At 46.7% G+C, this 1,146,356-nt stretch overlaps 4 protein-coding genes and 1 long non-coding RNA gene across 10 annotated transcripts; 3 read left to right on the top strand and 2 right to left on the bottom strand.

The window, feature by feature from the left end:
* Window positions 1-20,654: 20,654 nt before the first annotated feature.
* Window positions 20,655-173,976, top strand: LOC146869502 (E3 ubiquitin-protein ligase TRIM39-like). The gene is made up of 6 exons (XM_085601337.1): window positions 20,655-21,654; window positions 30,355-30,450; window positions 70,117-70,347; window positions 100,473-100,495; window positions 111,587-111,636; window positions 171,130-173,976. The coding sequence occupies exons 1-6, from the start codon at window positions 21,238-21,240 to the stop codon at window positions 171,639-171,641; spliced, it is 1,329 nt and encodes a 442-aa protein (XP_085457463.1). The 5' UTR covers window positions 20,655-21,237; the 3' UTR covers window positions 171,642-173,976.
* Window positions 173,977-213,053: 39,077 nt separating this feature from the next.
* On the bottom strand, window positions 213,054-597,414 carry LOC146869501 (FACT complex subunit SPT16-like). Its single transcript, XM_085601124.1, has 17 exons — window positions 596,631-597,414; window positions 477,307-477,372; window positions 476,934-476,975; window positions 476,525-476,640; window positions 400,944-401,097; window positions 400,139-400,266; window positions 356,949-357,084; window positions 356,708-356,834; window positions 334,262-334,380; window positions 261,924-262,034; window positions 217,236-217,348; window positions 216,943-217,018; window positions 216,694-216,863; window positions 215,929-216,058; window positions 215,487-215,625; window positions 214,564-214,641; window positions 213,054-213,973 (listed from the first exon to the last, which is right to left on the bottom strand). Exons 1-16 carry the CDS (start codon window positions 597,048-597,050, stop codon window positions 214,601-214,603), a joined length of 2,088 nt encoding a protein of 695 aa, XP_085457250.1. The 5' UTR covers window positions 597,051-597,414; the 3' UTR covers window positions 213,054-213,973; window positions 214,564-214,600.
* LOC146869500 (uncharacterized) lies at window positions 596,944-703,294 on the top strand. Its single transcript, XR_014960587.1, has 2 exons — window positions 596,944-597,071; window positions 702,250-703,294. It is a non-coding gene; the product is annotated as an uncharacterized LOC146869500 (long non-coding RNA).
* A 190,223-nt stretch (window positions 703,295-893,517) lies between these two features.
* LOC146869499 (E3 ubiquitin-protein ligase TRIM39-like) lies at window positions 893,518-1,048,684 on the top strand. 3 transcript variants are annotated; one of them, XM_085600901.1, is made up of 9 exons: window positions 893,518-893,609; window positions 903,124-903,537; window positions 941,054-941,149; window positions 948,565-948,795; window positions 1,007,636-1,007,658; window positions 1,008,212-1,008,327; window positions 1,022,295-1,022,315; window positions 1,022,405-1,022,431; window positions 1,047,526-1,048,684. In XM_085600901.1, exons 2-9 carry the CDS (start codon window positions 903,127-903,129, stop codon window positions 1,048,035-1,048,037), a joined length of 1,437 nt encoding a protein of 478 aa, XP_085457027.1. In that variant the 5' UTR covers window positions 893,518-893,609; window positions 903,124-903,126; the 3' UTR covers window positions 1,048,038-1,048,684. The 3 variants fall into 3 exon arrangements, with proteins under 3 accessions (XP_085457027.1, XP_085456955.1, XP_085457118.1); XM_085600829.1 differs by lacking the exon at window positions 893,518-893,609 and adding an exon at window positions 893,771-893,825; XM_085600992.1 differs by lacking the exon at window positions 893,518-893,609 and adding an exon at window positions 893,823-893,933.
* Window positions 1,048,685-1,098,548: 49,864 nt separating this feature from the next.
* LOC146869498 (keratin, type I cytoskeletal 19-like) lies at window positions 1,098,549-1,136,765 on the bottom strand. Of its 4 annotated transcripts, XM_085600623.1 has the most exons (10): window positions 1,136,385-1,136,479; window positions 1,136,157-1,136,308; window positions 1,135,259-1,136,080; window positions 1,124,513-1,124,595; window positions 1,123,706-1,123,862; window positions 1,104,812-1,104,973; window positions 1,104,586-1,104,711; window positions 1,103,915-1,104,176; window positions 1,101,761-1,101,789; window positions 1,098,549-1,099,553 (listed from the first exon to the last, which is right to left on the bottom strand). In XM_085600623.1, exons 3-10 carry the CDS (start codon window positions 1,135,721-1,135,723, stop codon window positions 1,099,518-1,099,520), a joined length of 1,320 nt encoding a protein of 439 aa, XP_085456749.1. In that variant the 5' UTR covers window positions 1,135,724-1,136,080; window positions 1,136,157-1,136,308; window positions 1,136,385-1,136,479; the 3' UTR covers window positions 1,098,549-1,099,517. The 4 variants fall into 4 exon arrangements, with proteins under 4 accessions (XP_085456749.1, XP_085456662.1, XP_085456838.1 ...); XM_085600536.1 differs by having other exon boundaries at window positions 1,135,259-1,136,232; window positions 1,136,385-1,136,580; XM_085600712.1 differs by having other exon boundaries at window positions 1,103,956-1,104,176; window positions 1,135,259-1,136,765.
* Window positions 1,136,766-1,146,356: the final 9,591 nt, after the last annotated feature.

The raw sequence follows: 1,146,356 nt of genomic DNA, 5'->3' as shown, positions 1-1,146,356 counted from the left end.
AAATTCATGAATCCAAGACATTCTCCACGGGCAGGAGCGGTGGACCAGAGAGGAAACTACCCACTGTGTGAACTCATTGGATCAACAAAACGTCCAATAGCATGACTCTTTTCATCTGTACTTCCTGAAATGCCCTGCGATGTTGACCAAAGATGCGCCCTCATTGGACAAAAATACCATTGGCGTCAGTTCAGCTTCCTGTGACTCTGTGTAAACCACTTGTCCCCCCCCACACTCCCTGCCTACCAAAAAGGACGGTGTCCTTCTGTGACGTAACAGGTGCCCGTGTAAAGCGCTCTGATGCCTTCGGGTCGAGTTCACGCTATATAAAACTGCAAAAATGAAGGAACCGGAAAGCTTGTGCGTTCATGGCCGGAAAGTAAACTGCTAAACTCTTCTGCTCATTGGACCAGGGTAACGTCCAATGTCTGCCCTCGATACCTTCCATCCCACGTTCAACAAACCGATGAAGAGGACCGGAGAGGAGACCCATACACACTCGTTCTCATTGGTTTTATTTATTTATTTGTGCATTTTTATAAAGCGCGGACATTACCCGAAGGTGTCGGAGCGCTGTACAATAGAGCCAGTTACATTACAAAAGAACCGTGGAACACAATAAAACATTTGTGGTATCCTGGTTTGGGTGCTATGTATCTTCCTCACTTACCTGTCTTGCTGCTCAGCCAATGTGGATGAATAATAGAATGTTGGTGTGTGTGATGCAATGTGAGAATGTTGGGGATGCTTGTGGATGGATGTCAGTTGGGAGATTGGGCTGAGCAGCAAGGGAGCTGCTCCTGGTGGGGCTTTCATTATTATTATACTTAAGAGCTGATTCTTCTGTAAACCTGAACAAGAGATCTAATAAACCTACTTTAATCATCATACCTCGACTACATCCATGCTTATTACAACATTGCAAAGAAAAACAGTAGTGCTGTACAATAGAGCCAGTTACGTTACAAAAAAACAGTGGAACACAATAAAACATTACAAAGAAAAACAGGAGACTAAAAATGATGGTTACATAGACACAAATTCAGATAAAGCACGCAGGAGAGAGGAATGTACAGGAAAAAATACACAATTTTACAATGAGGAGCGAACTACCAAGAGGGGCCTGAGAATGAAAGTATTAGTTCTCAAAGTGTCTTTGGAAGAGGAGAGATTTGAGATCAGCTTTGAAGATCCGGGTAGAGGAGGTAGCACGGAGCAATGGGGGAAGTGAGTTCCATATTCTCACCGCATTGCCTGAGAAGGATTGCGCCATCGATCTTTCCCTTTTGAAGACGGGGGGGGGCTCAAGCAGAAGCTTTTCCGCATTGCGAGAGGGTCGAGAGCCTCCGGACAATTTCAATTTGTTTGCCAGGTAACGAGGGGAGGACGTGTGTAAGGTTTTATGTGTGATGCAAGCAGTTTTGTAAATGGATCTTGCCTCAATCGGAAGCCATCGAAGAGAGGACAGGATAGGGGTTTTTAAGGGGCATATTAACAAGGAACAGGGAAAATTAACGCTAAGGGCGCTTAGCGTTAATTTTTTTAACGCCCGCTATCGCTGGATAATATCGCCTGGTTATCGCATTATTAACAACGCTAATCGCCTAGGCGATAAAAAAATCCAGCGACAGCGGCATTTTGGGAGGTTATCGCTGGTAATGCAGCGATAAAACTACAAGTATAGGGATATCCTTGTTGATAGCCCATGGTGGACTTAGCCATGTAATCCACCTCCCATTGGATTACATAGCTAAGTCTGAAAATTAGCAGACGTAAAAAAGCAGCGTTAACCGTGGTTAGCGCTGCTTTTTTTTGTCTCTAACAGGGTTAGCGTGAAGCTTGATGATAGGAGAAATTTTGCTTAGCGACATTTCTCCTATTATTTTGCTCTGGAACGCCACTTTGCATCTCATTAGAGATGCAAAGGGAAGCGTAGTGAAAAAAGGTGCTAACATGCAATTTTGCATGTTAGCACCCTGTTGTTGCTAGCGCGATATTTTTATCTCCGCTTCTTTGGCTTTGGCCGGTAAGAGGGAGGCTGGTAGGTTCTGACAGAGGAGATAGTCTGAATAGTGAACTGCGTAGAATTCTTAGGAGAGGATGGTGGAGGGGGGGTGATGCTGGTGGACATGTAGCTGGCTAGTAAGTTGGAGATGCCTGTAGAGGACAGACTGTTGGCTTTATTGGGGTGCGGGAGCACGGAACTCCTCGGGAGGATATTAGGGAAGGGGGACATCTTGGCGCTTAAAAGTGAGATAGAAGCTACAAGCTGGGAGATAGAAGAGATGAGAGAATCAAGTTTATTTTCCAGGGAGAGGAGAGCAGAGCACGGAGTGTTGGGAGGCACGAAGGAAAAGGGTGGGAGTGCGGAGGGTGTGTGGGGACGGGGAGGGGTGGGGAGGAACAGGATAAGGGAGGTGGTGCAGAGGGTGATTGAGGGCGGGCGGGATGGAGGATCGGGAAACTGGAGGGAGAGCAGGGAGTGCGGGAGGACAGGGCAGGGTAGGGGAACGGGATAAGGGAGGAAGTGCAGAGGGTCGGAGGGGTAGGGGAATGGGTGGGGATTTGGGGAGCAAGGGTGGAAGGTGTGGGAAGGTGGTGGGCGATAGGAGTGTATGGAAACACAGTGGTGGGAAGAGAAAAATTATTACTGGTGTTGAACAGAGAGGAGGAGTGGAGATCAACAATAGGAGGAGAAGGTTGAGGAGTAGGAGGGGGGTCAAATGAAGGCCAAAGGAAAGGGGATAGGAGAGGAGAAGAGGCTGAGCAGGGAGGGGAGGCCAGGGGGTTAGATGAATGCCACAGGTTCGTGGAGAAGAGGGGAGAGGTGGCTGTACAGGGGGGGGAATGAGGGGGGTCCCAGGAAGGCCATGAGTATGGGGAGAAAAGAGAGGATGGTGCTGGACAGGAACTGTAGGTTATGAACGGTGGATGAAGGGGGACAGGTGCCAGGTGGAGTGGGGGGGATTGGGCTAGGTGGAAACTGAGGGAGAATGGGACTGCAAGGTCAGAGGGAGAGACGAGGAAGTAGTTGTCAAGGAGGGAGACATGGTTGGGAAGCAAAGGAAGAGGGAGGGGAGGTTGAAGAGAGAGGGGAGGTGGAAGAGAAGAATTTGGGGAGGGAGACATGGTTGGGAAGCAAAGGAAGAGGGAGGGGAGGTTGAAGAGAGAGGAGAGCGGGGAGGTGGAAGAGAAGAATTTGGGGTAAGGGGGATGGGGAAGAGAGGAAAGGTATAGGGTGAAAGGGGGAGGGAAAGGGGAAGGTAAGGAAAGTTGAACGGTAGAACTGGTTGTAAAACAGGTGGACTAAGAAGGGGGAAGGTTGGATGGATTAGAGGGGAGGCGAAAGCGTTATAGACTCGGGCAGGTGCAGGGTGGGGAGGGGAGTGGGTGCCGGAGGCAAGGCAGACGGGATAGGGGGAGGAACATATTGGGAAGTGGGAAGAGTGGGAGAGGAGGGCGCAGAAGAAGGGGGGAATAAAGGGTGGGCCTGTGACTCCCGGGAACGTGGCCTGATGGCCCATCGGGGAGTCAGGGGGGAGAAAGGAGAGGAGCTCAAGGAAGAATCTAGGGAGATCATAGTTGTATGGGTTGGACAAAGGGAGTGGAAAAGATGGTCAAAGAGAGAGAGACATGAGACTGTAGCTTGAATCATGACAGTGCCATTATTGTAAAGTGTAATGGTGAGAGAGCCACTAAAGCTGGCGGAAGGGGAAATATTTAGCTGCTGTCCATGCGGGATAGATGAGGAGGAGGAGACGTTAAAGGAATTGTAGTAGCTGGTGGACCAGGAAGGGATATCGTGAGTGAAAAAATCAGGTCATTTTTGAGCTTCTCTAGGCACCCATTGTGGAATTGATCAACAAAGAGGGAATCAGGAACTGTTCAATGGGGTTGTGCTTGAACCGTTTTGCTGCTGCTTTGAACAGATTAGGGGATAAATGACTTTGAAGCAGTTAACTCAGGACTTAATTCGAATGGAAGCCATGATAGGGAGGGAAGGGGCCACTAGGGTAGCGATAGCGCAGCGAATAAGAATAGGAGGGCGCATATTCCGGAGGTCGAGTGAGGATAATATAATAAGATTGTGGACAGGAGGCAACTAGAAGTGCAGGGCCAGGGATTCTGGTCTAACTCCCCTCTAAACCATCGTACCGGTGGCATAGAGGGCTAGTTTGTTTCCCGTGGCGGAACTAGAACGTACTTCAAGTAAGATTCCTTCTCTGAGCTATCCGCAGTTTCCGTTGGACCTAGAGCAACGCCTTGCTCTGTGGAAGATTCCATTGTGCGCGTTTGGCGCCTGCTTTCAAATGGGGTTATTTAGGGTCTAACTTGCCCAAGTTCCCGAAACAATGGTTTCTTTCTGCTCAGCTCCCCCCACAGACGTGTCTCACCATGCAGTTGTTTATGGCGTCGCAGACAACAAACTTCTGATGTTAACCTTGGCTTTGTGGGTGAATAACTAGTCCCGCAAAGGTCAGTGCAGTGGACTGGAACCCTCGAATTCCCTCTATTAAACTGACTGCGTAGCCACTAGCACGGTGTAGTAGCCACTGACTTCACGACAATCGCATCGGTTGACAGGGGACCAATGGCACAATGCTACCAAAGGCAAAGATCAGCTGTTGTAATATTGCGCAGGTGTACCACAGCACCGTCTCCACCAGAAAGCAGGGGGGGCACCACTAATAGGATACAGTTCTGTGGGCAACAACGGAGCTAGTTGCCGCCACAGAAAAGGCAGAGTCAGAGTCACATACAATGCGGAAGGCTCGCAGTGTTTAGGTGCACAACCACAGGGTCAGTAGCTAGCCTGTGGATTCCCAGAATACACAAAGAGGGCAACTCTGCCAACCAATGTGCATGAAGCGGATGGTGGGTATGTGAAGAGGAAACCATGCCCAGGTCGCGGAACGCAAGAAGGGTGACCCGGCGAGCCACCACAGTCCTCAAGCCACCCCCGCAGAATTTACAAGGGGGGAGGCCAGGGGCTGCCCGTGTCCAGTCGCAGCCAACACCCACAGCGCACCAGCTGGCCCAAGTCAGAGCGACTGTCAGATGGAGGGGGCAGGCAGGGGCACAAATAACAATCAAGGTGCAGCAGTCCCGCGTTAGCACACCCCGGGGCCACCAGACAAGAGAAATTAGACGGGCCCCGGTCGCGCAACGGGAGCACATCCAGTCCAAGGTCAGCTATTAGGCCAGCCCCACTCACCTCGTCGTCGCCTTATACCGCTGAGATGGCACCGGCAATCGTCGCCACCTCCGCACTCCAGCTCAGCCGCAGGCAGCAGTTGATCAAATTTCAAAGTCATTCCGCAGTCCCGCCAGGACGGCCCACGAGCCTCACCACCTGCACTCCGGTGCAGTGAGTTCTGTACCCGCCGGCCGGCTCCACTACACTGCGATGCATCAGCTGCTCGCTTCCCGCAGTGCGGAGCTCCCCACCGTGTCCCTGGAGTTCGCGCTGGGTCACGATCAAATGTAGAAAGACTTGCAGATGTCTTCGCACCGGAGAAAAAATGTCGGTAGCGGTGGTATTTATTGGTGCAGATCTTACTAGACAGTGGCAGTGGCAGCTGCAGTCGTCCCTTTTACTTTCCTTCTCTTAGCCTCGGTGACTTTGGTCAAGCTCATCCGCATTTATACGCAGTTCTTGTTGCGTCCCTGAGTCGTCTCTCACCGTGGAGTGGGGGCCGTACTCCCTCCCCGAGAATTTGGTTCTGGTCCTCCTGCCTGCTCTGCTGGTGCGGGGGTCGCCTCTTCCACCCTGGCACCCCCCTCTCCACTCAAACTCTGTTCATCTCTATCGGTCCGGTCCGGTCCCTCTCTTCACGCTGGCTTCTTGCCCCGTTGCCCGGCTGGAGATGGCTGTCTCTAGACTTCTAGGAGGGGGTGTCTCGGGAAGAGTTTTTTGGATGAGGGAGGGGGCAGGTGGTGTGAATGTAATTTTTAGGTCTCGCTGAGCCAGCGCATGTGCTGCTCTGCGAGAAATTTAGTGTACGGGTTTCCAAAGTGCTGCCACAGGCTTTTGGTGGCCTAGCGCTTGCGTTCACACGAGTGCGCACGCACGCAGCCGCCATCTGCCTCCCTTCCAGCACAATCACTTTCACATGCTGCTGCGCATCACCAGTGTGTCGTTTTGTATTTTTTTAACATTACTATAAGCTTCCCGCGTTGCGCGGCCAATGCTTGTTTTATCTAAGGCTCAAAGTTTCTTTTCTATTTGATGTTTAATGTTCTAGTTTTATCCTATACCCCAAACACTGTTACTCATTTGCCTCTGAGCGTGTGCTGGTATTTAAGGATATTACATTTTGTCGTATTGTCCGTCTGTGATTTTTTGGGTGTCAATATCTAATATTTGACCATTCTTGAGAGCTCGATCTGGTTTCGTCTGTGTCACACCCACCACGAGTTCCCACACTTGAATACAACACAGTGCCTGCAGAATTCCACGTGATTTACAATAAAGTGAGATTCCATGGTTCTCGTTTTTGCAATGCTTTTCTAAGGCGGTAATCTGCTGGCAATTGCGCACTGCATGTTTTTATCCTGTCGCACGTATTTTTGTTTCTGTTGCACCTCTGAGCAGGAGGGGGTGTGTGGTAAGTTTTGTTAAGAAACACAGGGGCCATGAATCGCAGCTTATTTATATGAAGGGTGTTAGACCTGTCAGCCCTTTGGGTGGTCCCTCCTCATCATTATTTATTTTGTCCCACTTTTGCCTCAAACCCTGTTTGAATTTTTCCTTTTTGGGAACCACCAGACTTTTTCGTGTTGCTGCAGATTCAGGGAGCCATTTTAGCTACCCCTGAAACTTCTGTCTGAGGGCCTGGAGCACAAAATGGTGGCCACCTGTGACATCACCAGCATCCACTGGAACCTGCTAGCACCTTCCAGAACATTCCAGAACCCTGTGACAGTTGGAGGCGGTTTAGAATGTTGGGAAGCTAAGACAGAGTGTTGGCAGTTGGAGCTGGCAGTTGGCACCTGACTGGTGAAGAGTGAGCAGCAGAAACCTGAAGGAGGAAGGAGTGAGAAAGCAGGGGTGGAAACTTGTGCCTGGAGTGGGGTCCATAAACCCACCCGTGATACTAGTCCCTACCGACTGAGCCCAGCCTGGAGCCCTGTGTGGGAAGAAGCCAGAAAAACCATCCTAAGGACCTGGACAGCAGGAACAGGCCTTAGAAACAGAGAACAGCAAGATCCTGACCTGGAAACTGGTTTCCCTGGAGTCCGACGTCGAGTAGCCTGAGACCTGGAGCCCGAGGTGGAGAAGCGGCGCTGACTGGAAAAGCAGACGTCGTACCCGGAGCCGCCAGAGGTCGAGAGAGGGCGCCGTCAGAGGTCGTGAGGAGTACCAGAGGTCGAGGAGGAAGTCACCCGAGGTCGAGTGAGCGGCGTCATCGGAGGAGTGAAGTCCGCCCTCCGGAGTCGCCGGAGACCGAGGTGAAGCGTGCCGGAGGTCGGGAGTGGAGATCGCACTCCGGAGTCGCCGGAACCTGAGAGAATCGTGCCGGAGGTCGGGAGTGGAGGTCGCACTCCGGAGTCGCCGGAAACCTAAGGAGAGGAGCACCGGAGGTCGGGAGTGAGGATCGCACTCCGGAGCCGCCGGAAGTCGACATCGAGTCAAGGCCGGCCGACGTCATCGAATCCGAGGTCGCCATCGGACCGGAGCCGCCCGAAGTCGACATCGAGTAAAGACTGCCCGACGCCATCGAATCGGAGGTCGAGATCGAACCGAGGCCGCCGACATCGGAACCGGAACCGCCTACCGGCGTCGACACGACTCCAGCGGCGTCGGAGCATCAGAAAAAGGGCAGTAAGTGGAGTAGAGGGCGCCTAAGGCCCTGTGGAGACCTGAGAGACTGCTCTAAGGGGCTAGGGAGGTGCTGGAACCAACCTGACTGTGCCAGGGGTGAACTGGGACTAATCTAGAGAGGTTGTGTGGAGAGAGAGAGCCAGGTCTCTGGTATTTCCCCCTTGATCTACCTCAGTTTAGGCCTCAGCCTTGTCCAAGCCAGGGAGTAGACACCCTCAAGCCTTCCACATCCCCACAAGCTGTGCCTGGGCCAAATCAGCCCTTAGGAATTCAAATATGATCTGATTCTATGAGTGTCACTGTCAGCTTTTAATTATTTATTAGGGGCACTGTATTTATTGTATTTAACCTATTTATTGCTTCACTGTATTTATTGGTCCACAGTATTTATTGATGCACAATATTTATTGGTTTACAGTATTTATTGCCTCAGAATATTTAATTGCCTGTATGTATTGCACTTATATATATGCCTTCATTATTTATGATCACCCCTATTTATTGAATCATTAAGCCAGTATTTATTTGACCTGCACTATTTAAAAAGTTTGTATATTGTGATTGTTATTTATTTATCTAATCAGCAACTAAGAGAAAAAGAAGATAAAGAAAGATATTTTCATAATTTTTACGGTGTAGAGTCGTTTTTGGAACGGATGCACGCATGGTTATTGTGTGGGTATGTCGTATGCTTAGCACGGAGCCTGATTCCTGACCACTCGAGCCAAGCTACCACACTGTATGTCCTGGAGAGACCCCGTTACCACCAACCTCTTCCGGTGTGGGAGTGGGGTATTTCCAACATTAATTGGTGTTCAGTGGTGGGATAGAGCTGTGCCTACGTATACTCAACAATAACTGTGGGTAGTCCATAGGCCTACACCGGGAGTTTTCTCAAAGCGGCCTTCCTAATTGTGGGTTTTTGTTTTTTCCAAATTTACTCTGGTGGTGGGAGGAGGTATTATTAAAGGTACCCCCCTGCATAGTTACTGCACAAAACCTGTCCTCTGACCTGAGTGGGCGAGATGGAGTTTGTACTAGAAAATCTAGAAACGTACACTGTGGCCCAACTCAGGGAGTTTTGCCAGCGGGAGGGGGTGTACTGTCCCCCAGGAGCAAAGAAGGGTGCACTCCAAACCAGCTTAAGGGCTTGGGGGGAGGCACGACGGGAAAGCAAGGCTGAGGAGGAAGACAGGGATGGAGAGCCTGACACCGAGGGGGCTGAGATGTACCAACCTGAGGTGGGGAACCTGTCAGCGGGGCCCAGGACACTCTCCAGGAAGGGCAGCAGTGCCTCTAGCGGTGGCTTGTCTGAAGTGGAGTTAACAGACCGGAGGGAGAAAAGACAGCTCACATGGGACTTAGCAAGGCTGGAGAAGGAGAAGGAGGAGCAGAGGATGGCCCATGAATTACGACTGAAAGAAATAGATCTTCAGATCCTGAGAATCGGGGCACAACCTGTTCCTAATGGTGGCAGCCAAACCCAAGAGATCACCAGGGAACCTAAACCATACCTGCCAAAGGACATAGTAGCTAGCTATGGAGTGGGCGACGATATCGCCAAGTGGCTAGCGGCCTATGAGGTCTCGTTGAGGGCCCATGGGGTTCCAGAGAAGTACTGGGGAGGGGGATTGTACAAGTACATGCCTCCAGCTGGTAGGGATGCTTTATTGGCCCTCGAGGAGGATGAGCAGACCCACTACCCCACCATGAAACTGGCACTCATCAGAAAGTTTGGACTAACACCTGAAAAGTACAGACAGAAGTTCAGGGGTAGTCACAAACTGGGCACACAGAATTGGGTGGACTTTCTGGACTATGCAAAGAAGGCACTGGAAGGTTGGATTCAGGGCAGTGAAGTGAGGAACTACGAGGGGTTGTTTGACCTAGTACTGAAGGAACACCTGCTCGAGAAATGTTTCCCTGAACTGCGGCAACACCTGGTGGATAGCAAGCTGACCAGTCCCCGGAAGCTTGCTGAGGAGGCGGACATTTGGGCTAGTACCCGGGTGTCCACAAGGGGGACTGGAGGGGATACTCAAAAGGCCGGACAGGGCGCCCCCCAGAAGAAAGAGGGAGGGGAAAAGAAAAAGGAGTTCTCCAAAGGCCCCCAAAATAACTTCCAAGGGAAGGGAACCGGATTCACCCCTAGGGCTAACCCACCCAGAAACCCTAATCCTGGCCAGAGTCAGCAGCCAAGGGTTGTCCATTGCTATGAGTGCGGTGGCGTTGGACACTATAAAGGAGATCCGAAGTGCTTGAAACGACCACCCCCTCCCACTGGAGGAAAGACCCCCGGAGTAGCTAGTGTAGTGCTCGGGGAGGAGATGCCCTTAACCAAGGGAAGGGAGTGGGCGGGTGTCACTTTAGTGTCCCTGGGAGAACGGGAGATGGTTCCTAAGATCCAGGTGCCCGCAAATACCGCAAAGTATGGGCAGTGGGTCACCATCAACGGCCAAAGAGGGGAGGCTCTGAGAGACACAGGAGCCAGTATGACTATGGTGCGTAGCCAACTGGTGTCTCCAGAGCAGGTAATTCCCGATGTACTCCACCCAGCCGCGATGGCTGACGGCAGAACAGGCCACTATCCCGTGGCCGAGGTTCCCTTTGAATGGGGGGGGGTTGCAGGTTCACTTCGAGTTGCCGTAAGCCCTGCCGTGCCAGTCGATTGTCTGCTGGGGAATGACATGGAGCACAACGCTTGGAAGGAGGTGGAATACCGGACTCACACCGAGATGCTGGGTACACCTGACTGGGCCTGTGTTAGCACAAGGTCCGCGACTACCCGAAGAGGGAGTTCATTTCGGCTGGAGCCTGGAACAAAGGCCCAGCCAGCTGCCAGTCAAGGGAAGAACCGAGGACAGGAGGAGCCTGCCTCGGCGTCCCCACCCCGTAGGACGGATAGGCCACCGGAGGTGGTGGACCAGGAGTCTGCGGTGGGGGACGTTACCAACCTGGAGGACCTACCCATCCCGGCCGAGTGGCATGTGGAGGGAGGCCCGTCCAGGGAGGAATTCTGCCAGGGCCAGAGGGAGTGCCCTACCCTTGAGGGGCTGAGGCGACAGGCCGAAGCCCAGGCAGCAGGGAACGTTGAAGGGAACTACAGTGTTTACTGGGAGGATGGCCTCCTCTACAGTGAACCCAAGGCACCCCTACATGGATCGTCACGAGCCTTGGTAGTTCCTCAACGTTATCGAGCCTTCCTTCTGGAGTTGGCTCACGAGATACCATTGGCAGGACACCTGGGGCAAGACAAGACCTTCGCCCGTCTTGTCCCACACTTTTATTGGCCTCAGATGAAAGTGTCGTCCGATACCTACTGCCGGACATGTGTGTCTTGCCAAGCCAGTGGGAAAACAGGGGTGAAGCTGAAAGCTCCCCTGGAACCACTTCCTGTCGTTAGCACCCCCTTTGAAAGGGTGGGCATCGACATTGTGGGTCCGTTAGATCCACCGACTACAGCTGGTCACAGGTTTATCCTGGTTCTGGTGGATCATGCCACACGGTACCCAGAGGCAATACCTCTGAGGACCATAACAGCACCTGTTGTGGCTAGGGCCCTGATGGGAATCTTTACCCGAGTGGGTTTTCCCAAGGAAGTTGTGTCCGACAGGGGGACCAACTTCATGTCAGCGTACATGCGGGCCATGTGGAAGGAGTGTGGAGTGACATACCGGTTCACCACTCCTTACCACCCCCAGACAAATGGTCTGGTGGAGAGGTTTAACAAAACCTTGAAGGGCATGATCAGAAGTCTGCCTGAAAGCCTGCGGAGGAAATGGGACGTCCTCCTACCCTGTTTACTTTTTTCCTACAGGGAAGTGCCACAGAAGGGAGTGGGCTTCAGCCCCTTCGAGCTTCTGTATGGGCACCCTGTACGTGGACCTCTCAACCTGGTGAGAGACGGATGGGAAAGAACTCCCAGAAAGCTTCCCCAGGATGTGGTGAGCTACATGCTGGCCTTCCGGAGCCAAATGGCTAAGTTGTGGAAGCAAGCTTCTGACAACTTGGAAGCCAGCCAAGCAGTGATGAAGGCGTGGTATGACCACAACGCTCACCCGGTGGAGTTGGAGCCTGGCCAGAAGGTGTGGGTGATCGAACCGGGAGAGCTTAGTGCCCTCCAGGATCGCTGGTCAGGACCCTTTGAGGTGTTGGAGAAGAAGGGTAAGGCTACCTACTTGGTGGACCTGAAGACCCCTCGTCAGCCCCTGCGGGTGCTGCATGCCAACCGCCTCAAACCCCACCACGAGAGGCCCGAAGTCATCTTGATGATGGTGACTGACGGAGGAGAGGACGTGGAAAGCGAGCCTCTCCCTGATCTGTTTGCGTCTCAAGAGAAGGATGGGTCGGTGGAGGGAGTGATTCTCTCCCCATCTCTAACTCCTGAACAGCAGGAGGACTGTCGCCAGGTCCTGGGGCAGTACTCCTCGTTGTTCTCCCTTGTCCCGGGTAGGACTCACCTGTGCGTCCATGACGTGGACACAGGAGACAGCCCACCTGTGAAGTCCAAGATCTACCGGATGTCAGACAAGGTGAAGGCCAGCATTCATAGTGAAGTCACTAAGATGCTGGAGCTAGGAGTGATCGAACCTTCTAGCAGCCCCTGGTCCAGTCCGGTGGTGTTAGTACCAAAAGCTGCACCACCGGGTGCCCAACCAGAACTGAGGTTCTGTGTGGACTATCGGGGACTGAATTCAGTGACCAAAACTGATGCTCATCCGATCCCTAGGGCGGATGAATTGATTGACCGGCTGGGAGCTGCCCAATATCTAAGTACCTTTGACCTTACTTCTGGGTACTGGCAGATCTCTTTGACTGATGGAGCAAGGGAAAGATCAGCCTTCTCCACGCCCAATGGCCACAACCAGTTCTGTGTGATGCCCTTTGGGCTCAAGAACGCACCTGCCACGTTTCAGCGCCTGGTAAACCAGATCCTCACCGGAATGGAGAGTTTCTCTGCTGCTTATCTGGATGACATAGCCGTCTTCAGTAACAGCTGGGAGGATCACTTGCGTCACCTGCAAGCTGTTCTCCAGGCCCTGAGACAAGCTGGATTGACGATCAAGGCCAGCAAGTGCCAGATCGGGCAGGGGTCGGTAGTGTACCTTGGACACTTGGTGGGTAGGGGAGCGGTGCAACCCCTCCAGGCGAAGATCGAGGCCATCATAGCCTGGGAACCCCCCAAGACACAGACTGAGGTCCGAGCATTTTTGGGCCTCACGGGATACTACCGCCGCTTCGTGAAGGGGTACGGTACCATCGTATCCCCCCTCACGGAGCTCACGTCCAAGAAACAACCTCGACGGGTAGTCTGGACGGAGGCTTGTCAGCAAGCCTTTGAGAGATTGAAGAAAGCCATGTGCGAGGCCCCGGTCTTAAGGGCCCCAGACTTTTCCAAGGAGTTCATTGTCCAGACAGATGCATCAGAACATGGCATTGGGGCAGTGTTATCGCAACTCAACGAAGAGGGTCTGGATCAACCCGTGGTCTTCCTATCCCGGAGACTACTTCCCAGGGAACAGAAGTGGAGTGCAATAGAGCGTGAAGCCTTCGCAGTGGTATGGGCTCTGAAGAAGTTGCGGCCATACCTGTTTGGCTCGCACTTCCTGGTTCAGACCGACCACAGACCCCTTCGTTGGCTGATGCAAATGAAGGGGGAGAATCCCAAGTTGTTGAGGTGGTCTATTTCCCTACAGGGAATGGACTTTCAGGTGGAACATCGGCCTGGAGTGGACCACACCAATGCAGACGGTCTCTCAAGGTATTTCCGCCTTAGTGATGAGAACTCCCAAGGGGTTGGGTAGCTCTCCCCACTTTCAGCTGGGGGGGACGCGTGTGAGACCTGTCAGCCCTTTGGGTGGTCCCTCCTCATCATTATTTATTTTGTCCCACTTTTGCCTCAAACCCTGTTTGAATTTTTCCTTTTTGGGAACCACCAGACTTTTTCGTGTTGCTGCAGATTCAGGGAGCCATTTTAGCTACCCCTGAAACTTCTGTCTGAGGGCCTGGAGCACAAAATGGTGGCCACCTGTGACATCACCAGCATCCACTGGAACCTGCTAGCACCTTCCAGAACATTCCAGAACCCTGTGACAGTTGGAGGCGGTTTAGAATGTTGGGAAGCTAAGACAGAGTGTTGGCAGTTGGAGCTGGCAGTTGGCACCTGACTGGTGAAGAGTGAGCAGCAGAAACCTGAAGGAGGAAGGAGTGAGGCAGCAGGGGTGGAAACTTGTGCCTGGAGTGGGGTCCATAAACCCACCCGTGATACTAGTCCCTACTGACTGAGCCCAGCCTGGAGCCCTGTGTGGGAAGAAGCCAGAAAAACCATCCTAAGGACCTGGACAGCAGGAACAGGCCTTAGAAACAGAGAACAGCAAGATCCTGACCTGGAAACTGGTTTCCCTGGAGTCCGACGTCGAGTAGCCTGAGACCTGGAGCCCGAGGTGGAGAAGCGGCGCTGACTGGAAAAGCAGACGTCGTACCCGGAGCCGCCAGAGGTCGAGAGAGGGTGCCGTCAGAGGTCGTGAGGAGTACCAGAGGTCGAGGAGGAAGTCACCCGAGGTCGAGTGAGCGGCGTCATCGGAGGAGTGAAGTCCGCCCTCCGGAGTCGCCGGAGACCGAGGTGAAGCGTGCCGGAGGTCGGGAGTGGAGATCGCACTCCGGAGTCGCCGGAACCTGAGAGAATCGTACCGGAGGTCGGGAGTGGAGGTCGCACTCCGGAGTCGCCGGAAACCTAAGGAGAGGAGCACCGGAGGTCGGGAGTGAGGATCGCACTCCGGAGCCGCCGGAAGTCGACATCGAGTCAAGGCCGGCCGACGTCATCGAATCCGAGGTCGCCATCGGACCGGAGCCGCCCGAAGTCGACATCGAGTAAAGACTGCCCGACGCCATCGAATCGGAGGTCGAGATCGAACCGAGGCCGCCGACATCGGAACCGGAACCGCCTACCGGCGTCGACACGACTCCAGCGGCGTCGGAGCATCAGAAAAAGGGCAGTAAGTGGAGTAGAGGGCGCCTAAGGCCCTGTGGAGACCTGAGAGACTGCTCTAAGGGGCTAGGGAGGTGCTGGAACCAACCTGACTGTGCCAGGGGTGAACTGGGACTAATCTAGAGAGGTTGTGTGGAGAGAGAGAGCCAGGTCTCTGGTATTCCCCCCTTGATCTACCTCAGTTTAGGCCTCAGCCTTGTCCAAGCCAGGGAGTAGACACCCTCAAGCCTTCCACATCCCCACAAGCTGTGCCTGGGCCAAATCAGCCCTTAGCAATTCAAATATGATCTGATTCTATGAGGGTCACTGTCAGCTTTTAATTATTTATTAGGGGCACTGTATTTATTGTATTTAACCTATTTATTGCTTCACTGTATTTATTGGTCCACAGTATTTATTGATGCACAATATTTATTGGTTTACAGTATTTATTGCCTCAGAATATTTAATTGCCTGCATGTATTGCACTTATATATATGCCTTCATTATTTATGATCACCCCTATTTATTGAATCATTAAGCCAGTATTTATTTGACCTGCACTATTTAAAAAGTTTGTATATTGTGATTGTTATTTATTTATCTAATCAGCAACTAAGAGAAAAAGAAGATAAAGAAAGATATTTTCATAATTTTTACGGTGTAGAGTCGTTTTTGGAACGGATGCACGCATGGTTATTGTGTGGGTATGTCGTATGCTTAGCACGGAGCCTGATTCCTGACCACTCGAGCCAAGCTACCACAGTGTGTCCGGAAGGCCACCACCACCCTTTCAGAGTGGGAGTGTGGTTTTCCAACAAAGGGTAATCACAATTGGCTTCTTTATATACAATGTATTCATCATGCAGCATGGCTCCTGCAGCCAGGCCTCGCCCCCTTGTTTCATGCCCTCAGAGGCCGCCTCATCCCCCCTCCCCTGCCGGACCCCATAGTTCAGTGGAAGAGATAAGGACATTCCTGACATAGCGATACCATGAGGCGCACTTTTAATAATCTGCCATCGCCCTTTCCTGCCCCCTCCACCTTCAGCAGGGCCTCCTGACATCCCACAGCCTCCCTTCCAGCAAAGCCAGGTGCCCAGCAAACCCCCAAGTGCCAATCAACACACACCCAGCTGTACATGGGCAGGCACTTTCAGCCACGGAGTACCTACACTCGCTGAATTTGAAATGGAGACAACCAGGATTTATCAGCAGTATGCAGTACTTTTACTGTGAAAGTACCAGCACTTACCAGTAGCAAACAGGTATTCCCCTTGATACCTTTCCAGGGACTGAGGACCGCCACTGAGCGGCGTTAGCCCTTCATGGAAGCAGGGCGTATTTTCCATTTCAACAAAGGGGTGCTAAAGTAGCCGGATATTTTATTTTGATATAGACTTCTTAAACTTTTCATCTTGCAAACGTTACCAAATTAAAAAAAAATATGAACATTCAAGCCATCAGACTTCACAACATCACACACACACACAGGCCTTTATCCACCATACCACTGATCCCCCATAATAATGTGATCTGGGGTTCCCAAGTGAGCACCACTCAGCATCACTCAGAAAAGGTCAAAATATAACCAGCCTGTTTAAGTCTTCCATGACCATTTCAGGACACAGAATACGAAATTGCATTTTGTTTTCAAGAATAGGTGAGTTGAATTCTCACCATCACTGGGCAATGACACTCGCACATTGAGCTCAAGGGGTATGATTGATTTTATTCTTCAAGAGTTAATGTCAGAGAGTACTGTCAATTGGTTACAGAGATTATATATATACACACACACACAAACACACACACATTCACATATATATGGGCGTGCGTGTCTAAGGGGAAAGATGGAGATCTATGTGTGCATGTTTGTGATGGATGGAGACAGGGGCGTAGGAGACACTAAATTTCTGGGGGGGGACAGGGACAACCTTGTGCACTTTCCAGTGACCCTATACAAATCACCACCCGTTAAACAAATACAATCGCATACTTTCGAAGTGAAATATTGAGAAAAACAGGCATGTAGTCACAGTTTGCATGTATGCTTTATTGTTATTTACATTCATATAGTAATGAGACCAAATGTTTAAAAAAACATATATATGAATCTTGCATCTTAATGCACAAAGCAAACAAAGGCCGCTGACTTAGGGTGGGGGCGTCGTGTTTGCAAGTGCATTAGGGTTTGAAAAGTACCTGCTGCTGCATTCCTGGTCTCCAGCAATTTTCAGGCAACAATAAAAATGTGAAGATAACTTTGGTGATTAATGTTCTTTTTTTGAGAGAGATCGAAGGCTTGTCTAGTGAAAGTTTTAATTCAATAGGTCAGTGAGTTACTGCTTTTGTCTGAGATATTCTTTTGGTATTTGAAGTTTATAAGTTAAAATCCTAACATTGAACAGTGAGCTATTAACCGTCATCAAAGAGCTGCATAAAAACTTCAATGTATAGATTAGAACGTTATGATTTTTCCCCAGTCTTTCCCTATCCTAATGTTGGAAAATAGGTTCATTAGGATAGAAATCAATTCTGATTATTGAAGAGAACCCCCCAACCATGGTGTTATGTTTTACATTCTGAGTTTGTGTTTCTCTAGTGTTGCAAAGCCGCCCTGGGCACTCCCCAACTTTTTGCTGGCTGGTACTGGTGGTACCTGACTGACTGACCCTGGCCTCTGCCTAAACAGCCAGTGCTATTCTGGCACTTAAAAATACAGTGAAAACACCTACATACACTAGGGTTCACTATGGGTTAGGGTACCCCTATGATTGGCATGACCTCTCCTATAAGGCCCTAGTACATTAATTTTATTATTATTATTATTACTGAGTTTTATATCGCGCCTAGTTACCCTTGGGCATCCCCGCGCTCTTCCAGAAAAAAGACACCATAACACAAGACAGCGGCATTAGGCATAGGGCAGGGGGATTAGAACTACTTTTAAGTCCCTAGAATATAATAAGGCATGGCAGTTTAGAGGCCAGCAGCCCTTTCTGCGCTTGCATGTGTGCACTGCTGAAGCCTGAGGTCAGTTTAAAAGTAGCCCTGTGTTATAGGGCTGCTTTTAAAATGCAAATTGTGCCCAAACTCGACTTTTGGGTTTGGGGAACTTACAAATTCATCAACTACAATGTTGGGGCAAAATTAAGTGGAAAAATAACTATGGCTGTATCATATTTGCCACATAATACATCATCTGCTGCATAATCTAACGATTTCCTCCAAAACAATTTTGTAGCTCAAACGGATCCCAAATTACTAAAAGAAATGTGACTTGTGTTGCTGTGAAGTTTGGGGCCCTTTGCAAAGGTTAGTAAAGAAAACAATTCCTAAGAAAACAATTGGTCCCAGACACTCCTAATGACACTCAAATTAATACCTGTAGGAGAGTGTAGTATGCAATCAATTCATACAACCGAAAATGTATAATGTAAAGGCACATTCAACAGGGAAATTCATAGATAAGAGGCCAACCAAAGTCAATTAAATTGCAAACATCAATTTATTTCCCGCTGAATCATATTCATAAAATGCAAACTTAGGGGCTGACTACGATGGCAGGTGGACTTCAGTACCACCGCCATCGAATCGGGGAATGGGACCGCTGGCCTTCAAGGTGGAGGCCCCACGATAGGCATTACAATGCGACTGCCACTACGGTGTTTGCAGTGCCTATCTTTTACATTGCAGCAGATGCTGCTGGCTGCATCATCCGCCGCAAAGTAAAAAAAAAAAGGAACATGTTAAATATATCGGTGCCTGTCACATGGTGCAGTGATATGTTGTGGGGCATCATAGATGCCCCCCAGGACCCATGTCTAAGGGCCAGGGGTAAAGGGGCCTGCTACGGGCCCCCAATGTCCCTTTCGCCAGCATTTCCATGGCAGGTGAACCGCCATTGATAAGCTGGCGGGTAAGGGACATCGTAATCCCTGCTGCGGTGCACGGTAGGCACCACCAGCATTGTAGGAACCACGAGCCCCTCCACCACACCGGAGGGCTCAAAAAGCCCGTCGGGTGCGTGGTGGTTGGTCTTTCCGACCGCCAGGTAACCACCCGCCATTGTAATATGGCGGGCTGTGATGCAGTCACCAATGGCGGTGGGACCGCCACCGACGGGGTGACGTGGCGGTCCCACTGCCATTATAATCACCCCCTAAGTTTGGTGTGCATGCAAATCCTACATTGCCAACCCCTGGCAAGTTGCACTGCTAGTGCTCGAAAAAGGCCAATGGAGGTACCAATGGTTGAGGTGGACTGGCCTCAAGGGTCTTGTGACCTCAGTGACAGATTCACTGTCGATCTAGAATGTGCTTCTTCATATGCCTGCCCGTAAGACTGGAAGTGAACTGCAGTATGGATTGTGGTGGACAGGTCCACCTGCGGGTGCTAAGACACCTGGGCTTCTAAGGTCTATCGGGCCTTCTAAGGTGTAGCTTCGGAATAAGCTCTGTCAGGAGTGTGGTGTGAACTGGTCATGAGGGTCTGAACATGGTTCTCCAGTTCCAAATTCAGCAGCTCTGGCCAGAGTGCCACATTCTCTCCCGCACTGAACACCATATTGCCCCACTGAGAGAAACTCGAACTGCCTTCAGCACAACTCAATTGTGCTGCGACTAAATTCAAATTCTGCACTAGACAACAGTAAAATGCTGCCTGAAAAAAATGAATAACACCCTGGAAAAAGCAAACACTCATAGGAAATGCAAGAATAAGCAAAGCATGTGAACTGTAATCAGAAAAAAACATGGTTACCTTAACGGTTTTAAACTCATTATTCAGAAATCAGTAAGTGATTTTGCCTGAAAAGTTCAAGACATGGCTACAGGACCAGGAAGGGACCCCTTTCAATGTCCATTGCTTATATCCTTTCAAAATGTATGCAGTTTGGTTTAAAAAAGACCACATCCCCAAACACAGAGCCGCATTTTATAAGCTAAAATAATTAAAAAGTTGAAAAGGATCATATTAAACGTTTCCACACTACCCATCAACCAGGTATTGCAGTCCCTTTAGGAATGGCGCACTTACCCTCCCTGGGAAAACTATGTTGTTCAAAGAAAGAAGATAAAAAGAAAGTAGCGCTTTCACTGGCAAACTCAGTAAAGTGGCGCTAATGTGTGTGGGTGTAAATAACAGTCTGGCCTGTCTGCTATCCACTCTGTATTGCTTTATTTAGGTATTTAACCATTTTTTCTCTCCATTCCGAGGTTTTTCTTTTCTATAGAAAACGGTCAGAAAATGAGGACATTTACAGCCAAAGTGTTCAGCCTTTTTTGGATCAATTTCCCAGGGGAACAAATAAAGAAAAGGAGAGGCAAGAGAGAGTACCTTAAGAGCTGCCTCTTGAAATCAGCACTAAGCAGGAGCGAGACAGAGACAGAAAGAGATGGAGGAATAAAGAGAGGAGGGCAGACGCCAGAGGCAGATCAGGAGTAGTGGACACGGTCCTAGCGTTTATTTTTTCTCCGTTCTCTGCCCTTCCCAGAACGGCTGAGCCTTCCTGCAGCATAACAAAAGGCAGAGGGCGGGTGGCCTCTGACTCCAGGCAGGTCAAGTGCAGGGCCATTAGGTAGCGCTTTCGCGTTCTAATGGCCCTGCGATAACAGAAGGGAGAGGGGAAATTCCTTTGTCCCCTCATCCCCCCCACCCTTGTCCCCAGTGTCCCCCCCACTCCAAAATCTGGGGGGATATATCCCCCGCGTCCCCCACACTTCCTACACCCATGGTCCTCGGTAGAGCTATGGGCGGGGCCTGGCACAGGAGAAGCAAGTGGGTGCTCAGCCAGGAGTGAGCGCCCTCTGTAGAGCTGTGGGCGGGGCCTCGTACAGGCCAGCACGGGTGCTCAGATCAAGAGGGAGGGTCCTCGGTAGAGCTGTGGGTGAAGCCTGGTACAGGAACAGCACAGAGCGCTCAGTCAGGATTGAAGGTCCTTGGTAGAGCCGGGGGTGGGGCCCTGAGGAGGACAGCATGGGGTACTCAGTCAGGAGTGAGGGTCCTCGGTAGAGCTGTGGGCGGGCCTGTGGTAGGGACAGCAGGGGGTACTCAGTCAGGAGTGAGGGTCCTCGGTGGAGCTGTGGGCGGGCCTGTGGTAGGGACAGCAGGGGGTACTCAGTCAGGGGTGAGGGTCTGTGGTAGAGCTGTGGGTGGGGCCTGGTACAGGAACAGCACGGGGTACTCAGTCAGGAGTGAGGGTCCTCGGTGGAGCTGTGGCAGATGTGAAGAGAATCTTAGAACATAACAAATTACCGGTGCGTTTAGCTGAGAAAGGGGTAAAGCACAGGAGACAGTAACAACAGAGGAGTCAGTCCTGTCCTGCGCCTGTAACATGAACCCGGAAGTCCCAGCGCAGCCAGAGAGGGGCAGACGCACAGACACACCCACTTCACACAGAGAGAGAAACTGAAACTCAAGTTTACTTCCTGCATTTCTGAATCATGGCGACAGCAGCTCAGCTCGGGAACCTAAAGGAAGAGGCCACTTGTTCCATCTGTTTGGAATATTTTACTGATCCGGTGATGATCATTGAGTGTGGACACAACTTCTGCCGCTCCTGCATCACTCAGAGCTGGGAGGGAAGAGGTGGAAACTTCCCCTGTCCACAGTGCAGGGAAATATCTTCTGGGAAAAACCTCCAACCAAACAGACAACTAAAGAACGTGGTGGAAATGTTAAAACAGTTTCATCTGCCCCCAGTGAAGCCCCCAGAGGAGAATCTGTGTGAGAAACATGAAGAGAAACTGAGGCTGTTCTGTGCAGAGGATCAGAGGATGATATGCTGGGTTTGCCGAGAATCCAAGGAACATAAAACTCACTCAGCAAGTCCTGTAGAGGAGGCTGCAGAGGAGCACAAGGTACGTCTGTGGGCATTCAGGGACCACAAACTCACACTATGAACCCTGTTCAGGAGCCTGCAAAGTGGTACATGTTGTGTGTGTGTGTGTTTGTTTGTGTTCTGGACGGACAACAGAAGAGCACAAGGTGTGTCAGTGGAAATTCAGAGATCAGAAAGTCACTTGATGAGCCACATCAAGGGGCAGCCTCAGAACCACAGCTGTGTGTACACATGTTCAGAGGTCACAAGTCACCCTGTGTGTCCCATTGAGGAGGCTGCAGAAAACAAGAAGGAACGTTTGTGGATTTCGAGGGATCGCCAGGCACCCCATGGCTCGATATAGGAGGCTGCTGAATGGTATTAGGCACGTGTGACACTGTTTACGCATCATATTGCACCATGTGGCCCCCAAAGTGAAGACTCAGCAAGGTCTGTGTGTGGATGTTCAGGGTTCATAGGTAAAGACATTGTAACTTCCACAGAGGATGAAGTTGCAGAGGAGCACAAGGTATGTCTGTGGGTGTTCAGGATTTACTAGTGAATACACTCCTTAAGTATTTATGAGGATACAAAGTACATTTTGGGGTGTTAAGGGATCAAAATTCACACTATGGATCCCATAGAGAAGGGTGCCTAAGAGTACATTGTGTGTATGTGGGTAGCCAGGATTTGCAAGTGAAGACACACTGTGAGTCCAAAAGAGCACTACAAGGAATATATGTAATCTTTCAGGGATCACAGGTTGTATACGTACTGTGTGCTCTTGGGCACCCTTCTCTTTAGGACCCTCAGGGTGAACTTTGATCCATTAACAACCCAAACATACTTTGTATCCTCTTAAAGATTTAATGAATAACTTGTGAATCCTGAGAATCCACAAATAGCCCCGTCTTCTTACTCTGTGGAACCCTGTTTGAGTCTGATCTCTAGTTGTCTGTTCTCTGTCGCAGACCCTATATGAGGCAGGTCTCTGTTTGTCTGTTCTCTGTTGCAGTCCCTGTATGAGGCTGGTCTCTGTTCGTCTGTTCTCTGTCGCAGACCCTATATGAAGCTGGTCTCTGTTTGTCTGTTCTCTGTTGCAGTCCCTGTATGAGGCTGGTCTCTGGTTGTCTGTTCTCTGTTGCAGTCCCTGTATGAGGCTGGTCTCTGGTCATCTGTTCTCTGTTGCAGACCCTGTATGAGGCTGGTCTCTGTTCGTCTGTTCTCTGTCGCAGACCCTGTATGAGGCTGGTCTCTGGTTGTCTGTACTCCGTTGCAGACCCTGTATGAGCTTGGTCTCTGGTCTTCTGTTCTCTGTTGCAGACGCTGTATGAGGCTGGTCTCTGGGTGTCTGTTCTCTGTTGCAGACCCTGTATGAGGCTGGTGTCTTGTTTTGTTCTCTGTTGCAGACCCTGTTTGAGGCTGGTCTCTGGTCATATGTTCTCTGATGCACACCCTGCATGAGGCTGGTCTCTGGGTGTCTGTTCTCTGTTGCAGACCCTGTATGAGGCTGGTCTCTGGTTGTCTGTTCTCTGTTTCACACCCTGTATGAGGCTGGTCTCTGGGGGTCGTCTGTTATCTGTTGCAGACTCTGTTTGAGGCTGGTGTCTGGTTGTCTGTTCTCTGTTGCAGACCCTGTATCAGGCTGGTCTCTGGGGGTTGTCTGTTCTTTGTTGCAGGCCCTGTATGAGGCTGGTCTCTGGTCGTCTGTTCTCTGTTGCAGACCCTGTATGAGGCTGGTCTCCGGACATCTGTTCTCTGTTGCAGACCCTGTATGAGGCTGGTCTCTAGTTGTCTGTTCTCCGTTGCAGACCCTGTATGAGGCTGGTCTCTGGTTGTCTGTTCTGTGTTGTAGACCCTGTACGAGACTGGTGTCTGGTTATCTGTTCTCTGTTACAGACCCTGTATGAGGCTGGTCTCCGGTCATCTGTTCTCTGTTGCAGACCCTGTATGAGGCTGGTCTCTGGTCGTCTGTTGCAGACCATGTATGAGGCTGGTCTCTGGTTGTCTGTTCTGTGTTTTAGACCTTGAATGAGGCTGGTCTCTGGTTGTCTGTTCTCTGTTACAGACCCTGTATGAGGTTGGTCTCTGGTTGTCTGTTCTCTGTTGCAGACCCTGTATGAACCTGGTTTCTGGCTCTGTTCTCTGTTGCAGACCCTGTATGAGACTGGTCTCTGGTTGTCTGTTCTCTGTTGCAGACCCTATATGAGGCTGGTCTCTGGTTTAGTTCTCAGGTACAGACCCTGTATGAGCCTGGTTTCTGGTTCTCTTCTCGGTTACAGACCCTGTTTGAGGCTGGTCTCTAGTTGTCTGTTATGTGTTGTAGACCCTGTATGAGGCTGGTGTCTGGTTGTCTGTTCTCTGTTACAGACCCTGTATGAGGCTGGTCTCCGGTCATCTGTTCTCTGTTGCAGACCCTGTATGAGGCTGGTCTCTGGTTGTCTGTTCTCTGTTTCTGACCCTGTATGAGGCTGGTCTCTGGTTGTCTGTTCTCTGTTGCAGACCCTGTATGAGCCTGGTTTCTGGTTCTGTTCTCTGTTGCAGACCCTGTATGAGGCTGGTCTCTGGTTGTCTGTTGTCTGTTTCAGACCCTACATGAGGCTGGTCTCTGGTTTAGTTCTCAGGTACAGACCCTGTATGATCCTGGTTTCTGGTTATGTTCTCTGTTACAGACCCTGTATGAGGCTGGTCTCCGGTCATCTGTTCTCTGTTGCAGACCCTGTATGAGGCTGGTCTCTGGTTGTCTGTTCTCCGTTTCTGACCCTGTATGAGGCTGGTCTCTGGTTGTCTGTTCTGTGTTGTAGACCCTGTATGAGGCTGGTCTCCGGTCATCTGTTCTCTGTTGCAGACCCTGTATGAGGCTGGTCTCTGGTTGTCTGTTGTCTGTTTCAGACCCTACATGAGGCTGGTCTCTGGTTTAGTTCTCAGGTACAGACCCTGTATGAGCCTGGTTTCTGGTTCTCTTCTCGGTTGCAGACCCTGTCTGAGGATGATCTCTAGTTGTCTGTTCTGTGTTGTAGACCCTGTATGAGGCTGGTGTCTGGTTGTCTGTTCTCTGTTACAGACCCTGTATGAGGCTGGTCTCCTGGTCATCTGTTCTCTGTTGCAGACCCTGTATGAGGCTGGTCTCTGGTTGCCTGTTCTCTGTTTCTGACCCTGTATGAGGCTGGTCTCTGGTTGTCTTTTCTGTGTTGTAGACCCTGTATGAGGCTGGTCTCTGGTTGTCTGTTCTCTGTTACAGACCCTGTATGATGCGGGTCTCTGGTTGTCTGTTCTCTGTTGCAGACCCTGTATGAGCCTGGTTTCTGGTTCTGTTCTCTGTTGCAGACCCTGTATGAGGCTGGTCTCTGGTTGTCTGTTCTCTGTTGCAGACCCTACATGAGGCTGGTCTCTGGTTTAGTTCTCAGGTACAGACCCTGTATGAGCCTGGTTTCTGGTTCTCTTCTCGGTTGCAGACCCTGTCTGAGGATGGTCTCTAGTTGTCTGTTCTGTGTTGTAGACCCTGTATGAGGCTGGTCTCTGGTTGTCTGTTCTCTGTTACAGACCCTGTATGAGGTTGGTCTCTGGTTGTCTGTTCTCTGTTGCAGACCCTGTATGAACCTGGTTTCTGGCTCTGTTCTCTGTTGCAGACCCTGAATGAGGCTGTTCTCTGGTCCTCTGTTAGAAATGAAAACTCAGTGCAAACTTGACATTGATTTATGGATGTAGAGCTTTGTGGTGTGAGTGAAGACTGTGGAGTGATTGTCTAAAGATAAACAGGGGTTTTCCCTATTTGCTTCCTCAAGGGGTGTATTTATTTTACTGTTAATACGCCACGTCTAAATGTTGCCATGCATTTAGGCGCAAAGTGCTGCGCAGTCTTTACCATTTAGCAATAAGTGCCGATGATGAAGCTACTTTACCTGGGATTCTGGACCTAGGCCCAAACAGGCCTAAAGTACTGACACCACTGTCTGTGTCCTTGCCCATGATACTTGAGACTGGTACCTACAATCTGGATATGTGTGGCCGGTACTTACATTCCTGATATGTATGACTGGTACTTACAATCAGTATAATATGCGCCCATACATACAATATTGTATTGTTGTGTTATGTGGATTTGTGGAGCGCGGCTCATCACCCGTGCTGGTATCCAGGCACTGAGTGGGGCAGGCCTGAGGGGGGACGAGGAGATCATGTCTGTTTCGTCTGGAGGAGCCATGTCTTGAGGTTCCTTCTGAAGTCCATGAGTGAGGGGGAGGTTGTGAGGTGTTGCAGGAGGTCATTCCACGTCTTGAGGTTCCTTCTGAAGTCCATGAGTGAGTGGGAGGTTGTGAGGTGTGGCAGGAGGTCATTCCACGTCTTGAGGTTCCTTCTGAAGTCCATGAGTGAGGGGAGGTTGTGAGGTGTTGCAGGAGGACATTCCACGTCTTGAGGTTCCTTCTGAAGTCCATGAGTGAGGGGGAGGTTGTGAGGTGTGGCAGGAGGTCATTCCACGTCTTGAGGTTCCTTCTGAAGTCCATGAGTGAGGGGGAGGTTGTGAGGTGTTGCAGGAGGTAGTTCCACGTCTTGAGGTTCCTTCTGAAGTCCATGAGGGAAGGGGAGGTTCTGAGGTGTTGCAGGAGGTCATTCCACGTCTTGAGGTTCCTTCTGAAGTCCATGAGGGAGGGGGAGGTTCTGAGGTGTTGCTGGAGGTCGTTCCATGTCATGGCTGCGAGGTATGAGAGGGAGCGTCCTCCGCTTCTGGCCTTCTTGATGAGAGGGAGGTGAGCTCTTGTCAGGGACACAGATCGAAGGTGTCTGGTGGGTTGGTAGAAGTTGAGGCGGTGCTTGAGGTAAGCTGGACCGATGCTGTTGCGCGCTTTATGGGCTTGGGTGAGTAGCTTGTACTTCCATCTTTCGTGGACTAGGAGCCAGTGGAGATTGTTGAGGTGCAGAGAGATGTTCAGAATGAGTCTGGCAGATGCTTTCTGCTTGGTTTGGAGTCGGCGTAGGACATGGGCTGGGATTCTGAAGTAGAGTGTATTTCCGTAGTCAAGTCTGCTTGTGATAAGTAGCTGGGTGACTGTGAGAAGTTGCCCTGGCATATGCTGTCCTCTACGGGACACCTTGCACCAGTCCAGTTCGACTCTTATGGTGATAGGTTAAAAGACAACCTTTAAAGAAAGCTATCCTAGTGGTAGCTGTGGAGAGCAGCCTTCAGGCTAAGTCTTGAAGGAGTGTTAAGCTTATTGTTTTACCATAGATAACTTCTTGAATGACCAAATGAAAGAGTAGTCCACACAGGTATATATTCAAAATATATGTATTTATTCTAAGAACAATCCCACTAGTCTCTTTATGAGGCTGGAGGTAAAGATACAATTCAATAAAGCATTTATAAACACAATAAATAGCACTGGAATCACAGGGCTCCAGGGGGGGACCAAACTATATATTAAAAAAGTGGTATAAGAACCACAACAGTTCTACAGACAGTGCCTAGGGCACTTAGGGTCGCTGGCCCCTTACAAAACCACCCAAGGTAGTGAGGAAGGGGACCCATGGGAGACGCGTGCAGTGGTGCAAACTACTGTCAGGATCTCTATTAAACCCTATGGGAAATGTCGCGGTTGGAAATTACAAGAATCTAAACACTTCTAGCAGGAGCTCAAGTTCAGGAGTTTAAAGTTAAGCTCTTGGAGGGCCCACACCCTGAAAGTACCGAGGTACCACTGTTACCTGCCCCAGGGAAGCCGGTTGCATAGGTCGGTTTCGGTGTCGGGTCGATGTCTCGCTTTCAATGGGAAAACGTGAAGAACTTTTGCTTGCGTGAAGCGTCGTCGATGTCGTGCAGATTGAAGATGTAGATCTTGAAGGGAAGGACCTGAAAGCAGAGGGGACAGAGTCTGGGTCACGGCACAGTGACCAGGCGGCTCAGGAGAAAGAGCCCTTCAATGTCGGGTGCTTCTAGGTTGAAGACGGGTAGCTTGGATCAGCAGCCACGGGCTCCAGGAGATGTCAAGGAAGGCCAGCTGCTGGAGGGTGACTGTCCCATGAAGGATGAGGGTCACTGCGGTGTTAGTGTCCGGATTGGATCCACTAAGTCTTGGCAACCACAACCCACGCAAGGATCAAGAAGCAGCTACGGTGCAGACCCACGAGATCTGAGCGAGGTCTCCAGCAAGGAGACTGAAGAGCAGGCCTGGAGCAATCAGGGGAACTCTTGAAAGTGAAGATTGACCTACGCCAGGGCCCACCAGTCGAGAGACAAGGGACCGCGGGAGGCAGCAATTTGGCGTGCGTAAAGATGCGCCCACGGGTCGCTGGAGCGGGCTAGGGCATCGATCTTTGGCACAGATGATGCTGAGAGGTTGGCTCAATAATGGGCCAAAGCACAACTTCCCCACTCGTCGGGTTTGTGTGCTGTGCAAGAGGTGGCTGGTGTCCTGGGGTATTGGGTATCTCGGCACCCACGGGGTCCACGGTGCTCAGCCTTGCTGTGCACACTCACTGGCCTCTGGGATGCTTGGGAACCCACCTCATGGTATGCAGAAATCTTCGTTGTTCGTAGGAGCAGTGGAGTTCCAACCGGGTCACTTGCAGTGTTACAGGTGCCTGCCAAGCAGGGGGTAACTCCTTTACCCCAAGGGAGATTTCTTCATTCAGCTGTGCGGCAGCTCGTAGAAGGTTCAAGTCTTTGAAGTCCAAGATTAATCTGAGGCTCTGGGGACCCTGCACCCACCTTTATCCAGAGATTAGGGGAGTGTCTGAATCAGAGCCCACCAATGAGAGTTCAGGCGGGATAAGGTGGCTACACCCTCTCCCCTTTGTGTGTTTTCCCGCCTGGGCAGGGGACAGGATGCCCCTGAGCCAGTTCGAGGCGGTGTATGCAGAATTAGGCACTGGAGAAGCCTACGTGCAAGTTTGAAAGACATCCTAAGGTGCACCCACCCAGTTCCAATCCATATAGTCTGTCTGGGGAGGTGGGAACACCTCCCTGAAACAAGATCCCTATTGTCCAGCTGCCGTGGCTGGAGTTCTGCCCAGCAACAGGCAGCCAGAGTCGTGTGGGTGGCGGGTAGCATCCATTTTGTACTACGTGTGCTCTTTTAAATTGGTGTCTAAATTCTGCCGCTTTTACCATATAACCCCTCTAGCAGGGGGGAATCATGCCCTCACTCCCATGGCTGGATTGGGGGTATGATTCCACGATGTTTGACACCAAACATGACATGGTTCTGTGCAGCCACTCTCAAGTTATCACGCTATCGCGATTACTTATAATGCGGTTAAGAGTATATGGTATGGCTGCACTACAAACAACCTCGCAGTAGTTTTAATGAAAGTTGCAGAGGGGCCCTACTCAGGTAGGGGTTCCCCCTCACACACATCTCAGCACCCTGCCTTGTAGGATTAGCAAGGCCTGCTTTAGGGGTGGCCTATGAGAATATATGTGTTGTAAATAGGTGGGATACAGGGTACCTATATCCCCGTAAGGGGTGCAAGCACCACCTTACCCAGATTACAGTAGTGGTCTGGTGGTGTCAGTTTGTATGGCTGTCCCAGGGTGGCACAATATGTGCTGCAGCCCCTGGTAGGCCTCTGAGGGACCCATGCCCTGGGTACCTAGGGTACTATCTACAAGGGGCTGATAGGGTGTCCTCAGTATCCAATTGGTATGTACCTAGGGTACTCACATCGGTTTAGAGAGGAAGCAGATAGGCTGGGGTCCTGGATAGCAGGGCCACAGCCTGGCTAGAGTAAAAAAACAGTCAAAACATCAGCAAAAAGTTGGGGGCAACTATGCAGTCGATGCCACTCTCCTACAGTGACTGTTTCTCTGGTGTTAAGTGGTGTCCACTTGAAAATCTTGTGCAGCGTTCACAGGATGAAGAAACATCATGAGGCGATGGCGTAGATCAGTCTGCTCATGGAGAGGTTGGTGTGCAGTATGACCCCGAGGTTCTTGCAATGGTACGTAAGGGTGGGTGGGGGCCAAGTTCGGAGGGCCACCAAGAGGCATCCCAGGAGGAGTGGTTGTTCACGATGATAAGGTCCAATGTTTTGTCTATGTTGAGCTGGAGGCAGTTGTTTTTCATCCAAGCAGCAACGTTGTGTCTGCAGTTTGCGAAGTTCGCTTTGGTGGTCCTGGTTGAGCCTGTAAGAATACTATGTTGATGCCATGGTCTGTGACGCTACCCGCGAGAGGCATCCTGTAGACCTTGTAGATTGTCAAGTAGGGCCTCGGGGGGGCACGGCTTCTGTCGGTGGGAAGATCAGTGAATGGGAAAAACCCGGGCGGGAATACCTGGTTGAGAAAAACCGGGAGCGAAAACCTGGGCAGCGGCGGTGTCACTTGGTCAAACGGCAGCAGCTGGATCAGGCTGGAACAAGCAGGAACTGGAGTCCACAGGCAAGTGGCGGGCTAGGCTTGATTGGTACTCACAAGTCTGGGGGCCTAATTTACAAAGGTAAACTTAGACCAAAAGTTTAAGTTTAGACCTGAAGTCTAAAGTTTGGACCTAAAGTTTAACTTTACTGGTAATAAAGTTAGACTTTTGGTCTAAGTTTTGACCAAAAGTCTAACTTAGACCAAAAGTCTAACTTAGACTATTAGTAAAGTTAGACTTTTGGTCTAAACATCAACTTGTGGTCTAAGTTTATCTTTGTTAATCGGGCCCAGGGCTTGTGCAGTTGCCCCTTTAGTGATTCTTTTCTGTAAGTGACACCACGCCCTATCTAACTTTACATATTTCTTGCACTCTCATCTCTGCAGGTAAAACTTCAGGAGTGGCGGCGTCTTCTGAAGAAAGAGGAGGAATATATTCTGGAGTCTAAAGTCAAGGAAGGGGAACAATATAAAACCATGAGGGTGAGTGCCAGCAGTGAGTCCTGTGCGCCTGTTCATGTCTGTGCATTTGTCTATGCGTGGACCTGTTAAGGTTACAAACATACAGAAACCGACGAGTCACCCAAAAGAATGGGTTATCATCCCCGCCAGGTAAAATCACTGACCGGAGTCACTGCCATGGTTATTGGGGCTCAATTTGCCAAGGATTTGTCCTAGAATAAGCACACTGTAGTCTGCTCAAATGCTTTTTTTACAACAGAACTTTTCCCTGTTCCTAAATGCTGTTGGCGGCCGACTGAAGATCGGACAGAAATGTCAATGTACTACGTTTCAACATAACAGTAAGTGTGCGCCTACATTGAACCTAGCCGCCGTGTAACTTATAATCTGTAAAATAGACAAAAACACTATTTACTCTGCTGACCGTAGGGTATTATTTAAATGGTGTGTATTAGTGTGTGTATATACAGTTGTGGCATTTTCAGCTGTGAGTATGTACTAGTTTGTCTGAGCATGTTCTCGCTTATGTGTGCATGTCTTAGGATGTATTCATATATGGATGGCCCATGAATTCTCTCTGGGAGCGCATTCCTGTCTGCTCATCGCTGTTTTTAAGGACATAGATAAGTGTGTGTGTGTGTGTGTGTGTGTGCATGCATGGATGTTGAGCCATGCAAATGCATGTGCGCATTTATGTGTATGTGTGTTAGGGGGTTTGTGTATGCTTTGGTCTGGATTTATCTTCTGTGAGTTTGTACTTGCATATAAGAATGCCTGTCTATAGGTTTGCATATTGCAAGGTCTGGTAGTGTTTGTGAGTATGTAAGTACATGTGTGCCTCTATGAGTGTGTGCTCTGTGAGTACGTGTATGCATGGGTGTGACTATGTGATAGTGGGCATTTGTTAGTTGTGTATGCACTGTTTAGAAATATTAATCTCTGAGTTTGTACAAGCATCTATGCATCTGTGAGAGCGCACACTAATGTGTGCATCTGTATGAGTGTGTGCCTCTGTGAGGTTATGTATGGATGGAGCGGAGATATCCATCTGTGAGTATGTGCATGCATCTATGCCTCTGTGAGTGCGCCCACTAATGAGCGCATCTGTGGGAATGTGTGCCTCTGTGAGGTTATGTATGCATGGAGCGGAGATATCTATCTGTGAGTATGAGCATGCATCTATGCCTCTGTGAGTGCGCACACTAATGTGCGCATCTGTGTGAATGTGTGCCTCTGTGAGGTTATGTATGCACGGAGCGGAGATATCTATCTGTGAGTATGAGCATGCATCTATGCCTCTGTGAGTGCGCCCACTAATGAGTGCATCTGTGTGAATGTGTGCCTCTGTGAGGTTATGTATGCACGGAGCGGAGATATCCATCTGTGAGTATGTGCATGCATCTATGCATCTGTAAGTGCACCCACTAATGTGTGCTTCTGTATGTGTGTGTGCCTCTGTGAGGTTATGTATGCACACAGCGGAGGTATCCATCTGTGAGTATGTGCATGCATCTATGCCTCTGTGAGTGCGCACACTAATGTGTGCTTCTGTATGAGTGTGTGCCTCTGTGAGGTTATGTATGCACACAGCGGAGGTATCCATCTGTGAGCATGTGCATGCATCTATGCCTCTGTGAGTTTGCACACTAATATGCGCATCTGTGTGAATGTGTGCCTCTGTGAGGTTATGTATGCACACAGCGGAGGTATCCATCTGTGAGTATGTGCATGCATCTATGCCTCTGTGAGTGCGCACACTAATGTGTGCTTCTGTATGAGTGTGTGCCTCTGTGAGGTTATGTATGCACACAGCGGAGGTATCCATCTGTGAGTATGTGCATGCATCTATGCCTCTGTGAGTGTGCACACTAATGTGCGCATATGTGTGCCTCTGTGAGGTTATGTATGCACACAGCGGAGGTATCCATCTGTGAGTATGTGCATGCATCTATGCCTCTGTGAGTGTGCACACTAATGTGCGCATCTGTGTGAATGTGTGCCTTTGTGAGGTTATGTATGCACACAGCGGAGGTATCCATCTGTGAGTATGTGCATGCATCTATGCCTCTGTGAGTGTGCACACTAATGTGTGCATCTGTGTGAATGTGTGCCTTTGTGAGGTTATGTATGCATGGAGCGGAGATATCCATCTGTGAGTATGTACATGCATCTATGCATCTGTGAGTGCGCACACTAATGTGCGCATCTGTGTGAATGTGTGCCTCTGTGAGGTTATGTATGCATGGAGCGGAGATATCTATCTGTGAGTATGAGCATGCATCTATGCCTCTGTGAGTGTGCACACTAATGTGCGCATCTGTGTGAATGTGTGCCTCTGTGAGGTTATGTATGCATGGAGCGGAGATATCTAACCGTGAGTATGAGCATGCATCTATGCATCTGTAAGTGCACCCACTAATGTGTGCTTCTGTATGAGTGTGTGCCTCTGTGAGGTTATGTATGCACACAGCGGAGGTATCCATCTGTGAGTATGTGCATGCATCTATGCCTCTGTGAGTGTGCACACTAATGTGCGCATCTGTGTGAATGTGTGCCTTTGTGAGGTTATGTATGCATGGAGCGGAGATATCCATCTGTGAGTATGTACATGCATCTATGCACCTGTAAGTGCACACACTAATGTGCGCATCTGTATGAGTGTGTGCCTCTGTGAGGTTATGTATGCACACAGCGGAGGTATCCATCTGTGAGCATGTGCATGCATGTATGCATCTGTGTGCAAGTGTGATCGTGCATTTGTGCATATGTATGAGTGCGTGCCTCTGTACGTTTGAATATGCATGTGTTAGAACACCGTTCTGAGAGCCACACAGTTACTGGGCCCAACCAAGGTGTCTGAGGCCTTTTACTCCTGATGTCCCGGGGCCCATAGTGTAGCTTAAGCAGTCAAGGCTCCTTTGGGGGAAGCTCAGATGCAGATCAGTGAACATGACTCATAGTTCATTGTGTGAGCAGTGCGAACAATAAATCAATGTCCTGTCAAATACTTGTTTTTATATAAAAAGAAGGTTTTTAATTCTAACTCTACTGAAACAAAGGTAAACAACATTCGAAAGCAACATCACAAAACCCTTGAGGTTGGGGCTCTAGTAGTTGTCAAGCCACTCCCTGTCTTCTCGCCTCTAGTGCAACGGGCTCAGTGTTATTCCCTGTTAGACCTGGTGCCACTTCCATTTTTTACCGATTGCCTACTCTGTTTTTGATCTATTTTGCTGGTTTAGATGCTTTGGGCACTGTGCCACTGCTATTCAGTACCACAGTGCGAGTTCTCGCTATGTTAAATTGATGTTTTGATTAGTGACTCCATGATTGACTTATTTGGTTTACTGGCAGACCCTCGTATCGTGCACTGCGTGTGCCCACGGTTTGTAAATCAAATGCTGCTGGTGGGTGTGAGAAGTTGGCCTGAAATATGCTGTCCACTAGTTCTAGTGGGCACCTTGTATCAGTCCAAACAACCCCTCATGGTGAGTCGGTTAAAGACAAACTTTACTGAAAGCTATCCTAGTGGTAGCTATGGAGAGCAGCCTTCAGGCTAAGTCTTGAAGGAATGTAAAGCAGCTTGTTTTACCAGTCTAAAATCTCTTGAATGATCAAATGAAAAGACAACCACACCAGGTATATATTTAAAATATATGTATTTAAGATAAAACACACCCCTCTAGTCTCTTTATGAGGCTGGAGTTCGAAGTTCTTAATTTACAAGTTAGCAATCAACAGTAATAGCACAAATACACGTTTGGGCCTTAGGGGCGTACCAAACCATATACCAATAAAGTGGTATAAGAACCATGACTGAACTAGACACAAGGCCTAGAGCCTGTAGAATCGCTGGGACCCCAAGGAACCACCCAAGGTAGTGACGCCTGGGGACCCACGGGGGCCGTGTGCAGTGTGTAAACACAACCGCGGGTTCCCGTTAGCTTCTATGGGCAATGTTGCGGTTGGAAATGTAAAGATAAGGACACTTAGCATCGAGTTAGGACCAAACCCTTTTGGACTTAAGAAGTTCTAGGGCTAGCACCCACGGGAGCACCCGAGTACTCGTGTTACCTCACCCAGGGAAGTCGGGTGCATAGGTGTCTTTTGGTGTCGGGTCGCGTCGTCGATTTCAATGGCAACTGGCGAAGAAGTGCTGCTGCCGTGAAGAGGAGAAGTGCCCGAAGAGATCCAAGCCTGGATCTAGGATGGAAGGAACCTGAAAGCAGAGGGGACAGAGTCAGAGTCACTTGCCAGTGGCCGAGGGCAGGATGGACCAATGGCCACAGATGTCGGGTGCTTCAGGTGAGTTGACGGGTGTCTTGACTCTTCATCCATGAGGTCCAGGTGGCGCCGATGACGACCAGGAGCTGGATTCGAGCTGTCCCACGAAGTCTGTCGAGTGCTGCGGTGTCGGCGAGCAGAATGGACCCAACAAGCCTTGGCAACAGCAAGTCTTGTGGAAAGAGAAGAAGGACGTCGGTGCAGACCAGCAAGGTCTGAGGGACTCACCCAGCGAGCGTAAGTCGGGGCACGTCTGGAGCAACCAGTAAAGCCCAAGCAGAAGAGGAGTTGCCTTCGTGGGGACTCACTAGCCAGCAGGCTAGCGATCGCGAAGGAACCTCGAGCGGTCGCACTGGATCCCAGCCCATCGGTCACTCGTGGAGTGGAGGCCGGAGATCTTCGGTGCAGTCAGTGCTCAAGGCTGGGGCTACTCTGAGCCCAAAGTAGAACTTCAAGGATAAACAGGAAGTCGATGTACCAGCAATAGTACGCGGTGCCCAGGGGTCACGGTTCCTCGTCACCCACGATAGCCACGGCCCTCAACTTTGCTGTGGACTCAGGGTAGCCTTGGGAATTCAGGAAATCCACCTCTGGTGATGCAGAGACTTTGGCGTCCAATGGGAGCTTTAGAATTGCAGACCAGACAGTTGCTTCTTTGGTGCCTGCCAAGCAGGGGAGTCACTCCTTGACCCCAAGGGAGATTTCTTCAGTCTTCTAGTCAGGATAGAACGTCGAAGGTCCAGGATATATGTCGCAGAGTTTCGTGCAGGGTAATCTAAAGTCGCAGGGACTGGGTTCCCATACTTATACAAAGTTTGGGGGTTGGACATACTCTAGGGACCCACCTATGGGAGGGTTTGGAAAGAGTGGTGGTTACACCCATTTCCTTTGTTCAGTTTCACACCAGAGCAGGGGCAGGTAGCCCCTGCAACCGGTTTGAACTGGACTATGCACAGGGACACCAAGTGTGCCCCCAGTGCAGGACTTCAAAGCACCAGAGAGTGCTCCCGCCCAGCCACAATACACATCTGCCTGTCTGGGGAGGTGGTTACACCTCCCTGGGACAGGAAACCTATTGTCCAGGCCTCCTCTGCTGGAGTTTCGGTCAGCAGCAGGAGGCCAGACCCGTGTCTGTGGCAGATGCATCCATTTTGTGATGCCAGGGCTGTAGAAAGTCCTACCGGGTTAGACCAGTGTGAACATGTCTCTCCCTCTAGAAGGGTGGAATGCTACCCCCGCCGCCAGAACTGGCGGGGGGTAGTATTCCAAAGCGCTTGACACCAAACACGACATGTTTCCGTGCAGCCATCCCAAAGTTAGCATTTACCGCAAGGTTATAATGCACTTAAGAGTATATGGTCAGGCTGCACCACAAACAGCATCAGAGGAGGTACTCCGAATGCTGCAGAGGGGCTCTGCTCATGCAGGGGCACCCTCTCACATAAAAACCAAGCAGTCTGCCTTCAGGATTGTCAAGGCCTGGCATAGGAGTGACTTAAAGGTTTTATATGTGTGTGCAATGGTGGTGATATAGGTAGCCTATACCAGTGTAAGGGGTGCAAGCACACCCTTACTCAGGCTGCTGGACCATTTTGGAGTGCATCCCAGGGGTGGCATATTACATGCTTCAGCCCCTGGTAGGCCGCTGAGGTACCTATGCTCTAGGTACATAGTATACCATATACTAGGGGCTTATAAGGCACTCCAGAATCCAATTAGATATGTACCTAATATACATGCAAACCATTTTAGAGAGGAAGCAGCTATGCTGGGGTCCTGATTAGCAGGGCCACAGCCAGACTAAGGTCGAAAAACAGTGAAACACCAGCAAAAAGTGGGGTACCCATGTTAAGCAGATCCTACACTCCTACACAACCCCCCTCCCCCAAACGCTGGGACATTAAACTAACCATGACCAGTTGAGTCTTCATGTTCTAAGTGGAAATACCTAGAGAGTCCATCTGCATTGGCATGGTTACTCCCAGGTCTATGTTCCACTGTAAAGTCCATCCCCTGTAGGGAAATGGACCACCTAAGCAGTTTGGGGTTTTCATCCTTCATTTGTTTTAGCCATAAGAGAGGCTTATGGTCTGTCTTGTCAAGGAAGTGAGTACCAAACAAGTATGGCCTCAACTTCTTCAGAGCCCAAACCACAGCAAAGGCCTCCCTCTCAATGGCTGACCAACGTTTCTCTCAAGGGGTCAGCCTTCTGCTTATGAAAGCTACTGGCTGATCCTGACCTTCATCATTCAATTGTGACAGCACAGCTCCAACCCCCAATTCAGATGCATCTGTTTGGAAAATGAACTTCTTGGAGTAGTCAGGACTCTGCAGAATGGGAGCAGTGCACATGGCCTGCTTCAGGTCATCAAATACCTTTTGACAGCTAGCTGTCCACTGAACCTTTTTGGGCATATTTTTAGAAGTTAAGTCATTCAGGGGTGTCACTATTGATCCATACCCCATGACAAATCTCCTGTAGTACCCAGTCAGGCCTAAGAAGGCTCTCACTTGAGTCTGGGTAGTTGGAGCAACCCAGTCCATGATGGTCTGGATTTTGCTCTGTAGTGGTTGAACGTGACCTCCACCTACAAGGTGGCTCAGGTACACAACCTGACTCTGTCCTATCTGGCACTTAGTAGCCTTGACTGTTAGGCCGGCTTTTTGCAGGGCCTCCAAAACATTCCTCAGGTAGACCAGGTGATCCCCCCAGGGGGAGCTAAAGACAGCAATATCATCTAGATATGTTATGTTATGTTATCTGGTGTTTTATTGAGCGCTCAGCTACTCAAGCAGAGTGTCCCGGCGCTGTGTACTGCTGGGGAACCCATCCTGGCTTTCCCTGTGAGATGGTCCCTTACTGGGCATCTCCAAGGTGAAGACCAAGCATCCCCGGCGCTGATGGGGCCGTTAGTGGAGATTAAGCAAGCTATTGCCCAGAGTTGCTGAGTGTGATCCATGATTAGAGTAGGCACCGACGCGAGAATTATCGAGTCCGCTGACCTTGGCCCAAGACCCTGCCGCGTCGGGAATCGAACCCTGGTCCCGGGCCGACCTCTGCTTCCGGGTCTGCCGCCTCTAACCAATGAGCCACACCACTCCACTGCTGCACTAAAGTCTTCCAGGCCTGTAAGTACTTGATTTACCAACCTTTGGAAAGTGGCAGGTGCATTCTTCAAACCAAAGGGCATTACCAAAAATTGATAATGCCCACTAGGGGTAGAAAATGCTGTCTTTGGCTTTGCATCATCAACTAGTCTGATCTGCCAGTAGCCAGCTGTCATGTCAAATGTGCTTAGAAACTTGACTGAGGCCAAAGTATCTATTAGCTCATCTGCTCTGGTGATGGGATGGGCATCAGTCCTAGTGACTGCATTGAGACCCCTGTAGTCTACACAAAACCTCATTTCTCTCTTGCCATCTGTGGTGTGAGGTTTAGGGACCAGGACTACTGGACTAGCCCAAGGGCTAACTGAGGGTTCAATCACACCCAAATCCAACATCTTTTGGACTTCTGTCCTTATACAGTCCCTGACATGGTCAGGTTGCCTGTAGATCTTATTCTTCACAGATAGACTGTCCCCAGTGTCCACTTCATGAGTGCACCAGGTGGTCTGACTTGGAGTCAGAGAAAACATATGTCTGAACTGGCTGAGAAGGTTTCTGCAGTCAGTTTGCTGCTGGGCAGTGAGGCTGCCTGCCAAGGCTACACTATCAACTGACCTATCATCAGGGTTCTGAGAAAGCAGGTCAGGGAGTAGGTCACTCTCTTCCTCCTGTCCTTCATCAGTAGCCATGAGCAAGCCCATGTCTGCCCTGTCAACATATGGTTTAAGTCTGTTGACATGAAGTACCCTGTGGGGACTCCTAAAGGTTCCAAGGTCTACCAAGTAGGTAACCTCCCCTTTCTGTTCAACAATTGTATGGGGGCCACTCCATTTGTCCTGGAGGGCTGCTGGGGCCCCAGTCTCCAACACCCACACTTTCTGTCCTGGCTGGTAAACAGTCAGTACAGCCTTTTATTCATGCCAGGCTTTTTGCAGTTTCTGGCTAGCCTCAAGGTTTTTGTTTGCCTTTTTCATGTACTCATCTTTCCCGGAGCGGAGACCAAGTACATAGTCCACTATGTCTTGCTTTGGGGGCTTGAGAGATAACTCCCATCCTTCCTTCACCAAACACAATAGACCCCTGACAGGGTGACCAAACAAAAGTTCAAAAGGGCTGTAACCAACCCCCTTTTGAGGCACCTCCCTGTATGCAAATAAAAGGCAGGGCAAGAGTAGGTCCCATTTTCGCCTAAGCTTCTCTGTGAGTCCTTTAATCATGCCCTTTAAGGTTTTGTTGAATCTCTCAACTAAACCATTGCATTGTGGGTGATAGGGTGTGGTAAACTTGTAGTTCACTCCACTCTCCTTCCACATAGCAGTTAAGTAACTAGACATGAAGTGTGCATCCCTGTCAGATACTACCTCCTTAGGAAAGCCTACTATAGAGAACACACTCAAGAGAGCTCTTGCCACCACAGGTGCTGCAGTGGTCCTTAGGGGAATTGCTTCTGGGTACCTGGTGGCATGATCCACCACACCAGTATAAATCTGTGCCCAGATGCAGTTTGGGGATCCATTGCACCAACAATGTCAATCCCTACCCTTTCAAAGGGCACCCCCACCACAGGTAGTGGTATCAGGGGGGCCTTTGTAGTGCCACCTGCCTTGCCTCTGGCTTGGCAGGTTACACAGGAGCGACAAAAATCCTTTGTCTCTTCAGACATGTGGCACCAGTGAAAGTGAGGGACAATTCCGTCCTAAGTCTTGTTCTGGCCCAGGTGTCCTGCTAGGGGAATATCATGGGCTAGTGTCATTAGGAAACCCCTAAACTTCAGAGGTATAACCAACCTTCTGGATGCAACAGGCTTGGGGTCTCTACTCTCTGAGTAAAGGAGTCCATCATCCCAATAAACGTTATGGGTGCCACTAGCATTCCCAGCAGCCTCATCAGCAGCTTGCTTTCTGAGGGGTTCAAGAGAGGGGCAGGTTTTCTACTCCTGGCTCAGATCAGACCTGGAAGGGCCCCCTGTCCCCAAGAACTCAACCTGGTCAGGTTCAAGCTCCTCTGAGACAGTTCCTTCTTCAGGCTCAAGAACATCTCCCTGAGGAGACTGATCACCATTGTGACACTTGCTCCTGTGTCCCTGAATGCCCAAGCTTCTACTCCATTTATCAAAGGCTGTTGTCTGTATTTGCCCAGATTACTGGGACTCACACAGGGGGGCATATCCATGCCACCATCACAGACAAGCACAGCCGGAGTTGGAACTCTGACTAGGCCAGAGTCCATCTCAGAACCCAGGGTCAATCCTACTACACCCTTATTCTGAACATTGCCACCACCTATTGTAGCTGTACTATGGGGAACAGTTGCCTTACGGGCAATGGTGGCTGGAGTAGATTCTTTGGACTTGGTGCAGTCACAGGTCCAGTGAGTTTTCTGTTTGCAGATTTTGCACCAAGGTTTCTTTTGGCCTTTTCCCTTATTTGACTGTGACTCCCCATTAGAAGAAGATTTTTGGGGCCCTTGAGAAGACTTCTGGTCTTTACCCTTGTCCCCACCCTTGTCAGAGTTCTTAGAATCTTGCTTCTTTGGGTCACCACGTTGGTTCTGTACCTTCTGCCTCACCCTTTTCTGACCCATTTGTCTGCCTTCTTTCCCAATTCTTAGGGAGAGGTCAGATCAGAGTCTACCAGGTACTGGTGTAACAGCTGATTTTGACAGTTATTAAGAATCTGCTCCCTCATTATCAGATTGTACAATCCTATGAAGTCACACACTTTACTGCCCAATAACTAACCTTCCAGAGCCTTAACAGCAGAGTCAACAAAGTCAACCCAGTCTTGATTGTGTGCTTTTTGGGTGTCTCTGAACTTTAACCTGTATTGTTCAGTGGTTAGGCCAAACCCATCTATCAGTGCACTTTTCAAGACTTTGTAATCATCAGCATCCTCTTCTCTTACAGTGAGGAGCTTATCTCTACCTTTGTCTGCAAAGGAGAGCCATAAGATTGCTGCCCACTGACCTTGAGGGAACTTCTGTACTTTACAGGCCCTCTCCAAGGCAGTTATCCATTTGTGGATGTCATCCCCACTCTGGTAGGGGGGGACAATCTTACTTCTTACATCTTACAATCCCTGCACTGGCTTCCGGTCCAGCAGAGGATAGAATTTAAGGCCCTCTGTCTGGTTCACCGGGCTTTTTTTGGGGGTGGTGCTAATGATGGAAGAGAGAGATTCAAACCCTATCTCCCGTCCCGTGCCCAGCGGTCTGCCAATCAGGGTCTTATCTGCATTTCCAGGTTTAAATTGGCTAGATGGGGTGGTCGCTCATTTGGTAGGCGTGCAGCCAGCCTGTGGAACCTTCAGCCTCTGGAATTACGGCTTCAACCTGATTATGTCCTCTTCAGAAAAATGCTAAAACATCACCTATTCAAAACCCAACCATAATCTTATCTGCTTTCCTGCCTCACTACACACACCACAGCGCCAAGACACCTCCGGTATTAGAGCGCTTTAGAAATTTCTTTATACTTATACTTATACTTATACTTAGGTTTCTATGGTCATAAGACCTCTCCCTATCTCTAGGGTAATTGCTGCCACCAAGGGATTCTAGTCCCTCCTTTTTACTGGCTCTGTAGAGCTCTAGGGCTTCCCTTTCTAAGGCCATCTGCTGCTTTCTGAGGTTGAACTTGTCTTGCTCATATGTCAAAAGTCTCTCTCTCCTCTCCTGGGAGGTTTCCCTCCCTCTGTGAGAAGAGACAGAGGTCCCTATAGAGGAGTTAGACTGGACAGATCCCCTTGAGAGAGATCTATCCCTTCTAGCCCTACTTTCAACTCTTCCTGGAGGAATAAAGGAAGGAGAATTATTATCATCCTCCTCATCCTCATCCAGGAGAGCTGGGTTCACCAGATTCTGATCATTGTCATCAGTCTGGTCAGCATTAGAGGTAGGGTCAGGGGAATTTGTACCCCAAGGCCCACCCTCACCTACTGCCCCACCCACACTGCCTACCCCATCAGGCCCACTAGGCCCTGAGATATCATCCAGCTTAAGTATCTTTATGAGCTGCTGGGTGGTTGGGCTTTTGCCTGTCTTCAGCTTCCTAATTGAACATAAGGCCCTAAGCTGTGCAAAGGAGAGATCCTCATATTTATAGGGGAGAAGTCCACTGGCTTCTGGCAGGGACCCACTGGTTCCTGGCTGATTAGGCATTACTAATGTGGTGTGGTGTATTGCACTACCTACACTAGTGTGGCCTACTAAACTCTCTTGAGTTGTAGAAAGGGTGTGCTATCCCTTAACACACAGCTCTAAGTTCAGTAGAACTTACTGTAGCTAAACTTGATATTATATGTACCTAAGGTACCCTTAGTGGTTTTCAGTTGATCAATTCTATTGAGATTATCTGGTAAAACAATAGCAAGCTGGAATCCCACCGCTGCACACCAATGTGAGAAGGTGGCCTGATATATGCTGTCCACTAGTTCTAGTGGGCACCTTGTATCAGTCCAAACAACCCCTTATGGTGAGTCGGTTAAAGAAAACCTTTTGTGAAAGCTATCCTAGTGGTAGCTATGGAGAGCAGCCTTCAGGCTAAGTCTTGAAGGAATGTAAAGAAGCTTGTTTTACAAGTCTATAATCTCTTGAATGATCAAATGAAAGGACAACCACACCAGGTATATATTTAAAATATATGTATTTAAGATAAAACACACCCCTCTAATCTCTTTATGAGGCTGGAGTTCGAAGTGCTTAATTTACAAGTTAGCAATCAACAGTAATAGCACAAATACACGTTTGGGCCCTAGGGGCGTACCAAACCATATACCAATAAAGTGGTATAAGAACCACGACTGAATTAGACACAAGGCCTAGAGCTTGTAAAATCGCTGGGACCCCAAGGAACCACCCAAGGTAGTGACGCAGGGGACCCACGGGGGCTGTGTGCAGTGTGTAAACACAACCGCGGGTTCCCGTTAGCTTCTATGGGCAATGTCGCGGTTGGAAATTTAAAGATTAGGGACACTTACGATCGAGTTAGGACCAAATCCTTTTGGACTTAAGAAGTTCTAGGGCTAACACCCACGGGAGCACCGGAGTACTCGTGTTACCTCACCCAGGGAAGTCAGGTGCATAGGTGTCTTTTGGTGTCGGGTCCCGTCGTCGATTTCAATGGCAGCTGGCGAAGAAATGCTGCTGCCGTGAAGAGGAGAAGTGTCCGAAGAGATCCAAGCCTGGATCTAGGATGGAAGGAACCTGAAAGCAGAGGGAACAGAGTCTGGGTCACTTGCCAGTGACCGAGGGCAGGATGGACCAATGCCCACAGGTGTTGGGTGCTTCAGGTGAGTTGACGGGTGTCTTGACTCTTCAGACACGAGGTCCAGGAGACGTCGATGATGATCAGGAGCTGGATTCGAGCTGTCCCACGAAGTTTGTCGAGTTCTGCGGTGTCGGCGACCAGAATGGACCCAACAAGCCTTGGCATCGGCAAGTCTCGTGTAAAGAGAAGAAGGATGTTGGTGCAGACCAGCAAGGTCTGAGGGACTCACCCAGCAAGGGTAATTCGGGGCACGTCTGGAGCAACCATGAAAGCCCAAGCAGAAGAGGAGTTGCCTACGGGGGACCCACTAGCCAACGGGCTAGCGATCGTGAAGGAGCCTCGTGCAGTCGCACTGGAACCCGGCCCACAGGTCACTCCTGGAGTGGAGGCCGGAGATCTTCGGTGCAGTCAGTGCTCAAGGCTGGGACTACTCGGAGCCCAAAGCAGAACTTCAAGGATAAACAGGAAGTTGATGTACCAGCAATAGTACGCGGTGCCCAGGGGTCACGGTTCGTCGTCACCCACGATAGCCACGGGCCTCAGATTTGCCGTGGACTCAGGGTAACCTCGGGGAAGTCAGGAAATCCACCTCTGGTGATGCAGAGACTTCGGCGTCCAACGGGAGCTTTGGAATTGCAGACCGGACAGGGGAGTCACTCCTTGACCCCAAGGGAGATTTCTTCAGTCTTCTAGTCAGGATAGAACGTCGAAGGTCAACGATATATGTTGCAGAGTTTCGTCCAGGGTAATCTAAAGTCGCAAGGACTGGGTTCCCATACTTATACAAAGTTTGGGGGTGGACATACTCTAGAGACCCATCTATGGGAGGGTTTGGAAAGAGGGGTGGTTACACCCATTTCCTTTGTCCAGTTTCACGCCAGAGCAGGGGCAGGTAGCCCCTGCAACTGGTTTGAACTGGACTATGCACAGTAACACCAAGTGTGCCCCGTGCCCCCAGTGCAGGACTTCAAAGCACCAGAGAGTGCTCCCGCCCAGCCCCAATGCACATCTGCCTGTATGCGGAGGCAAGGGCTGTAGAAAGTCCTACCGGGTTAGACCATTGTGAACATGTCTCTCCCTCTAAAAGGGTGGAATGCTACCCCCGCTGCCAGAAATGGCGGGGGGGGGGGTAGCATTTGACACCAAACACGACATGTTTCCGTGCAGCCATCCCAAAGTTAGCATTTACCGCGAGGTTATAATGCACTTAAGAGTATATGGTCAGGCTGCACCACAAACAGCATCAGAGGAGGTACTCCGAACGCTACAGAGGGGCTCTGCTCATGCAGGGGCACCCTCTCACATAAAAACCAAGCACTCTACCTTCAGGATTGTCAAGGCCTGCCATAGGAGTAACTTATATATGTTTTTTATGTGTGTGCAGTGGTACTGATATAGGCAGCCTATACCACTGTAAGGGGTGCAAGCACATCCTTACCCAGGCTGTTATAGCAGACCTGTGGTGCCATTTTGGAGTGCTTCCCAGGGGTGGCATAATACATGCTTCAGCCCCTGGTAGGCCTCTGAGGTACCTATGCCCTAGGTACATAGTATACCATATACTAGGGGCGTATAAGGCACTCCAGAATCCAATTATACCTAATATACATGCAAACCATTTTAGAGAGGAAGCAGCTAGGCTGGGGTCCTGATTAGCAGGGCCACAGCCAGACTAAGGTCGAAAAACAGTGAAACACCAGCAAAAAGTGGGGGTACCCATGTGAAGCAGATCCTAGTCTCCTACAGTGGGCTTGCTGCACCGATTGTGCCACCCACCGCAGCAGCCCGTAAAGTGTAACTCAGGCCTTGCATTGCAGAGCCCGTACGCAGTCTGAGACTGCTGGGTCTACTCGACGAGTGCACCCACTCGCCAGTCCTTCAACCTTCCCTTTTCTACATATCAGTCACCCCTATAGTAGGCCTACGGGCAGGGTGCATTGTATGTAAAAGGTAGGACATGCCCTGGTATGTGTGGCATGTCCTTATATTGAATTACAACTAATTTTGTTTTTCACTATTGCAAGGCTACCTGACCCCAAAGGCCAGAACGGGTGGTTTGATTATAACATCTTATAATCCTAACTGACCCAGGGGACGAGGTAGAGTTCAAGTTTAGTATGCCTGAACTCAGAATGGCAAGGCTGAATAGGCCGATCTACCTGAGGAGTGGTAGGAGGAGTAGCACCTGGACCTGAATAGGACTGTGCCTGCCTTCCACAATGCTGGCTCCACCTCCTGTGGTGCGTCTGATGACCCTGGCCTACTCTGACAAAGGAAGAAGTTGTGCACTGGCAGAATGCACCCAGAACTGGTTTAGAGTAGGTACAGGACCCTCTGCCTTCTGAGGACAAAGGATTTGCTAGTATAAATATGGGGACCCAGACCCAAAGAAGTTAGATCACTTCTGGGAACACAAGACAAATCTTTGCCGAGGAGAAGAACCGAAGGAAGCTGCAGAAGTTGTACTGTCCCACTGCCCGTGTGCTGTTGTTGGGTTGGCCTGCAGTGGTGTCTTCATTGCCGAGGAAAGGAGAAGGAACTTTTACAGAACTTTCATCATCTTGCAGAATATTTCGCCAAGGGCATGAATCAAGCTTGCCTTCTGTCCGAAGTCTCAGGGATACAAAATACTTCACCCCTCCTGTTTGCTTGCTTCTGGAACTTGCTGTTTCAGTTGCTACAGAAGGAATTTGCAACATGAACGCCAGTGAACGTCGCCGCGATCTGCATCGAAGCCGTGAGCGCTGCTCCGATTTGTACCCATGAACCGACGCCTGCTGCTCTACCGTATCGACTACGAAACCAACATCATCTCGGAGCCGATCCTCGACCAAGGTGGCCAAGAACTCATCGACATTGTGATATCGTAAGGAACCGTGGTGTCGGCACCATCGTAGCGTCACCTCCTCTCCGGTCAGGAACCGACGCCTTCCCTGCCTGCGCAAGCATCCAGGACACCGAGACATCATCTCCCCCGAAGCAAGGACCCGACGCTGCAAATGCGCCAACGACATCGCATCTCACCCACACGGTGAGCTGTCTGTTTTTGCTTTCCAAGGTACTGTTCTGTGGGGGTCTGTTTTGACTCTGGGCCCGACGCTGCGCACCTTGTGGTCGGCGCCGTACTTCGGGAACACTTTGACCTCGACATCACGATAACTCCCGTTGGAGTTATCTGTTGCTAAAGACTGCTTTAAGTGAAGAACCTATTTTTGAATTGCTTCTACCATCGTGAATTATTAATTGTGATTACAGTATTGTGGATTTTTGTCATTTGTGGTCTTGTGATAAGTCGTCTTGTGATAAGTCTATATAAAGAATACTTATTTTCATACAATCCGGTGTGGTGTCCGTCTGTAGTGTTTTCACTGTACTACTGTATGCGATCACAAATGCTTAACACACTGCCTCCGAGATAAGCCTGCCTGCTCGTGCCAAGCTACCAAGGGGGTGAGCAGGGGTTATCCAGTAGTGTAATCCCCTTTCCCTGACTTAGACGCACGGGTCCCTATTTGGACAACCATTGCCAACTAGAGACCCCGAGTTCTAACATTCCCCATTTACTGATGGCACATCCAGGGAATGAAAACTAGTAAACCGTACTTACCTCAGACTCTGTGAATAAGTTCAGTCACTAGAGTCTAGGGGTTTGCTGCAACAAAGGCAGCATGTCCCCCGGGGCCCCAAAGGCCCTGTTCTTGGCTTAACCATTCCAGTGGCAGGGAACCCCACAGTAATGCAGCGCGGTCCTGTTTTAGATCGGCTAAGTCGAGCTGAGGGTTAAATAGAGAATCATGCCTACTTCTGTTCTATGCTCTAGAACTGTCATGGTAATAAGGTTAAGAATGTTACCGAGATGAGACCTGCTGGGATACTGACAAGGAATGACGCTCGGCAGGGGGTGGAATAAACTTCTTTATACCACGCATATTTCGCATTCTAATTATTTACTAAAGGACACTACACCGGCCTTCACAGTGTCGTTTGTCTTTGACGGATGCGACCTCCCACAGCAGTTGCAACCAGGACTTCAGTGAATGACATGAACACGGAAGGTTAGCGCAAGGGTCTTGAGATCACATCAAACAGTACAGTAGACATCTGACACAGGAAAAAGGTCTGGTCATAACTAATTATCCACAGAATGTGGTACGCGGCCACCACCACCTTAGGTGGCTAACTCAGGACTTGGGAAGTAGTGTCATCTGGGTTATGAGAACACGCTTGGCGCGCCTCTCCACATCAGCGAACAGGTTATGAAACTCACAATACCAAGGATAGACCTAGGCCTCTTTGCACACGTTATATTAAGGGGATTCCGGGCCTCACCAAAAGTCAGGGTACTGGTTTCACAAGCAGTCAGGGACTCAGTGCAGGGGTACATGCCAGTTTACCATTCTGGAGGCAGTTCCTCTCCTAACCTGCCCTACTGTAGAGATCACTTAAAACCTTGTATGCAGCTACCCTGTCCAAGGACATTTCTAACCTAATCCTGCTGTGGGATGCAGAGGGTAGACGTTTCATTGTCAATTGGTTCCTGAAACTAGGAACCCTGTCCTGACGAAGACCCTATTTGACCACTAAGGGTAGAAACACATCACGTTGACAACATGGAGGAAGAGTATGAATTCAAAATTGAATATGAAAGGGGTTGTCTGTAAAACATTCCACTAAGGGAAGCATATATTTGATAACCCTAGGAGGCTTATGTTATGAAAAGCCACATTGATCAGCCCCGATCTCCCAAGAGTACATTCCTTTAACCTGGGTGGGCTACAAGTCCGTGCAGTATGTGAAAAATCAAAACTGGTAAATAGTGATGGTGATGATGAACTATATGTTTCTCGCTCTAATCAAAGTGCTATTCCAATTATATATGCAACAGATACACTAATGATATTACAAAGGTAGCTGCATATTAGATTTGTCTGGTGTGCACCTATAAATATTTCTAAAATAATTCAAATCAGCCACGAGACCGTGACTGATCCATATTCCTCTAGAAATTTCTTTAACACAAAAATATTGGAACTAGTGATCATCTCTCTTGCAAGTTCACTTTTGACCACTTCTGAACACAAGAGAATTCCCTCACTTGTTGTCATTGATGAAACAGCGGCAGACTTCCCCAGAGCATTTCACTCGATTGTGTGTTCACCGAGAGGATTCTGCCATGTGTTGCAAATAAACATTTACAAAATAATTAATTGGAAATAAACCTCAGTCCCACCTAGGTTTCAGGGAGCTATACCATTACAGTTTCACACAACACAGGAGCACTTTCTTTAATAGGACTTGTGACTCAACACAAGGACACAACCCAGTACCAGGAAGAAAGCTAATAAGTGCAACGCTCTGCCAGGACTTGTGACACAATACAAGAACTCAACACTACCAGTACTGGTTGCACATCACAGTAGCACAAACCTCTACCTGAATACTAGTGACACAACACAGATGCACAAACCTCTACCTGTATACTAGTGACACAGCACAGACACACAAACCTCTACCTGTATATTAGTGACACAGCACAGGAGTACAACCCCCTACCTGCGTGCTTGTGATGCTCCACAGGAGCACAACCATCTACTAGCATACTAGTGATACTGCCTACCAGTGATACATTACAGGAGCGCAACTCTCTACCTGTATACTAGTGGCACAGCACAGGAGCACAGCCCTCTACCTGTATACAAGTGACACAGCACAAGAGCAAAATCCCCTCTCTGTATACTAGTGATACATTACAGGAGTGCAACCCTCCACCTGTATACTAGTGACACATCACAAGAGCACAGCAATCTGTTAGGGTTTTTTGATCCCTCCATCAGGCAGGTCATCATTTAGGCGTCCATTCTATCTAGATTGGATTATGCTAGTTCACTCTATTCGGGGACCAATAAGACAGAGATTTTGAGACTGCAGAGGGTCCAGAATGCGGTGGCTAGAACTCTTCTTGGGCTTCCTAGAACATGTCCTACTGTCAGTGCTATTCGCAGACTGCATTGGTTGCCGGCGGCCAGACGTGTGGAGTTCAAGTCCCTATATATTGCTTTTAAAATTCTGAAGTCCTCCTCTCCTGGCATTCTGACTAATCTGCTCTCACCTTACACACCACTTGCCAACTCCGATCGATGGATCAGCATCTTGAGGTTGTTCATAGGGTGAGGAGGGTGGTTGCTGGTGGGCGCTCCTTTCGCACGTTGGCATCCAAACTTTGGAATGCTTTACCATTACATATTCATAGCATGAATATTTCATTTCATTATCTTTATTTCGACTTAAAAAGTCATAAAAGAAATGGCAAACATTACAAAACAAATCGTTACAGATTATAAAATTTACAATCACAGTTAAAAATCATAACAGTTTGTTCATTTATACATTAAAACAACAGGAATGCAACTCCTAATTTAAAAAGCCTCTTGCCCCATTCACTAAACATTGATGGAGGAAAACTCATTTTGCCACAAGGCATCTTCTGATGTTCCACATAGTAGCTAGGAATTTACTAGCAGCAAAAACAGTTAATGGGGATAGGTCCGTGTTTAGTATTCGGTATGAGAGTGAACAGTGCCTAATCCCCCAGTTTCTACATAAGGGAATGATCCACTTCTTCCTGGGCTTTAAATAGGAAGGACAATAAAACATAACATGGATCTCATTCTCAAACTCGTCAGAGCAAACTGGGCAGTTTTTGCTGGTAGATGGATACCATCTACTAGTAAGGGCTCTTATTGGTAAGGAATTATAACTCCATTGGAGAAAGAGTTTCCTTAAACCATTATGGCTAATGTTGTCCAAGACAGTCTCCAACTTATAATAATCTTTCGTTGTTATAAAGGTGCTGGACATTATCCCCATTTGATCATTCAGTAGGCTACTAGATAGATTATACTCATAATACCGATTAACCAGGTCCTTGCGCAATATATTTCTACTGGCCTCTTCCGGGTTAATCCACATCAAAGGGCAGCCCAACCTCTCAAATTCCTGCTTAATATATTTTAACCAGGGGAGTTCCCGTACAAGTGGGATTTGTAAAAGTTCCTTAAGCTCTTGCCTATAGCTAAATAGTTCGGGGGTTACCCATAAACGCCTCCAAAAAGTTAGAGGCTTCAGACCCAATTCCTCCTTTAATGGTCTTATTCCCAGATCAAGCCTGAGAGGAAGAATGGGTGAACTAATAGGTAAGGAAGCTAACTGCCTGAGGAACTTATTTTCCGTGACAGTAATTGCAGGGATACACTTATGTCCCCACAATTCGCCACCGTATATTATAGCACCACGGGCCTGCATTTTATAAATTTCAAGGGGGGGCCAATAGGTTTTATCGTCGACTTATTCCACAGCTTAATAATCCCCCAGCCTTTTGTATTAGCTTAAGCTGAGATTTAGTCTGGTGTTGAGCCCAGGTCATATTCTCGTTAAGAGTCAAGCCCAAAAACTCAAACGTTTGTACTCTTTCTAGGCTCACACCATTTATAACTGGATTTGGTCGGGTTGACTTAGGGGGGTTAAAAATCATAAATTTTGTCTTGGCCGTATTTATTTCCAGCCCCCTATCAGAGCAGAACGTAACGAAACCCTCTAAAACTCGCTGGATGCCCATAGGCGTTTTGGCGAGTAAGAGGGTATCGTCAGCGAACATAATAGCTGATATCCTTATGCCACCAAGCTTTGGTGCATCTCTGTTGGGGACCGCATTCAGGTGGGAGATAACACCGTTTACATAGAGGCAGAACAGGGTTGACGCCAAAACGCAACCCTGCCTAACCCCCCTGGCGACGGGAAAGCTAGATGACAAATTGCCTTCTCTCCCACACCTGACCTTTGCGAAATTATGAGTGTGGAGTCTTATAATAATATCCAGTAGAGGAGCAGGTATTCCTAGGTCCCGTAGGACATTCCATAATTTCCTACGTGGGACTAAATCAAAGGCCGCACGCAGGTCTACGAAGACAGTGTAGAGGGAGCCACCCTCGACCTTCGCCGTCTTCCAAAAAAGCATAGCCAATCTAAAAATCTGGTTGATGGTTGATACACTCTTTCTAAAACCTGCCTGATACTGGCTCAGAATCTCTGCATCCTCCATCCAATCCAAGAGGCGATCAAGGATCAGCCTTGCAAAAAGTTTTTGATCTACATCTATTAGGCTGATTGGCCTATAGTTGGCTGGGAGCAGAGGCGACCCCTTCTTAAAAATCGGGACTACCTCCGCTCCCAGCCAAGTATCAGGGACCGCCATACCACCAGAGATAGCATTAAAAATTGTCAACAAGTAGGGCGCCCAAACCTTAGGTTCCTGTTTGTAAAGATCTCCCGGAACCTTATTCAGCCCTGGTGCTTTACCCACAGGGAGTATAGATATCGCAAGGTCAACCTCGCTTAGGGTAAAAATAATCGCTTCTAAGCCGTCAGTACAACTCGGCAATCTATCATCCGAAGGGTCTTCTAAGCAGGGGTCATCCCCTTTGTACAGGGTACTAAAATGATCTTCCCATACCTCTGGAGCAATATTTGAAGTTACTGCAGGGTCGGGGTCAGATGAGCCTGTGGTCACAATCTGCCAGAATTTGCGTCCGTCCTTGACGGCTAGCGCTGTAGTTAACCTGGCCCAGTTCTCATTGCCCCACTCGAGTTTAGCATGGTGTATTAGGTGGCGATATACTTGCCTCCTTTGCTGGATAGTTTCCCTGCTTGCACTATTCTTTAATGCATCAAGGAGTTCGCTCTTTGCTAATCTGCATGTCCTATTATACCAGGATTGCTTCCTTCGTATCCTTTTCCCACCAGAACCTGGGGGATTTAGAATATCTGAGAGTCCTAAAAATAGTAATTTATTAAATTCTCCCAGTCTTTGAAAGAAATCAGACACAGGCTGTTCGATAAGGACAGCCACATATCCCAGTACTGAAGCAACCCTAGCATAAAGACCAGATAATTCCTCGGGGTTGTCAGCCAACTTATCCCATCTTACCCTACGTCTATTACTAGAAAGGGTAGCCCTACTAGATATACCAGAGAGCGATCGTAGTCTGCTCTTGCAGACATCTGGGACTAAAAAATCCAAAATCAAGGGATTATGGTCGCTCTCACCCCTAGGAACCACCCTAAAATCTGAGACTCTATTCCAGGCCCTGCACTAGACAAAAATGTAATCAAGACGTGCCTCCCTCCGCGCCTTATTAAATGTAGGCATGGAGGGGTTATCAGATTTTGCACGGTCGTTACAAGCCCTCATCGAGTGGGCAAAGGTCAAAGATGTAATTTGGACGGCAAGAGGAGTCCACATCCGTGCCACCGGGCCTACAACTGGTGGAATTTTCCAAAGATCATCCTCCTCCTGATTTATACCGTCCAGCAACCCTTCAAGCGGTTCGAAATGGGAGTTGAAATCACCTCCCACCACGAACATGATACCCTCTGGGATTCTGGACAGGACTGTGGACAGCTCTTCTATTGCCCCTGACTCAGCGGAAAGACTCACAGGTCTAGAATAGACATTGACCATAGCAAGTCTAAAGCCAGACCGCCACTCCAGAAACACACACTGAACATAATCAGTCTCAGTGTCCAGGACTGTGGGTCTGCAGCCCAAATGGGTTGCAACCCAGATTGTTAGGCCCCCTGACGGTCGGCCCTTTCCTCCCCACCTAGCAGGGACTGAAAAAGAAGCATATCCCAGACGGAATAGCTCTTCCCTTGCCCATGTTTCCTGGAAGAAACAGATATCATGGAGATCTATAAAAGATCCCCATTCAGGACAGGCCAGCTTGTTACCAAGGCCTGCTACGTTCAAGGAAAGAATTTTTAATACTGGTGGGCCTAGGGAGGTATCAAAAAGTTGGACGGGAGAAGGCTCATTTCCTGGATTCACCAATCGGAAAGGCGATTGACCTCGTGGTGAGTGCCCGATGCAAGGGGCAACAGCCATTGCCCCCGACTGCGCTAGATGGCAATTCCCTCCTTCAGTGCTCTTATTGCCGTCCTCACTAGAAAGTCAGTCAACCTGTTCAAGACAGCTATACCTATTAATGCATGAGTAATCACCTAAATTGGGAGTCTCATGCTGAATATAGCTAAATCTTCTGCCTAGAGGTCTAGGTCCCACCCTTGTCCATTCATCAGCAGTCCCTGAATGGTTGCGGAAATTACATGGGGGATAAAAAAAGGAGAGTGGAAAAGGTTGAATGGATGTACCTTCCTTACTACCCAGCCAATTACAAATGTGGGAAACAATTTGTGGATTTCTAAAATTTACCAGAATACAATCGCCCCTCAATTTCTTCTCAGTATGTCCTAGCCAAGTTACCCTCCTAACCATCAACAATTCACCTCTCATAGATAAGGGGAGGAGTCTATGAATGTTCAACCGACTGATGACCTTGTTTTTTAAAGACTCATAGGTTTCTAATACAGAATTTTTGAGCTCAGGAACACCAGTTAGGACAATTACACAAGGTGCGACCTCTGGAGGAAGGTTTACTACATTTTTCCCACTTAAGCTGGGTAGGTCTTGTGTATTACGGCCACCAGTGTCATTCGGGATCTTCCCTAGTTTGATCACATTTGAATTATCTACCGGGTTAGAATTCCTTGCAACGGAAAAGGGGCTGACCATGGGAGGGAAGTGGGGTTACAGATGTACCCGATAAAATAGAGTGCGATCCTATCGTAGGTTTTGTGAGGCCAATAGGATTAGGCAAGGAGGAATCAGCAATATTTGTTAACACCACACTTTGAGTGCTTCCCTTGGACCTCAGGCAGATCTCGATATCCCCTGTGACCAATTCTATTTTATTTAACCTGGCATCAATAGAATCAAATCTAGCCATCAGGGGGTAAGGAAATCTTTTAAGACATTAGTGATGACATTAATAAGGTACTCTCCACCCCCTCCAAGCCCCACTTCAGAAATACCCAAGAGAGGATGTGGTGAAGAGGATATTTGTACCGGATCAGGTGGGACTGGGGTAGGATTAGAATTTAAAATTACCAGACTATCCGCAGGAGGAATCGTAGTTGGTGGGTTGTAACAAGGGCAATCTATCTTAGCCCTTTTACCTCCTTTAAGCTTCCTCACTCCCTTCCTCTTTGGAACAGCACCCTCCCGAGACCCACATGCAGAAGATATCTTTAAGTCACTCCCGCCTTTATCAGTCAATACAACTTCAGAGGTAGAGGGAGGAAGACTCTCAGGGATGGGTTGGAGTGAATCTCGGCGGGAGGATGTGCTAGACCTGAGTTCTTGCAGGACAGAGTCTATTGTTTGGTCAATACTGTCCATGAGAGCAGTATGAGAGTCATCTAAATTTTCGAAGGTTCTGACAGTTGACATTAGACCCAGAGACGATCTTCTAGTACTTGCGATCCCATCTGACAACCGACTTTCCAGAAGATCCAATTCATTATTCACCACAGAGTGAGCCCTAATAAAAAAATTATCAAGGGTACCTGTAACCGTAGAAGCTACTGGCGTGGCTTTGCTTCTCATTTCCCTTGAGGACATAGCCTCGTTCTTCACCTAATGGTAGAGAGTACGGGTAAGAGGGGGGGCCCGGTCCGGTCTTGCCCGTGCTTGAACGGGCTTAAACGGGCCCGCCCATTGCCCGGGCTTCGCCCCGGTCTGCGCCCCGCACGCGTCCCGCTCACGCGAGACTGGGCGTGGCTAAAATAGTCGAGAGGAGGAGTCGGGAAGAGGACCCAGGTGCGATAACTGAAGAATGTGCAAGGCGCACTGGTCCTCGCAGTCCCAACAATAAAATGTTCCTTTTAAAAAGACTCGTTCGTGAACAGCAGCCGGTCAGCTCCTCCAGGGCAACCCCAGCGAGTGGAAGATTAAAGAGCAAGCAATGTCCCAGCCTACGAGCTGTTCCCGCGAAGCGGGGGCCGCGAGGCATTAAGTAGCTTGAGGGGGAGGAGTCGGGAAGAGGACCCAGGTGCGATAACTGAAGAATGTGCAAGGCGCACTGGTCCTCGCAGTCCCAACAATAAAATGTTCCTTTTAAAAAGACTCGTTCGTGAACAGCAGCCGGTCAGCTCCTCCAGGGCAACCCCAGCGAGTGGAAGATTAAAGAGCAAGCAATGTCCCAGCCTACGAGCGGCTCCCGCGAAGCGGGGGCCGCGAGGCGTTAAGTAGCTTGAGGGGGAGGAGTCGGGAAGAGGACCCTGGTGCGATAACTGAAGAATGTGCAAGGCGCACTGGTCCTCGCAGTCCCAACAATAAAATGTTCCTTTTAAAAAGACTCGTTCGTGAACAGCAGCCTGTCAGCTCCTCCAGGGCAACCCCAGCGAGTGGAAGATTAAAGAGCAAGCAATGTCCCAGCCTACGAGCGGCGCCCGCGAAGCGGGGGCCGCGAGGCGTTAAGTAGCTTGAGGGGGAGGAGTCGGGAAGAGGACCCAGGTGCGATAACTGAAGAATGTGCAAGGCGCACTGGTCCTCGCAGTCCCGACAATAAAATGTTCTTTTTAAAAAGACTCGTTCGTGAACAGCAGCCGGTCAGCTCCTCCAGGGCAACCCCAGCGAGTGGAAGATTAAAGAGCAAGCAATGTCCCAGCCTACGAGCGGCACCCGCGAAGCGGCGGCCGCGAGGCGTTAAGTAGCTTGAGGGGGAGGAGTCGGGAAGAGGACCCAGGTGCGATAACTGAAGAATGTGCAAGACGCACTGGTCCTCGCAGTCCCAACAATAAAATGTTCTTTTTAAAAAGACTCGTTCGTGAACAGCAGCCGGTCAGCTCCTCCAGGGCAACCCCAGCGAGTGGAAGATTAAACAGCAAGCAATGTCCCAGCCTACGAGCGGCACCCGCGAAGCGGCGGCCGCGAGGCGTTAAGTAGCTTGAGGGGGAGGAGTCGGGAAGAGGACCCAGGTGCGATAACTGAAGAATGTGCAAGGCGCACTGGTCCTCGCAGTCCCAACAATAAAATGTTCCTTTTAAAAAGACTCGTTCGTGAACAGCAGCCGGTCAGCTCCTCCAGGGCAACCCCAGCGAGTGGAAGATTAAAGAGCAAGCAATGTCCCAGCCTACGAGCATGAATAACTACCTGGTATTTCTAAGGCTATCAAGACACACCTCTTCCTTCTGCTTTAGGCCCGGTTGTCTCTCTTCAGTTTTCTCCTGATCTGCTGCTTTTAGAGCTGGGACGCCCCTTCGCTGGGGCAGCTGTGCGCTCTATAGAACAGTATAACATAACCTGTATACTAGTGACACAGCACAAGCGCACAACCCTCTACCTTTATATAAGTGACACAGCACAAGAGCACAGCCCTCTACTTGTATACTAGTGACACAGCACAGGAGCACAACCCTCGACCTATATATGACTGACACAGCACAAGAGCACAACCCTCTACCTGTATACTAGTGACACAGCACAGGAGCACAAACCTCGACCTGTATATGAGTGACACAGCACAGGAGCACAACCCTCGCCCTGTATATGAGTGACACAGCACAGGAGCACAACCTTCTGCCTGTATACTAGTGACACAGCACAAGAGCACAACCCTCGACCTGTATAAGAGTTACACAGCACAGGAGCACAACCCTCTGCCTGTATACTAGTGACACAGCACAAGAGCACAACCCTCGACCTGTATATGAGTGACACAGCACAAGAGCACAACCCTCTGCCTGTACACTAGTGACACAGCACAGGAGCACAACCCTCGACCTATATATGAGTGACACAGCACAGGAGCACAACCCTCTGCCTGTATACTAGTGACACAGCACAAGAGCACAACCCTCTACCTGTACACTAGTGACACAGCACAAGAGCACAACCCTCTGCCTGTATACTAGTGACACATCACATGAGCCCGACCCTCCATCATCTACTAGTGACACATCAGGGGAGCACAACCCCCTCTCTACCTGTACACTAGTGTCACATACAGGAGCACAGCCCTATAACTGTATACTACTGACAGAGCCGAGGAGCACAACCCTCTACCTGTACACTAGTGGCACATACAGAAGCACAGCCCTATAGATGTATATCACTGACAGAGCCGAGGAGCCCAACCCTCTGCCTGTATACTAGTGGCACATACAGGAGCACAACCCTCTACCTGTACACTAGTGGCACATACAGGAGCACAGCCCTATAGCTGTATACTACTGACAGAGCCGAGGAGCCCAACCCTCTGCCTGTATACTAGTGGCACATACAGGAGCACAGCCCTATAGCTGTATACTACTGACAGAGCCGAGGAGCACAACCCTCTACCTGTACACTAGTGGCACATACAGGAGCACAGCCCTATAGCTGTATACTACTGACAGAGCCGAGGAGCACAACCCTCTGCCTGTATACTAGTGTCACATTGTCACGTGGCTGTTGGGGACATTGTCGACAACACTAAGTTAGCATTTGCCCTGCCGCCATTATGCGGCTTTACACACGTTACTACATGGCTTAATTTTTGCAAAGGACTTTCTTCGTGCCTTTCACAGGAGAACTGTCTGCTGGGTTCGTTCTCTGCCTGTTCCTGGAGTTTAGTCTGAACATTGTGTGCAAGGTCGATAAACAATGCCCCTTGTTAGTCTGTGCTGGTTAGGACCTAGCTCCTAGACACAACAAACCGATGCAGCTGTTATTGGGGACAACGTACTTTGGTCTTAGGGAACTACACAAATAGGTAGCACCCACTTGAAGTGGGACCTTTCTAGAGAGAAGAGCGAGTATGGGGTCTGCTGATAAAGCCTAGAGATCTTCTAATAAATAATAATACTTCTTCTTTGCAAGGGGAGGGAGGTTTGGCTCTATAGTCTTTTCTCCGTTGTCTTTGTATGACGACATCTCCCATCATGATTTATGGACTAGCTGCTATGCTGACTGTATTTGTATCGTGCATTTTCCTGCTTGTTGTGGCACGTATACTGCATGTTAGGGCACGTTAGTTAAAATAAATATTTTAAACTGTTTCGTGTCTCTGTCAGATCTTACTGTGGACAAGTACAAGAGTGAGAGCGGAAGGGGCGTCTTGTAACCGCGATTCCTGAGAGATCTGGGAGTGTTGTGTTCTGGGGTGTCTAATCACTTGTTTCACTGTAAGTGAGTAGGAGAGCACGTGAGACACTATAGCTAGTCGGTCCTGGGCTTATGGGTACCCAGGTGGTAGGATGACTCAGTCCCTACTTACTAAGGTCCCATAATCCTACACATAGATCTGTTTTTGGGCAGAATCCCTGCAACAACATCACAGCAGCACAACCCTCTAAATGTATACTAGTGGTACTTCAAAGGAGCACAACCATCTACTTGTTTACTAGTTACTCATCACAGGAGCACAACCCTCTATCTTTATATTAGTGGCACAGCACAGGAGCACGTCCCTCTACCTGTGTACTAGTGACACAGCAGAGGAGTACACCCCGCTACCTATATACTAGGGACACAGCACAAGAGCACAACACTCCACCCATATACTAATGACACATACAGTAGCACAACCCTCTACTTGTATACTAGTGATGCATCACAAGAGTACAATGCTCCAGCTGTACACTAGGTTCAAAGCACAAGAGCACAACACTCCACCTGTATACTTGTGACACATACAGGAGCACAACCCTCTACTTGTATACTTGTGACAAAGCACAAGAGCACAGCCCTTCACCATATACTAGTGACACGTACAGGAGCACAACCCTCTACCTGTATACTAGTAACACATACAGGAGCACAACCCTCTACCTGTATATTAGTAACACAGTACAGGAGCACAACCTTCTACCTGTATACTAGTAACACATACAGGAGCACAACCCTCTACCTGTATACTAGTGGCTCAGCACAAGAGCACAACTCTTTACCTGTATATTAGTGACACATTACAAGAGGACAACCCTCCATCATATACTAGTGACACAGCAGAGGAAAACAACACTCCCCTCCACCTGTACACTAGGAACACTGCACAGGAGCTCTGCCCTCTGCCTGTATACGAGTGGCACATCACAGGAGCACAACCCTCTACTTGTACACTAGAGACACTTAACAGGAGCACCACCCTCTACCTGTATACTAGCGACACATACAGGAGCACAACCCCTACCTGTATACTAGCGACACATACAGGAGCACAACTCCTACATGTATACTAGTGACACAGCACAAGAGCACAACCCTCTACCTGTATACTAGTGACACTGCACAGGAGCACCGCCCTCTACCTGTATACTAGTGACACAGCACAAGAGCACCTCCCTCCACCTGTATACTAGTGACACTGCACAGGACCACCGCCCTCTACCTGTATACTAGTGACACTGCACAGGAGCACCGCCCTCTACCTGTATACTAGTGACACTGCCCTCTACCTGTATACTAGTGACACTGCACAGGAGCACTGCCCTCTACCTGTATACTAGTGACACTGCACAGGAGCACCGCCCTCTACCTGTATACTAGTGACCCATACATGAGCACAGGCCCCCACCAGGAGTGGACTAAGTAAACAAAAGAGGGTCCCTGGTATATGGATGTGAGAAGAGGAAGGCAGGGAAGAGAAACACAATTTAAACAAAGGCCTCTTCTCAACAACTAATTAAACTATGGGGAATATCTTCACAATCGATGCACAACAGCAACCATGTACCACAGAAATGGATTTATGATTCACAGTTTTATTAATCAAAATATATACATTATTTTTGTATTTATAATTTTCTCTTTAAGGACATACATTTGCAAATACAAATAATCATGTGTTAATTTGTTCAAATCAAAATCTAAATTTAAATGCGAGACACAAACAAAACATTGACAACAAAAACATAATTCATATTTTGTAACAAAACCACCAGACACTACATACACCCTATGCAACAAAAAATCACTTATAAAAACATGTAATAATACATTTCAGATATATATACATTAAAATAGAAATGTAGCCATAAAGGATAACAAACAGAAAAAAGAGAAGCGCCGACGCGCGTTTCGGAGTAGGATCAAAAGACCCACAGTTCCTTCGTCAGGGCACAACAATCCTTTAGTGGTTCGTGTCAATATAGTTCCCAACTTGTTCCATAGCCTTTTCTTACGGGAGGAATATTTAACAATTGCTTAGAGAATATGAATTTGTACTTGTTTAAACATTCTGTGGAAACAAGGAAGACAAAATATATAAGATAACCAAATAGATAAAACACAAAAAACTAGATGTAATCTATGGGGGAGCCTGCAACACAAGAAGGGAACCAATGAATCCCAAAAACGAGAAGTAGTGAAATAGGTAACACCACGTGAAGGATAAAATAAGTGCATCAGCCTTATATAGGTATGTACCGACAAAGCTACCACCAAGAATAAAAAGATTATGTGAAAAGAAGGGGGAATAGAAGAATGAAGAAAGAAAGAGAAATGAAGATGAAGAATCATAAAACGGAACCTACTTAGCAACAAGTATAATGAAAACACCGCTTCATATAGAAAATATGGCCAGCCAAATAATTTTTTTAGGGTCTTTCAAAACAGCTCCGGGCTAAAAAAAAGGACAAATACGATATCTACTTAACAGTCTCAATGGGTAAGACTATCAAACATGTAGAGGTCCAATAATAAGATTAAATGAATACAAACTAGGGATAATCAACATTGAGTCACTAAGGAAAAAAAGAGAGGTATTTTGGATGTTTACTCTCCAGACAGCAGTCTGTGGCCTTAATGAGCATATCCCTTGGGAAAATGCGCTTCTGTAAATCTGCTAAAATATTCTTCTTGTTAGTCTTCACCTGGCCGTCCCTTTACGACATTCGGCCACCTACTATTTTTGGCATCCGTTTTCTTGCCCCTTTGCTATTTTTGCCTTGTTTCATATATGCACCTATCAGTTTTCTGCTTCTCATCTCGTAAAGTACAGTAATCTTTTGTAAGAGCATACCTTATACGATACCTGTATTACTTCATGCTTTCATCATATTCTTTTTTATATTTTTTTCTTTGTTACTGCCTCCAACATGGCGGCCTTTCCTTGACGTTTAGGTTCTTCTTTCATCTTCACATCTTCTGGCCATTTTTCTATTTATGTTTTCTTGGATGCATCAATCATCTCATGCTCCCAGCAGCTTTGAGGTGAAACGGCCCAGCGCTGCCTCCAGAACCACGTGGTGTGAGACGACCGCAGTCGAGGTCCCCACCACACTTGCAGGAGCGTGGCAGAGTCACGGAGAGCCGCTAAGGGGGCGCAGCGGACGAAGAGGTGGTCCCAGCCCCGGCCTGGTCCAGTACGGCGTCGGGAGGTGGCCGAAGCCGCCCAGAAGAGCGAGGAGTAGCGCCACCGGTGCGCGTGTGGCCAGGCGACAACATACACCCTGGCAGGGGTTGCAGGAGGAACCGGAGGAAACGGACAGTCCGGCCAGGACGACGACCCAGGCGAGGGAAGCTCCAGAGGTACCAGAGCGTCGAGTGCTTCGGGCCCAGGTACGCGGCGAAGGGGGGCCGGAGGCAAGATGAGTGCCTTAACGTCCGCTTTGCCGAACCCAGTACCCTTCCTGATCAAAGTGGGGGTCCCGGAGATACCGTGGGAGGACTGGAAAAAGTATTTCTTGAACTACCTGTCTGCGCTGGAGGAAGAGGGTGAAGCGGAATTCACGAGCTCGCGCAGGAAGAAGATACTCCTACATCATCTGGGCCCAGCGGGACAGAGGGTATATGATGACCTGGTGAAGGAAGCGCGGCCCGCAGGGGACGATGATGTGTTCCAACACGCGTTAGACGATCTGGACGCCCACTACCGCCCAGCGGTGTGCACCGCCATCGACAGGTACAATTTCTATCACAGAGCGCAGCGCAAAGAGGAAACAGTCGACGAGTATGTGGCGGCGTTACAGAAGCTGGCTCTAACGTGCAAATTTGGGACCTTCCAGGAAGAGTTGATCAGGGACCAAATCATCATGCATACTGTGAACACTTCCATCCAGGAGAAGCTGTGGGCTAACGGAGACGCACCCCTTAAGACCGTGGTGGCCATGGTGAAGAAAGCAGAAATGTCTGAGAGGTGTGCAGAGGCGGCTAAGCGGGACCGCCTTCCAGAACAGGCGGTGTGCAGGATAGAGGAACGGAAGAGCCGCGAAGGACACGTGGCGGCAGAGCAACAAAACGCGCGGACATACAGGAAGTCCACTGCCCGGGGTGCGAAACAGCAGGCACAGGGACAAGGAAGCACAAACACATGCTACAGATGCGGCAGTAGTAGACATGCCGCCAATGACAAAGGATGCCCGGCGTTCAGAGCAAAATGTGCGTACTGTGGCCTGATGGGACACTACGAGAGGGTGTGCCGAAGGAAATCGCCGAGGCAACTAGTGAAGTACGTGGCACAGGAGACAGGCAAGGAAGAGGAGGCCGACACCCTGGAGGAAGACGAGGAGATCCTGATGATAGAGGATCAGATATTGGGGATAGACGGTGCGGTCGACAAGAAACCAAGATGCGACATGACCATTGGGGGAGTAGGAGTCACAATGGTCGCTGACTCAGGTTCTCCATACACGATCATCAGAAGGAAGATATGGGAGGAAGATTTTGCACCGGATACAACGTATCAGCTGCGCCCCACAGACATCCATCCAGTGACATTTACAGGGGAACCCATACCAATGGTAGGTTACTGCCCCCTGACCTTCGAGTTCAAGGGTAGGAAGTGCGACGGGAAATTATACGTGGCAGAAAAAGGGCCGTCAGTGTTAGGATGGAGAGACCAAGGAGAGCTGGGGATAAAATTGAACCCTGGAGGACGCGTACAAGTGTTCATGATGGAGGAGAATCCAGGAGTGGGAGCACAACAGTGGAAGGAGGAGTTCCCTGAAGTCTTCAGAGACAACATCGGGAAGTTAGCTAAATTTACGCACAAAATAAACCTGAAAGAGGGAGCCCGCCCGGTGTCCCACAGAGTGCGGAATATCCCGTTCCGCACCAGAGAGGCAGTACAAGAGGAACTGCAGAGGTTGGAGGACAACGGTATAATCGAAGCCATAGACAATGCGGAATGGTTGGCCCCCTTGGTCGTAGCGCAGAAGCCCAACGGGAAGGTGAGGTTGTGTGTGGACCTCAGAGAACTCAACAAGAACATCGTGGTGGACAAGTTCCCCCTTCCCCGCATCAACGAGATGCTGGCCAAGACCAAGGGTGCCAGGTGGTTCTCCACAGTAGACTTGACTTTGGCATACCACCAGATTGCACTCCACAAATCGTGCAACCACCTCACTTCATTCATAACCCCGTTCGGGTGCTACAAATTCTTGCGGATGCCGTTCGGGCTAGCCTCTGCCGCAGCCGTTTTTCAAAAGCTAATGTACCGGCTGTTCAACAAGATGGAGGGAGTCCAGTTCTTCCAGGACGACATCTTGGTGATGGGCACCTCCCGGGTGGATCACGACCAGAAGCTAGCAGACGTGCTGGCAGTACTCAAGCAGAACGGGCTCACAGCCCAGTGGGACAAGTGCAAGTTTGGCATGAAAACTGTCACGTATCTGGGGCACGAGATCAGCCAGGAAGGAATAAAACCCAAAACATCCAATGTGACAGCCATCAGAGACGCACCCACGCCGTCAAGCAAGGAAGAAGTCCGGACGTTCCTAGGGATGGCTGAATTCTACAGCAAGTTTGTGTCCCACTTTGCCTCGAAGACCCACCACCTGAGGGCGATCCTGAAGGACAAAACGGCGTTTGAGTGGAAGGAGGAGCAACAGCTGGAATTCGAGAGGATGAAAAGGGAGATATGCGAAGCGGTACCCATTCAAGGGTTCGACCCAATGGCACCCACGGTGCTAACCACGGACGCGAGCGACCGAGGTCTTGGGGCAGTACTAACTCAAAGGTCCGCAGAGGGGAAGACGTCCACAATCAGCTTCGCGTCCCGCACGCTGGCGGCCAACGAATGCAAATTCAGTGTAATTGAAAAAGAAATGCTGGCGGTGGTATGGGCCGTGGAAAGGTTCCGTCAATTCCTGTGGGGAGGCAGATTCCTATTACGAACAGACCACAAGCCACTCGTAAAGGTACTCACGTCCAGCGGCCACGAGCATGCAACACCGAGAATCACCAAGATGACGCTACGGCTCCTCGATTATGTGTACGATGTAGAGTACATACCCGGGTCTAGGAACAGAGTGGCAGACTATCTGAGCAGAGCAGCGGCAAAGGAATCTGCGGAGACGCAAGGCGCCGAAAATTGGGGAGAGTATGCGGTGGCGTTCATGGGCGACCACGAGAAGGCCATAAGCAGGCAGGAGTGGGAAGAAGAGTACGAGTCAGACGAGAAGGTGAAGGCGGTCAAGGCATACGTGACGCAAGGGTGGCCGGAGAAGAGGCTACTCGGAGAAGAGCTCAAACAGTACTGGGAGGTCAGGGAAGAACTATCGTTGGGTGACGACCCCTGTTTCTTGTTCCGAGGCAACAAAGTAGTGCCTCCGCAGGCGTTGAGATCAAGAGTCGTGGCCATTGCCCACGAAGGGCATTTGGGAATAGTCAAGACGAAAGGGAGAGTGAAGGAGGACTACTGGTGGCCTGGACTAGACCTTGTGGTGGAACGTCATGTCAGAGCATGCGAACAGTGCAGCAATGCAGACAAGACGCAGAGGATCCTGCGCCCACCACTGGGGCGTTTCGAATGTCCGGAAAATCCTTGGGAAGAAATCTCAGTAGATGTCCTGGGACCAATACAAGACGCCAGCGGAACCTAGAAGTACCTCACCGTGGTCATCGACAGGTACTCAAAGTGGCCAGAAGTCCACGTGGATGAGAACACGGAGACAGACACCATCCTAGGATTCCTCCCGTAAGAAAAGTTTTCATCAGAGAGGGCATCCCCAAAGGGATCCTAAGTGACAACGGCCCACAGTTCACGTCGACCAAATGGGAGGCCTTCATGGACAGGAATGGAATAAAGGTCAGGCGCACGCCGGTCTACCACCCAGCGGGGAACGGAGCGGTGGAGAGATTCAATAGAGTAATAATGGGATCGGTGCAAGCGGCAATCGGACAGGGCACAAGCTGGGAGAAGGAACACAAACGACTGCTATGGGCATACAGGATAACTCCCGCTTCCACAGGCTACAGCCCGTTCCGTATACTGAGAGGGAGAGAACCTTTCACTAGAGACAATGTGGCATGGAAGAAGCTCACAGTGCAGAGTTATTGGTCTCCAGCTGTCGTGCGCAAGAACTTGGAAAGGGCACAGGCCGTGTACACTGACTATTAAGACTCAAGGCACAACACCAAGGAAGTCGCGCTGGAGAGAGGGGAGTGGGTGAGAGTCAAATTGCCAACACCGGGGAAAAAAGGGGACAGCAAATTCACGCCCCCATTCCAAGTAATGGAACCATACTCCACATCGGCGTTACTAAGTGACGGGAAGATATGGGCCCAAGATCGGATGGCGAGGTGTGCCAAGGGCGATGAGACAGAACTGGGAAATGAACTGAACAACACAGAAAGGGCCAGATTAACACCAGTGACAGACTGTGATAGGAGGAGACCAGAAGGCGGAGTAGGAAGTTCCCCTCGGGGGCCCAGGAGCCCGGGAGAAGGGGGAGCCAGAACGCAAGGACAGGACGGCCAAGAGACTGTGGAGGAGACGGAGCTGGGTGGCCCGGAACTCCGAGAAGCGAGTGGGGCAGCGCTCCCGAGTGGGGTTGACACCACCCCGACCGCGAGCGCAGAAGGCAGGAGAACACGCTGCGGGAGGAGAATAATGCGGCCACGAAGGTTCGAAGAGTTCAGCCTGGACCACAAGTAAGACTGTTCACATTTGAAGAAGGGACTTGGTATGTAGTGTTTATAAAGGAGGGAGATGTGGTGTAGCGGTCTAGTCTGCGGCGCGTACTACGTGCGACGTCAGCGGACTTCCGGCGGCGGCCATTTTAGAATCGGCATTAGCGTGATCGGAGCTCCGAACCGGCGCTCCTGCATAACTGTAATTTCCTAATATTAAACCCTCTAAACATCAGACCGGTGCAGCGTCTTCATTGGGGGAGAAGCAATTGAGAGGAAAGGCACAACATTACACCTTATACTAAGATAGTTACCGATACGTTTTTTCAGCCTGGTTCATTTTTCATTTCTTTTTACCTTCTCCAACATGGCGGCCACCCTTTGACGCTGAGGTCTATATATTTTTTAACTTCGCGCTTTCCTTTGGCCTTACATCGCATTTCCCTTGGACTTATCAGCTGCACGTTGTTTACGCCCTCTATCTCCAGGCTAATTTTCCCGGGCTATTTCTCATATATATATCCTCAGTGCTGTCTATCCGTGTCGGAGGGTCCTTATACACGGACACCGCTTTCTTGGAACCTGTTATTTGTTTCATCTGTTCTTCTGTAGGTAAGAAGTATATTCGCGACGTCTACACGGCCGTTTTGGGTGTATATATATACTTTTCTGATTTTCAGTTACTTAGAGTTTTTCCTTTATTTTAGGGTAAATCCACATATTTCGCTGCACCTACTCTCCTGCCTGGAATGTGACCGTTTTGCATTTTCTCTGGCCATGCACTTCTAATACCAAGTGCTCTTTAGTAAGTAGGGGCTCTCTTATTCAGCGCTATTTTGTTAGTTATTATGGTTATCTACTCTCCCTAATCACCCTCGTTCCTTTTTAGTTCTTTCTGGCGTCCAACCAAGACGTTTCATTCCGCACTAGGATTGTAGTGCCACCTGAAGCTTTATCATCCTACTCATAGGTTAGTTGTCTTTGAGTCTTTTTCTTTTTGGCTTTTATCTTTTTATGTCCTTAATTTCTTGACTGTTACCTTTATTAGATATCCCTCTTTTACCCCATAGCTTGTACCGTATTCACCTTCTCCAATTTTTTCGTGCCAGCTTTGTTATTATCCCTAGTTTGTATTCATTTAATCTTATTATTGGACCTCTACATGTTTGATAGTCTTACCCATTGAGACTGTTGAGTAGATATCGTATTTGTCCTTTTTTTTAGCCCGGAGCTGTTTTGAAAGACCCTAAAAAATTTATTTGGCTGGCCATATTTTCTATATGAAGCGGTGTTTTCATTATACTTGTTGCTAAGTAGGTTCCGTTTTATGATTCTTCATCTTCATTTCTCTTTCTTTCTTCATTCTTCTATTCCCCCTTCTTTTCACATAATCTTTTTATTCTTGGTGGTAGCTTTGTCGGTACATACCTATATAAGGCTGATGCACTTATTTTATCCTTCACGTGGTGTTACCTATTTCACTACTTCTCGTTTTTGGGATTCATTGGTTCCCTTCTTGTGTTGCAGGCTCCCCCATAGATTACATCTAGTTTTTTGTGTTTTATCTATTTGGTTATCTTATATATTTTGTCTTCCTTGTTTCCACAGAATGTTTAAACAAGTACAAATTCATATTCTCTAAGCAATTGTTAAATATTCCTCCCGTAAGAAAAGGCTATGGGAACAAGTTGGGAACTATATTGACATGAACCACTAAAGGATTGTTGCGCCCTGACGAAGGAACTGTGGGTCTTTTGATCCTACTCCGAAACGCGCGTCGGCGCTTCTCTTTTTTCTGTTTGTTATCCTTCATGGCTACATTTCTATTTTAATGTATATATATCTCAAATGTATTATTACATGTTTTTATAAGTGATTTTTTGTTGCATAGGGTGTATGTAGTGTCTGGTGGTTTTGTTACAAAATATGAATTATGTTTTTGTTGTCAATGTTTTGTTTGTGTCTCACATTTAAATTTTGATTTTGATTTGAACAAATTAACACATGATTATTTGTATTTGCAAATGTATGTCCTTAAGGAGAAAATTATAAATACAAAAATAATGTATATATTTTGATTAATAAAACTGTGAATTATAAATCCATTTCTGTGGTACATGGTTGCTGTTGTGCATCGATTGTGGAGATATTCCCCATAGTATAATTAGTTGTTGAGAAGAGGCCTTTGTTTAAATTGTGCCCCACCAGGAGTGGAGACATATCTGACTCCACAGCATTCCTCAGTCCAGCTCTTCATGGCGACGCTTGAGAGACTCGCAGCTCTCATCAGCTGAAACCCTCCTATTCCAGGCTGGGGTGTGATATACTTCACCTGATGGCTCACACCCTGTTATTCGAAGCTACGGTGTGACATACCTTATCTGATTACTCAAAGCCTCCTATCCTAGCATAGGACAAGATGTCAAACCAATCTCCGCGCCCATCCTCTATAGGAATTTGTTGTGAATTACCTGAAGGAACTGGTGCTGTAACATTGATTTATCTGGGAATTCTTGATTTCTCGTTTTCATATCGCAAAACCCATAATCCTGATATAATTGTGAGTGTGAAATTACTACATTAGTCACTCCACATCACTCTCCATGGGGGTGATAGTAGGATACCCCCTCAGCATCTCCTGGGCGAACACAGCCAATGTCCTTTCAGCACAGGGGTAGCCCGCACTCCCTAATTGTCGTGTCTTTCATCCCAAGTGCTGGAACTTCCTGCCCCCCTTTTGTTACATCCTCTCGTATGAGTCACATTGACTCACGCTTGACTTCAGCCAGTCTTTCCACTCAGCCTGTCTCTGGGTCTTTGACTGTCTCTGCATGCAGTGGGTTCTCCTCCTTGCACTCGCTCCATGAATCAAGCGTCTCTGCCTGCAGTGGGTTGTCCTCCTTGCACTCGCTCCATGGATCGAGCGTCTCTGCCTGCAGTGGGTTTGCTTCCTTGCACTCGTCAATGGGTCAAGCGTCTCTGCCTGCAGTGAGTTCTCTTCCTTGCCCTCGCTCCATGGATCGAGCGTCTCTGCCTGCAGTGAGTTCTCTTCCTTGCACTCGCTCCATGGATCGAGCGTCTCTGCCTGCAGTAGGTTCTCCTCCTTGCACTCGCTCCATGGATCGAGCGTCTCTGCCTGCAGGGGGTTCTCTTCCTTGCACTCGCTCCATGAATCAAGCGTCTCTGCCTGCAGTGAGTTCTCTTCCTTGCACTCGCTCCATGGATCAAGCGTCTCTGCCTGCAGTGGGTTCTCCTCCTTGCACTCGCTCCATGAATCAAGCGTCTCTGCCTGCAGTGGGTTCTCCTCCTTGCACTCGCTCCATGGATCGAGCGTCTCTGCCTGCAGTGGGTTTGCTTCCTTGCACTCGCTCCATGGGTCAAGCGTCTCTGCCTGCAGTGAGGTCTCTTCCTTGCACTCGCTCCATGGATCGAGCGTCTCTGCCTGCAGTGAGTTCTCTTCCTTGCACTCGCTCCATGAATCAAGCGTCTCTGCCTGCAGTGGGTTCTCCTCCTTGCACTCGCTCCATGGATCGAGCGTCTCTGCCTGCAGTGGGTTTGCTTCCTCGCACGCGCTCCATGGCTCAAGCGTCTCTGCCTGCAGTGAGGTCTCTTCCTTGCACTTGCTCCATGGATCGAGCGTCTCTGCCTGCAGTGGGTTTGCTTCCTTGCACTTGCTCCATGGCTCAAGCGTCTCTGCCTGCAGTGAGTTCTCTTCCTTGCACTCGCTCCATGGATCGAGCGTCTCTGCCTGCAGTGAGGTCTCTTCCTTGCACTCGCTCCATGGATCGAGCGTCTCTGCCTACAGTGGGTTTTCTTCCTTGCACTGGCTCCATAGATCGAGCGTCTCTGCCTGCTGTGGGTTCTCTTCCTTGCACTCGCTCCATGGATCGAGCGTCTCTGCCTGTAGTGGGTTTTCTTCCTTGCAGTCGCTCCATAGATCGAGCGTCTCTGCCTGCTGTCGGTTCCCTTCCTTGCCCTCGTTCCATGGATCGAGCGTCCCTGCCTGCAGTGGGTTTGCTTCCTTGCCCTCGCTCCATGGATCGAGCGTCACTGCAGCTTCACAAATTCCGACCGCTCTACAGTTTGTGAGGTGTCGGAGGGAAGGAGAGGGCAGGAGTGTGAGAAGGACAGAAGACGGTAGAAGGGAAGCTAGTAAGAGGCTGCAGTTAAGAAATTAGGAAAAGCACGCTAGTGTTCTGCGGAAACTATCAACCTCCCCACCTCCCTCTGGACTCCCACTCTAAGGAAGGCTTGTAGAAAGCTTTTTAATATCTAACCATCTTTTCTTTGCTCCTCACAGGACAGGTTAAGAATTGAGAAGCAGAAAATTGAATCTCAGTTTGAAAAACTGCAGCAGCTCCTGAAAGAAAATAAACAAACACTGTATGGAAAACTGGAGGAGATGGAGAAGAAAATCACCATGGTAGACAATGCAAATATTACTAAACTGTCCAATCAAATCACCTCTCTCAAGGCCCTGATAACTGAGATAGAAAGGAAGTGTGAGGCGCCGGCGTGGGAACTCCTGAAGGTGAGATACAGTTTGGTAAATACAACAAAAGAAGGAAGTAAATTATCTATATTTTGTGTGCAGTGTTACATGTGTCGGCGGAACACACATGATCTCCTGTCAGGGTCAATGCCCAGTGACGCCATGCACTCCGACAGGCACACAGCATTCATACAGACATTTCTATACGGTCCCTTTTATGCTGGGAGGCCAATGCAAACATACACACAGTTGACTTTACATTAACGTCTTACAGTGTCACATACATGCCAGGAACCCATCTCAATATGAGGACGAGTTGTTTTATATTCATGTATTTTTTCTATGGGGTGGGGGGTGCCGCCCACCAACCAATCCCAGTGACAGTAATTAAGAAATGGAGACAGATGAGCAAAATGTAAAAAAGCAGGATGAAAATGTGCAGCAGGATGAGAAGTAAAATCTGTTAGAATTGGAAATAAACCAACTTTCTCAGAAGTGTGAAAAGACTTCTTTCTGTTCTACAGCGCTTACTTTACTCCTAATGAAGGACACCACATATTTTTACCTGCGCCAACCTCATGTTAGGGTGAACAGTGAGCTATAGAATGAGGCATTTAGAAATGGTACTGACAGCAGATCACAGATATATATCAATACGTATATCAGCACTTAAGTTCCCATTGGAAACAGTAGTATGACCCTATATCAGCAAGCAATGTAGAAGTGGAATTAGTGTACATGGAAACGTGTTGTTCCAATATTATAGCAAATGGAAGTAACAAAGTGGTTAAAGCTCCATCAGGGTGATGGCAAAAATATAAAATTAGGGTTATAATAACAAAAACTGCCAAAAACAGGTTTGGTCCCCGGGGGCGGCAACTGAAGCACAATAACATGATCACTGTAACAACAGGGGGTATGGCAGGAGCATCAGTGTGAGGGGGGATGGGAAGCGCAGTGCGCACACAGACCGGGTGTCCTGGGTCCCCCAACGAAGTGCACAGTCGAGGCCAGCATTGACGCCGAGCCATCTCAACCATCACACAGGGGTGTCTAATTTGTCAAGGAGTTTAAGCACTTGCATATCCCAGAGCCTGGCGGCAGCACCACCCCCTTGGTGCTGCTGGTCATGAGACATGGTGTCAGCCTCCGCTACTGCCGATTTATGTACCACTTGAGCCAACATTCCTCCGAGGGGGCTGCGCTGCCTTCCAGGACTTGGATCTCAGGCACTTAAGTAGAGCCGTGGCCAGGTCTACCAGTTTCATTCGGTGTTTGGTGTGCTCCGTCCGTTTAACAAACTCTTTCGAGCAGAGGATCAGGAGGTAAGTGCGCATCAATTACTGCCAAAATATGTTCCATCACCTGCACCGATACCTGTGCTAGTGTCGGTCAATCCCTCACCATGTGTGAAAAGTCGCTTCCGGGTGTCAACAGCGCGGGCACAGCGGGGCCACACCTGGGAACATCTTGTGGAGCCGCTGCGGTGTAAAGTAGGTTTGATGTAAAGAATGAGACTGCGTAAACCTCAGGCGGGCATTACATGAAACGCTCTTCACGGGTTCCAGTGTCATCCCCCACTGTTTAACTGACAATGCCCCCCAAAACACTCCTCCCATCGAGGCTTACTGTGTGCTGCATGGTCCACGTCAGCAGCCTGCAGAGATGTGTAGAGCACCGTGACTGCCCTTCTGCCCAATCCATATGTTAGGATACCCTGTATCCTATAGTTTGATGGCGGTTCCTCTTGTCCCACTGCCCAGGTGTTCCTGACTTACAAAATAAGCGCATTATAAGATCAGCCCCCAGTCTGTATGTGTCTTGCAGATCTTGAAAGGAGCTCAGGTGCATCGTTATATAAGTCGCCTATATGGGACACTCCCACTTCTTGCCACGGTGTCGAATCATGTGCCACCAGCAGGGCTCATCCCTGGTGTGCTTTACAGCAGTAACTGCGGGGCGTAGGGCATCCGCCTGTGTCTGGCTGGATATATCCATACCAGCAGAGTTTAGCAACCAGTTCCCCGGACAGGCCCCCAGGAGTCAGAAACCAGTACAATACTCCAACATCACCCAGCTCCTCCCGAATTGCTCTGCTCTCCTCCATTATGTGGCAGTTAAGGCATGGGCCACTATATCTGTGTGGCCTCAAATTATACCTTGAGGTCAGGTGCCCCCAGACCTCCCTCCAACAGTGGCCGCTGAAATGTCTAAATGGACACCACTTTCCGAGCGCCGCCCCATATCTGGTCAGAAATCACACCACGTAAATCTCCAAAGAGGTTGGTATCATCTGTGTTACCGCAAAAAAATATAGGAGCTGTGGGAGAACTGTCATCTTTGCTGTGGAAGCACGTCCCATAGGCAACTGGGGTAGGTGCGTCCAAGACCCCAGGGATTGGCACAGAGACGTCCAAGGCCTAGCATGATTACCGTCTAAGAGATCCTTGTCGTGTGGTAAACATTGACACCAAGGTATCGGAAGGCTCAAGGCACCAGGGCAAGCGTCCGGGCTCCAACCCCACCACATCTGCATGCACCATTGTATGTAAGGGAAAAATACAGAACTTCTCCCCAATTTACTCAGAGAACTGTCACATCGCCAAAATAATATAGCAGATCATACAATGCTGGCAGTTCTTGTTTGTGATCCTGTAGGTAAACCAGCATGTCGTCCGCATATAAGGAGACTGGGAGCAATCTGTTGCCACCGACACACCCCAATCTGGGCCCCTGGTTGTCAGCAACTTATCAAGTGGCTCCATAGCCAACGCACAAATTATGGGCGATAATGTTGCTTGGATATAAATTTACCTTAAATGAAAAGACAAGAGGCATTTGGCAAAACAGGAACAAGTTAGTTTAATTAAACGCAGCTGCTGGGAGAGCCCCAACAGAGTGCGACTGTTCAAAGTCTCTCAATGTACAATGTTTTGGCCGTTGTTATATACAGTTCATGAGGTACAATAAAACACTTTTCTACATCCCAAAAAAGCATCTCATTCATAAATCAACAAGTGCGGGACACAGCTGGCTCTTGACCTCTAGGAGCGCTCGGTTGGGCCAGTGTGTATTTGTCTAGATGTCCAGCATGAGGAGCGTGTGATCGCTACATGTGGTGTGCAAGTCGTGTCCTGTTTGGTTGAGTGTTTTTTATCTACATGTGGTATCCAGCTTTGTGGTATTTTTGGGGCACGTGAGCCGTTTGCCAAACGAGTTTTATTGGGGCTAATATCCTCGGACCTGTTGTGGTGCAACTATCTATCTGTGGGATCGACCAGGGTTTTCCCTGGGTGTGCGTTTGTGTTTAGGTTAAGAGAGATCCTACCTGCGGCCTTGTATTCGATAGGCGTGCGTGTGGGTGGTAGAACTTGTCTAACTACGTATCTCTGACTCGGGGTTGATGGGGAGGTCACCTTGGGTGAATTCGACAGCAATGATGTGAGTTCATTAGAACTCCTGGAAATAAAATGGCAGTCACTGGTCTCATTTTTATCGATATCCTTAACATTGTGCATGCAGTTGCCATGGCATAAATTGACATTGTTCTTACTGCTATTGAGACAGTTATGTTGGCTTAGGTCATACCGTACATCGACATTGTTCTTACTAGTAACTGTATCGTCATTTGTGCGTTGATTATGACATACATTGATATCATCATTGCCGGTGTTGGCACTATTGTGTGGGTACAGGTTATGACATACATTGATATTGCATTGACATGTATTGGCATGGTCACGGTCAGGTTATTGCATACGTTGATATTGCATTTATTGGTATTGCCGTTATCGGGCCTGCAAATATCATGGTTTTCATTGACACCGTATTCATACATTCCTGCATTCCCCCCTCTAGTTGATTCTTCTACTTCTCTATCCTCCTCACATGTCATGACAGTTATATTATTAGAAAGGGTGTGTGTGTGTTTGCGTAGTGTCTGTTACCTTTACCCTAGCTATGTGCATATTACCTAATTTTAGGGCAGCGTTTTTTACAGCAGGAAACCCCCACTTGTAGGAAACCACTTAACAGAAGTACAACAATGAGATTCAGCATTAGTGACATGAATAGTTGTGTCCTGCTCTGGGGCAGCTCCTTCCTTCTTCATTTCAGCTTGCAGATGATACAGTTCTTGGATGGCATGGGCTAATGTTCCATTGTCCATTAAATTTCGAGGAATAAAAGTCAACAGGAAGAACCAATCTTGACACACACCCACCCTCCATTGCACTCATCAAGTCCAACACGTACCGATGGTGCATCACCATGAGGTGGATGGCTCGCAGTTCCTCCTTGATAGCGTTTTTAGGCCGAGCTCAGTATTGGTTATCATTTTCATCATCTCCCATCTTGTTATTTGTAGGCAGCGGGTGATCGCTTTTGTTTGCATAGTGAAAAAGGGGTTTGACCCTCCTGTGTTTACTTGAGTCTCTGTGACCAGTCTGAATTCTTCTAGAATGTTCTTGCACTGAACACAGCCAAAATAATGAGAAGTTCTTCTTCAAGCCTGATGCAACAGAGATTTTTCTTGTGTAACATATGTTGGGATAAACCAGACAGATCTTTGCCAGGGATAACCAGGGTTGGGGTGTGTATGGTCACGAGAGTGCAGAGACCTCGCCATCCGGTGACGAGCTGGGAGTAGGCAAGTTCCCCACACTGCCAATAGTAATCTATCAACGTGGAGGTGCCCCATTGCAGGCCCGGTATGTGCATTACCATGTCGCATTTCTCATTGTTGTCCAATGGTATGGTTCCATTGCCTCTGAAACATAAAGAATACAATGTAAGTTTCCGTACAATTGCCACTTTCCCTCCGACCATGTGTACCTATCGATCTTGCTATCCAAGATTTCCATGCACGGGGTGACCCCCTCCCATGGAGCTCATTTCCCCCCGCGTGATTGAGATGAGCGGCTCGGCACTGGAATTCCCAGGCCCATTTGCCGTTCAAGAAGGTGGCCCCAAGATGTTAAGGGCCACAGACTGAGGCGAGAACTTCTTTCTATGAAGTCTCGGGGCCTAACAGTGCCCTCCCCATTGGTGCTCTCATACCTGGTGATGTTTACTAGTGTCGTACGGGGTTCTACTGTATTGGGTTGGATTTTTGCCCTGATTCTTCTTAGGTACAGATGGATGAGGCACTTTGCTTTTTCAAAGGCTATCTCCTGTGATAAGTAAAGCCTGTCTGCACCTACAGTGTGAGGTATCAGTGAACAAATATAACATGACCTGTTTGTACTTTGCATGCCCACGTCAGTCATGCGTTAATACCAGGCGTTGTGTAGAAGTGCGCTGTGTAGTGCATGCGTGAGAAAGGTCTCTGCGCTCGCATTGCAAGAATGTAGATGCGGAAGTCATGATATTAGGCATTCTTTTGACTTTGGGGGGCTCGAGAGCACCCCAGCTAGAGAGAGCATGTACACAAATATAAAAACACATAGCATTAGGAAGCATTTTGTAAGCTTTGGAGTTGTCTTGAAGGGAGATGCCTGTCGTCTGTTTCTTGTTGTTTGTTGACCGGCATCTGGGAACCCAGAGGTGTCTTGTCCTGGTGCGGTGCAGAAAAAATCTATTTTAAGACTAGGCTAGAAACGTAAGTTCGGAATTTGCGTTACTTGAGCGATTGGCCTTGTAAAAAAGTATTTGAAAGTTTTGATCGAGGAAATGGCGGACCTCAGCAGTGTTGGGGCCCTTGTGGTTCGATCACAGACCTGCAGTATAAGAGCTGCGGGTTGTAGGTTTGCTTGGAAGAAACACATTATAAGCCAGTTTTGGGACCTTCCTGCATTTATTTGTAAGTGGTACACTCTATGGTTTTACTGAAGGCAACATTTTCTTGAACTGGATGGAGCTAATCTAATTGTAGTGGAATGGTGGGGTTCTAACATAATTTTAGTAGGTGCTAGAATTATGAGAAAAATGGTGACTTATAAACATTTTAAGTCTATTCGAATTGTGGGTGTTCCCCCTCTCCTTGCCACAGAGGAGACAGTGCTCTTCCCTGGTGGCTGCTCTGCATAAATGTGTGATGTTTTAACCTGCACAGCGGTGTCTTTTTGGACATCATGTGCAGTGTGTAATTGTGAGGAGAAACTGATGTTTTAGGCTTATGTTTCTGTTGACACATGCCCACCCCTTCGGTCTTTGCACGGGGCTTGGGACAAGGTTTCTTTCTAATTGAGCTGAGTTACTGAGTTACTGAGTTGCCCTCTGCTTCTGTAAGGGTCGAGAATCTTTGGTCTGTTGTCAGGCTGTTTTGTGCAGGTCCCAGAGGGCGGTTATGTGTGTTTTTGGGTGTTGCTAACTTCAACAAGGGTTAATGGAGGTTGTGTTTGGACCCCATAGGAAAATAGGCTGGGACTATGTTGGTTTGTGGTGTATTCTCGGCAGGGATCTCATTGGAACTTTTATGTGTTCTGTCTGATGGAGGTGGTGCTACTGAATTCAATGGATTTTCCCTATGACCGTCGTGGCCATTGCTGGGCTATGGTCTCTGTGACTTGGATGTGGCCATGGCTGGGGTTGGATGATCATGAGGTCCTGGTAATGTCATTTTGACCTGGGCAAAGCCGATGAGCCGATCCCTGCACTCCAGGGGCGGGCTGCAAAAGTCATTTGTGGATCCCTTTTCCTCCCATCGCTCCCCTCTCCCTCAGACTCAGGATGTTTAGGTTTTACTGCACTTGGCGGTAAACAGAGGCTCCTACCCGGCCTATCCACTGGGCAGACATTGGATGTTTCTTGGAAGCTTTTAGGGGAGAGGAGGAAAAGGCTGAATGTTCTGCCCACGATGGGAATCAGGTGGCAGCTGGGGCTTGTCGTGTTGTGAGTAAGTGAACCAAACCGGCTACTCTCCTGGGTGAATTTTTCCCACTGACTTGGTGCCAGATTTGTGCATGGCTGATGGAGTTCTCTGGCCTTTCCAAAACCTCTTTCTTCAAACTGACGGAAGCCTGGCTTCCGCTACTGGAACAGCTGCCTCGTTTTGAAACTATAGGTGGGCCTCCATTTGGCAGTAAACAGTGAAGTGGTTGAGACTTGCATAGCGTGCCCAAAGCTGGACGTGAGTGAGTTGTCCTGGGTGCCTGTTTTTATGCACCAGTGGGGCCGGGATGGCGAACTCTAGTGTGGATTCTTGTTCGACATAGCATGGCTGTACTGAAGACCGGCTGTGGAGGCAGGAAGTGAGACTGGGAGTGATATATAGGATACGTCATTTTGGGCAAATGGTTTGGACTTATGATGCGTTTGTATCCTGTGATTGTGCTAGGGGCATTGCCACCCGAGACAGTCACCCACCTTGCCGTAACTAGGGACCCGGCAGTCACTCTTATCATTTGTATTGAAATGCTTAACATTGTGCATACAGTTGTCATAGCATACATTGACATTGTTCTCACTGGTATTGGCGCGGTTGTGTATGCTTAGGTCATAACGTACACCGACATTGTTGACATTTGTGTGTAGATTAGTACATACATTTATATCGTCATTGCTGGTGTCGACGCTATTGTGCGGGTACAGGTTATGACACACATTGATATTGCATTGACGGGTATTGGCATGGTCATGCGGGCACAGATTATGGCATACGTTGATATTGCATTTTTTGGTATTGCAGTTGTTGGGCCGGCACATATCATGGTATTCATTGACATCGTATTCACCCGTTCCAACAATAGGGAGCAGCCCTGGTGGATACCTGTTCTCAAACTGGTGCAATATCTGGTGTCCCATTCTAAGCCTGGCTCGCGGTGCCGTGTGGGTCAATCTGACCCAACCGAGGAACTCAGGTCCTATCCCCAAGGCCTCCAAAACCAATAGCAAATACAACACCCGTAAGGTGTTGAATGCCTTCTCAAAATCCAAGGAGACCACCATTGGAAGTTCCACGCTTCCCTCCACCTTTCCCATATTGTGACACAACCAACATGTATTATAGTAGTTTGCCCTTTGGGAGATAAACCCACATGGTCAGGGTGGACCAGTGACCAAAGCAGTGGAAGCAGCTAATTTGCAAGCACCTTGCTTTAACTTTTATAATAAATGTTGAGCATTGATTACGGGCGATAAGAGCCTGCCTCTAAGGGATCCCTGTCAATCGTGGGTAACACTGCTATGATGTCCTCTTGTAGGGAGTCAGGCAACATTCCCCGTTGATGTGCCTCCTGGTAAACTGCAAGTAACATGGGGGCAAGAGTTACTCTGAATGTAGCATAGTATCCCACAGGAAACCCGTCCATTCCAAGAACCTTGTTCCGGGCCATATGACATATCGCCGCCCCTATCTCCTCTATTTGTAGAGGTTGTTCCAACTCTTGGAACTGCAGAGGTACCCTGCATGGGAGGGTAACCCCATGGATATAGTCCAGAATGCGGTCTGGGAGAGAGCCCATGGGAGGGGAATACAGTACCTCATAATGCGGGACAAATACCTCATTTATGTCCGCATGTATGTTTACAATGTTGCCAGCATGAGTACGAATTGCCCCTATAAGAGTTCTAGGGACTGCCGATCGCAGCAGCCATGCTAGGGTATGCCCCAGCTTGCTAACATCTGCATTGTGCGAGCCCGAGAGGCCTTATAATCAATATTATTAAGATGGTGCAACTCTTCTGTATACTGAGCATAAAGATCAGTCAAAGGCGCCTGTGCCTCGACCACTTTTACTGCCTCCAGCTGGGCCACCCGCAGGCGAGGTTTGAACTCTAACATGCTGCAGAGGAAGGAGGACCTCGCCCCCATGAGTTTCTAATACAATGTCCCCTCATTACCAGCTTCATTGCATGCCATTCATTCCCTTGGACCCCATGTATCCCTTGTTCCCCTCAAGATAATGAAGCAAGTGTGTGCTAATGCTGTCTCTGCGGACCATGTCAAGAAGGGCCTCTGTTCACAGTCCCCAGTTGGTATCGGCGTCCTAACCCTTCACCCCGCCCCCAATCGGAGGGTAAACTTGAGAGGGCTGTTGTGATCTGACGTTGTCTGGCCCAAGTACTCAGAATTGAGCACCCTGGGCCAGAACTCTTCATTCCAGAGAATGTAGTCCAATCTGTACCTGGTGCCCCAGAGCATTATAAGAGTTTTCTGCAAAAAGGGGAACCAGGAGCTATTCAAGTCCAGCACACATGCTCCATGTAACAATAATCTTATTGGTAGAAGGGGTGTGCAGTTCCTTAAGGTAAGAAATGTGAGAAAGATTAGAGTTCCAGGGAGAGTTATGTGCTCCAATAGGATCACGGGCCCTCACACACCCGGATGGGTGATGTAGGGTGGAAATAAGGAGTAGGTTAAAATAGGTATGCTCATGATCACGGTCAGGCTATTTAACGATTGAACTCACCCTCCTAATTAAAAGTGCAGTGCTGATTAATGATATAATGGTCCTAGTTAGCTTGGTGAATAAATTGATCTAAAACATGGTCAACATGTTTCTCGCCTGGTATATGTTGTAAGTGATCATGTGGGGATTCTTCAGGACCTCAGAAAAAAACCTACACTACATCCTGACTGAATTCAATTTGTGTTATAATAATCAGTCATGCAACAGTGATTCTACAAACAATACTCGAGCCGCCCACATACCCCCACTTCACCAGATGGCTGAGAAAAAGATCTCTGTGGCAAAGAGTCTCCTAGTGGTTGCCCGTCGGGCATTGCAGCACCGGTCCGACGAGGAGCTAGACCAATGATGAAGCATAATACCCATCCGGGTGTGTGAGGGCCCGTGCTCCTATTGGAGTACATTCCTCTCCCTGGAACTCTAATCCCTCTCACGTTTCTTACCTTTGAGGTTCTTCCTACCCTTTCTACCAATAACCTAATACGAGTATTCCATATCCACGGGTAATTCGTCCACCAGACATCATATAACTGCGATGCAGTCGTCCATTGTTTAAAGTGTCTAGTCGCGTGGAGTCCTTGTGTCCCGGGGAGTAGAATAGGCAATGATAAATTCACCGGGGCTTTTGTGGCACCAGATTAAGTAGAGATTGCTGCATGAAAACAAAAGTTACATACATTTGAATAAAGATGTAGTTTGTACAATATGGGCCCAAAACATTAATGATACAGGAAGGTCCTGTAGCCTATGAATGACTTAATTTGAAGGACAGTGATAGTATTTTATTATGGGTGACCCTCAGTTATATTACAGAGTGTTAGATCTGTCAGCCTTAGGGTGGCCTCCCCCAAATGTTTTGCATGCTTTCTGGCCTTTTTGCTGATTCTTTTTGTTGACCGTAGGACTCTGCTGACCAATGCTAAAGTGCATGTACCTTTCCCCTAAACCTGGTTACATTTGGTATATCCACAATTAGGATATTTAATTTACCTGTAGGTCCCTATTAAAGTGCACTACCGGTGCCCAGGGCCTGTAAATTAAATGCTACTAGTGGGGCTGCAGTACAGATTGTGCTTCCCACATAAGTAGCCCTTTAAACATGTCTCGGGCCTGCCACTGCAAAGCCTGTGTGTGCAGTTTACTGCCACTTAGACTTGGCATTTAAAACCCTTTGCCAAGCCTTAAACTCCCCTTTTATTGCACATAAGTTACCGCTAAGGTGGGCCCTAGGTAGCCCGTAGGGCAGGGTGCTGTGTACATAAAAGGTAGTACATGTACTTTTAGGTTTGCATGTCCTGCAGCAAAAACATCTGAATTTGTTTTTCACTATTGTGAGGACTACTCCTCTCATAGGTCAACATTGGGAATTCTTTATTACACTTTTAAGTGGTAAAGTTGTATTTAACATTACTATTTCAAAATCCCACTTGTAGGAAGTGGACATTTTTCGGCTCTTAAAGCTCTGTGTGCCCACAGTCTGTCTCAAATACACGCCTGGAGTGGGTGACAGCTTGACTTTGTACATTCCCTCCAGACAGCCTCAAACACAGGAAGTTTAGGTGATGGCTCTTCCTGTGCAAGTTGGGAGGGAGGAGCTGACATGTACACCTAAATGAGCAGTGCCCTGTCCTCACACAACGGGTTGGTTGCCCCCTGTAGTGAGCCTGAGGCCAGGGCTGGAAAGAAAGGACCTCTGTGCACTTCAAAGACCCTTCTTTGAAGTAACCTCTACTTTAAAGGCACAACTGGGAATAAGTACTGGGTCTCTGACCCCACCAAATCAGGTACTTCTGGACCTGTAAAGAATCTCTGTCAGAAGAACTGCTGTGCTGCTTAAAGGACTGTCACACTGCCGGACGGGGGATCTGGAAGAACTGCTTTTCTGCTGTGCTGCCCTGCTGCCTGCTGCTCTCTGACCCTGCTGAGGGAGAGCTGGACTCTGCCTTGAACCCAAGGGCGTGTGGGCCTGCCTCCTGTTGCTTGAGACTCGGGTATATCAAAGTCTCTACTCCTGCTTTTGTGTCTGGTCCATTGGAAGTGGTCCCAAGTGTTTGCTCTGGTGTACTAGACACATCTCCAGTCGTTCTGTAGCAGAACTGGTGCATCAACCCTGTTGCAGGAGCAGAATCGATGCATCACGCTCTGAACCAGCGCATCGCCTCAAAGAACTGCTGCATCGCCACCGTTGCAGTGTGGAAAGATCGACACATTCCCATGACTGCATGGAGAATCCCGGATGCAGAACCAATGCCTCTCGCTCAGCATATTGTCTTCGGAACCACTGCATCGTCACCATTGCATGAAGGAAATCGATGCATCACCTCAACTGAGGGAACAACATTGATGCATTGCTCCTCTGCACGCCGCATCTTGCTGTTGTGACCAGGATCAAGGTATTGTGTTCAGCGGGCCTGTGTTGCTCCTGTTCCGGCCCGCTACAATGCGGTCGGCCCGAACTCCTGACTTTGCCCCTGTCCAGTGCAACCAGATAACTCCCATTGGCGCTTATTGCTTCTAATCACCACAGGCACGTTTATTCTTTAAAAATTCATAACTCAACTTCTACTTATTGAATTTTTGTTGTTTTTGTCTTGTTTTATTTCTAAAAATAATATCTATTGTTCAAACCTGATGTGGAGTCTTTTTTTGGTGCTTTCATTGTGTTACTGTGTGTGGTGTTGCACAAATACTTTACACTTTTCCTCCTAAGTTTGGCCTGCCTTATCAGTGCCAAACTACAAGAGGATGAGCTCAGGATAATTTATGGTGTGTGAATGACTTTTCCTGAGTAGGATTGTGGTCCCTACTTGGATAGTGCGCATACCTCGACTAAAGACCACATTTCTGACAGTCAATGTACTGTATGACTGTCTGCAAATTGCTGCCCGGCAGCAAGTAACTTTGATTTACAACTGAATTTTCTGGATACCATGAACTGTAATCAGATATGGCTTAGGATAGGAATAGGGGTACATACCCACTTCTTATGATGGGCATACGCTGTCCCTTTAAAACTGATGCTCTGTTCAAATAGGTTGATTAGTTCACAGCCGAGAAGCCTCCTGAGAAAGGAGTAAACAGGCGGAGGGCAGTTCTTTGTGAGTCTATGGGGGTGTCGACTGCCATGTATTTATTGTTGTTAACCAGCCGTGATGACATGCTCGGGTCTTTTAAAGCCTCGTGAATACAGTGAAATCAACAGGGTAGACAGGCTACAGGGAATTCTAATTGGGTTGGGAAAGGCTCGTTGCAAGAGGAGTCTGAAGGAGCACAGGTTCTGTGCAAATTGTCCATTTTAGGTAAGGCTTCAGAAGAGTAAGTGATTCTTGTGGTGTACCTCGGTTCTGATGTAAGGGAGGCAGGGGTTATGGCTCCTTGCGACGGTTGGGCACGAACGGGCGCAGATGAGTGTCTGCATTGTAAGCAGGATTGTTTTTGTGCAGGAAGGTGTAAACCTTCCTGCACAAAAACAATCCCCTGAGGCATTTTCCTCTTTCTATCTGTGCTGTACTCTACTCAGACATAGACAAAATGTATTTTGAAACCTAATGGTTAACAAATCTTGGAACCTCTTTCTATGACTAACCTCACATTTTCATGGAAAGGCCAAGCCTTGTGTGCACACGCCATATTAGTGTGTTACAAGGCCTCACAAAATGTCAAGAAATCAGTTTCACATGCATTCAGACCCCCAAGGCAGGGGTACATGCCCATACACCTTACAACATAGATATTCCTGTTCCATCATCTTATGAAGCAACAAAACTGTTGCTAGATGCAAGAGGCCTTGTTATGTGAGTCATGTCCATCATCTTACGAACTTACGAAGCAACAATACTGTAGCCGGATGCAAGAGGCCTTGTTATGTGAGTCATGTCCATCATCTTACGAAGCAACAAAACTGTAGCCGGAAGCAAGAGGCCTTGTTATGTGAGTCATGTCCATCATCATACGAAGCAACAATACTGTAGCCAGATGCAAGAGGCCTTGTTATGTGAGAAATGTCCATCATCTTATGAAGAAACAAAACTAGCCGGATGCAAGAGGCCTTGTTACGTGAGTCATGTCCATCATCTTACGAAGCAACAAAACTGTTGCCAGATGCAAGAGGCCTTGTAATGTGAGTAATGTCCATCAACTTATGAAGCAACAAAACTGTTGCTAGATGCAAGAGGCCTTGTTATGTGAGTCATGTCCATCATCTTCCGAAGCAACAAAACTGTAGCCGGAAGCAAGAGGCATTGTTATGTGAGAAATGTCCATCATCTTACGAAGCAACAAAACTGTAGCCGGAAGCAAGAGGCCTTGTTAGGTGAGTCATGTCCATCATCTTACGAAGCAACAATACTGTAGCCGGATGCAAGAGGCCTTGTTATGTGAGTCATGTCCATCATCTTACGAAGCAACAAAACTGTAGCCGGATGCAAGAGGCCTTGTTATGTGAGTCATGTCCATCATCTTACGAAGCAACAAAACTGTAGCCGGAAGCAAGAGGCCTTGTTATGTGAGAAATGTCCATCATCTTACGAAGCAACAAAACTGTAGCCGGAAGCAAGAGGCCTTGTTATGTGAATTTGAAACAGACACGTTGGACATAGAATCCTTACCTTAGAATATCCCCAGGCGTCAGACTGGATCCGGAAAGTTTTTCGTCAGCAGTACCCCTGCGCATCGGTAGGTGGCGTCGTGCGGCTCCGCCTCCTTTGCTGGCGTCGTATGCACCGAGATGACGTCACGGAGACTACTTAGGCGCCACCCATGCGCGCTAACGTCAGTTCTTTCTTTTTCCGTGCCAGCAAGCGCAGATCCAGTTAGAGCACGTACCCTAGTCACTTTTTGACTAACTTTTTTGAGACATTTGTCTCTACTTCTTTTGAGTCTTGGCTCCTGGTGCCGCGTAGGGATGCCTGGGTTTAAATCCTGCCGAGCCTGTCGCCGTACGATGAAGGTGGCCGACCCCCACGGCGTTTGTCTCTACTGTCTGGAGTGCGACCATGACTCCCGGTCATGTTCCAACTGTCTGCCCATGGCTCTGAAGGCTTTGCGGGAGCGGTCCCGAAAGCTGCTGGAGGCCCGGCAGTCGTCTTCGCGCCATTCGAGGTCCAGGGGTCCTCGAGGGACCGACCTCGGAGCCATCATCATCGCTTCTCAGGGTCGCAGTCTTCACCCTCGGAATCGAGTAAGAGACGTCACAAGGAAAAGTCAAAGAAGCGTTTACACTTTCCGACGTCCCCCCGTCGGTCTCCGGACGCTGACGAGGGGGCCAGGAGTTCTTCCCCAGCGGCTCCGCTGGAGCCTGAGAGTCCCACGGCCCACCCACCTTATCAGGGTCCGTCGGCGACTCCGGCCTAGGTGCAAGAACTTCTAGGCCTAGGGCTCTCGTCGGCGCGCCTTCGGGCCACGCGGTCCCAGTTGAGAGCCCTTGGTTGCCACCGGCAGCTCCGGCATGGGCGCCGCAATGTTCTCCGCTGGCGCCTCCGGCCCCGGTGGTGCAGGGTCCTCCGCCAGCGGCTCCGGCCCCGGCACCCCCTGCGGCTCCGTTCCTGGTGCCGCAATGGGTCCCGTTCGTCCCACCTCCACCCTTGCCCAGGTTTCCGGACAATTTGGCTCCGGCTTGGGACCCTAATTGGGACATGGAGCCGTTGGAGCATTTCTATTCCGCTGTCCCTCACCCACCGCAGCAGCCTGTGCCTCGGGCCGTGGAGGAGGGGGTTGACTGGGAGGGGTCTGAGGACCCTCTTGCATGGCAGTGCGAGTCCGAACAGGAGTAAGCAGAGGAATCGGAGGATGCAGGTGGTCTTGACCTCTCCTCTGAGCCTGGTTTTCTGTCTCCTCCCGCTGTCATGGAGGAGGGCGCCACATATACTGTGGGGCTCCGTAGAGCAGCTGAGGCTCTTGACCTTGATCTGCCTACTGTCACTCTCAAAACAAACCTCCTTACTGAAGTACTTCAGCCAGCGGCAAGTTCTATGGAACCTCTTCTTCCGTTCAATGAGGCCTTGACGGATGTTTTGATGGGCACCTGGTCTAGACCAGCCACATGGGTTCCTGTGGATAAGAACGTGGCCAGGCTTCATCGCACCGGGTGACCCTGCCTTTTTAATGAATCATCCGACTCCGGAGAGCCACTACTGCCTTGGGATGCGGCGTTCCCTTGCAGGACATTGGTCAGGCAGCTACGTGGGCCTCACTGCACACGTTCACTAAGCATTACTGCCTTGACAGTCAAGTCCGGAGAGATGGCTTCTTTGGCCGTTCTGTTCTCCATGAGTTTCTAGTGTAATCTTGTTCGCAGACCCACCACCTGGGTTGGTATTGCTGGGGTATCTATTCTAAGGTAAGGAATCTATCACTAACGTGTCTCTTTCAGATGCACAAGTTACTACTTGTGTAACAATATATCTGTAAGAGACATTAGTTAGTGATAAATTCCTTACCGCCCCACCCATCCTCCCCGTTCTGCGAACTGATTTCTAGAGTTAAGGTCATCCCTTTCAAGGCCCTAGTTTCATGGCACCAGTGGTAAGTTTCTTGCATGGCTCTGCGTTCCTGGCGCGGAAAGTCGTGTACAGAACTGACGTCAGCACGCACGGGTGGCACCTAAGTAGTCTCCATGACGTCATCTCGGCGCTTGCGACGGATGCGGAGCCGCACGACGCCACCTACCGACGCGCAGGGGTACTGCTGACGAAAACCTTTCCGGATCCAGTCTGACGCCTGGGGATATTCTAAGGTAAGGAATCTATCCCCAACTAATGTCTCTTACAGATATATCGTTACACAAGTAGTAACTTGTGCGTCATGTCCATCATCTTACAAAGCAACAAAACTGTAGCCGGAAGCAAGAGGTCTTGTTACGTGAGTCATGTCCATCATCTTATGAAGCAACAAAACTGTAGCCAGATGCAAGAGGCCTTGTTATGAGAGTCTTGTCCATCACCTTATGAAGCAACAAAACTGTAGCCAGATGCAAGAGGCTTTGTTATGGCAGTCTTGTTCCCTGAGCAACTCCCTCTTTGTTTACAAGGTTGCCTGGAAACCCTGCTTGACCCTCCACACATGTCACCTTCCCTCAGTGCCTTAACAAACATTAGACCCACATGGATGGTCTTTAAACAGGTGCCTGCTTCTCCTGTGCATCTGCCTTTTCCCTTCTGGGATACGTATTTGAGGGAACTTCTCCCTGACAAGGGCCGGTTTCGAACATTCGGCTGGTCCTGCCTGGGAGATTGGTGCAGGTGTTGTGGTCTCTGGCAGGAAATTAGCAAGACACTCAATCAGAGCCTCCAAAAGTCCAGAACTCCACCAGCGCTGCACCCATTTTAATGTGGGTTTGGAGCATCCAGCTGCACTGAGAAGCCCCTGCTTTAGAGGTGGGCACTGTTCTTAGTTCTCACCAGATAGCTGCAGTCTCCTTTCCTAGACAGATTCTTCCTGCAAGTTTCAGTTATCATACCCCTACCTGCAGGTATCTCGTCCTTCAGGGCACTCTTCAGGTGCCCCTCCCTGCTTGTACCTCCTCATGCAGGGTGCTCTTCTCGTACCCCATCTGCTTGTACCTCCTCATGCAGGGTGCTCTTCTCGTACCCCATCTGCTTGTACCTCCTCATGCAGGGTGCTCTTCTCGTACCCCATCTGCTTGTACCTCCTCATGCAGGGTGCTCTTCTCGTACCCCATCTGCTTGTATCACCTCATGCAGGGTGCTATTCTAGTGCCCCTCCCTGCTTGTACCTCCTCATGCAGGGTGCTGTTCTCGTAACCCATCTGCTTGTACCTCCTCATGCAGGGTGCTCTTCTCGTACCCCATCTGCTTGTACCTCCTCATGCAGGGTGCTCTTCTCGTACCCCATCTGCTTGTACCTCCTCATGCAGGGTGCTCTTTTCGTACCCCATCTGCTTGTACCTCCTCATGCAGGGTGCTCTTCTCGTACCCCATCTGCTTGTACCTCCTCATGCAGGGTGCTCTTCTCGTACCCCATCTGCTTGTACCTCCTCCTGCAGGGTGCTCTTCTCGTACCCCATCTGCTTGTACCTCCTCCTGCAGGGTGCTCTTCTCGTACCCCATCTGCTTGTACCTCCTCATGCAGGGTGCTCTTCTCGTACCCCATCTGCTTGTACCTCCTCATGCAGGGTGCTCTTCTCGTACCCCATCTGCTTGTACCTCCTCATGCAGTGTGCTCTTCTCGTACCCCATCTGCTTGTACCTCCTCATGCAGGGTGCTCTTCTCGTACCCCATCTGCTTGTACCTCCTCATGCAGGGTGCTCTTCTCGTACCCCATCTGCTTGTACCTCCTCCTGCAGGGTGCTCTTCTCGTACCCCATATGCTTGTACCTCCTCCTGCAGGGTGCTCTTCTCGTACCCCATCTGCTTGTACCTCTTCATGCAGGGTGCTCTTCTCGTACCCCATCTGCTTGTACCTCCTCATGCAGGCTGCTCTTCTCGTACCCCATCTGCTTGTACCTCCTCATGCAGGCTGCTCTTCTCGTACCCCATCTGCTTGTACCTCCTCATGCAGGCTGCTCTTCTCGTACCCCATCTGCTTGTACCTCCTCATGCAGGCTGCTCTTCTTGTAACCCATCTGCTTGTACCTCCTCATGCAGGGTGCTCTTCTCATTACCCATCTGCTTGTACCTCCTCATGCAGGGTGCTCTTCTCGTACCCCTTCTGCTTGTACCTCCTCATGCAGGGTGCTCTTCTCGTACCCCATCTGCTTGCACCTCCTCATGCAGGGTGCTCTTCTCGTACCCCATCTGCTTGTACCTCCTCATGCAGGGTGCTCTTCTCGTACCCCATCTGCTTGTACCTCCTCCTGCAGGGTGCTCTTCTCGTACCCCATCTGCTTGTACCTCCTCATGGAGGGTGCTCTTCTCGTACCCCATCTGCTTGCACCTCCTCATGCAGGGTGCTCTTCTCGTACCCCATCTGCTTGCACCTCCTCATGCAGGGTGCTCTTCTCGTACCCCATCTGCTTGCACCTCCTCATGCAGGGTGCTCTTCTCGTACCCCATCTGCTTGCACCTCCTCATGCAGGGTGCTCTTCTCGTACCCCATCTGTTTGCTCCTCCTCATGCAGGGTGTTCTTCTCGTACCCCATCTACTTGTACCACCTCATGCAGGGTGCTCTTCTCGTACCCCATCTGCTTGTACCTCCTCATGCAGGGTGCTCTTCTCGTACCCCATATGCTTGTACCTCCTCATGCAGGGTCCTCTTCTCGTACCCCATCTGCTTGTACCTCCTCATGCAGTGTGCTCTTCTCGTACCCCATCTGCTTGTACCTCCTCATGCAGGTTGCTCTTCTCGTACCCCATCTGCTTGTACCTCCTCATGCAGGGTGCTCTTCTCGTACCCCATCTGCTTGTACCTCCTCATGCAGGGTGCTCTTCTCGTACCCCATCTGCTTGTACCTCCTCATGCAGGCTGCTCTTCTCGTACCCCATCTGCTTGTACCTCCTCATGCAGGCTGCTCTTCTCGTACCCCATCTGCTTGTACCTCCTCATGCAGGGTGCTCTTCTCGTAACCCATCTGCTTGTACCTCCTCATGCAGGGTGCTCTTCTCATTACCCATCTGCTTGTACCTCCTCATGCAGGGTGCTCTTCTCGTACCCCTTCTGCTTGTACCTCCTCATGCAGGGTGCTCTTCTCATTACCCATCTGCTTGTACCTCATGCAGGGTGCTCTTCTCGTACCCCTTCTGCTTGTACCTCCTCATGCAGGGTGCTCTTCTCGTACCCCATCTGCTTGCACCTCCTCATGCAGGGTGCTCTTCTCGTACCCCATCTGCTTGCACCTCCTCATGCAGGGTGCTCTTCTCTTACCCCATCTGCTTGCACCTCCTCATGCAGGGTGCTCTTCTCATACCCCATCTGCTTGTACCTCCTCATGCAGGGTGCTCTTCTCGTACCCCATCTGCTTGCACCTCCTCATGCAGGGTGCTCTTCTCGTACCCCATCTGCTTGTACCTCCTCATGCAGGGTGCTCTTCTCGTACCCCATCTGCTTGTACCTCCTCCTGCAGGGTGCTTTTCTCGTACCCCATCTGCTTGTACCTCCTCATGCAGGGTGCTCTTCTCGTACCCCATCTGCTTGCACCTCCTCATGCAGGGTGCTCTTCTCGTACCCCATCTGCTTGCACCTCCTCATGCAGGGTGCTCTTCTCGTACCCCATCTGCTTGCACCTCCTCATGCAGGGTGCTCTTCTCGTACCCCATCTGCTTGCACCTCCTCATGCAGGGTGCTCTTCTCGTACCCCATCTGCTTGTACCTCCTCATGCAGGGTGCTCTTCTCGTACCCCATCTGCTTGTACCTCCTCATGCAGGGTGCTCTTCTCGTACCCCATCTGCTTGTACCTCCTCATGCAGGGTGCTCTTCTCGTACCCCATCTGCTTGTACCTCCTAATGCAGGGTACTCTTCTCGTACCCCATCTGCTTGTACCTCCTCATGCAGGGTGGTCTTCTTGTACCTCCTCATGCAGGGCGCTCTTCTCGTACCCCATCTGCTTGTACCTCCTCCTGCAGGGTGCTCTTCTCGTACCCCATCTGCTTGTACCTCCTTATGCAGGGTGCTCTTCTCGTACCCCATCTGCTTGTACCTCCTCATGCAGGGTGCTCTTCTCGTACCTCATCTGCTTGTACCTCCTCCTGCAGGGTGCTCTTCTCGTACCCCATCTGCTTGTACCTCCTCATGCAGGGTGCTCTTCTCGTACCCCATCTGCTTGTACCTCCTCATGCAGGGTGCTCTTCTCGTACCCCATCTGCTTGTACCTCCTCATGCAGGGTGCTCTTCTCGTACCCCATCTGCTTGTACCTCCTCATGCAGGGTGCTCTTCTCGTACCCCATCTGCTTGTACCTCCTCATGCAGGGTGCTCTTCTCGTACCCCATCTGCTTGTACCTCCTAATGCAGGGTACTCTTCTCGTACCCCATCTGCTTGTACCTCCTTATGCAGGGTACTCTTCTCGTACCCCATCTGCTTGTACCTCCTCATGCAGGGTGGTCTTCTTGTACCTCCTCATGCAGGGCGCTCTTCTCGTACCCCATCTGCTTGTACCTCCTCCTGCAGGGTGCTCTTCTCGTACCCCATCTGCTTGTACCTCCTCCTGCAGGGTGCTCTTCTCATACCCCATCTGCTTGTACCTCCTCATGCAGGGTGCTCTTCTCGTAAGCCATCTGCTTGTACCACCTCATGCAGGGTGCTTTTCTCGTAACCCATCTGCTTGTACCTCCTCATGCAGGGTGCTCTTCTCGTACCCCATCTGCTTGTACCTCCTCATGCAGGGTGCTCTTCTCGTACCCCATCTGCTTGTACCTCCTCATGCAGGGTGCTCTTCTCGTACCCCATCTGCTTGTACCTCCTCATGCAGGGTGCTCTTCTCGTACCCCATCTGCTTGTACCTCCTCATGCAGGGTGCTCTTCTCGTACCCCATCTGCTTGTATCACCTCATGCAGGGTGCTATTCTAGTGCCCCTCCCTGCTTGTACCTCCTCATGCAGGGTGCTCTTCTCGTAACCCATCTGCTTGTACCTCCTCATGCAGGGTGCTCTTCTCGTACCCCATCTGCTTGTACCTCCTCATGCAGGGTGCTCTTCTCGTACCCCATCTGCTTGTACCTCCTCATGCAGGGTGCTCTTTTCGTACCCCATCTGCTTGTACCTCCTCATGCAGGGTGCTCTTCTCGTACCCCATCTGCTTGTACCTCCTCATGCAGGGTGCTCTTCTCGTACCCCATCTGCTTGTACCTCCTCCTGCAGGGTGCTCTTCTCGTACCCCATCTGCTTGTACCTCCTCATGCAGGGTGCTCTTCTCGTACCCCATCTGCTTGTACCTCCTCATGCAGGGTGCTCTTCTCGTACCCCATCTGCTTGTACCTCCTCATGCAGTGTGCTCTTCTCGTACCCCATCTGCTTGTACCTCCTCATGCAGGGTGCTCTTCTCGTACCCCATCTGCTTGTACCTCCTCATGCAGGGTGCTCTTCTCGTACCCCATCTGCTTGTACCTCCTCCTGCAGGGTGCTCTTCTCGTACCCCATCTGCTTGTACCTCCTCCTGCAGGGTGCTCTTCTCGTACCCCATCTGCTTGTACCTCTTCATGCAGGGTGCTCTTCTCGTACCCCATCTGCTTGTACCTCCTCATGCAGGCTGCTCTTCTCGTACCCCATCTGCTTGTACCTCCTCATGCAGGCTGCTCTTCTCGTACCCCATCTGCTTGTACCTCCTCATGCAGGCTGCTCTTCTCGTACCCCATCTGCTTGTACCTCCTCATGCAGGCTGCTCTTCTTGTAACCCATCTGCTTGTACCTCCTCATGCAGGGTGCTCTTCTCATTACCCATCTGCTTGTACCTCCTCATGCAGGGTGCTCTTCTCGTACCCCTTCTGCTTGTACCTCCTCATGCAGGGTGCTCTTCTCGTACCCCATCTGCTTGCACCTCCTCATGCAGGGTGCTCTTCTCGTACCCCATCTGCTTGCACCTCCTCATGCAGGGTGCTCTTCTCGTACCCCATCTGCTTGTACCTCCTCATGCAGGGTGCTCTTCTCGTACCCCATCTGCTTGTACCTCCTCCTGCAGGGTGCTCTTCTCGTACCCCATCTGCTTGTACCTCCTCATGCAGGGTGCTCTTCTTGTACCCCATCTGCTTGCACCTCCTCATGCAGGGTGCTCTTCTCGTACCCCATCTGCTTGCACCTCCTCATGCAGGGTGCTCTTCTCGTACCCCATCTGCTTGCACCTCCTCATGCAGGGTGCTCTTCTCGTACCCCATCTGTTTGCTCCTCCTCATGCAGGGTGTTCTTCTCCTACCCCATCTACTTGTACCACCTCATGCAGGGTGCTCTTCTCGTACCCCATCTGCTTGTACCTCCTCATGCAGGGTGCTCTTCTCGTACCCCATCTGCTTGTACCTCCTCATGCAGGGTCCTCTTCTCGTACCCCATCTGCTTGTACCTCCTCATGCAGTGTGCTCTTCTCGTACCCCATCTGCTTGTACCTCCTCATGCAGGTTGCTCTTCTCGTACCCCATCTGCTTGTACCTCCTCATGCAGGGTGCTCTTCTCGTACCCCATCTGCTTGTACCTCCTCATGCAGGGTGCTCTTCTCGTACCCCATCTGCTTGTACCTCCTCATGCAGGGTGCTCTTCTTGTACCTCCTCATGCAGGGTGCTCTTCTCGTAACCCATCTGCTTGTACCTCCTCATGCAGGGTGCTCTTCTCATTACCCATCTGCTTGTACCTCCTCATGCAGGGTGCTCTTCTCGTACCCCTTCTGCTTGTACCTCCTCATGCAGGGTGCTCTTCTCATTACCCATCTGCTTGTACCTCATGCAGGGTGCTCTTCTCGTACCCCTTCTGCTTGTACCTCCTCATGCAGGGTGCTCTTCTCGTACCCCATCTGCTTGCACCTCCTCATGCAGGGTGCTCTTCTCGTACCCCATCTGCTTGCACCTCCTCATGCAGGGTGCTCTTCTCGTACCCCATCTGCTTGCACCTCCTCATGCAGGGTGCTCTTCTCGTACCCCATCTGCTTGTACCTCCTCATGCAGGGTGCTCTTCTCGTACCCCATCTGCTTGCACCTCCTCATGCAGGGTGCTCTTCTCGTACCCCATCTGCTTGTACCTCCTCATGCAGGGTGCTCTTCTCGTACCCCATCTGCTTGTACCTCCTCCTGCAGGGTGCTCTTCTCGTACCCCATCTGCTTGTACCTCCTCCTGCAGGGTGCTCTTCTCGTACCCCATCTGCTTGTACCTCCTCATGCAGGGTGCTTTTCTCGTACACCATCTGCTTGTACCTCCTCATGCAGGGTGCTCTTCTCGTACCCCATCTGCTTGCACCTCCTCATGCAGGGTGCTCTTCTCGTACCCCATCTGCTTGCACCTCCTCATGCAGGGTGCTCTTCTCGTACCCCATCTGCTTGCACCTCCTTATGCAGGGTGCTCTTCTCGTACCCCATCTGCTTGCACCTCCTCATGCAGGGTGCTCTTCTCGTACCCCATCTGCTTGTACCTCCTCATGCAGGGTGCTCTTCTCGTACCCCATCTGCTTGTACCTCCTCATGCAGGGTGCTCTTCTCGTACCCCATCTGCTTGTACCTCCTCATGCAGGGTGGTCTTCTTGTACCTCCTCATGCAGGGCGCTCTTCTCGTACCCCATCTGCTTGTACCTCCTCCTGCAGGGTGCTCTTCTCGTACCCCATCTGCTTGTACCTCCTTATGCAGGGTGCTCTTCTCGTACCCCATCTGCTTGTACCTCCTCATGCAGGGTGCTCTTCTCGTACCCCATCTGCTTGTACCTCCTCCTGCAGGGTGCTCTTCTCGTACCCCATCTGCTTGTACCTCCTCATGCAGGGTGCTCTTCTCGTACCCCATCTGCTTGTACCTCCTCATGCAGGGTGCTCTTCTCGTACCCCATCTGCTTGTACCTCCTCATGCAGGGTGCTCTTCTCGTACCCCATCTGCTTGTACCTCCTCATGCAGGGTGCTCTTCTCGTACGCCATCTGCTTGTACCTCCTCATGCAGGGTGCTCTTCTCGTACCCCATCTGCTTGTACCTCCTAATGCAGGGTACTCTTCTCGTACCCCATCTGCTTGTACCTCCTTATGCAGGGTACTCTTCTCGTACCCCATCTGCTTGTACCTCCTCATGCAGGGTGGTCTTCTTGTACCTCCTCATGCAGGGCGCTCTTCTCGTACCCCATCTGCTTGTACCTCCTCCTGCAGGGTGCTCTTCTCGTACCCCATCTGCTTGTACCTCCTTATGCAGGGTGCTCTTCTCGTACCCCATCTGCTTGTACCTCCTCCTGCAGGGTGCTCTTCTCGTACCCCATCTGCTTGTACCTCCTCCTGCAGGGTGCTCTTCTCATACCCCATCTGCTTGTACCTCCTCATGCAGGGTGCTCTTCTCGTAACCCATCTGCTTGTACCACCTCATGCAGGGTGCTTTTCTCGTAACCCATCTGCTTGTACCTCCTCATGCAGGGTGCTCTTCTCGTACCCCATCTGCTTGTACCTCCTCATGCAGGGTGCTCTTCTCGTACCCCATCTGCTTGTACCTCCTCATGCAGGGTGCTCTTCTCGTACCCCATCTGCTTGTACCTCCTCATGCAGGGTGCTCTTCTCGTACCCCATCTGCTTGTACCTCCTCATGCAGGGTGCTCTTTTCGTACCCCTTCTGCTTGTACCTCCTCATGCAGGGTGCTCTTCTCGTACCCCATCTGCTTGTACCTCCTCCTGCAGGGTGCTCTTCTCGTACCCCATCTGCTTGTACCTCCTCATGCGGGGTTCTCTTCTCGTACCCCATCTGCTTGTTCCTCCTCATGCAGGGTGCTCTTCTCATACCCCATCTGCTTGTACCTCCTCATGCGGGGTGCTCTTCTCGTATCCCATCTGCTTGTTCCTCCTCATGCAGGGTGTTCTTCTCGTACCCCATCTGCTTGTACCTCCTCATGCAGGGTGCTCTTCTCGTACCCTATCTGCTTGCACCTCCTCATGCAGGGTGCTCTTCTCGTAACCCATCTGCTTGTAGCTCCTCATGCGTGGTGCTCTTCTCGTACCCCATCTGCTTGTACCTCCTCCTGCAGGGTGCTCTTCTCGTACCCTATCTGCTTGCACCTCCTCATGCAGGGTGCTCTTCTCGTAACCCATCTGCTTGTACCTCCTCATGCAGGCTGCTCTTCTCGTACCCCATCTGCTTGTACCTCCTCATGCAGGGTGCTCTTCTTGTAACCCATCTGCCTGTACCTCCTCATGCAGGGTGCTCTTCTCGTACCCCATCTGCTTGTACCTCCTCATGCAGGGTGCTCTTCTCGTACCCCATCTGCTTGTACCTCCTCATGCAGGGTGCTCTTGTCGTACCCCATCTGCTTGTACCTCCTCATGCAGGGTGCTCTTCTTGTGCCCCATCTGCTTAGTGAGTTAGACTCTTCCCTCAAGGTAGCTGTAGCAGCTCCTTCGGGGTTAGGCCCCACGCGCCTTGCACAGCTCCTTAGTCACCAGACATTTCTGCTGTTAGATGACTTCACATTGCAGGTGTCTGTGGGAATGCGGTCCATTGACCCACTATGTCTAGCAGGTAGTTCCTGCTTTCTCTGGACAGTCTACAGCTCTCCTTGTAGGGCTCCCCCCAGGAAGTCAGCAATCAGGCTTCCTGGCTCTGAAGCTGCAGTATTGTGCACCTGCATTTCTTTATGGTCCTGACAATGGTCAAAGAGAATCCTGGTACTGATCTGGGTTTCCAACCAATATTTATCCAAATTTTGCAGACATAGATGCAAACTCCAGATGCCCATCTCAGGAGCTGGTTTCAGGCAGGTCCTCATAGGCTTTGTTCGCTCAAACGTGGCAGCAACTGGGAGTAGAGGTGGGTGTGCCTCGATGGAATCTGAAATGACGACACAAAAGAGGGGCAGCCCTTCTAACTCAACTGCCCTGTCCTCAGCAACCATTCTGGAGAAGAATGAAGCAGGAAGTGGTCCTGGCCTGTCACAGAACTTTTAAGTGACACCTGTCTCCCTCCTTCTCTTCAGAGGAGTCGCGTCAGCTTCAAAGGACTTTAATGTGTCCATAACTTACTTCCTTGTTTGGCACTCATGACACACAGTAGATACTAAATTCTGTCCTCAAAGGTTAACGCACAAGAGACACGTTCCACTCTCATCCTAATCCACATCCTTCAGACTTTTGGGCGCCATCTTTTGCAGCTAGCGCTCTAGTTGTTGGGCAGTCTGGGACATAAAACTACCGCATTCGCGAACGCGCAGCTGAGAAGCAGGCACACTATTTGCAGACACTTCCAGTATTGGTTTTAATCTCAAGCGTTTTTATATTCTGTCTTAATGTCTATAATCTGTCTCAATTGTATAAACTGTAAATATCTGGGGAGACTCACGACTGTGTAATTTTACCTTAGTCACTCGCTCAGCATAAGGCAACTCTTCGGTCCACCGCAATCGTTTGACGATTGATTGAGTGGAGAGAGGCTGCCTTTCAAGTTCCTTCAAACTTTTGGGTGCCATCATTAGCGGTTAGCGCTCTAGTTGTTGGGCAGTCTGGGGCATAAAACCGCCGCGTTCGCAAACGCGCAGTGGGCGTGCCGCTGGCGCGTCGAAGGCGCGCCTAAGGCAAGCCCTTCTGCGCCCGTCCGCGCCAGGACGCTGCCAGCTGCCGGAGATGCTGCCCGTTTTACCACAGGTATTCCCTTCACCCATGTTAGGCTGCCCCTGGGAGCTGTTGTTAGAGTTGGGAGCTCTGGCACCGAGTGCGGGTTGCAAAGATAATCCTCAAGTAGAGGACGCTATCCTTCTGGCAAAATGCCTACAATGTGGTTGGTCGGGGGCCGAACACCTTCAACCACCTGGCCCTATTCACCATTCCCCCATGACTAATTGGCCAGGTACGGAGCAGCCCGGTGGGTTAGACAAGCAGACTAAGGGAGGGCAAACAGCCTCACTTCAGGGGCTGTATCTGAATGCTAGATCCATCCCAAAGCATGTGGCAGAAATATGGGATCTGCTGGACGATCTAAAACCAGATATATGTCTCTTCACCGAGACCTGGTTGGACAATGAGGCAACACGGGCTCTGGCAATAGTATTCCCCCCGAATACTCTGTTGTACGTTTGGACATATCGGGCAAGAGGGGCGGAGGTCTAGCTATTGCCACGCGTCCACCTTATTACATCAAGATTTTGGATTTGGTCTCTTCTCCCAATATGGAGTTGTTGGTTTTCAGGGTGGAGCGGGCTCGGGCGACTTAGTTTATCACCCTCCGGGGGGAAGCGAAGAAGAGTTTTGTACTTCACTATTAGAAAGGTTGGCCCCTTACACACTACAAACTGAAAAGTTCCTATTAGTAGGGGACTTTAACCTCCATCTGGATGTCCTCTCCAATGCAGAGTCTGCCAGCTTAGTTGATGCTATGGAGTTGTTGGACCTTTCCTCCAGAGTGCGCAGTCCTACACATATTGCCGGGCTTCTGCTGGACACCATTTTCACTAACATCCCGGAATTAGTAGTATAGCCCCCCCTGACATTAGATTGGTCGGACCATTCAGCACTAAGCTTCTCTTGGGCACTCACGAAACCGGCCGACCACCCTCAAGTGCGTAGGGAACTCCGTAGATCTTGGAAAAAGGTGACATCTTCTGCCTTTAGTCAGGCCTACTCCCCCCCCCCCCCCTTCGTTTACCAACTGTGAAAACAGTGACACTCCTTTAGAAAGGTTTGAGGCTTCAGTATATGAAGCCCTAGACTCCATTGCACCGCTTAAGAGGGTAAAAATCAAGAATAGGGCAGCCCCTGCTCCATGATATTCAGAAACTCTCAAGAGAGACAAGGCTACATGTAGAATTAAGGAAAGAAAATGTAGGAAATCAAAACTAGCGATAGATAAAGGGCTTTATCGAGTGGCACACAGAGCCTACTTAAAGAGTTGCAACTCAGCTAGAAGAGCGCACCTAGGGGCACGAATCACGGAAGCCAAGAGTTCTTCCAAGGAGCTCTTTAAGATTCTTAAGGAGTTCACTAACCCGAAGGCCAATAACCCTTTACCTCCCCCCACACGAGCTATGTGAGAACCTAGCTAGCTATTTTATCCAAAAGATTGATAAGATTTACAGCTCCTTCTGTCCTGAAGAGGCGAACAATGAGGGAACCTCCCCCCTATAACCCTCCTCTTCCTAGCCTAGAATCTTTTCCTGTTATCACTGGTGAGCAAGTGGGATCCCTACTAGCCCAATCAAAATCTGGATCCCCACTAGACCCGGTTCCGCCTTTCATTCTGTCAGAACTGACCCCGGTCCTAGCCGAAGTGCTCGCTGAGGCCTGTAATATTTGGCTAGAAACAGCTATGTTTCCTCATAAGTGGAACCACGCACGCATCAAGCCATTGCTGAAAAAGGCGCTAGCAGACCCTGCTGATCTACAAAACTATAGGCCGATCTCTCTCCTCCCTTGTAGTTCAAAGACCCTGGAGACATTAATCAACGTCATCTCTCCGGTTATTTGGAACTGAACAGCCTATTGGACCCTTCCCAATCGGGATGCCGGGCGGGTTATAGCACGGAGTCCGCATTGTTGGAAGTCACCGACTCCATTAGGTTGTCACTGGACAGTGGGACCCCTTCGATGCTAGTTCTCCATGATCTGTCGGCAGCCTTTGACACCATCTCTCATCGCATCCTTCGAGATAAGCTACGAGAGATTGGTGTCAGAGGCCTAGCACTCAAATGGCTGCAAAGCTTTCTGACTGACAGAACACAATGTGTCCAGCTGGATTCTTCTGTGTCCCAGCCCACGCGGGTGGATAAGGGGGTCCCGCAGGGATCCATCTTAAGCCCCACCTTGTTTAATATATATGTGGCCCCGCTGGCGGCAATCATTGGAAGCTGCGGGTTCGAGACTATCTCGTACACTGATGACACGCAGGTAATAGTCCCCATAGAGTCAGACCCTGCAGTGACCAAAGCAAAGTTTAAAAACTGCATGTCAAATATAGCCATATGGATGAAGAACTTTCTTCAGCTCAATTCCATCAAAACAGAGATACTAGGGGAGGCCCCCGTACCCAAAAAATGGGCAAAGAATTTAGGCATCAGAATTGATAATAATCTCTCCATGGAGGAACATGTGAAGATGTTGTCAGGCACTTGCTTCGGATTAATGCGGATGTTATAAAAATCTTCCCTTGGATCCCTCTTATGGCAAGGAAATCTCTTATTCAGTTGCTGCTGGTCAGTAGACTAGACTATGGCAACTCTCTGCTAGTCGGAATTAGGGAAGATCTACTGTCAAAATTGCAGGTGGTGCAGAACACTGCAGCTCGCCTTGCCCTCAATAAACCGGTACGCACGCCATTACTACCCCTCCTACGTCAGCTGCACTGGCTTCCTATTAGAAAGCGAGCAGTCTTTAAGCTCCTATAAACTGTCTTTAAGTCTCTTTGGGGGACCGGCCCCACCTATCTCAAGAAGAAACTTAAGCTGCACCAACCTGCACGTCAACTGTGATCCAGCAATCGCAGCTTGCTCTGCACACGTAGAATCAGGGAAGCCAAAATGGGCGGGCGGGCCTTTTCTCATCTAGCCCCCGTCCATTGGAACCGTCTCCCTGATGAGATCCGGGCATGTGCCAATTGGTCTCAATTCAAGAAATGCTCAAGACCTGGCGGTTCTAGGTTTTGTCCCCTAATAGGTAACTGCTACTCCGGCGCCGAGAGATCACCCCGGGGATGATTCGCTGCACACTACAATTGAGTATAATAATAATAATTATAATAATAATAACATGCAACACTCATAGTGCACACATAGTCTTTATGCATGTCTTCTGTAACCTACCCTGAGCCCCTTACCCTAACTGTTCAAGCGTAGCTGGCCATATATTAAAAGGCAGGCTCTATAGGTTGCTGCTCATAATTCCATTTTAGCAGCAATTACAGTGGGTGAGACGTCTTTAGGAAGGCTTACATCACAGGAGATGTTAAGGACCAGTGGTTAAAAAGTGAACTCTTGGGGTTTTCAGGGGTAGAGACCCTTTTTAATTACTCAGAATATCAGTTTCTGCTGTGCCATGTGACCCCATTCAGAATATTACAGATTGTGCTGTGTCGTGGGATTTCCATTCAGGATATCACCGACTGTGCTGACAGAATATCAGACTTTGTACGAGGATGTGGGGGCAGCTCCCAATGTCTTTAAACTAGAAATCGAAGAGTTCAATGAACCTTAGATTTCCAAACACATGTCATTCCTAAAATAATACTAAATTTTAACATCTTCTGTGGAAACTGATTCCATTGTATTTTTTTCTCTGTTTTGCAGGATGTCAGAAGCACCCTAAGCAGGTAAGGCTGATTTATTACCCTCCTCTCAGTGTGTAAGGAGCATGTCTTGCTGCTACAGTGCGTAAAGGCCACTGCTGAGTTCACAAATACCCATCCTGCAAAAGAAATATCTCAAAGAACCTCATTAAAAAAAACCAAAAAAAACACCTATGGTTCCGTACTTTGAATGATCTAAACTGTACCCCACTATTCTCCATGGTCTCGGAATTTATTTATTTATTTATTTATTTATTTGAATTTATAACGCGCAACAGCTACCCACAGTGGGTTTCCCGGCGCAGAGGGATAGACTAAAAAAGAAAACGGACCATTGTTAGCAGCTCCCTGAGACAATTAAATACCCAAGCAAGTCAGCAGAATAAGAGCGTTTTTAGACGTTTCCTGAATGCAAGGAAATTAGTCTCATTTTTCAAGGAGGAAGGTAACGTATTCCAATATTTGGGGGCGCGATGGGCGAAAGCCCGCCCTCCCATTTTAACAAGTTTGAAACGAGGAATGACAAAATCACAATTAGCAGACGATCTTAGTGTTCGAATAGGTGTGTAAGGTTGAACGAGGTTGCGCAGATACCTTGGAGCCGAGCCTTGCTTGATTTTAAAAAGATAGCATAAGGCTTTAAAGTTAATGCGGCTGGGGATCCTAAGCCAATGTAATTCGCGAAGAGCCTGCCTAGCTGATTGTCTTCTCGGGATGTTACAGAGAAGACGGGCAGCAGAGTTCTGGACAACCTGAAGTTTGTTAACAGTGGCCGCATCGGCACCAAGGTAGAGGACATTTCCGTAGTCCAGGCGGGAAGTTACCAACGCCTGTACGACGGTTCTCCTAGTAGAAGGAGGCAGCATCCATAGAATTTTCTGGAGCCATCGTAGAGTAGTAAAACAGATGGCGGCCACCTGGGTGGCCTGCTGTCGCATAGAGAGCTTGTCGTCTACGAGGAAGCCAAGATTGCGGGCCACTGAAGAAGGCTGTGGGGGAGGTCCCATCTCAGTAGGCCAATGTTGGGGGCCCCATAGATCTTTCTTTTTCCCGAAAATGAGAATTTCGGTTTTGTCACCGTTTAGCTTAAGGAGATGCCTTTGCATCCACCCGGCTATACGGGACAATCCTAATTTCAAAACCGATATATCGTTGCTTTCACAGCTGGAGAGGGAAAAGACAATCTGGGTATCATCAGCATATGAAAAGATAGTCAGCCCAGCGTCTTCTGCTATGGAGGCAAGGGGTCTTATATAGATATTAAACAGCAGAGGGCTGAGTATAGACCCCTGAGGAACGCCATATGCTGATGTATAAGTGGAAGAGGAGGCTTTCGTAGAAAAGACCTGGAAGGTGCGCTCACTTAGAAAGGAGGCAATCCATGCTAAAGCTGGACCGTCGAGTCCCAGGGAACGGAGAGAACTAAGAAGAATGGAATGAGACACAGTGTCGAACGCCGCACTTAAATCCAAAAGGATGAGCGCCGATGTTTCACCGCGGTCGACACTGTGTCTTAAACTCTCCGTTACTCCAAGGAGGGCGGTCTCCGTGGAATAATTAGCACGAAAACCAGACTGAGATGGATGCAGAAAGTCTGACGATTCCACTAGACTGTATAGTTGGGTGTTAACATGCCTCTCCAGCACTTTAGAAAGTACAGGTAGCAACGATATCGGCCTGAAATTGGCGAGATTAGACGCATCTGCTCCAGCCTTTTTCAGAAGTGGGACAACCATAGCGTGTTTCCAGTCCTGCAATACCTGGGATTCACATAGTGAGGCATTTAGAAGTCTCATAAGAACCCTACGAGGTGTGAGATCTAATGATTTCAAGATTTTTGCAGGAACAGGATCACGAGGTGAGCCCGAGCGTATACTATTTAAACAGATGGAGAATGAAGTGTCGTCAAACAATTCCCAGTGTATCAGCTTTACCCTGGGAGAGGACAAATCAATATCTCCAGTCAGATCAGGACGCAATTCTTCTGAGTTCGAAGGGGGGCTCATAGAGTCGTAAATCCGTTCAACTTTGGCTATAAAGAATTGAGCAATAGAGTTACACTGAGCCTCGTCTAGTGCTGGAGGAGTTGGAATAGTATCAGCTCCTGTCAGTTTTTTAACGACGGTAAAAAGAGTGCGAGGACAATTCTGGGCTTGAGTAACAGTGTCCGCAACGTAAACCGCTTTGGCGGTTTTACATTTACGATGGTAATCTCTTAAAGCTTCTTTATAGACAAACTTCGAAGAAACTGAGTAAGATAGTCGCCATTTCCGCTCCAGGGCCTTACATTTAGTGCGCAGGGCTTTCAAATCAATAGAAAACCATGGCGCCGGAGGGCGGTGTGATCTGACATGAATAGCAGAAGGCGGAAGAAGAGTGGTCACAGCGTTTGTAAGCCAGTTAGAGACGGCTGTATTCATCTCACCAACTGAAACCATGCATTCATTGGGGCAAGTATTGGAAAGAAAATGGTTAAATCCGTTAATGTCAAGTTTCCCCCAACGATAAACAGGAACATCCTTGTCAGTGATTCTATTTATCTGGTGTTTAGGGTACACTAACGAAAAATGAACCGCAAAATGATCTGACCACTCCAAGGGGCGAGCGTTCAGAGAACAGTTAAAAGAGACATTTGAAAAAACAGGATCCAATAAATGTCCAGCAGAATGGGTTGGACCAGTATTCAACAGAGGCAAGTTGAGGGCCACCAGGTCAGACAGAAAACATTTACTATTTGCACACTGAGGGTCCTCCAGGTGTAAATTTAGATCACCAAGAATGGTGAAATTAGCTGCCCTGAGAAGCAGAGGCGTTATGGTGTCAGTGAAAGAGGAAATCCAAGAGGAGACATTCCCTGGAGGGCGATAAATCAGCAGGCCCGACAAGGTAAATTGCGGGTTAATCACTAATTTAAAGAATGCAGTTTCGCTTCCAGACATAGGAAAGGCTTCAAACTTGCATGAGTAGATTGCCTTGAAGATGATAGCAATTCCTCCCCCCTGTCCGGACTTCCTATCGAGCCTTACCATAGCATAGTTGTTAGGGACAGCTACGGCGACATCAGGACCGGAACAATCATGAAGCCATGTTTCGGTAAGGAACAGGGTGTCAGGCTGCTCTTCAATAATAAAGTCATATATGTGCTGACTATGTTTCGGAAGGGATCGGCAATTCATACTCCAGAACTGGAGTGGGGGATTAGAGGGATGTTGGGATCCTCTACGTCTTCTCCTACCCCGAGAATATGACTGATGTAAACCTTTGACTCGGGACCCCTTGCCAAGAGAATAGCCGCAGCTAGCACACATGAACCGAGTGGCCGGAGAGCAACAAACAGTGCATTGTGAGAGCTGAGTAGGGCGACAAGATATAAGATCCTCACCTGAGTAAGTAATACGGCCGTTCGCAGATGGAGTCATGGCCCCAAGCCCCGGTCTGGCACGGACGGGCACAGACGGGCACAGACGGGCACAGACGGGCACAGACGGGCACAGACGGGCACAGACGGGCTGAACTCAGGCGTAACTCCGGCGGAAGTCCGGCGGTCCGCTGCACGCGTCCGCTGCGCGGAGGGAGGGCCACCTTAAGTAGAGGTCTAGCGTCCTTATGACGTCTAGACCATCATACCCCGATGGCGCCGTCCGGCGTCCGCCCAACCCAAGATGGCCGCCACCAAACTAGATGACACAGCAGGGACCCGCCAAATGCGGTGGAATTAACTATTATGGTGCAGGTAAGGGAGAGTCCTAAAAACCAGGGCGAAAAACACAAAAAGAAATGTAAATCAGCCGGGTAACATTAAAAGAACACGCGCGAGCAGCGCTTAGCGCGAGAAGCGTTTTAAAAACAGAGGTACTCCGCAATGCACACAAGCAACCTAACGGAATCCACAATATATCCACAAGTTCCTTCAAACCCTTCATTTTATTTTAAGAAATCTTCGGATCCTCATAACACTGAATTGAGATCTCAGAAATCTCTGCTGAGTCCCCTGGAAACACCCTCAAGTCCTGAGAATACTCCCTCGCATCCTCTGGAAACTCGTTTGAGGGATGAAATAATTGAATTAGTCCTCCACAAATGAACGTCTATCTTCATAAAACTTCTTTAAATTTTGTTAACCCACCTCAAGACCTAGAAAAACCTAGAAAAAGTGCCATGAGCCACAGCAAACTTCATTGCATTCCCTGGAGAAACCCCTTAAGTTTTCTGTCATGTTTAGGGGTTGTGCACAGCTGATCTTCGATGCCAATCCCAAACTTCTCATCACATACGGCTCAAAAAGGCCTATGAAAAACAGTTTCCAAGGATAATCTCAAAAGGGGAAAGAGGGGATAGGGTGGAGGGATGAAGATCCGCACGGGACACAGTGGGTCTCAGAGGGTGAGTGTCACAAGCACTGAGTTCTGATGAATAGTTAAGGTACAGACTCATAGATCGGAAAGTAATCACACTGCAGACTGAGTACTGTGAAACATACCCCACCATAGGATTAACTCCAGATCAGCACCCTTCCCACTTCAATGCAGAAATGACCCAGGTTTGGGCCTTACCTCCTTATCCACCCTGTAGGTGATCTTGAGCCCAAGGGTTACAGGGATACAACCATCAAACCCTTTGCTGTTTAGAAAAGATGAAATGTGAACAACAGGTACAAAAGCCAAATAAACTAGAACGAAGGAATAGAAGTAAAAATTTAAACAAATGAGAGCACAGACAGGCACAAACTACTCTGGCATGCAAGAACCTCAGAACACTCCAAAGCTGCTCGGCAATTGTTTCTGAAAGTTGTTTCCAGCTGACTCAGCCTGAATAGCCCCAGAACCTTTCTAGCTCTACCTCTTCTCTGACCTGTGTCTCCTGAGCTCCATCCCTAATCTGTGCCTCAGGCTCCACCGGCCCGTTGTCCCGCGGTTCCAGTGACCCGCTGCGGCTCTAGTTTTACAGCCCGCGTCTTGCTGGTAATATTCTTCCCACTCTTGTGGCTGCAAATTTCAAATTCTGACTTGGCTGTGATTGTCCTTTTATTTGACACAATTCAAGATGTTCCAACAACTGGGTCAGAATTTCCTAATCATGATGACAATCCTCAAAACATCTGTTTTGTGCTTCCAAATATCATTCAAGAGATGACATGATGACATTACCTGCTGGTTTACTGACCAGTCTGGATGAATTATTATTAATAGAGCTTAATGAGACATGGTACTTCTCACGGATGTATTCTGTTGTGAAGATAACAACGCCATCTCCTCAAAGCCTTAACGGATGCGCGACCTCTGGATCACGTAACAAAATAATCCAAGATGGCGACAAACGACACAAAGCAATTGCACTTGTTTTGGGCTTGGATTCGAGAACTCTCTTTACTCCGATTATTGAAAAGAATATAAAGTATCGAGGTTGGTGGTCGGTTCCCAGCCACATGATGGTAAAACAAGGGGAAAAAAAGATGAACTACCACAGTCATCATGAACAAGTCTGATACAATGAAAGGAGGGAGAGAGAGAGACAGAGATAGACAGACGCAGAAGGGGAGTGAGAGACAGAGTGATAGAAGCACCAAAATACAGACCAAATGGAGACAGAGCGACTGTGATGGAGAGGAATACAGAAAGCAAGGATGGAGAGAGACAGAAATAGGCATAATGGGACAGAGAGAGACATAGAGAACGAGAGGAAGGGACAACAGAGTGGAAGAATAAGAGCGGGGATAGTGAGGGGGAGAAACAAACAGAGAGAACAGGAAAGAAAGAGAGATGGAGAGAAGTGCTGAGAGGGATACCTAAAAGACATGGCCAAAGAGAGAAGATGGAGACATTTGGGAGACAGAGTGAAGGGAGAAAGAGAGAGATGGAAAGGGTGAGGCAGAAGCAAAGGGAGAAGGTAATAGGGAGGGTGAGAGAGGGACAGAGATAAAGAGACAGGATAGGAGAATAGAGAGAGAGAAGGAAAGAGGGAGACAGAGAAAGAGAAGGAGATTGACCCAGGAGAGTGAGGAAGATACAGCAAGCGAGACAATGGTAGATGTAGAGCGATATCAAGAGTAAGATTTAGCGAGAGAGAGAGATACGGAGAAGGAGCAAATGAGATATATTCCCTCTTGTGTGGCGCTATCCTTGACTGTATATCTGCGCGTTGCTTGATAGTAAATCTGTAAGCAGTTGTGGCTCACAGCAGAGGTGTCACCTACTCAGGATTACACAGCAGAGAAATAAGGACGTAGAAATGCAGATATTTCAGTGAGCCCCACCTCATGGATTGCAGGTGCAGGACTTCAGATAATCTGTGTTACAGGACTTCAGAGATTCCAAGGTGCAGGAAAACACAGATTCCAAGGTTCAGAATGTCCAGGGTGCAGGACCCCAGAGTTTCCATTCTCTAGAACCCCAGAAATTCTAAGTTACAGAATATTAGAAATTGAAAGGCACAGGACCTCAGAGATTCAAAAGTGCAGAAATTGTGACAGGAGAAGGCACAGGCACTCAGAGATTCAAAAGTGCAGAAATTGTGACAGGAGAAGGCACAGGCACTCAGAGATTCAAAAGTGCAAGAGCTGAGACAGTAGAAGGCACAGGACCTCAGACATTCAAAAGTGCAGGAGCTGAGACAGTAGAAGGCACAGGACCTCTGAGATTCAAAAGTGCAGGAACTGAGAAAGTAGAAGGCACAGGACCTCAGACATTCAAAAGTGCAAGAGCTGAGACAGTAGAATGCACAGGACCTCAGACATTCAAAAGTGCAGGAGCTGAGACAGTAGAAGGCACAGGACCTCTGAGATTCAAAAGTGCAGGAACTGAGAAAGTAGAAGGCACAGGACCTCAGACATTCAAAAGTGCAAGGGCTGAGACAGTAGAAGGCACAGGACCTCAGACATTCAAAAGTGCAGAAATTGTGACAGGAGAAGGCACAGGCACTCAGACATTCAAAAGTGCAGGAGCTGAGAAAGTAGAGGGAACAGGACCTCAGACATTCAAAAGTGCAGAAATTGTGACAGGAGAAGGCACAGGCACTTAGACATTCAAACGTACAGGAGCTGAGAAAGTAGAAGGCACAGGACCTCAGACATTCAAAAGTGCAGGAGCTGAGACAGTAGAAGGCACAGGACCTCAGACATTCAAAAGTGTAGGAGCTGAGACAGTAGAAGGCACAGGACCTCTGAGATTCAAAAGTGCAGGAACTGAGAAAGTAGAAGGCACAGGACCTCAGACATTCAAAAGTGCAAGAGCTGAGACAGTAGAAGGCACAGGACCTCAGACATTCAAAAGTGCAGAAATTGTGACAGGAGAAGGCACAGGACCTCAGACTTTCAAAAGTGCAGGAGCTGAGACAGTAGAAGGCACAGGACCTCAGAGAATCAAAGGTGCAGGAACTGAGACACTATAAGGCACAGGACCTCAGAGATTCAAAAGTGCAGGAACTGAGACAGTTTAAGGGACAGGACCTCAGAGATTTAAAAGTGCAGGAACTGAGACAGTAGAAGGCACAGGACCTTAGAGAATCAAAGGTGCAGGAACTGAGACACTATAAGGCACAGGACCTCAGAGATTCAAAAGTGCAGGAGCTGTGACAGTAGACGGCACAGGACCTCTGAGATTCAAAAGTGCAGGAGCTGAGACAGTAGAAGGCACAGGACCTCTGAGATTCAAAGGTGCAGGAACTGAGACAGTATTGTATTGTATTGTATTGTATGGCATATTTGTATAGCGCATACTGTCACCCGAAGGGTATCCTGGCGCTTTAGACAATTATACCAACACCACACATAGCAATCAGGTGAAATTAAGCAGACCTAGGAAAGAGAAACGTTTTTAATTCTTTCTTAAAAGAGGGAAACTCCCCAGAGCTTCTCAACAGCAAAGGGAGAGAATTCCAATGTTTGGCCGCCACGAAACCAAAGGCTCGGCCGCCCATCCGAGCCCTCAATACCTTTGGGACTACCACAAGATGTGCTGACAGTGACCTAAGGGAGCGAGTGGGCACATACCACTGGAACAGCTCCTGCAATGGAGCAGGTCCTTGCCCATGAAGTCCCTTAAACACCAAACAAAGCGCCTTAAAGATGACTCGCTGTGAAACTGGTAGCCAGTGAAGATCGGCTAGTGCCATAGATGAAGAGTCAGATCGACGACGGGACAGGGCTAGCTTGGCTGCCATATTCTGCACGCGTTGTAGCTTGGCCAGCAATTTATTTGGAGCTCCCAGAAGTAGTGCGTTGCAGTAGTCTAACCTACTCAAAATGGTACCGCGAACCACTTCTGGGCGAACATGGGCCGGCAGCAGCGGAAGAATCTTCCACAGCATGCGTAACAGCATCATGCAGGTGGACACGGTTTTATTTACAAAAAGATCCAGTTGGAGATCAGGCCCAAACACAACGCCCAGGTTCCTGGCAGATACTGCTGCAGAAGGAACTTCCTGAAAGGAGGCAGGCCAAAAATCAGGAGGCAGTGGCCGAGGGATGTGGTCCAGCGAGCAGTGTAGAACCTCTGTTTTAGAGCTGTTAAACTGCAGAGAATTCTGCCTCAACCAGTCCGCAGTTGACGCCATACATTGATGGAAAGTCTCCAGCGACACCGCATCTTTGCCCTCGATGGAAAAGATGAGCTGCGTATCATCGGCATAGTTAATAACCGAGATGCCAAATGATTTAACCAAGCTCACCAGAGGGCGAAGATAAAGATTAAACAGTATAGGGCTGATGGCAGACCCTTGCGGTACGCCCTGCTCAACTGTTTTAATCTCTGACTGGAATGGTGGCAAGGCCACTACCTGGCGTCTGTCTCCCAAATAGGAAAACAGCCAATCGCGAGCCGAACCCTTCACCCCTGCATCCTCAAGTCTTCTGACCAAGATGTCATGGTTGACCGTGTCAAAAGCGGCCGACATGTCGAGCAGCACTAAAAAGGCCGCTCGCCCAATGTCGGCCCGCGAACGAAGATCGTCCAACACGGTCACCAGGGCCGATTCCGTGCCATGTGCTGGTCTGAAGCCAAATTGAGACGCGTCCAAGCAGCAGTTGGTCTCCAAGAAACTGGACAGATGTTTAGTAACCAGTTTCTCTAGGATCTTAATGGGAAAAGGAAGCAGCGATATAGGTCTATAATTCGCTGGACAGGTGGGATCCAAAGTTTCCTTCTTCAACAAAGGTGAGACCACTGCTAATTTCCAACACTTTGGAACACGTGCCAAAGAGAGAGACTGGCAACAGATAGCATACAGCGGAGGAAAAAGCTCTGTCTGGAATACTTTCCAATATTTGTGAGGCAATGGATCTAAAGGAGAACCAGAGGATATACTGTTAGCCACAGTAGAAGGCACAGGACCTCAGAGATTCAAAAGTGCAGAAACTGAGACAGTAGAAGGCACAGGACCTCGACCATTCCATGCCTCAGAGATTGCAAATTGTGAGGCTTCATAGATTCCAAGACACCGGACTTCAGAGCTTCCAAGGTGCAGGTTTCAGAGATTCCAAAGTGCAGTGCTGTGGAGATTCATAGTGCAGGGCTACAGAGACATGCAGCTTTGCTGAAATTCCAAGGTGCAGGACCTTGGAGATTGATTGGTGGCTATCTTCAGATGTTTAAGGAGGGAGAATGTCAGATACTCCGAAGTGCATGACTTCATGGGTTTCAAAGAGCAGGCTGGACTTCACAGACTCCAAGATGCAGGGCATCATATATTGACCAGTGCAGGATTTAGGAGAGTTCAAGGAATAGGTTCAGAACCTCCCAGGTTTGAGATGGCCATCTTCAGGTATACTAAAGTGCCTGAGCCTCTAATATTCCAAAGTGCAGGCCTGGGACAATTCTAAGTAGAAGAGTCTGAAAGATTCCGAGGTGGAGAGTTCAGAGATTCCATGTTGCTGGAATTTGTTGGTTCAAATAGTTCGGGATTCAGAGATTCAGAGATTGTGAGATGTAGGATTAGAGATGTTACAAGGGGCGGCCTCCAGAAACTCCATGGTGCATGTCCCTACACACTCAAAAGGAGCAGAAATCACAGGATTCAATGGTTCCCAGGTGACAGACCACAGAGATTGCAAGGTGCAGGACCACAGAGATTCCCAGGTCCAGGACTTGTAAGACTCCAAGGTGCAGGACCTCAGAGATTCCCAGGTCCAGGACTCGTAAGACTCCAAGGTGCAGGACCTCAGAGATTTCAAGGTGCATGGCTTGAAAGACTCCAAGGTGCAGGACCTCAGAGATTGCAAGGTGCAGGACTTGTAAGACTCCAAGGTGCAGGACCTCAGAGATTTCAAGGTGCATGGCTTGAAAGACTCCAAGGTGCAGGACCACAGAGATTCCCAGGTCCAGGACTTGTAAGACTCCAAGGTGCAGGACCTCAGAGATTTCAAGGTGCATGGTTTGAAAGATTCCAAAGTGCAGGATCGCAGAGATTCCCCAGTGTTGGAAACTAGAAATTAATTACAAGACACGCAATTAAAGCCATTTTAAAGTGCTGCTGGTATATTCCCCAGCGGAGTGACCTGTCTTTTCATCTTTCCTTTTCTTTCATCTGCCGTAAGCACTGGACATAGTTTCAGGAAGCCTTCTAGTGCACTGAGGCAGCCTTCTCTCACTCAGACTAGTATGTTTGTACTGAAGGACATTGCCACCTCATACTAAGAAAGTCAGCTCTGTTTTCATGCCATCTTGGGATTTTTAGAGAACTCCCTATATATGTCCTTATACAGGGCCGCGTAAGGGGCGTCAGACAGTTCATGTGACAATAATGGACTTGGACCAGTTGGAATCGAGCGTTGCCGAATAGTCTTTTTACCCATTGACAGGCTTTATTGGCTGCCAATCTATGTCCCTTCATCACTGCACGCCGCGTGGCCCTGGCGTGTTCGGTATTCTGTGCTTTGAGTGGGGTTTTCACCTGTTAGCCTCACCCAGCCACTGCACAGCAGGTTGTACCTGGGTTGCCATGTATCATTGGAGTTTTGATTGGTGTGTGTCAGTAGTAGCACATGCTGTGCTCTGGTCCACAGGAGCGCCTGTGGTTGCGGTATTAATATTTTATAATAACAGGATGTATGTAATGTTCCTTATGTTATCCTGTAAACTGTGCTTGCTCTGTAACACCAACATGAAGTATGTGCTGTTTCAGGTGTAATAATGTGATCCATCAGTGCCCAGAGATGTTGAAGATTTATAAAGGTAAATACAATTGGGTTTATTATGCATGTTTGATACTGTTTATGAAAATGATATAGTATTATATGCTTGATAAAGTGTTCACATCTGCCAAAACAGCAAACTATCTAACTATACACACAGCCCAAGAAAAACATGAATCTGTTCAATCCAAGACAGCAGAAGCAAATAACTTCGAAAGTATTTTTGTAATGACATGGGGCCAGATGTTCAACCGTTTTTTTACGGTTGCAAACGGGAAATCGGCCCGTTTGCGACCACAAAACAGGTCTACCCTATTTACAAACCCTATTTTACGAGTCGGTGACCTATTACCGACTCGCCAAATAGGGTTTGCGACTCGCTATTAAGAAGGGGCGTGCCAAGGGCATCCCTTCCTAATAGCGAGTTGCACTTCAAGGTAAGATTGTTTTGCGGTCGCAGTTGAGGGCGCAAAACACTTGCAATTTACCACCCATTCAAAAAGGGGGTAAGCCACTCACAAAAAGGAAGGGGTCCCCAAAGAGTGTCGCAAGTTGCGAGTCGCAAAATAACGCAATTTGCGACTCGCAAATTGGAAGTGTCGTACATCTGGCCCAGTATGTACTAGTTCTCAAATCAGAGTCCAATTTCTTGGTTTGTATCTCCACCTTTGAACTTTTCCAGAAGTTTTAAAGACTTTTTGGGATTGCATGCCTTTGAAATATAGTGCTTTTTTCAACATTGAACATCTCCACAGTTGATAGATCTACTGACCTGGTTCCCGTTTGATTCTTGCTTCACTCCTTGGATCATAAGTAATTCTACTGCGGTAATTTTGCTCTTGCAAATACTGATACTGCAGAGACTGGTAATTTCAGGCTACACAATTACTGCAGTATTCTGAGATGTTCCCCAAGAAGGAGAACTCTTTGTTTCTGAGGGTATTATCACAGACGCCTGATTGTTGTCAGGAAGCCACTATATTCAGGAGCAAGCTAGGCACAGCTTGGTTTTATTCCGCACGTACAAACATGTATATATGTATGTATATGGCATTTCTATATCGCAAACATAGCTAAAAGGCAGGGCAGCCTCATCCTTAGCGCCCTTCAGTCCGCCACCAGAAGGAGCCCTGAAATGTAACTCCCCCCCCCACACACAATCTATTGGTTGTCTGACCTGCCCATGCATCACCTTCTCAGCACCTCTGTCACCCTCTCTAAATAAAGTGCATTTTCCAGCAAAGGTGAATGGACATTATCATGTCTAAATAAGTGTGGGTACTCATAAACGATGGCTACATGCCTCACTAATGCTACCCCCTGCGCCTCACAAAGTCCTGACACCTCTCTGTTCACCTCCTGCCACACCATATTGATAGCTGCCGTTTTTATTGCCCCCGCCTAACTCTCTTGGGCAACAACTACATTCACATTACCAATGTCTTTTGTATGACTATTTCACTGTTTCAAAATCTATTTTTGCTATTTTAATCAATTCCAGCCTTGTGGACTGCACCAAATCATTTTCTGGTAAGTGCAGCATCAATGCAGTTCCCATGGAGACTGCATCAATTGACCCACCCGCATGCCGCCTAATCCATACCGGTGAACCACTCCGTCATCCCCACCCACATCCAGACTTCATTTTTCCCATTTTCACCTGTTCCCATCACCCCCGCCAATAAAAGAACTGTTTCAGTAATCTGGCCATTGTGGTTTTGCCTACCCCCACATACAGTCAATCATCCACCATCTCAAGTTTCTGATCTTATGTTCTAGTAAGCCCCTCTTAAACCCTCTTTGGCTGCCTCTAGCCTAAAGCAGTGTGTTCCGAATTCCTCATCATTTAATCCCACTGTTGGAAAACGGCCCTCTCTGAAGGGTCACCCCAAACGTTTTGCCTTCCTCCTCTTTCTCTGACCATCTTTTTGTTGGACTTAGGACTCTAAGCACCCAACCACTGCTGACCAGTGCTGAATCACATGTGCTCTTCCCCTAAACATGGTAACATTGGTGTATACACAATTGATATATTTAATTTAATTGTAAGTCTCTTGTAAAGTGGTAGACCATGTACCCAGGGCCTGTAAATTAAATGCTACTAATGGCCTGCAGCACTGATTGTGCCACCCACACAAGTAGGCTTCCAAACCTGTCTCAGTCCTGCCACTGCACGGTCTGTGTGTGCAGTTTATGAAAATGATATAGTATTATATGCTTGATAAAGTGTTCACATCTGCCAAAACAGCAAACTATCTAACTATACACACAGCCCAAGAAAAAACATGAATCTGTTCAATCCAAGACAGCAGAAGCAAATAACTTCGAAAGTATTTTTGTAATGACATGGGGCCAGATGTTCAACCGTTTTTTTACGGTTGCAAACGGGAAATCGGCCCGTTTGCGACCACAAAACAGGTCTACCCTATTTACAAACCCTATTTTACGAGTCGGTGACCTATTACCGACTCGCCAAATAGGGTTTGCGACTCGCTATTAAGAAGGGGCGTGCCAAGGGCATCCCTTCCTAATAGCGAGTTGCACTTCAAGGTAAGATTGTTTTGCGGTCGCAGTTGAGGGCGCAAAACACTTGCAATTTACCACCCATTCAAAAAGGGGGTAAGCCACTCACAAAAAGGAAGGGGTCCCCAAAGAGTGTCGCAAGTTGCGAGTCGCAAAATAACGCAATTTGCGACTCGCAAATTGGAAGTGTCGTACATCTGGCCCAGTATGTACTAGTTCTCAAATCAGAGTCCAATTTCTTGGTTTGTATCTCCACCTTTGAACTTTTCCAGAAGTTTTAAAGACTTTTTGGGATTGCATGCCTTTGAAATATAGTGCTTTTTTCAACATTGAACATCTCCACAGTTGATAGATCTACTGACCTGGTTCCCGTTTGATTCTTGCTTCACTCCTTGGATCATAAGTAATTCTACTGCGGTAATTTTGCTCTTGCAAATACTGATACTGCAGAGACTGGTAATTTCAGGCTACACAATTACTGCAGTATTCTGAGATGTTCCCCAAGAAGGAGAACTCTTTGTTTCTGAGGGTATTATCACAGACGCCTGATTGTTGTCAGGAAGCCACTATATTCAGGAGCAAGCTAGGCACAGCTTGGTTTTATTCCGCACGTACAAACATGTATATATGTATGTATATGGCATTTCTATATCGCAAACATAGCTAAAAGGCAGGGCAGCCTCATCCTTAGCGCCCTTCAGTCCGCCACCAGAAGGAGCCCTGAAATGTAACTCCCCCCCCCACACACAATCTATTGGTTGTCTGACCTGCCCATGCATCACCTTCTCAGCACCTCTGTCACCCTCTCTAAATAAAGTGCATTTTCCAGCAAAGGTGAATGGACATTATCATGTCTAAATAAGTGTGGGTACTCATAAACGATGGCTACATGCCTCACTAATGCTACCCCCTGCGCCTCACAAAGTCCTGACACCTCTCTGTTCACCTCCTGCCACACCATATTGATAGCTGCCGTTTTTATTGCCCCCGCCTAACTCTCTTGGGCAACAACTACATTCACATTACCAATGTCTTTTGTATGACTATTTCACTGTTTCAAAATCTATTTTTGCTATTTTAATCAATTCCAGCCTTGTGGACTGCACCAAATCATTTTCTGGTAAGTGCAGCATCAATGCAGTTCCCATGGAGACTGCATCAATTGACCCACCCGCATGCCGCCTAATCCATACCGGTGAACCACTCCGTCATCCCCACCCACATCCAGACTTCATTTTTCCCATTTTCACCTGTTCCCATCACCCCCGCCAATAAAAGAACTGTTTCAGTAATCTGGCCATTGTGGTTTTGCCTACCCCCACATACAGTCAATCATCCACCATCTCAAGTTTCTGATCTTATGTTCTAGTAAGCCCCTCTTAAACCCTCTTTGGCTGCCTCTAGCCTAAAGCAGTGTGTTCCGAATTCCTCATCATTTAATCCCACTGTTGGAAAACGGCCCTCTCTGAAGGGTCACCCCAAACGTTTTGCCTTCCTCCTCTTTCTCTGACCATCTTTTTGTTGGACTTAGGACTCTAAGCACCCAACCACTGCTGACCAGTGCTGAATCACATGTGCTCTTCCCCTAAACATGGTAACATTGGTGTATACACAATTGATATATTTAATTTAATTGTAAGTCTCTTGTAAAGTGGTAGACCATGTACCCAGGGCCTGTAAATTAAATGCTACTAATGGCCTGCAGCACTGATTGTGCCACCCACACAAGTAGGCTTCCAAACCTGTCTCAGTCCTGCCACTGCACGGTCTGTGTGTGCAGTTTACTGTCACTTTGAATTGCCATTTAAAACCCTTTGCCAAGCCATAAACTCCCCTTTTATTACATATAAGTCACCCCTAAGGTAGACCATAGGTAGCCCATGGGCCAGAGTGTTGTGTAAGTCAAAGGTAGGACATGTATGTTTGAATTTAGCATGCCCTGGTAGTGACAAATACCCAAATTCATTTTTCATTACTGTGAGGCCTACTCCTCTCATAGGTTAAAATTGGGGATTTCTTATTACACTTTTAAGCTGTAATTCCTTGTTGAGAAGGAGTAGTCATATCATGTTTTATTTATTTGGAATGGTAATGATAAATTCTCTTTACTTGTAAAGTCAGATTTATCATTACTGTTTTATAAATACCACTTTTAGAAAGTGGACATTTCTCTCCCCTTACAACTATGTATGCCTGCAGCCTGTCTCCAGTTCACGTGGGTGGGTGACAGCTTCACTTTGTGCATTCCCTCTAGACAGCCACACACAAAGGGAGGGTAGGTGTGTCTCTCTCAGTGCCCATCTGTATCCTAATGGCTCATCCTGGGCAGGATGGGAGGGAGGGAGGGAGGAGCTGACACTTACACCTGAAGAGGCAGTGTCCTGTCACCATACAAAGGGCTGATTACCCCCTACAGATAGTCTGGAGCCAGGGCTGAGAAAAAATGACTTTTGTGCACTTCAAAGACCCTTCTTTGAAGTCACCTCCTATTCAAAGGCACAACTGGGTACTAGGTCTCTGACCCCACCAAGTAGTACAGTCCTGGAACTGAAGCTACTGGACAAGAAGAAGGAATGCTGTGCTGAGGATTTTTGCTTGCCGAATTCTAGCTCTGGAAACTGCTACCTTGCTGTACTCCCTGCTGCCTGCTTGCTCTCTCTGACTGTCCCAGTGCATCTCCAAGGGCTAGCTGACTAGCCTCCTGTTCTTGAAAGAATCAAGGACATCAAAGTGTTTAACCCTGCTCCTGTGCCTGGTTCATTGGAAGTGACTCCAGGTGCTTGCTCTAGCACAATTGACACATCTTCTGCTGCGACTTACAGAATTGACGTATCCCATTGGGAACAGAATCGGTGCATCACACTTGGGGCCCGAGCTGGGACACCGGAACCACCGCATCGACCATCCCATTGCCACAACCACTGAAGGATGATCTACTCATCCCTTTGACAAGCGTGGAGAAACCTGGCACATTGGTTACAGACGCAGCACTGAGTCCACCGCATCGCTGCCACCACTGAGGGATGATCTACTCATCTCTTTGACAAGCTTGGAGAAACCTGGCACATTGGTTACAGACGCAGCACTGAGACCACCGCATCTCTGCCACCACTGAGGGATGATCGACACATCCATTTGACAAGTTTGGAGAAACCCAGCCCATCAGCTGTGTAAAGAACACATTGTGGAACTGAAGCTCGTCTTTGGAAACCAGCGCATCGCAATCAACGCTTGGAGAAAAACAACACATCTGTTCAACTGCGGGAGTGACATTGACACTTCGATCTACGCATCTCGCGCTTGTGACAAGGACTAAGGTGCTTTTGCTCAGCAGGCCCACCGTGGACAGCCTGAACTCTTGACTTTTTCCCAGTCCAGCTCAACCAGGGAACCTCTTGAAGCGCTATTTGATTCCAAGCGCAAGAACTGCATCTGCATTTAATCTTCTAAAATTCATATCTGGACTTCTTATTGGATTTTGGTTGTTATGATTTTGTTTTATTTATAAAATCATAATCTATTTTTCTATACCTGTGTGGAGTCTTTTTTTGGTGTTTTCATTGTGTTACTGTGTGTTGTGTTGCACAAATACTTTACCCATTGCCTCTTTACATAAGCCTGACTGCTCTGTGCCAAGCTACCAGAGGTTGAGCACAAGTTGCCTTTTAGTCTGTAGAGAGGAAGATGTCCCATGAGCTGAGCCTCCGAGAGCTGGACATAAGAGCACTACAGGTGGAGTCCAGCAGTAATGGTGGCAGCGTACCTGCAGTGTTCACTAACGAATCCAGAGAATGCAGAAGCCACATACCCAAAGACTTGGTGCCCACACATGTGGTGGGGGATGACAGACAAATGGTTTGCAGCCTATGAAGTGGCTCTAAGAGTGCACAAGATGCCAGAGGAGTCCAGGTGGGGAAGTTTGTGGAGGTACATGCCCACAGTGGGGAGGGACACTAGAGGTGGTGGGGGACCAGCCACACCACTGCAATGAAGGCCATCTTAGTCAACATGTTTGGACTGACACCTGAGAAATACAGATTGAGGGCCAGGCAGAAGATCTCATCACTAAGTGGGGTGGATTTCATAGATGATGCATTGTATCTCAGCCAGGCTACACTCCCTAAACCTATACTGGCCGACCTTATCACACATTTTGCAAACCACAAACTTGTTTCTGGTGTCTTCTTGCATAGTTGGTGAACACCTCTGCCCAGATATCTATATTTGCGAAACCCTCGGCCCCTTTGCTAATTCCCTCTCTTGCACCTCTGACCCTTCCTTGCATCTCGTCTACCTTTGTAAAAGCTTGAAGAGAACGCGGAAGCTGACGTACATGCGGCAGCAGGAGTTGTAAGAATACTGGCCCTGACAAGGGTCTCCGTTACATACAAGGTGAGAATATGCCTGTATGCTGATTTTGGGTGCCCATTACCTCCCTCTTGTCAATGGTAGATGTGTCACTCCCTTTCTCTCGCTGGGCCGGCCCATTAATGCATGCATAGTGAGCAGGGCAGGGGGCCTGAGCAGAAGTGGCCTCACTTGTTTTCAGGTGTGTAAACTAATCCGTGCGTTTAAAAAAAAAAACTCCCCACTTTTTAGGTCTCACCGGAGCCAGTGCATCCGCTGCTCTGACGAGACATTTAGTAACTGGGCATTAAAAAGTCCGACCACACGCGTTTGCTTGTGGCCTCAAGCTTGCAGTTACGCGCGCGCTTACACGCACAGTTGCCATCTGGCTTTACGTCACGGCCCATTAAGCCTTACAACCCTCGAATCACTTTCATGTTCATGCTCCTCCACCTCTTGCTCTCTGCTCTCACTACCCCCTCCCTTCTCCACCTCTCTCCTCGTCAGTCACCGTGTGGAAATATGGATTTTTCTGGTCAGTTATGTCCCCTATCTTGGACCCCAACGGTTCCATGTGCATGTCACAAGTACATGTATGTTCCCTCCGGTTCCAGTTATGAAGACGCAAATACATGTGCATCCACCGTCAACATGTCCTTTGACAGATCCGCCATGAATAGGCCGGATATTCCATTCCTAAATATGAAAGGCCACCGGCTTTATATGGTTCACTTATGCCACTTTACAGTCCAGGCAAGTAGGCCCTGATTCTGTCATCAAAACTCCTCTTGCCTTCTGCCTCTGAAAGCTCCAGTCCGAGCCTGCATCTGTGACCATGAACTTTGTCCCATTCTCTGCGCGGCTCACGAAGCCTGACATCAGCCTACTCTCTGCCAAGAACTGTATTTCACCTTCGAATTATCTGCCTCCCCCTCAGCCGATGCATTCCTGCCTAGTAGTTTAAGTAAACATTCTTCCAGTTACCAAGCAAAAAGGCCCATCTTCTCTGTCCTCATGCAAGTAATTCATAGCCCTGTTACCATGGAATATTCCTACCCCCTCGCATTCAGTGTAGACACTTAGACGCTTGTACACGCACGCACAGTCAGTATAGAATAGATTCTGTCCGAGAGTCCCTCTTTTATGGATAACATAGTTCTTTAAACATAGGATGTTAGATATGATTTGGGATTAGGTTGACTTGACCCCCCAGACTTCTCGTCTCCACATATAGAGCTAAATGTCAAGTCCCCGTCACCCCCTAGTTACACGTCAATTACACGTCATACTGCTGCGCGCGCATCTATGCCAAGTATTATCTTATAGATCCACCTATGTATTACATCATAACCAATCATGTTCCTTTTTACTCATTATTACACCCATTTTCGGTTACGCAGACCAAACGTCAATGTCCTTATCAATTGTTACGCCTACTGTATTCACTTCATTATAATGTATGTACTATAAAAGTTACTTCTTGTCAATAAAGTATGTACTTCACTTCCTGAACCCCCGTGGTGATGGAACTTGAAGCATCCGATTATAATCGATCACCGGAATAAAGCCCATTCCGAAACTCTAATATCACGGATTCTGCCTCTCATTTTTCTGAGCTATTTTATAATGTTTCTGTATCAAATTCAGTCCCGGTAAAGGAATTTTTATTTACCACATGATGGCGCCCGAATAGGGACACTTTCTCATCTCACGCGCCGGCGGTGAGTAGCAGGCCCGGTCTCCTGCCACAGCTGGACGGACAATAAACGCGTACCAACAGGATTTCCTGTATCTCCCTCCGGTCAAGCGGGGGCGACTGAGACTGCGATCAACACCCAGACGAGGCGGTGAGAAGTGCGAAGTATCCCGACCAGAGCCTAGCTGAGAGAGCAAGATCCGAGGTACACAGAGACCCACCAGTTCAAAGTCAAGCCCAGTTTCCGACGAGGCGAGTCGAGTCCAGTCCGGTTCAAGTTACCGAGGCCTTCCGTTTCCGAAGCTACCCGGTGAGTACCATTACTGGGGAGGCATTTCTGACGTGCACATAGGTTGTGCCGGTCAAGACGGGTTTGGGTACACAAATCCGGTCTGCACTGTTTTAGCAGTGTATCTGTACTGTTTAGCAGTATATCAAGTATTCCGAAGTATCTAGTAAGTGTCAAGAATTAAGCATGGTGATTTAGTTATGCAGACGATCATCATTGTTGTTTCAGTTAAAGGTTTAATGTTTTAATGTTTAATGTGTTAAACGTCCTGCATATTGTGGTATGAATGGTTGTCCATTATTGTGCTTTTGTATTTAGTGTGTTCAAGATTAAGTATCAGATCAGATTGTCAATATGCCGCTCTTCTCGAAATTAAGACAGATCACTACTAGAAAGGGGGTACTTGAAGAAGCCGTCCCTATTCCTCCTAGGGATACTCCAGGGCACTTCATGTATCACAAACATGGCTTAGACGCTATATTATTTCTTGATTTATGGGTAGACTACACCAAGGGATTACCAGAAAGTCAGAGATGGCCCGCAGCGGGAACCTGGGATGCAGAGTGCATCATGAAAGTCGAGGAAGAGTTATGGAAAAGGAAAGTCAGACAGTCACAGAAAGACGCCGTTGAGTTATGGCGTAAAGAATCTCATAGACGTACAGAAAAAGCACGTAGACAGGAAGAGAAGAGTAAAGAGAGTTCAAACAAAATTCAAGAAAATCTATTAATTGAGGAAGGTATCCGAGTGAAATCAGAACAAGTAGACAGACAAAGAAATGCCCTTATGAGTGGTATGTATCCCCTTCTGGCCGAAGGATTACCTAAGGCTACTCCAGAGATACCGAAAGACTTGCCACCCCCATTATTCCCAATCAAGGTACATCCTAAGGGGCATCCTAGAACCGCAGAGGATGTTTTTCTTTCCTCATATTTAGATGACGCAGCTCCCGAGTATGCTAATTCCGCCCCACGTAGACCGCATACCAGGGAGGTCCAACGCCAAGATCCAGCACCCGTATCCCTACAGCAACAAATCGAGTCACAAGTTCCGGCAAGCACATCTGTTTCTGCATCTGTTCCTACAGGTACTTCTATAGCTGAGTCCACGCCTATAGTTGCTGTGTCACGTTCGACGAATCCTTTCACACCCGACGCCCCAGACGGGGCCACGGGAGGTGCTACCAATATTTTTTCTACGCCACCTAGAATAAATAAACTTATTTTCCAAGAGTCAGCGCATTCACGTACACCCAAATTCGTAAGTGATCGTACGCTTAAGGAACTTCTTATAGATTGTAGATATGACCCGGTGCTCGGTAAAGAGGACGAAATGATCCTGGCATCATTACGTATCAGACGAGCCGCAGGGTATTTAGCGAAGCTACCAGGAATGACTGCGTATCTAGATAGAATATATCATTTTGTTCAAACAGGGCGAGATCCAGAATGTATTAACAGAGCTATGGAATACCAGAAAGTAGAGATACAGGGGGAACTGTTGCGTTTCCTCATAAACTGTGTGATCAGAAATCAAGACCGACCGGGGGTAGATCCGGAAGCAATGAAAATTCTTACAAAATGGAGCCAGAATATATCAGAAGGGAGACACGATAAGCAAAATTGTATAATAGCCATGTGCCGAAAGATCCGTAAAGAAATAGAACGCCTACACGAAGAGAGATTAGAGACAGACGAGTTCGAGCAAAGCGAGGAAGAAGGGTCAGGACTGCCCGCCGGACAGTCAGACACCATAGCCTATGTAGGTAGAGGAAGATCTTGTAATAGGAATCAGACTAGATGTCATACTGACCCAATACGTCCAATATGTCCAGATAATGACAGGAATTTCCAAATACCTATAATTAACATAAGGTCTAACGAGCATTCGTTCCAAACCGCCGACAAACTACTCCGAGAACGAAGGGGTTATCATTTTCTCGATTCTATGGATGAACAAGATTTAGCGAGGGCAGCTGTTCATTGGGTGGACAGTCCCGGAAAATATAGTGATGAGACAGTAGTACGCACATTTTTGAATCTCACCCCAGATGAGCAGAGGTTAGCTGGGATTTATATGATTCAACAACTCATTATACTATATCAGAGTCAGCATTCGGACCCTGGTCCCTTACCTGACATATTGACTGAATTGCTTATGAATAAATGGAGAGGTCCAGGTACCAAATTAATTAAAGAAATTCTAGTATCTAGAAAGCAGTATATTCTTTTTGTATGCTCAGAGCATGTCTCATTGCCTGTCAAGGAAAGAACCACGTATCACCTGGATAGACAGAATCCCTTACGAGAAGTACACCCAATAAAAGGCGAGGACAATCAGTTTCAACGTGTATTTGTATATACGCCTATATCGAAAATAGAATTGTTAGAAATGAAGAAAGTAGTACCCAGTCATGACAAGGACCCAGCGGGTTTTCACCGAGAAATTAAAGACATGTTACTCATGGGAGAGTATACCTACCCCGACATCATGACAATATTAAAGGTGTTGATGCCTGCTGGCATTTATGAAAAACTCAAGGAAAAAGAATGGGAGGTAGGTGATCAAAAGATAGAATGGTCAGCATTAGAAGCAGAAGAAAGGGCCCGAGGTCCAGGTTCGGGGCTTGGGGACAAAACTAAAGCACTACCAGGTCTACTAGTACAGGTACTGCCACGTTTATTAACTACGAAAAAGGAAGATTGGGGTACAATTTCAGCCTGTAAACAGAAGCAAGATGAAGACACTAGCGATTACTATGCCCGATTCGAGAAATGTTTTGGTATAAATAGTGGCATAAGAGCAAGTAGCGAATCATACCCGCATCTGTTTGTAACAAAATTAGTGGAAAATGCCCTGCCCCCAGTAAAGAATAGAGTATTAAAATTCGAGAGTACCTGGCAAGGTAACACTCCAACACAAATGTTACAAATGTTACAGTACCACCACAATAGAATTAAAGAGGAACAAGAACATGAACACAGACGCATGAAAGACACGAAAATGAAAATGCTAGTTTCCCAGACAGTTCCAGCTGAAGGACATAAAAAGGGTATGACACATTCCGATTCAGCAGGACCTGTAAAAGGGACATGCAATTATTGTAAAAAGCCAGGTCATTACGTACACGACTGTCCAGTTTTAAAACATAATATCGCCATAGGTAAAACACAAGAAAGATCACGGCAACTAAGACAAGATCAGAATGAACAAGGAGCTACGCAGCATGCCCAGGCCATGCCAGCCGCACAACAGCCAATACAGTTTGTGCCAGCTGCACCACCGTTGCCTGCTGCTGCCACACAGACAACAACACGACAAATGTATCAGACTGCACAGTATGAATATCCGGAGTATCAACGTTACGCATGAACTAGCCTAGAGAGGGAAGTTGACTTACCCCTTATCGAGATTCCTGTAGATCAAGAAGGACCTTATGTACATAGTGAATTATTAGGTCAAGATAGAAAATTTTTACTCGATACAGGGGCAAGTCGAACAACTATAAAACGTAGTGAAGTCCCAGGGGCACCCCTCTCAGGCTCACAGAATATTTCCCTTGGTTTTTCAGGAAAACCTATTGTTAATGAAGTGTCACAGCCTCTTCCACTTACGATAGGACCTCTGACCCGAACTACAGATTTATTGCTTACTAAATCATGTCCAGAAAACTTGTTAGGAATAAAAACGTTGAAAGCCCTAGGAGCCATAATATGTTGTTCTCCGGAAGGAGTAAGGTTGTTTTTACGTGATTTTAAAGGTCACTATGTATCTAGAGACATGGATCCCCGACTGCAGACTTTACCTACACATCTATGGGCACAAGGCCCTACTGATGTTGGTTGCATGAATATTACACCATATCGAGTCACACTAAAGGCAGGAGTGGTGCTACCACGAATACGACAATACAAGCTACCACCAGATGCTGTAACGGCTTTACTACAAATCATTGACGAGCTTATTGCCCAAGGAGTAGTTGTAGAAACAGACTCCAATGTATGTAATTCACCGATAATTCCGATTCTTAAACGAACAGATCCTACAGCGCCGCCAGTATATCGATTGGTTATTGATCTGCGCGAGTTAAACAAATGCATTGTGCCACAATTTCCTGTGGTCCCAGATATCTCGTCATTATTGACAGCTATTGATTCCGAAGCAACATTCTTTACTGTAATTGATCTCAAAAATGCCTTTTTCAGCGTCCCAATAGATCCGGAAAGCCAATATTTGTTCGGATTTAGTTTAAATGGGCGTAGCTTTAAATTCACCCGCGCACCTCAAGGATTTACAGAAAGCCCCAGCATCTATAGCCAAGCACTGAAACGAGAACTTGACAGTATCCACATGCCAGTTAACACTGCTCTGCTTCAATATGTCGATGATCTGCTGATCACCGCCCGAAGCGAACTCAAATGTGAAAAAGCATCACTGGCAGTTTTACAATTTCTAGCCGAAAAGGGGCACAAGGTGTCCCCTTCTAAGCTGCAATTCTGTGTCCAGCGAGTTGTTTATCTTGGACACTCGCTGTCCAAGGAGGGAAGGCAGCTTACACCCGACCGCATTCAGTTGATAGCTAACATGTCAATACCCAAGACACAAAAGGAGGTGCGGGCTTTCATAGGCCTCACTTCATATTGTAGACAGTGGATCCCTCAGTATGCATTTCTAGCAAAACCACTCATTCAATTGACAACACAGGAGGCAGCCACACCGACTGTTCTCCCTTGGACTCAGGAACACACACAAGCTTTTGAAAGCTTAAAGAAAGCTTTATGTCAAGCACCCGTTTTAGCAACGCCATGTTACAGAAAACAGTTTACACTCTTTGTTACAGAACGCGAAGGTACTGCCTTGTCAGTACTCACACAGGAACAAGCAGGAGCACACAAACCATGTGCTTATTTTTCTAGTACATTAGATCCCGTAGCTCAGGCTTTGCCTGCATGCCTAAAATCAGTAGCAGCAACAGCTTTAGCAATCAGACAAAGCGATGCCATAGTGTTAGGACATCCATTGACAGTTCAAGTACCACACGCAGTAGAGGTTCTTGTAAATAGAACGCAAACACAACACTTGACTATAGCGCGACTTACAGGATACGAGCTTACATTGTTTCAGCCACATATAGAAATCAGACGCTGTAACACATTGAATCCTGCCACACTTTTACCAGTAGTCGGAACAGACCCACTAGCCCACGACTGTATTGAAGTTATTACTATAACGACAAAACCCAGACAAGACTTGACAGATGTCCCATTGTCAGATCCAGACCTGACCTTGTATGTAGATGGTTCATGCATGAGAACAAGTACAGGAGAGTTAGTAGCCGCCTACGCAGTCACAACAGATACTGAGGTCATTGAAACTAACCGTATAAATACTTTGTCAGCTCAAGCCGCAGAACTTATCGCTCTGACACAAGCCTGTATTCAAGCCATGAATAAAAAAGTCAACATATACACTGATTCACGTTATGCATTCGGAGTTGTACATGACTTCGGCGTGCTGTGGCGAGAGAGAGGTTATTTAACTTCCCACGGTGCCCACATTCAGCACGGACCCCTCATTCATGCATTATTAGATGCAATACATCTACCCACTGAAATATCAATTATGAAATGTAAGGCCCATACAAAGGTTACTGATATCATTTCCCAAGGCAATGATCTAGCCGACAGAACAGCTAAACTGACTGCTCAAACTCAAACCCCCGATATGACAAAGACAATAGTCCCGACACCGACACATTGTATGACAGTTAAAGATCCTACTCTTGACGTAATTGACATACAGACACATGCTACACCAGACGAAATAAAGAAATGGACTGAATTAGGAGGGATCCAAACGGACCAAGGATGGATGATGAAGGAAAGGTCTGTATGGTTCCTTCCTGATTCAATGGTCCAAGTCATAATTAACACTATACATAGTCCAGCACATCTAGGAGAAAAAGCTATGCTAGACAGCATTCAACACATTTGGTTCAATAAACATTTGCGAGCAGCAGCCAAACAAAAGGTCCGTACCTGTATGATCTGTTGTCAGTTCAACCCAGGAAAAAGCGTTCCCGTAGAACAGGGTGGATTTCATACCCCTAATCATCCTTTTGAAGTACTCCAGATGGATTATATCCAGATGGAACGATGTCGAGGATTCAAATATGTTCTCGTAGTTGTTTGTGCTCTGTCCCGTTGGACGGAGGCATACCCGGTTTCAGATTACACTGCCCCGACTACTGCCAAACAGTTGGTTCGAGAATTCTTCCCACGATACGGTTTACCACGTGCTGTTTACTCAGATAACGGCCAGCCGTTCTCATCCGAATTAATGAAACACGTTTCACTTCTGTTAGGATATCAGTGGAAATTCCACTGTGTCCGACACCCCGAGGCAGCAGGTCTCGTAGAAAGACATAACCAGATACTGAAAATCAGAATGTCCAAAATATGCAGAGAGAAAGGTGTCGACTGGGTAGTAGCGTTACCAGTTGCACTCTTTTACATGAGAATGGTAGCACACTCTCGAACAGGGCTATCCCCGTATGAGGTGATCTTCGGCAGACCACCAAATATGTGGGGGACGCCTATACCACGCAAAATAACTGATGTTGACTGTAATATGCTGACAGATTACTTGGCTTCCTTGATGTCTGCACTACAATCTTGTCGTTCACAGGTAGCTGCAGCCTTTCCTGACAACACTGAGGTGAAACCCCATGACGTAGTTCCGGGGGATCTCGTCTTTGTGAGGAATTTCGACCGAAAGACTCAGCTGGAGCCCAGGTGGAAAGCACCCAAGTTGGTCCTGTTGACCACAAGAACAGCCGTGAAGATCGAGGGCCGCAAGGGCTGGATTCATTCAAGCCATATCAAGAAATTTCATGGACTATCCTCGGATATAGACATTGTGCCCTGCACTCCCTCACAGACTGATACAAAACTCCCTTTTGTTGAACCTAACAAATCTGAAAATTACAAACTAAAGCTTAGGCCCAACCAGTCGAGCAATTTGATTGTTTAAGTCCTCTCCAAGGTGAAGCGGTTGAATTGTCTCTGACATGTATCCCTTGGACCTGAGTAGAGAAAATACCCGAAAAATGTTGAAACGACAGGCGTATTATAAATCACTGCGTAGCCACTGCATAGTGACATTATTAATTTTGTTTTTATTGAGTCTTTTAATAATCATTACAAGTATGTTGTTGCACATATATTACCCTATTTCTAGACATGTTTATAATGTTGCTGCTGAACATTCTTTTAGTGATTTACCTCCGCATGAATTGTCTTATAGACTTGCGCTGCGCAATAACACTTTCATTAGTATGTTACATCATTCCCATCAGACTAGTAATGCCACCAATTGTTGGGTGTGTGGCCGACTCCCTCCCTATCAGAATTATGAAGGAGTCCTGCCTTTCTTTCCACATCCATTTACACATAATGGCTCCTGTGGAGCATGGTTTAGCTTAATTAATTCCATAGACTCAGACACAGCAGTTTACCAAGATCATTGGGTATGGGGAAATCTGAACCTAGCTTTACTCAAGGTCTGTTACCCTGACAAGGAGGGTCGCCCCAAAAGAACAGGAACTGATCTAGAAAATGAAGTATATGGATTAGGTAATTTTACACCTAATCTCATGATTCTAAATGTCGTATCTGAAATTGAACTAGTCTTACCCACCATGTCAGTATTCCCAGCGAAGGGTGAATTATGTGTAAGAAAGGTTGGTTCCATACATATGGGCCATAGTAAATGCACTACTATAGTAGAATTCAGTGATCAAGGAAAATCTTCATTTAGAGCTTCTCGCCACTCCTACTTTATATGTGGTCAGACTGCATATATGCGTCTACCTCTAGATTGGGATGGTACCTGCTACATTGCATTCCTTTTGCCACCTGTTTTCCTAGCTCCTCCTGATTATTACAGAAATATTCATTTAGTACACAACAGAGAACGGAGAGATCTCCCCATTGTCGATTACACTGAGACGGCATGGGACAAGTATGTAGATTTTAATAAAGGCATCTTTCCCTATATAGGTACTGTTACTAATAGTAAGCTGATACGTAGATTAACTAGAACCCTTGAAGCAGTAGTGAATGAGACTATTTCCGCCTTAGGCAATTTAACGGAAGAACAGTCTGCTATGCGGATTGTTGTGCTTCAAAATCGTCTTGTCCTTGACGTCCTCCTGGCTGATAGGGGCGGGGCTTGTAGGGTCATCGGATCAAGCTGCTGCGTATTCATACCAGAAAATTCGCCATCTGTATATAAAGCCATCACTCGCCTTCATAAGATTGTAAGCCAGATACACCAGAACCCAGGCACTTGGACTTGGTCCAGGTGGTTTTGGAATGCGGTATCAGCCTGGGGATGGAGAGTTTTATCCTTCCTAGGTATTGGCCTTCTCATACTATTCAGTTGCTGTCTATGTCTACAATGTGGACCAGCGATTTGTGGTCTGTGTGCCACATCGTGCATTCCACATCAAGATTTTCATTCAAGATCCCGGAAGAAGAAAGAAGAACAAATGATGCTATATGAACAGATCAATGGATTGATGAAGATTGATATCTCTTGAAGGGCAAGTAGGGGACAAGGAGGGAATGTGGAAATATGGATTTTTCTGGTCAGTTATGTCCCCTATCTTGGACCCCAACGGTTCCATGTGCATGTCACAAGTACATGTATGTTCCCTCCAGTTCCAGTTATGAAGACGCAAATACATGTGCATCCACCGTCAACATGTCCTTTGACAGATCCGCCATGAATAGGCCGGATATTCCATTCCTAAATATGAAAGGCCACCGGCTTTATATGGTTCACTTATGCCACTTTACAGTCCAGGCAAGTAGGCCCTGATTCTGTCATCAAAACTCCTCTTGCCTTCTGCCTCTGAAAGCTCCAGTCCGAGCCTGCATCTGTGACCATGAACTTTGTCCCATTCTCTGCGCGGCTCACGAAGCCTGACATCAGCCTACTCTCTGCCAAGAACTGTATTTCACCTTCGAATTATCTGCCTCCCCCTCAGCCGATGCATTCCTGCCTAGTAGTTTAAGTAAACATTCTTCCAGTTACCAAGCAAAAAGGCCCATCTTCTCTGTCCTCATGCAAGTAATTCATAGCCCTGTTACCATGGAATATTCCTACCCCCTCGCATTCAGTGTAGACACTTAGACGCTTGTACACGCACGCACAGTCAGTATAGAATAGATTCTGTCCGAGAGTCCCTCTTTTATGGATAACATAGTTCTTTAAACATAGGATGTTAGATATGATTTGGGATTAGGTTGACTTGACCCCCCAGACTTCTCGTCTCCACATATAGAGCTAAATGTCAAGTCCCCGTCACCCCCTAGTTACACGTCAATTACACGTCATACTGCTGCGCGCGCATCTATGCCAAGTATTATCTTATAGATCCACCTATGTATTACATCATAACCAATCATGTTCCTTTTTACTCATTATTACACCCATTTTCGGTTACGCAGACCAAACGTCAATGTCCTTATCAATTGTTACGCCTACTGTATTCACTTCATTATAATGTATGTACTATAAAAGTTACTTCTTGTCAATAAAGTATGTACTTCACTTCCTGAACCCCCGTGGTGATGGAACTTGAAGCATCCGATTATAATCGATCACCGGAATAAAGCCCATTCCGAAACTCTAATATCACGGATTCTGCCTCTCATTTTTCTGAGCTATTTTATAATGTTTCTGTATCAAATTCAGTCCCGGTAAAGGAATTTTTATTTACCACAACCGGGCGCCATCCAGCATTCCTATCTCGTCATGTGCACGTGCACACGCACGTACACCGCACTATCTGTCCGACTTAACCTGTGAGTAATTATATCTGCTTTGATTTTAGCTTGAAGTAGATCTTTGAACGTGGCTTTGCATCTGTTCTTATTTCCTGTTGTTCTTTAAAATGGGCAAAGGGAAGCATTGCACTATCTCTAACGGGAGTGCTGGGACTCTGGAACAATTCTTAACTGAGCCATTGGGGCGTTCTACAAAGAGATTTGCAACATAGGGGCAACTATCCAATCTGTCTCCTCGCTGGTCGACCCCCATCTCTTTGAACCCTGGTGATAATAGTCAGGGTCCTCTTAGTGACTCTTGGTGTGCAAATGTAAACAGCTGTTCTGTAGTTATTACTGAGTCAATCACTCCTATACCCTCCCCCCCCCCCCCAGCATGTTCCTGGTCATCCTCCTAAAAACGAATCAAAAGCCGGGGTGGCACAACCTCTAATTACTGAACAGCCAACATTTTTTCTCGGTAGTCTCAGCCATGAGTATCTGCCTAACCCGGAGCTCTAGACTCTTCAGGGCGTGGTTATCATTCAGTGCCTAACCCGGAACTCTAGATCCCTCCGGGCGTGGTTATGATTCAGTGCCAGGGCAACATTTCAACTCTAGAGCAGCGCATTGCATCTCAATTAACTACCATTTCCACAAGACTAATCTCGGCAGAAATCCGCTTAGAGGCGTGTGTGGGCTCCCTGTGATCTTCGACAAAGGCGCAGTCTCCTAAACCCTGCAAGTTCCCCACGTTTGTTTCTGACTGAACCGAAGAGTTTGTTCGCTCGGTGGTTAAATATGCTGACTTGTGAAACCCTCCATGCCGTGATGCCGTCTTCCTGCCCACTGAATACAGCTCTGCTAGCGGCGGAAGTCTCTGAGTCCTGGAGCCTTCATACTGCTCCGTCCAACACTTCCGTTCATTTGTCTGCGGTGTAAATGAGCAACTCATGGTTGGCTCTCATGGCCAGTCCAGTGCTGTCCCTCCTGGGACGCTTCCCCCCAGCATCACACTGTGCATCTGCTCTTTGTCTTCTGCATTAAATGTGGCCAACGTTGTGGATTGCTGTACAAACTGCGAGCTTAATCGAGGCCTTAAAATAACGGTTTCAAAAGTAACGAGCCTTGACAAAGCCGATAGGTCGCGCCATCGAGAACAATTGGGATAGTTTGTGCTTTTTGACGATGCTGAGCAGCAAAAAACATAAGCATTGGCAAAGCTTTGTGATAAATATTTTAGCAATGACATTAGTGTTCCATATACTGGGCTTGCTTACTAAGACGTCTTTGGTGAACCCGAAAACATTCAGCAAAACCATATTAAATCATTGTTACTGGTCCTGTGCATTTTCAAACCAAGCACTTTTTGCGAATTTTCTGTTTTCGTTTTTCTGCATTTGAGCTCCTAACGGGCAAATACCATTGTCTGCAAACACGATTTGATGTGATCATTGTTAATACCACGGTGAGCATCATCATGTCCGACCTGCACATTAGACTGGCTTTGAGATGCACAATTTGACAAGAAATTCTTCGCTGGACAGCCTCACTGCCCCCAGTAAACTTACTGTGAAATGAAATGCAGTGTTGACCATTGTCGTGAAAAAAGTGAAGAGATTTCGAATGAATCCTATGCCACATGATTCTAAAAAGAATGGTGCCCTTTAAAGCCCATCTAAACAGAATGTTGTAATTCATCATCATCATTTGACTTTATTTGGGTTCTAAAAACCCCCATAAAGTACACATAGCAGCATAAGTTTAAAGACAAAATGCAGCATAAACCTTTAAATTCAACAAACAACATTAAAAGTATACCCTATGTAATGAATTGTGTGAATGATGCTCCCAAAATTAACTAGCAAAGGCACTGTGTCACGGCAGCATCACTCAGCACCACTACAGCATCACTCAGCGCACTACAGCATCACTCAGCGCCACAACAGTATCACTCAGGGAAACCACAGCATCACTTAGGGTCACCACCGCATCACTCAGCGCACTACAGCATCACTCAGAGCACTACAGCATCACTCAGCGCCACAACAGTATCACTCAGCGCCACCACAGCATCACTCGGCCACCACAGCATCACTCAGCACCACCACAGCATCACTCAGCACCACCACAGCATCACTCAGCGCCACCTCAGCATCACTCAGCGCCACAACAGCATCACTCAGCGCACTACAGCATCACTCAGCGCACTACAGCATCACTCAGAGCACTACAGCATCACTCAGAGCACTACAGCAACACAGAGCACTACAGCATCACTCAGCACCACCACAGCATCACTCAGGAACACCACAGCATCACTCAGGAACACCACAGCATCACTCAGGAACACCACAGCATCACTCAGGAACACCACAGCATCACTCGGGGCCACCACAGCATCACACAGGGAAACCACAGCATCACTCAGGGTCAGGGCCACAACAGCATCACTCAGCACCACTACATCATCACTCAGAGCACTACAGCATCACTCAGCACCACCACAGCATCACACAGGGCCACCACAGCATCACTCAGTGTCAGGGCCACAACAGCATCACTCAGGGCCACCACAGAATCACTCAGCGCCACCACAGCATCACTCAGCGCCACCACAGCATCACTCCGCACCAGCACAGCATCACTCAGCACCACCACAGCATCACTCGGGGCCACCACAGAATCACTCAGCACCAGCACAGCATCACTCAGCACCACCACAGCATCACTCAGCACCACCACAGCATCACTCAGGAACACCACAGCATCACTCGGGCCACCACAGCATCACTCAGGGCCACCACAGCATCACTCGGGCCACCACAGCATCACTCAGGGCCACCACAGCATCACTCGGGGCTACCACAGCATCACTCAGCGCCAGCACAGCATCACTCAGCACCACCACAGCATCACTCGGGCCACCACAGCATCACTCAGCGCCACCACAGCATCACTCGGGCCACCACAGCATCACTCAGGGCCACCACAGCATCACTCGGGGCTACCACAGCATCACTCAGCGCCAGCACAGCATCACTCAGCACCACCACAGCATCACTCGGGCCACCACAGCATCACTCAGCGCCACCACAGCATCACTCAGCGCCACCACAGCATCACTCAGTGTCAGGGCCACAACAGCATCACTCAGGGCCACCACAGAATCACTCAGCGCCACCACAGCATCACTCAGCGCCACCACAGCATCACACAGGGCCACCACAGCATCACTCAGTGTCAGGGCCACAACAGCATCACTCAGGGCCACCACAGAATCACTCAGCGCCACCACAGCATCACTCAGCGCCACCACAGCATCACTCCGCACCAGCACAGCATCACTCAGCACCACCACAGCATCACTCGGGGCCACCACAGAATCACTCAGCACCAGCACAGCATCACTCAGCACCACCACAGCATCACTCAGCACCACCACAGCATCACTCAGGAACACCACAGCATCACTCGGGCCACCACAGCATCACTCAGGGCCACCACAGCATCACTCGGGCCACCACAGCATCACTCAGGGCCACCACAGCATCACTCGGGGCTACCACAGCATCACTCAGCGCCAGCACAGCATCACTCAGCACCACCACAGCATCACTCGGGCCACCACAGCATCACTCAGCGCCACCACAGCATCACTCAGCGCCACCACAGCATCACTCAGCACCAGCACAGCATCACTCAGCACCACCACAGCATCACTCGGGGCCACCACAGCAATCCCTCAGCACCGCCACAGCATCACCCAGCGCCACATCAGTATCACTCAGCATCGCCGTCGCACTAGTACACCACCACTTCATCATCACTCAGCAAGACCTGAGTATCATTCAGCATCACTGCAGCATTGTCTCCACGCCAGTCACCACCACCACCACCACCACTACCACCACTACACCTCAGCATCACTCAGCACCACCTCAGCTTGCTCTCGGAATCTGGCATCTGTTGGTTCTCCCCTAGCGTCTGGCCGCTGCTTGTGTTATAATACAGGTACTAGTTCCCAACCTTCACCCTCCGATTGTTTATCCCCCTCAAAAAAAAGCTTTAACAAACAACCATTGGAATAGGCAGAAACAAGTTGCCCGCATTGCAAGAACAAAAGAAAACTGAGGACATGTTTTATTGTAAATACTTTTTTGAATATGGTCGTTCAGTTGTACATAATGCCTTCTTGGGCATATATAAGGAAACAAAAATGCTTCGGCCATTTTTTTATTAAAACTTTTCAGCAAGCTGCACAGCAGCCACACTTCTCTACAGCACAGCTTAAAGACATTGGCAAAGTCAATAGCTCTGGCTAAACGCTTATAAGGCCCCAAAGGCGAGACCTATTGGCTATACCAATGCTTGTTTAATAACATTTCACAGAGGCAGTGGTTTGCGGAAAGGCAATATGCAAATGTGGGCCACTTTTGTTTAGCGTGCTCGGCCGATGTCCATGATCGGGAGGGCTTCTGAGAGGCAGCCCGATCGGCCTGTAGGCGGCGGCTTGCTGGTCCTCCCCCCCCCCCCCCCTGAGCTCATCACATAGGCTGGGGAATCGCGTGCCACAGGTGCATGCGAGCCTCACTTATGCTGTGCTGTAAATAATCGTGCTCGCGCTACATAATGTGAAAAGAAAGATAAGCAAAAATGTTATGCGCAGAAAGAAGCATGCCCGGCCGGTGTTCCATGAAAGCCGTCGTTGCGTAAAAGCTTTAAAGTGAGTGCGCTGGTGCGAGTGAAGACATGCTTTATTACTAGGCCTGGGCAGTAAGTTCCGTTGGCGGAATTTGGGTAATTTCGCGTTCCGCGGAGAACGCGAAATTGCCCAAAAATCTGCGTTCCGCGACTTCGCGAAATTTTTTGCTTGTTCGCGTTCTCAATATACGTGTTCGCGAGATATTTCACCCCGAGCACGCAAACAGAGATCGCGAACAGGAAAAAAGTATCGCGAACCCGCAATTCCGCGTGTTCGCGGAGATTTTTGCCGTTTCGCGGAGATTTGTGTAAACGCAATTCCGCAAATTCCGCCCACCCCTATTTATTACAGCGTTTCGTCAATGTCCACACTGGTGCCGTCCGACTGTCAGCGCGGCGCGGCCGGCAGCGGTGTCACTCAGTTAAGGGCCTGGTGTTCGTAGTGTCCCCGTGACGGCCGCCCTCGTCAGTAGGACATGGATACATGTGTTCGAAACATGGACTTTTATTGAGATGGCGCACAAGGGGCTTCTAAACGCGCACTCTGCCGTCCCTGCAGCCAGCGGTATATTGAGGGAGTCCGGCCTCAGGGGCGTAACCCAGCTCCAGCGGCCCCCTCAGCACAGCACTCTTGCTGCAGGGCTCCTGATTGAGCTCGGAGGGGGGGCCCCCAGGTGCCTTGCAGGGAGGCCCCCTCAAGATTCCTTACGCCTGTGTCCGGCCTGTGTTGTGTCCAGACAGGTCGGGGAAAGCTGTGGGCAGGAGACGCCCCAGTACAATCTCACATCTCACAGCACCGGGTGAGAGACCGGCTATGCCATGGGGTGGTCCTTAACTCAGAAAAATAAACATGCCAGCGTTTCTTGTAGAACCAGGAAACGATACATAAAGAATAGCTGGAAATTCAACCTCTTCCAAAACGACCAATTATTAATAATTGATATAGCTCTAAATGCTTTTCGCTGGTTTACATTTTGTATGTGTCGCTATTATCTTATATTTCAAAGCGGGGAAATCCCCATATTGATGATCCTAAAGTTTTATAATTTAAGTTTACCTCACTTGTTATAAAAATGTGAGACAGACCGGTGACTGCTAGTCATGTGTCAACCCTGATGATTGCACCAGTTCCCGCGCTTTCTCACTGGTAAGAGTCCACACCCTGCTCCCTTAAACTGGCATGGTGCCCCATGGCGCGTGACACAATATGGGCACCTTCGAACGCGAGGAGCTTTCGAGCTCTCAGAGGTCGTCATGTCATGTATAAACTTTTACGCGTGGGAGGGCAAAACAACAAACCTCACAGCACAGAATATATTCCCAGGCTCGCAACAGGTGCGGCTTATATTTGATATGTTGACCCACCCCTGTCAGACAGCTATACAATGCCACTCCCTTCATACTCTCTGCTCTGATCCAGCAAGCATCGGTGTCCACCATTTCCAAATAAAGATCGAATATCAGGCTTAGTGTTACTTCAGCTATTCCCCACCTCCTCCTCATGCCCCACATTTCCCTGCCGACCCTTCCTACAGTCCCTGCCCTTGTCTCTCACTTCGACCCTACCCCGCTATTCCCCACCTCCTCCTCATGCCCCACATTTCCCTGCCGACCCTTCCTACAGTCCCTGCCCTTGTCTCTCACTTCGACCCTACCCCGCTATTCCCCACCTCCTCCTCATGCCCCACATTTCCCTGCCGACCCGTACAACAGTCTCCGCCCTAGCCTCCCACTCTGACTTCTTTTTAGTAATAGTCAACTTTATTGTACGGTTAATTAAAACCTTAACAAACAGGCGTGACAGTTTCAAATTTTCAGCATGCAAAAATTTAAACTTAAAACAGCTAATTATACGGACAAGCAGAGCAATACTCAGCGCACGGAAATTAAGACAACCCATTGTTAGGAAAGACAGAACAAAAAAAAAGTACCAAGTGCAAAGCATCGTTTTTGATGAGTGCCACATGAATCAGGGCAGTCTTTATCTCACTCAGGAAAGCGACGTGCAAAGTGCGGTAATGGAATGCCCCGGGAATATACCATTTGCCATTTGAATTCAGAAACAACCGATTTTAAAACACACAGTACACCCAAACGAGCGAAGTGCAAAACAGGCTTCTCCAGCTCCCGGTCCAGCCCATTATAAAATAATATAAAATACCGAGTGGAAAGAAACATTTTTGATCTATGACACATTGTAAAAGGAGATTGCGCAATATAAAGTGCCAAATGCAAAGCAACATTTTTAATGAATGCCACATAGAACTGGACAATCTTTTTAGCCCGCTCAGTAGAGCAGTGTGCTATGTAAGATGCTGTGGAAGATAAGTTTATTGTCGGTCAGTTAAACCTTTACAATTTCTCATACAGGAAAAAAAGTTACAGCAGCAAAGTTCATGGTTTAAAACTAATAAATAAAAAAATAAAAGAGAAACATGCCAGTAACACATCCGTACATTGTGCTAACATCAAGGATGCAGTTATCGATAATGTTGTGTAATATAATACATTGATGGGGGTTTCACCTTTCACTGTGTTGACGGATTGCCACGTGATTTGCTAGCACTGCCCTTTTTCAGATCCTAATAATTTTTAGGAGGGAAGAAAAGATCTAGAAAATTTAAAATGTTGATAAAACAAATACTCGGTTCTCAGTGAAGGGGTAAATGTGCAACAAACAGTTTCTTTATGAACAGCGGCAGTAGTTGATAATTGCTATTGACTGGTTTTGCTGGACCATTTGACGCCCGGCTGCGGGGCAACCTAAATATGTGTTGTTTGCACTGAAGTGTCTCTTAAAAAGTCTCTTTGGTGCACTGATGAAACATACCGGTCGTTTGACGGGCGAGTTTCTACCCTGCCGCTTCCATACATTGCATGAAGCGGCACACTAGCTGACCGTTTCCTCCTCCGAGGCATGCCATCACAGCTTGTCTACAGGATCTTATCCCCTTGCTTACAAAGAAAGGCTTCAGTAATTGACGTTGTTCATATTGTAGTTCTCCGCAAATGCACAAAAGGTGTAATACACTTTCATTAGCTTCCTTGCATAAATGACTGGCTTAGGAGGGCTGGTGGTATGTTTTTTATCCATAAGCTTGTGCCAGAGTTTGCTCCTGTCGATTTTATCAAACGCTGACGAGTAGTCAATGAGGCACAAAAATAGAGGGTATTTTGATGATTTTCCCCCATCTACCAATAGGGACAGGGCAAGAATGTTTGTAGTTGTTCCCATGCCCTTGCAAAAGCCTGTTTGATTGATGGGTATGATTGATCTTTCGTCTGTCCAAGCAATGAGGTCATCCAAAAGTATGCCAGCGTAGTATTGCGCTTCGATATCAATTAAAGCCAAAAGCCTGTAGCTGTCTGCTACGTTCTTGTCCCCTGGGGATATGATTGACCCCCTTCAAGAGTCCGGGATGGTGTTTCCTCTTGCGATTTGTGCAAACAGCAGTAGCAGTTTAGAAGCCCAGTATTCCATGTCTTTTTTAATAAGCTTGGTGGAATCCCATTGGGACCCGGGGCGCCTTCTCGCTTGTCTTTAGCTATCCTGTTCTTGATCATTGTGTGTTCATAACAATAGTATCTTGTGTGCACTTGTCTCTTGTATATAAAGGATGAGCTTTGGGTTACTTGTAGCTTAGACCCCGAGCACCTTTTCCACCGAAGATTGCTGGACTACACTCCACAAGTGTTCCGTGAGCCGGCCCTTTGTGTTTTCGCTCGAGGTACCTTCGCGATCCCTGGTCCGTTGACTGGTGGGTCCCTGAGAAGGCAACTTTGACTTTCATGGTTGCTCCAGACTTGCCTTGACTCTCCACCACTTGGTGAGTCCCTTGGACCTTGCTGGTCCACACCAAAGCATTTCTCTTTCTGCGTGGGTTTCTGTTGCCAAGGCTTGTTGGGTCCAATACGGTCACCGGCGCCGCAGCACTCTACATCCTTCGTGGGATAGCTGGAATCCAGCTCCTGGTCGTCGTCGACGCCTCTTGGTCCTCGTGGCTGCAGAGTCGAGCTTCACCTCTTCAACCTGAAATCACCCAACATCGGTGGGCGTCTTTCATGCCCTTGGTCACTGCCACGTGGCCCAGACTCTGTCCCCTCTGCTTTCAGGTTCCTCTCATCTTCGATCCAGGCTTGGATCACACCGGACACTTTCCACTTCGACGGCAGTAGCACTTTGAAGCAGATCGCCATTGAAATCAACGTCGATATCCGACACCAAAAGACACCTATGCACCCGGCTTCCCTGGGTGAGGTAACTCGAGTACTCCGGTGCATCCGTGGGTGTTGGCCCTAGAACCCCTTAAGTCTAATGGGGTTTGCTCAAAGTCCTCTCCTAAGTGACCTTAATCTTTAAATTTCCAACCGCGACTTTCCCCATAGAAGCTAACGGCGTCTCGCGGCTGAGTTCTCACACTGCACGCATCCCCCGTGGGTCCCCTGTGTCACTACCTTGGGTGGTTCCTTGTGGTCCAAGTGATTCTACAGGCTCTAGGCCTTGTGTCTAGTCAAGTCGTGGTTCTTATACCACTTTCTTAATATATGGTTTGGTACCCCCCTCTGGCTCAACATATATTGTGCTAATTTACTGTGATATATTAAGTGTAACGTATGTGATTTGACCTCTAGCCTCATAAAGAGACTAGTAAGGAGTGTTTAGAATAAACATATTTATTGTATATATATACCTGGTGTGGTTCTCCTTTCATTTCGTCATTCAAGAGATTATAGACTGGTAAAACAAGCTGCTTTACATTCCTTCAAGACTTAGCCTGAAGACTGCTCTCCATAGCTACCACTAGGATAGCTTTCAAATAAGGTTGTCTTTAAACTATCACCTCTAAGGGGTTGTTTGGACTGGTGCAATTTGCCCACTATAACTAGTGGACAGCATGTGCCAGGCCAACTTCTCACATTGGTGGCAGCGGTGGGATTCAAGCTTGCCATTGTTTTACCAGAAAATCTCAAGTGAGTGACTAACTGAAAACTACTAAAGGTACCTGAGATACATATAATACAAGGTTAAACTACAGTAAATTCTACTGAACTTAGAGTTGTGAACGAGAGATGTTTGTTTCCTGGTTTCGAATTTGATTGGAAATGATTGACTCTGGGATATAGCGTGTGATCTGCCCCTGAACAGAATTGAAATGGTGAAGCAGATGAGAGGCCCAAGCTTCCTCTGTCAGGTGTGAATTGATTCTTTGAACATTCGCTTTAGCTAGGCTGTTTATTGTGTGCCAGAATCTTGCGCTGTTGTTTGATTTTGAGTCATGGAGCAGTCTAGCCCACAGATTTTCATCCGAGTCCCTTTTTCCCTGCCAGATTATTTTTTTCTTTTCCGCTTTGAGTTGTGCTAGCTCTCTTTGTAAAATCGGATCCTGCCCTGTTCGCCGAAGCCTGCGCAGTGTTTTGTTTATTGTTTTCTTGAGATTACTGAGATTTGGAGTTTTAGTAGTATGAAAGTGTTTGTCTTGACGATCTAAAGGCCTGTTTGTCTTTGAGGCAGGGAGAGCGTTTGGCGTGTGCGTTACTCCCAATGTTTTGATGAATTGTTCCCAGTGCGTTATCTCATTTTATGTCAGTCTTGTCCCTTTGTTCCCACAGTGACTTCGCTGAAGCCAGTAGTTCATCTGATTGGTGGGTTTTGGTTTGAAATTGTCCGTATGTATGGGCTCGGGGTCCTCAGCAGGCTGGTCTAGTGGTGATCCAGTTATTCTTGTGGAGATTTCCTGTGGCAGATGGTCCCTTTGATCTTGGGTCCCTACCTGGAAGCCTATAATCCTAATGAAAAATGATAAAGATACAAAGGTGTAGTCTATCAGCATGCTTGAGATTGTGCTGTGAAATGTTGCTGCCGGTGGCTGATATCCTGGGAAATGCCTGTTTAGCGCCACACAGCTTAGGTGTTCCAGATTTTTGACAAAATTCCTAGCGAGAACTGATTGTTGCTTCTTGGTACTCAGCTCCTGACAGGGAATATTCCAGGCAGTATGTTGTTCCTCGAGTAGCTCGTCCCTCGTCTGTGGCCCCATTAGGTACATATTGAAGTCACCTGCCAGCAGTAGATTTGAGGTTGGTTTTTCTGAGAGGAGCCTAAAAACTTCTGCCTCCACCATTTTGACTCCTTTAATTTTCTCCTGAGGATGTATATAGATGTTTAAAAGTAGTATTTGTTGTGTAGTATTTCCATCCCGTGTGCTCACTCTGAGTGATTTAATTGCATTGGTGGAAGATGTGAAGGTGTCAACATCTTCAGTCGCTGATTTTATTGATGTATAAATTGTTAGACCACCCTTTAGATGTCCGAATTTGAAACCTCTCACTGCTGAAGTATGGTGGGTTTTGAAACCAAATAAATGGAAGGGTTCTTCTAACCACGTTTCTTGTAGTAGGATGAGATCGAAGCCTTGAAAATAATCCAGAAGGTCTTTATCTATTGTTTTGTTGCCCATAATATTCCAGGAGCAGATTCGTAGGTGGGGATTGCTTGGAGGTGGTTGTTTAGTCCTTAGTCAAGTGCGCTCCTCTTGTTGGTTTATCGTCCTCTCTAGCCAGGGCCAATCTTCTGACCTGATTACTCGGTGTACTTATATCCGCCAAATTACTAATCGCTTGAATTAGATGTAGAATGTTCCATCTGTTCAGGATATCCCAACAACCTCTAGATTTGTATTCAGGGATAAACAGAATTGAGTTCGACCCTACTCTGCTATTCCCCATTTCCTTATCATGCCCCACCTTTCCCTACCTATCCAACAGATCCTGACCTTGTCTCCCACTCTCCCTTCGACCCTACCCCGATATATCCCATCTCCTTCTCTTGCCCCACATGTCCCTACCTAACCTTCCAACAGTCCCTGCCCTCGTCTCCCACTTCTACCCTTCTCTGCTATTCCCCACCTCCTTCTCATGCCCCACTTTTCCCTACCTACCCAAAAGTCCATGTCCTTGTCTCCCACTCTTACTTCGACCCTACGCCGCTATTCCCGATCTCCTTCTCATACCCCACATTTCCCTACCTACCCTTCCAACAGTCCCTGTCCTTATTATAACTGATAGTACTCTCATGTATGTCATTTTCATTAATGCTAAGGCGGTTTCCATGCCAACGTGCATTGTGTGTTCATAACAATAGTATCTTGTGTGCAGTTGTCTCTTGTTTATAAAGGATGAGCTTTGGGTTACTTGTAGCTCAGACCCCGAGCACCTTTTCCACCGAAGATTGCTGGACTACACTCCACTAGTGTTCCGTGAGCCGGCCCTTTGTGTTTTCGCTCGAGGTACCTTCGCGATCCCTGGTCCGTTGACTGGTGGGTTCATTGGGTTTTCATGGTTGCTCCAGACTTGCCTTGACTCTCCACCACTTGGTGAGTCCCTCGGACCTTGCTGGTCCACACCAAAGCATTTCTTCTCTTTCTGCGTGGGTTGCTGTTGCCAAGGCTTGTTGGGTCCAATACGGTCACCGGCGCCGCAGCACTCTACATCCTTCGTGGGATAGCTGGAATCCAGCTCCTGGTCGTCGTCGACGCCTCCTGGTCCTCGTGGCTGCAGAGTCAAGCTTCACCTCTTCAACCTGAAATCACCTAACATCGGTGGGCGTCTATCGTGCCCCTTGTCACTGCCACGTGGCCCAGACTCTGTCCCCTCTGCTTTCAGGTCCCTCTCATCTTCGATCCAGGCTTGGATCACACCGGACACTTTCCACTTCGACGGCAGTAGCACTTTGCAGCAGATCGCCATTGAAATCAACGTCGATATCCAACACCAAAAGACACCTATGCACCCGGCTTCCCTGGGTGAGGTAACTCGAGTATTCCGGTGCACCCGTGGGTGTTGGCCCTAGAACCCCTTAAGTCTAATTGGGTTTGCTCAAAGTCCTCTCTTAAGTGTCCTTAATCTTTAAATTTCCAACCGCGACTTTCCCCATAGAAGCTAACGGCGTCTCGCGGCTGAGTTCTCACACTGCACGCGTCCCCCGTGGGTCCCCTGTGTCACTACCTTGGGTGGTTCCTTGTGGTCCCAGCGATTCTACAGGCTCTAGGCCTTGTGTCTAGCCCCTTCTGTGCCCATGACGTGCTGGACTCGTCATGGAGCACAGTCGCGCTGTGCACCAGAGGGATTCCCTTTTACTGAAAATAGCCTCGGGAGCTGGGGAAGAGCTTCCCCAGCTCCCGAGGCCCCCCCCCCCCCTGCTTTCAGTACAATGATGCTCGGCGCGCACGTCGCTCCAACGTCATTACACTGAAAGTGAAACTGAAATGAGCCAAGAGGCTCATTTCAGTTTCACTTTCTACGTGCTCAGGGGGCTATCTCAGCCCCCTGAGCACGTAGAAAGACGGGAGAGGTATCGTTGGAAAGGGGAGAATCTCCCCGTTCCAATGGTACTCCTCACCAGTGGATCCCTGCTTGGGGATTGCCACAGGAGGGCGATCCCGAAGCAGGGATCCACCCACTAGACACCAGGGAGGGGGGAGCGGTCCCTTGGGCAAGGGCCTTTGCTCCCCCCAAATAATTTTGGCATAATTTAGTCTTTTTGCCCCCCCGGGGGGCAAAAAGCCAATGCCCCCACCCACCCACCACCATTACAGCCTTTTTGCCCCCCCGGGGGCATGGGGCATTGGCATTGGCCCCCAGTCTGCCCCCCCGGGGGGGCAAAAAGACCACTAGACACCAGGGAATTAAAAAATAATTAAATAGGGGTGGGGGCTGCCCAAAACAGACAGGCCCATGCCCCCACCCCCCAATTATCACAGTCTTTCTGCCCCCCCGGGGGGCAGATGGGGCATTGGCCCCTAATCTGCCCCTTCGGGGGGGCAAAAAGCCCACTATACACCAGGGATTTGTTTTCAGTGTTTTTTTAGGGTGGGGGCTGGCCGAAATGGGCACACCAATGCCCCCACCCACCGGCCACCATTACAGCCTTTCTGCCCCCCCTGGGGGGCAGATGGGGCATTGGCCCCCAATCTGCCCCCCCCGGGGGGGGCAAAAAGACCACTAGACACCAGGGAATAAAAAAAAAAAAAATAGGGGTGGGGGCTGCCCAAAACGGGCAGGCCCATGCCCCCACCCCCCAATTATCACAGTCTTTCTGCCCCCCCCCCGGGGGGCTGATGGGGCATTGGCCCCTAATCTGCCCCTTCGGGGGGGCAGAAAGCCCACTAAACACCAGGGATTTTTTTTGCGCAATTGTTTTTAGGGTGTGGGCTGCCCGAAAAGGGCACGCCAATGCCCCCACCCTCCCCCCCACAAAAATGACAGTCTTTCTGCCCCCCAGGAGGCAGATGGGAGCTGTAGCCCCCAATCTGGCCCCCCCTGGGGGCGCAGAATGCCCACTAGAAACCATGGATTTATTAGTGTAGGGGTAGGGGCTCCCCAAAATGGGCATGACAATACCCCACCCCACCCCCAGAGAAATTCCAGTCTTTCTGCCCCCCCGGGAGGGCAGATGGTGGCAGTGGCCCCTGATCTGCCCCCTGGGGGGCCAGAAAGCCCACTAGACGCCAGCGAGTACGCAGGCTTTTTTTATGCGTGGGGGTGGGGGCTGCAAAAATGGTCATACCAATGCCCCCACCCCCACAAAAAATAGCCCCAGTCTTTCTGCCCCTTTAGGGGCATATCGGGATGAAACCCACTTCCCCGATTCCCCCACAGGAGACCCGGGGGAACGCTGGGTGGTAGGAAATTTGTGCCACAACTTTCCCACACGAAAATGTGTGAAAAGGGGATTTTTCCAGCTAAATTTGAGGTTTGCAGGGCATTCTGGGTAAGGAAACGTTGGGGGATCTATGCAAGCCATACCTCCCTGGAATCCTCCGGGTGTCTAGTTTTCAGAAATGTGTGGGTTTGGTAGGTTCCCCTAGGTGGCCGCCGAGCACCGGGCCAAAAACCCAGGTGACCCCCCTTGCAAAACCAGGTCGTTTTGAGGTAGGCAATTTTCATGTCGCCTCAATACGTTTTGGGCCCTTGCCTGTCGCGGGTACTTGGGCCTCCCACACGAGTGAGGCACCGTTTTTATCGGGAGACCCGGGGGAGCGCTGGATGGTAGGAAATTTGTGTCAGCCCGGTGATGCCACAACTTTCCCACACAAAAATGTGTGAAAAAGGTGATTTTTTCAGCTAAATTTGAGGTTTGCAGGGCATTCTGGGTAAGGAAACGTTGGGGGATCTATGCAAGCCATACCTCCCTGGAATCCTCCGGGTGTCTAGTTTTCAGAAATGTGTGGGTTTGGTAGGTTCCCCTAGGTGGCCGCCGAGCACCGGGCCAAAAACCCAGGTGACCCCCCTTGCAAAACCAGGTCGTTTTGAGGTAGGCAATTTTCATGTCGCCTCAATACGTTTTGGGCCCTTGCCTGTCGCGGGTACTTGGGCCTCCCACACGAGTGAGGCACCGTTTTTATCGGGAGACCCGGGGGAGCGCTGGATGGTAGGAAATTTGTGTCAGCCCGGTGATGCCACAACTTTCCCACACAACAATGTGTGAAAAATGTGATTTTTTCAGCTAAATTTGAAGTTTGCAGGGCATTCTGGGTAAGGAAACGTTGGGGGATCCACGCAAGCCATACCTCCATGGAATCCCCCGGGTGTCTAGTTTTCAGAAATGTGTGGGTTTGGTAGGTTTCCATAGGTGGCCGCCGAGCACCGGGCCAAAAACCCAAGTGACCCCCCCTTGCAAAACCATGTCGTTTTGAGATAGTCAATTTTCATGTCGCCTCAATACGGTTTGGGCCCTTGCCTGTCGCGGGTACTTGGGCCTCCCACACGAGTGAGGCACCGTTTTTATCGGGAGACCCGGGGGAACGCTGGGTGGTAGGAAATTTGTGTCAGCCCAGTGATGCCACAACTTTCCCACACAAAAATGTGTGAAAAAGGTGATTTTTTTCAGCTAAATTTGAGGTTTGCAGGGCATGCTGGGTAAGGAAACATTGGGGGATCCACGCAAGCCATACCTCCCTGGAATCCTCCGGGTGTCTAGTTTTCAGAAATGTGTGGGTTTGGTAGGTTCCCCTAGGTGGCCGCCGAGCACCGGGCCAAAAACCCAGGTGACCCCCTTTGCAAAACCAGGTCGTTTTGAGGTAGGCAATTTTCATGTCACCTCAATACGTTTTGGGCCCTTGCCTGTCGCGGGTACTTGGGCCTCCCACACGAGTGAGGCACCGTTTTTATCGGGAGACCCGGGGGAACGCTGGGTGGTAGGAAATTTGTGTCAGCCCAGTGATGCCACAACTTTCCCACACAAAAATGTGTGAAAAAGGTGATTTTTTTCAGCTAAATTTGAAGTTTGCAGGGCATTCTGGGTAAGGGAACGTTGGGGGATCCACGCAAGCCATACCTCCATGGAGTCCCCCGGGTGTCTAGTTTTCAGAAATGTGTGGGTTTGGTAGGTTCCCCTAGGTGGCCGCCGAGCACCGGGCAAAAAACCCAGGTGAGCCCCCTTGCAAAACCAGGTCGTTTTGAGGTAGGCATTTTTCATGTTGCCTCAATACGTTTTGGGCCCTTGCCTGTCGCGGGTACTTGGGCCTCCCACACGAGTGAGGCACCGTTTTTATCGGGAGACCCGGGGGAACGCTGGGTGGTGGGAAATTTGTGTCAGCCCGGTGATGCCACAACTTTCCCACACAACAATGTGTGAAAAAGGTGATTTTTTCAGCTAAATTTGAAGTTTGCAGGGCATTCTGGGTAAGGGAACGTTGGGGGATCCACGCAAGCCATTCCTCCATGGAGTCCCCCGGGTGTCTAGTTTTCAGAAATGTGTGGGTTTGGTAGGTTTCCATAGGTGGCCGCCGAGCACCGGGCCAAAAACCCAAGTGACCCCCCCTTGCAAAACCATGTCGTTTTGAGATAGGCAATTTTCATGTCGCCTCACTACATTGTGGGCCCTTGCCTGTCGCGGGTACTTGGGCCTCCCACACAAGTGAGGCACCCTTTTTTATCGGGAGACCCTGGGGAACGCTGGGTGGTAGGAAATTTGTGTCAGCCCGGTGATGCCACAACTTTCCCACACAAAAATGTGTGAAAAAGGTGATTTTTTTCAGCTAAATTTGAGGTTTGCAGGGCATTCTGGGTAAGGAAGCGTTGGGGGATCCACGCAAGCCATACCTCCCTGGAATTCCCCGGGTGTCTAGTTTCCAGAAATGTGTGGGTTTGATAGGTTTCCCTAGGTTCCGGCAGAGCTAGGGTTCAAAAACTACAGCTAGGCACTTTGCCAAAAAAGGGTCATTGTTCACAGCGAAATTGAGGTGTGTCCACGTTGCGTTTTGGGCCGTTTCCTGTCGCGGGCACTAGGCCGACCCACACAAGTGAAGTACCATTTTTCTCGGAAGACTTTGGGGAACGCGGGGTGGGTGAAAATTTGTGGATCCACGCAGATTCCAGAACTTTCCACCAGAGAAATGTGGAGAAAATTAGTTTTTTTGGGCAATTTTTTAGGTTTACAAGGGATTCTGGATAACAGAACCTGGTGGGAGGCAGTCAAGTCACCCCATCCTGGATTCCCCTGGGTGTCTAGTTTTCAAAAATGTATAGGTTTCCCTAGGTGACGGCAGATCTATGGTTCAAAAACTACAGCTAGGCACTTTGGCAAAAAAGGGTCATTTTTCGCTGTGAAATTGAGGTGTGTCCAAGTTATGTTTTGCGCCGTTTCCTGTCACGGGCACTAGGCCGACCCACACAAGTGAGGTACCATTTTTCTCTGAAGACTTTGGGGAACGCGGGGAGGGTGGAAATTTGTGGATCCACGCAGATTCCAGGACTTTCCACCAGAGAAATGTGGGGAAAATGTGTTTTTTTTGGCAATTGTTTAGGTTTGCAAGGGTTTCTGGGTAACAGAACCTGGTGGGAGGCAGTCAAGTCACCCCATCCTGGATTCCCCTGGGTGTCTAGTTTTCAAAAATGTATAGATTTGCTAGGTTTCTCTAGGTGCCGGCAGAGCTATGGTTAAAAAACTACAGCTAGGCACTTTGCCAAAAAAGGGTCATTTTTCACTACAAAATTGAGGTGTGTCCACGTTGTGTTTTGCGCCATTTCCTGTCGCGGGCACTAGGCCGACCCACACAAGTGAGGTACTATTTTTCTCGGAAGACTTTGGAGGACACTGGGTGGGTGGAAATTTGTGGATCCAAGTAGATTCCAGAACTTTCCACCACAGAAATATGGGGAAAATGTGTTTTTTTTTTACAATGTTTTAGGTTTGCAAGGGATTCTGGGTAACAGACCCTGGTGGGAGGCAGTCAAGTCACCCCATCCTGGATTCCCCTGGGTGTCTAGTTTTCAAAAATGTATAGGTTTGCTAGGTTTCACTAGGTGCCGGCAGAGCTATGGTTAAAAAACTACAGCTAGGCACTTTGCCAAAAAAGCGTCATTTTTCGCTACGAAATTGAGGTGTGTCCACCTTACGTTTTGCGCCGTTTCCTGTCGCGGGCACTAGGCTGACCCACACAAGTGAGGTACCATTTTTCTCGGAAGACTTTGGGGAACGCGGGGTGGGTGGAAATTTGTGGATCCACGCTGATTCCAGAACTTTCCACCAGAGAATTGTGGGGAAAAAGGGTTTCTTTTGGCAATTTTTTAGGTTTGCAAGGGATTCTGGGTAACAGAACCTGGTGAGAGGCAGTCAAGTCACCCCATCCTGGATTCCCCTGGGAGTCTAGTTTTCAAAAATGCATAGGTTTGCTAGGTTTCCCTAGGTGCCGGCAGAGCTAGGGTTAAAAAACTACAGCTAGGCACTTTGCTAAAAAAGGGTAATTTCGCATTGTGAAAATGTGGTGTGTTCACTTTGGGTTTGGAGCCATTTCCTGTCGTGGGCACTATGCCTACCCCTACAAGTGAGGTACCATTTTTATCGGGAGACTTAGGGTAATTCAGATTTGTAAAGGAACTGTTATTACCTATTGACTTTCGATGCATTTCTGCCTTCCAAATGAAAGACATTGTGTAAAAAAGAAGTCATTCTAAAAAATGACTGATAATTTTCATGTTAGTATGAGTATTCCCAATTTCGGAAATGTGCAAATATCTACTGTTTCTAAACTCTATATTTTGTTCCCATTGCAGAAATACATAGGTGTCTTTCATACCGATTTTTCCATGTACACATTTTTACAGAATAATTACTATATACCCGGTACATAATGAAAAACCATTGCAAGTTGCTGCTCAGTTTTTGGCTCTGGGTTCGTCGGGTTCTTGGTGAACCTACAAGTCTTATATATCCCCACAACCAGTAATGTCCAGCGGATGTAACGGTATATTGCTTTCAAAGACAGATAGACCTCTTTGCAACCCACGAAAACGCAAAATTCCCAAGCTTCGCCGCCAGATACCCACACCCATTATCCAAAGGAAATGCGATATGGATGAACTGGTCAGGCAGATTTGTGTACGCTTTTCCGCCTCTCCCACTCATTCCACTAGTGGTGCGCAAACTACAGCAACACTCCCTCACACTAATCCTAGTAGCTCCAACGTGGGCCAGACAACCGTGGTACACCACACTGCTGGAACTATCTGTAGTACCGCACCAAAAATTACACCTCTCACCATGCCTCCTAACCCAGAACCATGGAGAGATCAGGCACCCGGACCCAGCTCAGCTCAACCTTGCGATCTGGCTCCTGAAATCCTAGAATTCGGGTACCTAAATCTTCCCCCTGACTGTATGAACGTCATCAGAGAAGCTAGACGACCTACCACTAGAGGGTGCTATGCCGCCAAGTGGAAACGATTTGTTGTCTATTGCCATAACAACACCATCAATCCCCTGGACGTGTCTATTCAACACATCATAGGCTACTTACTCCACCTACAGAGGTGTAAGCTAGCCTATACATCCATTCGACTACATCTCGCAGCCATTGCAGCTTACCTACAAAACAGGCAACATCTATCACTCTTTAGAGTACCTGCCATTAAAGCCTTCATGGAAGGCCTAAAAAGAATAATTCCCCCCAGACTACCACCCTCACCTGTGTGGAATTTAAACATCGTTCTCACAAGGCTAATGGGGCCTCCCTTCGAACCTTTACACAAATGCGAACTACAATTCCTAACGTGGAAAACAGCTTTCCTTGTAGCCATCACTTCCCTTAGAAGGGTCAGTGAGATACAAGCATTTACCATACAAGAACCTTTTCTTCAAATGCACCATAACAAGGTTGTTCTCCGTACCAACCCAAAATTCCTACCTAAAGTCATTTCCCCTTTTCACCTAAACCGATCAGTAGAACTACCAGTATTTTTCTCGCAACCACAAACCGTTGCAGAAAGGGCTCTGCACACACTAGATGTCAAACGAGCCTTACTCTACTACATAGAGAGAACACAACCTTTCCGTAAGACCAAACAACTGTTTGCCTCTTTCTCTCCACCACACAAGGGCAACCCCATCTCAAAATCAGGGATAGCTTGGTGGATTGTAAAATGCATTCAAATTTGCTACCACAAAGCAAAACGAACACTATCTGTTCCCCCTAAAGCCCATTCTACACGAAAGATAGGGGCTTCCATGGCATTCTTAGGGAACATTCCATTAGATGATATCTGCAAAGCAGCTAACACCGCACACTTTCACCAAACACTATTGTGTAGATGTGCAAACTAAGCAACAAGCTAGTGTGGGCCAGGCTGTACTAAAAACATTATTTCAAACCACTGCAACAGATACGGGTTGTCGCCGCTAAGGTTGGGAACTGCTATATAGTCTATGCAAAAGTGTGTAATCTGCAGCTCATATGCCTCGAACGGAATATGCTACTTACCAGTATACATCTGTTCTTGGCATGTAGAGCTGCAGATCTACACACGCCCACCCGCCTCCACGGCTGCCTGTATCTGTTCCAGTTTATCTTATTTAGATACCACACACATGGGTTTCTTCACTGTTACTACTACGCTCCATCTTTCCCTGCTGGCGAAAAACAATCTGAGGAGGAGCCGAAGCCCATGCGCAGTATGAACCAAAGGAGGAGTCACCGATCTCGTGACTTCCAAAGACTTTCCAAGAGGAAAAACAAACTGCAAACATCCGAGCCCAACACCAGATGGCGATCTATGCAAAAGTGTGTAGATCTGCAGCTCTACATGCGAAGAACAGATGCATACTGGTAAGTAGCATATTCCTTATCATAATATTGAAGTTAGTAATATCGACAGTCATAATATAGTTGTTAAAAATATCAAATTTTTCTATAGTGTTTTAAGTGTTAGTATATGTGTTAAAAGTATGTATTATTTTTGTAATGTATGTTTGAATTTTTTTAAAGTAATGAATTTTATGTTATTTAATTTTTGCGTAATTTAGATCCGTAGCGGGTTGTGGGTTTATAGGGGAATAGGGTGGGAAGTAATTTAATTATAGTAAATAAAATATTAATTTTTAGGAATTATTAATTATTTTTAATTTAATTTTGCGGTTTAGTTCTGTAGCGGGTTGTGGGTTTATTGGGGAATAGGGTGGGAAGTAATTTAAGTGTAATTAAGTAATTATTTATTTTTATTTATTAATATTGATAATTTATTAATAAACAATAATCACCAATTAATAATTAATTAATTGGTCATTAATTTTTATTAATTGATAATTGATCAAAAGGTGAATTCATTTCCACTGCGAAAGTGAGCCCCCAGGTGAATTCATTTCCACTGCGAAAGTGAGTTGCCGCGGGGACGCGTTTTCTAACCTGGTGCCACTTCCTTGAATAACGACGCCGCCGTGAGGGAAACGGCGTACTGGTGACATTTTGCCCTTAACTTTGTATTCTTGCCGTGAGGGGAACGGCCGTATCTGGACTTCACATCCCAGAATTCTTTGCTCTGGGCGCCTGCCGTAGTTGTCATCAGGCAGCGCCCGGGCTCTACATAAGGGCCGCCAATGAACCGCTGCGCGGGACGCGCTTTCTAACCTGGTGCCACTTCCTTGAATAACGACGCCGCCGTGAGGGAAACGGCGTACTGGTGACATTTTGCCCTGAACTTTGTATTCTTGCCGTGAGGGGAACGGCCGTATCTGGACTTCACATCCCAGAATTCTTTGCTCCGGGCGCCTGCCGTAGTTGTCATCAGGCAGCGCCCGGGCTCTACATAAGGGCCGCCAACAAACCGCTGCGCGGGACGCGCTTTCTAACCTGGTGCCACTTCCTTGAATAACGACGCCGCCGTGAGGGAAACGGCGTACTGGTGACATTTTGCCCTGAACTTTGTATTCTTGTCGTGAGGGGAACGGCCGTATCTGGACTTCACACCCCAGAATTCTTTGCTCCGGGCGCCTGCCGTAGTTGTCCTCAGGCAGCGCCCGGGCTCTACATAAGGGCCGCCAACGAACCGCTGTGGGCCCGTCCTAGCCCGTCAGTGCCAGGAAGAGGCAGGGCAGGGCCTATCCGCTAAGCTGTCGGGTGTGGCTGAGGGTTGTGATTAATGATAAGGTGGGCGGTGTAGCAAAGGCACCTTTGATGAGCTTGTTTATTACCTTTTATCGTAGTATTTGTTTGCTGTTCTTCGTTATAGGTTGCTGAGTTGGTATTTGGGGAAGGTGGGCTGCTTTTGTATGGGGTGGGCTTTAGATTTGCTATAACATGACTAAGAGGAGGGCTGTCGATAAGGTGGGGGGGACACTAGAGGATTATTTAATCAGGGCAGAGTCGGCACTGAATCTTGAGATTCAAGCTGTGGAACGTAGACTCTCTTTAGATCCCGCTTCTTCTTTACCCTGTGCCCAGATACAGGAAGACCCACTCCTTTCCAGCAATCCTTGTACTGTTGTTAGCACCACTACCCCCCCATGCTTATTTCTCCTATCTCGGAGACGTTGGTTACGCCCCAGGGGTGCGATAGTATCTTGCGCTCTCCCAGGGTTACAACAAGAGGGAGGTTGGCCCATAACGGGAAAAAGAAAGAGGCTCCCAGCAAAAAAAGGAAAGGCCAAGGTATTAGTAAGCAATCTGTCGTGCTGCTCCAACCTGAGCCTAGAGGGACATCCGCAAAAGGGAAGAGTCTTGATCCTAAGTCCAATTCTTTGACTCAGGTTACGATCCAGCCTTTCTTGGATTCCTTATTTGCTAGTCTTAAGGACCATTTAGCTGGCCTTTTAGAACCTTTCTTACATAGATTGGATATAGTGGTCGGAAGGTTGGATATGTTAGAAGCTAGACTTATTGGTGACAAGATTTCTGCCATAGGGCCTCCCTTACAGGCAAATGGGGTGATGTCCGTCGGTCTGACCAATGAGGTCTGTAATGTTAGACCGTCTAAGCCTTCGGGGGTCTTGCCAGTTATCCCTCCTATAGGGGAAGCGAAGGGCCATAACCCTGGTTCGGAAGTGGTTTCAGTTAGGGGTACCAATTATCGTGACGAGCAAAGTCGTCCCCTTATGGGTAATAGGGTTGGTAATGAGGAGGTGGGAGCTGGGGTTCTTAATACTCTTCCCAATTTATACCTCCCACCCCAAGCCACTCCCTACTCTATAGTCTTGGCTAACGTCCCACCTCTTATAGACCGTACCTACGAACATTGGTCAAACCTCAGGAACAAATCCCTGCATTATTTGGGTACTAAAGTAGGGAATAGCAAGGCCTTGTTCGATGATTTTAAAATGGTGAGGCGTATTAACTGGATTGGCCAGTCTTACAAGACCATGCCAGGTGACTGTGTGGTGTTGAGTTTTAGGTCCCCGTCATTGGTCGAATACATTTTAGATGTTGCCTCCCACCAACCTTCAGTATCCAACTCGATTAAAATTCTCCCACTAGGCTTCTTTTATAAGCCAGAGTGTATTCAATTTACGGGGGACAGTCGTGCTTTCTTGAGTTTCCCAGTAAGGTTTAACCAGCCCATTTTAACCTCTAATCGCTTTGATATCCTTTCAACATTGGAGGATAATGATTGACGTAGGGCTAGTTCTGCTTGTCATCTATCGATAGAACCTGGGGTCTTGGCTCCCTTGTGTCAACTGAGCCCGGATTTTGCCATGTTATCGCTTCCTAGAGTTACCTCTTGCATGCCTAACCCCTCTGTTTCCATACAGTCTTCTTTTGTTAGTTTGGATGACCCTTTGGTCATGCTAGGTCTGGTGGTGGAAACCGGCCCCGTAAGCCCGCCCTTGAAGTTTGGTTCATGGAATATGGCAGGCTTGGGATCCTGGCTAGACATTCCTGATTGGGCCACTTTTATTGACGACTTTGAGATATGGTCGTTTCAAGAGACCTGGGCAACGGTCACGTGGGTTCGTCAATGTGAGGGTGTTTCTGTGGTAGAGGTCCCAATCGATAGTCCAGACATTCTGATTATTAGGGTTCAATCTCTTAATGGCCTTAATCTCCTTATTATTAACATTTATGTGAGGGGCCTCCCAGGTGGTAAATGTTCACCCACTTGTCTCCTTTTGGAGAACTTCTTAGGGTGCGAATCGAAGTCCATTAATAAGATAGTGGCTGGAGACTTCAATATTTGTTTTGAGCCCTTGGGTGTTGACAGTGGGGACCTTACAGAGGTTGAGGATTCTCTCTGGGGTGTTCCCCAGCTGGAGTTGGATCCTGTAAGGAAATGGACACAAGCGGCCCTGTTCATGAAGGGTTTATGCTTGAATCAGGGAATGAGAGCTGTTAATGGGCGAACCAAATCCGATAGGTCAGGGAGGATGACCTTTGACAATGGTAGAACTGGGAGTCGAATTGACTATATTTTAGTCAATTTGGAGTTGTGGTCTCTTATTGATGACATGGTGGTAACAAGCAAAGTAGAGAGTGACCATAACCCACTTGTCCTCTCCATCAATGATAATAGTTTTACTGGCCCTTTTACTATTCATGATGCCCGTGCCTCTGTGGATGTTATTCTCACTAACGATCAAAGAAGGGTGAGATGGCCGAAAATCGCCACTTGCGAGGCTTCTCGGGTGGCCATCAGGAACCTTGTCAGTAATACCATGGTAACACTCAACCGGCTGAAGTCCCAAGACTTGATTAAGGATAATATGCGGGAAATTCATAATGTGCTCTTTACCAAACTTAAATCTTTTTTTGTAAGAACTTCACCTCTTATCGGTAATGGCAAAGAGTTGAGAACTTGTACATGGTTTAACAAGGACTGCATACTGGCCCAAAGTGCCCTGATACAGGCTATTAAATCTAGATTACCTACTACCATCCAAAAATGCAGGGCTGCATATAAATCCGCCCAACTAAAGGCTAAGCAAAACTGGGATGAGGACCACTGGAGGGAGCTGTATCAGGCTTGTCATGACCGTAATATGGTCCAATTTTGGCATCTTCTCAAATGGGGCAATTGCCCCTCAGATATTCGGTCCACTACCTATGTTGAGCCACAGCAGTGGGTTGCGTATTTTGAGGAGCAATTTATGGTTAGTGATAGGGCGGTTTTTAATATGCCTCTACCTGATCCTGAAACCCCCTTGAAATTCTCCCCCTGTGAGGTCAAGTCTGTTTTAAAAAGTATTAGGAGTGGCAAAGCCCCGGGTCCTGACTGTATCCCTACCAATTTATTCATCCAAGAGCAAGATGTATGGGTCCCATACCTGACCATGCTAGTAAATGGCCTTGCGGGTGGTGCTGCTGTCCCTGACTCGTGGCTTGGGGCAGAGATACTACTGATCTATGAGAAAGGCGATCGCTCTGCCCTGGCCAAAATTATCGACCGATTAGTCTTATTGACGCAGTACAAAAAATTATAGCCCGCCTTGTATTGGGAAGTATACAAAACTGGATGATTGATTCTAATGTGCTGACCCCTCTTGTGGTACTGTAAAATTCGGAACCACATCGGAGGCATGGCCCCACCACGCCGATTTTGGTATCAGCAAACCGCAAATGACTAAAGCGGTATGTATAAGTGTTTTCGTCATGTTTCATCGGCGGATTCACAGTGTATGCGATACTACACATTGGACCCTCGGCTTCCATTTTAGAACAGTAGCCATTTTATGGTTGCCCTCACATAGGCTGCGCTAAGGCCATGCCTAGGCCAAAAGGACACGTACACCTTCTGATGACTTCTCTGTGACCTGTGCAAACTCACTCCACTGCCCGGGGTCAATCCTGTCCGGCCAGTTCCTTTCCTCGCGGCCTAATGTGATTAGCATCAGGGCTCGACCCATCATAAAAACCTTGTTCACACACAATCTCTGACTTAGCTATTCTCACACCTGTTTCTGTTCCTACTTTATGGCTTGTTTTACGAGCAGGAGGTGCCCGTTTTATTGGGGTCCGCTGTTATCTGATGAGGGTTCTGAGACTTGCGGGGTGAAATGATTGTGTGCTTAACGAATTGAAATGTGGGGTTGTCATTATGGCTCTGCTGTTCCTTTGAAAACGAAAATATGTGAATGACCACTTGTAAAATAGGGGCGGTGTTGCCCAGAAGCGTAATATTTTGTATATAAGTAAAGACTGGTTTTGGTTCGGGAGCAGTCTCCTGAGAACATACATCGTGTTGTACTTCTCGGATACCTGTGATTGGTCTGCAGCCAATAAATACGATCTTTGACTTCATCTAGAAGACTCTGTGTTTCTGTGGGTCTGAAACAGGAAGAACTCGAAGTCTTCGGGTGTGTTCCCCTGCACCGCTGGGTTCTAAAAACCCGGTACTTCAGTTGGCGCCCAACTCGGGGCGATTTCAGCGGTACCGGTCCAAGCCAGAGGTTCGTGAGGAGCTTCGTGTGAAAATTCCGGAGGAGGGCCGCCACTTCATCGACCCCTGCATGTCGACGTGGTCCGAAACTCTTTTCTGCGAGGTTCTCCGCGTCCCGACGGCTACGAAGGACTGCTGCCCTGATTAATCACCCTGTTTTGGACCCTTGACGATTTGGTAGAGCGAAACAATTGAGAGAGTCTTCTGGTGACGTCATCGATCATCGATACCTCAGTTAAGTATAAGTGGAGCGTCTCCCAGTTTGTTTGGTATCCTTCGGGATTTTGGTATCCTTCGGGATCACTTTGATTTGGAACTTGCAAGTGCCAAAGCCAGAGGACTTGTGTGTTCACAAGACTATCGTATTCGATAATCCTTTGAAGTTTGAAACTAGACCAGTGAGCGAAGATGCATGGTTCTAGTATATTTGGAAATTTATTTTGTTTGGGTTGTAGAAAGGACTCCCGATTGGAGGATTCGTGTCCGGTTCCTCCAATTGGAACTCCAACTTATGAGCTTTATGTGAAACATGGCGTGGGCCCCATTACGTATAATGAAGTATGGGTCCGATACACCAGGAAGGATGGTGTCTTAAAATGGCCCCAAAATGGTAGTTTCGACACAGAAATCCTAGATAACTTAGAAGTTAAATTATTTAAGAAGAAAGCCCGGCCGGCGATGTTTGATTCTTTTCGCCTATGGCGAAAGGAAGCCAAACAGAAAGAAATTAAATTGGCAACGAAAAATAAAAGAGAGAGAGGTATGTCGATAATGCAAGCAGCTGTGCAGTTTAAAGATAATGAAGAGGACCAAATGAATGAGCAGTTGCACAGGCAACGCAAACTCGTTATTGATAAATATTACCCGGTTTTGCCACCCCTTCAGCAAGATGAGTCAAAAGAAAAAGAGAAAGACTCCCTAATGTCACACTTGCTAAGTTCGCCACCCCCGTATGCGCAAAATGCTACAGCACCTCCACAACCTCTAAATATACAGCCTCCAGTTAATTTGCCGCAAGCTTTCCCGCAGCCGCCAGCTCCTCCTCAGCCGGCTCCTATCCCTACAGCACAGCCCTCTCAAGGGCCGCCAATTTCGCTACCTGTCTCCTCTGCGCTTCCTGCAACTTTGCCTAGTACATCATCTGCCTCCCTTGGCGCTCTTCCTGATACTGCCCCTGTACCTGTATCTGCACCCGTTTTTCTTCCCTCTGTCTTTCCCCCCGTTTTCGCCTCAACTTCTCCTTCTACACGACAACAAATAGCTAGTGCGGTCACTAGCTTAATATCGCCTCTCTTTGGGTCATCCAGTATGACCCCTGGTTCACAACGTAAGCAGTTGCGTAGTCAGCTGCCTGATTCTGGAGAGAAAGCGATATTAAACCATATGGCACGTAGATGGATTGTTTTCCCTTCAAACTATGATGTAGAATCAGTTGTTAATGTTTTTCACCAATGGGAAGCCCCAAAACAGAGGTATGTGTTTGAGAAAATGTGTGAATTCCTCTGTGAGGAATTGGAAGATCATGGTTTAGACTCAAATCCACAGGAGTTGTGTCGAGTGCGATTTGATTTTGGAAAAGGTACAATTGTGGGTCCCGATGTAGATAAAGCAGTTGAGACTTTACTGTCCTTCAGGAATGATGATTGTCATCAGTCATTGTTCGAACAGGGATTCCCTGTGGGGAAAAAGGTAAAAGCGCGCCAATATCCGATGCGTGAGGTTTCTCCAGTTTGGAGGCCTGGTGATGCTAATGCTGTTCCACCTGTTCTGCCACATTTTCAGCGTGTTTGGGTACATGTCCCATGGAAGCGTTCTGAGGTTTTAGCGCTTAAGCAGACATTGCCTGACCCCCGTAAAAACCCTGCAGGATATTATAAGGAGTTATCACAGACTGCAGAATCGTGTGTCATGAATCTAGCTGACATAGATATGTTGTTCGGGAATGTTGTTCCACAGCCTTTATGGGGATCCATTCGTAATGTAGATCACGTTGCAGAATTAGGTAACACATGGGCTAATATCATTGCCGCAGACACTAGACAAGTTGGTGGTGCGAAACCTGAGCCCCTAGTAGCAGAACTCCCTGGTAGAATTATTACCTACATGAAAACTTTAATGCCCGCGATGCGTGTGAATTGGGATAAACTATCGGCATGCAAACAGAAGAAAGATGAAACGGTGTCTGATTTCTTCACCAGGTTTGAAGAAACATTTATCGACCACAGTGGTCAAGACATGAGTACTGAAGGTGGCCAACGGTTATTTGTTGATAAATTTGTGCATAATTTGCTTCCCGAGTTGTGTAAGAAATTAAAAGATTCAGAGAGTTCTTGGGCTGTTTCCTCTTCAGCGCAAATACTGGCTACTGCGCAGTATTACGAAAATAGGGATAAAGATGAGAAGGATAGAGCAGACAAGAAAACGAAAGAATTAAAGACGAAGGTTCTGTTACAGCAGGCCTACCCACTGCGTGGTAGTCAGAGTAACTGTCAGCAACCTCAACAGTTTCAGAGAAACATGCAGAGGTTCGAGTATTCCCAACCGCGTGTTCCTGTAGGTGCCAATCAATGTTCGTATTGTAAAGAAGAAGGTCATTTTAAGTATAGTTGTCCTAAATTGTTGCAGCGTAATAATAATGCTTATGGCGCAAGAGGTAGAGGTGGTCAGCAAGGTAGAGGGTGTGGGAATGTTCCCCAGAACGCGCGTCCTCTTCCGCCTCAAAATACGATAAATAGCTTTGATCAGCAAGCCAATGCAACTAGTAATACAGCTCAGTACTATAATAATAACTATTATGCAGAAGACGACAATGTAGAAGGTAATGATTACTAGGACAGCCATAGACAGAGAGAGGGAGTTGTTTCAGTGCCAGTGGATCAGAGTGGACCGTATGTTAAGGTGACTACAGCGGGTGTGTCAGAGCCCTTTCTGCTGGATACTGGTGCTGCAAAGAGTTCAATTATGCATTCAAAACTCCCTGGCGCGCCTTTGTCTGGCGAAATGAATGTTTCAGTAGGTTTTTCTGGTGCCCCGGTTAGGAACCCGATTTCTAGTCCTATGCCCCTTTCTGTTGGACCTTGTGAGCTAAAAGCACCCCTCATCCTAACGACAGGTTGTGGTGAAAACCTGTTAGGATTGGATTTGTTAAAAAGATTGCATGCGACACTATATTGTTCTCCCTCAGGAGTACAACTTACATTGGGTAAGGAAGTGATTTCCCCAATGTATTTGTCGAAGAATAAATTGCCAGCTGAATTGTCATCCCTTCCGGATGTCCTTTAGGCTACTGGTCCCAATGATGTGGGTCTCTTGGAAATACCGCCTTATATGGTCACTTTAAAAGCCAATGTCAGATTGCCACGCATTCCCCAGTACAAGATCTCCAATGAAGGTCAGAAAGCATTGTTAGCAATTATCAGTGATTTGATTAAAAAGGGTGTAATTGAAGAGACAAGAGGCAACGTTTGCAATAGTCCTGTTTTACCTGTTTTAAAACGTACGGACCCTTCTCAGCCACCTGTTTACAGGTTCGTGATTGATCTTAGAGAGGTCAATAAAATAGTTGTGCCACAGTTTCCAGTTGTCCCTGATATAACTGCCTTGTTAACTATGATTCCAGCTTCCGCTGCATGGTTCTCAGTGATCGATTTAAAGAATGCTTTCTTTAGCATTCCAATTGCAGAGGAGAGCAGGGACATTTTTGGCTTCAGTTTAGGAGGTCGAAGCTTCCGTTTTAAACGCGCTCCACAGGGCTACTGTGAAAGTCCATCAATATACAGTCAGGCTTTAAAAGCGCAGCTTGATGCACTTGTTTTACCTAGTGGTGCTACCCTTATTCAGTACGTTGACGATTTGCTAATCGCCGCGGATACTGAAAAGATTTGTAAAGAAGCTACATTATCATTGTTGCGTCATTTGTCTGCCTTTCATCACAAAGTGTCTCTCCCAAAACTGCAATATTGTCGACAAGAAGTGACCTACTTAGGTCATCTCTTATCGAAGGAGGGAAGGAAACTGACCCCAGAAAGAATTCAGGCCATTGCACAATTGAGCGTGCCAAGAACACAGAGAGAAGTGCGTGCTTTCTTGGGTATTACTTCATACTGTAGGCACTGGATCCCGAGTTTTTCTTTGCTGGCAAAACCTTTGTTAGCATTAACCTGTAAAAATACACAGAATCCTGTCCCATGGTCTGAAGAATGTCAGAAAAGTTTTTGGGAATTGCGTAATGCATTGTGTTCAGCTCCTGTGTTGGGTACCCCCGACTACAGCAAGCCTTTTACATTGTATGTTCATGAAAAGGAAGGTTGCGCATTATCAGTGTTAACACAGCCTTTTGGAGACAGACCGCGTCCATGCGCGTATTTTTCGTCAACTTTGGACCCGGTAGCGAGGGCATTGCCAAGTTGCTTGAGAGCTACAGCCGCAGCAGCTGTGTCTATTCGACAGTCTGCTGGACTAGTGATGAATAACACATTGATTGTAATGGTTCCACATGCTGTGGACACATTGTTAAACAGGACCAAGACACAGCACTTAACTAGTGCTCGATTGTCAGGGTATGAATTGACACTGTTGGCAAACCATATACACATAAAGAGGTGCAACACGTTGAATCCAGCTACATTATTGCCGATTCCAGCAGACATAGATGAGATTGAGCAGCATGATTGTCTGTTCAGAACAGATGAAGAGACAAAAGGGAGAGTGGATCTTAAAGATACTCCCCTAACTGAGTGTGATGGTACTTTATGGGTGGATGGTTCGTGCTTCAAGCTTCCGAATGGTGATACGACTGCTGCATATGCTATCACGACTTTGCACACAATTGTCGAAACTGCACGCATACCACATAATTCGGCTCAAGCAGCAGAATTAATTGCCCTTACAAGAGCATGCGTGTTGTCTGAAGGAATGAAAGTGAACATATATACTGACAGTCAGTACGCCTTTGGCGTGGCCCATAGTTTTGGGCGCTTGTGGAAAGAACGTGGGTTCCTGACTTCGCATGGAGCTAAAATTCAGAATGGTCAGTTGGTGAATGATCTCCTTGTGTCACTGACCTTACCGTTACAAGTTGCGATTATGAAATGCAGTGCACACAAGAAGGTCACCGATGATGTTGGTCGTGGTAATGCATTTGCTGACGAAATCACGAAAGAAACAGCAAAAGATGTAAAGACTCGAATGTATGTTGCAGGCCCAGCAAGATGGGTTGGTGATGTTGGAATGTGTGAAGACACGATAGAGAGTGTGAAGTCCCTTCAAGCTGAAGCCACAGAGAAAGAATTGAGTATGTGGAGAGAAAGTAAGGGTAAATTGGATGAGAATGGTTGTTGGGTTGATTTGTCAGAACATCGGCGATGGTTGTTACCTGATGCATATGTGCTTCCAGTGGTTACGATGGCACATGGAATGGCACATATCAGTGTGAAAGGAATTTGTAAGTTGTTGGTTCCAGTATGGCAGAATGCTGGAATTCCCAAGTGTGCAGAGAATGTGGTCAAAAATTGTATGATATGTTTGAAATACAATCCTGGTAGGGGAACCCCAACTCCAGCTGGTCATTTTGCGCCTCCATCACATCCATTTGAGGTTTTGCAGCTAGATTTCATCCACATGGAAAGGTGCAACAATTTGAAATATGTACTGGTTGTTGTTTGCGCTTTTTCAAGATGGATAGAAGCATATCCCCTAAAAGACAACACTGCTTTATCAACAGCCAAAGCCCTTGTGAAAGAATTTTTCCCTAGGTTTGGAATGCCAAGAATGGTATGGAGTGATAATGGGAGTGAATTTGTAGGTCGAGTGATGAAGAATGTGTGTGAGGGACTAGGCATTAAGCAGAAGTACCACGCTGCAAATCACCCCCAATCAGCTGGATTAGTAGAGTGCTACAATGGCACTCTGAAACTTAAGTTGGCCAAGATTCAGGCGAGTTCTGGTCTTAAATGGCCTGACGCTCTTCCCTTAGCACTCCTATCAACAAGAATGACTGTGCATTCACGAGTGGGACTTAGTCCATATGAAATTATATTTGGCCGCCCGGCCAATGTATGGGGTGTGCCAAGACCGACAAAATTCAGTGAAATCGAACATCCAGTACTGCTTGATTACCTGTATGAATTGACGGCTAAATTGCGTGTCTTACACCAACAGGTTCACGATACTCTGCCCCAGGCCTCTGAAGCTCCAGGACACCCTATCGACCCTGGCTCGTGGGTGCTTATTAAAAATTTTCAACGTACAAAAAATGATGAGCCCCGTTGGATCGGCCCTCACCTCGTACTTCTATCGACAAGATCAGCGGTTCGAGTGAAAGGGAAAAAGAATTGGATACACGGCGCTCACTGCAAAAGGATCCCTTTGCCTCTACCATATGACCGGTGGGTCCAGGAGGGTATCGCTGATTCTGAAACTGACACTGTCCCTCGTTTTGCGCCATTTAGTGATGCACACGTAAAAGGCACAACTTCAGAACGAGAAAACGACGATATTTTGCAGGAAGCTGTGCCACCGTCAATTCGATTGGACACCACAGAGCCTGAACTCTTGTTTCAAGACCAGACAGTACCTGGCAGAAACCACTATAACTTGAGACCAAGGCCTATGGACAAATAAAAATTCCCTTCCCTTGCTATTTTCTTTTTGATATTACAGCTCTCCCATCTGAAGGATTTTTTGATTTTTGTTTTTCGAACTACCATCCGGGTTCAGCTGCAGGGTCGCGGTGCCAAGACTTTGGGGTACAAGCCGAGGACGTTAGGTCAACGGTTCTGGTTGGTCTCGGGCGCTCCCTGAACTGACAGGTGTACTCCTTAGCAGAAGATACTCATCCGCCGCGAGCAGCCCGATTAGAGGATGCAGTTTTTCAAGATGGAGAGGCCCACCAAGGAAATAAATCTCAAAAGCAGAATATGTAAAATAATGAATAGAAAATGTTTTGTAATATTGTGTCTGTTTGTACTATTTAGCATAATGATATTTCCTGTAGGTTGTGTATTATTATCTTTCCAAGTGTCATTTGCACCCACTGTACAGCCCACACCTCCTCCTACTGTTTTCCCACACTCTTTTCACCCGCTGCCAGAACACGAACAAGCTAGACGTTCTGAGTTCGTGAACAATTCGTTCATCCAACTCCTGCACCAGCACCAACTAGTTATGAATACAACAAATTGCTGGGTGTGTGGTTTGATGCCGCATACCATTAATAAGGGTATCCCATATCTAGTACTGCCGTTTAGTTATAATGGGTCATCATGGGCATTCCAGACTATGTTTCTTTTTGCACTTGAAACCTACTCCCCGCGACCCCCGCGTTCCACTAGACCTAACTCGAACAATAAAGCCTTGATGAGAGGAGTTGCAGATATGAGCAGAGATATCGATGCATATACATCTATTCCCAAGGATGGGTTGCGAGCTTATGTAGGATGGAACGCGACGGGGTATAGCATTAGTTTGGGTGAGAAACAGCGTAAAAGTTCATCCCCGATTTGGGTCGTACCCCACACAGGTCGGTTCTGTCTACAAGGCAATGGTCAGAATCCAAGAGCTCAACTAGGGAAGAGTGACTGTATGGAAACATACACTTTTCCATCACAGTTTTCCCCTGCGTTTTTGGCTGCCAAGGGTACATACTTTGTTTGTAGTGATCGAGCATATACATGGTTGCACCCTGATTTCTCGGGCACGTGTTATATTGCAAATTTGCTACCGCCGACATTTACTGCCGCCTCTGATTATCACAAGACCAGAGTTGTGAGAGGCGTGGTTAGTGAGGAGGATACTGCCGGTCAGGAAGCAGGAGACTTTTTCTTGGGTTTCCTGCCGTTTTGGGGACCAATGGTCAATAGTAGGAACCTGAGACAACTGACCCGTGTAGTGAAAACCACTGTTAATGTAACGGCTGGTGCCCTTGGTAACTTGACAGCTGAGCTCCAAGCGGATCGCCTCATGACATTGCAGAACCGCATGGTTCTAGATGTTATACTCGCAGACCGTGGTGGGGTATGCAAGCTCATCCAATCGAGCTGTTGTATTTTCATACCAGATAACGCTCCAACAGTCTACCGGGCCATTTCCAAACTACATAAGATTTCCGAATCCATTCACGTGGATAAAGGAGATTGGTCAATGATGGGGTGGTTCTGGGGACTGATATCAGCCTGGGGATGGAAGATTCTGATAGTCGTTGGGATGATCTTAGCCATTCTTTTCACGTTTTGTCTATGTATACAGTGCGCTCCTGTAATGTGTAGCCTCTGTGTTACACCATGCGTAAGGAGGCCTGTATCAAGGGACGAGCTAAGCAACAGGATGATGCTACAGCAACATCTCCATGACTTCATGAATATAGATCTGGATTCAGATTAGTATAGTTCTTGCCTATGTAAGGGCAAAAGGAGGGTCTGTGGTACTGTAAAATTCGGAACCACATCGGAGGCATGGCCCCACCACGCCGATTTTGGTATCAGCAAACCGCAAATGACTAAAGCGGTATGTATAAGTGTTTTCGTCATGTTTCATCGGCGGATTCACAGTGTATGCGATACTACACATTGGACCCTCGGCTTCCATTTTAGAACAGTAGCCATTTTATGGTTGCCCTCACATAGGCTGCGCTAAGGCCATGCCTAGGCCAAAAGGACACGTACACCTTCTGATGACTTCTCTGTGACCTGTGCAAACTGACTCCACTGCCCGGGGTCAATCCTGTCCGGCCAGTTCCTTTCCTCGCGGCCTAATGTGATTAGCATCAGGGCTCGACCCATCATAAAAACATTGTTCACACACGATCTCTGACTTAGCTATTCTCACACCTGTTTCTGTTCCTACTTTATGGCTTGTTTTACGAGCAGGAGGTGCCCGTTTTATTGGGGTCCGCTGTTATCTGATGAGGGTTCTGAGACTTGCGGGGTGAAATGATTGTGTGCTTAACGAATTGAAATGTGGGATTGTCATTATGGCTCTGCTGTTCCTTTGAAAACAAAAATATGTGAATGACCACTTGTAAAATAGGGGCGGTGTTGCCCAGAAGTGTAATATTTTGTATATAAGTAAAGACTGGTTTTGGTTCGGGAGCAGTCTCCTGAGAACATACATCGTGTTGTACTTCTCGGATACCTGTGATTGGTCTGCAGCCAATAAATACGATCTTTGACTTCACCTAGAAGACTCTGTGTTTCTGTGGGTCTGAAACAGGAAGAGCTCGAAGTCTTCGGGTGTGTTCCCCTGCACCGCTGGGTTCTAAAAACCCGGTACTTCACTCTCCAGGCGGGGTTTCGTTCTCACATTGGGACCCTGGACCAAGCTTTTAGGGTTGTACTCCTATATTGGAAGGTGGTTTTTTTGGGGGGTGGTAAGCTCTATGCGGCCTTTGTGGACCTACGGTCCGCGTTTGACCTCGTGCCGAGGGCCAAGTTATGGGAAGCACTTCTGGAGATGGGCATGCCCAAAGAATTGGTGTCTTTCCTGGTTACTATTCACGATAATACTATGCCCGTGTTCGTTGGGGCTAACCAGGGGAGGTGACGGACAGATTTAAAGTATCCAAAGGTGTTCGTCAAGGGTGCGTGCTTGCCCCTACCCTGTTTTCACTATTTATTAACAGGGTCAGAAGTTATTTTTCCAACCACCCGACCGATGCACCCTCCCTGGCTGGAATGAAGATTCCCCTACTCATGTTCGCAGATGATACTCTTTTGATTTCTAAGACAAGACAGGGCTTGCAGCTAGCCCTGTCTCGTTTTAAGTTATTTTGTCGTGAACATGAGTTGGAAATAAACGTTGGAAAGACGAAGTTTATGGTTTTTCGAGGCCCTAGGCGCGTTAATGCGCGGGTATGTTTGGGTGGCGTGAGCTTGGATCAAACGGCTGTGTTTACTTATTTAGGGGTTACCTTTAGCGAGACCTGTAGCTGGTCACATCAGCTGGACCTTCTCGCTCTTAAACACGCCCAACTAGGTGGAGCTCTGTTGAAAGAGCATAATCATTCTTTAACAAAACCAATAGCTCCCCTAATGAAGATTTATGGCTCCAAGATCCTTCCTGCCATTTTATATGCGGCCGAAATTTGGGGCTTTAGTAATTTGTCCAAACTGATGACTGCCCAGAACAAATTTCTCAGGTCCGCAATGGGGCTTCCACAATCAACACCGCGCATCCCATTATTATATGACTTGGGAATCCAGCCTCTAGAGGATATGGCAGGGTTTAGACCCCTGGCGTTTTGGCGACGCCTGTGGACCACACCCGAATTATCTATTTATACTGAAGCCCTTTTGGAAGTTGAAGGGCTCGAGGGTTCACACAGAATATCATGGTTGTCTGGTGTTAAAGCCCTGCTGACTGATCTTGGGATGGGTGACCTCTGGGCCAATCCAGACACTGCTGTTTTCCCGACGAAAATTGTTCTAAGGGACGCCTATTGGTGTATGATTAAGAACAGGAGATTTGCCTCCCTCTCGGGTAGCTCCATGACAGCTACATTTTTTGCTCTTAAGGACGAGTCCGCTTGTGAAGGTTACTGGAACACCATTATGAAACATCTTGATCGTAAACTGTATCATCAGTTTAGAGTGGGCGCCCTACCACTCCGAGGGCTCACTAAAAGCTGGAGCCCTTTTGGTAGTGATAAGTGCCCCTTTTGTGTGGATAAGATCGAATCTATGGATCACTTTCTTTTTTGTTGTCCAATTTACCTTCTTCCATGCCGTATATGGCTTCGTCCCGTATGCAGATTGATGAGTACCCGCTCTGCACAGGTTGCCAGTAGAATTTTGAAAACGGGTACATCTAAACCTGTTGTAATAGGTGTTGCCAAATTTATCAGCTGGGCGTGGATTCTTAGGTTACGGAAACTCAATCCTTGATATGTGTCCCACTTGGATTTAGTTGTTTTAAATTAGTGTTATCACTATGGTTTTAGGATAGATTGGTGTGTGTTTTATAAATTTCTTTCATGTTTAGTCATCATGTTTTTAATAATTTGACTACTATGAAATATGCTACATGTTTTAATATATTTATCTTGTATTGTTATATGATATTGTACTCTATGAATTCTTTTAAATATGTATAGTAAGTATGTCTTTTATGATGCCAATCGAATAAAGACTTTTTTGACTGACTGACTGACTGACTGACTGATAATTATATTAATTGTATGAATTTATTATTTGGAGTGGGTTGTGGGTTTATAGGGGAATAGGGTGGGAAGTAATTATAATTAATATTTTATTGGTATTGATAATTAATGTATTTTTATTTAATTATTAAATCATTAAATTCCCTACTGTTGCACTCTCTGGAGTGGGAATTATCATTTTTACCCCTACGCTAGCCAACGCTTTCCCTACTGTTGCACTCTCTGGAGTGAGAATAGTAATTTTTACCCCTACGCTATCCAACGCTTTCCCTACTGTTGCACTCACTGGAGCGGCAATAGTAATTTTTACCCCTCCGCTATCCAACGACTTCACTACTGTTGCACTCACTGGAGTCGGAATAGTAATTTTTACCCCTACGCTAGCCAACGCTTTCCCTACTGTTGCACTCACTGGAGTGGGAATAGTAATTTTACCCCTACGCTATCCAACGCTTTCCCTACTGTTGCACTCACTGGAATGGGAATAGTAATTTTTACCCCTACACTATACAACGCTTTCCCTACTGTTGCACTCACTGGAGTGGGAATATTAATTTTTACCCCTACGCTATCCAACACTTTCCCTACTGTTGCACTCTCTGAAGTGGGAATAGTAATTTTTACCCCTACGCTATCCAACGCTTTCCCTACTGTTGCACTCACTGGAGTGGGAATAGTAATTTTTACCTCTACACTATCCAACCCTTTCCCTACTGTTGCACTCTCTGGAGTGGGTAATAGTATTTTTTACCCTCTCGCTATCCAACGCTTTCCCTACTGTTGCACTCACTGGAGAGGTAATTGTAATTTTTACACTCCCGCTATCCAATGCTTTCCATACTGTTTCACTCACTGGAGTGGGAATAGTTATTTTTACCTACTCGCTATCCAACGCTTTCCTTACTGTTACACTCACTGGAGTGGGAATAGTAATTTTTACCCTCTCGCTATCCAACGATTTCCCTACTGTTGCACTCACTGGAGTGGGAATAGTGATTTTTACCCTCCCGCTATCTAACGCTTTCCCTACTGTTGCTCTCATTGGAGTGGGAATAGTAAATGTTACTCTCCCGCTATCCAACGCTTTCCCTACTGTTGCACTCACTGGAGTGGGAATAGTCATTTTTACCTACCCGCTATCCAACGCTTTCCCTACTGTTGCACTCACTGGAGTGGGAATAGTAATTTTTAACCTCCTGCTATCCATTGCTTTCCCTACTGTTGCACTCACTGGACTGGGAATAGTAAATGTTACCCTCCCGCTATCCTACGCTAAAAATATTGAATATTATACATATTGTACTGTATTCCTTTGAGTAGCCTGTTAGTCTGTGCCATCTAATTTAGTGTACGGACTCTAGACCTTGGAGTAGGTATTTTACTCTGTACCATGTAAAACAGTGTAGAGTATAGCTTTCAGAAGCTCTATCACTCCATTCTATCTAATGCAGTGTACTGACTACTACAGTACACCTTCTAGTAGCTCTCTTACTGCGTACCATATAATGGGGTGTAATGACTAATACAATATACCTTCTAATAACTCTGTCACTCAGCACCATCTAATGCAATGTACTGAGTAGAACTGTATACCTTCTAGCAGCTCTATTACTTTGTACGATCTAATGCAGTGTACTGACTAGTACAGAATCCCTTGGAGTACCTCTGTGACTCTGTACCATCTACAGTAGTGTACTGACTAGTACAGTATACCTTCTGGTAGCTTTATCACTCTGTACGATCAAATGCAGTGTACTTACTAGTATAGTGTACCATCTGGTAGCCTTGTCCCTCTTTGCCTGCTAATGTAGTGTACTGACTAGTGCAGTATACTTTCTATTAGCTCCGTTACTCTGTACCATCTAATGTAGCTTACTGACTAGTATGGTAGACCTCCTAGTGGCCCTGTTACTCTGTACCATCTAATGCATTACACTGCATTGTACTGACTAGTACTGTTTACCTTGTAACTCTGTCCCAACTAATGCAGTGTACTGACTAGTACAGAATATCTTGGATTAGCTCTGTCCCTCTGTGACATCTAATTCATAGTACTGACTAGTACTGAATACAGTCTAGTAACTGCTACTCTGTACTATCTAATGCACTGTACTGACTAGTACAGTTTACCTTCTAGTAACTCTGTCACACTGTACCATCTAATGTAGTATACTGACTAGTACTGTATATCTTCTAGTGTTTCTCTTCCTCTTTAGTGTTTATTGCAGTATAGTGACTAGTACAGTATATCTTGGAGTAGCTATCTTACTCTGTACCATCTAATGCAGCGTACTGACTAGTACTGTATACCTTCGAGTAGCCTTGTCTCTCTGTTTCTTCTAATGGATGGTGCTGACTAGTACAGTATACCTTTGAGCAGCCCTATCACTCTGTACCATCTAATGCAGTGTACTCACTAGTATTGTATACCTTGTAGTAGGTATGTCACTCTGTTCCCACTAATGCAGTGTACTGACTAGTACTGAATACCTTCTAATAACTTACTCTGTACCATCTTATGTAGTGTACTGACTAGTACTGTATACCTTCTAGTAGCTCTCTTTCGCTGTACTATCTAATGTGGTGTACTGAATACCTGCTAGTAGCTGTGTCACTCTGTGCCATCTAATGCAGGGTACTGTCTAGCACTGTTTACCTTCTAGTAGCTCTGTTAATCTCTACCATCTAATGCAGTGTACTGACTGGTACAGTGCCCTATCTGCTGCAGTGTTCGGTGTAGTACAGTGTGCGGTCTAGCACTATGTGGTGTAATGTAGTATTTTGTGTGGTGCAGTGCAGTGTTTAGTAGAATGTGCTGTCTGTGTAGTGCAGTGGCGTATCTTCAGCAGTGTTTGGTGTGGTGTATTGTGCGCAGTATGTGTAGTATTCACTGTGGTGCAGTGTAGTGTGTAGTAGAATGTCCTATGCAGTACAGTGTGCTGTTTGGTGTAGTGTGTACTCTAGATAAATGCTCGCTTTAGTGTAGTGAGCACTCTAGTGCCGCGCGCTTTAGGGTAGTGAGCAGTCTAGTGCCGCACGCTTTAGTGTAGTGAGCAGTCTTGTGCCGCTCGCTTTAGTGTAGTGGTCAGTCTAGTGCAGCGCACTTTAGTTTAGTGAGCAGTCTAGTGCTGCTCGCTTTAGTGTAGTGAGCAGTCTAGTGCCGCTCGCTTTAGTGTAGTGAGCAGTCTAGTGCCGCTCGCTTTAGTGTAGTGAGCAGCCTAGTGTCACGCTCTCTAGCGCCGCGTGCTCCTTCCAGGTGTGGTGTACATTAATCATATGTAAAACAGAAGCAGTAATTACAGCCTTTCTTTGTGTCATTAAATCTCTAATTGTGAATCTCTTCTCTGCAGTGATGGTGACTCTGGATCCTGACACGGCTCATCCTCGGCTCCTCCTGTCTGAGGAGCAGAGACGTGTGAGACAGACGAACACAGCACAGACCCTGCCGGACACCCCCAAGAGATTCAACTACTACTACTGTGTGCTGGGGAGCGAAGGGTTCACCTCCGGCAGACATTACTGGGAGGTGCAGCTTCTGCAGGGGGGGGGAGAGTGGGATGTGGGGGTCGCAGCAGAGTCTGTGAAGAGGAAGGGGGGGATCACATGGTCACCTGAGGGGGGAGTCTGGGCTTTGCAGGGGCGGGGGGGTCAGTACAAGGCTCTCACCTCTCCTGCGACCCCTCTGTCCCCTCGTGAGAAGCCCCTGAAGCTGGGGGTGTATCTGGACTACGAGGGGGGGCGGCTGTCCCTGTACAATGCTGACTCCATGGAGCTTCTCTACACCTTCCCGCAGGCCCCTTTCACAGAGAGGCTCCTCCCGATCTTCCTTCTCTGGGGAGAAGCGGAGCTGAGGCTGGTGTGAGAGCTGCAGGAAGCTTTGGCCCCTCATCCTTCCCTCCCAATTGCTTAGGAAAGGTGTATCTTTTGTATGGTCAGAAGAGCATGACAATGCTTTTGTAAAAGTTAAAGAACTCATTTCTAGAGCTCCTGCTTTAAAAACGTTTGACCCCAATGGTGATTCTGTTGTAACTGTTGATGCTAGTTCTATTGGTTTAGGGGCTGTTTTTACCCAATTTGCGGATTGCAAAGAAAGAACCATTTCTTTTATTTCAGGAACTTTGAGAGGTTCTGAACTACATTACAGTACGATTGAAAGAGAGGCGTTTGCCTGTGTGTGGGCTGTGGAAAGGTTTAAAAACGTTTTATGGGGAAAATCTTTTAAGTTAGTTACGGATCATAAACCTTTAGTGTTTATTATGGATGGTGTGCGTTCTGGTAATGCTTCTACAAGACTTATTAGACTTATTGCCAGGTTGCAAGAATTTAATTTTAAAATTCAGCATATTTCTGGAGGGAAGAACATCACTGCAGATTGTTTGTCTAGATTGCCAGCTAATGATATCATTGAAGATTCCTATGTTGATCACCATGAATGTGTAGTTGCTTTGGTGGACGTGTTAAACGGTGGTGAGGGTAAGGTTTCTGAAGCAGATTGGATAACATTTTATGAAGATATTTTGCTTAACAAAGTCAAAATGTTTCTTGTTCAAGGATGGCCTCCTACCAGGAATCTTGAGGCAGGGTTACACAGTTTTGCACACATATCTAGTGAACTCAGTATTGAGAATGGCTTTCTGGTTAGACACAATGTGTTCCTCCTATGGGTCTCAGGTCTAAGCTATTTGAATTAGCTCATCGTGGTCATAATGGTGTTTCTGGGACTAAGAGATCTCTTAGACAACATTACTGGTGGCCTTGTATGGATGCTTCAGTTGACAAATATGTTGATGCTTGTGCTGTATGTGTGCGTTCAGATAAACATTGCAAAGTTTCATGTGAGCCTGTGGGTTTACAAGAAATTCCTAAAGGACCTTGGCAGAAGGTATCTATTGACTTTTCAGGTCCTTATGATATTTTAGGCAGACAACACAGATTTCTTATTGTTTTAATTGACAATTTTTCAAAATGGATTTATCACACTTTCGTTGAGAATCCTAACACTGATGAAGTGATCACATTTTTAGAAAAAGTTTTTCAGGTTGAAGGTTTTCCCAAGTTACTTATGTCAGACAATGGAGTTCAGTTCATTTAATCTAGAATGGTTTTTTTCTTTAAAAATGTGGCATTCAAGCTGAGAGAGCTCCTTTATATTGTCCTAAAGAAAATGGCCAAGTGGAGAGGGCTAACAGATTCATTAAAGATGGCATTCAGTGTGCTTTGGAGAGTAAGAATAATGTCTTTGATTTTCTTAATGAGAAGCTTTGGTCATATCATACCAGGCCGCACTCTGTGACTGGAGTCTCTCCTTATTATTTGATGAGAGGAAGAGGAAGTTGTACACTTGTTTCGCCTTCTTTAGAGTTGTCTGTTCATAGGAATTTTGAGAAAACTATAGATAAGGTGAAGGAAAATTTGGATGGAGATGGCTTAAAAAATAAAGCATACCATGATGACATACATAGAACCAAATACAAAAATATATGTGTTGGCAATTGGGTGCGCATCATTAAGCCTGGTTTGCCACGGAAAGGTATTTCTAAATTCTCTGCCCCAGTACAAGTCATTAACGTCTCTGAAACTGCTGTTCTTCTACACAAAAGAGATTGGTGGAATAAAAGTTCCATAGTTCTTCTTAAACCTGGGCAAGAAAAGTTGTTTAATGTATTTGATTCCAATAATTCCTTTTTGAATTTCGGAGTTTCCAATGAGAAAAGTGCATTTGTTCCTAATGTGAGAAATTCTAATGAGAGTACACACTTTGCTAATTTCTCATCTGACTGTGATTCTAATTCTTGTTCTGATTAATCTGCTCCTGTTGTGAATTCTCATACAGGTGTTGCCTCTGATTCTCACAATGTCTCTTCTTCTGAGGAGATTGTTTCTGGGAATGCTATATCTGATGTCTCTTTGAAAAGGGTGGTGAAATTACCCAAGAAATTTGAAGATTTTGTTTTGAAATGATTTATTTTATTTTATTTTGTTTTGTTTTCTTGTGTCTTATCCATTTTGTTAGTACTCTCCTTTATGGAATCCTTTGATGTCATTATTCTGATGTTGGTGCATTCTATGTTGCTAAGTTACATATCAGAATGTTGTTGGGCATTATGTGTTCTATGCTGACCGGTGCTGGAGGGGCTCTGTCATCCGCACTGGTGGGTTATTTATATGTTTATTTCTCAATAAACATCTTCCACTAATCACCGCCTGAGACCCATCTTTACAGGGAGGAGCGGAGCTGAGGCTGGTGTTAGAGCTGCAGGGAGCTTCAGCCCCTCATCCTTCCCTCCCACCCCCTTACAGGGGAGGAGCGGAGCTGAGGCTGGTGTGAGAGCTGCAGGGAGCTTCAGACCTTCATCCTTAGCTCCCACCCCCTCTGCAGTGATAACAATGCGACCAGGAGCACAAGCAGAGGCAGAGGTGCTCTTAAATAATAAAACGCTCCCTTTTGGGGATAAGTCTCTTGGGTCTGAGGGGGCAGTTATTCCAGTGACTGGGAAAGATGGTTTCTTTTATGTAGATTTATTAATGTATAGATGTCAGCTGACCCCGATGTATAAAGCCCCTCAACAGTCATCCACAGTTTAAACTCCAACATTCCAAAGAACCTTCTTCACAATGACCCTCTCACCTGTTTCCATGACAACCAGAAGCCTCACTGAAACTATGTATCTCTTTTCCATGTACAATTTTAACCCCTTCGCTTCCACGTCTTTCCCATGCCACCTTCTATTTGACTATTTGGGGTAGTTTGCACTTAGGCCACCTTAACTTTTTGTCCACATAAGGTATCCACGCCAAATTTGTGACCTTTTGTTCCAACATTTCTGATGATTCTAAAGGTACACAGGGCTTGTGGATTCCCCTGGTTGGGGGTGGGGGGGGCAAGAAATTGGGCAAAATACAGCAAATTTTTGTTTTTAGGAAAAATGGCAAAACAGTGCTGCAGAAGAAAGCGTCAGTTTTTTTTCCCTGCAAAATGTATCAACAAAGAGTTTGTGGTGCTAAAATCACCATCTTCCCAGCTTTCAGCAACAGGCAGACATTTGTCAGAAAACCAACATTTTCTACACAGTTTTGGTATTTTACTGGGACATACCCTATTTTAACTGTTTTTTGTGCTTTCAACCTCCTTCCAGTTTGTGGTGGAAATATGTGTGAAAGCAATAATGTATCCTGGAGAACTATACATTTCTAAGAAGTAGACAAAATTCTGAATTCTGTCTGGGATCACTGCACCAGCACCTAGTGTTCCCCTACAGTCTCTCGATAAAAATTAGACCTCAGTTGTTTGGGCATCCAATGCAGAATCGCCTAAAAACGTATATAAAAAATATATAGCGCTTAGAGCTCGCTGTGCTATCCCCTCAATATCTGTGTTTTTGGCCTTTCCCAGACGCAGGCCCTTGGCCCACCAACACAAGTGAGATGTTATTTTACTTGGGAGACCAAGGGGAACGATGGGTGGTAGGAGATTTGTGCTGGTGCGTGATCCCAGATAGAAATGTGATTAGCTAATTTTGAAGTTTGCAGGGGATTCTGGGTAAGAACACGATGGGGGATCCACACAAGCCACACCTCCCTGAACTCCCCCAGGTGTCTTCTTTTCAGAAATGTCTGGGTTTGGTAGGTTTCCCTAAATGGCCGCCTAACCAAGTCCACGCACACCACCAGACATGTTCCATCCACACAGACATCTAGCCAAGCGACAGTCCAACACACACCGCCAGCAAAATGCAGGTTCACACTCAGCCAGCCAAACGCCAGTAAACACAGACTGTGAGCCGAACTCCAGTTCACACATACACACAAAGAAACTTTTGCTAGTGTCTAGTGATTTCTGCCCACCCTTTGGGAGCAGGTGTGCCTAAAAATATCGCTGATCTGCCCAAGGTGTTCACAAAAACAGGGGAGCACCCCTTGCATGAGTGGCGCTCCTGGACATGCCTATAAACATATATCTGGAGCCTAGTGAGCTTGCTGCCCTCCCCCCAGGCTATTGCCCCATCAACACCCCGGGGGGGCAGAAAGAATGTGCCAATTTTTGGGAGGGGTGGGAACATTTTAATGGCCATTAAGGAAGCCCCCATTACCATGTTTTCACAAAATAAATCCCTGGTGTCTAGCGGGATTTCAACCCCCTTTTGTGTTGGGGTGGGGGCATAGGCATGTACACTGTGCAAAGCCCCCACCCCTCTTTAAAAAAAAAAAAAAATCATCCCTGGTGGCTAGTAGGCTTTCTGCCCCCGAGAGGGCAGGTCGGGGGCTATTGCCCCATCTGCGGAAAGACTGTTGCTAATATTTGAGATGGGTGGGGGTATTATAGTGCCCATTTAGGGCGGCCTCCACCCCTAAGCAATAAAACAAAAGAATCTCTGGTGTCTAGTGTGCTTTCTGCCCTCCCGGGAGGCAGATGGGGGCTAATGCCCCCATCTGCCCCCATGGGGGTGGGCAAAAAGACTCACTATGCCCATTTCAATATGGGGGAGCAAAGACCCTTGCCCAAGGGGCCGCTCCCCACTCCCTGGTGGCTAGTGTGTGGATCCCTTCTTGTGATCGCCCTCCTGTGGTGATCGCCAAGCAGGGACCCACTAGGGAGGGGTACCATTAAAAAGGGGAGATACTCCCCTTTCAAACAACACCTCTCCCTTGTGTTTCTGTGCTCGAGGGGGCTAAGATTGCCCCATGAGCACCAAAGCACTGGAACTGAAACTAATTTTCAGTTTCAATTTCAATGTAATGCCATGTGTGCGATCGTCAGTACACTGAAAAAAAATAAAAATACATTGGGAGGTTGAAGAAGCTCGTCCCCACCTCCTGAGGCAAAAAAAAACAAAACGGAAATCCCTCTGCTGTTTACGACAGAGGGATTAGGCGGTGGTGTGCCGAGGATGTAACGGTTATTCGGGCACTGCAGCTCATGTTTAAAAAAAATGTTAACGGCAAGCCAGTCTGAGCCTCAGGGGCCCTTATATGGCCCTATGTGGGGGCCTCCCCGCATTGCACAGCTACAGGGCCTGTTGTTACACCCCTGCTGCAAACCATTCAGAACTTGGCAGACAGATTCACTGTCAACCTCCCCCACCACACTCACATCACACCACTGACGCTCCATACACAAACAAACACAATGCAAACTCCTCACCCACACTTTCAAGGCCCTACATAACTCCGGTTCATCAGACCTCAACAATCGCATCTGCTTTACCAAACTTTACCGACACCTTCGTTCCTTTGGACTCTTCGGAATATAACTGTCCCTGTATTTGACCCCTAAACAGCCAAAGCCACTGTCCCCCCTCGGCCATCGATCAGCCCTGTATACCCCGTTGGACACACCCTCTCTTGTAGCTGGTGTACTGTGGAGAGGGTTGAGACTCACACCCCCTGAATCTCACTCACTAAGCACTGCCATTGCACCCCCACTGTCAGGCACCCTGTATTTGCACCCCTCTCAGTCCCCAGCATAATCCTAGTCTGTCACCCTCCCCAGCCCTTCACACTCCCAGCTCCTATCTCCCAGCCCATCCTTGGCATTCTCACATCATTACCACTCTTCCGATCCCTGTCAGGGGCCCAATTGATGTCACACTCCCGCTCCTATATCCCACCCCATCCTTGACATCCTCATATCAGTACCACCTTCCCCATCCGTGAGGTGCCCCTTTCATGTCAAAATCCTAGTTGCTATCTCTCATCCCATCCTTGACATCCTCACATCATTACCACCATCCTGATCCCTGTCAGGGGTCCCATTGATGTCACACTCCCCTCTCCTATCTCCCACCCCATCTTTGACATCTTCACATCAGTACCACCCTCTCCAACCCTGTCAGGTGCCCTGTTATGTCTCACTCCCCACTCCTATCTCCCACCCCATCCTTGTGTGTTAGACCTGGCATCTTTTGGCGTGTTTCCCCTGGCTTTTTGCTTTCTGGCCTCCTTGTTTTGTCTCTGTTTTTGATGGTTGTATGTCTCTCTGCACTTTCTCACTGCTGTCCAGTGTTAAAGTGAAAGTACTCCCGTTGTAAAATGGTGTTATGGATCGATGTTTCCATGATTGGTATATTTGATTTACTAGTAAGTCCCTAGTAAAGTGACCTGAGAGTGCCAGGGCCTGTAAATCAAATGCTGCTAGTGGGCCTGCAGCACTGGTTGTGCCACCCACACAAGCAGGCCTGAAAAGGGTTCTCAGACCTGCCACTACAGTGTGTGTGTGTGTGCAGTTTTAAACTGCTTTGTCGACCTGGTAAGTACACCCACTTGCCAGGCCCTAACCTTTCCTTTTCTTACATATAGGTCAACCCTCTGGTAAGCCCAAGGTACCCCTGTGGGGAGAGTGCTGTGTATGCTAAAGGTAGGACATGTATTAGAGTGACATGTGCTGGTGGTGAATTACAGTCTATTTCGTTTTTCACCACTGCAAGGCTATCTGTCCCATAGGATAGAATGGGAGTTGGCTTATAACATTTTATAAGCTTAACTACCCATTGGGGCAAGATGGAGGGATGGAGTTTGGTATGTCTGGACTCAGAATGCAAAGATGCATCTTTTAATAAAGATGATTTTTATGTTCTGTGTTTGAAAATACCACTTTTAGAAAGTTGGTATTTTCTTGCTCAGCCATCTCTGTGCCTCTGCTGGTTTGTGAATTGACTGTTTGGTTTTGGAGTGACAGAGACAGGGGATGCGAATTTTCTTCAGACAGCCACTGGGGGGGTTGAGTTGTGACCTGCTTTTCCTGGATGAGTCAGAGCTAGGCTGAATAGACCTGGGCTCCATTTAGAGTAGTGGGAGGAGTTTTCTCTGTACCTGAATGGGCCTGGTCTGCCCTTGACAATGATGTCTCCACCTCCTGTCAGGAAGCTGCACCAGTGATGACAGAACTGGTTTGGACTGGACTCAGAGCCCCTCTGCCACAAAAGAACAAAGGATTTTGTAGTATTAATATTGGAGCCCAAGCTCCAGAACTTTTGAACTCTTTTAGACCAAGAAGACTGCCAAGAAGAAGAGCTGTAGAAGCTGTGAGAAGGAACTACCACTTCACTGGGTGCTTTGCTGTGTTGGCCTGCAGTGGCTGCTTGTTCTGTCTTGGGCAGTGAAAGGACTGGACTGAACTTTCTGCAACGTGAGTTTCTCCAATGGCTTGAGGTAGAGCTTGCATCCTGTTCAAGAAGTCTCAGGAACAGCAAAGTCCTCAAGCTCATCTGCTATCAACACTGGGAACTGTGTGTTTTGTGCAGCAACAGAAGAAAAAGCAAGTTGACTCCGTCAACGACGCCGCGGCAGACTTTGTGTCGTGAAGGCCAACAGAGGGCACCATCACACTTTGCACCGTGACCCTGGTCTCACTGACGACACCCCCGACGCTGCCACCGAGCCGCTGCTTGCACCGCAACTTGTGGGCACCGCACTTTGTACCGCCTCGTGCCGCCGTCCTCTTGTCCCCGACATCGCCGTTCCACGCCGACATGGACACTGCTGCTTGCACCTTGGTTCAAGGGTGCCGCTCGTAAGTTACACGATGCACCATCCTCTTTCTGCACCGCAGCCTTGGCCTACCGATGCTGGCGCTATCGACTCCAGTTCATCAGCCAACAACAACGCTTCAGCAACAACAACAACGCTGCTTGCTCCGTGACCTGCCAGCACCGCGACGAGCACTGCAGCACTTTGCACCGCAGCCCTGGTCTCACCAATGCCGCTTGTCAACCGTCACCTAACAACTGCCTGCACCGCGACCTGAGGGCACCAGACGCCGCACCGCTGCATTTCACACCAAAGTCCGACGTTCACCGATGCCAGCACTCCTGACTTCAACTGCGAGGAGTTCGAATTGCAACGAGTGTGACTTCAAGGGCCTGACGACTCCTGCACGACTACCGGAACCGACACCTGCCGATGCCAGCTCTTCAGGGCTCAACGAGAGGTCGTTGACGACTTGCACTTCTAAAGGTACAGTTTTGCGGGTCTCCTCGACACCATAGCTGGGCCATGACATCACGGTCAGCCGGGACTGTTTGGATTTGTTGTTCACGACGCCGTGGTAGCCCCGGACGGAACTACAGACTTCAAGGAACCGTACCTTTCAAGTATTCTTGTAAAGTATATATTTTTAAGCACTGTATGTTGGATTTTTATCGTTTTGGTCTTGTTTAAGTATAGAAAATATTGGATATCTTTCGAAAACTGGTGTGTTGTCCTTTTGTAGTGTTTTCACTGTATTACTGTTGGTTATGTGCAAATGCTTTACACACTGCCTCTAAGATAAGCCTGACTGCTCGAACCAAGCTACCAAGGGGATGGGCAGGGGTTATTTTAGGAGTGTAACTCCCTTACCCTAAAGAGGAAGAAGGGTCCCTATTTGGAAAAAGGTACTTACCTCTGTCAACTAGAGACCCCCATTTCTAACAGTCACATTGTAGGCATGGAGAGATTGAGCGATTTGCCCAGATCAAAGGATGTTGAGCCAATGCTAAGACTTGAACCTGTTTCCCTGGTTCTCCAGTTCCAATGTCGGTAGCTCTGGCTGTAACACCACATCCTCTCTATGACTCCCATGTCTGGTGGAGTTGTTCTATGCCATGTTGCTGTAATGTCTTGCACAGCCACTATCATCCTGATGTGAGGAAATGCTTTGGTTGATCTATTTCAATGTCCAGTAGAATACTGAGCAAGCCACATTTGGGTGTGAGCTCAAGAGATCTCCCTAACCTTTAGAACGCTGTGTGAGCCACGCTATCCCAAAAGGGCTGTATCACAAGGCGTAGCCAGGTGGTGTGCAGGAAGTCCCACTTTGCACCATTATATCTTAAGCATTGAAGGTAGGAGTCACATCAAAAGCGCCAGAGCTCCTTGTGTGCCAAGTAGATGTAGTGAAGGTACTTAAAATGGATTCCTATAAACTGGGCTGAGATTTTCTCCTTTATTGGAGCCATCAAAGCTTCTCACAACTCCTCTTCATTGAGAAGGCCAATGTCGGCCTCCCTTACACAATATGGAAAAGTAATTGAGGGTGCTGATTACGAGTGATCAGTAGAGCCAAGATATTCTATGCCTGCCCATTGTATCCCTCAGTGGTTTGACTTCTAGTAGGTTACACTCTGGGAGGGCGATGATCGATTTCAGATATGAGGCAACGTCATGGAGCAGCTGTAAGTACATACTATTGTGACATCTTTTATAAACATAGAGTATAGCATAGACAAGAAATTCTAGGCCTGCCCATTGTACCCATCCATGGTATGACTTCTAGTAGGTTACACTCTGGGAAGACATTGGTCTGCAATTTCAGATATGAGGCAACGTCATGGAACAGCTGTAGGTACATACTGTTGAGACATATTTTATAAACATAGAGTATAGCATAGACAAGATATTCTATTCCTGCCCATTGCACCCCTCAGTGGTTTGACTTCTAGTAGGTTAAACTCTGGGAGGACGTTGACCATTTTCAATAATGCGGAGACATCATAGAAAATCTGTAAGTACACCAGAAATTGAGCTTTATGGCGCCCAAATTTAGATTCTCAGGTGGTAAATGAGCAGCTAGTATTCTTCATCATCACCTTTTTGATTTGGAGATTCCTCTGATATCCCATGCTCTAAAGTCTGAGAGGGAATTGACATCTTTATAATACTGTGCCCTGTATTAGTGGAGTTTCACCTCTGAGTGGTCTATGTATGGTCATAGTTCCATCATTTCACACTCAAATTGTCTTGTAGGCAGTGGCGAGAGTCTGGTGGTGGAGGGGCTGCGCTTGTATAAAAGATGCAGAGGGCGTGACTCATCCATGGACCACCACAGAGGAGCAGATACAGAGGGTGTGACTCATCCATGGACCACCACAGAGGAGCAGATGCAGAGGTTTTGATTCATCCACGGACCACCACAGAGGAGCAGATGCAGAGGGTGTGACTCATCCACAGACCACCACAGAGGAGCAGAGGACGTGACTCATCCATGGACCACCACAGAGGAGCAGATGGTGTGACTCATCCATGGACCACCACAGAGGAGCAGAGGGTGTGACTCATCCATGGACCACCACAGAGGGGCAGATGCAGAGGGTGGGACTCATCCATGGACCACCACAGAGGAGCAGAGGGTGTGACTCATCCATGGACCACCACAGAGGAGCAGATGCAGAGGGAGTGACTCATCCATGGACCACCACAGAGGAGCAGATGCAGAGGGTGTGACTCATCCACGGACCACCACAGAGGAGCAGATGCAGAGGGTGTGACTCATCCATGGACCACCACAGAGGAGCAGAGGGTGTGACTCATCCACGGACCACCACAGAGGGGCAGATGCAGAGGGTGTGGCTCATCCATGGACCACCACAGAATAGCAGATGCAGAGGGTGTGGCTCATCCATGGACCACCACAGAGGAGCAGAAGCAGAGCGTTTGATTCATCCATGGACCACCACAGAGGGGCAGATGCAGAGGGTGTGGCTCATCCATGGACCACCACAGAATAGCAGATGCAGAGGGTGTGGCTCATCAATAGACCACCACAAAGGAGCTTGTGCCGTTTTTTTCTCCAGTGGTAGTTGTGGTGGTGGGTAACCACCCAAGTCTCCCTGTCTTCGTTTAGATTAGTCTGCCATAGGAGACATCTGTTTGAGAGTAAATCCAGTATATGTGAAGTAGAAAGATATGTTTTGAGGCCTAGGACCCCTGCCTCCAGAAGGGCCCCAGTTTCCTGCCGGAATGGGTAGGGCGCTGCTTTGCTACTAATCACAGCACCTCTGAGCGTGGTTTTAAATGCTTCCCATATGGCCTGTGGGCAGGATAATGTTCCTACATTAATTTAAAAGTGTCAGGATCCGTCATAAACTGGGCCATCAGTTTAGCGTCAGTCAGCAACCAAACGCTAATTCTCCACCCGTCTGTTGCCATTGCCCACTGAGCACAATTTTTGAGTGTCATTGAGGAATGATCGGACAGGTTTCTCTCAGGAACATGTGTATTCATAACACGTCCATGGTTCAGGAGTGGCTTTAGACAGTAGGAAGCCTAGAAAAAGCTGTGTGAGCTCGAATTGTCATTAATTGGAGTGTGAAAGACTCCAAGGGTCAACCGGACCCATGTATACACAAAGCAAACCTATTTTAGTAGCCATTTTCCATTGCTGTTGCTGGCACTAAAGAGTGCAGACGTCAAACCTATTGGCTTTGCTAATGCTTGTTTATGTTTTATCATGCTGCAGTCTGGCATAGTACAAGACACTGAAGCTACTTCCAAAGACGAAGCCGCGTCTGTATCGGTAGAAGCAGGGGTAGAGCAAGTAGCATTGAGAGGAGTTTGGCTCAAAGCCTCCACTTGTGTCAGAAACAAACGTTACTGCTAAGTTCTTTTTCTCTCTCTCTCTGTCTCTCTTCAACTCCAATCCCTCAGTCAATTACTGCTTAATGTGCATGTTCGCTAGTTTTTTAGAGCCTTATTTATGAAGGTCTGTGTCACTTTTGCGCCACCGTTGCGTCACTTTCAGTGATGCAGCGGTGGCGTAAATATTGCACCATGTTGTGGCATTTTTACTAAGTGACACATCTAGGCAGAGGCGCCAGGTATAATGTATGCAGGGTGGGCGTTCCCCCGCAAGAAAGGGTCGTAGGAGTGGCGCAGCACAATCTATGAGATTTTGCTGCGTCACTTCTAGGACACCAGTGCGTCAAAACCAGGCGTAAGGGTGACGCAGGCTCTTTCACATGGGGCTTGCCCCATGTGTAAGGAACATTGCTGGAGTTGCGTCAGGCTTCCGAAACAACTCCAGCAATGCACCACTTTTTGCGCCGACAGATACGTCAGTAATACTGACGTATCTGTCATTCCCTGCGACATGAGGCGTCATACTGTAAATATGACGCATCATTGGTGTCGCCGGGAGGGCACAGTGAGAAGTGGCGCATCGCTGCTTTCACGCAGCAATGCAATGGTTCTCATAAATGAGGCCCTTAACCTTTAAATAAGTCTTGTGACATAAATATTTTCTCAATCGTGGTATGCATTATACAAACCGACGAAAATAAACCTGCTCTCTCTGGTACTTGTATCAGCCATGTGCTTACGTACTTTCATATTATTGCTTGAGCTATTCAGATGTGTTTGTAAAATTGACCCTGAGCCCTGAATTGTTTGTCCTGAATTTTGACCCTTTGTCCTGGTTTTGTACCCAGAATTTGCCTCCATTCCTGGTGGTCACCAAAGTGAGAAAAAAAGATGATGTGGATCGGAACTGTATAAAATAAACACAAGGAGCAGAGAAGGAAAGAGGAAAATGAACGCCAGGAGAGCAGAGCAAAAAAGAATGCCACAAGAGGGAAAAGCAGTTACATTATGTGGGGAAAAGTAAATACAAAGGAAACAAGCATTGGCATAGCCAAGCTGTCTCGCTTTTGGGACCTTATTAGTTTTGCAGCACAATATCCTTGGTGCAACAACATCAGCTGTTGCATGGCTAAACCTTGTACCTTATAAGTGCTTAGCTGTGCAACAGTTGATGTTGGTGCACCAAGGATATTGTGCTACATAAGTAAATACTTATAAGGTCCCAAAAGCCAGACCTATTGGCTATGCCTATGCTTGTTGTCAGTTGTTTCTGGTGTGGCAACTAAGTCAACAGACTATCTGCATTTACCACACATTACTTCTATACCTGGAGCAAACCATCTTTCGGTACTTTTTTTTAATCTCTTTTTGAGTCACATTATCGCTGGTATTCAGCAATTTGTTCAGATCCAGCCATTTTTTGGAAAATCCAGGAAAACCACCTCAGTCAGGGATTTTTTTTTTTAACACTTTTGAAAATTATTTGGTCTCTATTCATGTGGAAAAGTTCACACCAAGAAGGAACAAAGCTATTCTTTAAAGTAACTTGGGTATGGAAGGTCAGCAGATCTTTGACAATCTACCTGTTTCAGGTTCATCTGAAGACTGCGATGATCGGAATGAATGTATCAAGGCAATTACTAGATTAAAAAACAAATATATTGAACAACCTAGCTTCCTATTTAAAAGATCTAATTTTAACAAAAGTAAACCGTCTCAGAAAGAGTCCAATTAAGAGTAAGTTTCCACACTCAGACTTCTTGCTCGAAATGCATGTTTAGAACCTCTTTGAACACTGCAATACGGATCAATTCGTTTTTGGATGCAACTGTAGAAAAATACAGGAACGTTTACTTTCCTTTCGTGATCCCACCTTGGGGGAAGTTAGGGATCAGGCTAAAGTTATAGAACGTTCCATTATTTCGAGTAAATGTATCTCAGCTGACCTCAATCCACAACTTGTGAACACTGGTCAAGTTTCATATTCTATTAATGTTTTGTCTTACAGCGGTAAAACAACAGATTTCCACAGATATTGTTATAGATGAGAGTCGAATTCCCAACTTGGCTTCCATGCTTCCTGTCCGGCTGTTGGGGAAAGGAGCCCTAAATGTCACAAAATGGGATATATTCAAAGTCTCTTCAAGAGTGCAGGGGACTCATCTGGAATTTGTTCCGTACATATAGCGTCTGTTACAGAGGACTGTTCACGGGACTTGTCTAGAGCAGTTCTTACCCTTGCGGTGGAGACTCGATGCGAAGCCTGTGAAGGGTCCATTTTGGGATGTGCTAATTGGTGAAATTAAGCTTGATATGATGGCCGATTCGGGAGCTCCCCTCATGATTGTTTTTGATGCATTGTATGATCAAATCTGGGCTAGAAATAGACCATTGCACTCTCCTGATGTATTGCCAATAGCGTATGGTCAGCAGAACATAGGTATGGTTGCTTTCTTTATGGACAGTCTAAAATGCTTAGGCAGGGAGGCATATAAAAAAATATATGGAGCTAAAACCAACGCATTGTAGATTTGCAAGAGCTGGCAAGGTCAGGTCTTATACTTGTTTCTGGCTCACCTAATCCAGTCAGGGTGAATGATGTGCACATAGTATCAATTCACAACTATGATGACTGTATATTATCTGAAGTAATGCATAGTTTTCCAGAGGTTTTCGCCAAGAAAATTGGTACCATCCACACATTTGAACATAGAATTAAACTTGGCATGTAATCTGAATGGGTTTGGTACAGGGACCTATCCAAAAGCACACTGAACACACGAACTGCTTATTCAATAAAGACCAAAGCATGTTTACAGCAGCAAACGGAGATGCCCCCTCCTCACATGAAAGTCGTTCCTTGAAGGCCTTAAAGAGTGCCCCCTCCAAACTCACTCAGATCAGGACAGGAAATCTGTAATAACCCTAGCATCGCTTGTCCAAAGGACCGTCAGGTTTGCACAACAGGAGTTCCAAGTGATGCTCATACCAAAGCCTGACTGCGAGACAATGTGGTTCCCCAAAATGAGCAGCCTAGATGAAGAGGCTGCAATGAACTGTACCCTGTGGGAAGCCACTGGCATGGGCAATCCTAAAGACGGTGGCTCCCGTGGCACAGTCAGCAACAAGTGCTAGCGATGGGAGGCGGTTAGACCTGGTACCCAGTGCTCGGGATTGTGAGTACCGAAGTGTTTGTAAACTTTGATCCTAAGCTACAGAGATCAAGGGTGGCACTGGGGCTGCCACAAAAAGTGTAAACCAGTCATGGTATTGTTAATAAAAACATCAGGTTCTAAGGCCACGGCCATTTCATTTGTTTCTCTTGGCTTGTTTTCTGTGTGGAGAAATAATGAGGTAAGACAATTCTTGCAGGATGAGGTGGTGCTGCAGAGGTATTGAACACATGTCAGTCTGAAGATCATTCCAGTATATAGGACCCGGTCATTGAAAGGAGCAGTATCTCCCTGCTGCAAATGGGGTGGGAGGGTTCTGTTGACTGAGTGGAGCTGGTTGGCAAGTTACGCTTCAGGATTATAGATAAGTAGTTTGGGGAACATCCATGTGTACCTTTTAAACCTATTCAAACGTGATCAGTTGCTTGTATAAAGCGCTCTTTTTCCCCACAGATGCACAACTTTTTGGCAATAGTGTGAGATAAGAGTGTGACTAGGAAGATTAGGCAATGCCCGTGTAGTGAAATGTAGAACTTTATGGAAGTGGAACTGACAGTGGGAGATGCAGGAGTTAGATTTGTGAAGCAGATCTTAGGGAGATCTGTGTCTTCTCTGCACGGAAGGGAGCATGCCAGCATATCTCCCGGTATATTCAGTGACTGAAGCCTGGATGCCCTGGCTGTGCTCATGATAAGCGTTTCCATGTTTGCTGAAGAGCTGAAGTGTTCCCCTTGGTTTCGGGTTTCTTTTAGAAGATCTGGAGCTACAGGTCAGCAGTGGTAGGGCGGGGGTTTTAAAAACATGGAAACATAAAAATAAATACCTTGCTAGAGCAGTCTCTCCTCCGGCCTTCTTGCCATGAGGTAGAAACAGGAAGCACACTCCTCTGGCCAATCTTGACGCTGCTGATTGATTGGTCTGAGTGCCGTGGTTTGACGCTCAGATGGGAACATGGAGCCTGTGCATATGCCCCACTGGCTGTGCAATACGGCCTGGTGGGGAAGATGAAAAGTGTGCATGACTGCTTGGCTGGGTCAAGACGGCCGGCCAAACCATCATGTGCACTTGGGGAGTGCCTACCACTCCTCCCCTGCTCTTTGGGCAGCCCACCCCGCCCCGCTTCCCACCTGGAGATCTGCTAGGGAGAGTGTAATATGATAATAATCTGGTGGTATTATTATTTTATTTTTCTTGTGGGGCAACGCTCCTCCGCCTTAGCGGAGGAGCCGCCCCTGCTCCAAGCACTGCAGCCTGTGCTGTGACTGTAGGTTTGCCTCCATTCTCAGTTACAAAACTGGCAATCTTGTCATTTTCAGAGCTGTTTGAACGCATGCGCAACAGGAGCGTGAGCAGCTCGCCCATCCTTCACCCTCACATTCTCAGCTACTAGTGGTCATTAAAGTTAGAAAAAGTCTTGATTTTTCTATCTGTTTACTTTACCAAACATCTCTTGTCTCTGTTTACACTTCTCTCTCTACTTCAGGTCTCACCTATTTGTATCTTCTTCTATCTATGTTTTCAAACCTCACCACTCTTTACCTAGCCTCCCACGCTCTCTCCATCCCTTTATTTAACTCGTAACACATTATTTCAATTAGTTAAAATTGTTACCAAATGTCACTACATGTGGAAATGCAAATGAAACAACATTCATCAGCCATTAAAACAATAAAATAGTATACAATGTTACTTGTCAGCTCTGAATGGATGACAAGGAATAAAAAAATAGGTGTGCGTCTATTCGGCCCAATGGCGGTCTGTGCTTATCAATCTTTCCGTCAGCCAGGAGAGCGCACAGTCACTAGAGTGCAGGGTGCTGATGATAGTCCATGCTCTTCAGTTATCAATCAGCTGTTAGGGAACACAGGGGAGCTAAAGTGCTAGTGTGTCAAGAGTGACAGGCGCTGTCGAGAGTGCCAAAGGAGCCTATCGGAGGGACTTGTGCTTATCAATCTTTCCAGCGGCCAGGAGAGCGCACAGTCACTAGAGTGCAGGGTCCTGATGATAGTCCATGCTCTTCAGTTATCAATCAGCTGTTAGGGAACACAGGGGTGCTAAAGTGCTAGTGTGTCAAGAGTGACAGGCGCTGTCGAGAGTGCCAAAGGAGCCTATCGGAGGGACTTGTGCTTATCAATCTTTCCGTCAGCCAGGAGAGCGCACAGTCACTAGAGTGCAGGGTCCTGATGATAGTCCATGCTCTTCAGTTATCAATCAGCTGTTAGGGAACACAGGGGTGCTAAAGTGCTAGTGTGTCAAGAGTGACAGGCGCTGTCGAGAGTGCCAAAGGAGCCTATCGGAGGGACTTGTGCTTATCAATCTTTCCAGCGGCCAGGAGAGCGCACAGTCACTAGAGTGCAGGGTCCTGATGATAGTCCAGGCTCTTACATGATCAGACCGCTGACCGGGATCACAGGGGTGCTAAAGTGCTAGTGTGTCAAGAGTGACAGGCGGTGTCGAGAGTGCCAAAGGAGCCTATAAGAGGGACTTGTGCTTATCAATCTTTCCAGTGGCCAGGAGAGCGCACAGTCACTAGAGTGCAGGGTCCTGATGATAGTCCAGGCTCTTACATGATCAGACAGCTGACCGGGATCACAGGGGTGCTAAAGTGCTAGTGTGTCAAGAGTGACAGGCGGGTGAAGAATGTCAAAGGAGCCTGTCAGACTGGACCTGTGCCTATAAATCTTGGTCTGTGCATTTAGGTCTTACAAGTAAGCAGCACTGGGCCAATAAAGTGCAGATAACTAATTGTAAATATAGTCCCTGGTTCACCTTCAATTGCATAACCGAGACCTGAGTTCAGTTTCTGAGATCTAGGCCCTTCAGGGTTGCATCGTAGGTTAAAGTGCAAAGTGTTGTTTGTCCCTAGGAATGCCAGTTTTTAGGTCTCGCCTAACCCAGCGCATGCGCTGGTCTGGCGAGACTTTTTGTGAGGGGTCAAAAAAGTGCTACCATGGCCAGCCTAGAGCTACAGTGCATGTGCACGGGCGCGTCGCGCTTGATCGGGATCACTTTCACTTTTGCGGCCACACGGCGACTTTGATGTTTGATCGCGATCGCGATCACTTTAGTCTTCATGGTGGCTTTTACTCAGGCCAGCACTCAGCATGGGCCGAATTGATTAGCAGAGTAGCTCGCTGGTGCTGTTCGCACGCCATGTTAGCGCACTTTAGTTCAATGACTTGTTAGCATTTCTGGGTGCTCAAATGGGGATAATTTCTGATATTTGTGTATTCCTATATGTTTAATTGCTTAATTTTGCTCGTAAGAAACTGTCACTCGTAGTCTTTGAAATGTCACTCCTAATTACACTGACATTAAGAAAATGTCATACATAGCAATCAAACTTGGCAGCTATGAGCTGCGCAGTCTGGCACATCAACACCACGTCGGAGATGTCTTTTGCAGGCCATTGCCATTGTTTTTCTCTATCAAGGTTGCCCCCCCCTGTGATCACGGCTTGCAGGGGGTTGGCCTCCTAGGCGGCCATTCATTAGGCGGGCTGCAGTTGTGTTTGTCCTAGTACACGAGTCTCTGGCAGAGCAGCACCATTTCTCAACTTGAGAGCTAGGGTTGCACTCAGACTTGTGTTGGACAAGACTGTTGAGTAGGAGGCAGGTTTTAGTTCTAATTTCAGAGTCGTGTAGGGCCCACCCGCACTCGCAACATTCACCTGCCCAGACCTTCACATGTCGTGGCAGAGGGGCACATTTGTCCAGCCCCCGCTCGTTCATGAACTCGTTGCTGAGACGGCAGCCGGTCGGCGCTCGCTCCTGCCAGGTTAGTGCTACTGATATCCAGTCTGTTTCAGGCAGCCCGAGCGGGCGCAGACACTGTATCACAGCCCTGGTCTGCGTCCGCTCTGGCCGTCTCCCGCTAGCTTCCCGCAAAGTTTATGGTCATACGCAGTATTCAGAGCCTTGCCTGATTGGGACCCTGCACACGCAAGACGCGTCAATAGAGAGCAGCACGCATAGCCCAATTGGGCTAGTTTTGGGCTATGCGACACGTACATCATTTCTCTCTCCTCATTCTGCGTTCTTTAACGTGGAACACTTCACGGAGCGTGTATATCTCTCTGTGGACCTTACGCCTTCCGTGCCCAAGCCGAGTGCAGGCTGGTAAATCGAATAGTGCTTTCTTGATGCCCTTTGGGCTGCAACAATTACTTATACAGCGAGGCTGAGGAGCATAAGGTTTCTTTTGTGCACAAAGGGCTGCTCCTTGATAATTCTTTGAATTGACTTGGCTGACTTTGGCAATATCTAATTATCCCTAGGATGGAGGATTGGGCTACCTTTGAGGAGGACGAATATGGATGTTATAAGGAGCAGCAGGGCCCCTATTTGGAGGAAAAATTGGTTGATGCTTTGGATGCCTCGGTGCAATAGTCTGTGAATAGGGCTACAGAATCAGCAATTCCTCAGACTGTCAACCAGGCATTGGCGGCCGCCCTTAAGCCCATAACAGCGCAATTAGAAAGTTTTGAGAAGCGCCATGGTTCTGGATCGGTACCGGGTTCCTTAGAGGGAGCTCCTAAACCCAAAGCCACGTTATCTACACGGCCCCATTCACAGGCCGTAGCCAAACTTCCTTCAAGAGACCACCTTCTGGAATGACGCATGGTGGCCATCGAGCCTAGGAACGTTACCTGTTCCGGGTTCAGAAAGTAAGAAATCTAAGAGTAATTGTTGACTCAAAGTTATCCTTTTCTGAGCAAACAAATTCAATCACCTCTTCAGGTCTTTTGTGCTGAAGGTTCTGAAAAAAACTTTTCATTTATTTCCGTTGACCTTCAAAAAAAACAGTGATAACAGCACTTGTGTTCTCAAAGCTGGATTATTGCAATGCTGTATTTGGGTGCTCATAAATGTATGATAAAGAAATTGCAGGTATTACAAAATGCGGCGACGAGATTGCTACTCAAAATCCCTAAGTTTATTCCGTAGCTCAATCACTGCAGGATCTTCATTGGCTTCATGTGAAAAAAGGATTGCTTTCAAGGCTATGTGTATAGTCTATAAGACCCTACATCAGACTGGCCCTAAGTACTTTTAAGATAGGTTCTCCTGGTATAAGCCAAGCAGGAATCTCAGATCCAGCTCCTCACGATCTGTCATCATTCCCAGATCAAATAAAGCACGATGGGGAGGCAGGGCGTTTTCCATAGTGGCAGGAAAATGTTGGAACTCATTACCTCATTTGCTGCGTTGTCAACCTTCTCTGATGCAATTTAGGAAACAGCTGAAGATTTGGCTATTTACCGAAGCTGTTGATTCATTTCGCGGTTACAATCTAATGCGTTTCAGCATCGGACTGGTTCTGATGCTCTGCCTATAGCGCTAAGACACCGTAGGGTAATCGCGCGCTTTACAACATTTATTCATTAATTTAATTCATTCAGCTGCTCCAGGGGATCACGAATACTCCGCCCCTGCCACTCCAGCAGTTGCTGGCCCATCTAACAAGTGGGCCATTGATACAGACACAAACACCAATACTGACTCTTCGACTCACACTTCCCCTCCAAAGAAAAAGAAGGCGCACCTCAATCAGCATTCCCTATCTAATTATCAGGTCTCTAATCACTTTGACTTTAATCCTCAAGACATTGTGCATCCAAGGTCTCCAAACTGGGCCCCTCCCCCTGAGGTGGCAGATTATCTACACCAGAATTTGTGAAACCACTTTGATAAAGAGGTCTTGAATAGACTGCACTCTGAGTACCCATGCCCAGATATCATGGACAAGGTAGCGGAAACCCCGGACATTGTTCCGAACATGCTGCCATTCTTTAAATAGTTTGCCAAGGACCCTAAGAAGTGCATTGACCGCAGCTGGCGGAGCTGTCAAGACAAACTTCTAGACGTTACTGTCCCACAGGCAAAAAGTCTGGAAATGGCCATAGTGGCCAAAGGCACAGGCGCCCCGGTGGATCCCTATATCCTAGCCGGTTGGACTTAGCTCACCATTTGGTTTTTAGACAACGCCAACTGCGTCATATCAGTGGAGTGGCGCAAATCTCTCCCCATGCGGATGGACTCAAACCTCACTGAACTTGCTTCAGCCAAGGTGAGTCCCTTAACGGACGGTCTTCTTTGTCAAGGATGTGTCAAAGTATTGTAGGCACCAGCACCTTCCTCGACAAAGCCCAAACTAATATCAAGGGGGTGTTTCAACCTGGCCTTTTTAACAGGGCCGGGCGAGGCAGGGGCCACTCGCCAGGCTGACAATTCTACCAAGGCCCTCGTTGAGGAGACTGGCAAGATAACACTAGAGACGGCACCTTCTATCCAACAAGAATATTCTACCACCGTCGCTTCCATCAGGGCGGACAGAGGAGAATGGCAAGGTAACACTAGAGGCGGCACCTTCTATCCAACAAGAAGATTCTTCCTGCCGTTGCTTCCATTGGGCGGACAGAGAGCAGGTTTTCAACCCCAGATTACCTCAGAGTTCTAGATTCTTACCCCTTTCCTTTGGGGGGTCTTATTCGTCACTTCTTTCACAAATGGTCAAAGCTTACACAAGATGTATGGGATCTTCAAACCATTCAGGGTTTCCACATAGACTTTTATCAGACCTAGCCTCCCCTCCCCCCCAAATGTGTGTTTCCCAACAAGACAATGATTTTATTGATACAGAAATAGCAGATCTTCTCCAGAAACACGCAGTAGTTTTTTGCGACAACAGCCCCAAAGGTTTCTGTAGCAACGTTTTCCTGGTGCAAAAGAGAGGAAGTGGACACAGGTTGGTCCTCAGTCTGAAAGAATTCAACCAATTTGCCAGTTACAGGCATTTCAAGATGGAGGGCATCCATCTACTGACAGGTTTGTTGAAGAAACAGGACTGGATGGTCCATTTGGACATCAAGGACGCATACTTTACAGTGCCCATCTTTCCGCCCCACCGACGTTTCCTACAATTTTGGTGGAGGGACAAATTGCTGCAGTATTTGGTCCTTCCTTTCGGGCTTTCTTCAGCGCTTTGGTGCTTCACCAAACTGATGAAGCCAATAGTGGCTCTTCTCAGAGAGCAGGGGATATGTCTGATAATCTATCAAGACGACATCCTCATCATTGCCCCGTCATCCTCTATAGCGAATCTACACCTGCAGACAACAGTGTCCCTATTGCAGGGGTTTGTCATCTATACCTCCAAGTCAGTACTTCTCCCAACCCAGTCCATAGAATTCCTGGGATTTGTAATCAATTCCCAGACTGCACAATTTCAGTTGCCGAAATCGAAGCTAAGGGACTTGAAACAAGAACTAAAAGTTGTATTATCCAAGCAGGTCATGTCCTTGCGAGCGATAGCTCGCCTTGTAGGTCTCCTGGTCTCATCAATTCAAGCCATCTTCCCAGACCACCTACACTATTGGGTCCTTCAACGCCTCGAAATGCGTCCCCTCCAGAGGGGTTTGTCCTACTAGGATCAGGTTATTCTGACGGAGGAGGTAAGAGAGGAACTTCGGTGGTGGCTAGCCCATGTGGATGCCTGGAATGGCAGGGCGATATTCGGGTCTGTCCCAGAGACAGTGATAGAATCCGATGCCAGCCGGTCGGGTTTGGGAGCCTGTTGCGGCGAGATATCTACTGGGGCCAGATGGTCCCCCAGGAGTTACCCCTTCACATCAACTGCCTGGAGCTCCTGGCGGGATCATTTGTGATTCAGACTCTTTCCCCCAAATCAGTATCTTGTTGCATCCTTCTTCGTATGGACAATGTATTGGCGGTGCAGTACAGCAACAAATTGGGGGGTGCGAAATCTCCGATGTTGGTGGAGATAGGCAAGGATTTCTGGCATTACTGTTTAGCTCACCAGATTTCCGTAATAGCGGAGTACTTCCCCCATTCAATCCAACATTGTGGCGGACTGGAATTCCTGCCATCTGAAAGATTACAGTGGCTGGCAACTTCACCCATCCTTATTTCAGATGATTCACTCAATTTGGGGTCCCTGTACAATAGATCTATTTGCCTCCAGGCTCAATCGCCAACTAGAGATTTTCTTCGGTTGGAGGCCAGACCTTCTGGTGAAAGCCACAGATACTTTTTCTAAAGGACTGCTTGAAGACACTGAATTATGCGTTTCCTCCATTTGTCCTTATTCCCCGAGTGGCAAACCAAATATCCCGCCGGAAAACAGATATCTTGATGGTTACTCCCCCCTGGAAAACTCAACCCTGGTTCCCCATGCTCTTGGAGTTAGCATGTGACTGTTCTCTTCTCCTTCCCTGGTCTCCGATGACGCTCCAGGGCCCTCAGGGAGAGTTACACCATCTAGTATTAGCAAGGCAACTGTCCCTGATGGCCTGGAAGCTTTCAGGCAACAGTGGTCGTTGCCAGGAATTTCGCAGACAGCTTCGGACTTCATCCACCATGCTTGGGCTCCTTCCACTAGGAAGTGGTACTCCTCAGCTTGGCGTGGATGGTTGGGTTGGTGCTTGGAAAAGAACGTGGATCCCGTGGAGACAGAGCTACCTCAAGTGATCTATGTCCTCTCACACAAAGCTTCAAAAGGGTTTCGGCAGGCCACGCTAAAGTAGACATCAGGCCTGGGGATGCACTCGTTGATTTGTAAGTTGCTCAAAGGAATTCGGGTGGCAAACCCATCTAAGGCTAAGTATTCAGTGCTATGGAATATTACTAAAGTTCTACATTTGTTTGAGGAATGGCCAGGCAATCTTCAATTATCTAGGAAACAGTTATCAGTCAAGGTGGCCATGCTTCTTTGCCTCTCTGCTTGTCGTCGCATGTCTCAAGGCATGTGAAAATTGTACCCGTCCAATACGTCCGGAAGGTTGTACAAGAGTGTTAATCGCATTACAAAAACCTTTCAAAGCAGTTACACCTGCCACAATTGCTCAGTTGTTGAGATATGTTATGGCAGTGACTGGTATTGACACACAAGTGTTTGGTGCTCACTCTGTGAGCGGCGCTATGGCGTCAAGGTCGTATATGTTGGGTTCCAGTGTACAAGACATAATGAAATCAGCTAATTGGTCTTTTGATTCTACATTTAAACAGTTTTATTACAAACCTGTGGGCGATATTACATCTGTTGTTTTTCAGAAGTGTTAAACTAGCATTATCCGAAGCCTCCGGCCCTGTAATAGAATAAAACATTTGCTAGCATAAGGACAAGGTGACGTGGATTATGCTTTCTCTTTCTTTACTGTAAAATTTCAGCAGCCAATGAAAAACTCAATATACAAAAAAAAATGTATTTCCCATAATGCCATGGTGCATATCCACAAATCGCATTGTCTCTGTCCCTAAGGACCTTTTACCTGACTATATCCTCTTTCTTTGCCTTGAACGAGCAATGTCCTTAATATCTGCAACTATCCAACGACAACACCTTCCGGAAACCAAAATTGACTTCAACGGAAGTTCTCCGATGAACCAAGACATGAAGTGTCAACTGAGACTTCAAACGTGGCGGAACTTTACTCTCCTTTCTGTTCTGCACCTGCAATAGAAAAGCAATCCGTAATAACTGTGAAGATAACCCTATATCAGTGTGGGTAATAATTTACAACTGTAATAATAATTACTTGTTGGGTGGATAATCCTCGCCCAAGAGTTTGCCGGGCACGGTCAGGTAAATAAGCAATTTGGGAATTCTTTTTGATGACAAACAGCCTTTTGAAAGTGAGATTAATATGAGACCTCGTTATCCTTCTACACTTTGAAGATCATTAGGAAAGTGGTTCCTTTCAATCGCCATGATTTTCAGAAGACAGCGGCCAACACCCCTGTTCACCCTAAAATAGATTATTGATTTGATCATGGAGCAAAGACTCCTCAATAAACTACCGATTTTGCAAAACGCAGCAGCTCGCTTGCTGCTAGGGATTCCTAGGCGCCAGTTCACTTCACAGGCCTTAGTTAAGCTGCGATGTTGCCAATAAGAAACCACATTGAGTTCAAGGCCCTTTGCATTGCTTTTAAAGCTCTTCATGACTTTGGCCTAGACCACCTGGAGCCAATTTTACTTGGTACACTCCGTTCAGGTTGTTGGGTTCCTCCACTGCTAAAAATGTGGCCGTTCCCAAGTTCAGACGGTCCTCCTAGGGCGCCAGAATCTTTGTAACGTACACCGCCAAACTCTGGAATACTCCATCTAAATCTGAAAGGAATTACAAGTCATCTTCATTTTAGATAAGCTTTAAAAACCTGTCTGTTCCATTAGCAAGTCTGATCCTCTCTATCATAACTGTTGTGCAGTGGCAGCGCCAAGACGCCCCTGGGCACTCTAGCGTTTTATAAAAAATAAAGTTCATTTCATAGTATGCTTCATGTGTGGTAGTGTGATGTAGTCTAGTTTGTGTCATGTTTGGTAGTGTGGTGTAGTGTAGGATGCACCATGTGTCCTGTTTGGTTAATGAGTGGTGTGGTGTAGTATGCTTCATGTGTGGTAGTGTGGTGTAGTGTAATATTCTACGTAGTATAGTGTGTAGTAAAATGTCCTCTATGTAGTACAGTGTGCTGTTTGGTGTAGTGTGTGCTCTAGATGAATTGGCGCTTTAGCGAAGTGAGCAGTCTAGTGCACCGCGCTCTCTAGCACAGCGTGCACCTTCCAGGTGTGATTTAAATGAATCACATGTAAAATAGAAAGCAGTAATTACAGCCTTTATTTGTGAATCTCTTCTCTGAAGAGACGGTGACTCTGGATCCTGACACAGCTCATCCTCGGCTCCTCCTATCTGAGGCGCAGAGACATGTGAGATGGACAGACACAGCACAACCCTGCCGGACACCCCCAAGAGATTCACCCACTACCACTACTGTGTGCTGGGAAGCGAAGGGTTCACCTCTGGCAGACCTTACTGGGAGGTGCAGCTGCTGCAGGAGGGTGCAGGGTGGCATGTGGGGGTCGTTTCAGACTCTGTGAACAGGAAGCGAAGGATCACATGGTCAGCTGAGGGGGGTGTCTGGGCTGTGTGGGGGTGGGAGGGCCAGTACTCAGCTCTCACCTCCCCTCAAACCCCTCTGTCCCCACGTAAGAAGCCCCTGAAGCTGGGGGTGTATCTGGACTACGAGGGGGGGCGGCTGTCCCTGTACAATGCTGACTCCATGGAGCTTCTCTACTCCTTCCCGCAGGCCCCCTTCTCACAGAGGCTCTTCCCGTACCTCTGCATATGGCCATGTCTGAACTGGGGTGACAGAGTGGGCTAAAGAACGGTGATGGATCAAACCCAGATCTGTTGACTGGGTGTGAGTGTTTGATTGGTTCTGATGCTCCGTCCATCACCACCCCCTTTTGTACCGCTTTGTTCGCCATAAGTTGGCAGGGTATGCTCAGACGTGAGTCCCTTGCTCACTTTGCCACTGGATTCAAGCAAGCCTGGCTGAAGATGGCTGAAATGCCAGAAACCGGTCCTAGGAAGCTTGTTTCCGGTCCAGGGAAGGCATGGCTTGGAAGTTCGGGCTGGACTGGTCCCATGAGGCACAGGGTCAGACTGATTTGCATGTCGCCATGTCTGAACTGGGGTGGCAGAGTGGGCTAAAGAACGGTGATGGATCAAACCCAGATCTGTTGACTGGGTGTGAGTGTTTGATTGGTTCTGATGCTCCATCCATCACAACCCCCTTCAGTGACTTGAGCTGTACCAGAGCATGTTTGTTTCCAAACTATGTAGTGGATGCAGTTAGGTGTGGGCTGGGTATGACCATCCTACAGCCTGCCAGAGCACTGACCTTTCTATCCGCGTCACTGTTGTGGCTGAATTCAAGTGCAACCCTTACAGCCCAAGATCCAGGCCATCCTAGACTGGGTAGTTCCAACAACCCAGACCCACGTCAGGGCAGTCCTTGGCTTGACTGACACTACAGGAAGTTTGCGAAGGGATATGGGTCCATTGTGACTCCCCTCACAAAACTCACCTCCAAGAAGATGCCCAAATAGGTAAAATGGACAGTTAGTTGTCAAAAGGCTTTTGACACCCTGAAAGAGGCAATGTGCTCAGCACCAATTCTCAAGGCTCCAGACTATACCAATCAGTTCATTGTGCAGACTGATGCCTCTGAGCTAGGGTTAGGAGCGGTCCTATCCCAGACCAATGATGAAGGCCAAGGCCAACCTGTTGCTTTTATAAGTAGGAGGTTTCTCCCCAGGGAGCAGTGTTAGAGTGCCATTGAGAGGGAGGCCTTTGCTGTGGTTTGGTCACTGAAGAAACTGAGACCATACATGTTTGGTACTCACTTCCTAGTTCAAACTGACCACAGACCTCTCAAATGGCTAATGCAGATGAAAGGTGAAAATCTTGAACCTTTTAGGTGGTCCATCTTCCTACAGGGAATGGACTTTATAGTGGAACACAGACCTGGGACTGCCCATGCCAATGCAGATGGACTTTCCAGGTTCTTCCACTTAGACAATGAAGACACTCTAGGAAAAGGTTAGTCTCACCCTCTTTTGTTTGAGGGGAGGGTGAGCGGGGGTGGTGGTGTAATAAAGTGCCCTCTTTTTGCATGGTTGCCCCCACTTTTTGCCAAACTGATGTACTTTGAGTGTGCCCTAGATCCCTGCCAATCAGGTACCCAGGGCCTATGCTCTTTCCCTAAAACTGCATTAAGACAAAACCCAATTGGCACTCTTTGGCCACAGGTCAGTCCCTTGTAAATGGTGCCATAGGTACCAAGGGCACTGTGGCCAGGGAAGGCCTCCAGGGGCTGAAGCATTTATTGTGCCACCCTTAGAGGCCCTGTACCTTTACACACGCACACGCACACTGCAGGCTGTGTGTTTTGGTGCAGAACAAAGAGAAGAGTCGACATGGCATACATCCTTGTGTGCCATGCCTACAACCCACTGCCCTGGCATAGGTCTGCCACCCCTATAACTGGGTGCACTATACCAGTTGTGAGGGCACAGGTGCATGAACCCTGTACCCCTACAATGTCTAAACCAATTCTTAGATATTGTAAGTGAAGTAATGCCATTAAGAGTAAATTGTGCTGGGAGTTTGTCATTACAAACGCCACAGCACCATAATGGCTTTGCTGAAAACTGGGAAGCTTGTTATTAAACTTCTCAGCACATTAACCCCACACTGATGCTGAAACTAAGAAGAGGGCACAGACTGACTTGGCCCCAGCTATACCGACCTGTCCCCACCTCAATCCTGCTCCAGCGAAAATATATATATTTTTTAATCTACGCATTTCATACCCTACTAGGTATCTCTACCCCGTACTTTGTCAGCTGCAGCACAGACTAGACTTACTGTCTGTAACCACAGGCGCTCCAACCTACACCTACTCTGGTAAGCGCCACCTCATTAGACTAGCCCTTCCCCTTCTCTAAATTTTTGGGATTCGTGTGGCCACTAAATATACTTTTCTCATTTTTGCTGACACTTTTTCGTGGATCTTTTTTCTGACTTGTGAAACTTTTTAACCAACAAAACATAGCGAGCACTTGTTCTCTTAGTTTTCAACCACACTAAACTTCTTATCATGGGTCTTCCCCTCTTTCCCAAAGCCCGCTTTTTTCCTAAACCCCTTTTTGTAGATTCTTCTTTTATCATGCTACACCTCACTCTTTGTTAATATTTCGTTGGTTCTTCACCTCTCTTTTCTCTTAACAATCAATCCACTATGTTGCTGCACTGTATGAAAATTAACAACAACAAAAAAAGTGTATATTTAATTTAAATACTAAAAGGTTTTATCTATTGTATAATGTTACAGCCCTGTAGAAGCCCATTGCTTGGGCGAAACGCATTGGCTTTATTGAACCTCATCGACATCATGAATAAAATACAACTCTAGAAATACAAGCAATGACGTGGACTCACTTTTTACTTAATACTTGTTGTACATATCTAATTACGCTTTCAAGTATATTGCCTCTCATACCCTCGTGCCTAATTCTTTAATTTATGGGCATATAGCAGCTGGCCATCTGAGGCGGGCAATATCTAAATACTTTACTGTGACTTGTCTTGGCGGTGCGGTCTTCTGCAACCTGGCTGCTAGTTTCTCGTATTAGACTAAATCTCAGTGTGTCCTGCAGCCAGCAGCCTTTAGAACCCGAAGGACCTGCCCTGCCTTCCAAGCCCAAGACGATGTCTCCCGTGAGCTCTGGATTTGCTTACCCAAGAAAGTCTGGCGACGGCCAAATCCGCGTGTCTGCACCACTCTGCACCAGACGTCCACAGCCCGAGTGGCCCAGCACCACGAGGTCTCCCCAGCAATCCTGACCTGAGATCTGGTGATATCTGACCTGCCTCGAATCTCCAAACGACACCTGCAGCCCCTTTCTGGAGGATCCCCCCCCCCGACAGCGACCGAAGCTGGTAAGAAAAACCCAACGCCTAAAGACACCCCTGCACCAGACGTCCCACAGCCTTGGGTGGCCCAACCAGCGGTGTCCCAGCATCCTAACTTACTTCTCCAACCGGTGGTCACCTCCAGAAGATCTGCATCCCCGAACCTGCAGTCTTTGTTGCAACTGGAGAATCCCCATTGAAATCAAAGGTCACCTGACGCCAAAAGAGAACCCTGCACCCAGCTGTCCCTGCGGGTGTACTTTGGGTGCTAACTCGGATCCCTCTTTGCCCTGACCCTAACACCTGGCGCTTTGCTCCCACAACCTTGTGGCCTGCTCGTGAGCAGCCACCAACCGGAGGCCCCCTACCCCCCATTGGATAACATTGGTACTCAGCACCCGGCCACCCTAGTGCCGCTGAGGGTGTTCCGAGAGTGCATCCTTGACCCTGAGATACCCTGGTTCTAACAACAGACTACCAACTCCCACAAATAACTACTTACCTGTAAACCGATAACTCTATTTCCTACCATAGGATTACATTGACTGCTTTTCTTGAAAATTGCTCTAAGTGTGGAGTTGGTTTGTATGGAATATTGAAAAACAGGGCATTGGATTGGTAGCCCCCTAGAGATGACACTAAGCCCCGTATGGGGAGATCCCTTATGGGTATTCTACGGGGAATACAGTTGCGGGATGAGTGGAAGAGCGAGAAATCCAACTAAGAGGGAGTTCTCCTGTTTCACTCCGGCAGCCAGCACCTTTTCACGGATTGATCATTGTTGCATCACTGCTGGTCTCTCTGCTATGACAAGGGCCATTGCTCCGGAAGCTCCCACCTTTGGTAGCTATCTTCGGATTTTTATTTCTGTTGTCTTTGTTTATTCTCCTTCTGTCTCATCTTTCTGGCGGAGGAGGGTGGGTTCGCTAGTGAATCCAGAAAATTCTTCAAGCTGCAAAACTACACCGACAGATAAGCTGTAAGTTTTACAGCGTGACTTTTCTGGATTCACATGCTGTGCATAGACTTTGTAGCGGTTTGCTATTCTTGTGGTGGTTGGGTGGAAGATGAGCGCTGGTTTGTGAATATATGTTGTAAGACCTTTTGTCATACTTGTGTTTCTTTATTCATTTCAATGTCCACGCAGTAATGTTTTGTGAACGTGTGCACTGAAGACCATGTTGCTGCTTGGCAAATGTCTTGAATAGGAGTATTCGCTAGAAAAGCGACTGTTGCTCCTTTTTTTCATGTTGAGTGAGCCAGTGGGGCTCCTTGTAATATTTGACCTGCCTGTTTGTGGCATAGCTGTGTGGCTTGTGCAATCCATATTGCAATGGTATTTTTGGTTACTGGTCGTCCGAGAAAACTGTTGGCAAATAATAAAAAGATTTGCTTTGTTTTTTTGTATGCCTTGGTTCTTTCCATGTAATACATGACTGCCCTTCTGGCGTCCGGAGTGCGCAATGCCCTTTCTGCTTGTGATTTTGGCTTTTGAAAGAAGCTTGATATTTGTATTGTTTGGTTTATGTGGAACCTTGATACCACCTTTGGCATAAAGTGTGGATCTGTTCTCATGGCAATTCTTTATTTGGAAGTAGGGCTCTTGCAGTGTTAGCGCTTGCAATCCACTTACTCTACGGAGTGATGTAAGTGCCACTAAATACGCAGGGGCAGATTTATGTTGCCTGGCGCATCTCTGCAAATCAGCAGAGATGCGTCAGGAAAGATGGGGCACGCAAGTTTACCCTTGCGCCATCCATGATGCGCCGCATTGTAAATGCGGCGCATCATGGCGCAGGAATAAACAGATGCTTGTCACATCTGGGACGTAAAGTTGGCGCTGTGCTGAAGTTGTGTCGCGGACGCGACGCAACTCCAGCACTCTTCCAACTTGCCCTATCTATAACGTGGTGCGTCAAGCCTTACGCCTGCTTCAAGCAGGCGCAGGGTTTTGACGCATCAGCGTTGGAAAAGTGACTCAGTGAAATCTTGTAGAGTCACTTTTCAGGGGCGTTCCTGCGACGGAACGCCCCCACTGCATAGAAACGCCCACATGAAACCTGACGCAGGTTTCATGTCGCGCAGGGCTTTACACCGTGACGCATCTCCATAGATGCGTCACGATGTAAATAGGGCGCAATATGGCGCAGGGTTTACGCCGCTGCTGCGTCACAAAAGTGACGCAACGGCGGCGTAAAAGTGGCGCAAGTTGAACATAAATCTGCCCCGCAGTCTTTAGTGTGAGCATTTGCAGCGTTGCTTTGGAGTGGTTCGAAGAGTGCTTTCATCATTTGAGCAAGCACTACATGGAGGTTCTATGCAGGTGCTGGCATCCTCTTTGGGGGCGCTATCCTCTTTGCTCCTTCTAGAAATCTTTTGACCACATGGGATGTGAAAAACCTTTCCGTTTCGCCTCTTGTGTACGCAACAATTGCTGCTAAATGTACTTTTATAGAGGTGCAGCTTAGTTTATTCTGTAGTAAATACGTTAAGTATTTTAGAACTGTTGATTCATTTGTGATCTTCCTTGAACGTTGTTCCTTAAGGCACCATTGAGAGAATCTTTTCCATTTTGCTGTGTAACACTTCCTTGTTGAAGGTTTCCTGGGCTCTCGGAGCACTGCCATTGTGCTCTCTGGAAGTTTGAGGGGAGTGAATTCTAAGTCTTCAGGAGCCAAGCCGTCAGACTTAGGCTCTCTGTCTCTGGGTGTAGTACCCTTCAGAGGTCCTTTCTCTTTGGAAACTTGTGCATTGATCCTTGAGTTATCGCCATTATCTGTGAGAACCAAGTCTGTCTGGCCTAAGGGGTACTAGGAGTACTCATGTCATGTGACTGAGCCTGCATTTGTTGATCACCCTGTGTAGCAGTGGTATTGGGGGCAAATATCCCTGAGCAGTCTATCCATAGCGCATTCCCTAGGGACTGTTTGCACAGTTGTCTGGATGCAAAGTGTTGGCATTTTGCATTGTGGGGAGTTGAAAATAGGTTAATTTGCTGGCTCCCCACTTTTTGAATATCTTTTGCATCGCCGATTGATTAAATTCCCACTCGTGGGATGCTGATGTCTTTCTGCTCAGCCTGCCTGCTTCCACATTGCCCTTTCCTGGTAGATGTATTGCTAGTATGTCTATTCTCCTTGGGATCGCTCATCTCCATAGTTGTCGGGCTAGGGTTGAGAGTGTTAAAGACTGTGTCCCTCCTTGCTTATGTAAAACATGGTGGCTGTGTTGTCTATTTGTATTAACACCCTTTTCCTGTAGTGCTCTTTCTGAAAGGCTCTTAGGGCTAGGAACACTGTTTTTAACCCCAGTAAATTGATGTGTTTTACCGCATCCTGTTTTGTCCACAGTCCCCTTACTTCGAGGTTGTTCATGTGCGCTCCCCATCCTACCTGGGAAGCATCTGTTGTGAAGGTCACTGTTGGAGGTGGTTGTGTTAAAGGTCTGCCCTGTGCTATGTTTTTCCTGTTCCACCATGTCATCTCTTGATGAACTGTCTGTGTGACAACCACTAGATCCTCCCAACTCCCGGTTTGTGACCATTGTCTTGAAGCCATTCCTGGAATGGTCTTATGTGCAGTTGAATGTTTGGGACTAGATGAATGCATGAAGCCATCATTCCTAGTGGCCTCTCACCGTCCTCACTGTCAGAGCTTGCCCCTTGTGGTAGAGATGCGTCTCCTTCAGTAGTGCTAATGTTTTTTTCCTGCTTGGGAATGCCTTCCCCAGTATTGTGTTGATTTCAGCCCCCAAGAACATCTTTACTTGCTCTGGTGACGATTTGTCCCAGTGTATTGAGAAACCGAGATGGACCAGTGTCTGTATGACTTGCTGTATATGTTTGCAGAGATTGTAGGGAGCTTGCTCTTACTAACCAGTCATCCAGGTATGGGTAAACATGAATTCCTTGCCTTCTTAGGTGGGCAGCTACAGCAGCTAGGCATTTTGTGAAGACTGTAGCACCTTGAATTGGTAGTGTGTTTGTTGATCACACATCTTAATAGGCCTTTGTGTCTCCTGTTCATGGGAATGTCCAAGTACGCGTCCTTTAAGTCTATAGTTGCCATGTAGTCTCCTGTTTGTATCTTAGGTATTACCTCTTGCAAAGTTATCATTTAGAATTTTTGTGTTTTTATGAATTTGTTCAGGAACCTTAGGTCTAGTATTGGGCGTAAAGTTCTGTCTACTTTTGGAATGAGGAAGTACGTGGAGTAAATTCCCTTGCTCCTTTCCTTGTGTGATACTTTCTCTATTGCCTCCTTGTTCAGAAGATCTTGTGCTTCTTTGACCAATTGAGATAATTCTTTTGCTGAATGCACCTTGTTGCTTGGAGGTTGTTTTGCAAGCTCTATGCAGTAACCGTATTGTAATAGGTTTAATATCCATTTGTCTGAGGTGATTTCCTTCTACTCTTGGAGGAAGCGTGTTAACCTGCCTCCTACTGGTGTAACATGTTGGAGGAATTGTTTGCTTATAGGGCCATGATCTTGTTTTGTGCTTGTAGCAACCTTTGCGGCGTTGTTTGAGGGTAAGCAACTGTGAGAGATTGGCCTGGCATATGCTGGTCACTAGTTATAGTGGCCACCTTGCACCAGTCCAATTCGACTCTTATGATAGATAGGTTTAAGACAACCTTTTAAAGAAAGCTATCCTAGTGGTAGCTGTGGAGAGCAGCCTTCAGGCTAAGTCTCAGAGGAATGTAAAACAGCTTGTTTTACCTTATAATCTCTTGAATTACCAAATGAAAGGACACCAAACAGGTATATATATATATATCAAATATATATGTATTTATTTCTAAACACACTCTACTAATCTCTTAATGAGATTAGAAGTCAGGAACACATTCAAATATCAACGTTTCACAATAAATTAAGCACAAATATGGCTGAGGCCCTAGGGGCGTACCAGACCATATACTAAAAAAGAGGTTTAGGAAAGTCGACTTGCAAGGGGACAAGGCCTAGGGCCTGTAGAATCACTGGGGCTTCACTAATGCAGCAGAAGCAGGTAAGTAAAAGACCCACGGGAGACGCGTGCAGTGTGAGAACACAGCCACTGGTTCCCTGTTGATTTCAATGGAGCAAGCCGCGGTTGGAATTTTAAAGTTTTAGGGTACTTCAAGGAAGTCTACAAGCAAGCCACTTACAAAGTAAGTAATTCGACGGCCAACACACACTAGGGCAACGGAGTGCACGAGTTACCTCACCCAGGGAAGCCGGGTGCATAGGTGTCTTTTGGTGTTGGGTCGCGTCACTGTTTTCTATGGAAACCAAAGAAGATTTGCTGCTTGCGAAGACTGAAGAAGTGTCCGGTGGAATCCAGGGCTGCACTCGACAATAGTGCACGGTACCCGGGTATTGCTGTTCCTCGTCACTCGTGGGGTCCACTTGCCTCAGCTCTGCTGGGGACTCACAATGGCCGTCGAAGTTAGGAAATCCACTTTCGGGGCTGCAGGAACTTCAGACTCCGGCGGGAGCGGGAAAGTTTGCGACCGTTGATTAGAGTTGTTGGTGCCTGCCAGGCAGGGGAGTCACTCCTTGACTCCAAGGGAGATTCTTCTCTCTTCCAAAGGTAGTGGAACGTCGAAGGGCCAGGATTCTTCTTGTAAAGCATCGTCCAGGGATATCTACTTTGCAACGGCAAGGTTTCCCTATCTTATACTGAAGGTAGGGGAGGGACTAGCTCTATGACCACTCCTCTGGGAGGGTCAGGGTAGGGGGTGGTTACACCCACTTCCCTTTGTCCAGTTTCGTGCCAGAGAAGGGACAGGTAGCCCCTGAACCGGTTTGAGCTGGCATATGCACAGAGGAGCCTACTGCTCCCCCAGTGCAGGACTTCAAAGCACTCTAGAAGTGCACCCACCCAGCCCCAATACACTAAATCCTGTCTGGAAGGTGGTGACACCTCCTTGTGACAGGATGCCTATTGTTGGGCCTCCTCCACTGCAAGTTTGTCAGCAGCAGGAGGGTAGCCTTGTGTCTGTGCTGGTAGCATTCATTTTGTGATGCCAGGGCTCTTTCAGATTTCTACGGTGTTACCACAGTAGGTATATGTCGTCCCCTCTAGAAGGTGTGGGGGTATGATCCCAAGTTGTTTGACACCAAACACGACATGTTTTGATGCAGTCATTCCAAAGTTAGCATTTACCGGTAGGTTATAATGCACTTAAGAGTATATGGTTTAACCGCATCCTGCCCTCAGGATTGATAGGGCCTGCCATAGGGGTGGCTGATAGGTTTATATGTGTGTGTATGGTGAGATATAGGAACTAACACTACCTCACCCAGGCTGCAGTAGCAGGCCTGTGGTGCCAGATTGAGTCTGCTTCCCAAGGTGGCATAATACATGCTTCAGCCCCTGGTAGGCCTGTGAAGTACCTATGCCCTTGGTACCTAAGGTACTATATAGTAGGGGGCTCATAAGGTACCACAGTTTCCAATTACTAGTGCATCTAATATGCACACCAGTCATTTAAGGGAGTAAGCAGATAGGCTGGGGTCCTGGATAGCAGGATCCCAGCCAGACTAGTCAAACACCATTCAAACACCAGGAAAAAAGTGGGGGTAACCATGCAGTCAGATTCCACCTTCCTACAGCAGCCTTTGGAGTGAAGTCACTTGGAGGTGATTTGAGGTCCCCCTCTTTGCGGTTGGCCTCTCCCTAGAGGGCACCCTCGAAAGGATTGCTTCCCATGTTGGTATTGCCAATTTTGTTGTTCACCCTGTTGTTGTCCGTGGCTTACTCCTTGGTAACCTTGCTGAAAGGTTTGGTGCGAGGTTGCAGGTTTCCCCTGCCTGTTGGTCTCCATGAGGGTGTGCCTCTAGGCATGCCTCTGAATTGTAGTGCCCCCATAGACCTTGCTGTTTCATTGTCCTTTTTTAATTGGTTTAATTTCGCGTCCACAACACTTCAGAATAGCTGTTCACCATTGACGGAGAGTTTAGGATGTTGTTCTGTACCTCTGGCTTGAAACCTGAGATTTGCAGCCAGGCGTGTCTTCTCTCAGTAACCCCGATCATCATCCGGCTGCTAGATGTTTCTGCAGCATCTAGGGCTGATTTTAAATATGTTTGCGCCATGTTTTTTCCCTCTTCTACTAAGTGGTTTGCCCTTCTTTGGAACTGGTCTGGCAGGTGTTTTAGTAGCTCTGCTGATATGCATGTCTGTTGATCAATTCATTTGAATTTGCGATGCGCCACTGTATTGCTGCACTTCTTTCCACCTTTCTTCCCATGAGATCAATTCTCTTGCTCTCCTTGTCTGGTGGTGGGCCAACATTAGAGGGGACATTAGCTCTCTTCGAGCTGTAGAAGTAATAATTGAGTCAGCTGGTACCAACCCCCTGATGTACATAGGTGCCTTGGAGGAATGCGTGTACTACTTCTCCCCTCTTGGTGTGACTGCTTTGCATGTGGCCGGTTCTTTAGAGGCTTCCTTACCCTGGTCTAGTTCACTTGGCAGCATGGGAAGGAATTGACTCTTTGTCTGGATAGGCAGCAAGATTTCCAGTAGAAAACATGATTGGGGCTTTTCTTCCTCCAATTGCACTACATAAGTATCTGCTGCTTTCTTTATGACTTGGTTGTACATCCCAATGTCATCTGGTGGTGAAGGCCCGATGGATATGTATCCACCACCTTCTGGTGATTCGGCGTCAAGATCTTGCCACTGTAGGTCTTGAGCCTCAGAGGTCACCAAACCCTCTCAGGTTTGATCCTCTTCATCTCCTTCGGCTTCGAAAAAGTATTCTTCTTTGTCTTCTTCGACGGGTTCTGGAGTTGTTGGCAGCTCTAGTTCCTCAACCTCCTTCTCGTCGGTCGAACTTTTCAGTGGAATTTTGGATTCCTTCATTTTCTTGTCGAAATCTTTTTTGCATTGCAAGACACTCGCCATTTCGGCTTCGAGCCTCTTCTTTTTCTTTTCCATCCGGGACGCGAGTGTTTCAGCGTCGAGATTTTCTGCCTTTCTTTTCAAGCTGGACGTAGCTGTCGAAGCTTGTTTTACCCTCTTTTTTCAATGTTGAGTCCTTTTTGTAACTACCTTTCAACAAGTTAGTCCTTTCTAGGGTTTCGCCGTCTCGGAGTACTCGTCTATGGAACTAACGGACTGTTTGTCCTTGGACGCCCTTGCGGTCGTCGAATGCTTCAACGCCGAGGCTCTTTTAGAGGACTTAGAGTCACTCTTTCATGGGTCGCATATCTTCTTCAAGGTCAATGGTTGTCTTACCTCCTTCAGAGCTTTCTTTTTGACCTCTACGACTGGGACGTACACGTCCTCTTCCCCTTCAGGCCCTTCAGCGACGTTGTCCTCCTCTTCGCTGGAGAGGCCCAGGTTTCGTAGCGATGGTGGTGGGCCTTGACCGAGCATGTTGTAATTTGCTCTTCTCTGTCGCTCTCTTACCCTCAAAGTTTTTGGGGTGAAAGCCGAGCATGCGTTGCCGTCGCTTCGGTGGTCCAGCGGCAGGCAAAGGTTGCAGACCGGATGCTGATCCTTCTGTGCGTACCTGTGGTGACAATTTTCGCAGAACTTGAATGGTGTCTTGTATATTACCGCGCACAGGGAGCCCCCTGCATGCGCATTCTTCGTATGACGTTGAAGTCTTGTATTTTACTCTTCGCAGCGCCCCGGCTCCTAGACTCTAAGACTGGTAGGTCGAAGAACTTCTCCTGTTTTGTAGACTATTTTCATCGATTCATCTCTCCAATCTTCAGGAGCTCCTTCCATATCGATCCAGACCCAACGGCGGAAAAAAGAATCTGTAGATGGAGAGCAAAGGTGGGAGCTTCCGGAGGAAACACATCGACGTCACAGAAGGACACCAAACAGTGACATGTAGACACCCACCAACAACAACAACAAAAATAAAAATATACTACGATTCCAGACCCAACCAATAGATGGCGGAATAATGCACAGCATGTGAATCCAGAAAAGATTCACGCTGCAAAACTGTTTGTTGTTGGGGAAGTACGGGGAGTGGAACCTCTACCTCTTCTCTCGCCATTATTGCCTCGAAACCCACCTTGAAAGAAACCTCTTGAAGAGGGTGACTGACTTACCTCTGTATGATGTTGAGGTGTTGTCTGTGGATGTGTTTTTGGTGCCCCCCCCCCGTAGAAGGAGTGTCGAAAAGAGTTCCAATTTGATGAGGACTGCAGAGCTCCCATAGATTTAGCGACACCTGTGTCCTTTTTCATCTTCTCTAAGGAAGTGTCTACCACGGGACCATATAGATGCTCTTTGTCAAAGGGTAGATTTAAAGTAGAAGCCTGGACTTCGGGTTTGAACCCTGTAATTCTGAGCCAGGTGTATCTCATTAGCAAGACACTGGTGTTAACTGCGGAAGCGGCAGTGTCAGCTGCGTCTAAAGCGCATCTAATGGAGGTGTTAGAAATCAGTTTCCCTTCCTGAACTAGGTCGTGTGCCTTGGTATTATGTTCGTCAAGTAAAAATTGGAGCAGTTAGTCATAATACGCTCTATCATATCTGGCTAAAAGAGCCTTAGCATTGGCAATACGCCAGTGATTGGCTGCTTGCGCAGCTACTTCCCCCCCCCCCCCCCAGAGGCATCTATCAATTTAGATTCCTTGTCTGGGGGAGGGGCATCTCCTAACGTTTGTGAGTTTGCCTGTTTAAGGCGTTAGAAACTAGTAAGGAGTCTAGTAGTAATTAACCCTTGATTTAAACTGGATCTGTAGGTGCCAGTTTATATTTCTTGTATACCCTTGGTGTAAGAATTCTTGCATGTACAGGATCTTTAAAAATGTTGTCTACATGTTTAACCCCTTGAGTGCCCATGACGAGATGGTCTCGTCATGGGCCGCGGTTGCGCTGTGCCCATGACGAGACTACCTCGTCATGAGCCCCGCCCGCTAATGAAATGCCCGGCACAGGGCGTGGAAAGGGCGGGGCACTCAAGGGGTTAAGCATACCCTTAAGCATGGGCAGTCTATGAGTGGATTTTTGTGAAGAGCTTAAAGTTTAAAACAGAAAATCCTCCTCATGAGACTGTGAAGCTGAACTCCACGATATTCACCAGCTCTATTTAATAATTCTATGTACCCTACATTATCATCTGGTGGAGAGGATTTTGAAGGGTGTAAGTCTGGGTCATTGTCCGTTTTTGGATCCGTATTGTAATCATTCCAAGGAACAGGACTATTGTCATCTGCTCCATCCCCATCCTGGTTGTCAGGTGGTTGTGGTGAATGTGTGGGTGTTAAGCAAATTTGGGTTAGGTGGGGAGGAAGGTGATGGGAGAAGGGTTAGTACCAACACTTTTCCTTTTAAGAGGAATGTGATAAGTGTCCTCAGACTCTGGATTGAATTTAACTGGCAATTTTGCATGAATATGTCCAGTTTTAGAATTAATGACCAATTCTTTTTGTTTGGGGTCCGGGTTGGAAGGTGGGACGTCTAAAATATGTTCCTTGGTTGGAGAAGGAGCTGTTTTCTCTTTCGGTGCCAACATTTTTGGAGCCGGTGTTTTCGGTGCCGAAGTTTTTGGACCCGAAGAGGGTTCTGGCATCGAAAGGATTGTCGCTAGAATCTGTTTCGGTCCCGAATGTTGAGGCTCGGTGCACGATTGGGGCCGACTTAATCCCGAGCCGGAAGGCTTTGGTATTTGTTTCAGAGCCGAGCCGAAAGGCGTTGGAAACCTGTGCTCGGTGCAGACCTTGGCCCGAAGGCAGAGGAGGAACCGAAGCCTTTTTCTTGGGCTGCGTTTGGGGCAAGTGAGCATCAGTCTCATAGTACGCTGACCCTGCAGAATGTCTTCCTCCATGTCGTAGTCGACTTCTGACAGGGAAATGGGATGTCTTCTTCTTCGGCTCCTTGCGGGTCAAAGACATCGTGGTTGGAATCTTCTCTGGAGAGATCCGGAGCAGAGCCGCTATGTTGTTGATACATTTCGTAACGTCGAGCCAGACGGCCACAGAGAATTTTCTTGCATCGAAAGGATCAGCATGTGTCGCAGTCTTGTTCATCGTGTTCCAGAGACAGACACAAGTTGCAGACTTCGTGGAGTCGGTGCGCGGGTACTTGGTGCAGCACCCAGAACAGATTTTAAATAAAATCCATTCCAGCGACAATCCGCTTCAAGCGAGCTGACCCGTCGCGGCTAGGCCCAACTGCCTTCCACCAAGTTTCCGATATAAAGAAATTTTCTGAGTCGATATGATACGCGGATAATGGGAAACGGGATTGAATAACAATGCTATCGAGGGTAAGTGGATTGCGCACTGAGGGGAACGCGAGAAACGGTGTCAAACCAGAGCGCAGCAGTTCACGTCCGAACCAGATGGCGGAAAAAAACAGTTTTACAATGGAGTCGATGCCTATGCGCACTATCACCAAAAGGAAGAGTCACCTACCTTGTGACTGGAAATACGTCTTCGAAGAAAAACAAACTGCAAACATCCTGATCCAACACTATATGGTAGGAGTATGCAAAGCATGTAATCTACAGCTCAAATGCCTCGAACAAAAAATACCTAAATATTTTTGATACAAACAGATTGGTCTGAGTTCAGCCTTACTGCTCGCCCACACTACCACAAATAGAGAGTAAGGTGCTATTTACTTTTACCTCTACCTACCTTTAGGGTTTTACTGACTGGGCTCTGTCCACACTGTACCTCATTTTGTTATAGTATACACAGAGCCAGCTTCCTACAGCTGTTGACTGATTGGAAGCCAGGGAGTCCTTCCCGGTGTAGTAGTTGATCTTCCGATCTTCACTGTTTTCCCGTAGGCCATGTGGCATCGAATTCTGCAGAGCTTCGACACAGTTCGTTTGAGCCCAATGGCGGGAAAAAACTTTCTAAGGAACAAAGGGTTTGACATGCGCAATGACTCAAGGGGGTGGAGAAACAAGGTCATAAAACCTCCTGAAGGGACAAACATCTTGCAGAATCCAGGCCCAACACTATATGGCAGGAGTATGCATAGCATGTGTATCTGCAGCCAACACATGCTACTATGCTAATTTATAGCCTCTGTTGCAATTTTATATGCACGGAGTTACCCCTACACAAGCCCCAATCGAGGAGGCTCCTGTGGTTACACTACTACAACAGAAGATTGAATAGCGACACAATGACACAGCAGGTCAAAACATTATCGTCACAAGTATGGCATACCACCACAGGCAGATTACACACAACTTCAATATCTTAACAGACAACAGCTAAAAGAAAATTGAAAAAAGTAAACATACAAAAAAATATTTTGTCTTTTTGGTTTTCCAAAGTTCGTAAAGTCTGTTAATCACTGCTAAGAGAAAGACAAAAATAAATTTAAAGTCCAAGACCTTCCCCGACTACAAGAGAAACACCCAGACTACCCACTTTTACAAATAAAAACCCAATAGAGGTTCAAAACATACTTTCTGCTGGCCAAGACTATAGGTGGGGCACACAGCAGGGTGTGCATATGAAGGGAATATGAGAGCAGAGAAGGCATAAAGGAAAGGCTACATATCTTGAAGTAAAATAAAATAAACTCAAGTTATTTATTTTCAAGAACTTATAATAGGAAAACGTGGACCTGCTGATAAATATCACAAAAAAGGAATATTTTACATTTAAAAAACATCTAAATCGACAGGAAACCAAACTAGAGCTGTATGGGGAAGTTCACACCCTTCCCAGAGAATCACTTCATTAACTCAAGAAACTGAGACAGTAAGGTGGGGACCCACTCATACACAAACACAAGGCCTCCATGATGTAAGACCAATTGCTTCTAGTGCCCACAACAAAATCAGGGAGATACTGGATTTTAAGGCGTATGACAAACCAGGTGGAGGGAGGCGTAAGAAGTTTTTTATACAAGTGTTGAGGCCAGATGAGGCTGAAACATATCCCCTTGAACCAGTAGAAAGGATGTACACTCTTAACCTTTTTCCCAGTGATAAAAAGGTAGTGTCCTGTGCACAAGGATAGTGCTTCCCTTCCTTCAACTGGTCCTGCCCCCAGTTAAGAGCTCAGGTCCATCCTGGAAAGTTCTTGGCAGGAAACAGCAGCTTAAACTAGGTTCTCCAGGAGCAGCATCTGTAGTTTAAGAACATCCCGAAATGAGAGGCGTGTTAGTAGGTGGGCTGGGTGTCAAGACAGGGTAGGCTGGCTGTTGTTGAAGGTAAGAAAGATTGGTCCATGAACACATTGTGAGAAGGATGAAAAATGCCACAAAACAAGTTCAGCAAAATGTCTTTCCATGTAAGATGTTTGTTTGAGAAGAGGGTGCACAGATATTGTGGTACGCAAGAATGAGTAGGCAAAGAAAGGAGGAGACTTCACTTCTTCTTCTTCTTGGCCGGTGATACGCTGACAGGGCCTGAACTCTTCCTCTTCTTACTTTTCTGAGACATTTGCTCCTCTTCTTCCTCGTACCTGCTCTCGCGATCAGCTGATAAGCAAAGATGAAATGAGTCAATTCAAACTAAGACTGTACTCTATTGAGACTCACACACATTCTTCTGCCTCACCATAGGAAGCTCTCCACATATATGTGGAACACACAGCATTCCCTAGCTCTTTCCTATTCACATACATCTCCAGGATCCTTTCAGGATGACACTCTTAGTTTTATAGATGAATGGAATCAGCCAGACAGCACCTCAGAACCAATACAACCGACGCTGCAAAACAGCCTGTAGGACAAATGCTCAAACACTTCCAGTCTCACTTGATCTTTCGAGGTGCTCTATTAGTAAATGCCCAACAAGTAGTATGGTGGTGTACTGGTGGTTCGTAAACCCCCACTCAGTGCTGTGAGCTTGAGCTAGTATGTTTGGGAGGGCAAGAGGGTGCAGAGATCCGGAGGATGATGCTCCACTGGGTGACAAAGAACTTAATTACAGCTCTTTGGGAGAGAACGAGTGCAGTGAGAAATGATGCACCATGAACTGTGCTAGATGAGGGAGTGGTGGCGTAAAAACGTTCCTGGGTGTGGAGCTGGAAGACTTAAGACAGCCCACCATGTGGGTTAAAACTTACCTCTTCAGGCTTCCTCTTCCAGTTCATCCCAGTCTTTTCAGCTCTCTTCCTCACTGCCAATGGATTCTCTGCTGTAGACTGGATATGAGGTCAAAGAATGATTCCCCATCACCAATACATTCAAATCATCCCAGTCAAGCAATGCTGCATTTCCCCTACTAAACTGAAACTACACCCATCTAACGTAATCCACCATGCCCCCGCTCAAAGGAATGTCCCAGCCAAGCAATCCCATACCACAGCTTCCAAAAGTTCAAATTATCCAGACGGAAACGTGAATGCATGCCATGAGTGACAAACTCTTGCCCCCTGGACCTTCAGGGCAGTACCAAGTAAAAAGGCGGCATAGTTCCCTGGAACCTCACTGTATTTACAGGCAGCAGGAATCGAAGAGGAATGAGACTGGGCATTCAGACAAACCAACCAACCCTTCACTCTCCATCGGTTCAGTTCAGGTAGACAAAACACCACTCCTGTGTGTAGCGGTGTTATAGGAACATTGTGTCAGGGGAGAGGAGGGCGGCGCGCCTCTGTTTGGGAGGGCAAATTATTAGATTAGTTCACTACAGTTGGGGGAAGGCAAGAGCTTATTAAACAGAATCCTATGTAGAGATGTCCGGAGGTAAATTCTTTCACAGGAGAAAGTCACTACAGTTGGGGGAAGGCAAGAGCTTAATAAACAGAATCCTATGTAGAGATGTCCGGAGGGAAAGTCTTTCACAATCACTGCCCACAACTTCAAGCACCAGCTGCCCAGAAGCTGCCTAGAGATAGACAGATCTCACACAAGGATGCAGCCACTATAAAGGAGCACCCTGCTTAAAGACAACTAAAAGAACCTTGTATCAGCTGCTCAGAGAAACCTCTATTGGCAGGGCCTAGCCCCAACCATACAATTCAAGTGGTAAACATTGCACACATACCAGAGTCATCCTCTTCCTCATCTGAGTAATCCTCATCACTATCCTCCTCCTCTTCCTCATCATCATCATTATCTTCCTCAGGCTTGAATGTCTTGTCTTCCAGCACAGATCCTGAGCCATCTCCCTCAGCATCACATCCCTGTAGATCAAAGCATATGTCAGTGAATCGTTGGACACAATACAATTGCAATGATCAACCATCTTCTACATTACCTGACAGTGCAATTTGCAGCATTATCAAATCTGGAGGCTCAGGATTGGGTCTTTTCCTAAATCACAATTTTCTGCTACCCAGCATTCTGAACACATAGCTCAATTTCACTGTATGTACCACTCCCTTAACTTGCCTATCAGATCCACCCACCTTAATAAAAATTATCTCCAGAAAGGGACAGAATCTGTTTCCTTCTCAGATAGTCAAGAGTTCCCCCACTTAACTCACCTCGCCCACTGGCTCCAGAAAATCCCAGCCACCCGTCTCAAAGAAGCCCTCTAGATCATCGATGATGGTCTTCATGATTCTGGTCCAGTTAAGGGAGTGCACCCCTTCGGTGTACTTCAGATCGCAGGAGCTACAAATCATGAAAACAGACATGGGGAATGTGTGTTAAACAGTCTCCACTCCAAGGAAATCAGAGTTGAAAACACTGGAGGATAGCAGAAACTCGGTTACGTGTATATAGACTCAGCTACAATGGCAAACTACACTGAAAAGTTTAACCGTGCAGAATCAATGTGGACATGGTTTCAAGACCCCTAAGTGAGGTCAACTCTTCAAGCCATTGCCAAACAGCTGCAGCACAGATCAGAGTGTGTCTATTCCAATGTAATATTTTAGGTCCATCCCACCTTACAATACCAACAAACGTTTATAGACAACACCAAGAGGCAAGGGGCTTACGTTTCTGCCCTTCATCCCAGTACACTTTGTGGGACCGTTATCCAGCCTGCAACATGTTCGAGCTATGGCATTACTATTAGACCAAGAGGACATTTGAAACTGCGTTTGACTCAAGAGTTTCTAGGCTGTCGAGGCCAAAATATTACTAACAGGTGGAATGATGACGAGCTCAATTTGCATATGCATGTTCTCCCCTTATCTTGTTCTAGCTTTCAGAAGCCCGATGGGGACTTGAGGCTCCATTGAAACAATGCTGATGGAACTGGGCAACAAACACAGAGGAGAGGAAAAGGGACGAGCACTAACTTGAGCCATTCCTTGATGGGGTCGAGGGATGCAACAGGAATGGCATTGATCATGGTCACTTTCTTGCTGTAATTTTTGTAGACTATGACCATGTCGAAGTTCTTCAGGTGGGACTGAACTCGCTCAAAGTGCACAAGTTCCACCTCATCCAAGGTCACCACAAAAGGGGGCTGGGAAGAGAGAAAGAGACATATACAAGTAAGTACCTGCGCCACAGTATATATAAAGCCCTTGAGCACCCTCACTCACCCATTCTGTGGTGTTAACAAGGGCGCTGCTTGTAGGCTGGAGAAGACATCTACTCCTGTAGGGGGCGCCGTTGAACCTAGCACAGTAAAAGAAGGATAAGAAGCCAAGCCAAGGAAGGTGGGTTAGGACTGTGAAATGTATTTCGTAATAGTCCAAATTTCAAACCTTCCGTTCAGCCTTGCAACATGGAACCCAAAATGCACATTTTTAAGCAACAGGAGTTTAAAATCTATCACAGTACAAAAGTTCCAACACACTAGAGGGCACAGCGCAGGATTTGTGGACATTCTTACCCCAGTTCTCTGAAAGGGATTTCAAATTCCAGGTCCTCTTTATTCAGCGATTCCACCTTTTCTATGAAGTTCTTAAAAGCTGTTTTCAATTTGTGTCTCATCTCCCTTTCCATCTGCATTTAATAAACAGGCATAAAAAGAAAGTTAGAACCCATCCTAAGACAAAAGTTCCCATACACCGAGCAATGTTAAGAGACTGCCAACCTGTTTACAGGACAGATACATCTTCTGCCTGGGTGTATGAGAAATGGAGCCTACCCCAAACTTTTAACTACTTCAGAAGAATGGTAAGGTTGGTAGCAAGTGAGATACATTGAAAACAATCATGCTTCAGAACTATGAAGCGGGTACGAAAGGGGAAAGAAAACTTCAGGTATTACCTTGGCTTAGTACTGTACTTTTAATAATACAATTTAGGTTAGGTTTTTTTAGACAATTAATCAAGAGGTTACTGGGATGCATTAGCATGCAATACCCAGAACCCAACAATGAATCACTTCATAGTTCCAAACACTTATTTCTTGGGGGGTGGGATAAACACTGGGTAGAAATACATAGTTGTCTGAAGGAAGTAGAGAAGGCTGGGTCTCTTCTGAATCTACAATAAGGATAAGTTACTTACCTGTAACCCTAGTTCTCTTCCAGGGAAATGCTCAAAGTATTAAGCACTAAAATGTCCCACCCATGAGCAGGGACACCCGGAGCACGCAAATACAATAAAAAAAAAAAAAAGAGTATATATATATATATATTACCTACTGGCGGTCGCCAGTAGGTAGTTATAGTTAGGACCATGTTTCCATAGGAAATCCGCAACATTCTATTTGGAATAACTTTGGCGCCGGTCGACGAATCCTCGCGAAATTTTCAAAATAGGTGGGGCGCTACGCTCCGCTCCTACCCTGAAAGTCTCGGGGGGATTCGTCAAGCGGGGGCTGAGAAAAAAGGGGGGTCCGAAAACGCGTTTTTCCCATGCATTTTTCCATAGGACCTTTAGACACAGCTACAGCCCGAACGGCTGAACAGAGTTACTTGAAATTTGGCAGAGAGGTAGTCCTCAGGTCAAGGAAGTGCCTTTTGTAGGTCTGGTGTAAATCTGTTCAGTAGTTCCTGAGAAAATAGCATTTAAATCAATATATATATCTGAGCCAGCTTACGGTGCGCTTACCGTGCGCTTACGGTAAGCTTACCGTACGCGTACGGTGACGTGCGCGAGCGCGATTCTGATTGGCTGTTAGATCTTAGTAAACATTCGAATCGGTCGAAACCAGGAAGCGCCGTCCGCCATTTTCTCTCTCGCACTCTGCCTGGGAGAGGATAAACAAAGGGCAAAAACATATAAACGGACTGGTTAGACAGCTCCTAACCACCTGGCTTTGATGTATGTGTCCCCAAAGTACCCCCAAGGCCAAAAAATCATTTTTATTTTATTACGAAAAATCGCCGATTACGCTTACCATACGCGTATGGTAAAAATAAATTAATTTAAAAAAATTATCCACACTCTCCCCACCCCGTGTGCAAATGGTGCCCGCAGGGCACCATTTGTGCATTGCATATTAAATATTCTAAATGCACCGAGCGCCCACATTGCGCAGTCCATGCCGTGCGCGCCTCGCATTTTTTTTCGCAGTAACATTTGTTTTTTTCTCCCTTGTGGGTCCTTTAATTTATTTAATAAATGTGATTGTTACTTCTTTATTTTATTTTTTTATTTTTTTTTGCCGTGCGCGTACGGTAAGCTTACCGTACGCGTACCCCGCGATTTTTTTTTAAAATGTAAAATTTATTTTTCGTACTTTTGGGTCCTTCTTGGACCCCCTGACAAACACTAGGGGGTCTGCAACTCTCTTCGTTGCCCCCGTTTCACGTTCCCCACCTTTGTTTCTCAGTGCGAGAGACATAAAATGGCGGCCGACACTTCCTGATTTCGACCGATTTGAATGTTTACAGTCATGTAACCACCAATCAGAATTGAGCTCGCGCACGGCACCGTACGCGTACGGTAAGTTTACGGTAAGCGCACGGAGCGCGCTTACAGATATATATATTGATTTAAATGCTATTTTCTCAGGACCTACTGAACAGATTTACACCAGACCTACAAAAGGCACTTCCTTGACCTGAGGACTACCTCTCTGCCAAATTTCAAGTAATTCTGTTCAGCCGTTCGGGCTGTAGCTGTGTCTAAAGGTCCTATGGAAAAATGCATGGGGAAAACGTGTTTTGGGACCCCCCTTTTTTCTCAGCCCCCGCTTGACGAATCCCCCCGAGACTTTCAGGGTAGGAGCGGAGCGTAGCGCCCATTAGTTTTGAAAATTTTGCGAGCATTCGTCGACCGGCGCCAAAGTTATTCCAAATAGAATGTTGCGGATTTCCTATGGAAACAGGGTCCTAACTATAACTACCTACTGGCGACCGCCAGTAGGTAATATATACACACACACATATATATATACACACACATATACACACATACACGCTTGGGTAATAAAGGCTAAAAAAAAAACTAAATTACAGACTTTCATTCAAAATGAACCGGTCACATTGAACATTTCTGGAATACAGAAAATGAAATTTTAAAGCGCAAAACATGGCCTTTATTTGAAGGGAAAAAGGCAAGGGAATGAAAGGCATTGTTAGCCAATATGGCTGTATTGAAAACCGCAAAAGAGAAGAACGTATAGTTTCTTACCTGTCGGTGTAGTTTTGCAGTTTGAAGACTTTCTGGATTCACTATGCTGTGCATTATTCCGCCATCTAGTGGTTGGATACGGAACTGTTGTATGTTTTTTTTTTTTCGTGGCCCAGGTGCGCATCGACATACCACCATTTGGTGTCCTTCGTGACGTCGCAGTGCTTCATCCAGAAGCTCCCACCTTTGGTCGCCATCTTCGTATTTTTTTTTTCCCTTCTTTTTTAATAGTCTTCTTCCTGTTTTAATGGTCTTTCTCTTGTGTCATCTTTCTGGCAGAGGAGGGTGGGATCGCTAGTGAATCCAGAAAGTCTTCAAGCTGCAAAACTACAACGACAGGTAAGATACTATACGTTTTGCAGCGTGAATCTTTCTGGATTCACTATGCTGTGCGTTTGCTAGGTTTGTGATGGCTGGGTGGAAGACGAGCGCTGGTTACTGAATATGTGTTGTAAGACCTTCTGTCCCACTAGCGCTTCCTTGTTCATCTGAATATCTACGCAGTAGTGCTTAGTGAACGTGTGCACTGAGGACCATGTTGGTGCTTGGCAAATGTCTTGAATGGAATATGCTACTTACCAGTATGCATCTTTTCTTGGCATGTAGAGCTGCAGATCTACACACGTGTGAATAGATCGCCATCTGGTGTTGGGCCCGGATGTTTGCAGTTTGTTTTTCCTCTTGGAAAGTCTTTGGAAGTCACGAGGTCGGTGACTCCTCCTTTGGATCGTATTGCGCATGGGGTTCGGCTCCATCCTCAGATTGTTTTTCGCCAGCAGGGAAAGATGGAGCGTAGTAATAACAGTGAAGAAGCCCATGTGTGTAGTATCTAAATAAGATAAACTGGAACAGATACAGGCAGCCGGGGAGGCGGGTGGGCGTGTGTAGATCTGCAGCTCTACATGCCAAGAACAGATGCATACTGGTAAGTAGCATATTCCGTTCGAGGCATATGAGCTGCAGATTACACACTTGTGCATAGATTATACAGCAGTACCCAACCTTAGCGGCGACCACCCGTATCTGTTGCAGTGGTTTGAAATAATGTTTTGAGTACAGCCTGGCCCACACTAGCTTGTTGCTTAGTTTGCACATCTACATAATAGTGTTTAGTGAAAGTGTGCGGTGTTGACCATGTAGCTGCTTTGCAGATATCATCTAAGGGGATGTTCCCTAAGAATGCCATGGAAGCCCCTATTTTACGTGTAGAATGGGCTTTAGGGGGAACGGATAGCATTCGTTTTGCTTTGTGGTAGCAAATTTGAATGCATTTGACAATCCACCTAGCTATCCCTGATTTGGAGATGGGGTTGCCTTTGTGTGGTGGAGAGAAAGAGACAAACAGTTGTTCGGTCTTATGGAAAGGTTGTGTTCTCTCGATGTAGTAGAGTAAGGCTCGTTTGACATCTAGTGTGTGAAGAGCTCTTTCTGCAACGGTCTGTGGTTGCGAGAAGAATACTGGTAGTTCTACAGATTGGTTTAGGTGAAAGGGAGAAATGACTTTAGGGAGGAATTTTGGGTTGGTACGGAGAACAACCTTGTTATGGTGCATTTGTAGAAAAGGTTCTTGAATGGTAAGTGCTTGTATCTCACTGACCCTTCTGAGGGAAGTGATGGCTACAAGAAAAGCGGTTTTCCATGTTAGGAATTGAAGCTCACATTTGTGCAGAGGTTCGAAGGGAGGCCCCATTAGTCTTGTGAGAATGATATTTAGGTTCCACACAAGTGAGGGTAGCACTCTGGGGGGAATTATTCTTTTAAGGCCTTCTATGAAGGCTTTAATGGCAGGTACTCTAAAGAGTGATCGATGTTGCCTGTTTTGAAGGCAAGCTGCTACGGCTGCTAGGTGCAGTCGAATGGACGTGTAGGCTAGATTGCACCTTTGTAGGTGGAGTAAGTAGCCTATGATTTGTTGAATGGACACGTCCAGGGGATAGATGGTGTTGTTATGACAATAGACAACAAAGCGTTTCCACTTGGCGGCGTAGCACGCTCTAGTGGTAGGTCGTCTAGCTTCTCTGATGAGGTTCATACAGTCAGGTGGAAGATTTAGGTACCCGAATTCTAGGATTTCAGGAGCCAGACGCAAGGTTGAGCTGAGCTGGGTCCGGGTGTCTGATCTCTCCATGGTTCTGGGTTAAGAGGTGTGGAGAGAAGTGTAATTTTTGGTGTGGTACTACAGATAGTTCCAGCAGTGTGGTGTACCACGGTTGTCTGGCCCAAGTTGGAGCTACCAATATCAGTATGAGGGAGTGTTGTTGTAGCTTGCGCACCACTAGTGGAATCAGTGGGAGAGGCGGAAAAGCGTACGCAAATCTGCCTAACCAGTTCATCCATATCGCATTGCCTTTGGACAATGGGTGTGGGTATCTGGCGGCGAAGCTTGGGCATTTGGTGTTTTCGTGGGTGGCGAAGAGGTCTATCTGTGGATGCCCCCACATTTGAAAGTACGGGTGAAGAACTTGTGGGTGGAGCTCCCACTCGTGGATTTGTTGTGTCTGTCTGCTGAGCAGATCTGCCATAGTGTTTTGGACTCCTGGGACATGCTGAGCTAGGAGAAAGATTTTCTGGGGTATGGCCCATCTCCATATGCTCTGTGCTAGTTGAGAGAGCTGTGGTTAGTGTGTGCCGCCTTGTTTTTGAATATAATACATGGCTGTCATGTTGTCTGTGCAGATTAGGACTGCCTTGCCTGAAATCTGTGTTTGAAAAGATTTTAGGGCTAAGAAGATTGCTAGTAACTCCAGATGGTTGATATGGAGTAGCTTCTGTTGAGGCGTCCATTTGCCCTGCATGGTGAGATGTAATAGATGAGCTCCCCAGCCGGAGAGCGATGCGTCCGTTGTCAGTACTATCTGGGGAACCGGATCTAAGAACGGTCGACCTTTGGAAAGGTTTGTGGTGTTCCACCACTGCAGAAAGTGATGGGTGCGACCGTCTACCAACACCAGATCTGTTAATTGACCCTGGGCCTGGTTCCATTGGCGCGCTAAGCACTCTTGGAGAGGACGCATCTGGAGTCTTGTGTGAGGTACTATGAAGATGCAAGAGGCCATCATCCCTATTAGTTGCATGAACACTCGAGCTGGAAGGGAGTGTTGTGCCATGAATTTTGCGCGTAGAGCCTGAATGCTTGCAATCCTGGGGGGATTGGGGTAGGCTAGCGTTTTTGAGGTGTCTATGGTGGCACCGAGCTATTGTTTCACAAGGGATGGTTGTAGATGGGACTTTTCGTGGTTTACCGTGAAGCCAAGCTGGTGAAGTAGTTGGATAGTGGTGGACGTGTGTTGTACACACTGATTGTATGAGCTGGCTTTTATCAGCCAGTCGTCTAGGTATGAGAAGACATGAATGTGTTGTCTTCGCAGATGTGCTGCCACCACTGCTAGGCACTTGGTGAATACTCGTGGTGCTGTTTTGACTCCGAAGGGGAGCACTTTGAATTGGTAGTGTTGTCCGTCCACTACAAATCTGAGGTACTTCCTGTGAGCGTTGTGCACTGGAATGTGGAAATAAGCGTCTTTTAGGTCCAAAGTGGTGAGGAAGTCGTTTTGGGAGAGCAGCGGAAGTACCTGCTGAAGCATTACCATGTAGCCGCCTCTTTGGTAACCCCTTGTAAAGGTGGACTGAGTAGGGGATTTGTATGAAGTGGACGCGGTGTCTGAGGAGTAGCCTCTGGATGTGCTCCGAAAGGAAGAGCGGCGAAAGGAGCGTCTGGGAGGGTGTGATTGCAAGGCTCCCATAGATTTTGCCGTGTCAGTATCCTTTTTCATTTTTTCTAGGGCCTCATCCACTTTTGGGCCAAACAGATGTTCTTGGTCAAAGGGATGGTTGAGGACAAAGGCTTGTACCTCCGGTTTAAAACCTGAGATCCTTAGCCAGGCATGGCGACGGAGGAGGTCGCTAGTATTGATGGCCCTGGAGGCTGTGTCTGCTGCATCTAGGGCACAACGTATGGAGGTATTAGTAATGGTTTTGTCCTCCTGAATTAGTTAGTTGGCCCTAGCTTTATATTTATCAGGGAGATGGTGCATTATGGCTTCTAATTTGTCATAATGGGCCCTGTCATATCTGGCTAGTAGCGCTTGTGTATTGGCGATACGCCATATATTGGCAGCTTGGGATGCAGTACGCTTGCCTGATGCGTCCAATAGTTTAGATTCTTTGTCAGGTGGTGGTGCTTCGCCTGACGCCTGAGAGTTGGCCCTTTTACGTGCGGTGGATACTACCAGAGAATCTAGTGGCGCTGGCCCTCTGATGTAGAAGGGATCTGTAGCTGCAGATTTATATTTCTTCTCGATGCGCGGGTTGATGACCCTGGCTCTAACTGGGTCCTTAAAGACCTCTGGCGCATGCTTTACAACTCCTTTGAGCATAGGCAATATGGAGGTGGACCTATGTGTGGTGTCGAATGTATCAAGGAGGAAATCCTCCTCCACTGGGTCGGTATGTAAATCTACCCCGTGGTAGTGTGCCGCCCTTTGCAGTAGATGGTTGAACCCCAATGAGTCTACTGGTAGAGATGGTCTGGAAGGGTAAAGATCGTCCTGTGGGACGTTAGGGATATCAGGGATATTGTAATCGTCCCATGGGTCTGGGGATCCTGTGGGGGTGGGGTCCCCTGTAGGTAGGTCCTGGGGCACATCCCCTATGTCATCATATGGTCCCCCTGATCATCATCATCCGGAGACAAAGTCGGGGAACGATGAGGTTGGGGTGGAGAAGGCGAGGAGGTGGAGGAGGAGAAGTTGGAGGGGGTGGAGGTGGAGGGGAAGGTATTCTGAAAGGGGAGGTAGCAGAGTCCTTCCTCTTTGGAGATGGAGCCGGAGCAGGTCCCTCCAACTGTCTCTTTTTGATAGAGAGCATTAAATGTCCAGTTTTGGGATCCTTGGTTAGTGTTTTTTGCAAGGGATCCGGTGTAAAGAGTTCTGGTGAGGTTGGTTGGTCCGTCGGCGCCGAAGGCGTCCGGGCCGTTGGTTTCTTAGGTTTATCTGTGCCTGTTCGTTGTTTGGAACCATGCTTAGGAAGCTCCGGTTGTTTGGTAGGGGCCGAGATGGGTTTCGGCTTCGAAGTGTCAGTGCCGGTGGCCTTGTGTGCTTTGGTCGGTACCGAAGATGGTGTCGGTACCGAAGAGCTGGGTTTCGACCCCGAGTGTTTCGGAGCGGGGCTCGGTGTCGAGATGGAGGCTGGTTTCTTTTTCGGTGCCGAAGGATGTTTATCGGCACCGACGTTGGGCTGGCTCGAGCCTGAGCCGCCGGAAGGCTTAATTGGCTTCTTTACCGGGCCCGAAGGTGCGGTGTTGGAAGCAGTGTCTTTGGTCTTGCCTAAGCGCGGAGGCGAAGGTGTGACCAAAGCCTTTTTCGGTGCCGGCGAGGGTGTGGGGGGGGGGGGTGGATCAATACTCACGGCCCTCTGCGCCGGAGTGATGTCCTCCACATCTGAGTCGTCGGCTTCGGAGGCGCTGACGAGTCCCTCATCAGTGTGATGCTGTTCTGGAGCGTCGACGCCTTGATGTCGTCCGGAATCGCCGTCGAGGAGTGTGCCATGGTTCGTCTGGCTCTTCGGTCCCGAATAGTTTTCTTGGACCGGAAGGACCTGCACGCCGGACAGTCTCGAGCATCGTGTTCAGAGGAGAGGCAGAGATTGCATACCTCGTGGAGATCGGTGTGGTAGGAATTTGGACCCACATCGAGGGCACTTTTTAAATGGAGTCCTTTCCATTAGCCAGGACCGGAGCTTGGGTAGGTCCAAAGGCCGCCGTCGACGACTGGAACCGAAGGTCTGTGCCGATGAGAGAGGCGCGTCGAGTGGGGAGATTGCGATCAAAACAATACTGCGAATTGAGGTGAGGATTGCGCGTCGATCGTCGAACTGGAAGCTGTTCGGAGCCGGAGCGCGAAGATTACATCCGAGCCCGATGGCAGAAAAAAACAATCTGAGGATGGAGCCGAAGCCCATGCGCAATACGATCCAAAGGAGGAGTCACCGACCACGTGACTTCCAATGTCTTTCCAAAAGGAAAAACAAACTGCAAACATCCGGGCCCAACACCAGATTGCGATCGATGCACAAGTGTGTAATCTGCAGCTCATATGCCTCGAACAGGTGTATTTGCAAGAAACACAATTGTTCCTTTTTTCCTTGTTGAGTGAGCATGTGTCGCTCCTTGCAATTCTTGCCCTGCATGTTTGCGGCAGAATTGTATAGTCTGTGCAATCCATCATGCAATGGTATTTTTGGTAATTGGTCGTCCCAAAAAACTACTGGCAAAGGACACAAAGAATTGCTTTGTTTTCCTGCATTCTTTTGTCCTTTCTATATGTTATGTTATGTTACAGAAATTTATAGAGCGCACGTATACCCGGGGGTGTCTTGGCGCTAAACATAACCGAGATGCAAGACTACTTTGCCCCTAATGCTGGAAAAGCCAAGTTTTCAATTGTTTCCTGAAAATCGTCAGGGAGCTAGCATTTCTGAGGTAGAAGGGAAGAGTGTTCCACAATTTAGACGCTCCATAAAAGAAGCTGCGTCCACCCCAGTGGGCTTTGAAAATTCTGGGAACAGCAAGTAATCGAGCTCCAGTGGATCGCAGCTGTCTGGTGGGACAATACCAAGAAAAATGATCCTGCAAGAATGATGGACCGATACCATGCAAAGCCTTAAAGACAATACACAGGGCTTTAAAATCAATACGCTGAGGTATTGGAAGCCAGTGAAGATAACGGATTTCATTGGAAACAGAGTGATGTCTAGGAATATCCAGTATGAGGCAAGCTGCAGAATTCTGGATCATCTGTAGTTTGTGCAGATGTTGCTTCTGGGCATTCAGGAAAAGACCGTTGCAGTAGTCAAGCCTAGATGAGATAAGGCAGGAGACTACTGTTCTCTTGGTATGATTGGGGATGTAAGGAAAGATTTTCCTGATTTTTTTGATAAGAAAGTGTGATGCCGATACTACCGCATTAGTGTGTTGATGGAAAGTGAGTTTGGTGTCCATAAGCATGCCCAGGTTCTTTGCCTTAGCCACCGGGTTGGGCGGGGAGCCCAACTCGGCGGGCCACCACAGCTCATTCCAAGGGGGCTGAATGCTGCCGAAAATTAGGACTTCTGTTTTGCTGGAATTAAGTCTCAGGCAATGTGCTGTCATCCACTTATTAATTGCGCTCATGCAACTCCGAAACTGCGGAGCCGGAGACTGTTGGGATTTGGAAGCAGCCACCACAATCTGAGTGTCGTCGGCATAGGTGGTCAGGCTGAAACCAAAGTCCCGAATAAGGGGTGCTAGCTCAGAGACATATATGTTGAATAGTGTGGGGCTTAGAGAGCTCCCTTGTGGAACACCGCAGGGAAGTGTGTAACAATCTGAATTAAAACCGTCCATGGATACGGTGGAGGTTCGATCGGCTAGAAAGGAGGCTATAAGTGCTCGTGCTGAATCTCCCAATCCTAGCTTCTCCAAACATCTCTGCAGAAGGCGATGATCCACCGTATCAAATGCCGCAGAGAGGTCGAGGAGCACCAGAGCTGCTGCACCTCCGCCATCCATAACTGCCCTGATCTCCTCGGAGGCATTAATCAATGCCAATTCTGTGCTATGATCCTTACGGAAGCCAAATTGGGTGTGATCCAAGAGGCCATTGTCATTGATAAATAGGGACAATTGGTTATTCATTATTTTGTCCACTATCTTTGCTGGCAGCGGCAGTCTGGCAATGGGCCGGTAATTGGAGGGGTTAGTCGCATCCAGAGTGTTTTTTTTTAATAAAGGTAAGATGGAAGTCTGCTTCCAGCTAGTCGGAAAAGCACCAGAGGAGAACATAAGATTGTAGATATCGGTGAGTGGAGGACTCACTGAATGTACCAATTCTTGATAGACCCTTGGAGGGCAGGGGTCTAATGGTGAGCCGGACTTGGCTTGAAGGACAAGGTCTCTCACTATATCTATCGAAATTGCGGAGAACACAAATGGTGGGTGCTTGTTGGTGCTTGGGCTATTTAGGCATAAAACTGGGCTGGGATCAGTAACTTCCTTAAAAGCATTAAAAATATCTAAAACCTTAGATTTAAAAACCTCGGCCACCTTGTTGCAGAATTCCTGATTGATTCTCCTGCCTGAATTGATAGGTGTCGAGAGCTTATTGATCACTGCAAACAATTCTTTAGAGGAGTTAGCAGCAGACTCGATCTGGGAGGTAAAATATCTTTTTTTTTCGGATATGAGGAGTTTTTTGTAGTTGGATAATACAGTCTTTATGCTAATTTCTGTGGCTCATCATAGTTTAACCGCCATCGTCTTTCTAAGCGACGACAGTGCTGTTTTTCAAGACGAAGACAGTCGGTGAACCAGGGGGCGGAAGGTGTAGATCTATTGGCTAAGAGCGTTCTTCGGGGAACTGAAGCATTCGCTGCATCCTGTAACCATTTAGTGTAGCTGTCCACAGCCGGGTCTACCTGGTCCTGTATGGAAGGATAGGAGGATTCTAGCAGAGCATTAAAGGATGGTAAGTCTGCTTTGTTCCATGCTGGCCCAACAGAGGCAGAGTGTTTACTGGCAACCTCCTTGAGTTCACTGGGCATGGGAAGCGTGAATTTAATTAGGGAGTGGTCTGACCAAATTGAAGGAAGTATATCCTCGATCATAAGACCCGGGACTGAGGAGAACACACCATCTAGTGTGTGCCCAGCCGTATGTGTGGGGGATTGCACCAATTGTGAGAGACCAAAGGAACCAAAACTATCCAATAGCTCTGCTGTATCTTTGTTCCCTGCGTCCTCCAAATAGAAATTAAAATCCCCAAGGATAATAAAATCAGAATTTAAAATGGCTGATTCAAGTAGATTGCCCAAATTGGTTAAAAACATAGTGCGGGGGCCAGGTGGGCGGTAGAGAAGAATTCCCTTAAGCGTTAATTTGGGATGAAGTGTAAGCGAGAAATGGAGGCCTTCATAGAGGGAGGAGGAGATGGAATAATGAGCTGACAAAAACTGGTCCCTAAAGATAATAGCAACTCCACCCCCACGCTTAACAGGCCTATCTTCCCTAATCACTCTATAACCCGTAGGTATGGCCGTGATAAAGTCGGGGTCCGATGCTGCATCGGCCCAAGTTTCTGTAATGAATAGTATATCTAGAGCCAGGTGTTCTATCATATGAGCAATTTCGTACTTGTGTTTGCCCAAGGACCTTGCATTGATGAGTCCGCTTTTAAAAACAGGCTGGCCTTGTGACAGGGTCTCCTCTAACTGCTCATAGGCACGAAGTGCCCTCACTGGTAAGGGGGGAGGGAGAGCGAGTCCACAGGCGCATTTAGTTGCCCTTTCCCCGAGATGTAAGACACAGCAGGTCGACTCCCTAGGAAGTCGCAAGGCGTGTAAAGCACTGCTCGTATATTTCGCTGGTGAGGATGTAATATACGGGGCCCTGGGCACGGACTTGGCGCGGACGGGCGCAGACGGGCTTGCCTTAGGCGCGCCTTCGGCGCGCCAGCGGCGCGCCCGCTGCGCGCGTCCGCTGCGCGTCCGCCCCATAGGTGTTTATGAACCCTTCCGGTGAGCGCCAAAACGCGAGCCACCGGAAGCGGAAAGAGGGAGGCGGTATGGCTGAGTGTTGCAGGGTCCGCCCTCCGCTCAATCGGCACAACAGCCGTGACGGAACGGGGCGGCCCCAACACCAGCAACAGAAGCAGTCAACAGTGAGTACAGTGCTAGTTAAAACACATTAAAAACGTAATTTAAAATGTCATATATTTCAATAAAAGATGCTGTGCATGACTCCAATCAGACCCGACCCTCAAGTTCCCAAGCTTCTAACAAAGGTGCGAGGTGCCTACTAATGTGCAAAATAGCAATAGCAGCGTAATTTAGGAGGAGAAGTCGATAGCTTTATGCTATAGCTTTATAGTGCATTACTGCTCTCCAGTGTGTTTAACACCTTTTCTGTGCTAGTGGTTGGTTTTTGGAAAAAACTTGGTATTTGTATTGTCTGGTTTATGTGAAATCTTGACACCAACTTTGGCATAAAATGTGGGTCAGGTCTCATTACGATCCTGTCGTACATTTGTAGGTAGGGCTCTTTTAGTGTTAGCGCTTGTAATTCGCTTACTCTTCGTAGCAATGTGATAGCTACTATGAAGGCTGTCTTTAGCGTGTGCATATGCAGTGTTGCTTTATGAATAGGCTCAAATGGTGCCTTCATCAATTGAGTTAGCACTACGTTGAGGTTCCATGCTAGAGGTGGAATTCTGTTTGGCGGTGCGATTCTCTTTGCCCCTTCTAGAAGTACGAGTTACTTACCTTCGGTAACGATGTATCTGGTAGAGACGTCATCTAGCCGCAGATTCCTTAACTTAGTATATCCCCAGATGCCAGATGGATCCGGAATTGTTTTTGCAGCAGCACCACTGCGTGCCGGGGGACGGCGCCATAAGACCCCACCCTGACGTCGTCCACGTCCGTGACGTCAGAGAGGTCATATAAGTCCCTCCCGGCACGCTGATGTCAGTTTTCTTCGGAGAAACGTTTCCGCGGCACCGCGGAGCCACCAACAAAAAAACTGTGATAGTATGGGAACAGTGTGCGAGGGATGAAAATCCGTGAATAAATAAGGAGCATGGTGCAAGACACCATCATATAAGTGAAAGAACCCCGCAAACTAAGCGAAGACCCTTCCCAAGTGCAACAAGGGAAGAATATCTCAGACAGAAATAGAATGTCAATACCATGCAGAACAAGAGACAGAAAGAGACTGTCAGTACCATGTAGAACTGTGTCATCTAGCAAGAACGGAGCACAAAGAACAGTCCACCGCAGGAAGGTATGAAAACAGACTGGTACTGCTCCTTTAATGGAGGTCTGAAAAAGAGGTCAACAGATCCCCCAAAAAGACGACCGAAGAGGAGACCAGAACCCTGAGCCAATAGAGAAGGCGGGAGGGAAGGCAGCAGCAGAAGATAAGAAAATGAAGATGAATCTCCTGGCATCATTTTACAGGTAAGAAACCCTTGAGAGGGAGTCAGCTGTATTATGGTAACCAAAACCCCTGAGAGAGAGTCAGCTGTATTATGGCAAATCTCAAAGGGACGCAACAATGTGAGCACCCATGAGAGAAAAACCAATACCAACTGTAACAGGGGGCCAGCGGAGAACCCACTTGGCAAGGTCCTCGCAGAGTGGGGAGGCTGGGTGGGCGTTAAGGCATCTGCGGCTAGACAACATCTCAACCAGATATATTGTTACCGAAGGTAAGTAACTCGTACATCTGATAGAAACATCTAGCCGCAGATTCCTTAAATTAGAATAGATACCACAGCCATACCCCAAAAGGGAAGTGGGTCTGACACAGAACAACAGACAGCGTAAAGCATTTGAGCGGGCAACAGAGTGACAGACAATGGGGTAGGCTGTGGCAGAACAGCCAGACAGCAACCTTAATAGCTCGGAAGAGCAAAAGATAATGGGATGCCAGACATCCGAAAAATGCCATAATAGTGCTACACCATACTTGTATAAGCATGAGAGGTTGAAACGGCACAAGCCATGTAAGGAAGAAGGACCATTCTCAGCGTAATGGCGCAGTAGGTGAACACCGACCAAAGGTTGAGAAGAAACATGAAGAGATGCAACCAGAGCCTACCAGGCTAGCCCACGGAAGGAAGGCCGGAGAGGCTACAGCCGAGAACCAATGGTTTAGAGATAGAAATGAGCAATGTTTTTAGAATTGCAGGCGGAGACAAGAAACACGCCAAGTGCACACCCAGGCCCAAAAGGAGGAACAGGGGCGAACAGTAACAATCTTAAGCACGCTGATGTAGGCCACCACAGAAACATGCGCAGAGCAAACAGCTACAGAGACCATAAGGTGGTGTAGCTAAAATAAGCATAAAGCTGCCTGACCAGGCAGCGGTAAGACCAAGGTAAGAACCAACACACTAAATACAGATATGCAGGGTGGAGATCTAGGACGACTGACCTTAGAAGAGCCGTCCTGCATGCCCAGCTGATACAACATAGCACAGCAGAAGGAAGGGGCAGCAGAGGCGCCAAAGTACTAAGGTGTAGAAACTGAGGAATAATCGTAGAATTTTAGACCACACCCTCTGACTGGAAGGAAAGTAACCCTTGTCCTGAAGAGAGAATCGTTCAGTAACTGAACACGAAGAAGGGAGCAGTGTAAAACCTGGGAACCACCCCAGTAAGCGGAACGCAAAAAGGGGTCTTATTGGTAATGCTGCATGCATCACTGGAAAGATCCCTGAAACATGGAGACTCCGGACCAGACCTTGCAGCCTCGAAGAGAGGTGAAGAGGTAGGAAGAAGAGTACCCATGGAACTTGTATATATACATAAATACACTGTATATATAAAAACGGGTAATCTAGCCACGACTATGCAACATCGTTGTAGAGGAACACACCTGGTGCAGTAATGGGAGACGGAAGCTGCCTTTAAAGCGGATGAACACCCTGAAAACTTCCGAAGGAGGAGAATGAAGCAAATAAGCAAGATGACCAATAACGTCTAGAAGATGACGCCAAGGAACAACTTTGAGCAACCTATACCGGCAGATAAGACCACCAGAGGACGCCTAGAGGCCAAATGAACTATTAGGCCCGGTTGACATAAACCAAGCTATATAATAGCAAACATGTACCCCACACGGAATATGCACACCCCAACAACAGGGAACACGTTTATTAGGGCAAGCCACAGTCAGAGGAACAATCTGTGGAACACTGCCACAGAAGGTTAACCGACAGTTTAAAATGTATAATGCATCCAAACGATGGTAAATGAAAGGGTGATCCCATCTGACCATGCGAAAGGAAGACAGAAGGCTTACTATCAGCCTAAAAAACAACGCATCAAAAGGATGCTAAATGAAAAGGTACCGCCCCAGAACAAACACCTGAGGAACACAGGCCTAAGGAGGGGGGGGGGAGGGCAAAAGCCCACAAAGAGGCACTGAACAGCCGAGTCGGCGTGTGCATCAAACAATAAAACCCCAAAGGGTAAATCAACAAGACTCTCCCGGATATTTTCCGGGAAGACGCTATCCCGTAACCAAGCATGGTGCCGCAAGGCGACTGAACCAGACATAGCCGGGCCTAAGGAATCAGCAGTATCCAAGGCGGAGCGGATCGTAAACTTAGCAAGGTCACGGCCATCCCTGAGAAGATGAAGTAAGTCAACACGAGCGCCTTCAGTGCTGGTGGAGAGCAAAGACTCTGCAGAGTCCCACAGGGGAGAGGTAGCCCAAACCAGGACACACCGTATTTAGTGACCGTGGTGCAGCCCTAGTGGAGGCACAGATGTTCCAACCCCATGACTCAAGCCATCTGGACTCCCGGGAGGAAGGAAGCAATAGCCGGGGCGAGGAAGGGAAGGCAGTTTGCAAAACAAACCCCTGCACGTCGGGATGCACAAATAAGCAGACAGGATCATGTGGAGCCGGACGGTGGTGGTGCAAGACCGAACAAGCCACCGGGTCACCAGAAGCTGGCCGTACCCAGGTACCCAAAAGGACATCATAAAGAGAAGCTTCAAAGGGCAGAAGCGGCTCCACATTCCCTGACCCACGGTGAAGGACATAAAGTAAAGGGTCCACAGAAAAGGGCGCCGAAGGCGGTTGCATGTTTAAAATCCGAGTGGCCAAAGAGATGACTCTGAGAAAAGCTGCATCAGCCTCTGTAGCCCTCCGAGGTGGGGCTCATCAGTAGGTGAGGGCTGTAAGCTAACCCTCCCAAGACAGTGAGGGTGCGACCAATGTCCAACTGAGGGGAGTCCCATTGACGAATAGGGGTCCTGATGAGGCTCTTGAGGAGGCGAGGATCCTGCCTGGTGCGGGTGCTCTTGAGGAGGTGGGGATCCTGCCGGATCCACATACTCTAAGGGAGGCACAGGCAAGAATACATCTGGCATTGCCGAGCGTGAGGGTGACGCCAAACTCGCTCTGGACGGCTCCTGAGAAGAGTCAACAACCCTGCGTCGATGCAGCGCTAAAACTACTTTAGTAGGCGCCGATCGAGCTTTGTCCGGCGCCGACTCGACTCCATCTGGCATCGAGTCGGCTCCGTCCGGCGCCAAATCCACGATAAGCTCCCTTTCCGAAGGAGGCGAGGGCGCCGGAGCCGGGGATGCAAGCATCCGGCGCCGCACCGGCGTCAACTCAGCCTCAACCAGAGCCGGCTCTGACTCCGAAGGAAGAAGTGGAGGCAGAGCCGGGGTGGCGACAAGCCCTACTTCCGAAGGAGAAGGCGCCGGGGAGGCAAGCCTCCGGAGCTGCAGCAGCACCGCCCCAGCCTCAACCACAACAGGCTCCTATGGAGAAAGAAGCGGAGGCAGAGTCGGGGAGGTGAGTCTACGGCGCCGGAATGGCGCCAACCCTGGCTTCGGACAGGCGGCCACCTGCCCAGAAGGCCGAGGCGTGCACAAAGCAAGGCTTTGAGCACCAGCAACTACCTGCGACCCCACAGGGAGCCCCACGGGGACTATGCGGCGTGGCAGGGGTGCTATGGGTCGTAGAGGGGAACCCAGGCGGGCCGCACCCTCGACGTCGCCATATGGATTGTAGAGGGGAACCCAGGTGGGCCGCGCCCTGACGATATCACATCTCCGACATCCCTGGAGGCCAAGGGCTCATTTGATGCTGGTGGCGAACCCACTGGCGACCCCACAGCTTGCGGAGGCCCCGAGGATGCCCCAGGGACAGGAGGCCTGCAATGCCATGGCATAAGCCTTCATTTGGGCCGGAGTCGCCCCCGCACCTGAATAGGTTGGATAGAGGGGAGACGATTGTCGGGGGCACACGTCCGGAATGTTCCGGGAACCAGTGCCCCTGACAACAGATGAAAGTGAGGTCGAGGACCTCGGCGACAAGCGCCGCAACTTACCACGCAGTGGTGAACGACAGCCCTGGGCCACAGAGGGCGATCAACGGGGGAAATGCGTTGAAGAGGCAGTGGGACGAGACGACCGGGACAGCCGTGCCGAAAGAAGCTTCATCCGGCGCTCCCGCCGGGACTTTGGCTTGAGGTGTTGGCAGGCGTCGCGGTCCGTGGAGTCGTGGTGCTCGCCCAGACACCACATACAGAAAAGATGTGGGTACGTCGTGGACTTTTGCCCATGAACAGGAAGTACAATATTTAAAGCCTGAGGGCATCGCACACTGTTCCAGACGCAAAGCGTCAAAAAAGGGCCTGAGAACAGGCCAGAGGAACCGCTCACTCCGTATCCGTGTTGCACGTGGAAAAGGAGGAAACTGACGTCAGGAGGGACTTATATGATCTCGCTGACATCACGTATGTGGATGACGTCAGGGCGGGGTCGTGCGACGCCGTCACCTGGCGCGCAGAGGTGCTGCTGCAAAAAGAATTCCGGATCCAGTCTGGTGCCTGGGGATATTCTAAGTTAAGGAATCTGCGGCTAGATGTCTATCAGATATCTATTTACTACTTGGGAAGTGAAGAAACTCTTCCCTGTTTCTCCTCTTGTGTAAGCCACTATTGCCGCCAAGTGCACTCTTAGAGATGTGTAGCTTAGTTTATTTTGTAGTAGATGTGTTAAGTACTTTAGTACAGTTGATTCCTTGGTAATTCTTTGTATTTTCTACCTAATGCACCATTCGGAGAATCTTTTCCACTTTGCTACATAGCATTTCCTTGTAGTAGGCCTCCTTGCCTCTCTTAGCACCGCCATTGTGCTTGCTGGTAGTTTGAGGTGTGCAAACTCTAGGTCTTCAGAAACCATACTGCCAGGCTGAGGCTCTCTGGCTCTGGGTGTAGCACCCTTCCGTTTTGCATTGTTAACAGGTCCTTTCTTGTGGGAACCTGTGTGCAGGCGCTTGTGCCATCTCCATAATCTGTGAGAACCAGGTTTGGTTCTGAGGTGCTACCAGTATTAGCGTCATGTTGCTGAATCAACAGTTGTTTAGTACCCGGTGTAGCAGTGGTATCGGTGGCTAAGTGCAGGCAAATGTCCCTGACCAACTTATCCATAGCGCATTCCCTAGGGACCGTTTGCACAGTTGTCTGGATGCGAAGTTTTGGCATTTTGCATTTTGGCGTGTTGCAAATAGGTCTATTTGCTGAGTTCCCCATTTGTGGTATATTTTCTGGATTTCTTGTTGATTGACTTGCCATTTGTGGGATGCTGACATCTGTCTTCTGAGTCTGTCTGCTTTCACATTGTCCTTTTCTGGTAGATGCATTGGTATCAAGTCTATTTGTCCTGGAATTGCCCATCTCTATATTTCCTGTGCTAGCACCGATTTTGCCACGGATTGTGTTCCTCCTTGTTTGTTGATGTAGAACATGGGGGTTGTATTGTCTGTTTGGATTAGTACCCAGTGTCCGTACAGTTGTTTCTGAAAGGCTTTTAAGGCTAGGAACTGTTTTCAGTTCAAGGTAGTTCATGTGTTTTATCACATCCTGTTGTGACCACAATCCCCTTACCTTGAGGGTGTTTGTGTGCGCTCCCTACCACATCTGAAAGGCCTCTGTTGTGTTATGTTCTTTTTGTTCCACCACGCTATTTCGTGCTGTACTGTTTGCGTGACAACCACTAGATCTTCCCAACTCCCTGTTGCCTGTGACCATTGTAGTTGGATCCATTCTTGGAATGGTCTCATGTGGAGGTGGATATTTGGGACCAAATGTATGCATGACGCCATCATTCCCATCCGTTTGCCCACTGTCAGAGCTTGCCCCTTGTGGTAAAGACGTGTCTCCTTCAATATTGCCAAAGTTCTTTGTGCTTGGAAACACCTTGCACTGTATGGTGTTGATCTCCGCCCCTAAGAATATCTTCACTTGTTCTGGTTCTATTGATGACTTTCCCCAATGGATTGAAAACCCTAGTTGGACTAGTGTTTGTATGACCTCTTGCATGTGCCGCTTGCATTGGTTGTATGAGCTTGCTTTTACCAGCCAGCCGTCGAGGTGCGGGTATACATGTATTCCTTGCCTCCTTAAGTGTGCTGCTACTGCGGCCAGGCATTTTGTAAAAACCCCTGGTGCGGATTTGAGTCTGAATGCTAGCACAGTGAACTGGTAGTGAGACTTGTTGATCATAAAACTTAGTAGATGTTTGTGTTTGCTGTTGATGGGGATGTGTGAGTAAGCGTCCTTTAAGTGGATAGTTGCCATGTAAACCCCTTCCTGTAACTGGGGTATTATTTCTTGGAGAGAGGTCATTTTGAATCTTTGAGTTTTTATGAACTTGTTTAAGAACCTTCGATCCAGAATTGGCCGTAAGGTTTTTTCCACCTTTGGTATGAGGAAGAAGGTGGAGTAGACACCCTTGTTCCGTTGCTTGTATGGTACTATTTCCATGGCCTCTTTGTTTAGAAGTTCCTGTGCTTCTTGTAGCAAATGAGAACGCTCCTTTGCTCAGTGTACTCTGCTTTTTGTTTGTAGGTGTTTTTTCTAGCTCTACACAGTAACTGTATTGTATGAGGTTTAGTATTTGTCTGATGTGATCTTCCTCCACTCCTGGAAAAAGTGTTTTATCCTGCCTCCCACTGGTGTTGTGTGCTGGAGGAACTGTTTGTCTTGAGTTAGTTCTTGTCTTTGTGTTAACTTTTGCTGCACCCCTAGAGATGTTGACTGGGTGTGCGTTGGTCCTACAGCAGTCACTTGGATGTGGGTTGTCAACCCCCTCTCTGTCTGTTTCCTATTCCTCGTGCGTGCGCCCTCGAAAGGATTGTCCTTGGGGCTGGAACTGCCAGTTTTTCTGCTGCTGTCCTTGCTGTTGGCCTTGGTAAACTCCTTGATAACCCTGTTGGAAGGTTTGGTGTGGTGCCACAGGTTGGTGGCTCCCCCATCTCAATGGTCTCCTTGAAGGTGTTCCCCTTCTCATCCCTCTGAACTACAGAGCCACCATGGATCTAGCTGTCTCATAGTCCTTTTTGAGTTGATTTAGTTTCTCGTCAACTGGAGCGCCGAAAAGCTGTTCCCCGTCGAAGGGTGTGTGGAGTATGTTTAGTATTTCAGTCTTGAAGCCCAAAATCCTTAGACAGGCATGCCTCCTCTGTTAGTCCCAGCATCATCTGCCTGCTTGATGTCTCCACTGCGTCTAGGGCCGACTTCAGACATGTATTTGCCATGTTCTTTCCTCCTTCTACCAGGTGGCTCACCCTTCTCTGGTATTGCTCAGGTAGATGTTTTAGGAGTTCGCCCACTTCTTCCCAGTGCTGGTATGCGTGCCTGTTGATGAGCGCATTGGAATTGGCGACGCGCCATTGGATCGCCGCACTCCTTTCCATCTTCCTCCCCATTAGGTCCATTCTCCTGGTCTCCTTGTCTGGAGGTGGTTCTGTATTTGTGGGTATATTTGCCCTCTTCCTAGCTGTGAATGTTATAATTGAATCCGCTGGTACTGATCCCTTAATATACATAGGGTCTTTAGAAGAGTGTTTGCATTTTTTCTCCGTCCTCTGGGTTACTGTCTTACACATAGCAGGTTCCTTGAAGGCCTCCTTCCCCTGGTCCAGCACACTTGGGAGCATGGATAGAAACTGGCTTCTTGTCTGTGATGGCAACAATGTCTCCAAGAGGAAGCAAGATTGGGGTTTCTTCTCCTCTAGCTGCACTCCATATGTGTCTGCAGCCCTCTTGATAACTTGGTTATAGATCCCTATGTCGCCCGGTGGCAAAGGCTTCGAAGGATAGGATTCTACCCCTTCTTCCGGTGATTCGACGTCGAGATCCTGCCACTGCAAGTCCTGCACCTCTGAGGATGTCGAGCCCTGGTAAGTTTGCTAGTCTTCCTCACCTTCTGCATCGCCGAAATGCAGCTCTTCCTTCTCCAGTTCCTCGCCAGGTTCTGGTGTGGTCGGTGGTTGAATTTCCTCGACGCACCTTTCAGCTTCGGGTGTGGGTTTCGACGGAATAGTGAACTGTTTCATCTTCTCGTCGAAGTCACTCTTGCGTTGCAAGATGCTTGCAATTTCGGCCTCGAGCCTTTTCTTTTTCATCTCGGACGCATGCTCGGCTTTGGGGGTTTCGACTTTTCTCTTTGCGGTTGTCGACGTCGAAGTCATTGCTGCTTTCAGCCCTTCATTTTTCAACGAAGCGTCCCTTTCGGACTGCTCTTCTACGCCTTTACCTTATCTTGGGTTTTCGCTGTCTGGGAGTCCTTTTCAAAGGAATCGACGGGTTGTTTGTCCTTGGATGCAGTTGCGGACGTTGAGTGCTTGGACGGCATTGCTCCTTTCGTGGAGTTTGACTCACTTTTATGAGCATCAGTGGAGTGCCTGAGGTTCGACGAGACTCTTACCTCCTTCAGCGTTTTCTTTTCGACCTCGACTATGGCGTCCTCCGGTGATGATGTCCTCTTCTCCACTGGAGAGTCCCAAATCTCGGCGTGATGGAGGTGTCCCCTGCATGCTGTAGCTTGCTCTTCTTTGCCTCTTACTCTGAGGGTTTTCAGATTGAGTGCTGCGCAGGCGTTGCAGTCCTCGCTTCGATGGTAGGGCGGCAGGCAGAGATTGCAAACTGGGTATTAATCCTTCTCCGGGTACTTGTGGTGGCAGTTTGCGTAGAATTTGAAGGGAGTTGTGTCCATCACCGCTCCCAGGGAGCCCCCTGTGTGCGCATTCTCTGTAGAATGTCGAAGTTCTTGATGTTTTCCTCCTCTTTCGTCGTCCCTGTTACATGACTCGTATTCCAGTATGTTCTCAGGTGATATCTCGATTTTTCTGTTTTTCATGGATTCTTCTCTCCAAAGTTGTGGCGCTTCTTCACTTACGATCCAGACCCAACAGCGGAAAAAAAGAATCTGAAGATGGCGACCAAAGGTGGGAGCTTCCGGAGGAAGCACGTCGATGTCACGAAGGACACCAAATAGTATGTTGACACCTACCTGGGCCACAAAAAAAAGAAAAAGAAAAACAATTCCGGACCCAACCACTAGATGGTGGAATAATGCACAGGATAGTGAATCCAGAATGATTCACGCTGCAAAACTGGCACTGTGCCTCTAAAACCTTCAAAACCTCTTTTATCCCATCATGCCCCACAGGTTACAGTTAGTTCAGGTCTTTTTTTTTTTTTTTACAATCATAAGAAGTAGTCAGGGGATAACCTATATCACAGCTGCTGTGTTAAGTATCCGCCTGGGGAGGAGGGAAGGTTGTTTACGACTTTGAGAAGTATTCCCCTGGAGAGGACTAGGATTACAGGTAAGTAACTTGTCTTTATCTTCCAGGGGATATTTATCAATAGTCAAAAACACTGAATAGAATAGCTAATTCATCCAATACCCCAGTGGGCAAATTCAAGACAATTACTAGCAGCTAAGAAGAGATCTAACCAGAAAGGCTTATTTGTGAAGTCTGCCTTACTTGAACATCTGTCCGAGTTTCGGAGTCTAGACAACTATGGCGAGCAAAAGTATGTACCGATCGCCATGTTGTAGGCTACCAATTCTCTGTGATGGGTACATTTCTGAGTAGAGCAGCAGTGGTTGCCTTACCCCTTGTAGAATGAGCTCTAGGTCTTCAAGGAAGGCGCTTATTGGCTAACTGGTAAGCAAGAACTATGCAAGAGACTGTTCACCTAGAGATAGATTGTTTGGGAGAAGCTAAACCAGTAAGCATCGGACCATAGTTAATAAACAAGTGTCTGATATCCTTAGTTTTGTCAAGGTAAAACATTAAAACTTACTTAAGTGATTCTGGTGGTGTGGAAGGATTGGGGAAAAACTTTGGAAGAGTGATGGTCTGAATGATATGGAAACCTTTGGCAGGGTTGTCATGACCACCCTGTTTGGATGAAAAACCAGGTAAGGTTCTTTAGCACAAAGAGCCTGGATGTCGGGGACTCCGCGAAAGCAACTTGCAAAGAGGTCTTCCAAATAAGGTGTTGTAAAAAAGCTTTGTGTATGGGTTCAAAAGGGAGACCGATTAGTTTTGAGAGAACTACATTAAGGTCCCATGTGGGAGAAGGTGACTTAACAGGAGGGTAGACCTTTTTCAAACCTTCAGGAGTCCGACTACAGGCATTTGAAAAAAGGAAATCTGTGTGGGAGACTCTGTCGGCAGTAATGGCTGCAAGGTGTAGCTTCATCGGATTAAACTGTAGGCCAGACTACGCAAGGTGCAACAAGTAAGGTAAGAGCACATTTTATTGACCTAGGATCAGATGACTACCATTCTGGACACACCATAAATAGATTTTCTGCTAGGCCTTCTAGACTTTCAAGATGTCCACACAGTCTTGGGAAAGGCCTAAGTGTCCATATTGCAGGAATTCAGGAGCCATGCCATCAAGTTCAGAGAGGGAAGGTTGGGGTGGAAGATCTTCCCTCCTAGTTTGTAGAGGAGATCCGGTCTACATGGCAACTTCCTGTGTGGTGTTGACAGGTGAAGATCACCACCACTGGCGAGGCAACTCATGAGTGATCAGGACTGTCCTTGCTCTGTAAAATTGGTTGATGACCATGGGATGAGAGGTATGGGAGGAAAGGTGTATAGCAATGTCTGACCAGCTGATCAAAAGAGCATTCCCTTTGGATCCTGGTTAGAAGACCCCGGATGCAAAGATGTAGCATTTTGTGTTATTTCATCCACAAACAGGTCAATTTGTGGTGTTTCCCATTGTTGAAAATTGTCTTGATTGACTTTGTCGTTTAGTATCCAGTCGTGAGCTTCGGTGAAGTTGTGACAGTCTGCTTGAACGTTGAGTGGGCCTGGAAGGTGGATTGCTGAGATGGTCAGGTCTCTGGCAAGCAGCAACTTCCATATGGCTTGAACCTCCAGAGAAAGGGCGTGACCGGGTTCCTCCCTGCTTGTGCAAATCGTATTGTCCACTTGTACCAGAAGGGAGCATGTCTGAATGGGCGGGAAAAATGACTTGAATGTGATGAACTGCCCTCAGTTCCAGCATTTTGTTATGGTACAGTTTCTTTTCCGACTACCGACCTTGAACTTGTAGAGAACCCAGGTGGGCTCCCCAATCCTGGAGGGAAGCTTCTGTGTTAAGAGTCTGAGTGGGAACTTCGTGGTGAAAAGGAACTCCTATTTTTAGATGACGACTCTTCATCTACCATTGGAGCGATTCCCAGGTAATTTGTGAGAGGACCACTCGGTCTTCCCAGAGGTCCAAGAACTGAGACCACTAGTCTTCCAGTGTTTGCTAGAAAGGTCAAGTGTAGCCTGGCATTGGGAACAATGTAGATGCAAGATGCCATGGATGCCAGAGAGGCGCTACTTGCCTGGCCAATGGATTATGAGTGGGGAGGAGAGTGAAAGGAAAGGAATATGCTACTTACCAGTATGCATCTGTTCTTGGCATGTAGAGCTGCAGATCTACACACTTGTGCATAGATCGCCATCTGGTGTTGGGGCCTGATGGTTGCAGTTTGTTTTTCCTCTTGGAAAGTCTTTGGAAGTCACGAGGTCGGTGACTCCTCCTTTGGATCGTATTGCGCATGGGCTTCGGCTCCATCCTCAGATTGTTTTTCGCCAGCAGGGAAAGATGGAGCGTAGTAATAACAGTGAAGAGGCCCATGTGTTTAGTATCTAAATAAGATAAACTGGAACAGATATAGGCATCCGGGGAGGCGTGTGTAGATCTGCAGCTCTACATGCCAAGAACAGATGCATTCTGGTAAGTAGCATATTCCGTTCGAGGCATATGAGCTGCAGATTACACACTTGTGCATAGATTATATAGCAGTACCCAACCTTAGCGGCGACTACCCGTATCTGTTGCAGTGGTTTGAAATAATGTTTTGAGTACAGCCTGGCCCACACTAGCTTGTTGCTTAGTTTGCACATCTACACAATAGTGTTTAGTGAAAGTGTGCGGTGTTGACCATGTAGCTGCTTTGCAGATATCATCTAAGGGGATGTTCCCTAAGAATGCCATGGAAGCCCCTATTTTACGTGTAGAATGGGCTTTAGGGGGAACGGATAGCGTTCGTTTTGCTTTGTGGTAGCAAATTTGAATGCATTTGACAATCCACCTAGCTATCCCTGATTTGGAGATGGGGTTGCCTTTGTGTGGTGGAGAGAAAGAGACAAACAGTTGTTTGGTCTTACGGAAAGGTTGTGTTCTCTCGATGTAGTAGAGTAAAGCTTGTTTGACATCTAGTGTGTGAAGAGCTCTTTCTGCAACGGTCTGTGGTTGCGAGAAGAATACTGGTAGTTCTACAGATTGGTTTAGGTGAAAGGGAGAAATGACTTTAGGGAGGAATTTTGGGTTGGTACGGAGAACAACCTTGTTATGGTGCATTTGTAGAAAAGGTTCTTGAATGGTAAGTGCTTGTATCTCACTGACCCTTCTGAGGGAAGTGATGGCTACAAGAAAAGCGGTTTTCCATGTTAGGAATTGAAGCTCACATTTGTGCAGAGGTTCGAAGGGAGGCCCCATTAATCTTGTGAGAACGATATTTAGGTTCCACACAGGTGAGGGTGGCACTCTGGGGGGAATTATTCTTTTAAGACCTTCCATGAAGGCTTTAATGGCAGGTTCTCTAAAGAGTGATAGATGTTGCCTGTTTTGTAGGTAAGCTGCTATGGCTGCGAGGTGCAGTCAAATGGACGTATAGGCTAGATTGCACCTTTGTAGGTGGAGTAAGTAGCCTATGATGTGTTGAATGGACACGTCCAGGGGATTGATGGTGTTGTTATGACAATAGACAACAAAGCGTTTCCACTTGGCGGCGTAGCACGCTCTAGTGGTAGGCCGTCTAGCTTCTCTGATGACGTTCATACAATCAGGGGGAAGATTTAGGTACTCGAATTCTAGGATTTCAGGTCGCAAGGTTGAGCTGAGCTGGGTCCGGGTGTCTGATCTCTCCATGGTTCTGGGTTAAGAGGTGTGGAGAGAGGTGTCATTTTTGGTGCGGTACTACAGATAGTTCCAGCAGTGTGGTGTACCACGGTTGTCTGGCCCAAGTTGGAGCTACCAATATTAGTATGAGGGAGTGTTGTTGTAGTTTGCACACCACTAGTGGAATGAGTGGGAGAGGCAGAAAAGCGTACGCAAATCTGCCTGACCAGTTCATCCATATCGCATTGCCTTTGAACAATGGGGGTGGGTATCTGGCGGCGAAGCTTGGGCATTTGGTGTTTTCATGGGTGGCGAAGAGGTCTATCTGTGGATGCCCCCACATTTGAAAGTACGGGTGAAGAACTTGTGGGTGAAGCTCCCACTCGTGGATTTGTTGTGTCAGTCTGCTGAGCAGATCCGCCACAGTGTTTTGGAGTTCTGGGACATGCTGAGCCAGGAGAAAGATTTTCTGGGGTGTGGCCCATCTCCATATGCTCTGTGCTAGTTGAGAGAGCTGTGGAGAGTTTGTGCCGTCTTGTTTTTGAATATAATACATGGCTGTCATGTTTTCTGTACGGATTAGGACTGCCTTGCCAGAAATCTGTGTTTGAAAAGATTTTAGGGCTAAGAAGATTGCTAGTAACTCCAGATGGTGGATATGGAGTAACTTCTGTTGAGGTGTCCATGTGCCCTGCATGGTGAGATGTAATAGATGAGCTCCCCAGCCGGAGAGCGATGCGTCCGTTGTCAGTACTATCTAAGGAACCGGGTCTAGGAACGGTCGACCTTTGGAAAGGTTTGTGGTGTTCCACCACTGCAGAGAGTGATGGGTGCGACCGTCTACCAACACCAGATCTGTTAATTGACCCTGGGCCTGGTTCCACTGGCGCGCTAAGCATTCTTGGAGAGGACGCATCTGAAGTCTTGCGTGAGGTAGTATGAAGATGCAAGAGGCCATCATCCCTATTAGTTGCATGAACACTCAAGCTCGAAGGGAGTGTTGTGCCATGAATGTTGCGCGTGGAGCCTGAATGCTTGCAATCCTGGGGGGATTGGGGCAGGCTAGCGCTTTTGAGGTGTCTATGGTGGCACCAAGATATTGTTTCACATGGGATGGTTTTAGATGGGACTTTTCGTGGTTTACCGTGAAGCCTAGCTGGTGAAGTAGTTGGATAGTGGTGGACGTGTGTTGTACACACTGATTGTATGAGCTGGCTTTTATCAGCCAGTCGTCTAGGTATGGGAAGACATGAATGTGTTGTCTTCGCAGATGTGCTGCCACCACTGCTAGGCACTTGGTGAATACTCGTGGTGCTGTTGTGACTCCGAAGGGGAGCACTTTGAATTGGTAGTGTTGTCCGTCCACTACAAATCTGAGGTACTTCCTGTGAGCGTTGTGCACTGGAATGTGGAAATAAGCGTCTTTTAGGTCCAAAGTGGTGAGGAAGTCGTTTTGGGAGAGCAGCGGAAGTACCTGCTGAAGCGTTACCATGTGAAAATGATCTGAGTGTATGTATCTGTTTAGGGGTCTGAGATCTAGGATGGGTCGTAGAGTCTCGTCCCTTTTTGGTATGAGAAAATATAGGGAGTAGACCCCCATATTTTGTTGGTTGGTAAGAACGTGTTCTATTGCCTTTTTCTGTAGGAGGGAGATTACCTCCTCCTTTAGTAGCATTAGATGTTCTTGTGACATTGGGCGTTGTCTGGGTGGAATGTTTGGGGGGGTAGACATTAGTTCTAGGCAGTAGCCTGACCGAATTATTTGTGTTACCCATTTGTCTGAAGTGATGGTAGCCCAGACAGGAAGGAAATTTTGGAGTCTGCCCCCGACCGGGTGGGATGGTCTGGGGGAAGTCATTGGGTAGGCGGTGTGGCAGAGCGGGCGGCGCCTCTTTGGTAACCCCTTGTAAAGGTGGACTGAGTAGGGGATGTGTATGAAGTGGACGCGGTGTCTGAGGAGTAGCCTCTGGATGTGCTCCGAAAGGAAGAGCGGTGAAAGAGCGTCTGGGAGGGTGTGATTGCAAGGCTCCCATAGATTTTGCCGTGTCCGTATCCTTTTTCATTTTTTCTAGGGCCTCATTGACTTTTGTGCCAAACAGATGTTCTTGGTCAAAGGGATAGTTGAGGATAGAGGCCTGTACCTCCGGTTTAAAACCTGAGATCCTTAGCCAGGCATGGCGACGGAGGACGACGCTAGTTTTGATGGCCCTGGAGGCTGTGTCTGCTGCATCTAGGGCACAACGTATGGAGGTATTTGTAATGGTTTTGCCCTCCTGAATTAGTTTGTTGGCCCTAGCTTTATATTTATCAGGGAGATGGTGCATTATGGCTTGTAATTCGTCATAATGGGCCCTGTCATATCTGGCTAGTAGCGCCTGTGTATCGGCGATACGCCATATATTGGCAGCTTGGGATGCAGTACGCTTGCCTGATGCGTCCAATAGTTTAGATTCTTTGTCAGGTGGTGGTGCTTCGCCTAACGCCTGGGAGTTGGCCCTTTTACGTGCGGTGGATACTACCAGAGAATCTAGTGGCGCTGGCCCTCTGATGTAGGAGGGACCTGTAGGGGCGGATTTATATTTTTTCTCGATGCGCAGTTGATGACCCTGGCTCTAACTGGGTCCTTAACGACCTCTGGCGCATTCTTTACAGCTCCTTTGAGCATAGGTAATATGGAGGTGGACCTATGTGTGGTGTCGAATGTATCGAGGTGGAAATCTTCTTCTATGGGGTCGGTATGTAAATCTACCCTGTGATAGTGTGCCGCCCTTTGCAGTAGATGGTTGAACCCCAATGAGTCCCCTGGTGGAGATGGTCTGGAAGGGTAAAGATCATCCTGTGGGATATCAGGGATATTGTAATCGTCCCATGGGTCTGGGGATCCTGTGGGGGTGGGGTCCCCTGTAGGTAGGTCCTGGGGCACATCCCCTATGTCATCATATGGGTCCCCCTGATCATCATCATCCGGAGACGGGGTCGGGGAACGATGAGGTTGGAGGGGAGAAGGTTGAGGAGGTGGAGGAGGAGATGGTGGAGGGGGTGGAGGAGGTGGGAAAGGTATTCTGAAAGGGGAGGTAGCAGAGTCCTTCCTCTTTGGAGGTGGAGGCGGAGCAGGTTTCTCCAACTGTCTCTTTTTGATAGAGAGCATTAAATGTCCAGTTTTGGGATCCTTGGTTAGTGTTTTTTGCAAGCGATCCGGTGTACAGAGTTCTGGTGAGGTTGGTTGGTCCGTCGGCGCCGAAGGCGTCGGGCCGTTGGTTTCTTAGGTTTATCTGTACCGGTTCGTTGTTTAGAACCATGCTTAGGAAGCTCCGGTTGTTTGGTAGGCGCCGAGATGAGTGTCGGTACCGGTGGCCTTGTGTGCTTTGGTCGGTACCGAAGATGGTGTTGGTACCGAAGAGCTGGGTTTCAACCCCGAGTGTTTTGGAGCGGGGCTCGGTGTCGAGATGGAGGCCGGTTTCTTTTTCGGTGCCGAAGGATGTTTATCGGCACCGACGTTGGGCTGGCTCGAGCCCGAGCCGCCGGAAGGCTCAATTGGCTTCTTTACCAGGCCCGAAGGTGCGGTGTAGGAAGCAGTGTCTTTGGTCTTGCCTAGGCCCGGAGGCGAAGGTGTGACCGAAGCCTTTTTCGGTGCCGGCGAGGGTGTGGGGGGAGGGTGGATTAGTACTCACGACCCTCTGCGCCGGAGTGATGTCCTCCACATCTGAGTGGTCGGCTTCGGAGGCGCTGACGATTCCCTCATCAGTGTGATGCTGTTCTGGAGCGTCGACGCCTTCTCCGAAGATGTCGTCCGGAATCGTCGTCGAGGAGTGTGCCATGGTTCGTCTGGCTCTTCGGTCCCGAATAGTTTTCTTGGACCGGAAGGACTTGCACGCCGGACAGTCTCGAGCCTCGTGTTCAGGGGAGAGGCAGAGATAGCATACCTCGTGGAGATTGGTGTGGGGGAATTTGGACCCACATCGAGGGCACTTTTTAAATGGAGTCCTTTCCATTAGCCAGGACCAGAGCTTGGGTAGGCCCGAAGGCTGCCGTCGACGACTGGAACCGAAGGTGTGTGCCGATGAGAAGGCGCGTCGAGTGGGGAGATCGCGATCGAAACAATACCGCGAATTGGGGTGAGGATTGCGCGTCGATCGTCGAACTGGAAGCTGTTCGGAACCGGAGCGCGAAGATTACATCCGAGCCCGATGGCGGTAAAAAACAATCTGAGGATGGAGCCGAAGCCCATGCGCAATACGATCCAAAGGAGGAGTCACCGACCACGTGACTTCCAAAGACTTTCCAAGAGGAAAAACAAACTGCAAACATCCGGGCCCAACACCAGATGGCGATCTATGCACAAGTCTGTAATCTGCAGCTCATATGCCTCGAAGATGTTACTTACCAGTATGCATCTGTTCTTGGCATGTAGAGCTGCAGAGTTGTACACTGTGCATAGAGCGCCATCTGGTGTTGGGCTTGGATGCTTGTACTTTGTTGTTGTCTTGGAAGAGTCTTTTGTAGTCATGAGATAGGTGACTCCTCCCTTGGATAGTGCGCATGGGCATCGACTTCATCCTCAGATTGTTTTTCGCCATGATGGAGTCAGTAAGAGATAAGAGATGTCCATGTGAATGTACCTAATGAAGATAGTACTGGAACAGATACAGTTTTCGGGGAGGTGGGTGGGTGTGTACAACTCTGCAGCTCTACATGCCAAGAACAGATGCATACTGGTAAGTAGCATTTTCCGTTCAAGTCATACGAGCTGCAGATTGTACACTGTGCATAGACTGTACAGCAGTGTCTCCCCTAGCGGTGGTCACCTGCATCTGTTGTAGTGGTTTGAAAAAGTGTTTTAAGAACAGCTTGGCCTACGGAAGCCTGTTGCTTAACCCGTACGTCAACACAATAGTGTTTGGTGAAGGTGTGTGGTGTAGACCATGTTGCTGCTTAACAGATGTCATCTAAGAGAATGTTCCCTAAGAATGCCATGGAAGCCCCTAGTTTGTGTGTTGAGTGCGCTCTAGGGGGAATTGTTAATGTGCGTTTAGCCTTCTGGTAGCATATTTGAATGCATTTAAATATCCACCTAGCGATCCTAGCTTTGGAGATGAAGTTACCTTTATGAGGTGGTGAGAAGGCTACACGCAGTTGTTTTGTCTCTCTAAAGGGTTTAGTTCTGTCAATGTAATAAAGTAGAGCTCTTTTGACGTCAAGAGTGTGAAGAGCTCTCTCTGCTACAGAGTCTGAGTTTTGGAAAAACACCGGTAACTCAACTGATTAGTTAAGATGCAACGCAGAGATTACTTTGGGAAGCAATTGTGGATTTGTTCTAAGAACCACCTGGTTACGATGTATTTGTAAGAATGGTTCTTGAATGGTTAAAGCCTGGATCTCACTTATTCTCCTGAGAGAGGTAATTGCGACAAGGAAAGCTACTTTCCATGTGAGGAAGGAGTAGTTTCTTACCTGTAACTCCAGTTCTGTAGTAGGGGTATCTCTGTGATAGTCAAGCTTCCATCTACACGCATGTCCTATGCGCATAAGAGACGAGATTTTACATCTGGTGTGTTTTTAAGGACGTGGATCCTGCCTCCTGTAAGGAAGATGTCCTCCTTCCTTACTTACTGCTCTTGGCTCAATCTGGTTTTCATTGTCATTCCATAGTAGTTCATCTGGCAGTTTTGACTGCTTATTGGAAATGTCCTTAACAAAATTTTGTTTGAAAATCCCAGTCATCGGAGATTTTCTTGAAGGATTGACGGAAGTGTTTCCTCCCATTCGGCGCCCTCCGCCTTCCTGGGAATTGCATGTAGTCCTGTCACAACTGATGAAGGATCCCTCTGAACCCTTATGTAGGGTTTTTTCTTCAGCATCTGTCCTGGACAACGGCGTTCATTGCGGCCGTAACTTCTGCCCGCAGGGTCAGCGTGCTTCAGGCTTATGTTGTACAGAACCTTATACGGTTTTCATTCCTCTAGGGTAGTTATGAGGACTCACTCTTAGTTCCTTCCTAAAGTTGCGTCAGAGTTTTATGTAACAAGTGCTGTTACACTGCCTGTAATTGTCAGAATCCCTCTTCTCCTGCTGAGAGCGCTTGCTTCCCTGATGTTAGGAGGGTTTTGTAATTCTATTTTTGGACAAGAATTATGATATCCGTAATTCAGAACAGCTATCTGTAATCTATGGCTCGGTCTGAACTGGCATAGCTACCTCCGAACTATCTGTTTCTGGGTTGCTTGTTTTCCTGTATTCAGCTGTGTCATCAGAAAGCTGGCAAGCCTTTCCTCAGCGAGCCTAGGGCTCATTTTTCCTGAGGTAAAGCAGCTGCTGCGCCTTTACTTCGTAGCGTACCTATTTTGGAATGCTGTAAGGCTGCCACTTGGAAGTCAGTCCATACCTTTGCTAAACACTACTGCCTGGACTCTGATGCCAGGGCAGATGCTCAGGTTGGGCAGGCTTCGCTGCGGATTCTATTTGCACCTTAGTGGGTGTGTTTGTTTCTTCCACCGCTGGGGTTGTTTTTTGGGATATGCTTGCCATTCTGTTCACATGATTATGACTATCACAGAGATACCCCTACTACAGAAGGAGTAGATTCTTACCTGTAACTCCAGTTTTGTAGTAGGGGTATCTCCGTGATAGTCATAAGCAATCCGCCCTCCTCCCCAGTGGATGAAAAAGTGATCCTGATGCACCAGGCCTTTCTTTATACGCCTTCAAAAAGAACTGAAAGTAACTGCACTTGGCTGTGAATCATGGGATACCAAGGGTCTCTGGAAGGATCCTTAAAGGCACGGTATCCATTTGCAGACATATAATGGCAGCCTATGGGGCTTGTCTGTCTAACCCTTCATCTCGATCATGAAAAAAGGCATTTTTGTGAAGGGGAGTTTCTCTATGTGTGAAACTTAGTGAAATAGTTGAATTTGACCGTTACCTGGCTATTCTTTTCAATTCAGGATGAAGTAATGGCCAGTGTAGCCTGGTGTTTCCAGGCTGCATTATTATCTCTTAAGTGTCTATGCAGGACTGCAGTGGAAGACACCTTAAGAGACTATTGAAGTGCTCCGGGGTCCACGCACATGGGCGGGACTATTTACATGATTATGATCCCCTACTGCAGAACTGCAGTTCACATTTGTGTAGAGGTTCAAATGGGGGACCCATGAACCTGGTAAGAACAATGTTTAAATTCTACACCAGAGAGGGTGACAGTTGGGGGGGGGGGAGATTATCCTTTTAAGGCACTCCATAAATGCTTTAATTGCAGGTACTCTAAATAGTGACAAGTTGTGAGAAAGTGCCATCTTTCTTGCATGGTATGCCCCCACTTTTTGCTGAATTGCTGAATGTACTTTGACTGAGTGTGCCCTGGACTCCTGCCAATCAGGTGCCCAGGGCCTATGTTCCTTCCCTAAAAACACAAAACCCAAATTGGCAAACCCTGGCCACATGTCAGCTCCTGGTATATAGTACCCTCGGTACCCAGGGCCTTGTGACCAGGGAAGGCCTCCAAGGGCTGTAGCACTCATTGTGCCACCCTTAGAGGCCCAGTACCCTTACACACACACACTGCCCTTGCAAGCTGGGTGTCTGGGTGCAAGACAAAACAAAGAGTTGACATGGCACACATCCCTGTGTGCCATGCCCACCACCTACACTGCCATGGCATACATCAGCCACCCCTCTAGCTGGGTGCCCTATGCCATTGGTGTGGGCACAGGAGCAGGAGCCCTGTGCCCCTACAGTACCCAGGTCCATTCCTGGGCACTGTAAGTGCAGTGCTGCCATTTAAGAGTATATGGTGCTGAGAGCTCGTCAAACACGAACTCCACAGCACCATAATGGCAACACTGAAGACTGAGAAGTTTGGTATCAAACTTCTCAGCACATTAAACCCACACTGATGCCAGTGTGGGATTTAATGTACCAAGCACCCCAGAGGGCATCTTAGAGATACCCCCTAAAACCTAACCCACAATCCACGTTTGTTCTGAGGCTGCCTAGGCTGCCACACAGCAGAAATGTTGCTGGACCCCTGGGTAGGAGAGCCCCTGCTCTCCTGGGCCTGCAACAATGCACATCCTGGGCGAGGTGCTAGATCTCCTCCCCCAGGATGGGCAGGGGGAAGCTTCAAAGGCATGCCGCCTCTGTGAGCTGCCCCAGACCACTGCAACCCCCCACTCTGGCGGGAAGCTTGGCCGGAAAGAAAACAAGTTACTTACCTGTAACTTTGGTTCCCCAGTATTGGTAACTTTCATAGATTCTCATGCTTTGTATCATTCCCCGTCGTCGGAATGGGAGCCTCGGTAACAAAAATATATATATATATATACATATGTATCACCATAGAAACAAAAGAGAAAAATAGGCCTAGGCCTCATCTCATTTTGTAGTATATCACCCTCTTTGTGTAAAAGAGCCCAAACTTTTGCCAGGACCAATCAGCACAGCCTCACCCTCTGGAACCTTCCTGAGAGAGCTCAGAGCCTCAGATTTTCGTAGCCGTTGTGCCAACAGCCACTACCTTAGTAAACCGACAGAGCTTTCCCAGGGGAGGTGGGTGGGCGCATGAGAATCTATGAAAGTTACCAATACTGGGGAACCAAAGTTACAGGTAAGTAACTTGTTTTCTTACCCCAGTATTGGAACTTTCATAGATTCTCATGCTTTGTATCAGAATAGCAAGCAGTAGATCACGACAAGCACATTTCGGTAAATACATGGCTTTACAAAATCATCTCAGTGTACATGATAAAACAACCATTACTGAAAACAAATGTGCTTACCAGGATGGAGGGATTGTAGGGAAAGCTCACCTCTCATTGAAAAAGATTCCGGAGGACTGCTTGACCAACAGCAGCGTCAGCTCGTCCCACCGATTCCAGGCAGTAGTGCTTCGTGAAGGTGTGTACACTGCTCCACGTTGCTGCCCTGCAAATGTCCTTAATCGCCACTCCAGCAAAGAGAGCCACTGAAGACGCCATCGCTCTCGTAGAATGCGCCCGGGCCCTTTTATCCAAAGGTTTGCCCGCAGCCTGATGACAGTACTGAATTGCACTGGAGATCCAGCGGGAAATGCCACTCTTGGCGAGCGGCAACCCCTTCCGTGGTGCACTGTAGGCAATAAATAGTTGAGTAGACTTTCTGAAAGAGCGTGTGCGCTCCAGATAGAATTTCAGGCATCTTTGGACATCCAAAGAATGCAATGTTCGTTCCGCTTGAGTGGAAGGACGCGGAAAAAAGGAGTTCAAAATTAAGGGTTCATTCAAATGAAACTCCGAAGGCACCTTCGGGATGAATTTTGGGTTGGTTCTCAAAATCATGACATCCCTCTTGAACTGCAGAAAAGGCTCCACTATAGAGAGAGCCTGGAGTTCACTAACTCTCCTAGCCGAAGTCAATGCCAGGAGAAGGGCTAGTTTCCAAGATAGGAACTTCAAGTCCGCTTTGTGAATCGGCTCAAAGGGCGCTTTCATCAGTTGAGCCAGTACTAGGTTAAGCTGCCAGATAGGCGGAGGTGGCCGGACCGGAGGATACATCCGAAATAACCCCTTAAGGAACTGCTTAACAATCCTTGCGGACCATAGAGATGGCCCCGATGTCTTCCGTCGAAAGCGGGATATGGCAGCCAGATGTACCTTGATCGAAGAGTGCGCCAGACCTGATTTAGCCAGAGACAGGATGTAAGGCAAAATCTGATGTGGCAGGGATTTGTAAGGATGGAGTTTATTCCTCTGGCACCACAGGCAAAATCTCTTCCATTTTGCCCTGTAGGTCTTATTAGTGCTTGGTGCCCGCGCCTGAGATAGAACATCCCTGCACTCCTTAGACAGATTCAGATGGCGGAATTCTCTGTGCTCAGGAGCCACGCTGACAAGTGAAGTGACTCCGGATCCGGATGGAGCACTTGCCCCTGATTTCGCGATAACAGAGATGGAATCAGTGGCAAGCGAATAGGGTGATCCTGGGAGAGAAGCAGGAGTTCCGAGTACCAGAACTGCCGCGCCCATGCTGGAGCAATGAGGATCATCTTGCATGGTTCCGCCCTGACCTTCCTGAGAACTCGAGGAATGAGGGGAATCTGAGGAAAGGCGTAGCAAAATGCGCCGAACCAAGCAATCGAAAGGGCATTCCCCAGAGACCCTCGCTGGGGAACCTTGCTTGCGTAAAACCGGCACTTGGCGTTCTCCGGGGTCGCAAAGAGGTCTATGGTCGGAGTACCCCATCTCTTGAACACTGCCTCCAGCGTGGCCTGATCCAACTCCCACTCGTGTGTCCCCTTCGTCTGCCGACTTAGAGCATCCGCTGTGATGTTGAGACACCCCGCTAGGTGCTCGGCTCGCAGAGTGATCCTGTGAGAGATCGCAAAATCCCAGATCATCTGAGCTTCTTTGGACAGCGTCCGCGATCTTGTTCCCCCTTGCTTGTTGATATAGTGCATGGCCGTCGTGTTGTCTGTCCGGACCAGCACTGCACGGTTCTGAAGTCTGGGAAGGAACGCCAGCAAGGCTAAGTGAATGGCCCTCAGCTCCAAAAGATTGATGTGGTGTAGTCTGTCTGCTGGACTCCAGTGACCGCTGACCTGAAGCTCCTGGAGGACAGCTCCCCACCCTTCTAGGGAAGCATCCGTGGTCACCACCATAGGAGAAGGAGGGATTCGGAACGTTAATCCTCCTGCGATGTTCTCCTTCACCAGCCACCATTCGCAGGCTGTGCGCATGGCAGGCGTTATCCACACTCTGTCGTTGAACGATCCTTCTGCCTGGCGCCACTGTTTGTCCAACTCCTCCTGTAGAGGACGCATATGAAGCCTGCAATGCGGTATCAAAGGTATGCAGGATGAGATTGATCCGAGTAAGGACTTGTACTGTCGAACCGATACATGTTTCTTGTGCAGCATTTGACGAGCGGAAGTGGTCAGTTTGCCCTGACGCTCCTCTGACGGACGAGCCGTGCATCGTCTCGTGTCCAGAATAGCCCCAAGGAACTTCCGTGACCTGGAGGGTATCAGTTCCGACTTGGACACATTGAGCTGAAGACCCAAATGGGCGAACAATCTTATGCAAGTTGACACAGCCTGAGACGTTGCCCTGAACGACGGAGCCTTGATGAGCCAGTCGTCCAAGTACGGGAACACTTCCAAGGACTGCTTCCTTAGAAAAGCAGCGACTGGTGCCAGCATCTTCGTGAAAATGCGGGGTGCCGACCGAAGGCCAAACGGGAGCACCTTGAACTGGAAATGGCTCTTGCCTACTGTGAAGCGTAGATATTGCCTGTGAGCTGGGTGGATCGGAATATGAAAGTAAGCATCCTCTAAATCCAGGGATGCCAAAAAATCTCCCGGATTGAGTAGTCGTAGAATATCCTAGAGAGTGACCATCCTGAAAGAGAGCTTGATGAGATAGGTGTTGAGCTCCCTGAGGTCTAGTATAGGACGCCATGTATCCTCCGTCTTCCGAACCAGGAAGAACCTGGAATAAAACCCCTTGCCCCTTTGTGAAAGCGGCACGGGCTCTATCGCCCCCTTGATGAAAAGCTGGTGGGCTTCGAGATGTAATAGTCGGAGATGTTTCGCTGCACGGGCGTCTGGAGCTCTTGTTGGAGGAAGATCTTGGAACTCCAACGTATGGCCACTCTGAACTATATTCAAGACCCACCGGTCTGATGTTAAACGCACCCAGCTGTCCAGACAAAAACATATCCTGCCCCCGACCGGTGTTTGTGGTAGGGGAGGAACAGTAGCCAGAGCCAGGAGGCCGCTATTGCCTCTTGGCGTTGTCTCGTCCCTGACGATTCTGACGTCCTCTCTGGGACTGCCGAGAGAAAGACGCCGACTGTCCTTGGCGCTGGCTGGAATATTGACCTTTATAGGACTGTCCTGATTGTGTGGAATATTGTCGTTGGTTTCCTCTGTAGTTAGAAAACCCCCGACCACGTGCCCCTCTGAATGGCACTTTGCGATAGTTCAAAGATCCTAAGGACTTAGCTGTGTCGGTGTCCTTTTTAATGCTTTGGAGGGCGTCATCCACATGCTTACCAAAAAGCATCTCCCCGTCAAAGGGGAGGTCCAAGATCTTATTCTGGACCTCCTGGCGAAACCAGGTCGCTTTCAACTAGCCTTGACGGCGCAAGACGGCTGACCCTGCCAAAGCCCTGAAAGCAGTTGAAGCAATGTCCATCGCACAGTCGATGACTTCCGAAGAGCATCTTTCTCCCTTCATCAGCACCTGTCTGGCTTCCTCTTGACTAGAGTCTGGTAGCTGGTCCAGGAATGGCTCCATATCACACCACATCTGGCGGTCGTATCTGCCCAGAATAGCCAGAGAATTAGCCGCACGCACCAACAAGCTGGCCATGGTGGAGAATCTTTTACCCACATTGTCCAGTCTTCTGCCTTCTTTATCTGGAGGCGTGGTTAATGGAGTGGACGGATTTTTTGACTTACTTTGTGCGGCTTGTGAAATAACGGAATCCGGCTTAGGTTGACCTAGAAGACACGCAGGACTGCCTTCAGGTGCCTTGTATTTCTTCTCCAGCCGGGGAAGAACCGGAATGACTGTCGCTGGATTTTGCATTGTCTTAAGTCCCTCATCCCAGACATGTTCTATAATGGGAATTGATCTTACCGACTTCTTATACTGAGCTTTAAAGTCATATAGGAAGCAGTCGGACTGCTCCACCGTAAAGGGCAAACCAAACCTCTTGGATGCCCGTTCCATCAAATTATGGAAACCACCAATGTCTGCTGGAGGCAATATATTTGTCTCTCGGCCTACAGCATCTGGATCCTGCGTATCATCAGGGTCCCCATCCGGATCCCCTGGATCTGTAAGAGGGATCACCTGTCCCTCGTCGTCTTCGTCCGTATCTGCATCTTGTGCGTCTCCATCAGCAGGTTCCGTACCTGAAGGTTGGGGAACCACTAAGGGCACCACCGGTGAAATGGTACGAGGTATCTCCCTTGGTAGAGGTGGCAAGTCCATTGGCATGTCACGTGGCACTACCAATGTAGAAGGACGCACTGGAGTGCAATCCGGCAACGTCGGAAAACGAGATTTATAGTCTTGCAGCATCTGTTGCAAATCCGACACTAAAGCCACTGGCAAGGCAATCAAGTCCTGCCTCAGAGAGCGGGGGTGTAATCCCTGTGTCAAGCTTTGGTGCCCCTCCTGCACCTCTGGACCATAAAACTCCTCCGTATCTGTGTCCTGCTGTTTGACATTCAGGTCTGAAGGGCTGTATGCGTCCCCAAACTGCCCATCCTCTTCATCCTCCTCCGAGTCCTCGAGAAGCATGGATGGTGGCAAAGGCGTGACCCGCCTAGGGGAAGTCATGTCCGGTGTAATCATTAATCTTTGGGTGGCAAATTCCGAATTTTTCGTCGTCGGCGGTCCCGTCGGCGGTCCCGTCGACGGAGTCGATGGCAAAGGGATTACCAACGTCGACGAACTCGCCGACGACATCGTCGACTGAAGGGCAACTGTCGTCGACGGAGCTGAAATCGTCGTCGATGATGAGGCCGTCGACAGTCCTGTAATCGTCGTCGACGGAGCAGTCGTCGACGGAGCTTTCTTCTTCGTCGACGGAGTATGTTTCATCGTCGGCGGAGCACCCGTCGACGGTCTCGTCGACGAACTTGTAGTCATCAACATCGACGAACTCGTCGTCGTCGTCGTCATCGTCGACGTGGTCTTCGTCGTCGACACCGCCATCGAAGACGACGAAGTAGATATCGTCGACGGTCTCGTCGACGACCCCATGGAAACAGTCTTAACTGAGGAGATCGTCGTCGACGTACCTGCTTTCGCCTGCGTCGACGGACGCGGTTTCTTCACTGGAACTGACTGAGGAGTTTCTGCAGCATGTTTTTTACAGGTTTCTCCTTCTGGGACGGAGGGGATGATGTTGCAACCTCCTTCTTGTCCTTAGGGGCTATGTCCACAGCAGCCCGTCCCTGCCTCTCCTTTACTCTGTCGTGAGGAGATTTTTTGGGACCAGCCTCCTCAGACCTGTCAGAGATCCCGTGAGGGGCTTTGAGAGGGACCTTGAGAGGGGGTTCCACAGAAGTGGAGGGAGATGACCTACCCCTCTTCTTCGATCTCCTGGAGGAGGTGCCAGAGATAGATTCCTCCTCATCCGAAGAGATGACCTCCCTGGTCTTTAACTTCTGCAGCCACGTCAGCAAGCGCCCCTCTCTGTCTCTCAAGGTCTTGGTCGAGAAGGTCCGACAAATTTTACAGTCTGTGGCCTTGTGTTCCGGGTACAGGCAGTATATGCAGTTTTCATGTTTGTCTTCCACAAACAGTCTCTTCTTCCCACAAGAGGCACAAGCTCTAAATAAAGCTTTCTTCTCCTTTTCTGACATTCTGTCACAAAAGATGGCAATAAAGACATCCAAAAGTTAAATTCTGAGAAAAACTGAGCAGAGCTCAGTGGAGACTCCCTAGCACAACGTGCGGTAGAAAAATCTGAGGCTCTGAGCTCTCTCAGGAAGGTTCCAGAGGGTGAGGCTGTGCTGATTGGTCCTGGCAAAAGTTTGGGCTCTTTTACACAAAGAGGGTGATATACTACAAAATGAGATGAGGCCTAGGCCTATTTTTCTCTTTTGTTTCTATGGTGATACATAAGTATATATATATATATATTTTTGTTACCGAGGCTCCCATTCCGACGACGGGGAATGATACAAAGCATGAGAATCTATGAAAGTTCCAATACTGGGGTAACCCCAAATAAGGACAGGGGATGTGCCAGCCTGCCAACCCCACCCCTCAGGTGGGGGAGGCGAGGTGAAGCACATCTCTGGGCTCTCGCCATCTTGAAGATGGGAAGCCCTGCCCAATCAGGACTAGGCTACTGCCTTTCTCCCACAGGAGAGAGACAGGATAGAAGGTGTACCCACCCCAGGACAGGGACCCATTGGTCCCTGCCCTTCACCTACCTGTAACGCCCCTACATCTAGTATTTAGGGGCACCCTGAACATTCCTTCCCCAGATTCCAGATTCCAAAATCCGTAGAAGAGCTAGAAGAAAGAAGACCTGCCCTGCAGCTGCTAAGAAGAGGAAGACACCAACTGTTTGGCCCCAGCCCTACCGGCCTGTCGACCCTCAAACCTGCTCATGCTCCAACTCAGCATCTCTTGTGGCCAGCAACCTCACAAACCCTGGAGAACCTGGCTAGCTTTTGACTCTAAACCCCTGGGACTCCCAAGAGTAGAGGCTCTACTCAAAATCTACTTCTAATCTGTGGCAGCAGCACGGAACCGTGAACCCTTCACACTCTGCACCCGCCAAGCCTGGCCTGTGCCGGAGTGAACAAAGACCACGAGGACGACCCCACGGCGACTGTGACCCCGAGTCCGGCACCCAAGGACCTCCCTCGACGCTCCTGAAGAAGCCTGCAGCCTCAGGACCAGGTGCCCCCCAACCGCGATCAACAGAGGGTAAAATTTCCCGACACCAAAAGGCACCCCTTCACCCGGCGCCCCGCGGCCTCCTGTGCCCAATCCCGGGGTACCTACCTATCCTCCAACGACCCAACTTACCTCTCGAAGTGGTGGTGGCACCTGAAGAATCTTCGCCCAGAGCATGCAGTCTTTTTCTAAACCGGAGATTTCCCATTGAAATCAATTGAGCGCCCGAAGGCTCAAAAGCACCCTGCACCCAGCCCTGGCAGTGCAACCTCTACACCTATCTACTTCCCCACTTGCCCTGAGTAAGTGACCAGGAGCCCAGCTCCCACAGCCGCGTGGCCTGCTAGTCAGCAGCCACCAACCAAGGCCCCCCTACCTCTCATAGGATAACATTGGGCCTAACTCTCTCTGCACCCGGCCGCCCTTGTGCCGCTGAGGGTGAACCTACTCTACCTACCTGACCAGTCGAGTACTTACCTTTAAACCGATAACTCTATTTTCTTCATAGGGTAACATTGACTGGCTTTTCCTGAAATTTCTTCCAAGTGTGGACTTTTCAAATCTTAAAATATTCACCAAAAATCAGCTGAGTAACGACAATGAAAATACTCGCCTGCTCTTGGGTGAGCTCCCAGTGCTGGATCTCGGTGCCCAGTACTGACTCTGAAAAATACTTACAACTGTACTTATCAGTAACCCAATTTTCTCCCATAGGAAATCATTGACTGTTTTTCTGTGAAATTTCTTCTGTCAATTTCTGCAAACTTTAAATATTCTTTAAAAATCGTATAACTTCTGAAAACGTAATTGCTTACCTGTTTTGGATAAAGGTCCCAGTACTGAGTCTAGGTACCCAGTACTGGATTACAAAAGTAACGAGAACATACTATACCTGCAACTTGAATTTTCTTCCATAGGGAATCATTGACTGTTTTCTATGAAATATTTTCTAAGTGTCAACTTTTAAAATAGCTAAATATTATTTAAAAATCATCACAGTAATTAAGTCGACTTTCATCACTTGATTCTAAGTACTGACACAGGACTGAATCTAGGATCCAGTCCTGGAATTCCAAAAGTAATTCTAAAAGTAATCTGTTGCAAATAACTTGAAACTTCCATTGAGCTCAATGCATTATTGTGTTTAAAATTGTGTTGCCTATTGCAACCACTTGTAACTGTTTACAAAAGTCAATTGCGTATTGCAAAAGTATTTATATTAATCCTGGGCAAAGCACTACGCTACGCTCGCGTAGTTTGCGAAGTTTGCGCTATTTCGCACTACGCGAATTCCACGTAGCACAGTGCAAACACGCGTAGCGTAGTGTTGCGTAGTGCAGCGGTCATTTTTTGCTTGCTCGCGGTCCTCAATGTCAAGTTGGCGACCGCGAGCAAGCAAAATGACATCCCGGCAAGACTTTTTCCTTGTTCGCGATCAGCAACATCAAGTTGGCGATCGAGAGCATGGAAAATAAACCTCCCGGCGAGATTCCCAACGCGAGGAGGTCAGGTTTCTCATTGCGAGTGATCGCGTATGCTCGCGACCGCTCGCGATGAGAAACTACCAGTTCGCGTTGAGAAAGCTGCCGCTCGAGTAAAAATCTACTCGAGCAGCAGAAAACTACAGCTCGCACTGTGCAAGATGCCGTTTTCAATGATTGCACAGTGCCGGTTGCTTGTCCGCACTGTGCAATCATTGAAAACGACATCTTGCACAGTGCGAACAGGGTACTACGCAGTTCGCGAAGTGCTACGCGTAGCTCGCGTAGTGCAAAGTGCACTTTGCGTAGCTACGCGAAGCACTACTTCGCGAACTACGCCCAGGGTTAATTTATATAAAGCATCTCATTCTGAGAAAGTATATTTTAATACCGATTGTTGGTTCTAAAATAAAACAAGCATATTTTTTATACCTATAAACCATTGGCCTAGAGTTCAGTTATTGAGTGAGTGAGACCATTTGCTGGCTGAGTGTGTGCAACAAATGCTTTACACTGTCCTCTGATACTGCCTTACTGCTCGACCAAGCTACCACTTTAGAGAGTAAGGTTATATCTAACTTTAGCCTTTGCCAAGCCTCTGGGGACTGTGGACTCTGTACACCCTGTACCTATTTGGGAACAGTATATACAGAGCCACTTTCTCACAGTAACCTGGGACAAATGTTAGGGGCTTTTTTCAGGTGTGATTCAAACTGGACAGGCATGCGAGTTCAGTCATGAAAAGTGCTGCAAAATCAGCAAAGAGTCTGCTCCAAGAAGAACTACCATTCGTGATTTTAGGCTCTGACTATTATCGCAGTTTTCAGCACAGTCTTGTGACACAGGTATCCTTTCATCTTTGCTTTCCAGTTACAAGAGATGGAGTCTGTTGCACAGCATCGTAGGCTTCATGGTGATGCAGTTACTCCAGTTGGGTCTACAGGCCAAAACAATTTGGGAACAATAACTTGTAAAATTCCAGTCCTTACACTATATGGTAGGATTAGGCACACCAATGAAGTCTACAAAAGACACGATTAAACATCAATATATCAGTGCTGAAGGTCTGGGCTGCTATGGAAAAACCAACATGGAAACTAAACTGGTGAAGGGGAAAGCACTGAAGCAACAATGACTACCGAGGACTAAGGTGATGTTGGCATTCGGCTTCACTTGGTTCAATAAAGATTCACGCATCAGAAGCAGATGCTTCAAGGCAATATTTAGAGAACTATCGCCTTAATGTTGCAATTTGAGGGGAGCTTGTGCCCCTCCAGTGATTTTGGGGCACCTTCATTGTGGGAAGAACCTCTACTGATCACCTCCAGCCTTGATCTCACCTGCTCATAGAGGTCATCTCGGTCATGCATGTGCTGGTCGGTTGTGATCTCACCCACTTCGGTGTAGAACTGCACGTCGGTGTGACTCTTCTCACCGAACATGATGGCATTCTGCAGGAGAGAGAGAATAAGTATCAATAATCCTTCTCATAGAGCAGTCTATTCAAAGACAAATGATTGCTAGCAAACAATACTATATAGTGCAGTTGGAATTAGGCAGACAAGTGTCTTTACAGACTGGTTACTTTTATTCTGCATTACAACTACTGTCTTTATAGCTATGTGATCGTCATGTTTAAGTCAAGCCTACCATACCTATCAAAAGACCAATAGTCAGCAAACCACAATCTTACAGTGGGCTTAAAGCCCATTCTTTGCTGAACATTGCTTGCTGTTATCACTCCTCATTTGCTTGCTTCTCAATTGATGGCTTGCCTTGCTCGTCGTGTGTTTGTACCTCCCCTGAATCACAGCCTTTTTACTAGTCTCGTCCCACTGCTCACTTTTAAGGAACTACTTTTTTCTTTAAGCACTGTACAAGCGTGCATATGCTCTCCAGCTGTCTACTCCCTCCTGTGCATCTGCCCTCCCACTAACGGTTGTCCTCGCTCTCCTCTGCGAGATTCTCCATCCTCTCTCTTGCCATGTGTTTCTCCTCCCCATCCCACCTCAGTGTTGCTCTCTTGCCTGTGTGCCTTTCATGCGGTTCTCGCTTTCTAGTGCTTCCTCACCCCTCACACAGCCCTGCATGTGATGCTTTTCCCCTTTCCCACAACTCGCAATGGAATCAACAAGGCCACACACAAAACAGGAAAGAAGGGAGTTAAACAATTTCTACCATTGTGAGAAGTTGGCCTGGTATATGCTGTTCACTAGTTCTAGTGACCACCTTGTACCATGCCAAGCAACCCTTATGGTGTGGTTGTAAGTCAACCTTTTCGGACTAGCTGCCCTAGTGGTAGCGTAGGCTAAGCAGTCTTTGAGGCTAAACTCGTGAAGCGTGTTAAGCAGGCTGTTTTACCAATAGTAACCCCCTTTTATACCAATGAAAGGACACCACACAGATATATATTCAAAATATATATGTATTTATTTCTCAAAGTAACCCCTAGTCTCTTTATGAGCACAGGAGCACAAATCGTCAAACAAGATTATCACAGAATACATAGAAGTTGCACTTTATATGGATAGGCCCTGGTGGCCACTCAAACCATATACTAAAATAGTGGTATAAGTACCACGAACAGAAAAGGGAAAAGGCCTAGGGCCTCTAGAATCGCTGGGCCTACGAGGAGCTAACGTCAGTTAGTGACCAGGAGGTCCACGGGTGGCGTGTGCAGAGCAAATAGTCACACGCGTGCTCCCATAGGTTTCAATGGGTGCGTAAAAAGTACAAAGTTACTGCAAAAGGAATCTTCCGGATGACCTAGGAACTTAAGATTTGGAACACAGGCACTAGAGATGTATTACTACACATGGGCACCGGAGTACCAGCTTTACCTCACCCACAGGAAGCGGGTGCATAGGCCTCAAAGTGCGTCGGGTTTCTTCTATCTGTTCCGTTGAGCCTGGGACAAAGATGCTGCAGGCGGTCGGTCGGGAAGAGATGCAGTGGATCCAAGAGTGGATCGGAGATGTTGAAGACCTGTAAGCAGAGGGGACAGTGTTCACAGTCACTAGCCAGTGACCAGCGTGGCACCAGGTGGGTACCAGGCGATGTCGGGTGCAAACAGGTGATGAGGGGTAGCTTGTCTCCGCAGCCACGTGGTCCCTGAAGGTCGACGACGTCCAGGAGTCGGCTCACGAGCTGTCCCACGCAGGCTCTCGCTGTCGGCGGTGTCGGCGACTTGATCGAAGCAAACAAGCCTTGGCAAAAGCAATTGCAGGAGGATTCGGAAATCAGCTGTTGGTTCTGACCAGCAAGGTCAGAGGGATTGCTCCTTTGGAGGGGAGCAAGGGCCAGTCTGGAGCAACCAGACCAGCGGTGTTTGTCGTAGATTTCGTCGCCAAGATGGCCACTAGCCAGCGGGCCAGCAACCGGTTAGGCGCGTCGAGTGGCAAAATGCAGAAGGGCCCCACGCAGATCGTGGAGATGCTGGAGGGCTCACCTTTGGTGCAGATGCTGCTCGAGGGTTGGGCTTCTCAGGACCCAAAGCACAACTTGGAGGGAGCCTCGGTTGTTGCACTGGTCAGCTTGTCGTAGTCGTTCCAAGATGGCTGGCTCCACGTGTCTCGGTGCCTCCACGGGTCTCCTCTTTTCAGGGACTGTGGATCGGGCGGTGAGAGGTCTGGAGGTCCAGGTCTTGTCAGTCTCTGGGCTCGGGCTCCGGCGGGAGGCGGCGGCAAAGCAGACGGTGATTCGCTGGATGGTGCTTGCGTTAGCAAGGTGGTCACTCCCTGACCACAGGGGAGATTTTCTTCAGTCTTCTGTGCAGCAGAATGTCGAAGTTCCCGTCTTCTTCTTAGTTTCAAGTTGATTCCAGGATGTCTGAAGTCTTAGGACACAGCTCCTACCTTTAAGCGGATTCTAGGGGCCGGACTACCTGCTAGGTCCCTCCCTATGGGTGGGACCAGGAAGGGGGGTGGTTACACCCCCAATCCTTTGTCCAGCTCGCCCCAGGCCCGGGACTGGTGTGCCCCAGGACCGGTTTGAACTGGCATATGCACCGAGGCTCCTTGTGAGCCACAGGCATGTCTGGTTTCTTTCAAGCCCTACCTGACCAATACACAAAATCCTGTCTGGGGTGGTGCACGCACCTCCCCTGGCAGGAAACCCTTTGTCCACACCTCCCAAGCTGGAAGGACTCCCAGCAGCAGGAGGGCAGACTTGTGTCTGTGGTGGCAGCATCCATTTTGTGGAGCTGAGGCTATGTCTGATTTTACCCGGGTTTCAGGTACTGTACATGTCGTGTCCCTCTAGAAGGGTGGAATGCTAACCCCGTCGCCAGAATTGGCGAGGGGTTAGTATTCCAATTCGTATGACACCTTACTCGACATGTTTTGATAAAGCCAAACCAAAGATAGCATTTAACCGCAAGGTTCATAATGCACTTAAGAGTATATGGTATGACGATATCTGGAAACAGTAGAAGGAAGTTGTTCCGACCACTGCAGACAGGCTCAGCTCATGCCAGAGCACCATCTCACATGGAACCAAGCACTCTGCCTTCAGGATTGTTAAGGCCTGCCATAGGAGTGACTTATAGGTTACCAGGTGTCCCATTTAAGGTTAGGTATAGGTATACTACACCTAAGTAAGAGGTGATTACACCAACTTACCCCAGCTGAGTGATCAGCCAGTTGTGTCAAATTGTTAGGCCAAGCCTGGGGTGGCATAATACATGCTGCAGCCCTTGGCAGGCCTTGGGTACACCAATGCCCTGGGTACCTAGTGTACACTGGTACAGGGGCGGACAGGGTGATCCAACCAATTGGGTATGTACCTAGGGTACATGGAGTCCATTTTACAGAGAGAGCAGATAGCCTGAGAGCCTGAATGGCAGGATCTCAGGCCAACTAAGTCGAAAAACCAGCTAGACACTAGGCAAAAATTTGGGGGTAACCATAGTCAGATATCCACCTTCCTACACAACCCCCCCCCAAACGAAGGGAGATAAGGCTGACCTTGACCAGGTAAGCCTATATTGCCCAAGTGGCCATATAAGGAGGAACCAGCACTGGCATGGTTACCCCCTGTCTCATGGTCCACTAAGCAATCCCTCACCCTAAGGGTATCAGAGGGTCTCCACCATAGGGAATCTCTACCTGTGGTGTGTCTTGGCAAAGTAAAAGGCTGGTGTTGAGATGGAGTACTGAAGTGAGTGTCCTCAAAGTGAGGCCTCAGCTTCCTCCAATCATCCTCCACCATGGATGCCTTTCTTTCTTTAACTGAGTTGCACTGTGCTCTCAGGGTCAGCCTCTGGCTACCTAAAGCTGGAGGCTGGGTCCCTTTTGTGGGCTTACTGGAGGGACAGGTCAGGTTTGGGGCCCTAAGGTCCCATGTTTGCCTGTGCCCAACAGAATCCCCCTGGGGGAGGTCCCTAACTACCTGTAAAGGAGATCCCTCAGGAATGTTTTTACCCATCACCTGACTAGGGCTACTAGCCAGGCAATCCTCATTCTTTTGATGGGGGGGTTCTTGTGGACAGGGGCCCTCTGGGGGTCCACTGGCCTCCCTGACCTCTGCAGCCCTGGGCTGACTGAGGCAGGGTAGAGAGAGGCAGGCTACCTGCACCAGACTGGATCCCACCTTGGAAGGGGCCACTGACATCAGAGGCTCTGCCAGGCCAGGCCTGGCTACCTCTGGGGCAGTTCCTTCACAAGGGGTGAGGTCAGATCCCTGAGGAGGCTGACCTTTTCCTAATGTCTGGGGAGAGGGAGACTTTTCTTCCTCCCCACTACTCTCAGTTTGTGTGGAGTGATCCATTGTTTCAGGCTTCACTACACCTATGTCAGTCTGAGTATAGGCTGAGACCATTACAGCCTTGCCAACCTTTTCAGGGGGGCACTCAGTTTGTGTTTGAGCTGTGACTGTCACAGCTCTGCCAGTCCCTACAGGGAAGTCTGTCTGTGCCTGGGCTGTGGCTACCACTGCCCTTCCAACCTTTTCAGGGAGGAAATCTATTTGGACAGGGGTTGTGAATGGCACAACCCCCCTACCCTTTTGTGAAAGGCCTACCATTTTAGAATGGGTGTCTTGTTCAACTCCAGCCCAAGCTGAGAGTTCTAAGTCATTCCCCAGTAAGCAGTCTACAGGCAAGGTTGGGGACACTGCTACCCTTTTAGGGCCAGTGACCCCTCCCCAGCTGAGACATACCTCTGCCATGGGATGACTGTTCTGTTTGCCATCAATGTTAGTCACCTGGTAGGAGAAACCGGGCAAAAGCTGCTCAGAGGGAACTAGCCAATGGGCCACCATTGTGATGCTAGCCCCAGTGTCTCTGTAGGCCTCAGCTTTTGTACCATTGATGTAGGGCTCCTGTCTGTACCTACCCAAAGTGTTGGGACAGGCAGTGAAGTTGGCAAACCCCATGCCACCATCACAGACAAGAGTGGTTGCTGTAGGGGAATTGGCTAAGCCAGGGTCCCCCTGTGTTCCCCAAGTAAACCCACCCAGATTTCTGGGGGCACTCCCACCACCTGGGGGATTACTGCTGACAGTAATAGGTGGTGTGACAGGAGTAATTGGAGGAACAGTTTTGTTTTTAGCCCTTGGGCAACCGCTGTCAGTTTTCCAATGCCCAGGAGTTTTACACTCATGGCAGTAGGGCTTTTTAGCTGTGGTAGAGGAGGGAGCTTGGGACCCACCACCCTGTGTGGAGTTTTGGGGCCCTGAGGAAGGTTTCTCTTTTTCTTTATCCCCACCCTTCTCTTGAGGCTTGGTGGTATCTTTCTTTTGGTCACCACCCTGGTTTTTAGGCCTGATCCTGGTCCTGACCCATTTATCTGCCCTCTTTCCCAATTCTTGGGGAGAGGTCAAATCTGAGTCTACCAGGTGTTGATGGAGAAGCTGGTTTTGACAATTACTTAAAATCTGCTCTCTCATCATCAAATTGTACAATCCTGTATAATCAGACACCTTACTTCCCAGCAACCAACCCTCCAAAGCCTTAGTGGCACATTCCACATATTCAGACCAGTCCTGAGTCTGTGTCTTCTGGGTGTCTCTGAACATTAACCTGTACTGTTCAGTGGTTAAGCCTAACCCATCAACTAGGACACTCTTCAGGACTCTGTAATTTCTGACATCCTCTTCTCTAACAGTGAGGAGTCTATCTCTGCCTCTCCCCTCAAAGGAGAGCCATAAGATTGCTGCCCACTGGTCTTCAGGAACCTGCTGCACTTTGCAGGCTCTCTCAAGAGCAGTCATCCATTTGTGGATGTCATCCCCACTTTTGTAGGGGGGCACAATCTTGGACAGGTTCCTATTGTCAAAGACCCTATCTTTGTCCCTAGGGACATTGCTGCCACCAGTGGGTATAGACCCACTCTCTCTATGCTGCCTAGCCTTGCTCAGTTTTTCTTCCATCAGGGCTACTTCTAGCTCCTGCTTCCTGATCCTCAGCTGAGCCTCTTGCATCTTGGCCTCATGTTCCCTCCTCTGAGGGGTGGTCATCCTTCTCCTGGAGTGACCTTGAGAGCCTCTAGAGCCATGGGAAGCATGGGAGTCACCTGAGCGATTCCTTTGCCTTCCAAGCCCTGTGTTAAGTCCACTGGGGAGATCCAGTGGGTTGAACCCACTGTCAGTCCCCAATAGCCTTGGTTTAGCTGGGCCAAGTATAATACTTGGCACTGGGCTAGTTCTCCCTTCATCCTCACTACTGTCAGTATCCTTTTCACTCTCATCCTCTGTGGTAGGCATCCCATCTAAGGGGTGACTATTGGAACTGGGTACCTCTGTAGTATCTTCAGAAGGGGGGCCTCCTGTTCCTGACCCTAAGGGGGCTAACTGGGAAGCTTTCTTGAGTGCTCTCTGATTCTCATCATTCTGTAAGAGCTCTCTGAGCTCAGCAGAGTTTGGGTTCTTGGGCTGTTTAAGGCCTCTAAGAGTTGCCAAATGCCTGAGCTCATTCTGATTAAGGGTAGCAAAGCTGGATGGTGCCCTCTGGGGGTCACTCTCAACAGAGATGGGTACAGTGGACCCCTCTGCCCCGGCCATTGCTCTTAAGTGTGGGTGGATGTGTTGCAATCTACCTACACTTGGGTTTACCTACTAAACCTATCTAGTAGTTGTAGTCAGGGTGTGCTACTCCCTTTGCTCTACAACAACTAAGTTCAGTAGAACTTAAGTATATCTAATCTTGTTTTATATGTACCTACAGGTACCTATGTGATCTTTCAATTGGTAACCAAGAGATTACAATGGTAAAACACAGCAAGCTCAAATCCAACCGCTGCTCACCAATGTGAGAAGTTGGCCTGGTATATGCTGTTCACTAGTTCTAGTGACCACCTTGTACCATGCCAAGCAACCCTTATGGTGTGGTTGTAAGTCAACCTTTTCGGACTAGCTGCCCTAGTGGTAGCGTAGGCTAAGCAGTCTTTGAGGCTAAACTCGTGAAGCGTGTTAAGCAGGCTGTTTTACCAATAGTAACCCCCTTTTATACCAATGAAAGGACACCACACAGATATATATTCAAAATATATATGTATTTATTTCTCAAAGTAACCCCTAGTCTCTTTATGAGCACAGGAGCACAAATCGTCAAACAAGATTATCACAGAATACATAGAAGTTGCACTTTATATGGATAGGCCCTGGTGGCCACTCAAACCATATACTAAAATAGTGGTATAAGTACCACGAACAGAAAAGGGAAAAGGCCTAGGGCCTCTAGAATCGCTGGGCCTACGAGGAGCTAACGTCAGTTAGTGACCAGGAGGTCCACGGGTGGCGTGTGCAGAGCAAATAGTCACACGCGTGCTCCCATAGGTTTCAATGGGTGCGTAAAAAGTACAAAGTTACTGCAAAAGGAATCTTCCGGATGACCTAGGAACTTAAGATTTGGAACACAGGCACTAGAGATGTATTACTACACATGGGCACCGGAGTACCAGCTTTACCTCACCCACAGGAAGCGGGTGCATAGGCCTCAAAGTGCGTCGGGTTTCTTCTATCTGTTCCGTTGAGCCTGGGACAAAGATGCTGCAGGCGGTCGGTCGGGAAGAGATGCAGTGGATCCAAGAGTGGATCGGAGATGTTGAAGACCTGTAAGCAGAGGGGACAGTGTTCACAGTCACTAGCCAGTGACCAGCGTGGCACCAGGTGGGTACCAGGCGATGTCGGGTGCAAACAGGTGATGAGGGGTAGCTTGTCTCCGCAGCCACGTGGTCCCTGAAGGTCGACGACGTCCAGGAGTCGGCTCACGAGCTGTCCCACGCAGGCTCTCGCTGTCGGCGGTGTCGGCGACTTGATCGAAGCAAACAAGCCTTGGCAAAAGCAATTGCAGGAGGATTCGGAAATCAGCTGTTGGTTCTGACCAGCAAGGTCAGAGGGATTGCTCCTTTGGAGGGGAGCAAGGGCCAGTCTGGAGCAACCAGACCAGCGGTGTTTGTCGTAGATTTCGTCGCCAAGATGGCCACTAGCCAGCGGGCCAGCAACCGGTTAGGCGCGTCGAGTGGCAAAATGCAGAAGGGCCCCACGCAGATCGTGGAGATGCTGGAGGGCTCACCTTTGGTGCAGATGCTGCTCGAGGGTTGGGCTTCTCAGGACCCAAAGCACAACTTGGAGGGAGCCTCGGTTGTTGCACTGGTCAGCTTGTCGTAGTCGTTCCAAGATGGCTGGCTCCACGTGTCTCGGTGCCTCCACGGGTCTCCTCTTTTCAGGGACTGTGGATCGGGCGGTGAGAGGTCTGGAGGTCCAGGTCTTGTCAGTCTCTGGGCTCGGGCTCCGGCGGGAGGCGGCGGCAAAGCAGACGGTGATTCGCTGGATGGTGCTTGCGTTAGCAAGGTGGTCACTCCCTGACCACAGGGGAGATTTTCTTCAGTCTTCTGTGCAGCAGAATGTCGAAGTTCCCGTCTTCTTCTTAGTTTCAAGTTGATTCCAGGATGTCTGAAGTCTTAGGACACAGCTCCTACCTTTAAGCGGATTCTAGGGGCCGGACTACCTGCTAGGTCCCTCCCTATGGGTGGGACCAGGAAGGGGGGTGGTTACACCCCCAATCCTTTGTCCAGCTCGCCCCAGGCCCGGGACTGGTGTGCCCCAGGACCGGTTTGAACTGGCATATGCACCGAGGCTCCTTGTGAGCCACAGGCATGTCTGGTTTCTTTCAAGCCCTACCTGACCAATACACAAAATCCTGTCTGGGGTGGTGCACGCACCTCCCCTGGCAGGAAACCCTTTGTCCACACCTCCCAAGCTGGAAGGACTCCCAGCAGCAGGAGGGCAGACTTGTGTCTGTGGTGGCAGCATCCATTTTGTGGAGCTGAGGCTATGTCTGATTTTACCCGGGTTTCAGGTACTGTACATGTCGTGTCCCTCTAGAAGGGTGGAATGCTAACCCCGTCGCCAGAATTGGCGAGGGGTTAGTATTCCAATTCGTATGACACCTTACTCGACATGTTTTGATAAAGCCAAACCAAAGATAGCATTTAACCGCAAGGTTCATAATGCACTTAAGAGTATATGGTATGACGATATCTGGAAACAGTAGAAGGAAGTTGTTCCGACCACTGCAGACAGGCTCAGCTCATGCCAGAGCACCATCTCACATGGAACCAAGCACTCTGCCTTCAGGATTGTTAAGGCCTGCCATAGGAGTGACTTATAGGTTACCAGGTGTCCCATTTAAGGTTAGGTATAGGTATACTACACCTAAGTAAGAGGTGATTACACCAACTTACCCCAGCTGAGTGATCAGCCAGTTGTGTCAAATTGTTAGGCCAAGCCTGGGGTGGCATAATACATGCTGCAGCCCTTGGCAGGCCTTGGGTACACCAATGCCCTGGGTACCTAGTGTACACTGGTACAGGGGCGGACAGGGTGATCCAACCAATTGGGTATGTACCTAGGGTACATGGAGTCCATTTTACAGAGAGAGCAGATAGCCTGAGAGCCTGAATGGCAGGATCTCAGGCCAACTAAGTCGAAAAACCAGCTAGACACTAGGCAAAAATTTGGGGGTAACCATAGTCAGATATCCACCTTCCTACAACCATCATAACAGGGGCGGCCTTAGGCATGTGCAAGCTGTGCACCTGCACAGGGCCGCCAAACCCCAGGGGCCGCCACGAGGAATCGGATACAATACATATTCGTGGCGGCCCCTGGCCGGGATTTGGCGGCCCCCTTAAGAGAAGCTGTAGCACTAATACAACAGGCAGAAGACTTGTGGAACTCAGTGGCAGTTCCACTGCAGTGGCAGAGGACGTCACTCCACTGCATGGCGCAGAGCACGCAAACAAAAAATAAAACGACGCTCTAGCAAAGTTTTATTTTTCGTTTGCTGGCTGCACAGGGAGGGGCGGGGCATGGGGAGGAGTGCTTGTGCGCTCCTGTGGGAAGGTGGCCTGATATATGCTGTCCACTAGTTATAGTGGGCACCATGTACCAGTCCAAAACAACCCCTTATGGTGATAGGTTAAAGACAACCTTTATTGAAAGCTATCCCAGTGGTAGCTTTGGAGAGCAGCCTTCGGGCTAAGTCTTGAAGCAGTGTAAAGCAGCTTGTTTTGCCAGTCTATAATCTCTTGAATGACCAAATGAAAGGACAACCACACCAGGTATATATATAAAATATATATTTATCTTAAAACACACCCCCCTAGTCTCTTTATGAGGCTGGAGTTCGAAGTACTTAAGTTACAAGTCAGTACTCAACAGTAAAAGCACAGATACACGTTTGGGCCCTAGGGGCGTACCAAACCATATACCAATAAAGTGGTATAAGAACCACGACTGGACTAGACAAGGCCTAGAGCCTGTAGAAGTGCTTGGACCACAAGGAACCACCCAAGGTAGTGACACAGGGGACCCACGGAGGACAGTGGGAGAACACAGCCGCGACTCGCCGTTAACTTCTATGGGTTAAGTCGCGGTTGGAAATTAAGAGTTTAAGGACACTTAGAGGATGACTATGAGCAAACTCTATTGGACTTACAGGTGTCTAGGGCCAACACCCACGGGAGCACCGGAGTACTAGAGTTACCTCACCCAGGGAAGCCGGGTGCATAGGTGTCTTTTGGTGTCGGGTTGCGTCGCTGTTTTCAATGGAAGCCTGCAAAGAACTGCTGCTGCCGTGAAGAGGAGAAGTGTCCGGAGAGATCCAAGCCTGGATCTGGATCTAGGATGGAAGGAACCTGAAAGCAGAGGGGACAGAGTCTGGGTCACTTACCAGTGACACGATAGTCCAATGCCCACAGATGTCAGGTGCTTCAGGTGAGTTGACGGGTGTCTTGATTCTTCAGCCACGAGGTCCAGGAGGCATCAACGATGGCCAGGAGCTGGATTCGAGCTGTCCCACGAAGTCTGTCGAGTGCTGCGGCGTCGGCGACAGGATTGGACCCAACAAGCCTTGGCAACGGACAAGTCACGTGAAAATAGATAAGGGACGTCGGTGCAGACCAGCAAGGTCTGGGGAACACACGAAGCGAGGGTAAGTCGGGGCTCGTCTGGAGCAACCAGGAAAGCCCAATCAGAAGAGGAGTTGCCTTCGTGGGGACCCACTAGCCAACGGGCTAGCGATCGCGAAGGAGCCTCGAGCGGTCAAACTTGAAACTGGCCCACGGGTCACTCGTGGAGTGGCGGCCAGAGATCTTCGGTGCAGGAGGTGCTCAAGGCTTTGGCTACTCGGAGCTCAAAGCACAACTTCGAGGAAGTCCAGGAAGATGATGGATCGGCAAAAGATCACGGTGTCCAGGGGTCACGGTTCCACGTCACCCATGGGCCTCAGCTTTGCTGTGGACTCAGGGTAGCCTCGGGGAAGTCTGGAAATCCACCTCTGGTGATGCAAAGACTTCGGCATCAGGCGGGAGCTTCAGAGTTGCAGACCGGACAGTTGCTTCTTTGGTGCCTGCCAAGCAGGGGAGTCACTCCTTGACCCCAAGGGAGATTTATTCAGTCTTCTAGCGAAAATGGAAAGTCAAAGGTCCAGGATATATGTTACAGAGTTTCGTCCAGGGTAATCTAAAGTCTCAATGACTGGGCGCCAGAGCAGGGGCAGGTAGCCCGTGCAACCGGTTTGAACTGGACTATGCACAGAGACACCAAGTGTGCCCCCAGTGCAGGAATTCAAAGCACCAGAGTGCTCCCGCCCAGCCCCAATACACATCTGCCTGTCTGGGGAGGTGGTTACACCTCCCCTGCCGGAGTTTCGGTCAGCAGCAGGAGGCCAGACCCGTATCTGTGGCATCCTTTTTGTGATGCCAGGGCTTTAGAAAGTCTTTACCGGGTAGACCAGTGTGAACATGTCTCTCCCTCTAGAAGGGTGGAAGGCTACCCCCGCTGCCAGAACTGGCCGCGCGCGGGGGGGGGGGAGGGGAGGGAGGGAAAGAGTATTCCAAAGCATTTGAAACCAAACACAACATGTTTCCGTGCAGCCAGTCCAAAGTTAGCATTTACCGCGAGGTTATAATGCACTTAAGAGTATATAGTCAGGCTGCACCACAAACAGCATTAGAGGAGGTACTCCAAACGCTGCAGAGGGGCTCTGCTCATGAAGGGGCACACTCTCACATAAAAACCAAGCACTCTGCCTTCAGGATTGTTCGGGCCTGCCATAGGAGTGACTTATAGGTTTTATAGGTGTGCAATGGTAGTGATATAGGTAGCCTTATACCACAGTAAGGGGTGCAAGCACCACCTTACCCAGGCTGCAGTAGCAGGCCTGTGGTGTCATTTTGGAGTGCTTCCCAGGGGTGGTATAATACATGCTTCAGCCCCTGGTAGGCCTCTGAGGTACCTATGCCTTAGGTACATAGTATACTGTTAGAAATGGGGGTCTCTAGTTGGCAATGGCTGGCCACTGTCCAAGTAGGGACCCTTCTTCCTAAGTCAGAGTAAGCAGCCTATACCCTTTGACAACCCCTGCTCAACCCTGTGGTAACGTAGCACGAGCAGTTAGGCTTATCTCAGAGGCAGTGTGTGAAGCATTTATGACCATACACAGTAATATAATGAGGAACACTACAAATGGACACCACTCGAGTAGTTATGAAAAATAGGTATTTTTATATAGACTTAATCACAAGACCAATAATAGTAAAAATCCACAATACTATAAAAATATAATTACTTTAGAAATGCTGCAAGGAAAAATAGTTCAGGATGCACAAAATGATGTTTAGTTCAAGGCAGGGGTCTCTGCGACCCTTTTACTCACAAAGTATCTGGTATCTGGTTCCTGGAGCAAAGCAACAAAAATGTCGCTAAGGAGTTGTAGCGAGAAATTTCCTCACGCTAACCAGCGATGCGTTGAATCCTTACCGCAAGGGAGGATGATGCGCTGGGTTGCGGGCAGGACAAAGCGACAAACTTCTTCACGCTGAGCCGGTGATGCGATAAAATCCTTGCCGCGAAGGGAGGATGATGCACCGAGCCTGTTGCATGTGCGATCTTGCTGCGATGACAAAGATGGCGCTCCGCGAGGAAGCGACGATCCGGATGCGATGCGGGGAAAATGGCGAACGCTCTGCGTCCGCGCTGCGATGACCCTGTTGCGATGATTTCCAGATAGCAGGCGTTTTCAGGCCCGCAGACAGGTGCTGCGACGATCTTTGGATAGCGGGCGTTTTCAGGCCCGCAGACAGGTGCTGCGACGATCTTCGGGGTTAGCGAGCACTCGGCGACAGCAGAGCGGCGATTTTTCTCACGCTCACCAGCTGCAGCGGCTCGCTAACGGAGGTTAGCGACGATTTTCAGCGCTCTCTTCTCAGCAGTAGAACTAGAGGCCCTGGAACACACAGGAGCCTCACCTGCAGATAGTAATCCTCGCTGGGAGGAAACAGGAGGCTGATGGTGGAGTCTGATGTGCCTGAGACTCCAGCAGGAGGCTAGCTCTCTCTAGCCCTTGGGTAGTTGCTGTAGCAACAGAAATAAAAGTCCAATCAAAGTTCTTTTTCTCTTCTTGAAGTCCAGTAGTAACAGCTGCAGGCCAGTCTCAGAAACAGCACACAAGCACAAGGACAGTCCTTCTCCTGCAGATTCTTGTAGCCACACGGACAGAGGTTCTTCTTGTTATCCAGGAGCAATACAAATTGTAGGGGTTTGTGCACAAATATTTATACCCCCAAAGTCTTTGTTCTTAGGGGTCCCAAGTCTCTGAACCCAGCCAGAACCAGTTCTGCCCAGCCCTGGAGCACTTTGTTGATCAGGCTGCATCCTTCCTTTCATTAAGAGGGGGTCTGCCTCAGACGCACAGTGGGAGGTGGAGCCAGCATTCACCTTGCCAGGCACGGTCCTATTCAAGTGCAGGAGCTACCCCTCCCCTCACACCAAGGCAGGTCGCTCTATTCAACCCAGGTCTGACTCAGCCTGCCCTGTCCCTCCAAAACCAGACAGCCAATACACATCATAGCAGAGCAAACTGGAAGGCTTAGGCAAGAAAGTACCTATACTCTAAAAGTGGTAGTTTCAAACACAGAATATAAAAATAACCTTCACTAAAAGATGTATTTTAATATTCTGAGCTCAGGCATACTAGATTCGTTTTTCTACCATGTTCTGTGGGTCAGTTAGGACTATAGAATGTAATAGCCCAGACCTCCCATTCTGGCCTATGGAGAACAAGTAGCCTTACAGTAGTGAAAAACGAAATGGGGTGTAATTCACTACTAGGACATGCTACATACATCCGGGCATGTCCTACATTACACATACAATGCACCCTATCATAAGGGGGGCTTACAGGATGCCAAGGGAAGGTTTAGGGGCTGGGAAGTGGGTGCACTTCACAGCCAAGATGGCAGTTCTGGACTGCACGCAGACACTGCAGTGGCAGGTCTGAGACACACTTTACAAGCTGCTTCTGTGGGTGGCACAATCCCGTGCTGCAGGCCCACCAGCAGCATTCGGTTTACCAGCCCTGGGCCCACACAGGCCACGCTACTAGGGACTAACAGGTAAACCAAATAAGCCAATCATGGATGTACCAATTCATATGTCATCTTTACAAAGGGAGCATTCGCGCTGTGGCACTGAATGGCAGTGGCACAGCGCCCAGAGCATCTATAACCAGCAAAAACAGAGGAGACACAGCGGAAAAATGGAAGGGAGACTCACGCCAATGGTGCCAGGTCTAACACACGTCCCCTCCAGCTGAAATGTGGGGAGAACTACCCATCCCCTGGGAGGTTCTCATCACTAAGGCGAAAAAATCTGGACAGACCATCAGCATTGGCGTGTTCTGTACCAGGGCGGTGTTCCACCGTAAAGTCCATACCCTGTAGGGAAATGGACCACCTTAACAACTTGGGATTCTCACCCCTCATCTGCATTAACCACCTGAGGGGCCTGTGGTCGGTCTGAAACCGGAAGTGAGTCCCAAACAGGTATGGTCTCAGCTTCTTCAGCGCCCAGACCACAGCAAATGCCTCTCGCTCGATCGCACTCCACCTCTGTTCCCGTGGAAGTAACCTCCTACTGATGAAGGCTACAGGTTGGTCTAGTCCCTCCTCATTCATCTGTGACAGAACAGCCCCCACCCCATGCTCTGAAGCGTCTGTCTGGACAATAAATTCCTTAGCAAAGTTTGGCGCCTGGAGTACGGGTGCTGTACACATGGCAGTCTTGAGAGCATCAAAAGCTTTCTGACAGGTGTCAGTCCAGTTCACAATCTTGGGCTGCTTCTTGGAAGTCAGCTCAGTCAAGGGGGCAACAATGCTGCCATACCCCTTGACAAACCTCCTGTAATAACCTGTGAGTCCTAAGAAGGCCCTCACCTGGGTCTGGGTCCTTGGGGGCTCCCAAGCCAGGATTGTCTCAATCTTGGGCTGTAGAGGGGCCACCTGGCCACTTCCTACCTGGTGTCCTAAGTACACCACCGAACCCTGCCCAATCTGGCACTTACTGGCCTTGATTGTGAGGCCTGCTCTGCGCAGCGCCATCAACACTTCCCAGAGGTGGCGTAAGTGGTCCTCCCAGGAGGAACTAAATACGGCAATGTCGTCCAGGTAGGCGTCACTGAAATCCTCCAGCCCAGCCAACACCTGGTTGACCAACCTCTGAAAGGTGGCAGGGGCAATCTTCATCCCAAAGGGCATCACACGGAACTGGTAGTGCCCATCTGGGGTGGAGAATGCGGACCTCTCCTTTGCCCCATCAGTTAAGGCGATCTGCCAGTACCCAGACGTCAGATCAAACGTGCTGAGGTACCGGGCAGCCCCCAACCGATCTATGAGCTCATCAGCTCTGGGGATGGGGTGCGCGTCGGTCCTCGTGACCGAATTGAGACCTCGGTAGTCCACACAGAACCTAAGTTCTGGAGTGTCACTAGGCGCTGCAGCCTTTGGTACCAAGACCACGGGGCTGGACCAAGGGCTGCTAGAGGACTCAATCACCCCCAGGGCAAACATTTTGGAGACCTCCTCCTTAATGCAGGCCCTTACCCTGTTGGTCACCCTGTAAGCCTTGTGCTTGACAGGAGGACTGTCCCCGGTGTCTACCTCATGGACGCACCAGTCAGTGACACCAGGTACCAGGGAAAATAAATCTGGGAATTGCCCCAACAGCTGGTGGCAATCTCTCTGCTGTTCTGGGGTCAGTGTGGTGAAGAGGACCACACCCTCCACTGACCCATCCTTCTCTCCTGCACACAGGAGGTCAGGAAGAGGCTCACTCTCCTCCTCCATCCCTGCATCTGTGGCAAGGAGCATGCCCACTTCAGACCTCGCAAAGTGGGGCTTTAGGCGATTCACATGCAGGACCCGCAGGGGGTTCCTGGGAGATTTAAAGTCCACCAAATAGGTAACTTGACTTTTTCGCTCCACCACCTCAAATGGACCGGTCCACTTATCTTGGAGCGCACAGGGCTCCACTGGGGCCAGTACCCAAACCTTTTGACCAGGTTGAAACTCGACCAGAGTGGCATTCTGGTCGTGCCAACGTTTCATCTCCTCCTGGCTGGCTTCCAGATTTGCCTCAGCAATGTTTCTGAAACGCCGAGTTTGGTTCCTGAAGGCCAGGATGTAGCTAAACACATCCTGGGGAGGTTTCCTGGGAGATTGCTCCCAGCCTTCCTTGACCAAACTCAGAGGCCCTCTTACCGGATGGCCATAGAGCAGTTTGAAGGGGCTGAACCCTAAGGACTTATGTGGCACTTCACGGTATGCAAACAACAGGCATGGCAAGAGGACGTCCCACTTACGCCTCAGGGGCTCCTCTAGGCCCATGATCATGCGCTTCAAGGTCCGGTTGAATCTCTCAACCAGACCGTTACCCTGGGGGTGGTAAGGAGTGGTGAACTTGTAAGTCACCCCACAGAGACTTCATATACTGGGAGATGAAGTTGGTCCCCCTGTCGCTCACCACCTCTCTGGGGAACCCCACACGGGAGAAGATCCCCATCAGTGCACGTCCCACCACGGGGGCCGTCACTGTCCTGAGCGGGATGGCTTCAGGGTACCGGGTGGCATGGTCCACCAAGACCAGGATGTACCTGATGCCCATGGCTGTCTTGGGGTCCAGAGGCCCCACAATGTCAATGTCCACTCGCTCGAATGGGGTGCTAACAACTGGGAAGGGTTGGAGTGGGGCTTTGATCTTCCCCCCACTCTTCCCAGTTGCCTGGCAAGTCTCACAGGTCCTACAATACGTATCTGAACTCTTGCGCATCTGGGGCCAATAAAAGTGGGTGACCAGCCTTTCAAAGGTCTTGGTCTGCCCCAGATGTCCTGCCAATGGAATGTCATGAGCCAACCCCAGTAGGAAGGTTCTGAAGCACTCGGGTACCACCAGCACACGGGCTGACCCCGGCTCAGCAACCTTAGGCTCGCTATACAGGAGACTGTTCTCCCAATAAATCAGATGTGAACCGGACATATCACCTGCTGCCTGGGCTGCAGCCTGTTGCCGCATACCCTCAAGAGAGGGGCAAGTTCTCTGCTGTTCACAAAACTCCTCCCTGGTGGGCCCCCCTTCCTGCTGCCACTGGGTCAGCTCAGGCAGGTCCCCCAGGTCGGTACTCTGCTCCCCGGTAGGCTCCAGGGCATCCTCCTCAGGGTCTGCTCCCTCCTGGGCCGTGGGAACCAAGGGGGCCGGTTTCCCGCGCCCCCTGCCCCCTCCCTCTAAGGCAGGGACCTGGGCCATATTCTCAGGCTCCAGGTCTTTCTCAACACTCTCTTTGGCTGCCATGGACCGAGTGGTAGCACATGCCCACTCAGGCAGTCCCAACATTTGCAAGTGAGCTCTCCTCTCCACTGTAGCCCACGGTGAGTTCTCTAAATCATTGCCCAACAGACAGTCCACAGGCATGGCGGGCCTCACAGCCACCTGAAGAGTTCCTGAGACCCCCCCCCACTCAAAGGGAACCTGAGCCACCTCACATTGGCTCTCTGTGTTGTCTGCCGACACTACTGGGTAGAATGCATGGGGCACAACCTGCTCTTTGGACACCAACCGGGAGCTGACAGCAGTTACACTGGCTCCTGTGTCCCTCCGAGCCTCCACTCTATGGCCATTGATGGTTACCCACTGCCTGTATTTTTTAGTGTTATCAGGCAGTGCAGGCTTAGGAACCATTTCAAAGTCTCCTAGTGAGACAAGGGTCAACTCTACGGGGTCCCACCCACCTGGGGCACCCATCTCCTCCTCCCCCAGGGCTACACTAGCAAGCTGGCGGGGCGGTGCACGGGGTGGTGCAGGAGTATCCTTTTGGGGACAATGGGGGTCAAAGTATCTGTGGCCCACCTGGCCACACTTAAAACAAGTAGGGGGCCTCCTTGGAACAGGATTACCTGTTGGAGGCACTGGCTTCTTATCTGGGGGAGGCTGGGATACCACTGCCTGGTTCCCTTGGGAATTATCTTGGGGCCCTCGGTGGAACTCCCTTGGTTTACCTCTGTCCCCCCCACCTCTCTGCTGGGGACCCTGCCCACCTTTGGCGAAGTCTCCCACTGGACCCTTGCGAACCCGGGTGCTCACCCAGCGGTCCGCCTCCTCAGCAAGCTTCCTAGGGTTAGTCAGCTTGCAATCTATCAGATGCTGGCATAGCTCAGGAAAACAGTTACTAGAAAAATGCTCCCATGCAATCAAGTCATACAGTTGCTCAAAAGTTTCTACTTTGCTGCCTTTTACCCAGCGCTCCATTGCTCTGCCAAAAAAAGACACATATTCCACCCACGTGGTACCCTCTATCTTCTTGCAGGTTCTAAATCTCTGCCTGTACATTTCAGGGGTCAAACCATAGCGGGTAATCAAAGCTTCCTTCATGTGGGCATAAATCATCCTACTTTCTGGGGGTAGGTCCAACAAGGTATCCCTCCCCTCACTCACAAAGCGTCCCCACAACCCCGCTCCCCAATCCTTCTCAGGGACCCGGTGGGACACCATAGCTAATTCATAAGCGGCAAACCATTGCCCAATATCCTCACTTCTATGAAAATCCTTAATGACATCTTTAGGGATATATACTCTACTCTCAGTATGCACTACTGGTATGCTGCCACCAGAGGGGGAGATCTCCATACTCTTGGCCTTAATCTCCAATTCCCTCAAAATTCTCTCATGTTCAAATTTCATCTTCATTATCTCAACTTCCAACTTCTTATTCTCTAGGTCCTTCTGACCATCCAATTTAAGTTTGGCCATCTCCATATTATGCCGCCTATCTCTCTCCCTGTCCTCCATCTCTTCTGGAGTCAGGCCCCTTGAGGACCCACTAGTACCCGGGCTGGAAACTGCTTTATCCCCTACCAAATCTACAATTTCGTCCTGCTGCTCTCCTGCATTCTCTCCCCCCTCCACAGGCTCTTCCACATTCCTAGGGGCATCCCTGGCTTCTAACCAGGCCTTTAGCGCCTTGTAATACTCTTCCCTTCTAGTGAGACCTGTGATAGGGACTGTGAAGCGTTTGCAAAAATATTTGAGCTGCTTGGCATTGTAGGTGTCTAATTTCTCTTCTTCCCAGGAGAGATCCTCAGAGGCATTGGATCTGGGCTTGCCCATTGTGGCAATAACTGGCAATAACGATCAAAAATAGAATCAAAAAATCTCAACAACGTACGTGGTTATGTTATGGTCTGCACTCACTAGTAGTGTACACTATAATTACTGTATGCAATCATAAATGCAAGTCCAGATCCTCACCGCTGACCACCAATGTTAGAAATGGGGGTCTCTAGTTGGCAATGGCTGGCCACTGTCCAAGTAGGGACCCTTCTTCCTAAGTCAGAGTAAGCAGCCTATACCCTTTGACAACCCCTGCTCAACCCTGTGGTAACGTAGCACGAGCAGTTAGGCTTATCTCAGAGGCAGTGTGTGAAGCATTTATGACCATACACAGTAATATAATGAGGAACACTACAAATGGGCACCACTCGAGTAGTTATGAAAAATAGGTATTTTTATATAGACTTAATCACAAGACCAATAATAGTAAAAATCCACAATACTATAAAAATATAATTACTTTAGAAATGCTGCAAGGAAAAATAGTTCAGGATGCACAAAATGATGTTTAGTTCAAGGCAGGGGTCTCTGCGACCCTTTTACTCACAAAGTATCTGGTATCTGGTTCCTGGAGCAAAGCAACAAAAATGTCGCTAAGGAGTTGTAGCGAGAAATTTCCTCACGCTAACCAGCGATGCGTTAAATCCTTACCCCAAGGGAGGATGATGCGCTGGGTTGCGGGCAGGACAAAGCGACAAACTTCTTCACGCTGAGCCGGTGATGCGATAAAATCCTTGCCGCGAAGGGAGGATGATGCACCGAGCCTGTTGCGTGTGCGATCTTGCTGCGATGACAAAGATGGCGCTCCGCGAGGAAGCGACGATCCGGATGCGATGCGGGGAAATGGCGAACGCTCTGCGTCCGCGCTGCGATGACCCTGTTGCGATGATTTCCAGATAGCGGGCGTTTTCAGGCCCGCAGACAGGTGCTGCGACGATCTTTGGATAGCGGGCGTTTTCAGGCCCGCAGACAGGTGCTGCGACGATCTTCGGGGTTAGCGAGCACTCGGCGACAGCGGAGCGGCGATTTTCTCACGCTCACCAGCTGCAGCGGCTCGCTAACGCTGATAGCGATGATTTTCAGCGCTCTCTTCTCAGCAGTAGAACTAGAGGCCCTGGAACACACAGGAGCCTCACCTGCAGATAGTAATCCTCGCTGGGAGGAAACAGGAGGCTGATGGTGGAGTCTGATGTGCCTGAGACTCCAGCAGGAGGCTAGCTCTCTCCTAGCCCTTGGGTAGTTGCTGTAGCAAAAGAAATAAAAGTCCAATCAAAGTTCTTTTCCTCTTCTTGAAGTCCAGTAGTAACAGCTGCAGGCCAGTCCCAGAAACAGCACACAAGCACAAGGACAGTCCTTCTCCTGCAGATTCTTGTAGCCACACGGACAGAGGTTCTTCTTGTTATCCAGGAGCAATACAAATTGTAGGGGTTTGTGCACAAATATTTATACCCCCAAAGTCTTTGTTCTTAGGGGTCCCAAGTCTCTGAACCCAGCCAGAACCAGTTCTGCCCAGCCCTGGAGCACTTTGTTGATCAGGCTGCATCCTTCCTTTCAGAAAGAGGGGGTCTGCCTCAGACGCACAGTGGGAGGTGGAGCCAGCATTCACCTTGCCAGGCACAGTCCTATTCAAGTGCAGGAGCTACCCCTCCCCTCACACCAAGGCAGGTCGCTCTATTCAACCCAGGTCTGACTCAGCCTGCCCTGTCCCTCCAAAACCAGACAGCCAATACACATCATAGCAGAGCAAACTGGAAGGCTTAGGCAAGAAAGTACCTAAACTCTAAAAGTGGTAGTTTCAAACACAGAATATAAAAATAACCTTCACTAAAAGATGTATTTTAATATTCTGAGCTCAGGCATACTAGATTCGTTTTTCTACCATGTTCTGTGGTCAGTTAGGACTATAGAATGTAATAGCCCAGACCTCCCATTCTGGCCTATGGAGAACAGGTAGCCTTACAGTAGTGAAAAACGAAATGGGGTGTAATTCACTACTAGGACATGCTACATACATCCGGGCATGTCCTACCTTACACATACAATGCGCCCTATCATAAGGGGGGCTTACAGGATGCCAAGGGAAGGTTTAGGGGCTGGGAAGTGGGTGCACTTCACAGCCAAGATGGCAGTTCTGGACTGCACGCAGACACTGCAGTGGCAGGTCTGAGACACACTTTACAAGCTGCTTCTGTGGGTGGCACAATCCCGTGCTGCAGGCCCACCAGCAGCATTCGGTTTACCAGCCCTGGGCCCACACAGGCCACGCTACTAGGGACTAACAGGTAAACCAAATAAGCCAATCATGGATGTACCCATTCATATGTCATCTTTACAAAGGGAGCATTCGTGCTGTGGCACTGAATGGCAGTGGCACAGCGCCCAGAGCATCTATAACCAGCAAAAACAGAGGAAACACAGCGGAAAAATGAAAGGGAGACTCACGCCAATGGTGCCAGGTCTAACATATACCATATACTAGGGGCTTATAAGGCACTCCGGAATCCAATTAGAAATGTACCTAATGTACATGGAAACCATTTTAGAGAGGAAGCAGCTAGGCTGGGGTCCTGATTAGCAGGGCCACAGCCAGACTAAGGTCGAAAAACAGTGAAACGCCAGCAAAAAGTGGGGGTACCCATGTGAAGCAGATCCTACTCTCCTACAGCTCCCTAGGTACGCATGTGGGTTTGGCTGGACATCTTGGACAGAACAAAACACACATGTACACTTAGGGTTCTAACGCCTGGCTGCATTCAGCAGCCGGACAGGACCTGAGCGGAGCGCTTTTCCGGCCCACTCAGGCCACAGGGATTGGATGGGTGTGAGAAAGTGCCATTTTCTTGCATGGTATGCCCCCACTTTTTGCTGAATTGCTGAATGTACTTTGACTGAGTGTACCCTGGGCTCCTGCCAATCAGGTGCCCAGGGCCTATGTTCCGTCCCTAAAAACTATGCTGAAACCTAAAACCCAATTTGGCAAACCCTGGCCACATATCAGCCCCTGGTAAATGGGACCCTAGGTACCCAGGGCCTTGTGACCAGGGAAGGCCCCTAAGGGCCGCAGCACTTATTGTGCCACCCTTAGAGGCCCTGTACCCTGACACATACTGCCCTTGCAGGCTGAGTGTCTGGGTATAGAACAAAACAGAGTCGACATGGCACACATCCCTGTGCGCCATGCCCACAACCTACACTGCCCTGGCATACATCAGCCACCCCTCTAGCTGGGTGCCCTATGCCAGTGGTGTGGGTACAGGAGCATGAGCCCTGTGCCCCTACAGTACCCAGGTCTATTCCTGGGTACTGTAAGTGCAGTGCTGCCATTTAAGAGTATATGGTGCTGGGAGATCGTCAACATGAACTTCACAGCACCATGATGGCTCCACTGAAGACTGAGAAGTTTGGTATCAAACTTCTCAGCAAATTAAACCCGCACGGATGCCAGTGCAGGATTTAATGTACAATGCACGACAGAGGGCATCTTAGAGAAGCCCCTGAACCTAACCTACAATCCACGTCTGGTCGGAGGGGCTGCTTAGGCTGCCACACAGCAGACATGTTGCTGGACCCCTGGGTAGAGAGCCATCCGCTCTCCTGGGCCTGCAACAATGCACATCCTGGGCGAGGTGCTAGGTCTCCTCCCCCAGCATGGGCAGGGGAAGCTTCAAAGGCATGCCGCCTTTGTGAGCTTCTCCAGGCCACTTGCTGTACCCAGCAACTGGCCCCTACCAGTTGTAAACCCCCGCTCTGGTGGGGAGGCTGGCCGCAAATAGGGGGTGTGCCAGCCTCTGCCAACCCCACCTCTCAGATGGGGGAGGCAAGGTGAAGCACATCCCCGGACTCTCGCTATCTTGAAGATGGGGAGGCCTGCCCAATCAGGACTAGGCCACTGCCCCCCTCTCACAGGAGAGTGGCAGGATAGGGGGTATACCCACCCCAGGGCAGGGACCCAGTGGTCCCTGTCCTTTACCTACCTGTAACGCACCTAAAGTTAGTATTTAGGGGCACCCTGAACCTTCCTTCCTCACATTCCAGATTCCGAAACAGCAAAGAAGATCAAGAAGAAAGAAGACCTGCCGTGCAGCTGCTAACAAGAGGAAGACACCAACTGCTTTGGCCCCAGCCGTACCGGCCTGTCGACCCTCGAACCTGCTCCTGCTAAATCCCGGCATCTCCTGTGGCCAGCAACCTCACAAACCCCGGAGGCCCTGGCTCCCTTGTGACTCTGAGCATCTGGGACTCCCACAAGCAGTGGCACTGCTCAAAGCAAGTAACTGACCCCTGGCATCAGCCAGGAACCGCACACCCTGCACACTCTGCACCCGCCAAGCCTGGCCTGTGCTGGAGTGGACAAAGACCCCGAGGGCATCCCCCCTGGCGACTGTGACCCCGAACACGGCACCCAAGGACCCACCTCGACGCTCCTGACAATGCCTGCAGCCTCAGAACCAGGGACCCCCATAACCGCGATCAACAGAGGGTAAGATTTCCTGACATCAAAAGGCACCCCTGCACCCGGCGCCCTGCGGCCCCCTGTGCCGAACTCCTGGGTACCTACCAATCCTCCAACTACCCAACTTACCTCTCGAAGTGGTGGTCGCATCTGATGAATCTCGGTCCCCGAGCTTGCAACCTTCGTTCGTCCTTGAGCTTTACCATTGCAACCCATTGAGCGCCAGACGGCTCAAAAGCAGCCTGCACCCAGCTGCCAGAGTGGCCCTGGCAGTGCAACTTCTACTCCTACCTACTTCCCCATTTGCCCTGAGCAAGTGACCAGGAGGCCAGCTCCCACAGCCGCGTGGCCTGCCAGTCAGCAGCCACCAACCAATGGCCCCCTGCCTTCCATAGGATAACATTGGGCCTAACTCACTCTGCACCCGGCTGCCCCAGTGCTGCTGAGGCTGTAACAACTGTACTTACCTGACCCTGGGAGACCCGTGAGTCTATGCCCAGCACCTTAACTCTGCCAGTTGAGTACTTACCCAAAAGCCGATAACCCACTTTTCTTCCATAGGGTAACATTGGCTGGTTTCACTCGAGATTTCTTTTAAGTGGCGAGTTTCTAAACTTTAACCCCTTCGACGCTCATGACGGAGCGGTTCCGTCATGAGCGTCGGTTGCGCTATGCGCATGACGGAACCGCTCCATCATGGCCCCACCCGCGCACAGAACCTTCAGCACGGCGCGGAGATCCGCGCCGCGCTGAAGGGGATAAAATATTCACCTAAAATCAACAGAGTAACGAAATCGAAAATACTCACCTGCTATTAGAAGAGTTCCCAGTGTTGGATCTTGGTGCCCAGCACTGACCCTGAAAAGTAATTACAAGCATACTTACCGCTAACTCAATTTTCTCCCATAGGAAACCATTGACTGTTTTTCTGTGAAATTCCTTCTGTGTCGATTTTTGCAAACTACAAAAATCGTACCAACTGTGAAAATGTAATTATTTACCTGTTTTAGATAGATGTCCCAGTACTGAGCCTAGGAGCCCAGCACTGGATTACAAAAGTAATGAGAACATACTTTACCTGCAACTTGAATTTTCTTCCTGATAACATTGCCTAGTTTTTGCTGAAAAGGTTTCTAAGTGTCGATTTTGCAAACTTCTAAATATTCTTTAAAAATCGCCTGTATAACCTAAACGCACTCTCTCAACTGCCTAGAGGTGGAACACTAGTGCTGGATCCAGGATCCAACATTGAGCTAGAAAAAGTAACAATAACCCCAATTACCTGCTAAGTGAATTTCCTTCCATAGTTTAACATTGGTGATTTCAGTAGAAAAAGTTTGTCAACTTTTAAAATAGCAAAATATTGCTTAAAAATCACAACAGTAACTAAAACGTATTTACTCACTTGTTTCTAAGAACTGTCCCAGGCCTGAATCTAGGATCCAGTCCTGTAGTTAGAGAAGTAATCCTGAAAGTAATCAATTGCATATAACTTAAAATTCCCATTAAGCTCAATGTATTATTGTGTTTGAAATTGTGTTGCGTATTGCAACAAACTAACTATTGCATTCAAAAGTCAATTGCCTATTGCAAAGTATTTAACTAAAGCATCTCATTCTGAGAAAGTATATTTTGAAACCTATTGTTGGTTCTAAAATAAAACAAGCATATATTTTTTATATATAAACCATTGGCCTAGAGTTCAGTTATTGAGTGTGTGAGACCATTTGCTGACTGAGTTTGTGCAACAAATGCTTTACACTTTCCTCCGATACTGCCTTACTGCTAGACCAAGCTACCACTTTAGAGAGTAAGGTTATATCTAACTTTAGCCTCTGCCAAACCTTTGGGGATTGTGGACTCTGTACACACTGTACTTATTTGGGAACAGTATATACAGAGCCACTTTCCTACATTACACAATACGTTTTTGTGCGTCCCCAAGACAGGTTCCTCCGGTGAAATCCCGACAGCTACGCCTAGATCTCCTGTGTCAGGAAGTGTCGACCCTTCTCAGGAAACTGGCCACAGAAGAGGTCCCTCCTGCACTGAGAGGACAGGGGGTCTACTCAAGATACTTCCTTGTTCAGAAAAAAGACCAACCGAACAAGTTCAGACCAATTCTAGACCTACGTTCTCTGAACAAGTTCATCAAGAAGGAAATGTTTCGGGTTGTTGGCGCTCCATCAAATATTTCCACATCGGAGAAAAGGCGATTGGATATGTTCGGTCGATCTCCAAGATGCGGATTTTCACATCCCAATCACACCACGGCATCGCAAGTTCCTGCGGTTCATGGTGGGCACAAAACATTACCAGTTCAAAGTCTTACCCTTCGGTCTAAAATCTGCCCCGAGGGTTTTCACGAAATGCATGGCAGTGGTAGTGGTAGTGGCAGCATTACATCGCCAAGGTCTGTTCGTGTATCCATACCTGGACGAATGGCTGGTGAAGGGATCATCCCCCCACATGGTGCAGGAACACCTTCACATCTGCTTGGACCTCCTGCAACACTTAGGCCTTCATGTCAACGTGGAGAAATCGGTTCTTCATCCGACCCAATCGCTCCACTATCTGGGCGCCACCCTAAACTCAGACCTCAGAAAAGCTTTTCCTTCGGAGGAGAGGTTGTCATCAATGAGAGTCAAAAGCAACGTCATCCTCCAAACTCAGCCATCAGTAAGACAAGTGGATTTTCTCCTGGGGTCGATGGCTTCTTGTATTTTTCTCATACCCAACGCCAGATTGAGTATGAGACCGTTACAACAAGATCTGGAGTACAAGTGGGACCAATCCTCGGGTCAGTGGACCGACAGGATTCTCTTCTCGCCAGCAGCGAAGATGTCCATTCCCTGGTGGTTACAACCAAAGAATCTTCTGGTGGAATCCAATTCCATTAAACTCTGCCAACACAATCCCTGATCACGGATGCGTCTCTTCAGGGATGGAGAGCACATCTGGGTCATCTGCAAACTCAGGGCAGATGGACCAGCAGGGAACGGACCGATCATATCAACATGCTGGAACTGCGGGCGGTTCATTTAGCCCTCAAGGCTTTTCAACCGTCGATTCAGTCCAAATCGATCCTAATACAAACGGACTATACAACCACCATGTATTACTTGAACAAACACGGTGGAACACACTCTCGCCCTCTGTCTCCTGAATCCCAGGCGATCTGGCACTGGCTGCTAGCCAGAAACCTATCGATTGAAGGTTTATCCTCCTGTCAGACCTCCCTCTCCACCTTGGGAGTTGAATCTAGTCTTGTCCAAATTGATGGGACCTCCCTTCGAACCCATTCATAAGGTCACATTACAACACCTTACATGGAAAGTGCTTTTCTAGTGGCTATTACATCAGCACGCAGAGTGAGTGAAATTCAAGCACTGTTCTAAGGAACAGTATATGGTTTTCCATCATAATAGAGTGGTTATGCAAACTCACCCTTCCTTCCTGCCCAAAGTAGTGTCTGATTTCCAAGTAAATCAGACGATTTCTCTTCCCTCTTTCTTTCCCAATCTTGCTACACCAGCAGAAAGGTCTCTGCATTCATTAGACCTAAAGAGAGTTCTCAAATTCTACTTTGAGGGAATAAAGTCCATAAGAAAAGCTGAGCAATTGTTTGTAAACTACAACTCTGTTAGAACAGGCTTTCCAGCTTCTAAAAGATCCATTTCAAGATGGATAGTGTCTTGTAAAAGTTGGCCTACCAAATAGAGAACAAGCGTCTGTTAGCCTCCCCCAAAGCTCCTTCTACTAGGGGCAAGGCTGCTACGATTGCATTCTTACACAATGTACCGATGGCCGAGATTTGCAAGGCTGCAACTTGGAAATCGGTCCATACATTTACCAGGCATTACTGTCTAGATTCGGACTCCAGAGCGGATACCCAAGTAGGCCAGGCCTCCTTGAGGAATCTGTTCCAATGTTATCTGGTTTTGGAGTCTTTATATGCTTTCTTTTTACTATGTATCTTGATTGTACTATGGTTACTTGCCGGCAGGATGAGGAGATGGGCTTGCTATTCTATTCATGTGCTGATTACTATTGATGAGGATCCCCTGGAAGAGAAGGATAAGTTACTTACCTGTAATCCTAGTTCTCTTCCAGGGGTATCCTCAAAGTCATAAGCAACCCACCCGCCTCCCCGGGCAAGTGAGCAAGATACATATCACCTCTTTGTGCTATGGTCTGCAGATCTCCGCAAAGAACAAATGACTTAACTGTCACCCATGAGGCATGATGGGAAGCTAGGGGTCATGGCTGCCTTAAAGGCACGGTGCCAGTTTATCTATGGGTTTCTGTGGGTTAGCTTTTCAACTTTCTACAGTGAGGTTTTTTTATGCAATACAGCCTATGTGCTGACAATGTTTTCTCATTCTTCCCTTGTAAGATGGTGATTTCTGCTGTTTTATTATTTTCTCCCTGCTTTTATTGGAGTGTATTTATATACAGGGGAATTTCTTATGACATTGTTCAACATTGCTATGGAAGGCTGCATTAGATATATATATATATATATATATATTTCAACTCCACTGGTTCCTAGTTCCCGGGGATGTGCAGCGCTCTTCGCGGGTGCTTGTCCCTGCGGTTGAACCACACCGCTTCAAATCCTCACAAAATCCCTCCAGCCGGAAGGAAAGACGGGACGCACTCTTGGCAATCTTTTACGCTTGTTTTATTTTCTTAATATCTTAAATGCATAGGATGCAGGCATAAGCTGATCTACGCGTTTCGGTATCCCAGATACCTTGCTCACGATCAACTGTTTGTTTGGTCCCGCCACCTTTAAGTTCAACTTGATGTTACATAATTTCCTGGCGGTGTCCCAGTTACCCTTTGCATTATGGAGAATGTAGTTTTAACCAGAAGCGTTCTTTTTCTTTTCTTTTACTTAAATTTCTTTTGTAATTAATAAGGACAGTCAGATGTGTCTCAGTTCATGGTTATTTACAGGCAAAATTGCTTCAATTGTTACATGTTTGATATCAAGGTTCAATCCTTTTATGTAGAACTGATGCTGTTTATTGCCTTCTTGATTTTCTTCGTGTTTTTCTTTGTTGTTTTTGTTCCTCTGGTGGAGCTCGATCTTTTCAATGATTAATTCCCAGTTCTTTTGGGTCATTGATTTCCATCTTTTTCCACATCTCGTTCTTATCTTGCCCCTTTGAATTAATTTTCCATAATTTTTTCTTTGTTTTTTATGATCATCTCTTGTTTTTTATAGGTGTATATAGAGCTCTTCTGATTGGTTAAGGCCGTACGGTTGTAATGTTCTTAATTTCAAGATGTGACGTGACTCCTTCTGTCGCAATTGTCTTTCTCGATCTCCCCCACGTTCTTTTTTTGGGATGGTTTCAATTCCATAAAATTTCAGTTTTTTCCAATCTCCTTGATGAGCTTGTTCCATATGTTTTGCCACTGCATTTGATCTGTCTTTATGTATTGTTGCCCTTATATGTTCAAGTATTCTCTTTTTCAATTCGAAGATGGTACTTCCCACATATTTCAGGGGGCAGGGACATTCCAATACATAAATCACATATTGCGTCTTGCATGTTATCAATTGACGAATTTGCCAAATTTTGTTGTTTGCCATTTTAATTTCTTTTGTTTGTTGCGCAATTTGACAGGCTTTGCACATGTGACATTATATAAAACCTTTTGTCTTCAGCCAAGTGGTTTCTTTCTCTTTTCCTTTGAAATGACTGTGAATTAGAAGATCCTTTAGATTCTTTGCTCTCCTGTATGTCACAGTTGGATGCTTCCCGATTATTTCCTTCACAGTGGGATCCAGCTGTAGTATCTTCCAGTTTTTTCTTAAAATGCTCACAATTTGTTTGCTTTCCACTGAGTAATCCGTTATTAGGCGAATAGTCTCCAGTTCTGCTTTCTTTTGCTTTCGGGATAAACACTCTTCCCTTGTTTTGCTGTTCGTTCTTTCCCAGCATTTTTTAACTATGTTGGTGTTGTATTTTCTTTTCTTAAATCTTTCCATCGTGTTTGTTCCATGTATTCTCCATTCGTTTTCTTCACTGCAGATTCGCCGAATCCTCAAGAACTCCCCATAAGGGATGCTTGAAATTAGGGTTTTCTGCTGGAAGCTTGTTGCTTCCAAGGTGGCATTGGTTGCTGTACTTTTTCTATGTAGAGTTGTTTGTATATGGCCATGTTTGATATAAATTTCTGTGTCCAAGAATACTACTTTTTCTTTGCTGATTTCGTATGTAAACTTTATATTTGTTTTGCTGTTATTTAACACTTCAAAGTATTCTTGGAATTCCATTTCTGTTCCATCCCAGATGATGAATAGGTCGTCAATGAATCGTTTCCAACTCACGACCTTATTCACCATTCTGTCATTGCTTGCACACCATGCAACCTCCTTCTCCCAGTACCCCATCGCTAAACAGGCATAACTGGGACTAAAAGAAAATCCCATTGCAGTCCCGTTCCTCTGGCGATACACTTCATCTCCGAAAACAAAAATGTTCTTATTCAAACATATTGATACCATTTCAATGAGCATCTTATTATGTTCACAGTATTTTTTTTTATTTTTTTTTTATTTTTATAAAAACCTTTATTTAAAAATCAGGACACAGCTATTCAGCCGACAACCCGGAGGTTCGGCAGCATCGATAATTAGAAACAGTGATGCGTCCCCAGTACAGTACAAAGAGAAGTGCAAAGGTTCAATTTTAAGTAAACACAAAAACTCACAACAAACCCCAGCAAGGCAAGAACACTAAAAGCCCATGGTGGGAGCCCCCAGGGGAGGCCGGACCCCACTCATCTACCAGTTACAAGATAGTGTAAGGAGGAAGAAGGGGGACAGCAGAGGCCCAAATAGTTCATAAACCAGACTGTGCTGGAAAGAAGGTCAGGGGGAAAGCTGTTCCTCGGGAGGTTCCAGATCAGGGGCAAGACATATTCCCCCCCTGTATTGATTCCATCGCCCCCAGATGGCGTGCCACTTCCGGGGGCGGCCTCTAGAGCAATAGACCGTCTTCTCCCTAAACATGCTCCAGTCCATGTTTTCTTTCCACGCAGTCAGTGTGGGGGGCCCCGAGGAGCCCCACAATCGCGCGATATCCCTCTTAGCGACCATGTTACCCAGAGTCACCCATTGGGTCCGCGCCTCATCAAGGTCAGTGGGCCCCCAGACATTCAGGAGACAACACCGCGCCTCCGGCTGCACAGCAACGCCCGTCACCTCCCCCATAACTGCATGGACTCTCCTCCAGAATTCCACAATGACACCACACTCCCAAATGATGTGCAGGAAAGTACCCACCATACCACACCCCCTCCTGCACAGGCCGTCCTCCGAGAACCCCATGTGGACCAGCCTTGGCCCCGTCACATACACTCGGTGCAGTATTTTAAGCTGCACCAGCCTCAGACGCGACGGGATCGCAACCTCCTTAGGAGAAGAAACAGCTGACTGCCAGTCCTCATCATCCAACTCGAGGCCATCCCTAGTCCACTGGTCCCTCAGCCCCAGAAGCATGTCCGCCCGGACGTTTATCAGTTTCTTATATATGAGCGAGATCGTGCTCTCGGGCATATGGCCATCAAGGACCCGGTCCTCCAAAGGGGAGGACTCAGGCACCTTCTCACCCTCCACGAGGACTGATCGGAGGGCGTGGCGCATCTGAATATACCTGAAATACTCGGAGGGCCCCAGCTCATACTCAGTCTGCAACTCCTCAAAGGACTTCATCTTCCCCTTATGCAGCACATCACCTACCCTGGAGATGCCAATCAGGTCCCACTTATCAAAGCCTTTTGAATGCCAAAGCCTTCCCAATCTCTCCGATTCAAACAACGGGGTAGCGAGGGTGAGCCTATCCTTCCAGCCCAGCGAGTCAGTTGCCATCTTCCACACCCGCACTGCCACACCGGTGGGCCCCGTGAGGGACGAATCTAGGGACCACGAGTACAACGCCCTGTAGTAGTTACCACCACGCAGCAACCACCTGTCCATGGCATACCCAGGGCTGAGGGCAGGGCCATAAAACCCATGATTGATCGCGCTCAGCTGTGTGGCCCAATAGTACCGTCGGATGTCTGGGAGCGCAATGCCCCCGTCGTACCATGGAAGCGTCAACTTTGCAATAGCAATTCGCGGCCGCCCATCCCACAGCAACGTCCTTTGGAGGCCTTCGACCTCCCGAAAGTATTTGGCCGGCACCCAATCCAAGGTATTCTGTAAGGCGTAGAGGAAGCGGGGAAGAGACATCATTTTGAACAGGGCCGCACGCCCAACGAGGGAGAGCGGCAGCCTCCGCCAACCTTCAACATCGCGCCTCAGGCGTGCCAGGGGGGGGAGCAGATTCTTCTCATAGCGCACAGCAGAGTCCATGGAGATAAAGATCCCCAAATACACGAAACCCTGCTGGGCGACCTGTATCGAACATGTTCTAGGGATCGGTGGAACCTCGCCACTGAGAACATACAAATACGATTTGCTCCAATTGATGACGAGACCCGAGTTCCTACCAAAAGATGTGAGTACGTCACAGACCACTATAAGTGACTTCTTAGGCGAGGCAAGATACAACAGGATATCATCGGCATAGAGCGAAATACGGTCCTCGTGTTCAGGCGACCACCGAAGGCCCCGTATATCCGGGTGCCAACGTATCCACGCAGCCAGAGGCTCAAGGGCGAGGGCGAACAACAGAGGCGACAGGGGGCAACCCTGCCGAGTACCCCTCCCAAGCTGAAACGGAGTCGACGCCCGACCATTCACCACAACACTAGCTAGCGGCCCCTCGTACAGCAACCTCACCCAGCTCACAAAACCGCGTCCAAAGCCGAACTTGGCCAGCACGGCCCACAAGTATGCCCACTCCACCGTGTCAAAGGCCATCGCGGCATCAAGAGACGCCACAATAGCCGGTTCACGTAGCGTACCCGCCCTGGCGATTACGCCATGAAGACGCCTAAGATTCAACGCTGTGTTTCGGTGCGGGATGAAGCCGGATTGATCCGGGTGGACCAATTCGCCAAGTACCCTAATCAAACGGGTCGCCAGGAGTTTAGCCAGAATTTTCGGCTCCGCGTTAAGAAGTGAAATAGGCCGATATGAGGCGCACTTATCGCGGGGTTTACCCTCTTTGTGTATGACCACAATCGACGCCAGTCGCTGATCCAACGGGAGGGTCCCACCCCCCCGCGCCTCCAAAAACATGGCGCGCAGGTGAGGGGCGACCCTATCCGGGAACAGCTTGTACAGGTCGATCGGCAAGCCGTTCGGTCCCGAGGCCTTACCCGAGTTTAACGCGCGGATAGCCCCCGCCACCTCGTCGACCGTTATGTCACCATCTAAATCGTCCCGATCTATAGCAGAGAGGCAGGGCAACTCAATATCACGGAGGAGGTTACACGAGTCCTCGGGCGGCCTATCCGACGCAGAGGCATAAACCCTACAGAAATAATCCGAGAAACACTTTACAATCCCCTCAGGTTCCACAATCGCCTCTCCCTTCTCTCCCGTCAACTCTGGCACCACTCTATTGACCCGTTCTTTTTTGTCCAGCCACGCCAGGAGTTTCCCTGCCTTATCACCAACATCATACAATCGGCCCTGCTGTTCCCTACTGAGGGTCTTAGCGGCGTTCGTCACCAGGTCTTTATACTCAGTTTGCTTCAAACAAAGCTCATGCAGTGAGGACTCTGTAACCTCCTCCTCCATCGCTCCCTCCAGAGCCGCGATCTCCTCCTCCACCTGCAGAACCTCGCCATCTCTCCGCCTCTTGGCAGCCACTACTAGGGAGAGGGCTTCCCCCCGAAGCACGGTCTTAAAAGCTTCCCACAGCGACACTGCCGAGTCCACGGTTCCCTGGTTGTCCTTGAAAAAATTATCTACCTTCTTTACCAGGGCGCTGCGCATCTTAGGGTCTCGGAAATACCACGGGTTGATAGGGGCCACCCTTCCTCCTCCCTCCCGACCTAGATCCAGCCGGATCCACACTGGCGAGTGGTCAGATATACCGCGCGCCATGTGCCTCGCCTCGGATACCAACGAGGCATGCGCGGCCAGAGTGAGCAGGTAATCAATCCTGGAAAGGCTACCATGTGCCCCGGAGTGGAACGTGTATTGGCTCTGCGTGGGGTGCCGGAGCCTCCAGCAGTCTATCAGGCCAAGCGTGTCTAGGAAGTCTGGAAGCCATTTCTGAGCCCCCCCTGTGTCTCTGGGTGGGTATCTATCCAGCAGGCCGGAGCCAACAGCGTTGAAATCCCCTCCCACCACAAGCATTCCCCCCGGGAGATCCAGCAGGGCCCTACTCAGATCTGCAAACGTGGAGGCCTGCAGGGCCGGCGGGACATAAACCGAAACTAAAACCAAAGTCCGTCCTTCCCACCGCCCCGCCACCGCCACAAACCTCCCCCTATCATCAACAATGGTGGAGTCCACCTCAAATGGCAACGAAGCTCTAACTAGGATGCCCACACCCCTGGACCCAGATGAGAATCCCGAATGTGCAATGAATTTATACCCCTTCCTATTCAGGGCATAGCACGTATTACCTATAAGATGCGTCTCCTGCAGCAGGGCAACATCCGGCATTGATCGTTTCAAGAGTTGCAAAACAATCCCCCGCTTAATGCGATCCCCCAAACCATTAACATTCCAGCTTATAACACTTAAGCCCCTACCCCCCATCCTCAAACGGAAAAAGGCCCACCCCACACCCGAGGAGCCACCATGGAACAACCCTGGAAATAATCATCATGCCTTGCAGAAATAAACCCCCCAACAACAAACCCAAAATCCCTGAAACTCCCCCCACCCTGCACCCCTGCTGCTGCTTACAAAGTCCCCCCCAACTTGCAGTGTGCCTGTCGCCCTACAAAACCAAAAGTCTACAAAAAGTACCCTAAGGGAGGAAAGGAGCACCCCTCGTCCTCCCGCAACCCTCCACAGTTACTGCACTCTATGCAAGTCTTCAAGTATAGTCAAATCAAGTCAGACCGGCTCCGAGATATCAGCCCTGTCCATCCCGGCCACTGTCTCCATCCTCGGCTATGTCGTCCCCCGTCCGTCGCCGGGGCAAAGTGTCCAGCCATTCGTCGGCCATAACAGGAGAGTCAAAAAAGAATGTCCGATCGTCGTGCACCACCCGCAGTCTGGCAGGGAAGAGCATGGCATACTTCAGGTCTCTTTCCCGGAGCCGCCGCTTCACCCCCAGGAAGCCCCGTCTCTGCCTCTGCACCTGCTGGGTGAAGTCCGGATAGAAATTCACTGACGCGTTCTGGAAGGGGACCGGGCCCGTCACCCTCGATGCTTGCAGGATAGCGTCCCGATCTCGAAAATGAAAGAGCCGGGCGACGATCGGCCTCGGCGGGGCACCCGCCTTGGGCCTCCCGCCCGGCACTCTATGGGCCCTTTCCACCGCAAAGAACTTCCCAAGGCCCTTAGGCTTCAGATGATTAAGGACCAAGTCCTCAACAAGCAGGTCAACCGAAGCCTCATCCGAGGACTCCGGGACCCCGATGACGCGCACATTGTTGCGCCTGGCCCGGCTCTCAAAGTCCTCCAGCCGGCGGGCGACGAGATCACTCTCGGTCCTCAGCTTACGAACCTCGGTCTGCAGTTCCGTAACATCATCAGTGAGGCCCGTGGTCTTGAGGTCCAAGCTCTTAACACGTTCATTCGTTTTGCCCAAGTCCGCACGGATCAGGTTGACATCCACCAAGATGGCATCCACCTTATGCGCTAGGGCCTCAAACTGTCTCCCAATCGAAGTCTGCATCCCTTCGAGCGCGCCCATGACATCCTGTAGGGAGAGCTCCGGGGCCACAGGCGAATCCTCCTTCTGGGCATCCGGCGCCTGGCTCGATCCACTCGGTGATCCCTTCTGCAGAGCATATCGGTCCATGCTGTTGACTTGGGTATAGGTTCCCCGCCTGGTAGACTTAGCCTTCAGCCGATCCCCTTCTGCTTTGCCCGTCATGATTGACTCCAAGCAGGTCGGTTCAGTTAAGACAGGTCCCTCTCAAGGAAAGGAATAAGGAGTGATCAGTTCTGCCGTGGGCCGCCAGAATAGCCTGCAGAGCGTCCTTGGGGTAATAAAGTCACCCAGAGCTCTCCAGTGGCAGGGCTGACAAAGGGAGCGAAATCGAAAGTGAAAGAGCGGGGACCTCCGTCCGACAGTTCACACCTCGCCTGGCCGTTGTTGTTCAACTAGGAGACGGGCATCCAGCCAACTCTAGCCCCTGGCTTCCCCAGGAGATAGGCCGCAGTCTTCCGCCAGGCGTAAGTCCGGTTCCCGGTGGGCGATCCGACCGCGGGTAGCATCAATCGCCTCCCTGACCAATCATCTACACGATGCCATGCATACCGACAGGATTAGAGACAGGATATTCGACGGAGGGCGCGAGGGTCTCGGGAGCTCTGAGCTCACGCGGCCATCTTGGTCAAGCGCTAAGCTCCTCCCCCCATGTTCACAGTATTTGATGTTACGTTCTTTCAAAAAGAACTCACATGCTTCCAGGCCCATGTCATTTTCTATATTAGTATACAAGGATATAACATCCATTGTTACCAGTTGATATGTGTCCTGCCAAGGAGTGTTTTGCAGCAGTCGTAACAAATCTGTTGTATCCTGTATATAGGAACTGAGTTGGGTTACGTAGGGGTTCAGAAAGAAGTCAATGTAATCAGCCATCGGTTCTAATAACGATCCCTTTGCAGACAAGATAGGTCTGCCTGGTGGTTTTTTGGGATCCTTATGAAGTTTAGGCAGAAAATAAATTGTGGCTGTAGTTGGATGGGCTACTGTTAAATATTTACATTCTTCCTCATTGATGAGTTCCCGTCCTGCCCATTCTTGCAGCTTGTTATCCACTTTTTCCTTTATTTCTAGGGTGGGATTCATTTTCAATCTTTCATAGTAATTAGTGTTTCTTAATTGGCGATGTGCTTCCGCCACATATGCTCCTTTTTCCATGATTACTATGTTTCCCCCCTTATCTGCCATTTTGATTTCAATCTGATCATCCGATGTTAGGTTTTTTAGGGACTCGCGTTCTTTCTTAGTTAGATTATCTGTAAATTTCGGATTCTTCAATTTGTATAGGTCTTGAATAACCGCTTCTTGATACAAGTCTATTTTATTTCCAGGTGTTAACTGAGGGTAGAATTTAGATTTTGGTTTCATCCCACTTAAACCTGCTCCTCCTTGTGCGATTGCCCTACTTAATGGGATTTCTTCTCCATCCATGGTATCCAGGTTTAATAATGTCAAGAAACCCTCAGCGTCTTTCACTTGTACGCTTGCTGTTTTTTCTTCCGATATTTTGATTTTATCTTTATTTTTTTTCCTCTGCAAAGAATTTGGCCAACTTGATCTTCCGAATGTATAAGTACAAATCTATCCTCACTTGTGCTAGATCCATTCTGCTTGTAGGGCAAAAGTTTATCCCCCTTTTTAGTAACGATGTTTCTGTGTCCGAAATGGATCTTTTCGATAAGTTCACCACTTGCAGTTCATCCTCTATTTGTTCTTCCTGCGCATGCTCCTTGTTTCCGTTCCCATTTTTTCCACTGTGATGTTTGGCTCTGTTACCCCTTCTTTTGGGTTTCTTTGTGGCCATTTCCGTCCTCTTCCTCTTCCCCTTTGTTGTTGGAATGTGGGTCGATTTTGTTCCCATTGTCTCTGTTGCAATACTAGGCGCATGTCTCCTAAAAAAGATAACTTGCTCCTATTTGTTTCAGTTGATTGTTCCCCATCACTGGGCTCGTTGGAGATTAGGGAAGAGGCGCTACTTGAGAAGCTCATTGCGCTATTCCAGGTTGCTTGTTCCTTTATTGCATCAAATTTTCGAGAAAACGTAAAAATACGCCCCTCAGCGTAATCATTTGCATCTCTGATAAACTTGGAGTGCTTGCGTTCTCTCACTATGTCCTCATGTTTATCAATTTGTACTTCTAATTCTTCTTTAAACTTTGCCATCTCTGTTGTCATCTTTAGTGAAGCCAGTTCCTTTTCTGTTTCACATAGTTGTTCTTTTATTTTTGTAAGTCCAATTTCTATGTGCTTTACCAGAATTTCAATTAGGCCCAGTGATGATTTCAAAACAAAGTCACCCCATTCCTGCAGTAATTCATTTGAGGCGTCTTGATGGTTAGGCATCAACATTATTCTCAACCCCCTAGGGATTCGTTGTACCTCCAAATATTTCTTTAGAGTAATTAACTCCCAGGACTTGTTTATTTCTTTGCGGCTCAATTTTTCCCATGTGCGTATTTTACTCTTAATGTCCGTTTTTTCTGTCACGCTTGATATTCCCTGGTCTTTATCCGTGTTGCCTTTTTCAAACATGGAGCTCAAAAGTTCATTTCTTTTAGCTTCACGTTTCTCCATTTTATATGCCCGTTTAGTTGCCTCCCAATGCTTGCATTAGTGTCTTTATGAGATTTCTGCGCGGTTGCCACTCGGAGGTTTTTTGTAACTTCAAACTACACAGTTTCCCGCGTGTTTCCTGTTGAAACTTTCAATGCGGATTTTACATGTCCAGTTACTCCTCCTCCGACACTAAGCTGGATAAACACAAATGTGCAACAATGTTACTATTTTCATCAACACCCGCTTACCTCGGTTTTCATTCCCGAGCGGTGTGTCCTTTTCACTTGTGTTTCCTCCTCCAGCGGTCACTGCTCCCGGTTAATTAATTCAACTCCACTGGTTCCCAGTTCCCGGGGATGTGCAGCGCTCTTCGCGGGTGCTTGTCCCTACGGTTGAACCACACCGCTTCAAATCCTCACAAAATCCCTCCAGCCGGAAGGAAAGACGGGACGCACTCTTGGCAATCTTTTACGCTTGTTTTATTTTCTTAATATCTTAAATGCACTGAAAAAAACATAGGTTTCGGGGGTGTTATAGTTAGCTGGACATTTCCCTTATACAAAACCAAGAAATTCCCCTGTTATAGTTAGTTCAGCTAACTATAACTTGTGCCCCCGCAATGCACTGCTGATGACGTCACATATTACATCACTCATGACATGGTCAGTGACATGTTTTATATATTTATAGTGAAAGAACCTGTGGAAGAATGAGTGGGTGTACAAGAGTGTGAATGGATGATTTTCTAGGTGCGTAACTGACTCTATAAGTGAGTCATTAAATGTATCTTACTGCAGACTAGTGACTAAACTGTGTGAATGTCTGTATGTGTCTGTGTGTAGGTGTATAAGTGGCTGCATGGTTTTGTGAATACCTATATGAGTGTCTATATGGGTTATTGATTGCTTGTCTGAGTATCTGTATGGGTGCCTGAGTGTTTGTGTGGGTAGGGTGTGTGTGACTCTATGCATAGATGTGTGAGTGGGTGGTTCTAGGGGAGCATGGTTTTAAGAGTACATCTGTGATGAACTGTATGGTTGGGTGAGTGTATGTATGGGTGTGTTAGGGATTGAATGTATATCTCAGTGGTACATGTGTGACTAACTACATATGTGAAAGGCAGTATATATGTGTGTAAGAGTATATAAGTGGGTATATGTGAGAGTGTGTGATTGTGAGAATGGCTGTATGGATGAGTGTGTGCGTGTATCAATGATTGTATAAGAGCGTAAGAATGTGGTACTATTTTTATGAGTAAGTGAACTTGAGTGTGTTTAACTGTATAGGTGAGTAAATTCGACTGTGTTTAATTACTTGCACGACTGACTAGGTGTGTCAGTACCTCAATGGATGATTGGCGGTGTGTGAGTGTTTATATAGATGTATAAATGCATATGATAGTCTTGTACGGAGTGACTGTAAGTATGAGTGACTGTACAGGTGAGTGAGTGGAGGTGTATGTAGACCTAAGAGTTAATGATTGGGTATTTAGTTATTGGTATTGGAGTATCTATGGTTTTCAAAATGCCCACCTGAAATTTTGAGTCGGTGTATGAAAGGTTAAATTAGGGTGTGAGAAGATGCACTAATTTATCACATGGATGATATCATCAGTGATGTCATTTGAGATGTCATCAGTGATGTCATCAGTTATGTCACGGACCTTGTCATGAGTGATGTAATATGTGACGTCATCAGCAGTGCATTGCGGGGACGCAAGTTATAGTTAGCTGAACTAACTATAACAGGGGAATTTCTAGGGTTTTGTACGAGGGAAATGTCCAGCTAACTATAACACCCCTGAAACCTATGTTATGTTATGTTAATTGAATTTGTAAAAGCGCACGATTACCCTAGGGTGTCCTGGCGCTGAGTTTAGTTTAAGTGAAGGTCAGAGGGGATTCAATGAGTAAAGAGCCAGGTTTTCAGACCTTTTCTAAAAGAAAGATGGTCTCCCGCATTTTTTAGAAAAAAAAGAAGCTCATTCCAAGCTTTAGACGCGCAAGTAATAAAGCTCCTGCCTCCCCAGCTGGATTTCCTGACAATGGGGATCTGAGCATTTTTTGCTCCTTTAAACCTATGGTTTTTTCAGTGAATTTCTAAGGTTTTTTAAATGCCAATTCCTAACTATAACGCCCCTGAAACCTTTGGTTTTTTTCAGTGAATTTCAAAGGTTTTTTAAATGCCAATTCCTAACTATAACGTGCATGAAACCTATGGTTTTTTCAGTGAATTACAAAGGTTTTTTAAATGCTAATTCCTATCTATAACTTATCTCTGATGATATCAAGAAAAGCATTCTTTTTTAAAAGTAGGGTGCACATTAGTTTTGAGGAAAAGCATCTTTGTGATTGGTTAAGAAAAAGCAGTTTCAAACGTGGAGTACATATCATAGGATAAAATTTCCTCAGCTCAACCACACCTGCTACTTGCATTTGGAAGGCACTGTTTGAACTTAAAACAATAGTCAACTTTTAACCTGCACGTGTCGTTAAATGTTCAAGAAAATGTTAGAAAAAAATATCGTAAAGTTTTAAAACATTTATGAACTTTTAACCTGCACGTATTGTAGAATGTTCTAGAAAGTGTGTTGATAGAATACGTTGCAATTCTGACTTCTATGTGTTGTTGAATATTAAAAAAAACGGTTCATATAGAAAATTAAAAAGAAACCAATAGGGAAGTTTTGAAACCTAAAATAATCAAGGAACTATTGTAATTTATTCTTTACATGTATTTATGTGTGCAGCAACAACATTATAGACACAACAGCACTAGGAAGAGGAAGAAGCAGGGATGGGGGGAGTGGGGGAGATGGGCAGAATGGCACACATGCACAATTAATTACAACACACATATAGACTAACAATAGCCAAAATGAAACACACCAACAAGGAGCACAAGTCACACAACCTGCCACCATTACACCACTGAACGAGCATAGAAGTTAAAACCACGCTGCATTCATACAGGATGTGTACAAAGGCCAGTCGTTGGTGTTGTGGGATGTCTGAGACCGTGGTCATCATGGATGAGATGCCCAGCATGTGGCACATGGTCGAGTTCACTGTGTGTTATGTTGCCAAACGCCTGCTCCTCCCTCCCACGAGCCCCCACACTTTTGTATGGTGAGCTGTTGTATCTCGTGCACTCGTACGACACGCCATTGTAATGCCTATTTGCATATGTCCTGCTACATTCCAACTACAACCTCACAGTGCCGTTTGGAGGTGGTGCATGCCACTTTACAAGATCGACTGCTGCGGCTCTTGTAACAGGCCACACCAGAACACAGAGACACACTTATTGCACTTCCTGTACACGGACATGTCCGAGACACCCCGTTCCCCTTGCCGGATAGGCACACCCCTGCACTGACCTGTGAACGACAGACCAGCACACGCCAGTTGTGCATGCAGGATGATGCGTACGTAGCTACACATCCAGGCTCACTGCCAACGCTGAGGTGACAGCTAACTGTGATGTTGCAGGGCTCGTGCCTATCAGACAATGACCACAGGGACACACTTTCTAAGATGTGGTTTTGGGGGGCATTGGCGGTCCTGGAGTTGTTGAGATGAGTCTTCTGGCCCTCATGGGTATCCCTGTATCATGCTCATTGACTCTATGTCACCTGTGGGTGTTCTGGTGTGGTTCTTGGCTGTGTTCCCTTTCATGGTGCAGGTAGTTGTGCTGCTTAACACCAGCAGAAAGCAGGTGTAAAATCCCTGGTGCTAACGTGTCTTATTGCCGGAATTTGTTTCGCATTGCAATTGGTGTGAAAGTTGTGATGTGATGTTTTTCGTGTGCACAACAATATATGAACTGAGCAGTGTATCTCGTCAAGATCCAGCACCTGACGCACTATACCCAATCAATATAAATACAATGAGATTTCTTAATAGATTTTGTGTGTACACTGTAAGTGCAGCCAATACCTCAGTGCAATACAATACAGGATTTTAGTATTTAGAATAAATCGCAAAGGTGCACCTCGTGCCTTTTTGCACGGGAACGGCTACTCTCCATTTCATTATCAGCATTTTAACAGAAGTAAAGTTGAGATAAATCTAACACACTATTCACAAGTTGGTGCAAAATTCATAAATCACCAGTATTCCAGCGATAAGTGCCCCAAAATTTAACACCATGGTGGACTCCTTCAAATAACAGTAATAAGATCAATAAAGAGTCACACAACAGTTAAGAGAACAACCAAAAGCATTTTTTTTTTCAAACTTTATTTTTTATAATAATAAATATATAAACGATAAACTAGTTTCAAACTTTATTTTTTTATTAACATAAATATAAACAATAAACTAATAAACAAAATGTAACAACAATAATACAAAACAACAAGGCGGAACACTCCTGTGGGAACCGCGGATGTCGACAGACCTGGAAAATCAGAAAGATTGTTAAAAAAAACAACAAGATGGTATTCTCAACAAAATACCACAAGAAACAAATCACAGATATATAAAATGCATACAGCTAACAAAATTTTATAAGTTTAACTTACAAAAACTGTAAATGTTGCCGCTTTAAAATATTTACCGAATCTGAGGATTTGTTTTTGCAGAAGGCACCACGCCCACAACGTTTTTCTTCAGTGGTGAAGAAATTTGTAACTTTTTCCAAGGGGCAAACAAAGACCAATGCCACCTTCTTCATTCGCAAGATTTGCCAAAGAGTTCTGTTACGAGGGGATCCTAACAAAAAATACTCATGCGGCACAGCAAGTATGATGAAACACCTAAGGACCCTTCATCCAAACAATCTTTCATGAGAAGAGTGCAAACAGATGAGAAACACTCCTGTGTTCTGTATCTGTAAAAAAGAATCACAAATAAATGTATATTAATAACTTTCAAATTTATACTATTACATTACTGTACAAACACATTTTATATAAAAACTGACTAAGAAACTATAGCCCTGAACCACAAGTGTGACGATGCTTAAAACACTACATGCATAGTGCATACTACTTTGAAGCAGTTCATGCCCTAAAGCCTACCTCACTAAAAGACTACATGCTAACTGACTAAATGATTACAGTACTATAAGGAGACACACTGGGTGAGTGACAGGGTGTTTGCTAGAAGTGTATGAATACTAACTAGGGAATTGAAGGTGTGAAAGACAACTGTGTAGGTGGTTAGAGGACTGCATGCATACTGGATAGGCATTTGAAGCAGTCCATGTGCTAAGGCCTGGCTCAGTGCATGAATACTTAGGCACTGACTGAATGATTAGAGTACTGCAAAGATAGTATCTTGGTGAATTTATAAATGTTTGGGTTTTAGCACAGTGAATGGATTAGTACATGGTGCTGAATGGGTCACTAGAGGACTGCAAAGGGAGTGACAGGGTATTTCCTGGAAGTGTATGGATACTGACTAGGGAATTGAAGGTGAGAAAGACAATTGTGTAGGTGGTTGGAGGACTGCATGCATAGTGGATAAGGGTTTGAAGCAGTCCATATACTAAGGCCTGGGTCACTGAATGAGTACTTGGGTACTGCCTGAATGATTAGAGTACTGCAAGGAGAGTGCCTGGGTGAATGTATTAGGGTTTGGCACAGTGAATGGATTAGTACATGATGCTGAATGGGTCACTAGAGGAGTGCAAATGGAGTGACAGGGTGTTTGCTGGAAGTGAACGGATACTGACTGGGGAATTGAAGGTGTGAAAGACAAGTGTGTAGGTGCTTAGAGGACTGCATGCATATTGGATAGGGGTTTGAAGAAGTCCATGTGCTAAGACCTGGTTCAGTGCATGAATACTTAGGCAGTGACTGAATCATTAGAGTACTGGAAAGAGAGTGTCTTTGTGAATTTATAAGTGTTTGGGTTTTGGCACAGTGAATGGATTAGTACATGCTGTTAAATGGGTCTCTAGAGGACTGCAAACGAAGTGACAGGATGTTTCCTGGAAGTGTATGGATACTGACTAGGGAATTGAAGGTGTAAAAGACAAGTGTATAGTATGTTAGAACACTACATGCAAACTGCATAGACATTTGAAGCAGTCTATTTGGTACTTAGAAACTGACTAAATAATCAGACTACTTCTAGGACAGTGCTTAGGTAAAACTTTAAAATTTTCAGTTCTGCCACAGTGAACAGAATAGTACATGGTACTGCACATTAGTGTCAAACCCTGACTCATTTTATCAATCCATAAGCAAAAACTAGCTTCTAATGCTACTAAAACTTGACAACATGACATGTTTTAAAACATTTATCTGTCAGCAAATACACGATGTTACCAAATGCTTCTCTCACAGTGATTCTCAAATGCACACAGACTCACATTGTGATTCTAGACAACAACCACTATACCTAGGAGTTTACCAAAATTCATTCACTACTGTGGAAGTGTTAAGTGAACTGCACACAATCTTCATATTTCAGGACTGCACTTTTATGTCAAAGCCTGACTCATATAATCAAAGCATAAGCAAAGACCGGCTTCTAATGCTACTAAAACTTCACAACATGACCGGTTTTAAAACAGGTATATGTCAGCAAATACACAATGTTACCAAATGCTGCTCTCACAATCCTTACCCAAATGCACACAGACTCACAGTGTGATTTTAGACAAGCAACACTATCCTAGGAGTTTACCAAAACTCATTCACTAGCCTGGAAGAGTTAATGGTACTGCACACAATCTACATATTTAAGTACAGCACATCAGTGTCAAAGCATGACTCATTTAATCAACGCATAAGCAAAGACTGGATTCTAATGCTACTAAAACTTCACAACATGACAGGTTTTTAAACAGTTATCTGTAAGTAAATACATGATGTTACCAAATGCTTCTCTCACATTGATCCCAAATACACACTAACTCACAGTGTGATTCTAGACAACCACCACTATCCCTAGGAGTTTACCAAAACTCATTCACTGCAGTGCAAGTGGTAAGGGAACTGCACCCAATCTATATATTTTACGACTGCAATTTACTGTCAATGCCTGACTCATTTAATGAAAGCATAAGCCATAACTGTCTTCTAATGCTACTAAAATTTGACAACATGACAGGTTTTAAAACATTTATCTGTCAGCAAATACACAATGTTACCAAACGCTTCTCTCACAGTGGTTCCCAAATGCACACAGACTCACAGTCTTGATTCTAGACAAACAACACTATCCCTAGCAGATTACCAAAACTCATTCACTACAGTGGAAGTGATAAGGGAACTGCACACAGTCTACATATTTCAGGAGTGCACTTTTGAGTCAAAGCCTGACTCATTTAATCAAAGCATAAGCAACAACTGCCTTCTAATGCTACTAAAACTTGACAACATGACTGCTTTTAAAACAGTTATCTGTCATCAAATACACGATATTACCAAATGCTTCTCTCACAATCCTTCCCCAAATGCACACAGACTCACAGTGTGATTTTACACAAGCAACACTATCCTAGGAATTTACCAAAACTCATTCACTAGTCTGGAAGAGTTAATGGTACTGCACACATTCTACATATTTAAGTACAGCACATCACTGTCAAAGCCAGACTCATTTAATCAACGCATAAGCAAAGAAGGGATTCTAATGCTACTAAAACTTCACAACATGACAGGTTTTAAAACAGTTATCTGTAAGTAAATACATGATGTTACCAAATGCTTCTCTCACACTGATCCCAAATACACACTAACTCACAGTGTGATTCTAGACAAGCACCACTATCCCTAGGAGTTTACCAAAACTCATTAATTACAGTGCAAATGGTAAGGGAACTGCACACAATCTATATATTTCACGACTGCAATTTACTGTCAATGCCTGACTCATTTAATGAAAGCATAAACCATAACTGTCTTCTAATGCTACTAAAATTCGACAACATGACATGTTTTAAAACATTTATCTGTCACCAAATACACGATACTACCAAATGCTTCTCTCACAGTGGTTTCCAAATGCACACAAACTCACTGTGTGATTCTAGACAAACAACACTATCCCTTGCACTATACCAAAACACATTTCTTCATCTAGAAGTAGTACTACATTTTAGTATAGAAACATAACATAACTCATTTCACAAATTCATAAACAATGACTGGTTTCTAATTCTACCAAAATATAAAAACAGCACAGTTATCTAAAAACAGCACAGTTATCTTTCTACCAACACATGAAAAACACAAATGCTTATCACAGAATGGTTTCCACATGCACACACACACTGTCAATAAGATTGTAAAGAAAAAAAGTACTCCCTACACTTTAGCAGGAGAAATACATTAGTCTGATTAAAATCAAAATAGTCTACATACATCCCCTCACAATTAAAAAACTCATCTTTCAAGTTCTTTTGTAGATTTAAAAGTATATCTCACCATATTTTCTTTTACAGAATCTTTGCACTGTGCACCTCTCAGCAAAAGCAAGGAATGGAAATGTTTCCCTTTCATTTTCCACACATGTACATGTAAACATCAAATCACAATCCTTCACACATAAACTCAAAAGCAAACACATTTCTATTGGTTAAACATTTCAAACCTTTCCAACTGAAATACATTTCAACCCTTCCCCCAATCTGCCTTCTGCCTATTACCATAGAAACAAGTCATGGAACACTGCACTGAGCTCACAGGTCACAAGTTCAGCACACAATGTTCCTACACAGGAAGTGTGCTTGACTTTTCAACATATCAGCTTATCATATATAATGTTCCTTACAATCTGTTTTTGTTAACCAATTACAATCATACCTTTAAAAAACAGAAATATACACCCTACCTTTCAGTGTAGAAAGTTGTCATACAACCAATAATTTCTTGTTGTTTTTCAAAAAACGTTGTCGTGGATCCGCGCACCCACCGCGAGAGAATCCGTGCATCCAACGCGATAGGATGCGTGCACCGTGCGCGCATATCGCCGTATTTTTTTTTTTTTAAAAGGGGGCCCCAGGGGGTCCTTCTGGGACCCCCTTAGCACCTCTAGAGGGTTAGAGTATTTCCACACTGCCCCCTTTCTATGTTTTACACACTTTTTTCCCCTTGCTTCTTCAGCCTCGCTTCTACCGAGGCAGAAAATGGCTGCCAACAGTTCCTGGTTTCGAATGTAGAGAGACACTCGACAGCCAATTAGCAATCAGCGCGCGATCGGGAGGGTGCACGCTCGGTTCGGGGAGGGTGCGCTTACGGTGCGGGTACGGTCCGCGGATCCTCCCCGGCCATAGATATTTATGTACTTTTAACTCTAATTTTCTCAGGGACTACTGAACAGATTCACACCATATATGCAAAAGGCACGAGTCCGAACTGGGGACTACCTCTTTGCCAAATTCCGTTCAGCGGCTCGGGCTGTAGCTGCGACAACAGATCCTATGGGAAATTGCATGGGGAAAACGCGTTTTGGGACCCCCCTTTTTTCTCAGCCCCCGCTTGACGGATCACCGCAAAACTTTCAGGGTAGGAGCGGAGCGAAGCTGGCCAAAGGTTTGGAAAATTTCGCGAGGATTCGTCAACCGGCGCCAGACTTATTGGGAATAGAATGTTGCGGATTTCCTATGGAAAATAGGTCCTAACTATAACTACCTACTGGCGACCGCCAGTAGGTAATATACATATATATATATATATCAGGATAAGTTACTTACCTGTAATCCTAGTTCTCTTCCAGGCGTATCCACATCAAAGTCATAAGCACATGAATATTCCCAAGCATGCGCGGGACCCCGGAAACATACAACATATATGTAGCTATATATATATATATATAGCTACATATATGTTGTATGTTTCCGGGGTCCCGCGCATGCTTGGGAATATTCATGTGCTTATGACTTTGATGTGGATACGCCTGGAAGAGAACTAGGATTACAGGTAAGTAACTTATCCTGATAGACTAGGCTTTCAAAAGGATAATGTTACTTACCCAGTAAGCATCTGTTCTTGGCATGTAGAGCTGTAGATTCACATGCTTTGCATACTCCTGCCATCTAGTTTTGGGTCTGGATGTTTGCAAGTTGTTTTTCTTCGAAGAGGTCACGAGGTAAAGTGACTCCTCCTTTCGGTGATAGTGCACATGGGCATGGACTCCATTGTAAGATTGCTTTCCCTCAGAGGGTGAGAATGGAGTTAGTGAGTGTAGAATAGAGATGTCCATGCATGAGAATGTAAATTGAGAACTACAACAATTACAGGAGACCGGGGAGGCAGGTGGGCACATGTGAGCCTACAGCTCTACATGCCAAGAACAGATGCTTACAGGGTAAGTAACATTATCCGTTCAAGGCATGTAAATTGTAGATCACATGCTTTGCATAGACTATACAGCAGTATACTCCCAAAGCGGTGACTAACATGTAGTGGTTGTAGTTGTTTGAAACAGTATTTTAAGTACTGCCTGGCCTACATTTGCCTGTTGTCTCGCTAACACATCTGCACAAAAGTGTTTGGTGAATGTGTGCGGTGTAGACCATGTTGCTGCCTTACAGATGTTGGATAGGGGAATATTCCCTAAGAAGGTCATCGTAGCCCCTATTTTGCGAGTTGAATGTGCTCTAGGGGGTTTATTAAAGTTCTTTTTGCTTTAGCATAACAGGTTTGGATACATTTTACAATCCATCTAGCAATACCGGACTTGGGATTGCCTTGGTGTGGTGGCGAAAAAGCAACAAATAGTTGCTTTGTTTTTCGAAAGTCTTTGTTTCTTCCTACGTAATATAGTACAGCTCGTCTAACATTAAGTGTGTGTAGAGCTCTTTCTGTTACGGAATCAGGTTGAGGAAAGAACAATGGTAAATCAACTGATTGATATGAAAGGTAGAAACTACATTAGGGAGAAATTTAGGATTGGTTCAAAGAACCACCCTATCATTGTGAAGTGGAAAGAAAGGCTCTTGTATAGTCAATGCCTGAAGTTCATGTTATTGCTATGAGGAAGGCAACCTTCCATGATAGGCATTGTACCTGACATTGGTGCATTGGTTCAAAAGGTGGACCCATTAGCCTTGTAAGGACTATGTTTAGGTTCCACTCTGGTGCAGGTGTAACTCTTGGTGGTATCACCCTTTTTAATCCTTCCATGAAGGCTTTGATCACTGGTACTCTGAATAGAGAGAAGTGTTGTCTATTTTGCGACTATGTGGCTACTGCTGCTAGGTGTAAACGAAAGGCCGTGTAAGCCAATCCAGATTGCTGTAAATGCAACAGATAACAAATGATGTTTGTACATAAGCATCAAGTAGATTGATATTGCTGTTACAATAGATAAACCATTTTCATTTTGCTGCATAACATGCTCTAGTAGTAGGCTTTCTAGCTTTTTTGAGAATATTCATACAGTCTGGTGGTATCTGTAAATAACCAAACTATGACTTCAGGAGCCAAATCGCTAGGTTCATATCTTGGGGATTTGGATGTATGATTTCTCCATGGCTCTGAGTGAGGAGACTGGGTGTGAGATGTAGCTTTTGATGTGGAACCACCAACAGTTCGAACAGGGTGGTGTACCAAGGTTGACAAGCCCATGTGGGGGCTAATATGATCAGTGTGAGAGATGTTGGTCTGAGCTTCTGAACCAATAATAGAATGAGTGGGAGAGGCGGAAAAGCGTAGGCAAATATCCCTGACCAATTCATCAATCGAGCATTGCCTTTGGACGGATGGTGCGGAAACCTGGATGCTAAGCTGGGGTATTTTGCATTGTGTACTGTGACAAAAAGATCTGTGGAAACCCCCATTGTTGAAAATAGGGAAGAAGAAGGTGGGAATGAAGTTCCCACTTGTGAATTTGTTGCCTGTGTCCGCTAAGCAGGTTGGCAGTTTGATCGTCTACCCCTGGAAGGTGTTCTGCTAGTAGATAAGCTCTGTGATGAATTGCCCAATTCCAAATGCTTTGTGCAAGGCGAGACAGCTGGAGAGACTGCATCTGTGAGAAAGTGTCATCTTTCTAGCATGGTATGTCCCCACTTTTTGCTGAATTGCTGATGTACTTTGACTGAGTGTGCCCTGGGCTCCTGCCAATCAGGTGCCCAGGGACTGTGTTCCTTCCCTAAAACTGCATTGATGCCTAAATCCAATTGGCATCTCTGGCCACATGTCAGCCCGTGGTAAATGGTACCATAGGTACCCAGGGCTCTGTGACCAGAGAAGGCCCCTAAGGGCTGCAGCACTTATTGTGTCACCCTGCTGCACGGGCCATGTTTTGAATTGATATAGGCGAGTTCCCAACCCACTAACATGTGGAGGAAGGACGGGCAATGTAGGGACTAGCCCGCCCCCGTAGGCATGTCAGACATGTTGTATGAATACAGAGAGGGTAGTAAAGCAATGTTATGTGTTCATCATAAACCTAACCTCGCCATATTGTAACTGTAATGGTGATGACCGCATTGCCCACGCAGGGCTAACATATTGTACCTTGTATTATGGAAGTGTATGTACAGTAGTCCTGTATTCCAAATGTCAATAAAAATATTAAAATTAAAAAAAACATCCTGCTGCTCGTCAGATTCAATTCTTTATCTCCAATATGCCTGCGATAGAAAAGGCAATCATTGTCTGCTACTTTTACCAGCACTGCCAGCGCCAGGAGGGCGCGATTTAATAGAATGAAACCGCATTTGTGCACAGGCTGTTTATGAGAGTCTGTTTAAATGGGTTGAAACACTGAAACCAGACCCATCGCCTTCACGACTTCTGTTTAAAATGTTTTCAACGCGCAGCATAAGCATGCAAGCCCAATCTTGGTGTTGACAGCCATCCTTGACTTCATGTGCACAACAACCCTGTACTTTACTCTATGCCAGTTGCTGAAATTCGTGAACCGCAAACCTGGAACCTATCCTTCCATTACACAATCACAATGTACCTAGTCTGTTGCTAGTTATCAAATGTCCTTAATGCACAAGTTACTACTTGTGTAACGATATATCTGTAAGAGACATTAGTTAGTGATAGATTCCTTACCTTAGAATAGTCCCCAGTCGTCAGTCTGGATCCGCAAAGTTTTCTACTTAGCAGTACCCCTGGGCGCCAGCAGGCGGCGCTGTGCGGCTCTACGCCCGCCACTGGCGGAGTGCCCGCCGGCACGACGTCACGGAGACTACTTAGGTGCCAAACATGCGCGCCGACGTCAGTTCTGTACACAACTTTCTGGGCCGAAACGCAGAGTCATGCGAGAAACTGACATTGGTGTATAAAACTAGGGCCCAAAAAGGGGATGACCTTAACCCTGGTAATCAGTTCGCCGAACGGGGAGGATGGGTGGGGCAGTAAGGAATCTATCACTGTCTGTCTCTTACAGATATATTGTTACACAAGTAGTAATTTGTTCATCTGAAAGACACGTTAGTGATAGATTCCTTACCTTAGATTAGATACCCCAGCAATACCAACCCCGGTGGTGGGTCTGCGAACAGGATTACACCAGAAAGTCACAGAGCACAGAACGGCCAAAGAAGCCTTCTCTCCAGACCGGACTGTCAAGGCAGTAGTGCTTGGTAAACGTGTGCAGCGAGGCCCACGTAGCTGCCTGACAAATATCCTGCAAGGGGACACCGCGTCCCAAGGCACTAGTGGCTGCAGTTGCCCTGGTCAAATGGGCGCGCAGACCCACAGGAGGCTCCTTCTTGGCCAAGGAGTAACATGCTTTGATGCACAGAACGACCCACCTGCAGATGGTCCATTTGTGCACCACCTGACCTCTTTTCGCGCCCACGTAGCCAACAAAGAGCTGATCATCCACCCGGAACCGCTGTGTACGCTGCAGATAGAATGCAAGCGCACGTTTAGGGCCCAGACGGTGGAGCTGCTCCTCTTCCCGTGAGGGATGCGGAAAAAAGGTGGGCAAGGTGATGGTCTGTCCGATGTGGAAGGGCGTGACAACCTTTGGCAGGAAAGGAGGACGTGTCCTCAGAACCACCTTGTCCGGATGAACAGAAAGGAAAGGAGGTTTGGAAGAAAGAGCCTGGAGCTCACTCACTCTCCTGGCAGAGGTGATAGCTACCAGGAAAGCAGTCTTGAGAGTAAGAAGACGTAAGGGAGTTATGAAGGGGCTCAAAGGGAGCACACATCAGAAAAGTCAAGACAAGATTCAAGTCCCACTGAGGCATTATGAAGGGCACAGGTGGGAACATATGCGTAATGCCCTTAAGAAAACGGTTAACAACCGGGGACTTAAAAAGAGAAGGCTGATCAGGAAGCCGGAGGAAGGCAGAGATAGCCGAAAGATAACCCTTAAGCGTGCCCAGAGCAGAGCCCTGCTGGGCCAAAGAAAGTATGAACAGGAGAACCTCAGAAAGAGGGTCAGAAAGGGAATTCACAGTCTTAGCTGTGCACCATACCACACATCTGTTCCACCGACAGGCGTACACCGTTTTAGTGGAGGGACGTCTGGCTGCCAAGATGACATCACAGACTTCGGGAGGAAGATCAAAAGGTGTCAACTGTCGCCGCTCAATCTCCAAGCATGGAGGTGGAGGCTGGACAGGTTCGGCTGGAGGACCGTCCCCTGCTACTACGACAGAAGATCCTCCCAAAGAGGCAGACAGAGCGGGGGATCGATGCTCATACTGAGTAGCTCGAGATACCATACTCTTCGAGCACAGTCCGGAGCCACAAGAATGACTTGGGCCCGGTCGCGCCTGATCTTCTTCAGCACTCTGGGCAGAAGTGGTATAGGCGGAAAGGCGTACAACAGACCGCAGCTCCACTCGAGACGAAAAGCGTCTCCGAGCGAATGCCGCCTTGGAAATTCCAACACGCAGAACTGATGACATTGCACGTTCTCTTCGGTGGCGAATAGATCCAACCAAGGCTCTCCTCATCGCAGAAAGAGACCTTGCGCCACGTCCAAGTTGAGACGCCACTCGTGATCCACCATGCACCAGTGGCTGAGTTGGTCTGCCCTGCTGTTCAGAGAACCTGCCAGGTGTTGAACCACCAAGGTAATGCCTTAATGTTCCAGCCATGTCCAGAGGCGCAGAGCCTCCTGAAAAAGGGTCCACAACCTCACCCCGCCCTGTTTGTTGCAATACCACATGGCGGTGGTGTTGTCCGTGAACACCTGCACTACACTTCCCCGGACAGAGGGAATGAATGCCTTCAGTGCAAGTCGGATCGCCCGCAGCTCCAGAAGGTTGATATGGAGCCGGACTCCGCCGGAGACCAGAGGCCTCTGATTTCCGCCTCTCCCATGTGGCCTCCCCAGTCCAGGACGGAGGCATCCCTCACTACCGTGTGCTCCGGTTGGGGAAGGGAGAGGGATCTGCCATCGACCCAATCGCGTTTCGGGAGCCACCACTGCAATTGCCGTGCAGTGCCCTCCGAGATCTGGACATGATCGGACAGGTTGCCCTGATGTTGCGCCCACTGGAACTTCAGGTCCCACTGCAGAGCCCGCATATGCCATCTGGCATGCGGCACCAGCAGAATGCAGGAGGCCATCAGGCCCAGAAGCCAGAGGGACATCCTGACAAACCCGGGATAGAGGCTGAAAGAGCGGAATCAAAGCCTGAATATCCCGGACTCGCTGTTCGGGAGGCCAAACCCGAAACAGCGGCGAATCCAGAACCGCTTCGATGAAAGGGAGCTTCTGAGAGGGACTCAGGTGCGACTTCGGTACATTGATGGAGAACCCCAGCAGATGCAGGAGGTCGGCCGTAGTCTGGAGGTGGGAGACACCTGCCTGGGGTGAACCCGCCTTCAACAGCCAGTCGTTGAGGTAGGGGAAGACTGACATCCCTGACCTGCGCAGATGAGCCGCGACCACCGCCATCACCTTCTGGAACACCCGAGGGACGCTGGTAAGACCGAAGGAGAGCACGGCAAACTGAAAATGCTCCTGGCCTACCGTGAACCGCAGGTAACGCCGGCAGGACAGGAATGTGAAAATAAGCATCCTGCAAGTCCAACGCTACCATCCAGTCTCCAGGGCAGACAGGACCTGAGCCAGAGTCCGCATCTTGAACTTCTCCTTCCGGAGGAAGCGATTGACATCCCGGTGGTCCAAGATGGGGCACAGGCCCCCCTTGTCCTTTCTGGAGACCAGGAAGTAGTGGGAATAGCAACCACTCCCTACTTCCTGATTGGGAACGTACTCGATGGCCCCCTTGGCCAGGAGGGCCGTGACTTCCTGACGGAGAAGAGCCAAATGATCCCCCAACATGCGGTGGTACCGAGGTGGCATGGCTGGAGGGGAGGACAGAAAGGGGAGCGAGTAACCTTGGCAGATTATCTGCAGCACCCACTTGTCCGACGTAATTTCGCCCCAGTGGTGGAGGTGGAGGTGAACCCTGCCACCCACTGGCGTGGGGTGCCCCTTGAAGCTCGGATTAGGAAGGTTTCGAGGTGGAAGCAGCGGGGGTGGAAGTGGACTGCCCCGCACGCTGGTTACCAGACCCACCCCTGCGGAACCCACGTCCGCGGCCTCGCTGAGGCTGGTTCTGCACAGGCTTGCTGGAAGAGCGCGCCTGGGTACCCGTGCCCTGGCCACGAAAGGAACGAAACGCCGTTGTGGCAGGAGTTTGAGGAAAGACCCAAAGACTTGGCCATGGCACGAGAGTCTTTAAAGCGCTCCAGGGCATTGTCAGCCTTATCACCAAAGAGGCGGGAGCCATCGAAGGGCATGTCCATGAGCGAACTCTGGACATCGGGTGAGAAAACAGTGGAACGCAACCAAGCATGGCGCCGCAACGCCACCGTCGTGGAAATCGCACGGCCCAACTAATCAGCAGTGTCAAAACCACACCTGATGGCAAACTTCACCGCATCCTTGCCCTCCGCAATCGCTTGGGAAAGGACAGCCTGGACCTCCTCAGAGCACTGAGGCAGAACCTTCGCCACCGAATCCCACACTGCATGGGAGTAACGGCCCAATAAGCAGGCGGTATTAACCGACCTCAACCCCAAACTGGCTGAGGCGAACAACCTCTTGCCATATTGGTCCAGCCTCTTAGAGTCCTTATCCGGCGGAGCCGAGGGAAAGTCACTCTGCGATGCCGAGGCCTGAATGACCAGGATCTCAGGCGTGGGGTGTGTGGTCAAGAAGGTGGGATCACCAGGCGCAGGGCGATGACGCCTAGCGAGGTTCTTATGCACCGGCACCTCCGAGGCCGGCTGCAACCAAGTACCCAAGAGGATTTCGGTAAGCGCCTCATTGAAAGGGAGCAGCGGCTCCGCAGACGCCGTCTGGAGCACCTCTGTAAGGAGGTTGGTCATAAGGGCCACCGTAGGGAGGTCGAGGTGGAGAGTCTCTGCAGCTCGACGCAGCACCATAGTGTAGGAAGCGCCCTCCTCCATAGTAGGCGGAGGCGAAGCAAACCCCAGGTCGGAAGACACATCAAGTTCACCCGCATCTTGAAGGTCATCCACCCAATCCTGCTCGGAGTCACACTGCTGCGCAAGGGGGTCCTCGGAGTCGTCTCAGTCTTCATCCGGCTCCAGGGTAGAAGGAACCGATCGCGGCTGCAGGACCGGAGCAGGGGCCAGCGGCGCCGGGAGTGGTGCCGGCCGGGGCCGAACCGGAGCCCCGTCCCAATGAGAATCCCAGGTCGGAACGAAATGGTCCGAGAACCGGGGCTGGGGCAGGATAAACGGCACCCAGTGTGGTGCCTGTGGCGGAGCACTTTGTGGCACCGGGGTCGGAGCCGCGGGCGCTGAATCCAGTGGCCGCGGGGCTGGCACTGGAGGCGGTGCCGCCGGGTCAACAGGATCTGGACACGGGGCCGCGGGGCCTGCAGGTGCACCGGCAGGAGCCTGAGGCCTAAACAGGCGGTCCAAGGCAGCAAGAAACACTTGCCGCTGTTCGGGAGTCGCCAACGAACCCAGGTAGAGCGGGTAAGCCACGGGACTCCCAGGCTCCAGAGGAGCCGCAGGGGCGGAGACCCTGTCCTCCACGTCTGCCTCCGGGGAGCGACGGGGGGACGTCAGAGTGAACATGCTTCTTCGACGACTTCTTATGGCGTCGCTTACCGGAATCAGAAGGTGAAGACTTAGAGTCCGAGGAGTGATGGCTGCGGTCCCGCAAATGGCCCCTAGACCAGGAGCGGCGGCAAGAGGAGTGCCGGACCTCCAGCATCTTCCGGCGCCGCTCCCGCAATGCCTTCGGGGCCATGGCATGGCAGTCCCGACAATCCCGGGTGTCGTGGTCGGTCTCCAGGCAGTAGAGGCAGACATCATGGGGGTCCGCCACCAACATATTACGGTGGCACGACCCGCAAGACTTAAAGCCGGGCATCCCTACGTGCACCAGGAGACAAGAGGAGAAGACAAAAAGTCTATAAAAAAAAGTGGTCAAAAATTGACCGAGGTACGTGCTCAATCCCGATCTGTGCTTTTGGCGCGGAAAAAGAAAGAACTGACGTCAGCGCACATGGGTGGTGCCTAAGTAGTCTCTGTGACATCGTCCCGGCGTGCACAACGCCAGTGACGGGCGCGGAGCTGCACGGCAACGCCTGCTGGCATGCAGGGGTACTGCTAAGCAGAAAACTTTCCGGATCCAGACTGACGCCTGGGGAATATTCTAAGGTAAGGAATCTATCACTAATGTGTCTCTTTCAGATGTGTCATGCACAGTAGATCTGATGGTCGTAGGATCTCTATGCAGACTATATCCTATGAATACAAGGAGGGGTTAAGGTAGCCATGATACGCCATTCGCACTTATGTTAATCCAGCATGCTGCAGTTTAACAATTTGGGGTATATAAATCAAGAGAAATGGGAGTTTGGGAGCACGTCGTTCACCAGAAGGCTATGCATGTCAGGCATGGGCTGAGACGTCATATGCAGTTGTCTGGGCTTAGCTAGGTTTTGCAATCTACGTAAGGGTAGCTTTGACCTGTCTATTATATACGCAGAACTACAAGTACCAGAATGCAAAAGAGAAACTGACTGCACAGCACACTCATATAGGACACGGGTTGGGGGCTACAAACAACACAAACGCGCAATAGGCAGACCACTATAAAACTGTTTCTAGCATAGGCAGTGCACTAGTCGAGACACTATTGACGTGAAACAAGCACTATAAAGAGTTTCGTTTCTAATAGACCAATAGCTTTTAGCTGCCATTATGGGGTGCAGTTGCGGCGTGACACGGTCACTGTCAGGCAGGTGAAGAGAAAAGTGTAAAACGCTAGCCAAGCAGATGTCAACACTCATCCGTTGAGGTAAAAGAGCTAATCATAATGGAGAGCGACACCTGCGGGCATGGTCTGGATCAGGGCAGTAAGAGACAAACAAGCCGTAGTGTGGGTCCACAAACCTGTTTCTTAAATGGACTAAAATGCACGTACTGCTCTAGCAATGTCAGGAAGGAGCGTATAGCAGTGTGTGCAGTTAAGGTGTGGATGTAGGGAACTGACTTAAGAGGGGGTGGGGGCATGAGTCGTGTGTATGGGGAGAGGCACTGGACCATTTAGTGGCTTAATTAATTCAGGCCCCTTGCTCCACACGCCCCCTTTCACACTTGCCGGGGGGGGGGGTAACCCCCTCAATCAGCACTTACCTGAATTTACCCCCAAGGGGGTCGCCATCTTGGTAAGAATACAGCACCCAAGAGGAACGAAAAAGGGACTAATTACATTACACCCAGACACAGAAGACAGACTTCAGTGCTTTGCAAAAATAAAAATAAAAATAAAATAAAAAATGAAAGAGAACGGAAGCACGCGTCTGGAGTTCCACCGAGACAAGTAAATGACGGAGTTGCTAAAGTGAAATATCAAGGTTCTAACAAATTGGCTAAAAAACGACTGTCAGCCGTGAAAGTTATATTGCTAGCCAGATCAAATTCGAAGTATTCTTTGATATGGACTCCACTGTGCCACTTAGATCACGACAACGTGCTTTATAACGAGGGAGAGAGAGGCGGAGGGGAGAGCACTGAACAACAATAATATAGCACAATGACGTAGTGCTTTAAGAAGGGTGGGTCTGCTTAATGACTGTTTTGAAGCACACTCGTGCTTGTGGCACCATCCACCTTGCGGGCAACAGCCAATTAGCATGCGTGCCGCTGCTCGCTCCCGCAAGGTGGATGCCGCCACAAGCACGAGTGCAGTGCTTCAAAAAGAGCAGAGCGACGGCTAAACGCCCTCCTAAGCAGCGCATGCGCGCTGCGTAGGCGAGACCTAAAATGCACAAAGAGCAAATGGAGGAGTGAAAGACATTTATTGCACACACAACCAATACCCGACACACGACTCCAAAGGGAGATCCACACCAATTTTATACAAATAAAGCTTTGTTTGTGTGTTATTGTAAGACAAAAATCTTCGCAGTAAGGCAAGTACCTTTTTAAATATAAATGCTTTTCACTTTCAAAAGTTGACACTTCAAAGACCTGCTGTAGGAAGCTGGCTTTATATATGGTATCACCACTAGGTGGTTATACTGTGCACAGAGTCCAGGGGTTCCCCAAAAGTGTACAAGGCTCAATGTAAATCCTAAGTGCTCTATTAATGGTGGTGTGGGCAAGCAGCCTTAGGCCTAACACAGAGGGAAGTAAGACATTTAGTGAACAACAGCGATCAATAATGGACACACGACTCAAGAAGGAGATTCAGACCAAGGTAAGCAAATTATATTTCATTTGTACTTTATTTTAAGGCTAGGATCTGCATGATAAGGTCAGTATGTTTTTAGTTAAAAATACTTTGCACTTCCGGTGGTTTCTTTGCTGTTTTTTTCTTCTGGATAGGTCTGCTGTCCACAGGAGATTAAAGTCTTTGTTGAAGGCAGCAGTCTCCCCAAGACAGTTCGCAGGTTCGTCGAAGCTGGAAACAAGCAGGGAGGTCTGGGGCCAAGCCAGTTGTCTTCTTAAGTCTTCTCTGCAGGGTCGTCTTCTTTCTTCGTAGGTCGTCACAGATCTAGTTTCTAGGTCTGGGAGAGTCTCTTAAACATAAAATTTAGGGGACGTTTTAGGGAAGTAGTAGGTAGGGCCATTGGGCACCTTACCTGGGGTGACTACACCCACCATAGTGCCACCCTCCTGTGGGAGGGGCATAGACCTAGCCCTGATTGGAGGGGTCCCCTCATCTTCAAGATAGAGGGAACTGAAAATTGTGCTTAGCTTCGCCTCCTCTACCAGAGGGGTGAAGTTGACAAAGATGGGCACACATCTCCTCCTATCTATATTTTCCCATAGATTTTACCGCCCTAAGTGGGGGCCAGAACCAGTGGGGGTCATTTGCTGGAAGCAGCATAAGGCCTGGGGAAGTTCACAAAGGCAGCAAGCCTTTGAAGCTTCCCCTTCGTGGATCCTGCCCATCCTGGGGGAGGAGGCTTGGCACCTCATCCCAAGATGTGGATTGTTTCAGACCCCTGAGAGCAGCAGGCTCACAACACAGGGGTCCAGAAACATGTCTGGCGGTGGCAGCTGGGGAGCAGCCACTTAGCCTGGACACTAATGTTAGGTCGTTTTTCAGGGGGCATCTCTAAGATGCCCTCTATGTGCATTTATCATTAAATCCCACACTGACATCAGTGTGGGTTTAATGTGCTGAGAGGTTTGAAACCAAACTTCCCAGTTTTCAGTAAGGCCAATATAGTGCTGCAGATTTCGTAATGACAAACTCCCAGTACCATACAATGAGAAAAGAGGGGGAGGCCTATTAATTGCCTACAAATGTGTTTTAACAATTGTTGCCTTGGAAAATGTGTTATGCAGTCAGATAGAAATATGTACTTTTAAGATCACCGGTCTTTCAAATGGGTCTTGGGGAGGGGCCTTGGTCTATCAGCCCCCTGGTATAAAGGGTGAGTTCTCTGACCAGTTATTAGAAATTATTGCTCCGCATGTTTTAGCTTCCGATAATTTTCTCCTGATTGGAGATTTTAATCCTCATGCAGAAATGCTTTCAAATCCCGACACTGAAACTACTTTCTAATATGAGCACTCTTGGTCTTGCTCAGGTGGTGGTTGGGTCCACCCTATGCGCTGGCCATACACTTGATCTTCTTTTCACAAATGTATCGGAAATAATCGTTGAAACCCCTGAACCACTATTATGGACCGATCATTTTCTATTGAAATTTGCTATTCCGACCATCCCAAAAAAGAAACCCAACTCAGATAGCGAATTCGTATTGCGCAGGCCTTGGCGCAAAGTAACCTCGCCTCTATTTAAAGATAATTTCTGTTTTGACTCTATAGACCCTGAGGTAAATGTTACCCATGTAGCTCTACAATTAAATAAAGCCATTTTAACTACATTGGACCTAATTGCCCCTGTACAGAATATTAAGTCCAAGAGCAGAACTGCTCCCTGGTTCACTGACCAACTAAAAATCACCAAAAGTCTGTGTAGAACCGCCGAAAAACTGTGGCGGAAAACAAAAAACTCTGTGGACCGCGAAAACTATAAGAAGCGGCACCATGGCTATATGAACGAATTAATATTACCCAAAAAATCTTATTTAATTAATCGGATAAAAAAAGGCAGAAACTTCCTCGAGGGAATTACATCATATCCTCAAAGAATTCACCATTCCTATAAATGAACCTACTGTGTTGTCTCTCAAGATTGGACGGACTCCTTATCTGAATTCTTTGAGGAAAAAATTATGAACATTCATCGGACCTTCCCTTCTACTCCTGACCGTACCTGCATTGAAGAACTCTCTTGCCCCTTACCCGACCCACCCGGTTTTTTAAATGAATTTAAGGAATGTGACTACAAGTCTGTCTCTGAGGCCATGACAAAAATAAAATCTGGATCTCCTGCTGATCCTTTCCCTTCAAAATGTTTTCCTATTATGGCTCCTACAGTCTTAGATGGACTGATCGACCTATTCAACAAGTCCGTGGCAGAATCTGACTTTCCCTCATGTTGGAAGGCAGCCAGAATCAGGCCAATTTTAAAGAAGCCATCGGCCGACCCTAAGGTGCTCCTAAATTACCGACCCATCTCCTTACTGCCCTATTGTGGGAAAATGCTGGAGTCTCTTGTGAATAAACAGCTGGTGAACCATCTTGAAAGCCATGGACTTTTAGATTCTTCTCAATCCGGCTTCAGAAACTGCGCTGATTGAGGTTACTGACAACATTAGACTAGCTCTAGATAAACATCAGTCAGCTATCCTCATTTTGCTCGATCTGTCGGCTGCCTTTGACACCATCTCCCATCACATTCTTGAACAACGACTTTGGGAAGTTGGTGTCAGGGAAAAGGCTCTGAAATGGTTCAGTAGCTACCTGACAGAACGCAGAATCACCGTCCAGATGGGAAATATCACCTCCTGTGAGCGACCAGTAAAGATGGGTGTCCCTCAGGGCTCTATCTTGAGCCCCACCCTCTTTAACCTTTACATGACCCCTTTAGCTGCAGTGATCAGACTATATGGCTTTGATGTCATATCCTATGCAGACGATACGCAGATTCTGGTAAAAAATCTGGTCGCTTTAGGTCCTGACCCCAGCAAGACTAAGCAATGTCTTTAAGACTGCCTGATCCATGTTGATAAATGGATGATATCTAACCATCTCCAGCTAAACGGGGGCAAGTCTGAGATCATGCTCTTCGGCAAAGCAATTGACCATTGGACGCAGGACTGGTGGCCGTCCAGGCTCGGCCCGTGTCCCCCCCATTAAGAACGTGGTTAGAAATCTAGGATTTTACATGGAAAACTGTCTATCCATGAGGGGGCATGTCAATCATGTTATTGGCATCTGTTTCTGTGTTATGCGGAGCCTTCGTAAGGTTTTTAAATGGCTTCACTTAGAGGCACGCAGACCCCTAATACAAGGACTGATCATTAATAGAATGGACTATGGCAATGCCTTATTGCTGTCAATAAATGTAGACCTCATAAACAGACTTCAGACTCTTCAGAACACGGCCGCCAGATTAGTCCTTGACCGCCCATACAGATTCCCGTCGGCAATATGTTTAAATACTCTTCACTGGCTTCCAGTGAAAAAACGAACCCTATTTAAAACTCAATGTCTAACTCATAAACTTATGTACGGAATCGGCACAAAATACTGGCTGTCAAAATTACGATGGTATCAACCATCCAGGACGCTGCGCTCTAGTGATTCAGCTCTGCTCACCCCCCTTAAAATTCATACTGCTAGGCAAGGGGGCCGTGCGTTTTCCTCCTTGGCCCCAGCATCTTGGAACAAAATGCCTTACTATCTCCGCAGTTTGCTAGACTACAGCAGTTTCCGCAAAATGCTGAAGACCTGGCTTTTTGGAAATTAAGTTTCCAGTCCGTTTCCCTTCAGAGCTGTCTGCAAGCGCCATGAGACTTGTAAGAGTGATTTGTGCGCGATATAAATGCCCTTGATTTGATTTTATACAGTCTTAATGGCATTATTGCACTTACAATGTCGAAAAATTGACTTAGACACTGTAGGGGCTGTAGGGGTACAGTGGGTGGGGGGTGTGGATACATATATATATATATACACACACACTGACCTGTGGCTAAAGAGTGCCAATTGGGTTTTGTTTCCAATGCAGTTTAGGGAAAGAACATAGGCCCTGGGTACCTGTTTCACAGGACCCAAGGGCACACTCAGTCAAAGTACATCAGCAGTTTAGCAAAATGTGGGGGCAACCATGCAAAAAGAGGGCACTTTCTTACACCTTTCATCTAAATTAGCCATTTGAGAGGTCTGTGGTCAGTTTGAACTAGTGAGTGAGTACTGTGAGAAGTTGGCCTGGTATATGCTGACCACTAATTAAAGTGGGCACCTTGTACCAGTCCAAACAACCCTTATTGATGATTAGGTTAAAGAAAACCTTTATTGAAAGCTATCCTAGTGGTAGCTATGGAGAGCAGCCTTCGGGCTATGTCTTGAAGGAACGTAAAGCAGCTTGTTTTACCAGATTAGAACCTCCTGAATGACCAAATGAAAGGAGAACCACACAAGGGATATATAAAATATGGAAAATGCTACTTACCAGTATGCATCTTGTCTTGGCATGTAGAGCTGCAGATCTACACACTGTGCATAGATCGCCATTTGGTGTTGGGCCCGGATGTTTGCACTTGGTTTTTGTCTTGAAAAGTCTTTGGAAGTCACGAGGTATGTGACTCCTCCTTTGCATCATAGTGCGCATGGGCATCGGCTCCATCCTCAGATTGTTTTTCGCCAGCAGGGAAATGATGGAGCTTAGTAAGAAACAGGAAAGATGCCCATGTGTGGTGTATCTAAGTAAGATAATACTGGAACAGATAAAGGTAGCTGGGGAGGCGGGTGGGCGTGTGTAGATCTGCAGCTCTACATGCCAAGAACAGATGCATACTGGTAAGTAGCATATTCCGTTCGAGGCATACGAGCTGCAGATTACACACTGTGCATAGATTGTAAAGCAGTATCCACTCATAGCGGCGACCACCAGTATCTGTTGCAGTAGTTTGAAATAGTGTTTTGAGTACAGCCTGGCCCACACTAGCCTGTTTAGTTTGCACATCGACACAATAGTGTTTGGTGAATGTGTGCGGTGTAGACCATGTAGCTGCTCTGCAGATATCATCTAAAGGAATGTTTCCTAAAAATACCATTGAAGCCCCTATCTTTCGTGTAGAGTGGGCTTTAGGAGGAACAGATAATGTACGTTTTGCTTTGTGGTAACAAATCTGTATGCATTTGACAATCCACCTAGCTATCCCAGATTTTGATACGGGGTTGCCTTTGTGTGGTGGTGAGAAAGACACAAATAGTTGTTTGGTCTTACGAAAGGGTTTTGTTCTCTCTATGTAGTATAGTAGTGCTCTTTTGACATCTAAGGTGTGAAGAGCTCTTTCTGTGACTGTTTGTGGCTGCGAGAAGAACACAGGCAGCTCTACAGATTGATTGAGGTGGAAGGGAGAAATGACTTTAGGGAGGAATTTAGGATTAGTTCGGAGAACAACTTTATTAAGATGCATCTGGAGAAAGGGTTCTTGAATGGTTAGTGCTTGTAGTTCACTAACTCTTCGTAGAGAAGTAATGGCTACGAGGAAAGCAGTTTTCCATGTTCAGAACTGTAGCTCACATTTATGTAGAGGTTCAAATGGAGGCCCCATTAGTTTTGTGAGAACGATGTTTAAATTCCACACAGGGGAAGGTGGTACTCTGGGGGGAATTATTCTCTTTAGTCCCTCCATAAAGGCCTTTATGGCAGGTACCCTGAAAAGTGAGAGATGCTGTCTATTTTGTAGATATGCTGCTATGGCAGCAAGATGCAATCTGATAGAGGTATAGGCTAGGTTGCATCTTTGGAGGTGTAGTAAGTAGCCTATGATGTGTTGGATAGACACATCTAGGGGATTAGTGTTGTTGTTATGGCAGTATACTACAAATCTTTTCTATTTGGCTGCATAGCATGCTCTAGTGGTAGGCCGTCTAGCTTCTTTGATGACGTTCATACAGTCAGGAGGAAGGTTAAGGTAACCAAATTCTAGGACTTCAGGAGCCAGATCGCTAGGTTGAGCTGAGCTGGGTCTGGGTGTTGGATCTCTCCATGGTTCTGGGTTAAGAGGCGTGGAGAGAGGTGTAGTTTTTGGTGCAGAACTACTGAGAGTTCCAGCAGTGTGGTGTACCATGGCTGTCTGGCCCAAGTTGGAGCAACTAGGATGAGCGTTAATGAGTGTTGCTGTAGTTTGCGCACCACGAGCGGAATGAGTGGGAGAGGCGGAAATGCGTACGCAAATCTGCCTGACCAGTTCATCCATATCGCATTGCCTTTGGACAATGGGTGAGGATACCTGTCGGCGAAGTTTGGGCATTTGGCATTTTCTTGGGTGGCGAAGAGGTCCATCTGTTGTTGCCCCCAGATTTGAAAAAACGGTCTAAGAACTTGTGGATGAAGTTCCTACTCGTGGATTTGTTCTGTTTGACGGCTCAAGAGATCGGCTATTGTATTTTGGACTCCTGGGACATGTTGGGCTAGGAGAAACATTTTCTGAGGTATAGCCCACCTCCATATGCTCTGTGCAAGCTGAGAGAGCTGCAGAAAGTGTGTCCCGCCTTGTTTTTGGATATAATACATTGCTGTCATGTTGTCGGTGCGGACTAAGACAGTCTTGCCTGATATTTGTTTTTTAAATGCTTTTAAGGCTAGGAATATGGCTAGTAACTCCAAGTGGTTGATGTGGAGTAACTTTTGTTGAGGTGTCCACCTGCCCTGCATGGTGTGATGTAGTAGGTGAGCTCCCCAGCCGGAGAGCGATGCGTCCGCTGTCATGACTATTTGAGGAACCGGCTCGAGGAACGGTCGCCCTTCGGAAAGGTTCTTGGTGTTCCACCACTGCAGAGATCGATGTGTACGACCGTCTACCAACACCAGATCCGTTAGCTGACCTTGAGCCTGGTTCCATTGGCGTGCTAAGCACTCTTGGAGAGGACGCATCTGGAGTCTTGCATGAGGCACTATGAATATGCAAGAGGCCATCATCCCTATGAGTTGCATGAACACTCGAGCTGGAAGAGAGTGTTGCGGTTGGAATTTGGTCAGAAGAGCTTGCATGCTTGCTATCCTGGCGGGACTGGGATAGGCGAGCGCTCTTGAGGTGTCTATTGTGGCACCGAGGTATTGCTGCATGTGGGACGGTTGCAGCTGGGACTTGGTGAGATTTATTCTGAACCCCAGGTTGTGAAGTTGTTGAATAGTGGCGTGAGTGTGTTGTACACACTGATTGTATGATTTGGCTTTTAGAAGCCAGTTGTCTAGATATGGGAAGACATGTATGTGTTGTCTTCTTAGGTGTGCTGCCACCACTGCTAGACACTTGGTAAACACTCTTGGTGCTGTGGTGACTCCAAATGGGAGTACTTTGAATTTATAGGTCTGACCGTCCACTACGAATCTGAGATATTTTCTGTGAGCGCTGTGAATGGGAATGTGGAAATAGGTGTCCTTGAGGTCTAGAGTAGCAAGGAAGTCACCCTGGGAAAGCAGAGGGAGGACCTGCTGAAGTGTGATCATGTGGAAGTGGTCTGAATGTATGTATAGGTTTAGGGGTCTGAGGTCTAAAATAGGCCTTAGAGATCCGTCCTTTTTTGGTATGAGAAAATAGAGGGAGTAGACTACCTTGTTTTGTTGGTGCAGGGGAACTGGTTCTATTGCACTTTTTTGTAGGAGCGAGATTACCTCCTGCTTTAATAGTAACAAATGTTCTTGTGACATTGGACGGTGTTTGGGTGGTATGTTTGGGGGGCAGATGTTAGTTTGAGACAGTAGCCTGATTGAATGATTTTGTGGACCCACCTGTCTGAAGTGATGTTTATCCAGGCAGGGAGAAATTGGTGGAGTCTTCCCCCAACTGGAGTGGAATAGTCGAGGGGAAGTGGAGGGAAGTCATGGGGTAGGTGTGGAGGCAGAGCGGGAGTAGTTGTTTTTGACTCTGCCTTTGCTGTTATTCCCCCTGTAATCACCCCTTTGGAAACCTCTAGTAAAGGTGGATTGTGCGGGAGCTTTGTAAGAGGTGGAGGAGCTATCAGAGGAGTAGCCTCGATGGGTGCTTCTAAAGGATGAGCGACGAAAGGACCGTCTGGGAGCTTGCGATTGCAAGGCTCCCATAGATTTGGCGGTGTCTGTATCTCTGTATCCTTCTTCATTTTTTCGAGGGATACGTCTACATTGGGGCCAAATAGGTGTTGCTCATCAAAAGGCTGATTGAGTTTAGAACTCTGTACTTCGGGTTTAAAACCGGATATATGTAACCAGGCATGCCTGCGCAAAAGGACACTGGTGTTGATTGCCCTTGAGGCGGTATCTGCTGCATCTAGGGCACAGCGGATGGAGGTGTTAGTGATTGTCTTACCCTCTTGGATTAGTTCACTGGCCCTGTTTTTGTATTTGTCAGGGAGGTGCTGCATTATGGACTCAAGCTCGTCATAATGTGCCCTGTCATACCTGGCTAGGAGCGCTTGGGTGTTAGCAATGCACCAAATATTTGCTGCCTGTGACGCTGTGCGTTTGCCAGAGGCGTCTAGGAGTTTTGATTCCTTGTCTGGTGGTGGTGCATCACCTGACGTTAGGGAATTTGCTCTTTTACTGTCATTAGAGACTACTAGGGAGTCAAGTGGTGCGGGACCCTTAATGTATACTGGGTCAGTAGGGGCAGCTTTATATTTCTTTTCTATTCTTGGGTTGATGACCCGAGCCCTGACGGGGTCTTAAAAGATCTCTGATGCGTGCTTAATGACCCCTTTAAGCATGGGCAGTGTTGAGGTGGATCTTTGTGTGGTATCAAAGGTATCCATAAGAAAATCCTCCTCTACTGGGTCTGTATACAGGGCCACCCCGTGGTATTGGGCAGCTCTTTGAAGGAGCTGGTTGAATCCAATATTGTCCTCTGGGTGGGTGGGGGGGGGTGGGGGGGAGGCCTGGAGGGATAAATATCATCTTGTGGGGTGTAAGGTACATCTGGGACAGTGTAATCATCCAAGGGGTCAGGGGAGCCAGTAGGAGTAGGGTCCCCAAGGGGATGATCGTCCGCACCTCCCGCTGCATCATCTGAGGTGTTATCATCATCAATTGGGGTAGGTGATGGTGTGGGAGAGTGGTGTGGTTAGGGAGGAGGAGGAGGAGGAAGAGGAGAAGGGATCCGCAATGGAGAGGTAGCAAAGTCTCTCTTCTTTGGTGGCGGTGCGGGCGCAGGCATTTCTAGTGGTCTTTACTTGATGTTGAGCATTAAATGACCAGTCTTAGGATCTTTCATTAAAGTCTTTTGGGTAGGATCTGGATGAAACAGTTCATCTGTGGGATACAGATCCTTCGGAGCAGAGGGCTTCGGTGTCGTAAGTTTTTTGGGCGTCGACTCGGTAGCGGTTCTAGGCTTGGAACCGTGTAGTTTTGAAGTGTTTTTCTCAGTTGGATCCGGTTGTTGTTTTTTCGGTTCCGAGGACTCTGGCTTGGAAGTATTGGGGCCTTTCGGCAGGCGTTTTTTAGTCTGCTCCGAGGGTGTTGTTGGTGCCGAGGAACTGGTGCTAGACTTCGACGCCGGGTGGTTCGATGTCGGAGCAGCGGTCTGCGTGGATGAGGTCGATGACGCCTTTTTCTTCAGTACTGGATGTTGCTTTTCGGTACAGAGAGTAGGCTGACTCGAGCCCGAGGCGCCTAAAGGCTTATTAGGCTTCTTTACCGGGCCCGAAGGCTGGGCATGGGAAGCAGTGTCTCGGCGTGCACCTGGGTCAGAAGGTGGAGGTGGTACTGAAGCCTTTTTTGATGGTGGCGAGGGGGGGGTGTCGGGGGTCGACGTCGGTACTCACGGCCCTTTGAGCTGGAGTGATGTCTTCGACGTCGGAATCATCTGCGCTGATGATGGCTTCCTCGACTCGACCCTGCTCCGGAACATTTTGACGCCCTCTTGAAAGAGGTCGTCGAGGATTGAAGATGACGAGCGCGCCATTGTTCTTCGAGCTCGTCGGTCCCGGATGGTCTTTTTGAAGCGGAAGGAGGCACAAGCTGGACAGTCTCTGGCCTCGTGCTCCGGTGAAAGGCAGAGGTTGCACACCTCATGTAGGTCGGTGTAGGGAACTTCGACCCACATCGAGGACACTTTTTAAATGGTGTCCTTTCCATGAGCCAGAGATGAGGCCCGGGTAGGCCCCGAAGGCCTTTGTCGACGACCGGAATCGAAGACTTCGAAGTTGAAGGGTCGCGTGTGGCTGGAAACGCGATCGAAAACAATACCGGCAAGATGGGAAGGATTGCGCGTCGAAAGAGAAAACCGTATTGGTTCTGAACTGGAACGCGAGAACACATCCGAGCCCGATGGTGGAAAAAAACAATCTGAGGATGGAGCTGATGCCCATGCGCACTATGATCCAATGGAGGAGTCACATACCTCGTGACTTCCAAAGACTTTCCAAGACAAAAACAAGTGCAAACATCCGGGCCCAAAACCAGATGGGGATCTATGCACAGTGTGTAATCTGCAGCTCATATGCCTCGAACATGTATTTATTACTAAACACTCTCTACTAACCTCTTTATGAGATTAGAGAACAAAGCACACAATATTAAATCACTAGAACGACAGTAAATAGCACAATACACAGCGAGCTCCATATACTGTGAAAGTGGTATAACAACCACGACTTGACTAGACAGTGCCTAGAGCACGTAGAATCGCTGGGACCCCAAGGAACCACCCAAGGTAGTGACACAGAGGACCCATGGAGGACGGGTGCAGTGTGTGAACACATGCGCGAGCTACGTACAACTCTATGGGAATGTCGCGGTTGGAAATTTAAAGATTAAGGACACTTCGGAGAGGACTTTAAGCAAACCCAGTTATACATAGAAGGTTCTAACGCCAGCACCCTTGAGAGTATCGAGATACCCGTGTTACCTATCCCAGAGGAGACGGGTGCATAGGGTCAAGTGATGTTGGAAACCTTCGTCGTTTTCAATGGCGAAAAAGTGCTGCTGCCGGAAAGATGAAGTGTCCGGTGGAATCCAAGCCTGGACCAGAGGTGAGAAGAACCTGAAAGCAGAGGGGACAGAGTCTGGGTCACTTCACAGTGACCAGGGGCACGATAGACGAATGCCCACCGATGTCGAGTACTTCAGGTGAGAAGAGGTGAAGTTTGACTCTGCAGCCACGGGGACCAGGAGAAGTCGACCAAAGTCTGGAGGTGAGCTGTCCCACGAAGGATGTCGAGTGCTCGGGGGTCAGTGTCCGGACTGAACACCAACTAGCCTTGCCAACTGCAACCCACGTGGGCAGAGGAAAGATGCTTCGGTCCTGGGGACTCTCCAAGCTATGGAGAGTAAGGACACGTCTGGAGCAACCAGGAAAGCCGACGGAAAGTCAAAGTTACCTTCACAGGGACACACAGGCCAACGGACCAGGGATCGCAAAAGGACCTCGAGCTAAATCACGAAAAACCAGCCCACGGAACACTCGTGGGCTGGAATCTTCCGTGGAAATACTGATCGGGGTCAGGACTACACATAGCGCAAAGCACAGCCTCAGGGATCGTCAAAAAGCATATGCTGCTGAAAAAGTACGCGGTGCACAGGGGTTCGGGTTGCACGGTCCCCACGAGGGATATGGGCCTCAGAATTGCTGAGCGCGCAGATCAACCTCAGGAACCCACCTCCTGTGTTGCAGAAATCTCAGGAGCTCGGGAGATGCAAACCGGTCAGATGCGTTAAAGGTGCCTGCCTTGCAGGGAAGTAACTCCTTTACTCCAAGGGAGATTCTTCAGTAGTCCAGCGTAGTGTAGATAGTCGAAGTACTTGGTTTCTGTAGCAGAGTTTAGTCCAGGTAAAATCTAAAGTCCTGTAGTCAGGGGTTCTGACTTTATACCCAAGGAAGGGGTGGTACAAACTCTGGGGACCCACCTATGGGAGGGTCAGGACAGAGGGGTGGCTACACCCATGTCCTTTGTCCAGTTTCGCGCCAGAGCAGGAGAAAATGGCTCCTGCAACCGGTTTGAGATGGACTATGCACAGGGACACCAAATGTGCCCCCAGTGCAGACTTCAAAGCACTCTTGGAGTGCACCCACCCAGCTCCAATACACTAAAGCCTGTCTGGGAGGTGGTCACACCTCCCTGTGACAGGAAACCTATTGTCAAGCCTTCCCCTGCTCGAGCTTGGCTCAGCAGCAGGAGGGCAGACTCGTGTCTGTAGTTGGCAGCATCCATTTGGTGATGCTCAGGTCGAGAAACCTGGTACCAGGTAGCCCAGTGTGTTACATATGTCCCTCTAGAAGTGTGGAATCATACCTCCCCCGCCAGTTACTGGCAGGGAGGTATGAGTCCAAGGTATTTGACACCAAACACGACATATTTCTAAGCAGCCGTTTTAAAGTTAGCATTTACCACGAGGTTATAATGCACTTAAATATATATGGTTGGCTGCATCCCAAACAACCCCGGATAATAGGTTCCGAAGGCTGCAGAGGGTCACTGCTCATGCAGGAGCACCCTCTCACATAAAACCCAGCACCCTGCCTTCAGGATTGATAAGGCCTGCCATGGGGTGACTGATATGTTTGAATGGTCACTCAGGGGTGGCATAATACATGCTGCAGCCCCTGGGATGCCTCTGGGGTATCTATGCCATGGGTACATAGTATACCATATACTAGGGACTGATTAGGGTACCCCAGAATCCAATCTGGAGTGTACCTAAAGTACATGCACAACCAATTTAGGGAGAAAGCAGATAAACTGGGGTCCTGATTAGCAGGATCCCAGTCAGACTAGTTAAAAACCAGCAAAACACCAGAAAAAAAGTGGGGGTAACCATGCAGTCAGATTCCACCTTCCTACAAGTACCAAACAAGTACGGTCTCAGCTTCTTCAGGGACCAAACCACAGCAAAGGCCTCCCTCTAAATGGCACTCCAACGCTGCTCCCTGGGGAGAAGCCTTCTGCTTATAATAGCAACAGGTTGGTCTTGGCCTTCATCATTGGTCTGGGATAGGAATGCTCCTATCCCTAGCTCAGAGGCATCAGTCTGCACTATGAACTGCTTGGTATAGTCTGGATCTTAGAGAAATGGTGCTGAGCTACACATTGAGCAAAAGAAGTCTACCTCGGAATCCAACTTTAAAAAACTGCTAAAAACATTTTGTCTCCGAAAGAAAGGTTCAGGCTACTCAAGGGTACGGACTGTAGCACGGGGACGCTTCTGATAAAGCAGCCAAGAGCTAAAATACATTCATGCATTCATTATTCTGTATTAGTCGAGGTATGCTTCCTGAACCATTTAAAGACAAACTCTTGTGGAGGTCTGATGTTCAGAAACTGAATAGGGGGGTTGAGCAGCACATGCATCGGTTGGGAAGTCTGCATCATGCAAAGCCTCGTGAAAGTGCAGCCTCAGAATGTTTCCTCAATCTAAAAACTGTGAAACGTCTCAGGTCATCCATTGAATTGGCCTTCTCAGACACAAGGTGTATCCAACCCTTTCTGAGCTATGTATGAACAGAAGCCACACCCCAAAGCCAGGACATGCCGTACCTTGAGGTGGAAGTGAAGTACAATGACCATCTCTCCATCACAGGGCTGGAAAACTGCATGCTTGATGTTGTTGTATAGGATGTCCACCTTGTCACCTCGCACAGACGTGAACCGGAAACCTACAAAGATGAACAAGAAGTATTGAAACAAATGACTCCGGCACACCTTGAAAGACTTCTACAGGTATGAAAAGGCAAACTGCATCTACACAGGGCCACTAAAATCGTTATTCTGTGGTAGCAGATTTTTTGCACATAATTATCTATTTTCCACATAATCCATTATCTGCTTTATAATCTGCAGATTTTACACAAAAAATTGTTTCCAGCTCAAGCATCTAAAAACGTGTTTGTGCGCAATGGAAGACATTTCGCAAAGGCTAACTGGTCATCTTTCAGTTGCTTATTTCAGTATCTGGTAGTTAAACAGATACTAAGGAGGTGACATTTTTACCCATGCCGAGTTATCATGTGTACTCATTACAAATTAATGAAGTAATACTAGCAAAACATATGCAGCATAATTTGCATTTCTTGACGCATACATTAGTCAAAACTGCCGCATAATTTGGTGCTTCCCTGCCGTATAATTCTAGTGGCCCTAGATATAGTTTACTAAGTCATACACCATACATGCACATTTGTACAGGTTTTATCATGCCTCCTACAGTCACTAACAGACCAGAGACAAACATGGTGAAAAGACCTACATTAATCACGCAAAACAAACTTGAACAGGGCGACAGATCTCTTATTCCCAAACAAACCAGTGTTTTGTATAGGGTAAGCAGTCTGCTATAAACTCAAATACTCCAGAGACCTTTAAACAATTATATCACCTCGGTCTTAACTGTAAATTGCAATATCATCATTCCTCTGGGTGTTCAAATCTCAATGCACTCACAAATGCATTGTGGAGAAGTGTGGCTCAATGGTTAGAGCGGCAGACCCTGATGCAGAGGTCTGGTCCGGACCAGGGTTCAATTCCTGCCTCAGCGGGTCTTGGGCTCAATTTCCCCGGACCCGATAATTCTCGCCTCGGTGCCTATTCTAATCATGGGTCCCACTCTGCAACTCTGGGCAATAGCTTGCTTAATCTCCACAACGGCCCCAACAGCGCTAGGATGCCTGGCTTCACCCTGGGGATGCCCAGGAGTGAGCACTTCACAGGGAAAGGCTAGGAAGGGTTCCACAACGGTATGTGCACAGCGCCTGAGAGACCCTTTCGGGGGTGTGCGGAGCGCTATATAAATGCACTACATTTACATATACACCACAGAACAAATTATATAACTAATAGAATCACCCCCCCCTCCCTTCATATCAAGCCTTATACGGTGGGACACCTAACCACTTACAGGACATATATGGAAATTGCTAAGCAAAAGTATTGTACAGGAGGCCTTCATGAGCCAGAGGGAAAAAAACTGCAGATTATGATAATTTAAGGCTCATTTGAGGGGCACTTAAGATTCTTGAGGGGACGATGGTAATACATGTAAGACATCTAAGAATAGATGTGTAGTAGGTGGGGTGTCACACTTTCGGCAGGAAACACAGAGACTCGGTAAAGGTGAAACAAGATGGCTTATTGAGAGAAGTACAACAGAGGACCCCAGCAACAGCTGTGATCGCGAACACACTCCGTCAATGCTCCGTGCAGGGAGTTCACCTTAGAACGTTGGCCACTGTGACATTCTAATGACAGTCACAGTGGCGCAACCCAACAGAATAACAGGAGGGTGGGTGGCACGGGAAAGGATCCCCCGGCGGAGGATACCACACATCCTCCTCCTTACACATTTGAAGTACAACGTAGATAAGGTAAAGGACAAGGTTGCAGACTATTTGTCAAGATAATGTTCCAAGTACTTGGGGAGGCAAATCTTCCTGCCACTTACCCTGGGAAGAGGGTTAACCAGTCTGGAACACCCCTGCTTTGGGCCCTTGCCTCTGCCCAGGGTACTGCTCTCGCTCAGAGGCGTTGTTGGTGTTTACAGTGGGAGCAGTGTATTTAACTACCCTCCCCAGGTTCCATATTTTCCCTTCTTGTGTCTTAACAGCATTATTAAACAATTTTACAATCTTGGTGGGATCAGTGTACTCGGACCAGTGTGCTCTGCCCATGGGTGCTTTGATTTTGGTAGTGATTTCTGCCACAAATTTCACTTCAGGCCACCTGGAGTAGAGGTCTATCAGCACCAATATGTAGGGTGTGCGATGTTCCCCTGTCAGAGGACCTACAATGTCCAAAGCCACATCCACCCATGGACTCACAGGCAGAGGCCTACAGTGTATAGGAGGTGTGTGTTACTTTAGGACCTTGTCGCTGGTAGAGCATGGCACACAATCTCTTATTCTCCTCTCGATTTCCATGTCCATACCTGACCACCAGTAGTCCAGCCGCAACCTTTGTTTGGTTTTGGTGACTCCCATATGTCCCTCATGGGCTAGGTTGACCAGGCTCTCTCTCAACTCCTCAGGGGGACTAGCCATACAAATGAAGGGCTACTTCTGGGGCACAGTAGGCTACAAAGACAGGCTGGCAGTTGCAAAGATTTATGTGTCTAGAAAAGGAGATAATATCCTGGGTTGGCAAGCACAGAAAGATTCGGGAGTATATCTCAATCCCAACAAGAACCCCCAAATACGGATACAAAAAGTGGGTAGAACACAAGAAGGGATAGAGGAAGAATTCAAAGATGTATTCACGGACAAACTAGGATGCCTAAATCACTACGCCCACAGAATAAAACTCAGAGAGAAGTGTAAGCCTGTCTCAGCCAAGGTCAGGAATCTTCCTATTGCAATACAGGAAGACGTGAGAAATGAACTTGAGAAATTACGTGGGTTGGGGGTGATCGAACCTGTGGAGGCCACTGTGTGGTTAGCACCCATAGTTGCAGCCAAGAAGGGGGATGGATCTGTACGCCTATGTATTTATTTAAGGGCTCTGAACAAAGAAGTCATAGTTGAAAAGTACCCTCTATCAAACATTACAAATATGATGAGCAGGTTAGCGGGGCGAAAGTTCTCTACACTTCATCCTTCAACCACAACTCTTCACGTATACATTCAATTTTACACTTCAACAGGAATTGATCACGTATCCGCTCTTCACATGCGCCCCCAAACTTGCACGTTGCTGCTAGTTTCCTTAACTCCGATACAAATTCTTCTACCGTATCCCCTTCCTTCTGCCCTCTTCCCAAAATGGTAGCGTTCAATTATCGTGCTAATCTTTGGCAAGAAATGGATATCTCATTTTTTTAAGGCTGATTTCGTATTCATTCAACACTCTCACATCATTTGCATTCAACTCAGGAAGATGTTCCAATATTTCTTGCCCTTCTGCTCCTAGATAAGGCAGAAGAAGTGCCACTTTCAGTTCCAACCCCAAGTTAGGTCCACAAACCACTGCATAGTTTTGAAAAAAAAATTTCCACTGGTTCCATTTTAGGACTTGCTCCCCTGGAGTGGATAGGAAAAAAGGTGGAGGAGTAACATTCTGCATGCTGTCTATGGGATAATATAGATGGTTAATGGGAGTGCTGTGTGCAACACAAGTGAATCAAAGTTTGTGATGTTTCAGCTCACCACTGCACAGCTTCCTACACTCCAGAACTTCCACCCCCTTTATACAGGACAATCTTTTTTTGTTTAGGGAACTGAAAGAGCCACACATGGAAGAAGGAACAGTGTTTTCTAGTCTGTACAGGCGTAGAGGAAAATCAATAACAAGCATTGGCATAGCCAATAGGTCTCGCTTTTGGGACCTTATAAGTATTTAGGTATGCAACACAATATCCTTGGTGCAACAACATCAACCTTTACATGGCTAAACCCTTATAAGGTCCCAAAGGCGAGACCAATTGGCTATGCCAATGCATGTTTGGTTTTGTGGGCAAAGCCTAAAAAACTGACTCGGAGTGAGAAGCAATAGCATGAGGAGACAGGAGGAAACAAGGGGGCCATAGAAGTCCATTGTGTGGCAGTCATTCTGTGTCGGAGATTGAGATAACAATGTGTTGGCCAAGACTGCGCCTTGCAACTTATGCAAGAAATCCTGCTCCAGCACCTTAGGGATGCATAGGCATCAGAAAGCATGGCACTCAGAGTTTAATGCTGCCAAAAGATGCCGGTACGAGGACAAGAGGGCCTCCATGTCATCTGCACCCTAGTAGGAAGCATAACTTCCTCAAGCCATTGTACCGTAATTGTTCTCCAGAGTGAGAAGAATACTCAGATCCCTGTTTTGCCACTGTGCCTTCACTTTTTACTAAACCATAAAGTTATTAGTCTAGGTGAGCCCAGTAATCGAGCTATAAAAAATCAAGTTCTCATCAGCCAAAATTGCAGAAAAAAATAATGTGTCCAAAATGGAATTCGTTTTTTTTTTTAGATAGGTTTGACAAAAAAAAGGTAAAATCTTCAACAAAAAAGCAGAAAAAAGTTTCTTTTGAGAACCGCTTTTACTCGTTCAAAATTATTTTTTTTTAAATGTTGTTTGTCATGCCTGTTTTTATTGGAAAAAAATATTTCAGTCCGCTGTAAAGATCTACATCAGACGTTAAAGACTCGCTGTAGTGTTCCAACTCTGAGCGAGAGGCAAGGGCCTATAATAAGGGATGTGATTTTTGTATTACTTTTCTCATCTGAGTGTTGTTGGTTACTAAATACACAGGAAATGTACATACAAATGCATCAATTATCTTTCTGTATCAGTTTCTGAACAAGGTCCTATTTTAACTGTAAACAGCTCATTTATTCCACACTAAAACAATATACAAGCAGTTCTTGGCTACATATTCTTCCCCAAGTCAAAGGTTAAACTCAGTTGCAGTGAAATGTCCTTTGAAGTGAAATGTATAAGCTCTCTTAAAGAGCTTATCTTAAACATTATAAGGCAATTATGGTAACGGGCAGCTACCTAAAAATGTATTATGTTTCTGAACAACCAATTTATTAATTATATATCTGATCAACTGATCATAAATATTGCACAGGACAGCAAAGCTGGCGAAAAGAATCACATGAACAGATTTTTGTGAAATATCTGTTTTTTTTATTTATTCACCGAAAGTCACAGATACAGCACTTGTTCACTAGAGGAACAGCACAGAAAACGCCAGATGAGAAACCACCTGACAGATCAAAAACCACTCCGGCTGACCAGGCATGGCATTAAATCTCGCCAGCATCCCTGGAACCTATAGACAAAAGCCTGGCCTTCGACGAACAAAGTGGGCCTGGGGTTGAGTTGGGAAGAAAAACGATAGTGAACACTGACAAGTTAGATATATAAATATCACTTCTGCGTCTTAGATTATGTCAATTGAAACAAAAATGGATAAGCGGAACTACCTGATAACAAGAACACAGACGTGTGCGGCAGAAAGAACACAGTGTTGTAGCTGCAGCCCAATCGCTGAAAAACTACCTGACATCATGAACAACATAATAGTAGAAATAAACACGTTGTAGGGGCTGCTGCAGCCGCACTAGCACTGCGCAGGTTTTAATGTAAAACAGTGTGTGCAGTGTGATGTGAGTCACTGTATTGCTACAGCAGTAGCCAGTAATATGAGGAAGACCCCTGTGGCTTTGTTGATCTTTTTATATTCACTTGGTGATACGAAGCCCACATGTTCTGCTTGCATGTCCGATGTCAGGGTTTGACCGTGACTGCATTCACAGAAGAAGCTCATGCTACCCCTGCCTCCCTTAGCATACATCCGGCGTGTAAAACAGTTGCATAACCCTCTCGACACAGGCGTAGAGCTGGGAAGTGCACGTCCGGGGAAAACACACCAAAGCCCACAAATACAATACACTAATTCCGCTTTTCAGAGAAATCCTTGAGGATTCTGTCCGGTTGTAAATAAAATATGAAGAGAGCTGGGCCCGCTCCTCTGCATTCGAGCCGCATATTGTAGAGTTAAAACACAGAGGTACAGCCTGGTTGCAGATTAATGTATTGCTTTGCTGAAGAAACTCTGTTAGGTATTGCATACTGTAGTCTCTTGCCATACATCTCTTCACTCTAAACGTGTAAAAGAGGGGGGGGGGTGGAAATACGCCCTAGTCGCAATATGTCAGAGAAACATTTTTCTTGTACAGTGGCCACAGGACGGCAAAATTGAAATTAAAAGATTCACGACATGATGCTTCTAAACATTAGGCATGCTTGCGTTCTTGAGGAGCGCGGGCCGATAGCGCTCTCTGCTGGCCTGAAAAGGTAAAGCGATCGAATAGAAAGGGAATGCAAGTTAGATTTTAGGTCTCGCCTTGCTATCGCGTAAGCGATTACAAAGCGAGACTATTGTAAGGGGGTTTTAAAAGTGCTCCCAAAAAGCGGATTGCATGGCTAGCACGCGCACAATCACGCGCATCGTGCCGCCATGCAATCCGTTTGGCAGCGCACTTCAAAGGGTCTGCTCCCCCGCCTGGAATGCGCTCCCCCGCCCCCGCCAAGCGCGCGCGCCACGCTCCGCCGGGCTTGTTATTTAACTTTCCTGTACTTTGATGCCCACGGCAATTGGGCTTCTTTTGGTAGGATTTTAGTTTGGTTTAGGCTTGTCGACGTCTTCTTCCTAAGAAGGAAAGAGGCATTGCAGCCCCTCCCACTCCTCGTGGTGCTCTGGCAGCCAAATTATGAGGCATGCTCCGATTCCGGCTCTCTGGTGGGAGGTGGTGTCACTTCCCGTGAGCGCACAGCCAAGCAGTGCCCAGGCTCTTGCATAAGACTAATTGCACATTGTTCTCTCTGGCTGTACTCTCGTCCCTCCCGCTCCATGAGCTGCGCACTGCCCAGGGCAGGTCCAGCCTTCTCCAACTGGTACCTCCTACTCTCTAACCAACGTCCGCCTCCCGACTTCCTCCCCCTGCCTTGGTCCCGACGCCAGTGAAAAAGCAGCAAAAGGTGGGTATTTTATACATCGAGCTGCATTTGCTGTAACAAGCTTTAGAAATATAGTGGCTCTGCCACCATACTGTCCTCAAGGGCAGTGGGAGCAAGCACTGTAAACAAGGGTTGGGCAGGGCTTAGAAGGGGCGCGTGAAACAATCGCATCCCTCCTGCTTGATAAGTGGCACAACCCAGTGCAGGCCCTGCCTCCTCTATAGGGCACCTCCCACTCTCTATCCCTTGTCTGCATCCGCACTTCCTCTCCCTGTCTTGGTCCTGACGTCGCTCTAATAGTGGCAAAGGCGGCAATTTTGTTTCTACAGGGAGCCGCACCTCCTGTAAGAATAACTTTAAAAAGGCGCAGGTGCCAAAACTCGGCTGCGTCTCCCCTTCTATGGAATGGGGCTGCCGTGATCTGGTTTGGGCGGTTGGCTGCTTCTCTAAGGGGCAGAGGTGCTCCCAGGCTCTGGCGTCTCATTCACTGGGAGCCGCATGGCTCCCGTAACAATGCTCCATATGCCTGCCTTTCTCTTGATCTGCTCCCAAATCCCGCTGTTCTTACTGGCCTCCAAGCTTCAAATCCCATGGGGCTGCAGCTGCTCTACGCCCTGAGTAGAGCACTCAGTTTCACCCTTGAGGCCCGGGAAGGCTGCTGCCGATGGGGAGCATCAGGTTTCAGGCATCAACCTTGTGAATGTAAAAGCCTCAGCTATAAATGGTACTGGTTAAAGGGTAACGTCACATTGTTCTGTGTATTGATGTTTAAATTAAACTTAAGTTTAATAGGTTGAAAAAGCAGTCATTTTAATATGACCCGCAACTGAAGTTGCCAATCCATACTAAGAGTTGATGCATATTGATAGGCAGACAATGGGAGTGCATTGCTTAGAAGGGGCCATCGAGACAGAGCCTGGAGAAAAGGCTTTTCATCTCTTGCTTAGAAAGAATCATCTGGGGACTCCGAGTGAAGATAAGACACAGTCAGCCTATTGGAACATTTTAGATGACAGCACATTGTAGAGACACCATCCGCAAGCAGCATGTCTTCCGTTGCATCTGTTAGGATCCGTTTGAGCAACAGATCATAAATAGTTAGCTAAACGTTAGAGGTTTGGTTTCAGCCCTGACATGAATTGGATATTCGTTCCAGAGAGGTGAGGTGCTTCGCCTGAAGAATCACCCAGTGAAAGAAGTCAGCTTATGCTTGGTTCAGCGTCACAACAGTGGTGCTTCAGCAGAATCGATTTTATATTTAGGTAAGAAGGCCTTTCACTATTTCAGTCACAATGCATGCACATTATAATTGTATCCATGTCTCAGAGCAGGTACACTCATCTTAGTGTTGTCGGTGTAATGAATTCCTGCAATTTGGTTTCACTACTAATCTGGCTGTCTGGTCATCGTGGGTTACTTGCGCGTGTGCCAGTTAGTCACACAGGGCTCATACATGAATTACAGCAGTCAAACAGAGCCCCCAGCTCGAATCTTCGGTTTAGAGCTAGCTAGGCTAAACTAAACTTAGTGTTGTCACCTCCAACACACCGCTGGCAGACCTTTAAAACACACTTTAAAGAACCACTGCCATCATCTGTCCACCAGTCCAAATGCCCTGTGTTTCTTATCCTTCCGTACACCTAGCAGTCCATTTGTACACTCAGCAGTCCCTAAACTACAAGGAAATAAAAGAAACAATGCTGCACTAACTGTGTTTCTTGACACCTGTCTTTAGAAGATCGGGGTAGTGCAGCATTAATAGATACAGTGATTTGCCCAGTATCACACAGTGTGCTCAACTTGTTTTATGTTCAAATCTGCGTAAAAAAGCCTTCTAGATATGGGCAGGCATGGCGGTAGACCATTGCAAACTGAATTTACGTCACATTTAAAAGGCTCTCTCTCGCCAAGTGTATCCTTGGCATTCTAACCCCTTGAGCACATGCTTGCAGGCATATGAAAATGCACAAGGCTGGCAGAGCGCAGTGGTTACTGCTATTACACAAAACTGCTTTGATTCTTAACCAGCCGATTACCGCGATGAACACCACAGACAGCACCCATCATAATATACTGCATTGCTAAACACTTACAAGGTCCCAAAGGCCACTGTACTGTGAAGGAAAGCACATAGATAAGACATTGTCATTTACAACGCCAATAGCTCTAACTCTTGCAAATGCGAGACCTATTGCATTGAAATGCTTGTTTAGTAAGGATGTGTGAAGTAAAAAAAAAAACCGAAAAGCATTACCCGTGACGGAGAAAAGACAGATGGCGGCTGCGTGCGTTCACGCGCACATGCACGCAAGCTTGAGGCCAGCGGCTGGCAGCACTTTGAAAATCCCCTTTCGAAAAAAATGCAGTGTGGAGAATGCGTAATTCTAACCACTAGGTGGCAGCATATGCTTGAGAGATGGTTTTCAGCTCAAGTCACGGTTCCTTTCACAAACCACTCGTCATGTGTAACCTGTACGTTTTATTTCCTCCTTCTCATGGCTAGAGGAGCCCAGGACTGAACTCCACCTTGATCTCGCTCCAAAATCAGCGGCTCACGTTGAGCAGGTTTGCTTGCACGCCACAACCTTCATCACCAGCGTGACCCCAGTACTTTTCTTCTCCTCAAAGAGCTGGAGATGCCTGTGAGGAAATTGACGTAGATCAAAATGGTGAGAGGAAACGCTGTGCCTATCAGCATGACAGGCCACAATCATGAACTCCTGTGGACCAAGGCTGCACACGAAGATTCCCTATGCTTTGGAGCTGTGCCAGTCAGCGTGACCGGCAGTGCACTTTAGCTTCGAAAAGAAAAGAAAAAAAAGTCTCCTCAGCAGAACGTTTTTCCCTTGACCGTCGGGCGTGCCACACACCTGACAGGACGATGTCTAGTGGGAGGATTTGTGATACGATTCTCCTCGCTTCCAACACTAGCTGTGCCAGTCTGCGCGACTAGCACGGGAATAACCTGTTGTCACTTGCCCTTGAGAACATTTCTACATCAGACACGGCAGATGTCACTCGCCGTGCCAGCTTCGCACCAACACACAACAGCTTTGGCAATGTAGTGGAGACTGGGTTCTATGTGCACACATTGTCTAGTTAGCATAAGCGCTTAAGATGTAAAACGGCATCTTGCCACTTTGCTGCTTTTGCACACGACACTGAAGGTAGCTGTTATTACAAGAAAAACTGCTTGCTTTTTTTTCCACATGAGAACGGTCTGTTGTTCACATCCCTAGACGTGCACCACGACCTTAGTCTGAACACTGTGTGCAGATGCCGTCAAGGTCAAATAACAATGTATGCTTTTGAATTCAGGTTCATCGGCCCATGCTCTAGCCATAACACGCACACAGCTGCAAATATCTGAAACTCGGGTGCCTTAAATATTGCATTTGCATGCATGATTCAGACACTTGTTGAAAACCTTTTCCAGACACAGAGCAGAGCAGATCCTGTGATGTGATTCACCTAAGCTGATATTTACGGTATGGGGTTCCCCATTCAAGCCTAGAGACCTTCTATTAGTTTCATAAAACTAGCTTACTAGCGAAGGGAGGGTGGTTGTTTTCCACTATCATTTGTAATATCATTTCTCCCTTCATTTTCTATGGTATTGTAACAATGCTGATGGTTTTGTTTTTAATCATTTGTCTGCTTATGTTAGCCAAAGTACTGCACCTTAGAGCACATAGTTAAAAATAAACATTTTAAACTTTACCGTGTCTCTGATTACTCTTGTTGTGGACTGATATGAAAATAATAACAAAAAGGTGTTTCTGATTCCCACCATTCCTGAGAGTACTCTAAGTCGCTTGTTCTGGGTTGTCTAATCATTGGTAGCTTCGAGATGATACGGAGAACGAATGAGACACTGATGCTAGTTGGATAGGGGTTCTGAGGTGAGTTTTTGGTACACCACAATTCACTGAGGTCCTGGTTTCCTGCGCATAGTTCTGTGCATGAGCAGAATCCCTGCAACATGGCGCACCTAACGTTTGGTCTTATGATTGAGACGCCTTAGTAGTGCTTATATTAGTCCACAATACCCTCACTCTTGTTTACGGTTAACAGGAGTGATGGTTTAAACCTACCTAAATAGTTAATGTATAGGTTCTCTCAAGCTTGACAATTAAAAAGGTTTCATTTTATCTTATACATTTTTTGTGCTACTGTTCATATAGATTGTTTTTCTTCTCTGTGTCCTTATGGCTGAAGTCGCTATTGCAGCGCATAGTCGCGCACCTCTCTGGCGTCATTTGACGCAGTTCGGGGTGCCTGACGATGGGATGTCTATTATCTTTGTAGTGAGTGCCGATGCATCACATCCCTATTAGCTGTTTTACTCTTGGGTTACTTTGCCAGCAGTGAATGCGGATGATAATACTTTTCACCCATACACTCCTACAGCAGCCCAGTCTTAAGTACACGCCATATAGGCCGCTCCTAGAGGGGAGGAGTTAATCCTCCTATCTTTCGCGCACACTGTGCCGAAGGATCAGGCACAGAACTTTGCAGAAGAGTGGGCTCAGGTACTTGCTCCGGCGTTGTACTGTATTCAGGTTGGGTGGGACAAGTTGTCAAGCCATGAGATTCCATTACGGTCTATGCCCCAGCCACAACGCCAATATACCTTGCGCTGTGAAGCTAGATCTCACGTCGCAGAAATCCTTGACCAATTGGAATATCAAGGTGTTATTGAAACGTGTGTCACCCATGAATAATCCTCTATTCACTAACTAAACCTGATGGGTCGTACCGCCTAGTTTTGGATTACCGGCATTTGAACTCTCATTGTCGGACCTGTGCCGTACAGAATACCCACAGTTCTGCCCTCGTTGATAGTCTCGTGAGAAAACGGTTTAAGACCACACTTGACATATCCAATGGCTTTTATAGCCATAATCTGTCCTCGATTAGTAGTCAATGGACAGCCTTTACTTCTGGCGGCAAGCAAAAACAGTTTAAAAGATTAGCCATGGGCTACAAAAACAGTCCAGGTGTCTTTGCCGCTCGTGTTGTCTCCCTGTTGGAGAGCATTGACCCTGATGCGTACTCTTATGTTGATGATATTTATCTCACAGATGACGAATTGTGGCCGCATCTGTGTCGCGTTGACGGCATCATTGTCATGTTTACGGACTTCAGTTTAAATTCAACTTTGCAAAGTCACACATTGCAGAGTATACAGTGTTGTTTTTGGGCTATGAACTCAACGAAGGTCAAGGATTAGCACCTCACTTCCTGGAGAAGTGCGCATGTTTGCGTGCTCCGACAACACTGAATAAACTACAATCTTTGCTGGGTTTTTTGAATTTCGGGCGTACTTGCATTCCCGATTATGCCCAGCGTATCAAGCCGCTATATGCCTTAGTACAAACTACTTTTTCCAAATAGAGCTGGCTGGCAGAACATTCAGCTATCCTGCAATCTTTACAGGCTGATCTTGCTTCGAAATACTTAATGACGCATGATAACCACACTAACCTGGTAATAAGAATTGTGCCTGGCGCGGTGGGTTTCACATACTTAACGTTCAATGAGGGCGACACAGTCCCCATTGCTAACAAATCGCAATTGTACACATCAGCTGAAAGGCGCTTTTCCACTGTCGAAAAGGTTTTGACTGCAGTGCAGATGGCGATTCTGAAGGAGTGAGCGCTGTCGCAAGGGAAATTAATTTGGTTGTCACACCGTATCCTGCCCTAGAGGCAGTTACGAAAGCCAGTGTACCTAATACTAAAGCTTTGCATCCACGTTGGATATAATGGGCCACTTCTTTGACATCGCCTGATGTCACTTACATCTTTGATGCCTCATTGCAGACTCAGGAGTATTTGCAGTATGAATTTGTTCATCCAGCTCCTCTGTCCTTGCGCCTGCTTGAGGATTACCATTGTGTCATTTACACTGATGGTTCGGCGCAACCAGCAACGGAATCTAAGCATGCTTATTCAGCGGCCTGCGCCATACTGGCTGGTACTTTCGTGAATGGTGAATTCAAATCTGATGTTATGCACACGCAGACATTGGGTGATTGTACCGCCCAGTTGGCAGAGCTACGTGCTATGGTGGTTGCACTGGAGTTTGCTGATCCTTGAGTTACTACTCTTATAGTGAGTGACTCTTTTTAATGTGTTCAGTCTTTCAACGACAATTTATTCTTTTGGTCTCAAAATGAGTATTGTGATTCCAAAGGTAGCACAATCCAGCATAAAATGCTATGGGTTCGGGTCGCAGACCTTAAACAACGTCTGCCGCTTGTGAATGTAATTCATACTCTTGGGTACCAGCGAGTAGGTGTCCACGCTGTCGGAAAAAGATTAGCTGACAAAGCAGCAAAAACAGCACTGGCAACATATCTAGTAGCAGCAGTTACAAGATCCAAAAGTAAGATTGATGATGACATCATGGCAGCTATTGCTGCAAGAGATGGGAAGTGATTACTGTGAGAAAGTGCCATCTTTCTTGCATGGTATGCCCACACTTTTTGCTGAATTGCTGAATGTACTTTGACTGAGTGTGCCCTAGACTCCTGCCAATCAGGTGCCCAGGGCCTATGTTCCTTCCCTAAAAACCTAAAACCCAAATTGGCAAACCCTGGCCACATGTCAGCCCCTGGTAAATGGTACCCTAGGTACCCAGGGCCTTGTGACCAGGGAAGGCCTCTAAGGGCTGCAGCACTCATTGTGCCACCCTTAGAGGTCCTGTACCCTAACACCCACACACTGCCCTTGTAGGCTGAGTGTCTGGGTACAAGACAAAACAAAGTCGACATGGTACACATCCCTGTGTGCCATGCCCACCACCTACATTGCCCTGGCATACATCAGCCACCCCTATAGCTGGGTGCCCTATGCCAGTGGTGTGGGCACAGGAGCATGAGCCCTGTGCCCCTACAGTACCCAGGTCCATTCCTGGGCACTGTAAGTGCAGTACTGCCATTTAAGAGTACATGGTGCTGAGAGCTCGTCAAATACGAACTCTCCAGCACCACAATGGCAACACTGAAGACTGAGACGTTTGGTATCAAACTTCTCAGCACATTAAACCCACACTGATGCAAGTGTGGGATTTAATGTACCAAGCACCCCAGAGGGCATCTTAGAGATGCCCCCTAAAACCCAACCTACAATCAACGTCTGTTCTGAAAGGCTGCCTAGGCTGCCACACAGCATACATGTTGCTGGACCCCTGGGTAGGAGAGCCCCTGCTCTCCTGGGCCTGCAACAATGCACATTCTGGGCGAGGTGCTAGATCTCCTCCCCCAGGATGGGCAGGGGGAAGCTTCAAAGGCATGTTGCCTCTGTGAGCTTCCACAGCCAACGGTAACCCCCCACTCTGGCGGGAAGTTTGGCCGGAAACCCCAAATAAGGACAGGGGATGTGCCAGCCTGCCAACCCCACCCCTCAGGTGGGGGAAGGCGAGGTGAAGCACATCTCCGGGCTCTCGCCATCTTGAAGATGGGAAGCCATGCCCAATCAGGACTAGGCTACTGCCCCCCTCCCACAGGAGAGAGGCAGGATAGGGGGTGTACCCACCCCAGGACAGGGACCCATTGGTCCCTGCCCTTCACCTACCTGTAACGCCCCTAAATCTAGTATTTAGGGGCACCCTGAACCTTCCTTCTACAGATTCCGAAATACAAAGAAGAGCAAGAAGAAAGAAGACCTGCCCTGGAGCTGCTAAGAAGAGGAAGACACCAACTGCTTTGGCCCCAGCCCTACCGGCCTGTCGACCCTCGAACCTGCTCCTGCTCCAACCCGGCACCTCTTGTGGCCAGCAACCTCACAAACCCCGGAGGACCTGGCTACCTTTTGGCTCTAAGCACCTGGGACTCCCATGATTAGAGGTTCTACTCAAAATCTGCTTCTAATCCCTGGCATCAGCCCGGAACCGCGAACCCTTCACACTCTGCACCCGCCAAGCCTGGCCAGTGCCGGAGTGAACAAAGACCACGAGGACGACCCCACGGCTACTGTGACCCCGAGCCCGGCACCTTCCCTCGACGCTCCTGACGACACCTGCAGCCTCAGAACCAGGTGCCCCCCAACCGCGATCAACAGAGGGTAAGATTTCAAGACACCAAAAGGCACCCCTGCACCCGGTGCCCCGCGGCCCCCTGTGCCCAATCCCGGGGTACCTACCTATCCTCCAACTACCCAACTTACCTCTCGAAGTGGTGGTGGCACCTGAAGAATCCTCGTCCCCAAGCTTGCAGTCTTTTTCTAAACCGGAGATTTCCCATTGAAATAAATTGAGCGCCCGTAGGCTCAAAAGCACCCTGCACCCAGCCGCCCGAGTGGCCCTAGCAGTGCAACCTCTACACCTATCTACTTCCCCACCTGCCCTGAGTAAGTGACCAGGAGCCCAGCTCCCACAGCCGCGTGGGCTGCTAGTCAGCAGCCACCAACGATGGCCCCCCTACCTCTCATAGGATAACATTGGGACTAACTCTCTGCACCCGGCCGCCCTTGTGCCGCTGAAGGTGAACCAACTGTACCTACCTGACCCGGGGAGACCCCCGAGTCTACGCCCAGAACCATAACTCTGCCAGTCGAGAACTTACCTTTAAACCGATAACTCAATTTTCTCCATAGGGTAACATTGACTGGCTTTTTCCTGAAATTTCTTCTTAGTGTGGACTTTTCAAAACTTAAAATATTCACCAAAAATCAGCCGAGTAACGAAAACAAAAATACTCACCTGCTCTTAGGTGAGCTAGATCTTGGTGCCCAGCACTGACTCTGAAAAATACTTACAACTGTACTTACCAGTAACCCAATTTTCTCCCATAGGAAATCATTGACTGTTTTTCTGTGAAATTTCTTGTCAATTTCCGCAAACTTTAAATATTCTTTAAAAATCGTATAATTCCTTTAAACGTAATTACTTACCTGTTTTGGATAAAGGTCCCAGTACTGAGTCTAGGTACCCAGTACTGGATTACAAAAGTAACAAGAACATACTATGCCTGCAACTTGAATTTTCTGCCATAGGGAATCATTGACTGTTTTCTATGAAATATTTTCTAAGTGTCAACTTTTAAAATAGCAAAATATTGTCTAAAAATCATCACGGTAATTAAGTCGACTTTTATCACTTGATTCAAAGTACTGACCCAGGGCTGAATCTAGGATCCAGTCCTGGAATTCCAAAATGTAATCCTAAAAGTAATCTGTTGCACATAACTTGAAACTACCATTGAACTCAATGCATAATTGTGTTTAAAATTGTGTTGCCTATTGCAACCACTTGTAACTTTGTATAAAAGTCAATTGCATATTGCAAAAGTATTTATATAAAGCATCTCAGTCTGAGAAAGTATATTTTAATACCTAATGTCGGTTCTAAAATAAACCAAGCATATATTTTTTATATATAAACCATTGACCTAGAGTTCAGTTATTGAGTGTGTGAGACCATTTGCTGGCTGAGTGTGTGCAACAAATACTTTACACAGTCCTCTGATACTGCCTTACTGCTCGAACAAGCTACCACTTTAGAGAGTATGGTTATATCTAACTTTAGCCTCTGCCAAACCTCGGGGGACTGTGGACTCTGTACACCCTGTACCTATTTGGGAACAGTATATACAGAGCCACGTTCTCACAGATGCCCTCTGGGGTGCTTGGTACATTAAATCCCACACTGGCATCAGTGTGGGTTTAATGTGCTGAGACGTTTGATACCAAACTTCTCAGTCTTCAGTGTTGCCATTGTGGTGCTGTGGAGTTCGTGTTTGACGAGCTCTCAGCACCATGTACTCTTAAATGGCAGCACTGCACTTACACTGCCCAGGAATGGACCTGGGTACTGTAGGGGCACAGGGCTCCTGCTCCTGTGCCCACACCACTGGCATAGGGCACCCAGCTAGAGGGGTGGCTGATGTATGCCAGGGCAGTGTAGGTGGTGGGCATGGCACACAGGGATGTGCGCCATGTCGACTCTTTGTTTTGTCTTGTACCCAGACACTCAGCCTGCAAGGACAGTGTGTGTGTGTGTTAGGGTACAGGGCCTCTAAGGGTGGCACAATGAGTGCTACAGCCCTTAGAGGCCTTCCCTGGTCACAAGGCCCTGGGTACCTAGGGTACCATTTACCAGGGGCTGACATGTGGCCAGGGTTTGCCAATTTGGGTTTTAGGTTTTTAGGGAAGGAACATAGGCCCTGGGCACCTGATTGGCAGGAGTTCAGGGCACACTCAGTCAAAGTACATTCAGCAATTCAGCAAAAAGTGGGGGCATACCATGCAAGAAAGATGGCACTTTCTCACACCCATCGCAAATTTCTATTTTTGCTGCTTGGTTTAAAAGACATTTTTTAATTCCCCATTTGGCTGGTGCTCATAACTATTTTTTTGTTTATGACCGTTGAATTTGTGGTTGTATTTTTTCGTTTAGTAAATGGACACTATCTCACCGAAAGATCTACAATTAGATTAATTGATGGAACCTTGGCCCCCCACTCCTCATCGCACATCATGAAAAGGGACCAGACTTTTGTGAATATTACTGCCTGGCCTGTGTTGGATGGGATTCTAGGGGATGCTGTTAAATTTCAAATTCATGGTCCCATAGAGGTGATAAATGTCCCCAATGTACTTCGAGTTTCTATGGGGGATGTTGTTAAACAAAACATCCGCTCTGATGATTGGGATGTACAAGCCGTAGAGGGTCTTTTTTCTGATTTGAAATATTATGCTGCTTTTGATGCTGAAGATTTGTATTTAGACACGGCAAATTATGGGGAGTTATTTTGCTACCAACACTATGGCAATCATTTCCTGCATAAAGCAAATACATTTAGAAATGTTGTCAATTATACACAATGGGAACATTGCCCTGAGCCCATTGAAGGTAGCTCCGAAACTCTAGTGAACAAATTTACATATTTTACTGATTTCAGTGGATCTGAACCTGAAGCCTTTTATTTTAAAGTGGCGGCTGAGTCAGCTTCCAAAGTTAGAATACAATAATTTAGTGTGGGTCAGTCTAAGTCCTTTAAGGATGAATTGGCTATTGGGGGCTATGAGCTGTGGAAAGATACCGTTGATCTTAAATCTGTTCGGGGTTCTAAAGCATGGCAGGTACATGCATCGTGCTTGCCTTATCCCAAACCACATGTTTTTGATTTCTACCATTTTTCAAACCACCTGCTTTGGATTGGCTACTTCCAAAAAGATGAATTCCCCCTATTCCTGATCTGGGCGCTTATCCAAGATGGGTTAATCACACAGATCTGCCCCTTGATGCTTTGCAGTCATTTATTACTAATACATCCTTCAACATTTCCAACTTCAATCCGAAGGGTTGGTTGATATGGCAGAGGAGCTCAGATTCCTGTCAACATCGTTTTCTGGGTCGTTACCCTGGCTATACACAGGTTAGAGTGGACCCCCGCTTTGAATCTTCCCATTCTGTTACTACCTATTCTGTAGGGAAGTTATGTCAGACCTGGCTGCAACATTCCACCTTGACAGCTGTTAAGCTTCATTTATCAAAATTGAACGACAAAGTGGATTTGAATGATTTTGTTAAGGGTCCTGTGGGTGGCAGGTCCAAAAGATCGGTGTATGCTATTTATAACAAAGTTTGGAAATTATCTCAAATTGAAGCTGCATCCAGATTAAGGGCTATTGATCAAGCACATTTGGAAAAAGTGCTAGCTGTCATCGATAATAGCATTAACACCCTTTCGTCCAGAATTTACACATTAGATAATATTGTTTCATCTGTTGTGGATATTGTACAGGATGATATGTCTGTTTTATACCATGGTCAAAATCAATTGCGTTCTATAATGCAGTTTGCATGGACTTTACAAACATTGAAGGCTGGGAAAATTCCCTGGGACTACATGAATACTTCATCTTTATTCCTGCCGTTTAATCTGACTGCAAAACAGGTCATGTCCATGAAAGATGCAACATACTCATTATTGCATATTGAAAAGATGGAACCTTTACCTTTCTCTGGGGCCGAATCGAACTCAGCGGTGTGGCTTATCCACGGTTTAATCACCTTGCTGTTTCCATTGTTTAAGTTCAGTTCATGTATGAAACATTATGCCCTAGGCAGATATGAACCATTGGCTACTGCTTTCCTGCATGAAGTTTGGTCGCTCCCATTTACATACAGGTGCATGAGAGAGGGTAAAGAAGTTTATTTAAAAGGAGAGGAATGCACTTCCACACCTGATCACTCTGTAGTCTGTAGGCACATCCAATTGCATGGCACCTGCAACGTTCAGGCACCGAATTTGGCTTGCATTCTGAAGGGAAATCCTGTGCCAGCAATTACACTGACTTTTACATTATTAGCTAACGGTAGCTATTTGCTTTTAAATAATGAGGCATGCTGCGGGATGCTAGTGGGGATTCCGTACATTATAACTGTCTCACAATGCGTAGTCTGCTGTAAAAATGTCCTTTTCCCGCCCCGCATGGGAGAATGGATGTATCCATCTGGCCTTCCATTTCAACCTTGAAAGCAGAGTTCAACAAGGTGAGCAGAATAAGGGCTCTATTGTCTCAAAAAGAAGTCGCTCTGACTTCCCCCCGTAAAACATTTGTCCTTCATGTGGCAAACACTCGCACCGAGGTGCATGCGCTTTTAAATACTGATCTCCCCCTTCATTTCGGTGCTCTGATTCATACTATATTCAATGCCTCGTCAACAACTGGCTTGGTGCATTTTTTCAAAGTTGTGGGCTCCGGCCTCGTGACCTCCTTCCAAACAATATTTGGTGTGATACCGGCATTTTTTCATTCTATTTTTTCCAGTGTCTTCGGCGGGCTACCTTTGATTCTCGCCCTGACTGCTGGTGTGCTCCTGTTGGTTTGTTTGTTCCGCAATGGCTGCACGATCTGTATCACACGACATCCCGTGGCGGCTGTTTCAGCTGCGCAACCGGATGCTTGAATACTATGGAACATTACCGCTGGCCACTTTAAGCGTGGCCTATGGATTATCCTTCCAGTTCTCCTACTTTACTTGCATGCAATCTGTTTTTCATTGCCTAGATTGTCCATTCGAATGGGCTCTGGATTTGTGCCTCTCGAACACGGTGTCTCCTGCCCTGGATTATGATCGACTAATGAGTCTCTTGGTGGCTAATGAGTTGGGCTGTTCTGGCATCGGGATTATGGCCTGTGGAGCGGCACATGGAGTCCTAGGGAATTGGGATACATATGCGGCAGCATATGACTTCTTGGCAGGAAGTTATCTTGAAGAACACGCAAGTTGTCCTCTGTGCTAGAGGCTCCGGTTATCGAAGAATATGTATGTTCATTTACTTTACTGGATGGCTGAATCTTTTACAGAACATTATGATGACTTCCTCTTGGAGGCAGTTGCTACTTATTGTGCCAACACGTTGATGGATTAACTTGGAAGTTGTCCATGTTCCAAAAGTCCAAACCCAGATTTTTAATTTTTTTTCTTTTTTACTCCACATTAGGCTCTGTCACGCCTCTGCGAGATGTTTTAATTTTTTACTTTTTCTAACAAGTTTTTCGAACTGTCACTACCAATTATATGGATTGGCAATACGTGAACTTGGTTCTGTCGCAATCGAACTTGAACTCTGCGTTCCTACTTTGCTTCCCTATTTTGTTCGTGGTCCAATCAAGGGAGGGTGTTGTGGAGACGGGGTTCTATATGCACACATTGCTATGTTAGCATAAGCGCTTTAGATGTAAAACGCCATCTTGCCACTTTGCTGCTTTTGCACACGACACTGCAGGTAGCTGTTATTACAAGAAAAACTGCTTGCTTTTTTTTCACATGAGAACGGTCTGTTGTTCACATCCCTAGAAGTGCACCGCGACCTTAGTCTGAAAACTGTGTGCAGAAGCCGTCAAGGTCAAATAACAATGTATGCTTTTGAATTTAGGTTCATCGGCCCATGCTCTAGCCATAACACGCACACAGCTGCAAGTATCTGAAACTCGGGTGCCTTTAATATTGCATTTGCATGCATGATTCAGACGCTTGGAGAAAACCTTTTCCAGATCCTGTGATGTGATTCACCTGAGCTGATATTTACGGTATGGGGTTCCCCATTCAAGCCTAGAGACCTTCTATTAGTTTCATAAAACTAGCTTACTAGCGAAGGGAGGGTGGTTGTTTTCCACTATCATTTGTAATATGATTTCTCCCTTCATTTTCTATGGTATTGTAACAATGCTGATGGTTTTGTTTTTAATCATTTGTCTGCTTATGTTAGCCAAAGTACTGCACCTTAGAGCACATAGTTAAAAATAAACATTTTAAACTTTACCGTGTCTCTGATTACTCTTGTTGTGGACTGATATGAAAATAATAACAAAAAGGTGTTTCTGATTACCACCATTCCTGAGAGTACTCTAAGTCGCTTGTTCTGGGTTGTCTAATCATTGGTAGCTTCGAGATAATACGGAGAACGAATGAGACACTGATGCTAGTCGGATAGCGGTTCTGGGTACTGAGGTGAGTTTTTGTACACCATAATTCACTGAGGTCCTGGTTTTCCTGCTCATAGTTCTGTGCATGAGCAGAATACCTGCAACATCAATGAAGGCGTACTTATTCTTCGTGGACTGACCCACTATTGTGTTTTCCCAAAGCAGCGCTCGAACTCCACCTGAGAGCCAAGTCCCCACTCGCAAGACTGGTGGGGTGTCTGTGAAAGAGCACACCCGGTGGGGTAATACACACGCTCCCTTGACCTCCAGCTGCTCTAGGTTGATGGTCGGACACGAGGAGTGCCCCGGCCAGACTGAGGGAAAGCGGTCCCAACCGGCAAAGTAAGTACAATTTCACTTAGGTTGAGTGTTTTCCCATTCAGACAAAACACGAGCATATACTTTTTTTAACCACGTAGATTTCCCATAAAGTGTAGACGAGAGCTGTTCCTTTTACTACTCATGATTCCTGTGAATCACCCATCCCCATGCTTCGTAAGCGTGTTGAGGTCCCTCTCACAGGTACTTTTTGATCCCGTTGCTCGTCGCCAGTGTAGTAGGTGGTGTCACACTTTCGGCATGAAACGAAGAGACCCGGTAAAGGTGAAACAAGATGGTTTATTGAGAGAAGTACAACAGAGGACCCCAGCCACAGCTATGATCGCCAACACACTCAGTCAATGCTCTGCGCAGGGAGCTTACCTTAGAACGTTGGCCACTGTGACATTCTAATGACTGTCACAGTGGCGCAACCCAACAGAACATCAGGAGAGGGGGTGGGTGGCACGGCAAAGGATCCCCAAGCGGCGGAGGATACCACAAAATGGTATTCAGCCAAAAACATGAACGGTTTTTGCCAGCTTTAAAAACCTTTGATTCCAGTTTACTGCCTTGTTCTTCACTGTAGCACTTTGTTTTCAATTAGGTTTTTAGCAAATGAATAGGATACGTTGACTGATTAACAGAATTAAAAGGCAGCACCAGATGCATAGTTGCATGATAGTCTGGATGGACGCTGTGATGTATGGCCATGTGCGTCACATAGCAAAGATTTCATAAAGTCCAGAGGGGAAAGAGGCATCAGTCACTTCTACTTACTCACCATTGACATGTGCTTCCAAGGAACCCTGCATCCGTTTCTGTGCAATGTTGGGTCGGATGTACAAGTCCTTCAGCTTGGGGTTACTGCGGTTCATGTTGATTACCAAGGAGTCTTGTTTCACAATGCCCTGTAAGAAACCAATATACACATGAAATAGAATGTCGGCCCACCTTTTAGCTAGAGACAACAGTTGACTGTCTTTAACAGGCCTGCATCCCCATCTGTTCAATTCTTTCCCCACCTCCTTCTCTTTCTCCTCTGCCTCTCGTATCTTATAGCGCTTTTGCACTTCTTTTATGATGCGGAAGGCACTTTGGAGATTTGTGGCAGGAACCGCTGTTTCTCCAGGGACTTTCATGTTGGAGGCCCGGTATGTTCTGGAGAAAGTGGATAAGAAGAAGAGACAAATGAAGAATAAAAGATGAAGGGAACAGAATGAGAAATTAATTATACACACTTGACATGGAAATGGTTTTAGAGCCAGATATGGAACAAGTAGAAGGCGTTTACCCCCCAATGGCATGAACAAATAAAAACAAGCATTTACAATGCAACTTGTCTCGTCTTTGGGGCCTTATAAGTATTTAGCCAATGCAGCATAATATCTGCAGCTGGGGACTAGTACTGCTTTCACCGGTATGGCAGGGTCCAATATTCTAAAAGAGAGGAAGAAGAATATGAGGAGACCAATTAGCGAGGGGGGGGGTTGCATAGGACGCAGTTTAGTTAATGCCGCAGGTGGGAGAAAACGAAAGACAAGCAGGCAAGAAAAATAAATCAAAAGGAAAATGTTACTTACCCAGTAAGCATCTGGTCTTGGCATGTAGAGCTGTAGATTGACATGCTTTGCATACTCCTGCCATCTAGTGTTGGATCCGGATGTTTGCAAGTTTGTTTTCTTCGAAGAAGGCTTCCCAGTCATGAGGTAAGGTGACTCCTCCTTTTGGTGATATTGCGCATGGGCATCGACCACATTGTTAGATTGTTTTCCCGCAGAAAGTGAGAATGGAGTTAGTACGTGTAGAATAAAGATGTCCATGCGTATGTGTAGGAGTAAGAAACTGCAACAGGTGTACGTACCCAGGGAGGCGGGTGGGTGCATGTGAATCTACAGCTCTACATGTCAAGAACAGATGCTTACTGGGTAAGTAACATTTTACGTTCGAGGCATGTGAGCTGTAGATCACATGCTTTGCATAGACTATACTGAATATGCTACTTACCAGTATGCATCTGTTCTTGGCATGTAGGGCTGCTGACATTCATATCTGTGCATAGATCGCCGCCTAGTGTTGGGTCCGGATGTTTGCACGTTGTTGTCCTGGAAGAGTCTTCGAAGTATCCTGAGATAGGTGACTCCTCCCCTGGACCACAGTGCGCATGGGCATCCTCTCCATCCTCAGATTGTTTTTCGCCATTGTGGCAGTGATGGAGTAGATACCGAAAGTGATTACCATGCTATACAGTAATTCTGAGAGCTGCAGCTGCTACAGGCGCCGGGGAGGAGGGTGGGCGATATGAATGTCAGCAGCCCTACATGCCAAGAACAGATGCATACTGGTAAGTAGCATATTCAGTTCGAGGCATGTGGGCTGCTGAATTCATATCTGTGCATAGAATACATAGCAGTACCTCCCATTAGCGGCGGCTACCAGTGCCAGCTGCAGCGGTCTGAAAAAGAGTTTTGAGAACAGCCTGTCCTACAGCTGCCTGCTGTTTTGAGTGTACATCTACACAATAGTGTTTGGTAAATGTATGTATAGTGGACCATGTGGCTGCTCTACATATATCATGTAAAGGAATGTTTCCCAGGAAAGCCATGGACGCCCCTAACTTACGTGTTGAGTGGGCTCGTGGGGGAATCGTTAATGTGCGTTTAGCCTTTTGGTAGCAAATTTGAATACATTTAACGATCCATCTGGCTATACCTGCTTTGGAGATGGCGTTGCCTTTGTGTTGTGGAGAAAAGGCAACGAAAAGTTGTTTTGTCTTCCTAAAGCCTTTAGTTCTGTCTATATAGTACATGAGGGCTCTTTTGACATCTAGTGTATGGAGCATTCTTTCAGCGACATTTTGTGGATTCTGAAAGAAAACAGGCAGTTCAATAGTTTGATTCATGTGGAACTGCGATATTACTTTAGGCATGAATTTGGGGTTGGTACGTAGTACGACCCTGTTTGCGTGAACCTGTATGAATGGCTCTTGAATGGTTAGTGCCTGGAGTTCACTAACTCTTCTCAACGAAGTGATTGCCACTAGGAAAGCTACTTTCCAGGTGAGGAATTGAATCTCACATGAGTGGAGAGGTTCGAAGGGTGGACCCATCAGTCGGGTGAGGACCAAGTTGAGGTTCCACACTGGTGCTGGTGGGTGTCTTGGGGGAATTACTCGTTTAAGTCCCTCCAAGAAGGCTTTGATGGCAGGCACTTTGAATAAAGAGAGGTGCTGCCTGTTTTGGAGATAGGCTGCTATTGCGGTTAAATGGATACGTATTGAGGTGTATGCCAGATTGCATCGGTATAGGTGTAAGAGGTAACAGATTATGTTTTGAATGGATGCGTCTAGCGGGTTAATGTCATTGTTATTGCAATAAATGACAAACCTCTTCCATTTGGCTGCATAGCAAGCTCTGGTAGTGGGTCTCCTAGCTTCCTTAATGATCTCCATACAGTCAGGTGGCAGGTTTAGGTAGCCAAACTCTAAGACTTCAGGATCCAGATTGCCAGGTACAGCTGTTGCGGATCTGGGTGCTGAATGTCTCCATGGCTCTGTGTCAAATGCGCGGGTTTGATCCGCAGCCTTTGATGCGGCACCACGGAAAGTTCCAGAAAGGTGGTGTACCATGGCTGGCGTGCCCATGTTGGAGCAACCAGGATGAGTGTCAGTGAGTGCTGTCGCAGTTTGCGTGCCACCAGCGGTATCAGCGGCGCTGGGGGAAAAGCGTACGCAAATCTGCCGGACCAGTTCATCCATATCGCATTGCCCTGCGAATGTGGATGTGGGAACCTGGAGGCAAAGCTTTGGCATTTTGCGTTTTCGCTTGTGGCGAATAGGTCTATCTCTGGATGACCCCACCGTTGGTAGTACGGTTGGAGTACTGACGGGTGTAGCTCCCACTCGTGCATCTGGTGGCTTTGTCTGCTGAGCAGATCCGCCATCTGGTTGTCCTTGCCGGGGAGGTGTTCCGCCATGAGGAATATGTTCCTCCGAATGGCCCACTTCCACATGCTCTGAGCCAGATGAGACAACTGTGGAGAGTGCGTTCCTCCCTGCTTCTGTATGTAGTACATGGCAGTCATGTTGTCCGTCCGGATCAACACGACTTTGTTGCACAAGTGTACCTTGAAGTTTTTCATTGCCAGGAAGATTGCCATCAGTTCCAGAAGGTTGATGTGCATCTTCTTTTGTTGTGTAGTCCATAGTCCCTGCACTGTGTAATTGAGTACATGAGCTCCCCATCCCTGGAGAGACGCGTCCGCTGTCAGTATAATTTGTGGAACAGGCTCTTGGAACGGTCGGCCCTTGCAAAGGTTTTGTGGATTCCACCAATGCAGAGAGTTGTATGCCCGACCGCTCACCAACACTAGGTCTTCTAATTGCCCGTGAGCCTGATTCCATTGACGAGCCAAGCACTCCTGAAGCGGGCGCATATGTAGTCTCGTGTGTGGGACTATGAAAATGCAGGAGGCCATCATGCCTATCAACTGCATGAACACTCGCGCAGGAAGGGAGTGTTGGGGTTTGAACTTTGATATTAGCATTTGCATGCCGTTGATCCTCACTAAATTTGGCTGAGCTGTGGCTGCCAGAGTGTCTATGGTCGCACCTAGGTACTGTTGTACGTGTGCGGGTTGGAGGTGTGATTTCGGGTAATTTAGTGAGAATCCCAGACTGTGAAGAAGGTGAATGGTGCGGGACATGTGGCTGGCACATTGCTGGGCTGACTTTGCCTGAACAAGCCAGTCGTCCAGGTAAGGGTAGACGTGAATGTGTTGCCTTCGTAGATGTGCAGCCACGGTAGCTAGGCACTTTGTGAAAACTCTGGGTGCTGTTGTCACTCCGAAGGGGAGGACTTTGAATTGATAGTGCTGCCCCTGAATTGTGAACCGGAGATATTTTCTGTGTGACGGGTGTATGGGTATGTGGAAATACGCATCTTTGAGGTCTAGCGTGGCTAGGAAATCTCCCTGTCGGAGGAGCGGGAGAACCTGCTGTAGGGTGAGCATGTGAAAATGCTCTGAGAGAATGTAGCGGTTGAGGGGTCTCAGGTCTAGGATAGGTCTGAGTGAGCCGTCCTTTTTTGGTATTAAGAAGTACAGAGAGTACACCCCTGTTCCCTGCTGGTGTACGGGCACGACCTCTATTGCGCCTTTTTGCAGCATACTTAGCACCTCCTGCTGTAATAACGCTAAGTGCTCTGAGGACATAGGACGGTGCCTTGGCGGTATGGTGGGTGGAGTGGAGGTTAATTCGAGACAGTAACCGTGTTGGATAACATCTTTGACCCACCTGTCCGTGGTGATGGAATCCCACGTGGACAGGAACCGCTGGAGCCTTCCCCCGACAGGTGTTATGTGGGCGGGGGGAAGGGAGAGGGCGTCACTGTTTGTTCTTGGGGGAGGACCTGGTATTGCCGTAACCACGTCCTCTGCCCTTGGTGCTGGAGCCACGATATCCACCTCGGGTGTTTTTATCGTAGGAACTCTGTGTGCCCCCTTTATTGTAGGTTTGCTGTGCCCCCTGTCCTCTACCTGCACCTCTATTTCCGGGGCGACGAAAGGAGCCACTACGAAATGTCTGCGTTTGCAGAGCCCCCATTGACTTCGCAGTGTCCGTGTCTTTCTTTATCTTTTCTAAGGTGGCGTCAACCTCCGGCCCAAATAAGTAGTCGCGGTTGACTGGCTGATTGAGGATGTTATTTTGGACCTCAGGTTTGAATCCGGAGATTCGTAACCAGGCGTGTCGTCGTAGCATGACGCTGGTGTTTATTGCCCTTGCAGCAGTGTCTGCGGCATCTAGTGCACACTTGATGGATGCGTTCGTGAGCAGTTGTCCCTCCCTGATGAGGAGCTCCGCTGCCTCTTTGTACTCGTCTGGCAGGTGTTGGAGTAGGGTCTCTAACGTGTCATAGTGTGAGCGGTCGTAGCGAGCTAGGAGGGCCTGTGTATTGGCGATGCGCCATATGTTTGCTGCCTGGGCTGCAATCCGTTTGCCGGAGGTCTCTAGAACCTTGGACTCTTTGTCCGGGGGAGGAGCATCACCAGTTGTCTGAGAGTGTGCCCGTTTGCGAGCATTGGCAACTACAATGGAGTCCAGAGGCAACTGGCTTCTAATGTACGTGGGGTCCCCAGGTGCGGGTTTGTACTTCTTCTCGATCCTGGGGTTTATTACCCGTGCCCTGGTGGTTTCCTTGAAAATGTCCTTTGCTGGCTTGAGGACACCTTTTAACATGGGCAGAGTCTTTACAGTCCTCTCGGAGGATGCGAAAGTGTCCACCAAGAAATCATCCTCGATAGTGTCTGAGTGGAGTTGCACTCCATGATTGGCTGCGGCACGTTCAATGAGGGCGTTGAATGCAGCAGTGTCCTCTGTGGGGGACGTTTTTGCGCCATAAAGTTGCGGGTCCTGTGTATCCAGAGCGGCACCTGGGTCTACAGGGTCATCCCAGACTTGATCAGGGTCTTGCTGCCCCTCAGGGTCTATGTCCTCGGGGTAGGTGGTGTCGTCACCCATGTAGTCCTTCACTGCATTCGTGTCGGAGTGCGTTGGAGAGAATGATGGATCTGTGTAAGAGGTGTGGACGCGTTCATAAAGAACTGGTTCCGATTCCGCCGGCATTTTTTGTTTTAGCGGGATCCTGTAAGAGTCTAAAGCTTGCTCTGAAGTGATCTTCCGCTTTCGGAGCATGAGCCTGCCGGTGTCGGCGTCGAGGAAGTGGGACGGCGATGTCCCAGTAGTCGAGTGTTCTGTAGATGGGGACCTTGTCTGGGTAACGCGGGTTCTGATTTCGAACATTTTCGGCTCCGTGGATGGCGGCAAACCAAAGGTGATGTTTGCTGGTGCCGAAGGTGCCTTCTGTGCCCGTGTTGGTACGGAGCCCGACGAGGTCTGGAAGGCTGCCTTTTCCCTGATGCGTTGCAAGGACGCTGCCACTTGTCGCACCTGGAACTCCGACGGTTCTTTGGCACCGAGTGGTTCCGTAGAGGCAGGGGTGGACTTCTTCGAAGCGATTGGGTCATCGAGTCGAGGAGGGGTAGGAGCCGTCGACGGCATCGATAAGTGTACCGTAGTCGCTGCCTTTGAGGTGGATAGCGATGCAGTGGCTATTCGCACCTTGGTGGTGGGTGCCGATTGCTTCGGTGCCGGGGGCCGAGGTGCTTTGACGGTACCGACGGCTTTCCTCTTTGGGTCGGCGCCGACATAGGCTGCAGCGAGTTCGGCACCGAAGTCCCTTTTGGTGCGGTCGGAGCCGACGGGTTTGGCTGGCGTCGAAGGTGTGGTGGTCCTCGAGCCGACCAGTGTCAGTTTCACTTTCGGTTTCTGTTTAACCGGTGCGATGATTGGTTTCGGTTTTGTGGTAGGGAAACCAGTCTTTTTAGGGAACAATGGCTCTTGCTGTATGTCCGTGGCCGGGCCGGGGGGCGGGGCCGAAGAACTGTGGGATTGGTCTTGGGTAAGGCCCGAAGGCGATCCCTCGACCGGAGCCGTTGACTGACACACTGGGATAGCCTCAATTTGTACGGGTAGGCCTTGCTCCTCACCGGAGCTACCCTCTTCGGCCCCTAAGGCCTCATCGTAGTCTCCTACCTCGTCGTCGGCTTCTTCCCTGTGAAAAAGCTCTTCATCGACATCTTCCGATCGGGAACCGTGTTCGGAAGTGGGGCTGGAGGGTATATTTTCCACGCTTTCCACATCTTCGTCCTCGGTGCTGAAGATGTTGGTCGGGGCCGGTGCCGCTTGCTGCGCTTCCAGTCGCGCGTCGATTCCGGAGAGTCTTCTTGGATCTGAATCGGGCACACGCCATGCATTTCGATTCGTCATGATCCGGTGAGAGGCATTTGTTACACACCGGGTGGACGTCGATATGGGGGTATTTGGCGTGGCAAACAGGACACCGCTTGAATGGGGTCCTCGATTCCATCGTCGAAGTTCGGTCGATGGTCGGATTTAATGGATCCGAAAAGTTGTTAAAGCCGTGAAAAACTAGCCTGTAAACTGTCGATACCGATCGGGAACAGTACCGTCGAAAACTAAAGGCCTTTTGGCCTGCAACTAAATTTTCCTAACTTGAGTCAAGATAAGCACATCGGAACCCAATGGCGGAAAAAAACAATCTGAGGATTGAGGAAATATGAATTTTGTGATCGGTTATGTCCCCTATCGTAGACCCCAACGGCTCCATGTGCATGCTATAAGTACATGTATGTTCCCTCCTACTCCAGTTTTGAAGACGCAAATATATGTGCGTCCACCGTCAACATGTCCTCTTTCAGATCCGCCATGAATGGGTCAGATATTCCATTCCTAAATATGAAAGGCCACCGACTTTATGTGGTTCACTTTCCACATTTTACAGATTCAGGCGAGTAGGCCCTGAATTCTGTCATCAAGCCTTTTCCTGCCTTCTGCCTCTGAAAGCTCCAGTCTGAGCCTGCATCTGTATCCATGAACTTTGTCCTACTCCCTGCGCGGCTAACGGTGCCTGATCCAGCATATTGCCTGCCAAAAACTGTATTTCACCTTCAAGATTATCTACTCCGCTCCTCATCCGATGCATTCCTGTCTAGCAGTTTAGGTAAACATTCCTCCAGCTACCGTGCAAAGGGCCAGGCCTCGCTGTCCTCATGCAAGTAATTCATAGCTCCGTTACCATGGAATATTCCTACCCCCTCGCATCTCATGTAGACACTTAGACGCTTGTACACGCACTAACAGTCAGTATAGAATAGATTCTATCCTAGAGACCTTTCCTTTTGGATAACACAGTTCTTTAAACATAGGATATTAGATATGATTTGGGATTAGGTTGACATAACCCCCAGACTTCTGTCTCCACATGCAGAGCTAAATGTCAAGTCCCCTTCACCCTCTAGTTGCACGTCAATCACACGTCATGCGGCTGCGCGCGCATCTCTGCCAAATATTTCTGCTGACATTGCAGGATTCTTCTATGGATCCACCCACTTGTGACATCATGTTTAATGACGTATTTTAGTTACACCCATGTATACGCCTTTGTTAGTTACGTATGCACCTTTTATCTGTACTATCAGCTGTTACGCCTCTTGCATCTGTCTCACTGTAATGTATTTTCTATAAAACTGCTTATCTGTCAATAATGTATGCCCTTCCTTCCTGAACTTTCGTGGTGATGGAATAGAAAGCCTACAATTCGAATTGTATTCCTTTGTATAGGAATAAAGCCTTTTAAAACCTCTAATACCACGGATTCTGCCTCTTATATTTACTGAGTTATTCTTAATAGACTTTACCGCATAAAAAATAGTACCGGTAATTAAATATTTACCACATAAATTGGCGCCCGAATAGGGACACTTTCTCATCTCACGCGCCGGCGGTGCGTTGCAGGCCCGGTCTCCTGCCACAGCTGAACGGACAACTACGCGTACCCGCAGGATTTCCTGTATCTCCCTCCGGCCGAGCGGGGGTGACTGAGGCTGCGATCAACACCCAGACGAGGCGGTGAGAAGTGCGAAGTATCCCGACCAGAGCCTAGCTGAGAGAGCAAGATCCGAGGTATACAGAGGCCCACCAGGTTCCGAAGTTCCGAGTCCAGTCGAGTCGAGTCCAGTCCGGTCCAGTTTCAGTTCCGTTCCGAGGCCTTCCGTTCCGAGCTACCCGGTGAGTACCATTACCGGGGAGGCATTTAACGTGCACATAGTCTGTGCCGGTCAAGACGGGTTTGGGTACACAAGTCCGGTCTGCACTGTTTTAGCAGTGTATCTGTACTGTTTAGCAGTATATATAGTATGTCTTGCATATAAATAAGTACTATCTAGTGTCAGTATTATATCAGTAACTAGTTTTCTATTAGTTATCATTGTTCGAAAAAAAAACTGTTAAGTGTTATATATTTTAAAACGTTCTATATATTGTGGTGTGAATGACTGTTCATTATTGTGTTTATTGTATAAAGTGTGTTCTAGTAATAAGGCCTAAAAATGCCGCTCTTTTCGAAACTAAGACAGATCAAAACCAGAAAAGGGGTACTCGAAGAAGCTGTTCCCATTCCACCTAGGGATACTCCAGGATACTTTATGTATCATAAGCATGGCCTAGATGCCGTATTATTTCTTGATTTATGGGTGGACTACACCAAAGAATTACCAGAGAATCAGAGATGGCCCGCAGCGGGGACCTGGGATGCAGATTGCATCATGAGAGTAGAAGAAGAATTATGGAAAAAGAAAGCCAGACAGTCACAGAAAGATGCCATTGAATTATGGCGTAAAGAATCATACAGACGTACAGAAAAAGCACTCAGACAGGAAGAGAAAGGTAGAGAGAATTCAAATAAAACTCGAGAATGAATATGCTACTTACCAGTATGCATCTGTTCTTGGCATGTAGGGCTGCTGACATTCATATCTGTGCATAGATCGCCGCCTAGTGTTGGGTCCGGATGTTTGCACGTTGTTGTCCTGGAAGAGTCTTCGAAGTATCCTTGGATAGGTGACTCCTCCCCTGGACTACAGTGCGCATGGGCATCCTCTCCATCCTCAGATTGTTTTTCGCCATTGTGGCAGTGATGGAGTAGATACAGAAAGTGATGACCATGCTTGCAGTGATTCTGAGAGCTGCAGCTGCGACAGGCGCCGGGGAGGAGGGAGGGCGATATGAATGTCAGCAGCCCTACATGCCAAGAACAGATGCATACTGGTAAGTAGCATATTCAGTTCGAGGCATGTGGGCTGCTGAATTCATATCTGTGCATAGAATACATAGCAGTGCCCTCTATTAGCGGCGGCTACCCGTGCCAGCTGCAGCGGTCTGAAAAAGTGTTTTGAGAACAGCCTGTCCTACAGCTGCCTGCTGTTTTGACTGCACATCTACGCAATAGTGTTTTGTAAATGTGTGTGTAGTGGACCATGTGGCTGCTCTGCATATATCATGCAGGGGAATATTTCCTAGGAAGGCCATGGAAGCCCCCAACTTACGTGTTGAGTGGGCTCGTGGTGGAATAGTTAATGTGCGTTTTGCCTTTTGATAACAGATTTGAATACACTTAACTATCCATCTGGCTATCCCTGCTTTGGAGATGGCGTTACCTTTGTGGTGTGGGGCAAAGGCAACGAACAGTTGTTTTGTCTTCCTGAATGGTTTAGTCCTGTCGATGTAGTACATGAGGGCCCTCCGTACATCTAGTGTATGTAGTGCCCTTTCTGCAACAGTTTGTGGGTTTTGGAAGAAAACGGGCAGTTCAATAGTCTGGTTCATGTGGAACTGCGATATTACCTTGGGCATGAACTTGGGGTTGGTACGTAGTACGACCCTGTTAGCGTGAACCTGAATGAATGGCTCTTGAACGGTTAGTGCCTGGAGTTCACTAACTCTTCTGAGGGAAGTGATCGCCACTAGGAAGGCCACTTTCCAGGTAAGGAATTGAATCTCGCATGAGTGTAGAGGTTCAAAGGGTGGACCCATCAGGCGTGTGAGGACCAAGTTGAGGTTCCACATTGGAGCCGGTGGGTGACTAGGTGGAATGACTCGTTTGAGCCCTTCCAAGAATGCTTTGATGGCAGGCACTCTGAATAGAGAGAGGTGCTGCCTGGTTTGCAGATAGGCTGATATTGCGGTCAAATGGACACGTATAGAGGTGTACGCCAGATTGCATCTATATAGGTGTAAGAGATAACAGATGATGTTTTGGATGGATGCGTCCAGCGGGTTGATGTCATTATTACCGCAATAAATGACGAACCTTTTCCATTTGGCTGCATAGCAAGCTCTGGTAGTGGGTCTCCTGGCCTCCTTGATGATGTCCATACAGTCAGGTGGCAGGTTGAGATAGCCAAACTCTAGGACTTCAGGAGCCAGATCGCCAGATTCAGCTGTTGCGGATCTGGGTGCTGAACCTCTCCATGGTTCTGCGTCAAATGCGCGGGTTTGATCCGCAGCCTTTGATGCGGCACCACGGAAAGTTCGAGGAAGGTGGTGTACCACGGCTGGCGTGCCCACGTGGGAGCAACTAGGACGAGTGTCAGGGAGTGTTGTCGGAGTTTGCGGGCCACTAGCGGTATCAATGGCGCTGGGGGAAAAGCGTACGCAAATCTGCCGGACCAGTTCATCCATATCGCATTGCCCTGCGACTGCGGATGTGGGAATCTGGCGGCGAAGCTTGGGCATTTTGCGTTTTCGCTTGTCGCGAATAGGTCTATCTCCGGATGACCCCACTGCTGAAAGTACGGTTGGAGTACTGATGGGTGTAACTCCCACTCGTGCATTTGGTGGCTGTGTCTGCTGAGCAGATCCGCCATCTGGTTGTCCTTGCCAGGGAGGTGTTCCGCCATGAGGAACATGTTCCTTTGAATGGCCCACTTCCACATGCTCTGAGCCAGATGAGACAACTGTGGAGAGTGTGTGCCTCCCTGTTTCTGTATGTAGTACATTGCGGTCATGTTGTCCGTCCGGATCAACACGACCTTGTTGCATAGATGTACTTTGAATGCCTTCATGGCTAGGAAGATTGCCATCAATTCCAGAAGGTTGATGTGCAACTTCTTTTGTTGTGTTGTCCATAGTCCTTGCACTGTGTAGTGGAGTACATGAGCTCCCCATCCCTGGAGAGACGCGTCCGCTGTCAGTACTATTTGTGGGACAGGCTCTTGGAACGGTCGGCCCTTGCAAAGGTTTTGTGGATTCCACCAATGCAGAGAGTTGTATGCCCGACCGCTCACCAACACTAGGTCCTTTAACTGTCCTTGAGCCTGATTCCACTGACGTGCTAGGCACTCCTGAAGTGGGCGCATATGTAATCTCGCGTGCGGGACTATGAAGATGCAGGAGGCCATCATGCCTATCAACTGCATGAACACTCGCGCTGGAAGTGAGTGATTGGGTTTGAATTTGGAGATCAGCAGTTGTATGCTGTCGATCCTCACTAAATTTGGCTGAGCTGTGGCCGTCAGAGTGTCTATAGTCGCACCTAGGTACTGTTGTACGTGTGCGGGCTGGAGATGGGACTTTGGATAATTCAGTGAGAATCCCAGACTGTGAAGAAGGTGAATGGTGCGGGACATGTGGCTTGCACATTGCTGGGCTGACTTCGCTTGAACGAGCCAGTCGTCTAGGTAGGGGTAGACGTGTATATGCTGCCTCCGTAGATGTGCTGCCACCGTAGCTAGGCACTTCGTGAAAACCCTGGGCGCTGTTGTCACGCCGAAGGGAAGGACTTTGAACTGATAGTGCTGCCCCTGAACAGTGAACCTGAGGTATTTTTTGTGTGAGGGGTGGATGGGTATGTGAAAGTACGCATCCTTGAGGTCCAGTGTGGCTAGGAAGTCTCCCTGCTTGAGAAGCGGAAGGACTTGCTGTAGAGTGAGCATATGAAAGTGCTCTGAAAGAATGTACTGGTTCAGGGGTCTCAGGTCCAATATAGGTCTGAGCGACCCGTCCTTTTTTGGAATTAAGAAGTAGAGGGAGTACACTCCCGCACCCTGCTCGTGGATGGGTACGACCTCTATAGCGCCTTTTAGAAGCATACTTTGCACTTCTTGCTGTAAGAGCGTTAAGTGCTCTGAGGACATAGGACGGCTTCTTGGTGGTATTGTGGGTGGAGTGGAGGTTAACTCCAGACAGTAACCGTATTTTATAATATCTTTGACCCACCTGTCCGTGGTGATGGAATTCCACGTGGACAGGAACCTTTGTAGCCTTCCCCCGACAGGTGTTATGTGGTCGGGAGGAAGGGAGAGGGCGTCACTGCTTGTTCTTGGGGGAGGACCTGGTGTTGCCGTAGCCGCGTCCTCTGCCCTTTGTGCTGGAGCCACGATATCCACCTCTGGTGTTTTTATCATAGGTGGTCTGTGTATTGCCTTTGTTATATGTTTGTTGTGACCCCTGTCCTCTACCTGCTCCCTTGTTTCCGGGGCGACGAAAGGAGCCGCTCCGAAAGGACTGAGTTTGTAGTGCGCCCATGGACTTTGCAGTGTCCGTATCCTTTTTTATCTTTTCGAGGGTGGTGTCAACCTCTGGCCCGAATAAATAGTCGGGGTTGACGGGCTGGTTCAGTATATTGTTTTGTACCTCGGGCTTGAATCCTGAGATCCGTAGCCAGGCATGTCGTCGCAACATGACGCTTGTGTTTATGGCTCTGGCAGCCGTGTCTGCAACATCTAGTGCGCATTTGATGGAAGCGTTCGTTAGTAGCTGTCCTTCTCTGATGAGCATTTCTGCGCCTTCCTTGAACTGGTCAGGGAGATGTTGGAATATTTGCTCAAGTGTGTCATAGTGCGCTCTATCATAGCGAGCAAGGAGCGCCTGAGTGTTGGCTATGCGCCATATGTTGGCAGCTTGGGCGGCAACTCGCTTGCCAGAGGTTTCTAACACCTTGGACTCTTTGTCCGGGGGAGGAGCGTCACCTGTTGTTTGCGAGTGTGCCCTCTTGCGTGCATTCGCTACGACGATGGAGTCGAGTGGTAATTGTCCTCTGATGTAAGTAGGATCCCCAGGTGCTGATCTGTATTTTTTATCAATCCTGGGGTTTATCACTCGTGCCCTGGTGGGTTCTTTGAAAATGTCCTTGGCTGGTTTGAGGACCCCCTTCAACATTGGCAGAGTCTTTACATGTCTTTCTGAGGATGCAAAGGTGTCCATTAGAAAGTCATCTTCGATGGTATCAGAGTGAAGCTGCACCCCATGGTTATTGGCAGCACGTTCGATAAGAGCATTGAACGCTGCAGTATCCTCCGTAGGAGATGTCTTTGCCCCATAGAGTTGTGGATCCTGTGCATCGAGAGGTGCACTGGGGTCTGCAGGGTCGCCCCAAGTTTGATCAGGGTCCTGCTGGTCATCAGGGTCCGTGTCTACATGGTAGGGGACTTGGTCAGCCATGTAGTCCTCCAATGCGTCTGTATCGGAGCGTGTGGGGGAGAACCGGTGTGGATCCTGGTAGGATGAATGGAAGGGTTCATAAAGGAGAGGTTCCGATTCTGCAGGCAACTTCCTTTTTAGTGGGATCCTGAAAGGGTCCAATGGCGGCTCCGAAGTTATCCTTCGGTCCTGGAGAATCATTCTGCCAGTGCCGGCGTCGATGATACGTGCTGGAGACGTCTCAGCAGGTGTGACCGTAGGTTGGGTGACCCGTGTCCTGAGTTGGAACATTTTTGGGATTGTTGACGGAGGCAAGCCGAAGGTAATGTTGGTCGGCACCGAAGAGGCTGCGGGAGCTCCGACCGAACCGGAGCCCGATGTGTTCTGGAGGACAGGTGTGGTTTTGCTGCCTTGCGTCACACCAGGTCGTACTTGGGGCGCCTTCGAGGCTTTGGCACCGGCCAGGCTCGTAGAGGCGGCCGTAGATTTTTTCGGTGCCGGCGGGTCATCGAGTCGGGGTGAAGAGATCACCGTCGAAGTCTTCGATGCCTGAGGCTTAGGTGTCGTCGAGGGAGCGATGTGAGACACAGCAGGCGGTACGGCCCTTGGTGTCGTCGGTGCCGGTAGCCGAGCAGGTTTGTCGGTGCCGATGGCTTTTTTCCGTTTGTCGACTCCAACGTCGCCCGCCTCAAGTTCGGCACCGAAGTCCCTCTTGGTGCGGTCGGTGCCGACGCGGTGCGCTGGCGTCGAAGGCCTCGATCCGACCAGCGCTACTTTCAGTTTCGGTTTCGGTGGAACCTGAGCAGCTTTCGGTTTCGGTTTTGTGATAGGGAAACCAGCCTGTTTATGTAGTAATGGCTGCCGCTGAACGTCCGAGGCCGGGCCCGAGGGCGGGGCCGAAGAACTGCGGGATGGGTCTCGGGTAAGGCCCGAAGGCGATCCCTCGACCGGAGCCATAGGCTGTGGCACTGGTGTTTGAACGGTTTGAACAGGTAGGCCTTGTTCATCATTGGAGCTACTTTCTTCGGCCCCGAAGGCCTCCTCGTCGTCTCCTACCTCGGTGTCGTCTTCACCTCTGTGGAAGAGTGACTCGTCTTCCTCGTCCGATCCGGGTTCGTGTTCGGAAACGGGACTGGAGGGCAAGACTTCCAATTCCTCGACGTCCTCGGCCTCGCCGAAGATGTCTGTCGGGGCCGGTGCCGCGTGCTGCGCCTCGAGTCTCGCCGCTCGTCGATTCCGCAGAGTCTTCTTCGAGCGGAACCGGGCACAGGCCATGCATGTTGATTCGTCGTGGTCCGGCGAAAGGCATTTGTTGCACACCGGATGGACGTCGATGTGTGGGTACTTCGCATTGCATACCGGACACCTTTTGAATGGCGTCCTGGATTCCATCGTCGAAGTAGTCGATGGACAGGTAAATGCGAAAGCAGTCGGTGCTGAAAGTTAGTAAACTAACAAATTCTATCGAAACCCGATCGATAAACAGTACCGACGCGAACTAAAGGCCTTTTGGCCTTGAAAAAATATTTTCCTAACTTGAGCTAAGATAGCACATCCGAACCCAATGGCGGAAAAAAACAATCTGAGGATGGAGAGGATGCCCATGCGCACTGTAGTCCAGGGGAGGAGTCACCTATCCAAGGATACTTCGAAGACTCTTCCAGGACAACAACGTGCAAACATCCGGACCCAACACTAGGCGGCGATCTATGCACAGATATGAATTCAGCAGCCCACATGCCTCGAACAATCTATTACTTGAGGAAGGTACCCGAGTAAACTCAGAACAAGTAGATAGACAAAGAAACACTCTTATGAATGGTATGTATCCTCTTTTGGCCGAAGGGTTACCTAAGGCTATCCCGGAAATACCAAAAGACTTAACTCCTCCATTACTCCCGATAAAAGCACATCCCAAAACACATCCCAAAACAGCAAAGGACGTTTTCCTTTCCTCCTATTTAGATGACGTAGCTCCCGAGTATGCTAATGCCATACCACACATACCGCTTGCCGATGGTGTTCAACACCAAGAGCATCCGTCTGTACCCCCGCAACTACAAACTCCTACACAAGTTCCCACAGGTCCGTCCGTGTCTACAGTTTTTCCCGCATCTACAATCTCTATCCTACGTCCAACGAATCCTTTCGTGCCTAGCACCTCAGATGGTGCTACAGGAGGTACGACAGACATGTTTGCCACCCCGCCGCGAAATAAACAGACCCTTAGAGATTTAGCACTCCAACGTACACCCCAACTAGCGACATCCGACATGTTTAAAGAACAGCTTGTGGATTGTAGATACGACCCAGTACCAGGTAGACAGGATAAATTGCTCATATCATCACTACGTATAAGACGAGCTACATTATATTTAATGACAATACCAGGAATGGGTGAACACCTAGACGAAATATATCGCTTTGTCCAAACAGGGCGAGGTCCAGAAAGTATTAACAAAGCTATGGAATATCAGAAAGTGGATGTCCAAAGACAACTACTATGTTTTTTCATAAATTGTGTAATTAGGAATCAAGACAGGCCCGGGGCAGATCACGATACCATGCAAAGACTTGTCAAATGGGGTCAGAACATATCAGAAGAGAAACACGATAGACAGGCGTGTATAATCGCCATGTGTCGAAAGATCCGCAAGGAAGTAGAACGAATACATAAAGAGAGACGAGAAACAGACAGAGTAGAATCAGAAGAGGAGGAGGAGCAAGAATCAGAACAATTAGAAACAATAGCTTATGTAGGTAGAGGAAGACCCCATAATAATACTAGAGACTTTAACGACCCGATACGTCCAATACGTCCAGAATATAATAGACATTTTCCAAACCCTATGTTAAATACAAAATCCCCCGAACACCTATTCCAAGCCGCTGATAAATTACTCCGAGATCGAAGGGGGTACCATGTGCTCGATTCCATGGACGAACAAGAATTAGCCAGGTCAGCAGTACAATGGGCTGACAGTCCCAGCGAATACAATGATGATGTACTTGCACACACGTTTCTGAATCTTGACCCATACGAACAGCGTTTAGCTAGTATATACATGATTCAACACCTCCTTATATTATATAAAAGCCAACACTCCGATCCAGGACCCTTACCTGACATATTGACAGAACTACTAACGAACATATGGAGAGGGTCAAGTACTGATTTGATTAGGGAAATTCTAGAATCCCGAAACCAATATTTAAATTTCGTATGCCCAGAACGTTCCAGTTCCCATCATAGGAAGAAAAATGTATCACATAGATAGACAGAACCCGTTACGCGAAGTACACCCAATCAGAGGTGACGGTAATAACTTTACACGCGTGTTTGTGTACACGCCTATAACTAAACTGGAATTATTAGAAATGAAGAAAGTAGTACCCAGCCATGACAAGGACCCAGCAGGTTTCCACCGCGAGATAAAAGACATGTTACTCATGGGAGAGTATACCTACCCCGACATTATGAAAATATTAAAAGTCCTATTACCCGCCGGTGTTTACGAGAAACTCAAAGAAAAGTAATGGGAGGTGGGAGACCAAAAGATAGATTGGACAGCATTAGAAAACGAAGAGAAGGCCCGAGCTGCAGGAGCAGGGCTTGGGGAAAAGACTACAGCACTAGCAGGACTACTAGTGCAGGTACTGCCACGTTTATTAACTACGAAAAAGGAAGACTGGGGTGCAATCTCAGCCTGTAAACAAAAGCCAGATGAAGACACTAGTGATTTCTATTCCCGATTTGAAAAATGTTTTGGTATAAATAGTGGCATAAAAGCCAGTAGTGAGTCATATCCACATCTGTTTGTGACAAAATTAGTTGAAAATTCTCTGCTACAAGTCAAGAATAGAGTATTGAAATTCGAAAGTACCTGGCAAGGTAATACCCCATCACAGATGTTACAGATGTTACAATATCATCACAATAGAATTAGAGAAGAACAAGAACACGAACAAAGACGTATGAAAGATACAAAAATGAAAATGCTTGTTGCTCAGTCAGTCCCAGCTGATGGTCATCAAAAGGGTAATCCCGCAGGTCCTACGAAAGGGACATGCAACTATTGTAAACAACCAGGTCATTATATACACGATTGTCCAGTCCTGAAACATAATATTGCTACAGGTAGAACCCAGGAGAGACCACGTCCACCTAGACAGGATCAGAATCAACAACAAATCTCTCAGCATGCACAACCTAGGTTAGCTCTGCAACAACTAGCTCCGCAACAGGGAGCTCCACAACAGACCGTAGCACCACCACCAGCGCAGCCTATTGCTGCAACACAAGCAACAACACAACAGATGTATCAGTATGCACAAGCAGATTATCCCGATTATCAGCGATATACATGACATAGCCTAGAGAGGGAAGTTGGCTTACCACTTATTGAGGTTCCTGTAGACCAAGAGGGACCTTATGTACATAGTGAACTATTAGGGGAAGACAGAAAGTTTTTACTTGATACAGGGGCAAGCAGAACAACTATAAGACGCAGTGAAGTTCCAGGGGCACCCCTCTCAGGCTCACAAAATATTTCCCTTGGATTCTCAGGAAAACCTATAATAAATGACGTAACACAACCTCTTCCACTCACGATTGGTCCATTGACACGTACTACAGATTTATTGCTTACTAAATCATGTCCAGAAAACTTGTTAGGAATAAAAACATTGAAAGCTCTAGGAGCTATAATATGTTGTTCTCCAGAAGGAGTACGACTATTTCTACGTGACTTCAAAGGTCACTACGTGTCCAGAGACATGGATCACCGACTGCAGAATTTACCTACACATTTATGGGCACAAGGCCCCACTGATGTTGGTTGCATGAATATTACACCATATCGTGTCACACTAAAAACAGGAGTAATACTACCACGAATACGACAATACAAGTTACCACCCGATGCTGTAGTGGCTTTACTGCAAATCATTGACGAGCTCATTGCACAAGGAGTGGTTGTCGAAACAGACTCCAATGTATGTAATTCCCCGATAATTCCGATTCTTAAAAGAACGGATCCAAAAGCACCACCAGTATATCGATTAGTCATTGATCTGCGCGAATTAAATAAATGTATTGTACCACAATACCCTGTGGTCCCAGATATCTCTTCATTACTAACAGCTATTGACTCAGAAGCAACGTTCTTCACTGTAATTGACCTCAAAAATGCCTTCTTTAGCGTCCCAATCGATCCGGAAAGTCAATACTTGTTCGGGTTCAGTTTAAATGGACGAAGTTTTAAATTCACACGCGCACCTCAAGGATTTACAGAAAGCCCCAGCATCTATAGCCAAGCACTGAAACGAGAACTTGACAGTATCCACATGCCAGTTAACACTGCCTTGCTTCAATATGTCGATGATCTGCTGATCACCGCCCGAAGCGAACCTGAATGTGAAACAGCGTCACTGACGGTTTTAAAATTTTTGGCTAACAAGGGACACAAGGTGTCCCCTTCTAAGCTGCAATTCTGTGTCCAGCGAGTTGTTTACCTTGGGCACTCGCTGTCCAAGGAGGGAAGGCAGCTTACACCCGACCGCATCCAGTTAATCGCTAACATGCCACCACCCAAGACACACAAGGAGGTACGGGCATTCATAGGCCTCACCTCGTACTGTAGGCAGTGGATCCCTCAATATGCATTTCTAGCAAAACCACTCATCCAGTTGACAACACAGGAGGCAGCCACATTGACTGTCCTCCCTTGGACTCAAGAACATACACACGCCTTTGAAAGCTTAAAGAAAGCTTTATGTCAAGCACCTGTTTTAGCAACACCATGTTACAGCAAACAGTTTACACTCTTTGTTACAGAACGCGAAGGTACTGCCTTGTCAGTACTCACTCAGGAACAAGCAGGATCACACAAACCATGTGCTTATTTCTCTAGTACATTAGATCCAGTAGCTCAGGCTCTTCCTGCGTGCCTGAAATCGGTGGCAGCAACAGCTTTAGCTATCAGACAAAGCGATGCCATAGTGTTAGGACACCAATTGACAGTACAAGTACCACATGCAGTAGAGGTTCTCTTGAACCGCACACAAACACAACACTTGACTATAGCGAGACTCACCGGTTACGAACTGACATTATTTCAGCCACACATAGAAATCAGACGTTGCAATACGTTAAACCCTGCCACACTGTTACCAGTGGGCGGAACAGATCCATTGGCACATGATTGTGTCGAAGTCATTACTATCACGACGAAACCCAGACAAGACTTGACAGATATCCCTTTGTCAGATCCAGACTTGACATTGTATGTAGATGGGTCATGTATGAGAACAAGTACAGGAGAGCTAGTGGCCGCTTACGCAGTCACAACAGACACTGAAGTCATTGAAACAAATTGTATTAACACTTTGTCAGCTCAAGCAGCAGAGCTCATCGCTCTGACACAAGCCTGTATTCAAGCCAAAAATAAGAAAGTCAACATATACACAGATTCACGTTATGCATTCGGAGTCGTCCATGACTTCGGCGTACTGTGGCGAGAGAGAGGTTATTTAACTTCTCACGGTGCCCACATCCAGCACGGACCCCTCATTCAAACACTATTGGACGCGATTCATCTACCCACTGCAATATCGATTATGAAATGCAAAGCCCATACAAAAGTTACCGATATCATTTCTCAGGGTAATGACCTAGCTGACAGAACAGCTAAACAGACTGCTCAGAATCAGACTCTCACAACTGACATGACAAAGACAATAGTTCAGACACTAACACATTGCATGACAGTTAAGGATCCCGCCCTTGATGTAATTGACATACAGACACATGCTACACCAGAAGAAATAAAGAAATGGACTGAATTAGGAGGGATCCAAACGGATCAAGGATGGATGACGAAGGAAAAATCTATATGGTTTCTTCCCGACTCTATGGTTCAAGTCATCATTAACACAATACATAGTCCAGCGCACCTAGGAGAAAAAGCTATGCTAGACAGCATTCAACACATTTGGTTCAACAAACACTTGCGAGCAGCAGCTAAACAAAAAGTTCGTACCTGTATGATATGTTGTCAGTTTAATCCAGGTAAAAGCATCCCCGTAGAGCAGGGTGGATTTCAACCTCCCGATCATGCTTTTGAAGTCCTCCAGATGGATTATATCCAGATGGAACGATGTCGAGGATTCAAATATGTTCTCGTAGTTGTCTGTGCTCTTTCCCGTTGGACAGAAGCATACCCGGTTTCAGATTACACTGCTCCGACTACTGCCAAACAGTTAGTTTGAGAATTCTTCCCACGGTACGGTTTACCACGTGTTGTCTACTCAGATAACGGCCAGCCGTTCTCATCCGAACTAATGAAACACGTTTCCCTTTTGTTAGGCTACCAATGGAAATTCCACTGTGTCCGGCATCCCGAGGCCGCAGGTCTCGTGGAACGCCATAATCAAACTCTGAAAATTAGATTGTCCAAAATATGTAGGGAAAAAGGTGTCGATTGGATAGTAGCCTTACCAGTTGCACTCTTTTACATGAGAATGGTAGCACATTCTCGAACAGGGCTATCCCCGTACGAGGTGATCTTCGGTAGACCACCAAATATGTGGGGGACGCCTATACCTCGCAAAATCACTGATGTTGACTGTAATATGCTGACAGATTACCTGGCTTCCTTGATGTCTGCACTACAATCTTGTCGTTCACAGGTAACCGCAGCTTTTCCCGATAATACTGAGGTGAAGCCCCATGACGTGGTTCCTGGTGACCTGGTTTTGGTCAGGAATTTCGACCGGAAGACCCAACTGGATCCTAGGTGGAAGTCGCCTAAGTTGGTTCTACTCACTACAAGGACAGCCGTGAAGATCGAGGGACGGAAAGGGTGGTTGCACTCGAGTCATATCAAGAAATTTTATGGACTACCATCCAGTGTGAATACTCAACCCTGTATTCCCTCACAGACAGACTCAAAGCTCCCCTCGGTTGAGCAATCAAAACCAGAACTTTACAAACTAAAATTGAGGTCTAGTAAGTCAGACAATTTGATTGTTTAAGTCCTCTCCAAGGTGAATCGGTTGAATTAGTCTCTGACATGTATCCTCTAGACCGGAATAGAGAAAGAAATCAACAGATGCAGCTGAAAAAACATGCGTATTGTAAATCACTTCGTAGTCACTGCACAGTAACATTATTAATTTTGTTTTTTCTAAGTCTTCTGATTATTTTTTCCAGCATACTATTGCATATGTATTACCCTATTCTTAAGCCTGCTTACAACATAACCGCAGAACATTCTTTTAGCGAATTACCTCCGCATGAGTTGTCCTATAGATTTGCGCTGCGCAACAACACATTTATCAGTATGTTACATCATTCCCATCAGACCAGCAATGCCACAAATTGTTGGATATGTGGCCGACTCCCTCCTTATCAGAACTATAAGGGAGTTTTGCCCCTCTTTCCCTATCCGTTCACACACAATGGCTCCTGTGGAGCATGGTTTAGTTTGATTAATTCCCTAGATTCAAATTCCGCAGTTTATCAAGACAACTGGGTATGGGGAAACCTGAACTTAGTTTTTGCTTAAAGTCTGCTACCCTAACAAGGAGGGACTTCCCAAAAGAACAGGAACTGATCTAGAAAATGAAGTATATGGATTAGGTAATTTTACACTTAACCTCATGATCCTGAACGTTGAATCTGAAGCTACACCAATCTTGCCCGCCATGTCAGTATTCCCAGTAAAAGGGGAATTATGTGTAAGAAAGAATGGGTCCATACACATGGGCCATAGTAAATGCACCACTGTAATAAAATTCAGTGATCAAGGCAAGTCTACATTTAGAGCTTCCCATCATTCCTACTTCATATGTGGCCAGACCGCATATATATGTCTACCTCTAGATTGGGATGGTACCTGTTACATAGCATTCCTTCTGCCACCTGTTTTCCTAGCCCCTCCTGATTATCATAGAAATACCCATTTAGTACACAATAGACAACAGAGAGATCTCCCAATTGTCGATTACACTGAAACAGCATGGGAAAAATACACAGATTTCAATAAAGGGTTCTTCCCCTATATAGGTACAGTCACTAATAGTAAGCTGATACGTAGATTAACCAGAACCCTTGAAGCAGTAGTGAACGAGACTATTTCCGCCTTAGGCAATTTAACAGAAGAGCAGTCTGCTATGCGGATTGTTGTGCTTCAAAATCGTCTTGTCCTTGACGTCATCCTGGCCGATAGGGGCGGAGCTTGTAGGGTCATCGGATCAAGATGCTGCATTTTCATACCAGAAAATTCGCCGTCAGTATATAAAGCCATAACCCGCCTTCATAAGATTATAAGCCAGATACACCAGAGTCCAGGCACCTGGACTTGGTCCGGTTGGTTCTGGGGCGTGTTGTCAGCCTGGGGATGGAGAATCCTATCCTTCCTAGGTATTGGCTTTCTCATACTATTCAGTTGCTGTTTATGTCTACAATGTGGGCCAGCGATTTGTGGTCTGTGTGCCACATCGTGTATCCCACATCCAAGTTTTCGTTCAAGATCCCGGAAGAAGAAAGAAGAACAAATGATGCTATATGAACAGATCGATGGATTGATGAAGATCGAGATCTCCTGAGGGTCCGTAGGGGACAAGGAGGGAATGAGGAAATATGAATTTTGTGATCGGTTATGTCCCCTATCGTAGACCCCAACGGCTCCATGTGCATGCTATAAGTACATGTATGTTCCCTCCTACTCCAGTTTTGAAGACGCAAATATATGTGCGTCCACCGTCAACATGTCCTCTTTCAGATCCGCCATGAATGGGTCAGATATTCCATTCCTAAATATGAAAGGCCACCGACTTTATGTGGTTCACTTTCCACATTTTACAGATTCAGGCGAGTAGGCCCTGAATTCTGTCATCAAGCCTTTTCCTGCCTTCTGCCTCTGAAAGCTCCAGTCTGAGCCTGCATCTGTATCCATGAACTTTGTCCTACTCCCTGCGCGGCTAACGGTGCCTGATCCAGCATATTGCCTGCCAAAAACTGTATTTCACCTTCAAGATTATCTACTCCGCTCCTCATCCGATGCATTCCTGTCTAGCAGTTTAGGTAAACATTCCTCCAGCTACCGTGCAAAGGGCCAGGCCTCGCTGTCCTCATGCAAGTAATTCATAGCTCCGTTACCATGGAATATTCCTACCCCCTCGCATCTCATGTAGACACTTAGACGCTTGTACACGCACTAACAGTCAGTATAGAATAGATTCTATCCTAGAGACCTTTCCTTTTGGATAACACAGTTCTTTAAACATAGGATATTAGATATGATTTGGGATTAGGTTGACATAACCCCCAGACTTCTGTCTCCACATGCAGAGCTAAATGTCAAGTCCCCTTCACCCTCTAGTTGCACGTCAATCACACGTCATGCGGCTGCGCGCGCATCTCTGCCAAATATTTCTGCTGACATTGCAGGATTCTTCTATGGATCCACCCACTTGTGACATCATGTTTAATGACGTATTTTAGTTACACCCATGTATACGCCTTTGTTAGTTACGTATGCACCTTTTATCTGTACTATCAGCTGTTACGCCTCTTGCATCTGTCTCACTGTAATGTATTTTCTATAAAACTGCTTATCTGTCAATAATGTATGCCCTTCCTTCCTGAACTTTCGTGGTGATGGAATAGAAAGCCTACAATTCGAATTGTATTCCTTTGTATAGGAATAAAGCCTTTTAAAACCTCTAATACCACGGATTCTGCCTCTTATATTTACTGAGTTATTCTTAATAGACTTTACCGCATAAAAAATAGTACCGGTAATTAAATATTTACCACATAAATTGGCGCCCGAATAGGGACACTTTCTCATCTCACGCGCCGGCGGTGCGTTGCAGGCCCGGTCTCCTGCCACAGCTGAACGGACAACTACGCGTACCCGCAGGATTTCCTGTATCTCCCTCCGGCCGAGCGGGGGTGACTGAGGCTGCGATCAACACCCAGACGAGGCGGTGAGAAGTGCGAAGTATCCCGACCAGAGCCTAGCTGAGAGAGCAAGATCCGAGGTATACAGAGGCCCACCAGGTTCCGAAGTTCCGAGTCCAGTCGAGTCGAGTCCAGTCCGGTCCAGTTTCAGTTCCGTTCCGAGGCCTTCCGTTCCGAGCTACCCGGTGAGTACCATTACCGGGGAGGCATTTAACGTGCACATAGTCTGTGCCGGTCAAGACGGGTTTGGGTACACAAGTCCGGTCTGCACTGTTTTAGCAGTGTATCTGTACTGTTTAGCAGTATATATAGTATGTCTTGCATATAAATAAGTACTATCTAGTGTCAGTATTATGTCAGTAACTAGTTTTCTATTAGTTATCATTGTTCGAAAAAAAAAACTGTTAAGTGTTATATATTTTAAAACGTTCTATATATTGTGGTGTGAATGACTGTTCATTATTGTGTTTATTGTATAAAGTGTGTTCTAGTAATAAGGCCTAAAAATGCCGCTCTTTTCGAAACTAAGACAGATCAAAACCAGAAAAGGGGTACTCGAAGAAGCTGTTCCCATTCCACCTAGGGATACTCCAGGATACTTTATGTATCATAAGCATGGCCTACATGCCGTATTATTTCTTGATTTATGGGTGGACTACACCAAAGAATTACCAGAGAATCAGAGATGGCCCGCAGCGGGGACCTGGGATGCAGATTGCATCATGAGAGTAGAAGAAGAATTATGGAAAAAGAAAGCCAGACAGTCACAGAAAGATGCCATTGAATTATGGCGTAAAGAATCATACAGACGTACAGAAAAAGCACTCAGACAGGAAGAGAAAGGTAGAGAGAATTCAAATAAAACTCGAGAAAATCTATTACTTGAGGAAGGTACCCGAGTAAACTCAGAACAAGTAGATAGACAAAGAAACACTCTTATGAATGGTATGTATCCTCTTTTGGCCGAAGGGTTACCTAAGGCTATCCCGGAAATACCAAAAGACTTAACTCCTCCATTACTCCCGATAAAAGCACATCCCAAAACACATCCCAAAACAGCAAAGGACGTTTTCCTTTCCTCCTATTTAGATGACGTAGCTCCCGAGTATGCTAATGCCATACCACACATACCGCTTGCCGATGGTGTTCAACACCAAGAGCATCCGTCTGTACCCCCGCAACTACAAACTCCTACACAAGTTCCCACAGGTCCGTCCGTGTCTACAGTTTTTCCCGCATCTACAATCTCTATCCTACGTCCAACGAATCCTTTCGTGCCTAGCACCTCAGATGGTGCTACAGGAGGTACGACAGACATGTTTGCCACCCCGCCGCGAAATAAACAGACCCTTAGAGATTTAGCACTCCAACGTACACCCCAACTAGCGACATCCGACATGTTTAAAGAACAGCTTGTGGATTGTAGATACGACCCAGTACCAGGTAGACAGGATAAATTGCTCATATCATCACTACGTATAAGACGAGCTACATTATATTTAATGACAATACCAGGAATGGGTGAACACCTAGACGAAATATATCGCTTTGTCCAAACAGGGCGAGGTCCAGAAAGTATTAACAAAGCTATGGAATATCAGAAAGTGGATGTCCAAAGACAACTACTATGTTTTTTCATAAATTGTGTAATTAGGAATCAAGACAGGCCCGGGGCAGATCACGATACCATGCAAAGACTTGTCAAATGGGGTCAGAACATATCAGAAGAGAAACACGATAGACAGGCGTGTATAATCGCCATGTGTCGAAAGATCCGCAAGGAAGTAGAACGAATACATAAAGAGAGACGAGAAACAGACAGAGTAGAATCAGAAGAGGAGGAGGAGCAAGAATCAGAACAATTAGAAACAATAGCTTATGTAGGTAGAGGAAGACCCCATAATAATACTAGAGACTTTAACGACCCGATACGTCCAATACGTTACAGATTCAGGCGAGTAGGCCCTGAATTCTGTCATCAAGCCTTTTCCTGCCTTCTGCCTCTGAAAGCTCCAGTCTGAGCCTGCATCTGTATCCATGAACTTTGTCCTACTCCCTGCGCGGCTAACGGTGCCTGATCCAGCATATTGCCTGCCAAAAACTGTATTTCACCTTCAAGATTATCTACTCCGCTCCTCATCCGATGCATTCCTGTCTAGCAGTTTAGGTAAACATTCCTCCAGCTACCGTGCAAAGGGCCAGGCCTCGCTGTCCTCATGCAAGTAATTCATAGCTCCGTTACCATGGAATATTCCTACCCCCTCGCATCTCATGTAGACACTTAGACGCTTGTACACGCACTAACAGTCAGTATAGAATAGATTCTATCCTAGAGACCTTTCCTTTTGGATAACACAGTTCTTTAAACATAGGATATTAGATATGATTTGGGATTAGGTTGACATAACCCCCAGACTTCTGTCTCCACATGCAGAGCTAAATGTCAAGACCCCTTCACCCTCTAGTTGCACGTCAATCACACGTCATGCGGCTGCGCGCGCATCTCTGCCAAATATTTCTGCTGACATTGCAGGATTCTTCTATGGATCCACCCACTTGTGACATCATGTTTAATGACGTATTTTAGTTACACCCATGTATACGCCTTTGTTAGTTACGTATGCACCTTTTATCTGTACTATCAGCTGTTACGCCTCTTGCATCTGTCTCACTGTAATGTATTTTCTATAAAACTGCTTATCTGTCAATAATGTATGCCCTTCCTTCCTGAACTTTCGTGGTGATGGAATAGAAAGCCTACAATTCGAATTGTATTCCTTTGTATAGGAATAAAGCCTTTTAAAACCTCTAATACCACGGATTCTGCCTCTTATATTTACTGAGTTATTCTTAATAGACTTTACCGCATAAAAAATAGTACCGGTAATTAAATATTTACCACATAAATTGGCGCCCGAATAGGGACACTTTCTCATCTCACGCGCCGGCGGTGCGTTGCAGGCCCGGTCTCCTGCCACAGCTGAACGGACAACTACGCGTACCCGCAGGATTTCCTGTATCTCCCTCCGGCCGAGCGGGGGTGACTGAGGCTGCGATCAACACCCAGACGAGGCGGTGAGAAGTGCGAAGTATCCCGACCAGAGCCTAGCTGAGAGAGCAAGATCCGAGGTATACAGAGGCCCACCAGGTTCCGAAGTTCCGAGTCCAGTCGAGTCGAGTCCAGTCCGGTCCAGTTTCAGTTCCGTTCCGAGGCCTTCCGTTCCGAGCTACCCGGTGAGTACCATTACCGGGGAGGCATTTAACGTGCACATAGTCTGTGCCGGTCAAGACGGGTTTGGGTACACAAGTCCGGTCTGCACTGTTTTAGCAGTGTATCTGTACTGTTTAGCAGTATATATAGTATGTCTTGCATATAAATAAGTACTATCTAGTGTCAGTATTATGTCAGTAACTAGTTTTCTATTAGTTATCATTGTTCGAAAAAAAAACTGTTAAGTGTTATATATTTTAAAACGTTCTATATATTGTGGTGTGAATGACTGTTCATTATTGTGTTTATTGTATAAAGTGTGTTCTAGTAATAAGGCCTAAAAATGCCGCTCTTTTCGAAACTAAGACAGATCAAAACCAGAAAAGGGGTACTCGAAGAAGCTGTTCCCATTCCACCTAGGGATACTCCAGGATACTTTATGTATCATAAGCATGGCCTAGATGCCGTATTATTTCTTGATTTATGGGTGGACTACACCAAAGAATTACCAGAGAATCAGAGATGGCCCGCAGCGGGGACCTGGGATGCAGATTGCATCATGAGAGTAGAAGAAGAATTATGGAAAAAGAAAGCCAGACAGTCACAGAAAGATGCCATTGAATTATGCGTAAAGAATCATACAGACGTACAGAAAAAGCACTCAGACAGGAAGAGAAAGGTAGAGAGAATTCAAATAAAACTCGAGAAAATCTATTACTTGAGGAAGGTACCCGAGTAAACTCAGAACAAGTAGATAGACAAAGAAACACTCTTATGAATGGTATGTATCCTCTTTTGGCCGAAGGGTTACCTAAGGCTATCCCGGAAATACCAAAAGACTTAACTCCTCCATTACTCCCGATAAAAGCACATCCCAAAACACATCCCAAAACAGCAAAGGACGTTTTCCTTTCCTCCTATTTAGATGACGTAGCTCCCGAGTATGCTAATGCCATACCACACATACCGCTTGCCGATGGTGTTCAACACCAAGAGCATCCGTCTGTACCCCCGCAACTACAAACTCCTACACAAGTTCCCACAGGTCCGTCCGTGTCTACAGTTTTTCCCGCATCTACAATCTCTATCCTACGTCCAACGAATCCTTTCGTGCCTAGCACCTCAGATGGTGCTACAGGAGGTACGACAGACATGTTTGCCACCCCGCCGCGAAATAAACAGACCCTTAGAGATTTAGCACTCCAACGTACACCCCAACTAGCGACATCCGACATGTTTAAAGAACAGCTTGTGGATTGTAGATACGACCCAGTACCAGGTAGACAGGATAAATTGCTCATATCATCACTACGTATAAGACGAGCTACATTATATTTAATGACAATACCAGGAATGGGTGAACACCTAGACGAAATATATCGCTTTGTCCAAACAGGGCGAGGTCCAGAAAGTATTAACAAAGCTATGGAATATCAGAAAGTGGATGTCCAAAGACAACTACTATGTTTTTTCATAAATTGTGTAATTAGGAATCAAGACAGGCCCGGGGCAGATCACGATACCATGCAAAGACTTGTCAAATGGGGTCAGAACATATCAGAAGAGAAACACGATAGACAGGCGTGTATAATCGCCATGTGTCGAAAGATCCGCAAGGAAGTAGAACGAATACATAAAGAGAGACGAGAAACAGACAGAGTAGAATCAGAAGAGGAGGAGGAGCAAGAATCAGAACAATTAGAAACAATAGCTTATGTAGGTAGAGGAAGACCCCATAATAATACTAGAGACTTTAACGACCCGATACGTCCAATACGTTACAGATTCAGGCGAGTAGGCCCTGAATTCTGTCATCAAGCCTTTTCCTGCCTTCTGCCTCTGAAAGCTCCAGTCTGAGCCTGCATCTGTATCCATGAACTTTGTCCTACTCCCTGCGCGGCTAACGGTGCCTGATCCAGCATATTGCCTGCCAAAAACTGTATTTCACCTTCAAGATTATCTACTCCGCTCCTCATCCGATGTATTCCTGTCTAGCAGTTTAGGTAAACATTCCTCCAGCTACCGTGCAAAGGGCCAGGCCTCGCTGTCCTCATGCAAGTAATTCATAGCTCCGTTACCATGGAATATTCCTACCCCCTCGCATCTCATGTAGACACTTAGACGCTTGTACACGCACTAACAGTCAGTATAGAATAGATTCTATCCTAGAGACCTTTCCTTTTGGATAACACAGTTCTTTAAACATAGGATATTAGATATGATTTGGGATTAGGTTGACATAACCCCCAGACTTCTGTCTCCACATGCAGAGCTAAATGTCAAGTCCCCTTCACCCTCTAGTTGCACGTCAATCACACGTCATGCGGCTGCGCGCGCATCTCTGCCAAATATTTCTGCTGACATTGCAGGATTCTTCTATGGATCCACCCACTTGTGACATCATGTTTAATGACGTATTTTAGTTACACCCATGTATACGCCTTTGTTAGTTACGTATGCACCTTTTATCTGTACTATCAGCTGTTACGCCTCTTGCATCTGTCTCACTGTAATGTATTTTCTATAAAACTGCTTATCTGTCAATAATGTATGCCCTTCCTTCCTGAACTTTCGTGGTGATGGAATAGAAAGCCTACAATTCGAATTGTATTCCTTTGTATAGGAATAAAGCCTTTTAAAACCTCTAATACCACGGATTCTGCCTCTTATATTTACTGAGTTATTCTTAATAGACTTTACCGCATAAAAAATAGTACCGGTAATTAAATATTTACCACAGGATGGAGAGGATGCCCATGCGCACTGTGGTCCAGGGGAGGAGTCACCTATCTCAGGATACTTCGAAGACTCTTCCAGGACAACAACGTGCAAACATCCGGACCCAACACTAGGCGGCGATCTATGCACAGATATGAATTCAGCAGCCCACATGCCTCGAACAGCAGTATCCTCCCAAAGCGGTGGCTAACCTGTAGCTGTTGCTTGAAAGAGTTCAAAGAACTACCTGGCCTATATTAGCTTGTTGTCTCGCCAACATATGTACACAATAGTGCTTGGTGAATGTGTGCGGTGTTGACCATGCTGCAGCTTTACAGATGTCAGCTAAGGGGATGTTTCCTAAAAAAAGCATAGTAGCCTCTAGTTTGCGGATGGAATGCACTCTAGGGGGTATTGGTAAAGACCTCTTTGCTTTTGCAAAGCATGTTTGGATACATTTAACAATCCACCAAGCAATACCCGATTTAGAAAAGTAATTGCCTTTGTGTGGTGGAGAAAAAGCCACAGAGTTGCTTAGTTTGGCAAAATGGTTTTGTCCCTTCTATGTAATACAATAAGGCTCGACTAACATCTAAAGTGTGTTGAGAGACAGTTCTGGCCCTGAATCTGGTTAAGGAAAGAACCCAGGCAACTCAGATTGATTGATGTGAAAGGCAGATACCCTTTTGGGTAGAAATTTAGGGTTAGTGCAAAGAACCACTTTGTTTTTGTGGAGTTGGAAAAATGGTTCCTCTAGGGTTGGTGCCTGTAGCTCACCCACTCTCCTCAGTGATGTAACAGCAATGAGGAAAGCAACTTTGCAAGTGAGAAATTGCACTTCACATATATGCAATGGCTCGAAGGGTGGACTCATTAGTCTGGTAAGGACAATGTTAAGATTCCACACTGGAGCAGGTGGAAGTCTTGGTAGAATAACTCTGGAGTCCTTCCATAAAGGCCTTGATAACAGATACTCTGAAAAGGGACAGATGCTGTCTATTTTGAAGGTATGCAGCTATTGCGGCGAGATGTAAGCGTATGGATGTGTAAGCCAATCCTGACTGCTGCAAGTGTAGTAAGTAACATATTATATTTTGAATGAAAGCATCTAACGGGATGATTTGGTTATTACAATATATAACAAACTGCTTCCATTTAGCTTCGTAGCAAGCCCTTGCAGTAGGCCTTCTGGCATCTTTAATGATTCATACAGTCTGGTGGAAGGTTCAGATAACCAAACTAGGATTTCAGTTGCCAGATCAATGGTTGAGTTCTTTGGGATTTGGATGTCTTACGTCTCCATGGCACTGTGCGAGGAGACTGGGTGTGAGATGTAGTTTTTGATGAGGAACAACTGAGAGCTCCAACAGGGTAGTGAACCAAGGTTGACGGGCCTATGTGGGAGCTACTAGGATCAGTGTGAGGGATGTTTGTCCAAGCTTCTGAACCACTAGTGGAATGAGTGGAAGAGGCAGATTAGCATAGGCAAATATCCCTGACTAGTTCATCCATAGAGCATTGCCTTTGGACAATGGGTGTGGATACCTGGAGGCGGAGTTTGGGCATTTCATGCTGGTGTGTGAAGAACAGATCTATCTGTGGAAAACCCCACATTTGAAAGAATGGGAGGAGAACTTGAGGGTGAAGTTCCCACTCGCGAATCTGTTGTCTCTGCCTGCTGAGAAGGTCTGAGATTGGACTGTTTACTCCTGGGAGGTGTTCTGCCAGGAGAAATATTGTGATGTATGGCCTACCTCCAAATGGCTTGTGCAAGGCGTGACAGCTGTTCCCCCCCCCCCCGTTTCTGTATGTAATACATGGCTGTAATGTTGTCGGTGCGGACTAGGACAGCTTTGTCTGGAAGGCTTTGAGCGCTAGAAATACTGCTAACAGCTCTAGATGATTTATATGAAGTTGCTTTTGCTTTACACTCCACAAACCTTGAACTGTGTGAGTTTGAAGATGAGCTCCCCAACCAGAGCACACTGTGTCTGCTGTTAGCACGGTCTGTGGAACTGGGTCGATGAAGTGCCACCCTTATGATAAATTGTGGATTCCACATCTGCAGAGAGCGATGGGTGCGGCCATCCTCCAACACTACATCTGACAATTGACCCAGAGACGGATTCCAATGATGTGCTAAGCTTTCTTGAAGGGGACACATTTGAAGTTTTGCATGGGGAACAATCATGATGCAAGACCCCATCATTCCTAGTAGCTGAATATATTCGAGCTTTTAGTGACTGGTCGGGCTGAAACGGAGATTAGAGCCTGAATATTGCAGATGCTGGCTGCATTGTGACAGGCTAGAGCTTTGAGTATTGAGAGTGGCTCCCAAATATGTTTGTGTGTTGGAGATAGGACTTAAACACATTTACTGTGAACCCCAGATTGTGCAGTAATTGTAGTGTTATTTGAGTGTGCTGGAGACACTTTGGGTAAGAGCTGGCTTTGATGAGCCAGTCGTCCAAGTATGGGAAGACATGAATATGCTGTCTTCCCAGGTGAGCAGCGACTACTGCCAGGCATTTGGTGAATACTATGGGGGCAGAGGTGACTCAGAATGGAAGCACTTTGAACTGGTAGTGTTGTCCCTCAACCACAAACCTGAGATATTTGCGATGAGCGGGATGTATTGGAATATGGAAGTATGCATCCTTTAAGTCTAGAGTAGACAAAGTCGCCTTGCTGTAGGAGTGCGAGCACTTGTTGAAGAGTGACCATATGAAAGTGATCTCAGTGAATACATTGATTTAGCTCTCGGAGGTCTAATACAGGCATGAGAGAGCTGTCCTTTTTGGGTATGAGAAAGTACAGGGAGTACACGCTCGATCCTTAATATTGTAATGGTATAGGCTCTAAAGCTCCATTTTGAAGAGAGTGAACCTCCTGTTTGAGGAGCTGTAGATGCTCTGGTGACATTTTGTGTGAACGTGGGGGAATGTTTGAGGGATTGTTGGTAAGCTCCAGGCAGTAACCAGATAGAATAATTCCTAGGACCCATGTTTCTAAAGTTATTGTAGGCCAGACAGAGAAGCATTGAGAGAGAGTCCCCAGACAGGTGTGGAATGATCAGAGGGAAGGGGAGGCAAGTAACTGTTTATTGAGGGGGAGGTGGTGGTGTGTGTGGACCCTTTACCTCTTTTCCTTGCCATTATTGCCTCTAAATCCACCTCGAAAGTAACCTCTTTAAGAGGATGACTGACGCCTTTCTACGATGTAGAGGTGTTGTCTGTAGATATGTTTTTGGAGCCCCCCCTGTAGAAGGAGCGACGAAAATGTCCCCGACTGGATGGGGACCGTAGGACTTCCATAGATTTTGCAACATCTGTGTCCTTTTCTAAGGAAGTGTCTACAACAGGACCAAAGAGATGTTCTTTATCAAAAGTTAAGTTTAAGATAGAAGCCTGTACTTCGGGTTTAAACCCTGAAATTCGAAGCATGACGTGCCTTGTTAGCAAGACACTGGTGTTGATTGCACGAGCCTAAGTGTCAGCTGCATCTAAAGTGCATCTAATAGATGTGTTTGAAATTAACTTTCCTTCCTGAACTAGGTCGTGTGCCTTCGACTTCTGTTCATCAGGTAGAAATCGGAGCAATTGTTCCAATTTGTCGTAGTGCACTCTGTCGTATCCAGCTAAGAGAGCCTGGATATTGGCAATATGCAGTGATTGGCTGCCTGTGCAGCTACTCTTTTTTCCCCAGCGGCATCTATTAGTTTAGATTACTTATCTGGAGGAGGGGCATTCACCGATGTTTGTGAGATTGCCCATATACGGGCATTAGAAATCACTAAGGAATCTAATGGTAATTGACCCTCAATGTAAACTGGATCAGATGGTGCAGATTTATACTTTTTATCGACCCTTGGTGTAAGACTTCGTGCGAGAACCGGATCTTTAAAGAAGACGTCTGCATGTCTTAGCATACCCTTAAGCATAGGCAGTGTGTGAGTGGATCGTTAGGAAGCCTCAAGTGACTTTATGAAGCTAAACTACATGATATTCAGCAGCCCTATTTATTAGTTCCATGTACCCTACATTATCAGGTAGAGAGGGTTTTGTAGGGTATAGATTTAGATTGTTTTCTGTGTTTGGATCGGTGTTATAATCGTTCCTTGGATCAGGACTATTATTATCTACCCTGTCCCTGTCATCCTGGTTGTCAGGTGATTGAGGTTGTGGTGAATTTATGGGTGTTATTAATAAATTTGGGTCAGGTTGGGAAGGAGGTGTTAGAGGAAAAGCAGAGGGGTTAGTACCAACTTGTTTTCACTTAAGAGGAATGTGGTAAGTGTCCTCCGTTTCTGGTTTGCGTTTTGATGGCAATTTTGCATAAGGAATATGCTACTTACCAGTATGCATCTGTTCTTGGCATGTAGAGCTGCAGAGCCACACACTTAGGATAAGATCGCCATCTGGTGTTGGGCTCGGATGCTTGCAGGTTGTTGTTGTCTTCGGAAGAAGTCTTTGGTCACGAGATAGGTGACTCCTCCCTTGGACCACAGTGCGCATGGGCATCCACTCCATCCTCAGATTGTTTTTCGCCATGATGGGAAATGATGGAGTAATGGAGTATGTAAAAAATAAAGAAAAGGATGTCCATGTGTAATGTCTAAGTAAGACAATGCTGGAACAGATACAGGTCCCGGGGAGGCGGGTGGGCGTGTGTGGCTCTGCAGCTCTACATGCCAAGAACAGATGCCTACTGGTAAGTAGCATATTCCGTTCGAGGCATATGAGCTGCAGATCACACACTTAGGATAGACTATACAGCAGTATCTCCCCTAGCGGTGGTCACCTGTATCTGTTGCAGCAGTTTGGAATAAAGTTTTAAGGACAGCCTGGCCTACAGAAGCTTGTTGTTTTGCTTGCACATCAACACAGTAATGTTTAGTGAAGGTGTGTGTTGTAGACCATGTGGCTGCCTTACAAATATCTTCTAAGGGAAAGTTTCCTAAGAATGCCATGGAAGCCCCTATTTTGCGTGTGGAATGCGCTCTAGGGGGCATTTAGCCTTGTGGTAGCATATTTGGATACATTTAACTATCCACCTGGCTATCCCTGATTTTGAAATGGGGTTGCCTTTATGTGGTGGAGAGAAAACAACAAACAATTGTTTGGTTTTGCGGAAAGATTTAGTCCTGTCAATGTAATAAAGTAGGGCTCTTTTAACGTCTAAGGTATGAAGAGCTCTTTCAGCTACCGAGTCTGGATTTGGGAAGAACACCGGTAGATCGACTGATTGGTTAAGATGGAATGGAGAAATGACCTTTGGCAGGAATTTTGAATTTGTTCTAAGAACCACTTTGTTACGATGTAGTTGTAGGAATGGTTCTTGTATGGTTAAAGCCTGGATCTCACTCACCCTTCTAAGGGATGTGATATCAATAAGGAAAGCTACTTTCCATGTAAGGAATTGTAGTTCACATTTATGCAGGGGTTCAAATGGGGGACCCATGAGCCTTGTAACAACAATGTTTAGATTCCACACTGGGGAGGGTGGTAATCTTGGAGGAATGATCCTTTTAAGACCTTCCATGAAGGCTTTGATTGCTGGCACTTTAAATAGTGACAAGTGTTGTCGATTTTGTAAGTAGGCTGCTAATGCTGCTAGGTGGAGACGTATGGACGAGTACGCTAAATTACATCTTTGCAATTGTAGTAAGTAGCAAATGATGTTTGGATGGAAGCATTTAGTGGGTGTATGTCATTTTTAGTGCAGTAAATGGCAAATCTTTTCCATTTTTCAGAGTAACAGGCTCTAGTGGTAGGTCTTCTGGCCTCTTTTATAATATTCATGCAGTCTGGTGGTAGGTTGAGGTAACCGAACTCTAAGACTTCAGGAGCCAGACCGCTAGGTTCAGTTGATGGGGATCTGGGTGTCTGATTTCTCCATGGTTCTGTGTTAGTAGGGGCGGGGAGAGGCACAGTTTTTGGTGTGGAACTAGAGAGAGTTCCAGGAGTGTTGTGAACCAGGGCTGGCGTGCCCATGTGGGAGCTACTAATATGAGCTTGAGAGACTGTTGCCTGAGTTTGCGTACTACAAACGGAATGAGTGGGAGAGGCAGAAAAGCGTACGCAAATCTGCTTGACCAGTTCATCCATATTGCATTGCCCTTCGACTGTGGGTGGGGAAACCTGGCGGCGAAGGTTGGGCATTTTGCGTTTTCGTGTGTGCCGAACAGGTCTATGTCTGGTTGGCCCCATTTTTGGAAGAATGAGAGTAGGACTTGTGGGTGTAATTCCCATTCGTGGATCTGTTGGGTTTTGCGACTTAACAAGTCGGCAATCTGATTGTGAACTCCTGGAAGGTGTTCTGCTAGTAGGTAGATATTCTGGGGAATTGCCCATCTCCAAATGTTCTGTGCGAGCTGGGATAGCTGGAGAGAATGTGTGCCCCCCTGTTTTTGTATATAATACATGGCTGTCATGTTGTCCGTGCGGATGAGGACAGCTTTGTTCTTTAGATGTAAATGGAATGATTTTAGTGCTAGGAACACTGCCAGTAGTTCCAGGTAATTGATATGGAGCACTTTCTGTTGGGTGGTCCATTTGCCCTGAGTGGTGTGTCCCAGGAGATGGGCTCCCCACCCTGTGAGGGATGCGTCGGTTGTCAGCACTATCTGTGGAAGAGGCTCTAAGAACAGCCGCCCTTTGGACAGGTTTATGGTGTTCCACCATTTTAGGGAGCGATGTGAGTGGCTGTCCACTAACACCAGATCCGTAAGTTGTCCGTGAGCCTGATTCCACTGTTGTGCTAGGCATTCCTGTAAGGGGCGCATCTGAAGTCTTGCATAAGGCACAATGAAGATGCATGACGACATCATGCCTATGAGTTGCATGAACACTCTTGCTGGGAGAGAGTGTTGGGGTTGATATTTTAAGATGAGAGCTTGTATATTGGCTATCCTGGCTGGGCTGGGATAAGCTATAGCCTTGGAGGTATTTATGGTGGCTCACAGATATTGCTGTATTTGGGAGGGTTGTAGTCGAGATTTGGGATAGTTGATGGTGAATCCCAAGTTGTGTAAAATTTGAATAGTTTGGTGGGTGTGTAGAACGCATTTGTGGAGTGAATTGGCTTTTATGAGCCAATCGTCCAGATATGGGAAGACGTGAATTTGTTGTCTTCTGAGATGCGCTGCCACTACTGCTAGGCATTTGGTGAATACTCTGGGCGCAGTTGTCACTCCGAATGGGAGTACTGTGAACTGATAATGTTGCCCGTCTACCATGAATCTTAGATACTTCCTGTGCGCAGGATGCATGGGAATGTGAAAATAGGCATCCTTGAGATCTAGTGTGGCAAGGAAGTCGCCTTGCTGTAGTAGTGGGAGCACTTGTTGAAGAGTGATCATATGGAAATGATCTGAGTGTATGGAATGATTTAGGAGTCTGAGGTCTAGTATAGGCCTTAATGTTTCGTCTCTTTTGGGGATTAGGAAGTAAAGAGTAGCGTAAGATGGTCTGGTGACATGGGGCGCTGTTTGGGTGGTATGTGTGGGGGGGTATTTGTGAGTTCTAGGCAGTAACCATACTGGATAATTTGTCTTACCCACTTGTCTGTTGTAATGGAATTCCAGACAGGTAGGAACTGTTTGAGTCTTCCCCCGACTGGAGTGGAATGGTCTGGGGGAGTGGAGGAAAGTCACTGTTTAGTGGCGGGGGAGGTACGAGTGTTGGTGTTGCCTCGACCTCGTCCCTTGGTGTTATTTCCTCTATATACTCCTCTAAAATATCCTCTATTGGAGGATGTTTGTGTAGAGTTTTTGTTGGAGGAGGTGTCTGCTCCAGTAGTTTTGGATGACCCTCTATAGAAGGAGCGTTGAAAGGAGCCGCATGGCTGTGGAGACTGCAATGCTCCCATGGACTTAGCAGTCTCGGTGTCTTTCTTCATTTTTTCTAGTGCAGTATCTACTGCTGGTCCAAACAATTGGTCTTGATTAAATGGTTGGCCGAGTATGGTACTTTGTACTTCTGGTTTGAAGCCTGAAATACGTAGCCATGCATGGCGTCTAAGAAGTACGCTTGAATTTATTGCTCTAGAGGCAGTGTCAGCGGCGTCAAGAGCACATTTAATTGAGGCATTAGAGATGAGCTTTCCCTCTTGTATAAGGTCATTTGCCTGGGCCTTGTATTGGTCTGGTAAGTGTTGTAGAAGGTCTTCTAACTGATCATAGTGAGCTCTATCATAGCGTGGTAATAGGGCTTGTGTATTGGCAATACGCCAATGGTTAGCTGCTTGTGCTGCTACCCTTTTGCCTGAGGCTTCTAAAAGTTTGGATTCTTTGTCTGGGGGCGGTGTATCTCCTGTTGTTTGGGATTTAGCCCGTTTCCTTGCATTGGAAACAACTAAAGAATCTAGAGGGAGCTGTCCTTTAATGTAAGGAGGATCTTCTGGGGCAGGTCTATATTTTTTTTCAATTCGAGGGTTAAGTACCCTGGCCCGTACGGGGTCTTTAAAAACTTCAGTGGCGTGTTTGATTACCCCTTTAATCATGGATAAAATCAGAACTGATTTTTGGGACTGCTCAAAGGTGTCTAGGAGGAAGTCTTCCTCGGGTGCATCAGAGTGCATGGTGACGCCATGGTAAAGTGCTGCCCTGTGCACTAGTTGTCCAAACCCTAGGTGAGGGTTTTGAAGGATATGCAGTAGGGTCAGGTATATCCGGCAGGGGGTAAGCCCAGTCGTCTAGTGGTACAGCATCCGGATTTGTGAAAGGATCATTAGGATCATTAAGATCATCCGGATCCACCCCTCCCGCTAGGTCATCATAATCATCCTGTGGAGGTGGTGTATGTGAAGGAGATGGAAGAGGTAGTGGAGGTGGGGAGGGGGGGTTAATAGGTGAGACAGGAGAGGAAGGAGGAATGGGTGAGGTGGCCGAGTCCTTCTTCTTTACAGGAGCTGGAGAAGGTGTTGTGTCCAGCTTCTTTTTCTTATATGGCACAGCAGTGACATGTCCTGTTTTTGGATTAATATAGATCCTTTTTTGTGTTGGATCTGGGCGGAAAAGTTCTTGTTCTTCTGGAAGAGGCTTTGGCGCCGATTTTTTCGGTTCCGATCTAGGTTTAGGGTGATCGGTGGAGTCTTTGGCCTTAGGAGGTGTGAGATAGTCCTTAGCCGGTTGTTTTGGCACCGATGAGGTTTTTGGTGCCGATGAAGGTTTCGGTGCCGAAGAAGGTTTCGGTGCCGAAGTGGAATCTTTTGGGTTTGGGAGCCTTCGGTGCCGGTTTATCTACTGGCCTGGAAGGTTTCGGTGCCGGAGTTCCCGGAGCCGGTCTCGGTGCCGAGAGGTCTTGCGCTTTCGGTGCCGAAGGTGCTGGTGGGACAATAATATGTGGTTTGCTCGGAGCCGAGCCACCGGAAGGCTTGTATTTCTTCGGAGCCGATCTCGAAGGCGGGGCTTCTGAAGGTTGTTTTCGGTCGCGACTGGGGCCAGCTGGCGAAGTCTTGACCAATGCCTTTTTGGAGGGGTTGGGGTAAGGGTGTCAGTACTCACCCGTTGCCCCGTAGTAATGGGGTCGTCTGAGTCGTCTGCTTCTGATATAATTTGAAGCTCCTCGGAATCTTCCTCCGGGACATCGGGACCCTCGTCGAAGATGTCCTCCGGTTCCGGGGCTGGTCTGTGTGTCATGATATGGCGACGAGCTCTTCGATCTCGAATGGTCTTCTTCAAGCGGAATGCGGCGCAGGCTGGACAGCTGGACTCGTCGTGTTCCGGTGACAGGCACAGGTTGCAGACCTTGTGATGGTCACTGTGCGGGAACTTTGCTCCACATTGGGGGCATTTTTTAAACGGCGTCCTTTCCATGAGCCGTAGGCCTCACGGCGCGGATAGGTGGAATCGCCCGCGTCGACGTCCGGAACCGGTCCGATGAACTCGATGTCGAGTGAAGGTGTATGGATGAAGTTTTTGTAGTTTGTGTCGCTTCGAAAAGTTCGATTTAAAAGTTTTCTACCGGAGTGGAAAAGTTACATCCGAACCCAGTGGCAGAAAAAAACAATCTGAAGATGGAGTGGATGCCCATGCGCACTGTGGTCCAAGGGAGGAGTCACCTATCTCGTGACCAAAGACTTCTTCCGAAGACAACAACAACCTGCAAGCATCCGAGCCCAACACCAGATGGCGATCTTATCCTAAGTGTGTGACCTGCAGCTCATATGCCTCGAACATATGTTTTGGGATTGATGACCAGTTCCTTTTGTTTCGGGTCTGGGTTTGAAGGCAGGAATGTCGAAACAAGGCTCCTTCGATGAAGTAGTAGTTATTTTATCTTTCAGTGCCAATATTTTTGAAGTTGAGTTTTTAGGCGCCAAAGTATTCGGATTCGAAGATGGTTTCAGTACCAAAGGAGTGGATGCCGAAATGTGTTTTGGTATCGATACAGATTGTTTCGGCTCGGTGCCCGAATGCAGCCGACTCGATCCCGAGCCAGAAGGCTTTAATATTTCTTTCAGTGCCGGACCCGAAGGCGGGGCGTTGGAAACGTGTTGTCGGTGCAGACCTTGACCCGAAGGCAGAGGAGGGACCGGGGCCTTTTTCTTAGGCAGAGGTGGAGTTTGGGGGATGGGGGGACCCTGCTGAATCTCTTCAACCATGTCGGAGTTGACTACTGACACGGAAATGAGCTCCTTTTCTTCCTTGGCTCCTTGCGTGTCGTAGACGTCTTGTTCGTAATCTTCTCCAAGAGATCCGGAATGGAGCCACTGTGTTGGTGTTGCATTTCGTGACGTCGAGCCAGACGGTCACAGAGCATCTTCTTGCATTGGAACAATTTGCACGCATCACAGTCTTGTTCGTCATGCTCCAGGGAGACTCACCAGTTGCACACTTCGTGCGAGTCGGTGCGCGAGTACTTGGCGTGGTACCCAGGACAGTATTTAAATGGAGTCCATTCCATCAACTGCAAGGCGGGCCGACGCGGCTAGGCCAGACGGTCTTCCATGAAGTTTCCGATCGAAAGAGATTTTTCTGAAACCGATATGATACGTGGACAATGGGAAACGCAAACGAATAACAATAGCATCGAGGGTAAGTAAATTGCACACCAACGGGAACCCGAGGAATGGTTTCGAACAGGAGCACAGCAATACACATCCGATGGCGGAAAAAACTATCTAACAATGGAGTCGCTACCTGTGAGCAATATCACAGAAAGGTGGAGTCACCTTACCTGACTGGGAAGACTTTTTCGAAGAAAACAACTTGCAAACATCCAGACCCAACACTAGATACCAGGAGTATGCAAAGCATGTGATCTACAGCTCATATGCCTCGAACAGAAAGGTTTACAACTAAAGCTGATGTAGAAGCTGCAAAGCCAGCAATGTTTGCAGCTTGGACGTTGGCTTTAGCTTTAAGCATGGTGGCTGCCTGCCTTTCTTTTCTACTTATTTAGTTTTGGAGCATTTACGGCATGCCACACTAACTTCACATGTTTAAAGCTAAAGCACGGCGTGCCACAAATGGTACAAAAGTAATTAATAGAAAAGAAAGGCAGGTAGCCGCCAAGTTTAAACCAAAAGCCAATGTAGAAGCTCCAAAAGTAAAGAAGTAGAAAAGAAAGGCAGGAGTCGGTTGTGTTTGAGAAGCCAACCTACAAACTGCAAAGTGTGTGTAAACAAAGGATAAAACAGTCAGAGAGAGGATACTGTAATACGCCAATACTCCAGCAGAGCAGTGAGTCATGAGAGGGTGAGACATATACCCTCACAAAACCATACAGAAGAAAGCTTTTAAAAAGGACACACAATTTAACCAATCAGAGGCGAGGGTTTGGTCAAAGCCAGTAGAAGTGGATACAGCATGCCTCGCAGAGCAGCTCATGCTTGATGGCTAGGCTCAACATAAAAAGGAAGAACTGAGTTCCAAGTGGCATGCAATCATCCCCCCAAAAAGGTGCCCATAAGCCACTAGTAGCCTATTCGACTGCAACACATACAGTGTCACACTTGCAACAGGTTAGTTAAGAATTTGTACATGCTGGGACACAGGGAGGATAAGAACATCAGTGCAATATAGTCCAAGTCATTCCCCTAGCAGCTTTGCTATCTGAGGATGCTGCTTTACTGATGGGGTACCAAATACAGTACTATTACCTAGAGTGCATAACAGTATAAAAGCTATGCTATCTCCTGGGACTATACTTTACTACATGATACTCCCCACCACAATAATGTGGGACTATGTCTTTCCACAAGGCCTGTGGTATCCACAGGGAGTTTCTCCCTTCTGTGAAATAGTCTATTAGTATGACTGCAGTGCCATCACAAAGTTGTTGCGTTTCGCAGGATCCTGTTCTACTGCAGCCGAGGCACTGAACACATTGTACAGATTAGGCACGGAGTAAGTTATATCATTCAGCAATTTATCAAAAATACATATCAAACTCTACAAAGTGTGGTTGACTCCTTCCAAAGCTCTCTATCCAATCTTTCACACCCCCACACAATTTAGCTGGTTATGAAGCCTTACATTTCTTTGATGAAAGTGGCATCTGGATTTGGGAAGATATTCCCCTCGTTCCGGCCAAGAGCACTGCCAGGACAGAAGAAATTGATGCGGAGGTAGGTGTAGTCTCCCTCAACAGACATGCTGATATTCTGTACGATGAAAAAGAAAAAAAACTATCAAAAGGAAAGCAAGAAATAAAAATAATAAACACAAACGTAAAAAAGTTATTAGAACAGTCCTGTGGCAGGAGCCATAGCAGAAGGGACTCATGCAAATGTCCCTTGTACCCAGAAAACTCACATCAGAGGCAAAAGGATTACACTTTTTCAAGCACAGCCTCAACAGTACAATTATTATTAAGAGGTGACTATGCTATGTTGTTCTTGAAAGAGAAAATACAACCTTGACAGCTAAAAACAAATACCTTATTTCAAGGTTAATGCATTATTTTTCTGTCAATAAGCGTTTCGAGCCCCTTCATGTCATACCCCACAGACTCACCAGCCTCAAAAATAAGAGATTAAAAAACATAAAAATTGAACTTTTTTTTTTTTAGACTGGGTCATTGTTTTACTACGTTACATCACTTTAAGAGCTAAAATAAAAACAAACCGCTTAATAAAGAAAAAATTGGTATGTATTGTTACTTAAACAAATCTCTCAAGTATAAGTAGCACATGCCTAACACAAGTATATTAGTAGGTATCACCCCATTCCTATCCGGCATTGCTCCAAAAGAATGCTCATAACATTCTGCTCCAATGTCTCATCAATTCTTAAGACAGGGCTGTCCTATAGGGCAGCTATAAAGAAGGCCCAGCCGCACCTTGATGGTGGCAATATGAAATGGTGTAGAGATGCCAAACACTGGCATGACGACAGTCTCATACTTCTTGTCAATAAAAATCTTCATTTCGCGGATTTCTGGTTCCTTTGGCATCATTGAGGCATTCCGATAGGAGACGTTCGACTTGCGTGCTCTGCAGTGAGGGGAAGGGAGTGAGGGAGGAAGATTAATACAGAGGATCAGAAGATTTGAATAGGGTTAAATATATTCCATACCTCACCTTTTATAATTCCCATGTTCCCTGCCAGTCTTCCGCAGAATACAGCTGTGGGGCTACACCTGGCATTTGCAAGCCATATCAGGACACAAGACAAACTGATGCTGGTTACCAATACTGTGAGAAAGTGGCTCTGTATATACTGTTCCCAAATAGGTACAGGGTGTACAGAGTCCACAGTCCCTAGAGGCTTGGCAGAGGCTAAAGTTAGATATAACCTTACTCTCTAAAGTGGTAGCTTGGTCGAGCAGTAAGGCAGTATCAGAGGACAGTGTAAAGCATTTGTTGTACACACTCAGCCAGCAAATGGTCTCACTCACTCAATAACTGAACTCTAGGCCAATGGTTTATATATAAAAAATATATGCTTGTTTTATTTTAGAACCAACAATAGGTATTACAATATACTTTCTCAGAATGAGATGCTTTATATAAATACTTTTGCAATATGCAATTGACTTTTGTAGAAAGTTACAAGTGGTTGCAATAGGCAACACTATTTTAAACACAATAATGCATTGAATTCAATGGAAGTTTCAAGTTATTTGCAACAGATTACTTTTGTGATAACTTTTGGAATTCCAGGGCTGGATCCTAGATTCAGTCCTGGGTCAGTACTTAGAATCAAGTGATACAAGTCTACTTAATTACTGTGATGATTTTTAAATAATATTTAGCTATTTTAAAAGTTGACACTTAGAAAATATTTCAGAGAAAACAGTCAATGATTCCCTATGGAAGAATATTCAAGTTGCAGGTACAGTATGTTCTCGTTACTTTTGTAATCCAGTACTGGGTTGGTGCTTGGCAAATGTCTTGAATGGAGTATGCTACTTACCAGTATGTATCTGTTCTTGGCATGTAGAACTGCAGATCTACACACTTGTGCATAGATCGCAATCTGGTGTTGGGCCCGGATGTTTGCAGTTTGTTTTTCCTCTTGGAAAGTCTTTGGAAGTCATGAGGTCGGTGACTCCTCCTTTGGATTGTATTGCGCATGGGCATCGGCTCCATCCTAAGATTGTTTTTCGCCAGCAGGGAAAGATGGAGCGTAGTAGTAACAGTGAAGAGGCCCATGTGTGTGGTATCTAAATAAGATAAACTGGAACAGATACAGGTAGCCGGGGAGGCGGGTGGGCGTGTGTAGATCTACAGCTCTACATGCCAAGAACAGATGCATACTGGTAAATAGCATATTCCGTTCGAGGCATATGAGCTGCAGATTACACACTTGTGCATAGATTATATAGCAGTTACCAACCTTAGCGGCGACCACCCGTATCTGTTGCAGTGGTTTGAAATAATGTTTTGAGTACAGCCTGGCCCACACTAGCTTGTTGCTTAGTTTGCACGTCTACACAATAGTGTTTAGTGAAAGTGTGCGGTGTTGACCATGTAGCTGCTTTGCAGATATCATCTAATGGGATGTTCCCTAAGAATGCCATGGACGCCCCTATCTGCCGTGTAGAATGGGCTTTTGGGGGAACGGATAGCGTTCATTTTGCTTTGTGGTAGCAAATTTGAATGCATTTTACAATCCACCTAGCTATCCCTGATTTTGAGATGGGGTTGCCTTTGTGTGGTGGAGAGAAAGAGACAAACAGTTGTTTGGTCTTATGGAAAGGTTGTGTTCTCTCGATGTAGTAGAGTAAGGCTCGTTTGACATCTAGTGTGTGAAGAGCTCTTTCTGCAACGGTTTGTGGTTGCGAGACAAAATACTGGTAGTTCTACTGATTGGTTTAGGTGAAAGGGAGAAATGACTTTTGGAAGGAATTTTGGGTTTGTACGGAGAACAACCTTGTTATGGTGCATTTGGAGAAAAGGTTCTTGAATGGTAAGTGCTTGTATCTCACTGACCCTTCTAAGGGAAGTGATGGCTACAAGAAAAGCGGTTTTCCATGTTAGGAATTGTTGGTACTTGGTGAATACTCGTGGCGCTGTTGTGACTCCGAACGGGAGCACTTTGAATTGGTAGTGTTGTCCGTCCACTACAAATCTGAGGTACTTTCTGTGAGCGTTGTGCACTGTGTGGAAATATGGATTTTTCTGGTCAGTTATGTCCCCTATCTTGGACCCCAACGGTTCTATGTGCATGTTACAAGTACATGTATGTTCCCTCCAGTTCTAGTTATGAAGACGCAAATACATGTGCGTCCATCGTTAACATGTCCTCTTTCAGATCCGCCATGAATGGGCCGGATATTCCATTCCTAAGTACGAAAGGCCACCGCCTTTATATGGTTCACTTATGCCATTTTTCAGTCCAGCTGAGTAGGCCCCGATTCTGTCATCAAGCTTTTCTTGCTTTCTGTCTCTGAAGCTCCAGTCCGAGCCTGCATCTGTGACCATGAACTTTGTCTCATCCTCTGCGCGGCTCACGATGCCTGACATCAGCTTGCTGCCTGCCAAGAACTGTATTTCACCTTCGAAATTATCTGCTCCGCTCCCTGCCCAATGCATTCCTGTCTAGTAGTTTAAGTAAACATTCTGCCAGCTACCGAGCAAAGGCCCGGCTTCTCTGTCTTTATACAAGTAATTCATAGTCCTGTTACTATGGAAGATTCCTGCCCTCGCATCTAGTGTAGACACTTAGACGCTTGTACACGCACTAACAGTCAGTATAGTCAGTATAGAATAAGATTCTACTCCAAGAAGGCCTCTCTTTTGGATAACATAGTTCTTTAAACATAGGATGTTAGATATGATTTGGGATTAGGTTGACTTGACCCTCCAGACATCTGTCGCCACATGTAGAGCTAAATGTCAAGTCCCCTCCACCCCCTAGCTGCACGTCAATCACACGTCATGCTGCTGCGCGCGCATTTCTGCCAAGTATTTCTGCTGACATTGCGAAATTATTTCATAGATCCACCCATATGTGACATCACAACCAATGACGTTTTCTTGTTACTCCCAATTACGCCTCCTTCAGCTACGCATGTGAAATGTTATCTTTGCTATCAATTGTTACGCCTCTCGCATTTGCTTCACTGTAATGCCTATTGTATAAAAGTGATTAATTATCAATAATGTATGTACTTCACTTCCTGAACCTCCGTGGTGATGGAACCTGGAGGCCACGATTCCGAATCGTCCATTGGAATAAAGCCCATTCCGAACCTCTAATACCACGGATTCTGCCTCTTATTTATTGAGCTATTTTTATTATGTTCTGTATCAAATTAAGTCCCGGTAATTAAATTATTTACCACATGAATGGCGCCCGAACAGGGACACTTTCTCATCTCACGCGCCGGCGGTGCGTTGCAGGCCCGGTCTCCTGCCACAGCTGGACGGACAACAACGCGTACCAGCAGGATTTCCTGTATCTCCCTCCGGTCAAGCGGGGGCGACTGAGGCTGCGATCAACACCCAGACGAGGCGGTGAGAAGTGCGAAGTATCCCGACCAGAGCCTAGCTGAGAGAGCAAGATCCGAGGTATACAGAGGCCCACCAGGTTTCCGATGTCCTGAAGTGTCCGAAGTTTTCGAGTCGAGTCCAGTCCGGTCCAGTTCAGTTCAGTTCCGTTCCGAGGCCTTCCGTTCCGAGCTACCCGGTGAGTACCATTACTGGGGAGGCGTTCTGGCGTGCACATAAGTTGTGCCGGTCCAGACGGGTTTGGGTACACAAATCCGGTCTGCACTGTTTTAGCAGTGTATCTGTACTGTTTAGCAGTATATCAAGTATATAAAATTCAGAATAATTTCCGTTAAATGTCGAGAATTATGTTTTGTAATTAAGTTTCCTTAGATCATCATCATCATCGCTGCTCATTAAATGTTAAATGTTAAATGTATTAATACGTCCTGCATATTGTGGTGTGAATGACTGTTCTTTATCGTGGTTTATTGTATTAAGTTTGTTCAAGATCAAGTATCAGACCAGTTCTCAATATGCCGCTCTTTTCGAAACTAAGACAGATCACAACTAGAAAAGGGGTACTCGAAGAAGCTGTTCCCATTCCTCCTAGGGACACCCCAGGGTACTTCATGTATCATAAACACGGCCTAGACGCTATATTATTTCTTGATCTATGGGTAGACTACACTAAGGAATTACCAGAAAGTCAGAGGTGGCCCGCAGCTGGGACCTGGGATGCAGATTGCATCGTTAAAGTAGAGGAAGAGTTATGGAAAAGGAAAGCCAGACAGTCACAGAAAGACGCCATTGAATTATGGCGTAAAGAATCGTATAGACGTACAGAAAAAGCACGTAGACAGGAAGAGAAGAGTAAAGAGAATTCAAATAAAGTCCGAGAAAATCTATTAATTGAAGAAGGTACACGAGTAAAATCAGAACAAGTAGACAGACAAAGAAATGCCCTTATGAAGGGTATGTATCCCCTTCTGGCCGAAGGATTACCTAAGGCTACTCCGGGGATACCAAAAGACTTGCCACCCCCATTATTTCCAATAAAAGTACATCCTAAGGGGCATCCTAGAACCGCAGAAGATGTTTTCCTTTCCTCATATTTAGATGACGCAGCTCCCGAGTATGCTAACCCCGCCCCACATAGACCGTCGGCCGGGGAGGTTCAACGCCAAGATCCTGTATCTGTATCCTTACAGCATCAAATCCTGACACAAGTTCCGGCAAGCACATCTGTTTCCACATCTGTTCCTACAGCTACTTCTATAGCTGTGTCCACACCTATAGTTGCTGTATCGCGTTCAACGAATCCTTTCACACCCGATACCCCAGACGGGGCTACTGGAGGTGCTACCAACATTTTTTCTACGCCACCCAGAGTAAATAAACTTACCTTTCAAGAGTCAGCACATCCACGTACCCCCAAACTCATAAATGCCCGCACGCTTAAGGAACTTCTTATAGATTGTAGATATGACCCTGTGCCCGGCAAAGAGGACGAAATGATCCTGGCATCATTACGTATCAGACGAGCCGCGGTGTATTTAGGGAAGTTACCAGGAATGACTGTGCATCTAGATAATATATATCATTTTGTCCAAACAGGGCGAGATTCTGAAAGTATTAACAGAGCTATGGAATACCAGAAAGTGGAGATACAGGGGGAACTGTTACGTTTCCTCATAAATTGTGTGATCAGAAATCAAGACCGACCGGGGGTAGACCCGGAAACAATGGAAACTCTTACCAGATGGAGCCAGAATATATCAGAAGGGAGACATGATAGGCAAAAATGTATAATAGCCATGTGCAGAAAGATCCGTAAAGAAATAGAACGCCTACACGAAGAGAGATTAGCGGTAGACCAGTTTGAACAAAACGAGGAGGAGGAAGGATCAGGACTGTCCACAGGACAGTCAGAAACCATAGCCTATGTAGGTAGAGGAAGATCTAGTAATAGTACTAGATGCTTTACTGACCCAATACGTCCGATATGTCCAGATAATAACAGGAATTTCCAAACACCTATAATAAATATGAGGTCCCCCGAGCATTCGTTCCAAGCCGCTGATAAACTACTCCGAGAACGAAGGGGTTATCATTTACTCGATTCTATGGATGAACAAGAATTAGCCAGGTCAGCCGTTCATTGGGTTGACAGTCCCGGAAAATATGGTGATGATACAGTAGCACACACATTTTTGAACCTCACCCCAGATGAACAGCGTTTAGCTGGGATTTATATGATTCAACAACTTCTTATACTATATAAAGGCCAACATTCAGATCCTGGTCCCTTACCTGATATATTGACTGAATTACTCACGAATAGATGGAAAGGTTCAGGTACTAAGTTAATTAAGGAAATACTAGAATCCAGAAAGCAGTACATTCTTTTTGTATGTCCAGAACATGTTTCATTGCCCATCAAGGAAAGACCGATGTATTACATGGACAGACAGAATCCCTTACGAGAAGTACACCCAATAAAGGGCGAGGACAATCAGTTTAAACGTGTATTTGTATATACGCCCATATCAAAAATAGAATTGTTAGAAATGAAGAAAGTGGTACCCAGTCATGACAAAGACCCAGCGGGTTTCCACCGAGAAATTAAAGACATGTTACTCATGGGAGAGTATACCTACCCCGACATTATGACAATATTAAAGGTATTAATGCCTGCTGGCATTTATGAAAAACTCAAGGAAAAAGAGTGGGAGGTAGGAGACCAAAAGATAGATTGGACAGCATTAGAAAATGAAGAAAAGGCCCGAGGTCCAGGTTCGGGGCTTGGGGACAAAACTAAAGCACTGCCAGGTTTACTAGTACAGGTACTGCCACGTTTATTAACCACGAAAAAGGAAGACTGGGGTGCAATCTCAGCCTGTAAACAAAAGCAAGATGAAGACACTAGTGATTTCTATGCCCGATTCGAAAAATGTTTTGGTATAAATAGTGGTATAAAAGCAAGTAGCGAGTCATACCCACATCTGTTTGTGACAAAATTAGTTGAAAATTCTTTGCCCCAAGTGAAGAATAGAGTATTATTCGAGAGTACCTGGCAAGGTAATACCCCATCACAAATGTTACAAATGTTACAGTACCATTACAATAGAATTAGAGAAGAACAAGAACATGAACAAAGACGCATGAAAGACACGAAAATGAAAATGCTAGTCTCTCAGACAGTTCCAGCTGAAGGACATAAAAAGGGTACGACACATTCTGGTGAGTCAGCAGGACCTGTAAAAGGGACATGCAACTATTGTAAACAGCCAGGACATTACATACACGATTGCCCAGTCCTGAAGCGTAATATCGCCACAGGTATTACAAAAGAAAGACCACGGCCACCTAGACAGGATCAGAATGAACAAGGAGCACCGCAGCATGCACAGGCCATGCCAGCTCCACAACAGTCTATACAGTTTGTGCCAGCCGCACCAGCGTTGCCTGCTGCTGCCACACAAACCACGACACGACAGCTGTACCAGACCGCACAGTATGACTATCCTGATTATCAACGATATGCATGAACCAGCCTAGAGAGGGAAGTTGACTTACCCCTTATCGAGGTCCCTGTAGACCAAGAAGGACCTTATGTACATAGTGAATTATTAGGCCAAGATAGAAAATTTTTACTAGATACAGGGGCAAGTCGAACAACTATAAAACGTAGTGAAGTTCCAGGGGCACCCCTCTCAGGCTCACAGAATATTTCCCTTGGTTTTTCAGGAAAACCTATTGTTAATGAAGTATCACAGCCTCTTCCACTTACGATAGGACCCTTGACCAGAACTACAGATTTATTGCTTACTAAATCATGTCCAGAAAACTTGTTAGGTATAAAAACACTGAAAGCTCTAGGAGCTATAATATGTTGTTCTCCGGAAGGAGTAAGATTGTTTTTACGTGATTTCAAAGGTCACTATGTGTCTCGAGATATGGATTCCCGACTGCAGACTTTACCGACACATTTATGGGCACAAGGCCCTACAGATGTTGGTTGCATGAACATTACACCCTATCGAGTCACACTAAAGGCAGGAGTGGTACTACCACGAATGCGACAATACAAGTTACCCCCAGATGCTGTAATGGCTTTACTGCAAATCATTGACGAGCTTATTGGTCAAGGAGTGGTTGTGGAGACCGACTCCAATGTATGTAATTCACCGATAATTCCGATTCTTAAACGAACTGATCCAAAGGCTCCCCCAGTATATCGATTGGTTATTGATCTGCGCGAATTAAATAAATGTATTGTACCACAATACCCCGTAGTTCCAGACATCTCTTCATTACTGACAGCTATTGATTCCGAAGCAACATTCTTTACTGTAATTGATCTCAAAAATGCCTTTTTTAGCGTCCCAATAGATCCGGAAAGCCAATACTTGTTCGGATTTAGTTTAAATGGACGTAGCTTTAAATTCACACGCGCACCTCAAGGATTTACAGAAAGCCCCAGCATCTATAGCCAAGCACTGAAACGAGAACTTGACAGTATACACATGCCAGTCAACACTGCTCTGCTTCAATATGTCGATGATCTGCTGATCACCGCCCGAAGCGAACCTGAATGTGAAAAAGCATCACTGACGGTTTTACAATTTCTAGCCAAAAAGGGGCACAAGGTGTCCCCTTCTAAGCTGCAATTCTGTGTCCAGCGAGTTGTTTACCTTGGTCACTCGCTGTCCAAGGAGGGAAGGCAGCTTACACCCGACCGCATTCAGTTAATAGCTAATATGCCAATACCCAAGACACAAAAGGAGGTGCGGGCTTTCATAGGCCTCACTTCATATTGTAGGCAGTGGATCCCTCAGTATGCATTTCTAGCAAAACCACTCATTCAATTAACAACACAGGAGGCAGCCACATCGACTGTCCTCCCTTGGACTCAGGAACACACACTAGCTTTTGAAAGCTTAAAGAAAGCTCTATGCCAAGCACCTGTTTTAGCAACACCATGTTACAGAAAACATTTTACACTCTTTGTTACAGAACGAGAAGGTACTGCCTTGTCAGTACTCACACAGGAACAAGCAGGATCACACAAACCGTGTGCTTATTTTTCTAGTACATTAGATCCCGTAGCTCAGGCTCTGCCTGCGTGCCTGAAATCAGTGGCAGCGACAGCTTTAGCAATCAGACAAAGCGATGCCATAGTGTTAGGACATCCATTGACAGTACAAGTACCACATGCAGTAGAGGTTCTTGTGAATCGAACGCAAACACAACACTTGACTATAGCGCGACTTACAGGTTACGAATTAACATTGTTTCAGCCACATATAGAAATCAGACGTTGTAATACATTGAATCCTGCCACACTTTTACCTGTAAATGGAACAGACCCACTAGCTCATGATTGTATTGAAGTTATTACAATAACGACGAAACCCAGACAAGACTTGACAGATGTCCCATTGTCAGATCCAGACCTGACGTTGTATGTAGATGGTTCATGTATGAGAACAGGTACAGGAGAGTTAGTGGCCGCTTATGCAGTCACAACAGACACTGAAATTATTGAAACCAAGTGTATAAATACCTTGTCCGCTCAAGCAGCAGAGCTCGTCGCTCTGACACAGGCCTGTATTCAAGCCACAAATAAAAGAGTCAACATATACACTGATTCACGTTATGCTTTCGGAGTTGTACATGACTTCGGCGTGCTGTGGCGAGAGAGAGGTTATTTAACTTCTCATGGTGCCCACATTCAGCACGGACCCCTCATTCATGCCTTATTAGATGCAATACATTTACCCACTGCAATATCGATTATGAAATGCAAAGCTCATACGAAAATTACTGATATCATTTCTCAAGGCAATGATCTAGCTGACAGAACAGCTAAACAGACTGCTCAAACTCAAACATCCGACATGACAAAGACAATAGTCCAGACGCCAACACATTGCATGATGGTTAAGGATCCCACTCTTGATGTAATTGACATACAGACACATGCTACTCCAGACGAAATAAGGAAATGGACTGAATTAGGAGGGATCCAAACGGATCAAGGATGGATGACGAAAGAAAAATCTGTGTGGTTCCTTCCTGATTCAATGGTCCAAGTCATTATTAACACTGTCCATAGTCCGGCGCATCTAGGAGAGAAAGCTATGCTAGACAGCATTCAACACATTTGGTTCAACAAACATTTACGAGCAGCAGCGAAACAAAAAGTTCGTACCTGTATGATCTGTTGTCAGTTCAACCCAGGAAAAAGCATCCCCGTAGAGCAGGGTGGATTTCAGCCTCCTGATCACCCTTTTGAAATCCTCCAGATGGATTATATCCAGATGGAACGATGTCGAGGATTCAAATATGTTCTCGTAGTTGTCTGTGCTCTTTCCCGTTGGACAGAGGCATACCCGGTTTCAGATTACACTGCCCCGACTACTGCCAAACAGTTAGTTCGAGAATTCTTCCCACGATACGGTTTACCACGTGCTGTCTACTCAGATAACGGCCAGCCGTTCTCATCCGAACTAATGAAACACGTTTCACTTTTGTTAGGCTATCAGTGGAAATTCCACTGTGTCCGACACCCCGAGGCAGCAGGTCTCGTGGAAAGACATAATCAGACCCTGAAAATTAGATTGTCCAAAATATGCAGGGAGAAAGGTGTCGACTGGGTAGTAGCATTACCAGTTGCACTCTTTTACATGAGAATGGTAGCACACTCTCGAACAGGGCTATCCCCGTATGAGGTGATCTTTGGCAGACCACCAAATATGTGGGGGACGCCTATACCACGTAAAATAACTGATATTGACTGTAATATGCTGACAGATTATTTGGCTTCCTTGATGTCTGCACTACAATCTTGTCGTTCACAGGTAGCTGCAGCTTTTCCTGACAACACTGAGGTGAAACCCCATGACGTAATTCCGGGGGATCTCGTTTTAGTGAGGAACTTTGATCGAAAGACTCAGCTGGATCCTAGGTGGAGGTCGCCGCAATTGGTCCTGCTCACCACAAGGACAGCCGTGAAAATCGAAGGCAGAAAAGGCTGGGTACATTCAAGTCATATCAAGAAATTTTATGGACTACCATCGGATGTAAAAACTACACCTCGCGCGTCTTCACCCATTGACTCAAAACTTCCTTTGGTTGAATCAAGTAGTCACGAACAATATAAACTAAAACTCAGATCTAATCAGTCGGGCAATTTGATTGTTTAAGTCCTCTCCAAGGTGAAGCGGTTGAATTTGTCTCTGACATGTATCCCTTAGATCTGAATAGAGGAAAGACCCGAAAAATGTTGAAACGACATGCATACTGTAAATCACTGCGTAGTCATTGCACAGTGACGTTATTAATTTTGTTTTTCTTAAGTCTTTTAATAATTATTGCAAGTATATTGTTGCACATATATTATCCTATTTCTAGACACGTTTATAATGTTACTGCTGAACATTCTTTTAGTGAATTACCTCCGAATGAATTGTCTTATAGATTTGCGCTGCGCAATAACACTTTTATTAGTATGTTACATCATTCCCATCAGGTTAGCAATGCTACAAATTGTTGGATATGTGGCCGACTCCCTCCCTATCAGAACTATAAAGGAATTCTACCTCTTTTTCCATACCCGTTCACACACAACGGCTCCTGTGGAGCATGGTTTAGCTTAATTAATTCCTTAGATTCAAATTCTGCAGTTTATCAAGACAACTGGGTATGGGGAAATCTGAACTTAGTTTTACTTAAAGTCTGCCACCCCAACAAGGAGGGACTTCCCAAAAGAACAGGAACTGATCTAGAAAATGAAGTATATGGATTAGGTAATTTTACGCTTAATCTCTTGATCTTGAATGTCGAATCCGAAGCTACTCCAAGTTTGCCCGCCATGTCAGTATTTCCAGTAAAAGGTGAATTATGTGTAAGAAAGAATGGTTCCATACATATGGGCCATAGTAGATGCACCACTGTAATAGAATTCAGTGATCAAGGCAAGTCGACATTTAGAGCTTCCCGCCATTCCTATTTTATATGTGGTCAGACGGCATATGTACGTTTGCCTCTAGATTGGGATGGTACCTGCTACATTGGATTCCTTTTGCCACCTGTTTTTCTAGCTCCTCCTGATTATCACAGAAATACTCATTTAGTACACAATAGAGAAAGTAGAGATCTCCCAATAGTCGATTACACTGAAACAGCATGGGAAAAATACACAGATTTCAATAAAGGTCTCTTTCCCTATATAGGTACCGTTACTAATAGTAAGCTGATACGTAGATTAACTAGAACCCTTGAAGCAGTAGTGAACGAAACTATTTCCGCCTTAGGCAATTTAACAGAAGAGCAGTCTGCTATGCGGATTGTTGTGCTTCAAAATCGTCTTGTCCTTGACGTCATCCTGGCCGATAGGGGCGGAGCTTGTAGGGTCATCGGATCAAGCTGCTGCGTATTCATACCAGAAAATTCGCCATCTGTATATAAAGCTATAACCCGCCTTCATAAGATTGTGAGCCAGATACACCAGAATCCAGGCACTTGGACTTGGTCCGGGTGGTTTTGGAGCGTGTTATCAGCCTGGGGATGGAGAGTTCTATCCTTCCTAGGTATTGGCCTTCTCATACTATTCAGTTGCTGCTTATGCCTGCAATGTGGACCAGCGATTTGTGGTCTGTGTGCCACATCGTGTATCCCACATCAAGATTTTCGTTCAAGATCCCGGAAGAAGAAAGAAGAACAAATGATGCTATATGAACAGATCAATGGATTGATGAAGATTGATATCTCTTGACGGGCAAGTAGGGGACAAGGAGGGAATGTGGAAATATGGATTTTTCTGGTCAGTTATGTCCCCTATCTTGGACCCCAACGGTTCTATGTGCATGTTACAAGTACATGTATGTTCCCTCCAGTTCTAGTTATGAAGACGCAAATACATGTGCGTCCATCGTTAACATGTCCTCTTTCAGATCCGCCATGAATGGGCCGGATATTCCATTCCTAAGTACGAAAGGCCACCGCCTTTATATGGTTCACTTATGCCATTTTTCAGTCCAGCTGAGTAGGCCCCGATTCTGTCATCAAGCTTTTCTTGCTTTCTGTCTCTGAAGCTCCAGTCCGAGCCTGCATCTGTGACCATGAACTTTGTCTCATCCTCTGCGCGGCTCACGATGCCTGACATCAGCTTGCTGCCTGCCAAGAACTGTATTTCACCTTCGAAATTATCTGCTCCGCTCCCTGCCCAATGCATTCCTGTCTAGTAGTTTAAGTAAACATTCTGCCAGCTACCGAGCAAAGGCCCGGCTTCTCTGTCTTTATACAAGTAATTCATAGTCCTGTTACTATGGAAGATTCCTGCCCTCGCATCTAGTGTAGACACTTAGACGCTTGTACACGCACTAACAGTCAGTATAGTCAGTATAGAATAAGATTCTACTCCAAGAAGGCCTCTCTTTTGGATAACATAGTTCTTTAAACATAGGATGTTAGATATGATTTGGGATTAGGTTGACTTGACCCTCCAGACATCTGTCGCCACATGTAGAGCTAAATGTCAAGTCCCCTCCACCCCCTAGCTGCACGTCAATCACACGTCATGCTGCTGCGCGCGCATTTCTGCCAAGTATTTCTGCTGACATTGCGAAATTATTTCATAGATCCACCCATATGTGACATCACAACCAATGACGTTTTCTTGTTACTCCCAATTACGCCTCCTTCAGCTACGCATGTGAAATGTTATCTTTGCTATCAATTGTTACGCCTCTCGCATTTGCTTCACTGTAATGCCTATTGTATAAAAGTGATTAATTATCAATAATGTATGTACTTCACTTCCTGAACCTCCGTGGTGATGGAACCTGGAGGCCACGATTCCGAATCGTCCATTGGAATAAAGCCCATTCCGAACCTCTAATACCACGGATTCTGCCTCTTATTTATTGAGCTATTTTTATTATGTTCTGTATCAAATTAAGTCCCGGTAATTAAATTATTTACCACAACTGGAATGTGGAAATAAGCGTCTTTGAGGTCCAAAGTGGTGAGGAAGTCGTTTTGGGAGAGGAGTGGAAGTACCTGCTGAAGCGTTACCATGTGAAAATGGTCTGAGTGTATGTATATGTTTAAGGGCCGGAGATCTAGGATGGGCCGTAGAGTCTCATCCCTTTTTGGTATGAGAAAATATAGGGAGTAGACTCCCATGTTTTGTCGGTTGGCAGGAACGTGTTCTATCGCCTGTTTCTGTAGGAGGGAGATTACCTCCTGCTTTAGTAACATTAGATATTCTTGTGACATTGGGCGTTGTCTGGGTGGAATGTTTGGGGGGTAGATATTAGTTCTAGGCAGTAGCCTGACCGAATTATTTGGGTTACCCATTTGTCTGAGGTGATGGTAGCCCAGACAGGAAGGAAATTTTGGAGTCTGCCCCCGACCGGAGTGGGATGGTCTGGGGGGAGCGGGGGGAAGTCATTGGGTAGGCAGTGTGGCAGAGCGGGCGGTGTTTGTTTTGCCTCTGCCTCTGTTATTGTTACCCCTGTAGCCTCTTTGATAACCCCTTGTAAAGGTGGACTGAGTAGGGGATTTGTATGAAGTGGACGCGGTATCTGAGGAGTAGCCTCTGGATGTACTCCGAAAGGAAGAGCGGCGAAAGGAGCGTCTGGGAGTGTGTGACTGCAAGGCTCCCATGGATTTTGCCGTATCAGTATCCTTTTTCATTTTTTCTAGGGCCTCATCCACTTTTGGGCCAAATAGATGTTCTTGGTCAAAGGGATGGTTAAGGATGGAGGCTTGTACCTCCGGTTTAAACCCTGATATCCTTAGCCAAGCATGGCGACGGAGGAGGACGCTGGTATTGATGGCCCTGGAGGCTGTGTCTGCTGCATCTAGGGCGCAACGTATGGAGGTATTAGTAATAGTTTTGCCCTCCTGAATTAGTTCGTTGGCCCTAGCTTTATATTTTTCAGGGAGATGGTGCATTATGCCTTCTAACTCGTCATAATGGGCTCTGTCATATCTGGCCAGTAGCGCTTGAGTATTGGCGATACGCCATATATTGGCAGCTTGGGATGCAGTACGCTTGCCTGATGCGTCCAGTAGTTGAGATTCTTTGTCAGGTGGTGGTGCTTCGCCTGACGCCTGGGAGTTTGCCCTTTTACGTGCGGTGGATACTACTAGAGAATCTAGTGGCGCTGGCCCTCTGATGTAGTAGGGATCTGTGGGGGCAGATTTGTATTTTTTCTCGATGGCGGGTTAATGACCCTGGCTCTAACTGGGTCCTTAAAAACCTCTGGCGCATGCTTTACCACTCCTTTGAGCATAGGCAATATAGAGGTGGACCTATGTGTGGTGTCGAATGTGTCGAGGAGGAAATCATCCTCCACGGGGTCGGTGTGTAAATCTACCCCGTGATAGTGTGCCGCCCTTTGCAGTAGGTGGTTGAACCCCAATGAGTCTTCTGGTGGAGAAGTACTGGAAGGGTAAAGATCGTCTTGTGGGACGTTGGGGATATCAGGGATATTGTAATCGTCCCATGGGTCTGGGGATCCTGTAGGGGTGGGGCCCCCTGTGGGTAGGTCCTGGGGCACATCTCCAACGTCATCATATGGGTCCCCCTGATCATCATCGTCTGGAGACGGGGTCGGAGAACGATGAGGTTGGGGTGGAGAAGGCGGAGGGGGTGGAGGAGGGGAAGGTGGAGAAGGTGGGGAAGGTATTCTGAAAGGAGAGGTAGCAGAGTCCTTCCTCTTTGGAGGTGGAGGCGGAGCAGGCTTCTCCAAATGTCTCTTTTTGGTAGAGAGTGTTAAATGTCCAGTTTTGGGATCCTTGGTAAGTGTTTTTTGCAAGGGATCCGGTGTAAATATTTCTGGTGAGGTTGGTTGATCCGTCGGCGCCTAAGGCGTCGGGGCCGTTGGTTTTTTAGGCTTTTCTGTGCCGGTTCGTTGCTTGGAACCTAGCTTGGGAACCTCAGGTTGTTTGGTAGGCGCCGAGATGGGTTTCGCCTTCGAAGTGTCGGTGGCCTTGTGTGCTTTGGTCGGTACCAAAGATGGTGTCGGTACCGAAGAGCTGGGTTTCGACCCCGAGTGCTTCGGTGAGGGGCTCGGTGTCGAGATGGAGGCCGGTTTCTTTTGCGGTGCCGAAGCGTGTTTATCGGCACCGACAGTGGGCTGGCTCGAGCCCGAGCCGCCGGAAGGCTTACTTGGCTTCTTTATCGGCCCCGAAGGTGCGGTGTAGGAAGCAGTGTCTTTGGTCTTGCCTAGGCTCGGAGGCGAAGGCGTGACCGGAGCCTTTTTCGGTGCCGGCGAGGGTGTGTGGGGGGTAGATCAGTACTCACGACCCTCTGCGCCAGAGTGATGTCCTTCACATCTGAGTCGTCGGCTTCGGAAGCGCTGACAAGGCCCTCGTCGGTGTAATGCTGTTCTGGAGCGTCGAAGCCTTCTCCGAAGATGTCGTCCGGAATCGTCGCCGAGGAGTGTGCCATGGTTCTTCTGGCTCTTCGGTCCCGAATAGTCTTTTTGGACCGGAAGGACTTACACGCCGGACAGTCTCGAGCCTCGTGTTCAGGGGAGAGGCAGAGATTGCATACCTCGTGGAGATCGGTGTGGGGAAATTTGGACCCACATCGAAGGCGCTTTTGAAATAGAGTCCTTTCCATTAGCCAGGATCGGAGCTTGGGGAGGCCCGAAGGCCGCCGTCGTCGACTGGAACCGAAGGTCTGTGCCGATGAGAAGGCGCGTCGAGTAGGGAGATCGCGATCGAAACAATACCGCGATTTGGGGTGAGCATTGCACGTCGATCGTCGAACTGGAAGCTGTTCGGAACCGGAGCGCGAAGATTAAATCCGAACCCGATTGCGGAAAAAAACAATCTGAGGATGGAGCCGAAGCTCATGCGCAATACGATCCAAAGGAGGAGTCACCGACCTCGTGACTTCTAAAGACTTTCCAAGAGGAAAACCAAACTAAAAACATCCGGGCCCAACACCAGATGGCGATCTATGCACAAGTGTGTAATCTGCAGCTCATATGCCTCGAAAATAGAGTTATCGGTTTAAAGGTAAGTACTCGACTGGCAGAGTTGAGGTTCTGGGCATAGACTCAGGGGTCCCCCAGGGTCAGGTAGGTACAGTTAGTTCACCTTCAGCGACACTAGGGCGGCCGGGTGCAGAGAGAGTTAGGCCCAATGTTATCCTATGAGGGATAGGGGGGCCTTGGTTGGTGGCTGCTGACTAGCAAGCCACACGGCTGTGGGAGCTGGGCACCTGGTCACTTACTCAGGGCAAGTGGGGAAGTAGATAGGTGTAGAGGTTGCACTGCCAGGGCCACTCGGGCGGCTGGGTGCAGGGTGCTTTTGAGACTTCGGGCGCTCAATTGATTTCAATGGGAAATCTCCAGTTTAGAAAAAGATTGCAAGCTCGGGGACGAGGATTCTTCAGGTGCCACCACCACTTCGAGAGGGAAGTTGGGTAATTGGAGGATAGGTAGGTACCACGGGATTGGGCACAGGGGGCCGCGGGGCGCCGCGTGCAGGGGTGCCTTTTGGTGTCGGGAAATCTTACCCTCTGTTGATCGCGGTAGGGGGGCACCTTGTTTTGAGGCTGCAGGCTTCTTCAGGAGGGTCGAGGGAGGTCCTTGGGTGCCGGACTGGGGGTCACAGTTGCTGTGGGGTCGTCCTCGTGGTCTTTGTTCACTCCGGCACCGGCCAGGCTTGGCTGGTGCAGATTGTGTTGGGTTCGCGGTTCCGGGCTGATGCCAGAGATTAGAAGTAAGTTTTGAGTAGAGCCTCTACTCATGGGAGTCCCTGGGGCTTAGAGTTGAAGGGTAGCCAGGTCCTCCGGGGTTTGTGAGGTTGCTGGCCACAAGAAATGCCGGGTTGGAGCAGGAGCAGGTTCGAGGGTCGACAGGCCGGTAGGGCTGGGGCCAAAGCAGTTGGTGTCTTCCTCTTCTTAGCAGCTGCAGGGCAGGTCTTCTTTCTTCTTGCTCTTCTTTGTATTTCGGAATCTGGAATCTGGGGAAGGAAGGTTCAGGGTGCCCCTAAATACTAGACGTAGGGGCATTACATGTAGGTGAAGGTCAGGGACCAACGGGTCCCTGTCCTGGGGTGGGTACACCCCCTATCCTGCCTCTCTCCTGTGGGAGGGGGCAGTAGCCTAGTCCTGATTGGGTAGGGCTTCCCATCTTCAAGATGGCGAGAGCCCGGGGATGTGCTTCACCTCGCCTCCCCCACCTGAGGGGTGTGGTTGGCAGGCTGGCACATCCCCTGTCCTTATTTGGGGTTTCCAGCCAAGCTTCCCGCCAGAGTGGGAGGTTGCAGTGGCCTGGGGAAGCTCACAGAGGCGGCATGCCTTTGAAGCTTCCCCCTGCCTATCCTGGGGGAGGAGGTTTAGCACCTCGCCGAGGATGTGCATTGTTGCAGGCCCAGGAGAGCAGGGGTTCTCAAACCCAGGGGTCCAGCAACATGTCTGCTGTGTGGTAGCCTCAGAACAGACGTGGATTGTAGGTTAGGTTTTAGGGGGCATCTCTAAGATGCCCTCTGGGGTGCTTGGTACATTAAATCCTACAATGGCATCAGTGTGGGTTTAATGTGCTGAGTAGTTTGATACCAAACTTCTCAGTCTTCAGTGCTGCCTTTATGGTGCTGTGGAGGTCGTGTTTGACGAGCTCTCAGCACCATGTACTCTTAAATGGCAGCACTGCAGTTACAGTGCCCAGGAATGGACCTGGGTACTGTAGGGGCACAGGGCTCCTGCTCCTGTGCCCACACCATGCGCATAGGGCACCCAGCTAGAGGGGTGGCTGAAGTATGCAATGGCAGTGTAGGTGGCGGGCATGGCACACAGGGATGTGTGCCATGTCGACTCTTTGTTTTGTCTTGCACCCAGACACACAGCCTGCAAGGGCAGTGTGTGTGTGTGTAAGGGTACAGGGCCTCCAAGGGTGGTACAATGAGTGCTGCAGCCCTTAGAGGCCTTTCCTGGTCACAAGGCCCTGGGTACCTAGAGTACCATTTACCAGGGGATGATATGTGGCCAGGGTTTGCCAATTTGTGTTTTGTGTTTTTAGGGAAGGAACATAGGCCCTGGGCACCTGATTGGCAGGAGTCCAGGGTACACTCAGTCAAAGTACAGCAATTCAGCAAAAAGTGGGGGCATACCATGCAGGAAAGATGGCACTTTCTCACAAATACCAAGCTGTAAGGCACATGTACATTACACTATTGAGAAATTACTTACAGGACACAAGTATAAGGAAAAAATGCTACTTACCAGTATGCATCTGTTCTTGGCATGTAGAGCTTCAGAGTTGTACACTGTGCATAGATCACCATCTGGTGTTGGGCTCGGATGCTTGCACTTTGTTGTTGTCTTGGAAGACTCCTCCCTTGGACGATAGAGCGCATGGGCATCAACTCCATCCTCAGATTGTTTTTTTCCGCCATCGGGTTCGGATGTAACTTCTGCGCTCCAGTTCGGCACCATATTCTCCAAACCTTTTCAACACGCAAACTATCTAAAACTCGACGGTATTGTTTTTGATCACGTGATTTTCGACGTGCACCTCAACTACTTTATTCCAGTCGTTGACACGGGCCGCTGGGCCTATCGACGCCGTTCGGGCCTACAGCTAATGGAAAGGACGCCATTTAAAAAATGCCCCCAGTGTGGAGCTAAAATCCCACACAGTGACCACCACAAGGTCTGCAACCTGTGTCTCTCGTCTGAGAACAAGAACAATTGCCAGGCCTGCGCCTCTTTTAGATCCAAAAAGACCATCCGTGATCGCCGGGCCCAATGACAAATCATAGCGTAGCAAGCCGCTCCGGTACCTGTGGACATCTTCGATGAAGCCCCCGATGTCACAGAGGAGGATTCTGAGGACCTGGAAATTGTGTCCTAAGCAGACGACTCAGACGACCACATCACTCCTGGTCAACGAGAGTACAATTGCCCCTATCCCAACTTCACCCGAAAAAAAGGCGGCCCTGGTCAAGACTTTGCCCGCTGGCTCCAGTCGCGACCACAAACAAGCTTCAGAAGCCCCGCCCCCTGGTCCAGCTCCGAAGATAAGGGACAAGCCTTCCGATAGCTCGGGACTGAGCAAACCGATCCTTTTCTGGTAACGTACCGAGGATATGGAACTCGCTCCCGATTGACCTCAGATGCAACCCCTCCTTCCCCTGCTACAAAGGGAAACTCCTTGTCCTCAAGAAATACTTCACCGTCCAAGTCAAAGAACCTAGACTTCAATAACCTAGTTGTCCCCCTGCTCACTTGTCCATTTAGGATAGATGGTTATGAGAATGTTTCAACATCTTGGCCTTTCTCCCCAACCTTCACTGTGTGCCTAATTATAATGTGTTGCTTATATCCTCATGTACCTTTATGTCCTGCTATGTAATTGTGAGAAAGTGCCATCTTTCTTGCATGGTATGCCCCCACTTTTTGCTGAATGTACTTTGACTGAGTGTGCCCTGGGCTCCTGCCAATGAGGTGCCCAGGGCCCATGATCCTTCCATACAAACTGTGCTGAAACCAAAACCCAAATTGGCAACCCCATGCCACATGTCAGCCCCTGGTAAATGGTACACTAGGTACCCAGGGCCTTGTGACCAGGGAAGGCCCCTAAGGGCTGCAGCACTTATTGTGCCACCCTTAGAGGCCCTGTACCCCGACACAAACACACTGCCCTTGCAGGCTGAGTGTCTGGATACAGGACGAAACAGAGTCGACGTGGCACACATCCCTGTGTGCCATGCCCACAACATACACTGCCCTGGCATACATCAGCCACCCCTCTAGCTGGGTGCCCTATGCCAGTGGTGTGGGTACAGGATTCATGAGCCATGTGCCCCTACAGTACCCAGGTCCATTCCTGGGCACTGTAAGTGCAGTGCTGCCATTTAAGAGTATATGGTGCTGGGAGATCGTCAAACACGAACTCCACAGCACCATAATGGCTCCACTGAAGACTGAGCAGTTTGGTATCAAACTTCTCAGCACATTAAACCCGCACTGATGCCAGTGCAGGATTTAATGTACAATGCACAACAGAGGGCATCTTAGAGATGTCCCCTGAACCTAACCTACAATCCACGTCTTGTCAGAGGGGCTGCCTAGGCTGCCACACAGCAGACATGTTGCTGGACCCGTGGGTAGAGAGCCATCCGCTCTCCTGGGCCTGCAACAATGCACATCCTGGGCGAGGTGCTAGGTCTCCTCCCCCAGGATGGGCAGGGGAAGCTTCAAAGGCATGCAGCCTTTGTGAGCTTCTCCAGGCCACTTGCTGTACTCAGCAACTGGCCCCTACCGGTTCTAAACCCCCACTCTGGCGGGAAGACTGGCCAGAAACCCCAAGGTGCCAGCCTCTGCCAACCCCACCCCTCAGGTGGGGAGGCGAGGTGAAGCCCATCTCCGGGCTCTCGCCATCTTGAAGATGTGGAGCCCTGCCCAATCAGGACTAGGCCACTGCACCCCTCCCACAGGAGAGTGGCAGGATAGGGGGTTTACCCACCCCAGGGTAGGGACCCAGTGATCCCTGCCCTTTACCTACCTGTAACGTCGCTTAATTTAGTATTTAGGGGCACCCTGAACCTTCCTTCCTTAGATCCAGATTCCGAAACAGCAAAGAAGATCAAGAAGCAAGAAGACCTGCCGTGCAGCTGCTAAGAGTAAGTCACCAACTGCTTTGGCCCCAGCCCTACCGGTCTCTCGACCCCCAAACCTGCTCCTGCTAAATCCCGGCATCTCCCGTGGCCAGCAACCTCACAAACCCTGGAGGACCTTGCTACCTTGTGACTGTAAGCATCTGAGACTCCCACGAGCAGGGGTACTGCTCAAAGCAAGTAACTGACCCCTGGCATCAGCCAGGAACCGCAAACCCTGCACACTCTGCACCCGCCAAGCCTGGCCTGTGCTCGAGTGGACAAAGACCACGAGGACGTCCCCCCGGCGACTTTATCTATGTACCGGGGACTCCCATCCCGATGACGGGGAATGATTCAGGCATGTGAATCTATCAAAGATACACTAATACTGGATAACAAAAGATATTCTTTAAAAATCGTGCAAATGACAAAAACTTATTTACTCAACTGTTTTTAGGAAATGTCCCAGTGCTGGATCTAGGCACCCAGCACGGAGTTAGAAAAAGTAACGTAAAAGTAACTTACCTGCAATTTGTTGAAAATGCCCATTCATTCCAATATACTATACCTGCTAAGTGTCGCAATCTATTACATTATCTGTAAATCAAAACCAGTGCAATTTCTACTGCATTTCCGAACTGTATTCAATCAAGTAACTTATTACTGCAAAGTATTTTGATGCTTACCTGTGCCAGGCTTGATAGGTTCTAGAAATAAAACAGTATATTTATTTTACAAAAACAATTGGCCTGGAGTTCAGTTCTTGAATGTGTGAATTCATTTGCTGACTGAGTGTGTACCTCAAATGCTCAACACTGTCCTCTGATACTGCCTTACTGCTCGACCAAGCAACCACTTTAGAGAGTAAGGATCTATCTGACTTTAACCTCTGCCTACCTTTGGGGACTCTTGGGCTCTATACACACTGTACCTCTCTTTGGTGCAGTATATATAGAGCCAGTTTTTTTTTTTTTTTTTTAAAACAAAAAGTGTCGATATAAAATAAAACTTCGTTGCCAGACCAAAAGGAGCCCCCCACCCCAAGTCTGGAAACAATGACAATATGTGTTTGCAAGCAGTGAAATCAAATCAATTGAACCAAAGATCAATAAGAAACAGATAAATATATAAAGAGTATCAATGCCGCACATAATATAATATAGGGAGACGGAAGGCCGGTGGGATTCGCTATAGGAGAGTCTTGAAATAGCTCGGGGCTATAATGCAGAACAGTGGCCCAATAATAAAGTATTAAATTAGGAAGAGCCCACCCTCCTCTCTGTCTGGGTAATGAAAGAAGTTTGAAGGCTCTTCTTGGCTGAGCATATGCCCAAATAAACTGGGAAAATATTCTGTCGAATGTCTGAAACATTGTATTATTAAATTCTAACGGAATAGTCCTAAAAAAATATAGAAGTTTAGGAAAAAAGGTCATCTTTAAAACCTTACACCTCCCCACTATTGTTAAATGCATATTATCAAATCTTTTTAGAGCTTTTTTCATATCGACAGCAAGGGGAGTCAGATTTTCTTTAACAATTTGGTCCAAATTCGCAGATATATTGACCCCGAGATATTTAGCCTTATCTGTTACTCTATCGTCCTGCCAAGTTATATAATCATTTAACACAATCTGAGTTTTAGTTTTATTGATGGCATATCCGGATATTTTCCCAAATTCCCGGGCCTCCTGTTCAAACATCCTAATGGCTCTTTCAGGTTCCGGGGTTACTAAAGCTAGATCATCGGCATAAGCCAAGATCTTAGTATTAATTCCGAACCTGCACACCGCTACTATCTCAGGATTACCTTCAATTTTTTTGATCAGAGGATCTATATATAATGCAAATAGTAGCAGTGAGCAGGGACATCCTTGTCTTGTTCCCCGGGTTATTCCAATCTGTCTTGTCATATGTCCACTGATCACGATTCTAGCGGTTGGGTCCTGATATAGAGCCTGTAGTGCCTGCAGGATCCTGGGACCGAAACCTATCCGCCTCATAGTCCCCCACAAATATTGCCAGGAGACCCGATCGAATGCTTTTTCGGCATCTAAGAGTATTAATGCGATCGGGTCTCCTGCCACCTTGGCAGCATCAAATAGGGTGATAGTCCGGCGGACATGTTCGGTGGTGCCCTTTTTAGGTATAAATCCGTGTTGCCACTTTGAGACCAAAGACTCAATTTTGGAGGACAGTCTAGATGCGAGAATTTTAGAAAAGATCTTGGAATCGGTATTGATGAGAGTTATTGGTCTATATGAGGACATTTCCAGTGCGGGTTTATATTTTTTTAGAAATATTACTATTTTAGCAGATGACCAAGACTGCGGTGGAGATGAGCCTTTAAAAATGGAAGAAATTACATTGGTGAATACATCTTTAATTTGTGGAGAAAATATTTTATAAAATTCCACTGGAATATTGTCGTCTCCAGTGGCCTTTCCATCGAGGAGGCTAGCCAGGGCAATTGCAATCTCCTCCCAGACAGGAGAAATTTTCATTTGGTTGCTACTCTCCCTATCAAGTTCAGCCATTGGAATTGTGTCCAAGTAGATATTAATCTCGGACTCTCTGAGTTTGCTGAGCTTGATAATTTCTTCGGTGTATAATTTTTCATAGAATGCTCTAAAAGACTCCTCTATTTTTACAGGATCATTAGTAATCCCTTCAGAGACGGTTTGAATAGAAGAGATTAGATTGGTAGTGACCTGTTGCCTGGTGGAAATAGCCAGTTGATGCCCGATAAGTTCGCTACATTCATATAGCCTTTCACGAGCCGAGGCCCATTTTGCAGCCGTTCTTTCTGCTAATATGGTCCCCATTTCTGCTTTGGCGACTGCCACATTAGTCTGTGCTTCCTCAATTCTAGAGCCCAGCTGGACAGCACTTATTAATTTCCTTTCAGCCTCTATCATTTGGTTAAGTAAGGAATCAGCCTGTATTTTCTCCTTTTTATTCTTATGAATGGAAAATCTAAGCGTCTCCCCCCTTATACCTGCCTTTAGTGTGTCCCAAACGACCATTACCGGGGCTGACCCGGAGTTGATCTCTAAAAATTCCGGTATACATTTTTTCATATATTCTCGGTATTCATTATCGTACAGGAGGGATTTTTCAAAAGTCCAATTAGAGCTTAGCCTACTATTTACCAGTCCCGCTATGTTGATAATAAGAGGGTTATGATCTGATAAGAGGCGAGGAGCAATATCGATAGTACAGTCATACGCCAGAGATGCAGAAACTAAAAAATAATCCAGCTGAGCAAAAGACAAATGAGGAGCAGAAAAGAAGGTATACCCATCCTGATTAGGTTTCAACTTGGCCCATACATCTTTCAGACCGTGAGTCTGAATCAAATTTGAAACGGCCTGAAAAACCTTAGGTTTTCTGCCCCTATAGACCCAGGACTCATCCGAAAGCCAGGTGCTAGGGAGATTTAAATTTAAATCGCCACAAAATATGATTGGTAATGGCCAATGGGCAGCTATATAAAAACTCTTTTCATTCATTCATTCATTCATTCAGTTCCTCGTTCACACCATAGATTACCCCGGGATCGTCAAGATTGCTTCCATAAACTGAGCAGATTGTGAAACCAGCATTATTCAATGAAGAGGAGATAGAACATTCTGCAATCACCCACCGCCCTAGTGAGTCAGATTTGACCTGGTTGACAACTAGGGGCAATCTTTTTGAAACCAGAATCCCAACTCCTTTAACCCTAGCACCTTCAGAGGTCGCTCCAATAACCTTATAGCCCAAAGTGTTCAGCAAGGATTTCTGGGCTCCCTCAACATGTGTCTCCTGTAAGCAGACCAAATCTGCCCCCATTGTTCGCAAAGTTTGAGCAGTTTTGTGCCTTTTTGAGGGATCATTTAAACCACAAATGTTAAGTGAAACAATTTTAAGTTTCTTTAACAGATTAATTGTTAGAGACTGAAGTTTAAATGGATTAGCCCGGTAGCTACGACAATAAGCATCATTATCATCCTCGTAATCATAGTACTACCAACATCTATCAGCATCACAACATGAATACAATGGCCACCGGCCACCCGACCGACCCGTCCCTGCGCCCACCATAAAATCCCCTTGTTGTCACCACCCATCGTCATTCCTGAGACTTTTCCTGCGATCGTTCCAAAAATTGCCAGTGAAGAAGAACAAAAAATATATATATATAAACCAGACCGACAATACAGCTGCCACTACTTGCAATCTAGACCCCCTACCCCTCCCCCCACCCTTCCCCAAAAATAAGCAGTCAGGATAAGCCTGGATGATGGTGAGCATGCGTGAGCTCCTGTCGCCAAGCCACACCAAATCAAAATAGTTTCTTTTTTTCCTTTCTCCCTTTCCCCCCTTTCTTTCTTCCTTTTTTTTCCCCTCTACCCTTTTGTTTGTCTTTTGTTTTTTTTTTTAAATCCGGACCCCCTTCTCTCCTCCGCCTTACACTCCTTCCTTACCCTACTATCCCCTTTCTTCTCTTACCCCCTCCCCACAATATTCGAGCCTCTCACCCTTGCGGGAACCAAAAAAAAAAACAATATCAGTCAGAGGCCTTAATCCCAAAGAGATAGAAGGTAAAAAAATGAAACATTTTGTGCAGGACATAAAATGTCTATATCAGTTAAGCGGTTAACCTGATAGTTCAGGTAATATACATAGATCTAAAGGAGAGGAGAAAAGTTTAGTTCACTTTCTTTCAGCCCACGATGTCCTTCAGATATTCCCCAGCTTTAATCTCCGATAAGAAGATCCGCGTAGTGTCTTCATATATTACTTTTAGCCTGGCCGGATTCATAAGGTACACTTGAGCACCTTGGTGTTGGAAGGGTGTAATTAATTGGCGTAACCCCCACATGCGTTCAACGGTGGCGTGACCAAAATTAGGTTTAGCGAAAAACTTTATTCCGTTAACTTCCTTTTGAGAGTTTGGTCTAGCTTGATCGTATACCAACTGCCTCAGCAAGAAATTACCCCAAAAAAAACAGGAACACCCGGGGTCTATCAGTTCCGGGGCGGCTACCATCTCTTCGAGATTTTAGATTAAATGGAAAGCGATGCGCCCTATGGATCTCTTGATCCCAGTTCCAGGCAGACTCTGAAGGAAAAGCGGCACAAAGTAGTTTGATAATGTAACCTCTGGGGTCCTCACCATCAACCCCTTCCGGAATCCCCAAAAGCATTAGATTGTTTCTCCGCATTCTATTTTCTAGCTCCTCCAGTTTGGACATCAAATCAGTGAGGCATGCAGCGTGAGACGAGCCTTGCTCCTTAACGTTAATCATATCAGACTCCAGAGCCAGTTTCTTACGCACTCAAACTGCCCACAGAACGCCCTGCAAGTAGACGACCTCCAGGGATCCCCTCAAGCCCACAACCAGAGTTGCCTACAGCTCCGGGCCAGAGAGCCTGTACCCTCCTGCTAGTGGCCCTGACGGTCACCTCCTGCACTGCCGATCCAAATGCGATCTCTCCAAAACAATCCAACTACGGCATGCAGACCCCCATCCGAATTACAGCCATCGGCTAACAGTAACTGTGCTGCCGCCCGCTGAAACTTATCCCGCCTCTTACCTCCACAAGAGCGTAAAACACTGCCTGTTTCGACAGCCTCGGCGAAAGTACCGCATTCCGCACTGAAAGGGTGTCTTAGTCGCTCACAACCGACCCTGCACTCCATGTGGATCAGACCACCCAAGGAATGGAACTTTAAGTTATAAACTCGCCTGATACACCACTCACTTGAGTCCCTCCTCAGGGGTCTTGACCTATTCGAATATTGCACTGTTGATTTTTAAACGTGAAAAGTAACTTGACTTGAATCGTACTTGCCTTATTATGAAGTCTTGGTCTTTAAAATACTGGAGTATAATTTTATAAAATTGGTCTGGATCTCCTTCTGGAGTCTTGTGTCCATTATTGATCTTGGGTGTGCAATAGATGTCTTACACTCCTCTGTGTTAGGCCGTCAGTTGCTCACCCACACTGCCACTAATAGAGCACTTTGAGTTTTCCATTGAGCCCTGTACACTTTTGGGGAACTGTAGGAAGCTGGCTCTGTATATACTATACTAGAGTAAGGTATAGTGTGCACAGTCCATGGAGTCACCAGAGGAATAGCAGAGACTATATTAGGTAAGTACTATCAGCTCTCTGTGGTAGTGAGGGCAAGCAGATAGACTTATCCAGAGGGTGTGTTAAGCATTTATTGTTTTCACTTATTCAAGACTGCTGCACACACTCAGACTGAATGCAGACCAATTGAGTGAGTATAAAAAAAGGTATACTTGTAATTTATTTTTAGAACCAAGCAGGACTTGGTACAGGTAGGAAACATATAATTGGAATGCAGGATTTCACAATGAAACGCAGTTATGATTGAAGTTTGCAATAGTTACAGGTTGATATTGATTCGGAACGCAGTTTGCATTATAAAATAATTACTTTTAGAATATGTTTGTTACTTTTAGTTCACTTTGAGTACACAACAGTTCAACACTAAGAACATTTTAGGCCCAAAATCTCACAACGTGGTTTCATATGGGAAGAAATGGTTATCGGATTTGCAGTCTAAGTAAACATCTTACAAGTGGGAGTTTAGCGGGTTAATACCAACGTTCCCCCAGTCTAAATGGGCACTAGAGTTGCACCACCAGCGGCAGTGGGGCGGCCGGGTGCAGAGGTCCAATGTTAGCCAGTGGGGCTAAGGCAGCCTTCGGTTTGGGACTGCTGACTAGCAGGGCACTCTGGTGTGGGAGCAAGGCTCCTGGGGTTAACGGTCAGCGCTGCATAGGCCAATGACCAGCACAGGAGCTGCACCACCAGCTGTACTGGGGTGGCCGGGTGCAGGGTGTCTAAAAGACGTCTGGGACCCTGCGCTTTTCACTGGAGACATTCAGTGCGGCAAAGTTGCTGCAGGCTTGGGCAGGGAGACTTCCTGAAGGCGACCACCAGCTGGAGAGTACATTGGGATCTTTGGGGATGCCTGGACACCTTTGGTTGGGCCACCAAAAGTCATGGCACATCCAGTGACCGGGGTGTCTTCAGGTGTCAGGTTTTCTTACCAGCTGAGGGGGTCGCCTTGAAGCTTGAGGGAGGTTGGGGATCACCATACCAGGATCGCTGGGGAGACGTCGTTGAGACGTCGTTGTGGTGTTGGGTCACTCAAATTCGGGAAATGGGCCTCAGGTGCAGAGTGGTGCAGAATCGCAGTGTCGCCTGAATCCGGATTCTGGGCTTAAAGTCTTTGGCCAGCACTTGTGGTGGGTACAACCCCCTACTATTCCACCCTCCACGGGAGGGGGCATGAGCCTCTACCTTCAAGAAGGAGGGGACTGAAATGTGTGCTTCACCTCGAATACCCCACCTGAGGTGTGGGGTTGTCAAAGGTGGTTACACCTCTCTTCCTGGCTTGGTTTTCCCAACGATTCTCCCACCCAAAGTGGGGACCAGAAACAGTGGGAGCCAGTTGCTGGGGGAAGCTTCCGAAGGTGGCCCGCATTTGAAGCTTCTCATGATGGGACCCAGACCATCCTGGGGGAGGAGGCATGACACCTCTAACCAGGATGTGCTTTGTTTCTGGACCCAGAGTGCACAGGCTCTCTAATCAGGGGTCCAGAAAACTGTCTGGTGGTGGCAAATAGCAGTGGCCATTCAAGAACCACACCAAAGCTGATCTATTTTCAAGGGGCTCTGAAAAAAAAATTGCCCTCTGAGTGCATTTTACATTAAATCCCACACTGGCATTAGTGTGGGTTTAATGTGCTGAGACGTTTACTACCAAATTTCCCAGTTTTTAGTAAAGCCATTATGGAGCTGTAGAGTTCGTAATGATCAACTCATTGACCATACTCTTAATGGCTTTACTACACTAAGGTGCCGATCACGATCCGGTAAAAAAATTGCCCGTACGACTCGTATCCGGTCTTTTTACCGTACGAATCGTACAAGTGCCGTACAAACTGGCAATCATGATTCGCATGGTAAAAAGTCCATACGAACCGCATTGGGAATTATTCCCCACACGTCCTCGGGTCAGAAAATGTGTCCGACACGTCCTCGGACGATTTACCGTACAAATGTGAGAAGTGAAGTCCGACCGCGGAATCACGATCCATCCCGTGCGTCCGATGTTACAACCGTATGGAAAAAACACCGTCCGCACCGAACTCCCATAGCAACCATGGAGACATGTGCCCGTATACGCGCCCAACACCCCCCCAGCCCTCCTATGTACGAGTCGAATCCCCACCCGTGTATGTACGACCCGTAACCCCACCCCAACCGTGTATGTACGACCCGCACCCTCACCCGCGTACGTATGGAGCGTACCCCCACCCCAACCGTGTATGTACGGACCGTACCCCCACCCCAACCGTGTATGTACGACCCGTACCCTCACCCGCGTACGTATGGAGCGTACCCCCACCCCAACCGTGTATGTATGACCCGTACCCACACCCGCGGATGTATGGAGCGTACCCCCCACCCCAACAGTGTATGTACGACGCGTACCCTCACCCGCGTATGTATGGAGCGTACCCCCACCCCAACCGCGTATGTACGACCCGTACCCTCACCCGCGTACGTATGGAGCGTACCCCCACCCCAACCGTGTATGTACGACCCGTACCCACACCCGCGGACGTATGGAGCGTACCCCCCACCCCAACAGTGTATGTACGACGCGTACCCTCACCCGCGTATGTATGGAGCGTACCCCCACCCCAACCGCGTATGTACGACCCGTACCCTCACCCGCGTATGCATGGAGCGTACCCCCACCCCAACTGTGTATGTACGACCCGCACCCACACCCGCGGACGTATGGAGCGTACCCCCCACCCCAACAGTGTATGTACGACCCGTACCCTCACCCGCGTACGTATGGAGCGTACCCCCACCCCAACCGCGTATGTATGACCCGTACCCTCACCCGCGTATGTATGGAGCATACCCCCACCCCAACCGCGTATGTACGACCCGTACCCTCACCCGCGTATGCATGGAGCGCACCCCAGGCCCCAACACCAGCACCTTCACACAACATCGCGCATGTACGAGTCGTACCAAGCCAGACACAAGGACAGCACTGTACAACAAAATGCCCGAAGTACACACCGTACACACGTTAAAAACGCACGTACACAACCAGGACAAAGCAAAACAACACAAGAATACACCATTCGAATGGCACAAAGCCACTAAACATGTCCAACAAGCACAAAAACAACACAATCACTGACCTGCAACTGCCAAAATCCAAAACAGAGGCCCAAAACACAACCACTCTTTATAACATACCCACCCAAAGTTCAAACACAGCCACACCCACCAATGGACCAATAAAAAGGGCCCACAGACACAAACCATGAGCCAAACTCACATCAACAAGCCAAGGGCCATTCAAAGATCTGCAAAAAGTGTGTGCCTAGGAAGCTGGGCTGAGATGACAGAGGGTGACACACAGAGGGAGGGAGAGGGGGAGAGAGAGGGAGGGAGACACAGGGAGACGGACAGAGGGAGGAGGCTGACACACAGAGGGAGGGAGAGGGGGACAGAGAGGGAGCGAGAAAGGGACACACAGGGAGAGCAAATCAGCCTTGTGGGGTGTGGGAATGTCTGCTCGTCAGCAGGTGGACTGCGTGCATGTAGACAAGGGTAGCCAGTGCCAGAACCCCCCCCTCTTCTCCATGGCAAAACACAGGGCCATGTCACAACCTGTGCACGAGCACAACGACAGCTACCTGCATTATCTAAGTGTGTGGAACCACTCCATGTGCCCACGTACAGTGCAACACAGAAGGCGCCAATGCCTGGCTCGCCACACCTGCCCACTCCACTGCTGACTGCAGTCACAATTGACGCAGCAAGTAAGACTGTGCCACACATAGGTAAAGTCGCAAAAGCTGTGGCCAAGGGACATACCCATGTACAAGTGCACTGTGAGTGGAATGCAAGACATATCCAAATTCCCAGAGGAAATGTGCCAACTTAGAAACCAATGAAACATGGATGTTGCATGGAACAAAATTACCATTGTCTCTCTCACACACAGGTCAACGTCGTGGATCACCCCCCAATACTGGGGGGGAAGACTCACAGGACCCGGCTCGGCGGGATGACGGAGCCACCGGCAGCGACGACTCTCACCACTCTGTGGACGAACCCGACCCCGACCAACCTGGCCCCTCTGGTGTCCAACGACCTGCAGCACCTGCGTCAGGTACAACTGGGCCAACCACCATCCCCACTCCTGCCACATCCCAGGAGACACCCAGGATCCCTGCCCCACCACCACAATGCAGCCGGGCTGGCCAGGAGGGACACGGTGTCCCGGGCACCCAGGAGGAGGCAGGCGACAACGCCAATGCCACCCCTCAGGGGTCCCGGAGACCCGATGTGCCCACAAGGGCAGGCCAGGTGCAAGTGGGCAGGGGTGGTGGGAGTGGAGGACGGCAGAGGAGCGAGCCTGACCTGTTGGCTGGGGAACCGGTATATTCCCATGTCCGAAACATCCTGGACACATACCGGCAGGACACCACGGGCATGGCCCAGGTTGTGTCCATCCTCGAGGAGATCAAGACCCAGCAGGCCCAGCAACATGCGGAGCAACATGCCTGTCTACTGCGACACCAACGGCGGATGGAGGACAGACAGGCTGAGCTTGTGACGGTGTTCACGGGAATTAACAGTACACTCCGTCGGATGGCCGACAACATGGGCAACCCTCCCTGTGCCATCAGGCGTAGAACATCACCACCCACAGGGAGGGATCAGGAGGAGGAGGAGACATCCGACGGAGTATCCCAAACATCGTCACGGCCTGCTTCCGAGGGTCCCCGCAGGAGGGCGGGTCGTCCACGGAAAAGACCGTGAGGGTCGGCGCAACAGCACCATCTCCCAGGACACCTGGCCTGGCACCTGGCCCACTGGAGCAACAGCAGCACAGCAGCAAAATACATTCTCTGCCACATGGACTTGCTGGTCACTGTCTGACCAATGTTGACAAAGACTGTGGCATGGACTCTGAGGATTTCAAATGGCAAGGACACCAACTCCCCTAGTGAACTTTGGATTCCACACACCCGGAAAGCCCCTCATGTCAAACCCCCCCCCCCTACCACAACCAAAATAAAACGTCACACCATAAAGAGAAGATGCCTACTCATTGCATTATTACCTTACATGTGTCTTGTAGAGTAACCATGCCTGAGTTCTCATTGGACTTCAACCATCCACACCCTGGGGCCTGAGTCTGGCACAGGACACACATGGGTCACATTGTATTAGGCAAGACAGACATGGAGCACCATACACACCCGTGATGGGCCCAACCAGCTGAGGGGGTGGCCGCACAACCGTGCCGACAGACATTTTGAGTACAGCGACAGCCATGCGCAGAGGTCAGGGATCATGTGGAGTGTCCTGTGGGGCACCCAGGTATGTGTGGACAGGTGGCAGAACCATGTCCTGCAAGCTTGAGTCAGGTGGATGCAGAGAATGGTGGCCTGGCCAACGTTGGATGCATGGGGATGGCACATGTTACAATACCCACACAGTCATGGACATCATGCACAATACACAGTCTAATCCCACACAAACAGCTTACATCTTGCTACTCGACACATAGACACATAGCCACTATCACGGAAAACCATGCCAGACATGCCGGATGCACCGTGTCAACACACCAGCATTGACTGAGAAGAGGCACCCTGGAGGCATAGGGACACCTTTATTAGTCATGTATTCTGGATTGCAGAGGCAACTCGGAGTACACATGAACGGGTCATGTGGAGTAACAAGTGGGTCCAACACTGGAACCCCCCTTCTGCAGCACAAATGCGTGATAGCCATGGAACTGGCACACAAGTGTCAGCTAACAGCTAAACACCCCCTGCTGCTCACGGAGAGACTGCCATACACCATTGATCCGCTGATGTGGAAGTCCCACACCATGTCAAGCCAATGCAAACCATATGTGTCCGAGGGCAGTGTAACACACATTGATGCCATCATCACAATCCCATCACAGATGACTGTCAACAAGTCTGACCATCTATTCAGGTGTACCCAGCTGCATGTCATGTGTACCATGGTGATGCGACATGTCTGCAGAGGAACCAAACATCCACAGGGGCAGTGTGCATACATCGTAAACAACTGCCACACCCAATACACCCCTGATGCATCCCTTACCCTAAGGAGACTTCCAAACTTGTCCGTGCGCTGTAACGCTGAGTCAGCACACGATGACGTGTCCATGAGGAATAGCAGTGCCACAACAATGCAACCAGCAGACGGCATGCACAAGTACCTGGGGAAGAGAGACACACAAGAAGTCAGCCACAAAAAGCACAGCCACTTGCATGTGCATGTACTCGACACATGTAAGGATGACAACATGCTAGGTCACAATTATGACTGGGGAAATACACATCACTGGCACCATCACTCCAGTGACACATCCACACACACCTCTGACTCACGTGCCATACATGCAGATGGACACACACATCGCAACACATGCCACATGGGGACCAATGCGTGCACACACATACACTGGTACTCACCACTAAGCAAAGAAGTCGCGTATGAGCCGAGTCCGGATGTCCTCTTGCGGAACAACATCCTCCACATCACTAGCACCATTGCCAAGACCTTCGTCCTCCACGGGTGGATGGTCCTGATCATCTTGATCCAGGATGAGTGGCACAGCTTTCTCAACTGCCATGTTGTGCAGCATGCAGCAGACCATGAAGATTTTGCAGACCTTCGCCGGGGCATATGGGAGGGCGCCGCCGGTCTTGTGGAGGCACCGGAATCGGCTCTTCAGGAGGCCAAATGTCCTCTCGATCACTCGCCTTGTCCGGCCATGGGCGGTGTTGTAGCGGAGCTGGGCCGGCGTGATGGGGTTGCGGAGAGGTGTGATCAGCCATGGCATGTTGGGATAGCCAGCGTCCCCTACATGGAAACCACATGGACATAAGTAGGACAGGAGAAGCGGTCGTGCTGGAAGTCTATGCAAAATACAGGACAGACAGAGTGTACCCACCAACAATACATGCTCGTTCGTTGCGCAGCTGCGTCATCATTTCAGGCACCCTGCTACGCCTCATGATGTAGGCATCGTGTGCTGATCCTGGAAAACGAGCACAGACATGTGAAATCACCATGTTGGACAGACATACCACAAGGGCATTGATGGAGTGGTAGTGCTTGCGATTCCTGTACGCTACCTCCTGTGCCTGTGGTGGTACCAAAGCCACATGTGTCCCATCTATGGACCCAATGACATGGGGCATCCCTCCCAGGGCATAGAATCCACGCTTGACACCAGTCAACATTTCAGGGGTTGGGAAATGGATGAACTCATCCAGGTGAAGCAACATGGCCTCTAAGAAATCATGCAGCACACGGCAGAACATGCTCTGGGACATGCCACCAACATGAGCTATGGTATTTTGAAAGGTACCCGTGGCAAGAAAATGTAGGGCTGCCATTACCTTCAGCTTGGGTGTCAGTGCCGTAGGATACCTGTGCAGCGGTTGCAGGTGTGGTGCCAGCCTCGCCGTCAACTCGAGAATCAACGGTTGGGGGAAGCGGTAGCACCGTATACAGTCATTCTCCCGCATGTCAGCCAAGTCCGGAATTGGTCGGGGAAGAGGCGGCGCTCTGCAGTAATTTGGAAGTGACAAGGAAGAGTGAGTGCACTACAACAACAATTGATTTGTACTGAGCACATGTTAATCTGTCAATACACATATGCGACATACGGAGTCAGGTATGTGCCACATGCCCTGGACCAGTATGGCTGCCAGGTGACACTCCTACCAAGACCCAGCTACACACGGAGATTGGGAACCTCCACATGCCATGGCATGGGATTAGCTGTGTCCCAGTGTAAGTGAACAGCCAGACGCAACACAGGAGTGACATACATCCACACATCAGCAGAAGTAGGATGTCGATTGCAGAGACAGGTAGCGGAACACTAGAGCCACAGGTCACATGACATTACACTAGGACAGCCCACACACCTTGCCATGAAGGTGTACATGTAATGACTCACCACACATTCAGAGAGAGGATGCAGACATGTCCTTGTTCCGCTACTCCGTGTCCCATGCATACATACGCACCTCACATCCGATACCACATGTGGCCTGGTGTGCGGAACAGTGTGCCATGTCCATCTACACACAGACACATGTTGGTTGCTGCAACAGCTGATGCTTTTGAGGGAGCTCCAACATCAAGCTAATGGGAACCCCCCACACATACATGACATAGTCACATCGTGCTTCACAAAAAAATCTACAAGAGGGTCTGAGGGGGACTAGTTTACAGACTACAATACCTTCAATCCCCAGAACATGTCAACATACACTAACAGAAGGTCTTAAGTCCAAAGAAAAACAAAACGCCGCATGATGCTATATATGCTGCACCTCTCTTCAAAGAATTACTGCATCACTAGGCAGGGAGATTAAGAGTCCATCAGCCCACCCTTATTGGCGGAGCTTCGTCATATGAGACCCTAGGGGGTCAAAGTCAGGGCCCCTACACTCTTGAGCCACCCGGCTCTACTGGGTACCCGTCTCAATGATCCCCAAAGAGGAAAATCTCCTGCCAAAGTGTGCAACAATATTTCAAAGAATACAAAAAATGCAGTGCGATAACGTGATAGTGCTCTAAAAATGACTACGTGGTCAACAAATATGTTTATTGTGAATTGACCAGGTGTCAATTCACAAGGTGAGAGACCAAGTCAGGAATTAGTCGTATATATTTTTTCGACTAATTTGGTTTTTTAGATATGACACCTGGTCAATTCACAATAAACATATTTGTTGACCACGTAGTCATTTTTAGAGCACTATCACGTTATCGCACTGCACTTTTTGTATTCTTTGAAATATTGTTGCACACTTTACCACTATGAGTACGCATACGCGACAACACCCATAGTGAGACGGACCGTACACACGCCTGAACGCTCAATATCACTATGAGTACGCATACGCGACAACACCCATAGTGAGACGGACCGTACACACGCATGTACGCTCACTGTCACTATGGGTGTTGTCGCGTATGCGTACTCCTAGTGGTACGGACCGTACACACGCCTGTACGGGCCGTTGATATGCATTTGGGGTGCCCTAGGGCCCCGGGACGCACCGTACCTGTGTGTGAAGCTCCAAATTACATAGGGGACACATGAGGGACAAGTATAAAGGCCTACATGCATGCTGGTTGTCATGGAGACCAAGTTTAAAGTTTGATTTTTTTTAAGCAGGTGCACAGCAGTAGTCAGTTTGAATGAATCTACTTTGTTGCAATGTGGTTCTGGAGTTGACATCATGCTGAGGAAAAAAACACAATAAGAACCCACTGACTGTGCTAGGTTTGAAGGGATTGGAGGAAACATAGGATGCAAATGTGAGTGACCAATCACTCTGTACTCCTGTGCATGAAACAGGCCAGCAAGGCAGATATAAGGCAGCCAGGTCCCATGAGGGAGCACTTGCCTGCACATCTTTGGATTCTACGACCCAGCTGCTGCTACTGATTCCCTGGAACCATGTCAAGGGCTGTGGAGAGGTCACAGCCTTTCACCCTGGAGGAGAACCTGGCTTTGCTGGATGTGATCCTCCCACAGTACCCCCTGCTGTATGGGCGACCAGGGTATCAGGTGAGTGTAGAGTCCACTAGCACAGACTGTGTCCCTTTTTTGTGAGTGTGACTTCTGCCATTGTGTCCAGGTGTGACACACATGCTATGTACTGTAGGGGGGGGTCCCAGGGGGGGGAATGCCTGATGTCTCCCAGCCAGAGCATGCTGTCCTCACTTGCATTGTGTTTACTGTGACAATCACTGCATGGTGCATGCCACATTCTGCCTGTCTTGTCCTCCTGGGAATGTAGCCTCTACAGTCCTCATGTGATTATGTGGTCAGCCCAGTGTGACAGGTGACTGTACCCACAGATGTGTGTTAGTTCTGTGTACCTGTGCTGAGAGTGTCCACATGATGTGTTCGTACCCTGGACATCGGTGTGTGTGTCAGTCCCCTGTCATGTGGGTGGGTGCATATGTGGAGTGTAGCACCCGGGCTGCATGAGGGATGGATATACCCTGCCCATCTGATGTGAGCAGGGAGCAGTGCTGTGTGTCTGACATGCAGAGCCAGCCCCACACCTGTGAGCCCCCCCGTCCAGTGGCACATGTGCAGAGTGAGGTTTGTAGCTGCATTTGGCAATGGCAGGTGAATGTCCTGTGCCTGTGTGTCTGTGTACTCTGCTGCGGTAGCGTCAGTGGCCTGTGGCATGTGACTGCTTAGAGGTGCTGCACATTATCCTGGTGTAGCTTGTGATGCACAGTGTGAGCCTGGATCATTGATTGTGTAGTTGCCCTCATTCCACCTGTGTACTTTCAATGGCACGTACTGCTTTTGCCCTTCCCCAGAGGATCATGTCCCTATGACAAAGGTGCAATGCGTTGGATGCATACTATGCCTTGTTGTAAACAGCAAATTTGTTCTAATATGTCTCTCTGTGACATGTGCCTGGTGTATTGATGTAGTGTCACTTGTTCATCCTCACAGGTAGGCGCCTCTGCCAAGAAGCAGATATGGCTGACCGCCGTCAGTGCCGTGAGGAGTGCGGATGGTCGCAAGCGGCGCCTGGCCCATGTGAGGAAACGCTGGCAGGATATCCGGTGCTGGATGCGGAGGATCGCACGGGTCCTGCTGGGGGACTCACCTGAGACCCATAAGAACCGCGGGCGCTGCCGTCTGACCCACATCCACAAGCGTGTGCTGGCGGTGGTATTTCCAGACTTGGAGAGGTGCTTACAGGAGAAGCACAGCAGGAAGGGGGTAGGTACATTTGTGTTTGTTGTGTGTCACCAGCATTTGTAAGTGCACAGTTGTATGGATACACTGCCAGGGTTTAAAGGTGCTGTGCAGATCCAGTTACCCACAGTATAGCTGTGCTCTCCTGCCTCCCTTCCCCTCCTTGCAATGTGTTCCCTGGTCTGTGTGTAGTCACTCCTTCACAAGGTAATGTAGGCTGGCGCTTTCTCCACGTGAACTATGCCTGTAGCATCATGTGTGGGGGTGGTGTGTAACAGGTTTTGGGACCTTGCCTGTGCCCTGTCCAGTTCAGTACATGTGGGTTCCATGTCAGTTGGCACTGATGCTGAGTCCAGACATGGGAGTTAGTCTCTCAAGTGTCATGCCTTACAGCGCACATGTCCTATGTTGTGGCCTGTGACATGATGTGCATGAGTGTGCGATACGCATAGTGCAGGGATGGTGGCGTGTGTTGCAGTCATTCCCATTCAGGACCATGGAGTTGTGTGGCCACTACTGTCCCCTGGGGCATATTTTCCTAGGTGTCATGTGTGTCATCACAAAACGTGGACACTCTCAGTGTCTACAGCATAGGTTGTGCTCTGTGCCATTGTCCCCTGGCACCATGTATATTGACGTGAAATGTAGTACAAGTGTCCACTGTACAGCCTGACCTGATTTTCCTTGTTCATACTCACAGTGGCCAGTGCCTGTGTGTCTTGTTACAATCATCTGATGATGGCCATTTGTACATGATTATTTGGACAGGCGCACCTTGGGTATTTGGCGTTCAATCTTGCATTTATGCAGCCCCTGTGTATTTCACCCAGACTAAGAGATGTAAGTGCCACCTGTGTCTCAACAAAATGTCTCATTTAGGGGGTGGTTGGTGCGGGCCAAGCCTACATGTCAAAACCAGTATTCTCCTTGCTAGGTCTGGCCAGTGTGTGATGTTTGTCTGGACATACACTCAAGGTGCAGTGAGCCAGTCATGGTGGGCATGTTTTCAGTATTACCTATGCAGCATGTGCCTCAAGTTCATGGATATGGTCCCTGCTCATCCCTATTTTCGGCACCGCTGTGTGGTGCAGATGCAGTGCTGGATTGTCCCCAGGGCCTGGCTCCTATGTCAAACTCCATTTCATGTCATTTGCTATTGTGTCATGCTCTCCATGGATTTTCAGTGGCATGGTGGGTCAACCAACTGTGTGTTGCATGCCCTACATCTGTACCTTGTTTTGTAGATGTTACTGATCTTTCTTTGCAGGCTATGCACTGTAACCTATGTAGATTGGACTCATGTGACATATGTATACAGGTGTGTGATTAATTGCTGTCTCTTCACCTTGCCCACAGCATCGTTGGGGGACACGGAGGGAGACATGAGCACAGACGGAGCGGAGGGACCGAGCACCAGTGCCAGCGTTGACATCGTGGCTGGCACATTGAGTGGTACTGAGGCGGAGGAGAGTGAGGCCGAGGACCTGTCCACTGGCACGACAGAATATGAAGCTGACGGGTCCGAGGATGATCTCTCCGAGTGGGCGGAGGCTGCACCACCAGCTGACAGCGGCACAACATCGCACCCCGCCCCCTCCATTGCCTTCAGCCGCCTCCCACTTGCTCGTGTCCCTTCCCAACGTGCCCGGTCACCACATGTCTCCTTCCTGCCAGGCACTGCACCCCCTGCCCCAGTCTCCACTGCTGCCGCCAATGCCGAGTCTGTGGACATCCAGCGGCAGTTGCAGGTTGGTCAGGCTGTGATCCTTAATGTCCTCCATGGCCACAGCCAAGTGCTGCACAACATGGAGGCATACTTGGAGGGCATTTTTTCATCGCAGGCTGACCAACGCAACTTGCTGAGGTCCATTGACTCGACACTGACTGCAGCAGTGGGTCTCCTGCAGCGCTACGTCCAACCCCCTACCCCTGCCCCATCAACACTTCCCACTCCCATGCCTGTCCCACATCCACCCAGACGTCAGCATGCACCCACCACAACAGACACAGGCACCACACCAGCAGGGAAGGTCATACGCACACCTCCTGGCACGCACACACAGGGTGAAGTAGGCACACCCACTGGGTCGGGGGGCAAACGTAAGTCACGCAGCCAGAGTGGGAGTCCGCATTCCACCAAATCCACTTCCTCCAAATCCCCTCCCCTCAGCACTCCTGGCCACATATCCGGCAAGGACTCCTTCATGGCTGCTCTGTCCCTGAGCCCCACTGTGACACCACCCCACAAGCGGTCAAGGGAGTCCCCGGTCAGGGTGGTTGAGTCCCCCCCCTGTCCACACCCTCCCCCAGTGGCGCTGCGACCCATCCCTCCGCCCCCCCCCCTCCTTGGGGCCTGTGGTTCCTTCGGGTGCAGGGGAGACGCTGGAGGACCTTGCTAAGGTGTGCAGCGACATCCTGGCCTCCGCCTTTGGCCCTGCCCCACCCCCTGTGGTGGAGTCCTCCATCCCTGCACCCACGACGCCTACCCTTCGCCCTCCTGTCCCTGCGGTGCCTGGTCCTTCCCCCCCACATGATGCCCTCCCCGCTGTGGAAGACGAAGGAGTCTGACTGTGCAGGCAAGCTAGGGGACACGCGTCCCACTGTGTCCCCCATCCAGCTGTGACTCATGGACTGCCCTATGGGCTTTGTAAATATTGAACTTTATCCACACACACATTATTTGGAAATGCTGAATAAAGCCTTTTTTTTCCCCTTAAAACACTACTGCTTTTGTGGTGTTGCTGTTGGTGGGGCTGCTACATGATTTTGGGTGGTGATCATGTGTTGGGTGTGTGGGAAATGTAGTAGTGTGCTGGTCATAGGGGGGACCCTGGTATCTGTGTGCCATCACAAGGTGTTAGCTAGGTTTCTATGTTCATGTAAGCAGTTACTGCATGGTGAAATTGTCCCAAGGTGTATTCCTTCCTCTGTGTACCCTGACATCTTCCCTGCAGGGTGTTCCCAATATTTTGCGCTGAGCTGTGTCTACATTAGCTGGGTGTGTGACGGACCCCTTCAACTTTGGCCATGCATGCAGAGCGATGTCTCCACCTACATCATTCGTGGCATCCTTGGTGATCACTGTACTTGTGGATGTAGTCTGTTGACATGACTTCATGTGGACATGTTCCCTTTTAGGCTGTATGAATGTGTGTACTCCCAGCCTCGCACACATGTACTGCAGGGTCTTTGTGCACCTGACTGACAATTGTGGCAATTGGATCTGTGGGTACTCCACCCTTTTTTTTCCATGGGCAATGCTGTGGGCCTCTGCACCCACCCCTCCTATGTCTGGGCACTGCTGGGAGTGATAGGCACCCACCCCTCCTGTCTCTGGGCACTGCTGGGAGGACTCTGCACCCACCCCTCCTGTGTCTGGGCACTGCTGGGAGTGATAGGCACCCACCCCTCCTATGTCTGGGCACTGCTGGGAGGACTCTGCACCCACCCCTCCTGTGTCTGGGCACTGCTGGGAGTGATAGGCACCCACCCCTCCTGTCTCTGGGCACTGCTGGGAGGACTCTGCACCCACCCCTCCTGTGTCTGGGCACTGCTGGGAGGACTCTGCACCTACCCCTCCTATGTCTGGGCACTGCTGGGAGGACTCTGCACCCACCCCTCCTATGTCTGGGCACTGCTGGGAGGACTCTGCACCCACCCCTACTGTCTCTGGGCACTGCTGGGAGGACTCTGCACCCACCCCTCCTGTGTCTGGGCACTGCTGGGAGGACTCTGCACCCACCCCTCCTGTGTCTGGACACTGCTGGGAGGACTCTGCACCCACCCCTCCTATGTCTGGGCACTGCTGGGAGGACTCTGCAACCACCCCTTCTGTGTCTGGGCACTGCTGGGAGTGATAGGCACCCACCCCTCCTGTCTCTGGGCACTGCTGGGAGGACTCTGCACCCACCCCTCCTGTCTGTGGGCACTGCTGGGAGTGATAGGCACCCACCCCTCCTGTGTCTGGGCACTGCTGGGAGTGATAGGCACCCACCCCTCCTGTCTCTGGGCACTGCTGGGAGGACTCTGCACCCACCCCTCCTGTCTCTGGGCACTGCTGGGAGTGATAGGCACCCACCCCTCCTGTGTCTGGGCACTGCTGGGAGGACTCTGCACCCACCCCTCCTGTCTCTGGGCACTGCTGGGAGGACTCTGCACCCACCCCTCCTGTGTCTGGGCACTGCTGGGAGGACTCTGCACCCACCTCTCCTATGTCTGGGCACTGCTGGGAGGACTCTGCACCCACCCCTCCTGTGTCTGGGCACTGCTGGGAGTGATAGGCACCCACCCCTCCTGTCTCTGGGCACTGCTGGGAGGACTCTGCACCCACCCCTCCTGTGTCTGGGCACTGCTGGGAGGACTCTGCACCCACCCCTCCTATGTCTGGGCACTGCTGGGAGGACTCTGCACCCGCCCCTCCTATGTCTGGGCACTGCTGGGAGGACTCTGCACCCACCCCTCCTGTCTCTGGGCACTGCTGGGAGGACTCTGCACCCACCCCTCCTGTGTCTGGGCACTGCTGGGAGGACTCTGCACCCACCCCTCCTGTGTCTGGGCACTGCTGGTGTGGTAAATAATTTAATTACCGGAACTTAATTTGATGCGGAACATTAATAAGAATAGCTCAATAAAATAAGAGGCAGAATCCGTGGTATTAGAGGTTCGGAACGGGCTTTATTCCTATACAAAGGAACATAATTCGAATTATGGGCCTTCTATTCCATCACCACGAAAGTTCAGGAAGGAAGGAACATATATTATTGACAGGTAATCATTTTTATAGAAAAGGCATTACAGTAAAACAGATGCAGGAGGCGTAACAGTTGATAACAGAGATAAAGGCATACATGCGTAACTAAAATGGGTGTAACTAGGCGTAACTAAAGAACGTCATTAGGTATGATGTCACAAATGGGTGGTTCCATGAAAGAATTTCGCAATGTCAGCAAGAATACTTGGCAGAGATGCGCGCGCAGCAGCATGACGTGTGAGTTGACGTGCAACTAGGGGGAGAATGGGACTTGACATTTAGCTCTACATGTGGAGACAAAAGTCTGGGGTTATGTCAACCTAATCCCAAATCATATCTAATATCCTATGTTTAAAGAACTGTGTTATCCAAAAAGAGAGGTCTCTTAGGATAGAATCTTATTCTATACTGACTATACTGACTGTTAGTGCGTGTACAAGCGTCTAAGTGTCTACACTAGATGCGAGGGGGTAGGAATATTCCATGGTAACAGGGCTATGAATTACTTGCATGAGGGCAGCGAGGCCTGGCCCCTTTGCACGGTAGCTGGAGGAATGTTTACTTAAACTGCTAGAAAGGAATGCATCGGATGAGGAGCGAAGGAGATAATCTCGAAGGTGAAATACAGTTTTTGGCAGGCGACGGGCTGGATCAGGCACCGTTAGCCGCGCAGGGAGTAAGACAAAGTTCATGGTCACAGATGCAGGCTCAGACTGGAGCTTTCAGAGGCAGAAGGCAAGAAAAGGCTTGGTGGCAGAATCAGGGCCTACTCGCCTGAATCTGTAGAAATGTGGGAAGTGAACCATATAAAGCCGGTGGCCTTTCATACTTAGGAATAGAATATCCGGCCCATTCATGGCGGATCTGAAAGAGGACATGTTGACGGTGGACGCACATGTATTTGCGTCTTCATAACTGGAACTGGAGGGAACATACATGTACTTGTGACTTATACATGAAACCGTTGGGGTCCAAGATAGGGGACATAACCGACCATAAAAATCCATATTTCCACATTCCCTCCTTGTCCCCTACTGGCCCTTAGGAGATATCAATCTTCATCAATCCATCGATCTGTTCATATAACATCATTTGTTCTTCTTTCTTCTTCCGGGATCTTGAACGAAAACTTGGATGTGGGATACACGAGGTGGCACACAGACCACAAATCGCTGGCCCACATTGTAGACATAAGCAGCAACTGAATAGTATGAGAAAGCCAATACCTAGGAAGGATAGAATTCTCCATCCCCAGGCTGACAACACGCCCCAGAACCAACCGGACCAAGTCCAGGTGCCTGGACTCTGGTGTATCTGGCTTACAATCTTATGAAGGCGGGTTATGGCTTTATATACTGACGGTGAATTTTCTGGTATGAAAATGCAACAACTTGATCCGATGACCCTACAAGCTCCGCCCCTATCGGCCAGGATGACGTCAAGGACAAGACGATTCTGAAGCACAACAATCCGCATAGCAGACTGCTCTTCTGTTAAATTGCCTAAGGCGGAAATAGTTTCGTTCACTACTGCTTCGAGGGTTCTGGTTAATCTACGTATTAGCTTACTATTAGTAACTGTACCTATATAAGGAAAGAAACCTTTATTGAAATCTGTGTATTTTTCCCATGCTGTTTCAGTGTAATCGACGATTGGGAGATCTCTCTGCTGTCTATTGTGTACTAAATGAGTATTTCTATGATAATCAGGAGGAGCTAAGAAAACAGGTGGTAGGAGGAATGCTATATAACAGGTACCATCCCAATCTAGAGGTAGGCGTATATATGCGGTCTGGCCACATATAAAGTAGGAATGACGAGAAGCTCTAAATGTAGACTTGCCTTGATCACTAAATTTTATCACAGTGGTGCATTTACTATGGCCCATGTGTATGGAGCCATTCTTTCTTATACATAGTTCCCCTTTTACTGGGAATACCGACATGGCGGGCAATATGGGTGTAGCTTCAGATTCAACGTTCAGGATCATGAGGTTAAGTGTAAAATTACCTAATCCATATACTTCATTTTCTAGATCAGTTCCTGTTCTTTTGGGAAGTCCCTCCTTGTTAGGGTAGCAGACCTTAAGCAAAACTAAGTTCAGGTTTCCCCATACCCAGTTGTCTTGATAAACTGCGGAATTCGAGTCTAGGGAATTGATCAAACTAAACCATGCTCCACAGGAGCCATTGTGTGTGAACGGATAGGGAAAGAGGGGCAAAACTCCCTTATAGTTCTGATAGGGAGGGAGTCGGCCACATATCCAACAATTTGTAGCATTGCTAGTTTGATGGGAATGATGTAACATACTAATAAAAGTGTTGTTGCGCAGCGCAAATCTATATGACAACTCATGCGGGGGTAATTCACTAAAAGAATGTTCAGCAGTAACATTGTAAACATGTTTAGAAATAGGATAATATATGTGCAACAATATACTTGCAGTGATTATTAAAAGACTTAAGAAAAACAAAATTAATAACGTCACTGTGCAATGACTACGCAGTGATTTACAGTACGCATGTCTTTTGAGCAGCATTTGATTATTTCTTTCTCTATTCCGGTCCAGAGGATACATGTCAGAGACAAATTCAACCGATTCACCTTGGGGAGGACTTAAACAATCAAATTGTCTGACTGACTGGACCTCAATTTTAGTCTATATAGTTCTGAGTTCGATTGCTCAACCAAAGGGAGCTTTGAGTCTGTCTTTGAGGAAATACAGGGTTTAGTCTCTATATCGGATGGTAGTCCATAAAATTTCTTGATATGACTCGAGTGTATCCAACCTTTGCGACCTTCGATCTTCACGGCTGTCCTCGTGGTGAGCAGTACAAGTTGAGGCGATTTCCACCTAGGATCCAGCTGAGTCTTCCGGTCAAAATTACGCACTAACACCAGGTCCCCGGGAACTACGTCATGGGGTTTCACCTCGGTGTTGTCGGGAAAGGCTGCAGCTACCTGTGAACGACAAGATTGTAGTGCAGACATCAAGGAAGCCAGGTAATCTGTCAGCATATTACAGTCAACGTCAGTTATTTTACGAGGTATAGGCGTCCCCCACATATTTGGTGGTCTACCGAAGATCACCTCATACGGGGATAGCCCTGTTCGAGAGTGCGCTACCATTCTCATGTAAAAGAGTGCAACTGGTAAGGCTACTACCCAATCGACACCTTTCTGTCTACATATTTTGGACAATCTAATTTTCAGAGTTTGATTATGTCGTTCCACGAGACCTGCTGCCTCGGGGTGTCGGACACAGTGAAATCTCCATTGATAGCCTAACAAAAGTGAAACGTGTTTCATTAGTTCGGATGAGAACGGCTGGCCGTTATCTGAGTAGACAACACGTGGTAAACCGTACCGTGGGAAGAATTCTCGAACTAACTGTTTGGCAGTAGTCGGGGCAGTGTAATCTGAGACCGGGTATGCTTCTGTCCAACGGGAAAGAGCACAAACAACTACAAGAACATATTTGAATCCTCGACATCGTTCCATCTGGATATAATCCATCTGGAGGACTTCAAAAGGGTGATCAGGAGGCTGAAATCCACCCTGTTCTACGGGAATGCTTTTACCTGGGTTAAACTGACAACAGATCATACAGGTACGAACTTTTTGTTTAGCTGCGGCTCGCAAATGTTTGTTGAACCAAATGTGTTGAATGCTGTCTAGCATAGCTTTTTCTCCTAGGTGCGCTGGACTATGTATTGTGTTAATGATGACTTGGACCATTGAGTCGGGAAGAAACCATATAGATTTTTCCTTCGTCATCCATCCCTGATCTGTTTGGATCCCTCCTAATTCAGTCCATTTCTTTATTTCATCTGGTGTAGCGTGTGTCTGTATGTCAATTACGTCAAGAGCGGGATCCTTAACCGTCATGCAATGTGTTGGTGTCAGAACTATTGTCTTTGTCATGTCAGACATGTGAGTTTGAGCAGTCTGTTTAGCTGTTCTATCAGCTAGATCATTGCCTTGGGAAATGATATCAGTAACTTTCGTATGAGCTTTACATTTCATAATTGATATTGCAGTAGGTAGATGTATTGCATCTAATAAGGCATGAATGAGGGGTCCGTGCTGAATGTGGGCACCGTGAGAAGTTAAATAACCTCTCTCTCGCCACAGCACGCCGAAGTCATGTACAACTCCGAATGCATAACGTGAATCAGTGTATATGTTGACTTTCTTATTTGTGGCTTGAATACAGGCTTGTGTCAGAGCGATGAGCTCTGCTGCTTGAGCTGACAAGGTATTTATGCAATATGTTTCAATGACTTCAGTGTCTGTTGTGACTGCATACGCGGCCACTAGCTCTCCTGTACTTGTTCTCATACATGAACCATCTACATACAACGTCAGGTCTGGATCTGTCAATGGGACGTCTGTTAAGTCTTGTCTGGGTTTCGTCGTGATAGTAATAACTTCAATACAATCATGTGCTAGTGGGTCTGTTCCGTTTACTGGCAAAAGTGTGGCAGGATTTAACGTATTACAACGTCTGATTTCTATATGTGGCTGAAACAATGTTAATTCGTAACCGGTAAGTCTTGCTATAGTCAAGTGTTGTGTTTGCGTTCGGTTCACAAGAACCTCTACTGCGTGTGGTACTTGTACTGTCAATGGATGTCCTAATACTATGGCATCGCTTTGTCTGATTGCTAAAGCTGTCGCTGCCACTGATTTCAGGCACGCAGGCAGAGCCTGAGCTACTGGATCTAATGTACTAGAGAAATAAGCACATGGTTTATGTGATCCTGCTTGTTCCTGAGTGAGTACTGACAAAGCAGTACCTTCGCGTTCTGTAACAAAGAGTGTAAACTGTTTACTGTAACATGGTGTTGCTAGGACTGGTGCTTGACATAAAGCTTTCTTTAGGCTTTCAAAAGCTTGTGTATGTTCCTGAGTCCAAGGGAGGACAGTCGATGTGGCCGCCTCCTGTGTTGTCAACTGAATGAGTGGTTTTGCTAGAAATGCATACTGAGGGATCCACTGCCTACAATATGAAGTGAGGCCTATAAAAGCCCGTACCTCCTTTTGTGTCTTGGGTATTGGCATGTTAGCAATTAACTGGATGCGATCTGACGTAAGCTGCCTTCCCTCCTTGGACAGCGAGTGCCCAAGGTAAACAACTCGCTGGACACAGAATTGCAGCTTAGAAGGGGACACCTTGTGCCCCTTTTCGGCCAAAAATTGTAAAACCGTCAGTGAAGCTTTTTCACATTCAGGTTTGCTTCTAGCGGTGATCAGCAGATCATCGACATATTGAAGCAGGGCAGTGTTGACTGTCATGTGGATACTGTCAAGTTCTCGTTTCAGTGCTTGGCTATAGATGCTGGGGCTTTCTGTGAATCCTTGAGGTGCGCGTGTGAATTTAAAGCGTCGTCCATTTAAACTAAATCCGAACAAGTATTGGCTTTCCGGATCTATTGGGACGCTGAAAAAGGCATTCTTGAGATCAATTACAGTAAAGAATGTTGCTTCGGAATCAATGGCTGTCAGTAATGAAGAAATGTCTGGAACTACGGGGTATTGTGGTACAATACATTTATTTAATTCGCGCAGATCAATAACCAATCGATATACTGGCGGGGCTTTTGGATCAGTTCGTTTAAGAATCGGAATTATCGGGGAATTACATACATTGGAGTCGGTTTCCACAACCACTCCTTGGGTAATAAGCTCGTCAACGATTTGCAGTAAAGCCACTACAGCATCTGGGGGTAACTTGTATTGTCGCATTCGTGGTAGTACCACTCCTGTCTTTAGTGTGACTCGATATGGTGTAATGTTCATGCAACCAACATCTGTAGGGCCTTGTGCCCATAAATGTGTGGGTAAAGTCTGCAGTCGGTGATCCATGTCTCGGGACACATAGTGCCCTTTGAAATCACGTAAAAACAGTCTTACTCCTTCCGGAGAACAACATATTATAGCTCCTAGAGCTTTCAATGTTTTTATACCTAACAAGTTTTCTGGACATGATTTAGTAAGCAATAAATCTGTAGTTCGTGTCAAGGGACCAATCGTAAGTGGAAGAGGCTGTGACACTTCGTTAATGATAGGTTTTCCTGAAAAACCAAGGGAAATATTCTGTGAGCCTGAGAGGGGTGCCCCTGGAACTTCACTACGTTTTATGGTTGTTCGGCTTGCCCCTGTATCAAGTAAAAATTTTCTATTTTGGCCTAATAGTTCACTGTGTACATAAGGTCCTTCTTGATCTACAGGGACCTCGATAAGGGGTAAACCAACTTCCCTCTCTAGGCTGTTTCATGAGTATCGTTGATAATCAGGGTAGTCATACTGTGCGGTCTGGTACATCTGTCGTGTCGTTGTTGGTGTGGCAGCAATAGGCTGCGGTGGTGGAGCTGGCATAGACTGTTGCGGAGCTGGCATGGCCTGTGCATGCTGCGGGGCTCCTTGTTGGTTCTGATCCTGTCTAAGTGGCCGTGGTCTTTCTTTTGTATTACCTATGGCGATATTATGTTTTAAAACCGGACAGTCGTGTACATAATGACCTGGCTGTTTACAATAGTTGCATGTCCCTTTTACAGAACCTGCTGAAACACTGGACTGTGTCATACCCTTTTTATGACCGTCAGCTGGAACTGTCTGGGAAACTAGCATTTTCATTTTCGTGTCTTTCATGCGTCTTTGTTCATGTTCTTGTTCCTCTCGAATTCTATTGTGATGGTACTGTAGCATTTGTAACATTTGTGACGGAGTGTTACCTTGCCAGGTACTCGAATTTCAATACTCTATTCTTAACTTGGGGCAAGGCATTTTCAACTAATTTTGTCACAAACAGATGTGGATACGATTCGCTACTTGCTTTTATTCCACTATTTATACCAAAACATTTTTCGAATCGGGCATAAAAGTCACTAGTGTCTTCATCTTGCTTTTGTTTACAGGCTGAGATTGCACCCCAGTCTTCCTTTTTCGTAGTTAATAAACGTGGCAGTACCTGTACTAATAATCCTGGTAGTATTTTGGTCTTTTCCCCAAGCCCTAAACCTGGACCTCGAGCTGTTTCTTCGTTTTCTAATGCTGTCCAATCTATCTTTTGGTCTCCCACCTCCCAATCCTTTTCTTTGAGTTTTTCATAAATGCCCGCAGGCATTAATACCTTTAATATTTTCATAATGTCGGGATAGGTATACTCTCCCATGAGCAACATGTCTTTAATTTCACGGTGGAAACCCGCTGGGTCTTTGTCATGACTGGGTACCACTTTCTTCATTTCTAATAGTTCCATTTTAGATATGGGTGTGTATACAAACACACGTTTAAACTGATTGTCATCACCTTTTATCGGGTGCACTTCGCGTAAGGGATTCTGTCTATCCATATAATACGTCGTTCTTTCCTTGATGGGCAGTGAGACATGTTCGGGGCATACAAAAAGAATGTACTGCTTTCTGGATTCTAGTATTTCTCTAATTAACTCAGTACCTGAACCTCTCCATTTATTCGTGAGTAATTCGGTTAACATATCAGGTAAGGGACCAGGATCGGAGTGTTGGCTTTTATATAATATAAGGAGTTGTTGAATCATGTAGATACCAGCTAAACGCTGTTCATCTGGGGTGAGGTTCAAAAACGTGTGTGCTAGTGTATCATCACTATATTTTCCGGGACTGTCAACCCAGTGAACAGCTGACCTGGCTAATTCTTGTTCGTCCATAGAATCGAGTATATGATAACCCCTTCGTTCTCGGAGTAATTTGTCAGCGGCTTGGAACGAATGTTCGGGGGACCTTATATTTATTATAGGGGTTTGGAAATTTCTGTTATTTTCTGGACGTATCGGACGTATCGGATCAGTAAAGCCTCTGGTATTATTATGGGGTCTTCCTTTACTTACATAGGCCATAGTTTCTAACTGTCCTGTGGGCAGTTCTAATTCTTCCTCCTCCTCGTTTTGTTCAGGCTGGTCTACCGCCAATCTTTCTTCGTGTATTCGTTCTACTTCTTTGCGGATCTTTCGGCACATAGCTACTATACTTAGTAGTTTATCATGTCTCCCCTCTGATATATTCCGACTCCATGTGGTAAGAATTCGCATTTCTTCCGGATTTACCCCTGGTTGGTCTTGATTTCTGACCACACAATTTATGAGGAAACGTAACAGTTCCCCCTGTATCTCCACTTTCTGGTACTCCATGGCTCTATTAATACTTTCAGAATCTCGCCCTGACTGGATAAAATGATATATATTTTCTAAATGTGTAGTCATTCCTGGTAGCCTCCCTAAATATATTGCAGCTCGTCGGATACGTAATGAGGCCAGCAGCATTTCATCCTTTTTTGCCGGGCACAGGGTCATATCTACAATCTACTAGAAGTTCCTTAAGCATGTCGGGAGTTACTAGTTTGGGCGTACGTTGGTGGGCTAATTCTTGAAAGGAAAGTTTATTTACTCTGGGTGGCGTGGAAAAAATGTTTGTTGTACCTCCTGTAGCACCGCCTGGGGTGCTGGATGTGAAAGGATTCGTTGAACGTGATATAGCAACCATAGGTGTGGGTACAGCTGTAGAAACAGATGTGCTTGCCGGAACTTGTATCGGAGTTTGTTGTTGTGGAGGTACAGACGGAGGGTCTTGGCGTTGAACCCCCTCGGCAGGCGGTCTATGTGGTGCAGTATTAGCATACTCGGGAGCTGCGTCGTCTAAATAAGAGGAAAGAAAAACATCTTCTGCGGTTCTGGGATGCCCTTTGGGATGTGATTTTATCGGAAACAACGGAGGTGGCAAGTCTTTTGGTATCTCCGGAGTAGCCTTAGGTAACCCTTCGGCCAGAAGAGGATACATACCATTCATAAGGGCATTTCTTTGTCTGTCTACTTGTTCTGCTTTTGCTCAGGTACCTTCTTCAATTAATAGATTTTCTCGGATTTTATTTGAATTCTCCTTACTCTTCTCTTCCTGTCTGCGTGCTTTTTCTGTACGTCTATACGATTCTTTACGCCATAATTCAATGGCATCTTTCTGTGATTGTCTAGCTTTCTTTTTCCATAATTCTTCCTCTACTTTCATGATGCAATCTGCATCCCAGGTCCCAGCTGCGGGCCACCTCTGACTTTCTGGTAATTCCTTGGTGTAGTCTACCCATAAATCAAGAAATAATATGGCGTCTAGGCCATGTTTATGATACATGAAGTACCCTGGAGTGTCCCTAGGAGGAATGGGAACAGCTTCTTCGAGTACCCCTTTTCTAGTTTTGATCTGTCTTAATTTCGAAAAGAGCGGCATATTGAGAACTGATCTGATACCTAATTTTGAACACGTTTAATACAACAAAACACAATAATGAACAGTCATTCACACCACAATATGCAGAACGTATTTAAAACATTTAACATTTAACATTTAATGAACAACAATGATGGCCATTTAGGGATCTAGTCACTAAGCATAATACTCGGCACTAACTAGGTATTCTGAATATATACTAGACATACTAGATATACTGCTAAACAGTACAGATACACTGCTGAAACAGTGCAGACCGGATTTGTGTACCCAAACCCGTCTTGACCGGCACAACCTATGTGCACGTCAGAACGCCTCCCCGGAAATGGTACTCACCGGGTAGCTCGGAACGGAAGGCCTCGGAACTGAACTTGAACTGGACTTGGACCGGACTGGACTCGACTCGATACTTCGGAACTTCGGAACTTGGTGGGCCTCTGTATACCTCGGATCTTGCTCTCTCAGCTAGGCTCTGGTCGGGATACTTCGCACTTCTCACCGCCTCGTCTGGGTGTTGATCGCAGCCTCAGTTACCCCCGCTCGGCAGGAGGGAGATACAGGAAATCCTGTGGGTACGCGTTGTTGTCCGTCCAGCTGTGGCAGGAGACCGGGCCTGCAACGCACCTCCGGCGCGTGAGATGAGAAAGTGTCCCTATTCGGGCGCCATATATGTGGTAAATAATTTAATTACCGGAACTTAATTTGATGCGGAACATTAATAAGAATAGCTCAATAAAATAAGAGGCAGAATCCGTGGTATTAGAGGTTCGGAACGGGCTTTATTCCTATACAAAGGAACATAATTCGAATTATGGGCCTTCTATTCCATCACCACGAAAGTTCAGGAAGGAAGGAACATATATTATTGACAGGTAATCATTTTTATAGAAAAGGCATTACAGTAAAACAGATGCAGGAGGCGTAACAGTTGATAACAGAGATAAAGGCATACATGCGTAACTAAAATGGGTGTAACTAGGCGTAACTAAAGAACGTCATTAGGTATGATGTCACAAATGGGTGGTTCCATGAAAGAATTTCGCAATGTCAGCAAGAATACTTGGCAGAGATGCGCGCGCAGCAGCATGACGTGTGAGTTGACGTGCAACTAGGGGGAGAATGGGACTTGACATTTAGCTCTACATGTGGAGACAAAAGTCTGGGGTTATGTCAACCTAATCCCAAATCATATCTAATATCCTATGTTTAAAGAACTGTGTTATCCTAAAAGAGAGGTCTCTTAGGATAGAATCTTATTCTATACTGACTATACTGACTGTTAGTGCGTGTACAAGCGTCTAAGTGTCTACACTAGATGCGAGGGGGTAGGAATATTCCATGGTAACAGGGCTATGAATTACTTGCATGAGGGCAGCGAGGCCTGGCCCCTTTGCACGGTAGCTGGAGGAATGTTTACTTAAACTGCTAGAAAGGAATGCATCGGATGAGGAGCGAAGGAGATAATCTCGAAGGTGAAATACAGTTTTTGGCAGGCGACGGGCTGGATCAGGCACCGTTAGCCGCGCAGGGAGTAAGACAAAGTTCATGGTCACAGATGCAGGCTCAGACTGGAGCTTTCAGAGGCAGAAGGCAAGAAAAGGCTTGGTGGCAGAATCAGGGCCTACTCGCCTGAATCTGTAGAAATGTGGGAAGTGAACCATATAAAGCCGGTGGCCTTTCATACTTAGGAATAGAATATCCGGCCCATTCATGGCGGATCTGAAAGAGGACATGTTGACGGTGGACGCACATGTATTTGCGTCTTCATAACTGGAACTGGAGGGAACATACATGTACTTGTGACTTATACATGAAACCGTTGGGGTCCAAGATAGGGGACATAACCGACCATAAAAATCCATATTTCCACACTGGGAGTGATAGGTACCCACTCCTCCTGTCTCTGGGCACTGCTGGGAGGACTCTGCACCCACCCCTCCTGTCTCTGGGCACTGCTGGGAGTGATAGGCACCCACCCCTCCTGTGTCTGGGCACTGCTGGGAGGACTCTGCACCTACCCCTCCTATGTCTGGGCACTGCTGGGAGGACTCTGCACCCACCCCTCCTATGTCTGGGCACTGCTGGGAGGACTCTGCACCCACCCCTCCTGTCTCTGGGCACTGCTGGGAGGACTCTACACCCACCCCTCCTGTGTCTGGGCACTGTTGGGAGGACTCTGCACCCACCCCTCCTATGTCTGGGCACTGCTGGGAGGACTCTGCACCCACCCCTCCTGTGTCTGGGCACTGCTGGGAGTGATAGGTACCCACCCCTCCTGTCTCTGGGCACTGCTGGGAGGACTCTGCACCCACCCCTCCTGTCTCTGGGCACTGCTGGGAGGACTCTGCATCCCACCCCTCCTGTCTGTGGGCACTGCTGGGAGTGATAGGCACCCACCCCTCCTGTGTCTGGGCACTGCTGGGAGTGATAGGCACCCACCCCTCCTGTGTCTGGGCACTGCTGGGAGGACTCTGCACCCACCCCTCCTGTCTCTGGGCACTGCTGGGAGGACTCTGCACCCACCCCTCCTGTCTCTGGGCACTGCTGGGAGTGATAGGCACCCACCCCTCCTGTGTCTGGGCACTGCTGGGAGGACTCTGCACCCACCCCTCCTGTCTCTGGGCACTGCTGGGAGGACTCTGCACCCACCCCTCCTGTGTCTGGGCACTGCTGGGAGGACTCTGCACCCACCCCTCCTATGTCTGGGCACTGCTGGGAGGACTCTGCACCCACCCCTCCTGTGTCTGGGCACTGCTGGGAGTGATAGGCACCCACCCCTCCTGTCTCTGGGCACTGCTGGGAGGACTCTGCACCCACCCCTCCTGTGTCTGGGCATTGCTGGGAGGACTCTGCACCCACCCCTCCTGTGTCTGGGCACTGCTGGGAGGACTCTGCACCCACCCCTCCTATGTCTGGGCACTGCTGGGAGGACTCTGCACCCACCCCTCCTATGTCTGGGCACTGCTGGGAGGACTCTGCACCCACCCCTCCTGTGTCTGGGCACTGCTGGGAGGACTCTGCACCCACCCCTCCTGTGTCTGGGCACTGCTGGGAGTGATAGGCACCCACCCCTCCTGTCTCTGGGCACTGCTGGGAGGACTCTGCACCCACCCCTCCTGTGTCTGGGCACTGCTGGGAGGACTCTGCACCCACCCCTCCTATGTCTGGGCACTGCTGGGAGGACTCTGCACCCACCCCTCCTGTGTCTGGGCACTGCTGGGAGTGATAGGCACCCACCCCATCCTGTCTCTGGGCACTGCTGGGAGGACTCTGCACCCACCCCTCCTGTCTCTGGGCACTGCTGGGAGTGATAGGCACCCACCCCTCCTGTGTCTGGGCACTGCTGGGAGTGATAGGCACCCACCCCTCCTGTCTCTGGGCACTGCTGGGAGGACTCTGCACCCACCACTCCTGTCTCTGGGCACTGCTGGGAGTGATAGGCACCCACCCCTCCTGTGTCTGGGCACTGCTGGGAGGACTCTGCACCCACCCCTCCTGTCTCTGGACACTGCTGGGAGGACTCTGCACCCACCCCTCCTATGTCTTGGCACTGCTGGGAGGACTCTGCACCCACCCCTCCTATGTCTGGGCACTGCTGGGAGTGATAGGCACCCACCCCTCCTGTGTCTGGGCACTGCTGGGAGGACTCTGCACCCACCCCTCCTGTCTCTGGACACTGCTGGGAGGACTCTGCACCCACCCCTCCTATGTCTGGGCACTGCTGGGAGTGATAAGCACCCACCCCTCCTGGCTCTGGGCACTGCTGAGAGGACTCTGCACCCACCCCTCCTGTGTCTGGGCACTGCTGGGAGTGATAGGCACCCACCCCTCCTGTCTCTGGGCACTGCTGGGAGGACTCTGCACCCACCCCTCCTGTCTCTGGGCACTGCTGGGAGTGATAGGCACCCACCCCTCCTGTCTCTGGGCACTCCTGGGAGGATTCTGCACCCACCCCTCCTATTTCACGATATGTACGCTTAGAACATACACGGGTGTGGGTTCACTCCATGCATACGAGGTGGGGGTACGGTCCGTACGTACACTGTTGGCATGGGGGGTACGCTCCATACGTCCGTGGGTGAGGGTACGGGTCGTACTTACACTGTTGGGGTGGGGGTACGCTCCATACGTACGCGGGTGGGGGTACGTGTCGTACATACACAGTTGGGGTGGGGGTACGCTCCGTACGTCCGCGGGTGAGGGTACGGGTCGTACTTACACTGTTGGGGTGGGTAGTACGCTCCATATGTCCGCGGGTGAGGGTACAGGTCGTACTTACACTGTTGGGGTGGGGGTACGCTCCATACGTCCGCGGGTGAGGGTACGGGTCGTACTTACACTGTTGGGGTGGGGGTACGCTCCATACGTCCGCGGGTGAGGGTACGGGTCGTACTTACACTGTTGGGGTGGGGGTACGCTCCATACGTCCGCGGGTGAGGGTACGGGTCGCACTTACACTGTTGGGGTGGGGGTACGCTCCATACGTCCGCGGGTGAGGGTACGGGTCGTACTTACACTGTTGGGGTGGGGGTACGCTCCATACATCCGCAGGTGAGGGTACGGGTCGTACATACACTGTTGGGGTGGGGGTACGCTCCATACGTCCCCGGGTGAGGGTACGGGTCGTACTTACACTGTTGCGGTTGGGGGTACGCTCCATGCATACGGGGGTGGGGGTACAGTCCGTAACTATCCGTACCCACGCTGTGAAGTGCTTGTGCGGGCCTTACCCAGGCCTTTGCCACGTGGGTACAGCCGTCCCGCCATTGTTGGGGTGACGTAGGTGTGGGCGTGGTACGACTCGTACCCACACTCTTAAGGCGTGGGTACGGGACGTACCTGTATTGTTGTGTTGCCGGTTCGCGTCGTCAACCACTTCCGGACGCTGGCTTTGCTGGACACGCCCCCACCCCCTCGTAGTGACCAGGGCCTGGGGGTCAGGTATGTCCAGGGCATGTGTGCTGTGTGCATTTGGTGGGGGTTTTGTGGCCTGCCCCTGGTCCTGCCCCCCCCCTTTCCACCCTCCCTTTGTTGTTCTGACCTTCTGCGGCGTCTCCGTCCGAACCTGTAGAGGAGGTCGACTGCTATGAGGGCCGAGATGACACGTAGGTTCGGGTCCATGTCTGTCCGTCGCGTACAGGTACTTCTTGTTCGCGTTGTCCTGATTTCCCGGCAGTTTTTGGCTGCCGGAAAATATTCACTGTGCGGGATGACGACGGTGCGAATCGTGATTCCTGGTTCGTGTATGGCAGGCTGCGTGCGTCCCGACGTCACGTCGGCGCTTTCCCGGATCACATTTGTATGTTTATTTTCGTCGGTCGGGGTTTTGTACGATTCGTACGGAAATGGTGTTTCCGTGCGAATCGTAATTCCATGTTTGTATATTTTTACGACCGGGTACGCGTCGGACGGAGAATATGCTCCGTCCGACCGTTCGTACCCGGTTTTTACCGGATCGTAATTGGCACCTTAGTATCTGGACATAGACACTGTAGGGGCACAGGGCTCATGCCACTGTGGGACTAGTGCACCCAGCTTGAGGGGTGACTTACCTAGGCCTCAGGCAGTGGGTTGGAGATTTGGCACACAGGAATGTGTGCCCTGTCGACGCTTTACTTTTTTCTACAACAAAACACGCAGGCTGCAATGGCAGTGTGTGGGTGTGTAAAGGTACAGGGCCTCTAAGGGTGGCACAATAAGTGCTGCAGCCCTTAGAGGTCTTCCCTGGTCACAGTGCCCTGGGTACCTGTGGTACCATTTACCAGGGGCTGACCTGTGGCCAGAGATGCCAATTGGGTTAGTTTTGGGGAAAGAACACAGGCCTTGGGAACTTGATTGGAGGACCTGCAGACCCACTAAAATGCCCCCTAAATACAGTATTTAGGGGCCAGCCCTGAATCAAGAAGGCAGATCCAGCAACAAGAAAAGATAAGAAGGAGGACCGTGCAGAGCTAACAAGAGGACGCCGCCCACTGACTCCCCTCAAACCTGCTCCTGCGAAACCCTGGTGTGTCCTGCAGCCAGCAACCTCAAAAACCCCGGAGGACCTGCCTGCCTTCACTTCAAAGACTGAAACCGTGAACACCGGACTTGTTCAAACTGCAGCTTCTGGTGCCAACCAGAGACCGCAAATCCAGCCCACTCTGCACCCGCCGAACTCGGCCAGAGCGGAAAAACACCACGGGAGGTCCCCCTGGTGACCCCGACCCGCGATTCGGCGACCCCTGACCTGCCTCAAAACCTCCAGACGCCTACAGCCTCAATCCAGAGGACCACCCCTGCCGCGACCAGAGCAGGTAAGAAAATCCGACGTCCAAAGGTACCCCTGCACCAGATGCCCCACGGCCTTGTGTGCCCTAACAGACGGCGCCTAACCAACTCACAACATCCCAACTTACCCCTCGAAGTGGTGGTCGCACCCAGTAGATCCTCGTCCACGAGCCTGCAGTGTTTCTTTGTCCCAGAGGTTCTCCATTGTAAACAGGGCACCAGACCTCAAAAAAGCACCTTGCACCCGGCCGCCCTAGTGCCGGTGCGGGTGCTACTTTGGTCCCCAACGTGCCCCGAGCTTAACCCTAGGAAGTTTGCTCCCACAACCCAGTGGCCTGCTTGCCAGCAGCCACCAACTGGAGACCCCCTGTGAGAAAGTGCCATCTTTCTTGCATGGTATGACCCCACGTTTTGCTGAATTGCTGATGTACTTTGAGTGTGCCCTGGACTCCTGCCAATCAGGTACCCAGGGCCTATGTTCCTTCCCTAAAACTGTGTTGAAGCCTAAACCCAATTGGCATCTCTGGCCACATGTCAGCTCCTGGTAAATGGTACACTAGGTACCCAGGGCCTTGTGGGCAGAGAAGGCCCCTAAGGGCTGCAGCACTTATCGTGCCACCCTTTGAGGCCCTGTACCCTGACATACACACACTGCCCTTGCAGGCTGAGTGTCTGGGTGCAGAACAAACAGAGTCGACATGGCACAGATCCCTGTGTGTCATGCCCACAACACACACTGCCCTGCATACCTCTGTCCCCCCTCTAGCTGGGTGCCCTATGCGAGTGGTGTGGGTACAGGTGCATGAGCCCTGTGCCCCTACAGTACCCATGTCCATTCCTGGGCACTAAGTGCAGCGCCGCCATTAAGAGTATATGGTGCTGGGAGGTCAACACGAACTCCACAGCATCATGATGGCAACACTGAAGACTGAAGTTTGGTATCAAACTTCTCAGCACATTAAACCTACACTGATGCCAGAGTGGGATTTAATGTACAATGCACGACAGAGGGCATCTTAGAGATGCCCCCTGAACCTAACCTACAATCCACGTCTTGCCTAGGTTGCCACACAGCAGACATGTTGCTGGACCCCTGTGTAGAGAGCGCTCACCTGGGCATGCAACAATGCACATCCTGGGCGAGGTGCTAGGTCTCCTCCCCCAGGATGGGCAGGGGAAGCTTCAAAGGCATGCCGCCTTTGTGAGCTTCTCCAGGCCACTTGCTGTACTCAGCAACTGGCCCCTACCGGTTCTGAGCCCCTCTCTGGCGGGAAGACTGGTCGGAAACCCCAAGGAAGGAAAGGGGGTGTGCCAGCCTCTGCCAACCCCACCCCTCAGGTGGGGGAGGCGAGGTTAAGCATATCTCCGGGCTCTCTTGAAGATGGGGAGCCCTGCCCAATCAGGACTAGGCTATTGCCCCCCCTCCCACAGGAGAGTGGCAGGATAGGGGGTGTACCCACCCCAGGGAAGAGACCCATTGGTCCCTGCCCTTTACCTACCTGTAACGGCCATAAATGTAGTATTTAGGGGCACCCTGAACCTTCCTTCCTCAGATCCAGATCCCAAAACAAAAAAGAAGATCAAGAAGAAAGAAGACCTGCCGTGCAGCTGCTAACAAGAGGAAGACACCAACTGCTTTGGCCCCAGCCCTACAGGTTATCGACCCTCGAAACTGCTCCTGCTAAACCCCGGTATCTCCAGTGGTCAGCAACCTAAAAAACCCCGGAGGACCCGACTGCCTTGTGACTAACTGGGACTCCCACGAGCAGTGGTACTGCTCAAAGCAAGTAACAAGCCCCTGGCATCAGCCAGGAACCGCGACTCCTGCACACGCCAAGCCTGGCCAATGCCGGAGTGAACAAAGACCCCGAGGACGTCCCCCCGGCAACTGTGACCCCGAAGCCAGCACCAGAGGACCCACCTCGACGCTCCTGATGCCTGCAGCCTCAGAACCAGGGACCCCTCCAACCGCAACCAGCAGAGGGTAAGATTTCCCAACGCCTAAAGGCACCCCTGCACCTGGTGCCCTGCGGACCCCTGTGCCCAACTCCTGGGTGCCTACCTATCCTCCAACTACCCAACTTACCTCTGGAAGTGGTGGTCGCACCTGAAGAATCTTCGTCCCCGAGCTTGCAGCCTTTGTTCGTTCTTGAGCTTCTCCATTGAAATCCATTGAGTGCCCGACGGCTCAAAAGGACGCTGCACCCAGCCGCCCGAGTGCCCCTGGCAGTGCAACCTCTACTCTAATCTACTTCCCCACTTGCCCTGAGCAAGTGACCAGGAGCCCAGCTCCCACATCCGCGTGGCCAACTAGCCAGCAGCCACCAACCAACGGCCCCCTTCCTCCCATAGGATAACATTGGGCCTAACTCACTCTGCACCCAGCTGCCCCTGTGCCGCTGAGGGTGTAACAACTGTACCTACCTGACCCTGGGAGACCCCTGAGTCTATGCCCAGAACCTTAACTCTGCCAGTCGAGTACTTACCCAAAAGCCGATAACTCACTTTTCTTCCATAGGGTAACATTGACTGGTTTCACTTGGAAATTCTTCTGTGTCGAGTTCTGAAACTTTAAAATATTCACCAAAAATCAGCCGAATTGCGAAAACGAATTTACTCACCTGTTATCAGGAGAGATCCCAGTGCTGGATCTTAGTGCTCAGCACTGACCCTGAAAAGTAATTACAACCGTACTTACCGCTAACTTAATTTTCCTCCGTAGGATAACATTGCCTGGTTTTTGCCAGAAATTCTTCTAAGTTTCGATTTTGCAAACTTACAAATATTCGTTAAAAATCGCCTGTATAACAAAAACGCATTCTTTCAACTGTTTACAGGAGATGCACCAGTGCTGGATCCAGGATCCAACACGGAGTAAGAAAAAGTAACGATAACCCTACTTACCGGCTAAGTGAATTTCCTCCCGTAGGATAACATTGGTGATTCTATGTGAAAAAGTTTTGAAGTGTCAACTTTTAAAATACAATAATATTCCTTAAAAATCACAACTGTAACCAAAACGTTTTTACTCAACTGTTTACAGGAGATGTCCCAGGACTGAATCTAGGATGCAGTCCTGTGGTAAGAAAAGTAATCCAAAAAGTAATCAATTGCATCTAACAAAAAATTCCCATTGAGCTCAATGTATAATTGTGTTTGAAATTGTGTTGCCCATTGCAACAACTGTATCTATTGCATTCAAAAGTCTATTGCCTATTGAAAAGTATTTATCTAAAGCATCTCATTCATTTCCAGTCCAGTAGTGATCTGAGGAATGTTGCCCTCGAGAAATGTGTGTTTCTGGGAGGAGAGGACTTACTAACCAATAGGGCAAGAGTTTCCACAAGCCACCTCTTCCAACTTTACATCACTTACCGGAGGTTTGGCCACCAGAAAAATCCTAGAACACCCTTCTAAACCTCAAATTAAAGGGAGTGCAAGCCTTTTCCTCTGTGCGGACCTGGGCACACTCGTGGGGAGTAACAAGCATGAGCCACTCCTGAAAAAACGATTCTGCAATGGCATTTACCCCTCTGAAAGCGATGCCAGCCTGTCTGCCTACACAAAGTAGCAGGCAGGTGAATGTGTGGTAGAAGTTAGCTTCACGAAGGCAGTAGCCTCTTTAGGTGGGCCATCTTTGGCCACTACCCAATAGGGAATCTGCTGGAGGTGGTCAAACATCCTCCCTCCAGCAATTCTCTTTGTTCCCTGTTTCTGCGAGCTCTTCACACTTCCTAGCTGAGAGCAGTATTGTGGTCTTGGGTGACAACTGCTAGAGATGGTCAGGAAAGGCTACCATAGCTTTGGGAAACAAAATGGTGGCTTAGGTTACCTTTCAATTAAAAATTAACAAACCCGATCTCAGCAATGAGTCAGGTGTACCTTAAATAATTTGATACCTTGGAGCAATATCTTTGGCGGTCCCAAATGGAAGTAAGCACAGAGCAGGAACATGCCCTTCTTTTTAATATTAAGCACCCTTCCCTGGTGGGCTCCCAAGTCCTTCCGCAAGGATGGCCTACTAATATTCAAAGGAGAGTTTTACCTGGCAAAAGGGTTTATTTTGACATTTCAATTTGGCAGGTTTAAAGCTGCACGTCTAGGCCTCAGTGGCAGGCCTAGGTTCACATTGTCACCTCTCACTACAGTGACAGTACAATAAAGTGCTGCAGTTCACAAGTCACAATTAACTTACAAGCCTTGAATACTATATAAGAGAAACGTGCAGCAAGTTAAAGGAGCAAATCAGGTATTAGCCAACTATAAAAATACTTTGGCGGTCAGAGTCCATGCACTTGGGCAGCAATGCACAGTCAACTACAGGAGTTCAAATACTTGGCTCGGTGGGGAGGGGAACTAGATATTTTTAAATAAACTTTCCAAGACATGGGTGACTTGATCTAGGTCTGTGATTAACTGAAGTTTTTTTGTAATGAATCTACCAATTTTTAGGTCTCGCCTAGGCAGCACGCATGCGTTGCACTAGGAGATGACCTTTTGAAATCGGTCTGCTTCTTTTCAAGCACACTCGTGCTTGTGCTGGCATCGGCGCGCGTGCTAATTGAAAACATATGGCTCTCGCACCGCCGCTGCTCGCTCCCGCAAGGCGGATGCCAGCACAAGCACAAGCGCTTCAAAACAGCTGCTGCTTGTGCTCTTTTGAAAGATGGGAACCTCGCTCACTTTCTTGTTCTCTCATTGTTCTCTCTCACCTTCTGACTTCCTGTCTCTCTCTATATTTCTATCTTCCTCTTTAGTCACCATCCATTCTCTCTCCGTTTCACCCTGTTCCTCCGCTCAGTCTTCTCCTCCCTCTCTTCCGTTCGCTCTCCTCTTACACACACACTCTTTCCTTGCCCTTCCAGCACTTGTTCTCTTTCTGAGAGTCCTAGGATGCTCTCCGCCTCTCCCCATTCCAGGTTGTAGAAGCAGCAGACAGCCACTGATGATGCTTAAGTGTAGGACGGTCTCTCTCTCTCTCTCTCGTTGTCTCTCTCTCTCTCTCGCTGTCTCTCTCTCTCGCTGTCTCTCGGTCTCTCTCTCGGTCTCTCTCGCTGTCAAGAATTCCTGTCATACAAGGGAAATACGCCCTTATGTAAACAGGAGAGCTGTTACATAACTCAAGGAAAACACGCCCTTATGTAAACAGGAGAGCTGTTACATAACTCAAGGGAAACACGCCCTTATGTAAACAGGAGAGCTGTTACATAACTCAAGGGAAACACGCCCTTATGTAAACAGGAGAGCTGTTACATAACTCAAGGAAACACGCCCTTATGTAAACAGGAGAGCTGTTACATAACTCAAGGAAAACACGCCCTATAAAGGGAGGAACCGGGAGGTACAACGCTGTCGGATATTGTGTTCACACCGACGTACCTGCTTCGTGAAGAGCAGTGTTCCGGAGTGGTGCTCCAGTAAGGCAAGAACGGAGGTAGGTCGAGTCGTTACTCCCTGGGCCGTGTCTTGCCCCATCGTCACCTGTGAAGGACCCGGAAGCTCTACCGGTCAACCATTGAGCTTCGCTTTTTGACTCGGCTGAGTCCAAGCGCAGTGGCGCTTTTGCTGGTTGGAGTCGTAACTCCCAGCCCGACCAGAGACACAGGGACTGCCAGCTGTAACGCACACCAGGAGGTGTTTGCCGCGTTACAGACTCGGAAGTCCACAGGATCGATCGAGCGGCTGCTCTCGGTTCAGTCTTCTTGCTTGTGATTGGGGTATCGGTGACGCATCACCAGGAGGTGACTCCGCGTCCCGGTGCAGTCTGAGGAAGAGGTTGAGCGGCTGCTCCCTTCAGGTAGAGACCCCGGCTGGGTGTTTCCCTGACTCCTCGATTCTCCCCAACACTCTTCGTGCCCCTCACAGCCTACCGATTGGCATTGTCGGCCATTTCATTTCTGCCCTCTGTTGGCATACGCCGGGACCGGCGTATATGCAGAGGACGGTTAGGACCATCCGTGCTGTGGGCTGGTAACGTACTTAGCCTGGAGGATTCCAGTGACTATAACTTGTTTATTCTTTGTATTATATTTGCCTTCATTAAAACAACTAACCCTTCACTAGTGGTTGCGTCCTCATTGTCGTGTCTGTTAAACGATCCTGAGACGTTCAGGGCGTTACAAAATATCCGACCGTCCAAGTCTCCGGCCGCCTCGCCACTCTTCTTCATCCCGAAGGCTAATGGGGAGCTGAGAGCCTGTGTGGACTTTAGGGCATTGAATGCGATAACCATAAAAAATCGGTACCCCTTGCCTCTCATCAGTGTACTTCTGGAACAGGTCAAGAAAGCTCGTATCTACACCAAGTTGGATTTGAAAGGGGCATACCATCTGGTGCGCATGAGGGACGGAGACGAGTGGAAGACCGCCTTTAAGACCAGGTTCGGCCTTTTTGAGTACCTCGTCATGCCGTTCGGTCTGTGCAACGCCCCGGCAGCCTTTCAGTACTTTTTGAATGAGGTATTCAGAGAGGAGTTGGATATCTACGTGGTCGTATATATCGACGACATCCTCATCTATTCGTCCAGTGTGGAGGAGCACGTACACCACGTCAAAGCTGTGCTCCAAAAGCTGAGGGAAAACATGCTGTTTTGTAAACTCAGCAAGTGTGACTTCCACGTCACATCCGTGGAATTCCTCGGAGTGATGCTGAGTCCAGAGGGACAGGAGATGGCAGAACGAAAGATCAAGGCGGTGAAAGAATGGCCGGTGCCCCAAAGCGTGAAGGACGTCCAAAGTTTCATTGGCTTCGCCAACTTTTACAGGCGGTTCATAGATGGATTTTCAGGAGTGGTGGCCCCAATCACACAGCTACTGAGGAAGTCCAAGGAGTTTGTCTGGTCCCCTGAAGCGAACAAAGCCTTTGAGGCCCTGAAAAGCGCCTTTGGTAAGGCGCCGGTGTTGGCTCACCCCGATCCGGATCTCCCCTACGTGGTGGAAGCGGACGCGTCGGATGTGGCGCTGGGGGCTATCTTGTCCCAACGCAACCACGACACAGGGGTGCTTCATCCCGTTGCGTACATGTCCCGCAAACTCAACGACGCCGAACGCAACTACCATATTGCGGAGAAGGAGCTTCTCGCAATCAAGGACGCCTTCACCGAATGGAGGCATTGGTTGATGGGGGCAAGACATGTGGTATCGGTGTACACGGACCATCGGAACCTACAGTTCATGACTGCCACTAGACACCTTTCTCCCAGGCAGCTGCGGTGGATGATCTTCTTTGCGGGGTTCAACTTCCGCATCACATATCGGCCGGGGACGGAAAACCGAAAGGCGGACGCCCTGTCCCGTCAATCTGCAGTTAAGGAACCATTGCCTGCGACCGAGCGTTCCATCATTTCCCCGAGGATGGTATTGGGGGTTATCCAACCGGATACTTTCCTGAGGGGAATAAAGAGAGGGATCAGGTCATTCGCATGGCGGAGGTGGCTCCTCAGTCACAGAGAATGGCAGCTGAAGGACGGGATACCCCTGAAGGGCAGGTGCCTATTGATACCCACGCCTAGGCTAAGGAAACAAGCATTCATCTGGTGCCATGACTCTCCATGCGCAGGTCATTTGGGCTTTGAAAAGACTGTGGCTAGCATGGGACGGCATTTCTGGTGGCCAACCATGAGAGTGGATGTCAGGAGGTGGGGACAGGAGTGTCCTACGTGTGCTACCATGAAGGCCGACTATGGCCGAACCCAAGGGCTCTTACATCCACTTCCAACCCCGGATAGACCATGGGATAGCATATCACTGGACTTCGTGGTGGGCCTACCGGTAGACCAGGGGATGACGGCAATACTGGTGGTGGTGGATTACTTGACGAAAATGGGGCACTTCATCCCCTGCAAGAGAGTCCCTACGGCCGGGGAATTGGCGTCACTACTCCTAAAGAATGTGGTACGACTGCATGGATTACCTGGGGTGATCGTGTCGGACCGGGGGTCGCAGTTTACTGTACAATTCTGGAAGACTTGGTGCACTGCGCTGCATGTTAAGACCGCCCTGTCCACCAGCTACCACCCTCAAACGGACGGCCAAACCGAGCGCCTGAACCAAACGCTCAAACAGTATCTGCGATGTTTTGTGGACCAGGGTAGGGAAGATTGGGTCGACTTGCTATGGGTTGCAGAGATAGCCTATAACAACGCCACTCACAGCTCCACACAGTCATCTCCGTTCTATAGCAACTATGGCCAACATCCCAGGTTCTTGCCATTTCTACATCCGTTCAGAGAGGACAGGATTCCAGCCACAGCGGACAGGGTGGCACACATAAAAGACACATTGATGCGCTCAAGGGCTGTCCTAATAGAGGCCAAGAGAAGATACAAGGCTGCGGCAGATAGGAAGAGAAGGCCCGGGCCACTGTACCGCACTGGAGACTACGTCTGGATATCCACAAGAAACATGAGGTTTCGAAAGAACAGTGTGTTCCATCCCAAGTACATGGGCCCCTATCGAATTACCAAGTGTATGGGTCCCGTGAACGTGAAGGTGTGCTTGCCCCAGTCATTGCGGATACACCCTGTCTTTCATGTATCATTGCTCAAACCAGCACCCTCCAAGCCGTCTGGGACACCTCGGCCGGTATGCGTGGAGTCGGAGGTGGAGTATGAAGTGTCGGGCGTACGGGCGTCCAAATGGCGCAGGGGGAAGCTGTGGTACCTGGTTGCATGGAAAGGCTATGGCCCGGAGGAGCATTCATGGGAACCGGCTGAAGGGGTTCATGCTCCGCGCTTGGTCTCCTTGTTCCATCGGCGTTTTCCTGCCAGCGCTGGACCCGTGGGGAGCCGCTGAGAAGGAGGATGTACTGTCAAGAATTCCTGTCATACAAGGGAAATACGCCCTTATGTAAACAGGAGAGCTGTTACATAACTCAAGGAAAACACGCCCTTATGTAAACAGGAGAGCTGTTACATAACTCAAGGAAACAAGCCCTTATGTAAACAGGAGAGCTGTTACATAACTCAAGGAAAACACGCCCTATAAAGGGAGGAACCGGGAGGTACAACGCTGTCGGATATTGTGTTCACACCGACGTACCTGCTTCGTGAAGAGCAGTGTTCCGGAGTGGTGCTCCAGTAAGGCAAGAACGGAGGTAGGTCGAGTCGTTACTCCCTGGGCCGTGTCTTGCCCCATCGTCACCTGTGAAGGACCCGGAAGCTCTACCGGTCAACCATTGAGCTTCGCTTTTTGACTCGGCTGAGTCCAAGCGCAGTGGCGCTTTTGCTGGTTGGAGTCGTAACTCCCAGCCCGACCAGAGACACAGGGACTGCCAGCTGTAACGCACACCAGGAGGTGTTTGCCGCGTTACAGACTCGGAAGTCCACAGGATCGATCGAGCGGCTGCTCTCGGTTCAGTCTTCTTGCTTGTGATTGGGGTATCGGTGACGCATCACCAGGAGGTGACTCCGCGTCCCGGTGCAGTCTGAGGAAGAGGTTGAGCGGCTGCTCCCTTCAGGTAGAGACCCCGGCTGGGTGTTTCCCTGACTCCTCGATTCTCCCCAACACTCTTCGTGCCCCTCACAGCCTACCGATTGGCATTGTCGGCCATTTCATTTCTGCCCTCTGTTGGCATACGCCGGGACCGGCGTATATGCAGAGGACGGTTAGGACCATCCGTGCTGTGGGCTGGTAACGTACTTAGCCTGGAGGATTCCAGTGACTATAACTTGTTTATTCTTTGTATTATATTTGCCTTCATTAAAACAACTAACCCTTCACTAGTGGTTGCGTCCTCATTGTCGTGTCTGTTAAACGATCCTGAGACGTTCAGGGCGTTACACTCGCTGTCTCTCGGTCTCTCTCGCTGTCTCTCGGTCTCTCTGTCTCGCTCGGTCTCTCTCTCTCGCTCGGTCTCTCTCTCTCTCGGTCTCTCTCTCTTTGTCTCTCTCTCTCGGTCTCTCTCTCTCATACCCATCCACCCTCTCTCTCACTTCTCTGCCAAACGTGCGCTAACCCGTGGTGCTACCTCACTTGTTGCATCTCGTTCCTGGCTTGGCACACTTCCAAATGTTCTTAGATGTTTATGACGTCACAGCTTCTGTCGGCGTTTTTGGCACTCCTGGCAGTGATGAGGCGTCAGGCGCGAGATCTTATTACAGAACTGCCTGGTGTGAACTTTAACCCTACGAAACGCGTGCTTTAATGAGCTGGTACTTCACATACGACAAAGGAACTATAAATAAAGGCTCAAAGAGTAAAATATCAAACAGGCTCGCTTCGTTGCAAGAAGGGGTGGGTACAACCGCCATGCGCAGCTGAGAATGCGGAACTCTGGGGTTCAGGAACCCTGTAAAGTCCAGTGCTCGAGAAAAACAAGAAAATTGCATTACACAAACGCGCTGAAGGGAGCATTACAATTTGTAATACGCATCGCACACTGCCTATACAAGCATGAATTCTTTTGGACCTGTTTGCTCTTGTTTTCTCCGAATCCTCTAGCAGTGAATGGGGTTTTCCCTGAACGGCGCGCGAATGTGCTGTGAAGCAAAGTTGTAGTCGTTGCGAGTTGTATCCATTTGTATCTAATGGTGTAGATTGGTGTGAGCTGATCTGATTTCCCCAGTACAAATATTCTTTTCGTTTTCTGCCGGGAATTGAAACGGCGGAATCAAACATTTGGCACCACATCCAGGTGCAGCAGAACCATATTTGCAACTACTGTATTGGAATCTCCAAACGGGGATCCAGTGTGTTTCATTTTGTTTCGTAAACCAGCAATGGAGCAAAAGAATTCACTTGATGGCGAAGCACCACATTAAAAAAACAGAGTCTACTGCTTTTCAAAACATGCACAGTGCTGTTTATGTTTCTCTTGCGTACTCACAACAGTGGAAAATGTCTGCCTTTGTTTTTCACACGCCCAATGCAACAGCGGGTCTCTGGGTGCCCAGAAGGGTTGTTTGCTTAAAAATTATGCAATCACCCCACACCCCTATTAGTCAACAACCTGGCTCCAAGCTTCTTCGGTGGCTTGCACCGGCCAGTCTGTCTTACATTTTTATCTCCTCAGCAAGATTCCGAAGCGTGAACTCTCACAACAGAATGTAGGCACTTCCTGCACCTCCAATGGAAGATTTCCAAAACGTGAGAAAAGATTACCCTTTTGTCTAAATATTTGCAGTGTGTTTTTCTTGCATGTGTCTCGCTTGCGCAGTGGAGAGAAGGGCCTTGTGGAAAGGCCAATTGGAAATGGTTTTTTCTGTAGCCAAATGAGTGAGGAGGGCATATTGTTGTCACCTGGAGCTGAAGAGATGACAATTTGGGGCATAGCTGCAAGGAAATGGTGCAGTGCGGCCCTGTGGCGAATTTCGCAGTGCCATGTTTATGTAGTGCTTTAATTTGTACAGTCGCTTTTATTTTTACAATTTGAAGTCCTCCTCACGGGGAAGTTTTACCATCCATATTTGTGTCCCTCTGGTGCAGAGTTGCTATAACAAATGAAAACACAGTGGAATGGCTCAAGGGCGCGCTCTGCTTCAGCGCTGAAGTCAGTGACTCTGCCTCAGCCCTACCGAAAACTATAAAATGGCTCCAGGGCGAGCTCTGCTTCAGCGCTGAAGTCAGTGACTCTGCCCCAGCCCTACCGAACACTATAAAATGGCTCCAGGGCGCGTTCTGCTTCAGCGCTGAAGTCAGTGACTCTGCCCCAGCCCTACCTGGTGCTGTAGAGTAGTGGCGCTGTAGAGTGGTGGCGCTGTAGAGTGGGGGTGCTGTAGAGTGTGGGTGTTGTAGACTGGTGCTGTAGAGTGGTGCTGGACAGTGGTGCTGGACAGTGGTGCTTTAGATTGATGATGTAAAGGGGTACTGTAGAGTGGTGCTGTAGAGCAAATGTAGAGTGGTGCTATAGAGCTCTTCAACAGCTTAAAAACATTGCAAAAGACAATCGCTGGGGCACAAAAACTTACAAGAGTCCCAAAGGCGAGACCTATTGGCTATGCTAATGCTTGTTAGTGTACCCTTCTGCAGAGAGGTGTTTATTATATGGCAACACATTTGAGTGAAAACCTGGAAGTTGGTTCAGATAAGAGAAGCTGGAAGAGCTTCATCAAAGCAAAAAGGTTGTTTCAAAGAAATGATAATATTCAATACCTGCTCTTTGAGACTGGAAATAAATTTTCCATAAAGGAGTGAGGAGAATAATCCAATCTTGTGTGTATGTATAGAAGTACCTTTATGCTCTCGAACAGATGCAATCAAAATTTAAAAAAAACATATGGTAATCAACTTCCTGGGTGACCTACTTATACATACCTACTGTCCAATTTACATCTGAAGTGATTATGATAGAAAGGATGGATTTGTTTAAAAAAAAATTATTATTCCTCGGTCAGACTTTAGAAGGATCATTCTGGGTAGTTTTTACAATTTTATTTTTTCCACAACTGTCTTGTAAGACTATTTTAAAAAGAACTAAAGTCTTTAATTAAACAGGTTTCTAAAAAATGTTCAGTTCTCAGATATTAAAAGTAGTATTTTTCTATTGTAAAAATTGTCAAGGTGCAGAATCAATACCAAGTAATTTATTACATATACCAGCTGGAACACTAGTAAATGGTAGTTCAGGGGTCAGAGAACAAACATAAAAGATCCTGCACAAAAACAACCACCCATGCGAACATATAGCAGGTAAGACCAACCCCAAGCTATAATTCAGTTAATAACCTTGTCTCCCATTCTTAATAACCTATCCTAAAACTCTACTATTGACTACTATACAACACCACCATGATCGCAAAAGGATAGGCAACTTCTCCTCCAAGCCATTTGGTTGTTTACAGCTCACCAGCGCCCAAGCACTAAACTATCCTCTGTGATCTTTTCTCCGCTGCCGCTGAGCCAACCATTTTGCCCACATACTCGCACATAAAAACTTTTTACCACAGGAACCTTGTTCCTTATTTTTTAACTTGCTGAATAGAGCGCTTGTTGTGTAGGGTTGTGGGGACCTACGTGGGAGACATTGGCTTTTACCTGTGTTGTGTTGCTAAGACGCCCCCAATCACTCGCTCCTAATCCGCGAGTGTGGTAGGTGGGTCTCTTCCGCATTGGGCCACGCCCCCTGCTCCACCGGCTGCTACTTATTCAGGCGGTGCTAGCGTGCAGCGGTCCTCTGTGATCTTTTCTCCGCTGCCGCTGAGCCAACCATTTTGCCCACATACTCGCACATAAAAACTTTTTACCACAGGAACCTTGTTCCTTATTTTTTAACTTGCTGAATAGAGCGCTTGTTGTGTAGGGTTGTGGGGACCTACGTGGGAGACATTGGCTTTTACCTGTGTTGTGTTGCTAAGATGCCCCCAATCACTCGCTCCTAATCCGCGAGTGTGGTAGGTGGGTCTCTTCCGCATTGGGCCACGCCCCCTGCTCCACCGGCTGCTACTTATTCAGGCGGGTGCTAGCGTGCAGCGGTCCTCTGTGATCTTTTCTCCGCTGCCGCTGAGCCAACCATTTTGCCCACATACTCGCACATAAAAACTTTTTACCACAGGAACCTTGTTCCTTATTTTTTAACTTGCTGAATAGAGCGCTTGTTGTGTAGGGTTGTGGGGACCTACGTGGGAGACATTGGCTTTTACCTGTGTTGTGTTGCTAAGACGCCCCCAATCACTCGCTCCTAATCCGCGAGTGTGGTAGGTGGGTCTCTTCCGCATTGGACCACGCCCCCTGCTCCACCAGCTGCTACTTATTCAGGCGGGTGCTAGCGTGCAGCGGTCCTCTGTGATCTTTTCTCCGCTGCCGCTGAGCCAACCATTTTGCCCACATACTCGCACATAAAAACTTTTTACCACAGGAACCTTGTTCCTTATTTTTTAACTTGCTGAATAGAGCGCTTGTTGTGTAGGGTTGTGGGGACCTACGTGGGAGACATTGGCTTTTACCTGTGTTGTGTTGCTAAGACGCCCCCAATCACTCGCTCCTAATCCGCGAGTGTGGTAGGCGGGTCTCTTCCGCATTGGGCCACGCCCCCTGCTCCACCGGCTGCTACTTATTCAACCGGATGCAAGCGCGCCGCGCGCGTGCGCAGCTGGTGCGCCGATGGTGCGCCGGAGGCGCGCCCGAGGCAAGCCCGTCTGCGCCCGTCCGCGCCCTAGAGCGCCCAGCGCCCAGAAATAATGTCCCTGACGAGTGGGACTGCAGTCTATGCCGCAAATACTCTGCTGGGGAACTGTATCACCTACGGGGTAAGGAATGCGTTTGCATGGCGTCTGACTTGTCAGTTAGACCTTTGGCCAACTGCACAGGCTGTGACTTTACATTTAACCATAACAGAGACAAAACACAATCTGTACCCTCTATAACAAAAGCTTCATTGGGGTCAGTAAACACCACTTTTAATTTCTGGAGTATTAACTGTAGGTCCCTCCCAAAAAACAAGGAACATATATTTGATCTCCTAAGCACCGCTCTCCCGGATGCACTATTTCTCACAGAAACCTGGCTTCACGCCAGTTCCTGTGCGGATGTGGCCAGTGCTCTTCCACCGGGCTATGTTATACTGAGAAGAGACCGTAGTTCTAGGAGAGGTGGTGGGATCGCAATTATATTTAAAGATACCTACACATGCCGGTTAGAAGCCCTGCCATTTTCAGACTGTGAAGCTGGGCTGTTTAAATTGTCACTTTCACCTCACATTACCATTTTGGGTATTCTCCTTTATCGTCCCCCAGATAAATCCACCCAGTGGCTCTCTTCATTCTCAGAGCAGATAGCTCCTTATGTTTTGAAGGCGGCAAACTTTGTTATCTTGGGTGATTTCAATCTTCATTTAGAAGACACTAATAACAAATTGAGCAAAGCGTTCCTTGCCGACTGTGAGGCAATTAATCTAGTTTTACGTAATCAGGGACCCACCCATCAGGCAGGACACCTACTTGATCCAGTTTTATCTAATATCTCGCTGGATTGTAGTATTCCACCCCTCCCCCTTATCTGGTCCGACCACTTTGCTGTTCAATTCAGTTTTACTTCAGTTAGCGTCGTTCCACCAGTTTTCCCTCTTAATGCTGCTAAATTTAGAGCGTGGTCTAAATAGAACTTGGATAAGTTCAACGCTGAGCTGACATCTACATGCCCTGACATCTATGGTCCTATATCCTCTCTGAACTTGGAGGTGTCTCAGTGGCTGTCATCCACAATTGAGCACCATCTTCCTCTATGCAATGAAGGCCAAGTGCAAACACCTGGAAAGGTGTTGGAGGAAAACCTACTCAGCAGAGAGTAAATTAACTTATAGGTTAGCTCTAAAACATTATCATCTAGCCTGTAGGAAAACGAAAGGGACTTTCGTCTCTGAATCCATTTCTAAGGCCAGTAATCGCCCCAAGGCTCTTTTCTCTATGATAAAAAAGCTGGCAGGGGCTGATACATCTCCAGCCCCTCCAACACTTGTGGAATCCCAATGTAATGAGATCGCTGACTTTTTTACTACCAAAGTCGAAATCATTCATAATTCCTTGGCAGCTAGTACACCACTGCCCAGAAGTGAGTTTTCTCACATTATTTATGGTGAGAGCCCTTCTCCCAAGGAAGTGATCTCTGAATGGCCTTTATTGGACCAAGAGTCTCTACGCCTTTGTCTTTCTAAGGTGAAATCTGGCTCCCCTTTAGATCCCATGCCTCCTACCATTCTTGGCCAGCTCGCACCAGCTCCCCTTCTTGTGATTCAAGAATTGCTTAATGCCTCTCTTCGGGAGTCCACTGTTCCCGTTGACTGGAAGAGGGCCATGGTGATCCCTCTTTTGAAAAAACCTGGGGCGGACCCCAAAATTTTTGCTAACTTTCGGCCTATCTCCTTGCTACCGATGTTTTCAAAAATCTTGGAGAAACATGTTAATATTAATCTAACTGCCCATGTAGAGGCAACAGGTTATCTGCACTCCTCTCAGTCAGGCTTCCGCACGAACTTTTCCACAGACACTGCCCTACTGGGGGTCACTGAGACTCTACGTAGTCATCTGGATCAAGGCGAAACCATGGCGTTGATACTGCTTGACTTGAGCGCCGCCTTTGACACGGTGGCCCATTCTATTCTTCTCACCGCATTAAAAAATGCTGGGGTGGCTGGGTCGGCTCTGTCCTGGCTAGCCTCGTTTTTGTGTCAGCGCTCATTTCAGGTCTGTTCATCAAGCTGCTCCTCCTCTATCCGTACATCTGCTTACGGGGTTCCCCAGGGGTCTACGCTAAGCCCTATGCTTTTTAACATCTACGTACGACCCCTGGCCTCGATAGTGGAGGAGGCGGGACTATCTCTCTACTCTTACGCAGATGATACGCAGATAATTTTTTCCCTATCCTCAAACAAGGAGTGCTCCTCTTCAACACTTCAGGAGGGACTTGGTCGCGTGGCTGAATGGATGCAGGCTAACCTATTAAAACTTAACGATGACAAAACCAAAATAGTTATACTGGGCAAGGACAAACATCTTTGGGGCCCTAATCACTAGCCCTTGGTAATGGGTCCGTTACCCCAACCGGTTACGCATGTACGCAACCTGGGCTTCTTGCTGGCGATTCTTTAACTATGCGCCAACAAGTTGTCAGCATTTCAGCCACCTGCTTTACCATCTTAAGGTGGCTTCGAAAAATCCTTTGGCTACTTCCCGTTCTAACAAGACGTACCGTGTTCCAGGCTCTTGTAACCTCTCGCCTCGACTATGGCAATGTACTCTATCTGGGTTGTAGCCAGGCGGTACGCAAGAAGCTCCAGTTGGTGCAGAATTCTGCCGCCCGGCTCCTCTGCAAGGTCCCGAAGAGATCTTCCATCTCCCCTTGTCTGCGGGACTTACATTGGCTGCGTATAGAGAGCCGCATTAAATTTAAGGCTCTTTGCTTCATGTTTAAAATCAAACATGGCTCGGCACCTCTGTACTTACGTTCACTGGTCCATCCTTACGCCCCTTCCCGCGCTCTTAGATTAGCCTCCCAGGGTAATTATGTGATCCCCAGATTCAAATTGGTGAGAATGGGGGGCCGCTCCTTTTCTCACCTGGCCCCTAAGCTTTGGAATTCCCTTCCAGTATCTCTAAAATTTCAACTAATTTTTACACAGTTCCGTAGGGGCCTGAAAACTTGGCTCTTCTCGCAGTAGACACTTATCTCAGTTGGCCTCTCCACCTTTGGCGCCGGGAGACACCATGGTGGGTAGCTGTGCGCCCTATAAATTTATTTACAATACAATACAATATCAGCCCAGCTGCAACACGTACTCACTTCTGTGTCTGCTGCTCCCCCTTCTGTGCAGTGAGCCTGCGTTTAGCCTCTTCATTCAACTGCTTAGCAAGCTCCTTTTGATGAGCTCTTCTCTTCTCCTCAGCTGTCATTTCTTTCTATTGATGGGGAAGGAGAATCAAGACCGGATCACAAACCGGGCATGGCAATCACGGCAGATATTTTTGGGGTAGGGAATGAGAAATAACATATGAAAGAGGAATAAGGGGGTGCGGGAGAATAACCTGAACAGTGCTTTGTTACTTTGTGGAGCTAGATCACACTACATCACAACAATTAATTACGCAAAGATGAGAATGGGAACTGTCCATAAGACAGCACAGGGCCATAAACATGCATCTTTAGCACAGAAAATATATTCAGAACAAATGTGTAGAAAAGGTAGCTTTACCCTTGTCCTCTCTGCAGCCTCATTTTTGTCCTCTTCCTCATCCTAAGTTGAGAAACAATGTCAAAAGGTCATTTGTGCAATAGCAAACAACATTGGTCAACCAGGTACCGGCACCATTGTCCCAAACACAAAGAAAGGACAGTAGTGTAACAGGGCTAGTCTTGTCAACGTCTTTTCGTTACAAATATCCAACTGGGAGCAAGTGATTTCACTACTGGGCTTCGCATCATCAGTGAGACCACCAATGTTGAGCCATCTAATCATAACAAACATCATGGCTTGGGTGATTGCTGGATCCCTTCCTCACCTAGGAAAGGTTCCCATTGATTTTTCAGAAGGCTTCTATGTATTTTGTACACCCCAGTCTTCTCACCTTTAAAAAGATGCCAACGTTTTTCACTTTTTTCTTGACAGTGGTGAGAACTGTGGCTGGTCCTTCCTAAAAAAACAAACAAATGGCATAGTAAATTAACAGTAGCATCTAAATGCAAAACAATTTAGAGCTGTCACCTCAATAAACAAGTATTGGCAAATCCAAAGGTACGCTCTTTCGGAACCTACTGCCTTTGCCAATGCTTTTTCTGATGCGGTTTCAATTTTCTTTTCTTTTTATCGACAATCAAAAGGCACATGGATAAAGCCACTGTTGGCGGTAACGTTACATTGTAAGCGTGCTCAGGGCTCACGACAGCAGGCTGGGCTAAATAAAAACAAAGCAAGGGAGGGAGACAGCAACAAGGAGCACGTGGGAGAAGCACACAAGAGAATACAACACAGAGTGCGCACAGGGCAGTGGGAAAAAGCTAAAGAGCTGAAAAGCAGCATGCACTCTGGTGGAGTGCCCAACTAAAAAGAAAAGGAAAATACTACTTACCAGTATGCATCTGTTCTTGGCATGTAGAGCTGCAGATCTACACACTGTGCATAGATCACCATCTTGTGTTGGGCCCAGATGTTTGCACTTGTTTTTGTCTTGGAAAAGTATTTGGAAGTCACGAGATAGGGGACTCCTCCTTTGGATGATAGTGCACAAGGGCATCTGTTCCATCTTTTTCGCCAGCAGGGAAGTGATGGATTTTTGTGATTAACAGATAAGATGCCCATGTATGCTGTATCTAAATAAGATAGTACTGGAACAAAGCCGGGTAGCCGGGGAGGTGGGTGGGCGTGTGTGGATCTTCAGCTCTACATGCCAAGAACAGATGCATACTGGTAAGTAGCATTTTCCGTTTGAGGCATATGAGCTGCAGATCACACACTATGCATAGATCGTATAGCAGTACCCCTTCCGAGTGGCGACCACCAGTATCTGTTGCAGTAGTCTGAAATAATGTTTTGAGTACAGCCTGGCCCACATTGGCTTGTTTTGTTTGCACATCTACACAATAGTGCTTTGTGAATGTGTGCGGTGTAGCTGCTTTGCAGATGTCATCTAAGGGAAGGTTTCCTAAAAATGCCATTGAAGCCCCTATCTTTCGGGTAGAGTGGGCTTTTGGGGGAACTGATAATGTACATTTTGCTTTGTGATAGCAAATCTGTATGCATTTGACAATCCACCTTGCTATCCCAGATTTTGATATGGGGTTACCTTTGTGTGGTGGTGAGAAGGACAAGAAAAGGTGTTTGGTCTTGCGAAAAGGTTTGGTTCTTTCAATGTAATAAAGCAGTGCTCTTTTTACATCTGTTTGTGGTTCCGAGAAGAATACTGGCAACTCCACAGACTGGTTGAGGTGGAAGGGAGAAATAACATTAGGGAAGAGTTTGGACTGGTTCTGAGAACCACTTTGCTATGATGAAGTTGTAAAAAAGGTTCTTGAATAGTTAGTGCCTGTAGCTCACTGACTCTTCTAAGGGAAGTAATGGCCACTAGGAGAGCGACTTCCCATGTTAGCAATTGTAGCTCGCATTTGTGCAGAGGTTCAAAAGGAGGGCCCATTAGTCTTGTGAGAACCATGTTTAAATTCCACACAGGTGAGGGTGGTACCCTGGGAGGAATTATTCGTTTGAGGCCTTCCATAAATGCTTTGATGGCAGGTACCCTGAATAGCGACAAGTGTCTATTTTGTAAGTAGGCTGCTATGGCAGCGAGGTGTAACCTAATAGATGTGTATGCTAAGTTACACCTTTGGAGATGCAGTAGGTAACCTATGATGTGTTGAATAGACACATCTAGAGGATTGATGGTGTTATTGTGAATATATATCACAAATCGTTTCCACTTGGCTGCATAGCAGGCTCTAGTGGTGGGGCATCTAGCTTCCTTGATAATGTTCATACAGTCAGGGGGAAGGTTAAGGTAACCAAATTCTAAGACCTCAGGAGCCAGATCGCAAGGTTGAGCTGAGCTGGGTCCGGGTGTCTGATCTCTCCACGGCTCTCGATTAAGAGGCGTGGGGAGAGGTGTAGTTTTTGGTGCGGGACTACGGATAGTTCCAGAAATGTGGTGTACCATGGTTGTCTGGCCCATGTTGGAACAACTAGGATGAGAGTCAGTGATTGTTGCTGTAATTTGCGCTCCACCAGTGGAATGAGTGGGAGAGGCAGAAAAGCGCACGAAAATCTGCCTGACCAATTCATCCATATCGCATTTCCTTTGGACAATGGGTGTGGATATCTGGCGGCGAAGCTTGGGCATTTGGCGTTTTCGTGTGTGGCAAAGAGATCTATCTCTGGTTGCCCCCCCCCAAGTGGAAAAATGGTTGAAGAACTTGCGGATGAAGTTCCCACTCGTGAATCTGTTGCGTCCGACGACTTAACAGATCAGCTATGTTGTTCTGGACTCCAGGGACATGTTGGGCTAGGAGAAAAATGTTCTGAGAAATAACCTATCTTCATATGCTTTGACTAGTTGAGAGAGCTGTAGGGAGTGTGTCCCGCCTTGTTTCTGTATGTAGTACATGGCTGTCATGTTGTCGGTGCAGACTAGGACAGCTTTGGCTGATATTTGTTTCTGGAATGCCTTGAGCGCTAGGAAGATGGCTAGTAACTCCAGGTGATTAATGTGGAGTAACTTTTGTTGAGGCATCCACCTGCCCTGCATGGTGTGATGTAATAGATGAGCTCCCCAGCCGGAGAGCGATGCGTCCGCTGTTAGCACAATCTGTGGAACCGGCTCGAGGATGGTAAAGGGGCTATGCAGTAGGGGAGGGACAAAACATGGAACAAGATGGACAAGTAAACCCATCGGATAAAAAGCAAGGATGGGGTAACCGATGGATAGTCTCCTAGACCCTGTAAGCGATTAACAGGCTCACACCAGTTCATTTGCAACCCAACAGCTAGAGCAGTCTAGTAGGCTTGACGCCAAAATAGGTGGTTATGAACTACAAGCAAAGAAAAATGTGAAATGTAAAAAAAAGGATTTCTACAAATAAGTTTGTCTGAAGATGAAATTCTGGACAATCAAAACAGTAAAGGTTCCCGCCATTCCCAACTTTTTATTGTTTAGTTGAAGGTCTTTACACAGCAAGAAAGGGAACCATATATGAGGCAACGATAATCCCAAAGGAACGTTGTTCAGGATCGTGTCCAATTAATTCATAACTGCTAATCAGAAGACCTCATTTCCGCGCATCCCCAGTGCGAATGAAAAGGGCCGCAGAAAACATAAGAAATGGAATCCAAACAAAGACCCATTATAGATCCACAGTTAGCAAAAAAACAATATACGGTTATAAATAAGGAAAATGTACTTACCCAGTATGCATCTGTTCTTGGCATATAGAGCTGTAGAGTCATATGTTATGCATAGATCGCCATCTAGTGTCGGGTCCGGGTGTTAATTTGTTTCCCCATTTGCCCTGAGCTAAAGTCCAGGAGCTTTGCTCCCACAGCCAATTTGGGCTGCTTGCCAGCAGCCACCAACCGGAGGCCCCCTATCCCCCATTGGATAACATTGGGCCTCAGGACTCTGCACCCGGCCGCCCTAGTGCCGCTGAGGGTGTAACTAGAGTGCACCCCCAGAACCTCAACTCCCACTACCAAATACTTACCTCAAAACCGATAACCCTATTTTCCTCCATAGGATATCTGACTGTTTTTCTGTGAAAAGTTTCTAAGTGTGAGTTTGAAAACAAAGAAATTCTTTAAAATAGCATAATCGAACAAAAACGATTTTATTTACCCGTTTTCAATAAATGTCCCAGAGTAGTAACTAGGTATACTACTCTCTAAGCCTAGTAATCTCAAAAGTCACTTACCTGCTATTTTACTAAAAAGCCTATAAGTCTATGCACTGCATTTACTAAGTATTGCATTTCTCTGCATCCATACTGTAAATCAAACCAAAGTTCATATACAATTATCATTCAAACTGTATTTCAATTGCATTACTACTATAAAGTATTTATTGCTTACCTGTGCCAGGGTTGCTTGGTTCTAGAATATAAAATAACTAAAAGAATATTTTTATACAAAAACAGTTGGTCTGAAGTTCAGTCTTTGAGTGTGTGAATTCATTTGCTGACTGAGTGTGTACAACACATGCTTAACACCGTCTTCTGATACTGCCTTACTGCTCGACCACACTACCACAAATAGAGAGTAAGGTTCTATCTAACTTTACCTCTGCCTACCTTTGGGGTTCCACTGGACTGTGCACACTATACCTCACTTTGGTATAGTATATACAGAGCCAGCATCCTACACAGATGCATACTGGGTAAGTAGCCTTTTCCGTTCGAGGCATATGAGCTGTAGATCCTATGCTATGCATAGACTATGTAGCAGTTATTTTTCAAAGCGGTGGCTAACCTGGATCTGTTGCAGTGGTCTGAAATAATGTACGTAAAACTGCCTGGCCCACTCTAGCTTGTTGTCTAGCTAACACATCTACACAATAGTGTATTGTGAATGTGTGAGGTGTAGACCATGTTGCAGCTTTGCATATGTCATCTATTGATATATTTCCTAAGAATGCCATAGAAGCCCCTAGTTTGTGTGTGTAATGTGCTCTAGGGGGAACTGTTAACATTCGTTTTGCTTTTGCATAACATTTGAATGTACTTAACTATCCACCTTGCAATACCAGAATTTGATATTTGATTGCCTTTATATGGTGGAGCAAAAGCAACAAAAAGTTGCTTACTCTTCTAAAAGGTTTTGTTCTTTCAATGTAATAAAGTAACTCTTTTTACATTCAAAGGTATGAAGAGCACTTTCTGCCACAGAATCTGGTTGGGGGAAGAACACAGGTAACTCAACAGATTGGTTTATATGAAAGGTAGAAATGACTTTAGGTAGAAATTTGGGGTTAGTCCTAAGAACCACTTTGTTTTGATGTATTTGTAAAAATGGTTCTTCTACTATTAGTGCCTAAAGCTCACCCACACTTCTTAGAGATGTGATAGCTATGAGGAAAGCTACCTTCCAAGTGAGAAACTGCAGTTCACATCTATGCAATGGCTCAAAAGGCAGACCCATGAGTCTTGTAAGAACGATGTTGAGATTCCACGCTGGGGCAGGTGGAAGTCTAGAGGGAATGACTCTTAAGTCCTTCCATGAAAGCTTTAATGGCAGGCACTCTAAAAAGAGACAAAATGTTGTCTGTTCTGAAGATATGCAGCTATCGTAACAAGATGCAAGTGAATGAATGTATACACTAAATTGGAACGCTGTAGATGCAATAGATAACAAATTATGTTTTGCATTGAAGCGTCTAGCAGATTGACTTGATTGTTATTACGGTAAATGACAAACTGCTTTCATTTTGCTGCAAAGCATGCCCTTGTGGTAGGACGTCTAGCCTCTTTGATGATATTCATGCAATCTGGGGGAAGATTAAGGTAGCCAAACTCTAGGATTTCAGGTGCCAGATCGCAAGGTTGAGTTGACTGGGATCTGAATGTCTTATCGCTCCATGGTTCTGAATGAGGAGATTGGGAGTGAGATGGAGTTTTGGATGGGGAACTACTGACAACTCCAAGAGGGTTGTGAACCAGGGATGACGGGCCCATGTGGGAGCAACCAGGATTAGTGTCAGGGTCTGATGTCTGAGCTTCCGAACCACTAATGGAACGAGTGGGAGAGGCGGAAAAGCATAAGCAAATATCCCCGATGTATATACAACTCTGTTAAAAATATTTTTAAAAATTCATCCACAGTGCATTGCCTTTGGACTATGGGTGTGGATCCCTAGACGCGAAGTTTGGGTATTACTTCGTTTAGGTAGGTGGCGAACAGATCTATGCCTGGGAAGACCCACAATTGAAAGAACGTGAGGAGAACCTGAGGGTGGAGTTCCCATTCATGGATCTAGTGTCATTGGCGACTGAGCAGATCCGCAATATGGTTGTTTACTCCTAGAAGGTTGTGAGAAGTTGGCCTGGCATATGCTGGTCACTAGTTATAGTGGCCACCTTGCACCAGTCCAATTCGACTCTTGGTAGATAGGTTTAAAGACAACCTTTTAAAGAAAGCTATCCTAGTGGTAGCTGTGGAGAGCAGCCTTCAGGCTAAGTCTCTGAGGAATGTAAAGCAGCTTGTTTTACCTTATAATCTCTTGAATTACCAAATGAAAAGACACCACACAGGTATATATATCAAATATATATGTATTTATTTCTAAATATACTCTACTAATCTCTTTATGAGATTAGAGCCAGGTAAACATTCAAAAGATCAACAGTTCTCAATAAATTAAGCACAAATATGGCTGTAGCCCTAGGGGCGTACCAGACCATATACTAAAATAGTGGTATGGCAAACTCGACTTGCAATATGAGGAGGCCTAGGGCCTTGGGAATCGCTGGGGCTTCACTGCTGCAGTGTTTACAGGTAAGTAATCAGCCCACAGGAGGCGCGTGCAGTGTCTAAACACACATGCGGGTTTCTCATAGGTTTCAATGCAAAATGTCGCGGTTTGTATTTTACAGTTCTAGGGCACTTCGGAATGGACAACAAGCAAACAACTTACAGGGTAAGTACTTCGATAGCCAATGCGCACTTGGGCACCGTAATGCCAGAGTTACCTCACCCAGGGAAGCCGGGTGCAGAGGTGTTCTTTGGTGTCGGGTCGCGATGCTGCTTTCAATGGGAATCGTTGAAGTCTTGCTGCTTGTGTCGTCGGGTGAAGTGTCTGTGGAAATCCAACGATGGATTGGAGTTGCAGGCGACCTAGAAATTGAGGGGACAGAGTTCAGAGTCACTTGCCAGTGATCGGTGGCCTTCAGGATAGATGACCACAACTGTCGAGTCTCTTCACGTCGCTGATGGTGTTTTGTCTCTTCGCCCACGCGGTCCAGGAGAGATCGAGGAAGACCAGCAGCTGGATTTGGCGGGTCCCACGACGTCTGCAGCTGATGGCGGTGTCGGCACTCGGATCGGAGCCAACAAACCTTGGCAACTGCAAGTCTCGTGTGGAATGAAGATCTTGGATGGTTCAGACCAGCAAGGTCCGATGGACTTACCCAGCGAGGGTAAGTGAGGGCAGGCCCAGAGCAACTAGGCGAACCCTTGGAGCAGTTCAGAAAGTCTTCGGGCGGGCTACTAGCCAACGGGCAAGCAACCGCAAAGACGCCTTCGCAGGGAAACTTCAGGAGCAGCCCACGGTCACTCGGGATGAGGTAGGCCGCTGATCTTGGGTTCCAGATCTGCTAGGGACTTGGACATTAAGTGGTCCAAAGCACAAGTTTGTAGTTCGTCGTTCAGGGCTTGCACTCGAAATTAGTGCACGGTTCCCTGGTATTGCTGTACCTCGTCACTCGTGGGGTCCAGATGCCACAGCTTCGCTGGGAACTCAAAATGGCCGACGAGAGGTCAGGAAATCAGCTTCAGGGGACGCAGGGACTTCGGGCTCCAGCGGGAGCGGTAAAGTTTGCAACCGTTGTTCAGTCCTTTAGGTGCCTGCCAAGCAGGGGAGTCACTCCTTGACTCCAAGGGAGATCCTTCGGTCTTCTAAAGATAGTAGAAAGTTGAAGGGCCAGGATTCTTCTTCGTTGAGCGTCGTCCAGGTGTAATCTAAATTGCATTGGCAATGTGTGGTATCTTATACTGATAAGATGGGAGGGACTAGCTCTATGGCCACTCCTCTAGGAGGGCCAGGGTAGTGGGTGGTTACACCCACTTCCCTTTGTCCAGTTTCGCGCCAGGACAGGGGCAGGCAGCCCCTGAACCGGTTTGAGCTGGCATATGCACAGAGGAGCCTACTGCTCCCCCAGTGCAGGACTTCAAAGCACTCTAAGAGTGCACCCACCCAGCTCCAATACACTAAATCCTGTCTGGGAGGTGGTGACACCTCCCTGTGACAGGAAACCCTTTGTTGAGCTCCCTCTACTGCGAGTTTCGGTCAGCAGCAGGAGGGCAGCCCGGTGTCTGTGCTGGTGGCATCCATTTTGTGATACCAGGGCTCTAGATGATTTCTACCGTGTAGTACAGGGTGTACATGTCGTCCCCTCTAGAAGGGTGGGATCCTACTCCAACACCAGTTACTGGTGTGGGTGTAGGATTCCAAGTTGTTTGACACCAAACACGACATGTTTTGATGCAGTCATTCCAAAGTTAGCATTTACCGCGAGGTTATAATGCACTTAAGAGTATATGGTTTAACCGCATCCACAAACAGCAGCAGAGAATAGACTCTGCCAGCTGCAGAGGGGTCCTGCTCAGGCAGAAGCACCCCCTCACATAGTAAACCATGCACCCTGCCCTTGGGATTGATAGGGCCTACCTTAGGGGTGACTGATAGGTTTATATGTGTGTGTATGGTGAAATATAGGAACCTATACCTCAGTGAGGAGTGCTAACACTACCTCACACAGGCTGCAGTAGCAGGCCTGTGGTGTCAGATTGTGAGTGCTTCCCAGGGGTGGCATAATACATGCTGCAGCCCCTGGTAGGCCTGTGAAGTACCAATGCCCTAGGTACCTAAGGTACCATATACTAGGTGCTCATAAGGTACCACAGTATCCAATCACTAGTGCATCTAATATGCACACCAAATTGTTTAGAGAGATCAGGTAGACTGGGGCCCTGATTAGCAGGGACCCAGCCAGACTATAGCCAGAAACCAGTGTATACATCAGAAAAAAAGTGGGGGCAACACAAGTGCAGATCCTACTCTCCTACAAAGGTGTTCTGCAAGGAGATATATTTTGTAAGGTATGGCCTATCTCCAGATGCTCTGGGAAAACAGAGCTGGAGAGAGTGTGACCCCACCCAGTTTTTGTATGTAGTACATTGCTGTCATGTGTGCGAATTAGGACAGCTCCGCCTACTTTATGAAGTTGAAAAGCTTTCAACGCTAGAAAAATTGCTAAAAGTTCTAGAAGGTTTATGAGGAGTTGCTTTTGTTGAAGAGTCCACATGCCCTGAATGGTATGTTTCTGTAGATGAGCGCCCCAATCAGTGAGCGAAGCGTCTGCTGTTAGAACTATCTGTGGAACCGGGTCGACGAATGGCCGCCTCTTGGAAAGGTGTTTTGTATTCCACGACTGCAGAGATCGATGGGTGGGACCATCTACCAACACTAGATCGGATAACTGACCTTGAGCATGGTTCCACTGATGTGCTAAGCATTCCTGGAGGGGACGCATTTGAAGTCTTACGTAAGGAACAATTAAAATGCAAGACAACATCATTCCTATGAACTACGTGAACACTCAAGCTGGTAATGAGTGTTGCAACTGAAACAGAGATTAAAGTCTGCATGTTGCGGATTCTGACTGGGATGGGACACGCAAGAGCTTTTTGAGTGTCTATTGTGGCTCCTAGATACAGTTGTGTATTGGATGGTTGGAGAGGAGACTTGGTGAGGTTTACAGTAAACCCAAGGTCGTGAAGCAGTTGGGACTGTCTTTTGTGTGTGGAGTAGGCAGCTTTGCTGCGAGCTGGCTTTTATGAGCAAGTCGTCTAGGTAAGGGAAGAAGTGAATGTGCTGTCTCCTTAGATGACCCGGGACTACTGCCAGACATTTGGTGAAAACTCTAGGTGCGGTAGTTACTCTAAATAGGGGGGCCTTGAATTAATAATGCTGACCGTCTACCACAAACCAGAGGTATTTCCGGTGAGCAGGGTGAATGGGAATATGGAAATAGGCGTCCTTCAAGTCTAGAGTGGACAGAAAGTCGCCTTGCTGAAGGAGTGGGAGCAGTTGTTAGTGTGATCATGTGAAAGTGGTCCGAATTAATGTGTAGATTCAGTTCTCTGAGGTCTAGTATGGGCCTGAGAGATCTGTCTTTTTGGGGAATTAAAAGTACAGGGAGTATACTCCGGTCTCCTGGTATTGTAATGGGACTGGTTCTATAATGTGTTTTTCCAAGAGAGAGAACCTCTTGCTTTAGAATGGTAAGATGCTCTGTTGACATTGCATGTGATCTTGGAAGAGTATCTGGGAGTGTGTATGTAAGTTCCAGTCAGTAACCATATTGGATCATTTGTAGGACCCACTTGTCTGCGGTGATTGAATTCCAGGCAGGTAGGAATTGAGAGCGACGTCCCCCGACATGAGTGGAATGATCGAGTGCAACGGAAGGAAGTCACTGTTTGTTTGCGGGGGAAGTGTGTGTGGAGTTGCATCTGACTCTTCCCTTACCGTTGTTTCCTCTGAAACCACCTCTAAAAAAACCTCTTGAAGAGGGGGATTGGTTGTTACCCTTGTAAGAGGAGGAGGGGTTTTTGGTGGATACATTTTTGGAACAACCCCTATAAAAGGAGCGGCGAAACGAACCCCTAGAGGCAGGCAATTGACAAGCCCCCATGGGCTTTGCGACCTCCGTGCCTTTTTTAATCTTCTCCAGCGAGGTATCAACCGTTGGGCCAAAGAGATGTTCTTTGTCAAATTGTTCGTTGAGGATGGAGGTTTGCACCTCAGGCTTGAATTCTGAGATTCTCAACTAAGCATGTCTGCTTAGGAGTACACTGGTGTTTACTGTATGAGCTGCTGTATCTGCTGCATCCAGGGCACACCTGATTGAGGTATTAGTGATAAGTCAAGTAAAAATTGCACAAGTTTTTCTAACTCATCGTAATGAGCCCTATGATAGCGAGCCAACAGAGCTTGGGCGTTGGCAATGCGCCAGTGATTAGCCACTTGTGATGCCACTCTTTTGCCCGAGGCATCAATAAGCTTAGACTTCCTATCAGGAGGTGGAGCCTCACCTGTGGTTTGTGAGATAGCTCTCTTGCGAGCATTGGAAACCACAAGTGAGTCTAAAGGTAACTGACCTCTGATGTAAACCGGGTCGGTGGGTGGAGGTTTATATTTTTTCTCCACTCTAGGTGTAAATATTCTTACACCTCACAGGATCTTTAAATATCTTGTCTGTGTGCTTCAACATACCTTTTAGCATAGGTAAGGTATGAGTGGCTCTCTGAGAGGAACTAAGTGTCTCAAAAAGGAAATCCTCTTCTTAAAGGCTCTTTAAGCAATTCCACCCCGCGATATTGAGCAGCCCTGTTAAGGAGCTCAATTTACCCAATGTTATCGTCAGGTGGGGAGGGTCAAGATGGATACAAATCAGGGTCATTATGTGGACTCTGCTCAGTATGATAATCCTCCCACGGGTCAATGTCCTGTGGCCTGTCTCGATCTTCATCCTCAGCCCCATCATCCTGTGGGTCAGTTGTGAGTGGTGGTAGGGAATTTGATGGTGTGATAAGCAAATTGGGATCAGTGGTGGAAGGAGGTGGAATGTAGGGTGGGGGAAGGGTTCGTACCCACACTTTTGCTTTTGAGAGGAATATGGTAGTCCTCTGGCTGGTCTATCTTCTGTTTTTTGGAAGAGTGGCATAGATATGTACTGTATCAGGGTTGATCACAAGTTTTTTTGCTTCCGAAGGCGGGGCATCGCATCGAGGCTCTTTAGACAGAGTATCTTTGTCTTTAGTTGTTTGTTTCGGTGTCTAAAGTTTTGCTCCGAGCCTTTTGGTGTCAAAGGTAGAGTGTGAGAAAGTGGCTCTGTATATACTGTTCCCTAATAGGTACAGTGTGTACAGAGTCCACAGTCCCCAGAGGTTTCGCAGAGGCTAAAGTTAGTTATAACTTTACTCTCTAAAGTGGGAGCTTGGTCGAGCAGTAAGGCAGTATCAGAGGACAGTGTAAAGTATTTGTTGCACACACTCAGTCAGCAAATGGTCTCACACACTCAATAACTGAACTCTAGGCCAATGGTTTATATATAAAAAAATATATGCTTGTTTTATTTTAGAACCAATAGGTGTCAAAATATACTCTCAGGATGAGATGCTTTAGGTAAATACTTTTGCAATATGCAATTGGCTTTTGTATAAAGTTACAGGTTGTTGCAATAGGCAACACAATTTCAAACACAATAATGCTTTGAGTTCAATGGAAGTTTTAAATGATTTGCAATAGATTACTTTCAGGATTACTTTTGTAATTCCAGGACTGGATCCTAGAATTAGTCCTGGGTCAGTTCTTAGAAACAAGTGATAAAAGTCTACTTAGTTGCTGTTATGATTTTTAGGCAATATTTTGCTATTTTAAAAGTTGACACTTAGAAAATATTTCATAGAAAACAGTCAATGATTCCCTATGGAAGAAAATTCAAGTTGCAGGTATAGTATGTTCTCGTTACTTTTGTAATCCAGGACTGGGTGCCTAGACTCAGTACTGGGACCTCTATCTAAAACAGGTAAGTAATAACGTTCTCACAGTTTGTACGATTTTTAAAGAATATTTGAAGTTTGCAAAAATCGACACTTAGAAGAAATTTCATAGAAAAAACAGTCAATGATTTCCTATGGAAGAAAATTGGGCTACTGGTAAGTACGGTTGTGAATATTTTTCAGGGTCAGTGCTGGGTATCAAGATCCAGCACTGGGATCTCACCTAATAGCACGTGAGTATTTTCGTTTGTTACTTGCCTGATTTTTGGTGAATATTTTAAGTTTGGAAAACTCCACACAGAAGAAATTTCAGAAGAAACCAGTCAATGTTACCCTATGGAGAAGGAATATGCTACTTACCAGTATGCATCTGTTCTTGGCATGTAGAGCTGCAGAGCCACACACTTAGGATAGTAGATCGCCATCTGGTGTTGGGCTCGGATGCTTGCAGGTTGTTGTTGTCTTCGGAAGAAGTCTTTGGTCACGAGATAGGTGACTCCTCCCTTGGACTACAGTGCGCATGGGCATCAACTCCATCCTTAGATTGTTTTTCGCCATGATGGGAAATGATGGAGTTTGTAGAAAAGAGAGAGCTGTCCATGTGTGATGTCTAAGTAAGTGAATGCTGGAACAGATACACATCCCGGGGAGGTGGGTGGGCGTGTGTGGCTCTGCAGCTCTACATGCCAAGAACAGATGCATACTGGTAAGTAGCATATTCCGTTCGAGGCATATGAGCTGCAGATCACACACTTAGGATAGACTATATAGCAGTGTCTCCCCTAGCGGTGGTCACCTGTATTGGTTGCAGCAGTTTCAAATATAGTCAACACAATAGTGTTTAGTGAAGGTGTGTGTTGTAGACCATGTGGCTGCCTTACAAATATCTTCTAAGGGAATGTTTCCCAAGAATGCCATGGAAGCCCCTATTTTGCGTGTGGAATGCGCTCTAGGGGGAACTGTTAGTGTGCGTTTGGCCTTGTGGTAGCATATTTGGATACATTTAACTATCCACCTAGCTATCCCAGATTTGGAAATGGGGTTGCCTTTATGTGGTGGAGAGAAAGCAACAAACAATTGTTTTGTTTTGCGGAATGATTTGGTCCTGTCAATGTAGTAAAGAAGGGCTCTTTTAACATCTAAGGTATGAAGAGCTCTTTCAGCTATCGAGTCTGGATTTGGGAAGAACACTGGTAGTTCTACTGATTGGCTAAGATGGAACGGAGATATGACTTTTGGAAAAAATTTCGGATTTGTTCTAAGAACCACTTTGTTGCGGTGTAATTGTAAGAATGGTTCTTGTATGGTTAAAGCCTGGACTTCACTTACCCTTCTGAGGGATGTGATAGCGATAAGGAAAGCCACTTTCCATGTGAGGAATTGTAGTTCGCATTTATGCAGAGGTTCAAATGGGGGTCCCATGAGCCTTGTAAGAACAATGTTTAGATTCCACACTGGAGAGGGTGGTAATCTGGGAGGAATAATCCTTTTAAGTCCTTCCATGAAGGCTTTGATCGCAGGTACTCTAAATAGAGACAAGTGTTGTCGATTTTGTAAGTAGGCTGCTAATGCTGCTAGGTGGAGACGTATGGATGAGTATGCCAAATTACATCTTTGCAAGTGCAGTGAGTAGCAAATGATGTCTTGGATGGATGCATCCAACGAGTTTATATGATTGTTAGTGCAATAAATGGCAAATCTCTTCCATTTTACAGCATAGCAGGCTCTAGTGGTAGGTCTTCTGGCCTCCTTTATAATATTCATGCACTCTGGTGGCAGGTTTAGGTAACCGAACTCTAGGACTTCAGGAGCCAGATCACTAGATTCAGTTGAGCTGAATCTGGGTGTCTGATTTCTCCATGGTTCTGGCTTAATAAGGAAGGGGAGCGGTGCAGTTTTTGGTGTGGAACTAGCGAGAGTTCCAGTAGTGTTGGGAACCACGGCTCACGTGCCCATGTGGGAGCTACTAGGATCAGTTTGAGAGACTGTTGCCTGAACTTGCGTACCACTAATGGAATGAGTGGGAGAGGCGGAAAAGCGTACGCAAATCTGCCTGACCAGTTCATCCATATTGCATTGCCCTTTGACTCCAGGTGGGGAAACCTGGCGGCGAAGGTTGGGCATTTTGCGTTTTCGTGTGTGGTGAACAGATCTATGTCTGGTTGGCCCCATTGTTGGAAAAAGGGCAGTAGGACTTGTGGATGTAATTCCCATTTGTGGATCTGTTGAGTTTGTCGACTTAACAGATCAGCAATTTGATTGTGAACCCCTGGAAGGTGTTCTGCAAGTAGGTATATGTTCTGTGGAATGGCCCATCTCCAAATGTTCTGTGCGAGCTGGGACAGCTGGAGCAAATGTGTGCCTCCTTGTTTTTGTATGTAATACATGGCTGTCATGTTGTCCGTCCGGATGAGGACAGTTTTGTTGTGGAGATGTAGTTGGAATGATTTTAGTGCTAGGAACACTGCTAGCAGTTCCAGGTAATTGATATGGAGCACTTTCTGTTGAGTTGTCCATTTGCCCTGAGTGGTGTGTCCGAGGAGATGGGCTCCCCATCCTGTGAGTGATGCGTCCGTTGTCAGCACTATCTGTGGAAGAGGCTCTAGGAACGGCCGCCCTTTGGACAGGTTTTTTATGTTCCACCATTTGAGAGAGCGATGTGTGCGGCTGTCCACCAACACCAGATCTGTAAGTTGTCCGTGAGCCTGGTTCCACTGATGTGCTAGACATTCTTGCAAGGGACGCATTTGAAGTCTTGCGTAAGGCACAATGAAGATGCATGATGCCATCATTCCTATGAGTTGTATGAACACTCTTGCTGGAAGAGAGTGTTGGGTTTGAAATTTTGCGATAAGAGCTTGTATATTGTCTATCCTGGTTGGGCTGGGATATGCTAGGGCTTTGGAGGCGTTTATGGTGGCTCCTAGATACTGATGTATGTGAGAGGGTTGGAGATGAGATTTGGGATAGTTTATTTTGAATCCCAAGTTGTGTAAGATTTGGATAGTTTGGTGAGTGTGTAGAACACATTTGTTGAATGACTTGGCTTTTATTAGCCAGTCGTCTAGATACGGGAAAACATGAATTTGTTGTCTTCTGAGATGTGCTCCGCCCTATAGAGATATAAAAAATATTGTCTCTGACTGTGTAAAATGTAACCTCAAAATTAGATTTTATTGCCCTATTTGATCGATATGTAATACTGAATAGGTCTTTTTTTACTATCTTTTTTTATTGAAAGTTTTGAATTGAAGATGATTCAAAGTAGTGATATTGCTATAGTGAATGTTATGCACTCCCACTCATAAGTCTTCAGTGGCCATTTACGTCTAAGGTGGTGTCCAACCTGATCCAACAAAATAGTGAGGTTTTTTCCATTGTACGGGGATTTACATAATCCCAGTATTCCGTGAAAGTAGTAGCAACTAGTAGTAACAAATAGTTGCTGGAGGGAAACTATGACCTATTAGTTTTCCACAGCATTGAGGAAAGGCAGGTCTCCCAGCTGGAGACAGGGGAATAAGATTCATTTTAAAAGCTGAAGATGAGCTGAAACAATGGAGTTGAATTATCAGCTTCCCTCAATTAGAATTGTGTGCTGGGACAAGCAACTAATAGGTACAGTTAATAACACTTTTAAAGTGGTTTCCTGGAATGCAGCAGGATTGCTGAATTACGCTGATTAAATAGATTTTTTTTTAAACCTAAGACCCGATGTGGCCTGCATCCAGGAAACATGGTGTTTGAATGACTTTCTAATGAATGGCAACTTTGTGCTGAGCTGTAAGGCTGCCACGTTTAGGAGTAGACATGCCAAGAGGGGTGCAGCTATATTGCCGACCAATAATTTGAGCTGGGACTATCGTTGTGTCTCACATTCATCACATTTATTTCAATTTGTCAAACTCTCCCATGGGCAGCATAGAAGAGTCAATGGTGTTAGTAAATGCCTATATTCCTCCTGACCCCATGCATTATGCTCTTCTCGCTACCTTGTTTTCATTTATAAACACGGTGGTAGACCAGAAAGGTGTGCATAAGGAGTTACAAGTCGGGGACTTAAATTTGTAAATTCTCTAATTACTCAATCGGCCTATTCTCTGACCTAGAGAAAGAAGAAGCTTTAAATATTCCCCCGGCTTGCTTCCCCGCAAATATAAAATTCCATAAAGGAGGTGCTCTGTTATTGGACCTACTCAGGAAAAATAATAGTGAATGGCAGAGTTGATTTTGACTCCTCAACAACCTTTACCTATATGTAATATTCTGAGTGGTCCATAAGCATCTATTTGATAGCTTCCTTTCCCGCATACAGTTCAGTTCTGGAAATCTCTATTTCTCATGACTCCTGTAGCGATCATAAAGCAATTTATTTTTGGGTAGAATTCAGCCCTATAGAGGTTGACTCATGGAAGTTTAATGGGAACTTCACAAGTTTTAGGAAACATGTGGGTAGTAACCACTGGAGACCAGTTTTGTTTAATAGAGTAAAAGAGGTGTTGGAAGAGATGATGGTTAATGGAGAATCCAGGAAACCGATGCCCTTTATGCATACACTCAGACTATGAGACTACTTTTAAGTCAGGTTGATGAAAGAGAGCTGAGTGCCCGACCCGAAACCCTACAGCAGCCAACTGTAACTCTAAATAAAGAAATAAACAGATTAGTTAGAATCCAGTTCCTCCATTCTCTGTGGAAAGAGGAAATGAATTTACCTCCTAAATAGGGGAAAAGGGAATTCAAGGAAAAGATGAACAAGCATTGGCCTTTGGGATCGTATATGTGTTTAGCCAGAGGTATTGGTTTTACAAATGTTTTTAAGAGCATTGTGGTTGCTATGCAGCGTGTTGAAAAGTTATAATAAAAAAGTGTTATAAGCACTTTTGTTTCTTTATATATAACCAATAAGCCATTATGTACAACTGAACGACCCAATTAAAAAAGAATAAACATAAAAAAAGTCTTGTCATTTTTGGTTGTTCCAATGTTGGCAACTTCTTCCTGCCTGTTCTAATGTTGAGGTGGTGCTTAGTGATGCTGAGGTGGTGTTGAGTGGTGTTGTGGTGGTGCTTAGTGATGCTGTTGATGAATACAAGCCTCAGCTAGGCCCGCAGAATGCAAGGGTTCGCTCTCCTGTAACAAAGGTTAGAAGGAAGTTGGCACGGAAGCTGCAAATACAAAGACAAAGTTTATTAACCCTTAAGGGTGGTCCTACAACCTATACAACACTCTTCAGCATTGCACAGAGTAGTACAAAGAACTTGCGTACACGGTCCCCTTTTATACACAACAGAGGGGCTCATAAGTGGGTGGATACATCATGAGGCGAGCATTTTTACCTTTTATGGACATTTTCGATACAGAACCAATATGTGGGCGGAGTAACCAATTTCCTGAGCCCGCGAAAACATGGTCAAGCAAGGACTAACTGATAACAGATGTGGTCAAGTCTGGGCATGCACCAGACGGAAAAAGGAGCTATTTATAGACTGTTACTAGGCAGATTACAAGAGCAACTAGCGAAAAGGAAGGACTCTTCTCGTGCACAACACGTGGACACATGACAATACATAATGGAGTCCAGACATTAGTCAACATAAGACAATAGACATTTTCTAAGGCAGGAAAGTTAATGTCTTTAGTAAATGCTTAACCATCGCTGTTTTAGTTTTCAACAGACGACCCTTTCAGCATTTACTGAAGACATTCGGCCTATTAGGATAATCATCAAATATGTCAATTTTCATCATCTCTTCCACTTCTTTGGTTAAATGTTTCTGATGGGCGACATAGTTTTCTTATCAGGAATACAAAATGACACACATAAAGAACAGAGTAAAGGACCACATTGGACGCAGATGCAACAGGAAAACAGAACTGCTACAATAATACAGAGACCAGTTAAAACCTTCCATCCCCATGTAGTGATCAATGCCCAAAACCATCCGGAAAAGGACCAAGTGCCGTTTTCTGTATGGATCTCAGCCGCGATTTTATGTAACTTGTTAATAGCGCTATAAACTGATGGCGTATGATCAGGAATAAACACACAACAACTACTTCCGATAATTTTACATGCTCCACCTCTGTCAGCTAACATAATGAATATGCTACTTACCAGTATGCATCTGTTCTTGGCATGTAGGGCTGCTGACATTCATATCTGTGCATAGATCGCCGCCTAGTGTTGGGTCCGGATGTTTGCACGTTGTTGTCCTGGAAGAGTCTTCGAAGTATCCTGGGATAGGTGACTCCTCCCCTGGACTACAGTGCGCATGGGCATCCTCTCCATCCTCAGATTGTTTTTCGCCATTGTGGCAGTGATGGAGTAGATACAGAAAGTGATGACCATGCTTACAGTAATTCTGAGAGCTGCAGCTGCTACAGGCGCCGGGGAGGAGGGAGGGCGATATGAATGTCAGCAGCCCTACATGCCAAAAACAGATGCATACTGGTAAGTAGCATATTCAGTTCGAGGCATGTGGGCTGCTGAATTCATATCTGTGCATAGAATATACAGCAGTGCCCTCTTATTAGCGGCGGCTACCAGTGCCAGCTGCAGCGGTCTGAAAAAGAGTTTTGAGAACAGCCTGTCCTACAGCTGCCTGCTGTTTTGATTGCACATCTACACAATAGTGTTTGGTAAATGTGTGTGTAGTGGACCAGGTGGCTGCTCTACATATATCATGCAAAGGAATGTTTCCTAGGAAAGCCATGGAGGCCCCTAACTTACGTGTTGAGTGGGCTCGTGGGGGAATCGTTAATGTGCGTTTAGCCTTTTGATAGCAAATTTGAATACATTTAACGATCCATCTGGCTATACCTGCTTTGGAGATAGCGTTACCTTTGTGGTGTGGGGCAAAGGCAACGAAAAGTTGTTTTGTTTTCCTAAAGGGTTTGGTCCTGTCGATATAATACATGAGGGCCCTTTTCACATCTAGTGTATGGAGTGCCCTTTCTGCGACAGTTTGTGGGTTTTGAAAGAAAACAGGCAGTTCAATAGTTTGATTGATGTGGAACTGCGATATTACCTTAGGCATGAATTTGGGGTTGGTACGTAGTACGACCCTGTTGGCGTGAACCTGTATAAATGGCTCTTGAACAGTTAGTGCCTGGAGTTCACTAACTCTTCGTAAAGAAGTTATCGCTACTAGGAAAGCTACTTTCCAGGTAAGGAATTGAATCTCGCATGAGTGTAGAGGTTCAAAGGGTGGACCCATCAGGCGTGTGAGGACCAAATTGAGGTTCCACATTGGAGCTGGTGGGTGGCTAGGTGGAATGACTCTTTTGAGTCCTTCCAAGAATGCTTTGATGGCAGGCACTCTGAATAGAGAGAGGTGCTGCCTGGTTTGTAGATAGGCTGATATTGCGGTCAAATGGACACGTATAGAGGTGTACGCCAGATTGCATCGGTATAGGTGTAATAGGTAACAAATAATGTTTTGGCTGGATGCGTCTAGCGGGTTGATGTCATTATTATTGCAGTAAATGACGAACCTTTTCCATTTGGCTGCATAGCAAGCTCTGGTAGTGGGTCTCCTGGCCTCCTTAATGATGTCCATACAGTCAGGTGGCAGGTTTAGGTAGCCAAACTCTAGGACTTCAGGAGCCAGATTGCCAGGTTCAGCTGTTGCGGATCTGGGTGCTGAATCTCTCCATGGTTCTGCGTCAAATGCTCGGGTTTGACCCGCAGCCTTTGATGCGGCACCACAGAAAGTTCGAGAAAGGTGGTGTACCACGGCTGACGTGCCCACGTTGGAGCAACCAGGACGAGTGTCAGTGAGTGTTGTCTGAGTTTGCGTGCCACCAGCGGTATCAGTGGTGCTGGGGGAAAAGCGTACGCAAATCTGCCGGACCAGTTCATCCATATCGCATTGCCCTGCGATTGCGGATGTGGGAACCTGGCGGCAAAGCTTTGGCATTTTGCGTTTTCGCTTGTGGCGAATAGGTCTATCTCTGGATGACCCCACTGCTGGAAGTACGGTTGGAGTACTGATGGGTGTAACTCCCACTCGTGCATCTGGTGGCTGTGTCTGCTGAGCAGATCCGCCATCTGGTTGTCCTTGCCGGGGAGGTGTTCTGCCATGAGGAACATGTTCCTCTGAATGGCCCACTTCCACATGCTCTGAGCCAGATGAGACAACTGTGGAGAGTGTGTTCCTCCCTGCTTCTGTATGTAGTACATGGCAGTGATGTTGTCCGTCCGGATCAACACGACTTTGTTGCACAAGTGTACCTTGAATGCTTTCATAGCCAGGAAGATTGCCATCAGTTCTAGAAGGTTGATGTGCATCTTCTTTTGTTGTGTTGTCCATAGTCCCTGCACTGTGTAATGGTGTACATGAGCTCCCCATCCCTGGAGAGACGCGTCCGCCGTCAGTATTATCTGTGGGACAGGCTCTTGGAACGGTCGGCCCTTGCAAAGGTTTTGTGGATTCCACCAATGCAGAGAGTTGTATGCCCGACCGCTCACCAACACTAGGTCTTTCAACTGTCCTTGAGCCTGATTCCACTGACGTGCTAAGCACTCCTGAAGCGGGCGCATATGTAGTCTCGCGTGTGGGACTATGAAAATGCAGGAGGCCATCATGCCTATCAGCTGCATGAACACTCGCGCGGGAAGGGAGTGTTGTGGTTTGAACTTGGAAATCAGCATTTGCATGCTGTTGATTCTCACTAAATTTGGCTGAGCTGTGGCCGCCAGAGTGTCTATAGTCGCACCTAGGTACTGTTGTACGTGTGCGGGCTGTAGATGGGATTTTGTGTAATTTAGTGAGAAACCCAGACTGTGAAGGAGGTGAATGGTGCGGGACATGTGGCTGGCACATTGCTGGGCTGACTTCGCTTGAACGAGCCAGTCGTCCAGGTAAGGGTAAACGTGTATGTGCTGCCTCCGTAGATGTGCCGCTACAGTAGCTAGGCACTTTGTGAACACCCAGGGTGCTGTTGTTACGCCGAAGGGGAGGACTTTGAATTGGTAGTGCTGCCCCTGAACAGTGAACCTGAGGTATTTCTTGTGTGAGGGGTGAATGGGTATGTGGAAATACGCATCCTTGAGGTCCAGTGTGGCCAGGAAGTCTCCCTGCTTGAGCAGCGGGAGGACTTGCTGTAAAATGAGCATGTGAAAATGCTCGGAAAGAATGTACTGGTTTAGGGGTCTCAGGTCTAATATAGGTCTGAGTGACCCGTCCTTTTTCGGTATTAAGAAGTACAGGGAGTACACCCCCGTACCTTGCTCATGGACGGGTACGACCTCTATTGCGCCTTTTAGTAGCATACTTTGCACCTCCTGCTGTAAGAGCGTTAAGTGCTCTGAGGACATAGGACACTTTTTTGGAGGTATTGTGGGTGGAGTTGAGGTTAGTTCTAGGCAGTAACCGTATTTGACAATATCTTTGACCCACCTGTCCGTGGTGATGGAGTTCCACGTGGACAGGAACCTTTGTAGCCTTCCCCCGACAGGTGTTATGTGGTCTGGAGGAAGGGAGAGGGCGTCACTGCTTGTTCTTGGGGGAGGACCTGGTGTTGCCGTAGCCGCGTCCTCTGCCCTTTGTGCTGGAGCCACGATATCCACCCCGGGTGTTTTTATCGTAGGTGTTTTGTGTGTTGCCCTTGTTGTATGTTTGCTGTGACCCCTGTCCTCTACCTGCTCCTCTATTTCCGGGGCGACGAAAGGAGCCGCTCCGAAAGGACTGCGTCTGTAGGGCCCCCATGGACTTTGCAGTGTCTGTGTCCTTTTTTATTTTCTCTAGGGTGGTGTCCACCTCCGGCCCGAATAAGTAGTCGGGGTTGACAGGTTGGTTGAGGATGTTATTTTGTACCTCCGGTTTGAATCCGGAGATTCGCAACCAGGCGTGTCGTCGCAACATGACGCTAGTGTTTATGGCTCTGGCAGCTGTATCCGCGGCATCCAGTGCACACTTAATGGAGGCATTTGTGAGCAGTTGTCCCTCCCTGATAAGGATCTCTGCACCTTCTTTGAATTGGTCAGGGAGATGTTGGAGTAGTTGCTCTAAGGTGTCGTAGTGCGCTCGATCGTAGCGAGCGAGGAGCGCTTGAGTATTGGCAATGCGCCATATGTTAGCTGCCTGTGCGGCAACCCGTTTGCCTGAGGTCTCTAGCACCTTGGACTCTTTGTCCGGGGGAGGAGCATCACCTGTTGTTTGCGAGTGTGCCCTCTTGCGAGCATTCGCAACGACAATGGAATCCAGAGGTAACTGGCCTCTAATGTAAGTAGGGTCCCCAGGCGCTGATCTGTATTTCTTGTCGATCCTGGGGTTTATCACTCTTGCCCTGGTGGGTTCTTTGAAGATGTCCTTTGCTGGTTTGAGGACCCCCTTTAACATGGGCAGAGTCTTTATATTCCTTTCTGAGGATGCAAAAGTATCCATGAGAAAGTCGTCCTCGACGGTGTCAGAGTGAAGTTGCACCCCATGATTGGCCGCAGCCCGTTCAATTAGAGCGTTGAACGCGGCAGTGTCCTCTGTGGGAGATGTTTTTGCTCCATAAAGTTGCGGGTCCTGTGCATCCATAGGTGCACCTGGGTCGACAGGGTCATCCCAAGCTTGATCAGGGTCCTGTTGGCCTTCAGGGTCCATCTCTCCGGGGTAGGGGACTTGGTCACCCATGTAGTCCTCCAACGCATCCGTGTCGGAGTGTGTGGGAGAGAAGGACTGTGGATCCTGGTAGGGTGAATGGAAAGGTTCGTAAAGAACTGGTTCCGAAGCCACCGGCAGCTTTTTCTTAAGCGGGATCCGGAAGGAGTCCAAAGCTGGCTCAGAAGTTATTCTCCGTTTGTGGATAATCATCCTGCCAGTGTTGGCGTCGATGAGATGTGATGGAGACGTCTCCGCAGTGCGGTCGGCAGGCGTGATCGTGGTGTGGGTGACCCGTGTCCTGATTTGGAACAGTTTCGGGGCCGTGGATGGTGGCAGGCCAAAAGTAATGTTGGCCGGTGCCGAAGAGGCTGTTGGAGCTATTATCGGCTCGGAGCCCGACGTGTCCTGGAGGACCGTTTTGTTTTTGGTGCGTTGCGCAGCAACGGGTCGCACCTGGAGCGCCATCGATTCCCTTGCGCTGACCGGTTCCGTAGAGGCGGGCGTGGACTTCTTCGGCGCCGGTGAGTCATCGAGTCGAGGGGCGGTAATGGCCGTCGACGTCTTCGATGAGTGTGGCTTTGGTGGTGCCGTCGAAGCGGTGGGAGACGCAGCAGGCAGTTTGACCTTTGGGGTCGGAGCCGATTGCGTCGGTGCCGGGAGCCGAGTAGGTTTGGTGGCACCGAAGGTCTTTTTCCGACGTCGGCCGCTTCAAGCTCCGCACCGAAGTCTCGTTTGTTGCGCTCGGTGCCGACGGGTTTTGCTGGCGTCGAAGGTGTGGTGGGCCTCGATCCGACCAGCGCCACTTTCGGTTTCGAATGAACCAACACAGCTTTCGGTTTCGGTTTCGAAGAAGGGAAACCTGCCGGTTTGGGCTTTAATGGCTGCCGCTGAATGTCCGAGGCCGGGCCAGAGGGCGGGGCCGAAGAACTGCGGGATAGGTCTTGGGTAAGGCCCGAAGGCGATCCCTCGACCGGAGCCATAGACTGTCGCACTGGGATATCCTCAGTCTGTATGGGTAGGCCTTGCTCGTCACCGGAGCTACTCTCTTCGGCCCCTAAGGCCTCATTGTAGTCTCCTACCTCGGTGTCGTCTTCATCTCTGCGAAAGAGTCTTTCCTCGACGTCTTCCGATCCGGAGTCAGGTTCGGAAGCGGGACTGGAGGGTAGGTTCTCCACTTCTTCGACATCTGCGGTCTCGGTGTCGGTGTCGAAGATGTCGGCCGGGGCCGGTGCCGCTTGCTGCGCCTCGAGTCGCGCTGCTCGCCGATTCCGGAGAGTCTTCTTGGATCGAAATCGGGCACAGGCCATACATGTAGATTCGTCGTGATCCGGTGAGAGGCATTTGTTGCACACCGGATGGACGTCGATGTGGGGATATTTCGCATTACATACAGGGCACCGCTTGAATGGTGTCCTCGATTCCATCGTCGATGAAGGGTCGATGGTCGAGTAAGATGCGAAAAAGTTGGTTCTGGAAGTAAGTAAACTAACAAGATAATATCGATACCGATCGGGAACAGTACCGACGCGAACTAAAGGCCTTTTGGCCTAGAAAAAGTTTTTCCTAACTTGAGTCAAGATAAGCACATCCGAACCCAATGGCGGAAAAAAACAATCTGAGGATGGAGAGGATGCCCATGCGCACTGTAGTCCAGGGGAGGAGTCACCTATCCCAGGATACTTCGAAGACTCTTCCAGGACAACAACGTGCAAACATCCGGACCCAACACTAGGCGGCGATCTATGCACAGATATGAATTCAGCAGCCCACATGCCTCGAACCATCTAATACCATGCGATTCTGTAATGCGACAATTCTAGTAATTTGCAATTCTTCCGTAAGATTCCCAAGAGCAGCGGCGGTCTGATTCGTCACAGCCTCTATGACTCTTGTCAATCTTCGAACCTTCCTGCTATTTAGGGCAGCTCCAACAAAGAAAAACAATCCTAAATTAAAATCAATATACTGTTGTAAACTCGTATCAGTTTGATCAACATCATCAATAGATAGAGTGCGTTTATACCTATTTACAGTTACATTGTTCATCAGCTTCAAATCTTTATGATAAGATGCAGGTGCTAAGAATACAGGAGGTAATAAAAACGCTACATAACATACTCCGGACCAACCGGCCGGTAAGCGATAATAACCCTTATTCCCACATACAAAGTATGTATTATGGGAGGCTAAGAAAGTACTGTTATTCAATCCATCAATGTTCAAGATGATGATGCAATCACTAACACCAACAGGAATATAACCCACACTCTGGACACACAGGTCCGCTTGAGCTTGTGCCACTTGAATCACAAAGTGTTCTTGTCCTGTAGTGTCTCTGGTGTTCGTAAAGATGTAGGGAATCGATTCATTATCCGGTCGATATTCTTCCCATTCCCATATTGTCCCATTCGCTTGTGGATAGCCATCCTTATCTTGATGACACTCCTTATTAAGTCTGAAAAGTAATCGTCCCACTGTAGGTTTCCGCGTGGCAAAAAGCAAAGTATACCATGCTCTACAGGAGCCATTATGGGAAAAAGGAAGAGGTATGAACGGCGTTCCTCCTTTCTTCTGATGAGCTGGCATCATACCACATATCCAACAGTTCGTAGCATTTGTGGCAACGTGGGTATGATGCAACATCTGAATGAAAGTGTTGTTCAAATAAGACTGACGATGCTTCAGTTCTTGATACGGAAGTGTATAAAAGTAGTGCTCCTCAGGCATTGGAGTAGTCAAAACAAGCAACTCCCGAGCAGGAGTCACATCCTCAACAAACCATGTAGCTATACCAACAATAGCTACTGTAATAATAAAGCCTGTTGCGCAAAGAATCTTCTTCTTCTCCATCTTAGAGTAAAAAGTCAATGTCTTCCTGAAACTAAAAGGTTGTCAGAACTCTTCCCCATAGGCAGCGGTTGATTTCTTCACCAGCGGGCCAAGACGGGTGTCGCTACACTAATGCAGGGCTGATCCCCCCCCCCCTTGCCTCATTGGCTCTCCGTTTCACTAACCTAAGGGCCGTTCTGACAACGTATCTGGATACAGAAAAGAAAAGTCACTTCCTCGGTCGAAGATGATATCTCCCTCCTCCGGGGGTCACTTGGTCCGGGAAGAGCTCCGCAGTGTCACTTGGTTCCACGGCACGGCCTTTCTCCGCAGTCAGGATTTCTCGATGGTCGGTCAACACAGCAGGATCCACCAATCCAGATGGCACTTTACGACAGTGCAAGGAGTGGATCCAGTTCTTCCGATTGGAAACTCGCACAGCTGTCCTTGTTGCGAGCAGAACTTGCTCAGGGCCGACCCATCTTGGCTCCAGACTGTTCGTCCTTTGAAAAGCTTTCACAATTACCAGGTCACCGGGTCGGAGATTATGGCCTTCACCGGTGGACCGATCAGGGAGCGCCTCTCGAACCTGTTGATGAATAGAAACCAAATTATCCGTTAACTGTGCCAGGTAATCACTCATCATTACACAAGGTACATCATACATTGACTGTGGTTTTGGTGGGCCCCAAATATTCATTGGGCGCCCAAACACAGTCTCATAGGGCGTGAGACTGGTCCGAGAATGCGGTATCGATCTGATTGACAATAATGCCAGCGGTAAAGCATCTGGCCAAGTCAAAGAAGTTGAAGCTTGAATCTTAGCAATTTTTAGCTTCAGTGTACCGTTATATTTCTCAACCAGTCCCGCAGACTGCGGATGAAACACCGCATGGAACTTCTGCGTTATGCCTAGTCCTTTCAGGACATACTTGATGACATCTGCTACAAAATGGGGCCCGTTATCACTCCACAGCAATCTGCAAACCCCATATCGAGGGAAAAACTCTTTCAATAGCATCTTTGCTGTAGTCATTGCAGTATTATCTTTCGTAGGGTAGGCCTCCACCCATTTACTGAAGGCACAAACCACTACTAGAACATACTTCAGATTGTTACAGCGTTCAAGCTGAATGTAATCCATCTGCAGAACCTCAAAGGGTGCAGTGGGTGTCGCAAACCCTCCTGCTGGAGTTTGTGTACCCTTTCCTGGGTTATACCTCAGGCAAATCATGCAGGTCTGCACTACCCTCTTTGCCGTACTAGCGATCTCCGGATGCTCCCAAACTCGTGTGAGTAATTTGACAATTGCGGAGGCTCCGACATGCGCTAGTCCATGTGCCATCTGAACCATAGGTTGGACGAAAGCAGTGGGTAACTTCCACTTATCCATCTGCTTACTTCTCCAACACCCTTCATCATCTAATTCTCCATCGTTGGACCATTGTTCCCGTTCCTTATCGGAAGCGGTCCTCTGTATCTCCAACACTTCTCTCCTGGCATCGTGCCATCTTTCTGTCTGTGACTTCACAACATACATTGCAGTAGCACCAGGCTGCATTGCAGTCTCTCGCGCCACCCGGTCTGCTAAAGCATTCCCTTCTCCAACTTTATCAACCACCTTCTTGTGGGCACTGCATTTAACTATAGCAATCTTCTTTGGATAAGTCAGTGCGGTCAAGAGGTTGTGAACTAACTCCCCATACATTATCTGGGTTCCATGTGACGTTAGAAACCCTCTCTCCTTCCAGAGTAAGCCGAAATCGTGAGCTACTCCGAAGGCATAGCGGCTATCTGTATAAACATTCACACGCAATCCTGTACTGAGCTCACATGCTCATGTTAATGCTATCAGTTCCGCTGCCTGAGCTGATTTCTGCGGTATGCGTGCTGTCTCCACTATTGTTTGTAATGTGGTAATCGCATACGCTGCTGAAGTCGTACCATCTGGTAGCTTCAGGCATGATCCATCCACCCATAGTTCTCCATCTACATCTGTAAAGGGCGTATCCTGGAGATCAATACGACCCTTTGTCTGTTCCTCAGTCACAAGAATACAGTCATGTGTTTCTCGTGCTTCAGGCTGAGTTTCCGGAAATGGCAACAATGTGGCTGGGTTTAACGTTACACACCTCTTTAACGTAATATGAGGAGCCAAAAGCGTCAACTCATATCCCGTTAAACGGGCACTGGTCAGATGCTGCGTCTTTGTCTGATTAAGCAGGGCATCCACAGCATGGGGAACTAATACCAGCAGCTTGTGAGATAACACAATTCCCTCACTTTGGCGTATTGACACAGCTGCCGCCGCAACCGAGCGAAAACACCCTGGTAATGCTCGGGCAACAGGATCAAGTACAGCCGAAAAATATGCACAAGGACGCTGCTTGTCGCCGTGCATCTGTACTAAAACTGATAATGCACATCCATCTTTCTCATGCACATACAGTGAAAAAGGCTTCGTGTAATCAGGGGTACCTAACACTGGTGCTGAACAAAGGGCTTGTCGTAATTGCTGAAAAGCAGTTTCACACTCATTGGACCAGGGAAGAGGAATCGGAGTGTCTTTTGTCAAAAGTGCTAACAATGGTTTAGCTATGTGTGAGAACCCCAATATCCATTGCCTACAGAAAGAGGCCAAACCCAAAAATGCACGCACATCCTTCTGTGTGGAAGGTGCTGGTGTGTCCAAAATTGCTTGAATACGATCTGGTGTAAGTGCACGCCCCTCCTTAGACAAAAGGTGACCCAAATAAGTCACCTTTGGTCTACAGAATTGCAATTTCTTCCTTGACACTTTGTGATTGTGAGATGCCAAAAAGGAAAGCAAGGATAACGTAGTCTTCTCACACAGCTCAGAAGTGTCAGCCGCCAACAAGATGTCATCGACATATTGTATAAGGGCGACACCCTCGGGCAGAACAAAGGAATCCAATTGCCTTTTCAATGCTTGACTGTAAATGCTAGGGCTTTCTGTGTAGCCCTGGGGAACTCTGCAAAACCTACAAGACCTATTATTCAAAGTGAAACCGAAGAGATATCGGCTATCAGGGTGAATAGGGATCGAAAAGAAGGCATTTTTCAAATCAATAACTGAAAACACAGTCGCCGTTGGTGGGACCAAAGTGAGTAACGTCGTGATATCAGAAACCACTGGATACTGAGGTATCACTATCTTATTCACCTCTCTTAAATCAATGATGAAACGATAAACCTTGGAGTCAGTATCTTTCTTTAAAATAGGGAAAATAGGACTGTTGCAGACATTATAGGGAACTTCCTCCACTACTCCCACCTTAATCAAATCCTGCACAATCTGTATGAGTGCCTCCTCCCCCTCTTGGGAAATGCGATACTGAGGAAGGCGCGGTAATGCCGCACCCTCCTGGACACGGACATGGACAGGCGGGATCACCATCCGTCCCACATCAGTATCTGAAACGGCCCACAAAGAAGGGGGAAGAGAGGCTAATACAGTGTCCTCTACAACCACACACATCCGGTCTGTCAGGGGGTGATTATCGTTCAAGATCACACGTACTCCAGCAGGGGAGCAGCGGATCGTGGCTCTGAAGTGCTTAAGCATATCGAGACCCATAATGTTATCAGGTGTGTTCGGGGCGAGCAAAAACGGACAGGGTGCAGAAAAGTGATCAACATGGAAGGGAAGGGGTCGAGAGAGAGGGCTTCGAGAGAGTGTACCATCAAACCCTACCGATGTAACCATTAAGCCAGATGGGGGAGCCCTCGGAACCAATTGTTTAGATAGTGCACTACGAGTAGCTCCGGTATCAACTAGGAACCGATCAGTAGACCCCAAAACACTTGCTGAAACATAAGGACCCTGCTGATCAACCGGTACTTCAACTGATTCCAACCCCCATCCAACGCAATCCTATGCATGCTGTGAATCATAGTACCCAGGGCGGTCATTCCCAGTCATCTGATACTGATTTTGCCGATCAAATACGTTAGGTCTATCTCGTTGCTGCACGCTAGGCTCAAAACGAGCACGATCACTGGAATGCCCTCTGAAGTTTGAAAAGCCCCCTCTACCTCTCGGTGGTCCCTGACCACGCCCCTGACGAGATGCATACAACGCCGGACAATCTCTGGCCCAATGGCCCGACTGTTTACAATACGCACATTGATTCCTATTTACATCTGACCGACCCGAAGGGGGACCATGAAATCCTCCCCTACCTCTGTCGACACCCCGACGAGGCGGACCATACACTTGTGCTAACATCACCTTTGTTTTTAAATCTTTCGATTTCTTCTCCTCCTGCCCCTTCGCTTCTTGTTCCTGACGCTCATAATACTGAGCCATAGTCAGGAGGGATGCCGGAGACGAGGTGGACCAAGAACTTTCACTCGCCTTTAAACGAGCTGCTATTCCCGGTAATAAATTTGCCACATATTTATCCACAAAAAGATGGCGACCCGTATCATCGGTAAGTGACTGACCACTGAAATCATGAAACGTCTCCTCAAAGCGCGTAAAGAAATCTGAGACTGATTCATCCACCTTCTGTTTACATGACGCTAACATATTCCAGTCAATCTTCTTAGGGGGAATAATCGTTTTCAATTTAGTCAAAATAGCAGCAGGAAGATCTAAAATAATCCGCGGTGGTTTTTGCGCGGGTTTGCGTTCCCTATCCTCATCCTCAATCTCAGCCCACCTAGCCTTAAAAGTGGGAACATCATCCACCTTTCGCACAGATCGCCACATATCAGGCGGTAATATGAGTCCAAAGAACAAATCTATATCTGCTAAAGTCATAGTACAAGAATTCAAGGCCCCTTCGACCTCTTCATAAAAGGCCGCTGGGTTCTTGCGGGGGTCAGGCAATGCATTCTTTAATGCCATAACATCAGCCCTATGCCAGGGAGTATAGACCCAATTATACACAAAATATCCCTTAGCATCGGCGGAAGTAATATCCGAACTAGTTCCCGCTCCTTTAGGAGGAACATACAAAGGCGCTGCCTCTCGCATCGGTTTAACATGCACTAGTTCGCTGTTATCTGAGTGGGAGGTAGATGACTGGTCATCGATGATACGTGGATTCGACTGCTCCTGTTCCCCTGCCTGCAGGCGCGCTCTCTCTTTGAGGTCAATCGCCGCGTCCCGTAATGCAAACAGCCGTCGAACCGCATCAGGTGCCTTAGAGGGAGAAAAAACACCATTACGTAATGCTTTAGCATCTAATACTACATCATCAGGCTCAAAAACTTCAGAATATTTCCGAAAGGCAGAAATCACTTCATCAGAAAAGGCGCCCAAAAAGTACAACTTCTCCCTGTCCTGCCACTGTTCCAAAGAATCCAATAACTCAGCAAGGGATACCTTGCCCTTAAATGCTCGAAGAGAAATTTTCCGAAGCTCACCCATACGTTCAATTGATAACATGGACCGCGTGTCTACCTTATCCGAAACCACTCCAGAATCCTGCGATCTTGGGGCGGACGCGCCAGCATAAGGGGGCGGAGAACGATCTAATAAATAAAAATCATCTTCAAGATTAGTAAGGACAGGATAAAGTGGCTGGCGGACAGCATATTGACCCGAGACTTGCAACCTACACTCTTTCTCTTGTCTCTCCGCCGATTCTCTTTCCTCCCGGCGCTTCGCTTCCTGCGCTCTCACATGATCATTTTTCCGTTGTTCTTTGTCAAACAGTGCTTTCTCACGTTTCTCTCGCTCACGCACTTCCTTTACCCATAACCGTACACATTCAAACATGTCTTGTCGAGCACGCCGTTTACACATACACTGTTCCACATACTCAATCTTACTCATATCAAACGATCCATACAAAGGCCATCGCAACTCAGGATCCTTTTTGGTATATTTCCTCCACACGGTGCTGTACATGATAGAGGAAAGACCATGCTTCACATACATATCCCTATTAGGAGTCCCCTCTGGAGGGGCTGGTGCAGATTCCTCGAGATTTAACCGGTTTCCATAACAGCAGCACCACTTACGGAGTGCGCTGAAAGCAGGCATGCTCAAAAATAATGCAGAATATGCAGTATTATCAAAAAAAATGGCACTTAAACTATGTGCCGCTCAAATTGTCACAACTCCGGAGAAATATCTCCACATTACCTGCCTATATGTGTTGCAACGCATATATTCTCACAGTAATCAATACAAAATATGACCGGTCATCACAAATCAAACTCAAATAGCCAACTCAGGCTTCAAAACTCGGAGCAAGTACCGTACAACGGTTCTTACCAATCAAGAGTGTCCAGATTCCAACTGCCAAGTTCCAAAAATTCGCCCAAACGGCTATCACAGCAAACCGACAGAAGAGGTCTCAGTCGAGGACCGGCGCCACCCAGAAGGTCAGTTCGGAAGGGGAGGAAGAAAAACCTCGGGATGCCAGGGCTAAAAAGACGCCGCTGGCAGTGATCACATCCCCGGCCAAATTCCTCACCTTCACCACGACCAATCCTTCGAGCATCCGAGTCGCCGATGAGCCCCACGTGACGGGCGCCAATTGATGAATACAAGCCTCAGCTAGGCCCGCAGAATGCAAGGGTTCGCTCTCCTGTAACAAAGGTTAGAAGGAAGTTGGCACGGAAGCTGCAAATACAAAGACAAAGTTTATTAACCCTTAAGGGTGGTCCTACAACCTATACAACACTCTTCAGCATTGCACAGAGTAGTACAAAGAACTTGCGTACACGGTCCCCTTTTATACACAACAGAGGGGCTCATAAGTGGGTGGATACATCATGAGGCGAGCATTTTTACCTTTTATGGACATTTTCGATACAGAACCAATATGTGGGCGGAGTAACCAATTTCCTGAGCCCGCGAAAACATGGTCAAGCAAGGACTAACTGATAACAGATGTGGTCAAGTCTGGGCATGCGCCAGACGGACAAAGGAGCTATTTATAGACTGTTACTAGGCAGATTACAAGAGCAACTAGCGAAAAGGAAGGACTCTTCTCGTGCACAACACGTGGACACATGACAATACAAAATGGAGTCCAGACATTAGTCAACATAAGACAATAGACATTTTCTAAGGCAGGAAAGTTAATGTCTTTAGTAAATGCTTAACCATCGCTGTTTTAGTTTTCAACACTGTAGTGGTGGTAAGGTGGTGGTGTTGCGGTGCTACTTCGTTGGTGCTAAGGTGGTGCTGAGATCTGTTCAGTTGGTGTTGTGTAGAGGTGCTGCATCAGTATTTCAACTGTGAAATCATATGCCATAAATCACTTTAAAAAATAGAGCTAACTTAATTTGCATGTTTCCTTTTTATATAATAAAAAAAGAATTTGCTTCAAAAGCCAATGATTTGCATTTCAAACGTAGAGAATGTACATTGCTTCCACTTATAAATATGTAAACAGCAAAAATGGTATGCTGTAAATTTGCTCACACAAGTAACAAAATCGTACCAATGACTTATCCTGTTGTTGCAGCAGAGCAAAATTTCTTTAATATGGTCCCAGAGATAAAACATTTGCTTTTCTAGTAGTTGGACGAGCTTCTTCTAAGGCTGATCACGCCCAAAAGCCTTATATTCTTTGAGGTGAGCAACAAAGTAATGGAATTTTAAAATTCTTCTGCCTCGTGTTTGCTGAGCGCTGGTACAAAGCTAGAGGCTTGTTGTGTGTGTCTGCAGGACTGCAGCGGGTGGTCGCTTTCTGCCCTCAAGCTGTTGGTACCCATGTCACGGAGGTTCTGTCGACTGGGGGTACTTTCTGTCTCTTCACAAAATCCATGATGTTTGTTCACCAAGCCCTGACAGCGATTGGCCACAGTGCTTCATATTCAAATAAACAAGTGCGATCGCCCAATGTATTGCTCAGGAGGTCACTGCAGCTTGCACTAGTTAATGGAACTACGATCACTGCCACATGCCAGTATGAACGCTTCCTACTGAACATCATCATATTTGGACAGTTAAAACCATTCAAAGCTACAGAAAGCAGTAAGAATGGCTTGGACGCGCTAGAATTATGTTTTAAATGTGTATTTAAATATGTGGACTGTCATGTGAAACTAAATGCTGGTGTCGAGCATAAGCAAAGACCAGCACAATTTAAGCACTGAAATTTGTGCATTTGGTTTCTCCTCCTGTTTACAGATTAGTGTTTTTCATTTCATTTCATTTAAAACCTTTATTTCGGTCAATTTCAATCATAAAAGATGCATTTTAAAACTTTTCCCATAGAAATGAATTTGTCAATCAATTAGTTTTACTACCACATGCTAGGGCAATTGAGTACATTTAACATGATCCATTCCAGCTATGCCATTAAAACTTGTCGATTTCAATAAATACAATAAAAACCATTTAAGAATCATATAAAAGCTAGGCGTTCAAAATAAAACCACATTATAATGAAATCCATAAATTTTTCAATCGTAAGCACATCATATTATACATTTATCAAACTTTGATTAATATCATCTCTAAAAATTAAACTTCATAGGTTAGCAATTCACCAAAGAACTGCCATTAATTAATAAAGTGCAAAGTGTAAAAGCCTATAAGAGTATAAGCTGTAGTTGCGTGATCTTGACTTTTATAGCTCCAATCCAATTTTGGCTCTCATAAGGTTCACATTAAATAAAAATCTACTTACACTAAAGACAACCAATTGTGACGTGTCTGTCTTAAGAGACGTTCTGCCTCTCTACAATGTCTAACATTCAGGTTTTTGCAAACTGGTTTAATCCATCTTTTGCTAGGGATATCATATGAGGTAACAGAAAAATAATATGTGTAGGTCATTTTCCGTGACCTCTTTTGTGCATAACACACACCAATCACAGCTACTATCGCCATAGTTATTACCCCATCTAGATGTATTAGCGTTTGTCTGGAAGACCCCATATCTAAATCTCAAAAACAAAGATTTTGCTAATTGTGGACGTACCTCATCTAGAAAGGGTTCAAAATGTGCTACATCTTTGTAGAGGAGAAATCTTGATATTAAAGAGCCCAAGCTAGAGCTATGTAACACGTTGTTGTTAATATGGGCCCAAAAGGAAGACTTTAATAGTTTCTTACACACCATGGTCAACTGGGATGGCTCTTCCCAAAAGTGTGATAGGCCTAGCTTCTTCAACCACGTTGTCACATGTTTAAGCCATGGGATGTCCTTACTCTGATCAATTTTCATGATCTCCTCTAGACCTTATTTGTAGTGCAATAACTCTGGGGTTGCCAAATCCTCACCCAGAATAAAAAGGGTCGTAATAGAGCATAGTGATCGGTTTGTTTGATGTTGAGATCCATAACAACTGGGATCAGGGGTGTCCTATTTGGGAGTCTTAGTATTTTCCTAAATAAATTATTTTCTCCCAATTCGAAATTCTTTTTAAAATATGGCCCCCATATTTCTGCCCCATATAGGGCGGCTGATTGGACTTTGTATTTAAATACCTCTTAAGCAGGTGAAACTGCCTTCAAGATGCTCGCCCCATGTTTCTTCAGAATAGGGGTTGAATTTTGAAGCATGATTAACCTGTTTTTATCCAGTAGTGGCTTCCAGGTCAATTCAGTGTCTAATGTGATATCTAAGTAATTAAAACTTTGCACATACTCTAATTTCTGATTATTTAGCACTAAATTATTTTTAAAAGATCGGTGTGGATTTATTGACATGTATTTAGTTTTGCTGGAAATGATTTCGAGACCTTTCTTAGTGCAAAACATATGAAAGGAATCCATTAAACATTGCAGTCCCTTTGAAGTTTGCGGAATTAGAATGGTATCATCAGCAAATAGTAATGCTGGTATCACTTTACCTCCCAACTTTGGCGAGTCGTTATTACAGCCTTCTAAGTATTGGGGGATATCATTTACATAAAGTGAGAAGAGGGTGGGTGCCAATACGCACCCCTGGCGTACACCCCTTCTCACTGGTATCGCCTTAGTAAGTTCCCCCCTAGGCCCCATCTTACTTTAGCAAAGTTCCCATCATGGAGCCTTATTATTTGTACAAGCAATTAGAGTGGCACCCCTAAGCATTTCAGTGAATCCCACATCTTGTTCCGGGGTACCAAATCGAATGCTGCCTTTAAATCCACAAAGGCGATGTATAAGCTACCCTTCCTTATGTTTTTCCAGCATATACATATAAATCTAAAAACTTGGTCAATTGTGCTGGTTTTAGTTCTGTACCCAGCTAGGTATCTTGAAAGTATTTTGACCTCTTCAATCCACTCTGTTAGTCTACTTAAAATGTGCCTAGCAAACAATGTTTGTATGATATCAATCAGACTAATAGGGCGATAGTTTGCTGGATCATATCGATTACCCTTTTTAAAAATTGTAACAATTTCTGGCCCTTTCCATGTTTCCGGTATCGGTGAAAATGCAACTATTGCGTTGCATAGATAATTTATATATGGTCCCCAGACACCGATATCGTGTTTTAGTAAATCTCCACGAATTTTGTCAGGTTCTGGAGCTTTCCCTGCTTTAACTGCCTCAATTGCCTGTATTGTTTCTTTTAAACTGAAATGCAAGTTGGCAGCCTTTGCAGTGGTCTCCATATCTTTAGTCATCACAAATTGCCCACAGTTAGTTTCTGAACAGAGACGAGAAAAGGGGGCAACCCAAGTGTTTTCATCAAGAAATAAATCTTTGGGGGCCCTTCCTGTTTTATTCCCTTTCGCTATCAAAGTCCAGAAACCTGTCTGGTCCTTGGACTTGGCCGCGCTGATTAGACCCGTCCAGATACCATCATCCCATGTTTTCTTTGCTTTTTCAAGTGCTCGCTTATGATTATATCTTTTTTCCCTTCTTATAATTAAATTATTGCTTTTAATTGCCCGGATAAGCTCTGTCTTAGCTCCCGGCAGTCTTTGTTGTACCGGGGATTTCTATGGTCATTCCGATAGTTGACTCCTGCGTTTCTCTCTTTGGGAAAATTGCTTACAACCGGAGTTAAAATATCCACCATAGTGGTGTGTCAGTCTAGCATTGAAATTTTATCTGCTGGTAGGTTTAAAAAGGGTGCAATAGTATCTGCAAAGATGGTATAGATATTTATCATAGATTGTGGATTCCCTAGAATATACGGCCACTTTACAGCTCGTCGATTGTTAGTTATTATAATATTGGCCTCAATAGTACTAGCATCTTTTTTGCCCACTAGAGTGGATAAAAGGGGCTTTGGTGTTAATGTCAATTGTAGAGGACGGTGATCGCTCTCCGTTCGGGAGTCTATTTTTAAATCCAGAACGTGTGGCCAAAATTCTATCGACACTAGTATATAGTCAATATTACTCCGGAAGCTGTCTCTACAGAATGTATATGCATTTGGTCTATCGGAAGGCAGAGGGCCGTTGCATGCTCTTAAACTGTGACCCATTGTAAGTTTTTATTAGTGTTTTTCACAATCATTCCCCATTTTTTTAACTAAATAATCTATTCTTTTGCCTGTCCCCAGCACTAATGTCCCGTCTGTCCTCAGTCTTTATAGCACCAACCTTCGGGCAGTAGCTGCACTTTATAAATCCGCTTTACAATTACAATTTTAACTTGCTCACAAAGACACTGTTTATTTGCATGGTGTTGCTGCACCCTTACTTAAAATAACTGGCAAATGATTATGGATTCCTACAAATGAATAAGGAAAATGCTTTCTTGCCTCCTTCTAAGGACCCTGTCCTCACCCCAAAGGCAGAAGGAGTTTGAGGTAAGTGATTTACGTGCTACCACGGCCAGGTGACGTGCAGAGAAGTGGAAAGTGAGGTCACGGGGAACCCAAGGCGCAACACAGGAACAAAGCTGAAGACCACAAATCCAGTGGATAGACACTGCACTCTGATGTCTTTGTGTTTACCCATTTTCTGACAGAACAGATTTTGGGCAGAAATAGAGCAGAACATGGCAAGCAAAAATAATGCCAGCACGAGAATAAATTGACTCCGCACACAACTAGTGTAGTGCGCAGTAGGTGCATCAAGTTAGCTAAGCTGCAGTACTCAAGAGTATATAACGGGTGAGGTTTGGCTGCAGCACATAGGGGTATCAAGTAGCTTATGTCACATGCGCATGTGCACCACAAGGGGCAGCAGAACCTCTGTACCAAGGGAGGAGTGGCAAACACCAGATTAAAGGTGTCAATCTCCAATAGATGGGTCGATGGGCTGCAAACTGCAGAGCGATTGACTGCAACACGGACAGAGAGGCAAAGTAGGTAGCACAACGGGACTAGCAATGGGTGAGGTGGGATTTAAACACAAGTGGGGAACATCAACTGGGGGAATCTTCCTGCACATGATAGCTATTTAGGGAAAAATTCAGGTCATGTCATTTGGTGAGATGCATCGGAATCGACCCTGCGAGTTCAGTGATCCTGTATACAGAGAAACACTGTGATACACAGCGACTCACCACAAAAACTCCATCTGGAATGACCCAAGAGCCAGATTTATAGAGTTTCAAAAGAGGAGAGAGGGACCCCAAGGACAAAGGAGAGGGGTACCAAATATGACCTTAGTCAAAAAACAGAGCCTCCTTGTCATTAATACAAAGCAGTCAATACATAACAGTCAACGTACCTTTCACACTGCAAGGGTGAGAGTGGACAGCACAGATGTAGTCACAATAATTAAGAGAAAAAATAGTTACGTCAAGAAAATTTATTATCAATTTCATACATAAAAACTGCAAACCCAGTGCTGTATATTGTCATATGGCTATTTAAGAAGCGGTGACAGTATAAACATATCAATGCACATTAAAAAACATCATCAACGATAACGAAACAAAAAATATCATAAAATGTGAGGTTAGGGACACAATAAAAAGGACAAAAATGGTCCTATTGACAGAGGAAAATCACCAAACCAAAGACTCATTGATTGTGACCCTAGTCAATATTACTTCCTATTCAATATGTCACAAAGAATTATAATCAGAGATTTTGTGTGGTTTCCTCATATAAGAGCATCGACGCGTTTCGGTGGGCTATTAATTCTCGGCCAACACCTTCATCAGGAAAGATTAAAATAGAGTCCCAATAGCAGTTACATTAAAGTCAACGATCTGAAAAAAACATAACATAACATATTTTTAGTTACTTATAAAATCTATTTGTTCTCTCAATACATAGACACATATATGACTGTGCAACAACTCATCCCCGCAAACACATCAAACAGGCAAACAGCCAAACAAATTTTAGTATGCAAATCTATTTGTACTTGTAGTGGAAACTCCACTTCGTAGTGCTATACAGGGTCTTTGTTATTAGCACATGGTGCTCATATGAACGCTACCAGGTCAAGGTGTTTTCACACAATATTTTAAATATACTCGTGAAAACCCAACTTAGCAATACTCTAGATATGCCATCTTATTGGCCTTTGAAATCTGTGATAGCACTGAATAAGAATCCTTACATAAGCATCTTGTTAATTACGTATCTGTGCACTAGACTTTAGCATCAGCACCACTACTTGTATTCCATATCAAGTTTGAATTTATTTACATTCGTAGAGGAACAACTACCTTATTTATATAAGAAGCTGTATCCATGCAAATACCGCCACTGATTCTTTCTGTCTTTATCCGCGGTCAGGATAAGTCATTCACGGTGGGTTTATAGGTACCTAGTAAGTAAAGACATGACAACCTCCAATATTCCGTTTTAAACAAAAATTACACTATAAGGAAAGATTAGTCCCACTTAGAATTACCTTGGATGTATCTGAAATGAGTCTAAAAAGACTTCACGACACAGAAGTTTTTCTATTTAGGTAATATTCTTATATCTCCCACGCAAACGTTTTGGCACCTATTCAATGAAAATGAGTGCCATGTTATATTAGTCCATTATCATACATATTTTAAATGGTCATTTTGCATACTATTTAAGTCTCACAGGATTCTTGTAGAAAATTCTTTTTACACATTCTCAGATTCGTAAACTTAGAGAAACTGAATGCTTCTAAACTATTCAGAGCTTTAAGCATTCCTATACGGTTCTTTCACGGGCAATTCTATTACTGCCCCAACTAAATCTTACACCCACAATTTTGTCGAGACTTATGTGTCTCTCACTACAAAAGGATCCCTATCGACGATATCTAACAGGGTCTATCAGAAATAGTCAACAGAGACCGCGGGAATAATTTAACGTTACTCATTTACCTTCGGCAGCTTTCTTCTATATAGTCCCTGCTTCACCATCCAATGTGGGTAGAAATTATATTCAAGCCAGGGTTCGGTGCAAAATAAAAGCACTACGGAGAAAACAACTATGTTTCAGTTCGAATCGAAATGAACTTTGCTTTAGCGAATCAGATTCTAGCCCTTACTAATAATTACAGCTAAGGCTACCTCTCGTCAAAGCTTACCTCCGTTTGCCTGTTAAGGTGCGTACAAACAGCCTTCTGTGCCAATACAGCTAAGCTTGACTAGAGCTCGAGGAGTATATATACGGTATGGCTCTTAACGAAAACAGGTGGAAGTAAAAACACTACTTCCGGGGCATCACGGACATGTTACCCTCTCTGTTTAGACCTCCGTAAATGTCAACGCCATCTTGGAGGTGTCAAAAAATGGTCAGTGCCCTATTTTTAAAGCGGGTGATGTCTTTACCAAAACGAAACGGAGACCAATATAGATCTGCAGTCGCCATCATTTTATAATAAAAAGATATGCTTCTTTTAAAGATTGTTGTCATTTGTTTCTTGACATATACCAGAACCTAGTGTCAATCAAATGCAAGCCATCGAGTACGCGAGAATTGTTGAAATGGCTCATCCTTGATCCTTCATATCTGTTCAAGACTTCTAGGATCATGCCAGAGGGAAAACGGTACCCCAAAGAATTTTTATTGTCATATTAATTTTTCCAAATCGGGAACAAAAACCCTACAAAGTGGCCGCAACAATATGCAGCGTAATTACTACTAAGGCCATACCTATCCACTTAAAGCCAACCTTAGCCAGGAATTCGATCCTTTTGGCTTGATAGTGAATTAAAAATGTGCCATTTGGCCTATGTTCTTAGCTCTGAGAAAATATTAGAGCATCCCCTATACAAATAATGATACAGACAACCATTTGAAGATCAGCAATTTCTCTTGCTCCTATATCCCTGAACAGCAAGGGAAGTGAGACCAGAAGTCTTACCGCAAAACTCTGCATACCGTATGCTAGTATTGTCTTATCTTGTTGCCAGCAAATGTTCCCATTCCTCTCTACAGTTCAATCCTTTATGTGCAGTGTTTAAATGGGAAATATACCATTGTTCACGTGCCTTTCGCTTGTTAGTAATATTACCACCTCTCCTATCAATTTTAATTTTTTCCAGGATGAACCACATGAAATCATTTTCTCCGTGTCCATACTCAAGAAAATGTGGCACCAAAGGCGCAGTTATTTTTCTTGTTTTTATTGCTGATCTGTGCTCTTGTAACCTAACCCGTAGTTCTCTGCCTGTCTCTCCCACATATCCAAGCCCACAAGGGCACTGGAGGAAGTAGACCACATTTTTACTCCGACAGTTGTTAAGAGTATTGGCTCTGATTGTGTATCCATTGTGTTTCATTTCTTTAGATTGCAGGCACTGGGGGCAAATGTTACAAGTACCACACCTGTAATTGCCACATGCTCGATCGTTCACAATGGTTTGCTGACTATCGGATCTGTCTTCACGATAGGTGTGCACTAAAATATCTCGCAGGTTGTTGTTTTTCTTAAAAGCAAACAGTGGTTTGTCTAGTTTGACCTCTTCCTCATAATTTAAAATATGCCAGTTTCTGTTGACAATATTTTTAATTTGGTTGCTCATGTTGCAAAATTTGCTCACAAAAACCACTTTGCTGGGTAACTCTTTGCTTACTGCAGGTTTGTGAACAAGAGCATCTCGATCATAAAACCTAGCGCGTTTAAGAGAGTGGGTCAAGAGTTTTTTTGGGTATCCTCTATCTCTAAATTTGCGCTTAAGGTCATTGGCATGTTTGTAAAAATCTTGTAAGTCCGAACAGTTCCTCCGAAGACGGAGAAACTGGCTAAAAGGGATACTATCCCTCTGAGATTTGGGGTGAAAGCTTGAGAAATGAAGAAGAGTGTTCTTGGCCATAGGTTTGGTGAACAACTCAACTCCCAAAACTCCATTGACATCTTTGATTGTGATGTCCAGAAAATCAATCTTGGTTCTGCTAAAGTGGAACGTAAATCTTAAGTTTGGATCTCCCAGATTTAACCATTCGAGAAATGTTTCCAGATCCTCTGTAGAGCCTTCCCATATAAAGAAAATATCGTCAATGTAGCGGTACCAGCCCGCTACATTTTCGAAAAATGGGGCCATCTCACTGTATATATGCCTGGTTTCAAATTGGCCAACATACAGGCAGGCCAGACTAGGAGCACAGGTAGCCCCCATGCTGATCCCTTTAAGCTGTTTAAAATACTCGTCTTTGAACAGAAAGATGTTATTTTTCAAAATCAGGTTCACACAGTTAACAATGAAGTCGGCATTGGCTCCACCTAGGTCTCGGTCAGTCAAAACCTCTCGAATCACATTTACTGTATCATGCTGTGGGATGTTAGTATATAGAGACTCAATGTCTAGGGTAACTAGACATTGAGTCTCCCCACAGAACGGCTTCCCTTCAACGAGAGAAATCATGTGAGCGGAGTCCCTCACATAAGAACGCAGCCCACACACAATAGGGCGCAAGAAATGATCAACATATTTGCTGATGGGTTCCAGAAGAGATCCACTACTACTCACTATTGGTCTCATCGGGGGATCCGTACAGTTCTTATGGATCTTTGGCAGACCATAAATGGCAGGGGTCCTTGGTTCCAGATTATTGAGGAATTTGAACTCATCTTCACAAATCCAGGATTTCTCTTTAGCTTCTAAGAGCAGGGCTAGGCATTCTCTAGATATAGTAACTAACTGCCTCTCATTTGTCCGTACATAGTGTTCCTTAATGTTAAGCATTTCTAACATCCTGTGCTCATAGTCCAGGGTGTTGAAAACCACCACCCCACCTCCCTTGTCGGCAGGTTTGATGGTGAGATTTCTGTCTGTTTTAAGGGAATCGAGGGCCTGTCTTTCTGCTCTATTGATGTTATTATGTCCCATAAATTTGTTTGATTTGTTCAGGATTTTATGGATATCACTCTCAACAGCTTTCTCAAAAATTTCAACATTTTTGCCAATCATGGCCAGACTAGGGGTAAATTGAGATTTAGGTTTAAAACCCGAGTGATTAATGCGTTCAAGAGTGTCCCTGTTTTCAAAGAATCTCCTCAATCTCACTTTCCTAAAAAAGGCACGCAAATCCTTTTCTAACTGGAACTTGTCTATTGATGCTGATGGGACAAAACTAAAACCCTTACTTAGAATACTAATTTCTATTTCATTAAGGGATTTATTGGATAGGTTAATTACTGGTGCTCTGTCTGTCGCCAATATCGTTGGCTCCTGGTGCGCATATATTCCTGTTGTTGAGGAGGACCCCTGTTCATCTGGCCTCTCCCCGGATTCCCATTGTAACGTGATCCTCTCCTCGGGCGCGAGTCTAAAAAAGGCACGTAATCCCTAGTGTTGCCCCTGTTCACAGGTTCGTCTATTGGTATGCTATCATCTTCACTACTAGAGCCAGACGTGTTAGAGAAGGTGACCTGTTTTCTGCCACCTCTACTATATATTTGTCTATTTGGTGGTTTCTCCCAGGTCATGTCATTTCTCTGTTGGAAATAATTCTCCCTGAGGTATGGATAAATCTTTTCCTGAGAAAACCTATCCATATCCTTTCTCAGTTTGTTAGTTTTTTTATTTAATAGATAGTCTCTGTATCCTTCCACATCTCTATTAATATCCTCTAACTTTTTTTTGGCTTCTTCTAATGCAGAACAATTATTTAATTCTTGCTCCAGTTTGTCAATGGCCTCTTTCTCAATTATGATAAATTCCTGGGCAGTCTCAATGATCAGAAGCATCCAATCACGGCTGCATCTATTCGAGATCATAGCCCATGTCTCCAAGAACTTTCTGTTTTCTATAAACAGGCCCAGTTCATTACGAACCTGTAGCCCAATAGGGATTGTGCCTGATTTTACATATTCAATCAAGAATTCGGCATGGGCCTCAGTGCGTATTAATTTCTTTTTTAAATTCAGCAGCTTGCCCCAGTTTTCACCTTTCCCTGGCATATTTTAAATTATGAGGAAGAGGTCAAATTAGACAAACCACTGTTTGCTTTTAAGAAAAACAACAACCTGCGAGATATTTTAGTGCACACCTATCGTGAAGATAGATCCGATAGTCAGCAAACCATTGTGAACGATCGAGCATGTGGCAATTACAGGTGTGGTACTTGTAACATTTGCCCCCAGTGCCTGCAATCTAAAGAAATAAAACACAATGGATACACAATCAGAGCCAATACTCTTAACAACTGTCGGAGTAAAAATGTGGTCTACTTCCTCCAGTGCCCTTGTGGGCTTGGATATGTGGGAGAGACAGGCAGAGAACTACGGGTTAGGTTACAAGAGCACAGATCAGCAATAAAAACAAGAAAAATAACTGCGCCTTTGGTGCCACATTTTCTTGAGTATGGACACGGAGAAAATGATTTCATGTGGTTCATCCTGGAAAAAATTAAAATTGATAGGAGAGGTGGTAATATTACTAACAAGCGAAAGGCACGTGAACAATGGTATATTTCCCATTTAAACACTGCACATAAAGGATTGAACTGTAGAGAGGAATGGGAACATTTGCTGGCGACAAGATAAGACAATACTAGCATACGGTATGCAGAGTTTTGCAGTAAGACTTCTGGTCTCACTTCCCTTGCTGTTCAGGGATATAGGAGCAAGATAAATTGCTGATCTTCAAATGGTTGTCTGTATCATTATTTGTATAGGGGATGCTCTAATATCTTCTCAGAGCTAAGAACATAGGCCAAATGGCACATTTTTAATTCACTATCAAGCCAAAAGGATCGAATTCCTGGCTAAGGTTGGCTTTAAGTGGATAGGTATGGCCTTAGTAGTAATTACGCTGCATATTGTTGCGGCCACTTTGTAGGGTTTTTGTTCCCGATTTGGAAAAATTAATATGACAATAAAAATTCTTTGGGGTACCGTTTTCCCTCTGGCATGATCCTAGAAGTCTTGAACAGATATGAAGGATCAAGGATGAGCCATTTCAACAATTCTCGCGTACTCGATGGCTTGCATTTGATTGACACTATAGCAGTAAATAGGTTCTGGTATATGTCAAGAAACAAATGACAACAATCTTTAAAAGAAGCATATCTTTTTATTATAAAATGATGGCGACTGCAGATCTATATTGGTCTCCGTTTCGTTTTGGTAAAGACATCACCCGCTTTAAAAATAGGGCACTGACCATTTTTTGACACCTCCAAGATGGCGTTGACATTTACGGAGGTCTAAACAGAGAGGGTAAGATGTCCGTGATGCCCCGGAAGTAGTGTTTTTACTTCCACCTGTTTTCGTTAAGAGCCATACCGTATATATACTCCTCGAGCTCTAGTCAAGCTTAGCTGTATTGGCACAGAAGGCTGTTTGTACGCACCTTAACAGGCAAACGGAGGTAAGCTTTGACGAGAGGTAGCCTTAGCTGTAATTATTAGTAAGGGCTAGAATCTGATTCGCTAAAGCAAAGTTAATTTCGATTCGAACTGAAACATAGTTGTTTTCTCCGTAGTGCTTTTATTTGGCACCGAACCCTGGCTTGAATATAATTTCTACCCACATTGGATGGTGAAGCAGGGACTATATAGAAGAAAGCTGCCGAAGGTAAATGAGTAACGTTAAATTATTCCCGCGGTCTCTGTTGACTATTTCTGATAGACCCTGTTAGATATCGTCGATAGGGATCCTTTTGTAGTGAGAGACACATAAGTCTCGACAAAATTGTGGGTGTAAGATTTAGTTGGGGCAGTAATAGAATTGCCCGTGAAAGAACCGTATAGGAATGCTTAAAGCTCTGAATAGTTTAGAAGCATTCAGTTTCTCTAAGTTTACGAATCTGAGAATGTGTAAAAAGAATTTTCTACAAGAATCCTGTGAGACTTAAATAGTATGCAAAATGACCATTTAAAATATGTATGATAATGGACTAATATAACATGGCACTCATTTTCATTGAATAGGTGCCAAAACGTTTGCGTGGGAGATATAAGAATATTACCTAAATAGAAAAACTTCTGTGTCGTGAAGTCTTTTTAGACTCATTTCAGATACATCCAAGGTAATTCTAAGTGGGACTAATCTTTCCTTATAGTGTAATTTTTGTTTAAAACGGAATATTGGAGGTTGTCATGTCTTTACTTACTAGGTACCTATAAACCCACCGTGAATGACTTATCCTGACCGCGGATAAAGACAGAAAGAATCAGTGGCGGTATTTGCATGGATACAGCTTCTTATATAAATAAGGTAGTTGTTCCTCTACGAATGTAAATAAATTCAAACTTGATATGGAATACAAGTAGTGGTGCTGATGCTAAAGTCTAGTGCACAGATACGTAATTAACAAGATGCTTATGTAAGGATTCTTATTTAGTGCTATCACAGATTTCAAAGGCCAATAAGATGGCATATCTAGAGTATTGCTAAGTTGGGTTTTCACGAGTATATTTAAAATATTGTGTGAAAACACCTTGACCTGGTAGCGCTCATATGAGCACCATGTGCTAATAACAAAGACCCTGTATAGCACTACGAAGTGGAGTTTCCACTACAAGTACAAATAGATTTGCATACTAAAATTTGTTTGGCTGTTTGCCTGTTTGATGTGTTTGCGGGGATGAGTTGTTGCACAGTCATATATGTGTCTATGTATTGAGAGAACAAATAGATTTTATAAGTAACTAAAAATATGTTATGTTATGTTTTTTTCAGATCGTTGATTTTAATGTAACTGCTATTGGGACTCTATTTTAATCTTTCCTGATGAAGGTGTTGGCCGAGAATTAATAGCCCACCGAAACGCGTCGATGCTCTTATATGAGGAAACCACACAAAATCTCTGATTATAATTCTTTGTGACATATTGAATAGGAAGTAATATTGACTAGGGTCACAATCAATGAGTCTTTGGTTTGGTATTTTCCTCTGTCAATAGGACCATTTTTGTCCTTTTTATTGTGTCCCTAACCTCACATTTTATGATATTTTTTGTTTCGTTATCGTTGATGATGTTTTTTAATGTGCATTGATATGTTTATACTGTCACCGCTTCTTAAATAGCCATATGACAATATACAGCACTGGGTTTGCAGTTTTTATGTATGAAATTGATAATAAATTTTCTTGACGTAACTATTTTTTCTCTTAATTATTGTGACTACATCTGTGCTGTCCACTCTCACCCTTGCAGTGTGAAAGGTACGTTGACTGTTATGTATTGACTGCTTTGTATTAATGACAAGGAGGCTCTGTTTTTTGACTAAGGCCAGATTTATAGAGGCCAGGACTCCACTATAATCATACGAGAAAGCGCATAGCTTCTAACCAGAAGGATTAAGCAAGGCAACTCACCTCTACAGTCTGCTTCACACCGGCTCCTGCATCCTCATCTTCTGGGGTGGGGGGCAGTATGGCGGATTGCTGGGGGTGCGGACGGACAAAGAGTAGGCCCGAATTGGGGGGAGTGCGGTAAGTACTGAGCGATGCTAATGCTACACAACCAAGAGTGGGCAAGCATCCTCATGAAATGTGGCGGGCGCGTATTGCCTGGCGGGATCCCTAGGGGCATCAGAAAGTTACGGAATGAAATCAGCCTCTCCCGCGTGAAGGAAAGGAGAAGGAAAGTTTTCTTTTCTCACTCGCCGAAAGACGTTATCTATTGAAATAATTGTATATCCCAATGAAACATAAAAAGCAACGCTGCCTTGAAAACACATTCCGATGAGGAGGAAGCGTGCAGCATCGGCTTTCCCAGGATCTCTATTAAAACAAGCATTTGCAATGCAATAGGTCTCGCATTTATAAGAGTTTGAGCTTTTGGCATTGTAAAATTACAATGCCTTTTATTTATGTTTTGTTTTTAAAACAAATAAAAGGCATTGTCATTTACAATGTCAGTAGCATAAACTCGCATAAAAACAGTGTGTGGAGTGCAGCAGTGCGCGGCGTGCAGCAGTGCGCGGCGTGCAGCAGTGCGAGGCGTGCAGCAGTGCGAGGCGTGCAGCAGTGTGAGGCGTGCAGCAGTGTGAGGCGTGCAGCAGTGTGAGGCGTGCAGCAGTGTTTCGTGTAGCAGTGTGAGGCATGCAGCACTGTGACGTGCAGCGGCGTGCAGCAGTGTGCTGCGTGCAGCAGTGTGCGGTGTGCAGCAGTGTGCGGCGTGCAGCAGTGTTTCGTGTAGCAGTGTGAGGCATGCAGCACTGTGGCGTGCAGCGGCGTGCAGCAGTGTGCGGCGTGCAGCAGTGTGCTGCGTGCAGCAGTGTCGTGCAGCATGCAGCAGTGAGTAATGCAGCAGTGTGCAGCAGTGTGTGGCGTGCAGCAGTGTGCCGGTTGCATCAGTGTGTGCCGTGCAGCAGTGTATGGCGTGCAGCAATGTTTCGTGTAGCAGTGTGTGGCGTGCAGCAGTGTGCGGCGTGCAGCAGTGTGCGGCGTGCAGCAGTGTGCGGCGTGCAGCAGTGTGTGGCAGTGTGTGGCGTGCAGCAGTGTGAGGCATGCAGCAGTGTGTGGCGTGCAGCGGCATGCAGCAGTGTGAGGCGTGCAGCAGTGTGAGGCGTGCAGCAGTGTGAGGCGTGCAGCAGTGTGAGGCGTGCAGCAGTGTGAGGCGTGCAGCAGTGTGTGGCGTGCAGCAGAGACACGTGGAGGGTGAGGAGAGACACGTGGAGGGTGAGGAGAGACACGTGTGGAGGGTGAGGAGAGACACGTGTGGAGGGTGAGGAGGAGACACGTGTGGAGCGTGAGGAGGAGACACGTGTGGAGCGTGAGGAGGAGACACGTGTGGAGCGTGAGGAGGAGACACGTGTGGAGCGTGAGGAGGAGACACGTGTGGAGGGTGAGGAGGAGACACATGTGGAGGGTGAGGAGGAGACACATGTGGAGGGTGAGGCGGAGACACATGTGGAGGGTGAGGAGACACGTGTGGAGGGTGAGGAGAGACACGTGTGAAGGGTGAGGAGAGACACATGTGAAGGGTGAGGAGACACGTGTGGAGGGTGAGGAGAGACACGTGTGGAGGGTGAGGAGAGACACGTGAGGGGAGACACGTGGAGGGTGAGGAGAGACACGTGGAGGGTGAGGAGAGACACGTGGAGGGTGAGGAGAGACACGTGGAGGGTGAGGTGGAGGGTGAGGAGAGACATGTGGAGGGTGAGGTGGAGGGTGAGGAGAAACAGAGTTGGAGGGTGAGGAGAGACGGAGGTGGAGGTTGAGGAGAGACGGAGGTGGAGGTTGAGGAGAGACGGAGGTGGAGGGTGTGGAGAGACGGAGTTGGAGGGTGCTGAGAGACGGAGGTGGAGAGTGAGGAGAGACCGAGGTGGAGAGTGAGGAGAGACCGAGGTGGAGAGTGAGGAAAGACCGAGGTGGAGGGTAAGGAGAGACCGAGGTGGAGGGTAAGGAGAGACCGAGGGGGAGGGTAAGGAGAGACCGAGGGGGAGGGTAAGGAGAGACCGAGGGGGAGGGTAAGGAGAGACCGAGTTGGAAGGGAATCAGAAGTGGAGGAGAGAGAGAGGTGGAGGGTGAGGAGAGACAGTGGTGGAGTGGGGAGGATATCACTTTTACTTCCTCTCCTAGTGTAAGGTAATGCCCCCACCCCACAGGCCCTGCCGGGGCCGAGAGCAGATCACTGTTCGCATCAGCCGTCACCCGAGACCGCTCCGTACTTGTTGGTAAATAGCGGTTCACCATCTGTTGATAATGGGATTCACTTGGGGGGGCTGACTTACCTCCTCCACCCCCAGGGCCAACACTGAGAAGGCATCAGAGACCTGGTGCTGCCTATGCTGCAGTACTGCGAGAGAGAGGGATGGGGGGGGGCGGGCAGAGGAAGAGGAGTGGGGTTAGAGAAGGGACAGGTGGGGAGAGAAAGAGGAGAGAAGGGACAGACAGAAAAGTAGCAAAAAAAGAATTAGAGGGAGTAAAGAGGAGAGTTGGGGAAAATGAAAACATTACGAGAGAACATGTAGCAAAGAGGTGGAGAGAGAAGATGGGAGAGAGTAAGGACACAGCCAAGAGATAGGGCAGAGACAAAAAGAATCGAAACAATACAAAAGTATTTTCCAAACTCGTAAATAACCACGGGCCAAACAACTGATCTGCAATGAAGCATCCAAATCCGGTATATCAGGACGTTAACCATGCAATAAAAAATAAATTTAAAAAAACACCCAAAAACACGTATACACCATGTTGACCCTTTTCCATGCAACGTATTCTAAAACGCCATTCTCATTCATACATTCACAGCAAACCTGTTCACAAGAGTGACAGAAAATGTGGTATTAGTGTTACATTTTTGTTTAGATCCATACCCGCTCACTTATGCAATTAAAGGATTCATGACCACACGGTTAAACAAAACGTACTGATTGGCCTTGCCGTGAAGGAGAAACACGTGTTGACACACACTCCCGATCTGTGAAACGTTCACCCCACTTTCTCGAAATTGAAACCAGTGCATGTGTCCGACGAACTTCCTGCCGCTTATCTGAATGCACCATTGGCAGAAGATAGTCACCATCTTGCAACAACACAATTAAAGGGAGGCATGTCTGTCTCTCCCCACCGCCACATTTCTCTGAGTCTTACTGTCTCATGCGAGATCTCCCTCTAGGAGACAGCTGACACCGACTCTTCCCCTGAGACAGTACGGGAGATGCGTGTGTGTGCATAGTGTGTGTGTCTATATGTATATATCTGTGTGTGTATGCATGTGTGTGTGTTTGTATGTGTATATATTTGTGTATGCATGTGTGTATGCATGTGTGTGTTGGTGTGCAAGTATGGGTGTGTCATTGTGTTCATTTGTCTTCATGTATGTGTACACATGTCTGTGTATGCATGTTTGTGTGTATGTATATGTGTTTGAGTATGTTGGTGTGCGTGCTTGTTTATATGTGTATGTGGGGTTGGTGTGTTGGTGTGCATGTATATGCATATGTTTATGCATGTCTGTGTGTGTTTATGTATATGTTCATATGTGTGTGTAAATGCATGTGTGTGTTTGTATGTGTGCATAGTTGTGTATGCATGTGATCAGAGGGAAGAGTGCACTTGAGGGCAAAGAGGAAAACATACAGGGAAGAGTATGTGAGGGCAGAGAGAAAAATACAGAGGGAAAAGCACGTGAGGGCAGAGCGAAAAATAGAGAGGGAAGAGTCCATGTGAGGGAGGAGAGAAAAATAGAGAGGGAAGAGCTCATGTGAGAGCAAAGCGAAAAATACAGAGGGTAGGGCGCATGTTAGACCGGAGATAAAAACATAGAGGGAAGAGAGCATGTGAGAGCAGAGAGAAAAATATAGAGAGAAGAGTACATGTGAGGGAAGAGAGACAAATACAGAGGGAATAGCACATGTGAGACCAGAGAGAAAAACATAGAGGGAAGAGCAGATGTGAGGACAAAGAGAACAAGTACAGGCTATGCCAAGCGGAATTGATCGCGTTTGCGATCAAACATCAAAGCAGCGAAAGTGAAAGTAATCGAGCAGAGCATCAAAGGGCTGGGTGAGAAGGGAGGGGTGAATGCAAGGGTCAAAGCGGCTAAAGTGAAAGTAATCGAGCAGAGCATCAAAGGGCTGGGTGAGAAGGGAGGGGGGAATGCAAGGAGCAGCTGTGCACGTGCACGCCATCGTGCACTCAAGCCCTAGACCAGCAAAACCATGTGGGTAGCACTTTTGAAAGCCCACTTACAAAATGTCTCAAAGAGACAGCTTTCGCTGTCTCAGCGAGACCTAAAAAAATAACAAGGAGGCACTGCAGCTGCCGCCCTACGCGCCGCTGCTCGCTCCCGAGGCAAAACGCCGTGGGAGTGAACATTTAAAAAAAGGTGGGACATGCACCCACCATTAGCCATTTGCATGCTTTCATTATAGAAAGATAATCCAATGTGTGGGAGGAGTCAGACCCACACAGAGTAGATACAAGAAGCCCTGCAGGCTTGACCTAAAAAAGCATAGTATGACTGTAAATGGATTGAACATAGAGAGGCAGCCTGCTGCCGGTCCAACACAAGAATGGGGATATCTGGGAATGTCCTAAAATGGTTCTCCTCCTTCTAAGATAGCCAAACACAGAGAATCAATCTCAACCAATCGATGTCGACCACCACGGCGGTCACCTTAGGAGTGCCTTAAGGTTCCTCCCTCTCACCTACCCTCTTCAATCCATCCATGGAGCCCCTAACCGAAATTCTGAAACTCTCCAATGTTCACTACCACATATATGCGGATGACACCCAACTTTACCTAAGAGTATCATCAACTGATGATATCCACTCACTCAATACAACTCTGCAACAAACACACTGTCTGATAAATAAATGTATTCCTACAATGGAAATTCAGATTGCTTTTCTCAATGTTTTTTCCTCTTTCTAATTATACTTTGCCCACATGGTTTGTTAGCAACAGACAACTCCACGTGTTGATATATATAGGACCATGTTTCCATAGAAAAAGTACCCTTTGACTTGCCTATATCTTTGGCGCCGTTTGACGAATCTTCGCATAATTTTCCTCAAAAAAGTGTGTCGTGATTCTTGTTGTGCATGGAAAGTCTTGTGGTGATCCGTCAGGCAGGGGCCAAGAAAAAGGGGGGGTTATACCAAGATGCGGTTTCCATGTTAATTCCCATAGACTTGTTAGTCGAACTTGCAACACGAACCACTGGACGGAATTAAACCATATTTGTCAGAAATGTAGATTAGGCTATGCTGATCGCGCTTTCAGTTATTTGGGGGTAAATCCGTTAAGTAGATGTTCAGATATTTAAGGGAAAAAAGTTAGTAATATTTGTGACCGCAGGGGTGAGAACGGCCCAGAAGGGGGGCCACGCGACCCCTGTCCCATTTAAAAAAAAATAAGTAGGCCCCAGTGGGGTGGGAGAGGTCCCAGGGGTCTGGGGGGGGGGGGTTCCCTGAGGCCCCCATTACAAATTCATTATGGCCCCCGGGAGGTAGTGTTCCCCTGGGCCCACTAGGGGATCTGAGTGTCCCCCCATAGCAAGGCATAATCTCCAGGTAAGTGGTGGTCTCCGGGGCACGGGGTCCATGAGCCCTCCTGGTTCATTTTTGGAATGTGGCTCTGGGGAGGGGGTGGTCCACAGGGGGTCCGAAAGACCCCCAACCATTTAACTATAAATAAACCCAGGGGAGGTGATTGTCCCCAAGGCATTAACAAGCCCCTGGAGGGGGACGCACACGGCCCCTCCTTTATTTTTTAAAAGCCCCTGGTACCTGGCCCCCCCGGGGGGCTATTTCTAAAGTCCCTACGGAAATTAACAAGGGGAATGTGTTTTGGGTCTCCCCTTTTTCTCGGTCCCGCCTGACGCATCACTCCGAAACTTTCAAGACAGCAGCTGCAGTGAGTGGCACGCTAGTTTTAAAACTTTTATGAAGGTTCGTCAAATGGTGCTAACGTTGTTAGCAAAAGAAATGCTTTTCCTATGGAAACTAGGTCCTAACTATAACTACCTACTGACAACCGCCAGTAGGTGATTAATCTATCAATCTATCTATCTATCTATCTATCTATCTATCTATCTTTGGCATGGTTGATGAATCTTCACGAAATTTTAAAAAAGGTGTCATAGTGAGTCTTGTTGTGTATGGAAAGTTTCAGGCTGATCCATCAAGTGGGGGCTAGAAAAAGGGAGTTAAAAAAGTATGATTTCCATGTTGATTCCCATAGGGCCTTTCGACACACCGGCTACCTGAACTGCAGGATGAAATTACATGAAATTTTTCAGGAAGGTAGATTTGTTTAAGCAGGTCGTGCTTTCAGTTATCCGGTGTAAATCTTTTCAGTAGTTTTGGAGATATTTAAGGGGGAAAATAAGGATATCTGGGGCCACAGCTAATTTGCGAAGATTTTGCGATTAATTGCGATTGCGTGTGCAAGAGGAATGCGGAATCGGCTTGCCACCACCTGAGCAGAGAGTTGTGGCCACCATTTTACCTTATGGCAACAGTCCCCGGGGCTGAAATAAAAGATCCACTCTGACACTCATGTACCCGCTCACTCACCCACTCATAGCTTATGCACCCACTCACAGACCCAGTCAGAAACTCATGCATCTACTCACAGACTCACTCAGACACTCATGCACCCTCTCACAGACCCAGACACTCATGCACTCATTCAGAGAGCCAGTGTGAGAGTCACGCACCCACTCTTAGGCCCACTCAGACTCTCATACATTTATTCAGACTCACTGAGACACTCATGCACCCATTGACATGCCTAGTGAGATACTGATGCGCCCACTCAGGGAGCCATTCAGATACTCATGCACCCACTCATAGACCCAGTCAGACACTGTTGCACCCACTAACGGAAAAAAGTAAATTATAAAGAAAATGAATATTATTTTGAGCAATAGGGCAGCTCTAAGAAGAGCTTTTGTGTTCATTGTGTTTATATGAGAGCTACACATAAGATCTGATGCAGAGTTTTAGGTTATTGAGAAACACTCTGTTGCCTTCATCTGTGAAGTGTACTCCATCACTTCTGTCAAAATGCAGGTTGTTGTTGTAGCGAGAGCCCATAGTATGGTCTCTGAGGAATGCAGAAACATTTTTATTAACATGTTTCTTGGCTTTGTCAACCTGTTGTCAAATTGATTTGACCACTTCCATTCCTGTCTTCGGCATATGTTGGAATACAACAAGACAGTGTGAGGGAAAAGTGTCATCAATTGTGTAAATGTATTCTTCATTAGGATTTCCAGTCCTACCCCAGTCAGTGTGCCTAGGTCATTGCCACCACAGTGCGCAGTCATCAAGGGCTTGGTAATCCACAATGCTTTCCACCAAAGGCAGACATTGTCACTTCAATCCTCTCTGGTCAATCCAAGCAATAAACATATTAGCCAAACCCAAGTCCCTGTCAATACCACTTTTCTAGCAGCCTCTCCAGTCCAAAAGACATAGCTGCGGCCCACAATCCACACTCTAATCATGTTGGCCTGCAGCATCAGTAGCAGACAGGAAAAGGCTAGAGCTGAATGAGTCAGTTTTCAAAATGAAAGACAGTTAAAATGAAGGTGTGGTTCTAGTTTAAAAATAAAATGTGATTAGATGGTGTGACTATGGTGGGGCCTGGCTGAAGACGGCTGAAATGCCAGAAACCGGTCCTAGGAAGTTTATTTCCGGTCCAGGGAAGACATGGCTTGGCAGTTCGGGCTGGACTGTTCCCATGAGGCACAGGGTCAGACTGATTTGCATATGGCCATGTCTGAACTGGGGTGGCAGAGTGGGCTAAAGAACGGTGATGGATTAAACCCAGATCAGTTGACTGGGGGTGAGTGCTTGCAATGTTCAACACTCCGTCCATCATTTCCTTTGGTTTTTGGTATTGGTGGTAGTGGCATTGGTGGTGGTGTTGGTTGTGGTGGTGGTGTTGTTGGCATTGGTGGTGGTGGAAGTGGTGGTATTGATGGTGGTGATGGTGGTGGTATTGGTGGTATTGGAGGTGGTATTGGTGGTGGTGGTAATCATGGAGGTGGTAGTGGTATTGGTGGTGGTATTGGTGGTGTTGATTGTAGTGGTATTGGTGGAGGTGGTGTTCTTGATGGTGATGGTGGTATTCATAGTATTGGCAGAATTGGTGTGGCTGTATTGGTGGTGATATTGGAGGTGGTATTGGTGGTGCTGGTAGTGGTAGTGTGGTGTTATTGGTGGTGGTATTTATGATAGTGGTATTGGTGGTAGTATTGGTGGTGGTAGTATGGGTGGTGGTATTGATGGTGATATTAGTGGTGCTGGTATTGGTGGTGGTGGGGGTATTGGTGGCTTTGGTGGTGGTATCAGTTGTGGTGGTATTGGTGGTGGTATTATAGTGGTATTGGTGGTGATATTGGTGGTGCTGGTATTGGTGATGGTGGTGGTATTGGGTGTTGGTGGGTTTGGTGGTTGTATTGGTGGTGGTGGTTATATTGGTGGTGGTGGTATTATTGGTAGTGGTATTGGAGGCAGTGGTATTGGTGGTGGTGGCATTGGTGAAGATATTGGTGGTATTGGTGGTGATATTGATGGTGGTGCTATTGGTGGTGATATTGGTGGTGCTGGTAATGGTGGTGGTGGTGGTATTGGTGTTGTCTGTGGTATTGGTGGTATTAGTGGTGGTGGTGGTATTGGTGGTGGCCGTGGTGTTGGTAGTGGTATTGGTGGTGGTATTGATGGTAGTGGTATGGTGGAGTTGGTTGTAGCATTGGTGGTGGTGGTGGTATTGTTGTTGCTATTGCTGGTGGTGGTACTGGTGGTGGTGGTGGTGGTGGTGGTATTGGTGGTACTGATTTTGTTGGTGGTGATGGTATTGGTGATGATGGTGATATTGGTGGTGGTATTGATGGTGGTCTTGGTGGTGGTGTTATTGGTGGTGGCATTGGTGGTGGTACTGGTGGTAGTGGTATTGGTGGCATTGGTGTTGGCATTGGTGTTGGTATTGGCAGTGGTGGTTTTGGTGGTGGTGGCGGCGGTATTGGTGGTGGTGGCATTGGTGGTGGTGGTATTGGATGTTGGGGTGGCTTTGGTGGTGGTAATGGTGGTGGTATTGGTGGTGGTATTTGCGGTGGTGGGGGTGGTGTTATTGATGGTGGTGGTGGTATTGTTGGTGGTATTGTTGTAGGTGATATTAGTGGTATTGGAAGTGGTAGTACAGGTGGTGGTATTGGTACTGTTGGTCATATTGGTACTGGTGGTGGCACTGGTGGTGGTATTGGTGGTGGTGGTATTTGTGGTATAGGTATCGGTAGTGATAGTGGTGGTCGTATTGGTGGTGTTATTGGTGGTGGTGTTGGTAGTGGTGGAGGTGGTGGTGGTAGTCGTATTGGTGGTGTTATTGGTGGTGGTGGTATTGGTGGTGGTGGTGTTGGTAGTGGTATTGGTTGTGGTGGTATTGGTGGTGGTGGTATTGGTGGTGGGATATTGGTTGTGGTGGTATTGGTGGTGGTGGTATTGGTGGCTGTATTGATATTGATGGGGTATAAGTATTGGGGTGGTATTGGTGCTGGTGGTATTGGTATTGGTGGTGGTGGGGGTATTGGTGGTGGTATTGGTGATGGTTGTATTGGTGCTAGTGGTATTGGCGGTGGCAGTATTGATGGTTGTAATAATGGTGATGGTATTTGGGGTGGTGGTATTGATGGCGATGTTGGTATTGGTGGTAATGATGGTAGTGGTATTGGTGGTGTTGATTGTAATGGTCTTGGTGGACGTGGTGTTATTGATGGTGGTATTCATAGAATTGGTGCTGGCTGTATTGGTGGTGGTATTGGAGGTGGTATTGGTGGTGGTGGTAGTGTGGTGGTATTGGTGGTGTTATCGGTGGTGGTGTTTGTGATGGTGGTATTGGTGGTGGTAGTAAGGGTGGTGGTATTTATGGTGATATTAGTAGTGGTGATATTGGTGGTGGTGGTGGGGGTATTGGTGGCATTGGTGGTGGTATTAGTTGTGGTGGTATTGGTGGTGGTATTGGTGGTGATATTGGTGGTGCTGGTATTGATGGTGGTGGTATTGGGTGTTGGTAGGTTTGGTGGTGGTAGTTATATTGGTGGTGGAGGTATTGGTAGTGCAATTGGAGGTAATGTTATTGGTGGTGTCGGCATTGGTGATATTGGTGGTGATATTGATGGTGGTATTGGTGGTGTTATTGGTGGTGCTGGTAATGGTGGTGGTATTGTCTGTGGTATTGGTGGTGGTGGTGGTAGCATTGGTGGTGGTATTGGTGTTGGTGGTATTACTGGTGGTGATATTGGTGGTGGTGTTGTGGTGGTATTGGTGCTGATATTCTTAGTGGTGATGGTATTGGTGGTGATATTGGTGGTGGTATTGATGGTCGTCTTGGTGCTGGTGGTATTGGTGATGTCATTGGTGGTATTGGTGATGGTACAGGTGGTAGTGGTATTGGTGGTATTGGTGTTGGTATTGGTGGCATTGGTGTTGGTATTGGCAGTGGTGGTATTGGTGGTGGTTTTGGTGGCATTGGTGGTGGTGGTGGTATTGGATGTTGGGGTGGCATTGGTGGTGGTAATGGCGGTGGTGGTAGTGGTATTGGTGGTTTAGATGGTGGTGGTATTTTTGGTGGTGGAGGTGGTGTTATTGATGGTGGTATTGTTGGTGGTATTGTTGTAGGTGATATTATTGGTATTGGAAGTGGTAGTACAGGTGGTGGTACTGGTTTTTTTTGTGCATATTTATATGGTGAGAACTCGACCCGAAGGTATTGGAGCACTTTACATGAGCACCGTATTTACATTACACATTCAGGCACGGGGAGATTAAGTGATTTGCCCAGAATCACAGGATGTGGATGCGACCTTGAGGCTCAAACCCTGGTTTCCTGCACCAAAGTCGGCAGTTTAAGCCGACGGACCACATCCTCTCCCTGGTACTGGTGGTGGTATTGTTACTGGTGGTGGTATTGTTGGTGGTGGTATTGGTGGTAGTATTTGTGGTATTGGTGTGGGTGGTATTGGTGGTGGTAGTGGTGGTATTGGACGTGGGGGTGGTATTGGTGGTGGTGGAGGTGGCGTTATTGATGGCATTTGTGGTGGTGGTATTGGTGGTGGTGGTATTGGTGGTAGGTGTAGTGGTAGTGATAGTGGTGGTTCGTATTGGTGGTGTTATTGGTCGTGGTGGTGTTGGTGGTGGTATTGGTTGTGGTGATATTGGTGGTCGTGGTGGTATTGGTGGTGGCGGTATTGGTGGTGGGGATATTGCTGGTGGGATATTGGTTGTGGTGGTATTGGTGATTGTATTGGTGGCTGTATTGGTATTGATGGGGTATAAGTATTGGGGTGGTATTGGTGCTGGTGGTATTGGTGGTGGTATTGGTGATGGTTCTATTGGTGCTGGTGGTATTGGTGGTGGCGGTATTGATGGTTGTAATAATGGTGATGGTATTTGTGGTGGTGGTATTGATGATGATAGTGGTGATATTGGTGGTGTTGATTGTAATGGTATTGGTGGAGGTGGTGTTATTGATGGTGGTGGTGGTATTCATAGAATTGGTGCTGGCTGTATTGGAGGTGGTATTGGTGGTGATGGTGGTAGTGGTAGTGTGGTGGTATTGGTGGTGTTATCGGTGGTGGTGTTTGTGATGGTGGTATTGGTGGTGGTAGTATGGGTGGTGGTATTGATGGTGGTATTAGTGGTGCTGGTATTGGTGGTGGGGGTATTGGTGGCATTGGTGGTGGTATTAGTTGTGGTGGTTTTGGTGGTGGTATTGGTAGTGGTATTGGTGGTGGTATTGGTGGTGATATTGGGGGTGCTGGTTTTGATGATGGTGGTGGTATTGGGTGTTGGTGGGTTTGGTGGTGGTATTGGAGGTGGTGGTTATATTGGTGGTGGTGGTTGCATTGGTAGTGGTATTGGAGGTAGTGGTATTGGTGGTGGTGGCATTAGTGATATTGGTGGTATTGGTGGTGATATTGATGGTGGTGGTATTGGTGGTGATATTGGTGGTGCTGGTAATGGTGGTGGTGGTATTGTCTGTGGTATTGGTGTTATTGGTGGTGGTAGTGGTATTGGTAGTGGTAATGGTGGTGGTGGTGGTATTGGTGGTGGTATTGATGGTAGTGGTATTGGTGGAGTTGGTGGTAACATTGGTGGTATTGGTGGTGGTGGTATTGTTGGTGTTGGTGGTGATATTGGTGGTGGTGTTGGTGGTGGTATTGGTGGTGCTGATATACTTGGTGGTGATGGTATTGGTGGTGGTGGTGATATTGGTGGTGGTATTGGTGGTGGCATTGGTGGTGGTACTGGTATTGGTGGTATTGGTGTTGGTATTGGTGGTGGTGGCTTTGGTGTTGGTATTGTTGTAGGTGATATTAGTGGTATGGGTATTGGAAGTGGTAGTACAGGTGGTGGTAGTGGGTTTTTTTGTGCATATTTATATGGCGCGAACTCTACCCGAAGGTATTGGAGCGCTTTACATGAGCACCGTATTTACATTACACATTTAGGCACGGGGAGATTAAGTGATTTGCCCAGAATCACAGGATGTGGATGCGACTTCGAGGCTCAAACCCTGGTTTCCGGCACCAAAGTCGGCAGTTTAAGCCGACGGACCACATCCTCTCCCTTGTAATGATGGTGGTATTGTTACTGGTGGTGGCACTGGTGGTGGTATTGGTGGTAGTATTTGTGGTATAGGTATTGGTGGGGGTGGTATTGGTGGTGGTAGTGGTGGTATTGAACGTGGGGATGGTATTGGTGGTGGTGGAGGTGGCGGTATTGATGGTGGTGATATTAGTGGAAGTTGTAGTGGTAGTGATAGTGGTGGTCGTATTGGTGGTGGTGTTAGTAGTGGTGGAGGTGGTGGCGGTAGTCGTATTGGTGGTGTTATTGGTGGTGGTGGTATTGGTGGTAGTGGTATTGTTTGTGGTGGTATTGGTCGTGGTGGTATTGGTGGTGGCAGTATTGGTGGTGGCAGTATTGCTGGTGGGATATTGGTTGTGGTGGTATTGGTGGAGGTGGTATTGGTGATAGTATTGGTGGTTGTATTGGTATTAATGGGGTATTGGTATTGGGGTGGTATTGGTATTGGTGGTGGTGGTATTGGTGGTGGTGCTATTGGTGATGGTTGTATTGGTGCTGGTGGTATTGGTGGTGGCGGTATTGATGGTTGTAATAGTGGTGATGGTATTTGTGGTGGTGGTATTGGTGGTTGTGGTGGTGGTGTTGGTAGTGGTGAAGGGTTGGTGGTAGTGGTATTGGTGGTGTTATTGGTCGTGGTGGTATTGGTGGTGGTGGTGGTGTTGGTAGTGGTATTGGTTGTGGTGGTATTGGTGGTCATGGTGGTATTGGTGGTGGCGGTATTGGTGGTGGTGATATTGCTGGTGGGATATTGGTTGTGGTGGTATTGGTGGTGGTGGTGGTATTGGTGATTGTATTGGTGGCTGTATTGGTATTGATGGGGCATAAGTATTGGGGTGGTATTGGTGCTGGTGGTATTGGTGGTGGTATTGGTGATGGTTCTATTGGTGCTGGTGGTATTGGTGGTGGCGGTATTGATGGTTGTAATAATGGTGATGGTATTTGTGGTGGTGGTATTGATGGTGATGTTGGTATTGGTGGTAATGATGGTGGTGGTATTGGTGGTGGTATTGGTGGTGTTGATTATAATGGTATTGGTGGAGGTATTGGTGGTGGTGGTAGTTGTAGTGTGGTGGTATTGGTGGTGTTATCGGTGGTGGTGTTTGTGATGGTGGTAGTATGGGTGCTGGTATTGGTGGTGGGGGTATTGGTGGCATTGGTGGTGGTATTAGTTGTGGTGGTTTTGGTGGTGGTATTGGTAGTGGTATTGGTGGTGGTATTGGTGGTGATATTGGGGGTGCTGGTATTGATGATGATGGTGGTATTGGGTGATGGTGGGTTTGGTGGTGTTGTCTGTGGTATTGGTGGTGGTGGTGGCATTGGTGGTGGTCGTGGTGTTGGTAGTGGTATTGGTGGTATTGGTGGTGGTATTGAAGGTAGTGGTATGGTGGAGTTGGTGGTATTAGTGGTGGTATTGTTGGTGTTGGTGGTGGTATTGTTGGTGTTGGTGGTGGTGGTATTGGTGGTACTGATATTGTTGGTGGTGATGGTATTGGTGATGGTGGTGATATTGGTGGTGGTCTTGGTGGTGGTGTTGGTGGTGGCATTGGTGGTATTGGTGGTGGTACTGGTGGTAGTGGTATTGGTGGCATTGGTGTTGGCATTGATGGTGGTGGCATTGGTACTGGCAGTGGTGGTTTTGGTGGTGGTGTTGGTGGCGGCGGTATTGGTGGTGGTGGTGGCATTGGTGGTGGTGGCATTGGATGTTGGGGTGGCTTTGGTGGTGGTAATGGTGGTGGTAGTGGTATTGGTGGTGGTATTTGTGGTGGTGGAGGTGGTGTTATTGATGGTGGTGGTGGTATTGTTGGTGGTATTGTTGTAGGTGATATTAGTGGTATTGGAAGTAGTAGTACAGGTGGTGGTATTGGTACTGTTGGTCATATTGGTACTGGTGGTGGCACTGGTGGTGGTATTGGTGGTGGTGGTAGTATTTGTGGTATAGGTATCGGTAGTGATAGTGGGGGTCGTATTGGTGGTGCTATTGGTGGTGGTGTTGGTAGTGGTGGAGGTGGTAGTCGTATTGGTGGTGTTATTGGTGGTGGTGGTATTGGTGGTGGTGGTGTTGGTAGTGGTATTGGTTGTGGTGGTATTGGTGGTGGGATATTGGTTGTGGTGGTATTGGTGGTGGTGGTATTGGTGGCTGTATTGATATTGATGGGGTATAAGTATTGGGATGGTATTGGTGCTGGTGGTGGTATTGGTGGTGGTGGTATTGGTGATGGTTGTATTGGTGCTAGTGGTATTGGTGGTGGCAGTATTGATGGTTGTAATAATGGTGATGGTATTTGGGGTGGTGGTATTGGTGGTATTGATGGTGATGTTGGTATTGGTGGTAATGATGGTAGTGGTATTGGTGGTGTTGATTGTAATGGTCTTGGTGGAGGTGGTGTTATTGATGGTGGTGGTGGTATTCATAGAATTGGTGCTGGCTGTATTGGTGGTGGTATTGGAGGTGGTATTGGTGGTGGTGGTAGTGTGGTGGTATTGGTGGTGTTATCGGTGGTGGTGTTTGTGATGGTGGTATTGGTGGTGGTAGTATGGGTGGTGGCATTGATGGTGATATTAGTGGTGGTGATATTGGTGGTGGTGGGGGTATTGGTGGTGGTATTGGTGGTGGTATTGGTAGTGGTATTGGTGGTGATATTGGTGGTGCTGGTATTGATGGTGGTGGTATTGGGTGCTGGTAGGTTTGGTGGTGGTAGTTATATTGGTGGTGGTGGTGGTATTGGTAGTGGTATTGGAGGTAGTGTTATTGGTGGTGTCGGCATTGGTGATATTGGTGGTGATATTGATGGTGGTATTGGTGGTGTTATTGGTGGTGCTGGTAATGGTGGTGGTGGTGGTATTGTCTGTGGTATTGGTGGTGGTGGTATTGGTGGTGGTATTGGTGGTGGTATTGGTGGTGGTGGTATTGGTGGTGGTATTGATGGTAGTGGTATTGGTGGAGTTGGGGGTATTGGTGGTGGTAGCATTGGTGGTGGTATTGGTGGTGGTGGTATTGTTGGTGTTGGTGGTATTACTGGTAGTGATATTGGTGGTGGTGTTGTGGTGGTATTGGTGGTGCTGATATTCTTGGTGGTGATGGTATTGGTGGTGGTGGTGATATTGGTGGTGGTATTGATGGTCGTCTTGGTGCTGGTGGTATTGGTGGTGGCATTGGTGGTATTGGTGGTGGTACAGGTGGTAGTGGTAGTGGTATTGGTGGTATTGGTGGTGGTGGCATTGGTGTTGGTATTGGCAGTGGTGGTATTGGTGGTGGTGGTATTGGTGGTGGTGGCATTGGTGGTGGTTTTGGTGGTTGTGGTGGTATTGGATGTTGGGGTGGCATTGGTGGTGGTAACGGCGGTGGTGGTAGTGGTATTGGTGGTGGTGGTATTGGATGTTGGGGTGGCATTGGTGGTGGTAATGGCGGTGGTGGTAGTGGTATTGGTGGTTTAGATGGTGGTGGTATTTTTGGTGGTGGAGGTGGTGTTATTGATGGTGGTATTGTTGGTGGTATTGTTGTAGATGATATTATTGGTATTGGAAGTGATAGTACAGGTGGTGGTACAGGTGGTGGTACTGGGGGGTTTTTGTGCATATTTATATGGCGCGAACTCGACCCGAAGGTATTGGAGCGCTTTACATGAGCACCGTATTTACATTACACATTCAGGCACAGGGAGATTAAGTGATTTGCCCAGAATCACAGGATGTGGATGCGACCTTGAGGCTCAAACCCTGGTTTCCTGCCCAAAGTCGGCAGTTTAAGCCGACGGACAACATCCTCTCCCTGGTACTAGTGGTGGTATTGTTACTGGTGGTGGCACTGGTGGTGGTATTGTTGGTGGTGGTATTGGTGGTAGTATTTGTGGTATAGGTATTAGTGGGGGTGGTATTGGTGGTGGAAGTGGTGGTATTAGACGTGGGGGTGGTATTGGTGGTGGTGGAGGTGGCGTTATTGATGGCATTTGTGGTGGGGGTATTGGTGGTAGGTGTAGTGGTAGTGATAGTGGTGGTTCATATTGGTGGTGGTGTTGGTATTGGTGGAGGGTTGGTGGTAGTCGTATTGGTGGTGTTATTGGTCGTGGTGGTAGTGTTGGTAGTGGTATTGGTTGTGGTAGTATTGGTGGTCGTGGTGGTATTGGTGGTGGCGGTATTGGTGGTGGGGATATTGCTGGTGGGATATTGGTTGTGGTGGTATTGGTGGTGGTGGTATTGGTGATTGTATTGGTGGCTGTATTGGTATTGATGGGGTATAAGTATTGGGGTGGTATTGGTGCTGGTGGTATTGGTGGTGATATTGGTGATGGTTCTATTGGTGCTGGTGGTATTGGTGGTGGCGGTATTGATGGTTGTAATAATGGTGATGGTATTTGTGGTGGTGGTATTGGTGGTATTGATGATGATAGTGGTGATATTGGTGGTGGTATTGGTGGTGTTGATTGTAATGGTATTGGTGGAGGTGGTGTTATTGATGGTGGTGGTGGTATTAATAGAATTGGGGCTGGCTGTATTGGAGGTGGTATTGGTGGTGATGGTGGTAGTGTGGTGGTATTGGTGGTGTTATCGGTGGTGGTGTTTGTGATGGTGGTATTGGTGGTGGTAGTATGGGTGGTGGTATTGATGGTGATATTAGTGGTGCTGGTATTGGTGGTGGGGGTATTGGTGGCATTGGTGGTGGTATTAGTTGTGGTGGTTTTGGCGGTGGTATTGGTAGTGTTATTGGTGGTGGTATTGGTGGTGATATTGGGGGTGCTGGTTTTGATGATGGTGGTGGTATTGGGTGTTGGTGGGTTTGGTGGTGGTATTGGTGGTGGTGGTTGCATTGGTAGTGGTATTGGAGGTAGTGGTATTGGTGGTGGTGGCATTAGTGATATTGGTGGTGGTATTGGTGGTGATATTGATGTGGTGGTATTGGTGGTGATATTGGTGGTGGTATTGTCTGTGGTATTGGTGTTATTGGTGGTGGTAGTGGTATTGGTGGTGGTATTGGTAGTGGTAATGGTGGTGGTGGTATTGGTGGTGGTATTGATGGTAGTGGTATTGGTGGAGTTGGTGGTAGCATTGGTGGTGATAGCAGTGGTGGTGGTATTGTTGGGTGTTGGTGGTGGTATTACTGGTGGTGATATTGGTGGTGGTGTTGGTGGTGGTATTGGTGGTGCTGATATACTTGGTGGTGAGATGGTATTGGTGGTGATATTGGTGGTGGTATTGATGGTGGCATTGGTGGTGGTATTGGTGGTATTGGTGTTGGTATTGGTGGTGGTGGCTTTGGTGTTGGTATTGTTGTAGGTGATATTAGTGGTATGGGTATTGGAAGTGGTAGTACAGGTGGTGGTAGTGGGTTTTTTTTGTGCATATTTATATAGCGCGAACTCTACCCGAAGGTATTGGAGCGCTTTACATGAGCACCGTATTTACATTACACATTCAGGCACGGGGAGATTAAGTGATTTGCCCAGAATCACAGGATGTGGATGCGACTTCGAGGCTCAAACCCTGGTTTCCGGCACCAAAGTCGGCAGTTTAAGCCGACGGACCACATCCTCTCCCTTGTAATGATGGTGGTATTGTTATTGGTGGTGGCACTGGTGGTGGTATTGGTGGTAGTATTTGTGGTATAGGTATTGGTGGGGGTGGTATTGGTGGTGGTATTGAACGTGGGGGTGGTATTGGTGGTGGTGGAGGTGGCGGAATTGATGGTATTTGTGGTGGTGATATTGGTGGAAGTTGTAGTGGTAGTGATAGTGGTGGTCGTATTGGTGGTGGTGTTAGTAGTGGTGGAGGTGGTGGCGGTAGTCGTATTGGTGGTGTTATTGGTGGTGGTGGTATTGGTGGTAGTGGTATTGTTTGTGGTGGTATTGGTATTGGTGGTGGTGGTATTGGTGGTGGGATATTGGTTGTGGTGGTATTGTTGGAGGTGGTATTGGTGATAGTGTTAGTGGTTGTATTGGTATTAATGGGGTATTGGTATTGGGGTGGTATTGGTGGTGGTGGTATTGGTGGTGGTGGTATTGGTGGTGGTGGTATTGGTGATGGTTGTATTGGTGCTGGTGGTATTGGGGGTGGCGGTATTGATGGTTGTGGTGGTGGTGTTGGTAGTGGTGGAGGGTTGGTGGTAGTCGTATTGGTGGTGTTATTGGTTGTGGTGGTATTGGTGGTGGTGGTGTTGGTAGTGGTATTGGTTGTGGTGGTATTGGTGGTCGTGGTGGTTTTGGTGGTGGCAGTATTGGTGGTGGTGATATTGCTGGTGGGATATTGGTTGAGGTGGTATTGGTGGTGGTGGTATTGGTGATTGTATTGGTGGCTGTATAGGTATTGATGGGGCATAAGTATTGGGGTGGTATCGGTGCTGGTGGTATTGGTATTGGTGGTGGTATTGGTGATGGTTCTATTGGTGCTGGTGGTATTGGTGGTGGCGGTATTGATGGTTGTAATAATGGTGATGGTATTTGTGGTGGTGGTATTGGTGGTATTGATGGTGATGTTGGTATTGGTGGTAATGATGGTGGTGGTATTGGTGGTGTTGATTGTAATGGTATTGGTGGAGGTATTGGTGGTGGTGGTGGTAGTGGTAGTGTGGTATTATCGGTGGTGGTGTTTGTGATGGTGGTAGTATGGGTGCTGGTATTGGTGGTGGGGGTATTGGGGCATTGGTGGTGGTATTAGTTGTGGTGGTTTTGGTGGTGGTATTGGTAGTGGTATTGGTGGTGGTATTGGTGGTGGTATTGGTGGTGATATTGGGGGTGCTGGTATTGATGATGGTGGTGGTATTGGTGGGTTTGGTGGTGTTGTCTGTGGTATTGGTGGTATTGGTGGTGGTGGTATTGGTGGTGGTATTGGTGGTGGTATTGAAGGTAGTGGTATGGTGGAGTTGGTGGTATTAGTGGTGGTAGCATTGGTGGTGGTGGTGGTATTGTTGGTGTTGGTGGTATTGCTGGTGGTGGTACTGGTGGTATTGGTGGTACTGATATTGTTGGTGGTGATGGCATTGGTGATGGTGGTGATATTGGTGGTGGTCTTGGTGGTGGTGTTATTGGTGGTGGCATTGGTGGTATTGGTGGTGATACTGGTGGTAGTTGTATTGGTGGCATTGGTGTTGGCATTGATGGTGGTAGCATTGGTGTTGGTATTGGCAGTGGTGGTTTTGGTGGTGGTGTTGGTGGCGGCGGTATTGGTGGTGGTATTGGATGTTGGGGTGGCTTTGGTGGTGGTAATGGTGGTGGTAGTGGTATTGGTGGTGGTATTTGTGGTGGTGGAGGTGGTTTTATTGATGGTGGTGGGGGTATTGTTGGTGGTATTGTTGTAGGTGATATTAGTGGTATTGGAAGTGGTAGTACAGGTGGTGGTATTGGTACTGTTGGTCATATTGGTACTGGTGGTGGCACTGGTGGTGATATTGGTGGTGGTGGTATTGGTGGTAGTATTTGTGGTATAGGTATTGGTAGTGATAGTGGTGGTCGTATTGGTGGTGGTGTTGGTAGTGGTGGAGGTGGTAGTCGTATTGGTGGTGTTATTGGTGGTGGTGGTATTGGGGGTGGTGGTGTTGGGGGTGGTGGTGTTGGTAGTGGTATTGGTTGTGGTGGTATTGGTATTGGTGGTTGTGGTGGTAGTATTGGTGGTGGGATATTGGTTGTGGTGGTATTGGTGGCTGTATTGATATTGATGGGGTATAAGTATTGGGGTGGTATTGGTGGTGTTGGTATTGGTGATGGTTGTATTGGTGCTAGTGGTATTGGTGGTGGCAGTATTGATGGTTGTAATAATGGTGATGGTATTTGGGGTGGTGGTATTGGTGGTATTGATGGTGATGTTGGTATTGGTGGTAATGCTGGTAGAGGTATTGGTGGTGTTGATTGTAATGGTCTTGGTGGAGGTGGTGTTATTGATGGTGGTGGTGGTATTCATAGAATTGGTAGAATTGGTGCTGGCTGTATTGGTGTTGGTATTGGAGGTGGTATTGGTGGTGGTGGTAGTGTGGTGGTATTGGTGGTGTTTGTGATGGTGGTATTGGTGGTGGTAATATGGGTGGTTGTATTGATGGTGATATTAGTGGTGGTGATATTGGTGGTGGTGGGGGTATTGGTGGCATTGGTGGTGGTATTAGTTGTGGTGGTATTGGTGGTGATATTGGTGGTGCTGGTATTGATGGTGGTGGTATTGGGTGTTGGTAGGTTTGGTGGTGGTAGTTATATTGGTGGTGGTGGTTTTGGTATTGGTAGTGGTATTGGAGGTAGTGGTATTGGTGGTGTCTGCATTGGTGATTTTGGTGGTGATATTGATGGTGGTATTGGTGGTGTTATTGGTGGTGCTGGTAATGGTGGTGGTGGTGGTATGGTCTGTGGTATTGGCTGTGGTGGTATTGGTGGTGGTATTGATGGTAGTGGTATTGGTGGAGTTGGTGGTATTGGTGGTGGTGGTATTGGTGGTGGTGATATTGTTGGTGTTGGTGGTATTACTGGTAGTGATATTGGTGGTGGTGTTGTGGTGGTATTGGTGGTGCTGATATTCTTGGTGGTGATGGTATTGGTGGTGATGGTATTGGTGGTGGTGGTGATATTGGTGGTGGTATTGATGGTCGTCTTGGTGCTGGTGGCATTGGTGGTATTGGTGGTGGTACAGGTGGTAGTGGCATTGGTGGTGGTGGCATTGGTGTTGGTATTGGCAGTGGTGGTATTGGTGGTAGTGGCATTGGTGGTGGTTTTGGTGGTATTGGTGGTGGTATTGGATGTTGTGGTGGCATTGGTGGTGGTAATGGCGGTGGTGGTATTGGTGGTGGTGGTATTGGATGTTAGGGTGGCATTGGTGGTGGTAATGGTGGTAGTGGTGGTTTAGATGGTGGTGGTATTTTTGGTGGTGGAGGTGGTGTTATTGATGGTGGTATTGTTGGTGGTATTGTTGTAGGTGATATTAGTGGTATTGGAAGTGGTATTACAGGTGGTGGTACTGGGGTTTTTTTGTGCATATTTATATGGCACGAACTCGACCCGAAGGTATTGGAGCGCTTTACATGAGCACCGTATTTATATTACACATTCAGGCACGGGGAGATTATGTGATTTGCCCAGAATCACAGGATGTGGATGCGACCTTGAGGCTCAAACCCTGGTTTCCTGCCCAAAGTCGGCAGTTTAAGCCGACGGACCACATCCTCTCCCTGGTACTGGTGGTGGTATTGTTACTGGTGGTGGCACTGGTGGTGGTATTGTTGGTGGTGGTATTGGTGGTAGTATTTGTGGTATAGGTATTGGTGGGGGGTGGCATTAGTGATATTGGTGGTGATATTGATGGTGGTGTTATTGGTGGTGATATTGGTGGTGCTGGTAATGGTGGTGGTGGTATTGTCTGTGGTATTGGTGTTATTGGTGGTGGTAGTGGTATTGGTGGTGGTATTGGTAGTGGTAATGGTGGTGGTGGTATTGATGGTAGTGGTATTGGTGGAGTTGGTAGCAGCACTGGTGGTGGTATTGGTGGTGGTGGTATTGTTGGTGTTGGTGGTGATATTGGTGGTGGTGTTGGTGGTGCTGATATACTTGGTGGTGATGGTATTGGTGGTGATGGTATTGGTGGTGGTGGTGGTGATATTGGTGGTGGTATTGATGGTGGTGGTATTGGTGGTGGCATTGGTGGTGGTACTGGTATTGGTGGTATTGGTGTTGGTGGCTTTGGTGTTGGTATTGTTGTAGGTGATATTAGTGGTATGGGTATTGGAAGTGGTAGTACAGGTGGTGGTAGTGTTTTTTTTTGTGCATATTTATATGGCGCGAACTCTACCCGAAGGTATTGGAGCGCTTTACATGAGCACCGTATTTACATTACACATTCAGGCACGGGGAGATTAAGTGATTTGCCCAGAATCACAGGATGTGGATGCGACTTCGAGGCTCAAACCCTGGTTTCCGGCACCAAAGTCGGCAGTTTAAGCGGACGGACCACATCCTCTCCCTTGTAATGATGGTTGTATTGTTACTGGTGGTGGCACTGGTGGTGGTATTGGTGGTAGTTTTTGGGGTATAGGTATTGGTGGGGGTGGTATTGGTGGTGGTATTGAACGTGGGGGTGGTATTGGTGGTGGTGGAGGTGGCGGTATTGATGGTATTTGTGGTGGTGGTATTGGTGGTGGTGATATTGGTGGAAGTTGTAGTTGTAGTGATAGTGGTGGTGGTATTTGTGGTGGTGTTAGTAGTGGTGGAGGTGGTGGCGGTAGTCGTTTTGGTGGTGTTATTGGTGGTGGTGGTATTGGTGGTAGTGGTATTGTTTGTGGTGGTATTGGTATTGGTCGTGGTGGTATTGATGGTGGTGGTATTGGTGGTGGTGGTGGTATTGCTGGTGGGATATTGGTTGTGGTGGTATTGGTGGTGGTGGTATTGGTGGTTGTATTGGTATTAATGGGGTATTGGTATTGGGGGTGGTATTGGTATTGGTGGTGGTGGTATTGGTGGTGGTGGTATTGGTGGTGGTGGTATTGGTGCTGGTGGTATTGGTGGTGGCGGTATTGAGGTTTGTAATATTGGTGATGGTATTTGTGGTGGTGGTATTGGTGGTTGTGGTGGTGGTGTTGGTAGTGGTGGAGGGTTGGTGGTAGTCGTATTGGTGGTGTTATTGGTCATGGTGGTATTGGTGGTGGTGGTAGTGGTATTGGTTGTGGTGGTATTGGTGGTCGTGGTGGTATTGGTGGTGGTGATATTGCTGGTGGGATATTGGTTGTGGTGGTATTGGTGATTGTATTGGTGGCTGTATTGCTATTTATGGGGCATAAGTATTGGGGTGGTATTGGTGCTGGTGGTATTGGTATTGGTGGTGGTATTGGTGATGGTTCTATTGGTGCTGGTGGTATTGGTGGTGGCGGTATTGGTGGTTGTAATAATGGTTATGGTATTTGTGGTGGTGGTATTGGTGGTATTGATGGTGATGTTGGTATTGGTGGTAATGGTGGTGTTGATTGTAATGGTATTGGTGGAGGTATTGGTGGTGGTAGTGGTAGTGTGGTGGTATTGGTGGTGTTATCAGTGGTGGTGTTTGTGATGGTGGTAGTATGGGTGCTGGTATTGGTGGTGGGGGTATTGGTGGCATTGGTGGTGGTATTAGTTGTGGTGGTTTTGATGGTGGTATTGGTAGTGGTATTGGTGGTGGTAATGGTGGTGATATTGGGGGTGCTGGTATTGATGGTGGTGGTATTGGGTGTTGGTGGTGGTATTGGTGGTGGTGGTTATATTGGTGGTAGTGGTTGTATTGGTAGTGGTATTGGTGATATTGGTGGTACTATTGATGGTGGTGGTATTGGTGGTGCTGGTAATGGTGGTGGTGGTATTGTCTGTGGGATTGGTGGTATTGGTGATGGTATTGGTAGTGGTAATGGTGGTGGTGGTATTGATGGAGTTGGTGGTAGCATTGGTGGTGGTATTGGTGGTAGTGGTATTGTTGGTGTTGGTGGTGGTGTTAGCAGTGGTGGAGGTGGTGGCAGTAGTCGTATTGGTGGTGTTATTGGTGGTGGTGGTATTGGTGGTAGTGGTATTGTTTGTGGTGGTATTGGTCGTGGTGGTATTGGTGGTGGTGGTATTGCTGGTGGGATATTGGTTGTGGTGGTATTGGTGGAGGTGGTATTGGTGGTTGTATTGGTATTAATGGGGTATTGGTATTGGTGTGGTATTGGTATTGGTGCTGGTGGTATTGGTGGTAGTGGTATTGGTGGTGGTGGTATTGGTGATGGTTGTATTGGTGATGGTTGTATTGGTGCTGGTGGTATTGGTGCTGGTGGTATTGATGGTTGTAATAGTGGTGATGGTAGTATTGGTGGTTTTGGTGGTGGTGTTGGTATTGGTGATATTGGTAGTGGTGGTGGAATTAATGGTGGTATTTGTGGTGGTGTTGGTGGTATTGATGGTCATGTTGGTATTGGCGGTGGTATTGGTGGTGGTGATATTGATGGTGGTGCTGGTATTGGTGGTGGTGGTATTGGTGGTACCATTGGTATTGGTGGTGGTACTAGTGGTGTTGGTTTTGGATTAGTGATGGTGGTATTGGTGGCGGTGCTATTGGTGTTGGTAATGGTGGTGGTGTTATTGGTTTTGGTATTAGTGGCGTTGGTATTTTTGGTGGTGGTATTGGTGATAGTATTGGTGGCTGTATTGGTATTGGGGTGGTATTGGTATTGGTACTGGTGGTGGTGGTATTGGTGGTGTTGGTATTGGTGATGGTGGTATTGGTGGTGGCATTGTGGTGGTGCTGCTGGTAGTGGTATTTGTGGTTGTATTAGTGGTGATGGTGGTATTGGTGGTTGTGGTGGTGGTGTTGGTATTGGTGGTGGTGGTATTGGTGGAATTAGTGGTGGTATTGGTGGTGGTATTGATGGTGATGTTGGTATTGGTGGTGGTGATATTGATGGTGGTATTGGTGGTGATAGTGGTGGTAGTATTGTTTTTGGCATTGGTATTGGCAGTGGTACAAGTTGTGCTGGTTTTGGATTAGTGATATTGGTGGTGTTGATATTGGTGGTGGTATTGGTGGTGGTGGCAGTATTGATGGAGGTGGTGGTAGTATTGATGGTGGTGGTGGTATTGTTTTTGGTTTTGGTATTAGTGGTGTTGGTATTTTTGGTGGTGGTATTGGTGATAGTATTGGTGGCTGTATTGGTAATGGGGGTGGTATTGGTACTGGTGGTGGTGGTATTGGTGATAGTATTGGTGGTTGTATTGGTATTGATGGGGTATTGGTATTGGGGTGGTATTGGTACTGGTGGTGGTGGTATTGGTGGTGTTGGTATTGGTGATGGTGGTGGCATTGTGGTGGTACTGGTGGTAGTGGTATTTGTGGTTGTATTAGTGGTGATGGTGGTATTTGTGGTGGTGGTATTGGTGGTTGTGGTGATGGTGGTGGTGTTGGTATTGGTGGTGGTGATATTGGTGGTGGTATTGGTGGTGGTGGTGGAATTATTGGTGGTGGTATTGTTGGTGATGTTGGTATTGGTGATATTGGTGGCGATAGTGGTGTCGGTATTGTTGGTGGCATTGGTATTGGTACAAGTGGTGCTGGTTTTGGATTAGTGATATTGGTATTGGTGTTGGTATTGGTGGTGGTTTTGGTGGTGTTGATATTGGTGGTGGTATTGGTGGTGGTGGCACTATTGATGGTGGTGGTAGTATTGATGTGGTGGTGGTATTGGTAGTGGTATTTGTGGTAGATGTATTGGTGGTGGCGGTATTGGATGTTGGGGTGGTAATGGTGGAGGCAGTAGTGGTATTGGTGGTGGTATTGGTGATGTGGTAGTGCGGTGGTATTGGTGGTGTTATTGGTGGTGGTGTTTGTGATGGTGGTATTAGTGGTGGTGGTATTGGTGGCGATATTAGTGGTGCTGGTATTGGTGGTGGTGGTATTGATAGTGGTATTGGCGGTGGTGGGGGTATAGGTAGTGATATTGTGGTGGTGGTATTGGTGGTGATATTGGTGGTGCAGGTTTTGGTGATGGTATTGGTGGTGGGGGTATTGGTAGTGGTACTGGTGGTGGTGGTATTGGTGGTGATATTTGTGTTGGTGGTATTGGTGGTGGTGGTATTCATAGTGGTATTGGTGGTAGTTGTATTGGTGGAGTTGGTGGTGTTCGTGGAATTGGTGGTGGTGTCATTGGTGGTAGTGTTGGTTATGTTGGTGGTATTGGTGGTGCTGAGATTGGTGTTGGTGATGGTATTGGTGGTGGTGGTATTTGTGGTGGTATTGGTGGAGGTATTAGTGGTGGTGGTATTGGACGTTGGGGTGGTATTGGTGGTGGTGGTAGTATTGGTGGTGTTGATGGTGGTGGTATTGGTAGTGATATTGGTGGAGGTGGGACTATTTATGGTGGTGGTGGTATTGTTGGTGGTGATATTAGTGGTATTGGTGGTAGTAATATTGTGGATGTTAATGAATGTGGGGCTGAGGGAGGATCCTTAGGGTACTCCGCATCTGGTCTCTGTGGGTTCAGAGAGGAAGGGCGGTAGTCTGATTCTTTGTGTTCGGCTGTGGAGGAAGGGGCGGATCCAATCTAGGGCAGTTCCCTGTATGACAGTGTTTTGGAGTCTGGCAGCTAGTGTACGGTGGGAGACATTGTCAAAGGCTGCTGAGAGGCCTAGTAGAATGAGGGCTGCAGTGTGGCCTTAGTCGAGGAGTGTGCAGATGTACATGGCAGCTAGGAGGGTGGTCTCAGTGCTGTGTTTGCAGCGGTAGCCAGATTGAGATGTGTCGAGGATGTCTTTGGATTCTATGAAGTTTGTTAGCTGAATGTTGATGACCTTCTCTGTGACTTTGGTGGCGAAGGGGAGGAGGGAGATGGGTCTGTAGTTCTTGAGGTCCATGGGGCCTGAGGAGGGCTTCTTGGCGAGGGGTTTGACTTTGGCGTATTTCCAGTCCTCGGGGAACTGGCCTGTTTTGAGGGTACAGTTGATTGTCTGTCGTAGTTCTGGTGCTATGGCGGAGACGGCCTTGTGGAAGATGTGTGGTGGGCAGGGGTCCATGAGTGCTCGAGAGTATATGCTCCTCATGCTCTTTGTGGTCTCTTCTGTGGTGACAGGGGTCCAGCCGAGGATGGTCGGCTGAATGGGGTTGCTAAGGGAAGGTGTTGGGTCGGTGCCTTGGTCCTGTTTGTCAAAGTTGTCGTAGAGTGTCCTGATCTTGGAAAAAGGAGCCGAGCTTGTTGCAGTGATCCTGAGAGGGAGGGACATCAGATGTTTTGCTGGGGGGGTCTGGTGAATTCTTGTATGATGTTGAAGAGTTCTTTGGAGTTGCAGGAGTTGGAAAGGATTCTGTCATGTAAGAATTTCCTCTTCGTAGATCTGATGAGTTGGTGGTGTGCTGCAGTGGCGGTCCTGTAGGCTGTGCGTGATTCTGGGGTTTTGCTGTTCCTCCAGGCTTTCTCAAGTTACCGGCATGAGCACTTGGATTCTTGGAGGTCCATGATGAACCAGATGACTTTCATGACCAGATGACTTTCATGGTGTGATGCCTGTGGGAGTTCCAGAGGGGTGCGAGCGTGTTGGTGCAGTCGGCGAACCATTTGTGGAGTTTGTTGGCTGCAGAGTTGGTGTCGGTCGTGGTAGGGGAGGCGTGCGGTTGAGGGCGGAGGTAAGGTGCTCTTCAGTGATCTTGCTCCAGTTTCTGCGCAGGGGCGTGGTGTAGGCTTGTGTGCTGTGGGTTTCGAGAAGGAGAAGTGGACACAGTGGTTGTCCGTCCAGAGGGGTTGCATGGTGTGACTGAAGCAAATGTTGATTCCTCTGGTGAAGATGGGGTTGAGGGTGTGTCCCGCCATGTGGGGGTGGTGATGAGTTGCTTCAGTCCGATGGTGAGGTCGTCTAGGAGGGTGGTGAAGTTGGGGTCGCTGAAGTCCTGTGACCAATCCCCCACCACGTATGAGAAACCCTAGTAATTCACACAAAAAAATCGAAGGTTAAAGTAATGTTACAGTTAGGTGAAAAGTTCAGCAACAACTTAACATTTTAAACTCTAAAAACCACAGAAATTCACCAGTGCTAAATTATAGTTATCTCAAGTAACTATAACTTGTGTCGTAAGGCAACTATAACTCGTGCCCTCACTACACACTATTTACCCCACATATTACATCACTCGTGATTTCTTCTATGACATCACAGCAATATTTGAGCAATTACATTATTGTAAAGAAAACTGTGAATGTGAGGAGTGCATGTTATAGTTACCTTAGGACACCAGTTACAGTTACTCCAGATAACAATAACTGGTGAATTTCTGTAGTTTTCAGGAGTTTAAAACTTTACGTTGTTACTAAACATTTGACCTAACTATAACATCAATTTAACCTTTGGTTTATATATATATATATTCACTTAAAAAACCATAGGTTTCACACATGTTATAGTTAGCTGGACATTTCACTCGTAAAAAAACAATGAAATTCCCCCGTTATAGTTAGTGCTGGCAACTATAACTCACGCGCCCGCAATCCTCTGCTGATGACGTCAGATATTACATCACTGTATTTAGACACTTATTTACCCATGTCTTCTTCCATTAATCTTTAGCTATACATATATTCCTATTATTTATTTTTCAGAAAGACACATATGTCATCAGTGATGTAATATCTGACGTCATCAGCAGAGGATTGCGGTCGCGTGAGTTATAGTTGCCAGCACTAACTATAACGGGGGAATTTCATTGGTTTTTCACGAGTGAAATGTCCAGCTAACTATAACATGTGTGAAACCTATGGTTTTTTAAGTGAATTTGCAAGGTTTTTTAAATGCTAATACCTAACTATAACGTGCCTGACACCTATGGTTTTTTTAGTGAATTTCAAAGGTTTTTTAAATGCTAATTTATGTATGTATTTTTTTTAATGGAATTTTTAGCTTGCGCGCACCGTGCGCGCACGGTGCGCGAACTTCGCGGAATTTTTCCGTTTCTACCGTGCGCGCAGGGTGCGCGCACTCCGCGATTTTTCGAAAAAAAAATAAAATCTTTTTTTGGCCCTTGGGGGCCCTTCTGGGACCCCCTGACAAAGGCTAGGGGGTCAGGAATTGTGCACCCTGCCCCCTTTTCACGTTCTCCACCTTTGTTTTTCACCCCCTCAGACTGCGAGAGGCAAAATGGCGGCCGACACTTCCTGGTTTCGACCAATTCGAATGTTTACCGACATCTAACAACCAATCAAAATTGCGCTCGCGCACGGCAGGGTGCGCGCACAGTGCGCGCACGCTGCGCGCGTATAGTTATTGATATGCTTTTAAATGCTATTTTCTCAGGAAATACTGAACAGATTTACACCAGACCTGCAAAAGGCACTTCCTTGACCTTATGGCTACCTCTCTGCCAAATTTCAAGTAATTCGGTTCAGCCGTTCGGGCTGTAGCTGCGACTAAAGGTCCTATGAAAAATACATGGGGAAAACGCGTTTTGGGACCCCCCTTTTTCTCGGCCCCCGCTTGACGAATCACCCCGAGACTTTCAGGGTAGGAGCTGAACGGGGCGCCCCATTTGTTTTGAAAATTTCGCGAGGATTCGTCAACCGGCGCCAAAGTTATTCAAAATAGAATTTTGAGATTTCCTATGGAAACTCAGTCCTAACTATAACTATCTACTGGCGACCGCCAGTAGATAATATATATATATATATATATTCACTGAAAAAACCATAGGTTTCACACATGTTATAGTTAGCGGAAATTTTACTGATAAAAAACCAGTGAAATTGCCCCGTTATAGTTAGTGCTGGCAACTATAACTCACGCGACCGCAATCCTCTGCTGATGCTAATACTGTATTTAGACACTTATTTGCCCATGTCTTCTTCCATACATTTTTAGCTATACATATATTACAAATATTTTTTTTTCATAAAGACACATATGTCATCAGCAGAAGATTGCGGTCGCGTGAGTTATAGTTGCCAGCACTAACTATAACGGGGCAATTTCACTGGTTTTTTATCAGTAAAATTTCCGCTAACTATAACATGTGTGAAACCTATGGTTTTTTCAGTGAATTTGCAAGGTTTTTTAAATGCTAATTCCTAACTATAACGTGTGTGAAACCTATGGTTTTTTCAGTGAATTTGTACGGTTTTTTAAATGCTAAGTTACTTTACGCCATTCGAGGCGTGCGCGCCCACTTAACGCAGTTCATTCCGTGCACGGTTTTTATCAACTTTAATAAGCCCTGTACATTTGGTGGCCTTCGGCCACCAAAAGCACAGGGGGTGGGGTCAATGTGGATAGTGTTTTTTTTATTTCGATTTTATAATTTCATGTTGCCAAAATTTAGTTTTTTTTACCTATTAATAAGCCCTGTACATTTGGTGGCCTCCGGCCACCAAATGCACAGGGGGTGGGGTAAGTGTGGATAGTGTTTTTTTTTTTTTTTTTTTTTTTACCGTACGCTTACGGTAAGCGTACGGTAAGCGTACTCGGCGAAATTGCCGAAGAAAAAAAATAAAACCGTTTTTGCTCTTGGGGGATGTTTGGGGACTCCCTCAACATGACTGTGTGGGAGGGAGTTGTCAAAAATGCCCCGTAACATGTTTTTGGGCATCAAGTTTGAGAAATAACTCTCAATGCGAGAGACAAAATGGCGGACGCCGCTTCCTGGTTTCGGCCGATTCGAATGTTTACTAAGATCTAAGAGCCAATCAGAATCGCGCTCGCGCACGCCACCGTACGCTTACGGTAAGCGTACGGTAAGCGTACCGTAAGCGGGCTCAGATATATATATTGATTTAAAGGCTATTTTCTCAGAATCTACTGAACAGATTTACACCAAACCTACAAAAGGCACTTCCTTGACCTAGGGACTACCTCTCTGCCAAATTTCTAGTAATTCTGTTCAGCCGTTCGGGCTGTAGCTCGTTCTAAAGGTCCTATGGAAAAATGCATGGGAAAAACGCGTTTTGGGACCCCCCTTTTATCTCAGCCCCCGCTTGACGAATCCCCCCCGAGACTTTCAGGGTAGGAGCGGAGCGTAGCGCCCCACCTATTTTGAGAAATTCGCGAGGATTCATCGACCGGCGCCAAAGTTATTCAAAATAGAATGTTGAGGTTTTCCTATGGAAAAGGGGTCCTAACTATAACTACCTACTGGCGACCGCCAGTAGGTAATATATATATATATATATATATATATATTATATTATCTACTGGCGGTCGCCAGTAGATAGTTATAGTTAGGACCTATTTTCCATAGGAAATCCGCAACATTCTATTTGGAATAACTTTGGCCCCGATTGACGAATCTTCGTGATATTTTTCAAAACTTTTGGCCAGCTCCGGGCCGCTCCTATCCTGAAAGTCTCAGGATGATTCATCATACGGGGGCTGAGAAAAAAGGGGGGTCTCAAAACATGTTTTCCCCATGCAATTTCCCATAGGACCTTTAGCCGCAGCTACAGCCTGAACTGCTGAATGGAATTACACCAAATTTGGCAAAGAGGTAGTCCTTAGTCCAGACTCGTGCCTTTTACGATGGTGTAAATCCGTTCAGTAGTTGCTGAGAAAATCACAATTAAAAGTACATATATATCTAGGGCCACGGATCCTCACGTGCACGAGCTTTATGCTAATTGGCTGTCAACACTTCAAACCAGGAAGTGTTGGCAGCCATCTTGTGCCTCGGTAGAACCGAGGCACAAGAAAGCAGAAAACAAACACGCAAAACACGCAAAGGGGGCAGGGTAGACACACCCTGACCCCTTAGGCCTGCTCAGGGGGTCCCACAAGGACCCCCAAGGCCCAAAACAAAATTTATTTATTAAATCGCGGCATGCGCGGACCCACGCATCCCGCTGCTGAAAAAAAAAAATGAAGCGCGGCCACATGCCCTGAGGACCACCACCTCCCCGGGGCACTAAGTTTTTTAATTTGGGGGTCCATTATGGACCCCCCAGCCCCGGAGACCACCACCCCCTGGGGCTTTGACAAAGGAGGGAGGGGGGCCGTGAGGGCCCCTCCTGGAGCCCTCGATGGCCGTGGGGACTGCCACCCCCCAGGGCTGGCTCCTGCAGTGTCCCCGGAGTGCCAACCCCCGGGACACTGCTGTTTGCAATGGCAGGGCGGAAGCCTCAAGGCTCCCACCCTGCCATTGCAAACTGCTTTGCTTCCTTGAAGTGAGAGCAGGGAAACATGCTCTTGCTTCAATGAAGCAAAGCAGATTGCTTTTCCATATGGGGAGCAGCATGTTAGCTGCTCCCCATGTGGAAAACCAATGCCGGCTCCCGCAGGAGGCGGGGAGCCGGCTGGGACCGTGGGGGGATTTGGGACCCCCCCACGGTCCCAAACAGAGAGGGCCAGCCCCGGGGCATGGGATCCCCGGGGCTACAAGTGGCCTGGGAGGGTGGCCACGCAGCAACCCTTCCCCATTAAAAAATCAAAATAAATAAATAAAACAATGGCCGGCCCCAGGGGATGGGGTCCCCGGGGCCTTAAGTGGCCTGAGGAAGGGGCTACGCAGCCCCCCTCCATAAAATATTAAAAAATGTGGCCATGCCCCGGGCGATGGGGTCCCCGGGGCCCGGCCAGGGAGGGGGGCCACGCGGCCCCCTTCCCGTAAATATTTTTTTTTAATTTCAATTTGTGGGTGAGACCCTGAGGGATGTGGTCCCCAGGGTCTCAAAAAAGTAAAAGGACGGGGGGGCCACACAGCCCCCCCTTTAAAAAAAATGTTTAAAAGACGCGATCGTCCCTAGGCCCGCCCCCTCACAAACACACTACCTCCAGTAAGCTCCACGGAGTTGTGTTGCAGAGTGTTGTAAAAAGGGGCGTGGCCTCTGAACACCTCTCTGCAATGCAGCTCCCTGGCGCATACTGGAGGCACCTGGTGGGCTAGTTGGCCCCCAGGGGACCTCCGGATTGAAGAGGAATTAATTCCCCAACTTAAAACGCGCCACAGGGCGTGTTTGCAGACATGTCTCCTCAGGCGCCACAGAGCGTGTTTGCAGACATGTCACCTCAGACCCCGCCCCCTTCCTTCACCATTGTGCAAACGCGCCCTGTGGTGCATTTTAAGTTGAGGAATTAATTCCTCTTCAATCTTGAGGGTCCCTGGGGGCTAACTAGCCCATCAGGTACCTCCAGTACGCGCCAGGGAGATGCATTGCAGAGAGGTGTTCAGAGGCCACGCCCCTTTTTACACCTGTCTGCAACGCAGATCTGTGGCGCTTACTGGAGGTACCGAGTGGGCTAGTTTGACCCTAGGGACCCTCAGGATTCAAGGGGACTTAATCTCCCAACTTAAAACACGCCATGGGGCGCATTTACACACTGGTGAAGGGAGGGGACGGGGCCTGAGGTGAAATGTGCAAACACACCCTGTGGCGCGTTTAAGTTGGGGAAAAAATTCCTCTTCAATCCTGAGGGACCCTGGGGGCCAAGTAGCCCACCAGGTGCTTCCAGGAAGTGCCACTGCGCTGCGTTGCAGAGAGGTGGTGCAGGCTGTGCGCCTTTTTACATCTCCCTGCTACGCAGCTCTGTGGCGCTTACTGGATGTACCTAATGGGCTAGTTGGACTCTACGGTCCCTCAGGATTGAAGGGGAATTATTTCCCCAACTTAAAAAGCGCCACAGGGCGTGTTTGCACAATGGTGAAGAGAGGGGATGGTGTAGGAAAGTGGCTCTATATATACTGGACCGAAGTAAAATCAGCCGAACTACAAATTCCAATTTACTCACCTATTATCAGGAGAGACCTCAGTGCTGCATCTTTGAGCTCAGTACTGATCCTGAAAAGTAATTCTAACCGTACTTACCAGTAACTTGAATTTCCTTCCATAGGCTAACATTGACTGGTTTCACATGGAAATTCTTCTAAGTGTGGAGTTTGGAACTTTAAAATATTCATCTAAAATCAGCCGAACTATGAATTCCGATTTACTCACCTGTTATCAGGAGAGACCTCAGTGCTGCATCTTTGAGCACAGTACTGATCCTGAAAAGTAATTCTAACCGTACTCAGCAGTAACTTGAATTTCCTTCCATAGGCTAACATTGACTGGTTTCACTTGGAAATTCTTCTAAGTGTGGAGTTTTTGAACTTTAAAATATTCCTCTAAAATCAGCCGTACTACAAATTCCGATTTACTCACCTGTTATCAGGAGAGATCTCAATGCTGCATCTTTGAGCCCAGTACTGATCCTGAAAAGTAATTCTAACACTTATAAATTCACCCAGGCACTCTCCTTGCAGTACTCTAATCATTCAGTCAGTATCCAAGTACTCATGCAGCGAGCCAGGCATTAGCACATGGACTGCCTCAAACCCCTATCCACTATGAATGCAGTCCCCTAAGTAACCAACACACTTATAGTTCTGCACTTATACATTCAACAAAAAAACAATATTTCAGTTTCAATATTTTAAAAAACATTTTTATTTCTATTTATATTAAATTAAAAAATAAAATATGTAAAATAAACAGTTACAAAACTGTAGAAAATCAGTATCAAAAAATACATTGTGGAGAAGTGTGGCTCACTGGTTAGAGGAGGCAGACCTGGAAGCAGAGGTCAGCCTGGGATCAGGGTTCAATTCCCGGCTCGGCTGGGTCTTGAGTCCATAAATGTCCATGGACTCGATAATTCTCGCTCCAGTGCATACTCGATTCATGGGTTCACACTCTGCGACTCTGGGCAATAGCTTGCTTAATCTCCACATGGGCCCCTCGCGGCGGGATGCCTGGCTTTAACCTTGCGGATGCCCTGCCGGGTTATTTCACAGGGGAATACCAGGACGGGTTCCCTAAGCAAGCGCTTAGAGACCGCTTGGTGATTTGCGCTATATAAATTCCTGCACATTTACATATAAGTATTATTACATTTAAAAATTATCATTTAAAAAACCTTCGAAATTCACTGAAAAAACCATAGGTTTCAGACATGTTATAATTAGGAATTAGCGTTTAAAAAACCTTAGAAATTCACTGAAAAAACCATAGTTTTCAGGGCTGTTATAGTTAGCTGGAAATTTCACTTGTACAAAACCATTGAAATTCCTCCGTTATAGTTAGTTGTACTCACTATAATTCACGCGCCCGCAATCCACTGCTGATGATGTCACATATTACACCATTCATGACATGGTCAGTGACAACACTGATGACATCACTGATGACATCATCCATGTGACAATCAGATACACCTCATCATACACTAGTATAAACTTTCATAACTCACTGTAAAATACAGAGTACCATATTTGAATCCATTGACACACCAATACAAGTTTCTTAAAACCCACTCAGTGATTCCTAGACGCGACACCTGGTGATCCTGGGGAGCGTCAAACACAGTGGCGGCAAAAGTAAAACCCCACCTTTCTTCTAGAAGGTTCCAGCACATTCCAGGAGCTTCCCCACTCTAAGTATAGGACACAAAAGGCGGGCTGGTGTGGCAACATTGTTGTAGGGTCCCAGCCAGCTCCTGGCAGCTAGGGTGCTACTAGAAAGGCCACTCCGCACACATCTAATCACTTACCTATAGATTCACTCATACATGCTGTCAATTATCAATAGAACACTATCAAATATACTTATACACCTATATCGACATTACACACCAGCACACACCCTATTCACTTATGCAGTCATCCCACTCATTTATGCAAACAATGAATCATACTTACATTTACTCAGCTACACACTTATACAAACACCACTTCATTTATTCATATAGATAGTAACTCATATTTAGTGTGTTATAAAATCACTATTACAGGTATACAGTTATCCATACAGTCACTCATACAATCACTGAGTCTTATGTATACTTATTTATATACAACAACTGTCACATACACTGCCTTTTATTTTTCTAGTTTGTTGGACATGTACCATTGAGAGATATATTTGCTCATCACCACACCCATAAAGATATTCACTCACCCAAACAACTTTTATAACAGGGGCGGCCTTAGGCATGTGCAAGCTGTGCACCTGCACAGGGCCGCCAAACCCCAGGGGCCGCCACAAAGAATCGGATACGATGTACATTTTCGTGGCGGCCCCTCGGAGGCGCAAGGGAATGAGCCCGACGACCGTCTGCAGCCTTAAACGACCTGTCCCCGGGGCCTGATGGAGCATTCTTAATATTGCTGCGGGTGATAATGAACGTGGCTGCTCGTCTCGCCTGCTGGGAGCAGACAAAGCCTTTGTTGCACCAATAGGCGAGCTTCCGGCTCGGAGCAGCACATCCACGTCCCGTCTGCAATTGAGCGGAAGCGCCTAATTAAACTCAGAACAGCTTCGAAACGGCAAAGCAGCTGGAATAGGGGAGAGGCAAGATGGCGACTGAGTGAGGTCCTTTGCTGGCTCAACCCCGCAGCTCTCTATCAGTGACCCCCCCGGAGCGCGAATAAGTTCCCCGTACCTGGGATGCGAGGAGGAGGCTCCGACTGGCCCTCACTGGGCGGATGGTGCAGAGGCTGCCTTCGTTCAACCCGACGATCGCTGACGGGGAGATTGCAGGGTGCGGAGCGGTGGAAGCACTGGGAGTCTCTCGCGCGGCTTCTCCTGACGGCGGCGGCCGGTTGTGGGATCTCGGACGTGGGAGCAGCGCTGCTAGGCAACACAGACGTCAGGACGCCCGGTGCTTTTGGAGAGCAGGTAGTTGGTGTGATGGCTGCCCGCGGAGCAAGGAATAAGACCCGCTCGACGGTACCTGTAATCCCCAATGTGGCACAACCTGAGATAAAGAAGAAAACTGAAAGTATCAAGCCTAAACAAGATTGCTCAACTGCGAAGGGCGGTAAGCAAGAAGGTAATAAGAACTCCGGGCCAAAATCCTGCTGCCCTGGGGATCAGAACAAAAAACAGTTGGCCATAACGAGCTTGTTCCCTGCTAAAAATATAATAGACCCTGCAAAAGGACAAGTCTATTCAAAAGATTTAAATGGACTTTCTGACAAACCAATAGTTAATCTTACCCCCTTTAATCCTGTGATAATCGATACGGATGCTTTAGGCTCCAATATTTCTGTAGCTAAACTACCTGAGATTAACAATATGCGGACTTCATGGGGGTCCACCGGGGAAACAACTGTCCTAGATATACCAGGGCTGGACGAGCAACTAAAGGACATTGTTGACATGGTCATTACTGAGAAGAACACAGGTATGGAGTTAGAGGCTCCTTTCTCTGCTCCCTCCCCTATCTCCGCTAAAGAAGCGAATAAGATACTAGGGGAAAATAACCAGGAAGCAGGCTACTTATCCCCTGATCCTCAGGAAAATTTCTATTCTGTTAACGAGGAGTCTGGAGAGTCAGAAAGTATGTCATTAAGCTCTAACAGTGATGGGGAGCGAGACGAGGATACTTCTACAAGCAATTGCAGCCAACATGAGACAGAAAGGAAAATACCCAGGAAAAGCAAGAGGCCCTCAGACGGGAAAAAAGGCCCCCAGAGACGCAAAGTTATAGAAGAAGAAGAAGAGGAGAGATCAGAAGAGTTGAGATGGGACTATTCTGATACACAGGTATTGCCCGATGGGAGCGGGAAAACTCCCGGAAAGCAATCAGTGAGATTGACTGCTCAGAAGGACTCTGATCTCTCCCTGGAACCATCCCTATCCACAATCCTGCAGTCCCTTAAATCATTTCAAGACGAATCTAAGCAGGAGAGCCGACAAGCTCGCGTAGCTTCAAAAAAAATTCAAGCTTCGATCCGGAAAGTGGGGGAAGACCTGCATGGAGATTGTGGACAGGCTAAGTCTTTTGGAGAATCGCACTGAGCTGTTGGAGACCACGGTGGATACCATAAAAAAAAACACTACTCTTCAGGAAAGTACTTTGAACGACATTATGTGGAAGTTAGAAGAGGCTGAAAATCGGCAGCGTCGCAATAACCTGCGACTTCTCGGAATTCCGGAGAATAGCGAAGGAGAGGACATCAGAGGGTTCACTATCAATTTGTTAAAGAACTCTTTACCTGAACTGAACCATTGGGACTGGGATAGAGAAATCCAGCGAGTGCATAGATTTCCCTTCAATATCTCAAGACGGCGCCCAAATGATCAACAGTACCCAAGAGCAATATTGATTTTCTTTGGAAATTTTCTTTTGCGCCAATCCGTCTTTGAACTCGCAAGACCTGACAAGAAAAGGAATTGGGAGAGCTTTTCATATTTTGTTCGCCCAGATTTTGCACACGCTACAGTTGAGAGGAGATGGCGTCTCAGACAGTTGATTGCACCTTTTCAGAAAGCTGGGGCTACTGTCTTCCTACAAAACCCTGCTAAACTAAAAGTTAATGTCCAAGGACAATACCGCTACTGTACCTCAGAAATTCAAGCGCAGAAATTACTAGAGGAGATTACCACAGGAGATAAAAAAGGGTGTGATGAGAATTAGCTGTAGAAATTAAGATGGGTAACATTTATTTCTAGTGACTCGCCCTATAGTTATTCTTGCGGGAAATCTCTTATTTTGTTTTCCTTTTTCTTGGTTGCGGAAGGAGAAAGCTGTAGTGCGAGTAGGGGGGGGGGGGGGAAGGGGAAAGAAAAAAAAAAAAAAGAGATAAAAGAGAGAGGGGACAAAATGATTATAGCCAAAACTCTTCAAATGTAAAAAAAAGGGGGGGGGGGAAATAGGAAAAAATAGAGAGCCGTGAGGTTGGGGTGAGGATGTAACCAGGCGCCATCATAACAGGCTCAGGTTTGAGCCTGATTGCCTACATAGTGGTGGGGGGTGGGGGGTGGAGGGGGGAGCATGGGGAAGGGGAGTTGAAGCTCAGTTCTGGGTCCTTAATATCTTTGCAGAATCTTATGTCTAACATAGAAAAAGGTACTAACGGGATCAAATGTAGAAAAAAGATTAATACTGAGAAATTAAGTAAACTTTTTCTTTATTTTTTTTAGAGCAAGGAAAATAGCAGTATGGATAAACTAAAAATATTATAGATTAACATCTGTGGCCTCAATGATGAGAAAAAAAGACAAAGAGTGGCCATTGGGCTTCAAGTATCTGGAGCGAACATTCTCTGTGTTCAAGAAACACATATTGAGGGGTCACAAATTTATTTGCTGAATCAACTGGGTTTTAAGCTTATTACCGCCACCACACAAGGGACTAGGACAAAGGGTGTTGCTATTTTGGGGAAAGCGAGTATGGCACAGTTTACTCGCTCAATCTCCGATAAATATGGTCGTTGGGCTATTACAGAGTGTCAGATGTCTAATGGAGATAGAATGACAATTTGTACAATCTATAGCAATATTAATGATGACCCCGTAGTTTTGGATCACATATCTAACGAACTGGTCCATTGGCCACTTCCAGTAATAATCTGCGGGGATTTTAATATAAATCTACCTAGTAATTGGTCAGAGGAGTCTGGTTTCCAATATAAAGGCAGAAAGCCTAAAGTTTTCCAAGCCCTTAAAAATCTATGCTTAACTCATGGTCTCATAGACAGTTGGCAGGCGCAATACCCAAACGATCAGGGTTTTACATATTACTCCCATCCACATACACTCCATGCAAGGTTGGATTACTTCTTGGTCTCTAGTATTCTATCCACTAGTTGTTTCATCGAAAAATTACCAAGGGTTCTTTCAGACCATAATCCCCTTCTTTTAACTATGGAAATTGGTACGCAAAAACAGAACAATAGAATATGGACGTTTGAAAGAGCATTATTAATAAACGAGGCGTACTGTCAATGCATGCGACAGTGGATCCCCAGATTCCTAGAAGAAAATATAGGTAGTGCACCAATTGAGATCGTTTGGGACACTCTTAAAGCTGGAATCAGAGGGGAAACACTTCGATTTTCATTGAATGTTAATAAAAAAGCTAAACAAGTAATGAAAACACTTCAGGGTAACATCGCAATCGCTGAAGGAGGGCTAATTAAAGCCATTCAGGAGGGAAGAGACACGGAAAATGAGTTAAGACAGATCTCAATTGCTAAAAATAGTGTCATAGATATACTAACTACAAAAGCTATTAATAAAGCAACCGCATATAAGGAACCTATTTACGAACTGAGTGAACAAGCCGGACATCAGTTAGCGGTACGCGCCCGTGAACTCAATTCCGTTAACTCCATTAAGATGATTCGAGATCCAGAAGTAGGGCTAATAACTGATTCGGATGCAATTAGAACTGCCTTCTATAAATTCTACCTGGCTCTATATAGGGACAATGATACTAATATACAATTGGATGCAATCAACGAATACATCAATCAAGATAGCCCATCGAGATTAGAAAGTAATGATTCAGAAGATATGGATGTCATCCCGCAAGGGGAGGAAATTCTTCTCGCATTAAAAAGTCTTACTTCAGGCAAAGCGGCGGGTATGGATGGGATTCCCACTGAATTCTATATCCAATTCTTTCCCCAAGTTAAGAATATACTAACAACACTGATCACACATATATTCCTAGGGGGGCGACCCCCAGAGTCATGGTCAAGGGCCAAAATTATAGTATTTACAAAAAAACATAAAGACCCTACAGAACTTGGGTCGTATCGCCCAATTACCTTAATAACTAGTGATTCTAAAATCTACGCTAAGTTACTCGCCGCACGATTAGCTCTAAATATACACAAAATCGTATCGGCTCGACAACACGGGTTCATCCCAGGTAGAGATACCACAGATCATATCCAGAGAGTAATCTCATTGTTTGATTGGTGTGAAGTTTCAGGAGACCCTATGGCACTTATACTTTTAGATGCTGAAAAAGCTTTCGATAGGGTCTCCTGGAAATATCTCTGGATTGCGATGGCTAGATGTGGCATTGGAAATCCCTTTATTACAGCGGTAAAAATGTTGTACAGCAATCCGTCTGCCGGTGTTATGGTGAATGGGTCAGTTTCAGCACCATTGTCTATTACTAGAGGTACAAGACAGGGGTGTCCGTGCTCACCCCTCTTATTTGCTATATATATTGACCCATTTATCCGAAGATTAGATAACAACGCTTTGATACCATCCATCTGGATAAGAGATCTGGCCACCAAAACATTGGCATACGCGGACGATATCGCGCTGGTTACCAGTGACCCAGCGATTTCGGCTGCGGTGATTAAAGAGGAAGCTAACATTTTTTGGCCAAATATCGGGCTATAAACTTAACCAATCAAAAACTCAGATTATCCTTAACAGTAAAATTGAGATGATGGATACACGGGTTACCGAGAAAGCTATATATCTTGGCGTGAGTATTACGGCCAAAAAAGAGAATCTAGTTACCGATAATATTGATCCATTAATTCAACGTACGAAAAAGGATTTGATTAGGAGTAACAATCTTCATTTATCCATTGTGGGTCGGTGTAATTTGATTAAAATGCTTTTCCTTCCAAGATTCCTTTATTTTTTTAGATCAATCTGTCTAGAATTTCCTTCACAAGTATTTAAAGATTTGGATAATATGTTTTCTAGATTTATTTGGGGGTACAAAAAATCCCGTAGAGCCTTGCGAACCTTTACTTTCCCTAAAGATAGAGGGGGCATGAAATTGCCCAACTTTAAGCTATATTACTGGGCTACTATCTTAAAATACTGCAATAAGCTTTTATTTACGTTTGCACCTAGCAGCGAAGGGGATATTCCAACTCCACAAGAGCTGCTATTAGGTAATGAATCCAGAGGTTGCTTGTGGCGTCATCTTAACGATAGCTATTTTAAAAAAGTTAAATTTAAGTCCATATTTGGTATCTATAAGACCTGGAATTCCGTTAGAAAATTTACTAATATCGGACAACTATCTTTTTACACCCTAATCCATAAAAATAGCCATCTCCCTGGGATCTTCAATGATTTATGCATGGAAGGATGGTTTTTGAATGGGATTACACATCTTGGGTGTTTTTATACTCCATTAGGTATTAAATCTTTTGGTGAATTACAGCTGGAATATAATTTAGAGCAACGGGATTTTTTTAAATTTTTGCAAATTCGTGATTTTTTATTAAAAAGAGGAGGAGGGGACGTGTCATTTCAAAAGGTGCAGTTAATGGAGAATATGGCTTCGAGAAATAATCTCAAAATAGGAGAGATTTATGAACAACTGCTTCTGCGACAATCTGATGATCTCGATAAATACTTAAGTAAATGGCAGCTTAAACTTGGTGTGTCTGGGGAAACTGTTCATCAATCTCTCTTACTATATCAGTCTATTTTAATGTCTACCAAGCTGCAGGCCCAGTTTTACAAAACTTTTTTCTTTCTATATTATACTCCCTATAAGATCGCTAAATGGGGGACTGGGAAGGGAACTACATGTCCTAGATGTGATCTAGTTGAAGCCGATAGCATTCATATTTTTGCTACCTGTACTGTACTAATATCAGTAGTGGCCGATATTTCAACATTTCTCTCGGAAGTTTTTAATACAAGAATAGAGATTTATGTTGAAGAGATTATGTTAGGTGTTGCTAATATTTCAAGACCAAAATATATGCAAGGACTGGTTTTTGTGGCCATGGCTGTCTTTAGATTATGCATCGCGTCAGCATGGCTTGATACAAATGCGCCAAGTTTTCAACAATGGAGATCACGCCTGTTGGCCACTTGTAGTTTAGAAGTAGCTATCTACAGAAGAAAGGGCTTGCACAAGCGCAAGTTAGGGCTGGCAATTTGGGATCCCGTGTTGCAATGGTCTCAGAGATAACGGGGTAATTCGTAAGCCATACTTGTTTTTTAGACTATTGTCAGTTCCGTATTATGTTATGCTGTTTATTGATCATAACTGTTGTTTTTCACGTCTTTTTTTTTTTCTTTCTTTTTAATGCAACAGAATCTGAGCTGGGGGTGGGGGGTGGGTCATTAGGTGGGTTTTGGTGTTGTAACAAGAAAATCCTTTAATAAAGATTGGGTTTAAAATAAAAAAAAAAGAGAGATATATTTGCTCATCACCACACCCATAAAGATATTTACTCACCCAAACAACTTTTATAACAGGGGCGGCCTTAGGCATGTGCAAGCTGTGCACCTGCACAGGGCCGCCAAACCCCAGGGGCCGCCACAAAGAATCGGATACGATGTACATTTTCATGGCGGCCCCTCGGATGCGCAAGGGAATGAGCCCGACGACCGTCTGCAGCCTTAAACGACCTGTCCCCGGGGCCTGATGGAGCATTCTTAATATTGCTGCGGGTGATAATGAACGTGGCTGCTCGTCTCGCCTGCTGGGAGCAGACAAAGCCTTTGTTGCACCAATAGGCGAGCTTCCGGCTCGAAGCAGCACATCCACGTCCCGTCTGCAATTGAGCGGAAGCGCCTAAATAAACTCAGAACAGCTTCGAAACGGCAAAGCAGCTGGTTGTGTTTTTTTTCATTTCAGAAGCGAGACAATGGGAGGTGTGAGATTGGGAGCTCGTTTGTAGGGGATGGTAAATGAGGCCGGAAACATTAAGCTTTGGAAAGCAGTTCGTAGCACCCGGGGGAGAGATAGGTAGCTATTACAGAGGGAGGGGGGAGAGAGAGCGGAGAATGGGGGGAAGAGGGGTATGAGATACAAAACGGAGAGATGAGGAGAGAATGGAGCGAGAGAGACAAGAAAGAGAAACAGAGAAAGGGGGTGAGATACAGAGCGGGGTGGGGAGGGGAGAGGGGAAGAGGAGAAAGTGAGGAGGAGATGAGATACAAAACGGGAGAGAGGGGTAGTGAGGGAAAAGAGTTTGGAGGGAGAGAGAGAGGAATGAGAAGCAGAGGGAGAGAGGGTGTGAATGAGAGAAGGGAGGGGGAGGAGGAGTGAGGGGAAGAAGGGGAATTGAGAAGAAAAAGAGAGAGGGTAAGAGATACAGAACTAGGGAGGAGGGGAGAGAAAGAGGAAAGAGAATAAGAGAGAGAGAGGGAGGAAAAAGAAACAGAGAGATTGGGTGCGACATACGGAGGGCGGGGTGAGGAGAAAGAGGGGTGGAGAGAGGAAAGAGAATCAGAGAGCGAGAGAGTGATGTGAGAAAGAGAAGGGGGTTAGAGGTGAATGGGGAGAAAGCCAGGAGAGAGAGAGCAACCGAGAGAAAGGCAGTGAGAAAGAGAGCGGTGAGAGTGAGAAGGAGAGAGGTCAGTGAGGGACAGAGTAAGGCGAAAGGGAAAAGAGAAAAAAGCTATGGGAGAGAAAGAGAGAGAGAATTGGGAAAGAGAGGGAGAGAGGTGGGGGAGCAGCGAGAGAGAAGCAAGAGAGAAGCACTTCCTTGGTGGAGGGAAGGCATCGGAAGGAAAGAGCATAATGAGGAGAGAGGAGTTGGAAATGTGGGCGAGAGAAGAAGCAAAGGGAGGGGTTAGGTGATAGAGAGGGGACATGAAGGACAGAGAGGTGGTCGAGAGAGGGGGAGAGTGTGGAGAGAGTGGAGAAAGGGGGTGATAAGAAAGAGATAGAGGAAAGCGAAAGAGGGAGACAGAGAAAGAGGTATGGGAGAGAGAGGAAAGGGAGAAACAGGAAGAGAGCGGTCGGAGATGAGGGAGTGAGGAAACAGAAGGGGAAGAGACAAGAGGGCACGACATAGGGAAGAAAGGAGAGAGATGGTAGAAGGTGTGTGTGTGTGTGTGTGTGTGCGTGTGTGCATGCGCGCGCACGTGTGTGTGTGCGCGCGCGCTGTTTGGATGGTGTAACAGAAATTTCCATGGAGAAGTCATAAGCATTGACAATTACTCTGAGTGTACTGGGCTCCTTCTCTTTTTGCTTTTCATTTATTTACATTTTTGTCTAATGCCATTGAAATGCTAGAATGATTTGTATATGTATTGGATTGCAATTGTATTAATATAGTACCTACTCCCCCTGACGAGACGCTGAAGTGCTTTGCAGTGTGTTGCACACTCCTCCAGAACCCAGGGTCAGTGGTTAATCCAGTGGTTATTGGGCTCGTAATGCACTTTCGAGACAACAGCCCTTCCGTGCGTTCACTCCGGAGGGCAGTAAAATAAAATCCACTTGTCCCTTTTGGTTCCAGTAATGTGACAAATTGCTCCAGCTTTATTATTATATAGACTTTAAATATTTCATCTCTGATTTTATCAGGGCTTTGATCAGGGTTTGAAAGATAAGCTCTGATTTTGCTATCACAAATTTACATACAAGGATTGAAGCAGGATGGTGTAGTTCCAGGGTTGGAATACCTTTATAAGTGTGTACATCCACAAACTTACATATTTAAGGGTATTCTCCAACTCTCTCCAATCTCTCTCCGTACTGGAAAAGGTTGGAAATGACTCCTGTCAAGGGCAGGAATAAAACATTTTCCATGGTGGGAAAAAGGGAGTGTAGGGAAATTGAATGAGCAATCACTCAGCAGATTTTTACATAAGCAAATAAATGTTTGTACATTCGCTTATTCAAAAATGAAATTCACAAAAGTTTGTTGAGAGTACTGTTTCCAGGCTTGGCTCTACAGACTCTTGTGATTTCCTAAAAGTTGTAAAGCTGCACCAATGCAAGGACGTGTACCTTTGTGTGCACATTTGTGATTATTATTTTTTTTAAGTAAAAAAAAGAAAATCAGGCCCCTACTTTAGTTTCTTTTTTCCATAAGGTACCTACATGAGTTTTACACCGAATCTCTATTATTCATCTTTTTATTTTACATTGGCATGCGTCAAACATGTTTTAGGAAATGGCCTCTCAGACAAGTTATATTTAAAGTTGTACAATATTTTCACAAAATAATTTTATCATGGTGCATATTTTTTGAGTACGTTTTAGTTTGACAACAACCAATCTTGCATTTATGCTCCTGAATGTATTTTGCATAGAGTTAGGGATTATTCTAGCAGCATTATAATTTATAAATCTTCTCAGTTTTTACATCGTGCACACAAGTGTTCAGATTTTTATACCGGAACCACTGTCATTAAGGCAATCTGAGCTCACAGCATTTTCTTAGATTGCTTGTGCTTATAGCAAAGGTTTTAATATTCATGAATCATTTCTACAAGTTTGACCATCTTGCACATATAGATTAAAATCTCGTTTTTAGTGGCTGGCAGACAGTCATGTTACACCAATCCATACTGTGCTACTGTACACTTGCAGCTGAAGTGTTTATGCTGCAAGGGGTTAGGCATATTATCCAGTGGAAAACTTAAAGATAAAAACTTGTTGTCGTTGACCCAAAATAATTTGTTATGGGCATCGGGCTACAGGAATTCCACATGCCTACACACTGTCTTTTTTTGCTGAGAAACTTTTCTCAGATGCTGATTATCCACCACACTTTTGATTGACCCTATCAGCAAGTTGTGTGTGAGAGCTCTGCAGTAGAATTTTTTAAAAAAGTGAACGTGTTTCGCTTGGTGTCCCATTTTGGTTATGCTTTTGTTGGTACTTGAGGATTAAAAGGGACATTTATGTGACTTCTCAGAATGTTGCGCATTTTTTGCTAATTTTGATATGGTGTGACTAGCGTCAGGGCTATACTAGCCTCAATGTGAAATAGCAAGGTCTCTGCTCAGTGCAGTGTAATCCTCTTCGTAAGCAACACAAAAAGATGATGGGTGGAATGCTGAGGATTGCCAAACATTCACTCCCAGTCACAGATCTGGGTTAAATCCATCATTTTTTGCTCACCAAGTCACCCCAGTTTGGGCCCACCATATGCAAATCAGTCTTGACCCTGCTCCCCATGGGAACAGTCCAGCCCGAACTTCCAGGCCAGGCCCTCCCAAGAACGGACAACAAGCATTCCGGGACTGGTTACTGGGTATCCCCCCCTCAGCAGCCAGGCTAACTTGAATCCAGTGGCACAGTGAGCATTGGACCCTCGTCTGGGCATACCTTTCCCTCTTAGGGTGACTATAGAAACACAAAAAGATGATGGACGGAATGAGGAACATTATCAAACATTCACCCCTCAGCCACAGATGTGGGTTACACCCATTGTTTTTTGCTCACCATGATACCCCAGTTTGGATCCAGCCATGTGCAAATCAGTCTTGACCCCGCTCTTCATGGGAACAGTCCAGCCCAAACTGCTAGGCAAGGTCCTCCGTGGACCAGGCAAGAAGCATCCTGGGACTGGTTTCGGGGTATCACCCTTCATCAGCCAGGCTAACTTAAATCCAGTGGCATAGCAAGCACAGGACCCATGTCTGGTCATACCCGTCCCACTTAGGACACCAAATGCAAAAAGAGCAAACAATGGACGAAATGCTGAACGATGTCAAACACTCTGATACTCCGAAACAGGTTTCCATGTTTGATTCATTATTCCAAAGAGCTCAAAGGAAGGAACCCTTATTATATATACTATTACTGTGAGCACAGCCGTAGTTTCTGCTCCTTATAAATGGTAATCTATTTCATATACTGTTTTTTTTCTTTTTTTTTTTTTTAGCTTTCACTGATCTCGTGGAAAGAGAAGACTTGTCTTTCGAGGGATCAAAAACTAATTTTTTTGTTCTTATATCTGTACCGTTGATCCAAAAATATATTTCAGATTTCTCAATTATAGGGATTCATTTGTAATTTTACATTTTAAGTAGTCAAATTAGTCAATGAGAAAGCCATTTCAGTGTCAGCTTTCAGAGCACCACAAGGTTGTTTCCTTTCGCACCAATCCGATGCTTTTCCTCTTTGTTGATAGTTGTATAACTTTCCTGACTCTTACTTGTCATTCTTATGGTACAAAATGCAGGCACATCCAGCATGCATACATCTGGTGCCCTATTTAAATTCTCAAACGTCTCCTTCCTTGCATTAGCCTGTATAATGGGACTAGCATTGCAGTAGTTGAATTCTTGTAGCCTCTCATGCTTTTTCTATTTCCATAGTCCTCTTTCCAAGCTTGTTCTTGCCTCCCTTCAATGGCCTCTAGTTTCAGCTTGGTATTTCAGATCCGCTCCATCTTCTGTTGCAACCTGTGCTCTTGGTCCGTGGTTTCCAGTTTACTCGAAAGGGTGAAACAGCGAAAGCTGGCAAAACGCAGCGGCAAATTTTGGCAAAAGTTAAACGCTTGTGTCACAAGGCGGCTATGCAGTGTCTGCAACGGACATGGTCATGCGTAAGACACCATATTCGATATGGTATCGATATTACTGTTTCCGGGCAAAGAGCCACAGATTCTTTCTCTGAGGGGGGCTGTGGGTCCGGGGCCCCCCTGTCATGGCCCTGGAGCCGTCTGTGCCAGTCCCTCACATCATGTGTCACAATGCCCTCCTCCTCCTAAATGTTATCGTTCTGAGACGAATTCGGAAGGGTAGGAGCAGCCGCAGGTACTGGTCATCTAACGCCTTTTCTGGACGTTTTATTAAAACACCTTCCTGAGCTCCGCCCCGCCCGGACCCCCTCTTCCGGGGCCCCCTACCTACGCTCCCTGCACAGGGCCACCATGAGCCTAGAGCCGCCCCTGTTTATAACATGTAGTCTTAACCTCATATACCTACTGAATCAACTATTCACACATCTTTTGGCAGTCACACCCCCCCCCCCCACCGACACACACACGCATTCACTCTCCCATACAAATACTCAGTTAACTAATCAATAACTAATATAGACTTTCACATAGCTAGTAACCAACTGGTGCAGCTGTTTACAAAACAACTGAGAAAGTGATACAGATATTCACACAGTTTAGTCACCATCCAATATATTTAGTGAGACACTTTAAATTAGTCACTTAGACAGTCAATCACAGTGCTGCTAAATCCTCCATCCAGATATTTATATTTATATATCCACTCATTCTTCAAAGCAGATTGCTATATATATAATACATATTTAACTAACGAACCAAACCACATTCACTGGATGATGTCATCAGTGATGTCATCAGTGATGTAATATGTGACATCATCAGCAGTGGATTGCGGGCGCATGAGTTATAGTGAGTAAAACTAACTATAACGGAGTTATTTCAATGGTTTTGTACGAGTGAAATCTCCAGCTAACTAGAACAGCCCTGAAACCTATGGTTTTTATCAGTGAATATATATACATATATATATATATATATATATATATATATATATATATATATATATACGGACGCCTTCGCCACTGCAATCCCTCAGTTCAACAGACGAAGCAGACCCAAAATCGGTGCAAAGTTTTTTATTGTGAACCCTTAATGTCCGCCATGATGCGTTTCAGCCTCCAAGAGGCCTTGATCACATGACGCTTCAGGAGGGATAGTGCAGTATTTAAAGTGCTACGTGCATTTAAAAAAGTAACTGACGTGTATCACATGGTCAATAGACATAGAAAAACACACTGATACATGCTAGGCAAATGCCTTAGTAAGATTCAATTATAGCACTGGTCACAAATCTAGATAGATCACTGTACATAACAAATACAACATCATTGCATGTTAAATGTTTTGAAAATAACAGTCCTATTTCAGGGAAATTTATAAAATATTTATAAAAATACCTAAAATAACACAATTGCTTAAAACCTTAAAAAGATATCAAATATAACCCCTGTAGGTGTGAATTTGTTTGCATAAGAAAAGGGAATAATTCAATCAAGGATTTGTTACACCTAAATGGACTAAAAATCTTTCTCAATAAGATCTATTCACAATCAATAAAAGAAATGTATAGAATATCATTGATTTTATCAAAAACATAGTTTGTATACTGAATGTATAAAAACTTTGCATGATAAACAACTTTCTATAAGACAAATTGTCACTTGAGAAATAATGCAGCCCAAAGTGCCAGTGCAAAAGAGACAAACATATGGTAACAGATCAAGCCCAATTGGGCAGGATACTGAATTTCTATGTCAAGAACTTGATTATACAGTACAATAGTGAAATAAATATGTGCCGAAAACCAATTGTGAAACACTGCTATACAAATATTTATGTACACGAAATGGAGGCTGCATTTATGAGGAATTCATATATAATGTGTGCAACAAGACAATGCAAAACTGACTACGGCTATAAGCATGTGAAAAAATCCTCACTAGCGTCAAGACCATGAGGTGTCTTGGTGTCTAGTGTCAGGATGTATCGAGTTTCCAATGCTCGAAGAAGGGCCTCTCGATTTCCGCCTCTTCTAAGTGGCATAACTGTGTCAATCACAAAGAATCTCAGTAGATCAAAGTTGTTATCATAAGACTCCTTAAAAGGACGTGCCACTGGGTAGGAAGCATCACTGCAGCGGATCGCTCTAATGTGCTGGAGTATCCTCTTGTGGACCTGCAACTTGGTACTTCCAACATATTGCAGGCCACAAGGACACTCCAACATATAGACTGCAAACTCCGTCTTGCAACTAAGTAGGTTGGAATTGGGAACTGTGGTCTCTTTGAAGGGGATTCTGTAAGATGTTTTACTAACACCCTTCCTGCATGCCTTGCAGGCAGCACATTTCACGAATCCCTTCCTAGAACTTATCCAAGATTTAGCAACTACCAGTTTTGGGCTACTCTTAACCAGTGTGTCGCTCATCGACCTGGCTTTTCTGAATGTGATGTCAGGATTAACCGACATAAGACTACCAATGACTGGATCGTTACGCACCAAGCTTCAATTCTTTTTGAAGATTTTTCATAAAGCCTGGTGTTGCCTGTTGTATGTCAGAACTAGTCTTGTGGATACATTGTCCTCATCAACTACAACGGCTGCCTTGGAACTTTTGTAGCATAGGGCCACACCTCTAGAACTCCCATTGGCTTTCTTTATGGCTTTATCAACCATATCCTATAGCCTCTTGCCACAAACCTGTCTCTACTGGCCTTCTGTGCTGTGTCACATTCAGTTTGTGTGCTGCATATAAGCTTCTCCCCAAAGGGGATACTGCGTATTAAGTGTCCCGGATGGTGGCTCGTGGCATGCAACACAGTGTTGCCAGCTGGGGGTTTTCTAAATAGTCTAGTCTCCAATCTGCTGTTATGTATAAAGACTTCTACATCGAGGAAACACATTTTGCTGTCACTGATGTGGCCTGTGAAATGTAGATTTAAGAAGTTGTTATTGATCACATTGATGAACCGAAGGGCCTGCTGCTCTGAGCCCCACCAGATTAAAAAAACATCCTCTATATATCTATACCAATATGCCACATGCTCAGCAAACTCCACAGCTAGTTGGCCCCGGAGAACCTGCTCCTCCCACAGCCCCATATGCAAACAAGCATAACTGGGGGAAAAGCAGGCCCCCATGGCAACACCTGATTAGAAAACATGAGAAAGTTATTGTTGAGACAGGTAGAAATCATAGACAATAACATCTTGTTATGATTGTGGAACCGAATGGGCCTAGTGCCTAGATAGTACTCCACCGCCATCATGCCATCATGATGGTGCATGCAAGTATAAAGGGATGTAACATCCAATGTCATTAACATATACTCATCATGCCATTCAACATCATTTAGTTTACGTAAGAAATCGCCAGTATCCTGGACAAAGGAGGGCAAAGATTTTACATGTTCCTGAAGAAATGAGTACATGTACTTGGACGTATTTTCAATAAGACTTTTCCGTGCTCGAATGATAGGCCTGCCAGGCAGCTTCTGAGGATTTCTTGTGCACCTTGGGGATGAAGTACATGGCGGGGATAACAGGATGATCATTTTTTCAAAACCTGAATTCATCTTGACTTAGAAGCCCCGCACTCTTCCAGGCTATCAACTTATTATAGAAATCATACCATGACTGTTTCACAGTCCTGATATCACTTCTTTTGTAGCACTGTCGGTCGTTAAGTTGGTTGTAGGACTCCTCAAGATATAATTTGCGAGGCCACAACACAACATTTCCTGAAAAAAACATAGTTTTCAGGGACGTCATAGTTACTTGGACATTTGACTCATATAAAACCAGAGAAATTCACCTGTTATAGTTAGTTGAGTTAACTATAACTCGCACGCCCGCAATGCACTGGTGATGACGTCACATATTACATCACTCATGACATGGTCAGTGACATCACTCATGACATCACTGATGACATCTCAAATGACATCACGGATGACATCATCCAGTGAATGTGTTTTTCTGTAAAGTTTGAATATTTTTCATATATATCTATGCCAAGGTCTATTGAAGAATGAGTGGATGTAGAAGTGCCTGAATGGATTATTTAGTAGATGCATGACTGACTGTATAAGTCACAGATTGAACGTATGTTACTGAATGCATGGGTTAGTGACTAAACTGTGTGAATGTCTATATTAGTCTCTCAGTTGGTGTGTAAGCAGGTGCATGGGTTGGTGATTAGCTACATCAGTGTCTATATGGGTTATTGATTGATTTTATGAGTATCTGTATGGGTGTCTGAGTGTCTAGGTGTGTGGGTGGGGGGTGTCTGACTCTGTGCATACATGTCTGAATGGCTGATTTACTGGTTGTATAAATTCAAAAGTGCATCTCGGAAGGGCTGTATGGGTAGCTGACTGTTTGTACAGGTGTGTTGATTAGTGAATTGATATCTAAGTTGTATATATGTGAGTAACTATATATGTTTTTAGACAGTATATGTGAGTGTTGGGGTGTATAATTGACTATACATGAGAGACAGTGATTGCAAGAGTGTCTACATACATGAATGTGTACTTGTATTAGTGATTGTATAAGAGAGTAAGTATGTGTTAGTATCTATATAAATAAGGGAGATTGTGTGTGTATAAATAAGTCAGGTGGTGTGTATATGTCTGCATAGGTGAGTACATAGGTGTGTGATTGATTTTTGGCATGACTGACTAGATGTGTGAGTAACTCTATGTATCAGTAGCACTGTGTGAATGTATGTATAGGTGTATGAGTGGATACTATACTGATGTAGTGATGAGTGACAGCATGTATGAGTGACTGTATGAGTGTATGCCTAGCTCACAATATATAGATAGGAATCAGTGGATGGGTATCTAGCATCTGGTATTGGTGTGTCTATGGTTTCGAAAATGGTAGTCTGTATTTTAGAGTACGTGTATCAAAGGTTATATTAGAGAGTGAGGAGGTGTGTCAGACTATCACATGGATGATGTCATCAGTGATGTCATTTGAGAAGTCATCAGTGATGTCATGAGTGATGTCACTGACCATGTCATGAGTGATGTAATATGTGACGTCATCACCAGTGCATTGCGGGCGCGCGAGTTATAGTTAGCTCAACTAACTATAACGGGCGAATTTCTCTGGTTTTATATGAGTCAAAAGTCCAAGTAACTATAACATCCCTGAAACCTATGGTTTTTTCAGTGAATTTCTAAGGTTTTTTAAATGCTAATTTCTAACTATAACGTCCCTGAAACCTGTGGTTTTTTCAGTGAATTTCTATGGTTTTTTAAATGCTAATTTCTAACTATAACGTGCCTGAAACCTATGGTTTTTTCAGTGAATTTCAAAGGTTTTTTTAAATGCTAATTTCTATCTATAACATGCCTGAAACCTATTTTTTTCAGTGAATTTCAATGTTTTTTTAATGCTAACTTCTAATTATAATCTTCATTTAACCTTACTGCTTTCTCCTTGCCTCTCCCCTTTTCTTCTCTCTTCTTCCAATTTCTTCATTGTTTTGTCCTTCAATATTCTCTTTTCCCTTGTCTCTATTCCCCCTCTTCCTTTACCCTCGGTAATTTTTCCCTACTCCCCTCTCTTTAGTACTCGTCTACCCACTTCCCATCCTTTTTTGCTTCCTTACACTGCAGACTCTTTCCCTTGCTTCTCGTTTCCTGTTCTTTTCTTCCTGTCGATAGTCTGCTCCCCCATCCACTCACAGCCCATCCCTATCTTATCATATATCTGCAGGATCTGTTCCCTGGCCTCGCAAAAAGCATAATCAGTGTCATAATGCTGGCAGGTTAACTGGCTGTTCTGACAACTAGAGTGCTGCTTCCACTCCACTCTAATAAGTTTGTGTGTACAGAGGTGCAGAAAAGTAAGTAACTTTCTGGGCCAAATATCTTGATAACAGGACCCACAGTAGATCCTAGTACCTCCGATATTACAGTTAGAGGAATGTCAGGCCCTAAGACTCTAGGCAGAGCTTAGGACATGGAGAAAGATATTAGTTCACAAGATTACCGTGACAAGCCTCTAAACTCCCCACGATATCTTAACCTGCCACCAGAAGCGACCCCGTACACGGTCATCCTGGCTAACGTACCACCCCTCTCACAAAATGTCTATGAACACTGGTCAACTTTAAAAAATAAATCATTACATTTCTTAAATTCAAGGACCGGCATTGGTCATACCTTCTTCTCAGAATTTAAAATGGTACGGAGAATAGGGTGGGTGGGCATCTCAGCAAAAACCATGAAGGGAGATTGTATTGTTCTAACTTTTAGCTCGCCAGCTTTGGCATACCCAATTCTGGAGAGGGGAGGTAATGGGTCAGTGAATCCCAATGACATTAACATATTACCATTGGGATTTTTCTACCAACCGCCCAATTACTCCATACCACGATGACATGCGCCTTTAGGTGAAAATCTTATGGGTAACAGGGAACCTAGATACTTGGTACCAGTAAGCAACCGTTTTAATGTTTTGAGCTCACTGGAGGAGATTGACTGACTGGACACAGAGGTGTATGGTCAGCCTAAAACTTTATTCGTTCAGGCTGAAGACAGGGGCTCTGGTGGGTCAGCAAAGGCAGGAAAGGCTGTTCTCTTGCGCACTGACACTGGTAAAGGCCATACAGTTGAGGTTCTAGGGACAACTGCTCCGAAATCAGCAGTTCTACTGGATCACGTGTGTTGTACAGATAATTTCCACCTACATAGCAACACACCCACTGAACCACTGAGGGTATTAACCTCTACCAATAACCCCGACACAGGCAAATTACTTTTTTGTAATATTGCTTCATGGAATATCGCGGGCATCTCCTCCAAGCTAAATAATTCTTTGTGGTGAGATTTTATATTGCAATTTGAGGTTTTATGCCTTCAAGAAACCTGGTTAAGGGAGGCAATCCATATGAATGGACGTACCACACTCCAGCCATAGACTGTCCAAGTGGTAGAGCTAAGGGAGGGCTATGCACTTACATATCATGTAGTTTAAAAGTGGAGGTGAAAACAGTTAGTGATCCCTACAACCAAACGGTCATTCTAGACTTGTACACAAAACATTGTATAATCTTGACTAACTTTTACAATAATATTCCACCTGACAAAATTGGAAATGTAGTTAAAGGTATGATCAAATCGTTGAAATCTGTTTGCAATAATAAGGCAAAAGATCTGATGTTAATACTGACCGGGGATTTTAACTGTGCATTATGTACCAATGATGATAAAGTATGCAGTGTTTTGATTGAAGATGGGGCATGCTCATCTCACTTTCGACATTCTGACCTGGGAGAGCAACTTAATGAGTTCATTTTTAGCCTTAATTTGGGCTTTGTGAATGAATTATGTCAGCCTTCTATCCCCATGCCCTGGACATTTAATGGTAGGGGTTTTCACACTACCATAGACTACATCTTAACTTCATGTAATTATGCCCATAGGCTGCACTCATTTACTGTTTCAGATAACTCTATTAGCGATAATTTTCTGCTATATTTGTCAGTGACACTACCCTCGAGTAGAGCACCTAGATCTAATAAGGATGACCAACTGTTAGAAAATATAGCGATCGGAAGATCGAATGGGTACTCCCTGCGTTGGGCCATGGTGGATCAGGTTGCAATAACAAAGACAGTGGTGGACAGATGTAGGTCTGCCATCGGGACTTGCCTGAACGAGACAGCTGCTCCAGATAACATCATGGCCTCATTTCAGGTGATATCTAATGCTATAAAAGAAGCTCTTCTATGGCGTACTGGTAGCAGGAGACATTCGAAAGGGTGGTTTGATTACAGTTGTACCCAGGCTTACTTCCTCCTAAAAAAGAAGTTACATAAAACTCCCAGAAACCTAGATGATGTAAGGAGTGCCAGAGTGGGTTATAAAAAAAGCTATAAAGGTTAGAAAAACTACCCTGAAAAATGAGGCCTGGGAGACCCTACATAAGGCCTCAATAACGAACGATAGTTCAGCTTTCTGGAAGGTAGTCAAAGATCCTTTCCTGTCATGCGAGGCTGGTCCTTCTATTGAAATTGCAATTGCTGAGGAAGAATGGATTAAACATTTTTCCAGAGTATACAGTGGCGACGGCAACCCTGGTGTGACCTGTAACTTTGCCTGGGAAAACTGTAATTTGAAGCCCATTCCATCCAACTTTGACTTATCATTCACCCTGGATGAGGTGGAGCGGGCCCTATCCTTAAGCATGGGTGGTAAGGCTCCTGGACCAGACAGGGTCCCCATAGATTTATTTAAGTCAAACATTTCCTTCTGGGGACCCATTCTGCTTCAGGTAATTACCGTGAGCTGCAGCACCACCTTCCCATCAACTTGGGTAGAATCTACTATAGTCCCTATCTTTAACAAGGGGGACAGACAGGACCCCGGTTGTTACCGTCCAATTTCTTTGCTAGACGCAGTAACTAAAGTTATAGGCAGGATTATTTTAGAACGCCTCTAGGATAACTCCGTCCTATCCGACCTACAATACGGATTTTGAGCAGGGTTAGGGACGGTGGAACAGGGTTTAAATCTGTCTATCCCGGTGGGGAAGAATACGAGGGCTAAGAAGGGGAACCTATTTTTAGCATTTGTGGACCTCACAGCCGCTTTTGACTGTGTCGTCCACAGTAAACTCTGGTCTATTTTAAAGGATATGGGGGTTGATGTCCTGATCATTGATTCCCTTAAGTGTTTTTATAGTGACGCCAAGGCACGCATCCGCTATGGACTGAGGGGTGAGCAGTCGGCCGCATTTTCGATCAGGAGCAGAGTCAGGCAAGGGTGTGTCCTGGCTCCATTCCTTTTTAACCTTTATACTAACAGTCTGGGAGAGGCTCTCAAGAAGGATAATAATGATTTCCCTCAGGTGGCAGGACGTCCCATCCCAGCCCTTCTTTACGCACACGATGCAGTGCTTATGTCCCGCACACAAGTAGGACTACAAAGGGTGCTGGATAGTTTTTTCTATTTTATGAAAGATCTAGGGTTAAGAGTCCACACTTCTAAGACCTTTATCATGCGATGTGGCTCTGGTGCAAAGAAACCCAAGGATATGTTTGTGGCAGGACAGAAGATCGAGGTAACCAAAAGGTTCTCATATTTGGGAATCCTCTTTGCACATAACGATACTTGGGCAGCGAAAAAATTGATACTCCTTAGAACAACATCTGCCCTTACAAATTTTGCCAGGAAGCTGGGAAAAAGGCCACCCGAGGAGCTTATCATAATCTATAAGGCAAAGTGTGTCTCTTCAGCAATAAACGGCACAAGGGTCTGGGGGGTTTCTGACCTGTTACCTATCCAACGTACTGAAAATCATTTTTTAAAGTATATTTTATCTGTCCCAAAGAGTACGTCAACTTTTTTTGCCATGCGGAGCTAGGATTACCCCTCATCTCTGATTTAACAAAGCTCGAGCCTGTGCTTTTATGGCACAGGCTTTGGACCAAAGATGAGGCTAAATTAAACAGAGACATTCTATTAGACACTCTGAAACTAGAAGGGGTATTAAAGATCCCACGGATAAGGTACGTCCGCAACTTCTTACAAGATCTCGGATGTTTAGATTGCTTTATCAACCCAAGAACTATTAGGACAATAACAAGAAAAGAATTACGAAAGGAGGGCCTCGCGCTGTTGGACTCCATTAGATTGTCCTCTGAGGTACTGAAACCTACAGTGCTGCACCACCAGATGATTTTATCCACTTTTAGCCTTCAACCTTATTTGACTTTTGTACCTGGAGTATATGATAGGTTTTTATTAACCAGACTCAGGTTGGGTGTATTTCACAGACTAGTTACTTTACCCTTAATGAACGATTGGACTCGTAACCTTCGACCTTGTCCCTCTGACAATAACTCCAGTCAATCTACAATACATGTGGTTCTTTTCTGTAGATTTTATACCCATGCAAGGAAAACGTTTTTAGCACCACTTTTAAAAACGCTCGGTCTCCACCAAAGTCGACCTGCTCTTCTTGCACTAAAACATTTAGATAACGAGCACAGTGTTTTTAAAACTGTAATTTTTCTGAAGGAGGTTCTGAGTCAAAGGAAAAGCATGCTTAATTTATCGATTCTAATCAGATAAAGATTTTCGTTTTAATATCGTCTTAATTAAATACTGTCTTTTTAACTTTGTATTATATTATTGACCATGCGTACATGTGTAGGTTATTTTTGTAAACTATGTACTGCTCGATACGTTTACCGTTTCTGATTTACTTTTTAATCATGTATTATACCAGAGTCTATGTGTACATCTGTAGGACATTATTAACCAACGTATTTACAGATCTGTTCTTTTTAATGTTTTCTTGTGAGCTTTTATGATTGTCTGATATAGCTATCGAGTAAAGCTTTATTTGACTTTTAAGTAACTGCACGAGTGTCACGCAGCCCCAGACTCCATAACCTTAAAGAAAGGAGCATTGAGAGAACAGATCAATGCAGTGGCCTGGGCCCCTAGCCAGAGGTGGGTCCACCTCGCTCACCCACAACCCCCCCTCCCTTCCTCTACAGGTTACACGAGCGCCATCAGCACGCTGACCAGCTGTAGCAAATTTAAATAAAGTACGAGAAGGGTTATGCGGTGCTCACAGGGGGCTCAGGAACTGGGAAGGACTTCATGATGTAGACAAGTGCCGGAACTGTGCCAGCTGCGGCACCCATTCCAAAATACCACCCCACCCATGTCCATGAGGAGATGGTAAGAGTTACTCAGCTCATTAAAGAGGCCAAGGCAGGCCTGGGAGTCAAGCGTGGTGCTACAACAATTCAGGCTCTACTATGCGACTCGGAGTGACGTGTTAGTTGGGCCTGTGTGGGTAGAAAATGCAACACGCAGCTACACTGTCGAAGCGATAATGGGTACGCGCCTATTGCATTTTCTTGAGCAGCAGCGTCTCTTTACTGGCTGCAGGAAATGCAATGGGCAGGGGGGATCTGACAGGGGAGAGAGTGGCATAAGATGCGTGCGCCACCGGAGCCCGTAGAGCTGCACTGGAGGGCGGGTGCATTTGACAGGAGAGAGTGGCATAAGATGCGTGCGCCACCGGAGCCCGTAGAGCTGCACTGGAGGGCGGGGGCATCTGACAGGGGAGAGAGTGGCATAAGATGCGTGCGCCACCGGAGTCCGTAGAGCTGCACTGGAGGGCGGGGGCATTTGACAGGAGAGAGTGGCATAAGATGCATGCGCCACCGGAGCCCGTAGAGCTGCACTGGAGGGCGGGGGCATCTGACAGGGGAGAGAGTGACATAAGATGCGTGCGCCACCGGAGCCCGTAGAGCTGCAATGGAGGGCGGGGGCATCTGACAGGGGAGAGAGTGGCATAAGGTGCGTGCGCCACCGGAGCCTGGAGAGCTGCACTGGGGGGCAAGGGCATCTGACAGGGGAGAGTGGCATAAGATGCGTGCGCCACCGGAGCCCGTAGAGCTGCACTGGAGCTCAGGGGTCCGAGTGGCAGTCGTGCAGAAGCTGCGCTGGTGAACGCTCCCATTCCACTGCAGCTGCCCGTGTGCCAGTATGAGTAAAGGCAGTGGTCAAAGTGGGCGGGATCAGAAGGGCACGGCGTGCCCCTACTTTTTAAATTTAACAAAGTCCGTTCCCCTACTTCTTCATTTCTAAAATGCGTCCCAGTACAGAAGGAATGGTCCGAACTTGAAAAAATATTACGAGCCCTGTTTGGTGCACAATGAGGAAGGCCTCTGGAGTGGCGGGACCTCTTTCCCCTTCCCCTCTGTTTCTGTGGGAAGGGGCCTGCCCAGCAACACTGTAAGAGCCGTTTTGCACTATAGGAAGCGCGAGAAAGTGGCTTCCAATGATGGCCCGGTAGCTGGAATGATTTACATCTCATTCACTGACGATGCTACCTGCCTGCCCCCTACTGTGACTAATACAATTTGTCTCATCAGGATGCATTGGCGCCCCGCCGTTGACCTCCTCGGCCGTTTATTTTCGGACTCACCCATACAGACGACGCTACAAGAAAAGGAAGAAGACTCCAGCGTGGACTTTGGCAAACTGTGCCCAAACCTTGGTGCTTTTTAACAAACAAAAAAAAGCTGTAGAAAACGTTTAATATCTTCCTTATTTCCTCATTTTATTTTATAAATTGTGTACGGCTGCTCTGTGTGTTCAGGGAGAGATGCAATATTTTTTAAAATACTATTTCCTTTTTTAAGGATATAACATAAAAGCAGCCAGAGGTGTTCAGTTCTGTGACGCCCGAGCACCGGAGCCCCTTGTGGACCTGCTATAATCTATTGTTGTTGATGTACATCTTCCTCATTACTGTCCTGTCCCTTGCTGCTCAGCCATGAGTGATGTCACTTGGAATGTTGGTGTGTGGGACTGGAGGAGTTGGCAGTTGGAAGAGATGGGCTGAGCAGCAGGGAGGCTGCTCCTGGTGGGGCTCATATAGGGACTTAGCAGAGGCCTTACAGGAGTTTTACTTGGACTTTGTAACTTAAGGAATAAACCTATAACCTGTTCTAAGTGACCTGTCTACGAGACATCCTTGATCATTACACTGGCGACGACTGGAAAGAACTTACGTGTGTGCTTCAATGGATAAAGGATTTTCAGGAGAGAAGGAAAAATTTCAAGAGAACTTTCAAGCTGGTTGCTGTACTGAAACTGAGAGTAAAGAAAAGTAACTTTCTGTGTATTGTGAGGAAACTGACGCTCAAGCCCCACCAGTGACCAATCCATCGGTCGCCCTAATAAGTGAGTGCCAGTTTGTTTTGGAACTTTATGTAAAGAACCTACATGTTGAGGGAGGATGGCTGTGAATACCTTTTTACCTCATGCCCTGCTGTCCTTTAAGAGTTCGCAGTAGTAACGAGTGTTTGGAAATTGGCACCAGCGATGTATGATGATGAAAACCGGCAACTCTGTGATCGGTGACACTTAAAAATAGCAGAGGGTATTATTTCTTTTAAGCTGGTGAAGCTGCTGACCTGAATGCTGGCAATGTGAGCTGTGACGCTCCAGAGTGACCATACACGAACTTTTGTGCAAGTCCTGTGCTTTGCAGTGGTTTGTCAGCTGTGAACTCATTCTGCTTTTGGGATCTCACATGGAGCAGAGCTGTGAATATTTACTACGATAACTCGCTATCCTTACTACATTTGTGAAAAAGGCTACTGATTTGGATTGGCAGTAGTGACTGGTGCTCAGGAATTAGCAGCGACGTGTGCTGGGGAAAACCGGCACCCCTGTGAGCCGTTACACTTGGTTAAAAATGCAGAGGCTGGTGATGAGGCAGCAATTTATGGCTCCGCCTGGTATGGCGCAGTGCTAGGGTCATGTCTTGTGTGTACGGCTGTTTTTACACTTAAGCAGATGGGAAGCAGCTTTCGAACGGTCCTCGAGTATTTCTCCCTATGTACCAGCAATGCACACGTGTGGTGAGGCGCTTTGGATTCATTTTTATTGGATTTGTGTTTTTTTTTTTGGCTTCCTTTCACCGCGCTGCTGTGGGCAGTTTAACTGTCGTGCTCACTCTTTAAAAAGTACGCAAGCAAGGTAAAGCGCATGAAGCTCACCTGCTGTGACTGCCACGAGGACGAGTTCCGTAGCCTTTCTGACGTCGATGGAGGCTTGGCTGTTTCATTGCCGCACATTGACATTTATTTTGCATGAACGTGCCGAGAGCCACCCGGTGCAGCATACGTTGCGTGCTGCCATTTTAGGATTGTCGTTTCAGAACTGCTTGGATTCCTGATGCTTCACGCATATAAGCATGTCCTCGCGTTGCCAACCACGATGCGTTTTTGTTATCTTCCTCTCAATAAAGTTCACTTTCAACTTCTTCTTAACCGGGACTGTGGCAGTTCAACGTTCCACTCCCTGCATGTCCTAATGATGTTTGAAGGAAACACAGCGTTCGTGGAGACTGGTATGAACACATGGAAGATACTGGACTTTTTGCCTGCAGTTCGTGTGGTGTGGACACTGCGCATCCTTAATTACCTGTGCCAAAACGTATTGGGTGGCGACAGCTATATGGAGCTCCTGGTCAAGGGCTTCACTTTGGGTGAGGACTTCGGGTGATAGATCGCTCACCGGAGTCAAGAATTTCTTGGTTTTTTTTTTTCATTTTTCGTTGTTACAATACTGTTTTGTGGGGGTGTGAGTGTGTGCCTCTATCTTGTGGGGGTAGTGTGTGTTCTGAGTGTACCCCAATTTTTGTTCCATTGGGATGTTTGTACCCTGGTTATTGGGTGGTGTTTGAGGAGTTTTGTAGCTGAATGTCCAGTTTTGAGACGTTTTGGGAGTTTTGTGCTCCGGTTCATTTCAGTTCACAGGGAGTTGGTTCCCTATTACTATGTGTATGAGTTTATGGGAGGTGTTTTTCCCCTATAGGGTGACATAGTTCCCCTATTTCTGAGTTTAAGGGAGGTGTTTTTCCCCTATAGGGTTCCCCTATTTCTGTCAGTGGTATCATAGGGAGGTTTATTTTCCCTATTTCGAAGTCTTTTGGGAGGTGTTTTTCCCCTATAGGGTGATGTTGTTCCCCTATTACAGTATTGGAGTTCATAGGGAGGTGCGTTTCCCTATTTCTATGTTCTATGTGTCTAAGGGAGGTGTTTTCCCCTATAGGGAGGTGTTTTCCCCTATTACAGTGTTGGAGTTCATAGGGAGGTGCGTTTCCCTATTTCAATGTTATATGTGTCTAAGGGAGGTGTTTTCCCCTATAGGGAGGTGTTTTCCCCTATTACAGTGTTGGAGTTCATAGGGAGGTGCGTTTCCCTATTTCAATGTTATATGTTCTAGTGTGTACCATCTAATTTGTTGGAGTTCATAGGGAGGTGCGTTTCCCTATTTCAATGTTATATGTTCTAGTGTGTACCATCTAATTAGTTTCTCTGGGGAGGGGGATGGTGTTCATCATTCTTTTGTTATAGTTATTTTCTTGCGACTATTTGCTGATTTGATGTATAATTATTTGCTTAATGTACTTCTTTTTTGATTTTGTGCTATCTTGATTCAATGCATATCTTTTGCTTGTTTTTCGAAGGAAGGGAGATGTGCTATAATCTATTGTTGTTGATGTACATCTTCCTCATTACTGTCCTGTCCCTTGCTGCTCAGCCATGAGTGATGTCACTTGGAATGTTGGTGTGTGGGACTGGAGGAGTTGGCAGTTGGAAGAGATGGGCTGAGCAGCAGGGAGGCTGCTCCTGGTGGGGCTCATATAGGGACTTAGCAGAGGCCTTACAGGAGTTTTACTTGGACTTTGTAACTTAAGGAATAAACCTATAACCTGTTCTAAGTGACCTGTCTACGAGACATCCTTGATCATTACAGGACCCCATCCAGGGTCGGACTGTGAAAACAAATAGACCCAGGCACCAAGGCAGGACTGGCGCAATGGGCATCGGGCTGGAGGAGTGGGAGGCTGTGGGCTGAAAAACTGTCCCCCAGTAACAAAACCAGCAGGGCTGTCCAGCACACTAAGGGGGAGATTTACTAAGATTTTGCACCGTGTATGTGTCCCAAAAGTGATGCAAATTAGCACAAAATCTTTTTTTCTCAATTTACTTAGTAGTGCTCATCTTGTTTAGCGCTGGAAATAACTGAAAAGTAATGCGAAACAGCGCACTGCGCTGCTTTACTTAGCGCCATGGGGCGTATCAAGGGTGGAGCATGGGTACTGCATGGGTTACTGCGTTCGCTCGCAACACATGTAAAGGGGATGGACAAAGTGCCGGGGCTGCTTTGGGTTCCCAGTTCGGCCTTGTCTGGTACCAAATTCAAAGTTCCCCATTTAGCAAATGAGATATCTAAACAAGCAGTGGCAAAGCCAATAGGTCTTGTCTTTGGGACCTCTTTGCTGGGACTGGTTTGGGTTTCCAGTTCAGCCATGTCTGGCACCAAATTAAAAGTGCTCCATTTAGCAAATGAGATAGCTAAACAAGCATTAGTGAAGCCAATGTGTCTTGCCTTTGGGACCTCTTAGGTTTGTGATTTTTTTTTAGCAACGGTTTTCAGCATCACTTACATACTATAGTGTCACCCAAAAAATAAAGATGGATGTATCCTTCACTTCCCAAATGAAAATATAATTTTTGCCTTTTACTCTCAAGAGGTCTCTCAAGTTGTTTGTGGGTAGTAGAGTTAGTCAAGCTGGACAGTTCAAAAAGTATCCTTTACAGGATACTTGAATACATAATGTCTATGTTTGAGCAGCTAGCTGCCGGACATGAATGTGGAGAAGCCCTTGTAGGTTTCCGTGAGTCAGATCAGATGTTCCTGAAGAGTGTCTTTATCTTCTGAGCCATGTTTAACCCATTCCTTGTTGTCCACGAGTGCAACAATGGCACACCTCAAACATTGAGGACATGAATACAGGGCTTCTCCTGTGTACACTCATTGATTTCTGAACAGTGAATGTTAAAGGTAACCATGTTGTTCCTGCTTATATTTTGCATGCTTTACATAATCTTGCATTGCCTATGAGAGTTTCCTTTTTCCAGAATGTTCTTATTTTTTCCCGGTAGTGCATAATTTAAATTGAGTCACATCCAGGCTGTTATAACAGGGCACAATTGGGTTGTAGCTGAAGGCAGTGCATGTTTCTCTCAGTGGGGCAGAAATGTGTTCAGTGGGGAGAGGATGAGGCACTGTGGCCAAAGCTACCAAATTTGGAATTGGGGAACCAGCATCAGGCTTCATGACCAGTCCACAAGACCACTATCCTGAGGGAGCACATTTTGCTACTGGACCTTAGAAGACCCCACTAGACCACAGAAGCCCTGGTCTCTTAGCACCAGCAGGTGTACCCTACCAGTGGCCAGTGTGGGTTGACCTTTAAGTCTTGTCCACCACAATCCATACTGAAGTTCACCTCCAGTCTTGCAGACAGGCCTACAAAGCAGCACACCCTAGATCAACAGAGACGTTGTCATTGAGGTTACAGGACCCTTGAGGCCAGTCCGCCTCACCCATTGGTGCCTCCATTGGCCTTGTTCCAGCAGTAGTAGTGCAGCTCACCAGGGATCAGCAATGCATGATTTGCACGCACACCAAACTAATAGGCATATTTATGAGGGCCCTACGTCATGCTTGTACCACGGAACGTGGTAAATGCATGGCACAAATCTCCAAGCCATATTTATGAAGCCACGCAAAGCAAACTTTGCATGGCATTGAATGGTTTCATAAATATGGAGTAATGCAACACAGCGCAAATCGCTGCTTTGCCTTACTCTGTACCAGGAAGGCATTGCAGTGGGTATTCCCACTCAACTTCCATGGTTTTTGAAGCATTCCCATATTTACAAGGACTTGTAAACCTGGGAATGCATCAAAATCTTACGCCTCCCTAAGGGAGGCACAACAAGGAGAAATATCTTTATTTCTCCCTGTTTTTTCCTCTTTCTATATGTGCAGCACACATAGAAAGAGAAAAAAGCCTCTCAGGATTCTTTATGTGCAGAAAGGTACACTGATGCCAGTGTGGGATTTATTCTAGATTACACTCAGACGGCATCTTAGAGATGCCACCTGAAAAACAACCAGCCTCTGGTGGGTTCCCTGACTGGTAGACACCAGCCTGCTACCGCGAGACAAGTTTCTGGACCCCTGGGGTGGGAGCCCTCACACCTCCCCCAGATCAGGAAGAGCCATCTGTGGCAGGGGAGCTTCAAAGGCCTTACTGCCTTTGCAAATCCACCCCAGCTATCAGGAGTAGGCCCCCTTCCTGCCTCACCTTTTTTTCGGCAGAAAGACAGGCGGGAAAAAATAGGACAGCCTAGAAGGTGTGCCCACCTCTGTCATCCCCACCCCTCAGGTGGGGGAGGTGAGGTGAAGCCCCCTCTTCAGTGCCTGCCATCTTGCAGATGGCAGGCACTGTCCTATCAGGGTTAGGGATTGTGCTCACTCCCCCACGTGGGGTGAGCACACCAAGGGTGCAGTCACCCTGAGGTCAGTAGATTTTTGGTTACTAATCTGAGACCCCTAAAACGCTCCCTAAATACTGTGATTTGGGGGCTGGCCTGAACCCAGAAGGGAGATTCTCACAACCTACGAAGAAGAATGACGAAAGAAGATGCACAGCAGAGGAGACAGCAGAGGAGAACTGACTGGTCCCCAGCTCTACCAGCCCATCTGCAGTTTCCAGAGGTCCTGCGCCAGAAGTTGTCTTGTCTTGCAGCCAGCGAACTCCAGAACCCCTGGGAGGACTGACTACTGTCAACAAAGGATATTCTGTGAACAGCAACTCTGTTCAAAAGAATCTCCAAAGAAAGACTGAGCCTGCTGAAGACAAAGAAACCCGATGCCTGGGGACACCACTCCACCCTTCACCTATGGCCCGAGTCCAAGTGGCACAACAGTCCCAGCGAGGTCCCCCAGCGCCTCCAGAGTCCAAGTCCTCCGTGGGTTGACCCCTCCAGGACTCCCTGACATTACCTGCAGCCTCTGTACGGAGACCCCCCAACCTTGAGTGGCCCGGTAAGGTAAAATCCAACCTCAAAAGGTACCCCTGCATCCGGCCACCCTGCATCTTGAAGACGAGGACCTGAGGTGCACCTACGTGTCCGAGCCCTCAAACGTACCTGACAGCTGTTGGTTCCTCCTGGAAGACTTCTTGGACCGAGCCTGCAGCTGAAATCCAAAACAGGCAATCTCCATAGGATTGCATTGGGCTCCCGACCCCTCCTAAGCAATCTGCACTCGGCCGCACCAGCACCGCTTGTGTTGTGGACCTAGTGCTGACCTGGGATCCCCTTTGCCCAGACCTTAACCCTAGGAGCTTGGCTCCCAAGACCGAGTTGCCTGCCTGTGAGCAGCCACCAACCGAAGGCCCCCCTAGCCCCATAGGCTAACATTGGGCGTCAGCACTCTGCACCCAGCTGCCCTAGTGCCGCTGAGGGTGCTTTTTGAGTTCATCCTTGACCCTGGGGGATTCCTTGTTCTAACCCCTGAAACTCAACTCTCAAGACCGATAACTTACCTGCAAACCGATAACCACATTTTCCTCCTTAGGATTGCATAGACTGTTTTTCTCTGAAAAAGTTGTGTCGAGTTGTGTTTGTATGGAAACCTAAGTAACTGTGTTTTTAATGTAAAAGTGTTTTACTTACCTTTGTCTAGGAAATGTCCCAGTGTGATATCTAGGCATGTAGGAGTAGAAAAAGTAACCTAAAAAGTAATCACAAAGTAATCCAAAAGGAAGTACAACTGTTTTTAAGCATTGTACCTACCTGTAACAAAGTCAAATTCATTCAGCTTGCATATTCTTATCAACCTGTCTGAAATTACAATGTTACCTACCATTACTAAGTACTGCTTGTTTCTAAAAATAAAATAAAATTAAAGAAGTGTTTTTATACAAACAATTGGTTGATTCTTTGAGTGTGTGCTATAATTTCTTGCCTGAGTGTGTACAATAAATACTCACCACGCAGCTAAATTGGTTAGGATCCCGACGACAAAAAGAACTACCATGGGGGGGGGGGGGCGAGCGTTAAGCGTTGCAGCTGCGCGCCTGTGGAACAGTCTCCCATTAGAGTTGAGACAGACACAGGATTTGTTGCTGTTTCGCAAGCAAGTTAAGACCTGGCTTTTTCCCAGAGCGTAATCTGCTGTTTTGCCCAGCCGCAGCTGAGTTTATTTTTTTGCTGTGTCTTAGCGCCAGGATGCCCGTAGGGTTACAGTGCGCTCTACAAATGAAAAATACATACATACATACATACCACTACCCTCTGATAAAGCGTTACTGCCCGCCCACACTACCACAAATAGAGAGTAAGGTATTATCTACTTTTACCTATGTAATCCTTTGGAGATTCACTGGACTCTATCTACACTATACCTTACTTTGGTATAGTATATACAGAGCAAGCTTCCTACACTCATAATTCTCATTGCTACCTACCTTGAGTAGTAATTACACAAACTACTAATTTAACAGTTGTATCTCATTCATCTGATGCTGGTTAAAACATCTGCAAATCCAACTTGTCTGGGTTGTTTTAGGTGTATATATTCACTTTTGAGTGCTATGTCTAGATACGATAAAGGGAAACTAAGAGGCATCTAATGCTGGCTTAATGACCTGTTGTGTGAAGCACATAAAAAATGTAGGACTACAATTTTGCATTGACCTTGGGGCACAGAATGATGTAATCAATAGTGCTCCCCAAAACATGGGATCTCCTGTCATAGAATTTAAACCCACATTTTATGTTCAGAAATGGTTTGAAAATGGGAGGAGAAGTGCTGATGAATGAAACTGCATGGCTCGGAGACAAATGGCTTATGATTCCACTTAGAAGCGTATTTGGGACATTCTGTGATTGAAAACATATCCCACATTGTAAATGTATTTTAATGTGAATAACTAATATATTAAACCTCAAATAAACATGTATCTATTGGTTGCATTAAATAAAATTATAAGCTGTAACTGGTCAGTGAAATACCAAACATACAAACAAGCATTTGCAATGCAATAGGTCTCGCATTTATAAGATTTTGAGCTATTGGCATTGTAAAATTACAATGCCTTTTATTTATGTTTTGGTTTTAAAACAAATAAAAGGCATTGTCATTTACAATGTCAGTAGCATAAACTCGCAGCAGTGTGCGGCGTGCAGCAGTGTGCGGCGTGCAGCAGTGTGTGGCATGCAGCAGTGTTTCGTGTAACAGTGTGAGGCATGCAGCAGTGTGTGGCGTGCAGCGGCGTGCAGCAGTGTGCGGCAGTGTGTGGCGTGCAGCAGTGTGTGGCGTGCAGCAGTGTTTCATGTAGCAGTGTGCGGCGTGCAGCTGTGTGCGGCGTGCAGCTGTGCGGCGTGCAGCAGTGTGCGGCGTGCAGCAGTGTGCAGCAGTGTGGCGTGCAGCAGTGTGGCGTGCAGCAGTGTGTGGCGTGCAGCAGTGTGTGGCGTGCAGCAGTGTGTGGCGTGCAGCAGTGTGCGGCGTGCAGCAGTGTGCAGCCAACAGTCAGCCCACAAGAACGAGCTGGAACTGAAGACGTTATTCCACGAGCGTGGAACAGTGGCGAGCGATAATAACTTTACTTCCTGTTGGAGCGAACATTGCTGTCTGAATAACGTGAAACAACTTACACGTCGTCGACATCAGCTCAGCAGATAAAACCTGTGGGCAGACTTACCGGAGCGACTGCCTGAAGGCAAACATTATGCCAGCGGCGCCGGCGGCCATGAGGGCCTGGGGCAACAATGCACTCTTTTGGCATCATTGTATATAGCGCTTCACACCCCTTTGTGGGGTTCCGAAGCGCATTTCAGACGGCCAGCAGCATGCTTTACCGCGTGAAAGTGTGTGGTTCACAGTGTTGTATTGTTGTGATTCTATGTAGGAGGTGTTTTGATGTCGTGAGTGACCAGAGAGGCGCTGTTATCTTTTCTTGAAATGCAGCACCCCGCAGTGTAATGATGGTGTGAGGAGGTGTGAGAGACAGGCACGCAAATTATAATTATAATAAGGGCTCAAACATATAGGAAGTTACATAGCGCCAGCCAAGGCAGAGGGCACGAGGATACTATGTGCGTCTATACTAACAAGCGCGCACTGAAGTTGACGAGGAGGGAGGGGGGAGTGGGGGCGGGCACAGTGGTGCGGCCGCAATTGTAAAAGGCAGGGAGAGGGTGAGATTGAGAAAGGGAAAGATAGGGATCAAAGGAAACAATAACAAGCAGGAAGGGGGTGGCAAATGGTGTGCACTTTGATGTCCTCAGTGGCCGCGCGGCTCGAGACCCGTTTCGAGACAGCAAGCACATCGATGTGCGCTGCTCACTTCTCACTAATGGAGAAGTTACAGCATGATATCATGCCAGGTGAGCGTTGTGGGGGAAGGGGAATCCTTTAAAGAGTCATTTTCTTTCTGGATTTCCCTTCTCTTTTTGAAACGCAAGAGCAGCAACATTGTGGTAGTGTCACCAGGGCTTTAAGTGGACGCTTTTTCAATATTATATGTAACAAGCCATAGTTGCAGCTTATTTATCTTATGCAACTAATAGCGATTGACAAAGCCTATAGTCCTGACTTGTTGTAGGCATGATGTTACTTGTTGTATCACATATCAGGATGCAATGACAGAAACAGCACACTATGCTAAACACAGATTTTTAGCGGAAGTGTTTTAAAGCCACGCCCTTAATTACATCGGACACGCCCCTTTGAGAGACCCCACAGTTTTTTCATCCCACTTAAAGCCCTTGCGTGAGAACATAAATGTTACAATGCAATTAAAAATATCACAGCATTCAGGACTGAAGTGAATGCCCAAAGAGTATTTGACCGTCAATCCAGGCTTAGTTGGCCGTTCTTTTACCCCCTTTCCTACTGTACTACTATTGCACATGTGCAGAAGACACATGCCTGGAGGTGTGATGTCGCCCACGGTGCTCTTTGACTCCGCAGAGCTTATCTTTTCCCGGGCTTCAGTTCTGACAGGAGGAAGGCCCTCTGCGAGTCTATGTCCCGGGGGGGGGGGGGGGGGGGGCTGCAAGCAGGCCTAGGCTGCTGTCTAACGCAAGGCTGTGGAGCATTTCCCAGAGCGGATAAATCAAAAGCAGAAACCATGGAGCTGTGACAAAAATCTGCATTACGTTATGGCAACTGGTTGGGTGTTTCTTTTACTCCGGCTGGGGGGGGTTAAAGATTTTACTCGACGTACTTTTGAAAAACGTCCAGTGGACAGCATCAAAGTGAGAGAAACACGTTAAAAAGAACAATGGCTCCGCGAGCGAGACGGATGGGGTGAGGGAGAGGGTGGGGGGTTTTATCGATGTCTAATCCTTTTGAATGCCTCTTTAAGAGTCAGCGTTTTTTTCCAAACGGGTAGATATCAGGTACAGTGCAGTCCTCAGTGTAGAAACTAACCCAGACAAAAGACAGACAAAACACTTCGAGGCCCTTGGCACTGTGTTTGTAATATTTGATCTAAACATTTTAATCTAAAGCATTTCTGTTCTTCTCGCATCAGACGGTTCTTCTCAGTCACATGTCCTGTGGGCTGGGGATGGAACCAGCATAGACAAGAAATGCTGAACTCCTTTGCAAAGGTTCTCGACTGCTGATACTCACAATTAAAAGGTGTTCGAGACATTTGGACAGATCTGCCTGAGCTTCCGATCTCTTTTCAGGCAGAAGGTCTGGACACGTATAGCAAGTATTATTAACGAGGCATCGGCAATGCAAATAGGGCTCGCCTTGATGACACACTGGCTTTGTAAATGTTTTTTGCAGACGCTGCACAACAAAAGTTGTTCCCTTCTCAACGGAACAGAATAATAAAAACAAGGGTGTGGCAGAAAGAAATGGAAGAGGTGGAGGGGCGTTGTCAACATCAGAGCTCCGACTGGATTTAAAGTGATAAATTGAAAAAATGGCAAAGCAGAGTTCCGAGCGGAGCACTGGAAAGGCAGACATCTGTGCTGTGAAGAGCTTGTGACATGGCTTTGCCATTATTTCAATTTACTGCTTTAAACCCAGTCGGAGCTCTGATGGGGGTTGGAGGCTGAGGAGGGACGCAGTCAACACAGATAAGGGAAGGGGAAGTAAACAGACGCAGCTCCAACTGGATTTAAAGTGGTAAATTAAAATAATGGCAAAGGCAATTTCCGAGCGGAGCACTGGAAAGGCAGAACATCTGTGTTGTGAAGAGCTCGTGACTCGGCTGTGCCATTACGTGAGGAGCAGTTAAACAAGAGTGAACAGAGGGAAATGTAATCGCGATCGCGATCACATCAAGGCCGTGCGGCCCGCGAAAGTGAAAGCAAACGAGTGCTTTCAGGCCTCCAAATGGTGCGCGCGCCCGGCCGACGCACATGCACTGTATCTGGAGGCCTGAAAAGCCACTGTTTGCACTTCCAAAACTCGCTTACTATAAGTCTCGCCAGTGCAGCGCTAAAGCGCTGTCTCAGGCGAGACCTAAAACATTGGTATGTTTTGCTCTTTCTAGGCACGTCTCTGACTCCGCCCACTGACCCAATCCTCTGGTTATTCCCTGCCACACGTGCTCTCCTGGACAGCCTCTTGTGTGGGGATCAAGGGCTAAGACTCACCTTGTACTCCTGGGCAGCTTCGCGAATGGGCCGCGCCCAGTGAGTCTTGTGGTCTTTGGACTCTCGACAGATGACGCAGATGGGCTCCTGGTCATCCTCACAGAACAGTTTCAGCTTCTCCTCGTGTTCGCTGCACAGTTTCGCTTCTTGGGGCGCCGTCGCCGTGGTCTGTGTCTGAAGCTGTTTTAACTGTTCGGCCATGTTTGCCAGCTGCTTGTTAGGGAGGAGGGTTTTATTCGAAAAAGTTCCTCTACACTGGGGACACGGGAAGTGTGTCTGCAGCCCCTTCCAGGAGGCAGAGATACAGGACAGACAGAAGACATGTCCACACTCCACGGACACGGGGTCTGTGAAGTAATCCAGACATATGGAGCACGTAGCCTCCTCCTTCCGGCGCTGGAGCTGGTTCGCTGAAGCCATGATCCTGCCGAGGACGATGTGGTAAGCTGCGTAATATCTGGTATCCCTTGACCATATCCCGTGCTCTTCGGCAGTCTTCGGAGCGCTGCTCCATTGGCCAGCTCGGACGGCTGCTCTCGGCCCCGCCCCCTCGAGGAGAAGCGAACCTCGGCCCTGCCTCGGCTTGGTCTGACAGAGCCACCCGCGCTCCGAACAGAGCTGCTGTTTACAAAATACATTCTGTTTCAATCTATGTAGCGCCCGTCAGCCAAGGTCTGTGGAAAACGCTGAACGGCCGGGGTTGTTTACCTTGCCATCAGCAGTGTTTACGGGCCATGCCAACCTCGGGGAAGAGTAACACATGTAGATGATCAGATGTAAAATAAACGGGGCACGAGAAAAATATGAGACGGCTTTAATACAATTTTTATGGAATAGAAAGACATGAGATGGATGGCTGTCTGTCTCCCTTCCTGCAAATTGCTATTTCCATTACGATTCACTCTCTCTGTTTATTTCTGTCTGTCTCTCTTCGTGCAAAAGTGATTTGCGAGTATGGCATCCTGTTGAATCGTGTATCCCCTGACTCAGCCCGAGCAGTGATCAGCTGCTTCTGTCTGAACCTGCCCGGGCTGAGTTTCGTTTCCGAAAAGTGCTGAGGAGCAGGGGATACCCGATACCAGATATTACACAACACCGGCACTTCTGGCAAGTGTGAGAAGGCAAATGTGACAACGCACTGGTGGACAGTGTGAACCTATGACACATCGGCTCGTTAAATGTAAGGATGCTCTTTAAATGTGAGGGTGACCTTTAAATTTGAGGGTGACCTTTAAATGTGACGATGGTCTTTAAATGTCTTTAAATGTGAGGATGGTCTTTAAATGTGAGGATGGTCTTTAAATGTGACAATGCTCTTTAAATGTGAGGATGGTCTTTAAATGTCTTTAAATGTGAGGATGGTCTTTAAATATGGGGATGGTTTTTAAATGTGAGGATGGTCTTTAAATATGACAAAGCGCTTTAAACGTGAGGATGGTCTTAGAATGTGAGGCTTGTCTTTAAATGTGATGATGGTCTTAGAATGTGAGGCTGGTGTTTAAACGTGAGGATGGTCTTAGAATGTGAGGCTGGTGTTTAAATGTGAGGATGGTCTTTAAATGTGACGATGTGGGGATGGTCTTTAAATGTGAGGATGGTCTTTAAATGTGACATTGCTCTTTAAATGTGAGGATGGTCTTTAAATGTGAGGATGGTCTTTAAATGTGAGGATGTTCTTGAAATGTGACAATGGTCTTTAAATGTGAGAATGGTCTTTAAATGTGACGATGTGACAATGGTCTTTAAATGTTAGGATGGTCTTTAAATGTGATGATGGTCTTTAAATGTGAGGATGGTCTTTAAAATGTGAGAGTGATCATTAAATGTGAGGATGCTCTTTAAATGTGATGATGGTCTTTAAATATGAGGATGGTCTTTAAAATGTGAGAGTGATCATTAAATGTGAGGATGCTCTTTAAATGTGATGATGGTTTTTAAATTTGAGGGTGACCTTTAAATGTGACGATGGTCTTTAAATGTCTTTAAATGTGAGGATGGTCTGTAAATGTGACAATGCTCTTTAAATGTGAGTATGGTCTTTAAATGTGAGGATGGTCTTTAAATATGGGGATGGTTTTTAAATGTGAGGATGGTCTTTAAATATGACAAAGCGCTTTAAACGTGAGGATGGTCTTAGAATGTGAGGCTGGTGTTTAAACGTGAGGATGGTCTTAGATGTGAGGCTGGTGTTTAAATGTGAGGATGGTCTTTAAATGTGACGATGTGGGGATGGTCTTTAAATGTGAGGATGGTCTTTAAATGTGACATTGCTCTTTAAATGTGAGGATGGTCTTTAAATGTGAGGATGTTCTTGAAATGTGACAATGTGAGGATGGTCTTTAAATGTGAGAATGGTCTTTAAATGTGACGATGTGACGATGGTCTTTAAATGTGAGAGAGAGCATTAAATGTGAGGATGCTCTTTAAATGTGATGATGGTCTTTAAATATGAGGATGGTCTTTAAAATGTGAGTGTGATCATTAAATGTGAGGATGCTCTTTAAATGTGATGATGGTTTTTAAATGTGAGGATGGGCTTTAAATGTGATGATGGTCTTTAAATATGAGGATGGTCTTTAAATGTGATGATGGTCTTTAAATGTGAGGATGGTCTTTAAATATGGGGATGTTTTTTAAATGTGAGGATGGTCTTTAAATATGACAACGTGCTTTAAATGTGAGCTTGGTCTTAGAATGTGAGGCTGGTCTTTAAATGTGATGATGGTCTTAGAATGTGACGATGGTCTTTAAATGTGAGGATGGTCTTTAAATGTGACGATGTGGGGATGGTCTTTAAATGTGAGGATGGTCTTTAAATGTGACATTGCTCTTTAAATGTGAGGATGGTCTTTAAATGTGAGGATGGTCTTTAAATGTGAGAATGGTCTTTAAATGTGACGATGTGACGATGGTCTTTAAATGTGAGGATGGTCTTTAAATGTGATGATGGTCTTTAAATGTGAGGATGGTCTTTAAAATGTGAGAGTGATCATTAAATGTGAGGATGCTCTTTAAATGTGATGATGGTTTTTAAATGTGATGATGGTTTTTAAATGTGAGGATGGTCTTTAAATGTGATGATGGTCTTTAAATATGAGGATGGTCTTTAAATGTGATGATGGTCTTTAAATGTGAGGATGTTCGTTAAATGTAAGGATGCTCTTTAAATGTGAGGCTGACCTTTAAATTTGAGGATGGTCTTTAAATGTGACGATGGTCTTTAAATGTCTTTAAATGTGAGGATGGTCTTTAAATGTGACGATGGTCTTTAAATGTGACAATGCTCTTTAAATGTGGCGATGGTCTTTAAATGTCTTTAAATGTGAGGATGGTCTTTAAATGTGAGGATGGTCTTTAAATGTGAGGATGGTCTTTAAATGTCTTTAAATGTGAGGATGGTCTTTAAATGTGAGGATGTTCGTTAAATGTAAGGATACTCTTTAAATGTGAGGGTGACCTTTTAATTTGAGGATGGTCTTTAAATGTGACGATGGTCTTTAAATGTCTTTAAATGTGAGGATGGTCTTTAAATGTGAGGATGGTCTTTAAATGTGACAATGCTCTTTAAATGTGACGATGGTCTTTAAATGTCTTTAAATGTGAGGATGGTCTTTAAATGTGAGGATGGTCTTTAAATGTGAGGATGGTCTTTAAATGTCTTTAAATGTGAGGATGGTCTTTAAATGTGAGGATGGTCTTTAAATATGGGAATGGTATTTAAATGTGAGGATGGTCTTTAAATATGACAACGCGCTTTAAATGTGAGGATGGTCTTAGAATGTGAGGCTGGTCTTTAAATGTGATGATGGTCTTAGAATGTGAGGCTGGTCTTGAAATGTGAGGATGGTCTTGAAATGTGAGGATGGTCTTGAAATGTGACGATGGTCTTTAAATGTGAGGATGGTCTTTAAATGTGACGATGTGAGGATGGTCTTTAAATGTGAGGATGGTCTTTAAATGTGACAATGCTCTTTAAATGTGAGGATGGTCTTTAAATGTGAGGATGGTCTTTAAATGTGAGGATGGTCTTTAAATGTGAGGATGGTCTTGAAATGTGACGATGTGACGATGGTCTTTAAATGTAAGGATAGTCTTTAAATGTGACGATGGTCTTTAAATGTGAGGATGGTCTTTAAATGTGATGATGGTCTTTAAATGTGAGGATGGTCTTTAAATGTGAGAGTGATCATTAAATGTGAGGATGGTCTTTAAATGTGATGATGGTTTTTAAATGTGAGGATGGTCTTTAAATGTGATGATGGTCTTTAAATATGAGGATGGTCTTTAAATGTGATGATGGTCTTTAAATGTGAGGATGTTCTTTAAATGTGAGGATGGTCTTTAATTGTGAGAGTGATCATTAAATGTGAGGATGCTCTTAAATGTGATGATGGTTTTTAAATGTGAGGATGGTCTTTAAATGTCTTTAAATGTGAGGATGGTCTTTAAATGTGAGGATGGTATTTAAATGTGAGGATGGTCTTTAAATTTGACGATGGTATTTAAATGTGAGGATGGTCTTTAAATATGACAACGCGCTTTAAATGTGAGGATGGTCTTAGAATGTGAGGCTGGTCTTTAAATGTGATGATGGTCTTAGAATGTGAGGCTGGTCTTTAAATGTGATGATGGTCTTGAAATGTGATGATGGTCTTTAAATGTGAGGATGATCTTTAAATGTGACGATGTGAGGATGGTCTTTAAATGTGAGGATGGTCTTTAAATGTGACAATGCTCTTTAAATGTGAGGATGTCTTTAAATGTGAGGATGGTCTTTAAATGTGAGGATGGTCTTGAAATGTGACGATGTGACGATGGTCTTCAAATGTGAGGATGGTCTTTAAATGTGACGATGGTCTTTAAATGTCTTTAAATGTGAGGATGGTCTTTAAATGTGAGGATGGTCTTTAAATGTGAGGATGGTCTTTAAATTTGACGATGGTATTTAAATGTGAGGATGGTCTTTAAATATGACAACGCGCTTTAAATGTGAGGATGGTCTTAGAATGTGAGGCTGGTCTTTAAATGTGATGATGGTCTTAGAATGTGAGGCTGGTTTTTAAATGTGATGATGGTCTTGAAATGTGATGATGGTCTTTAAATGTGAGGATGATCTTTAAATGTGACGATGTGAGGATGGTCTTTAAATGTGAGCATGGTCTTTAAATGTGACAATGCTCTTTAAATGTGAGGATGGTCTTTAAATGTGAGGATGGTCTTTAAATGTGAGGATGGTCTTGAAATGTGACGATGTGACGATGGTCTTCAAATGTGAGGATGGTCTTTAAATGTGACGATGGTCTTTAAATGTGATGATGGTCTTTAAATGTGAGGATGTTCTTTAAATGTGAGGATGGTCTTTAAATGTGAGAGTGATCATTAAATGTGAGGATGCTCTTTAAATGTGATGATGGTTTTTAAATGTGAGGATGGTTTTTAAATGTGAGGATGGTCTTTAAATGTGATGATGGTTTTTAAATATGAGGATGGTCTTTAAATGTGATGATGGTCTTTAAATGTGAGGATGGTCTTTAAATGTGATGAAGGTCTTTAAATGTGAGGATGGCTTTAAATGTGATGATAGTCTTTAAATGTGAGGATGATCTTTAAATGTGATGATGGTTGTTAGAAATGGGATTTCTGGTGGGCTAGGGCTTGCGCCAAAGCCAGGCAGAAACCACCACTCTAAGTCAGGGCTGGGGAGTTACACGCCAAAGATAACCCCAGCTCACCCCCTTGGTAGCTTGGCACGAGCAGTCAGGCTTATCCCGGAGGCAATGTGTAAAGCGTTTGCGCGCGCACCCAGCAACAACACCCAAGGCCCACCACAAAAGAAACTCCACACAAGGTTATATATAAAAATAGCCTTTGTATTATACCAAAACACATTAGATAATATTCACACAATTTACACTGTGCCAACTGGCACTGGGCGGAATTTACAGGGGACTATTTACACAAGACAGGGCCACATGGACCACTGTCAGAATCATCACCAATCACCAAATTGTAAATGTAGAAATGTAGAACAAATAATAAATGTAGCGCACAACCAGTAACCACTGGTAAAAGGTAAGTACACCCTACGCAATCCTAAACACCTTAGGCATATATCACGCAGGGAACCATGAACACACCAGCATAACCTATACTAGGAAAACAGTCTCCTACGCATGGACACAGTTAGGAATAAAAATAAGCATACAGGCAATGCACATAGCGCAAAAGTACACATGCAAAAATAACCATGTACCCTAGGTGAGGGCACAACACAGGAAAACTGTCCCCAGGCCAACTTGGCCTCTCAGGGGCTCAAATGCCCTTTGTCCAAAATATCAGGGCACAATCAGAGGGCTTCTCACGGGTCCTCGGGCTGCCTCAGCAGCGAAAGCACCTGCGCACAGGAGCACAACCTAAACGTTGCAGCTGCCCACTAATTGCTGGGCAGCTGTGAAGAATGAGTCTGGGCACCAGCGTGCCCGCTAAGCCCCCACTGAGGCTTTAGAAACTATATGCCCCCAGAGGAAATTATCGCGGGCACCACTGTGCCACCGAAGCCCCTCTGGGACTTTGAGACAAAAAGTGCCCCCTTGTTGCAGCTGCCCGCATCTGCGGCGCAGCTCTGAAACTGACTTGGGCACCACTGTGCCTCACCAACCTGTGGCACCGGCAGGGCTACTGGGAATAAAATCACCCCGACGTTGCAGCTGCCCACTGACAAGCGGGGCAGCTGGGAGCACTGGCAATGTGCCCCGAGGCATGCACCGACCCAGGGTGTGTGAGTCCCACTGGGGGGACTCTTCAGCCAAAAGAAGAACTGTCTCCAACCGTTGGAGCGGCCCGCTCTCCTGCGGGGCCGCTCGGTAACTGGGCTGTCTTACCCTGCCACCCGGGACTCGCCTCAAACCACGGGAGCCCCGGACACGTGGCTACTGCAGGGGGGGGGAAGCACCGGCAAGGCGCTGTTAGATTCCGGGTTCTCTGGTTGGCACAGGTAGGTACTTGTGACAAGCAGGGAACATTTCCTCTAGTCAGGATAAGGGGGTACACTCCTCAAATAACCCCTGCTCACCCTCTAGGTAGCTTGGCGCGAGCAGACAAGGCTTATCTCAGGGCGTTATAGGTTAAGCATTTGTGAACACATACAGTAACCAAGTGACAACACTACAAATGGACACCACACAGGTTTTATATTAAAAATAAGGATTCTTTATATAGAGTTATCACAAGACCATTAAACGATAAAAATACACAATACGATTACTTTAGTTGGTAGATGTTTGCTTAGTTCTCTTAAGTGCGACACTTTAAGTCAATGTACCTTAGATGCGACACGCAGGGCAACGAAAGTGTTGCAACGATGTGATGCGATGTAGTTCTTGGTGCACAAGAAATAAAGACGGGATCTTCCAGATGCGTTACGCTTCTCCGATGTTGCGAGAAGGCTCGACTCGATGCGTCAGCTACAGCGGCGTTAGCTTTCACGAGATGTGACGACAGCAGCCTTGGCAGCGGCCCTCTTCTCCGACGTTGCGAGATGCTTCCGCTCGATGCGATGCTGCAGCGGCGACACCCCTTTTGCGAGATGCGACGACAGCGGCTCCGACGGCGGCACGCTTCTCGGTGAATGCGAGGCGCTTTTAATGATGCGGTGCAATGCGACAACTACGATGGCTGCGATGGCGACACGCTTCTTTGGCGTTGCAAGACACTTCCAGATGATGCGAGACGCTTCCGCTCGATGCGATGCTGCAGCGGCGACACCCTTTGCGAGATGCGACTACAGCGGCTCCGATGGCGGCACGCTTCTCCTCCTTGAGTCGTGCTTCCAGCTCCTTTCGACACGCAGTCCTTCAGGAGGCCCAACAACAGCAGCAGGCACTCCCAAAGAACTCTGGAGAGCTGGAGGGTGAAGTCCACTGGTCCTGGGACTTCGTTCAGGGAAAAGCTCAGCACAAGCCCTTGGAGATCTTCTTAAAGCACAAGTTGAAGCAAAGTCTTTGTAGTCTTTTCTCCTCTCCTTTCAGCAGCAAGGCAACCACTGCAGGCCAATCCCCCAGGTCAGGGACAGTACTCCTCCTTACAGCTTTTCCAGTTCCTTCTCCTTAGGCAGAGGTTCTTCTTGTTAAGCAGGATCTAATTTCTTGGGAGCAGGGTCCCAATACTTATACCCTTAATTCCTTTGTTCCTCTGGGGTAGAGGGGACTTTGCCCAGTCCAAACCAGTTCTTGAGCACTCTGTTGACATGACTCTGCCTTTCTATTCAGGGTGCAGGGCAGAGACATCAGCCGCTCCACAGGAGGTGGAGCCAGCATTGTGGTGGCAGAGCACAGCCCTATTTAGAGTCCAGGTGTACTCCTCCCACCCATCTGGCTGCCAATCTCTCTATTCACCACCAGGCTACCTAGCCCTGCCCCTCTGGGTTTCCCCAGCCCTGCACTCACACAACCAGACAGGCAGATACACATCCTAGCAGAGGCGGGCTGAAATGGTCAGGCAAGCAAATACCAACTTTCTAAAAGTGGTATTTGCAAACACAGAATATTAAAATAAACTTTACTAAAAGATGTATTTTATTATTCTGAGTTCAGGCATACTAAACTCGAATTTCTACCATGTTCCCTGGGTCTGTTAGGATCATAGAATGTAACAATTCTGACAGCCCATTCTGGCCTATGAGAACAGGTAGCCTTGCAATAGTGAAAAACGAAAATGGCTGTAATCCACTATTAGGACATGCCACACACATCAGGGCTTGTCCTACCTTATGCTTACAAGGTACCCAGGGCATGGGTCCCTCAGAGGCCTACCAGGGCTGCAGCTCTTATTGGGCCACCCTGGGACAGCCATACCATCTGACAGCACCAGATCACTACTGTAGTCTGGGTAAGGTGGTGCTTGCACCCCCTTACAGGGATACAGGTACCCTGTATCCCACCTAATTACAACACATAAACTCTCATAGGTCACCCCTACAGCAGGCCTTGGTAATCCTACAAGGCAGGTGTGAGAAGTTGGCCTGGCATATGCTGTCTCCTAGTTATAGGGCACACCTTGCACCAGTCCAATTCGACTCTTATTGATGATAGGTTTAAGACAACCTTTAAAGAAAGCTATCCTAGTGGTAGCTGTGGAGAGCAGCCTTCAGGCTAAGTCTTGAAGGAGTGTTAAGTTGATTGTTTTACCATAGATAACCTCTTCAATGACCAAATGAAAGAGTAGCCCACACAGGTATATATATAAAATATATGTATTTATTCTAGACAGAATCCCACAAGTCTCTTTATGAATCTAGAGGCAAAGTTACAATTCAAACAAGCATTGATAGATACAATAAATAGCACTGGAATCACAGGGCCCCAGGGGGGGGACCAAACCATGTATTAAAAAAGTGGTATAAGAACCACGACAATTCTACAGACAATGCCTAGGGCATTTAGGATCGCTGGCCCCTTAAGAATCCACCCCAGGTTATGAGGAAGGGGATCTCTATTATAGCCTATGGAGAATGTTGTGGTTTGATTTAAACAGATTAAAGACACTTCTAGCAGGAGTTCAAAGTTAAGGGCTTAGAGTTAAGCCTTTGAGGAGCCCACTACCACGAGAGTACCGAGGTACCACTGTTACCTGCCCCAGGGAAGCCGGGTGCATAGGTTGTTTTCGATGTCGGGTCGCGGGCTGATTTTCTATGGGAAAATGTACAAAACTGCTGCTAGCCAAAAGCATTGATGATGCCGTGAAGAATGAAGTTGTAGATCTTGAAGAGACGAACCTGAAAGCAGAGGGGACAGAGTCTGGGGCACGGCACAGTGACCAGGGAGCTCAAAGGAAAGAGCCCTTCAATGTCGGGTGCTTCAAGTGGAAAGAGGTGTAGCTTGGATCTGCAGCCACGGGCTCCGGGAGGCTTCAAGGAAGGCCAGCTTCTGGAGGGCGACTGTCCCACGTCGAATGAGGGTCGCTGCGGTGTTAGTGTCCGGATTGGATACATTAAGCCTTGGCAACCGCAACCCACGCAAGATGAACAAATCAGCTACTGGTACAGACCCACGAGGTCTGTGAGAGGTCTCCTGTGGAGAGACTGTAGAGCAGGCCTGGAGCAACCAGGGGAACTCTTGATTGTCGAGATTGACCTCCGCTAGGGCCCTCAAGTCGAGAGACAAGGGACCGCGGGAGGCAGCAAAATTGAGTGCGTAAAAGGGAGCCCACGGGCCACCGGAGGGGGCTAGGGCGCTGATCTTTGGCACAATTGCTGCTTGGTGGTTGGCTCAATAATGGGCCAAAGCACAACTTCCCCACTGGTCAGGGTCGTGTGCTATGCAAGAGGTGGCCGGTGTCCTGGGGTATTGGGAATCTCGGCACCCATGCGGTCCACGGTGCTCAGACTTGCTGTGCACACTCACTGGCCTCTGGGATGCTTAGGAAACCCACCTCAAGGTTGCTGGAAGTCGTCAAAGTCCAAAGGAGCAGCGAAGTTCCAACTGGGTCACTTGCAGTGTTTCAGGTGCCTGCCAAGCAGGGGGATGACTCCTTTATCCCAAGGGAGATTTCTTCAGTCAGCTGAGCAGCAGCTCGTCGAAGGTCAAGTCTGTAAAGTCCAAGATTAATCTGAGGCTCTGGGGACACAGTATTCACCTTTATCCCCAAGATTAGGGGAGGGTCCAGATCAGAGCCTACCAATGAGAGTTGAGGCGGGAGAGGGTGGCTACACCCACTCCCCTTTGTGTGTTTCCCGCCTGGGCGATGGGCAGGATGCCCCTGAACCGGTTCCAGGCGGTGTATGCAGAATGTAGGCGCTGTAGCAGCCTACGTGCAACTCTGAAAGGCAACATATGGTGCACCCACCCAGTTCCAATCCACATATCCTGTCTGGGGAGGTGCTAGCACCTCCCTGCCACAGGAGCCCTATTGTCCAGCTGGCGAGGCTGGGATTTTCCCCAGCAACAACCAGCCAGAGTCGTGTGGGTGGCGGGTAGTAGCCATTTTGTACTACGTGTGCACTTTTAAATTGGTGTCTAAATTCTGCTGCTTTTCCCATATCGCCCCTCTAGCAGGGGGGAATCATGCCCTCATGCCCATGGCTGGACTGGGGGTATGATTCCTACATGTTTGACACCAAACACGATATGGTTCTGTGTAGCCAATCTCAAGTTATCACGCTATCGCGATAGACTTATAATGCGGTTAAGAGTATATGGTATGAATACACTACAAACAACCCATCAATAATTTTACGAAGGTTGCAGAGGGGCCCTACTCAGGTAGGGGTCCCCCCTCACACATACCTCAGCACCCTGCCCTGTAGGATTAGCAAGGCCTGCTATAGGGGTGACCTATGAGAGTATATGTGTTGTAATGGGGTGGGATATAGGGTACCTAAATCCCGGCAAGGGGTGCTAGCACCACCTTACCCAGACTACAGTAGTGGTCTGGTGGTGTCATTTTGTATGGTTGTCCCAGGGTGGCACAATAAGTGCTGCGGCCCTGGTAGGCCTACTGAGGGACCCATGCCCTGGGTACCTAGGGTACCATCTACAAGGGACTGCCAGGGTATCCTCAGTATCCAATTGGTTTGTACCTAGAGTACTCACATCAGTTTTAAGGAGAAAGCAGATAGGCTGTGGTCCTGGATAGCAGGATCCCAGCCAGACTAGTCAAAAACCACTCACATACCAGGCAAAAAGTTGGTGGCAACCATTAGTCAGATTCCACCTTCCTACAGCAGGGTGCTGAGGTATGTGTGAGGGGGGACACCTACCTGAGTAGGGCCCCTCTGCAACCTTCATTAAAACTAGTGCGAGGTTGTTTGTAGTGCAGCCATTCCATATACTCTTAACCGCATTATAAGTAATCGCGATAGCGTGATAACTTAAGAGTGGCTGCACAGAACCATATCGTGTTTGGTGTCAAACATGTAGGAATCATACCCCCAGTCCAGCCATGGGCATGAGGGCATGATTCCCCCCTGCTAGAGGGGCGATATGGGAAAAGCTGCAGAATTTAGACACCAATTTAAAAGTGCACACGTATTACAAAATGAATGCTACCCGCCACCCACACGACTCTGGCTGCCTGTTGCTGGGCAGAATTCCAGCCACAGCAGCTGGACAATAGGGATCTTGTTGCAGGGAGGTGCTCCCACCTCCCCAGACAGACTATGTGGATTGGAACTGGGTGGGTGCACCATAGGATGCCTTTCAAAGTTGCACGTAGGCTGCTACAGAGCCTACATTCTGCATACACTGCCTGGAACTGGTTCAGGGGCATCCTGCCCCTCGCCTAGGCGGGAAACACACAAAGGGGAGAGGGTGTAGCCACCCTTTCCCGTCTGAACTCTCATTGGTGGGCTCTGATTTAGCCACCACCCTCTACCTCTGGATAAAGGTGGGTGCAGGGTCCCCAGAGCCTCAGATTAATCTTGGACTTCACAGACTTGACCTTCGATGAGCTGCTGCCCAGCTGACTGAAGAAATCTCCCTTGAGGTAAAGGAGTTACCCTCCTGCTTGGCAGGCACCTGAAACTCTGCAAGTGACCCGGTTGGAACTTCGCCTCTCCTTCGGACATCGACGACTCCTCTCTACTTTGAGGTGGGTTTCCTAGCATCCCAGAGACCAGTGAGTGTGCACAGAAGTCTGAGCACCGTGGACGGCGTGGGTGCCGAGATCCCCAATACCCCAGGACACCGCCCACCTCTTGCACAGCACACGAACCCGACAACTGGGGAAGTTGTGCTTTGGCCCATTTTTGAGCCAACCTCTCAGCATCATCTGTGCCAAAGATCGACGCCCTAGCCCGCTCCGGCGACCCGTGGGCGCATCCTTATGCACGCCAAATTGCTGCCTCCCGCGGTCCCTTGTCTCTCGACTGGTGGGCCCTAGCAGAGGTCAATCTTTAATTCCAAGAGTTTCCCTAGTTGCTCCAGGCCTGCTCTTCAGTCTCCTCGAAGGAGACCTCTCTCAGACCTCGTGGGTCTGCACCAGCAGCTGATTTGTGAATCTTGTGTGGGTTGCGGTTGCCAAGGTTTAGTGGATCCAATCCGGACACTAACACCGCAGTGACCCTCATCCTTCGTGGGACAGTCACCCTCCAGAAGCTGGCCTTCCTTGAAGCCTCCCGGAGCCCGTGGCTGCTGATCCAAGCTGCACCTTTTCCACTTGAAGCACCCGACATTGAAGGGCTCTTTCCTTGAGCTCCCTGGTCACTGTGCCGTGACCCAGACTCTGTCCCCTCTGCTTTCAGGTCCCCCTCTTCAAAATCTACATCTTCAATCTTCACAACATCATCGACGCTTTTGGCTAGCAGCAGTTTTGTACATTTTCCCATTGAAAATCAGCCCGCGACCCGACATCGAAAACGACCTATGCACCGGCTTCCCTGGGGCAGGTAACAGTGGTACCTCGGTACTCTCCTGGGTGTGGGCTCTTCAAAAGCTTAACTCTAAGCTCCTGAACTTAAACTCCTGCTAGAAGTGTTTTTAATAATAATAATAATAATAAAGCCATTTCTAAAGCGCCTGGCTGCACTAAAAATAGTGTGTCCCCGCGCTGAATTGTTGCTATGTCACAGGAGGCAATGAGTCACGAGAGCGGAAAGGGGCAGGGGGGAGAAGGAGATTAGTTGGGTGGAAATAGGTAAGTTTTAAGTTTGCCACGGGATCTGGTCTCTGAAGGTTCCATACGGAGGTCAAGCGGTAGTTGATTCCAGTGCCTAGGGGCCAGGTACCTGAACGAACAACCTCCCATTCTGGCTCTGCGAATGCGGGGAAGTTTAAACAGCATCGCGCCGGATGACCTTAAATTCCGGGTGGGGCGATGGATAGTGAGGAGCTTTTGTAAGTATCTAGGACCTTTGCCATGGGCGATGCGATGCGTGAAGCATAGGGCTTTGAATTTAATGCGCTCCTTAACCGGGAGCCAGTGGAGTTTAGTTAGAGCATTCTTCCCAGATGCTCTGCGAGGCAGGTTAAGTACCAGGCGAGCAGCCGCGTTTTGTACGCACTGAAGACGATGTAGGCCTGTTTTACTTAAACCTAGAAGCAAAATATTGCCGTAGTCAAGATGGGGTGTGACTAAGGCATGGACGAGTGTTTTTCTAGTGTTGATGGGAAGCAGGTCAAGGACTTTACGGAGAGTTTTTAGTGTACTGAATCATCTACCCGTTACTTTGCTAACCTGAGACCTGAAAGAGAGATCGGAGTCAATCATTACTCCGAGGTTTCTGACAGATTCGGCGGGAGTGGGAAAATTTCCCAATTCCGCAGGCCACCACATATGTGTCCAGGCATTTGAGGCTTTTCCGACGATTAAAAGTTCCGTTTTGTCGCCATTAAGGCGCAGACAGTTGTTGTTTATCCATGTTGCCACAGATGATAGGCATTTGGAGAAATTAGTGGCATCTTCCGTGTGGTCGAGCGTAAGCTTGATCATTAACTGGGTATCGTCAGCATAGGTGACAATATCTACTCCAAAAGCTTCAACAATATGGGCCAAGGGTTCCATATAAAGGTTAAACAAACAGAGTTGGGCTCAGACTGGAGCCTTGTGGAACCCCATGGGTCAGCTTGCGGGGGTAAGATTTAAAGGGTGAGCAGTGCATTTGGAAACTCCTGTTATCTAGGAAAGATTTTATCCAGGCAAGGGCGGATCCCTTCACTCCCATATCAGAGAGGCGGGACAGCAGCGTGGTGTGCATCACGGTGTCAAAAGCTGCACTAAGGTCAAGTAAAACCAACGCTGCTGTCTGTCCTTCATCCACCATCTGTCTGAGGCATTCGGTGGAGAATAGGACGGCTGATTCCGTTGAGTAGCCAGCTCTGAACCCCGATTGGGTGGGGTGAAGAAGGGATTCCTCCTCTAGATAGGTCATGAGTTGGCCGTTGACCACTTTTTCCAAAATTTTCGAGCAAAAGGGAAGGAGGGAGATGGGACGAAGATTTTGAAGTTGGGAAATGTGGGTATTGGGTTTTCTTTTTCAGTGGGATGACCTGGGCTGTTTTCCATGCGGTGAGCAGTCTATATATCGACTTTTTAATATCGAGGGACATAAATATCGAGTCAAAAATATCGAATGTCCAAAATATCGAAATAGTTAATATCGATGTGAAAAATATCGTTATTTTTTTTTTACTTATATGTCGATGTAAGTAATATCGTTAGTAATAATATCGACATGTGAAAATATCGTCATTGTGTGTTTAGTAAATATTTTGAAGTTGTTTGTATAAATAGTTAAAATGTATATAATATGAGAAATATTTATATTGTTTTAGGGGCGGGATGTTGGGTTATAGGGGATAAGGGTGGGGAGTGTTTTAAAAAAGTTAATTTATTTTTTTAATATATTGTAAAATTTAATTATTAAATTTAATTTAAAATGTGAAATGTATATTTAATTTTAGGAGCGTGATGTTGGTTTATAGGGGATAAGGGTGGGAAGTGTATTAAAAATGTTTATATTTTGTTAGAATTTTTTTTAAAATTATTTAGAAATTGTAAAGTAAATTTACAATTTTAAAAATAATTTTAGGAGCCGGATGTTGGTTTATAGGGGATAAGGGTGGGAAGTGTTTTAAATTTTTTTATATATTTGTAAATTTTTTAAAATAATTTTCTCGAAATTGTAAATTAATTTTAGAATTAAAAAAAAAAATTTAGGAGCGGGATGTTGGTTTATAGGGGATAAGGGTGGGAAGTGTATTAAAAATGTTTATATATTGTTATAATTTTTTGGAAATTTATTTATAAATTGTAAATTAAATTTTGAATTTTAGAAATATTTTTAGGAGCGGGATGTTGGTTTATAGGGGATAAGGGTGGGAAGTGTTTTAAAAATGTTTATATATTGTTTAATTTAAAAAAAAAATTAATTTAGAAATTGTAAATTTAAATTTGAATTTTAAAAAAAATTTTAGGAGCGGGATGTTGGTTTATAGGGGATATGGGTGGGAAGTGTTTTAAAAATGTTTATATATATTGTTTAAAATTTATTCAAATTTATATAGAAATTGAAAATTAAATTTAGATTTTTAGAAAAATTGTTAGGAGCGGGATGTTGGTTTATAGGGGATAAGGGTGGGAAGTTTTTTAATTTTTTTTATATATTTGTTAATTTTTTATTAAAAATAATTATACATTTGGAAATAAAATTTCGATTTTTATAAATATATTTCGGAGCGGGATGTTGGTTGATAGGGGATAAGGGTGGGAAGTTTTTTTAAAATGTTTATATATTTGTTAATTTACAAAACAAAATAAATTTACAAATTGTAAAATAAATTAAGATTTTTAATAATAATTTTAGGAGTGGGATGTTGGTTAATAGGGGATAAGGGTGGGAAGTGTTTTAAAAATGTTTATATATTTGTTAATTTTTTACCAAATTAATTTAGAAATTGTAAATTTAATGTAGAATGTTACAAATAATTTTAGGAGCGGAATGTTGGGTTATAGGGGATAAGGGTGGGAAGTTAATTTAAAATGTTTATAGATTTTTAATTTTAAAAATATGAATATTTAGAAAATTTAAATATATTTTAGAATTTAACAAATCCCATAATTAAATATAGATTTCAGTCAGAATATTAAATTAATTAAGTTCACTGTCCAGCACTTATCTTAATGAAATATAGACTGGAGTAGGAATAGTAAATTAATTAAGTTCATTGTCCAGCACTTACTGTAATTTAATATAGTTTGGAGTGAGAATAGTAAATTAATTAAGTACAGTGTCCAGCACTTATTTTAATTTTATATAGAATGGAGTGGGAATAGTCAATTAATTTAGTTCAGTGTCCAGCACATACTGTAATTAAATATAGGTTGGAGTGAGAATAGGACATTAATTAAGTTCAGTGTCCAGCACTTATTTTAATTTAATATAGACTGGAGTGGGAATAGTAAATTAATTTAGTTCATTGTCCAGCACCTACCCTAATTTAATATAGGTTGGAGTGAGAATAGTAAATTAATTAAGTTCAGTGTCCAGCACTTATCTTAATTAAATATAGAGTGGAGTGGGAATAGTAAATTAATTAAGTTCATTGTCCAGCACCTACTGTAATTTAATATAGTTTGGAGTGAGAATAGTAAATAAATTAAGTTCAGTGTCCAGCACTTATCTTAATTAAATATAGATTGGAGTGGGAATAGTAAATTAATTTACTTCATTGTCCAGCACATACTCTAATTAAATATAGGTTGGAGTGAGAATAGTAAATTAATTAAGTTCAGTGTCCAGCACTTAATTTAATTTAATACAGATTTGAGTGGGAATAGTAAATTAATTTAGTTCAGTGTCCAGCACCTACCCTAATTTAATATAGGTTGGAGTGAGATTAGTAAATTAATTAAGTTCAGTGTCCAGCACTTATCTTAATTAAATATAGAGTGGAGTGGGAATAGTAAATTAATTAAGTTCATTGTCCAGCACCTACTGTAATTTAATATAGTTTGGAGTGAGAATAGTAAATTAATTAAGTTCAGTGTCCAGCACTTATCTTAATTAAATATAGATTGGAGTGGGAATAGTAAATTAATTCAGTTCAGTGTCCAGCACATACTCTAATTAAATATAGGTTGGAGTGAGAATAGTAAATTAATTAAGTTCAGTGTCTAGCACTTATTTTATTTTAATATAGAATGGAGTGGGAATAGTAAATTAATTCAGTTCAGTGTACAGCTCCTACCCTAATTTAATATAGGTTGGAGTGGGAATAGTAAATTAATTAAGTTCAGTATGTAGTGGGAGTAGTATGTTAATTAAGTTTGGTAAATAGCAAATATCAGAATTAATTATAGAGTTGAATAGGATTAAATTAATTGGATTTAATTGACAAAAAATCTGTAGATTTTAGTTTGGGTTGGATAAAAGATAGAAGTTATATTAGAATGCAAATTCCAAATTATTTTTAAATTAAATAGTAGAAAGGAAAATAATATTTATTTTATAGTTGTTGGAATGTATATTCATTCGAGAGAAAATTTTGTTTATTATTACGCATATTCTAATAATTAAATCATTGAAATAAACATTTAATAATTAATATTTAACATTTGTATTATAGTAATACGTTTTTTATAATGGATATATTTTTGTTTAATGTATATTTTGGACATGAATATATGAACACACCAAATAAGTACAAATTAAATAATCAGATTTTTATAGCTGTATAATATTTATTAATTTATATTGTGTACTCAGAAATTTTTTAGAATTTATTTGAATTTTTAAGTAATTGTATTTTTTGAAATATATGACAAATATATTTTAATTAATAATATTTATATTATATATTTAATATTGACATTTTTAACATTTTAGAATATGTATTTTTTTACAATTAATTTTGGTATGTTGTAGAGACAATATATTAATTATATAATGTTAATCTATTTATTTTGTTAATATATACTGTTTTATTGATATATTAATATAAATATTTTATTTATTAGATTTATTTTTATACGTTAAAGATTTTTCACATAGAGACCAAAATTAGGTATTCTTTTTGAGTATTGTATTCTAATGTTTTACTAAATTTTAAAGTAATGTGTAATGTTAAATAAATAGTTAGGCCATTTATTGGTATTTTTTTACTTGTTATGTTTCAACACGACGGTTTCCATCGTTCCTCGGACCTCGGACCTCGACTGTTTCCTAATCACTCGCTGTTTCTACACTGACCAGTTAGGAGAAAGTGACTACACATTTTACTGTTTGATATATACCATACGAACGGTCTAAAGCTATCGACCAATTACATAGATTGAACTCTGGGTCCTGCCGCTTTCGTCATACTACCCCCCGTTTTGACGTATAAATATTTCTTATTGTTGAAACTCGTCTTAAAAATCCCATGTTTGGGCGAAATGCGTTGGGTGCGGATTTGGTCTCACTAAATCTTAGAATAAAGGAATTCAAGCAAATACTCAACTACTGTGTGGATTCGAAACACAATTGTTTATTTTCACATTAATTTACAATTCTTCCAATATGTTGCCTCTCATACTTGTGGATAATTGTTGTCTTGGTGGTCATTTGAGCAGCTGACCATTTGAGGTGGGCAATATTATCGTTACTGATAAAGTGAGAAGTCCAGGCTGAGCATTCACGTAAAACCCTGCTGCTTTAATTTCCAAACTTCCTATGTTTGTTTGGGTCTTTTTTTTTGTAACCGCTCGCTGTTGTTTTGGGTTATTTTGGTCGAATCCAGGTCGCGGTTCGGAGCTGTTTCGCATTTGAAAAGGTAAGAGTTATTTGCTTTATTCTTAAATAGTTTTAAGTGTTTTGTGGAAGTAGTTATGTTGTAATAAGTGTGTATTGATTGATGTTTTAGAAGTTAGGGTGTTAGTAATAGTTTGTATACGGTTTTATAATTAACGTTGTGTTCCGTGTTTGTGGCTTTGTTAGTGTTTTGTTATTTTGGTGTGTTAAAGTTTTATAGTGTTTGAATAACGTTTGTAGTGATGTTTGTACGTGCGTTTTGTGTGTTTGTGGGTGGGTGGGAATGTTTGTTTCTCTTTTGTAGGTTTTACGGAGAAGATATTTTCGTCGGTTTCAAACACCTGATTTTTTGGAAAGGAAGTGTGTATTAGTTGTGTTTACTAATGTTTATTTAACACTTCCTTTATTGTTAGGGTTTCCAGGAGCGGTTATTTAACTTTTTAATATTTTTCGGGATTTTTATGGTTAATGGATAGTCTTTTTTTGGCGTAGACGTTTTTTTCGATAAACAGTTGTATTTTTACATTTTATTGGGATTTTTTTGGGATACCTATGGATTTTGAACTCCCTGGATTTATTTGGAAGGAATGTTATTATCCCATTGGAGATACTACGCAGGTAAGTTCATTTAAATATTTTTATTGTTGGTGGCCAAACCTTATATATTTAATATTGTTGTTGTGTACTTGGTTTATTTAATTATGTTATCTAAATATATGTCCATATAATTGATGTATATATTTTAGACCACATAATTAAATATGTGATATAATAAAGTGGATTATTTATGTTGTGATAGTTGTTTTAGTAGAATTGTGGGTTAATATTTAGAAAAGGGTTTAGAAGAGAGTTTGAGCTATTATATTTAAGTACTCAAGTCCTCTTGTGGATGGGTATAGCTGTACTTGTTGTTGTAGGTAATTATACATTTGAGTAGTTTGTCTAGACTGTTTTGGTTTTAATTGTAGGACAGATTGTTGCATTCTTAATTCTTGGAAACTTTGTTCCTTTTGTATGGCAATTAGTAGTTTTTGTAGTGTTGGAGTTGTTCTCCCAGTAGAAGTTAGGAATGCATTATGCCAGCCCTCGACGGCGTTGTTAGTTTTGGCTTGTTGGTTGAGTGTACTTACATATACATTCCACCAAGGTATTTGGAACTTGGGTTGACGTCTATGGCCTGATCTGTGTAGTCTCCCCACCCAGGTATTCTCAAAATATTCTAACAGGGGAGATAACTTTACTTCATTTTGTTTGTAGAATGGACTTTCTAATAAAAGATTGTAATGTTCTGCAACATCTGTGGTTGGTACATAAGCTAGGGCTGTTAGAAGTTTTATTTGATGTGCAAAAGTTATGTTAGTGGCATATTCTACACTTAGGTGCCGATCACGATCCGGTAAAAAATGTCCCCGTACGACTCGTATCGGGTCTTTTTACCGTACGAATCGTACAAGTGCCGTACGAACTGGCAATCACGATTCGCATGGTAAAAAGTCCATACGAACCGCACTGGGAATCATTCCCCACACGTCCTCGGGTCGGAAAATGTGTCCGACACGTCCTCGGACGATTTACCTTACAAACGTGAAAAGCCAAGTCCGACCAAGGAATCACGATCCAACCCGTGCGTCCGAGCGTACAACCGTATGGAAAAAACACCGTCCGCACCGAACTCCTATAGCAACCATGGAGACATGTGCCCGCATACGCGCCCAACACTCCCCCCAGCCCCCGTACGTCCGACACGCACCCCCCGTGTATGTATACCCCCACCCGTCTAGGTACACCCCAGTACGTTCAAGTCGTACCCCCACCCCAGTACGTGTCGTACCACCATCAATTAACACCCCAGTACGTTCGAGCCCCACCCCCACCCCAGTACGTGTCATACCCCCCGTGTACCTACACCCCAGTACGTTCCAGTCGTACCCCCACCCCAGTACGTGTCGTACCCCCCGTGTACCTACACCCCAGTACGTTCCAGTCGTACCCCCACCCCAGTACGTGTCGTACCCCCGTGTACCTACACCCCAGTACGTTCCAGTCGTACCCCCACCCCAGTACATGTCATACCCCCGTGTACCTACACCCCAGTACGTTCCAGTCGTACCCCCACCCCAGTACGTGTCATACCCCCCGTGTACCTACACCCCAGTACGTTCCAGTCGTACCCCCACCCCAGTACGTGTCATAGCCCCGTCTACCTACACCCCAGTACGTTCCAGTCGTACCCCCACCCCAGTACGTGTCGTACCACCGTCAATGTACACCCCCCCACCCCAGTACGTGTCGTACCACCGTCAATGTACACCCCCCCACCCCAGTACGTGTCGTACCACCGTCAATGTACACCCCAGTACGTTCGAGCCCCACCCCAGTACGTGTCATACCCCCCGTGTACCTACACCCCAGTACGTTCCAGTCGTACCCCCACCCCAGTACGTGTCGTACCCCCCGTGTACCTACACCCCAGTACGTTCCAGTCGTACCCCCACCCCAGTACGTGTCGTACCCCCCCGTGTACCTACACCCCAGTACGTTCCAGTCGTACCCCCACCCCAGTACGTGTCATACCCCCGTGTACCTACACCCCAGTACGTTCCAGTCGTACCCCCACCCCAGTACGTGTCATACCCCCCGTGTACCTACACCCCAGTACGTTCCAGTCGTACCCCCACCCCAGTACGTGTCGTACCCCCCGTGTACCTACACCCCAGTACGTTCCAGTCGTACCCCCACCCCAGTACGTGTCATACCCCCCGTGTACCTACACCCCAGTACGTTCCAGTCGTACCCCCACCCCAGTACGTGTCGTACCCCCCGTGTACCTACACCCCAGTACGTTCCAGTCGTACCCCCACCCCAGTACGTGTCGTACCACCGTCAATGTACACCCCCCCACCCCTGTACGTGTCGTACCACCGTCAATGTACACCCCAGTACGTTCGAGCCCCACCCCCACCCCAGTACGTGTCATACCCCCCGTGTACCTACACCCCAGTACGTTCCAGTCGTACCCCCACCCCAGTACGTGTCGTACCCCCCGTGTACCTACACCCCAGTACGTTCCAGTCGTACCCCCACCCCAGTACGTGTCGTACCCCCGTGTACCTACACCCCAGTACGTTCCAGTCGTACCCCCACCCCAGTACGTGTCGTACCACCGTCAATGTACACCCCCCCACCCCAGTACGTGTCGTACCACCGTCAATGTACACCCCCCCACCCCTGTACGTGTCGTACCACCGTCTATGTACACCCCAGTACGTTCGAGCCCCACCCCCACCCCAGTACGTGTCATAGCCCCGTGTACCTACACCCCAGTACGTTGCAGTCGTACCCCCACCCCAGTACATGTCGTACCACCGTCAATGTACACCCCCCCACCCCTGTACGTGTCGTACCAACGTCTATGTACACCCCAGTACGTTCGAGCCCCACCCCCACCCCAGTACGTGTCATAGCCCCGTGTACCTACACCCCAGTACGTTGCAGTCGTACCCCCACCCCAGTACGTGTCATAGCCCCGTCTACCTACACCCCAGTAGTTCCTGGCGCACCCCCAACACAACCTCCTAAGTACGGAGCGCACCCCATGCCCCAACATCACAACCGCATGTACGAGTCGTACAAAGCCACACACAAGGACATCATCGTACAACCAAATGGCCCATGTACACACCGTACACACGCTCAAAACGCACGTACACAACCAGGACAAAACAAAACAACACAAGAATACACCATTCGAAAGGCACAAAGCCACTAAACATGGCCAACAACCACTAAAATAACACAATCACTGACCTGCAACTGCCAAAAACAAACAGAGGCCCAATACACCACCACTCCTTATAACACACCCACCCAAACTTCAAACACTGCCACACCCACCCATGGACCAATAAAAAGGGCCCACACACACAAACCATGAGCCTTTGCAACAGACTCACTGCTGCCAGACACCACAGAACCAGACTACAAGCTACACCACACCTTACACTTGCACACCTTCACACGACCACCCTCACAAACACCCTCTCATCACATTCACACACACACACAACCATCCACACCCCCCCCAACATCCACACACCCCCCACACCCACACCATCCCCACCCACACCCCTCACCATGCCCACTACCAAGAATCCAAAGTTCAGTCACCGAGAGTTGGAGGTCCTTGTTGATCAAATCCTCAGAGTCGAGCCACAGATCTTTGGAACATTGGTCAGAAGCACCAGCCAGGCAGCCAAAACAGCCATGTGGCAGACCATCGTCGATGCTGTGAATGCCGTTGCGGACACCAGGAGGACCAAGCAGGATTGCCAGAACAGGTGGTACGATCTGCGGAGGAGGGTCAGAGCCAAGAGGCAGGAGGAACACGACCAGGCCAACGCCACCGGAGGAGGGCCCTCCCGCAGAGCCGTACAGTACCATCCCTGGGAGGAGAGGGTGATGGCCATACTGCCGGTGGAGGCAGTTGAAGGATTAGAAGGACTCCGAGACCCGGGTGAGTCCACAAACAACGCACCTCACATGGGGGGAACTGCAACCACAACCAAAATTACTAACAGGCACGCAACCACCACAAGCCATCGCATGACTCAACCACACTCCATGAGCAGGCACATGCCACTGCTGCCACCATGCCCCATGCACCCAGCTGGACAATGTCAAGTCACAGGCCACAGAAGACAACAACACATGACACGGTAACCCGGATGGCGGGAGGCTGGGCACCAAAAATCACATAGTGCGACTCCAAAGCAGACAACAATGCCCTCTGCCCATATGGCCTAGGTCACAGCCAGACAAACAGTGTGTCCCAACACAGGAATGACTTGCCAGCAAATGGCGGACGCCTTGCATCAACACATGGGGGTGAAGGCACTGTTTTGCACATGACAGCAGCTAATGAACAGCCAACATTGTGAAAGAGTGGCAGCACACACCACCACAGCAGCAGCGCACAGACACACATCACACCAAATGGGTGCCTGGAGATCAGAAACAAACTCACATCAACAGGCCAAGGGCCACTCAAAGATCTGCTAACAGTGTGTGCCCAGGAAGCTGGGCCAAGGTGACAGAGGGTGACACACGGAGGGAGGGAGAGGGGGACACAGAGGGAGGGAGAGGGGGACTGAGAGGGAGGGAGACGGACAGAGGGAGGAGGCTGACACACGGAGGGAGGGAGAGGGGGACACAGAGGGAGGGAGAGGGGGACTGAGAGGGAGGGAGACGGACAGAGGGAGGAGGCTGACACACGGAGGGAGGGAGAGGGGGACACAGAGGGAGGGAGAGGGGGACAGAGAGGGAGGGAGAGGGGGACAGAGAGGGAGGGAGACACAGGAAGACGGACAGAGGGAGGAGGCTGACACACAGAGGGAGGGAGGGAGAGGGGGACAGAGAGGGAGGGAGAGGGGGACAGAGAGGGAGGGAGACACAGGAAGACGGACAGAGGGAGGAGGCTGACACACAGAGGGAGGGAGAGGGGGACAGAGAGGGAGGGAGAGGGGGACAGAGAGGGAGGGAGACACAGGAAGACGGACAGAGGGAGGAGGCTGACACACAGAGGGAGGGAGAGGGGGACAGAGAGGGAGGGAGAGGGGGACAGAGAAGGAGGGAGACACAGGGAGAGCAAATCAGTCCTTTGGTGTGTGGGAATGTCTGCTCGTCAGCAGGTGGACTGCGTGCATGTAGACAAGGGTGGCCAGTGCCAGAACCCCCCCCTCTTCATCATGGCAAAACGCAGGGCCATGTCACAACCTGTACACGAGCACAAGGACAGCTACCTGCATCATATAAGTGTGTGGATCCACTCCATGTGCACATGTACAGTGCTACAAGGAAGGCGCAAATGCATGGCTCGCCACACCTGCACACTCCACTGCTGACTGCAGTCACACTTGACGCAGCAAGTAAGACTGTGCCACACATAGTTAAAGGGGCCAAATTGGTGCCCAAGGGACACACCCATGCACAAGTGCACTGTGAGTGGAATGCAAGACAGATCCTAATTCCAAGAGGAAATGTGCCAACTTTGAAACGGATGAAACATGGATGTTGCATGGACCAAAATTAACATTGTCTCTCTCACACACAGGTCAACGTCGTGCTGTACCCCCCAACACTGGGGGGGAACACTCACAGGACCCGGATCTGCAGGAGACCGATCCCACCGGCAGCGACCACTCTCACCACTTTGCGGACGACCCCGACCGACCTGGCCCCTCTGGTGTCCAACCACCTGCAGCACCTGCGTCAGGTACAACCGTGCCAACCACCACCCCCACTCCTGCCACATCCCAGGAGACACCCAGGATCCCTGCCCCAACACCACAATGCAGCCAGGCTCGCCAGGAGGGACACGGTGTCCCGGGCACCCAGGAGGAGGCAGGCGACAACGCCAATGCCACCCCTCAGGGGTCCCGGAGACCCGATGTGCCCACAAGTGCAGGCCAGGCGCAAGTGGGCAGGGGTGGTGGGAGTGGAGGACGGCGGAGGCGCGAGCCTGACCAGTTGGCTGGGGATCCGGTATTTTCCCATGTCCGTAACATCCTGGACTCATACCGGCAGGACACCACGGGCATGGCCCAGGTTGTGTCCGTCCTCGAGGGGATCAAGGTCCAGCAGGCCCAGCAACATGCGGAGCTAATAGCCTGTCTACTGGTACACCAACGGAGGATGGAGGACAGACAGGCTGAGCAAGTGACGGCGTTCCAGGGGATTCACGATACACTCCGTCGGATGGCCGACACCATGGCCGACCCTCCCTGTGCCAGAAGGCGGAGAACATCACCACCCACAGGGAGGGATCAGGAGGAGGAGGAGGAAACATCCGACGGAGCATCCCAGACGTCGTCACGGCCTGCTGCTGAGGTTCCCCGCAGGAAGCCGGGTCGTCCACGGAAAGGACCGTGAGGGTGGCTGCTACATCACCATCTCCCAGGACACCTGGCCTGGCACCTGGCCCACTGGAGCAACAGCATCACAGCATCAAGAGACATTCTCTGCCACATGGCCCTGCTGGTCACTGGCTGACCAATGTTGACAAAGACTGTGGCATGGACTCTGAGGATTTCCAATGGCAAGGACACCAACTCCCCTACTGAACTTTGGATTCCCTAATCCCGGAAAGCCCCTCACTTTGTCCCCCCCCCCCCCAATAATAAATCACACTATTAAGAGTAGATGCCTGCTGGTAGCATTATTACCTAACATGTGTCTTGTACAGTCTAAACATGCCTGAGTCATCTGTTCTCTTCAACCATCCACACCCTGGGGCCTGAGTCTGGCACAGGACACATGGGTCACAGTTTATTAGGCAAGACAGACATGGAGCACCATACACACCCGTGATGGGCACAACCAGCTGAGGGAGTGGCCGAACAACCGTGCTGACAGACACATTGAGTACAGCAACAGTCATGCGCAGAGGTCAGGGATCCTGGCCAGTGTCCTGGGGGGCACCCAGGTATGTGTAGACAGGTGGCAGAACCATGTCCTGCAAGCTTGAGTCCGGTGGATGCAGAGAATGGGGTCATGGACAACGTTGGATGCATGGGGATGGCACATGTCACAATACCCACACAGTCATGGACATCATGCCCAATACACAGTCTCAGCACACACACACAGCTTGCATCTTGCCACTCGACACATTGACACATAGCCACAATCAGGGAATACCATGCCAGACATGCAGGATGCACCGTGCCAACACACCAGCATTGACTGAGAAGAGGCACCTTGGAGGCATAGGGACACCTTTATTAGTCATGTTTTTGGGATTGCAGAGGCAACTTGAAGTACACATGAACACATCATGTGGAGTAACATGTGGGTCCAACACTGGCACCCCCCTTCTGCAGCACAAATGCGTGATAGCCATGGTACTGGCACACAAGCGTCGGCTAACAGCTAAATACCCACAGCTGCACACGGAGAGCCTGCCATACACCATAGATCCGCTGATGTGGAAGTCCCACGCCATGTCAAGCCAATGTTAACCGTATGTGTCCGAGGGCAGTGTCACACACATTGATGCCATCATCACAATCCACTATCCCATCACTGATGACTGACAACCAGGCAGCCCATCTATCCAGGTGTACCCAGCTGCATGTCGTGTCCCATGGGGATGCCACATGTCTGCAGAGGAACCAAACCCCGACCGGGGCAGTGTGCACACATCGTGAACAACTGCCACACCCAATACACCCCAGATGCATCCCTTACCCCATGGAGACTTCCAAACGTGTCCGTGCCTGTAACGCGGAGTCAGCCCACGATGCCATGTCCATGAGGAATAGCAGTGCCACAACAATGCAACCAGAAGATGGCATGCGCAGGTACCTGGGGAAGAGAGACACACAAGAAGTCAGCCACAAAAAGCACAGCCACTTGCATGTGCATTGACTCGACACATGTATGGATGACAACATGCTAGGTCACAATTATGAGTGGGGAAATACTACCATCACTGCCACCATCACTCCAGTGACACACCCACACACACCTCTGACTCACGTGCCATACATGCAGGTGGAGACACACATCACAACACATGCCACACGGGGACCGAGGCGTGCACACTCAGACACTGGTACTCACCACTAAGCAAAGAAGTCGCGTATGAGCCGAGTCCGGATGTCCTCTTGCGGCTCCACATCCTCCACATCACTAGCCCCATTGCCAAGCCCTTCGTCCTCCACGGGTGGATGGTCCTCGTCATGTTGATTCAGGATGAGTGGCACAGCTCTTTCAACTGCCATGTTGTGCAGCATGCAGCAGACCATGAAGATCTTGCAAACCTTCGCCGGGGCATATGGGAGTGCGCCGCCGGTCTTGTGGAGGCACCGGAATCGGCTCTTCAGCATGCCAAACGTCCTCTCTATCACTCGCCTTGTCCGGCCATGGGCGGTGTTGTAGCGGAGCTGGGCCGGCGTGATGGGGTTGCGGAGAGGTGTCAGCAGCCAAGGCATGTTGGGATAGCCAGCGTCCCCTACATGGAAAGCACATGGATATCGTTAGAACTGGCGAAGCGGTCGTGCTGCTCGGCCAAACAGAATCCAGGACAGACAGACTGTACCCACCAACAACACATGCCCGTTCGTTGCGCAGCTGCATCATCATATCAGGCATCCCGCTACGCCTCATGATGTAGGCATCGTGTGCTGATCCTGGGAAACGAGCACAGACATGTGAAATCACCATGTTGGACAGACACACCACAAGGGCATTGATGGAGTGGTAGTGCTTCCGATTTCGGTACGCCACCTCCCGTGCGTGTGGTGGTACCAAAGCTACATGTGTCCCATCTATGGACCCAATGACATGGGGCATCCCTCCCAGGGCATAGAATCCACGCTTGACCTCTGTCATCTGTTCAGGGGTTGGGAACTTGATGAAGTCATCCAGGTGAATCAACATGGCCTCTAAGAAATCATGCAGCACACCGCTGAACATGCTCTGGGACATGCCACCAACATGAGCTATGGTATATTGAAAGGTACCAGTGGCAAGGAAATGTAGGGCAGCCATTACCTTCAGCTGGGGTGTCAGTGCCGTGGGATACCTGTGCAGCGGTTGCAGGTGTGGTGTCAGTCTCGCCGTCAACTCCAGAATCAACGGTTGGGTGAAGCGGTAGAGCCGGATGCTGTCATTCTCCTGCATGGCAGCCAAGTCTGGAATTATCCGGGCAAGAGGCGGTGCTCTGCAGTAATGAGGAAGTGACAAGGAAGAGTGAGTGCACTACGACAACAATTCATATGTACTGAGCACATGTTAATCTGTCAATACACATATGCTACATATGGAGTCAGGTATGTGCTACATGCCCAGGACACGTATGGATGCAAGGTGACACTCCTTCCAAGACCCAGCTACACACGGTGATCTAGAACCTCCCCATGCCACGCCATGGGAATAGCTGTGTCCCAGTGCAAGTGAACAGCCCGACGCAAGACAGGAGTGACATACACCCACACATCAGCAGAAGTGGGATGCCGATTGCAGAGACTGGTAGCGGAACACTGGAGCCACAGGTCACATGACATTACACTAGTCCAGCCCACACACCTTGCCATGAAGGTGCACATGTCATGACTAACCACACATTCCTTGTGAGGATGCTGACATGGCCTTGTCACGGTACTCCGTGTCCCATGCATACATGTGCACCTCACATCCGATAACACATGTGGCATGGTGTGCGGAACAGTGTGCAATGACAATCTACACACAGACACATGTTGGTTGCTGCAACGGCTGCAGCTTTTGAGGGTGCTACAACATCAACCTGATGTAAATCCCGGACACATAAATGACATAGTCACATTGTGCACTGTGGGTAGTGACAAGTCATGTGTCATGACCCCTGTACCGGGCATCATGGGACACTTCCGTGTGTTGGTGTCCGTGCCATGCCAGTGACGCTCACCCCAAGTGCGCAGTCCGACATGCACACATGTCAAAGGAGTCAAGGGCATGCCTGGCACACATTGCACCCTCACACAGTACACCTGTACACATCTCATCATACATCTGGTGCCTTCTCCACTCAGGAGGCATGTTCCACGTCACAGCCTGTCACACCTGTGCCCCACACATGTAGTAATGCACAGACGATGCCTTGATGTCCATTCCTGGACAAGTATGTCCATCCATGGACAAGTATGTCCGCCCTATTCCTACCTGTGTGTCGCCTATCACCACAGTGATGTGTAAAAACCGCCGTACTGCTGCTAAGAGGGGCTGTGTATGTTCCCAAATCACTGTGGGAGTGCTGCCATATGTGTACCCATCGTGATGGCGAGCGTACAGGCATTTGTACGGTCCGTACCACTACGAATACGCATACGCGTGCAGACCCATAGTGATAGGGCCGTACACACGCATGTACGCTCACTATCACTATGGGTCTGCACGCTTATGCGTACCCGTAGTGGTAAGGACCGTACACACGCATGTACGCTCACTATCACTATGGGTCTGCACGCGTATGCGTACCCGTAGTGGTACGGACCGTACACACGCATGTACGCTCACTATCACTATGGGTCTGCACGCGTATGCGTACCCGTAGTGGTACGGACCGTACACACGCATGTACGCTCACTATCACTATGGGTCTGCACGCGTATGCGTACCCGTAGTGGTACGGACCGTACACACGCATGTACGCTCACTATCACTATGGCTCTGCACGCATATGCGTACCCGTAGTGGTACGGACCGTACACACGCATGTACGCTCACTATCACTATGGGTCTGCACGCGTATGCGTACCCGTAGTGGTACGGACCGTACACACGCATGTACGCTCACTATCACTATGGGTCTGCACGCGTATGCGTACCCGTAGTGGTATGGACCGTACACACGCATGTACGCTCACTATCACTATGGGTCTGCACGCGTATGCGTACTCGTAGTGATAGTGAGCGTACATGCGAGTGTACGGTCCGTACCACTACGTGTACGCATACGCGTGCAGACCCATAGTGATAGTGAGCGTACATGCGTGTGTACGGTCCGTACCACTACGGGTACGCATACGCGTGCAGGCCCATAGTGATAGTGAACGTAGGCATGCATGTACGGGCCGTTGCCATGCATTTGGGGTGCCCTAGGGCCCCGAAACGCACCGTACCTGTGTGTGATTCTCCAAATTACATAGGGGACAAGTTTTAAGGTCTACATGCATGCTGGTTGTCATGGAGACCAAGTTCAAATTTCGAAATTGTTCTGGAAGGTGCACAGCAGAAGTCAGTTGGAATTCTTCTACTTTGTTGCAATGTGTTTGTGGGGCTGACATCATGCAGGAGAATGAAACCGATAGAGAACCCACAGACTGCTAGGTTTGAAGGGATTGGTGGAAACATAGGATGCAAATGTGAGTGACCAATCACTCTGTACTCCTGTGCATGAGACTGGGCAGAAGGGCACATATAAGGCAGCCAGGTCCCATGAGGGAGTACTTGCCTGCACATCTTTGCATTTGTCGACCAAGCTGCTGCTACTGATTCCCTGGAACCATGTCAAGGGCTGTGGAGAGGACACAGCCATTCACCCTGGAGGAGAACATGGCTCTGCTGGATGTGATCCTCCCACAGTACTCCATGCTGTATGGGCGACCAGGGTATCAGGTGAGTGCATAGGCCACTGCCACAGACTGTCCCTATGTTGTGACTGTGACTTCAGGCATTGTGTCCTGGTGTGACACACATGCCATGTACTGTAGGGGGGGTCCCAGGGGGGGATGCCTGATGTCTCCCAGCAGTGCCCTGATACAGGAGGGGTGTGTGCCTATCACTACCAGCAGTGCCCTGAGACAGGAGGGGTGGGTGTGGAGTCCTCCCAGCAGTGCCCTGAGACAGGAGGGGTGGGTGTGGAGTCCTCACAGCAGTGCCCTGAGACAGGAGGGGTGTGTGCCTATCACTAACAGCAGTGCCCAGAGACAGGAGGGGTGGGTGTGATGCACAGTGTGAGCCTTGATCATTGATTGTGACATTGCCATCATTCCACCTGTGTACCCACTATTGCACGTACTGCCTTTACCCTCACCAGAGGATGATGTCCCTATGACAAAGGTGCAATGCGTTGGCTGCATGACATGCCTTGTTGTAACCAGCTAATTTGTTCTCATATGTCTTTCTGTGACATGTGGCTGGTGTATTGATGTGGTGTCACTTGTTCTTCCTCACAGGTAGGCGCCACTGCCAAGGAGCAGATCTGGCTGACCGCCGTCAGTGCCGTGAGGGGTGTGGATGGTCGGAGGCGGAGCCTGTCCCAGGTGAGGAAACGCTGGCAGGATATCCGGTGCTGGACGCGGAGGATTGCACGGCTCCTGCTGGGGGACTCACCTGAGAGCCACAAGAACCGCGGCCGCCGCCGTCTGAGCCACCTCCACAGGCGTGTGCTGCCGGTGGTCTTTCCAGACCTGGAGAGGCGCTTACAGGCGATGCAGCAGCCGGAAGGGGGTAGGTACATGTGCGTTTGTTGTGTGTCACCGGCATTTGTAAGGGCACAGTGGCATGAATTCACTGGCAGGGTTTAAAGGTGCTGTGCAGATCCAGTTTGCCCCAGTATAGCGCTGCGCCCCTGCCACCCTTCCCCTCCTTGCATTGTGTTCCCTGGTCTGTGTGTAGTCACTCCTTCACAAGGTAATGTAGGCTGGCGCTTTGTCCATGAGAACAATGACTGTAGCATCATGTCTGGGGGTGGTGTGTAACAGGTTGTGGGACCTTGGCTGTGCACTGTCAAGTTCACTGCATGTGGGTTCCATGTCAGTTGGCACTGATGCTGACTCCAGACATGGGAGTTGGTCTCTCATGTGTCATGCCTCACAGCGCGCATGTCCTATGTAGTGGCCTGTGACATGATGTGCATGAGTGTGCGATACGCATAGTGCAGGGATGGTGACGTGTGTTGCAGTCATTACCATTCAGTAGCATGTAGTTGCGTGCCCACTACTGTCCCCTGGGGCACCTTATCCTCAGTGTTGTATGTGTCATCATCAACGTGGACACTCTCACTGTCTACAGCGTAGGTTGTGCTCTGTGCCATTGTCCCCTGTCACCATGTATATAGACGTGCTATTATGTACAGGTGTCCACTGTGCAGCCTGACTTGATTGTCCTTCTTCATACTCACAGTTGGCAGTGCCTGTGTGTCTTGTTATACTCATCTGAGGATGGGCACTGGTACCTCATTATTTGTACAGGCGTACCTTGGCTGTTTGGCGTCCAATCTTGCTTTTTGCCTGCCCCTGTGTTTATCACCCAGACTATGAGATGTTGGTGCCACCTGTGTCTCAACAATTTGCCTCGTGTGGGGGTTTGTTGGGGCGGGCAATGCCTATGTGTCAAATCCGGATTTCTACTTGCTGGGTCTGGCCAGTGTGTGATGTTACTGGACACACACGCAAGGTGCAGTGACCGAGTCATGTTGGGCATGTTTGCAGCATTACCTATGCAGCATGTGTCTCAAGTTCATGGATATGGTCCCTGGTCATCGGTATTTTCGCCAATGCTGTGTGGTGCAGATGCAGTGCTGGATTGTCCCCAGGGCCTGGGTGCTATGTCAGACTCCGTTTCCTGTCTTTAGCTATTGTCTCATGCTCTCCATGGTATTTCAGTGGCATGGTGGCTCAACCAACTGTGTGTTTCATGCCCTACATCGGTACCTTGTTTTGAAGATGTTAGGGATCTTCCTTTTCAGGCTATGCAATGTTACCTATGTCGATTGGACTCATGTGACTGATGTGTACAGCTGTCTGATTAATTTATGTCTCTCCACCCTGCCCACAGCATCGTCGGGGGACACAGAGGGAGACATGGACACAGGCAAGGCGGAGGGACCGAGCACCAGTGCCAGCCGTGACATCGGGGCTGGTACATCGAGTGGGACAGAGGTGGAGGATAGTGCTGCCGAGGACCTGTCGACTGGCACGTCAGAATACGAAGCTGACAGGTCAGAGGAGGAGTTCTCCGAGTGGGCGGTGGCTGCACCAGCAGCTGACAGCGGAACAACACCTTGCACCGCCCCCTCAGTTCCCATCAGCCGCCTCCCACTTGCTCGTGTCCCTTCCCAGCGTGCCCGGTCACCGCATGTCTCCTTCCGGCCAGGCACCGCACCCCCTGCCCCTGTCTCCACTGCTGCCGCCAATGCTGAGTCTGTGGACATCCAGCGGCAACTGCAGGTTGGTCAGGCTGCAATCCTTAATGTCCTCCATGCCCACGGGAAAACCCTCACCAACATCGAGGCATTCTTGGAGGGCATTCATTCTTCGCAGGCTGACCAACGCAACTTGCTGAGGTCCATAGACTCCACACTGACTGCAGCAGTGGGTCTCCTGCAGCGCGACCTCCCCCCACCTACCCCTGCCCCATCCACACTTCCCACTTCCATGCCTGTCCCACGTACACCCAGACGTCGGCATGCACCCACCACAACAGACACAGGCACCACACCAGCAGGGAAGGTCCACCGCACTCCTCCTGACACGCACACACAGGGTGAGATAGGCACACCCACTGGGTCGGGGGGCAAACGTGTGACACGCAGCCAGAGTGGGAGTCCGCATTCCACACAATCCACTCCCTCCAAATCCCCTCCCCTCAGCTCTCCTGGCCACATCTCCCCCAAGGACTCCTTCATGGCCGCTCTGTCCCTGAGCCCCACAGTTCCACCACCACGCAAGCGGTCAAGGAAGTCCTCAGTCAGGGTGGTTGAGTCTCCCCCCCTGTCTCCACCCTCCCCCAGTGGCGCTGCAACCCATCCCTCTGACCCCCCCCCTCCTTGGGGCCTGAGGTCACTTCGGGTGCAGGGGACTCCCTGGAGGACCTTGCTAAGGTGTGTAGTGCCATCCTGGCCTCCGCCTTTGGCCATGACACACCCCCTGTGGTTGAGTCCTCCATCCCTGCACCCACAACGCCGCCCCTTTGCCCTGATGTCCCTGCGGTGCCTGTTGCTTCCCCCCCCCTGATGCCCTCACCAGTATGGAAGACGATGCCATTTGACTGTGCAGGCAAGGTAGGGGACACACATCCCACTGTGTCCCCCATCCAGCTGGGAATCATTGACTGCCCTATGGCCTTTGTTAAAATTGGACTGCCTGCGATCCACGGACATTGTGCTCATGCTGAATAAAGCTTAATTTTGTTTTCATTATCACACTCCTGCTATGGTGGTATTGGTGTTGGTGGGGCTGCTACATTGTTTTGGGTGGTGTTTAAGGCTTTGGGTGTGTGGGATTTGTAGTAGTGTTCTGCCCATTGGGGCGACCCTGGGATCTGTGTGCCATCACAAGGTGTTGGCTAACTTCCTTAGGTCATGTCAGCAGTTACTGCATGGTTCAATTGTCCCAGGGTGTATTCCTTCCTCTGTGTACCCAGATTTCTTCCCTGCAGGGTGTTCACAATGTTTAGCGCAGAGCTGTGTCTACATGAGCTGTGTGTGTGACGGAGCCCTTCTACTTTGGCCATGCATGCATGGCCATGTCTCCACCTGCAACAATCGTGGCATCCTTGGTGATCACTGTACTTGTGTGTGGAGTCTGTTGACATGAGTTCATGGGGACATGTTCCCTTGTAGGCAGTATGGATGTGGGTAATTCCGGCCTCACACACATGTGTTACACCCCTCCTGTCTCTGGGCACTGCTGTTGGTGATGGGCCCCCACCCCTCCTGTCTCTGGGCACTGCTGGGAGGACTCCGCACCCACCCCTCCTGTCTCAGGGCACTGCTGGGAGGACTCCGCACCCACCCCTCCTGTCTCTGGGCACTGCTGTTAGTGATGGGCCCCCACCCCTCCTGTCTCAGGGCACTGCTGTGAGTGATAGGGCCCCATCCCTCCTGTCTCAGGGCACTGCTGGGAGGACTCCACACCCACCCCTCCTGTCTCAGGGCACTGCTGGGAGGACTCCACACCCACCCCTCCTGTCTCAGGGCACTGCTGGGAGGACTCCACACCCACCCCTCCTGTCTCAGGGCACTGCTGTTAGTGATGGGCCCCCACCCCTCCTGTCTCAGGGCACTGCTGTGAGTGATAGGGCCCCACCCCTCCTGTCTCAGGGCACTGCTGGGAGGACTCCACACCCACCCCTCCTGTCTCAGGGCACTGCTGGGAGGACTCCACACCCACCCCTCCTGTGTCTGGGCACTGCTGGGAGGACTCCACACCCACCCCTCCTGGCTCAGGGCACTGCTGGGAGGACTCCACACCCACCCCTCCTGTCTCTGGGCACTGCTGTCAGTGATAGGCCCCCACCCCTCCTGTCTCAGGGCACTGCTGGGAGGACTCCACACCCACCCCTCCTGTCTCAGGGCACTGCTGGGAGGACTCTGCACACACCCCTCCTGTCTCTGGGCACTGCTGGGTGGACTCTGCACACACACCTCCTATTTCTGGATATGTACGCTTGGAACATACACGGTGTGGGTGCGCTCCATGCATTCGAGGTGAGGGTACAGGTCTAGTTACACTGGTGTGGTGGGGGTACGGTGCGTGAGTCCGCGTTTGGGGGTAGGAGTCGTACTTACACTGGTGGGGGTGGGGGTACGGTCCGTACGTCCGCGGGTGAGGGTTCGAGTCGTACTTACACTGTTGGCATGGGGGGTACGCTCCATGCATACGCGGGTGGGGGTACGGGTCGTACTTACACTGTTGGGGTGGGGGGTACGCTCCTTGCATACGCGGTTGGGGGTACGGGTCGTACTTACACTGTTGGGGTGGGGGGTACGCTCCTTGCATACGCGGGTGGGGGTACGGGTCGTACTTACACTGTTGGGGTGGGGGGTACGCTCCTTGCATACGCGGGTGAGGGTACGGGTCGTACTTACACTGTTGGGGTGGGGGGTACGCTCCTTGCATACGCGGGTGAGGGTTCGAGTCGTACTTACACTGGTGTGGTGGGGGTACGGTCCGTGAGTCCGCGGGTGGGGGTAGGAGTCGTACTTACACTGGTGGGGGTGGGGGTACGGTCCGTACGTCCGCGGGTGAGGGTTCGAGTCGTACTTACACTGTTGGCATGGGGGGTACGCTCCATGCATACGCGGGTGGGGGTACGGGTCGTACTTACACTGTAGGGGTGGGGGTACGCTCCATGCATACGCGGGTGGGGGTACGGGTCGTACTTTCACTGTTGGGGTGGGGGGTACGCTCCTTGCATACGGGGTGGGGGTAGGGTCCGTACATATCCGTCCCCACGCTATGTGATGCTTGTGCGGCCCGTACCCAGGCCTTTGCCACGTGGGTACGATCCGTCCCGCCATTGTTGGGGTGACGTGTGTGTGTGGGCGTGGTACGAATTGTACCCACGCTCTTCAGGCGTGGGTACAGGACGTACCTGTCTGGTTGTGTTGCCGGTTCGCGTGGTGACGGACTTCCGTTGTGGCGGTCGCTGGCTTATCAGGACACGCCCCCACCCCCTCGTGGTGACCAGGGCATGGGAGTCAGGTATGTCCAGGCCATGTGTGGTGTGTGACTTATGTGGTTGTTTTGTGGCCTGCCCTGGTCGTGCCACCCCCACCCCACCCCACCCCACTTTCCCCCCTCCCTTAGTTATTCTGACCTTCTGCGGCGTCTGCGTCGTAACCTGTAGAGGAGGTGTACTGCTATGAGGGCAGGGATGACTCGTAGGTTCGGGTCCATGTCTGTCCGTCGCGTACTGGTACTCCTTGATCGCGTCGTCCTGTCGCGTACGGGTCCTCCTTGATCGCGTCGTCCTGTCGCGTACGGGTCCTCCTTGGTGGCGTCGTCCTGTGTGTCCGTCACGTACTGGTCCTCCTTGTTCGCGTCGTCGTCTGTCCGTCGCGTACTGGTGGTCCTTGTTCGCGTCGTCCTGATTTCCCGGCAGTTTTTGGCTGCCGCAAAATATTCACCGTGCGGGGTGACGTCGGTGCGAATCGTGATTCCTGGGTCGTGAATGGCTGGCTGCGAGCGTCCCGACGTCAGGTCGGCGCTTTCCCGGATCGCATTGGTAGGTGTTTTTTTGTTCGGTCGGGCTTTTTTACGAATCGTACGGTGATGGTGTACACGTGCGAATCGTAATTCCTTGTTTGTAAAAATTGACGACCGGGTACGCGTCGGGCGGAGATTGTGCTCCGTCCGACGGTTCGTACCCGGTTTTTGCCGGATCGTGATCGGCACCCAAGTGAAGATTTTTGTAAATGTCTCCATATACATTGGTTTAGATGGAAGTAACATCCTTGGATAGCTGTATGGGGGTACAGTTTTAGAATGGAATTTATCATAGCTTGCTCAAAGTCTATGATAATTGTTTGAGGGTAAAAATCATTTGATTCTTGTTTTAGTTTTCCTAGCATTTCATTATATGTTGTGTTTTGTTTGTTAGGTAATAGTGCATAAATTAAAGGTATGGAAGTGTTGTGATATTGACCGTGTATTGTGTAAAGCTGGTAGAATGGTTTTGGGCATATTGTAAAGTTGCCATCCATCATCCATGTTTGGCATTGTTGCAGTTTAGTTATATTGTTTGCAGTAGCAAACATTATGATTCTTTTTTCGGGGCTTTTGTTATCAAAAAAAATAAAAGGTTCATTATTGTGGGTGATACTTAATTCTGGTGGAATGATGATCTCTTGAAAAGTTTTAGGGGATGGTATAGTTGTCGTGGTTGCTTTTTTGGTCCTAGCAATAGTTCTTTTTATAGAAGCAATTGATGGTAATTGGCCTCTTGCTTCTTTGGGCACTCTAGGGTGCCGATTACGATCCGGTAAAAACCGGGTACGAACCGTCGGTCGGAGCGTTTTCCCCGTCCGACTCGTACCCGGTCGTAAAACTTCACAAACATGGAATTACGATTCGCACGGAAACACCATTTCCATACGAATCGTAAAAAACACCGACCGACGAAAATATACATACGAATGTGATCCGGGAATGCTGCGACGTGACGTCGGGACGCTTTCAGGCAGCGTTTCACGACCCAGGAATTACGAATCGAACCGACAGCAGTCCGGACGGCAATATTTTCACGGCACCCAAAAAGTGCCGGAAAAGCGAAGTACGGCGCGAATCGACCAGAGTAGGTGGCCCGGTACGCACCGTACCCCCCCCAGCCCCCGTACGTACGCGCCGACCCGCCCCCATCCCCCGTATGTATGTGCCAAACCCCCCCCAGCCCCCGTACGTACGCACCGACCCCCCCATCCCCCGTACGTACGCGCTGACCCCCCCCCCATCCCCCGTACGTACGCGCCGAACCCCCCTGTACGTACACGGGGGGGTTCGACTCGAACGTACACGGGGGGTTTGACTCGAACGTACACGGGGGGTTCGACTCGAACGTACACGGGGGGGTTCGACTCGAACGTACACGGGGGGTTCGACTCGAACGTACACGGGGGGGTTCGACACGTACACGGGTGTACATGCACGGGGGGTTCGACTCGAACGTACACAGGGGGTTCGACACGTACACGGGTGTACATACAGGGGGGTTCGGCGCGTACGTACGGAGGATGGGGGGGGGTCGGTGCGTACATACGGTGGCTGGGGGGGGTCGGCACGTACGTACGGGGGCTGGGGGGGGTCGGCGCGTACGTACGGGGGCTGGGGGGGTCGGCGCGTACGTACGGGGGCTGGGGGGGGTCGGCGCGTACATACGGGGGCTGGGGGGGGTCGGCGCGTACGTACGGGAGCTGGGGGGGGTCGGCGCGTACGTACGGGGTCTGGGGGGGTGGGGGTCGGCGCGTATGCGGGCACGTCTCCATGGTTGCTATGGGAGTTCGGTGCGGACGGTGTTTTTTCCATCCGGTTGTAACATCGGACGCACGGGATGGATCGTTATTCCGCGGTCGGACTTCACTTTTCACATTTGTACGGTAAATCGTCCGAGGACGTGTCGGACACATTTTCCGACCCGAGGACGTGTGGGGAATAATTCCCAATGCGATTCGTATGGACTTTTTACCATGCGAATCGTGATTGCCAGTTTGTACGGCACTTGTACGATTCGTACGGTAAAAAGACCGGATACGAGTCGTACGGGGAAATTTTTTACCGGATCGTAATTGGCACCTAGGTAATAGTTCTTTTAGGATTACACTTGTAGCAGTTTGTGAACCTGTGCTTAATTCTTTGATATTTTCAAGAGTTGATCTGACTTCTATTTCAGAGAGATTGGGTGGATGGTTATGCTCTCTTGTATATAGTACAGTTGTTTCTCTTGTTGTTGCTCGTCCGTAGCATTTGTTAGAATAATATTTAGTACACTTCCAGTTCACTTTTCGGTCTGTCTGCTTTTCTTGGGTGTATGTGTAACCCATGTAACACAATAGGAATTTTCCTTTCTGCGAAGTTATAAATTGGGCTTCTTCTGTCATCGTGATGTGTTACAATTCTGGAAAAAATGTATATGAAAATATATGCAATAGTACTTTATATATTTATATGAAAATAGCAAAAAAGCATTTTTTTTATATATACTTACCAAGTGTTTTTGGTTGTATTTGAATGAAGATGTTGTTTGTCGCCAAAATGTTGTTTAGTTGATTTAGTCTCTGAAAGTTAAAGAACATTTATTGTTGTGGTTGGTTTAGTTTTTTAAGTGGGGTGGTATTGCTGTTTGGTATAGACTATATTTTTATTGTAGAAACGTATTTTATTGTTTTACAAATTAACAACTCAAAAAACATTCCCCCTCCTTCAACTGTCCTGGAAGTACCACACATTTATCATCAAGACCAATTATTCAGGAGAATGAACAACCTTTCCACCCAGTTCTCTACCCCCCCCCCCTCCCCCACCACATGTCAATGTACACCCGTCCCCTACCCCTGTTACTATGTGCCCCTCCTGCCTAATAAATAAGATGCAGTAGCCTAACCTCTCACTAAGCAAACAGAGCCTACCCTCATGCCTAGTGGTATAGACTATAGGTGTTAATTTATACAGGTTTTTAAAAATTTAAAAAAAGAGAACATGGATTTGTTTAGGGGTTTAGGATGTTTTGGGGTTTGAGTAGGATTTAATTAATATTTTATAAAGTATTTTGATAGTATACTTACTTTTTAGTGAGTCTTTTCTGGCAATCTTCAATATTTTCTTTAGCTGTTTGGAGTAATATCTGTAGTGGAAACATAAAGAGATGGGATATATAAGTTAGTTATTTATTTGAGGAAAGATAAATTAGTGTTTTAGTTTAATTTGGCAGTTTAGTTAGAAAAGAATATTTACTTACGTTTTTAGAATAGTAGTAGGATGTAGGTTTCTTCTGTTTAGTAGAGTTTCTTCTTCGTTCAATGCTTTGGTTTAAGGCACCGTAGAAGACTTGTTTTAATTGGTTTATATAGTGGTTTCAAATTGTTTCTTGAATGTTATTGGTTGTTTTCTGTATGTGGCCTTTCTATTGGATGGTTTGAATTTTTTTTAGTTAATTGGTTTCCTTTTATGGAAAATGCTAAGTAAGAGTATATTTAGTTTTAAAGGAGGAGAGTTTTAAATCATTTTATATAAAAAGATTGTTTATAATGTGTAGTAATTTTATTTAAATATGTTCGAAATGCCAATGTGATAATTATTTCAGTGTTTTTTTATTATGTTGTTAAATATTGAGATCGCTATAAATGTTATGTTTATGTTTAAGTAGAATCTCATTTGAAAATGTATGTTTTTGTAAAATATTGTCTTTATGTTGTTGAAAGTATTGGTTTTATTAGTATTAGAATTGTCGATATATTTAAAAAAACGATATTATTGATGTCTATATTTTGGTTATCGATATTTGTGACATGTGTCATATTTATTAACTCATGTCGATATTTAGTATTGCGATATTAATGTGTGCGATATTTGTGTGATCGATATAATTGTATTACGATATTGTAGTGTCGATATTAGTGTAGTTTTTTAAATAAGTATACAATGTCGATATTTTTGATGTCGATATATTTGATGCGATATTTGTGTAGTTCGATAATGTGTCTGTCGATAATATGTCAGAGATCCTTTCCATGCATCGAGCACATGGCATTCTTGGAAGGAGAGGCTGGCAATATGAGTGATCTGATCAATCATGCTATCCAGGACTCCCTTACAGCGCTTAGGGGGAACATACGTCACAGGGGGAGCCGGATTGTATGCTGTAGGCAATGTTCAGCAATTCCTGTCTTTCGGGAACTTTGAAATGTGTCAGACCAGGTATTATGGTAAGATTGTCTGTAGGTGCTACATGCTTACTAGGGGCATCGGTGTTGATTGTGAAAGTGGCATGTATTTTATCAACCTTGCCAACAAAATGATCAGCAATAGCATCACATAATTCACTGGAGTAGGTGTCTTGCGCTTCGAGTCTGGTAGGGACCGTTAGCTCTTTGTAGATGGTAAATAGTTCTCTGGTGGGATTGTCGGCGAATTCTATTCTACTCTTAAAGTGGGCACCTTTCACTGTTCTTATAAGTTTATGATATTTATTAAGTTCTGTTCTATATAGTGACTTACTTTTATAGTTATAGTTTTTCCTCCATTGTCTTTCCAAATTTTTGGATTTAACTTTGGCTATTTTAAGTTCCAGGGGGCAGTTTTGGTATGTCTTGCTGGTGGTTTATGTGTCCAGGGGGCTACCGTATCTAACGCGTTGGACATCCAAGTTTCATAGCTATTCCATGCCTCCTGTAAGGTGTTACTAGGGGGTGGAGGTTTTTCAAGTAGGGCAAGATTAAATGCTTCTTGATTGAATTTTTTCCAATCTCTCCGTTTCAGGGGTAGGGGTTTGTTGGATCTTGTTTCTGAGGACGTATTTTCTATATCGAACGGGATAATAAAGTGGTCTGACCAAATAGTTCTGATCGGGGGGGACACGATTACACCCTCCCAGTTGGCAAAGATAGGATCGAGAAGGTGGCCTAGTTGGTGTGTGGGGGAATTGGATTGAAGGTTAAATTCTATGGCTTTCAATGCTTCTGCTACGTCCTGTGCCTCCCAGCAATCAGCAACATCGAAATGAAATGAAGGTTTTTATATCGAAGGGCTGGTTGGGTGATTAGTTCTGTGAGTTGGTCGCCGAACTGAGCTGCCCCTCCGGGCGGGCGGTATATAAGTAGCCCATTAATGATATTTTTGGTTCCTGCCTTTATTGTGAAAAAACCACCCTCGCTATTAGGTAGCGAAGCCTTCCATAGGGTGCATTCTAAGTCTGTTTTATGCAATAGTGCAAGCCCCCCACCTCTCTGTTTCTGTCTGTCTAATTTGAGTATGCAGTAGCCAGAAGGGATGGCTTCGAGAATTTCGGGCGATGAAGTTTCGTCAAGCCATGTCTCGGTAAGAAATAGAACATCCGGACAACTCTCCGTCAATAGATCGTGTATTTCCAATTTATGTTTCTTCAGAGATCTGCAGTTTAATAGCAGCATTTTTAATTTCGCTGTCGCCCGTTTTTCCTTTAGCAAGGGTTGGAAGGTGCATTTGCAGGTTTCGCAGATGGGTAGAGCGTCCGCCTGCGCGGTGTGGAAGCAGCTATCTATCAGTGTAGGGCATAGGGATAATAGTTCTTGTTTAGTGTAATGTAACTTCTGTCTGTGGGCTGCCGGGATGTCCCGGGGGACAAGCGAACCAGGGGGTAGGGCCCCGGGCCCCGTTCGGCCGCGGACGGGCGCAGACGGGCTTGCCTTTGGCGTGCCGGCGGCGCGTTCGTGCCATCGCCCCAGATATAGTGCGAGGGAGACAGACGCTAGAACTGCTCCCTGCACTACACCCAAGATGTCAATCTTGTAAAGTTCAACCGCAACATTCTCCATAGGCTTTAAAAGAGATCCCGATAGCAGCTATTACTACTGAACGCGTCTCCCGTGGGTCCCCTTCCTCACTACCTTGGGTGGTTTCTTAAGGGGCCAGCGATCCTAAATGCCCTACGCATTGTAGAATTGTTGTGGTTCTTATACCACTTTTTTTAATATATGGTTTGGTCCCCCCCTGGGGCCCTGTGATTCCAGTGCTATTTATTGTACTTATAAATGCTTGTTTGAATTGTAACTTTACCTCTAGCCTCATAAAGAGACTTGTGGGACTATTCTTAGAATAAATACATATATGTTATATATATATATACACCTGTGTGGACTACTCTTTCATTTGGTCATTCAAGAGGTTATCTATGGTAAAACAATAAGCTTAACACTCCTTCAAGACTTAGCCTGAAGGCTGCTCTCCACAGCTACCACTAGGATAGCTTTCTTTAAAGGTTGTCTTTAACCTATCACCATAAGAGTCGGATTGGACTGGTGCAAGGTGTCCCCTATAACTAGAGGACAGCATATGCCAGGCCAACTTCTCAGATTGGTGTGCAGCGGTTGGATTCAAGCTTGCCATCAACAAATTGAATTTTTAAAGTGAAAGCCACTTGGTACTAAAGGTACATATAAATTCAAGCTTAGAATACAATAAGTTCTACTGAACTTAGGAGTTGTGTGTAGAGGGCTTAGCACACCTTGACTACAACTCAAGAAAGGGTTCAGTAGGCCACACCTAGTGTAGGTAGATACACCAGTACCACTACACTAGAAATGTCTTTACGTTCAGGTGCCCATAAGGCTCTGGAAGGATCCCAAAGGGTCCCAGTCGACAAATATGACCATCTCTCCTTTGCTGAGCTTAGGGAGATGTGCACCACTATGTAACTTAAGACAAACAAAGGTGCCAACACTCAACGTCTCAGGGAAATCCTGCTCATAGCAGACTTCAAGCAGACTTTAGTGTCTGAAGGGGTAGACAGGTTGGGTGGGCATCCCCCAGAAGAGGACACCCCAGGGATGGACTCTGATGAGGACCAGGAAGAGGACAATGACCCTGACCTGGAAGAACCAAACCACTCACAACATGGAGGTGATGGCCCAAGAGGCACTCCCTCCATCCCTAAAGGGAGAGTGGTGGATCCAAGCAGAAGGAACAGATCCCCCTCAGAGGAGTCTAACCATTCTGGGAGATCCAAAAGGACCTCTGCCTCTTCTTAGAGAAGAGAATCCTCCCAAGAGAGGAAATGCAGACTGATCCAGTTTGAGCAGGCTAAACTTCAGCTCAGGAGAGAACAGTTAGCATTAGACAGGGAGTCCCTGGAGCTTCAGAAAGCTTCAAGAAAGTGGGGTCTAGAGACCCCTGGTGGCAGTAATGAAACCCCTAGAGTTAGAGAGAAAGCTCCTGACAATAGGAACCTGCATAAGATTGTGCCCCCCTATCATACAGGGGATGACATCCATAAATGGATCACTGCACTTGAGAGGGCCTGTAAAGTACAAAGGGTCCCAGTAGAGCAGTGGGCAGCAATCTTATGGCTCTCCTTTGCAGACAAAGGAAGAGACAAGCTCCTCTCTGTTAGGGAAGAGGATGCAGATTATTATTATATCTTGAGAGATGCTTTGATAGATGGGTTTGGTCTAACCACCGATCAATACAGGTTAAAGTTCAGAGATAACCAGAAAGCACAGAATCAAGATTGGGTAGACTTTGTAGATTGTGCTACCAAGGCACTGGAAGGTTGGTTAACTGGCAGTAAAGTAAATGATTACCAAGGATTGTATAATCTCATAATGAGGGAGCAGATCCTTAACAATTGTCAGAATCAGCTCTTGCATCAGCACCTGGTGGACTCAGATCTGACCTCTCCCCAAGAATTGGGAAAGAAGGCAGACAAATGGGTCAGAACCAGGATCAAGCAAAAGGTCCAGCCATTGGGGGGTGCAACTAAAAAGGAAGATGCCAAAAACTCTGAGAAGGCTGGGGAAAAGGGAAAAGACCAGCAGTCTTCAACAGGCCCCCAAAAAGCAGCATCTGATAATACCCAGTCCAACAAGGCTAAGCAGCCAAGGAAGCCATGGTGTAAAGTCTGTAAGCAGAAAACCCATTGGACTTCAGGTTGTAATAAGGCCAAAGACTCCACAAGTACCACACCTGCCCCTAAGGCACCTGTTCCCCCTAGTCCAGCTGTAGGTGGTGGTACACAGAACAAGGGATTAGTAGGGTTAACCCTGGGATCTGGAGAGGATTCTGGCCTAGTCAGAATTCCTACTCAGGCTGTGTTAGTTTGTGATGGGGACTTTTCCCTATTTGTGAGTCCCAGTGGTCTGGGCAAATACAAACAACAGCCTAGAATAAATGGAAGGGAGTCACTAGCTTACAGGGACACAGGGGCCAGTGTCACCATGGTGAATAAGGACCTTGTGGACCCTAACCAGATCATACTTGGGGAAACTTACCAAGTGACCAATGCAAGCAACGTTAGTAGTAACCATGCTCTGGCAGTTGTTAACTTCTCTTGGGGAGGGGTAACTGGCCTCAAGAAGGTTGTGGTGAGTGCAGACCTACCAGTTGAATGTTTGCTAGGGAATGATTTGGATACCTCAGTATGGGCTGAGGTGGAGCTAACTACCCATGCAGCAATGTTGGGTATACCAGCAGAAGTATTTGCCCTGACAAGGTCAAATGCAAAGCTGACATAAACTGAACAGGCCTTGGATCCTGGAAGAATGGACCAAGGACCTTCCAAGAGGAGGAGTAGCAGGGGTAAGGCAGTGCCTTCCCCCCAGGATCAGTCTGTAGAGACTCTTTTAGCAGAAGAGGATCTGGCACCTGAAGAAGGAACTGTCTCAGATGAACTTGAACCTGATCAGGTTGAGTTCTTGGGGACAGGGGGACCTTCTAGGGCAGACTTGAGCCTGGAGCAGCAGAGTTGCCCCACTCTTGAACCCCTCAGACAGCAAGCTGCTGATTAGGCTGCAGGGAATGCCAGTGGAACCCAAAGATATATTGGGATGATGGACTCCTTTACTCTGAGGGTCGAGACCCCAAGCCTGGTGCAGCCAGAAGGTTGGTCATACCTCAGAAGTTTAGGGGTTTCCTACTCTGGGTCCCGGGGGTCTGTAGATGAGCGTTCCTCTGAGGGTGGTGTTGGGGTCGGTGTGGATTTGGAGGTGCAGGTGTTCGGCGGTCTTGAGGGTGTCGTCTGCGTGGGTGGAGATCTTGAGTGTGGATTTGTGGACGATGGCTATTCCTCCTCCGATACCGTTGGCGCGGTCTCTGCGGGCGATCTTGTAGCTGTCTGGGATGGCTATGGCGATGTCGGGCACCGAGGTTTCGTTCCACCGGGTCTCGGTCAGGAAAGCTACGTCAGGGGCGGTGGTGTCGAGCAGGTCCCAGAGCTCGACGGCGTGTCTGCGTGTGGAGCGGAGTATGCAGCGGAGGTGGTTGGGTCTGGTGGTTGGAGGTTTAGTGGCTCTGTCGCAGGTGAAGCTGCAGCCGTGGCAGGAGAAGGGTCCGTGGGTGCGTTTCGGTGCGGCCTGGAAGCAGCTGTGTTTACGGCCGGTGTTGAGTGCGTGGAGGGCGGTGGCGTCGTAGCGGAGTCTGGCATAGTTGCGTTCGCGGTGTCCAGGGGTTCTGGCGCAGGGCGCGAGCCAGGCGCGGACGGGCGCAGACGGTCTTGCCTCTGGCACGCCAGCGGCGTGGCCGCGCAGCGGCCTGCATTATGAGGGGGGACGAGGGAGGGAGGAGCAGCTGGGAGGGGGGAGCGGGACGAATCAGGACACGGGGGGGCGGGGCCGCAGGGGAGGCAGCGGCGGGAAACGCGGGTCGGCGGGAACAGAAGAGAAACGGGGCACAGAGGGCAGCAAACAGGCTAAACCGGGCAAAAGGGGACACAGGGGGCAGCAGAGGGGGTACAGACAGTAACGGTGACAGAAAAAAGATTACAAAGCGAAAACCAAGTACAAACGAAAACACACGCAATAGAATCAGTAAAAAACAGTCAGGGGCAGATGAGAACACTTACAAGCCCACCCACCACTGGGCTCGAACTCGCGGCAGTAGCGAGGCTGGGAACACGGCGCTAGCAGGGTGAGCTAGCAAGGTAGGGGGGCGACCTGACCTGAAACCAGGGTCTTAGGTCGCTCCTTCACCGCGCAGCGGCCTGCATTATGAGGGGGGGCGAGGGTGGGAGGAGCAGCTGGGAGGGGGGGGCGGGACGCATCAGGACACGGGGGCGGGGCCGCAGGGAAGGCAGCGGCGGGAAACGCGGGTCGGCGGGAGGGTGGAACAGAAGAGAAACGGGGCACAGAGGGCAGCAGACAGGCTAAACCGGGCAAAAGGGGACACAGGGGGAAGCAGAGGGGGTACAGACAGTAACGGTGACAGAAAAAGGACTACAAAACGAAAACCAAGTACAAACGAAAACACACGCAATAGAATCAGTAAAAAACAGTCAGGGGCAGGTGAGAACACTTACAAGCTCACCACTGGGCTCGAACTCGCGGCAGTAGCGAGGCTGGGAATACACGGCGCTAGCAGGGTGAGCTAGCACGGTGGGGGGGCGACCGACCTGAAACTAGGGTCTTGGGTCGTAAAAAGAACATCAGTTGTCTCTCCCTCTACACAAATGGCATCAACAGGGCTGCTGAGTTTGTTACTACTGTGGTCTCTCGCTTGAAGATCAATCTGAACACACATGAAATCATTACACTCAGGCCCAGAATCATAACTGACACAGACCTCCTTAACAGTAGCCCCTTTGGCTTTACAAACAGAGGCCAAGTGACCTTTCTTTTTACATTTAGAACATGTTCCTTTAAGAGCAAGACTATCATTAGCAAGAGGAGTGGAAGAGTTGCAGCGATAACATCTATGTACTATCGAAGTCACCTCGCCCTGTAGCAACCCAGCCCTCCGCGGAGACACCAGCAATTCCGACACCCGAAAAGCTAAAAAAACATCCAAACCATGCACAATCAGAACAAACGCGCCTCAAAGGCATCATGACAGCAAAACGGTAACACCCCCAACAATTTCACTCAACATTTCAAACGTAATGGCACCCCTCACAGTCCCCCACCCAGCCCTCGCTCCTTCCTCCAACCCTTCAATGCTCTACTCAACAATTCATCCCTCGCAGGATCAAACCCCAGGTACAGTTTACTATAAAAGGATATCCCTGCCAACTTCCCAGCTATAGTCGTTTGTGAAAGCCCCTTGTCAATACACCACAGCACAAAATCCAGGACTTCCCGTTCCGACGAGTGATGCTCCATGACGCCATGCCTGGGCCCAAATATTCTCCAAACTCAGACCAAGCCAGTCTGTAACTCCGATGTGTTGAGTCTGCCAGCGACTTCTCAACCAGGCCCATCAGCCTCATTCCCCCCAGGCCCAAATGTCGCCCGGCAATTGCATCTTGCTGTGTTCCACTCCCGGCACCAGAGTCCAAAACCGCTGCCACTGGAAACGAAACAAAGCCTCCGCCACATCATTGCTTGCCCCTAGTACATGCTTGGCATGAAACACAACATTTAACCTTTAATCGTAAACAATGCTACATGAAACTGCGCAACAGCCTCAACACTCTCAGATCTTTTGCCCTCTGACCATTCAAAAGTTCCACCACCGTGGTGTTATCCACGTGGAAAAGAACGGTACTGTTCTGCAACTCCCTGCCCCAGCAGTATTTTGTATGGATTGTAGTTTGGACAGTTGGCGCTTGACAATAGTCAATCCTTGAGAGAATCAATGCAACCACAAACGATATCCGTAGTTCTGGGGGGATAAAAGGAAAGATTTTTCGTAGTACTTTTACCTGGAAGAAGCAAGCAGATGTGCCCGGTTAAATTTGGGCTAGGAAACTAAGTTGGCCGTCCAACAGGATTCCCAAGTTCCTGACTTTGCCTGCGGTTACAGGACAGTTCCCTGCCTCTGCCGACCACCATACCTGGTAACAGAGCGGTGCCCCAGCCCCAAAGTCCATAACTTCGGTTTTTCCTTTATTTAACTTGAAATAGTTCTGGTGCATCCAGTCCATGATATGTTTTAAACAGCCATGGAATTTCCCAACAATGGTGTCCGCATTTGAGGAGATGGAAATGACAAGTTGAGTGTCATCAGTGTATGACACCAAAGAGAACCCATGTCCTCTGGCAAGCTCAGCCAGAGGTGTCATATAGATGTTGAAAAGTGTTGGGGATTTTTCCAGTATTTTTGCCGCAAGCGGTAGACAAGATATGGCTTGATAGTTTTCAACCAAATGGGAGTCCAGGGAAGGTTTCTTTAAGATTGGCCTGATACATGCCTTCCTCCAGGAAGTAGGGAAGATTCCTGAACTCATGATATTGTTTATGAGTGGGGCAAGTTGGTTACTAATTTTATTCGAGGCCAAATGTATGATAGCTGGCGGGCCAGGGTCTGTTGGAGACCCGGATTTTTCTGCTGGTAACAGATCATTTGTTCACTCCATGGATAGAGGGGCAAACCTGCTCAGCTGATTTGACGTGACAGGACTAGCTAGACTGGCTTGCTAGTACTGCAAGGGCTCGAACGTTTTCCTACCAATTCGTCATAGATCAGTTGTATTTTTGTCTGGAAGAAGGTAGCCATCCTGTCACAGAAACTGTGGTCCAGAACAAATTGATTTTCTTGGTTTAGATAGGATAGTATTAAATCCATTGCAAAAATGACAAAGTGCACACCTTGTTTTTAAAAACAAGGTGTGCACTTTGTCATTTTTGCAATGGATTTAATACTTTCGGCCCATCTGACAAGTAGCACCCGCTGGAGAACTCGACAAAACGTGATAAATTTGAATACGTCACAAGAGAGACAATTGTATAAACATTTGTTCACAGCATTTTTCATAAGATTTGTATCTGATGCATTACACGTGGAGGATGATTAATGTTTGAAAGTCTCAAAGTAATATAATTTGCATATGGAAAGTTCAGTGTTGCATTATAGTTTGGTTTAGGGTAGATGATTGGAATATTGTGGGGTGAATCAACGTTGGATTTGACATCTGTGGGTGGCGGGGAATTGTTGGTGGATATCTCGTTACATGACGTGGTTAAAGCTAGGAGTGTAAGTGTCAGAAGGATAACTGTGCCTCACACTTACGAACACATTGAGTGCATTGTGGGATTTGTAGGCAGGTATTAAGTTGGGAGGGAAAGAACGAAGCAGGGTGACGTATGGGAGAATGTTGGATTGGTAACAGGTGCAGTGAAGGGGCGGAGATAAACAGAGGTATAAGAAGCATGTTTTAGAGAGTTAAACATCAGGATGATTTCGATTTGATGAGAGAGGAGCTGAAAGAACGGGAGCACTTACATTTTTGAAAGGTATGGATGACTAATAACGATGAGGTAGTCAGGATGTTTGACTAAGGGAAGTTGAACTGATGTTTGAAAAGTGGGGTATAGGTGTAATGAACATAGAAGTGGCAGTTAACTAGAGGGATTGGGAGAGAGGAGTAATACGTCACTGATGTGGGGGTTATGTTTTGATTAAAGTGGTTGCATTTGATGAGAGGCACGAGGGGAGAGGCAGTCTAGATTATGAATAGAAAATGGAGACATTTATGCAAAGGGGTAGCATTAAGCTATTTTTTTAGCGGGACAACGTTGATTAGGGGGAACGTTAAGAACGTTTATGCAGATTAATTATCGAGTGGGATTGGGTTAAGCATAATCTAACTACTGTGTCTTGCATTTGTAGATTAATAATAGTCCCGAAATGCATTGGGTAAACAAGATTTATGTTTGTGGAAAAAACTTACGTACACTATCGTGGTGCAGGATAAGGCTTGGATTAGCATTTCTGCACCATTTAGAATTCAGTGAAGATGTAAGCGCCTCTCTTGTGATTTGCGCAAAAACATGAAGAAATGGCAAACTTTTGACTACAACAAAAAATAAAAAGAGTATGGAGAAAAAATTATGAAGTTTATTGGCATTTGTGAAGTGCAACGGAAATTAAAGCTGTGCATCCGGCGCGGGATGGTAAGCCGCTCCCATTTTGTGCATCATTAGATAGGATAGTGCCATGACTGTCTTAAAAAGCTCTCTTGAGGAGTTTTTTGCCCCATCGATTTTACTAGTGAAATAAATCTTTTTCGCATTTATGATGGCTCGCTTACACTCCTCTAAAGCACGTTTGTAAGGCAGTTTACTCTCTAAGTGCCTACACCTGATTTTTATGGCTTTAAGGTCTGGATTGTACCATGGGGCAGACGCCCTTTTTCGTCGCTGTTTATCTAATCTTAACAGGGTTAACTGATCAATTGCTATTCGGATCCATCCATATTTTCAGCTGCCTCATTAACATTCACCCCTAGAGACGGTGGACTTGTATCCAACAGCTCTGTTAACTCTTCCTTCCTGATTTTATGTCAAGGTTCTTTGGCTGGAGCCCATCGCTCTCCTTATAGGTAAGTTTGAAGAAAACGGCCTTGTGATCCGACCATGTTACTGGAAGTACTTTTTCGACTGAGATATTGGGGTTGTTGGTAAAAATACCATCAAGAGAGTGCTGAGCCTTATGTGTGGGTTCCGAGACTAACTGTGTAAGCCCAAAACCTTCTAAGTTTTCAACCATTATGGCTGAGTCTGAGTTTTTGCTTTTTGTCAGCTTCTAAGTGAAAATTCAAATCCCCCAATAAAGTGAATGTTGGGAAGTCAAGACATGATTCCATAAATGTTAGAAATAGTATTACTCATTAGTTGTACCCAAAGTATACTAATTTAACTTGTGTAGTACCTTAGTATAATGTTTAACACTCATAAACCTTTAGACAATACTCACAATCACTGGATAATGTCATTTGAGATGTCATCAATGATGTCATCAGTGATGTCTCTGACCATGTCCTCAATGATGTAACATGAAAGGTCATAAGCAGTACATTGCGGGGTGTAAGTTATATTTACCTCAAGTAACTATAACTGCTGAATTTCTCTGGTTTTGTACAAGTCTGAGCCCAACTATAACGCCCCTGTAACCTTTGTTTTTTTCAGTGAATATATATATATATGGTACAAGCTTACATATCTCAATATGAGGGATAGACTGAGTGGGATAATTATGTTGGCATGGGTTCTCTATATGGAATAAGCAATCCCTGAACAGTGGACCAAGGTTTGTAGCAGTGAAGACTGAATTGGTTTTGCAGAAGGATCTCCGCTGCTAACAGGTTGTTTTCACATAATCTTAATGTGGACATTAAAAGAGAGCTGGGAGTAAATACAGAAGTCCCATGACTTTGAATTGCAGGTGAGAGGCGTGGCAAACCGTCTAGTGCCATGTAGTCTCGTGCCATGTTGTCTAGCTTCCATTTGACACTAGGTTCTGAAGCACTGGCATGGAGGTTAGGGAGGCAACAGTGGAACTGTTGGACACGGTTGACTGGAGACACTCAAGGTAAATTTGTAGCCTACTGTTTGTCGACAACTTCACGGTCAGCATGGCTGCCATAGGTTCCGTGCATAGGTTGAAGATGATAAGTGAGAGAATTGTACCCAAAGGATGTCAGTGCTCACAGCAAGTGTGGAGACCTTGAATTCTCAGTTTTTTACAACTTGGTGTCTCAGGGAGGGAAATAAGGGAAGATATTTAGTATGGTGTGATTAATGTCCTTCTGAGGGGAGAAAAACCTAGGAAGTGCTCGGCTGGCTTAGGTGCTGAAGGATGCATACAAAACAAGTACAACAAGTAGTTATTGGTATCTGTTGTCTGTGATTTGAAGGGTTTCATTGATGACATGGATAGTTGGTGTTACAGTGCTGCATCTACAGCAAACCCCAGGCTAGGGTGAATTAAGCCGGTGAGACGGGTCAGTGTGTTCGATATACACCAGCGATTGCAGTGCTTGTAGCTTATCGCTCATGGCTTTCAGGAGGGGGAGTATTTCACTCTTTTTAGTAAAGACACTGAGAACCCTGTGGTGATTAATGACATCACTATGAGGAGTTAGAGACTGAATACTTCAGGGAACATGGGCTTAATGACAAAGGAGTGGAAGAGATCATCATCCCATGAGGTGACCTTGAGCACATTGATGATTTTGCAGGTTATCTAGGGTTAGCAGGTTCAAAGACTACCATTTAGGAATGTCCTAAGGGAGTGTGTACAAGGTGTCAGCTGGGTAGTTGATGAGAACTGGTAAGTGGCGGATGGTGCAAACACTGTACATGCACCGAATTGACTTAGCTGTGTCAGGTACCCCACAAGGCTCACCTGTGACTTACGGAGTGTTCTCACAGAGACGACATGAGCTATCGCCCCCTTACCCACCTCACCCTAGTAGGGAGCTTAAACCAACGGGGATAGAGATGGATCAGGGAAGGCAGCCAAAGAAGGTAGGAATGATGTGTGGAAGGAACCTCCCTGGGATGTGACAGCCTTTGTATCTGCCTAGTGAAAGAAAACAAGGGAGACCAGTTAGAGCAAGGACGCGCAACCCCCTATCTAGGTTACCTCTTATGCGCCTGGGGCTCGGATAATTACCTGGTAAAAGACAGCATGATGTAGAAAGAAAGAAACCATAATGATAAGCGCTCCTGCGCGCTCTGCTTCCATCCAACGGAAAGAAGGAATAACGTTAACTAGTGTCCTTGCGCCAAAACCTTAAGTACAACAAAGCGCTCCAGCGCGGTGTAAAGAAAAGCAAAGTGCTCCTGCGCGGTGTAAAGAAAAGAAAGCGCTACTGCGCGGTGTACAGAAAAACAAAGCGCTCCAGCGCGGTGTAAAGCAAAACAAAAAGCGCTCCAGCGCGGTACCTGTAATACGTCCCCGAATGCGCTCCAGCGCATGTCTGTGATATGCCCCCTGCAGCGCTCAGGCGCGGTGTCGGCAATATGCTCCCAGAAGCGCTCAGCGTCGTGTCTGCAGCATGTACCCAAATGCGCTCCAGCGCGTTGTCACGGATGTGCTCCCAACTGTGCTCCTATACGATGTAAGCGTATAGAGGCGCTCAGCGTCGTGTCTACAACATGTACCCAAATGCGCTCCAGCGCGGTGTCAAGGATGTGCCCCCCAACTGTACTCCAATACGATGTAAGCATATACTCCCAAGTTGTGCACCAACCTGCGTTGCTGTCCGGGAAGTCGGGGCAACATGAACTGCGGCAGCGTTAATTCGAAGCGCCGACCGGCGGGAGCCGCCGTAGTTTATGCGGCGTCCCCCGGAAGCGCGTGGATGACGCAGCAGCGGTTTCCGTTTGGACGACTAGACCGCCAACCGCTTGCTGCGTGGCCGGAGCAACTACCCGATCCCGCATGCGCCAAAGAGGTAACGCGCTGCGTACAGCCGGGAACCATGACAGCTGTACTTATAATCCTAAGTAAAATGGTTCATTCCTTAGGTTTATCTGTCCATTCTTGTGGTACTACATATGTGAAGTTGTGGGAGAACAGGAGAGACCAAGACTTGTAGAGGTTTCCATGAACACTCTAAGCTGTGTATTGTGGGAGTGCATGGAAATGCAGTCCTCCAAACTTCAAGGGTGTTTGCATCGTTCCTGCAGAGGAGGCCTACAGTGCATGCAGAGTCTGAGCGCCAGTTGGCGTGAGGCTTCGCACAAGTAATGATAAGACTACGTGAAGCGCGAAAGTGGAATCAAGACAATTTGCATAGCCAAGAGTTCTCTAGGTTTCTCTTGAGATTTGCAATGGAGGCAGGCATCTTCGATCCCTTAAATATTAAGTTCCTTGTGTACCAGGCATTCCTTTCTAGGCAATCAGTATGCCTAGTTGCGACAAGCGAAACCTTGTTAACATAGATCTTCATCTTAGACATCCAAGAGCCTATATTGGTAAGGCGGGGGGAACGGGAGTCGGAGCTCTCATGCCTTCGATCTTTAGATAAAACTCCATATTGTTTGTGTTAAATTGTAAAAGAGTCAGGACAGAGACCTGAGGGAACTGCAGGCATGACTGGAGGTGTAGATAAGTGTTCTGCTTGGGTTTTCGGATCAGATAGAACCCGCTCATCAGAGCCTCACTAACCCAGCCAGAACGTTACCCCCTCCCTAGAACCTATTTATAATCCTGCAACCACATATATCTATCACCTAAGGACAGGGGATTCCTACTATGTATAACAAGACCTCACAATCGGCGGCCTCGCGATCCCATACGGATCCAGACCTCTCTGCCCATACGACAGTATTACAGGTGGCGGCCTCGCGGTCCCATACGAACCCAGACCTCTCTACCCAGGCGGCAGTCTCAGCACAATCGGCGGCTTCGCGATCCCATACGGATCCAGACCTCTCTGCCCATACGACAGTATCACAGGTGGCGGCCTCGCGGTCCCATACGAACCCAGACCTCTCTGCCCATACGACAGTATCAGCACAATCGGCGGCCTCGCGATCCCCTACGAATCCAGACCTCTCTGCCCATACGACAGTATCACAGGTGGCGGCCTCGCGGTCCCATACGAACCCAGACCTCTCTACCCAGGCGGCAGTCTCAGCACAATCGGCCGCCTCGCGATCCCATACGGATCCAGACCTCTCTGCCCATACGACAGTATCACAGGTGGCGGCCTCGCGGTCCCATACGAACCCAGACCTCTCTGCCCATACGACAGTATCAGCACAATCGGCGGCCTCGCGATCCCCTACGAATCCAGACCTCTCTGCCCATACGACAGTATCACAAGTGGCGGCCTCGCGGTCCCATACGAACCCAGACCTCTCTGCCCATACGACAGTATCAGCACAATCGGCGGCCTCGCGATCCCCTACGAATCCAGACCTCTCTACCTAGACGGCAGTCTCATACGACAGTTCATCCTATGATCACCATAACATACAAAAAGGGAATCAGTCTCACTATTCATCAGATCACACAAGGATTGCCAGTTCGGGCATAGCCTGTTCTCAGGTTCGAGGGGCTCCTCTTTCCTCTATTCGGTTACCACTTACCTGATCAGGGTTAACATCTGTTCATGTAGCCACAGCTGACTAGAAGAATAGGCTACCCTCTTATACAAGAACACGCATCACATGTCGGTTCACTACAAACTGGATACTTTATTACTCATTACATACACAATCACATAACATTACGATATAACACGTAACCTGCAAAGAAAAGTGAAAGATTAAGTTATACACTCTAATAAGAAAGGGTCGACATCACCTTAGTAGTATGTAGCCTGCACTCAGTGGTCATCTAGGTTCCCTTCTCGTCTGTGCCTCGGCTCGCCTGGAATCACCCTTCTCCGAGTCACTGGGACCTCTTCCTTATCGGCTACTCTCTCCTCTCTGGCTATTCTGTTAGGAAAGCATCTGTCTCTCAGTTCTTCTCCGCCTTCAAGATGGCGTCTGTCTTCCCTGGAATAAGTAGTAGCTTTACTGCTAACGGGTAGATGCCGCCTACAGACTGAACATGTAACTGCCTCAGACTTTCACTAATATAGAGGTGCATTTCCTCATGGAAAATTCCGGCCCGTAACCTGCCGCCCACCAAATTCTTGTACCTCCCCGTACCAAGGACACGTTCCCAGCCGGCCGGCCTGATGTAGTGTCTTCGGCATGAAGAAAAATACAATCCTTCGATAAGGGCCGGCCTGAACCGGTTCTCTCCAAGCGAATAACACCTCATAACTAAAATATTACTCTTGACCTAGAAGCATCCCAAGCTGCCGAAGCAGAAAGAAAGATGGAGTCTCTCCCGTTTGAGGCCTACCAGGCCTGAATTCAGCACAGCTCCATGAAATACCCTCACTACAGGACAGGTTATCCCTAATACTAACGAATCTATCCCCTAGGCTATATGTGCAAGCCCTGATCTATGGGGAAGAGCACAGAATCATGTCGAAGTGCCTAGTAAATAGGCTCCATTCACTACTCTAACCCTTAGGCTTGAATGGTAAGAGACTGAAGTCACATTCAATCACCTGTTAATACAAGAAGACCGGGAAAATCAAGCAGAACATTTCACCCTTGACTTCAGTCTATTATACATTCATTAAACAGAACTAACATCTGTGGAAGAATAATATGAAACAAGACTAACTGATCTATGTCTAGTACCAGGTGTGCAAAATTGAAGTAGTGAAGGAATACACTGAATAAAGCAACAGATAGAAATCAAAATGCCGATAGTAACCAGAATACCTCCTAATATTTGACGTAACATATGTAAATCAGGTAACCAATTAAAGAGCCAGTCAAACCAGCCCTGGTCAATGTGTTTTCTAACTTCTTCTGTCAAGTCATGTAATTTGTCAATGTGAACCTGAATGGATTTTGTATGATCCGACAAGTTAAAACAACAAAGACCCTCAAAATCAGAACAATCGTGTCCATGTTTAAGCAAAAGATAATCAATAGCCGCTCGATTTTGTAAGATAGCCCTTCGTTCACCCTGGGCGTCTAATAGCATGTCAGACAGGATTGTGGATTTTACCATCCAGCAGGCCATTTTCCCAATAGATTTGGCATTATAAACTGCCAAAGCAGGAACACCAACAATTGAAACAGCCAGGCTAAGGTATTCAGACTTGGAGTATAAATGCAAAGATGAGTCACAATCCTCCTGTAACCTCACTGTATCTCGGATCACACGAGAGTTGGCATTCGGATGTGACGAGAACATGAGTAGGCTCAGTCTAGTAATGGCACAAGGGCCTCCAGAAATATTTGCGGGGATATATGGCCAGGAAGTATTACCACATGAGAAAAGCCATCCGGCAGGCAGTAACATCGTGCGATAGTGACTGGGGGTAACTACCATACTCTTGCAAGTCATGTTATTCTGAACAGAAGTACATGTTTCCGGTGTCCTTTGAAAGCACAAAGTTCGTTCACGAGCGGTGAATGAAGTGGAACCTTTCAATTTTAAATGCATACATTCAGAAATCGCACTAGGATCACAAGTAAGGAAAAAACATAAATCACCTTGTGTGATATTATAGGTAACTATTTGGGACTGGACAGGCGGTATCGGGTCTGACAGTACAGTACACAAGGGGCAATACTCATGGGCAGCGAAATCGCCCAGAAGAACATTGGGGCGAGCATTTGTTATATTAAAAATATGAGTCAGAGTCTCCAATGAAGCAGGGACAGCAACCAAACAAGTTGCCAATATATCAGTTACCGATCTCATCGGTGTCAAGCAGAAATGAGGGGTCTTCGTCACTTGCTTGGCCAATGTAACCCAAAAGTTTGGCGACGAATCCCACGCAGCGAAGGAGCGCGACACTCGGGTTCTCAACTCAGCCCGGGTTGATGGGATCCCTCCTCTCTCGTCGTACCATCCCAAAAGGTGTCCAACACCGACACATCCTGCAGCAACAGTCCAAAGAATGATCTGAAAGAGAATCAAATACAGGCATTATTCATTCTCGTAAGTAACATTTATCAGCCGGGACTGCTTCCCAGCTATCTTTCCCTGGTCTCAAAACTAAAATGGTGTTGTCTTGACCGGTTGCAATCACTTCTGCTTGTTCAGGGGGATTCTTAGGCGACTGCACCCAAACTCTGGCCCCAGGATTATCTGTGGAGCCAAAACCTTTCTGGCCTCGTACCGTTAGCAACGTTGGGGCAGTGCCTTTTGTGATCTCACCGCTGAACACAGGCATTATTAGCAATTGAGCCACTCGGTCAGTTTTATGTATCAGTAAGTAAACCTCACTGCTATTCAGCAGGAGCACCTTAATCTCTCCCTGATAATCACTATCAATGATTCCTCCAAGCACCTGAATGCCTTTTACAGCCAGCCCCGATCTAGGGGCAATTAATCCGAAATTTCCAGGTGGTATCTGAACACCAACACCTGTTTCAATGATGACTCGATCTTTACTTTTTATAATGGTGTCATCCATGGCATGCAAGTCTAAACCTGCCGACCCTGGGGTCGCTCTGCATGGAGCCAAAGCTCCGGGAGTAATCTCCCAGTACATCACAGTCTCTCTGATCTCATTGGGTTTAGCATCAACATTCGGAGGAAACAAACGCATAAGTGGGGATTCAGCATTTAGAAAAGGACGGTTATTCAAAATCAATAGCGCTTGAGGCAAAAAATCTCGCCAATTCTTATACTTGTCATCTGTTAATTTGCGCAGTTGGTCTTTTAGCAGGCCATTCAACCTCTCCACAAGACCCGAGGCCTGTGGATAATATGGTATATGAAACACCCATTCAATATTGTTTTCCACACAGAATTCCTGTACCAATCTTCCACGAAAATGGGATGCATTATCAGATTGAATTTGGAATGGCACACCATAATACATCATAATCAATTCCAATGTTTTAATAGTATTCAATTGGGTAGCTTGCTTACAGGGAAGGGCCACCAACAGGCCACTGTATGTATCAACAATGGTGCAAACATATTGACAATTCCTACTCATAGGAAGTGGACCAATGTAATCAATCTGCCAAATTTGAGCGGGCAATTTCCCGCGATGTAAATGACCTTTAACAATTTGGGGCACTTTGCGCTGCCTGATATGCTGACAAATGGGACAACGTAGAATAACATTTTTAATTAAATCTAGGGGAATATAAATTCCTCGATCAGCAGCCCACCTGCTAGTGGCTTTCTCTCCAAAGTGTCCTGCTTTCTGGTGGGCCCATTTCGCCAATCCCGCAATATCAGAATCTTGCGTGTCCACCACTGCCTCAGCAATTTTAGATTTCTCATCTGCAATGTTATGAAAGAATTTGTCAAGAGAGTCTATCGGGGTATGAGCATCCACATGGAAGATTGTAACAGTACTCTGTGGGAGCATTTCCCAAATCTCCTGCCATGATTCTTTTACCCACAATTCTTTGGAATGGATTTTCCAACTATGGGAATGCCAAGTCGGTAACCAAACTGCCAGTCCATTAGCAGTAGACCAAGAATCGGTAAAAATATGACATGTGCCTGGTAACTCTTGTTTCAGAACTTGATAAACAGCATAGAGTTCAGCAAATTGACTGCTCTTACCCTCACCAGTTGTACTCAGCAATTTTTGTGTGATCGTATTATAGGACACTGCCTTCCAATGCCGTTTCGTCCCTATGAACCTTGCTGAACCATCCGTAAACCAGACATGGTTTCTGTCCTCTGCGGACAAATCATCAAAAGGTTTACCCCACTTAACAGGAGATTCCTGTACTAAAGGTACGGAACATTCACTCTCAGTTTCAGTTGATGGCGCCCGTGCCACCTGCTCATGCAAAGATGCAACTCCTTTTTGTCCCACACGTGCCCTGTCTTGTATATACCATTTCCATTTAATCACACTCGCCTCTTGAGCGTGTCCAATTCGGTGAGTTTTCGGCGAACTCATAACTCACTGCATGATAGGAATTTCAGGTCGCAAAACTATATCATGTCCCAAAGTCAATTGCTCGGTATCCACCAGAGCCCAATAACATGCAAGTAGCTGTTTCTCAAAAGGTGTATAACGCTCACCAGCATCAGGTAACTTTTTGGTCCAGAAACCTAACGGTACTCTACTCTTGCCTTGTTTCTGCCACAAACTCCAATTCGCATAAAGGCCTTGTACAGACACATTCAAATCCACATCACCATCACATACAGGCCATAAATCCAGAGCATGCTGAATTGCTTCTTTTGCCAGACTGAACGCATCTTGCTGTGGTTTACCCCATTCAAATGCATTCTTTTTACGAGTGACCTGGTACAAAGGGGCCAATATTTGACTCAAATGAGGAATATGCTGGCGCCAAAATCCAAACAAACCAATGAAGCTTTGGGCTTCTTTCCTATTTCTCGGAACTGCAAAATCAAGAATTTTCTGTTTAACCTGAGGGATCACTTCTCGGTGCCCTTCATGCCAATTAATACCCAAAAATTTCACAGCCTGGGACGGACCTTGTAATTTATCCGGGTTGATTTCCCAATCTTTCTCACGCAAGCACTCAATGACTCTATCCAATTGGGTCTGAACTTCCTCTTGTGATTCACCTTGGATCAAAATATCATCAATATAGTGACATATCTGAATTTGTGGATGAACTGGTACCTCAGCCAGATGCTCTTCCACCAGCCGGTGACATATCGTAGGACTATGCACATAGCCCTGAGGAAGACTTCTAAACGTCATCTGACGCCCGTTCCACGTAAAACTGAATTGTTCCTGACACTCAGGGGCAATCGGAATCGAAAAGAAAGCATTAGCAATATCAATGGACGCATACCATGTACCTGGATGTTTCTGGATTCTTTCAATTAGGGTAATAACATCCGGTACTGCAACAGTCAAAGAGGGTGTGTGTCTATTCAATTCTCGATAATCAACAGTCATGCGCCAAGAATTATCACTCTTACGTACAGGCCAAACAGGATTATTCCAAGCAGAAGTAACTGGGGTTATAACTCCTGCATCCACCAACTCCTGAATAGTGGTACTAATCTCTTCATGACCACCTGGAATACGATACTGCTTCTGACGAACCACTTTTGTCGCCTGGGGAACTTTTATGGGGGGCATTCTTAAACGACCAACCCGTACAGGCCTGGACGATATATAATGTTTAGTTCCAAATTGGTAACATCCATCATCTAAGTGCAAAGTCATTCCTTTCAAAATATCAATTCCAATTATGAATTCTAAGAGCGGCACCACTAATACAGAGTATTCTTTTCAAGGAATTCTACCTATTCTCATTTCAAGTAAGGTTTGAACTGCGGGAGTTTCCTTTCCACCTAATCCGGTAATTGTAAAAGGCTGACCTTTAAACTTCTTTGATTTTCCATGAATAAGAGTGGCCTCCGCTCCTGTATCTACCAATGCTCGGGCCCTTTGGATATTACGATGTCTCCAATAAATATCAATATCTACATAGGGTCTATTATCTCTGTGAGCCCATCTGTGTACTGGAGCTTGACCTATTTCCTAGTCCTTTTTATTGTGTTCTGTGTACCAGGATAAATCAGGATAAAGGCTCTCACGGTTCCTGGGTATCGATACCTCCTGTTCATATCCATCTCCATTACGAAATGGATTACTGTTCCCTGCATTGTACTGCGGGTTTCGATCGGCCAATATGTGTCGATCCTCTCTCCTTCTCAACTCATCGGATTGATCCCTATCATCTCTACGTCTGCTGTTAACATAATCATCTCTCCCCCTCTCTCTTTCCCCCTCTCTCTCCCTGTCTCTCTCACGACGGGGGGACAAATCACGCGCATAACGTCGATCATCACGACGATCAGAGCGCCCACGGCGGTCGTCATCACCGCTACCGTCAGAAAAACCACGATCATACTCAGTTGTCCGAACACGCCGGGCACCCTCCTTTCGATCCAAGCCACGTTTGCGAAACATTTCCCACAAACGAGAAGTAGTCTCACCATCAATGTCCTCCTTCCGCACACCATCGGCCATAAGACCAAAAAACATATCACGTCTAGTAAGTTTATTGTCACCAGGAGTACGAGTGTCAGGCCGGGACTGCCGTTCAGGTTTAAACCACTCACCCAACTCACCGAGTTGGCGTACCGATTCCAGCACCACAGATAACATATTACCAGTCTGATTAATCAATAAAGTCATCATGACCTGCTTATAAGCAACAGGGGAAGAACGAATAATACGATTCCGCACAGAAGATGTTAAGAAACCATCAAGCAACCGGTCAGCAGTATTCAGAAAAATTGCCGTTTTCATCACCTCCTCTTTGAGACGTTGCGCAGCATCACGCAAAGTATACCACGGTTTGTCATTCAGAAGCCAGTCAGACTCAGTAGGATATTTTTGATTACAACCCTCAGTCGCCAATTGAAGTAAAGAAATTTGACCACCACCATTAAAGTTACGAAAATGATCCTGTACAGTAGAATCCGAACTCAAGGAACAAAACTTCAAACAATCGCCAGCATCCAGCATAATGCCAGCAGCGCCCAGTTCATAAAGGCGCACCATCCATGTGAGCAAGGGCTCACCAACTCGCTGTCGAAATCGCTGCAAAATATCACTAATTTCTTGTTGAGTAAAATCCTCCAAAGAGTCTAAAGCAATACCATTCGGAGCACCGGGAGCCTGCTGCACCTTCCGTCGAAAAACTGGATGCGCCGAGACCGCGGGATGAGCATCACAAGGAGCTCGACCAGTACACGTAGAGGAACAATCAGTGGAAGAAGCATCGACCCCGCTCGAAGGACGAGCGCAATCACGGGGTGCACCATCAGAGGCGCAAGAAGCAGATTTACAAGCACGGCCGGAGCGAGAGGACTCGCGCTTGGCAGACTCCTCACCCGAGGAAGGAGAATCACTCGAGTTCCAGATATTACCATCCCATTCATCAGGATTCCAATCCAGTCCGGCTTTCGCCACGACCAGACGCACCTTCCGCGTCGAAACCCGACCACGCCGATTCTTGTATTTATAACGAGCAATTCGCACAGCCGCCCTCTCGGCAATAGTTTGGTACGTCTCAAGTTTGTCAGCAAGCAACTTATTTTGACACCGCAACAAAGTATGAGCATTCTGAATCTCAACAAAGTTTGCTTCCACATCCTTATGCACATTCTGTAACTTCAACAACCTCTCATGCAGGATCCTGTACGCAGACAGAACAATCCAACCTCTGCGCCCCAAAACGGGAAGCTCATCACCCTTAGATACCGGCGCCTTCTGTAAACAAGCAATCACATTAGCCGGCTCCGCCAGCTCCAAAAAAGAATTCCAATTCTCACTCAAACCAGTAGAATCAGCCCACTCACGGGCTAAGGCTTCATAAGGCGTTGAATCCCAGCCGGGAATATCAACGGGCAACTTAAAAGTAGATTTCGACTTTCTAGAAAACATCTTTGAAAAGAAAGAAAAAGAGAAAAAGAAAAAGAAGAAAGGGAAAAGAAAACTACACGCAGGTATATACAAATAATATAGAAACAAAACCACGCACGCGCCGAAGGCAAACACGATACAACCACAACGCACACAGGTTTCGTAAACGGTTCGTGACGCCAAATGTTCTGCTTGGGTTTTCGGATCAGATAGAACCCGCTCATCAGAGCCTCACTAACCCAGCCAGAACGTTACCCCCTCCCTAGAACCTATTTATAATCCTGCAACCACATATATCTATCACCTAAGGACAGGGGATTCCTACTATGTATAACAAGACCTCACAATCGGCGGCCTCGCGATCCCATACGGATCCAGACCTCTCTGCCCATACGACAGTATTACAGGTGGCGGCCTCGCGGTCCCATACGAACCCAGACCTCTCTACCCAGGCGGCAGTCTCAGCACAATCGGCGGCCTCGCGATCCCATACGGATCCAGACCTCTCTGCCCATACGACAGTATCACAGGTGGCGGCCTCGCGGTCCCATACGAACCCAGACCTCTCTGCCCATACGACAGTATCAGCACAATCGGCGGCCTCGCGATCCCCTACGAATCCAGACCTCTCTGCCCATACGACAGTATCACAGGTGGCGGCCTCGCGGTCCCATACGAACCCAGACCTCTCTACCCAGGCGGCAGTCTCAGCACAATCGGCGGCCTCGCGATCCCATACGGATCCAGACCTCTCTGCCCATACGACAGTATCACAGGTGGCGGCCTCGCGGTCCCATACGAACCCAGACCTCTCTGCCCATACGACAGTATCAGCACAATCGGCGGCCTCGCGATCCCCTACGAATCCAGACCTCTCTGCCCATACGACAGTATCACAAGTGGCAGCCTCGCGGTCCCATATGAACCCAGACCTCTCTGCCCATACGACAGTATCAGCACAATCGGCGGCCTCGCGATCCCCTACGAATCCAGACCTCTCTACCTAGACGGCAGTCTCATACGACAGTTCATCCTATGATCACCATAACATACAAAAAGGGAATCAGTCTCACTATTCATCAGATCACACAAGGATTGCCAGTTCGGGCATAGCCTGTTCTCAGGTTCGAGGGGCTCCTCTTTCCTCTATTCGGTTACCACTTACCTGATCAGGGTTAACATCTGTTCATGTAGCCACAGCTGACTAGAAGAATAGGCTACCCTCTTATACAAGAACACGCATCACATGTCGGTTCACTACAAACTGGATACTTTATTACTCATTACATACACAATCACATAACATTACGATATAACACGTAACCTGCAAAGAAAAGTGAAAGATTAAGTTATACACTCTAATAAGAAAGGGTCGACATCACCTTAGTAGTATGTAGCCTGCACTCAGTGGTCATCTAGGTTCCCTTCTCGTCTGTGCCTCGGCTCGCCTGGAATCACCCTTCTCCGAGTCACTGGGACCTCTTCCTTATCGGCTACTCTCTCCTCTCTGGCTATTCTGTTAGGAAAGCATCTGTCTCTCAGTTCTTCTCCGCCTTCAAGATGGCGTCTGTCTTCCCTGGAATAAGTAGTAGCTTTACTGCTAACGGCTAGATGCCGCCTACAGACTGAACATGTAACTGCCTCAGACTTTCACTAATATAGAGGTGCATTTCCTCATGGAAAATTCCGGCCCGTAACCTGCCGCCCACCAAATTCTTGTACCTCCCCGTACCAAGGACACGTTCCCAGCCGGCCGGCCTGATGTAGTGTCTTCGGCATGAAGAAAAATACAATCCTTCGATAAGGGCCGGCCTGAACCGGTTCTCTCCAAGCGAATAACACCTCATAACTAAAATATTACTCTTGACCTAGAAGCATCCCAAGCTGCCGAAGCAGAAAGAAAGATGGAGTTTCTCCCGTTTGAGGCCTACCAGGCCTGAATTCAGCACAGCTCCATGAAATACCCTCACTACAGGACAGGTTATCCCTAATACTAACAAATCTATCCCCTAGGCTATATGTGCAAGCCCTGATCTATGGGGAAGAGCACAGAATCATGTCGAAGTGCCTAGTAAATAGGCTCCATTCACTACTCTAACCCTTAGGCTTGAATGGTAAGAGACTGAAGTCACATTCAATCACCTGTTAATACAAGAAGACCGGGAAAATCAAGCAGAACAATAAGGGTTTACCAATGTTGATTCATTGGCATATTTTGGTCAGAGAGGCTTTGATCTACTCTAAGATAGTAGACTCACTATCTAGTCTGCCACTTAGGGGCCTCCTTACAAGAACTCTGGTGTTGATCATGGTATTCTGATATGAGGAACAGTCCATAATTCTAGGGAGAGGGATTTCCAGGTATAGTGCCATATGCTCATAAAGTACGACCACAAATGCAGAATTACCCTGAGAATGAGGAATACTGCACCTGATCCAAACTCCTCTGCTCTTCCACGCACCTCATGATCCCCATGGGGCTGGTGACTATCATTTTAGCCTTATTTAGATGAACACATAACTCAAAATGAGGCCTTAGAGGATGAGTAAGTGTTGTCTGATCAATAGTATCATATGCTGCGGATAGATTGAGGAGAAGAATATGGCAAGATGTTTATGATATAACTGAAGCCCTCTCTGTATTTCCACTCTCGATTGCAATTTGAAATACAGCTTTTCTTCTGAGTTAAAATATATGTATGTTTTGATATATTAACTAAATCATCATCAGGATTACAATAAGAACTACCTTCAAAACTAGGAAATATATGTTTGCGCTTGGTTGGCTTTCAAGGTCACAAGTGGATTATTGTAACGTGAATGCATTCATGAGTACGGAATACGTAGTTTGTAACCAATGTGTATTCACTATCTTTGATATCAGCATACCATACAACAATACTCTTAGGCTCATATACTTCTAATGGAGTTTGCAATTGTTCAAACAGAGTTCATGAGTCTGTGGACGAATCCTTGAGAAACAAAAAAGTGATATGGAATTTGTAATCCTAATGGTCAACGCCTTGAGAAATAAATAAGTGCCACAGAAGGTGTAACTCCTACGGACGACCCCTTTAGAAACACATAAGTGCTATAGAGTTTGTAATCACTAAGAATTACTTCTCGGGAAACAAACAAACGCAAAGAGTATGTTGCAAGATACTACTCTGACTTCCAGATGTCTTCATTGACTTCAGGGAAGAGCATATAAAACGATGACATAGCAAGGATGCTATTGACCACGAGGAACCTATGTGGTGCTTCACAATGGACACCACTTTCAGCAAGTCTTATGACAGCCCTGTGGGCTAGTGGGACATGTAGTCCTTCCAGTGGCGTAGCTAGGCAGTTTGCTGCCCATGGCGGTCCCTGCCTGTACCGCCCCGTGGACGTGCTGAAAAGCATGGGGGGGGGGCGTGGAGCTGCTGCCCCAAAAAACTTGTGCCTCCTGGGGTGCACTGCCCCACCCGCCCCCCTTGCTACGCCACTGAGTACTTCAGTTCTTTACTCAGGTGTATCACAGGGGGTACCTCTGGGCTCAATTTTGAGCACCACCCTTTTCAATCTTTACGTCTCCCCCTTAGCGGAGGTTGTGGAGCATCATGGTATCACCATTGTATCATACGCAGATGATACACAGCTAGTGGTCACCCTCTCTCCTAATTCAGTGAAGGCAGCTAACAAGTTTGCAGACTGCCTAAAGGACCTTGCTCCTTAGATGACAAGCAATTGCCTAAAACTGAATGGCAACAAAACAGAGATCCTGGTAGTAGGGAAGTCTCCATCAATTTACTTAGGAGTCTGGCTGGATTCTACTCTCCTTCGAGACTCAGACCAGGAAAGTTGCAGGCAAGTGTTTTGGAATCCTGAAAATGCTGACAAAAACCTTGGACATTTTGCTCCATTCCGCTAAGAAAACCCTGGTCCATGCCCTTGTGACATCTCAACTGGACTATGGTAATGTGCTATATCTAGGCGCAACAATAAAATGTCTCCACAGGTTACAATGCATCCAGAACGCAGCAGCACACCGAGTTCTGAATCTACCCAGGAAAGCTTCCTCTAAGAAAGCACTTGAGTCCTTACACTGGTTACCCATAGCTAGGAAGATTCTCTTTAAGGCCCTGTGTATCTGTCATCGCACCTTGCAGAATAAAGGCCTGCTCTACCTGCGGGATCTCCTCACTCCTTATAACCCAGGCTGGCAATTCAGATCTACCGGCACTTACCTGGTTAGAGTTCCCAAGTAAAAAAAGCACGAATCGGCGCTCGATCTTTTACCTTCCTGGCAGCTAAAAATTGGAATGTGCTTCCTTTGGCTCTCCGTGCTGAACCGTCTGAGAACCTTTTCCGAAACAGACTAAAAACTTGGCTCTTCCAACTATAAGACCTGCCATTGCTTTCTTCACAACTCCTGATCCGCTCTGACCCCCTTTTCTGTGCCGTCTACCCTTTGTTTTGTCTGAATAGCAGTCTCAGCGCGGGGAAACACCAGGTGGTGTAAACAGGTGCTTTTATAAGTGTCATTATTATTATTATCACAAAATGCATTGCTTTTAGACGTGAGGCTTCTGCCCAGGCAGCACCAAGACCCTGCACAATCTTCCATCTCCCACCCCTTCTGAATACAAGCACACCAATGAGCCTTGGGGTAGTGCATCGCTTGGACCTGGCATGCTCGGGCAAGAGCGTCCTATGCTGCATACTGACATTCAGCAAGAAATGGAGATATTGGATAAGAGAAGTATGCTAAAGGTGCAGTACTGGCAACTGAAAAACTATGGGGGGGGCATATTTACAATATGTTGGTTTAGCGCAGCGCTGCAAGCCTTAAGGCTGCACTGCCCTACGTCAAAAGAAAAGAGCAGAAATGCACAATATCTGGAAGATATAGCGCATTCCTGTCCTTTCTGCCGATGCACATACTGCAGCCGAGCGCCAACGCAGACACCCTTGCACCATGGTGCAGGGGCGTCTGTGTTGTTGGCATGATTGTTTTTGTGCAGGAAGTCACACGTTACTGCTCAGAAACATTCAAAGGAGGAGTTTTCCTAGTTCTTTGTGCGCTGCAGAATGCAGCACATGTGGAAAGAGTAAAAAATGAGGAGGAATGTAAATATTTCTCCTGGTTACGCCTGCTTTGGGAAGGCGTTAATTTTCCCCAAATTTACGATATGTTGTAAATGTGGGCAGTGTCAGAAATCATGGATGTTGTGTGGGAACACCCACGGCAACACCCATGGAATGCCCCTCCGAAGAAGAGTAAGTCATTGCCTTACTCCATATTTACAAGGCCATAAAAGGTCATGCAAGGTGGCTGTGCGTGGCGTTGCAAATGGGACAGCACACTGCGGTTCTGGAGCATTACAAAAGTGACACTCCAGCGGCATAAAAGTGCAGCAGGAGCATTGTAAATAAGTCTCCATGTTCGATTTAAATGTTTGGATTTAATCTGGATGGAGACACAGTAGTTGCCTTCCGGCGAACGACCTTCACAACGCGGTCATTACACCGCGATACATTTACACTGCGGTCATTACAACGCAAGTCGTTACAACGACTTACACTGGATGGCGCTATGCACTAAGGAATAGTATGATTTACTATTCCAACACCTTCCATACTGTTACCTAGGCTGGAGTTGGAATAGTAAATCATACTATTCCTAAGTCCAGCGCCTCTAGCGCAAGTTGTTGTAACGACTTGTGTTGTAATAACTGCGATGTAACGTACCGTGATGAAAATGATCGCGTTGGAAGGTCACATATTCTTGCCTGGTAAGGGTGAGCGTTCAGACTCAGTGGGAGTGCGTTTGAAGCTGCGGCTTTCCACTTTTTGCAACATTATTTGTATTCTATTCCAGGGTTCTTTTCCTAGACCCTTTTTAATACGTGTCCCTTTAGACTGTCATGGCCGCTCCATTGGAGGTACCTTCAATTGCGACATGCCTGACCCTCAACCTGTTGTCCTTGCCGATGGAGATCCGGTCACCTCAGGGTCCCAGTTCCATCAGTCAATGACTTCTGTTTCTGCACTGATGACCAACAATCACTGAAGCTCAAATCCCACAAGATAGCTGTGCTGATTGTGTGCTGTACCCCTTTGGGTTGGTCATCTGGAAGGCAACAGGACCTCTGCTAGTTGTCAACCACTATTGCGAAGGTATGGACTTTCTCAATGATTCGCTGACTGTTCAAAGGGGCTTGTATCTGTTTCTTGTTCTTTGGAGTCCTTGAAAGGGTTACAGGTTTTTTCACTGTTGTATTGTATTGTGCAGGCAATCCACTCTTCATGTGTGGTCAATGGGAATCAGCTCTATCTGGGCATTCCTTTTAAGCCTTCCCTGACCGCATTCTTAAATCCTCCTGTGTTGTGTCATTTCATGTAGCCACACATGTGCTAAGGCTGTGCAGATATTTCACACTGCTGTTTGGTCACGTGTCCCCTCATGGACCCTACACTCCTAGTCACTGGCTCTCTTCGGAGTTCCTATTTTTGACATGCTTCCATTGGCAGACAGTGTTCGCTGCCAAGCTTTAGAACTAGCTGCCAATTTCTATTCGACTTACACAACATGTCTGCTTAGGAAAGATTGAACAACCTGGCACTTGACTACCTCTCTTTAGATGTGCCTGTTTGTCGTGCGCTGCTGCCTTTATTAGCACTGTATGCCTCTAACTTTTAGCACACTCCATATACTGCAAATTCATTCATTCATTCATTGTCCTGTGGTATGAAAGGGGCATGCAAAGACCTGATGAGGGGTTTGGCTGCATCGAAGAGCTGTTTGATTCAGTTGTTGTAGGGTAATAAGCTAGAATCTCATGAGTTTATTGTGTGCTGTACAGATTAATATTGCAATTATGTTCTCAGTCCTATTTCATCAATCATTTTCATTCAAACCACCATTGTTTGTGGATTCTGACTTTTAAGTAATCATAATGTTGTTCTCTCCAGATGATTTTATCGACTTACTGTTTTTTTCCATTCTCCATCAACCAAGTTACATTTTGTCTACATTTTTCTCTGCTGGAAGAAGCAATTTTGAAAATACTATGCAATTACCTCACTTGAGCAGAAGGGAAACTGAAACCTCTAGTCGCTCTCACTGCTATTTAAATGTGTACTTATTCTAGTAAAAACATCTACAAAAACTACTAAACGTATCCATCTAATATTCCATCAACCAAAAGAAAACTTCTCTATAATTTCAAGTTCCAAATGTGATAATTCCGCGAATCTTGAGCACACATACACTTTCTGACTCCTAGTGGCTTACATACACACTGGAGGAGTCTGAGATTCGAATAAGTTACAATCGCTCAAGGGCATTCGATAGAAATTGTCACGAAGTATGATTAGTGAGCATATAGACACCTTGGGGTCGATTCCGATCCTGTATTTTTTTTTCCGTACGACTCGTATCCGTAAATTTTTCCGTACGAATCGCACAAGTCCCGTCCGACCCATGAAGTACGATTTGTACGGGAAAAATACATACGGATCTGTCCTATGTGTACGAATCAGATGGGAAAAGTTGTACGAGATGGACCCGGACACTTTTCAGTACAAAGCCTAAAATACAGTCCGACCGTACAAGAACGATCCGGACCGGCTTTCCGATTTACGAATTGTACAGAAAACGTCCCGTACACAGGGAATGACTTTACCCACTACGAAGCGAACTTTGTACGACTCTTATCCCGGGAAAAGTTGTTCCCGGGGTACGAGTCGTACAGGCCCCCCATGCATATGTACGCACCTTACAACAACATCGCGTATGTACGCACCGTACATACGCAATGTCGGTGTACGCACCGTACATACGCAATGTCGGTATACGCACCGTACATACGCAATGTTGTTGTACGCACCAATGTTGTTGTACGCACCGTACATACGCAATGTCGGTGTACGCACCGTACATACGCAATGTTGTTGTACGCACCGTACATACGCAATGTCGGTGTACGCACCGTACATACGCATTGTCGGTGTACGCACCGTACATACGCAATGTCGGTGTGCGCACCCTACATACACAACGCATGGGGGTGTGTGCCTGTACGACTCATACCCCTGTACCGTACTGAACCACGGACACTGTAAAACAGCACAAAGAGGGTCTATTCGACTCGCACAACACCACAAAACAAGTCTACAGTGCACAAAACATGGAAATGACTGACCTGGCCACATCCAAACAGGCAAACAGAGGGGCTAACTCACAACCACCCCTTATAACACACCCACCAAAAATTCAAACTGAGGCTCACCCACAAATGGACCAATAAAAAGGGACCACACACACAAACCATTGTATTGTATTGTATATTCACTTATATAGCGCAGACTGTCACCCTACGGGTATCCTGGCGCTCTGACAATACAATCAATTACTCATACTACAGGAGAGAAAGCGGCTATCAGGTTTCTGGGAAGAGCCAGGTCTTAAGGCTCTTCCTAAATTCCAACAAGGAGTCTAGCTGTCTGGTGTTCCAAGGGAGCTCATTCCATAGACGAGCCCCTGCCACACTGAAGGCCCTCCCGCCCATCCTGGCACGTTTGAACCTGGGTTGTGTCAGTAGATTGGCGTTAGAGGAGCGCAACTTTCATGGAGGGGAATAGCGTGAAAATCTTTCCTGCAAAGGGGCCGGGCCCTCCCCATGTAAAGCTTTGTGGACAAGGCATAGGGACTTAAAATGAATTCTTTCTCTGATCGGTAGCCAGTGAAGCTCACGCAGCGCCTGGGTGGAGGAGGAGTCGCGTCTGCGGTTAAGCGCCAGCTTTGCTGCAGCAGACTGGACTCTTTGCAAAACCTGCAAGATATATTGGGGGGCTCCTAAGTACAGGGCATTGCAGTAGTCCAGCCTGCTGAGCACTGTACTCCTCACAATCAAAGCACGCGAGTTGTCTGGCAAAAAAGGAAGGATTCGGCGGAGTACTCGCAGCAGCCCAAAACACACACTAGCGGTCTTGTTTGCTTGCGAGTCTAATTGAAGGTTGCTATCAAACATGACGCCGAGGTTCCGGATGGAGTCTGCCAGGGCCAGTGGAGCCTCATCCGGGGTTAGCCTGAACTCAGTCGCCAGGTGATGACTCCGCCCTGGTGGCGAGTAGAACATCACTTCAGTTTTTGCTGCATTAAACTGCAAGGAGTTATTCCTCAGCCAGTTTGTGGTCAAGCGCATGCAATTTTGAAACTGTTCTAAAGGCATCGCCTGTTTACCTTCCAGCGAAAACACCAACTGTGTATCGTCTGCATAATTTACTAGTTCAACCCCAAATGCTTTAATGGCCACAAATAATGGTTGTAAATATATATTAAAAAGAATGGGGCTAATACTAGAGCCCTGTGGTACTCCATAGGCCACGGGGGATTTTTCTGAAGAGAAAGGTCCCAGCGTTACCATCTGCTGTCTTTCCGCAAGATAGGAGCGGAGCCACTGTAATGCTCGGCCTTTTATTCCTATCTCCTCCAGTCGCTCCAGTAAGATAGGGTGGCTCACTGTGTCGAATGCGGCTGACATATCCAGGAGCACCAACACAGCGGTGCTCCCGGTGTCAGCCCGCATACGCAGATTATCTAGCACAGTGACCAGAGCAGACTCCGTCCCATGACCAGGGCGGAAACCGAACTGGTCCGCGTCTAACAGATGATGCTCCTCAAGGAATTCCGAAATAGATCTGCTCACAACCTTTTCAGGGATCTTAATAGAGCAAGGAGATAGGTCGGAAGTTGGCTGCATTAGTAGGGTCCAGGGAGGGTTTTTTAATAAGAGGGGAAACCACAGCCTGCTTCCAACTGACCGGCACTAGTCCGGCTTCCAGTGATTGGTTACAAATCTGGCGCAGCCAGGGGAAGGTTAGATGGCCGTATGTTTTCCACACCTTCTGGGGCAGGGGTCGAGGGGTGAGCCGGAGGAGATGCTCCCGACCAAGGAGTCAAAAATAGAGGCCGACATAGTGGGAAAGGCAGTCAAGGGGTTAAGTTGGACTGAGATCCCATTTATTACTGGGTTTTTTCCGGGGCTCAGGGCGGTCGCCTCGTCCTTAAAGCGGTCGACTATTTTAGCCACTTTATCTTGAAAGTGAGTGGCGATCTCATCACAGAGCTTTTGTGAAGGGTCTACTCTATTCTCCAGGCAGGTTGGAGCTGAGATGGTTTTTGCTATTCTGAAAAGCTCCGTAATCCCATTTGGGGCCTGCAGAATAGATTGAGCATAGAATTGGGCTTTACTTTCCAGAATGAGTAGTTTGTATCTGCCTAGTATTGACTTCAAAGTAGCCTTATCGCTGTCCGAATACCCCTTCCTCCATGCCCTTTCTGCTTTCTTGCATTGTGATCTTAATTGTCTCAGATCATCAGTGTACCAGGGGGCTGAGATTTTCTTTCTAATTTTCATTTTTTTCATGGGGATCAGGTTATCCAGTGCAGACGTAATGTACTCCTGGTATATATTATAGTTGTCCTCCACAAAATTAGAGCACTGGAAGGGGCTCTTCGAGGGCGGTGTGAGGAGTGCGCCAGTCCTTGCTAATTTAGCCCAGTTTCTCCCTTTCCGATATAACCCGGCCGGGTTAGTGTGGACAGGAGAGACATCTGGCCGTACTGAGAAATGTATCAAGTAGTGCTCCGTCCAGATTTGAGGGGAGATGTTTAGAAGTTCCACCTCCGACTCATTTGCGAATAAGAGGTCGAGTATATGCCCTCCCTGATGTGTCGGGGAGTTGACTAGTTGTTGAAGACCTAGATTATGGCATGTATACTTCAAATCTCTCAATTGATTTCTCAAGCTGGCCTTCTCCCACCAGTTAAAATCTCCCATGATGATCATGTTGGAATGCGATAGGGAAAGGTTGACAATGGTATCTAGAAGGGGTTGCTGTGAGGTTTTATTCCCCGGAGGACGGTAACACAGTAGGCCTGATAAAAGGTTACCCCTGGCTTCCTGTAACGAGAAGCCCATCAATTCAAATCCTTCTAACTTATCCACTTGTAGCAGGGTGAAGTTTAATTCCTCCCTGAAAATCAGTCCTACCCCTCCTCCCATTCCCACATCTCTGGGTTTATGTAAAATTTTAAATCCGTCCGGGCAGGCGAGTCCAATTTCAACTGCGGAATCTGCTCTAATCCAGGTTTCCGTAATAAACAGAGCGTCTAGTTTAAGGTCCTCAATTAGTAACGCTATTTCAGAATAGTGCTTTACCAAGGATCTGCTGTTGACCAATCCACAGTTCAGATGGCCAGGAGTATTGGCATATGAATTTCTTGTGCTTGCCCTGGTCTCTTTGGCGCTGCCATTAAAGTCAATAACGGCAGCAGTTCCACTGTTTTCCCTCATGCCTATCTCTATCAGCTGGTTTTTGGAGTACCTATGGCGTACCTTGTTAGAGTCGCATTCATCATCCAGCGTCCGGCTCTCGTCCGGAGCGCGGACGGGCGCAGACGGGCTTGCCTCTGGCGCGCCTCCGGTGCGCCTGCGGCGCGCCCGCTGCGCGCGCGCGCTGCGCGCTTGCATTACTCTGTTATTTATAGTATCCCCGTCTAAAAGCGTTGACGCGCGTTACAAGATGGCGCTCAAAGTGTAGGAACTAGACCAATCCAAGATGGCGCTCGTGACTTTAGGAGAGAGAGTAAGATCCCGCTCTAAACAGCAGGTGAGTGAATTCTGTTTTAAGTGAGGGTATGCGGATAAAACACAGTTAAAAACACAGTAAACACAGTAAAAGACCGAGATCCGGTCAGTAATCTAGCAGCGATGAAGGAAGATTAGCAGCAACGAGTAACCCTGAATTAGCAGCAACAAATACCCCTGGAACAAATAATGGCCCCCGTAGCAACTCACTCCTAAGGCTGAGGTTAGAGCGTGATGTCAAGAACAGCTGCGCGCTTGCATTACTCTGTTATTTATAGTCTCCCCGTCTAAAAGCGTTGACGCGCGTTACAAGATGGCGCTCAAAGTGTAGGAACTAGACCAATCCAAGATGGCGCTCGTGACTTTAGGAGAGAGAGTAAGATCCCGCTCTAAACAGCAGGTGAGTGAATTCTGTTTTAAGTGAGGGTATGCGGATAAAACACATTTAAAAACACAGTAAACACAGTAAAAGACCGAGATCCGGTCAGTAATCTAGCAGCGATGAAGGAAGATTAGCAGCAACGAGTAACCCTGAATTAGCAGCAACAAATACCCCTGGAACAAATAATGGCCCCCGTAGCAACTCACTCCTAAGGCTGAGGTTAGTGCGTAATGTCAAGCCTTTGCAACAGACTCACTGCAGCTAGAGAGCACACACCAACAACTGAACCCATCCACCTTAACATATACACCTTCACACAACCTCCTTCACACATACCCCCTCTTCACATTCAGACCCACACGGTCACATTCAGACCCACACACCCACAACCATCCACACCCTCACCCCACACCATGCCCACAGACAAGAATCCAAAGTTCACAAGGAAGGAGCTGGAGATCCTTGTCAATGAAGTCATCAGAGTGGGGCCACAGCTGTTTGGAACATTGGTCAGACAGACCAGCATAGGCGAACAATCACGCCTGTGGCAGAGGATCGTCGATAGGGTGAATGCTGTTGCACCCATCAGAAGGACCAGGACTGAATGCCAAGCAAGGTGGTATGATCTGCGGAGGGCGGTCAAGCGAAAAATGAATGATGACTACGCCCAGAGCAACATCACTGGAGGTGGTGCGCCCCGCAGACCAGTACATTTCCATCCCTGGGAGGAGAAGGTGATGGCCCTGCTTCCGCCGGTGGGACTACATGGACTTCAAGGAGTTCCAGAGCCTGGTGAGTACACAAACAACTTATGTAACATGGGGGTAATGGCATCCACACCCCAACTACACCAAATGCACGCAACTACCCCCAAGCCCTCACCGGCCAGAACCACAGTCAAAAACAACGCTAATGCCACTAACATGTGTATGCCCCATTGAGAAAGCAAGGCCATGCTATGTCCCATGCTACACGAAGCACCAACCCAAGAATGGATGTCCGGTATGCTGGGAGGGTGGGTGTCACAAAACGCATTGTTGAACTTCAAATCAGACACAATTGCCCTCATCCCATATGGCCCAGGTACATACCCATGCACCATGTGCAATGCACAGGGATTGGGAAAGTACTGACAAGATAGTTCACACTTGGCCCTGGTGTAGGCAGCACAAGGCCCTCCTGTGACCAGTGCAAACACAAACACCAAGACAACAAGGTCAGATATCTAGGACAGGAACTCACACTCACTGTCATGGCAGCATGCTCCATGGGGGGACAGCTACATCACCTGGGAGCCCCAGTGCCAAATCACACTACACCTACCAGCAGGCCCTGTCACACACATCCCTTACACAAGCAGACACCTCCGGAACAGGCAATGGATTTACCCACTGTCACAATGGACATGTAACACTACAAGACCAATACATAGCCGAAGAAGCATCCAAGCCAAAAATCTACGTGTCAAAGACTCAGGAGAACATGTCAATCTGTCCCCCGCAACATACCCATCCACAAGTGAACATTGAGGAGAATGCTAGGCACATACAACTACCTGGAGGAACAGTGCCAACTTGAATGTGTATGAAACATGGATGTTGCATGAAACAGCATTAACATTGTCTGTCTCTCACACACAGGGCAAAGTGATGAATCTCCTCCCAACAGTGGGGGTGTAGAATCACAGTCACAGGCTCAGGAGGAACCTGATCCCACCGGCAGCGACGCCTCTCAACACTCCGCGTTTGACCCCGACCGACCTGGACCCTCTGCTGTCCAAGCCCCTGCAGCACCTGGTTCAGGAACATCTGTGCCAACCACCACCCACATTCCTGCCACATCCCAGGAGACACAGAGGAGCAGTGCCCGCAGTGAACAACTGAGCCAGTCTGACCAGGAGGGACAAGGTGCGCCGGGCACCCAAGAGGAGGCAGACAACACCGCCACTGCCATCCCTCAGGGGTCCCGTAGACCCGATGTGCCCACAACGGCAGCCCAGGTTCGTGTGGGCATGGGTGGTGGGAGTGTAGGCAGGCGGAGGCGAGAACCTGACCAGCCAGCTGAAGGGACCGGTATGTCACACATAGACAACATCACGGACGCATACCGGCGTGACACCAGGGAGTTCAGCCAGGTAGTGGGGACCCTCACAGAGATAAAGGGGACCATCACAGAGATGAAGAACCAGCAGGCCGAGCAACACGCCAGTCAACAAGTGGTCTGGACTCTGCTGACTTCAAATGCCAAGGATCCCATTTCCCCCTGTGAACTTTGGATTCTATGGTCCCTGTATTGCACCTTTTTCTGTGCACAAATCACGCCCCAGACCTATAATAAAAAAATAATTAAATGAAATTTTATGTTGCAGTCATTTAGCATTAGTCGTGTCGGGATATATCAAAGTATGCCTGAGTGTGGAACTAACTCCAGCCCTCCATACACTTGGATCTGAGTCCTGTCGAGGACACACATGGGTCACAATGTATCATCAAATACAGACATGGAGCCCAATACTCACCCGTGATGGCCTGGTCGGTTTTGGGTCTGGGGTTGTGGCCTGCCTCCTGAGTGTGGTTGAGGAGTCTGAAGGTGATCCTGCAGCAGACAGTGAGCCATTGTAGCTATCTCAGGTGGACGATGATGTGGCTGGGGCGGGGGATGTTGAAGATGAGGTTTGCGGATGCACCCTGGATGTGGACAAGTTCTCCTGCAGTTTTGCTGTTGTTCTCCGTAGAGGGCGGTGCTGTAGTTGACCCGGCTGGTGTTGTGGACCTGGGGGACGGTCTGTCTTGCCTTGGAGTGGATCTATCTGTGGATCATTTGCAGCATGCGGAGGGTGTTTCAGCATGAGGTACAGATGGTGGTGAGTTGCATGGTAATTGTGAGCGATGAGTCCATGATGAACACCAGCTTGCGTGCGTGGCCACTGTGTGCTAGTGCGGTGCCCAGGCCAGTGGGACACATGGAGTTGACCCAGCCGTAAGGGGACAATCCTCAGATGATGACCTCAGTCCTGTCCAAGTCCAGCCTCAGGTGGCTGATGTTCAGCCATTCGTCAATGGATCTCATGCCTTCTTGAAGGTTGGATCTGGCAATGGCTGGGTCTTTGGTGAGGTTGAGGAGCAGCTGGGTGTCAATGGCATACAAGATGATGATGAGGTCGTGTGCACATGTGATGGTGGAGAGGGGGGTCATGGAGACATTGAAGATCGTCACACTGAGAGAAGAGCCCTGGGGCATGGGCCAGATGACCCCAGTGTACTACATGCTGCAGGGTGGAGGCCGACTCCCTGGGCCTTGCTGGTGAGCTACTTGTTGATTTAATCCTGGGCCCTCCTCTGAATACCAGTGTTGGAGATGTGTGAGTTGACAGTGTGGTAGCACATGGTGTAGAATGCCGTTTAGAGGTCAAGGGGGGTGGTCTCACCATTGTTGAGCAGGGCAAAGTTGTCATTGGTGGTGGCAATGATGACGGTTGCAGTGGTGTGATTACTGTGGAAGATGGTCTGGTGCCGGTTGCCTGGAGCTGTTTGCGTGGAGGAAGTTTGTCAGTTGCTCGTTGAGTGTCTTCCTGATGACATTTGCTGGGTAGGGAAGCAGGGTGATGTTCCTGGAGATCCTGCGGTACTGCCGTCCGTTGTTTAAGAAGGGCCTGGGTCTCTGCATGCCTCCAGCTCCCATGGAATGTGGCAAACTCAAAGGAGACATACATGATGCGCTGGACGTGGGCTTCAAGGATGGGGAATGATGTGGTTGAGATGTTGTGTGGGAAGGGGCCTGATGGAGAGCCAGAGTGGATGTTGCACATGAGGCAGGTGGTGTATTTGCTGCTGACGGGAGTCCAGAACCTGAGGGGGGTTTGTCCTGCGGATAATAGTGCTGTCTGCCTCTGTGTGCCAAGGCTGTCGTGTATGGTCATGAGCTTACAGTGGTAGAAAGTTGCAAGGGATTTGATCTGCCTTGCAAGGGTGGGGTGTCTTTTGGATGGAGATCTGCTGTCAGTTCACTCACAATGCTGATGAGCTCCTTGATGTCGTGTGTCTTGTTGCCTCGGCCCTATCTCAAGGATCTCCACTTGTCCTTGCTGATGATATGGCGATGGCTGTGTGTGGCGTTTTCCAGGGCTGTAAGGTAACTGATGGTTCTTTGTGTTGCAAGGTTTGCACAAGAGTCCGGCTAGATCTGTATGAGTCCAGTAGGTCTGCCTTGTCCCAGGTGGCTTAACTGTTGTTGTGCTTCACAGGAAAGTCCATCAATGTGGCAAGATTGTTGGATCAGTTGCTGATCCAGTGTGTGAGATTGCAGGGTGTGGCGGTGGTGTTGTTTTGAGTGTCCCACACAGCTTGTCTGTGGTGACTTACATCAAGCATCTTTGGGGGATCGGTAGCGGGGTGTGGGGCAGTGTGTTGCTTGTCGGAGACGTGGATGCAAATGTTGATGGACCAATGATGGATGGTGGTGTGGTTCTCCTCCAGCAAGAAGTTACTGGCTCCCAGCCACATGTAGCCTGTGGAGGTGAGGGCGTGCGTGCAGATGTATGTGTTGATGGCTGTGTGGAATTGTGGATATAGGCCTGGAGATCTGTAGATGAGTGTTACTCTGAGGGTTGCCAGGGGGTTGGTGCAAAACCGGATTTGTGACTCTGAGGGTGTACTTGGGAATAAATTGCAATTCATCCTCCGGGATTGTTGGTGGCGTCCCTGCGGGTGATCTTGTATCCGTCTGAGATGGCAATGAAGAAGTTGTGTGCTGAGGATGCTTTTGTCCAGGTTACTGTCATGAAGGTGATGTGTGGGGCTGTTGTGTTGAGGAGGTAACAGAGTCCAATGGCGTGCTGGTGGACGGAGAGGTGTGGAGTAGGAGGCACATGACCTGGTTGTTCTGACAGGGTCTGGTAGGCGGGGCAGCGCTGTGTAGGCAGTTGGAGTTGCACACTCAGCATGCGAAGGTGTCATGTGTGCACTTAGGGGTTGCCTGATAGCAGGCGGTTGATTGTCTGGAGGACATTGCTTGGAGGGTGGCTGCAGCATGAGCCTGTTGTGTGACGTGGGTCATGCATGGACCAGAGGGTCGTGCACTGTGCACGTTGCAGGCGCAGACGGCCCTGCCTTTGGCACGGCGTTGGTGCAACAGTGGCACAGACAAGCTGCTGGCTGCATTTAGAATGGGTGGAGGGGGAAGGGAGGAGCATTTTGGAGGCGTGTGGGTTGCAGAATCAGGGCACTCGGTGGGGCGTTGCCGCAGGTGAGGCAGCAGCAGGCAGAAGGGGTGAGAGCCTAGGCAAGAAGTAGCACACAAAGACAATGAGGTCAGAAAGGCACAGTGCAACAGGTGTATGTAAAGGAAGGAGTGTCAGGTTACTCATGGGTCACTCCGAGAAAATGTATGAACAATCACCAAAAATGACGGCCACAGGATCAGGCAACAAAATGCGGAGCTGCGCACAGGAGACACACCATCAGCAGGCGTTCACGTCCCGTTGTGGGGAGCAACCTGCACAAATACATACACAACCAGGTACTTAATGTACAATAGATATTATTAGCCATGAAGAACTGCATGCATGTTGCCGAAGTACACATACACCCATATGCTCAATCTTTGACAATTATGCCATAGATGACGCATGCAAACTGGCAAGAGATCTGCAGTGACAGAGATGAGGTACTTTGGATTGTGCCGAACACCTTTATTCCACAAACTCACACAAAGGGAAATGCATCCATATGAACAGACTCACAGGTCAGTTGACATAACCTGTGGGACATACGCTGGACCCCTCCTTCACAACACGGATGATGTAAATCCCAATGAACTGGCACACAAGTTAAGGGGATGAGCCAAACACATCCTGCTGCACACGGAGAGGCTGCAATTCCCCATAGAGCCTGTTGTTGTGATGTCCAACATTATGTCCACCCGTAGCATCCACAATGTTTCAGAGGCAAGGTTTACACACATTGATGCCTTCATCAGACTCCACACTCCACTACAGATGACTGTCAAGAAGGGTGACTATCATGTCATGAGTGTGATGCTACTTGTTATATGCTCCATGATGAGAAGACATGTATGCATGGTACCACAACATGCACAGAAGCAGTCCCCACACATTCCCAACCCGTACCACCACCAAAAAGCATTGCTGCAATCCTTACCCAAACTGACATTTCCACATGTCCGTGCATAGAACGCTGATTCAGCACACGTTGCAATCCTCATGAAGAATAGCAGGAGGACAAAGATGACACGAGCAGACAACAGGCGCAAAAACCTGGGAATGACAGACACACAAGAAGTCACCTAAAACAATTCTCGCCGCACACATGGTCATTTACGAAACATGAACAATGTTGGACACATGCAAATTTCAAAGAAAGTCTCTCCGCAAAACTGTGTGGCATGACATCATCACTCGAGTGACACATCAGAACACACATCAAAGTCACTTTGCATTCAGTCATTTGGACACACACATTGCAACACATGCCACTCAATGCTACAAGCTTGCACACTCATACCCAGTGACTCACCATTATGAGAAGAAGTTGCGTATGAGCTGACTCCGGATATCATCCCCCTCCTCCTCCTCATCACTAGCCTTGTGAGCAAGCCCTTGTCCTCCACGGGTGGATGCTCCTGCTCATCCGGATCCAGTGGCACTGCATTCTGAACTGCCATGTTGTGCAGCATGCAGCACACGAGGAAGATTTGGCAGACCTTCTCCGGTGCATATGGGAGGGACCCGCCTGTCTTGTCAAAGCACCGGAATCGGCTCTTCAGGAGTCCAAACGTCCTCTCAATCACTCGCCTGGTCTGCCCGTGTGCATTGTTGTACCGGTTATCTGCAGCTGTTCTTGGGTTGCGGAGAGATGTCAGCCGCCATGGCATGTTGGGATATCCAGAGTCCCCTACATGGAAACATCATGTAAATAAGTGGGTCAGGAGATGCCGTAAGAGACAAAGATACCGCAACACACAGGACAAACAGAGTATACCCACCAACAAGACATGCCCGTTCGTTGTGCAGCCGCAGCATCATTTGTGGCACCCTGCTACGCCTCATGATGTAGGCATCGTGTGCTGATCCTGGAAAACGTGCACAGACATGGGAAATCAGCATGTTAGCAAGACACACCACAAGGGCATTTATTGAGTGGTAATGTTTTCGGTTGCGATAGGCTTGCTCCAAAGCCACATGTGTCCCATCAATGGACCCAATGACATGGGGCATCCCTCCCAGGGCATAGAAATCACCCTTGACATCTGTCAACTCCTCAGGAGTAGAAAATTTGATGAATTCATCAAATGCTCCAACATGGCTTCCAAAACATCACGCAGGGCACGGCTGAACATTGTCTGTGACATCCCACCATCAGCTATGGTCAATTGAAGTGTACCTGTGGCAAAAAAATGTAGGGCTGCAATCACCTTCGTCTTGGGGGTCAGCGCAGTAGGATACCTGTGTCGCGGTTGGAGGTGTGGTGCCAGCTTGTTTGTCAAGTCCTCAGTCAACTGTCGAGTGAATCTGTAACGGCGGATGCAGGCACGTTCCCTCATGGCAGCCAAGTCTGGCATTAGTCTTGGGACAGGCGGTGCCCTGCAGGACATTGTTTGGAAAACTGAAGATTGAGAGTCGGCCAACATCAATTTCAATGAACATAGCACATGCTAAACTGCTACTACACATCAGGTAACTATGGAGTCTGGTGTGTGCAATACATCCAGGACACATATTCCAGCTTGCTGGCACTCCTACGAAAAGCCACATACACCTGTTGATTGTCAAGTCTACATGACATGCCCTGAAATGAGCTGGGGGCCAGTCTGAGTGAACAGCCAGAGATATCACCGGAGTGACACACATCCACATAGCTGCATTGGAAGGGCACACGCACAGGTCACATGGAATGTCAAATGTACATATCAAACACATTGCAATGAAGGGGTACACGTGACAACAACAAAACACAGCCATTGAGACGACGCAGACATGTATGCCTGGGAAAACATGACATAACAACAAGCTCATGGGAACACATGACACACACCTGACATAGTCACATAGGGGCACATAGGGGCACGCTGATCGTGACATGTCAGTTGATAGAGTGTCCCTGTCCCTGGCATCAGGAGACAGGTGCGGGTGTTGATGACTGTGCCATCCCACTGCTGCTGTGCATGACACAGTTGGACTACAGACACACATGTGGCAAGTGGCAAGGTGATGTGTGCCACATAGTGCCCCATCACACATGACATGTGTCTACAGGTCATCACACATCAATTGTGCAACTAGATGAGATGACGTGTGCAATATCACTGGCTGCCACACCTAGGGCCTGCACATGAAAGTATGCAATGACAAGTACTTGATGGACATCCTTGTGCGACTCGTAGCCCTCCATTCCTGGCATGTGTACGCCGGTATTACCATTGTAAGCGTGTGAAATGCACTGTACACCCACATTTATTGCGTGTGTACGTTTCGTATCACTATTTTACTGGTGCCGTACCCATACGCGTGAAACGCACCGTACCCCCCTTCATTGCGTGTGTACGCCTCGTATCCCAAATGTACTGGTACCGTAGGGGTAGGTGTGAAACACACCGTGCAACTAGTGCAGCAGGGGTAGGTGTGAAACACACCGTACAACTAGTGCCATAGGGGTAGGTGTGAAACGCACCGTACAACTGGTGCCGTAGGGGTACGTGTGAAACGCACCGTACAACTGGTGCCGTAGGGGTAGGTGTGAAACGCACAGTACAACTAGTGCCATAGGGGTACGTGTGAAACGCACCGTACAACTAGTGCCGTAGGGGTAGGTGTGAAACGCACCGTACAACTGGTGCCGTAGAGGTAGGTGTGAAACGCACTGTACAACTGGTGCCGTAGGGGTAGGTGTGAAACGCACCGTACAACTAGTGCCGTAGGGGTAGGTGTGAAACGCACCGTAAAACTAGTGCCGTAGGGGTACGTGTGAAACGCACCGTACAACTAGTGCCGTAGGGGTACGTGTGAAACGCACCGTACAACTAGTGCTGTAGGGGTATGTGTGAAACGCACCGTACAACTAGTACCGTAGGGGTACATGTGAATTGCACCATACAACTAGTGCCGTAGGGGTACGTGTGAAACGCACTGTACAACTAGTGCCGTAGGGGTAGGTGTGAAACGCACCGTACAACTAGTGCCGTAGGGGTAGGTGTGAAATGCACCATAAAACTAGTGCCGTAGGGGTACGTGTGAAACGCACCGTACAACTAGTGCCGTAGGGGTATGTGTGAAATGCACTGTACAACTGGTGCCTTAGGGGTACGTGTGAAATGCACCGTACAACTAGTGCCGTAGGGGTACGTGTGAAACGCACCATACAACTATTGCCGCAGGGGTAGGTGTGAAACGCACCGTACAACTGGTGCCGTAGGGGTAGGTGTGAAACGCACCGTACAACTAGTGCCGTAGGGGTAGGTGTGAAACGCACCGTACAACTGGTGCCGTAGGGGTAGGTGTAAAACGCACCGTACAACTGGTGCCGTAGGGGTAGGTGTGAAACGCACCATACAACTAGTGCCGTAGGGGTAGGTGTGAAACGCACCATAAAACTAGTGCCGTTGGGGTACGTGTGAAATGCACCGTACAACTAGTGCCGTAGGGGTACGTGTGAAACGCACCGTACAACTAGTGCTGTAGGGGTATGTGTGAAACGCACCGTACAACTGGTACCGTAGGGGTAGGTGTGAAATGCACCGTACAACTTGTGCCGTAGGGGTACGTGTGAAACGCACTGTACAACTAGTGCCGTAGGGGTAGGTGTGAAATGCACCGTACAACTAGTGCCGTAGGGGTACGTGTGAAACGCACCGTACAACTAGTGCCGTAGGGGTATGTGTGAAACGCACCGTACAACTGGTGCCTTAGGGGTACGTGTGAAACGCACCGTACAACTAGTGCCATAGGGGTACGTGTGAAATGCACCGTACAACTAGTGCCATAGGGGTAGGTGTGAAATGCACCATACAACTATTGCCGCAGGGGTATGTGTGAAACGCACCGTACAACTGGTGCTGTAGGGGTAGGTGTGAAACGCACTGTACAACTGGTGCCATAGGGGTAGGTGTGATACGCACCGTACAACTAGTGCCGTAGGGGTAGGTGTGAAACGCACCGTACAACTAGTGCCGTAGGGGTAGGTGTGAAACGCACCGTAAAACTAGTACCGTAGGGGTAGGTGTGAAACGCACCGTACAATTGGTGCCGTAGGGGTACGTGCGAAATGCATCGTACAACTAGTGCCGTAGGAGTACGTGTGAAATGCACCGTACAACTAGTGCCGTAGGGGTAGGTGTGAAACGCACCATACAACTATTGCCGCAGGGGTATGTGTGAAACGCACCGTACAACTGGTGCTGTAGGGGTAGGTGTGAAATGCACTGTACAACTGGTGCCATAGGGGTAGGTGTGATACGCACCGTACAACTAGTGCCGTAGGGGTAGGTGTGAAACGCACTGTACAACTAGTGCCGTAGGGGTAGGTGTGAAACGCACCGTAAAACTAGTGCCGTAGGGGTATGTGTGAAACGCACCGTACAATTGGTGCCGTAGGGGTACGTGCGAAATGCACCGTACAACTGGTGCCGTAGGGGTAGGTGTGAAACGCACCGTACAACTGGTGCCATAGGGGTACGTGTGAAACGCACCGTTCAACTGGTGCCGTAGGGGTAGGTGTGAAACGCTCCGTACAACTGGTGCCGTAGGGGTACGTGTGAAACGCACAGTACATCCGCAATCATTGCGTGTGTATGCTTCGTTTCACTATTGTACTGGTGCCGTAGGGATACGTGTGAAACGTACCGTACACCCGCAATCATTGCGTGTGTACGCTTCGTTTCACTATTGTACTGGTGCCGTAGGGGTACGTGTGAAACGCACCGTACACCCGCAATCATTGCGTGTGTACGCTTCGTTTCACTATTGTACTGGTGCCGTAGGGGTACGTGTGAAATGCACCGTACCTGTGTGTGAATTTCAAAATTACATAGGGGACACGTAAGGGACAAGTATTAGGCCCAAAATGCATGCTGGTTGTCATGGATACAGAGTTTTCAGTTGAAATGTGTCCATCAGGTGTCCTGGAACAGTCAGTTGGCCACAAAATACAATGTTGCAAAGTGGTTGTTGACTTGACATGATGCTCAAAATTTGAACGATGCGAATGCGTGTCATTGGTGTATGTTTAAAGCGATTGGTGTAAACGTACGATGCGAATGAGTCTGACCAATCACAATCACTATGTACTCCTCAAAATGAATGCCCCTCAGCAAGACAGATATAAGGCAGCCAGAACCCATGAGAGGGCACTTGCCTGCACAACTTTCGAGTCAACCACACTGCTGCTGTCTCTGCTTCCTCTGGACCATGTCACGTACTGTGGAGAGGGCCCAGCCATTCATCCTGGAGGAGAATGAGGCGTTGCTGGCCTGCCTCCGCCCACAGTACACCAAGCTGTATGGGAGACCGGGGGAGCAGGTGAGTGCTGACTCCACTACCTTTGCCTATGCACCTGTTGTGTGACTGTCAATATTGTGTCCAGGTGGGACAGACATGCAATGTTGTTTAGAGTGGGTCCCAGGGGGGGGGGGCATGCTGATGTCTCACATGCAGAGCATTATGTAGTTCCTGTGTGCACTCCTCACTTACATCGTGACATTCACTGGATAGTGCATGACACATTCAGCCTGGTAAATCCTTGGTGGCTTATTTTCCTATTGTCCTGGGGTGATTCAGTGGTCCCCCCGGTGTGACAGGTGACTGTACCCACAGATGTGTATGAGTTGAGTGGACCTGTGGTGAGAGTGTCCAAATGATGTGTACGACCTCATGGACATTGATGTGTGTGAATGTGAATGTTCCTTGTCATGTGGGTGAGTGTCTTTGTGAAGTGTTGCACCACAGCTGCATGGAGGAGGCAACAGATCTACCCATCTGATGTGACAAGTGAGCCGCGCTTTGTGTCTGACTTGCAGAGCTAGCACGACACCTGTGACACCCCACAGGCAAGTGGCACATTAATGAGGGTTGTATCCGCTGTTGTCAAGGACAGGCGAGTGATCTGTGCCTGGGTGTGTCTGTCTAGTCTGCTGAGGGTGCGTCAGTGGAATGGGACATGTGACTGCTTGGCACGTGCTGTAGTTTAACAAAACAGTGGTCTGGTGAGGTCAAGGATCCTCAGGTAGCAAGGCTACAATTGTTAAGTTTGAGATTAATTCACTTGAAATCATTGATATACTGAAGCCAAGGCGGATCCAGTTCAGAAATGTATGCAAGGACACAGAATTTTAGAGGAAGGCATCACATTTTATTTAACATCATAAAATGGAGTAGCTTCTGTTTCTGTCATTTTTGCAGATAGAGAATATACAATATATACAGTGCTCACACATACATAAGTGATAGTGCGTGAAGTGAGGTGTTTAGTGACAGTAAAAACTTTACATCGCATTGAAAAACAGATCAAAAGAACCCAGGTAATTTCAAGCAGTTTGAGGGAACTTTGAAATTGTGGTCGACGGCGTTTCGATCTTAATAATTCAAGATCATCATCAGGACAGTGTGAAGTGCGAGCACGTAAGATCTAAAATAGGGGAAAGTAGTGAATTAATTGGATTCTGTGTCCTTGGAGTATTGACTTGATAATTGCTGGCGTTGCGGTGAATTGGCAGTCTGGCGCAGTTATAGCGCGGTAGCGTTAGTCCTAATAAAAGCCAAAGGGGAAGGTAGTTTGGCAAGCACCGAAGCAGTTAATGTGATGCTAGGACGACCGGAAAGATTTAGTCAAAACGGAACGTTCCTATCAGTGCGGCGCTGGTGAAGGCCGTCAGTTAAGGGTGCCTAGTAGAAGCTGTACTCATGAGAGAGTATAATAGCGGAAGGATAGGACATAATATGCCTATGAGGTGCGCCTAGTATTTAGTATGGCGTGCAAGATGAGGTATCGCGCCATGCGTGAAGGCTAATTAGGGCGGCAATCCGTGGTGAGGGAAGGGCCAGGGGGAATTACTGCGTGAGTAAATTCCAAGGATATAGTCTGAAGAATCAGGCTTTAATTGGCCGAGAGGTCCTGAACGGGAGACAAGAGCCCGTGTGGAGGAGGGGACACGTTGGTTGAATCGAGAGTCCCGGTGATGCTAAGGGCGAAAAACAGGGGATGAAGTGACTGAAGGAGCCGCAGCAAGGGCGGCGTTTCCGCAGGAGTCTTACTTACTTGGAAGAATGGGTTTTCCGGAGTGAGCAAATCCCGGAGTGAGACGCGCTGGCAGTAGTCCGTAGCGTGTGGCGTGAATGAACGCGGAGCATGCTAATGAGGCCGAAGGGGTGAATATTGCGCATGCGTGGCCCGTGAGCATGGTGCATCAACCTTGTAACCTGGACGGGGTTAAGGGCAGCCATGATGGGTGACTCTTGCAGCGTTTTGAATACACGGAATAGCTGCAGTTATATAAGGCTGACATGTGAAGGAAAAGCCTATCTGAATTAAACAGAATACAAAGGTGACAAGTCATAACAGTACGAATACACAGATAATCGCTTGTATACAACACAATTGATGTAATGTTAATTCAAGAAAAAATTTATTTGATAAGGAAAGATACATGAACGTCATAGTGGATGATACGGTGAGCATGAGAGCTGGAGACTCTATTGGCACGCGCATAGAGTAAAGGTCAGCATAGAGGAGTGTAGCTTACAGAATCATATTCCACTCATCAATAGTATTCAGGCCATGTTCGATCGAGCGACAGTTGAACATCCATTTACATTCCAGTCTGTTTAGAATGAGGTTGGGGTCGCCACCTCTGTTGTTGGGATGAAGCATGTCAATCACTAGCCATTCGATATCCTGTTCTGTATGTCCTTTTTCAATGTAGTGATCCACAAGAGGGGCTGTTGTGACTTGACAACGAATTCTGCTTCTGTGTTGTCCAATTCTAGCTTTGATTTTTTTGTGTTGTCTGGCCTATGTACTTCAGGTTACATGGACATTGGATGCAGTAAATTACATTTGTGGAGTTACAGTTGGAAAAAAAATCCAGATTATGCATGCCAGTGTCATATTGAAATACTTTGGTGTTATTTGTGAAAGGGCATGCAGCACAGTTACCACATTTAAAATGGCCTATAACAGGGGGCAATCCTAGAAACGACTGAATTCTACTGTTTTTGGGTGGTCTTTGGGCTCTAACCAGATGGTCTTTGATGTTGCGCCCCCTCCCAAAAGAGAAGAGGGGGGCTTCTTTAGTGACATTTATGGATGTCAAAAGTGGCCAGTGTTTTTTAACTACTTTGGTTATGTTGTTGGTAGCGGGGCAAAAGGTGGTAACACAAGTGATCCGTGATAGGACTTTTTTGGGTTTGGGCTCCAGGAGTATTACCCTGTGGGAGTACCGCGCTCTTTTCATAGATCTTTTGACTAGGTTTCTAGGGTAACCTCTGTTGAGTAGCTTATCACACAGTATGTTGGCTTCTTTAAAGTAGTCATCTTTAAGTTTGCACTTCCTTCTGATTCGTAGGAATTGTCCAAAGGGGAGTCTGTCTCTAAGTGCTCTGGGATGTGCACTTTTATAGTGTAGTAGGGTATTGCGTTCGGTGGCCTTTCTGTAGAGGGGGGTGTATAAGGTACCTTCAGAATGAATGACAGTCAGATCTAGGTAGTTTATGGAGTGATTGCTGGAGTTATGTGTGAATTTAAGACCTGGCTGACAGTTGTTGAGCCAGAGACAGAACTCATCAAGTTCTAAGTTGGAGCCATGCCAGATCATAAAGACGTCATCGATGTATCAATGCCAGCTTTTAATTTTGTTACGATGTGGGTTGAGTTCATTTAGGATAAATACCTTTTCTATTTCATCGACGTACAGTATTGCAAAATTCAGTGCAAACATTGCACCCATAGAGGTGCCCTTCTTTTGTTTATAGTATTTCTCATTAAACAGAAAATAGTTTTCAGAGAGAGCTATTTGGAGAAGGGAAATGATAAATTCAGTGGGTACCTTGTGTGGACGGGGTCTATTATTGAGATGTTTTTCAATGACTTCCCTGCCTTTGTCTTGTGGAATGTTTGTGTAAAGGGACTCGATGTCCAAGGTGACCAAGAGTTCGCAAGATGGGTCAAAGGTCTCTTTTTCTACTATGTTGATAAAGTGTGTTGTATCCTTAACATAGGCAATTGTGTTCGTAACAATGTCTTGAATGAAGAAATTGACATATCTCCCTAGGGGTTCCAAAATGGAATCACATCCCGAGAGGATCGGTCTGCCTGGAGGAGTTCTGGGATCTTTGTGCACCTTTGGCAGTGTCTAAAGTACAGGAGTTCTGGGCTTTTTGTTGTTCAAAAATAGAAACTCATTGTGGCTAATATAACCTGCCTCTTCTGCGGCCTTGGTTGATGTTTGTGTTAGATTTTTTATGACATTAAGAGGGTTGCTATTCAATGGTTCATAGTGGGCAGTATTGTTTAGCTGCCGCATGATTTCTTTGTCATAAGTGAACTTGTCTTGGATCACAATCCCGCCACCCTTGTCACATGGTTTAATGACAATGTTTTCTGCATTCTTTAGATGGAGAAGGCTTTTTTTCTCTTCCAGGCTTATATTGTATGGGACAGACTTGGATTGGTTTCTTAGTTTGTCCAAATCTTTTAGAACAAGATGCTCAAAGGATAAAACCTCAGGTGGTAGTGCTCCCGTGGGTGGATTAAAGGGGGATTTGGGTCGTAGGCCTGTAGTGTCCAAATTGGGGGCAGTATCTCCATTAAGAAAAAAGGCCTGTAATCTAATTCTTCTAAAGAATTAGAAAATTTCGGTCTGTATCTTAAACCAGTCAGTTTTTTCAGTTAGTACATAAGAGAGTCCCTTACTGAGGAGGGAAATTTCAGTGGTAGCTAACTGATGGATAGAGAGGTTAAAAATTGGGATTTCTTCAATAGGTTGCCTGAGAGGAATATTCTCATTTGGGGGCTCGTTTAGTACTGGTAGCCCCATTGGTAAAATTTCCGTTGTGTCTGACGTTCCCCTGGTTGGAAATTGTATCTCTGTTTGTTCCTCCCCCTCTCTGGTTGGAAATGTTGACCTCTCCCTACAAAATTCGGAGTGTTGGGGGCTGAGCTAGGTCCTGCGCTTTGGTCAGATGAGTCGGAGTCTGTCCATCAGCCTGTTGTTGCATGTGCTGCACAGTGTGTGGCATGATCAGTGAGTGAGTCGCACCCCTCATGCCACCTGTTGACTTTCAATGCCATGTAGTGCATTGTGGCTTGCACACAGGCCAATTTCTTATTGTGAATGATGCAATTCCTGTCAGCATCCTATGCCCTGTTCAACATTTCAAAGATGTTCAAATGTGTGTCTCTGGGACATGGAGCAGGTGTATTGATGTTGTCCCACTTTGTCATCCTGACAGGTAACTGCCTACGAGAAGAGGGAGATCTGGCGGGACATCGTCAGGGCCGTGAGATCTGCGGGGGATCGTAGTCGGCAGCTGCCACAGGTCCGAAAAAGGTGGCAGGACATCCGGTGCTGGACCCGGCAGATCGCCCGGGTCCAGCTGGGGATCGACCCTCCTCGCCCCCACGGCAGCCACCGAAGCCTGACCCCCCACATGACCCGTGTCCTGGCGGTGGTCTTCCCTGACCTCGATAGGCAGTTCCAGGAGAGATTGCAGCAAGGAGGGGGTAGGTACATGGCAGTTTGTTGTGTTATGTGTCACCAGCTTTTGGAAGTGCTCTGTAGCCTGGATACACTCCCAGAGTTTATATGTGCAGTGCATTTTCTGTTCCCCAATGTCACCTGGTGCTCTTTTTCATCCCTTCCCCTCCTTGACATGTGTCCCCTGGTCTGTGTGTAATCACATTTGCACATGGTCATCTAGGGTGCCAGTAAATCTAAGTGCACATTGCTTTCCACATCATGTGGGAGGGTGGTCTTTGACTTGTGTTGGTACCTTGCCTGTGCCATGACCTGTTCACTATGTTGGGGTCCATATTTGTTGGCACTGATGATGATTCTCAACAAAGGAGTGTGAGGTTTCAACTGAACACCCTTGCACCATGCATGACCAATGTTGTGGCCTCAGACATGATGTGCATGAGTGGGAGATATGCATAGTGCCATGATGGTTGATCATGGTACAGTCAGCTCATTCCAGGAACACGGAGCAGTGTGCCCACTACAGTCCCCTGAGACACCCTGGCCTCTTAATCATGTGTGTCATCCAACACTGTGCACATTCACTGTGGGTTCAGCATAGGTCTGCCTCTGTGGCATTGTTCCCTGGCCTAGTTTATATTTTTCAAATGTGTGCTACATGTGTCCACTGGACAGGGATACACCATTTTGCTTGTGCATACTCACACTGGGCAGTGCCTGTGTGGCTATTCACAACAATCTGTTGATGGTTGTTTGTCACAAATAAGTGTTGCCAGCCCCACGAGGTGATGTTGTGTAAATGTAGCAATTTTTGCTGCACAGTTTTTGTAACCCTGAGTAAGAGGTGTCACTTCTTGATCTGTATCAATCACATTGACTCAGGTATGGGGGGGTTGTGCGGGAGAGGCAAACATGGGCAACCCTGATTTTTCCTTGCCAGGTCTGACCTGTGTGTGAGAATTGGCTGTACAAAGAATCACCGTGCAGTGCCCCTGTGATGGTGGCCAGTGCTTAATGTTCGTGCTTTGCAGCCTGTGTCAGTTTTTTAAAAACATGATTCCTGCTCATACATTTTTGGCACCTGCGTGTGGTTCAGATGCAACGCAGTTTGGTCTTTGTGTGCTGACATCTGTGTGGACATTCTGGCTTGCCATGAGGGTGTCTCCACAGTACAGCTATGCTTTTTTACAACCCAATTGCAGGCCCATTAGCTTATGCATTGTCCTGGGTTTGGACATGTGTGCCACTCTACATGACAGGCAGTAGGTCATATGTGTAGCCAACTGTGTCATCAGGTAACGGATGGCCATGTGACACCTGACATAATTCAAGTTGTCACAAAAAATTGTACCTTGGCACTCACAGCACTTGTCAACAGTTCTTTATGCTTTAAATGTGGTAATTTTATGAGGTGTGTTAAGAACACTAATGTGCCTGCAGGAAAGATGTCTCTCAAGGAAGTGCACACCAAACGACATTTACACTTTCATGGACCACGCTGGCACCTTTTCAAAGAAGCCACTGTTAGAATTAAATGGTGTTGCTGATTCTCCATATACATTTTCCCACAGTGGTCTTGATTTTGTGAAACTCCTTTGTTGTTGGTGATACAAACTAACGAGTGTCAAGACATCAAGACCTCTGTGGGCCCATGTATATTTACTTTCTGCAACACCATTTATTTCTAACAGTGGCTTCTTTGAAAAAGGTGCCAGCTTCTTCAATGACAGTGTAAATGTAGTTTTGTGTGCACTTCCTTGGGAGACATCTTTCATGCAGGCACATGAGTGTTCTTTTCACGAAATGGAGAATTGCCACATTCAAAACATGTCGATTGTGTAAAGTATTGTGAGTCCCAAGGTACCAACATTTTTTCATTTTGTGTTCCAAAGTACTTACAGGTCTCTGAGTGTGGTGACACCTTGAGTATTGAGGTGTGTTAGTTTACCTTGGGTGCACCACTACTGTTTCTTTCATGGTAAACAAGAGGTGGCATGACTTCATTGTATTGATGTGCTCACCTGTTCACAGACACTAGCTTCTCAGAGTATTTCTCTTTCAAGTTGTGGCCTGGTGTGTTCTTTTTTTCCTTGTGTCCAAGTGGCATAGTGGGTCTACCAACTGGGCAGTACAGGGCTTACATATGTGCAGAGTAATCTAGCTGTTACTCATGATGCATTGCCTGATATGCACTGTGACCTATTGTTTTTGTGCTCATGTGTCAGATGTATACAGGTGACTGATGCATTTCGGTTTCTTCTCCTTGCCCACAGCATTATCATCCGAGACAGATGGGGACAACCGCACGGACCTGGAGGAGGGACCCAGCGACAGTGCCACCAGTGCTGTTGAGTCCGAGGGAGCCAGTGGCACGGAGGGCGAGGGGAGTCAGTCCGAGGACCTGTCTGGAGGCGATACCACCTACGACGCCGACGGGTCCGACGCTGACTTCGTTGAGGAGGCGGAGCCTGCTACAACACCTAGCAGCAGCCCCACATCTGTCCCCGCCTCCTCCGTTACCATCTCCGCCCTCCCAGTTGCTCCCGTCCCTTCTGTCCGTGCAGAGGCCCACTATGTCTCCTTTGTCCCAGGCACCGCACCCCCTGCCCCTGTCACCCCTGCTGCCCTCAGTGGAGAGTCTGTGGACATACTGCAGCAGTTGCTGAATGTCCTCCATGGCCACACTAAACCGCTCACACAGATGGTGTCGTTCATGGAGGGCATGTCAGCAACGATGTCTGACCAACTCAGGATTCTGCGGTCCATGGACTCTTCCCTGATGGCAGCAGTTACTCTCCTGCAGCGCTCAGTCCCCCCCTACCCCAGACCCATCCACACTTCCCTCTCCCATACCTGTCCAACGCACACCCAGACAGTCACGAACACGCACCCCACCAGACACAGGCAGCACACCCCCAAGTAAGGAGAAGCGCACACCTCCTGGCACGCACACTCAGGGGGATGTAGGCACACCCACAGGGTCTGGGGACAGACGACATACACGCAGCCACAGTCGCAGTCCGCAGTCCTCACAACCCTGTCCCTCCAAAACCACTCCCCTTGGCTCCCCTGCCAAACGCTCACCCAAGCAGCTCTTTCTGGGTGAGCTGTACCTCGCACCAGCTGAGTCACCACCCCACAAGCGGTCGAGGAAGTCCCCGGGCATGGGAGTTGAGTCACCCACCACATCGACCCCCTCCCCCAGGAGTGCTGCACCCCATCCCTCGCACACCACACCCTCCCTTGACCCTGGGGAATTCTCAGGTGCAGGGGTTAGGCTGGACGTCCTTGCAGCGGTGTGCAGCGCCGAGCTCGCATCCACCTTCAGCGCTGACCTGCCCCCTGTGGTGGAGACGTCCACCCCTGCACCCACCACACCTACCCCTCACAGATGATGCCCCCCCCCCGGTCGACAAACCTTGAGGTCCCTTTGTGCAGGAAAGCTAGGGGTAGACGCGGTCCCCTACGTCCCCCCTTGGACTTGACATATGGACTGGCCATTGGCTTCTGTACATAGTCTATTTTGGGGGGGGGGGTTTGGTGCTGAATAAAGCCTCTTGTTTTACTTTCAACACTATTGCATTTCAGGTACTTGATGTTGGTGATGAGGCTCCTGGAGTTGGTGTTCTGGTAATGTGTTAGGGTTCTGAGAAATGTTTTTGTGTGATGGTCATGAGGTGGACCATGGTATCTGTGTGCCATCACAATGTCTCTGCAAAGAATCATTGGAAGTGTGTGTTCATTTTGTTTTGAGACATTGTCCCAAGGACTATTCCTTCCTCTGTGGCACCTGACATCTTCCCTGCAAACAGTTGCACTATTGTTGTGCTGACCTGTGTCAACATTTCCTTTGTTGGTGATGGATCCCTTCAACAATGGCCATGCCTGCTCACCAATGTCTCCTGCTGAATCGTCTGTGCCATCCTTGCTAGTCACTGTACTTGTGTTTTGAGCATGTAGGAATGCCTTCAGGGACAAATTCACCCTTTTCAGCACTATGCATGTGTGTAATCACGGCCTACCACACAAATGGTACTTGTTATGCAGGGTATTTGGGCACCTGACTCACAATTGTGGGCATTGTATCTAGGGGAATTCCACCCTATTCCTTCCATGAGAGACAACATCTTGGTGGCTGGACCAGCACAGGGACATTCCTATCACTCCTGGGATGTGCGTGACAGTGTGTGTTCCCTTTGGCTATCTTAGTTTTGTAGGCAGTTACATGACTAGACAGTCTTGTGGCATGATATCAGGGTGTGTATTGTGCTGCATCTGCCATGGGTGGGTATGCATGTGTTATTTGTCTTCACACCCACATGTGGTGTGTCATGCAGTGTGTGAAAGACATCCATCCTCCTGGGAGTGGGACACTGCTGTCAGTGATGTTTTGTTATGGAACTATCATCATAGTCCAAAGTTAGGGATGCGTCCATACCACCATGTAGGTGTGGTCATCTGATAATCATGTACACCCCCCATATCTCTGCCCACTGCTGGGAGTCCTCTGCACCCTCCCCCATATGTCTGGACACTGCTGGTATTCATCTGCACCCACCCCCATATGTCTGGGCACTGCTGGTATTCATCTGCACCCACCCCCATATGTCTGGACACCGCTGGTATTCATCTGCACCCACCCCCATATGTCTGGACACCGCTGGTATTCATCTGCACCCACCCCCATATGTCTGGACACTGCTGGTATTCATCTGCACCCACCCCCATATGTCTGGACACTGCTGGTATTCATCTGCAGCCACCCCCATATGGCTGGACACTGCGGGTATTCATCTACAGCCAACCCTATATGGCTGACCACTGCTGGGAGTCCTCTACATTCACCCCTACATGTCTGGACACTGCTGGTATTGATGTGCACCCACCCCTATATGTTTGTCCACTGCTGGCATTCATCTGCAGCCCCCCCCCCATATGGCTGGACACTGCGGGTATTCATCTACAGCCAACCCTATATGGCTGGACACTGCTGGTATTCATCTGCACCCACCCCCATATGTCTGGACACTGCTGGTATTCATCTGCACCCACCCCATATGTCTGGACACTGCTGGTATTCATCTGCACCCACCCCCATATGTCTGGACACTGCTGGTATTCATCTGCACCCACCCCCATATGTCTGGACACTGCTGGTATTCATCTGCACCTAACCCCCTATGTCTGGACACTGCTGGTATTCATCTGCAGCCACCCCCATATGGCTGGACACTGCGGGTATTCATCTACAGCCAACCCTATATGGCTGACCACTGCTGGGAGTCATCTACAGCCACCCCTACATGTCTGGACACTGCTGGTATTGATCTGCAGCCACCCCCGTATGTCTGGACACTGCTAGTATTCATCTGCACCCACCCCCATATATCTGGACACTGCTGGTATTTATCTGCACCCACCCCCATATGTCTGGACACTCCTGGTATTCATCTGCACCCGCCCCCATATGTCTGGACACTGCTGGTATTCATCTGCACCCACCCCCATATGTCTGTCCACTGCTGGTATTCATCTGCAGCCCCCCCCCATATGGCTGGACACTGCGGGTATTCATCTACAGCCAACCCTATATGGCTGACTACTGCTGGGAGTCCTCTACAGCCACCCCTACATGTCTGGACGCTGCTGGTATTGATCTGCAGCCACCCCCATATGTATGGACACTGCTGGTATTCATCTGCAGCCACCCCCATATGTCTGGATACTGCTGGTATTCATCTGCACCCACCCCCATATGTCTGGACACTGCTGGTATTCATCTGCACCCACCACTATATGTTTGTCCACTGCTGGTATTCATCTGCAGCCACCCCCATATGGCTGGACACTGCGGGTATTCATCTACAGCCAACCCTATATGGCTGACCACTGCTGGGAGTCCTCTACAGTCACCCCTACATGTCTGGACACTGCTGGTATTGATCTGCAGCCACCCCAATATGGCTGGCCACTGCTGGGAGTCCTCTACGGCCACCCCTACATGTCTGGACACTGCTGGTATTGATCTGCACCCACCCCCATATGGCTGGCCACTGCTGGAAATCCTCTGCACCCACCCACCCCCTTGGAGAAGTACACTGCTGGCCTGGACCTACACACACACCAATATGAAGGTAACATGCAGGTCCAGACCATAACCCCACATTCGTGGCGTTTGTACGCCTCGTATCCCAAATGTACTGGTGCCGTACCTGTACGTGTGAAACGCACCGTACCCCCCCCTTGATTGCGTGTGTACGCCTCGTATCCCAAATGTACTGGCGCCGTAGGGGTACGTGTGAAACGCACCGTACCCCCGCATTCATTGCGTGTGTACGCATCGTATCACTATTGTACTGGTACCGTACCTGTACGTGTGACACGCACCATACAACTGGTGCCGTAGGGGTACGTGTGAAACGCACCATACAACTGGTGCCGTAGGGGTACGTGTGAAATGCACCGTACACCCACATTCATTGCATGTGTACGCTTCGTATCACTATTGTACTGGTACCGTACCTGTACATGTGAAACGCACCGTACCCCCCCCTTCATTGCGTGTGTACGCATCGTATCCCAAATGTACTGGTGCCGTACCTGTACGTGTGAAACGCACAGTACCCCCTTCCTTGCGTGTGTACGCATCGTATCACTATTGTACTGGTGCCTACGGGTACGTGTGCAATGCACCGTACACGTCCACTTCCGTTGTTGTGGTACGCAGGGGTTGCGATCTTTTTGCACAATGAGTAGGTCCTGTATATTATGGCAACAATAGCACATTTTTGTATTTAAACGTTTATCAACAACAAGGGGCATTTTACTATTCTATATGTCGATATGCCTCGACATAACTAAGTTTATCCATGATGCACGCCACCTCGCATTTACTTTAATCTGCATAAGAATCATGTTCAACTATACAACATGATCTCTCACAGTGCGATTCAAATACAGTATTGAATACATGGCCACATTAAGTGTATTATGTTCTGACCATGAACGTCAGTAATCGTTACCATTCAAAGATGTCTGCCATGACAACTACAATGTGATAACTTTTGCCCTTTGTTTATGTTTAGTAATTGAAGCGTTATCAGTCATGGTTTCACATTGCACTGCTGGGTTACGTGAACAAGGCTTCTTTGTAAGCTGAAACGCGTCGTAATTAAACACCCTTGGATCCTCTGCAGTTTCCTGTGATTCGTTCACTATTAGTGACCTTCAAATTGGATTATTTTACCGGCGTGCTCCGCCGGTGTGCGCCACCTTCCTTGGGTCCCCCGTCTGTCGGCAGGAGCGACTTTGTGGAACTTTATGAATTGAGGACAGCACTAGGACCGGGCTTGTGCGAAGCATTTCTGGAGTGGATACGAGTGCGGGCGCCAACATTGGAGGTAAGCCTGGGATTGCTCTGCTGGCTGTCGTGGGTTGAGAGGGCGGGTGTCGGGGTTGTCAGTAGCGCAAGAGAGAAGAACAAGCCACTAACCTTAGCACAACAGCCAGCGGGGACGACAGCAAGCAGCAAGGCCTCCTTATTCCCCAGGGCACAACCTCCCACAGTGTAGGGAACACATCTATGGGAAATAGTACTCCGGGGAACAGGGAAGGGAAGATGGATTAGGCAGTGCAGGGGTCTTATACTTCAGGGTATTGCGGCAGGTCTAGGCTCCTTCTATCGAAGTACTGCAGAATGACAAAAGACAGACGGATATTCAACTACCTAGGGTGTTTCTAGGTGAACGTTACCCCCATAGACATAACCCTTAGTTTACTTACAGTGTCTTGACGATACTGGCGTCTTTATCCGTGTCCTTTAGCTTTCTCGCCAGATTTAGATTCATAAGACCATGCACATAACTATGTGGACTTGTACGTGAACTCAAGCCGCCTGGCTGTTATCTCCACAGCAAGCGGTAAACAAACGTTCCCCAAATAAAGATTTCTCCACGTCACATATGATTAAGCACGAGAAAGCCCCACTGAAACAATGTTGTTCCCTCTGCAAGGGAATCCTTAGGAAATGTAGTACTTAGTGTAAAGAGCCCCGCGTTTCTCAGCGTCTTGCCCTTTGCGTCAAGGCAAACGTGGAAATGCCGAGGGTGGAGGTTCGGTACCGTACTCTTTACCTGTGCAAGACGGGGACTCTACTCTTCGACTCTGAGGCAGGTAGAAAAGCGTCCGCCCTCAGAGCACCCTACTCACTCCGAGGCGGGAAGGAAAGCGTCCGCCCTCGGAGCTCCGATAACAATGTCTCCTGTTCCCAGGGTCCAGAATGGCGCGCGACGGCGCCCGGCGGTCGATGTTGCGGGAACAGAATTTCCCAGCAGGAAGGCAAGCGTCCGCGAGCCTCAAGCTTGACAGGGTAACTGCAAACAGGGTGGAACTGCGAGGAGGACGGGAAGCGTCCCCTCGCCGTCAGCTACTGGGAAGGATTGTCAAGCACCCTCCCATTACGGAGGCGGTGCTTAAGTAGGGAATGCCGCGTATGGGATTCGTGTTGTTGCACGTCAGGCCCAATTACCTCCTGGGAGTTGCAGTCCCGTCGCCGCCCTGACCGCCTACGCCATCGCCCACAGCTACAGGTGGACTTGCGGGGGTGCGAGAGGCCCGGACCATGCCGGACACAGCTTATTACCGTTACAGCGGGCTGCTCTCCGGCGGGCGGGTTGCTCGTTCTCTCCCCGTGTGCATTACCGGCGAACCCAGTGAATTTCTCGATGAACATTAGAGGAAAGTATTGCCCTCCAATTATAATCGAGCAGTGGAACCGCAGCAAACATTGTGAATACGGAAGCGGTTGCTTGAGGCACATCGTCATACTCGGACTAACAGACCTAAAATACAGACATTCTCGGGGTTTTACACCACGAGTATTTCTGTTATACTGGCCTGTACCACACCATTTAACCAGCTGAAAACAGCATGAGGCAGAAGGAACCTGCATTTATACAGGGGTTCTACGAATACACAGGACACCGGAGGCAATTCAGGGGTGCAGTGCACAATGAAGGAGGAAGAGGAAAGGAGGGCAGCAGCCCAAATCCTTTTTACACGAAGACAAAAAACCAAAACCACTACTGAGACAACGGTGGCACCTTCCCATAATTTAGAAGACAAAATCAAAACCTTGGAAAAACTTAAAAAGACAGAAATATCCAAATGGTGGGAAGCGATTTCGCTACAGAATTATATTGATCAAGAGATGGTCCCTAGAGGTCTACGGATTTTTACTACACCGATTTATGAGACACCTAATCCGGCGATGTTGAAGGAATGATCTGATAATTCCGCACTGAGCTCTAGAAGAATGCTAGAGATTCTGGTAAAATTTGCGTGGATTGACAGAGATCTCATCCTTAAACAGATTCAAGAAGTGCGGGATGAGCTTAACAAACTATCGGAAGTTGACACAGTGGAGAAACTGTGTAACAGTATGAAAGATCGCTTAAAAAAGTACGAAGACGATATCAAAGCACGCAAAGAGCGTAAACTCAATCGGGACTACAATGATTATGAAAGCGGCAGAATTTTGACCTTTAGCCGGAAATATGATTACCTCTACAACGACAAGGAACCAGTGGTGACGACTTCCTTCAACAATGATGAGAGACAAACAAACTCAATATCTACAGCCAGTGAAACTGAATCTGATGTTTCAGTTTAAACAACCTCTAATATGGATTCCACAGCACGTCCGGTCAATTTTTTGGAGGAATATCGTCATCTGCGCCGGAGCAGACGGACGAAGCCAGATACTCCGGCACTGAGAACACGAGGACAGAGGAGCAGAGGACATGGAAGAGGCCGGGGAAACGTAGAAACCGTAGAAAAAGAATACAGCAGCGATGGCAGAAGAGGCAGAGCAAGGGGCGGCATGGGAACCAACAGTACACGCTCCAGAAGAGCCCACTGATGGACAGTGACATGGTAAACAAGACTATCATCAACCTATCTAAGAGGGTGATGAATGAATCTGAGAAAAGGACTCTATGTTTAGGACTCTCCTTCTATCCCTCTAGGTCATTCAGCTACACTGATGCCAGAATAGATCTATTTAAGTTCATTAGAAAACTGAAACTTAAAAAATTGCACAAACTAAAAAGACTAGGGGAAACGAGAAAAACTAGGATACACACCCCCAGGGACCAGGACAACATCAATGTGGGAGATATTGACACCCTCATTGACATGATTCAACTCAATCAGAATGAGCCCATTAACACCACTGAGCAACTCACTCAGACGTGTGAACATATAGGCCTCGTCCCTGACTGTAGTGCATCTTCAGGCTTCAGACACAAATCTACATTTTTTCCCACACTTCCTCATGACACCATTGACACTTTTCACGAAAGTGTAGGCAAGGCTTTGTGCATTTTTAGGGACAGGAGCAAGGGTCACATCTCTCCCAGGAACAACCTCTCATTCGTTCAAAAACAGGCACTTAAGTCACTCATGGGTGACACTGATATTGTCATCCGTCCAGCTGACAAGGGTGGCAATGTCGTGATCATGGACAGGGACAAATACATTGCAGAAGCATACAGGCAACTTAAGGACGTCAGGTATTATGAGATTATTAGTAGTGAAGGTTACAACAACAGCATCACTGAATTGTGGGACAAACTTACTACCTGGAAAGATAAGGGCATCCTCGAATGGGAGGAATTTTGTTATTTGAAAAATGATTATCCCATTCTGCCGGCTCTATATCTGCTCCCCAAACTTCACAAAGATCCCATTAATCCCCCAGGTCGTCCCATTGTCTCTTCTAGAGGGAGTGCATCAGAACATATATCTAAATATGTGGATCACTTCCTTAGGGATAATGTCATCCGTCTTCCCAGTTACATCAGGGACACAAAAGACTTTCTCAACAAAATAGACGGTCTCGAATGGGATGATGAGTTCCTCATGATCACTCTGGATGTACAATCCTTGTACACTATCATTGACCACCAGCAAGGACTAGAAGCTTGCAAACATTTCCTTAAATCCAGACCTGCCCATTTCAGAGAACATAACAAAATGATTTTGGAAATGATCAAATACTGCCTTTCTAATAACATCTTTCTCTTTAATGGTGTTCTGTACCGACAGACTGTCGGTACATCGATGGGTTCTTGCTTCGCTCCCAGTTTCGCGAACCTCTTCATGGGGCACTGGGAGGAAGAGATTTTTACCAACCCTGATTGGAATGTTGATCTTGGTCATGTCTGTATCTGGATGCGGTACATTGATGACCTGTTTATTGTGTGGAAAGGTGATCATCAGGAGGCGATCCATTTCATTGACAGGCTCAATATCAACAATAAAAACATTGTTCTCACAAGCAACATCAGCAAGACCCATGCCGAGTATCTTGATGTTAGTCTTGATATTAGGAACAATAAAATACATACCACTCTCTTTAGGAAGAGTACTCAGGGAACAGTGTTTTACATGCCCTCAGCAGCCATCCTGAGACACTTAAATGGAGTATCCCCTACGGAGAGTTACTGAGGGCTAGAAGGAATTGTAACACGGAGGAGGCTTACCAACTAGAGAGCAAAGAAATGATGGTTAAATCAGAGGTTATCCCAATTGGGTGTTACAAAAAGCCAAAAAGAGAGCAGACACGATGCCTAGAGCTCTTACCATAAGTGACAAGGAGATTGAATCCCCTGATAGTGGTGATGATAACACCCGTTTGATCCTGACCTATAATGCTGACTCCAACAACATTAGAAGAATCCTGGCCAAAAATTGGGACATTCTTAAATGTGAGCACATGATTGGTAATCACATATCAGACAGGCCTACTATAACATACAGAAAGGGCAGGAGCATCAGGGACATGTTGGTTCACAGCGATGTCACTATCTATCCCAACAGACATGAACATGGTCTGAAGAGATTTTTTCCTTGTGGGCATTGCAAGGCATGCAAAAACAGCATTTTTGTCAAAAGCATTTCGTACAATGGTGTCACCAAAGAAATTGCACAATTCCTTACCTGTAGCACTACTTTAGTTATTTACGTCATCGAGTGCCCATGCAAGCTTTGGTACATAGGGAGTACCACCCTGTTGGCCAAGAAACGTGTATTGGAACACTACCGAGCTATTACACACAATGACGATAAATATCCAGTGGCTCGTCATTTTAGGGATACACATTTCTCTAATCCAGCCCTTTTGAGATTTTTTATTCTGGAACAAATTACCATCAACCCTAGGGGTGGTAACAGAGTACTGAAACTAAGACAAAGGGAGTCTAAGTATATAGTGGACTTCCAGACTAAGGCACCGGGCGGGCTAAATCAGGATGAGGAATTGGTGATACACCTCAGAGAACATTAGACGATTCTGATTGTTCCCTTCATGCTATGTCCTACAGTTTTCCTCAGTGTTTAATGGTTTTAATATATCTGCAAGAACATTAGATGATTCTGATTGTTCCCTTCATGCTTTGTCCCACAGTTCTCCTTAGTGTTTAATGGTTATAATATATCTGCGATATATATTTTTAATGTGTAATTTATGATTCTTCTCTATTCCGTGTGGCGGATTTGTGCATTTGAGATCATTAGCAAGCTATATGTGTTTTATATACATTTGTTTCTCACTATCTCTTTTTCTCTCTCTTTTCACAGGAGGAAAGGAAGGGGCCCAGACACTGGCACGTTCACTTCACGGGCAACCTACCCGTTTCCCCCTTTTCTTCACATAGCACCATGACTGGCTGGCTTCTGAGATCACGTAGGAAGTACTCATTGGCATTTGTCGCAATGGTATTTGGACATTGTTTTGCATGACCAGCACTTGTCAGATGTATTATATAATGGTCGAGTTTTTTCTACACACTGACATTCAAATAAGAACACTGTGGGTTTCATGAGGATTTGATGATGCCCTTCATATTGTGGTTCACTCTTGCGAGGGTTAACAGTGGCGTGACAATATTGATAAACAGCAAATGCACACTATGTGCATCAATGTGCTCTGTGCTCTTTCGCTCTATGTAGTCATTATTCGTGTTACTATTATCCCAGGGCAATCTTGTAGCAATTTATTTTGTAAGATGCCTTTAGAATCTTTTTACACTATGCAGTTATAATGCTATTATATGATGTGACGGTATCTCTTCGAGATACACAGTATGTTTGCCATATTCTGTTATTATTAACTATTGCATTAAGGGCATTGTTGGATACATTTTTTGTGTGGTCAGATTGCGATCTTTTTGCACAATGAGTAGGTCCTGTATATTATGGCAACAATAGCACATTTTTGTATTTAGACGTTTATCAACAACAAGGGGCATTTTACTATTCTAAGATGTCTGCCGATATGCCTCGACATAACTAAGTTTGTCAATGATGCACGCCACCTCACATTTACTTTCATCTGCATAAGAATCATGTTCAACTATACAACATGATCTCTCACAGTGCGATTCAAATACAGTATTGAATACATGGCCACATTAAGTGTATTAAGTTCTGACCATGAACGTCGGTAATCATTACCATTCAAAGATGTCTGCCATGACAACTACAATGTGATAACTTTTGCCCTTTGTTTATGTTTAGTAATTGAAGCTTTATCAGTCATGGTTTCACATTGCACTGTTGGGTTACGTGAACAAGGCTTCTTTGTAAGCTGAAACGCGTCGTAATTAAACACCCTTGGATCCTCTGCAGTTTCCTGTGATTCGTTTACTGAGAGCGCACTATTAGTGAACTTCAAATTGGATATATATGTGTATATATATATATATATATATATATATATATATATATATATATCATCTACTGGCGGTCGCCAGTAGATAGTTATAGTTAGGACCTATTTTCCATAGGAAATCCGCAACATTCTATTGGGAATATCTTTGGCGCTGGATGACGAATCATCGCGAAATTCTCCAAACTTTTGCCCAGCTCCGCTCCGCTCCTGCCCTGAAAGCTTCGCGGTGATTCGTCAAGCGGGGGCCGGGAAAAAAGGGGGGTCCCAAAACGCGTTTTCCCCATGCAATTTCCCATAGGATCTGTTGTCGCAGCTACAGCCCGAACCGCTGAACGGAATGACACCAAATTTGGCAAAGAGGTAGTCCTCAGTTCGGACTCGTGCCTTTTGCATATTTGGTGTGAATCTGTTCAGTAGTTCCAGAGAAAATTAGGGTAAAAAAGTTAGTGATATCTATGGCAGGGGAGGATCCGCAGACCCTACCCGCACCGTAAGCGCACCCTCCTCGAAACCAGCGCACACCCTCCCGATCGCGCCCTGAATGCTAATTGGCTGTCGTGTGTCTCTCTACATTCGAAACCAGGAACTGTTGGCGGCCATTTTCTGCCTCGGTAGAAGCGAGGCTGAAGAAGGAAGGGGAATAAGTGTGTAAAATATATAAAGGGGGTAGAGTGGAAATACTCTGACCATCTAGAGGTGCTTAGGGGGTCCCAGAAGGACCCCCTGGGGCCCCCCTTTTTTTTTTTTAAACGGCGAAATGTACGCAGGGTGCGCGCATCCTAACACGTTGGATGCACGGATTCTCTCGCGGTGGGTTCGCGGATCCACGGAATTTTTTTTTAGAAAAAAGACAAGAAATCATTGGTTGTATGACTACTTTCTACACTGAAAGGTAGGGTGTATATTTCTGTTTTTTAAGGGTATGATTCTTATTGGTTGACAAAACAGATTGTAAGGAACATTATATATGAAAAGCTGATATGTTGAAAAGTCAAGCACACTTCCTGTCTTGTTTAGCAACATTGTGTGCTCAGTGCAGTGTTCCATGACCTGTTTCTGTGGTAATAGGCAGAAGGCAGATTGGGGGAAGGGTTGAAATGTATTTCAGTTGGAAAGGGTTGAAATGTTTAACCCATAGAAATGTGCGTTTGCTTTTGAGTTTATGTGTGAAGGATTGTGATTTGATGTTTACATGTATATGTGTGGAAAATGAAAGGGAAACTTTTCCATTCTTTGTTTGTGCTGAGAGGTGCACAGTGCAGAGATTCTGTAAAAGAAATTATGGTGAGTGACTGATATACTTCTTAATCTACAAAATAACTTGAAAGATGAGTTATTTAATTGTGAGGGGATGTATGTAGACTATTTTGATTTTAATCAGAGTAATGTATTTCTCCTGCTAAAGTGTAGGGAGTACTTTTTTTCTCTACAATCTTATTGACAGTGTGTGTGCATGTAGAAACCATTCTATGATAAGCATTTGTGTTTTTCATGTGTTTGCAGACAGATAACTGTGCTGATTTAATATTTTGGTAGAATTAGAAACCAGTCATTGTTTATGAATTTATAAAATGAGTTATGTTTCTGCACTAGAATGTGTAGTACTCCTTGTAGATGAAGAAATGTGTTTTGGTATAGTGCAAGGGATAATGTTGTTTGTCTGGAATCACACAGTGAATCTGTGTGCATTTGGGAGTCACTGTGAGAGAAGCATTTGGTAACATTGTGTATTTGCTGACAGATAACTGTTTTAAAACCGGTCATGTTGTCAAGTTTTAGTAGCATTAGAAGCCAGTCTTTGCTTATGCTTTGATTAAATGAGTCAGGCTTTGACACAAAAGTGTAGTCATGAAATATGAAGATTGTGTGCAGTTGCTTTACCACTTGCACTGTAGTGAATGAGTTTTGGTAAACTCCTAGGGATAGTGGTGCTTGTCTATAATCATACTGTGAGTCTGTGTGCATTTGGGAACCACTGTGAGAGAAGCATTTGGTAACATCGTGTATTTGCTGACAGATAACTATTTTAAAACCTGTCATGTTGTCAAGTTTTAGTAGCATTAGAAGCCAGTCATTGCTTATGCGTTGATTAAATGAGTCAGGCATTGACACTAAAGTGCTGTCGTGAAATATGTAGATTGTGTGCAGTTCCCTTACCAATTCCACTGTAGTGAATGAGTTTTGGTAAGCTGCTAGGGATAGTGTTGTTTGTCTAGAATCACACTGTGAGTCTGTGTGCATTTGGGAGACACTGTGAGAGAAGTGTTTGGTAACATTGTGTATTTGCTGACGGATAACTGTTTTAAAACATGTCATGTTGTCAAGTTTTAGTAGCATTAGAAGATAGTTAAGGCTTATGCTTTCATTAAATGAGTCAGGCATTGACAGTAAATTGCAGTCGTGAAATATGTAGATTGTGTGCAGTTCCCTTACCACTTGCACCGTAGTGAATAAGTTTTGGTAAACTCCTAGGGATAGTGGTGCTTGTCTAGAATCACACTGTGAGTTAGTGTGCATTTGGGTAAGGATTGTGAGAGAAGCATTTGGTAACATCATGTATTTGCTGACAGATAACTGTTTTGAAACCGGTCATGTTGTCAAGTTTTAGTCGCATTAGAAGCCAGTCTTTGCTTATGGTTTGATTAAATGAGTCAGGCTTTGACCCAAAAGTGCAGTCCTGAAATATGAAGATTGTGTGCAGTTCCCTTACCACTTACAACGTATATTGAATGGTTGTAATGATTTTTGCTGTGCCCACGGATTACAGATTAATGTAGACAAGACTAAATTTATGATATTTAATCCCCCTTCACACACTCGACCAGCACCAATATTGGATTCGGTCAGACTGGAGAGGGTTCAGACATTCCAATACCTAGGCGTCACGCTAAGTGAAAACCTCTCATGGGGCCCTCATCATGCCAAGTCCCAACTTAAATTGTCTCAAATTGTGGGGGGTATTCTTAAGATGACAAATGCCTCAACATTTAGGCCTATAAATCCTGTGCTTGAAATATACAAAGCTAGGGCGAGAGCAGCGGCATTGTATGGGGGGGAACTTTGGGGGCATGCTTCCAGGCCTGAAATCTCCAAAGTGGAGAATAGATTTCTGCGGCAGCTGCTGCTGCTTCCCCAAAGTACACCCCTTCTACCGCTAAGGCTCGACTTGGGTTTACTCCCCATTCAGGAGGAATTATCTATTAAACCCCTTAGGATTTGGAGGAGGTTATGGATCACCCCCGAACTCTCGCAGTATAGAAGTGAACTGCAAGACGTATTGAGCTCAAGCAAGGCAGCGAACATTTCATGGCTCACCTTTGTTAAACAAGAACTATTGACAATGGGTCTCTCAGCCCTGTGGCATAATCTAGCTAAGGCCTGTAGGGAGATCTCAGGGAAATCACTAACGGAGCGCTATAGGTCACGTTGCAGCAGTACATGGCTGCACGACTCGCGGAATGGCACTATGGTAAAATCATTTTAGAAATTAAATCTGTATTTGCCTTTGAAGAATTTTTGAATGTTATCCACCCTGTTGCGGCCAGGAAGCTGTATATACAATGGAGGTTTGGTTCACTCCCAATAGGGTGTCTCACAAGCAAATGGTCATCGTCTAGGGTCACCCAATGCCCAGGCTGTGGAGCTGAAAAGGAGAATGAATGCCATATTTTATTCTTTTGCCCTGCTTATAGTAGAGCTCGGAAGTTCTGGATTGTACCAATCTGTAAAAACCTGGGCTTTCAGAAATGTTCAGCTGCATTAAGAATTTTTAAATCTGATACTGCAGGATATATTGTGTTTGCCCTATCGAAGTTTCTGCTTGCCATGTGGTCTAAAAGGAGTTTTTTAATGGCGAATAGTGGCTAGCGCCTGTGGCTTTTACACTGGATTTTGAATCTGTATGCATTGTTTTAATGTTTTATTATCTTATTGTGATCACGATTTTACTTGCATCTTTTATGGCTGAAATATTGCCGAAATAAAGATTAATGATGATGAATGATTTTTGGTAAACTCCTAGGTAAAGTGGTTGTTGTCTAGAATCACACTGTGAGTCTGTGTGCATTTGGGAAGCACTGTGAGAGAAGCATTTGGTAACATCGTGTATTTTTTAGCAGATAACTCTTTTAAAATCTGTCATGCTGTCAAGTTTTAGTAGCATTAGAAGCTAGTCTTTGCTTATGCATTGATAAAATGAATCAGGGTTTGACACTAAGGTGTAGTACCATGTACTATTCTGTTCACTGTGGCAGAACTAAAAATGTAAAAGTGTTACCTAAGCACTGTCCTAGAAGTAGTCTGATTCTTTAGTTAGTTTCTAAGTACCAAATAGATTGCTTCAAATGTCTATGGAGTATGCATGTAGTGTTCTAACATACTACTTGTCTTTTACATCTTCAATTCCCTAGTCAGTATCCATACACTTCCAGGAAACACACTGTCACTTCCTTTGCAGTCCTCTAGAGACCCATTCAACAGCATGTACTAATCCATTCACTGTGCCAAAACCCAAACACTTATAAATTCACCAAGACACTCTCTTTCCAGTACTGTAATGATTCAGTTACTGCCTAAGTATTCATGCACTGAGCCAGGACTTAGCACATGGAGTTCTTCAAACCCCTATCCACTATGCATGCAGTCCTCTAACCACCTACACACTTGTCTTTCACACCTTCAATTCCCCAGTCAGTATCCATTCACTTCCAGCAAACACACTGTCACTCCCGTTGCACTCTTCTAGTGATCCATTCAGCATCATGTACTAATCCATTCACTGCGCCAAACCCTAATAAATTCACCTAGGCACTCTCCTTGCAGTACTCTAATCATTCAGTCAGTACCCAAGTACTCATGCACTGAGCCAGGCCTTATTATATGGACTGCTTCATACCCCTATCCACTATGCATGCAGTCCTCTAACCACCTACACAATTGTCTTTCACACCTTCAATTGCCTAGTCAGTATCCATACACTTCCAGGAAACACCCTGTCACTCCCTTTGCAGTCTTCTAGTGACCTATTCATCATCATGTACCAATCCATTCACTGTGCCAAAACCCAAACACTCATAAATTCACCAAGACACTCTCTTTGCAGTACTCTAATCATTCAGTCAGTGCTTAAGTATTTATGCACTGAGCCAGGCCTTAGCACATGGACTGCTTTAAACCCCTATCCACTATGTATGCAGTCTTCTAACCACATAGACACTTGTCTTTCACACTTTCAATTTCCTAGTCAGTATGCATACAGTCCAGCAAACATCTTGTCACTGCCTTTGCACTCCTCTAGTGACCCATTTAGTACCAAGTACTAATCCATTCCCTGTGCGAAAAGCCTAGCACTTATAAATTCATCTAGGCACTCTCCTTGCTGTACTCTAATCATTCAGTCAGTGCCTAAGTAGTCATACAGTGAGCCAGGTCTTAGCACATGGACTGCTTTAAATGCCTATGCAGTATGGATGCAGTCCTCTAATCCCCTACACAGTTGTGTTTCACACCTTCAATTTCCTAGTTAGTATTCATACTCTTCTAGCAAACACCCTGTCACTCACCCAATGTGCCTCCTTAAAGTACTGTAATCATTTAGTCAGTTAGCATGTTGAGTTTTAGTGAGGTAGGCTTTAGGGCATGAACTGTTTCAAAGTAGCATGCATTATGCATGTAGTGTTTTAACCATTGTCATACTTGTGGTTCAGGGACATAGTTTCTTAGTCAGTATTTATATAAAATGTGTTTGTACAGTAATGGAATAGTATAATTTTGAAAGTTATTAATATACATTTATTTGTGATTCTTTTTTATAGATACAGAATAGGAGTGTTTCTCATCTGATTGCACTCCTCTCATGCATGATTGTTCGGATGAAGGGTCCTTGGGTGTTTCATCATACTTGCCGTTCCGTACGAGTATATTTTGTTAGGATCCCGTCTTGACAGAACTCTTTTGCAAATCTTGCACGTGATCAAGGTGGCATTGGTCTTTGTTTGCCCCATTGGAAAAAAAAAAAAATCCCCACCACTGATGAAAAATGTTGTGGGCGTGGTGCCTTCTGCAAAAAAAATTCCTCATATTCGGTAAATATTTTAAAGCGGCAACATTTACAGTTTTTGTAAGTTAAACTTATAAAATTGTGTTAGCTGTATGCATTTTATATATCTGTGATTTGTTTCTTGTGGTATTTTGTTGAGAATAGCATGTTGTTGTTTTTTTTAACAATCTTTCTAATTTTCCAGGTCTGTCGTCGACATCCATGGTCCCCACAGGAGTGTTCCGCTTGGTTGTTTTGTATTATTGTTGTCACATTTTGTTTATTAGTTTATCGTTTATATATTTGTTATTATAAAAAATAAAGTTTGAATAAAAAATTAATAACGTTTTGGGTTGTTCTCTTAACTGCTGTGTGACTCTTTGTTGTTCTTATTGCTGTTATTTGATGGAGTCCACCATGGTGTTAAATTTTGGGCCACTTATCACTGGAATACTGGTGATATCTGCAGTTTGCACCAATTTCTGAATAGTGTGTTAGATTTATCTAAACTTTACTTCCGTTAAAGTGCTGATAATGAAATGGAGACTAGCCGTTCCCGTGCAAAAAGACACGAGGTGCACCTTTCCGATTTATTCTAAATACTAAAATCTTGTATTGAATTGCACTGAGGTATTGGCTGCACTTACAGTGTACACACAAAATCTATTAAGAAAACTCATTGTATTTATATTGATTGGTAATAGTGCATCAGGTGCTGGATCCTGACGAGATACACTGCTCAGTTCGTATATTGTTCAGCACACAAAAAAAATCACATCACAACTTTCACACTAATTGCAATGTGAAACAAATTCCGGCAATAAGACACGTTAGCACCAGGGATTTTACACCTGCTTTCTGCTGGTGTTAAGCAGGACTACTACCTGCACCATGAAAGGGAACACAGCCAAGAACCACACCAGAACATCCACAGGTAACATAGAGTCAATGAGCATGATACAGGGATACCCATGAGGGCCAGAAGACTCATCTCAACAACTCCAGGACCGCCAATGCCCCCCAAACCCACATCTTAGTAAGTGTGTCTCTGTGGTCATTGTCTTAGCATGATAGGCACGAGCCCTGCAACATCACAGTGTGCTGTCACCTTAGCGTTGGCAGTGAGCCTGAATGTGTAGCTATGCACACATCCTCCTGCATGCACAACTGGCGTGTGGTGGTCTGGGGTTCACAGGTCAGTGCAGGGGTGTGCCTATCCGGCAAGGGGAAGGGGGTGTGTTGGACATGTCCGTGTACAGGAAGTGCGGTAAGTGTGTCTCTGTGTTCTGGTGTGGGGTGCTACAAGAGCCGCAGCAGTTGATGTTGTAAAGTGGCATGCACCACCTCCAAACAGCACTGTGATGTTGTAGTTGGAATGTAGCAGGACATGCGCAAATAGGCATTACAATGGTTTGCCGTACGAGTGCACGAGATACTACAGCGCACCGTACAAAAGTGTGTGGTCTCGTGGGAGGGAGAAGCAGCCGTTTGCCAACATAACACACAGTGAACTCGACCCTGTGCCACATGCTGGGCATCTCATCCATGATGACCATGGTTGCAGACATCTCACAACACCAATGACTGGCTTTTGTACACATCCTGTATGAATGCAGCGTGGTTTTCACTTCTATGCTCGTTCAGTGGTATGATGTAAATACAACCTCATCATGCAGACCACTTTGCGTTGAAAGGGTGTTCTATAAGTGTTGTTGTGCATGATTGCACTTAATACTCATAGAACAAGACACATGTCTAGATTTATCAGAAATCATAAATCTCGATATGTGTGTGAATGGTGCACCATTCTAAAATTGGTGTAGAAAAGCACAAGAAGAATTGTTTTCATTTCTACACATTTGTATATCTTCAATGCATGCTGAAATGTTCAGCATACATTGAAGGTGAAAAATGTATTTTCTCTTTGTTTTTGTGCAGGAAGGTGTGTCTTCCTGCAGAAAAACAAAGAGTACATGATACAGATATCCTTGCACTATGGTGCAAGGGTGCCTGTGTCACCACATGGCTGCAGTTTAAGCAGCCGTGCAGAGAGAAGCATAGATTTGCAACATATTTATGTACATATGTTGCACCCCTGTGCTTCGGAACTACTACAGCACACTGCAGTTAAAGAGGTTATTGTGTGATGCTGCAGCACTTCCTCATAGTTTTGCACTTATACATTCACCATACGCTACTAATGCATTCATTCAGTCAATTACATACTACACATACATTCATTTAAAGTTTCACACAGTAACAAAGAAATGTAGCTCTTTTTTTAAACCAGGAAAGTTAGTTCTTACAAGAACTTTTTTTTTCTTCTTTCTTCTTTTATAATTTTTTTGTGGTTTTCTGAACAATTTTGTGATTTTTTTGGTTTTTCTGAAAAAAAACAACAAAAAACAAAACAGGAGAAACCAAACAATGAACTTCAGGGAACAGTAAAAAAAAAAACAAAAAAAAAACCTAGCAAATATGGCTTTCTTGCCGGCGGCAGATCAGATCGATCTACTGCTCACCATAGCACAAGGTCTTATTGCACTTAGTGCAGAGCACTTTTAAAAATTTTAATTGAGGACGGATGTCCAAGGTTTGGTCTGATGGATGCACTCTTGACGTGCTCGGCTGCGATGAGGTGGATGGCGCAGGAGCAGGAGTGTCTCTCATCCGTCGGCACTCTTCTTTTGCAAGATTGTTTGGATGAAGGGTCCTCATGTGCTTCATCATACTTGCTGTGCCGCAAGAGTATTTCTTGTTAGGATCCCCTCTTGATAAGACTCTTTTGCAAATCTTACATGTGACCAAGGTGGCATTGGTCTTATTCTGTCCTTCGGGAAAAGTAAAAAATGTCCACACCACTGAAGAAAAACGTTTTTTGTGTGGTTCCTCCAGCAAAAATTCCTCAGAGGTTTGAGGTGATGCAGGTGATGCCTGCTGCCCTGAAGCCATTTTTGGTTGAAATAAGTTAGAGCTCAGTGTATACTTAGTCTAAAAAAATCTTCTTCTCTCCAAAGAGATGGTTCTCCAAAGAAGCTCAAAGAAGAATGATTGAAATGGGTGGGGTCTTTCAGTAGTTAGAACAGGAAGTGTAATAAACCAATCCAATCTCTTTTTTTGCAGGTCACATGGGATCCGCGCACCCTGCGCATACGCAGCACGCACCCAGCGCGCATACGCGAAATTGAATTAAAAATAATTATAGCATCAGATGTAAAAATGTATTCGTTTTAAGACTAGTTTACAGTTTGTCTTGAATTAATATGCACATGAAATACATATATATATGTTTTTTTAAATGTTAAATATTTCGCGGGATTCGGGCACCTACCGCATCATGGACGCATATGACGCATCGCGGAAGCACGTAAACGTCGCGTTACGTACATTAAACGTATCGCGTATAGGCTGGGAGTCGCGTACCGGTCGCATAGCGATCGCGCACTAAACACGTACCCAACGCATACTATGCGCGGATGCTATCGCGTACGGATCGTGAACGGTGCGCTTAGGGTGCGCGGATCCAAAAACATTGAAAAAATATATATCTGAAATAAAGTTTTGCACATATAGTTAAAAAAATATTTTGAAAAATATAAAAAAATATGTTTGAAAAACCCATTAAGTTCAAATAATATTTTCAATTTTTAAAAGAATTAATTGAAAAAATATGTTTTAAAATGGTGATAAAAAAGTATTTCTAAAAAAAAGAATTAATGAAATTGACACACTGAATTTGAAAAATATAGAAAACCAATCAAAACCATTAAACATGATATCTTTAGAGATAAGTTATAGATAGGAATTAGCATTTAAAAAACCTTTGAAATTCACTGAAAAAACCATAGGTTTCATGCACGTTATAGTTAGGAATTGGCATTTAAAAAACCTTTGAAATTCACTGAAAAAAACCAAAGGTTTCAGGGGCGTTATAGTTAGGAATTGGCATTTAAAAAACCTTTAAAATTCACTGAAAAAAGCATAGGTTTCATGCATGATATAGTTAGGAATTGGCATTTAAAAAACCTTAGAAATTCACTGAAAAAACCATAGGTTTCAGGGGGGTTATAGTTAGCTGGACATTTCCCTCGTACAAAACCCTAGAAATTCCCCTGTTATAGTTAGTTCAGCTAACTATAACTCGTGCCCCCGCAATGCACTGCTGATGACGTCACATATTACATCACTCATGACATGGTCAGTGACATCACTGATGACATCACTGATGACATCTCAAATGACATTACTGATGACATCACTGATGACGTCATCTATGTGATAAATCAGTACACCTTCTCACACCCTAATATAACTTTTGATACACCAACTAAAAACGGCCATTTTGAAAACCATAGATACTCCATTACCAATAACTACATACCCACTCATTGACTCTTAGATCTACATGCACCTCCACTCACTCACCTGTACAGTCACTCATACTTACAGTCACTCTGTACAAGACTATCATATGCATTTATACACATATATAGTCACTCACACACTACCAATCATCCATTGAGGTACTGACACACCTAGTCAGTTGTGCAAATAATTAAACACAGTCCAATTGACTCACCTATACAGTTAAACACACTCAAGTTCACTTACTCATAAAAATACTAATAAATGTTGACACTCTTATTCAATTTCTAGTACAAGCACACACTCATCCATACAGCCAGTCCCGCAATCACACACTCTCACATATAGATAGTTATATACTCTTATACACATATACACTGTGTTTCACATATGTAGTTACTGTCACATGTACAACTGAGATATACATTCAATCACTAACACACCCTTACATACACTCACCCAACCATACAGTTCATCACAGTTGCACTCTTAAAACCATGCACCCATCGAATCACCCACTCACACATCTATGCACAGAGTCACACACACCCCACCCACACATACACTCAGGCACCCATACAGATACTCAGACAACCAATCAATAACCCATATAGACACTCATATAGCTATTCACAAAACCGTGCAGCCACTTATACACCAACACACAGACAGATACAGACATTCACACAGTTTAGTCACTAGTCTGCAGTATGATACATTTAATGACTCACTTATAGAGTCAGTTACGCACCTAGAAAATCACCCAATCACCCATTCACACACTTGTACATCCACTTATTCTTCAACAGGCCTTTCACAATATATATTAAACATATTAAAACTGTTCAGAAACACATACTCAATGGATGACGTCATCAGTGATGTCATCAGTGATGTCATTTGAGATGTCATCAGTGATGTCACTGACCATGTCATGAGTGATGTCATATGTGACGTCATCAGCAGTGCATTGCGGGGGCGCGAGTTATAGTTAGCTGAACTAACTATAACAGGGGAATTCTAGGGTTTTGTATGAGGGAAATGTCCAGCTAACTATAACGCCCCTGAAACCTATGTTTTTTTCAGTGAATTTCTAAGGTTTTTTAAATGCCAATTCCTAACTATAACATGCAAGAAACCTATGGTTTTTTCAGTGAAAAAACAAAAATATATATATATATATATATATATATATATATTACCTACTGGCGGTCGCCAGTAGGTAGTTATAGTTAGGACCACGTTTCCATAGGAAAACCTCAACATTCTATTTTGAATAACTTTGGCGCCGGTCGACGAATCCTCGCGAATTTCTCAAAATAGGTGGGGCGCTACGCTCCGCTCCTACCCTGAAAGTCTCGGGGGGATCCGTCAAGCGGGGGCTGAGATAAAAGGGGGGTCCCAAAACGCGTTTTTCCCATGCATTTTTCCATAGGACCTTTAGAACGAGCTACAGCCCGAACGGCTGAACAGAATTACTCAAAATTTGGCAGAGAGGTAGTCCCTAGGTCAAGGAAGTGCCTTTTGTAGGTTTGGTGTAAATCTGTTCAGTAGATTCTGAGAAAATAGCCTTTAAATCAATATATATATCTGAGCCCGCTTACGGTACGCTTACCGTACGCTTACGGTAAGCGTACGGTGGCGTGCGCGAGCGCGATTCTGATTGGCTCTTAGATCTTAGTAAACATTCGAATCGGCCGAAACCAGGAAGCGGCGGCCGCCATTTTGTGTATTTCACTCTGAAAAAAAAGAGTGAAAACAAGGAAAGGGGGCAATGAGGAGAGTTACAGACCCCCTAACATTTGTAAGGGGGTCAAAGAAGGACAGAAAAGTACAAAGAAAACATTTATTGATTTTAAAAAAAATCACGGGGTACGCGTACGGTAAGCTTACGGTAAGCGTACGGTAGGAAAAAAAAAAAAAAAAAAATGAAAATCAGATTTAAGTGTTTAGATATTAGGGGGCTCTAAAAAGAGCCGTTGTGTTTATGAAATGATTTTTTAGTGGTACCTACAAGTAAGTACCGATGCAGAGTCTAAGGTTCAAGAGGAAGACTCTGTTCCCTTCATCATTGAAGTGCACACCATCTCCTCTATAAATGTCTTGCATGTCATAACGCAAGTTGTTGTGGTAAATGGCACCCATACCATAGTCACGGAGGAAAGCAGAAACAGATTTGTTGACGTGCTTTCTTGCTTTGTCATCGCACCGCGTGCCCACCGTGCGTGCACGGCACTAACTGCGTAAAGTGGGCGCGCGGTGCGCAAAGCGCACCGCGTGCTCACTGTGCGCGCACGGTGCGCGAAGCGCACCGTGCGCGCACAGAACGAACTGCGTTAAGTGGGCGCGCACGCCACGAATGGCGTAAAGTAACTTAGCATTTAAAAAACCGTACAAATTCACTGAAAAAACCATAGGTTTCACACACGTTATAGTTAGGAATTAGCATTTAAAAAACCTTGCAAATTCACTGAAAAAACCATAGGTTTCACACATGTTATAGTTAGCGGAAATTTTACTGATAAAAAACCAATGAAATTCCCCCGTTATAGTTAGTGCAGGCAACTATAACTCACGCGACCGCAATCTTCTGCTGATGACATATGTGTCTTTATGAAAAAAAAATATTTGTAATATATGTATAGCTAAAAATGTATGGAAGAAGACATGGGCAAATAAGTGTCTAAATACAGTATTAGCATCAGCAGAGGATTGCGGTCGCGTGCGTTATAGTTGCCTGCACTAACTATAACGGGGGAATTTCATTGGTTTTTTATCAGTAAAATTTCCGCTAACTATAACATGTGTGAAACCTATGGTTTTTTCAGTGAATATATATATATATATATATATATATATATATATATATATATATGTCTTACGATTGTGCTCCTTCTGCCTTCCCTCACCCTGGGCATCCATTTTGTAAAGTGCACATAGTTCAGGTACATGGTTTATAACCAAATAGGATTTCAGATAGTTATTGCCGTTAGTTCCCTATTGTTCAGGATGCAGAGAAGGGACGAACAATGTATATTCCAATACCAAAAACCTTAGTAAGCTAATTGTTTATCATGGTTATGTTTTTGGGTGATCGTTCTACTCAGCCTGGTGCCATCGATAACCTCTGAACAGACTGAATTGTGGATGAAATCAGTCTGATGTGATAAACCAAAGTACGTGGGAAGGTTCTTCACCAGAAAACTCTGCATGAATGTTCTACTTGGTATAATGCACATGAATAAAAATTCTAATCATTGTTCAGGACCGTCTAGTTGAGCCACAGAGGGAACCCATAATAATGCATGACCCTGTGTAGTCTACATCAGTCATTCCCTGCCCCAATCTACAATGCAGGTATTGCTATTAGACCTATCCCATTAACCAAAACTAAACCCAGTAGTCCAAAATGAAACGTGAAAAAATGTGAATGTGAAGAAAATTCTACATATTAAGTGACATAAGACGTCGAGAGAAAGTTAAGTTATGGAAACAAGTCTCTTATCTGTCTGGACATGTCCTCCACCATGGTGGTTGAAGAAAAGGTTAGGGGGGTCCATTGGAGTCGATTCTCTGAATCAGCCCCTTCCTTTTCTCCTGTGTAAAAAGGAAACATAAACATCCATGAGATTTCTCATAGTATGGATTAAAATCTTATGTCAAAAACGAACTTTACTCTAGTATAGTGCATGCATACTTAGGTAGAATATACAGATAGAAGGCAAGGACAACAACTGTCAATTACTGACATTATTCATGTAAACAAATGCTCCTTTCTTCGTCTTGGTTAAGCCCTTCCGGGCTTTTGGTTTGAAGATTGATTATGTGGCAGGATTCTTTTTTGCGTAGCTGTAAATCTCTATTCCCTCCTCTATGTGTGTACTCGATTTGTTCTTTTGCAAAGAAGGTTAGAAGGGAATTTTTGGAGAGGTGATACTCTGCAAAATGTCTGGCTCCCGGGTAGTGAGGGTCTTTATTTGTAATCGCCCTCATATGTTCCAATACTCTTTTTTTGGTGCCTAGTGTGGTGCTGCCTATGTATCTTTTCTTACAGGGGCATTCAAGGATATAGATAGTAAATGTAGTCCCACATGTAAGGAATTGTTTGATCATTTTTTCTCCTATTGGTGTCTAGTATTATTTTTTCATCAAGCTGTCCCTGCAGGCCACAGGGAAAGAAGCCCTGTAGGTTAATCTGTGTGTTCAGCTGTCTGTTGGTAATATCCCCTTTCACAAGGAAATCCCTAAGATTTCTTCCCTTTCTATACATTATCTGTGGTCTGTCTTGTATCGTGTGGCCTATGATGGGTCACTTTTAAGGATGTTCCAATTCTGTGTCAGGATTTTTGCTATTTGTTTAGATTCTCTGTTGTAAGTTAGAATCACTCTAGTTGTAGTGTCTTCCTCAGTGTTTGGTTTTTTTGTCAGTGTTTCTTCTCTTTTGATTTTACTTACTTTCTCTTTTGCTCTGGACAGGACCCAATTGGGATACCCTCTCTCTCTGAACCTAGTCATCATGTTTTCTTGTTCTGTTAAGAAACTTTCTTGTGTGCTGCAGTTTCTCCTTACTCGCAGCAGTTCGCCAAAAGGAATGCTCCATTTCAGTGTTTCAGGGTGGCTGCTGAAAGCATGGAGAAGACTGTTCCCTGCTGTGGTTTTCCATATTTAGTTTAGTGGTTATTTTGTTGTTCTCTATTTCTACCACTACGTCGAGGAATTCAATCTGTTTCTTGCTAGTGGTGTATGTGAGGTTCAGGTTGAAAGTCTTGTTGTTAAGTTCAGTGATCATTTCTATAGCACTTTCCTCACTTCCTTTCCACACCACAAATAGGTCGTCGATCTACCTATGCCATCTGATCCTTCTTGTTATTAGGATCTGCCTTAAGTTTTCTGGGCACTTCAGCCCATACCCCAGGAAGAGATTGGCAAAGCTGGGGGCAAAGCATGTGCCAATAGTTGTGCCGAGGATTTGCTTATACATAGTGCCATTAAATAAAAACATGTTGTTCAAAAGACAAGGAAGAAACCAGGAAGGAATTGGACAAGAAGTAAGCGACAGATGCAGATTTGCACAATTATTTGTAAATTCACATTTTGAGGACTAATCACTATCTATCTCGCATAAACGAGCAAAACAGTATGATTGGGCTTAACAAAAATGAATTTTAGATTTTTTCTATTGTATTTACCTTGGTTCACATTTCAATTGAGTTGTTTTTAGCCAGCATTTGCACTTTAAGAAGACAACTTGGTCTCACGCTAAGTAAACGAATATAACACTAAGGGGTCTATTATGATGTTGGGCTGATCGCCACCACCGCATGGCGGTGGTGATCCGCCCAACATCATCCCCCGCCCGCCACCCATTTCCCCCCCATATTATGATGGCGGGGGTACCGCAGCGGACAGGAAAACCGTCCGTCGCTTTTTCGCCCGGTCAATGAGTCGACCGGGCGGAAAAGGATTGAATATGGTGGCGGTGTCTGCTAGACACCGCCATCCATATTACAATGGGAGCAGGAGGCAGCCTTTCCATGGCGAAAGGCATGCAGATTTTGCAGTTGGGGGCCCATTGCGGGCCCCCAGGATGTTGGAGGGTGGGGGGCACATGGGGGTACTGCATTGGCACAGACAAAGTGGCAGGCACCACGCGGTGCCTGTCACCTTGTGCATGCCAATGCACAATGTGCATTCCCAGCATTGTGGCGGGGGTGCTGCAGCAATATGCAAACATCACCATTTCATACTTTCAAACCTCCCTGAACTCCCTGAACATTATTGGATTCTCTGTTTTCCAATTATTTCAAGTTTAAATTTTCTGATTTACACTCTTGCTTGTTGTTTAATCAATTGCTGTTATGCATGCAAATTTGTTAATTATACTGATCTTTTTTTTATTTTGATTCAGATGATCCCCTTATCTTCCTCTCTCTTTCCTCTCCCCTCCCTTGCATTTCCTAGAAACGTCCATAAAATCCTTATTTAAGATAAGCTTATATTGTATAGCCAAGTAATCAAGCGTTCTTGTTTCAACCTTTTTATTATAATATTATTATAATTTTCATCGTAGCCTGTTATTATGTTGACATGACTCCTGCTATTAACTCCATTCGTGTATGATGTTCATTCTCATAATAAAGCTTTTCTAAACTGGAAATGTGTCGCTACATATTAGGGAATCTGGCTTGGATAACATTTGATGGACAGCACAAGGCTGGGTTCAGTGCCTGGCCTGCTGGATCTCCACTCAATGGCTTGGTGTGCACAGTGATAGTCGCCACCTTGGGCAGGCCCACCACCAAGGAGACCGAAGGAAGCAAGGCCCTTTGTATATGCCTCACAGCAGAGCAATGACGCTATCACCTCTGTCTCCTCAGGCGTAGAGTCCTTTATGTGCATACACACCATAATACGGTCGAATGGAACGCTTCATAAAACCAGCAGCCATCTTACAAATGACAGATTTAAGAAGAAAGACAAGGAACCCTTGGCGCCTCATGAAACATTTGAACACATTTCGCATATTGTGCAAATAAGAGGTCTGTCACCCGGAAGTGGAATTCAGGAACTGACGGATTTCTGTGGTGACTGTCAGAAACCCATCTGCTCATGTGTAACACTGTGTTATTTTTAAACAATTCCATCTGTGCTTTTGTTTTGTTTGCTTGCCTTGGGGACAGCGGCTCTTTGAAAGCCACACAGGTCTGTTGCTCGTTTGTGGTGGATTGCAGACTTGCAGTAGAAGGTCTCCTGCGTCACAGTGCTGTACGATGACAGTATTTATGGCTAGTTACATCACATGTAATACAGATGGCCAGAGAGTGTCAGGGAAGGTTGGGTTTCTTTCTCTCCCTACCTGACAGAATTCCTGTTTGCAAGTGTTGTCATTTGAGTAAATCTCTGCCACCCATTCGCAGCAAAAATGGTAACCCTACTTTGACATTTTCCTGCATATCCTGGTTTTTGTGTTTCAAGTTTCGCTTACTCAAAGTAGAACAGTCGTCCCAGTCTTTGCCTTCAACGGGGGCTTCGTGGCAGCGGTCACCGGCATTGCTAAATTACATTTAATTTTTGATGTAAAATATTTGGGAAATGTTTCCCTTCATCCAAAATATTCCAGAACAGGAGTTAAAGTACTAAATAGAAAACTTTCACTTTTCCCAGATATTTTAGGATTGGATTTGGTATTTTTTTCTTCCCAGCATCCGCCAAAACCTGAGTTAACTGGGACAGCCCTGGTCCCAACTCCATGGGCTCCCATCCCTTTACAGACAATCGACAGGTGGGGCCACCGGAAGGAGGGGCCTGTGTCACTCTCTCCAGCGCCCTACAGTTTACGGCCGCAGGCACAGTTGGGCGAGGAGAGACGGGGAGGGGGTGGATTAAAGAGAAACGAAAAAAGAACAAGCATTGGCATAGCCAAAAGGTCTCGCCTTTGGGACCTTATAAGTGTTTAGCTCTCTGAGACATAGGCATCACATGTGACTGACTGCCCAAGACTTACTGACCTTTCAGGAGCCAGATAAGTGAGTGGCTGTAGAGGCTCCACCGGTCTTCCAGGGGCCCTGGCCTTCTCTGGCCCTGCTGGTGTTTCAGAACCACCATTCTAATATGAGTGACTCTTTCAGTGTGAAATCGTGGGCAGGAGGGTTGCAAATGCAATCTGTCGCGCATTTGTGAAAGTTTGAGTTGTTGATGTTCAAATTGAGTGTTTTATTTTTCATTTGCAGTGGAGTGGGGATATTTGCATAGTGCTAAAGCCATTAGTATGACCTCGCGGTGCTGGAGAAGCAGAACATGGGAAACAGGTTATGAGGGAGTGGAGATGAGAGTAAAATGCTGCCCGGAAAAAAAAGGACCAACATCTCGGAACAACCCCTAGATTTGGCCGAGCCTTTCTGTATTGATATGAACCCGATATGTCCACAGGCTGCAGCCGGAGTGTGGTGGAGAGCAGGTGATGAGCAGTGGCCCCAATAGAAGAGGTCTGCGAGGGGAACGCCCTGCTCCATTTGGCTTCAAACGCTCATAAATAATGCAAAGGGAAAGGACTACAACGGAGAGCGCGTGCTGCTTTAAATACAGTATGGATGATAGATTTGGGGGGTGGAGAAGTGGCGCGTAGGAACGGGAGCGAGGAATGCTGCCATATAACATAAAAGTAACATGTGCATGCTACGGGGGCGGGGGGGGGGGCGTTGGGGGAAGGCGCGGGGGCGTCAGGCGGAGTGGAAGCTCTGAAGGCAGCGGAGTGATACGAAGCGCATGGTCTGGGGCAGCTTCTGGGGAGCACGGACGGACACTGAGGCGGCGGACAAGTCATTGTGCAAGGTATGATTAGGAAAGCAAAACATGTGTCCAGTTCAAAGTTGTAATATTTATCTCACGTGTGCAGTGTGGATTTGAGTCAACTTGAACAACAGTCCTTACCTGATGTCCTGCGCTATCATCATCGGGCGGGTCGTTTGCAGGGATGTTATCATTGTGCCTTTTAGTAGTATTCAAATTTGAAACAAAACCTACTTCTTTTTGGTCACAGAGTGTTTGCAATCACATGTATCCAAAACACCGACCATCAGTCCCTTGGTGCACAATGGTGTGTTTCTATAGAAACATCAGATTTTTGTTTTTGTTTAAGCAATTTGTGTAAACGCTTCAACAAAGACCCCACTAATGAAAGAAATCTAAAAGGATCCATCTTTTCGGCTACCTAGGAGGTAAGAATCGAAATCCTTCTAGAGTCTTCAGGCTTGTCAACATCGGTAAGTTCAGTCTGTTGCTGCCACTGACACTGGGAGCCATGGCTGCTAGATTCTGCCGCATCAGCCGCCTCTTCAGAACCGCACGTGTTGGCAAGGAGCCCCTCGGTGGCAGCGGAGGTGACTCGCAGGCCGCCCCGATGATGCCAGGCAGCTCTTCCTGGGGTCCATCAGCAAGGTCATCTCCGGCTCCGAGTATTCTGTGATGAGTAGAGTCAGACTGGACAAGTTCGAAATAAAACTGTAAAGTCCAGTCTGCACTTCAGAGGTGACCAGGGTCGTTTCTAGGTGTTTTGCCGCCGTGGGCGAGAATTGAAAAATGCCGCCCCCTCCTGTGTGTGACTAGTGTCGGCATGAGGATGTTCTATGATCGGTTCTGTGAGATTGGCATGACAATTACGCTGAAAAGTCCAATAAAAATGCATTTAAATATAACATTTACTGCACCCACATATATCTATATATATATGTATATTATTTAAAGTGCCCTATTTTAATTACCTGGAAATAAAGACCTATTTTTCTTCGAAATGCCAGTTAGGACTGAATATTGAGACTTCATTATTTGCTGTGTCATGCGCTATATGAGTTTCTGGCCCCTTCCACCATCTAAAGTAAGCCTTGATTACTCGACTTCTCTTCGTCACATTCCCTAAAGAGCCCAGTAACCCGAGCAAGGAACTTGATTGTCCAATTCGAATGCAGTGGTTATGGAGGCCCCGGGAAGCCAATGGTAGCAGATGGCACCCCGAGATCTTGAGACACAAAGCCACTTGACCATAAGGAAACGCCTGCCATCTGTCTGCACATGTCATCTATGTCAGGACCGGAGGCTCGGACTATGCTTGTCTCTCTCTTATTTATTGCTCAGCAGCCTTAACAAACAAGCATTTGCAATGCATTAGGTCTCGCAATTGTGAGATGTTCAGCTATTGGCTTTGTAAATGACAATACCTTTTATTTATGTGTTTAAAAAACCTGCAATGATAAAAGGAATTGCCATTTATAATATAAGTAGGTCAAAGTTTCTAAAATGCGAGACCTATTGCATTGCAAATGCTTGTTAAGGATTATAAATGTGATGGGTGGTTTGCCCTGTGGGAGGGGCTGATCGGTGTAAAAAAAGAAAATATAAAAAAAAAAAATATATATATATATATATATACACACACACAGACGTGCTAGACTTAGTTCATCTATCTATCTATCTATCTCTCTATCTATCTATCTAATTGTCTTTCTATATCTGGAACGTTCTGTAAAATTAGTTTTGACTAAAAGTACAAGTCAGGCAGCCGTATGGATGTGAAATCATTTCATATATGTGTATGTGAACTCCCACAAGCTCAAACGCCTGAGCTAAAAACATAGTCACCCTACAGCCAGACCCCAACATTGCAAGTCACCAGCCATTAAACAAACATGGCCTGTATTGCTGGTGGGGGGGGACTTCCAGAGAGGTCGATACTGCGCTGTGTGTGTTCGCGGGTCCTTACTTGCTTCTGCCTTCCCGGTGTGCGATAATGCGTTGAAAGCCTCGTTCACGCTCCGACTGGACTGCTATTCAGACCGCGGTGGGGGATTTACCCCTGCGGCGCGCTCCCTTCTCCTCACATCGCAGACGCAGTGCACCGTCAGACCCGATAGAGGGCGCGTTGCGCATGCATGCGTAGGAGGAGGGCGGGGGCATTCCTCCACATATTTGGCATTCCTTGGCTTCTTTCGGCTCTTCTGACAGCTTCCGTCGAGCGGGCTGTCAGTTTCTTCATGCTCAGGGTGAAATCAGACGGACAGCGCTCGTATCCTTTGTTTAGTGGCTCCAGCATTGCGGTGCTTCCGCGGAGCAGCAAATGACTGCCTTGGTTGAGCAACAAGCCAATCGCCTCCTGGGCCTGTGCTGGTGCAGTTCTAAGGCACCTACATATATTTTGGTCAACACACTCTGGGTTTTTTCCTACTCCTCTTATAATGGCGGGTGAGTTCATCTCTTGGGAAACCGAAGAGGAGGATAATACACTTCTCCCCATTCACTTCGGGTTGATGGATGCAATAGATGCATCCAGGGCCATATCTAGGTGTTTTGCCGCCCTAGGCGAGAATTGAAAAATGCCGGCCTCTCCATTTTACTACCATCACTCTCTCCCCCTGCCATCCAGGCTAGAGAGGCACACCCTCTACTGCCGAACCCTTCTATGTTACTCTCATTTACTATCAGGAAACACAACAGTCAGTCTTGCAAACAACCTCAACAAAAGGCCCAGACCAGACCGTTACAGTAGCCATACACTCACAGATTTATGTACATGGATGCCCAATAGAGCCTTGTCTTTAAATACACCAAGGCATCAAGTGCACCTCATTTTCAAAACCATAAACAACAAAAATAGTAACTTGCATTGCCCACTCACCCAGTACCTGTCCTCAGTACCCATCAGTGAACACAGACATCGGGGCTCACTCGGCCAGTACCTGTCCTCAGTACCCCTTGATGAACACAGTTTTCAAAGTCACTGTCAGTACCTGTCCTCAATACCCCTCAGTGAACACAGTTTTCAATGCTCACTCGGCCAGTACCTGTCCTCAATACCCCTCAGTGAACACAGTTTTCAATGCTCACTCTGCCAGTACCTGTCCTCAATACCCCTCAGTGAACACAGTTTTCAATGCTCACTCGGCCAGTACCTGTCCTCAATACCCCTCAGTGAACACAGTTTTCAATGCTCACTCGGCCAGTACCTGTCCTCAATACCCCTCAGTGAACACAGTTTTCAATGCTCACTCGGCCAGTACCTGTCCTCAATACCCCTCAGTGAACACAGTTTTCAATGCTCACTCTGTCAGTGCTTGTCTTCAGCATCCCTCAGTGAACACAGTTGTCATTGCTCACAGTCAGTACCTTTCTTCAGTACCCCTCAGTGAACACAGTTGTCAATGCTCCCTCTGTAGGTACCTGTCTTCAGTACCCCGCAGTGAACACAGTCTTCAATGCTCACTCGGTCACAACCTGCCCTCAGTACCCCTTAGTGAACACATTCTTCAGGGCTCACTCGTTCAGTACCTGCCCTCCGTACTCCACAGTGAACACAGTCTTCAGGGTCACTTGGCCAGTACCTGTCCTCTGTACCCCTCACTCAACACAGTCTTCAATGCTCAATTGGTCCGTATCAGTCCCGAGATACCCTCGGTGAGTACCAATTCTCAGTGCCAGTCCTTAATACCCCTCCCTATTGTGCCAGCCCTCAGAGCTCCTCGCTCAATGCCAGTCTCAGTTCCACTCAGTGCCAGTCCTCAATGACCTTCACAAATACTAGTCCTCGGAGCCCCTTTCCCCTCCCCTCATTAATAGCAGTCTTCCGTACTTCTTGTTCAGGGTCAGTCCTCTTTAAGCGCCAGTCCTCAGTACTGCTCACTCAGTAACAGTCCGCAGTGGCCCTGCGTGAGTACCAGTCCTCAGTGCCCTTCGCTCAGTGCCAGTCCGCATAATCCCTCTCCAGTGACAGTCCTCAGTGCCCCTCTGTTAGTAGCAGTCCTCGGCACCAGTCTTCGATACACCTCGCTCAGTACCAGTCCCCAGTGTCCCTCTGTGAGTACCAATCCTCAAGACAGTCTGTGAGTACCAATGCTCGGTGCCAGTCCTCATACCCTTCACTATCATTTAATCAATGCCAGTCCTCAGTGCCTCTCCGTGGGTAGCACCACTCAGCACCTCTCGCTCAGTGACAGTCCTCAGTGCCCCTCTGTGAGTACCAATCCTCAAGACAGTCTGTGAGTACCAATCCTCAGTGCCAGTCCTTAGTGCCCTTTACTATCATTCAATCAGTGCCAGTCCTCAGTGCCTCTCCGTGGATAGCACCCTACAGCATCTCTCGCTCAGTGACAGTCCTCAGTAGTATCCTTGCTCTCGCGTCACTGATGCACCTTCCCTCTTGCATGGATCATTGAACTCTCTGTCCTCGTGCCCTTCTCATCCCACATGCCGATGCCGGCACTCCCATCTTCACCCGGCAGCTCTTGCTTCTCCCATGGCGCCTCCCGCTTACCCTGGACGGCTCCCTGCTTCCTCCTTCTACCTTTCACTTCTTCTCCTATGCTCCCTTCTTATCCCCACAACCTCGGTGTTCGGCGCCTCTCTACCAGGAAGCCTCCTTCCGGATCCCCTCATTCCTCTGCAGGGCTCTCTGCACCAGTCACTGCCCCTCGTGCATGGCTCCCTCTGACTCTCCCCCCGTGCGACTCTCCTCTCGCGGGTCTTTCTCTTCACCCCTCGTGCCTCCTTCTGCACATTTCCTTCAGCTCTTCTCATGCCTCAGTTTGCAGTTGTTCCTGTGCACCTCTCCCCTCTCTCTTCCTTTGGTCCTCCTCTGCACCTCTAGTCTCTGAACACCCCAGTCTTATCACCTCCTCTCCCGGGTCCTCTCTCCTCATTAAACTCTGCAGTGAGTTGTTGCAGGACCGGGACGAGCGGTCTGGTAGAGATCAACAAAGTGCAGCACTGATCTGCAGGACAGAAAAAAATCATGCAGAGCACACAGGACACGACGTAGGAAGCCTTCATGCAGAAAAATCTACAGGCCAGGCAAAAACGCATAACGAGGAAAGACAGCACCATAGCCTGTCCCTGGGGATTTAAACGGTGAAAACGAGAGCTGTTCGCTGCAGCTCACCCACTTCTTCATGGAAAAATTACAGACCAGACACTTCCAGGAAATCTATCCACACGTTGACCGCACCTGGTGGCTGGTCTCTCAACCCCTTATTTGTGTTCCTTCTTACAGAGAGTTAGTCTTTCCGGTGCAGTGAAAGGACGCTTCTCTAGGTCAGGCGTGGAATCAACTGCATTGGTGAGTCAGTCGTGGTGCGCATACACACCCTAAGCCCTTAAGACTGGATGGAAATTCATAGTTTTGAGGGTTCTGGCGATGCAACAGGATCTTCTTTTTAATTTAGGAAGAGGAGGGGTTATTTTTGTTCAAAAGTCGGCGTATTTGAGTACATATCCACTTTGCAGTTGGATTACCGAAATACATTTTGTTTAGATGCAAAATGTGCATGTTTGTGAGATGTCTTGTATCACCAGTACTTTTTTCGAGTTTATCAATTGAGCGTGCTAAAGCACACTTCCTCTTCTGACGCATTAGGTAGTGGTAGTCAGCAGCGTGCATGCAGGGCCGTCTCTACCATTCCCCGCTTTTGCCGCCCTAGCCATTTTGCCTCCCTAGGCGGCCGCCTATTCTTGCCTAATGGTAGAAACGGCCCTGGAGGTGACGGTGCTCGCAGCAGAGGCTCTGTTAGAAGGTGGTTCTGACACTATGGGCCGCCCGGATTTTTCACTTTTTGAGCACCTAATTGTTGGTCTTCTACTGTGGGGGAGCCTCATAAGTTGGGACTCACCCACAGTGAACTCAGGATGTAAGAGACGCAATATATAAACAATTGGTAAGGAGGAAAAGATAAACAAATGTTTTTAGACACGGATACCTTTAATTATCCTGTCATCTGCGTCAAAAAATTCGCATTTTCGTTATTTGAACATTTTATCATTGACCATATACAAAAAACATATATTTACACTTAACACCTCTACGGCTAAAAAGACAACAAACTAAAGCTACTGTCCAACGAAAGAATTTTCTTATTGTGGAGCCACCTTTCAATAGTGTGGACTACCTAGAAGGTGCAGACATTGCATAAGGGAACATCACTTTTCCAAATTATTCATAAGAGGCAATGTAGGATAGTAACATCCACAAATAATTGAATAACTTTGTGATCCTTCTATAAAACAACTGTCGACGCGGTCGCGTTTCCGCCGGTCTATTTCTTACGGCTTCTTCAGGACAAAAGCAACAGCAGCATTCTACAAAAAACAAATAATGAGCTCCAGTAACATATACTAACCAAAAATGACTACACAATTATCCTTGCCGGTTTGTATACAGGTCTCTTTCCCTGTGAAACTTATAGATAGGTCCACCACCACAGAAACTCACCGAAAAAGTGGTGCACATTTCTAAGAACATGATAATCGAATGATCTAAATTTCTACGGGCAAATCAGTATGCCAATAACAAAACAATCTACATCCCTATCTCTGACACCTAATGCCATCACTATATGGCTGTGTTTAAACGGTCAGAGACGCGCGAATACCTATATGTGGGTTCGGCAAAGGCCTTTCATGTTGTTCATTTCCGCCAACATACTGTAAAATTGGACCATCCTATTAAGCCATGCAGGGATATGGAAAAAGAATTTATCCTTAAACAATAACCCTCGGGCTCACGTGAGGCTCATTTATAACAAAGGGGAAGAGAAATTGAAGCCTAAAGATACTTTACCGCCTGATAGGGTCAGACTGGTCTGCCTGAACGTGAAGTACTTTGATTCTACAATACAGAACACGATCACGATCCAGATTCATCACTTTCTCCGATTCTTCCTCAGATTCAGATCAGGGAACTGGGGCTTACCCTCCTCCATATCCCCAACACTATCAATATCCACGTGCACCTCCTCCTTTTTTAGGCAGAGGCAGGGGGAGAGGATACAGAGGCAATTGGCGAGGCCAACAAATATGGCAACCCCCGGTCCCCCAACAAATTCAGGAACAGAATTATTTCCGGACCAGACAAAGAGCCTATCGGAGATAGATTTTTTGACACCCACTATTTCCGGAACTATGCATGAAATAATACCCATTTACAATCTGTCCAAACATCTTTTATCGGAAACCGAGACCCAAATGCTTAACAAAGGGTTGTCATTTGTCCCTCATACTATACAGAATCCAATTGACACCAAAAAAGAGGTTCTTCAGTTCCTCCGCAAAGTAAGACTAAGAGTCTTCTTCTCAGAGTTTAACGAAGTCTCTGAGAGGAATATTAGTGGTCTACGAAATAAATCGACCTTTTGCCCAGAAAATGCAGCCATGCCAGAACAAATCCTTATGTTTGAAAATCAAATACTTAGGGAGCTTGATGGTCTGCAGTCAAAAAGAACATTCTTTAAACCCAATTTTTCCAGAGATGAACGAAAAGCACTCACAGACTCGGCTAAGAATCCCCTTGTGGTTGTGAAACCCGCCGATAAAGGCGGAGGAATCGTCCTATGGGATGCGGGAAGTTATGATGAGGAAATCATCAAACAACTAAGCAATCAATCACATTACCGGCCTTTGACAAACAATCCCACAGCAAGACTTAAAGCAGAAATATTACACTTAACTAATGTAGCACTTGAAAACGGGCTCCTTTGTAAAAAGGAATTCGAATTTTTAAATGTTACAACTCAAAAAGTTCCTACTCTATATGTCTTGCCCAAGATACATAAAGATGCCACTAAACCACCAGGGAGGCCAATTATTTCAGCTTGTGGGTCCATTTTAGAACCCTTGGCTAAATACGTGGATCATTTCCTGAAACCATTGGTCCCTGAGACAAAAGCATATATACGTGATACAATGGACTTTATCGCCAAGATTGAGGTCTCGATGTTTGACGGTAACCACAACCTCTTGGTTACCTTCGACATCGAAAGCCTCTATACTAACATTCCTCAAGACGAGGCGCTGCTGATCATGACGGTGGTTTTAAACAACAGACCCAGACCACACCAAGTTCCGACTGATTTCTTAATTGCATTAGCTAAAATATGTCTCAAAAATAACTTTTTCAACTTCAAAGAAGATCTATTCCTACAGGTAAAAGGAGTAGCAATGGGTTGTAGCTTCGCCCCTGAGATAGCGAATTTGGTTATGGATCACTTCGAGACCCGGTTTATTTTCGATGAATCTGGTCCATACTTCGCCCACCTGGGAAGATGGGTGAGATTCATCGACGATATATTCCTGATATGGAATGGAGATATAGAAGAGCTGGAAGCATTCCATAATTGGTTAAACACACGAACACGCGATCTTAAATTCACAAAAAATGTAAGTGATAACCAAGTCAACTTTCTAGACGTGTGGATAAGAAACAATGAAGGGGTTCTTCAAGTGAGTCTTTTCACTAAACCCACCGATAGAAACACGCTATTGGCATATAACTCAGGACACCCCAGACACCTGAAGGACAATTTGCCCTACGGGCAGTTTCTTAGAATTCGCCGTAATTGTTCAAATAAAAATGATTTCTTTGACAATGCCAAAATTCTGAAGACTAAGCTTTGCAATAGAGGATACCCCAAGAAATTAGTTAGAAATTCTCTTAAACGAGCGTGGTTTACACCGCGAGAAACCTTACTGGTACCAAAAAACAAGGTTAAGGAAGATGTACTCACTTGTGTGCTAACGTATAACCCGAAAGCCAACAAAGTGAGACAAATCATCCAGAGAAATTGGCGATTGGTTGAGCACTTTGATCTTGGTACACCTTTGTTCGCCTTTCAGAAAGGAAAGAATCTGAGGGAACACTTAGTCAAAGCATCTAGACCGGCACCATCTAAAGATGTAAGAGCCATGATGGGTCTACCACCATTAGAAGGACATTTTAGATGCCAGAATTGCGTTGTATGCCCACAGACAAGTGACTCCAAATTTATTATCATTGGAGACAAAAAGCATGTGCAACAGAGTTTCTCAAATTGTAACTCAAAGAACGTGATTTATTCAATTGAATGCCCGTGTAAGAAAACTTACATTGGCCAAACAACCCAAGCAGTCAAATCACGAATCCAGCAACATAAATCACGGATTAGGTGCAAAATTCTTGGTGCTCTGCTGGTCCAACATTTTTTGGAACGGGGACACCAAGAAGATGAATTGAGGTGGACTGTTTTAACAGTCATGCGACCGATGAATAAAATTTTATTACAGAATACCCTCAACCACCTTGAAGCACGCTTAATTGAGAAATATCGCACAGCTAGCGATGGGTTAAACGACAAAGACGAAATATGGGCATTGATACAATAACATCTGAAAAAGAGAAAGAACTTTTCATGTTAATCAGGAAGGGTGATCCAATTTAGTCAACTCATATATGTGCTCTCTTAATGTAAATATGTAATTTTGTAACATTGTTCTTATTTCATGCTCCATTAAGAATGTAAGTCGCAAAGTCTACAAGTTCTCTAACCCCTTTTTTACACATATATGGTGTAATGGTGGTGGTTAACTTATTTGTTTTACTGATTTTTAATTTAATCTCTTATTCGTAATTTTTTGATTTTCTTCACAACTTTTCTGTTCTTTTCAGTATGTTTGCCACCCTAATTAAGATACACCCCAACTAACGATTGTTTTGTCAGTGTGAAGATTATTGCTTTTTAGTAGCAATTGATGCCTTTATTCAACTTTTTCTCCCTGCACTGCTATGCAAGTAATTCACGACTTAAACACAATAATTGCTGCATGATCCCAATGAATAGAGCCCCGTCCCAACGGTGCGTTAGCTCTTTACATAATCTATGGGTTTAGTTTTATAGTTTCATACTTCACTGCAAAATGGCCGATTCGTTTCCACACTATAGAGGGTGGGTGAGTTAGTCCTTTGTCTCTTTTTCAAAGTGGTTGTTTAATAGAGTTCCGGATACACTTGGTGTACACGGAGCTGAGGCAGGACAGCTTAGTCGGGAGGATGACACTCGGTTCGCAGTCTGACAGTAGATCCTAGAAGGTAAGGATAGCAGGTACTTGCCAGCGTGCATGGCCCTCACTTGGGTTTTAATTCCCCTCTGTTTTCCATCACGTTTTAGTAGGGGATTGTCATTATTATTTTTATTTTTTAGTTTGTATACAGCGATGGACGACACGCTACATTGGTGACCAGTTGGGAGCCTTTTGAAGTGTGTTCCCCGTACTGCAGCAGTACTCATTGTCCCTGGAGATACGGTTTTTACCTTCTAGGATTAAAGAAATAATACAGAAGGTAAGACCAGTTGACACCCATAATCATGTTTTTGAGATTCAGTACTGAATCTGTATTTATTGTCGAGCTATGGGCAGTTAGTTACACGCTTCCTCCCACCATAGCGGCAACTCCGTGATTGAAGCTCACCTCTCCCTGTTGACCTGACGTTAGCAGAGTCTTCACCTCTTCACGTTCAGGCAGACCAGTCTGACCCTATCAGGCGGTAAAGTATCTTTAGGCTTCAATTTCTCTTCCCCTATGTTATAAATGAGCCTCACGTGAGCCCGAGGGTTATTGTTTAAGGATAAATTCTTTTTCCATATCCCTGCATGGCTTAATAGGATGGTCCAATTTGACAGTATGTTGGCGGAAATGAACAACATGAAAGGCCTTTGCCGAACCCACATATAGGTATTCGCGCGTCTCTGACCGTTTAAACACAGCCATATAGTGATGGCATTAGGTGTCAGAGATAGGGATGTAGATTGTTTTGTTATTGGCATACTGATTTGCCCGTAGAAATTTAGATCATTCGATTATCATGTTCTTAGAAATGTGCACCACTTTTTCGGTGAGTTTCTGTGGTGGTGGACCTATCTATAAGTTTCACAGGGAAAGAGACCTGTATACAAACCCGGCAAGGATAATTGTGTAGTCATTTTTGGTTAGTATATGTTACTGGAGCTCATTATTTGTTTTTTGTAGAATGCTGCTGTTGCTTTTGTCCTGAAGAAGCCGTAAGAAATAGACCGGCTGAAACGCGACCGCGTCGACAGTTGTTTTATAGAAGGATCACAAAGTTATTCAATTATTTGTGGATGTTACTATCCTACATTGCCTCTTATGAATAATTTGGAAAAGTGATGTTCCCTTATGCAATGTCTGCACCTTCTAGGTAGTCCACACTATTGAAAGGTGGCTCCACAATAAGAAATTTGTTTCGTTGGACAGTAGCTTTAGTTTGTTGTCTTTTTAGCCGTAGAGGTGTTAAGTGTAAATATATGTTTTTTGTATATGCTCAATGATAAAATGTTCAAATAACGAAAATGCAAATTTTTTGACGCAGATGACAGGATAATTAAAGGTATCCGTGTCTAAAAACATTTGTTTATCTTTTCCTCCTTACCAATTGTTTATATATTGCGTTCCAGATACCCAGGTAAACGGGAGGGTGATTGATGGGTATACCCATAACCAATAGAACTGTATTTTTACACTTTTTCAAGCGTGAGGGCTTCAGTCTAAAAGTATCGAATACACTTGAAGTTTTAAAAATATAAGTAATGAATGAGTAATATATAATTACATATATGGTGTAAAAGTTTTATGAGTTTTTGTGTGTTCTTATTGTTTTGTGATTGCACATTGAAGGATTGACTATTAAGATCCCCCTTGGGGTTATGGCACTTCCCCATATGGTGAGTTTCTCAGATGATGAGATTAACAAATTGATAGAGATTCCCTCGTTATTAGGAGGACAGATAAGTGATTCCACAAACATCAGCACCGATAAAGGAGAAAAACTAATACAACTTAGAAAGAAAAACACCAGGACACAGCTTCATGCACAGGTCCTACTTGAATATCTTAAATCTAATACTATTCCAGTAGGCCTTCAGGTAAAAAATATCCCAATCATTTTTATAAATGATAAGATCTATCTCTTGGATTTCAGTGGAGTCGGAACTAAGTGTTCCAGAGACTGGCTGGTTTTATCTATTCACACATCATTAAGAATTAGCGAAGAGGAACTAAAAGAAATCCGTAAGTTAGAGGAAGAAATCAGTGGCGACAGTACGATTCAGGACGCCAAAGCACTCCTTGATTCTATTGAAAAAACACTTGTGGACTTTAAAAATCAAACCACTATTGCAAAAACCACAAAAGTTACTAGAGATATTAGAGGATTTGATAATCTTTCAGTTTACCCTTACCTCAAAGAGGATTTCTACAAAAATAATAATCCCAGTACTTTGAATCTACAATACAGAACACGATCACGATCCAGATTCATCACTTTCTCCGATTCTTCCTCAGATTCAGATCAGGGAACTGGGGCTTACCCTCCTCCATATCCCCAACACTATCAATATCCACGTGCACCTCCTCCTTTTTTAGGCAGAGGCAGGGGGAGAGGATACAGAGGCAATTGGCGAGGCCAACAAATATGGCAACCCCCGGTCCCCCAACAAATTCAGGAACAGAATTATTTCCGGACTAGACAAAGAGCCTATCGGATATAGATTTTTTGACACCCACTATTTCCGGAACTATGCATGAAATAATACCCATTTACAATCTGTCCAAACATCTTTTATCGGAAACCGAGACTCAAATGCTTAACAAAGGGTTGTCATTTGTCCCTCATACTATACAGAATCCAATTGACACCAAAAAAGAGGTTCTTCAGTTCCTCCGCAAAGTAAGACTAAGAGTCTTCTTCTCAGAGTTTAACGAAGTCTCTGAGAGGAATATTAGTGGTCTACGAAATAAATCGACCTTTTGCCCAGAAAATGCAGCCATGCCAGAACAAATCCTTATGTTTGAAAATCAAATACTTAGGGAGCTTGATGGTCTGCAGTCAAAAAGAACATTCTTTAAACCCAATTTTTCCAGAGATGAACGAAAAGCACTCACAGACTTGGCTAAGAATCCCCTTGTGGTTGTGAAACCCGCCGATAAAGGCGGAGGAATCGTCCTTTGGGATGCGGGAAGTTATGATGAGGAAATCATCAAACAACTAAGCAATCAATCACATTACCGGCCTTTGACAAACAATCCCACAGCAAGACTTAAAGCAGAAATATTACACTTAACTAATGTAGCACTTGAAAACGGGTTCCTTTGTAAAAAGGAATTCGAATTTTTAAATGTTACAACTCAAAAAGTTCCTACTCTATATGTCTTGCCCAAGATACATAAAGACGCCACTAAACCACCAGGGAGGCCAATTATTTCAGCTTGTGGGTCCATTTTAGAACCCTTGGCTAAATACGTGGATCATTTCCTGAAACCATTGGTCCCTGAGACAAAAGCATATATACGTGATACAATGGACTTTATCGCCAAGATTGAGGGCTCGATGTTTGACGGTAACCACAACCTCTTGGTTACCTTCGACATCGAAAGCCTCTATACTAACATTCCACAAGACGAGGCGCTGCTGATCATGACGGTGGTTTTAAACAACAGACCCAGACCACACCAAGTTCCGACTGATTTCTTAATTGCATTAGCCAAAATATGTCTCAAAAATAACTTTTTCAACTTCAAAGAAGATCTATTCCTACAGGTAAAAGGAGTAGCAATGGGTTGTAGTTTCGCCCCTGAGATAGCGAATTTGGTTATGGATCACTTCGAGACCCGGTTTATTTTCGATGAATCTGGTCCATACTTCGCCCACCTGGGAAGATGGGTGAGATTCATCGACGATATATTCCTGATATGGAATGGAGATATAGAAGAGCTGGAAGCATTCCATAATTGGTTAAACACACGAACACACGATCTTAAATTCACAAAAAATGTAAGTGACAACCAAGTCAACTTTCTAGACGTGTGGATAAGAAACAATGAAGGGGTTCTTCAAGTGAGTCTTTTCACTAAACCCACCGATAGAAACACGCTATTGGCATATAACTCAGGACACCCCAGACACCTGAAGGACAATTTGCCCTACGGGCAGTTTCTTAGAATTCGCCGTAATTGTTCAAATAAAAATGATTTCTTTGACAATGCCAAAATTCTGAAGACTAAGCTTTGCAATAGAGGATACCCCAAGAAATTAGTTAGAAATTCTCTTAAACGAGCGTGGTTTACACCGCGAGAAACCTTACTGGTACCAAAAAACAAGGTTAAGGAAGATGTACTCACTTGTGTGCTAACGTATAACCCGAAAGCCAACAAAGTGAGACAAATCATCCAGAGAAATTGGCGATTGGTTGAGCACTTTGATCTTGGTACACCTTTGTTCGCCTTTCAGAAAGGAAAGAATCTGAGGGAACACTTAGTCAAAGCATCTAGACCGGCACCATCTAAAGATGTAAGAGCCATGATGGGTCTACCACCATTAGAAGGACATTTTAGATGCCAGAATTGCGTTGTATGCCCACAGACAAGTGACTCCAAATTTATTATCATTGGAGACAAAAAGCATGTGCAACAGAGTTTCTCAAATTGTAACTCAAAGAACGTGATTTATTCAATTGAATGCCCGTGTAAGAAAACTTACATTGGCCAAACAACCCAAGCAGTCAAATCACGAATCCAGCAACATAAATCACGGATTAGGTGCAAAATTCTTGGTGCTCCGCTGGTCCAACATTTTTTGGAACGGGGACACCAAGAAGATGAATTGAGGTGGACTGTTTTAACAGTCATGCGACCGATGAATAAAATTTTATTACAGAATACCCTCAACCGCCTTGAAGCACGCTTAATTGAGAAATATCGCACAGCTAGCGATGGGTTAAACGACAAAGACGAAATATGGGCATTGATACAATAACATCTGAAAAAGAGAAAGAACTTTTCATGTTAATCAGGAAGGGTGATCCAATTTAGTCAACTCATATATGTGCTCTCTTAATGTAAATATGTAATTTTGTAACATTGTTCTTATTTCATGCTCCATTAAGAATGTAAGTCGCAAAGTCTACAAGTTCTCTAACCCCTTTTTTACACATATATGGTGTAATGGTGGTGGTTAACTTATTTGTTTTACTGATTTTTAATTTAATCTCTTATTCGTAATTTTTTGATTTTCTTCACAACTTTTCTGTTCTTTTCAGTATGTTTGCCACCCTAATTAAGATACACCCCAACTAACGATTGTTTTGTCAGTGTGAAGATTATTGCTTTTTATTAGCAATTGATGCCTTTATTCAACTTTTTCTCCCTGCACTGCTATGCAAGTAATTCCCGACTTAAACACAATAATTGCTGCATGATCCCAATGAATAGAGCCCCGTCCCAACGGTGCGTTAGCTCTTTACATAATCTATGGGTTTAGTTTTATAGTTTCATACTTCACTGCAAAATGGCCGATTCGTTTCCACACTATAGAGGGTGGGTGAGTTAGTCCTTTGTCTCTTTTTCAAAGTGGTTGTTTAATAGAGTTCCGGATACACTTGGTGTACACGGAGCTGAGGCAGGACAGCTTAGTCGGGAGGATGACACTCGGTTCGCAGTCTGACAGTAGATCCTAGAAGGTAAGGATAGCAGGTACTTGCCAGCGTGCGGGGCCCTCACTTGGGTTTTAATTCCCCTCTGTTTTCCATCACGTTTTAGTAGGGGATTGTCATTATTATTTTTATTTTTTAGTTTGTATACAGCGATGGACGACACGCTACATTGGTGACCAGTTGGGAGCCTTTTGAAGTGTGTTCCCCGTACTGCAGCAGTACTCATTGTCCCTGGAGATACGGTTTTTACCTTCTAGGATTAAAGAAATAATACAGAAGGTAAGACCAGTTGACACGCATAATCATGTTTTTGAGATTCAGTACTGAATCTGTATTTATTGTCGAGCTATGGGCAGTTAGTTACACGCTTCCTCCCACCATAGCGGCAACTCCGTGATTGAAGCTCACCTCTCCCTGTTGACCTGACGTTAGCAGAGTCTTCACCTCTTCACGTTCAGGCAGACCAGTCTGACCCTATCAGGCGGTAAAGTATCTTTAGGCTTCAATTTCTCTTCCCCTTTGTTATAAATGAGCCTCACGTGAGCCCGAGGGTTATTGTTTAAGGATAAATTCTTTTTCCATATCCCTGCATGGCTTAATAGGATGGTCCAATTTTACAGTATGTTGGCGGAAATGAACAACATGAAAGGCCTTTGCCGAACCCACATATAGGTATTCGCGCGTCTCTGACTGTTTAAACACAGCCATATAGTGATGGCATTAGGTGTCAGAGATAGGGATGTAGATTGTTTTGTTATTGGCATACTGATTTGCCCGTAGAAATTTAGATCATTCGATTATCATGTTCTTAGAAATGTGTACCACTTTTTCGGTGAGTTTTTGTGGTGGTGGACCTATCTATAAGTTTCACAGGGAAAGAGACCTGTATACAAACCGGCAAGGATAATTGTGTAGTCATTTTTGGTTAGTATATGTTACAGGAGCTCATTATTTGTTTTTTGTAGAATGCTGCTGTTGCTTTTGTCCTGAAGAAGCCGTAAGAAATAGACCGGCTGAAACGCGACCGCGTCGACAGTTGTTTTATAGAAGGATCACAAAGTTATTCAATTATTTGTGGATGTTACTATCCTACATTGCCTCTTATGAATAATTTGGAAAAGTGATGTTCCCTTATGCAATGTCTGCACCTTCTAGGTAGTCCACACTATTGAAAGGTGGCTCCACAATAAGAAAATTCTTTCGTTGGACAGTAGCTTTAGTTTGTTGTCTTTTTAGCCGTAGAGGTGTTAAGTGTAAATATATGTTTTTTGTATATGGTCAATGATAAAATGTTCAAATAACGAAAATGCGAATTTTTTGACGCAGATGACAGGATAATTAAAGGTATCCGTGTCTAAAAACATTTGTTTATCTTTTCCTCCTTACCAATTGTTTATATATTGCGTTCCAGATACCCAGGTAAACGGGAGGGTGATTGATGGGTATACCCCTAACCAATAGAACAGGATGTAAGAGACTGCATGGGGATTTTACTGGTGTTCCCCTGGCCTGACCAGGCCACTGCGCAGCAGCTGCAGTAAGGGACACCAGGCTGGTTACATGAAGACACATGTGTACACGCGTGTGCACACGTTTACGGGCTGCGCAGGGGAGATTCCTAGCGTGCGCAGTCCAGGAGCAGCTACACAGTGAATGGCGTGGCAGGACTTATGCAGTATTGGGTGGTGACATGGAATAGGCTTTATACCCTGGAAAGAAACATGCCAGGGAAAGTCAGTGTGTTTTCACTTCATTATTCCCCTATGGGAATGTGGGGTCCATGGCTAGATTAACTTCCATTAGGCCTAAAGATTCCAGACACGCACTTAAGTCCAATGTAGCGAATGTGAAAATAAGTATTCTGCAGAGTCCAAAGTCATATTTGTACTGCTTTTAGGTCATCCAGAACTGTCATATTTCTCTGAGCCAGCCAGGACCAGACCCAGGCTGAGGGCTGACCTCAGCTGGATGGATTGATAACCTTTCTTCCACAAGCTAGGGCCTCCTCTCCATGAAGAGAAGATGGGAGGGGCTACAGGCTCATCAATTAGCAGCTTTTACTGGGTGCCAGGCACCAGGCTGCACCAAGGAGGGAAGGCAGCGTGGGCGAAAGGGGCTTCAGTGACATGTGGCCAGAAACCCTGGACGACGCCATTTTGAACAAGCTCAGAGGCTGGACAAGAAGGAGGGAGCAGGGGCAGGGACGTGATGTGTCGCTGTTTGATAGGACCAACAGAGACTTCCTGCCAGCCCCCTACTCAACTTTTAAAAAGTACTTGCACAGGAAGAGAAGGTCTCTCTGGGGTGTGGTCTGCTGAGGCTGAAGGTGCTGGAGCCTGGCGCAATGGGCAGTTGGAAGGAGAGACCCCTGACTGCCCCCAGGACCCTAACAGCACCAGAGGAAGAGTTCAGGACTGGTGCGCAGGAGCAGTGGCCTCTGCGCAGGGAGAAGAGAGGCCCAGAAGAAGAGCTAGGCGAAAGGCTGGCGCAGTGAGCCAGTGAAGACCGTTCCCTGCAGAAGGCACCCTCTTGGAGACCCGGAGGGCGAAGGAGAGTGCTCCCAGTGGCTGGGGGCGCCACCAGGAGCAAGAGGACGCGAAAATGGAGGAGTTCGGACCCCTGGGGGCTGAGATATGCCCCCCAGAAGGTACACGACCTTTGACCATTGATGGGACCGACGACGAAGCACGTGGGGCCCCGCCGCCGGTCTGGAAACTGCCCCCGGGGTGGGTCAGGTCCCGGGGGCTGCCCCCCAAGGAAGGAAAGTCAGGGTGCACCGTCGCGCTGAGGTTCTGTGAATTTTGACTCCATTTTGTATTTCAGTGCCATTTTGTGTTGCCTTCACGTAGGCTCACAAAGGTATCTTGGCGAACGGAATGTCCTTGTCCTTTCGACCTGTGTATACATTAACTAGGTCCTTCTCTGGCAGTGAAATTTGTTTTAGGAAACCAATCTCCCCAATTGATCCTTGTCTGAACTCGTTAATCCATGTTTGACCTATTGGTTAACCTCAAGTATTTTCTTTCTGCTTTATCTTGTTCATCAACCTTCACTGTTCCTTTCTTACACTATTTTCATTACACGGATATTATTCCCAATTATGAAGTTTGTCATGCTTCTGGAGATTGAATTTGGGACTCACCTATTGATTAACTTTTGGGTTTGGGCTGCTGTAAATTGCATTTTTGCTATATGATACTTGTTTTTAAACGTTTGCTATTGGCTAGAATTTGGTGCAGTAGGCGTATCCCTCTTAATGTGAATATTGTGTATAAAAGATGGGGACCCACGGAGTAAAGTGGGCAGTCTCCTGAGAACCTACTTCTGTGTACTTCTAGGACCACTGAGCGAGCTGCAGCTAATAAATTTGGTATTTGACGCCATCCAGAAGTGTTCCGTGTCTCTGTATAACAAGGCAGGTGAACTCGGAGATTTCAGGCGTGCCCTGACGCCGCCAGGTCTAAGAGCCCGGTTCTTCAACTGGCGCCCAAGGTGGGGCCACATCAGCGGTACCGGTCCATCCCGAAGATTGCGAGGAGCCCTGCGAGGAAATTCTGGAGGAGGGCCCCCACATCATCGACCCCTGCATGTCGAGGTGGACCGAAGGTTTTTGCTGCGCGGCTTCCCCTTTCCGACGGCTGATGATGACTGCTACCCTGACTGTCGCCCTGCCTTGGTCCCTTTGGTGACGATTTGTAAAGCGAGACGTTAGACGGACTTCTGGTTGGTGTGCGAAGACATTTTTTTTGTTAAGTATAAGTGGGTCGCTCCCACGTTTTGTTTGTTTCTTGAGTTTTGATTCGGCCATTGCAATTGTCGAAGCCGAGGGGTACGTATGTTTGCGATTGAAGTCATTTGAATACCCCCTCGAAGTTTGTAATGAGACCAGTGAGTTACGATGCCTGGCCTCAGTAAGTTTAGGAAATGGTGCTGTTTTTGTTGTGATAGGGATTCCCGATTGGAGGATTCGTGTCCGATACCTCTGGTCGGAACTCCGACTTATGAGCTCTACTCAAAGCATGGCGTGGGTCCCATTACCTTTAATGAAGTATGGGTTCGCTACACGAAGAAAGATGGTGTTCTACAGTGGCCACAAAATGGAAGTTTTGAATCAGATATTTTAGACAACCTAGAGGTAGCATTGTTTAAAAAGAAAGCCCAGCCGGCTATGTTTGACTCCTTTCGCCTTTGGCGCAAGGAAGCTAAACAGAGAGAAATTAAACAGACAAAGAAAGATAGAAGGGAAAAAGGGATGACTGTTTTACAAGCTGCTCGACAGTTTAAAGATGATGAAACTGATCGTTCAACTGAGGTGTCTGACAGACAACATCGCATGGCAATTGACAAATGTTATCCAGCATTGCCACCTCCCCCTTCGAATGCAGATGTTGACCCCGAAAAGGATCCCTTAATTTCGCTTTTGTTAAGATTGCCTCCACCTTATGTTCAGGGTGCTACTGCACCTCCGTTTTTCCCTGTTGTTCCACTCCTTGTTGTTCCACCCCCTGTTGCTCCACCCCCTGTTGTCCAGCCACCCGTTGTTCCACAGATGGTTCCTGCTCCCCCACTACAGCCCCTTCCAGGGCCATCAGTCTTGCCTCAGACTCCTTTGCCTCCAACTCCTTCCTCTCCGACTTCTCTAATCTCTGCTCCTTTCCCCTCTGTTTCACAGAATACTTTATCTCCTGTTCTTATGTCAACCTCCCCTTCTGTTCGTAAACGAATGGTTGATACTGTCTCTAGTCTTTTTTCTCCTTTCCTTGGGTCACTGAATCTGACCCCTGTTCTTCCTCGTAAACAAACACGTAGTCGGCTTCCAAGTCCCGAAGAACGGAAAGTGTTAGATATTCTCGCTCGTAGGTGGATATCGAATGCCTCCAAGTATAGTTTACAAGATATTCTGGATACTTTCCTACAGTGGGAGGCGCCCAAACAAAGGTATGTTTTTGATGTCATGTGTGCCTTCCTTCGTCAGGAATGGGTGGACATGGAGTTGGGTCCAGTTCCGTTGGGTTTACTTGATGTTCAGCAGGAGTTTGCTAAAGGGACAATTGTGGGTCCCGGTGTTGGGGAAGCTGTAGAGACGCTTCTCACTTTTAGGTCTAAGTTAGCTTTTCAGTCTTTGTCTGAACCTGACCCTTCTGTTAGAAGAAGAGTGAAGCATTATCCGATGAGAGAGGTTCCTCCGGTATGGAGAGAGGAAGTTGCAGCTGGTGCCGGTGGTAATCCACCAGCTATACATGCGCATTTCCAGCGAGTGTGGGTACATGTGCCTTGGAAAAGATTTGAGGTTTTGGCTCTTAAGCAGACCTTGCCTGATCCTCGTAAAAACCCTGCTGGCTATTATAAGGAGTTGTCTCAGACTGTTGATGCATGTATTATGAATCTGGCTGATATAGATATGCTGATGGGAAATGTGGTTCCTCAGCCATTGTGGGCTAAAATTCGTAATGAGAATCATGCAGCGGAGTTAGGAGATACGTGGGCTAATATTGTTGCTACGGATGGTCGGCAGATAGGAGGATCTAAACCTGAACCTTTAATAGTAGAACTCCCTAATAGGGTTATTGCTTTAATGAAAACGATGATGCCTCCTTTGCGAGTTAATTGGGATAAGCTAGCGGCTTGCAAGCAGAAGAAGGACGAGAGTGTGTCTGATTTCTTTACTAGGTTCGAGGAGACCTTCATCGATTATAGTGGCCAGGATATGAGTACAGAAGGTGGCCAACGCTTGTTTGTGGATAAATTTGTGTTTAATTTGCTTCCCAAACTTTCTAATAAGCTGAAGGACTCTGAGAGTTCATGGGCTATTTCTTCCTCAGCCCAGATTTTGGCTACTGCCCAATATTACGAAAACAGGGATAAGGAAGAAAAAGATAAAGTAGAGAAGAAGACTAGGGAATTGAAGACGAAAGTTCTTTTGCAGCAGGCTTACCCGCTGCGCCCTAATCAGCGTCAGTTTTCACAACCCCCACAGTTTCAGAAGCTGTTGCAGAAGCCTGAGCCTTTTGTTCAGCGACCGCCACTGGGTCCGAATCAATGTGCATATTGTAGAGAGGAAGGTCACTTCAAAAGTGGTTGTCCAATTTTGTTACACCGTACGAGTGGAATGCCTGGTTTACGTGGACGTGGTGGTTTTCAGCAAGCGCCTAGGGGTAGGGGACGTGGTACGTTTTCCCAGAATGAGCGTTCTTTTCCCCCTCAAAATACAATGAATTATTTTGATCAGCAAAATGTGCCGTCTACTCAGTATTATAGTGATGATTATTATGTTGAGAATGAGAATGCAGGTTTTAGTACTAGTTAGGACAGCCTTGGACAAAGCGAGGGAGTAGTACCAGTTCCAGTAGACCAAAATGGGCCTTATGTTGAAGTGACTACACTAATTGTTACAGAACCTTTTCTTTTGGATACTGGTGCAGCGAAGAGTTCTATTATTCACTCTAAACTCCCTGGCGCACCATTGTCTGGCTTAACGAATGTTTCTGTAGGATTTTCTGGCACCCCAGTTCATAACCCAGTTTCTTGTCCTTTGCCCATTTCAATTGGCCATTGTGATTTGGAAGCTCCGCTCATTTTGACAACTGGCTGTGGTGAAAACCTGTTGGGTCTGGATTTGTTGAAGAGATTGCATGCGACATTGTATTGTTCTCCTTCGGGTGTACATCTCACGCTGGGTAAGAGATTGATTTCTCCAGTGTATTTGTCTAGAGACCAGCTCCCACCTGAATTATGTTCTCTTCCTGAAACGCTTTGGGCTACAGGCCCCAATGATGTTGGTCTCTTACAGATTCCACCTTATGTTGTTACTCTCAAACCGAATGCTATGTTACCCCGCGTTCCCCAGTACAAGATCTCCAGTGATGGTGAACAAGCTCTTTTTGAGATCATCTATAATTTGGTTCAGAAAGGTGTAATTGAAGAGACGAGAGGTAATGTGTGTAACAGTCCTGTTTTGCCTGTTCTTAAACATACTGATTCTTCCCAGTCACCTGTTTATCGGTTTGTGATTGACCTTCGAGAGGTCAACAAGATTGTTGTGCCTCCTGTTGTTCCGGACATCACTGCCCTATTGACTATGATTCCTGCCTCGGCTGCTTGGTTTTCCGTTATCGACCTGAAGAATGGCTTTTTCAGCATTCCTATTGCTGAAGAGAGTAGGGATATTTTTGGCTTCTCTTTAGGAGGCCGAAGCTTTCGGTTTAAACAAGCTCCTCAAGGTTATTGTGAAAGTCCTTCCATCTATAGTCAGGCTTTGAAAACGCAGCTTGATACCTTTCCTTTGCCTCCTGGTGCTACTCTTATCCAGTATGTTGATGATCTTTTGGTTGCTGCTGACTCTGAGGACATTTGTAAAGAAGTTACTCTTTCTTTGTTACGCCATTTGTCTGACCTTCATCACAAGGTTTCACCTTCTAAGTGTTGCAGTATTGCCGCCAAGAAGTGACCTACTTAGGTCATCTCTTGTCAAAGGAGGGAAGACGATTGACCCCAGAACGTATTCAAGCAATTGCTCAAATGTCTGTACCACGTACACAAAGAGAGGTGCGTGCATTTTTAGGCATTACATTGTATTGTAGACAGTGGATCCCAAATTTTTCTCTGATAGCGAAACCTCTGTTGGCACTTACTCTTAAGGATACACCACACCCTCTTCCCTGGACAGAAGAGTGTCAGAAGAGTTTTATGCATTTACGAACTGCACTGTGTTCTGCTCCTGTGTTAGGTACTCCTGACTATAGTAAGCCTTTTACACTCTATGTGCATGAGAGAGAAGGTTGTGCGTTGTCAGTGTTGGCACAACAATTTGGGGACAAGCAGCGCCCATGTGCGTATTTTTCGGCTACTTTAGACCCAGTAGCTAGGGCATTGCCTAGTTGTTTGAAAGCTACGGCAGCAGCAGCTGTTTCCATTCGGCAATCTGCTGGATTAGTATTGGATAACACTCTGATTGTGATGGTGCCACATGCAGTGGATACCCTTCTGAATAGTATGAAAACTCAGCACCTTACGAGTGCACGTTTGTCAGGTTATGAGTTGACGCTCTTGGCTAGTCATGTGCATATTAAGAGATGCAACACTCTGAACCCGGCTACATTGTTGCCGATTCCTGTAGAGAAAGATGCTCAGGAACAACACGATTGTTTTCTCCGGACAGAGGAGGAAACAAAAGGCAGAATTGATTTGAAAGATACTCCACTTTCGCATCCCGATGGTACCCTATGGGTGGATGGCTCTTGTTTTAAGCTTCCGAATGGTGAGACGACTGCGGCATATGCTGTTACCACCTTGTGTCCGATAGTGGAGACCGCACGTATTGGACAAAATTCAGCGCAGGCGGCTTGATTAGTGGCCTTGACGAGAGCGTGTGTGTTGTCAAAAGGAAAGAGAGTGAATGTTTATACGGACAGCCAATACGCGTTTGGCGTGGCTCACAGTTTTGGACGATTGTGGAGAGAGAGAGAGGATTTCTTACCTCCCATGGTACTAAAATACAGCATGGTCAGTTGGTGAGTGAGCTTTTGGAATCGCTCACTTTACCTACCCAAATAGCGATAGTGAAGTGTAGCGCCCATAAGAAGATTAGGGATGATGTGGGTCGAGGAAATGCGTTTGCCGACCAGGTAGCGAAAGAGACAGCGAGAGATGTTGCGAGTCGCATATATGTTGCAGGCCCTGCTAGATGGATCAGAGAAGGAAAAATGTGTGAGGATACGATAGAAAGCGTGAAAATGATTCAGGCAGAAGGTACTGAGAAGGAATTGAGTACGTGGAGAGAGAGTACGGGAATGTTAGATTCGACAGGCTGTTGGATAGAGTTGTCAGAACATCAACGATGGTTGTTGCCAGATGCGTATGTGCTTCCGGTCGTCGCTATGGCGCATGGTCCAGCTCACATTAGTGCAAAGGCTCCTGTATGGCAGAATGGAGGGATTCCCAAATATGCAGAGAATCTGGTTAAACATTGTATAGTTTGCTTAATGCATAATCCGGGAAAGGGAACACCAACTCCGGCAGGTCATTTTGCTCCTCCAACGTATCCGTTTGAGGTGCTGCAAATAGACTACATTGATATGGAACGATGTAACAACCTGAAGTATGTCCTTGTGGTTGTTTGTGCCTTTTCCAGATGGATAGAGGCCTACCCCCTAAAGGATAATACTGCTTTGTCTACAGCCAAGGTTTTGCTCAAAGAGTACTTCCCGAGGTATGGATTGCCTCGAATTGTCTGGAGTGACAATGGAAGTGAATTTGTAGGCCAGATAATGCAGAAAGTGTGTGCAGGTCTGGGTATCATACAAAAGTTTCATGCTGCGAACCACCCTCAGTCAGCAGGTCTAGTTGAGTGTTATAATGGCACTCTGAAACTGAAGCTTGCAAAGATTCAGGCAAGCACTGGTCTTGCTTGGCCTGACGCCTTACCTTTGGCACTTCTGTCTACGAGAACGACTGTCCATTCTCGTGTGGGACTTAGCCCATATGAGATAGTTTTTGGGCGCCCGGCTAATGTCTGTGGAGTTCTTAGACCTAAGAAGTACAGCGATATAGAATACCCAATGTTGATTGATTACTTACATGATTTGCCTGCTAAATTGCGTGTTCTTCACCAACAGGTCCACGATGCTCTACCTTCAGCTTCTACAGATCCGGGTCACACCATTCAACCCGGCGATTTTTTGTTGATCCGAAATTTTCAGAGGTTGAAGAATTTGGAGCCTCGCTGGTCCAAACCGTGTCAAGTTCTGTTGACAACACGTACGGCACTGAAGGTCTTTGGGAAAAAACACTGGATCCATGGTGTGCATTGTAAAAAGGTACCTTTGCCTTTACCTTATGACCAGTGGGTCCGTGAAGGCATTGGTGATTCGGAAGGTGAGAAAGTTCCCCGATTCGTATCTTTTAGCAGTGCGCACCTGGATTGGACTCGATCTGATAGAGAGGATGATGAAGTTCTACATGAAGCTGTACCACCGCATTTGAGATTGGACATGAGTCACCCAGAGACACTTTTTCAGGACCAGACTGTTCCAAATAAAGTCCGCTACAATTTGAGGTCCAGAGCAATAAATGAATGAACCTTTTTTTCGAAATTGCACTTTTCCTTCTAAGAGACTATTTTTTTTTTTTCCTTTTTCGAACTACCATCCGGTTCAGTTGTGTGTTCCGTGGTAGAGTCTTGGGTGTGACCTGAGTAGTGGCAATAGGTCTGCAGGCTAGTGTGTCATAGGACGCTAGATATCACACCTAAGTGAAGAAGGAAGTTTGCCACGGGCAACCCTTTAAAGAATGGAGTCTACGATTGTTGAGAAGAGTGCTAAGAATGCGGATTTGAAGAAGAAATTTTGGAAATTATTGCATAACAGATGTTTCATAATATTGTGTGTTTTAATGTTTTCAAGTATCATATTAGCTTGTGTGGGTTGGATTGTTTATGCCATGCAACCGATACCTGTACCTACCTCCCAACCTATGCTTTCTTTTACTACTGTTTCCCTGCATCAATTTTATACACTACCCGAACATGAACAGACAAGGAGAGCAGAGTTTGTCAACAACTTGTTTATACAGTTGTTGCACCAGCACCAGTTAGTAGTTAACACAACTAATTGTTGGGTTTGTGGCCTCATGCCTCATATGACAGACAAAGGAATGCCATATTTGGTTTTGCCTTTTTCTTTTAATGGGTCCGTTTGGGCTTATCAGACCATGTTCATTTATGCGAATGAGGTCCAACCCCAGCGTTCTCCTAAGGCAAATCCGAGTAATGATGCCCTGATAAGAGGAATAGTGGCCATGATCAGAGACATTGATGCCTATAATAATATACCTGCAGATGAGATGCGAGCCTACGTTGGTTGGAACATGACTGGATACCTTGCTAGTCTGACGGAAAAGGAGAGATGAAAAAGATCTCCTCCTATTTGGATAGTACCTCATCGAGGCCATTTGTGTTTACAGGGTAATGGTCAGAACCCGAAAGCTCAGTTAGGCAAGAGTGTGTGTGCCTAAACCTATGTTTATTCATCTTGAACTTCCCCATTGTTTGTGCCAGCTAAGGGCACATATTTTGTTTGTCATGACAGAGCCTATACCTGGTTGCCACCTGATTTTTCAGGAACCTGTTATGTAGCTTTTCTGCTTCCCCCTACATACACTACTTCTTCAGACTACCACAGAACTAGATACAGTAGAGGTGTCCTCGATCAGGAAGATACCGTAGCACAAGAAGCAGGAGACTTTCTCAAAGGTTTCCTTCCGTTTTGGGGTCCTATGGTCAATAGCAGACATATAAGACGACTTGCCCGCGTTGTTGAAGCTACTATTGATGAGGCGGCAGGAGCTCTTAGTAATATTACGGCTGAGCTTCAAGCGGACCGCCTTATGACTTTGCAGAACCGGATTGTGCTAGATATCATACTTGCAGACCGTGGTGGAGTGTGCAAATTGATTGGATCTAGTTGCTGTATTTACATACCTGATAATGCCCCTACAGTATTCCAAGCCATATCTAAGTTGCACCTGATTTCTGAGTCTATCCACCAGGACAAAGGAGAATGGTCTTTGATGGGATGGTTTTGGGGACTACTGTCCACGTGGGGATGGAAGATTGTAACGTTCCTTGGTATGATCTTAGCTATTATTTTCTCTTGTTGTCTTTGTGTGCAATGTGGTCCCGCCATTTGTGGTCTATGTGCCACTATGTGCGTTCGGAGACCTGTTCCCCAAGAAGCGGAGAATATAAAAATGATGTTAAAGCAACACCTTGATGACCTCATGAATATCGATGCAGACTTAGACTCAGACTAACATGAGTTTAGGTTATTGCCTACGTGATGGCAAAAGGAGGGTCTGAGGTTCTGTGAATTTTGACTCCATTTTGTATTTCAGCGCCATTTTGTGTTGCCTTCACGTAGGCTCACAAAGGTATCTTGGCGAACGGAATGTCCTTGTCCTTTCGACCTGTGTATACATTAACTAGGTCCTTCTCTGGCAGTGAAATTAGTTTTAGGAAACCAATCTCCCCAATTGATCCTTGTCTGAACTCGTTAATCCATGTTTGACCTATTGGTTAACCTCAAGTATTTTCTTTCTGCTTTATCTTGTTCATCAACCTTCACTGTTCCTTTCTTACACTATTTTCATTACACGGATATTATTCCCAATTATGAAGTTTGTCATGCTTCTGGAGATTGAATTTGGGACTCACCTATTGATTAACTTTTGGGTTTGGGCTGCTGTAAATTGCATTTTTGCTATATGATACTTGTTTTTAAACGTTTGCTATTGGCTAGAATTTGTTGCAGTAGGCGTATCCCTCTTAATGTGAATATTGTGTATAAAAGATGGGGACCCACGGAGTAAAGTGGGCAGTCTCCTGAGAACCTACTTCTGTGTACTTCCAGGACCACTGAGCGAGCTGCAGCTAATAAATTTGGTATTTGACGCCATCCAGAAGTGTTCCGTGTCTCTGTATAACAAGGCAGGTGAACTCGGAGATTTCAGGCGTGCCCTGACGCCGCCAGGCCTAAGAGCCCGGTTCTTCAGCGCACTCCATGAAGGGACCCCCGCGGGGTGCCAGGAGCCCACCCTGGCCCCCGCCGAAAAAGGAGGATGGGGAGCGCCGTCGCGCTCCCCGTGAAGGTGGCCCTAGCGCCGTCGTGCCCCCCGAAGATGCTCGGGGGCCCGGGACCCCATCCCCGGGCCCCGAGTGTGGAGAAGGTGGGGGGAAGTGCTGTCGCACTCCCCCCGAAGAAACGCTCCATGGAGGAGGCTGCGTGTCTGCCCGCTGGAGCGGGCAGACGAGAAGAGTCTTGCCGGCTCCCGCGGCAGCACGCGAGGGTGCTGGCCGGGTGGGGAGCCGGCGGGGGCAGACGGGGGTGGGCTCCCCGGGCTGCCCTCCATCACGGAGGCAGGCGGGGGTCCCGGGTGGGACCGGGAACAGGAAGGCAGAAGGTGCGAGGGGCCCGGGTGGGACCGGGTCCCAGAAACCGGAAGGAGCGGCCGGGGGTGGGCTCCCCGAGCCGCCGAACATCACCTGGGGGTCCGGGTGGGACCGGGCCCCCCACCGGAGGGAGAAGAAGCGGCGAAGCTGCCAGCACCACCAGCGCGGCTCTTCCCGGCACAGCGGGAGAGCCGCTCATCTATTATGCGTATGAAGGAGCTCGAAGCGCCCCATAATGCCTTGCAAGGCATGGGGAGAACATCGTTTTTGGCGCCTGGTGGCCCCCAGAGGAGGGGGTCACCCTCATGTGTGGAAAGAAGCGCAGGGGGGCTGCCGGAGCACTGCAGCCTCCCCCAGCATAAAGGAGAACAGTCCCCCCATAAGTTTCATGGGGCATCTGAAAGAATAACCCCTCAAGGGCTCAGCCAGCATTTATCAACTTCTGGGCTGGAACTTATGTGCTACAGCTGAGGGTGTACTACGAAGTGCATCATGGAGTGAAGGGCTGAGTTGGGGATGTCTGGAGAAGGGCATTCCATGGAGGTGAAGTGGTGTAACTGCAGCGAAATGCATTTACTAATGGTTATTTCTTTCAGAGGGACTGAAATTCATTTGTTTAATGTGATGTGCTGGTGTAAGGTGATGTCATAAGCCAAGTGGGGTTATGTTGCCAGACAGTCCTGCTAGGGTATCTGTCTGTATATGCGTAATCCTGTGATTTCATATGTGAAGCCTTTAGGGGCTGTAATTGCAATGCATTCAAATGATCAACTAAGGTGATGAGTACTGTCATTCTAAAGTATGCGCAAACATGGATTCTTGCTGCTGCGCTTAGGTGAAGACCCCAGACTGCTAGCCCTTAAGATATAGAGGTGTCTACTTCATGGTCAGTAGGAGATGCTCAGTCAGGGTCATGTGTCACCAAGGCAGGTGTACCCCTTTTTAATGCTTGTTGAGGTAATGGGGTGGGTCGCCACTGGGATGGTGCCAGTGCGCAGGGCCCTTGCTCCAGGTTATGTTCAACTAACTGCATTGGGGGCAAGTTGATGTGCATACATGGGAGTGGTGGTACTAGACCCCACCCCCCCTGAAGGAGGGGTGGAGATGTTATGCAATGTCACAAAGTAATTCCAACAGCTTATGTATATTTGTAAATTGGTGCATAGTATTGAGTAGTGTGTGTGTTTAATAAATGTACTCTTACTTTTATAAAGCAAAGTACAGACTGGACAATCAATTATTGAGTGTTATTTCTGTGCACCTGCAAATGGCGATTACTAGCCCACACCACCTCCCTTGAGGAAGCCTCAGACTGCTCTGCAACGCTACCCTCTGAGAGTCAGGCGCTACAATTGGGTGTTTGGTTCCCAGTGAAGGACAAATGTCCTCATGTTATTTGTGCAGGCCTCACAGATGCTGCCTCGTTTTCCAACAGGCTCCAAATGTTGCAAACAAGGGGGTGGTACAGTGACATCCTCACTGCCTGGTACAAACAGAGAGGTAGCTCTAAAAGCAGGAACATGCGTAGTATGGGTTTCCCACCCAAAACAGATGCCCGCTGCTGCACTGGGCAGAAACTTAACTAAAAACTTTTGAAATTCCAAATGTATTCATATATTTAAACAGTTTCCTGTATCGCGAACATGGCCGAAGACTTTGGACCACTTTACAGGAAACGAGAGTTGGCTACAGAATTTACAGCAAATAAATAAGTGAAAACCATGCAGAAAAGCAGTGCTCTAAAAATGCGGTTGGACATATGCACAGGCCGGTGTAGGAAGTGTCGTTGGGGGAAGCCAGGGAGAATAAGTGAAGTGGAAACAGCACTGGGCACTGAGACGATGAGAGGGCAGAAAGGAAAACAACATGCTGAAAAGCAGCGCTCTTAAAATGCGGTTGGGGAAATCCATAGCTATGGTGCCTGCAACAGCATATACGAAACAAGCGAAAATGAAAGAACGGTAATCTGACCCACGAGGAATGCAGCTGCACCATGAGCACCGCTGTTCGCTCCTGAGAGCAAAAAGCAGTGGGAGTGACACATTGGAAAGGAGGTGGGACATGCACCCGCCTTTGGCCATTTGCGTGCTTTCATTATTGAAAGATACACGCAATGGCCAATCCAATGTGTGTGAGGAGTCAGACCCACACGGAGAAGTTTTGAGTGCTCACAACAAGCCTTCAATAGAGCAGCACATGCGCTCTGTGCTAGGCTCGACCTAAAAAACAGGGCTGGTTTGAATATTTTTCAATTTCGCCTACCAGATAGCACAACTCTATGTAGGCATAAAGATCTATTGTCAGCTTACAATGAGCTTAGAGCCCGTCCATTACTCATCATTGGATGACTTTATTGCCACTCTCATTTGTTTGCTTATTATTTGCGTACTTCTCCCCTCTATACTGTGCTGGTGTGCTCTCTCTCTCTTTTGTATTCTTCTTTCTCACCTCCCTCCATGATGCACTTGCCCTCATGTGCTTCTTCCCTCCTCCCAGTGTTTGCTTTCCTGGCCTTATGCTTCTCCTCTCAACTCCAGTTCATTCTCTCTCTCTCTTGCCTGTTTGCCTTTCTCCCCTGTTCCACATTTCTGTATCCGAGTTACTGCCATCCTCGTGCCTTCTCTTTTGCTTCCCCCAACCCACGCCCATGTTGCTTCCCAGGCACTCTTGTTGCACCTCTGCCTCTGTGATTCTATAACCACCAACCTCCATATTCCACTTCCACTCACCCTGTTGTTTTCACCAAACCACGCAATTTTTTTCTTTTTATATTTCAGGAGAATTTTATTTAGCAGATTTTTTGTTTTGTATACAAATGAACAGAGAGAAAGGAGCAATCAGAGAATACAAGCGTCCAGTTTAAAATATACAGATCAAATGCATAGAGTCCTGGAGGATTGATCGGGACCTGAGGGTCTAGATTTACAAAGCAAAATCCAGGAAACAGATGCTAATTAAGAGAAAAACAGCAAATGGAGATTCGAATAAACCCAAAGAGCTGTGTTATGGCGTGAAAATAAGAGATAGAAGTAAAGTAAATTGAGTAAGATGAGATGAAAGGGGGGAAGAGGGGGCACTAGTAGGCATAGAGACCAAACATATAAAGAATTGTGTAAAATCCAAGGAGATCTTAGCGGGTTTATGAGCAGGCGTATTCCAGATCATGTGCTCCATTCCGTCAAAGGGTTCATCCTAGGGTTTTGAGAGGTGGTGTTAATAAATTTAAAAGATCTCTCATAATTCTACCCATGTGATAGAGGAAAGTTTTATGAGAGTATAGTGGTTGGACAAAAGAGGATCACTGTGATTTTAGGGTGGTGAAATAGTTGTCGAGGGAGTTCCAGATAGATGTGTTGCGTTTAATCCATGGAGAATTTTGTAATGAGATATTATCTGCACCTCTCAGAAAGGCGATCCAGTTTAGCCAAGTCCGGAAGGAGGTGACGGCTGTGTTTTTCCAATTCGTTAGAATAGATTTGTAGGTGGCCATGAGAAGGATATCAATTAGTAGGCTGTCATTGTGGGATCTGATGTTTGGGTCTAAAAATACCTTGAGTAGTGTTAAGAAAGGTCGTTCCAGAGGGACCCCATAAATAGAGTGAATAAAGCTGAACAATGAGTCCCAGAATGGGACGACCGCTCTACAGTAAAAGAGAAGGTGAGGGAGATCCCCCATAGGGTCATTGCAGTTCCAGCAACCTGGATTCTCTTTGAGATTTTTGTGGAGGCGTGCCGGGGTTCCGAAGGCCCTGTGTAATAACTAGAATTTCGTCTGTGCAAGGGAGGGAGATATTTTATATGAGACCACTGATCTCCAAATCTGATGCCAAGACTGTGGCATAATCGTGCTGTTAGGATCCCATTTAATTAGCATTTTAGAGGCTGTGGTGGAAGACTTCGGTTATAAAAGATGGTAGAACTTGGAGGCCTGGTGGCCGTATTTATTAAAAGATATGATGATCTTGATGTGGGAAGGGTCGTTGTTATAGGGCTTTAGTTTAGATACAGCAACCTTAAGTTTCAGAAAATCATAGAAATCTATGTTTTGCGGGTTGACGCGCTTTTACATTTCTCTAAAGGATAGCGGTTTTGGGAAGTTTCTAGGTCTTTCAGGAAGTGAATGCCCTTAGAAGCCCAGTGAGACCAGCAGGCTGGAGAGCCATGGATTCTAATTTTTGAGTTGTTCCAAATGGAAGTCATATTCGAGTTAGAGATCGGAACTCCTAGGATTTTATCTATCTTCAAGTCAGCCCTTTTTATGTTGTAGAGGATGTATTTACCGGAGGACGGGGTTTCGGGGTTACTGGATAGGAAAGAGATCGGGTGGAATTCGCCTAGGATCTCTTTTTCTACCACTAACCACATGGGAGTATAGTCCGGAGATTGAGTGAACCAAAGTGAGCCCTGTCTGGCCAAGAAGACGGTTTGGTTATTCTTGAAGTCTGCAAGATTAACACCGCCAGGATGAACAGGGAGGTGTAATTTTTTTAACAAGATTCTAGGTTTTTTGTTTTGCCAAAGGAATTTATTTAACAGTTTGTCAATCTTTTGTATACATTTTTCAGATATAGTCAACGGAAGCATGTTTGTAAGATAGTTGACTATGGGGGTGATCATCATCTTGATGGTCTCAACTCGGCCCCACCATGTCAGGAATTTAGGGCTCCATCCCTCACGAAGAGATTCTACCTTTCTTAAAGTAAGTGTCTCATTATGTTTCAGGGATTCCAATCTATTGGAGTTGAATTCCAAACCCAAATATTTTGCAAATTTCGGTTGCCAGGTGTGCCCAGTGTTGGTGAACAGGGCCCTAGAGCAGAGACTATTCGGATCAAGGATTTCGGATTTGTCATTATTACGTTTGTAGTTAAAGACTTGGGCATATTCTTCAATGGTTTGGAGGAGAGTGGGGATAGATTGTGTGGCCAATTCAGAAATTATTAGGATGTCGTCAGCGTAAGCCGCGACTTTCACATTGAGGTTGTTGAAGGCGATACCATGAATGAGGGGATTGGATCTGATTTTGTGTAGTAATGGCTCAAGGCTTAGGATAAATAATGAGGGGGACAGAGGGCAGCCTTGCCTCGTTCCTCTTTGTGGGTTAAATGCAGAGGAAAGTAAACCCCCCGGACCTGACTTTAGTTGATGGACCACTCTATAGATCCATGATCATTTTAGTGAAGGTATCTCCTAAATTACATTTCTTAAGCGATTCATTGAGAAAAGTCCAAGAGACCCTGTCGAATGCTTTTTCAGCATCAAAGGTAACCGCTACTGTTTCAGAGGGGGGCCAACTTAGCTTTTTCAATAATAAGACAGAGGAGCCGGGTGTTATAATTGGAGAGTCTATGTTTCATGAAGCCCACTTGTGAATTCCCAATCAGACGAGGAAGAAGAGGTTCCAGTCTCTGACAGAGAATTTTAGCGTAAATCTTTGCATCCAGATTAATTAGGGAGATTGGTCTGTAATTTTTGACTTGAGTCGGGTCTTTCCCTTCTTTGGGGATTACAACGATAGTGGCTTCAATGGTGGTGCCGGATATGGTACCAGAGTCTGCAAAATATTGAAAAAGGGACAAGAGAGTTGGTTTAAGTACATGGGCAAAGGTTTTTTAAAAATTGGCTGTGAAGCCATCTGGGCCGGGTGCTTTGTTATTTTTAGCGCTTGAATTGCTAGGTCTACCTCCTCCGGAGAAAAAGGGGAGCTTAGGCAAGCTTTTTCTTGGTCTGTGAGGACGGAAGCGTGATGTCCTTGAGATAATCTGCACAGGCGGAAGCGTTGATCGCGGAATCGTTTGTGTAAAGAGACTGGTAAAAATCTTTTAGTATTTCTAATATTTTCTGGGTACTGGTATGTGTGATGTTAGATTTATCTGTGAGGAAATCAATTCCCTTGCAGTTTTGTTTATGTTTTAGGTAGGAGGTCAGAATTTTCCCAGCTCTGTTTGCATCACACAGACCTAAGCTTTTGTATGTGTTGACCCAAATGCCCGCTCTCTCACTTAGGATTCTATTGAGCTTGTATTTCTTGTTAGTGAGTTTAGAGAGGGTTTGCGGATCCAAGTCAGATTTGTGTGCAGTCTCCAAAGATTTAATGTATTGTTCCATGGATAGGAGATCTTTGTTATGTTCTTTGCTAATCCTAGATTGTATATTAATAAGGGTGCCCCTTACCGTGGTATCAGAGCAGATATTATCTTCCAGGTAGTTTAAGATGGTTTTCTCGATCCTCTCTTTTGAGGCAGTGTCTCTGATCGATTCATCATTGAATCTGCAGCTCTTACTCAGGGTATCAGCGTTGGTACCAGTAAGGGAGAGAGTTATCGCTGAGTGATCCGATACTAACCTCGTTAGTATATCTGTTTGATCGATTAGGTGTATATGAGGCTTGATATCATTAGGTAGTCAATTCTGGAGTAGGATTTATGCGGGCTGGAAAAGAAGGTGTAGTCTCTAGTATCCTGGTGCTGGAGCCTCCAGGAGTCGTGTAAGTTAAATCTTTTGCATAGTTTGTGTAGTGACCTGTGTGCCCCAGAGGGGTTAATTTTGGATCTGGATTGTCTATCTAGTGTTATATCCATGGGGAGGTTAAAATCGCCTCCTAAGATAATGAGGTAATTGCTGGGGATTTTACTTAGGGGTAAGGATAATGAATCCCAGAATTCTGGGTTGTCCGTATTTGGGCCATATATATTAAGGACATGGTAGAGTCTTGCGTGTTTTTTCGTGGTCCCCAAAATTCATCACCTGGTGGGGCAGAATAGAAACGATTAAAATGATGATCACCCCGCTGATTAACTACCTCACCAGCATGCTACCACTTCTCTTGACAGACGACTTCCACCGCAAATTAGACGTCCTTATAACCAAGTTTTTATGGCGAGGGAAGAAAGTAGGATCAGTATTAAAAAACTTAGACTAAACAAAACACTAGGAGGGGTAAACTTAGCAGACTTTAGAATATACCAGCTGGCCTTCCTGGCAAAGCAGGGCTCATATTGGATTTCTCCACCTATCGGATACACCCCAGTGTGGCTAGAGGTGGAGAGGGCCATCCTCAATAACCTAAACCCGCTGGCACTCTTAACAATGGACAGACTAAACTCTCACATGTCCAGGTCTATCTTTAGGAACACAAAAATAGCCCTACTAAAAGTAGATAAGAGCCTAGAGAATAGCATCAAAGGCTCAAGGACAGAGTCGCTCTGGGCCAATAGGAAGATACTGTACAAGGGCAAAAGCCTAACTTTCAACACATGGATCCAAAAAGGCATACATTGTCCCTGGCAACTAGAGAACACATCATACCCAGTAACCTTCTCAGACCTTAAAACAAAATATAACTTAGAAGATATCGAATCTTATAACTTCCTCAAAATCAGAGCGGCACACTCAAAAACCAAACTGTCCAGTGCCCAGTCATCACTTATACGATTTGCAGCCAACTTCAACAAAGTGGGCCACTAGGTCTCTCAGATCTACAAACTCCTCCCCCCAAAAAACACTAAACTTAACGATAAGACTATAGCTTACTGGGAGCAACAATCACCAGACCTACCTAATACACAGCTATGGGCAACAATATGGGGATCAGTATCACAGAACAAGATCTCCACGGTCCTCTCACAGACGAAATACTGGCTACTACACAAGGCCTTCTGGACCCCAGCCCAACTGTTTTCACTAAGTCTCAGGGTGGACGCAAAATGCTGGAACTGCAACCAGCATAACGGGGACCTCGCCCACCTTATCTTCCAGTTTGGGAGAACATTTTTGCTTTCTTAAAGGACCTGTTTGGGTGTGAGGCAACCAAAGACTTCTCAGCATTACATAGGGCATTTACGAACGCAAACCTCAACTCGGACTCTGACAAAGACCTACATGACCTACTAATCACGTCGTCAGTTAAAATGGTTCTAGCAAACTGGAAGGATACAAGCAAAACGTCCTTCAAGGGCTGGTTGAATTGGATTATACACCTAAGAGGGGCAGACAACATGTCACTTCGCAACTCCCAAAGGAAACCTTCGTCAAGGAGGATGTGAGACTCTTTGGACAAATTTCTGGTTGATTACGACCCTCCCTGACCTCCTTGGCCTTTTGGGTCCACAGAATGTCAATAGCAGGTCCCCCCCGGGTTGTATTTGTGTAATAATGGGTTCACCCAGGTTGCCGGCACTTTGGGTACCGCATGCAGACCCACCAAGCTGTAACTGCACTCTTGCCAACTAATCCTCTGTATATCAGAACTGATCAATACAGCCAGACTACTCGTCGCTGTTGAGAAATCATCCTGTGCCCTGGGCACCCCCCAACGTTTTGCTGACTGGAACTGGTGGTAACTGACTCTGGCTGACCCTGGGCTCTGCCTAACCAGGCCCAGGCCCAGTGCCAAGCTGAAAGGAACACATTAGATGTATATAATATGGCAGGGGATTGAAACTACCTAGAGGTCCCCAGTACCCTGGGGTATGGCAGTTTAGAGGCCAGCAGCTTTTCTGCACTTGCCTGGGGTCAGTTTTAAACCAGCCCTGGTGGCCAGGACTGCTTTTAAAAAGTAAAGAGCTGCTCAAATTCGACTTTGATGCTAGAAAACCTGGTTAAGGAGGATATGCAATATTTCTGCAGATTCAGAACCCCTAAAGTCTCCCTTAGTTGCACAGGGGGTGGGGGTCCTGTATTTTAGGGAAATACTTATAAAATATGTTTTTATAAGGCCTGGTGCTAGAAAACTGACCCAAGTCATTTACCCCATTGCAAACCCCATGGCCCATAGTTTAACATGGTAGGAAGTTATTGATTAATAAATATTGAGAGGAGAGTACTAGCCGGACCATTCAAAGACTTCCCAGAAGGGTAGTAGTAAATCCAACAATATTATATTGTTGAATTTGTCCTAAAGTGTACATACAAGAAGTTATAAGACTTTCTTGTTTGTAAGTCAGCATTCCAGTGGTCTGCCCTGATTGGTCAGAGTTAAGTGGATTAGCCAGGCTGCTTTGAAGAGATGATAAAGGGCCACTCTGCTGGGAGGGCAGTATGCTGGTCTATAGGTATGCCAGGCCAGGAGGTGGAGTCGTAAACTATGCTCTTCAAAGGCAGAGGGGAGGCCTGGGTTTCAGTTTCACTCTGACACTCTTGACCAGGAGTCAGGGCTAGGCTTAAGGAAGGTATGTGCAGATGGTAGGGGGAGAGTCCATGGAAATAAGCCATCCCAGGGGGTGTGTTTAGCCAGCTCTTACCTCCTTGCTGGAAAATCAGCCATTATGGATTTGGAAGAATGATGCACTCTGGGACAACAAAATGCCACACTCTGCAGGATGTGGTCATCACTATGAGGAGTTACTCTGCTTTCATTGGTCAGAGGTGACCTGTGGCTTGACCCAGAGAATTTTGAATAAGTATCTGAGAGGGGCAGAGCCCTCCAGATCTGCTGCTTGCAACTTACTGATAACTGAATCAATCACAAAAACATGAAGAAAATTATTTCAATTAGATTTGAAGCAGTAACCTGGACACTTGTTTACTTCAGCCGAAGTAAAATTAATTTATTTTGCGAATAACAATTTATTCACATAAACATTCAAGGTCAAGTTTTTTGACATTATAGGCACAATGATAAAAAGTGAGAAAGTGAACCCAGTGAAGTGATTATAGCCTTCAAAGTGAAAGATACGTGAATAAGAATTCAAAGGAGGTCTTAAAAACAATGAGAGGCATTCAACAGTAGCATGAATCTTTCTCGCTCTCTCTTAGTTTGTGTCGACGACGTTTCAACCCACATTGGATAAGGGGCCTCTTCAGGACAGTTATCTGGGAACTAATGGTAATGAAAGTCTGATATTTCCACAATTTTCTATATTCAACCACTGATCAGAACAGGGTTTGGAGGAACTTAGTCATTGATCCAGCATTTATAGTTGAACAGTCTTGTTCTTGTCCATGAAATGTTGGCAGCAGAGTGTTTAATTACTAAACGATATCTCTGGGCGGCGATTTAAGCGTCTCCATTCATCCGGAGAAGCAGCATCAGTGGACCAAGGGGAACTCTTCTGAGGATGCCGACGAGTAGACAGCGCAGTAGAATGTGACAAGCATTTGCAATGCAATCGGTCTAGCATTTGTGAAAGTTAGACCTATTGGCGTTATAAAAGACAATGTTCGCACGCATTTAACACTGCTGGTCAGTAACCTGATCAATGAAAGTAATTTTATAGAAGACGCATATACGTGTGCTCTGATGACCTTCTTGCACTGATAAGCACTTTCCCTGACCACTCCTACATACTTCCCATGTGCCTCAATAGCCGGCGCCGCAGTGCTGCACCTACTATTTTAAGGCAATGAAGTTATGGTCCTTAGTTCGGCAAACGTTTAATTTACATGCACATAAGCTACACCACTAGAAAAAAAAATAGCTCAGTGAGTTGAATGCATCGGGATGCCGTCCTTGGTTCGGCAAGAGTTTTATTTACTGACATCATCTATGTCAGTTCTGGTGGGTACTGCGCATTTCTATGTACAGTAAGTAATATACAGCCGTAACTCACCCTTGCCCGACCACCACACACTTGATGGCCTGCATGGTAGCTGTAGGGGGCTCCTCTCGAGAGGACTGCACAGACACCGGTGCTCGAGCGGGTTAGCAACCCTCCTTATCCGCCCTCTGTGCGGGCCCTACGAGAGATAGAGCGCAGCTCGAAGCAGCCAACACCCTAAACCAGGACTAGCTTCAGGGAAACCATAAGTGCCTAGCAGGTGCACACCCGGCCGCCCCTCTCGGCGCATGCGCGTACTCACTACAGCACCATGAAAAGAAAAAAGGGACAAAACTCTACACTCTCTGATATTCAGGCCATCATTCGCCTAGCGTGAGCTTGACGGTCATAATTGGATGATACTTTTTTGCTATTTATGAACAATTGATCTCACCAACAAACAAATAAAAGATACGTTTCTTCGTGAACTAAATTGAATAGAAGGGCAACCACTCTACAAAATAATAAGTCTACTAATAAATAATGTGTAGCATCTATTTTATAATATTTAAAACATGCTCTTTGTACTATAGAGTTCCTTATGTGTCATACAGATGTGGCCTTCACAAGCAGGAAAACTATTGCCATCAAAGTTTTTTAGAATCTCGCTTGTGGAGGACCTGCATGATGGTGGAATTTTCTTTTAATAAGTTGTAACAAGGGATTCCTCATGCTCTACATGAAATGCGGCTACCGACGCGATAAAGCACGGTGACAGTGTTGTACGTGAAGTAACGTACTAGTTGTCAGGTCAAACCCGTAGTCCTATTTCCAGCTTGGACGCCGCCTGACGTCACTGGCCAATCCGGTGTCGAGGATGGCTGTGACGTCAGGGGGCGGGTCGGGAGACGGAAAAGAGCGCGAGGACGCGAGCCGGCGGTTCTGACTCCCGCTGCTCCTCGTGGGCCGTAACAATACATGCAAATGAATAAACGTTTGAGAAGTAACACAAGTCCTGTCTCGCCTCCCTCATTGCTACCACTACAAATGGCGACGAGGGTTAAAAACATCGTTACGGCCCGCTAGTGATTCCATTGCTGCCTGATGTCCCGATGTGCTGCAACTACACGCTGATCTCTCCTCGCTGGTTCCTGTGCTCCAGACTCCAGGCTGGTGATTACTGCTGCCTGCCCTTGCCTCCTGCACGCGTGGCCCTGCTGGTGGAACCTGGTATGCTGCTTGGTGCTGCCTGCTGTATTGAAGTGCTGTTCTGCCCCGACGACCCCCGTGAGCTGCACTGGTGAGCTGCTGTGGAGGGGGCGCTGTCTCTGCTGGTCCTAGTTGCTTCCAATCTACTGAGGCTGCGTTGCTTGCTGCTGCGTCTGACTCCTGCCTCCCTGCGACCGGAGTGTCCTTCCGATCTTGGTGGGGACTGTCCAGGATCTGCGCCGGGGTCCCACGTGTGCCTGCTCGCCTGCGATGGCGTAACCCATCAACATATGTGTGCCGCCCCTCTTTCTGGACTCCCCTGGTAAGCCATGTATGAAGTGGAAGGGGTGGATGCGCGCATTTGAGAATTACATCGTCTCCATTGATGGCGAGGGATATAGCGCTGCACGCAAGAAGTCGCTTCTATTCGGACTGTTGGGGAAGGCAGGCCAGGAGGTTTTTGACAGCTTGCCCGTGTATGCGGACTCTCCGGGGGCCCTTGCCCCTCTGGATGTGTACCAGGAGGCGGTGAAGCGGCTCGAACTGCAATACTCTGAGGAGGGTAATATCATGGTGGGGCGCCATAAATTCGCATTGCGGAAGCAGGAGGAGGGTGAGACTATCGAGGAGTATATTGCCTGTCTACGTGTTTTGGCACAAGACTGTGAATTCGCGGAGATGACTGATACTTACCTCAGGGACCAGGTGGTGTTCTACTGCCATTCCAAGAAGGTGCAGGAACGGTTGCTTTCTTGCAGGAACCCGTCGCTGAAGGATGTGGTGGCCATTGCGAAGGCCGTTGAACGTTCCATGGTGTCCACAAAAGAACTTGCGAGCACGAGTCAGGCTTCTAATGTGTTCTTTGTGCAGGACAAACATAGAGGTGCATCTAAAACCCCTGACAGGGTGGCGAGCGAGAAAGGGGGGGGCAGGAAGCCACTCGCTTGTTTTAGATGTGGGTCGAGGGACCACCTGGCGGATAGCAGGATATGCCCGGCGCTGTCCAAAAGTTGTTCTAAGTGCAGGAAAGTGGGCCACTTCGCGGCAGTATGCAAAGCCAGGAGACCTGGTGGGGGCATGAAAGTGAGCTCGGTGAGCGACTGCGATGCTGATACAGATGCGGACATTGTATTGTCCATTGATGCTGAAGATGGTAGAGTGAAGGGGCCTATTGGCTCTGTCCTGATTGGTACAGTTGAGCTGCCATTTACGGACGATTCTGGTTCCCCCATTACCCTGATTTCTGACACCACGTATGAGTTGAAATGGCAAGGTGTGAAATTGCATGAGACGGATGTGAATCCGAAGGCTTTTGGGGAGTAAGACATAGAGATGATGGGGTACTTCTGGGACTCCCTCACCTTCAGGGGGCGAACAGTGAGAACGAAGATCTATGTGGCTGAGAAAGGGAGGAGCCTGGTGGGGTGGAAGGATCTGGCCAAGCTGGGGGTGATGCTAGTCCCGGGGGCGGACGATCCCATAGTTCTGAGGGATGATTGGGTCAGCTACGTGCAGCCGGATGACTTGCCTGAGGGTTTGGCTGAGGTCATCGGCAAATTTGAGTCTGTTTTTGAAAACAAAGTAGGGTGTGTGAGAGGATTCGTGCACGCCATTAGATTGAAGGAGGGTGCCGTGCCAATAAAACACAAGGTCAGGTCAGTCCCTCTCTCTGTCAGGGGGGAGCTAAAGGCTGTTCTAGATAGGCTGAAGTCGTAGGGAGGGATAGAGGAAGCAGGCGCATCAGAGTGGGTGTCCGCAATCGTGGTGTCCAAGAAGAAGAGGACAGGGGACATTCGGCTGTGTGTGGACCTGCGATCTTTGAACAGGAACATTCTGGTGAACTGCCACCCTCTGCCCAACATCCAAGAGATCCTGTCTTCTACATCTGGGTCGCGGTTTTTCACCTTGATAGACCTGAAATTCGCTTACCACCAGGTATGCCTCACGGAGGAGTCCAAGGCACTTACCACCTTTGTTACCCCGTTCGGAGCGTACAGGTACGTCCGTCTTCCGTTCGGCCTCGCCTCAGCTTCCGGTGTCTTCCAAAGGTTGATGGATCTGCTCTTCGGCGACATGAAGGGTGTTGAAGCCTTCCAGGACGACATTCTAGTCCACACGGCGGGTGATGAGGAGCACCTGGAGCTGCTGGGAGAAGTGCTGGGGGTACTGCGCGACAAAGGGATGACAGTCTCCAAGGACAAGTGCAAGTTCATGGAGGGCAGGATCGACTACTTGGGGCACGTGCTGACCGCGGAGGGCATTGCGCCTAAAGATGATTTGGTGAAGGCCATACGTGATGCCCCGTGTCCCGGAGACAAAGACGCCCTACGATCGTTCCTGGGGCTCAGCGAATACTACTCCAAATTCATGCAGGGATATGCGACCATCGTGGAGCCCCTAAGGAAGCTACTGAGGAAGAACGAAAAATTCACGTGGGCGCATGCCCAACAAGCTGCTTTTGATGCCGTCAAGCAGGCCATCGTGGCAGCTCCCGTGCTACAGCCCTAACAACAGGGCATTCCGGAATGTGATCACAGTCGACGCAAGCGCCAAGGGTATCGGTGCGGTGTTTTGCCAGTTCCACGGGAAGACGGAGAACACGGTCGCTTTCATTTCCCGGTCACTGAGTGACGCCGAGAAGCACTACAGCACCATCGAGAGGGAGACGCTCGCATGCGTATGGGCCGTGGAGAAACTGAGGAACTATCTGTGGGGCATGGAGTTCGAACTGGTCACGGACCACAAGCCCTTAATCTACATGATGGACGGCGAAGGCCGCGGCAACGGGAAGGCCAGCTCGAGGCTTCTGCGGCTGATGTCCAGGCTGCAGGAGTATCATTTCGTCATTAGACACATCAAGGGCGGCCTCAATTGCAGGGCGGATTGCTTGTCGCGCTTGCCGGTCAACGGCGAGGGGGACGGATCCATGGATGACACGGAGTGCGTAGTGGCGCTGGTGGACGCTACGGCCATTTGCGAAGGATCCATTTCGGAGGAAGAGTGGATGGCGGCCCAAGAGAACGACATGACTGTGCGTAGGGTGATGGATCATATAATGGCTCGCTGGCCCCCGATCCGGAACTTGAACGGTGCGCTCAGGAGTTTCCAGCAGGTTAGCCCCGAACTCTCCATCGAGGGCGGCTTCGTGAAAAGGCATGAGCTGTTTGTGCCGCCGGAAGGGTGAGAGATAAACTAATCCGGTTAGCTCACAAGGGTCACCCGGGCGCTACCGCCACAAGGAACCTACTCAAACAATACTACTGGTGGCCAGGGATGTGCGGCGATGTCAGCAGTTTTATCGACCGATGCGGACCATGCTTGAGGGCCGACAAGCACTGGAAGACGGCGAAAACTACGCTGCAGCTGGTGGACATTCCTGCCGGTCCATGGATCAAGGTCGCTATTGACTTCGCGGGCCCGTTTACCCTGCTGCCTGACGACTGCAGACATCTTATTGTCCTCACGGATTACTTTTCCAAATGGATCCACTACAAGTTCGTCAGGGAGGTTACCACTGAACGAGTGATCAAGGAGCTGAAGAGGGTCTTTGCTAGTGAAGGACAGCCGAAGATTTTGATGTCCGACAACGGCACACAGCTGGTCTCCAGGCAGATGAAGGACTTCCTGTCCAGATTGGGGATCAAGCAGGAGAAAACCCCGCTCTACAGCCCTAAGAGCAATGGGCAGGTCGAGCGAATGAATAGGTTCCTGAAGGAGGGTGTGCAACAGGCAATTGCCTCCAACTTGGATGTAAAAGCATTTCTGGCGGACAAGGTGCACACATTTCACAACACGCCCAATGCTGTCACGGGGCACACTCCGTTCTACCTGATGAGAGGGAGAAGGTGTATGAGTGAGCTTACTCCCAAACTTGATAGGTGGTATGACATGAGGGAGGAACCTGAAGATGTATCCGATGAGAGGTTGAGGGTCAAAGAAAGAATTGTGGCTAAACAGGAAAGCAACAAGCGGTATGCTGATATGGTGAATAGAGCCAAAGTTAAAGAGGTAGCGCAGGGGGATTGGGTGTTGGTGAAGAAACCAACCAAAGTGTTGAAGGGAGAGTCTGTTTTCCAGACCCCTGCACGTGTGCAAGGAGTGACTAAGGGAGCTGTCTGTTTGGAAGGAGGGGGATGGCGGAGCAAGGACGACATTGTCAGGCTCAAGGCAGGTCAAGAGGAAATCATCATGAGAGGCAGCCAGGTGCATGAGACCGAGAGCGATGATAGTATGTACGAGTGGCAGGTTCAAGAAGACATTGACGGGACCACTGAGGATGGTGTGAGTGCGTGCCACGGCCTAGGGGATGCCGAAGGCCATAGTGACAGCAGCCCCATGTCAGTGAGGAATGACAGTCATAATGTGATGAGTGCAAGCCAAGGTGGTACGGGCAACCGCGGCGGGGGGGCCAACCTGCATATCACTCCCCGCAGACCTACAAGGCATATCAGGGCGCCAAAAAGGTTCGAAGATTTTGTTATGAGATGATTGTTATGTATAGTTCTCTATTTTGTTAAGAAAGGGAGATGTTGTACGTGAAGTAACGTACTAGTTGTCAGGTCAAACCCGTAGTCCTATTTCCAGCTTGGACGCCGCCTGACGTCACTGGCCAATCCGGTGTCGAGGATGGCTGTGACGTCAGGGGGCGGGTCGGGAGACGGAAAAGAGCGCGAGGACGCGAGCCGGCGGTTCTGACTCCCGCTGCTCCTCGTGGGCCGTAACAATACATGCAAATGAATAAACGTTTGAGAAGTAACACAAGTCCTGTCTCGCCTCCCTCATTGCTACCACTACAGACAGTCATGTGGATTATCATAATAATGTACTTGTTGGGAAATGTCAACACGCGGTCCGGAAAGCGGGCGCCATGCTGATAAATAAGCCAGAGACCGACCGAAAACAAAAGTGCACACGAAGGAAGGTAAATTAAAAAAAGAGTAAGACCACATGTAGCAGGGAGGGTCTGAAACACCAAAAGGCACTTATGAAGGGCACGAGCAGGAACAAATGGAAAAGCTGGGAGGTGCTTCAAGCCACAGTCTAGATTACAAAAGATCACACAAATGATGGACGGAAGAGCAGAACAAATCAAAATATTCACCCCAGTCAAGAGATCTGGGTTAAATCCATTGTTCTTTTGCTCACCATGTCACCCCAGTTTAGACCCAGTCATATGCAAATCAGTCTTGACCCTGTTCCTCAGGGGAACAGTCTAGCCCGAACTTCCAAGTCAGGTCCTCCCTGGACTGGAAACAAGAAGTTTGATCTGTGTCTGGGGGTGAATGTTTGATTAATTCAGCATTCCATCGATCATTTGTTCTTTTTTCATTTGTCGCCCTAAGTGGGAAGGCTATGCCCAGACGTGGGTCCCATGCTCGCTACGCCACCAGATTCAAGCTAGCCTGGCTGATGAGGGGGTGTTACCCCAAAACCGGACCCAGTGTTTGATTAATTCAGCATTCCGACCATCATTTGTTCTTTTCGCACAGTCTAGATAACAGCATGCTTCGCAGAGCAGCATATACGCTGCCTAGACTCAACCTAAAAAGGTTTCAAGGCACAGGAGACGCCCACTTACTAAACACCATCATTCAAAGCCAAGTAGAGTAATTACTGAAAGATATAACAATTTAAGGTTGCTTTACATTTGAGTAAAGATGTTTCTCTCTGGGATGTGTATTACAGCATCATAATAAAAACTATTATCTGATATAAATATCATGTTCAAACTATTATTTAAAAAAATATATACAATGATATTTAGGATACTATATTTATGTCAAAGGATAGTCTTGGATAAACACTCTGGTAGCATACCTTCCAGCTGTGTTACATGTGGATAAAAGGGTCTCTAGCAACTTTGCATTTGGGTAGACTTCTACCCGCATTAAAGAAAGATAAAGATAGTTCTAGTTATTATAGTTATGTAAGAAGAGAGATCTGTCTGAATTAAAATTGGATAAAGATGGTACAAACTGAATGAAATGTGGGCTAAACAGGTATCTGACAGAATTTAATTTGAGTAGATTTGCAGCAGCATTAAATTCGGATAAAGAGAGTTCTAGCTGCATTATGTTGTGTAATATCAATTCTAGCTGAATTAAATTTGAACAAAGATGATTCTACCTGTATTACATTTGGGTAAAGAGGGCTCCAGCTACACGTGGTGATGCGTGTTCAGAGGGCGGTGCCATCATGGAATGCAAGAGGCTCTTGGAATTCCAGGAAGGGCAGTTGTCTCTGGGCCCCTGTAGGAGAGACATGTCGCCCCACTAAATAAACACCTACAACTCACTAGAGAAGCATCTGTATCAACTTCATGAACATCACTGCAGACAATGTGTTCCAGACACAAACTCCCAGATCTACAAAAACTCATGCATGCTATACTAGCCAGAAGATGGGCAATGGTATCCAGCAGCCCCATGTCCAAAGCCTTGAGTGTCTAATGCTTTCTGTGCATAGCCGTCACAATGCAAGAATGGGCCTGCCTGAAAGCACATTTCTGCAGTAGAAAGAGGCCCTTTAATCCAGGGACCAATGTTCTTTCATTGCTGAGCATGTGTCTATGCAACCTGCCTTCTGCTCCAACTGTGCTGTACAGTCTAGAACCCAACAATCAGCTCTGTTTTAGGATTATAGATGCAGGGATTTGCCATAATCCAGTCTCAAATTCAACAAAGATGTTATGGAGCAGGAATAATGCAGATCAAACTCCTAGTAAATGTGAAGCAGGAAACAATATTTTTGGTTGTATAATATACTTTGACTCACCATCAGCATCATGGAGATGTTTTGACCAAGCCAAGGGCTCCTCTCAGGTCAGCATTCTCTAGCTTCACCCATCAGCATTACAAATCGCCAAATACCTTGTCTGGCTCGACAGAAAAATATTGGACTAGAACTTGTGAACTGTCAAACATGTTCATTGATCATGGGCTGGTTCCAGCTAGTAAATTTCTTGGAGTTTTACCTGCCACCGAGCCTTCCATCCTTCACTAGCCGAGCCCCTCCTGTCGGCTCACTCTTCTAAGGGTTGTATTTCTTTTTATAAATGTTTTTCTAATGTCCAGTTTATCAATTTGAAAACTCCATCACGTTTGTAAATTGAGTTTGAATTATGTTTATCATGTTTGTAAACTCAGTTTGAATTCATTTTCCTTAATCAATAATGATCATGCTTGTGAGGGAAGCCTCCGCCTGTGCTGTCTACAACCATGGGAGGTGAGTCCCGCCTGTGCCTTGAATGGAGTTTTCTGTAAAAATCTCCATGAACTGGAGGTCATTCCAGCTTTCTCTGGGTGTGGGGTTCAGAAAAGAAGGCTACATTCTTTACTCATCTAAAGCCATAGATAAAAGCCAACATCCTCATTGTAGGTGGCCGAGCAAAGTTTGAAGTTGTGGAGCACAGAAGTTTCAGTGAGATGGTGAGACTCGGGCAGACAAAGATGCGAAATTGAGGCAAGATGCTGAGGGAGTGAAACAAGGGAACAAGAAGCTATGGCAATGTCAAAGATTGAGAGGGTTGATGTAGAAGACAATATTGGAGAGGAAAATGGGTGTGACTCAAACGCAACATGATGAATACCCCTGCGCCCAGTCCATCTTGGACTACATAATGTACATAAACCTACTTGTTTGCCATGCTTGAATTTCAGTCCTGTTGTATTAATTTTCGGTTGATTTTTTTACTTTACTCTGTATATCCATGTTACTGTTGTCTTGTTAATCATATCATTATGTATGTCTTACAGTCATTTGTCTGTATTTGAAATAATTTGCTGATGTGAGAAGCTGGGGTCGCAATTTCAGCATTTTCAGACTAGAAGCTCTTCATAAAATCCAGTGGCATTTTTCGAGCATGAGACATCCCAACATTAGGAAACTTTTGACCATAGTTAGAGAAACTCTTGGCAAGGAACACTGGACCTGAGCGAAAGTCATTTCAAATCTTCCAACAGTGAGTCTCCAACTTGAATGAGAGAGAAAGAGGAAAGGAAAACTACAGAAGGAAAATAAAAACAGGAGCCGCAGTGAGGTAAGGTCTGAAACCCTTGGACTGTCTGAGCTGCTGTGCTAGGAAAGCTGACCAAGGCCAGGAGCAAACAATAGAACAAGACTCTTTCCAGCAGCACCTCATTAAACCAGGGTCTTGGAAGCAGGCGTGGAACAAGCTGACCATACGAAAAACATGGGAGGCGCAAACTAGATGGCATCTTACCTGCGGGCTGTAGCTGGTCACGCAAGGAACTAAGGGGGTGAAGAACAAACGGGATAACTAATAAAATAGATTCTGATCTGTGCGTAAGAGCAAGCTGGTCATGCACGGAAATAGGGGGTTGAAGAACAAGCAGGAAAATAACAAAATAAACTCTGACCTGAGGACCCAAATATATCACAGGATGAACAAGAGGGAGTCTGACCTGAAGAGACAGGTTTAGCACACAATGAAAACATGGATCACACTAATTGAACAAAGGGATAAAAACAAAACAGTTGCTGACCAGCAGGCACAAGCTTATTAAACGAAGAACACGGGGGCAGAGAAGTAAAGGGCTTCTGACCTGAAGGTATAAGCTAATCACACAGACAATAAGGGTGAGGAGAGCAAGACATGAACCGAGGGTACGTACATGCCTATCACATGAAGATTACCAGAGTGAGGAACAAATGCGCATGTTCCAGATGGTTCAAGCTGAGAAACATGAAGAACGGGGAGATGAAGCACAGAAGGGCATTGGACTAAAGCGACACGCTGACCACATGTAGAGGGTATAGAACACGAGGGTCTCTGACTAACTAACCGCATGAAGGACAAAGGAGTGAAGAACAAGAGATTGGCATATGTGAGTTTGTGAAGAATAAGACAACATCAGACCTAAGTACACAAACTGACAACACAGAGAATGAGAGGTTATAAAACAAAAGGGTGTCTGACTTCAGATGACACAGAACAAGAAGGTAGCAGACGTGAAAGGATAAGCTGGCCCACAAAGTGAAAGAGTGTCTGAGATTCAAGCAGAAATCTGATCACGCAATGAATTAAGTAATGCACAGTTTGAAGGAATACACTGACCACATGAATACTGTATATTTGGCAAGAGGCAACAGGCTGACCACAAGCAGAACAAAATGGTTTCTGACCAAACTGAACAAACTAGCCCAACTTGACCAACCAAATACAGAAAAAAGACCAGATGACAAGCCATGCCTGTCTATGCACCCACGTTCTGGAACAAATGGCCAACCACAGATCAGAATCTCACCTTCAGAAATTAGCTGCAAATGTGTCTCTTCAAGATGCACCTTCTGGACGTCTGTCATGCAAAAAGTCAAAAAGAAGCTAATGTTGCATCAAAGACCCTTGAACCCTAAATAAAATCAGAGGCTTGACCCCTTGTTCCATCCTTAACTCATCAACAGCCTTCACACAGCCCAACTTCATCCTTTCCCTCATCCTTTCACTGTCCGAAGAGCCCTCCCTCACCAAAGCCAACTTCACTAGATGCATGATGAACGTCATGGACTGGATGAAGAACAACTGTCCCAAACTCAACCCAGACAAGACAGAAGTTCTCATCTTCGGGAATTACACATCGTCATGGAACGGAGCATGGTGGCCCAGGGAATTCAGCCCACCCCCCACCCCAACAGACCATGCTCACAACCTCGGCATCATCCTGGATAGCAAGCTATCCATGAAAAACAAGTCAACGCAGTCTCATCCGCCTCCTTCCACACCATTTGCATGCTGCTCAAGATCCTCAGGTGGCTCTCAGTCAACACCAGAAGGACCATCATGCAGGCCCTTATCACCAGCAGACTGGACTATGGAAACGCACTCTATGTAGGAATCCCTGGACGCCTCCTGAAGAGACTCCAGACAATACAAAACCCAGCGGCAAGACTCATGCTCGACCCCATCAGAAGGAACCACATCACACCCCATCTCAAGAAACGACACTGGCTCCTGATTCAGAAGAGATGCCAGTTCAAAATGCTGTGTCACTCTTACAAGGCCTTGTACAACGAAGGACCAGCATACATCAACAAAGGCCTGACCTTCCACCAACCGACCAGACACCTTCGATCCGCTTCCCTCTCCTTCGCAGACACCCCACAATCCGCCGAACCAACCGCGGAGGACACTCCTTGCACCTGCAGCCGAAACACGGAACAACCTCCCTTTGCACCTCAGGAACGCGCTGTTACTCCAGCAATTCAGGAAAGAACTAAAGGCCTGGATGCTTGTGTATAAACTTTTTTATTTGCTTTCCAACAACATTGAATCGGTACACATTATACATCTTAACCATATTAGCGTTTCCCACACCTGGTTCGGGTAACTTTACATCCACATATAAGGTGAGCGAGGAGTGTTGCAATTCACTGTCCGTGTGCAGAGCCAGGCCAATTACAAGATAGATCGCTAACGAAAAGACATGTCCTGACATAATGAACGACATAGATCTGGCGTCAGTACATCTGCTAATTGGAATGAGGAGGAGACACCACCTCTGCTGTCAACTGGGCCATCAAAGTTTGCGGTTCTCGCCATAGCTCTACCGTAGGAAGACCTGGATGTTTGAATGATCATACCACCCTGCAGGAGCCAGCATCTCCAGTGCCTCAAGAACCCCACGGGTGATTTGCCACGCTTTATAAATGTTTGATTGATTGACTGATTGATTGGACAGTCTTCACTTTACAATATAATACCAGGTAAGAAAAAAGGGTCTGAGGGAAGTTTACAGACCTGCGCGGATCAATCCCCTAACCATACATCTATAACAACATAGAATCCGCGGGTCCAAAAGGAGAGGATATATACACACGAGTAAACAGTACAACTCCACAGGAGAACACTAAAAAGGGGGAGTCTCATTTAAGAGGACAGAATCCCATCATCCACCGAGGTGGCATGCTTCATCATTTGGAATCTCCTCTTAGCTGCAACCTAGTGCAGCCAAGGAGCTACAACTCCTGGCTAGTATAAAGGAGGAGCTCGCGGATGTTTTATTGTAATCCGGGACTAGATGTCCTAAGATCGATGGAGCATTAAACGGTGTGGTGAGAGTGCATGATGCAGTGTATAGAATGAGTGCATTGAAATTGACTACCCGGAGAACATGAAGTTTATTAAGTATCTCGTGGTGTCAATAGTTAAAAAGCAGTAAATGCGCGATCTGAATAAATATGCGAGCGCTCTAGTGTGAAGGTCTACATGTTTCAGCCAACCTTGACCCTACATTGATCACGGCTTTCTTCAGGACCTAGTTAAAACTACTGCATTCAAAATATGTGAGAAAAGTTAACACAAAAACCTATTTCGGAACGATACAACCATATACCTGTGATACTCAGGATCGAGCCCGGGGTAGCGACGGACTAGAGCGTTGCCTCACGCCCTGAGCTGTTGCCAGGAGCGGTGGGTTCCCTCCCGATTTAATACAGGAGTTCAACACCTACGCCTGTAGTTTCAACACAAAAGTTTTTTACACAGGTATATGGTTGTATCGTTCTGAAATAGGTATTTGTGTTAACTTTTTCACATATTTTGAATGCAGTAGTAGCTCCTTGGCTGCACTAGGTTGCAGCTAAGAGGAGATCCCAAATGATGAAGCATGCCACCTCGGTGGGTGATGGCATTCTGTTCTCTTAAATGAGACTCCCCCTTTTTGTGTTCTCCTGTGAAGTTGTACTGTTTACTCGTCTGTATATATACTCTCCTTTAGGACCAGGAGTCTTCACTTTACTCCAAGCGGCTAAAGGAAGGGAAGGAGTGAAACATTCAAAAAGTAAACTGGGATGTAAGAACTGTTTTTTGCTTTCTGATTTTACACTTGCCTTGATAAGGCCCAAGACCAGGGGTAGTGAGGACTGTGCCTGTGGTAGCAGAGGGCAAGCAATGCATTGCAAATGCTCCTCCTCTTTACACCTAATTGGAATCCATGGTGCACCTATCTCCTGTGCATAATGAAAATTCATAGAGCCTTCTGCTCACAACAATGAACTATACAGACAGCACCCAAACCTCCCACTCTATATCTGCTTTTTGTACTCATCTTGAATCATTCCCTACCCAAGCTATTACATTCAGAGCACCACAGCATTCTAGCTAGATTTGCACTATATGTTGCAAAACATGTGTAGGAGGGTGGAATCTGACTATATGGTTGCCCCCACTTTTTGCCTGGTGTTTTACTGGTTTATGACTTAGTCGGACTCGGATCCTGCTATTCAGGGCCCCAGTCCATCTGCTTTCTCTGTAAAATTGTTTCCATGTACATTAGGTACATTTCTAATTGGATTCTGGAGTGCCTTATAAGCCCCTAGTATATGGTATACTATGTACCTAGGGCATAGGTACCTCAGAGGCCTACCAGGGGCTGAAGCATGTATTATGCCACCCCTGGGAAGCACTCCAAAATGACACCACAGGTCTGCTACTGCAGCCTGGGTAAGGTGGTGCTTGCACCCCTTACTGTGGTATAGGCTACCTATACCACTACCATTGCACACACATATAAAACCTATAAGTCACTCCTATGGCAGGCCTTAACAACCCTGAAGGCAGAGTGCTTGGTTTCTATGTGAGAGGGTGCCCCTGCATGAGCAGAGCCCCTCTGCAGCATTCGGAGTATCTCCTCTGATGCTGTTTGTGGTGCAGCCTGACCATATACTCTTAAGTGCATTATAACCTCGGGGTAAATGCTAACTTCGGACTGGATGCACGGAAACATGTTGTGTTTGGTGTCAAACGCTTTGGAATACTACCCCGCCGCCAGTTCTGGTGGCGAGGGTAGCATTCCACCCTTCTAGAGGGAGAGACATGTTCACACTGGTCTACCCGGTAAAGACTTTCTAAAGCCCTGGCATCACAAAATGGATGCCACTGCCACAGACACAGGTCTGGCCTTCTGCTGCTGACGGCAACTCCGGCAGGGGAGGCCTGGACAATAGGTTTCCTGTCCCAGGGAGGTGTAACCACCTCCCCAGACAGGCAGATGTGTATTGGGGCTGAGCGGGAGCACTCTCTGGTGCTTTGAAGTCGTGCACTGGGGGCACACTTGGTGTCCCTGTGCATAGTCCAGTTCAAACCGGTTGCAGGGGCTACCTGCCCCTGCTCTGGCGCAAAACTGGACAAAGGAAATGGGTGTAAGCACCCCTCTTTCCAAACCCTCCCATAGGTGGGTCCCTAGAGTATGTCCAACCCCCAAACTTTGTATAAATATGGGAACCTAGTCCTTGCGACTTTGGATTACCCTGGATGAAACTCTGCCACAGATATCCTGGACCTTCGACTTTCTATTTCGACTAGAAGACGGAAGAAATCTCCCTTGGGGTCAAGGCACCAAAGAAGCAACTGACCGGTCTGCAATTCTGAAGCTCCCGCTGGACGCCGAAGTCTCTGCATCCCCAGAGGTGGATTTCCAGACTTCCCCGAGGCTACCCTGAGTCCACAGCAAAGCTGAGGCCCGTGGCTATCGTGGGTGACGTGGAACCGTGACCCCTGGACACCGTGATCTTTTGCTGATCCATCTTCTTCCTGGTCTTCCTCAAAGTTGTGCTTTGGGCTCCGAGTAGCCTCAACCTTGAGCACCTCCTGCACTGAAGATTTCTGGCCTCCACTCCACGAGTGACCCGTGGGCCAGATTCCAGTGCGACCGCCTGAGGCTCCTTCGAGATCGCTAGCCCGTTGGCTAGTAGGTCCCCACGAAGGTGACTCCTCTTCTGATTGGACTTTCCTGGTTGCTCCAGATGTGCCCCGACTTACCTTCACTGGGTTGTTAAATGGTAGCGGCAGTTTCAGTTGATAACCCTTCAAGTATTGCCCGGCGGTAATCGCCTCTCATACCATTCGATAATTTACCAATGAAAGAGGCAGGCGCCGGAGACTGGAAGGCAGGAAACAAAGTTTTATTCCGTCGGAGCAGAACACATCAGATCAGACAGCAAGGTATCGTCACGAGGTGCTCTAACTGCATCTCTGAGGCCTGGCCTCTTATACACAGGTTTATGACTTTATTGCAGGTTTTATTGTACATGGCACATTCTTGAGATTACTTTGATGTATAAAAGAACGTCTTCGGAATCCCCACTTCGAACTCGTTCCCACACATATCTACAGTGGAAGTCCCCACCCCATCTACAGTAGGAGATGGCTATCACGCAGCTGGACATTCCGCCTATTCCCGGGGGTGTGTGCAACCGGCCGGGTCTCAGGGGATAGGGGCTTTGATCCACTGTAATTCCTTTGATGTGGGGTGTTTCCCTTACAGTAGGGGCAATAAACTGCATCCGCAGGGCTAGGTGATGGCCTGGGATCGGTTCGGACAATGGGGCGCAGAGGAAGGGGGTTATCAAAGAGAGGCATGACCATGTATGGGATGTCGGTCAGGCATGGGATGTGATTCCATGGCAGGGTCGCGCAGAATGAGAGGGTTTATGGCCCGTGTATGAGAGAGCGGGGGTGGCCGGCGCGCGGGGGACGCTCGCAGCGCCAGGGGAACGTGCTGGTGATCGAAAATGAGCGGGGGAGAGAGTGGGGTGCCTAAAATGGCGGCCGTGCGTTCGCTGTGCGTGGCGCTGGGGAGAGGCAAGATGGCGCAGATAATGTTCAGTTACAAGCTAAATTTCCACAGTCCTCCCTTTTAACATATCTCGCCAGCTTACCTGGCCGACATTCACCTTTGTTAACCCTTCAGCTATAATATCGTTAATGTTTCATACATTCCTTAAAGATACAGAGTTTTTGGGGCAGGCGGGAGTAATCTGACACATTTGTACATAGTTACATACAGTTGATAAAGTAGGCGAGGAGGTAGTACATACAAAATTACGTCAGCTGTGCCGCATGTCAGGCCCAGGGATAGGAGGAGGGGAGTTTGTTTGAGCACAAATAGGATACTGTAAAGCAAAAAGGATGTTTCTGGCAAAACAAGGGATATTTCGTACATTACTTAAGGCCCAGACTTCGTGTGGATCGAAAATAGTCAGTATAGTCGTGTGCATGGCTGGTGTTGTATGAATGTCACTATACAAAGTTATATTTTCTTAACTTCTTAGTGTACAGTCGGAAGTGATTGATGCAACATCATGAAAACTCGATAGGAAGATAGTTAATATAAAAAGGTGGTTGGGAGAGGATTTTCAACTTGACATGGGTTCTTCTTTCCAGTGTCCTTTTATAAAGAGCCATCACTGGTAAGCTCTTATTGTTGTTCTTCTTTCGTTGGCACTGTTGAGCACCGGCGGTGGAGCTAAGGTCCAGCTCAAATCCAATTTCTCACGTGGCAGGGTGTGACCATTCATTGTTCTCCGATCACAGTCCTGTTCCTTAACACAGTTCACCATAGGTACTTTGAGACAGGGTACCTGTTTTTTGTTCTTCTGTAGTTAAGTCAAATTCATAATCCATATAAAAGAGGGAGAGAGAGAGAGAAGGGTGTGATGTGCTTCGGGATGCCGAGGGAAGAGGGGGTGGAGTGGGATCGGGTCAAAAATGCGGACCAAGGAGAGCAGAATCTTCCAGCACTGGGCCCATCAATCGGGCCCGACGGGTTGGGACTTCAGGCACGCTGGTCAGTGAGCAGGGGCCTTGATATAGCCCTTCATTTTATCGCTTATCATCCTGATAATGGTGCCTCGTCTCACGCCCTTTTTGCTTCGTTGCTTCCCCCTTGGTCGATGCCATAGATGTTCCATGGTCCGTAGCCAGGCTGTGCGTCACGTCCGACCCCTCTCTTCCGGTGGCCGCACGTTATCTTTAAATGAGTACAAGAAACAAAATCTTAGAGAGTTGGCAGGGAAGACATTTACACACTTCATCCTCTCTCCCAACCACCGAGTAGTTGGGGAAATGCTTTTATCGGTTGCTGTATGATTGATGTCTATTAACTCTTATGTCAGTGTGCGTGTTACTAATCTATTGATTATTGTTGTGGTGCAGGTTTCTGTGGGTGTCCCTGTCCATTGTCTGGCCTTCTAGGTGTCGATTCCTGCGCCCTATAATCGTTGCAGGAAGCCCGACATCTGTCAACCTTCTGGTCTATTAAAAATTCAAACCGGCTTCTCCGGTAGAGACTCGTTCATCTCAACACAAGTTTTGGTAATACACATTTTCCTCCGAGGACTGCTAAGTTTATGAAAAAGAAAGTGCGAGGTGCTACTGTCATACGTTCACGAGTATCCATTTCGGGGAGGAACATAAGCTAAGCATTATTTTTGCTGGGGACAACAGGTAACCCTTTATCAGTTTAGGCGATGTATTATTCGAAAATAGGGTCATCAGCTGTTTCGTTCAAAATACTCTGAGACGGCTAGTATAGGGCTGGGGTTATCTTTGGGAGAACGGGGTGCTTTAGACATTCTATTTCGGGGTAATTGGTCGGGGGTAATTCTAGGTGGTGGAGATGGTGTCTTCTAAAAACAAAAACCACTGACATATAGCCCCCGCGATGAGGGCCAGATTGGGAGACATCAGTCGTCTTACCTGTCCTTTCTTTCCCAGCCATTAAGCTCAACATTTGCAGAAAGGAGAGGTAGTAACGTGGTAAAGTATGGTCATTTTGTTTCTGTCAATTTGTTCGAACACCACCGTGTTTCAGGCCAATTATACACTTATCGAAGAGGTATGTGTCGTTAATTTATTCAAAAAGAAAAAGGGCAAGAGAGCCTTTAGTGAGGGAGGGGAGAGAGAGAGAGAGAGAGAGAGAGAGAGAGAGAGAGAGAGATAGATGTGCATCAAGTAGGCTATTTGGCATACGTACGATACAAAACGAGAGAGAGAGAGACATGGGTATGATGATAGGCCACTTGGTGCACACACAACATGGAGTAGCATGGGTCTGTTCTATGTAGGAAAACACAAGCGGGGAAAAGACATAAATTCGGTGATCACGTACACACAAATGCCGGATAGGGTGTGACAGTACATGCATCAAGCGCAGAGACTTAAGACGGAGACTCAGGGCTACGTTGAGTATGGGGACCTCTCCTTTCCTGTCCTCTTTCCTAAGCATGCTGCGTATTTTCAGTATTTTTGTAGTTTTTCTTTGGGGGGGGTGTTGGACCTTTTACTCTCCTCCCTTTGATCGATGGACGAGCACTTCAATCATACGGTGACGCTCTCTTCAAGTGACCCAAGCATGGAATGCATACACAGTCATACCGTATAATCGTAGCACATACGCACAGTCATATCATACAGTTTTTCATGTTCCCAATGGTGGTCTGCACTTTACGCACTACCCCACAACGTTTGTCTATGTTTTTCCTGATATCGAACGCGGTGCGGTCCATGTCCACTCCATTCTTCAGTCGGAACTTCGTCGTGACCTTTAGAGGGGAGAAAAGAGGGGAGGGGAGGTGCAGGATTCAAAGTACCTTAGCGCGCGTAGACACGAAAAAGTTTTACTTACCACGTACCAGGCTGGCCGCAGGAGTGGGTAATACCACAGACCTATTATTCTTTTTGTCCGAGGCAAAGATGCTCTATTTCATTCATCTCCTAAATTCGGGTTCCCTGGTCGCGCATGCCTTTCTCAATCGGTCGTGTATTATGGTGTAAGATATCATACCTTGCGTTCGGCCTACACCTTAAGCTACAGCTGACCATCGATTTGACAACTCTTGGAAAAGGACAGGTGTGATGGGTACAAATTCCGTTAATCAAAAAGATTCAGGCAAATGGGGTCTGCATTATCTGTATTCTTTTGCTTGGGAGTAACAATCATTTATTCAAAAGAAAAACCTTTGCCAATTTAGATGATTTGTCATGACATTGATTCCGTAATTCCTTTTTAGAAGCCCTTTATTTAAAACAATGTCAGTATACAAATACGGGCCTACAACCGTTACAGGCCGGCCACGGCGTGAGAGGCGTCGAGTATCATGAGCAACATTATTTTAGCATAAAATCGGTCCCCCCCCCGACCATCATGTGTGGAAGCATCGCATACATATCTCTTTTTAACACAAAATGCCACGTGACTGGAACGCCACAAGGAGTTGTAGGCCTCTCCTACATCGGCGCCATTTTGGGGCGAGATTGGGCCAGTGTACAGTCTAAGTCTTTCCATGAATTAGCTGTTGGACCAGAATTCCTTTCGGTAGTTCGAGAACTTTCGTTAGCGTCAGCTTTGCGTCAGCATGGCGTCACCGCGATCTTGTAGCCATGCCGTGGTCCGTTCTTGGGGCGGGGCAGCAGGCGGGTTCTTCCGCCGACAGCTTGAATCAGTTTTTCTCACTGCACCAAGCAGAGACAAGGTGGCTGCCGTCCGGTGCAAAGAGTGATGGCGGCGGTTTGTCCTTACCGGAAGTCCGCGGGAGTCGAGTGCCAATGACTCCAGCAGATTCTGCAAAGCTGAGGGGAGCGTTTTGTCAAGGGTGGGGCCCACGCCCAAGCAGACAAGCTTTCGAGTCCAGAATCGCCTCACGGAGGGCTAGGTCTGGATCCGAAGAACCGACCGCCGGAGTCCAAAGGCAGCAGCAGTAGCAGCTCTTCGGTACAGCCACCGGGTGGGCCCAGTCGCAGCGACAGCAGAAGTTCGGATGGTATCGCCACCGGGGTGATTCCAGTAGCAGCAACAACAGCAGTTTGGATGGTATCGCCACCGGGGTGGGTCCCCGATTACTTGGCTGCGGGGGCCCACTCCTCGCGTCGGGCGCTAGTGGCGATCCTGGTGAACCCGTGCTTGGGGGGCCGTCCGGCGGTCGAGCGCAGGGGGCGCCAACTTGGCTGGCCGGTGAAAAGGGACGGTTGGGGTGCCCTCATCTGCTGGCGAGCCTCCACCTGGGGAGGTGGGGGAGGCCTGTCCGCGGCGCTTCCCCCGGCCAGGGCACCCTCTGTTATTGAAGAAAGAAGAAGAGAATGGGAAGATCCGCCCAGCATGGCAGACCCCGCCTTGGCGCTGCCAGAGCTTCGGCGCTTCGTGCAGCCTCCGGCCTATTCGCATAGTCGTCCGCCACTGATGTCAATTTTTGCATGGCTTTTATAGCCCAAAACCGACTAAAAAGGACCGCCCAAAACAGGCCAATGTTGCAACGTCGAGGAAGGAGAGGCGAGGACGGTGTCACGTGGACGTGGATGCTTTGGGATGCAGGTTGCAGCAGACCGTCATGTAAATAGTTGTTTAAAATGTGTTTTAACCTGTTTATCCTGTTGGTGTGTTTGTTATACCTATAAGTTATTAAAATGTTATAACTATACCACTTCGTTGGAGTGTTTGTACATATTTGCAATCTGGCGACGAGCACAAGGATGCTACTGCGTAATAGGAAAAATAACATAGCCCAATTGTGCGCGATCTAGCCCTAGTTCGGTGACGTCGATGGTGGGTATCAGCAGGCTTCCGTTTGTGCAGGATTTGGTCATGCTTATTGGGTGGGGTGGGTAGTAGGGCAGACATGTTTAGGTAGCGAGAGCGATGGAGTCGGGCTACCTCGTGGCCGTCTCGACCGTGAGCTTGGCTCCTTCCCTTAGTTCCATATATCCCACAAAGGGCTATTTCCTAGCATTACTTTAGTTTTGTAGGGTCAAAAAGGATTCTGCCAGTGGCCACTGACTCTCGGGGTCCCCCTTTGTATATTTTATGTCATAGCTTGCTATAAACTACGGCGATTAGTTTGTATTTTAGTGAACATGTCCTTATTAGGGGTGCCTTCCAGAGGAGCCGGATGGTCCACCTCTAATAAGCGGTCCGGGCAGAACCAACTACCAATCAGTGGGGAGAAGATAGGCATGACAGGTTTCAATGGGGACAAAAGTCAGCACTACCTATCTTTTCACTGCTTGCAAAGACTAGACAGAATATCTCTATTCCTTGTTATTTGTAAGCAGAGAATACCTCCAAAGAACCAATATCGAACAACTAGTGTTCGGACAATCAATCAATCAATCAATGGGGAGATAAAGATAGGCACGACGGGTTACAACGGGGACAAAAGTCTGCGTTACCTACCCTTCACTATTTGCAAAGACTAGACAGAATATTTCTATTCTACGTTATTTGCAAACAGAGAATATCTCAGAGAGCACTATTCTTCAAAACAATCAATGTTCGGACAATCAATCAGTGGGGAGATAAAGATAGGCACGACGGGTTTCAACGGGGACAAAAGTCTGCGTTACCTACCCTTCACTATCTGCAAAGGGAGAGAGAGAGAGTATTTCTACTCCTCCCCGTTTGTAGACAGCGAATATCTCAAAGAGAACAATCAATGAGCAATACTAGTATTTCAAAACTTCAAACAATCAATCAATTATTTCGCAATTTGTCGTGTATCACGACCTTACCCGGACCGCGTGGACAGTTTCTCGTCTTCCGCCTCCAGCGCCCGATCGTCCTCTACTCTCCGTATTTGCCGCGGCACTCCTGATGGTTCCCAGTCAGGACCGTAGATCACTCGAGAGAGGTCTGCTCGGAACCAGTGAAGTTCGGATGATCGGCTGCCAGACGAGGGTCTATTGGGCAGGAGCTCTCCCGATCGTTGCAGTCGTTCACTCTGTCGTCAGGACCTCTCCCACTGGATCCACGTGTCTCTGATGGGCCCCACGCTTGGGACGCCAATTGTTAAATGGTAGCGGCAGTTTCAGTTGATAACCCTTCAAGTATTGCCCGGCGGTAATCGCCTCTCATACCATTCGATAATTTACCAATGAAAGAGGCAGGCGCCGGAGACTGGAAGGCAGGAAACAAAGTTTTATTCCGTCGGAGCAGAACACATCAGATCAGACAGCAAGGTATCGTCACGAGGTGCTCTAACTGCATCTCTGAGGCCTGGCCTCTTATACACAGGTTTATGACTTTATTGCAGGTTTTATTGTACATGGCACATTCTTGAGATTACTTTGATGTATAAAAGAACGTCTTCGGAATCCCCACTTCGAACTCGTTCCCACACATATCTACAGTGGAAGTCCCCACCCCATCTACAGTAGGAGATGGCTATCACGCAGCTGGACATTCCGCCAATTCCCGGGGGTGTGTGCAACCGGCCGGGTCTCAGGGGATAGGGGCTTTGATCCACTGTAATTCCTTTGATGTGGGGTGTTTCCCTTACAGTAGGGGCAATAAACTGCATCCGCAGGGCTAGGTGATGGCCTGGGATCGGTTCGGACAATGGGGCGCAGAGGAAGGGGGTTATCAAAGAGAGGCATGACCATGTATGGGATGTCGGTCAGGCATGGGATGTGGTTCCATGGCAGGGTCGCGCAGAATGAGAGGGTTTATGGCCCGTGTATGAGAGAGCGGGGGTGGCCGGCGCGCGGGGGACGCTCGCAGCGCCAGGGGAACGTGCTGGTGATCGAAAATGAGCGGGGGAGAGAGTGGGGTGCCTAAAATGGCGGCCGTGCGTTCGCTGTGCGTGGCGCTGGGGAGAGGCAAGATGGCGCAGATAATGTTCAGTTACAAGCTAAATTTCCACAGGGTGAGTCCCCCAGACCTTGCTGGTCTGCACCGACGTCCTTTCTCTGTTTCCAAGTGACTTGCTGTTGCCAAGGCTTGTTGAGTCCAATCTGGTCGCCGACACTGCAGCACTCGACAGACTTGGTGGGACAGCTCAAATCCAGCTCCTGGTCATCGTCGACGCCTCCTGGACCTCGTGGCTGAAGAGTCAAGACACCCGTCAACTCACCTGAAGCACTCGACGTCTGTGGGCATTGGACTATCATGCCCTTGGTCACTGGTAAGTGACCCAGACTCTGTCCCCTCTGCTTTCAGGTTCCATCCATCCTAGATTCAGGCTTGGATCTCTCCGGACACTTCCCCTCTTCACGGCAGCAGCACTTCCTGAGCAGCTTCCATTGAAAACAGCGAAGCAACCCGACACCATTTGACACCTATGCACCCGGCTTCCCTGGGTGAGGTAACTCGAGTACTCCGGTGCTCCCGTGGGTGTTGGCCCTAGACACATTTAAGTCCAAAAGGGTTCGCTCGTAGTCATCCTCTAAGTGTCGTTAAACTCTTAATTTCCAACTGCGACTTTCCCCATAGAAGTTAACGGCGATTCGCGGCTGTGTTCTCACACTGCACGCGACCCCCATGGGTCTCCTGTGTCACTACCTTGGGTGGTTCCTTGTGGTCCAAGCACATCTACAGGCTCTAGGCCTTGTGTCTAGCTCAGTCGTGGTTCTTATACCACTTTATTGGTATATGGTTTGGTACGCCTGTAGGAGAGTGGCATCGACTGCATAGTTGCTCTCAACTTTTTGCTGATGTTTTGACTGTTTTCTGACTCTAGCCAGGCTGTGGCCCTGCTATCCAGGACCCCAGCCTATCTGCTTCCTCTCTAAACCGATGTAAGTACCCTAGGTACATACCAATTGGATACTGAGGACACCCTATGAGGCCCTTGTAGATGGTACCCTAGGTACCCAGGGCATGGATCCCTCAGGGGCCTACCAGGGGCTGCAGCACTTATTGTGCCACCCCTGGGACAGCCATACAAACTGACACCACCAGACCACTTCTGTAGTCTGGGTAAGGTGGTGCTTGCACCCCTTACAGGGTTATAGGTACCCTGTATCCCACTTAATTACAACACATATATCCTCATAGGTCACCCCTAAGGCAGGCCTTGCTAATCCTACAAGGCAGGGTGCTGAGATATGTGTGAGGGGGAACCCCTACCTGAGTAGGGCCCCTCTGCAACTTTCGTTAAAACTAGTGCGAGGTTGTTTGTAGTGCAGCCATACCATATACTCTTAACCGCATTATAAGTAATCGCGATATCGTGATAACTTGAGAATGGCTGCACAGAACCATGTCATGTTTGGTGTCAAACATCGTGGAATCCTACCCCCAACCCAGTCATGGGAGTGAGGCCATGATTCCCCCCTGCTAGAGGGGTGATAAGGTAAAAGCGGCAAATTTTAGACACCAATTTAAAAGTGCACACGTAGTACAAAATGGATGCTACCCGCCACCCCCACTACTCTGGCTGCCGGTTGCTGGGCAGAACTCCAGACACGGCAGCTGGACAATAGGGATCTTGTTGCAGGGAGATGCTCCCACCTCCCCAGACAGACTATGTGGATTGGAACTGGGTGGGTGCACCATAGGATGTCTATCAAACTTGCACGTAGGCTTCTCCAGCGCCTACTTCTGCATACACCACCTCAAACTGGTTGAGGGGCATCCTGTCCCCTGCCCAGGTGGGAAACACACAAAGGGGAGAGGGTGTAGCCACCCTTTCCCGCCTGAACTCTCATTGGTGGGCTCTGATTTAGACACTCCCCTAATCTCTGGATAAAGGTGGGTGCAGGGTCCCCAGAGCCTCAGATTAATCTTGGACTTCACAGACTTGAACCTTCGACTTGCTGCCGCACAGCTGAATGAAGAAATCTCCCTTGGGGTAAAGGAGTTACCCCCCTGCTTGGCAGGCACCTGAAATACTGCAAGTGACCCGGTTGGAACTCCGTTGCTCCTACGGACATCGAAGACTTCTGCCTATCTTGAGGTGGGTTTCCAAGCATCCCAGAGGCCAGTGAGTGTGCACAGCAAAGCTCAGCACTGTGGACCCCGTGGGTACCGAGATCCCCAATACCCCAGGACACCGGCCACCTCTTGCACAGCACATGAACCCGACAAGTGGGGAAGTTGTGCTTTGGCCCAATATTGAGCCAACCTCTTAGCATCATCTGTGCCAAAGATCATTGCCCTATCCCACTCCGGAGACCCGTGGGCGCATCTTTACGCACGCCAAATTGCTGCCTCCCACGGTCCCTTGTCTCTCGACTGGTGGGCCCTAGCGGAGGTCAACCTTCACATCCAAGGGCTCCCCTGGTTGCTTCAGACCTGCTCTTCAGTCTCCTTGCTGAAGACCTCACTCAGACCTCGTTGGTCTGCACTAGTAGCTGTTTCTTGATTCTTGAGTGGGTTGCGGTTGCCAAGGCTTAGTGGATCCAATCCGGACACTAACACCGCAGCGACCCTCATCCTTTGTGGGACAGCAGCTGGCCTTCCTTGATGCCTCCTGAAGCCCGTGACTGCTGATTCAAGCTACCCCTCTTTCACCTGGAAGCACCCAACATTGAAGGGCTCTTTCTCCTGAGCCCCCTGGTCCCTGTGCCGTGACCCAGACTCTGTCCCCTCTGCTTTCAGGTCCTTCTCTTCAAGATCTACATCTTCAAACTGCACGACATCGATGACGTTTCTTGCTAGCAGCAGTTCTTCATGTTTTAACATTGAAAACCAGATCGCGACCCGACATCGAAAACGACCTATGCACCCGGCTTTCCTGGGGCAGGTAACAGTTGTACCTCGGTACTCTCGTGGGTGTGGGCACTTCAAAAGCTTAACTCTAAACTCTTGAACTTGAACTCCTCCTAGAAGTGTCTAGAATCTTGCAAATTCCAACCCTAAGTGTCTGTTGAATTGTCGTGGTTCTTATACCACTTTTTTAATATATGGTTTGGTCCCCCCTGGGGCCCTATGATTCCAGTGCTATTTATTGTAACTATCAATGCTTGTTTGAATTGTATCTTTACCTCCAGCCTCATAAAGAGACTAGTGGGATTATTCTTAGAATAAATACATATATTTTGAATATATACCTGTGTGGACTACTCATTCAAGAGGTTATCTATGGTAAAACAATAAGCTTAACACTCCTTCAAGACTTAGCCTGAAGGCTGCTCTCCACAGCTACCACTAGGATAGCTTTCTTTAAAGGTTGTCTTTTGACCTATCACCTTAAGAGTCGAATTGGACTGGTGCAAGGTGTCCCCTATAACTAGTGACAACTTCATATATAAAGGGTTGCACACCTTCTGTTTGACTGATGTTCCTCATGTCTTTAATGTCCGAATTCGTCTTCAGCGTGCTTTATCACTGGTGACGTGCCTAGCCCAAACGCACGTATTAACTAAACGACATCAACTTGGGGCTATTTTTTAACCCCAAAACCAGTGGCACAGCCAATGTTGCATTTGCAAATCTTCTCATTTCTTTGGCATTTATACTCCATTATACTCCATGATTCCTCCTCTCTTATGCTGTAAACCATTCAAATCCACATGCAAGGAAAATGCAATTTTCTAGGTTTCTCATGTGTAAGTGGGCCATCCGAACCTCTTCTCTGAAAACACGTACAAAAGCATAATTCATCAGAAGCAGTTTTATTAACACTCAATGCATTTCGGGCCTCTGGGGGCCCTTCTTCAGGGGTAACTGAAAATAACAATAGGACATATATTAAAAGCCATTCAATGTATGTACAATCTATCTCACTGTGCTCTGCTTATGGTACAAGTTGCACATCATTTCACTAGTAGCTGACACCTTAAACGCTCCGTGATGTTTTCTTCCCTGTTCCAAACCAACTGATTCTTTTCATTAATGATTCCTTCACTTTTACTATTTATACGTAACTCCCATTCACTCGGTCTCTGACTTCCCTACGATGACCTCATCGTCCTAATCAACCCCATCCCTGTCTCTCAGTATATTTCCATTTCTCTGGTGCAAGGCCCTCGCAGTCAGCTATTCGCTCCTCTCCCCCTCCTGCCTCCCCTTGTTTAACTACCCTCGTTCCAATCCCTTCATCCCCTTCCTTTCTCCTTTCAACCCCACTATCTTCCACCGTACTCCTACTCATCAATTAACACACTTCGTGAAAATGCCTTTCTACCTGATTCCTCCTCTCCCCTCAACAGACTCTCCCAACCACCCCTCTCGAGTTACAAACAACCTTTTCTACTTTCTTTTCTCACGTACCTGCTATCAAGTAATCATCCTCCTCACTTCCTGCACCGACAAAATTTAACATTACGTCTTCCATTACCCAAATTTAAACTCGAACTTCCTCCCTCCCCCTTCTGCCACATGATGTTTTACACCTGAACCAATAATCATCGTCGAACCTGCCTAAAACACTCCAACTCCCATGATGCATTCTAACTGCGTACTAAAAACATAGCCATGTTCACAAACAATTATACAGATTCATGTAAAGATCCATGCAACTTTGTTAATGATCCGTGCAACTGCTCAGGTGTAAAACATCACGTGGCAGAAGACCATGGTTTACGACTTCTCCCCCTGGCCTGGCATTCCTATGGAACAGCACACTGCCCTCCCAACAGAGCTGGTCAACCCCAGGGGCTCTTTATCACCTCTACAAGGCAGCCTGCCTAATCCACTTAACTCTGACCAATCAGGGCAGACCACTGGAAGGCTGAATTTGGACTTACAAACAAGAAAGTCTTATAACGTTTTGTATGTACACTTTAGGAGAAATTCGACAATATGATATTGTTGGATTTAATAATACCATTCTGGGAAGTCTTTGAATGGCATTTCTAGCCCTCTCCTATCAAGAGTTATTAATCAATATCTCCCTACCATATTAGCCTATGTACCAGGGGATTTGCAATGGGAAAAATGACTTGGGCCATTTTTCCAGCACCAGGCCTTACAAAAATATATTTTATAAGTACTAGCCTTATATCTACAGGAACTCCACCCCATGTGCAACTAGGGGAGATTTTAGGGGTTCTGAATCTGTAGAAATATTGCAGATCCTCCCTTCACAATGCTCCTAGCATCAAAGTTGAATTTGTGCAGCACTTTACCACAATGTGGGGAGTGAAATGTGAAATTTCACTTTACCCAGGCATATAAAAACTCATTTTATAAGGGTGCTCCTTATACATATCTGACCCCCCCCCCCCCCGGGATACCTAGGGGAGACCCTGGGTGTCCCTAATATGCCAAAACATTGTAGGTTATCCATTTGTAAGTGCCCCAAACACCAAAGTTGAGTTTGGGCACAATTTACTTTTTAGAAGCAGTCCTGGCACCCAGGGCTGTTTTTAAACTGACCTCAGACTTTAGCAGTGCACACATGCAAGTGCAAAAAGAGCTGCTCGCCTCTAAACTGCCATGCCCTAGGGTACTAAGGACTTCTAGGTAGATTCAATCCCCCTGCCCTATTATATACTAGCGGCTTATAGGGTAGGCCATGCCAATCACAGGGGTACCCCATCATACCATTGTGTACCCTAGTGTATGTAGGTGTTTCAACTGTATTCTAATGTGTTTCTTTCAGCATAGCACTGGCCCTGGGCCTGGTTAAGCAGAGCCCAGGGTCAGTCAGAGTCAGTTACCACCAGTGTCAGTTAGCAAAATGTCAGGGGGTGCCTAGGGCACAGGATGACTTTGCAACAGGTACTTACACTGAAGCTCGTCACAACGATTGGCATTGCCTGTACAACCTAACTTACAATCAGGTTCGTAATCTAATGTCCATTTCTTAGGGTAATAATGAACTTGACATTTAAACCTTAGTTACAATGCTGGATATACCACACCACACTGGGGTTCATTAAGACTTAGTGGCCTCGGACATGATCACTCTAGGTCTCTGACAGAATGAATGACGACCCTGTGATACACATCCGAAAACTATAAGCGCGCATCTCATATGAGTGTACACTATACTTGCGTGTTACAATGACTAGTCACATACACCTTAGGAGCTCTAGAACGATAAGCAAAAATATAATCACCAAATCCAACTTGGCTCGAATCACTTCCCTACTTTGTAACTTTTTCTTGGGCCGACAAGTACGGCCTGTAAACACTTTGTAATATTCAGCACCGGGTCATTTCATCACACGATCCGACATTGGACGAATTATCCTTTTGAATCACGCTGGGCCTAGATTTTATTTCCCTCGGGCATAAAATATCTTTTCTCATTATTGGTTTCAAGTTACTAGCATAAACACATCTTCAAGAGACAGGAACAAAACGCATTGTAAAGTTTTCATGATTGAATATGCCAACTTGGCAGTTTACGCTCTAGTCGTTCTGAGCTTGTCTTTTGGTATAAAACAGCACTTTCGGGTCGTGCATCTGTCCTCAACCGGAGCAGAGCACTCGACCGATGCACACATATCCCTGCAGCGCACTCCTCAAGGTAAGACCCATTCCCTTTGGGTTTGTTTTTGTGAACTACACATGCAATGACATTAGCAGGCTGTTTCTCGGACTCTAATGGGGTGCAATACACTTTGCAGGTCTCTACTAATTACCACGTGTGGAATGGAATCTTTTCCCGCACATCTCATATCGGTCCTGTGACTCATATCCTAATATAGGTAAGAGTTGTTGTTTGCAATCAGCTTATGCTGTAACCCAGTAATGCAGCAGTTGGTTGGATATTAAAATACCTTATTAATCACTTAATTTTAAATATTGGAGAACACTACATGAGCGCTTGTGAGAACTCTGAGAATACTCTCATTTATTGGCCAGCCGGGCCGTAAATATAACCGACGGAGGGGTGAGGATCCGTCATTAACTCATGACATTCTATCTACCACTAATTTTCCTGGCCATTTTCCAATAATACAGTTTCCCCTTACTTTGGCACTTTCTATCATTTTTGTGTTATAGATCGTTGAAAAGACTTGGCAAAGAAGTACAGGTACCACTCTTTTTGAGGCTTGATTGTGCTCCCATAGCTAGATAATACATGTAGTTTCTACTGTACCTACATCGTGTTTAATGTACATTTTGTGATTTCTTCTGCTGCGGGCTATACGGTTGTTCAAACAACGCTGGGCTGGCACCTATCACATCACTTTCATGTATAGATTGGAGAGAGATAATTCCCTTTTTTCATATTCACACGCTCTGAGGAGCGAGTAAATTGTCACATTTTAATTTACAATAAGTTTAGGGTTTCCACATTAAGGTGATACTTTGATCTTTTATTAGATGTGAGTAATTTAACAATGCTACAGCAATGTGATACAACGTGATTATACAATGATTATTGCATCCTTCCCAGCCCTGAGGAAGTCGAGGGATATTTCCCGATAAGACGAAACACGCGTTGGCTGGATGCTCTTTGCTTTTTGTTTGAATTAAAGACAAGAATCGGATTCATTTGGACTTTCATTGACATTTGCACTAAAATTACTGGATGAACTTTCATTGAGTTAATATTACGTGTGCATAGGACTCCCGCTTTCACCTATTTCTTTGCATATTGTGAACTTTGGAACTGTTTATTTTCATGTCATTCTTTTGTGGTGTACTTCCATTGATGAAACAGTTTTAAAAAAAGCAACACATTTGGAAAAAGGAAAGCAGTGTTCTTAACAACTAAGAGTAATTTTCATGCCTGAGAAGTGTAAAACCATTGACTGCAGTCAAACAGGTGCCCTGGTTACAGAAGGGGACACAGATGCTTGTGCCGCCCCTTCTGTAATAGTGAAGAGCTTGCTCACATGTAAAGCCAGTGCTATATTGAAAGGACATTTCCTCATTTGCATAGGTTGTGACCCCACACAAACAAGGGATTCATATTGCCTCTTTATCCTTCCAATATATGGATGTGGGCACAGAGGCAAGCAGACTCACAGCATGGGAAACAAAGCAATCATGCAGACTAGCAGAATACTCCAGCCACGGTTGGGTTTTGCAGCAGTTTGAACTGAACGCTCCATAAAGTGCAGTTGCCTCTCTCGGGCCATCATGTTATATTGGTTTGTAAAACACATTCTGACCCAGGAGGGTATCCTGGCGCTGAGCAGGTGTAAAATTAGACAAGCCTAGGGCCTGACGTGGTTACTCGAAAAGCCAGATCTTCAGCTTCTTGTGGAATTAAAGAAAAAAAGAGGAGGCTTGGATGTGTGACAGCCTGTCGCTTCATGCTTTAGGAGCGATGTCGGAGAAGGCTCCACCGCCAGATTGGTTTTCCATATGCATGGGTTGTGAGCAAGTAGGAGTCTTACTGAGCCGAGGTGTCTGGAAGGTTGCTGGGCTAGAGTGCCTTAAAAGTTTGGTGGAGGAGTTTGAAATGGGCTCGTTGGGGTATGGATAGCCAGTGTAGTTCCTTGAGGTGAGGTGAGATGTGTAAGTGTCGTGGGAGGTTGGGAGTTATTGTGGCTGTCGAGTTCTGGATGTTCTGTGGCCTCCTGATGAGATGCTTCTTAATCCCAGCGTTGAGGGTGTTCTTGTAGTCTAGGTTGCTGGTGGCAAGAGTGGGGATGATGATTTTCCTCTTGTTTACTGGGAGCCATTTGAAAGTTTTCCTCAGCATCTCCAGTACGTGGAAGCATAAGGCACAGATGCCATTGACTTGGACTGTTATGTTGAGTATGCAGTCAAGGATAAGCTGAAGGTTCTTGCTAGGGTTATTTAGTTCTGAGGTAAGTCTAGATAATTAACATTAATGCCACCGTGTGTCTATCATCCCACATTTCATAACCCAAATTTGCCCTTTATGAAACTAAATTATGATCAGTCCCAGTTCGTGGAGGTGTGGTTATATAAAGAGTATCACCATGGCCACTGGATTTATGTGGTAGGGGGGGACCAAATTATGCAGCAAGAAATGGCAAATTATGTGTTGGAATGCGGTGACATTTTGTGGTAGTATTACTTCATTATTTTGTTATTTTTACAGTTATTAACACTGTCTGGTCCGGGGGTGCACCTTACCACAAGTATAGCAATAAGCATTTGAAAGGTGAACAGTCAACTTTTGCAAAGGGTCTTCAACTGTACTACAACATGTACTGCAGCATTTTTTTTAGTATCTTTTGATCCCTTCGAGCTATGATTTTTTTAAAAAATCTGCAGATTATTCAGAAGATGATAGATTATACGTAAAATGCGGCAAACACATAATTTTGCGGAAAACACCACAGCCATAAAATTGCGTAATTCCAGTGGGGTTGACTATAACCTGAGAATGTGCAATGTACTGTAACGAGATATCAGAATAAGAAATGCTCACATTTGTAACTCTGCCATACCTGGTGAGAACAAATTCAGCCCAACACAATATCTTACTTGAGATAACACTGTTATTTACTTCACCTCAGCATCTGGCAGTAAACAAACAACATGCTTAACGCCCGATTCAAAAGTAAACTTAAACTTTTGTATAAGTTTACTATTTTTTGCTATTCATAAACTACAAGTTTATTTTTACGAACAGCAATTTTACGACTCTGAAGACTCCACACTCATGGCAGATACTCTGAACATAAAAAGTTAGGCCTGTCCTATCTTTTTATGTGCAGAGCTCTCCACCCCTACTGCAGCATCTCCTGAGATAGAAGATTACAGTTAGTAAAAATAAACTTGTAGTTTGTGAATATAACATTTTTTGTAAACTTACACAAAAGTGTACCGTTACCTTTGTGAATCAGGCCCTTACTCTATTAGACATTTCAATTCCACATTAATTCTTGGGGGGACATTTATGATTCCCTTGCCCCGGTGGCTGCTCATCCAATGAGGCATGCACTGCAACTATCTGAATAGTATAATGCATGCCCCATCCTACAGTATAATACTGCATGCATCTTACGCAAGCTAAATTACAGAAACACTCTCAGAACCCCCACACAGACCATAACCGAGGTGCAGAAAGCTATTCACAGGCCTTGGCCCTGGTATTCATGAACCTGCTGCTTCATTGGCAAGGAAACCTCTGTTCCCACTCCCCCAGTTAGAGATGGGGGACCCTCTGAATGCTTAAAATGGGGTTGGCTTGTGCCTGAAGTTTGACTGTAGCTCAGCTTGAGGTGCTCTTGGAACTTCGAGCTCTTAATGAGCCGAGCTTTCATAGACCTTATGCCTGCCACCCTCAATCTACCCAAGATGTGGCATTAACGTGAAAACTTCCAATTATGGAACTGAACAAGCTAGGTTCGAGTTTCGGCTCAGCATCCTGTGATATTGGGTAAATCTCCAGTGCCTAAAATAAATTAATGTGACCTAGTATAATGTAACTGGTTTTTATGTAAGGGCCCTTCAATACCTCTAGGCGTCTCCAACGAGTGGCTCTGGAACTACTGGTAGATCACTAGCACCCTCAAAGCAGCTCTCAGAGTTATAGCCATGCATTTCATTCAGAGTCTGTGCAGATTAAAGAAGGCAATACTGCTAATCTCAAGACACTTAGACAGCCAGGCAAACCAATGACACACCTCATGACAATCAAATACACACTAAGCCAGCCTATTGGGTCTGCAACATCACCATCTTTCTCCAATCTCAATCTAGCGGAGTCCCAAGGAGACTGGATATGTTGTAGGCCCTGCTCTATCAGTCGCATAGTGTGTGTGAAGAATGGGCCATGAAAGAAGAGTGCCAGCAGTAGCCTGAGCGGTAACCCGTGCTGACCCACTGAAATGTCGGACTACAGGAGCAAGGGTGTAACTAATGTGTTATTTGGGTGCATGATCAGTCAAAGAGCAGAGGAGAACAGGGTATGGACTAAGAGTTGAGACAATTAAGAGTCCCATCTGGGTGGGTGTACGCATATGTGCACATTTATGTGTGTCTGTGTGTGTGACATTGTGTCTCCCTTACATAATAAACAGTGTCGCTCCCTGAAAGCTTTTCCTGGTGTCAAGGACAAGCAGAAGTATAATTTTCCTCTCGCCCGCCCCCCCAATCATAACTGGTTCATTTCTGGCACAACTGTGTCATAATAGTGGGAATGGCATAGGAATGTTCATCCAGGACTAGTGTGGGCATTTGTGGTCTAGTTTGGCATTTTGAAGCCATCATTGATGTCTTAAGAGCGTGACCAGCCACATTGCAGCCATCTCTGACGATGGTGGCAATGCCGGAGAGTTGATAGTTTGATGATAATTCAAGCGGAGTTGGGGAGACGTACTGCTGTGGTTATGTCCTTTGTGCTGGAGGTCATGTGATGCTTTGGCTGTTATTTCATTAGTCAGGTAGAGACATTTAATACTGATAACATTTATCCTGGTGTATCATGTGGCAACCTCTCCTGTATTGCTGGGGTGGTCACTACTGATAATCCTGCTTAGGTTGTGCCATATCTGGTCACTATTTTACAGTAATAAAATATGCTAGTAGCTCGTGAGGACTTTCCTTGAGCAGAAGTAGCTCTCACTACAGAAAAGGTTGGAGACCCTTGAGTTAACACTAAATAAAAACTGCAGAAAACTGTACAAAGAGGTGAAAACAAAACATTAACATAAAAAGAAGAGGCTGATTTGTACAAAGTGAAAACATAAAAGCTGGATAAATTGCAGCTTCCCCACTTAAATTGTGTGATCTTTGGCAAATATTTTACTTCACCAAAACTAATTTTTCTTCATATTTGTGCATTATAGCATGTTCAAATATATGAATCAGAAAACCAACTATACAAAAATCTGTTGTGTTTGATTTAATAGACTAATGTTGCTCTATAATAATTTTGGCCACATAAAGGGTCCATGAGACAATAGTCTGTCAGAGGCAGGAATGACTCTTGTTTAAAAGATATCACTTTTAATTAGTACTTCTCACTGCAGCGCTATATAGTGACATATTATTGTCAAAGCTTCCGTATGTTAAAGAAATACACTTTTTTGAACTTTGAAGAGACTGTACCATATTTTAAATAATATTTGTTGTGTGTTATATATAAGAAACATTTTCAGGGCTCGGCTCGTGCATGGGCTCTAAGAGCCAAGCCAGAGCCTTAACGCGGCTCTGGGGCTCTCCCTGTTAATTTGTTGGCTCGCTCACCACTACCCAGTGGTCGAAGTGGGGGGGAACGGCAGGGCACGGCGTGCCCCTACTTCTTCATTTCCAGCGATTCCGTCCCCCTACTTTTTTATTTTGAAAATGCGTCCCAGGACGCAAGAATTCACCATTGCCTATAAAGCTCGGCGTTCCTGGCGTTCGAGGACGGGCGGCAGAGAAGTAACAGGACTCTGTCTTTTCCTTCTTACCCAGAGAAGAAAAATACAGTGTCCGCTTCTGCTCTGTAGCTTCAGCTGCCTTCCCCCCTCCCCCAACTCTTTCCCTCTTCCCTCTCTTTCTGTCTAGAAGTTCGTCTCTTACAGGAAACTGAAGTTTTTACACTCTTTCCTCTCCTTTCTTTTATGTCCTCCCCTGTGAAATGGATCCAAAAAAGAAAATAATTTCTGCTGGAAATGTCGTATTTTAATTCCAAAGTGCAGCATCTGGAATAAAAGGTTAAAAATAGGAAAAATAACTAAGTAAAGTAAGACAGACTGGTAGCCAGAGGCGCTACTAGAGCCAAATTTCGGGGGGGGGGGCAAATTTGTTTTCAGGGGGGGGGGGCTTAATCTTTAAGCAATAGGCAGAGTGGAGCTGCAGGGGCTCTTCGGAGGGGTGAAACAACAGCAAGGCCTCATTAACATGCAAATGGTCTTTAAAAGAGCTGTGAAGTGCTCGGGTGCGGCTGTGTGTGTGCCCCGGAAGCTGTCTCAAGCCCTTTGAGTCCAATTGGTGTTGCGCGCCTGCTGATAGCAAACTGACCAGATTGATTTTATTCACACCCAAACACATTAGCGCCACTTTTACAGAGTTTGCCAGTGAAGCGCTATTGTTGTTTTCTTGTCTTTGTTTTCCCTGGGCTTGCAACTAGTGCACCAATCCTGGAGGTACTGCAAAGTGTGGATTGGAAAACAAAATGTGTACTGCGGCTCTGCGGCCAGGGATGTGGTCTTTTTACCATACTGCTTACGTTTTGTAAGGATATAAGCAATGGGCATTGAAATGGGTCCATTCAGGACCCTGTAGTCATGTCCTTAACTTTTCAGGCAAGAGCATTCATTGATTTCTGAATAGTGAGTGTAAACGCATTAAGGTAACCATGTTGTTCCTGCTTACATTTCACATGGTTTGCTAAATTTTACATTCCCTATGAGTGTTTGCTTTTTCCACAATGTTGTCACTTTTTTTTTGTAGGCTGCATATTGCTCTGCGTCATTTAAATTGAGCCGCATCCAGGTGTTTATAGCTGGCAGCAATTGGGTTGTAGTTGAAGGCAGTGTGAGTTTTTCTCAGTGGGGCAGTATGGTGTTCAGTGGGGGAGAGGATGTGGCACTATGGCCAGAGCTACTGAATTTGTAACTGGGGAACCAGGTTCAGCCTTAATAACAGTCCACTAGACCACTTTCCTGAGAGATCACAATCCCATGCTAGACCTTAGAAGGCTGCGCAAGACCTTAGAGGCCCTGGTGTCTTAGCACCAGCAGGTGGACCCTAGCAGTGGCAAGTGTGGGTTAACCTTCAAGGTTTGTCCACCCCAATCCATATTGAAGTTCACCTCCAGACTTGCAGATAGGCCTATGAAGCAGCATGCCCTAGAGCGACAGTGACTCTGTCACAGGACACTTGAGAAGGGCCAGCTCTAGGGCAGTGCAACCGGTGTGACCGCACCGGGTGCTGACTTTGGGTGGAGGCATTATGTTTGCAAGTATATTAAGGTTTTAAAAGTGCTTGCTGCCTCCTTCCTGGCCTCCAGCAATTTTCGGCAACAATAAAAATGTCATGATGACTCTGGTGTTTAATGCTCTTCCTAGAGAGAGAACATTTTGTCTAGTGGAAGTTCTGATTCATGGAAAGGTAGCTCAGAGGGTTAATGTGCCTGCTGCAAAGAACATGTACCATACAGATTGTGAGAAGTTGGCCTGGTATATGCTGTCCACTAGTTATAGTGGGCACCTTGTACCAGTCCAAACAACCCTTATTGATGATAGGTTTAAAGACAACCTTTATTAAAAGCTATCCTAGTGGTAGCTATGGAGAGCAGCCTTCAGGCTAAGTCTTGAAGGAGTGTAAATCAGCTTGGTTTACCAGATTATAAACTCTTGAATTACTAAATGAAAGGAGATCCACACAAGGTATATATAGGTGTCAAATGGTGTCGGGGATCGTCGTTGATTTCAATGGCGATCTACTGCAAAGTGTTGCTGCCAGGAAGGAGAAAAGTGTCCGGTGTGATCCAAGCCTGGATCAAAGATCAGAAGAACATGAAAGCAGAGGGCACAGAGTCTGGGTCACTTGCCAGTGACCAGGGGCACGGTAGACGAAAGCCCACCGATGTTGGGTGATTCAAGTGCGAAGAGGCGAAGCTTGACTCTGCAGCCACGAGGACCAGGAGGCGTCGACGACAACCAGAAGCTGGATTTGAGCTGTCCCACAAAGGATGTTGAGTGCTGGGGTGTCGGTCCTCGTATTGAACACAACAAGCCTTGGCAACAGCAACCCACGCAGGAAGAGAAAAGATGCTTTGGTGCGGACCAACAAGGTCCTGGGGACTCCCCAAGAAATGGAGAGTCAGGACACGTCTGGAGCAATCAGGTAAGCCTAATTAGAGGTAAAGTTGCCTTCACAGGGACCCACCAGTTGACAGACTAGGGATCGCAAAGGGACCTAGAAAGAAAACACAAAGGGCCAGCTCACGGAACACTCGTGGAGTGTAGGCGGGCAATCTTCAGTGCAAATGCTGCTCGGGGTCAGGGCTATAAGTAATCCAAAGCTTAGCTGCAGCAGTTGTTGGAAAGCTGATGCTTCTGCAAAGTGACGTGGTGTCCAGGGGTTCGGTTTGCACGGTCGCCACGAGGGATACGGGCCTCAGACTTGCTGTGGGCACTGTTCGACCTCTAAGATCACGGAAACCCACCTCCTGTGTTGCAAAATTCTTCGGAGTCTGGCGGGAGCTTCGGAGCTGCAAACCGGTCAGATCTGTCTTTGGTGCATGCCTTGCAGGAGAGTAACTCCTTTACTCCAAGGGAGATTCTTTACTTATCTAGTTCAATGTAGATCGTCGAAGTTCCAGGATTCAGTGGTGTGAACATGTCTCTCCCTCTAGAAGGGTGGAATTCTACCCTCGCCGCCAGAACTGGCGACGGGGTAGTATTCCAAACCGTTTGACACCAAACACGACATGTTTCCGTGAAGCCAGTCCAAAGTTAGAATTTACCGCGAGGTTATAAGAGTATATGGTCAGGCTGCACCACAAACAGCATCAGAGGAGATACTCCGAATGCTGCAGAGGGGCTCTGCTCATGCAGGGGCACCCTCTCACATAGAAACCAAGCACTCTGCCTTCAGGGTTGTTAAGGCCTGCCATAGGAGTGACTTATAGGTTTTATATGTGTGTGCAATGGTACTAGTGATATAGGTAGCCTATACCACAGTAAGAGGTGCAAGCACCACCTTACCCAGGCTGCAGTAGCAGACCTGTGGTGTCATTTTGGAGTGCTTCCCAGGGGTGGCATAATACATGCTTCAGCCCCTGGTAGGCCTCTGAGGTACCTATGCCCTAGGTACATAGTATACCATATACTAGGGGCTTATAAGGCACTCCAGAATCCAATTAGAAATGTACCTAATGTACATGGAAACAATTTTACAGAAAAAGCAGATAGACTGGGGCCCTGAATAGCAGGATCTGAGTCCGATTAAGTCATAAACCAGTAAAACACCAGGCAAAAAGTGGGGGCAACCATATAGTCAGATTCCACCCTCCTACACATGTTTTGCAACATATAGTGCAAATCTAGCTAGAATGCTGTGGTGCTCTGAATGTAATAGTTTGGGTAGGGAATGATTCAAGATGAGTACAAAAAGCAGATATAGAGTGGGAGGTCTGGGTGCTGTCTGTATAGTTCATTGTTGTGACCAGAAGGCTCTATGAATTTTCATTATGCACAGGAGATAGGTGCACCATGGATTCCAATTAGGTGTAAAGAGGAGGAGCATTTGCAATGCATTGCTTGCCCTCTGCTACCACAGGCACAGTCCTCACTACCCCTGGTCTTGGGCCTTATCAAGGCAAGTGTAAAATCAGAAAGCAAAAAACAGTTCTTACATCCCAGTTTACTTTTTGAATGTTTCACTCCTTCCCTTCCTTTAGCCGCTTGGAGTAAAGTGAAGACTCCGGGTCCTAAAGGAGAGTATATATACAGACGAGTAAACAGTACAACTTCACAGGAGAATACAAAAAGGGGGAGTCTCATTTAAGGGGACAGAATCTCATCACCCACCGAGGTGGCATGCTTCATCATTTGGGATCTCCTCTTAGCTGCAACCTAGTGCCGCCAAGGAGCTACTACTGCATTCAAAATATGTGAAAAGGTTAACACAAATACCTATGTCAGAACGATACAACCATATACCTGTGTAAAAAACTTTGTGTTGAAACTACAGGCATAGATGTTGAACTCCTGTATTAAATCGGGAGGGAACCCACCGCTCCTGGCAACAGTTCAGAGCGTGAGGCAACGCTCTAGTCCGTCGCTACCCCGGGCTCGATCCTGAGTATTTTTGAATGCAGTAGTTTCAACTAGGTCCTGAAGAAAGCCGTGATCAATGTAGGGTCAAGGTTGGCTGAAACATGTAGACCTTCACACTAGCGCGCTCACACATTTATTCAGATCACGCATTTACTGCTTTTTAACTATTGACACCACAAGATACTTAATAAACTTCATGTTCTCCGGGTAGTCAATTTCAATGCACTCATTCTATACACTGCATCATGCACTCTCACCACACCGTTTAATGCTCCATCGATCTTAGGACATCTAGTCCCGGATTACATTAAAACATCCGCGAGCTCCTCCTTTATACTAGCCAGGAGTTGTAGCTCCTTGGCTTCACTAGGTTGCAGCAAAGAGGAGATTCCAAATGATGAAGCATGCCACCTCGGTGGGTGATGGGATTCTGTCCTCTTAAATGAAACTCCCCCTTTTTGTGTTCTCCTGTGGAGTTGTACTGTTTACTCGTCTGTATATATACTCTCCTTTTGGACCCGCGGATTCTATGTTGTTATAGATGTATGGTTAGGGGATTGATCCGGGCAGGTCTGTAAACTTCCCTCAGACCCTTTTGTCTTACCTGGTTATATATTGTAAAGTGAAGACTGTCCAATCAATCAGTCAATCAATCAAACATTTATAAAGCGTGGCAAATCACCCGTGGGGTTCTTGAGGCACTGGAGATGCTGGCTCCTGCAGGGTGGTATGATCATTCAAACATCCAGGTCTTCCAACGGTAGAGCTATGGAGAGAACGGCAAACTTTGATGGCCCAGTTGACAGCAGAGGTGGTGTCTCCTCCTCATTCCAATTAGCAGATGTACTGACGCCAGATCTATGTCGTTCATTATGTCAGGACATGTCTTTTCGTTAGCGATCTATCTTGTAATTGGCCTGGCTCTGCACAGGGACAGTGAATTGCAACACTCCTCGCTCACCTTATATGTGAATGTAAAGTTACCCGAACCAGGTGTGGGAAACGCTAATATGGTTAAGATGCATAATGTGCACCGATTCAATGTTGTTGGAAAGCAAATAAAAAAGTTTATACACAAGCATTCAGGCCTTTAGTTCTTTCCTGAATGGCTGGAGTAACGGTGCGTTCCTGAGGTGCACAGGGAGGTTGTGCCGTGTTTCGGCTGGCAGGTGCAAGGAGCGTCCTCCGCTGTTGGTTCGGCGGATTGTGGGGTGTCTGCGAAGGAGAGGGAAGCGGATCGAAGGTGTCTGGTTGGTTGGTGGAAGGTCAGGCCTTTGTTGATGTATGCTGGTCCTTCGTTGTACAAGGCCTTGTAAGAGTGAGACAGCATTTTGAACTGGCATCTCTTCTGAATCGGGAGCCAGTGTCGTTTCTTGAGATGGGGTGTGATGTGGTTCCTTCTGATGGGGTCGAGCATGAGTCTTGCCGCTGAGTTTTGTATTGTCTGGAGTCTCTTCAGGAGGCGTCCAGGGATTCCTACATAGAGTGCGTTTCCATAGTCCAGTCTGCTGGTGATAAGGGCCTGCATGATGGTCCTTCTGGTGTTGACTGAGAGCCACCTGAGGATCTTGAGCAGCATGCAAATGGTGTGGAAGGAGGCGGATGAGACTGCGTTGACTGGTTTTTTCATGGATAGCTTGCTATCCAGGATGATGCCGAGGTTGTGAGCATGGTCTGTTGGGGTGGGGGGTGGGCTGAGTTCCCTGGGCCACCATGCTCCGTTCCATGACGATGTGCAATTCCCGAAGATGAGAACTTCTGTCTTGTCTGGGTTGAGTTTGGGACAGTTGTTCTTCATCCAGTCCATGACGTTCATCATGCATCTAGTGAAGTTGGCTTTGGTGAGGGAGGGCTCTTCGGACAGTGAAAGGATGAGGGGAAGGATGACGTTGGGCTGTGTAAAGGCTGTTGATGAGTTAAGGATGGAACAAGGGGTCAAACCTCTGATTTTATTTAGGGGTCAAGGGTCTTTGATGCAACATTAGCTTCTTTTTGACTTTTTGCTTGATAGACGTCCAGAAGGTGCATCTTGAAGAGACACATTTGCAGCTAATTTCTGAAGGTGAGATTCTGATCTGTGGTTGGCCATTTGTTCCAGAACGTGGGTGGGTGCATAGAGAGGTATGGCTTGTCATCTGGTCTTTTTTCTGTATTTGGTTGGTCAAGTTGGGCTAGTTTGTTCAGTTTGGTCAGAAACCATTTTGTTCTGCTTGTGGTCAACCTGTTGCCTCTTGCCAAATATACAGTATTCATGTGGTCAGTTTGTTCCTTCAAACTGTGCATTACTTAATTCATTGCGTGATCAGATTTCTGCTTGAGTCACAGACACTCTTTCACTTTGTGGGCCAGCTTATCCTTTCACGTCTGCTACCTTCTTGTTCTGTGTCATCTGAAGTCAGACACCCTTTTGTTTTATAACCTCTCATTCTCTGTGTTGTCAGTTTGTGTACTTAGGTCTGATGTCGTCTTATTCTTCACAAACTCACATATGCCAATCTCTTGTTCTTCACTCCTTTGTCCTTCATACGGTTAGTTAGTCAGAGACCCTCATGTTCTATACCCTCTGCATGTGGTCAGCGTGTCGCTTTAGTCCAATGCCCTTCTGTACTTCATCTCCCCGTTCTTCATGTTTCTCAGCTTGAACCATCTGGAACATGCGCATTTTTTCCTACCTCTGGTAATCTTCATGTGATATGCATGTTCGTACCCTCGGTTCATGTCTTGCTCTTCTCACCCTTATTGTCTGTGTGATTAGCTTATACCTTCAGGTCAGAAGCCCTTTACTTCTCTACCCCCATGTTCTTCTTTTAATAAGCTTGTTTTTTTTTGTTTTTTTTTAATTAGCATTTTAAATGTATACAAGACAAATACAACCATAACATTTTGGTCACAGTACAACAGCATCCGCCATCCTTGTTCATTCCTAGTCAAGGTCCCTTCATACCCTCCGTGCATCAATGGATTTAGTATAGGCATTTAGTTCACTTGATACAGCTGTAAGTATTGGGTCAAGTATTTCCAATAGTCTCTTGGTTTCGACCTGGTAGGAAGTTCTTCTTCATATGTCTGCAGTGTATCCTTACAATACGTTAAGTCAGAGATCCAGTCTTTAAGTTTTGGAATCTTCCTGCCATTCCAGCAGAGCGATACCCTCGGTTTGGCCAGGAGTAACAAAATCACACAGAATTTGCGCTTTTGGGCCTTCACCCCAGGCAGTAGACCCAGCAAACAGGTGCTAATAGTGCAACCCACCTCACTGCCCACCATAGCCCCCAGTATCTGCGTTACTTGTGTCCAGTATTCCATAAACGCCCTACAAGACCATGCTAGGTGGACAAAGTCCGCCCCCTCTTCGTTGCAGCGACCACACCTAGAATCCAAGCGTAGTCCATATCTATGCAGCCTAGCAGGTGTGTAATATGTCTGGTGCAGGTACTTGAAGTGGAGAATGCGTAGATTGCCATTAGGTGTTAACATACCAGTAAGTGCACAAGCTATAGCCCATTCTTCCCCAGTTAATGGAACATCTAGGCAGCTATTCCATTTCTCCATAGCTTTATGTGTATTTGCCACTATGTCGCTTTGTAGTTTAGTATAAAGCGTGGATACCAAATTTTTAGCTGTAGGCGTGGTGATTATCCGCTGCAGAGCGGCCAGTACCGGCGGTTCAACCGGGTAAGTTGGATAGAGTTTTTTCATGGCATTTTGTATCCTGTGATAGTTAAATTGGAACAATAATGTCTTATTGCTAATGAATGTCAAATTTTCCAGCGTTCTGAAACTCCCATCCTGATAAAGATCTCCCATAGTGTCGATACCAACCTGTCGCAGCAATCCCACTCCCACTGCTTCCTGGGTGACCGAAATCTCTGGATGCCAGTGGAGCCGAAGCGCCGGGGCGTATAGTGGCAATTTGTTAGCCTTTCTCCCCATAATATGCCAAGCCTTGTTTGTGGTATCTATTGTGTTAATGTCACTCTTATGCAATGGAGGCCTAAGATGGGTTATAACAGCGTCCAATGGGATCGGCAGAGCATCACCTTCCTCAATTGCAGTATGTGTGAGGTATGGGACTTTGTGATACCAAAAATGCACATATTGCGCTTGCGCGCAGAGGAAATAAAGCAAAAAGTCGGGAACTCCGAACCCTCCCTGGCAGTAAGGCAATGTAAGTGTCTGTAATTCAATCCTGGCTGTTTTTCCCGCCCAGATTAGCTGGAGGACCATCGAGGTAATTCGACGAAAAACCTCTGCGGGGGCTGGATGGGTATGTTATTGAAAAGGTATAATAGTTTAGGTAATACCACCATTTTCACAATAGCGATGCGGTCCGCCAAAGACAGCGGCAGTTGAATCCATCTCCGCACTTTCCCTTCCAATGCATCGATTGCCCTCCCATAGTTAGTCCTAATAACGATTTCAGGGTCGCGGTGATACCACACCCAAGTATTTTACCGGTTCTGTCTTCCATTCCAACGGGTACTCCATGGGGTGCGGTTGTGTGCTGTCCGTCAAGGGAATAATCAGGGATTTGGCCCAGTTTATATTTATACCTGAATGGTGCGCGAATTTAATATATTCCCTCAGTAACGGGTTCAGATTTTCCCCTGGATCCCTCACATATAACAACATATCATCTGCATACAATTATATGTGCAGCGGTCTTTGCGGAAATTGTAGAGCCGAGTAGTGATGTCCCTGCCGAATTTTACATGCTAGTGGCTCAAGCGCTAGTGCAAACAATAGCGAGGACAAAGGGCACCCCTGTCTAGTCCCCCTATGAATATCAATGGGCTCTGAGATATATTTATTCACCCGGACTCGTGCCACCGGCGCATCATATAATAGTTGTATCCATTGGAGAAACATGGGTGGAAATCCCATCCTCCGTAGTACTGTATTTAGATATGTCCACTCTAGCGAATCAAAGGCCTTGGCCGCATCCAGAAATACCGCCGCAGCCTTGGTCGTGGGTGTCAGATAGTGCGACAGTGCAAATAGAGTCCGTGTATTGTGTGCAGTTGAGCGCGAGGGGATGAACCCGGATTGATCAGGTAAGATCAGTTTAGTCAGTAAGGGGTTCAGTCGAGTAGCAAGCAGTTTGGCCAGTATCTTATTGTCCACATTTATAAGAGACAAGGGTCTGTACGAGTCACAGAGCTCTGGATCTTTGTGCGGTTTGGGCAGCGCCAGTAGCAGTGCTTCACGTAGAGTCGGAGGCAGGCTCTGCAGTGCATGGGCATTGCCATACATCTCCACCAGGCGAGGGGCTAGCTGATCCACAAAAGCCTTGTAGAATTTGCACGTGAACCCATCTGGGCCCGGAGCTTTACCATTTGGCAATGATCTAATCACCTCCGTGACATCTTCCACCGTGATAGGCAGAGACAGATATTCCTGGTGCGTGTCCGACAGCCATGCTATCGCCACATCATCCAGATACTCCATTATTTCGGCCGATGTTGCCGTGGGTCTGGAAGCATAAACTGCTCCATATGTTGTCACGAACTCGCTTAAAATTTCCTGCGCACCATATCTCTGTTCCCCCTTCTTATTGCGAACCATTTGGATGTTCTGTGGTGCGTGACCTTCACATATTTTAGCCGCCAAGTATCTGCCCGATCTACCCCCCTCTCCATAGGCCCTCGCTAACTGTCTCTTCGCTGTATATTTAAGTTCATCTTCCGCATAGTTTTGGTACTCGGATAGTATAGTTCTAATGTCTCCTAAGATTTTGGCATCCTGTGTTCTCTCATATTCCCCCTCCAGAATTCGCAGCTTGTCTTCGCTCACCGTTAGTTGCTGCCTTATGTCTTTTAGAATACCAGCGTTCGTGCTAATACAGATGCCGCAAATCGTTGCTTTAAAAGCATCCCATAGCACGCTGGGATCTTTCATAGTTGGCGCATTGTGATCAAAACAGTCCTGTATCGCCTTTCCAATAGTGTCTACATATATGGAATCTAGTAGTGCTTTTGCGTTAAATCTCCAACTGAAGGGGGGTGGTGCATAGTGTGGAATTTCCAGGGAGAGGAGTACCGGGTTATGATCAGACAGCGTTCTGGGTAAGTGTTTAACCTCCCGTGCCCATAATGTAATATCCCCAGATACTAACCAGTAATCGATGCGGGACCAACTACCGTGTGCTGCCGATGCGTGCGTGGCCTCTCTCCCCTCTGAATTCCTACTTCTCCAAATATCAGTAAGTCCCCTATCCACCATTATGTCTTTTAAGATGTGTAACGCCCGTCTGTGCGGCTCAATCGTAGACCCAGATCTGTCTAAGTCATCACATAATGCAATATTGAAGTCTCCTCCCCATATCAAGTGCGTAGCTTGTAGCTCCCTTAGCTTACCCCACAATGAATGATAGAATTGCGGGTCATCCACATTTGGCCCGTATGTGTTCAAGATGGCCAGCCTCTGCCCCCGCAGTATACCTGTAACAATGACAAATCGCCCCAAGTCATCCGCCACAGTATTCTCTATCGTATACTGCAGTCCCTTTTTAACCAGTATTAACACCCCTCTCGCATAGGATGAGTACGAAGAGTGATGCACCGTCTCAGCCCACCTGCGCCCTATACTAGATTGATTAGTCAGTGCACAGTGCGTCTCCTGTATTAGTGCAATATCTATGTGCAGTCTATCTAAGTATGCTAATGTCTGTCTGATTTTTTGGGGGTTATTAAGCCCCCGTACGTTCCACGTTAGCAAGTTTAGGTACCCAGCCCCTACTCGTGCCTCCGCCATTTTCCATTAGTGATAGTAAAGCATAACCAATACAAGCATTTAGTTAGTGCATTCCAATGAAGTTCTAAGCAGAAAGTGACCTCATTTTGTTCCAGCATAGGTATGTGGATTTCAGCGATGATTCTCATGCCCTGCGACCAACAGAACAACTTCCCAACCCCTTCCCTCCTCCCCCCACCCACTTCAGCACCCCAATCATGCCAAAGACATACCCCACAAAAGAAAACTAGCATAAATTAATGGAGCTCGGGGATCACCCGCTTTGGGGGACCGCCCAGAGCACACATCGCCATCCAACCAAATGGATGTGGACAGGTAGACAATAAGATTTGGAGCCGAAGAATTACCATAACAGTACAGTCAGCTTATTGTCTTATAGCATATCTGTCAGTGACCATATTGTCAATCGCATCCGCCCAACCCGCAGTAGGGCACCTCTTCTTTCAGGTGGGCAGTGACCCAGCTCCTCACCAATAAACCTGCAGCCAAACCTGTGACGTCACATATACTAAAGAATCAGTGCCAACGAGCAGATCCCAACCCCCAACAGCTCCATCTGCCCATCAGCTCTCAGTCCCTCAATCTAATTATTGCCACAGAGAGGTCAACAGTGCTGGCCATCAGTGCAGCCCCGAGTGATTAGTTTGTTACCACCCTTACCAATCAGCAACAACAACAGTCTCAGTCCCATCAGGACTATACGCACTGTGAAGTAGCATAGTTCAGCAGATCGTGCGGGAAGGCAACATAGTCCATAACGTTCGTACTTACAGTCTCCATCAGACTAGAATAGTTTCACAGCCAGTGCCAGGTATCGACGCCCTCACTCAGAGTTTTTGGAACTGTCGCGTGACCGTTACCTCCTCATGTGCATGTGCCCCTCCAGCCACTCACTCCTTGTTTTGCAACTTCCGAATTCTCCTCTGCAGCTGCCCGCTAGTCTGCGTCTGGATTCTGGTTCGTTCTCTGCCGTTCATTGCGTTTGGCGGCAATTTTTTTGACGAGATCCAGTGCCGCCTTAGACGTGTGACAAAGTGTTGCTCGGCCCTCATGCGTCACTCGAAGCCTGGCTGGATATAGCATGGCATAATCAATGCCAAGGTCTCGCCACTTTTTCTTAACCGGATTGAATTCTTTCCGCGCCAGTTGGACAGCGACCGTGAAGTCCGGATAGAATTCCAGCGTATTGCCCTGGTGTGTGATCTGCCACTTTTCTCACGCCAGCCGTAAGATAACATCCCGGTCTCTATAGTTAAGGACCCTGGCATCTATAGGACGCGGGGGAGCTCCTGGTTTCGGCCGCGGTGCCAGGGACCAATGCGCTCTCTCAATCAAGAACATCGGGGAGAGGTGTTCTGTGCCAAAGACGCTGCGAATCAACTCTTCCACGTACGTTTCCATCCGTCCAACATTGGTGGATTCCAGAACCCCCGTAATTCTTACGTTATTTCGCCGCGACCGTGCCTCCAAATCCTCCGCCTTATGTTTTTAGCACGTCCAGCAGCTGCTCTACCTCCGCACATTTTTGGGCTATGGCCTGTGAGACATCCTCCACCGCTCCAATGCGATTTTCCGCCTCCACCAGTCTCTCCCCATGTCCATCCAGCTTGGCCGCCAGATTGTCACCGCGTAGCGTGATAGCATCCAGTTTGCCATTGATGTCTTGTAGGCTCTGCTGGATGGCCTGCAGCACTCCCTCCATACCCGTGGACACCACCTCTCCAGCGTCAAGGGCAGCATCCGATTGCGTTGCGGCGCCCTTCGCTTGTCGTTTCGATTCAAAGGGGAGTTTGGATAGGGTTTTATCTGGTTTGCCCATGTCCCGTTCTCCCACAGACAGGCGCCAGGAAAGCCAGATCGCGAAGTTCCCAGGTTGGGGTGTCGCAGTCCTCCACTTTCAAGCGCAATGGACCCCGGCCAATCAGTACACAGGTCTCTGATATCCGGTCAGCGCCTTGGGCGTCCGCGCCACCGCACTTCGTGTAGCCCCCGTGCTTCTAGCCACTTGCAGCCGCATGAGCTTCAATGTCGGTAATACCTCGCAGCGCTCACCAGACTCACCCGCGATCAAGGAGGTCGTCCATCAAGCGTGTAGTTCAATGCACGATATCCAACAGCCCAGGCCATCTCCGGTCACAATGTGCGTCCCGGGGGCAGGAAAAGAATGCAAGAGTCAGCCCGGTGCCCTCACCTTCGATAGCGGCCAGCGTTGTAGGCGCAGTGGGCCAGATCTTCGCCCTTCATCTCCTATCATGCAGTGGCGGTGGCCAGGGCCAGATATCCTCAAATCAAACCCGCGGCAGCCCCGTTTCCCTGTATTTGCATTAGGCAGCCGTCAGTCCCCCGACATCTCATCTGGCAGTCGAGGCTTCCGGGGCAGGCGAAGACATATCTGCTATACGGGCAACACTCACCCGCGCCACGTGCATTTAGGCAGTGTGTGGTAGGCTCGTATGCTGAGTCGGTGTCGCTACTGGTCGGTACCTCCTTCCGCACCTTAGCTCACTCTCATCCGGAGCGAATATCAAAGCTGGTCGCAGTCGCCATTGCGTGGCGTTCCACGCGCCATCACAAAGTCCTCCAGACAGCCCTCGGATCGTGAGCGCGATCCCAGCACTCATAGGCATCGGCGGTTTCGCAAGCCCCAGGGCACAGGAGCGTCCCGCAGCGATGGCACCGTCGGCTCCACGCCTCAGTAGCCTTCGGTCGTTCAGGGCGGCGCCATCTTGTTGTCCGTTAGCCGTATCTGTGGCAAGCTCATTTCTGGGTCAAAAATGCCGTTATTCTTTCTGCCATACCAGCCATGCGTGGACGCTTGTGTCTGGTCACCCAAGCAGCTATTTTTTGCTATCTTGCAGCTCGTTGCATGCTCGTTTGTGCCGTTTTTCGTCCCCGTCCGGCGGAGCTGTCTCACAAGGCAGCCATTCCGCTGTGCGCCCTCTAGCGCCCCCTTGTTTAATAAGCTTGTGCCTGCTGGTCAGCAACTATTTTGTTTTTACCCCTTTGTTCAATTAGTGTGATCCATGTTTTCATTGTGTGCTAAACCTGTCTCTTTAGGTCAGACTCCCTCTTGTTCATCCTGTGATGTGTTTGGGTCCTCAGGTCAGACCTTATTTTGTTCTTCTCCTGCTTGTTCTTCAACCCCCTATTTCCGTGCATGAGCAGCTTGCTCTTACCCACAGATCAGAATCTATTTTATTAGTTATCCCGTTTGTTCTTCACCCCCTTAGTTCCTTGCGTGACCAGCTACAGCCTGCAGGTAGGATGCCATCTAGTTTGCGCCGCCCATGTTTTTCGTATGGTCAGCTTGTTCCACGCCTGCTTCCAAGACCCTGGTTTAATGAGGTGCTGCTGGAAAGAGTCTTGTTCTATTGTTTGTTCCTGGCCTTGGTCAGCTTTCCTAGCACAGCAGCTCAGACAGTCCAAGGGTTTCAGACCTTACCTCACTGCGGCTCCTGTTTTTATTTTCCTTCTGTTGTTTTCCTTTCCTCTTTCTCTCTCATTCAAGTTGGAGACTCACTGTTGGAAGATTTGAAATGACTTTCGCTCAGGTCCAGTGTTCCTTGCCAAGAGTTTCTCTAACTATGGTCAGAAGTTTCCAAATGTCGGGATGTCTCATGCTCGAAAAATGCCACTGGATTTTCTAGTCTGAAAATGCTGAAATTGCGACCCCAGCTTCTCACATCAGCAAATTATTTCAAATACAGACAAATGATTGTAAGACATAAATAATGATATGATTAACAAGACAACAGTAACATGGATATACAGAGTAAAGTAAAATAATCAACAGAAAATTAATACAACAGGACTGAAATTCTAGCATGGCAAACAAGTAGATTTATGTACATTATGTAGTCCAAGATGGACTGGGCGCAGGGGTATTCATCATGTTGCGTTTGAGTCACACCCATTTTCCTCTCCAATATTGTCTTCTACATCAACCCTCTCAATCTTTGACATTGCCATAGCTTCTTGTTCCCTTGTTTCACTCCCTCAGCATCTTGCCTCAATTCCGCATCTTTGTCTGCCAGAGTCTCACCCTCTCACTGAAACTTCTGTGCTCCACAACTTCAAACTTTGCTTGGCCACCTACAATGAGGATGTTGGCTTTTATCTATGGCTTTAGATGAGTAAAGAATGTAGCCTTCAGTTGTGTATCCCACACCCAGAGAAAGCTGGAATTACTTCCAGTTCATGCAGATTTTTACAGAAAACTCCATTCAAGGCACAGGCAGGACTCACCTCCTATGGTTGTAGACAGCCCAGGCGGAGGCTTCACTCACAAGCATGATCATTATTGATTAAGGAAAATGAATTCAAACTGAGTTTACAAACATGATAAACATAATTCAAACTCAATTTACAAACGTGATGGAGTTTTCAAATTGATAAACTGGACATTAGAAAAACATTTATAAAAAGAAATACAACCCTTAGAAGAGTGAGCCGACAGGATGGGCTCGGCTAGGGAAAGATGGAAGGCTCGGTGGCAGGAAAACTCCAAGAAATTTACAAGCTGGAACCAGCCCATGATAAATGAACATGTTTGACAGTTCACAAGTTCTAGTCGAGCCAGACAAGGTATTTGGCGATTCAGAAACTAGGAAACTTCCACCCGAATCAGCTGATGAAAACTGCTGCATAAACAATAACAGGCTGCAGACAACCAAGGCTCAGTTTCTTCTATAAAAACCTTTCCCAGTGTGTGATGCTGATGGATGAAACTAGAGAATGCTGACCTGAGAGGAGCCCTTGGCTTGCTCAAAACATCTCCCTGATGCTGACGGTGAGTCAAAGTGTATTACACAACCAAAAATATTGTTTCTGCTTCACATTTACTAGGAGTTTGATCTGCATTATTCCTGCTCCATAACATCTTTGTTGAATTTGAGGCTGGATTATGGCAAATCCCTGCATCTGTAATCCTAAAACACAGCTGATTGTGGGGTTCTAGACTGTACAGCACAGTTGGAGCAGAAGGCAGGTTGCATAGACACATGCTCAGCAATGAAAGAACTTTGGTCCCTGGATTTAAGGGCCTCTTTCTACTGCAGAAATGTGCTTTGAGGCAGGCCCATTCTTGCATTGTGACGGCTATGCACAGAAAGCATTAGACACTCAAGGCTTTGGACATGGGGCTGCTGGATACCATTGCCCATCTTCTGGCTAGTACAGCATGCATGAGTTTGTGTAGATCTGGGAGTTTGTGTCTGGAACACATTGTCTGCAGTGATGTTCATGACGTAGATACAGATGCTTATCTAGTGAGTTTGAGGTGTTTATTTAGTAGGACGACATGTCTCCCCTACAGGGGCCCAGAGGCAGCTGCCCTTCCTGGAATTCCAAGAGCCTCTTGCATTCCATGATGGCACCGCCCTCTGAACACGCATCACCACTTGTAGCTGGAGCCCTCTTTACCCAAATGGAATACAGGTAGAATCATCTTTGTTCAAATTTAATTCAGCTGGAATTGATATTACACAACATAATGCAGCTAGAACTCTCTTTATCCGAATTTAATGCTGCTGCAAATCTACTCAAATTAAATTCTGTCAGATACCTGTTTAGCCCACATTTTGTTCAGTTTGTGCCATCTTTATCCAATTTTAATTCGGACAGATCTCTCTTCTTACATAACTATAATAACTAGAACTATCTTTATCTTTCTTTAATGCGGGTAGAAGTCTACCCAAATGCAAAGTTGCTAGAGACCCTTTTATCCACATGTAACACAGCTGGAAGGTATGGTACCAGAGTGTTTATCCAAGACTATCCTTTGACATAAATATAGTATCCTAAATATCATTGTATATATTTTTTTAAATAATAGTTTGAACATGATATTTATATCAGCTAATTGTTTTTATTATGATGCTGTAATATACATCCCAGAGAGAAACATCTTTACTCAATGTAAAGCAACCTTAAATTGTTATATCTTTCAGTAATTTCTCTACTTGGCTTTGAATGATGGTGTTTAGTAAGTGGGCGTCTCCTGTGCCTTGAAACCTTTTTAGGTCGAGTCTAGGCAGCGTATATGCTGCTCTGCGAAGCATGCTGTTATCTAGACTGTGCGAAAAGAACAAACGATAGTCGGAATGCTGAATTAATCAAACACTGGGTCCGGTTTTGGGGCAACACCCCCTCATCAGCCAGGCTAGCTTGAATCTGGTGGCGTAGCGAGCATGGGACCCACGTCTGGGCATAGCCTTCCCACTTAGGACGACAAATGAAAAAAGAACAAATGATCGACGGAATGCTGAATTAATCAAACATTCACCCCCAGACACAGATCAAACTTCTTGTTTCCAGTCCAGGGAGGACCTGACTTGGAAGTTCGGGCTAGACTGTTCCCATAAGAAACAGGGTCAAGACTGATTTGCATATGACTGGGTCTAAACTGGGGTGGCATGGTGAGCAAAAGAACAATGGATTTAACCCAGATCTCTTGACTGGGGGTGAATATTTTGATTTGTTCTGCCTTCCGTCCATCATTTGTGTGATCATTTGTAATCTAGACTGTGGCTTGAAGCACCTCTCAGGTTTTCCATTTGTTCCTGTTCGTGCCCTTCATAAGTGCCTTTTGGTGTTTCGGACCCTCCTGCTACATGTGGTCTTACTCTTTTTTTAATTTACGTTCCTTCGTGTGCACTTTTGTTTTCGGTTGGTCTCTGGCTTGTTTATCAGCATGGCGCCCGCTTCACGGACTGCGTGTTGACATTTCTCAACAAGTACATTATTATGATAATCAGCATGACTGTCATTGTGCTTTATCGCGTCGGTAGCCGCATTTCATGTAGAGCATGAGGAATCCCTTGTTACAACTTATTAAAAGAAAATTCCACCATCATGCAGGTCCTCCACAAGCGAGTTTCTAAAAAACTTTGATGGCAATAGTTTTCCTGCATGCGAAGGCCACATCTGTATGACACATAAGGAACTCTTTAGTAAAAAGAGCATGTTTTAAATATTATAAAATAGATGCTACACATTATTTATTAGTAGACTTATTATTTTGTAGAGTGGTTGCCCTTCTATTCAATTTAGTTCACGAAGAAATGTATCTTTTATTTGTTTGTTGTTCATAAATAGCAAAAAAGTATCACCCAATGATGTCGTCAAGCTCACGCTAGGGCTGGCGAATGATGGCCTGAATATCAGAGAGTGTAGAGTTTTGTCCCTTTTTTCTTTCCATGGTGCTGTAGTGAGTGCCCGCATGCGCCGAGAGGGGCGGCCGGGTGTGCACCTGCTAGGCACTGATTGTTTCCCTGAAGCTAGTCCTGGTTTAGGGTGTTGGCTGCTTCGAGCTGCGACTTGTCTCTCGTAGGGCCTGCACAGAGGGCGGATAAGAAGGGTTGCTAACCCGCTCGAGCACCGGTGTCAGTGCAGTCCTCTCGAGAGGAGCCCCCTACAGCTACCATGCAGGCCATCAAGTGTGTAGTGGTCGGGCACGGGTGAGTTACGGCTGTATATTACTTACTATACATAGAAATGCGCAGTACCCACCAGAACTGACCTAGATGATGTCAGTAAATAAAACTCTTGCCGAACCAAGGACGGCAACCCGATGCATTCAACTCACTGAGCTATTTTTTTTCTAGTGGTGTAGCTTATGTGCATGTAAATGAAACGTTTGCCGAACTAAGGACTATCACTTCATTGCCTTAAAAGAGTAAGTTCAGCGCTGCGCCGCCGGCTATTGAGGCGCATGAGAAGTATGTAGAAGTGGTCAGGGAAAGTGCTTATCAGTGCAAGAAGGTCATCAGAGCACACCTATATGCGTCTTCTATAAAATTACTTTCATTGATCAGGTTACTGACCAGCAGTGTTAAATGCGTGCGAACAAAAACATTTTTTTTTAAAACATTGTCTTTTATAACGCCAATAGGTCTAACTTTCACAAATGCTAGACCGATTGCATTGCAAATGCTTGTCACATTCTACTGCGCTGTATACTTGTCGGCATCCTCAGAAGAGTCCCCCTTGGTCCACTGATGCTGCTTCTCTCGCTTATGGGTTTATTGGTCAGTTTTGAAAAAGCCAATTATTAAAGGCAGCCCTGGGGATAAGCCCTGACAAAGTCAATAGGTCTTGTCTTTGAGAAGTATTGGCTTTGCCCATGGCTTTTAGCCATGCTGTATAGTATCCCCAATGCTGTGCAGCATGGCTGAAAGAGAAAAAAAGCTTATGATGTGTCCTGCTGCGCCATTTTGTAGGTGCATGCACCAAGCACACACACACCTACAAAATGACACAAGCACCTTTCTTTCCTTTTTGTTTATCGATCCTAGTTGAATTGGTAATTAAAAAGAAAAACCTATGTCACTATAGAGCTATTCGATATATATCCTTTTCTAATTCCGTAGCCGGCATCTAATGTGCTCTCATTTAGATTTCGGAGAACGTGTACTACTGTATGACTGCAAGATTTTATTGTTGTATTTTCTGTTTTACAGAAGCCTTAGGATGTCAGAGCTCCAAAGAGATCCTCAGACGCAGCTCTTTATCCTGATATTCTCTTTGTTACCTCTATTAATATTTGACATGACCTCACTTTACCTTAATCATACAAAATGCCTTAACACATCACATATTATCATTTCACCACTCCTTTGTGGTTCTGAATATCAATTGACCAATACATCATATGTCACCACATCATATCAGAACACATCATTTCAGAACACACCATGATATCACATAACTACCACTTGAACACATGACCACATAACACAACATGAACTCATGACCACATAAGCAGGTAATCCACGAGGCTCCCTCCCTATACTTAAGTAGTTGCTGTACTAGTGATCCCCTTAAGGTGAGGGGTTAATACTGCTATTTTAGCAGTCACTTGGCTACTGATCCACCTATGTACTAGCCTTAAATAGTTTATATGACTTGTTATCATTAACCGTTAGCAAGTTTACATGTAATTGTTATTCTTATTCACTTGCAACTTGTTGTTGCCAATGATGGCGGTCCTCACCCGCTGTCATCTCCCTCTACTACTAGGATCGGGTTGGGTGCGAGGGTTTATGGAGTGGGTGGGGTGGCGGGTTGGGGTTGGGGGATGAAAGCAGTGGTCAAAGTGGGGGGAAAAAAGTAGGGGAACTGTGGGCGGAGACTCAGGGGGCGGGAATAAGCAGATGATTGGATTTGTGGGCGGAGTCAGGGGTGTGGCTAGAAATAGCAAAACATACCAATTTTTGGACGTTTGGCATTTCACAGACCAGTTACAGCTTATAACGTTATTTAATTCAAAGAATCAATCAATAAACATATTTGAGGTTTAATATATAAGTTGTTTATATTTAATTCATTTACAATGTGGGACATGTTTCCAATCACAGAATATTCCAAATACGCTTATAAGTGGAATCATAAGCCATTTGTCTCCGAGCCATGCAGTTTCTTTCATCAGCACTTCTCCTCCCTTTTTCTAACCATTTCTGAACATAAAATTCAGGTTTAAATTCTATGACAAAGCCACTGCTGCTCTAGGGTGTGCTGCTTTGTAGACCTGCCCGCAAGACTGGTGGTGAACTTCGGTATGGATTGTGGTGGACAGGGCTTCAAGGTTACCCAACACTGGCCACCGGTAGGGTTCACCTGCTGGTGCTAAGAGACCAGGGCTTCTAAGGTCTAGTGGGGCCTTCTAAGGTCTATCATGGGTGCTCCCTCAGGAGTGGTCTGATGGACAAGGCATGAAAGCTGAACCAGGTTCCCCAGTTTCAAATTCGGTAGCTCTGGCCATAGTGGCACAGGGTCAGACTGATTTGCATATGTCTGAACTGGGGTGGCAGAGTGGGCTAAAGAACGGTGATGGATTAAACCCAGATCAGTTGACTGGGGGTGAGTGTTTGCAATGTTCAACACTCCGTCCATCATTTCCTTTGGTTTTTGCTTTGTTCGCCATAAGTTGGCAGGGTATACTCAGACGTGAGTCCCTTGCTCACTTTGCCACTGGATTCAAGCAAGCCTGGCTGAAGACGGCTGAAATGCCAGAAACCGGTCCTAGGAAGCTTGTTTCCGGTCCAGGGAAGACATGTCTTGGCAGTTCGGGCTGGACTGTTCCCATGATGCACAGGGTCAGACTGATTTGCATATGGCCATGTCTGTACTGGGGTGGCAGAGTGGGCTAAAGAACGGTGATGGATTAAACCCAGATCAGTTACTGGGGGTGAGTGTTTGCAATGTTCAACACTCCGTCCATCATTTCCTTTGGTTTTTGCTTTGTTCGCCATAAATTGGCAGGGTATGCTCAGAAGTGAGTCCCTTGCTCACTTTGCCACTGGATTCAAGCAAGCCTGGCTGAAGACGGCTGAAATGCCAGAAACCGGTCCTAGGAAGCTTGTTTCCGGTCCAGGGAAGACATGGCTTGGCAGTTCGGGCTGGACTGTTCCCATGAGGCACAGGGTCAGACTCATTTGCATATGGCCATGTCTGAACAGGGGTGGCAGAGTGGGCTAAAGAACGGTGATGGATTAAACCCAGATCAGTTGACTGGGGGTGAGTGTTTGCAATGTTCAACACTCCGTCCATCATCACACCCTTCTGCCCCACTGAGTGAAACTCGCACTGTCTTCGGCTACAACCCAATTCTGCCCCCTTATAAGCACCTGGATGTGACTTATTTCAAATTATGCAGTGCCTGAAAAAAAGTAACAACATTCTGGAAAAAGCAAACACTCACAGGGAATGCAGGATTATGTAAAGCATGCAAAATATAAGCAGGAACGACATGTTACCTTAACGCTTTTACTCTCATTGTTCAGAAATCAATGAGTTTAAAAGAGGTCATATTTTATTGTCATGCTTTCTGAGTTTATATTTCAGCGATAACAGTAACTGGCACATACCTTTCAGCATAATAATGACTGCCACTTAGAATGTAATGGGACTGAAGTCAGTTGGATTGCTTTCTCTGGCATCATTAAAGCATGTGAATAATTTGCGAGAATTCTAATGAAAGTCGATAAAGCCAGCAGCAGTGTTACGCCTTTTCTGCTAACGTTTAACCTCCATATTATATATAGAAAAAGGGATGCTCAGGACAAGAGAATAATGCACAAACTAAATATTAGCTTTGGCATTCTTTCGCAGAACGTCCCGCTATACTAGCAGCAGAGCAGGACTTCCTCATGCTAAATGTTCCCCTTGTTTTACGGTATTCCCGACGAGGAAAATGCAAGACAATCCAAGAACAGACAAGGCATATTCCACGTTTACGAGTTTCATACGCGGCTCGTTGGTCTTGAAAAATAGACCATTACGGTTTCCTAGTCTTCTTATTTAAAATAACCAGGTTCGGGTCTGGCAGGATGCTCAAGCATCTGCTATCATAGACAGCCTGATGTGAGGGGACCAAAACAAGGACATTAGGAGCTGGTGTGCCCCGCCAAGGTCAGAGTTGGAAGAGCACGAGTTAGCATCATGACTGGGTATCTTCATAACCCTGTCCGAATTTGGAACATTGTGCTGCTAGTTGCAGATGGGCAAATTGTGTTAAAGCCACAGTTTCGAAGGGGTAAACAAATGCCTATTTACTTTAATATCGGCTACTTCTTTGGATCTCTGGAAAACTGGACCTAGAGAGCTCGATATTCACATATACTGAACACTTTGGTGGCACTGTGAATGGAAATGCGGGGCATGAACTGCACATCTTGTTAGCATTCAAAAGGGGTGATTTGGAGCGAAAGGCAAGAACATAATCTAGCCGAGAGGGAAAACACTGAAAGCAAAAATGATGCTGCTCGTTTAGCTTCTCAGTTTGAATGTAATTGCAAAGTTTAAAATAACTTATCTTGGCAGTTCTATGAAAGCAGCAGAAATATAAATGTGATGTCCGTGTAAGCTTAAATCTCTATTTGCAATCTCCAGCTTTACCAAATGCCATCCCACCTACCTTTAAGTACACGTTTCAGCACACTCATCAAATCACTTAAAGCTTTGCCACCGAGGTCACGAAGCACCGGCCCAAAATATACATGAAAAGCACTAACTCTCTTTCAAACCACCCTGCAAGCCAGGTTTTTTGATGCGGCCTCTTTTGACTGAGCGGGGCGTTGAGGAGTAAGTCGCACCTATGAACAAAACATCTATGTTCATCAGACTGCAAGGGGGGGGACACCAAAGTTTCCTGATATGATCATTGTATTGGTCACTGTGGGGGCAGGCATGTAGCGTCCTCACTGAATGAGGTGTGAATCACGGGCTCAGGGCAGTCATTTTCGCGCTATGCTAAGACTGATGGTCCTTTCAGTGACACTTTGCAGGCCCCTAGACACAGAGGGGAAAGGGAGGAGGTGGGGCGCGCTTCAGAGGCCTTCGCCGATGTGCACAGTGGACCACACAAGCTGAGTAATAAAGTTGTCATTTTAAAGTAGGGCAGTCCCGGTACGCTTTTTTAAAATCAAGAAGTAGGGGAACGGACTAACATAATTTTTAAAAGTAGGGGCACGCCGTGCCCTTCCGATCCCTCCCACTTCTAACACTGGATGAAAGGGATTGGAAGATTGGGGCTTCTTTTTTTCTCTTGTTTTTTTCTCATTTTCAGTTCCTCCTTTTTTATTCTATTCTCTTCCCACAGTAGGTATGCCGCCACCACAGGTGTTTATTCACACTCCAGGGTCACTCGCGAAATGAATCATTTACCTCACTCGGTATCGATCGCTCTCATTGGAGCTGGGTTTAGGCCCTATATACCTCTCTCACATCTTTTCTCCAATGTTTCCCAGGGGCTCTCTCTTAATTCAATCCACAGGCTAGACTCACACTTGGTTATCTCGATTAACCATATTCCTCCACTAACACATGAATAACTCTCCATTGGATAGTATCTTAAAGATTATATCTCTAAACGTGAAGAGCCTTAACCACCCGATCAAACGGAAAAAAATAGAAAATTACCTTTTCAAGCTAAAGCAGGATGTTATCCTGTTACAGGAAACAATGATGTCCCAAGATGGGCGTAGGAACTTTGGCAAGAGCCGGATCGCTGACATTGCTGCTTGCCCAGGTAAGGCAAGAAAGGCAAGGTTGCCACCTTGATCTCCAAGAATGCAGGTTTCTCCATTGATTCATATTTGTCTGACAAGAGCGGAATATGGGTCCTTTCTTTTTTTTTTTATTTCAAAATTCTTTATTGATTTTATATAGAGCATACAAAGAGACAGTAACAAGGTTATCATAACTATCTTGAGTTGTTAGAAGGCAAGGTTATACATTTATAATGAACCGTGAGGGAAAAGCATTTCTGGTTGTCAAGAAGATCACTCCCTGTATACTGTGGAGAAGAGTGGTTAGAGAAAAGAGAAGGACAGAGATAGAAGCAGAAAAGAGAGCGCGACTGTTGGAAAGTGGGTTATTGGTAGGGGCAAATGTCGGCCTGCCACTGGCAATAAGGCACTAACACATAATAGGACCCAGCATAGGTCTTAGAAAATTATTCCTATGCTCAACCCTTGGTAACGTGGCTGCGAGCAGACCGGCTTAACTTCAAAGACAGGTATGTAAAGCATTCAAAAACACCATTTCAGTAAATAATTAAGATACAACACAAAATAAAAATCCAACACCAATTTATCTTTTAAGTGACACCAAAACGAAAAGAATCCACTGTAGGGAACCAGAGATATGAATTTTTAAAGATTAGTCACTTTCTAGTGCTTAGAAACCAACAGTGCCCCTTTTAGTCATTTTGTTTTCTCTGACAGGGACACACCTTTAGAAACGGTTCTGGAGAATGTCTCACCACTGTGCAGCCTTCTCCAGCAGGCTGGGTCCAGTTAGAACTCCTTCCTGAAGTTCTGCTTGCGGGTCCCAAATTATCCATCACACAGTCCAAGGTCCTGGAATCTCCAAGAGGGTCCTTGAAAGTGTGAAACTTCAATTCCGCAGTCCACTTGAACAAAACCCTTTCAAATCCACTGGTACTCCAGGCTGGGGATTCTTTGTGGGGATGTCCAGGTGAGCTCTGTTAACCTGTAGCTTGCAGGGAGTCTACTTCTTAGTCCTTTTGTAGCAAGGTAATCCACAGGGCTGCAGTTTTCAAACGGCGCAGTTTTCAGAGGTCAGGCCTTAGAAGCAGAACTTCGCAGCAGGGCACGTCTTGCTTCAAGTAAGTTTCAAGCAGCAGATCTGGAGGGCTCTGCCCCTCTCAGATACTTATTCAAAATTCTCTGGGTCAAGCCACAGGTCACCTCTGACCAATGAAAGCAGGGTAACTCCTCATAGTGATGACAACATCCTGCAGAGTGTGGCATTTTGTTGTCCCAGAGTGCATCATTCTTCCAAATCCATAATGGCTGATTTTGCAGCAAGGAGGTAAGAGCTGGCTAAACACACCCCCTGGGTTGGCTTATTTCCATGGACCCTCCCCCTACCATCTGCACATACCTTCCTTAAGCCTAGCCCTGACTCTGGGTCAAGAGTGTCAAAGTGAAACTGAAACCCAGGCCTCCCCTCTGCCTTTGAAGAGCATAGTTGACGACTCCACCTCCTGGCCTGGTATACCTATAGACAAGTACACTGCCCTCCCAGCAGAGTGGTTCTTTATCACCTCTTCAAAGCAGCCTGGCTAATCCACTTAACTCTGACCAATCAGGGCAGACCACTGGAAGGCTGAATTTGGACTACAAACAAGAAAGTCTTATAACTTCTTGTATGTACACGTTAGGAGAAATTCAACAATATACTATTGTTGGATTTACTACTACCATTCTGGGAAGTCTTTGAATGGTCCCGCTAGTCCTCTCCTATCAATATTTATTAATCATTAACTTCCTACCATGTTAACCTATGGGCCATGGGGTTTGCAATGGGGAAAATGACTTGGGCTAGTCTTCTATCACCAGGGCTTATAAAAACATATTTTATAAGTATTCCCCTAATCTCTACAGGACCCCCACCCCTTGTGCAACTAAGGGAGACTTTAGGGGTTCTGAATCTGCAGAAATATTGCAGATCTTCCTTAACCAGGTTTTCTAGCATCAAAGTCGAATTTCAGCAGCTCTTTACTTTCTAAAAGCAGTGCTGGCAACCAGGGCTGGTTTTAAACTGGCCCCAGGCTTCAGCAGAACACACATGCAAGTGCAGAAAAGCTGATGGCCTCTAAACTGCCATGCCGCAGCATACTGGGGACCTCTAGGTAGTTTCAATCCCCTGCCATATTATATAAATCTAATGTGTTCCTTTCAGCTTGGCACTGGCCCTTGGCCTGGTTAGGCAGAGCCCAGGGTCAGTCAGAGTCAGTTACCACCAGTTCCAGTCAGCAAAAAGTTGGGGGGTGCCCAGAGCACAGGATGACTTTGCAACATGCACAAGACACAATCCCTGACGTGCTTCTCCACTTGATTGTCTAGAGCTGGCCACCAGTATGCTTGCTTGGCTCTCTACTTAGTTTTCACAATGCCTAGATGTCCTTCTTGCAGTATTGACAGTAGTCTTTTTATCAACTGACTTGGTGGAACTACTTTGTCTCCGCGCAGTATGAATATGTCATTGTCCCCGACGGACAGTTCTTCTCGAACTTCATAGAATTTTCGGTGTTCTAACCCCAGATGCTTCTTTTCCGGCCATCCCATAATTATGAACCGTTTGAGTGTTGTAAGACTCGCATCCTTGTCGTAAGCCTCTCTCCACTCCTGTGCGCTTATGACAGCCTCCTGGTCATCCATGAAAGCTATGGTGTATTCATCCTCGCCTGTTGATTTTGGCGCCTCCTCCATTGCCGAGTGGCTTGTGATCCGTCCCGAGGAGAAACCTGGAACCCCACAGGAATTGGCGAAATCTTTCCATTGCCCAGATTGCCGCCAGCATCTCCTTTTCAATGACACTGAACTTTTCTTCACTCGGGCTTAAGGTTCGTGACGCAAAGCTGACTGTTGACATCTCACCGTCCTCGGACCTTTGCATAAGGACTGCCCCCAGACCTCTGTCACTCGCATCTGTGGTGAGGATGGACAGGGCATGTTGGTCGAAGCCATGCAGAGGTACTGTTTCACAGATGTCCTCCTTAATTTTCAGAAATTCATCTTGGGACGCCTCCGACCAGGCAAAGGTCGTCTTTTCCTTCAGCAGTTGGTGCATGTTATGTGTTTTGGTGGCGAAATGAGGTACGAATTTGCTATAAAATTCTGCCATTCCGAGGAAAGAACGGACGTCGTCCTTGCTTCTGGGCATAGGAGCGTCCTTTATGGCCTTGGCGTTCGCTTGTTTGGGTGTGACTCCTTTGTCACTAATCTCGTGGCCCAGGTACGTGACTGATGACATTCCGAACTTGCACTTGTCCCACTCCGCAGTGAGACCATTCCGCTCCAGAATGTGCAGGACTTTGGTTAGCTTGTCATCATGGTCTGATTTTGTTCGCCCCATGACCAGGATATCGTCTTGGAAGTATTGCACCCCTTCCGTGTCTTTGGAGAGCTTATGCATCAACTTTTGAAATACCGCCGCCGCGGAGGCTAGGCCGGATGGCATCCTCCGGAATCGGTAGCACCCAAACGGCGTGATGAACGAGGTTAATCTTTTGCTAGTAGGGTGTAGTGCTATTGGTGGTACACCGATGTCAAGTCTATGGTGGAGAACCATTTGACGCCTTTTGTCAAGGCCAGCATTTCATTTATCCGGGGCAAGGGGAACTTATCTACTATTATGTTCTTGTTGAGCTCCCTCAGGTCTATGCATAAGTGTACCTTCCCGCTGGGTTTCCGGGCTACCACCAGGGGAGCCAGCCACTCCGCGCTCTCTATTGGTTCAATCACCCCATTGTCCTCCAGGCGTTGTAATTCTTGTTGCACCGTGTCCCTACAGTTGAACGGTATATTCCGCACCTTGTGGCTCACTGGCTGAGCCCCCTCCTTGAGGCATATCTTGTGGGTGAACTTTGTCAACTTGCCGATGGTGCCTCCAAAGACCGTTGGGAAAATAGAAAATGAGGAAATATGAATTTTTATGATCAATTGTGTCCCCTATCTTAGACCCCAACGGCTCCATGTACATGCTACAAGTACATGTATGTTCCCTCCACTTCAAGCTATGAAGACGCAAATACAATTGTGTCCAACGTTAATATGTCCTCTTTCAGATCTACCATGAATGGGTCAGATATTCCGTTCCTAAGTATGCCTTGCCACCGTCTTTATATGGTATACTTTTCACGTTTTCCAGCTCTGGCAAGGTAGGCCCTGAATTCTGCCATCGAGCTTTTTCTGGTTCTGCCTCTGAATGCTCCAGCCTGGACCTGCATCTGTATCCATGAACTTTGTCTTACTCCCTGCGCGGCTAACCGTGCCTAGCCCGGCCTGTTGCCTGCCAAAAGTGTATTCAGCCTTCAAGTTATCTGCTCCGCTCCTCAAGAAATGCATTCCTGTCTAGTAGCTTAGGTAAACATCCCTCCAGCTGCAGAGCAAAGGGCCCGGCCTTACTGTCTCCGTGCAAGTAATTCATGACTTTCGTTACCATGGTAGGCCCATGCCCCCTCGCATCTCATGTAGACACTTAGACGCTTGTACACGCACTAACAGTCAGTATAGAATAGGCTTTGTCCGAAAAGACCTTTCCTTCCAGATAATATAGTTCCTTAAACACAAGATATTAGATACGATTTGGGACTAGGTTGTCCTGACATCCCAGACTTCTGTCTCCTTATGTAGGGCTAAATGTCAAGTTCCCTTCACCCTCTAGTTACACGTCAATCACACGTCATGCGGCTGCGCGCGCATCTCTGCCATGTATTTCTGCTGACTTTGCAGGATTCTCTTATGGATCCACCCACTCGTGTCATCATCATAATGACGTTTCTAGTATACGCCTTTATGCACGCCTATTGTAACGCCTTTTTCATTACGTATGTGTATTCTTATCTCTCTTCTCAGCTGTAACGCCTTCTGCATATGTCTTTACTGTAATGCATTTTCATATAAATATGATAACCTGTCAATAATGTATTGCTGATCCCTTCCTGAACCTTCGTGGTGACGGAACTCGATTGCCTGGTTCGAACCATCATTCCTTTGTAAGGAATAAATTCCCTATTATACCCTCGAATACCACGGATTCTGCCTCTTATTTTTACTGAGTTATTCTTCTTGAATTTTACCGCATAAATTAAGTCTAGGTAATTTAAATTTACCACATAATTGGCGCCCGAACAGGGACACCTCTCACACCCCACGCGCCGGAGGTGCGTTGCAGACCCGGTCTCCTGCCACAGCCGGACGGACAATTACGCGTACCCGCAGGATTTCCTGTATCTCCCTCAGGCCAACGGGGGCGACTGAGGCTGCGATCAACACCCAGACGAGGCGGTGAGGAGTGCGGAGAATCCCGACCAGAGCCTAGCTGAGAGAGCAAGATCCGAGGTATACAGAGGCCCACCAGATTCCGAAGTTCCGAAGTATCTAAGTCACGAGTCGAGTCCAGTCCAGTTTGGTCTAGTCCAGTCCAGACTTCCGAGGCCTTCCGTTCCGTGCTTCCCGGTGAGTACCGTTGCTGGGGACGCATCTAGACGTGCACATTAGTTTGTGCCGGTCAAGACGGGTTTGGGTACACAGACCTGGTCTGCACTGTTTTAGCAGTGTATCTGTACAGTTTAGCAGTACATACAGTATATTTAGTATTATGCAGTTGACTAGTTTTATTCTAATTATTATTGTTCGTTTTTAAAAAGTTTGTGATATGTTTTTAAATGTCGTGGTATGAGTGACTGTTCGATCTTCATTACTGTGTTTATTGTATTAATTGTGTTCAAGTCCGAGTAAGAATCAAGTAGCAAGGTTCAAGATGCCGTTATTTTCAAAATTAAGACAGATAAAAACTAGAAAGGGGATACTCGAGGAAGCTGTTCCCATCCCACCTAGGGACACTCCAGGGTACTTTATGTACCATAAACATGGCCTAGATGCCGTATTATATCTTGATCTATGGGTGGACTACACCAAGGATTTAGCAGAGAGTCAGAGATGGCCCGCTACTGGAACATGGGATGCAGATTGCATCATGAGAGTAGAAGAAGCATTATGGAAAAAGAAAGCCAGACAGTCACAGAAAGATGCCATTGAACTATGGCGTAAAGAATCGCATAGACGCACAGAGAAAGCGCTCAGAAAGGAAGAGAAAAGTAGGGAAGATTCAGAAAAAGCCCGAGAAAACATATTAATTGACGAAGGTATCCGAGTAAAAACAGAACAAGTAGACAGACAACGAAACACTCTTATGAATGGTATGTATCCTCTTTTGGCCGAGGGTTTGCCTAAGGCCACCCTGGAGGTACCAAAAGACCTGCCACCTCCATTACTCCCGATTAAAGTACATCCCAAGACCGCAAAGGACATTTTCCTTTCTTCCTATTTAGATGGTGCAGCCCCCGAATATGCTAATGGTGCGCAGCCACGCACACCACCTGTTAACGACGCTCAACCCCAAGATCAGCTGCACCCACCTCCGCAGCAACAAACCCCTCCTCACGTTCTAAACATTCCATCTGTTTCTACAGTCCTTCCTGCACCCACACTCTCTACCCTACACCCAACAAATCCTTTTGGACTTGGCACCTCAGGAGGTGCGACAGGAGGTTTTTCCACGCCACCGCCAGCAACTAGACTGACTTATAGGGATTTAGCACACCAACGTACACCCCAAAGAACTAATGACAATATATTAAATGAGCCTCTTACAGATTGTAGATATGATCCAGTGCCAGGTAAACACGACAGAATGTTGCTATCTTCAGTACGTTTACGACGAGTTGCAAACTATTTAATGACATTACCAGGAATGGTTGAACATCTAGACAAAATATATCGCTTTGTCCAAACAGGGCAAGGTCCTGAAAGTATTGGCGAGGCCATGGAATACCAGAAAGTAGATATGCAGAAATTATTGTTACGCTTTTTCATAAACTGCTTGATCAGAAACAGAAATAGGCCTGAGGTAGATCAGGAGGAAATGCAAGCACTTACCAGATGGGGTCAGAATATAGCAGACGGAAAACATGATAAACAGAAGTATATAGAAGTCATGTGCCGAAAGATCAGAAAAGAAGTAGAACGAATACATGAAAGAAGATTAGAAGCAGATAAAACTGAATCAGAGGAAGAGGAGGAGGAACAGTCAGAAATGAATACAGGACAATTAGAATTACCAGCTAGACAAACGATAGCTTATGTAGGAAAAGGAAGATCTTTTAATAATCCAATACGTCCGATACGTCCAGAATGTAACAGAATTTTTCAAACAGTTATCTCAAATCCAAGGACCCCTGAACACTTATTCCAGGCTACTGATAAATTACTTCGAGAACGAAGGGGGTACCATGTGCTCGATTCTATGGATGAACAAGAATTAGCCAGGTCAGCAGTACAATGGGCTGACAGTTCTGAAAAATACAGTGATGATGCGCTAGCACACACGTTTCTGAATCTCACCCCAGATGAACAGCGTTTAGCTAGTATATACATGATACAACATCTCCTTATATTATATAAAGGCCAACACTCCGATCCTGGTCCCCTACCTGATATACTGATAGAACTACTCCTGAACAAATGGAGAGGTCTAGGTACCGATCTAATTAAAGTAATTCTAGAATACCGACATAGATATAGTGCCTTTTTGTGTCCAGAACATGATCCAGCTCCTTCCATGGAGAGAAAAACGTATTACATAGACAGACAGAATCCCTTACGCGAAGTACACCCAGTTAGAAATTATGATAATACGTTTAGACGCGTGTTTGTGTACACGCCCATAACTAAAATAGAACTATTGGAAATGAAAAAATTAGTGCCCAGCCATGACAAAGATCCAGCAGGTTTTCACCGTGAACTAAAGGACATGTTACTCATGGGTGATTATACCTATCCTGACATTATGAAAATATTGAAAGTATTATTGCCTGCCGGTATTTACGAGAAACTCAAAGAAAAAGAGTGGGAAGTGGGAGACCAAAAGATTGATTGGACCGTATTAGAAAACGAAGAAAATGCCCGAACTGCAGGCGTAGGGCTTGGGGACAGAACAAAAGCATTGCCAGGATTATTAGTACAAGTATTGCCACGTTTATTAACTACGAAAAAGGAAGACTGGGGAGCAATCTCAGCTTGTAAACAGAAACCCGATGAAGACACTAGAGACTTTTATTCCCGTTTTGAAAAATGTTTTGGTATTAATAGCGGCCTGAAAGCAAGTAGCGATTCATATCCACATCTCTTTGTAACCAAACTAGTCGAGAATTCCCTGCCACAGGTTAAAAATAGAGTATTGAAAGTTGAGAGCACTTGGCAAGCTAACACTCCTTCACAAATGTTACAAATGTTACAGTACCACCAGAATAGAATTAGAGAAGAACAAGAACACGAACAAAGACGTATGAAAGACATGAAAATGAAAATGCTCGTTGCTCAGTCAGTTCCAGCTGACGGTCATAAAAAGGGTACGACACAGTCCAGTAATTCAGCGGTTCCCGTTAAAGGGACATGCAACTATTGTAAACAGCCAGGTCATTATATAAATGATTGTGCAGTTCTGAAACATAATATCTCTACAGGTAAGACCAAGGAGAGACCACGTCCGCCTAGACAGGATCAGATACAACAACAAGCACCTCAACATGTACAGCCTATGCCGGTTCCACAACAGACCGTAGTGGTACCACAGCCACAGCCTATTGCCACAACACAAAACACGACACAACAGATGTACCAGTATGCACAAAATGACTATCCAGATTATCAACGCTACACATGAAATAGCCTAGAGAGGGAAGTTGGCTTACCCCTTATTGAGGTTCCTGTAGATCAAGAGGGTCCTTATGTACAGAGTCAAGTATTAGGGAAAGACAGAAAGTTTCTACTTGATACAGGGGCAAGCAGAACAACTATAAGTCACGACGAAGTCCCAGGGGCACCCCTCTCAGGCTCACAAAATATTTCCCTTGGTTTTTCAGGAAAGCCTACTATTAACGAAGTATCGCAACCGCTTGCATTTACAGTTGGTCCATTGACACGGACTACAGATCTATTGCTCACAAAATCATGTCCAGAAAACTTGTTAGGTATTAAAACATTGAAAGCTCTAAGAGCTATAATATGTTGTTCTCCGGACGGAGTACGACTATTTTTGCATGACTTTAAAGGTCACTACGTGTCAAGAGACATGGATCACCGGTTACAGAATCTACCTGCACATTTATGGGCTCAAGGCCCCACTGATGTAGGTTGTATGCACATTACACCATATCGAGTCACACTCAAAGCAGGAGTGGTATTACCACGAATGCGACAATACAAGTTACCTCCAGATGCTGTAGTGGCTTTACTGCAAATCATTGACGAGCTCATTGCACAAGGAGTGGTTGTAGAAACCGACTCCAATGTATGTAATTCTCCGATCATTCCGATTCTTAAACGAACTGATCCAAAAGCACCCCCAGTATATCGATTAGTTATTGATCTGCGCGAATTGAATAAATGCATTGTACCATAATATCCCGTGGTCCCAGATATCTCTTCATTACTGACAGCTATTGACTCAGAAGCAACGTTCTTTACTGTAATTGACCTCAAGAACGCCTTCTTTAGCGTCCCAATCGATCCTGAAAGCCAATATTTGTTCGGATTTAGTTTAAATGGACGAAGTTTTAAATTCGCACGCGCACCTCAAGGATTTACAGAAAGTCCTAGCATCTACAGCCAAGCACTGAAAAGACAACTTGACAGTATCCACATGCCAGTTAACACTACACTGCTTCAGTATGTCGATGATCTGCTGATCACCGCCCGAAGCGAACCCGAATGTGAAAAAGCATCACTGACGGTTTTACATTTTCTGGCCGACAAGGGGCACAAGGTGTCCCCTTCGAAGCTGCAATTCTGTGCCCAGCAAGTTGTGTACCTAGGGCACTTGCTGTCCAAATGGGGGAGACAGCTCACACCTGACCGCATCCAGTTAATTGTAAACATGCCACCACCCAAGACACAAAAGGAGGTACGGGCCTTCATAGGCCTCACTTCGTACTGCAGGCAGTGGATTCCCCAATATGCATTTTTAGCAAAACCACTCATTCAGTTGACAACCCAGGAGGCAGCGACATCGACTGTCCTCCCTTGGACTTCAGAACATACACAAGCTTTTGAAGACTTAAAGAAAGCTTTATGCCAAGCACCTGTTTTAGCGACACCATGTTACAGTAAGCCTTTTACACTCTTTGTTACAGAACGTGAAGGTACTGCTTTGTCAGTACTCACTCAGGAACAAGCAGGATCACACAAGCCATGTGCTTACTTTTCTAGCACATTAGATCCCGTAGCTCAAGCTCTTCCTGCGTGCCTGAAATCAGTTGCAGCAACAGCTCTAGCGATCAGACAAAGCGACTCCATAGTATTAGGACATCAATTGACAGTACAAGTACCACACGCAGTAGAGGTTCTCTTGAACCGAACACAAACACAACACTTGACTATAGCACGACTGACAGGTTACGAACTGACATTGTTCCAGCCACACATAGAAATCAGACGTTGTAGTACATTAAATCCTGCCACACTTTTGCCATTAAGTGGAACAGAGCCACTGGCACATGATTGTATTGAAGTCATTACTATTACGACGAAACCCAGACAAGACTTGACAGACGTCCCATTACCAGACCCAGACCTGACATTTTATGTAGATGGTTCATGTATGAGAACAAGTACAGGGGAGTTAGTGGCCGCTTATGCAGTCACGACAGACACCGAAGTCATAGAAACAAATTGTATTGACACGTTATCAGCTCAAGCAGCAGAGCTCATCGCTCTGACACAAGCCTGTATTCAAGCCAAAAATAGAAAAGTTAACATATACACAGATTCACGTTATGCTTTCGGAGTTGTACACGACTTCGGAGTCCTTTGGCGAGAGAGAGGTTATTTGACTTCTCACGGTGCTAACATTCAACACGGTCCCCTCATTCAAGCTCTGTTAGATGCAATACATCTACCTACTTCAATATCTATCATGAAGTGTAAGGCCCATACAAAAGTCACCGATATCATTTCCCAGGGTAACGACCTAGCAGACCGAACCGCTAAGCAAACAGCACAGAATAGGACTCATGTAACTGACTTGACAAAGACAATAGTTCCGACGCCGACACACTGCATGACAGTTAGGGATCCCGCCCTTGATGTAATCGACATACAGACACATGCTACACCAGAGGAAATAAAGAAATGGGCTGAATTAGGAGGGATCCAAACAGATCAGGGATGGATGACGAAGGGAAAATCTATATGGTTTCTCCCCGACTCAATGGTTCAAGTTATCATTAACACAATACATAGTCCAGCACATCTAGGAGAAAAAGCTATGTTAGACAGTATTCAACACATTTGGTTCAACAAACACTTATGAGCTGCAGCCAAACAGAAAGTCCGAACTTGTATGATTTGTTGTCAGTTCAATCCAGGTAAAGGCGTACCTGTAGAGCAGGGTGGATTTCAACCTCCCGATCACCCTTTTGAAGTCCTCCAGATGGATTATATCCAGATGGAACGATGTCGAGGATTCAAATATGTCCTCGTAGTTGTATGCGCTCTTTCCCGTTGGACAGAGGCATATCCCGTCTCAGATTACACTGCCCCGACTACTGCCAAACAATTAGTTCGTGAATTCTTCCCACGGTATGGTTTGCCCCGTATCGTGTACTCAGATAATGGCCAGCCGTTCTCATCCGAGCTAATGAAACACATTTCACTCTTGTTAGGCTATCAATGGAAATTCCACTGTGTCCGACATCCCGAGGCAGCAGGTCTCGTGGAACGTCATAATCAGACCCTGAAAATACGACTTTCTAAAATCTGTAGAGAGAAAGGTGTCGACTGGATAGTAGCCTTACCAGTTGCACTATTTTACATGAGAATGGTAGCACATTCTCGCACAGGGCTATCCCCGTACGAGGTGGTCTTCGGTAGACCGCCAAATATGTGGGGGACGCCTATACCTCGTAAAATCACTGATGTTGATTGTAATATGTTGACAGATTACCTTGCTTCCTTGATGTCTGCACTACAATCTTGCCGTTCACAGGTAGCTGCAGCCTTTCCCGACAACACCGAGGTAAAGCCCCATGAAGTGGTTCCTGGAGACCTTGTTTTCATACGAAACTTCGACAGGAGGAGTCCGTTGGAGCCTCGCTGGCAAACACCAAAGCTGGTACTTCTAACGACGAGGACAGCAGTGAAGGTCGAGGGTCGCAAGGGTTGGTTACACTCGAGCCATATCAAGAAATTTCATGGACTACCATCGGATCTGAACTCTCAGCCCTGCCCCTTTCCAGAGACTGATTCAAAACTCCCCCTGGTTGAAAAGACCGAATCACAGGAATATAAACTGAAACTAAGGTCTAGCAAGTCAGACAATTCGATTGTTTAAGTCCTCTCCAAGGTGAATCGGTTGAATTTAGTCTCTGACATGTATCCTCTAGACCGAATTAGAGAGAGAAATAGACAGAAACAGCTCAAGAAATATGCATACTGTAAATCACTTCATAGTCACTGTATAGTGACATTGTTGATTATGTTTTTTCTAAGTCTTTTTATTATTGCTGCAAGTATACTGTTGCACATGTACTATCCTATTTTCAAGCGTGCTCATTCTGCTCACAATATTACTGCCGAACATTCTTTTAGTGAACTACCTCCACATGAGTTGTCCTATAGATTTGCGCTGCGCAACAACACATTCATTAGTATGTTACATCATTCCCATCAGACCAGCAATGCTACAAATTGTTGGATATGTGGCCGACTTCCTCCCTATCAGAAATACAAAGGAGTTCTGCCTCTCTTTCCGTACCCGTTTACACACAATGGTTCCTGTGGAGCATGGTTTAGTTTGATTAACTCTTTAGATTCAAACACTGTAGTTTACCAGAGCAACTGGGTATGGGGAAACCTGAACTTAGTTTTGCTTAAAGCCTGTTATCCTAACAAGGAGGGACTTCCCAAAAGAACAGGAACTGATCTAGAAAATGAAGTATATGGATTAGGTAATTTTACACTTAACCTCATGATTCTGAATGTTGAATCTGAAGCTGCACTAGTCTTGCCTGCTATGTCAGTATTACCAGTCAAAGGTGAATTATGTGTAAGAAAGAATGGTTCAGTACACCTGGGTCATAGTAAATGTACTACTGTGATCGAATTCAGTGATAAAGGCAAGTCTACATTTAGAGCTTCCCGTCATTCCTACTTCATATGTGGTCATACCGCATATATACGCCTACCTCTAGATTGGGATGGTACCTGTTACATTGCATTCCTTCTGCCACCTGTTTTCCTAGCCCCTCCTGATTATCATAGAAATACCAATCTAGTACACCATAGACCCCAGAGAGATATCCCAATTGTTGACTACACTGAAACAGCATGGGAACAATATACAGACTTCAATAAAGGTCTCTTTCCTTACATAGGTGTTGTCTCAAACAGTAAACTGATACGTAGATTAACCAGAACCCTTGAAGCAGTAGTGAATGAAACTACCTCTGCCCTAGGCAACTTAACAGAGGAGCAGTCTGCGATGCGGATTGTTGTCCTCCAAAATCGTCTTGTCCTTGACGTCATCCTAGCCGATAGGGGCGGAGCCTGTAGGGTCATCGGATCAAGTTGCTGTGTTTTCATCCCAGAAAACGCGCCATCCGTATATAAAGCCATAACTCGTCTTCACAAGATTGCAAACCAGATATATCAGAATCCAGGCACCTGGACATGGTCCGGTTGGTTTTGGAGCGTGTTGTCAGCCTGGGGATGGAAAGTCCTATCCTTCCTAGGTATTGGCCTTCTCATAGTATTCAGTTGTTGCCTGTGTCTACAATGTGGACCAGCGATTTGCGGCCTGTGTGCCACATCGTGTATTCCACGTCCAAGTTCTCATTCAAAATCCCGGAAGAAGAAAGAAGAGCAAATGATGTTACATGAACAGATTGATGGATTCCTGAAGATCGATATTTCAAGAAGGGTCCGTAGGGGACAAGGAGGGAATGAGGAAATATGAATTTTTATGATCAATTGTGTCCCCTATCTTAGACCCCAACGGCTCCATGTACATGCTACAAGTACATGTATGTTCCCTCCACTTCAAGCTATGAAGACGCAAATACAATTGTGTCCAACGTTAATATGTCCTCTTTCAGATCTACCATGAATGGGTCAGATATTCCGTTCCTAAGTATGCCTTGCCACCGTCTTTATATGGTATACTTTTCACGTTTTCCAGCTCTGGCAAGGTAGGCCCTGAATTCTGCCATCGAGCTTTTTCTGGTTCTGCCTCTGAATGCTCCAGCCTGGACCTGCATCTGTATCCATGAACTTTGTCTTACTCCCTGCGCGGCTAACGGTGCCCAGCCCGGCCTGTTGCTTGCCAAAAGTGTATTCAGCCTTCAAGTTATCTGCTCCGCTCCTCAAGAAATGCATTCCTGTCTAGTAGCTTAGGTAAACATCCCTCCAGCTGCAGAGCAAAGGGCCCGGCCTTACTATCTCCGTGCAAGTAATTCATGACTTTCGTTACCATGGTAGGCCCATGCCCCCTCGCATCTCATGTAGACACTTAGACGCTTGTACACGCACTAACAGTCAGTATAGAATAGGCTTTGTCCGAAAAGACCTTTCCTTCCAGATAATGTCAGGATTGGAGCTGAAAGGTCTAGTTTTCCCCAGTTGAGGCAACAATCTCAGGTTCAGGCTAGGTTGGTCCGAGGAAGGCGTAGATGCGTTTCTGTAAGATCGCTCTCCGCCTTCCTACGGTCATTTGTAGTGTAGTCACATTTCTACCCCTTCCTTCCAAGATGGCCGCTGGTCGGTCCGATTCTTCCCTCCCACTGTTCCTCTGCTGCGGTGCAGTGTTTCAATTTTGAAGTAGTGCGCGCGCTTCCAATACGCGGCGCACTTCAACTGTCTAAATTTGTGGAGTGGCGGTGTTCTCTTGAGCTCCGTCCTCTCCCGGTTAATTCCAGTCAGAGTTTTGACCTTCTAATATAAATTAGTTGCCAATTTTGAGAACCTTCACTCAGTCCCGCAGTGGGACACTATTTCGAGAAAACCAGCTGAATCTTCGAAGGAGTTTCGTGAGGAGAATCTGCAGAGAAGTGGTCTTCTCGTTCACGACGTGAGGGCAAGTTCTTCATGAGTAAGGAGGGTGAGAGGCTAGGCGTGAGAGCAGGGCATTTTGAGAAGTAAGTGCGCCTTTTTTCTCTCACATTCTTGGAGCGTCAACCTTCCAGTGAACTTCGTTTCAGAGACTAGAGACTCAGTGGGTCAGTAAGCTTTTAAGTGTCCGCTTATGATTCACGTATTATCTGCAACAGTAATTCTTCAGTAAAGACTCGCCAGTCAGAAACAATTTTGAATTCCAGTGGATAGTTAAAAAGAAAGAAAAGTGACTGAATTAAGAGACAGAAGGAGGAGTAGTTGTGTGACAAAGAAAGACTTCCGCAGCTTGAACTTAAAAAAAGCAATTGTAAATATATATATATATATTTATTTAAGAGCATTCACCAACCAGCATATCTTCGTTGTGCAGAGTTCAGCAAGAAGAATAGCACACCTTACTCAACCTCAAATACCAGCTCTTCTTTACATTATAGAATACCTCTTGTTGGGAGACAGGTAAAGTTGGAGGGAGAGAGTCAGGGTGCAGGTGGCGTAAGGAAGAAATAGGGTTTTACATGTGAGTTTTCATTACAGGATTGCTGCACGCCAACTGTACAGCCCACATTCCCAATGAGATACCCAGCCGAATGAGTATAGAGAGTAGCTACCCACTGTGTCAGGACAGGTATTGTGTGGAATAATTACATTTGGAATTCTTAAGGGTAGTGTATGTGGAGCTGTTGTTTATTAACTCTCGTTACAGGGATCTAGAAGACGGAGGTTCGTGTCCAGTCCAGAACGAAGACACAGTGCAGTCTCTCTTGTCTGTCCAATTCCCCTTTCCCCCTCCTCGCTGTTCGTGAGCCTTTGAGTTCGCGGCAGCGGAGTAGGGGAGTGGAGATCCAGCATCTGCTCCTGTGGAAACCGAAGCTCAGCTTGAGGTACTTGACAGATTGAAGTGCCAAAAGACTGAATTCCACCCGAGCACGATGGCTGAGGGGATTGATGTTAAGGCTCTAGCTACAGTATTAGATAGTATCCAGAAGCAGTTAAGTGATACAATGGAAGAGAACAAGTCTTTGAAAGAAGAGGTTAGAAAGTCTGTTTTAGATGCAAGTTATTCGCGCCAACGGTTTGAAGAGTTTTCTGGGGGAACCCGTCCTTCTGTCCAAGAAGATAAGCCTCCCTCTTTTGCCCCGGCCCCCTCCGCTGCCGAACTCACTACTCAGGTGATCCATGCTATCTCGCCAACTATTCCATTGGCAGCTCCTGAAAGATATAGTGGGGATCCGAACAAGGCCCAAATTTTTCTTACTCAATGTTCCCTACACTATCTCTGTCGGCCAATTATTTTTAAAGAAGATCAGTCTAAAGTGGCGTTCATGCTGTCGTACCTGAGTGGAGATGCCGCCGCCTGGTCTATGCCGTTGGTGAACAACAACGACCCCATTTTATATGAATTTGAAGGCTTCAAGAAAGAATTTCTACGAATTTTTGACAGACGGTCCATCTCGCAATCCACTGATAATGAGTTGTTAGATCTGAAGCAAGGGAATCGAGAATTAGTTGCTTATTTGGCGCAATTTAATAAATTAATTGTAGAAACCAACTGGCCAGAGGCAAAACGTGCTGCAATTTTTTATCGTGGTCTCAAGGATGAGATCAAAGATGGTCTATCGCAGATTCCAAAACGTCCCACGGAGGTTTCAGAATTAATTGACTTAGTTCTTCAGATTGATCAGCGTCAAAATGAAAGGAGGAATGAGAGGCGGAAAGAAACCAGGTATATCCCTCCTCGTTTTGACAGAATGAAAACAGAAGGATCAAAGCAGAAAGAATCGTCGTCTGAAGATGAACCAATGCAGATTGGTTCCGTTCGAGGTCCGTTGTCTAAAGAAGAAAGAGAGAAGAGACGTTTGGGAAAGCTGTGTATGTATTGTGGGAACTCAGGCCATTTTGTGAAGGAATGTCCAAAGAGGCCAAAGAACAATTCTTGGGTAAAAGATCGGCTCCACCAGTAGAAGGGGTTGCCCTGGTGGAAGCTAAAGAACCGTCAACTCCAGAGGCGAAATTAGTGGCTAATACTTTGCAATCTTCAGCCCCACATTTAATTTTGTCAGTCCGGATTAAGTTTGGAGGACAGATCAAGGAAGGAATGTCGGTCATGATCGATTCAGGGGCCACAGGAAATTTTTGTGACATTGGATTCGCTAGAGCTCTTGGAATCGCCTTCTTGAGGAAGGAACGGCCGGAGCCTGTACGTGCTGTAGATGGAACAAGTTTGTCCTCCGGGCCTATAGTCTACGATTCTGAGGAGATTTTGTTGTATGGACCCGGCCAACACGTGAGCTCTTTACAATTCAACTTAATCGATGCTCCGCAGTTTCAATTTATTTTGGGCCTGCCCTGGCTCACCGAGCATAACCCACAAATTGATTGGGCTCAGCGATCCATTCGCATGAATTCACATTTTTGCTTGCAACATTGTTTCCAATCCCATCCAGAACCATCAATAGCTTCACAAGCTTCACAGTCCCAAATCTTAGCTAGCATCCCGAAGACCATTTGTGCTTTAGATACTCAAGAAATTCCACAAGAATATGAAGATCTTGCCTCAGTTTTTGATGAAAGAGAAGCGGACCGTTTGCCTCCCCATCGTGAATACGATTGTCGCATTGAGCTGGAGCCGGGAGCCTCTCTGCCCTGTAGCCGAATTTACGCATTAACCGAAGCGGAAAATGTCCATTTAAAAGAATATTTGAATAATTATCTGGCTAATGGCTTCATTCGCCCTTCACAGTCTCCAGTTTCGTCTCCACTTTTCTTCATTCCGAAGAAGGATGGCCAGCTAAGAACTTGCATAGACTATCGCGCCCTCAATTTGGTGACCAAGAAAAATCGTTATCCACTACCTTTGATTGCTGAGCTCTTGGATCAGGTAAAGGGAGCGAGGGTGTATACAAAATTGGATCTGAGAGGCGCCTATCATCTGGTCCGCATGGCTGAAGGAGAGGAGTGGAAGACGGCCTTTCGTACTCGTTTTGGTTTGTTCGAATACCAAGTTATGCCCTTTGGTTTATGCAACGCTCCAGCCGCTTTTCAGCACTTCGTAAATGATGTGTTGCGAGAATTTTTGGATCGATGTGCAGTGGTTTACATTGACGACATCCTCATTTTTTCTGCCAGTTTAGAAGAACATATTCAGCATGTCAGGTCCATTCTGAAGAAGCTGCTTGAGAACCAACTTTTTGTCAAACTGGAGAAGTGTGTGTTTCACTCCATACAAGTGGAATTTTTGGGATTTGTCCTGTCACCCAATGGTGTTTCCATGGATGAATCAAAGGTTAGGGCCATCAAGGAGTGGCCCTCCCCGAGTTCAGTGAAGGAAGTACAGAGTTTCCTCGGCTTCGCCAATTTTTACAGGCGTTTTATAATTAACTTTTCGGAGAGAGTTTGTCCCCTCACGAAGTTGCTCAAGAAAAAGGCGAAGTTCGAGTGGAATGCGGAAACAGAAGCAGCCTTTAATGAACTCAAAAGCATTTTTGTATCATCTCCAGTGTTGCTTCATCCAGATCCTGGAGAACCGTTCTTTGTGGAAGCAGATGCCTCCAATTTGGCCATTGGTGGGATTTTGTCTCAGCGCCATAAGCAGACAGGCCAATTACATCCTGTAGCCTTTCGCTCCAGGAAGTTAACAGCGGCAGAGATAAATTATCCCATCGCGGATAAGGAACTGTTGGCAGTCAAGGATGCATTTTTGGAGTGGCGTCATTATTTATTGGGTGCCCGGCACGTGGTGACCGTCTTCACGGACCATCGAAATCTTTAGTTTTTAAAATCCGCCCGCACCCTAACCCCCCGTCAATTGAGATGGTCACTATTTTTTGCCGATTATGATTTTGTTCTAACTTACAAGCCTGGATCAGCAAATGGAAAGGCGGACGCCTTATCTCGTCTGAATGTGAACGAAGAGGGGAAGACTGGAGAAGAGGGAGTTATAATTCCTGTAGATCGAATTATCGGAACTCTCACTTACACAGACATTGAAAAGAAACTACAAGATACTCAGTCTCCAGAAGAAGTGAGAAATTGGACTGCCAGGGGAAAAGAATTCCAAGTGAAAGAAGGAAGGCCCTATTTTCAAGACAAGTTGTTTGTATCAAGTGTGGAGTTGCGAAGGCAGATCATCGAACACTTCCATGATGAGCCTCTAGCTGGACATAAAGGGGTGAAGAAGACATTGGAGTTGATCCGAAGAGAGTTTTGGTGGCCGGCAATGGAAGCTCAGGTGCGGCAGTATGTAGCCACTTGTGAGTTGTGTATCAAGGGAAAGACTCCCAGAAGGGCTCCACAAGGTCTTTTACAGCCATTGCCTCTCGCCCCATACCCTTGGCATACCATTTCCATGGATTTCATTGTGGATCTTCCGTCTAGTGGAGGCCTCTCTGTCATTTGGGTGGTGGTGGACCATTTTTCTAAAATGAGTCATTTTGTCCCTTTGAAGGCTCTTCCCAACGCAACTCAGTTGTCCAAATTGTTCACACAACACATAGTAAGGGCCCATGGTATTCCAAAGATAGTCATTTCCGACAGGGGTCCTCAGTTTGTCTCTCGTTTTTGGAGATCTTTTTTAAGGAGGTTGGGTGTTGACTCTCGTCTGTCCACCAGTTTCCATCCTGAGACGGATGGACAGACGGAAAGAGTAAATCAAGAATTGGAGCAGTACTTGCGCATGTTCTTGTTGGATCGGGAAGGTGAGTGGCCCGACCTAATATGGGCAGCCGAGTTTGCTTACAATAATGCCGTTCATGCATCTACTGGTTACTCCCCATTTTATTTGAATTCAGGAAGGCATCCTAACACACTGGTAGATAAAGAGATCAGCAATGTTCCAGCAGTGGAGACAGTAGTACAAGAATTACATTTGGCTTACCGGTTAGCTTCCAGAAATTTGTCTAAGGCTAAGATTTCCTATAAGAAGCAGGCAGACAAGAAGAGGCGCCCAAATCCAGTTTATGAGAAGGGAGATCAGGTCTGGGTCTCCACCCGAAACTTACGTCTGAAGGGGAACCGGAAGTTTCAGCCTAGATTCGTGGGTCCTTTTCGAGTAGACCGGATGGTGAATCCTGTCAGTGTTAAGGTTCATCTTCCTCCAAGGTTAAAGATTCATCCAGTCTTCCATGTTTCCTTGCTCCAGCGTTGTCCTGAGGGTTTTAGAGTCAAGAGGTCCCCTTCTTCAGTCTTGGTGCAGGGAAGTGAAGAATTTGAGGTGAAGAGAATTCTAGATTCTAGGCTACAAAGAGGGAAGATTTTCTACTTAGTTGACTGGAAGGGTTATGGTCCTGAAGAGAGATCCTGGGAGCCACTTTCCAACATCCATGCTCCACGTTTGCTCAGGGAGTTTCATCGCACACATCCCACTAAACCCAAGGAGGAGAGGAGGGGGGTTTTGGTGGGAGGTACTGTCAGGATTGGAGCTGAAAGGTCTAGTTTTCCCCAGTTGAGGCAACAATCTCAGGTTCAGGCTAGGTTGGTCCGAGGAAGGCGTAGATGCGTTTCTGTAAGATCGCTCTCCGCCTTCCTACGGTCATTTGTAGTGTAGTCACATTTCTACCCCTTCCTTCCAAGATGGCCGCTGGTCGGTCCGATTCTTCCCTCCCACTGTTCCCCTGCTGCGGTGCAGTGTTTCAATTTTGAAGTAGTGCGCGCACTTCCAATACGCGGCGCACTTCAACTGTCTAAATTTGTGGAGTGGCGGTGTTCTCTTGAGCTCCGTCCTCTCCCGGTTAATTCCAGTCAGAGTTTTGACCTTCTAATATAAATTAGTTGCCAATTTTGAGAACCTTCACTCAGTCCCGCAGTGGGACACTATTTCGAGAAAACCAGCTGAATCTTCGAAGGAGTTTCGTGAGGAGAATCTGCAGAGAAGTGGTCTTCTCGTTCACGACGTGAGGGCAAGTTCTTCATGAGTAAGGAGGGTGAGAGGCTAGGCGTGAGAGCAGGGCATTTTGAGAAGTAAGTGCGCCTTTTTTCTCTCACATTCTTGGAGCGTCAACCTTCCAGTGAACTTCGTTTCAGAGACTAGAGACTCAGTGGGTCAGTAAGCTTTTAAGTGTCCGCTTATGATTCACGTATTATCTGCAACAGTAATTCTTCAGTAAAGACTCGCCAGTCAGAAACAATTTTGAATTCCAGTGGATAGTTAAAAAGAAAGAAAAGAGACTGAATTAAGAGACAGAAGGAGGAGTAGTTGTGTGACAAAGAAAGACTTCCGCAGCTTGAACTTAAAAAAAAGCAATTGTAAATATATATATATATATTTATTTAAGAGCATTCACCAACCAGCATATCTTCGTTGTGCAGAGTTCAGCAAGAAGAATAGCACACCTTACTCAACCTCAAATACCAGCTCTTCTTTACATTATAGAATACCTCTTGTTGGGAGACAGGTAAAGTTGGAGGGAGAGAGTCAGGGTGCAGGTGGCTTAAGGAAGAAATAGGGTTTTACATGTGAGTTTTCATTACAGGATTGCTGCACGCCAACTGTACAGCCCACATTCCCAATGAGATACCCAGCCGAATGAGTATAGAGAGTAGCTACCCACTGTGTCAGGACAGGTATTGTGTGGAATAATTACATTTGGAATTCTTAAGGGTAGTGTATGTGGAGCTGTTGTTTATTAACTCTCGTTACAGGGATCTAGAAGACGGAGGTTCGTGTCCAGTCCAGAACGAAGACACAGTGCAGTCTCTCTTGTCTGTCCAATTCCCCTTTCCCCCTCCTCGCTGTTCGTGAGCCTTTGAGTTCGCGGCAGCGGAGTAGGGGAGTGGAGATCCAGCATCTGCTCCTGTGGAAACCGAAGCTCAGCTTGAGGTACTTGACAGATAATATAGTTCCTTAAACACAAGATATTAGATACGATTTGGGACTAGGTTGTCCTGACATCCCAGACTTCTGTCTCCTTATGTAGGGCTAAATGTCAAGTTCCCTTCACCCTCTAGTTACACGTCAATCACACGTCATGCGGCTGCGCGCGCATCTCTGCCATGTATTTCTGCTGACTTTGCAGGATTCTCTTATGGATCCACCCACTCGTGTCATCATCATAATGACGTTTCTAGTATACGCCTTTATGCACGCCTATTGTAACGCCTTTTTCATTACGTATGTGTATTCTTATCTCTCTTCTCAGCTGTAACGCCTTCTGCATATGTCTTTACTGTAATGCATTTTCATATAAATATGATAACCTGTCAATAATGTATTGCTGATCCCTTCCTGAACCTTCGTGGTGACGGAACTCGATTGCCTGGTTCGAACCATCATTCCTTTGTAAGGAATAAATTCCCTATTATACCCTCGAATACCACGGATTCTGCCTCTTATTTTTACTGAGTTATTCTTCTTGAATTTTACCGCATAAATTAAGTCTAGGTAATTTAAATTTACCACAGTACCTTCCCGCTGGGTTTCCGGGCTACCACCAGGGGAGCCAGCCACTCCGCGCTCTCTATTGGTTCAATCACCCCATTGTCCTCCAGGCGTTGTAATTCTTGTTGCACCGTGTCCCTACAGTTGAACGGTATATTCCGCACCTTGTGGCTCACTGGCTGAGCCCCCTCCTTGAGGCATATCTTGTGGGTGAACTTTGTCAACTTGCCGATGGTGCCTCCAAAGACCGTTGGGAAACCTGTCTTCCATGTGTTGGCTTCATCCGTTCGTGCGTGTCCGTCATCAGCACTTGAGTTATGCCTCCAGGGTTTAGTTGGATCCCTAATTCACCTTGATCTACCCATCCAAGCACTGAGCGTCCCTTCTCCGCTACGTATAGCTTCCCCTCCGCCGTGCGTCCCTTGAATTCAAACTGTAGCGGGCAATATCCCACCATGGGAATGGGTTCTCCTGTGAAGGTGACCGGTCGGATGTCCGGAGGGAGCAGATGTGTATCTATGCTTTTTGCAAAGTCTCTGTCCCAAACGCTGCGTTGTATGATGGTGTATGGGGACCCTGAGTCGGCAACCATGGAGACTTGGATCCCTCCTATGGAAAGTTCACACAGCGGCTTGCGCGTCCTGACGCCGTCTATGCCCAGGACTTGGTCATCGATGCATAGCACACAATCTTCCTCTTCTTCACCCCCTCTTTCTTCGATCTCTGAGTCTTGTGCCACGTATTTGACAGACGTCTTCCGGGGTTTGCGCCTACATACTTTCTCAAAGTGCCCCGTTATCCCGCAATATAAACATTTGGCTCTGAAGGCGGGACATCGCTTGTCGTTGGCAGCATGTGCCCTGCTTCCACACCGGTAGCAACTTTTTTTCTCTTCTCCTTGGGGTCTCTGGTTCATGCCCGTTCTTGCGCCATGTTTCTGGGGCTGTCTTGGTCCTGCTGATGCTTGCTGCTTCCGCTCCTGGGTACTGACCTCGGTGACTTTGCTGACTATGGCTCTGCTGGCGCTGTCTTTTTTGGCAGCCTCTGCACACCTCTTCGAGAGTTCCGCCTTTTTGACCATCGCCACTATCTCTTTGAGAGGTGCATCGCCACTGACCCATAACTTCTCCTGTATGGATGTATTTACCATGTGCATGATGATCTGGTCCCGTATGAAGTCATCATGGAGTCCTCCAAACTTACATGTAGTCGCCAACCTCTTCAGCGCCGCTACATAGTCATCTACTGACTCCCCCACATTTTGTTTCCGTTGGAAGAAGTTGAAACGATCGATCACCGTGCACACCACTGGTTGATAGTGGCTGTCCAGGTCTTCTATGGCGTGTTGGAATACGTCGTCATCATCTGCAGGCCTTGTCTTCTTTACTAAGTTAATGAACACCCTGATGCCTTCTGGACCCAAATTGTGTAGCAGTATCTTCTTTTTCCGTTTACTTGGAAAGGCCTCATCCCCTTCGTCTTCCAACGACGACAGATAGTTCAGGAAGTATTCTTCCCAGTCTTCCCATTTCATGTCCGGTTCACCCGGCATCGGCAGGAAGGGAACCGGTTTCGTGAGGGAGAAGGTTTGGGCGCACATGGCTCCTCGCCTTTGCTGTGGCTCTTCGTCCGTCCTGGGTGGGGGACTCCCTGGTGCACTGAGCTCGTGCGAGCTGGTCACCCTCGCAGGTTGCGCAAGGTCCTCACCCCTCTTTGCTTGTACCTGGTGCGCCAGGATCAGTCCACCTCCTGGGCTTGACGTACCCTAGGTGCTGTCACGTGTGGTTTGCAGCCTGTAGCGTGAGGCCCCCCTGGGCAGATCTTAGAATGGTCTCGGTGGAGGTACCTGTTACGTCCTTGCACTTCCTGGCGCTGCCTCTGGTGTCTGATCTGAATGCCGCCACCTCGAAGCGAGAGCTAGAGATGAGGTTCTTAACCCTGCCTCCCTGTGCCCGCCCGGTGATTTAATTGTCCATGTGTCCTTTATTTCCTTTTCTTTATTTTTATTCCGGTTCTGCTTTGTGTTCCCCAGGTATGCCCACTCCGGGGAGATGCTCTGCTGCCCTCCCGGGGCTGTTGCTGTGTTTAGTTGGGGTGGCCTGGCTGGTTGTGGTATATCTGGGAAGTCTCCGGGGACTGGGACCTCGCCCCCCAGCCCTCACTCTGTTTCCAGGAGCCCTTGCTCCTCTTGGTGCCTACAGGCACCTCCTCTGCAGTCACTTGTGAGGGGTTCTGCTGGACTCACTGTGTCCCCGACGTTGTCTTGGCTCAGGGCAGGATGGATGCACTGCTGCTTTGTGGCCTCTGGGTGCTATTGAGTAGCGCAGTGTGCTTCCTCCCGATAAGGGTCTCCTCCCCGCCGCCGCTCCGCTGCCACGCTCCGATAAGCCGTCTCCCGCTGTCCACGTGTGCCGCGCGCGCGTCACTGAACGGGTTAGAAGTGGGTGTGTCCGCCTACCCAGCCTCGTCGCCAATTTGTAGAAGGCTCTGGGTAATTAAAGGCGGCCACGAAGCGCGGGTTTAAGTATTTATTTATTAATATATGTATCGGAGCGCCGGGACGACGTGCACTTGTCCCTCGGCACTGCTTCAACTCACCAACATGGCCGCCCGCGCTCCCAGCATTCTCTGCCGTGACGCGGCAGGAACACTAGAGCACTACTCTACAACTTTTAGTGAGGGTTCAAAAAATGCTACCATGGCCAGGCTAGAGCTACAGTGCATGTGCCACTTTCACTTTTGCCTGCCATCACTTTCACTTTTGCCCGCGATCACTTTCGCAGCACCCCTTTGATGTTCTCGTTAAGAACATCAAACATCAAAGAACATGTTGTGTTAATGCTTTGCTGCCCCCCTTTGACTTGCAATGTGCTTTCTCTTTCCACAAACTCGATGTTTGTGTTCCTTTATTTTGATATGCTTTTAGTATTACTGTCACACACACAACCACACACACAACCACAAATACACACACACACAACCACACAACCACACACACCCACAACCACAACCACACACACACAACCGCAACCACACACACAACCACACACACACAAACAACCACACACACAACCACACACACGCACACACACACACACACAACCACACCCACAACCACACACACACAACAACCACACACACAACAACCACACACACAACCACACACAACCACATACACAACCACACGAACAACCACACAAGCAAACTCACAACCACAACCACACACACAACCACACAGACACACACACACAACCACACACAACCACACACACAACCACAACCACACCCAACCACACACACACAACCACACACAACCACACATACAAACACACACAACCACACACACAAACACACACAACCACACCCAACCACAACCACACACACAACCACACAAACAACCACACACACACAACCACAACCATACCCACAACCACACACACAACCACAACCACACACAACCACACCCACAACCACACACACAACCACATACACACAACCACAACCACACACACACACACACAACCACACGCCAATCACACACACAACCACACACACAACACATACAACCACACACAACCACACACACAACCACACACAACCGCACACACACATACAACCACACACACAACCACACACACAACTAAACACACAACCACACACACAACCACACACACAACCACACACACATAACCACACACACACAACCACAATAACACACATACACAACAACACACAACCACACATCCACACACACACAACTGCACCCGCACCCACAATCGCACCCACAACCACACACACAACCACACACACATAACCACACACACACAACCACAACCACACACAACCACACACAACTACACATCCACACACACACACAACCGCACCCACAACCACACACACAACCACACACACATAACCACACACACAACCACACACAACCACACACACAACCACACACACAACCACAACCACACACACACAACCACACACACAACCACACACACTACACACACAACCACAACCACACACAACCACACAACCACACCCATAACCACACAACCACACACACACACAACCACACACACACAACCACACACACACACACAACCACAACCACACACAACCACAACCACACACACAATCACACACATACACAACCACACACACACCCACAACCACACACAACTGCACACACAACCACACACACAAGCACACACACACAACCACACACACAACCACACACACACACACAATCACACACACACAACCACACACAACCACACATCCACACGCACACCCACAACCACACCCGCACCCACAACTGCACCCACACACAACCACAAACACAACCACAACCACACACAACTACACACACAACCACAACCACACACAATCACACACACAAGCACACACACAACCCCACACACACACAACCACACACAACCACAACCATACACACAACCACACACACAACCACACCCAAGAGCACACACACAACCACACACACAACCATACACACACCACACACAACCACACATACAGACACACAACCACACACACAACCACAACCACACACACAACCACACACACAACCACAACCTCACACAAAACCACACACACAACCACACACACACAACCCCACACACACAACCACACATACAACCACAACCACACACAACCACACACAACTACACACAACCACACACACACACACACACACACACAACCACACACACAACCATGCACACAACCACACACACACAAACACACACACACAACCACACACACACAACCACACACACAACGGCACACAGAAACACATGCACACAACCACACACATACACACACACACACAATCACACACAATCACACACACACAACCACACACACACAACCACAACCACACATACAACCACACACACAACCACAAACACAACCACACACACACACAACCACACACACACAACCACACACAACCACACACACAACCACACACACAACCACACACAACTACACACAACCACACACACACACAACCACACACACAACCACGCACACAACTACACACACACAACCACACATACACAACCACACACAACCACACAAACACACAGCCACACACATACAACCACACACACACAACCACACACACACAACCACAACCACACACACAACCACACACACAACCACACACAACCACACATCCACACACACACACCCACAACTACACCCGCACCCACACACAACCACACACACAACCACACACACACAACCACACACACACACACAACCACACACACACAACCACACCAAGCATTGGCATAGCCAATAGGTCTCGCCTTTGGGACCTTATAAGTGTTTAGCCACGCAACAGTTGATGTGGTTGCACCAAGGATATTGTGCTGCATAACTAAATACTTACAAGGTCCCAAAAGCGAGACCTATTAGCTATGCCAATGCTTGTTATATGCAGCAGCTCACCGGTCATTTGGCCATATTGACTATTTCCTGGTGGCTCTTCACGGGTTTGTCACTGGCAAAGGACACATTGTACAGTTGGACCATCTGATACCCGATAGCGGGTATCAGAGCACTTTACATAGCACTAGTTGCATTACATGAGGACACATTCATTTTTGTTAGGCGTGTGGAGATGAAGAGATTTGCCCAGAATCACAGGATGGTGAGCGTCATTGCCGAGACTCGAACCCGGTTCCCCAGCTTCGAGGTCGACCGCTCTAGCCGAGTTTGGTGGACACGCAGTCAAACGTGGGGGTTAATCTGTCTGCAGTATTACAAGTACATTATACCCTACGGCATTTTTAGTATGGCTGATGGAATATAAGGCATGTTTGTGATGGAGAATCTCGTCCCCCAGACTCTAAATAAGGCCATGAGAGAGTTATGAGAAGTAATCCTGAGAAGGCTCCCATGTAGGGGCCCCAATCTCACATCCGGGGAGGGGTGAACCTGAGACACAGCAGCACAACGCCACCTACAAGCGCACAAGGGAACTGCTTAGAAAAGTCTCTGCATCCAGCCTGGTGCCGGCGGGTATTCACAAGGGGAGGAATCTGTGGTGGGAATTTTCCATTTGAAATCATGTTTAGGATGGGTGTGGTTCATTTTGTTAAACGGAAAATATTTGGCTGTGCAGTGTATTTGTGCCTATTCACACAAACACACACACAGACTTGTGCGCTCATATTTCTCATGTTCATTTAACAATAGTCTAATTTTTCAAATCCTACATGATTGCAGAGAGCTGAGGCCTCCTATATTGTGAACAGTAACTGGTTTGAAAGTGTTAGATGGAGAGATATAAGCTTTATTCAACAGAAATGTCATAAAAGCTATGTTTAAAATACATTTTTCCTTTAAAAAAACTGTGCAAATATACAGCCTTTCTAATTTACATAAGCAGTTGATACAGCAAAAAGGTCGTTTAAGCCCCAAGTTTGATAAAGCATATTTCATCTTCAAAGTGTTAAAAACGTGGTAACATTGACAGATGCACATTTCAATTAATCAAATATGTATCTACAGTTAGGAAAGTATAAAAACAATCAATTTGTCAATATAAGTGAGGGACCAGTGTGCTAAAGTGTTATTAAAATGTCCCTCACATAACAGCAGAGGTTTGACAAGTGAAGTGCTTGTGCAAGAGAATGCAAATAGTTTTTACGTTAAAACATGTATTTGTATTTATCCTAGTTTCAATTAAAATTGTACCAATCTTACAATGGCTTTCCGCCTTATGAGCCATGCTTGTCCCAAGAACTTTGCTACGCAGCATGCAAAGAACGGCCTACGATCAGATCTGAGGATATGTAGTACTGTGTGGTGGTCCAATGTGCCCAATTGCTGACAAAGTGGTTTCAGCCATTTGGCCCGTGGTGTTTTATATGCCGGGCAGGCAAACATTAGATGGGCAATGCTTTCTATAGGGTCATACAACATGGAAAAAAAATTCCATTGCTGGTGGCCCACTTTGTTGTTGCCTCACAAATGGGAACAGTTCCAAACCTAAAATGTATATACATGGCACAGGGTCAAGACTGATTTGCATATGGCTGGGTTCAAACTGGAACGGCATTGGTGAGCAAAAAAATGATGGATTTAGGCCCAGATCTCTGTACTGGGGTGAATGTATGACATTGTTCTGAAATCTGTCCATCAACTGTTGTTTTTGCTAAAATGTATATACAACATTCTATCTCTTGGTGCCTGAATTGTATCAAGGAAGGGCTCAAGGTGTATTATTTGTTTGTGGGAAATAAATTCTGCAGCTTATCTGCCCACATTAGGCTTGGACTTCTCCCGTTGTTCCACCTAATCCCAATATAGGCGTTTGAGTTCTTCTCTCCTTGGGGGTTCCTGGCTGACCCAACAGGTTCGAAGGCTTATGGCTGTCAAGGTTTTTTTAATGCCAGCAATCCAGCCTATTTTGCAGCCAGTATCTAGGTAAATGATCTCGGTAAGGGCATCAGCATAGGAAAGAAGCTCGGGAGTCCGCCTAATGCGGGCCCAGAAAAGTACAGGGCGTAGGCTAGCTACGTCAGCTATTGACCGCCTGCCCATATCCAACAGTAGAGGAGTGAGGGGAACATATCTAGGTGCCATAACCAGGTCTCTCAGGAATTTATGTTCTGATCTGCTAAGCTCTTCAAGTCTGTCAAAGCTCCAGACCTCTTCTCCGTAAAGAGCTGAGCTAACTACTTTTGTGTCATACACTTGGAGGGCGGGAGCTATGGGTCTAGTGTGTGAGAGGAGGTGTTCCTTCCCTATTAGTCCAGCCACACGCTTGTGTGCCATCAGCATCTTTGCTAAGTGGGGTCTCCAAGACATTTTGTCATTAATTCTTATACTGAGGTAATCAAAGGTGTCCACCTTTTTGAGGGGTACCCCTTACAGCAAAGGGCCAATCTTATATGACCTGTGGCAGTTAAAGGCCATAAATTTGGTTTTCGAGCTGCTTATGACCAGTCCCCGGGTGTCGCACAAGGTTTGAAATCTATCAATAAGGTGTTGTAGTCCAACTGAGGTCTTTGACATCAACAAGGTGTCATCTGCGAACAACAGGGTTGGTATCTTGCAGGCTCCTCTAGGAGAAAATCAACTACCCCATTCACATAGAGGGAGAACAGAGTTGGGGCCAGGACACAGCCCTGTCGAACTCCTCTGTTGACAGGGATGCGCTCTGTTGGTTGTCCTTGCTCCCCCCATCTAACTTGAGCAGAAGTCCCCTCGTGGAGCCGAGCTAATATTTTTAGGATGAAAGGGGGGATACCCATTTCACCAAGCATCATCCACAGCCTGGATCTGGGAACCAGGTCAAAGGCAATCTTCAAATCGATGAAAGCGAGATAGAGACTGCACTTGCCTAGCACCACTACCTTCCAATAGATGAGGAGGAGTCTGAACACTTGGTCCATTGTCCCGGTCTTAGATCTAAATCCGGCCTGGTACTGGGATAGGATTTCTTCTTTCTCGGACCATGACTGAATGCTATGCAGAAGCATCCGGCCAAAGACCTTCTGCATAGCATCATTCAGACTAATTGGTCTGTAGTTGGAAGGATCATCTTTGTCTCCCTTCTTGTAGATAGGGTCAACTTCGGCCACCTTCCATGATGCTGGGACTGGTTCTCCATTGGCTATTTCATATGCTAAGAGTGAAATGTAGCGAGCCCAGTGGTAGGGATCGGCCAAGAAGAGGTCCCCAGGCAAGCCATCGGGACCGGCTGGTGTTGATGGGACAATTTTATTTATTGGAGCTTCTGCCTCCTGTAAGGTAAAGTACTTCTCTTTTGTACTGGGCCCAACTGTGCGTCTAACTCCCCTATTTTACTAGCCTCTGCTGATGAGTAAAGCCCTTTAAAGTGGTCATACCAGATCTGGCTAGTAAATATAATTTAGGGGTGGGCGTGCGCCTTGCTTCCCCAGGTGACCAAATTCCAAAAGAAGGTGGTGTCTTTGGAAGAGCATGCGTCCTTGAGTTGTTCCCAGCGTGATTCATCCCATTTCAACTTTTCCTCGCGCTGAGTTACTTTGTAGGATTTTCTGGTCCGATTTTATGAGGGTCTGATCTTTCTCTTTGATGGCTTTGGCCAGGAGCAGTCTTTTTTCTCTACAATCTTTATAATATCATGAATATGGATCCTTGGTAATATGCCTGTTTTTTTTAAATTCTTATTTGGGGCTCCATAGTGATGGCATTAAGTTGGAGTACCTGCTGTGTCCATCTTTTGACTAAGGGGAGGTCAAGTTGGGGGATTGACCACCTGCTGTCTTGTTCTTCTAATACCATTAGGTCTTCCTGTGCCAGGGGTTTGAAGGTACAATTAAAGTCCCCTGCAACTATCACTCTTGCGTCAGGTGAGCAATTAGCTAGGCATTCGTCTAATGCTATCAGGGGGGCTGAGGGTCTACCTCCCTTCGTCCCTCTCGCGTAGACATTAAAGAGTTCAACTGTGGGTCCGCCCCTAGGTCCCCTAATTCTTAGCTATGTGATGTCAGGGTTTGAGCTTGATTGGGGAATGCTTCGACAATCAAGGGCGATCCTTATCCAAAAATCAAACTCCCAGATGTGCGCCCTCTTCCCGTCGAAATTGCAGGTGAATGAAAACAGGTATAGCCAACTTTATGTAAAGGGACCAGACTCTATGTCTCCTGAAAAATGCATACATCAAAGCCTTCCACTAGTTGGTTCCAATGAGGCAGTGGGATTTTACTGGTTAAGCCCGCCACATTCCAAGACACAATCTTCAATTGTTGAGGGCCCGTAATACCAGACGCTGTGCTCTGTGTAGGAATGTTAGTATTGATTGGCGTATAAGGTAGTGTTTGCAAAGCTAGATGCAATTGTTTGCCAGATGTTTGCTCTTCACGTGTAGAAATGGAAGGACTACATGGGCTGGCCCGGTATTGGGAACTATCTCTAATGCAAATTGGGAAGTTAGGAGGAGTGGGAATAGCAAGAGATCAAGCTATATGGTTGGAGCTTTGTGCTATACTGGGTAAATTGGAATGGTGGGAGGCCATGTCCTGTAGTCGGTCATTGGCCTCCAAGGAAGAGCTGCCTGCCAAAGATGGTGGTGGCTGTGAGGCTAGTGTCCTACCTTATTCTAATATTGGAAGATGCCTAAATTGAATGGGAGACCCGTCAGGGGAACAGGTACGGAATTCTAGAGCAAGGGGGTTTTCCGCCATCTCAGTTCCCCTTAGAGTGATCTCAATATTATCCAGGTGATTGGTTGGAGAGGAACACCTCCGTGCTCTAACAATGTCGTCTCTGATCACTGACCGATAGGCCCTGACATGACCAATCCAGTGAGTCACCTTGTTTATCAAAGAGTCTTCGCTCTCATAGACATGCTTGGTGTTGATTTTCGGGACATTGGTCATGCAGAATTTTTTGGGTTGCGACAAGCTAGTAATAGCTGGGGCAACTAACAAATTCAGCCTATCTCGGCTTCCATGTATAGGAGATTTGGCTTGCCATGGTTGTGCTGCCCTGTGGCTGTTTACAGGATACTGTGGGGAAGCTAGCCTCTTAAGCTTATATTGTATGGGTATGTCAAAACTACTCTTTTTCCCAACTAGCAAATCTTTTGTGCCTTGCTTGTGGAAGGGAAGTGGCAGGGGTGGCCAGATGGTGTGAGATAGGACCCTGAGAAATATGTCCTTTACTAGGAAATGCTGGTTCTTGTGAGGACAAATCATTATGAGTGGGTTGTGGATGATAACTGTATACAAGGGGGTCCTGCTGTATGCAAGACGGGTCTGCCTTTAGTAGCGTTTTTACTAAGGTGGTGAGACCTTCTATCATGATTTCCATTGTACCAATCTCTGCTCTAAGTGTGTTTAGAATAAGGTAAGTATCAAAGGGTTCTAGTTTGTTTTCTATGCTAGTCGCTGTGGTGTCGCGCGCCAGTTCAGGGGATGATGGCACAGGCTCATTATCGTTGGATTATCACTGAGGTCCTGGAGGGGTAAAAATCTATTTGCGCACTGGATAACTGGTTCTAAATGAAGGGTACTTGAACCAGTGCTAACAATGGAGGCAGTGGGAGAGTGGGGTGTGTCCTTAGAAATTGGTGCTTGCTTTTTGGGTTCTGTGGGAACCCTCTTTGGGAGTTGTTTTTGGAACATCGTCGGAATAACTGGGGGGCAGTTTGGCCTAGGATTTTGGAGGGGTCCATCAGCTAAATCGCCAGAAGTACTGGGCGCAGTCTGAATACCCTCTAGAATGACCTCAGACTCATTGATTAAGGTGTCTATCCAGTAGAGAACGCAATTGCTGGCCGGATGTTTGAGTGTCTTCCTGGCCCTCTTCCCTTTTGCTACTCGAGTTCCCCCACCTCCTCCCACGCCCTCCATAGCTTTCCTTTCCCCCATAATGCACCCTCAGGAAACAAAGACCGCTGCTACCAAGATTGGTCAGAATACTATTGAAAAGTGAGCCAGTGTCCTTCAGCAACAGGGCACAAACGTCTTGGCAAGGCAAAATGAGTAGGAATTCCCCAGCAGTCAATTGAGAGCAAAGTCAACAAAGTCTGCAAGGTATACCCACTCAATGGACCAATGTGTGAGAAGTTGGCCTGGTATAAGCTATCCACTAGTTATAGTGGGCACCTTGTATCAGTCCAAACAACCCTTCTTGATGATAGGTTAAAGACAACCTTTTCTGAAAGCTATGCTAGTGGTAGCTATGGAGAGCAGCCTTCAGGCTAAGTCTTGAAGGAATGTGAAGCAGCTTGTTTTACCAGTCTATAATCTCTTGAATGACCAAATGAAAAGAGAATCACACCAGGTATATATATTTAAAATATATGTATTTTTTCCTAAACACACCCTGCTAGTTTCTTTATGAGTCTAGAGGTCAAAGAACATATGTTACAATCAAAATATCAACTGCAAAGTGCTGCTGTCGGGAAGAAGAAAAGTGTCTGGTGTGATCTAAGCCTGGATCGAAGATCAGAAGAACCTGAAAACAGAGGGGACAGAGTTTGGGTCCCTTGCCAGTGTTCCCCTGGGAATGATAGACGAATGCCCACCGATGTCGGGCGTTTCAGGTGCAAAGAGGTGAAGCTTGACTCTGCAGCCACGAGGACCAGGAGACATCGACGATGACCAGGAGCTGGATTCGAGCTGTCCCACAAAGGATGTCGAGTGCTGCGGTGTTGGTGCTCGGATTGAACCCAACAAGCCTTGGCAACAGAAATCCACACAGGAAGAGAAAAGATGCTTTGGTGTCGACCAGCAAGGTCCTGGGGACTCTCCAAGCGATGGAGAGTCAGGGCACATCTAGAGCAACCAGGTAAGCCCAATTAAAGTTAGAGTTGCATTCACAGGGACCCACCAGTTGACGGACCAGGGATCGCGAAGGGACCTCGAGAGGAATCACACAATACCAGCCAACGGGACACTCTGTGAGTGTAGGCCAGTAATCTTCGGTGGAGACACTGCTCGGGGTGTGGACTACAAGTAGCCCAAAGCACAGCCTCACGGATCGATGAGAAGCATATGGACTTGCAAATGTGCACAGTGTCCAGGGGCTCCGGTTCCTCGGTCCCCACGAGGGCTGCGGGTCTCAGCTTTGCTGGGAGCTCGGGTCGGCCTCTGGGAAGTCTGAGAAACCACCTCCTGTGAAGCAAATTCTTTGAAGTCCGGCGGGAGCTTCGGAGATGCAAACCGGTCAGATGCCTCTTAGGTGCCTGCCTTGCAGGGGAGTAACTCCTTTACTCCAAGGGAGATTCTGCAGTCATCTTGCGCCTTGAAGATCATCGAAGTTCCAGGATTATGTATCAGAGTTTCGTCCAGGTAAATCTAAAGTCCTGTAACCAGGGGTTCCTATCCTTTACCCAAGGAAGGGGTGGAACAAACTCTAGGGACCCACTTATGGGAGGGTCAGGAAAGAGGGGTGGCTACACCCATTTCCTTTGTCTAGTTTCGCACCAGAGCAGGAGCTGGTAGCCCCTGCAACTGGTTTGAGCTGGACTATGCACAGGGACACCAAATGTGCCCCCAGTGCAGACATCAAAGCACTCTTGGAGTGCACCCACCCAGCCTCAATACACTAAAGCCTGTCTGGGAGGTGGTGACACCTCCCTGTGACAGGAAACCTATTGTCCAGGCCTCCCCTGCTGGAGTTTCATCCAGCAGCAGGAGAACAGACTCGTGTCTGTGGCTAGCAGCATCCATTCTGTGATGCCAGGGTCGGTTAAGCTGGTACCGGGTATACCGGTGCTGTCATGGTTCTCCCTCTAGAAGGGTGGGATCATAATCCCGAACCAGGTACTGGTGTGGGGATATGATTCCAAGGTGTTTGACACCAAACACGACATGTTTCCATGCAGCCATTCCAAAGTTAGCATTTACCGTTTGGTTATAATGCACTTAAGAGTATATGGTTTGGCTGCATCACAAACAACCCCGGAATAAAGGTTCCGAAGGCTGCAGAGGGGCTCTGCTAATGCATGGGCACCCTCTCCCATAAAACCCAGCACCCTGCCTTCAGGATTGGTAAGGCCTGCCATAGGGATACGTGCAGTGATATGGAGAGATATAGTGAACCTATATCTCAGTAAAGGGTGCATGCACCACCTTACATAGGCTGCTGTAGCAGTCCTGTTGTGTCATTTTGGATGGCTGCCCAGGGGTGGCATAATACATGCTGCAGCCCCTGGTAGGCCTCTGGGGTACCTATGCCCCGGGTACATAGCATACTATATACGAGGGACTTATAAGGGTACCCCAGAATCCAATATGGAGTGTACCTAAAGTACTGATAATCATCAATTTAGAGAGGAAGCAGCTAGGCTGGGGTCCTGGTTAGCAGGGCCCTAGCCAAACTAAAGTAAAAAAAGCAGTGAAACATCAGCAAAAAGTGGGGTAACTATAAGAAGCAGATCCTACTCTCCTACACAACCCCCCCCCCAAATGTAAGGACATTAAACTAACCTTGACCTGTTGAGTCTTCATGTTCCAAGTGGAAATATCTGGTGAGTCCATCTGCATTGGCATGGTTACTCCCAGGTCTATGTTCTCCTGTATAGTCCATCCCCTGTAGGGAAATGGACCACCTCATAAGTTTGGTGTTTTCACCCTTCATCTGTTTTAGCCATAAGAGGGGCTTATGGTCTGTCTAAACAATGAAGTGATTACCAAACAAGTATTGCCTCAACTTCTTCAGAGCCCAAACCACAGCAAAGGCCTCCCTCTCAATAGCTGACCAACATTTCTCTCTGGGGGTCAGCCTTCTGCTAATAAAAGCCACAGGCTGATCCTGACCTTCATCATTCAATTGCGATAACACAGCCCCAACCCCAACTCAGATGCATCTGAACAATGAATTATTTGGAGTAGTTAGGACTTTGCAGAATGGGAGCAGTGCACATGGCCTGCTTTAGGTCATCAAATGCCTTTTGACAGCTGACTTTCCACTGAACTTTTTTTGGCATCTTCTTAGAGGTTAAGTCATTCAGGGGGGTCACTATGGAACCATACCCCTTGACAAATCTTCTGTAATACCCAGTCAGGCCCAAGAAAGCTCTCACCTGAGTCTGGGTAGTTGGAGCAACCCAGTCCATGATGGTCTGGATTTTGCTCTGTAATGGTTGAACCTGGCCTCCACCCACTAGGTGGCCCAGGTACTCAACCTGACTCTGCCCTATCTGGCACTTGGTGGCCTTTATAGTTAGGCCTGCTTTCTGCAGGGCCTCCAAAACATTTGTCAGGTGGACCAGGTGATCCTCTCAGGTGGAGCTAAAGACAGCAATATCATCTAGATATGCTGAACTATAGGCTTCCAGACCTGTAAGGACTTTGTTCACCAACCTTTGAAAAGTGGCAGGTGCATTCTTCAAACCAAAGGGCATTACCACAAATTGATAGTGCCCACTAGGAGTTGAAAATGCTGTCTTGGACTTTGTATCATCAGCTAGTCTGATCTGCCAGCAGCCAACTGTCAAGTCAAATGTGCTCAGAAACTAGGGTGAGGCCAAAGTATCTATGTGCTCATCTGCCCTGGGTATTGGATGGGCATCTGTCCCAGTGACTGCAATGAGACACCGGTAGTCTACACAAAATCTCATCCCTCTCTTACCACCCTGGGTGTGAGGTTTGGGCACTACGACTACTGGACTAGCCCAGGGGCTATCTGAGGGTTCAATAACTCCCAAATTCAACATCTTCTGGACTTCAGTCCTGATACAGTCCCTGACATGGTCAGGTTGCCTGTAAATCTTATTTTTAACAGGCAGACTGTCCCCAGTGTCCACTTCATGAGTGCACCAGGTAGTCTGACTTGGAGTCAGAGAAAACATATGCCTATACTGATTCAGCAACTTTCTGCAATCAGCTTGCTGCTGGGCAGTGAGGCTGCCTGCCAAGGCTACACCATCTACTGACCCATCATCAGGGTTCTGTGAGAGCAGGTCAGGGAGTGGATCACTCTCTTCCTCCTGTCCCTCATCAGTAGCCATGAGCAAGCCCATGTCTGCCCTGTCCACATATGGTTTCAGTCTGTTGACATGGAGCACCCTATGGGGACTCTTGGGAGTTCCAAGGTTTACCAGATCGGTTACCTCTCCCTTCTGTTCAACAATTGTATGGGGGCCACTTCACTTGTCCTGGAGGGCTGCTGGGGAAACAGGCTCCAACACCCACACCTTCTGCCTTGGCTGGTAAACAGTCAGCGCAGCCTTTTGGTCATGCCAGGCCTTTTGCAATTCCTGGCTAGCCTCAAGGTTTTTGGATAGCCTTCTTCATGTAGTCTGCCATCCTAGAGCAGAGACCAAGTACATAGTCCACAATATCCTGTTTGGGAGGTTTGAGAGGTAACTCCCACCTTCCTTCACTAGACACAATGGACCCCTAACAGGATGTCCAAACAGAAGTTCAAAAGGGCTGTAACCAACCCCCTTCTGAGGAACCTCCCTGTAGGCAAAAGTATGTCCCATCTGCGCCTAAGCTTTTCTGGGAGACCTTTAATCATGCCCTTTAAGGTTTTGTTGAATCTCTCAACTAAACCATTGCATTGTGGGTGATAGGGTGTGGTGAATTTATAATTCACTCCACACTCCTTCCACATAGCAGTCAAGTAACTAAACATGAAGTTTGCATCTCTGTCTGATACTACCTCCTTAGGGAAACCAGCCCTGGAAAATACTCCCAGGAAGGTTCTTGCCACCACAGGAGCTGTGGTGGTCCTATGGGAATGGCTTCTGGGTACCTAGTGGCATGGTCCACCACCACCAGGATAAATCTGTACCCTGGGGCTGTCTGAGGATCCATGGGACCAACTATATAAATCCCATCCCTCTCAAAGGGAATCCCCACCACAGGTAGTGGTATCAGGGGGGCCTTTGATGTACCACCTGCCTTCCCACTGGCTTGACAGGTGACACATGAGCGACAAAACTCCTTGGTGTCTTCAGACATGTGGGGTCAATGAAAATGAGGGAAAAGTCTGTCCCAAGATTTTGTTTTGGCCTAGGTGACCTGCTAAGGGAATATCATGGGCTAGTGTTAATAGGAAGTCCCTAAACTTCAGAGGTATAACCAACCTCCTGGTGGCTCCAGGCTTGGGGTCTCTACACTCTGAGTATAGGAGTCCATCATCACAATAGACTCTATGGGTTCCACTAGCATTCCCAGCAGCAGCTTGCTGTCTGAGGGGGTTCAAGAGAGGGGCGCTCAGCTGCTCCTGGCTCAGATCTGCCTGGAAGGCCCCCTGTCCCCAAGAACTCAACCTGATCAGGTTCAAGCTCACCTGGGACAGTTCCTTCTTCAGGACTAAGATCATCTCCCTCAAGAGAGCTGCCTTTACCCTACTGCTCCTACTCTTGGGATGCACCCGGTCCATTCTTCCAGGATCTGTTCAGTTTTAGACATTTTGGCCTGTGACCTGGTCACAGCAAACATATGTGCAGGGATTCCTAGCAATTCTGCATGAGTCCTGAGCTCCACTTCTGCCCAAGCTGAAGTTTCTAACTCATTGCCAAGCAAGCATTCAACAGGGAGGTCGGCACTTACCACAACCTTCTTATGACCAGTTACCCCACCCCAGGAGAAATTAACAACTGCCAAGGAATGGTCTGTCCTGATATTGCTAGCATTGGTCATTGGGTACATTTCACCAAGTATGATCTGCTCAGGAGCACAAGATCTTTTGTCACCATTGTGAAACTTGCTCCTGTGTCCCTGAATGCCAAAGCCTCTTTTCAATTGATTAAAGGCTGCTGTCTATATTTGCCCAGATTACTGGGACTCACAAAGGAGGACATATCCATGCCTCCATCACAGATTAGTACAGCCTGAGTTGGAACTCTGACTAGACCACAGAGTCCACCTCAGAACCTCAAACTACACTTGGAGCTAAACTAGGGGGAACAGTTGCCTTAGGGGCAATGGTGGCTGGAGTTGAGTCTTTGGACTTGATACAATCACTTGTCCAATGGGTTTTCTGTTTACAGATTTAACACCTGGTTTCTTTTGGCCTTTTCCTTTATTAGATTGGGACTCCCCACCAGATGCAGATTTTTGGGGCCCTTGAGAAGACTTCTGGTCTTCACCCTTCTCCCCACTCTTGTCAGAGGTCTTAGCATCTTGCTTCTTGGAGTCACCACCTTGGTTCTGAACTTTCTGCCTCACCCTGGTTCTGGCCCATTTGTCTGCCTTTCTTTCCCAATTCTTGGGGAGAGGTCAGATCAGAGTCCACCAGGTACTGATGCAACAGCTGATTTTGACAATTATTAAGGATCTGCTCCCTCATAATTAAGTTGTACAATCCTTTAAAATCACACACCTTACTACCAAGTAACCAGCCCTCCAGAGCCTTGGTACCACAATCTACAAAGTCCACCCAGTCTCGCTTCTGTACCTTTTGGGTATCCCTGGACTTTAACCTGTATTGTTCAGTGGTTAGGCCAAACCCTTCAATCAGTGCACTTTTCAAGACCTTGTAATTCTCAGCAACCTCCTCTCTAACAGTGAGGTGCTTGTCTCTACCTTTGTCTGCAAAGGAAAGCCACAAGATTGCTGCCCACTGCTCCTGAGGGATCCTCTATACCTTACAGGCCCTCTCAAGTGGAGTTATCCATTTGTGGATGTCATCCCCACTCTGGTAGGGAGGGGCAATCTTGTTCAGGTTCCTATGGTCATGAGTATACTCTCTACCTCTAGGGACACTGTTGCTGCCATCATGGGGCTCTAGCCCCAATCTTTTTGAAGCTTTCTGAAGCTCCAGTGATTCCCTATCCAATGCCAACTGTTCTCTCTTTATCCTAAGCTTAGCTTCCTCAAACTGGATCAGTCTGCATTTTATATCATAGGAGGATTTCCTCCTCTGGGAGGTAGTGCTCCTATGAAAGATAGAGGTCTCTACAGATGTACCAGAATGATTAGATTCCTGAGAAGGAGATCTAGACCTTCTTGGTAAACTGTTAACCCTTCCAGGTGGAGTGCAAGTTGGCTCTCTGGGCTCTTCTTCGTCACCTTCAGGAAATATTGGATTGTCCAGGTTAGAATCATCTTGATCTTCCTGGTCAGCTTCAGATTCTAGGTCATAGGTGTGGTCACCTCTTGGCCTTTCCTCTTCTGCTGCCCCACCCACTCTGCCTACTTCATCAAACCCTGGGGTCTTTCTGAGGTCATCTGCCAGCAACAACTTTATGAGATGTTGTGTGGTTGGGCTTTTCCCTGTCTTCAATTTCCTTGAGGCACACATAGTCCTCAATTCTTGGTATGTAACATTGTCCTACTTAGTTGGGAGAGGCCCACTGGCTTCTGCCCTTGAAGACATGACTAGTGTGGTGTGATGTATGCCCCTACCTACTCTAGTGGGGCCTGCTAAACTCTCTTGCGTTGTAGAAAGGGTGTGCTAAGCCCTTGACACACAACTCTACGTTCAGTAGAACTTACTGTATTCTAATCTTGATTATATGTACCTCAAGTACCTTTAGTGGTTTTCAGTTAGTCACTCAATTGAGATTATCTGGTAAAACGATAGCAAGCTTGAATCCCACACGCTGCACACCAATGTGAGACGTGGGCCTGGTATATGCTGTGCACTAGTTATAGTGTGCACCTTGTACCAGTCCAAACAACCCTTATTGGTGATAAGTTAAAGACAACCTTTATTGAAAGCTATCCTAGTATATGGTATACTATGTACCCAGGGCATAGGTACCCCAGAGGCCTTCCAGGGGCTGCAGCATGTATTACACCACCCCTGGGAAGCCATCCAAAATGACACAACAGGACTGCTACAGCAACCTATGTAAGGTGGTGCATGCACCCCTTACTGAGATATAGGTTCACTATATCTCTCCATATCACTACACATATAAACCTATCAGTCACCCCTATGGCAGGGCTTACCAATCTTGAAGGCAGGGTGCTGGGTTTTATGGGAGAGGGTGCCCATGCATGAGCGGAGCCCCTCTGCAGCCTTCAGAACCTTTATTCCGGGATCGTTTGTGATGCAGCCAAACCATAGACTCTTAAGTGCATTATAACCAAACGGTAAATGCTAACTTTGGGATGACTGCATGGAAATGTGTTGTGTTTGGTGTCAAACACCTTGGAATCATACCCCCACACCAGTAACAGGTGTGGGAGTATGATCCCACCCTTCTGGAGGGAGTATGATCCCACCCTTCTAGAGGGAAAGCCATGACAGCACCGGTATACCCGGTACCACCTTAACGGACCCTGGCATCACAAAATGGATGCTGCCAGCCACAGACACAAGTCTGCCCTCCTGCTGCTGGATGAAACTCCAGCAGGGGAGGCCTGAACAATAGGTTTCCTGTCACAGGGATGTGTCACCACCTCCCAGACAGGCTTTAGTGTATTGGGGCTGAGTGGGTGCACTCCAAGAGTGCTTTGATGTCTGCACTGGGGGCACATTTGGTGTCCCTGTGCATAGTCCAGCTCAAACCGTTTGCAGGGGCTACCAGCTCCTGCTCTGGCACGAAACTGGACAAAGAAAATGGGTGTAGCCACCCCTCTTTCCTGACCCTCCCATAGGTGGGTCCCTAGAGTTTGTCCCACCCCTTCCTTGGGTATAAGATAGTAACCCCTGGCTACAGGACTTTAGATTTACCTTTAGACGAAACTCTGATACATAATCCTGGAATTTCGATGATCTACAAAGCGCTAGATGACTGAAGAATCTCCCTTGGAGTAAAAGAGTTACTCCCCTGCAAGGCAGGCACCTAAGACACATCTAAGCACACAAACGGAGAGGGTTGAGGCTGATTAGAACCGCACCTAACAAATACTAGTGGTTAACGTAAATAACTCAAAGATAGTGCACGAAACCAGAGAGTACTACCCTCTTTACTCTCAACAATGTGGGACAAAGTCCTACAACAACATATGAATACACAAGAGGTTCAGCACTATATACTTATGTAAGGTCTCCTAGTATTTAAACACTTTTGTATCTTTTCAAAGTGACAAGTAAACTCATGATAAAGCATACGACACATATAACATGTTGAGATTTTCTTCTTTATTGATTTTGAGTGAAGATTTCTTCCATGTCATATTTCATATTTTCATAATCATAGCCAACGCGTTTCGTCTCCCATGAGACTTCTTCAGGGCTATCAAAAGAGCATATACGAAAAAAGAATTTTTAAAAATCACTACTAGCATCTTTGGACATAGTTTAAAAATAGTTTCTTGATTCCTTTACAAAATCAAAACATAACATTTTTTATAATTCGAAATTGACCATATCTTTCACAGAGCGTTTTACATGCACAGATGGAGGGCCTAGCCTATGCAAGGCAAAAGAAAGGGATATCAGTCTTGATGATACTCAATAATAACTATTCTCTACATTGTCGATTTCATTGCTGGTTATCTTGCTTATTTATAAAACACATTCAAAGGCTATTTCAGTACATCTAACTTCATTAAGAGGTGCACAGTGATATTTACTCCAATGTCACATCTTCATTGTCCGCATTCTATGTTCAGATTTTGGTATATGTCACTGAAATCATGCAGGGCAGGCAAACTAGGTATTGCATGGTTCGATAATCTGAATACATTCTATTTGCACTTTACATCTGAACCGCTTCATTTAATCAAAGTTGATCAAATACAGAACAGGAATACACATTATCATTGTTATTGCATGTCATCCCCTACAGCCATATCTAATTCGCATACCTCAATAAAATAGTGAGTGTACTTCTTTTCAGTCTCGCCGTTCTCTTGGATATGGTTTTCAAGATGCAGGTTTTGTCTTGGTCATAGAGTATTCTATAATAAATGTATTTATACAAAAGAACTGCCTCACCTTTACTCCTCCATTTAGGTCTTTATCACTGTAATCATGTAATTTTGTTGACACAGATGTAAAACAATGACTAAGTGTAGAGGTTAGTACCATCAGTGCAGGATTGGCCTTGAGTGAGTCACTGTGCATGTAGGACACTGCTTATGAAGTATGCTGTTGTGAGTGTACCAAAGCCTTTAAGTTGTCTGCAAGTAAGCCTCAAAGGGGTCTTGTGAGTGGTGAAGCAGGTGCTGCAGCTCAGTGTTAATGTGACTGGGGCTGCTGTAACAGACTATGTAAGAAGGCAGCGGTGAGAGATTGGTGCTTGTGGTTGTGAGCTGTGTAAGTAGCTGATTGAGCGTGGCTTGATCAAATGATGAAAGTGGCCATGAATCTTGTGAGTGAAGAAAGAAGTGTTTTGTGTGGCTCAGATGCATCTTGAGTGGCTTAGTATGTACTGTCAGGGATGTCTAATACATAAAGAGATGCTGAATGGGCGTAAATGATAGCTTGAGTTCAGTAGGCTGAGAATGATACGATAGGTGCGGGTGAAGACAAGCACTGTTTGGTCGTCACTAATGTTCTGAGTGAAAGCTGTGACTGACTGCAGGTGACTAGTTTAACTGGGTTGTATTATGAATGTGTGGTAAGTGTGGGTGCAGTGCGAGTGTGCGGTGAAGGAGTGCAAGAAAGTCGCAAGGACTATTGCAACTGTGAAGTATATTGCTGGTGGGGTGTGAGTGGATATGGGGATGATCAGTGTTGCGGATCAGTTATGAATTGCATTGTGAAGGACCAAGGTAAGTAATGCATGGTGTGGACTGCAATTAAAGTGAAGTAGTGAATGAGTGTTTCAAGTGGCTGAGTTTTGAGTGATGGCAGACTGGGATAAGAATTGTGAAAGAAAGTTTGAGTGTCTAGGTCAACCTGTGAGGCAGAATAGGGTTTTGCAAATCTTTGGGTGAGACATGACTGAATGGCTCATCCGACTGATTGCATGCGTGAGTGATATTTACAATGACTGATATGGGTGAATGGTGTGAGACAGTTGGAGAGTGAGTGGCTGCAGCTCATTGCTGGTGTGAGTAAAAGAATATGATTGAGGCTGTGGTTGCTGGTGGGTTGTGTGGATGACTGGTGTTGTGAACAACTGAGAATGGATAAATCATAAAGTTGAAGTAGAGTGGTTTGATTAAAAGGAGGCAAACATTTGAGGTAGTATACAAGTGATAGAAGAAACAAACAAGTGCTAAAAAGAGTTATTGAAAGGAGTTGGTGAACTGACTTAGTAGTAAAGCACTAAGGGTGAATGGCTACTGAACATGCGTGTAGTGAAAGTGGGTTTGTGAATGGTCAAGGGATACAAATGCCTGAGTAAGGTGGTAAGCAGTGAAGTTAGTGGTTGAGATGAGAGGTAGTTGTCTAGACAAGTTATCATGTGTTTGTGTAATAGTGTGACTGGTTGTTGCTGATAGCAAGTACTGTTGCATCTTCCCTGAAGGCTAGAGAGTGGAGCAAGTGACTGGTGCAGTAGGTGGTGCTGTGAGTGTGTGTCATTGTTGTGTTCTGAATGGATGACTGGTATTGCAAACGGCAATGTGTTTTGTGAGGCGTCAGTGAATGAGTGATGGAGGCAAGTGATATTCCATCTTGTGTGTTTAGTGTCTCAACTGGTGTAATGGTATGGTGGGAGTCGATGGTGTAAATAATTTGTTCTGTAAGTGAGGTGTCAGTTTTTTGCTGATGGTTGCTGTGTAGTACTGAAAGTAGCGAGTGGTGCTCTCTTAGGGTGTTATAGTGAATGAGTGAGATGAGCAATGAATGTTGTGATATAGTGTATGAGGGATGATAAAAGTGAGTGAAATGTGCCACTAGCATGACTAAGTGTGAAGGTTGGGGGATGAATGATGTGAACAGGCGGTTGTGTGAATGAGTTATAACGAATGGGTATTTTAGAAGAATGATGTTAAGTGAGCTTTGTAAGCAATTAGCTTTGCAAATGGCAGATGTGAGTGCGGGGATAAGTGACCCAGCTTGAAGTGGAGTTATAGTTATGGTACAAGTGTCTCTACACAAATAGATGGCTTGGTAATTAGGTTGTGAACTGTATTGTATGGTTAATAGTAGGCAATGGTACAGGGATTGTAACGAGTAGATTGCAAGTCTATGTAGGAGGTATGACTATTTAAATGGTGAGTGAGCACTGTCGCGATTGTACAAATGTTGATCTATTGGTGTGTGCAAGTGACGCCTAGTAACTTCAGGGAATGGTGAGCGAGTGGTGATGTAAGTGGGTATGGTAAATGCTTCTGGTGTAACAAAAATATGTGGCTAACTGATGTAGGGGAAAGGGTGGTGTTGACTGGATGTTGACATGTAGTCAGAGCATCTTAAGAGTTACTGAGTGATACCCTGGGCCTCCAATGCTCCGAGGAGACAGGGTAGATCAGCTTCCTGGTTTAACGAAGAACTGAAGGTCGCTAAATCCTCCTGCAAACGTATGGAACGTAGCTGGAGAGCAGACTTTACCAAAGATAGGAAACTATCTTATAAGTCTAGTCTTAAGAACTACCACTCTCTTATAAGGAAGACACGAGCTGCCTATTATAACACCAAAATTGAACTAGCAGAGAACTCCTCTAGAGAGCTGTTCATGATCTTTAAAGAATTATCGTCGCTGGATAGAATCTCTACCCCCAATAGGGATTCAGTTGAGGCATGTGACATGATAGCGGAATTCTTCTCCGATAAGGTGGAGAGAATTTATTCAACCTTTCCGGAGGCGGCTCGTAATGGGAAGTCCGCTGTGCCGAGAGTTGGTATTATGAATGAGGTTTCCTATCTTTCGGGCTTTAGCCTTCCATCCTTGATCGACTTCCGAGCTTTAGCCCTGAGCATTAAGTCGGGCTCCCCGAAAGATCCCATGAAACCCAGAATCATGAAGGACTGTATGGACACTTTGGCGCCCTATTTTAGACACCTCATTCAACTCTCATTTACCACAGGCATAGTTCCCCGAGAGTGGAAACAGGCAGTGGTTGTGCCCATAAAAAAAAACCCGGGATCAGCTATAGTCAGCCGGAAAATCTGCGGCCAGTCTCACTTTTACCTTTCATCGTCAAAATTGCGGAAAAGGTGGTCAACGACCAACTAATGAGACACGTGAATCAGAATAACTTGCTGCACTCTACGCAATCGGGTTTTCGGGCGACATACTCCACAGAGTCGGCTCTGCTTTTTTCCACTGAAACCATCCGCAGACTGGTCGATGCAGGTCAGTCGGTTGCACTGATCCTGCTTGACCTTAGTGCTCCGTTCGACACTGTGGCCCACCCTATTCTGCTGCAGCGCCTTAAGGAAGGTGGATTGGCCAATCTGGCATTGAAATGCTTAAGCTCCTTCCTTCAGGACAGGAGTTTTCAAGTAGCCCAAGGACCGTTCTATTCCAAGAATATCAGGATGGACCAGGGGTCCCTCAGGGATCTAAATTAAGCCCTACGCTCTTCAATCTTTATATGGCCCCCATGTCCGATAACATCGAAAAATACGGCGTCAGTGTCGTGTCATATGCAGATGACACGCAGCTTGTGGTATCGCTATCCCAATCTCGTGATGAGGATGCCTCCAACTTTTCACTGTGCCTCCAAGAACTTGCCGGTTGGATGGCGAACAACTGCCTTAAATTTAACGGTGATAAAACCTAGGTACTGATTGTGGGTAGGGATACCAAACTATGGTCTCCTAAATGGTGGCCACAGACCTTGGGCCCTATCCCTGCCCCTAAGGAGCAGGTGAAGAACTTGGTTGGGAATGTGGTTAGATTCCAAGCTCTCATTTGACCACCATTCCAGGACAGTTGCCGGAAAGTGCTTTGGTATAATGAAAGGCCTCCGGAAAGTTCTTGATGTGCTCCCAGTATCGGCTAGGAAAACCTTAGTCCACGCACTTGTCACCTCTCGTTTGGACTATGGGAATGCCCTTTATTTGGGCACCAGCAGTAAAAGCATGCAGAGGCTACAATATATTCAGAATGCGGCTGCCCGCCTTGTCCTGATGCTTCCCAGGAGAGCCTCATCAAAAAATGCGCGATCCACTCTACACTGGCTCCCAGTTAAAGAACGAGTCTCCTTTAAGGCCCTCTGCATTAGTCACCGAATCCTTCAAAGGAACGGCCCGATCTATCTCCACAATCTTCTGTCCCCCTATTCGCCCTCCAGGGCCTTGCGGTCCTCGGGCGCGGGCAGTGTTCAAGTTCCTGCTATAAAAAGAACAAGAATGGGGGGACGATCCTTCCGCTACCTTGTAGCTAAGCAATGGAACACTCTCCCCTTGGATCTACGGCTGGAACAATCCGAAACCAAGTTCCGAAAAAAACTGAAGACCTGGCTTTTCCAGCAAGATTAGTCCTATCAGCCTTCTTTTTCTCTTGGACTCTTACCATGTATTTAGGATGGTCCAATTGGCCGCAGCGCAGGGACACACTAGTGGGTGTAACCAGGTGCTTTATAAACCTCTTTATTATTATTATTAATCGGTGTTAAGAAGCTTAGTGGTGTGAGTGGCCCGGGCTATATGTCAAAGGCTTAGCAAAGTGACAAGAGAAGATGTGAATGGTGTTAAGAGGCATAGGAGGCGTTCTAGGAATAAGGGGCAATAATCTCACTCCGCATCATTATGGATACTTTCTCAAACCTGAGCTTCTAACCTACACGTTTTTGATACATGGTGTAATAGTCTAATCAGTTCAGAGGAAACAACTCAGGACTGCAAGTCAGAAGATTGTAGAGGACTGGAAACCGAATGAACAAGCATTTGCAATGCAATAGGTCTCGCATTTACGCATGTTTAAGCTATTGGCATTGTAAATGACAATGCCTTTTTGGTTTTGGTTTTTAAAACATAAATAAAAGGCAGTGTCATTTACAATGCCAATAGCATAAACGTGCGTAAATGCGAGACCTATTGCATTGCAAATGCTTGTTTCACAGTGTCATAATTACAGAACTGAAGCATCTTCAATGTTTTATACATCGCAGCCATAGTTGTTGCCTATTTATCTTATGCAACTAAACAACCATTCACAAAGCCAATAGCCCTGGCTTGTTGTAGGTGTAATGTTACTGGTCGTATTATATATGTGGAGGCAATGACAGAAGTAGCAAAATACCAGTCGGGCGGCACACTATGCTAAGCACAGATTTTTAGCTTATGTGTTTTTGAGCCACGCACTAATTACATTAGCCAGCCCCTTTAGAGAGACCCCCCCTCCCCGGTTTTCTCATCACACTTAAAGCCCCACCATATGTAAATATTATTTGTGCACCTACTTCCAACTCATGCAGTGTAGATCAAATTAAATGTTTTCTCCCAGTCAAGCAACCAGTCAGAGTGCCACGGATGGCAGAGGTAAAATGCATGATGACAACATGTTAATATGCGTGTGCTAGAAGCTGTCGGGCACTGGGGTTAAAATCAACAATGACATACCTCAGTGTGCCCCTTGGGAATTCTTTGCAGTGATCTAGGTACAGTGTGAAAAGCCACGCCACACATTCTGGCAGACCCTTCTATGAACGCGTATACCTCTCTAGTGTATACTCCGGGCGGCCCGGCCATATTGAATAGCAAGAGAGTGCGCGCCGCGAGCTCGGGGCTGGCCACGCGCTGCAGCCGGCTTCACATCAGGCGTTGCAGGTCACAGCACAGGGAGCCGAGCACCAGGTGAAGGCCACACTGTTTGTCATCAGTGAAAACGGACATTAACCACAATAACAGCCATCAACTTCTTGAACGTTAATGAATCAGGCACTTGCATTGCAGTGGGGTATACGAAAGGGAGGTACAGTTGGCATGCATAATCAATGAAACACATACAAACCTGGGTCCATTTTGCTGTATTTAAAAGAACACCGGCAAAACAATGCACACGTGTACCTGCAATTTAGCATATCGTGTGCATGCAAAGACACACAAATGTGCATGAAATCATCACAGACTATGACCTTTCACCTACGATTTCGGCTCCGACTGTTTATAAGAGGCTGGGACCGGACTATACGGACCGATTCACGCAGTGTGGAATTGTGCGCACAGAGTTAGTTAGGTGCACTGAAAGGGGGCTCCTTTCTCAATAAATGTAGGTGTGTAAACAGAGCAGGATGTGTATTGCCCAAAGGAAGAGCACGCGGTGTATATAAAGCACCAATTTTTGGGAGGAAAGCAATATCTACGCTAGCAAGAACTAAAAACAGACTGAAACATACGTGTTACAAAGTATAACAGTTTGCTTTTGAAGAATTTACTATGAACAGTAAATGGTACAATAGATTAGATACAGCAAGTTCCCCACCAGTCTAAAGAAAGTGGCATAAGCCATATGTTTACTACAGCGGAGACGATATGATATGGAAAGGAACAGAGCGCCGTAGGCTGTAAAAGCGAAAGCGAACGCCAAGAATGCTCCCTGCAAGAATGCTCCCTGAAAAGCGCATGCGCCGAGAATGCTGTACAGCAAACTGAACACCATCAAACGCCGAGAATGCCTCATGAAAAGCCCGAGCAAGGCGAGCAAAATATGCAGTCAGGGTGGGCAGGGCCTAATGCCGACAGGGCGGACTCCAACCCCGCTTCCACAGAACACGGACACAAAAGCAATTAACAACAAGCATTTGCAATGCAATAGGTCTCGCATTTATACGAGTTTGAGCTATTGGCATTGTAAATGACAATGCCTTTTATTTATGTTTTAAAAACCCACACATAAATAAAATGCATTGCCATTTACAGTGCCAATAGCTCAAACTTTTAACAACTGCGAGACCTATTGCATTGCAAATGCTTGTTGTCATGATGCGAGGGCGTTCCATCGGAATGCAACATCCCCCCCACCCCAAACAACTCCAATAATGAACCGCTAATTTCACTGCTGGTCAGCTACATGGACGCCTCCATCAGATTAAGTCTGAAAATTACACGGGATAGGAGGAAACATACAGGGTTTGCAGAGATTAGTAAATAATTCAAATGATACACAACCAGATTTACCAAGAAATACAAAGATCTATTCATTAAACACCGGAATTAGCTCAGGTGATAAGACAGGCCATTTAGAGCAGCTCCGTATGGCCCTCCCTTACCTTAATAGAGAAACTGCTTCTTAAAAGAGGACGAAGCCTATTTATTATTATTTATTGCTCTCGGGTTCCCAGAGGTCATAGTGTCACCTGAATCATGAACAGCTGCATCAGACAATGTAGAAATGTAGCCTACAGCCGGGTGCGGGAAAGGGGCCGGCTAAGGTGAAAAGGAACCAGCGATGTTGTTGAATATTTCACAAGGGGGCACCGAGAAGTCCTAGGCCCCACGCGTGTTGTTCTTGAATACAGCTTCAGTTTCATTGACTGTGTTGAAAATGACACCCGCGGGAGATGAGCAGGCCTCTTTAATCACAGGCAGACGGGTGGCTCTCTGCACTGGGCGCCCTCCACCTGGGTACAAGGCCCTTCGACTCCCACAGTGAGGGGTAAACCACAGCGCAAACCAGATGGCGGCGGTGTGGAATGAGGCGCCGAGACCTCAGAGACAGCCAGGGCAATAAAGTGTCAGAGCAGGGGGGTTGCCTTGGGAAAGGGAGCAATTATGGCTGGGATTCCCAGTGGCATGCAGATGGGTTTGTGGCCTTTTTGTTAAGCACCTGTAAATTCTTTAGGGTGAGACAGAGCAGGATGCATCTGTAAAGGTAACAAATATGACACAAGTAATCCTGAAAATCTAAGCTGAAGTTGGCCGCGCCAGCCCATCCCCCCCACCTGCTTCCAGGCTTCCCCCAGTTTTCAGTTCTTCAAACACTTATTCTTTGTGAGCACAGCTGTACTGTCAATAACAGCCCAACCTCGGGCCCCCCCTCAAAATAAGCAAACACCACAGTCAGTGCCTCGGTCACGAGTAATATGGGTTTTAAAGCAGATTGTAGTGGAAGGCCTGTGTCCATGTTTTTAATCGCCAATCATCAAGATTGTTTTTTTGCAAAGCATTGAAAAAAAAACAATTTAAATTAAACCATGACATAGCTGGGAGTCCATCCAGAGAGATGCGTCTGATACGTACCGCGCTGTCTCTCATGTTTGGGCAAGTAACTGTTATAAAGGGCATGTGGAGGCAGGGCTGGACCTATTTATGAACTTTGCTATAATTTCCCTGCAGATGAACACAGGTTCTCCTTGGAAAAGAAAGCGCTATTCACAAGAAATATCGGGACATTTTCGCCGAGTGCAAACAAAGTGAAAACAAAACCAGTCGGTGGCACCCTGTGAGATGGAAGCTCTATTGCTATCAGCAGCGTCCAATCGATCCGCGCCTTCATCGTCCATATCACGCCATAGGCCATAGAAATAAAGACAGAATAAAAAAACGATATTATCTGAGATGGGGGAAGGAGCGGCCAGGCACGGGGCATAAACGACACAGCTGCAAATACCACCTCTGGCACTGAGAGGGGACCTTGGAGGAAGAACGGATGAAGAGAATGGAGGAGAGGACAGGAGAGTAGGGAGGGTGAGATAGCAAAGAGAAAGGTCTGGAGAAGAAGAGAACTGATAGAGGCGAGAGTAGGAAAGAAACTAACAGAAGGGCGAGAGGCAGTGGTGAATGAAGGAGGGGTAAGAATGGAATGACTGAGTGAAAGGAGGAGGGGAAAGGACGGGGGGCAGATGGTGAATGGAAGAGAGCGATGGCCGGGGATGGGGTCACGATGTGCTTTACGACGCGTGGATTCTGCTTTAACAGTGCATTAAAATAGGAAGGGAAGCGGCCGTACGGCCGCGAATGTGAAAGTGATCGCGATCACGATAAAACATCAAAGCGGCCGAGCGGCCGCGAAAGAGAAAGACAACGAGTGCTTTCAGGCTGCCAAATGGTGCACGCGCCCGGCACACATGCACAGTAGTTGGCGGCCTGAAAGCACTCGTTTGCACTTCCAAAAGTGCTTACTATAAGTCTCGCCAGGGCAGCGCTAAAGCGCTGTCTTAGGCGAGACCTAAAAAGAAAAGAAAGCTAGTTTGCCGGCAATGAATGACTAAATAAATAATCCTGGTATTTGTAAATCGCAAACTAATCACCCTTAAGGGTCTCAAGGCGCTGGGGGCCGTCGGGGAGATTAAGTGAGGTATTGCAAGGCTGCCCGGGGGGGTTGCGCAGCAACACCCATAAAAGGGCGGCCGCCTTAGTGCCGCATGAAGGCACTGTGGGCAGCCGGTCTAGTTCCTGGCTTGGGCCAGGGAAGACGTCCGGCAAGGGATCTTCCGGCGGAAGGGGGAGGGGGCAGGGGTATATAGGCTGTCCCCGCCCCCTCCTCGCCCTCTTGTCCCTCTCGTCTCGCCTCTTGTCCCTCTCGTCTCGCCTCACACGCCGTCTTGAGGTCGTTCGTGAGCCCTGCTGCCATCGGTTAGACAGGTTAGTCTTTGTCACCCTCGCCAATCAGGAGGCTCTGGCCCGGGGGTTGATCATCGATCACCTCCGCACCCCTACTCCCACGCTTTCCTGGTTAGGTGTTGGGTTTGAGGGCTCAGGCCGTGTTGGCGTTCCGAGGAGATTAACCCCACGGTCCATTTGGGTGACCCCATGGCAGTTTAGATTTATTTACAACCCCGGTGACCGGCCAGTGACGCAGGTCACAACCCCCCCTCCTTGCGCCCGGTTCGTGCGGTGGGCGTATTGGAAGTAACATCCCCTATGCCGCTGCTCGCGATGTTTTGCAGGGTGCCCCCGAGGGGGAATGGCGAAAAGGTTGGCTGCCCCTCATGTAGTGGGAAGAGCGTTGCTTGCTTCCGCTTTTAGTGGACTTTTCGTCCAGGGCCACTGACAGGAGATTAATGGGTATAGGTGCACGTACTTAGCCTGGGGCACGACCGTTGCCATGACTCCTTGCCCCTCGGTAGCCTCGGCTTGCGCGGTGGTGCGGCAACGATGCAATGTGCTGGTGTCTGGTCTGCTTGCCAGGGTGATCGCCTGAGCAAGCTGTGTAGCCCTGCAGATTAGTTAACTGTTAAACGATCCTTGAACTCGACGCTGGGCTCCCCCTGCCCCGTTGGTGTCTTTATGTTAGCCTTTCACTTCGGGTGACCGGTTTTCATGAGTGAGGCAGTGGAACCTATACCATTAAGGCTATCAGGTAGGTCTTTTGTTGGATCCTGTGGAAGGCAGGAGTACCCATTTTCGCAGTAACTGTGTGCTCCCCTGTGGTGGTATTTGGCTCGTCGGTTACATTCAGCTTTCCTTCTGCCCAATCTTCCTTCGAGCCTTGTGGGGGGGCGGGTTTGCCTCTTTTGGCCTCTTGGGGTCAAGGGAATTAGAGGTGTGTCAGCTCCCCAAGCTTGATTTCCACGTTGCTGCGCTTCTTGACAGATGTTGTAAGTCTCCAGACAAGTGCTGCTTGCAAAGTTAGTTTACTTTGTTTTGGTGAACACATTATCCTTCGTTTGCGGTCGGAGAACGTAGATTATGTGTTGGATTTAGCATTTCATGTCCTGGGACACTGAGCGGTAAGCCGGCTAGCAGTAGGACGAAAGCTCCGTTAGTAAGGGAACCCCCTGGGTGAGGCGTGCACGGCTAGGATCTGAGGGCATCCAGCAAAGGCTTGCTTCCAAGGTTTGGGAAGTGGTTGAGGGGCCAACCTGTGCGGCAGTGCACCACGCTTTTCTATAGGTCTCAGTTTGAATTCTAGGTCCTATGCTCAGGTACAGTTAGGTTCTGATTCTTATGCCTGCACACCTTCGCGTATCCAGCTAGGCAGGATTCTAGCGAAGGCAGGGAGTGGTACTCGTCGTGTATTGGATATTTGTCTCGCTGGCAGGCCACCATGCAAGGGGACCATGTCCTAGGCACACATCAGGCAGTGCCAGGTTAACAGGGACGACGAGTACAAGAATAGACAGGAGTGGTCCCACCAATGTTGGTCAGATGGGGTGCTGACCCCTAAGGTTCAGCGCGCTCTATTACACATCAGTTGGAGGTAGGTCCAGGATGAAAGGGTTGTGCTGAGTGAAGCTCATATCCTAAGCGATTGTGGTAGCCTTCCGAGGGGCATAGCTGGTTGGGCAGTAGAAAACTTTTAATTACTACCGGGAGCCCCTTCCCTTCTGTCATTCCTGCTCATTGGTTGTGCAGCAGAGTCTTGGGGGGCAGGTTATGTGGCCCAAACTGATGGGTTTGATGTTTGGTCAGGTCAATTGACCGTGTACAGCAAAGTTTTCTGGATCATCTGGGAAGGTAGGAAGGCCAGGCAAGATTTGAGCGAAATCGTATGGCAGGTAGGGTTCTCACGGTGTAGGTGATGTATTTTTCAATGCCAGGTTGCCTGGCAGGGAGACATTTTACCTAGGTCACTTACATCAGGCAGAGATGCCCAGTGGAAGAATGTGGGGGCTGCCCAGAACAGGATACTGCACAGGTTGGATGGCGGCAAATTGTCGCTGCACTACTGCAGATGGCAACGTAAACCTTACTGATTACAGGCGGGATATGGTGGTGGTTGTGGTCCAACCGTTTCTTTCTCAGGTTCACTCCATGTCTGTTTAGCGGTGCTCGTTATCCCATCATTAGCATCTACTGCTGCGGCTCCATAATCATAGGGATGGGAGGGAGCACTAATCCGGTCAACCACATGAGCACATTTTGCAGTCATAGTAGGGGGAATTGAGATTTGATGAGCATGGCGCCAGTTGCTTCAGTTATGCGCGTTTCCCTTGGCAGTTGTCAGCAAACGTTCAGAATGCATTTAGGTGGTTAGCCGGTGTTTTGCCTCCCAGAGGTGTTTTAGCTCAGGCATGGCAAACATGGGTTAGATGCCTGTGGTTTGCCCTGGGATTCATGTTAACAGGCAGGTCGAGCAGCAGAACTTAGAGGGGCTTGGGTCCGACCTGTGGTTCAAGTGCAGATCCTGGTAGGTTCACTTAGTACCAGGTTGTGGAAGTGGTCATCCAACAAGGGCGATATGGTCCATATGATTAAGGGAAACCCCGGGGTAACACTTTTGGGCTACAAAATGGCAGGAGAACAATTGGCTTTCCCAGTATTCAAAATAGAGAAGAATTTTACACGTTGATTCTCCTCTGAGGTCACTCTGTCCTCTCTCTCCCTGGTATACTAGCAGAATTTTAGGAGGGCAAGGCTTCACATTTGGTGGTGAATGACGGAATGCGATGGACATACTCCAACTAGTGCTAGACTCAGACAACTGAGTGAAAGAGGAAGTAGGCGGGCTTGTCAACTCTTACCTCCTCCCGCATTGGCACTGCCGGGCAGGAGTGTCTTGTCAAAGGTATTGTTCTTCAGCCATGCAAAGGTAACATTGGACCAACGCCTAGTTTTAGGTTTCAGGTCATTTCAGTCAAAATCCACGGGGAGTTTAGAAAGGATGGGGGCACCTGTCCCGATGGTGCATGCTGGCCGCCGGTCCGGTTGGGCTAAGACTTGTTTTGGCTGGACGTGGGAGAGGCCCGGTATCAGCATGCTGTAGGTATAAAGGCCTACCTTGAGCCATGCGCGGTTGCGCAGAGCAAAGAGGTTTTGGCTTCATCAGGCATGGTCTTATACACGCTGAGTCCACAGGGCGCCTGGAGGGAGATGGGGTGCACCTCTCTAGTTTAGGCATGGATCTTTTCCTACTGGACCTAGGGGAAGCTTTGGCTGCAGCAGGTTGTAAGTAAATAGGTCTATCTTGGTGGGGGGCCCTGGTAGTGACGGTGGCCACTCCCAAGGCTGTGGAGGAGTTACAGGGCGATCCAGAGTCTGCAGATACCAAGGGGTACTTCATGCAGCAACACAGCGTGGTGCTAAGCCAGGATACCCAGGGATGTCTAGCGTTGTCCCCTGGAAGAACTACGGAGCCCCGTTAGTCCTACGGGCGGTTGTGGGTCTGAGCAACCGGGGGCTGCCATAATACGCTCCGCCCACCTCTCATGGGGGGCGTGAGTAAACAAGTGGACTGGTGGTCCACTCATGGGAGGGGGTGGTCCCTCCCAAGGTTTGGTATGCACCAATTGGCGACTGCCACGGTGTGATTCAGGCTTATCAGACGGGCAGACGGCATAGGGGTTTGCCTGCCCTGGGATCGGATCGCCCGTAAGATAACCCACCATGTTTGGATAATTGGTTATGCTAATAAACCTGCAGCAATATTTCTCCACCTACATATGTGTTGTGTGGTTTATTTATGTACCTATGTGTGTTGTGACAACAGTTGCCGATATTGGCACTATGCAAGGCTGCCCGGGGGGGTTGCGCAGCAACCCCCCTAAAAGGGCGGCCGCCTTAGTGCCGCATGAAGGCACTGTGGGCAGCCGGTCTAGTTCCTGGCTTGGGCCAGGGAAGACGTCCGGCAAGGGATCTTCCGGCAGAAGGGGGAGGGGGCAGGGGTATATAGGCTGTCCCCGCCCCCTCCTCGCCCTCTTGTCCCTCTCGTCTCGCCTTGCCCGCGCCTCCGCTTACCCAGCAGACGGAGGTACAAAGGAGGGGGGGTTACGCTTCTAACATGTTACTTTGTGTTGCAGGAGGAGTTACAGGGCGATCCAGAGTCTGCAGATACCAAGGGGTACTTCATGAAGCAGCACAGCGTGGTGCTAAGCCAGGATACCCAGGGATGTCTAGCGTTGTCCCCTGGAAGAACTACGGAGCCCCGTTAGTCCTACGGGCGGTTGTGGGTCTGAGCAACCGGGGGCTGCCATAATACGCTCCGCCCACCTCTTACGGGGGGCGTGAGTAAACAAGTGGACTGGTGGTCCACTCATGGGAGGGGGTGGTCCCTCCCAAGGTTTGGTATGCACCAATTGGCGACTGCCACGGTGTGATTCAGGCTTATCAGACGGGCAGACGGCATAGGGGTTTGCCTGCCCTGGGATCGGATCGCCCGTAAGATAACCCACCATGTTTGGATAATTGGTTATGCTAATAAACCTGCAGCAATATTTCTCCACCTACATATGTGTTGTGTGGTTTATTTATGTACCTATGTGTGTTGTGACAACAGTTGCCGATATTGGCACTATGCAAGGCTGCCCGGGGGGGTTGCGCAGCAACCCCCCTAAAAGGGCGGCCGCCTTAGTGCCGCATGAAGGCACTGTGGGCAGCCGGTCTAGTTCCTGGCTTGGGCCAGGGAAGACGTCCGGCAAGGGATCTTCCGGCGGAAGGGGGAGGGGGCAGGGGTATATAGGCTGTCCCCGCCCCCTCCTCGCCCTCTTGTCCCTCTCGTCTCGCCTTGCCCGCCCCTCCGCTTACCCAGCAGACGGAGGTACAAAGGAGGGGGGGTTACGCTTCTAACATGTTACTTTGTGTTGCAGGAGGAGTTACAGGGCGATCCAGAGTCTGCAGATACCAAGGGGTACTTCATGCAGCAGCACAGCGTGGTGCTAAGCCAGGATACCCAGGGATGTCTAGCGTTGTCCCCTGGAAGAACTACGGCGCCCCGTTAGTCCTACGGGCGGTTGTGGGTCTGAGCAACCGGGGGCTGCCATAATACGCTCCGCCCACCTCTTACGGGGGGGCGTGAGTAAATAAGTGGACTGGTGGTCCACTCATGGGAGGGGGTGGCCCCTCCCAAGGTTTGGTATGCACCAATTGGCGACTGCCACGGTGTGATTCAGGCTTATCAGACGGGCAGGCGGCATAGGGGTTTGCCTGCCCTGGGATCGGTTCGCCCGTAAGATAACCCACCATGTTTGCATAATTGGTTATGCTAATAAACCTGCAGCAATATTTCTCCACCTACATATGTGTCGTGTGGTTTATTTATGTACCTATGTGTGTTGTGACAACAGTTGCCGATATTGGCACTATGCAAGGCTGCCCGGGGGGGTTGCGTTGTATGGTGTGGTGGATGGAAGCAAAGCTTTGACGACAATTTAACAGACCAATCGAGGAAGCCCAATGACCAAAATTCCATCAATGTAGGATTAATGTGTATAATTACAAAAAAGCACGTTGGAGATAGCTAAAGGTGTTTCAAAGGCCAACCCTAAAGAATAATTCCTTCAATGTAAGCAGTGAGAGGATCCTAGTCATCCAATCAAAGAACGGATAAGAAACTATGTTCCAGAGGAGGGACAAATGCCAGAAGAAGGAAAGACATTGAACGAGATTCAGGCAAATGAGAGTGACATAACAGCCAACCGATGGGAAGCAACGGGCTGACCTAAAGCCCACAGTAAGCGTTGGTATTGTCCACAAGAGGCCTTCACAACAGTTAAAAGAGTAGGCAAGACCAACAAATAGATGCAGTAGGGTCGGAGCTCCCGGAGAGAATTGTTTTAAAATGACCATGGAGTCTAACCTTTCTTTTGTGAGATTTTCTTTGGCAAGAAAGATTTTAGTTCAACCTTAAAGATGTATAAATTGCGAAAATTCATAGGAGAGGGGCAGCGAGTTCCAGAGTGGGGGCCGCACAGAAGAACAAATAACTACTAGCATAGTCATTTTCAACATGTGAGTTTTAAATTAATACCTGCAATATCTTCAGACACAAAACAAAAAAAATGTAAGCACTTTTACCAGAGCTACCAATCTTGTGGCTGGGGGGGGGGGGTTATTTAGAAAATGATTAACCAAGAGCTAAGAACACCACAGTGCTCATGCAGTCACTGGGATAAGCACAGCTAACCTGGAGTTTGTGTGCTGACCTCTGAAGTGAGAAATGCGCAATTACCTATTTTACTTCGAATCAGGATACGAACAAAAAACACATTGTTCATCGTTAAACCAAATGTTGGAGGTACCGTTTTATTTGATTCTGAAATTAGGAAATATTTTCTGCTGTCCACCGACCGCCCTTCCAGTAACAACCTATTCACAGACTCTCCATCTCCCTTCAGCAAGCCGCCGCCTTCTGGCCATCGTTTTACTGTCGCTTCTTTCCCCACAAAGCTTCTCAAATTCATTGAGATCAACTGCAAATGTTTCCAATGGGGTTGGGATGCACTTCATTTTCATTGGATGGCCGTTGAAAGCGGCTTAGCTGTGCCTGGCTCCTCGGTCACAGCCTCTCTGGTGATTCATAACTTCGCTGTCCTTTATTACATGGCACACAAAAGGCACTCACAAGGCCGCCGCTCACGCTGACAAAGACGTTCCACATGTACACAAGTGCTGGGTTTGTGCACACGCAACCAGCGCCACGTCTGAAGGAAACACAGCTGGAGCCACAAGCCCAAAACGCTGAGATTCTCTGCAGCGTGTTTCTGAAGCACAACTTACCTCATAATTAAAGGAAAGAATACGTTTTTACAGCCAAAATGGACTACGTACATTTACATATACAAACAAACACCTGGTCATTGTCACGATTAGTAAAACAGCCACAGGCTCACGCCACAATCAAATAAGTGGCAGCATACCACAAAGCAGAGCTTCAAGGATTCGGGAATGTACTACCTCAGGCTTACTTCTGTGATAGGGGGTAGATTTCTAACTTTTATTTGGTAGGGGGTAAGAGGGGTGAGTCATCAAGTAGTCTTCTAGTTAATGTAAAACCGCAGATTTCCGTTACTGTGAAAACAAGCGGTAGGGAAATCGTTCGCTTTCACTTCTGCTTCAAAAAAACAAAGAAGCCCATGAGTGGTGCGTGCGCGCGCCACTGCGAGGCATGGCCTTTTGGTGTCTATTACGCGCACCAAGCGCATAAAGACACCAAAAGGCCATGGGCGGAGCAATGCGCCCGCCTTTGGCCAATTGTGTGCAGTCTTTTATAAAAAGATGCACGTAAAGGCCAATCGCGTAGCACAAAAGGAATCGCACACGCACGAGCGTGTGCGATTCCTAGGTCAGCTTCGATTCCCCATTTTTCACCTACTAAATATCTCGCGCTGCGCGAACACTGCTACGCAGTGCACTGCTAGGCGCGAGACCTAAAATTAACATGAAATAAAGTGAAATAACTGGTTTCGCCCTGATTGGCGGAGACTAATTTACGCATTTCATCCATCACTTTTTTTGTGTACTTCACTGTCGCCCAATGTGAGACAGGTACGTCCACCCAAACTTAGAAAAAACCGGTCTGGGGTTGCTTGTGTTCTGGTTAAGGGGGGGTCCTGGCTTGGCAGTTCAGGCTCAACTGCTCCCACCAGTACAGGGTCAAGACTGATTTGCATATCGCTGGGCCTAACTGAGGTGCAATGGTGTGCAAAATGAAGATGGATAGGGGTGCGGCCCGAGTAATTACCAGTGGCTGAGATTAATTCATGCATTCCATCCATCACTTTTTGCATACTTGATTGTTACATGAGACTGACAGCTGTCTTAGGGTCTGCATATGGAGGACGAGTTACTGCGTCTGAAACATGAAGATATACCATCCATCTTAGGACCAGGTAAGATAGTCAGAGAATCTGGCGCTGGCACTGGCGAGGGAACCCAGGCCATAGATACTTTGCAGTGGGGCTTCTTGATGTGTAACAGAAAGAAGCATACAGAAGGTATCGAAGAAAGCAACAGCCACGCATGTCTAAGGGCTGCAGGAAAAGGTATGGTGACACTGTCAAGGCCCAGCCGAGTGACACTTACCCTGAAAGACACAGGACATGTCTTCTAGCCACCGTATTACCTGGACTCTCCAACATCCAGCAGCCCCTGGTCTCTTCGGACAACATATTTGAATTTTGTAATGGAAGCCTTTTCTTCTTTTGAAACACTGCTTTAACTTTGTATTGAAAAGTGTGGGGGGTGGAAAGTATTTTAATTGCAGCCAGAAACATCTTTTTTACTACAAATAATCATAAGGCCCACAAACAATTGTCATGACTTTACTGATTCTATAGGCCATCCTGTCACATACCCCTTTCATCCCTCTGTCAACTAAATCCTTGGCCATTTGCTATTTCCTTTTGCCCATCCCATGATCAGTTACTGCTCTCTGCTGTCAGTAATTCTGCCAAGTTGAGATCACTCGCTCCACTCTTACTGCAGTCTCTCCCCTCATCCAAAAAGCGCTTTGATGCCTTATCAGGGGTAGTAAGAGCTATAAATGCAATTACAATACAGTGCATGAACTATCATTGTACTAATGTACCAGGCCTGTGTTGCAACGTGTAAACACTTTCTGATGTGGGGGTAGGACGAAAGAGTGGCAAAGGAAGGAAGGAAGCAGACAGATGGAGGTCATGAAAGATGTGCAAGGAGGAAAAACAGAAGGAAGAATGAGAATGGAGGAGAGATCTGAGTGCAAAGGTACACAAAGAATTTGAAGAGAACTTGGGAAAGCAGATATAGGGAGTACACGATTGGAGTGGAACATGGTGAAAGTGAAAAGAGGAGAAGAAATGAGTGAGAGGCAACGGAAGAAGAGCAGTCCTAGAGGAAAGGGCATGAAAGGAGAGATTGAGGAAAAGACGTGAAACTAAAAAATGAAAAGCGGGGAGAATGGGGGGAACAGAGAGAAAGGGGAAACTCGGAAACAGAAGAGCATGAGTGGGGAGAAGGAGAGAAGAGAGGTGAGAAGGGGAGGAAGAAAACCTGAGTGTAGGAGAGAAAAAAAGTGTAGCCATGCATTATTAAACAGACAGTTATATGTATGGTTGAGGGATGACACGGTAGGGGCATGCTTGGCACGCTGCAATAGCGGCTAGTTCTGCTGTCCAATGCACGCAGTAATCATTCTTTAAGTGGGTTAAGGTCTGCTGACTTTAAAATGTATTTCTGTCGCATCACCATAGGTGCTCCTGATGCGAGATCCTAAAGAGCCAGTAATGCCAGCGGGATCAAACGTTGGTGGAGAGCGGGGTCTGAATGTTCAAAGAGTTATATCACATGTTCAGGCTAGAAGACACAACATTCCAACGCCATCCCTTTCAAAATGAAGGCAGACTCTCATTCGGACAGGCTTCCACGCGCACCTTCGAAATAATTAAGCAAAGCATTCACCTGAGTCTCCTCCATGGTTGTGTTGACATGTGAACAAACATTCTCTGCCCCCCAAACACACACAAACACATTTGCTGCGGTGTCTCAAAGTGCCAAGCACATTTATGCAATCTACGTCTTATGCGGCTCCATTCGCACATTTTCAAGAAGATCGAGAAAATAATTAAAGCACAGACGAGCGGTGGACTTCTGCTTCCACCACCTCTCCCAAACAAAGCGCTACATTATAGCGCCGAATATAAAAGAGTGGCGGGTTCCCGCCTTTGAAACAAAGGACGGCGTTTTCCGACGACCCCAAAGTGCGAGAAGAGAAGAGGTGGCAAAAATCAAACCCATCGCACTTGCTGCCTCTCCCCTGCCCCTCAGCTAAAATACCGACGAAACCGAGGAAATGTCTCTTCTTTGCCTCTCTAGTCCGGTCTCCCCGAATCTGTACACTGTGGACGAAGAAGAACTCTCTCTGCTCCCAGCCGGTGCCTGCAGCCAGCGCCTCCGTCCACTGCGGAGGAGGCGCTACTGTGGTTCAGGAAATAGACAGTATTACGTGTGTGTCGTCATCAAGCACTGGCAATGACAACCGATGTCCTAACTTGCCTCATACATAGTGCCAATATCGGCAACCGTTATCACAGCACACATCAGTACATAATCATAATAAAACACACGACACTGAATGTAAGTGGAGAAATATTGCTGCAGGTTTATTAGCATAATAAATATGCAAACACGGTGGGTTATCTTACGGGCGATCCCAGGGCAGGCCAGCCCCATGCCGCCTGCCCGTCTGATAAGCCTAGAGTCACCATGGCAACGCCAATTGGTGTATACCAAATGTTGGGAGGGTCCCCCCCTCCCATCCGTGGACCTCCAGTCCACATGCTTCACACGCCCCCCCGTGATGGGTGGGCGGAGCATACATGGCAGCCCCCGGTTGCTCAGACCCACAACCGCCTGTCGGTTAGCGGGGCGCCGTAGGTCTTCCAGTGGACACGCTAAAGATCCCTGGGTATCCTGGCTTAGCACCACACGGTGCTGCTGCATGCTATACCCCTTGGTATGTGCAGACCCTGGATCGCCCTGTAACTCCTCCTGCAACACAAAGTGAAAATTGTTAGAAAAACCTGCCCCCCCCTTTGTCCCTCCGGATGCCGGGTAAGCGGATGGGCGGGCAAGGCGAACGAGCGGACAAGAGGGCGAGGAGGGGGCGGAGACAGAATATGTACCCCCTTTTGCTCCTCCCCGCCGGAAGCAGCTACCTGTCTGGGGTCTCCCTTGGTCAAACCCAGGGACACGACCTCCCACCCCTGTGCCTTCCTGTGGCACTAAGGCGGCCGCCCTCAAAGGGGCGGGCCGCTGCCCAACCCCCCCCCCGGGCAGCCTTACATAGTGCCAATATCGGCAACCGTTATCACAGCACACATCAGTACATAATCATAATAAAACACACGACACTGAATGTAAGTGGAGAAATATTGCTGCAGGTTTATTAGCATAATAAATATGCAAACACGGTGGGTTATCTTACGGGCGATCCCAGGGCAGGCCAGCCCCATGCCGCCTGCCCGTCTGATAAGCCTAGAGTCACCATGGCAACGCCAATTGGTGTATACCAAATGTTGGGAGGGTCCCCCCCTCCCATCCGTGGACCTCCAGTCCACATGCTTCACACGCCCCCCCGTGATGGGTGGGCGGAGCATACATGGCAGCCCCCGGTTGCTCAGACCCACAACCGCCTGTCGGTTAGCGGGGCGCCGTAGGTCTTCCAGTGGACACGCTAAAGATCCCTGGGTATCCTGGCTTAGCACCACACGGTGCTGCTGCATGCTATACCCCTTGGTATGTGCAGACCCTGGATCGCCCTGTAACTCCTCCACAGCCTTGGGAGTGGCTGCGCAACCCCCCCCCCGGGCAGCCTTACAATGCAAAGGTAGGCGAGCCTACAAATTAATAGCAAGACCAGAGTTACGGGTTGGCTCAGGCTGTAAGAGCTGGTGCATGAGCACAATTATAAAATATTTTGTATGTCAGCATACAGCAAATATCATGTTACATTAAAATATGGTGCCTTTACAGTTCAAGTAAATACATCTCTTTTATATGCTGAATCGTGGTAAATCATATTATTTGTTATCTTTTAAAAGTAAAAGTAAACTGAGAAACAATTCTGGCCCAGCTCTGATGACATTTCTGACTAAAAGGAAGTCAGAGGTCATGCGTATCCCCAGGGCTTTAAGTGGGATAAAAAAACTGGGGGGGGGGGGTTTCTCAAAGGGGCGTGGCCGAGATAATTAAGGACGTGGCTTAATACAACACTTAACGTTACACCTACCACAAGCAAAGACTACTGGCTTTGTCAATAGGTGTTAGTTGCATAAGATAAATAAGCAACAACAATGGCATCTTTATATGAAATAGTTAAAATGCTTCAGTTCGGAAACGATGAGACTGGAAGAACTGTAACAGTCCCTTTAAAGATCCATCTAAAGCAGTGAAGGGAAGAACTGCCGCCAAGTTAAGATTATTTGATTTCACTCAGACGGTGAGAGTGAGGATAGAGAGCCGAAAGGGACCCGTCTCAGCATCTGCTTATTAGAACTGCCGGTGCGGAACACCGGCAGGACCCGGCCTACTTAAAGCCCTGCGTATCCCTGTATTTTCAGATATTTATATAGCGCGAGCTCGACAGAAAGGTATTGGAGCGCTTTAAATAAGCAGAAGGATATTTATGCCAACCCTCCCGATTTCAAGCCTAATCTCTCGCCTCCCTATTGATTGTAAACATCTGACCTTGAGAATCCGCTGCTGACAATTAGTGGTCAGCCTAGTATCCTAAGCCTTCGCCCTGACTCTGTATAGGTTTAAATGTGGGGCGTGCAGTGGCTCATGGGCAGGGAGGGAGGAAATGTGCAGCCTGTGCCTCCGTTTGATGGGACCGTAGTGACAGGCAGTGAGTGGTCCCATGCATCGAAGTGTGCTGCGCGTGACCTGCTGCTCCAGCCTACAGACTGCCTGCAGCACTCTGATTCACCATCACAATCAATCACACGTGTCCATTGATGGAGCAGGTAAAGCTAAATGTTGTATACCTCCTCTATTTTGCATGAAATGTAATTACGTAATCATTCTAAATATTAACTTGTACTAGTTTGTGTATAGTGGCATGACTAACCAACATTGCACCTTAATAAACACGAGATACACGTGGGACTAAAATGCTAATTACATGGCAAGTAATGCCATGATTAACTGTGGGCCTCAAGACGCGGCTTTTTGGATGACCCAAATGAGCTGCTCATATGGCCTGGGACTACCGAACTTCCCCCTCCCCCGCCTTGTGTATAAACCACATCTATTAATGATGGACATGAGAGGGGAGTTTCTTTGGAGGCGGGGGTCGTACAACCCCCGGCCGTATTTATTAAAATATGAAAACAAAATAAAATTGAATTAAACAATATTTACACAATTTACGCAGAAACGCAGCATGACATTTGATTACAATTCATATGCACAGATATCAGATGGCTAACCTTAACATATTTCTAATACAGAGTATTTCCTATCCGAATCTAACATCTGGATCATAATCATACATTAATTACTTTCTGCGTATCCTACGGCAAGGTCGCTAACCGGTGTCAGATCCTTATCAATTAGCCATGCCCTCCCGTAGGAGTGCGCATGCGCAGAGGGCCCGTTTACCGAGAGGGTACTTCCCCCCCCGGTTACCCCCATACGCTCCCTGAACTCCATTAAAAATGGGGGCTCATGCACTCTGCGCCATTTAGTGACGTCATCATGCCAGTGCGGGGTGGCCAACCAGCCTAAAGAAAGCGTGACTGCCCCCTTTCCCCGCACCCATCCAGCCAACCGGATGTACCGCCCCTGGAGTTATAGGAGAGACCCCTTGTCCCTCCCCCTGGGCGACCCCATCCAAGAATGGCGCCACCCCCTAAGGACCTTAAATTTACTGCTCACCAGTCATGACCTTACCGCCACAGGCCAGCGTAGTTGCCCGACTATCTGGCCCCCCCTCCTCTTGCCCTGAAAGGTCATGCCCAGCCCTTACACTCCCTAGCCAAGCTATGATATTTTCTAACATCATTTCATTACCTAACCTAGTGAGGTGGACCCCGTCTTTTAAGAAGCACGATTCTCCCCTGACACACCCATGTGCAATGTTTTGTAACTGAGGGGACCTGAACAATTTCCCCATTTTATTGTTGATCCTCCTTACCGAGTGATTCAACGCTTTCACAGAATTTCCCCCCCTCCATTAGAATCTGGGTATCATCTGCGACCAAACTATGGTGCAGCCCTGGCACGCCTTAGCTAAACAGCCTACTTCGGAAATTATGTCCTCCATCAAGACCCTTCTCCCCAGTGTTACCAGGTCATTCCCAGCTAGATGCAAAATAACTATTGTGAGCGGAGGGCTGTGTATGTTCAAAAGATCTGTCACATAACCCCTAAACTGATTGAGGCAGAGACCCCCTTGACCTTGGAAAGAAACTTTGAAACCATCCTGCTCAGCTCTTTGTCTGTAATTACTTGAAAGGAAAACAGATTTCATACGCCGTATATAAGAATGACCAATGACCCACACATCCTGTGATCCTTTGTCCCGTGGTTGTGACCGCCGTTGTGAAGAATCTTGCTGTTGTGCCAACGGCAGTTTCCCCCCTGCGTGACAGGTTAGAGAAACTGAAAGCAAGCAAACAAACAAAACAGGACAGGCATCAGTCCACAATTGTATGGTACCCTCACAACATAGCGCTTGTAACTATTAGAAGCTCATCGTCCAATCTTCTTTACACTGTTGCTATGCAACCCGCTAGCTGTTGCCTCTGTGGCAGCCCCTATTCTGAATGAATGAGTCCCAAAGTCCTTTGGATTCAAACCTGTCCTGCCGATCGCCATGGCCAATACCCTTTTAAATTGGAACATGGTAAGTGGGGTACTGTCCGTATGCAGTAACAATGTCCCACCTACCGCACTATTCCTCTGTCTGAGGTAAGCTTCTAGGTGCATCACTGGGCAGCATGGATTGCTTTGTGCCCTGTGAAGTACCACCCCTTCGCCCGGGGCTTCCTGATCGGTTTTAGATTTTTTAATGGTTATTAGCAAAGCGTCTCCCTGTATCTTCACATGCTCCAGCAGGAGCCCACCTTGTACATCCTGCTTGTTGCGTGCCACCAGTTCCCCCACCCTAAATGCCCCATAAAAAGCTAATGCAAAGGCAGCTCTGAATAGTAATGTCTCCCCTATTGAACTGCAAATGGCACCCAAGGCTGTTAGCAGTGCAGTCAGCCGCTCCAAACCAATCGGCTGCCTGGTGTCAGGAGCAGCCCCCTGGAGGCGCCGCCACCCCTTCAATGCCTTTCTTACAATGAAACTATTTGTGGGGTCTTTTGTGTCCCTGATCTGTGCAAAGAAACAATTCGCTGCTACATGTCGCCTGGCTGTCGCCACGGAGCGCCCCTCCTTATTCAAAGTATCTAAATACAAGAGGAATGCCCCTGACTTATGCCAGCTATCCGCCCATTCCCGCCCCAAAAACGTTCAGTAAGACCAAAACGCCCCTTCGTAAGCTTTCCTGGTCCTGGGTGCTAGGCTAGCTGCCACGAGGTTCTGTAGCTGGGGGCACCAATCTGCCAGAGTACTTCCGGGAAGTGTGTTGGTGTTGCCTCTGCAGATGGTAAGTATTCCCTGAAAACCTGCATCTTGAAGCGAGAGAGTGCGTCAGCAGCATTATTCAGCACCCCCGGGACATTTTTAGCCTTAAACTGTATGTTCAGTTTCATACATAATAGCACTATCTCTTTCAACAGGCGGAAATCATTTTGCACCGTGCAGCCTGTTGGTTGATACATTCCACCACTGTCATGTTGTCTGACCAAAAAATCACCGATTGATTTTGCAGATGATGAGGCCAACAGCCAACCCACCAAGCCGGCCAATGTTGCGCCACCCACTCGTTCCCGAGTATGGCACCAAATCCCACACTGCCCGCAGCGTCAGTCCATAAACCTAACTCCGCGGAAGTAGTGGGGAGACCGGGCCACACTACCCTGCGTTGAAACCCTCCAGAAATACGATCCAAATCCGCATGTCCTGGCGAACCTCAGACGACAGTCTTGTGTGATGATGCTTTTCTTGCAGGCCTGTCATGGCCTGTGAGATGGAACGGGAGAATGGTCGTGCCATAGGTATTACCCGTAGCGCAAAGTTCAACTGGCCCACTGCCTGTTGTAGCTGGTGTAAGGTCACTTTATCTTTTGACAAACATTTTTGGAGTACTGTTCTAAATTTCACTATTTTTTCTTTAGGTAACCTAAAACATCCCTGTACAGAGTCCAATTCAATGCCTAAAAATTCAATTGTGGTTGCTGGACCCACTGTCTTCCCTGGTGCCAGAGGGACCCCAAAAGTACGCATGAGCATGCAAAATTCCTGCAATGCCCCTGCGCATTCCCGGGAGCCCGCCGACCCCAGAAAGAGAAAGTCATCAAGATACTGCATGACAAATTGGTGCCCAGTCAATGTAAATAACATAACAAAATAACATAACAGTCGCCTGCCTGAAAACCCATTCCAAAAATGAACTACATTTTTTAAAGTAAGCACAGGATACAGAACAACCCATGGGCATGCACATATCCATGTAGAATTTCCCTTGAAATGAAAAGCCTAACAGGTGGTGAGCTAACGGATGAACCGGAAGTAGCCGGAAGGCGGATTCAACATCTGATTTGGCCAGCAAGGCCCCTGGTCCCAGAACCCTTAGCATATCCACTGCCTGGTCAAAAGAAGCATATTTGACGCTGCAGAGTTCTTCGTTGATGGCGTCATTTAATGAATTGCCTCTAGGGGCTGATAGATTATGAATCAACCTGAACTCCCCCTCATCTTTCTTTGGGACCACCCCCAGGGGCGAGCAGACAAAGTTGGGCACGGGGATGTGGTCAAATGGACCCGCTATTCTACCCAGACACAATTCTTTAGTAATTTTTATTGCTGCTACCCCTGGGTTTGACCTTACCGACAGCTGATTTTTACACTCTGGTGTCCCTGTGTAGTCAACAACTGGAATCCTAAAATCATACAAAAACCCTTCCTGTAACATCCTAGCCGTGGCATGATCTGCGTACCTATTTAACCAAGGAGTCATAGCCAATACGTCAATGGGTGAATGCGTTACCATTTTTTCCTTTTCCTTATTCTTGTTTCTTCCTCCCTCTATTTCCTGAGAATGCATTCCCTTTCTTGAGGCATTTTGATTCTGGGTGAGAGGGGTGATTACATATGGAACATGTGTGTCTAAATTTACAAGTGCCTTGGGCTCTGGTGCATGTCTTTCTATTAAAATCCCAGCATACTCCTTTTCGACCCCCCCCCCCGTTCCCTGCATCCGGGGCCGTGCCCCAGGTTTGTGGTGGCCGAAAGGGCTGAGGTGCTTGAGAAGTGTGACTCTTGTTCCAATTTTGCCCCGCATTGCCCGGCTGCCCTGGGCCAAACTGATCAAACCATGAGATTGAATCAACCCGGTCCCATGTAAGTGATGGGTCAAATTCCTTAGCCTTCCTGAAATTCATGTCATATTCTTTCCAACCTATGCCCCCATATTTATCATGAGTCATCGTTACCCTGCTCTGGTAACACGTCATTTCTGCTTGCAGATTAGGCGACCGCTCAGCTATTATGGCCATAAACACTGAGAAAGCCCTTATCCAATTGGTCAGGGTCTCCTCCACCCTGAATCTCGACATTTCAACCCACCATTCACTGGGAAGCATCCAATCTTTTTGCCTCTTTGCATACTCCATTTCCCTGTTATCCACAAGTAAAGAAAACATATTGACATACGCACCAGACCATATCAATTCCCTCACCTCCCGTGTTACATGCCTTGCTAAATGTTCCCTCCTAGAGGGTAGCCCCCCCGCGCCCAGCAATGGCAATGCCACCTCCTTACCTATTGCCCCGATTCCAGCTGGCTCCGCCATCTTGTCTTTTCCAATGTCGCTCTCTTGTTGCGCTGGTTGGGGTTGACTGGCCTTACTCGGGCCTGGGCTCGGCACCCCGCTTGGGGCAGCCATAATCCTCGCCACCATTCTCTGTGCCTCTGCTAGTGGATCCTCCCCTACTTCTTTTGCGCCCTTAGAAAATGGTAACATTCCCCCCTTTCCTAACCAAGGAAGGACTGCCGCTATCTGTGATGCTAACTCCGGCGGGACCTGACCAACCTCTGCTGGTGCTAAAACCGGGACGGGGGCCCCTGGATTCTGGACCGGAACACTTGGGCATGGTGTGGGCACCACCGGGATTATCATTGGTACCACCTGGATAGCTGCTGGAGGCACCGAACTTGGTGCAGGCACAGGGGTCAATGGGACACTTGGCGCTACATCAGGTGTAGCTATAGGGCTCTCCGGTGTGACTGGAAGACCTGAGGGACCCTCCCCAGAAGGGATCTCCCCTAAAGGTTGCCTTGGTGTGGGGTCGTGGTTCTTCCCCTTCTTGTTTCGAACCCGCTTGGGGAGTGATTCTAATTCCCCTCTGGGTTTTGGGGGCACTATTGTCCGCTTGGGCCTGCCTGATGGACCACTCTGATCATCTACCTTCTGTCTGAGCTCCGCCAGGCTATGCCCCATTTGCTCTACATTTTCCCATCTCCTATCCATTGTCGCCATCCTGCGCATCATAGATTCCAACATATGCTCCATGCAGGAACGCTTTGCCCCCCGTTTACCAGACATTTTTTACTTGGGCCAACAATTGTCAGATAACCCACACACTGATCAGCAATTACACCAGCGAGCACAATGCTATTTGTCACCTAAATGGGACCTAACCAGGTCCTTACCTGTACGTTGGGGGTACACAAACTGGCCATAAGCACCACGCAACTGAGACCGCGCCACACCAGCTTGCCTGGGTGGTAGGCAAGCGAACTCTAGCCCGGCGGCCCACAGAAGCAGTGAAGTGCAGGCCTGCCTGTGTCCCCTTACAGAGATACCCTCTGTCTCGCCTCCTTCTTGTCTAGCGTGAAGAGCACCCACTATGTACTCCTACGATGAAAACCAAGTTAGCATATGTATGGAAAAACAATAAACAAACCTCGGATCCAAATCACCCAGTCTTTTGTTAAATGCCGCTCAAATATTTTGCCTGAATCACACGCCTACGTTTGCCTTATTCACTATCACACTGCCACTGCGCAAAACTCCTGTTTTAAAAAAGTCTCCCCTGATGAAGTAAATGCCCTCTCTGAGGACCGAACTCAAGACCTTCTGATTATGAGACTGACGCGCTGCCGACTGCGCTACTACACGCCTCTACTTTTCTTAAAAGAGATCCAACTGAATAGTTCCCACAAGGTCTCAGTGAACAGAATCAATCGAGAATTGAACCTACAGTCTCAAACCTTGACCATTATGGCACATTCCCTGGGCTCTTTCACTTTTAGACCACAGTGACTCCCGACCTCTTAATCAGCAAGCACACGCTTCCCCGCTGAGCTAAATCTCCCTTTACCTTGGAAGCGCGTGCCTCACTCAACTCCTCGGCGTCCGATTCCCCCAAGGTCTGCCGGCTCCGTCACTCCGTACGTTCTCGCCCACTCCGACGTCTGCTCTCTACTACGAGACAGAAACCGCTGTCCACCACGAAAAGCAAACCTTGGAAGCACGTGCCTCAATTCCACCCGTATCTGCCGGCTCCATCACTCCGCTGCGAGCCAGGAACCGCCGGCCACCGTGTCACGCGAACCTGTAGGGAGAGAAAAAGACAAAAAGGTTGACAGCCTCCTAGAGGCTGGGTGCGGCAGACCTGGGTGCGCAGGACAAAGAGACTGACTCCCGCGTTTCCCGGCCTTTTATCATGTATTACTGGGCCGGTTCTAACCGGCCTGCCCCCTGCTCCCCCTTGCCCCGGAAGCGCCTAAATCGCTTCCGGGTCAAAGTGGAGCCCTCACAAGCCAATCCCCGCTGCGCGCCGCACCAGGGAGAGCAGGCGAGGGGGGGAGGGGGTCGGGGCCCCGCCATACTTGCGGCAGGGCCGATGCCGGCCCTGCCTTTTTCCATCCCCCCTCAGTGCCTTGAGACCGTAATGGGTGAGTAGTTGTGCTTTACAAAACCCTGATTGATTGATTGATCAGGACCTAAGAATGACAAAACTGAAACTTAAATGCAGCTTAACTCCTTGTTCATTGAAGAAAATATTATGCACTTTCATTTTTGCATTATTTTAAATAGATGCAAAAACTTTTAATAAATAAAATATAGTTCATAATTGTGTGGTTTTTCCCCCCAGAGTTTTACATAGAGTGAACTTGACCTGTATCCAATCAGGTATCAGAGCGCTTTACATAGCATCAGGACACACATTCATTCTTTGTTAGGCACGGGGAGATTAAGTGATTTGCCCAGAATCACAGGAAGTTTAGCGTCCTTACTGAGACTCGAACCCAGTTCCGCAGGTCCGAGATGGAGCGCCCTAGCCGTTAGGCCAACTCTTCTCCCCAAGTATTTTAAAGTGCATAACAGAATAACAAATGGCAATTTGAAATATATGGAATTATCAATGTATACATCGTTTATATTGTGTAAATTAGAGATATGCAAATAGATACCACTAGTTTCTATGCTTTATCATCAATGCTATTTTACAGGCCGTGGGGTGACTTGGAATTTCAAGATGGCCGCCGGAGCCCCATGTTGTACCGGTAGCTATGGGATATGCGGAAGCGTCTCTTCTTTTAGTCCTTCGTTAGTTTTCACAGCCGTGGTTCTGTTTCGCCTCTGCTGCGGTGCTCTCTTCTTGTTCCTACCACGGTTCACTGATACTCAAGATAGAAGCAATAGGTATGTGGAGAGGCAGGGATGGAACTTTTAATAGAATACAGACATTAAGATACGTGCTCTCTTCATGTGCCTGCCACGGTTCACTGATACTCAAGATAGAAGCAATAGGTATGTGGAGAGGCAGGGATGGAACTTTTAATAGAATACAGACATTAAGATACGTGCTCTCTTCATGTGCCTGCCACGGTTCACTGATACTCAAGATAGAAGCAATAGGTATGTGGAGAGGCAGGGATGGAACTTTTAATAGAATACAGACATTAAGATACGTGCTCTCTTCATGTGCCTGCCACGGTTCACTGATACTCAAGATAGAAGCAGTATGTGGAGAGGCAGGGCTGGAACTTTTAATAAAATACAGACTTTAAGAAGCGGGCTCTTTTCATGTGCCTGCCACGGTTCACTGATACTCAAGATAGAAGCAGTATGTGGAGAGGCAGGGCTGGAACTTTTAATAAAATACAGACTTTAAGAAGCGGGCTCTCTTGATGTGCCTGCCACGGTTCACTGATACTCAAGATAGAAGCAGTATGTGGAGAGGCAGGGCTTGAACTTTTAATAAAATACAGACATTAAGATGCATGCTAAAGCCCGAAGTCTCAACAATGCCATGCGCCTAATACAATCCAAAGGAAAACGACAAAAATAATATTACAATAACATGTTTCAATGATTTACACAATCGTCTTGCAAAGTATTCCTTGCATAGCATTTAATGACTTGTTTATGATCTAGTCGGCAAAAGTTGCACATGAAGAGCTTCACACATGTTAAACTTTTTCCAAGCCCTCAAAGTTTTTGAAAGCTATTGAGCATTGCTGCACAAGGCGGTGAAATATTTTTGTCGAGACAAGCAAGTGTGATTAAAGTGAGGAATTGTCAGGCTTTACTGGATTTAAAGTGAGCAATGTGACATCTTGTTCGCCTCACTATCCATTGTCATGTAGGCCCAGAAACTAGTACATGATATACTTGAGGCTAATGCTTCTGACTAATATTTCATCCATTTCTAAACATGAACCGCAGTATATTTCACAGTTTATTTTGAAGGATGTTGCATAAACGAGTGCATTTTGAGGACCCGTGGAAAAAGACTTTGAGTTGCATTCTATGAAAGCAGGCCACACCGCAGGTTGCAGACATTCAACGGCTGGTGTTTAGTGCAGTGTCCTGGGGCCGTGCCACAGCGCAGCCCCTCCAGAGGGCTGTTCCTGGCTCTCACACCCCCACCAAACACAGGCGTCACCTGAGGCTGGTGAAAAGGGGACTGGCTGAACGATCCGGTGATGCCCAGCACTCATTGTCTATGTCTTGTCTTCATCGCAGTGTCGCCCTACCACCCACATCACACTGCGAGTATCCTTTCAGATTGAAAGAAAGTTTATGTTTTAATACTCTTATGTAATCTTTTTATCTATCCAGTTAAAAGAAATAATTGTAGATTTCCCCATTGACAGAAAGTATGAAGTGACAATCCTATCGGTGGATAATGGCGTGATTATAATGAGTACCTGATTTTTAATCCACGAATCAATTAACAAGACTGTTATTACCTTCCGAGTCATTATTAAAGTGTGCTTGTGATTTGTGGCCAAAACACATAACATTAATTAAATGAGGCAACCAAAACGGCATACCAAAAATGCATTGTGGCAATTTAAACTGGTTTGATAGTTTTCTCCTTCTGTTTGTCAGCTCTACTAAGCTGAGTACAGGCAAAGTAGGCCTGAAAAAGTTGAAGAATTAGCTATGGAGTCAAGTCCATTCACAGGCGCCACAATTTCTTATGCAAAGAAGCAACCATTTTTTTCCAAGCAGCATCCATAGTTTCTTAAAATTGGTTAGGTGCAGGATAGGTGAACACTATGTCTAGAGTGGAGCTTCTATATTTTGGTCTATTGGTGAGGCCTATTTAGAAGTGACCCGTGGGGCCATAAGGTTTGATGGGCAATAAAGAGCAGCATTTAGGCCAAAGAGGTAGATTTCAAACATTATGTAACCTGAGTAATAACTTCAGTCAGGTACGATTATCTGCTTTAAGGTAGAAAGGGAACTTCACTTAATAATGCTGAGATCAGTTATCTTAGGACCAATCTTCCCTCTAAATATTTTTCTTTGTGTGTGACAATGAAGGATCTTTGTGCACTTCAGTCTAGGTTATGTGCATCAGAGACATGGGAAATATTACAAGGCACGTGAGTGCAGCACACGAGGTACTACAATCAGTAGTGTTTCTCACTCCAAAGATTTGTTTGAAAATTAAAGCAAAATTGTGCATTTTGGTTCATTTTAGTGGCGTGTAAAAGTCAAATGTGAAGCACTTGCAATTTCATCACAAATTAAAATGGTTACCCCAGCACCCCAATGACATCATGCTACTATAGTGTACTCCAGTACCTCATGGATATATTAATACCAGGACTCGGAAGTTTGCATCTTCATCAAAGTTTGCATTATATAGTATAACGTTCATTGTGATGTCCTAAAAAGGTGCAGTGTGTAAAGTGTGTACACCACTGCCAAGTAGCCAGGAATGGTAGAATGTATTGCACATGACTTAGTGAAAATACATAGGCTCTGATCATCTAGCTAGGGCAGGATTGTCTAGCATAGGTTCAGAAGGGCCGTATCAAAGCCAGATTTTTAAAGTAATTTTCCGTACACTAATGCAAAATGATAAGAATTGACATTGTCAGTCTTTATCTGAAAAATTAGGCATGTACCCAGCTCCACACAAGTTAGAGAACCCATCTCTGCTAAATGGACCGTGTAGGCTTTTTATACAAATAAGCAAAACATGATTATTTTTATATGTCGAACCCTCACCCACCAGCGTTATCCCTTGGTGGCATGCTTCATTATTGGGTTTGTTTCCGGTCCACTGCAAAACTGGGCGTGCTGCACCCAGTGGTTTATTTGGGACTACTGAATGATATCAAATGATATGTAAGAGAATAGGGATGGGGGATTTCTAAGCTTTAAAAATACCTGGCTGATAGCTACTGGGATTTTAATAAATGCCCCAGTCGGTTATGAGTAAAATGGGGATAAAAGTGGGAAGTTCTTAGGGTTCTATGTAAAATGCTTTGGATTTCAAGTGTGTTTTGGGACCCCATCAAAGTTTTTATTGCTTTGAAGTCTGTGTAAACATACTTTAAGAGAGGTTCCAGAGATCTGAGCTAGCTTTAATCCATCAACGTCTGGATAAAATGGAAGATCTCTTTTCCGCATTCCCCGCTCGATTGCAAGAAGCCGAAACCCGCATTTCTAATTTGGAGGATCAAATGATTAAGGTCAAACAGGACACAAATCAGCTCTCCCTCACCTCACGTGCTCTTGAATCCAAATTGGACGATTTAGAGAACTATAATCGTCGATCTAACCTACGCATAGTGGGGGTTCCGGAGGGTCTTGAAGGGCCCAGCACGCTGCAGTGGGTCACCTCTTTTTTGAAATCTAAAGTCATCCCTAATCATGAGGGCGACCTGACTATTACGCGAGCACATCGCGTTCCCGCTCAGCCTTTCCCAAATTCTTCCCTTCCTCGAACAATTTTATTGAATTTTTCGGACATACGGATTAAGGAGACTATTCTTTCAACGGCAATTCAGCAAAGACAATTTTTCGTCAATGAAACCGTGAAGTGTCGCATTTTTTCAGACATGTCTGCGTCTGCTGCTCGTAGAAGAAAAGAGTTTGTCCAGATGCTACAATTATTTAAAGCTAAAGGAGCTCAAGCCACGATAGCACAGCAATCCAAACTCAAAGTTTTAGTGAAAGGCACATTTTTTATGTTGTCAGATATTGCAGCAGCGCAGGAACTACTCCGGGACATTTCCAGCTCTTTATAAGGATAAATTTGGAAAAATTTGGGAAATTTATGGTCTTTAAGGACTTGGACTTGGATTTTGTTGGGTCTGGGGTTTTTTTCTTTCCCTAAATATAGACTGATAGTTGTGACGGTCGTGGTTAGATGATGTTTCTTTTTTTTTTGGTAGGGTGAGGGGAGGATCAGGTGCACAGGATGGAGTGCGGAGTCCAGGGGGTCCAGGGGGTGAGAGATGTCACCCGATTGGCAGGGGGTTGGAACCATTGGTCTGCGTGGGTTGGGGAATCTTGGCCAATGGTGGGGGTGGGGGGGGCGATTGGAGGGTGGGGTTTGGGGGGGTGGTGGGTGTGTTGTAGGGGTTAAAATAATGAAGTCTTTAGTGCTAGGTCTATTATTATGTTTTTCATTAACTATTCTATGCCTGATAGGTGGTTCTTTGTTTACTAAAATGAGAGATTCCTCCAGAAAATATGTAATCTATCTAAATACTGAGTAGTGACTGTTTGAAAATTATTTCTTTCAATGTGAACGGCTTAAATAACAAAAAGAAACTACGGGCCATAGAGCTATGGATTAAGTCGGAAAATCCTTCGGTAATATTGCTGCAGGAGACTCATATCCCAAATGCAAAATTGGATCAATTCTCTATGTTTAAAAAATGGGCCTCATATCGTGGTTTCTCTTCATTTTCAGAGGCTCAGCGAGGGGTTGCCATATTTCTGAATAAGAATATTTATCCTGAGATCATACAAACAAATGAGGATGCATCAGGACGTTGGTGCTGGGCCTCTTGTAGAATAAAAAATAGATTGAGACCTATTACATTCGTCAGTTTATACGCTCCGGTAGACGATTGCTCCTCAGTTTATGAGGATCTATTTCAATCTTTACTGATGGTGGCAGGAGATATTATTATTGGAGGAGATTTCAATCTAATTATGAACTTACGGCTGGATAAGACCACGCAATCTAGGAAACAAGTCAAACCTAAATCATTGAAAGTTATTCTTAACTATAAAAAAACTTTGGACCTTTGTGATCCATGGCGCACTCAATACCCGTCAAAAAAAGAATATACATGTTGGTCAGGCAGGTTTAAGTCTTTTTCACGGATTGACTTTTTTCTAGCCTCTAAACAGCTTAATATGTTGAATCAAAGGCCTATTCATAATGGGTTCTCAGATCATGCAATGTTGGTTATTAATTTTGCTCTGGATCCAAACTCAAAGACTCCTAAGCGTTGGGTATTCAACAAAACATACTTGAATGATGAAATGTGGGTAACGTCTTTGAAAACAGAGATCAATGATTTTGTATTTCGCAATGTCAACTCGGCCCCGATTAATATTATCTGGGATGCTATGAAAGCCTTTATCCGTGGTATAATTATAAGTAAAGATGCAGCAGTATTTAAAGCAATTAAAAGTAAAAAAGAGGCGCTGGAACAAAGAATACAAGCTTTAAACAAATTAAGACAGGCAAACTCATCCAATACGATTTCACATCAATTAGATGAAGCCAAAAGGGCATTAAGCGCACATTATTATGCTCAAAGCGAGGAGATTTTTCGCAGACATTCTCAAAAAATATATGAAGACAGTAATTTTACTGGGAAGTTCCTAGCTTGGCAGGTGAGAGAACAAGCAACGGCTAATTTGATCAGAGAATTAAGATGCCCAGCGACTCAAATAGATACTCGATTGGGGTAGGGAAGATAATGCTCACTCACTATAATAAAATCTATAGTCAGCAACATAGTATTGATCAAATAAAACTATCGGATTTTTTAGAAAATTGTGCATTGCCCTGCCTTTCTCAAACCGATCAGGAAGCATTGTTATGCCCTTTCTCAGTGGAAGAGGTAGAATTGGTGGTCAAAAACCTACCAAATGGGAAGGCTTCTGGCCCAGACGGATTTCCAGCGGAATTTTTTAAAATGTTTTTTTGCACTTTTTCAAATATTTTTTTGTTATTATTAAATTCGATGTTGGAAGGAGGCTCGATCCCGGACTCTTTTAGAGAAGGAACGGTGGTGAGTTTTCTGAAGAAGGGGAAGGATGCTAAAGACCCAAACTCGTACCGACCAATTACCTTACTAAACACAGATTATAAAATCGTTACTAAATTAATATCAATGCGCATGAATCAAATCTCAACAGAATTGATCCACCCGGATCAGAACGGTTTTATTCCAGGAAGGCAACTGTTTACAAACACACATTATTTAGTTGATGCCTTAGATTATTTTGAGACACGAGGGATCCCAGCATTGATTTTGTTATTAGATGCAGAAAAAGCGTTTGATTTGGTGGTTTGGGAGACACTTTTTATTATTTTAAGGCACTTTGGTATTCCCCATAAAATTGTAAATTTAATTCGAAATCTGTATACTATGGCCAAAGCAAATATTATTATAAATACGGTAATGGTCGGTACTGTTTTCGTTAAGAGAGGTACGAGACAGGGATGTCCCTTATCCCCAGTCTTGTTTGCGTTCTTTATTGAGCCCCTTGCGGCTGCAATAAGGAACTGTGTTAATATCTCTCCCCCTATTCCTTCAATAAGTAAGATCAAACTTTATGCGGATGATATTATGTTATTAATTAAACCTGAGCTTCATTCGCAAGTTAAGATGCTTCAGATCTTCGAAGAGTTCGAAGCCTTAGGGGGTTACCGGATAAACAAAAAGAAAACAGAGATTCTGATTTGTGGGAACAGAGATCCAGAAATACATCCCGATCTAAAGTGTTGCATTAATACTAAACCCAAAAGATATCTCGGGGTCTATTTCTCACAGTCAGTTACGGACTTATATATGCCTAACTTCGATCCCCTTCTTTCTAAAATCCGCTTAATGTTTACACGCTGGAACTCCCTGCCACTATCAATCCTGGGTCGGGTTGCCCTGATAAAAATGTCCATTCTTCCATTATTTAATTTTTTGTTTTCTACTATTCCTTGTTTTTTATCAGGAACGTATTTTTCCAAGATTGAATCTATGTTCTCTGCATTCGTATGGGCAAAGAAGCCTCCTCGTATAGCAATCAATACTCTCTATGCTGATTTAGATCAAGGAGGACTTTCTCTGCCAAATATTAGAGATTATTATAATGCCTATTTTATACAGTATCTGTCGAGATTCAGGAATCAAACTCTAGGTCAAAATTTGTTTATTAATTGTTTCTTCGATCTAATTTGTTTTGAAAATGAGCAACCCCCTCCCCTGCAGATTTTTAAATCCCCCAAATTAGTTCGCTATAAGATTCTCTTATGGTTTCTTAAAAAACGTACTGTTATGTTTAATAGATATTCACTCCCACTAGTTAATGCAACAACTCCACTGTCCAGTATTTTTCCACTGATGGGTATTAAAGGTAGATCGGATATAGTGGACAATTGGGCCAGAGTAGGATTTAGTAAAGTAGCTGATTTTTTAAAAAATGGAGGCTGGATAACTCCTAGAGAGATGGCAAGTCTTGTTCAGACAAATTTTTTGTTGGTTTTGTCATATAATACTATTTTTAAATTTTTGGGCCAACTTGATATTGAACAGCTTAATCAACCAACGCAATTGGTTAAAGATCTCTTGATAAATGAGTGTATAAAGAGACCAGGGGAATGGAAACGTTGCTTAGCATATAGTAGGGAAACGGATTTAAGTCAAAAAGTAATTAAAAAATGGAAGGAACAAGAAAACCATGTATTATCTATGAATACTTGGAAGACCATTAACCATTTTAATTTTAATATACTTCGGGGAGCTAATTGGCGAAGAATGTTATTTTTGGGGAAATGGTTATTATATCGTACTCCTGCTGCCATTTCCAAAATGTATTCAAACTATCCTTCAAACTGTTTCAGATGTACTCAGCACATTTCCGCCAACTGGTCTCACGTAATGGCTCACTGTACCAATATAAGGGAATTTTGGGACGATATTTTTGTGTTCTGCCAGATTAATTTCAAAATTACGCTCCCTTTTAATGAAAAACTGATACTATATGGTTTTGATTCAGATCTTAAAATATCCGCCCAATTGACTAAACTATTGTATATAGTAACGGTAGTTGCAAGATCTTTACTACTGCAAAACTGGCGGACAAAACAGATTCCAAGTAAATTAGAGTGGATACAGAAAATGAGGAGAGTAAGAAAGAGTGAACAAATTTATGCTCTGCGGGTGGGAGGTGGGAGAAAATTTGATAAAATTTGGGGTTCTTTTTTTGATTCGGACTGATGGTTATTTAGTGGATGATGTTTAACTTTATTATGTGAGAATCCTTTATGTTGAAGCTGTTTTTTATGGTATTTGATACTGTATATGTTTGACCAGTAATCCTTATTGTAACTAAAGTACTTCAATAAAAATACAAATTTAAAAAAAAAAAAAAAAAAAAGAGTATATGTAAACACAAGTGTGTTGTTGAACTCTCCCCCGCCCCTTTGGCAAACGGATGCAGAGGTTTTAAGGGGCAACAATCTGGTTGTGCCGGACCATCACTAACACCAACTCCTTGCCCCCTAGTTGAGCCAAAGCCTACTTGAATAGGATGTGAGAATTGTAGTGCTCTGAAGAGGTAGAGGTCATTTTAGTAAACGTGCATGAAAAGGATTTTGCGTCTGTTACTTGAGAAGTATGGGGTAAGAGCACGTAGTGAAGCACAAGACACTTTATTTGCAATGAAGTCATTCGACATTTTAATTACAATTGCTAGAAATATTCTGCTCATCCAGAAACGGTAGTTTTTAGTGCAATTTAGCATCTTTAAGTATATTCTGTAGAAAAGATCACTTTATATTAAAATATGTTATATTAATTATGTGTGTTTGTAGTAAAAATATATGGCAAACTAATGCAGGAAATTCTTATTCTCTGAAATGCCTGATGAATTTGTAGGAATTTTTAATACTGTATTTTTAAATTCGATAAAGATAGAGTTAGATATGTACATTTCTAAAGATGTGTGTCTGGAAGTTACTAGTAAATGTGCAGGATGCAGTGCTAGTCAAAGTAACACAAAGACCTAACTCCGAAAACATGCATCACAATACAGTCGTAACACTAGTTGTTGTGATTATCAGCACCAAACTCTAGGTTCTACAGGCTTTTCCATTTCCTCCCAGGTTAATTTGTTCTCCAAATAGCTTGAGTGTGATCCATGCAGAGCTGCTAAGCAGGCTGTGCTGATTGATTCTCGTAAGTACATCAACAGCCTGTGTTGATGATTTAGGGTAGGAGTCCTATTCTGAAAGTAACTGCCATGTTTGATCATTGGAAGAGCTGCTCTTTGCACTAGGTGCAGTACCATAGCAAGCCAATTAGTAGCTTCTTTTAAAGCAGTCAAAGTCAAAGCCTCTATATCCACAAAGGTACTTAATGATCTCTCAGAAGACAAGTATAGGTAGAGTCCATGGACCCTTGACTGAAATGGAACACCATTCTCTGTATGTGTATGCTAAGACTGCAATGAAATACCAGCGTTAGGTAGAACATTAAACAGACTGAGACGCAAAGGTACCTTAGATCGTATACGTTTTAGTGTCTTCTGCCAAAACACAAGGAATGTTCAAGAAGTTGTATGCGTCAGTGTGATGGGTTTTAATTTTTCCTTCATAGTTGTTGCTATATCATGATCTTTTAGCTGTGCCAATAAATGAATGTAACATTTCTTTTCCTTTCACAAGGACATGGCTGCCGTAGATCCAATACTGACTCTAAAAGAGGAATCCTCTTGCCCCATCTGCCTTGATTACTTTGATGATCCAGTGATCACGGCGTGTGGACACAACTTCTGCCGCTCATGTTTGGGTCTGAGCTGGAGAGATTTGCAGTCGGATTTCTCTTGTCCCCAGTGTCTCACAGTATCTGCTCAAAAAAGAATTCTGGCCAATAGACAGTTGCGCAATGTTGTAGAGTTGGTCAAGCAGTTGAACACTAAAAAGGAGGCAACAAAGGAGCTGCTGTGTGAGAAGCACAAGGAATCACTGAAGCTGTTCTGCCAAGACGATCAGGAACTCATCTGCGTGGTGTGCGACCGCTCCAGGGATCACAGGTCTCACACTGTGCATCCCATAGAAGAGGCCGCCCAGGGGTGCAGGGTATGTATGAGTCAATCGGGTATCTCATGTCTTACACTTTCAGTATGTCTCTGGTTTTAGGGCTCATGTCTCTCCTACAAATCATGATTCACAGAGATGTGTGAGTTGCAAACAGCTTGCACCCAATGCACCTGCCTTACATGCTGTTATCCCACTAGCGCCTTAATATCACCTAATGCCTTGCATTCCCTTTTTTGTCTTTATAGTGCTGATTTGCATAACTAAAAACCGAAGGTTTCTTATCACTCTCTTGCTTTTGGTCAAGGCTAAGTCACTTGACAGTCTTTAAAATTAGATGATGATGTAGTTTTAACGGATTCCCCGGCCTTTATCCTTTACTGCCAGTCAAAACAAATAAACCATCCACCTATATTGCTTTCACTAAGCACTTTAAGGGAATGAACAGATTCATTTTTTTTAACAATAATATCATACATTGTAATTCATAGAAGTGCTCTGTGCACACCCTTCCAGTGGGTGATCAGCAGGTTTTTATTGAGCTGCAGCTTTGTGGGGCGGAGCTGCTCTGCTCTCAGAGCAGGGGAAGGAGCAGTGGGGACTCTTGGGCCGGCCTAACAGTCATGCGCACTTCACATGTTCTCCACCCAGGATGCATTACAGCCTGTGTGGAGAACATGCCAAGGCTCCCAGTCCATGGCTGAGCGCTGAACCACAGTGATCAGACCAGTGGTTTAGGGGAGCCTGGGTGCTTCCTTTTCTGGCCGGGAGAGACACGGAGAGACGACAGAGGGGAGACGCGGCGAGGAGGTACGTTTTTTTTTCTTTACCCTCTCCTCCCACCCCCCTCCCCTGTACCTCTCCACCCCCGATCCGTGCCAGCTGCCCCTGCTCTTTCAGTCATCTCCTCAGATATTCTGTCCTGCCTGCTGGTCAGCATTGGGGACACCTGTCCTGCTGTCCCACTCTCGCATGATACTGATGATTCAGGTCTACTCCTGATTACATGATCCCCCTTTCAACCCTAGAACTGCGATGTAGTAAGGGGGTTGACACACCGAGATGGGTCATATTTTCAGGAACTGGGGACTCTCTCAGAATAAGCATGTAAAAAGGCTCAAAAATTAGGAACTACACTGCAGGTTACATGTCTGAAGCTTTATAAAAAAAATGATAAAAAAATCTCATGTCCACACCTCACTTGATCAGAGGCGTCATTCACAGCAGGTGTCATACACACTCTTTTTTTTTTGGTCTCGCCTAGGCAGTGCGCATGCGTTGCTCTAGGAGAGGGCCTTTAGGCATCGGTCTTCACTTTTCAAGCACTCGCACTCGTGGCGGCATCCACCTTGCGGGGGCGAGCAGCGGCGCGGCCACATTAACTACAGACATATGGCCCCTGCTCGCCACTGCTCACTCCCACAAGCTTAATGCCGCCACAAGCACGAGTGCTTGAAAAGTGCAGACCGCTTGTTTCCATTCGGGGGCCTCTCTTCACACTTCTCCTTTAACCCCCTACATTTACGTTTTACCTTTTATATATACTAACATAAAGACTCTCTTCTTGGCACATGCAATCCAGACCCCCATTGTCCGAGGACACACGTGGTAACACATCCGCCCCCACAATCGTGGAGTGAATCGTTCACTGCACACAGCAGCAGCACCTACCTTCCCGAAGGTCTGCTGCTGCTGCTGCTGCAGGTGGAGCAGGCCTTGCCGCACCGGTCCCTCTTCCATGACCAGCCAATGAGCATCATCCGCCAACCTCTCCAGCTTCTCCTGTGCTCCCTCTCTAGCTCAGCCTCTTCACCTCACTCTCTCAGTCACTCTCTGCTCTCTCCAGAGAACTCACTCCATGTCTCGTATCGCTGTCACTGCAGCGGCGTCTGAGTTCACTCTGGCCTGGTCTCGCCTTTTCGGCCGAGCACTTTTCTGTCTGCCTCCGTATTGAAGAACCAGGCTTTGTCAGGCCCGGCGGCGCAGGGTACGCCTGAAATCTTCTGAGTTTGCCTTCCAAATTACAGAGACACGGAACACTCTGTTAGCATAGGAACTTCAATTTATTTAGCTGCAGCTAGGTACAGTTGTCCCAGAAGTACATCGTAAGTAGGTTCTTAGGAGACTGCCACTTCAATCCGTGGCTCACAGTCTTTTGTAGCGCTGGAATCCCCTAAAGCAACAACCCCCTTCATGTACAATAAAAATACAAATCATCCACAAGAAAACATTCTTTGTACAAGATACAGGATAATGGGTAATAGAAATTCCTTCCCTAAGGTCGTGTTCTCTACCCGACCCTATAGGTCAGGTGGCATAGCCATTCCATGGTCAAATTAATTTACAACAGGGCGCGTTTGTGTGTTGAAGAGGGTGATTTGTAAAACAGCTATAGGGGCCGAGAACGGTCACCAAGGGTCAAAAGATGGTTATCTCGGGAATTAGCTGCTTCGAGCCGGGTCTCAGAGTGTACTTGCTCAGAGAGACAGAAAAAAAGGTCGTTTTACATGTTACAGTACAGAGTATGGGAGAAACGCTGATTACATGTACAGTATCTTGATTGGCAATCTCAGACAAAGATCGATCAGGGAAATTGGCTTTGCGAGGTCAGTTTCAGATGAAGAGGTCAGTTTCTTACAGTTCATTCCACAGTCAGAAAGAAACCTAGTTAATGTATACATGGACTAAGAAGGCCAGGCCACTTTGTTCGCCAGGCTTCCTTCACAGGCCTACGTGAGGGCAACACAAAATGGTGGCACAATAAAATGGAGTCAGTCTCGAGAATTACAGAACCTCAGACCCTCCTTTTGCCATTACGTAGGCAATAACCTAATTTATTGCTAGGTGAGCATTTTACATTCTACACATTTCATTTAAGCAGGTATATGTAAGCTATCAACAGGGATACAAAGAGAACAAAGCATCGAGTCATAATTAACATTCAGATAGCAGAAGAAAGTAATGACCATTATTACAAACAGGATTATTATTTTTTCACAACCCTAGGCAAAAGCAAATCCTAAAATTATTTAGCGAACCTTTTCAGGACTCCTATGCATTTCAGTGACTATTTGTATACTCAGGTGAAACAGTGGCGATCCTTATCAATGCTCTCAGGTGAAATGAAGATACTCTTCAACAGAGGATAGACTTCATTCTGCTTTTACTAAACAGAATACTACTCTAAAACAATGCCAGCAAAACAATAAGAATCAGTCTCCTAACACCCATTCTATGCAATTACACGGGAACCGCTTGTGCAGCCATAACTATGCCAAAGTCCGTTCTAAGCCTCTCTGGTAGGCTTCTATCGTCCATCAAATCTGCTTCTGTTGTTTTCTTCCGCATTGGGCCTCTTCATTCAGGCCTTCCATGAAAATAGTGCTTCTCAGTATCCGTTGGAGTGCCCTCCTGGCAAACACTCACAGCTCACTCGAAAGTCTCAATGTCTCAAAGCAGTGCACCAATATATTTCCTCTGCGGCAGGCACTACAGATATTGTGCTCTTCGTTGGTCATGGCCACAGATCATCTTGTGCAGACCAAAGTACTATTAATCGGAAAGAGCAACAGACTTTCACGCTCAGCAACACTTTCAGGCTCCAACACTCGCTATTCAGTGTCAGAGGATGATTGGGCTGCTCTTTCATTTAATTTTCCTTTCATCATGTAGTGCCTTAGATCCTCCGGTGCACTGCCCTTCCGTTGGAGCAAAGAAAAGAGAGACGGGGGTGGCCAAAACCCAGGCCAAGGGGCTCAAGGGACTCCACACTGTCAGAGTTTACCCGCACATGACAGGTAAAAAAAACTGAAGCCTCAAACCAGCCCTGCCATCAACAACAGGGATCCTTCTCTTTCGCTCTTTTACACTGAAACTCTGGTTTTGTGATGTCCAACGCCGTCTGATGGAGCAAGTACGATGCTTTGGGGATATCATTGATGGCACGCTGGCGATCGCTGTCCAGCCTTGCTACTTTCTGGGTGCTGGGACTGTAGGGCCAAGACGTCCGCCTTTCATCTGTAGCTGTCACTGATGGGAATTAGGCTTAAATCAATGTTCTGCAGGTGGCCAGAAGCCATGGGACAACTCTGGTTTAGAATGCACTGTCACTCTCATAAGAGGCAAAGGCAGTACTTCTAGTCCAGGGGTCTCCAACGAGTAGCTCGGGAGCCACTGGTAGCTCGCCAGTACCTTCAAAGTAGCTCTGTGAGGTGAAGTTAAGCCCAGAATCAATTTCAGAGTAGGTACCTATTAAAGAAGGCAGCACTGATCATCTCAAGACCCTAAGAGTGACAGCCAGCCAAACGTATCACAGTAACTCATACTAACACTCAAACACGCAGTGTGCCAGCCTATAGGATCTGCTACATGACAGTCTGTATCCAATCTCAATATAATTAAGTCACAAGGAGATTGACCATGTTGCAGTCTCTCCTTTATCAGTCACAACATGTGTGTGAACAGTGCACCATCAAAAAGGTATGGCAGCAGTAGCCTGAGCTGTAATCAGTGCTGACCCACCAAAATGTGGGACTGCAGGAGTCAGAGTGAAAATGTGTCAGTTTAGATGCATGATCAGCTCAAGACCTGAGGAGAACAGGGTATGATACAGACCAGAGAAAACTAAGAGACTTTTAGAACAGATCACCATATTAAATGCTCCTAATAGAGAAAGAGGTTGCTCCAAGGGGAGTGTGGGACAGATATAAAGGAGGGGAATACAAAAGGCAAATTCAATAATCAATCAATTAAACATTCTGGTATCATTAGTACAACTGGACATGGTTCATAGTGGCACCAGTTTTACAGATAGGCCAGTCCCTCTTGGATTTACAAATATTCATTTCATGATTTTCTAATGGGATAAACATCTCTTAAATGACTACATCTGTGTGTTCCTACATTCCTTATCTAGAACACCTCAAAAGGGGAAATGCATGATACAAATTTATCAGGGGCATGCAGATACCTCCCTTTAATAATTGTGCAGCAAGTGCACCATGCAATACACAGGCTAAACAACATCTCCTCATGGTCACTGGGATTAATAATAATTCTTAGGTCTCTGGTATCTGATCTACAATTTTCCTTTCCCTAGTCACCTGTCCGGAGGGGGCACTATACCCACTTAAAATCACAATCCTGTTACTCAGGATAGCAAATAAGAAACTCTTGGTGTCTCTTATGACTACATGTAGAAGTGCAATATCACAAGGAAAGTTAGGTCACCTTTAGCAAGAGCCACAGATTTATAGTTCATCCTTGGGGTCTAATCAGGGAACATCAATCTAGGCTGCTCGTCCCTTAAAGGAAGGAGCAGTAACATGACTAACTGCAGGTGACACACTTTTAATCCTGTATATCTCTTTTGTTTATATATATATATTTTTTTTTCAATACCATTATAGCCAAATAGACATGCACTGGTGAAGTGTTGTCTGTCATATTCACAGCATGAAATATCATATCTGTGAAATTTAGTAACCAGAACAAGTCCAACCAACTGTTGCGTAGCGATGGGCATCGTCATGACCATCCCCTCACAACACAGGGGAGCTTGTAACAGTATTAAAAGCAAAAGCGTAAACACAACGCAAAAATAAAAAACGTGCATAAAATAAAAACACACATGCCAAGCCATCAGGTATACTTGCTGTATACCAAAGCCATCAGGTATACCTGCTGTATACCAAGCACAGAAAGCATAGACACATTTCAATATCATATGTAAATGAACGGTGATGCACAACACTATGTCATGTACTTTATGCACAATGAAACTGCAACTCAACAACTAATATTCTGGCCTGCTTAATTTGTCAGGCTCAAAAATAATATTCCATCTCCTTACTCTTTTCTTTTGACAGCAGGTCACCAGAGTGGTGACCGGCTGTCAAAACAACTGACTGTGTCGCTTCTGACACACAGGATCAGCTGGAACAATTCATAGAAAGACAAAATGCACAAAAATAAACACAAACATTTCTTTCCAAAGAAGTTATGCAAAAACACATCTGTTTCAACACACAGCTGACAGCACCCTCCTTTTTTTCAATTTGTACATTGATCAGGGACATATGGAGCACTCGTTCCACCACCCCATGATATGGACCATCGCTGTGCTGTTTGGCTGTTAACCCCTGCTTTTTCACTACTCCTCTTCACCTACTGTAACATTCTCAGTCCTTTCTAGTCCTCTCTCACCCTGATTCCCTGCCTATAGTCATTCAGGGCGCTCATTTCACCATTATTCCTTCACAACTGACAAAAAAATACAAACCTAGTGGCACTTAACTGGAACCATCTTGTCAACTTTGCAATGACTAAAACATGTAAGCATGTTAAGCCACCTTAATGTTAACTGTCTAAAAGGAAAACATTTTCACAGACACTCCGTGTTCCCTTGCGCCACAATTCCCCCCAAAAAATGAATCTTAATTTGCTGATCGTTTTTACCTAGGCATGTAGCCCACAGAATTCTAAGAAAGAGCTTCATCTTACGTTTTGTCTGAGGCTAATGCCACATTTGTTCTTGAACAATATGGGAACAGACAGGGCTCCCTAACGATTCTGGCTGTCCTATCTTATCAGAAAAGCTAAAAATAGCACCTCAGCGCGGAACCAGCCACTGCGAGCACTCCTGGCCCCCATCACTTTTCAAGGTTCCTATAGTGTGCAAGCATTAATGTCTTCTTGTCAGGGAAGCTTTTCCAAGCAATGGTTTCTCCATCTGTTTACACTCACTTCTAACTCCCACCTTACTGACCTCAAGGTCAAAATCTGCCTCTCCTCAGCCCTCTCTCTCTTCACCCTGAAGCTGTCACAGACAAAAAAACCTTCCTAACTCTTTCTAACTTGCAATAACCAACCCTATCCAAAACCACAAACCATATATATATATTACTCCCTTTAAGGGCCACAATCCACTCCTATTCCCAGACTCAAAAACATCTACTGTGAATAATTCACAGAACACAACAACACAACATACCAGCTTTAGAACAAATGCTTGTTACCACCCTATGCAATGGTACTCATTTCATCAACCTTAAATGAATGAACGTCTCAATAGGTCCAGCTAGAGTTATAACCTTCAATCTTGATATTAAACCCAAACCTCTGCACTGGGCACATTGGCTCACTGAGACATTAAAAGCAACCCCAACTGGGAACAACCTGCAAATTTTTATTGTACTTAAATATATGCATTTACTGAAGCCTAAAGCACTTTAAAGCTATTGTAAAGGGCAAACATGCTGTTTAAATAGTCTATTTTACCCAATTTCGACTTTGATATTTGGGGCACTTAAAATTAAATATCCTATAATTGTGCTACATATTAATCATCCTCAGAATGTTCTTTACAAATTGCAGAGATTGGACATTAGACATATCTCATGTAAATCCTTAGAAAAATGAGTTTTTTACGCCTGCGCCAAGTGAAATTCCATATGCAAATGTTCTCATTTTTGCGGTTCAACACAACTTAAATTAAATGTTAATGCTAGGAGGTCACAGTATGAGTATTAAGCTTTATAAATATTAAAAAACGAATTTATAAGCACTTATTTTTAATAATTCTTTTTCATAATTAATAATTATTTTTAATAAACCCAATCATTTTTGAAAGGTCCATATATAAAAGCAAGCTGCATCCCTTGCCTATCATTTTAGACACATTTATTTATAAGCCTAAACACAGAAGCTTATCTTGAAACATGACAAATTCTTGCGCCATTTTTTTTTTTTTTTTTTTTAAAGAACAATTATTCTAACCTTAGAACCAACAATATGCTTATAAAAATGCTTGAAGAGAGGAAACCCTTAATTGAAATGTCTTCTTGTAATACAAAATAATGAACCGTAGTTTTGGAACCTTTTTTTTAAAACAACAGCCTGAAATGCAAAGTTCCACCCGTGTTTAACTGAGGGCGAAGTCCTGGCTTGAGTAAACATTCCTGGCTTTTATCTTTTAAGCATTTAACAGCTTGTACATGTGCATAGTTGCCTACTCTATAAATTAAAGAGCAACATATAGCTATTTAGCATATCACATGGTTCATTTCTGAATTTTTACTTAATTTCTACTTAATTAATTAACTGACATTTTGCTTAACAGACTGACAACATCAAGAAAAACCACAAACACATATTGAGCTCATTTCAGACATAAACAGAAAGGGGTCAGACACTCAGGACACACAATACAGCGAGCTTTAGTCATTTATTTCATAAATAGCGCCATCGCTATTTACTTACAGAAGTTGCACTAATGGGAAAACCACATAGACATTTAAACACACATTTAACCCACAGATCAATACACAAGACAGAAACAAAGGACAGCCCACAGACTGTACTTAAACTAAACGATTTGTAAATACTAGTTGTAAGTCATATTTACAAGAAGCGCTTCTCAATAGTGTTCCAAAAGACTGCATAAACAGCCCCACAGACCTTTATTTCCAAGAAGCCAAGATACACTCAATTCACTAGCTTTGGCTGGCAGAACACCAATAAATCGCTCTGCATATCTACATTCATAAGATTGCGCAGAACAAAGGATCCTTGTATGTATTATGTCCATATTTTAATTCCCTGGGGATACAGAATCACCAAGGAAGAAATATGTTTTTATACCTAAACCTATTTAGGTATTCCCTCTAGGGGAGCCGGCTAATTTAATTCACATAGTTCCAACCGGAGGAATTGGACAAGAGTCCTCCAGCCGGAACTCCCTATCAAAACCAAAACCAAACCATTTTACCAAACTTATTAAAACCAGGCATCGTTAGCACACTAGTTTCTTACAAACTTCAAGGGGATTAATTAGTCACTTTATGGTACACAAACTGCACTCACCCCTCGGTTTCGGCTTTTGCAAAAGTCGAACAAAACAAAACAGAGACAAAGGAGTGGCCACTATACTTAACTTATCCAGATGATTCCCACGCCAACAGAGGTCCGTTCTAATGTCTCGCCATACCAATACCAAGAGGGCCAAAGTGTGGCGGCAGTCAGGGCAGCAGGTCTTCGCAGCCGTTAGAGGGGAGAAGCCACGCTGTAAAAACCTTCGATCCACTTACGACATGCAGGGGTCGATCACATGGTGCGCGTCCTCCGGAATTTCCTGGCGGGGCTCCTCACGATCCTCGGGCTGGACCCACGTCCTCTGAAGCCGCCTCACAGAGGGCACCATTTGAAGAACCAGGCTTTGTCAGGCCCGGCGGCGCAGGGTACGCCTGAAATCTTCTGAGTTCACCTTCCAAATTACAGAGACACGGAACACTCTGTTAGCATAGGAACTTCAATTTATTTAGCTGCAGCTAGGTACAGTTGTCCCAGAAGTACATCGTAAGTAGGTTCTTAGGAGACTGCCACTTCAATCCGTGGCTCACAGTCTTTTGTAGCGCTGGAATCCCCTAAAGCAACAACCCCCTTCATGTAGAATAAAAATACAAATCATCCACAAGAACACATTCTTTGTACAAGATACCGGATAATGGGTAATAGAAATTCCTTCCCTAAGGTCGTGTTCTTTACCCGACCCTATAGGTCAGCTGGCATAGCCATTCCTTGGTCAAATTAATTTACAACAGGGCGCATTTGTGTGTTGAAGAGGGTGATTCGTAAAACAGCTGTAGGGGCCGAGAACGGTCACCAAGGGTCAAAAGATGGTTATCTCGGGAATTAGTTGCTTCGAGCCGGGTCTCAGAGTGTACTTGCTCAGAGAGACAGAAAAAAAGGTTGTTTTACATGTTACAGTACAGAGTATGGGAGAAACGCTGATTACATGTACAGTATCTTGATTGGCAATCTCAGACAAAGATCGATCAGGGAAATTGGCTTTGCGAGGTCAGTTTCAGATGAAGAGGTCAGTTTCTTACAGTTCATTCCACAGTCAGAAAGAAACCTAGTTAATGTATACATGGACTAAGAAGGCCAAGCCACTTTGTTCGCCAGGCTACCTTCACAGGCCTACGTGAGGGCAACACAAAATGGTGGCACAATAAAATGGAGTCAGTCTCGAGAATTACAGAACCTCAGTATCTCTCCGAAGGCCCTCTCTGTCTCTCACTTCCTTGTTTATCTCACTCCCCTTCATGGGTTGCCTCGCGCCCTCCGCTCCACCTCCCGTCACATCGTCTGCTTCGAGGTGCGCGTCCCGGCATTTTGGCATCTTTTATCTAAAAATCCGATGTCACGTCCTTATTCACAAGTTTAACTTCCTGTGTGCTCAATGTGACAGCAGTTGAGGAAGGGGAAACAGTGACTGCAGTGGGTGCGTGATAAACACCACACAAGCACACATCTTGTTGCTGTTACATCGCTTCCTGTGTTGCATCGGCCTTTCATTTCCCCATCCGCCTCCATGTTGCCTCTGGTCTCTCCTGGTTTTCCCATAAAACTCAACTTAAAGGAAATGCTGTACCGACTAAACACAAACTGAGACTGGTTCCATTACCAGTAGGATGGGAATTGTCAGAAATGATTACAAAATTGTGCGCTAAAGGCGTGATAGAACCAGTGGATGCATCTGAGTGTGTTTCGCCCATTGTTCAAGTTAAAAAGAAAAATGTGGAACTCAGCATGTGTGTTGACCTGAGATCGGTCAATATACAGATTGTGGTAGAGTGTCACCCTTTACCCAAAGTTCAAGAATTGCTTGCGAAATTGGATGGTGCCAAATACTTCACCACTATTGACTTAAAGGTAACATACCAAAGGGTAACCGAAAGCATCTTTAAACACTTGCTAGGAGCCTTATTGTTTTATTGAAGTTTTACCTGTTTTAACTTTTGTTGTACTGCTGCTATAGAGGGGCAGCTGCGTTATAGCTCAGGTGGGGAAGTGGGCATTTTACTTCACTCGCACTTTCCGAGCAGTCTTTCGGGCCAGCGCTCTAGCGGCTGGACCCCTGCTCTGCTCACGGCTATAAATGCGCCAGATGACGCGACCGCGCAGCGGTAACCAAAAGCATCTTTAAACACTTGCTAGGAGCCTTATTGTTTTATTGAAGCTTTACCTGTTTTAACTTTTGTTGTACTGCTGCTATAGAGGGGCAGCTGCGTTATAGCTCAGGTGGGGAAGTGGGCATTTTACTTCACTCGCACTTTCCGAGCAGTCTTTCGGGCCAGCGCTCTAGCGGCTGGACCCCTGCTTTGCTCACGGCTATAAATGCGCCAGATGACGCGACTGTGCAGCGGTAACCGAAAGCTTCTTTAAACACTTGCTACGAGCCGTATTGTTTCATCGAAGTTTTATCTGTTTTACCTCTTGTTGTACTGCTGCTATTGAGGGGGAGCTGTGTTATAGCTCGGGGGAAGTGGGCTTTTTACTTCACTCGCACTTTCCGAGCAGTCTTCCGGGTCAGTGCTCTAGCGGCTGCACCCCTGCTCTGCTCACGGCTATAAATGCGCCAGATGACGCGACCGCGCAGCGGTAACCAAAAGCATCTTTAAACACTTGCTAGGAGCCGTATTGTTTTATTGAAGTTTTACCTGTTTTAACTTTTGTTGTACTGCTACTTTTGAGGGAGAGCTGTGTTATAGCTCAGGGGAGAAGTGGGCCTTTTACTTCACTTGCACTCGCACTTTCCGAGCAGTCTCCCGGGTCAGCGCTCTAGCGGCTGGACCTCTGCTTTGCTCACAGCTATAAATGCGCCAGATGACGCTACCGAGCAGCGGTAACCGAAAGCATCTTTAAACACTTGCTAGGAGCATTATTGTTTTATTGAAGTTTAACCTGTTTTAACTTTTATTGTACTGCTGCTATAAGAGAAGCTGTGTTATAGCTCAGGGGAAAAGTGGGCTTTTTACTTCACTCGCACTTTTCGAGCAGCCTTCCGGGTCAGCGCTCTACCGGCTGGACCCCTGCTCTGCTCACGGCTATGAATGAACCAGATGACGTGATCGCGCAGCGGTAACCAAAAGCATCTTTAAACACTTGCTAGAGCCTTATTGTTTTATTGAAGTTTAACCTGTTTTAACTTTTGTTGTACTGCTGCTATTGAGGGGGAGCTGTGTCATAGCCCAGGGGGGATGTGGGCTTTTGACTTCACTCGCACTTTCCGAGCAGTCTTCCGGGTCAGCGCTCTAGCGGCTGGCCCCTGCTCTGCTCACAGCTATAAATGCGCCAGATGACGCGACCATGCAGCGGTACCCGAAAGCATCTTTAAACACTTGCTAGGAGCCTTATTGTTTTATTGAAGTTTTACCTGTTTTAACTTTTGTTGTACTGCTGCTATTGAGGGGGAGCTGTGTTATGGCTCAGAGAGGAAGTGGGCTTTTTACTTCACTCGCACTTTCCGAGCAGTCTTCCGGGTCAGCGCTCTAGCAGCTGGACCCCTGCTCTGCTCATGGCTATAAATGCGCCAGATGATGCGACCACACAGCGGACGTGCACAGTGGGCACGCCGCTAGCACGCTGAAGGCAAACCCGTCCGCGCCCAACTGGGCCAGGGACCAGAACCCCTGCCCCTTCCCCCCAGATGCAGCTCAAACAGCTAAATAGAACCCTAGGGCCAAATTGCGGCCATTCCATTTCGCTCAGCGAGTCCCCTGTTGGCTGCTCACATTGTCTGTTTAAATTGCTTCCATCCCTTTCACTCCTCCACTGTCTCGGAAATTATACAAATTGTTCCTGCTAAACTGCAGATCATTGCCTAAACACACAGGAGGGATCTCCATCCTCTTAAAAGATTTAGATCCAGAAGTTCTGTTTCTTACAGAAACTTGGCTTAATTCTTGTTCAGAACCTGATATTGTCCAAACGCTCCTCCTGGGTTATTTAATTTAGAGGCTGGATAGAATGACAGGTAAAGGTGGTGGAATCGATATTAATTATAAAGACCATCTGAGCTGCCGCTTTCTCGTCAGCACATTAAAAGATTGTGAGACCTCTCACTTCTCAATTGGATTTACCCCCACTCTATCGCTGTCAGGTATTCTCATCTATCGCCCACATGGGTCTATTGGTCAATTCTGTAAATCTGTATTCGAAACCGTTGCTAATTCTGCAAGTAATGCTTCTAATTTTACTCTCTTAGGAGATCTTAATTTGCATTTCGATGATCCTACTGCCTCGACCCGCAACAGAATTGCCTCGTGACCTTGCGGCCTATCGACTGTCTCAGAAGGTCTTGCTTGCGACCCATGTTAAAGGGCACCTCCTCGACCCCATCTTTTCTAACCTGGAGGATTTAACGGGGAAAGAGCCCATTCCTCTCCCCTGGTCAGATCACTTTTTAATCTCCTTCTGCTGGACCCCTGTAAATGTTGCCCGATAAACTCGTCCGACACAAGTTTTATCTCGTCCATGGTCCAAACTTCTTTTAGAGAAGTGGGCCCTGGAAATTGAAAAGACCAAACCAATCCCTGACACCAATCCAGTCATCGCCGATGAAAGATTCTACAACTGGATAGAGTGCTCACTTAACCAGGGTCTGCCGAAACATTGATCCAGAACAAGCATTTGCAATGCAATCGGTCTCGCTTTTGGGAACCTATATGTATTTAGCTATGCAGCACATTAGCCTGGGTGCTGAACGTCTACTGTTCTTTAAAATTGAGGGAGAGTAAGCACCAACCTGCGTGACACGCCATGTATGGGAACACATGGAGAGAAATATTGCCTTTCAGCTGGAAATTGTATAGTCCAAAGCTCTGTTTTTAATATAAAATCAGGGCCTTTGGTGGTCATATCACTGAAAAACCAAGATTTGAAAAAAATATTTTTGACTACGAGTGCTCGTGGAAGACAATTTCTATGGACTGGAATCTAGAGCATGCTAAACTGATTCTGGTATTTTACTGACCTCTGCTGGTCGTTTTCTATCAAGACAAATAGAGGCAGTTGAACAGAAAAAAAAGTCCTTAAGCGGAAGCAGACAAGTCGTAGGGCTGATCTCCAGAGCCCACATAGTACATAAGTATATAATAATTATATACTAAAGTATATACAAGAGGTCTCAAATGCTCGACCTAAGCACACAAAGGGGAAAGAAGGAGGATGAGAAAGACTTAAGTACAGTCACAAAGGGAGACAGCAGGAACCAGCAAGAGGAATAAACGAGCCAAGGGTGTCAGGTACTGGATTAAAGAGGCCTGGGGTGGTTTCAATTCTAGAGAGCCCTGGTATTCGGCCCGCTGGCATTTATTTAATAGGGTTTCCGAGCAGAGCTTTGGGCACCGGTACTCATTATTTGACAAATTAAGCACTGACGCATCTGAAAAATACTTTTCCTTCGACGATGCACACAGCACTCATCCCACTGTGGCGCATTCCACTTGCAGGCTCCTGCACCTCTCGTGTGGAAGTGCTTCGGGCTCATGCTCTGACCAACTTGCTCCTTTAATGGACTGTAATGGAAGTGAAGTTCCTTGTGCGCCACAGGGCTCCGGGTTTACTGCTCCGGTGTCCCGGTGGGAGAAACACAGAGCAGCTGAAGCACGAGGCAGGAAACGCATAGCTGCAAAGGTTTTAGATTGCTATGTTTAACATTTTCATAATTTCTGTGTAATTATGAGTGCCATTAGAACCACTATGAGTGACACTTTTCTCACCAGCAAAATCAACCAATAAAAAAAGAAGGAAACATAAATATCAGAAATCTGACCCATTTGAGCAACGAGAAACTCTAAGATCATAAAACTGCTTCAAATTCATGAGGTGGCGGAGTCATAATTACAACAAACTTATCAAAATATCATACATAGCAATCTGAAGCCTTGGCAGATATGAAAGAGGACGAGCATCACTTCACATGAAATAGCATTGAAGGCCATGCCCATAATTCTGTTCTTGACACGATTCTTGTTTACTTAAATATTTCATAAAAACGATAGGAGGTATGTGTTTTATTCTATTGCTATTTTATTGCTTCTCTTGTACAATGCTGATCATATAATTAACTTGTGAATTTTGGTTGGCATAATGTATTGACTAATAAGAATAAAAAGGCAGAAGCAATGCCAATTAGACACAAATAAAAGAAAAGGAGCATGATAAAACAAGGAGAATAAAACAATTCACTTTTACCAGGTGTTGTTTGTTGTCCAAGACGAGGCCATGCAAAAAATTAATGTGATGGGAAAAGGTTTTTCACTTGGAGTGGGGTGAACTAAGTCGGTAAAGCTGTCACTGCAGGGAACACTTTATCCATAAGCGAATGCTGTAAGCAGGAAAGTAAGACTTGTGAAGTAACTACTAATATTAGCCTCAGATGTCACCACTAGAAAGAAAAAAAAAAGCGGACAGCTAGAAAGCAGGTCACATGGCTCCGCTAAGAATTAACACTAAAAGGATCAAGGACTTGCGTTTATACTGCAGAACCACCTAACAGGGTGTGAGAGGCCCTGACACTGAGCCCAGCTGCCTTGGGGCCTATAGCATACATTAATTAGAGTCAGCTGACTCACGGACTCCGCTGGCGCAGTTAGCAGTGTCATGACAGCATGGTGCTGGGCAAGCCTCAGGAGAGGCCGGGAGATACACACAGCGGTCACAGCAGGCTGTATTATTTCAAAATGTAACACCAGTGAAGTGAGCAGTCCAGGGGTCTGGCGGACCACAGCTACACAATTCACTTACTTGAACAAGTCAATAAACTAAGAGAACTGTAAGTACTCTGTAGCAAAGAGAAACCTTTTAAGTCATTTTTAAAACATACTGCATATTTTCTATGCCGTGGGTTTTAGAACAAGCTGCGCACGGTTCACCCTGGAGCAGAGCCTCTCTTCCTCCTGCAGAGTATATCTTCTTGCCTGTGCTGTGACCTGGGAAATGTCTGTGTGCCCCAAGAGATTGTCACATACAGGAGACTGGTCGGGCCAGGAGAGGTAGGGGACACGTTTGTACTCAGCAAGGAATGTTCGAGTACTTAAATCTCTGATTTTTTTAAATGAAATCCCGGATGTTTATTTTCCAGTGTAAAAAACACTTAAGCCGCTCTTTTTAACGAATGGATAAACCTTTCCTCTTGAAGCAATATTGTGATCGGAACAAGAGGACAATACTCTCTGGGGTGCACAATTGAAAATGTCAGTTCTTAAGTGTGTTGGATTGCTGATTTTTACTTAGCTCACATGTAAGGAAATAGAGTTTTCATGTTCTGCAGCGTAAATTGAAATGATGGTTCTGAGATGGACAGTTTGATTGTCTTGAAAATAAATTGCTGCAAAGTCATTTTGTTTGGATCTCTGCTGCCCTCTTGTGGGCTCTGTTGGCACTGACATTGGCGCGGCGAATAAGGGAAAGCCGGAGAGCATACATTTTCTTTCGTCTAATTGTTGAACCGCGGATATTGTCTCTTCTACAGGGTAGGTTATATAATGCCGTGACCCTAATGCACTGCGTAAAACAGATTAGAGTAATACCAACAAGCATTGGCAATACAATAGGACTCGCATTTACGCAAGACCTATTGCATTGCAAATAGCAATGCGTGCGGGCGACGAGGCATGAGGGGGGGCGGCGGCGAGAAGGCTTCGGACTGCGGGAGGGGGGCACAGGAAGAAAGTAGTCTGTGCTGTGAAGGGGCCAGTAGCCATGGAAGGACACAAATGACTGACATGGCTGTTATGGGGAGGAACTAACGAGCTTTAAAACAATCGGAAGGCATCATTTAGAAACTAACATATGAGCGAAAGGTTTCCCCTAAGTACTTTTAGGTCCAAGAGGAGGGGAGGACGACAAATGAAGAAAGAGAACCTCTTATCTGACCTGTCTTATTCTTGTAGAGTTAATCACTTGTGTACTATAAAGACCCCCAAGGTGCAAGGTTACTCAAAAAACATTTTCATTTTTTTATATAAGGTATTTATTATTTACTTTTTTTAAAAAAGAAAAGGATATACATAGCAGAGCATTCATAATTGTTAAGTTGGCATCTAATTCATATGTAGAACATACATTGCTTCACTCTGTGTTTCCTCATAAATTAAATTTCATAGATACTTGTGAACATAAGAAACAAAACTATATAAAAAGACTTATGTTTAGAGACCCCAAAGGAAAATCAAAAAAACCGTCACATCAACATTCTCACCTATCATTCACTCCTGCATACTAACAGACATTCTCCATAGGTAAATTTTGATTTTTCATTAAAAACCAACAAACCATCTGTGGCAAAAGATCCTACTTCAATTCTAGTGCAAGCAAAATTAGTGTGTATACATAAGTTTTAGACAGTTCTTGTTATCTCCTAAAATTCTAGAGTCATGACGTTTTAAATAGAATTCTTCTGAGGATCTCCCAGTGTATGGTTGGTGCTCCTGGTGCACCAACCATACACTGGGAGGTCCTGGGAGATCCTCAGAAGAATTCTATTTAAAACGTCATGACTCTAGAATTTTAGGAGATAACAAGAACTGTCTAAAACTTATGTATACACACTAATTTTGCTTGCACTAGAATTGAAGTAGGATCTTTTGCCAGAGATGGTTTGTTGGTTTTTAATGAAAAATCAAAATTTACCTATGGAGAATGTCTGTTAGTATGCAGGAGTGAATGATAGGTGAGAATGTTGATGTGACGGTTTTTTTGATTTTCCTTTGGGGTCTCTAAACATAAGTCTTTTTATATAGTTTTGTTTCTTATGTTCACAAGTATCTATGAAATTTAATTTATGAGGAAACACAGTGTGAAGCAATGTATGTTCTACATATGAATTAGATGCCAACTTAACAATTATGAATGCTCTGCTATGTATATCCTTTTCTTTTAAAAAAAAAGTAAATAATAAATACCTTATATAAAAAAATGAAAATGTTTTTTGAGTAACCTTGCACCTTGGGGGTCTTTATAGTACACAAGTGATTAAGTCTACAAGAATAATACAGGTCAGATAAGAGGTTCTCTTTCTTCATCATTTAGAAACTAAGCCAATGAAGAAGATGGGCCGGAGAGTGGGCGGAGCTTCCACAAAGCTTCCACACCATAGTGTATACTGCATGCCTCGCAAAGCAATGGCGGTGCATTCGCGCTGCAGCGCTAGGCGAGACCTAAGTGAGGAGGGCCCAACAAGAATGTCTGGTTTTCCCCTAAACTCCGGGAATTAAAACAGATGTGCAAAAAAATAGAAAGGATTTGGAGAAAAGATTTCTCCCCCAACAAGAAACTGGATTATAGGGAGGCCATTACAACATATAAGGCAGAAGTCAAAAGGGCCCAGGCCTCCCACTATGAGAAAAGGATCTCCCTAGCTGCCAACTCCCCAAGGGAAACTTTTTGCATTGCGAAAAAATTACTTAAAGCCCCCCTCCCTCCAGATGTACCTGATTTATCAGGTCGTCGTTGCAACGAACATGAAGATTAGTTTTCCAACAACAATCAAAATATCTATTTACTCTTCACCTCAGATGGCAACAATGTTAAACTCCAGCATGAGGATATTGGTCCATCAAAAAGGGATTATTCCCTGGAGGCCTTTCCCCCATTGACCCAGGAATCGTTTCAAGCCATCTTGACGCTTGTTAAAAGTGGGTCGCCTAAAGACCCAGTTCCACCCAATATTTTGAAGCTAGCACGAGAGACTGATGCCCCTACCATTATTAACTTGATCAATGCTTCACTCTCCATGGGCACGGTTCCTCCCATGTGGAAAAGAGCAATGGTGAAATCATTGCTGAAAAAACCTAATCTCGACCCGTCGGTCCTGGGCAACTACCGCCCTATCTCGCTCCTCCCCAGGATCAGTAATATCGTGGAGAAACACATTAATTCTACACTTTATTCGTTCCTGGAATCTCATGATCTTCTCCACCCCTCTCAAACGGGTTTTCACCCGCGCCAAGGTACCGAAACTGCTTTGTTAGAGGTTGTCGAAAAATCTAGAAAGATTCTTGACGCTGGAGGGTCATCAGCTATAATTCTCATTGAACTTAGCGCAGCCTTTGATACGTTGAGCCACTGAATTTTGGTCCACCTTCTTAGAGATGTGGGGGTGACTGGTTCAGCCTTATCATGGTTGCAATCTTTTCTGGAGGAAAGATTTTTCCAGGTGTTTGAGGGCGAGGTCATTTCAAAATCTGTTCCCCTACACTGTGGAGTCCCTCAGGGCTCATCCCTGAGCCCCACTCTTTTTAATGTTTATATGGCTCTGCTGGCAGAGATTGTATCCCCCTTTGGGGTCCACATAGTGACATACGCAGATGATACTCAACTGGTCGTCGCACTGAATCATTCGGACCAGGCATCCAATGGTCTTCGTCCCTGTCTGGAGGAAGTTACCAAGTGGATGAATCTGTCACATCTAAAATTGAATGGCGACAAGACTGAGCTTATGGTGCTTGGCAATCCTCTGGGTTTTAAAGCAGACACAATGTGGCCAGCCTGCATGGGCCCTCCGCCCGCCCCTAAGACCGAGTTAAAAAGCCTGGGTATCTTGCTGGATCAGGACCTCAGCTTTAAAGTTCAGGCCAGGAAAGTTGTTGCCTCATGTTATGGCATCCTTAGGATACAGTGCAAAGTGCTCCCCCTTCTTCCATTCCAGGCCAAAAAGCTGATGATCCAGACACTTATCCTATCTAGGATTGATTATGGAAATGCCCTATACCTAGGCGCGCCAGTCTCGGCAATTGCGAAACTGCAGACTGTGCAAAATTGCGCAGCAGGGATGCTTATGGGGACCCCAAATCAACACTCTGCAAGTCTCGCTCTGTGTTCCCTCCACTGGCTTCCTATTCAGGAGAGAGTCAATTTCAAGGCTCTGTGTATCACCCATAAGTCGATGGAAGGGAATAGCCCACCAATCAATAATGCTATGATTCAGCCCTATCAGGCGAATAGGCAGTTGCGTTCAGATGAGCTTCACCTGGCAGTTGTACCCAGGATTATGGCCAGAAGAGGCAGCAGGCTTTTTTGGATATAAGGCCGCCAGACTTTGGAATTCCCTTCCACTATATTTACGAAAGGAATCTAATCATCTAGCCTTCCGAAAACAATTAAAGACGTGGCTCTTCCCCTAGGTGTTGTTTTTGTCTCAGTTACCTGTCTCAGCGCTGGGATGCCTCCGGGTAGCCATGTGCTATAGAAGTGCTGTTTCAGTCATTCACCATCAAATGGAGTTTACAAAAGACTCAAGACACATCATTACATTCATAACACCAGCATTGGCAACCGCCGCATCAGTGTTTCAGAAATTGATGAATTGTCTTTTTGGAAACACTGATGGGGTGGTGGCATTCCAGAATGATATTTTAGTGTATTCACAATCTGCTAATAAGCATCGCAAGACTGTGGCCAAAGTGTTATCAATGTTGGAAGAAAACGGAATGAGAGTTCGCCTTGATAAGTGTCAATTGTTTGCATCAGAGGTAGTGTATTTAGGACACCAAGTCATTGGCATAGGTATTGCTCCAAAAAAAGACTTGCTTGATTCTATTAGGAATTGGTGGAACCTCAGAACAAGGCTCAGCCTAAATCCTTTCTTGGGCTGTGCGAATATTATTCAAGGTATGTGAGTAAATTTGCTGACATGGTACTTCCATTGTGGTTGCTTTTATAACAAGCATTGGCGTAGCCAATAGGTCTCGCCTTTGGGATCTTATAAGTGTTTAGCTACGCAACAGTTGATGTGGTTGCACCAAGGATATTGTGCTGCATAACTAAATACTTAGAAGGTCCCAAAAGCGAGACCTATTGGCTATGCCAATGCTTGTTTTTCATTTCCACCCCGCAGCGTGCTTTCTTCTCCTGTTGCATAGCGGAACGAGGAAAACTACTTTTTGAGAATAAAGGTTGGTGTGCTGCTTCTAGTTACATTTGAAATAGACTGTTGTTTACTGGATAAGATGCTAAAATGATAAATGCTGGAACTGCAGATCGCAATGCAAGAGAATGTTTATAACATTCGTACTTTATATAGGTCTCCAGCATGAGGTATTCCCTATTCAGAAAAATGCAATAAAAACATTCTTTAAAAACAAACCTTTGACATTCTAGGATCATTTACCAACTTGTATATGTCTGGCTAGGTAGAGAAAATGTTTGTAGTGATTGATCCCAGGTACTTGGCGAAGTGGTATGGCTGGAAGACCTTGCTGGATTAGCCATGTGGCTTTGGCAGTGTCATGAATTGAGATCTTATGTTTATAGTGCATAGCAATGTAGAAAGCGCTGTAGTAGCCCACCCATAAGGTAAAGTTTGTACTGTAGGTCAAGGAGGGCATCCTGAAGGGCCATTGATTCAGGCAAGGGACATGAGAGAGATCGGAGACTTCTTTCAAGTGGTCGCCTACTTAATATAATTTTCCTCATCCCTCTTTCAGCTTGAGGCACATCTGAGTACCATGTGTGTATAGGTGGGGGAAAATATTATGTTTTCCAGAAAATCTGCTAAAGATATAGCTATATACCCCAAACGGGCACAGGAAAGGGGATATTCCTTGTGGGACTTTACAGTTGGTTTTGCTGCGTGCAGATTAATAAAGTCCCGGTTTGTCTTTCTTGGTGCAAATTACAAGATAATAATGTGACCAGGATACAGCAGTTTCTTGAACTCCTGCAAATAGGGATGTGTGTATCAACAGGACATCATGGTGGATGGTGTCAAATACTGAAGAAAGGTTTAGTGATCTTTGAACAAGAAAGGAATGGAGTTATAAAAGGTTTATCTACTTTTACAATTTGCGTTTGGCTGGAGCTTAGTGCATTAGAAACCATCCCAACCATGCATTAGTGCTAGAAAAATGTTTCCCAGAGAAAAGAATACGCATGATTATAGTAACTTACATTAAAGAGAAGAAGAGTGTTCTTATTAAATTGCATCTGTTTTGTCTAATAAGATCTTTCTGTCATGGTTTTTACATTGTGTGCACCAACTTCTAATGTGTCCAATGCACTGTGCGGAATAGGTAAAATAGCATGGATTACAGGAAAGATGAACATAGCAATTCCTACATATTTTAAATAGTGGTGAACATCAACTATCAGAACATACATAAATAAAAATGACAAATTTACATACAGATGGAAAGCAATATGTTTCCTGCCTGTATTTTTCACAAAAAAGGCGTGTGTTTTTAACTCCCCATGCTGTCACGAGCCTTCCAGCTCATTGACTCGGCCTGTGTTTCCATTTCTTATATTAGGGTGAACTGTCACACAAACACCAACATTCACAGTGTTGGCTACATTTGGGTTTACATGCTTTGGAAATCCAATAAATACCAACTGAGAGTAGAGTGTGTTACACAACTGTAATTAAGAGCAGGTTTTGTTTTAATCAGAACTTAAAGTGGGGAGGGTCCTGCCGGTCTGTCAGACTCTGTTTTATCAGGCACAATTCCGCATGGCATTTTCTTTTCGATGCAATTGACGTTCACACTTACCACTTGCTCTGATCAGGAGGTAGGTGTGAGTGGGGATGGCGGGTGGGTGTGGGGCGACAGGGTGGAGAGGACATTGCTTGGCAGGAGGGCATTACATGCATGGAAGGAGGTCAGGCTGGCCTGCATTGCAGCCAGTTCCAAAGGGAATTTTACATGGTCGGCAACTCAGTGCAGAGATAACAGCCCACTCATGACTGCGCGGGCTACAAAGCTGCCACGTTTGTACAAGAAGAACAGCAAAACAATTTTTAAATTGGTTCCAATTACAGTCCTAATCCAGAGCACTGAAGGGCTCCAATCTTCCCAGATGACGATCTCATGCACCATCACACTTGACATCAAGAGGCGCACTACTGAAATATGATGCATTGAAATATACAGCAGTAATATACAGAGTAAAATACGTTTATATAGGTCATTGTAATCAGGAGAACTACAGACTGCAAATGTGGTCATGACATTTCGGTGAGAGCACAGACACAGCATTAGTGTCGGGGGGCATGGAAGCCATGCCAGTGTCATGGTGAGGAGTCACACTGGGAGGCTCGCCACCGATTATACACCTTAGTGAAACATGGATCCGATTGTATAGTCCCTAACTGTTTGGAAGGAAAAGCAGACAAGGGATAATAAAAACAAGACAAGCCCGGCGGAGCGTGGCGCGCGCGCTTGGCGGGACGGGGGAGCGCATTCCAGGCGGGGGAGCGGACCCTTTGAAGTATGATGCCGAGGGCGCTAGTGGGCTGAAGCGCTTCCCCAAACGGATTGCATGGCGGCATGATGCACGTGATTGTGCGCGTGCTCGCCATGCAATCCACTTTTGGGAGCACTTTAAAATGCCCCTTTACTAGAGTCTCGCATAGCGATTGCGTAAACGCAATAGCTAGGCGGGACCTAAAAAGGGAGTTAAGTTTGACTGGACCAGGGCACACTCTTTGGCGGTCAAATTGGTTAAATAAGCTATCATTGGATGTAAACGGCTAGCAGCATTTTCCCAATCTACAGCCAATATAGTTACAGTTAATTCTAGTGCCACAGAGTTAGGCACGGTATTGAGTCAAATCATGGAGGTGTTGAGCATACCATTGCTTTTGCTGCCAGGCCACTCACTTTGGCAGAAACAAAGTATTCTACTATAAAAAGAGAAGCTCTAGGTTGTGCATGGACTGTAGAACACTTTAAGACCTACTTGTGGGGAAAACCTTTCAAACTCAGGACATATCATAAACCCCTAATATTGTTGTCCAAAAATGGAGCAGGAAAGCCATCGTCTCGACTGATGAAATTGTTGGCAAAGTTATATGATTATAACTTTACTGTAGTGTATATACCTGGAGTCCAAAATGTACATGCGGACTGTTTGTCCAGGTTGGCTAGTAATGTCATAGCTAAATGTGACCTGTTGCTACAGTAGAATTGTGTCTCAGCTACTGTTGAGGATGTTGGGAGATGTGATATATAAGGAAAAGTGTATGGAGGCTACTGTAAATGATGAAATGTGTGTGTATTGGAAAGTCAGACATGAGTTAACAATTGCTAACAATTTGATCTTAAAAAATTAATAATTTGTTCCGCCGGTTGGCATTGGGAAAAAATTGATTTTGATTGCTCATCTAGGACTTTTAGGACAAACCAATAGCATCAAGAAAGTGAGAGATACATTTTAGTGGCCGTATAGGGGTAATGATATCACTTTAGTGAAAGGTTGTTCTTTGTGTGTAGATTCAGATAAAGTACTCAAGGCAAGGCATTCTACTGTTTTACATTCTTCGGTTCCTGAAAAGCCATGGAAGAAATTGGCTATTGATATATTGGGTCCATATCAAGGCATTTCACGTGGAAAAGTTTTTATCTTAGTGGTAATAGATTACTTTTCAAAGTGGGTAGATGTAAAATGGGTTCCACGAGATTAGATTTGTACAAGAGTTAATCAGAAGAGAAGGATATCTTGAGTATTTAGATTCAGATAATGGCACACAGTTCACTTCGAATGTATTTTCTTCTTTCCTTAGGAATGCACATGTTCAGTATGTAAAAACAGCATTACATTTTTTAAATATGAATGGTTTAGTTGAAAGATTTACTAAAACTCTGGTAGATAGTATTCAGTTGGCTCTCAAGGGATGCATTGATCTCAAGAAACATGTAGCAGATATGATTTGGGCCATACCATTGTACCCAACATTGTACAACAAAGTTTCCACCATTTGTATTGTTTAAGGGAAGGAAACGGAGACGGGAACTTAATCCTGGTTGGTTAAGTGCCAAGGATCATGTGGTGGAGCTTAAAGAAATATATAAAATGGTGAGTCTTAACTATGATAAGAAAAGGGAGAATGTGACCAAGGTGAAAATGTGTAAACAAAAGCCTCTATGTGTGTGGGACAAGGTAAAAGTTAAACTGCCTGTGCACGTTAAAAAAGGATGTTCGAAGTCTCTGGAATTCTTAAAGTGGTGAAGCTAGGAAGAACATCTGCGTTATTAAACAAATGGTCTTGGTGGAGCCTTACCATGTTGGCCAAGGCAAATGTTTTTGCCGTTGAAGGTTCTAACCGTGGCAATGAACCTGATTAGTCAGTGATACTGTTATGATAAAAAACTTTGAACCTGTTGTGTTTTCTGTTGACAGGTCAATTGCCTAAAATATTTTGCAATGTATTAGTTATGCAAATCAATTGGAACCTTTATGTGTTCTTTTGTATTTTCTGTATTTTTTTTATGAAGAAGGAAGGTATGTAGTAGTGTACCTAGACGGTTAAGTGTTGAGTGTTCTTTTACAGCTTAGGTGCATCATAGAGGTCAGTCTAACCTGTGGGCTATTAACTTGTAATGTCATTGATGCTTTTGTGTTTATGCTCAACTTTGGTTCTAAGTTCTGTTGAGTGTTCTACTGAGTTCTGTTGAGTCTGTTGGGAGTTTGGTGTGTGTATGCTCCTATAAAGCTTCTTCTAAAGCTATACTTGTGGATCATTATCACTACTACTCATCCAGTCAAACAGAGACAACTTCCTCAAACTATCATAAGATCTCTGGTGGATTCAAACACCCAAGAACAAGGAGGAGGCACAAAAAAGCTTGCAACCAAAACAATGAAAGGTGGCTGATCCAAAGATTTTTCAAACCGAAATCCAGGTATGTTGTGTAGGGAAGCATGCATTCCTTACTCACTTAATATATCTAACACCAACAGGAGTCAGGTCAAATTCTACTGCAAACGCCGAAATCTGCAATGGAAATAAACCATCAATAACAGAGGCAATAATAATGCCACCTCATACTGTGGGTGGACATCATAAAACTGATCTACTGCAGGAGACCCGAGAAAATACGCCCAATAAGGTTGAACAATTGAGCATCACAAAACATTCAGGCAAACCACAAATTCATTGCCGTGTCACAGCCAGAGAAAGCCTCTGGTGCCCAGAGTGTCAGTTGAGTAACTACCATCCAAGCCCACATCCCTCAAATGAAGAACATTGTCCATCAACTGAATCCAAGTTGGATATAACAGAAATACGCATTAGAAAAGATATCTACGGAAAATCCCAAAGTCTGCCCCCACTAGATTCATCTCTATCTACCGGCACAGCTCCAGACGATTCTTTACACCCCTGGGCCAAACCAACAAATTTGATTCATGATGGGGTACAACCATCACCATTAGATCCCAGGAGAAAGCCTATAAATGATCCCAGGCAGTGCCACATGCTGATAAGCACTTTGCTTGATGAAACTCAGGATACTGCGCCCATCGTTAAAGAACAGGCGACGATCATATTCACTCCAGAATATACATCGAGAGGGAGTCAAGGTATCCTAAATAGAAGTAATATCCTGCAACTTATAAACTCCTTTCCAGGCTTGCAAAATAGAAGGTCAAATGATCTGCTTCGCAGTAAGATTCTTTCAAACAAGCTAGGCGGAAGAGAGTCTACACATACAGCATGGTCCAGTATAAGGATAACAAACAAAATTCCCAACCATGTGGATTTAATTAATACTTGGGGCATCTCAGTAGAGCCACTGAAAATTGAACTGTACCCACTCGTATACTTAGAGCAACCAAGTGCAAACATCCCTGTAAAACTGCTGAAGTCTAGGCAAAGCTTAAATTCATTTCTACAAGATGCATTTAGCTCACACCTCTTCCCCATTGGGCCAATTTGACTGATGTGAAGTTTTGTATAGAAAACATTGCAACAGAAAATAAACAAAGGTTTGATTTCCTGCCTTCTTCAAGACCGTCATTGGTTGATCAAGAAGGACACTGCCTGTAGAATAAATATACGGAAAATTAGTCCAAAAACACATTTAAAAATCATTAGGTGGAACATAGCAGGCCTAAAGTCAAAATTGGTGGATGAGGACTGGCTTCTACAACTCCAAGGAACTCTTCTCCATCATACAAGAATTAACCAGACCTAGCAGTGAAACTACTGACATCCCTCTCTCCCAAGACATCTGCAACAAACACAGCTTCTTCTTCCACCACAAGATCAAAACGCTCTATGATAACTTCGACAACCAAGACTACTGTTCCGACCCAACACCCCTCCATCAGCACCGCCATCCAGCCAACCCTCCTCACCTGGACCCCTCTCACCACAGAAGACACCGCAAAGACTATGATTAGCATCCACTCTGGAGCACCCACCAGCTCCTACCTGCCGCACATGCACGCAAACTACGATGAACGATCAACTGCTTCCTCGAGACAGCCACATTCCCAGATGGCTGGAAATGCACCGGAGTCACACCCCTCTTCAAGAAGCCCTCCTCAGACCCGATAGACCCCAAGAACTATAGGCCCATCTCTCTTCTCCTCTTCGCCGCCAAAGTCATCGAGAAAGTCATCAACACCCAGCTATACTAGCCTCCAGACTCTACGATGCCAGCATCCAGGGAACTGCCTTAGACTGGACTTGATCGTTCCTCTCTGGCAGGACACCAAGAATAAGACTTCCGCCCTTCCTCTCCGGGCCTACAGATATCAGATGCGGAGTACCCCAAAGATTCTCCCTCAGCCCCACTCTCTTCAATGTTTACATGCCCCCCTCGCAACCATCGTCAGAAAACACGGACTCAACATAGTCTCATACGCTGACGAGACCCAGCTCATCCTCTCCCTCACCAAGGAACCCGACATCACTAGGTAAGAAGGGATAAAAGACGTCGCAACCTGGATGAGCAGCAGCTACCTGAAGCTCAACTTGGAGAAAACGGAAGTCCTCCTCCTCGGCTCCACCCCCTCCGCATGGGACAACACATGAAGGCCCCCTGCCCTCGGAAAACCCACCTACCCCTATGGACCATGCTCGCAACCTCGGCATCATTCTCTACTCTTCGCTCACCATGAACCACCAGATCAACGCTGTGTCTTCCACATGCTTCAACACCCTCCACATACTCTGCAAGACCTTCAAATGGATCCCCCCCTGACTCTAGGAAGACCGTCACCCACGCACTCATCAACAGCAGACTAGACTGCGGAAACGCGCTCTATGCCGGAATCAACCAAACACTCCGCAAGCTCCTGACTATCCAGAACACTGCAGCCAGACTCGTCCTCAACATCCCACGACATGACCACATCAACCAGCACCACTTCGACCTCCACTGGCTCCTCATAAAAAAGAATAACCTTCAAACTGCTCACTCACACCTACAAAGCCCTCCACGACACCGGACCCCAATACCTCAACAAAAGAATCTCCTTCGGAACACCCCCGAGAGAAACCTCCTCTCTGCCGACCTAGCCCTGGCCCCACGCATCCAAAGGGACAGAGCGGGTGGCAGATCCTTCTCCTACATCGTGGCCAAGATCTGGAACGAACTCCCCCCTCCACATCAGACGAAGCCCGACACTGCACCTATTCAAGACCTAGCTCTTCGGATGACCACGAAGCTGATCAAACCTCCCCCCTGCCCCTCCAGCACCTTGAGACCCTGATTGATTGATTGCTGTCCTTTTTAAAACAACAGAAGATTGATTGCTTGCCAGAGACATGGCATCTTATATTATCGACCGAGATGGTTACTCATCATATCACCTACCTGCAGCAAACGGGACAGACCTGTAGTGGGGCCTGACCACTTGGATAAGAACATCATTGCTAGCAAACACTGAAATAACCCATTCTATAATAAATAAAAATATACAAATCATCAAACTAAAAAGCAAGGTATGGTAATTTGAAATCCTGAATGTGTACTTTCCACCAGGCGAATGGGTCCTGGTCAAGTCCGATGATTTGCTCTTCATAGAACAACTCGTGAGGAAAGATTGGAAGAGGTGTTGAAGTCGTTATCTGACAGTATGTGATAGTGCCTACTCGCATCAAAAATAACTGTATGTTGGTCTGTGGCGATTTTAATACAAAAATGCTCCCTTCAATGCTGGTCAGTCAATAACTGATAAATATAGCACATGGAATATACCCTCACCATCTAAAGAGCACTGCGTGAGCACAAAGTAGGGTGAATTCATCTTCGAAGTTCTAGTCGAAGAAGGCATGCGTCCACTGAACAGCCGAACACCATCATATAACCCACCAAAATCCATTATAACTGGCCATAGGCAAAGTATCATCAACTATATGGCGATAAATATTGAAGCATGGTATCTTATTTTTGATATTAGAGTGTTTGGCAGGATTGAAAGTGATCATGATCCACTACTCATGGTTCTGGAGCATCCAAATCCGAGCTTCTTCCACCTATCTCCAGCCAACATCCGAGTGGCCATAATATTGTCTTGAAACCAAATAGGAAAACATTCTTGACATCAACCACAACTGAGAGACAAAGACCAATATTATGCGTCATAAATGGTCAACATTGCATACCACGATCCTAACTCTACCTACAAATGAGGAGGAGCAGCATCTGCAAAAATTTGATGAGCTGCTGGTAGAGATGGCCGTGGAAAGAAAAAGCAAAATCCATGCCGCCTCTGAACACTCACCTCCAGATTGCCTGGACTGGTTTGACGTGGAATGTGTAAAGCTAAAAAGGTGTTTGACCACATCTCTGAAGAACCAACATCTGTCCGATACTAATGAACAGTTATTCCTTAACAGTAGGAAGCAGTATAAACAGCTGATAAGGTTTAAGAAGAAGCATCATGCGTATAAGCTTTGGCAAGCTTTGCCAGACTCATTATCTTTATGAAAATCCAAGAAATTCTGTGGGATTGTAAGATAGGGTTGCGAAGGTGGTGGAGAAGAGTTGGCCTAACGGCTATGGCGCTCAACCTCGGACCTGGGCAACTGGGTTCGAGTCTCGGTAACGACACTGATCATCCTGTGATTCTGGGCAAATCACTTAATCTCTCTTTGCCTCACAAAAAAATGAATGTGTGTCCTCATGTAACGTAACTGGTGCTATGTAAGGCGCTCTGATACCTTATTGGATTTGGGTCAAGTTTGCGCTATATAAAATGCTGCAAAAAAAAAAAAGATCATCCTCCAAAGCACCTGGAGCTGAATATTAGCCCACAACTCTGTATAGACCACTTCATAACTCTGTACCAGAAAGTTGGCATAAATGCTTAGTGCGGAATGAATGGCCAAGCTACACAACACCAGGTCTTGACTGGAGGCAACCCTACCCCAACCAAAGCATCACAACGGGAAAGCTAATTTGAAGTCCAACATGAAGGACAATAATAGCCCAGAACAACATCTTCCCGTTCACCTAACACCTACAAAAGTCATCTCAAACACTTGTAATCCCTTAATTCCTTCCGCTAGGGCCCGCTCCCATTATTCAATCCGGCAATGGACAAATTCAGCGGAAAGGAAGTTGTCCAAGCAATTCAAGCCCAAAAGCCTCACAAGGCCACTGGCCTGGACAGAATTTAATTAGACGTCTCTCGAACTCATCTAACCTTGTGGTCACCTATTTTGACTCGATCCTTCAACAACAATTTGTCCCTTGAGGAGATCCCTGGAGAAACTCAATAATCGTGCCTTTACATAAAAAAGGGCTCAGAGACCTTGTGGGAAATTATTGGCCTATTCCATAGATTGAAAGTGTAGGAAAAATATTTGAGAAGCTGTTATTATCTCGCTTGGATAAGTGGCTGGAAGAAAAAGGCCTAATGTCCCTGTACCATGTGGGCTCCAGGAGAGGCCAGCGTACAGTGGACCAAGTATTTAGATTAAATCTTATCTATTTCAAATGCACACACCTTAAATAGTCGTCACTATGTCTTATATTCATCGACTTTCACACAGCTTTCGATATCGTTGACCATCCCACACTATGGCAAATTGCTTTCGATATCGTTGACCATCCCACACTATGGCAAATTGTAAATGAGATGGAAGTCCCGGAAAAGTTCCTGAAGCTTTTAATTTCACTGCATTCTGCCAATACCACTAAGGTGAAGTATAGCACCCGAAAACACCACCAACTGATCCACGCCACCAAGAAAACTGCATTCAAGGAACGACTGGACAACAACGCCCACAACAGCAAGGAACTCTTCAACATCGTTAAAGAGCTCTCCAACCCAACGCCGGAAACAACGACATCACCCCTTCACAAGACCTCTGCAACTCCCTCGCCTCCTACTTCCACAACAAGATTGCGGACATACACAACAGCTTCAGCACTCAACCCTCCGCGCCTGGACCCCGATCAGCACCGGAGACACTATCCGCACGATGAACTCCATCCACTCCGGATCTCCGACCGACCCCTGCCCTCACCACGTCTTCAACAAGGCCGACGCTGTCATCGCACCCCACCTGCGGGACATCATCAACACCTCCTTCGACACGGCTACCTTCCTGGAGAGCTGGAAGCACGCCGAACTCAGCGCTCTACTAAAGAAGCCATCAGCCGACCCCACCGACCTCAAGAACTACCGCCCCATCTCGCTGCTCCCGTTTCCTGCAAAAGTCACCGAGAAGACAGTCAACAAGCAGCTGGCCGCCTTCCTCGAGACGAACAGATCCCTCGACCCCTCGCAGTCTGTCTTCCGGGCCAACCACAGCACCGAGACCGCCCTGATCGCAGCCACCGATGACATCCGAGCCCTGCTCGACAACAGAGAAACAGCGGCCCTCATCTTCCTTGACCTCTCCGCGGCCTTCGACACTGTCTGCCACCGTACCCTAGTGCAGCGCCTCAGCAACGTCGGAATCCAGGAGAAGGCACTGGAATGGATCATCTCGTTCCTCGCCGGAAGGACACAGAGAGTCCGCCTCCCCCCGTTCAGATCAGAAGCCACCGAAGTCATCTGCGGCGTTCCTCAAGGCTCCTCGCTCAGCCCTACCCTCTTCAACGTCTACATGAGCCCCCTCGCAGCCATCGCACGCTGACACAACCTCAACATCATCTCCTACGCCGACGACACCCAGCTGATCCTCTCCCTCACCAACGACCCCGCCACTGCCAGAGCCAACCTACACGAAGGGATGACAGACGTAGCCAAGTGGATGATGAACAGCCGCCTGAAACTGAACTCGGACAAGACGGAAGTCCTCATCCTGGGATCGTCACCCACCGCCTGGGACGACTCCTGGTGGCCCCCCGCCCTGGGCAGCGCACCCAAACCAACAGACCACGCACGCAACCTGGGCTTCATCCTGGAATCCTCCCTCTCCATGACCAGACAAGTCAACGCCGTCTCCTCGTCGTGCTTCAACATCCTGCGCATGCTACGTAAGATCTTCCGATGGATCCCCACCGAGACCAGGAAGACGGTCACCCAGGCCCTCGTCACCAGCCGTCTGGACTACGGCAACTCCCTCTACGCCGGAACCACCGCCAAACTCCAGAAGAGACTCCAGCGGATTCAGAACGCCTCAGCACGACTCATCCTGGACATCCCCCATCGCAGCCACATCTCCGGACACCTGAGAGATCTGCACTGGCTCCCGGTCAACAAGAGAATCACCTTCCGTCTCCTCACCCACGCACACAAAGCCCTACACAACCAAGGCCCAGGATACCTCAACAGCCGCCTCAACTTCTACGCTCCCACACTCCAGCTTTGATCAACCGGCCACGCCCTCGCCGCCGTCCCCCGCATCTGAAGAGCCACCACAGGAGGAAGGTCCTTCTCCTTCCTGGCCGCCAAGACTTGGAACTCCCTCCCGACCCACCTCCGCCTGACCCAGGACCACCTTGCCTTCAGGAAGCAGCTCAAGACCTGGCTGTTCGAGCAGTAGCGGACCCCCCCTCCCCTAGCGCCTTGAGACCCTCCGGGTGAGTAGTGCGCTATATATAAATGCTTTGATTGAGAGGTGAATATACAGCAGAGATTCCAATACAGCGAGGCGTCAAGCAAGGCTGCGTCCTAGCACCGACTATTTAAAATTACTATATAAATGATGTCATGAAATCTCTAACGAACCTCAACCTTGACGTGCCCAAACTTAGCGATGAACCAATACCAATATTACTCTGTGCTGACGGTGCTGTGCTGTTTGCCAGACTAGAGATATCAATGCACAGTTTACAGGCAGGTTTTGAGTCCTACCATCAATGTTGTGGAAACAAAATACATGATTCTTAACCAAAAAACAAAATTACGAGCAACCTTCAGATTCTGGATCATGTGCTCACCTACAGCCATCTGGGAGTCCGTCTGATGGCTATCTCCTGTGGGCCCCACAGCTATCGAAGAGTAATACCAGTAATGCCCTCCTGGCTCAGCAAGCTGAAGTGGTGCTGAGATTGACTAGACACTGTTGAAACTGCTCAGTTGGCCGAGCAATGCTGGCGTACAGAATGAAAGCGAGGGCAGCAAGCACATATGGTGCTGAGACCTGGAGGTACAGGAAAACTCCATCAGTGCAAATCACAGAAACCACATTCCTACGACGGGGACTCCACTTGGGCCGCGGAACACTAATGGATGCCCTGAGAATAGATCTAGACATTGGAGAAATGAGTATTATATAGCACTGGCACCAATAAAATATTGGATGTGCCTTTGGTCCAAGGGGGAGCTCGCCTCTTACTGATCCACACTATCGGATATCATGACGAAACAAGATCATCGCACAATACCATGGTTTGCTCACTTGCCAAAAGTCCTACACAACATTTCCTCTAAAGATCTTTGGCTCCATCCAGAAACCATTACGAAGGCTAGCTTTGATATGGCTACGAAGGGATCATTGGATCATAGCAATCAAGTGAAGCTGAGTCAAGCAGTCCCCCTGCTAAAACATTACTTGTCACTTAACCAAGACTGGGGCCCTGCAACTTTCATAGATGACATCTTTCCAAAAGAAAGAAGATCCCTTTACCTCAGAATCCAATGGGGCACATTTCCAGCGGCTTCAGCAATTAAAAGGTGGCCATCAAATACTGATGAGGGGTCAGACTGCTGCCTGTGCTCGTTGGGAGGCTGGGAAACACTAACGCATTTCCTCCTGCTATGCCATTACGTGCTAAGTACATGTAAACAATATTTACGCCCACTTTTTTATCAAGTTCCACATCAGGAAGTGTAACGAAGCTGAAGCTCTTTGCATGAGATCAGATGAAAAAAACATTGTCTTGGTTGTTTCGTCTTAGATTCATGCAGCCCAGAAATTAAGAGCAGGAGTTCAGAAAAACCATGTTCTATGACAGACATCTCTTGACCACAAAGGCGTGGATGGGCTGACTTTTCAAATGTTTTCCAAGAGAGCTACTAACCCCGGCTTAGCACTTCCTAAAGTCTGTCCAGGTGCATATGCACTTTATGTTATGAGCACATTGTCATAAAATGCATTGCATGGCCTTTTTTGAAGCACTTCAATGAAAACAGCTGGCATCTTTCGCCGCAACTTAGCGATCTTGCGCAGTCCGGCTGTAGGGCTACGATTGTGGGAGCACAAATGCATTCGCACTTTAACGGGGGCTTTTAATTTGATGTGTCTATGAAACCTATTCTCCCCTGGTGCCCATCAAATGTTACCCCAGGTGGACTCCCTTCTCTTTGCTGTTGTTGTAGGGTTTCTTCACGAGGGTGGGACAAATGCACTTGTACTTTATGACCAGTGTATTTTAATTGGTCTGTTAGCATCGTCTCTTTTTTCCCTTCAATTAGTCAAGCTTCTCCCTTAGTGTTATTGCAAAACCATATCAAGAGTTGCACCCATTAATACTTTTACAGCGACAACCGCCTGAATGGGAAATCTAGAGTATTTGAGGGATTAACTCACAAACGTATTACACATCTTTATTTTACGACCACAATACCAACCATCTTTTCAGCTACGCTCCCTTTTTTCTTATATCATGCATCTAGTACATCTAAGGGTAGCACATTGGTTTGACTCCCAAGAAGAAAAAATGCAAATTCATAATTTGGTCACATGAACCATTAACACCATAATCTTCAAAATTGATGATTATATTGAACTATTTGTATTTTAACCTCACTTGATCTTAAGAGTCAACTGTGCATCTGTATTATATCCATCATGTTTCTATGTGTACTGTTAATTGTTATGGACGTCATGGCTGAAAACAATAAAGATTCGATTTCATTTGGTCAAGCTGTGGGTCAAAAGTGTAATGTTTCCATTTTTAAATCCCCTAGAAATGTTTGCTCTCTCCTGCACGCAAAATCGACTGAACATAAACAAGTAGGCGTGAATGTATATTTAATTAGTTTGGTGTAAATCCATTCAGTAATTTCCAAAAAATGCCTCGAATTCATGTGATCTCTTCGAGTTACAGATATCTGAACTGTTAGTCCACAGATGGTCTGCGGATCATTTGTGGACCCAGATATTTAAAAAGCATCATTGAATCTGGAGCTTTTACTCCTGTCGTCCATTTTGAATCCTCAAATCCAACGCAAGGTCCATGGATCCCAAGGTCCATGACTGGCTGACCCTAACTTGAAGGGAAATGTTGCAGCTCTTGTTACAGGGCAGGGACATTCTTGTAAAATGTTTAGAAAGGCTGTTTCTGCTCCAGGGTTGGCTGATTCCCAGACTGAGTTTGCAAGTCTGGAGGTCCACAACTCCACGTCCAAGGTATGCAAACTTACGGCAAGAGACCTTAGATGTTTGTTCAACTTCCGCTGGATTTATAGACCAGCGAGGGTGTTTGAGTCTGTAAGGTATTGCAATCCCTTAAACTTTTTATTCAATAAGGAAATAGTCCTAGGGCCGTGCACAGCAGGGGTTGGCTATCTGCAGTGTGCTGGGCGCAGGAGGGTTGGGCAAAGGGCCACATGCTAGGCCATTACTAGTAGGGTACGGTACACTCTCAAAGAAGGTGAATGTAGTATATGATTAAAAAAACAAATATTCACTGAACAAACTAAGTTAAAGTGAAGCTCTGGTCATGATTAATTCACTCCTTTATAACACTGCGATATTGTTATCTTGATAGCTGGTCTTGTGTTTCTATGTAGTTGTCAACTTGGTGTTATGAGCATTGTGGTTGGCGTGAATTATGGCAGGTGTTTTGGGCTTTGGACCCCTAACTAACAAATTGTGCTATTCTGATCAATTCCTTGTGGATAGTTCCAAAACTAGGAGGTGCTGCTAGAATTAGCGATTACCTATTTTGCTAATGCATTTAAGGAATCACAAATTGCGATTCCTTAAATGCAATTTTGAAAGCACCCAAGTTGTGTGATTTTGCCCTAAGAAATCCCAAATTAATTTGCAATTTCCTAGAAAAATTTACTTTTTTGCATTTTTCAAAGAGCCATTTCACGCACATACATGCCCTTCTTAGGGCATGTATGGGCGCTACATGTGCACACGCATATTTCAGGGGTGCAACAGGGTGTCCTTTTGGCACCCTTGAAGTTGCATTTGCAATTTGTGAGTACCTATTGGGTCCTCGACATTGCGAATGTCTTCCTATTCATTCCTATGGGCCTCTAGGCCCGTAGGAATGCATGGGAAGGAATTCCTTAATTGCGAATCGCAATTTGCGATTCACAATTAAGGAATGTGTAGGATTTGCAATTATTATTGCGAAACTTACATACATTGCATTTTGCGATTCCTTAATAGCGAATCGCTAACATTCACTATTAAGGACTCGCAAACTGCAATGATGATACATCTGCCCCTAATGGAACTGCAAATGAGGTGAATTTTGCAGACACTTACCTGAAAGCAGAACATTGCAGCAGCCATGGCCCTTCTCTATGGTTAGTAAGGGGAGGGTACTGCTATTTCACACTCACCCACTAGCAGCAAGATTGTCAATCTCTATTCCAAAGTTTTGGACCAACAGTCGTGGTAGCCAGTCATTGACAGACAGAAGACTTACATCAAAGTACATTATTTTCCTCAATTGTGTTGAAAACGTACTTCATAGTACTTCGTCTCAATCAATACTTTGTCCACTCTCTTGGATCTGATCATTTAGTATCCAAAGTCCAGTCCTAACGTGTGGGTGTGAGAGAAAAGATGGAATAAAGTCCAGTCTTTGTTGAGGAGTCCAAGTGATGAGGAGCATATACAATGGTGCACCCAATGGGCATCATTTACCAGTTATAAAAAAAATAAAAACAAACCTACAAACTTTACTGTGATTTAGCAACTGTACCTGGGCCTAAAGCCCTTTAAAATGTAAATACCTCACAGGTCGACCTCTCTTTCCCTCTCTTTATGTTTAAATGCATCTCTCAAATGAAGTGGCATTGTGTGACTGTAGCAGAATTCTATTTCAAACCGCATTCTCCCCACCTCGTTTTCAGGAAATTGTTTAATGGATGGAAGGAGTATGACTCTGCTGAGATATTGCATTCCGAAATCTGCTTCTTCATCTACGGTGTAACCCCCCATTTAAAGGCCTACTTAGAGAGGGAGAGATAAGCCGTTATTGTTATAAGGTGTTTGCATTATAATCCGCTGCCTTATGTGGTGGAGGAATCATTGGGGGTAAATCCCTCACTGTGACAAGATACTGCACATGAGACTTTGCTCCCTTCTGCAGCCTTTATCATTAGCAAAATAATATATGATTACTTTAATTTCTTCTAATTTGCCTTCTCCTACCCGCTTATCTCCTCATTCCTGCCCATTCTCTGACACCGTCCATCTCCCAACCCCATGTCTTCTTTGACTCCTGCCCCATATTCAAGCACCAAGCAGACCCCCTTAGCTGGCTTATAAGCAGGCAGACATTGTTTATCTTTTCCATTTCTCAGCTTTCTCATTGGCTCAACTTGAAATGTTAGTGGGGATGCTTTATGGTCTAGAATCTAACCCTACACTTCTCTTTGCATCTGGCCTCTGTAGGGTAAGCTCCTGGACTGGCTAATTCCTCTGAAGGAGAACTTGCAACTTATTCTGGAATCTAAACTCAAAGAAGACAAGGCGTACAAATCTACAATGGTGAGTGTCAATTAAAGTGTGTGTGTATGTGCGCGCGCTCTCCCTTGTATGGTATGTGCCTCTTTGTTTTTGTTCCTGGTCCGTTTTAAGGTTTTGTGAGGTTTAGGGCCTCTTTGTATCTTTGTCTACCTACCTCTACCCGTGGAGGAAGGTGTGCTTCACAAGATACAAGTCTGTATTTGTGTGTCTTCTCGTTTTGTGGATGATTTAGCTGGGTACAACTTTGAATCTGGGAGCGTGTGGAGTGAAGTATGAGTTTGTAGGGAACTGTGCATCTGTGTATATGCAATAGTGCAATGCTGACTTGAAGATATTCCCAGGCACTCGTGCTGAATATGCCTTAAAGCTTAACATAAGTTCAGCTTCATGAAATTCAATTGGAGAGGTCTTGTGGGGTAAAGGAGGATAGAGGTCAAAGAATCAATTACGTCCCTGTCAGTTGTAGTCTTTTCTGTTCTGCTGCTGCAATATGAGTTTGTCCAGTCACCTAGCAAGAAGGCCCTATGGTCTGTAGGTAAAGGTAAATATTCTGTAGAGTTGTCAGTCGGCCCATTTCCACCAAGCCAACTCATAGTGTGACCTCTGAAGGTTTGCAGGGTCTAGAATCAGTGCTACTGTGGCAGAGAAGGGAGAGTGGCTTGCCTAGTAGTTGGCATGAGTAGATGGGTTAGCAGAGCAGCAGCAAAGTCTGTCACACATCAGGCGCCATTGACATAGCACAGGTGCTTCCCTCCCACATCTCAGCTTATAGTATGGCATATAGGCCCAGGAGGGCTCTGCAGCACTTTACATACTAACAATATACATAGCCAACATGTGTGAATAGAAATGTATGTCTGTGTGCTTACAACGAGAACTCCAGCAGATGCATGTGAATATGCTTAACAGAAAACACACGGTTAACTGACTTCTCCCCGTCGGTTAGCTTACGTGATGAAGGATGCAGGCTGTTGCCCCTCCCGCGGCTCCACGCACGGAGCCCGAAGACTCAACTCCGGGCTTCCCTCCCTTCCCGGGACCCGGAGCGACTCCTGCCCAACTTCGTAAATTTTACGAGGCGATGCATGCCATCTTTGGGCAGCCCGAACCCACCGGCGCACCTTCGAGCCCCGCAGACTCAGATGGGGGGCCTAGGCCTTCTCCGCCGTCGGCTCCGGCGCCGCAGGCCCCCCTGGATCCAGGTCTGGATCAGCCGGTTGACCTTATTACACCTCCACTGGCGCCGCTTCCTCCGGCACTGCAACTGCAACAGACGCTGGTCATGTCCCTGGCCGGCATCAACCCCCGGCCTCCATCCCCATGTGAACCTGGAGCTGAACCGGTGTCGACTGACGCCGGATCTGTGCCGAGCGGGGTTTTTGTACCCATGTTCACTCCTGGGGTCCCTTTTCAGCAAGATTGGCAACCTGAGGATGAGGAGGAGGACTGGGAGGGGTCAGGTGACCCCTTAACTGATCAGCTAGGGGCTGAACAGGACTGGAGAGAGGAACTGGGGGATGCCAGTGGTCTTGACACCTCCCCTGACCTTGCCATGTTGTCTCCTCCTACCGTGGCTATGGAGGAGGGAGTGTCATATGCAGTGGTGTTGCGCAGAGCTTCCTGCAGTGGTGGTCAGGACTAACCTTCTGACAGAGGTGCTTCAGCCGGCTGCAAGCTCTTCGGAGCCCCTGCTGCCGTTTAATGAGGCCCTTACTGATGTCCTTTTGGGCACGTGGTCCAGGCCCAACACGGGGGCTCCCATGGATAGTATGATTGCCCGACGCCACTGCCTGGCTCTGGGCGACCCCACTTTCCTCTCCCAACACCCCACCCCGGAGAGTTTGGTGGTTCAAGCCTCCACTTCCAGGAGCACATTCCCTACCACTCCACCGGAAAGGGAATTCAAGAAGCTGGATCATCTTGGGAAGAAGATTTTCTCTTCCGCCAGCTTGGGACTGAGGTCGGTAAACACTGCATGTCTATTGGGCCATTCTACCCACTCGGTGTTGGATACAGTTGCCTAGGTGCTGCCTCGCACAGTGCTCTCCTAGGCTGTCACCGCCGGAAGAGATGTGGCTAAGTTTACCATCCGTTGTGGGCTGGATACCGCTGACTCTCTAGGCAGGATAATTTCAACGTCTGTAGCCCATCTTATCTACGCCTGGACGAGATCGACTGACTTTTCGGGGGATGTCCAGAACACCCTCATGGACATGCCCTTTGATGGCCGTCGCCTTTTTGGTGACAAAGTGGACAACGCTCTAGAGCGCTTCAAGAACTAGCGGGCTAGGGCCAAGTCCTTGGGCCTCTCCAGCAGCCCAACGCAGTCTGCTTTTTGCCCCTTTTGTGGCTGCGGAAGGGGTGCCCCACTATGTCCCACCCAGCGCCACAGGCCGCCAGCCGCCCTCACCTCACTGGTCACGATTCATGCACACTTTTAATTGCGCTGCACAATGCGCATGACTGACAATAGTCACCAGCCCCACCCTATGCCCCACACTGAAGACCGCGCAGACGCGGAGACATCTGCGCGCCGCGCACCAATTAATTAATGAAGAGGAGAGCCTCAGCGGCCAGGGCCGGGCATGCGCACACCATTTAATTAATGAAGACAAGAGTCTTGCTGGCTCCGCTGAGTGAGGGGGCGCTTGGAGTGCGGCCCCCCCCCCCGCAATGCGGTGGCTGCGGGGGCCTGTGTTACGCATCTGCTTTGTTTCTTCTTTAGCCTTGATTGCTTGTAGACTAGCTGGGTATACAGATACACATCTGAGTCTCAGGCCTCTCCAGACCTATCTTTTGGTCAGGAATCCTCATCCAGTCTGGAGTTTGCATGTTGTTCTAAATGCCTAGTCTGATAAAGGTGAGCCCTCCAGGGTCTTCCACAAGGATACAATGTCTTAAGAATAGTTATCCTTTTTGTTATTGAATCTAAAAGTTTGTCTTACTAAACTTGAAGTTCTTGTCTGAGGACAGCTTTACCTGTTGTCATCAAGAGGCCTATTATATCTTCTTCTTTCTCCAGCCCCAGCCATTAGATTGCCTCTGTGTAAATCACATTGTAAATCAAACCACTGGCAATTCGCTTTCACCCCTCATTCTTTCTGTAGGTTCTGTGTCCTTATACCGCTTGCTAAGAATTTGTGTTCTAGTGCATGAGGAGCTATTTTCTTTCCTGCTTCTTTCATGCTTTTTGCTGCCCTTCACTCTTCCATTCCTCTCCCTCCACCAAGTTCTGTATCCAAAGATAACTCTTCATATATTGGCTTTGCCAGTGCTTGTTTTGATGCTGTGATAAAGTCAGTGTTGGACTTGGCCCTTCTGGCAGGTTCACCCCCAAAACTTTTTGAATTTGTTCTAGCCTTTCCCTATGTCGTGTAAGTGGTTTTAGGCCTCTAGGCGCTTTTACACTGTGTCCCAGTGGAAAGTGCATGCACGCTGTGTATGTCTTTAGTGAGACTGACCTGCCCTCCCATAGGAATGCATGGGGAATGTGTGTGTCCATGGTAGTTCCTGATGCGTGGGGAGTGCAGGGTCGAGTTTGGTATGTGCAAACTCGTGAGATTGAATGCTGCGCGATGATGTGTGCGGCGTTACTGTGTCTAGTGTAGAAGTGCCACTTCTAGAAGCTGGCATGTCTGTGTAATAAATGTGAAGTGATTGTCTAGCTTGTGATTGGCTGGTGTGCCTGGCTCCAGGAGTCAGGATGGGTCTGCCCCAGTGGTGAATAGGGAGATTTACATCCAGATGGGTGGGAGGGGTGCACCTGGGACCTGAATAGGGCTGGGCTTTCCCTACACAATGCTGGCTCCGCCCCCTGTGGTGCGACTGATGTCCCTAGCCTGTCCAGTGAATGGGGAGAGGGGCTGAGCACAACAGAGTGCTCCAAAACCAGTTGCATCTGGTTTTTCCTTAACCCTGCAGCCTGAGACAAAGGAAATGTGTATATAAAAAGGGGCTGTGACCACATGTAAAGTGTTCTGCTGATCCTAACTGGAGGGGGGCCTGCTGCTGGGTGCCAGGAGGACCGCAACTGGGGACTGCCTCCCTGCCTGGAGGGCCCTGTGAGCTGGCCCCTGGGCCCAGCCCTTGCCCCCCCTGCCTTCCTAAGGACTTTGTTCCTGGACCTTGCGCTCAGGCGCCTGAGAAGCGCTAAATCTTGGTTGCCTGGGAAGCGCTGTATTTTTATTTCTGAGAAGCGGTTTACTATCCTGAGGAGCAGCGCCCCTAATTTCATTGGCAGTGCGGAGCGGCGATCCTTTCAGGAGGGAATCCCCGGCGCGGAGATTCCCCCACAGGACCGTGAAACCGAGCGGGTGCCCACCCCGCGTTATTTGCCGCCCATTTGTGTTTAAAGCCAAACCGAGCGGGAGCCCACCCCGCATCAGTGCCTTCGCGGCGGGTGCCCACCCCGCTTATCTTTATTTCTTGTCCTTGCGGGTGCCCACCCTGCCTCCTGCCGCTTTGTCGTAGTTGCGGCAGGTGCCCACCCCGCTGTTGCGCTCGTTCTCGCGGGTGCCCACCCCCGCCTCCTGCCACTTTATTATAATTTCAGCGGGTGTCCACCCCGCGTGTCTGCTTTTGTGGAAGTGGGTGCCCACCCCGCATGACCCTGCAGAGAGAGGACTTCACCGCCGTGACCCGGAAGTTCACAGAGCGTACTTGCTGTGGGCGGGGCGCTCCAAGAACCAGGAAGCGGACAGGAGCCTACCCCGCGCTCCTGTGCCTGGAGGAACAGCCAGAAGCCGACGGGAGCCCACCCCGCGTTCCGGTGCACAAAGGAGGAGTGGCTGAAAGAAGTCAGCGCAGTGCCGGAGAAGAAGCCCGGGTGATGTAGGGCCTCTCTGCTGCAGCAGGGCTCCCGTGCTGGTGAACAGAGAGCCCCGTGCAGCCTCTACCGACCGGAGCCTCGCGGGCTCCGTGTGAAGTCCCGGTCCCAGGAGAGGGACCGGGAGAAGAAGCAACATCGGCGGAAGTAGCCCCCGCTTTAGTCCGGTGAGTGGGGGCTGCCTCTGGAGGTGAGGCACATTGTCGGTGCCTCCCCCGGGGGACGCTCCTCGATGGCACAGAGGGTGCCAGTGATCGTTGGTGGCTTCCAGCTGCCCCGCACGACAGTGGGCAGCTGCGACATTTCTATTGGGGGCATTTTGTCTTGCTGAGTCCTAGCGCGGGACTCCAACATTTTGGGGGCATTTAGGTTGAGAAGTCCCGGAGTGGGGCTTCAAAGGGCACAGTTGTGTTATTCTTAGAGCCTACAGGGCACCTACGTTGTTTTGGGCCCTACTGTTTATTAGAGCCCAGAGGAGAGCCAGGAGGCACGCTGGTACCAGGCTCAGGTTCCCAGCTGCCCAGCACTTAGTGGGCGGCTGCATCAGTTAGGCCCTCAACATCCTTGCGCATTCTTCCTTGGCTGCCTGCGCAGCCCAGCCCTGACATTTTGGACAAAGGGCGTTTGAGACCATGAGAGGCCAAGTTGGCCTGGGGACAGTTTTTCTGTGTTGTGCCCTCACCTAGGGTACATGGTTATTTCTACATGTGTACTTTTGCGTAATGTGCATTGCCTTTATGCTTATTTCTATTTCTAAATGTGTCTATGCTTAGGAGATTGTTTTCCTAGTATAGGTTATGCTAGTGAGTTCATGTTTCCCTGCGTGATATATGCCTAAGGTGTTTAGGATTGCGTAGGGTGTACTTACCTTCTACCAGTAGTTACTGGTTGTGCTCTACAGTTATAATTTGTGTTACAGTTGGTATATGTTCTACATTTACAATTGGTGATTTGTGCTAATTCTGACAGTGGTCCATGTGGCCCTGTCTTGTGTAAATAGTCCCCTGTAAAATTCTGCCCAGTGCCAGTTGGCACAGTGTAAATTATGTGATTATCATCTAATGTGTTTATTATAATACAAAGGCTATTTTTTATATATGACTTGTGTGGAGTTTCCTTTGTGGTGGGCCTAGGGTGTTGGGTGTGCGCGCAAACGCTTTACACATTGCCTCCGGGATAAGCCTGACTGCTCGTGCCAAGCTACCAAGGGGGTGAGCAGGGGTTATCTTTGGCATGTAACTCCCCAGCCCTGACTTAGAGTGGTGGTCTCTGCCTGGCTTTGGCGCAAGCCTTAGCCAACCAGAGATCCCATTCCTAACAGTCAGTATCGGTGGGCATACAACAATAAATTGTATTTTTTTTTCCAAGATAGCTGCTGGTTTTTGTGAACATCTGCTAACACACCAGTGGCCATCATTAAAAAATTCTAGGTTTTTTGCCCATGAATACGCCTGCTAAATCATGCCTGCACTTATATCGGTCATATATGTATTCTTCTTGGTATACTTATCAAAGCTACACCAAAAAAAGCATGTACTGGCAAAGCCAATTGGTCATCAACTGCATATTCAAGGCAAGACCAATTAGCTTTCCCATGCTTTCTCGGTAAATGTTGGAAGGAGACATTTTAGCTTTGCTTTCGTGTAGGATTTCACGTTTAATTAACTCTTCAAAAAGATGCATGGTAAGCCAAGGCCCTGTGCAGATGCCTTTGAAGCATCTAAGGCTCACTGGCCACTCTACTCTTTAACCATATTGGATTCATGGCTTTGCTGCATCAGAGATCAATGTCCATACAGTTAGAGCCAGTGCAGCAGCCCGAGTGAACGGGTGGTGTTCCAGTGGCACCACTGATTTAGCTGTGCTGTTCTGTCACATTATATGTTGGTCATAAACTACAATGTGGTAGCCAGTTTACTCAAGGTCTGTTAAAAGTGTTTTTGGGGAATCATAATACAGACGTTAAAGCACCCCTCCCTGGCGCCTTCTTCTTTTTAAGCTTTGAAAACGTACCGTGGATGGGAATTGAATGGGTTGCAGGTAAATAGAAAGGGCACAGCACTCACTTTATTGAATCAATTAGATGTTGTCTTGAAGCCCCTCACTCATAAGACCTTTCTGGAATCCCCTTTGCTTGTTAAATTTGCTGTTCCTAGAGAAACAGAACTTTGGCAGTGGGAATGGGGCCTAGGCAGTCTTGTCTTTCTTCTAGTGTTCATGCTACATGATCCTGGTAGTGTTTTTTCTGGCATCAACTTGTATCATGTCCATAAAACAGCACATAACTTACCATTTTGCACTTGCCCCATATTTTATCCAATGCATTCCTAATACTTTGACTGAATGATATCCATTCTGTTATCTTAACTTCCATCACTCTATGTATTCAAGAAGAGAAAACAATGGCTGTCACCCAGTTGTTTTGCTGTTCTAGCAGTAGCGATACAAATAGTTAAAAAACACATGTAAAGCAATGGCGGTGGCTGGAATAAGAACAATATAATTAAAACATGTGGTGTTTGTTTGCTTTCCAAAATTAAACTACTCTGTGGCTGGCATACTGGTTTCTCCGAGAACTGATCTTTTATATTTCTGATTTTTTCTGTCAAAGGGAGAACTGAGAAACCAGAGGGAGAAAATCTTAGCTGCATTTGAGGAACTGGAACTATTCCTGGAGCAACAAAAGCAACATATCCTCAAGGACTTGGAGACAGAGAAGAAGGAGAATCTAAGGATGATTCGGGGAAGAGTGACCGGAATGTTAAAACAGCAATCGATCCTCCGGAACTTGATCACAGAGATAGAGGAGAAGTGCAAACATCAGGACATAGAGTTATTAAAGGTAGGACTGATCCAAAATCTGTGGCTTTAGAACTGTAGTATTCCTTCCTCTGGATTCTGGTGAAATCTAAACCTAACTATAACGTCCCTATAAGCTTTGTTTTTTTCAGTGTGTATATATATATATATATATATATATATATATATATATATATATATATATCCTAATCCTACTGGCGGTCGCCAGTAGGTAGTTATCGTTAGTGCCACGTTTCCAAAGTAAAAGCATTTTTTCATGTGCTTATAACTTTGGCGTCGTTTGACGAATCTTTACGAAATTTTCCAAAAAGTTTCTCTTTTTTCTGATCAGCTCCTATCTTGAAAGTTTGGGGGTGATTGGTCAAGGGGGGGCTGAGAGAAAAGGGGGGTCCCAAAACGTGTTTTCTCAATGCATTTTCCATAGGAAACTTTAGACAAGGCTACAGGTCAAACTGAATTACACCAAATTTGGCAGGGAGAAAGGTCTTGGTCCAGAAAGCACACTTTTGTCAAAATGGTGTAAATCCGTTATATCTGGGCGGAGCCTAACTCCCGAGCACGAGCTTGCCTCTGGCTGCTAACTCTTCAAACCAGGAAGTGTCCTCTGATTGGCCGCTAACACTTCAAACCAGGAACTGTTAGCAGCCATATTGTGCTTCGCATTGAGTGAAAATATAAAACAAAGGTGCCGGGGGCAATTTAATATACCGAGCTCGGTGTGTGCGAGATACCCCTTTCACGCTCCCTCTGCCCACATCTCCAGCTTGCAGCTAGGCCTTTAGAAGGCAGTCCATCAGCTCGCAGCACTCTACCTTTGCGAGCTAGTACGCTGCTGTGCCTCTTTGCCCCGGCTCTCACTCTACGAGCCAGCCAGTCGGCTTGCAGCTCTTCATCTACGAGCCAGCCCGCCGGCTCGCAAGTCTCTGAGAACAGATGCAATGGAGCCAACGATCATGCAGGTCGGACACTCAACACTGCTCAGACATCCCCCAGCAGCAGCTCCTTGGCCGCCATCCCACTTCACCCCCACTCTCCACAAACAAAAGTGACAGTCACATTAGGGAATCTGGAACGTAAAAAATTGGCTAATGTTGTACAATTATTAATTCGAAGATGCTTGTGAGGTTGGACAAATAAGAATCTTAGTCATGTATGGATTTACATATAAAACATTTTAATTAAACAAAAGAACAAAATAAAAGTACGAACAGATATGGCGTGTCATCCCTCGACAATTTGTGAATCACAGCCTGCAAGACAAAAAGAAAGATAAGATGGAGCTTCGTGCGTCCAGCAAAGGAGAGAGAGAGAGAGAGAGAAAGAGTGAGTGGAAGAGAGAGAAAGAAAGAGTGAGAGAGAGAGGAAGACAGAGAAAGAGTGAGAGAGAGAAAGAGTGAGAGAAAGAGTGAGACACAAGGAAGAGAGAAAGAGAGAAACAGTGTGAGAGAGGAAGAGAGAGAGAAAGAGTGAGAGAGAGGAAGAGAGATAAAGAAATAATGAGAGAGAGAGGAAGAGACAGAGAAAGAGAGAAAGTGTGAGAGAGAGAAAGTAAGAGATTGGGAATAAGAGAGAGAAAGAGTGTGAGTGACAGAAAGGAAGAGATGGAGAGGGAGAGTGAGTGTTGACACTGTGGAGAAAATCTTTAAAGCTCACCTTTCTGCCACCGGCGTGTCTCCAACCACGTGCCGGGATATAATGCAGCCCTCAAGTTTAGTCATCTGAAACATAGTATAGAAACAGTGATGGCAGAGTCCATACAACTGCACACACGGAATTCTCTGTTTCGCCACTGCGCACTCAGGCTGTTGCACACCATAGACTCCTGCCGCCCAGAGGTGTCTGCCCGCGTCTCTGCACCCAGGCTGATGTACCCCATCCACTCCCACTGCCCAGAGGTGTCTGTCCGCTGCTGTGCACCCAGGCTGCTGCACCCCATCCACTCTCAGTGCCCAGAGGTGACTGCCCGTTCCTGCGCATACAGGCTGCTGCACCCCATCCACTCCCAGTGCCTGGAGGTGTCTGTCCGCTCTTGTGCACCCAGGTTGCTGCACACTATCCACTCCCACTGCCCAGAGGTGACTGCCCGCTGCTGCAGAAACAAGGCTCTCTACTCAAGGAACCTTCTCAGGCGTTGCGGACACTTGGAGAGCAGAGATCACAATTCAGACAGGGTGTTGATTGTCAGGATGGCCACGTATCCTCGCAGGCTGTACACGCGTTCAGCTCTGGTGGCGGGAGTTCCGTGTTGGGGGGACGTCAATCCGTGAATCACAGCCTGTTTGACAAAAAGCAAGATGAGATTGTGCGTCATGCGTCCATCAAAGGAGAGAGAGGGAGAGAGAGAGAGAGAGAGAGAGAGAGAGAGAGTGAGAGAGAAAGGGAGAGAGAGAAAGGAAGAGTGAGAGGAAGACAGAGAAAAAGAAAGAGTGAGAGGAAGACAGAGAAAGAGAGAAACAGTGAGAGTGAGAGGAAGAGAGAGAAAAAAAAAGAAAGAGTGAGAGGAAGACAGTGAGAAAGAAAGAGTGAGAGACGAAGAGAGAGAGAAACAGTGAGAGAGGGGAAGAGAGAGAGAAAGTGTGAGAAAGAAAAAGAGAGAAACAGAGGAAGAGTGAGAGAGAGAGAGAGAAAGAGAGAGAGAAAGAGAGAAACAGTGTGAAAGGGAGGAAGAGAGAGAGAAAGAGTGTGAGGGAGAGAAAGGAAGAGATGAGGAGGGACAGTGAGTGCCCACACAGTGGACAAAACCCTCACAGCTCACCTTTGCACCACCGCTGTGTCTCCAACCACGTGCCGGGACCTAGTGGAGCCCTCAAGCTCCCACATCTGAAACAAAGTACAGAATCAGGAATGGCAGAGTATATACGACTGCGCACGCCTAAATCGCTGTCCCGCCTTTGTGCAACCAGGCTGCTGCACATCATCCACTTCCACTGCCCAGAGGTGTCTGCCCGCCGCTGCTGCACCCCATCCACTCCCGACGCCCAGAGGTGCCTGCCCGCCCCTGCGCACCCAGGCCTCACTGCTCACCTTTCCGCGGACAGGGCACCCTCCACATCATGCAACCCCGCTCCGCAGGCCAACAGGTCTTACATTTGGTGCTGCGTCTTGATTATGCCATGACAGAGGACATACCAGTGCACCCACCATCATCGCAGCTTTCACACCCACTCAGCCCTTGCAGTACTACTAACTCAGTGACCAGTGAGGCCACACCACGTGGCGGTAGGCCCCCGCTGGTCGATGGCTCAGGCCTACAGTGCGATCCAACAAGGCACACAAAACCTGACCTGTCCGGACCACAGGGACTGGGCATCATTGCAGGCTGCACACCCGCTGAGCACTTACAATGCCTCTACCTCAGTGAACCGAAATTCACCGTCCCGTGGCGGTGTGCCTGTGCCGGCCGCAGTGCATCCGGTGCACCAAGTCTGAAATCGAAATGGCGTGGAGCACATGCGTCCGGTCGTTTTTATTGGCAGAGTCACGTGTCCTGTGACACCTGTGCTTGAAGGGTGTGGTGTGGGTGTAAACCAGCTGTCAGTGAGTGGCTGTGGCGTACTGAGAACTAGACCTGTGAGCAGCAGATCACTACAATGAAAAGCTGGGCCATGTAGCGTTGTTGTCCCTCCCTGTATGTGTAAACGGATTGGGCTGGCTTGGCGTATGCCAGTCCTGATGCGGGTGTCCCTGTTGTACTGCTGCCGCCACCCGGGCCACAAGCGCCAATGTGGCACCCTGTACTTTTGGTATTGTGTGCATTATTATTGGTGGTTGACTTGCGTTCTTCACACATGTTTGGTTGCCGCATCTCGTTACATTCAGCTATTGTGTGGCTGAGGGGCCATGCCGTTTTTTGAAGGTCCACTGTCCTGTTGTGCGCTGCCTCGGTGGTAGTAGGGGGGATTGGGCTGGGGGGAGGTACTGAGGGTGGTGGCAGTGGGTTTTGTGGCCTTCTTGGGTGTCGGAGGTGCATGAACAGTAGCTCTATGACATGTGTTGGTCTTCAGATGTGATTCTGCGCTGGGCTCCCTTTCACACTGTAGGTAGTCGTCCTACTTTACACCAGTAAAAGGCAGATGTTACATTCCTACTGCGAACACAGCTTATCGCCTGTTTTTGGAACGCACCGCAGAGTTGACTGCTCGTTGAAAATTGGCAATTCTTTTTGGCGGGAGCTATTGTTGGAAGACTGGCGATATCGATTATTTTAACCAGGTTGAGAATGGAATGATAATTTAAAAACTCTGAAAAAACTATAGGTTTAATGAACATTATAATTAGAAATTAACATTTTAAAAACCTTTCAAATTCACTGAAAAAAACATAGGTTTTACAGACGTTATAGTTAGAAATTAGCATTTACAAAACCTTTGAAATTCACTGAAAAAAACATAGGTTTCAGGGACGTTATAGTTAGAAATTAGCTTTTAAAAAACCTTTGAAATTCCCTGATAAAACCATAGGTTTCAGGGACGTTATAGTTAGTTGGTCATTTCACTCGTACAAAAACAGAGAAATTCGAACGTTATAGTTAGTAGAGCTAACTATAACTCGCGCCCCCGCAATGCACTGCTGATGACGTCACATATTACATCACTCGTGACATGGTCAGTGACATCACTCATGACATCACTGATGACATCTCAAATGATATCACTGATGACCTTACTGATGACATCATCCACGTGATAATCTGATGCACCTCCTCAAACCATAGACAAATCAATAGCAGTTACTATATACCCACTGACTAATTCCTATCTATACACACACATTCATTCATTCACCCATACAGTTACTCATACATGTAGTCACTCATCAATACAGCACTATTATATGTACTCATACACCTCTACAAACACTCATACACCGTCACTCATTCATAGAGTTATTGACACACCGAGCTAGTCATGTAAAGAATCAATAACACTGCCATTTACTCAGCTATACAGTTATACATTCACCATCTAACCTATTCTTACAGCTACTAACATATACTTACTCTCTTATACAATCACAGACACAAGCACACACTCATTTATACAGCCACTCTCACAATAACTCACTCTCACATATAGTCAACTCACTAAAGCGGTTAAGCCGCAAGGTCCTCCACCAAGTAAAAGAAGACGTAGGAAAGGGAGAGAACCATCTAAACACAAGTTTAGCCACTCGGATTTCGGCAAACAAGCACTGAAGGCTGCTAGACCTGAACCTGGGGAAGGAGCGGTAGCGCCTCCCATGCGTAACACGCCCCTTCCCCCCTCTACCGCTATCCTAGACTCCGAGGCGCTCCCTATGGTGTTATCTCCTTCCCTTGCTGAACCTGCACTAGCTACTGCTCCCCTTGCTGCCCAAACCGACGCATTGGGTCACTTGATAAAGTCTCTCATCTCACCCATTATTGAAAGATTACTAAGAGTTGAGAAAAGACTCGCGGTTATAGATACTGCTATAAGTAGAATAACAGACTCGACCACAGGCCATATGAACATGACCCTTTCCAGTGCCTCAATACCCATCCCGGTGGTACCTAACCCCAATCTCCCTCCTACTAAGGTTATAGTCCAGCCCACTAATCAGCTAGCTTTTAACCAACGTAGTGTACTTCTTCCTACGTCCGCAAGCATCCCGGCTGAGTCTGTTCCCAGCGTTCTAGGGGAGGGACATGAAACCACACCTATAGGGCTCATGTGGGAAGAGAGGGAAAGATCATGTATTAACAGGCCCCTACCAATTATAACGCCGCAAGTTGACTTACCCCCTGAAGCAGCGCCACTGGTGGTCGTACTGACGGGGGTGCCACCTTTGGCTAACAATAAAAGAGAAGGGTATAGTCAGTTGAAAAATAAAATTACGCATTGGCTCAGTACCCATAGACCAATTGAGGAGAACATCAATGGGGAGATATTGCACGTTAGGCGCCTTCCTTGGTTGGGTGGCAGAACCAAAAACATTGAAGGCGATATTGTTTTAGTAAATTTTAGAGACCCACGAGCGGTTAATCACATCCTGGATTGGTACCCAGGAAATGAGAATAACCGCATTATTCCACGTGCTTTAACATATTTCTATCCGCGATCCTTGGTGTTCCCTTCTTCCTCTTCAACTAAGCAGGCTTTATCTTACCCCAATATTATGGGAGCGTTTACTTCTAGCCATTCGACACAAGACCCTTATACAACATTGGTAGCCGACTCCTCAAGGTGGATCTTCGTTCCCCCTAGACTCAACAGGAACCACTCGAGGAACTGGGCTTACCCGAGGCCATTCACTCCTCTGGAGGCAGTGAATCGGTTTGAGGTCTTGAACAGCATGGAAGACTGCGACTGAAGACTACAGGTTTCTCAGGGTTTGACGGGACGAGCTGACATTGCTAACCCTGAGACCAATACTCGCGAGTCGCTTATTGAGAGCCCTGGGTTGGTCCCCGGATCTATGGGTTTAACTCTACCTAATGGCCAGAATTCTGGTAGGAACGCGTCCCCCACCACATCCATCCCTTGGTGCTTCAGTACTGTAGATCTCTCTCCGCAAAGCCCAATGCACCAATCAGATTGCATAAAAACCCCTACTCTACACAGTTTAGATGAGATCATGGGGGTCGCTTCTGATTTACACGTAGTAGATAATAAGGTTATCCACATAATGTCGTGGAACGTGGCGGGGTTGCAAAGAAAGTTGGCTCTCCCTGAGTGGAACTCTCTTATCGAGCAGTTCGATGTTTGTATGTTCCAGGAGACCTGGAGCATAGTCCCAATTCACAAATCTGGATATACCACTTTTTTTTCACCTGCTCAATGTTGTGGCAGGGGTAGACCAGCCGGGGGTTTACATGTCTGGATAAAAATTTCTCTGAATTGGGTTGTGACCAATCATGTCTCGGAGAGCTGGGACATCCAACATATTTCATTTGAGGGTCCATCTAAGGGTAACAGGATAGATTTATTTAATATCTATTCAAGAGGGACCACGGGAGACAATACTTCAAGCACAGTTTCTATTTTAGACCAGGCTTTAGCCAATTGCTTACCCTCCTCCAAAATTATTGTGGGGGGGGGATTTCAACTGCACCTTTGAGCCCCTTGGTGGTGACGATCCCTTGGGTATTGAGGAGGTAGATTCTAGATGGTCCATCCCGGCTTTGTCCCTATCCCCAATAAAAAAATGGTCTTCAAAGGTAATACAGATCAACGCCTTAACCGTGGAACACAACCTTAGAGCTCTTAACGGCAGAACTCCCTCAGACCCCGACGGTGCGATGACCTTTAATAGGCTCAGTAGCCCGTCGAGAATTGATTATATTTTAATAGATGTGACACTGTGGTGTGATTTAATAGACATGGTGGTGACTCCCTCACAGGACAGTGATCACAATCCGTTATGTATGAAGTTAAAATGGGGAATGCAAACTGACGTTAGGAGGTTAACCCACCAGCGGTCCACCAATGAGGTGGTCCCATTCCAGGGTAACCGCAGGTTGAAATGGGATAAGGTTAAAACACAGGTTGAGAATTTGGATAGGATTAGGGCGTTAGTAGTAGATCTGACTATAGAATTGGAGGCCCACGACCAGGGTTTTGGGTTCACCCAAAGTATGTTCTTTGTAAAGGCTTATGAGAACACAGTAGAGGAAGTTGGGAATTTTTTCTTAACCCATAACAAAAAGGGCAGAGGGGAATTTAATAAAAACATCAGGACAAAACCAAGCAACCCTTGGTACTCGGCCCATTGCAAGGCAAAAAGAAACGAGATCAGAGTAGCCCTGCGTAAAAAGAGCCAACCATTAGTTAGTTTACCAATGAAAGAATACGCAAAGGCTTTGGAGCAGGCCAAGCGCGAGTGGGAGGAACAACATTGGCAGGATCTCAAAGCAGCTTCTAAAAGGAAGAACCCACTGCTGTTTTGGGACCTGATCAATAAAAATAAGTCGAGTAGTTCTCCCACACTAGTCAACCATATTACCAGCCAGCAATGGCATTCTCACTTTTCTGCGTTGTATAGTGGGACGGAGGTGGATCTCCCCTCCCCTGTTCCTGCTGCCAGGGTCCCCCCTTTACAGCCGGTCGAGGATCCCTTTTTGGTCTCCGAGGTGATGCTGGCCATCAAGCATTTGTCCCCGAAGAAAGCCGCTGGTCCAGATGGGATTCCGGGAGACCTCCTACTGGAAGATCCGGAAACATGGGCTAAATTTATCGCCCAAATAATGAACATGATTTCCAAGGGGTTCCCTGTCCCTGAATCATGGAAGGGTGCGGAGGTAATAACCGTCTTCAAGAAGGGGGCCAGAGATGATCCTGCCAACTACAGACCGATTAGTTTGATCGATGTGTTACAGAAGGTGGTTGGCAGGGTCATTATCATGAGGACAGGCACTTGGATGGAGGAAAGGCAAGTGTTGTCCCATCTACAAGCAGGGTTTCGTCAAAAGGTGGGCATGATGGACCAGGTCTTCCGCTTCTTTGCGATCTATTGGAAGTCAGTTACCATCAACAAAGGTAGTTTATACCTAGCTTTCATAGACCTCAGGATGGCGTTCGACCTGGTCCCTCGTGAAAGGCTGTGGGACGTATTAGAGACGATGGGCTTCCCGGGTTCCCTCTTGGGCCTCATTGTGCGGCTTCATGAGGGGAACTATGCAAGGATCAGATGTGGTACCCAAGGCCAATTGACCAATAGGATTCCCGTGAGGAGGGGTGTACGCCAGGGATGTGTAATGGCACCAACGCTGTTTTCTCTCTTTGTGAATGGTGTGGTGGACCATCTGAGAGAGGATCCGGCTGATGCTCCAACCCTGGCAGGGGAAAAAATCCCCACACTCCTCTTCGCGGATGACACCATCCTGATCTCCAAGACCCCGTCAGGCCTCCAAAAGCTCCTTAATCGGTTTAGCACATTTTGTACTGACAGAGGTCTTACCATTAACACTACAAAAACAAAGCTCATGGCCTTAGCACCATCTAGCAGATTTAGAAACAACTTTTTGCTCAATGGTGAGCCTCTGGAATTGGTGGATTCCTTCGATTACCTGGGTATTAGGGTCAACAATCGGATGAGCTGGAAGGATCACTTGGCCAAGATGATGCTAAACTATAAATGAGTTTCAGGGGCGGTTATGAGAGAACACCGGGAGTCCAGGAGTAAGCCTGTAGCACCACTTCTAGCTATTTACGAGGGCCAAGTCCTCCCGTCTGCTCTTTATGGCTCTAAACTTTGGGGGTTCGAAAACACTTCTGAGCTAGTTAGGTGCGAAAATAAGTTTTTGAGAGACGTGGTTGCCCTTCCTGCCTCTACCCCGCTAATCCCCTTAAGGGCTGATCTGGGCAGGCGCCCGCTCAAGGATTTAGTGCGCCTGCGCCCGGTGCTGTTTTGGGTTCGCTTGCGAAGAATCAGGGAGCTCCAAGAGTACGCCGCTGCCTTGGACAAACTAATTTTGCTTAACTCTAATAATAAAATTAAGTGGTTGTGCAATCTGAGACAGATGGTTGTTCATTTGGGTCTGAGTGACTTTTGGGAAAGCCAAACCCCACCGTCCAAGATAGTGATCAAACAGATGTACTGGGACCTAGTTCAGACGGAGACCATCACCAGATGTTCAGGGGGATCCTTAACTGAGCGATTTTTGTCGTTCAAATGGATTAGGTGCTTAGAACCATTTTTGGATTATATTGAGATCCCCTTGGATAGAGCACTGTACCTCAAGGTTGGGTTCGGGATCCTCCCAGTTCATGATTTCACTTCGGGGTGGAAAAAGCAGGTCGGCCTACTGAACCCATGCCCTGGCTGCGCAGCACCCACTGAGTCTGTGGCGCATCTCTTCTTTGCCTGCCCAGCATATAGGGTTCCCAGGAGGATTTGGTTAAAACCGCTATGTAAGGGGTTGGGCCTTAGATGCCACAAAATGGCTCTGCGGATACTCTGTACCGATACGTCTTCCATTGCTATGGTCTGCGGGATTGCTAAATTCTTAGGTAGTGCTTGGCGGTTATGCATGAGGCGCGTCAAGGCCCCCTCTATTGCCACATAACAGCAATAGGGCTTTGGATTGGATGTTTTTTGTGTTTGTTATCCTTTTTCTAGCTTTGTTTTGATGTGCTTTTGCTTTACATTGTATTGTATTGTATTTGTCTTCTTTTATGATGAATTTTTATCGAATAAAGAAAGGTATTTGTTTGTAGTCATTTATATACTCCAACACTCACATATACTGCCTTTCACATATGTAGGTGCTCACACATATACCAATGAGACATACATTAACTCAACAACACACTCATACACACACTCACTCACCTATACAGCTATTTCCACATGCACTATTGAACCCATACACCCAGTAAATTATCCACTCACACATGTAGGCAGAAAGGCACTCACCGCCCACCCACCCACACAAACACCGAGGCACCCATACGGATACTCATGCAACTAATAAGTAACTCATATAGACAGTCATGTACCTAATCATCAACCCATGCAGCAGCTTACACAACTACTGAGAATGATACAGACATTCACACAGTTTAGTCACTAACCCATGCATTCAGTAAGACACATTTAATCACTAACTTATACAGTCAGTCACACACCTATTAAATCCTCCACCCACACAGTTATACACCCACTCATTCTTCAATACACCTTGGTATGAACATATCTAAAATATATTTAAACTTTAAAGAAACACACATTCACTGGATGATGTCATCAGTGATGTCATTTGAGATGTCATCAGTGATGTCACTGACCATGTCATGAGTGATGTAATATGTGATGTCATCAGCAGTGTACTGCGGGGGTGCGAGTTATAGTTAGCTATAGTTATAGATAGCTTACTAACTATAACGTTCGAATTTCTCCGGTTTTGTAAAAGTGAAATGTCCAACTAACTGTAACGTCCCTGAAACCTATGGGTTTTTTCAGTGAATATACATATATACGAACAAAACCGTAGAAATTCGGCTGTTATAGTTAGGTGAGCTAACTATAACTCCCACACCCGCAATGCACTGCTGATGACGTCACATATTACATCACTCATGACATGGTCAGTGACATCACTGATGACATCTCAAATGACATCACTGATGACATCATCCAGGTGATAATCTGATGCACCTCCTCAAACCCTAATATAAACTTTGATAACCCCACTCTAAAATACAGACTACCATTTTCGAAACCATAGACACACCAAAACCAGTTACTACACACCCACTCACTGATTCCTAGGTCTACACGCAAGTCCACTCATTCACTCATACATCCAGTCACTTATCAATACACCACTATCATTTGCACTCATACACCTATACAGACACTCACACATCACCACTCATCCATAGAGTTACTCACACATCTAGTCAATGGGCAGACAACAACGCGCAATCCTCTAGGAATATGTTACAGATTCTGATCAAATATGCTACTACTGACAGAGAAAAAATATTGGTCAGGATTGAAGAAATCCACAATGAGCTTAAGAAACTAGACCAAGATGAAGTGAACAAAAGCCTAGAGGAAATAAAAATCAGAGTGATGAAGCACGAACAAATTATCAAGGAAAGAAAAGCCGTGAAGTTCCAACGGGATAGAAATGACTATCTGCAAGGAAGGATTTATACATTTTCAAGGAAATTCGAGAATATCCGCCGACAACAACTGTCATCAGCAGGCACTAGTATAACAAGACCTGTTATACCTAGTGAATCTGAGTTCGGAGATTGAATCCGACACCGAAGCAATGAGCAATATTACTCAGACCAGAAGTGCCCCGACACCGTAGAAGAATTTGGTTTTTTACGCATGGAACGCATGATGAGTTTGCGACCAAGACCAATGCGCTAAGACCAAACACAAAACAAAATACAAAGTCAAAAAGGAGACGAAGGAAGGACAGGAGATGGGGGAAACACAGCACAAAGAATGGGGAAACGGATATACAGAAGGAACAGACGCAGATAAATATGGATATAGACAGTCAAAACACAGTTATAAATCTTACGAATATGGCGTTGACAAAAGAAGAAGAAAGAATCCTCTCCCTCGGCTTATCGTTCTGTACGAATACAAACTTTGATTACACGCAAACCAGGGTAGACTTGTACCAGTTTACCCGAAGACTGAAACTACGTAAACATTTTTTTAACAGCCTGAATATCAACAACGAAGGCAATAAGGAGGTAACGACCACCTCAGTATTGGATGGTTTAAGTGTGGCTGACATGACCATACTTAAAGACATTACAGAACTGGCTTACGAACAAGAAGCCTGCCCAATCACCACAATGGAGGCAGCAATCAGATCAGATTTGAACATCCTGGAGACTATTCAAACACCTTTTAAACCTAAGTCTGTGTTTACCCCACTCATGCCCAAGGATGGCATTGATATCTTTGCAGAAAGGGTAACCAAAGATCTTAAAGACCTGGCCATAAAAAGTAGCAGTGATTTTATCAAAACCAAACATAACCTCAGAATCGAATATGCAAATGTTATGCGAAAAATCAAGGATCGAACGGATATTGTGGTACGCTGGTCTGGCAAAGGGGGAAATGTAGGTTCGAGGCATATGAGCTGTAGATTGTACACTGTGCATAGATCGCCATCTGGTGTTGGGCCCGGATGTTTGCAGTTTGTTTTTGTTCTTGGACAGTCTTTGGAAGTCACGAGTTTGGTGACTCCTACTTCGGTCCGTAGTGCGCATGGGCTTCGGCTCCATCCTCAGATTGTTTTTTTCCGCCATCGGGCTCGGATGTGATACTTCGTGCTCCGGCTTCGAACTTTTCCAGTTCGAACTTCGACGGAAAAATCCTCGTCTATCGAGATTCTCAATCAGAATAATCTTCTTCATCTCTCAGAGGCACTTTCTCGATTCCAGACATCGGCACAGGCCTTCGGGCCCTCCTCGACTCCGGTCTCGGCCGATGGAAAGGACTCCATTCAAGAAGTGCCCAAAATGTGGGTCTAAATTTCCCCACACCGACCTCCATCAGGTGTGTAACCTCTGCCTCTCTCCCGAACACGAGGCCCGAGACTGCCCCGCCTGCAAGTCTTTTCGATCGAAAAAGACCATCCGGGATCGAAGAGCTCGACGCACCATGGCGCACTCATCGACTTCGGCTCCACCGGACATCTTCGGAGACGACACCGGAGCTTCGGGGCCACAACACACCGAGCAGGAGGAAGATATCGTCAGCGCTTCCGAGGCCGACGACTCCGACCTGGAGGACATCACACCGGCGCAGAGGGTCGTGAGTACTCTACCACCTCCCACCCCCGCGCCCATATCGAAAGAGACTCCGGTTACACCTTCGCCTCCGGGCCTAGGAAAAACCAAACATACAGCTTCTATCACCCCACCTTCGGGCCCGGTGTCTCATGGCGGCTCGGGCTCGAGCCAGCCTACTCCTGGTGCCAAAAAACACCGCTCGGCACCGAAGAAAACGACACCCAGTTCGGCTCCGAAGCCACCGGCGTCGAAACCTGGACTCTCGGTGCCGACAAAACAAAAACATAAATTCCTCGGCACCGACGCTTCCGTGCCGAAGCCTGCCTTGGCACCGAAGAAATCGGAGGTTTCCAAAAAGCATGGCACGGAGAAGCACTCAAAGCCCTCGGCTCCGAAAACATCGGCGCCAGCAGACGATTCGGTGCCAGCAGAACTATTTACACCCGATCCTTATCAAAAGACTTTAACAAAGGATCCAAAGACTGGGCATTTGATTTTGTCTTCCAAGAAAAGACATCTCGACAAACCAGCTCCTCCTCCACCGCCAAAACGGAAGGACTCTGCCACATCCCCCTTCAGAGTACCCTCCCCACCACCTCCTCCACCTCCTCCTCCTCCTCCTCCTCCACCTCCTCCACCTCCTCCACCTCCTCCACCTCCCAGGTCTCCACCACCCTTGCCTCATCACTCTCCAACCCCGTCTCCAGAACCTGATTACGGGGATCCAGATTATGATCCAGCAGATGCCCCGCTGGACCCCACACCTCCAGGGACACCAGACCCATGGGAGGATTACCAAAACCCTGATATACCGGATGTGCCCCAGGATGATATTTATCCATCCAGGCCCTCTCCTCCGGAGGACTCCCTAAGGTTTCACCACTTAGTGCAGCGGGCAGCACACTATCATGGGGTGGAACTACACAGCGAACCAGTTGAAGAAGATTTCTTACTGGATACGTTTGACATTCAGGATAAATCCACAGCCATATTGCCCATGCTTAAGGGTGTCACCAAACATGCAGCAGAGGTGTTCAAGGACCCAGTCAGGCCCAGGGTCTTAAACCCCAGGATCGAGAAAAAATACAAGGCAGCCCCCACAGATCCTGCATATATTAAAGGACCTGCTCCTTTAGATTCCTTAGTTGTGTCCACGGCTAGGAAGCGGTCTAACTCCCAATCATCAGGTGAGGCTCCACCACCAGATAAGGAGTCAAAACTATTAGATGCGTCTGGTAAACGCACTGCCTCCCAAGCCGCAAATATGTGGCGTTTGCCAATACGCAAGCGCTGCTTGCACGTTATGATAGAGCACACTATGATGAGTTGGAGGCTCTCATGCAACATCTCCCAGAGAAACATAAACGTAGGGCTCATGAGCTAATACAGGAGGGTAAGCTCATTACCAACACTTCTATTAAATGTGCCCTCGACGCAGCAGACACTGCTTTTAGAGCTATAAATACTAGTGTTTTGCTTCGCCGTCATGCCTGGCTCAGGATCTCAGGGTTTAAGCCAGAAGTCCAGGCATCTATATTAAATCACCCCTTTGACCAACAACACCTATTTGGGCCAAAGGTTAACGAAGAATTAGAAAAAATGAAAAAGGACACGGACACAGCAAAGTCTATGGGGGCATTACAATCCCAAACCCCTAGACGCTCATTTCGTCGTTCGTCCTTTCGTGGCACAGGCAGAGGTTACTCTACCGATACCACCTCTACCTCCTACAAGTCCCCTCCTCAAACTAACTTTTCAAAGGGCTACCAAAGAGGTGGATATAGAGGGAACAACAATAAGGGCAGGGGCAAAACCAACACCGCCCGTTCTGCCACACCGCCCACACAATGACTTCCCCTCGCTCCCCCCAGACCATTCCACTCCACTCCAGTCGGGGGCAGACTACTAAACTTCATTCACACCTGGGAAACCATAACAACAGACAAATGGGTGACCCAAATTATTCGGTCAGGGTACTGTCTCGAACTAACATCTACCCCACCCAATATTCCACCGAGGCACCGTACAATGTCACAGGAACATACCACACTGCTCAAACAGGAAGTACTCTCTCTTCTGCAAAAACAAGCTATAGAGCCAGTCCCCATCAATCAGAAAAATTTAGGGGTCTACTCTCTGTACTTCCTAATACCAAAAAGAGACGAGACCCTACGGCCTATTCTAGACCTACGGCCTCTAAATGCATACATACATTCAGACCATTTCCACATGGTCACTCTGCAACAAGTTCTCCCACTCCTCTGCCAGGGAGACTTTCTCACTACACTGGATTTGAAAGACGCATACTTTCATATTCCAATACACCCCTCTCACAGGAAGTACCTCAGGTTCGTGGTGGACGGACAACATTATCAGTTCAGGGTTCTCCCCTTCGGGGTCACAACCGCACCACGGGTGTTTACCAAGTGCCTAGCAGTGGTGGCAGCACATCTCAGACGACAACAAATTCACGTCTTCCCTTACTTGGACGGCTGGCTGATTAAAGCCGCGTCCTACAGCCAGTGTGTGCAAAATACAAACGCTACCATCCAACTACTCCACCAGCTAGGGTTCACGGTGAACCACCAAAAGTCCCACCTCATACCATCTCACACAAAGCAATACCTAGGTGCCACAATAGACACCTCAAAGGCTATAGCTTATCCCAATTCAACCAGAATCGCAAGCATACAAGCCTTGCGCCAAACATTCGTTCTTCAACACTCTCTTCCAGCAAGAGTGTTTATGAAGTTGATAGGAATGATGGCATCTTGCATCTTCATAGTACCCCATGCAAGACTCCATATGCGTCCACTCCAAGAGTGCCTAGCACGCCAGTGGAACCAGGCCCACGGGCATCTAAACGATCTGGTGTTGGTGGACGGTCGCACCCACAGCTCTCTGCAGTGGTGGAACACCACAAACCTTTCCAAAGGGCGACCGTTCTTGGACCCGGTTCCTCAGGTGATTCTAACAACGGACGCATCGCTCTCCGGCTGGGGAGCCCACCTTCTACACTTCACAGTACAAGGGATATGGACGCCACAACAAAAATTGCTCCACATCAACCATCTGGAGTTGTTGGCGATCTTTCTAGCCCTCAAATCCTTTCAAAAACAGATATCAGCCAAAGCAGTCCTAATTCGCACAGACAATATGACTGCGATGTATTATATTAAAAAACAGGGGGGGACACACTCTCCCCAGCTCTCTCGCCTAGCACAGAGCATATGGAGATGGGCAATTCCACAGAAAATCTTTCTCCTGCACAACATGTCCCAGGTATTCAAAACACCATTGCAGATCTGCTCAGCAGACAAACGCAGCAAATGCACGAATGGGAACTGCATCCACAAGTTCTTCTCCCATTCTTTCACAAGTGGGGGTACCCTCATATAGACCTCTTCGCAACCCACGAAAACAAAAAATGCCCAAACTTCGCCGCCAGATACCCACACCCATTGTCCAAAGGCAATGTGATATGGATGAACTGGTCAGGCAAATTTGCATACGCCTTTCCACCTCTCCCACTAATTCCATTAGTGGTACGGAGGCTACAACAGCACTCCCTCACACTCATTCTGGTAGCCCCAACATGGGCCAGGCAGCCGTGGTACACCACCCTATTACAGCTCTCGGTAGTACCACACCAAAAACTGCAACTGTCCCCATCCCTGCTAACCCAGAACCATGGAGAGATCAGGCACCCGGACCCAGCTCCGCTCAACCTAGCGATCTGGCTCCTGAGGTCTTAGAATTTGGATACCTTAACCTTCCCCCTGATTGTATGAACATTATCAAGGAAGCCAGACGTCCTACCACTCGGGCATGCTATGCCGCGAAGTGGAAAAGATTTGTAATTTACTGCCATAACCATACAATCAACCCTTTAGATGTGTCCATACAGCATATCATCTGCTACCTACTACATCTTCAAAGGTGTAACCTTGCATACTCATCCATTCGGTTACACTTAGCAGCAATTGCAGCTTACCTGCAAAATAGACAGCATTTATCTCTTTTCAGAGTGCCTGCTATTAAAGCCTTCATGGAAGGCCTTAAAAGAGTAATTCCGCCCAGGGCACCACCCTCACCTGTGTGGAATCTGAACATAGTTCTTACAAGGCTTATGGGTCCGCCTTTCGAACCAATGCATAAGTGTGAGCTACAATTCCTCACTTGGAAAACTGCTTTCCTTGTAGCTATCACTTCCCTTAGAAGGGTTAGTGAAATACAAGCGTTCACTACACAAGAACCCTTTCTTCAAATACATCACAATAAAGTGATACTTCGCACAAATCCCAAATTTCTGCCTAAGGTAATTTCCCCTTTCCATCTCAATCAATCAGTGGAATTACCAGTTTTTTTCTCACAACCTCAATCGGTTGCAGAAAGGGCCCTACATACCCTTGATGTTCAAAGGGCGTTACTATACTACATACAAAGAACGCAACCTTTCAGGAAAACTAAACAATTGTTTGTCTCCTTCTCTCCACCGCATAAAGGCAACCCCATTTCAAAATCAGGGATAGCTAGGTGGATTGTCAAGTGCATACAGATTTGCTATTACAAAGCAAAAAGAACATTATCTATTCCACCTAAAGCCCATTCTACAAGAAAGATAGGGGCTTCTATGGCTTTTCTAGGGAATATACCCTTAGATGACATCTGCAAGGCAGCCACATGGTCAACACCGCACACCTTCACAAAACTGTGTAGACGTGCATTCCAAACAACAAGCTAGTGTGGGCCAGGCTGTACTAAAGACACTGTTTCAAACAACTGCAACGGATACTGGTGGTCGCCGCTAGGGTTGGGTACTGCTATATAATCTATGCACAGTGTACAATCTACAGCTCATATGCCTCGAACGGAATATGCTACTTACCAGTATGCATCTGTTCTTGGCATGTAGAGCTGTAGATCTGTACACGCCCACCCGCCTCCCCGGCTACCTATATCCGTTCCAGTCTATCTTATTTAGATACAACACACATGGGTTTCTTCACTATTGTCATTACGCTCCATCTTTCCCCGGGTGGCGAAAAAACAATCTGAGGATGGAGCCGAAGCCCCTGCGCACTACGGACCGAAGGAGGAGTCACCAAACTCGTGACTTCCAAAGACTGTCCAAGAACAAAAACAAACTGCAAACATCCGGGCCCAACACCAGATGGCGATCTATGCACAGTGTACAGATCTACAGCTCTACATGCCAAGAACAGATGCATACTGGTAAGTAGCATATTCCTTCTTTGGCCCCTAGAAATGTATAATAAGGAGGCAATGACTCAGTTACAAGATAGAGAGTGTTATAATCGCAATAGCGCTACGAGTATTATTAGCGTTAAAGAAAAATTCCACAAAAATCTATATGACTGGAGAGGTTGTGGACTTATCTCCAAAGCGGAGTTTGATTTTCTGAAAAATGACTACCCAACTACACCACAACTATACCTACTCCCTAAGATACACAAGAATGCATTGTGTCCTCCTGGGAGACCAATTATATCTGCAATTGGTAGCTTGTTTGAAAACACAAGCAGATTTATTGATTACTTTTTACAACCTTTTGTCAAAGAACTTCCAGCCTATATCAGAGACACTGGTTACTTTTTAGCGAAAATGTATGATCTTTCTTGGCATGATGATTATGTTCTTATGACACTTGATGTGCAAAGTTTGTACACCAGCATTAGACAAAAAGATGGCCTGAATGCACTCAATCACTAGTTAGGCACCAGACACATAGGGTTACATCATCACACACTCATGCTTTTACAGATGGCAGAGTGGTGTCTGGAAATAACATTTTCATCTTTGATAGGTTATTTTACAAACAAATGCAAGGAACTGCCATGGGTACTTGCTTCGCCCCCAGCTATGCTAATTTGCATATGGGCTGGTGGGAGGAGCAAGTACTCATGAAGACACATGAAAGCTACTTTGCAAATAATGTCATTCTATATAAGAGATATATAGATTACATTTTTATCTTGTGGCAAGGCACTGAACAGAGTGCAATTGATTTTGTGTCTGTTATCAATAACAATTCTCTTAATCTTAACTTTACATGTGTTACTAGTAAGGAGTCCATTGTCTTTTTGGATCTAGAACTTTACATAGAGAACGAAAAGATACAATCTAGGACGTTCAGGAAACCCACATCTGGAAATGCTATCCTCCATGCTAGTAGTTTTCATCCACGAAACCTCATAGAAAGCATTCCATATACTGAATGTTTAAGGATGAAATGCAATTGTAGCACCCAAGACAGTCTTAACAACTCTACAGATAGTCTCTTTACACGATTAAAAAATAGGGGCTACAAGGCTAAAACACTGAGAATGGCGAAACAGAAATGTGACAAAATAAAAAGGGAGGATTTACTTTTCAAAGAAAGTAAACAACAAACATCGAAAGTGATAGACAATACACCTAGACTGGTTACTGGATACAACACCTACCACATGAACCGAAGAAAGATTTTACACAGATACTGGCCCTTAGTACGCAATGATCCTACGATTGGACCAACATGCACTAAGTTTCCACAACTGACGTTCAGGAGGGCAAAGAGTATGCGCCAAGAGCTTGTCTGCAATGCACCTGTACATACCAAAGGGGGAACTTGGCTTAAACCACAGCGAGGTTTTCAGAAATGCTCAAAATGTAAGGCCTGTAAACATGGTGTAAACACTAGAACAATTCCTCTTCCCCTTAGAAAAAACCCCTTTTGAAATCCGGGGATGTTATTCTTGCAAGACGGATTTCGCTGTATATGTCCTTCGCTGTACCTGCAATAAGATGTATGTGGGTAGTACGATACATCCCATACATGTTCGGATACTGCAGCACTTGAGAGCCATCACTAATGATGACTCAGCGTATCCAGTAGCGAGACATATGAATTCACATCATGGGGGCAGAATAGAGGAACGTTCCTATTTTGTGATTGACAGCATTGCCAAAAATGTAAGGGGAGGGAACAGACAATTGAATCTGAGAAGACCGGAATCCAGATACATCATACTCTTGGATTGCAAGATCCCAAATGGGATGAATGCTGATGAGGCTTTAAATGTACATCTTTAGAAAGCCTCTTAATATTACCGAGTTGTTTGCTTATCCCGTTCCTGGAATCCTATCCACAGCATGTGGATCTTTTTTTCTTTTTAATCTAACACTTATTATTTTTCAGGCACATACCCTTCCCTATCTCTTCTTTTTATAAAAGTCATAGTATCCCAAGAACACACTGTTCATCTGCCCACTTGGGCCGTGAGAATTATTACGGTGTATAAGAAACCCTACATGGCAAAACACTTGTTAGCCGGCTTTTTCAACATACATGGTAGAAATCGCCTTACACTTGAATAAACGTAATTCTCAAAACTGCGATGTATATACGCATTAGAATACTATACTACTATTCCATGCAGATCTGAAATTATACAAATTATATAAATTATATACATTGGTTGTATGTAGCATATTGGTGTGTTTTATCTATGACTCCCCGTTTTTACACACACAGTATTTCAATCTATTCACAGTTTAATCTAGCTTAAATACCTTATGTGAATCTATGTTGTGGTATTAACAACAGGTTACATTTGATTGTTTGGAATCTTTTTAATTTACGGTTTTGTCTGTTCCTCAAATATCTTTTCCAGTTCCTCATTTATTTTTGGTGCAGTTATATTTTCAATGCACTGTTAAGATATATCTGGTATTTCCTTTATAAGATAGAGGGTTGCTGTGACAACCAAGGTGGTTTGTGCCTCTCACTTGTAAATAAAAGTAAACACTGTAGAGAGACCAGATGTAGTGAGCAAGGCGGTTCTACCCACCGAAACACGTCTGGGCTTTTCCTTTTGGAATAAACATTTCTCTTTGATACATTGTCCCACGGTGTCAGCGCCTGTTCTTGCATGCCCTAAATCAGGATTGGATATATATATATATATATATATATATTCACTGAAAAAACCATGGGTTTCACACACGTTATAGTTAGGAATTAGCATTTAAAAAACCTTTGAAATTCAGTGAAAAAACCATAGGTTTCACACACGTTATAGTTAGGAATTAGCATTTAAAAAACCTTAGAAATTCAGTGAAAAAACCATAGGTTTCACACATGTTATAGTTAGCTGGACATTTTACTCGTAAAAAACCAATGAAATTGCCCCGTTATAGTTAGTTCAGCTAACTATAACTCGCGCGCCCGCAATGCACTGCTGATGACGTCACATATTACATCACTCATGACATGGTCAGTGACATCACTCATGACATCACTGATGACATCTCAAATGACATCACTGATGACATCACTGATGACATCATCCAGTGAATGTGTGTTTTTCTGAAAATTAAATATGTTTTATATATGTATATCTCAAGGTCGATGGAAGAATAAATGGGTATATAAGTGTCTAAATGGATGATTTGTTTTTGAAAAATTGATTGTGTAACTGACTGATTAAGTGTATCATAGTGAATACATGGCTTAGTGAGTAATGTTTAAATATGTAAATATCTGTATCAGTCTCTCACTTTGTGTATAAGTGGCTGCATGGGTTGGTGAGTAGCTACATGGGTGTCTATATAGGTTATTAGTTGGTTTTTTGAGTATCAGTCTGAGTGTCTGCATGGTTCGGTGGGGGGTATTACGTAGTGCATAGGTGCATGAATGAGTGACTCATTGTTTGTATGGGTTGAACACAGCATGTGTGCAGGACTGTATGGGTGGATGAGTGTGTGTATGGGTGTGTTAGTGATTGAATGACTGTCTCAATATTGTCTTTATGAGTAACTACATATGTTTTAAACTAGTATATGTGACTATTGGTGTATATATGTGAGTATATGTGAGAGTGAGAGATTGAAAGAGTTCCTGTATGAATAAGTATGTGTTTCTATAAGTGATTGTTTAAAAGACTAAGTATGTGTACGTTTCCGTAGAAGTAAGTGTGGTGGTGTGTGTATAACTGTATATGCAAGTAAATGTATGTTTGATTCTTTGTTAGCATGAGTGACTATGTGTGTGAGTAACTCTATGGATGAGTGGCATTGTGTAACAGGATGTATAGGTGTATGAGTACATATGATGAGTGAGTACATGTATGAGTGACTGAATTGGACTGTTGGTGAATGAGTGGATGTGTATGTGGATCTTAGAATTACTGAAAAGGTTGTTTTAACTGGTATTGGTATGTCCATTGTTTTGAACATTGTAGTTTCTATTTTTGAATGTGTGTGTCAAAGGTTATATTAAGGGAAGAGGAGGTCTGCCACTCTATCACAAGGATGATGTCATCAGTGATGTCATCAGTGATGTCATTTGAGATGTCATCAGTGATGTCATGAGTGATGTCACTGACCATGTCATGAGTGATGTAATATGTGACGTCATCAGCAGTGCATTGCGGGCGCGCGAGTTATAGTTAGCTGAACTAACTATAACGGGGTAATTTCATTGGTTTTTTACGAGTAAAATGTCCAGCTAACTATAACATGTGTGAAACCTATGGTTTTTTCACTGAATTTCTAAGGTTTTTTAAATGCTAATTCCTAACTATAACGTGTGTGAAACCTATGGTTTTTTCACTGAATTTCAAAGGTTTTTTAAATGCTAATTCCTAACTATAACGTGTGTGAAACCCATGGTTTTTTCAGTGAATTTGCAAGGTTTTTTAAATGCTAATTTTTTTTTTATTCTTCAATTTTTTCAAACATATTTTTAATTTAATTTTCTTACCTTTTATAAAGACTATGCTTTAATTTTTAAAATCCTTAAATATTTTTTTTTAATATATTTTTTAAAATAAACATGTAAAATTTATTTCCAGTTCTTTTTTTTTTTTTTTATTTTTTTTTAGTACGCGTACCGTAAGCTCACGGTAAGCGTACGGTTTACGCAACGTCCGTAATCTATCTACGCTGCTTGCGTATAGTTACGCACTTTGCGTAGCCGCGCGTACTGCGCGTGGGACGCGTGCGCGCTTACGCCACACGCGCACGTTACGCGGAAGTGCCGGGGAGTGACTGTTATGCGCATGCGCGCAAGCGCGTGTCTTTTTTACGCGCACGCGTACTTTTTGCCGTAAGCGTACCGTAAGCGTACCGTAAGCGTACGGTAGGTCATGTGATCTTGAAACACAACTTTTGATTGGTTGAAACTACTTTCAGTTCTAGAACTCTCCTACACCACACCCATTCCCCTCATTTCTGCTTGTGATCCCTTGGGAGAAGGAGCTGGTTTGTCTTTGGGATACGATGGCAGAACAGCAGAGCTCTTCTGAGAGTGAGGCTAGCACTAGCAGCACTGTCTTGAGGCAGAGATCGAGGAAACAAAAGCCTTCTTATGTTTGGGATTATTTTACTTTTCCAGAAGGCCAGCAAAAGGTGAATGCACCCTTAGTTACTTGCAAGCTGTGTCAGCGTGTACTTTCTAGAGGTAATCCTAACAGGAAGTATTCCTTTGGGAATCACACCATGAAGAGACACCTCCAGGATGTACACAGAAGGACACATGGTCATCTTTTTGGAGGTAACTCTTCAGAAAGACGAGCCAGTACATCCACAGCAGCTCAGCCTGGACCATCACCTGCAGGGCTTACTCCTTCTTCTGCAGGTCAGGTGAGCCCTTCATCTGTGGGGGGAGAATCTCCTTTTGCTGGCCCTCTGGAAATGAACCCTCGATTTCGGAAGGTTGATATTCATTGCACATTTTGTAAAGATCTAATTTGCCATAGGGAGACCAGTGTTTCCCTAGTGAACAACAAAATAGATCAGCACATTTGTCGCTTTGAATAATTTTCCCATGCTTCCTTTCCTCTGTCCCTGCATGAACACAACGGTTCTTTTAAGAGCCAACCTTATCTTTCATCTTTTTTTTACATATGTTTTTTAAAACTTTTTTTTATTTTTTTTTTACCGTACGCGTACGGTGCGCGTACTTTTTTTTTATTTTTTAAAAAAAACACTAAAAATCATTTATCACATTACATTGTCCTTGAGAGACTACAATTATTATTATTGACTTACCATACTCACTGAAAAAATATTTATTCATTTCTTTTTTTAAAAAATAGTTTTAAAAATGTTTGTAGTTTTCGAAAATTTTCTATATCTATCTGGAAAAAAAGAAAAAAGTATTAATATTTTTTAAACATTTTATAATACAGTACACATATTTACATTTTTTACCAAAAAATCTTTTTGCCTTATTTTTGCTGTTTTCAGAATATATTGCATTTCACTATAAATTGTGAAAGCAATTGCATTCATCATTTTACAGCGGGCAAAAAAAAATACCAATCACAAAGATTGTATTAAAAAAGCCCTGATTCTTTTTTTAATTAAACTTAACATTATAGAAATGCATAATATTGTAAAAAAATATCATCTAATACCAATACTTATTTCTTTAAAATACCGTCTGATATGTTTGTTTCAGAACTATAATCACAATATTATATCTCAAATAACTCCAAAATACATCTGATTTCATTTCCTTTAGGCCAAATAGTAATTTTAATTTTTTTTTTGGAATAAATTTCCAACGGAAATCCAATAAAATTCTAAAGTTTAATTTGTCCAGATCTCACCGATTCTCTGTAACATTTTGGATCACGAAAATTTTTTGAATAATTTATTTAGTCCACAATAGAATTGGTTACTTTTCCACATGGCCAAATAGTAATTTTTTAAATCATTTTTGAAAAAATTTCCAATGGCAGTCCAATAACATTCCAAAATTTAAAATGTGCAGAAGTTACCGATAATCTCTAAATTATTGGTTTTTCAAAATTGCATTAAAAATTAAAAAAGTCCACATTACAATTGGTTATCTTTCCATTAGGTCAAATGATAATTTTAAAAATCTTTTTTTTACAAAATTGCAATGGTAATCCAGTAAAATGGTAAAATTATTTTGTCCAGATCTTGCCAAGTCTCTCTAAAATTTAGGTTTCAGGAAGATTAGATAGGAATTTGCTAAATCAAAAGGCAAACGTTGTTTGAAAATCAATTGGGAATCATTACACAGTGTCCAGCCTTTTTCACATTTTAGATAAACTGTGTAATGTCCAGAAGTAACAGTAGGTCCATCATGGAAAATTATTGCAACAGTTACAAAAGTTTTTCCTGAAATTGATAATTGCTGTCCTGTAAACTTCTTTATTAAAGTATCCAATTTTGAACCATCAGCTCGACATCGTTGCATCATTAAAATTACATACTGTCCGTATTCCTTTAAAATTAATGTTGAAAACATGTCAGAATTACACTCACCACATTTCATGCTATGATTAGCATCTTTAACTAATTTTGCAAAAGTGACTGTTTTACTCTCTGGCAATGTCAAATAAATAAACCTTTCATTATCAACAATAGAGCCACATATATTATAACAATTATCACAACTATGTTCCCATTTATAAGAGAGACCAAAAAAAATGTCAATGGGAACTCCTTCTTCTTCCACTACCTGAAGAAAATACATCAAAAATTCATGTGCATCTTGCTGTTCATTTTGAGAAAACTGTGTTCGTCCTGAACATACATCTAAAAGTTTTCTAATGTCAGTAGCACTTTCTATTTGAGTTTTATCTTTACTCAACTTTTGAAAAAGGAGACTCAGCTCTGAACAGAATCTTTTTCCCTGATTTACTATTATCTGCTCTTGCAAACTTTCCAGATAAAATGCAACATTCAGCACTACATTTGCGTAGCAGTTGACACCAGAGCTATTTTCAAAATGACATCCTACAACCTGTTCTTCATTTTCCTTTTTCTTTTTGCTTGCAATTACATCACTCCTCTTTTTTTTCCTCTTCTCTACATCTTCACTACAGATATTCTCATTTTTTCTTTTACGAGAAACTACACGTTTCTCCAACACAGGATACTGACCTAAATGAGGAGCATAGCTTCTTCTTAATCTATTATACTCCTTTACACAATTTGTATCAGCACTAACTTTTGATTCTTCAAAGTCTATCATGAATAAACCTGATAATGTTTTGACTCGTGACAAAGCAACATATGCCATACCTTCTTTGAACACAGTTGAACCAATGTTCACAAATGCACAATCTACAGTCAATCCTTGAGACTTGTGAATAGTTACAGCATATGCTAGAGAAAACGGAAACTGCTTCCTACGTACATATAAGTCTTTCACAAGCATAAAACGAACTGTACAACGACAAATATCTTTAACTTCATCTATCTGATCAAATTTTATTTTTAAACATTCAATTCCTTCTTTTTTCTGATAATTAATAAAACCCACAACTCTTCCCATCGCTCCATTAACTAAACCTTTCTCAACATCCAAATTTCTCCTTAAAAACACTCTACAGTTCATGTAAACATATAGATTTTTTTCTAATCCAGCTGTTTTGGAGATGTTCTTCTCTAGTGAGTCCAATTTATTTTTCAGTTTGCCTGTTACTGTGACAGTAATTCTTCCATCCTCAATTTTGTCCACTGCTTCCAATTTCCTGATCTCTTCCTTTTCCAATTTCAAAAGCTCCTCATTGAATATTGAGCATTCACGTAGAGTAGGCATTAAGCAGATGACACTTTTGTTTTCTGCAATGTTCTTGTATATCTTCTCTGCAACTATTTCTTCCTTTGGAAATAAATTATGTAGCAGCCGAGTCTGTAATGCTTTTTTGCCAGCTTCTGTGAGTAGTCCAATCCTGATATCTTTCAGAATACTTCCATATTCTTCATCGTTTGCTTGCCTCATATTAGTTGTAAGTTCCTTGTACTCAAAGAAGGACCAAATATTTGTATTACCGATGCTTCCCAATGACTTCTTCGTGTCTTCATGTGTCACAGTATTAAACACTGGTTGTCCTTTAACTGGAGTAAGTTGCAAAAGATCTCCAAAAACTATGACGTGTTTTCCACCAAATAACACGTCATAGTCTGTCTTCAAAATTTGCTGCATTCTTAAATGCACAAAGGCAAGCATTAAGTTTGATACCATGCTCACCTCATCAATAATGAGAACTTGCATCTTCTTCAATACTCGTGAAACTTCCAAGGATGCTTCTCCAGTTAGCTTGTTGAATTGTATTTTGTTCTCATGCTCCACTGGTAACATTAGCAAACGATGTAAGGTGATTCCTTTTATGTTATATGCTGCTAACCCAGTTGGAGCGGTAACCACACAAGACAACGTAGAATCCGTTTTTTGCTTTAGGTAGCTTCTGATGACTTTAATTAGGAAACTTTTTCCAGTGCCAGCTTGTCCGCTTACATACATCCTGATTGGATGAAATGATGTGCATGAGCACTCTTTTTTTACATGTAGAAATCCGTGATCAATTTTGTTTTTGATCTCTTCATAAATTTGTTGCTGCTCTTGATTCAGTTGTCTTTCCAAATTTTCTAAGTCTATAAATTCTTCTTGAGCTTGATTCATAGCTGTTTCCACTTCATTCATGGCTATTGATGCTTCATTTTCAACGATTGGTTGTCCTAGGGGATCTTGACTGTGTGTTCCTGAACTTTGGCTGTCCTGAGAACTGTCTCTAGCTATTTCTGCTGCAATTGTAGTTTCCTGTTCAATTTCTTCATTTAACATTTGCAGATAAGTTGTGAATGTATTGCATTGTATGCTGTCTTTGCAAGCATTAAATGAATCCTCATAGCTTTGAAATTCTCCCAGTAGTTCATCCTCTGTACGCCATGGTTTAAACAACTGTAAAAGAGCCAAGTAGTAAAATTCTTTCTTGTCGGTAGTGTCGCAACTCAGCTTCCGGTGATTTATCAAACTTCCTTTGGTTTGCTTCACCAAACATCCTTCTTCACCAACAACTTTATATTTTCCATTATTAATGTCTTCTGCAGCTTTCCGTGAATAAATGTAGTTCTGCAACACTTCATAGAGACACATGTTCTCCAGATGATGACTTCTCTTGGGATAATATGTGTCCAACATGTTTGTTTTCAATATATCTGTACTTTCTGGGTCATTCTCGGCCAAATATTCAATTTCTCCAACAGATTTCAGTACCCGATTTCTCATTGCTGCAAGGCCTAAACTTGCCCAAATTATTCTTCTTGACTTTGAGTAGAGACTTGCAGAAGATAACCTATCTGAACATTCGTAGGATCCAATTTCTCGATGCGATAACATCTTCAAACTGAAACTGTACAGCTTCTTACTAACAGTCTTCTCGTGAGAAATCTCTTCCCACATTTCCTTCAATTCTGTTTTTTCTGATTTCGTAATGTAAGACGTTACATATCGTGCAACAGCAATGGAATTGTCAGCTACATACTGTATATCCATGTTAGCGTTCCACATGGATAAAATGACTGGGTTGTAGTCATTTATATTTTTTGATTCTTCTTTTCTTTTAAGGTTGTAGGTATTCTTAGGTGATTTTCTTGTGATAGTATGTCTCACAGCTGACATAAAACTGTTTACTCTTCCATTTGAAAGAACAGGTCTAGGAAATCCAAATCGACATTTAGTGTAGTATTTTTCTTTGCTCTTGTATTTCCGTCGACAGTATTTTCCACACCGATGACTTTGGAAACGTAAAACTTGCTCCTTTAACTTGTTCTCTTCTGTGCTTTTTGGTATACCACATGTTGCATATTCTTCAATGTAAGATAACACTGCTTCATCAGTATCTGTTCCAAACTTTGGGGCATCCTTGATCCACAACAGCATATGAATATGAGGAGCACCTCTTGCCTGGTACTCTTTTCTCCAAAAGAAATCCACTACTTCTCCAAGGGGTGGATTTTTTTTATTGCAGATGAAGGACATCATAGCCTCAAATCTATGATTGAAATATCTGCAAACATTAACCGGATCCAATGAGCACAGTTCTCCTGCTGTCTTGTATTCGATGTTTTTAATGTTTGAATTGGCCTCTCGTAGAAAATCCAGTAAATCATCCCAAGCGTACTCGGCACAGCTTAGGGTAAGGAACCATGTTGGTGTTCCTAAATTGCGTAACATGCATTTTAGTTCACCATGGCGTCGGTACCAATATTCATTTGTCCCACGCTGACAAGCCATCAGATTGATCAGTTGTGTTTCCAAATGATCATCTCGGTGCTGCACTTTCTCCATAAAATCCTTAGCAGACACATTTTGTAAATGTACTCCACTTTTTAAAATGTGATTTACTGCATAAGACAGTGCAGACAAGTCGCTTTCAAATAAAAGATGGAACAAATAAGGAATACTTTGTCGAAATCTGGGATCTTCAGCATATAGTCTTGTAGTCCGATACTCTGAAGCTGGAATCTGTTCTGGACGTTCATCGTATCGTCCTCCTTTTCCCGTAGGAAACAGCTGGGGAAAACATCGAGCTTCCAAGCTCTCCTCCCATACACTCACGGGAGTTCCTTTTGCTTTCTTCATCTGAAAGAGATCAATATTGTCTCCCATAACTTCTTTCGAATGAAGAGGATGTATGCTAAAATGTTCATAAATTTCTTCTTCCTTTGTCTTGTCCACTTTTTCAATTTGTCCAGTTGGTGTTTCTGTGTCTTCTTGAAAATCTTCGTCTTCTTCTTCTTCTTCTATATAAATTGATTCATACCATTTGTTATTTTTTTTCAAATACAAATTTGCTCTTTGTACTTTCCGCACATCTACCAGCTCCTGCCAAATCTTCTTATTCTTTGTAGGTACACCATTAACCAGAATAATTAATGGTTCAGTTTCCAAAGTATCCGCATCAATAGTTTCCATATTTTTTTTCAAATCCAAGGGCAAATACACCACTCTACCTTTTAAACCTCTCAGTAAATCTGAAGGAGGTAATTTACCAGTTTTGGGCTCCATACGTACTATGGTCTGGAACGGATGAACACATTGAATGAGTATAGACTCATATGTATTTAATTCAGAAAGTTCAGCAGGAATAGCATCCAATTCTAAATTATTATGTACAGCTCTGGTCGGCATTCTATTTTCCTCTAACTTGTTGTAACAGTATTTACAAATACGCTGATCTTCACCCAATTCAAAACAATTTTCAAGAAATATATATGTGGCAAAATCCATCCACTTATAATTATCTTCATTTTCACTCTTTCTGTAGAGATCAACATTCCTAGTTTGTTTTCTATAATGAGTTCTGCGGCAACAAATACAAGTAACATTTGGTCTTTCATTAGAGACTATTGCAAATTTTGTTATGTGATCATTAAATGTCTTACTTACAGAAGGTTCTACATTCTCTTCCACTTCTTCCTCATTTACTGTGTCCTTCTCTGCACTGTTTTGTTCAGGACCAAAGTAACAAAACTGAATTTCATCAACAACCTTCTCTACATCTGATACCGTTCCTCGGAACAGAGCCCTATTCAATTCATTTAACTTTATTGCTGGACTTTTGGCAAAATACAACCGTCTCACAAACTTTCTCATTTCAGTATGATGAACAGCCAGCATCCTAAAATGATGGAAAACACTATTGCACACTTTTCTAGATAGACAAGCCAGAGAATGACCCTGCAAACCAGTATTCTCTCTCACTCTGCATGGATCCAGACTTTGAAGCACCTTAATCTTCTGTTTTACACTTTTTTTACTATATTCTCTTAGAAACTCTCGAAATCTGTCAATAGATTCCTGACGCACAGTGCAAATACTACTACAATTCCAAGTGTACACTGGGGCTTTAGGACGTCTCCCCATTGCCTCATCTGCCATCACTTGTACCTCATCTCTTGGAACCATTATCTCCTTCTCCATTATGCAACCATTTTTTACTTCGTATGAACGACCTCTGGTGTCAACTGCATGCAGCAAACTATTACTTTGAAAATAGCTCTCTTCATTAAAAAAAGGTTCACTACTTGAACTATGCATCCACTTTCCTAAAAACACTTTACAAAAGTTTGTTCTGTTCACTACTCTTTTGCTTTTGCTTTGTGATTTCAGTACATTAACCATTTTATCTAATGTACGCATCCTATTCAAAATTAATATGAATAGTTTCCTTTTTAATTCTAATGCTTTTGCTGCAATGGCTTCAATTTCTTTTTTTCTCTTGTAATATTTTGCCTTTTGCTTATATTTCTTCACATCCTTTATCAAATTGGACATAACTCTTCTCTGAAACATTTTTCTACGTATCTCTTTAAACGCTGTTTTTCTGTTTATGTAAAACTTTTCAGTTGCAGAAGGTATATTTGCATTAACTAAATTCTCAATTTTTTGCTGTTCTCTTCGTTTTGTTACATTCTTCCCAGGACAGACATTTTGTACATTTTTCTTTGTTTTGAATATTTTTTTAAGAAATTGTTTTTTCTGCTTACCAGAAGATTTTTTCTTTTTCCCAACATGAGCATCTTCTACTAACTTTGGTCCTCCAGTTGTCTTCAAATATAGTTTTTTTTTTTAGCGTTTTTTGAACTCGAGATTTTGTAGGCATCTTAAATTTTGTTCACTGTTCTTCAGCAATACCTGAAAAAAACTAAAAAAAAATCCTTTATTGTATTTAAATATATTACTACATTTCTTTTCACAATAGTCACAAAACAAAATTTCTTTGCCAATTTGAATGCACACAAACTGCTCTTTTTTTTTGGGCAAGTGAAAATCTCTTTTACAAACTGTCACATTATGAAACCACTTTTCAGATTTTTTAAAAAGCCCATGTCCAGAGTGCTACACTCCAGCAAGGGCAACCAGCCTTAGTGAAGCTCAATGTATTTGCATTACAGACTGAAACCTGAAAACCCCACTCGCTTCTAAATACTGTGCATGACTATACACGGCAAGCACATGGGTGTGTGCTAAGACTCTGCTTCTTCCCCCAAAAATTCACTCCCCCTTTCCATCTAATGCAACTGTGAAATCACCAGAGCAAGACGCAATAAATCTCTGCCTATAATTCCTCTATGCACACAGAGTCATGTTTTCACATTAGTCCCAAAACGAAATTTCTTTGCCATTTTTAAAGCACACTTACTGCTCTTTTTTTTTTCGGGGCAAGTGAAAATCACTTTTACAGACTGACACATTATGAAACCTTTTTTTTTAATTTATTTAATTGCACTTGTCCAAGCTGTTTTTTTCAGACCACCACCATGTGTATTCGCGGTGACTGCCTACACTCCAGCAAGGGCAACCAGCCTTAGTGATGCTGAATATATTTGCATTACAGACTTAAACCTGAAAACCCCACTCGCTTGTAAATACTGTGCATGACTATACATGGCAAGCACATGGGTGTGTGCTAAGACTCTGCTTCTTCCCCCAAAAATTCGCTCCCCCTTTCCATCTAATGCAACTGTGAAATCACCAGAGCAAGACGCAATAAATCTCTGCCTATAATTCCTCTATGCACACAGAGTCATTTTTTCACATTAGTCCCAAAACGAAATTTCTTTGCCATTTTGAAAGCACACTTACTGCTCTTTTTTTTCCGGGCCAAGTGAAAATCACTTTTTACAATTGGAAATCACTTTTACAGACTGACACATTATAAAACCACTTTTTTTGATTTATTTAAATGCACATGTCCAAGCTGTTTTTTCAGACCACCACCATGTGTATTCTCTGTGACTGCCTACACTCCAGCAAGGGCAACCAGCCTTAGTGATGCTGAATGTATTTGCATTACAGACTTAAACCTGAAAACCCCACTCGCTTCTAAATACTGTGCATGACTATACATGGCAAGCACATAGGTGTGTGCTAAGACTCTGCTTCTTCCCCCAAAAATTCGCTCCCCCTTTCCATCTAATGCAACTGTGAAATCACCAGAGCAAGACGCAATAAATCTCTGCCTATAATTCCTCTATGCACACAGAGTCATGTTTTCACATTAGTCCCAAAACGAAATTTCTTTGCCATTTTTAAAGCACACTTACTGCTCTTTTATTTTCGGGCCAAGTGAAAATCACTTTTTACAATTGGAAATCACTTTTACAGACTGACACATTATGAAACCACTTTTTTTGATTTATTTAAATGCACATGTCCAAGCTGTTTTTTCAGACCACCACCATGTGTATTCTCTGTGACTGCCTACACTCCAGCAAGGGCAACCAGCCTTAGTGATGCTGAATGTATTTGCATTACAGACTTAAACCTGAAAACCCCACTCGCTTCTAAATACTGTGCATGACTATACATGGCAAGCACATGAGTGTGTGCTAAGACTCTGCTTCTTCCCCCAAAAATTCGCTCCCCCTTTCCATCTAATGCAACTGTGAAATCACCAGAGCAAGACGCAATAAATCTCTGCCTATAATTCCTCTATGCACACAGAGTCATGTTTTCACATTAGTCCCAAAACGAAATTTCTTTGCCATTTTGAAAGCACACTTACTGCTCTTTTTTTTTCGGGCCAAGTGAAAATCACTTTTTACAATTGGAAATCACTTTTACAGACTGACACATTATGAAACCACTTTTTTTGATTTATTTATATGCACATGTCCAAGCTGTTTTTTCAGACCACCACCATGTGTATTCTCTGTGACTGCCTACACTCCAGCAAGGGCAACCAGCCTTAGTGATGCTGAATGTATTTGCATTACAGACTTAAACCTGAAAACCCCACTCGCTTCTAAATACTGTGCATGACTATACATGGCAAGCACATGGGTGTGTGCTAAGACTCTGCTTCTTCCCCCAAAAATTCGCTCCCCCTTTCCATCTAATGCAACTGAGAAATCACCAGAGCAAGACGCAATGAATCTCTGCCTATAATTCCTCTATGCACACAGAGTCATTTTTTCACATTAGTCCCAAAACGAAATTTCTTTGCCATTTTGAAAGCACATTACTGCTCTTTTTTTTTCGGGCCAAGTGAAAATCACTTTTTACAATTGGAAATCACTTTTACAGACTGACACATTATAAAACCACTTTTTTTGATTTATTTAAATGCACATGTCCAAGCTGTTTTTTCAGACCACCACCATGTGTATTCTCTGTGACTGCCTACACTCCAGCAAGGGCAACCAGCCTTAGTGATGCTGAATGTATTTGCATTACAGACTTAAACCTGAAAACCCCACTCGCTTCTAAATACTGTGCATGACTATACATGGCAAGCACATGAGTGTGTGCTAAGACTCTGCTTCTTCCCCCAAAAATTCGCTCCCCCTTTCCATCTAATGCAACTGTGAAATCACCAGAGCAAGACGCAATAAATCTCTGCCTATAATTCCTCTATGCACACAGAGTCATGTTTTCACATTAGTCCCAAAACGAAATTTCTTTGCCATTTTTAAAGCACACTTACTGCTCTTTTTTTTTTCGGGGCAAGTGAAAATCACTTTTACAGACTGACACATTATGAAACCTTTTTTTTTAATTTATTTAATTGCACTTGTCCAAGCTGTTTTTTTCAGACCACCACCATGTGTATTCGCGGTGACTGCCTACACTCCAGCAAGGGCAACCAGCCTTAGTGATGCTGAATGCATTTGCATTACAGACTTAAACCTGAAAACCCCACTCGCTTCTAAATACTGTGCATGACTATACATTGCAAGCACATGGGTGTGTGCTAAGACTCTGCTTCTTCCCCCAAAAATTCGCTCCCCCTTTCCATCTAATGCAACTGAGAAATCACCAGAGCAAGACGCAATGAATCTCTGCCTATAATTCCTCTATGCACACAGAGTCATTTTTTCACATTAGTCCCAAAACGAAATTTCTTTGCCATTTTGAAAGCACACTTACTGCTCTTTTTTTTTCGGGCAAAGTGAAAATCACTTTTTACAATTGGAAATCACTTTTACAGACTGACACATTATAAAACCACTTTTTTTGATTTATTTAAATGCACATGTCCAAGCTGTTTTTTCAGACCACCACCATGTGTATTCTCTGTGACTGCCTACACTCCAGCAAGGGCAACCAGCCTTAGTGATGCTGAATGTATTTGCATTACAGACTTAAACCTGAAAACCCCACTCGCTTCTAAATACTGTGCATGACTATACATGGCAAGCACATGGGTGTGTGCTAAGACTCTGCTTCTTCCCCCAAAAATTCGCTCCCCCTTTCCATCTAATGCAACTATGAAATCACCAGAGCAAGACGCAATAAATCTCTGCCTATAATTCTTCTATGCACACAGAGTCATGTTTTCACATTAGTCCCAAAACGAAATTTATTTGCCAATTTGAAAGCACACTTACTGCTCTTTTTTTTTTCGGGGCAAGTGTAAATCACTTTTACAGACTGACACATTATGAAACCACCATGTGTAACTACAACAAAAACAATTCCCATTTCTATTATTCATTTCTTAAGTTCCCACATACATCCCCTCTCAAACTGTAAACTCACCTTTAAAATTAGTTAGTTGTGAAAGAAATGTGACACTCAAACAGCAGATTATCAGAGCCAGGATCTCTGTTGTGTTCACCTCTCTCCTCTCAGCAGAACCAGATAATGGCAAACTTTCCCTCTATTTTTCCACACATATACATGTAAGTTTCAAATCTCAGTGCTTCCCCCTTTTTTTCAAATGTAATCACACATTTCTATTGGTTGAAAACCAACCCTTTTCCAAAAGTACCCTTCCCCCAACTTGACTTCTGCCTAGTACCCTTCCCCCAACTTGACTTCTGCCTGCTACCATAGCAACAGCTCATGGAACACTGCTGTGTAGAGTTAGGTCAGAAGTTCGACACACAATGTTTCAATTCCACAGAGCAAGAGTGCTTGACTTTTCAAACCTTACAGCAAATCCATAGTACTGTTCTTTGGTTACACATTTTTTTGTACCAATACAAAACATGCTTCTATTAATTTACACATACAGCCTAGTTTTTATTCTAGAATGGTATGAAACAGCCAATCAGTTCTTTTTGTTTTGAAAAAAATATGTATGCCTCCATTTCCAAACTGTCTTTCTTTTCATATTGCCATTCTACTGAAAGACACCTCCTGAGTGCATCCAGTTCTCCTTTGAAGATGTTCACAGTGTGGATTGTAGGGCACAGCTATGTCTTCTGGAGTGAAAAGTTTGCAGAGAAAACAGGTATGGTGAGAGACCTTGCTTTGCCAAATGTAGACATTAAATGGATTGGTCAGAGAGGGTTAAAGTGGCACCAATTGATGCCATTGGTGAAATCCTTCATGCAAATCCAACACCCTGACCTCATAATAGTGCACTGTGGTGGCAATGACCTAGGCACTTTGACTGGGGTAGGTCTGGAAATGCTTATGAAGGACACCTTTGCACAACTGTTTACACTTTTCCCTAAAACTGCCTTTGTGTTTTCCAACATATGCCAAAGGCAAAAATGGAACTGGTCCAATCATTTCTGTCCGCAGATTGACAAAGCAAGAAAGCACGTCAACAAATCTGTTTCTGCTTTCCTCCGTGACTATGGTATGGGTGCCATTTACCACAACAACTTGCGTTATGACATGCAAGACATTTATAGAGGAGATGGTGTGCACTTCAATGATGAAGGGAACAGAGTCTTCCTCTTGAACCTTAGACTCTGCATCGGTACTTACTTGTAGGTACCACTAAAAAAATGACTTCATAAACACAACAGCTCTTTTTAGAGCTCCCTAATTTCTAAACTCTTAAATCTGCTTTTCATTTATTTATTTTTTTTTTTTTACCGTACGCTTACCGTAAGCTTACGGTACGCGTACCCCGTGATTTTTTTTAAAATCAATAAATGTTTTTTTTGTACTTTTCTGTCCTTCTTTGACCCCCTTACAAATGTTAGGGGGTCTGTAACTCTCCTCATTGCCCCCTTTCCTTGTTTTCTCTGTTTTTTTTCTGAGTGAAACACACAAAATGGCGGCCGCCGCTTCCTGGTTTCGGCCGATTCGAATGTTTACTAAGATCTATGGGCCAATCAGAATCTCCTTCGCGCACGCCATGTTTCTTCCGTACGCTTACCGTAAGCTTACCGTACGCGTACCCCGTGATTTTTTTTAAAAATCAATAAATGTTTGTTTTGTACTTTACAGTCCTTCTTTGACCCCCTCACAAATGTAAGGGGGTCTGTAACTCTCCTCATTGCCCCCTTTTCTTGTTTTCACTCTTTTTTTTTCAGAGTGAAACACAGAAAATGGCGGCCGCCGCTTCCTGGTTTCGGCCGATTCGAATGTTTACTAAGATCTAAGAGCCACTCAGAATCGCGCTCGCGCACGCCACCGTACGCTTACCGTAAGCGTACGGTAAGCGTACCGTAAGCGGGCTCAGATATATATATTGATTTAAAGGCTATTTTCTCAGAATCTACTGAACAGATTTACACCAAACCTACAAAAGGCACTTCCTTGACCTAGGGACTACCTCTCTGCCAAATTTTGAGTAATTCTGTTCAGCCGTTCGGGCTGTAGCTCGTTCTAAAGGTCCTATGGAAAAATGCATGGGAAAAACGCGTTTTGGGACCCCCCTTTTATCTCAGCCCCCGCTTGACGGATCCCCCCGAGACTTTCAGGGTAGGAGCGGAGCGTAGCGCCCCACCTATTTTGAGAAATTCGCGAGGATTCGTCGACCGGCGCCAAAGTTATTCAAAATAGAATGTTGAGGTTTTCCTATGGAAAAGGGGTCCTAACTATAACTACCTACTGGCGACCGCCAGTAGGTAATATACATATATATATATATATATATATATATATATATATATATATATATATATATATATATATATATATATATATATATATATATATATATATATATATATATATATATATATATATATATATATATATATATATATATATATATATATATATACACATATATTGACGAATCCTCATGAAATTTTCAAAATAGGAGGGGCGCTCCGCTCCTTCCCTGAAAGTCTCGGGGTGATTCGTCAAGCGGGGGCAGAGAAAAAGGGGGGGTCCCAAAACGCGTTTTCCCCATGCATTTTTCCATAGGACCTTTAGTCCAAGCTACAGCCCGAACGGCTGAACAGAATTAGTTGAAATTTGGCAGAGAGGTAGCCCTCAGGTCAGGGATGTGCCTTTTGAAGGTCTTGTGTAAATCTGTTCAGTATTTCCAGAGAAAATTGCATTTAAAAGCATATATATATATCTATAGGCGCGCTCCGTGCGCGTACGGTAAAACTTACCATACGCGCACGCTGCCGTGCGCGAGCGCGATTCTGATTTGTTGTTAGATCTTAGTAAACATTCGAATCGGTCGAAACCAGGAAGTGTTGGCCGCCATTTTGTCTCTCGCAGTCTGAGGGGGTGAAAAACAAAGGTGGAGAACGTGAAAAGGGGGCAGGGTGGACAGTTCCTGACCCCCTAGCCTTTGTCAGGGGGTCCCAGAAGGACCCCCAAGGGCAAAAATTTGTTATAGTTTTTTTTCGAAAGATCGCAGAATGCGCGTAGCGTGTGCGCACGGCGTAAACGGAAAAGTTCCGCGAACGTCGTGTAACAATTCCGCAAACTACGCGTACCGTGCGCGCACGGCAAGAATTTTTTTTTAAAAAGGAGTGATTAAAAAAAATTAAAAAAATTGTGAGGTAAGGTTGGCTCTTAAAAGAGCCGTTGTGTTAATACAGGGACAGAGGAAAGAAAGAATGAATGGGAATATTAACAAGGACCACAGATGTGCTGGTCTATCTTATTGTTTATTAGGAAAACACTGGTCTCCCCATGAACAATTAGTCCATAACATCTGGTGCACCTCATTTGTACCCTCCGAAATCGAGGGTTCGTTTCCAGAGGAGCAGAAGAGGGTGATGCTCCCACCACAGAGGAAGGGCTCAGCTGATGTACTCGGCTGAGCTTCTGCGGATGTGCTCGGGTGACTTACTGGGGAGTTTGCTCTAGTATGTCGAGCATAAGTCCCGGGATGTACATCCCTAATGTGTCTAACCATAGAGAAATTTCCAAATGAATACTTCTTCCTTGGATTCCCTCTAGATAAGACACGGTCACAAAGCGTGCAGGTGACTAAAGGAGCATTCACCTTTTTCTGCCCCTCTGGAAAAGTGAAATATTCCCAAACAAAAGAATTCTTTTGTTTCCTCCTTCTCTATCTGATGATGCTGCTGCCAGGCTCACTCTCAGAAGAGGACTGCTGCTCTGCCATTGTATCTCAATGTCAATTCAGCTCCTTCTCCTAGGAGATCACAAGCAGTAATGAGGGGAATGGGTGTGGTGTTGGAAGTTTCTGGATATGCAACAAGTTTAAACCCATGAAAAGTGTTCTTTTTGGATCACATGACCTACCGTACGCGCACCGGAAGCTTAGCGAGCGCGTACGGTAAACGTACGCATGCACGAACGTAAGACGTACGCATGCGCAGACGGAGCACGCACGAACGACGCATGCACGCATGCGCATTAGAGGCACTCGCACAACCGCGTACGTCGGTTCCGCGTAAGGCGCATGCGCGAACCACGGCAGCGTGTACGCGTCGCAGGCGAAGTACGTATGCGTATGTATGTCGCGTACGTAGCGTACGTACGTCGCGTACGTACGTCGCGTATGTACGTCACGTACGTCGCATACATATCACGTACGGAGCGCGTAGCGTCAGCTTACCGTACGCGCACGGCAAAAATTTCAAACAAAAAAAATGTTTAAAGGGTTGTAGAAGATAATAACTGTGTTGTTCAAATATATGTAAACAATAATATATAAAAAGTGAACCATTCCATATTGCAGGATATAGTAAATATATGATTATATACATAGGTAGGATACATAGGTGCGGTGCGCGCACGGTAAAAAAACCTTAAAAAAAAAAAAATACATAACTTAGCATTTGAAAAACCGTACAAATTCACTGAAAAAACCATAGGTTTCACACACGTTATAGTTAGGAATTAGCATTTAAAAAACCTTGCAAATTCACTTAAAAAACCATAGGTTTCACACATGTTATAGTTAGCAGGACATTTCACTTGAAAAAAACCAATGAAATTCCCCCGTTATAGTTAGTGCAGGCAACTATAACTCACGCGACCGCAATCCTCTGCTGATGACGTCAGATATTACATCGCTGATGACATATGTGTCTTTCTGAAAAATAAATATTTGTAATATATGTATAGCTAAAGACTAATGGAAGAAGACATGGGTAAATAAGTGTCTAAATACAGTGATGTAATATCTGACGTCATCAGCAGAGGATTGCGGTCGCGTGAGTTATAGTTGCCTGCACTAACTATAACGGGGGAATTTCATTGGTTTTTTTCGAGTGAAATGTCCTGCTAACTATAACATGTGTGAAACCTATGGTTTTTTCAGTGAATATATATATATATATATATATATATATATATATATATATATTCACTGAAAAAACCATAGGTTTCACACATGTTATAGTTAGCGGAAATTTTACTGATAAAAAACCAATGAAATTCCCCCGTTATAGTTAGTGCAGGCAACTATAACTCACGCGACCGCAATCCTCTGCTGATGCTAATACTGTATTTAGACACTTATTTGCCCATGTCTTCTTCCATAAATTTTTAGCTATACATATATTAGAAATATTTTTTTTTCATAAAGACACATATGTCATCAGCAGAAGATTGCGGTCGCGTGAGTTATAGTTGCCTGCACTAACTATAACGGGGGAATTTCATTGGTTTTTTATCAGTAAAATTTCCGCTAACTATAACATGTCTGAAACCTATGGTTTTTTCAGTGAATTTGCAAGGTTTTTTAAATGCTAATTCCTAACTATAACGTGTGTGAAACCTATGGTTTTTTCAGTGAATTTGTACGGTTTTTTAAATGCTAAGTTACTTTATGCCATTCGTGGCGTGCACGCCCACTTAACGCAGTTCGTTCCGTGCACGCATGCCCACGTTACGCACCGTGCGCACATGGAGGACATATTATGCGCTTCCTTGTGATAGGTAATCTGTTAAATTTAATTTGTAAGTGATGACAATAATATGCCATGCACAGAGAGTGTTTTTTTTTTTTATTAAAAATTTTTGCGTACGGTAAGCGTAATCGGCGAAATTTTCAAAAAATAAAAATTTACCGTTTTTGGCCTTTGAGGACTCAACTAACATGGCTATGTGCATGGGCACTGTCTAAACAGCCCCTTTATATGTTTTTTGCCTTTGTTTACAGCCCCCCCCTCAGAGTGCGAGAGAGAAAATGGCGGCCGCCGCTTCCTGGTTTCGACCGATTCGAATGTTTACTTAGATGTAACAGCCAATCAGAATCGCGCTCGCGCATGCCACCGTACGCGTACGGTAAGCTTACGGTAAGCGTACCGTAAGCTGGCTCAGATATATATATTGATTTAAAGGCTATTTTCTCAGAATCTACTGAACAGATTTACACCAAACCTACAAAAGGCACTTCCTTGACCTGAGGACTACCTCTCTGCCAAATTTCTAGTAATTCTGTTCAGCCGTTCGGGCTGTAGCCCTGTCTAAAGGTCCTATGGAAATATGCATGGGAAAAACGCGTTTTGGGACCCCCCTTTTATCTCAGCCCCCGCTTGACGAATCCCCCCGAGACTTTCAGGGTAGGAGCGGAGCGTAGCGCCCCACCTATTTTGAGAAATTCGCGAGGATTCGTCGACTGGCGCCAAAGTTATTCAAAATAGAATGTTGCGGATTTCCTATGGAAACAGGGTCCTAACTATAACTACCTACTGGCGACCGCCAGTAGGTAATATATATATATATATATATATATATATATATATATATATATATCGGAAAGTTCAAATTCCTGCTACTTCCACTCAACGGCGGCGAAGAAGGAAACTCGGACCCCGCTGGACTTCAGGTAAGATGTTTTATTGCAGATCACAACCCACGCACGACGCGTTTCGGGCCTCAAGAGCCCTTGATCACATGAAAATTGACCCTTGGCTTTCCACTTTTAAATGTGTTTTGAGTGTACCACCCACTTCCCCTAATTCTGTGTCACATGGTAATGAACAAGGTAGAAAGACTTACGATATGTGCTTGAATAAGCTAACTCCATTGTAGGAATATGTTACATGTAAGTCTTAATCCAGATATATGTTTTTTACATTCTTTTGCATATTTGTATCGTGCAATCAATACTATTACAGGATAAATCCATAGAATTATAAAATATAGCAACAATTTAAGATAAAAAACGAACTCTTTAACTGGATAAATCCAGTACCATGGCAGAAAAAGAAAGTGCATAAGTGCAATAGCAGCAAGATGAAAATTTAAGAACAGTGTTAATGTGCAAAAAGTGCAAAAATGGTGCAAGATGTGCAAACTATTTCATTATACAGTGCAATAGGTAAAATACCTCATAAAATAAGTTACAATGTAATAAATATGTAAACAATCAAGAATATTGATAACAGTAAAATTCCATTTCTTTAAAGAAATGTGTTTTTAAGTACTGTTAAAAAGCATATACTGTAAGATTGCACATAGACAAAAAAACATATATTCTTTTGTTTTTTATTCTAAAAACTATTTTGTCATAGTTTTTTTGATTCCTTTTGTGTGTGGGTGGCGACAGGCTATATTCTTTATGTTACTCTTTCTACAACACACATCTTTTTGTAAATATTATGTACAGATAATCTGTAATATTATTGATGATAATTAAAAAGATGAAACATGGATCATGACCAGATTATGTTGTCATATGTTCCCATTTTGTATCATTACTATATCTTTTTTCAGTGTACCCATTCATAGGAAGTTGTGCATATCCTCTGTGTTATTCAACCCGTTTGGCCATTTACTGTCGAATTCCAAAATGATCCTAGTTTCTAACTGTCTTAATTTACGCTCCCTATTCCCACCCCTTCGTGACTTAGGGACAGCGTTAATGACAAAGTATGTTAGACAGTTGATATCGTTAGCATGGGTTCGCTTAAAATGCCGTGCCACCGGATAAGCTGGATCACTATGTAAAATGGCCCTAATATGCTGCAATATCCTGACGTGCACCTGTAGCTTCGTACTCCCAATGTAGTTAAGGCCACAAGTGCACGACAGGACATACACAGCATACTCGGTTTTGCAGTTGTAATGGCCACGTATTGATATTGGAGATTCACTGAATGGAGTTGTGTAATGGGTCTTGTTACAGCCAAACTTGCAAGCTCTGCAAGTTGCACATTTTCTAAAGCCGTTGCTGGGTTGTAACCAGCCAGCCGTTTTCCTGGTCTCTGGGGAACTTTTATCTAAGGTAGATCCCATGGTTTTGCCTCTTCTGAATGTGATCATCGGGGTTTCTGTTAATCTGTTGCACAGTACATTATCAGTCATCACTATAGGCCAATGCTTTCTAACTATAGCTCTAATTTTGCGTTCTTCATTGCTATAGGTTGTAATTAATCTTGGACTGTCAATCTTAAACGTTCTTGCATCTGATATACATTGAATCTCAGTGTTGGTGTTTTTAAACAGACTTTGCCTTGGACGTGTGCTTGCTTTTCTGATAGCATCGCCAATGATCTTATCACTGTACCCTCTGGCTTTCAATCTTCCCACCATTTCACTAGTGCACACATTGAAATCTGACTCATTATTGCAGATCCGCTTGAGTCTCAGAATCTCTCCATAAGGGATACTTGCAATTAGATGCCTGGGATGTGAACTTTTTGCATGTAACATGATATTGCCCGATGTTGGCTTCCTATATAGTGTAGTAGCAAGTTTCCCTTCCCTAATGTGCACTAATACATCCAAAAATTCAATTTGTGTTTTATGTATGTGGGATGTAAAGACAAGGTTCATGATGTTTTTGTTGATGTCTTCAATAAATGCATGGGCTTCTGCCTCGTTCCCTTTCCATAATATAAAAACATCATCTATGTATCTCAAGTAAGAAACTATGTGTGTCTCAACCACTGCATGGTGTGCCTTGTTGAGAACCTGTTCCTCCCACCAGCCTACATGCAAGCATGCGTAGCTGGGGGAGAAACAGGCTCCCATCGCCACGCCTCGTTGCTGTTTGAAAATATCTTTATCAAAAAGAAACAAATTGTTGTTGAGGCACCATGAGATGAGCTCCAGAATGACTTTGTTGTGTTCATAGAATTCACTAGATCTTTGATCTAAAAAATGTTTTACCGCTTTTAGTCCCTGGATGTGGTCTATACTGGTATATAATGATTCTATGTCTAAAGTAATCAGACATAGATCATCAGTCCAGCTAAGTTTTTCAATTTTTTGTAGAAAATCGCCTGTATCTTTAACATAGCTAGGTAAATCTTTAACTATGTTCTGTAAGAAATGATCAATATATTGGCCAACTTTTTCACTTACGCTGTTAATGGCCGATATGATGGGCCTGCCAGGGACGGGCATGACATTTTTGTGTATTTTGGGAATTAAATATAACACTGGTAATACTGGAAACTCATTATACATAAATTTGTACTCCTCAGTTGAAATGAGACCTTCACGTCTCCAATGTGCCAGCTTTTTGTGTAAAACTGTCTTGGCTGTATTGTATTCTTTAATGCTAGATTTAATGTAGCAACTTTCATTATTCAGCTGTCTTTGCGCTTCCAAAATATAATCTTTTTTCGGCCATAAAACCAAATTCCCACCTTTGTCCGATTTCTTTATAACCACATTATGATTTTCACTTAGCTTTTTCATTAATTTCTCATACTCTCTTTTTTTGAAAAACATATTTCTTTGTTTTCTAGTTTTATTGATTTTGTGGTTCAACTTTTTTAGATCATTGCTGATCATATCATGATATGTATCAACAGCGTCTTTCGGCATTAGTGGTACAAAACATGATTTAGATTTAAAAGGACTGATCCCAGCCCCTTTCTGTATTTGTTTTTTTTATATATATATATATACACACATACATATTCACTGAAAAAAAACACAGGTTCCAGGGACGTTATAGTTAGTTGGACATTTCACTCGAACAAAACCGTAGAAATTCGGCTGTTATAGTTAGGTGAGCTACCTATAACTCGCACACCCGCAATGCACTGCTGATGACGTCACATATTACATCACTCATGACATGGTCAGTGACATCACTGATGACATCTCAAATGACATCACTGATGACATCATCCACGTGATAATCTGATGCACCTCCTCAAACCCTAATATAACCTTTGATACCCCCACTCTAAAATACAGACTACCATTTTCAAAACCATAGACACACCAAAACCAGTTATTACATACCCACTCACTGATTCCTAGGTCTACACGCAAGTCCACTCATTCACTCATACATCCAGTCACTTATCAATACACCACTATCATTTGCACTCATACACCTATACAGACACTCACACATCACCATAGAGTTACTCACACATCTAGTCAATCATGCAAAGAATCATTCACACACCCATTTACTCACCTATACAGTTATACACACACCACCTCAATTATTCATACAGATGCTAACACATACTTACTCTCTTATACAATCACTGATACAAGCACACACTCATCCATACAGCCACTCTCACAATCACTCACTCTCACATATAGTGATTTATATACCCTAACACTCACATATACTGCCTTACACATATATAGTTACTCACACATGTACTACTGAGACAACCATTCACTCACCAACACACCCATACACACACTCACCCACCCCTACAGCCCTTCACAGATGCACTCTTGATCCCATACACCCAGTGAATTACCCACTCACACAATAATGCACAGTCACCCCCCCCCCCACCTACCCGCACAGACATTCGGTGGTAACTGACTCTGACTAACCAGGCCTGAAGCCAGTGCTATGCTGAAAGACACTTCGAATACAGTGAAAACACCTACATACACTAGGGTGCACTATGGGTTGGGGTATCCCTGTGATTGGCATGACCTCCCCTGTAAGGCCCTAGTACATAAAAGGGCAGGGGTATTAAAACTACCTCTAAGTCAGAGGTGCAGAAAGAGGCAAGAGAAGTGCAGAAAGAAGCAACAGGTGTGCAGAAAGAGGCAAGAGGGGTGCAAAAAAGAGGGAAGAGGGGTACAGAAAGGCACAAGGGGTGCAGAAAGAGGTAAGAGGGATACAGAAATTTGCAAGAGGTACAGAAAGAAGCAAGAGCAGTGCAGAAAGAAGCAAGAGAGGTGGAGAAATAGTGAAGAGGGTGCAGAAAGAGGCAAGAGGGATACAGAAAGAAACAAAAGAAGTGAAGAAAGAAGGAACAGAGGTGCAGAAAGAGGCAAGAGGGGTACACAAAGAAGCAAGTGAGATGCAGAAAGAGGCAACAGAGGTACAGAAAGAAGCAAGAGAGGTGCAGAAAGAAGCATCAGAGGTGCAGAAAGAGGCAAGAAAAGTGCAGAAAAAACCAAAAGGGGTGCAGAAGGAGGCAAGAGAACTGCAGAAAAAGGCAAGAGATGTGCAAGACGAGGCAGGACAGGTACACAATGAGGCAAAAGGGGTACAGAAAGAGGAAAGAGGGGTGCAGAAAGAAGCATCAGAGGTGCTGAAAGAGGAAAGGGGAGTGCAGCAAGAGGGAAGAAGGGTGCAGAAAGAGGCACAAGGGGTGCAAAGAGAAGTAACAAAGGTGAAGAAAGAAGCAAGAGAAGTGCATAAAAAAGCAACAGAGTTGCAGAAAGGGGGAAGTGGGTGGAGAAGGAGGCAAGAGGGATACAGATAGAAGCAAAAGAAGTACAGAAAGAAGCAGCAGGGGTGCTGAAAGAGGCAAGAGGAGTACAGAAAGAGGGAGAGGGGTGCAGAGAGGTACAATGGGTGCAAAAATAAGCAGCAGTGGTGCAAAAAGAGGCAAGAGAAGTGCATAAAGAAGCAACAGAGATGCAGAAAGGGGGAAGCGGGGTGAAGAAAGAAGCAAGCGGGATACAGAAAAAACAAGAGAGGAGCAGAAAGAAGGAACAGAGGTGCAGAAAGAAGCAGCAGGGGTGCAAAAAGAGGGAACAGGTGTGCAGCAAGAGGGGTGCAAAAAGAGGGAAGAGAGATGCATAAAGAGCCGCAAGGGGTGCAGAAAAAGGTAGGAGAGGTGCACAAAGAGGCAGGAGAGGTACAGAAAGAGGCAGGAGGGGTGCAGAAAAAAGATAGAAAAGTGCAGAAAGAAGTGAGAAGTGCAGAAAGAAACAAAAGACGTGCAGAAAGAAGGAGCAAAGGTGCAGAAAGAGGCAAGAGGGGTACGGTAAGAGGGGTGAGAAAGAGGCATGAGGGGTGCAGAAAGAAGCAAGAGAGGTGTAGAAAGAAGCAAGAGAGGTGCAGAAAGAAGGAACGGGGTGGAGAAAGAGAGAGGTGCAGAAAGAAGGAAGAGAAGTGCAGAAAGAAGTAACAGAGGTGCTGAAAGAGGCACGAAGGGTGCAGAAAGAGCATGAGAAGTGCAAAAAGAGGCAACAGAGGTAAAGAAAGAGGCAACAGAGATGCAGAAACAGTCAGGAAAGGTACAGAAAGATGGAACAGGGGTGCAGAAAGAGGCAAGAGAAGTGCAGAAAGAGAAAAGAGTGATGCAGAAAGAAGCAAGTGAGGTGCAGAAAGTAACAAAAGAAGTGCAGAAAGAAGAAACAGAGGTGCAGAAAGAAGCAAGAGAAGTGCAGAAAGAGTAGAGGGGTGCAGAAAGAGGTACAAGGGGTGCAGAAAGAGGCAAGAGAGGTGCAGAAACAGACAGGAAAGGTGCAGAAAGAGGGAACAAGGGTACAAAAAGAGGCAAGAGGGGTGCAGAAAGAGGGAACAAGGGTGCAGAAAGAGGCACGAGGGGTGCCCAAAGAAGCAAGTGAGATGCAGAAAGAGGCAACAGAGGTACAGAAAGAAGCAAGAGAAGTGCAGAAGGAAGCATCAGAGGTGCAGAAACAGGCAAGAAGGGTACAGAAAGAGGCAAGAAAAGTGCAGAAAAAACCAAAAGGGGTGCAGAAGGATGCAAGAGAACTGCAGAAAAAGGCAAGAGATGTGCAAAAAGAGGCAGGACAGGTACACAATGAGGCAAAAGGGGTACAGAAAGAGGAAAGAGGGGTGCAGAAAGAAGCAAGAGAAGTGCAGAAAGAAGCATCAGAGGTGCTGAAAGAGGAAAGGGGAGTGCAGCAAGAAGGAAGAGGGGTGCAGAAAGAGGCACAAGGGGTGCAAAACGAAGCAACAGAGGTGCAGAAAGAAGCAAGAGAAGTGCATAAAAAAGCAACAGAGTTGCAGAAAGGGGGAAGTGGGGTGGAGAAAGAGGCAAGAGGGATACAGAAAGAAGCAAAAGAAGTACAGAAAGAAGCAGCAGGGGTGCTGAAAGAGGCAAGAGGAGTACAGAAAGAGGGAGAGGGGTGCAGAAAGAGGCACAAGGGGTGCCAAAATAAGCAACAGTGGTGCAAAAAGGCAAGAGAAGCAAGAGCAGTGCATAAAGAAGCAACAGAGATGCAGAAAGGGGGAAGTGGGGTGAAGAAAGAAGCAAGCGGGATACAGAATTAACAAGAGAGGAGCAGAAAGGAGGAACAGAGGTGCAGAAAGAAGCAGCAGGGGTGCAAAAAGAGGGAACAGGTGTGCAGAAAGAGGCAAGAGGGGTGCAAAAAGAGGGAAGAGATGTGCATAAAGAGCCACAAGGGGTGCAGACAAAAGCAGGAGAGGTACAGAAAGAGGCAGGAGGGGTGCAGAAAAAAGGAAGAGAAATGCAGAAAGAAGTGAGAAGTGTAGAAAGAAACAAAAGACTTGCAGAAAGAAGGAGCAAAGGTGCAGAAAAAGGCCAGAGGGGTACGGTAAGAGGGGTGTGAAAGAGGCACGAGGGGTGCAGAAAGAAGCAAGAGAGGTGTAGAAAGAAGCAAGAGAGGTGCAGAAAGAGGGAGCGGGTGGAGAAAGAGAGAAGTGCAGAAAGAAGGAAGAGAAGTGCAGAAAGAAGTAACAGAGGTGCTGAAAGAGGCACAAAGGGTGCAGAAAGAGCAAGAGAAGTGCAGAAAGAGGCAACAGAGGTGCAGAAACAGGCAGGAAAGGTACAGAAAGAGGGACAGGGGTGCAGAAAGAGGCAAGAGAAGTGCAGAAAGAGAAACGAGTGATGCAGAAAGAGGCAAGTGGAATGCAGAAAGAAGCAAGTGAGGTGCAGAAAATAACAAAAGAAGTGCAGAAAGAAGGAACAGAGGTGCAGAAAAGTCAAGAGGAGTGCAGAAAGAGTAGAGGGGTGCAGAAAGAGGTACAAGGGGTGCAGAAAGAGGCAAGAGAGGTGCAGAAACAGGAAAGGTGCAGAAAGAGGGAACAAGGGTACAAAAAGAGGCAAGAGAGGTACAGAAAGAGGGAACAGGGGTGCAGGAAGAGGGGTGCAGAAAGAGGCAAGAGGAGTGCAGAAAGAAGCAAGTGAGGTGCAGAAAGAAGCAAGTGAGGTACAGAAAGAAGCAACAGAGGTGCAGAAACAAGCAAGAGAAGTGTAGAAAGAGGCAAGAGAATTGCTGAAAGAAGCAACTGAGGTGTAGAAAGAAGCAAGAGAAGTAAAGAAAGAGGCAAGTGAGGTGCAGAAAGAAGCAAGAGCAGTGCAGAATGAACCAACAGAGGTGCAAAAAGAGGCAACAGGGGTGCAGAAAGAGGTAGGAGAGGTACAGAAAGAACGAGGCAAGAGAGATCTAGAAAGAGGCAGGAGGGGTACAGAAAGAAGGAAGAGAAGTGGAGAAAGAGGCAAGAGAATTGCTGAAAGAAGCAACAGGTGTAGAAAGAAGCAAGAGAAGTGCAGAAAGAGGCAAGCGAGGTGCAGAAAGAGGGAAGAGAATTGCTGAAAGAAGCAGCAGAGGTGTAGAAAGAAGCAAGAGAAGTGCAGAAAGAGGCAAGTGAGGTGCAGAAAGAGGGAAGAGGGTGTGAAAGAGGCACGAGGGTTGCAGAAAGAAGCAAGAGAGTTGCCGAAAGAAACAAAAGAAGTGCAGAAAGAAGCAAGAGGAGTGAAGAAAGAGGCAGAAAGAGGCAAGAGGGGTACAGAAAAAGGAAAGAGGGGTGCAGAAAGAGGCACAAGGGTTGCAGAAAGAAGGGACATGTGCAGAAAGAAGCAAGAGAAGTGCAGAAACAAGCAACAGATGTGCAGAAAGACGGATGAGAGGTGGAAAAAGAGGCAAGAGAAGTGTGGAAAGAAGCAACTGAGATGCAAAAAGGGGGAACAGGGGTGGAGAAAGTGGCAAGAGGGTGCAGAAAGAAGCAAGAGAGGTGCAGAAAGAGGCAAGAGGGGTGCAGAAAGAAGGAAGAGGGGTTCAGAATGAAGCACGAGTGGTGCAGAAAGAAGCAAGAGTAGTGCAGAAAGAAGATATACATACACACACACACACTCCTACATAATGTAGGAAATGCAGACAGCACAAATAGGAAAATAGGAAACAATGAGCAGAAAATTCCTCTCAATATTTCTGTCATTCTATAGAAGGTTCTTGCATGAATTCTAAGAAATTCTGATTTACATGGAGGAATTTTAGCCACATTAAACGCAAAAATACTCAACCCTGCAGAAAGACAGCGCATCTCTTTACTATACAGTCGCTGCGGTGTATATCTTGTGCGGACCTGTAGCTCTGAGATGTGCAGCACCTATGAATCTTTCATCTGTACCTCTGAGGTGTAGATCTTGTGAGGGCCTGTATCCCAGAGATGTACAGCACATATACATTTGTAATTGGTACCTCAGAGGTGTAGATCTTGTGAGGGCCTGTAACACCAAGATGTACGGCACCTGTAATCTGTACCTCTGAGGTGTAGACATTGTGCGGACCTGTAACTCCGAGCTGTCCAGCACATGTGCATCTGTACCTCTGAGGTGTGTAGATCTTGTGCGCATCTCTACCTCAGAGATGCATGGCACCTGCGCATCTGTACCTCTGAGGTGTGTAGATCTAGTGAGGATCTGTACCTCCGAGATGCATGTCAGTTGCGCATCTGTACCTCTGAGGTGTGTAGATCTTGTGTGGAACTGTAGCTCTAAGATTTACAGTGAGTGTGTATCTGTACCTCTGAGGGTTGTAGATCTTGTGCAGAACTGTACCCCAGAGATGCACGGCACCAGTGCGTCTGTACCTCTCAGGTGTAGGTCTTGTGTAGACAGGTAGGACCGAGATGTACAGTGCGTGCGCATCTGTACCTCTGAGGTGTGAACATCTTGTGCAGATTTGTACCTCTGAGATGTACAATGCGTGTGCATCTGTACCTCTGAGGTGTGTAGATCCTGTGCAGATCTGTACCTCCGAGATGCATGCCACCTGCGCATCTGTACCTCCTGAGATGTGTAGATCTTGTGTAGATACATAGGTCTGAGATTTGTACAGTGTGTGCGCATCAATTCCTCTGAAGTGTGTAGATCTTGTGCAGATCTGTACTTCTGAGATGCACGGCACCTGCGCATCTGTACCTCTCAGGTGTTTACATCGTGTGCGGGCATGTATCTCCAAGATGCAGAGCACCTGTGTATTTCTACCTCTCAGGTGTAGATCTTGTGTAGACCCGTAGCTCTGAGATGTACAGCGCGTGTGCACCTGTTCCTCTGATATGTAGATCTTGTGTGCACCTGGGGCTGTATGATGATCCCGTTCTTTGTGCTGCTGCTGAGGAGAGGTTTGCGCTTCTCCATCTTCAGAGGATCTATTCATATCTAAATATATTGGAGTTGGTGCATATGCTTTTTGACAACAGAGCTCAAAAATATGAAGAGGGAATTACTGCCCATGCTCCCAATGCAATAAATATTTTTTATTTTACAGAGTTTTATAAACCCTATTTATGCCTGTGCTGACCCTTTCAACATGGCCAAATTAGCATACCCCTATTTGGCATGCCCCTAATGGGCATATTTAACTTACCTCTAAGTCCCTAGTAAATGGTATCAAGTGACAAGTTAAATACTGAATTTAAAGGCATCTTTATTTATTGCTTAGACGTTCGGGACAAACCAAAAAGGGGCTTGTGACCCACAGTTTGGGAAATACTGCTATAGACTTTGATTACTCAACACCAAACTCGGACAGTTTTGCAAGTCATTCAAACACGGTGGACAGTCATAACATTCTTCCTATTACAAGTGACCATAATTGGGACATTCACATCACATATACATCACATTTGAAATTATGCATACAAACAATTTTGACACCGTATACCTCATAGCCGACATCACATGAAAAGCCACTAGCAGTCAGCCCATATCAATTCGGATGTACCAAACCGGATATAAAGAGATCAGAAGCTGTGAGGCACATTAATATCACAAATATCAAAGTTTCAAATGCAACTTCACATTTCTTCCTCTTGGATTCTCACATTGTTTCCCTATCTAAAAACTGATCTGTAATGATAAAGCTAAGCTGGGCAATTCATGTATTTAAAGCTGGTGTGACTCTGTGCCTCTCCCAGTCTTTAATGTATATGTTTGAATTGGTATGCACTTCGTATGAAGTCAGTTTTATAATTTACAACACTAAAAACATCTTTAGGCTATGCAGTAAAATAATTACTAAGTGTACTGTGAAGGAGTGGTGAAGTGTTTACTTTCAGTGTGTGCACCATTGTAAATCGCACAGTTGTGCAATACAAAACTGTTATATTTGGTAGTGCAGGTTCTGGCTAATCAATATCTGTCAGGTAGAATAATTGCTAGAAGGTACAAGATAGGGAGAGGATGTTGCTTAACGGCCAGAGCAGCTGACTTTGAAGCTGGGACCCAGGTTCGAATCTGGCGGTAGGCTCAAGCATCCTGTGATTCTGGGCAATTCCCTTAAACTCCCTATGCCTAGAAATGAATGTGTCCTTGTGTAACGCAACTGGTGCTCATGCAAAGCGCTCTGATACCTTCGGGTCGAGTTAGCGCTATATAAAACTGCAACAAAGAAAGGTGAGAGTGACTCGATCTCCGCTTCCCAGCAGAGTGGTCGCTCCCCCTGTGACTGTGGTATCGTACTTGCAGCGCTTTGCCTCTACCGACTGCCAGCTGTGTGCTCTGACCGCCGCTTTGCCCAATTACATATTTAATTGCCAGCGCTAGTTGCATTGTCTTATATTTGCCAACTTTATTCCATTACTTGCAGCGCTTTGCCTTTACCGACTGCCAGCTGTGTGCTCTGACCGCCGCTCTGCCCAATTATATGTTTAATTGCCAGCGTTAGTTGCATTGTCTTATATTTGCCAACTTTATTCCTGTTTTTGCATTCTCCCCCAAGTGTTCTCGGCGTTCAGACCCCTCCGCCTCCATTTTGTTGATTGTTGTCCTCCGTAGCCCGCCCCGCCTCCCAGCTGAGACGCCCTCCCACAGACAACAAACAGCGCTCCAGTACCTGGAAGCGCCGTGACTCGATCTCCGCTTCCCAGCAGAGTGGTCGCTCCCCCTGTGACTGTGGTATCGTACTTGCAGCGCTTTGCCTCTACCGACTGCCAGCTGTGTGCTCTGACCGCCGCTTTGCCCAATTACATATTTAATTGCCAGCGCTAGTTGCATTGTCTTATATTTGCCAACTTTATTCCATTACTTGCAGCGCTTTGCCTTTACCGACTGCCAGCTGTGTGCTCTGACCGCCGCTCTGCCCAATTATATGTTTAATTGCCAGCGTTAGTTGCATTGTCTTATATTTGCCAACTTTATTCCTGTTTTTGCATTCTCCCCCAAGCGTTCTCGGCGTTCAGACCCCTCCGCCTCCATTTTGTTGATTGTTGTCCTCCGTAGCCCGCCCCGCCTCCCAGCTGAGACGCCCTCCCACAGACAACAAACAGCGCTCCAGTACCTGGAAGCGCCGTGACTCGATCTCCGCTTCCCAGCAGAGTGGTCGCTCCCCCTGTGACTGTGGTATCGTAATTGCAGCGCTTTGCCTCTACCGACTGCCAGCTGTGTGCTCTGACCGCTGCTTTGCCCAATTACATATTTAATTGCCAGCGCTAGTTGCATTGTCTTATATTTGCCAACTTTATTCCATTACTTGCAGCGCTTTGCCTTTACCGACTGCCAGCTGTGTGCTCTGACCGCCGCTCTGCCCAATTATATGTTTAATTGCCAGCGTTAGTTGCATTGTCTTATATTTGCCAACTTTATTCCTGTTTTTGCATTCTCCCCCAAGCGTTCTCGGCGTTCAGACCCCTCCGCCTCCATTTTGTTGATTGTTGTCCTCCGTAGCCCGCCCCGCCTCCCAGCTGAGACGCCCTCGCCCCTCCCCCTCTACTATCCATATATGACAGGAGTTCCCGCGCGCAGCGTTTACGCGCAGCGCCCGCGCCCAACCTGCGCCGAAGGTGCGCCAAAGGTAAGCCCGTCTACGCCCGTCCGCGCCTGGACCGCGCCCAGCGCCAGACCCCCTGCCCCTCGCGCTGCCCAGCCCTCCCGCATTACCTACGATGCCACCACCCTCCTAGCCCTCAACCCCGGTCGCGCCCCCAACTGCGTCCAAGCCGCCCCTGGACAAACCCATGGACCTTTCTCCTGCTACTCCTGCAAATTCAGCGGCACCAACAACATCTCCGTCACGACCACACCACTGACTCCCGAACCCAACCACCTACAATGCATCCTTCTCAACACCCGATCAGTCCACAGGCACGCCATTGACCTATGGAATCTACTAGACACCATTTCTCCAGACGTCGCCTTCCTCACAGAAACATGGATGAATGCTTCCTCCGCACCAGATATCACCATTGCCATCCCGGAAGACTATAAGATCACTCGCAAAGACCGTACCAGCCACACAGGAGGAGGAATCGCTATCGTCCATAAGAAATCAATCCGCATCTCAACCAGATCTGACGCCAACCTCGCCAATTCCGAACACCTTCACTTCCAAATCCACATCGACCCCAAAACCACACTCAGAGGCACCCTCCTCTACAGACCACCAGGACCCCGCGCGAAATTCAGTGAAGACATCACGGACTTCATCACTCCACACGCGCTCCCTTCCAAAGAATACATCCTTCTGGGAGACCTCAACTTTCACCTTGAAAAGAGCAACGACCGCAACACCACCACCCTCCTGGACAACCTCGCCAACCTCGGACTTAAACAACTGGTCACTTCCCCCACCCACATCGCAGGTCACACACTCGACCCCATCTTCACCTCCAGCAATCATGTCTCCTTCAGCCACACTGCGGATCTCCTCTGGACTGACCACAGCTGCGTTCACTTCACCTACAACAAGCCCAAACCCACCAACCACCTCCAACCAACTCTGCAAAGAAACTGGAACAAAATCACCACCGACCAGATCTCCTCTTCGCTCCTTCTAAACACCCCAACCCACTCCTGGGACCCAAACCTAGCCGTCGCCAACTTCACCCAATGGTTAGCCAACACCGCCGACACCTTAGCACCACTGAAAAAACGTCACAGCAAACCTGGCAACAAGAAGGCCTCATGGTTCAACGATGACCTTAAGAAGTCCAAGAAACTCTGCCGCACCCTTGAAAAAGCGTGGAAAAAAGACCCAACCACCAGCACCAAGGACGCCTTCAAAAACGCCACCCGCACTCACCACCAACTAATCCGAAAGGCCAAGAAAACAGCATTCAAGGATCGACTTGACAACAACGCCCACAACAGCAAGGAACTTTTCAACATCGTCAAGGAGTTTTCCAATCCCTCGGCCAACTCCAACGACATCACCCCCTCTCAAGCCCTCTGCGACTCCCTAGCCTCATTCTTCCACAACAAGATTGCAGACATCCACAACAGCTTCAACAACCAACCCGGAGCCCAACCCACCCAACCACATGCTGAACACTCCACCCCCGTGAACACCCTTAACGACTGGAACCCAATCTCCACTGAGGACACCATCCGCTTGATGAACTCCATCCACTCAGGATCCCCCACAGACCCATGTCCTCACCACATCTTCAACAAAGCAGACTCCGTCATAGCACCGCACCTCCGAGACGTCATCAACTGCTCCTTCAACTCCGCCACCTTTCCGGAAAACTGGAAACACGCTGAACTCACCGCCCTTCTGAAAAAACCAACAGCGGACCCCACCGAACTAAAAAATTACCGCCCCATCTCGCTCCTTCCATTCCCGGCCAAAGTCATCGAGAAAGCTGTCAACATCCAGCTCGCCGCTTTCCTCGAAGCCAACAAATCCCTCGACTCCTCACAATCAGGCTTCCGAGCAAAACACAGCACTGAGACCGCCCTCATCGCAGCAACAGACGACATTCGAACTCTACTGGACAATGGAGACACAGTCGCCCTCATCCTCCTCGACCTCTCTGCAGCATTCGACACAGTCTGCCACAGCACCCTTTTACAACGCCTCAGCAACATCGGAATACATGGAAAAGCACTTGGATGGATCACCTCGTTCCTCACCGGAAGAACCCAGAGAGTCCGCCTCCCACCATTCAAGTCCGAGGCCACCGAAGTCATCTGTGGCGTACCACAAGGTTCCTCTCTCAGCCCCACCCTCTTCAACGTATACATGAGCCCCCTCGCGACCATCGCCCGCCAACACAACCTCAACATCATCTCTTACGCGGATGACACTCAACTGATCCTTTCCCTCACCAAGGACCCCAGCACCGCCAAATCTAACCTACACGAAGGAATGAAAGAAGTTGCTGAATGGATGAAACTCAGCCGTCTGAAACTGAACTCAGATAAAACAGAAGTCCTCATCCTAGGTACATCCCCCTCTGCATGGGACGACTCTTGGTGGCCAGAAGCCCTTGGAAAAGCACCCATCCCGACAGACCACGCACGGAATCTAGGCGTTATCCTGGATTCTTCACTTTCAATGAACAGACATGTCAGCGCCGTATCCTCATCCTGCTTCAACATTCTTCGCATGCTCAAAAAAACTTTTCGCTGGATCCCCACCGAAACCAGGAAAACAGTCACCCATGCTCTGGTCACGAGCCGACTGGACTACGGAAACACCCTCTACGCAGGCACTACCGCAAAACTCCAAAAGAAACTCCAACGAATCCAAAACGCCTCAGCCAGAATCATATTAGTCATCCCACGCAACGAACACATCTCTGGTCACCTGAAAGACCTCCACTGGCTACCCGTCAATAAGAGAATCACTTTCCGACTGCTAACCCACGCACACAAATCACTCTACGACATCGGACCAGAATGCCTCAACTCAAGACTGTCCTTCTACACCCCCTCCCGCCAGCTACGCTCCTCCAGCCAAGCCCTCGCCACTGTACCTCGCATCAACAAGACCACAATGGGAGGTAGATCCTTCTCTTACCTGGCTGCTAAAACATGGAACTCACTCCCCACCCACCTTCGCCTTACCCAGAACCACCTAGCTTTCAGAAAGCAACTTAAAACGTGGATATTTGACAAGTAATCCTCCTCCCCCCCCTTAGCGCCTGAGACCCTCTGGGTATGTAGTGCGCTATATAAATTCTCTGACTTGACTTGACTTCATCTCAGATACAGCCTGTCTGTGAAGACTGAGCCCTGTGGAATCAGTGGATAGACTGAGGAGACTCTGCTTGGTGTGGGTGAGCTCTCCATGGTGCTCTGCATTTGAATGGTAGGATCATAATTGTGGCTCTCAGAAATATCTCTCCTCTCCAGTGAAGTTCATATTGCATTAGCAGTTAATTTTCATTGTTACCTTGGAAATCAGGAGAGCATTTTCTCACCCAGCATAATGCAGTACAATTGTTCTGCTTTGTACATTTACCTAAAAGAGTATCATTTGAAAGGGCAAATGAAGCCTTTGCCGAGGCCCTCAGATTTCAACCTGAAATATACTAACAGGAAGTTCCAGTCTCCTTGCACATTTTGCTTAGCTGGAAAATAGTCTAAAGCATTCATGGGCATCGTAGGGGTGCAAGAAAGAAAAACATTCTTGTATCTTGTACACATTGAGATAGGAATGAAAAGGGTTATACGTGGTCCATTGCCCAGTATTGAAGGCATCTTTGGTTCTGGAGACAACTAAAAAACTCTTTGTTCATATCACCTTATCTGAAAGCTATCACTGTAAGCAAAATGCCTGAAAGCGCCAAGAAGCCCCCTGCAATGCATGCTAATTTTCCCTTACTGGAAATACGCAAAGCTGTTTTTTGCAATCAGAATGTACCTTTAATGGGCATCCTGGCTTGGGTTCTGTTTCTCTGGCAAAGGAGAGTTGGCCAGACTCCCTTATCGCCCTCATTAACTGTCAAGGCTTCTACTGCTTTGTATTCGTTTCCAATTGTGCATCGATGAAGTATCTCAAAATGAAGAAGAAGAAGTTATCTGTAACACGAATTCTCTAGTGTAAATATCTCTTATAGATTCAGGTACAAAATCACTTTGTTCCCCTACTGAGAAGAGGAGACTAATAAATTGTCTCAAACCCATAACAGCTCTACATTAGATCTCATGGCGGTAGAGAAAGCAGCAGCATTCCAGAGCTGGCCATTGAGATGTTTTAAGACCCTATGTCTACTGAGATTGATAGTGGCTTGTGTTGCAAAGCATGTCCTTGTGCACAGTTCCAGCAGAGCCCATATCAGAGAACCAGTGATACAAGTAAGTAACATATCCCTCAGTGTTCTAATATATTGTTGGTGACCATGCAGTGGCCATAATTCATATCTACCTAGCCAATTCTATCTTTGGTGGATTACATTACCTCTGTCTTGCCCTTTTTACAGTGGGAGGACCCTGGCCACATGGGGTATAGCATATGAGGTAATGCTACTCATATCAAATGGCCTCTCTGCATCAGAGACATGAAATCAAAAAAACACACCCACATATAATTAGAGATAAGGGCACTACCATGTTTGATGTCACAGTCAAATAGTTAGTGAAACTGATGTTAATGTTGTGTTTCTCTCTTTCTAGGATGTACAGAGTGTTATGGACAGGTAAAGCTCACTTTTTCGTGAAAACTCACTATGTGAAAATCTAGAATGGAAATATCACTATTAAACACAGATCTAGCTCAACGTGCGTGTAAGAGTTCTGGTAGTGGAGCTGTTCTGTTCAGTTTTTTCACTGAACTGCCACCTCATGCTCGTCCACTTTATATTGGAGGTTTTATTGCTTCCGAATGGGTGGCTCTCATTCCTTGTCTCTCTCACAGCAAAGGTACCTTTCCTTCCTTACTTCTAAGAGGTCTCTCGTCCCCTGTTTAACTTGCGGTAGCAGCTTCCTGTCCATTCTTACTCTGAAAGGTCTTTACTCTTCTTTATCTCACAGTGGAGGTTCCCTGCTCATCTTTGCTCCTGAAAGTTCTCTCTTTCCTCCATTTTATTGTGCAATAGACATTCTCTGTCTTGGTCTATTCTCTTAGAACTTCTCTCAGTCCTCTTCCCACCCTGTCTGCTACAACTCTTCTTCCTCCCTTTAAGTTCACTTCGGATCTCCCCAGACCGTAGAGCAGTGATGGAGTTTTGTTCAATGTTGTTTCCTTCCTAGGTGTGATAAAGTCAACAATCGCAAACCAGACATTAGATATCTGGTAAGGGAAAGCACTCTGGAGTGCTTCAACACACAGCATGCTTACATAAAGGAGAAGATCAAGACAATAAAAGGTAAACATCTGTCAGATTGTGGGACAGTCACATCAGGATAAGGAAGAAAATATTGTAAGTGAGTGACTTTATTGTATTTATCAAATGAGGACGATAAGTACACACTTGTATCAATTAAAAACTATCTGAAACAAATAGTAAATTAAATTAAAAAGACCACTACAAATGAGAACATCATTTTGATTAGGTGTAGGAAACTGTTAACAAATTATAAATTATCTTTAAAAACCTGTACACACAAATACATCAGTAAACTTTATGTAGGAAGCTATTTTAGCATACTATAAACAAGATCTACATATTTTATTAAAGCACTGATAAAGGACGGAAATTGATTCATAAAACATTAGTTAGGCACGGCTATAACACTCCTGATGTTAGCCCTAAACTTAACGGTTTGGGACAAGTAGGGGTGATATGTCCTATGGTTTCTGCCTTGTACCCACACAGCCTACAGCGCCTCTGCCTCTAAAGAAGGATTCCAAGATCTTTCACACTGGTGCAGAGGAGTGTGGCATATGCTGGATCTCAAATATTTCCTTTTTTTGTTGCCTCAAGGCCTGATTCTTGATAGGGTTTCTTACAGTTTAAGTAAGAGTTGTCAAACTTCAGAATGTTTATAGTTTGCTAGTGTTTCTTTCTTTTCCTCGATCATTTTGCCTGGGGATTCTTTTTTACTGTTGTTGTCATCCTGAATGGGGTATGAGCACATTTAAGTCTGGAAGGTGGTGCTGTCTGATCAAGGTTACTGATATCATCCAAGTTCAGGTCCAAGCTTTTATATTTGTTTCTTTCTAATTCTTTAAAAATAAATCCCTTTAGCATTGAACTGTTAGCATTCCGGAGGTCGCACATGTAACTGATTGTCGCGACTGTCTGAAAACTGACCATGTGTTATGTTCAGTTTTAAACTGAATTTACTTTGAGGAGTTGCTGACTGTAGGTTTAAAAGATGTCTAATATTCTGCATGTAGATTTTCTCACGCTCCATTATTTTTGATTATTAAACACAGTAGATGCGTAAAGCCGCAGTTGAAAAAGCAGCATTGTTCCTGCTGTAATAGATTGGCTGTTAGAAATTTGGTTTCTGGTTAAGGGGGGTGAAACCCTACTCAAGCAGCAACCACAATCCTTGAAGTCACAAGCAAACCCCCAAATTAACCTGTGTTCAACTCTCTGGTAGCTTGGCACAGGGCCGTCAGGCTTAACTTGTGAAAATATTATGCAGCACTTTAAATAGTAATGAAGTGAAAACACAGCATAAGGAAAATACCACATCAATCAGAAAAGCAGAGTACATTTTAATAAACAAATCAAGACCAAAATGACAAAATTCCAATCAGTAGAACCAGAGATATGCAATTTTAAAGATTTTGGTGGAAATAGCGCCAAAAAGCACCAGGCACCAGCTGTGGTTATCTGGTCGCACTGGACCATGACAAAGTCACAAGTTCAGGCCGACTACAATGGAGCTCGGGCCGTCTACAGGAAGCCAGTTAGGCCTGCTGAATAAGAGTACCCTAAATCCTGGTTGGGAAGGGATACGGAGTCCCGAGTTGAAGATAAGTCTCCAATTTTAAACATTTTGGTGGAAATAGCGCCAAAAAGCACCAGGCACCAGCTGTGGTTATCTGGTCGCACTGGACCATGACAAAGTCACAAGTTCAGGCCGACTACAATGGAGCTCGGGCCGTCTACAGGAAGCCAGTTAGGCCTGCTGAATAAGAGTACCCTAAATCCTGGTTGGGAAGGGATGCGGAGTCCCGAGTTGAAGATAAGTCTCCTAGCAGAGATGATGCAAGGTCTGTGCGAGGATATGCGCTGCGCAGCAGTGGTTCCGGGGAGCTGTGAAATGCGATGTCATTGCTTGGAGATTCGTCGCGCATTGGTGGTTTCAAAGGGCTGAAAAAAGCGCGATGCAAAGTCCTTGCATCAGGGAAGTCTGCGCAGCAGAGTTGTGAGAAGTTGGCCTGGCATATGCTGTCCACTAGTTATAGGGGACACCTTGCACCAGTCCAATTCGACTCTTATGATGTTAGGTTTAAAAGACAACCTTTAAAGAAAGCTATCCTAGTGGTAGCTGTGAAGAGCAGCCTTCAGGCTAAGTCTTGAAGGAGTGTTAAGCTTATTGTTTTACCATAGATAACCTCTTGAATGACCAAATGAAAGAGTAGTCCACACAGGTATATATTACAAATATATGTATTTATTCTAAGAACAAATCCCACTAGTCTCTTGTGAGGCTGGAGGTAATTAAAGATACAGTTCAATAAAGCATTTAAACAACAATAAATAGCACTGAAATCACAGGGCCCCAGTGGGGGACCAAACCATATATTAAAAAAGTGGTATAAGAACCACGACAGTTCTGCAGACAGTGCCTAGGGCACTTAGGGTCGCTGGCCCCTTACGAAACCACCCAAGGTAGTGAGGAAGGGGACCCACGGGAGACGGGTGCAGTGTCTCCATTAAACCCTATGGGAATTGTCGCGGTTGGAAATTACAAGAATCTGGACACTTCTAGCAGGAGTTCGAGTTCAGGAGCTTAGAGTTAAGCTTTTGAAGGGCCCACACCCACGACAGTACCGAGGTACCACTGTTACCTGCCCCTGGGAAGCCGGGTGCATAGGTCGTTTTCGATGTCGGGTCGCGATCTCGTTTTCAATGGAAAAAGGTGAAGAACTGCTGCTGGCGTGAAGCGTCTTCGATGTCGTGCAGATTGAAGATGTAGATCTTGAAGGTAAGGACCTGAAAGCAGAGGGGACAGAGTCTGGGTCACTTGCCAGTGACCAGGGAGCTCAGGAGATAGAGCCCTTCAATGTCGGGTGTTTTCAGGTGGAAGTCGGGTAGCTTGAATCAGCAGCCACGTGGTCCAAGAGGCTTCAAGGAAGGCCAGCTTCTGGAGGGCGACTGTTCCACGAAGGATGAGGGCCGCTACGGTGTTAGTGTCCGGATTGGATCCACTAAGCCTTGGCAACCGCAACCCACGCAAGGATCACAAAACAGCTAGGGTGCAGACCCACGAGGTCTGAGCGAGGTCTCCAGCGAGGAGACGGTAGAGCAGGCCTGGAGCAACCAGGGGAGCCCTTTAAAGTAAAGATTGACCTCCGCTAGGGCCCACCAGTCGAGAGACAAGGGACCGCGGGAGGCAGCAATTTGGAGTGCGTAAAGATGAGCCCACGGGTCGCCGGAGCGGGCTGGAGCGTCGTCCTTTGGCACAAGTAATGCTGAGAGGTTGGCTCAAGAATGGGCCAAAGCACAACTTCCCCACTGGTCGGGGTCGTGTGCTGTGCAAGAGGTGTCCGGTGTCCTGGGGTATTGATGATCTCGCCACCCACGGGGTCCACGGTGCTGAGCTTTGCTGTGCACACTCACTGGCCTCTGGGATGCTTGGAAACCCACCACAGAGTAGGTAGATGTCTTCGATGTCCGTAGGAGCAGCGGAGTTCCAACCGGGTCACTTGCTGTGTTTCAGGTGCCTGCCAAGCAGGGGGGTAACTCCTTTACCCCAAGGGAGATTTCTTCATTCAGCTGTGCGGCAGCTCGTCGAAGGTTCAAGTCTTTGAAGTCCAAGATTAATCTGAGGCTCTGGGGACCCTGCACCCACCTTTATCCAGAGATATGGGGAGTGTCTGAATCAGAGCCCAGGCGGGAAAGGGTGGCTACACCCTCTCCCCTTTGTGTGTTTTCCCGCCTGGGCAGGGGACAGGATGCCCCTGAACCGGTTCGAGGCGGTGTATGCAGAAGTAGGCACTGGAGAAGCCTACGTGCAAGTCTGAAAGACATCCTATGGTGCACCCACCCAGTTCCAATCCACATAGTCTGTCTGGGGAGGTGGGAACACCTCCCTGCAACAGGATCCCTATTGTCCAGCTGCCGTGGCTGGAGTTCTGCCCAGCAATAGGCAGCCAGAGTCGAGTGGGTGGCGGGTAGCATCCCTTTTGTACTACGTGTTCACTTTTAAATTGGTGTCTAAAATCTGCCGCTTTTACCATATCACCCCTCTAGCAGGGGGGAATCATGCCCTCACTCCCATGGCTGGATTGGGAGTATGATTCCACGATGTTTGACACCAAACACGACATGGTTCTGTGCAGCCACTCTTAAGTTATCACGCTATCGCGATTACTTATAATGCGGTTAAGAGTATATGGTATGGCTGCACTACAAACAACCTCGCACTAGTTTTAACGAAGGTTGCAGAGGGGCCCTACTCAGGTAGGGGTTCCCCCTCACACATATCTCAGCACCCTGCCTTGTAGGATTAGCAAGGCCTGCCTTAGGGGTGACCTATGAGGATATATGTGTTGTATTTAAGTGGGATACAGGATACCTATATCCCTGTAAGGGGTGCAAGCACCACCTTACCCAGACTACAGTAGTGGTCTGGTGGTGTCAGTTTGTATGGCTGTCCCAGGGGTGGCACAATAAGTGCTGCAGCCCCTGGTAGGCCACTGAGGGACCCATGCCCTGGGTACCTAGGGTACCATCTACAAGGGGCTCACAGGGTGTCCTCGGTGTCCAATTGGTAGGGACCTAGGGTACTCACATCAGTTTAGAGAGGAAGCAGATAGGCTGGGGTCCTGGATAGCAGGGCCACAGCCTGGCTGGAGTCAGAAAACAGTCAAAACATCAGCAAAAAGTTGGGGGCAACTATGCAGTCGATGCTACTCTCCTACAAACTCCCCCCCCCCCCCCCCCAACGCAGGGACATTAAACTAACCTTGACCAGTTGAGTCTTCATGTTCTAAGTGGAAATATCTGGAGAGGCCATCTGCATTGGCATGGTTGCTCCCAGGTCTATGTTCCACTGTATAGTCCATCCCCTGTAGGGAAATGCACCACCTGAGTAGTTTGGGGTTTTCACCCTTCATCTGTTTTAGCCATAGGAGGGGCTTATGGTCAGTTTGAACAATGAAGTGAGTGCCAAACAAGTATGGCCTCAGCTTCTTCAAGGCCCAGACCACAGCAAAGGCCTCCCTCTCTATGGCTGACCAACTTTTCTCCCTGGGGGTCAACCTCCTGCTAATAAAAGCTACTGGTTGATCCTGGCCCTCTTCATTCAGTTGTGATAATACAGCACCTACCCCCACCTCAGATGCATCAGTTTGAACTATGAATTCTTTGGAGTAGTTGGGGCTTTGGAGCACTGGAGCAGAGCACATGACCTGTTTTAGGTCATCAAAAGCTTTCTGACAGCTGACAGTCCACTGAACCTTTTTGGGCATCCTCTTAGAGGTTAAGTCATTTAAGGGGGTCACAATGGATTCATATCCCTTTACGAATCTTCTGTAGTAACCAGTCAGGCCTAAGAAAGCTCGGACCTGAGTCTGGGTGGTTGGAGCAACCCAGTCCATGATGGTCTGGATCTTGCTCTGTAGTGGTTGATCCTGGCCTCCACCCACAAGGTGGCCCAGGTACACAACCTGACTCTGCCCTATCTGGCATTTGGTAGCCTTGATAGTGAATCCTGCTTTTTGCAGGGCTTCCACACTTTCCTTAGGTGGATCAGGTGATCCTCCCAGGTGGAGCTGAAGACAGCAATATCATCTAGATATGCTGCACTAAAGTCATCCAGGCCTGTAAGGACTTGGTTCACCAACCTTTGAAATGTGGCTGGTGCATTCTTCAAACCAAAGGGCATTACAATAAATTGATAGTGCTCACCAGGGGTTGAAAATGCTGTTTTGGCTTTTTCAGACTCAGCTAACCTTATCTGTCAGTAGCCAGCTGTCAGATCAAATGTGCTCAGATATTTGGCTGAGGCCAACTTATCTGAGCTCATCTGCTCTGGGAATGGGATGGGCATCAGTCCTAGTGACTTCATTGAGTCCCCTGTAGTCTACACAGAACCTCATTTCTTTCTTGCCACCCTGGGTGTGAGGTTTGGGTACCAGGACTACTGGGCTAGCCCAAGGGCTACCGGAGGGCTCAATAACTCCCAATTCCAACATCTTTTGGACTTCTATCCTTATGCAGTCCCTGACATGGTCAGGTTGCCTGTAGATCTTATTCTTCACAGGCAGACTGTCCCCAGTGTCCACTTCATGAGTGCACCAGGTGGTCTGACTTGGAGTCAGTGAAAACATATGTCTGAATGACTGGATAACTTGTCTGCAGACTGTTGCTGGGCAGTGAGGCTGCCTGCCAAGGCTACACCATCTACTGACCCATCATCAGGGTTGTGAGAGACCAGGTCTGGAAGAGGGTCACTCTCCTCCTCCTGTCCCTCATTCGTTGCCACGAGCAAGCCCATGTCAGCCCTGTCCACATATGTTTTCAGTCTGTTTACATGAAGTACCCTGTGGGGACTTCTGGGAGTGCCAAGGTCCACCAAGTAGGTGACCTCTCCCTTCTGTTCCAATATGGTATGGGGTCCACTCCATTTGTCTTGGAGGGCTGCTGGGGCCACTGGCTCCAGCACCCATACCTTCTGTCCTGGCTGGTACACCACCAGTACAGCCTTTTGGTCATGCCAGGCTTTTTGCAATTCCTGACTTGCCTCAAGGTTTTTTGTCGCCTTCTTCATGAACTCAGCCATCCGGGAGCGGAGACCAAGTACATAGTCCACAATTTCCTGTTTAGGGGGTTTGAGAGGTAACTCCCATCCCTCCTTCACTAGACAGAGTGGCCCTCTGACAGGGTGGCCAAACAAAAGTTCAAAAGGGCTGTAACCAACCCCCTTCTGTGGCTCCTCCCTGTATGCAAAGAGAAGGCAGGGCAGAAGAACATCCCATTTTCGCCTGAGCTTTTCTGCGAGTCCTTTGATCATACCCTTTAGGGTCTTGTTAAATCTTTCAACAAGCCCATTGCATTGAGGATGATAAGGGGTGGTGAACCTGTAGTTAACACCACACTCCTTCCACATTGCCTTGAGGTAACTACTCATAAAGTTTGTACCTCTGTCAGACAGTACCTCCTTAGGGAACCCTACCCTGGAAAAGATTCCCAGGAGGGCTCTTGCCACCACATGTGCTGTGATGGTTCTAAGGGAATAGCTTCTGGGTACCTGTTGGCATGATCCACTACCACCAGTATGAACCTGTGCCCAGAGGCTGTTGGTGGGTCAAGGGGACCAACAATGTCAATCCCTACCCGTTCAAAGGGAACCCCCACCACAGGTAGTGGTATCAGGGGGGCCTTTGTGGACTTACCTGCCTTGCCACTGGCCTGGCAGGAAATGCAAGAGCTACAAAAACTCTTAGTCCTCACTCATTTGAGGCCAATGAAAGTGAGGGACAATTCTGTCCCAAGTCTTATTTTGGCCTAGGTGTCCTGCTAAGGGAATATCATGGGCCAGTGTGAGTAGGAAGCCCCTAAACTTCTGAGGTATGACCAACCTCCTGGCTGTGCCAGGCTTGGGGTCTCGACCCTCAGAGTAAAGGAGTCCATCATCCCAATATATCTTATGGGTTCCACCAGCATTCCAAGCAGCCTCAGCAGCCGCCTGCTGCCTGAGGGGTTCAAGAGTGGGGCAGCTCTGCTGCTCCAGGCTCAAGTCTGCCCTAGAAGGTCCCCCTGTCCCCAAGAACTCAACCTGATCAGGTTCAAGTTCATCTGAGACAGTTCCTTCTTCAGGTGTCAGATCCTCTTCTGCTAAAAGAGTCTCTTTAGACTGATCCTGGGGGGAAGGCACGGCCTTACCCCTGCTACTCCTCCTCTTGGGAGGTCCTTGGTCCTTTTTTCCAGGATCCAAGGCCTGTTCAGTTTCTGTCAGCTTAGCTTTTGACCTTGTCAGGGCAAACACTTCTGCAGGGATACCCAGCATTGCTGCATGGGTAGTCAGCTCCACCTCAGCCCATGCTGAGGTCTCCAAATCATTACCTAGCAAACATTCTACTGGTAGGTCTGCACTCACCACAACCTTCTTTAGGCCAGTTACCCCTCCCCAAGAGAAGTTAACAACTGCCAGAGCATGGTTAGTACTGACATTGCTCGCATTGGTCACTTGGTAAGTTTCCCCAAGTATGATTTGGCTAGGATTCACAAGGTCCTCTGTCACCATGGTGACACTAGCCCCTGTGTCCCTGTATGCTAGAGACTCCCTTCCATTTATCCTAGGCTGTTGTTTGTATTTGCCCAGACCACTGGGACTCACAAATAGGGACAGGTCCCCATCACAAACCAACACAGCCTGAGTAGGTGTTCTGACTATGCCAGAGTCCTTTCCAGATCCCAGGGTCAACCCTACTATGCCCTTGTTCTGTGTACCACCACCTATAGCTGAACTAGGGGGAACAGGTGCCTTAGGGGCAAGTGTGGTGGTACTGGTGGCCTTGTTACAGTCTGAAGTCCAATGGGTTTTCTGCTTACAGTTTTTACACCATGGCTTCCTTGGCTGTTTAGCTTTGTTAGATTGGGAATTTTCAGATGCTACTTTTTGGGGGCCTGTTGAAGACTGCTGGTCTTTTCCCTTTTCCCCACCCTTCTCAGAGTTTTTGGCATTTTCCTTTTTAGTTGCATCCCCCAAGGGCTGGACCTTTTGCTTGATCCTGGTTCTGACCCATTTGTCTGCCTTCTTTCCCAATTCTTGGGGAGAGGTCAGATCTGAGTCCACCAGGTGCTGGTGCAGTAATTGATTCTGACAGTTATTAAGAATTTGCTCCCTCATGATGAGATTGTACAATCCTTGATAATCATTTACTTTACTGCCATTTAACCAACCTTCCAAAGCATTGGTAGCACAATCTACAAAGTCTACCCAATCTTGATTTTGTGCTTTCTGGGTATCTCTGAACTTTAACCTGTATTGATCAGTGGTCAGACCAAACCCATCTATCAAAGCATTTTTCAAGATATAGTAATCATCTGCATCCTCTTCCCTAACAGAGAGGAGCTTGTCTCTGCCTTTGTCAGCAAAGGAGAGCCATAAGATTGCTGCCCGCTGATCTACTGGGACCCTTTGAACTTTACAGGCCCTTTCAAGTGCAGTGATCCATTTATGGATGTCATCCCCTGTCTGATAGGGGGCACAATCTTATGCAGGTTCCTATGGTCAGGAGCTTGCTCTCTAACTCTAGGGGTATTATTACTGCCACCAGGGGTCTCTAGACCCCACTTTCTTGAAGCTTTCCGAAGCTCCAGGGACTCCCTGTCTAATGCTAGGTGTTCTCTCCTGAGCTGAAGCTCAGCTTGCTCAAACTGGATCAGTCTGCATTTCCTCTCTTGGGAGGAGTCTCTTCTCTGAGAAGAGGCAGAGGTCCTTTTGGATCTCTCAGAATGGGCAGACTCCTCGGAGGGGGATCTGTTCCTTCTGTTTGGATCCACCACTCTCCCATTAGGGATGGAGGGGGTACCCCTTGGGCCTCCACCTCCATGTATAGAGTGGTCTGTTTTTTCCAGGTCAAGTTCATTATCCTCTTCCTGGTCCTCATCAGAGTCCACCACCTGGGTGTCCTCTTCTGTGGGATGCCCACCCAACCTGTCTACCCCATCAGACACTAGAGTCTGCTTGAAGTCTGCAATGAGCAGAATTTCTCTGAGACGTTGTGTGTTGGCACCTTTGGTTGTCTTCAAATGTCTAGCAGTGCACATCTCCCTAAGCTCAGCAAAAGTGAGATTGTCATATCTGTCGACTGGGACCTTTGAAGGTCCTTCCAGGGCCTTATGGGCTCCTGATCCTGAAGACATTTCTAGTGTAGTGGATTGTTGCATCTACCTACACTAGGTGTGGCCTACTGAACCCTTTCTTGAGTTGTAGTCGAGGTGTGCTAAGCCCTCTACACACAACTCCTAAGTTCAGTAGAACTTATTGTATTCTAAGCTGAATTTATATGTACCTTTAGTACCAAAGTGGTTTTCACTTTAGAAATTCAATTTGTTATCTGGTAAAACAATGGCAAGCTTGAATCCAACCGCTGCACACCAATGTGAGAAGTTGGCCTGGCATATGCTGTCCACTAGTTATAGGGGACACCTTGCACCAGTCCAATTCGACTCTTAAGGTGATAGGTTAAAAGACAACCTTTAAAGAAAGCTATCCTAGTGGTAGCTGTGGAGAGCAGCCTTCAGGCTAAGTCTTGAAGGAGTGTTAAGCTTATTTTTTTACCATGGATAACCTCTTGAATGACCAAATGAAAGAGTAGTCCACACAGGTATATATTCAAAATATATGTATTTATTCTAAGAACAAAACCCACTAGTCTCTTGTGAGGCTGGAGGTAAAGATACAGTTCAATAAAGCATTTAAACAACAATAAATAGCACTGAAATCACAGGGCCCGGGGGGGGGGACCAAACCATATATTAAAAAAGTGGTATAAGAACCACGACAGTTCTGCAAACAGTGCCTAGGGCACTTAGGGTCGCTGGCCCCTTACGAAACCACCCAAGGTAGTGAGGAAGGGGACCCACGGGAGATGGGTGCAGTGTTTAAACTACAGTCGGGATCTCTATTAAACCCTATGGGAATTGTCGCGGTTGGAAATTACAAGAATCTGGACACTTCTAGCAGGAGTTCGAGTTCAGGAGCTTAGAGTTAAGCTTTTGAAGGGCCCACACCCACGACAGTACCGAGGTACCACTGTTACCTGCCCCAGGGAAGCCGGGTGCATAGGTCGTTTTCGATGTCGGGTCGCGATCTCGTTTTCAATGGAAAAAGGTGAAGAACTGCTGCTGGCGTGAAGCGTCGTCGATGTCGTGCAGATTGAAGATGTAGATCTTGAAGGTAAGGATCTGAAAGCAGAGGGGACAGAGTCTGGGTCACTTGCCAGTGACCAGGGAGCTCAGGAGATAGAGCCCTTCAATGTTGGGTGTTTTCAGATGGAAGTCGGGTAGCTTGGATCAGCAGCCACGTGGTCTAGGAGGCTTCAAGGAAGGCCAGCTTCTGGAGGGCGACTGTCCCACGAAGGATGAGGGCCGCTGCGGTGTTAGTGTCCGGATTGGATCCACTAAGCGTTGGCAACCGCAACCCACGCAAGGATCACAAAAAAGCTACGGTGCAGACCCACGAGGTGTGGGCGAGGTCTCCAGCGAGGAGGCCTGGAGCAACCAGGGGAGCCCTTTAAAGTAAAGCTTGACCTCCGCTAGGGCCCATCAGTCGAGAGACAAGGGACCGTGGAGGCAGCAATTTGGAGTGCGTAAAGATGAGCCCACGGGTCGCCGGAGCGGGCTCGAGCATCGTCCTCTGGCACAAGTAATGCTGAGAGGTTGGCTCAAGAATGGGCCAAAGCACAACTTCCCCACTGGTCGGGGTCGTGTGCTGTGCAAGAGGTGGCCGTTGTCCTGGGGTATTGGGGATCTCGGCACCCACTGGGTCCACGGTGCTGAGCTTTGCTGTGCACACTCACTGGCCTCTGAGATGCTTGGAAACCCACCACAAAGTAGGTAGAAGTATTTGATGTCCGTAGGAGCAGCGGAGTTCCAACCGGGTCACTTGCAGTGTTTCAGGTGCCTGCCAAGCAGGGGGGAACTCCTTTACCCCAAGGGAGATTTCTTCATTCAGCTGTGTGGCAGCTCGGTGAAGGTTCAAGTCTTTGAAGTCCAAGATTAATCTGAGGCTCTGGGGACCCTGCACCCACCTTTATCCAGAGATTAGGGGAGTGTCTGAATCAGAGCCCACCAATGAGAGTTCAGGCGGGAAAGGGTGGCTACACCCTCTCCCCTTTGTGTGTTTTCCCGACTGGGCAGGGGACAGGATGCCCCTGAACCGGTTCGAGGCGGTGTATGCAGAAGTAGGCACCTCGAGAAGCCTACGTGCAAGTCTGAAAGATATCCTATGGTGCACCCACCCAGTTCCAATCCACATAGTCTGTCTGGGGAGGTGGGAACACCTCCCTGCAACAAGATCCCTATTGTCCAGCTGCTGTGGCTGGAGTTCTGCCCAGTAACAGGCAGCCGGAGTCGTGTGGGTGGCGGGTAGCATCCATTTTGTACTACGTGTGCACTTTTAAATTGGTATCTAAAATCTGCCGCTTTTACCATATCACCCCTCTAGCAGGGGGAATCATGCCCTCACTCCCATGGATGGATTGGGGGTATGATTCCACGATGTTTGACACCAAACACGACATGGTTCTGTGCAGCCACTCTTAAGTTATCACGCTATCGCGATTACTTATAATGCGGTTAAGAGTATATGGTATGGCTGCACTACAAACAACCTCGCATTAGTTTTAACGAAGGTTGCAGAGGGGCCCTATTCAGGTAGGGGTTCCCCCTCACACACATCTCAGCACCCTGCCTTGTAGGATTAGCAAGGCCTGCCTTAGGGGTGACCTATGAGGATATATGTGTTGTATTTAAGTGGGATACAGGATACCTATATCCCTGTAAGGGGTGCAAGCACCACCTTACCCAGACTACAGTAGTGGTCTGGTGGTGTCAGTTTGTATGGCTGTCCCAGGGGTGGCACAATAAGTGCTGCAGCCCCTGGTAGGCCACTGAGGGACCCATGCCCTGGGTACCTAGGGTACCATCTACAAGGGGCTCAGAGGGTGTCCTCAGTGTCCAATTGGTAGGGACCTAGGGTACTCACATCAGTTTAGAGAGGAAGCAGATAGGCTGGGGTCCTGGATAGCAGGGCCACAGCCTGGCTGGAGTCAGAAAACAGTCAAAACATCAGCAAAAATTTGGGGGCAACTATGCAGTCGATGCCACTCTCCTACAAGAGTCGATGTGTCAGAGAAGTCTGTGCAGCAGAGGCAATGCGTCGGTTCCAAGGACAATGCGCCGAGCAGCATAGGTAATGTGCACGTTCCGTGCAAGATGGCCATCCTGCAGGGCAGTTGCGTCGGTTCTTCTGAAGATGGGCTGGCAGAGCGCCTTCAGACCCACTTCCACGGGTCCAGGGCTGGGGTGGCACCACTACGGGAGAGCAGGACTCACAGATAACAGTGTCCATGTGCTGGGTTCAAGGTTTTTGGAAGACTGTTCTGTCTCTGAGTCTTCTAATTAGGATGCTAGCCAACTAACCCTGGGAGTCACTCTGGGGTCCTGGGTTTAGCGATACAGTCCTTCTCACCAGACAAGAGGGAAGCAGGGCATCAGTCCTTCAGAGAAGCAGTCCATCAGGTTGGCAATCCTTTCAGCATCACAGCAGTCCTTCCTAGCGGAAAAAACAGGTCCAGAAAGGTACTGAAGAGTTGGGTCTAAGGGTCCAATGTTTATACCTGGTGCCCACTTTGAAGTGGAGGAAGCTTCTAAAGGCTTCCTCCCATTTGAGGTGTCAGTCATCCCCTTCCTTTATGTTCTGGCCCCAGCTTGTCTAGGGTCACAGAAGACCAGTGTCAGACCCTTTGTGAGAGTGGTCAGGCAGAGCCTTTGTGATGTGCAAGTGTGGTAAGTGACAGCTCCTCTCCCTTGTTAACTTAGAGTGGCCCATCCTGCCAACACCTATCGTATTTTTGTCTCCCTCTCTGGGAGCAATACACAAAGACCAACTGGCAGCTACACCTAGTCATGTGACCCAGGATCAGCCTGCAGGCAGCAAATGTTTAGGACATGAAAATGCAAACTTCCTAAAAGTGGAATTTTCAGAGTTGTGACTACAAATCTGCCTTTACCATTAAAGGGAGCTTTTTTATTACAATCCACAGTGGATTTCACCAGTTTGCAAAGTATTTGAGATGAGGTTACACTTTAAAAAAAAAGACTTAACTAGTCATTTAAGCGGTTTAGATGTTTATATTATATTATTACAATTTGAAATGTAACAATTAATAAAACACACAGTTAAATGACTAGACATATATCAAGAAAAATTCAATCATATCCTACTGTAATGTTTATAATCAATATAGCCAAAAAGCAGCAAATTGTAGTTAAAATAAACAATTAAGACATACTATATCTTGTGCTTTTATGATTTGATATTTTAAATCGAATAAAGCGTTACTTGACTTAACTTGACATACTATAATAATGTATTGTGTTATTAACATAAACACTATATTCCAAGTGATATATATCAGTTTTGAAAGACCACTTATACACATTTTGAATTCTAAAATATTTTTTTCTCAATGCAGAATCTTTCCCCAAAGAATTGGGTAAGTTTAATACAATACGAGTTGTCTTGATTTTACACCACCTTTTCCCATTGTTCTTCGTTTCACTAAGAGTGTTTATTTCCTTTCAGAGTTCAGTCGATTCAAAGGATTTAAAGGTAAGAGGAACTGGCTGAGGTCAGAGTTATCACCCTGACTGTCTTTGCCCTCTCAGGCAGGATGTGTTCAAAAAACAATATCAATATAGCTCTGTGTGGTACACGCACAGCGTAGACATCCATTGGTAAACTGCCGATTGCTGCTGGCAAGGCTGACTCACTTTTTCTTGTTCTTTTAAAAAAAAAAAATTCTTTTTTATTGAATAATAAATACAATAACATTTGACATCAAATGACTTTTCTTGTTCTTGAGGTAAATACATACCATTGATTTAAGTAACAATGGTATCTGTTTTTACTGCGATCAATTCATTCCAAACTCATAAGCTTTAGAACACGGATATTCAGCGGAGGGTCCCAGGGCTTGGTCCTTGGTTCATTATCACAGTATCCCCAGACACTGAATCTAAATGCAACTCATTTAAATATTGGTGATCCTGAATGTTTGTCATGGGGCCAACCCTCATTGACCTTGGTTCCACATTCCTTCTGTAGAAAAATGATCACTGCAGAAACATTTGATGGCCAGTAACATGAACATAACATAAGATGTATTTGTAAAGTGCACATTCACCTGTGGGTCTGTTGACTCTGAAATAACAGATGTTGAATATACCTGACTCAGTGGTACTCTTTTTATCAACTTGAAACAATGAAAGGCTGAGTGGACCCTGTAGTATTCATACCTGAGGCCAGGATGTCACACACAGATTCCTGAAGAAGATGCATTGGTCAACTGAACCACTATGCCTAATTCGGCTTGGTTACACCACAAAAGCCTCCTTTTATGAACATTGGAGCTACTACTATTGTCGTCGGCATCTTTCTTTTAATATAGAAACTTTTTATTGTTGCTTTTAACACAGAGATGAAACGTTCATGATAATAACACATATTGACAAGAGTCTATATCAATCAATATTAATACACTGATCAATTATATATGTGCACTATAAAAAAGTGTTGGGAGCATACTTAGCTTCAACAAATGGCATGATGGATATTAATGTGCTACAATTGAAACAAGTGCCTTGTGTTCTGCAAGATAGATTACAGCCTCAAAAAACACAGGGGTCCCCTTATTTGGAATGGAGCAATATAGAATTAAAATAATTCTTATAACGGACACATCAGCATTAGTAAATTCTCAATCTAGGTAGCTGATACAAAAAAGTAATGACATAAAAGTGAAAACTTAATATTGATTGTACAAAAATTGTCTAAAATATGGCACTTGGATATATTTCCCGATTTTGACTCAGCAGCGCTATTTAAGCAATATCACTCCCCACCCTGAACATTAACACCAGTTAATGCCCTCTGCAAAGTTAATGAACTGCTTTTAATTGAGTTGGTGGGCAGGTAACAGCTCTTTATGCGTGACATCATGCGTACAATAAGAATGTCGCTTCGGTCCTGCAATATCTCCCAACTGAGGCAGAGAAAAACAGACTAGTGTTCCGGTTTGTACTTCACACTCATTAAGCATTATTCTCCCCCCCCCAAACCTGGGGCCAAAACAGCTGTTAATTACCCTCCCCATAGTATGGGCGCAGCACAAGGAAGGGTCATTAATAGCTATTCTGGGACTCCAGGTAATTGCAATAATGGTGTTGGTACACCCTCACCCCGCTGACCCTTAATACTCCTAATCGCTGCTTTATTAATATATCATTTAAAAGACCACAAGCCTCATTTGACCTCAGCAGCTCTAGACTGGGCCGAAACATGCATGTGTTCTATAGCACTTTCAACTGTATTTATGGCATTTAGCCCTCTTTTTATCTTTTTATTATTCTTTCATGCAGAACTGGAGAAGCCATGATTTTATTGCATACGATGTTTGTTGGTATTACTCCATTCCTGTTGTGCGTGCTAGGAAAAGCAGCACAAATTGGGAAGCATTTTCATCGGGACAGTAGGGGAAATGCAGGACAGTAGGCCTTTGCTAGATCCCTGCGGATTACTCAAGGTTACATCACAGAAATGCAAGGAAAATGTGTGATTTTACATGAAGTTTGGTTTTTGCTGGCCACTGTGCGTAAGAAAATGTTGTGGGACCCATGTGAGGCACACATCACTGAACTCTCCTCTGTGTCTAGTTTTCAGAAATGTCCTGGTTTGGTAAGTTTCCCCAGGTGGCGGCCGACTTATGGCCGAAATGTGCAGCCATTCTGCTTGGCAAGTGGGACAGTATTGGGATTTAGCCCCATTTGCTGCTTCATATGTAAAAACAATGCCCAAAAGATACTTCTGGCATCCAGGGGCTTTCGGTCTCCGTTTGCATGGCTTATTGGGGAAACCCCATCTCTTATCCCAGGAGGGGCACAGTGACTGATTTGTCCCTCTTGGAGTAGGGGTTATACCCCAATGCCAGAGTGAGACACCTGCATTCTTTTGCCTAGACCAAATGTAAAATCTCAGGTGTCTAGTGGTCTTTCTATCACCCCTTAGGGGCAGATTTGGGGCAACCTCCCCAATCGAGGCATACCTTCTGTCTGCCCCTGGGGAGCTGAATGGCTATTGCCCCTTCGAGGATGGGGGTATCGGTCGATGCCAGGGTAGTCTGCCCATCCTTTTGTTTGTTTTAGTGTCATTTTGAAATCCCTGGTGTCTGATGGACTATCTGCTCCTCCAGGAGCAAATTTGGAGCAAAATCCGTAATTGGGGTATGGCCCTACACACCTGCACACCTTTACTTCACCTAAATGTACAATCTCTGCATGTCTAATGAGCATCCTTCCAGCTCCGCCCCCCCTTCCCCGGGGGGGATTGTGGGGGAGGTGCACATTTGGGGCAATCACCCCATCGGGACAAAAGTTCCTATCTGCCCTTAGTTGGTCAGAAAATCTCTATTGCCCTTTGTGGGGTGATGGTATGGCTCAATGCTAAATAAAGCTATCCCATCCTTTTGTTTGTTACGGTACCATGTTGAAATCCCTAATGTCTAGTGGACTCCAAGGCTCCTCGCTCAGCCCTACCCTCTTCAATGTCTACATGAGCCCCCTCGCAGCCATCGCTCGCAACCACAAGCTCAACATCATCTCCTACGCTGACAACACCCAGCTGATCCTCTCCCTCACCAAAGACCCCGCCACCGCCAAAACCAGCCTCCAGGAAGGAATGAAAGACGTCGCGGAATGGATGAAGCTCAGCCGTCTGAAACTGAACTCAGACAAGACGGAGGTCCTCATCCTCGGACCAGCCCCCTCCGCCTGGGACGACTCCTGGTGGCCCCCTGCTCTGGGCACCGCCCACAAGCCCACGGACCACGCACGCAACCTGGGCTTCATCCTTGACTCCTCCCTCACGATGACCAAGCAAGTCAACGCCGTCTCATCTTCATGCTTCAACACCCTTCACATGCTCCGAAAGATCTTTCGGTGGATCCCCACCGAAACCAGAAAGGCGGTCACCCAGGCCCTCGTCACCAGCCGGCTGGACTACGGGAACGCTCTCTACGCTGGAGCCACAGCCAAACTACAGAAAAGACTCCAGCGCATACAGAACGCATCTGCAAGACTCATCCTGGACATCCCTCAACACCCACATCTCCGCCCACCTGAGAGACCTGCACTGGCTCCCCGTCAGCAAGAGGATCACGTTCAGGCTCCTCACCCACGCACACAAAGCTCTCCACGACATAGGCCCCGAATACCTCAACAACCGCCTCACATTCTACTCACCAGCCCGCCAGCTCCGCTCCGCCAGCCTCGCCCTCGCCACCGTCCCATGGATTTGCAGAACCACCACCGGAGGAAGATCCTTCTCCTACCTGGCTGCCAAGACGTGGAACTCCCTCCCCACCCACCTACGACTGACCCAGGACCACCTCTCCTTCAGGAAGCACCTCAAGACCTGGCTTTTCGAGCAGTAGCAGCACCCTCCCCCCCAGCGCCTTGAGACCCGCTCGGGTGAGTAGCGCGCTCTATAAATATTCTTGATTGATTGATTTCTATTTGCCCTCCCATTACTTACTATTGGTGGTCTGTCTTGTCTCATTTATTTGCTTCTGTTCGAAGTGTTTCTTTCTGTTCTTGTGTTTGTTCCTCCCCAGGAGCATAGATTCTTTGCCATTCATTTGATTCAGTGATTTGTGTTTTCAGAGTTCTATGCCAAGCAACTATTTTCTTTTTCTTTTAGCACTCAATGAGTTTGCATTTATTTTCTTGCTATCTCACTCTTTTCCCTGTAGCCTGTTCACCACTCACTTCTCCTCTCCTCTCATCACACTCTATATATTGCTCCCTTCTGTTGTTTCCCCTCCCACTCTCCTTTTTTCCAATCTTCTTTTTAAAAGCTTTGTTGCACTCCGTATTAATCACTGTTGCTCTACTCAGCAGCTTTTACTTGTTCGACCCCACACCTTTATCATCTCTACCACTACTCCCCTGTGCCTCCCCGGGTCCCCCCCCCCCATTTTTTAATTATAATATATTTTCAGTTGTATGCTAACGAATGCTCCATTCTAAATATTGCTCTTTGGTGCACTTTCTTTTCTTTTTAAATAACTCATCCAGGATGGATGCCCCGCATGTTAGAAAGGTGAATTAAAAAGAAAAATAGGGGGTGTAGTATAGTGATACATAGACTATGTATGGTGACTAATGCAAGTGTATAATTCATCCTGCGGGGTCTGCTGTACTGTTATGATGAATACATACAAATGTCGGATTGCTCATGCTGGTGCATTGTTTTCCGAATGCTATTCAACATGGCCGATAAACATTTCTTTTCTGTCTTATTGCTGATACTGAACAGCATTGGCAAAGTGACGCTTCTTGGTTTTGTCAATACCAGTCATGATGTTTCTTCTAGTTTTGATCCATGCCCAAGGGTAGGGGTCATTTCTTGCCTCCTCACCCACCTTGGCCAAGAGAGAGGGTATTTAGGAGGTCTCCCTGTTGCCCCCACTTTGCTCAAGGGCAATGTTTATTCTGTATTTGGACCAAGAATGCAGAATGGGGGTGTTGGTCATTATTCCTAATGGGGCAGTTTCTGCTGAACTGGGAAATCTGAAGGTGGTATGTATCTATCTGGAAATCCAATAAAAGAATTTGATCAAGTGCCTACGTGTGAGGTCTTAAAACTATAGGTAATAAAAATTACATTCGGAAGCAGCCTGTATCTGACCTCTTGCTGGATTTGTCACGATGAAGGCCTGGCAAACGAGTGCAAATAAAACACATAGAAAAGATGAAGGCACCAAAAAAAGAACAGTATAATAAAAGAAGATACACACATCATTCATTAAGGTGTTAATGTGATATCTTAAAAAAACATTGTTCCATTGAGCCTTTTACAATTGTTGGGTCAAAGTACTTTGCCAATATGTTATATTATATATTTGTTTGGCATACTTTCAAGTGGCGGCTGCTCCCGGGAAGCAGTAGTGGGGCAGGGAGGGGAGGGAGGTTTAAAAATTAAATTAAAAAAAGATCACTCACCTGCCTGTTGGCCGCGGTCTCTCTTCCACCCTTTCAGTCCTCTTCCTGGCTTCTGTACAAACAGGAAGCACCCAGGCTCTCCTAAGCCAATCACAATGCTGCAATGCAGCATTGTGATTGGTCTCAGCGCCATGATTCGGCTCTCAGCCAGGGAATGGGAGCCTGGGCATGTTCTCCTCCTAGGCTGTACTGTAGCCTGGGTGGAAAACATGCACAGTGGGCATGATTGTTTGGCCGGCCTAAGACGGCCTGCCAAGCATTTATTCACCCTTAGGAGGGTGCCCACCACTGCTCCCCCTTGCGCTGCCCACTCATTAGGGATAAAGTACCGAGTCTTATGATGGTGTTATCATGAATGAATTATATACATTATTGGATACACTATTTTGAGCATTAGAATAGCTCCAAGTTGACTTGAATTTCCTTCTGAATAAAAATTGCTAATTCCGAACCTTTTTTATTTTAATATACCACAGTTCAAAAGCTGGCTGTAGCAATTTTATCCACAACCAAGTGATGGTAGAACAAGCTACCAGCATAGAAATAAAAATACATTTACAAGCCGTTAAATGTAGGTTTAATAATTGGTAGGTGTTCAGCCTATCAAACAACTTAAAAGTTTAGGCTCAATTAAATTTGTTATAGAAGAACTTAAATATCGATAACTCGAATGCCAACATTCAGTTCATGGATAACTCCACACCATATGTGCTGAGTCCCAAATGCTGACATTTTGGCATATTGGGCACACTAGTGAAACATTAACACCTCAATGCTCTAGATTGGACTTCACTAGAGTGGAAAGGGCACTTGACCAACCTAAAATAGGTAGAAGGGTAATAGATTTATAAAGGGACTTCGGACTGATTGGCCCTTGGAGAATCAAATAGATTTATAAAGGGAATTAGAACTCATGTACTCCTGGAGAATGAATAACCAGCAGTCTCCAGAAATATGATTGTCATATGATTCAGACTGAATGGCTGCAGTACTCTCTGTCTCAGTCTCCCTGCTGATTCAAAATAGCACCGCAAATTTGCTGTTTAAACTGCCATGACATGTTATTTTTTCCCATCATCCATGGAATCTGTATTTGCTTCCGATTCAATCCTTTTTAAAATGGCATCTGCTCTAAAGCTAATAATGTGGGCCCTTTGTTCTTTCAACAGCTTTTTCCCCGGTACTGTCCTTCTAGCATAATTTGTGCTTCTTTGGCATTTCTTCTTCAAGTCCCTAAGATTAAGATTAACAGAATCCGTAACTGTGCACAATCCTTTGTCATTTTTATTTGAATACTTTATTTCGACCGAGGGCCATAAAAGTTTCATAGTGATACAATCAAGGACCAGGAGACTAATATATCAACTGATAACACCCTTTTGCACTTTAGTCTAGAAGAAACTGTTGAGGCGCTACAGGCTATAAAAATGGGCAAAGCCCCTGGTCCTGATAAAATCCCTGGCGATTTGCTAAAGCATGATATAGAAGTTTGGGGACCCTACATAAATTTTCTTTGTAATTCCATAGTGGCCGGAACGTCAATCCCCGAATCCTGGAAAGGGGCTGAAATTGTAACAATTTTTAAGAAAGGGGATCGCTATGATCCGGCCAATTACCGCCCTATAAGTTTAATAGATCTTTTACAAAAAATTTTTGCCAGACACATTTTAAATAGACTTTTAATATGGACAGAGGGGGCGCAGATTTTGTCTAAATACCAAGCAGGGTTTAGGTTAAAAACCAGCACGGTTGACCAGGTATTTAGATTTATGTGCATTTGCTGGAAATATATCAATATAAGGAAGGGTAGTCTGTATGTAGCATTTATTGATCTGAGGGCCGCTTTTGACCTTGTACCACGCAAACTACTGTGGTCCACTCTTGAAAATATGGCAGTTCCTAGTGAGTTACTTAAGGAATTAATTAGACTACACACAGGGAATTATGCAAGAGTGAGATGGGGCAAGGGAGGAGAAATTTCAAAAGCTATCCATGTGGGACGGGGTGTACGTCAAGGTTGTGTGTTGGCGCCCACACTCTTTATACGTTAACGATATACCCACCTACTTAAGAGACTGCAAACATGACTCCCCGAAATTAGGAGATGAAGCGATTACCGCATTACTTTTTGCTGATGATACAATCCTCATCTCACAAACCCCACAGGGTCTACAAAATCTAGTAAATACTTTTAATAATTACTGTGTGGAGAAGGGGTTAGAAATAAATTCATCCAAAACAAAATATATGTCTATAAACCCTCAGAAATCATTTAGAAAGAATCTGGCCTTAAATAATAAAAAATTGGAGTATGTGGAGAGCTTTAATTATTTGGGCATTACGCTGGATAGCATGCTCTTATGGAAGGGACAGTTGGAAAAAAGTAAATTAATTTTGAAACAAAATTTATTGCCTATTCTGAAGGTGCACGGCAGTAGTCAATCTAAAGCGATTACGCCGGCACTAGAATTATTTAAAGCAAAGGCTCAATCTGCGGCATTATATGGCGCTGAGGTATGGGGCCATTCCTGCAATAACACTTTTAAGAAGGAAGAAAATCTCTTCATACGCAGGTTGCTTAAAATACCAACAAGAACCCCGATAATTCCAGTGTTCATGGATATTAACCTCAAAAGGATTGATCACCAAGCCACACTAAGGCCATTACTTTACTGGGTTAGACTATGGACAACCCCTGAGTTGAGTGATTATAAGAATGGACTGATGGAAATAATTAGAATTGATGAGTATAAAAATATTACATGGTTAAAACACATTTCCCAGTGGTTTATAAGGCTAGGGTTGTCCCATTTTTGGGAAGAACCCCAGAATATGTCATCATCTTCTAAAAAACTTTTGAAATTTGCTTTTTGGACATATATTAAGGACGAAGTACTTACTAGTTCCTTATTAGGTCCATTGACGCAGAGATTCTTGATTATCAAGGATACTCCTGCACTTGAACAATTTATGGACGAGATAAGACCCCCCCTAGCAAAAACATTATACTTACAATTTAGATATGGCGTTTTGCAGACTTCTGTAAATACTAGTAGCTGGAGGGGCAATGATGCTAGAGTATTGTGTACTCTTTGTTCCCAAAAAGCAAAAGAAGATGACGCCCATCTACTGTTTTTCTGTCCGGTTTATAAAAAACCAAGGGACCGATGGATTAAACCCTTATGTAAAAATATGGGGTTCAGGTTCTTTAAAGAGGCAGAACGCACTTTTAAGTCAAATACTTCGCAACCTATAGTGTTTAGTATAAGTAGATTCCTATTCAATGTGTATCTTATAAGGAATCAGATAGGTTGCAAGTTGTAACATACATAGGCTGGTTATACCATTACCAGGCCTGGTTAGACATTATGAATTTTATCTATTCCCCCTTTTTAATATGTATTTGGGAATTGTTTTTAAATATTATCTGGCTTTTTAACTAATTTATAATGTATGTTTGATTTTAGCATAGCTGCGGATATAATTTATTGTGGTCTGACCTTCGTATGTATTACTTGGAATCTGGATTGTGTATTTGTATATGATATTGATAATGTTTATGTATGTTGCTTTTATGATGATACAAGTCGAAATAAAGCTTGAGATTGATTGAATTGATTGAATTGATACAATCATTCATAATACAATCTAAAATACATCCAAGAGCATATTATGTAGTCTCAATAAAAAGTCAGGAATTTCAATTAAAATAATGTAAAACACTATAAGTGCGTCACCGGATCATTCCATTGTTACCACCCCAGTAAGTTCTCTTTTAAAATGAGATAAAAACATTTTACAATTAAATAAAATGGAAAAGAGACTGATTATTTTATACAATTCAAAAATGTTTATGCAGTCAAAAGTGTATTAGTCTTTGATGCATCACAGCTGTAGCCCCGCTTTTTTCCTTATCAATCCCATTATAAACAAATATCTGGATAAGGCAAATATGACGTGTGGTGTGGTGCGGTGCTAGTTGTCAATACCCTTATTGCATCTTGGTGCTTTCTAAATCCCATTGCAAGAAAAAACTGTTGGATCCATTTCCTCCTTGCTCTATCATACGCCGGACAGAAAAACTAAATGTGTGCTATGTTTTCTGTGGACCCTAGAGCATGCGTAGTGCATAGAGTACAAGAACGATCTTCCTTGCCTCTCCAGTTTGCTGTGTGGCTCTTAATCTGTAAGATATTGTACCTTAACTTTAGGTATAGAGTTCTTGCTAGGTGCTGCGGTACATTGTCAAGAAACTCCTCGCGACTCGGACTTGGTTTAATAGTGAGGAATTGAGATGCTAACCTTCCTAGTCTCGGGTCACAATGGAGTGCATACAGTATGTGTTTCCAATAAGTTCCCTTCAGTGTATCTTTACAGCTAGATGTTAAACTGTGTGGGTCGGTCTAATATGATTTGAGACCTAGCTTTATGAGCTATTTCCGTACAAATCTTAGCTAAGGGAAGGTGAGGCATGCACCAATGACCAGTAACTCACATACACCTTTTCTGTATACTACTAATTCTGGTGTAATCCACAATCGTCTCCAATAGAGCAATGGTCGCAGAGTTGTAAGGTGCCCTATACGCTTCATATCTAGATCATGGAACATCGGGATAAGTGGTGTTGAAGGGGGTAGCCCCAGTAGGCTCCTTGCAAATTTGTTTTCCCTGATAATCAGCTGTTTAGTGTCGTAGTGCCCCATAGCTCTGATCCATACAGTGCTGCCCCCTGGACCTTACATTTATATAACTCGAGCGCTGGTGTCACAGATTTGCTTGCGGATAAACTGTACTTCTTGAAGACTGCCCCTGTCCCTTGAAGTAACCCTAGTACTGAGTGGTTTACTTGCGGTTTCCTAATAATATGCCCAGATTTATTTATAAAGTTTTATATAGCGCAAACAGGATCCCGCAGGATATCAGAGCGCTTTACAATAAGTTGGTAGAGAGGACAAAATGAAATATACACATCAATTGTGGAAAGAAAAAAAAGAAAAAAATAAGTAAAATAAAGTAAGAAACAATGATAAACAGTAAGCAATGGTACACACAAAAGGTATAATATTATGCAGACGATGCAATCCGTGACTGTTAGTTGTGCCATGGAGCTAGGAACACAGTGACATCCGCCTTATGGGTGCCACAACCCGTTATGGTAGGAAATTGCTCATTAAGAATCTTTTGGCTTCCAGTTTGAAAGCCGTCGTCGAGGCGAGTCTGCGTACATCCGGAGGAAGAGATTTCCATATTTTAGGGGCAGCGCCAGAGAAGGCTCGGTGACAAGTTCTTTTTTTGCTAAGAATGATAGGTTTGAGGAGGAGAGTAGAGGCGCTTCTAGATGCCCTTAGCCCACAGGATAATTCAAGTTTTTGCGCTAGATACCTGGGAGTATTGTAGTGAAGGGCTTTCTGCATCAGGATTGCAATCTTTAGCTGGATTCGTACTTCAAAGGGTAACCAGTTGAGAGATTTAAGGACTGGGGATATGTGCTCATTTCGTTTGGAGCCTGTGATCAGTCTTCATGCAGAGTTCAGCGAGGCCCTAAGTGGAGCCAAGGCGTATTTAGGAAGGCCACAGAGAGTTGCACTGCCATAGTCTAACCTTGGTAAGACAAGAGCTTGTACCACCTGCTTGAAATCCTTTTGTGGCAGGAAGGGGTTGATCATTCTGAGTGTCCTCATCAGGTGGTTCGCTCCCTTACAGACATTGCTGATATGAGTCTTCATACTCAGGTGCTTGTCCACTGTGACTCCGAGCGACTTGGCTGAGTCTATGATGATTGGAGTGCAGTTGAGAGCCGTGAGGTGAGGCAACCAGAGATCGATCTTGGGGGTGTGGTTCGGCGGGGAGATGAGCAAGAATTCCGTTTTGGAAGCGTTAAGCAGGAGATGGTTCTCGGTTAACCAATTTTGGGTCGAGGTGAGGATAGAATTTAGTGAGATGATGTTGCCTGGGGATGACATTTTTAAATAGAGTTGTGTGTCGTCAGCATACATGTGGAAGAGAATATTCATAGAGTTAAGTAAGTTAGTAAGAGGTTCCAGGGAAAGGTTGAAGAGGATAGGAGAAAGGGCGGATCCTTGGGGGACCCCCATAAGTACTGGGGAGGGCTGAGAGAGAGAGTGGTTTGTCCTGAATCTTTGAGATCTGTGGAGAAGGAAGGATGAGAACAAGTGGAGCACCCGATCCGAGAAACCCATTCTGTTCTGTAGGATGGATAGGAGAATGTCATGATTGACCGTATCGAATGCAGAGGAGAGGTCAAGGAGGATCAATAGGCAGGATTCGTTTTTGTCAAGCATTTTCAGGATGTCATCAAAAATGTCTATAAGGGCCGATTCAGTGCTGTGACCCCTCCGGAAACCAGATTGATGATGGTCTAAGAGTAGGTAGGTCTCAATGTGAGCACAGAGTTGGGATTGGACACATTTTTCGAGACATTTTGCTAGGGTGGAGATGTTGGAGATAGGACGGAAGTTATTGAGTTCCAATTTGTCAGCGTTGAGTTTTTTTAGAATAGGTGAGACCTGGGCTGCTTTTAGGCAGTCGGGGATCAAGCCTTTAGATAAGGAGGCGTTTACAATCCTGGTCCAGATGAGGATGAGAGCGCTCTTGATCTCTTTGAAGATGGCCGGAGGCAGCGGGTCCCCAAAGTGGTTAGACGGGTTGATAGTCTGGAGAAGTTTTTCAATGTCTTTTTCACTAAAAGAGGAGAAGGAGTCCCATGAATCATTGTTCTTAGTGTCAACGATGGTCGGGATATGCTCTTCCGGGAAGTCAGAGGGCGAGACAGCTATAGAAGGGGGCAATAGGCCCTTCTTAGAGGCGAGGTCCATGGAGATGAGTCGGGATTTCTCAGTGAAGAAAGTGTCAAATTCCTCGCAAGTGGGTGGGTTGCCATTCAAATCAAAGAGGCTTGGAGCAGTAACAGATTGCTGTTTGACCAGTTTGAAGAGTTTCTTGGGGCGATTTGCGCATTGATCTAGTTGTAATCTGAATTAGTCAACCTTAGCTTTCTTGATCTGTTTGTTGTAGAGGCCTCTGACAACTCTCAGAAGTTTTAGTTGTTCCGAGGAAGGATTGGAACGCCAGGATCTTTCAGCTGCTCTAAGATTGCGACGTTCGGAATTTAAGATTTCGTTGTACCACGGTTTGGAAATTTTTGATGAGGTATTTTTAAGCTTGAGTGGAGCAATGTCGTCCATGATCTTGGCGATGCTTGAATTGTAGTGGTCCGTAAGAGATTGCACCTCAACCAAGTCAGCTTGGGAGGAGAGAATGGATTTACAGTGAGCAGCTAGTTTGTCGTGGTTTATTGATCTGAGATCTCGTTTCAGAATCTTGGATTTAAGCGGTTGAGCCTTCCTCAATATCACCTCCCTGTTAATATAGAAAAGGATGCTGTGATGGTCCGACCAATCACAAAGTTATGGATTCTAAGGAGATGGTCTGTTCCTTGGAGATGATGAGGTCAAGGATTTCCCCTTTCATGTGGGTAGGTTGATCACAGTGCTGTGACAAATCATGATCATTTAGAAATGATTTGAGGCAGGATACCGCTGGGTCATTGTGTTTGGACCAATGCAGGTTGAAGTCCCCTAGGAAGATTTGTGATACTGCAGAGTCGACATTGCTAGAGATGATATCCATTAAGTGCTCAATGAAAGGGAGATTCTCTCCTGGTGGGTGATAAAAAGTGTGAAGTTTACAGATTGGTAGGTTCTTACTTGAGAAGCAGAGACAAAGATATTCGCATGAGGAGGGGGGAGAGGATTCCACCTGAGAGATCGAGAGTGTTCCTATAAATGCAGGCTAGACCACCACCCAATTTCAGATTTCTGCCTGATTATATCATGAGTGGGAGGTACTAGGAGGTCTAAAATAGGAGTAGAAACGTGATTTAGCCAAGTTTCGGTGAGGATGATAATATCTAAATCGTTGTGTTGGATGAGGTCAAAGATATCAGAGGCGTGTTTACTGGCTGTTAGAAATAGGGGTCTCTAGTTGGCAATGGCTGGCCACTGTCCAAGTAGGGACCCTTCTTCCTAAGTCAGAGTAAGCAGCCTACACCCTTTGACAACCCCTGCTCAACCCTCAGAGGCAGTGTGTGAAGCATTTATGACCATACACAGTAATATAATGAGGAACACTACAAATGGACACCACTCAAGTAGTTATGAAAAATAGGTATTTTTATATAGACTTAATCACAAGACCAATAACAGTAAGAATCCACAATACTATAAAAATATAATTACTTTAGAAAGGCTGCAAGGAAAAATAGTTCAGGATGCACAAAATGATGTTTAGTTCAAGGCAGTGGTCTCTGCGACCCTTTTACTCACAAAGTATCTGGTTCCTGGAGCAAAGCAACAAAAACTTCGCTAAGGAGTTGTAGCGAGAAATTTCCTCCCGCTAACCAGCGATGCGTTGAATCCTTACCGCAAGGGAGGATGATGCGCTGGGTTGCGGGCAGGACAAAGCGACAAACTTCTTCACGCTAAGTCGATGATGCGATAAAATCCTTGCCGCGAAGGGAGGATGATGCACCGAGCCTGTTGCGTGTGCGATCTTGCTGCGATGACAAAGATGGCGCTCCGCGAGGAAGCGACGATCCGGATGCGATGTGGGAAAATGGCGAACGCTCTGCGTCCGTGCTGCGATGATCCTGTTGCGATGATTTGGGGTTAGCGAGCGCTTTGGGGCCCGCTAACAAGCGATGCGACGATCTTCGGGGCAGCCGCCTTTTCCAGGCCTGCAGACAGGTGCTGCGACGATCTTCGGATAGCGGGCATTTTCAGGCCCGCTGACAGGAGCTGCGACGATTCTCAAATAGCGGCCGTTTTCAGGCCCGCTGACAGGAGCTGCGATGATTTTCAGATAGCGGGCGTTTTCAGACCCCCTGACAAATGATGCGATCTTCTTCGGGGTTAGCGAGCGCTCGGCGACAGCTGAGCGACGATTTTTCTCACGCTCACCAGCTGCAGCGGCTCGCTAACGGAGGTTAGCGACGATTTTCAGCGCTCTCTTCTCAGCAGTAGAACTAGAGGCCCTGGAACACACAGGAGCCTCACCTGCAGATAGTAATCCTCGCTGGGAGGAAACAGGAGGCTGATGGTGGAGTCTGATGTGCCTGAGACTCCAGCAGGAGGCTAGCTCTCTTCTAGTCCTTGGGTAATTGCTGTAGCAAAAATAAAAGTCCAATCAAAGTTCTTTTCCTCTTCTTGAAGTCCAGTAGTAACAGCTGCAGGCCAGTCCCAGAAACAGCACACAAGCACAATCCTGCAGATTCTTGTAGTCACACGGACAGAGGTTCTTCTTGTTATCCAGGAGCAATACAAATTGTAGGGGTTTGTGCACAAATATTTATACCCCCAAAGTCTTTGTTCTTAGGGGTCCCAAGTCTCTGAACCCAGCCAGAACCTGCCCAGCCCTGGAGCACTTTGTTGATCAGGCTGCATCCTTCCTTTCAGAAAGAGGGGGTCTGCCTCAGACGCACAGTGGGAGGTGGAGCCAGCATTCACCTTGCCAGGCACAGCCCTATTCAAGTGCAAGAGCTACCCCTCCCCTCACACCAAGGTAGGTCGCTCTATTCAACCCAGGTCTGACTCAGCCTGCCCTGTCCCTCTAAAACCAGACAGCCAATACACATAATCGCAGAGCACACTGGAAGGATTAGGCAAGAAAGTACCTATACTCTAAAAGTGGTAGTTCAAACACAGAATATAAAAATAACCTTCACTAAAAGATGTATTTTAATATTCTGAGCTCAGGCATACTAATTTCGTTTTTCTACCATGTTCTGTGGGTCAGTTAGGACTATAGAATGTAATAGCCCAGACCTCCCATTCTGGCCTATAGAGAACAGGTAGCCTTACAGTAGTGAAAAACGAAATTGGGTGTAATTCACTACTAGGACATGCTACACACATCAGGGCATGTCCTACCTTACACATACAATGCACCCTATCATAAGGGGGGCTTACAGGATGCCAAGGGAAGGTTTAGGGGCTGGGAAGTGCGTGCACTTCACAGCTAAGATGGCAGTTCTGGACTGCACGCTGACACTGCAGTGGCAGGTCTGAGACACACTTTACAAGCCCCTTCTGTGGGTGGCAAAAACCAGTGCTGCAGGCCCACCAGCAGCATTCGGTTTACCAGCCCTGGGCACACACGGGCCACGCTACTAGGGACTAACAGGTAAACCAAATAAGCCAATCAGGGATATACCAATTCACATAGTCATATTTACAAAGGGAGAGCATATGCACTTTAGCACTGATCAGCAGTGGTAAAGTGCCCAGAGTCATAAAGCCAACAAAAACAGGTTAGGAAAAATCCAGGAGGGAGGCAAAAAGCTTAGGGATGACCCTGCAAAAAGGGCCATTTCCAACACTGGCTGATCTGCAATTTAATAGTACGCACTTGAGGCGAAGCGGATTCGAGGGGGAAGGTGTCTGGGTGATATTCACCCTAGTGAAGTTGTCAGAAATGCTGCATCTCAGATTGTTGGAAGGGTCTCTGTTTGGGTTGGGAAGGATGGAGTGTATTTGCCTCGGAGGGGTCAGGTTAGCATTGGACCAAGGGGAGGAGGAGGAGAGATGGTCTTAAGGATTAGTAGCCGCTAGGCCGGGCTTAAGGCATCTGGGGCAGGGTGGCGAGTTTGGAGAGGGAATAGATTTCGAGATGGTGGGGGCTAAAAACTGCCCATTGTGATCGCTAAGTCCTGTGGAGACTCTGGGCCAATTATTACTACTGAGCATGGTGAGAAGATCTTTCGAAAGGGCCTTCACGTCATGTAACTCAGCTGAGAGATTTAACAGTTGTAGAGATGTATCATCAAGGCGTGCCGCCAAAACTGAGTAATGGTCAGGGGAGGAAGGGAGTGCAGGAGAGACTGAGGGTGACAGCGAGCCATGGAGAGGAACTGTAGGGTCCACTATTGTGGAGGGAGGTTCATGGTTAGGTGGTTGGTCAGAGAGTACTAGAGGACAGTTCGAAAGCGAGGTATGAGCCATCGCAGATGGGGGGAGGTCATTGATCAGAGGGTTGGCTTGAAAAGAATCCAAAGGAGAACGTTGCCCAGAAACCGGCCTGGCTGGGGGCAAAGTTAAAGGGGAGGAGGAAGGGGTACCAACGGTTAATCGCTGAGATAAAATGGTTTGAGGAATCCACCCATCACGAGGTTCACTCAGAGTTGGGCTGACAGTCGACGGGGCGAGTGAGATCACATGACCATCGGATAGCTGGGGTCGTGATCTGGGAGGTTGATGCCGACCAACTGAGGGCGAGGAGGTTCTGAGGTTGCCAGAGGGGGAGGGATTCAGGGAGGGAGAGGGACTCGCGATTGATAGTGGGGGGAACTAGCTAATCCCAACGGAGAGGTGGTGGCTGTATAGGGGTCAGTGGAGTTGCCGTATACCAGTTTCTTAAGGGTAGGGTAGATCTTGGCCAATTTAGCAAGGTTGTCATTGGAGGCTTGTATTAGAATTATCCCATTATTGTAGAGGGTGATAGTGGTTGTGGCTTTGAGGAAGGAAGAGGGAGACGTTGTAAGCTTGAGACCATGGGGAGTTTTTTTAGAATCTGATATTCGCAGCTTAGAGTAGAGCACTGTGCGCCAGCACGCCCGTTTCCTAGTATAGAATATAAGGTCATTCGCCTTGTTACCCTTGTTAGTACAGAAATAGGGGTCAGAGTTTCTGGGCTAGCCTTGAGGATTCGATGTTTGAAATATTTTGCTGCGTTCTTGGAGAGGTTGGCTGGGTAGTTGATGATGAAGGCATTGTTAACGTTATGATCGGGACTTATCTCCATTTTAATCAGGGCACCTTGTGGGAAGGGAGCTCAAATAAGAGGATAAGAGAGAGGAAGAATGCAGCGACAAAACCACAAGCTCTCAGTGGAATAGGTGAGGGAGCGTAAAAGATCACACGTTAGTTGAAAAGGAGCTTGCTGAAAGCCCACCAAAGGGTCCAAAAAGTCCAAGGGACTGCGTCTTTTCCAGGGCGTCAGCAAATGAGATGGGGATGAGAGGGCTCAATTAAAATAAAGTGACGATGCCACAGCCTAAACCACACTGCTTACAGTCCAGAAAGGGTAACAAAAAAACCCAAAAAACATATAATGAGGAAGGTAAAATATATATGCCGCCATTTTGAAATCAGGCACTGCCAGCGAATCAAATTGTCTTAACTGTGCCGCCATTTTAGGGACAAGCAAAACATTGAAACCACAAATAATAGATAGACTTATAGCACTCATTGACTAAAATTGAGACAATAGGGAGAGAGAAATACCTTCAAGGAAGTTGCATAAAGTCTTGTAGTGCATATACAAACGTTCCCCCTTGGAGAAATCGCTCCGGGTTACGTGAAGCCAGCCATTTTGGTCCCGGGCCACCATTAGAACAAGCAGTCTCTCAGAGATTAAAAAATAAACAAAAAAAAGCAACAGGACTGGGGAATATGTAACTGCAGATTTCTTAACAAGCAGTGACTCGGAGATAATAAAACAGCAGGACTGGGGAATATGTGACGGTAGACAGACCGCTCAGCACGACACCACAAGCTCCAGAGACAATACACTCAAGACAGCCAATATATGCCGGCACGCGTAAACACCTCGGGCAGGAGGTCGGGTTGTGAGCGCAGACGGTGGAAGATGCTCTCGGAGCGCAAGTTGCATTGGGGCACAGAGATACCGTCGCTCGGCCTCCAAGAAACAGGACTCCAGGCGGAACTCGTACTCTCTCGGAGAGACCCTGGCTGGTCAGTGGGTCAAACCAGGCAATAACAAAAAAACCAGCGGCAAAATACACAAGTGCTGGGCCGGCAGCGACGGATCAATACAGCTCACCGAAAAGCAAAGTCCAAGATCCAGAGCAACGTCAGGATGGTTCCAGCAGAAAGGGCACAAAGCTATGCTGCCAGCCCAGGCAGTGCTACATGCAAACGGAGAACCAGACTTGCTCAAAGAGACGGTGCCAGCCAGGCGGGTCAGCGGGCAACACTAGGCGATCCAGCCATAGAAAAGGCAAACTGCACTAGTGCAGGGTCCGCAGCGACGGATCCTCCAGGCTAACCAAAAACGCAACAGCCGCGGAAAGATTCAAGGAGAGGAGGGCACGTCGCGATGCAGCGAGCCCAGGCAGTGTACCATGCAAGGACAGCTTATCAGCGTCACCGCTGCTGTCGCTCCAACCTGCGATAGGTGAGTACGAAATTGACTTCTTTCGTAATTAGTCCGAAGCGGTGCATGTTCGAGCCTCAGAGAAACAATTGGGAAGGCCAGTGAGACGGTTTAAACGAGGATAACAACCAGAAAGGTAATCCTCAAACCGGGAGCTCCTACAGAAGCTCCTACTCGGCGGCCATCTTCGTAGTGCAAGATAGGTAAAATTAGTGGCATTTTCTATTCTCTGGTTACCCAACATAAAGTTATTTTTAAAACCCTTATGTGGGTTTATGGCCATGTACTTGGTTTTACTAGCGTTTATTTCTAGACCTTTTGTGATACAATATCCATTGAAATCGTTCATCATGTGTTGTAGTCCCTTTGGAGTCTGTGAAATCAGGATGGTATCATCTGCAAACAGCAGGCTGGTACCAAGTTCCCATTCAATTTGGGAGGGTCGTTTGCTTGCTTTTGTAGATAATTTGCCACGTCATTGATATAGAGTGAGAACAGGGTGGGAGCAAGTACGCAACCCTGTCTCACTCAGCTATTGGGATTGGCTTTGTGAGTTCCCCATTCATACCCCAATGGACTCTGGCAAAGTTTCCGTTGTGCATTCTTTCTATCTGAGTTAATAGGCTAGGGGGAGCTTTTTGTTTTGTTAGTGAATCCCATACTAAACATCTGGGTACAGGTTCAAAAGCTGCCCGCAGGTCGACAAATGCCACCTAAATGTGGCCCTCCCTAATCTTGACGTATTTCCAGATGTTGCACAAAGTCTGAAGACTTGATCTACTGTGCTAGTGCATGATCTGAATCCTGCCTGGTATGGGGACAATATATTGTTGGTATCTATCCAGTTGTTAAGCCCATTTAGTAACTGTCTGGTGTGGATTTTTTGTAGTACGTCTGTTAGGCTGATTGGCCTGTAATTTTCGGGGTTATGTTTGCTTCCTTTTTTGTGGATAGGGACAATTGAGACCCTTTCCACATTCCCGGTATTAGGGCACCTTCTGCTATTGCATTGCTAAGGGAATTAACGTATGGGACCCAGACCTTTTTGTCATGTTTAAATAGATCTCCAGGGAGTCTATCTAGTCCCGGTGCTTTCCCCACCTTGATGGTATCTATGGCATATTTGGTTTCTTGCAGTGAGAAAACGATCACTTCACTGTCCCCCCTCAGTACTTGCATGCTCGCTGCTTCCACTCTGAGTTACAGTGGGTCGGAAGCTGGAGTACAATTCAGTGAAGTGCTCGGTCCAAACTGCCGAATCCAAGTAATGCTTTGTCCTATCTACTTGGTTCTTGCCCCCACATGCTATGATTTTCCAGAACTCAGCTGAATTACTAGTTTTTGCTGCCTGCAAGAGATGCAGCCAGCTGTTTTCCTCCCATTCCCTCTTGGCAGTAGCCAATGTTGTCCTATGAACGCCCCTGGCCCTCCTTACTAAGTCTGCATTTCCCTGCTTTATGGTTTCTAGTAAGACTGTCTTGGATCTCCTACATTCTGTTGTATATCATGGGTATACCTTTAATCCCAGTTTAGATTTGGATTTGGATTTCTTCCTGATGTTTTTAGTGAGAAGGGGCTCTAGCTTTACGGCCAGGACGGTGTGCATTGATGTTGCAGGCAAATTGCTTGTCTCCAGGTGGGCGCCCACTACCTCAGCAAAGGTGTTATAGATGCTTGTCATTAACTCAATGTTACCTGTGACCTTAGGCCACTTGATAGACCTTTGATTGTTTCCTACTAGGGGATGTACATTTTGCGTGCAGATGTCAAGTTGTTCGGCTCTTGCTAGCTGGACTAATACTTCCAAACAAAGCGGTCGGTGGTCACTGTCGTCTCTCGTATCTATTCTGAAGCTCACTATCCTGCTCCAGGTGTGGATGCTGCCATTATATAATCTATTCTCGACTGTGAGCTACCATGTTTAAAAGTGTTAAGAGAGACTTTTTCGTCCCCGTTGCTGAATACCCTCCCGTTGCATACCTGTAGACAGTGTTCTATAGTGAGCAGCACTATCTGCAGTGCAGCGTTAGTGCAAGGTTTTGGTGGCCCTGCCACTAGTTGAGGCAACCCTATGGCCATATCCTCTTCTACTGTTATGTTTTCTAGTCCATTTATTAGCTCGTAGGCACAGTTAAAATCACTACAAACTATCACGGTGTCGCTAGGGTCTACATGGTCCAATCCATTGATATAAGTACAGACAAAGTCAACCCTCATGATACTGCAAGGCAAGAAAAGGTAAACAAATAATTTTGTAGGTTTTTGGGGAATGTCCGATACTCAGTGTTTCAAATTATCTCCCCAGCTGACCTACTTTGAGTTCCTTACTAGAAGTCTCTGTAGTCAATCAATATGAGAAATTGGAATTGGCAGCTCGTGGTGCTTTTGTAACAATGTCCCAAATCTTTTGTTTTGATCGGACCGCTGAATGAAAATGAAAAGAATAAGTGACACAGTACCTTATGCGCTAGTGGCCATATCAGGATTCCAAATGTCAAACTAAAGGGAAGTGGCCCTGCCCTGCCTCTGCCTGGCAATGACGGGCCCGCCCTCGCCCGCGCGCAGCCCACGCAGCGGGTGTCATTTGGTGCTTATATGCGCTGGCAGCAAGGGCGTCTGGGACAGGTAGTCCCGCAAGGAGAGTAGCTGGTGGCAGGAATGCAGCAAGGTGAATGTCCTTTGTCTTCCAAGTATCAAAAGCCAGAAATGCCTTACCATTTGATCTCCACAGTTAGGTGAATTTGTCCAGGTTTAGGAAATAGCTACAAACCTGGCTCTTAATGACTAGGAGTCTTACCTTATATCATCTTTATCTAGGAAAGGGCATGTAGACTTATTTGATATGGAATAGTACACGTTTCTTCAGACCTACTAGAACTTAAGTGTTACACCCATCTAAAGTGACACTTATGTGTACAGTTGCTGTATTAGTTGTTTGTGTCTTGTGGCTGTGATGGTCGGTTAGTCCTATTTTTATTGCAGGGCTCTTTTTAGCAATTGCGTGCATTACAAATACAATAAATACATGTTTCTCAAAGGTCTCTAGAATATTTTTTTTTTAATAGCAAGGACCATAAAAATCCAGAATAGCTTCTCTGATCATTCAGCAGTACAATTTGATATCCATTGATAGGAGTACAGACAAAGTCAACCCTCATGATACTTTAAAAAATTGTTTTTAGATGATGATCGAGCTTGGGTGGCATAAACAAAATAATTTATAATCACATTTTATATCATAAACTGAGAACTGCTGATCTTCCTCTAATGTGGCTGCATTCTAGGCTACACTTAGTGAACATGTTGTAACACTTAATACCAAAACAATGAGAAAGACAATCATGAATCTGGGCACTTGAATCCGATATTGCATGAAAAGAGAAAATATTTCTCAATGTAGATAAACTGAAATGGGAGAAGGAAGGCAAAGTGCGTAGGGAGTTTTATTATGCAGAAGAAATAGTTAAAGTATGTTCCATAGGACACATTAATAGTATGAAGATGGGGTTTTTTTTGGAAAATTATTTGTCTGGTCCACCAAGCATAAAGAAAGCAGAAATGCAATTGAGACTTAGCTACTGATACCCTCACTGAAGATCCCAAACAATTAAAAAAACTATTATGAATGATAATTCTAGTTTATAGCCAGTAGACCAACGCATAGGAAAAACCACATCAATGATTAACTCTCACACGTGCCCCAGGGCACCCCTCTACTGCATATCAACCGGCAGAATTGATGCTAACATTCACAGAAAAAGAAATCATGGCATGCAGAGATGATGGTTTCGTAAGAAATAAAAAAAGAATCCATAAGTAAACTCACAAATCACATTCTGGATGGTGGGAAGTTCCTTTCTCCTTTCATACTGGGATCCTAGGTTTCATACTAAAACCAGGCAAACTCAAGGGGGATCTAGCTCCTTGACGTCTAATGACATTACTTTGTAGTCGCTACTGGACTTTAACAACTACCTGTGCCAGATTTTTACTCCTGGCTATTTCAGTGTGTTTAGATCCCCACAGTACCTTTCTTAGGGCTTAATTATGAGCTTGGCAGTCCACGGACCACCAGACTCTTGGGTGCAGCGGTCACTTGACTGCCCTATTACGATTAGGGTGGTCAGACTGACATTGCCGCACCACAGCTGCCAGGGACAGTGTTGCGGCAGTCAGGAGGCATCAATATGCTTGGTGGTCCCTCAAAGCATATTAGGAGTTTACTCTCCGCCATGGTTTTCATGGTGGTTCCTCCTCCATGAAAACCCTTGCAGAGAGGAAACAAAGTGGGCCCCCTTGTGCCTCTGTGCCTTGGGGTGCATGCAGGGGGGTACAAAACATGCCTCCGTGCATGCATGCACCCCAGTTCCTGCGTGGCATGGACTTATCAGTCCATGCCATGCAGAAACTGTTTTTGAGGTTCCTGTTGCTGTGCCCATTTTTAGGGCACCACCGTGGGAACGTCAAATGCAAAGCCCGCCAGACAGGAGGAAACTCCTAATCTGGGTGTGAGTCGATGAGGCGGACTGGACGCCGGTCTGCCAAAGTCGTAATCAGGCCCTTAGAATTGTTTAGATGATTAACTTTCCTGCGTGTAGGATTACGTTTTGGTGTGTCATTAAAAAACGTCTATTTTTACCAAGCACTGAGCTGGATAGTTCTTACTCTGGCTGTTGTTTGACTGTTTGAGTCCTGTGTATTCCATCCTGTTGCTTGTCCCATGGCTCCAAATGGTTTCTGACACACTTACTCTTCTGATAATAGGCAAAATTTAATACAAAATTTCAGTTCTTCAACTGTTTATATTTTTGTTAATGTGTGCCGTGCTATTTACAATGGCTGTTACAAACCGTTGTATAATTTATTATCGAATTTCATCTGGGCTAAGAGAAGAACATGTGTCAATCTGGAAACGTTTTGTCTAGCCAAGAAAGACAGAGGTTTGAGTCTCCCAAATTTTAGAATATGCCATTATGATTCCTATGGACATAGCATCCAATGATCTATATTTTTAAGGGACAATCATGCTTTTGATAAATCAAATTTGATTGATATATTATAGAATGAAATACATGATCTTCCATTGGTGATAAGTCTACTTTGAAGCCTCAAGCAAGTATGATTTAAGAAATTCATTTCCATCATAAAAATTACAAATGTTTTCTATTCACAATTCAAACTTTTAGCCACTCATGCCAAAACCAGATGGATTCTGTACAACTGTTCCCTTTATTCAACTGGCGTATTATTGATATGCGGCAAAGTGTTGGCGTGACTTATGTGAATGAATTAGTCTTCAATCCCTTATTAAACTTTGGACACCAATAAAGCAGACTTCTAAAGATAGTGAGGGAAATATTGACTCTCATCTACCTAAATTCATCCTATTCTGGGCTCTTCTTTACAGATATTAACCTGATGCGAATTTAGTCAAGGGCTTGTTTTAGAAGTATAATACTGTATAAGGAATAAGTCAATGGTATAACTTTTTAAATAACATCACTCAGTCGATAAAACCTGACAAAGTCATTTTGAAATGGACTGTTGGCATTGATATTAATAAAAATAAATTGAACCAAAATTAATAGATTTAATTTAGAATGTATTTCAGGTGCAAGTATTCATTGCATGCAAATTTTCGCAAAATGCATGATATGTTATAGGCCATGATCTCTTCATCTGGTTATCAAAAATGTGCTCATTTTATAGAAAGTCCTTTAGAATATGGTTGATTTCCTATTCTGAGGGTAAAAATGGAAGGAGGAAGTTTAATCATATTTGAAAGCAATATCACACAAATTATTGGGAAAGAGAGATTTATTGAACAGTTGCAACTATATGCTAGAATTTCTTCACATCATAGCCTGAGGGAAAGCGGTAGAACTAATTCCAAAGACGTAGCCCCAGACTCGCAGTGGGGGCCAATGCATCACCTGCGTCTTTAGGGGTTGCCTTTCTGGGGCCATATAATAGAAAGTGCCGGGGGTGCGTGACCACATGCAGAGAAAGGAATCTCTTTGCCTCTGCGCATGCAGCGTATTATGGACTCACGCGCAAAGAAGCTGTTTGGAGACACACTGAAAGTGTGCCACAAAAAGGTGGTGCACTGTCAGTGCACTCCCTGATGGCTGCCCTCTGGAGGGGAGAAAGGGGGTCCCACTACACCCGCCTGCGAGGGGATCTCCCTCCCCTCTTTAAAGCACAGTGAAACACATAGCAGCTGTGCAGCGGTTCTCCGTATTTCACTTGAATGTCCTGCCCCCAGGGCAGTATGAGTTTATGACTGTCCTGAAGGCAGAGCATTCTCTATAGTAGGGCACACTTTTCCAGTTTACACATAAAAAGTGTGTCCTATCTGTAATAGGGCACCAGGTTTCCTTTCTATTGAATTTGGTCACTATTGCGTACTCATTACACAGAAAGTGTGTGACATTTTATCTCTTTTTCTCTCCACAGTGCCCATTGTTATGGATCCAGACACTGCTCATCCTAAACTTGTTGTTTCAAAGGACTGGAGATACGTAAGATGGACAAGCAGTATGCGGGTCTTGCCATACAGGAGCAAGAGATTCACCACCATTTGTGCTGTAGCGGGGACTGAAGGCTTTTCTTCAGGAAGACATTACTGGGAGGTGGAGCTGAAGGACAAGGGGGAAATGTGGGCTGTTGGAGTCATGTCAGAGTCCGTGAATCGAAAGGGGGCGATTGTATGGACTCCCCAGCGAGGTATCTGGAGCATTGGCGCCAACCTCCTTCAATACAAAGCATTTGACAAGTCTGTCATCAAACTCTATCCATATGATGAACCCAATAAGCTGGGAGTGTACCTGGACTATGAAAAGGGGTGGGTGTCCATGTACAACGCAGACACCATGGAGCATCTGTTTTTGTTTTCTCAGTGTACCTTCACAAAGAAGCTCTTCCCATTTTTCTCTCTCTCTGCAGGAGGTGACATGAGTCTTGTTTAGAAGTTGTGTCCTCTGTTTGTGTCTGCGTGCTACTTTGGCACTTGAAGCGTGGTTCCACTTTCACACAGGACACCCCACAATTTCTATTTATTGAGTTGAGCCTTGAGTAGAAGCTATAACCCCCTTATCTGCTGTCCATAAATCGTCCTAGAATTATGAACTATCTCTACACTGTCTCCCTGGCCTCCCTTACACAGTCCTCTGTTCTTCTGTCATTACTCATTCCAGACATGGTACTTCTGCACTGTGGCTCTCTGCCACTCTGTCTGTAGTTCGCCTGACTGCCAGTGGTGGCAAAGCTGGTTGCACCCATGTAGATGATGAGGGAAGAAACCTACATCACTGTCCTGAGTTCGGATATCATACACTGTTTGCAGCTGGAAGTATTTTGCAGTGGCTCTGCCTTCATACCATGTAATCTTTGCTGTGAAATGCAATCCAGTAATTTTCTGCTCCTTCTCTGCAATGATTGCGCTAGAATCTCTAGGAGGCATTGTCCAGCACAAGTGTGCCAAAAGCTCAACCCCTTAACATCAGGAAATCTTGGATTATGTTTTCCAGCAGAAGACATTTAGGCAATATGACTGGATTCTGGACCTAGTGGTGTGGTTGACAGAACCTGATAATAAATGTTGATGCACATCCTCTTCTTCGAGGTCCTGTCTTGAGTGTTGAGGTCCACTATCCTTGTGGTCCTGGTAACAATGGCCAAAGAGTGCACCCCTTTCTAACCCAGGTTTCAACCTTTCGGCCAGGAGGTAACACGTGCTCACTTCTTGGTCATCTGGCGTAGGTTAATTCAAATGCTGATTTGGTGTCTCTCAGAACTCATCCCAAATGTTTCTGATGACCACAAGGTCAAGAAAGGAAAGCTTGGCTTGACCTTCCAACTGCTGTTGATGCAGAGAGCAAATACTACTTCACCTTCTGACAGGCAGAGGAAACAGGCTTAAGAACACTCCCCAGGAGATCTGTACATACATTCACGAGACATTATTGTCTGGACTCGGACACCAGAGCAGACACTCAAGTAGGGCAAGCCTCCTTGAGGAACCTGTTCAACAACTGACTATCTCGGTTGTTTTTTTTATTTCAGTACAGTTCTCATTTGCCTGCAGGTGGAAGGTGGGCTCGCTATTCTATTCAGTGCTTATGACTATTGATGAGGATCCCCTGGAAGAGAAGGATAAGTTACTTACCTGTAATCCTAGTTCTCTTCCAGGGGTATCCTCATCAAAGTCATAAGCAACCCACCCGCCTCCCCAGGCAAATGAGAGGATTCTATTCTTAAATCTGAAAGAAGTATATCTTTGTGTCTAGACCTACGGGTCCCGCAAAGAACAACTGACCCAACTGTCACCCCTGAGGCATGATGGGATCTTGGGGTCAGGGCTACCTTAAAGGCACGGTGCCAGTTTTATCTGTACAAGGCTTTTCAGTCTCTATGGTATTGTATTACAATGCAGCCTGCAGGCTAACAATGTTGTTTTCTGTGTTTGACACAGTGTTTCTTTTTTTCTTTCTCATGAGGTTTGTCTCAAAAAAAAGTTTCAGGTGCATTTGTATTCCTATGGTGTTTATTTAGATATTTATATCTATCTGGGAATGTTTGCATTCATTATTATTACATTGTCTAGCCTACTATGGGGGCTGCATTGGTTTGGAAAAAATAATATATGTGTTTATACATATACAGAGCTGTATATATATATATATATATATATATATATATATATATATATATATATATATATATATATATATATATATATATATATATATATATATATATATATATATATATATATATATATATATATATATATATATATATATATATATTTCATATATAATTTTTATTGTTTCCGGGGTCCCCGCACATGGGCGGGAATATTCAGGAAACAGGCTTAAGAACAAGTGGGAATTGTGTAATTCTCTGGATTCTGCACATACTCTTCAATGTTTGCAATTCCTGGAAGATCTACATTAACATGATTCATCCAATTCTCTGGCCAAGAGATCAGGCACTCCTGGTGTATATTCAGGTACACGATCTGGCAGCATCACCTGTGCCTACATTCAATCTCCAGTAAACGTAGCCTACAGCTTCCTCGCAGCGATTGTCTTGCCAAATGCACCACTAGCTCTCATTCGACCAAAACGTCTTGGAATGTCGCTCTGATAATGATCAGAATATGTCAACCTTTTGTAATCTTTCCTTCATTCAATCCCTCTTAATCTTCTGTTCTTTGCAGTTCACTACCCTGTGAATATTTGATCTTTTCATGTTTCCTTTTCGCTGTTCCAATGGGGGTGGGTGTCGTAGGACATCCAATAGGGACTAGGGAGGTAGAGGTCTGTGTATAGTGCAAACCAAGGTAGGGAGATGCGGACCACTCAACAACGAGCTGCCCGATGCGGTCACCATCAGACCCTTGTTGAAAACAAACGCTGATACGAAAACAGTTTCATGGATGACGTGGAATTAGGTAGAGTTTTGAAGACGTGGGAAATATTTCTTTCATATAACTTTGTCTAAAATATTCATATCCTTTCATATATCATGATGTACACACAACTTCCAAATTATTGTATTTCTTGTATGAACAGTTTAAATATATATTCTAAATGAGGAAAGTCTTATGCGTTCTTCTTCACGCTGAATACATAATTTGATATGTTTTTTATCTTTTTTTATTTATTTTTTTATTTCAAATCTTTTTTATTAAATTTACGAACTGAACATTAAGTAGTCGACAGTATAATGAAAATGATAAGCGCAATGGTGAAATGCTGTCGGAATGAAAGTAAGAATGTACACAAATTTCAAGAATATAAAATATAAAGAATACAAGTAAATAATAAATAAGTAATAAATAACTAAATAAATAGGCTCCTCAAGTGCCTTGCCATGGTGAGTCCATTGACGTCGCAGTGATGTAGAGGCGGTTAAGTATCACATAAGTGGTTATACGAGTACTCTTCAGTACAAATATAAGCAAGTTTAGGTTGTACAGCTGTAATAGGGGAATGTACAATACAGTACAGGAATATCATTGCAAATAACGCAAACATTAAGAATTACATAGTGCAGAGGAGAGTCGGAGTTGGACAAGCATATTTATCACATAAGTAGGAATGAGAGTATTCTTCAGTACAACTGTATTAAGCAAGTACAGGTTTCACAACTGTAATAGTGAAAAGTACAGGAATATCATCGTAAATAAAGCCTACATTAAGAATTACGTTATGTGGAAATAAGTCTGTTTTACACGGGGGGTCATATGAGAAAGAAAAGGGACTTCCACATTTTCCTGTGTGATTTACGCCATGGAGAGGCTTGAAGTGCAACGTTGTCTGCTCCTCTTAGGAAGAATAACCATTCTTGCCACATCTTAAGACTTCTTTGGAGTTTTTCCACTTGTTTAAAACAATTTTACACGCTAAAGTGAGCATAAAATCTAACAAGTAACGGTCATTTACGCCCGTGATCCTAGGATCCAGAGCGCCTAGTAGAACATAGGAAAATTCCCTAGGAGGGGTTACATTGAAAGTCTTGCCTATACATTCATAAATCTTATCCCAGTATACTTTTAGTGTAGGACAATTGAAGAGCATATGGGACAGGTTACCGACGTGAGAGTTGCAGTTCCAACAGGTGGGACTCTCACTGAGGTTAAGTTTAAAAATCCTCTTGGGTGTCCAATATGTCCTATTTATTAACATCATTTTGGTTTGCGATAGTATTGGGGAGATTTTATTCGAAAAGGGGGTGATATGTATCTTTTCCCAGTCAAATGGGATATTGCTAGATTTGTCCTCTGATTCCCATTTTTCTTCACATTTCTTTTGAGATTTGCAAGGTTGAGGTGATAGGAGTTTATATATTTTAGAGACTGTGTGTCCTGACCTTAGCAGCTGTAATAACTTTGAGAGTATTGACGGGTCGGAGGGTATGATAGATCGCGCTGTGAGGAGAGATTTTAGTTTTAAAAAGTTATAAAAATCTATCGGTTGTAGTCCATGGCGAGACTGAAGTGCGGAGAAAGACATGGGAGGGGTTCCCTCATAGATGTCTTTGACTAGATTTATGCCGTTTTTGGACCAATGCTCCCTATGGAACATCCCTCCTTCGATGTTCTAGCTCGGGTTGTGCCAGAGAGAGGACAAGTTTGATTTATTAGTTTTTATTGCGGAGAGGTGTTCCAGTTGCAGCATGGCTCTTTTAGTATTGAGCAAAATGTACTTAGAGTGAGGAAGGGAGGATATATCCATGGTGAGGAGAGCAAGCAAGGGCATATCCTTGATGATTGATCTTTCTATGTCCAACCAGACTGGTATGTAGTCAGTCGGCAGAAGTAGCCAGTTAGATCCCTGTTTACAAAGATACGCAGTTTGATAGTTCCTGAAGTTCGGAAGGCCCAGACCACTTTTATCTTTTGGTAATTGAAGTTTCTTCATAGATATTCTGGGTCTCTTACCTTGCCACAGGAATGTGTTAAAAAGCATACAGATTTTACATAGGAAATCATTTTTGAGCGTCATAGGTAACATGCTGTCTAGATAGTTGACAAGAGGAGTAATCGTCATTTTTAATGTCTCAGCTCTTCCCCACCATGCTAAAAATTTAGGTGACCAGCCATCTAACAGCGAAGAGATTTTTTGGAAGATGGCATTCTCGTTGGTCTGAAGGGTGGTGATCAGGTCTTTCGTGAAATCCCAGCCTAGGTATTTAAAGCACTTAGGTTGCCATAAGAGACCAGAGTTACCCATAATTTCTTTTCCTCCAAGGTTGTTCAGGAGTTTCACCTCCGCCTTATCTTTATTCAACCTGTAGCCAGATACTCTTGCAAATTCATCGATTGAGGAGTTAAGTGCGGGTATAGCAGCTTCCGCTTTCTCAGAAGCAACTAACACGTCATCGGCATAAGCAGTAATTTTAACCGTGCATTCATTGAGGCAAATTCCTGTGATCAGTTGATTGTTCCTAAGGTTGAAGAGGAAAAGTTCAATTGGAAGGAGGAGTTTTTTATCTTATTTTAACGCATACCTTTGATTATCTTTGCCACAGATCCATGCATGGAAATGAAGTTCCGTATTTTTCTACAGACAATTATGTGTTTTGTATTTTTCATTTCAGAGAAGGTTGGAAAATGGAGTTCAATGTAAAATGTTAATATTCTGCTACTCCACAAGCTTCTGTGTCCTAATACTGGATATTCAGTTCTCACTGCGATGTATCTGGGTGCAGCAGACCCTAGGGCTGCCTGTAGCTTGCAGAAGTCTATTGGATTTAGATAGAGTTCCAGCCATGGCAGGACTGGACAGAATCCCTTAGATTTTGGAGTATGGTTGGGCATAGGCAAAGTAAATAAAACTTAAACAGGAGAGCCCTGCAGAACATACTGAATGGGGAGGGGGACGTGATATATTTCCAAGCTGGCCAAATCACCATGCAATAATGTCCCATTTGTACTACAATACATGGTTGTTTGTAGAGCACTGGGCCTCTTCAAATTGCTCAAACTATACGTTGAACTACAAAATCCCATAAAATAAGTAGTTAGTAGGCCGGAAAACACCTTAAATTGACCCGGCTGCTACCTGAATGAAAGAGGATACATAGTCTGAATAAAGACTTCATAATGGCCAGATTGAATGCAATTCCTTGATTTCACAAATATCGATTTGAGTGAAGAAAATTCCAAACATTCTTTCAGCAACATTCGAAAAATAGAAAATAGTATAACAAAGATCTACAAATCTACTGGTGTACATTTGAAATGATCTGGGTTGAAATAAACCATTCTTTATATACAGTTAGGCTCTATAAACATAGCGGAAAAACTCTGTAGCAGCCCCACAAATATACCATAATCATCACGTCTTCGCTGTGACTAACATTCAGCATTGGAATGTCAAAATCCTGTGTAAAAGACATCGACCATATTGGCTCTGGCAGGAGCTACGTTCTAGGCTCCACTTTGCATCTTCCAGAGTAGAGATTATGCACTACATCGGACTATGAAGTTTTCTCTCAAGATCTGCTCATAGTCATAGGAAGCAAAACCTGGGAGGTTTTTATCAGCCATTATTCATGATTTACAACACTGGTGCTGTCTCTAGCACCCGGCGCACCCACTGACTCTTAATTTGGACAAAGATCACACGCTTGGGTAAGCGCGAGAATAGTGTCCACACTGCTCACTATCATGTCAATGATTCTTTAATGCACTACATAGCAACATTTCCTTGTTTCTTCATAGTTTCATGGTCATGCACTCTTGCTCTTCCATAACTTGGACAATTGGAGGCAGCGTTGCTTACAGCGAGCTCAGGTTTACCAACGCGACGCTACCGTGCAGGTTGGATATCATGGCCATGAGCGGTGCATTCTTTATTGACATGCAAGCTCTTTTTAGGACTTTTTCCAGCCGAAAGAACGTCTGAGGAGACGAGCGGTGCTGTGGCCTGGTGACATCTGAGAAACCCCGGGCCTCACGTAATCTCCACGCTCGCCTCTTTGAAGAGCTGCCGGACTCGACGTGTGGTGATTTATGTAGCAGTCGCTTTATCTGCTTTCACTTCAGCATGCAAAAACATCTCTTCAGTAAGCAATTGTAGCCCAGGGTTTGCTGCCAAATGTCTCTGTTAAGAAATGTATGTAATATATAGACAGAAGAATTTCTAGTCTCTTTCTTTTAACTCTTATTGCTGTGAAGCTCTTATAACCTAAAGATAACTTAACTAAGAGGCACAACTACATTCAGGTCTTCTATATTGCAACAATTATTATTGGATAATTGCTAGTTTCTTTGACTGAGTGAAAAGTGTTCTGGTTCCTGTCAGCACGTCTTTAGACTCCAATCAATTAAAAGCTGAGATTTTCTTTCCATGATATGAAACTGGCTAAAATGTATATATGAATAGCCTTTGAATGTTAAAAGGGCAAAAGAAGTCTATTTGGAAATATATTTAACGCTTGAAATATCTGCCTCAACAAGTGCTAATTTATTGTGGTTGTCCTCTAATTACTGCAACCACTTGTGTACAAAGATTCAGTAGTTAAGAGCCCTCATAACACCTTGCTAATACTTTTTATGTGCTGTGAAACAAAAGTACTAATACGTTATGCTGTGTACTATTTATCTTGGATCTTGCGTGGCTTGCAAACCATATAATGAGCCTCTGTTACGTCATTTGCATAAGGAATTCACGCATACTGAGTACGTGATATTTTTTCAGCTGTAAACTCCTGGAAACCGAAGCATTTTTTTTCCAGCTAAACCTTCCGTCACCGCTTGCTTCACCAATACAGAATTAATGCCTCTCACTCTGATTATGAAACCTCACAATCTCAGCTGACAAGGAACATATACAGGGTTGTTTGCACTTAACAAGTGCCAATAAAAATATATAAGCTTCATGCTCCGTTAAAGAACGTTAAGTAAATACAATTTGCTTAATTTCTATTGCCAAGTTTGTACCATTATTGTGCTTTATTACTTCAAATCAATTAGAGGTAATGCCGAATAACAAGAACGAGAACAAGTCTACTAAACAGCTGACTTTTGCTGACGTACTTAAGCAATCAAACACTATGTCTGCGAAGAGCTCTGCCTCATCTTCATCTAATCAACCCAGAGCTACTTCAACTGCAATATCGGAAGGCACTATGGACCGTCTTTTTCAGGAAATTTCAACCTTTAGTTGCCGTTTAACGGAAATGGATATTAACATTTCTTCCCTTGCATCGGAGGCCAAATCAATCAGAGCAGATATAGTGCAATTTCATACTAAAGCAGAAGGACTGAAAGTAGTTGAAAATAAACTTGACTCAGTACAAAGCAGAGATCAAGAACTATTGTTTGTCCGTAGTAAACTGGTTGATTTGGAAGATCGCAGCAGGAGAGATAATATCAATTTTTTTGGTTTTCCAGAGAAAATTGAATGCCAGAATACTAGAGTCTTTTTGTGTGATGTTATTCCCAAATTGCTTGGTATTCATTTTGAACCAATGCTTGAAATTCAACGTCTTGGTCCTCCGCGTAAAGACCTAGATACTCGTTCAAGACCCCTCATTGCTTGCTATTTGAGACATGATCAGGTTAGGCAATTATTGACAGCGGCACGCACACAAGGCTTCTACAGTTATGAGGGGCATGAAATCCGAATGGCAGCTGATTTCTCTTTAGAAACTAAAGAACGACAAAAAGCCTTCTTATCTATGCGGCCTCAGCTACGAAAAATGGACATCAAATACGGCTTGTTCGATCCAGGCCATTTTCATGTCACCAAAAACGGTGATTCAAGAGACTTCTGCAACCCAGACGAGTTACAATGTTTCTTGGATGATATGAAGTTGCACGATATGGAAATTCAGCATGCGTCTCCGCTTCAGATTTCTCAAAGTTCTCAACCAACTCATCACCTTACAGATGGCAGATGTCGAATCTCGGGTGAGGTTTGTCAATGTGGTAAAGAGTCTGAGAGATCAAATCGTATCCCGGAAGATAAAACCTCAGCTTTGCAGTCAATAACTAACTGTACTCAAGACCAGCATAGAGACAAATCTCGCTCCCCTTTAAAATCCGCTTCAGATGAAGAGTAGTCCTTGACGCAATGCTTCTCCTTTGTTATTAAAGATTTTAGCTTGTGACTTCCATATACATGTTTCACAGAGAGTCAAGCACCTTACACACTTCAGTCAATAACCATTCTAGGTTACGAATTCCATGTGGAGTGGTGTGGAGTGTGGAGTGGTGTGGCTCAATGGTTAGAACGGCAGACCCTGATGCAGAGGTTCTGGTCCGGACCAGGGTTCAATTCCCGCCTCGGCGGTTCTTGGGCTCAATTTCCCCGGACCTGTTAATTCTCGCCTCGGTGCCTATTCTAATCATGGGTCACACTCTGCAACTCTGGGCAATAGCTTGCTTAAACTCCACAACGGCCCCAACAGCGCTGGGATGCCTGGCCTCACCTTGGAGGTGCCCAGGAGTGGCCACTTCACAGGGAAAGGCCAGGAAGGGTTCCACAGCGGTATGTGTACAGTGCCTTGAGACCCTTTCGGGGGTGATACGTGCGCTATATAAGCACTACATTTACATGTCCGTATTGTGCAGACAGATAATCCCTTCATATGCATCAGATGAGTATTATTTACGCTATTTTTCTATTTACTTCCTTATTAATGTTGTCAAAGTTTCAAATGAACTGTTTATATATTTATTTATACTTACTTTAAGATCTGAAATTTGCTTATTATATTAGTTATGGTAAAGATGTAATTTCTATGTAATATTTATTGTCAAGATTCGTAATCTATTTATTTAACATCTCCCATAGGTAGCAACAGGTTCCCAATCTTTCAATATACATATATTAGCCTATCTACTTAGGATGTTTGTTTATTGCACTAGTTATTTTATTATTCATAATTGATGTTATTTATTGGATAATATTTTCTTTTCTGCTCATCTTTTTATATTTATTCAATTGGTAGATTCATTGCCATTCGAAATGTATTTATTCTACTTGCAATCTCTTTTACAAATATGTTTACTAAATGATATTTATAGTTGTGAATGTAATTTATTATATATCGGATCTTCTATGATATATTTAATATGATATGTTCTCATTTGTTTACATTATTGACATGTATGTTCCTCTAGTATGTTCTCTAGTCTTCTTTTTTATATATCCTGAGATACGGCCGGATATATGTCTTGTTGTATTTAGTCCTCTCCTTCATAGATCAATACTAAACATAATTGGATTCTTTAGATATACGTACTTATTATCACTGATCCTGACTTTTGATTTATACTCCTGGTGGTAGTCCTGCCAGGAGCGGTGCTCTTGTGAGCCCAGACCCGCAGTTGAAGTCTTAAAATTGTAGTACCCAATATACCATTGTATTGTAACTTGCACGTATATTTCTATTTTATCTACACAGTACACTTCTTTTCATTGGCTAATAAGTCAACAAATTTTATATTGGTCATTGGAAAATGTATTCCTACATAATTCACTATACTCCTTTTATCTAGGATCCTAATCTTCACTACTTTTTTTTTTCTCAGAAAAAACAAAAAGTACAACAAAACCCCTAGTACTCTTACAAACATGTTTGTTTTGCATGCCTTATGTGCAATATCATGGAATGTTCATAGTTTAACACATTACATTAAGGGGAAAAAAGTCCTCTCTTATTTTCAATCCAAAAAAGTAGATGTGGCTCTTCTTCAAGAGACACATCCTGACGAAATTGAATCAAAAAAATTGTATAGGGATTGGGTGGGAAAGGTTTTCCATAGCAGTATACATGACGACAGTCCCTCAGACACAGGCCCTACTCGAAAATGTGGTGTGGCAATCCTCATTCGAAAAACACTTCCAGTTACGGTATCTAAAACATGGGAAGATCCGTACGGCCGTTATGTCTTTGTTAGGTTACGCATTGGAGATACTCATATCTGTGTGGGATCAGTTTACGCCCCGACAGGTTCCAAAAAATCCTTCCTCTTGCATTTAAATCGCCTGTTGTCAGAGATTGATGCTTCGCACTACCTTATAGGAGGTGATTGGAATTTGGTAGAACAGGTCCTCTTGATAAACATAATGCTGCAGATAGAGCACTCATGAATGATATACTTGAGGACAATGGCCTTGTAGATCACTGGTGTCTTTCACACCCAGATGATACTGAATATACCTTCACATCCCCCACTCATGGAACTCTTTCTAGGTTGGATTATTTTTTAATCTCTCAAGGTATAGTTCAATCAGTTCAGGAATCCCATATTTTAGAAGCATCAGTGTCTGACTACTCTCCAGATTTATTACATTTACAAACAGGATTGACCAGACCAGGCCGCAAACCTTGGAGGATGAATATTCAACGCCATAAAACACCTAAGGGTAAAACACAATTGCAGGTTCATCTTCACAACTTTCTTTCCTTAAATCAAGGCTCTGTGGCCTCTGGTAGGATTATGTGGGCTGCTGCTAAGGCTACTATTCGAGGGTACCTTATGCGGGATGCGGCTCAGGTCAATAGGAAAAATGCTACTCGACAGAAAGAATTAGAAGAAGATATTGCACATTTCACACGCATATATACTAAAAAACCTACCTTACAAATTGTAAATCTTTAGAACAAGCCCGTATGGCACTGAATAGTCTCTTCACCTCTAAGGCAGAATATGCTCTACAAAAAATGAAGGGGAGGCATTATGAACAGGGAGAAAAGGCAGGTAGACTTTTAGCAGCATAATTGAGATAAAGGGAAATTGACATGGCTATTCCAGCCCTAAAATCCTCTGCAGGTGACATGTTGACTCGCCCTCAGGATATAGTTAATGAATTTGCAACTTACTATAAATCTCTTTATACCCCAGGTACCCAAGTCGATCATGACAAAATTACATCTTTCCTTGCAGGAATTGATTTACCTCTCCTTTCTCCAGATGACAGAGCACTTTTAAATACAGAAATTAGTAAGGAGGAGATATCACAAGCTATAGCCAAACTCCCATATCATAAAGCCCCAGGTGCGGTTGGATTCCCTGCAAAATGTTATCGTTGGTCAGGTGACAGCGTACTAGATTGTTTACATGCTGCATTCCAAGAGGCTGAACATACATTTTCTCTAGGAAGTCTTTCTAATAAAGCAGTTATCGCAGTCCTGCCCAAACAGGGGAAAGACCCACTGCTCTGTAGCAGTTATTGTCCTATTTCGCTCCTTAATTGTGACATAAAAATACTAGCCAGTATTCTTGCCTCTCGTCTCCGCAAAGTTATTCCCTCCCTAATCCACCATACCCAAGTGGGATTCATACCTGGGCGTTCTTCTAGAAATCATTTACATTCCCTAGCTCATACCCTTCATGCTGCCAAAAACCTGCAGGATGATGCCATAGCATTATCACTTGATGCAGAAAAGGCATTCGACCGAGTAGAATGGACATATCTATTTAAAATTTTAGAACAATTTGGATTGGGGATCAGTTTATAAATAAAGTATGATTATTGTATGAACAACCTACTGCATTAGTTAATTGTGGTGGTTTCGTTTCTGATGCATTTCCAATTCGCAGAGGAACTCGCCAGGGTTGCCCCTTGTCACCTCTTTTATTCTTATTGGCTATTGAATCTTTGGCTGCAGCAACTCGCCAGTCACCTTCCGTTGTTGGTATTCCTCTCCCGGTGGGAGAATCTAAACTTTATCTTTACGCAGACGACATCTTACTCACCATTACTGATTTATCACGATCACTACCATCACTACTTCAAATCATAGAGAATTTATCTTCTTTTTCTGGGTATAAAATTAATTGTGAAGAAAGGAACAGAGGCCATGGTCACAGATAATATAAGTCCCTTACTGACTCAGATGCAACATGATTTCGATAAATTGAAAATTTTTGGTTTGTCTCTGTGGGGTAGAGTCCAAGCAGTAAAAATGGTCACTCTTCCACGTTTTCTTTATACTCTCGGAATGCTTCCATTTCATATTCCACTATCTACATTGCGTCTTATAGACTCTAAGATAAAATCTTTTATATGGGGCTCCATTAAATCATGTTTGGGGCTTTCCTATGAGGATGAACAGTGGGTGTCTTTATTGGAAAATTTAGATAAAGGTGCTCGTTTAAAATTTTGTCTATTCAAAATACTTCACGACTGGCACTGGTAACCTGTAAAATTACATAAAGCGGGCCTTTTATTGCATACTAATTGTTGGAGATGTAATGCCTCGGGCTGTGACGTAGTCACATTATATGTAAATGCCCCATGGTTAAGTATTATTGGTCCTATATAGGTCAGGTCTTACATAATACCGTTCCTGTACATTTACCACTCTCACCAGCTACTATTTTGCTACACAATTTATGAGAATGCCCTACCCTTTCCAAACCGCAATGTCGTCTTGTACATACTACATTGGCTACTGCTAAAATTTGTATATTAAGACAATGGAAATCTCCGTCTCTGCCATCCCAAGAGAATTGGTTAGCATCAATGATCCAAACTGCCTCACATGAAAGAGTCATATATAACATTCAAGACCAAACTGAATTGTTTTTACAAGTATGGGATCCTTTTTTACTTGTAGAAGATGTTTCCGTAACTATTTCCACTTCTTAAATTACTTTGGCCATTTTAAAGAACTGATATTTAAATCTTTTCTTTTCCCTCCATTATATTGTCTAGTTATAGTATCCTTGTAGTTCAAACTTTGGCCCTTTTATTAAATGTTATCCTGTTAGTAAATATATTCATATTATACCTCTATACCTTTCACTGGAATGATCCTGTATTTTATTAGTGCACTATCTTTTAGTATTTCAAATGCATTTACTTAATGAAATGTGTAATTAATGTTTTATCAGATTCGGTTTTTTTTATCTTCAGCTTTTAATGTCTTGTTGACAATATATATGATTAATATTTTAATATTTCATATTCAATATTTAATAGTTAATGGTGGTTGTATTACTTTTACATACTATAATGTATTCTATCCCTAGTGATTTATCTTTCTGTTATTTATAGATTTCGATGTATTTGCTTTTTTATTCATAACTGTATTTATCAATATTTCTCTATTACAAAATGCTTTAGTTTCCAATTTTATACAGATTCTGTGTACTGTATTTATGAAATGCTAATAAAAAATTATGACCCAAAATTTTTTTTTTTACTTTAAATCGATAAATAAAAAAATATATAAGTAGCGCATAAGCATTTAAAAAATAAATCATTTAGAGCGTGGATGGTGGGGGAAAGCAACATAGAGGATGCGGGTTCGAAAAGCAGCACAATGGGTTCAGAAGCAACATGAGAGTAGGGGTGGAGAGGACAAGCAGTAGGTGAGAGAGCAACATGGAGCTGACAAAAGAGAAACACATGGGCAAGAAAGCAATAAGGGGGCACTATACGAGGGCGAGCACAACATGGAGGTGGGTGGGGAGAAGCAAATGGTAAAGGATATGGTAAAGTGGCTATGCTCCAGGGGCGGGACAGACACAGGATTGAAAAGCAGGGCCTCAAATAAGAAGGAGGCAAATGTAAGTGATAGGAAAGCCACCAATCACTAACAATGGATAAGCTCCAAGCTCCTGTATGTTCTTGATAACCCCACATTAGCCTGCATTCGCTCCTAAGAAAGCTCAACCTAAAAATCACTTAGATGTCCTCATGGTGCAATGTGAATCCGTATTCTTGATGACTCCTCTTTTGCGCCTCAGTCAGATTTTACAAGTGGGCTACCTAATCCAGAATGCAGTGCTGCTGATAATCAGAATCCCCAGCAGCATCTTTAGAGAAATGGTGATCTATCCCTCTGGAAAGCGATAGGAAGCTGAAACATGAACAAATTGTGTCACCCAACGTTAACCCTATCCCTGTCCACCCCAGCGACTAAGTCAAAATAGTAGTGGGGATTATAGGGGTACAAAGCAGGGAGAAATAGGTGCTGGGGGACCGACCACCCCGCAACAATGGCCACAGTCTCTGTGGTGCTAACCCGCTGCTGCAGTCTCCCGATGCCACCTCTTCCACTGTGACACAGCTATGTGGGTGAGTCGATGTGCACTACCTGCCATGGAGGGTGGGGGTTTGGTAGTAGGATGACTGCAATGGCACTCAGTCCTAACAGAGACATTGTGTTCATGGCAATTTGTCTGTCGTTTTATGACTTTGTTCAGATGCAGTAGTTACTTATGTTGTTAGCAATATTATTTTGTGCTTCTATACAAGAACTGCATTCCTTGGTTTTAGCTAACCTGTCCGGACGTTGGGTTTTAATCGACTGCTGATAAGGAGTTTTTGTCAAAATATGCTTATATCGATTTGCAGGTAGATTCTCTGTACCCGATTCACAGCGACTCGTGCAATTCACGAAGTTGTTTTTCAACCAGAAGGTTCCATTTTTTAAGGGGATTGGGCTTTCCAGGGTGGGAATGTTTGTGAACACTCACAAATGTACATGTTTGTGGGTATTCACAAACTGCTTTCCAAGACCTTCCTGCTCAAGTAACACTAACAAAGCCTTGAGAAAATTAAATATTTATAACTTTTCGAGGATAGGCATGGGAAGCTATGACTTGTTTCCAGGGGTAATCTGGAAAAATGTCGTAAAATCCAAAAAGTTGTAAATGTTCATCCATGTGAGTTAGTAAACCTGTGGGTGCAGATTTACAACACTGTCTGTAAATAAGGCTTCTGTGTGTGTGGTCACCGGTTCTTAGAATCCCTGTGTGATAGTTTGTACCCTTCTCCGTCTGCGTTTGACCCCCGGAGTATACGTCCCCTCCCTTTAGGAGTAACCAGGTGGCTCACAAGTCCTGTATTAACGTAGATTTATTGTTGTTTTAACCAAACAGTCCTGATAGTGGGTTGTACAAAAGCATACAAAGTTCACAAAATTGGCCGTCTATGGGAACTGTCCTGTATCCGAGAGTCTTCGGCTTCTTCCGGCTTTAATCTTCCCCCGACACTGCCCGGGCCGGTGCTTCCCCAAAAGGCCAACCGGAAAACAAAAAGAAACAAAGGACACTACTGTCACAAGTGGTCTACTTAGGTTCTAGTTTTACAGGGTGCTCCCCTTCACCAATCTCCTAGGTCACCGGGGTGAGTGCAGGGTAGTCAGGGCTGGTATAGGAGGAAAGAAGAGAGGATGGTGCAAAGGTCTGTTCAAGGCGTGAGGGTTTCTAACTTTTCCACAAACCCAAGAAACCCTCTCCCTCCAACCTCTTCCTCCACCCTTCCCTCTACGTCACTTGCCTGGAGCTACGGTCCCCTTGGACCGTAGCAGTGGGTATCTCGGTGTCCTGGGGCCTCTGGGGACTACCGGATACTGGTGTGGGATGTGTCGAGTGCTTCTCCCTCTGTACTGCTGGGCCGTCCTCCTCGGGTCTCCCACCGATATTCTGCGTCCCGCCGGTCTCTGCTCCCGTGTTCACCTCTCGTGCACGCTTTTCTCGTCCTTCTTCCTCCGCTCGCTCTTCTCTCCCTGTCTCACCACCGACGCACTCCTTTTCTCGCGAGGCCGCTCCTCCCCTCATCCCGGAAGCTAGACTGCTCATCGCTGAATCGGAGGGCGTCCCGTTGGGCGCCATCTTGAAGTTCTCAGCGTCCGACTCGTCCATATCACACCCTGCTTTCGATCTGTGTAACCCACTTGCAGACAATTTAACTGCAACTGGTCAGATTGCCGTTTCCTGGCGACCCTAGTTTCTTTACACAGCATACTACACCAGAGACCACCACCTAGGTGTATCTAAATTTGTTCCCTACGAATCTCTAACCTTCCCCCCTACTGTCCAATACCTCCCCCCCAGAAATCTCAGGAGCAGTGAGGCATTCAGAAAACAAATCTATTCCATGACCAACTTCGCATTGTGATCAGTCAGCACGGTGTGTTTATCTGGACGATATACAGATGATCTTGGGGACATCGCTAGTACGATCTTGCCAGCTGTCCCAGAAGTAATTAGGACATTACTGTCTAAAACCATTTAGGATGGTCAATGTTAACACAGAAGTATCCCTGCCCTGAGTGCCCAACTGAACTGTTGTCTGGATCCCTAATGCTGATTTTTTGTCATAGGTAAAGACAGATCATACATGTGCGCTATGACAAAGGCCTGCGTTAAGGATTGCGTTCTTGTTGGACAGAGGGGTGTGGTGGAAGGCTACCGCCTTCACCAGGCATTAAGCAGCACACTGTTTTATTGTTTGTACTAAGACCAGCAAGGCCTTGCTGTGGGACCTATTTAAGGTTTTTTATTGGCCCTTTCAGGTTTTTTTACATGTGCCGCAGCAACATTGCTTATTTAAATAACCTGTTGTGATGCGCTTTCTTAAAGCTTTAACACATATGTTCCCTCCCAAACCATTTGTATTGCCACAGTCGGACCTTAATGTGGTCTTGGCATTTCTCATGAGTACTCCTTTCGAGCCAATGCACAGCTACTTGTTGCATCTTCTGACCTTATAGATTGTCTTCCTCATTGCGATTACACCAACTCATCATGTAAGCAAACTCCAAGCTCTATCGGTACAATGGGCTCGGGCAGACTGCTTGTTAAAAATTGTGACTCCTTTCCATGTTGGACTGACATGGTCAGTGACATCACTGATACCTCAAATGACATCACTGATGACATCATCCACGTGAACATCTGATGCACCTCCTCACAGTCTAATATAACCTTTGATACACCCACTGTAAAATAGAGACTACCATTTTCAAAACCATCGACACACCAATGCCAGTTACTACATACACATATTGATTCCTGGGTCTAAACACACATCCACTCATTCACCCATACAATCACTTATACATGCAGTCACTCATCAATACAACACTATCATATGCACTCATACACCTATACAGACACTCACACACCACCACTCATCCATGGACTTACTCACACACCTAGTCTGTCATGCAAAGAATCAATCACACTCCCATTTACTCACCTATACACACACACCCTCACGTATTCATACAGATACTAACGCATACTTACTCTCTTATATAATCCCCGTTACAAGTACACATTCATCCATACAGCCACTCTCACGTATAGTCATTTATATACTCCAACTCTTACATACACTGCCTTTTACATATGTAGTTACTTGGACATGTACCACTGAGACATCCATTCATTAACCAATACGCCCATACACACAGTCATCCACCCATACAGCTGTTTCCACATGTACTCTTGAACCCATACACCCAGTAAATCAACCACTCACACATCTATGCACAGAGTCGCACACCTCCCACCCACCCACATGCACACTCAGGCACCCATACAAATACTCAGGCAACCAATCAATAACCCATATAGACACTCATGTAGCTACTGACCAACCCATGCAGCAGCTTACACAATAACAGACAGACTGATACAGACATTCACACAGTTTAGTCACTAACCCATGCATTCAGTAAGATACATTTAATCACTCACTTATACAGTCAGTCACGCACCTACTAAACCATCCATCCAGACACTTATACACCCACTCATTCTTCAATACACCTTAGCATATATATAAAACATATTTAAACTTTAAAGAAACACAGTCACTGGATGATATCATCAGTGATGTCATCAGTGATATCATTTGAGATGTCATCAGTGATGTCACTGACCATGTCATGAGTGATGTAATATGTGACATCATCAGCAGTGCAGTGAGTCATAGTTAGCTGAACTAACTAAAACGGCGGAATTTCTCTGGTTTTGTACGAGTGAAATGTCCAACAAACTATAACGTCAATGAAACCTATGTTTTTTTCAGTGAATTTCTAAGGTATTTTAAATGCTAATTTCTAACTATAATGTGCCTGAAACCTTTGTTTTTTTCAGTGAATATATATGGAGAATGCTACTTATCAGTATGCATCTGTTCTTGGCATGTAGGGCTGCAGAGTCACACACTAGTGCATAGATCACCATCTGGCGGTGGGCCCAGATGATTACACTTTGTTGTTGTCCTGGAAGTCTTTGTATGGTAGATGACTCCTCCTCTGGAGCATAGTGTGCATGGGCATCGACTCCATCTTCAGATTGTTTTTTGCCATTACAAAAAATGATGGAGTTGTGTGAGAACAGAAAGAGATGCCCATGAATAATGTATCTAATTAAGATATTACTGGAACAGATAGAGGCAACAGGGGAGGCGGGTGGGCGTGTTGGACTCTGCAGCCCTACATGCCAAGAACAGATGCATACTGGTAAGTAGCATTTTCCGTTCGAGGCATATGGGCTGCAGATCACACACTAGTGCACAGATTGCATAGCAGTTCTCTCCCTTAGCGGCGAGTACCAGTATCTGTTGCAGTGGTTTGAAATAGTGTTTTGAATATAGCCTGGCCCACACTAGCTTGTTGTTTTGCTTGCACATCTACACAGTAGTGCTTTGTGAATGTGTGTGGTGTAGACCATGTAGCTGCTTTGCAGATATCATCTAAGGGGATGTTCCCTAAAAATGCCATAGATGCCCCTAGTTTACAGGTGGAATTAGCCCTAGGGGGAATGGATAGAGTGCTCTTTGCTTTTTGATAGCAAATTTGAGTGCATTTAACTATCCTCCTTGCAATTCCAGTTTTTGAAATGGGGTTACCTTTGTGCGGGGGAGAAAGGAAGACAAAAAGCTGTTTTGTTTTATGGAATGGCTTTGTCCTATAAATATAATAGAGGAGAGCTCGTTTAACATCTAACGTATGGAGAGCTCTCTCAGCTACTGTTTGAGGTTGGGAGAAGGACACTGGCAACTCAACAGACTGATTGGTATGGAATGGTGAAATGACTTTTGGAAGGAAATTGGGATTTGTCCTTAGAACCACCTTGTTGTGATGTAGTTGCAAGAATAGTTCTTGAATTGTTAGTGCCTGGCTCTCACTCACCCTTCTGAGTGATGTAATAGCAATTAGAAAGGCAACTTTCCATGAAAGGAATTGTAATTCACACACGTGCAAAGGCTCAAATGGAGGGCCCATGAGTCTGGAGAGAACAATGTTGAGGTTCCATAGAAGGGAGGGTGGTACTCTGGGAGGAATTATTCTTTTAAGGCCTTCCATGAAGGCTTTAATGTCAGAAACTTTGAACAATGATAGATGCTGTCTGTTTTGGAGGTAGGCTGCTATGGCAGCAAGATGTAACCTGATTGAGGAGTATGCTAAAGTGCATTTGTGGAGATGTAGCAAATAGCATATGATGTTCTGGATGGAAACATCTAGTGGGTTGATGTTGTTATTGGTGCAATACATAACAAATCTATTCCATTTAGCTGCGTAGCAAGCTCTAGTGGTAGGACGTCTAGCTTCTTTGATAACGTTCATGCAATCAGGTGGGAGGTTGAGATATCCAAATTCTAAGACCTCAGGAGCCAAATTGCTAGGTTGAGCTGCATGGGGTCCGGATGCATGATCTCTCCATGGTTCTGTGTTAACAGATGTGGTGAGAGTTGCAGTTTTTGATGTGGTACCATTGAAAGTTCCAGTAGTGTGGTGTACCATGGTTGCCTTGCCCATGTTGATGCAATTAGGATCAGTGTGAGGGAGTGTTGCTGCAGCTTGCGCACCACTAACGGAATGAGTGAGAGAGGCGGAAAAGAGTATGCAAATTTGCCTGACCAACTCATCCATATCGCATTGCCTTTGGACAATGGGTGTGGATACCTGGCGGCGAAGCTTGGGCATTTTGAGTTTAGGTGTGTGGCGAACAAATCTATTTGTGGCTGTCCCCATACTTGAAAGAAAGGTTGAAGAACTTATGGATGAAGTTCTCACTCGTGAATCTGTTGGTTCTGACGACTCAACAGATCCGCAATCTGATTTTGAACTCCTGGTAGAGGCTCTGCTAGTAGGTAGATTTTTTGAGGAATGGCCCACCTCCATATGCTCTGTGCCAGCCGGGAGAGCTGTAAGGAGTGTGATCCTCCTTGTTTTTGGATGTAATACATGGCTGTCATATTGTCTGTGCGAACTAAGACAGTCTTGCCTGATAGGTATTTTTGAAAGGATTTTAGTGCTAGAAAAATGGCTAGCAACTCCAGATGGTTTATGTGGAGTAGATTTTGTTGCGGTGTCCATCTGCCTTGAACTGTGTGCTCTGACAGATCAGCTCCGTAGCCGATGAGGGATGAGTCTGTGGTTAGCACCACCTGTGGAACTGGCTCGAGGAACGGCAATCCTTTGGAAAGGTTTTTGGTGTTCCACCACTGCAGAGAGCGATGTGTCCGACCGTTCAGCACCACTAGATCTGTTAGTTGACCTTGAGCCTTGTTCCATTGACTTGCTAAGCACTCTTGTAGGGGACGCATCTGGAGTCTTGTGTGCGGTACTACGAAAATGCAAGAGGCCATCATTCCAATTAGTTGCATGAACACTTGAGCTGTTAATGAGTGTTGCAGTTGAAATTTTTGTATAAGAGCTTGCATGGCCTGTATTCTTATTGGGTTGGTGGATGCAAGTCCTTTGGAGGTGTCTATTGTGGCACCTAGATACTATTGAGACCGGGATGGTTGGAGGTGCGACTTTGTTTTGTTTATAGTGAATCCGAGTTTGTGTAGGAGGTGAATGGTCTTGTGTGTGTGCTGGACGCATTGCTGGTATGACTTGGCTTTTATTAACCAGTTGTCCAGATATGGAAAGTCATGGATGTTTTCCCTTCTCAAGTGTGCTGCTATTACTGCGAGACATTTTGTGAAGACTCGGGGTGCTGTTGTGACCCCAAATGGGAGGACTTTGAATTGGGAATGTTGACCGTCCACCATAGAGCGAAGGCACTTCCTGTGAGCTTGGTGAATGGGAATGGGAAAGTAGGCATCCTTAAGATCTAGGGTAGCAAGGAAGTCGCTTTGTTTTAGCAGAGGAAGGACCTGCTGTAATGTGACCATATGGAAGTGGTCTGACTGTATGTAAAGGTTCAGGGGTCTGAGGTCCAGTACAGGTCTGAAGGAGCAGTCGTTTTTGGGAATAAGGAAATACAGCGAGTAAACCCCTGTGTTTTGCTGGTGTAGTGGAACTGGTTCTAATGCTTGTTTGTGTAGTAGAGCAACAACCTCCTGTTTTAGGAGTGTGAGATGCTCTTGTGATATGGGACGCTGTTTGGGTGGTATTGTTGGAGGAGTGGAAGTGAGCTCCAGGCAATAACCTGAGTGAATTATTTGTCTCACCCACCTGTCTGTTGTGATGGCGTTCCAGACAGGTAGGAACTGTTGTAATCTTCCCCCGACAAGAGTGGAATGGTCTGGGGGGAAGGGAGGGAAGTCACTGCTTGGGGGCGGAGGCAGCACGGGTGTTGTTAACTCTGCCTCTGCCTGTAGTATTGTTGCCTCTGTATCCTCCTCTGTAAAAACCTCTATTGGGCGAGGATTGGGTGGGAGTTTTGTAAGAAGAGGATGCAGTGTTGGTAGGAAAAGTTGTTTAGGCCCCCCTATATGAGGAGCGACGAAAGGACGCTCTGGGAGTTTGATTTTGTAAAGCCCCCATGGATTTTGCGGTGTCAGTGCCCTTTTTTATTTTTCAAGAGAGGCATCAACTGAGGGACCAAACAGATGCTGTTGGTCAAAGGGTTGATTAAGAATACTTGTTTGTACTTCTGGTTTGAAACCAGAAATACGCAGCCAGGCATGCCTGCGTAAAAGTATGGCAGCATTTATTGCTCTTGAGGCTGTGTCAGCAGCATCTAGAGCACAACGGATGAAAGTATTAGTAATAACCTTCCCTTCTTGTATTATATCAGTAGCCCTGGTCTTGTATTTGTCTGGTAGATGTTGTATAAGGGTTTCAATCTCATCGTAATGAGCCCTATCTTATCTCGCCAACAGAGCTTGGGTGTTGGCAATTCTCCAGACATTGGCTGCTTGAGATGTCTTGCGTTTCCCTGAAGCATCTAATAGTTTGGATTCTTTATCAGGGGGTGGAGCGTCCCCTGTTGTTTGAGAATTTGCTCTTTTACATGCGTTGGAAACCACTAAAGAGTCTAATGGTAGATGGCCCTTGATATAGGCTGGGTCAGATGGAGCGGTTTTGTATTTTTTCTCCAGCCTGGGGTTAATTACCCTAGCTCTGACGGGATATTTGAATACGCCTGGTGCATGCTTTGTAACCCCTTTGAGCATTGGTAAGATGGTTGTGGTCTTATGAGAGGGTAATAGTGTGTCCATAAGAAAGTCATCATCCACTGAGTCAGTATGGAGATCGACCCCATGAAAGGCTGCTGCTCTGTGAATGAGTTGTGTAAACCCTGGTGTCATCTGGAGGAGATGGCCTAGAGGGGTATACCTCATCTTGGGGTAGATCAGGGGCATCTGGTGCATTGTAGTCTTCCCAAGGATCACCTGATGGGCCAGGACTATCGTATGGGTCCTCTAAGGGTTGCTCATCTTCTATTCTCTCAGAAATATCATCGTCATCAGGGTTATGTGGGCTGAGTGGTGAGTGTGTGGGGGAAATATAAGGATCTGGCAGTTCTGGTGAAGGTAGACTTATGGGAGAAGTTTGAGCATGTTTTTTTAGTAGAACTGAAGGTGTAGGAGGAAGTTCCAGTTTTCTTTTGTAAGGTACAGTGATTATATGTCCAGTCTTTGGATGGATATGAAGAGTCTTTTGTTTTGGGTCTGGGCAGAAAAGCTCTTCTATGGAATAATCCTTCTTCGGTGCCGATTTGTCCTGTTTGGAATCGAGCTGTTTGCTTGGTTTACCGATGTCCAGTACAGTCTTAGGAGCGGATTGAGGTTTGGGTTCTGAAGACTTGTGGTCGGAAGCTCTTTTCGGCTCTAATTTTTTCTTCGGATTGGAGAATTTTTTCGGATCCGGAGTTGTTGGTTCCGAAGCTTGTTTCGGGACGACAGTTTTAGGTGCCAAAGTGTGCTTAGATGTCGAAGTTAGTTTCTGTGCCGAGCTTGGCTTCGGTTTGACCGTTTTCGGAGCCGGAGTTTGTTTTGGCGCCGGACTTGGCTTCGGTTCGATTGTCTTAGGTGCCGAAGTTTGTTTTGGTGTCGGACTGGACTTTTGTTCGACAATTTTAGGTACCGAAGTTTTCTTCGGTGCCGAAGTCTGTATCGGTTTCACTTTCGGTTTGAGAACCTTTTGTTTATCGGGGTTGAGTGAAGGCTGACTCGAGCCGGAGTCGCGTAGAGGCTTTTTGGAAGTCTTCGTTGCCGAGCCCGAAGGCGGGGCATCAGAAGTTTGTGATCGGTGTGCACCTGGGCCCGAAGGTGGAGGTGGAACCGAAGCCTCACGAGGTGTTGGGGTAGGAATAGGGTCGTCGTCTGTACTTACGACCGGTTGACCAGCTGGAAGGGGATCGTCATCTTCTGCCTGCTCATCGGCTACGGAAGCTGAATCCTCTGCTTCGGAAATGATGACTTCTTCCTGCTGTTGCTCTTTTTGGACTCCGGTTGGATTGGATTCTCTCACGTGGATCTTCTTCACATCAGCAAATCTTTGTTCCATCGGGGCCATTGGCATGAAGGTATATGGCCTTGTAGCACTCAGCATCGGATGCAGCTTGCAGCCATGTCCCACTGAAGGATGCTAAGCTCTGAAAAAGAGGCTAAGCGCGAACATAGAAATCTTGACCAGGTGAAGGCACGACAAGTTTCCTGCCAACAAGAGGACTTGCATGGGTGTGAGATTTGAACTTTCCCGCTATAAGCTTTTCCCACCGAAACACATGACTTCAACAGGACCTCTTCCAACGGCCTTCCAGACTCAAAAGGACTTCCTCGGACACCCTTTGCAACCTTACTCTGCTTACGGATTTTGACTTCCATTTCAGAGACTAAGCACTAACATAAAATCTTTGACCAAGGCGAATGAACCTGCCTGGCGTATCCAACATCATGGTCAGCTTGAAATCACATATAGGTCCCGGTCACCCGCGAAGAGTGACTACTGATTGGCACTTCACTTTTTCTTTGCACTTTCTGCTGTAAATCCTTCAAAAATTCATAAATCCTGGTTCCCTTATTTTCATTTTTGCCATTTTTCTGTAATTTCTTTGATAAATTGAAAGGGGAATTTTATTGATTTGTCTTTTTTACTTTGTAGATGTTTTGTTACTTCTAAATGCTTTTCACATTTTCTCCAAGTTTAGCCTGTTTGCTCTGTGCCATAGCTCCCAGGGGTTGAGCTCAGGTTTTAATTACTGGAACCCTTGCATGTACCTAACAAGTTAATGACTTTATTGCTTGCGGTGGACTACCGCCCACCTTAACTAATAATTCCGTTTCTCGCAGATAGGTATGTAGAGATAGAGATAAACAGAAAGATAGGTGTAGAAAAGTAGAATTGTATAGTCTAAACAGACAGGTGCAAAAGGACTGAACTAGATTGAAAAGTGTGACGTTTATATGAGAACTAACACGCTTTACTGTGTCCCTGGGTCCTGTCTTGCTTTCTGTGACTATGAACTCCAGCCCTCTAATTCCTAACCTCCCCTCCACCCAGCCAAGAATAAACACTGATCTGACAGGCCCCAGACAAGCACTTACAAACACAATCTGTGCTGATGTACTGATCAGTAACATGCAGCCGGTGCAGAGCAAGCTAGCTGAGGACCTACCCTTTTATTTCCTGGTGCCAATGCACCAGCTGCACCATTGGTAGCTACTCCCCTAATTCTCCAACCAAAGAGGAGCTCTTCAATGGAAAGAAATGCAATAGCCTAGTCAGTCTTCCCAGTAACCCATAGTGCAAAGGGCTTAAGGAACTGGCAAATGTTGTTCTATAATAGACTTGGAACACAGCATACTTTATGAGTAATTGTGAGGCACCCTTATGTCTGGACATTTCATAGTCTCTTAGAATGGGCAGAATGTTCAATTTTGCAAACAACTTTTTGTGAGCTTTACAATCTTTGCATAGGTTATTTAACGCAATTAAAAGTTTTGCAAAACAAGATTTCGCAGAAAGTTTTACTCACAAATATTAGATTAGAGAATTCCCCATCTTTAAGTAATGACATGCTTCCAGTGTTACTTTTATTTGCAATTTACATTTTGATACCTTTGCAAACTTTTTAATAAAATGTCATGAATTTTGTAGAGGAAAATCTTTGCATCTTCTCAGCCATCTCTGATCTGAGCAGTAAGCGTATTTGGGTTCCATAACACTGATGTGATGTAATCCATGCCATTTTACATTTTCATACATGCCAACCCTCCCGATTTCGACGGGAGGCTACCGATTTCAAAACGAATCCCCCGCCCCCGATTCCTACAAGCAGAAACCCGATTGCCGATGATAATTGGTCGGTGACGTGCCATTGCCAACATGAACTCAAAAAATGGTCTTGTCTCACTCAGAGAGTCTGCACTGCCAGTGACCTGCTGCTACAGCTCAGTGCACAATCATTCCGTCACACCCCTTGCCTGCTACAGCACTTACTCCGCGCTCCTGACAGGCAACAGATGAAAGAACAAAGTATATTTTGCCATTCAGACATCCGATCCTGTAGCAGCACACTTGCAAGTCCCTCTGCTGTGCCAGTGCGGCAGGATGCATACATGCCAACAGACCTGATTCGGGCGGGAGACTTCATTTTTAAAGCCCCAAACATCTTCATCTCAGCTGTCTCCTGCCTACAATTGCCTCTGTTTCCACGCAAGTCAATGGGAAAAATAAATTGCCCGGAATGTTTTTCCAGTTCTCCCTCTTTGCAGCTTCACAATGTTGGCATGTATACCATTTACCATATATGCAGAAGTTGCCGTGAGAATCGGACGGCTCCTCTTCCCCTGCTGCTGGGACAGTGGCAGGACTTTGGCAGCCACCCACGTTCTCGAGCTGGGACCACCCAGGGGCCTCCATTTTGGTTTCAGATCAGAAACCAAACCAAGTACGGTGCAGTCAGCGAGCCAAGATGTCGCCCGATCACAGAACACCCCTCCCAGGCAGAAGACGTCATTAATACTTGTAATACCAGATATCAAAAGGCCTCTCTAGAGGGGGTGTTTTTTAATATGTTGAACAAGACCAATTTAGGAATAAACAGCAGGTAAACTTTCAAGGAAAAGTGCAGTGCTGGCACGGACTGCTCCTTTCTGTACTGGGAACTCATTTCTCTTCTATCAAGTAGATATGGCAGGTTGTATTCTCTTCTGTTCCCAGTAATAGTAAATGTAAATCAGTAGTGGACTTCGGGCACCGTTACTGGGCTATTGACTTTAGAGCTCAAGGTCTGCGTAGATATCAGGCTGGCCTGCAATGCGCGTGACCCATTACTGGAACAGCGCAGCATGGGCTGGGACTACCGGCCACCCCCCTCCTTACCCACGGTGGGGCGAGGAGCGAGCCTGGGGAGCGCGGGCACAAAGAGGCCGCCTCCCGCGCCCCCCCAGGCTCTTAACCCCTTCGTGATCGCGGCCCCGCCCCCCCCCCCAGCCCGGAAGCACACAACTACTTCCGGGGCAAGGGGGGGCGGGAACAGCCACCACGAAGGGGACGGGATATGGGAGGGGCCGGGCCCCGCCATGCCTGCGTGGGGGCCGATTGGCCCCCCCTTTTCTGGAGCAGGGGTAGGACCGGGAGCACGGAGTGAGCCTTTTTGTTGCATGAGAGCTGGATAGCGAGGATGTGGGCTAGTCAGGAATTGTAAATACATTTATATAGCGTTTATTTCCTCTGGTGAGGTGTCACAGCGCTTTTCTGCGAGTGGCACGCTACTCCGGAACCCAAAAAGGATTAGTGGTGAATTAGTATAGGGAAATGTGAAATTAATTTGAGTTGTGGTCATGTGAGTCTGTTATTTGGATTGAAAAAGGAAAGTTGTGGGATAGAAGAGGGAAGGGATTGCATTTTTATAGCGCTTGGTACCCCTGATGATGCGTCAAAGCACTTTTTGGCGAGTAGCACACTACTCCTGAACCCAAACAGGATTAGTACAGGGAAATATGAAATTAGTTTGAGCTGTGGACATGCGAGTCTGTGGAAATCGAGAGACATTAGCAGAGCTATGTGTGGGTTCTCTTACAGGAATAGCATCTGTCATCTGTCAACATTGAGGTGCATGGTACGAGCTACATGTGGCATCATGGCCAGTGGCGTAAGGAAATTTGAGGGCTCCCCTGTAAACTACAGGAAGGGGGCCCCCACGCTCCAGACCCGGTCAAGAGCCCGCAGCCCCACCACCCATGCACAGTGACAGAGGCCTCCCCACACTGCGGGTGCTGCGGGGCTATTGTTCCGCCACTGATCATGGCTGACTAAGCAGGGTGTTCTCTACTTTATGTCTGGGTATTAAGGGGCACTGGAAGAGTTGTGCCCATGTCCCATTCATGGAATGTCAGGGTAACTGGAGAAGGGAATGAGGTGCCGCTCTTGAAGCAATCTTTTAAACTTGTCCATAAAGTTGTGAACTTTGCCAATGGTGACGATGGACAAAGTTTTGTTTGATCTGCCTGGCCCACTGCCAGTGACAATTTCATGTGGTAGGCAGTCGTCCGGCTCTGTCTGAAGTGGAGTCTCCTGTGGCTGCAACCCCCAGACTTCTCAAGGCACGAGGCACAGAGGTTCACCGACAGTGAGGACCACAGGGAGGGGAGGAGCTGCAGCAGGGGGCAGCGTGAGAGATGTATGATAGGGGGGATAATGTTTTGACGATCGGCAGGGGACAGTGCTTGAACTGGGGAGGTGAACAGAGAGAAGGCTCAGGTGTTTGGGGTACGGCTTGGAGCCGGGGTCAGGAGACTACTGCCGAGTAGCAGAAGTCCACACTCTGCCTTCCAGAGTCACATCATTGGCCAAGAGCACATAGTTCTAACTAAAGCTGCTCTGGGGAATCGGCCAGCTCATTTCAGAACAGGACCTAAAATCAGTTGTCCAGGCAGTAGCTCTTCTTGACTGTGAGATTTTGCTCATTCTAGGCATCCCCAAAGTTCTACAGGCTTTGGCCCAGCTTGTTACGGGTCACAAGAACTTTGACCACATCACTTACATCTTGATAACCCTCCATTGGCTGCCTGCTGAGGTGAGAGCCCAGTCTAAAACTGCCTGTACCACACACAAGCCACTGCACTCCTCTTCTTCCATGTATCTGAATGACGAATTGATCCTTCTGGGCACAAAACAGCGTTCAAGAAATGACCAATCTCTTCTGGGCCCCCACCACCTTCAGATGAGAGTGATTCTTGAAACAATCATTCTCCAGCAGCACCACAAGAATTTGGGACTCCTGTCTTCTGACCCTCCGTATGACCACATGGCATGCTTCCTTCAAAAAAGATCTCAAAGCTCTTCTCTTTGAAAGACACTTCCTTTTGCTCCCACTCACTCTTGAATGTCTGCTTTAATTTTTCCAATGTTCTGTCTCAATTGTACTTCTACACTGATTGTTTGGGAACTGTACTCAAATACAGCTTTTCTCCCACTTACTCTTGATGGAAGTTTTTATCTCTAATGTACTCCTGTTGCGATTGTTTGATAACTGTTCTCTTGTGGGCTGCTCTGATGCCTCCGGGACATGTCCGCACTATATAAAACTACAGAAATAAATAATATACAAAATAAATAGTGGGCATGAGTAGCAGTAGGAACAGTTATCCACTGCCCCATGTTTGCAACGTTATAGCAATGCTGCAGAATTCATTTTTTAAACGTGTCAGTGAAGCAAAAAGTCAAAAACGAAAGTGTTTGAGCAACTTAACAATGTGATTTTCTAGGGAAACCTTTAATTCCACCATATTTCGCTTATCTGACCAGTTGCAAAATGAATCCAACCGTATAAAACTCTATCTTGCTCACACATCACCTAGGCATTACATCAGGAGCTTCACGACCCTGCCCCCTTTAAACAGTAGTATATGTAATCTATGACATGTATGATCTTATCTTGTATGATCAAGAGCTAACCAGTGCATGCTTTGAGCTATGAGCTAAGCCTGACCACATTCCTCTCACATGGGAAAACTCACTAAGACACTGAAAAAGTGATGGATGGAACTGTTGCCCGAAAGCTTAACCAAAGGGAATTCCCCCAGTAAACATTACCCATTATACATTTCTTATATCACGTGTTTGGTTTCAGTGACTTAGCTGGAAAAGACTGTTTTCTACAAAGTGCAGTTTACAATGGGCACTGATTTGAATAAGAATATTCAGATTCTGTGTACCGTTCGTTCATGAATACATTGTTGGTTAAACAATAGGCAATGGCGACGATTGGTAGATTAATGCAACTCTGCGACTGCAGCGTTTTCCACATAATTATTTACCTTTCATAAGTTGCCATATAATTTGCTTCAATATTTATGGATTTCACAAAAAATGCTGTTATTAACTCAAGTGGGTGAAAATAATGCTGACAGAGAATGTGTCACACAATGAATTCTCCAAATTCAGGGAGTGGTGGATTAGCTGATATTGGATTCTCAAAATACATTGACATCTGCCCCATCTTCACTAGGTATTACAACTTCGGCTAAGTATTTGGGGGTGTGTCTTAGTGCCTGTACTGATGATATTTTTGATTTAAACTATACACCGCTTTTGAAAAAGGTCAATAACGATTTACGTAGGTGGCAAAAGCTCCCGCTGACTATTATTGGGAGGTGCAATATAGTAAAGATGAATATATTGCCTAAATTTCTTTACTTTTTTCGCGCCATTCCCTTAAGGATTCCGGTGTCTTTTTTTAAGCGTTTAGACAGCGCCGTCGGAAGCTTTATTTGGAACTATCGGAGAGCAAGACGGGCGCTCAGATACATCAAGCTGTCCTTTAAGCAGGGAGGTTTTAAACTTCCAGACTTTAGAACTTACTTCTGGGCTGCCTTCATTAGTCGAATTCAGTCCTTAATCAAGGGACCTGATGTGAGAAAACCTTGGTTATCGTACCAGTTGGCATTTGGCTTAAGTACTGGCTTCTTGCTTCAGTCCATGTCTGATTCCAATTATTACAAAAGAGTCCGATTTAAGACTATCCGACATATCTCTTATATTTGGCAAGACATCTGTAAAATTTTAATCTTTCAGATTTGCATGAATTTACCTATCTCTGGGGTAATCCTAAACTTCCCGATATTTTTTCGGATTCAGTTACGCATTCTTGGCAACAACAGGGAATCACAATGTTGGGGCAGCTCTATGATGAAAAAGGTTTCAAGTCATTTCAGTTATTATTAACGGAATATGGGCTTACGTATAATTATTTTTTTAAATATCTACAAATCAGGAATTTCTTTATGCAAGTTAAAGGACTGCTGGCTCTCCCCCCAACAACAGAAGTTCTTCGTGTAATTTTTAAGAATGGTAATCGTGGCCTTATAGGGAGAGCTTATGGCTGCTTCATGGACGAACTCGATGATGATTTGCTTCAGGTTACAGCTAAATTAAATACTATGTTTGGTATAGAGGTGACTTCCGATGAGGTCTCAGATTCACTTGTTAGAATTAGCTCCTCTGTTACTTCAATAAATCTAAAACTACAACAGCACCGCATTTTATTTATGCTGTATTATACCCCAAAAGTGATTTCCAAATGGACCGCCTTCAGCAATTCTATTAAATCTTACTGCCCTAAGTGTAACGAATTCGCTGCAGATTTACTGCATATGTTTGTCACATGCCCCAAGCTTGCCGACTTTTGGTGTAGGATTGCCCAGGAACTGAGTAAGTTAACTGGTAAAACAACGGTATTATCAGAGAAGGAAATCTTATTGGGGTTATTATTGGATACCGGCAATGTTTCAAATTTCTTTGTGTCAATTTTTATGGCATGTGCTCATCTGACTATCGCTAGAGTATGGATAGAAAAATCCAGCCCTACTATTAATGAATTTTGGTTGTTATTGAGGGGGGTCTACGAAATGGAATTGGCATTGTCAAAAGCAAGGGGCCCGAGATCTTTGGTTAAATTCGGACGGCTATGGTCCAGCCTTCAGTGGGATTAAAAGCATTTTTGTAATTATTGCTGAAACTTGATATGGTTATGATCTGATATGATATTTCTATAAGTTTCTTGTGTATATATCCATCTGTATTTATCTACTTATTGTAATTGTATCTAATGTAATTGAAACATGTCTTTTTTTGACTTGTTCTTTTTATGCTTGTAGAAGACAAAATGATATGCACCTCTCTCTTTTTTTTATGTGACTGTGACCAATAAAGTTAAATATGAATTTAAAAAAAAAAAAGGATTCTCAAAATACAAATGATCTGCTCTCCACTAAGACGACAGAAGGCACTGCAGTGAGTCACAGAGTCACACTAAAAGGGCCACGTACCAGCAATGAAGTAGTATTATACACCTACTCCTAAAGTAACAGGTTGTGCTTTAAAGAAAAGTCACAAATTATAAATAATGACATTGGATCGCTGGATATTTATGTGCTCATCAGCGAATTTTGCAGATTGGAAATGCTGTGCTTTGGCAGAGTTTGGTGAAAGCTGAGGGACTGCATCTCGATACTAATGAGTCCAGTCAGGTAACTGGTACTGTAGTACTGAAATACAGAAGGTGTTTCGGGCTACAATGTAGGTGTTAGTTACACTGGGAGAGATGTGTAAGGTTCCTGTACAGGATTAGAAGAGGGCACTGCTGTTAAGGTTTTAGGTACACTGGGAGAGGTGTGTACGGTTCCCTGAACAAGAAACAAATAGGCTGCTGCTTTGTATGTTTTAGGTACACTGGGAGAGATGTGTACGGTTCCTGTACAGGATTAGAAGAGGGTGGTGCTGTTTATGTTTTAGTTACCCTTGGAGAGATGTGTAGGGTTCCCTGTGCAAAAAACAAAGAGGGTGCTGCTTTTTACGTTTTAGGTACACTGGGAGAGATGTGTAAGGGTCCTCTACAGGATTAGAAGAGGGTGGTGCTTTTTAGGTCTCGCGAGCCAAAGGCTCGAAGAGACATTTTGTATGTGGGATTTTCAAAGTGCTACCCACAGTCTTTTGGCTGGCCTAAACCTTGAGTGCACGATCACATGCACGTGCACAGCTGCTCCCACTCCCCCCTCCCTTCTCTATAGCTTTCTTTCACTTTAGCCGCTTTGATCCTTGCATTCCCCCCTCCCTTCTCACCCAGCCCTTTGATGCTCTGCTCGATTACTTTCACTTTCGCCGCTTTGATGTTTGATCCTGTTTTCCTGCCTTTCGGGCACTCACGAATCAACTTGTTTTGTCTATCCCAGGAAACATTTGGCAGATCGGTTTGGAATGGAACTCAGTAACCCACTGATTCACAAATGCCTCGTTGTTTAACCACTACTGCTTATTTTACTTTGAGTGCGAGGCGCGTGCGGCCAATGCTTGTTTGAGTTGTAAGCTCTTTGTATCAGCGCAGCGCCCTTTCACGAGTGCCGCGCTGGTTGTGCTTTATTTGTTGTATGTTTTCGCTCCAGTCACCGGCTCCAGCTTTTTTTGGGTTGTAATCTCTTTGTATCAGCGCAGCGCCCTTTTACGAGCGACGCGCTGGTTGCGCTTTATTTGTTGTGAATTTTCGCTGCTCCCATATCCTACTCTCTCTCCTCTCACTAAACCCTCCCTTCTCCCCCCTCCCTCCTCCCTTCCAGTCACCGGGTTCCAGCTTTTATTTTTTTAATATGAGCTCTTTGAGAGTATTACGTAAAAGTCACCGGCACCAGCTATTTTTTTGTTTGTAAGCTCTTTGTATCAGCTCAGCGCCCTTTTCCGAGCACCGCCATGGTTGTGCTTTATTTGTTGTGTGTTTTCGCTCTAGTCAACGGCTCCAGTTTTTTTGGGGGGTTGTAAGCTCTTTGTTTCAGCGCAGCGCCCTTTCATGAGTGACGCGCTGGTTGCGCTTTATTTGTTGTGTATTTTCGCTGCTCCCGTATCCTACTCTCTCTGCTCTTACTAAACCCTCCCTTCTTCCCCCCTCCCTCCTCCCTTCCGGTCACCGGGTTCCAGCTTTTATTTTTTTATTATGAGCTCTTTGAGAGTATTACGTAAAAGTCATTCAAGCGGGTCTGTCCAGATTAATTTACAAAATATAACGGACTATAGGAGAGAACAATATGCTTTTAAAGTTACTCTACATTCAGGTAAGAGAAAAATTAGACTTCATTCCGGTGGCAAGCCACGCCTGCTGAAAACCATTAAAAGCTTCTTTAAGCAACAGTTCAGTAACCGCAAATCTCACACTGCAAAAATGTAAATCGCAAGTCTCTGCACATCCGCCAAACTACACCCAGGCCAGAAAAAGATGTCACTGTCCTTTCTGATTCCTGCTGGGGCATTTCTCTCATCCGGGGGCTTTCCACTTCAAAGCCGTACCTATGCATTTAACAAGGAACAGAAGCAAGCATAAGCAGGTTTCCGAGGAGCTATGTCTGCTCTACTGCACATGACTGAAGCCTGAGCTACGGTTCTCCAATACATCCTCAACAAGCATTTCAATGCATTAGATCTCGCATTTACGCAAGCTTAAGATATTGGCATTGTAATTGACAATGCCTTTTATTTATGTCTTAAAAACCAAAACATAAATAAAAGGCATTGTCATTCAAAATGCCAATAGCTCAAACTCGCGTAAATGCGAGACCTATTGCATTGCAAATGCTTGTTAGATTTTAGTTAACTATTGGAGAGATGTGTAAGGTTCCTCTACAGGATTAGAAGAGGGTGGTGCTGTTAAGGTTTTAGTTACTCTTGGAGAGATGTGTAAGGTTCCTCTACAGGATTAGAAGAGGGTGGTGCTTTTTAGGTCTCGTCTGAGACAGCGCTTTAGCGCTGCTCTGGCGAGACTTATAGTAAGCGAGTTTTGGAAGTGCAAACGAGTGCTTTCAGGCCTCCAAATACAGTGCATGTGTGCCGGGCGCGCGCACCATTTGGAGGCCTGAAAGCACTCGTTTTCTTTCACTTTCGCCTGTCACACAGCCGCGCTTTGAAGTGTGATCGCGATTGCGATCACTTACATTTCGCGGGCGCTTTGATGTTTTCAGTGAGCCGCGCGGCCACTGAGGACATCAAAGCGCCCGTGAACACCATTTGCCACCCCCACCTCTTCAGCCAACTTACTCGCCATGTCTGCTCTGGATTCTTGTGCCTGGCTGTTGTGGTCTCCGGCCTTATTGCTGCTTCACCACAAATAAAGTCCGCGAATCTGCCTGTCCAGTGCCGTGTGCCCATGAGTCACGGTAATAAATGGTGAAGCATTCACTTGAGCCCAGTTTGTGTTTTTTAAAAAAAAATTATGAAAGTCACACTCACGGCTCTTTTTAAGGGATTATTTTTGTATTTCAATAGAGGGCCGACGGTTTCAAAGTATGTACCCCCTCTTGGAGGTTACCAGGCAGCCTTTGCTCCACATGAAGCAGAAGTTAAGCTGCGCTCCCACGCTGCATGTTAGTCTGACAAAGCCCCTCATTCCAAACCAGGGCTAACAAAACTTTTTCAGCGCGCGCAGCCCTCCCGCGGGCCCCCCGGCCCATGGGCTACTGAGGTCAACGCCTTTCCTGAAACCATGCAACAAAGCGGCCTGTAAGGGCTGCGTTTAATGTGTGCGCCTGCACCTTCCACCAACGCAGCAGAAACAGCCGCTTCTCGGATCACTGGTGCATTTAACACTTGTCAGGTACTCCAGTGGGGGTGTCAGAAAACGCAACCATGCGAGGCAGCGCTTTGTTCTTTCCCTGCAAACACTTGGCGTGAAAACCTTCAAAAGAGTTCCGTTTTTTTAAGGGTCTGGGTTGGGTCATGCACAAGTCCTGGGCACCCGGCATAAACTGCTTTTAAAAGTTCACCACAAAACTGGACAGCTGCACCTATAAAATGAGGCAGCAAGACCGGCCCCAAGTCAACAGTCACACTTTGTGCCTATCGGGGTCCTCGCACTTTACCATGTGTTGTGCTGTTCTGGGAAGCATGCGGCTTTCTCTCTTAACAAAAGCAAATAAATAAATAAATAAATACAAACAATCAAAGGGTCCTCGACGCGGGAGGTTGTGAAAACAGGACAGACACTTTTCTACCCAGCAGATTCAACACCCAACTGTTTGAAGTCAAAAGCAACAAGACGATAACAGCCATCAGCTTACAGAAAAGACACCAAAGAACGACACAAAGGGCTCAAACACCGCCCAGAACGTGGGAAAAACAATATTGTACAATTAGACAGATAAACCGGGACTGCGAGGCACCAATTCCTCTCTGTCTTTTATGTAAATACTCGGAAAGCATGTTCAGCTGAAAGGTAGACTCCAAATTAACAAGCATTTGCAATGCAATAGGTCTCGCAATTACGCAAGTTTGAGCTATTGGCACTGTAAATGACAATGCCTCTTATTTATGTTTTTGTTTGTAAAACATAAATAAAACGCATTGTCAATTACAATGCCAATAGCTCAAACTCCCGTAAATGCGAGACCTATTGCATTGCAAATGCTTGTTAGATTTTAGTTAACTATTGGAGAGATGTGTAAGGTTCCTCTACAGGATTAGAAGAGGGTGGTGCTGTTAAGGTTTTAGTTACTCTTGGTGAGATGTGTAAGGTTCCTCTACAGGATTAGAAGAGGGTGGTGCTGTTAAGGTTTTAGTTACTCTTGGAGAGATGTGTAAGGTTCCTCTACAGGATTAGAAGAGGGTTGTGCTGTTAAGGTTTTAGTTACACTTGGTGAGATGTGTAAGGTTCCTCTACAGGATTAGAAGAGGGTGGTGCTTTTTAGATTGTAGTTAACTATTGGAGAGATGTGTAAGGTTCCTTTACAGAATTAGAAGAGGGTGGTGCTGTTAAGGTTTTAGTTACTCTTGGAGATGTGTAAGGTTCCCTGTACAAGAAACTAAGAGGGTGCTGCTTTGTACGTTTTCGGTTCGCTGGGAGAGATGTGTTAGGTTCCTCTACAGGATTAGAAGAGGTTGGTCTTACAATGTAGTCTTTGAGATACATTAATAGCGATGCCTGAGGCTCTCGTTATCGAAGCAGCAGGGGTTCCACAGCCTGAACTTTAAGTTGTAGTTACACTGGCCGAGATGAGTGCCTTGATACTAATATAGGGGTGGGGTTGGGCAGTCTTCTACCTCGACCTTATTTCCAATGCATGGGAATGAGGGTCTCAGAACGGCAGAGGGTGGGCGGACCATGGCCTGGGTTTTAGTTACACTATCGGATATGGGCGAGTGACTCAGTACTGGGATGGGAGAAGGTACTGCAGCTTGCAGCCTTGGTTTCATTTAGAATGTCAGAGATGTGTGATAGCCCCAGTACGGAGATAATGGAGATTGTAGTCATGTTGGCAGAGATGCGGCAAGTTGCCAGTACTGCACTTGCAGAGAATGACGCAGCCTATACCTTACGTATCAGATATGAGTGACCGAATCAGTACTGGAATACCCTATGTTTCATTTACCTCCGCAGGGATGTTTGAGAGCTGACAGCCTCAGTACAGGAGCACAGCACTGCAATAGCAGAGGCTTATCGGCATCATCCTCAGCTGAGTAAACGTCTACAAAGAAGGAATCGGCACTCCATCACGCCGCAGACCAGGACATTTGTCCCTAATATCAGACGCCCGTCATCCATACGGCTCCACTCTTATTATTATCATCTGCGGCAATCCTTCACCAGGTTCACACGGGAATAAAAAGTTTTGCTACATAAAGAACATATCTTGAACCCATGAATGAAATCTCCGCTCATTCAAGTCCTTTTGATCGACATATGTGAATTTCCATTCTAGCAGATAGAACAGGCTTTATGACCACCACCTGTAACACCCGGCAACGCTCTTTTCTTTTTCTGTGAAATCCCATGGTTATAGGCTTTACATCAATTATCAGACCGTCAAACACCACCTCCAGATAAATCCTTCACCTGCCATCTACTCGCTAGACTACACCTTGAAGAATTGTGGCATTTCCTGACGAAGGCGTGCTTTTCGCCGAAACGCGCGTAGAAGATGATCATATGGCCACAGATTTGTCTTTACTTTTAATTGTTGTTGAATACATTGAATGTCTATACTATGTATAAATGCATTGTTGAATTGTTTTTTTATTGATTTTGTTCGTGATTCTGTGAGAATCATATTAACAATAAACATTTATGTGATATTTTTTTAAAAATACTGTTTTTGGCTATACTACTTGGACACGTTTTAAATAACAATATACAAAACATGTTAATTGCCTAGGAAGTCATATTCGCACTGTGTTATACCCTGTCCTAGGAATTACATTCCATCTCCTCTTGTTCAGGGGGTCCCTGTTACCCACATAAAAATAGCAGAGGGTGCTGCAGCCTGCACCTTAGGTTGTAGTTACATTAGTAGAGGTATCTGTGGGCCGTAGTACTAGAATACCAAAGGGTGGTGTTGCTTACTGCATAGATTTTGTTTGCATTTTGCACAGCGTTATGCTTGTCTCAGTACTGCTGCAGGCTGTAGCGTAGGTTGTATTTCCACTGGCAGGCATGTTTGAAGGTGTCAGCACTGGGATAGCAGAGGGTGCTGCAGCAAGCAGCCTAGTTTTCAGTTTCATTGGCAGGCATGTATGTGTGTGCGGGTATCAGTACTGTAACGGCAGATGGTGCTTGGTCCACTGCTTAGGTTTTATTTACATTATTATCAGGGATATATGTGGCCACAGTACTGGAGCAGCAGAGGGTGCTGCATCTATTGGTTTGCTTTACAATCGCAGAGACATTGCAGGACCTCAGTACAGATCTGAAACCTGCCGGTTAGGTACAAGTGAAATTGCCAGAGATAAGTGAGGGTCTCAGTACTGGTACAGCAGACACCTCTGCAGTCTAGAGCACAGATTTTATTTGTACTGCCAGAGATAAGTGATGGTCTCAGTATTGGTACAGCAGACACCGCTGCAGTCTGCAGCACAGATTTTATTTGTACTGCCAGAGATAAGTGAGGGTCTCAGTACTGGTACAGCAGACGCCGCTGCAGTCTGCAGCACAGATTTTATTTCTACTACCAGAGATAAGTGAGGGTCTCAGTACTGGTAGAGCAGACACCGCTGCAGTCTTCAGCACAGATTTTATTTGTACTGCCAGAGATAAGTGAGGGTCTCAGTTCTGTTACCATAGATGCCATTGCAGTCTGCCGGAGATAAGTGAGGGTCTTAGTACTAGTAGAGCAGACGCAGATGCAGTCTGCAGCACAGATTTTATTTGTACTGTCAGAGATAAGTGAGGGTCTCAGTATTGGTCTGGTATAGCAGAGCAGACACCGCTGCAGTCTGCAGCACAGATTTTATTTGTACTGCCAGACATGTCTAAGGGTCTCAGTACCGGTACAGCAGATGCCGCTGCAGTCTGGAGCACAGATTTTATTTGTACTGCCAGAGATAAGTGAGGGTCTCAGTACTGGTACAGCAGACGCCACTGCAATCTGCAGCACAGATTTTATTTGTACTGCCAGAGATAAGTGAGGGTCTCGGTACAGGTACAGCAGACGCAGCTGCAGTCTGCAGCACAGATTTTATTTGTACTGCCAGAGATAAGTGAGGGTCTCAGTACTGGTACAGCAGACGCCGCTGCAGTCTGCAGCACAGATTTTATTTGTACTGGCAGAGATAAGTGAGGGTCTCAGAACTGGTACAGCAGACGCCGCTGCAGTCTGCAGCACAGATTTTATTTGTACTGCCAGAGATAAGTGAGGGTCTCAGTACTGGTACAGCAGACGCCACTGCAGTCTGCAGCACAGATTTTATTTGTACTACCAGAGATAAGTGAGGGTCTCAATACTGGTAGAGCAGACACCGCTGCAGTTTACAGCACAGATTTTATTTGTACTGCAGAGATAAGTGAGGGTCTCAGTATTGGTCTGGTATAGCAGAGCAGACACCGCGGCAGTCTGTAGCACAGATTTTATTTGTACTGCCAGACATGTCTAAGGGTCTCAGTACTGGTACAGCAGACGCCGCTGCAGTCTGCAGCACAGATTTTATTTGTACTGCCAGAGATAAGTGAGGGTCTCAGTACTGGTACGTACAGCAAACGCCACTGCAGTCTGCAGCACAGATTGTATTTGTACTGCCAGAGATAAGTGAGGGTCTCAGTACTGGTACAGCAGACGCTGCTGCAGTCTGCGGCACAGATTTTATTTGTACTGCCAGAGATAAATGAGGGTCTCAGTATTGTTCTGGTATAGCAGAGCAGAGACCGCTGCAGTCTGCAGCACAGAAATATTTGTATTGCCAGAGATAAGTGAGGGTCTCAGTACTGGTACAGCAGACGCCACTGCAGTCTACAGCACAGATTGTATTTGTACTGCCAGAGATAAGTGAGGGTCTCAGTACTGGTACAGCAGACGCCGCTGCAGTCTGCAGCCCAGATTTTATTTGTACTGCCAGAGATAAGTGAGGGTCTCAGTACTGGTACAGCAGACGCCGCTGCAGTCTGCAGCACAGATTTTATTTCTACTACCAGAGATAAGTGAGGGTCTCAGTACTGGTAGAGCAGATACCACTGCAGTCTGCAGCACAGATTTTATTTGTACTGCCAGACATGTCTAAGGGTCTCAGTACTGGTACAGCAGACGCGGCTGTAGTCTTCAGCACAGATTTTATTTGTACTGCCAGAGATAAGTGAGGGTCTCAGTTCTGTTACCATAGATGCCATTGCAGTCTCCGGCACAGAATTTTTTTGTACTGCCAGAGATAAGTGAGGGTCTCAGTACTAGTAGAGCAGACGCAGATGCAGTCTGCAGCACAGATTTTATTTGTACTGCCAGAGATAAGTGAGGGTCTCAGTATTGGTCTGGTATAGCAGAGCAGACACCGCTGCAGTCTGCAGGACAGATTTTATTTGTACTGCCAGACATGTCTAAGGGTCTCAGTACCGGTACAGCAGACGCCGCTGCAGTCTGCAGCACAGATTTTATTTGTACTGCCAGAGATAAGTGAGGGTCTCAGTACTGGTACAGCAGACGCCACTGCAGTCTGCAGCACAGATTTTATTTGTACTGCCAGAGATAAGTGAGGGTCTCGGTACTGGTACAGCAGACGCAGCTGCAGTCTGCAGCACAGATTTTATTTGTACTGCCAGAGATAAGTGAGGGTCTCAGTACTGGTACAGCAGACGCCACTGCAGTCTGCAGCACAGATTTTATTTGTACTACCAGAGATAAGTGAGGGTCTCAATACTGGTAGAGCAGACACCGCTGCAGTTTGCAGCACAGATTTTATTTGTACTGCAGAGATAAGTGAGGGTCTCAGTATTGGTCTGGTATAGCAGATCAGACACCGCGGCAGTCTGTAGCACAGATTTTATTTGTACTGCCAGACATGTCTAAGGGTCTCAGTACTGGTACAGCAGACGCCGCAGCAGTCTGCAGCACAGATTTTATTTGTACTGCCAGAGATAAGTGAGGGTCTCAGTACTGGTACAGCAGATGCCACTGCAGTCTGCAGCACAGATTGTATTTGTACTGCCAGAGATAAGTGAGGGTCTCAGTACTGGTACAGCAGACGCAGCTGCAGTCTGCGGCACAGATTTTATTTGTACTGCCAGAGATAAGTGAGGGTTTCAGTACTGGTAGAGCAGATGCCGCGGCAGACTGCAGCACAGATTTTATTTGTACTGCCAGAGATAAGTGAGGGTCTCAGTATTGTTCTGGTATAGCAGAGCAGAGACCGCTGCAGTCTGCAGCACACAAATATTTGTATTGCCAGAGATAAGTGAGGGTCTCAGTACTGGTACAGCAGACGCCACTGCAGTCTGCAGCACAGATTGTATTTGTACTGCCCGAGATAAGTGAAGGTCTCAGTACTGGTACAGCAGACGCCGCTGCAGTCTGCAGCCCAGATTTTATTAGTACTGCCAGAGATAAGTGAGGCTCTCAGTACTGGTACAGCAGACGCCGCTGCAGTCTGCAGCACAGATTTTATTTGTACTGCCAGAGATAAGTGAGGGTCTCAGTACTGGTACAGCAGACGCCGCTGCAGTCTGCAGCCCAGATTTTATTAGTACTGCCAGAGATAAGTGAGGCTCTCAGTACTAGTACAGCAGACGCCGCTGCAGTCTGCAGCACAGATTTTATTTGTACTGCCAGAGATAAGTGAGGGTCTCAGTACAGGTACAGCAGACGCCGCTGCAATCTGTTACCGACAGTGCAGTACGAGCCTCAGTCTCAGGAGAGATGCCTGCAGGAACATGTTACCGACAGTGCAGTACTTGGAGCCTCAGTCTCAGCCTTAGGAGAGATTTTATTTGTACTGTCAGAGATAAGTGAGGGTCTCAGTTCTGGTACCACAGATGCCATTGCAGTCTCCGGCACAGAATTTTTTTGTACTGCCAGAGATAAGTGAGGGTCTTAGTACTAGTAGAGCAGACGCAGATGCAGTCTGCAGCACAGATTTTATTTGTACTGTCAGAGATAAGTGAGGGTCTCAGTATTGGTCTGGTATAGCAGAGCAGACACCGCTGCAGTCTGCAGCACAGATTTTATTTGTACTGCCAGACATGTCTAAGGGTCTCAGTACCGGTACAGCAGATGCCGCTGCAGTCTGGAGCACAGATTTTATTTGTACTGCCAGAGATAAGTGAGGGTCTCGGTACTGGTACAGCAGACGCCACTGCAGTCTGCAGCACAGATTTTATTTGTACCACCAGAGATAAGTGAGGGTCTCGGTACTGGTACAGCAGACGCCGCTGCAGTCTGCAGCACAGATTTTATTTGTACTGCCAGAGATAAGTGAGGGTCTCAGTACTGGTACAGCAGACGCCACTGCAATCTGTTACCGACAGTGCAGTACGAGCCTCAGTCTCAGGAGAGATGCCTGCAGGAACATGTTACCCACAGTGCAGTACTTGGAGCCTCAGTCTCAGCCTCAGGAGAGATGCCTGCGGGAACATGTTACCGACAGTGCAGTACTTGGAGCCTCAGCCTCAGGAGAGATGCCTGCAGGAACATGTTACCGACAGTGCAGTACTTGGAGCCTCAGTCTCAGCCTTAGGAGAGATGCCTGCAGGAACATGTTACCAACAGTGCAGTACGAGCCTCAGTCTGTTGACTCGAAGATTCCTCGGGAGCGGAACGATGCAAAAAGGGGTCCACCTCTCGACAGCCCCAACCCTGACTGCTATTAAAGCACAGGAGAGTGGGATGGTCAAGCGGGGAAAGGAAAGGATGGGAACAGCTGGGAGGGAGATCGGAAAGTGAAAGACACTAAACACATTAGCCTATTCTTTAATATGCTTGTTCAACTCACTCTAGAGGAAGAATGCGTACCTGCAAACAAACTTAAACAACGTTTTCTCCAGGTGTACTCATCCTGGATCCCACTCAAGCAATACCCTGTTCTGAATGATCTAGAGAGTTCTAGAAACAAAAGGAAGGCGACATGAAAACACTTCCTCACACTCTGTGGCCCAGCAACCCGCAACACTCTATTTGTGCTCCTTATCATACACACCACAAGGGTTGACTTGCTTCACTTCACAGGGGATGAGCAGACTGCCGCCTCATGGCCCCCTGTTAATAAACAATGGTCCGGAGTTAAAATGCTTCTTTCAACTCCGTGGCATTTATTTCACTGTCAACCGTTGGTTAATGTTTTCAGGGTGAATATATACAAGTTCCACTAAACACCTAAATCACCCAGGAACGTGTGCACAGGGAATGCGAAATAATAACACACATGAACATAGAGTAGTCAGGAGACCAAGGTAATCACTCAGCAAGGAATAGCAAGATATGGTCTCTCTCGCCTCACAAGAAAAGTCTAGGCAGGAGTACGAAGTCTTTGTAAGAACTATATCGAGAGCAGCGGCTCTCAATGATCCAGGTGGTGCATGTGCACCCTTACCCTACACGGGCGAACTGCAGACGTCGGGGATCTCGGCTGCAACGGGAGAATAATCAGCAACGAGTGAAACGCCGAACGGCGTTTTCAAGGTTTACCTCTTCCGGTTTCTTCCCATGTGATCGGACTTGGTGGCGGAAGTGCAGGGATCATGTGATCGGACTGGGTGGCGGAAGTGCAGGGATCATGGGAATTGTAGTCCTAACTCCCGTTTGGCTCTCGTTCCGTCTCCACCATCCGGCTAACCACCCCATCAGCGCTCTCGTCTTAGCGTCTGGTGAGCTATTCAGGTCATGACGTGAGTCAGGCGAGGCACGGAGAGGAAGGAGTGTGACAGCACATCCTTTCTTCGGGGCCCCTCTTTGAGGGCCAGGTTTACTAGGGTTCTTTTTATGAAATAGATGTATCAATCGAGGGGCATGCACGTTCTTTGCTGGCTCCCAGGAGTTTTCTTCAGGTCCGTAATTCTTCCAAGCCAAAAGGTACCACAGGGATTTGCGTCTCCACTTGGAGTCGAGTATTCTCTTTACCTCGTACTCAGGTTGTCCATCTATTATCGCCGGAGACGTTGGTTGTCGAGGTGGTTTGGCAGATGGTTTCAGAAGGGAAACGTGAAAAACCGGATGGATCCTCATGTGTGTGGGTAAGGCGAGTTTGAACGCCACTGGATTAATCTTTTTCACTATGCGATACGGGCCCACGTATCGTGGATTGAATACACTGTATTTGCGAAACCTGAAATTCCTTGTGGACAACCATACATAGTCACCCTTCATATAGGTGGGACCTGGTCTACGATGCTTGTCGGCCTGTTTTTTGTATTGTTCCTTGGTTTTTTGTAGATTACTTCTGGCGGTTTTCAGAGTTTTTTGAATGACTGTTACTCTTTCTTGTACACTCGGTATTTTCTCATTATACTGAGGTTTCCCTATGGGAAGAAAGCGTGGATGAAATCCATAGGTACAGAAAAAGGGTGTCATTTTGTTGGAACTATGCTGAGCATCGTTGTAGGCCACTTCTGCTAACCACAGAAGGTCCACCCATTCGTCCGTTGTTTGATCCACGTAGCAACGTAAGTACTTCTTTAAGGATTGGTTCAGACGTTCTGTTTGACCGTCTGTCTGGGGGTGGAAGGCCGTGGAGGTGTTGTTTGCTATGTGAAGTGTTGAGCACCAGGTTTTCCAAAATTTGCTGGTAAATTGAGGACCCCTATCCGTAATGATGACTTTGGGTATCCCATGAAGACGTACGACATTAGTGAGCAGCAAGGTTGCCAATTGGGATGAGGAGGGCAAGTCAGCGCACGCTATGAAGTGACCCAACTTAGTTAGGTTATCCACGACCACTAAAATGGTTGTACAGCCTTTATCCTTTGGTAAACTGACTATAAAGTCCATTGATATGTATTCCCAAGGTTCTTCTGGAGAGGGTAATGGTTGTAGCAGTCCTTGAGGTTTTCTATGGTCTGCCTTGGCCTGACAGCACACAACGCATTCTTGGATTCTTTTTGTGATGTCTTGTTTAATCTTGGGCCACCAAAAGTGGCGCTGAATTTTTTCCATCGTTTTCTCCAAGCCTGTATGTCCAGCGCATGGGTCTTCATGGCACCAAGCGAAGACAGTTTTTCTTAGTGCAGAGACAGGTATTAACAGTTGATGCTGGCGCATGGGAAGACCGTCTTTCAAGTGCCAGTCTGTATTGTCCTTCATCCAGGTTTTCCAAGAGGGCTTTTTAATGGCCTGTTTTACTTGGTCTAGGAAGTTCTCTGTTTGTATTACACCCACAATTTTTGTGGAGGGAATGATGGCCTGCGGCTCCTGTTTGTTCTCAGCAAGGGAATTGTCACGACGAGATAAGGCGTCTGCCTTCCTATTCTCCACCCCGGGTCTATAGGTAACCACAAAGTCGAACTCCGCAAAGAACAACATCCATCGTAGTTGACGCGGAGTGAGTAACCGAGCCGACTTCATAAATTGCAGGTTACGATGGTCTGTATAGACCGTTACGGTATGTCTTGCCCCCATTAGATGATGCCTCCATTCTGTAAAGGCGTCTTTGATAGCAAGGAGTTCTTTTTCTGCTATGGTGTAGTGGGTTTCCGCCGTGTTTAATTTTCGGGACATATAGGCCACCGGATGTAATTGCCCGTTCACTTTGTTTCTTTGTGATAAAATGGCTCCAATGGCCACATCCGAAGCATCTGCCTCCACTACGTAGGGTATGTCACTGTCAGGGTGGGCAAGAATAGGTGCAGTGGTGAAAGCGGTTTTTAACACCGTGAATGCCTTCTGGGCTCCTTCAGTCCACACATAAGGAACGTTCTTCTTCAGTAGTCTGGTCAGAGGAGCCGCCACTTGCGAGAATTGCTGAATAAAACGTCTGTAAAAATTGGCAAACCCCAGAAAACACTGCAGTTCTTTTACGCTTTTGGGGGGTAGCCAATCTAACACAGCTTGTATTTTCCGTGCTGCCATCTCTTGTCCTTCAGCCGATAGAATGATTCCTAGGAATTCCACCTTCCTCACGTGGAATTCACATTTGCTTATTTTACAAAATAAGCGATGTTTTCGTAGCGTGAGCAGAACCGCTCGAACGTCTTCTACGTGGTTTTCTTCTTTCTCAGAGTATATTAAGATGTCGTCAATATAAATGATAACCGTAACATCAAGGAACTCACGCAAGACGTCGGTCAAGAAGAACTGAAAAGCGGCTGGGGCGTTGCATAGGCCGTATGGCATCACACAGTACTCAAATAAGCCATATCTTGTGCGGAAGGCCGTCTTCCACTCGTCCCCAGCACGCATTCTTACCAAATGGTAAGCGCCTTTCAAATCCAGGCGGGTATATATTACCGCTCGGCGTACTTGGTCTAACAACACCGGAATGAGGGGCAGAGGGTAGCGATTCTTAATGGTGATGTTATTCAACGCCCTAAAATCCACACAGGCCCTGAGTTCTCGATTGGCCTTAGGGATAAAAAAGAGGGGAGATGCAGCGGGTGATTTGGATGGTCTTATAAACCCGTTGTCTAAGTATGTGTCTAGATAGTGGCGTAAATGCTCATTTTCTGGTTCGGTGAGCGCATAGATTCTTCCACATGGCACCACAGCCCCGGGAACCAGATCAATTTGGCAGTCGTAGCTACGATGCGGTGGTAAAATATTGGCTTGGTCTTCGTCAAACACGTCCCGGAGGTCGTGGTATGGTGAAGGTAAACGAACGTTTTTCTCCTCAGCAGTGGCTATCATATGCGTTCGAGAGGACCCTTTCGTTGTGCTCTGTCGATTAGAACTACAGTGTTCTATGCAATAGGGTGAATTAAATTCAATTGTCTCTTTCTCCCAATCAATTATCGGATTGTGTTTCCGGAGCCAGGGAAGACCCAATATGATTCCGTACTGGGGTGCCTTTATCACATTGAAACAAAGCGTTTCCCAATGTTGTTCTTCCCAAGATATCTCTAGGTTTTCCGTACAATATCGAATGGGACCAGAAACCAATTGTCGCCCATCTACCGTCATCACAATTTCGGGTTCTGCCTTAGGTATTAGTTTTAATTTCAAAGCGTGAGCTAAGTCCTTGTCTATAAAAAGACCAGTTGCCCCCGAATCTACCATGGCCTTGAGGGGGCGTTTCTGTTCTCCCAGATGGAGGTGTAACGACACATGTAAATGGGACGTCGAACTGTCATCAATGTTTTGTACGGAAGGGATCGCCATTATGCCCAAGAACCTCCCTTCTTGTCTTCTTGAGCCTTGAAGTTTTCCGTCTTCAGATTGTCTCCACTCCTACGGGACAAGACCTCTCTATCCCTTCCTGGAGGTTTAGCCAAACACTCCCTCACATAATGCCCTTTCTTTCCACAATATAAGCACAGCCCATTCTTGCGTCTCTGCTCCTTCTCTTCTGTGGTAAGAGAGGCTCGAACTGAACCTATTTCCATGGGTTCCGAAGTAGAGTTATATCCTCCAGGAGCTGGTCTAGCTCGGTCAAACCGAAATGAGGTTTTCTCTCCTCTCCTTTTATCCACCCTACGATCTGCTAATCTGTGGTCTAACCTCTGGGTTAGTTCAATAAGAGCCTTGCAAGAGGTGGGTTGTGGATCTATCGTAGCCAATGCGTCCTTCAATTCGTCTTTAAGACCCTGATAAAACAACGCGCGTTGATTATTCTCGGGCCACTCTGTCTCTGCAAGTAATTGTTGGAAGGCGTTGACATACACAACTAATTCTTTATTCCCCTGTCTTAATTCTAGCAGTTCACGTTCAGCGGTAAAGGTGGCGGCCCTGCGATCAAACACTCGTTCAAATTCGTCTCGAAATGCATCCCAGTCATACAAAAGTGGATCATCGCGCCGCACCAAGGGAACAGCCCACTGTGCGGCATCACCGTTCAAATAGGAAATGGTGAAGGCTACTCTAGATTGATTGGAAGGAAAGGCCTTGGGTTTACACGAAAAGTGTAGCAGGATTTGTGTAATAAATACCTGCACTTTATGGGCATCTCCTGAAAACCTTTCGGGAGGTGCAAGGGGAATAGGTGTAGGTAGTTCTACGCTAAATGGTGTGGCTGAGGCTGAAAAGCCACCTAAAGGAACCCGCCCCATACCTGCATCAAAGGGGTTGCGTTGCATTCCTTCAACCCTCTGTCTTAAGGCTGCGGTTTCGGCTCGAGAAGTGGCTAGTTCTTGCTGTACCAAGGCTAAGGCCCCTACAACTTCCTCTAATGTGGCCATGTTTTGCATCGACCCGCCCAGGAGGAAGTCAATTCGTGGGCTGATTATTCTGTTGACTCGAAGATTCCTCGGGAGCGGAACGATGCAAAAAGGGGTCCACCTCTCGACAGCCCCAACCCTGACTGCTATTAAAGCACAGGAGAGTGGGATGGTCAAGCGGGGGAAGGAAAGGATGGGAACAGCTGGGAGGGAGATCTGAAAGTGAAAGACACTAAACACATTAGCCTATTCTTTAATATGCTTGTTCAACTCACTCTAGAGGAAGAATGCGTACCTGCAAACAAACTTAAACAACGTTTTCTCCAGGTGTACTCATCCTGGATCCCACTCAAGCAATACCCTGTTCTGAATGATCTAGAGAGTTCTAGAAACAAAAGGAAGGCGACATGAAAACACTTCCTCACACTCTGTGGCCCAGCAACCCGCAACACTCTATTTGTGCTCCTTATCATACATACCACAAGGGTTGACTTGCTTCACTTCACAGGGGATGAGCAGACTGCCGCCTCATGGCCCCCTGTTAATAAACAATGGTCCGGAGTTAAAATGCTTCTTTCAACTCCGTGGCATTTATTTCACTGTCAACCGTTGGTTAATGTTTTCAGGGTGAATATATACAAGTTCCACTAAACACCTAAATCACCCAGGAACGTGTGCACAGGGAATGCGAAATAATAACACACATGAACATAGAGTAGTCAGGAGACCAAGGTAATCACTCAGCAAGGAATAGCAAGATATGGTCTCTCTCGCCTCACAAGAAAAGTCTAGGCAGGAGTACGAAGTCTTTGTAAGAACTATATCGAGAGCAGCGGCTCTCAATGATCCAGGTGGTGCATGTGCACCCTTACCCTACACGGGCGAACTGCAGACGTCGGGGATCTCGGCTGCAACGGGAGAATAATCAGCAACGAGTGAAACGCCGAACGGCGTTTTCAAGGTTTACCTCTTCCGGTTTCTTCCCATGTGATCGGACTTGGTGGCGGAAGTGCAGGGATCATGTGATCGGACTGGGTGGCGGAAGTGCAGGGATCATGGGAATTGTAGTCCTAACTCCCGTTTGGCTCTCGTTCCGTCTCCACCATCCGGCTAACCACCCCATCAGCGCTCTCGTCTTAGCGTCTGGTGAGCTATTCAGGTCATGACGTGAGTCAGGCGAGGCACGGAGAGGAAGGAGTGTGACACAGTCTCAGCCTCAGGAGAGATGCCTGCAGGAACATGTTACCGACAGTGCAGTACTTCGAGCCTCAGTCTCAGCCTCAGGAGAGATGCCTGCAGGAACATGTTACCGACAGTGCAGTACTTGGAGCCTCAGTCTCAGCCTCAGGAGAGATGCCTGCAGGAACAAGTTACCCACAGTGCAGTAGTTCGAGCCTCAGTCTCAGCCTCAGGAGAGATGCCTGCAGGAACATGTTACCGACAGTGCAGTACTTGGAGCCTCAGTCTCAGCCTCAGGAGAGATGCCTGCAGGAACATGTTACCGACAGTGCAGTAGTTGGAGCCTCAGTCTCAGCCTCAGGAGAGATGCCTGCAGGAACATGTTACCGACAGTGCAGTGCTTGGAGCCTCAGCCTCAGGAGAGATGCCTGCAGGAACATGTTACCGACAGTGCAGTAGTTGGAGCCTCAGTCTCAGCCTCAGGAGAGATGCCTGCAGGAACATGTTACCGACAGTGCAGTACTTGGAGCCTCAGCCTCAGCCTCAGGAGAGATGCCTGCAGGAACATGTTACCGACAGTGCAGTACTTGGAGCCTCAGCCTCAGGAGAGATGCCTGCAGGAACATGTTACCCACAGTGCAGTACTTGGAGCCTCAGCCTCAGGAGAGATGCCTGCAGTGCTGAAGCCGCCCAGAATCCTGAGATACCAGTAAAAGGAATGCGGGCAAGAATGCTGAAGCATAGAGCAGAGACTTGGAAGCGGGAAAGAGAGGAGGACGAGGTGGGAAGAGCTGGGCCTGGTGCTTGTTTGAGTCAGGAAGAGTCCAGAAAAGGGGATCGGTCACTTGTGATTGCTTTTACCAAGTTGATGTTCTGTTCAATGACCCAAAGATTGAGCTGGTTAGCATGAATCATGAGCTTACTAATATTCTCGATGTGCTCATCTTCGAGGCATAGGGTGGGTTTTATGGAGTTCGGAGGTTCTGCCGGGTGTCGAGAATCTTGAAGGAGATGGGTCATTTTGAGAAATCTTCCTTTTCCAGTTGGAATATTGTATTGTATTGTATGCGGTATTTGTAAAGCGCAACAATCACCCAATGGGTATCTCGGCGCTACGGTACATGATACAGGTGGCTTGGAGTTAACAGGTGGCTTGGAGTTTCATAGCTTTAGAACAGGAGTTTCATAGCTTTAGAACAGGAGTTCTGTGGTTCCATTTTACAGGATTGAGGTGGGTATCGGCATTACAGTTTCATAATGGGAAATGTCCTGCTTCGTGGTAAATGGGAAATGTTCGACTTTGTGGTAATTTATTGGAGATAGAACGGGTACTCGTTCTGACAAAATAACATACATGAATTGTGGGTTGGGGGAGCCCAGCGAAGGATTTTTATTAGACAGCCAAAGCAGATATATATATATATGTATTGGAAACAATAACGCTTTCATCAACTGTGGAAACATATTACCCAGGGATGGGACAGCACCGCCTCCTTCCTGGTAATAAGAAGCAGTTTAAATGGACGGGCTCAATGTCACATGACAGAAAGTCGTGGAAATCAACCTTTCCTATAATAGGAAGCTTAGTGTGACTGTGCCAAGGCACAAAACAAATAGTACATTGTTTATGTTCTGATTGAAATAATCACATAATGCAAACTATACCTCTCAACTCCCCGTCACTGCAGAGTATCACATGCCTTTAAATCACCTTCACCCTTCATGACACATGCCTCCATTCAGATAAATGCGTTCCGTCTTTCTCTAAACTTCCCACCTCGTTGGGCCACAGCTGGATAACCCTAAAAAACGGCCGTCACTTTGCGGGAGTGTAGATAGTTTGACAGATCTGTACAAACTTTGTTCATGGAAAAAACTAAGACGGAAAAGCCAAACAAATTGGCTTTGCCAAGGGTTTTACTTGTATCAAACAAGTCATGAAACACAGCCGTGCTGTTTTTAGAGACTGTATTCCACTAAGCAGGCTCTTGAAAAGCCATCGGTTGAGGGAGTGATAAAAACACAACATTGTGCTGAGACCATAGTAGCTGACAGACTAATGCACCAACAGAGTTCAAAAGGGTAATCATTTCAACAAAATGGCAGCCAGTTTCAGGCCATCGCGAGGAACCTTTGACTTGGAATCACGTTATTGAACCTTGTTCATGCTTGGAAACCAAACTGTGAGACTTAAAATGTCCATCTAGGTTCATGTTTTCTGGCTTCCACTTAGATGTTTCTTCTTTTCTTTTCAGTTAAAATGCTGTCTCTTCTTTCATCTGAGTCCTCCGGGTCTTTGGTATGCTCTTGGAACTGGGCTCCTCCCACTTTTTCTCTAGGGGCATGCCTTATTTGCCCCCACTCTTGGAGCCTAGAGTGACAAAAAAGAGCAGATGTTAGGATTTCACTCCTTAGGACTGATTTCGCTTTGATTGGCAGAAGGGACGTCTACACTAGTGATAACAGATCTTTTTCTGGTTGTTTTCAGTGCTTCTGAGATATGTCCTAAGAGTCCAAGCAAACCTGGAATCCTACACTTTTTTTAATGTACCACATATGTACTTGAGATGTATATGCCTACACATTATATAGTAAATACAACAGGAACAGAACAGTGGGCCACATTACAATGGCAGTCATTGTCGCGGGAGTAGGACCGCCCAACAAGTAGGCTGTGGTCCCACCTGCCACATTTTGATTCGACCGCCATGCAGGCAGTCGGAAAATGGCTTTTTCTACTGCAGCTTGTGGCCCGGAAAAGGGGCGCAGCACAAGCCGCAGTAGAAAAGGGCATTTTTCAAACACCCATGCACCGTGTGCCAGGTATCATGTGGTGCACACGGTGCATGGACGTGTGGGGGGACGAGGGTGCTGGTTGGGCCCTCCAAAGTCTGTTTCCATCTCCCTATCCATGGTGGTGGGACCGCCATGAAAAGGCATTTGGAAAGGGACATCGTGATCATGACGGCTGTGCTTGCCATTAGGGATCACGATTCTGACCGCCGCCTCAACGGGATTAGTAGATCCTGTTGGAGGCGGCGGTCTGTCGGTGAGACAGTCATTGATGGCCTGTTGGTGACGGTTCCACCGGCATCGTAATGTGGTGGTCGGCCCGAAGGGCTGTATGTCGGTGAGACAGCCATTGATGGACTGTTGGTGATGGTTCCACCGGCATCGTAATGTGGTGGTTGGGCCGAAGGGCTGTATGTCGGTGAGACAGCCATTGATGGCCTGTTGGTGACGGTCCCACCGGCATCGTTATGTGGTGGTCGACCCGAAGGGCTGTATGTCGGTGAGACAGCCATTGATGGCCTGTTGGTGACGGTTCCACTTTTTGCAAACCTGGGGACCAGAAGGATGGGACTGGTGAGACAGACTCAACCTGGGTGGGAAGTAGGGGCTGCGGACACAAGAGCTGGCCACATGGGGCATATAGCGCAACAAATGATGAGGGAAGGAGATTGAGAAAGGAAGGAGAAAAAGCTGATAAGAAGTGAGATAGGGTCAAACAGAGAAGAAAGCGACAAATATACGGAAGAGAGAATTATTAGGAAACAGAGGACGTTAGGGGATGGATGGGACCGAGGAGAGGGGGGGGGGGGGTGAGAGCGAGAAAGACAAAAAGGTGAAGGAGAGAAAGTGTGCACGAAGTGAGCTATAGGTTATAAAGAGAACAAATAAGGAGAGTAAACAGAGAGAGAGAGATATGAAGTTAAAGTGAGGGAGGTGACAAGCAGAAGAGAGAGAAAGGTATAGACAAAGGAGAGGAAAAGGAGTGAGAGTGGGAGCAAAGACAGATAGGAGAGTCGCTTTGTCATTAATGCCCGCAGGGCTTTAAGAGGGCCGGCTCTCAGTTTGTTAAAAGGTGCCTCAAAGGCCTCTATCGGGCTCTGTTTTGTGCCCTGGCACAGGCGGACTGCAGTGACAGGGGCACATCGATGTGCGCTGCTCACTTCTCGCAAAAGGATGTTACGGCATGAGCGTTGCAGGGGAAGGGGAATCCTTTAAATAGAGTCATTTTCTATCTGGATTTCCCTTCTCCTTTTGAAACTCCGGAGCAGCAACATTGGCGTGGTGTCTCTAGGACTTTGAGTGTTAGCTTTTTCAATATTAATTACAAGCTATCGTTGCTGCTTTTTTATATTATGCAGCTAACACCCATTGACAAAGCCAATAGTCCTGATTTGCTTTAAGTATGATGTTAGTTGCATCATATATCTGGATGCAATGACAAACAGCAAAATACAAGTCATGCGGCACACTATGAAAAAGTACAGATTTTTAATTTACGTATTTTTTAGCCCCACCCTTAATTACATTGGCCACGCCCCTTTGAGAGACCCCGCAGTTTTTTCATCCCACTTAAAGCCCTGAATACCCGGGTCTGTGCTCCTGGCTGCCTCCCATTATCAGGAGCAAGGCCAGTTAAAGCAGAAATGCTAGACTCTGGAAAGGTAGCCACGTCCTCCAAGCGCTATTCAATGTTCTTAGCGTTTACCAAATATACCCGTTTGTTCAAAGTGACCCGGAAGGGGCTGCGTGTTGTAAACGTGAGATTAAGTAAAGAGGAATGCTTACCATGTGTGGACTGCGAGCCTCCGGACACACTGTGGGGAGAAGAGCATAGAAACGCGTCACTCTCGGCTCTTAATCCCGCGAGGCCCCTCCCCTGCCCCCCCTCCCCCCTCCACACACACACACACAAAAGGCGCGGTCTGCTTTCCAGGGGCCCGCACGTGCAGCAGGACCTCGAATTTACATGACACGAAAGCGCACAGTGTCCCTGGCAAAGCTACTCTCGCCGTTCAGGCAAACTCCTGGCATCCTTCTGAGGGCATGAACTGGGCACCTAGAAAGGACTGACAGAGATGATTGGCGGGCAGGAAAGTAACCACTTCCTGCAGCAGTGCATGGGGCTGTATGGGGAGGAAGAGCAAACATTTCACACAGGTGTGGCCTAGAACTGGGGCGATGTGATGGCATTGCCCAAACTGGCAACAATAAGTAGAATTTAAAGTGCCAGGGCCCAAAGTGTTCATTAAGCAAGTTTTGTCTCTCTTGCTCTGGGTCAAAGTCTGATGTTGATACATAAGTTCCTGTCGCCAAAAATGAGTTGTAGAAATTATGTCTCCGCTGTTTATTCTATCAGTGAAATTGTGTAAATTTCACTTCCTCGCTGCATAACATTTAGAAGTTTGCCCGCTTTGTTGAATTACAGAATGTGGACAATGAATGGCTCACACAATGTCACACAACATACCCACCAAACATTTTTTTAGCTAGCTCAGTCCCAAAATTATTATTCTTTTTAAAAAAAAATTAATTGGTCACAACATTCTTCTTTTTTTTTTTTAACTCATTTCTTGAAATTAGCGGTTGGATTAACTAGATTTTAAAATATGTGCAGAAGCGAAGTATGGCCATTTTCAGGGCCCTTGTACACATTGTGGGGCAGGAAGTAGGAACCTTCTTCCAGACACTTCCAAAAAACAAAGAATTGGAGAGGAGACACATGCCTGAGCGAGTCTACCAATCCCGAGCACGAAGGAATGAGGGGAGCATCGATGGACCAATGGTCAGCTAGAAGTGCTAAAGATGACCTGCACAGGCTCTGGATCCCACAGAGCCTGAGTGAGTCTACCAATCCCGAGCACGAAGGAATGAGGGGAGCATCGATGGACCAATGGTCAGCTAGAAGTGCTAAAGATGACCTGACCAGGCTCTGGATCCCACAGAGCCTGAGCGAGTCCACCAATCCCGAGCACGAAGGAATGAGGGGAGCATCGATGGACCAATGGTCAGCTAGAAGTGCTAAAGATGACCTGCACAGGCTCTGGATCCCACAGAGCAGGTCACGCATGGAGTTACAACTGGTGAGCAGAGGGTTTGTTTGAAGGGTCTCCCAACCTCTGCGGGGGGGAAGTGATTCAAGAGGTGCACATGGACACAGCCATTACCCACTAAGGGAGAAGCCACTGCACCAAAGAGCCAGGTCATATCCGTCAAGGATATGGTTTCTAGATCACCCCCGGCAACCGGAGACATGTTCCGCTCCTGATGTTTCCTCTTCCAGACTTTTGCTTTCTGACATTTTATTCCCAAAAGCTGCACTTAAGCGAACCAAGATCACAGCCCCTGGGGTGCTTGTTGCACAATAAAAACTCCGGAATGACAATGGCTGCCCAGGTTACAAGAAGCCTTATTGTGCCATTACCTGACTACAGGGCATCGCTAAAGTCACATTTACCACTTCAAGCTATAGACAGAGCCCTGCAAGTGGACATTTTATGTGTAAACACGTTTCACCAGGTGGGTACTAGTACATGTTTATGGGGTTATTTAGAGTTTTGCACAAGCAGGACATCTAACAAAAATTGGAAGATGCCCCATATGCCCTATTTAGAGTTTGTAGACACTCTAAATAGGGTGGCTGGACACCCTGCACATTTTGTGTAATGTCCAACATCTGCCAGATTAGAAATAACCCCTTTAGTGCTACAAATCAAACCCCAATCGAAATAGGTTGGAGTTAAAAAAGTTTTGGGTATGAAGTGGCTTCTCATAGATTGACCCATCGGCCTGGGTGATCTTTCATCTGTGATGGGATGCACGCATTCTAATAAGGTAATTCTAGTGTGATAGGACCAGAAGCCCCTCCATGCTCACATGCAAGTATTATAGGTTCATTTCTAATAAGATATGACAAGAAAGCCCCTCTAGTATGCTCTATACCCTCATGGCTACAGCATTGCACATCAGCCAGTCTTACGTACTGGGCATCGCCCCCCTCGAGCAGCTGGCGGTATGTGGCTATCTCCATCTCCAGCCGGTTCTTGATGTCCATCAGCATCTTGTACTCGTGGTTCTGACGCTCCATGTCTGAGCGAAGGTCGCCAAGCTGGGCCTCTAGTTGCGATATCGTGCCCTGGATCTGCTGGAGCTGGGCACAATAGCGGGCTTCTGTTTCTGCCAGGGTTCCCTCGATGGAGGCTTTCTAAAAGAAAGAGAAGAAAGAGAAGAAAATAACTTCTGTTCGCACACACAGAGGATGATCTCTATGACTGAGGAATCTGGTATCTGGTGGGAGGAGAGGGCAAAGTGGAACCATGTCAGTGGAGGACAGGCTGCAAAGGGAATGCAGACCACTTCCCCTAAAATGCAGGTTCTGTTTAACAGAGACAGTCATTTGTCAACAGGACTCCACCCCAGGCCTACTGTTTTGATGGCAAAACTCTTGCAATCTCATATGCTTTTCCTCTACAAGACTGAGCCTAGGCTCAGCTAGGCAATCGAGAAGATGTGTGCAAGGCTGTGGAACCCTGAACTCATAATAAGACCCTTAAAAAACCAAAGAAAGGGGCTTTGAGTGTAGACATCTCCAACTACCAGCAAAAGGGACGTACCATGCTAAGCTGTGACTGCAGCTCTATCTCCAGGCCTTGCATGGTGCGCCTGAGGTCGGTGACCTCCGTCCGGCTTGACTGCACCTCCTGCGTGTGGGTGGCCACCTCCTTGTTCAACTCGTCCGTCTTGGGATAAAGTAGGATATTGGGAAAGAGAAAAAGAAGTTACGTTAGATGTGAATCGACAAGTCTCGCTTGCTCTGGCAGATGACTGGTGATACCTTACCTTACTCAAGAACCTGGCCTCAGCGTCCAGGCGGTTCTTATGGGCCAATTGTTCGTACTGGTCCCTCATTTCCGTAAGAATACGGCCCAGGTCCACCGCTGGAGCAGCATCCACTTCAACACTGACCTGGCCGCCCACTTGTCCCTTCAGAGCCATAAGCTCCTGCAAATAAAGTGGAACATATTTACAGATGCCTCAGATACATTACTGATGAAAGATGCAGCCCAAGGTTTAGCCCCCAAGACAGGGAATGTGAGTTGTTTTAAGGGGCCCTACACCGATAGGTGGATTATGTTCAAGGCAGGGCCCTCTAGCGGGCCACGTTGGGTGTGCTCGCCCTTAGATTATATGGAATGCCTTCGGTGTTTTCTGAGTGGTTCTCAAACTTTCCATCTCTGACACTAGAGAACCTATGCAGGTATCCTAGCTAATCCTGGCAGTAGCCAGTAAAAGAATACTATCATAGAGCCTTCTTTTGGACGGGGGGGGTTATATAGCATGAGCTTGACCTGAAGGTACCCGGTATCAGAGCGCTTTACATGACCACCAGTTGCATTGTATAAGGAAACATTTTTGCTAGGCATGGGGAGAATAAGTGTTATGTTATGTTATGTTATTTGCACTTATAGAGCGCGCGATTACCCTTGGGTGTTCTGGCGCTAAGTACTGGTTACCTGGGAAAGCCGGGGAGCACTATTGCAGGAAAAGCCATGTCTTCAAGCCCCTACGAAGAGACAAAATATCTGGGGCCGCTTAAAGGAAGCTCATTCCAGGCCTTGGAGGCACAAAGGGTAAAGCTCCTACCTCCCCAATTAAGTTTTCTAACTTTAGGGATTTGCACTTGTTTGGCACTGGCAGAGCGTAGTGTTCTGCCAGGTACATACCAATGAAATTTCTGCTTAAGAAATTCAGGGCCGATGCCGTTAACGGCCTTAAAAACAATGCAGAGAGCCTTAAAACGGACTCTTTGTTTTATCGGCAGCCAATGTAGTTTCCTAAGTTCTCCCTTTACTGAAGCAAATTTAGGTGTACCGGTCAGTAGTCTGGCTGCTGCGTTTTGGACCAACTGAAGCCTATACATTTGCTGTTTTTGTATGTTCAAATAGAGGCTGTTACAGTAGTCCAGACGCGATGTTACAAGGGCCATTACTACTGTTTTAAGATTGCTTTCAGTTAGGAAAATCTTAATTTTCCTAATGATTCTAAGAATTATAAAACAGGCTGAGGTCACAGAGCTTACTTGGTCGCCCAGAGTAAGTGTGTTATCCACTAACACCCCAAGGTTTTTGGCCTTCCTAGAGGGTACGGGACAAGGTCCCAGATCTTCCGGCCACCAATCCGGTGTCCATACAAAAGGATTGACCCCAAATTTCAGGACCTCAGCCTTGTTAGAATTGAGCTTTAAGCAATTTGAGGACATCCAATAGGAGATAGCGCTCATACATTCAGAGAACTGATCCCCAGTTTCTTTCTAATTTCCTTTAGCCAGTGACAACACTATTTGTGTTGGTTTCAAATAAGGGGGATAAAAGGGGGGGCTTTTTCCGCTCACAGAGGAGTGGGAGGTCCAGACAGGTAGAGTGCCCCAACAGTAAGACTACCAAGAAGAGTGTTACCTGTTGTTCCTCAATAGAAGGAGAAGATTGAAAGTGAATCAACAAGAGAGCTGGATTAGACTACATGTGCGCAGTGGGTAATCCTTTTGTTGGATATTAATGCCCTCACACACCCTTTCAGGTGTCATGCTTCATCATCTGGGCTGCTCCTCGTCGGGCCGGCGGGGCAATGCCTAACGGGCTCCCTAAATGGGGCACTTTATCGGAGTTCTTTTAATCCAACAGCCGTTTGGTGAAGTGCGGGTATGGGGGCCTGGTTAATGTAGATATGAAAAAGTGATTTAAAACAGGGTCGAAAGTACCAGTGTAGGAATGCAATTTTATTCTAAAGGTCTCCTTCCCTGATTAAAAAAGTGTATTTGGCACTCGGTAGAGTTTAATGTCTCTAATTAGAGTGCTTAAAATTACTGTTGGTGGTCAACATGTTTCTCGCTCAGAGCTCGTGCACTCGCGATTCTTCAGGACCTATAAAAACTATCTACAAAAAAGGGGGGGGGACTATACGGAATATTAGTCTCTCAATCACAACAAGTAATGTGAAAAAATCATTTAACTAGAATACCTGTCGTGGTCTGGTGCTACCTGTAAAAAAGGGGGAAGGTAGGTTAAACAGATCATAGTTAAATCAGATATGACCGCAGGTAATTGATAAATGAAGAACAAACAAAAAAGCTGTCGAGGTGATTCATCTCAGTCACATTTAAAAGGATCAGTGGTGACTACTGATGCATGAGCGTCAAAAAACGCTCTGATTAAGTGGTGTACCATCAAAGTGAACTAAAGTGACTATTCACCTATGTGGAACAAGTAAAAAATATATAAACAAAGCGGCAAAGAAGGTCGTAGGACTCACCCTATTCAGTAGGACTGCGGACCACAACAGTACTTGGTGGGCTCTACATGAGCCGAGGAACCTCTAAAAGTAGGTCTGGACCAAAAGGTAGTAACGGACTTAATGGCGTAAAACAGGGGAGGGAGAGTCACATGTCACAACAAATAGATAGACGTAAGGACAAGTGGAGCAACAATAATACAGATAATTAATGAATAACCACGTAGACAGACTGGGATCCAAAAGGTGTATAGTGGAAAAAAGGTAGAAACCTTCTGACAAATGGCTATCATCCAGCGTGGCCATAGGGGTATGTAAGTGGATCTGCTGTAGGTGGCTGAGATCTAGTGTGTGTGAGCGCTATCTCACGTACTTAACATGATCGTGGTATTCCTTGCTGGGAAGCCAAATATACTCAGAACTGTAAGTCGGGATTTAAAATTAAATAATATAGCCAAACCGCCGATAGTTAGCAAGGAGGGGAGAACAAGGAGTTAAAGGAAAGAACACCCTCTTAAATGGCGCTAGCGATGGTGGTAGCTAACCATTAATAGGTCCCACAAGTTATAAAGTGGTATCAGGATTTGAAAGAAGATGGTTATGGTACTCACGTCTGCCCACAGAATTATAAAACAGGCTGAGGTCACAGAGCTTACTTGGTCGCCCAGAGTAAGTGTGTTATCCACTAACACCCCAAGGTTTTTGGCCTTCCTAGAGGGTACAGGACAAGGTCCCAGATCTTCCGGCCACCAATCCGGTGTCCATACAAAAGGATTGACCCCAAATTTCAGGACCTCAGCCTTGTTAGAATTGAGCTTTAAGCAATTTGAGGACATCCAATAGGAGATAGCGCTCATACATTCAGAGAACTGATCCCCAGTTTCTTTCTCATTTCCTTTAGCCAGTGACAACACTATTTGTGTGTCATCTGTGTAGGAGGTAAGCTGGAAGCCGAAAGATCTAATAACTCCTGCCAATGGTGCTACGTAGATATTAAAAAGAGTTGGGCTAAGAGAAGAGCCCTGTGGCACCCCGCAAGGGAGGGTGAATGGTTTGGATGTAAAGTCATCCAGCTCCACCGTTTGAGATCTGTCAGTAAGGAAAGATTGTAAAAGTTTCCAGGCTGGGCCTTTGACACTAATCTCAGACAACCGGTCCATCAATAATTTATGATGGACGGTGTCAAAGGCCGCCGACAGGTCAAGTAAAATTAATACTGCAGTACCTCCTCCATCAACAGACTCTCTGATTTCCTCAGTGGATTTCAGCAATGCCAACCCCGTGCTATGATCAGCCCTGAACCCATATTGTGATGGGTCCAGTGAGTTATTGCGATGAAGAAAAGCACTGAGTTGAGTATTCATCTCTTTTTCCAGGACTTTAGCAGGGAAGGGGAGCCGCGAGATGGGCCTGTAGATATTAGGGTCCTTGGGATCCAAATTCTGTTTTTTCAGAAGTGGAAGGACAGAAGCCAGCTTCCAGATGCCAGGAAATATACCAGAGGAAAAAGCATTGTTTAACAAAGGGGTCAGGGCCTTTCCAATGACTTCAAGCACTTGTTTAGTGATCCACGCTGTTTAGTGATCCACGCTGGACAGGGATCGTTAGGGGCTCCTGAGCGAATCGAAGTCAAGAGCTTGATTGTCTTAGATATCTCCAGTGGTAAAAATTGATCAAAAACCAAAGATGGGGGGAGGAGCCTAGCGCGCAACCAAGATGGCCGCGTAGGTGCGAGGCTCCCGAGGACCTCCGCGACCTCCTGAATTAATCCTGGCGATATCCTGCCCTTTTTGAGGGGACTGTGTCGGTACACCCGAGCTGAGGCGCCACCCGTTTTTTGGGTTCGAATCGGACCCCGGACACCGGTGGGAGCACCGATCGAAAGTTGCGGCCTTCTCCGCGCCGGCCCCCCGGATTGGAGTAGTGGGGCGATCCGGGGACAAAGTGAACAACAGCGGCGGGCAAGGCTGGGCGACTCGCGTACCCCGCGCTTTCACTTTCGCTTTTGCGCCCTCCTTGCCCTCAAGCGAGGTGGGGCTGCGGAGCGGGGTGCGGTGGTGTGGCATTGTCCGGGTGCCCGGCTGGCCCGCCGGCTGTGGGTCGTCCTGCGGTCCAGTGGTCGCCCTCCCCCCCCCCCGGAACCCGTGAACTGGTTTATCGGCCCGTTCGAGGAGATTGGCACGTCGGTGGGAGATCAAGCATGTCCACCAAACAAGATGGCGACCGGGCGAAGGTGAAGACGACCCGCCGTGGCCCGGCGCACCAATCCAACAGTATGGACCGCTACACTCTCCAGAAGGGATCTCCGGAGACATCGCGCACATCCCCGGCGGGCCCGACGGAGGCATCTGCTCAGCCGGTTGATCTGACCCTCCGGGACGTCATGGGCGCCATCGCAGAGATGAAGGCCTCGGTGGACCAGCGCTTCGACACCCTAGCGCAAAAAATAGACTCGGTCCTTGTGGATGTGAGCCTCGTGAGGGCTGACTTGTCCAAAACGAACGACCGGGTCGATTCCCTGGCCCACACTACAACGAGCCTCACGACGGATGTGGTGGCCCTCCAGAAGGAGGTGCGCCGGCTCGGACAGGCGAGCGCCCTGATGGACCGGCGACTGGAGGATTCCGAGGGTCGGGCCCGGAGGAATAATGTTCGTATTGTGGGGGTGCCGGAGGGACGAGAGGCGGAGGCGGCAGATCTTTTTGTGGAAGAACTGATCCTTACCCATCTCCAGCCCCGGGGGCTGAGTAAGCTTTTTGCGGTGGAACGTGCTCACCGGGTCCCTGGGGGCAGACCTAAGGCCGGTGCCCCGCCACGGCCTCTCATTGCCCGGATTTTTAACTTTCGGGACAGAGACGCTATCCTGCAGACCTCCAGGCAACAGGGACCGGTCAAGCTTGATAACATGGATGTGCACTTCTACCCAGACTTTACTCCGGCGGTCCAAAAGCAGAGACTGAGTTTTCTCGGTGTTAAACGTCGCTTACGGGACCTGAACCTTAAGTACTCAATGCTTTTTCCAGCTAAGCTGAGGGTGGAGGTGGATGGTCGCACGCACTTCTTTGACCGGCCCGAGGCGGCTGGGGACTGGTTGGACACTCTGCCTGGAGATCGGGGCCGAGGGGGGGGTGCGGTCAGCGGGGAGGGCCCGCCGGATCAGAATTGAGGGGTGAATAATAGGCCTTGCTCTGGACAACATTCCTTTACCATTTATTGATCGTATATGTTCCCCTCCTATGGAGGTCGTTCGGGGTCTGTCGGGGGCTTCCCTCCTCCTCTGGGGGACTAGTTAGTTTTCATCTATGGGGCGACAGGCACACTGCACTTTGGGGGGGCTGTCTGGGCTCATGCAGGGGTGCAGGGAGGGGGGAGTTCTGTTGGGATGGGGGGGTGGGGGGGGTGTGTTGTTTGTTTGCACCGCAAGGCAAACCCGCTACTGTATTGTTGCTCTCAAGATGCTCTGTGGGGGACGACTGATTGCTTCTACGTACGATGGGGGGTAGGGATTTGACTGTGTTGTCATGGAATGTTAACGGCCTGGGGGATAGGATTAAGCGTGGTGTGGTCCTGCAGTACTTGAAACGTATTTCACCAGATGTTGTCTTCCTGCAGGAGACACACCTTATAGGTAACTCCTTTCATGCAATGAATCGGCGGGGCTATCGTTTGGTGGCCCATTCGGGCTTCACTTCGGGCTCGCGGGGGGTGGGTATCATGATCAAGAACTCGCTCCCGTTGGAGATTGATGAGGTGCGCCATGATGAGAGGGGACGCTACACTGTCCTGTTGGGTAGAATGGAGGGTAGAGTGTTTATTTTTATATCAGTGTACGTCCCGCCTGGGTTACAAGCTACTACATTTGCGGACCTGGGGCGCCTCCTCCTGGACCTTCCGGGTGGCCTGCTGGTGGTTGGGGGGGACTTTAATGCGGTAGCTTCTGGGTCTATGGATCGCCATCCCCCTAGGGACCTCCCCCGGGCACAGGCGTGGCTGTCCGGCCTTTTAGACACGCTGGGCCTGGTGGATTGCTGGCGACTAAAGCATCCCGCACAGCTGCAATACACCTTCCACTCGGGTGCCCATGGTAGCCTCTCGCGGCTTGATTACATCCTTGTCCCGGCGGCCCATGCTGGGAGGGTGGGGGAGGTGTGCCATCTGGCGCGGGGTATTTCAGATCACTCCCCATTGCTGTTACATTTCGATGTCTTCCCGAGGGGGGAGGGCAGGGTGGCTCCAATCAATGCATGGTATTTGCGCGACCCCACCATTCGTGCTGACTTGATCAAATCCTTACAGCGATATTTTGACGAGAATGTGGGGTCTGTCCCTTCGGCCATCTCCCTGTGGGAGGCTTTTAAGGTAGTTCTCAGAGGGGAGGCCCTCTCCTTTATCTCCCATGCCCGGAGGCGCGAGCGGGAGGAGGTGACCCGGGTGGAGGCCGAGATCGCGGAACTGGAGGGTGACCTGGGGAGCGGGGTAACGGATGCCAAGCTACATGTTCTACACCTCAAGCAGGCGGCCTATAGGGCCCTCGTCACGGAGGCGGCCAGGGGCCTCAGTAGAGAGCAGCAGGGGCGATTGTATGATGTGGGCGATAAGGCTGGCAAATTGATTGCGTGGTTGGATAAGAGGGAGAGAGCGAGTCGTGTGGTTCCGTTGATTGAGAGGATGGATGGTGCGTGTGTCACCGAGCCGGAAGCCATTGTCTCCTGCTTCGCGGATTACTTCCGCGAGGTGTACTCCCCGGTTTCCCCCTGCTCGGAGGAAGATTCCCATGCCCTGCTTCGGGACATCGCGCTGCCCTCCCTTACGGTGGAGGACAGGGATTTGCTGGACGTTCCTCCCACCTCGGACGAAATTGCCCTGGCTATTCGCTCGGTTGCATCCGGCAAGGCCATGGGCCCCAATGGTATCCCCATCGAGCTTTATAAGCTACGCCCGGATGTACTAGCGCCCCACCTGCGCGCGATGTTCCTGGCGGCCCACTCGCAGGGTTCCCTCCCGCCGGACCAGCGTCTGGCCACAATCGTGGTGATCCACAAGGAGGGGAGACCCCGTGAGCGGGTCACATCCTATAGGCCGATCTCGCTCTTGAACGCGGAGCCTAAAATCCTCGCCAAGGTGTTGGCCAACCGGTTGGTCGGCGTGGTGGGCGATTTGGTCCACCAAGACCAATCTGGCTTTATACCCCACCGCAACACGGCTCTTAATCTGCGACGCTTGCACGGGGTGCTCGTGCGTGTCCCGTTTGTGCGGGAGCCGGCCATCTTGGCGTCCTTGGACGCCACCATGGCGTTTGATACGCTTGAATGGCCATACATCTGGGCGATGCTGGCGAAATTTGGATTTGGACCGGGATTTATTAGCTGGGTCAAATTGTTGTATTCGGGCCCATTGGCGCAGGTGGTGGTGAATGGGCGAGTCTCGGCCCCATTCGTGCTGGGGCGGGGCACGCGTCAGGGTTGCCCCTTGTCGCCGCTCCTGTTTGCACTGGCCTTGGAGCCCTTGGCGGAGTGGCTACGGTGGCACCCTTCTATCCGTGGTCTCCGCTGGACCCCCGAGCATGAGGACCGCGTGTCCCTCTACGCCGATGATATCCTTTTGTATCTCGCCTCCCCGCGTAAATCGCTGATTGTCCTGGTTGATGTTTTGCGCTCCTTCGGTCGTAACTCAGGCCTCGTCATCAACTGGGCGAAATCCTGCGTATATGTGCTTTCCGGGGAGGCTCCGGCCCTACCACGGGACTGCCCGATCCAGATTGCCTCCCAGGGGTTCCGGTACCTGGGTATATATATTACTCTAGACCCGGAGGCCCGCTATGAGCGGAACTTGCTACCCCCCCTCCAGCGCCTGAAGGAGGACGTTGCGCGTTGGCGGCGTCTGCCGCTTTCGCCGCTTGGCCGAGCGGCCTTGTTTAAGATGATGTCCTTGCCGCGCTTTCTGTACGCCCTCCAGAACACTATGGACTTGGTTCCGGCGCGCTACTTCCGTGAGGTGGAGGGCCTCCAGCGGCGCCTGTTCTGGGACGGGAGGCCGCGCATTGCTCTGGCTAAATTGACGCTCCCGTGGTACGATGGGGGGGTCGCCCTCCCGGACATTAAACGGTATTACTGGGCCTCCCAACTAGCTGCAATTAATCATGGCCTTTACGGGCCCGCCTTGAACCCGGCATTTGAAATGGACAAGATGCTCCTGCCCGGTGGCGATTACAATCGAGCGCTCTACTCTGGCGCGCCCGACTCCCGTCTGACGGGACCGACGCGTGTCATGGTGCGTGTCTGGCACGCGGCTAATGCAGCTATGGGGTGGAAGGACCGTTTGACCCGGGCGTCACCGCTATATGCGTCTGAGAGGTTGGGCTCCCTGTGGACATCGAAGGGCTTCGAGAAGTGGGACACGATCGGAATCAGCACGGTGGGAGATCTCTGGACGAGGGGGGGATTCAAAACTTTTGAGACGCTGCAGACGGAGTTTCAGCTGCAAGGCAGTGAGTACTTTCGGTACCTACAAGTCCGCCACGCGCTGGGCTCCGTCTTTCCAGATGTCGCGTCCATCCCGGAGTCTTCCCCCCTGGAGGACAGAGTGCTGGATGGCCATGTTCCAGACAGCACAATCTCCCTTATATATAAAAAACTGATCAACGACAGATCGTGCCTGCTGATTAGTCTCCGCGAGGCCTGGGTTGCCGACGGGCTGGAACTGGACGACGAGGATTGGATTTCCGCGGTGGCCTCTCCGAAGGAGGTGGCCATCCCGGCTCGCCTTCGCTTCGTCCAGCTTAAGATCCTTCACCGGGTTTACGTGACGGGGCCAAGGCTTCTACGTATGGGCTTTGCTGGTGACGGATTGTGTAAGCGTGGCTGTGGTGCTTTGGCAACCTTCATGCATATACTGTGGGGGTGCCCAGGGGTGGAGCGATTCTGGCGTGGTGTGCATGAGGTTCTGCGTGTGGTTACGCGTGTCGTGCTGTTGCCTGAGGCGAGGAGGTGCTTGCTGAATGTGTGGGAACCAAATGACTATTCGGTCCCGCAGACGCGGTGGGTGACTCTGGGATACATGATAGCTGGGCGTGGCATTGCCCAATTGTGGGGATCCCAGGGGCCCCCGGCGGTGTTGGCCTGGAGGGAGCATATGGATTGGTGTATGTTTCGTGAAAGGGTGGTGTATGTGGCGGGGGGTGGGCCTGGGGCGTGGGTGAAAGTCTGGGGCCCCTGGAACGCCTACCGCGGGGGTATTTGTGGGCCGCCGCTGCTGCCGGCTGCCTCGCCGGCTCCGTCCCCCTGGCCGACTCCCCTCCCTCAGCCGTGGGCGCGTGGTTCCCCAGTCCCTGATCTGCTCCCATTCCCCTCTTCAGAGTTTTGCTGCTGGTTGGGATCCCCCACTTACGGAGCACGTGCCGTCACTTTGGATTGCGGGTTGCCTTGCGGGTGTGGTTTTTTGTGTTGTTCTGTTTTGATAAAAGGAAACCGTATTGTCGGCTTGGAGTTATGCGGCCTGCGCTATTGATGTCTCCTGTTTTACCAATCTGCACCGCCAAGAGACTCTTACTGTATGTATGTCATATGCTTTTGTCACTCTAGCGGCCGGCCGGGTGGTTGTAGGCCCATACCTGTAACTTTTTCAAAATGCAATAAACGGTTTCAAAAAAAAAAAAAAAAAAAAAAAAAAAACCAAAGATGGATTAGTATTGGACACCTTGAACATATTAAAGTTCGACTGAGCTGTCTTGTTAATTTCTGTGAATGAAGAGAATATAATCTCGACTTTATGTTTAAAAAAGTCGGCAATATTATCACAAAATGTTGAGCTACTGTGGCTCCTCGGAGTGATTGGAGTGGACAGTTTTTTAATACTAAAAAGTTCCTTCGATTTGGACTTAGCCAGTATTATCTGGGTGGAGAAGAACTTTCTTTTCGCTTCCAGTAACAGATGTTTATAGGTAGTGATGCTCTGTTTATATACTTTCTTATCTCTTTCACTATAGTTCTTCCGCCAGACCCTTTCTAGTAGTTTACAATCCAATTTTTTAACTCTCAGATCACCAGAATACCAGGGGGCCGACGGTGTCACTCGTTTAGGGATCCAGAGTTTCCTAGGAGCTAATTGATTACAGGTAGAAGCCAGCCATTGGTTATAGGCCACCGCGGCCTTATTCCCTCCTGAAGGGAGGGGCCGCATAGAGCTACTAAGGGAGTTATGAAGTTTGTTAATGTTCACTTTCCCCCATGCTCTAGATACAATCTCCTGTACTGGTCTAAAATTATCTCGGAGATTTCTGCAAACATTTAGTTCGAACTGAATGGAAAAATGGTCTGACCAAGATATAGGAAGGACTGAGGTGACGACAGGCTCATGGTTATTTGAGTAAATACCATCAAGGGTATGACCTTTTTCATGTGTAGGAAACTTCACCAATTGTTGGAGGCCGCCGGCCTCCATTATATGCTCCAGCCGATTAGTATCAGAGTCCAGGTGATTTTCTAGGTGAAAATTAAAGTCACCCAATACTGTATAGGATTCCAGACAGAGTCCATCTTCGAGTAAGGAACCTACTCTCTCCAGAAAACCAGTTTTCAGCCCTGGTGGACGATAGAGTAGTATACCTTTAAAGGTTTTACAATTCTCCGCATGAATATTAAAGACTCGGGCTTCGCATTAGATGTTGGAAATAGTAAGAAAATTGGACTGCAAAGAGTCATGGTATATAACAGCAAGCCCTCCGCCTTTTTTACGTGGCCTATCCAGTGTATGGCAATGATACCCAACAGGGGTTGCTTTCAGTATATCAGGACCGGAAGCACTATCTGTCCAGGATTCAGTGATAAAAGCCAGTTTTACCTGAAGGTCCTCTAGCAGTAATGCACATTCCGTACTATGCTTAACCAGAGACCTGGCATTAAGCAGGATGCATTTTAAGGCACCTCCACTGTTTGGGTTCAGCTTATTACCTATCTGAGCATTGGGACCAAGTGCCGGTAGATTAAACATATGAGGTACTTGTAGTTGGCATTTGAGGCATAAGGAACTCTCTATATCTTTATCATTTCCAGTTATGGGAAAAGAGGGACGGCATAACCTACTGTTAGCTGGGTTTAAGCCATGTAACTCCTTGTTGTTGCCCTGAATCACAGGATGTTGAGGGTCATTGTCAAAACTCGATCCTGGTTCCCTGGATTTAAAGTTGGCCCCCCTAGCCATTAGGCCACATCTTCCCCCCAGTCTTTCATGGGCTCTGCCTCAACTACGGTTTCGGCATCGGAGTTTCTATCTGTCATATGTGCAGATTGGCCGCTTCTGCCAACGGATCAGAGGGAAATGTAGTATTCTCATTGAATCTCCACTCCAGGGCAGATGGGGTAGCTCTGCTGAGTAATGTGGCTGAATATTCCACTGGCTAAAACATGGATTGGTGTTTTCAGCAAACAGGCCCGTCATATCATCTTGATCACAGCGGAAGAAGCTAAGGGACGGCTGATTTTCAGTCTCAATGACAGAGGTTTTACCTCCTCTAGCAAGATCCACGCAGATTTAGAGCTCTCTGTCTCAGTGTGCTCGGGGTTTCTTCCATACCACGGCTGCATCCACCACTGAATGAGCCACTTTCACTGAAACCTCTGGTGTCTAATCCTCCAATTCCGTGTCAGGTACTGGTAGAATTGTCATCATAAATATAGGCATTGAAAATGGACCCACATAGCGAGAGTACTTTGTCAGTGCCACATATTTAGCTTCTGTATTATGTGGAGACCAATTTTCCAACACAACTGTGATAAGAACATTGGTCGTCCTGTCCTGTGTAATCTTTCACAGAGGTCCGTCTGCCAGATTTGGAAGTAGATCAGCCATCTATAGGGGGCGGTGTGCCTACCAATATGTATTTATTTAATATTCTTATATAGCACGCTTGGACAAGATGGTATTATGATGCATCACATGAAACAAAGAGCATGAAGATATGTATTGCAGCGGGCTGTAGTTGACAATGCAAGATAATATCCGAACAAGCTTAAAAGGATTGGGAAAGAGTTACTGCAAGGGGGACGCATCCAAAGGGGGCTCGAGAGTGGCTCTTCTACTTACGCCGTGAGGGCAACGGCAGCATCGAAACGGACACAGAGGGGCTCCGAGGAGCTCCGATTCCAGAGAGCAATTACCTTATAATTGACCGCCGGGTCTGCCGTGAGGGAAACGGCTCTATCCACTACAAACCCCAGGTTCCTCCGGGCGGCGCAAGCAGGTGACGTCAGTGGCAGGCGTCACCTGCCTACATCTTCGCTGCACGCCTCCCGCAGCACGGGACGCATCCAAAGGGGGCTCGAGAGTGGCTCTTCTACTTACGCCGTGAGGGCAACGGCAGCATCGAAACGGACACAGAGGGGCTCCGAGGGGCTCCGATTCCAGAGAGCAATTACCTTATAATTGACCGCCGGGTCTGCCGTGAGGGAAACGGCTCTATCCACTACAAACCCCAGGTTCCTCCGGGCGGCGCAAGCAGGTGACGTCAATGGCAGGCGTCACCTGCCTACATCTTCGCTGCACGCCTCCCGCAGCGCGGGACGCGTGCGGGCAGCGCCCGGGCGAAGCCCGGGCCAAGGGCGGGCCCGTCCTTGCCCGTCAGGGACCGTCAGAGGCCGGGCAGGGCTACCCCACTGACATCATCGCAGCTGGAAATAGCAGCAACCAAGGTACTGTGTCACAAGCCTGATACGCATTTCAAATCCCCGACTCATCTTATGTGTTTGAATCGGTTGATATTCTGAACTACAAGTTTACCAGTATCTCCCCTCACAGCTCTGTGTTAGTTAACACCTAAGGGAATTACTGTAATATCTTGCGCGATTGTGTGTATTTTACACTTTGTTTGTAACCATGAAACGCAATGGTAAAAATCCTAGCCTATCTACTTCACGGCCAACAACTAGGCAACAGACTACAACTGCACAACCCCTCCCAAGCTTGACGGCTATTGACAAAATGCTGCAGCAGACAATTGGAGCCGTGGCCTCGGCCATAGAAAACACAGAGCGGCGTTTATCAATTACTCCTGCAATTCCCCCCCCCTTCCCAAATAGTGGAGAATGTGTCAATTGCTACAACTAACGCCCTTGATCTTAATTCCTCCTTTATTTGTTCCTTCGCTGACCTACCCTGCGCACAGCCCACTACCAGCGATACGCACGCCTTCCAGGTTCCCAACTCCCCACCCCACCTTCCTCCTAATAAGGCTCCTGCGACTCGTATTGTAGCCAAGAAACCTAGGGTTGGGAAGAATAAAATACTAAGGAAAAACAAGCTTCCAATTAATTCCTCTGCATCGATTGATGCTCCTTCTACTTTGTCCCCCACGCAGGCTCCTCTGTGGGCCACTCACATGATTTTAGATCTCCAGGCCCATATTGAACATCTACTTGGTTCCCATTTTAAATCCCTCCTGTCTAGATTGGACAGATTGGTTTCTACCATCAACAACGCCGGCTTTGGTAAAACCAAGCCGTCCACAGACTCCACAAACTTCCCCCCCTGTCCTGCTCTTGCCGACGACAACGTCGGCGCCGCCACTGAAACCTCCTCTGCTCCCCCTCAAATAGCTGACATGATTGTTCCCGCTACAACTATTTCTCTGACTAGGGCCATAGACCCAGAAAGTTTCAGAACACATAGGGAGGTTACCAATGCGGGGGAAAAATGTCTAGACAACCAAGCTAGAGAGCATAGAAACACTTCTACTGAGGGACTTAACACCGCACTACCCTGCATTGACTTGCCACCTGAATCTCTCCCGTATGTTGTTGTCCTTGCTGGTGTTCCCCCCCTACCTAAAGGGAAGAACGAGGATTTTCCGGAACTAAAAAACAAATGTATGCACTGGTTCAACTTAAACAGCCCCCTCCCCTATAACATCTCTGGAGAAATTCTGGGTGTTCGGAGATTAGATTGGATTGGGCCTACTCCTAAATCCATCATAGGAAATTGTGTCATTGTCAATTTTAGACATCCACTTGCTGTAAATTATATCTGCAACAGGACACCCCTTAGACCAAACACTCAAATCATCCCATTGCATCTGTCATATTTCTATCCAGCCCCACAGCATAGAGTAGGGCAGACCAGGGGTGCAAGTTGGGCGGGGGGCCAAAATAAATTGTACGCTAGATCAGTGGAAGAGACCCAGAATATACCCTTGTTGTCACTCTTTGCTCAAAAAAATAGATTCAGTGTGTTGGAGGAGGTGGACTGACCAGTCGTGAACTTGAGCCCTGTACTCCAACCTGACAAAGTTATGGGCACCCAATTAGCCGTAGAAAAGGATAGATGTGTGAGTGGAACTTTAGAATCTCCTTCAGTATCTTCTCCCCTGACCACAAGAGTGGAAACAAAACAAACCACCCATGAAGACTTGGTTGTTCCCCCCGATGACCTTCTGTGTAATGTTAATCTTGTGGGCACCACAATAGCAACAAACCCTCAAACAACTGAAGTCTGCATAGATCCTACGGCTGGCGACCCAGTAAATAGGAATAGAGCACTAGGCGGGGGAATACAAATATTGTCCTGGAATGTGGCAGGGATAAAAAACAAGTTATTCAACTTGGAATGGAGTAATTTTGTAGGTACTCATGACATCTGCCTCATGCAAGAAACCTGGGCCACTGAGGAAAATTTGAGGATTGGTTATGCCACTTTTGACACTTTGGCAACCACAAGTGGCAGAGGGAGGCCTTCGGGTGGTCTTTCGATTTGGGTGGGGACACATTTGGGAGCTCAGGCAACCGTGATTCCAACTAACTCCCTGGATGTTCAATGTGTCCTCTTAACCCTAAATGACAAACCATCGGTTGCTTTAATAAATGTCTATTCTAGACCAGTCAAGAATGGCCAAGAATCTGGTGTAATAGATGCATTAAAGCATTTTATATTGTCTCTAGACCCCCCACCGCAATTAATAGTAGGAGGCGACTTTAACTGCCAATTTGAACCCCTCGAGTCTCCCAATACGGGCGAGCCAGACGAAGAAGACCAGTTCTGGCACATTTGTGAACCACAGATCTCTCCTGTCAGAGCCTGGATTCCGCTCGTCCTTCAAATTAAATCCTTATCTCTTGCACTGTCCCTAAGGGCCTGTAATGGGAGGTTGAAACCCGATTGCCCAGGCCTTCCCACGTTCAACAGACCAGGCCAAAACTCTAATATCGATTACATATTAATGGAGGCAAGACATTGGGGTAACTTATTAGAGTTCGAAATCCACCTTAGACAAGATAGTGACCATAATGCCCTTGTTCTAACTTTGAAACCGGGCAGTTTTGGTCTAACTAAAACTCCTCCCAATTTAAATAGCCCAATACTCCCAGTACTCCTTTCTAACAATAGGAGGAGAATAAAATGGCCCTATTTTCTGAAATCCCCTGCTAAACTTGCGGAAGTATATCAGACAGTTTTGCCATCTCTTTCCGCAATGGGGGATGTAAGTATAGACAACTTGAGTGATTCAACTAAGATCCATATTCACCTAGTTAATAACCTGAGGGGCCTATTTAACCCTGTGGGAAACAATCAACACCAGTCTAGGTCACACCCCTGGTATAAGGAACCCTGCAGAAAAGCAAAAAAGGACTTGCTCGCGGCAATTAAAGGTAATGACAGGGCCAACATAAAGAAACTTCATCTAGACTATAAGAAGGCTATCGCCAGGGGGAAGAGGGATTGGGAGGAGCAAAGATGGGAGGATCTAAGATTAGCTCTCACATGTAGAGACCCTTAGGCGTTTTGGGCCACTGTGAACTCTGACGGGAATGGGGTAGCCCCACCCCTTGTTGTAAATATAGCTCCACAAGTCTGGGAATCCCATTTTGGGGAACTGTATGGGGATCCGGATGACCTTTTTTCTACTGATATGTCTCTTGAGTCTAGTCCGATGAGAGGAATTGGTTCTAGTATATCTAATATTGAGACTCACCCTCGCTCCTCTATTTTAGCACCTTCTCATGTATGCCAGCCGCAACCATCTTTGATGGGTGTAGCCACTCCTGTGACAGAACTCCCTGTGGCCATCACCCTTAAAGAAGTAGAAACCGCAATAAATAAGCTCCTTTCTAACAAAGCACCTGGCCTGGATAAAATACCGCCGGACTTATTCCGCTCCCAACCAAAAATCTGGGCCCCGTATTTGGTGGTATTATTCAATTCCATTCTGATGGGGGCCGCCTTGCCAGATACTTGGTTGGGCGCGGAGATAGTTCCCATCATTAAGAAAGGCTGCCCATTAAAGCCGGCTAATTATAGACCAATTAGCCTTATTGACACCACCCAGAAATTAATGGGCAGGATTATCTTGGATAGAATCCAGGAATGGATGGATGACAACAACATCTTGACCACATTACAGGCAGGGTTTAGATCTGGGATCTCAACCATAGACCAGATCTTCCGGCTCCAGGTTCTATATTGGAAAACGGTGAGAGTAGAGGGTGGCAGTCTCTACCTCATCTTTGTAGACCTGCGAGCTGCCTTTGATCTAGTCCCAAGAGAAAAACTATGGAAAGTCCTGGCAGAAATGGGTCTCCCACCCTACCTGTTGGATATCTTAATTAGATTTCACAGCGGTAATTACGCCCAGGTTAGATGCGGGAGACATGGCGATTTATCCTCACGCTTTCCCGTTAGGAAGGGAGTGCGCCAAGGGTGTGTCTTGGCTCCAACATTGTTCAGCCTATACATCAATGGTCTTGTTACTCACCTGGCTGATGTAGCTAATAATGACGCCCCCAGATTGGCTACCGGTAGAGTGCCCGCTCTGATGTTTGCCGATGATACCCTGCTAATATCCAAAACATCATCGGGCATCCAGCGCACCTTGGATGGTTTCCTGGCATTTTGTACTTCCAGAGGCTTGGAGATTAACCTAGAAAAGACTAAATTCATGATCTTCAATCCTCCCAAACGGACTCGTCCAAATCCCACCCTAAATGGCTCCCCCCTTGAGAGAGTCAGGACTTTTGTGTACCTTGGAATTACGTTGACCGAGAACTTTGATTGGGGACCTCAAATCGCAAAATCATGGTTGAGGCTGTCCCAAATAGCAGGGGGCCTTTGCAAGGTCCAGCAAGCCTCGGTATATAAACCAGCAGCTCCGGTAGTTGAAATATACCGATTACAAGCTAGAACAGCTTCGTTGTACGGGGCCGAATTATGGGGCCATAAAAACATTGCCAAATTAACCCTTGTTGAGCAGGGTTTTATGAGAAGACTTGTGAGCCTTCCTGTAAGCACACCGCTCACTCCCCTACGCCTCGACCTGGGGTTAGAACCAATTGAAGACTTGGCAATTCTCCGACCCTTACTCTACTGGAAAAGGCTCTGGACGGTGCATGAACTGGCACCTTTTAGAGAGGAATTCTTAGAGGTTTGGACATTAATTAAAAGTAAGAACATTCTATGGTTATCCCATGTTAAGGCTCTTAGCATAAAGATCGGCAGGACCGATCTCTGGGAACTACCGGAGGTAGCCTGCATACGGATTTCTAAGCCTGATCTAAGAGGCCATATAAGGGAGCTGAGATTAGCTACCTTACATGGTTCAAGCTCCTTGGGGAAACTCACTAATGAGTTTCTCCTAGTAAAATTAGAAACAAGAGCAGAGGCCTTCCTCGATGTAATTTATCCGTCTCTTGCTAGGAAGCTTTATTTGCAGTTGAGGTATGGTACCTTACCGCTCAGAGTATTCACCTGCAAATGGGCAAGATCAGAAAATGCAGCCTGCCCGGCATGTAACCATAGCAGTGAAGATATATGCCATGTCCTGTTTTTCTGTCCTGCATACCATTCAATAAGAAAAAAGTGGCTCATTCCCATTTGCAAGAACCTAGGGTTTAGACACTGCATGCTCGCATGCAGTGTCTTAAGATATGATACTCACCCCCCAATTGTTTTTGCTATGTCTCGCTTTTTACATGGGTTTTGGCGCAGAAGGAAAAGTTTTCTTTAAATACTTTTGTCTTTTATCAAATGAGTCTTTTTGATAACATCAGTTTAATACATTTTTAACTATTGTATTAACTTGACATTATTTATTGTTTTAATGAAATGTGCAATTTTCTTGTTATTTATTCTGTGCTTTTATGGTCTCCGACCGAAATAAAGTTATCAAAATGAAAAAAAAAATGTTACTGCAAGAGGGTCTTGCCATGGGATCGATTCTGAATTGTCAACAGAGATGTGATTTGTGACAGAGTTACCTTGGCATCCTGATAGAAGCTGAAGAGCCTCTACAGTGAGATAGTTGGCATGCAAGGAACTCTAAATTGGGTGGTTCTGGGGGGGATTTACCATTGGCAGCATCCTCTCTAACTCAGGCCTTCAGTGGGCTTGTTAGCTCTAGAGGCCAGCTAGTCTTGACGCACCGGCTCCCCCTTGAGGCCTTCACATGCGGTGCAAGGCAGAGCTCACCTCCGCGTGGTTCTTCTTGAGGTAGGCCAGCTCCTCCTTCAAGCTCTCGATCTGCATCTCCAGGTCAGTTCTGGACAGGGTCAGCTCATCCAAGACCCGGCGCAGTCCATTGATGTCGGCCTCCACATTGACACGGAGAGCCTGCTCATTCTCAAACCTTGTGAAAGACATATTTGAAATCAGAAACAAGTGAAGAAATCGCAGGTTATTCTTGCTTTCTGAGGGTCTGTTTAGGCTCTCTGGTCCACAGGTACCATCACCAAAACCCGAACTATAACAGACATGACCACTTAAGAAATCTTTTGGGGAAAATTATCGTTCAGTGTTAAAAAATGTTCGATTCATGAATGGGGAACATCATCCTGTGTTCACAAATCCAGGCATCTGGATTTTCTTCTGAGGCACCACTTGCGTTTGTTTAAGGTCCGGCTAGGTGATAGCCAACAGAGCACCATGGGGACATAAATTGTTTAAGTGAGAGTCGTCTGCCTCTCAATGTATGGAGGACTGTGAAAGGGGATGGAAAACAAAGACATGGCTGCCGAACAAAACCTTTCGTACTAGGATCCGTTTGCGCAATCGCTCGAAGGTGCAAGATTTCAATGAGAAAAGCCTCCAAGAAACCATGCTGGGTACATGTCCTACTAGAGACAAATGTTGTGTAGATTCTCATGCATGTCAATGTGATGGTTCGAATGCCCACCCCACCTTGAATTATCCAATGAGACCACATGAGTTCAAAGTTTCACCCAGATGACCTTTAATGTCATACCTATGCTTGCTGGCCAACGGGTGGTAAATACTCACTTGCTTCGGAAGTCATCTGCTGCCAGGCGGGTGTTGTCCACCTGCAAAACCACCCTGGAGTTGTCGATGGTGGCATTGTAGATCTAGTAAAGAAACATAAGATACGAAACCTTAAGTGTCAAGAGCTGGGCAGCAGAGGAGTAAAAAAAGGGTCCTTTCGCAATAGGCATCTCTGCCAACTCCTCCTCGTTGGCATAAACAGGACCTTAAAAAGTGCATTAATTAATAGTTTTACTGTGCATGTCGGATGTTTTTCTATAGTATCCAAAGTGAAGTGAATCCCTTCCAGGAGAGAGGGAACATTTGGGCCTCTGAAAAATCCCTATACAAGAGCATTTGTGCCACCTGCCCGCCCAACAGTGCCCGCTGCCTGTAGCATCCTCCCAGTGTGCCTGGTCTTCAGGGTATCTTCATTGGGCCAGGCCTGAGCGAAATCTGTTAAACGCCAGATTAATGTTAGTAACTAAGCATTACTCTTGTGATGCACATTGATGCGATTATGCCAGCTTGAGTGATTAAGAGTAATTTGGGTCACAAATCCCACTGAAAGAGGACATGAATAATGATCTCAGAGAGAGCAGGCGGCTTTTGGCTACTGCTGTTTGTGTCCTGCAGCATTTAGTGCTATTTTCTAAGCACAAAATGCATCCTCAGGCCCAATGTGGATGCCAGGGTGCATTTTCAACTATGAAAATAGAGCCAAATACTGTATTTTGCTTCTCACCCAATTACGCATATTACGAGTAATTTTGCATTAATTATGAGCACTAATGCTAGAGAGAATTATGCCAGTGACGCCAACCCTAATCTTCATATCCTTCAAAAAGATCTTTTGGACTGTGTTCATTGGCAGTTTGGTTTGCTACTTCTGTGCCATGCTACCCACTCTTCCCGGCTTTAAAAGCTAGGCTTACTGTGGCACTGGGGTAACAAGACTGACCCCCCCCCCTGCCCCCAAGGCCTGCTGACCTACCCAGTGCTATTGCCTGGTGTGTGCTTGGGCCTTGCAGAGATACTGGGACTGACACAGACTCAGGCTCGCTGAACTTCTACAGGGCTGGTCCAGTGACGGACTCTTGCTCAAAGCCTGCCTGACTCCAAGCCGGACACGTGACCGACTTTGCCCTCGTCGTATCAGTTGTCTGATGTGACTGAGAGTTCCCCAGTCCTACCGGCCTTTCAAAGGTACAAGTTTTGAAAGGTGTTTGATTATCCACTACTGATCCTCACAGGCCTGTCCGGAAATTAGGTATCTCTACAGACCAGTGTGCCTCACATTGAAATACCCTGGTGCCTAAGAATGCCAAGATTGGATTGGAATTCCTATTTTAGACGCTGCACATGCACCAGTGGTCTTAACTACTTGTAGGAGAGTGTGCCTCATTCTTAGTTCACAGAGCTGGTTTACCAGTTTGTAAGCATCAATAGATATATCTCATGCCCGTTGAGTACAGTAACTGGGAGAATTTACAAAAATGGTAGTCTCTAAAATTCCTCTGTAGGGCTGGGACTGACCGCATAGGAAAGTGTGCACATTATATCTGGATGCAGACAATAGGAAAAGTCAAGTCCTAGGGCTCCACCTAGTGGTTGTGGCAAAATACAGCAAAAGGCCAAAATGTGCTGAGGTTGTCATTGTGCGGGCAGCACTCCCAAGGCAAAAAAAAACGATTTTGTCTGCAGCAGTGAAAATTATTGCATTTCTTTGCTAAATAAAAAACCACAAAAACAGCTGGGCAATGTGACAAGAATACACAGAAAATTTGAAATAGGCTGTGCCAGGTTGGCTCCTCTGAAAAGCTGCCAATGCTGGGGCAGAATCTACCAATGAACTCTGGTCCTGACAAAGGGTTTATCTGAGGCACCAACCTGTCTGGAAATCTTGCTCAAAGTGGGCGACATCTGAGGGACACAATGTGCCCATACTTTTTTTAATTTAACAAAAACTGTTCCCATTCATTTTGTAAAAAGGCAACTGTCTCGGAACGGTTAATTCTGAAAGTTGAAATGCTTCAGCTGAAGCGCAGGGCAGTGAGTCCCTTGTGCTGTGAAACCAAGGGTGCGGCAGACAGCTGATCAAGCCTTCTTGCCAGGGTGTAGGCTTACCTGACAGAAATGCAAATGTGCGCAACTGGTTAATCTGCAAATGTAAAGGTTGCTTGGAAGCCGATACTGGCTTTCATTGATGGAATCACGTCAAGCTTCCTGATGACAGAGATTTATTCTTTTTGAATAGTATTGCAAGGGACACATTTCCAGCTGAGCGGTGAAGTGTGTGCTTTTAAAAACAGTTATAAATGACTTGCATTATGTGCAGTCTGGGTATTACTAAATCTATATTTTGGAAGCTCTTTTTAATCTTAAACCTTTTTGCTCATTTTACAGCAGCGGATCTTCTAGTGTGTGCAATGCAAGTTTAAAAGAATGACTCGCATATTCACAGTGCTCTGTCACAGAGTGGGACCTCGTGGTACTAAACATGCACAAGGCATCATTCTCCACTGCACCCACCATAATTCTTTTCTGTGACTGTCTGGTTACAGACATGGACCGCCGCACTGCATTAACAAATAGAGATTTCATAATGTGCAAACACATTTTCCACTGATTAACTTAACTTGCATTTATTTTTCATTTAAGCACGTATTTTTCATTTAAGCAGTGCGTTATTATATATGTAGGTAACTGAAAGTGAAAGACCGAAAAAAGTTACAGAATATTTTGTTTCTTTAGCCACGCCTTTGACTCCACCCCCACGCTCAATCACCTCCCCTCATTTGCGCACAGCATCACAGTTCCCATACTTTTTTTTAATGCACTTCGAGCACTGTGTGTAAGTGGTATTTGTGTAGCATAAACCTATACAAAGGGAGTACTATACAGGGTCAAAGGTGAAGACCTAGTCGATGCGTGAATGGAGGTTCTAGCTTCTGACTTTACAAACATACCCTCCCCGCCTCCCGCTTACGGAGTCCGCTGAGTCTCACATTCATCGGGGACATCCCGGTCCCTTCACGTGCAGGTCAGCCTCGCGCACATCCTGCCCTTCATTCATTCATGAGTCTCACATTCATCGGGGACATCCCGGTCCCTTCACGTGCAGGTCAGCCTCGCGCACATCCTGCCCTTCATTCATTCATGAGTCTCGCATTCATCGGGGACATCCCGGTCCCTTCACGTGCAGGTGAGCCTCGCGCACATCCTGCCCTTCATTCATTCATGAGTCTCGCATTCATCGGGGACATCCCGGTCCCTTCACGTGCAGGTCAGCCTCGCGCACATCCTGCCCTTCATTCATTCATGAGTCTCGCATTCATCGGGGACATCCCGGTCCCTTCACGTGCAGGTGAGCCTCGCGCACGTCCTGCCCTTCATTCATTCATTCATTCATTGCCCCGGATCTCCTCTGAGGAAGAGGGCTGGACTGGGCTGCCTCTTACTCACCCAACCTGCCCGATCTGCTCTGCTGCTGCACAACAGGCAGATCATCAAATATTTGTTGGCTCCGTTTCTACAGATTTTTACAAATTTTTAAGGAAACAATGACCCTTGTGATCATAACGAGACCGCCGGGAGAAAGTGAGCCAATCAGATCAGAGGACGGCAGAGCGAGGCAGGTGAGGGAGTGGTGGGGGGGGGGCAGACAAAAGCTTGGATTTGGGATGTTTGCCAGGTTCTGTGTACTCAGGGCGCGCCCACGCGTGCACACAGGGGAAACGCAAAGGAAAGCCACGCATGGGCACAAAGGCAGCTCTCCTCTTAAGTACAAAGGGGCAGATTTACAAGCCACTTGCGCCACATTTGCGTCACTTTTCCCATGTGAAAAGTGACGCAAAAGTGGTGTAAGGGGCTTGTATATCTGCTCCACAGTGTTTGGCTGCTGATAAAGGCCAGGTCGTACAACTCTGCCTGTTTAAGCACTCTAAAAACCTACACCGCATCCAACTGTGTCTAATTTTGCAGAGCTGCCTACTGGCCCTAATCCACGGGTTACCCCTCAGCCAGTCCTGGCAATTTAGGCAGCGACACTTCGCCCTGTGGAACTATTCATTATATACCTACAGTGCTCAAACTAAAACTACAAGTCCCAGAGTGCAATCTGGTTAATAAATAAAAAAGGGCTCATTGAAAGTGTCGCACATGACACGGGTCCAGTTTGGATGCCCTTTGTTGTTGCACTGTATATGCTGGGGGTGGGTAAGGGTCACTGGATGTGAGAGCTGAATGCTTGTGGGTCAAAATGTGTTGCTTCGTGTACAGAAAAGCAGCATCTTCCAAAGCAGTCGCTGAAACCAGTAAGGCTAGCAGATAGAAGTGAGACTGCTGGGCATAGCTGTTGCCTCACCCTAAATCTAGAGTGGGACTTTCAGCCTTTGGTAGGTGCTGCAGTGAGCAGTACAAAGCATGCTGGGATTTGTAGTTTCTTATTGTACACTACAAGGAGGTGCCTATAGGTCTGGGCATGTTTTCAGATGCTTGCTTGAAAAATGTTGGAGTGCCCGAAAGACACTGTCATGTCAGTCAGTCACATACTTTTATTCGATAATTTAAGATCATAAAAAGACACAGATACAGTATTTATCACATTTGTGCAAATCCAGAATTAAAACATTAAAACAAGTAAAAAAAATTTTTTTTTTAAAAATCCATAAATTCTTTCGCATTTCGATTTCATAGGGCGTCAATCAGGGGACAATTTTTACACTGAATAATTCCATACTTGGATATACGTTAAAAATGTTTTAAAAATCCATTCTAAATACTGCACATAAAAGTAGCAAACAGTTCCATATACAATAGACTAAAAATAAACTACATCATCATTCATAGACAAACTACAGCACCCATAGGACCTACTCTTTTCTTCGTATTATTGATCCGCACAGCTGCCACTAGGAAGTTTGCAACATGGAAAATAATCCGGGCACTACTCAACAGTTGCAAATAAATAAGTGCCGGCCTAACCTGAACAAACCCTGCTCCCCTTAACACTGGTATCAAATACTTTTTCCTAATGTCTGCGTAATACTCGCAGAACATGACAAAATGCAGAGTATCTTGTAATGAAAAATTGTCGCACTTGCAAGGCTCAGCATTGTCCGGTATTCCCCATTTAGGGAAATCTCCCAAACTGAGGTGAATTATGTTGAATTGAAATCTAGTTAGCAGGTACCGATGGAAAGGGCGTGTAACTAACTTCAGGTAAGGCTCCAATCCTGGTGAGCTCGCTAGCCCAAAGTTCAGTCTTACCATAGGTTTTTTCAGCTCTGTTTCCTCCCTTTCGGTTGATCGAAGGTTAGCCATGGCGGTTTTATCAAATCTACATCTACTTTCTTAATAGTTTCCGGGGCCGAGAAGAGCCCAGGACGTCCAAGTTTTTTAAAGGTGGATTCGATATTTGCTATCCATGGAATTTTACCAGCCTTGTCTAGAGCTAGACAGTCTTTTAGAATCATATGGTTCAATGTGATCTCCTGGTTAAGCCAGGTCTTAAGCCAGCATATTAGCGGGGCTATTTTCAGTATATCAGAAACATAACCCAGCCCCATCTCTGCATGGATCGAAAAAGTAGGGGTTGACTGTGGTACAGATAATAAGGTTCTTAGAAATATATTTTCTACCACTTGAATTTGATGATCTTGTGAGCTATACCCCCAAATCTCTGAGCCATATGTAGCTATTGCTAGGCACTTAACCTTATACACCTTCAAAATGGCTTCCATGGGTCTAGCCCCAAGGCGTTTTGAAAAGCCCATAAGGGCTGAGGTAGATCTAGCAAATACATTTCTTTTATATTTCAGTTGGGGACCCCAGGACCCTTTTTCATCAAATAGGAGCCCTAAATAGGTAAAAACAGGGACCCTTTTAACCTCATCTCTCCCACAGAAAAAATACATCATTCTTTTCTTTCTACTTTGTTCCCCCACAATCATTACATGAGATTTTTTAGCATTTATTTTCAGATCTAATGACTTCATGAATTTGCCAAACTTATCCAGCAGTTTATTTAGACCAAATGTAAATGTAAATGTGCAGATATTTATATAGCGCAAATCACCAACCGGTCTCTAAGCGCTTGCTCAGGGAACGCACGTCATCCGCGTAAAGGAGAACTGGTATAATTGTTTCTCCTACACGCGGGACGTCTAATGTAGCTCCTTCAAGCCAGGTTCCAATGCATTTATATAAAGCGTGAAAAGTAGAGGTGCCAATATGCACCCCTGCCTGACCCCTCTTTCTGAATTAAAATACCTTGTGCATCTCCCTTCCTGGGTGACTCGAATAGTGGCTAATAAGCCACAATGAAGGTCAGCCAGGAATTGAACTAAAGCATGGTCAATGCCAATATTCAGAAAATTTGCCACAGCTTCGACCTGTTTACTAGGTCGAATGCCGTTGAGAGGTCCATGAACCCCATATAGAGGGAACCCTTTTTAGCTATGGTATATTTACTGATAAGGAGCTGTAGGTTGAGACATTGGTTTAATGTGCTCCTTTTGGTTCTAAAACCGTACTGAGCATTAGACAAGATCCCTCTCCCCTCAAGGCAGTCTGTCAACCTCGCCAGAATAACTCTGCCTAATATTTTCACCGCGGAGTCTATCAAGGAGATAGGCCTATAGCATGATGGGTCATCTCTTTTGGCCCTTTTTAAAAACCGGAATAATAATGGATTTGGACCAGGGAGTGGGAGATGAATTCGAACCCGAAGCATTGAAGACATTTGTCAATACCCTGGCCCAGAATCTAGGAAAACTTTTAAATAGGTCCGCTGGGACCCCGTCCGGCCCTGGCGCCTTGTTTTTCCTAGTCTCCTCAATTGCTCTTGCCACTTCAGTCTCCTGAAAAACCACTGCTGGGGCTAATTCTAAATTAAAGATCGCATCTTGCGAACTCTCTGCCATCTGACTCCCATAAATCTTCTTAAAGTGGGCTATCCACTGGTCATCAGGAATATTGCAATCAAGTGGGGAATTATCTTCTCCAGAAAAAAAGGGCTCATTAATGGTTAACCAGAATTTCCCACTATCCCTCAAAATCTCCGGGGACAAAAGTTTATCCCCTCCTGTCATGTCATTGGCACAGTAAGCAGCTCTGGTGGAAAATGGGGGGACAAGAGTACACGGCGAGACCAGGTAAAGGTCGAGGCGATGTAGAGCAGGCTTGTACATTTTGTGTTTGGCATACTTTAACTGCTATTGAATAATATAGTTTATAAGTAAGAGTAACACTCATTTTCAGGGTGTTAAAAGAAATATATGTGGCCCATGTGGCACCCGAAAAGTGGCATTGCCTCCCTCCCCCACTCCACGTATAAAATAACAATGTCTATCAAATGAATTTCCATTTTTGTCCAGCGTTGAGGTTTCTTTCGCTTAGATTAAATTTACAGGAACTCCCTTTTGGAATAAGTACAATGGATTCTTGGCACTTTCCAGGCTGCCGTCAAACTGCCAACAACCCCAAGCCCCAATAAGGCCATGTGTTTGCTTGCCAAGTTAAACTGTGTAATGTTCAAGGGGGAGGAAGAAACAGAAATTCATATTGTTACGACTTGAACAGGCTCCAAAAACCAAAGGAAACAGGCAGGCGGGCATGAGCGGAGTTCTCATTGTGCACCGTGGTAGCAGTCAGTGTCTAGTTTTCTTCTACTAACACATGTTTGTGACCTCGAAGCCCTGTAAGGGCTCGAGTCGGGGTACCACATGGGTGGACGGCATCCCCCCCACTTATTTTACCGGGAGCTCGATAACTGGAGCAAATGGAGCCACACATTCACTCTTTGGCCTCTCTGGGGCGAGATTGGAGCTCATTTAGAATGCTGCTCACGCGCTGGCTTCTCTGATGCAAGCGGGATGAGCGAAGGGAGGCAATGAGTCTGATGGTGCAAAGTCACACCGTGTATCCTCTCAAGCGCCTAGAGTCGGATGGAGCGCTCACGTTTCACAGTACCATGTGTGAGTAGCTTCGCCCCTTCTGTTTTTTCTTCTTGCATTTTGAAGCCAGTAATGTGGATTTTTACAGGAATAAACAGCACTCAAACTACAGAATGGAAAAAATAACTTGGGACAGAAGGAACTGCTGATGGATGGAAAGGGGCGAGGCGGCCGGCACAGAGCTCGTGGCAGTCCCCTGCTCGGTGTGTCTTAGACGAGAGCGCTCGCGCTGCTGCGACTGCGCTGTTTATGTCGAACGAGGCTTGTGCGCGTGTTCTTTGTAATGGGGCTCTTCATGTGGCGCAGCTTCGGGGCGCTTTGTAGCCTTGGAACGTCATGGCTGCCAGGAAAGACCTTAGCTGTACTTGAGTGCACAGCTAACGGTAACACGAGGCAGCCGAGCCGAGAAGCTGCCTTCCCCTGGGGCAGGAGGCGGCGGCCGGAAGGTACCTGTTCTCTGAGCTCCTCTGCGCACGCGCACTACCTGTTTACAAACTTCGGAACCAGGATTCCCGCGCAGTGCTGAAAGATCTGAGCGCGGGCGGGGCCATGACGGAACGGTTCCGTCATAAGCACAGCCCAACCGGCGTGCATGACGGAACCGTTCCGTCATCGGCATCGAAGAGGTTAACACCAGGCACGCTCTATGGGAGATGGACAGCAGCTGAAAACACTACTTGCAAATAGGTGGAAATAGGTGCCGAGGTTTTCCGCGTCATGCGTGACACCAACAGCCACGCCTGGCCTGTCGGCCAACAGCATATTTTATTCTAGGACATGTAGGGGCAGATTTATGAGCCACTTTTGCGTCACTTTTCCCATGTTAAAAGTGACACAAAAGTGGTGCAAGGGGCTCATAAATCTGCCCCGTAGTTTTGATATTTAACATGGGAAGCATGGGTTCAAAAAGCCCAGCATGCCAAGGGCTGTTGATTAAACGTCAAGACTGGCTGAAGGCATTGGACACGACACAAAGAAAAACAAAGGGGCTTATTTACAAGCCCCTTGCGCCACCCATGCGTCATTTTTAAAATGGGGAAAAATGACGCAAAAGTGGTGCCAGCGGCTTGTAAATAAGCCCCAAAATATTTTGGAGCAAATCCTTCGCCTGCATGGAGTGCCGAGTTTGCTCAGGTTCTAGTTCCTGTCTAGTCGAATTAACAAGTGATGACAACTTCACCAATCGGTCAAAATTGACTAGATAAGCATATATGTATGTATACATGTATGTGAGGGACATAAAAAGCACACCTGGCTACGAAGCTTTGGAGTACTGCAGAATGGAAGGAGGATATAATCAAAGGGGGTGGGGGCAAATTGGAGGGTGGGGTTGAAGGTTGCCAGATGCCTACATGTCAGCAGGTTCACCAGTTCCAGGCCAGGGCTTGTCTTTTGTAAATTATTGTTCACTCAGTTATTTTAGTTGAATCAGCCAAGATTACAGCTCTCAGAATGCATTCGATTGATACTGGAAAGCCTATGACAGAGAAATAAAGTTCCTAATGGCAGAGGGATCTGGTAATAAAGTTCCTAATGGCAGAGGGATCTGGTAACATGAAGAAGAGATGAAGGAACTACAAATGTATACATCAGTGTGGGGAGTGGCTTGTTGAGCTCTGTTACATTGCAATAAGTACGGGACACTTCTATGGCATCAAACATCACCCACAATGTGGCCCATGGTCCCCTGACTAGTGATGCTCAGAATACCAGGTGCAGACGTTTATGGCATTCACTGCAGGTCGTAGGTAATTCAGGTGACAACCTTATGCAATGTGATCAGAGACAACCGTTTCAGTCCTCAGCTTTCATATGGGAACCAAACGCATTGCCGCTATGGCCGTCTAGGTTTGCTACCATTGAACGAGTTAGACCAGCACACTATAATGGGAATGAACTGTAGGCATGACGGTCTGAAGGGCTGTGATTACCCTAGACACAAAAGTATACAGAATAAAGCATTTAGGGATGCCACCTCTTGTGTGCAGGCATAGCAGGTGCCTGGGCGGTGCTCTGAGCTCTACCACCCAGCAGCTGGCTCCTCACCTTGTCCCGCAGGTCTGGCCGGTGCTCTGAGCCCTACCACCCAGCAGCTGGCTCCTCACCTTGTCCCGCAGGTCTGGGCGGTCTCTGAGCCCTACCACCCAGCAGCTGGCTCCTCACCTTGTCCCGCAGGTCTGGGCGGTGCTCTGAACCCTACCACCCGGCAGCTGGCTCCCTACCTTGTCCCACAAGTCTGGGTGGTGCCCTGAGCCCTACCACCCAGCCACTGGCTCCCTACCTTGTCCCGCAGGTCTGGGCGGTCTCTGAGCCCTACCACCCAGCAGCTGGCTCCTCACCTTGTCCAGCAGGTCTGGGCGGTCTTTGAGCCCTACCGCCCAGCAGCTGGCTCCTCACCTTGTCCCACAGGTCTGGGCGGTGCTCTGAACCCTACCACCCGGCAGCTGGCTCCCTACCTTGTCCCACAGGTCTGGGTGGTGCTCTGAGCCCTACCACCCAGCAGCTGGGTCCTCACCTTGTCCCGCAGGTCTGGGCGGTGCTCTAAGCCCTACCACCCAGCAGCTGGCTCCTCACCTTGTCCCGCAGGTCTGGCCGGTGCTCTGAGCCCTACCACCCAGCAGCTGGCTCCTCACCTTGTCCCGCAGGTCTGGCCGGTGCTCTGAGCCCTACCACCCAGCAGCTGGCTCCTCACCTTCTCCCGCAGGTCTGGGCGGTCTCTGAGCCCTACCACCCAGCAGCTGGCTCCTCACCTTGTCCCGCAGGTCTGGGCGGTGCTCTGAGCTCTACCACCCGGCAGCTGGCTCCTCACCTTGTCCCGCAGGTCTTCAATGGTCTTGTAGTAGGGGCTGTAGTCACGGGTTGGGCTTGGGCCTTGCTTCTCGTACCACTCGCGTATCTTCAACTCCAGGTCGCTGTTGGCGGCCTCCAGCGAGCGCACCCTATCCAGGTAGTTACCCAGACGGTCGTTGAGGTTCTGCATGGTCTCCTTCTCGCTGCCCCCCAAGATGCCTCCTGCGGCAGCATTGACGGCACCGAACCCTACCCCGTAGCCAGCGCCACCACCGCTGCCATATCCACCACCATAGCCATCACCAACACCGCTGCCGAATCCCCCACCATAACTACCCCCATACCCCGAGGAGACAAGCCTAGCGGAGGAGACAGACACCCCCTGCCCCCCATAGCCTCCATGGACACTAGGGGCCTTGAAGGCGACCACGCGTGGCCCCCTGAGGGAGCTGCTGCTCTGCCTGTAGCTGTAGCTCGACGACATGGCGGACGAGGCTGATAAAAGGGCGGGAAGTCAGAAACCCAAGACTGCTCGGCCTGGAGCGCAGGAAGTCAGAGACCCAAGACTGCTCGGCCTGGAGCGCAGGAAGTCAGAAACCCAAGACTGCTCGGCCTGGAGCGCAGGAAGTCAGAGACCCAAGACTGCTCGGCCTGGAGCGCAGGAAGTCAGAGACCCAAGACTGCTCGGCCTGGAGCGCAGGAAGTCAGAGACCCAAGACTGCAGGGCCTGGAGCGCAGGAAGTCAGAGACCCAAGACTGCTCGGCCTGGAGCGCAGGAAGTCAGAGACCCAAGACTGCTCGGCCTGGAGCGCAGGAAGTCAGAGACCCAAGACTGCTCGGCCTGGAGCGCAGGAGGTCAGAGACCCAAGACTGCAGGGCCAGGAGCTCAGGAAGTCAGAGACCCAAGACTGCAGGGCCTGGAGCGCAGGAAGTCAGAGACCCAAGACTGCAGGGCCTGGAGCGCAGGAAGTCAGAGACCCAAGACTGCTCGGCCTGGAGCGCAGGAAGTCAGAGACCCAAGACTGCTCGGCCTAGAGCGCAGGAAGTCAGAGACCCAAGACTGCAGGGCCTGGAGCGCAGGAAGTCAGAGACCCAAGACTGCTCGTCCTGGAGCGCAGGAAGTCAGAGACCCAAGACTGCTCGACCTGGAGCGCAGGAAGTCAGAGACCCAAGACTGCTCGGCCTGGAGCGCAGCAGCGGTGCAACCGTGACTGGTCTGAGAGAAGGGGGAGTGCAGCCCTTCCCAGTCCGCCCCCCTCCTTTTATCCCCGCGACAAAGGGTGTTGTCGGCAGAGAGGAGGACATCTAAACACAAGTCCAATTAAACCGGCCCCCTCGTCCATGCCAACTTTCTGAGGTATTTCTCATTGGCCCGCTGGTAGGAAAGCTCGTGTTTGTTTTTTCTTCCTCGCTGCAGACGAAGAGTGATTCATTGTGGGTGACTCACGGCCGGAGTTGTGGGACGGGAGGGGGGCGGTGGAGGTGGGGGTAGAGCCAGGTTCGAAGGCAGTGAGACTCCTGGATACAATAGACGAGCTGGCACCCGTGGCTCCTCAGTGGAGTCCACCCAGCTAAGTTACAGTAGGCGCTGCGGGCACCGGGCAAGCTCAGGTGTGACTGGTGCAGTCGGCAGCTTTTTGCATGTGAAAGCTGAGGTGTGGCAAGCAGAGGCGGCTGGTGACATTTGATAGCAGTGGGAGCAGTGAGGCGTAAAAGTTTGAGTGACCTGTAACGAGCGAGTCCAAGTTTTATAAGGGGCGTTTGGGGGAGTTCTTCCCCTAGACATTTTGGGAAAGAGAGTGAGCAAACAGCACATTTTCAAGCACATTTGAGAAAGCAAGAAGGTTTATAAGGCAATAGTGAAAGTGTAGTTATGGCATGAATAAAGATATTTCGTATGAAGAGTTACAGAGGTAGGGAGAGGTTCTTAGGGTAAAAAAATGGAGTAAAGTGCCTCACAGGGACAAAAGGTACTTGAGCGCTGCAGATAATATCTATGATTAATGTAAGGGCGTAGGAGACACTTTACTGAAACCACTGAGAGGGATTCTGTCACAGAGCTGACAGAGTCCCTCCTTCTATAGGGATGGAGAGGGGAGAACACCTGAGGAGAGCTGGATGCAAGAATGTCTGAGAGAATAGAGGACCCACTGCTGTCAAATGAGGGGGGGCGTGGGGGCAGATTATCAGATGCCTGGATTGCAGGGTCTAAGTGTTGGGATACGGAAGAGTGTACAAGAAACAGACTTGAAAGAAAGTACCTGAGTAGTGTGATGGAGGGATAACACCTGAGGAGAGCTGGATGCAGGAATGTCTGAGAGAATAGAGGACCAACTGCTGTCAAATGAGGGGGGGGGCAGGGGCAGATTATCAGATGCATGGATTGCAGGGTCCATGAGGTGGGATGAGGAAGAGTGTACAAGAAACAGACTTGAAAGAAAGTACCTGAGTAGTGTGATGGAGAGATAACACCTGAGGAGAGATGGATGCAGGAATGTCTGAGAGAATAGAGGACCAACTGCTGTTAAATGGGGGGTGGGGGGGCGCGGGGCCAGATTATCAGATGCCTGAATTGCAGGGTCCAAGTGTTGGGATACGGAAGAGTGTACAAGAAACAGACTTGAAAGAAAGTACCTGAGTAGTGTGATGGAGAGATAACACCTGAGGAGAGATGGATGCAGGAATGTCTGAGAGAATAGAGGACCAACTGCTGTTAAATGTGGGGGGGGCAGGGGCAGATTATCAGATGCATGGACTGCAGAGTCCAGGAGTTGGGATGAGGAAGAGTGTACAAGAAACAGACTTGAAAGAAAGTCCCTGAGTAGTGTGATGGAGAGATAACACCTGAGGAGAGCTGGATGCAGGAATGTCTGAGAGAATAGAGGACCAACTGCTGTTAAATGGGGGGGGGGGGGGGCGCGGGCCAGATTATCAGATGCCTGAATTGCAGGGTCCAGGAGTTGGGATACGGAAGAGTGTACAAGAAACAGACTTGAAAGAAAGTACCTGAGGAGTGTGATGGAGAGATAACACCTGAGGAGAGCTGGATGCAGGAATGTCTGAGAGAATAGAGGACCAACTGCTGTTAAATGGGGGGGGGGCGCGGGGGCAGATTATCAGATGCATGGATTGCAGGGTCCAGGAGTTGGGATACGGAAGAGTGTACAAGAAACAGACTTGAAAGAAAGTACCTGAGTAGTGTGATGGAGAGATAACACCTGAGGAGAGCTGGATGCAGGAATGTCTGAGAGAATAGAGGGCCCACTGCTGTCAAATGGGGGGGGGGGGGGCAGGGACAGATTATCAGATGCATGGATTGCAGGGTCCAGGAGTTGGGATACGGAAGAGTGTACAAGAAACAGACCTGAAAGAAAGTACCTGAGTAGTGTGATGGAGAGATAACACCTGAGGAGAGATGGATGCAGGAATGTCCGAGAGAATAGAGGACCAACTGCTGTTAAATGGGGGGGGGGCATGGGCAGATTATCAGATGCATGGATTGCAGCGTCCATGAGTTGGGATACGGAAGAGTGTACAAGAAACAGACTTGAAAGAAAGTACCTGAGTAGTGTGATGGAGAGATAACACCTGAGGAGAGCTGGATGCAGGAATGTCTGAGAGAATAGAGAACCAACTGCTGTCAAATGAGGGGGGGGGGCATGGGCAGATTATCAGATGCATGGATTGCAGGGTCCATGAGGTGGGATGAGGAAGAGTGTACAAGAAACAGACTTGAAAGAAAGTCCCTGAGTAGTGTGATGGAGAGATAACACCTGAGGAGAGATGGATGCAGGAATGTCTGAGAGAATAGAGGACCAACTGCTGTTAAATGGGGGGGGGGGGGCAGGGGCAGATTATCAGATGCATGGATTGCAGCGTCCATGAGTTGGGATACGGAAGAGTGTACAAGAAACAGACTTGAAAGAAAGTCCCTGAGTAGTGTGATGGAGAGATAACACCTGAGGAGAGATGGGTGCAGGAATGTCTGAGAGAATAGAGGACCAACTGCTGTTAAATGGGGGGGGGGGCAGGGGCAGATTATCAGATGCCTGGATTGCAGGGTCCAAGTGTTGGGATACGGAAGAGTGTACAAGAAACAGACTTGAAAGAAAGTACCTGAGTAGTGTGATGGAGAGATAACACCTGAGGAGAGATGGATGCAGGAATGTCTGAGAGAATAGAGGACCAACTGCTGTTAAATGGGGGGGGGGCAGATTATCAGATGCATGGATTGCAGGGTCCATGAGGTGGGATGAGGAAGAGTGTACAAGAAACAGACTTGAAAGAAAGTACCTGAGTAGTGTGATGGAGAGATAACACCTGAAGAGAGATGGATGCAGGAATGTCTGAGTGAATAGAGGACCAACTGCTGTCAAATGAGAGGCGGGGGGGGGGGGCGCGGGGCCAGATTATCAGATGCCTGAATTGCAGGGTCCAAGTGTTGGGATACGGAAGAGTGTACAAGAAACAGACTTGAAAGAAAGTACCTGAGTAGTGTGATGGAGAGATAACACCTGAGGAGAGCTGGATGCAGGAATGTCTGAGAGAATAGAGAACCAACTGCTGTTAAATGGGGGGGGGGGGTGCAGGGGCAGATTATCAGATGCCTGGATTGCAGGGTCCAGGAGTTGGGATACGGAAGAGTGTACAAAAAACAGATTTGAAAGAAAGTACCTGAGTAGTGTGATGGAGAGATAACACCTGAGGAGAGATGGATGCAGGAATGTCTGAGTGAATAGAGGACCAACTGCTGTCAAATGAGGGGGGGGGCATGGGCAGATTATCAGATGCATGGATTGCAGGGTCCAGGAGTTGGGATACGGAAGAGTGTACAAGAAACAGACTTGAAAGAAAGTACCTGAGGAGTGTGATGGAGAGATAACACCTGAGGAGAGCTGGATGCAGGAATGTCTGAGAGAATAGAGGGCCAACTGCTGTTAAATGGGGGGGGGGGGCGCGGGGGCAGATTATCAGATGCATGGATTGCAGGGTCCAGGAGTTGGGATACGGAAGAGTGTACAAGAAACAGACTTGAAAGAAAGTACCTGAGTAGTGTGATGGAGAGATAACACCTGAGGAGAGCTGGATGCAGGAATGTCTGAGAGAATAGAGGGCCCACTGCTGTCAAATGGGGGGGGGGGGGCAGGGGCAGATTATCAGATGCATGGATTGCCGGGTCCAGGAGTTGGGATACGGAAGAGTGTACAAGAAACAGACCTGAAAGAAAGTACCTGAGTAGTGTGATGGAGAGATAACACCTGAGGAGAGATGGATGCAGGAATGTCCGAGAGAATAGAGGACCAACTGCTGTTAAATGGGGGGGGGGGCATGGGCAGATTATCAGATGCATGGATTGCAGCGTCCATGAGTTGGGATACGGAAGAGTGTACAAGAAACAGACTTGAAAGAAAGTACCTGAGTAGTGTGATGGAGAGATAACACCTGAGGAGAGCTGGATGCAGGAATGTCTGAGAGAATAGAGAACCAACTGCTGTCAAATGAGGGGGGGGGGCATGGGCAGATTATCAGATGCATGGATTGCAGGGTCCATGAGGTGGGATGAGGAAGAGTGTACAAGAAACAGACTTGAAAGAAAGTCCCTGAGTAGTGTGATGGAGAGATAACACCTGAGGAGAGATGGATGCAGGAATGTCTGAGAGAATAGAGGACCAACTGCTGTTAAATGGGGGGGGGGGCAGGGGCAGATTATCAGATGCATGGATTGCAGCGTCCATGAGTTGGGATACGGAAGAGTGTACAAGAAACAGACTTGAAAGAAAGTCCCTGAGTAGTGTGACTGAGAGATAACACCTGAGGAGAGATGGGTGCAGGAATGTCTGAGAGAATAGAGGACCAACTGCTGTTAAATGGGGGGGGGGGGGGGCAGGGGCAGATTATCAGATGCCTGGATTGCAGGGTCCAAGTGTTGGGATACGGAAGAGTGTACAAGAAACAGACTTGAAAGAAAGTACCTGAGTAGTGTGATGGAGAGATAACACCTGAGGAGAGATGGATGCAGGAATGTCTGAGAGAATAGAGGACCAACTGCTGTTAAATGGGGGGGGGGGGGCAGATTATCAGATGCATGGATTGCAGGGTCCATGAGGTGGGATGAGGAAGAGTGTACAAGAAACAGACTTGAAAGAAAGTACCTGAGTAGTGTGATGGAGAGATAACACCTGAAGAGAGATGGATGCAGGAATGTCTGAGTGAATAGAGGACCAACTGCTGTCAAATGAGAGGCGGGGGGGGGGGGCGCGGGGCCAGATTATCAGATGCCTGAATTGCAGGGTCCAAGTGTTGGGATACGGAAGAGTGTACAAGAAACAGACTTGAAAGAAAGTACCTGAGTAGTGTGATGGAGAGATAACACCTGAGGAGAGCTGGATGCAGGAATGTCTGAGAGAATAGAGAACCAACTGCTGTTAAATGGGGGGGGGTGCAGGGGCAGATTATCAGATGCCTGGATTGCAGGGTCCAGGAGTTGGGATACGGAAGAGTGTACAAGAAACAGATTTGAAAGAAAGTACCTGAAATGTGGATTTTCCTGATCAGTTATGTCCCCTATCTTGGACCCCAACGGTTCTATATGCATGTTACAAGTACATGTATGTTCCCTCCAGTTCCAGTTTCTAAGACGCAAACATATGTGTGTCTACCGTCGACATGTTCTCTGTCAGATCCGCCATCAATGGGCTGGATATTCGATTCCTAAGTATGAAAGGCCACCGACTTTATATGGCTAAGTTACTCCATTTTTACAGTTCAGGCAAGTAGGCCCGATTCTGTCCTCAAAGCCTCTCCCTGCTCTCTGTCTCTGACAGCTTCAGCTTGAGCTCGCATCTGTATCCATGAACTTTGTCCTACTCCCTGTGCAGCTAACAATGTCTGCCTCGGCCAGTTTTCGCCTGCCTGCCAAGAAGTTGTATTTCACCTTCGAATTATCTATTTTGCTCTTCAGCCGATGCATTCCTGTCAAGTGATTTAGGTAAACATTTCCTTTAGCTCACAAGCAAGGACTCAGCCTTTCCGTCCTCCTGCAAGTGATTCATAGCCCTGCTGCCATGGAAAGTTTTCTGCCCCTCGCATCTCATATAGACACTTAGACGCTTGTACACGCACACACAGTTAGTATAGAATAGATTCTGTCCGAGAGTCCTTCCTTGTGGATAACATAGTTCTCCAAACATAGGATGGTAGATATGATTTGGGATTAGGTTGACTTGACCCCCCAGACTTCTCGTCTCCACATGTAGAGCTAAATGTCAAGTCCCCTTCACCCCCTAGTTGCACGTCAATTACACGTCATGCTGCTGCGCGCGCATCTATGCCAAGTATTATCTTATAGATCCACCTATGTCTGATAATGCAAACCAATCATGTTTCTTTTATTCCTTATTACGCCTAGTTTCGATTACGTACCTGTTTTGTCACTCTTCTTATCAAATGTTACGCCTTCTACATTCGTTTCATTGTAATGCACTTATTATAAAAATACATGTCTGTCAATAAATTATTGTACTTCACTTCCTGAACCCTCGTGGTGACGGAACCTGAAGGCCGCGACTCGAGTCGGCCATTTTGAATGGAATAAAGCCCATTTAGAAAACCTCTTATACCACGGATTCTGCCTCTTGTTATTTTGAGCTATTTTACTTTATTTTAGGATTCCGTATGAAATTCAGTCCGGTATTTTATTTACCACATAATGGCGCCCGAATAGGGACACTTTCTCATCTCACGCGCCGGCGGTGCGTTGCAGGCCCGGTCTCCTGCCACAGCTGGACGGACCATAAACGCGTACCAGCAGGATTTCCTGTAAGCTCCCTCCGGTCAAGCGGGGGCGACTGAGGCTGCGATCAACCCAGACGAGGCGGTGAGAAGTGCGAAGTATCCCGACCAGAGCCTAGCTGAGAGAGCAAGATCCGAGGTATACAGAGGCCCACCAGGTTTTCCGAAATCCCGATGTCCAGAGGGTCCGCTGTCCGCAGTCATCGAGTCCTGTCCATTCTCTGAGGCCTTCCGTTTCAAGGAGCTACTCGGTGAGTACCATCGCCGGGGAGGCGTGTTGACGCGCACATAGGTTGTGCCGGTCAAGACGGATTTGGGTACACAAATCCGGTCTGCACTGTTTAGCAGTGTATATGTACTGTTTAGCAGTATATCAAGTATTCCGAAGAATTCAGTTATTGTCAAGAATTCAGCGTGGTGATTAGTTAGGCAGACTGTCATCATTGTCGATCATTGTTACAATGTTTAATGTTTAATGTTTAAAGTGTTCAAAATATTGTAGTATGAATGACTGTTCATTGTTCACTGTTCATTTATTGTGTTTTTCGTATTAAGAAAATTCAAGAGTAAGTATCAGATCAGTTGTAAATATGCCGCTCTTCTCGAAGTTAAGACAGATTACTACCAGAAAAGGGGTGCTTGAAGAAGCAGTTCCTATTCCTCCTAGGGACACTCCAGGGCATTTTATGTACCATAAACATGGCTTAGATGCCATATTATTTCTTGATCTATGGGTAGATTATACCAAGGGATTACCGGAAAGTCAAAGGTGGCCCATAGCGGGAACCTGGGATGCAGAGTGCATCATGAAAGTGGAGGAAGAGTTATGGAAAAGAAAGGTCAGACAGTCACAGAAAGACGCTGTTGAGTTATGGCGTAAAGAATCTCATAGACGAACAGAAAAAGCACGTAGACAAGAAGAGAGGAGTAAAGAAAGTTCAAATAAAGTTCAAGAAAATCTATTAATTGAGGAAGGTATCCGAGTGAGATCAGAACAAGTAAATAGACAAAGAAATGCTCTTATGAATGGTATGTATCCCCTACTAGCCGAAGGATTACCTAAGGCTGCTCCAGAGATACCAAAAGACTTGCCACCCCCATTATTTCCAATTAAGGTACATCCAAAGGGGCTTCCCAGAACCGCAGAAGATGTTTTTCTTTCCTCATATCTAGATGACGCAGCTCCCGAGTATGCTAACGCCGCATCACATAGACCGTCTGGCGGAGGGGTTCAACGTCAGGATCAGGTATCTGTCCCCGTGCAACAGCAAGTTCCGACACAAGCGTCGGCAAGCACATCTGTTTCCGCATCTGTCTCCGCAGTCGACTCTACAGAGGTATCGACACCCATAGTTGCTGTGTCACGTTCAACGAACCCATTCACACCCGACGCCCCAGATAGGGCCACGGGAGGTGCTAGCAGTACTTTTACACCACCTAGAATAAATAAACTTGTCTTTCAAGAGTCAGCACATTCACGTACACCTAAATTCGTAAGTGAACGTACGCTTAAGGAACTCCTTGTAAATTGTAGATATGACCCGGTGGTTGGTAAAGAGGACGAAATGGTCCTGGCATCATTACGTATCAGGCGAGCCGCAGAGTATTTAGCGAGGTTACCAGGGATGACTACGCATCTAGACAACATATATCATTTTGTTCAAACAGGACGAGATCCAGGATGTATTAACAGAGCTATGGAATTCCAGAAAGTAGAGATACAGGGGGAACTGTTACGTTTCCTCATAAACTGTATGATCAGAAATCAAGATCGTCCGGGGGTAGACCCGAATGCAATGCTTATTCTTACAAGATGGAGTCAGAATATATCAGAAGGGAGACACGATAAGCAAAATTGTATAATAGCCATGTGCCGAAAAATACGTAAAGAAATAGAGCGTATTCAAAAAAGGAAGATTGGGGTGCAATCACAGCCTGCAAACAAAAGCAAGATGAAGACACAAGCGATTATTATGCTCGATTTGAAAAATGTTTTGGTATAAATAGTGGTATAAAAGCAAGTAGTGACTCATATCCACATTTATTTGTGACAAAATTGGTGGAAAATGCATTGCCTCCAGTGAAGAATAGAATATTGAAATTCGAGAGTACCTGGCAAAGTAACACTCCGTCGCAAATGCTACAAATGTTACAGTATCATCACAATAGAATTAGGGATGAACAAGAACACGAGCATAGACGCATGAAGGATACAAAAATGAAAATGCTAGTTTCTCAGACAGTACCAGCAGATGGTCACAAAAAGGGTGTGACACATTCTGGTGATTCTGCAGTTCCTGTAAAAGGAACCTGCAATTACTGTAAACAACTAGGCCATTATGTACATGATTGTCCAGTCCTGAAACGTAATATAGCTACGGGTATTGCAAAAGAGAGACCACGATTAGTTAGACAAGATCAGAATGAACAAGGAGCTATGCAGCATGGACAGTCCATGCCAGTTCAGCAACAGTCCATGCCAGCCTCACAGCAACCCATACAGTTTGTGCCAGCTGCACCACCGTTGCCTGCTCCTGCCACACAAACAACAACACGACAAATGTATCAGACTGCACAGTATGAATACCCTGAATATCAGCATTACGCATGAACCAGCCTAGAGAGGGAAGTTGACTTACCGCTTATCGAGATTCCTGTAGATCAAGAAGGACCTTATGTACATAGCGAATTATTAGGTCAAGATAGAAAATTCTTACTCGATACAGGGGCAAGTCGAACAACTATAAAACGTAGTGAAGTTCCAGGGGCACCCCTCTCAGGCTCTCAAAATGTTTCCCTTGGTTTTTCGGGAAAACCTATTGTTAATGAAGTATCACAGCCTCTACCACTTACGATAGGACCTTTGACACGAACTACAGATTTATTGCTTACTAAATCATGCCCAGAAAATCTGTTAGGAATTAAAACTCTGAAAGCACTAGGAGCCATAATATGTTGTTCTCCGGAAGGAGTAAGGTTGTTTTTGCGGGATTTTAAAGGTCACTATGTGTCTAGAGACATGGATCCCCGACTACAGACTTTACCAGTACATCTATGGGCACAAGGCCCTACGGATGTTGGCTGCATGAACATTACACCCTATCGAGTTACATTGAAAGCAGGAGTGGTACTACCACGAATGCGACAATACAAGTTACCGCATGATGCTGTAGTGGCTTTGCTGAAAATCATTGATGAGCTGATTGCCCAGGGAGTAGTTATAGAAACAGACTCCAATATATGTAATTCACCGATAATTCCGATTCTTAAACGAACTGACCCTACTGCCCCACCAGTATACCGATTGGTTATTGATTTGCGTGAAC

Source organism: Triturus cristatus, chromosome 1_1 (genome assembly GCF_964204655.1).
Source record: "Triturus cristatus chromosome 1_1, aTriCri1.1, whole genome shotgun sequence".
Lineage (NCBI taxonomy): Eukaryota > Metazoa > Chordata > Amphibia > Caudata > Salamandridae > Triturus > Triturus cristatus.
Note: the sequence above shows the minus strand (reverse complement) of the source record. Positions and strands in the feature narration are given on the sequence as shown.

Coding starts and splice junctions, on each gene's coding strand:
- LOC146869498 (XM_085600536.1), bottom strand. CDS start 1,135,723: ATGTCGTCGAGCTACAGCTACAGGCAGAGCAGCAGCTCCCTCAGGGGG. Junction 1,124,596..1,135,258: donor TTGAAGACCTGCGGGACAAG/GTGAGGAGCCAG, acceptor TTTCTTTACTAG/ATCTACAATGCCACCATCGA. Junction 1,104,177..1,104,585: donor TGCAGTCACAGCTTAGCATG/GTACGTCCCTTT, acceptor TCTTTCTTTTAG/AAAGCCTCCATCGAGGGAAC.
- LOC146869502 (XM_085601337.1), top strand. CDS start 21,238: ATGGCGACAGCAGCTCAGCTCGGGAACCTAAAGGAAGAGGCCACTTGT. Junction 70,348..100,472: donor CGGCGTGGGAACTCCTGAAG/GTGAGATACAGT, acceptor TCTGTTTTGCAG/GATGTCAGAAGCACCCTAAG. Junction 100,496..111,586: donor GTCAGAAGCACCCTAAGCAG/GTAAGGCTGATT, acceptor GTGCTGTTTCAG/GTGTAATAATGTGATCCATC.
- LOC146869499 (XM_085600901.1), top strand. CDS start 903,127: ATGGCTGCCGTAGATCCAATACTGACTCTAAAAGAGGAATCCTCTTGC. Junction 903,538..941,053: donor AGGCCGCCCAGGGGTGCAGG/GTATGTATGAGT, acceptor TGGCCTCTGTAG/GGTAAGCTCCTGGACTGGCT. Junction 941,150..948,564: donor AGGCGTACAAATCTACAATG/GTGAGTGTCAAT, acceptor TTTCTGTCAAAG/GGAGAACTGAGAAACCAGAG.
- LOC146869501 (XM_085601124.1), bottom strand. CDS start 597,050: ATGGCTTCAGCGAACCAGCTCCAGCGCCGGAAGGAGGAGGCTACGTGC. Junction 357,085..400,138: donor GCCACTTTCATCAAAGAAAT/GTAAGGCTTCAT, acceptor CACTTTCTCCAG/AACATACCGGGCCTCCAACA. Junction 356,835..356,948: donor CAGAGGAGAAAGAGAAGGAG/GTGGGGAAAGAA, acceptor GGTTTCTTACAG/GGCATTGTGAAACAAGACTC.